This window comes from Miniopterus schreibersii (assembly GCF_964146895.1).
Source record: "Miniopterus schreibersii genome assembly, chromosome: 3".
NCBI lineage: Eukaryota > Metazoa > Chordata > Mammalia > Chiroptera > Miniopteridae > Miniopterus > Miniopterus schreibersii.
In genome coordinates this window covers 99,150,386-100,303,818 of record NC_138103.1, presented here as the reverse complement: position 1 = coordinate 100,303,818, position 1,153,433 = coordinate 99,150,386, and the positions used below count along the sequence as shown (strand labels likewise).

The following is a 1,153,433-nucleotide window of genomic DNA, read 5'->3' as shown; positions in this document are numbered from 1 at the left end:
AGGCCATGACATCTGCAGTGGAGAGTTACGCACTGTTAGAAAAACAGCCTCTGGCATGCTACTGGGCTCTGTTGATGATGGGATGCTAGAACATATGGACACCAAGTGACCATGCATCTGGAGCTCTCCTGTTGGACCCACCAAGTCAAAAAGCCAGGCAGGCCTAGCATGATCCATCATAACATGGAAATGGTGCCTGCAGGACCAAGAATGAGCAGACAAGAGGGCACAAGTAGCTGTAGGAGCAGGAAGTCCAGATGCCCAAGTCACCCACCACAGTCACAACAGTGCCTCCGTCGCAGTGCACAGGGATGGACTAGCAGGGACCACTGTACTGCCACCTTACAGAGCATAAAGACTATTAAAAAATTAAAATAGAGAGAGAACAAGATGGCGGCGCAGGTAACAGCTGCCCCCTCTGCCTCACGCAGCCACATCAAAATCACAACTAAAACACAGAACCACCAGCACTCAGAGCCTCCTGAGATCCAGCTGAACAGAAGCCCCACAACCAGGGAGCTGAGGAAGCACCGAGACCGGGAGGAGGGGCGGAGACGAGGGCGGGTCAGGGCTGGATCCCAAAGACAGGCCGCGGGCCCACACCCGGTGCCGCGGGTAAACCCAGGAGGCCATCTCAGCCGTGGGGGTTTCCTGGAGGAGCGAGGGGCCCAGCCCCACAGCAGGCCCCCAGCCCAGGGCTCCAAGCCGGGAAGAGACGTCCCCACACCTTCGGGCTGTGAAACCAGCGGGGACTGTCCCTGAGGGTCGCGGAGGCTGCGGGAGCCCCAGCAGCTCCTCTAAAGGGCCCGGCGCGGACTCACTCGGACGCTCCCTCTGAGCCCAGCGCCGGGAGCAGCCTGAGAGGACCCGGGACACTCGGGGGGAACTAACCTGCCTGAGATCCGGGCGAGAGGCGGAGGGCGGCTTCCTCTGGGGCAGAAGGGCTGGCGGAGGCCATGGCTCCTGTGGCAAGTCCTCCCCGCACAGCCGGCGGGCAGGCGCCATGTTTGAGTCGCCAGCACCTGACTCACGCCTCTGGCCCCGCCCCGTGATTCCCGGAGGCCCCGCCCCTCCCCACCTGCAGCTCATCCGGGCCATTTCCAGGGGCTTTTCTGTGCAAGCGGCCTCTCGAGCCCCATGCTTAGGACTTTCCTAAAATCTCTCAAACAAGCAGCAGCAGGCCCCATACGGCTTGATAAGCGGCCCCAGGCCTGGCACTAGCGGCAGCTGCACTGGCTCATAGCTGGGCCTCTCCTGGGCACCTCCAAGCCCAGCACAAGTAGCAGCCAACTACGGTTTGCTGTGTAGCTCATGCTGGGGGCCCTGGGCAAGGCACTGGCACAGGCTGACTTTGCACCTCCCCTGAGGCCCCAGAGACAGTGCACCTGGTGGGCAGACTCGGCCACGCTGGATTACAACCCTACCACAGCCACGAGGGACACACTCAAGGGGCGCACTTGGTGAACACCAAAGCTCCACTGAAGTAAATCCTGATCCACAGGGGTGTCTCCAGCACAGCAGCTCTTTGGCTGTAGCTGCAGCTGGTCCTCACAGCCGATTGGCCTGGGGGTCAGTTCCTCCCAGTGAAGCCAACAGCAACCAAGGCTCAACTACAACAGGACAGTGCACACAGCCCACACAGGGGAGCACCTGGAAGGCCCAGCTCAGGTGACTGGGGAGGCTGACCCACTGGGTCCAACAGGACACCTACTGCACAAAGCCACTCTACCAATTCCAGGAGACATAGCAGCTCTTCCTAATACATAGAAACAAACACCTGGAAGCAGCCAAAATGTGGAGGCAAAGAAACATGTCACAAAGGAAAGAACAGAACAAATCTCCAGAAAAAGAACTAAATGAAATAGATCCAAGCAAGCTAACAGATACAGAGTTCAGAATTTTGTTTATTAGGGAAATAACTGAGAAAATAGATAACATAATAAAGTACCAATCTGAAATCAAGGCTACACGAACTGAAATGAGGAATAATTTACAGGGAGTCAACAGTAGAGTAGAGGACACTGAGAATCAAATCAGCAATTTGGAACATGAGGAAACAAAAAACACCCAACCAGAAGAGCAAAAAGAAAAAGGAATCCAGAAATATGAAGATAGTTGTCTGGGACAACTTCAAGAGACCCAACATTCATATTATTGGGGTGCAAGAAAGGGAAAAAGAGAGCAAGAAATTGAAAACCTATTTGAAAAAAATAATTACAGAAAACTTCCCCTACCTGGGGAAAGAAATAGACTTACAAGTCCAGGAAGCACAGAGGGTCCCAAACAAGAGGAACCCAAAGAGGCCCACAGCAAGACACATTGTAATTAAAATGCCAAAAGTTAAAGAAAAGAGAGAATCTTAAAAGCAGCAAGAGAAAAGCAATTAGTTACCTACAAGGGAGCAACCATACGACTGTCAGCTGATTTCTCAACAGAAACTTTGCAGGCCAGAAGGGAGCGGCAAGAAATATTCAGTGATGAGAAACATGGAACTACAACCAAGATTGCTCTACCCAGCAAAGTTATCATTTAGAATTGAAGGTCAGATAAAGAGCTTCTCAGACAAGGTAAAGCTAAAGGAGTTCACCAGACCAGCACTACAGGGAATGTTGAAGGGTCTTCTTTAAGAAAAAGCTAATGAACAAAAGAATTTGATGAACTAAATAGATCCAGAGACACTGATGCAGGCAACAGATGATCATATTTCAGAGGAAAGACGGAAGCGGGGTGGAGGGTGGGAAGAGATTAACCAAAGAAGTTATGTGCATATATATGCATAACACATGGACACAGTCAATAACAGGGTGAAGGCCTGGGGAGGGGGTGGGAGTGAGGTGGAGGGAGTCAATTGGTGGGAAAAAATAGGACACCTGTAATACTTTCAACAATAAAGATAAATTTTAAAAAAATTTCTAAGGCTGTGAATAGTGAAAATATTAACAGGTGATTAACAAACTTATAGATGAAAGCTACAAGTATAAAGACTATGTAATGAGCCAGCTAGAAGGTTCCCAAGAAAAAGATTTTGCACAGAGTTTTATCATATGGTCTGAAAGTCAACAATTGATAAAGTAAACATATTGATAAAATATCACCATGTACTTATTTTTAAATATCATATTTTTGGTAACAATTGTACATTTTAATGAAAGTCTGGAAAATAGATACTTTGAAAATAAAAATTACTCAATTTTCCTAAGCCAAGGTTAAAAGACATTGTGAGGTGTACTGTACACTCTTTTTTGTGGTTTAATTAAATCAATGTTCAATGGTAAAGCAATTAAGATGGACACTGAGAAATGGACTCTGAACGTTGCAAAGGCCCTCGACATTATGTTGACACATAGCCTTTGGGCGTGAAAATGTTTGCTAAAGGCAACAGAGCTCTACAGGGAGTTTTAAGCTTTTGCAGATGGAGAGAGACAATTTAGTTTTCTGTTAATATCATGTATTTTTGATGTATACACAGCATATGTATTTGCTATAATTATATTCATGATATACACTATATTTATGGTGTATCTGTTTATAATATAGTGTAGTATAGTATAGTATAGTATAGTATAGTATAGTATAGTTAGTATAGTTAGTATAGTATAGTTAGTATAGTATAGTTAGTATAGTATAGTATAGTTAGTATAGTATAGTATAGTATAGTATAGTATAGTATAGTATAGTATAGTATGGTATATGACAGGAAATGTAGCAAGATGGTTACTCAGGGGGCATTAGGACCGGGCAGCCTGGGTCCAGTCCGAGTTCTGCCACTTACTAATCAGGTGAGGTTGAGCGAGCACATTAACTCTTCTGCCTCAATTTTCTCACCTCTAACCAGAGATAAGAATAGTACTAACATCATAAGATTCTGATGGGGATAATGTTAATAAATCTCTTAGTAGAGTGCTTTATATAACACTAATTTCTTAATAAATGTGATATTATTATTAATCAATTGAGAACTTCATGCAGAGCACATCATAATGCATAATATTAGAAGTGGGTTTGGCTCATGCAGTCAGAGTGTTCTGAAAATCAAGTCAACAGGCTCAGGTGGCCCATTTATCACAGTGGAGCCGTACAGAGGAGACTGGGACGGCCCAGCGTATAAATGCCGCAGAACTCCATGAAGCATTTTATATATGTCGGAACTCTGATGGATTCAGCTGCAAAGATGAAACAGAAACTAGAAATTTTATTGTTTGTCTTAAAGACCAGAATATCTGACACAAGATTGAAAACAGAGGCAATTTGAATTACATATACAACAGTGACTGGACAAGTTCTTTGAAAAGTACCCCCAAGACATTAGCTGTTCTCTTGAGATTACAAACCAATAAAGCACATTGGCTGGCTCCTCAGGTTAGCTGTAAGTTGTGACTATGAATATCATACTGAAAAATACAAATTTTTGGCATCTGATAATACAAAACAAAAAAAAAATGTTGACAATGCAGCTTAAAAAATAAATGTGAATGTAAATACTCCTGATTTTGAAGCTGGTATAATGGTTTTGGCTGAACTTCAGTTTTGTTGCCCTGATGGTGATGTGGAAATCCCTAATGCAATTTGCATCTTAGATCGGGAGTGTTTATATCAGAAGCAGTTGTTCAGTTTGGACAAGCACATTTAGGCTCTGACACAGGAGATACATTTCTCCCATCACTGCATAAAAAACACAGAACACAAACAAGAATTAATGAAGCTATTATAGCTGTCTAGGCAATTGTTGCTGATCCAAAGACAGACTGCAGGCTGGAAAGAGCTGGATGATGCACATTTCAGAATTTAGCTTCTCATTTAGTAAAGTCAGGGCCTATGCACAATTCTGGAATGTGTAAGGAAATCCAATGTTAGTTTTTCAGGAAATGAAACCCCATAAATTTGACCAGGGTTCTTTCCCCTCTAATAACTATTGGGGGAAAGTGGGGAGTTCAATTAACAGAAGGGAAATGCTGTGTATCCAGAGATGTTCACCTCAACTTCAGCTACAAAAGCTAACGCCGAGGAAAATTCAGTGCCCGACAGCGTTAAGTCGTTGAAGCGGGGGACTGTCACCGCTCCCCCTGCAAAGCGCCAGCAGTGCGCTGAAAGCCGAGCTGGACTCCCATCTCCAGTGGCCCTGACGCCGGGGGCACGAGCGCTCTCCCGCGGGCCAGCCGCAGTTCCCTGGGGCGGGCGACACCGTCAACACCTGAGGAAGCGAGTCCAGAGAGACTCGGTGGCATCGCTCACATGCTGCAGGTCGCACGGCTGGTGGGTGAGGGAGCAGGACTGTCACAGCCTTCTGCCCAAACACGGCCCAGCACGTTTCTAAGCGACATGTTCTCCCGCTCAGCGCTCTCTGTCCTGACCTGCCTTCGTCTGCTCCCGTAACCCCCCTGGTCAAGGTCCTGGTGTCCTTTGCGTCCCTGCACCAGCAGCCTCCTGAAACGCTCCGGGCCTTTCCTCCGCCTCTGCCACCTCGCAGCCTCCTCGCCTGGCCCCCAGGGACCCGCGGTCGCTCCGTTTCTGTCGCTGACTCCACTCTCCGCAGCCTTCAGTCCACCCTGGACGGTCATCTCCCGGCTGAACCCCTCCAGTGACTCGGTTCCCGACACCCGACCGGGTACAGGCTGGAGCCCCTTGTTTGCAGTTCACACCCCAACTTATTCTGTTCCCAGTCACCCTGGCGCAGAGGGTCACCTGCGCTCTCATGGACACATTCTAAATTTCAAGTAAGTGTGAAAAAGTCCTGTTTGACTTAGTAAGTCTTTTTCTCATATGCTTTTCCTATTTCCTCAACCTGGAATTCCTCATTTTACCGAATTCCCAGTCTTCTCAGTTAAACATAAAGCCCCTTAGAATATAGATGTGAAGGTATGGCAATGAAACAGTCACGATGGCTGTCTCCAGATGAGGGGTGTGTGTTTATTCTTATTTTATTATATTTTGAGTTGCATAGAATGAGCATTTATCATTTTCATCATTTAAAAGTCATGTTACTCCTCGCATACAGAGAGGTCCCAGGCTCTCTGCTCACCCACTGACACTGAGCAGGTAGTGCCCAGAAGACGAGAATGACTTTCAGCATACAGTGGACTGAGTAGGAATTCAAGAGAAAGGCTGGCTGAAGCCATCTCTGCATTTCCAGAAGCCTCAGTGAAACCCAAGGCGTGCCCGCAGGCTTATGTCAGCTGAGAGATTCGTACCGGATACCACAATAAGGTCATCCTGTTGAGAGGCCCCAGGACGGGAGAGGGAAGGGCAGCTGGCTTATTTGCTTGCCGTTTGGAAGACTGAAGCATGGGACACCTCTTGCGGTTAGAGGGCAGGTCTCAGGAAAGAATTTATCCCGGGCATACTGAATTCACACAGAGACTTGAGGGCAATCCGAGTGGATATTTTTTATTTTTTATTTATTTATTTTTTAAATATATCTTTATTGATTTCAAAGAGAGGAAAGGAGAGGGAGAGAGAGAGATAGAAACATCAATGATGAGAGAGTCATTGATCGAGCCCACAGCCGGGGCATGTGCCCTGACCAGGAATCGAACCCCGATCGCCTGGATCCCAGGTCGACGCTCAACCGCTGAGCCACACCCGGCCAGGCAAACACATATTTTTTAAAAAAAGAAATATTCACATATTGTTGGTGGGGGTGTAAAAGGGTACACCCCCTTTGGGAAACTGCCTAGAAGCATCTAAGAATAGTAAGCAGCATCTACTATATGCTTCAACTATTCCACTGCTAAGTATATTCTCAAGATCAATAAATGCACGTCAATAAAAATCCTGTGCAAAAATGTTCACAGCAGTTTAATTCATAATAACCCCAAAATGAGGACAACACAGATGTTTATCAGCAGGAAAATGGGTAAACAAAAAATGGTATAATTCATACAAAAGAATATTACCCAGGAACAAAAGGAACAAACTACTAATACAACTGCAACTGAAAGCATCTCAAAATATTGTGTTGAGCAGAAGCCAGGTACAACAGTGTACATACTGTAGGATTTCACTTATGTGAACTTGAAGCAAGCAAAAATAATCCATGATGATACAAATCAGAATAGTGATTGCCTCTGGAGGGGCTGAGGGGTGCGGACTGATTGTAAAGAGGCACAAGAGAACTTTTTAGGGTGATGGGAATGTCCCATATCTTGATTTGGTTGATGGATGCATGGGTGTATATATTTATAAAGAACTCAGACTACATAATTAAAATCTGTGCATTTTACTGTATGAAAATTGTCCCTAAGCAAAAAAATTAATCAGTAAAAAAGACCCAAACAGTGAACATTTAGTGAACCAATGTAAAAAAGAATTCTAAAACAACAAAAATGCTTTTAAAGCTATGTTTTGAGTAAGAGTAATAAAGAACAGACATGCCTCATCACTAGGCCCGTTTCTACCAGTTTGCCATTTCTTCTGCTTCCATTGACTTGGCAAAGCTCAGTGCTTTTACACCATGGAACCAACATTATTAAGAGGGACTTGAAATCCCAAGGAACTGATGATTAAGCCCTTAGCTTTGCCACTGACTAGTTTTGTGACCTTGGGCAAGTCGTTTCCCCGAGAGGGACCTCTGCTTCCTCGTCGGTGATATGAGAGCCAGACTACATGATTTCTGAGGCCCCTTTCAGCTCTAAGTCTCTGTGCGTAATTACAAATGTGAGTTCTGCAGCTTGATACAAAGAACAGCACCCAGGGTTCCATGGTGACATAATGAAAACATTTGGCACCATCAGTAGACCCTGAAATCTGGCAGATATTTTACAACGTTGGGCTGCCAAGAAAAGCTTACCAAGGTCATAAGCCTATCCCGCAATGATATATTGGTCATGCTAGTGTTGACAGCATATCATATGATCCCCTCCCAATTGCTGGTGAAGTAAAGCAAAGCTATGAATGGGGTCCAGAGATACCTAATTCTTTGTACGCAACCCTGTTAAAGAGACTCGAGAAAAGACTTGGAAGCTGATGTTAAGATCTGTTCCCAGTCCTTTGAAAACCTTTTTAACTTATCAGACCAAGCACTCAGGAAAGGAAAAACAACCAGTGTTCTAAATAAGAACATTCCTGTGGGTTTAAAAAGTTATAATACCATTTTTTCAGGTTAGCCAGGTTTAATTTCCAATAACATTAATAGATTTAAGTGTCATAAATGAATTTATTATAAAGATGCTGATTTTTTTCTTCTCAATTACCAGACACCTTTTCTACGGTTCAAAAAAGGGGTAGCTAGCCCACTCCCAAAACCATGTGAAACTACTATAAGAGTACACTGAGTTCTGTAGGAAATACACTAATTTATTCAGACCACAACACATCATTTAGTGCATTTCAATAATAATGGACCATCTTTGGGTAGCCTGCATTATTTATCACTCGATTCTATAGCCCTTAGTCTAGGGAATGACAGGACTTTTTCCTTCCTAAGGCATTCGGAGTTCATGACTAGAGAATAAAGAACCTTTTTAAAGCAAATCCAAAAGTGATTTCATAAAGGGCAAAGAACTGGATTTCATATTTTGCTGCTAATCACATACATTCATCCTGGAGGCATCCGAAATGTAATAAATAAATACATCTATCATTTTCTGCAAGGCTTGTTTGTCTACTCATTTGTTTGTTTTTGTGGTGAAAATAGCTTTCATTTTCTGGACTATACCCTAACTTCCAACTAATAAAAATGACTCCAAGTGTATGAGAAAGAATTGGAGAGTGGAAAAACTTAAGACAAACATTTGATCATATTTCAACCTTGTGGTGCAGGAATGATGGACACAAAATTAGATCAAAACATGCCAAGTAAATTGTTGGCTCTTGAAGCGGGGTGTACCTCAAATTAATTTATACATAAGTGTAGTTACTAAACAATGGAAATGATTAATGAAAAAAAGATATCTGAGGATCTTTACATAACCAACCTCAAAGCAGAGTGAATTTGCACCAAATAAAATACTCCTCCAACTTCACGTGTCGCAGTATGGAATTAATTACTGAGAGCCACCTTGGGAGGATTTCTAAGCATATCCTAGTTTTGTTTTCTATGTGTTATATGGAGCTTCTCTTGGGTAACTAACTTCAGAGCCTCTTTTTAAAATACATGTTACTTTATTCAAAAACATGTCTGAAAACCTTACTCAAGTAGGAACTTACTCAAAGCAAATTTCTCTAAGAACTGTATTGCTCTTTTTCCAAATTCCGAAGGCTGCGGGGAGTGGGAAGTCCGTGTCCCTTCAGGATTTAAGTGAGGTTCAAAGGCCTTCTCGACACTCTGTCTTTGGATTGTATACACCAATAGAAAAACACCGACTGTAATTTCTAGGCCTCAATTTAAAAAAGACTTGAATTTTCTTTCCAGGAAGTTGAACAATTCTTTAGAAAGCCAGGATTAGTAAGAGGATAGAGACAATGAATTCTAGGAAAGCAAGTGGCCATTAAAAGGATACCGCAAACAACCCAGCCAATTAGGATTCCCAGGACACGCAAAACTATGAGACAATAACTGCCCCAGTTGTAATTTGCTAGCTGGTGAGGCCCCCAGAAGAACCTGAACAACAGGATGTATCCTGGAGCATTCACAGTACAGTTTATCCTCACGATTTGCGGATTCCGTATTTGCAAAATCTCATGCCTCGAAGGCTTAGTCCCTTTGATGTCTTGATAGTAACTAAAATTATTTTTAGATTTTGTTATTTCTTTATTGCACAAGTATGCCCATAGTAAAAAAAATATTGAAATTGCACATAAACAACAAAATAAAAGGAAAATTCTTCACAATGCTACCATCAAAGGAAACTACTGCTAATGTTTTGATGTTAAGATTTAAGGAAGAGTATTACACACACACACACATATACAGTGATATAAACTGATATTTTCACTTAATGTGCTGTGTATATCTTTCCATCTATAAGTAAACAGTTTCATGGTTACCTGGTATATCATTTTATAGATATTACATAATTTATTTTACTAATCTTCATGCTGTATATATTTAAGTGGTTTCACATACACATATACATTTTTGTGATGCTGTAATAAACATACTAGTTTATACAACTTTGTAAACTTGTACAACTGTTTCCTTGGGGAGAAAAATAGGAGTAGACTTGTTAGGTTGTTTAAACATTTTGATATTCGTCAAATGTCCTCAAAAAGGTTGGGCCAAATAAATTGAGTGTGTGAAAATGGTTTCCCTTACGCTCTTACTAATGTCGCGCGTCGAAACTCTCTTCAATGTTTTCTGATATGCTCTGATGGGGGAAAATTACCGATCATTACATTTCTAGTTTAAAGATTCATTCTAGTCATTGAGCATATTATCTTAAAGATAATACACAACCAATCTTATAAAAGAGTCTATGGCATTTGTTGTGTTCTACAATATTTTTCATATAATTCACATTAAAATTTCCTCCTTACTCATATTTAAACGAGGCAAAGTATGACAAGGCCAGTGCTTATCCACACACAGTCTACTGACTCGACCTTTTTTCCTGTTCTCTGTCCACTATCGTAGCACTTTTTGTCATTAGTTCGATCCACCGGTGCTCAGCTTCCAGGTTTAAATCAAGAGAACTTTCTGTTGTGATGTGGTGGCACTTCTGTACTGCTTGTCGCCTGCTGTTCTGATATCCCCAAGAAACTGTAATAAATAAAGCGCTGGGCGCCCGGTGGTGCTGGAACAGCCCCCCCCCCATCACGCTCCGCTAACGACAAGCAAGTCTCGGGACGCAGGAGCCCGGCAGCTTCCCCCACTGGGAAGTGACATGTCTAGTGGTTAAACAACTGAAGGCAGAAAGGGAACATTTAAAGGGGAGAGGGGGACAGGGGCTCCTGCCAGGAAGAAGAGCGCCCGGGTCCTGGATTCTGAAGCAGACCAGTGGCTCGGGAGCGCGGGGGCCTCCCGAGTCTCTCCCCCGTGAGCTCTGACAGGCAAACTGGAGGCGAGACGCAGACAGAGCCTGGGCCCCGCTCACTCCGCCCAGGGCACAGGCCGGCGGGACCGGGAGCCCGGAGCAGCCGGCAGAGCCAGAGAGCGCAGCGCTCCACACACGAGAGCACAGAAAAGGCAGAGCAGCCAACAGAAAGGGTCCCCCCAGCCAAGTTGGAACAAGCTGAGCAACAAAATAAAGAACAATGGTACGGGATTACGACCCCCTAAAAAATAAATATACATGAGATCATAGTGATATAAATAAATGAATGAATGTAAAACTAAGTGGAGAGGAAGGACTATTCTCTACAGAAGGATTTCAATTACTAAACGTAGGAGGGAGAGGGGACATCGAAGATCACCCACAGGACACAGCGGTAATCATTGCTGCGGGCAGGGGCCACCAGCAGATGCTGAAGTCAGTCAGCAGGACTTTAAGCAGAAGAGGGGCGTCTGCAAAATCTCAAAGTATCTCCTCCAAAATATTGAGTAATGACAGAGAAAAAAATAGTGTCTTTACAGTAGAAAACGCTGGCAGTCACCACCTTAGCCAAGTGGTCAAGGTTAACATCCCTAGCAATACACATTGGCGTCATGTGTCCCCTGATGTGATGCACCGACGAGAGAGAGCACATCACCTCCGCAATATCATTCCCAACAAAGAATAACCTTACCCTAACCTTGACACAATGTCAGACAAACCCAACTTAAGAGGTGTTCTATATTTAAATGACCAACTTCCTTCAACACTGTCAAGGCTGTGAAATAGAAAGACCGAGAAACTGTCATAGATTGGAGTAGACTAAGAAAACATGACAATTAAATGTAATGAGGGATGCTGTGTTGGATCCTGATCCAGAAAAACAGAAATTAATGAAAAAACTGGTAAAATCTGAATAAATTCTGTAGTTTAGTTAATAGTATTATAAAAAGTTTAATTTCTTATCTTTGATAAGTCTTATGATATACATATATACATATACAAATACACACACACACACACATATATATACACACACAGGGTGTCCCAAAAATTACTTTGAGTAATTATAAGTTATAATTATAATTACTTTGAGTAATTATAAAGGCAGTGCTTATCAAAATATATTTAATTTTCAAAATGTAATAGAACCTACAAACACAGTGTGTATATATTTTTGGGGGAACACTGTATATACATATATATGGCATATATTTTATATACATATGTATAATATTAACATAAAGGGAAGCTGGATCCTAGGTATTGGCTCAACAAAACACCTCCATGATCAGTACTGTCATGAATATTGCTACATTAGTCTACATATTAGATGCCAAAAGACAGAGGTCTAGTCTCTTCTGCTTGTGGACTCCAAAAGGAAATTCGTTTATAAACTCTCTGTATGTTCCCTCATTTCAAATCAGTTTCACATTTGTAGAATATACATACGTGGGTGCCTTCACAATATGTTCTTTAGGCTCACCCAGACTTTGAGCAACTTTTGGAAGAGAACATGACAGGAACATGCAAGACAATAGAGAAATTCAGGGAAAAAGTAATTAAACAATAAAATTCTCAGAATCAGACCTATTTTTTGCCTCCATGATCTGGATCTACATTTGCAGAAACAAGGCCTGCAGTCTCGGGGAAAATGAAACACTGTATTTTGTTTATTGGTGATTCAATCAGATATGCACCGCTGAGTCCTGAACACTGTATTTTAGCTGCTCTGCCTTTGCTGGCTAACGATAAAGAAAAAGTATATTAAAATAAGATGCTGGTAAGAACATCAAAGATTGAATAAAAATTTGGGCTGCTCCATTTTGCAATACAAAAATGCCTAACTCTAGAATTTTTTTCATAATTTGGATATCCTATTTTTTATTGAGGCTTTTTAAAGAATATAGTAATCTCCCATGACCAAATGGAAATACTGTCTAAGAATTTCATAAAAACTATTCCAGACTCTTAATCCATAGGATTTAAAGGTAGGTATGACATCACTCTCAATTACTATTTATTTCATTTCAAAAGCTTTGAACTGAAATTTGATGCTTCCAAAGCAATAACAAATATGTAGAAAGACATGGGACATGTAGAATTTAAAATAAATGCTATCTTAGCCAGACAGTTCACATCCAGGAAAACCAAAGGTTTAGTTTTATAAAACTCTTGTGATCTGAGTTGTTGTATAGCTGAACGGGCCAGCCAAGTGGGTCTATTTTTTATTGCTCAAGTGTACTGTGCTCCCTCCCTCCAGCCACAGGGCTGCTGTTATGCTCCATGACATGCTCTGCCTGCTCCTCCCTACCTGTGCCTGACCTTCCTTCAGATCCCAGGTCACCTGCCCTGGTCACAGGAAAGTCACTCTGACTTCCCTCACCTGCGCAGTTCCTTCCACTGTATCCTAGCACAGCCTGTCCGCTGCGTGTGGCACTCACCACAGCTGTGGCCATTAAAATAATGTTTACATCCGCACTATTCTTTAAGAGCCAAGAAAACAGGATCCATTTCTATTTTTATTTTCCACTGAACTTTCAAATCTGAGTGTAGTGTTGTTTACATGAGGTAGACACTCAACTCAAACTTGCTAAGTATTTGAGTAAACAGAGTTCAAAATCTAAGATGCTAGTTCTGAGTCTCCCACTATCAACTGACCTCAGTTTCTTCATCTGAAAAAAAAGAGGAGTGTAAAACAATAAGGCTGTTTTGATGAATGTAAAAAAATTAAAGACTATATATAGATGACAATTATTATCTTTTTATCCTCAAACTGATATTTTATTTTGTTCTGGTTTAATAGTTCCAATATAATTCTAATATATGTAGAGGAATCATTTGCCACTAGTAAAACTACAATCCACCCACAGTACAAGTCAATGGTTTTTAGTATAGTCACAGTTGCACAACAATCACCATGATTTTAGAACGTTTATCACTCAATCCTATTTTGTCTGATGTTAGTGTAGTCACTCCAGCTTTCTTATAGTTGCAGTCTGCATGATAAATCTTTTTCCATCCTTATACTTACAACCTATTTGTATCTTTGAATCTAAAGTGTGTCTCTTATAGATAGCATATAATTGAATCTCGATTCAATTAATTTTGTCTTCATTTACAAGAATGGTTTTTTAGTTCAGTATTTGAGATTTGAGATCTGATGCAAAGAGAACTCTTCCTAGCTCCATATTTCCCTGGTAAACTCTATGATACATGGTTTAGTTTACATCTCTAATGAAGCTAACAGTCTCCTCTTAAGTGCTTTTTCTACAACCTCTATTGTATTTGAGGGCACCCTCAGGTTTGAACTTTCCACACTCTCTTGCAAATAATGTCAATTCCTTTGGGAACAACTAGGAGCTCTTTGTTTTATGGCTTACCTTTCCCCCTGCACAAAAATATCTGAGCCAAAACTCTGGAGCTGGGGACAGTAGAAATGGTACACTTCTGAATGAAACTCCTGTGTTAGAAACCAGGCACTACCTGTTGCCCAATATCTTAAAGCAGATGCATAGATTTGTCTAGTTTCCTAGTAATTTAAAACAACAGCATTGTTGGGTACTAGTTACCCTGTTAGGCCTGAAGCAGAAGTCCTGTGAATTGTGTATTAAGGGGAGCGCAGGACACCAACCATACAGGGCCTGGTAAACCAGATAAGTAGTTCAGATTTCACAGGCGGTTCCCGGAAAGAAGAGACAGGAGATGATCTACATTTTCTAAGTATAACTGTTTATTAAAAAAATGGGTTGTGCATTTTAAAAAATGGGAGCGAGTAGGTCTGTTAGAAAGTCCTTTCAATATCCCAGAAAAGATATTGTGGTGGCTCAGACTTCCTAAGAGCAGTGGCCATGAAGAGAAGTGATGCTACTTGAGGAGCATCTGGTGATGATTTGGATATAAGGAGTGAGGGGGAAAGAGTTATCAAGACTGGCTCCCGGGGTTTTGTTGGCCAACTGAGCAGAGGGTGGTGCCATTAACTGAAATACTTCTATAAAAAGTGTATACACACACACACACACACATATAATAAGGACAATGTTTGGTGAACATTCATATTTTAGTTTGCTAAGACTTCAATAACAAAGTAGCATAGACAGGGCAGCTTAAGCACCAGAAATTTATTGTCTCACAGTTCTGAAGCAAGAAGCACAAAATCCGGGTGTCGGTGGGGTTGATTCCTCTGAGGGCCGTGTAGAAAGGATACATTCCAGGCCTTTCTCCTTGGCGGACAGTGGCCATCATCTCCCTACGACCCTTCACATTGTCTTTCCTATGCATGTCTGTGTGTCCAGATTTCCCCTTTCTATAGGAACATCAGTCACATTGGAAAAGAGCCCACCCTAAAGACTTCATCTTAACTTGAATATGACTATAAAGACCCATTCTCTGAGTAAGGTCACATTCTGAGGTACGGAGGTTAGAACAGAACTCAACCCAAAATGATAGAAAAGAAAAGTAAAGACTCTAAGCAAAAACTTTTCTGATTAATGACATGTATTTACAAGATCTTCAAACACATACACATATATGACAATACATGTTTAATTTCCCGGTCTGCAGGATACACGGTGTGATATATGCATTCATACTCACCAACCTGTTAAAATTTGTAGATGATTTGATATATGACTACAAGATGTTTCTAAATTGTAATGTTGTGTGTGTGTGTGTGTGTGTGTGTGTGTGTGTTAGTGATTGACTTAAATATTATCTCTTGGTAATACTTGGTACTTCTTGGTAACACTAGATTTCCAAACACACACTTTTAAAACCATCTCAAGAAAGAGATTGGTACTAGGAAGTATAAAGAACTAAGATTGCATAGTTGGGGTGGAGGCAGCCAAAAAGAAGGTCCTGAATACAAAAAATTAATAATTACTTAGATTTTATATGATAGCAACAAAGGAATTAGTTTAGTTTCATGAACAAAGTTTTGACATAAATAAAATTATTGCACAAACTCAAATGGAAAAAACTAAATCTTTCGTGTTTGGTAGTATTAGTCAAATACATGAGAATGACGAACATTCAGGAAAAGAGACCACACAAGTAAAAAAAAAGTCATGAAATAAAAATGTGTCTTACAAAATTCAATGAGGTGGTGGTAGGTCTTTGAACTAATAAAAATAAAAATAAATTTAAAAAAGGAGCGATAATTAGCCCTATAAATTTTCCTTATACAATGGGGCTATAACATGAATATATTAAAAGAAAAAAATCATTTACTATGGTTTACACATGTTCTAATTTGATTTATTATAGATAATGACTTTGTGTAATTAAAAGTCCTCATAATCATCAAGTTGTTGTTCATTGGGCCAGAAATCTTGTGAGATTTCCCACTTTACAGAAGAAAGAAGAAAGACAATAAAAAAATAAATCCATCCCTTAATCAAATACAGAATCAAGTCTCTAAAATGCAAAGATAGAGCCTTATGTTTGAGATTCCCCATCTGGGATTTAGGCCACTCAGACATTCTTTCCCATGATATGTTTTCAAGCAATTTATGTTAACAGTACTTTTGAAAAATGGATTACTATGGTACTGTATAGTGAGTTCTATATGCTTCTAAGTATATTTATTCTAAAAACACTGCAGTATCCCTGCTTTGTTACTCAAAGACCCAGCTCTCTGGAAATAAGAAAGAAGATCCAGCTTGTGTTATACTTATTCCATGAGTTTAGATCCTTTCTTCCAAAATTTTTTAACTTCATACATGTCATTTCATTTGATTCTCACAACTACTCTTTTTTTTTAATATGTCTTTATTGACTTCAGAGAGAGGAAGGGAGAGGGAGAGAGACAGAAACATCAATGATGGGAGTCACTGATCGGCTGCCTCCCGCACACACCCCCTACTGGGGATCGAGCCCGCAAACCAAGCATATGACCTGACCAGGAATCGAACTGTAATCTCCTGAATCCTAGGTCAATACTCTACTGCTGAGCCATGCCAGCCACACTGATTCTCACAATGACTCTTAAAGATAGGTGTTATTATTTTTATTTCATAGTTGAATAAATTCAGGGAGATTAACTTGTCCAAGATAAAACAGACCTAACTAGAATCTAAACCAGTGCATTAGAATAAACTCAAAGCTGCCAAGACAGAGACCCACTCCCCTGTGGGAGTCTCCCACTCCCCAAACAAATCAACTGATAAAAGAAATTCAAATCTATTTCTCTCATGTAATAATCCAGAGATGTATGAGTCAGGGCTCGCAAGATGGCTTATATCTTCAAAACCTACCTTCCAACTTTGAGTTCAAGACTCTAGTTGTCTCTACTTCCCAGTCATCAGGAAGGGGGAAAGGCAGATGGTAACAATTCCTTTTTATTTTATAGAACCTCACTCCTGATCATATTCCAACAACCAGAACCTAGTCACACAACCATACTTAGCTCTGAGGAAAGCATTAAAAAAATCTAGCTGGGAGGCCACGCAGGCAAGCCCTGAGCCAGAGGTGGAATGTTATCGGAGTAGATGCAGAATGTGTTAACGATTTTCAACCTTTTTCATCTCATGGCACATAAACTAATTACCAAAATTCTTCAGCACACCAAAAAATATATTTTTTTGCCAATGTGAGACAAAAAAATTGGTATAATTTTGATTCATCACACCAGGCTGCTATTGTTGTGTTGGTTACTGTCATTTTTTTTTTTTTTAATTTTTAAAGAAAGAAGAAAGGAGAGGAAGAGAGAAACATCCACGTGAGAACACAACACGATTGGCTGCCTCCTGTACAACCCCAGCTGGGGTTGTGCTCTGACCGGGAATCAAACCTGCAACCTTTCCGTACACAGGACGGTACCCAACCAACTAAGCCTCACCAGCCAGGATGGCTGTTGTCATTTTTTTATCTGACAGTCTAAAGGGAAAGAGGTCAGTGCCCCTGACTAAATAGTCAGGTATTGCATGTTTTAAAAATTCTTGCAGCACACCAATTGAAAATAGCTGCGTTAAGTCAAAGAATTCAGACAAACCCACAGAGTTCAGCCAGACAATAAGGAAAAAAAGATATGGTAACAAGACTGAATAGTACCTACTCTTTCACAAAATGAGTGACATAACCAAGGACTCAACTGAGAATCTATCCAATAAAAACAGGGTAAAGACTGTCCTACAAATGCACCCTTACCCAGGTAAGATGACCCATTTCTTGTGTAAATATTACATTCAGAACATTTTTATGCAAATATATTAGTAGTAATCATAAGGGGATTAGCACAAGGTCTACTTAACTCATGCTTGGGGGGATTTCTGGTGATGGTTTTGAGAGTGACTTTAGCATCTGATAAAGGATGCAACAGATAACAAGGGATTTGAATTGTAGATTCAGAGTTTATGCTAAGCCTGTGACCTGGTGACCTTCCTGAGTCCTGCAGAACACCCTCTGACTGGGCCAGGGTCAAAGTGGATGTGGATTTGCATTACCTTCAAGAGTGTCATTGCTGTATGGCAGGGAGTCCTAGAGGGAGCACATTTAAGAGTCACATAAGCACTTTTATTCCAAAAACAAAAAATACTCTGCCAGGCATACCACTATAGAGCATTTATGTACTTAGGGATTTCAGAAGCAAAGAACATGCACACTGGAGATAGCATATGCTCAAAATTACTATCTTCACTGTAGCAGGAGTATATTCTGAAGCAATAGGGGTATTGCTGAAATGGAGAGGAGGTATTTGGTGAAAGAATGTAAATGTTAGGTATCGACGAGATTCAATAGGTAACAGAGAACCTCGGTATTGATGGAAGTATTGCTTGAAGCTGATGGTTTGGGTCGCTGCCTTGTGTTATGGATTTAATAAAAATAAATGTATCATATAGAACTGTAATCCAAGTAACAGAAGTCCCTTCTATCTTCATCTCAATCAGTGCCCTTTTCTAATTCTCTATTTTCACCTTCAGGGTTCTTCGACGGTATGCACGCTAGTGCTCCCCTGCCTTCCTATGTGAGCCATACAGCCGCTCCGCTAGATCTGCTCAGTATCCACGCTGCTTTTCTTCCGGATATGCATTTCATTTATCCAGCTAGGTCACATTTTACACTGAAAAGGTTCTCAAACTCCTTCATTTCTTTATTTCCAAGAGCTTCTGAATAATCTCCCTCCTATGAAAGCAGGTAAGCACTGTCCACCCAGGGGTAGGAGTTAGGAAGACAAAGGTCTGCAAAGAGGTCAGTGGTAGGAGGGAGTAGACAAAGAAGGTACTCAAACCAGAGTCAGCATGGTCCTTGCGATGCGTCAGGGAACAAATCTAGAGAGTATTTATCATGTGTCATGATACCTAAATATTCTCCTCTTCCAAGAATTTATAAAAGATGCGCCAGGCAGTGATGACTAGCTGCCTGTGCAAGGCCTGTTCTTTACTTCTCATGAGTAACAGAAGGGAAATCTATGCAGGTGATGTTCCCAGCCTCGCCCGCAATGAAAGAGAGCTCGGTGCCTAAGTTCTGGCCAACATGATGTAAGTGAAAGTCTTACCTTAGTCTTCTAGGGAAGCTCCTTCACAGGACAATAGACACCTGGCTTGTGCCCGTTTCTGCCCTGCGCCCTTTCTTCTGCTGGCTGGCAAGCTGGCGGTGCACGGATGGGCTTCCGGCAGCCACCCCCAGGAACCCTCCAGCAACCTCAGGACGGAAATCCACGTTTTAAAGAAGGTGCAGTGGAAACATCAGAGGAGACCTGGGACCCTGCTGAAAGTCCTCAGACTTCTCTTGGAGAGAACTAATTCTCTAGCTGGGTCAAGTCACTTTGAGGTTACTCTTAAGTGCGGTGGAACTTAATCCTAAGTGATACAATCGAGTTAAATTCTTCCTATTAAATGATCATGGGGAATGAAGTTATGGGGCGGGGGCAATAATATTAACAAAGATTTCACCATGCCATTGACAGTGACTTAAGAGCTTGACAAAGCCCCTAGTATTATAACATAATATTTTCTAGACCTTATTGGTGTGGTGTATTGTCAAGGTTACTCAAGCACTAATTTTATCTTAAGTCTCCTTAGAAGGGTAATTCTCACTTTTCAGAGGCATTATTATTATATCTGCTTTTCAGCACCATTACACAAATAAAAGATAAAAATGGGGAAAAATATTGGTAAAAAAAATATTTTTGCATTGAGAAAATAATTATTTCATTTTTCTTGCTTTATTATTGTTGTCCGAAGGGGTTACTTGCTGTTTTGTTTGGGGAATATTTGACCCAACATACCTCAAAAAATAGCAAAATTAAAGTTTAACAGAATTATTTTACTCAATAAAATGAAATGCTGTCGGTACTGTAGCAATTTTCATTACAAGAACACGTCCAGATGCAGTGACCACAGTTTCGGTCGATATTTTGTGACTAAAGAATCCAGCTGGATCCTCGTTGTCTATAAATATGACATTTACTCCTCAAACACCCTTCGGTCCTCAGAGGAAAGACGGAAATAATGGACCGGTGTTATATGGGGAAACTGTCGGTACCTGCAACGCTGGTGGGCGAGCAGGGGAGGGAAAAGCACTGACCTACGGTGGCATGTGTTTCACATTGCAGCACATGAATTAAACGTTAGCAAACAATTCTGAATAAGTAAAAGACATCAGGGAGTGAAGCAATATAATTTACACTGTAAAACCATATGTATCCTAAGGCTAAAGTACATTTAGTTTTCCTTTTCAGGACCGTAGAAATATTTGATGCAGGAGGTGAATATTTTGTCTTTTTTTTTCCTGGCTAAGTTCTCACAAGTGGCTTCTTTTCGAGGGGGCACATCCTTTCTCATCACAGTCAGGAGCAAGCGTTCTGCGGCCCGAAGGCGTTACCTTCTCCCCCATGCAGTTCAAAGTCTCCCCCTTCTTTCTTCCCTTTCCCACTTAAAGTCGTGTGTTATAAAACTGCCAGCTGCTAAAGGGGATAAGCATCTCACCAGCCTTTCCAGGTCTAAAAATTGGCCCAGGCTGGGAGATTCAGTGGTTCCTGATGTCACCAGGCCCAACCAGAAGCCCGTCCAGCTGGGGGCGTCCTGCCTGCTGCGGACACCCTGTTCCCTGCGCTTTCCTGATGTTGCCTGGCCTGTCCTCAAAACACTTCCTCAGGCTCTACTCCCAAAGCATTTGAAAAAGTCCTTCTGAAATTTTTTTAAGTCGAAAAGTGCAAAATACAAAGTCCTCACAATCCTCCTAGCTCACGCGCATGGCGCAGATTGTGTAGATTAACCTTGAATTTTTATCACTTAGCTGTGACTGGGAATATTATGCAAACCCAGCGCAGGAAAGCTGTTTTTATGACATTTTAGGACAGTCTGTGACACCCAATACTTCTGTTAAAATTTAGTCTTTATGTTACTTCAACATTCAAATCAAAAACAAAATTCTAGCATTCTCAGTGTTAATTAATCTTACATTGACTCCTCTTTCCAACACAAAATATGTAGCCAAAATTTTTTTTTTCTTAGTGTTACTCTGATGTTGCTCTTAAGTATTTGCTTAATCAAAAGTAGGTATTTTGAGCCCCACACCTAACAGGACCTTTCACCCTCTACCCCCATCTCCAAAGCGAGTATTTAAAGACAGGTTTTTATGCTACTGAAGTGTCTGAACATCTAATTTCAATCCCTGTTTTTCTCAAGTATACCTTATTGACCCATCCTCAAGGAGCAACAATCATTTCCTAAGTTCTGAGAGCGGCACCTACTCTCATAGGATGAAAGACCGAAGGCAGAGTATGTGGTTTTCCCTAGTAGGTAACAAACCCATTTTTATAACTTTATCATCCCAAATTTATCTCTTATGAATATATAAATTTAATTTTTTATTCCAATAGAAAAAAAAAATTCCTGAAAATTAACCAATGACTTACAGGAGAAAACGTTATCTCATTTTTAAGTGTTTAATGTTTAAGACAATAAAAATCATAAATTTCAAAATATACCTTTTTACCTACTAAACTGACATAGATTGTCAAAATATATCCTAGCCTGTGTCCATGACATGATTGTAAATCTGATATTCTCAGACTGTGCTGTTGAGAAAATTGCTTCAGGTTTCCTGGGGGGCATCTTGTCAATCTTTATCAAGAGCTTCAAGATTTATATATATCAATTGAGTAATATGCACCAAAATCATAAAGGTTGTATGTTGGGGGTTTTTTAGAATAGGGAAATATTAAAGCTGCCTGCTATTTCTAGTTGAGAAATGTATAAACAAATTATAGTACAAACACATATTTTAATATTACATATCCATTAAGAATCCTGTTTCTAAAGACTGTCTCATAGGTACGTACTCATATGGTAATTGCTATAAGTAAAAAATGCAAGACACAAAACTGAAAATTAATTATGGCCCAAATTGCTCTTTATGCGGCTTGTAACAGTGTCTACAGACTACTTTCCTATGGACTGCTCTTAAGTCGGATCCACCCACCGGACTCAGCCTGGCCAGTTAGCTAACGTGAAGTGAGCAAAGGCTTGGCAAGTGCTGCCGGTGGGAGCCCGCCCTTGCACCCTTTCTGGACCCGAGGTGGGAGCCCGCCCTTGCACCCTTTCTGGACCCCTGAGGTGGGAGCCCACCCTTGCACCCTTTCTGGACCCCTGAGAGCACAAGTGAAGAAGCCTGGGATAACCCGCAGGAAAGTGCGAGGCTGTGTGAACGAGAGCCAACCGGTCCCAGCTGAGGCCCCGAGACCAGCCAGCCAACCCTCAGACACAGGATGAAGCCACCCAGGGCCAGTCACCATCCACTCTGCCAGCCGACCGTTTCAGCCCGGAACAGAAACATAGCCAGCCGGCCCTCAGGTTATTGACTAAGTAAAATAACTGGGGTGGTTTTTTGCCATTATATTTTGGGTTTGGTATGTTACATAGCAAAAGCTAATAAAGACACTAAGATGACTATAGACTTTGTTTTTTTTCCTTTACAGCCTTAGAAGCTTTCTAAATGCAGTAAAATCAGTGTGAGCTTCTTTTATAATCAGAGGATAATCTTATTTTATAATGAGAAGAAAAATAGATACAAAACAAAAAATCTAGGCAAAAAATTGGGCAAAATGAGTTGTATTCCTGAAGTTATCAGCTTTCCCTGTAGAAACAGTTGGATGGTATCATCTCCGGGAAAGCTGTTTATGAAACTGTTGCTCATGTCTTCTTTTTGGTTGTGTTCCAGTGACTCTGGTTTTTATCAAAGCTCATCTCTGCGGTGTTGGTGTCCCTGACCAATGCCTATTGCTTTTCAATTACCAGTTCCAAAGCATATAGTCGGTAACACACGAGTTGGAAGCCACCATTTAAAAGCCATTACAATAAGCATTAGGCAGGAAATGACTATCTTACTATTATCTTGTCCTTTAGCAAACAAACCCATTTCTTTCACACTAGCATTTAATTACAGAACACTTTCAAGAAGACACCATCAGGAAATCAACCATCCTGTCATCTTTAACATTCGGCATATGCTTACTATAGGTTTTATAAAGCGAACCTCACTCACGATTACAACCAAATAGTCACTACTCTGGAATATGTCCTGTGTCACGTGTATGTTAAAAGAAGACTCGCACCCGGCCGGGCGTGGCTCAGAGGTTGAGTGTCGACCTAGGATCCAGGAGATTGCGGTTCGATTCCCTGGTTGCTGGCCCAAGAGATCGCGGTTCGATTCTTGGGTCGGGGCACATGCCCGGGCTGCGGGCTCGATCAATGACTCTCTCATCATTGATGTTTCTATCTTTTTCTCCCTCTCCCTTCCTCTCTCTGAAATCAATAAAGATATATTTTAAAAAATAAAAAAATAAGACTCGCTGTCTTTTTATAAGGGTAAGTAGGTGAAAAAAAGTCACTTTGAAAAAATATTCGCATTTGTGAGAGCTAAGTGATTATTTTGTAGAAACAACAACCCACCAGCAAATTCAGTATTTAGTCAGGGTTACTCAAAAATTACCAAAGCGCAGTTGGTAAACAACTATACAGGATCCTGGAAGGTAAGTGTACATTGCAGGTGAGCGGCGAGGAGACGGAGGGGAAACGCATGGGGTGAGGAGCCAAGCGGGACGGTGAGCGTGGTGATGAATTTTGCTGTCAGCTCGAGTGGGCCCCAGGTGCCTGGAATAAACAGCTTCTGGGTGAAATTTGCATTTGGATGGAGGGAGTCTGTAGACTGCCCTCCCCAGGGTGGCTGGCATCGCCCCAGCCTCTGAGAGCCCGAGGGGAAACAAAAGGTGGGGAGAAGCGCTCTCCCACTTTCCGGCGTGGCTGAGCCGGCTGGGCCTCCACCCCGACCCCCGGGCCCCCACCGGGCCTCTGTCCCGGGCACAGCTCTAACTGAGGCCGTCGCCCCCCTGACTCGTTTCTCCAAAAAGGGAGAAGGGGGAAGACAACAGAGCTGAGAAAAGCCTCCAGGCAGGAAGGGACGGGGGCAAAGCCTGGCAGTCAGAGGAATTTGCTCAGGGCGCCTCCCCTTCGCGCGCCCACTAGGTGCTCACCCCTGCCCCACCCCAGCTCCCACAGTCTACATCCCTGTCGGAAGGCAGCCTGATTTCTTGTCTTCTTGCCTCACCCCTCCACCCACAGCAGGCAGGCAGCTGGACCCTTTCCTCTAGTGCTCGGTGCCTGCAAACCCGTGGCAGGCTGTGTTTTTTCTGGAAAACTGCCCTCCCCCCCCCCCCCCCGCGGTGTTGCCGAGCACCCTGGCCCCTGGCCCCTTTTCCCTCTAGGCCTGCTCAGCTGCCTCCTGATGACACAGAGCATCCAGGTAGGTGCTGGCTTGCTGCCCACAGAATCCAGAGGAACAGAAACCCATGTCCCAGACCAGCAAAGACCCCAAAATTAAACTCCCTCTTCCCTGACAAACGATCAAGGCCCTTGTGCAGTCTGAATGTTCTTCAAACCCACAGACTTGAGATGCTGAGTGTAGGGAACTGTAACAATTAGCCAACAGGGTCCCAGTCCCAGTCTAACCTACCGTTGAGAAGGGGCCCTGGGGTAAGGCTCGGCAAAAAGGAGCTCAGAACAGTCGCTTCCTCTAAACAGGTCATGTGCATTGGCACGAATACAATAGCCCTATGAAGTAGGTGCTATTTTGAAGATGGACAAACAGAAAATCAGGCAAAATAAATAATTTTTCAAGACTCCCACAAAGATTAAGTGGCCGTAGTGGGATCTGAAACCCAACCATTTCCCCAAGAGCCAATCCTAATCCAATTTCCTCATTTTACAATTTAAAAATGAATGCCCTAAACATATAACAATGTGTTAAAAGAAATATGGCTATTTGAAATATGTGTTGAGCATGTTTTCAAAGGCTGGGAGTCGCAATAGATCTGCACTGCGGAAACAAGGATTACAAGAGTATAACAAGACTAAAAGCCCAGTTCTTTTATTCAGGCCTGTGCTGCTTTTCAAATCAGAAGTATGCCTATTATTTTCATTTTTTGCCATTTGGATGCATATTTATTTTCTGTCTCAGCAAAGCACTCAACATAGCTTTGTTGAGTGACTGAATGAATTATGCTTCAATAATTTGAGTTCACGCCATTAAATATCTGCAGGAACTCGGAGCTGGCACATGGATTCCGCTGGAATCTGCTCATTAAGGACGCTCAGCCTGCAGCGTGTTGCTCATACATCATGGCCATTTGGTCAAAACTTAGAAAGGCCTCAGCAACGTGGCACCAGCAAGGGCTACTGGGGGTACTGCAGGCATCGGCTGTCCAAGTGGTGATGAACGAGCTTCGCAGGCCCGATAGAGCCGGGCCTTTAGGTCTCCCCGATGGGAAAGCACTGCCGTCTTCTACGCTGAACGCCGCTTCGCAGCTCCTCAACCGTGCTGAAAGGATGGCTCAGCTCCGTGCTCCCAGGCCACAGGGGAGGAAGCGTCTTCGTTGTGGAGAGCAGGCTCTCCCATGTTGTTTACTCCCCAGTGTCGCTCTGAGCCACGCCGATTGTCCCTTCGCCACCGCAGGAACATGCTGCTCCCACGTGGCCCCTCCCTGCTGGGGTCTGCGTGGCCTTGTGAAGGCCGAGTCCCTCTGCCTGCACCGCGCCATGCACTGTAAATCCCATTTGCATCCCATTTAGAGCATAAACCACAATAGACACTGAAGAACAAAAGGAACCGCACGCCCAGCTTTGTGACAGAACCCCCACACGTCGATAATTGGAAGCACATCGATTTGCACACAGAGGGGTCGAGGTCCCAAACGCCCGCCCAGCCTTCTGCGGCCGGGCTCACCACCTCACCCACTTTCAACGCCGCCACCAAATCCCCTGGAAAAGGAGGGAGTGGGGAGGAAAGACGAACCAGAACTTCCTGGGGAGCAACTGAGCTGAAAACAAGTAACATGGGCTGCCTGACAAATTGTGCTTCTGGAGTCTTCACCTAACCGCCCTTTATACCAGTCTGGTCGTTTGATGCCATACAGATCCCGCTGTTAGAATTCAATATTTAAGTGGCTTCTAAAACTACAGCAAGTCACTAACAGGCTAAGGCACATCGCCGGGTAAAGAAGGCTTACTTAAGAAGTCCAAATTATTTTCAGAACTATGAAGAAATGATTTTGCCCCCAGCTTATATAAACAGCTCCCGTGAACAGGACTGGGTTTTCTGCATGTGTTTAATTTCCATCAAAATTCCATAGTTCTGAACTAGACCAAATTCCTTTACAACATGGTCCCCAGATTTAATTACCATTTAAGGTGCAAACCTAATGGAAAGTGAAAAAGCTCTCATTAGGATGCGAAGCAGCTGATCCTGATTTGCTGCCGGGAATAACTGTGTTTGTTCTGCACACATAGGGGCGTTACAGAGCCAATGACTCTACTTCAGGATCAGAAATAGCCACTTAGTTACTAGAGAAAACTAAGATTCTCTCCCCTTCAAAATCAGCAAGTAGGAAGACCTTACACTGTATATCACCATCCCGCAGGGCTCGGCAGGAATATTATTAACACAGGCCAACTTCTGTGTCCCAATTGTCAGAAAGAGCTTAGAAGGATAATGGGTTGGTAGGAGAGGCTGAGTGAGTAACTGGCTTGAAACAGTCTGGCAGTCAAAGCAGGATTTTAATTAGATTATCAGAGAGCTATTTGTTAAATTTTGGAATGCTGATAAATTTTTAAAAGCCCTTCTAATCTGGAGATAATTACCTTCAATCATTAAACTTGTTCTTGATTAAGAATCTGAAAATGAGCCTGTTAAGCCTTCAGCAAAATAGTAAGCCCAATAAAACACTGGAAATAATGCTGCCAAGCTACCAGCAAACTCAAACAGCTACTACTTCTAGAGTCTGCACAACTGGTGGAAATTAAGCGAATGTTCAAAAGGAGACGAATGCATCTTGAATGAATTCTGACCTTGGACACGTTTTTGAGGCCTGTCTCAGGAAAATCAAAAGATTTCTATTCAGATAAACCTTTCAAAAGTGACCAGAGACAAAACTTATTTATCCTTCAAAGTGACAGATGATGCAGAGAAAGGGTAACGTTAACTCCTCAGCGTAGATTCTAGATATTTGAGAAACTGGTTACCAAAAACATGGCCAAATATAACATATGTGCAAGACTGAGAACCATCAATATTATACCTGGTTAGTGACTGTAAGACATCAGCTTATAACCTTTCCTCTGTTAGCCCTGACCTTAGCTAGCTGGGGGCTTACTCGGGTGACCCATGGACCGTGACCCGGATGCCTCCATTGTTTCAAAGGCAAAAGATGGTCACATTAAACACTGTTCAATGGTAACGACCATTTAAGTTTTCCTTCATTACATACACAACGCTTCTCCTCCTGGTATCTCGACAGGAATGATTACTGTTGGCCCAGCAGTCACTCTCACAGGTAAAAGGCAAGTGTTACTAATTACCGTATTACACAGTAAGGGAAACCAAGTATAAAAAGAATCTCAGACTTTTCCAAGGTTTCCTAGTAAGTTAAGTGGTAAAATTTAATGAAAGCCACATTCTGCCAATATCTGAACTAATCTCTGTTTGGAACTAGTGGATGCTGCTTTAACTCAGACCATCACAGACTATTTGGTAAGTTGTTAAAATTATTTGCATTTGTCAAAAGCAGTTTACAAAAACCCATAGGCGTAGAATGGCCGATGCACACATTTGCTCTATAAATTACTGAGACCTTCTTGTGCGCCAGGCATTGTGCTAAGCGCCGGGAATACAATGGGTGACAGAAAAAGCAGTGCCCACGCTCTCCACGCTTCATTTTAGTGTGGGAGACGGGCAAATAAAGCAGCCATAAATAATTCCTAATTGCTCTGTTGTGGAAGAAACTGAATCTCAGCTAGGACAATAAGAACGTCCTAGGAGGCAAAATGTCTTGAGGGACTGTTGTCATGTAGTATTGAGTCCAAGGATGTTACAAATCTTGCAGTTCGGGGGTGCAGGGGTGGAAGATCTGTCCTATCCAAAGTCAACAGGGCTCCATGGAGAATCATATGCCTGCTTGAATTCTCTAGCTTAGCCAACACCAAGTTAAATATCCCTACTCTGGGGAGATTATTGTTCTGGGTTATAGTAAAAAAGAAGGGGAGGGGGGAAAGGGGGACGGGGGGTGGAGGAAAAGGGAAGAAGAAAACCAAGCGATACCTTCTGCCCCCGCAAACCCCACCTGTGCCTACATCATACAAAATATGCGGTGACTGGAAGAGAGAATGGGAACTGTGCCCCTTAATAAAACGTGCTGGGGGGAAGTTACTAGCTTAAGGATATTTTAAAAGGGAAAAATTAAGCCAAATGTTAAAATAGGGCATGAATTGGCATAAAAAAGTAGAAAAAGCTTTTCTAAAAAAAAAAAACCACCAAAAAAAAAAGCCAGAGACATCCGTCCAGCCCCCTTACGTGGTTAACCTAACAGGAGTGCGGTAACAACTTACAAATACAAAATAAATATAACACAACACACAAGCATTGGGTTTCCTTGGGTGTGCATTCCCCTACTTTTGTACATAAATTTTCCCATATATTAAGGTGACCTATTTCCAAAGCACCTGATATTATTTTTGTTCTTTTTACTGCCCCATTTTTCCTCATTTTTAAATGTTCTCCAGTTACATTTCACTCAGCTTGCTTAAGGCCATAAGACCAATAAATACACTTTATTAACTTTTACGTAAATGGTCCCCAGGCAGGTTCATACACATATCCTCTGCAATCGATTTAATTTGCAAATGACCACAAGAGACGAGCTCTTTCACAGTCATAAAAATTATTGGGCAGTCTAAGAAACAAAAATTGAGGGTTTGTTTTTTTTTATCATTTTATTTTCCAAGAGCTGATGGTAAAGTAAAAAGTCACTGACTCTGGTGGGGCATTACTTAGACACACAAAAAAAAACGCATTTTGGGGAAGTGTTACAAATATACCTCCCTTCTTTTCAAGCTAGAATTCTCCGAGCTTTCGCACCGAGTCTTTCTGCAGTTCTCCGGTGAAACCTCCCCCGGAGAGGGAATGCCACATTTCAGCTCTCGCACCGGGATAGGGAGCCCTAGCCAAAGGGAATGGGGTTTGGAAGGCCCCCATTATGCGGTCAATCAATGGTTTCTGGAAGGAGAATTCAAAGGTATTTAAATTACATGTAACACAGATGCTCTAAACCACTAAGATTGCTTAGCAAGCCACACACACAGAAAAGGTATGTTCGTTACAAACCAGTCTAGAAGTTGATCTGAAAATAATGATACAATACTCAGATTCTTGTGTAAACATTTGTTTAAGTTTTATAAGGAACTAAGCCAAAACGTCTGTGTGTACACATTTAAGGACGGTCAGGTTCTCGGGGATTTTCAGGGATTTGTTATGTCTTTTACTTACTCTTTGAAGATTTTCTTTGAGGGGAAGTCCGTATGCAGAGTAATAGAAAAATGAATGAACTTTAAAGAATGTATTAAATATTTTCTGGGAGCAAGCTCTGGACGTGAAAAATTAGAAAATCGAAAAAAGTGGAGGCAAGAAGGGCTTTTAAAAGGCCCCACTGAGCCACTGGCCGGCTGCCAACCCGAAACCTGGGAAGGCATATTGAAACCCTTAAATACCGTAATTTTCAGCTGTAAGGAATTCTCTCCGTGTTATCAATGGACTCGGGGAAAAGGTATTTTTTCTAGATTTCCAGATCCGAGGTTAAATGCATTCTAGGGAGGTTTACTGGAAGGTGCTCTGCTGCTCCCCCGTGCAGTCCCTTTCGCCAAGTGAGGTCAGCTGGGGTTCAGGCGGGACGGGCCGGCGATGCGCGAGCGGAGCAAGCCTGGCACTCCCCCCGGTGCGACAAGACTCGTTACACAGCAGCTACTGTCCATAAGTACATTATTAATTCTCTTTTTCTTGTAACTTTAAATATCTCAGTTATCCACTAACCAAATTACAAAACAACTGAATTTCAAAATGCCTTTTATTTAAAGAATTTTAGCTCCCCATCATTTTCATAACCATTTTTTAATCCTATATAAGGGAAAGGATGTCGTATTGAAAACCTTCCTGAATATATTTATTTTCCAGAGATAACTCATTTAGCTTTAAGTGGTGCCAAGAGAGAGTCTTGTTTAGCCAGGGATTGATCAAATGAAAATTCCCTTGCTTTTTAAAAAATCCTGAATAACTCTTGGCTCATGTCCTTCGCTGTGGCTTAATTGATAAATTAGTAATAACTGCAATTATAGTTAACACTTATACCACAGGTAGCAGCTGGCAGCAAATTCCTGGGTAAGGATCTCAGACCAGCAAGGCTGAAAGATGGGATCGGGGCAGATACTGGGCACGATGCGGGGCTGGGTGGAGAGAGGTGTTCAAATGACAGAGCTGGACCCCTGAGACCACCGAGCAGTACAAAGGGGAGGGACATCAATACCAAGCAGCAAACATGAGTCTTTGAAACCGAGGATGACCTGAGACAAAGGCTCAAACCCAACGGGATGTCAGGAGGCCTCCACACCAAGAGCAAAGTTAACAGCATAGAGTCCAAGGGTCTGTCTAGAGATCTGGAAACCACTCCTCGCACATCCTGCCCTACAAACCGGCAAATCCCATTGGGTCTGCCTTCAAAATATATTCAGAATCTGGGCACTACTTACCACACTCATCACCTTTCCTGCCTGAGTTGTTAGCCTGATGCTGAACAATATATCTCGATGCAGAAACTAGAAACATCCTTTTAAAATGCAAGTCACAAGTCGCTCCTCTGACCAAATCTCCCCATTGGCACCCATCTCACTCAGAATAAAACTCGAAGTCCTTATCAGAGCCAGTGTGGCCCTGTGCCACGCACCCCTCCCCATTAATTTCCTGAATTCGCCTGCCTCTGCACGGTCCTCCGATGCCTCCCTCCAGCCTGCTCCCACCCTAGGCTCTCCCCGAGCTGTCTGCTCTCCATGCTCTTTCCTCAGCTAACCTCTTGTCTAACCCCCTTACCTCTCTGCAGTCTTTACTTAAAAGATCTCTGCCTCCCCCAGAAGGGCTCCTAATCCCCTTTCCCTCCTCTAACTTTTCTTCTGTCCATAGCAATTACCTTCCAATATGCATTACAACTGGCTTATTAATCATGTCTCTTGTTCATTTTCTCTCTCCTCACCAGAAGGCAAGTACTGATGAGGACAGGGATCTTTCTGATTTTATTCATTGGTATGTCCCAAGCACCTACATCAGTGTCTAGCACAGAACAGCTCAATAATTATTGTTCAATAAATAAAAGTACCCAAAAGCATAAATTTATTTTTGCATAGAATTTTTAAAGTCATTTATTATCTAAAACTTTCTACAATATCTCATAAATATTCATCATGAAAAACTCCTTTTGCCCCCCATTGAGAATGGTACTCAAGATCCTCAGTAACAGTGTTTCTGTGAGAGAGTCAGTCCCTCTAGCTTCTGAATCCACGCCTCCCTGGCTTGTTTCACTGAATCACGCCCATTCTCTCTTTGGAAATTCTTATTAAACATTTGTAATGGTGACAACTAACATTTGTCTAGCAACTTATAGCTTTGTAATGCCCCTTTATGTACATGAACTATTTGATCAAATAAAGAGAAATTATTGCCAAAAGATTTGAGTTTTTTGGTTTAAACAAAATATATATTATATTTGAATTCCATTTTTAGAGATTATAAGCATATAGGGATTTTTACTCATTAGTTCATGGTTATTTAGAGAATATGACATGGCTCCAGTTGCCCACACTTGACATGTGCTTCTATTTATATTATTTTGTAAAATACTTGTAGAATTAAATCACCAGGCCAAATAATAGCATGACTATAAGTAGTTTCATTTCCTTTGCTCAACTGAAAATATGTTGTCTTAGCACCGAGACTACTGTTTCTAAATTCTGCTTCATTTACACTTTTGATTAAATATCATGAATATGTGGTTGTACATATTCCTAAGTCACTTAAATAACTCATAACAAATGAGCACCTAATTAAATTTATCTCTTAAAGAGATACCCCGGGTAAGGGCTATAACTGACAATGAATATAGACCATAAAGGAAATATGAATTGCTAAATGAACCTTTGATGAAAAGTAAATCCCTCCCCTCCAGGGAAACAGAAAACTTTAACAACTTCTAAGAAGCTCTGCGGGCAGCAGCCGGAGTTGGTGACGTTACAAATGAAGCTGTCTTGTCCGTCTTTGGTTCGAGCTCTTTCAGGCAGCTGGCTAGCCTCAGCCATTCGCCCTCCATAGAATTAGTACGCTGTAACTGCTGCAGACAGCCATGAAAGACACCCCTATTAAGACACTTTTTTCTTCCATTTGTGCAACTTAACACAAATAAAAGACTTATGGTAGAAATCACTAACAATTTAATATGTTTTCCAAAATCTATTATACTCTGAAGATATTATAACTGTTTTTTTCATTTCAAATAAAAGCCTGAAAGAGAAAATACAGAGGGCTGAAAAGCATTTGAGCAAGCTTCCTGTCTCAAAACAGGATGCCATTTCTCAGGAATTAAGTGAAATACCCAAGGCGAACCAGGCAGACAAACTTTAGGTTGCCAGTAGAGATCTAAACTGGAATAACTCTTCTAGTAAACTGACTTGCAATACATGCCGAAAGCTTCATAAATATGTGTTTATTTCCAATTTGGGGGATCAATCCTGAAAAATAATCTGGAATGCAATAAAAAATCTATTCTCAAAGATGTTTATTACAACATTAATTGGAATGGCAAAATTATTAGGAAGCTACTGTCTCATAATGATTAAGTATACCAAGGTGTATTGGAATGTTCTATAGCCATTTAGCTTAATGTGTACAGAGTTTACGTGACTGAGAAAGATGGGACTTCCAGGAATGACAGCAACAAACTAAGGCTTATAACAACCCCCAACGGTAACTGATAATTCAAAACAAGAAAGATTTAGGGGAAAGAAGAAAAAAAAGAAAAACAACTTCATCATAAGGGATACTAAAGAATTATGCAACCATGTAATTTTAACCTTTGAGTGATTTTTTTCCATATCTAGCACAACTTTAGCCAAATTGACATTCTCCAGAGTATAATGTAGTTTTACAGAAAATATGTAAAGGGAAATGTGTCAAATCTCATTTACATGCCCCAGTTAGGAGACAGAAAGGATGAAAGCCTGGCTGAATAAGACCAGCAAACACAAAGCATATTTGGAAGAGAAAGCAAGGAGTCAACATGCCCTGGATTTCTTTGACCCAACTTCTGAAGAGCTGTCTTGGCTCGTCCTACAAAAAATAAACTCAACCCCTAACCTGAACATGTGTTGTCTGGAAGCCAGGGAAAGGGGGAAGAGGCAGGAACAATCTACTTAGACCCATTGACACATTTGATATCAACAATGTCAAAAGGAGTTTCAAGAGGAAAAGTACCTGTGTCTCACCCCCCAAAGCCAGGATGGCGGCAGGCTTTTCCCTAACTGGAGGTTATATAACCGTGACAAACACATCCCCCAAAGAGGGGGGCAATCACAAATCTCTACAGACGGCATTACTGTGTCCTTGAGCAATGGTAAGCTTCCTTGAATTTAGTGGAGTTTGTCCATATTATAGTAGCTCCCTTTATCCATGGAGGATACGTTTCAAAGACCCCCCAGGAGATGCCCGAAGCAGCAGGTAGAACCAAACCCTAGATATACTATGTTATTTCCTATACTATGTAATACCTATGATAAACTTAAATGTATAAATTAGGCTCAATAAAGAGATTAACAGCAATAACTAATAAAATAGAACAATTACAACAATATACTGTAATAAAAGTGAAGTGAGTGTAGTCTCTCTCTCACAACCAATTTGATAATCGAGATGCCTACTAAGTGACTAAAAGGTGGGATACACGTGGGACAAAGGGATAGGTCACTTCCTGGAAGAACAGAGCAGGTGGCACGAGTTTCATCAGATACTCGGAAAGGTGCACTACTTAAAATGTATGAATTCTTTATTTCTGGAATTTTTTATTTAAAATTTTTGACCATAGTTAACTATGGGTAACTGAAACCAAGGAAAGCAAAACCACAGAGAAAGGGGTGGAGGGCATTACTGGACAGGGACAACTGTACAAGTTGAAAGAATCAATTATACAGGAACAAAAATTCCTGGAATGACTCCTGTGATCCATGCAGTTCAGGCAGCCGGATGCCCATACTGATCAATTTAACCCGGACGGCCAGCCTGCTGGGCTGAGTTCCAAGGCGAGGGATCTGAAGAGGGCCCACAAGCAGGGCCAGGTACATAATTTGCCAAGCCCAATGGAAAATAAAAATGTGGAGTTGTGTTTAAAAAGTTGGGAAAAGTGCCATTAAATATACTAAAATCTAAAGCATTCTCTTTCCTGCGGTGCTCTCTCTCCCTCTCAAACTGCATCACGGTGTTTTGTATTTGCTATTTAATATCATGCGTTCCGGATCACAAGGACAATATCTAAGGCTACCTCACACTCTCACAGGCACCTGCGGACCCAGCCCAGTGACTCTTCATGCATGATCTATTTACTGCGGGGTGTTCCCCTCTGCCAGCTGCCCAGCCAACATAGCTGCCCTGGCGAAGTGAATCTCCCCTCCCCACAGGCCTCCCTGTGCAGAGCAGTGGTCCTAAGGGATTGCAGCCTCCACGTGAAGATGCGTGAGGTCTAGATTGGAGCTGGTCAGAGGGCCACCCTGGCTGCATGGCTTCTTCCACATGGAGCTGCCAGCTTGAGCAGGGTCAGGCACTTCCGTTGCCCATGCCCAGAGGCCACACAGTGACATCAATGACCCTGGCCTGACCCTGACCATCCTCATGCCCAGGCACCCACTAAAGACAAAGGGCAACAGTGTTTACTGAATGGGGTGAAAGGGAGTGGGGGAGGGGCAGAACAGGTGCAAAGGAGTGGGGGAGCTGGTGGCCCCGATAAAAGACCCAGATATGTGAGCTGAGGCTTCATGCATGCTTCACTGTCCCACTGGACTTTACTTAGAAAATACAAATTAAGAGAGAAAATTAAGAATTTCAAGATGACAACTGTAAAGCATTAAACCCTAACATGAAAATATAGCACTGGCCATGTGCCCATGAAGTTGGCCCTTTGTGGGCACAGGTTTAGTCCAAGAAGCCAGTGTGTGATTCTGAGGAAAGTAGCAAGCCCAGAAAGGCTTTCCTCATTGACAAAAGAAAAATAGAAAAAACAAAATAGAAGACCTAAAAATAAGTCTACGTTCAAAGGAAGAAAGGTAGAGAGCATGCAAAAGTTAGATTTGATCATATGTTGAAGTATCTTTGCCACTAGAAAGAAGAGAAAATTTTAGGTCATAATCTCATTGTACTGTTCAAACTAGATAAGGTATGAGAGATAACATGAAAATGCAATAAACTAAAATTATATGTAACAATTTAAATGTAACAAGGATTTAAATAAATGGGCAATGCAAGAACAAATTTTTTAAACTCTTTAGAAAACAGCAGAAAAAATACAACAGAAAAGTGAATGGTTGTCCTATATACAGAGACAGAGACTTGAAATAAATAGTCACAATGCAGAGGAAGAAAAAGAATGAAGTGAGAATGGATTATCTATAGGGAAAATACTCAGTGAAGCTAAAACATGTAGCTAGGTTTTGTTTCTGAATAGAAGTTATAGAAGATATAATAGAAGAAAGCATCACCTAACCTGAAGGTAAAACTAAATGTGCAGATCAAAAGCATTCAATACAATTTTTAATTCAAGATGGCTGATGAAGTTCACTCAAGAAGGCTGCCACCAGCAGACAAGAATATTGACAACTTTCCAGGAGATATAAAGCAGAAGAAACCAGATTGATGGAAAAACTGAAGAGAGTTTGGAAAATATTAGTGTTCTGAGCAGAATCAAGATGCCTAGATCAGCAGCAGTAAGAACTAGGGGTAAGATTAAGCTACAAAGTTTTGGGCTGGCAGAGTTTTGGGGGGGTTTTTTGGGGTTTTTAAATATATCTTTATTGATTTCAGAGAGAGGAAGGGAGCGGAAGAGAGAGAGATAGAAACATCAGTGATGAGAGAGTCATTGATCGGCTGCTTTCCTGCAGGCCCCCAACTGGGGATCAAGACTGCAGCCCGGGCATGTGCCCTGACTGGGAATCAAACCAATATCTCCTGGATCCTAGGTCGATGCTCAACTGCTGAGCCACGCCGGCCAGGCAAGCTGGCAGCATTTTTAACCAATGGTCTATAGGACAGCTGTACCCATGATGCTCAGAGGACCTAACCTATATTTTTCCCTCAGGACAAAAACCTTCTAAACAAATCTCCAAATAAAAGGAAGATACTTAGAGACTCAATATATTTTAAAAATTTTAAATAAATAATTTCTGGACATCTCACCCACTTATTCATTTATTCAGTAAAAATATATTGAGTTAAATGTACATTAGACACCATTCTAAGCAGTGGGCATGTATTATACCAGAAAAATATGGATAAATATATATGCACCAAAGAAATATCATTAAATTATTTAAAGCAAATACATTAGAAATACACTGTATTAGACTTTGAAACATATTTCTTATAAATTGACATATTAAGCAAGTAAAAATTAGAAATGGTCTTAATAAAATCAGCAGGTTTAATTTTTTCTTGGTTTCTTTTGTACATATATTTTAAATATTTCTAATTTTTGTTATGGGCAATTCACAAGTGTATTCTTTTCCAATTTCAAATAAAACAGAAAACTATAGAGCAAAACTTCAAAGTCCCTCTTCATTCCCATAAATCCTGTGTTAATTACAGTTAACTTATTACTATGTATCCTTCTACCCTCACATCTAAGCATCAGCACACATACATATACTTACTCTTATTACACACACACAGATTTTCCCAGAATGCATCATTAAAGGAGCAAGAGCTAGAAAACATGAGACAAATTACAACGACATCTAAGTCTAGACATCATCTATTTAATAAGAATTCCCAGGGGAGATAATAGAATGGAGAAGAAAGATAAGGCAAACAATTGAATAAAATGTACAACCACTGAGTCTTCCTGTTCATGAGGCCATTGAGAACCATGCAAAATAAACATGACCCACTGCCAGCCAAATTAAAAATGGTTAAAGTGTAAAACATCAAGAGATAAAAGAGAAGTTCCCCAAAGGTGCTATATCTGCTTACAAACTCGTAAGCAGAGAGGGCAGATAATGTTTGATTCCTCAATGACATTTGCACAGACAAAATATTCAATTTATTATAAGCTACTTTTATGTTGTTTCATATACATGTACTTCTTAGCATCATGACAAAACTAGAACAAGTTGAGTATTTTAACTGCCTAAATATTTGTCTTTAATTTTTTTTGATTGAGGGACTATAGGGACAATGGAGCTTGTTTCATAAAGAATGCAGGGAGTGCCCGGCGGGTGTGGCTCAGAGGTTGAGCATCAACCTGGGATCCAGGAGATCGAGGTTTGATTCCCAGTCAGGGCACATGCCCGGGTTATGGGCTCTGTCCCGGGGGGTGGTGGAGGCAGCCAATCAATGACTCTCTCATCATTGATGTTTCTATCTTTCTCTCTCCCTCTTCCTTCCTCTCTCTGAAATCAATAAAGACATATTTAAAAAAAAAAAAAAAAAGAATGCAGGGAGCTACTAAATACCTAAAATATACATATATAGTTGCCTATAAAAAAATTAAAAGAACTTATACTTAATTTATCTGGAAATTGAGAAAATATAGTTGGTTGAGGTGGAATGGGTCATTGGGGAGAAAAAGGGACAACTGTAATATTTTAAACAAAAATAAAAATAAATAAATAATTTTTTTTTAAAAGGCTACCAGAAAAAAAAGAAAATATAAATTGGAGAAAACTGTATAAAAGACGTCAACATAGATAGAGAATGGTCGAGAGGGCTATTCCAGTTATTTGGCCCACCAATCTCTCTTAGAAATGAATTAGCAACAGAGACTACAGCTGGAAGCCATAGGACCTCCGTGGTTTAGATAAAAAGGAACAGATGGATCTGCAGTGTGAAGTTCCTAAAGATGGAAGAGCTTATTTCACGATCATGTTGACCACAGTGCAAGACATATAATTCTGTAGGAATCAGCTAGCATCATTAGACAAAAAGAAAGCTGCTCATGATCATGAGTGAAAGGCACTACCTGAAAACTTACCTTTCATTTTACAAATATTGCCCAAAAGAATTACCTTTAAATAGAGAAGACAATCACATTTTTCAAAGAAGCCTTATAAGATCCTTTCGTCTAACATTTTGTGCAGAAAAGTGAACATCTACGGCATTCAAGGACACTGTCTTTTTTAAGCATTCATGAAACAAATATTTAGATTTCCTAATACCTTGTTTCAGTTGCTGACATCAGAATCATCAACCCACACAATCTCAGAGTTGGAAAGAACCCTTGATGTTTCCTAGTTCAACCTCAAGTGGTGACACAAATTTCTTCGGCACCTTCTGGCTAAGTGGTCAGCCAGCTTCCCAGTTCCTGCACAGTGGAAGTGTCCACTCACTTAAGGTCATCCTCTCAAAACACTCTTCTTCATTTCTGACAATTCAAACCAATAGAAATATTTTCTCTATATGGATGCAAATCACACTTTTTAATTGTCACCTTTTTACCCTAGTTCTGTACTTGGAAGTTACCCAGGGGTAAGTCATGAGTTTCCTTCATTCAAATCATTCATACAAATGAAAGTGAGCCGCAAGTTGCTTCTCCAGACTAATCCTGTTCCCCAAAGAGAAGATGTCATGCTCCCTGCCCATCTTCATGATTACCCTCTGTGCCCACTCCACTGTGCCCATCCCTCTTAAAGAAAATACAATTTTCTGGGAGTTATCTGAGGCAATCGGGTTAGGGTGATTATCTCACTTATTCTACATTACATACGATAAAATAAAACAACGATCATAATAAATAAAAGACTATAATGACATTCCAGTAATCAAGATCCCTATCCCATGGAAGAGGCTTTTGTGCTTCACATTGAGAGGCTAATCAAGCTTGGCCAGTCTCTGAACTGTGGCTTCCAAGAGAGAAGCCAGGCCGAGCTGCATGACAAACAGGAACAGTAGCATCGAGGAGAGAAACCAGTTCAACCACGATGGGGCTGACAGATTTCTCGGCCTTTTCTAAGATCCACCATCTGTTCTGGAGTCCTGGGTAAACCGACGAGCTGAACATAGAAAAGGGGTACCCCATGGTTCCCCATGTCTACACAGAAAAGAATATATGGGATCAGCGGCTGCTAGAGGATGAGCTGTGTTTGGGCCGCCCTTAACCAAGAAGCCTCAGTATTTCTACAATCTCACACTTAGATTGAGCATATGTATACCATAGCGTTTAGGATAAATTCCCAAAGGAGTTGTTTTGCCTCAAACTCTGTATTTCAAATATTTCTGTGAGTGCCAAGAAACAAGAATATGCACCTGGCAACATTCCTTGAATATAAATACTTGGAAATATTCATGAAAACTTGAATGAACAGCGGTGTATACAGCGACAGCAATAAGATTTGCCCAACTGTCTAATGAAATGTATGCTGCTTTAAAAAAAAAAAACAAAAAAAACCTAAGAACATGACCTCAGTTAATTCTAAAAGTGAAGAGAATGGTTTACATATGTGAATATCAGGTAGAGAACCACAAATATCCTCAGTGTGTGGACAAGATTTTAGCATATTTTTCCTGCCCACTGCTCTGAAAACGAATCTGAAATCATCTCCCCAAGGAGACTTTCATCGACAAGGCTTCATTCCTGCCTGCGAGCTTCTCACAGGCCACTGACAATGCTGGTGAAGGTAGATGACAATCCAGGCTTGTCAGTTAGATGAAGTCCCCTAGACGTTTTCCTGGGGATGCCATTTCAGCCACAACCAGCACAGCCGTAGATGCTGCCCCATCGCTGAGCAGGGGCCACGCCACAAAGCCGCTGTGTGCCTGCTGCCAGCATCAGCTGAGATCCAGCCTCGGGAGCGGCGGGCGTGCAAAGCATCTGCCCGGACCGGCCCGTCGAATCAGCCACAGGATTCGACATGAGATCACAGGGATTTAATACCGAAGAGTGGCATGGAAGCTGAGCTCGCCCTAAATGCCACCCTTCCTCCTCTCGTCTTAATAAAATGAAAGATTCAACAGGCAGTCTTCATGGGGATAAATCTTGGCCATCTCTGAACAGTTCCATTTTTTAAATGTTCTGTGCATTCCTTCCCTTCCTCCTTCTCCAGTACATAGAAGGCGATTACTGCAAATTAATTTAGGAAACCTCATAAATCTGCAGAAAACAAGCAGATGCATTTTTGTAAGAATATGTTTTAAATAATGTGTCCCTGGAATAAAAATCTCAACTGCACATAAAACGCACTGAACTCTGTAATATCAGGAAAAGGACCTGGCACCAAGATGTGCTTCCCTCGGAGATACATGGCCAGTATGTTGTTCCAAGCAAATAAACAAATAAATAAATAGAAATAAAAATGTTGAGAGTGTGCAATTTGGGAGATGAAGTCAAAAGAAAAAACAAACAAACAAACATTTTCCAACCCTTGTATGAAACTGTGAAGCAGACTCACCAGGAGTCTCCTGTGCAGCTCCAGTCACCATACCCTGGTCTGTGAGCCATGCTTTCCACGTAGGCGTCACTCCAAATGCCTGGGTGATGCTTCCTCTTAGTCTGTAATCAGGAATATGGCCCCAATCCCAGCCCAAAAGACAGCACGTTTCAGCAAAGGCAGAGGAAAAGCAAATGTCATTCTCTTAGAATACTCTATTCTCTGGTAAACTTACTTCCTTGTGTCCCTGCCCATTTGTGATGTCAACCAATGCAGCAACTGGCTGCCAATGGAAGCAGTGGGAGCAAAGTTTCTGGAACATTCCCCACAGCCTGACATCCAGTCATTATCCAGCTTTAAGGCCCCTCCTTGCTTACTAGCACTTGCAGAAGCCATTGTACCACAAGCTTGACTGGCTGGTGAATATAAGGCTAGGGGTCCTTCCTGATTGCTGCCTTCTAGTTCTACAAAAGCTACAATTCCACCCCAAATAAAGTATTTAAATAGTTGAGTCAGGTGCCATAGATAAATATGTCAATTCAACATTATTTCAATGTCTGGACAGTCTTTCCTGGATATCAAGTAGGAATTTTATTATAAACCAATTGGTAACAGTGAGACAAATGTCACCATGTAGATAACTAGGTAAGATGCCGAGAATGGTTGAAATCGACACAGGCTAGCACCCAACTCTGTTAACTCAAGTACTTTAGCTGTAAGACGTATCCTTTCAGAAAAATTAACTTCTTATGTAATTCATGGGTGGAGATTGTTGTATTACTTCTCTGAAAATGAACTCACGTGGTTTCATCAAATGCTGAGATCTGGCTTGAATTCTCTGTTATCCATGCTACCAATGCAGACACATTATCACATATAAAAAAGACATGATAGGACAGTAAAATATCTTCAATGTTGCTTAAAAAGAATAAGCATGTAGGAAAACATTTCGTCAGAGAACACAAGAATGATGCCGGAAGGTACACATTTGTTGGGGGCCATCGCATGCTTAATCAAAAGAAAAGAGCTGCACCTCTCTTCTCTCTGGAATAATAAAGGCTTTGAAGAAAGGATCAAAATCTTTAAAATACCAAGTGTATTGATAGATAGGGTGTACATGTTTACCAATCTCAACATTCTAGAATGATCTGGGGAAATGGAAGAAAAATGGAGAGTGATGCAGGCCCTTGATATTTAAAAGTAGAGTTTGAATCAATTTGAAATTAGTGATCGGTTGGCACAGAGGTCTTAGAAACCAAAATACATAAATTCACTAAGCAAATGAGAGCCAGGATATTTTTTCTGTTTTGTTCCCTGCTCTTTTCCAGCACCTTGAACAGTACCTGGAGCTTAGACTTTCAATAAGTATTTGTAAAATGAGTAACAATAATGAAGGACTAATCAAGCTTTTAAATAAGTTCAGAAATGACAACACCTTGCTGAATACACAAAGGTCATGTGGGTGTGGTCCAGCAACTGACAGTGTGCATTGGTATTATATAGGAAGAACCACGAAAGGTGAGAACCCAGAAATGCTAGCCATGTCCTACCCTGAACATGGCATAAACACCCATTCACTAAGATCATCACGTGGATCTCCTGCTGGGATGGAAGCATCTGATTTGGGGTACCTATCATTCACCGAGGATTAGCCACTGGCAGAATTATGAGAAAAGGTGAGTGCTATCTTCCAGCTATACTGCAGGGTGTTTCATACTTCCACTCACTCCCGCACATTTGCTCCCTTGAGGACAAGATGCTCTGTGAGAAAAAGCACCAGTCTATTAGAAAGGGAATCAAACATACAAGTGGGAGAATCCTCCTCTCCTATGTGATCTTGGGCAAATTAACCCTTTAACCTCTCAACTGCTGAATTTCAGCTTTCCCTTTTGCTAAATGAATTGTGGAAATTAAACGAGTTCACACATGTATGTGAAAGAAGCTCATTTGCTCTTCCTTCCTCCCTTCCTTCTTTCCTCCAAAATACATCATGTGTCTCCCTCTTTCTATGTATCTTGTATCTTCTCACCCCAGAGCTCACCCCTGAGGTGAGTCTTCACCAAATACCCAACAGCTGCTATCTCTTAATAATTCAATACGTGATAAAAGAAGAGGGTTGTGAATCAATTGGCATTGACGTGTTTATGACTGGACACCAATATGTTGGCATGCCTCAATAGTACATGTCTTTAAAAATGCAAATCTATCCATGTCACACCCTTGGTGAAGGTTCTTTAATTGTTCCCCGCTTCCCCTTAGGACAAACAGACTCCTGCACAAGACTTTTAAGCTCCCATGTTCTCTGGTCCCTGCCTGCTTCCTCAGTCTCATCTCAAACCACATGCCCCTTTGACCTCTACGATTCATAAATACAAGAGTTCTTTAAGTCCCTTGGATGATACCTACTCATGTTCTTGGTCTCAGTCTGGACGTTTCTTCCCCAAGAGGCCTTCTTGAGCCCTAGAGGAGATGAGATTCCTTTAATACCCGTTCCTATAGCATCATCCCATATGTTCTCTTTTGTTTTGCTTCTAGTGTTTTTCATTGTATTATAATATCTGATATCCTAAGACCAGGGATTGGGAGCCTTAAAGTAAAGAAGTCTATACCCTGGCATAATTTTCAGACATCAGCAGCAGGGTGAAGTTAAAACATATTGGAAAATATGCCAGACAGTCTAATGAGAGACTGACTCTTTATTCCACCTAAAGAACCACTTCCAAGGCACTCCCATGCTGCCTGAATAGAGTGAAATATCTATCTGATTTAGATACAAAAGCAGGTGCATTATCCTGAGCATCCAATAGGGAGTTTTATTCAATGAATATCTTTGGATAACTACAACATTTATGCTCTGCTCTCTCTCCACTGAAAGTAAGTTGTTTAGTTACTACGGAACCCATCTTCCTAGAATTTATATCTTACAGAGACGCACTCTGAGTGAGAGTGTGACTACCCTCCAGCCTTCTCTCCTTAGCACATCAGTAAGAGTAGCCTAGACATCTACATGTCCCAGGAGAAGGGCTTGGCCAGAAATGGAGCAACATGGGGAACAGAATAGTGCAAAGCTAACAGAACTGAGCAAATGAAAACTCTAAGACCTGATCCATTAAGTGTATTAGGCCAGTGAGATCAGACTCAGGTAATGAGCCTAGAAGATAAAATGGAATAGTTGATGATAACATGGTGTGAATATATCTAAGAGGAGGAAAGGAAAATAGGCTGGAAGAAATCCCCTACTTGCTGCGTTGGCCTAGAGTAAGATGTATCTGAACAAATAAATGTTCACAGTCTTCATTAAGACAGTCCCCTATCATCACATCTGCTCTCTGGGGAAGGGGTCTACATCCCCTGTGACTACTGTACAGGTAGAGAAAGTAACACTCACAGAGCAGGAAACGCGGGTCAACCCTGGCGGAGCTCAAAAAATTAAATCACGTACAATGTGAATTTCACCGTAAATTGTGGAATTTTAAAAGGAGTTTCTGAAACTCCCAAGGAAACAGAAAAATATAAAGATGGTTTGGAAATCTTTAAAGAACAAACTCTGTGACTAGCTGAAGGAACAAAGTCTTGATTAAGTAGTTGACGCGTGAAGACCAATAAAATGTCCAGTTCACTTTTGACTTCTCCAGCTGTTTACAGCAAAGGAGCCCTGAAAGTGAATATTAGAAAACATTTTTTCCAACAAATGTACAACACATGCCAGTGCATAGATGCATAATAAACTTATAAGGAATCATGTTGACAGTTTCATTGCCTTTGGTAACACCCTACAAATCCTTGGACATACTGTAATAAACATTCCAGTTTTCCTTTTTTCCATATTTTGATCCCAAGATTCTTGATTAGGGTGGGGAAGGAGTGATGACACCAATTAAGAGAAGACATTTTCTCCCTTTTATACTTAAATGACTCTTTAGGGGAAATTATGCAGACTCAAAATGATTGTTTGTGGATTATAAATAACTCCCACTGAATCCAGAAATTTTGTTCTTTTGTTTTTTATTGTGTTGCAGAGAGTTCTTTTCTCAAAAGTGTTAAAAGTGTTTATCAAACGCATCTGCTGTCTCAGATTCTGTATCAACAATAATAGACTTTGTTTAGAAACACTGGAAATCTGGGACACATTGGAGAGATCTAATGAGCATATAATCAAAAATTCAGAATGATTTTTGTAATTTAGCCCTTCATCAATAATGTTTCATAGCCACAAGAGGAAAAGGGCTGATACACCCAGAGTCACTTGATTGAATTCGATTCCTGCGCGGCTTCCTTCCATAACAGGGTTTCAGCAATCCCATCTCGCTGAGCACAGGTAATAGTTTTAGAAAAGCTTGCATAAAATGCCTGCGCTTGTGAACTAGCCCCTTTTACCTCCTAAGGCTGCCAAGCTCGGGAAGGAAAGTTGCAGAAATCTCTGTTTCAAGTACTGTAAGCACCCTTTGTTTTTAAGATCCGTGACTAATGCATCCCAGGTCTGTTTAACCTACGCTGATTACACTGACTCTCCTTTCGCCTTCCATTACGGGGAATGCTACTTCCAGAAGCTCGTGGCCTTCGGGCTCGTGGGCCCTTCCCTGGGTCCTTCTCATCCGACCCCCTGGACACTGACCAACCTGCGTGGTTCTAGAGCTGCTGCTGGCGATCCAGGTGGTCCTGGACTCAAGCCTTCTCTCCGCTTTGTTAAATTTCTATGCCCACAACACCCCTGGAGGCCTTAAAAGGTTGACTTTGGCTGGGAGACAGGAAACATTGCATCCATATGAAATTGGATGAAAAGAGAACCTTCAACAAAGTACTAAACATAAATCAAGGGGGAGAAAAACCGAATGCTGTGGATTAGGGTCTCGGCTGAGTGCATTTTATGTTACACCAAAACTCAAGTCTGGGGTTGAAATGTTTAGTTATCACTTCACTCAAGTTAAGGAAACTCGTGCCCATTGAGTTTGATGGTTGGATTAAGTGCCAGGTACAGGAAAATACCATGTGCTCCTCTGCGACATGGAGAGGTGTCTCTCTCTGGGGTTCGTTTCTTCTCTTTGAAGTAAATGAGTGCCCTTCGCACAGCAGATGTGCATGTTTTTAACGCAAGTGGCCGTCACGTAGGAGTGATGAGAAAGCAGGGATGGCTGTGTCACTTAACTCTCTCCATCTTCTCATTTAACAAGGGCCTCTAACACTTACTTTGATTTCAGTAAACACATTAACTCTCAGCTGAATCAGTAAAAATAAAACTTTAAAAGAATTTTAAATGTGGTTTTATAAACAGAGATATAACTGGTATCCATGTTGCAGATTCTCCAGCCCCTTTCTCCCCCACTGACGGATCCTGGCCTCCTGGGTGAGGCCAGGGGTCACCGGGGGACTGCGCAGGTCACTCATTGGCGCCGGTTCCATCCAAGGAGAACGAGAAGCGGTTCCCAAAGCGCATCCTCCAGGCCGTGGCGTCAGTTTCACCTGGGAACTTGCCAGAAATGTAAATTCTCAAGCCCCACATCAGACTGTGGAGTCAGGCATCTCAGGAGTGGGCCCAGAAATCGGGGTTTTAACAATCCCCCCAAGACTGGGAGGCACACGGCGCAACTGTGAGAACCATGTGGAGTCAGTACCTGGAGGCCCACCTCCCCCTCCAGCTCCCCCTCCATTTCAGTGGCGCTTCTCTGCCTACCCCAAACCCACACTTGTTTGAGCAAGTTCAACTACAGCTCCCCTAACAGTCCTATTTCTAAAATACCACATTTTCTGGAAAAGCAGTATCTCTAAACATAACCTACATCCTTGCTCTATAGTTGTTTGTATCCAAGTCTCTTAGAGCACATAATAGTGCGGCAAGAAGGGTTTAGGATCCAGGACAAACTGTCACCGTCAATTAAGATTTACTGCAAACACTAAAGATAAAAAAGGGAAATTAAATTAAATTTAAAAATATAAAATAAAATAATAAACTAAAATGGAATAAACAAAAAAATAATAAGAGATTAACCAAAGAACTTACATGCATATGTGCATAACCCATGGACACCGACAATAGTCCAATGAAGATCTGGGGAGGGGGTGAGAGTGGAGAGGAGGGGTCAATGGGGGAAAAAGGGGGACATCTTTAATACTTTCAACAATAAAGATTTAAAAAAATAAACTGTGTTTCACATAAAAAAAAATTCTAACATAGGGTTCACCACCTTTCTGTTACCTCTTTGTTTCTTCTGGTCTATGACTGGTCCTTTTATCACTACTTGGATTTTCCTACCTCCGACCACTCCAGTTACTTCCATGGAAAAGTGAAAAACATTATACTAGAGAACTGACTTCACTCTGCCTCACCTTACCGAGACAATACGATAAATTATATGAAAAGCAATTTGCCCAGTTCCTAGCACATAGCAGATGTCCAATATGTGCAGCTGAATCTAGTCATTTCCATGTCTTTCCCTGACTATGTATTTGCCTTTAAGCTATAAAAGTTAAATCTAGAAATTTATCAAAAATTAAAAAATTCATAGTAATATTAAATTAACATCTTATCCTCATGCTATGTTTGGAAAAAAACAAACCATGACTGTATCTTTAGAGCATACATCTTAATTTCCAATTTAGACTGTAGGTTCCTATATAACTTAATATGAGTTCATCTTTATTTTAAAACAGCTAAAAGTGGACACACAAAGCAATTATTCTGATTTAGACCCACCCAATTCTATTCCTTCCTGACTCCTTAAATATAAACTTACGTTTGTGTAACCCACAGAACTTAGCCCTGCATGAATTTCTATCACATATTTTTATTATAAAAATGAATGAAACTGGGAATCAGAGTAATGTATAAATTATTGATTTATTTAGATTTTTTTTTTTAGTTATTTAGTTAATAAATATTATAGGAATTATGGAGAACATTTTCCATTTTCTAAAAACTGGTAGACCACACTATTTTAAATGTCTATCCAGTCAGGGCCCATGCCCAGGTTGTGGGCTCAATCCCTGGTCGGGGGCGTGCAGGAGGCAGCCAATCGAGGACGACTCTCTCATCATTGATGCTTCTATCTCTCTCTCTCCCTCTCCCTTCCTCTCTCTAAAATCAATAAAGACATAATTTTTTAAAATAAAAAAATAGTAAAATGTCTATCTATCTCATAAAAAATCAGTTGCTGATGATATAAAATAACTAACAGCAGGGGTAAGTTAAATTACTTGGAAAGGTAAATCTTAATCTTTATCAGATTATAAATTCAAACAAACACTATTTACAATCGTAAAAAGAACATTCGAGAAGAAATATAAATGAGTTTAGGTGAAATAGACATGTCCAAGGTTTAAAAATCAACTTTCCCCAGACTTAGTGTATTTGGGGACAATTTTATAAATACAGCATTCTTAGCCTTTTCTTCAACCGGAGATTTGCCTGCCGTTCATCTCTTTTTTTTTTTTTAAATAAAAAAAAGGCAATAGAATTTACAGACAGAAAAGCACAAAACAATTGCAAAATATAAAATAATGATTATAAAATTATATTTGAGAAAATTATATTTGTACTTCACCCAAGAGACCAAAGTCACGTTCAGATCTTATGAAAATATGCAAATGTCTGGAGTAGAAAATGAAAACCTGGAGGAATAATCGAGCCTTAGTTTGTCTGAGTTCAAAACTCTTTCCCAGCACTTCCCATCACCCAGTTTTAAACTCAGTAACAGCGTGCTGGGCGCAGTTGAGTGTGAGTGTGAGTGTGAGTGTGAGTGTGCAACACCACAGCATCGGCGCGGCCGTCCGGAGGAGGGCTGAGGGTGCAGACTGCTCTTATTTATGAAGTGTGATGCAACTAGAGGCAGAAGTTATGGTCAGGAATTTATACCCAGCCCTTCCCACCACACACACATGGCAAAGCGGGTGCCTTGCAATTCATTAAAATCAGATTGGAAGGAAGCATTTTTATCTCATGTTTTTATGTATCTAAGAAACCAGACATAATAAGGGGAGAGATAGGCCCAACAGGGGAGCAAACAACAGCGCACCACACATTTAAATATTTTGAAACCAGAGAGAACTATGTATCACCAAGTCTCCAATGGACTTATTTTGGTACATGGATTTCTCTACACAAAGGCAAGTGTTTCTTCATTTTTCTACAAACTCCAAGGGTAAATTGAGCTCCACGAAGAAGCCCAATTCCATAGAGCCCATGTTTTCTGAGTTTCTCGGAGTCCAGAGAGACATTTCATATGAAAGACAAGTGGCCCTCAGCCCATGACATTGCTGTCCCACGTGCCTCTGGAGCCCTCTCATCCATTTCATAAGCAGAGCTACTTGCCAAAATATCACCAACACTGAGCCCACAGCCCAACACAAGGGTAGATATTCACATGTACTCTGTTCTGCTCTAAGTTCTACAAGGTCAAGTTCAGGTTGACCACTCCACAAAATGAGCAATAAAAACAAGTAGGTAGCCCGGCTGGCGTGGCTCAGCGGTTGAGCATCGACCTAGGATCGAGGAGATCACGGTTCGATTCCCGGTCAGGGCACAGGCCCGGGTTGCGGGCTCGATCCCCAGGAGGGGGCGTGCAGGAGGCAGCCGATCAATGACTCTGTCACCATTGATGTTTCTGTCTCTCCCTCTCCCTTCCTCTCTCTGAAATCAATAAAGACTTATTTAAAAACAAAAACAAAACCAAGTAGGTAAAGAGAACTGTTACTAACCAAAGAGAACAGCCATATTCAAAGCCATAAGTGAAAGCCAACTACTGCTTTCCGCCAATGAGAACAGGCTTGGATCTGTTCCCCCAGTCTTATCTCCAGCAGCACCCAGGCATTAGCTCCGGCACCTGTCATGGGTTCAATATTTAGGAAAGTCGATGGGAAAGAGATCTCCACAAGAATCTGGGCAGCATTCATTGAAGATTGAATCCAATCAAGCTAATTCAAAAGCTTTAGCAAAATCGTTCAAGGTGAGCATGGCCTGATGTCTACCTTCCTTCATTTTAGGCAAAAGAGAAAAGGGGGTGCCATTGCGACACCTCCCCTTTCCTCGCATCTTGCCTGCCTCTGTTTCTCTTTCTGTGCTGAGCCAAACAAGAGTAAAAGACATCGGTCTTAGGGTTGATGGAGGTCTTGGAGGAATGAGAGAAAAGAACTCTAACTTCTTTTTACTCAGCACAAATTTTGGTTTATACTAATATATATGTAAATGTATATGATTTACTAGTCAACACGGACAATGTGAAAATAGTGTTTGAAAATTGTAAAATACGATCATTCTATTCTATCATGCAAAAATTTTAAATTACTTTTAAAACCTATTGTCTCTGCCCTGGCCAGTGTGGCTCAGCTAGTTGGGCACTGTCCCATGCGAGGAAAGGTTGCCAGTTCGATTCCCAGTTGGGGCACATGCCCAGGTTGCAGGCTAGATCCCCAGTAGGGAGTGTGCAGGAGGCAGCCAATCAATGTTTTACCCTCACATTGATGTTTCTCTCTCCCTCCCTTCCTCTCTAAAAATCAACTTTTTAAAAAATGAAAAATAAATAAAAATAAAACCTACTGCCTCTCACTGTGGATGTTTCCAACATGAGGAAAGCTCATAAATCGGATAACCTGATGATTATTGTTGTTATTTGTATCTTTAATAATTAGCACAGTGGATAAGCCATGGCAGGCACTGTTTAATAAATAAAAGAGTGAATGAATAAATAAATGAAGGAATGTACATCTCAGACACAGGGTATCAAAGCAAATAAGGCCTGCCGGAGTCCTGCCTCCTTCTGGTTCAGGACGCATGCCAAACACATGCATCCCACATATGGTTCTCCGTATGCTCTTCCCACTCCCATCCTCTGCTTAATGACTTGCTTTTCCTGAAGGCAACAGTTTTAGATAAATACCAGGTGAAAGATGGAGCCTAAATAAAGTTCTGGAAGTGATTTTTGAGGTGCTAGAAGCTCCCACACATTGAGAGACCTCCCACAAACAATTTTCTTGGGGCAGATTCCAAATAACAAGGATTGGTAAAGTCTGCTTCCTGTAATGACCCCTAGTCATCCATCTTAATCTAGTGTTAGCTCAAGGAGTTAGCCAGAGCAGCAGTTTTGTTTTGTCTTGTTTTGTTGCCCAAAGAAAGAGGAAGAGGTGAACTGAAAGCATAGTTTTGTCATGACCCTGATGCGGAAATAACGGAAGAGTCAGAAGGTGCCACCCTCCCCGGCAGGGCCAGAGGGCAGGTGCACATGCCCACACTGTGCAGATACTGCCTTGCATCAAATAAAATTTAGGAGAGCAATATAAATGGCGGGAGATAAAGACAAATAACTAGAAGAATGTTGGAGAAATATTAGGCTTATTCTGACATTTTAAAATCAATCCATTTGAGAAAATAAAATTTTGGCTGTAGAGCATTTTTAAAATTATATTTCAATTACAGTTTACATTCAATATTATTCTGTATTAGTTTCAGATGTACAGCAAAGCAGTTGGAAAATCATGTACTTTACAGAGTGGCCCCCCTGCTGCTTCAAGTACCCACCTGGCCCCATAGCTATTTATCTGGATATTATTGCCCATATCCCCTGTGCTGTGGTCTGCACCTCTGCGGCTGTTCTGCAGCTACCAATCTGTACTGCTTAATCCCTTCACCTTTTCAGCCAGCCCCTCAACCCCCTCCCTGGCTTCAGAGTATTTTTATCTGTCTAAACACTGAATTTCTTAAGATTCTGTTGGCACATAAAATTCTAATCAACTTTCTCAGAAACTTGCCATATTTGTCCAAGCTGTGAAATGTACTGTTTGACAAAAGTGAAATATGAAAATGTCAGTAGTCCAATACTTAATTTTGGAAACTAACTGCTCAAAGGAATGATTTTCTTATACATAGTTAAGGCAAATGAATTGAAATTACAGAGTTGTAAGGCATTGTTTGTCCAAAGGGCCAGCACTGGTGTTGTGGTCAGTTATCTCATTGGGGGGGGCTCGTTTCTACATATCTCAACCTTCTCTTTCTCTCTTCTACTTTAAGGGAAAAGGTAAACCAGTTAGAAGTATATTTCAGTATATTCTAGAAAAAAAGTATTAATAAGTTTTAAAATAGGTAGTGGTTCTTAGCATCAATGTCCCTTCCAAATTTTGAAAACTTCTCCATTTTATGAGTCATGGAAAGAACCAAGGATGCACCTCAAGATATGGGAGCCAAAGGCATCAAACATTCCCAATGCCCGTCCACCTCCCAAATCTGGCTCGGGTTCAGCCAGTTAAATATTCTCACCTGGGATTTGAATTTTTGAGTGAGTGGTGCTGTCTCGGGTTATGATCCCCCCGAAGCAAACTCTGAGATAAAGATTCAAGAGCCAACAGTTTATTTGGGAAATGCCATAACATCAGTAGGAGGGAGGGGAGGAGAGGCAAAAGGAGAGGTGGTCAATGATGGAGGAGTTATCAAGCCACCACTGGGAGGTGACCAAAGCTCATTTCCTTGGGCAAATGGCATAAAATAAACACATTAGAGTAATTCCACCTAAGGGGAGAGGAAGCCTGTGTATTTATGTATTAGCTCCCATCAATCACTGGTGGAGAGTTGAGAGATATTAATTCACTAGTACTCTCAGCCTGCCACATCCAAACTGAGCAGCCTGTGTAGAGTCAGAGAAAGCTCTTTCACAAGGAGACAGAGATAATGGTAGTTAGAGGTCAGCCTGAGTCAACTAAGGCTGGGAACCCAACATGCTGGGAAGGTTTTAAAAATGAATCTCAGTGGTGGCCTTCAGTGCCAATGGCAAGATCACATGTGCAGTAGAGTCCAGAAACAGGACTGATAACAGTGGCATTGTAACCAGTGTGCTTCTACAACTATGATATCAGCTTTGATGTCCGCTGCCTCACCTACCCATTTTCCAAGCCTGACTCTCCTAACTTCCCCTTGATTCTGTGTGAGTCATCCAATATCATTCAAATAAATTCATTTTCTACTTACTTTAGCCAGTGATAGATTCTCTGGCTTGCAACAAAGAACACAGGTACCTTCTACAATGGTGCTCAAAGCGTAGTAAAGACCAGATGGTGAATGCTGCCTGTGACAAATCCACAGCCAAAGCAAAGCCTCTAGAGTTTCAGAGCAAATTCATTCCGTCTTCAGAATGTAATTATTTCAGTAATTACGTAGTCTCCTTTTGAGAATATCTTTTTTTAATTTTATCTTTATTGTTGAAAGTATTACAGATGTCCTCTCACACACCCCCATTGATCCCCTCCACCCCAGACTCCCCACCCCAGGCCTTCCCCAAACTATTGTCTGTGTCCACGGGAGAATATCTTTTGACTTAAGATTGGACCCTGATAAATATGAATGCCTCAATATGAGACACTAAGTGATCAGGGGATTAGAGCTGCCAAGAATAAGGATATTCCAGTATAGTACAGTACAAGCTGCTGTAACAAAGAAACCCAAAAGTTAGTGGGTCATTTTTCTCTCGCATGTGTCCAAAGGCACATCCAAGAGGTATCTCTGTTGTAGAAGGTTCTCTCTCTGTCTTGGTTCTCTATTATCTCCTAAAGTTAATACTCATCTTCATGGCAAAAACTGGCTCAACAACATGCCCACACGCCAGACTATGGAAAGTAGCAAAGATCCCTGGCCAGTGTGGGTCAGCTGGTTGAGCGCTGTCCCATGCACCAAGAGGTCACTGGTTCGATTCCCAGTCAGGGCACATGCCTGGGATGAGGGCTTGATCCCCAGTAGGGGGCATGCAGGAAATAGCTGATCAATGTTTCTCTCTCCCCCTCTCCCTTCCTCTCTCCCTCTCTAAAAAAATCAATAAAAACATATTAGAAAAAGAAAGTATCAAAGAAAGAAAGTCCAGTACAAAGAACTTTGACACATAGCCATATTAGCTGCAAAGGAGACTGATAAATATACTTTCTAGTTAAAGCAACGATGTGTCCAGATAAGCACTATTAATATGGGGAAGGGAAAAAAGGATTTGGGAAGACAACTAGCAGCCTTTTCTGAACAACCCAGCCACTACACCAGGCATGTGTAACATTCCACTGTCAAACAGCTGTGCTGTCAGATAGATGCAGGTTTAGGGGCAGCTCATTCCTACCGTCTATGTGCCCACCCTGCAACACTGCCATGCATTATTCAACTCACACTTAAGGCCTCATGAGGTGATCCTGATTTTGAGGTGACTGAAAAGAACATGAGTCTACTTTCCAGGCATCTGTGACCATGGCAGAAAGTGGCCTACTATGGAGAGACAGTGTCTCTGAAAACTGGCTCTGTAGAAGGCAGAACTTAAGAGCAGCACAATTCAAAGAACAGATGTGCCTGGATTTCTGGTTGGTAGCCAAAGTCTTAACTGAAGAGTCAAAGATATGAAAGAAACACTATTGGGAGAAGGTTGTGGATGGATTTCTTGGAATAAGCATAAAAATGTTGTGTGTCAGGAGCATTCACCACAAAAAACAAAAATCCTTGAAGTGCAAGTTCTCACAATGATCAGTCAGACAATCATCTGGCTGTGGTTCTAGCTGGGCAATAAAGGCCTCACGAGGCAGCAAGATGGCCTCATAGGAAGAGCTATGTGATCTAAACCAAGAACCAATAATACGCTATTATGCTCTGCGTAACGAGCATGTGTGAGTCGAGGAAGAAGGCACAGAAGTGAGAGTGATGCTTCTCAACACCAAGAGACACATTTGCAGTTATTCATGTTTTCCATCTTTGAGACTCTAGGAATCATTACTTTTAAAAAATGTTAATATTTAAAAGACTACTTCCAATGGAAACCCAGGAGCATGACAAAAGTTCCACTGAATTAGAAACAGAGTACCACCTAACCATTTGGGGCCCTTTATAGCACTGGGTGAACTGATAGAAATGGCATTAGAGTGTGGTTTGAGTAGACAACCCCTGACTCCCACAGGGAAATAATATAGCCTCCTGCTCTCTTTTGGATACTAAGGTCACACCAAACTGCTCACAATTGCCCAAACTGGCTAATTACTTTTATACCTGCCAATCCTACTGCCTCTCATGCCCTCCATTACCTCTCATCTTTCAAAGCCCGGGTCAAAAATTACCCTCTGTGTAAAGCCTTCCTTGATCTGCTTAAACAGAGCTATTTACCAGATCCTTCACACATAAGCTCCCAGAGCAGTCATTGCTCTTTTCACATGATATTGTAACTATATGTTTGCATGTCTATGGCCCTCACTACACTGCAAACTTCTGACCAAGAACATGAATAACTCCAAGAACTGGAAACTTTAACAAACTTAAAGAACTATGCATTTCTGGCCTAGAAAGTTGACTAATTTTAACAAGATATATTCAATGCATCCTTTGGCTAAGAATTTTTAACACCCACTATGATACTTGGCACAGAGAAAACTCTGAATATATCTAGTTTAAATTAATTTCATTAATAAGCTTTTGTAAATTATATACAGAAACTAGAAGTACGAGGAAGTTTTAGTTCAGGAGTGATGCCAGAGCTAAGATATGTATTGGGAATCCATCATAAAGAGGTGATTCTCTTGACCACCTTGATCAGGGCTTTTGGTTTACCTAGTTTCAACAGGCTCTTTGTGGTATACTGGACCACTTCTCTCTGGTAGGTATCTGGCATCTCTAGAACCCAGCCCTATGTTGGAAACGAAGTAGACACTCATTAAATATTTGTATGATAAATGAATAAATGAATGAGCAAATGTATAAACTATGGATACCCCCTATCAGTTCTATATTTATATGCTTGGATAGTGTATATGTAAATGTACATTATATATACACTTGCATAGTGGAATTCTGCTTAAAATCATAGCAACACTAAAAACTTCGTCACCAGAACACAATTAACATTCACTCCTTTTAACTTTTTATAACCAAAAGTGATTATTTCTACAATAGAACACATGTGCATCACTTCAAGACCAAAACAACCATTGACTGAATTTAATTAACATTATATAAAGGACCAAACAAAAATTACATTTATATTCCCCCTAACTCTATATACTTTCAGTTCATTATATACAAGAAAAAAATGTGAGTAACCATTTCCCTAGGCGAGATTTTTCAAGGTGTGTCTCGCTGGTGTTTCAATCTTTATTATCTTGGGTTTTTTCTGTAATGGTTAAAGCTATTTTCCTCCATCCAAGAAATTACTTTCCAATATGGAAATCATTAGTGCACAGAAATGGGAAAACGAAGCCATAAATTAAACAAACTATTTGACAATGAGATTAATAACCTGAAGCCCAGCAACAACTCGCTATGTTTCTTATAAAGTTTCCTACACGCACACGAAGAGTACTGACCAGTTCTCATGACTGTGCATTATCTGGGGTTCCTATGGCCGGTCACTCTCCAGCTCTTTAGCAAAGGGATTTTCAAAAGTTCTGGAAACGAAGGAGTTAATGAAATGGCGTAGCTATTAAGAGATTTATGCCAACCAGGTGTTTGAGTTGCTTGAAAAGTCAACCATTTAACATACAACCTTTCTGCTGTAAATACTGTACCTCTAGGAGACAGATTAAACAGTTTCATATAAAATTATGGTTTTAAAAAAATTGGGAGAATGAAAAAATCATTGTGTCCAACTTTTCTTAAGTCGCCAAACATGTGACCCTCAGAATGCCAGTGTCCTCATACCAGCAACTAACTTGGATTGTCTCATAGAGACAAAAGAGGTATTTGGGGGCTTTGAAACATAAATCTAACTATAGAATGTGCATGTCAGAAACAGGCTAATGACTAATCACACATAGGATTATACATGTCGCATGTGAAAATCCATTCAAAGGACCCCAAGGTTATCGTGGCCTCTACCATCATACTTAGGGGAGGGAGACTTTCGGTTTCTCTGAATTATGAGGTTAACCCGTTAACCCTGCCGCCTTCACACTGTTTCACTGGAAACCCTGCCTGTTGGGAAACTGTGGTTTGCAGGCTTACAGCCTTGAGCTTGCCTTCTACAAACCAAGCACTAAAAACGGGGGCGGGGGAGGCCGTGGGTGAAATAAGCAGCACAGAAAGTAACCTCAGGGTTAAGGACCACAGTCGCTCGCAGGTGGGGCTGCCTGGGGTAGGTGACCTGCCAGGAGGGACTCACTCATGCCCAGAAGAAGCGCTGCTGAGACGGGGTTTTCCCTCTTTGGGGTGGGGGTGGGAGGTGCTGCTCAGCTCAGCAGCAGAGGAACCGTATCTGCTCATAGTTACCAGGCTGTTGTGCTTTTTGTTTAGTAGGCCAACACACTGTCATCTTAATTTGCGTCTGGGCCTATCACGCAAGGGCCATTCCTGACAGAAGGTTTTAATCAAAGCAGCCGAACCAACAAAATAGGACATCCTGGTCAGAATTACTCTCTCAACCTCATGTTGAACTGCTGCATTGCAGAGGTTTGGCAAATTTCACAATAAGTCAGTTACCAGAGTGTTCGCATTTAATGAGAGGCAATTTTTACATAAGAAAAAATAACCTTCTGCCATCCAGTCCTCTAAAGGTCCCATATCCCTAGTTCAAGGAGGAGTTCAACGGCGTGTCTCCTGTTGGCCTCATTTCCCCTGCGACCTAGCAAGTAGGCATCAGCTTCCTTCAGCCATCCACTATTAATCACAACAATGTGCTTTGACTTCCCCCATTAACGTCTTTGTCCTCACAGATTCTACGAAGTATTAGCAAGTATATAGTATCAGGTAGTTTAGATGGTTTTTCAAAACTTAACCACATGATCTGCTAATATATATAGATTTCTAAACCCATAATAAAGGCCTAAAAAGATATTAGTTAAATATCACTATGAACTGAAAGTGTGTGTCTTCCCAAAATTCAGATGTTGAAACCCTAATCCCCAATGCGATGGTATGTGGAGGGGGAGCCTTCAGGAAATCATGAAGTCATGAGGGTGGAGCCCTCTTCAATGGGATTAGTGCCCTTGTAATTAGAGACACAGATGCTATCTCTCTGTGTGTCCTGGAAGAACACAGCAAGAAGCCAGCTGTCTGCAAACAAGCCAGAGACTTCTTACCAGACACTAAATATGCCAGCATCTTGATCTTGCACTTCTCAGCCTCTAGAACTGTGAGACAATAAAACTTTGCTGTTTAAGCCAGTCTATGATATTTTTGTGATAGCAGCCAAATTAAGACAAATATTATTTTAAAAAAAAAACTTATCCTGGTTGGAGTATAATTTATGATATGAATTCCTCCCTAATATTTATTTTCTGTTGACATCAGAGCAGGGGTGACTACAGGCTATAACAGAAGAGGTGGGAGCTTTAGATGAGACAATTTCTGCATAATATTTGCTCGGTGTTTCAAATCAAAAGATCTGGCACCTAGGAGAATGTGTTGGAACCAGGAAGCCAGTGACATAATCATAGCCAATAGGTTAGCAAGTAGGTTAGTGAGGTGAAATGGTAAGAAATAGTGAAGCACTTCCTGGCCCAGGTCTTAGAGCTCATTTGCTTCGCTCTGTTGGCTTTGCGCTCACCTGTTCCCCATTTTGCTCTGCTCCTGACCTAGCCCTTCTCCTGGGACATGCAGAGCACCCAGCCCAGTGATTCAGTTCACCGGGGCCTCACCCTGTAGCTCAAAAGGTTGCAGGCTGATGCCCAGTAAGGGCACATACCTAGGTTGTAGGTTGGTCCCCCGGTTGAGGTGTGTGCAGGAGGCAACTGATAGATGTTTCTCTATCATCTCTCTCTCTCTCTCTCCTCTCTCTCTATAATCAATAAAAAACATATCCTCTGGTGAGAGTTAAAAAAGCAACAGTAGAAATCAAAGTCAACTATGCTCAAAAGTCTAGAACACAAGTCAGTCCTATTCTAAGGCGGTAGAGGCTCTTCATTAGGTGATCTCTATATGCTTACACATAGAAAAAGTGTAGCCTCAGAAGCTAAACCCACAGATACAGAGAAAGCATTTGCATCTGTTTAGAGAATAATAGGAGGAAAAAGGAACTTATTAGGTACCAATCATTGAAATGTCAGGACAAAGGTGTTCTGAAGCAAGAGATGGTACACAGAGAAGTAAAAAGAAATAACACTCGCATGTTCTAGTTTCATCCATCATGGAGTAGCGATCGTTGGACTTCTTACTATAAACAAGTACAAAATCTAGACAAAACATATATAACAACTGTTTGCAGGCATTGGACAGCAGCCAATGCAGGGCTATAGTCCTTGAGAGAAAAGAGGCAAACAAAATAAACGTCACATAATCCCCAGATTTCTTCCTGGGGCCATTTTCCAAACCACGGCTCAAGGAAATAGAGTGTAAGTAAAAATAGTTTTGCCCTAGCTGGGTGGCTCAGTTGGTTGGAGCATCGTCTCATACACCAAAAGGTTACAGGTTCGATTCTCAGTCAGGGCACATACCAGTTGGGGCAAGTATGGGAAGCAATTGGTTGATGCTTCTCTCTCTCTATCTCTCTCTCTCTCCCTTCCTTTATCTCTCTCTCAAAAAAAAATCAATAAACCTATCCTTGGACAGCAGAAACAGGTATCAAGAGTTCAGAGCAGCCAAGAGAACTGCTATTGGAGTGGCTGGGTGTTAGAGAGAAAAAACTATAGAGAAGGAGCCCTAATACTTTGTGTAAAATTCCCTCCTCAGGACCTTAGTCAACTTTTAAGATCCACATTTGTAGGGCACGGTTTTGAAAACCCAGTCAAGAGCACCAGAAAGACTGCTGCAGAGCACAACAGAAATGTCTAAGGCCAAGGAGTTCAGGTCCAGGACTTACAGACCTGGAGCATCCACTTGAGACCCCACAACTGCTACCTCCTAAGATGCAGAGTGAAATCTCTCCCTAGGTATAAGGGTAATGAACAAAACTGAAACAGACTTGCACTTACAAAGCTTAAAATTATGTTGATCACAAAGCTTAAAACAAGGTGATCCACGGATAATTTTACTCTCGGCCAGAACAAAATTTGGCATTCTTTAGAAGATAACATAATTCAGAGCATCTACAACATACAGGCAATGTTAGTTACACAATCAAAAGTTACTAAATATATTTAAAGAATCAGTAAGAAAAAAGTTCAATAATTGAGAGATAAAATAGAATCAGAAACAGAAATAATTCAAGGGATGGAATTCACAAATGAGGAATTCAAAACAACTATGGTGAATATATTGAAAAGAAGAGAAAAGAGAAGCAAAATGGAATACAAAACTTCAATAGTGAACTAAAACCTATAAAAATAAAACTGGCATTCTAGAAAGACAAAATATAGTATCTGAACTTTAAAAAAAACATTAAATAGATTTAGCAGCAGACTAGAAACAACAGAAAGCTGGATTATTGAATTGGAGACAAGTCAATAGAAAAATCTCAATAAAATTATAGAGAGAAGAAGAAATCACACAAAAAGAAATTCTTATCTATGACTGGGGCCATTAAATTTCAACTAAAGGCTATTTTTGACAAACGTGTTCTGTCAAATATTAAAAACAAGCCTTGAAAAGATCAAAGTGATTCCAAGAAACTCAACAGCATCCCACAGCAAAGCCTAAAAATATTAGAAAAATACAAAGAAACCCAGCACCGAACAGCATAGAATTCACAGGACATGTACTCTCCTTGGGTTCCCATGCTTTCCATGAAATACTATATTATCTGAAGGTAGACTGATAAGTTATAGATGTACACCGCTAACCTCTGAGTAAACACGAAGAGTGAACCCTAACGTAAGCTATCAACTCCGGGTAGTAACGCCATGTCAATGTAGCTTCATGAATGGTCACAAATATACCACTCTGGGCAGTGATGTTGATAATGGGGAGAATATGCATGTGTGGGGACAAGGAATATACAGGAAAACTCTGGCACCCCTACACGAAGGTGGGACAAACAGAAAGCAAATCGCAAGACAGCAGATTTAAACGCACCCGTGTCTGTGGTGGCCGTAATTCTAAGCGAGCCCCGAAGAATCCACACTAATTCCTAGGGCCTATGAATATGTCCAGACAGTCAGCATGGCTTTGTAGGCCACAAGTTTCTGGTGTAACTACTCAACACCATCAATGTAGCCAGAACTCTAACATGCTAGACAATATGTAAGTAAATGGCCATGGCTGTGCTCCAATAAAATTTTACTTAAAAATGGTGCCCTGGAGTTGGCCTGCAGGCTATCATTTGCCAACTCCTAACATGGGAACTCGTAAGAGACCTACAAAAAAATACTAGAATTAATAAGTGAATTTAGCAAGATTGTGGGATAAAAGGTCAATGTAACAAAATCAGTTATATTTCTATATACTAGCAACAAACAACTAACATTTAAAAACCAGTATTATTGCCAATAGCACTGAAGGTATGATATATTTAGGGATAGATTTTCACAAAGTATGTATGTACAAAAGCTGTGCATTAAAAACCACAAAATGTTGCTGAGCTAAATTAAAGAAGGCCCAAATACAGAGAGATACATATGCTCATGGTTTGAAAGACTAAATTCTGCTAATATTTCAGCTCTATCTTGTTTTTAAAGGCAATTCCAAATAAAATCTCAACAGCTGTCTTTGGAGAAAGTTTTATGCTGAATCAAAAATTATATAACAACATACATACGTGAAAAACAGAAGACCCAAACACAATTCTGAAAAAGTATAAATTTGGAAGACTTAAACTACCTGATTTAGAGTCCTCTAAAGCTATAGTAATGAAAGAAAGTGTGGTATTCACCTGAAAACTGACATAAATTAATAAATTAAGTGAAGATGACAAATAGACTCATACAAACATGACCAACTGATTTTTTACAAAGTTGCCAAGACACTCCAGTGGAGAAAAGATCATTTTTTCAAAGAATGATGCTGGTAGAATTTAAAAATCATAAGGAACAAAGAAATTTTATCTCACGATACACTTTTAAAAATCAACCCAAAATAGATTATACACTTAAAAGCAAGAGTTAAAAATATGAAATTTCCAAAGAGAAAATATAAAACAAAATCTCAGTGACCCTGGGTTAGGCTAAAATTTCTTATATAAAACAGAGCACAAACTGTAAATGAAAGCTGACAAATTGAACTTCATAAAAATGTAAAACTTTTACTATTCAAAGACACTGTTTCAAAAGTGAAAAAAAAGTCACAAACTAGGAGAAAACATTTGCAAAATATATATCTGACAATAGACTCTTATCCAGGCTTTTGAAAGACTCTTTCAACTGAAGAAGACACACCAACTAATAAAAAATGGGCAAAAAATTTTGGAGTACTTGCCAAAAGGATATATTGTCCACAAGCAAGCACACTGAAAGATACTCAGCGTCATCTGTCATTAGGAAAATGAAAATCAAAACCACACCGAGATACTGCGCACCCACTGGCATCACTAAAATTAACAGGACTGATCATGCTAAATATTGTCTAGGTTGGGGAAAGCAACTGAAACTCTGAGACACTGTTGGTGATAATGCCACAATGGAGAACTAATATGCATAGTTTCTTCATCTATTTGACATGGAGATAAGTTTTTAAGTGACTGAAGTTTCTGGAATCAGAAATGATTAACTTCTAGCTATGCCACTCAATAGCGCAGGCAACTTCCCATTCTGAGTCTGTTTCTTCTTCTGTAAAATGAGATATTTATAGTAACCAACTCATAGGAATATTGTAAGAAATAATAAATTACTTGAAAAACAATTAGCTGAACCATCCCACATGGTAAGCATTCAGTAAGTAGTAGTAGCCGTATTATTTTTCCCAGGGGAAGAGTCCAGAAAACTTTTCAGGTCCAGGAGATTCCGTTTGTGCAGCTACTTTGATTTTACTGTTGGAATTACAGTGCTGAAATGAAAAGGACCTGGTATATTGATCTAATGAGAACTCAGTAAAAGGATAACAAGTCCTCAGAGTTTCACCTGGAATTAATTCCTCCCTACCCATTCCAAGAGCAGGGGTAAAGTAGCTAAGACAAGGTTCTACATATAACCCAAAATATGTTTTTATTTCATCACTGACCCCATGGGAAAAGCCATTTTTCTCTCAAATGAAATTAGGCAGATTATGGAGAAAGATGCATATTGGCTAATTGAGGCTATCGGTAAATGTAAAGATTTTAAAATTAATAATAGGGCCATGAAATATATGGGATACATTTTTTTAAATTCCAAGAAACAGATCATTTGAACTCTACCACCATGCTTACTGGAATAACGCTGAAGTAGAAGAATTTCCTTTCCCACATTCTCCAGAATATTTTACAACTTTAGTTCAAAAGCAAAGTTCAATATTGGGAAATTATTTTTATAACAAACAAGTTGAGTCAATTTTTTGAAACAGATAACAGACCGTAAGAGAAGTTTGAAATAATAGAAAATCTAGAAAGAGAAAAACATCTCCTTTGAACGTAAAAGCTATGGCTTGACCTTTCTAAAATTTCATATATACATACATATATACACATACATACATACACACACACATATATATACATATATATGCATGCACCCTAGCCGGTTTTCTCAGTGGTTAGAGCATCGGCCCTCAGACAGAAGGGTCCCTGGTTTGATCCCGGCCCAGGGCACGGACCTCAGTTGCAGGCTCGAACCCCAGCCCTGGTTGGAGCCCGTGCAGGAGGCAACCAATCGATGTGTCTCTCTCTCATTGATGTTTCTCTCTCTCTTTCTCTCCCTTCCACTCTCTCTGAAAAGCAATGGAAAAAATATCCTCGGGTAAGGATTTAAAAAAATATTTGCATGTAATAAATGCTTGAAAACTGTGAAAATCAAACAGCTGTAGATGGGCCAGAAGATTATGTGATTTGAGAGAATTATATAGTTCCTTCCTTAAAAAAATACTCACATTCTCTTATATATAAGCCACCCTCTATTAAAGAGATTATACATAGATGTCCTGTGAAGTATGTTGGTATAAAGATTATACTTTAAATTTATAAAACAATAATTATTGGTTAAAAAATGATGAATTTAGTTCTAGTCTGTTCGTCTTAATTAATGTCATGACAAGCATACATTTGCCTTCCATTTATCTTCAGAATTTAATTAATGTTCTAAAACTTAAAAGTCCCTGTCATCACAACTATGACCTCACAATTAGCTAACTTACATCTTTTGGTTTGAGGGCCTTCCAAATGGTTATAACTTGGGTAGACAAAAACAATCAAATGTACCTATAGGTTGTAAGCCATTTTCACAGCCCAGTGCAGGAAATAAAATAGGATATAGTGGGGGAAAGACTTTATTCAAATAATGGCATTAAAATTCGGGGTGTTGCAAACCTCCTAAAAGAATTATAACCTACTTTTAAAGTAGGACAAAAACAATTTTTCCAAGAAGTCAGAAATGATGTTTTGATGGGTGTACATGCTACATTTCTTTCAAAAACAAACAAAACATGCTTATTAGTAAAACAATGTTTTACTTCTAAATCCAAAAGTGTTATTTCTTTAGACAGGACACACTAAAAACAGTCTTATTCCCCCACTCACAGATTATATTTTTCTTTTAAAAAATTACTCATGTTGAAGCAGCTTTACTTTCCTCATCATTTTCTTTGGATGACTAAAACTAAACTGGAGTAACACTCCCAATAGATGTTATCTAATAGTTATTCAACACAACACACAAGGAGACAGTGGGTTTCAATGTGTCCGTGATTCTGGAAGCATAGATGAACACTAATACCACCGAGTGGTGTAAAAATTTCTCTGACATATAAATGTAGAGCCAAGAATTTGCCAACTAAAGACAAAAACAATGAAAGTGAGATAAAATGGCCATTGAGGAAACTAGATTTCACAGTACACACATTCCAAGCCTTACCCACCAACAGCTACATAATAAAGTAATGTCATTTTTTAAACCATATCGTATGGTAGGACCTCCTACCAGACTAATTGCTTTAAATTATGACCTTCCCTTGTCCTAACACTTTTCAGAAAGTTACCCAGGAGTGTCACCTTCCATTGTCCTCTAGCACTTTTCACAAAATTATCCAGGAGTGTCTATCTAAATTTACTTTCCACTGAGGAAATAATATTCAAGCTTATAGCCAAATAAAGCTTCATCTCCTTGGTTAATTTTAGACATCTGGAAACCCTGTTATCCTGAAATTTTATTCCCTGAAACCAAAGCCTAAGGAGAGACTTTCATATTTTAGCACAAGCACTGTTTTCCTACGTTTGACTTCCCCAGCACTCATTCAGATTTCCCCACGAGCCCATCTGCTAGCTCAGGCTAGCTTGATTCAGGGCCATTCTGAAAAGGGTGGTGATAATATTACCACCCAGACTCTGTGACACCAGCTAGGCCGGGGACTGGGTCACACGCAAAGACCTGAGCTGCTAGGCCATTCTAAGTCCTCTCTGTGCCTGTCTACCAGTGGAGAAAGCCTCATGACCCGGGCTCACCTTGCCTTATGCATAGGACTAGAACCAGCAGTCTTCACTCATTTGGCACCCTGGACTCTGGCTTTGATTGTCCTTCCACGGTGACCTCAGCTAGCATACCTGTTACCCCAGGTTCTCCTACAAAACTGACCCTCACAGTCTGCTTAAATGTCCTTCTCTAGGGCTAGACCACCCTGACAGATGGTGACACCCTTCCTACCACATAATGACATCTCGAAATAGCCATATCACCACCCTTCTTCTGGATGAAGACCTGCCTTTAATTCTTTATGCTCAGCCTCCTAGTCCTGGACTTCCATGGACTTGCTCAGGGAGTCCCCTGGATGCGCCTTGGGCTACCGGACACCTCTAGATAGAATCTTCCTCTACAGTCAGGTGTGTGAATTCTAGCCTTAAGTCATCCAGCTTTTGTTTCCTTGCACTCCTGCCACAGCTAACTTAATAAAGGGGGGTGGGGGCGTCCTCCATGCAGAAAACCTCATGTATTTTGAGCAGTTAATACAACCCGTCTCCAACAGGATAGGATTTACACAGACTGGAATATTTGCCACTCAGTCATCTCTGAAGCTTTGAGTCAGGGGAAGAAATGGCACTGAAACAAATAAAGGCACCTGCACCCTTCATGTCCTACACTCTCTGCAACACCTACTGACACACATATTTCGTAATCATTTCCAGATCTTAAGTCTTTGCAAACCTACGTTTGAATAGCTATATGCAGACTAATTTGGCTTAGAAGAGCTAATAAAAAAAATCTGTGGCCATTTTTATAGACTTCACTTGCTTAGAACTGATCTTGTCTACCTTGCAGAGATTTGGCAAAAGCAGAATTGAGCAGGGCGGGGGAGGGGACAGAGAATGGGAATGTTCTGGGGAGCAGTGCTTGACCAGAAATAAAAATAATCACTTCAGAGACAAAACTGAGAGAAAAAGGGAGTAAGGGAGTTTATTGGAATGAATACTTAACTGCCTTCCCTGTACGTTCTCACAGTGATTAATTTCTCATATAAAGCCCCTCTCTCCTCTCCAGGGCCCACCTTATCTTGGAGCAGGAAAGGGGCGGTGACTGGCACCTACCCCAGGTCAGCCCAGCAGATGCAGCGCGCTGCCGGGGAAGTTACTTCTTCCCCCAGCATGACGGGCGGCAGATGGCTGGCTTGTGTCCATACCTCAGCCTCGGGGCCCGGAGGGTGAGTCAGTCAAGTCCCGAGGCTCAACAGGCTGCTCTGAAGGTGCGGAAAGAGGCGCCTGAATCGGAACCACTAGCTGGGGCTCGGCGGGAAGACCCAGCTGAAGGTCACTGTCTACGAAGCCCCTCAAGACTGAGCCCCTTGCGAACTGAGCTGGAGGTGCCACCAGCCATTCACAGGCGGCCTGACAGAGAAGCCAAAAAGCACTCACAATCCACCAAAAAAATAGGAAGATATTACCCAGCGATACCCTGTAAGGAGGACCCTGTGCGCTCTGCCCAGCCCGCAGACGGCAACGATGGGCCAGAGGGAGGCGGGCAGGCGGTGCCCGCCCGAGGCCCAGCGCCCAGGAGCTGGGCGGCCCGTGCTTCAGGTCCTGGAAAGGAGGGGAACCCATGGGCTCGGGGGGCTAAAGAATAGTAACACTTTTTCTCCCAGCTTCTAAGTTCTTCTGGCTGGGCTAATAACCAAATTAACAGGGGCAGATTGACAGGAGAAAATCGACGTTTAATACGAGCACGGGGAATTCACAGAGATATGAAAATTCCCCACAGACAGTGAGGCAACACTGGGTAGAAAAGACACTTTGGGCAACAGAGAAAAAGAGGCAGGGGAGCGGGGTGGACAGGGTATTAGACTTCAGAAGTGAGAGAGGCTGATTTACAGGCGGTTGAGGAATTGCTGAACACACAAGGCAGGAAAATCGCCCTAAAGTGACTCAGAAACCCTGGGCCGCGGGGTATCCGGGCAACAGGCGCCTGCCCGAAGCCCCCTTCTTGCCCATTCTTCATTCCAGCAGGCCAAGGCAGCACCCTGACGTCTCCTCCCTGCAGCAGGCTCCTCTGTCTGAACCTCGCAGGCAGGAAAGGTGGGAGGGTCAAAGGTTCTTTCCGAGTCTAAACAGCTTAAAATCACAGGGGTGGATGCTGGGTGGAGGGGATCAACAGCAGAGGGAGACATCTGGAATACTTTCAACAATAAAGAAAAATTTTAAAAAATCAATATCCCAAAACGCAGCTTCAGGGTGGCAGAATTTTGGTCCCTTCAACTCAAACTGGGATGTCACTGAAGGAGCCCACCATATAGAAAGTGCAGGGGGAGTCAAGGGGACGCAGTGGCAGAAAAAAATCCCACATTTATATCCCAGTGAGTTGAAACTACTCAAAATACTTACAGTAACATTCATTTCCTACATATTATCAACAGGTAAAAACACAGCAAGCCTCTAAAGGAAGTTTTCCGGCCTCTACTCTGTGTTCTCTCAGAGTTTCAGAAGCGTGAGAATTCACCTATGTTAAAACACCACTTACAGGAGAGTCTCCCTCCTCAAGCTGTTCAAAGCTTGACAACTCTATTGGCAGGGCACTTCCTTCAAGACGTTGAAAGTCATTTATAAATGGGAAATGACTATATCCTACTCCTAAAACATCAGAACAACTTTAGGTTCCCCATTCCGAAAGAGTAGGTCTCAGGCGACAAATGACTACTGTTTCTGGTCTTTCGTGCTCGCCTACACAGGAACAATGCAAAAATCAGGGACGTTTCATGTGGGCCTTCCTTTTTAGTAATCCCTTTACCCCAGAGCATGCATTCTCTGCACCTTCAAAAAGCCCACGACTAAACATGTGAATAAAACTCCAAATAATTTCTAAACTTGATGCCATACAAAGCTAACAGATAGGGTCAGCAGAGATATTAAGTAGATTTTTTTTCCAAAAGGGGCCAGCATGCTGGGTGCCATGTACAAAAGACGTCGGAAATACCAAGGAGCATTAGCACCTTGACGAGCTGCTAGGGCAGGTGGATAAGGGCTGAGAACGCCTCTGTCTTCCAGCACATGATGGAATAAACCCGTCTCACAAGAGGGTAACGGTCAAAACTCCCAGGAACTACAGTAATTTACACTTTGGGAGGGGAACAAAGTACAAGGCATGTGGAACATTTGGAAGACGGTACCAAAGAGAGACGGCTGCAGTGGATTCAATTCACAGAATGGAAACGAATCTGTTAGCACAACTGTCACTGTTTACCTAAAAATGTTTTCTGTCAATAATTGGTCAACATAAGGACGCGCTGTCATCATTGCATAAAAAGAAGCAGAGCCGAATGAGCCCCCAGAATTACTGTGGAGGAAGGAAGAGGGAAGCCCTGGCCCCAGAAGGATAAAATTTCGCAACTCTCAACGGTGTCCAAAGCCAAATAGTCACAAAAAGACCTCTTGCCAAGAAAAAAATACTTTCCTAATTTGTTTCTTTTGTTGTGTTTTGCTTTGAATTTTAAAAGTTCTTTTTTGTTTTGTTTTAAAGGGCAAACTCATAAATATTTACAGAGAGGACTTACTAAGCAGAAAAAGAGATTAGAAACTGTTTTTGAGTAAATGCAACTTGTTTCATGTAAATTGAATTATACGATCAATTTTATATTGAGAAGAAATTATTAATCACAAAATATAATCTACTTACCAGACATTGTAAATATGAGAAGTTAAGATAAATCCAAAGGGCTTTGTATTTGTTACGGCTCACGTTAAATTTAATAAACATACTGGCACCTAAGGCATAAACAATATTGTGTAGTAATAGTAAGTGTCACCAAGTAAAAATATTAATAGTTAATAAATCTGTATTTCAACATTTTAATTTCAACATATATCACACATACTGCTAACCATATAAAATTCTGCTTATTACAGGATCTTATAAAACCTTTGATTTTCTATTTTCTTGTATGTCCAAGATTATAGTAAAAGTTTACCAATTACCACTTCACGAATACTTAAAAGTTGAATCATATTTGTGTTTTACTAGACAATGGTAAGTGGTACAAAAACCACATTTGTGTTTTATTGAAAAACAAGATGGTTTCTAAACACATGCTTCACTATAGATACTGAAAACCTCCTCACAGCAACACCATCCCAGAGACGTTTGGATTTGTTTTTTCTCATATAGGCTTAGTCAGATAGGGAAAACAGGCTTTTTAAAACGATTATTTGAAGATGATTTATACTTAAATTAGCTTCACCCTCAAATTATAAAACTATTTAAATACATACAGATTAAACTCCATATGTTCCATTCTTACACACTGTGTTTGTTTCTTCTAGAAACTCAGTAGCCCCAGATAGAACAATTACACATAAACTCAACAAGGCCCCGAGCCACAAGGTGAAGAGCTGTGTATTGTGTGATTCATCAAAGCTCAGCAACAAATCAGGCACAGGGAACCCTCTGACCACCCACGGAAAATTTTAGGCATAACATTTTCAAAGAGGATATGCATTGAGTTGGCCTTTGATTTAATGATAAAATAACTCATGGAATATCTCACAGATCCTGGAAAGAAAAACAAAACAGAAAAAGTACTAATGAAGAGAAGCCTCTAAAACCTTGCCCCAAATCCTGCATTTCCTTTTAAAGAAAAGGTAAGGAAATTGACATGTCAGTTTATACTCATAGACCAGAGGTGTTTGAAAAAGAGTTATCCATATTTTATCCCTAAATTCTAAAAAAGTGTGGATAGAGAAATTGATCACTCTTAATCCATCCATTCATCAAGTATTAATCAAGAGTTTTCTAAAACATAAAAGTTACCATGGCATTATTATTCTTTGTGAAAAGGGGGATGTCACTGTAAAAAAAAAAAAAAAAAAAAAATGCTTACACACTTTTCTTCATATCATAGGGGGAAAAAACTTCAGAAAAACAACAGTCTCTATAGCAGCTTCAAGAAATCCAGCATTGAGGTAATTGTTAGGCTACTAAGACCAGGATCGTTTTTCTTTATAAATAGAAAACTCTGATAACAAGGAAAGCTATGAATTCTCTCAACAGTTCTTCCCCTTTCTCTAAGATCTAGTAAAGAGAGTAATCTAAATTACAGAATTCTCTCAAATACAGAATTCTCTCTAAATGTGGGAAAAGTAAACCATGTTTTATGCATCTAAAGGTCAATATTTATAGGACAGAATAGGAGATTAAGATACATTTTCAATAACATCACAATAAGGATTATGTGAATGTAACAGGATTAGAATTTACATTAACTTTTTTGTGATTTTTACACAAATTCTAATTAAGTCAAATAAAGTCTCTTTTAAACAGAAGTTAAAGATATATTTCTCTGCCAAGCTATCACTAATTAGATAATAACTTCCATCTTATACTTAAAATTATATTGAGTAATTAAAAAACACAACTGTGAGAGAAGTTGTTGGACAAGATTTAGGAAAAAAATGTATTGAATATAAAAGAATTCTAAAAGGCAGTGGGATTATTTGGAAAAATAGAAACTTGAGAATTATGTCTATTAATTCTAATTCTCCTATAAATTCTTTTATACAGTACATTAATCTGTTTTTTATTTTCCTTATCTGTGAGAGAAGGGTATACATATCAGCTTTTTTAGCAGGGTTGCATGAAAAATAATGGATTTTGCTCCCAATCATTTTAAAAGCAATTTAAAGGTGGGACAATAATTGCTTTGACATGAAGTTGATTGGAAACAAAAGGATATACTAGTAGTTGCAATGACCTAATCCAATGTTGTAATAAATACCCCCGATAAGAAGTTCTAAAAGGCAAGTTCAAAGGTGGATGTTTTCATTACAAACACACACTGCATTTCTCCTCCCAGTTCCTTTTATATTCTCAATTCCCATTTCAAAATTCCTGTTCCTACTTGTGATTCTCAATTTGGTATCAAACTCTGCCCTTGGCTATAAAGTAATTTTTATTGTCTTGGAAAATATCCATGTGCAAGGAGAAAAACAAAATGTTATAATTTGTATTTATTTCCATTCTTCAGTCTAATTCAGAATTGTCCCCTATTTCCTTGTGGAGCCCTTTTCTGGTCACAAGGATGTCATTAATTCAAAGGTTCAGAAATCATAATTTTTAATAAAAGAAATTAAAAATCATAATGCTAATTAAAGTCCTTTTGAATGTGTTTTCTTCTAGAAAGAAGTCATAACTGCTTTAAAAAGTAACCATGTAAAAAAATGAAAGCTGCAAAACTTAACATTCTATTAAAGAAATTATATATTACATATAAATTTGCATTAAATAAGTTCTTCATTAAGGGAGGGGGTAGCTAGGGAGGCAAAATGGTCAGGAATGTCTACTGAAAGAAATGAAGTCAGGAGGAAGTCGCCATGCAGGCTGCGAGCTGGATGAAGAGGGCATTCCCATCTTCCTACACTCTGTCCAGGGGGTCTCTGGTGGGATACCATGGAACATGACCAACACCCACAATCATGAGTGAGCAACTGAATTTCTCTTTGCAAAGCCAGAGATAAGAGGGGGAAAAAGAAAGTACTGTACAAAATATAGATAATAACTCCAGTATTTAAAGAGGAAGAGAGAAAGCTGAATAAAAAACACTGTTGTTTAAAAAATGCACTTGGAGGATCATCAAAAGTCATGAGTAAACCTAGGGTTCTTGACTCATTAAGTTCCAAAGCTGCGGGAGAAAGTCAATTTTATTCCAGATATAAAATTTGAATAGCAAACATGTTTAGTGTAGATATAAAGAATCAAGTTGCAGCTAAATGTGTGTAATTATTTAAGTATTACTAGGTTATACTAATACTTATCAATAATTATGCTTTTCCATTACAATCATTATAATTAACAGAATTAATGGAACTAGAATCTCTTGAATGCAGGATGAACATGTGACCAAGACAATCATGCTGAAGACATGGAGATATACCAATCAGACTCCCTTTCAAGAAGGAACTCTATCCAGTGCCAAAGGGTACAGTTATCTGTCAATCTAAGAGTATCATCTCTTTCATATCTCCCTCAGCTTTTGTGCACAGATCATGACCTTCTCAAGATGGCATCAGCCAATGACTAAGCAAGACAATAGTAAAAGTCCAGCCACTTAATACAGAATATGAGACTCCTGACTCCTCTAACACCAGCACTTTGTGCTTCAGGTTTCCCATTAGGTCTCACAGACTCGTCAGATCTGCATTGCAGTCCTATCTGCACTGCCCAATCCTATTTCCTCCCTTTTCCTTTCACGAGTATTAATCCCCTGTAAACCTTTGACATCTCAACTCTGGTTCAATACCTGCTTCTCAGACACTCCAAATAACATAGTAGACAGTGGTCCAAGAAAGCAGGAAGTAAAATGAGGTATTGGGACTGGATAACCTACTATCTGGTTGGCAATAAGGGCTCATCCCAGGTAGGAATAACCTGCAGAAGCCCCTGTACTGCTAAGGAACAGGGGCCCTACTCAGGATCTGCCCTCACCTCCTCTTATGCCAAGTCACCAACAGATAGTATCAAGTTGTAGTAATAATCCAGACAGGGTAAGCTGGGTCTGATATGAGAGAAAAATGGGACTATATTCCAAAAAAACATGCATGAATCAGCCAGCATGTACTAGCAAGGCCTAAAATAATACCTATGGGCTGAATTTTGAGGATGTTTGACCAAGGAGGCCTATCACAAACTTGAATTTATTGAGTGTTAATTAACATAGGGACACTGTGTCAGAATATAGGTTTAATGCTCTGGAAAAGGCTCAAGATAGATGGTGTGAATTAGCAGCTAGGATGGCACCTAGAAGCCTGGAGAAACTGATGACTCATGCTGAGCAAACCTGAAATGCTTGAATTGCCATAACAGTATAGAAAAGAAATGAAAGGCTTAGGGAATCAGGCATACCGGCATGGCTATGTTATGTGAGGCCTGACAACCCACCTGAGGATTCCATGCTATGATAGGGCCCAGATGGCACCCTGTTCACCAAAGCCATCTGAAATATGCTGGAGAGAGGGGCACCAACATTATTAAAAAGTTCACAGTGGATCTTCTCTGCAGATTCAAGTTGAAAGGAGATGCCATAACAGAATTTGGCTCATAGAGAGCAATGGAGATGATGGGGTTCTGACACAATTGGGGCCAGGGAAGAGTACTTAACCACCAAAACCAGGGTTGCAACCAACATAACAAGTGACAAGGTCACATAGCTATACACATACGAATTTTTCAACAAACGGTGTTGGAACAACTCAGCATCCATATAGAAAATATTCTCACCTCTTACCTTACCTCACATCATAAACAAAGGCTAACTCAAAATGGAGCAAAGATCAGATGCAAAAGTTCAAATTAAAATTATAGAACTTCTAGAAGATCACAACCCTCTCAGGTTGGCACTAGCCAGTGAGCCAGTGACTGAGCCAGACTCTGGTACAGGGGCCCAGCCATGCCTGCCTAACTGAGGACTCCTCTAATGGGCAATCCTCTCTCCCCAGTTTCTATAGGGGTGGTAGAGACTTTGTTAGCTCTGCCCAATCCCATTTTCACCTCCTTTCCTTTCACAGGCGTTACCCATAAATCTTTGCACTCCTAATTCATTTCAGTATCTGCTTCCTATTTCTTTTATTTTTTAATAACAAGTTCCTATGTTTTAAAAGTGCTACAAATTTTCCCATTTCTGCATGTAAATAGCTTGGAAGTTACCACTCCATCTTAACAAGATAAAGTTGAACAGAATGCAAAAAACAACTCTTCTTGGATCCGTAAGAAAGGAGAAGACACAGAGCAAACCAACTGCCCTCAACACTGAAGAGACAGACAGGAAATAAGGAAGCCACAACTTACCAGAGCAAAGATTCACAAGCCGAAACATCCATGGGAACCTGGGCCAGGGAAGAAAAATCTGAACTGTAATTCATAGATTCCTGGAGGCTCAGTATGGGCAACTCTGAGGTTTTAAAACTCCATGGAGACCCAGTCATAGGGGTCACCCAGGATATTGTGAGATTTACCTCTAAGAGCTCAACCAGTCCCCACACAAAAAAATCAGAAAAAAGTCCCCTCATGTTTCCAGCAGGAGAGGGAGAAGGAACCATTCTGAAATACATCAGAGCACTCTGCTCTCCTCAATAAGGCATGCCCACAGGAGAAGCTATTTAACCATGATTCTCAGAGCCTACCTGACCCAGAGGAGGGAAATACACAACTCCAGCTCAGTCTGCCATTCTGTCTCACCTAAGGGAGGAGGGAAGGGAAACTAGGAACCAGTTGTGAAGTTCACAGTCCAGAGGCACAGGATCAGTACAAGACTGAGACCTCAATGGGAGAACTACAGAGCACTTTCCCTCCACCACACTGCTAATGGCCAATTTACATCAGTTCCTTTCACCTGCTACATTGTGTCGAGAAAAAGCAAGCATCAGAACTGGGCATGGCAGAATTAGAATTACAAGACCAGGAATTTAACATGACTATGGTTAATATGCTAAGGGCTCTAATGCATAGAGTAGATAGCATGAAAGAACAGATAGGTAATGCAAGCAGAGAGATGGAAATCCTAAGAACCAAAAGAAAATGCTAGAGTTAAAAAAAACACTGCAACAGAAATGAAGAATGCCTTTGGTGGGCTCCCTAGTAGACGAGGCACAGCTGAGAAAAGAATCTTGAACTAGAGAACACATCATTAGAATCCTCAAAAACCAAAAAGCAAAGAGAACAAAGAACAAAGCTGGGGGGGTGGGGATATCCAAAGCTACAAAAAGTGTAACATACGTGTAACAGGAACACCTGGAGAAGAAAGAGAAAAGGAAATGGAATAAATTATACGGGAGACAATAATGACTGAGAATTTCCCCAAATTCATGCCACACATCAAACCACAGATCCAGTAAGTTCAGACAATGTAACCCAGGGCAAATCCCAAAAAGCTAATAATAATAACAAATTTTTAAAAATCCTACACATAGGCATATCATTTTCAAACTACAGAAAATGGTTGCCAGGGAGTGTGGGTGAAGGATGACCAGGCAGAGGAAATAAAGTTTTAGAGCAATGGAAATATGCTGCATGATACCATAGTGATGGGCACACGCCATAATACATTTGCCTAAACCCACAGGATATACAACACCAAGAGTGAACCATAATGTAAGCTATGGACTTTGGGTGATTATAACATGTTAATGCAGGTTTGTCCATTGCAACACATGTACCACTCTGGTGGGGGAACACTGATAATGAGAGAGGCTGTGCATGCGGGGGTAGGGCAGGGAGTATATGGGGAATCTCTGTACTTTCCATTAAATTTTTCTGTGAACCTAAAACTGCTCTTAAAAAGTAAGATTTAATTTTTTAAAAGTGCTAGAAACTCTGCATCCTGCATCCTACTCTGAAGATTACAAGGTAAAGTAATATATTAAAGTTGCTGAGAATTCTTCCAAAAAAAAAAAATCTGTTCAACTTTGTTTATTCCAGATCTTCCTAAAATAATTTGACCACAAACCCTTTTCCTCCTAACACCCATAACATCCCACAGAGTAATGTTCTATGGACACATTTTGGGAAATACCAAGTGGCAGTTTACCAAATTCCAGATATGGCCCTTAAGAGAAAACGAAACAATTCCTTAAAACTTGTCCTGCAGTTATAAGTCCATAAAATAAAAGCATCACATGAAAATGAATTGGAAATTTACATAGTTTAGAATATTTATTGCATCCTTGAAAATGTTGGGTAAAGTGTTGAGATCAAAATTTTCCCATTTTTTATAAGTATTTGCATCCAGAATACCTGTAAGAAAAATACTTGTTCAAAAATAGAACAACTATCATTGATTTTTTTCATAGTTTGAACTGAATTTACTTCTGGGTTATTCAAATGAGGGACAAATACCTTTCAGGGTAACCTCCCTCTCCATTTCTACCTTGCTCAAGTTCCATCTCTCAGTCAAAGGCGGCTCTTCACAACGGGGTCCCCTCCGATCAACCTAACCTCTGACTACTTCCCCAGAGACCTTTCATCTGAGTCCCTGGCCACCACACATCCTGGACCTGCCCTCTGAGGTCCTCCAGCATGTTTTCTCTGCGCATGCTACATGGAGTCTATTTAACCATTTTTAATTTTTAAATTTAACCTATTTCCCATCAGCCCCTCAAGGACTAGAAAGAAGCCCTACACATGTTCATAACCTCAGCAACTAGGATGGTGCATGTCATGATGACTTTCCTTCCCTGCCTGAGTCATCCATCGCAGTCTGTTTTTGCTTTTGTTTCTGTTTTAATTACTGCCTGCAGCGATCCCCTGCGCATAGCACTGTCCTGAGCTAGACACTGCTTTTCCTTGCCGAAGCAGCGTAGGCATAACCTGTAACCTTCCTCCATCTCTCTCATCCTTCATTTTTACCTTCATTGTTCTCTTTCTACAGCTACGATATGCACAGTTCAAATGCCAGCTAGCAGAGCCCATGACAGGAACCATGTGTGAGGACATCTCTGACCTTATTCCAACAAGGCTGCTTCTTCCCATCCTGCTCATGCAAAGTCACAGAGTTGAAAACACAGGCTGGAGTGCTTGCCTGAGTCATTTATTTTGCAAAAGCACTAATATTGCTACTTTTTTTTTTCTTTTTACCAAAGAGCACTTGTTACTGTTTTATGTGAGAAGAGCTTAATTAACTTTGGACCCACACCAAGTCCAGGGGACAGAACACTTCAGGATGAACAGCAAAGCTCATTTATAGTGTATTCTACTTTCCCCGATAGATTTCCCTCTCCAGTAGTGTCACCCACTGTTGTTACTCTATAGCAGCTCATTTCTGTTGTCATGGATAAAATACAGAGAGAGAGTGTGTGTTAAACTGCCCACAGCAGAAGCTCTATGTTTAGGGGAGCCACCTGGTGTCAATGCTCCAATTCTAGCCAACCTCCCCCCTCCCAGGACCAAGAGTCCCCTTTGGGCGGCACTAGGACACTAAGTTTCCTTGGCAGTCACTACTGGGTGAGAAAGAATATACTTCCCACCTGGGAGAAATCAAGTCACAACTGCTAGAGGTGACTTTGAGCAGTTATCCTACAAATTTCCAGAAACTATATGTAAAGGAGTTTGGCTGTAGGTGCCTTTTTACTTTTTTTTTTCTAATCTCATTTTGTCTATTCTTGTAGTCACATCGAAAGCTAGCTTGAGATCACTGTTATATATCTGCTTTGTTGTCCTTTCTTGAATCTCTCTCTCATCATGGCTGCATATGATGAACCAAGATTCTTTTTCCTCTCTGGACAGTCAGTATAGTGCCTTCCAGATGACAGACACAGGTATATCTCCTCAGGTACATCCAACCAAAGCACCAGGCCCATATGCAATTGCAGGGCACACTATCTTTGTTTAAAAGAAATAAGAGTCAACATACTAAATGACCGCAGTGACCTACTCAAGATAGACTGTTCCAGAAAGACCACTCTGGAGCAGTGACATTCAAGCTGTGGCTTGAAAGCTGAGTCGGATTAGCCACAAGTGGCTGGGAGATGGAAAGGGGCGGGGCATTCCAAGCTCAGAGAAACAGCAGGTGCAAAGGCCCTGTGGGGGGGAATTTTGGTCTAAGTGAGAAAATGAAGACTTGTTTGCTTACATTTTAGTGAAGAAAAGAGTGTGTGTCTAGAGCAGACTTGAGAGGTCAGAAGTTTTGCTTTACTTATCTAGAATTCTCGGGGGGGGGGGGGGGGGCAAGAGAATCTTAACTGCCAATACATACACAGAGTTAATTCTCTTGTCCCCTCCTAGCATGAGCCCACCCAACAAGGTAAATTAATTCAAAGATGGCAAAAGGATCCTGAACCTTAGTAAAGGCCAACCATGCTCATCCCTTCCTCTTTCAGGACGGCACGAGGACAAATGTGGAAAAGGAGGGGAGAGCGGGTGGAGAACCACCCTTCCCACATGACAAGCACCCTCACTGGGTGTCACTATGTCGATCTCTGCAAAATTTAGACCTGCTGTCTCTTTTCTCTGCATCAACAAAAGTCCTTGTGGTTCATGCCTTGTCCAAGTGACCACAGCATAAGGGAAAATTCTAGACAATTTACATAGTACTTTTAAGTTTGAATAAAAGGTAAAATTAAAACTGCACAACCACTGGCAGGGAAGCAGAGCGCCCTTCTGTCCAAAGTCAAATGACACACGAGCAGCAAGCTGGATGCATACCTCTGGGTGTCAGGGGTTTTATCAAGAGCAAAAGCAAGCACAAATCCAGGGAAGTAATTAGAGGTCAGAGGAAAGCCATTTTCAAATAAATAAATAAAAAGCAGTATTAAGCATAAACATGAATTAATTTGAAAAGAAATGAGACTCCAGCATAATTTGGGGGTCCAGGAAAACTTTGAGCTTTATTCTAGTGTTTTGGGTTCAGCAAAATACATTGTGCCAAACGCTTTCCCCCTTAATTCGGAAAAGGCATGCATATTTCAAAGGAAATTTAATCCATATGTTTCTGATTCATTTACACTTAATTCATCAAAATGTTGTTTTGTAAGAGTTATTTGGTGTCCAAGAAGTCTTATAAGACTCTTCTCTTTGAACCAGAAAGCCCTGCATTGCCAGGACTAAATGGAACTTTATATGCGAAAAGCGGAGGACCTGGTGTTCCTCTAGGAAGTTTGGCCGGTTGACTAGACTCCGATCCTAGAGTGATGAGGTCAAGAGCGACGAGCAATGCTAAGAATTAGCAGGGAGCCTTCGCAGAGACACAGGGGAAGCTGCCAAACGACACCCGGCCGCTCGTCGTCCGGGTACTGAGGAGCAGTTCTCATTTTCACTTTTTATTATGAAAAACCATTCCAATGTTTCAACAACAAAATGAAGGACTTTGGTCCTGGGCATGGAATGTTATACTTAGTTATTAACCATGAATAAATATGTTATTTTATAAAACAATAGCAAAATCTGTATTTCCTCTGGTATTTCAAGTATTTTGTTATACAAATTGTGAGCTTCCTCAATTTTCTCATGTCCTTCACTACTTGTTTTGGGCCTCAAGAATGCTTTTTTTTTTTTAATCTAATTGATGCTCAAGTTTTTCCACTAAGCAGTAGGCCTTTTCTCTTTGGGCATGTACTCTTTTTTTTAATTAAGTCTATTTTATTTTATTTTTTATAGGTTTAATCTTAATTGTTGACTGTATTACAGATGTCCCCTTTTTCCCCCGTTGGCCCCTTCCACCCCTCCCTCCCTTCCCCAGGCCTTCCCCACACTACCGTTTGTCCATATGCACATAAGTTCTCTGATTGATCTTTTCCCGCCCTTCCCCCTTCCCTCTGAAATGCGTCAGCCTGTTGCACATTTCCATGTCTGTGGACCTGCTTTGTGCATCAGTTTATCTTGTTCATTAGATCCCACATATGAGTGAGATCATGAGGTACTTGTCCTTCTCGGCCTGGGCACGCACTCTTGCTTCACCCCAAGACGTCAGATCCTGGTGCCTTTGTCTTCTTTAAAAATGAATAAATAAATAAGCGTGCAAACTCTCCACGTGTAAAACCATATCATCCTGCGATGCATTTACTGTGCTTATTAACTTGATTGTACATATATTAAGGGGATAGTTCAGAACATCTTTCCCAACGATCCAACATCATGATGCAGTTACAGTGCTATCCCCTGATAGATGTGGGCCAGCCCGCAGGCCTTGAATGACAATGAGACCCAGGAATCTAAAAATACAGACCTCGTCAGATTTAAAGTGACTGTAAAGATTTCCTGTGATTGAAACCATGAAACAGTTCAGTGAAAATAACTTGAGTAAAACATTAAGTAGTAAACAAAAGTGGTTGCTGTTAATATGTTTTAAATAATCAATTTAAACTAAAACAATGTGATTTGTAAAAAGTACACACTAAAGTCTTGTATTACTTGATAATATTATGAAACATCTTATAATGATGGCCTAGTGATATAATTTCTTTGAACTCTTTTTTAATCTAAAATGTTAGTGTTATATAACTTCAATGAATCTCAGTTTTCTTTGGAAAAATAACCTGTCCCACTTATCTGCACAAAAATTTTGCTAAGTGCAACCTACAAACTAAAGACAAATTTCGGTGAATACAGGCATTTATTGAGAGCCTAGTATACAAACATTTTTCCAATCCTAAAAGATCTAGCTGTGTGGTTCAAATCATAAGATTTGGAGCTAACAGAATTGTCTTATCTCTTACTAATAATTAAAACAAGAAAAAGAGGCATCTACAAACAGAACTCGGATCAAGTCCCACCCCCACCATATAGCAACTATGTTCCCCTTCGGCATTATCTTCTTTAATTTCCATGAGCCAGTTTCCTCACCTATAAAATAGATAAAATATTATTCTTATCTCAAAGAGCAAGGATTAAATAGTATATGTGTATTAAAGTATTGTTAGCTCTTACGACAAATGCCCGAGTACAGGGCTCCCACCTGACAAGAACTCATTTCCCACACACGCACAGCCCGAGTGGGTACTCCTGACTGCCAGGGGCTCTCCTCCGAGAGGGGACAGTGGAACGCAGGGTCTGCATCTTGTAAGCCACCCTTTTCCACACATGGCCTCTGAGATCGCCGTGCTGCGTGCATCAAGCCAGCAGGAGGGGAAAGAGCGCGAGCGTCCCGCGTGGGAAGGTTTACGGGCCAGGCCGCGAAGCGCTGCGCAGGCCGGCTGTTCCCGCTGCATGGGCAGGAGCTAACTCACACGTCCACGCCAGTGACAGACGAAACGGACACGCACGAGCTGGGTCGCCGAGACAGGATGGGAGAAAACTAGCTGGTGTTTGCAGCGTGGAAAGTACCTAGCAGTCTCCCTGCCGTGCGACACGTACCTAACAGATGTTAGCTATCGCCGTGGCTCAGTTTCTCTTAGGTGAAGACATTTAGCCTGAGACACACACAAACACACACACACATTAATACACTCCCTAGCTCAGTAAACCAAATAGGGTTCTACACAGAAGACTATCTATCTACGCATATTCTGCAATAACACTATGGGGAAAACAATTAAAACGGCTTTTCTCAGAATTCAAGTTTTCAAAGATCCAAGCTTAGGAGATCAGAACAAAATCCTCAGCGAGCTCCCTTTCAAATACCCCGACAGCAAACCGCAAGCTGCTGCGAGACCTCCTCTGCCGCGTGGTCCTGCTGCCGAGCGCACAGCTTCCACGGTGCACAAGTTAAAATGGCCTTTGTTGTGTGCAGAGTTCCCATCGTGCTATTGTATTGTTGTTTCCTACCACGGGACCGGGCTCACGCAGCCCACCAATAGCTTCAAACAGTTTTCTTCCAGCAAAGAGCTAAAGCCATACCTACCTCTCGAGGGCAATGTCAGAAACCTTGTAAAAAGATCACTCCTTTCTTGCCAAAGAAATTGCTTTTTTTTTTCATCTAAATTCAAAGAAAAGGTCAAGATTTTTCAGGGTCTGTCTGCTTCTAAGGGGAAAGCGTTGCCAACGCAAAGGGCAGATTTCAGCAGCTTTAAAAAGAGTTAATTAAAATCACCCTTCGCTTAACTTGCCTCTTTTTCTGTCTCTTTTGTTGGCCCAACTTGTCCATTAGTATAATATTAAACAAATGAAAACAAAAGAAAAAAGTGAAGCAAGGTTCTTTCTATGCATATTTCTAAGACCAGGCAGGGCCTGCTCCAAACCACGTCTACAGAGCCAACATTGTCGTGGAAATAAAGCAGCTTTGAGCTGATTGAAAATCACTTGATTTCAATGCTTGTTTTACATACAGAAAACAGCTCGTATCCTTGCAGTTGAAAAAGTAATGGCAAAGGCCCTGGCCGGCTAGCTCAGCTGGTGAGAGCATCCTCCTGATCCGCCAAAGTTGAGGATTCAAACCCCAGTCAGGGCACATACAAGAGCAACCAATGAACAAGTGGAACAACAAATGGATGTTTCTCTTTCTCCCCCCCTTCTCTCTCTCTAAAATCAATCAATAAATAAAAATTTTAAAGAGACAGCAAAGGAGACACTGCTAAAATACAGCACTCCTTTCCACATACAAGGCTCTGAGGGGCCTCTGAAATGTACCCACAAAAGCAAGATGCCTCTGAATCCTCGCAGGCAGTGTCTAAGGAGGCCTTACATTACTCTTCCCTAATAACTTGCTAACCTTGAAAAATAAAGCGTTCCTGACTGTCCCCAACAACCTTGGCTTTCCGATCATGCGATCAGAGGAAGAAACGCTCTGGCTTTCATTAGTCTGAGGACATCTGCAAGCACACACCAAAACACAATCTCAGTTGCTGATCTTGTTCTGTCGTCTGGAGCGAACAGGGTTAGTGTCAACAATCGCCGTAAACAGCACGGCTGGGGCTAACGTAAACATTTCAGAAATCCTGAGCTTAATATCGTTGTTCAGAAGTTGGACCAAGCTATGACTAAACTCTTCTGCACTCTACACCGCAGGCTAGAGACTGACTTTGATATATTTCCAGAAAGAAAGTGTATCCAAACCTGCACACTGGGAGGAAAGTAAGCGTTCCTGGCATTGGAAGGGGATGTGGCAATAGGTACCTTGGGGGGGGGGGATAAATGCAGAAGATGGAACAAAGGACCTGCACTGCCCCTCCCTGGAGCAGTGGGAGGTATCCTGCGGGTCCCACTGCTATTCAAGTCAAGTCATAAAAGTAGACGCTGTTTACTTCTGCGGTGGCAGTTCTTGGGCTCTAGCTCCTCCTCTGGCCATGTTTTTTAAAATAGCTCCATGCCATTCCGATTATGTGCAGGCTTTCTTTAGACCCAGGGCAAGACAACGGAAAAACAAACCTAAACGAAAACAAACGGCAACTAAATGCTTCGGGTTTGCTTTATAAACATGTCAGCCATGAGTTAGGTAATTACCTTCAAATACAGAGATAATCTGCTGGGTCACTGTGCGAACTGAGAATTTTTATCTCATTTATAAGATTATTCTTTCAGACTTTTTTGTTAGCTCTAGTTCTGTGCAGCCAAAGCCACTGTTGAGCTTTATGTTTGCTTCCAGGGCTACGTGCCTGATAAGGGACAGACTAAGCTGAAGGCACCAACTCCTTCTCATTTCAATGGTGAGGTTACCGTCCCTGGACCAAATAGAAATGGTGAGGCCCTAACCCCTTCTTTTTACAGAGTTTTTAAGTAAGAAGACCAGGAATGCTCTCTCTTTTTTCATAATTACATTTGGGCAGTGCTTTGTAATTGCAGAAATACTTTCTCTGTCATTATTGCCCATAGCAACCTTGAGAGGTGGGTCAACAGAGAACTAGGACCCATATTTGGCAGATGAGGAGACAGGAGACGGTAAGTGTCAGAGCTGGGATTTGAAGCTAGAGCATCAGATGTTAATATCCAACTCTTTCCACTACACCATGCTATCTGCACACAAATGGAAGGAGCTGAGTTATGATCTCTGCTTTACATCGGATCGCTGTCGCCTTTTCCTGACTTACTGTGGCTCAAGGAGGGCGAGTAGCCAGAGCATGTCCAAAAAATGCATAAAAAGGCTGCTCATTCAGGTCCTTCACAGAATGGCAGTTTTCCAGAAATCAATGCTAATGACCAGCTAACAATATTAGGCACTGTGCATTATCTCCTCAAAACCTCATAATAGTCCTAAATGGTCAGTGTGATTGTGTTCTTCATTCATTCATAAAATGGAATCTGAAGAACACTAAATAATTTGCTCAAGATCATCCTGGTAGCTAACAGCAGAGGTAGGATTTGAACCTGCGTGTGTCTGAGTCCCGAGCCCATACTTTTGGTCCCAGGTCACACTGTCACATCTCAGAGTCAAAGACCGCAGAGTTTGCATTCAAAACTAGCTAAGTAAATAAGAAACTATCAGAACTTCTTACACTCTTTCAGCATCTTGTTCAGCTCATTACCTCATTCTGAATCTTTCTATCTCTTGGCACTTAGACCTTTAATGAGGTTTCAAGAGAGCTCTTTTTTCTCTTTGGTCTTATAAAAGCTACATTTAACGAATATCTACTACACTGGTTCTCCATCTTGTATTGAGTGGCAAATTCAGTCTCCACTCCTCCAAGAAGTCCACTGGGAAGTACTTATTAAGTGCTTGCCATGGGCCAAGCACTGTGCTGCACATTGCAAAATATTTTTAAAACTGAAAAGATATTAAATCACCTTCAAGGAGCTTATAGTCCAGCTAGAACTACATGATTCCAAATGCTAGTGGGAAACATTTGTGTGCTCAACCCAAATACACATAAAAAGTGCAAAATGCCCACACAAGGGAAAGATGCAGCGCCAGGAACCTCTGAAGTTCTGGCAAAGTAATAATAACATAGTAATAGTTTCCATAGCTTTAGTACTTACAATGGTGCTTAGATAAAGCATCTTTGGTTTTTACTAATTAAAAATTTTCTTCCACCACCCATGTGAAATCCAGATAAATTAATGATTTCCACTCAGAATTCTCTTCCATCTCTCTTCAGTCAATTCAAATTCTTGAAGCCCAGGTTCTACCTTTTATTAAAAAGCCCTCATCTGTCTACAATCACCCATCTCATTTCCTCCATGTCTAAAAAACACATTTTGTCTATCTCATATTTGAGCATAGATGTTTTGATTGCAAGTAACAGAAGCAACTCAAACTAGCTTAGAACAAAATAAGGACATTTATTGGTTTGTATTTATAAAATTCTTTGTAAATTTATCATAACTTGAAATCGTGGCCCAAGAAGCAAACTCTTTCAATGGAAATATTTATCTGCATTACTATATATTTTTTGTTCATAAAGAATAAAATATAGCTTAATTTTCATTTCATTAAAAAAAAATGTTCAAGCTATAAACAATGCAATCAAATACACTGAGAAAAAAGGAGTAACTCTTCTCCTATTTTGGAAGGAGATCTACCTCTGCCAGTTGAATGACCCAGCATTAGTAGCAGCCTATGCGTCCTTCAGCTGCCATGGCTCTCGGCCTTGGGCTCTTAGTATCCTCTGGGGATCTTTTCTAAACAAATCGGTGTTATCCTCCTTCCCCCTCAACACCAGACCGGTTCCATCAGAAGCCCAGGAACTGGGGCCTGGACAACAGTATTTCTTAGATGCTCACCAACGATTCTGATGAGCAATGAGGGCGGAAACCCATCTTCTGCCCAGATTACCGTATCTGCATCCCCCATCTATTTAATCAAGGAGTTTGCAGTACCCCTCAGTTAATGGCAAAGGGTTGGGAAGGTAATTTGGGCTCCTAGAAGGCGGCAAACAAGAAGAAATGATTAGAAGAAGAATTCAGACATGCCATTTTCTCCCCGCGCGGGGCAGTGACTATGGCCATGGCACCCAACCCCAACAATAATTTCCAAGTGCCTTGAAGACTCTCTTCCAGACCATAAAATTCTAGAATCTTTATCTGTGTTCTCCACTCTTTTTTTTCCCTTCCTTCTTTTATTTTGTGCCCATGAAATGAGACAGGGAATTATCTGCCATTATCCGCAGGCTTTAAGGAATACATGAATCTGAGGTTTTAGACGGCTGTCTCCAGGCAGAAAAAGGCAGAGTTGAATGTATGATGTTCTTCTGCCTTCAAACATCACAGCCAGTTGCTGGGCTGTCCCACGTGCTGTTCTGAAGCAGAAGACCAACCCCTTGAAGTTGTTATAGGACAGTTATTTTAAAGGGCTTTTTGGTGAGCCACATGAAATGACAGGAGCTATGAAGTTGACCATAAGTGTTGCTTAGAATTAAAGATAAGGTATGCACGGCAGTTCATTTAAGAAAGCATAGGGCTGCATTTGGAGGAGACCAGCAGTTTAACTACCGTTTTATTCATAGGCTATTGGTCACACACAAAATTAGAGCATTTTGTGGAAGAAGGGAGTCATTTCCATTGACTGCACTGGAGGAAAAAGCCTTAAAAGGTGGAAGCTGGTTGCTTAAGAGTTTTATTTTCTACCATCCAAAAGGGATCAGGCGCCTCACCCTGTCCTTTCTTCACTTACCTTGACTCCAAAGACATTGCTGACACATGAAGGAAGTCTATGTTTTCAGAATCAACGACTTGCTCTCAGTGGCCCAATTGGCAGAAAATAAAAATAAACAAACTTAAAAACCTCTTATTTTGCAATATTAGCAAAGAAAACACTGACCTCCCACCTCCTACCTAATCTACCCCCAACTGCTCCTTTGACACCATGCCTAGTAAAATGAAAAGGGGTTTTCAAAAGAGGGAAAGAAACATCTGCTTGGACTTTAGAATCTCCTCCAAAGCAGAAACCAAGCTATAAAGCTTACATGTTCCAACGAGCCACGCAAGACGAAGGAGAAAGTTCAAGTGCTTATCCCACTTGACCTTGGCTTTAACACAGGATCACGTTGATCCTGATGGAGAGATTAAAGCGCCAAGTCCAGAACTGCTCACCAAGCAAATTCACAGGGGGAGTTCTAAGAGTTCTTTGGCACTCTCACTTCATATGGAATTAGCAGGGACGATCCCAGGCCACAAATGTAGCAATATTTTAACTCAGTGTGCAAAATTTCAAAGATAAAGCCTGAGATTGGAAGCAGTGCTGAGCTTTTCAAACAGAGCTTTCCTGGTAGACTCTGTCAAGAAAACACAAGGCATGTAGGAGAGCTGCTGAAAGATTTCTTTATGGAGGGAAAAAACGAAGGCAGTAGGGCCGTGAGAGGCAAAGGATAAGGGTGGGGGGTGGCAAGCCCCAAACAATTTCTTGTGCACATCTCTACTGTAAATTGCAAGCTCACTCTACCTTCTATGAAACTCACTTTCATAGTACAGCAAAATGGCATGTGAATGGTCGTGCCTTTTCCCAGGAAACACTAATGCAGTTTTAACAATAAATCAGAAATATAAACTTCAGGCCCATATTTTTGAAAATCTGAGAGAAATATTAAGCACAAGACAGAGATTAGCAGCTAAGATCGGTGCTGGTCCACTAACTCACCGCTTAAATTGCTCTGAAAGGGAGCACCCTGGACCAGTGATGGAGAAACGGTTTCAACCACACCTCAACCACCACCCCCGATGCACCTCAGCCAAGCTTCTAATAGTCTTTGGGCCTCGATTTCTTCAGAAGTAAAAGAAAAGAGTTGGAGTAGAGGAATTCCGGAATGAAAGTATTCGCAGATGTTATGGAAGCTGTGCAAAGCTGCTCATGAATACCATGCCTCTACTTTCCAATTGCTTTTTCTGACTCGCCCGCTGCACAGCGGGCTCCCCCTCCTCCCTTCAGGCTGCTCATTAGCTGAGCCGCTGGTCTCACTCTCAGCCCAGAGTCATTCAGTTGCTCCGGTGTCTTCTCTCTCTCTGAGATGGCAAATCCTCCTGCGGTACAAAATAACGGGCTGTTAATTACATTCCTTACTGAAATTAAGAGTGCTACGCACATGGTAGATGTTTGCATGTATTTTCTGGATAAATGTAAGAATGAATGAATGCTTGGACTTAGTAAGTACTGGGTGAAAGGACCAGTTGTTAAGATGGATCACAAAAAATAAGCCAAGAGAAACACTGTTTTCTAGAAAGCAGAATCCAGCCATTAGACCAAAAGGTTGCCTCGCCTACACTTGTAAGACAGTAAGAAAAACATTCATATTCCCACTTTTAAATCTCTATAGTATCTCTGTTTTGAGAGTATCACAAAATATATATTTCATCTGAAAATCTTAAAATATGTAATGAAATAAATAAATAAACATCAAAAGTATTTGTTGTTAGAGTATCTTTTTTTATAATACACAAAGAAAGAATATATACATTCCTAGTCCTTTCTCATGTACTTATTTTCTAGTGTTATTTGGGTTTTTATTCTTTTGAAAATTTTGTTAATTAATATACTAATTCAAAAAGACATATGCACCTCCATGCTCCTTGCAGCATTATTTACCATAGCCAAGACAGGCAGCAACTGGGTGTTCACTGATGGATAAACGGATAAAGAAGATGTGCTATATATATATGCATACATATATATTTATACGATGGAATATTACGCAGCAATAAAAAAGAATGAAATCTTGCCATTGTGACAATATGGATGGATCTAGAGGGTATTATGTTCAGTGAAATAAGTCAGACAGAGAAAGACAAACACTGTATGGTCTCACATATACATATGTGTAATCTAAAAAATGAAACAGACAAAATAAAACAGAAACAGACTCAGAGACCAGACACCAGAGGGATGGTTACCAGAGAGATGGGGATGTGAGGATGGGTGAAAAAGAAAAAGGGGAAGGGGAATGTAGTCAATGATATGGTGATAAGTTTACACAGTGACAGATGAAGGCTAGAATTAGTGGGGTGATCACATTGTAAGGTATAAAAATGTCAAATCACTATATTGTACACTTAAAACTAAGAAACGCTTAACTCTGTTAATTGCACCTCAATTTAAAATGCTTTTAACTATCCTACTCTTTCTGTTCCTGTTAAAACTTAATTCATCATAGCTAACATAAATTTACTGGCCTTCTTCGTTAAGAGTATCTACTATTTTCACTCACCCCCTACCACATATATACTACAGAAAACTCTTTAGGGCATAGAATACAAGAATAATGTGTTTATGGGTTTTCCCAATATAACTGGCTCCTGTAGCCAGACATTTTCATACCAGAAAAGTATTTATGTCCTAGATTAGAATGGAGAAACAGTTGACAACTATAGGCAAAGGAGAAAATAAGAGGCTCTGACATTGTAAGAGTCTTGCGACATCACTCACAGAGCTCTGTCCTGCTAGCATATGGAAAGTTTTCTTACTTGCTAATTAGGCTCAGCCATCCCTCTGCTCTTTCCTACATCAGCATCAATTTTTATCCTACACATTACCTCACTTTGTTTTTACTCTGCTGATAGCTAAGGAGACGTGACACACATTTTTCTTTCCTGGATTCTGGACAGGATTAATTCCTACGAGAAAGAAGTCACAGGACAGTGAAGGACCACAAGTTAGGTAGGCAACAAACATGACAGCCTTGCTGTATGCTCTAGATGTGCAGCCAGTGGCTGGGATTTAAAGAAATAAACATTTCTTTCACATGTGGTTTTCAGTTCCCTGTTAAAGTTCACTGCTGCAAACTTCTATTTTGTCCAAAATGTATTTTAAAACATTTGTTCATCTCATCTAATCACAATAAAATCATTAAGAAAATTCAGACCAGTTGAGTCCATTTTAAGTAAGTTGGAATCACAAACACAAAGAAGTGTGAGCATGCGTACACACACACACAGACACACACCAGTGACCATACTATTTTTTAAATCCCTTTTGTTCTGGAAAGATTTTCCCTTTTGTTATATCCCTACCTTAAAAGGGCAGCTTTAATTCCAAGTGTCCCAGATAAGTAGGAACACTGACAAAGGCAGTCAAACAGAACTCAAAGCCAACAAGAACATGCTCCTCACACTCTGTAATGATTGAGCTCAGCCTGAGCCACCACCAGCCCGTGGTGTGTGCCAGCTGAGGCTCACAGTACCACGCTGTCAGCCTGAGCTGGGGGCAACCACAGGGAGAAGTGGCCGGGAGAGCCAAGTCATACTTCTGATGCGTCTTCTGGTCTTGACTATGAGAAATGTCAACTAGAGTAACTCGAAGTCACTGAAACCACAGAGCTGTTAGGCATATTTATCAGATTGGCCCACGTTTGATGTGACAGAAACAGCATGTTCTGCTAGTCAATAAACCCATTGGTGTAAATACCACTCAAGCAGCCCATGAACTCCAGTGGAGATCTGTTTATTTTGCACGTAACAGAAGGAGGAGATTTTTCTGACATTTTTCTCTGAATTACAGAGAAAAAAACTTAACCACTGAATTAACCTGATACAGAAAGAAAAGAAAGCAGTTGCTTGAAACCAAAAATACACCTCTGAAAAATCAGTTATTTTAAATATTTTTTAGTGACCGTCAAACAGAATCCTTTGTATGGAATTACATTTGGTTGCTTCCTGAAAAAGCATATAGTTAATTCATTTTTCACTTAGAAGATGCAGCTCAAGAATAACTTTAAACAACAACATGATGATTCAGAATAATAAAGCCTCATGCAGACTAAAAGTTCCTCAGAAAATAAAAATTTACTTCCAAAGAATAGCCCCTTGTTTTTCAAATAAAAATTCTGTTTCGCTGAAACTAAGTGACATTCCTTAGCAAAAATGGAGTAGACAGCTGAGAGAAATGAGCACTCTTAAACATTGGAATTGGGAGTATAAAACAGCTTTCTATAGGGCAATTTGGCAATAATTATCAAAACCCTTAAACATGTTTAAAACTTTTACAGTAATTCCACTTCTAGGAATTTTTCCTAATCGGTAAACTGAGATGCAGATAGAGTTATATACAATGGTATTCACTGTGGAGTTAATACTGGAAATAACCTTGATGTCCAAAAATAAGAAGCTTGTTAGGTAAATATGCTATATCAGTATGATAGAAGGCTATTTTATAGTTTAAATGATGCCACAGGAAAACATTTAACAGCATTAGAAAGTGTTCTTGATACTCCATTAAATGAAAAATTAAAATAAAATAGTATGACACAATCACAATTTTTAATTTATGTGAATGTCTAGGGAAAAGACTAAGCTTTCATCCTGCAGATTCAAGCTGTCCAGTAGGGATATGCTGCAAGCCACCTGTGTGACTTTTAATTCTCTAATATGCCAAAACCCTCAACAAAGTATTAGCAAACAGGACCCTGCAATATATTAAGAAGGTCATTCATCATGACCAAGTGGGATTTATCCCAGTGATGCAAGGCTGGTACCAATATTTGCAAATCAATAAATGTGATACATCACAAAAACAAAGTGAAATATAAAAATCATATTATCATATCATATAGGTTTAGAAAAAGCATTCGATAAATTATCCGTTTTTGATAAAAACTCTCAGCAAAGTGGGAACAGAGGGATCATACCTCAACATAATAAAGGCCATGTATGACAAACCTGCAGCCAACATCAAACTCAATGGGCAAAAATTAAAAACATTTCCCTTAAGATAAGGAACAAGACAGGGGTGTCCGCTTTCACCACTCTTACTCAACATAGTCCTGGAAGTCCTAGCCACAGTGATCAGACAGGAAGAAAACATAAAAGGCATCCAAATTGGAAAGGAGGAAACAAAACTGTCATTATTTGCAGATGACATGATATTGAACACAGAAAATCCTAAAGACTCCAACAAAAAACTACTAGATTTAATAAATGAATTCAGTGCGGTGGCAGGATACAAAATTAATATCCAGAAATTGATGGCCTTTTTATGCTCCAATAATAAATTATCAGAAAGAGAAACTAAAAAAAAAAAAATCCCACTTATTATTGCAACAACAAATAATAAGAGGCCCTGGAGTAAACCTATCCAAGGAACTGAAAGCCCTGTACTAAGCAAGCTGCAGGACGTTGGAAAAAGAAATAGAAGAAGATACAAACAAAAGGAAGACTACGTGGTGCTCATGAATTGGAAAGATTAACATCATTAAAATGTCCATAATACCCAAAGCAATCTATAGATTCAATGCAATCCCTATTAAAATACCAATGGCATATTTCACAGAGCTAGAACAAACACTTCGAAAATGTATATGGAACCAAAAAAGCCACATCAATCTTGAGAAAGAAGAACAATGTTGGAGGGATCACAATACCAGATATCAAATTATACTACAAAGCCATTTTAATCAAAACAACCTGGTATTGGCACAAAAACAGGCATACAGATCAATGGAACAGAACAGAGAACCCAGAAATTGACCCAAGCCATTACACTCAGTTAATATTTGACAAAGGAGGCAAGAATATACAATGGAATAAAGACAGTCTCTTCAATAAATGGTGCTGAGAAAATTGGACAGGTGCATGCAAAAAAATGAAACTAGACCACCAGCTTACACTATACACAAGAATAAACTCAAAATGGATAGAAGACTTAAATGTAAGTTGCGAAACCATAAAAATCCTAGAAGAAACCATAGGCAGCAAAATCTCAGACATCTCTCATAGCAATATATTTGCCAATACATCTCCTAGGGCAAGGGAATCAAAGTAAAAAATAAACAAATGGGACTGCATCAAAATAAAAAGTTTCCAAAGAGCAAAAGAAACTATCTACGAAATGAAAAGTGATCCCACTCTACAGGACAACATATTTGCCAACAACACATCTGATAAGGGGTTAATATCCAAAATACATAAGGAACTCATATAATTTAACAAAAAGGAATACAAACAATCCAATTAAAAAATGGGCAAAGGACCTAACAAGAAACTTCTCCAAAGAGGACATACAGATGGCCAAGAGACATATGAAAAAATGCTCAACATCGCTAATCATCGGAGAGATGCACACTAAAATCACAATGAGGTATCATCTCACACCTGTCAGGATGGGCTCCATCAACAAATCAGAAAACACCAAGTGCTGGCGAGGCTGTGGAGAAAAGGGAACCTTAGTTCACTGCTGGTGGGAATACGGACTGGGGCAGCCACTATGGAAAGCAGTAGGGAGTTTCCTCAAAAAATTAAATGTGGAACTGTCATTTGACTCTATATCCCAATTCTAGGAATATATTCTAAGAAACCCAAAAAACCAATCAGAAAGAATATGTGCACCCCTATGTTCATAGCAGCACAATTTATACTAGCTGAGATCTGGAAACAGCCCAAGTGTCCTTCAGTATATGAGTGGATAAAAAAGCTGTGGCACATTTACACACTGGAATACTATGTAGCTGTTAAAAAAGGAGCTCTTATCATTTGAGACAGCATGGAGGGACCTGGAGAGTATTATGCTAAGCGAAATAAACCTGTTAGAGAAAGAAAAGTATCACATGATATCACTTATATGTGGAATCTAATGAACAAAATAAGCTGACGAACAAAATAGATCCAGAGACATGGAAGCATGCAACAGACTGATGAATCTCAGAGGGAAGGTAGGGTGCAAAGGGGTTGGGAAGGTATTAACCAAAGAACTTATATGCATATATGCATAACCCATGGAATTCAGGCAATAGTGCAGTAAGTCCTGGGGAGGCCTGGAGAAGGGGCAGAAGTGAGGTGGAAGCATTCAATAGGGGGAAAGAGGGGAACATCTGTAATACTTTAAACAATAAAGATAATTTTTATTAAAAGAAGAAATCCTCCATGGCTTATGAGACACTATCAAGAGAATAAATTATGGGGGTCCCATTAGGAGAAGAGAGAGAGAAAGGGGAGAGAACACTTGTTTACAGAATTAGTGGTTGAAAACTTCCCTAATCTTGGGTAGGAAATGGACATTCAGATTTAAGAAGCACGGTACACCCAAATACAAGGAATTCAAAGATGTTTACATCAAGACACATTATAATCAAATTGTCAAAAGGCAAAAACAAAGAAAGAATTTTGAAAGCAGCAGCAGGAAACCAACTAATCACATTCAAGGGCAATCCCTTAAGAGTTCCAACACACTTCTCAGCAGAAACCTTAGGTCAGAAGGAAGTCGGATGATATGTTCAAAAGGCTCAAACAAAACAAAAAAACCTGCCAACCAAAAATACCCTCATCTGGCAAATCTATGCATCAAAAGTGAACAAGAAATAAAGACTTTCCCAGACAAAAGCTAAGGGAGTTACTGACCACTAGATCTGCCTTATAAGGAATGCTGAAGGGAGTTCTTCAAGTTGAAACAAAAAGATTCTAAACAACATGAAAGCGTATGAAAGTATAAAGCTTACTGGTAAAAGTAAATATACAGACAAATACAGAATACTATAATACTGTAATAATGGTGTATAAAGCACTTTTAATTCTGGTATAGAAGTTAAAAGACAAAAGTATAAAAGTAATTATATCTGCAATAATATGTTAGTCGATACACAACATACAAATATGCAATACGTGTGTAATATGATTCAATCCTTTACTCCATATTCCTACCAACTCAGTAGGTCAAGCAATGTTCAATCTGATATTCAGAACCATATAGGGACTGCTTTCCCTTTCCATTATAAAACAGTACCACCCACTTTTTTTAAAGACCACACTTAGAAGCCCTTAAGAATACTTTTTCTTTCTCATGTGCAATCTAAAGATGATGTTAGTTAATCCAAATGGATTTTGGCACACTCCCTAACACAAGAAGACCACTGCCATTTTATTCTGAAATTCTATGAATTCTGACGACTTTTCTCCACATTTCAGCATCACTGCCAGCATGTGAGATAAAATTCCCTGTGTTGATTAGCTTATCAGATGCTGGAATTCTACAGTGGGTTTGTCCAATTCCACTAGAATCTTTTTTCCCCATCAGTACTTGTTATGGCCATGTGGCAAAATTAAACCACAATGATATCTGTGTTCCATCACTCAATTTATAAAGAACAGAGAATTCTATTCTGCCCATGCTCATAAAAGTTAAGTACTTCTTTGCATGGAAATCCAGATGAATTCTCATGAGCAACTTACCATCATAGTAAGCTTAAACTGGATAAAGTCCCTGCATAAAAATGCAGTGTTCAGAAGAATCATCTTTCTCAAAATGGAACAAACTGACACTCCTCTTCTGTACTTCAATCAGCATATCTGCATTTTCTGTTTTGCACTTATATATTAAAAATTACTTTCATAGAAACTACATAGTGCTCAAAATCTTTTTCACTATGTGCTCAAGATTTGGTACTAAGAAAAACTCACACTTCACATTTTTGGTATCTTTGCTGATATTGCATACATATATCAAACTTACTGTACTTTTCACATTTATTTTCTTAATTATATGTCTCATTTCTATCATTTGTTCAGTCACATATGCTGCTACTCAGCATTTCTTTAATACATTTCATTTTTAAGTATTTAAGAAATAGTATTCAAAGAATATTAGTATTCTAACAACATGTACAAGGACATGTTATATACCAATATCCTGCTAGTATTTATATGAATAACCCTTCTGAATAGGATGCATGAAAAAATAATTATAATTATAGAAATGTAGTGGAAATCTGTTATATTAAGTAAGGATCTGACTATATGCTTTGAGTACCATGCTCTTACATGATTTCAATTTGAGGGACACATTTAAGGTGTGCACTAACAGCAGAGTGTCAATCAACCAACATCTCTATCAAAAAGTAATGAAAATTAAAATTTGTTTCCTTAAAAAACAGATAAAATTGTATTTTCTAGGTATGGAGACATAGAGTGTCCAAAGACAGTGACACTACTCCCACAATCATGTTTTCTGGCTTCATTTGCTCAGCCCCATTAAAACAAAAGCTAGGGTTATATTATGACCTCTTATTGATATAAAAATTACATTAAAACCAACAAAGACACACTGAAACAATGGAAGTAGACGAAAGTTCTCATAGGAGAAGTAAGTGACACACACTAGGGCACCAAACAGTCCAACCTTCCAGGTTCCTCAAGGAGCATTGAAGCTATCCAAGGAGTGCTTAGAAAAAGAGAAGACTTATGGTAGAGAGCAAATATCTTCATACAGCAAACACAGAAAATTCAGGCTAGGCTTTCAAAATAAGTATGTGGAGCTTCCAGAGAGGAATTTAAGTAGCTTCATAGTGGTCACAGCTGTTACATCAGTAGTCAGGAAGTAGGGTGAGAGACAGAATGGTGGAAACAGTAATACTATCCTATCAATGCTACGTTAAAGGAGCTATAGGAAAGTTGCTGGAATCACACAAAATTAGTTGAGTCCTATTTTTGCCACAAGTAGACAATGAAAAATTATTTAACATCTATAATTCTCTCTTCCTCACCCATAAATTAGGATTAATAATAGTAACTACCTGTTAAGGTTGAATTCTTTTAAAAAACAGGAACTCCATACATGGGAGTTGGATGATACTGATGATTAATTATCATTACTGTTATTAAAACAACTATACTACCCTTTTCTGGCAATTCTAAGAAACTCAAACGTCTTCTTAATTAATCTTTGTGTTGGTAGGTTCCAGCCTTTCCAGGAATAAAAGTATCTTTTCACTTTAGTTTCTTGCTTTTTCTATGTGAAATTGTCAATCAAGCTGCTGGCACTATAGGGCCGTAAATGTAAAGAGAATAGAAGCGGATTTCACAATCTAATGAGTTTTAAGACTAAGCACTGATTTTTCATGTTTTTCCAAGAAATCTAAGAGCCCCTCTGTAGGTAGTTTTAGACTCTTCATACTGACAGAGTGGCTGTAGGTAGACTGAATAATGCTATAGGCACCTGTTTCAGTCCTAACCAGAGAATCCAAGGCCCAAGGGTTACCGTAACTAAGGATGCCACATGATTATCTTATATTTAAAACAATCAGGGCTGCCTTGTTGATTAGCCACTGTCAACACAGTGCCCAGGACCCACAATACTTTCGGGGCCCCACAAATATGTTTTAATTCCTTTTAAAATCAGAAGGAAAAAAATAAACTTTTAGGTTGAACATAATGTTTTACTATATATTATTAACATAGTCATCTTTAGACCAACACAGTCATAACCTAATTTTTAATGTGCTTTGGAGAAGGGGCCCACAAAGGCAAAGGTGCTTAGTCATAACACAGCCCTGCAGGGTTCCAGGAGCAAAGGCGATGAGGCTGAGTGAAGCAACAGATAGAGCCAGATGTAGAATTATCAAAACGGTCATGAGAAATCGCAGGTAGGCCAGTATCATAGGCCCTCAATGCTGGGGCGCAACATGAAAGGCAATGTGTTTACGGAAGAGGCCAACAGCCTCTCTGTGATCACAGAACGCATGCGGAGCTGATGCTCCAAGGAGGCGCTTTGACAATTCTACATCTGGCTCTGTCCCATCCATTAGCCTTCAAATTCAGTCACAGGCCACACGCATCAGCACAGAGAAGCTGGCCCCTAATACCTTGTCGTCATTTCCACCTTGGTGCTGTCCTGGTTTGCCCTGGCCTCGTGGGTCTCCTGACACTCCTGGCTTTGGACTGTATTGGACTCCTATTGGCGCCTGTCTGTATCTCCGGCCTGGTGGATGATGCCCCCCGCGGTGGCCTTTACTTCTCTGTGTTACTAAGATTCTCCCCCCCGTCATACTGACTCAGATCACCCGGGGGCCCTATCCCACTCACTCCTCAGACCCCTTCACAGACTGTTATACCCTCCAAAGCCTTCGAGAAAATACGAGAAGTTTCTACGGTACAACAGAGCACCTAGGAGCCAGGCAGATGTGATTTTGAGTTACTGGTTCATCTAAATGACTTTTACGTTATTGATACTCAGTTTGGGGCTGTAACATGGAGACAGTGGGCAGCACTCCTAATTGACTCACTCTGTCCTTTGTCAGCAAAAAGCAGGCAACTTAGTAAGTGGCACTTTTTTCACTCCTGCAGCATACTCTGTAAAGATCTTGAACTAATATAGTCAACGAGTACTTATAGATTACCTACTATGTGGATATACTGTACCAGGTGCTATCGATACACAGGTAACCCAAACAGAGCTCTTGCCCTCAGAGAATTTATACCAATGTGCGGAGACAGACAACAAATAAACCAGTACAGAGTACGTTAGATAATCAGATGATGGGAACTGCTATGGAGAAAGAACACGGAATGAGGGAGGCCACGAATGGAGTGTGTCTGTTCCTTCTCTGTAAGAGGGTAAAGCCAGGTGACATTTGAACAGACTTAAAGAAACAAAGCAAGAAAGCCACCTATACATATCTAAGGAAAGAACCTTCTGGAAAGAGGAAGTGACAAGTAGGGAAGCACTGGGTGAGGCGCACGCTTGCACGTCTGAGGAAGAGCAGATGCTGACGGAGAATCCTTTAGCCCGCATGCCAGAGCAAAGGGACCGTGCTTTTGGCCACCGCGCTCGGTGACGAAGCTCGTCCCCACTCAGAGTGGGGAGCAGTGGGGAAGTGGAGGGGGCGGGATGCACGCTCGGCGTCAGGTCTGCCAGTGCACTTCAATCTCAACTCAGCGAACATCTCCCGAAGACGTGCGAGGCCCTGTTCTAGCCTCTAAAAGAGTATAAAAAGGGGGGGCATAGGTAATTCTTTCAACAATAAAGATAAATTTTTAAAAAGAAGATAACATTAGGGAAGGTCACTGATAGCAAAGAGCTTTTTGTCTGAAAAGTTGGCACATTCAGAACTTCCCAGTACCATTTTACATGTAACTACAAAACCCCTTCAAAGAAAAATAAAATTATTTTTGGACTTTCCATCATTTTTAGTTTATCTTCCCCATGGTGCCACTTCTCCCTAATTAGTACAGATAATTGAAAGTTAACTTTATTTTCAAAGCAGGTAAGAGTTAATTGGCCCACCAGCTGGGAAATGGTGTGTTTACAGTCTGTAATCTTAATGGTCATTTTAAGGCCAGAAGGGACCCAAAAATGTCATTTAACCCATCTCACTGCCTACAAACAGGACACGACTCCACTTTGCCCGGGCAAACAGGGCTCACTGCTTCGGGTGCATCTCAATCAATGTGCTTGGCCAAGTTTTACACCAAATTATAGGTGCCCATCTCTTAGGGAAATTACATTGCATTGTAATTTTACAGATTTCACATTTTCCATCTCTACTCACTTAAAAGCCATAATAATATACTCAAATTAAAATAGTAATAAACATATCAACATAGTATAAAAACTCCCAAAGAGTGCTTCCAAATGACAAAACTTACTATATGTTCTTTGAGGAAGTGGAAATTTTTAGGGGCAAGTGGTTGTTATCATCTTAGGCTTCATAGAAATGGCAACAAATTTTAATATTTGGATGAAAAACTGTAAGAAAGCAGTAAGTCCCTTTCCTGTTATTAAGGCTCAGCAAAGCAAACATTATTTTAACCTTTGCTGTATTTCTGGCTCACATTTATTCCACCATTTTACTGCACTTTCTCCAGCATTGCTCAATGTTGGGTGATTATACATTTTTCCTCCCACATCTGTTTTTCCTCAAACTCTCTCTTAAGTTTCTGTATAACGTTTATTTTCCTTCTGTGACTCTCCTGTGCTCCATGGTTTTTGTTTATATGTATCATTATGCTTAATCTTTACATTTTTTTATTTCACTCACTTTTAAAAATATTCTCTCCCTATTTTCCTTTCAATCTTTTCATTTCCACCACTTTTTAGATTCCTGCTTTCTCTTCTGCCCTGGTAAATGCAAGGCTCGTGCTGTTCTGAAATATATCCACAGCTCTAGAACTCTCCGGTCTGTGGTCAAGCCTTGGACTGGCGGTTTGTTAAGTAATTATGTAGTTGGTCAGAAGCGGCAGAAGAGACAACATTCAAGTCTTGGATCTGAAATTAGCTACCGAATTACCAAGTGGAGAAGTACCAAAGTGGCACCAGCGCGCCCAGTCAGTGCGCAATTTCACCACAACATCGAAGGAGGAAGCAGGGTTAGCAACAGCATCAATGAGGGACTTATCGGGATGCGAGCAAATTGTACTTCCATTTCAAAAGCTACTATATGATTTTTAGGGAGCATTTTTACAATTATTGATTTAGAAAAAATATGAACTTTGACTAGGATGGCATTCAGGTCGGCAATACAGTATTGGCCAGAACTAGCAGTGGCCCGATGGATCGGACAGATGGATTAACCCCTAGGAACACAGACAGACCCCAGCCCAACTCAACTCTTCTCCTACCTCACCAATGTTTCTTATTTAACATGACTCTCATCTCATAAGTGACACAATTATACACAGATTTTCATCATATATTTCATCTCAGCTCCCTAAGTCGATTTTATAGTGACTCATGAACTAGAAAAATTACACTGATAATAAATCAGTATGGGAGCCAGCATAAGACTCCCCTGCCCCCCAAAAAGTCTACATTCTAGTCCCTGGAACCTATGAACATGGTTCCTTACACGGCAAGGGGGAACTGAGGTTGTAGGTGGATTTAAGGTTGCCAGTTATCTGACTTTAAAGCAGGGAGGTGACCCCGGATCACAGGTGGACTCGGGAGACCTGGAGGGAGACAGGAAGAGAGTGGAAGCGAGTCGGAGTCAGAGTGAGTCAGTGTGAGAAGGGCTCAAGCTGCCATTGCTGGCATTAAAGAGAGCGGGAGGGGCCACAAGTCAAGAAACGTGGGGCGGTCTCTAGAGGCTGGAAAAGGTAACGAACAGATTCTGCCCTAGAGCTTCTAGAAGGAACACAGCCCTGCCGACACCTCCAATGGAACCCATTTCAGACTTCTTTGTTTTGATGTGATTATTTTCTTACAGCAAAAAGTATTTTAAAATCTTTACACTTCAAGATATTTTGAATATTTTCTAGATATGACACTGTCTAAATAGTTTCATCATATAAGGAAATGTTATCAGAAGCATTAAACTTTCTAAATAATTAAAGCATTAAACTTTCTAAATAATTATTATAAGATTTATATTTTATTTTAAAATAGCCCTGGTGTTCTCTTCTCTAATTTGGGCTCATATTCTCTCTCATGGGACTTTTTAGATCCTAAACAAGATATTTGAGTTTCTGCAATCACACTGATTTCCACACAACAAATAAATGCAAGTCAGTAATATTTGGATTATGTGAATAAAGTTTTTAATTCTTGTTAGGCAAAGTCTCTGACAAAACTATCTGAATGTTGAACTTTTGGGGAACTTTATGGCTATTTTTCTACTTTTCTCTTCTAGTCAGAAACATTCGTGTCTGGTTTTAGACAAGTTACTTAATCGCTGCACGTCAATGTGTCAGACAAGGTTATTTTATGATTCCATGATACTATGATGTTAAAATGCACACAGAAGTTTGGTGGGGACTAGAAAAACATTATAAACATTTCCTACCCGTGGACAAGCTTAAAACATTAAGCTTAAAATCAAGCTTAACATTACAACTATCAAAAATTCATTATCAGCAGCAATCAGGCAGTCACTGGGAAACGCTCAGCTTCACTTACACATATGCCATAGAAATGAGTGACTCCCTTGGCATACCACCCTCCAGCTTCCTCCTGTCCTCTCAACCGCCACCTCGGGTCTTTCAGGTGTTTAATGCTACTGATAAACTAAGAAGCTGAAAAGTCTTAGAAATATTATTTAAAAGGCTGAAGATCCTAAGGGGAAAACGAATGAATTCTCTCGAGATTTCTAGCAGCGAAAACATCAACAATTCACCCAGAAACCTTCATCTACCCATACAACCCCTCATCTTCTTGAAGTCTCCAGCCCTATCAGCACCTCAGTTATAAGCCATGAGGAGAGGCACCGTCTGTGGCTTAAGCTGAAAAGTCCACATTCTCAATGACCAGAGACCAAATCTTCATCTTATCAGTTTCCGTAACCCCTAGGCCACCTTTCTGATTTATCCTGAAAACTGTTGACCTTAATTGAAGACATCCCAGCATTGACCATCACTTACTAAGTTCTTGAATAGCTTCTTTAAAAAAAAAAAAAAAAGTAGAATAGAGTTTCCTTTAAAAAAATACTAGAGTTATTTTTGAACTTCTGGTTCTCTTTTTAAAGTTGCCCATGTATTAGAGATTCATGTTGTCTTGGAGTAGCTCATGGTTTCCTTTCCTTGAAAAGAACACAATATTGCCCCTTGGCAAACTGTTTTATTGTGTGAACTTGCCAATGAGCTATTTTGCATCTTCTTACGCAGCCTGCTTTGCCAACAGCTAATTACAGCCATCACCGAATGAACTCCATTCTAGCAGCGTCGTACTAAAGTGAGGAGCCGGATGGCATCACTTATGTGGAATTCATCATCATAGAAGTAGATATCACATTGTTTCACTCCTCTAGTCACATATATGCATTTATTCCACCAGGCTTTCACACCTGAAATGAATTTACTGGAATCCCAGCCTCTACTATATGTGAAGCATACAATTCGAGAGCAACAAGGCCAAGGACACAGTGTTCCATCTTTACAATCAAATACAGATTTCCCATTAAGAGGAAAAGTCTCTATTTCAAAAGATTTAATAGCATGGGCCTTTAAAAATAATTCCAGATGGCTAAATTTTAGGACTGAACAGATCCTACTACAAGAAATATTTTTGCTTTATTGTAATTTGTACAAATTTTCGGATGCTACAGGTCTTACCTCTTAATGTTTTCTTTTAAGAGATAGGTTAGGTTTAGGAGTTCAACTGCATTTTCCGATATTATTTATTTCGGTATGTTTGTAGCCTATTCAAAAGGACCTCACACTCTTATTGACACATTTTCAGTGATTTATTATGCAAAACATGTTGATGCTTTCCTACAGTGTTCTGATATTTTTGTATCAACTTGGCCATCTCTTTACTCACTCGCAACCTCACCCTCTTTTCTTTGCGGTCTCTGTCTACTTAAATTAAAAATAAAATGCATTGAGCCTAATGGCTTATTACACCAAGAGGGAAAAAACCAAACACAACAGTCATTAAGTGCATAACCTTTAACTGAAATGAGTATTTCCAAAATAAACAACAGTGAGCAAGTATGTCCCAATAGCCTAAAGCGAGCGCATGTATAACACCATAGCAATGCTTTTACTGCCCCTGCATCATATTTCCCAGTACATATTTCCAAAAAGTGTCTGAACACCATGTCAATGTACCGTTTTCTATAATATTCAAGAAACTGAATGAGTTGAAAATTCTTGCCACAGCATCTGAGGGTTGAAGTCATGTGACTGTGTGCCAACGTAGTTGCCACTAGAGGGCGCTGGTTCTGGTGGCTTTCTGAGACCTATAGGCCCTATAAAGGTCTGTAGCATAAGCGTAGGCATTGATGGCTAAAATTCCGGAGGGGGGGGAGGGGTGGCAAACCATGTAATACAATAAATGTTTACATTTCATGCAAGATATTATTTGTGAATTATGTGAAGTTGCTAAATGTCTGTAATATGTACATGGAAATGATGCAAGTATAGAAAAAAAATTCTATGTGCATCTTAATGTGTTTTCTGATACCTAAATGTATAAATTCTTCACATCATATAAGTTAAGCATCCTACTATCCACCCCACTTTAAACCTAATTTTAAGGTGTGGCCTGCACATTTCCTTCAATGGCTTGACTGCCGCTGGTCTGTGCCTCTGTGGAGCCCCCTAGGCCTTCTGGTGTGTCTGCACGAGATACCGTGTGTCTACAGGCTGGTGGGATCTGATTCACTGGGGCTCATTCTCCTCCTTCTTTCTTTTTTTTTAATTAACTTTTATTTTTCAAATACAATTTACATCCAATATTTTGCATTAGACTTAGGTGTACAGCACAGTCGTTAGACAATCATATACTTTACAAAGTGATTCCCAATATGTCCAGTACCCGCCTAGTACAACACCTAGTTATCACAGTATTATTGACTATAACCTGTGCTGTACTGGGACTATTTTGTAACTACCAATTTGTTTGTTTTTTAATTTATTGTTGAAAATATTACAGATGTCTCCTTTTTCCCCCACCATACCCCTTCGATCCCCCACCATACTCCTCACCCCAGGCCTTCACCACACTATTGTCTGTATCACTAAAGTTCAGGAAACAGAGAGAGTCCCAATCAAAATGAACCCAGATAGACTCACACCTAGACACATCATAATTAAAATGGTAAACATTAAAGATAAAGAAAGAATCCTAAAAGCAGCAAGAGAGAGACAGAAAATTACCTACAAGGGAGCACCCATTAGACTGACAGCTGATTTCTCAGTAGAAATACTTCAGGCAAAAAGGGAGTGGCACGAAGTATACAAAGTGATGAAAAATAAGGAACTGAACCCAAGACTACTCTATCCAGCAAGGCTGTCATTCAAAACTGAAGGTGAAATAAAGAGCTTCACAGACACAAAAAGGCTAACGGGGCTCATTACTACCAAACCCTTCTCAGTCTTTCCACCATAACTAGAACAGTTCAATTCTTCTGCTTAGGCTGGGAAACAAGATTGCCAGTCTGGTTGCTTTTAATAGCTATTGCTTATTAAAGGAAGTATGGATGTCTTTGAGTACATTTAAGCAGTTATGTCTAACATAATAAACTTCTTTGAGGACAAATAAAGAAAACCTTAGTTTCTTCAACCACAGACAAAATAATTTTTTTCTCCTCTTTAATAGAATCACAGTATGCTGAAACCATAGAATGCATGATCCTTGAGAGCCATCCTGCCTTTTTGTGGCATGTTGTAAACACCTAAAAACATTTCCTACAAGTAAAAGAATAGATGATGGAATATTCTTTTCGGTGTGCCAGTTCCTAAATTACCTGGTCAACTGCAAATAGTGATAGAGCGAGAACTACAAATCTCTTACTCTCGCATTGTCTGCTAGAATTTGTGAACTAAATAATAATCTTAAACTGTATCCTAGACATTTGCATTTTATGAGGAGAGCTCCAGAATGTTGACATGTTTAAATCATACTAACAGATTATTGCATCTAAGAATCCACGCATCCTGAAAACATCATTGTTAGGGCCACCATGTAAACAACACACCCTCCACAAATTCCCTACAGTTGTAAAGCTGCACAACAAGGGAGGCCCTTGGCCTTACTTTCTATAGGGAAAACTGAGAGGTCCATCACACTGGGGACATTTGCTACCCCTGTCCTTTTCAGGCTACCTGGATTTCTCCCAGGTTCTGGGGAGGTATTCTGACTCTGATTTATACCACCATATGGTCTGCAATAGAATCTGGAGCTTAAAGAGCCTGCTTAGCACTTTTCCTCCTTCAGGATGTAGTCTTATTTTTCCACTCACTGCTGGCTGACTGTGCAAAGAGTATATGGCTATGGAAGGCAGGAGGCAAAACAAGTGTATCCCAGAGCCCAAGACAGCTGATGGTTCAGGCAGACACCCAATGAACGAGAGAACATATATGCCAATGATAAGGAGTTAATTTCCTAAATATATGAAGAACTTACATTACTCAACACCAGGAAGACAAACAACCCAATTTAAACATGGGCAAAGGATCTGAATAGACACTTCTCCAAAGAAGGCATACAGATGGCCAACAGACATATGAAAAGATGCTTAATGCCACTAATCATCAGAGAGATGCAAATTAAAACCACAGTGAGATATCACCCCACACACCTTTCAGAATGGCCACCATCAATACATCAACAAACAAGTGCTGGCGAGGGTGTGGAGAAAAGGGAGCCTTTGTGCACTGTTGGTGGGAATGCAGGAGTTTCCTCAAAAAATTAAAAATAGAACTGCCTTGTGACCCAGCAACTTCACTTCCTGGAATACATACTAAGAAATCAAAACTCTTATTGGAAAGAATATATGCACTCCTATGTTCATAGCAGCACAACTTACAATCACTGAGATCTGGAAACAGCCCAAGTGTCCATCAGTAAAAGAGTGGATAAAAAAGCGGTGGTACATTTACACTGTGGAATACTATTCAGCTGTATACGAAAAAGGAAATCCTACCTTTTGCAACAGCATGGATGGCCCTGGAGATTATTGTGCTAATTGTGAAATAAGCCAGTCAGTGAAAGACAAGTACCACATGATCTCACTTATATGTGGAATCTAATGAATAAAATAAACTGACAAACAAATAGAACCAGAAGCATGGATACATGGAACAGACTGACAGCTGTCAGAGGGGAAGGGAGTTAGTTGGTGGAGGGTGAAAGAAGGTGAAGAGATTAAACAAAAAGCATATGTACATAACACAAAGACACACACAACAGTGTGGTGTTAGCCAGAGGGAAGGGGGGGATCAGTGAGGGGAAAATGGGGATGGAAAGAGACTTTGCTTGGGACCATGGGTGCAGGATGCAGTGTGCAGATGATGTTTTGTTGAGTTGCACAACTTGCAACCTGTATGGTTTTGTGAACCAATGCCACCCCAACAAATTTAATTTTAAAAAATAACCAATAAATGTTTGAAGCATTCTGAATGTGGTATGCAGTGAATTCTACATGAGATAAATAATCTCCCTTTGTAGGAGTCAACAATTTTTCATTCTAATGAAAAATAATATCTTTAATAAATATATTTTTAAATATTTCAAATTAACAAGCATTTTTGAACGTTTGCTATAAAAGAAATAAACAATATAGTCACTGGATTCATGAGAGTCTCACAGTTTGTTGAGGAAATAAGTTATATACATGAAACCATTAAAAGTGAAATAAAAACTTTTTTAATACATACATATAATAAATAACATTCAGGGTAATTTACAACCACCCTCCCATTTATCATCACCAAATGTCCTGATTCTGCATCAAAAGATCCAAAGACCTGATTGCGAAGACAAAATTCTCTTAGGTGGATATGGAGGGGGGCTGTGGGCTAGGACAGAATAGCCATGTTAATAAATGTCTCGTTTCCTGATGCACATTTATGTCAGAAAGAGTGAAGAGTGAACCAAAAGGTGTAACAGAAATAGCAGAATGTAATAATGAAAACAATCAAAATTTATTGAGCGCTCACTAGGTGCCAAGCACTCTTTTAAACACAATATACACGTTCATTCATTTAATACAAAAAAAGATGAGAGCCATTTGTAGGCCAAGAGCAAGAAGCCCCATTGCATCAAACTGATTATCCTTTCAAATCTCCATCCAATTTTTTATCAAATTTATTGGGGTGACATTGGTTAATATGATTATAGAAGGTTCAAGTGTACAATTCTATAATCCATCACATATGATTTTTAACCTTAATGAAGTACAAGCCTTCGTCTCAATCTTCTTCAACATCTACACATCATCTATGCCAAAATAATCATTTTGGCAGACAATTTTCAGTATTGAGATGAATAATAATTTTTAAAAAGACTAGAAAACTTCACTCAACAGCCAATTCATTTTTTTTCAGGAATACATTTTGCAGCCAACTGATGCCGCCAGGTCCTTTGAGAAGTTACCTTTACCAAGCCTTAACCTACTCGTTTATAATTGTCCTTATAAACGATTATTTCTCCAATCCAAGCCTGTGCTAGATAGTAATTTAGATCAATCTTTTTAATATTCAAAATAAAACTTTTTTGCATTGATGCCTGATATCTAAACTATATGTTTTGCTTTGCAGTCAAGAGTATGGACACCAGTACTTCAGGATCCTCCAGTGGCCCTAGATGGAAATGGACTGCCAGTAGAGGACCTTCTCAGACAACTCAACGGAAAAATGTCACAAGATGTGAACAGACTCTCAACAAAGATAACATCCCAATGGCTTATGAACACACAAAAATATTCAACTTCATTAGCCATCAGGAAAATAAAAATTAAAACCACCATAAGATACTGCTTCATACCGACCAAAATGGCCAAAATGAAAGACTATCAATAGCAAGTGTTGGCAAAGATATGAAGCAAATGTAACTCTCATGTGCTGTTGGGTGGAGTGAAAACTGAAAAACCGCTTGGCAGTGTCTATTAAACCTGAACGCATGTATATGCTATAGCCGAACAATTCTAGTCTTAGATATATACCCAACAAAAATATATACATGTACCACAAAAGGACATCTACGGAAATGCCCATAGCAGCACTACTTATAACCACCAACAGCTGGAAACTATCCATATGTCCATCAACAGCAAATGCACAAATAAACTGCATTATATTCACATAATGGAAAACTACACAGCAATGAAAATCAATGATCTAAAGCTACACTGAAAAACACAGATGAATCTCATAAACACAAAGTTGAGAAAAAGAAGTCACACACAGGTCTGTTACATGGGTGTGTATACTTTGTGAAAATTCACTGAGATTTGTACTTATGACTTGTGCATGTATGCCATTTTTTGCATATAGGTTACATTTTACTAAAACTTTACCCAACAAGCAGGAGGTGAGGAGAGATGTGTGAATATGATATATGAATATTTTTCTGTCTTCAGCAAAGTTGCTGCCAAAATAATGCTTCCCAATAAGTTCCATGTAGTAAATTCCTCTTAGAATATGTCATAAGAAAAATATTTGTCTCTCCTGAATACCTTTATGCTTCATTTATTAGGAAGCTCAGAGCTGGCCAATGAACACTTCAATGTAGTAACTCTTTTTAACCAAAGTTTTCCAGAATTTCTAACTCTCCTATTCAATATTTATTTAATGTACTTTAATCCATTTTTGGAATAATTCCATCATTTTCATGTCTATTCAAGCAGCTAACATCCTCAAAACTTTCTGGAATTTATAGAGGTATAAAAATTCATGCTTGAGAATAGTGAGTATAGATCAGTGATCAAATATAGCCTCCAAAATTATATGATAAATTTATAGGTAGATATTTTCTTTAACTTTTAGTACACTCTTTATAAATTTTCCTATAATATAATAATTTTAAGTAAAAATCTGCTAATCATACATCTAAGTAAGCATTTTAATGTATTCAATGCAAATATTAAATGTAAGTAGACTCTACCAAGCATAGCTGTTACGCTGGGCCACCTCAGCTGGAGCTTGATTCTTACTTGGTAGAGAAGAGTGGAACGCTTACACCATCCTCACCATGAAGCCAACATTATAAAACCCACAGAGATATCCTTCAGGCCAAAGGGAAGTTCCTATAACAAAAGGGCCTCAATGTGCAGCCCAATATTCTCATTCTGCGAAAAATAAAAACAAGCATAGCAATACAAGTGGTGGCAAAGCAATAAAGATGCCAGTCAATGAGTTTACTATGAACTACAAGTGAAGGAAAACAGGAACGAACTGGTGTGGAACAGAGGTAAGAATAAAATGAATAGGCCTTGTTTTCCTATTGTTTGTAAAAAGCAAATAAATGTCAAATTGTGTAACTAATAATAAGCAAATAACAAATATTTGGAAAATGGTTGTTTCACAAAGAAAATCCAAGTTAACTTTCAACTATTAATAACCTGATCTTCCCAAAAGGGTTGTCTGGTTTGTTAGGTTGCTGTTGTTATTGTTATTTAAAAAGTAGTGTGACAGGCTTTCTCCATTGAGCAAAACAATCTTATGTCTTCATATCCTGTCCTTTCTGGTAAATACCCCACCAAATTCCTTTACTGATCCTTTTTTAGTCCCTTAACTAGGTAGATTGGGTTTCTTTTGTTCTATTTTTCCTTCTCTTGCTCACTAAATATTTGTAAAATTTCAATAGGTACATAATAACAGTTAACACATATTGAGTGGCAACTGTAGGTCAAGGGATAAACGGTGATGGAGGATTTGACTTGGGGTGGTGAACACACAATAAAATATACAGAAGATCTATTATACAATTGTACACCTGAAGCCTATATAATTTTATTAACCAATGTCACCCCCAAAAAAATTCAATAGAAAAGTTAAAAAATTACAAAAATATACCCCAAAAAATTGTACAAAAATGGGCAGTGGGTTAGCTTTGGCCAGTGGGCCATCACTTGCTGACTTATTCCATAGCTCAAAGTGGTTATATCTCACTGACTGAACTTTGGTTGATGCAATATATATTCTATGCCAAGTATGTGTCAGACCCCTGCCAGGCGAAGAAGATACAAAGACGGATATGACAAAGTCTCTGTCCTCAAAGGGTCCATATGCGTTCAATATTGCTTCAGCTGTAGCAATTGAAGTGAAGCACTTCAATGCACTGCTTTAGACTGTAGAAGTTTCTGTGATAAAAATTCAACAAGTATTTGCCTGTCATCTAATATACACTTGGCATGGTATCACCTGAAACACTAACCGCTTTACTCCTTGGCCTTCCCAACCTCGACTGGGAAGTAAGACATGACTGTATTAGTTATCTACTGCCGTGTAACAAATTACAACAAACTAAGCAACTTGAAACAACATACATTTATTATCTCACACTTTCTATGAGTCGTAAGTCTAGTCATGGCTTAACTGGGTCCTCTGCCTAAGGTCACACAAGGGCAATCAAGGTGTCAGCCAGGCCTCCTTCTCATCTGGAAGCATGAAGAATCCACGCCCAGGCTCACTCAGGCTATTGGCAGAATTCATTTCCTTGTAGCAGGAGTGACGGTACTAGCTTCTCCCCTGTCATCTGGAGGGCCCCCTCAGCTCTCAAAGGCCACCCTCAGCTCTGTGCCTCCCAGCATGGCCACTTACCTCCTCAATGTCAGCTAAGGAGAAAGTCTCTAGAGTGAGTCTGCAAGCCAGATGGAGCTTGATACAACATTACATAATCAAGGGAGTAACATCCATCACCTTTGTCATATTCTATTAGTTAGTAGCAAGACACAGTTTCCACCCATACTCAAAAGGAGGAAATTATACAAGGGAATGAACATCAGGAGACATATATCATGGGGGCTACTCCAGAGATAATCTGCTACAGGCCAAAGAGAAATACAATAAAACTATGATCGACAGAGTAGAAGAAATGGCAGGATACAGACCACTGGTTTTCTAAGCACCTGAAGAATATAGAATACAGTATGGACAGCAATTATTGAGTAAGGCCCCATGGAGAAAGGAAAAAAATGGTCTCAGCTTGTCTTTGAAGATGATACAGGCTAAAGCATTTATAAAATTCTATGGGAAATGATGCCATTCTTGATAATCCATTCTTCCATGTAATCGAAACATAATGGCAGATTTGCAGTAAAATGCGGAAACTCACCAGAATTTTTTAATCCTGCTCAAGACAACTTTATGTCATTATCAGGTTTTTTTCCCAAATGTTGAAAATGTGATATGCCACTAGTATTTAAATCCAGAATATACCCAGCTTCCCAAATAAAAGCCCTATACAGAACTCAATACCAACTAGAAAACGAAAATAATAATTGTATCCATTCCAGCCCTTACTTATTTAAATAATTTGATAAATTATGTTGAAAGTATTCACCATTACATTTAGTAAATACAGGAGGGGGAGGAGGAGGAATGGAAGAATAAAGGAAGATGATGTCTATTTCCCCAGCATTCTTACATTGCTGCAGAAAAGGGGCCCAAATATGGAGACCGATAAACCTTAGCACAGACTACACAATGCATCCAATGATGACAACGCATGTTTACAAATTTTCATAGTCAACAGAAGTAGTTTCATAACTAAAGGAAGCGGGCATTTCTGGCTTCTCATATTCAAATGTTATTTTTTATTCACTCTAACTTCCTTATTTAAACATCTTTTTCTCCCAAATTAGCCAAGAGATTCCTTTTCAGTGACCACAAACCACATGGAAAGTTACAGTTTCTAAGATGCTCCCATTTCCTAGTTCTTAGTGACTCAAACAGATTGCATTGCTTCAGATCCAGAAATCTAACTTTAAAAATTCATATTTGGGTTAAGAAAAAGCATGGAAATTTCCTTCCCCAAAGGTAATTTTAGGAGATCCGTGTGAATTCATAAATGCCAATTCTATATTTACAAACACTGATAAAATGATCCAAAATGCCATATGCATTTATGTATAGATTTTATTTCACCAATAATTATATTAAGTGAGAGATAATCATATGAATGAAATAGATATATGACATGTAGACAGAGACAGAAATAAAATTTGGTCTATAAAAAACTGGATTCTCTGTAGTAACAGATAAAACAATACCATTTGACCTCCCAGATTTGGGTTTCTGGGAAAAGATGTGACACTGAGTCTCCTAAGCAAAAAGCTCAAAGGCAAAAAGTGAGTTCCAGACCTGTTGGGTCTAGATGCAAAAGCTAAGTTCCAAATAATAGACACTTTGACCACTATCCACATCACTCATCAAAAACAAACAAACAAACAAAAAACCTTTAGTCATTGCTTACACTAAAGATTATTTGGCTAACACTTTGATTTATTTTAAAATATATGCTCTCTGAAATCAATAAAGATATTTTTTTAAATAAATAAGTAAAAATATATCCTCTCAATACAAATTTGATTTCCTTCTTACTAGTAATTGTAGAACAATTTTCCTGATGTAGAAATTTGATTCCTCGGCCTCCTCTTTAACCCTTCCATTTCTTCACCCATCTGCTCAACCGGACACCAGATCCCTATTATCTCCCTCCTTTCCCAGAGCCACGGCTCCCACGCGTGGTTGAGGGCCTCCCTGCATCATGCCCGGGCAGTTACAATTGTCTCTCAATGGCCCATCCTGCCTGAACTGTCTCCATCACGCCCGATCCTCCACGTTGCTACGAGGAATGATCACTTCCCAATCTGGAATAGGCCTATTGAAAAGTAGAGGTTCCTTGTCTTTCCTTCGGGGGCCTCTGAGTTATCCCTCAGGATTCCCCTGCACCTGCTGAGACCTGGTTTCGCCAAGCTGATCTTTCTCTTTATCTCTACTCCATTTTTATTTATGTTGCTCCTTTCTCCTGGGCTCCCTACTCCACTCAATGGCATGCCCTCCATCAGAATTTCCACAGACGTGCCATCATTCTTGTTCTGCATGCAAATGGCATTTTTATCAGCGATGGTGTCTTATTCTTGAACATACATAGTTACTCTTGAATACATCTTATCTCTCTTGCCATGCACAAGCATACATGGCTTATTTATGTTGGGCTCAAAAATACATTTTGAACAAGCAAAGTCCTTAAAATTGCTTGCTGAATGAATGCAACAGAGTAATCTTCAAAAACCAAATAACATATTACTATAGCGACCACTCTAGAAAAAAATTGTTTAACCAGTAAGTGTAAGTAACAGACTTACAGGCTCTAGAGAGAAAAGTATTTCTATTTCCATTTGAAAGTTTATACAGAACTAACATAAACGACTGACTGCGAAATAATAAACTTGAAGCTACATTAACAACAATGACAAAAAGTGGCTGCATTAACAAACAAACCTGAAACAGATAAGGAGAACCCAAGAGGGACTCTATGTGAGCATTCCTATAAACTCACACACAGACTGCAAACTTCAGTCCACCTAAGGTTCACATTTAAGACCATTTAAAATTTGACTTCAGAAATTTTCAGTCAAATGCTGTACACCTGAAACTAATACAAAAAATACTGAATGTAAACTGTAATTGAAAAATAAAATTAAAAATAAATGAATAATTAAAAGGTATATGCCCTGCCGGGCATGGCTCAGCGGTTGAGCGTCGACCTAGGATCCAGGCGATCGGGGTTCGACTCCTGGTCAAGGCACATGCCCAGGTTGTGGACTCGATCAATGACTCTCTCATCATTGATGTTTCTGTCTCTCTCTCTCCCTCTCCTTTCCTCTCTCTGAAATCAATAAAGAGATATATAAAAAAATAAAAATAAAAATTTAAAAAATAAATAAATAAAAGGTATAAAATCACTATCTGAAAAAAAGTTTTCAACCTAATAATCATAGCCTCCAATTATTTAGTGCCTACTATGTGTTGGAGTCTGTGGTAAGAGCTTTACATATATTCCTATTTAGTTCTCATGACGACACTGCGAGATGAGTATTATTCTCTATCTGTAGATGAAAAAACTGAGATTCAAAAGGTGAAATCAGTTTCCTATAACTTCATAGTTAGAAAATGGCAGAGCCAGAATTCGAGTCTATACTCACCAGGCATCAAATTTGTCTTATCTACCTCAGTTCATTGTAGATTGCTCCTAAAATACACACACATAACAATAATATTATTTTAAACCTCATTTTTCTCTTTTATCAAATGTTGAGAATATTGGCATGTCATTTTGCCTTAATAGGCATCAATAAATGAATTACTTTTTCACTGTGTTCAAGCAATGAAAATATCTGCAGAGCTAGTATTATTTAGAGAATTTAGCCCAACTATCTTTATTTTGTTTCAAGGAACTCTTCATGGTAACTTTAAAGTAGATCTTGAGAATGAATTTTGCATTAGCAGCCTCCTATGAAAAACTACTGAGATCACCCAAAACTTAAGTGGCATGCAAATTTAATGCAAATTTAGAATCATTTAATATAAGTTGATACAAATGCTGAAAGTACAATTATATTATGCCAGTCAGATCCACTGAAAATAAAAATAAAATGATTACGTGAAGAATGTTTCAGAAGTTTTGCCACTTGATGTCAATTTAGAAGGATAATTTGTATTGGAAAAACACTAATCTAATTTCATAAAATCAGCCACTTTACAGTGGTACTAGAACATATTTAGAAATATGTTGTCTATTTTAATTAAATGGACTTCATTGATATATCTAAGAACTTAGCAAACCCATGGCTAAAATAAAGTTACCCTATAAAAAATCAGGGGGATTTTTTAGAAATCAACTCGAGGTAAATTACAAATTTAAAATAAAACCCAACTTCCTGAATGTTCTATTTCTTTGTGTACACTGGTTAGGGACTATGGAATTGCGATTCTCTTTTTTTGTCATCAGTAGAGAAAATAATATTTTTACACGCTTGCTAAATCCCTGGGGGATATTTATTCATCCAAACATTCATTCAGTAACTAAGTACTTATTGCACACTGACATCACACCAGCCGTTCCAGGCACCCGGGATACAGCAGTGAGCAAGGTCAATAAGCTCCTGCTCTCCACAGCTGACCCTCCAGTGGACGGAGGTCAATAAACAAGTCCACAAACCAGAAAGTAAGGGCATTTTAGATGGTGTCAAACTGGGCGGTTAGGGAGCTACTTTGAGGCGACGGCCTTTGAACTAAGAGTTAAATGAAAATAAGGAGTCAGGTCCATGAAGACCTGAGGAAAGAGGGTTCCGGGTGCAGGGAGCGATGCAGGCATGCAAAGGAGGGGTGTTACGATGAAGGGCCCTAACCAGCTGCAGGGAGCCGCGTGAGCAGCGCTGCAAGCAGAGGGTGGCGGGGGAGGCGGCACGGGAGGGGCAGGAGAGCCAGCTCAGTGCGCGCTTTGTTGACCACAGAGAGGCCTTCACGTTTTATGTGAACCGCAATAGGCAGCAATGGTGTAAGTCAGCAGGTGACTGGTGTGACCAACTTATATTACAAAAAAATATATATATATATATATGTCCCATCATATTGTTTGGGCAAGTTTATTCTTGGGAACAAAAATAGAATTCCAGTGCATCTCACCCCTGGCTTGGATTTATGGAGCCATTTTCCCTCACAGAAACTCAGTGTAACTTGGAAATCACCAGCTATTGATTGTCAGAGATGCCATTACTCACTGAGCAGCGAGGGGCTGAGACGTGGCAAGACTCACTCCTTTTCCGAGCTCGGCATGTCCTAAGGACCACTGCCATGGAAAATGCACCCAGGAGCAGGCCCGAGGCCACTGTCCAACCAGGGCAGGTATCTTGTCCTGCTGATTCCATTGGACACTTTCCTTCGTCTTTCAGTCCTGACGGGAGGGCTCTTCTGAGTGCTTCTGGAAGGCAGACCTGCTGCTGGCCACATTACGAGCAGACAGGCTGGCCTGCGGTGGTTGATGGATGGTAGGAGCGTTATGAGTCACTAAGCTCCAAACCAACTCAATTTAGCCACTTGGACTCTTCAGTCAGCCCCATCGACACATGGTAGAGAACGAGTGTCTTGTTGCTTTTAGGAAATGGAATTCATAAATAAAAATAAGATGGTATTTGGGGTGCTTCACTGACCTCACAGTACAGACAAGTCAAATAAACACCATCTTCCAGTTTTTCAGCCCAGAGATCAGAAGCTTAAAAGAAGCCAATCTTGAATGTCAACCCATTAACCTCTGCCTCTCCATTATCTTGTGTTAGCCTTTTAGAGAAACTTCTGTATAGCTGCAGCTCCTTAAACCCTGTAATCTCGAGAAGAGCTCAGAGGACTTGACACGTCTTAGGAGCTGTTAACGCGGGGTTAGGAGATTTAACGAAAATTTAAAAGATCATAGAAACTTCTTTGCAGGCCAACGAATGTTTTTCCTTAATCTTTTTGCAGGCCTTTTGTTGTATAATAAAATTTCTGAAAGAAAAGGGGGAAAAAGCTGCTACTATCGTCACTCAAAAGTACGACTTCTTTGAATGTTTTCTTTGAAATGATTAAGGGCAATAGAGTGTTGGCGGAAGAGTTCCTAGCTGTCACTTCGTGACAAAAGGTTATTCTGGCAAGTCCCATTGTGGAATATCTTTTCTTCTACTACATTCAAAGGGTAACAGCAGCTTCCTGCTATAACCGGCCTTGAGTATGTCACCACCCCGTTGGCTTCCGCAACCTCACCCACCCCTCTGTTCACAGCCCCCTTATTAAATTATTTCCAATTAAACCATTTTGACTGCGACATCCGTTTTCTGCTGGGATCCTGGCTGATTCTGTACATCACCCACCATCATCACTGCCGTCAGAGACAGACCCAAACCCTGTGAAAAGAACAGCCTTGTAAGATCTTTCTGAGCCATCAGGACCACTTACCTTTTGCCCGTCACTGTCCTTGTTGTTACTGTTATGCTTCCACACTGATTCTGGGGACCCAGAACTAGTTAAAAAAGTATCAGACCAGCCAGTATTTCATAATCATCTACTATGTGACCCAAACTGTGCTAGAAACTGTAAAGATGGGGAAAGTACTGCTCCTGCTCTCCAAGATCCCACACTCTACTGGGATTCTTCCTTCTCAAAGCTAAAAACCTCCAACAAGCCTTCTCCTAGATGTTTCTCCCACGTCAAACCAACTCGTGTGTGGAGAGAGGTGCAGAAGGCTGGCTTTGCAATAATCAATAGTCCAGAGGCTGCAAATGACTGGTGTTTGAAGACCTTGGCATGAGGAAGAGCGATAGAAACACGAGACTGGGGATTTCGTTGGAACCAGACAATAAAGGATACTGTATGTCATGCTAATTTATTTGTGCATAATTTTATAGGAAATAACAGATCTTTAAACAAGAGAGTAAAATGGTCAGATCCAAATTTTAAAAGTATTACTCTGGAGCAATAAGTAAATGAATTGAAGGAAATTGACAGAAAAGGGAAGACAACCTGGTATAAAATTATAATAGCCCCAGGAAAAGGCTGAAATAACAGATACAGAAAGGAAGAGACAAGCACAGAGGACTACAGAGACCGAAAAACAAGCGGAGGCAGCACATTTCATTCCAGCAGCGACACTGAGGGACAAGGACTCCTTGGTAAATGTTTGTGGGTTACATAATTGTCAGCCCAGCTATCTTTGGTCTCAGCTCAAACTTACTGATGTTCCTCCTAACCCATACTACTGCCCCCTGTAAATTACTGGCATAATTTCTACTTAGAAGTAATTAACCAAAATGTGCATTTGGCCCGCTATTGCTCCATTTTAGAAAAGTTTCTGAAATGCATCATTCTGTGAGAGAGAATGCAGTGTGGTTTTTCTGTCTCACACCAGACAATAAGGAAAACACCGGAAGGTCTGTAATGAAAAACTGAAGCTGTAATCATGGCTCGAACATGATTCCATCACGTTTCACTTTCTCCATAAACTCTGAGGATGGATGAGTAAAAGGAGGAAATGTTCCTTCGGCTCTTAAAACAAAGGAACAGGGAGTAACATCATCATACAAACACAATATAAACCAGTATCATATGGGAGAGCTTGTTAGGAGAGCCCCAATTATTGTTAAAAGCAAAAGTATCAAAAATCTTGAACAGCAAACATGCCTCTGCTCAAACGGATCACCTGCATGCAATGAAGCAACTCTTAAAATTCCTCCTCTACTATTTCTCTCTCCATAGTGAATCATGAGAGAAATATTCTCGGACAAAACAGAACATATTAGATACTCGGCACCCCTGAAGGCTCAGTGTTTAGTCCCTGACTCTTCCTCACGTCCCCTCTCCTCTGACAGCTCATCTGTTCCCACCATTCCCATAACCTCCTCAATATTCTGAGTCCCGGGCCCTCCATTTCTCCTAGATCGAAACCTCTTTTTTCTTTCTGCCTTGCAGGTGCCTCAAACTCAGTCTAATTTTAAAATCTAAAAAAATAAAGCTAAAGCAGAATCCAGCATCGCCTCTCTCCCACCCCGAGTCAGTTGGCGCACCATCACCGCGGCCAGCGCGCCACGGCCCCGACACCCAGCCTTGAAACCTTCGCTCCGTCTTTCTCTCGCTCCCCTATTTCGTCCACTCCCGTGTTTCCCTCCAAATGTGCCTCACTCTCCATCGCCACTGCCTTCGCCTTGGAATTAATAACTGTCACAGCTGTGCTGTATGTAGGACACTCAGCACTCCTCCACAGCAGAATGTTGAAAAACCGCTGCCTTGAATTCCAGGATTGGGTCCGACCAGAATGTGTAGCCCTAAGCAAGTTTAACTCCTTACACTCCAATATTCTCATCTGTAAAATGGGGGTAATCACAGCAACGGCTTCACAGGGCTGTCAAGAGGAAGAGTTGGCAAAATGCATATAAAAAGACACAGCAACTAATAAGAATCAGTACATTTTAGCAGCTGGTGTCATTACTACCTCACCTAGGTCCAAAGCATAATAAATTTTAGCCCAGCTAATCTTAATTAAACTTATATTATGACACTGCCTTGCTCAGGTTCCATTTATAGACCATCTAAATCATCAGAATTTATTTATTAAATTTTTCTCTCCCGGAACTTGTTTTATTGGCATTTAAAGCATTTCTTATTTATGATGGTGTTGAAAACACCATATGAGATGCCTCCCCACTTTGTCATTAATATTCCAATTACCCAGGGCATTGGAAGTTGTCCTTTTTTGGTTCTTCTTCTAATTCAAACCAAAAAAAGGAAACACCAGCCATTAACACATTTTGTTCTTACACTAAAAACTCTACTAAAATCATTCCCTTTTTACTCTGAAAAACTGGAGCTCAGTATAATTTCTTTTGGAATGTGAAGTCTACGGGCTGGCCAGGCAGAGGACAGGGTCTGAATGACTGATCCAAGGACGCACTGTCAGAAGCAGGTGGGGCTCCGCAGGACCCCGACAACGTGCTCTGATATGTGAACAAGGCCGTACTTGGAGGCTAGAAACGCTTCAAACCCTTTCACAAAACTTGAGGATTTGCCGTTATTTTTTCTCCCCATCATTTTTTAAACCCTATTGTGTTTCAAAGGAAATTCAATCCATCTGTTTCTGCTTCTTCAAAACGCTGTTGTTTTGTAAGAGCTATTTGATGTCCCAAAGCCTGATGAGTCTCAACAAAGCCATTTGCTTCCCAACAGAAGGCTATAGATTTCTCCAAGGAATTAAGGAAACTAAACCTCAGGCATCTTGGACCTCACAGACCTCTATCACATTTCTGGAGCTTCTCCCAACTTGAGTTTCCTTTTTCTGAAGAGCATCTCAATAGGAAATTGCTCCTCCAACAGCCTCATCAGTCAGGCACTTCAAAATGCAGCATCTTTCCAGTACATTTTCACTCTGACCACTTTGTCACAAATAGGGGGCATTCTATCTGAGGATAATAAAACCCTTGCAACAAGTGCTTAAAATTTTTATTTTAATCCTGTAATAATGACAATTTTCTAAGAAAAAAAATAGTTGCAGCATGTGGCAGGTCTGAAGATAGGCTTTTGAGAAAAATATAATATATAGAAATAAAAAGGTAACAATAACAAAACGGCTTCCTTTGCCTACATAGCTATTAGGAAAATTTCTAAGAAATAAATATAAACTAGGGATGCAGAAGTTATTTTATAAGAATCAGCTGGAGAATATGGCTGTCTTCTTCTTAGGGTAAGCCGTAATTGTAAATGGAGTCCCGGGGCTCTGGACTAAAGCAACGAGGGAAATTAAATTGCAAAGTCATTAAGAAAGATGCAATTTAAGTGAATTATAATTTTTGCCTCCCCAATGTCACCAGGCTTTTGTTACCGCTTTCTCAATGAGACAGTGAATTAAGAAAAGGGAAATAACTCCAATTAATATGTGTTTTGAACTCCATCAATCTGGTAGCAGTACACTTTTCTATGGGAGCTGAATTTAATCAAAACAGGAAAGAGAATTGTCCGTGCTAATTTATTAACATATTGTAGTCTGAAGAGACCAAGATGCCAAAATACCTCCCTAATGAAGGGACTGTGAGAATGCCACTGCATTTCTCTTTATACAACTTTCCCTCTAAATATATTTACAGGGATGACTACCTTATAAACGCGGACCAAAGACTGATGTGATATCAACGAAACCTCAAAATGGCCATCTTCCCATTGCCTGTGCACTAGGAGAAATAAATCTAACAGTTACCAGGAACATGCCACTCTAAATGAGCGGGACTTCACCTTTCGCTAGTCTTTCTCGATGCGCGTGGTAATTTTTTGTTGATAGATCTGTCATTCTGCCACAGGATAAAATTCTCCAAATTATTATCTTTTTGCCTAAGATTCTATAGCCAGTTGAATCATGTCAAAGCCAGTCACTGTGAAACATGTACTTAACTTGAGGTGCATGGAGGGAGCGCGGGCAGGTGAGTCTGCGAAGAAACAGAGCAGATCCCCTTGTATCCCGATCACACCCAGCCAGGGCACACAGGGTGCGTGGGGCGGGGCGCCCAAGACACTGACATCTTGCACTCGTCCCTTCCCCTTTGATAGAGACATAATCTAGTTAAAATGGAAATGTATTAGGAAAGTCAAACAATTAATTGATGCAAGAAAGGTTGTTTCATGTTTTGTGTAAATCAAAGCTAAAAACTCATTTGAGGAGCAGCGCTGTATTGTAGACTAAACACAATTTGGCCCGAGTATAGGGTTTGGTGCGGGTGTTAAAGTTGTTCAGGGCTGCACATGGTCGGTAATCCTCAACAGAAATGTTAACTCAATTTGTCAGTATTATCTTTATGTCAACAGTAATGCTTAAATATTTACAATAGGCATAGTACGCTGAGAGTTAGTAACGCAAGATAAATTGGGAAAATGCTAACAAAATGGATGGCACTAATAGAGAGCTCTGGCGCTATAGTCTCCGGTTTTATATACAAGGGGCTTGCCCGAAGGTAAGTTTTATTAGGTTCTATCACTGATATGCTGCTCCAAAGTTTCCTTAAAAAATAAAAATATTTGCATTGAAAGTTTTTCAAAGGAAGCTCAGCTATGCATTTACTAAATTTATTCTATATAAGTCAACATTTGAGTCTAAAGTACATGCTATCCACCATTCTTTCTAAAAAGAAAAAATATTACACAACTTTTTCTAGGCATTCTCCAGATATGTCTTGTTTTTAAACTTTCCACAAAATTAAATAATTACCACATTAAAATAACGAACAGAGAACTATGACAAGAGAGAAAATATCCTCTCTCTTTTTTCATTTTCCAGGCCTGCTTCTGTTGCTACTGTGTGTTGTATTGAAGGAGGGCTGTGTGTTTAAATTCTTTGTATCTTGAGTTCTTTTAAAAAAGCAGAGGTAGATAAAACTAATAAATACATCTCTTGGACTAAAACATTGCCACTGCACCAAACCACTTAATGAAAAGTCAATCAATCTTTAAAAATATAAGTCCCAAAATAGCAAAAGCAAATGACAAAAACTCTTAGAGCAAAAGGTGCACATTTTAAGGAGAAAAAAGAGAAAAAAGGCGTACATAGAAGTGGGAGAGGTAAGATTATGAAATTGTGGAGTTCTTGATTGTCTGTTTTTAAGTAAGGAAACAGAAGTTCAGTAAAATTCCAAAATTAACTACGGCCTATAAAAGACTGACACGAGGTAGGGAAAATGAAGCGAGTCCACCCAAAGCTGCCTCCAGGTTAAAGCCGCTCCGCGTTTTCGGCCCTGCTTTAGCATCCACCCCTTCATGCAGCCTGTGTCTGAAGAGAAGGCCAGCTGCAGCCAGCATCTTCATGCTCTGCTCCTTCCTCATGCAAGCTGTCCCGTAGTAATTTTGTTGTGACTTTTTAAGAAGAATGAATGGAAGATGTTCTACTGCTGAGAAATGGGCAACAAATCATTTCTGGGACACCTGCTTCAAGGCCTACTATTTCCTGAAGGACTTGGCGCCTTCCCGCAGAAAAAGCAGACTAGCGCTCCATCCAAAGGAACCTTCCTTTTCCCTTCCTCTGAGGGGCTTTCCAATCCAAAGCCGTGGAGAAGAAATCCAGCAGAGGTGGTCCTCGAAGGTAGTGTCTGTCGCTACTGTTTACCTCTGCTCGCCATTCCCTTCCTCCTCCATGTCACATGTGCTCGGGTACAAGTATGATGCCTCTAGGAACTTTCCAAGAAGCACTGAGTAGCCTTTAGGATCAGTTGTTTAACCAGGTAAGTTATGAGAAGAGAAACAGACATCAACAAAACCAGTGACTTTTTTTAAAAATCCACCATCTCACTAGGCCTGGTACTATTCACTTCCACTTTAATACTACCCATCTTAATTCCTTTATAAGAAATAATTTAAGATTACTGCACGCACTGGGTAACGAAGGTTAATAGCCAAGGTAACGATGCAGTCGGTGAAGGAAGGATAACCTAACAGACGTAGAAGAGAGGAAGACAGAGAAGACGACATCCCCAGAAAGCCAGTCTCGCCTGGTGAAGAACAGGGTTCATAGACATTTTAGGGGTTATTGAGAAATCCCTGTTCCTCGTAGCTTTTACAACATGGCAGGGGGGTCCTTCTAAGCAATTAGTGTACAATACTACTGCCCAATCAGAGAGGGCCATGTCCCCTTTTCTTCATAGATAAATTTGTAACCCCAATACTACTGATTTTTATTATAATCATTGACTATTTATAAAATTCAGTTGCTGATATTACTATCAGTAATGACAGCTCCCTAGAAGGACCATATTGACCACAGTTCACTCAAGGACACACATAGTGGATTTATCAGGAACATTTACAAACGTGTGTTCTGGGTACGCCATTAGTAAGCTGAACACCAAAGTGCCCAAGATCCGTCCCATGTGGTCCCAACCAAGCTCCTAGCCCCAGCTCCTACAACTCCTCTTGCCTTTTCTCCCGATATACTTTTCTCTTTATCTCGAATGTTCTCTCTTCTTCATAAGGGGAATTCTTCCCCATTCTTCAAGAACCTGCTTAAATGTCACTGCCTATTCCTACACTCTCTCCGGTTTGACAACTTGTTGAGGAAATGCAATAGGAAAGATAGATAAATAAAGGGTTACTGTGGCAGCTGCTTGGAGATGGACTGGAGATGAGAAAGAGGGAAGCAGAGCAACCAGATAGGAGGCTGGTGTTGTAATCTGAGCAAGGGATGGTGACAGGGCAACAGTGGCTAGGGAAGGAGAGAGAAGTAACAGACGGCAGTTATTGGAAAGGAGAGATGAGTATAGGAGCAAAAAGGAAGAGCTCCGCCAAGATGAACAGACGGAGGAATGGAGACTGAGTGCCACACAGACCATCACCCTCTTCCCCCACCAAAGAGCCAGCTGCCTGAGTGTTCCCGGGGGGCCGCAGGGCAGGCCCTTGATGTCTGAGACACACATCCTAGAAATGGCCCTGTGGCTGCTGACCACCTGGGAGACGGCGAAGACCACGTGGGAGACGGTGAAGACACAGGCAGAGTGATGGCCCATGAATGCAAGGGGACAGGCAGAGGCGAGCGACACTCTGAAGGAAACACAATTTCGGAAGGCAGTTGGAAGGCCCCAGGTACATCCAGTCTGCCATTAACTAGCTACACGTTTAATCCCTCTGGATCTCATTTATGTCTCATATCAAAATGAGGCATAGTAAATGTTTTCCAAGGTTACTTCTCGCAGCTGATGACTCTAAGATTTCAAAGGTTCCTCCTTTTTTGCTCTAAAATTCACAAGCACATATGTACCAAAAGCTGTGTCTTCCAAAATCTAGTGAAGGCATAGCCTTTTATTTATTTACTTTTGTAATCCTATGGGTTAGAGATGGGTGTCTTCTTTCCGAATCAGTGCTACACAGTATGTAGGTTCCACTCCAGTGCCCTTCAAGGTAAATGTTAAGGAGCTGAAATGGAAATTTACTCAGATAAAGTAATGGCTAGGATAGTCGACTTTGTCAAAGAATTATTTTGTTGTGGGTGCTCTCATTTTCATCTACTTAAAGAAAATCCCAAAATACTCTTTGCATAAATATCTTGAGATTGATGCCTCTGATTATACTGTCTATTTTATTTTCTCTATTAAAATTTTATGGTCAACTATATTTAAGCCAACATTTCTCACAGCCTAATTATTCAATAAAATACCAAAAATGAAACTTGCCAATTGACTATCTCTCTTCAAGTGATTTTTATCAAAATGTTCCTAGTTTTAACTAAGGAACTTAATTTTAAAAATACATCATAGCATAAATAGATTAGATATTCTCATTAATATAACATAAAAATCACATTTTAAAAACGACCTCAGCTCCAAAATCCTATGCCAGCTTGCAGCCAAAATCCACATTATTTCATTTTATTTACCCATATCTTCTATTAGTTTGACTTGCAACCCCCCAAAAGAATTAAAAAGGCATAATTACCCCCAGATTGTGCCTTTCAGATACCTTTCAAAGTTATAGTCTTTTGTCTTATTTCACATTATTTTACCTTATTACTCCCCTCTGGGTATTTGTTTCCTTATAATGTGATATTTATCTTTCATTCACAAAAACACAAGTCATAATACTACATGTCTTTGAAATGTCTAGCAATTTTTTTCTCCTAGTAATACTGCAAGGACATTCCAGGTCTCTAGACTGCCCTCGTTAGCATCATTTAAATGATTACAGATGAGTTTGCTAGAAGAGCGCTATATAAAAGGAGCATAAAATATTCCTATGAGTATTTTCAAAATGACACAACTAGAATTATCTACATGCTTTACCTATAGGTCTTTGAATTTCTTTACCTTAGCTTTTAGAGGTAATTATTTTTTAAATGATATGTAACTACAATATTTCTTATCTCACAATCCTGGTAGTTCATAAGGAAAAAATAAAATTACAGAATATACATGTAAAGAACTAATCTATGAAATACATTTGTGAATGTGAATCTTCGAAAAGGACCTAGTTGCTGAGTGAAGTCCAATGAAGTAGGGGTATTTCTCCCACCCTTGAGTAACTGGAAGCTCATACATATGCTTGAGCTCTGAATATTTACAATCATCTGAACTGAAGAAAAGCAGCCAGTGCTTTAAAGGAGAGCACACAAGTCATGTTTTGAAAGTGGGTGAAATCCCATCTTGCCTTTGAGCTGTCACTCAAGCCCTGAGACTGTGCCCATATAGTCCACTCGCTATTCTTGTTCTCAGCCTGTGATACCTGATTCCCAGTTCAGTTATTTCCACCTTTTGTTCACAAGTATTTCCTCTTAACAATACACCATTCAGAAAAAGGTATGTCTTTGAATTGTCAACTAGTACTTTGTTCTGACAAAAGATACCACTCTAGTGTTTCAAGACTATATGTTAGAAGCCTTGAAATTAACACCACTTGTTGACTATTAGAAATGAGTTTATTTGACAAGTAGTACTTTTGAAAGTACAGTCCCTAACACTGAAAACCAGAATCCTACATTCCAAAGCGTGTAAATATTTAGCACAGGTTAATGTGCTATCACTTTAAGGAATCTAAAGGGATTATTCTCAGGTATGATTTCAATATTCGTTTGTTATGATATAGTCATTATATATCAGGCCTCTGTTCCCCAGGCAAAGGAGGCAAAAAAAAAAAGGCACATTTTTAAGTAACTGAAGGAAAAAACTAAATGACCATAACTTCCTTGTATTGATCTAGGTTAAATATACAAAACAAAGCCAGGTCTCTAACGCCTAGAATCTGAAAGAAACTTAACTGAACCAAAAAAAGAAATTGGAAAAGTTGCACTGCTCCCTTCTTCAAACAACTACAGTGCCTGTTTATGAAGCAATACTGCAATAATTATAAAAAATATATATAGTAGTAAACAATCTAAATCTAAAAAAATTTAGAAATACTAAAATTGTTTATGCCAAATCCATCAATGCATTTGATATTTTATGAATAATATATTTGAATACACTGTTTTTTGTTGTTTTTTTAAAGTATATCTTTATTGATTTCAGAGAGAGGAGAGAGAGAAACATCAATGATGAGAGAGTCACTGATCGGCTGCCTCCTGCACGCCCCCAACCAGCGACCGAGCCCGCAACCCGGGCATGTGCCCTGACCGGGAATCGAACCCCGATCACCTGGATCCTAGGTCGACGTTCAACAGCTGAGCTATGCCCAGCTGGGCTGAATACACTGTTGAATATCATTTTAGATGTAATAAATTAGATTATATATACAATTTTTAAAATATTTAAAGCACATGTCACATATTTTAAAAAATTATAATTTATTGCATTTTACTCAGAAGTTAAAAATGACAACAGTCTTACTATCATTTAAAGGAACTGTGAAATAGGTTGTTTCAATTTATTAATTATAATACACATCTTCATTTCTTGATCTTTTATATTTAAAGTGGTAGCTGTCTATAATTAAACTATTTAGCTACTGGTTCATCAAAAGTATTAAAGTCTTAAACATGTTTACTTTTTAAAATTTTTATACTTCCTTTTTTTGTTGTTTTTGCAAAAATGAACCTCATCATTAAAGTGGAATTATCATATGAACAATGAAATACCAAAGTAACTTTCATGCAATATTATTTAAAATATTTTAGATCTTTCCAGAGATATTTAAACATAGGCAAATACATATATGAATTACATATGTAAATTATTTTTCACAAATGGCAACAAACTGTACACACTGTTCCATAACTCACATTGTTACTTAACAGTACTGCTGAGAGATCTTTTTGACACTAAAGAGCTTCCATCTATATTGCCATTATAGCATTTGCAGAGAATTCCTAACTATAAATCCTGATATTATCTTCTTAATTCAACATTTAATTTCTTTCAGAAAAGACACATATGTGCGCACATGCACACACAAACACACACACACACACACACAAACCAGTTACCTACAAATAAATGAAATTCACTCTGTATAGGGCAGCTTGCCTTTTAAAAGCATCACAATTGATTCAGGTTTCATACCTGACATTTGAGACTCAAGACTTGACTGAAGGAGACACTGGGAACCCAAAATGACAAAGTCCCACTTCCTGTTCTGTCGGAACATTATGTGACTATGGACAAGACCGTTTCAGCTCTCAAGGTCCTTTTTCTGAGTCAGGATGATTGCTTTTGATCTTCCTTTGAATAATGTTTCTTAAATATCCAGTGAATGACTGCTGTGTTTTAAAACTTTGTGTACTTTCTAATACCAATTCATATTTATATTTCATTGTGTCATTTTTCAAACCTAAATCACATAATCAAGTATAATTGATTTGACCCTCAAAATAATTTAATGGTAGGAAAAGAATATGTTTTTATTCCCATTTTAGAAATGACAAAACTTAGAGAATCTGAAAGTTGGCCCATGGCTAGTCTAGAAACAAACCTTTGTTCTTTCCACCAGTTACCTCTGTCTTTAGTACATACTACACAGAAAGAAAAAAATGCTTGACCCTAAAGCTTTCCAGGTCACCTCGGGAGTATTTTCATATATATGACTTCATCCCACCCTCTCTGTACTCCTGGGAGTCACGGAGTATCATTAGCGCTATTTTACAGAAGAGGAAACTGAAGCTCATACCTTCAATTACTCAAAGTCATAGAGTTATTATGAGTCAAAGTAAAAGATTAAACTCGGGTTTTTTGGTTTCAAGTTTTATGCTCTTTGGTTGCAAAAATTTGTGGTATTGATGCGTCTGATATTCCAAGATTCTAAAGAAAAGAAAAGAAAAAAAAAGAGGAAGAAACTGAGTCCCAGAACACAAGTGGTGACCTGATGACTGGCAACCTATATCCTGGAGCCAACGCATGCTCACCACCAACTCAGCTTCCTCAGACTCCACAGACTGGATGACAGAGAGGAAGGCCTCCTCCCCCAGTGTCCCCAGAACTGATTACTCAGCAGGAAAGACGGGAGAAACAGGAAAAAGAGGCATCTATTTCCCAAAACTGAACCTCATCATTATTGGTCAATCTCCTTACTTCAGTCAAATTCCACCTCTAACCAGCTGCGTGGTCCTACTAGCTCTGTCATCAGGATGCTTGACTTCTGCATGCTTCAGTTTCCTCAGCTATGGAGTGGGGACAATAAGAGACCCTACCTCAGAGAAGCATTGTGAGAGTTACCTAAGATGACTCATGCAAAAATATTTAGCACAATTCTTGGCACAAAATAAGCCCTTCGTAAATATTAGCTATTATTCTCATTATCATTAGTTCTATTTCCAATACCACCGCCCTATTGGAATAAGGTCCTCCATACACCATGCATTTGATAATATGCTCTTAGCTGTTCTCCTTTCCAATATTTCTCCACTCAAAAGGAACAAAATTAATCTCCAAAAAATGCCTTCTTTTCTCCAACACCTGCGATTGCTCCTTCACCACCTCAGGAGCAAGACCCAAGCTCCTAAGCCTGCCTCCAGCACCCTGTGCACAAGCAGGCCACATCAGGACTTACCTCTCCAGCCGAACTTCCCACTGGTATCAGGGGCGTACCCTCCATGTTCCCACTGGTTGGCAGTGGGCTTTTTGGGGTGCCTCGAGGCCCCACGGGAGGGTGAGGTATTGTGGAAAGCGTTATTTCTGTGGAGCTAAACCCCTGAGTTTCCAAGGTCCCATCTCCCTACATTCTACCAAAGAAAAAGTCCCATTCCATCTTCAGCAGAGTGAGAATCAAAGCCAGTGCCCAGAGGTTTCACTCCATATTTGCACAGTCCAGTCCAGCATCGGCCTGGGTTACCACGCGTTCCCAGCTGCAGTCCACTGCATGTGGCGTCTGCATGGCCATGGGCCATACAGCTTCTAGGGCCACATGGCTATGGAGGGGCCATGGGTGAGTGCAAGGAAGCAGGAGCCAGGCAAGAACAAGAGAGAAAGAATTCCTTTGTCTCAGGATTACACATGCCCAAATTTTCCTGGGCTTCCATTGGCTCCACCCCTCTAGCCAATGATCTTTGTTCACAGGTTAAACTGACAGGCAAGTATTTTTCCTACATCATCCCGACTTTACTGCACATGCACCATTGTCCCCTTTGCTGGACCCCTTCCCCCAGTGACCTGTAGGGAATGGACCAGTGGCTCCCTGGGGAGTATAAAGTGGCAGCTTCCTGGTAAAGCGGCGCAGATGACCATGCTTATAACGTCTGGCCTCCCCTTTGCTCCTTTCCTATTATTAATATTAATAACTAGCTAATTACAATGGTAACACCACTGCTTCGCATTAAGTCAATGCACACTCTGCATTAGAGAATATCACACACATACTCTCACCCGAACCCTTTGCACATATCATTCCCTCTATCAGGAATGGTTCTTCTCCTTTGAGTACCTAAAAACGTCAGTTATTTCCAGATCTTCCCCAACCTTTTACTCAGTGTTCTGTTGTTTTGAAATACTGCACCATGCACTGTCTATTCCAATAGAAATATAATATGAGCCACATATGCAATTTTAAATTTGCCAGCAGCCACATCATGAAACTTTAAAAGAAACAGGTAAAATTAAATAAAATAATACATTTTATTCAACTCAATATATCTAAATATTACTCCAATATGTAATCAATATAAAAGGATTATCAGTCAGATATTTCACATTCTTTTTTGTACTGTTCCTAAAATCTTACATTTTACCCATACTAGGTGGGGCAAAAGTAGGTTTGCAGCTGTCTGTATGGACAATAATACAATAATTAACAAGTAATATTATAAGAATAAGCTCTGTGTTTCACATACTCACATTGTAAACCTACTTTTGCCCCACCCTGTATAACACAATCTCAACTCAGACACTAAATGTTCATAGCAAATACTTGCTCTGTATTCAGACTTCATAGAACTTATTCAAAAAGTAAACTGACATATCCAAGGTGTTTCAAACATTCATAAAAGTCATCCAATAACTAACTGCACCATGTATCAGTTTTTTTATTTAAATTTAAAATAATTAAAATAAAACAAAATTTAAAATTTGGTTCCTCAGTGGGACTTGTCACATTTCAAGTGCTCAGTAGCCGCAGGTGGCCAGTGACTGCTGTATTGGAACCAAAAACATACTTTTCGTCAGGACATTAACTGAGTATAGGATCTTGTATCACTATCTTGTATATGGTTCACTATGATGGTGAAAATTATCCCACTGGTCACCAAACAATTTTCTGACCCTATCCCTATAAAATATTGTTGCCATTAGGGGGACAGCTAATTCAAAGAGAGAGAGAGTTAGTTAATTTCCTCCCATAATATTTCTTGACCTTTGGTATATCTTCATTGGTCTGGATCAAAAATTAAATTAGAAATGATCTGGTATTCCATTTAATCTTGCCACAGACATCAGTTAGGCAAAAATTGACTTGAGCAGATGGGTTTGTTATTAATGCTTTCTGACCACCAACAGGTCTTGGCTCATTTCTGGAAGAAACAAACTCTAGTCTCTAGACCAACAGGATGTGAGCTCCAAAGACATAAAAACTGCATAGAAACTAACACTATTCCAAGTCCCAGAAAATTCAGTTTAGGAACATTTGATTTTAGATATAATATTTATAAAGCATAAGAAACTCTAGTTTTGAAAATTAGTGAGGACCCGTATTCACGTGATATAACACCTGAACTGATATTTAAGGCCCCCAAAAATCCTGTTGCAGACTTTATTATCCTAAATGGCTGAAGGAAATAGACATATCTGTGACATTTTCCCAGTCTGGGTCTACAGCTTCCAGGAGGTTTTCAAGCATGCACATGCCGCCTAAAGATAATCCAAGACCAGGCAGGATGTCAGAGCACACTACCAGCAAAAGAACAAAGGCATTTCAGGAACTTAGGATCCGTGAACCTCTCACAAATTCACACGTGAGCTGCATTATGAACAGCAAGCACTTACAAAACACCTGTTGTGTGCAAAACATTCTGCTGTCCCTGTGATGAACTTAAATCCCTCTACCACCTTACGCATGTTCCCTAGAAGCACAAGTCCATGTATCTGCGGGGCCACAACATCCCTCCTTGCTAGAGAAGATGACCCTTGCCAGCTGGCCCTCCTGGACTCAGAAAGTGCCGGCAAAGCCCAGCAGTGGCATTCAGGGGCTGAGCACTCATACCAAGGCTCCTTTTCAGTTTGCCCACAATTACTTTTGTGCAAAAAAGTTGGAAAGGTAGTTTCTATCTCACAGAACAATTTTACTAAAGTCTTTGTCTCTCACTCATCACATTACTCCACCGTAGTCTAGTCCATCTTTCTAAAATGTCCTTCCAAACCCATATAACTGCCCCACTATTTTTATGATCAGAAAACGTATATTTCCAAATAAACACTGCATGTTTCTAAGTGTATATAGGTGGTAGATAGATATATGACAGATAGATGATAGATAGATGATAGATGATAGATAGATAGATAGATAGATAGATAGATAGATAGATATAGATAGATAGATGATTGATATAGATAGATAGATAGATGATAGATGATAGATAGATAGATAGATAGATAGATAGATAGATAGATAGATAGATAGATAGATAGATAGATGATAGATAGATAGATGATAGATAGATGATAGATAGATGATAGATAGATGATAGATAGATGATGATAGATAGATAGATAGATAGATAGATAGATGATAGATAGATAGATAGATAGATAGATAGATAGATAGATAGATAGATAGATAGATAGATAGATAGATGATAGAGATAGATAGATAGATAGATGATGGATGATAGATAGGTGATAGGTAGATAGACAGGTGATAGGTAGATAGATGATAGAGATAGATGATAGACATGATAGAGATAGATAGATAGATGACAGATAGATAGATGATAGATGATGATAGGTAGGTAGGTAGGTAGGTAGGTAGATGATGATAGATAGATAGATAGATAGATAGATAGATAGATAGATAGATAGATAGAACAGATAAATAGATAGACAGGTAGCTGGCTATGAATCTCAAACATATGTAACACACTATGAACGTCTTGAAGTCCCAAACCACACTACTTTTCCGCCCTACCTAACCCACAGTTGATGTGGACCCCTACCAGACTTCTGCAGGCACAGAATCAGAATGGAACCCTGCTTTCAGAGGCGCAAGCCTGAGCTGCCTCTGGAAAATAGATTTTACTTTCAGAATAGAAATAAGGGATAAAATAACCCCCACAGACCCCACTGCAGACCCCCCAGCTGGCTGCCATGACCCCTCACCTGGCCAGGCCTGGGAAACAGAAGGAACCCTGAGAAACAAAGACAGAGCCGGGACACTACCCTAGGCGAGGATTTGCTGGTAAGTCGGCAGCTTCTGTCCTGAACTTGCCGGCATTCTCTCCCCCAAACAGCAAAAGGGCCAGCAGGGGATCAGGGGGTTCCTGACTCTCAGGAGGCCTTCAAGTCAGGTGGCTTCACCCCCGCCCACTTCATCTCCGGAGCAGACGCTTTCCCAAAGGGACGAACGCGCAAACTGCATGATCAGAGTCAAAACCAAGTCACCGGTTCAAAGCCCACAGGCCACCAAGAACAGCACTTAGGTTAAACATAGCCACTCGGTTGTAAAATTTGGGTACTATTTTGACTACACGTGAGTGGCTCTCACATTGTTGTCTGGTAACAGTGTTCTCACTTAGGGCTCAAGAAACTTCACCCCCACCCTTATAATGTTTCTTGAAAAGGTCGAAAATATGAAGTTCATCTTATCTATGACATATAAGATACAGGAGAAAAAAGAATTTCTTCAAATCAAACTGTACTCCTGTGTTTAGAGCTATAACATAATAATAAAATGATATTAATAGTAATACTTTGCACTTATATAGTGTTTGTTCTTAGAACAGGCATTATCCTCAGAGCTTTCGGGATATTAATTATTTTAATCACAATTTATCAACAGCAACAAAATTTTTCCAGCAGCCACATTCAAGACCCAAAGAGTTGAAATAATTGAACATGAAAATTGTTTCCCCTGCAGGCTCACACTGGCCTTTTCCTGAAGGGAAATGTCAGGAGGACAGTTGAATGTGTGAGATGATACAACGCTTCCCTGTCCCAGCAGTCCTGACCCACTCCCCATATGGAGACATAACTCTAACCACGGAGCCAGTAGGACTCTGAGCCCTGCAGGAGGACGGACTTGGCAGCCTGCCCTCCGCAGCAGCCCGCAGATGCCAAACAGAGGAAGCATATTCACTCCCGGCTCAGCTACTCCCGGGCAGATTCCAGAGCTGTCACTGGCTGTGGCTTCAGGCTTATCTGGGGACGTGTCACATGTTTGGGCTGTTATGTGATCGGCCCTGGCTGCCTTGCGCTCCTAAAAGCTTTTCCTATTCACTGACTTTTACACATTTCTAACCACCGTGAGTGAGGTGGCAGGGGACCGCCTGGTGCAGTCTCAGGGAAGGGCTTTTGTGGGCAGAGACAGGGGCTCTCTCCCCACCAGAATGCTGCTCACCCGTGAAGGCAGAGCTTCCTCGCTCCGAGCCCGGGCCGCAGGTCCCCACCTCCAGGCCCCACCCCAACAACTAACAACGGTCCCCCACCGCCACCTCTGGCCCCCATCTCTCTTCACTGAAACTTCCTTTATTAGGGGATTCCATAATTGTCAAACCCAGGGGACAGTTCTGGGGCCTCCTTACTTGACCTCTCTGGGACATGTGGGCCATCCTGCCCTTGGAGCCCTGTCTTCTCAGGGCTGCCCAGGACCCCAGTGCCCTCCTCCTCCCACCACTGCGGCCACAGCTTCTCAGCTGCCTTCCCTGCCTCTCTTCCTCCAGTTTCCCCTTAAATGCCGGCATTACCCAGGTGCCTTAGTGAGTTCAAGCTGCTATAACGAAGTATTGTAGAGTGCGTGGCTTATGACAACAGAAATCCACTTTTCATGGTTCTGGAGGCTAGAAGCCCAGAGAGATCAGGGTGCCGGCATAGTTGGGTTCTTCTGAGAACCTCCTTCTTTGTGGCAGACGGCCGTCTTCACATTGGGTCCTCGTGTGGCAGAAAGAGGAGAAGGGAGTGCCCTGGGATCTCTCTCCTGAGGGCACTAATCCCATTCGTGAAGGCTCCACCCTCATGACCCAATCGTCTCCTGAAAGCCTCCTAAAAGTACACTGGGGGTGAGGGTTTCAACATAGGAATTTGAGGGGGGACACATTAAGTCCCAAATGCCAGGTCTGTGTCTGAGCCTCCCTTCTCCCTGTCTCTGCAAACATTCCCTAGAGAACCTGTCTGTGTTTGCCGCATCACCCACAGGGGGCAGACCTGAACCCGCATTTTCAGCTCCCACCTGCCGCCTGAGCTTCAGATATATTGCAGCTGGACATCCCACCTGGATGTGCACGTGTGTCTCACACTCAAACACGTTCTCTCGCCACCTCTCCTACCCAGCAAACTCTCTTCTCCCAAATCCCTCTGTCAACTAATGGCAGCACAATTCTCACGCCTGCCACGCCAGTTTGAAGAGTGGCTATAAATTCTTCGGCATACCTGAGATTTCTGAGGTTGAATCACTAAAAAAACTGGCAGCTTCTGTCTGGTTTCTGGGAATACTCGTTCGTAGACCCCTGAGCGGTAATTCAAAAAGTTCAACAATGCTCAGGCCATCACGCTTGAGAGTCAAATGTAGGTACTCAGGCCACTCATGTGAATAAAGAGACCGTCTTGGACATGGGTCCTCCAGCTCAGCCCTTCCAGTCCCCACCATACTAAGTAGCCTTTGCCATTCGTATCATCTCACCAAAGGACCCACTTACGCTCTTTCTGAATTCCAAACCCACAGGAACCATGAACACTTAAAAAAAAAAATAGAATGATTGTTTTATGTCATTAAATGTTGGGTGGTTTGTTATGCAACAATAACTAACTGTATTTGCCCAAGCATCAAACATGGAAGTCATTCACTTTCCCTCTCCCATATTTTATTAACAAATAATTTCATTAAGGATCTACTATGTGCCAGGCACATACCAGGCACTGGTGATACCAATGATTGTGGCCTAGTGGAGAGTTAGTGGGAAGAAAACAAATCACAATACAATGAGACAGCATTTCTCAACCTCGTTCCAGGGAAATCTGCAGACATACGTTTCTCAAAAGAGATGTTTCATGGTCAATTAAATTTGGAAAAAATTTGTAAAAACAAGTTTCTTTCCTGAATTACTGCTCAGGAATATTAATACTCAAATGTATAAAATATGTAAGAGGAGTCTAGAATAGAGTTTCCTGAAATCAGTTGACCACAAAACAGATTTGGGTTTTTTTATTTATTTGTTTGCTTTGTTTTGAAAAGAAATTCAAGGAAATAGAGTTCTACAAAACACTATGGAAATAAGGCATTCACTTATTAGATGTAAAGGAAACCTAGAGGGGGCATCAGAGCCTTCCTTCAGGAATCAGGGGATGTCTCCAGGAGGAAGTGGTATTTGAAACATTAAGAGTAAGAGGAGGGTGCCTGGTGGACAAGCTGTTGGAAGGCAGAGAACTTAAATGAGAAGAAGGCTGCCTATTTAGGAAAACTCTAAGAAAATGTTACAGAACTCTAATATTTTTGTCTCTCTCTCTGAGCAACAGATGCTAGAATTTCAAGTTAGGTCAGAAGCTGTTTACTTACTAGCAAATCCTAGCCTAGGGCTGTGTCCAGGCTCTGTATTAATCACTCATTTTTCTTTTTCCTGTGTTTCTTAAGAGGGGCCAGATGAGGAGCCATGGAATTTTTCTTATTCCTTTATTTCTATATTTACAGTAAATGTTTTCTTGACTTTAAGATCTACTCATGTCTGCAGTTTGAAAGCAAAATATCAATTTGATCTAACAAACACACAAGTTTTATAAAACTGCATATGAGATGCTGTCATTTAGACTTATTGGGGTGATCACTTCATAAGGTATATAAATGTCTAATCACTAAGTTATACACATGAAACTAATATGTCAACTGTAAATTTAAAATTTTAGAAATAAATATTTTAAGGAGATACTATGGTTTAGAGAATTCAGAACACGTCCAAGATGTATTACTTCATTTAATAACCTTGTAAATTTCAGATAATAGTAATTCTAAGCCTGAGACTGTTTGAAATATATATGCCCTGATTCTACATGATGATTTTCTATGGAATTGTTGGTCTTTTACAAAACACATGCTAAAAAGATTTTGCATTACAGTAATTTAGAAGGTCTTTTAAGATGATGGGAAAGATAATAACAAAATACAGGTAACAATGAGATGATATAGATACTTTAAGAGTTGTCGAGAAACAAGAGGGCGGCCTAGGTAACAGCTGCACCCGCCGCCTCCCGCAGCCACATCAAAATCACAACTAAAACACAGAACCACCGTCACTCAGAGCCTCCTGAGATCCAGCTGAACAGAAGCCCCACAGCCAGGGAGCTGAGGAAGCACCGAGACCGGGAGGAGGGGCGGAGACGAGGGAGGATCGGGGCTGAATCAGAGACACAGCCTCGGGCCCACACCCGGTGCCACGGGGTAAACCCGGGAGGGAATCTTGGCCGCGGAGGTTTCTCGGAGGAGGGAGGTGGAAGGAGAGTGGGGTCCCAGCCCCACAGCAGGCCCCCAGCCCAGGGCTCCAGGCCGGGAAGAGACGCCCCCACATCTCCGGGCTGTGAAACCAGCGGGGACTGTCCCTGAGGGTCGCGGAGGCCGCAGGAGCCACAGCAGCTCCTCTAAAGGGCCCGGCACGGACTCACTCGGGCGCTCCCTCTGAGCCCAGCGCCGGGCAGCGGCCTGAAAGGACCCAGGACACTCGGGGGGGGAACTAACCTGCCTGAGATCCGGGCGAGAGGCGGAGGGCGGCTTCCTCCCGGGCAGAAGGGCTGGCGGAGGCCGTGGCTCCTGTGGCGAGTCCTCCGCGCACACAGCCGGCAGGCAGGCGCCATGTTTGAGTCGCCAGCACCTGACTCACCTTTGGCCCCGCCCCGGGATTCCCGGAAGCCCCGCCCTCCCCACCTGCAGCTCATCCGGGCCATTTCCAGGGGCTTTTCCGTGCAAGTGGCCTCTCGAGCCTCATGCTTAGGACTTTCCTGAAATCTCTCAAACAAGCAGCAGCTGCCCCATGCGGCTTGATAAGCGGCCCCGGGCCTGGCACTAGCGGCAGCTGCACTGGCTCATAGCTGGGCCTCTCCTGGGCACCTCCAAGCCCAGCACAAGTACCAGCCAACTACGGTTTGCTGTGTAGCTCATGCTGGGGGGCCCTGGGCAAGGCACTGGCACAGGCTGACTTTGCACCTCCCGGGAGGCCCCAGAGACAGTGCGCCTGGTGGTCAGACTCGACCACGCTGGATTACAACCCTGCCACAGCCACGAGTGACACACTCAAGGGGTGCACTTGGTGAACACCAAAGCTCCACTGAAGTAAATCCTGATCCACAGGGGTGCCTCCAGCACAGCAGCTCTCTGGCTGTAGTTGCAGCTGGTCCTCACAGCTGATTGGCCTGGGGGTCAGTTCCTCCCAGGCATGCCAACAGCAACCAAGGCTCAACTACAACAGGACAGTGCACACAGCCCATACAGGGGAGCACCTGGAAGGCCCAGCTCAGGTGACTGGGGAGGCTGAGTCAGTGGACCCTACAGGACACTTACTACACAAAGCCACCCTGCAAATTCTAGGAGGCACAGCAGCTCTACCTAATACATAGAAACAAACACCTGGAAGCAGCCAAAATGTGGAGGCAAAGAAACAGGTCACAAAGGAAAGAACAGAAGACATCTCTAGAAAAGGAACTAAATGAAATAGATCCAAGTAAGCTAACAGATACAGAGGTCAGAATTTTGTTTATAAGGATGTTTAAGCAGACTATTAGGGAAATAACTGAGAAAACTGATAACATAATAAAGTACCAATTTGAAATAAAGGCTACATGAACTGAAATGAAGAATAATTTACAGGGAATCAACAGTAGAGTAGAGGATGCTGAGAATCAAATCAGCAATTTGGGACATGAGGAAACAAAAAACACCCAACCAGAAGAGCAAAAAGAAAAAAAAAATCCAGAAATATGAAAATAGTATAAGGAGCCTCTGGGACAACTTCAAGAGGCCCAACATTCGTATTATTAGAGTGCCAGAAGGGGAAGAAACAGACCAAGAAATTGAAAATCTATTTGAAAAAATAATTACAGAAAACTTCCCCTACCTGGGGAAAGAAATAGACTTACAAGTCCAGGAAGCACAGAGGGTCCCAAACAAGAGGAACCCAAAGAGGCCCACAGCAAGACACATCATCATTAAAATGCCAAAGGTGAAAGACAAAAGAGAATCCTAAAAGCAGCAAAAGAAAAGCAATTAGTTACCTACAAGGGAGCACCCATAAGACTGTCAGCTGATTTCTCAACAGAAACTTTGCAGGCCAGAAAGGAGTGGCAAGAAATATTCAAAGTGATGAACAACATGGAACTACAACCAAGACTGCTCTACCCAGCAAAGCTATCATTTAGAATTGAAGGTCAAATAAAGAGCTTCACAGATAAGAAAAAGCTAAAGGAGTTCATCACCACCAGACCAGCACTATAGGAAAAGTTGAAGGGTCTTCTTTAAGAAGAAGCTAATGAACAAAAGAATATGATGAACTAAATAGATCCAGAGACATTGACACATGCAACAGACGATCATATTTCAGAGGAAAGAAGGAAGGGGGGTGGAGGGTGGGAAGAGATTAACCAAAGAAGTTATATGCATATATGCATAACCCATGGACACAGTTAATAGGGGGGTGAAGGCCTAGGGAGGGGGTGGGAGCGAAGTGGAAGGGGTCAATTTGGGGGGGAAAATGGGACACCTGTAATACTCTCAACAATAAAGATAAATTTAAAAAAAAAAAAAGAGTTGTCATTTTTGTACTCAGAAATTGGCTGCCAAAATATATAAGGCAGACTCAAAAATAATTTTTATACAAGAAGGATATTATCTCTCCCTCTCCCTCCCTCTCCTCCTTCCAACTGATAGACTGTCCATAAGAGAATTCTAAGGATCATGTACTAATGAAACATGGGCAAAGACCAAGAATAACCTACTTAAATGGCTTTGATTTGGGGAGGCTTAAAATCAAATAATTTTTATTAATATGAGCTATTAATTGCCAAACTAAAGCACAGAGGACTAGAATTTCATAGGACCACCCACTCTTAGAGGCAAGATAGATATGAGCAACAATGTAAAGTGTGACATGACACATCACATCTCAGTGCAAATAGAGACTGCTATATAGAAATTTTAATGGCATCATTTCAGCTGCACACATAAAGCTGTCTCTAATCTGACATATTCAAGAATCAAAAGGGAATGACATCACCAAGATGAGAAAGTAGAAGACCCCAGCCTCCATCTCCCCACAAAGATTAACAGTTATCCACAAACAAAAATAACTCTGGGAGAGCAGAGGAGTCCACTTAAGAAAGGTCAGCAATATAGGAGAACAAAAAAGTGGAGAAAAACTTCACAAAAAGGTTGCACACACTCGAGGTGAGACCCTGACACCACAAGAGCGCACAGCAACAGCCAGGGCCCCTGAAACTGCCAGTGCATCCACAATTGGCCCTGGCCCTTGCTGTTGGTCCTAGGCCCACCACTATGTGTGCATCTGCAGCCATCCCCACCACTATGCAGGCACCTGCAGCTGGTTCCCACAGCCAAGTGTGTGCATGCCACCACGTCTGACTGCACTGCTGCTGCCTGCCATGATCCCTATCCACTAGACCTGGAGGTCCTGCTGAGGACCCCAACAGCCCTTTAAGCCTCTGTGGACTCCACACATACATACCACTTACCAAGGAACACTGTCGATGCTATGGACCTCAGCAGCTTGAGCCAAAGAAACATTACACACCCCTGGACCAGAGCCACCACACACACCTGCACTCGATGACCTGCACCACTAGAGAAAGAATCACAGAATCTGCCTCCCCCCCACCCACAGGTGAAAATCTTTCACTGCTGAAGTCAGTCCATAAAGCCTGGAAGAGGTAACTGCCTCTTCACATGCACGGGCCTATGTAAATCTACAGGGATCATGAAGAGGAAACATCATCAAAGCAACTCAGTAAATTTCTAGTATCTAAACCCAAAGAAATTGAGACATATGGATTTCCCAACAAAGAATTAAAAATAATGGTTATAAAGATGCTCAAGGAGCTACAAAAGAAAACAGTCAAACAACTTAACAAAATCATAAAAACAATACAAGAACAAAATGAGAAATTCAACAAAGAGATAGAAAACAAAAAAGAACCAACCAGAACTTTTGGAGCTGAAAAATACAATGACTGAATTGAAGAATTCGATAGAGCTTCAAAAGGCCTGAACCATGAAAAAGAAAGTCACTGACTTGAGAACAGATTATTTGAAATAATCTAGCCAAAGGAGCAAAAAAAAAGAATGAAATGGAATAAAGAAAAACTACGGGGCTTATGGAACATCATTAAGAGAAACAATATACACACATCAATGGCATCCCAGAAGAGAGAAAGAAAGGGGCAGAAATATTATTAAAGAAATGATGTCTGTAACATCATAAGCCCCAGGAGAGATTTAGAAATCCAAGTTCATGAAGCTAATATGTCACCCCATAATTTCAATCCAAAACAACCTTCTTCATGCATGATACATTATTTTTAAAACTGTCTAATATCAAAGACAAAGAGAAAAATTTTAAAGCATCAAAAGACTCAGATGGCAGCACAGTATCTGTGCCTTAAAAAAATTAAAAATTAACAAAATTAAAGCATCAAAAGAAAAAAATTCCCTCATACAAGGGAAATTTCATAAGGCAATAAGCAGATTTCTAGACAGAAACCTGCAGACCAGGAGACAGTAGGATGATATATTCAAAATACTGAAAGAAAAAACTGCCAACAAAGAATACTTTACACAGAAAAGGAGTCCAGGAATGAAGGCAAGATCAAGCCTTCCTCCTATCCCCCCTACCCAATCCCCAGCAAAAATCATACAAAAGTTTATCACCACTATATCTGCCTTACGACAAAATTCTGAAAGGAGTTCTTCAAGCTGAAATAAAAGGATGCTAATTAGTCATATGAAAATATACAATACAATAGTAAAGGTAAGTATATAGTCAGATTTAGAATACTCTAATACTGTAAGACAGTGGTATATAAACCACTTAACACTAGTGTAAAGGGTAAAAAACAAAAGTATTAAAAAGAACTCTTGCTCAATAATTTGTTAATGGATACACAATAAAAAAAAAAAATGTAAATTGTGACATGAAAACCTATTCCTAACCATGTAAACTAGAATAGTAGTTTCTTAAAGTTTGGGCTATAACCCCCAGTAAAAAATATATTTTACATCACAGTTCAATACACGTGTACATGTTACACACATATAGACTCACACATAACTGAAGCAAAAGTTTTATGAAATAATCTTCACCCTATGTAAAATGCACTCTGACATTTTCTAGTTTAGTCTAGTCTACTATAAGAATTTTTTTAATGCTAGTCACAACTCACTAAATCAATTTCATAATCCAGTAATGGGTCACAAACCACAATTTCAAAAACACAGACTTAGTGAAACTAGCAAACACCAGACATATCTTCTCATATATCTCATATGTCTTCTCATATGCAAGAATACTCATAGCAGATTGAAATGTGATTAAAGAAGATGTGGTACCTACCTACAATGGAATACTACTTGGCCATAAAAAAGAATGAAATCTTAACACTTAGGACAACATGGATGGACCAGGAGGGTATTATGCTAAGTGAAATAAGTCACATAGAGAAAGACAAATATCATATAATATCACTTATATGTGGAATCTTAAAAAAACAAAAACAAAATAAGTTAAAAAACAAACTGACAGATCCAGATGACTAACTGATATTTGCCAGATGAGAGAGGTGTTGGTCATGTATCTGAAAAAGGTGAAGGTGACTAAAGTACAAATTGTCAGTAATAAAAATAGTTATGGGGATATAATGTACAGCATAGGGAATAAAGTCAATAATATTGTAATAACTACATATGGTGTCAGATGAGTACTACACTTATCAGGGTGATCATTTCATAAGTTATATAAATGTTATACGTGAAACTATGTTATATGTGAAACTAATATAATATTGTATGTTAACTACAATTAAAAATAAATTTTAAAAAAAAGAAAGAATATGCATAGCAGCATTATTTCCAGCTGTAAAAAGCAGGAAACAACCTATTTCATATTTACAGATAAAACTAAATATGTTTACAAAGAAATTGTGATATGTTCGTCTAATACACTACTACATAGCAGCTAAAATGAATGAACTATGGTTACATACATCATCATGAATGACTCTCAGGAGCATAATATTGAGTGATAAAAGCAATTTATAAAAGTGTAACTCCATTTATACAAAATCCAAAAGCACGGGAAACTAAATATGGCAAACTGCGTGTTTCATAAGAAAATGAGAAACACAGAATTCACGATAACAGCTAGCTCCGAGGAGAGGCAATAAAGAAAGGAGTGGAGCTAAGGAAAGATATAAACGGATTGCACATCACTGCGAATGTGCCATCAGTCAGCTCTCCTGGGCATCCAGTGATGCGCAAACTATTTTTCACCTTAAACCCCTATCAAAACACAGCTGTCCCCATTCATTTCTGCAGGCCTATGTGTGCTAACAAAACTGATCAAAAATAGAAGAGTCGTTAACCTTTGTAGGCATAATATTTGTAATGTGGAGACTTCAAAATAAGCTGATAATGATACTTACACTTACAGGAGCTAATGGCAGAGATATGATGAATGTCTGTAGGGAAGATACACTGAAATCAGCAGGTCTGTGATGGTCAGCAAATTTCATCGCCTGGGTATCACCTATTACACAAGGACTCAGAGCAAGTTCATCAGATTCGATTCTTACTAAGCAGAGAATTAAATAGAACTACTTACTCAAAGAGAAATAAGAAACACAGCATTTGGGTTCAAACCCATTTAACTGAATTTGCACCATGTGTAAAAGAGAAATAATAGAGTTGAGCATGACGTTATTCAGACACCAGAGATAAAACAGTATCAATAATATCTAACATTATACAATGACAGGGATTTACAGAGTACCAAGTAAACAACTTAAAATTTAAGATTGTTTAGTTATATTGTACTTGTTTATATCATCAACTTAGCAAAAATTCCAAATAATCTTTCTACTTGTCAATATCAACAAACTGGAAATAGATTGTAAATTTAGGCTTCAAAACATGTCATCATTTTTCTGTGGATTTATCTGAAATGGCCAAAGCTCTCAACAGTTAGATGGTGGGCACTGAAGCTTTTTAAGATTTCCTAAGCAATTACAGAGAAGCTCTTCCTGGAAAAGATAAACAAAACACTCATTTTTTGTGGGTGTCATGCTTCTAACTCTTTAGTTGACCAGAACAAACCCGTGAACTTGGAAGGCCTTAAACTCCAAAACATACCCAAAACCCATACATTTTATCCTTCAAGGGAGGAAGAATTATTTTCAAGTCCTTTCAGAAGGAAAAAAAAAAAAAGACTCATAAAAACCCTGCAGTTTAGAAGTACGACACCATGACAACTGTGAAGTCGCACTGACGACAACGGCCGCAGAGAAGGGGCTGTGCCCGGACCCGGAGGCCGCCTTACAAAACATGCCTTCAGCTCAGCAGCCACCTGCTTCCCGAGGTCCCAGCCTCCGGGCCGCCACGTGCGGGGAAGTGCAGACCCGCGTGGGCAGGCCGCCTGCCAGCCTGCCGCCTGCGCCTCCCAGCAGTCCTCCTGCCCCGGCTCCACTCCGGGGGCTGGTCCCGCAGAGCAGAGGAAGGGGCGGCGGCCCCAGGCCCCCGAAGGCGCCTGCCGCTGGGGTCGGTCCTTCCTCTGCGGAGGTCGGAGCAGCGCTGCTCCCACCAGCTCCCTCCACACCAAGGATGCGGCAAGCACGCGAAGGGCAGAGAAGGGGAAGGGGGTCCCCAAGTTCAGCATCTTGACTCATGGAGATGAACGGGAACTGAACAAAAATCATACGGATTTTGAGACAATCACTGTCAGAGATAGAAACGGACGAGCGAGACCAACCCTGGTCCTCAAGGCATCATGCAGGGGGCACTAGGCCACCCCATAAACGCAGGAAGGGCTATGGCTGAGCCTCCCGGAGAGGGGCGCAGGCAGAAGGCATTTGCCAGCCCTGGAAGCCACGGCGAGCCGAGCTGAGGAGACCACCTGTGCAGATGGAGGGAGGGGCGCCCTCCTCAGAGAGGAACAGCCTCTGGCCTGCTCCCCCTGAACCCCAGGGCGCAGGCCGATGGACGGCGGGAATGCATCCCAGGAAAGCATGGTGGGCCAGATCCCTGAAGGTTCGGGGTGTCGGGCTACTCATATGTCCCCATTAGCCTCACCCTTGGGTCCTCACCACTCCCAAGGCTCACAGCCTATCGGCTCTGCTTCCCTCCCAGCCCACTCTCGCCTCCCCCACCCTTACACTCTACACTCTGGCCAGGCTGTTTGGTTTCTGGAGCGTGTCCTGTTCCCCCGGCCAGTGGATCTGTACACGTTACACGCTCTTCCCAGGACACTTTCCGCCCTTCTCCCAGCCCCTCCACTTCTGCCCCAGGTAACTCGCACTCACTTCTCAGGCCCAGCTGGAACTGGACTTTCTTCGGGAAGCCTTGTCTGACCACTAGGTCTCAGGAAGGTGCACCTTTTGCACCTGCACATCCCTTATCACCCTGTTCTTCGGGTACCTATTTGTTTTCCACGAGTCTGTAAGCTCCCTGAGAGCAATGACTGTGTCTCACTCGTTCACCATTTATCCCTGGTGCCTAACACAGTATCTGACATATAGTAAGTGCTCAATAATAATGCTTGACTGAGTATGTGGATAAATATATAACAAAATAAATATCTGAGTAATCATTTTTAAAATAGAAACTGGAATAAATGAAGCAACAGATATTTTAGTGCTTATTCAACAACATCTTTGAAAATATGAAACGTTTTATTGATGATATATGTTTCATGACTAGATGGTTATTTAACCAACACTTCTTGCTAGGGAGAAAATTCCATGCAGTTGCCAGGTTATTTATCTTGCGTGCATCCTATCTCGGAGTTTTAATAAGCTTTCTATCTCTGACTATGTGGTATGACTGCAAAAGATAAAATTCTGCCTATGGCCTCATATTTCAGAAATCTTCAACAGTGTGTCATGGTAAAAACTCCTCTCCTCTAACTCCCCAGGAAAATCAAAGTTCTACCATGTCCCAGGCTTGACATAATTATAATGTAATGCGGGCTTTAAACTTATGTTTATACTGAGAAAAGTGTGGGAGAACCATAGTTACGATTTAAAGTAGGGAGTGCCCGGGTAAAATAAAATGTAGGCTTTTAGAGAGAAACGGAGTTCAAGAACATGGAGAACTGGAAGAGTGAGAAACTGAAATTCTACATGGTGCATAGAGATATCCGTGATATGTTATGATATGTTGAAAAGTGGAGAACAGAGGAGATGGGGAAAGCAAGAAGTAAAACAATTCAGAATGGCTTCTGTAAGAAGGGGGGAAATGAACTGCTGTTCAAACGATCAGAGGAAAACTTAGAGTTAAGAAAGACAAAGAACTTTGTTGCTTTCGAAGGAATGCAGGACTTAGAGAAGGTTGAAATGCCTACGGAGAAAGCTATTTCCACATGGAATTGAATGCTAAAACTGGGACCCAGAAAGAAAGCCTGACCGGAGAATTAAGTCCACCATACTTGGAGAGCCAGTCTCAGAAACACCCCGAGAGCCACGGACTTCCACAGCACAGCAGAACGAGGCTGTGTGTTTGAAACGCATTGGGGTTATAGATTGCTTATATCCCAAGAGCCCACAAACAGCAGCGAAGTCTCATGACACATAAGGGACCACATAGTTTATCATCCAAACTGGGGAGCTTTTCAGGGAATGAAGAGGTACTACGACTAATTAAGCTGGTACTTAATTAAGTTTGAAACTGTCTCAAACTGAGATGTGGGGTCAACCTAATTACGTATTAAACCCTTATCTTATGCCAGAGAAACATTTTAAAGAAAGGACACCACAGGTGAACTCTTCAGAGGGGAAACACAACTTCTTCGAGGAGGTGGGCAAACGCTGACCTAGATGAACGTGGCTGCGTGTGTAATGTCCTAGACTGTTGGCCATGCACAATATTTTCACAACTTGTAAATAACTTGCCTGAAATTTCTCAGTGTTTCTATGTTCTTTCATTGTTTTCTCTAAGTTGATGACGTCTGGGAAATTTGAAGGAGCCAAATGTCAGGAATTTTGCTCAGTTTCCTGTATTCAAGCTTAGCCTATGTTGCTACTACACCATGCGTACAGGGGAACATGAAGGTTACTTCCACCTCTGAAGAAATCTCATGTTTCTTATGGATTAATACCATCATTTTCTTAAGTGCAGCACATTATGTGTGGTGATGTATAGATCAGAGGCCCAATGGGATACAGGTGACACACTCAAAAGGGGTGAATGCGCTGAGTACAATGAAGGGCCCTAACAAAGGTGTGGGCAGAGGTAAAGATAACCAAAGGGCAGATAAAAACACCCAACCGTTAGCAACCCTGAGACTACTACCACCCCCGGGCTTAAAAGGGCAAGGGGAAAGAGACATGGTAGAAACCTGGCAAAGGCTGTCATGGTAGGTAGGAGAGACCTACCAGATGGGAGCTGTGGCCTGTGGTAGAGAAACACAGCTACTGCCAGCCCACAACCCCAAGGGGGAGAAGCTATAGAAATTACCCCCAAATTCTCTTTCCTCCAGCCACCCAACCTCTGCTTGGTACTTTCCCTTGGCCTAGCCCATAGGTCAAGAGTGCCTCGCTGATAATCATCCATAGAGATCAGGTCCCTGAGTAACAGAAAAGAAGGAAGAAGACGAAATAATTGAACAGTGTAAATGCCAGTATTTCTAAAGTCTAGATAGGTCATATACACCCTTTAAGTTCAAAGTGAAAACTAAGAACACTTTGATCTTCACAGGGATACCAAAGATCAAGCAGTTGTATTAGTATTATCTACATTTTACAAATGAAGAAATAATAAACAGAGAGGAGAAATTACTTGCTTAAATCATCTAAAAAAAGACATAATGCATGTTACTGTGTCTGTGGACCTATCAGAAAGCCAATTATTTCCCAAGCTAAGTGTCTACCTCTAAATCCAGGGATCTTTCCATTTGTTTTTAACAATATAAGCTTATGTAGTCCCCACTGTGTGACAGAAAAAGACTAAAAACCAATTACCTAAGCATGTGCTACGGAGATCTACAGAAGGAGCCCCTTCCAGGGGCTCCCAGTTTATGGACAGAAAAGAACACCACTCAGAAAAATTTAGGAAGGCTATCAGTCAGTAATGAGCATGCCTCTAGCAACTACTATGTGCTAAATGCCAAATACATAAAACTTTTGAGGCTGCAATTAGCCATTTTATTTTTGTGGCCATTTGTTATTACGATTTGTGGTTTATGTACTCGGGACTGACTGATAATAGAATAATGGTTGACACAACAGAGTATGCAAGGCCAATGTAATACTAAAAAACAAATCCTAGGTAGTGTCCACCTTGGGCCCTTTCATATAGAACCCTACTGCCAACCTCAGGTTTTGGCGGTGGCAAGTAGTAAGAATTGGTACTTACTACCAGTTCTGGAAGATAGAGGCAATGTCTTCATTCTTTAGATCTCTACTGGTACACACAAATCCAAAGACCACTTAAAAAGAGAGTAAATATGGGAATGGCTACATAAACTACCCAGGATCTTCCCTGAGACAAAGGCTGTTCTGTGTTTACCAAAACCCATTGTCTTTATGTCCTGGATACAAAGATAAACCAACTTACACCCCTCTTACACTTAGATGTGTTCTGGCCAATGTGACAGAAGAGATTTGCTCCACTTTTAGACTGGCCCATGAAACCCTTCCAAGATCATCTACTCTCCCTCTTTTCCCATCTGCCAGTTGATTTTCAATGTCCAGGGGACACTGGAAATGCTGAGCGGCAGATGCTGGAACCTAGGTCAGCCTGAACCCTTGAATGATTATAAAGAAAAGCACACACCCCCACCCTGTCTGCCTCCCACCCAGCAATTGATTCACTAAAACCAATGAGGTTACTACAATAACCTTAAGAAATACACCATTTCTCAAGTATAAGCACTCAACATTTTATGTGCAAATATGAATACATATTTCCAAAAAGCATACCCTATTGTTCACATAGTCTTGCAGTCTTTTTACTTGGCACTATATTGTAAATAATTTCCCGTGTTCATAGAATCCCTCGGTATTACAATTTTTAATGTTCTAAGTTGAGGTTATACCATTCAATTTTTCACTTTTTTATTTAACCTCTATTTTTCAATATTAGATAGTACATGATCCAATGACCTTTGTGATCTTATTATCAAAAAAAAAGATTATTTCTTCATCATAGTTATTTGATGACCGACAGTGGCCATTTATATGAAATGATTAATTTCTTTGCCCTAAATTAAAGGTGATAAAGTCAAAACGAAAATAAAAGGCTATTGCCTTCCAAAGGGGAACAGGTCCATACAGTCACCTGAGCCCCTTGACCAATATCCAGACTTTGTATCACTGAATAGTTTGTATGCTATCCAATTACAATTTTCTCATTCATTCATTCTTCACACATATATTTGTTGCATACCTACTGTGCTCCTGGAACGGTTCAGGGTGCTAAGGATACAGCAGTGAACAAAAGAGACCAAAAGATGCTGACATATATGAAACTTATATGGCCATTGAGGAATATAGATTTTTTTTTTTTAAAGTAAAATGAGTGGCATAACATCTGGGTATCCCTGCTACGCAGAAAGGCATAGCAAGAAAGAGTGACAGAGAATACTTGGGACTGACTGCCGCTACGGTTTTAAATAGGATGACCAGGGTAGGCTTCACTGGGAAAGACAAATTTCTCCAAATATTTGAGAGCTATTCTTTGGAGTATCTGGGGAATAACATTAACAGGTAGAGGAAACAGCAAGTGTAAAGGCCCTAAGACAGCAGCAAGTCGGGCATATTAGAAAAACAGCAAGGCTGGGGAGGGCAGGGCACGAATGGGTGGGAGATGGGAGGTCAGAAAGGGGCCCACACCATCTCCAGCCTGTGGGCACTGGCAGGGCTCCAGGTTTCACAGAGTGGAATGGGAGGTGTCCGAAGGCCGATGAGATTGCAGCGGGAGAGACGGGAAGGTGAGCGGTGGCGGGCGCTGCGCAGGATTTCAGGCGAAAGACAGCGGTGGCTGAGTCAGGTGGAAGCCGTGGGGAGGACGAGTTGTCGTCAGAGGTCAGTATTGTAAAGGCGGAGCTAGCTGGATTGGCGGATGGACTGGATGCAGAATGTGGGGTCGCAAAAAAACGAAGAGCCCAGAATAACACCTAGGCTTTTGGCTGTAGCAGCTGGAAGGATTAACTTGCCGTTTATTGAGAAAAACTGTGAAGGAAGGATTTGGGGGAGGAAAGAACAGGAGCTTGGTTTCATAATGTTTAGTTTGAGATACGGAGTAGAACGCAGACGTGGACATGCAAAAAGTCTCCAGATAAAAGAGTCTGAAATTGAACAGACCCAGAGTGAGTGGGGTGTTTTTTCTCACACCAACCAACCCTCCCGCTCTCCCACACCAAGTATGTGACCTGCAATTCAGTTCAGTTCCGACACTAACTACCCAGAGGTAGCACCAAAATCCACAGGTTTAAGGGCTCAGTCCCACAAGACAGCCTTCACTTCAGATACCAATTGTTGCCAGTGTTAAACACAAGACAACAGGCCCAAAATGGAGTCACTTATGCTAAGCCTCATGTCATCACACCAAGACGGGACTTAATTAGTTTTGGCTCTCCCAGAAATGGAATCTTAAACCAGTCAACCAAGAACCACCTGATCTTGTCTATCATAAATACCTCTGCAATGAACACAGGGCTGCATATGTTCTTTCAAATTAGTGTTTCTGGTTTTTATATCGGACCCAGTCCAACTCTGCTCATTTCAAGACCCAGATAAGAAAAGGAAAAGCTCGAATGAAGTTTGAAAGCTCATAATGCAACACTCCGGAGCTAGGATCTGAGGGGGTTTACTCGTGACCTCCAGCGGCAGTGAGAAAGCAGAGAGCCCAAGAGCCTCAGCAGGTGCCCACGCCTGGGTGCTTACAGTTTCTGGGGGCCATTCGAGGTCTCCTTCAGTTCCCTCTTTTGGCACTATAACTGTTAAAGGGTAAACTGAGGCATATTAAAATTTTTATTTTCTTTAGGTTTATTTGAGCAAAAATTGATTCAAATTGGGCAGCATTCAATGTAGCAGATAAAAAGAACCTCTGAGGAGCTATAGAAAACTAGACTTGTATAAGCAGATAGGAGTGGGAACAAGGACATGCTGGAGGCAAGAAAGCAGGATGCTTGGCAAAGTCGGGGATGGCGCGGGTCTATCGGGCAGTTCGCCTTACTGGTGCCCATCAGGTGATTCTTTTTTTTTTTTTTTTAGCATTTTTTCCCTTTATTATTTTTTTTTTTCCATCACTATTTATCCCCCCTATACCTTCTTCCGCCTCCACCCACTCAGATGAAAAAGGTTATTAGCTGCAGTACACACAGGAAGGAGTGTGGGGAGTTTAAAGACAGCGAGGCTCTTCGGTGCTTTACCCAGGGATGGTCAACCCTGGCCCTAGAGGCATTTGGGGCAGGGCACTGCTTTGTTGGGGGTGGGGCAGGGCAGCAGCACCCCTGGTTTCTCTCCACGAGATGCTAGCAGCACTCCGTGTCCCCCAGGCTGTGACCACAAACCCATCTCCAGACATCGCCAGTGTGCCCTGGGCGGCAGAATCCCCCCTGGGTGAGAACCACTGCCCCGCCCAGGAGGTGGAGAGTGAGTGGACTGGGGAAATGTAAACAGGCTGTGGTCGCCCTGAGGCTCACTCGAGGTTAGCGGTCATGGGCTCCCAACGTGGCCATTCATTCCGCGGCTTACGTGTGTTTCTCCAGCGCTCAGCTGCACAGGCCCGGAGCAGGCACGAAGCTGGGGCAGGAGAGCCAGAAAGGAGCAGGCGGCCGGCGGTGTGTGCGGGTAAGTGATTATGGTAACAGGACGCAGCCAGAGAAGGGGGAAAGGAGGGGCCTAAAAGGAGGGAGGGACAGCGAAGGATGGATGGACAGACGCAGACCCCAGACAGGTTGGGGGTCTGGGTACAAGAGGGTGCGAGCTGGGCGGCGGTGAGGTGATGGTCAGAGAGATGCCTGAAACTCACTTATTCGTAACTGCTTAAGGCCATCACTGATCATATGCGTGCATGATTATGTGTCTTATACACATATAATAACTATGGTCTTCCTATAATTCTGAGAAACCTTTAGCCCCAGGAAGTCAGGAATAGTGTTGCACGCGTCCCATTACTGGAACTAGCAGAATGTAAGGTTTAAATCTACAGAGTTTATCTACAGAAAACAAAGCCTAATAAACCTATCAAGCTGCGTTTTGTATTTTATTTGCTAATAATTTCCTATCGCCCAATAAATAAGCGAAGGTAGCAGGGATTCCGACTTACTGCAAGTTCAAAGGTGGGCATGATCTTTAGCTTGCTTACTCGTGAGAAGACTTTAGGCAAGAGGCCTTTTTTTCTCAGGGAAGGGGCTATCGAGCTTGTGGAAATCAAAGCAGCTAAACAAACCTCTTATTATCGGAATAATGACCATGACATTCAATAGCCTTCAGGGAAAATTTAACCTGGCCTTTGATTTCGCACTTTTAGCTACTCTGAAATTACATCAAACAGTAAAGAGGGGGAAATAGAGAGAGAACAGAAGACAAACTACGGTCATACACCGATTTTACTCTCAAGCGTGGCTGCAAAGAAAAATAAAAGCAAAGTAAGTTTTCCTTACGCTCTAACTAATGTTCCCCCCTCCTGCTTCCGAAGAAAAATGTGTTTTTCTGCCGTTTTATAATAAATCTGAAACACTATCATTTTTAGCATGAAACGTTAAGTAATTGCTTTGCCAAAAATAGTCGCCCTACGCTACGACCGTCTGTTTGTTTTAATAATCCTCAGATACCAGCTACCACTGTGTCAGCCCCCTCAGCACAACACGACAATTATCTGTTGTTTAAAATTGATGTCCCAAGGATGTTATCTAAGTGGACAAAAGCATAAACATTTCAGCTATCAAGTCATCAGGACTGCTGAGGCCAGCACATACATCTGCTGGCTCCAACGTGTCCCTTAGGGAATTTTTTTCCTGTTATTCTCTCTGCTGTTGCAATGATAGCAGGCCCATGCTGAGATAATAAAATTATGGATCTTCTTTTTACAGTTTAAGGGCTTTTCATTTCTTAAGAAATCAAGATTTATTTCCAGGCAGTGATATATTTTAATGCAGTTCAAATACAGGAGGGGAAAAAACAAGATGTTTAGTAAATCAGGAATACAATCAATAAACAACTCCACCAGGAAACATAAATTGTACTTAGGAAAAGATTCGAGCCTCCATGATTGGGTTGTGTTGGAGAAGGCAAAGTGTCAATATTCCTTTTACATACTTCATTTTATTGGTATTTCTCTCACTTTGACCAGAAAACTGAGCTCCCCGAGCCCTGTGTTCATTTTCCAAACATCCCTTCGGTTTTGCACAGGGAAGACCCACTCTCGGGTTACGCTCTATTCAGCATCTACCCAACCGGCTTAGAAATGTCCCCTTCAGAGGTCCCATCTTCACATTACACAAGACCACTGACTGTCCCGCCTGACGAAGGTGGCATACCGTAGAGGATTACGGAGAAATACAAGCGAGACCGCGGCCGAGGCTGGCTCCCTTCGCTGACGAGCATCCTCTGGGTCCGTATCGCATTCCATTTAATGCTGCCCATTCCTGAGATCTGTCTTCTTCCCCCCACAGAAGTCCTCTCAGCTGTCACTGTGACAAGTCGGCCCTTTTCTGATGTCCCTAAGTGCCTGCACTGCCACAGACTCAGATAAGACCTGGAGATGAGTGACTGGGGGAACTGATAAAATGGCCAATTAAAGCCCTGTTTTCAACACTCCTGGGAGATTAACCAACTGGGCCGAAATTCGGAGCACAGAGTAAGTTATACTTTTAGCAGTGGACAGTGTTTGGTAAACAAAAGGCTTTAACAGTTTCAAAGCAAGTAACGGCAAGAAATTTCCAAAGACGGTTTCCCTCCAGAGAGGTCTAGAGATGGGACAGTTTAGTCAATGCTCCAGTTTGTCTCCTGTGAACACTGTCGCTTGGAGGAAGGCCCAGACGTCCATCAACTGAGTATTTATCTATCGTCATGCTGACACAGTGAGAGAAACACAAATACAGCAGTGTACTCTTCTCTCAATAAATGAACCTAATCGAATAAATTTTTATTAGAAAAAAACTCTACAACTGATTTTCTCAGTCAGACACTGTCATTGACATAGCACAATGCAGTGGATTAGGGCATGGACTTGGCAGCCAAAAGCCAGGCTTAGGATCCCAGCTCCGCCACTTCCTCGCTGGGTGACCCTGAAGTAGTTCCTTAGCTCCTCTGTGCCTAGTTGTCCCATCTGGAAAATTGGAATGACTGCAGTAGAACCTAGTGGTGTAGTGGGGGTTCAATGAATTAAATCTATCGTGGGCTTAGCAGAGGATGAGCCACATGGTCACACAGTAAGTATGTGATGTTATTACTATTATGCTTTTATAACCAAAAATGACCTTTAAGTGTCTGGGCGACAGCTTCAGCTCCCCTGTGCGTACGTGAACTGTAAGATAGCTCCTCAGAGCCTTCCAGCATCATCCCGCACTGGACATAATTTGATCACTGAATCTTTTTCCATAAAGGGCCGACTCCATTTCATACCAAGAAAATCTTCATCTGTAAAATAAGTATCGTGTACAGTGCGGTGGTTAAACTTCCTTCCTTCTAATGATCATCAGCCTGAAGTCCGCAACCACCTGACTCCCTGGCCCATCGGGTAACTGTCATCCTCCTGCGGCTGCTCCCACGGTGCGGTAAACCCACCGAGCGCCCAACCCCAAACAGGACTGTCACCACTCCACTGGGAAAAGGCCATGTAGAGCGATCTCTTGTGACGTATTTGTTTTTTTACTTGTAAAGAGATGTGGCTTCCTTTGCTCTGAGGGATTTCTTTTCCCAGAGCCAGTCAGTCCCTCCAGCGACAGACGTGTGGCATCTGGACAGTGTGGGGAAGGGAAGGGGGAATGCGGATGGGCAGGAGAGTTAAACACAGGGAAGCAGCCTGGCCGGGTCGGCCCTTGCCCATTGCCCCGTCTGGGAGCGAAACACCATTAAAACGTGACTGTCTTTGATATCACTTCTAGCATGGCTGGAAACAGGACTCGCAGTTCAAACGTGGGGTATTTAGACTGTATTAAACCATGCGGCTCCAGGAACATCAAAGGCTACTCGTGGGTGGTTTGGGCCAGGGGAGGTCACCACCGCCCTGGACTGTAATAGGTGTGGAGACACTGTGTACCTGCGGGACGGCGGTGTTTGCTTTTTTTCTGCTGATAAATGTGGAGCTGGGAGAGGATCTGCCTTTGTGTGCCTGAGGAATGATCTACTGTGGGAAGTTTCAAGGCAAACAGGTATCAGGTTAGGGTTACAGGGGGCGACTCTGTGAACGGGGACGTCCTTTGTTCCCAGAGAACAGGCTTCTTAACTGGGTGGTGCAGTGACAGGCACTGATAAGAAGGGCTTCGTGCCTGGCCACCAGGCTTCGAGTGAAGGCCGCAGCATCTGGCAGTAGGTCATTTGGATGACATCAAGGGGGAACACAGACCAAGAGGGGGTTAACCTCATTTTGCTTTTTTATACCTAAATATCTTTATCTTACTTTAGTTCCTCAACACTCACCCGATAGGTGTTTTCTTATTGCAATAGCATAAAATTGAGATAAGAACACTTTCCAAAGTTTCTACGAGCCGATAGGGCGGTCACCAAGAAATCATTTCTCTGTTTACTATTTATTTCTATTATATTTATTTATTATAGATAAATGTATCATAAACATGTCAATTTATTATAAATAAATCCATTTTTATAAATAAATGGATTTATTTATCCATAATGGCTCTTGAAAGTTTTTTAATATAATATTCTAAAAGCCCTTGAGATTATTCCATGAAAGAGACCTCATCGAGACAATCCTAACCACTTTTCAGAGCAAAAAGCAATACTGCATCCATGGAAAGAGGATAATTGATAAATATTTAGCCTCCAGCGTATAGGGCAACACAATTATGGCAAGAAGAGTAGGCCAAGCGGAGGCCAGCGGAGCGGAGGGAGCAGCTGGACTGGACAGACTGTAGAGAGCTCGCTCGGTGGCACCACCTCCCCTCCTGCAGCGGGGCTCGGTGGCACTGTCAGTCTCTCCAGAAACGCTGCTGGGGACATCGCTTGCGAGAGCTCTTTTTCTCTCGGGCTCTCCTGAACTCGGCAGTCCCACTGGGGCTTTGGATCACCTTGAAATTGCTGCTGATCCATCGTAACCACCCTGGTAATTTGCAGACCCAGGAAGCACTTTGCTCTCTGCTGCCGTTTCCTCCCACAGCACCTCGCGCAACTCCACTTAGGAACAACAGAAAGTCATCATCATCAGTTGAAGCAGAAATGGGGTCTCCACTTGGTGGGAAGGAAAAGAGAGTATAAGGGAAGCCTCCCCCTCCAGGACTAACCCTTCTGCATCATCTCAGTGCACTGAAAACAGAAACCAACATTTCATCTCTAACTGTTGTGTTATATATTTTTTTTTGGGGGGGGGATCATTTTCTGCTAGACTCAGGTCCAATTTCCACAGTGATTTTTGCCCTCCAGAAATAAACATCGTGGTCAGGATGTCTGCCTGGCATCCTTCTGCCCCAACAAGGCAGTGGTTTCGATGAAATGTGAGTGCTCTAGGGAGATGGTGCAGGCCCAGTGGCTGCAAACTCACGAACCACAGGTCTTTAACCACAGGCGGGGTTTCAAACCACTTAATTGAATGACAAGTCCCTCAAACAGCTGTCACTTAAGATTCCTGGGTTTAGATGAAAGACCAGAAGTACTTGTAATTGCTCCCCTCTAGCACCCTTCTCCTAAACTCAGTGCATGGCACTGGCAACAATTTCCAACAGAATGAACAACCTGAACATGGGAGGCTGGAGCAGACATCTAATAATCTACAGGAAAAAGAAAAAAGAAAAAAAAAGACAGAGGTTTCTGTTTGTTCTTTCTCTTTATAGTTACAAGAAAACCCCAAGATTTAAAAACAATTACAGGTCTTAAGACCCCACTAAGTTTAATTTCCTTCCATCTTTCATTGGATTCCAAGATTCAGTTCCCTGTGGCACTCAGTTGAACCCCGTTTCACGGGTGAAATTCACCTGAGAAGGAAATGCTGGTTTCCTGAGCGCAGAGAGGCATTCCTTCAGATACACACCCTCCTTCCACTTGCAACTCTGGGCTGCTAACCTCTAACTCCTCTGAGAAAAAAGGAATCTAACTATTGAATTTAAACAACAACTTAGTTTACCAAATAATTTAACTTAAATAAGATTCCTTCCCCTGAAAAAATATTTTTAATATGATCACATTTACTATAACTCTCAAGACAACTTGTGAGAAATGTCCGGCAAGTACCATGATCCCCATTTTACATATTAAGAAACAGACTCACACATGCTCAAGCACTAGCCCGGAAGCTCTATCAGCCGATAGAGTTGGTAATGAAATCCACAGCCCACTGTTTTCAAATCTAGTAAATAATCATACTTAGGAATAGAAGCTCAGCTTTCACATTCACTCTTCCTTTTCTTGCAGTATCCTCTCAGCTGTCCCCTCACATGTTGCCTTTTCGGAGCCACTTATTCATTCTCAGCGTCCTCAGAGCAAGCCGCCACCCTTTCCAATTTCCTCTTGGTCCTACTCCCCTTGGTTTCTCCAATGCCAGCACCTAGTCTGCCCAATCTGCCCTCCCACTGGTTCTGTGGAAATCCTGTTCAATCAGGAACAAAGTCCTAGCATCCTATAGCCTCCGACTTTTATTTCATTGGTCTCTCCACCTCTGCTCTTAAATGTAACCAGGCCACCATCTGGGGACACCACAAGGCCATTAGCTACATACCCAGTTTTAAATACCCCACTTCCGGGCTCATGGTAAAAGTTCCCTTTCCTCCCAAACACTGTTCCCAGCCCACTTTTCTACAGTTTCCTCTCAATTGCCTTTCCTCTTCTGCAGGGAAAGCCTCCATTTATGCCATGTTTCCCTCACCCTCTTTTCCATCAAATACAGTTCCTGAAACACTCTCGTCTCCTTTCATTGTATCTGCCACTTGCTCACACTCCTTCTATCTACCTGCCATCAATCATCATTTCTCAGTGACTTCAACATCCCAGCTAATGATGATTCCAATGCCCCAATATCTCATTCTCAACTTTCTCAGTTCTAAAGTTCTTTCTCCCAACTTAGCTACACACAACCACACGCTGGGCCAGAAAGAATGATAGAATTTGGCTATGCAGAGATTAGGAAGGAGCTGTTTTCTAAGAAGTGAGAACTGGGTGAGTAAAGACAAGGAGGTTAAGTGTGTTTAGTATTTTTTGGAAGTGGAAATAATATACTTTGCCTAAAGTACAGAAAAGACAGGAAGCAAAGGGAGAGAAGAAAGAGACTCATCAGCTGTTTATAGTTATATGTCTTATTTTATAACTTGACTATAAGCTCCTTGAGGGCAGAAGCAGCTCTGAGATTATTTTTATTCCTCTACATTATCTAGTAAAATATTCAATAAGTGTTATCTAAAAACTCAACCATCTGTTGTCTAGCAAAAACAATACTATAAATTAGAGATTCTCTGTAAGACCTATCTTTCTAATTATCACCAGCTTACACAAACCCTGTGCTTCCAATGGAAAGTAAATAAATAAGACATTCTCTGCAAGACTTATTTTTAAGGTCAGAGAGTACACCCACTAGTCTACTCTTCAGTTAGAAACTATTAAACTTTCAAAGGCTTTTACTGTTTATAAATCGGATCTTCACTTTGCATATTACCTATACCCAAAACAGGTTACCCCTTACTATTCACAATTATAGTCTGTACCTATTTGAGTATCTCACCAATCAAGATGCTTTGCTTCACAATATTTTTCCTGATATATCTCCTCAGGCAAGAGAAACAAAAGAAAAAATATTAGAAAATGGAACTAAATCAAACTAAAAAATTTTTCACAGCAAAGGTAATCATCAACAAAATGAAAAGACAACCTACAGAAGAGGAGAAGGTATTTGCCAATAATACATCCAGTAGGGTTTAATATCCAAAATTTATGAAGAACTTATAAAACTCAACACCAAAAAAACCAAACAACTCAGTTAAAAAATGGGCAGAGGGTCTGAAAAGACATTTCCCTGAAGAGAACTTACAGATGGCCAACAGACATATGAAAAGATGCTCAACGTCACTAATCATCAGAGAAATGCAAATTCAAACCACAATGAGATACCACCTCACACTTGTCAGAATGACCACCATCTATAAATTAACAAATAAGTGTTGGTAAGGATGTGGAGAGAAGGGAACCCTGATGCACTACCGGTGGGAATGCAAATTGGTGCGGCCACTATGGAAAATAGTACAGAGGTTCCTAAAAAAATTAAAAATGGAATTGCCTTATGAGCCAGTGATTCCACTTCTGGGTATATATCTGAAAAAAACCCAAAACACTAATTCAAAAAGATATATTCACCCCTGTGTCCATGGCAGCGTTATTTACAAGAGCCAAGCTATGGGAGCAGCCCAGGTGCCCATCAATAGGCAAGTGGATAAGAAAGTGGTGGTGCATATATACACCAGAATATTACTCAGCTATAAAAAAGAATGACATCACCATTTATGACAGCATGGAGGGACCTACAGGGTATTACGATCATTGCATACAGAGAAAGACAAATATATGATTTCACTTTTATGTGGAATTCAAAGAACAAAATTAATGAACAAACGAAACAGAAAGATGCATAAAACAAACTGATGGTTACCAGATAGGAGGAGGGTTGGGGGACTGGGTGCAAAAGGTAAAGGGATTCAGAAATTGGCAGTGACAAAACAGTCATGGGAATGTAAAGTCCAGCATAGGGAATATGCTCAATACTGCAGTAACTACATATGGTGCCAGGTGGGTATGTGAATGATCAGCGATCGCTCTGTAAATTATAGAATTGTCTAACCACTATGCTGTACACCTGAAGCTAATATAAAATAATATTTCATGTCAACTGTAATTAAAAATAATTTTTTTAATAAAGTAAAAATATGAATATAAATACAGCCTAACTTCTGGCAAGTACATTAAGATTTAATTCATCCATGTAAATAGCTGTGTATTATTTTATATAAAGATGTCATAATTTTTTTAAACATGCTTCGCACAAAACTGTATTGTATTATGTTCGTGAATCATTATTAAACTTTGACATTCCCAGTGTCCAAATAATTCACAATTGTGCCTTAAATTTTTATTTTTTAAGACAGAATAGTTCCTACCCATTAAATCACAGATGGCATCTCACCCCAAAGGATAAGTAGATTTGTTTCATGCCAGGGTGTTTTTCTCTTTCTGGGATATACATCTCAGTCCAATTTCTAATTCTTTCCCATTCACACCGCCAAAGTGTCCCAATGTTTTAATTAGGAAGATAAAATGCTTCCCCAATTCTTCCACACAAAGCCCATCATATTTATTGCTGGAGTGAAACAAATGCCTTTCTGACCATAGCTTAGTCATATTAGTTTCCATCTCAAATAGGTTTCCCCGTGGCCCCCCATAAGTTAAGTGTAAATCATCCCGACTGTGAGAAGAATTCCACTTCCCCGTTAGTATCTGTTGGGTAACCCTCTCATGAAACAGTATGCATCGAAGTAACAGAATCTGACAGACTCCCTCTGGGAGACAGTGTGGTAGGTACAGTAAAAAGAGTGCAGGACCCAAAATACATGGCTTCTAGTAAGTTGAGACACATGGTTTCACGGACAAAAATGTTCTGTGGGTATCAATGAGCCAAAATCTGAAATCATGACTCTGCTGGAAAATTAGGAACACGTGATGGCTAGAGCTCTAGCTCTCATATTTACTGTCTCTGAGATTGTATACAAGTTATGTTCACCCCTAAAGTAAAATTTCTTACCATCACCTACAGAACCCAATACCCTATGTGATCTGGATTGTGCCTGTTTCTCTGGCCTCATCGCCCAGCACTCACTATTGTCACCTCAGTGACACCAGCCTCCCTTCTATCCCCACAGCTATGAAGGGCTACCTCCTTCCTGCCATGCAAGTCTCAGCCAAGATGTCCCTTCTCAAAGAGAATTTCCCTGGACACCTGACCGCCTGCCAAGTCACTGTCTCATCGCCTGGCTTTGTTTTCTTCAGAGCCCCTGCTTTGTTTACTTGTTTATCTCCCCCCACCACCCCCCACACACACACATCTGAATGAGACCTACGAGACTGAGAGCTGCTGTCTCTTGCTCTCAGTTGTCTCCTCACTACCCATTTACTTAGATCAGGTCCCATTACTCTTTCCCGGGATAGGCTGTACTTGGCCTTTCCACTAACTGATCACACTGAGAACTACTTGTTCAGGTTCTGTCTACACCATAGACTGTCAGTTCAAAAAGAGCACGAAACACCTGTCACATTCACCACCATTTTCTCACCACTTATGTTTCTCCACCACCCAGCACAGAGGAATCCGAAAGCTACTTAGCTCATTTCCAGTGTTCAGTACAGTGTTAGGTACAGTCATCATGCCTGTGCGTTAGATCTCCAGATATGTTCATCCTACATAACTGCACCCACCCCACCCTCCCACACACACACCCAGCCCGTGGTAACTAGCTTTCTAGTCTCTGTTTCTATATGTTCATTTTTTTTAGATTCCACGTATAAGTAAGATCATATACTATTTGTCTTTTGTGTCTGGCTTATTTCCCTTAATGTGATGTCCTCCAGGTCCATCCATGTGCATCTCGTTTTACTTTACTCGGCACCGGCGTTTGGCACTTCCTTCTTGAAACACACTCGCTTTTGCCTTCCGCAGCCCCACAGCCCTCCTATGCCCCGACCTCTGCTCGCTTTCTGCTGCTGCTGCTTTGCTGTTTCACCTGCTTCCTAATTAGCCTTTACATGTTCCAGTTGCCTAGGGCCTTCCCTAGACATTCTTCTTTCTCTGGCCCGTACAAAGTATAGTCTCAACTGCCTCTCATTTTTTTCAGTGTTGCCCAAATATATTTCTATCTCTAGTTAGACCACTCTCTGAACTTCTAGCCATATAAAAAAATGGCCTGCTTACCATCCGTCTGAATATCCCAAAGGTCCTCAAGCTCAAAATATCCAAACCCACCACCTTCCCCTCAAAATCTAGTCCTATTTTGTGGCATCACCATTTATCCAACTGCCTACACCAGACACCAAAAAAGTCATCTCTGACTCCTACTACCTGACATCTTTGATATCCAATATATTACTAGACAGGTTGACTTTTTAATGTCCTAAATATTTCCTGCCTACATTCATTTCTCTTCATCACCACTGCTACTGCTTAATTCAAAGCTACCAGCATCTCTCACCTGGGTCCCTTCAATAACTTTCTAATTGGTCTTTCTAAATCCACTGGAATCCATTCTCCTCCAGGCCACCAGAGTAAGATTTCCAAGTGCAAATCTGATCATGTCAACCCTGTCTAAAAACATTTTAACATTATCACATTGCTCTTAGGATGGAGACCAGCATCTCTATGATAGCTTTCATATCTCTGTCTAATCTAGCCTTTTTCTACGCCTACAGTCTCAACACACATCCTTTCCCCTCCTTCAGTTATCATGTTCCACCTTAAGTTCCAGAAACACGCTGCTTTGCACCCCAGGGCCTTTGCACATACTGTCTCCTCCGCCTAAGATGCTCTTCCCCCTATCCTTTTTACTCTTCAAAGCTCAGGCTCAATTGTTCAATGAAGTTCAAGGTGGTGTTACCAAGTGGACAACTGGGTGGCTTGGATCAAAAAGTGTCCCCAACAACCTCTGAGACCAACGCAGCAGTCCATGCTTAAGAGTTCTGTACAGGACTTTTTGTTAAGATATCTAGAAGAAGAATCTTATTTAGCTCTTCCATCAGAAAATACTCTGCTTGTGATACCAAGCCTCAAGATTCACCAGGAAAGACAAAAGAAGCTTAAAAAGTATCACAAAGGCTTAAAACTACCCTAGAATCCACGCCCAGAAAAACAGATGTGAATCCCTGTTCCACAGCTAGGTCTCTTATTAACCTACCTAGACGTGGAACTGGTGGGTCTGAGCATCTTCTTTTAAATGCTATTACTAATCATGTGCCCACATACACACTTTTGCTACTGTCATCTGAAAAGAGTGCTCTAGTTGTCCTCAATGACCTTGAAGAGCTAAATAGATGATTCTCGATCCAGAGATAAGACAGCACTTTAAAGCAGTGACCTTTTAGGAAAAGTCACATATTTATTTTTGCAGTTTTATTTTGTTTAATAAAAATATTCTTAATACTTTAAAAAAAAAAAAAAAAAGCTCAGCTCAAATTTCACCCAAGGAAGTCTTTTCTGACTGCTAGACAAGGGCAAGTTGCCCTGTTATACAATCTTATAAGACTCTGTATGTTTTTCCTTTATAATACTTACCACCATTTGCAATACATGTTTATATGTGAAGTTATTTTACAGGTTTCTCTCACCCCCACTACAAGTGGTAAAGTTCATGAAAGACAGACACATGTATGTTTTGCTCATCAATGTATCCCCAACACTAGTATGGCACCGTCATACTAAGTAAATATTTGTTGAATAAAGGAATAAACCCTCGGATACTACCCCACCTGATTTCTCAGTAAATTTATCTTCCAGTCAAATTCCAAAACATCGCTACCCCACCACATCAAGCATTAGCTAAGCTCAACTAACACCAGAGAAACTGATCATTAATATCTCAACATCGACTCTCGCTTTCTGCTGAACCAGAATCCCCAATTTTAGCCAAGAGCAGGCACTTTTATGGTCTGAATGCTCTGTCCCACCGAAGTCCGTATGTTGAAGCCCACCCCCCAATATGACGACGGTATTTGGAAGGGGGACCTCTGGGAGGTTCAGATGAGGTCATGAGCGTCAGTCCTAATGAGGGGATTACTGGACTAAGAAAAGGAAGAGAGACCAGAACTTTCTCTCCCTCCCTCCCTCCCCACTATGTGAGGACATGGGAGCCGCAAACCAGGACGGGAAGCTGCCGGCACCTTGATCTGGGACGTCCCGGCCTCTACAACCCTGACAAACAAATGTCTGTCGTTTCAGCCCAGGCCTGCGGTGTTTGGTTACAGCAGTCGGAGCTGCCTAAAACAGGCACTCGGGGGGGAAAAGCCCAGTCCCCTTTCATGCCAGTGGAACCATGTGAACCAGCTGGGCCAATGGAATGTAAATGCAACTTCCCGCCATGCCCTGGGGGGGGGCTCATCTTCCTCACCCTCCTTCCTCCTCACGTGGCAGGAATGTGCACAAGGTGCTGAGCGATCAGAGCAGCCCTGAGAATGGAACAGCAGCCTCGGAACCCCGCCCCGACGCCGCTGTATGCAGTCGCCACACCTGCCCAGATGTTGAGGGGAAAGAGAAGGACACTCTTACGCTGGTTAAAGCCGTGTCGTTCTCAGCCTCCACTACAAGCAATCAAACCAGTATCTAATCAATACATTCTACTAGTTAATGTATTCAACGTGTGAGTATTCCTTGGAAGAGTGACCCCAAAAGAAACTGTCACATAAATCCCTCTTAAGCTATAGAGCTGTGTCCAGAAGAAAGTTAAGAAAGGAGAACATGTAAATGTAGGTTCGGGAGAAAAGAAATACAGAGGGTCAAGAAACACTTCATCTACTGCAATATCTTTTTCAGGGAGCGCCTGCCCAAGTCAACCATAAGCTCAGTGTATAGCTGAGCTCTGTCGTCAAAATACTCTGCCAAACACACCGCCACCCCGGCCTGCCCTCCACGCTCACATTCGAACCCTCCCTCCCCTCGGCTCTCGCAAAGGCCTCCAGGACCTAAGGAACCACGTGCCTCCAGCTGGGTCCAGTTCACTTTGTAGCCCCCCCACGCCCCTTCCTCCTCACGCCTGCAGCGCACCAAGCCTGAGGTTCCAGCTACACACTGTTTCTGACTCGAGGCATTGGTAGCAAAAAAAACAAAGCTGACTTTCTGATTTAACCCAAATACCAAAGCCCCAGAATCCACCCACCCCCCACGCCACCAGCCGCCCTGCGCAGACTGTTCACGTGTGCGCTGGGGTAACTGCTGCCAGGACACGGGTGGCGATCCCTCGTGGCACACTCACTACAGAGGTCGGCAAGGGTTTCCCTGCGCCTGCTCCAGCCCAGGGAGCACATCCTCGGCTGCCTGACTTTGCGCCCGCTCGCTGTGTTCACTTCTCTTTATCTCAGCTGAAAATCACTTGCTGAGACATCAGGTGAAAGGATGAGGGTCATTAGAAAACCAGTTCATGCAATTGATAAATCTAGATATCGCCAGCCCTTAAGAAATCAATGTGTCTATTTTAAATTGATTAATCTTTTTACAAAGGGAATAGAACAGAATCGGTGAGAGAAGATATAAAATAATAATGCGAATACATTTGTGTACCTTTTTCTTACTAGTTAATCTTTATATGTAAATGTCAAAAGTTTGAAAAGTAAAATAACCGTAGGATGAAAAGGGAAACGTTAACATGTTTCTAATGATAAACCAAGTCAATCTCATGTCCCCATCATTCCACAGCATGTTGGTGGCTCCATATCCAGCACGTTGCTCACCTGCCGTGATTCAATGGAGAGCGACAGTGCTGTCGGCCCAGCCACGGGCCCCTCTGCCGTCACCAACCAGCAGAGAACCTAATATTTAACAACAAATTAACTTCTATAGCTTAAAGTGACTGCGTTTTCAAGAGGTCCCTGTGAAAATCATTCCACTTGCGTGTCACTCTATCTGCACAGAGTAATTTGTCTCCCTCCTCACATCAGTGAGGTGGACACCAGTGACCTGGTTTAAGAATCAGAAGACTGGCCCGGCCGGGCGTGGCTCAGCAGTTGAGCATCGACCTAGGATCCTGGCGATCGGGGTTCGATTCCCCATCAGGGCACATCCCCGGGTTGCGGGCTCGATCAATGACTCTCTCATCATTGATGTTTCTATCTCTGTCTCTCCCTCTCCTTTCCTCTCTGAAATCAATAAAGATATTGAAATCAATAAAGATATATTTTTTAAAAAAAGAAAGAAAGAAAACACAGCTAGTTGGGTAAGCTGGACCAGGGAAATTTCTCAGAACAAGACTGGAAACAAGTACTTGACCCTTACTGTGGGCTGCCCAGCTAGGTCAGGCCCTCTTCAAGGTGCACAAACTCTTATCTGTCACTCCCTAAACTGCAACCACCACTTATAAACTATGAACCCAGAGCCTGAGCGAGCTAATCCTGGGGTTCGGTTTGCCGACCCATGCTTGATGCATCACTGAGCATTTTCCTACTTCCGCCTGCTCCTGAGTCATGCTTCCAATCTCCTACTCGAATGCTACTCAAATTGTAGTCCCCGGTCTGATAATAGCCCGCATATTGTTCATGTCTTGTCCATAAGGAGATAAAGAGCTTGCACCAGAAGGTCACTAAGCACTTAGTTCAGCTGAATTTGGGGCGGGAGGGAAGGCCATAGTCATTCTTTGTCAAAGGAGGAACCCAGGCATTGCTGTGAATGTTGGCACAAGCTCATCTCTTTGGGGACTTGTAAATAACAGTTCAGACACCAACTACTTTTAGCAGCACTGCTGAGGCTGCACCATCCCTGAAGGAATCTAATGTTCTAATCTAATCATGCACCCCCAGGTCAGATTATAGGGTTCCCACGCCCCTTTCCCTTCCTGCCCCTTTCCCCCAGGCCGAGTCAGGAGAGCACACCCCACTGCATGCTTACAACAGTAAGAACCCCAACACATGACTTCATGATTTTACTCATCTATTTCCTGCCATGTTCCATACATCTTAGCTGCAAAAATGACTAAGTAAATGGATGCATGATTCATGCAAGAAATATGCTACAGAATCAGATATGGTATATTTCCAGCCCATGGATGGTTAGGTTAAAATATGTTAAGTACGTGCATATTTTAGAACAAATAATTTATTGGCTTATTTAAAGATGACTTTAGTCATACGACACACCATATACCTGATACAGAAAATTCTTCCGTAAGTTCACACAGAGGGAATTCTGACCTACTGCTTAATGTTTTGGGGCAGTAATCTGTGTGGACAGTTTGCTGTCCAAATCAGATTTGGCACTGGAGACCCATTTCTACATCGACTTGGCTCAAAGCTTTCTGCACATATCATTTGAAACCTAGTTTTTCAAGAAATTATGATGTTGTAAAATTGTATGAGCTTGCATTTTACCCCCCTGATAGGTAAATATGTATAATTACGTGTGTGCTATATTTCTGGAGAAGAAATGTGATTTATGTAAAACACACAGACACAAAACAAAACAAAAAAACGGACACATCCAACCATCCTGAGCGCTGAGTGATATAAGTATTTTCAGAACAGCAGCTTGGGAGTGTGCAGCCCTGCCCTGGTTACAGCCACAGCTGCTGATGCAGTTTGCCACTATCTTCAGTTCAATTATTTATACCGATGGCTGAAATCCTCCCTGATCCCGAGATTAGACAAGTGTCCCCCAAAAACGTAACCACACTTTAACAGCTGATAACTCAATTTTGAAAATGAGCTGTATTTTAATAAACACTGCCTTTATAATTATTCAAAGTGTGTGTATACATTTCTTGGGACACACTATATATAAAAAGAAATAATGTCTGTTCTATCTCCCCCAGGCCTCCACTTCCTAGCGTAAGTGAGAACTCAGCAGTGGCCGTTCAGCGTGGCCTCTTCAGCAGCATCCTGGCCTCTGCGGTGGGGACTGTTTCTGGGATAACGCACGCAGGTTGACACGGGGAAGCTGCACTGCTTTCTAGCTCCTCACAAACGAGACCCTTGCAAATGACCTTGTGAGTTGAGAGGGTGCAGATGTCCTCACTGTCAAATGCGTTTTTATGCTACTCTAAGTGCAGGATGCATTATTTAGCGTTGCTCGTTTAGGGCAATTTACTGTTTTTTCACTTTCTGTGGCCCTACTCATCTCCAAAACCAAGTGAACAAGAATTGTTTTATTACTTATTGATCCACTGTATTTCTTGAATCCTAAATCACATTTCTTTCATATTTTAAGAGGTCATAAACTAAGTCTGAAAATCAGTATGTACATAAATATGGCAGTTTTTTGTTTCCCGAAAAAGTAGTTGTTATATTGATGCTGTGTCTAATAACATCTTAAACTTGATGCAAAATATGTTCAATTCACAAAGATGCACCAAGTATTAGTTACTAAAAAAAAAGTACACTGATGTCAAGTAACTTTTTAATGTCCTTCAGAAAAACACCCAAGTTTCTGATCAATAATAGCATATTCATTTCCACTAAAGTAATACATGAAATTCAACTCATGACAGGCCAGGGGTTGCAAAGCCCCCCAGCTCAGTAACAGGTCGATCTTTATGTGATGCTCTACGATCACTCTCCCTAAAGTTCAAATAAATTATGGCCTTTACCCTAGCCCTACGGAGAGTAATTATTTGTGTCATCAGAGCTAAGAGGGCAGATTAAGCTATATTTGCTGTCAACTTAACTTAAAATTTCTTTTCCTATTTTAACAATGAACACACTTCTACCCATGGATTTTATTTGCCATCTTTCTGGGCCAGATGAATCCATCTCTGAGATTTTATATGCTAGAATCTTGAAAAAGCTTTACTTCATTTATGTTAGCTTCTTGTGCAACGATATTCAGTTTTGCCAATGTAGCTTTTATGATCATTTTATACCATTTTAGCTTCATCCTGTAATCTTTCCAAGCTCTCCTTCTGCATTTTATATTTTATTATTCACATGTTTTAATTTCCCTGGATTATAATGTGTGATTTAGTCACTGAAATTTTAAAAACAAAACTAATGAATATTTTTGGTGGCCATTTCTCTTCATACTCTCAATTTTGTCCCCTTGAGCCCTCTCCCTTGAATTTATACCTAAGTATCACCTTTCTTTGTAGCTTTTTCTCTGCTTTAATTTGGTAATCATCGTCGTAAGTTTTACTTTTCTGGGTCTCACTTGATTCCCAATTACGATCTAACTGAATTATGATGCCTATCACTCCGCTAAGCAGTCCCTTATGTCTACATCGCCGATCATTTCCTCTGTGTTACTCAAGAGACAGACATAAATCGTTTCCTTTCTTGTTTGTGCCTTTAAAGTCCATATTGGGTAACCAACCAGTCCCTACCATGTACACAAACGTGGAGCTAAATTGATTTCTTTTAACATCCTGTGGGCCAGTTTACGTCCAAATGGGTGAACACGTCCCTACCCCTTCCTTAGCCTTTTCGTAAACCCTCTCCTTGCCTTTCCGTTTCCCCTGACAGCATTAGCCACACTCCTCATATCAGCTTACCCTGTGACTAAATTTAATTTTGAGTTGCTTAACAAAGATACTACAGTTCTATAAAGGTCTTCTCACTCTCTCAATTACTCCCAAACCTCATTTAGTCAGAAATTTGTACCTCCAAATTGGGTGAAAGAGTCAGATCCCGTTACCTAGGCGCGGGGGGCCCACTATAATAGGGTGTGGGGGAATCTGGAAAACCGTCGGTCACCCAGCTCTGTACACAAGGGGGTTCCAAACCCCTGCAGACTTCGTCCTGATAAGCTCCCTGAGAGCTGGAGCCGCTGCAGCCCCTCCACCAGCCCCGCCACCGCCGCTGCGTGACTGGGCCGCGTCTGCCCGCAGCCGCTCCGCGGGGACCACGACGCTCAGGCTAACGAGTCACGCGGCGAGCGCCTCCCAGAGGCCGTGCAGAACAAACTCGAGCCAGTTGCAGACTACATCATCACAAACGTTGAATAAACTGGGTCCAATTAATGAGTGGGAGCTGTATTTTTTTAATTTTGAGACTTCACATTAAAAAATTAAACAAATGCTTAAAAAATTAAAGAAAATGGAAAAAAAGATCTGGCACATGCCCAACAGCCAAATGAACAGGAAGGAAGCAGGTACTGTTCAAGTTGACATAGAGAATTTAGCAGTGTTCTTGGTAGTCTGAAAACTTCCTGATACACATCTTTCCTAAGGTAGGGAAATAATTGCATTTGTTTTAATGCTATTATTAAGATTTGGTAAATATGTGGTATCAACTCAATACTTAAATATAGAAGGTGGCAGTACTTGAAAAAGCTCAAAGCAGTATCTGTACGTGACACACCCACAGATGAGTAAGTACTGAGTGTGTCTGTTTTTCCTGTAGATGTACAAGGCCAAAAACAGAACATGAGTAGGGAAATGAAAGTCTAGAGAATATCCTTTTTCTGCTTTTATTAAAGTATAATTGACAAAATTGTAATATTTAAAGTGTACAATGTGCTGATTTGATATGTGTATACATTTTGAAATGATTCCCACAATTAAATTAATTGACACACCCATCACCTCACATAGTTACTTGGCAGGGGCAGGGGCGGAGTGAGGACACTTAAGATCCACACTCAGCAAATTTCGTGTACACAAAGCAGTTTTTTTTTAACTATAGTCACCACGCTGTACATTAGATCTCCAGATCTTATCTATTTTATAAGCTGAAAGTTTGTAGCCCTTGACCAACATTTCCTCATTTCCCCACACCCAAGCCCCCGGTAACCAGCATTTTACTGTTCTATGAGCTCAAATTTTTAAAGTCCACATATAAGGAAGATCATACAATATTGACCATTCTGCCCTCACCACATCCTCACACACATACATAAGTGCATCGCAAAAATTCTATTGCATAGTTCTGAAAAAGAATGAATTCTGATGATGAAACCATGTGACTGAAGTTGTACAGATGGTAGGCTAATTTTCCGGTTAACATTTATTTTCTATCTCCAAGGGACCTAAACATTCTCAGTATACACAGGACAGGACCTCACCAAAGACAGATGATTTCATTCAATCAATCATTAGAATCTCGCCAAGACCAGCCCCTGGAATTAGTGCATCACTACAAGCAGGAAACGGAACCACGAGGAAAGCTTAGAACTCTCTTTGGATCTTGGCCACAGAGCACAAGGTGACAAGCAGGTTGTCCTCATGGGACAGTACCTCTGAGGGAGCTAAAGGACTGTTACTCTGAGGACCGAGTTATGGAATGGAATAGTCTGTGAGTCTTGGGATGGGCTAAGTATGGCAGACTCAGAAATCTGAGTTATATAAGTCTGACTCTTTTAAGTTTCTCTATTCTTTTCTTTCTTTCTTGTTTTTATCTAAATTTTTATTAAAATTCTAGTGTGCCTGATGTGGGCTACAGGAAAAGAAAACCCAGTAGAAGGGTTTTCGCCTAGACCTGAGTCAGGGCTTTATGGGAGACACCGCAAACCAAGGGGGCAAGCAGAGGACGGACACCAGGGCTCGGGGGGGGGGGGGGGGGGGGGGGGACTCTGAGGAGAAGGTAAACGGGGGCTGGAGGAAAAGGAAAGAGGGAGGCCATTTGCTTTCGTGAAGTGCAGAGATGATGATAATTCATCTAGTCTCTTATGAAACTTATTTTAAATATTAGGTAAATGCCATGGAAAAAATCACCCTTAGAAAAAATGGTTTTAATTAAAAATCATGGGCTTTCAAATAATGCAAGCAAATTTTTTAAAATACCTGATTTTAAAGAAAGATATGAAGCTCAAGATTCTAATTTACCACCAATATTTTAAATTATATACATGAAATGTCATTCCAACTCAGTTGGTGATTATGCAGAAAGCTGACTGATATGTTATAGTTATCTAAACCCCTACAGAACAGATACTGAGGGTCCTGAAAAACATATTTGGACGTAGTCATAAAAACAGTATGACAGATTTTTTTACATGGGACTTACTGTATTTGTAATCTCCTGAATATCAATAAACTGCTAGTTTAATATTTATAAATAAGTAAGAGGTAGATGGAGAGGGTGAATGGATGAATAGACAGATGATAGATGATGATAGATGACAGATGACAGATGATAGATAGATATAGATAGATAGATAGATAGATAGATAGATAGATAGATAGATGATAGACAGACAGACAGATAGATAGATAGATAGACAGATAACCTCTGAAATAAATATTTTTACTGTAGTAAAAAGCACAAAACAGGAGAGCTACCTTTTTGAGAAATTTTAAGTGTACTTTTCAGCATTATTTCCTATCAGCACCAAGTTGTACAACAGATCTTCAAGGAGAATATCTTTAGCATATGTTGAATTCTTGTAGGACCACGTGTATATATTTAATAATGAACTCACTGAAAGTTAAACAATTCAGTTCTATGCAGAACAGCTTTTTTCTTTTACCTTGTATCATGGTTGAAATGTCCCCCAAAAAACTCTCTAACTAGTGGATATTTTATACATATATATTTGTTTATTTATATATTCATATATATTATAAATACATAGGTATATTTCCCTTGTGGCAAAAAATACATTATTAAAGATTCATCTGATATTAAAAATTGAATTATGACTTAAGAGACTCATTTGGAATTCCAAATCAATGCATGTGGGTTGAGAGCATGCTGAATTTTTCTTTGCAGTGGAGTAATAGTGTATTGCTAAAAGTTCAATTTCATTGATTCCAAAATGGTTCATCCCTTAATATACCTGTTACAAATCATTTTTTAATCTGAAAATTAGGCTTTGGCTCTGAGAATGAAAACATCTTTCTTAGAAAACAAACCGTAAATAATGTAACTGATTTAATATCAGTATTTCTTGTTATTCTCTCAGATTTTATTCACTTTCAAAATGTGTGCTATTTTGAAACATATGTTTTCACTGATCTAAATTCACTTCTTAGCTACATTTAGCTAGCACTGTTGGCATAAAAGTTGGTTCTAATTCTCATTAGCCTCTAAGGCATCAAGGTAACCCATTTGCTTTGTCCCCTCTTAAGACATCTCAAGATTAGAAGATTCAAAGCTAATTTTACCACCACCATGACTCCAAATGTTATGGGTTTGTGTTTTTAGTTAGCTTCACATTAGAACATACAGTCTTCTGGGAGCAAGTTTCAATCTCAGAGAGAACCTACAATATTGATAAGCTGCTCTACCCATTCAGTCCCTAATGACCATTTAATGCACTCAGAGTCACATATTAAGAGATTCTCTGTCAAATAAAACTGTCCCAAAGTCCCTAAATGAATTTTAGACCTTGATCACTTCAGACTAATTAAATGGAAAGGAGGGAGCTAGCAATCTGGGAAATTGAGCTTGCTAGACAGTCTTAAATAGATATAAAATAATGTAATTGTAAAATTCCAACCATCAGTCTATAGGCTCTAGAGATTTCAAAACAATTTGCTGAATTTGCTTTTGTAGTAAGAAAATCACATTTTGGTTCACTGTTTACATTACCCTATATAAATCATGCAGGTTTTATTTTTTAGGGAATGCTACCCACCTAGTTGAATAGCAATAGAGCATTCAGTTTTCAGTAGAACTCTGACTTTCTGCATACACTCCTTCTGAAGAAACAATTACACATTTTTGAATAAGAAATTAGTCCTTTATACCCACTTGACCTTCTCTAAGAGTTTCTGGCAGGTAGCCACTAATTAAGTGGCTAACCTATAATTTCTATCTGCAAATTTCTGAGTTCATTTAGCTTATTATTACTTTCTCTCTTGAATAAAATTGTTAAAAGGTACAAAATGCAAAAGGAAAGAAAAGTTAAAGCCAAGTCCCTAAAAGGCCAAATAGAGCAGAAGAATGATTTTTCAGCCTATTTAGATATATCATTTATTCATTCATTCATTCATCAACTCTTATGTCCAAGGTACTATTCTAGGTACTGACAATAAAAATTAATGAAGACAATAGTGTAATCCCTACTCTAATGAGCTTACATTCTTACTAGTAGAGAAGGTAGACAACAAAAAGGTAAACAAATAAATGAACACTATAACTCTAGGAAAAATAGCTCCAATTTGTATAACATATCAATGCATATAAACAAATAAACACAGAAACACATATAATTACATATAAAAATAAACATGTATACAAGCTGGGCATCTGCCACTCTACGTGAATAGAACAGCATTTTCATCAAATGTTTATAACCAAGGAAACAGTGCTGGTTCTCCGGGGGAAAGAATGTTTAAGGAAAATGTCTCAGCAAAACATTTTTTTAAAATAGAAAAAAATTAAAATGAGACTTTTTCCTTCAGATCCTTTCACTTCTCTGGATGGGGCTTTAAATAGATATCCATTTGTAATGCCATCACCAAGCGATGGCTATAGTCAATGACAGAATTGTCACATCTGCTTGAAATCCAGCTAAATACATTCATTGTTAAAGCTTCTCCTCGGTCACTAACAATAAGAGGAACAACTTTAATGCAACTTAAGCTTGTAAGTGTGAATTTCTTTGTAAATACTGAAGAGTTAATAAGGGGCCAGATGCCATGTTCAGTGGCAGTCTTCCATGCAGTGATATGCCGGAGATGGCTCATACCAGCCCACAAAAGGAAGCAGTTAAATTTTCAGGAACATGGTCATCTGGCTGACACCATGTTGGTGGCAGCTTGAATCAGCCACAGTGGGAGTGTTTGTACCACAGAAATTGGCAAACACTAAAAATCAGGGCTTTTTTTCCTAAGATCCAGTTGTGAAATATTTACTACTTCTTTCAGTTAACAACAATAAATAAATAAATATTATATTAAAAGCCACCATTTCTCAAGCCTGACTTAAAAAGCCAGCATGCTAGGACGTGTCAAGTAATATGCTAAATACACATCCTAATTTAACATTCACAATACCCATGTGAGGCAAGACTATAATTAACTCCATTTCACAAATGAGAAAACTGGAACATAGGAAGAATAGGTAAAATGCCCAGAGTCACATAACTAGATAATAACAGTGGGGGCAGGACTCACCCCTTCAGTTCTAGAGCCCTAACCCTTACCCAACCCAAACAAATAAACCAAGGGAGGGACCTGAATCGGGCTCTAAAGACAAGTAGCCTCTGAGCTCCTTTTCTTCACTTTACTCCAGGGCTTGATGCCGGGCCCTCAAACATGTCACAGATGGTTATTTATCCAGAAGCCACCCACCGCCACCACACACTGTGTCAGTGTAGAGAACCCTGGCTGACGGATAACGGTGCTCTCGGAGAAGATGTTTAGTGACCTTGTTCAATAACGCAGCTCATTCCGCCCCTGCCCGTGAATCTTCAGTGCAGACCATTAACCTCCAGCGCTTCTGGAGTCATACTTGATCATGTGTGGTTTTCTTTAATGTGGCAACACATGACCTTGGCGAAACAGTTCTTGTAGGGAACGGTCAGAGACTGCTGGAAAGGACTCTAACGTACAAAATCTACAATGCTTAGGCCACTGTTGGGAACTTTTAATTTTGCTCTTAGCAAATCTGTAAAACAATAAATAAATGAACCCACAAGTTCTGGAGGGTTTATTATAGGTCAAAAAGTAGAAAGAGGTCACTAAGATCTGGTAGGAATGCTTCAGTCCCCAAACCAACAGACACACCTCTGCCTGGAAAAGTCTTTATTTATAATATTGGTAATTATTACCACAGAGCCCTCTGACCCATTTCTCCCTCAGCCTCCTTCTCGTGGTATCCTGTCCACGATGTTTATGTCTATGTTTATTTTCCGTGGGTACTGTTATTATTAATCACCTGCATATCATTGCAGTAACATTTAACTATGTTCCGAAGTATACAGTTTAACTTTATTATCCTTGACTATGCCTCCAACAGCCCCCACAGAGGTCCTAAGGCTCAGAACTGAACATGGAACCATTCGGAACAGTGAGATAACATTTTCCATCTCTTTCCGAGACACTCTCAGCAGGTTATACATTAAATTTTCCAGGGCTCTTCCATTTCAGTGGAATAATAAGGAATCAATGGACAGGAAGAGGCAGAAACAATAGATTCATCAACATACAGGTAATGGCCTGGTTCCTACCTCAGGCCTAGAGAGCAGGTGCCCCATAGCTGGCACTCCTTCAGAGCTTTCCATCACTAATCAATATCCCACTGATGCTCTCATTTTCTGCCGCAGTAACTCATGACCAACTGCATGAATCCAGAGACACCTCCGGTAACATATTCCATGTGGATCTTGGAGTATGAATAAAAAAAACATGATCATTCTAAACAGACCCTTCAGAACATGTGCAGACACAGAGGAGACAGGTCTGCAGGCCCCTTGGCAAGGCCACTGCCTTTTCACCCATGTCTACAGCGCCCAGGGCTCTCCAGGATGGAACAGCACTCACCCCATATTGAATGTTGAATTTTCTGATTCTTAGACAATCATACAATGAGTGTAATAACAAAATTAGACCTAAAAAATCATCTAATCTAACCTCTTTTTCTTTTTTTACAATGAAGAAACTAAAACCTAGAGACTTTATCTTGGCAGGGCCTTGGGAACTTGCCCAACATTTAATAGCTAGGTAGCTGACACAGCAATTCATCATCTTTCCGTAACAGTATGTTTTATCTTACAAGTTTTATAAAATCTCTTTTTGTTTATATAACACTTTAAAGAGATAATTTTCCAAGGAATAAATATTCACACTGCACAACCTAAAAAATGAGCTCCCTGGATACAACATATTAACTTAGTTGACTATGTCCTCAGTCTCACATGTTTTAATTGCTGGAGTTAAATTGGCTGGTGTTCTCCGCGCCACGCCCCCAACTCCCGCCCCACACAGAGTCCTGGACCAACTGTTCTGTGTAATCTGCCTTTGTTTACTGAGTCTAATGTTGCTGTGCCCAGATACTTTATGCATTACTCATGTAATATGTTAACACTGACGAGGCCACTAAAATAGCATGACGTGAACAATAGAAATTCATAATCCCACTGAGCAAAAGCCATGCATCACTGCCCTGTGCAGACTCACACTCACTGCTAGTGTGCAAGGTTCCTGTGCAGATAACTCTCTGCCTTAAAAGAGAGTGACTTTGGAAGCAATTAATTCAAACCACTGGAAAAGGGAAGACTCCACGAAGACTCCTCTCGGTGCCTTCCATGGGTCTGCGTGTGCCTCCTGTCTGCTCCCACCAGCCTCACTGCCGTTTGCGCCCCACCCAACTCATCTCCTCTCTATGTTTCAACAAGAGACGCATGAGAGTGAAGGGGAGGTGGAAATACAGGCCCGCAAAGGGAACCTGAATCCCGAGCCCTTTGCACACTGCTCTGAGCTATAGTATCTGCAAACCACAGCACTAACACCTGGAAAATAGAATTGGCAGCATTGAAAAAGCCTCCAGATGTCACACAGCCCCATCTTTTTGTACCCAAGTCAGACGGTCACTATGATAACCACAGTTAACTATCTCCAAGGAAAGAGCAGCTTTCACCTCCCTTGATGTCTATCATACTATGATAAACTGATGGAGTGAGTGTGGCACAGGCCATGTTCTCACGATCCAGATGTCTCTCTCTCAACGAAACAAGAGTGTGGGTGTGTTTTCAGAGTTGTGTGCAAGAAAATACACAATCTGGCTTGTGCGAGAGTTGTTAAGGGAGAAGAAGAGGAAAGGAGAGAGATGTGGGAAGAGAGGCTTTGCTCGGTTAAACATTAATTCTCCTGTGACATCGTTTCAAGACGATGCGTCTTGCCTGACCCAGTGAACGTCACTGGAAGGCATCTGCGTAAAACGAAGACAAAGGTTGACCTTGTCACATAGACACTGCACCTGAGAAATGATGACTCACAACCGAATCCCATACATTCTGGCCATTTATTGGTAACACACCCGAATTAAAACTAATCAGAAGTTTCACTCCTCAAAATAATAGATTCTATGGACTTAAAGTGCTGAGGGTTTAGTCAATATATTTTCTTAAAAATAAAGAATGACTGTCTAAGTTTTTGTCAGTGTGGCAGTAAGAGTAGCTTCCTCGATGGAAATTACAGGGTGTCCCAAAAAAGTGTATACACACTTAACAGCTCAACTGATGTTTCTTTCTTTTCAGATTTAACCCACTGGGATTAATAATTATTCAAAGTGTGTATACATTTTGGGGGACACCCTGTAGATAATTATATGCATAAGTCAGGTAAATAAAAAAATATATTCTGGTTTGTTTTGTTGACTATGAAAGGAGAAAACAAACATTTATCGAGTACCATTTGTTTTTAAACTGTGCAGTTTTGTGAGGCAAGTACCATTACCTCTACTTTTACATAAGAGAAAATTACACAATTGGCAAATAAGAAACAGTGTTCAGATTAAAACTCTGGACTTTCTGGTCTTTCCATTGCACCACCCAGGAAAAGAAAAATATTATCGTCTTTATTTCTCCTTCAAACAAGAACAGAGTTGTTTTCCAGTGAAAAGTAATTCTTACACTTTGGGGTCACCGGAAACATACTTTTAAAAGATGATTCATTAAATAAAGAAACCAGGGTTTAGATCTACCTTTTGCGATGCTGAAATACGTGATCCTCCTGAGCGCCTGCCTCATGCTCGGCCAGGGCTTATTCCTAAGGGGATCTCTTCGGCCCCCTCAGCCTGGCCAGGGCTTATTCCTAAGGGGATCTCTTCGGCCCCCTCAGCCCGCCTCGCGCGTGGAGCTGTGAGTGCTGGGGAGTCAGCAGCGCTGAGCCTCTCTCGGACACCACAGCCACTCGGGTCTTAGATCTCCTGCGGCTGCACGTGGGCCACACCGTAATCACGCAGATTCCCACAGCAGACGAAAATGACCTTTCGAATGCACTCATTTTAACCAGACAACTCCACAGACTGGCTGAATATCGAAGCAAGACTTCTAAACCAGCTACATACCTGTTAAATCTAATCAAGTGCCTTATTCAATAACACTTTTGTGTGTGTGTGTGTGTGTAAAATACTACAGATGTCCCTTTTTCTCCCCAATGACCCCTTCCACCCCTCCCCAGTCCCTCTCCCCACCATTGTCCGTGTCCTTGGGTTCTGCATATGTGCATATAAATTCTTTGGTTGCTCTCTCCCCCTCCACCTACCAGCCCTCCTCCCTCCCTCTGACATTCGTCAGTCTCATCTATGCTTCCATGTCATTGAATCTATTCTGTTCATCAGTTTATTAAGTTCTGGAGATTCCACGTATAAGAGAGGTCATGGGATACTTGTCTTTCTCTGCCTGGCTTATTTCACTCAGCATAATACTCTCCAGGTCCACCACGCTGTCCCAAAGGGTACGAGGCCCTTCTTCTTTACAGCTGCGTAGTATTCCATGGTGTGAATGGCCCTTATTCCATAACACATTTTTAAAGAGCTGCTGGCATACAGAGCTAAAAAGACATGTTTCTAGAATCGGCTGCCCAAGAGCCTTTCCAGGACAAGGCAGGCAGCAACGGCAGCGGGACCCAGTGTGGACTGAATCCCGAGGCTGCCACTAGCACAGCATCTTCACGAACGAGGAAGCGGGTCTGCAGCGGCCAAACAACTCGCTCGATGCCACGCAGGCTGCCGCAGGCCGCACCGAGCCCGCGCCTCCCCGAAGGAGTGAAGTGGGCCTCTCTCCTGGGCTCTGCTCTTCCTCCTCGCACCCCGGAATGAATGAATGTCCCGGCATGAATGAATACCCCGGAATGAATAAACACCCGGCATGGATAAACACCCGGCATGGATAAATACCCGGCATGAATAAATACCCGGCATGAATAAATACCCTGGCATGAATAAATACCCCGGCATGGATAAATACCCTGGCATGGATAAATACCCGGCATGGATAAATACCCTGGCATGGATAAATACCCGGCATGGATAAATACCCGGCATGAATAAATACCCGGCATGAATAAATACCCTGGCATGAATAAATACCCTGGCATGGATAAATACCCGGCATGGATAAATACCCTGGCATGGATAAATACCCGGCATGGATAAATACCCCAGAATGAATAAATACCCCGGCATGGATAAATACCCGGCATGGATAAATACCCTGGCATGGATAAATACCCGGCATGGATAAATACCCAGCATGAATAAATACCCTGGCATGGATAAATACCCCAGCATGGATAAATACCCCGGAATGAATAAATAAATACCCTGGCAAGACTAGCCACACAGGGAAGGCGCCCTGGGGGAAGCCCGCGCACCGGGCTCGCTGGGCTGTGGACCCGCTTATCGGTTAGCGAGAAACAGGAGGCGAGCCCCAAGAGCCCCGATCTGCAGGTCCCCTGTGCCAGGGACGCAGGAAGGCAGTGCGTCCCGCCCCGTCCTGTCACTCGGCTGGGTCCTCCTGGAAGGGCGGCCGCCCCGGGCCCCCTCCCCTGCGCTTCCAACATTTACCTTCCGCTTCCCCGCTTAACGCTGGCGTGTGTTCACTTGCTTTTGCTCCTCCTCTGCTGGTTCCCTCGGGACCCATCAGGTTCAGGAAAAACACCTCTCTCCCGTCCCTGCTTCAGGTCATTGTTTCAAATGGGGTAACGGACATAAGAAGCTTCAAAAGGCGCCCCTGCTGCCACCAGACGGTGAATACGGCAGTTTCCCTGAGGGTGCAGAAGGCCATCGTGGCTCGTGGCACATGGCACGTGGCGCGTCCCTTCTAGGCACAGCTCACCAGCGGCCACGGCCGCCGGGCTGGTGTCTCCCTGGGGACACACACTCGCTCAGCCGCCCTGCACTTGGGCGGGAAATGTATGAGGTTCCAGCAAACAGAAAGCGATGGGAGCGACGTGCGCACCTTCAGGCTGGCCCATGGACACGTCCAGTGGGTTCCGCTGTGTTCTTCTCGCCTCTGGCTGCCAGACAAGGGGAGAACCACAATGACCTTGAGGGACACGGTTGAAAACGCCAGACCCTCGGCCAACCTGAGTCCCTGAGTAAAGTGGAGCCACCTTAAAATAAATAAATTTCTCCTACTTGTCAGTGACGGGACATGTTGTGTCTACTTGACATAGCAGTTACTGTCACCCTGACTGGCACACTTTTCTTTGTAGGGCCTATAATCGGAGAACAGATATCAAGATACCTGTATATCACGCCAACTCTGCACTAAATACAATTTTCACCTTAGATGCATTCCTTCACCTTTGTATCTCCTAGTATTTATTAGGGGTAAAAACAATAGAGGTAAATCAAAGAGTTGCAGAACCTTAGTGTTAAAAGATCCCCTAGTCCAGCTTCATCACCATACAGTGAGCAAAGCGCAGACGAGAACAACTCGCCGCTGTGAACCCCACCCCACACCCGGTGATAGGTGACGCCGGCATCAGAATCCAGGGTCATTCTTCCAGTCCAGGGCTCTCCTCTCTAAAAGCTCCTAGTGAAATGAGCCCCCAAAAGGAACACTGCAATGAGAAGGAGGAAAGAATTCGCATATGTGTTCATCGGAATTCTATCCATAGAGCCGACGCTTAAAAAAGTGTCATTTGATTTTGTAAGACTCTATACATTGATCATATCCTCCCTAACAGGAGACCCTCTGCTGCCTAGAAAAAGAAAACACATTAGGAATCACTGGTTAACATGATTGACTCAAAGAAAGTTTTTTTTGGTCTTGTTTTGTTTTGAAATACCCACTTTTATTTGTTGTATTGATTTTTAGAGAGAGAGGAAGGGAGGGGGAGAGAGAGAGAAACATCAATGTGAGGCCAATCCATCCACCAGCTGGCTGCCTCCTGCACGCCCCCTACCAGGATCGAGCCCGCAACCCGGGCCTGGGCCCCGACCCTACGGAGAATCACACCAGCAGCCTCCTGGTGCACAGGACGGCGCTCGACCAAGTGAGCCCACCAGTCAGGGCTCGAAAGAAAATGTTTTCAAGTTATGAATCTTGGACAATAATGGTGCAGAGGTATCAAATGCCAAGGCTTTTTTGCTATTTCTCTCCTTACTAATCAAATCCAAAATACTGGAAAACCGATGCTTGAGTCCTTGGACTATGCACAATTTCTTGAAACCAATAATCTTATTTTGTTATGATTTATCCCCGAAATCTGGCAAAGTACTTGACACAAAGAGCATCTTTGATAAATGTGTGAATGAACTCATTACGTTTACCCCGTAGAACTTTTATGCTCTAAATATTTACATCACTATCATTAGCTACAGTAAACTGTCCATTAATTATCCGGTGATATGTAATAATGTACATTGCAAGCTTTTCTGCAGAAAGCCCAACACACACTGAAACCAAGAGGCAGAATAGTGTCGTGACTTAAAGCATGGACTAGCCAGACAGCCTAGGTTTTAGTCCCAACTCTAAAAATTACCTTGGGCCCTTTGTTTAACTTCCCCGAGTCTTATAAGTCAAGTATGGGTGCCAATAACAAGAGAACACACCTTGTTTAGTATGAGTGTTAGCAGGAAAACAATGGCATTCTTAGCATTTGAGGAGAGTTTAATGAAGGACTATTTGCAAATTTGTGGGCAGGGAATCAGAGCACCCCTGAGCTACAACAGCAGAGAGACTTTACCACCCCTAAATTTCATGACTAAGAAAAGAAAGCTGTTACCAGGACCCGGAGAGAGTGACTGTCCGAGAAAACCAAATAAACAGGAGCTGTGGTCTTTGAGAAAAAGAGGCAGCCAACCCAGGGTCACCCGAGGGAAGGGAAGGGAACCAGTGTAATAAGTACCATGATCTCACTTTGCTTCCACCTCCTGATCTCATGCTGGAAACTCTCAGTGGCCAAACACAACCAGAGACCACAGGGCAAAATGTTTAGTCCCAAAAGTCAGACTCAAGGAACAGAGCAGAGTATGGAAGGACCGAGAGTACCTCGAGGGATATTAGGAAATGATGCCTCACAGAGTCTCTGTGGAGGCTAGAAGTGGTCACATAAATAAAGCTCTTACAGTGCTGCGTACACTAGGAACGCGCCTGAGTTCTTGAGTAGAGCAGCAGAACAGCAAATACCCTGAAGCCAAGCTGCCTGGAATCAAATTCTAGTTTTGCCTCTTACTAGGATCATGACCTTGAACAAGTTTCTTAATTTCTCTACCCTGTTTCTACCTCTCTAATAGGGGGGATGAAAATAAACTGCTTGTGGAGTTATGTGATAAGTGAACAATACATGCCAAACACTTAGGACAGTGCCCAGTACAGAGAAGCATGCAAAAATGTGTATTATTCTGTTTACCCAAGAACTGTTGACCTAAACGAAATTTTGATTAATTCTGGTACAAGAGAACCTGGAAAACAATTCCTTTTCAACTGAAGTATTTCCCTATTTATTCCAAGGAGTTGTGTAGAAAGCTTGTCAATATACCCAGTGCTGCATGATCCAAGAGGTCAATGAAACACATGTTTAGGGCAGACTCAAGGCAGGGATAGAGCAAATAAGAGGAGAAATAGGTTAAAAGAGAGCAAAATGTCGAGCTTTGATGGATTTATCAGAAAATCTAGAAAGATGCCATCTTAATTCAAGCATACCCCTAAGTTTCAGGTGGCTTAGCACTGGATAACATACTAGGGGTGGGAGGGATGAAGGGCATACTTTTCCAGCACTAGGGTCTCCCTAGGTCTTCATCTAGTGCTGGGACACCACTGTTTGCCTTACCGGTTTGTGCGTGTGTTTCCTCCTTAGAGATAACGCAATCTCTTTTCAAGATGCAATGAAGGACAGGGGAGCTTAGATGGAAAAGGTATATAATAATTGTATATACACTTAGTATATAAAAGTCATTGTGTTGGGCTCTGTCCAGTATGTAGACCTTTATCAGAATTACTTTTATTTTTTATTTGGCAAAGCCTCTAAATAATACAGACCCTCACACTCAACTCTAAACACAGCTTCCCAAGAAAAATATCTCACCCTTTCATCTTTCAGGAAAAATGCTACACACAAAAAATTTGAAATACTTTGCATTTCAACAAACTAAGCATTTCAAAACCAAACATTTCACGGCCTTCTCTATGGAAAGGGGTAGTGTACACTTTTTAATAACTGGACATTGGCATCCCCGGATCTCCCAGATTTGTATGATGGCAGTCAGAGAGCACACCTTTCAGCAGTGTGAGGGTGCTCCTGCTGACACTCTGATCGGTTATGTTCTTGTTGGCTAAGACTGAGAGAAGACAGTGGGACTGGATGGGAGGGGAGGGATATTTAGCTGAGGCAAAGTAACTGAAGAGTGGACCAGCCAAACCAAGCCTCCTCTGCAAGGTACTTACCCAGGTTGCCTGGAGCCCTGCCTTCAGCCTGGTCAGACACAGAGCCCAGAAGATCCCTACCCCTCTTTCTGATTCTTTGATGCCACCAAGGAAGATGCTCTGACCACTTAAAGCCCAACAGCCACATACCATCTCCAAAGGAGAAAAACAGTCAGGTCCCCACAACTCCTAGAGTTAAAATTTTTTGAAATACATATTTTTAGTTCTTCAAAAAAAAAAGTTTAGTTCTCAAAAACACTGTTTATAATAAATCATATGTCTCTGTTTTTAAATTGTAATCAACTATATGGTGAGAGCAGCTCTTTTATAAAAACTCTAAAATTAAAACAACCACTTAACACTCCAACCTAATGCCTGCAGTAAATCAAATGTCTTTGTTGTTTAGATTTTAGCTGCACAGGTCCATATAAAAAAGGAGTTTTAGCACTATTTATAAGAAGAATTGTCTCTCCAGACCCATCCAACAATTTTTTCATTCTTTAGGTAAAAACTTCAGCAGGAACTTAAGTGGGGTACAGGCAGGCTACCAATAACTTTTTGTGCCAGAAGTTCTATAACAAGGTCAAATTCTAATGTACACACCAATGTACAGCAGCTTAAAAGAAGCAGTTGTTCTTAATCATTGCCAAGGGGTTGGGGGGGTGGGAGGGAATTTGTGTTAAACCACAGCTCTGTCACTAGTATGTTATGTGACCTTGGACATATTACTAACCCCTCGGATCTCAGCTTCCTCCTATCCTATGTGATTGCTCTACTGCTCGCCCTATGTCTTTTCAGGTCCAACTTTTTATAAGACAGTCCACGTGCTCCTTTGCACTCTCCCAAGGAGCACTGTCCTGTGATTCTACATAGCTGTTCTAAGAAGAGCATCATCCCACGGCTGTTCTATGGACACCATGGTTCAAGTTCACTATAGTAAGAGAAATACAGCCTAAAACTACACTGATATACTATATTTCTCTTATCAGACTGATAAATATTTGAATTCTTTTTTTAATTTTTTTAATTTATCTTTATTGTTGAAAGAATCACAGGTGTCCCCTTTTTTCCCCATTGACCCCCTAAACCCTGCACTGCCCCCCGACCCCAGGCCTCCCCACACTGTCGTCTGTGTCCATGGGTTATGCATATATGCATATAAATTCTCTGGTTAACCTCTCCCCGCCCACCCCTGCCTTCCCTCAGATTCGTCAGGCTGTTCCGTGCATCTGTCTCTGGATCTGTAACATCTGAAATCTTGGCCAGGCTACAAATGAAAAGAGCTAGAAGCAGGCGACCCCAGTCAGCAGCATGAGCAGCACAGCCAGGGTTCGTCTTGTTCGCTAACCAGCCCTGGCTTAAAGGACGCAGAGCTGCTGGAGAAACGGCCGGCTTCGGGGAAAGCAGAACAGGAGCCTGAAGTGTCTGACCAGGTGAAAAAACGAGTGCTCCGAAAAGTGATGAGAACACATCAGAGCGACACTGGAGCCATTCTGAAGGGGCGCCGACTAGCCCAACTTATCATCATTTGAGCACGAAATGAAATAAGGCTAAATAAGAAACTGCAGCTTATTAAGTAAAATAGGAATTCAGGAGTCAATACGGTATAAATAGATCACAGGGGAGTGAAGCGGGTTCTTCCTCACAGTAAAATGCCCGCTGCTAAGTGGGGAGGGAGGGAGGGAGGGAGGGAGGGAGGGAGGGAGGGAGGGAGGGAGGGAGGGAGGGAGGGGGGAGGGGGGAGGGGGGAGGGGGGAGGGAGGGGGGGTGTTGAAAGTCAGTATTCGGCGATCACCACAGTAATAACTGGTAGAAGCACGAATCGTCCATGGTCGCTAAATTTTGAGAAGAAGGGTATGTGCATGACCTCAAAATGTCCCCGATTGCTTATTAGTCTCACGAGGAAAACAGTACCCCTACAGTGGAGAACCCAGGGGGTACCGTGAGGTTATGAACATCAGAGCCACCAGTGAGAACAGGCCAAGCGCCGTGCCCTCGGGGCCTGACAGCCTCGCGCAGGCTTCTGGTGGGACTGCGCAACCTGAGCCAGGTCGGGATGGAGCATCCAGACAAACCTAAATTAGCCGACATTCTGTGAAATAACTTGGCCCATTTTCTTCAAGAATGTCAGTGTTTTTGAAAGGCAAAAAAAAAAAAAAAAAGTGCTGAAGAACTGTCTCAGATTAAAGGAGACTAAGGGATCATAGCAATTAAATGTAATCTGTGATCTTACACTGGATCCTCTATTGAAAGGAGGGAAAGGGACATTATTGGGCAGTGGGAAAAGCTGAAGTATAAATTGCAGATTAAAGTATCATCTCAAAGTTAAAGTTCCTAAATTTGATATCTGTATCCTGCTTATCCAAGAGAACGCCCTTTTCCTTAGAATATACACAAGAAGATTTCAGGAAATAAAGGGTCACAGTGTATGTAACCTATTCTCAAATCATTTATGATGAAAAATAAATTATAATATGATATTTTAAAATATACAATCTACCACATGCTGGAAAGGATAGAGTAACAAGTTTAAGGACAGACTTTGATACAAATCCTATTATCATCACTAATAATAACTTCTGGGCTTTTGACTTTTGGCAAGTTTTAACTGTTCAGAGCCCTGGCTACCTCGCTTGCTAAACTGGAGTAAAAGGACTTGTCTCATAGCAGGTGGTGAGTGTGAACAGGATCGTCGATGTCTCCACAAAGTGCCTGGCAGCACAGAAAGTACTGAATAAACCACTAGCTTCCTCTTTCAGCCACTTCTTTGCTCCAACTAAATGCTAGGACATTTTAAACACTCATGAACTCTTTCAGGCCCCTGGCATACAATGAAGTATGCACAAGTATCGCCACCCAGTGAAGGGAGGCGGCCTCGGTGAGCCAGTGTCAACCCACAGTTCTGTTCCACTTTCTGTGTAGGAGTTTCACGAGGCGATGGGGCATCCTGTGACGAACTTGGGGTGCCCTGGATTTGAACACCAGCCCTACCACTTACTCACTGTTGACTTCCCAAACCTCAATTTCCTCACCTAGAAATACTGCATAACATTACCTCACATGATTGTTCTAAGAACTAGAAAGAATACATGGAAAACAGTTCCGGAAAGGTGATACGATAAATGGTAGATGTTACTATTACGGAGATCAAGGGATGTCGACTGATTCCGTTTTACAGTCCCTGGCAAGGGTTTCTGTTGGCTGGTTGGTTGGTTGGTTTTCTTTTATAAACGAAAACATTTATGAGAAGGAAACAGGGGGCTATGAGAGTTTTGGGGCTCAGTCCTGCACATTTCCTCTTTAAAGTTGCCAGTCGCCAGTCAAGGGCGGTACAGTTTCGCCCGTATCTGCAGTTCTCTCTTCCTCCATTTCAGTTACCTATAATTACCCGCCATCACCCACATCCGAAAATGTCTACGTCACTCACCTCACCTCACCTCACCACGTCGGCACGGTATCGCCTCCCGTCATCGCGGGAAAGGCGAGCACAGCGCCGTACGACAGTCTCAGAGAAAGGCCACACTCACATAACTTCTCTTACAGCGTACTGTTATAATTGCGGTGTTTTAGTATTAGGTATAGTTGTTAGTCTTTTACTGTGCCTAATTCATAAGTTTAACTTTATCACAGGTAGGTACGTAGAGGGAAAATCCTAGCATATGTGAGTTCGGTTCTATCACAGTTTCAGGCATCCACTGGGGCCTTCGACCGTATCTCCCACGGATAAGGGGGGCTACTGTGATTGCTAGTGAAGGAAATAACCACCACATGGAACCTGGGTTCTGATTTATTAACTTCTGGGAGAGAACCCAATAATCTATAATTCCAGAAACTGTGGTGGTGTTAAGAATAAAAAACTAGTGATAAAACTAAGAACTAAAGAGAGAGGAAGGATTGGACACAACAGAACTTTTCATTCCTTTCCTGACTTAAGAGAAAGTGGATAGAAAGTAAAGGGCTAAGAATGGGAAAATGGCCACTCAGATAAAGTCATGAAAAATGAAGTGCCATCCAAATGACCTAGAAGAGCATTCTCCTGAAAAGCGGGAGGTGGGATCTCTGGATGAGAGTCAGGCATCACCGAAGGCTTCGGGGTTTTCAAGACTGGAAAACTTCTTGGCTTCCTTTAATGACCTGAACGACCACAGATGCCTTTCCAAGATGGACTGTTAGTTTCTTTATTTACTCCACAGGTTCACTTTTAGAAGTGGAAAACAGGAGGCAAGGACTTCCTGCCAGCTTCTAAAGCACTATTTATAGAGCTGAGACACTGGGCCTTCCTCTTGGGTGGATTCTTCCCAGATGTGCTATGTGGGGACTCGGCCAATAATGTGTGGTTTCCCATCCACTAGTCTATTATCACCCCTTGGTCTGAGGATAAAAGTGATTAAGAAAGTTTACAAAGTAGAAGATCAAATTCCATGGAACATTGAACTCTCTCAAATCAACCATGGAATTATAGGTTCAAAACAACTAAAGAAATCAAATGATTGAAACTGGACCCCAGAATCTTGAAATATCATGTCCAGAGACATCACTCACATTGATGCAGACAGTAGCACCACAACCAAGCAAGTCAAGTGTGATAGGGAACCCAACGCTGAAATTTTGAAAGGTGGTTCACTTTCCAAATGTCAACATAAACATCCAGGATATGGCTGAGCCCCTCTTCCAATCCATACTTAGGAGAGGGCCAGACCTACTAGGCTTCTTGGCCTGCACCGATCTCAGCCTGTCTATAGGAGACTGTCTCAGCCTGTCTAGAGTTTCTTTCAAGCAGTGATGCCAATTAGAAGAATAGGTGAAGCAATGTATACATTCTGTTAACAACATTATCCACTAAAGGTGGATCCGCCTCCAGGAGAAGCAACAGGTTTCTAGTACCCAAGAAGTTCCTGATCCAACAGGCTTGGTTTTATAGATTTCTATAAAACTGCCTCACCTCTCCCTCCTTTACTTTTTTTTTAACTTGCTCCAGATGCCTTCCTTGTACCTCCTTTAGAAAAGTTATACAGAGTCATCCACTCTGGTGATAACTAGCCCAGTTCTTCCAATTACTTCTTTATATTATCATTTAAAATAGAAAGAGGTTTGGAGTCCCATTTAGTTAAGCACATATGTGGCCTTCCTCGGTAGCAACACATAACACTTAACGAATAACCTTAAAGACTATTTTTTTGGTCCACATATTATAATCCTCTGGTCAAACCTTTATAAGAGCTAAGCAGTACTTGCATTATACCTTGAGGTGCCAATTGGTATCAAGCTGTTTCTCGCTGTCCTGTACTTTTGTTTTAGTGTCTTGGCAAAGGCCTCTTTTCTTAAATTATCCTTATACCTTATGCACTGATTTCTAACACACTATGAGACCTGCTTTTATATTTGATCCTGTCCCATGGGACTCTCCCATACCTTTGATCTGTTAACACTGGACCCTGGGTACACCAGACATTCTGTCCATGTTGGGCCAGTCAGAGAAACCAAAGAAGTTTGAAATCAGAGACAAGCTTCCAGGAGAGATTTGAAAAGGTAGAAACAGGTCACACTGACAAAGCACTGCTAAGCAGGACCCTGAACTAGATACCCACTGCTTCATGTACGTAAATTAGGCCTCAAGTAAACCATGATCATCTATGTTTCCAACCAAGACAGCTGTATTATCAGATTCCCAAGATAAGAATTCCTTCCTGACTTTCTTGACCAAGAGATCATCATTCAAATAATGCTATACAGACCAGAGGAATGTAATAGTCATAAAATTCAGAGCCAAGAGGGAAGAAATTCATGTTGGTGAGAAACAATTGAACCATCGGGAAAAAAGACACAAAGAAGATACCTTCTAAGATGTTTAATACAGCTATTAATCGATGAAAAATACCACATCCAACAGCACGTGCAAGAAAATAAAAGGAGCTTCTAAGGCTCCAAGTTTCCAGCCAAGATCAGTAAGATAAATACATGAAATATTATAACTGTGAAGTTTTAACCTCTTAACAGTTCAGCTAAAATATCTTGTGCTAGAAAGTGAATGGCTCTGAATCAGAGAACCTCAGGCCTGCAGCTCGTATATTTGCTCCCCTCTATGTACAAGGCGTTGTCAGTTCCCTGAGATACCGTTTATTTTAATTGTGGAATGTTTTCCTATAGTTCTTTGAGAATATCATCACTACCCATGATTTTCAAGCAGACTTTTTCCAAAAATAAAATTGTTCTGAATTCATTTTTGGTTAAACATAACGCTTTTCAACAGAGATTACCTCCACCTCACCCTCATAGTTCACAGGTTCTCCTTACTCTTCTAGAACTTGCTATTTATCATTCCAAAGTCAATTGTAAACAAAATGAATGAAAGAAAAGTGAAAAGCACAGACCACATTAGTACCTAAGATACTTTCTAGGATGATAACCATCAAAACAACAACTTCTTTCCAGGACTTCTTGTCACACAAATGTATCCCCCATGATCCCTTACTCTTAATCCAGTTTTCTCCACCAAACCTATGCTACCATACCTTGGTCCTTCCTTAATCCTTTCATCGCTCATTATATAACAGTGTAAAAATCCATTTTATGTTGGATTCTAAGTTGAAGAAAATAAAACAAGTTTCTGTTGACCATGCCAAGCATTACTGTTGAGCAGAACATAGTTTTCTAAGGTGTAGCTGTATCCAGAAAACTGTTTCTCACTATCAAGCTCTATGCCTCTATCACAGATCTCTTGGTATCATTCAAAAACACACTAGGCAGCAAAGCTTACAGGTCCCTCACCATTCAACCCATCTTCCACAACTCCTCATTTGAGGTCTACTTTTCAAGCAAGGTCATATGCCACCAACAGAAAATCGGCAAGAGAAAGCAGGAGTTCAGCTCCAGAGTGCTTCAGGAACATCTCTTCTCCCTGGCAAAATTAGGGGTGAATACCAGAAGATAAATCTTGGATCCTGAGTAACAAACCCATTCTTCTCTCAGCACCCCCAACCTAGATCAGTCTGTAAGTTTTTCATGAATAAATTGCAGCAACCTGTGATACTGTGATTTATACTAAGAAAAATATATTTGGTCTTCATTCTGTTTCTGGCAAAGAGCTCCTAAAACCCTGGAATTCCCTAAGTGATGAAAGTCATAAACGTGTCTTTTGTTATGTTAATGAGGTGACTTTTGAATCTCCCTTAAGGATGCTGGCTGGTTGTCAGGAGACCCAACCATGTGATTAGAGGGTTGGAACATGCAGTCCTACCTCCATACCACCAACCTCCTGGGAGGGGAGAGGGGCTGGAAGTTTAATCAATTATCACTGGCCAATGATTTAATCCATCATTACTATGTAAGGAAGCCTCCATAAGAACCCAAAGGGACAGGGTTAGGAGAGCTTTGGGGTTGGTAAGAACTGAGTTGAATTCTTGGATATCTTGCAGGCATCTGAGCATTGCTTGGGGTTGAGTGGGAAGCCCCCATGCACCATCAGACCGCCAAAACCCTGCTGGTTGGAAATTGAATCTCTGAACAGTGAAAGAAACCTATACCTTTTTTTTTTTTTCATTTTCCTCATATAGAAAAAAAGAGAAATTTTACAACTGAAAGATCCAAAAAAAAAAAAAAAAAAAGATTTAGTTAAGCTCATTTTAAGAAAAAGCTTTTTAAAGTAATAAAAGAGAGATTAACCCTGTCGAGATTAATGTGATATTGTGTGAACCCACCCAATGGCTCAGGTTGGAGAAAATTTTCCTTACCTCCTGGTCCTGTCTTTTCTCTTATTCCCGGCTAATGCCCCAAGTTGTTCTTGTCATAATTCGCTAGCTAATATTAATAACAGGAAGAGAGCAAAGGGGAGGCCACACATTATAAGCACAGTCACCTGGGCAGCTTCACCAAGAAGCTGCAACTTCACACCCACCAGGGAACCACTGGTCCACTCCCTGCAGGTCACTGGGGGAAGGAATTGGAAACAGAGGAGGTGTGTGCATGCACAGCAAAGCCGGGGTGACGCAGGGAAGGCACTTGCCTGTCAGTCTAACCCGGGAAAAAGGTCACTGGCTAAGGAGATGGTGCCACTGCAGGTGTGTGAAATCCTGATGGGTTAACTGGTTAAGCTCCTAGTTACAATCCCCAGACAGAGTCCCTTGCACTCCTGTTTCTCACTTGCTCTGTGACCCACACTCGCCCACCAAGTGGCCTTAAGCAGCCGCACAGCCTGTGGCCACTGAAACTCCACACGCAGTGGACTGCAACTGGGAACACAAGCTACTCTAGCCAGATGCTAAACTGGACTGTACTTCAATACGGAGTGGAGACTCTGGGCAGTGGCCTTCGTTCTAGCTCTGCTGAAGACACAGCTGGACTTTTTCCATGACAAGGCTGAGGGAGATGGGGCCTTGGATGGGAAACCCTCAATCTCACACCATCGAAGCTTTCCACGATATTTCACCCTCCCATGGGGGCCTCAGGAAATTCTTCTCCCAGTGGCACCTCAAGAACTCCGCTTCCACCAGCAACAGGTGGGGGCACAGAGGGCTCCCCACCGATAGCAAAGTTAAGATTATATTCTTGCCTGTGTCCAGCTGCCTCACCTAAACCTCTGTACCAAACCCTGCCTGGGACCTCTGCATACCAACCCCCTTTCCCCACTGCACAGGGCTGCTGCAGACACTGAGCTCTGCAACCTTAACCACAGATTTGCCTATAACCTCAGCTCGATGTCCAGCCCAAACTGTCTCCCCCAAGTCCAAAACAGCCCCGCCTGCCCAAACTCTGAGGATGTAACCTCCAGTGTATCCCTAAAACCGGCCTTAGTCCCTCCACCCTCAGCCTTGCCTTCTTCTGGCCCTCCTCCCTCCTGACCTAACATTGTTGACTGCTTACCACTAAGTCCAGATGCTAACTTAGAAGATACAATGGAACCCTTCAGCCAATCCTTCAACTTAATGAAGGATTGATGAGAGAGTTAGGGATAGTTTCCATCAATTCCCACACCGAGCACAACAGGATCTCAGCTGATCAGTTCAAACAAGAGTTATAGTCAGAGCGATCTGAGGACAGAATTGACAGAACTATATTTTTTGCCAAACAATTTTACCAGTTTGTAATGTCGGGTTGTTTTTTTAATTATTCAAGGAGAGTACCCTAGCCACATGTGTGTATACTTGAGAGAGGCAGGTTTTAATTATTGTTGCATTATAAAGTGTCACTTTCACAAGGAAAAAAAATGTTAATCCTGTTTAGGGAATTGGCATTACATAATCATCAAATACTTCACCCTCATAGATCATTTAAGACAGCTTTTAAATCTTGCTGCATTCTTCCACGGGTTTCTCCATTCCGATCTTAACATCAAAGGTAAAATTCCTGAATGTGTAAGACTTAGGTCTTTACATTAAGTTTTAGTAAGACCTCTACACAACATCACTAAATCACTTCTCCCTCGGGGTTCACCCCTGGTCATTGACTGTGTGAATAGTGAAATATGCAGTGTTTTTGCAAATGGCCCAATATTCCAGGGGAAGACATAATGCCTGGGCCCCTCACTCCATCTGCCTCTGGTTTGTGTCAAGCTGACACGCTGTAGGTCAGTTCACTCATCCTTAATACATTGTTTAAATGTACAGTAAAAGCAATATTCATAGAGTGGTATAAATATCATACCCCCAAATTACAACAGTTTTCTTTAAATACTTCCATCTTCTACAGAACTCATGGAGACGTCGATGTTTCCACAGCTTGAGATTAAAACAGGCCAAAAGAAATGCTCTGAGATGGATGATACAAGAACCAAAGAAGACCAGACACATAAGTGCCTCCTTTTCAGGCATCACTGCCTTGCAACTTTGGGGGCTGGGGGTTTGCTAGTGAATATATGGATCATTATAAGGGGTGAAAAGCTGTTCTAGAAACTACTTCTACTTATAAAACCCTTCTCCGTCCCCACTGAGGAAGCCAGGGTGATGGAAAGAATAGATGTTCTCAGCAACGCCGGACTACATTCATCAAGGCAAAAGACTGAGAATTAAACCTCTCCGCGTAGAGTGAAACTACAAGGACTATTAACTTGCTGTACTGACTTCACACACGGGTGAATTATTAAAACGCACGACCAGAGAGTAATACAAATTGTTAATTACCAGTCTCCCTGGTGAAAAGGGCCCCCAATTTCGACGTCCCTGCTGTCTGCCTTTGCTACTATTTAAACAATATGAACTTGACACTGGATGTAGGGAGTGTTCAAAAAGGGGGGGGGGGGAATATTCATTTATATCACAAATAATTGCTAAGTAAATGTATGACTTAGCTCAGAAATTAGAGAATAATTTTTTAGACTCTTCTTTTAAATGTTCATCAAAAATAACTCCCAAATCCAGCAAAAATAACCTATTTCTTACAACGTGAGAATTTCTGAAGCCAATATCTGTACCTCTGTTTCAAAAAGTTGTTATAGCCCAGCCAGTGTTGCTCAGCGATTGAGCATCAACCCATGAACCAGAAAACCACAGTTCGATTCCCGGTCAGGGCACATGCCCGGGCTGGGGGCTCGATCCCCAGTGTGGGGCGCGCAGGAGGCGGCTGATCAATGTCTCTCTCTCATCACTGATGTTTCTCTCTCTCTCTCCCTCTCCCTTCTACTCTCTGAAATCAATAAAAACATTTTTTTAAATTATTTTTAGGTTGTTATAATATTTATCATTATGCATAAAGAAAGAGTGGATCTCAGGTGAGGGAGAAAGCAACCAAAACCAAAATAAATACGAGTCTCGACATCTCATTTGCTCATTAGTACTGCATATATTACCCCTGGCTTATGGTCATTTAAACAAAGGTGCTAAAATTAATGTAAATAAAGAAGCTGGGTTGAAACAAGGCACGTTAAGTGATGTTTTACTTTGACAGGACTGCGTGGCGTATCTTCACAAACGGCTTCAGGAGGTGAAGAGTCTCCTGACCTGAGGGATGGCAACAGATAGCCAGTAACACAAGGTAACACTGAGTCATAAGACAAAACTTCGGCTGAAAGCTTCAAAGACCCTAAGAATTACTAAGTGAATAACATTTAAACCCACTGAGATGAGAAGAATTTTAACTATTTTTCAAATGCAGATGCCTGTAGAATAATGAATTCAGTAAATACTTGACTTTTATTGAGAAATTTTTTTTAAAGAAAACCATCTCCTGGTGGCTCAACACCAAAACCAGCTGAAATTCAATTGTTGTCCAGGGGGCCCCTTCCTCTGCTTTGTGATCGTGGGCGATCTAGACACAACATTTTCCTGGTGTGTGAGCCACAGCCAGACGCCGGCGCGGGCCCAGCCCTTCCAGTCACCCTGCCACCAGGGCTCCCTCTCGGGGGAAATGCGCGTCAGCTCCAGCTCGTGCCATCCGCCCCTTGCTGGTGGCCCATCGGAAAGGCCACCGTCAGAAAGCTCATCCCCGCAACGCAGTGCTACAGGTGCCGGGCAGCTGGACTGAGAGATGCTGGTGCAGTTTCCACTGCGGGTCTATAACCCTCCTGTCTGCTTCCTAAGCCATTTTCCCTTCCTCGTCCTGAACGCAAGTGAATGTTGAAACAGTCAGTAAAACGAGGCCGCGCTGCGATTTCTACCATTTACTGACCTCGCCAAGCGGATGCACTGTTCTCACCACTCTGCCACCGACGCGCACTCGGGGGCCTCCCCCGTCTGCCGCCACGAGCTGTGGCACCCTCACCAAGGGGGAAGGAAGATGTAGACAGCGTAAGATCTGGCCCAGGCCTCAGCCCATCAGGCTTCTGGAAAGCCTGAGAAAGAGAAAAAGTCATATTTTTGTCCCTATGTACACGTTACCTCTGATACAGCTTCCTTCTGAGCTTGCTGGCAATTCTAGAAGCAAGGGGATTATTTGTTCTTCTGTGGAAATTTTCATAGCCACAGGATAATGGTTTCAAAGAGGAACGGGAAATGGTGAAATAGCAACAATGCTATTACCCGTTCAAGGGGAAAACTAGGTGGTCCGGTTTCATACTTGAACTGGGTGGCCCAACTCTTACAAAGGAATATTTACTTTTTATTTGTTTGTTGGTAGTGTGACTTATTCCAGAAAGGACTTACAACAGCTTCGAAATAAGCTTATAATCCAGCAAGATAAAATAACTTTAAAACACATATAAAAACAAATCAAAGAAAAACTAAGGGGATAGAAAATGAGAGAAAGAAATTCAGTAAATAAAGTTCATGTATGTCCTTTGTCTTCCTAAAGGTATGCCACATATTATGACTATTATTAATTGTTATTAACTATAAATTACTAAACGCACAAGTAACAAAGGCTCTGCCTAGAGAATGAGAACACAGGATGGACAACCTCTAAAGCTGTTCTTCAAGTGAAGACTGTAGAATTCTTTGTTGGAGAGACATCGGTGTCACTGGCCAATGGACTTGCGTTACCTTGGAAGCAAATGCACATATGCTATGACTGAGATGCACTTTTAGTCCCCAAGTTCCTAAATATTAAAGCTAATCTGCAAGAGTAGCTTTATTGTAAGTTTATATTTATCTGTTAGGGACCATGGATTGAAAATTTCCCACCTATCAAAGATATATGCACCCCTATGGTCACTGCAGCATTACTCACAGTGGCCAAGACATGTAAACAACCAAAGTGTCCTTTGATAGAGGACCGGATAAAGAAGATGTGGGACATGTACACAGTGGAACACGACTCAGCCATAAAAGATGAAATGCTGCTGTTTGTGACAACGTGGACGGACCTTGAGAATATCATGCTAAGTGAAATCAATCAGACAGAAAAAGTTAAGAATCACATTATTTCACTCATATGTGGGATACAAAAGTAAAAGCAACAAATGAACAATTAAGAAAAACAAAAGCTCATAGACACAGATAACAGTATGGTGGTTACCAGAGGAAACGGGGGAGAGTAAAGAGTAAAGGGGGTCAACTGCATGGTGACAGAAGATGACCTGACTTTGGGTGGTGGGCACACAATGCAATACACAGATGATGTATCATAGAATTATACCCTTGAAACCTACATAATCTTATTAATCAATATCACCCCAATAAATTTAATTTTCAAAAAAGTATTCACAATTTGCATCCTGAAAGTTGATATCATAGTATTTCATGACAATTACAGGTGAGCAGTGGCACCACCACAAAACACTTATAATCTGGACCCAGCTCTCTGTTGACTCAAGAGCAGTTTCTTGCACACCTATGGAAGAAAATTCGTGACTCGACTAAGCAGTGGGCGGAAATTACTCCTTTCCCAAAAGGAGCAGTCAACACTCCATGGATCTGGATGATTTATTATTCTGCACTGTGAAGCTGGCGTTAAGGAAACTGACTCACTATCCACAGGAGTATTCTAGTCAAGGATCCTGTGCGGGATGCATTCTGACAAGGCGTGGTGATTATTCAAAATCGCTAGTGGCTGTCTTTCACTTTTCCCCGCAAGTGGCAAAGACTTGAGAATTGTCCTGGCTTCTCCCCCATTGCTGCTTTCTCTATTGCCCAACTGGGCATGTACAAAACTGGACACAGAGAGAATTTTAACTGATTTTAAATGCCTACTGAGGTCTTTTATGCTACTCCATCCTTCACTGACACCAGGGACCATTCTATACTGGCCAGAACACTGGCAGCATTTTAAGCTAAAGTCAGAATTTTCATCTTAAGGCATTGCTGGTTTGCACTGGCCTTCCTCTGGGCCCCAGTGGGGTGGGGTGTGATCACGCTCCAGTGAGCATCAACTCGCTGAGTAGTGTCCTTGGAAACAATGCTTCGTTTCACAGTGCAGAACTGAGAGTTCCAAAACTGCTGCAGGATTGGCTCCAGCCCAGTTAGACTATGTCACAGAAGATGGCCAAGCTCTCCTCGCCATGAATGAAACACTCTGGTTATCAGGAGGCGAAGAAGTACGCCTCCGGAGCCTCTCACTTTCACTCCAGAGGCCTCTTCGGGGTATCGGTGACCTACCCATGGGCTCTTTCACCGGTCGGTATCCAGATTCACTCACGTATCCCTTGTACCCAAGGAAGTAGAAACAGCCTGCGCTGCATCGATCTAGCCAAAGCTACTCGAAACACCAGTAATGACGGCAGCACTTCCCATTCACGGAAGACCGTCTTCCATGGCCGGCACCAGCTAGATGTTTGATTATGTTATTCTGTTTGGTCCTCGCAATAGGCTTACAAAATCGATTTTATTGCTCTCATTTTACAGAGGAGGAAACCAAAAGTTAGAGAAATGAAGTAATTTGTTCAAGATCACCCAACTTACAAGTGCTTCGGTTTAGCAAGTGTGAGGCTAGCTGAAAATTTCTTTCAACTCCTTGGAGACATGCACCATATAAATTATAAATTTTTGAACCTTCTGAAAAATTTTTCCCACACCAACCATGAAATTACCCGAGAATATGACTAATAAAACACAGAAGGCCACATGGACAGCACAACCTCTGCCTCCAGTCCTCCAGCCACGCTGCCAGCCTGGTCCTATGTTTGCGGGTCTGTCGCAAGTTGCTATTTCTTAGCCTACACCAGTGATTTTCAACCTTTTTCACTTTGTTTCACATAAGCTAATTGCTAAAATTCTGTGGCACACAAAAATATATATTTTTGCCAATCCAACAAAAAAAAGTAGGTATAATTTCAGTCACTCTCACCAGATGGCTATTGTGGTGTTGGCTGCTGTCATTTTATTTGACAATCTAAGGGAAAAGAGGTCAGTGCCCCTGACTCACAGTCAGGTATTGCATGTTTTAAGAATTCTTATGGCACCCCAGTTGAAAACCTCTGGTCTACACAGATTAAATAATAGCCAACTAGGTGTCAATGAGCTTCAGGTCTTCCCAGGAAGGTGGAGCCCACAGGGCACAGTCCACAGTCTGTTCACTCACAATTTACCCAGATATTCAAACCAGCTCAAGCTGCCTGAAAACACCCTATTTGTTTCAAGGAACCCAGCAAAACTGTCTCCAACTGAGGGCTTAGCAAAATGCCTACAACTAATCCAAGGCCTGAGGGTTCACTGGGAGCTCGTTTGCGAGGTCAAAGCTTACACACAAGGGAAAACAAAACATGTGCGAACGTGGCTGAATCTTTCCTTCCAAAGCAGAGCTGGACAACTCGTGTAAATATACAAATACGCTGAGCTGTGTTGTGAAAGGAGCCATTTGTTTTACTAACACAAGTTGGTATGGTGCAAGATTTTTCTTGGCAAATAAACAGAACACAATGAAAAATTTGTAAACAATGGCGTTTTCTGGCAATTGCTTGAAAACTGAATGAACAGCCTCTCCAAAAGGTAAAAACCTTTTCCTTTCCCTCAATCCCCCATGAGTTACCACTCACATAAAATCACTTTAAAAGTCAAAGCAGATGAAGAAACACAGCTCAACGATCCGCAAAGCTTGTTAAAAGGACCGTTTGGTCCCTGATGAGCTAACTTGCCAAATGCTCAACTTGGGGAGCGAGGCAGGCCAAGCCAGGCCGGCCAGAAAGGAGAAGTCTCTCGATGACGGCCGCATGCTACAGTTCAGGAGGTGAAGAAATCACGCCTCTTCCCAGAATTCCTCTGAAGTGCAGTCATCCTCCCAGTGACGGAGGTTCGAACACAGAACTTGCTTTAATTACCAAATGTTACTACAGAGACCAAATGTTCTTGCGTAAACATGAGTTTCGCTGGGAAAGTGTTGGCTGATGGTCAAAATACGGAAGAGAAGCGCTCCCCGAAGATAAGGTATATGGTCCGGCCTCAGAAACCGCAGCCGCGTCCCGAGCGGACCCCAGCCCGCGCGGGGAAGCCTGTCTTCCCGCTTGGTCATTCAAAGTGGCTGCGCACACGCACACGATTTTGGAGTCACCGTCCTACTCATGTCATTATTTAACATGATCAGAAAGTACATTCACATCACGCATGTCTTAGAGATACAAAGGGCTATGAACTAAACCTTCTCTGAGATCAACTTACGTCCAAACATTTTTCAGTGAAAACTTCATGCACCACCATGCACAACCGTGCAAGGCTGCACAGGAAAGATACACGTTCGGTTTTGTGACCCAACTCCAATTCCCCCTCCCTAGAGAACTGGTAATAACCCCCAGTGACTATGACAAGGGACGATGCTGGTAGAACTCTGGGTCCCCTTCTCTGTATTTCGCCAGGTTTGTGCTGAGATACAGCCTCACTGCAGGGTGTCCACGGTCAAAGCTCATAGGCGCTATTTAAGGCTATGTGCTCTCAACCGAGTAGCCAATGTCGACAATCGGTTAACCTGTCTGCAGACTTCATACTCTTCTGCACGCTCATACATTCATATATAAGCACTTACATAATATATATATGTTTATGTGCAGAATTTGATACATATACTAATACAGGTGTTGGGAATTTTCTTTGATTTTTAAGAATGAGGCTACCTACAAACACTTCCTTCTTTTATCATGTAAGAGTATATCACGAAAATCCCTCCAAGTATTAATTTAGCTCATTTCCTTTAACGGTTGTTTACGAGTTCATAGTAAGTATCTGCCACAATTTAATTAATCATTTCTCTGTGGATGGGCATTCATTTCACTGCCTGTCTACACAGTGGTTCCATTCAAGAAGAAGTACAGCCCACGGTATATACGTAAAAGCTTAATCTGCACAGCTGGGGTGCCCCAGGCCAACGACAAACAGCACACACGAGAGGGATTATTCGCACACACTTTCTGTTCCCTTGCCCCTGCCCTGGGCCCTCCCCACCACATGCAGTCCCCAGCCGGCCTCTGTTTCCACTCCTGCCCTTCTACGTTCCATTCTTCACCCAGCAGCCCCTGAACTGTGAAAACGACAAATCATCTCTTCCATTCCCTTGCTGAGAACTTCCCAGCAGCTTCCATTCACATAGAGAATTAAGCCCACAGGCAACCAAGTCCTGTGTGATCTGATCCCCGACCACCTGTCCGACCTCATGTCCAGACACGCTCCCCACACTCACCCCACTTGTTGCTCCTGAACTGCACCAAGCACCCTCCCGCCACCCACCTCTGTCCCCAGTATGCTTTATGCCTCAACATATCTTCCCCAGAAGTCCTGGCCTCTCCTCTCCAGCTTGCCCAAGCCTCCGCTTAACTGTCCTCTCCTCCGGGGAGCCTTCTCGAATCACCGTATCTAAACTAGCCACCTGCCTTGCTATACCTGTCTTGCAGTCCCTGACCACTACCTGACACTGCGTGACAGAATTATATAATTACATCTCTTCCTCCATCACAATGCAAGCTCCATGCCTGTCCTCCACAGCACCGCCAGGCCTCAGAATAGTGCATAGCAGGTAGTAGGTGCTAATTAAATATCTGTTCAACAAATGAATGAGCAAATGAATGAATGCAAAGGGTTGGAAAGGGAACACTATGATGTAGATGCCATACAAGTAGACTTTGATCTTTTAGGAGAGCTGCAGTTGGAGGCATTATGCTTGCATGGCTCCAGCGTGCAGTTCGTCATTAGTTAGTCCTTTTTATTACTAAACCTTCTCCACAAGCAGACAGTTGGGTGGAGGCCCTAAAGATTCACTAGGCCATTTGAACCATTGCACACAGGTGCCATTTAATTTCTCCCTTTGTGGTGTCCCCAAGCATGAACTGCAGTTATTAGCAGAGGCCAATGACAACAGGAGAGAAAAGTCTCCCTGCCTGTTTCCCTCGTGGAAGTTCTCTGAGAAGGAACGGTGGGAAACGGACGCTGGCTTGCATTGCCTCTCCTTCTCCTTTGAGTTCAACCTAATTCAAAAGACAGACACTCCCATTACCTCCTACTACAAACATGCGAACGCAGTTGAGCTTCCGTCAAGAGAGCCAGCCCGCTGGTGAGGAACAGCATCCTGTGAAACAGGGAGGAGCCGAGGATTCCCTAAAGCAAAAGATGAGTGCCAGGGCCGGCGCTGTCCGCAGTGCACCAGCCCAGCCCGCCTGCCCACTTATCGCGACTCTACTATTGTCTCTGCTTCGGGGCTGCCCGTCAGCAAATCGGGCTGAAGCCTCCACCACGAGCTTGGTGGGATCCGCCTCCTTCCGCCGGCAGACTCAGAGAAACTTCCCAGCCGGCAGAAGGAAGGAGGTTCACCAGGCGGTGGGGAAACATGAGTCACCCCCATCGCTGCCGCTCTCTGAAGGCGTCTTCGGTGATTTTTTTAAATTTATCTTTATTGTTGAAAGAATTACAGATGTCCCTTTTTTCCCCCCACTGATCCCCTCTACCCCGCATCTGCCCCCCCCCCCCGGGCCTTCCCCACACTCCTGTCTGTGTCCCTGGGGTATTATGCATGTGTGCATAGGAGTTCTCTGATTCATCTGAACTAAGATGCTGACAAAAAGAGAAAAGTGGAGTACATACCTTTTCTTTTTAATTTATCTCAGAGTTATATAGCTTACCACTTGTCAAGCATTAATCTAAGAATTTAAAACAATATTTCATCTTCACGTCAACCCCTTTAGGTCAAAGACATGATTAACTGCTCAATTGATTTGTCCAAGTTCACAAAGCTGGAGACTAGCAGACCCAAGATTTGAGCCTGGCAGTGTGACTCCAGGGTCCACGCTTACAACCACGATGACACTGCCCCATACACCACTTGCCTCTGACAATGTGAAGAGAGCCAACTCCCATCCACAACTTTTTTCTTTTCAATCAAAAAGCTGTACTGGCTGGCTGGTGTGGCTCAGTGGTTGAGTGTCAACTCATGAACCAAGAGGTCAAGGGATAGATTCCCAATCAGGGCACATGCCTGGGTTTCAGGCTCAACCTCCAGTAGGCAGCATACAAGAGGCAGCTGATCAATGATGTTTCTCTCTCCTCGTTTCTCTCTATCCCTCTCTCTTCTTCTCTCTTTAAAAAAAAAAAAATCAATGTAAAAACACATTTTTTTTAAAAAAAAGCTATGTGTGAGAAGTGCCCATTTAAAACTAGAATAGCAACCACTGTTTTCTGTTTTAAAATGTATCTACTACTTTAGCAAAACCCAGCTTGAGGAGAAAACAGTATTTGAAGGAAAAAATGGGTAAAATATCCATATTTAATGGCCTGGATTGAGGTTCCACCATAGCTGTTTGCCAATGGTAATTTCACTTGCACTGATCATTTAAAATCCTGTTCCAGAAAGAGGTTCTATTTCACAGGAACGCCCATTCATAAGCCTTGTGATCTGTGGTTAATTCCTGTAGGATTGCATTTACCCCCAATTTGTACAAACAAAATTAGGCTAGGTTTGTGATGTATATACATTTGAATTGTATGTAATTAACAATATGTGAGCTCAGTCTTCCTATTATAGCTAATATTATTTTATAGCAATTTTTCAGAATGTTCTGGACTGTGGGGAGTTTGTCTCATGCCATGTGATATAAGGCAGGAATTGAAAGAGATTATGGCTTTGAGGGAGGGAAATGTTGAGGAGAAATTGTTTAGAAAGTATACAAACTAAAAATGATAAACTGAAGAATATCATCCCAGCAATCTGCATTTTATAGTTCCTCTCATCTCACAGCCTGAGATCTCCAACAAGGCCTGCTCTCTTTATTCCAAAAAGGGAAATTTGGTCACAGATGAATCAGTGGGTAGTCTAGCTTGTGATAAAGGACTCAGAATTTCCACTAATTTAAAAAAATCAATAAGAAACATTTTCTGCCTTATTAAAACAGTAATAATCCAAAGCATGCTTTTAAGGCGGGTTCAAAGAAATGTTCAACATCTATTTGAGAAAAATTATAAAATTCTCTGAAACTCACAAAAGCAAAACAAATGGAAAGACATACCATGTTCTTGAAGAGAACCCCACATCGTATAGATGTCAATTTTCCCTACATTTGTTTGTAAATTATGAAATCCAAATAAGCATGGCCCTTAGAAGTTTTTTTAAAAACTAGGCAAGTATGTTATAAAGTTTGGAAGAAGAGAGAAGACAAGCAATAACCATAAGCAATCATCTTAAAACAAGATCAATGAGAATAAGTCATCTTACAGACGTTAATTATAGTTTAAACCTCCTATAATTAAAACTGTACAATATTGGCTCAGGAATAAACAGACACGTGAAATAGAAAATCCAGAAATAGGCTGACACTCGTATAGAAATTAAATATATAAAAAGCACAGCACCACAAATAGTTTCAGGAAATGAGTTCTTAATAAGTGCTTTACAAACAAAGAGTCAAATGGGGGGGGGGGGGGAGGACATATCCAGCTCTCACACCAAGTGAATTAGGGCTCTAAAAAATAAAATAAAATAAAAGTACTAGATGAAAGCATGACCGAATTTCTGAACAATCTGGAGTGAGGAAAATTTTTCTAACAATGCCTCAAAACCCAGGCAATAAGGGAAAAAAACTGAGCGATCTGAGTATATGTTTTACAAGTTTAAAAATAATAACTCGGTGGTCTCCGTTACCCATGAGAGACCCCAGCGGCTGCCTGAAACCTGGGAGAGCACCAAACCCTGCGCACGCTCGGGCTTCTCCCGCACGCACCTGCGATGAGGTTTGGTTTAATCACGCACAGGAAGAGAGCGGCAGCGCCGAGCAATAAGACAATTGCAACAATGTAGCAACGCAATACACGCGAGCGAGCGCTCAGCAACCTCTTACCTGCTTCCTTCGGCCCCGCCACAGTGTCAAGGGCAAGGGCTGCGCTCGCCCGTCCCAGCGGCGCGCACACGCGTGTCCTCCCCTCGCCCCGCGGCGCTCGCGCCCCTCTCGCTGCGGGAAGGCACCTGGCTCCTGGCGACGTGACCGTCCAGCGCCGCCGCTCGCGCTCGGGCGTCACTGAGCCACACTCGCGGCCCTGGACCACGGGCACCGCGCGGCAGCGGCCCTGGGAGGCGCGCGGCGTGGGGCGCGCGGCGTGGGGCGTGGGGACGCCGCGGAAGGCGTGCGGCGCGGGTGGCGCGGGCCTCGCGAGATCTCCTCGCGCGCTCGGTGCCGCGGGCTAACCCTGGGAGCTGTCCGCCCGCCGTCCTCCCGCTGATACTTTCCCACTCGGGTAACCGAGACCTCGGAGAGTGACGCCGCGGGTGGGGGAGCCACCGAAACGTTTGGCGAAAGACGCCATAAAACCACAAGGGACAAACTGGGAAGATTATTTGAAATTTCTATCACAGACAAAGGGGCAACATCCTTGCTATAAAAGGATTACAGCCCTGGCAGGTGTGGCGCGGTGGGTGGAGCGCCCTCGGCGGCACCAGAAGGCCCTGGGGCGACTCTAGGTGGGGCACGGGCTGGCACTGCGGGCTTGATCCGGGGGCGTGCAGGAGGCGGGCGGTCATGTTTCGCTCTGACATTGGTGTTTCTCTCTCTCCCTTTCTCTCTCTCAAACCTATAAAATACATAAATAAAATAAATACATACATACATAAATACATACATACATAAAAGGACTGTATCCATCAACATAGGCTCGACGTTGCGGCACCAGCTCTCCGTCTGAAACATTGGGTGGCACCCGGCACGGTGATTCCCGCGCCCCATGTTCCTGTTGGCAGCAGGGGCGTCTGCGGGGCCTCAGGGGCCCGGCTGGTGGAGGCCGCTGCCCAGCGCGGCTGCCACGGTGACCCGCTGGGGCAGGGGGAAGGCGTGACCGGCCTGGCACTCTGACATTTTCAGTGCCACCGTCTTTGCGGAGGGAGTGCCGCCGCCGACACTATGAGATGCTTAGTAGCGTCTGGGATCTCTCCGTGAGAGGCCAGCAGCAGTACCTCCGGTGGTGACGACCGAAGATGTGCCCAGATGCCGCCAAGTGTCCACTGGGGGCAAAACCACCTGCCCTTGAGAACCAACGGCTTCAGAAAGTGAAATGCAACTGCCCCTTAAGCATAGGGTCATCCGCTCAATCCTCTCACAGGAAGGCAAACCAAAGCTACAGCACACCCCTTACCTCTTCCAAGACTGAGTAAAATCTACAAGTGGTTGGAAGAAACCTTTTCATGAGGCTAAGGGGAAACTCCAAAATGTATTAAACGGAAAAGTGGTTAAAGCAGGCTTCCTTTTATCCAGAACAGGAGGGAATACAAATGTGTGTTTGATGTATTTATGGTTTTGAAAAGAAACAATAGAAAGCAAACTAAAAACTAAAAAAAAAAAATGGGGGGCCAGAGATGGAAGCCAGACGTCCCTGAACGTGCCTTGTTTTAGGGTTTGATTTTAGACGTGTTAATGTTTCACATAATCAAGAAACAAATTTTATAAAGCAATCCCCAATATTTAAAAATAAAAAAGCCTAACTGAATGTAAAGTTGATGACATAACCACATACAGGGTTATTTCAAATATTATAAAAATACATGACTTGTGTTACAGATCAAGAATGGAATATATCCTAAGGACACAAAGTACCACAAAAAAAACTGAAACTGCATTTAAATGTCTATTGTTAGTAGTGATAATATCATTGTTATTTTGAAACTATTATATCTAACTCCAATACTATATACAACTCCAATAGTATATATGTAATATATAACTCCAATATAATATATAACTTCAATAATACATATAATATGTAACTCCAACATTATATATAGTAAACAAATGATATATTCATGTCATCAGGAATCAAGATTCAGTGTCAAAGAGGCATACTTGTAAAATAACAGTGATTAAATAAAAACCCTATAATCTGACATTTGAGTATGAAATATCACAATATATACATGACTCACTTTTTTCTAGCTAAAAAACAAATATTTTTTAAGTTTCTCTGACCACTAAAAAGGCCTGGGAACAATTATAGCCCGGTGCAAGGGAGCACACCTAGCCCTCAGGTCTCCAAACACCATTTGTTGGGCAAGTAGCAAATACGATGAGCCTGAAACTTGTGTAGAAATCAAGAGAACGCCCAGAAGCTACCCCAGTCAGGCCACGAGGACACAGGAGCTAACTTAAACGGACTTATGGCTGAAGAGGGCTCTCGCAGGGCAAGGGAATTTTTAACACCAAAAATAAATAGATAGCACATCAAATCTATAAAAATCCATGAGTTGATCTATACTGAAAAACACCCACAAACACCACCTCTGTTCACCACTGAACGTCTAGGGTCCGAGCTCTTCATTCTGAAATAATAAACTGATAATAAAGGGAAATAATTAACTACTTATACTGGTTTTTTCGCACAAGTTCTACTTGAGGGCAACCAAATTATTGATGAGGTAAAAATTCTGACTCTAATCCGGACGGGCTAACAGAACTAGGCGACCATAATCAATGGCGGCTAAAACTGTCGGGTACAGGTTGCTCGGAAGCTTTAAAATAGGGATCAGGCTGACGGCACCTGAGCCCACTAATCAGCCTTAACATCGTTAAGAGTGAGACCGCTGGACGTCACATGCCTCCCACATGATGCAATGAGAAGTGCACAACACCCACAAAGGAGTCTCAAAAATGTTTAATTTTAATATAATCGTCTCTAAATTTAACAATGATTTTACACAAAGGGTGTGAAATAAAGGAACAAACTAAACGATGCCATGAAGATGCAGTCAGCCAAATCCTGAGTGAGGGCCATTCAATAGCACCAGTGACTTGGTTTCCTCGACAAATTAATGGCATTAAGGAAAAAGGGGAAAGAGGGGAAGAGAACCTGTTACAGATTGAAGGGAATTTGAGGCATCAAGTAAATATAAATCTAGTCCACATTTGAATCTTGCTTCTAATAAGCCAACTGGAAAAACTAGGATAGTTTTCAGTAGCTTTAGATTTTAGATCATATTAAAGAATTGGTGTTATTTTTATTAGGTATAACAATAGTATTGTGATTGTATTTGTAAGCCCTTATCTGTTAGCAGTATCTGATGAAGTATTTAGAGAAAAAATAATATGAAGTCTGGGTTTTCTCCCAGTGGTTGGTGGAAAAGGGAAGCAAGCTGAAGCATGGGGCAGAGACAAAATAAAATTGGCCAAGTGCTGACAATTGTTGAATCTGAAGGACGGATATATTAGAGTTCAGTATACTAATTATCTTTGCTATTATGGGTGTTTGAAAAGCTCCATAATAAAAAGATTTTTAAAACATTTGATGAAGTTCAGGTATGACATTGTCAATTATCAACAGCTCCTCCCAGAACCTGACTAACTGGTCTCCCCGATCTGCCTAAGAAACATATACCTCATGCACTAACACACTCACATGATGCTCTGTCCATCTTCCCACCTCCTTACCCACTGAATGTCCCAATTCTACATCGCCCCAGGCCAAAAAATAAGGGATTTAATACGTCCCTAAAAAATAACAGGCAACATGCCTGCGTCATCTGGTTCCACAAGCTGGTGCCAGCCTAAGAGCATCTGATGAAGGCCAGCCTGGTTTAGGGTGTTGTTGGGTTTTACTTTGTCGTATGAGAAGGTATATTTGTCAGGACCCTTAATGCAAATGTTCCAGAACAATGGTAATGTTCAGATATCAAAGCTGAATGCGAAATGCAACGTTCCCAAGGTTCATAAATTGGATTTACAGCCCCCTTCTGACACCGCTGCTTTCTCTGTGGACCAAATCACAGAAGGATCTCATTAGAAACACAATACACAGACAGGGTTATGTGACAACTGTGCTGTCCTCTGATGCTACAGGGCTAGTGGGCTAGATGTGCAAACCACACTACAAAATAATCCCCAGACAACGTCTTAAATCCCTCTATGAAATATGTGGTGCTATTGGAAGAAGACAATTGACATGAAGATCATCTGTAAGAACACTGGAATACCATTTTAGATGATAAAAATTAAACTTCTGAAAATATAATGAGACATAGAAAGGGGCTGCTCTTAGTCTCCTTTGACAACTTCTACTTATCTTCCAAAGGTTTAAATACTGGAGCACTGAGACCTCTTCTGCTCTCCGTCTGTGCTCTCTCCTGGGTGACCCCAAGTCTATGCTTAACAGGGAGGCTAGTGAGTGTTAGGCGTTAGGCACACCAGCCCCCAAACGGCACTTTCTGCTTGAGGTATCGGAACATCCCGTGGAAAACTGTGAGTAGATTCCATTCTCACCACGAGCCTACTACTTAAGGATGTGTAAGTATCACCTGCACCGGCGTGTTTATGCCCTGACTGCAGCGAGCTTTTATAACCCAAGGAGAGTCACCAGGCCTCCTTGTAGCTCTGTCACACAGCCACCACCGCCTGTCCCCTCAACGGGTATCTGGGGCCTGAGAACAGACGGCAAGATCCGGTAAGTGTGGGTGGCGGTTCATTGGATCCGCTAGCCTTGAAATAGTGAACCGCCACGACTTGGGTGTCGTGGGCCGGCCATGTACTTGAAAAGGAGCCCAGCACCCTGTTTCAGCAGGTCTCGCGTACAAAACCTGAGCGGCCAGAAGCCTGCCGGTGGCCCTGCCCCCGAGGGCCAGGAGGGGCTGGGATGCGCTGAGCGCGGGGCGGCCGGCTAGCCGCCCGCTGGCAGAACCAGGCACAGGCGCCAGGCTCCGCCGTCGGGGCTGGAGCCGCAAGCCCAGGAGCAACCTGCGTGCACACGCCATGTGCACGGGACGGCGTGTCCGAGGCTGGCTTTGCTCAGCCACAGCCTCCCTGCAGCGGTATCATCTTCAAATCAAGGTCAGTGTGGGCCCTTCTCTGCCCAGGCTTGAGGGAAACCAAGGAAGGGTGGTGCCCTGTGTTGGCAAGTTAATGTCTCCCGATTAGGAAATGCCATTTAGGGGGCTGCCTTCGTTTCCCGAATCTACCCACCCAGCGGCTCTGCTTGAACTGGCATGGGTGAGGGGTGAATGTGAACGCGAGGCCTGCGGCCAGGCAGGGCCGGGCTGGCATACCAGCTCGCGGGCTGCACTGTCTCCTCGGGGCGACAAGGGGGCCGATCATGGCTATTTCGTGGAGTGTCGTGAAGATTAAATGTGACGCTTCAGGTAGAATTCCTACCACCACCCCCAGCACCGAGGAACTCTGTTAAATACCTGCTCCCTTGTGGCTACTGTTGTCCATCAAAGAAACCACTCGCCTTGTTTTCACGTCTCATCTACACTTGAGAGCAGAGGGCGTGGGTCCCGTCAGTCGTGCCCCACGGTGATAAGTGTGAATTGGGGCCCAGGGGCCCGCGTACAATAGAGAGAGGACTGTCCACTAGAACCGTGGCTCGCGGGTTTGTGTGTCTTCCTAGACGTGGGCACAGACATCCTTCGGTTTTGGTAGATCTACTGGAACATCGGTCCCTCGATGTCCCTTTCCACATCCCCATTGCCACCGTTCTGAGGAGAAGAAACTGTTTGTTTTGAATAGGTTCTTCCTCGGACACCGTGCTTTCTTTGCCATGATAGTGGCCAACCGTGTGGCACCTGCAGGTAAGTGTTGGCAACTGAAGTTGCACTGGGAGACGTTTGTATCGGTCAGTGCATTTGTTCCGTCTCAGGCGCCGTCGCGAGAAATCAAAACCATCTTCTCCTGACATTCTGACGAAGCTGAGCGACTGTCCCGAGCAGCGCACGTTGGAACAGCGATGCCTCGACTGCACTGAGGGGACAGCTCGCGCCCCGCAGAAACGCTTGGTCCCACGCAAGCCAGTTTCCCGGGGGCAGGGGAGGGACGGGCTAGAACACGGCGGTGGAAGAAAGGCAAGAAGCACGAATTTAGTTAAACTGGTGTATCTCCCGGGATTGTTCTGTGACTACCAATGTATCCTCTTCACTAGTAAGTGAAAGCTAATGAGAAATGACATGAAAATGAACCTATTTTTTTTTTTTTTTTGGAGGGTTTACTATGTGCCAGGCACTGTTTAAATTCTTTTGCATATATTGTCACAACAATCTTATGAGATGGAAGCGATGGCACCACAGTTGGGAAGATAAGAGAAAGGAAGGTCAGAGAGAAAGATGATGTATTAAGATAACACAGCTGGCAAGTGGCAGATCCGGGCTTCAGCTCAAGGCCTCCGCATCCAGAGCCTTCCCTCCGAACCTCCGCACCTTGATGCCTCTGAATACAGAAAGGACTGTCGCCCATCAGACAGCACTTAAAATCTGTACAGCAGCCCGTTTCACCAAACAGCGTTGTGAAATGAAACGAAGCTCTCATCATAGAACCATTTAAATGGTTTTGCTTCCTGCCAAAGATTAATGGTGTATTTTAAGGAAAAGAAAGAGAGTTTTCTAATTCACTAGGCTTAGACAGCCTACAAGACATTCAGAATTTGGTGACTGTAATGATCTTAATGAGTTTGGGGTTTTTTTTCTTCCAAGTGTTTAACATTTTTACCAGAAAGAGGGATGAACTTTTCTCCAAGTAGTCTCACAGCTATAAAGGGCTGTCTTAAATTTTTCTGATTTTTTTCTACTTAATCTTATTCTATTCTATTTAATTCACAAATTTCCCTTGTTTCCCCTTAAGTGAATAAAGCATAAATTCAATCTTTCTCTCTAATTGGCTCACAGGCACCATCTCGTGGAGAAACAAAATAGTTGCAGAAGAGTTCCTACCGGAGCCCACGCTCTGACCTGTGCTGAACGAAGCCTAGACGGGCACCATTTCCCCATCGTTCCAAAACCAAATGAGATCCGTTAAACGCAAACGTCGCGGGTAAGGTTAAAAATATCATGTACGTTAAGCTCGGTTACGGTTTTGAGTTTTTAGAAATTGAGAATTAGCTTGCTTGCTATTTTCCACTCCGGTTGGCCTTTCTACCACCAAGGGCTGTGGGGTCACAGACAGCATTTTAAAAATAATGGCACATTTCAAGGCACCGATATCCCAGGGTGGGCTTATAATTTGATTTTCTGTATCAGCCCAAGCTCTGCTTTCTTTCTCCTCCTTTGCTTTATCACACTAAATATTTTTTTAAATTTATCTTTATTGATTTCAGAGACAGAAGGGAGAGGGAGAGAGAGATAGAAACATCAGTGATGAGAGAGTCATTGATCGAGCCCGCAACCCGGGCCTGTGCCCTGACCGGGAATCGAACAGCGATCTCCTGGATCCTAGGTCGATGCTCAACCGCTGAGCCACGCCCGGCCAGGTGCTAAATTTTTTTTTAATATAGTCACCTACTCAAGGACAATCTCTGCCCTCAAGAAGCACACAATCCAGTAGGTGCAGACTTTAGGGAAACAAAGGATCACAGGCGTCAGGCAGAGTACAGTGCGGAGCAGAATTAGCCCATGCTAATCGGAGGGTCAGAAAGAGCTGGCTACCATTTTGCAACTTCATCAGAGGGCATGGGCACATCTTTTACTACGGTAGGCGCTCTCCTACTCACTCCATTTAACCAGCTCACCGCTTTAACTGAAGCTCTCCGTCCCATCTGTAAAATATAGTGACCCATGCCTGCGGCCCCCTGAATACTTAGGGCGAGCGGGCTACTCTAAAACACCCATGACCTTCCGTTCCTACCAGCTGAGCAGAATGCTTAACAAGAGGCAGTTGGATTTTGTTCCCAAATACATACATGCCAGTTTAAGTTGCAGTTAAACAATATTAATTACACAGTTTAAGTAAATACTATATCATTCGAGCAAGTAAAAGTTCAAAAATTAGTCTCCAATTCAATACAGAAGATTGGAGAGAAATCATAAAAATCTTGAAGGATTTTGCCTTCAGTTTGGTTTGAAGACGTGTTTAGATTCTTGCTCTAATTTTTTTTTTTTTTAAACCTGGAAATCTTAGCTGATGCTTCTGGGTGTGTTTTATGCAAGAAATACAATGCCCAGCCTTGCTAGGATCTCCAACTTTACAGGGAAGTGAAACAAAGATGACAAAAGGGTTCATTACCAAGAATAATATTAAAACGGCACAGAGGTAGAAGAAGGGCGCCAAGGAAAGCAAAAGCACAAAATGAGCTCAAGATTGTGGGAAAATAGAACAGAAAACTGGGCTCTTTAAATTGTAGTTAGGAAAAATGAGCTCATGAGAGGTACAAGTCTTTGGACTCTGGAAAACAGTGCCGTAATAACAAGAAGCAGAGAAAAGGCCAATTTCCTCAACCCCTCGTTTCTTTTCTGCTTTGTAAAGTAGAGTGAGCTTTATCTGGAAACGGCAGAAGAGAGGACTTTATTTTAAAAACTCCTAACGTCTCCCAAACGTGGCTTGTGCATGCCGTTTCCAAGCAGACCTCCAGAACGTGCCTTGAGATTGTTGTCAGTCCTCTGAGGATTCGAGACAAGCAGGAGAAACGCGGAGAGAGTGCTGGTGGGCAAATGCATCCCTGGCCCTGCAAGAAGCAAGAAGGACACATTCCGAAAGATGGCCTAGAAGCATGCCAACCGTCCTCAGGCTCGTTCTGAACAAATTATGAACGCCGTGGGCTGTACCCACTTAGAAAGGGAACTGTGTTGGGTGTGAATCATGATTAGTTCATAGGAAACAAGTCCTACCAAAACTAACTCATTTGTTTTTGTATGTTTATTAGGTTAGTCAGTTTCCTATTTCTGTGTATTTTTAGAAGACATTGGACAAAGCTTTTAAAGATACCCTTGTGGGCAAAAAGCGAAGAAATTGCTGTTTGTACCTAAATTGTGGTGAATAACAGATCAGAGTCAGCCTTGGACAAGAGTCTGTAGCCTGTGTTGTCCAGTTTTGTCCCAAGCTCTACATAATAAGGACAATTTTTTTTTCCCCCTCTATGAAATTCAATAAGAAAATTGATGCCATATTTGCAGGTGACACAAAGTTAGGAATAGTCAACCCACTGAATGGCAGAATGGCAGACTCAAGATCCTGATCCCAAAGGACCCAAGATGGGCTCAAATTAGTCAAGGTTAAAAAAAAAAAATCTAGATAGTATAAATGGGACAGAAATTAATCATCAGCTGTAAGTGTGGGAAAAGAGTTGAGGATCTTAGTTAAGTCATATATATGTACATACACATTTTTTTTATTTTAAAAGCAGTGTCAAAGAGGAAACGTGCTCACAGATTGTATTCATTACAGTAGCAGTAACCTAGAGAGGACACATTTGCCGTAGTGGCTGGTCGCTGGTGTCAGCGTTACAGAGGCGATAAGAAGGCCATTGTTGACTTTCAAGAGAGTGAGTTCAGCTAAGTAATTAGGACAGCATCCAACAAAAGGCTTTTGAGAAATGCAGAGGGTGTGAGCAAAAATAAACTACCCATTTGAGACCTCTGATTGGTAAAGGAAAGAAAATAGCTTTTAAGCAGAGAAGATAAACTAATATTGAATTAAGGTTAAGTTCTCTTGTTTTAGAAAACCCTGATAATTTCATGCAATTAAAAGCAAAAGACAAAACTATAATTAAAACTCAAGAGCTCTCTGTGCAGGGTCCTTAGATTGTTATCCAGCTTCAGCTATGCTCTGCCTCTAATAACAAACAAGTTTTTGTGTTTTAGATTACTTTTGCATTTATTATACAAATAAGCATATCAGAAAGACTAGCTCTGGGGTAATATAGAAGAACTAGAATATATTGGGCAGAATTATTGGGCTAGTGAAAAGGAAAGAGGGGTCTAAATTGTGAGCAACTACAGACAGAAAGACACTTCTCTGCAGACACTCCATCGGCTCTACTGCAGAGAAGCAACCTCCGCAGGGAACATGGACCGGTATGGAACAGACCCAGCTCACAAAGAGCAGGACCAGAATGAGAGGCAGGATGGAAACGCTGCCCCAACCAGGCTGGACTGCAGGCCCCATAACTGTCTCGTAGAAAGGAGCGGTAATGAACACCAGAACCGTGGTGTGGTTTTCTTTTTTGTAATCCTTACCCAAAGATATTTTTTCCATTGTTTTTCAGAGACCGTGGAAGGGAGAGAGGGAGGGAGGGAGGAAGAGAGAAACATCGATGTGAGAGCGACACATTGATTTGTTACCTTGCCTGCAACCAAGGTATGTGCCCCTCGACGGACTTGAACCCAGGAACCTTCAGTCCAAGGGCTGATGCTCTAACCACTGAGCAAAACCGCCTGGGCTGTGTGTGATTTCGTAGTGGAATTATCTGTAGCTTGCTGCTTGGATCTGTATGCTTATGTACAAGGAGGTCTATAGCTATGCCCTTAAAAAAATAAAAGGGAAACTCAGGAGCAGCCTGCGCTTGAAAAAGAGTAGTTGACCCCAGAGTGAGGCACATGACTCTCCTCATGGCTCCCCCCCAACATGACGGATTCTGTGTTTCTAAAAGGTGAAGAAATCTTTCGGAAAAATTGACTCTGCCAAACACATGCATGAAGTTAAGCGAATGTCAAATTGGGGTATTAAGCTGTACTTCTTTGCTTCTTTGTTTAGCAACCCGAAGAGTTCACAAATTACAAGTAGTTCCCAGCTTACCAAGAAGTTGTTTTCTAAAAGTGAGCTGGCAAATCAGTCCTGTGACAGCATCGTGTTGTGGTTCAGAGTGGAGCCAGGCCACCCAGCTTCGAACCCGGACCCCGCCACCTCCTTCATTCATTGCACTCCGGCGTCCACCGCTTTAAAACGGGACACCTACTCAAAGCATAGCTTTGTCGCGATTAATGACACGGAAAGTTCTCAGAACCGTGTCTGGCATAGTGTTAGCTACTATTATAATTAGCACACTTATAGGAACAGGAACACAACACCTAGTTCCTACAGCAGGAGGGCAGAGGGGACGGCAGTTAGGGGAACGGACAAGAGAAAAATATGTCACCAGGGATTTGGTAGAATGTCGCCACCTCTCCATATGTATAAGAGGAGACTCCTCTAGGTTATATCTCCCAAAGTGTTTAGCAAAACACATTTAGATTCCAAAGAGCACATTAAGCAAAAATAAATAGAAATGCTTAATTATATTTTAAAATTCAGTAATCAGATGACAATGGGAAATGTTGCCTATTATATCCTTTCTTCTTGGAGATTTATCGTGTATGTTATCAGTCCTGCGATTAAAAAGAGGAAAATACTGTTGAATTTTGTTTAACGCAGCGTTTTCTAAACTTTTGTGACCATAGGACCCAGTTTCCTCTTACCCGCCATTAGTACCACACTTTGGGAAATGCTTACCCAGGTCAGTTACTTCCCAGATGTTCTAAATTCAAGGTCAAACAGCGGTTATCCCCACGGAAATAAATTGGGGGCTTTTGACTCACAGCCCTCGGGGAATTATGAAAATGCTGTCCACAATTTGAATCGCAGTTGAATCACGGTTGCTATTCTTGCTCAACCCCTTCCAAGTCAGGGTAGCAATGTTAAAATAAAGCATAAAACTCCAACACTTCCTTTTCTCTGCTCGCTTTAGTAAAGCCACTGTCTATAATTTTTCTGCTTAACCGTTACAGAATTTCTGGAAGATAAATCTGAGAGCTATAAAGAGCACTGGTGCATTATACTTCTTTAATACATCCAAAGTTGTTTCACTTTCAAAGAAAGGGAAGCTCGTAACCATTATTGCTGGAAAAACAGGTAATATTTATAGCAGCCCAGTGAAGTTTTTACAATGCACGCCAGTGCTCATGTTAGCTCTAACTAGCTTTCTTGCTTCTGGAAATGTTTTTTTTATCTATGGGTTAGAATTTAAATGGATCAGACATTGCAAGGGGGCCCACACTGCTCTAATAAGTCTCAGTTTAAGCATCGCTCCTTTAACTTCATTTCCCTTTTGAAACATCTCATAGATCTTTTTGAATGTCATGTGCCTGTTTTCTTGCCCACAATAGTAATAAAACACCCAGTCTAGGCACAAAAATTTCTAACATAAGAAGAGAGAATTTAATTGTTCAGAATCTCAGTTCATTCATTCATTCATTCATTTAACAAATATGTGTTGAGTACATTCCCTGTGTTTGGATATATGCTAAGTATTTGGAATACTACAGTGAACAAAAATAGATAAGATCTCTATCCCCTTGGAGATTATAAATATAATTATATTATATTTATACCCTCTGGGTATAAATATAATGTATAATATAATTACACATTTAAAAGGTTGAAATGAAATTGCTCTGAAGAAGAGATATTTGGTTCTATGAGCACCTATAGTAGAAGAATTGACCTAATCAAGGGTGTCCAGGACATGTCCCTAAGAAAGTATTAACAGAGTCAGGAACCGAAGGAAGAGCATTTGTTAACTGGATGACAAAATAGCAGGTAAGCCTCACAGGCAGAAGTCAACATGGTGGGCAAGACTCTGGCAAGCAAGGCCTGGTGTCCATCCCTCTGTTAGCCGTTTGCTGGGAAAGCAAAGTGAGCAGCTAATCCTGGCTCAAAAGTGAGTGACAAAAATAAGGCTATGTGTCCAGGGATGGCTGCATGTTCATTCTTGAAGATGGAGATTCTTAGCTTAAGGGGGGAAACACTATCATTTAAATAATGTTGAAGCTCCAAGTACTAGGACAGGCTGATAAGGAAGCTATTCTGAAGTAAGCAGGGCTCCCGGGGTCTCCCAGCCAATGCTGCCTGGGAGAATGACCTTCCACACTCCCGTGGGCAAAGGGGAAGTGGAGACAATGCAAAGAATGAAGAAGGAACCTGAGAAAGAGGCAGAAAGAGGACTAGCCAGAACTAAGTTAATGCATAGCTTTTTTAAAAAAGATGAAACAAAGTTTGTTATTAACACTCTGTCATAGCATGTTTCAGGCTTCCACTGCTGCGTAACAAACCACCCCTAGACCACAGCTTATTTCCCAGAATTCTGTTAGTTAGGCTTCTGGCAAGGCTCAGCAGGGGGTCCTCCTGCCCCGCGGATGCAGCCGCCTTCGGCCGGGAAGTCCAAGACACACCCTAACCCTACAAGGCCGTCTCCAGCCTGCTCTCACGCCTGCCCACGCGGCTGCGTCCCACGGCAACAGGCCCCCAAGAGGGAACTTGCCACGAGGCCGAGCCCCAGCGCACCAGCCCTAATCAGGCCTCAGGCTGCGCGTCACTTGCTAAGGCCCATTGGCCAAAGCAAATCACAGGCCCAGATCAAAGAGGGACTGAGTCACATATGCAAGAACAGTGCTCTCGGAGTTGCCAAAATTGGTGTGTCTTTCTCTGCGTGCGTGCACATACTAACCCCAAAGCATCGTAAAAAACATTTGGCCCCCTCTCCCCCCCTTACCATATCTGCAAACGCTCTCCATGGCGCAAAGAAGACAATTTTACAAGGTTTTAAAGTCCCTCGTACACGGGGAGCACCTACCGGGCTAAGCTCTACCTTACTGCCCACCTTCTCTCTTGCAATCAATTCGAATCTCAGGTTCAGGTAATGGCATGAAAATATTAAATCATGGCAGCGTTAAACATGTTTGCCTCCTTTGTTCCATTTCGCTCAACATATTTTATTTCTGTGGGAGGAAAAAAATAGTACTCCAGAGGGACAAAAAGCGTATGCATAAAATAGGAACCATGACATTTTTTGAAATGAGCAAGCAGTTGTAATTTAAGAAAGAAATATAATTAATTGGCAGAAAATATGGTTCTTGTTGTTCCATCTGCCACAGGGTAATTATGGAAAGATTGTGATAGTTGTTTGTGCTCCAATTTCTCCAGTGAAAAGTACAATTAATAACATACACAGAAATCACTATTTTATAAAATATACATATATGTGTGTGTATGTATATATATATTGCATTAGTACAAAAAATTTTTAGATGGGCTAGAAATGCTAACTTGTGTGCTTAAAAAGACAATAATTATCAAAAGAGCTGTGTTTTGACTTTTCTTTGTTTCAGATGTGCTCCAACAATGAATGAATGGTTCTTTTCAACTTCTGGCTATAGATTTAATACCAAACCACTGCTGATAAACTAGTAGAAATTGGAAGATAGAGCATTTTATATTCCTCACAGGGCAAGGGGCAAGAAAACAAACCTTCCTCAAAACAATTCAACATCCAGCTAAATTTTAAAAATACAGATATCTGAAGCAATTCAGTTAGTCTCTGGGGAATTAATGGCTCTTCCAAATGCTTTGCCTAAAAGTATCTGGATCGACTCCATTTCAAATTATTCCAACAACAGAGCACCTACTACTCTCTTTGTGGAGATAATATTAATACTCTAGTCTCATATAGAAACCTTTAAAAAGTTTCACCCAAAATATAGATGGTGGTAATAGGGTAAATTTGCCAAAATACGCTGAGGTCACCATGCCCTCTGCCTTGTGAATCTCTCTCTTCCCATCCCTGTTGCTTTAAACATCTCGGAACTTGTTTCCTTCCACTGAGGCCAAAGAATTTGAGGGTGTCAATGTGCAGAGATATCAGGAACCAAGGCCAGATGAGACAACCGACATCTAGGAGGATGCCAGGTGGGCCAGATGAAGACCGGGGACCCAACCCACTCCACTCATGCTTCGATGCTGTGTAAGTCACCCTGCTCTCCACCAAACTTTGTGTAAGTCACCCTGCTCTCCACCAAACTTTGTGTAAGTCACTCTGCTCTGCACCAGACTTTGTGTAAGTCACCCTGCTCTGCACCAAACTTTGCCTCTGAATCAAGATGTGTCCCCAGGAGCAGGATGAAGGGAAGGAAACACCCTGAACTAAGGCCGCGTTTCCATCACCCGGGAAAATGGGAGCTCAAGAGAGGAATTAAGTTCAGTTATAGAAAAATAAAGTCCTATTTCGGTACAGCTGAGTTTGTGGCCTGAGAGATGAACGTTCACAGCAAAGGGCTCCGGCCTGTCTGGCCGTCAGGTGGGCGGGTGTCAGACGCCACGGCCGGTGTGGAGGCTGAGCAGGCAGGGTCCCGGCAAGCAAAGCCCAGGGAGGCGGAGGACTGGCTGCAAAGCCACCGTCACTCTGCTCCTAGGTAGGAGAAGCATCCTCAGGACTTAGGCGTTGATGTCTGAGGCAAATAAGGCAGCAGCTGCTTAAAGAGAGAACAGTGGAAGAGCAAACCTCGATCGGGTGGCCACCACTTTCGTAGGGTGGCAAGAAGACAGAAGGCGCTTGTTTCCTTTACGGGGGTGTCAGCTTGCCTTCCTGCCATTTTTTAAGGGGTTGGCATCTTCCTGCTGGAATTTTAAATGGTTAAAAAATACATATTCAAACAGTTCGGTACGATATGGCTCTTCCCTCCCCTGAATGGTGTCCTTTTCTTTGGCTATTTTTAACAGACATTGGCAAAGTGGCAAGTGGGTCTTGCTATCAGCCAGATCCAAGTTTGTCCAACTTTGGTGTTTTCCACTGATGCCTGGATGGGACGTTTAGCGCACGATCAGTGCTCATTAGCTAGTAGCTACTGTTACTATTCCCCACCCCTTGAGCTACTAACATGAATGAGGGGCAGTCCTCCATCTAGAACTTTTTAAAAGCTAAGATAAACTTTCAGTGAATGATGAGAATGGCTTCCACGTGGTCGATGTGGTGCACACGGAAGAACGCGTTCCCCCTTCTCCGCCCTGCATGGCAATATACTTAATAAAGTGCCTTTGTGCTTTTTTTATCAAAAGGTGATATAGACTCTAGAAATGTAAGTGTGACCAAAAGCGATTCATTACGTAGAAAACAGCGGTGCCTTCACAGCGATGCCCTCAGCCGGCCACTCATTTGGGCTCATCGCTAAAAGCGGCGCTTCGGCGCTGCGTGCACAGGCCGCCCTCTGGGGAAGATGCCCTGCGAGATCCCGAGGCCGGGGCAGGAACGCCGAACTTCCCACACGTTCAGAATCCTCACAGGGTTTTCTGTCACAGTCTCTGGGTGTTCTATCGGTCTCATTTACGATGATGACTCTAATCTCTGTAAGACCCTGTTTCCAAGTTACTATAATTACACCCAACACTGATGAAGCAGCTATCCCCAATGAGACACAGGGTGGACCCCAAGTATGCCTAAGCTTGCATGCCCATTTATATCCCAATGGGACAAAGCCACAGAGCTAGCTGTAATTTGCAAGAACAAAATTTTCCATGAATCAGTAAAGCCCTGAAAGCTTTAAAAGGCCTTTTCTAGGGGTAATTTCTGAAGCACAGTATTCCAGTAAACTCAGAGAGTATCGTAGTCCCCACTTTTCCAAGAGGGATGTGTCCCAAGACCCACAGTGGATGCCTGAAACTGCGGATAGTACCGGACCCTATATATACTTTTATCCTGTACATACACATATACCTGCACACTTAAAAGAGGGACATTACAGCTTCTCTTTGAAATATTTGAATTGTCAGCACCACTGCTCTTGGGCCTGGGGGCCTTTATTAAGTAAAATAAGAGTTATGTGCACACAATGTCAATCTGATGACCACAACGGCCACTCAGCGTGTACGGTGTGGACATGCTGGACAAAGGGATGATTCACGTCCAGGGGGGACAGTTTACTCAGAACAGCCCACAATTTAAAACTGATAAACTGTTTATTTCTGGAGTTTTCCATTTAATATTTTCAGACCACAACTGACCGTGGGTAACTAAATCCACGGGAGGGGGAGCTGCAGAGAAGGGGGGACGACTGTAGCGACAAAACATTCTAAAGACAGGACCGTGACATTGTTTTTCACGCCGGCGGGGAGGAAGTCAGCTCCCTCCTGACGTAAGGAAAGGGGGTCACTTAGCCACTTTCCCCCAGTTCTCCGGAGAGCCTGAGATGTCACCGCTGCGCCCTCACGGTACGGCTGGTGCCTGTGTGCAGCGGGGGGGCCAGAGAATTAACGGGCGCGGGGCCTGCGCGCGGTGCGAGCACCGTGCTCCCGTGGGACGCGCACTCCCTCCCGGGGGAAGGAACAGGACAGGGTGCTCGCAACTCCGCGGCGTTGGGAAAAGCAGTTCCTGAAAAGCGCTGGTTTAGAGGAAAGGTCACTGGCTGCACCTTATTGTAGAAGTTCCCACGTTCTGCTTCTCTGATAGTAAAACAAATGGGATAGAGCGCGATGGCTACTTCAGTGTCCACAGGGCCCCTTTCCGTGGGTCCTCTCCGGGTCCCTACGCCCCATCCCACTGCTGCCCTGTGGTTTTCATCTCCCCAAGTGCAGGAGGCAAGGTCGATCAGGTCTTCATACCCCCCTCTACAATGGGGGACTGGGAGCACCTCCGACCGCCCTGAGTTCGCACTTCCCTTTTCGCTTATCGCCATTGCGGGGTAAGGAACTGGCCGCCCTCATCCCACGAGTCACCCGCATGCTCCAAATCCACGTCCCCTCCTCAAGTCTCAAAGCCCAAGACAACCACCTCTGCTCTGACCATTCTATTGCCATTGCGTGTGCTTGCCCCTGCACTCGTCACCTTAGGTGGCCGCGTCACTTCCACCCTCTCCATTCCAGTCCCCTCACGCCCTCTTATTCACAGAGCCCCAAGCAGCGCCGCCCGAGCGCCCGCTCCCTGGAGTCTGGCTTGATCTGTGGGTGGAACGTGAAATACCCAGGGGCCAACCAGACCCCCATCCTTGAGGCAATCTTCCTATCAGCACTATTCTCCAGACAGGCTTCGGAGAGAACTGGAAAGCCAAGGTCAAGGCTGTGATCTCTGGCAAGAAAATGAAGTGCAAATATGTTATGCAGAACAATGCTCCTCCGACAGTCAACAGGACAGAGATGCAGGATCTCCCGCGAGCCAGGGCTCAAGCCTTTAAGGGTCTCCAGGATCATAAACGGACCTTCCTCTACCTGTCCAATATGCTTTCCGCTCTTCCCCCAATGACTAACTACTTTTCCTACCACCATCTTAATCATTATATGCAAGTTTCAATTATCTAATTACTGTCTCATCACCTGCATCATTGTTCTACCAGCATCCAAAAGATTTCCATCCTTGCCCAGCTGGGTGTGGCTCAGCGGTTGAGCGTCGACCTAGGATCCAGGCGATCAGGGTTCAATTCCCGGTCAGGGCACATGCCCAGGTTGCGGGCTACAGCCGATCAATGGCTCCCTCATCATTGATGTTTCTCTCTCTCTCTCCCTCTCCTTTCCTCTCTCTGAAATCAACAAAGATATATTTTTTAAAAAACGAAAACCAAAAAAACAAAAGATTTCCATCCAGAGTGACAGTACACAGCACGCTGTCTATAACCACTTAAGTGGGAAGGAGACAGCTCAGTTCCTTCCTCAGCCCAATGGGTAACCTCTGAGTCTGAGTGTGAGAGAGAAGAGTTTAAGAACAGCAACCTGAGCGCTTCGAAATTCAAAAGTTACCGTTTCTGCTGCTTTACTAAACTAACACTTTAAAAGTTTCACTTAGGAAAGTCTTCTTTTTCTTTTCGTTAATTAACTTAATTCTCCTTTCTCTGGAGAATCCAAGGAGCAGCTGGGTTATGCAAGCTGCTGCCACTGGAGTGAAGCGTTTGGGTTGTGTGTTTTTACCATTCTGACCCAATAACATTTGTTGGCAAAGACTCTCCCAAACTGGCAAGAGCTATAAATTAGATATTTGAACAATTCTCCCTAGTTATACAATAGAGCTGTCCAACTTTCCAGTGCTAAAATGCTTTCGTTCGCAAGACTTATGTCTTTGGGGACTAAAAAATTTGCCTCTAAGTCAGATGAACACATGGATTATGAGTTATTAATTATACAGAAAAGTCTATGGGATCAGATAAACTGACCAAACCCTAAAGCTAGCTGATGCATAATGCTTCCCATATTTGCATTAGATGAGAAAGCAGCAAAATCTAAAAGTCAGGGTGGTCATGACTTGGATAGAACCCAAAAGGCCAAGGCCCACTTTCCATGTCCGTTACCAAATGTTTAACTGATATCCCCAGGCTCGGCGAAGGCTGAGCACCCACGGCATGGAGAGACTAGGCCTGTCTCTGAGTCCGCTCTGTTCCCATCCCTAGGAAAAAAGAGTTACAGCAGGACAAAAAGATTTACATGCCAAAAGCTGTCCAAAGTGGCACAGATAGGTAGACAGACAGAAACATAGATATACATATGCTCTTTCCTTACATGAGCAACTTAAACACAAACCCCCAATTTAAGACAAACAAGAAAAAATAAAGGACCGTTATTAAGGCCTAAAAGACAAATCAACAATAGCATTTCACTGCCTAAGTAGGATTCTTTTCTTTTGATACCAGACTATAGGATACAATGGAATAAATATATATGTATTTGTATTTGAATATCAGAAAAGTATAGTGAACAATAGAAGAATAAAAATAAATCATGTATTATCAGTTGCATGACTAATCAGAAAAGGAGGAATCAGACGAACAAAAATCATCTTGGTTGATTTTAGACTTTGCCATAATTAATAATCTAAGCCAACCAACCTTTTGGAGTATTGATTTAAGAAATTATGTTTCAAAAAAAAAAAACCTTCAAATATCCTAACCAAAATGTAAAATAAAACCAACTAGAGCATAAATTTTCAATTCAACGAACACAAATGGATGACAAAGGATTATTCAGTATCAAACAATGAGATCATGCTAAATTTTTTAAATATTTACTATAAATGATGAAAATAAATTAATAAATCCAAGTATAACTATTTTTTGGTTTCAGCTGAATGCAGGAATTTCCTCAAAAAAAAAATCCAAGTTGCTGCTTTCTAGGTGTATCTACAACTACTCTGAGAAAGGAAAAAGGCATCAAGATACCATCTACTTTCCTCTAGTAGAACTTTCATGATATAAATCAATCTTGAGGTTACTTATAACCTGAGCCCCATTTACAAATCACATTTATCCATCAAAAATTAAAGAGGAATCTTTTCTGCTTTAAAACACACACACACAGATCTTCATTACAGGCGTAGCAAAACAGAAACTGATTACCAAACCAACAAATATTGTGGGTTGTGATCTCAGTAAACATGAGCATCACAGTAAAAAATTCGCACCAGTTCTTTCTTTTTTTGGTTTAGAGATAGTTTTTATGTGTTAATAATTGTTTCAAGGAACTCATTGCACATTCGACCTATAGAGAGCTTTTGGCAATGTAGCAAAGTCACAAAGAAAACCTGCACTTTTACTGCAAAAAGACATGATCTTTACTGGTGCTTAAACAGAGAGGTAGCTTAAAGAAAGAAAGAGAGAAAGAAAAAACGTGACCATTTCTCCCAAATGTGATCAATTTCGTAAGACCTCAAAGAGCACTCTGATTTGGAGGAAAAACAATAATTTCTTACAAACTGTTAAGACAGATTAATTTCATCTACTTTATAGTAGCAAGTCTTCCCCGGATGTTAATAACAAGCAGAGCTGTTCAATGTTAGCATTTTGTCGCCAGAGACAATTGCTACATCACTGTGCAAACATAATGAACTCATTTTATTAGGCAAATAGTTGAATTCCATTCAAGTGCACTTAGTACAGTACTACACATTATAAATTGATTGAAATTAAAGAGCTCTCCGATTAGAAATGGGGTTTTAAAAAATACAACTAATACTGATTTCACAATATGTTTCACTGGTGTTCTCATGAAACATACAAAGCGAATGATTGAACTGTTTCCAGCACCTCTGGAAGATTACCTCGTCCTTTAAGGTATTAAAATAGAAGTGAGAAAATACACCCCTGAAATCTACAATTGAAAGTTCAGTTTGAAAAACTGAAACCAATTTGATATGGTTGATTCCGATTATGGTTAAAGGCCAGAGGTCAGCTCAGGAGTTGATAAAAGTTTCAAATTAGTCACATTTGTTGAAAAATCATCAACACAGGTGCCTGTAATGTTTACGCTGCATCAGATGTTTCAGATCTGTGTTTGGTTAAGTCTTCAAATCCTAGACGTAATTTCTTAAAACTTCACTGGCTACTGAGCAGGAATTTTTAAAAATCCAAGTGGATTACATGGAAAATGAAGCTGTCCTTTCTCCTTTTATGAAATGCTTTTGATTCGTACCACCAAAAAAATATGCACAGAAAGACATTTAGACTCTTCAATACTTTTTTTTTTAAATGCTCTTGAAAAACCTCCCTGCATCTGCTTTGCTTTCTGCAGGGTCCTCCTTTTCTTCCAAGAGCTTTGCCACACATGTGCATCAGCTTTTTATATCGATACTTTCGTTGCCTGTTCCCACAACGGAGGAGGAGGCTTTGCTAGACAGCAGCTTGATTTTTTTGAGATTTACTTCTGGTAGGATTCTCGAACTTTCGACTGTAGTGCATCGCATGTCTTCTTGGCATCGCCTAGCAGCATGGCCGTGTTGGGTTTGTAGAAGATCGGATTGTCCACCGCCGCGTAGCCAACACCCAGGGACCTCTTCATAACAATGACCTAGGGACCGAAGACGAAGGGAGAGAGTGCATGTAACAGACCTGGCCGGGGGGGCCCCGCAGGCACTGCCCCCCTAACTCTGAACAGGCATGGACCACTACCAATTCTGTACTACGGAGACTTTTAAAATACCCAAGGAATATTTTTAATGCAGAGTTACACTGTATGAATTTGAATGTTTTACGATTCTACTACAAATTTCAAAATAAATGTAGCTGAGTGGGAAATGGTATCATTCCTGTTCCATCACTTCAAGGTAAAATATATCAGAAAGCTCTAAAGCAGAAGCCCGCAGAGCAGTGTGGCTCGTCACAAGGAGAGCACTAATAACTAATGTCATCGTCCCACAGAGCAAAATGGAAGGGGGAGCCCATCTCTAACGCTGATGGGCTACAGACGTTCACAATTACACAGATTAGGGCTGGGGCTGTCCTGCTGAATACCAAGTCCGTTCTTGATGAAATGAAAAGCCTTCCTACGTCTCCTAGGACGTGCCATGTATCCAAAACTGAAAGCAGTACAAACGTGTTCACACTTCCAATAGCATTAGTACAGTAACGTGCTCTGCAAACTCAAATATTAGGGAGAAATACAATAACTTCTCATATTCCCATGAACCAGTGCATGGATATCTGCTCACGTGCCACAAATACTAAGTTTTAAGTTCACATGTGTACAGTAAAGAGGAACAGAATTAAAGGGGAATGTGCATTCTGTAATCTTGGTCCTTAAAATGCAGCTGTGGCTCGCAGCGAGAGCCGTGCCCCCGCGGGGGAGGGCGGCCGAGCCTCGCGCTCCCGCCACCTGGCCGTGCGCTTCCAGGAGCGTGTGCGCGCGGCTTGCTTCCTCGGGCCGCGCTGCTGTCCGGATTTCCAAATCACCTTCCTCCTCGACACCCCATAACGACATACAAACTCCCTTCCAATGACATTAAGTGAAAAAATGTGCTCGTCTTCACATGACAGCGGTGATACTGACTCACTGTCCCAGAGAGAAGCCATCTGCTCCCCGGGGCACCTGGAGCTCAGCCAGACTCATTCCAAAGCTCTTGCTCAGCGGGGGTTATAGATTCTGCTAATCCAGCCGCGTAATCCCCTCGAGCTCTACTAGGGACCGGGGTCCCCATTCAGATTCTCTGGTGACCACGGAGCAGACAGAAGCTGCATCGAGAGGACCGGACCCTAAGCCTACTCTAACTCCCGGGCTTCCTCCAACCTTCGTCACTTCTCATCACGCGACCAAGGGAAGTCTCGTGTGTGTGTGCATGTGTGTGTGTGTTTGCATTTTAAGAGAGTTTGGGTCAGCAGAATGAAGCACAGGCCTGAAACTTTACCTGCTTGGACTTCCAGACCTCGAGCACGGGCATGCCTGCAATGATAGAGTTCGGGTCTTCCTGAGCTGCTGAATTGACAGTGTCATTAGCTCCAATTACAAGGACCAAATCAGTGTCTACATCGTGAAAGAAAAAAGAGAAAATATAAAACTCAGGGGGGTTACTTTCACTTCTTTTCGGGCAAACGAGAGTGATCTGACTTTATAACAACAATGGCAACATTTACAGGACCCACACTGTGCTAGGCACTGTACCAAGAGCTTTATCAGAGAGGTTCGGCAACTTCGCCGACGCCACACAGCTAACAAGCAGTAGGCCTGCGTCTAACCTAAGCATCCTGGCTGGAGCTTGCATCTTTATGCTCTCCTTCCCTACAGTGGATCTACCGAATGTGACTTGATACAGTTCTTTCATTATCCCAAAGTGATCTTGCCAGTTACATTATTTTATAATATCTGCATTCCACTTTCATCGTCTAAAATGACCCCTTAAATGCAATTTGCTGTCTAAAAGAAAATGGTCCATGGGTCTGTGCTATATTAAAGCTGTGTCCATAATCCCTGAAGCTGGCAGGTTTCACACATAATTTAGCAACAGTGAAATCTGAAAGGAGGCATAAAGTTAAAATGGCCTAAATTCCCTCTTTAAGCGCTATAACATGAACTACCTTAGAATTTTGCCAAAATGCCATGTGAATCTAGACATACGCACGATTTCATTATTTTTCTCTAATAAACAGCATTTTTTTAAGTTTACAGTGGATACTTGCCAGAGGGAACTGGTTTAATTTTAACAAACACGATCCTGGGCCAGATGTCATTAGCATTCAACAAATACCCATGACAGCCACACAGCACAGCACCTTACCCAGGGAAGTCTAGTTCTTTAGAGAGAACAGAAAATGACTGTGCTGATCATGAGTTGGTACAATTGGAAGCCAGAAAATACCGCAGAAATCAGACACTAAATTATCAACAGCAATTTTTACAAATGAGGAAGCTGAGGTTGAGTATCTAGTTCAAGGTCACGAGAGGGAGATTCAGGGGCTGGATTCCAAAGCCATAGGTGTTCAGAGTCCCTGGGCAACGTAACCCACGGCATCACCTCCCAGGATCTGCACCATCCCTCAGCTCTCCTCACAGGAGCGAAGTTACCTGTGCTGCTTACAGATCCGGTGACCCCGACAGCTGTGCTATTCAGCAGTTTCATTTATTGAATTTCAACTGCATCCCCACTAGGAGCAGATTACCCTTCACTTGGCAAGTAGGTCTTCCATGATCCCACGACTTCTGCCCTAAGATTGGCTGGTGTTGCTTTACCCACGCTAAGAATATTTCAATGTCACCATCGGCCCCATCTCTTACCTGGGAAATCCTGGTTGATCTCATCCATTTCCAGCACAACATCATATGGGACCCCGGCCTCCGCCAGCAGCACATTGAGCTGACCAGGCATCCGGCCTGCCACTGGGTGAATTCCAAACCTAAATGTGAAAAAGCAAACAGCTGGCCTTACTTGATGGGCCACCAAGTACAGAGACCCCAAGATCACCTCCCAGTCGGCACGGTTTGTTCCTGGCACCTCTGCTTCTCCTGGTCTATCTCCTCTCTGCAGGCAGCAACAGAACCAGCCTGGATTATGTGGTCGATTTACAAACATTGAAGTTGGAGATTCGGTGTCCAGTACACACAAACTAGGGCTCTGCTCGGAAACGCATAACTTTAGAACCCGACTCTCCTGTATACCTTTTAAGTACAATGAACTTCCAACAACATTCATATATAATATCGCTTTACATTTAATAAGTACTGTGCTCTTTCATTATATTTTCTGACATACCTTGCATCTTTAAAAACGTACGTAAGTCGACATGGAATGAAACATTTGCCATGAAAAATCAACTCTGCCTTCAACTTTAACCTCTATGTTCCAATGCGGGGAAATGAGATCGTGCCCTGCATGTAAGTTAATGGCCTACAATCTTTCAGAGAGTCATACGAAGCATTTTTACCCCACATCACAGAGGAAATATGACAGTAACATGCAGGAACATCTAAACGGCAGAGAAATACGCAAATCAAAGGGAAACGGAGGCGTCAAGCAATTCCTTTCAGCCACGGCCGCAATGGGATCTTTCAAGTCACTTAATCCAACCTCTTGCCCACAGTATTGATAGCTGTCTGCTCAGCACTGGGCACAGTCCCTGTCATATAGGAAGGGCTCACTAAAAAGCAAGTGAGCACTGGCCGGTGTGGCTCAGTGGTGAGGGTCGACCATGAACCAGGAGGTCACAGTTCGATCCCTGGTCAGGGCACATGCGTGGGTTGCAGGCTCCATCCGCAGTAGGGGGCATGCAGGAGGCAGCTGATCAATGACTCTCTCTCATCGTTGCTGTTTATATCCCTCTCTCCCTCTCCCTTCCTCTCTCCAAAATCAATGAAAACATGTTTTTTAAAGAGTGAGTAAATGAATGAATCCAGTGAAGAAATGCATTTTATAGTACCTCTTGGCTGGGATCCATCCAGTCTCAGCTTAAATACATTAATGTAAGAGTTTCAGTGACCAGAAACTTACTCCTTCCTGAGGTCTATTACATTACCAGACAATCCTGATAATTACATACAACACATACACATGTGCACAAACACACACTCATTACATTAAGCCAAGGAGAACCCCCATCTCACTGCTTTCCAAAGTTTGCAGTTTTGCTCTCCGGAGCCACGAGTCGACTCCCTCTTTCACATGTGGATCCCTTTCAGCCATCCTAGGATGCCTACTACACACACATCCTCAAGTCTTTCAGCTATTCGATGACCCACAGGATGTCCTAGCTGCCTGTTCCTACCTCCACTGTCAATGCCCGGCTCAAACCTCAGTCTCCCAAAGTGAATGCAATATTGCTGGGTGTGACTGAGATGCACAAGGCCCAGCAAGAAAATCACATCCTCAGACCCTTCATCGATGAAGCCCGAGACTGCACGAGCACTTACGGCCGGCACAAGGCACCGTTGTCTCTTACAAGACACGTGCTCAGTGAAGATGCCCTGCGACTTCCACAGGAACTGCTGCCGAGCCAGGCCTCCGTCCCCCCCCAACACAGGTCCTGCTAGGAGCAGATCAAAGCATAGGAACCGACCCCTCGGCAAGCAGACCTGAAAAGAGTCTATAAAATGGCCATTTATATCACCCAGATAACTGATAAATGGTTTTCTACACCTTTAAAACTGACTGTGACAAGCCTGAATTATTGGAGGGCTTATCATTGGGAAGAAAGAAAGACATCAAGTGACAGGTGTTCTCTTTTACCAAATTCCCTTTTACATGGTCTTCCTTCTGGGGTCGCTGAACGTTCCTAAATAACCACTACGTTTCAAAAAACAGAAACTCGGGCTAAAAGGAAACAAAACAGTTATCTCTAGGTAGTTGTACAACAGACCATCATTTATTTCCCATCTTTTTAATATTTTTCTATGAGAATGGACAGTGTAAATTAACTTCATTGAAAATAAATTATACCTCCATGCTTTTATGTTGATATAATTTATAAGTGATTTCTCATATATTATCTCTATCCCTAACACTCTCTATCAAGAAGTAGAACTTAGGGCAGCTGATCCAAATCCAGCACGTGGTTAAAGAGCCTGGTTTTAGAGCCGCACTCCTCCACCTAGAAAGAGTGAGCCAGAATGTATGCAAGAGGGGCCTGCGTGGGCTCTGGCCTAAAGGCTAATGCTGACCCGTTAGAGTGGCCTATGCAAGTTGCACAACTTTTTTGTTGCTGTTGTTAATCTTCACCCAAGGATTTTTTTTTTTTCATTGATTTTTTAGAGAGAGTGGGAGGGGGAGAGACAGAGAGAGAGAAATACCAATGTAAGAGAGACACATCAACTGGTTGTAGGTGCCCTTGACTGGCATTGAACCTGGGACCTTTCAGTCCAAGGGGCCGATGCTCTAACCACTGAACCAAACCAGCAGGGGCTGCACAACAGTTTGCACAACTTTTTAAATAAATGGTTAAGTTGGGATTCAAACTCAGGTCCTTCTGCCTCAAGAGTCTGCACTTCTAACTACTATATAATACAGTCAGTAGAGCCAAGCAACTTGAGAGGTGGTTTTGTTCAGTTAACAGCTCAGGTTAATCAGCTGTGTGATGTTGGGCAAGTTATTTATTGGCTCTCTTTGTTTTCCCATGGAGTAGTAACCAGCTGTTATTAGAAGCCTGCATCATGACCAGGGCTGTAAAAACTGTGTGGAAGAGGTCTGAGAAATATCTATTTATCTCTGCTGGAATGGGAGAAATAAGGAGTTCCAGGAACCCAATTTATAGTGTGCTTTGAGAAAAATAGAGCCAATAATTGTTCAACAATGCTACAAGCTATAAAAAAAAATTAAATATGGACAAATAGACGCAGAAGAAAATAATGTCCCTTTGTATACAACGTACTACAACAATGCAAACGTGGACCAGCACCTCTTAAATGCAGAGGAAATAGATTTTGAAAAAATTACTAGAGGTGGGAGGTAGAAATGAACTGGACAAAATAAACTATTAATAATCTAAGATTCATTTCAAGGGAATCCCTCAGTGGGATGTCTTAGTCTTATTTTAATGAGAATAAAATTTAAGATAGTCATCAGTTGACTCCACACAGTGCTCCCCCAACCGCACTGTCTCATCAGCTTTCAGTTCTCAGACCACAGTTTCTCCTGTCATTTTGGGGAACGTAACAGTTCAACACTTGAGTAAAAATCTTAAAATGTCCTCTAAAATATTTTTTTCACTAAACCTTGAAATCCTAATGTCCTCCTCTGTTCCACACCCGAGTTCTCCATCACTCATGAAAACAAAAGAAATGAGGCGAAAGGCTGACAACTGACATTCACCCTCTTCCTGCAGAAACGCCAGCTCCCCTCAGCACCCCTGCAGCTGCTTTCTTACGGTCTCAGGACCCCTGGTCCTGGTGGCTCAGCACAGGAGACTCGGCCCCTGGGCCAAAGGGCCTCGGGTCCGACTCCCAGCCAAGGGCACGGACCTGGACGGTGCGTTCATTCTCCAGACCCCGTCGGGCCACACGTGGGAGGCAAACAATTGATGTGTGTCTCTCTCACATCAATGTTTCTCTCTCTCCCTCTCTCCCCCTCCCTCCCTTTCATTCCCTCTAAAATCAATGGACAAAATATATCCTCAAGTGAGGATTAAAAAAATAATAATAATTTTTTTAAAACTGTCTCAGAGGAAGCATTTCTAAAATGTGATGCAGACTCTTTGGTTGAGATAGCTACTTTAAAAATTGTGACATTTTACAATGGCAACATTTTTAAAAATTTTCTCCAGGAACCAAAGTAATATACTCATTAAATGGGAGTTATTATTACTAAACTTCAAATCTGAATGTAAATATCAGTTTAATATTTAAATAATAATACAGCACTTTAAGCATGAATATAAAAAATAGACTTGGAGAGAAGATGCACTATGGTAAAATAACCACAATGTACTCTTAAGCCTGCCAATTGCCATGATTTGGGGAAAAGACATGATGCACAGAGGTTTCAAAGGTGCTTCACTTTGTGAACAGGAATCTCAGTTCTGCATTCAGGGCTTTGGGCCTTTCCTTCGAGGACAGGGTGGCTGAATAATCCCTCAGGTTCATGGGCAGCAACAGCAGCCGTAAGAAAACACAGTGTCAAGCTCAGAGAAGGTAAGTTCACTTATGCGTAATAATTCAAATTTTTCAAAAGAGGAGGGGCTGAACTTGTGTAATCCTTACATCAAGTGGGAGAGGGCAGAGCACAGAGCAAAATAAATGCACAGAGAGAGTGACCTGGACATGTGGCGCTAAAGGCACGCCTGACACATAGTACGGGAAAATAAGAAAGTAATGTGAATATCAAAATAAACAAGGACAGTAATAGATCATAAGCCACTGGGGAAAAGGGGGATTCATGACTCAAGACTGATAACAGAGTCATAAGTCAATGAGGAAGGAAGGGAGAGAGGGAGGGAGGCACGCTCAACCCTACAGCGGCAGACCATCAACTGATAAGCACGGTGGGTGATAAAACCACCGTTTTGCAACCATCATCATAAGATTGGTTGGGATAAAAACCACCAGCACGTGTTCAGTCTTAGGAGTAGAGTTTGATGAGGTGCAGCACATGGGGAAGGTCTTACCAAGAACTCCAAGCAGCTGGCCCCGTCCCTTACTCTTGCCTCAACGGGGAAAGAAAAAAAATTTACACACTTTCAGCGCTTTCTCTGAGAGCTGTTTTACTGAAATGATCAGGAATGAGAATGAGTGGTCGTCAGAAATCATAACCATCTGTAGTTTTTGTTCAACGGGCATTTGATTAAGTGGACAGGGTCCATATTTCTCTTTCTCCCCAGCTAACAGTTCCTTGTAAATACTGTACCTAACAAAATAGATTACCAAGATTAACGAACCAAGTCTCAGCCAAGAAAAACTTAAACAGTAATTTCTTATATATTTTAATGCACTGTTTGGTTTACATGGGTACTAACTCAACATTCTTCTAAACACTGTGTGGGAGAACCAAAGGCCCAGAAAACGTACTCCAACAAGGGCAGAGACCCTATAATTAAATTTTAGGGGCCTGGTGTGTCTCTTTTTATATATATATAATAGAACAAAATAATTTCCAAAAGAACACCTTAAAATCAAAAATTTTAGCTTGAAAAGGTTCACTTTACAGAGGTTCTAACACACTATTAATCAGCTGATTCTCATTCAAGGTTAATGCCAATTTGTATTTCAAGTCACCATTCCAAATTAACATGGGGTTGTTCGCCCGAACTGCTCTTACCTCTATCACTGACTAGACCCAGTGATATAACTAAGTAACTACATTGAGGTCAGGGAGCTGCTCTCAAAAGCATCAGAGGGTGCTTGGATGAGGTCCAGGAGAAACACAAAATACACAACAACTTAGAAAATAACACTCTCCCTCTAAGTGAAAAAAGATCAGCTGGCTAGAAAAACGGCAAAACTTTATTTTCAAGCGGGCCAAACAAAACAGAAGTTGACCAAATAGTCCTCATTTTCGTAAAACACAATAAAATAAAATGATCTTCAAATGCAAAAGAAAGAACTGGAATTAAGGTTTAAAAAAACAAACAGCTTTCTGTTCATTTAAATCAAATGCCCCAGTTAGGGAACGTTCCGGGCTTCTTTTCTGTGGATCGGGGGGAGAGAGGCTCACTAATCTGGGCTGATGGACTAACCACCCGTTCAGTATAAAACAGAGTCAAGAGTATTCCAGATACGAACGGGAAGGGTGGTTGGTTGACACTGGACATAACCAAGACGGTTGCCGCCGCTGGAACAGCCTCCCAGGTACGGGAGGAGGGAAGGGATCAACACCAAGGGTCTGAACTGCTAGTAAGAGAGGAACAGCTTAGCGGGGGGGCCTCAGGACGCCCAGAACAATGTAAGACAGTGCTCTACCTCACTCCTATACTACTGATTGTCGTGAATTACTCATCTGAGCTCTTTTGAGATGTTAATAGTAGTCTTGGACACCAAAAACTTTTCTCTTAATCTTCCAACCCTTCTGATCACCAATAAGTATTTCCTGCTTCCCCTGGTCCCTTCCTATTCCCAAACCTGACTGGTCAGACTTAAGCAAGGCTGAGTCAATGTACTACGTTAACACTTAAGGTCAGAATTAGTTTCCTACTGCTGCTGTAACAAATTACCACAAATTTAGTAGCTTAAAACAACACTAATTGATGATGCTCTTACAGTTCTGGAGGTCAAAAGTCCAAAATCAGTTTCCCTGAACTAAAATTACGGCGTTGGCAGCAACTGCCTTTCTTCTAGAAATCCACTGCTTGCCTTTTCCAGCTTCAGGGGGCTGCCCCCATTCCTTGGCTTGTGGCTGCACCATGTAACCTCTATTTCCACTGTCATATTTCCTTCTCTGTCTCTGACCTTTCCTCCTCTTTCTTATAAGGGCCCTAAGTGATTACATGGGCCCACCTGAATAATCCAAGATAATCTCCTTATCTCAAAGTCCTCACCACAAATCTACAAAGTAAGGCAACACCCTCGCAGATTTTAAGGGTTAGGAGATGAAAATACTTGGGGGCCATTATTCAGCCTACCACAAACTCCCTTTCCAGTCCTAAAATTCCATGAACTAGGGCTTCTAATTTAGCTGAATAAACCAATATACACTTTGTGATTTACTTTTGGATTTCAATTTTGTATTTGTGTTTAATACTGCCTTTGGTTTAATACTTATTTGTGTTTAATACTGCCGTTGTTTATCTTTAAATTAATCCATCTGGTTATCATCTTTACACTTTCATTGAGGTGTCATGGATCAAATTAGAAATCAAATACCTCTAAATGTATTAATTATTGTAATATTTGATTAGCTGCAGACTTTATAAAGATGATGTTTCTTTTGAGCTAGTTGCAAAGGGTAGATAATCACAAAGCTGACCAACATGTGATGCTGAACATCCCGAAGGGCAGATCACTTTATATCTGTTTGTATAATAATTTATTATACTAAACTTTAAGACGCTAAGATCGGAGAAAATCACACGCAAAACTATTATAAGAGAATGCCAGTGTTTTGAGAAAAACAACAGAACACACTACATTTGTAGAAATATGTATGTGCATGTTGATGAGGCAATGTGAGTTTATAACAATTCTGGCCCATGGAACTGGCTGATCTCCAAAGTATGTATTAAAGTTAATTGTATCAGACATGGGTTGGCCATGACCGGCAATTTCCAAGAAGTGACGGCCAAAGCTCATCAATGTTCCGTCATCACGGGAAGAATATCCAGAATTCTGAAATGCAAGGCCTACTAGCCTTTTAGCCCCTCCCTTTGAACGACATAACGTTATTTTTATTGTGTACATGCTTAACAAAACAGAGCCGGCTGTCCCTGACCACAGCGAGGTTCTACAGAAGGGAAAGAACTACTAAAGTGAGATCACAGAAGGACCGACCAGCTGCCACAGCCCTCTCGACTCAGCTCCTCCTTCCGATGTATGGCGTCGAACGACCGGCCGACAGGCCGCTCTCCAGACCCCAGAGTCCGCAGTACTAGCCCACGGCTATTCCTCGGCTGGCACAGTGCCTGGCACAGTGCCTGGCACTCCACTGCGGGTCTCAGCGAGAGGCGGGGGGTCTTAAACAGCCCGGTGCCCTGCCCGACAAGGGGTGAGACAACTTATGCAGAGAGCTTTTTATATGAACAAAGCCTTTAGACTGACGTCTGGCACGCACAAGCCTTCAATAAATGTAATCTGCCATTACATGATATTCAAGTACATTTTGGTAATTTAAACATTCATCTGTATTTTTCAAATAAATGCACATTTTAATGATCATTTATATAAAAAGAATCACACATTTTTACATTAAAACCAACAGTGGTTTGATTTCAACATTTTCTAAGTTGGTTTTCTAATTTTTGACTTGAAATCCTAGTAAATATCAAATAATCCAACAAAAGCCAGAAATTCTTTGTACTCACAACTACATCAAAAGACTAGAGAAACTGCATAGTTAACAGAGACTGAGGCAGACAACTGTGAACACTGAACGCATGGGAAACTTGGTCATAACTAATATTTGAACACAGATTTACTTTGATAGAGTCAAAGTTCAAAAGGCCACCTTCAACCCTTCCGCAGATAATATCAGCCAAAAATGATCTTCCTCAGCTGACAGATGCCATCAAGTCAGGGAAATCTTCAGTTATCTTGAAATGAGAAAAATGTTAACACTTTTTGCTATTTTCCTCTTTTATATATGAAAACGACAAAGTCTTTCATGGAACAGTCTATAATAAAAGCTAAGGCCTCAGTCACCAATAAAAATAGACCCAGGCACAGTCCAAAAAAAGTAAAATAATCTACTCAAACCTGGTCTTCAGAGACTTTTAAATTAACCAAGAAAGAACAAAACCAGTCAGAGTGTATACACGAGCTGCCCGTGAATACCGCTTGACCTGGGTAAAATCTGGTAAAGCAGCAATTTAAAACAAAATAAAAACAAAATAAAAAAAACACATAACTTTTAAGCCTCTTTTATAGCATATGATGATATAAGTCTCATTCTTAAACTTTGTGACCACCTCACATTAGATTTCAGACACCACATGTCCTAAAGGGGACACAACATGAATTCTGTCACCGTGGGCCTTGGGGACAGTATGTCCTGAGCAGGGTGCACTGAAATAGTCCCTCTTAGCTACGTGGGAATATTAGAGAGTCGAAAACAACCACAACTGTTCCAATAAACTACATTTTCCTTCCTGCATCATGGAAAAACCCAGATTTAGTTCAGCAGTAAACCGTGAGGAAGAGCCAAGAACCCCAACACGGGGGCCACTGTGCCCTGTCCTCAACTATTTGGAGTGTTTTCTCCATTTTGCAGCCTCCTGTCATTATAAATAGTGAAAAGGAGCTCCAGATTTTCTTTAAAAACCTCCTTCAATGTTTTGGGAATCACTGTGCAAAAACCTATTTCCATACTCACGATATTCAAAGGGTTCATTTTCTTTCTGGTACTGTGTTTTCTGTTTTAAAAATCAAACTACAGGGCGATGTACACTGAAAGGGCTTTGGAGTTCTGCCTACCCAGTATCACCCCACATTTATTAAATATGTTTCTCTCGGCTCCTCCGAGGAAGGCAAGTCAACCAGAAAAAGAACACACTAAAGGAAAAAGAGAGAGAAGGTTCCTTTGCTAGAAGCCTACTCACTCTTCCTGTTTTAACCATAAATATTTACAAATCAATAAAACCGCCAGAGTTAAACCAGACCTTGAGGATTCTCCAACCCCAGCGCTTCCTAAGGCAGGAAGGCTTCGCTCGGAGCTGCGGGAAGTGCGTGCGGCGCTGTCCTGGAGGCCACCGGGTCCCCGACCCGTGCGTGTGGCAGTGCTCTACCCTGAGACGGGTCCGGGGGGTGATAAAGAGAGTTGGTACCACATTCAATATTTTAATCTAATTGTGCATTTCACCTGTGAAAAACAGGATGGCATCTGAAAAGGCAGGTGTCTTGGGTTATTACCTTCTGATGAGAATTTCTGAGGGACTGTCACAGGCCACTTATTCAAAGAGCAAGGAAAAGCTACTTTTTAAAGAAGGCACTTTGGTAAATGTAGTTTAGAAGAAAGCCTTCTAAACCGTGAGGCAGGGTCAGCGGGACGTACACCGCCCCTGTGGTGAGAAGGCCGGGCCCCATCGGGTAGGGTTGGCCTGCCCGTCGGAAGAGGAGCCTGGCAGCCACGTGGGGAAACGTCTCCCCGACAAGGCCCACCGTGGCCACGAGCACTGGCTCATGAGAGAGGCCACGGAATCAACTTTCTGGCGACGCTTCTTCGGCAAAGGGACAGATGCCCAGCTTTGCAGAATTGTGAAAGCCCTTCCTTCCAGAGTGGTCCAGACGGCCTCACGCATTTGATTCCAAATGAAAAGAAAATGTTCAGTTAATTCCCCAGCACTTTCCGACAGCAGATGAGAGAACACTATGTACCTTTCTTTTCTTTCCTTCTTTCGTTTTTGTTTTTGTTTTTAAGGCAAATAAGGGCTGAACTGCTACGCGGATCTGAAAGCTGGTGTCCATCCACGGCCTGCCTTTTTTTCAGAAGGAAAATTGGGAATGTTAAAGAGCTTACAAGAAGGCCTCAGGGGCACAGTTTTTCTAGGACAGAACAGTAGGACCTGTTCTGCGACGGTGAGTGAGGAAATGTTTGACACAGGGTGACGGTCACATTTTCCATGTGTATGCCTAGCCCATGACACGGAGGCCACCCAGAGAATGATAAACCATCTAGAGAGGGTGCCATCAGGCAGGCGATGTGGTGCAAACACTAACCATGTCACAACACTACCTTGTCCACTCGAAGGAGATTACTACAGACTGGGCCCAAATCCAGCTTTTCCATCACTGAACCAAATCCAGCTACCAAACCCAGAAGAGAAACAGGAGGAATGAAGCAGTTTATTTCAAAATAAGCAATAAGTCTATGAAGAATGATATCAGAGCCCGGCCAGCATGGCTCAGCAGCTGAGCATCGACCTAGGATCCAGGAGATCGCGGTTCCATTCCAGGTCAGGGCACATGCCAGGGTTGCAGGCTCGATGCCCGGGTTGAGGGCTCGATCCCCGGTAGGGGGCATGTAGGAGGCAGCCGATTAATGACTCTCTCATCATTGATGTTTCTATCTCTCTCTCTCTCTCCCTTCTTCTCTCTGAAATCAATAAATATATATATATTTTTTTTTTAAATATCAGAGAAAACAGTAAACGTCTGGTTTGCCACTAATATTCTAGAATACTATATTCTGACATATTGTAGAGATTTAGTAGACACTGTAGATAATTTCATTTCTGTCTGAATAACTAATGATGTCACTGAATGGCCCTTGGAATGCAATGGTGAGAGGGCCGCCTAAGACGCAAGCCATAAGCAAGATACTAAAGAATTTGGACATGAAATGAGAAAGGGCTTTTGTTTTTTTATACTCAACCATGTGTACTTGAACCTTACTGAAGAAAATGACTAATTTTAGAGGGTTTCCTATGACTAATTATAGAACAAAGAAACCAAGTCATCCTGATGGTCCGAGGCTCTGGTTCCATCGGTTGGGAGTTAGTTTCTCCCTCAGGAGACAGGACACCTGTGACGAGGGTTTCCAAGGAGTGGGTCTAGAATGCAAGCTTTACAAAACCCCTCGATCACAGGCTTTTAACACAGCCTTCTGCTCTTTCCTCCACACCAACATGCGGCGGCCAGCGTGAGGCCAGAGCAGTCTGGTCAGCACCGGAACCTGCCAGGAAGACAGCCACCTCCTAGGAGCACAAGGCCCTTTGCGCCGAGAGGCTCCTGGCAACCCTGCACGGAGGCTGAACGCGGACGGGAGTGAAGGCGCAGACCTGCTTTGGCCTTCCTCTCTGCCGCCAGAGGTTTCACTCATTGGACCCATTGCACAAACAACTCCCACCATGCCCACCACCCTGCCACCATGTTTTTCAAGAAGGCAAAGAAACAACCCATATTCTGTCAGAAAACCAGAAGCACTGGCTAACTCAGCACCAAACAGAGCCAGTTGTAGCTCTGAAACTGAGACTTCCTTCCAGCTCGCATCTGGAAACACAGTGGGGTTATGAGGGACTCGCAATTCCGAGTATCGTAACCCCTCTTAACTAGCCTCCCGGTGAATGTCAAGTCCGCGGGTCAGGTGTTCTTATCTGTGTGTTCACGGATGTAGTCTCGAGGACCTCGAACAGTGCCTGGCACAAAGTAGCATCTAATTATTTGTTCAGAGAATGGTCATTCGTCATCATAAGTAGGTCTAAAAAGAAAGTATTATGAAGCTGGCAGGAAACTGCTGTCCCATGTCTATTTCTTTACTCAGATACTATACTGGACCTTCTATCTGGCCTAATTTCTACTCTCTTTGGAAGCCTGCACCGTTACTGCTTTATAAATTTGCATGTGTTAGCTCCTCCTGCACCCCCCAATCATAACAAATCCACGAAAGCTGAACTCTGTGTATTCGAATTACATTCAATCCATGAAACACAGGAAGGTCTGGTTAGAGCGACAACATCTTCCAGTATCTTCAAAGAATGAATTTCTTAGCAAAAATAACATGTGCTTAAACCTATAGCATGTCAGACAAGACTGTAAAACACTATTAACCTGTAAATACCATTAGGTGTGTTTAGACAGAGGATGAAAAAATTAATATTCATTTTTTAAACCTGCAAAAAACGTCGTGTTATGAGTAGTATCAACAGTCTGAAATGTCCCCGGGACGGTAAACTGCTCCCCTCCTTTGGATTCCTCCCTACTTCTACACCACTTTTCTTAGCAGATTGTCACATTAAATGGAATTCACTGACTGATTCACTTGTTTATAGATTTGTTTTCTTTAAAAGTATAAATCTTGAGAGGGGGAACTGGGCTAATGCATTCTTGTAGTCTCAGTACCTAGGAATAAATTTCTACCAATAAACTATTAATTGAAAGATATAGTTGAACATTAACATGAAAGCAATACATAACATCCGCTCGTTGATCAAGAAAGTAGAAAGGTGGTTTCATAAATTCAAAAGACTTCTGTGGTGATCCAAGCAATAATGATCTATAAAGAGAAAAGCGCGCGGTGATTAACTGCAAAAAAGAAAAAAGTTCCCACCTCTTCCTAAGACTATTCACCAGGACCACTCTCTCTGCTTTGTAATGAAAACCCGACCATATCAACGCCAAGAACGGGGAATAACGAGAAAAGATGTCTGCGGTCTTGTAAGATGTTTGCATTAGAATGCCCGCGGGGCCTGCGGGCGTCTGGCTGGGTCGCGCACCCCCCAGGCACCAAGAGGGCCCCAGTTCAATCCCATCAGGGCGCCCGCCCGGGTTGCGGGATCGATCCCGTCGGGGGCGTGCAGGAGGCAGCCGATCAGTGTTTCCCTCTCACATCAATGTTCCTCTCCCTCTCCCTTTCTCTTTCTATAAATCAATAAACACGTTTTTTAAAAATGCTTGCGGAAATCAAGCATGAGTTAGGTAAGCCACGGAGGCGTCCTGGGCAGCTGGGGAGCAACATCCTGGCCAGTGAAGAAAGTCTGTCAGTGGGCGCGCGTCACGCTCCGAAGGAGCCCGGTCCCGGGTGCCGCGTGCTCCTCCACGCACCGCGGCTCCCGCGGGCACGTCACGACCGCGGCCCCCGGAGAGCAAACGGCAGCGTCTCTGCGTCGATCACGGGCCCTACAGTCAGACGGACTGTGTGGCAGATGCGATTTTTCTTGGCTGGCACCGCTTGGTCGTAACTCGCTGATCACAGTCGTGCGTCCACACTGGCACCCTTCCGCGAGGGCTGCCTGCCGATACGTCGCCGCAGCTGGATGCTGGGCACGCGGGGGTCCTGGGGCTCCCGGCCCGCGGCTGTGCTCCGTGGGCACCGTGGGGCGCCCGGTGATGGCAGGGCCAGAGGGCCACCGGCTGTAGGCACAGGTTTCTTTCATTAAAGCGCCAGGCGACCGCGCAGCCAGCCCCGCTCAGACGGACGGCCGTCTCTGGGGGGAGCAGCGGCGTCTGAGCACAGACAGAGCCCTAACTCTGCAAAGAAAACAGGCGTTTCTCCTGTGAAGAGATGGCGACACACGAGGCAAAATCAACGAAGTCCCTAGGGTTCCCTTTAAATCAAAGAAACCTTCACACAAAGGCAAGGAAGGAAAGCTGTGGCCGCCCGCGGCCGCCCTGGGAGCGAGGAGGCGCTCTTCCGTCCACCTGAGGGAGAGGCGCACGTGACTCCTCACAAAGCCCGCGCCCAAAATTCAACGCACTGTAGTCAAAGCAACACAAAACTGTAACATACAAAATATGTAATCAAATGTCTCCCATAAATCTTGAGTCAAATAATCACTTTTCCCATGCAGTGGGACAGGTGGGATCCGACGACAGTGCCCCCAGGACAAAAATGCAAATTTTAACAAGGTCAGAAACTAAAATTTTCTTTCCAGATGACTTTCCCATCCTCTATTCCTTCCCCCTCGCGTCCTGCCCTCCGCCAAGCTGCCCAAGGGCCGTGGACGTTCCCCAGCTCTGCGCCCACCGAGGGCGGCTGCTGACCCGGCAAGCAGCGCAGTGAGGCCACCGGTCCCCTCCCTAAGCGGCGCCGAGGCTCCGTCCTTCTCTATTTTGTCACGCTGGCCACTCGTCTCCTAAACATCTGTGTGGCGACAGCGGGCGTCAGTATCACATCCGACTCCGCGCCCGTGGACGGAATACAGAAAACGATGAAAGGTTCTGCAACGCATCCTTCCCCCGTGTGGGTGCGCAAGGCTTTCCGCACGACGGCCGCTACGGGGCGGCCGAGTGTCACACCCGACGGGAACGCAGGACCCAGTCACCGGAACGAGACTTCTTGTGTGAAAATGAAGGAACCACGTCAAGGACTCTTCTCACCTGCTATCTTCAGTTCATCTAAGACGATCCTAAGCCTGGGAACCACGAACGTCCCAGGAATGCTGGTCCTACCGCAAAGAGTATTTTAACTCTCCGTAGTTAAAAAACACAGACTTTAGCTCGCAGGAAGGCGGAGCCTGGGGGAAGGAGTGGGGGAGGAAGGGGGAGAAAGAAAGGAAGTGCAGCCGATGCCTAAGCATTCCCGATAAGCCCCTGGGATAATCACCTGCCTCCGTTGCCACTAGCAGCTGCCACGGCAGGCTGAGCGCCGGATCCCACAGGCCGCGGGCACGGCCCGACGCGGTCCAGGCAGGCCGTCGGGCTCATCTGCCTACCACCGGCCCCCAGACAGAAGTATAAGGTTGGCCTCTACGAGGCACGCTCATTAACAGCCACTACCAGCTTTGTTGATATAAATTAACATCCCGGCGAGCGAGCAAACTTCACTTAATCACGGAGTTACCCCGTCTTCTCTCAAGTCAATGGAACTGCCCTGGAGCCAGCTTTCCCCCAAAACACAGCAACTCCCCTTCCCGGGGGGAGAAGTCCGGGCCCCTGCGCCGCCTCCTGACGGCTCAGCTCCAGGACAGGGAACCAAGGACTAGACGGACAGACGCCAAGAGCTGCGAGGGTCATGCCCCCCCTCCACCCCCCGGTTAACCGCCCTCAAACCCTCTACCCGAGGCCCCGGGGAAGATCCAGAAACGCGAAGCGCTCCATTTCGCCATCTGCTCACTGCCCTCCCAGAGCAGAGTCCTTTGCCCAAACTGCAAGTGGCCGCAACAGCTGTCGCCTGAAATCCTACTTCAGAAAGTGGAGGGTTTATGACCAGGCAGGGCCAGCGGTCGTTCCCACGCGGAGGGGGCCCGTGAACCAGCCCCGGGCTCCCAGCGGGCTCCCTCCTCACAGGCCTCTCCCGGGAGATGTTTCTCCCGGTGTCAACATCAGAACCACGAAGTCACACCTCGCTGTGGTGTGAAGGCTTCGCTCGGCCTCCTTCCCCAAATCGAACCAGAGAAAAGGGACTTCTGGTTTTCCCCGTTAGTAAAAAGCCGGGAATTTCATATAATAAAATTGCCCTTTCTAAAATGAGCCTACATGTAGGTTCGATGCTATCAGACAGACACAGCGAGCGCTTTAAGAAATAGTCATGTCCAACCAAATGCTTTAAGAAATAGTCATGTCCAACCGCTATGCTCTACAAACAAATAAAATATGGGTGTCAACTGTAGTAAATATTTTTTTTTCATTTTTTCATTGTTTCAAGTCAGTTTCTCAGTCTAAGCCCATTTCAGTGGCCACCGCACTGGGAGCGCAGATACACAACAACCCGTTTCCACAGCAAGTTCCACGGAACAGGGTTGGCACAGACTTTGACCTGCTCGCCACGGGCGTCGTGAACGGTCTCTGCGCCCATCTCCTGAACCGATGCTCCCACCATTCAACCCACGGGTAGAAAGACTGGCACCTCCCAGGGTCGCTCCTGTCGTTTGCTGCTAACAGGAGTTTCCCTGAACACGTGGAGCCGCAGAAACGGGGGTGGCTGTTCAACAACGTAGAGTTACAGTGATGGAACAAGTGTTCCCACCACACGAAATAAATGGGGAAGGGGCAGAAACTGGCCAAAATGCTAACGGGGGTTGTCTCCAGGTGGTGGGGCTTTGATTACTTTATTCTTCCTCCTATTTGTATCTGTTTTTCTGATTTTTTTTTTTCAATTAGCACATATTCCTTTCTTAATTAACAGAAATTGAATTTAAGATTACAAAGAAAAGAAACAGTCATCTAAAGAGACGTCGCCCGTCCGGCTTTTCTCCGGCGCACGCCCGGCGATCCGCCAGCACAGCCCGTTACCTGACTTTCTTGCCCTGTTCCGTGAGCATCTTCACCAGGTCGGCGATGGGGTACTGAGCTTTGGCTGCACAGAGCCCGTAGCCTGCGGGGACATCAAGACCACAGAAGAATGCGGTTTTCATTTTGAAATTCTGAAATTCCTCTCTTGATCAAAACATTTTTATACCAAAAAAATTAAAGCAATCCCATTAGTGGGACTAGAAATGAAAGCAAACTTATAATGTGGACTTTTAGAAATACTGGCCTAAATTTCAGCTTCAAAATCTAAGGGTCCCCCTCACTCCCGTGCAGGTCCGACACTGTGTGAGCGAGATGCTCTCATATACTGTATCTAACGTGATCCTGACAACAGGCCCAAAAATTACCAAGGAGGAACAAATAACCGAAACTCGAAGGTGATCCAACATTTGTACAGAATCACCTCAAGGTATGGCTAGAACCACATCATCAATTTGTAGAATCTGTGATCCCCCGAAATATTAACCCAAACTGAGAAGTCTCAGTGTTTTTCACTTTGTAATGATAGGGCTGCTTCTAAGTTCCCTTTATGTTTCAAAAACGAACAAGTTCCAATTAGATGTTTTCCTGTTATAAGAAATTGTTTTAATGTGATCAGTTACAACAGCTATTATAGGTTGTTTGCGTTTTCTTTTTGGTGTGTGGGGGGTATTGTTGTTTTTTTACCTGGAGTAATAATAATGCTATTAGCTTCTCGAATCATGTCAACGGCATTGTCCAGGTTGATTTCTGTATGCGTGCCAGAAATTTCCATGGGTTTTCCACCAGCCGTGGAAGTGGTACCATAGCCTCCAAGAATCACATTTGCCAGGGAGCGGTTCATTGCCTGCAAAGCAAAAGCATCGGCTGTGAGAGCTGAGTCCACGTAACTTCTAGAAAATGATCTGCGTGTGCGATATGCAGGATCACTTAATAAAGAGGTGATCTGATCGCCTGATACATTTTAACCACATAATTTGATCTGGCTCCTGAAAATTATTTCAAAAATTTAAATGAAAAGAAGACGTCTAGGAAGCCACATAACTTTTTTCTATAAAATCAAGGACACACACCTATATTTTCAGTAATAGGGTGAAATTTTTTAAGGCATTTAATGGAAAGTTACCGGTAACATTAAGAAACGAATGAAAAACTCGGATCTGGTTACTATCGTCCGCACGCTGATGGAGCAGGTTGTACTTCCACGTTCACATGTGCTCCCCAAGAGTCCAAGAAAAACACAGGATAATGGGATTTTACAAGGTGACCCTGCGAGCTCGCAGGTGAGCTCTGCCACCAGCCGCGAGCTGTCCAGAGCAGCCAGGACAGGAGGGACGGGTTTCATTTGGAACGAACTCTGCTGCCCTCTGCTGCCCAGGGGAGGAAATGTAGACGGCGGGTGGGTCTTATTTCCCAAATCAGCTCAGGGAAGCTACAATAGAAGCGACTGGATTCATTATTAGACTCCTACAATACTTCATTTCCAAAAAGACAGACGCGTACCTCTCCACGCTGTTTCATTATACACCCACCCATTTAACTAGAAAAAATATCTTGGGGGGGGAAAAAATAGGAAGGCACTTCCTGTTGCTCGTTTACAATCACCCGACAACGTCCCCAACACCACAGCTGAAACGGCCGATGGCCGACGGGGTTCGGAAACGTTCCTTTGTAGACCGCTCGAGGTGAGGTGGGGAGAGAAGAGTGAAAAGACAGGAGCTAGAGGTTTTGAGGAATCAAATGCATGTTAAGAATTCAAATCCCTGTAGGTCATCAACGCAGTCGTTCCGCACAATCACAACGGGATTCATCACTTCAAAAAAACTTCCAAAAAATTATTAAGCCCTATTTTAAGGGTTATAATAAACATATCACTGATCCATTGCTTATACCATTTATAAGCTATGTAAGTATCAATCTATTACTTTAAAAATACAAAAAAAACGCTTGACTATTAAAAAGCGGCCCGGCCGGGCGTGGCTCAGCAATTGAGCATTGACCTGGGATCCAGGTGAACGGGGCTCGATTCCCAGTCAGGGCACATGCCCGGGTTGCGGGCTCGATCAATGTCTCTCTCATCATTGATGTTTCTGTCTCTCTCTCTCCCTCTCCTTTCCTCTCTCTGAAGTCAATAAAGATATTTTAGAAAAAAAAAGCGAAAAGCACCTGGAGATTTGCAATGACAGTAACACATCAGAGAGAAACACATGACCGCCACCCAGGGAGGGCCCCGCCGGCTGCCACCTTAGGGAGACGGGCGCAGGCACCGCCCAGGGGACAGACCAGAGCGAGCAGAGGAGCCGGGCTGAGAGCCAGGCCCGACTGAGGGCAGGACGTCAGCAACCTAAGTTTCAACGGTGATGGGGCAAAATGTCAGAATTTTTCAAATTGTTCTTTGGACCTAAGCTCATGGATGAGATACAACACCCGCCTTATACAGAGCCCAAAGTCTAGTAAACTTGTCTAAGATTATAACATGTAAAATTAAGCCCAGAATGTCCTTACGTATATTATTAACAGGTAAGAGAGGCAGAGAAATATTAAAGTGATGCTCTTAAGTTCATAGTCCCAATCTGACCCGACGTTTTAAATTCTGAACACAACCTCCTCTACTTAAATCCAATGCTTAACGAAAACCTACATGGGCGTACCTGAGACTTCCCAGTCACCATTTACTCATTTTGATCCATGTTTTAAATTACAGGGTTCTGAAAATAAATGGCCAAAAATGGGTTCCACCAAATTTTTGCCCTTAAAAACAGATTCAAAGAACTATTTCAGACGCTGAAAGAGTTCTGTCACAGATAACTTTAAAAAAACAGTCAAACATACAGAAAGACTCCATCGCCTACATCACGTGGTCCTGTGAAGGGACAGGGGACAGAGGAACGTGACACGGAGACTGATGCCAGCGACATGCCCCCTTTAATCGTACACGACTTAAAGGGAACCGCTTTTCAGTTCCTAGGAAGCTGGATGGAGGAGGGCCTTTCCGAGGACGTTTAATAAATGTGTACCCACTTCTGGTGGCATCTCAGGGAGGAAAACGGGGAACCACACAGTAGTTTAACAATCAGAGTCAACTTGTTAAACACGTATCCACAATTATATCACCATTAAGCTAATTCCATGTGGTCTCTGAAAAACGAAATTATTTTTCATCTCGGAATTCACCATTGCAACATCGTATTTTCAACAAATGTTTAGGGTTTAGGGCTTTGTTTTGTTTCCCTGTTTCTTCTTCTTGGCTGGCTCGGGTGATTAATGAGACTATCCTGTGACCACTGATCCCAGAGTGAAGAGCTCCCAGCTCCCAAGGCAGAGCTTTGGCAACACTGTCCAAGGCTGTTCCTTTTAAGTTATTAAGCCCTATAATGAGAAGTGTATGCTACATTAAAGGGATCCTTAATTCACGTAATTCCAAGCAAAATGTAAGAAGAAAACTCCGAAAACAAAGGGAGGGTCATAAAATGGGCAAAACCAAAGCAATAACACCCTACATACCATTTACTAGCATCTCTCATGCCGAGGCTTTGTAGGTGCTAATGAATTGGTTGCAAGGCAAAAAAAGAAAACTGGTTTGGCTTTTCTCCACCTCATTCTGCTCTTTCTTCATTTGGAAACAAGCAGCAAAGTGCAAAAAAATCAAAAAATGTGGTCTGAAAATGCTGGTCCATTTTCCAAGCAAATGGACTACACAAGCGTAAAAAGGTTAATGTCTAATGACATCTGGACAGAGAGCGAGCCATTCACTCGAGCTGGTTGTTTGGACCCCGCTGGCGTGTTTCGGTTTTTATAAGACTGGGTGTTGTGTAACCCCGGCATTAGGCTCAGGGGACACCCAACAGGATTCTTTGTCAGGACAAAATTCAACTTCAGGGGCTGCTAATTAGCCACCTCGGTGCATTCCAATCCCTCTCACGACAAAAGCATTCTGCTCTGGTTTGGGCTTGCGCGTCTCCTTCAATAAGTAATCAAATCGTGGAGGTAAACACACCAGGAATAATAACAGATATGGACACATGATAGCGTACCGGCTACCATGGCCTATCCAGAGAGGACGCCAAAATACGAAATGAGCTAACAAGCAAAGCATTCGTCTAATAGTCATTTCACAACTGTTACGTTCATTTGCGTGTGCCAGGCGCTGGGGCAGGCTCCATAAACAAAGTGAGTAGTAAATGACCGGTTAAAACACCTTCCCTGGAACGTGAGCGCCGTTTTCCTACCTCCAGAGTTCGAGGGGGCGTACAGGAGCCAATGTCGGCACAGCGCCCAGCGCCCAGCGCCCCGCACAGTGCGCTGCGCCCAGTTGACGCAGCGACGGCCTCTTTCCAGGACTGGGCGCCGCTCTGAGCGCTAATCACCGCCGGCCGCGAGGAAACCGCGTCTTACCACAGACAAGCACAGGCTGAGATCCATGGAGGTGGGTGTGGGAAGTCGGAAAGGAGGAAAATGCAGCGGCGAAGACAATCTCTGTTTTCAAAACCGAAACTGCCCGGCCGGCGTGGCTCAGCGGCTGAGCGTCCACCTGGGATCCAGGCGACCGGGGTTCGATTCCCGGTCAGGGCACAGGCCCGGGCTGCGGGCTCGATCAATGACTCTCTCATCATTGATGTTCCTATCTCTCTCTCCCCCTCTCCTTTCCTCTCTCGGAAATCAATAAAGATTTTTTTTTTTTAAATCCTGAGAACTGCGGCAGGCTGGGTGGTGTTGCGGTTGCCTCGCTTGTTTGGAGTAAGACAGAGGAGCAGAGCTCAGTAAAAGGCGCCGTCCACACACCGCCCGCCGGGGAGGCCGTCCAGCGAGCCCTCCGGACATCAACTCACCAGCCAACAAAAAGATCTCGCTCCCCTCCACCAACTGATTGGACGGATAAAAACTGGACCCAAGGAATTAACCGAAGGTGCACAAGGAGAATGAACTGCAGGAAAAAAAGGGACAGACAACTAATAATATGGCCTGGGGTGAATAAACGATGGTGCGTCTGTGTGATATGATGCCACAGACACCACACCTTGCTGGAAAGCCGTTAGCCAGAAAAGTGGACGACAGAGAATGTACTTAAACATATGCAAAAAGACTGCAGTGCCACTATTAAATGTTAACAGTTAGGTGGCAACGGGATTACAGGTGGTTTTATTGTCATTCAGCCTTTTCTGCTTTCTTCCAGATTTCCCCCATAAAATGTCTTTTATTTTTATAACCGAATAATTTTTAAAAATTAAAGCGACTGTCCTTGAACCCAAATTAATACAAGTTGCCGTCACAGGTTATGGGTCTGCCCCAGCGCGACGCGGATGGCCGCGGGCAGCTGCCAGGACGCGCCTCGGGGGACTAAAGCCGCCTGGGGTACGCCACGGGGAACGGCGCCCGGGGCAGAGGAAACAGCGAGAAGGGGAAAAGCAGAGGACGCGGAGAAAACAGACGGGAAATGGGAAAGAGGGAAAAATGAAGGGAAGGGTGGATCACACGTGAGCACACGGAGGGAAGAGTGCTTCCAACGCGTGCTGGTCGCTGCCACAGAACTGCTGCTGCCAAAGCTACTCAGGCTGAGAACAAGGCACTGAGCGGACGAGGGAAAGGAAATGGAGAGGAAATGAAAGAGGCGCAGACAGACAGAAACTCGGGAAACAGTGTCGACAAATCTAAGAACCCAAAGAAAACCACTTACGAAGAAACGGAGAAAGGCAAGCAGGTGCCCAGGGCGGCACTCCCAGGCCTGGGCACGAGCCCTCCCGTCCTCTCCCATCCCAAGAATGCCCCGGGCTCGGGCTCGGGCTCCGTGAAAATCCAAATCCTCTCATTTAATTTCATTTAATTTTAAAATCAGAGCTTTGACCAACCTCAAGGATTCGTGAAAATCTGCTGCCCCCTGCTGGTCATTCAAAGTCACCACATGAAGCAAAGTCAAACTAAGAGTTAAAGGTTCCTTTTTAGAGAAAACTATTTCTAATATAGCTGAATCCGTGTTTTCTTCTTCATAAACATTTGTTTAAAAAAAAAAAAAATCAACTCCAAAGTCTGACACTTTTCAAATAGGAGACACGAAACCCCTGTCTTTCCAAAATTCCCTGAGCAGCTTGAGGGATTTAATTTTAAACCCTATTAATTTGTTTATTTTTATTGATTTGGGGGGGGAAAGAGAGACAGAATGAGAGATTATTCCACTTACTTATGCATTCACTGGTGGATTCTTTCATGTGCCCTGACGGGATCGAACCTGCAACCTCGAAGCATCAGGAAGATGCTCTAACCACCGAGCCAAGGTCTAAAACCTCTTAACTTGTTTTGAACTTGGGTTGTCAAATCCTTTGTTTTATAACATGACCAAAGAAAACTAATTTTTTATTATAAAAAGATAACTCCAGCATTCAATGAACAATGAGTTTTTCAATTAAAATGTAAGAGAAATTCTCAGCTGTAAAATAAGGGTTTTTTCGCTCGTGTCATGTAAGAATGATAGTGGGGTACACATGCCCTCTCTGAATTACTCATCAGTGTCAAGTTCCCAGGCTGACTTCACTCAGCTTCACGCTTGTCCTCTCACAGTCCCTCAAAGCTCTTATTTAGAGAATAGTATCCATAATTAGAAAAAGGTTCCTCTAATTATTTGCAGGACACCTTCTTGCCATCAAGAAGAAAATTAAAAACAAAAAGGAAGCTAGGAAGTATTAGCCTTGTAAATTTTTTTTCATTTTTTAAAAAAACCCATGCTGACCACATAACTCCAGGACAGGACGGCCACTCTCACAGATGACCAGTGGGGTGTAAACTGCAGCCAGCTTCCCGGAAACAACAAGCAAATCTGTAGAAAGAGCCCATAAAAACGAGCAGCCCTTTCCCTTCTGAGAACCGATCCTAAGACAAAAGCCAGAAGTGCCCAAGATGCATTTATGTGCAAAGAAAAATAAAAATCAAACAACCTAACAGGTATGGCATTCAGGAAAAATTAAATACATGTTTGTATATCCATGTGATGAATGAGTATAAAGTCCCTTAAAATAATATTTAAAAAGCGTTTTTAATTATAGGAAAATGGCAAGAATATAGTTTATAAGATTAAAAAAATTAAAATGTAAAAGTGTACCTTATGATCAGACAAGTAAATACACAGATATGTAATAAACCAAGAAGAAAAAAAAAGAATAGGAGGAAATAAACCAAAACCTGAGGTGTTTATCTCAGATGGAGGGAGTCTGAAGATTTTCATTTTTCAATTTAATTTCCTAATTAGCTACACTGAGTCCTTTAAAAGCAGCTTTGCAAATTTATTCAAATGCTACACTCTGGTATTTCTGCAGAAGAGAGTAAAACCAAGGTGGTCATTTTTACTGCGAATAAAAGAAACGGCAGACCCCCCCCCCTCCCCGTTTGCAGCCCGCTGCTCCCTCCTTACCACACACATGATGTAGGACAGGATGGCCCCCGAGGAGCCGATGAGCGCGCCCACGATGGTCAGCAGGTTGTTGTTGAGCAGGAAGCCCTCGGCGCACAGGGCCCAGCCCGAGTAGCTGTTCAGCACGGTGATGACCACGGGCATGTCGGCGCCCCCGATGGCAGCCGTCAGAGTCACACCCTGGGGCGGAGAGCAGAGAGCAAGATGAGTGGATAAAAAAGCTGTGGGACATATATACCGTGGAATACTACGCAGCTATAAAGAAGAAGAATCTCGTACCCTTTGGGACAGTATGGATGGACCTGGAGAATATTATGCTGAGTGAAACAAGCCAGGCAGCGAAAGCCAAACATCACATGGTCTCGCTTATACGTGGAATCTAAAGAACTTAATAAACTGATGAACAGAATAGATTCAATGACATGGAAGCATAGGTGAGACTGACGAATGTCAGAGGGATGGAGGAGGGCGGGGGGGTGAAGGGGGAGAGAGTAACCAAAGAATTTATATGCACATATGCACAACCCAAGGACACGGACAATGGTGGGGAGAGGGACTGGGGAGGGGGAAGGGACGGGGTGGAACAGGTCATTGGGGAGAAAAAGAGACATCTGTTATTTTAAAAAAAATAAAATTTTTTTTAAATAATAATAATAAATAAATTTTTAAAAAAACAAAAAAAAACTCATACAACGAAAGAGAGCCCCTGCCCTGAACACCTTGGTTCTCAATCATCCCAGTTTTCCAGTTGCTCTATTTACATACGCAATCCCCTGCTGGTCCGGACCAGGTGCCTCCTATCTGACCAAGTCTCCCCCAGATGCAACGAATGTAAACACTGAGCCACCTCCCCCACAAACAATCCCCAAGGCCCTAAAAGGCAGCGGTGAAAAGCAGGCAGGAATTGCAGAGGAGCTGACACTTGGAAACAAGGGACGGAGCCGAGTGCCTTTCCGGTCTTTATGGCCTTAGCCTAAGGGCAGGCCCCTGTGGTGCCAAGTGGAAGATCCGAGGGTAGGGTTTAGGGTGACTGAGGCAGCTGGAAAGTGAGAAAGTAAATTCTGCAAAGCGGTAGGCTAGAGAAATGAAGCCCCGAATTCTGTGTATAAACTCTGCCCAAATCTCCGGCTGACTCCAGAACTAGGCCTCTGTGGGCAGACTCCCAGCCATCCTGTTAAGGTTGAAATAACAGAAGATGGTTGGGGCGCAAAGTGCAGCGTAGAGAAGAGAGTCAATAATATTGTAATAGCTCTGAATGCTGCGCCAGATGGGTACTTGAAATATCAGGGAGAACGCTTTGAAAAGTATATGATCGTCTAACCACTATGCTGTACACCGGAAACTAAGACAAAATAACACTGAATGTAAAATTTGGTTTAAAAATGCTTTTAAAGATTGCAGCTGCCCCCTACCACAGGGGAGCCAGGATTTGAAATCTGGATCCAGCCTGGTAAGCTGCCAACAAAAACTAATAAAGAAATAATCATCATCAATACTCTTTGGAGGAATACAACAGAATCCAAAGTCTCTGTCGTTCACAATGTCCAGGATGCAACCCGAAATCACTAAACCAGAGAGGAAAGGGGATTGTGGAGAGAGAGATTTTGGCTACAATGTGAATGTATTCGTGCATTACTAAATTAAGCCAAAACCAATTATATTAGTCCATGAAATAGTTTATCCTACTCATTCTCACAGAGTCATTAAGTATCAAATTCAAATCTATTTTTCTTTTGTTTAAAATAAAACATAAATCCATGCTATGTAAGTCAGAATTAAAACTGATCAACGGTGGTCACATAAAGATCGAATTTTAAGTTCCTTTTCAGTGCTCTAAAGCTTCCCTGTTGAAATCACAGCCAAACTCTTACGATTACATGAAAATCAGTCTCATTTTAATACTAAATCTTGTGTTTCTGAACAAGCAGCCAGTCAGTGTTTGATAAGCAATTGTTATTATGTCTATAACACCGTAAATTATTTTAAAAACTTTAAATGTAAACCCTGTCTACAAAGTAAACAGGAAGCAGTTCGTCAATCACGCAGAGCCGTGTGCCACAGCCTCAGACTCGGACGAAATGAAATGCTAAAGCGTAATATAGAGGCAACTGAAGAACACGGCGTGTGTCGATATCCTCAACGCGGACGCTAGAGAGCAGGAGGAGGGCCACCCTGCGTGAAGGGCTCCCCTGGCCTCCCTCACTGATCTTCATTAACCGCATTTCATTTTATGTAGCTGCTTGACTTTCCAAAGAAAGTGAGAGCAGCAGATTGCAGGGACTATCCTACACGGTGACATAAACCCCGAAGCACTGATTCGTAGGCCTTGTCACACAGCAGAATTTCAACGCTTGGCTTTTTAAAATTCCTGTTCACAGACACATTGGTCCAGTGACAAGACCCCGGGGCAATAAAGATGTCGCATGTGACAACTTTAAAAGGAATAATTAAGAAGAGAAAGTGATTTTCTTCTTACACTTTTCTGTATTTTCCAGATTCTAGAACAATAAACACGTAACATCATTTTAAAACATATTTACTCCATCGGGGGTCTTGAAGAGATAGAAGCATGACTAGGTTATAACCTGATAAAATACTAGCGCTTCCCGGCCAAGTATGTGCCTCCCATCTCCAACTCTTACCATGACAGCAGAGAGCGCGGACACGGAGCCCAGGCAGAGGATGCCCGTGGCGAAGCTGGGGTCTACCATGTACGGGATGATGCCACCCACGCTGGCGGCCAGCAGGCCGGCGTTGAGCAGGTGCCTCCCGGGCAGCAGGAGGGGCGCGGAGTTCAGGATGCCTGGAACCAAGCGCAGGGCGGTTAGGGCCTCAGACACCCCTCCCGCACGGCCACTGTCCTTTAGGCCTAAACTACCAAGATGTAACCTTAGAATTAAGACACGGTATTTGGAATATCACTTCCCATCACCAGATACTGAAACATAAAAGCAAATTGGTTCTTCCATGGGACAGAAAACTAACGGAAGCAGGAAAGCTAGGCCTCAACTCGACTGTCCTCTACCTGCTCGCGCCATAGCTTCTTTACTCTGGTCACGGAATCGTGAAGTCACTTTTTCCCCGTAGGACCAACACAGAAGTTAAATGTTGTTTTGTTTATTTCAAACTTCAAAACAAAGCCCTAACACACTAGCATTCCGGATCCTATCGACTGAGCCCAGGTGGGAAGGCTGGTTCGCTGGCTGTCGATGAAGACAAAGCGTAAGACAGAATGTTGTGGGCTTAGAGTCCTTCTGGCGACGTTTAAGTTTCATGGAAGTTCCCCGCTTAATTTTAATGAGTTGATTACGGAGCGGCAAGAGCAGATTTTCAAATCACAAACTAGTTTCCCTAGAGCAGAAACCTCCGTTCTGCCAAGGGCCATTCTGATATTTAGAACATCAGTCACGGGCCATACAACATTATCAATTTAAAAATTAGCTATGAAAAAAAGCTTCTAGATTTATTGAATTTCAAGTCCCACCTGCGGTTGCCTTGGCAGGGCCAGACCAAACAATTTCTTGGGCTGTATATGGCCCAGGGGCTCAACGTTCCCCACCCCTGCTCTAGAGACTCACTCTTTCATGAAAACACCGAAAGCAGCCTACGTGGAGGGTTTTCTTTTCTTCTGTTTTCATGCTTGGTTTTAGCAGTGGCAAAAGCTGCGAAACTAGAGCCCTGAAATGTGTATTTGTTTTCAAGATAAGTGCCACGGACCAATCACACAAACATACTCCATAAGCTTCCTCTATTCTGGAAACCAAGGATTATGACGATGTTATTTTGTTCACATGCATCATCAAATGTCAGTCAGTCCCTGGTCTCCTCCACCAGCTGTACGCGCAAGAAAGGGCTCCCAAGCTTTATAAGGTCTGTACAGACCAACGAGGGGAGGCCGCCTTTACGGAGAAAACAAAACGTTTATATACTCGGAGAGCTGCCCAGACGCGTCACCCAACGGCTGCTCCTCGAAGCTCTTGGCTGAAACTGAAAGGGCCCGGCCCCCGAAGCCCTAGGCAGTCCCGCCCGGGCGCGCCTCGCTCACCCTGCAGCTTCCCGTAGGCAATGAGGGAGCCGCTGAAGGTGACCCCGCCGATGTAGGTCCCGAGGTAGGCGACGATCTTGGTGAGGTTCGCCGCGGCGTCCGTGGCGAAGTGCGGGTACTCCACGATGTACTCGGCGATGCAGGTCAGCACGGCCGCCAAGCCCACCAGGCTGTGGAAGGCGGCCACCAGCTGCGGCAAGTCGGAAATCTGGATGCGCTTGGCAATCGTCAGGCCTGCGGGGAAATGCAGGCCAAAGAGAAGTGAGGACTGGACGGAGCCTCGAGGAGGGGCCGCAACAGACACCACACGGACTGGGCTCCACCCGTCCCCGGGAAATCAGTCCCTGCTTCCTAGCGAGGGCTAAAGACGCTGCGGGCCCCACGTACCCCCCTTCGGAACAGCAGGGGCTCTCAACACACGCAGCCAAGGCCGAGTCCAGAGAGCCCATTCCCTCCACAGCCTCTGCACACGGCCCCGGCTGGCGCCCCCTCGGATCCCTTCAGCCCCCTGAAGCCCCCCATGGCTCGGAAAACCAGGCTCAGCACCCAGGGACCAGCTGGGCACGCAGAAGGACTAGGTTTTCGGGCGGGTGGACGGGAGCCACGTCCCAAGGCCACGAAATGCAAATATCTGGGGTACAGACATCCAAATTCGGAGCTTCTGACGGAGTTTCACGGCTCTGGCAGGTGCTAAGTTCATGTCTAGAGGTTTTCCTGCCTGGGCCCACAGCATGGGCATCTCCCTTCACGGCTCTTTCCAGGGGCTGTCAGGACAAAAGGGGGCTGGAAGCTAATATGCTGATAAATATTCAACCACCAGGTCCTCAGGATACAAACATTTGTGTGTATAAATACACACACGAATTCTTACTAATAGAAAAGGTATTAGCACACAGCTTTCAAATAATAATAAAGTATGAAATACTCTTTAATGTAAATTCCATACGGCAATTGATTTTCACAGAATGCTTTTGTTGATTTTTGCCAAACTCTGGTACCTGCAGGCAACCTAGTGTCTGCTGAAGAACCAGTGTGGTTCCAAGGTGAACGCTGGCTAATAATTTTGTTAACAGTAACAAGAAAGTGAAACAAGATGTATGTGAGCCCCGGCTGGGGTGGCTCAGTTGGTTGGGCCTCGTCTGTGCACCGAAAGGTCGCCGGTTCAATTCCCGGTCAGGCCGCATACCCAGGTTTGATCCCCGGTCAGGGTGCGCCCAGGAGGCAACCAATCGATGTTTCTCTCTCACATCCATGTTTCTCTCTCTCCCTCTCTCTTCTTCTCTCTCTAAAATCAATAAAAAAGATGATTTAAAAATCAGTATTTTTTTAAAAAGATGTCTGTGAGAAATTCACTCACTGTCAACCGCGCGAGTGACAGCCTCACCGAATCTGGTCATAGTTTTCAAACACTGGAAGGACACTGGCCCAGTTTTTGTGCTTCACAAGGTAATGGCTACGGACACTGCTTTTCCGTTTAAGCTGCATTATTAATGTTTTCTCCATTGCTTCCTCAGGTCTGGACAGTCAACAAAACCATAAATGAAACCGTGGCCGATTCCAGGCCACCAGTGTGGTCACTGAACATGGAGGTGGGAAGAGATGGACATCAGACAGTAGCCCATCCTTACACAGTATTTCTACCAGGCAGGTGCAATAAACACGGAGAGCCCCAGGAGCCCGGACAAAATCTAATAATTAGAAAAGGGTGGACAGCCTCATTACCTTTGTTCCTAACGTAACTTATCTATTTCATTTTGGTGAAAAGTCATCATAACTGGTATAATTCTCATTCAAATACAAACATTGTAAAACATTTAATTGAATGAGTGCATCAACTGAGCCAACCAAGGGCTAAGAAATGAGCATGGGTTCGCTTAGAGGCGGAAACCCACGGTGCTTACCAATGGTGCCGCCCAAGGCCATTGCTCCCGACATCTGAGCCAACAATTCAGGGGTCGGGTTCAGGCCCCCAAGGGTGGCTGCCAGGCCTCCAGCCACACCGATCATGCCCAATGCATTGCCAAGACGAGCTGTTCCCTGGGTGGACAGGCCGGCCAGGGCACCAACACAGCAGAGACCTGAGCCCAGGTACATGATCTTTCCAAAGGAAAAGGGAGACAGAGAGGGAATCAAAACTTTCATTGTTAGCCTGAGGACACATGATTCTCTAAAGACAATTTTAAGTTCAGACACTAGAGAGACCAATATGAGCTCTTCTTTTAATATTTCAATATCTTTTCCTATCCATTAGGGATACTAAACACTTTCCGTTGTATTTGCAATTACACCATTTATATAAATTGGTTTCTTTGGGATTGGATGGCATGCACAAATGCATGGGAAAAGTATCTAAATTTAAATTATGTCATTAGGGGATCTAACCAATGCGATAAAGGAGGCAACCGCCAATGCTGTGTGTGCCGGGGGACCGAGCTACACACTTCACCAATGTTGAAACTCAGTCCCACGGGACCCACGGAGGAAAGATCTTCAGCCTCATTTCACAGAAGAGGAAACCAAAGCTTAAAGAGGTTACGTAAATTTTCCAAGGTCAGAGAATCAGTAAATAGCAAATCTGGGTCAGACTCGGGTCCCTCTGACTCACCACTCCCAACGCTTCTCAAAAAAGATGTTGTTCATTCAACAAGTGCTACGCGTTAGAAACGGGAGAAACCAAGAGAGACAAGAGTTTTCTGCTCCCAGGGAGGCTGCTGCAATCTAGTGATAGTCATCGCAGAGCAGTGGAAAACACCAAGTTCAGCGTTGAGGACTACAATTATACTTGCGCCTTTCACAGTTGAACTCGATTGTTTTTCTAGAGAGCATTCATTTGTAAACTCTCTTTTTTGAATTAACTGGTATAACATCTCCTGATAGCAAGAGAAGATGTAGTGGGTTTGTAGGGGGGAAAGTAAGAAAAGTACTAATCGTATTGAATAAGAGAAATTCTCAAATGTATTACTGATTTCTTCATTGTATCCCCACAAGAATCCAGCCAGTACATAAAGAGGATACTAACAACCTTCTCGACTCTTTGTACATGTGGAAAAACTTGGGGGCACACAGGCAAACCCACATCTGCACGCTCAGTTAGCAGGCGAGCCTGGCTCTGGAATCCGGGTCCCAGTTCTAAGGGGTGGGGACACTTCATTTGACCACGATGTTTCTAGAGTTGTAGTTGTATCTTCGTGATAGAGTCTGAATGTTGGTAACGATCATGTTAAATCCACGTGGGGGGAAAACAGTGGCAAAAACGAACACTCTCCAAAGAGCCTCTTACTTGTTCAATGTTATAACCGCTGGAGAGGGCGGCTAAATATCCTCCAACGAAGGTCCCAGCAGGGAGCAGATACAGGTAATTGTATTCTGGGGGGTCCGTGGGACGCTTAAACATGTCCAGCATTCTCTGAGTCACCAGGAAGCCACCTGATTTTCAAAGGAAATACAGAACAGAAAGGTTATCGCATTGAGCAACCGATCTCTCAAAGTGCGACGATTTTCCTATTTTTAAGCACGCCTTCATCATCTATGGAAACATATCGTGTTAAGTAACATTTTAGACGGTCAAAATTAGAAGTTACTTTATTATTCAAGCCAGTTCCATTGAAGGGGAAATAAAAACCCTAAATTTGCTATCAGTCAGAACCAACTGTTTCCGCATGACTGCAAGTAAGCAGCCATTCAAACGGCTTGGAATGCAAACCATCAAAGGCCAGGATTTGTTTTCTAATAGGTTATCCTGTTGGTTATACCCTATAATAACTGATAAAAGAAAGAAATACCACATCCACAGGCACAGGGTTTCTTGGACCCACTGAAGAATTTCTAGCTACAAAATAGCAGCAAATGAGTTTCGTGCACAAATTATGTGCTAGGCTTTCAGGTTTTAGAAATAAACGCAGGCGAGGCCCAGTCAAAAGGCTACAATTTTATCTCAAATTAGACTCATCTAGAGATGTTATAGTGATAGCGCTTCATCAGCTTCATGCCCAACTATGTATTGAATCACTTCCCATCGTTTTATTTGTTTCAGGGCCCTAGGGGGTTTTTATCAAAAGAGTTTCTAAAAATTACAGACCGGAAAAATAACTAACTTTCCTTCATAGCATTTATGGTCTGCGTGAAACATTTTTTTAAATAAAGGCACAAATTCTTAAAATCGGAATGTCTATTTTACGTTGATTCTCATTCCAAACAGCACCGTGGCTTCGGTCACTGTCACCATACCTGCAATGTTGACCGAGGATATGAAGGTAGCAAGGGCGGCGAGGCCCTGAGACGTGGTGGACGGATACAAATGTCCACCCATCAGCGCCAGGCCGCCAACTGCCGTCAGCCCTGCGAGGAAAGCATCAACAGGGTAAAGGGTTACAGTGCCACCGCCAATCAGATGGCACAGCAGAAGGACGTCACATGCACAGACTCATGACGGAGAAAGTCCTCACACGCCGTTCCCGCTGAAGCACCCTTTGGGCCAAGAGTTAGCAAAACGCTTTCTCCTTCTGCACAGATTCTGACCTTCCTTCATCTTTCTGTCTCTGTTCTGCTAAAGGTGTAAATCGATAAGGTCCCTGGACAACGGCGGGCAAAGTGCATCTGGGCCGGAAGGAACTGTCCCTGAACCAGGACACATGACGGTGAAGCCATAACGTGGGGCTTCCCTGAACACGGTGCTTCTTGGAACTGGACATGGTCCCTGCGGAGATCCCAAAAGCTGTGCCCATGGAGATGTTACAGGAGACGCTCACGGGGGCCAGGAGGCCTCCAAGCAGGGCAGCTCCCACATCTGTCCGCTGTGGGCCTCATTCTCAGACCTGCGCCCTCACTGGGATCCCTGCTGGGCAGCCGTGGGGACGGCCGTGGGGACCTCGGCGGAGACTCACACCAAGGAGACGCCAATGCTGCCCTGCTGGCCGACCTTTTCCTGTCCCGTAGCTTCAGGCGACCTGAAGCTGGGGTTGCCTGCTGTCAACTCACTAGGCTGCATGCTTAGCTGAACCTAAGAAGAACCCCGAGAGGACGCTGACACTACAATTCTATGACATACTGGTTCCCAAGTGTTACCGGAGAACCCTTTCCTTAAAGGAAATCGTGACTGGAGGAAATGGGAGCAGCCCAGCCCGTCCCTGCGGGAGGGAGCCCAAGTCACCACAACCACAACCCCAGACGCGAGCCAGGCACTCGGCAAACACAGCTTTAGACGCCTCGTGGAAAGCAGTCGCTGAACCCACGGAAACCTGAAGGAGGGGCGAGGGGAACAAACCTGAGATGGCATTAGTCACGGACATCAGCGGAGAGTGGAGGGCAGGGGTCACGCCCCAGACCGTGTGGTAGCCCACAATGCCCGCCAGGCCGAACGTGGTCACCATCTGCGAAAAGGCTAGATTGGGAGCTGCCAGGCCCAAGCCCAGCATCCCGGTGAGACCTGGAGAGGAGACGAAAGACGGTGAGCCGACAGCCGGTTGTCTCGGGAAGATTAAAATCACACGCACGCACACCTACAAACAAACGTGGAACAGTCAGTGCTCTGAAATTCCACGCCCTGGCCAGTAACGAGCAGAGATTTGAGACATTTCATGATGGGGGGGGGAGAGGGGGTTAGAGGTATTGCAAACAAAGCTCAACTTCTTGACGGCCAACCCCCAAAATAAAATAGACTGTAAAGATCTATTCAAACTGATGAGTCACCTTATAACAGTTCTCAAGTTCCCTGCCGTGTGGCCTGTTCCCTCCCCTGTTTAAGTGTTACTGACGATGCCACACGTGTTTGCACAAGTGTTCCTACTCCAAGATGACAGGCCTATGGAAGATCGACCAGAGCATCTTCTCTTGAGCAAGACGCAGCCTCTATGTGACAGGACCTCTGAGAGCAATGTCACATCATCTCAAGTTGGACTGCGGAAAAGGGTTTGAAAAGCGTGGGAAGGGTTTCATTGCCTCCAGCACCTCCCCAGGACATGTGGCCTCCACCCACCCGGGACGGAGTTTTGCAATTGCTCCCCACTCTGGGCTGGACTGCTGGCCGGGCAGGCAGCTCCGGCCTCAGCACCAAGTCAGCAAACGGGGTTGTACAAAGAAAAGGGGAAAAAACACAAATTAAATTAAGAATGTGCAGAATACAAACAGTCAGCTCTGAACACACATCTTTAATTATCGCCTTTCCTAACGGCAAACATGTGGACAGCTGTTCGGGAACAGAAGGAAGGGTGGCCTGGTGGTCAGGACACACAGAATGGTAGCGGAGCTGGAACTGACGTTTCCTGAATACGGTGCTTTTCCCCTTTGATATGAACTATTTCTTTATAAGTGACACAGACAGAACATGGAGGAATTGACATTCATTTTACCTTAAATCATTCAATAGGACTGTAGTTTTAATTTTTATTTCCCCACACACATATGAGATTTCCAATGCAGGGCCTGTCGGCCATGGGAAGGGAGAGTTAGACAGAATATTGTTTTGTGCTCCAGTGAGTCACTGGAGAAGCTGCGCGAGGCTATAGTTAAGGAAACCTTTTCTTAAGCCAGGCTGCCTGCTTCAGATCCTGACTCTACTCCTTGCCGGCTGTGTGATCTCAGACAAGTTGCTTAACCTCTCTGTGCTACAGTAACCTCATCTGTAAAATTATCCAACCTTTCTGTCTTCATCTGGGAAAAGAGAGATCACACATCTGAAGGTTTTCTTATCAACTGCCTAATAAACTAATGTATTTTCTATAACACACGCAATAACGTCAAACGTGCTACTTCTACAGTCTGTATAACAGGAAAAAGAAGAGAAAAGCAGAGAAAAAAGGGGGGGGGGCAGAAAATCAAATTCCTTGAAGCATTCTACTCAAATAGATTCCTAACACACATACAATTAAAATACCTGTTTTTAGGACAAAGGTAGAGGAAACTATATATAAGGCCATTCTTTTATTCCCTGGAATATGCCATTGTCATATCTATTGAAATGCAATAAACTTTGACTTAACAAACATAAGAGAAACCTGGAAAAATAAAACATCATATGTCCTCATGAATCTCAAACAGAAATGGCAATTTACAATCCTACTGATAATACTCCCCGTGTACATTACAATAACCCGGTTTCTTTTTTTCTAACAAGTAAGTGCAAGTGGGGACACTGCCCCATTCTATTCACAATGTTCACAACTAAAGGTTGTTTTGTCATTTTGCTGAGACTTGCTCTTTCGTCAAGGAGAGTTACATACTTTGCTTTAAAACATCTGGACTCACATGGGAATTAGGGGAATGCTGAAACTACAAGAATGCTCTGTGCCTGGTGCTGGTCTTTAATTCTTTATAGTTTGTGTTTGTTTTTGTTTTGGCTCTAAGCAGATCTAAACATTTTTAATTCATTCTACAAGAGAGAAACCAATATAATATCAAATATCCATATGTCAGACTCAACAATCCTTAGCCAGAAGGAATATTTATCCTTATGTTACAAAAAATCTTTAGTGTTTTCACAAAGATGAATTTAAAAGCAAAGAATGGATGTTAAACTATAAAAAAAAAAAAAAAGAGAGAAGCATTTGAAAATTGAATTTCTTTGTACTGGTAGATAATTTAGAATGTGGGTCAAACCTTCCAAGGCGATACCTGTATTGTGCCCACTCTTCAGGGGAAACATCTGGCTCCCCAGTCTTACCCAGCTGCGCAGATCATCACAACTGATGTTTCATAAGCAAACAGACAGACAACCACATTTATACGCACTTAACGTCAACACAATCTGACGTACATCACTACGTACTACATTTGACGTAGATAAAAATATTAGCAATTATATTTTAAATGTTTTTTAAAAAGGAAGAGCATCAGCAACCTGTCTACGTTTCCACACACATTCTGTCCGGTATTTCGCAGAGCGCCTGCCATCTCCTGGGGCAGCAAACCGACACAATCTCCAGTTCCACGGGGGTGGGACAAATAACATGTTTATGAAAAGCTGCTTCTAAAGGCCCAGTTCCTAATGGAATCCAAAAGCCCAATCCCCAATGGAACCCAAAGACGGGTAGAAGTATTTCATTCACTAATTCTGACAATTAATACATTCCTTTCCAAACTCAGGTCACCGGGACTAAGCCCCGCTGGACGGCGCTCACCTGCGGTGTACGCCGAGGCGGTCGTCATCGTCTTCCTGAAGGGCGTAACAGTAGCTGCTTTCTCCGCTTCCAGCTCAGCCACCGTCTTCGGTTTCTCCGGGGCTCCTTGAGGAATATTTTTCGGAGTGGGAGCAGGGAAAATCACTTCGCCATCCTAAAAGAAATTAGAAAAAGAGTCAATCCAGGGTTTAAAAAAGATATAATGTCTGGGGGGAAAAAAACGTTCCTTTAAAAATAATTTTAAATAAGTTCATATAATTTATAATTTGTCGCTTTATGTGAATATACAATACATGTGTATATAAACATATATTTGTGTTATAAATAATGCATAGGCGTGTCATTTGTAAGTGCACAGAACATATACAGAAGGATACAGCTCTAACCCTTAAAAGCAGGCAGGTTTAAGAAACATTTCATTTTTACTTCATTCAATTCTGATTTTTTTTGTTTCGTTTGTTTCTATTTTTCCAAAAGCAATGCATATTTCAGGCGAGTCGTGCATGTATATAAGTCTCTGCAATATTTAAATCATCCTGCATTTTTAAACAATGTTTATTGGCAAAAACCCAACACATCAATACTTTATTAGAACAGACCGCAATCTGAAAATAGGATTCTTCCAACGAACAGACGTCCTAAACCAAATTTAGAGCGAAGACTCATAAAGGAGGGCTCTTTACTTGCCTTCATCACGACAGTTCCTCTAATGACGTGACCCATGGTGCCAAAGTCAAAGTCATCCTTCACTTCAAAATAAAAATTATCTTTGTCTGGGCTGATGGCCTTCAGGAGCTTGGTGATGTTGTTGGAGTACAGGGTGCTGGCCTGGGTGGCCATTCGGCTGGGGAGGTCTGTGTAGCCGATGTGAGTGACCCCCTGAACGAACGAAAATACAGTCAGAAAGGCCTATTCCCACACGCTCGCACCTTCCTAGGACAATCTCGGTCACAGCCAAGGCTATGTTTTGAAACTCTGTATCTTTGTAAGTTTACACATGTATACACATACAAACAAATCTATATTTCAAAGGAGCTTAAAATGTGCCTATTTCTTATTTTTTAACATTTCAGGCTTCAGTCTCTCTAAACACATATAAAGGGACGGCCGCTCTCACACCCGCCCCTGCAGAGGTGGGAAGGCCGAGGGGCAGCCTGGTGGTACCTTGTGCACATACAGCTCGCCCGGCTTGGTGGTTTCGAAGTTCCCGCCGGCCTCGGCCGCCAGGTCCACAACCACCGAGCCCTCCTTCATCGACTCGATCATCTCTCTGCTGAACAGCACCGGAGCCTTCTTCCCTGGTGGGAACAAACGGTGCGGGTTAGAGTACACATTTCTAACTACATTCGGACTATTACGGTCGTCTCTGAGCACTCAGGAATTCAACATCTGGACTTTTAACTCTTTCCAGAGGCCCCTGAAGTCCGTGCCACGGGGGACGCGGGTCATTCTGAGGCAGCATCGAGCGTGAGCTGCAAAGCCAGCGTGCGGGCCAGAGCCACCTGCTCACGGGGAATCCCAGCGCCTCACCAAGAGATCAAGATTGCACTTGTTTTTAAAAAATGCAGAATAATAATAAGCTATTCAGGAAACTACAGGCACCCAAACTGGACAATTCACAAAAATCACAAATGTCAAGGGAATATTCAGTAGTAATTTATGAACTAGTCATTTTAACAAACATCACCAGGTTGTCCTGCATGTTATATAATCGACCTTAACGCAGTATAACTTCAAGGAGAGTCAAGAAAGTGCCATCCATGACCAGTAGGCATGAAAAGATGCTCAAGGTCACACTAATCATCAGAGATGCACATCAAAACCACAAAGAGGCATCACCTCACACCTGTCAGAGTGGCTCCATCAACAAATCAGCGAACAAGCGCTGGCGAGGGTGTGGAGAGGGGAAGCCAGGGCTCCGCTGGTGGGGATGCAGACTGGGCAGCCACCGTGGGAAATAGTATGGAATTTCCTCAAAAAATTAAAAATAAAGCTTCCTTTCCACCCAGCGATCCTACTTCTGGGAATATATCCAAAGAAACCCAAAATTTATTTCTAATTCAAAAGAATATATGCACCCTTATGTTCATAGCAGCATTATTTACAGTAGCCAAGATACAGAAGCAACCCCAGGGCCCATAAATAGACAAGTGGATTAAAAAGCGGTGGTACATATATATATATAGCGGAATATTACTCTGCCATAAAAAAGAATGAAATCTTATCATCTGTGACAACATGGATAAACCAAAAGGGTATTATGCTAAGTGAAATAAGTCAGACAGAGAAAGACAAATACTGTATGATTTCACTTATATGTGGAATCTAAAGAACAAAATAAACAAATAAACAAAATTGAAACAGACTCATAGATACAGAGAACAGACTGATGGTTACCAGAGGGGAGGAGGGCTGGGAGGCTGGGGGGGAAAGGTGAAGGGAATAAAAACTATGAATTGGTGGTTACAAAATAGTCCTGGGGATATCAAGTACAGCATGGGGGATATAGTCAATAATATGGCAGTAACTATGTATGGTGCCAGGTGGGTACTGAAAATACAGGGGGAAATACTTTGTAAAGTTTATGATTGTCTAACCACTGTACGATACACCCGAAACTATTATAAAATTATACTGAATGTAAACTGAAAAGTAATTTGAATGTAAATTGAAAAGTAAAATTTTTTTAAAAAGGTCCATGAAATGACAATAGTAGGGTACCACAACCCCAAAGGCTCAGGAATCACTCATACACTTTCATTCTCACTCAACAACTATTCTGAGCCTCTGGTGGGTCAAGCCCTATGCCTCAGGCTGAGATTATGCTGGTAGATACACAAAAAATCCCTGTTCTCACGGAACATTCTCCTTATGAGATACTTCACATTTTAAATTCACTCACTAATACTTACATAGAACATAAAGCACCAAACATAAAGATTTTTCAAGCTAATATACATCTCTATGTTCAATGGGGGCCCGTACTGTACACGCATGTTCAAGTTTCATAAAACAATGTAAGTACCCAAACCAAAAGAAAACAATAAAATAAACTTGCGGCATTGACAACAGGAAATCAGAGTTGGTTGGCTAATTTATCTCTTCTTTTGAAAGTTTTCAACTCTCTGTTTACAGAATTGTGGTAAAAACATTGTCAATTTTATAAATAAAAACCTATTAAAACTAAAATTTGCATTGTAATCTGTTTTTCAATCTACTCGATTGGAATAAGTGTGATACAAAAAAGAAAAATAACCTTTCTTTACAGCACAAAGCTGTAAGGATACAAGGGGATGCTGACGCAGCACCTCCTCCTTTCTCGGTGCGAACTTCACACGTCCAAGGTGAAGCCCAAATCCTCAGCCCGCCTGTATGAAGGCCGCCGTCCTGGGCTAGAGGTGCTCTTTCGAACACTCCCTGCCCACCGGCCCTGCTGCTCTGGCCCCACTGGGCTGGCGGCCACGCGGTTTATCAGGGGACCTCTGGGTCTGTCTCCCGAGTCTCTGAAAAAGCAAGAATTGAGGGGCTATTTCCCCCCGAAGTCCTGGTGGCCTAACCACTTCTCAAGATGCTCTGGAAGATTCCTTTCCTCCACCCTCCCCACTGCAGTACAACAAAGGCATCCTCGGGAGTAACTAACCTTGACTCAAGCGTGGGCATTAGGGAGCCAACCACATACATCTGAGGACTCCTCCCAAATTAAAGGCCACGCTGTCCAGCTCTGCGGTGATTTAAAACCATGGGTCATACGGCTGCATCCACAGGAAGCGGGGCAGGCAAAGCACCAGCCTCACGCCCCAGGTACTGACTGTCATCTCCTTCCCCGTGGTTCTCAGGTCCAGAGCCCCTTCTCTGCCAACCAGCCTCTCGATTGTCCCAGCGTCTCCTCCCGCCTCACTGGTACCGTCCTCCCAGGCTGGCACTGCGTACACTACTCTTCTGACTCAATCCAATTAGGATCTGGGTCCACCCCCTTTGTCTTCATCAAACTCTATCAACTTTATGGCCATCGACCTCACAGATTTGATTTGGCATCTGATTTCTCCTGCCCTCCAAATCCTGGCTCCTTTCTTTCTTCTGAGACAGCTAAGGGTCCATCCCTAGACTGTAATGCTACCACTTAGGAGACAAGTGGCCAAAGCTATCGAGGCTCCCTAGAAAACGTCTGCGGTACCACCTACTGTCTTCTTTGACTTGACTCATTTGACCTTCACAAAACAATTATGAGGTTGCTGACACCCGTTAAGGCCTCACACACACACACACTTGAATACCACTCTGAAATTCAATCACTTTTGAAAAGATAGCATATTCTTTCACATAGACTAATTTATTTAGAGTCCACTCAAATAACTAAAGGGTAGATTTTAAAAGTGACTTAGCCCAGCTGGTGTGGCTCAGTTGGTTGAGCACCAAGAGGTCATAGGTTCCATTCCTGGTCAGAGCACATGCCTGGGTTGCAGGCTTGATGCCCAGTAGGGGGCACGCAGGAAGCGGCCTATTGATGTTTCTCTCTCTCATCAATGTTTCTATCTCTCTCCCTTCCTCTCTCTCTAAAAAAATAAAATAAAATAAAAAGTATTTTTTTTTAAAGTTTACTTAAGTCATAAAAAAATATTTAAGACATGGAATTATTATCTAAAAAGCACACAACAAAATAGTATGTATAGGGTGCTTCCATTCAGTAAAAACAAAACATCTATACTACACCTACGAATGTTTCACAAATACGTATACTTACACATACATAAAGTATTACTTACGCTATACAGTTTCTATCAAAGTCTATACAGTGCCATGTTTAACAATACCAGGATATCTTCGAGTGGTGAGACTATGAATAATTTATTTTCTTCTTTGTGATTTTCCTTATCTCCCAAATTTCCTATAAGAGCTTGTTTTAATTTTGTAATTTAAAAAATTAACTGAGGACTGAAAGGGACTACAGTGATGAATGTGACAGGACAGCTGCCTTCAAGCACTCACATGTGGATTAATTTTTTGAAAATTCTGAAAAGTGCAGAGATAAAAATTGAAAACAGAAGGGGAAAAATAGGGCCAAAAAAGAAGCAGGGTAACCCACAAAAGTTCCAGATGAGCAAATCCTCCAACGCACGGGTCAAGCGACGGAAGAAGACTGACAAGGCGACTTCACAACACTGTCTGACCCTGGTGGACCAAGTTGACAAAAATGTAGCGTGTGACACAGGTGGCATCACAAACAGGAGGGACAAAAGGGATAAGATAGTTAGCTAGGTGCTGGGGGGAAATCAACCAAACCTAATACATTTCAAAGTAAACTCCACACTCCATAGATCAAAATTAATTACAAAGAAGAGAATCAGCCCATAAAGAAGAAAAGAACCGCACTGAATCTCTCTCTAGTCTTTGGATTAAAAAGTACTCTCTAAACTTAAAGCAGTGGAGAAATACAAATCAATAGGTTTAAATATGAAAAATACATATTACAATCCTCAAAAAAATCATAAATATGACAAAAATTAATAAGAAGCTCACAGAAATTAAAAAAAAAGATAAGATCCTAACAGATAAATGAAAAATAATGCAGTCATTTCAAAGAGAAAAGGCAATGACCAAGTGAAAATCAAACAGAAACCAAATGTCCGCCCTCAGTGAAAATCAAAGAAATGTAAGTACAAAAAATGAGATATGTCGTCCTCTCTGAGAGTCAAAAAAATCATAACAATGCTGAAATGAAACAGCTAGTCGGACAGTCAAGTGATGAGATTAGGAACTGCACAACCTTTCAGGAAAGCCTCGTTCACTGAGCCTGTACCCACTGGCCAAAACGTCAGTATCCGTTCATCCCGTAATTCTACTTCTACGATCTGACTAATCCTGATTAAACTCATGAAAACCCACACAAAGGAATAATGCAGAAAAAATGTTAGATAAAAAAATAAAAATATTTTTTAATGGACCCAAACTGAAAATAAACAAAAAGCCCAACGTTGAGGGAACAGTTAAATAAAAAAAAGCACATTCAAACAAGAAAATTCTATAAAACCATTAAAATGTATTTATTTACAAAGAGTTCCTAAGGACTCGTCATATTAACACACTGTTTGCGGGTAGTTTTCATCACGCGCTCTACTACCAGTCAACGTAAAGCGTATAAATACGTTTCCCGCATACAATGTGTTAAGGAGAAATTTTTATGATATAACATTAAATGCGGAAAGTAAGAAAGACATTTTATTTTGATCTAACATAATAAAATGCCTGGAGAAAAGTTAAGGGAAAATGGGAAAATGTTAATAGTATTTTGCACTAAGTAGAAGGATCATGGACGATCTGTTGTCTACTTTGTACTTTAAGGGGTTTCCAACAAAGGTTACATATTATTTTTATAAAATAAATAATAAAGTGTTCCTGCATAATCACAAGCAGTTTGTGCTTTCAGTGGAAGACATAGGTTAAAGAATTGTACTAGAAGAATTAAAGTAACAGAGCAATGCCATCGGACCCGTCGATTTCCTTGTCAATTGAAAAGGCTTCGCTAAGCCGCCTGCCTTCCTGCTACGGCAGGGGAAGCGACAGTCAGGACAGCCTTTGGGGAGTGGCTCCCAGCACCTAGGCAGGGAGACGGAGACAGAGCCGAGGGCAGACAGCAGGCAGGGAGACGAGTGCAGATGTTTTACAATACGGAACATAGGAAGGAATATATCCAATGACTAATGCAGGGCCTCCAAATAGAAAGAGATGTCCCATCTGCCCCAGAGACAGCTGGCACAGGTCCTAGATACAAAGGTAAAAAGATCAGGTGAGCGTATCAGGTGTTTCAAGACATAGCTGCAAGTCAGAGGAGTTCATTGTAAAAGGCAGGTAAGAGGGCTATTTTTACAGGCATAACTGGGCTTTCCCCTTTTGACTGCTCATTTCTGTTAACTTTATCATTTATCTACAAAAGATGATACACAAAAAGACCAAGGTTGTTACATTTCCTCAAACCCACTTCCCTAAAAAAAAAAAAAAAAAAAAAAATCACTGTGATAGAAAAAATTAACAAGGAGAGAAAATGTTTTAATATATTTCCTGCCACAATACACACTGTGAATGAAAAATCCGGCAAGATGTTGAACTTCATGAAATGTTTCTTGGTTCCTCCTGTTCATGGACATCCCTGGACATGAAGTTCCCCGTTAAGATTACTCAATTCCCTCCCAATTGGGAGTTTATGTCCATACTTTTGCCAAGACGATGGTGGGACATCGGGCACTCACAGTCATCATTCAAATATTCACTCATTCATTGACTCAATTAATACTTACCTAGTGCCTACCAAGAATAGGCTAGATAGGGAAGGAAAATTTTATTTAAAGCTCTGAGGTCTAACATTTTAGGCCTCAAAGAGGCTGCATTTGAAGGTTAATGAACAGTTTTTTATTAGAATAGCTGAGGTATTGAAACACTCATCTTAAAATTTTAATTATAGGGTTTCCCATTGGTTGGTCATTATTTGGGGTGAGTAGGGGCCATAGATTCCCGTACGGTATCCTTGAATCTGTGTGCGCGCCAAGAATCGACTGCAAACTGAAAAAACTGCCTCACTCCCGTGCACCGCTGGCATCATGGCTGAGATTCACACAAATCCGTTCCTAAGTGCGATTCGATTCATGGCATCTTTTCATACTCACGCATTTGCTCAGTAACCGAATACTGAGGTGCAGTTAGAAAAGTATTAAAATTAGGAAGGTCTAAAAAAACTACTCACTTCTAAAAACAGCTTTAACAACTTATCGCTGCACAGTAAAAGAATATATATATCTATCACTGGCCTCTATGACACTAAGTTCGCAAAGAGTAATTCAGCTTAAACTAAAGACCAACAGTAAACGACCTACCGCGCAGGCCTAACGTGATCACCTGCAACCATTAAGTCCTCAGATTCGGTCTCACTCGGAAAAGAGTTAAGCGCTCGCCGACGACTTCAGTGACATCAAAAAAGAAAGAAATTAAGAGAAAGCCACTGAAAACCTAAAGAACAACCAGACACCAAGATGAAGTGGGTTTATCACAAAATTTCACTATGATTGCCAAGAGCACTTAGCATAGTGTCTGGACTTACTCAGCAGTATGGAATCAGATGGGAAAATTCCTAACTTCCAGGCCTGGAAGGGGTCAAATTAGACCTCAAGGAAAACTTCCTGCCTAAGGAAGAACATGGCATATAACAATATAGCAGCAAAGAGATTAATAATATAAATTATAGAATACATTTACCCAAACCAAAAGCGTTTCTCGTGGGCAAGTTCTAGGGGGCCAGGAGAATCTTTAACGTAATGCAATAGAACACGCACTAAATGCACAATAGAGCTGTGAAGACCTTCTGAACTACAGTATTTACATGTTAAGAAATGTCATTAGGAGAACACAGTGTCACACTGAGCTTTGCTGGTGTTCACCCAGCATCCAGTCCTCCTCTTGTCACTGCTCTGATTTCCATCTTCTCCACACAGGCCACGAGCTTCAGGAGAAATGACCTCAGAAATGGCTCCAGGGGTAGGCTGTGGTCAGAAGTGCAAAGAGATCCTGACCCAAGATAAACAGTCAAGCACAGTCCCTTTTTTTTTAATGAGAAACAAAAAAAATCAAATGACCTTTATTATACAAATACATTTGTACTTAAATGTTGCCTAAGAACAGGTGGTTAAACACCAAAAGACCCACAAATTTATCTGGTGGGCCAACGGTGACTCAGGCAGAGTACTTTATATGTGAGCTCTATCCCTGGAACCGGAGGAAATTTTCTCTCCATAATTAATTACTTGTCTAAGGAACCACAGAAAAAGCCAGGCCAGCAAAAAACTTGGCTTTCACAGACTGAAGGCCTTAAGATATTTCTCAGTGTAATAATGCCTAAGAAATATGATTCGTCAACAGTGTATTTTAGCAACTTGGAGAAATCTCTAATAATCTATTTAAAGTAAAAATCTAAAAATCTTTTACCTAATAATTAAAGAACACATTTATAAAAATGTTTTAAGCATTATCTTAATAATTTACCTCTCACAGCCGCAAAATTCCATATAGATAAACATCAAAATTGGTCAAAATTTTACCATGACTTTATAATCTATGGAAATTCTCACAAGACAATCTCCTGCACTTAAATGGTAGCCTCAGTAAGAAGATGTGTAACGTTCTTCTATAAATTATAACATTGTGTGCCCTCCAATACATGTTAGATGTACATTAGCTACCAAAATCCCTAAAAAATTAATCAATGAATATTTATTATACATTCTGATTTTACTAGTTAAAACAAAATAATATAAAGGTTATCTTTAAAAATAGAAATAATACTGTTTATTTTTCATGTCATTCAACTTAGTACAAAATAAGGTTAATTCATAAAAAAGCCTTAATGAAATGGTTATCTTCAGAAAATTCAGATAAAAAACAGGCCAGTGGTGTTTCTCCGCAGGGAGGCCCAGGCCAATTGCCCCTGATGGACGCTGGCTCTGTGGCTTCCTGAGGACGTCCAGCACCTGACAGCCTCAGGGAGCATCTCCGACAGAGCCCACAGCCCTTGAGAATATCTGACTTCCCAGGGGAACTACACAAAAGTCCTAGGCACCAGGCCCTCCCCTGGGCATTTTCTACATCTATTCCTGAAACAAGTCTGCAGGCAGAACTTTTTACCCCTTTCAGAGATGAGGAGTCTGAGAGAGACACATCGCTGTTAGCAGTTGTCCTGGGAACCGGAATCTGTGCATGACCCCCAATGAACAAACTAGACGCAACCAGATAAAATCACAAAGTGGGGAGCAGGAGAGGCTGTCGGCTGCTCAGCAAATTCATGTTTGTTATGTGCTGAATTTAGTGCCCCTGGAAAATTCATGTTTCTGTTTTTAAATATGTTTTAATTTAAGTACAGTTGGATTTTGCTGTAGCAGCCCTGGAGGGCTAATATAGTGTTGCCTTCTTCCCGAGCACACAGCTAGGCGACAATTCCCAGCCGCCAGCACAGTTAGGTTTGGCCACATGACAAACTCTTAGCAAAAGAAATGTGAGCAGCGCTGGTGTGTGCCGCCGCTAGGCATCCTGCACACGCTCCTCCGGGTCCCTCTCCTGCGGCTGGCAGGAACAGAGACGGTGCCCAGCGCCACCATCACAGCTTCATAACAATGATGGCAACACTGTCACACCTGAATTCCCCGGGTGGCCACATGAAGGAGACCTGCCCACCAGTGTGTCAACCATCCATTACTGTTAACTCAGCAAGAAGTAAATTTCTGTGACGTCTGATTCATTACATACTTTGGGGTTCATTTGTTACGCGGCTAGACCACGCTAACTAATACTCAGGCGCAAGAAAGGGTGGGGAAGGTGGGGGAAGTACTTAGCAATGGCTAGCGAGTGCCGCTCACCTAAGACAGCCTCAGCCCCCAATCCTTTCTGACCGGGAGACTAGCAGCAGGGGAGCACAGCGCTTCCCAAGGCTGCAACATACCTGAGGGCAAATAAAGACCAAACCAGACTGTAATTCTGCAGCACACATTTTCCTAATAGAACATCTGTTAAATTCAGCCTAGTCACTCACTAAATGTGTCCAAAGACACGCTAAGAAGACCAGATTGATAAATGGGAACAGAAAACTCCCCGTTTTGGCATCATTCTCTCAGTGACAAGACGCCCTGTCAGTGTTGCTATGGACCAAGGGGTGCGTAGACAGCCTGCGGGTGCCAGCCCTTGGTAATGATGTGGCAACATTTAAGTATTTCTCTTTGCCCTTCCAAATTCTCAAAACCAATGAAACTTTGTAAAAGTAATATTTATAAAATTCTATACAACCATTCTACACAACAATACATTTTAGGGAGAAGAGGGTGGTAGATTAATCAGATTACTCAGTAAAAAAAAAAAAAAAAAAAAGGCCCTGGCCAGGTAGCTCAGTTGGTTATAGAGCCGTCCTGATACGCCAAGTTCGCAGGTTTGATCCCTGGTCAGGGTACATGCAAATAAATGGAACAACAAGTCAATGTTTCTCTCTCTCTCTCTCTCTCTCAAGCTAATTTTTTTTAAAACTTAAGTAAGCCCTGGCCAGTGTGGCTCAGTTTGTTGAGCACTGTCCGGAGCACCCAAAGGTTGCCAGTTTGATTCCCAGTCAGGGCACATGCCTGGGTTGTGGGCTCTATCCCCAGTAGGGTCCGTGCAGGGGGCAGCCGATCAATGTTTCTCTCTCACATCAACATTTCTCTCTCTCTCCCCCTCTCCCTTTCTCATTCTCTAAAATCAATAAAAACTTATCTTTTTTTAAAAAAGTTGAGTAATTCAACTAAGTTGGAAATCACTGATCTTTATAGTTTTGTCCCGGAAGATCACAATGCTTACAGAAGAAGGAACAGAGACATCTGAAAAATAAACCTTTACTTCAGGGGAAAACTTTGTTTACTCATCAAAACAATATTATCTTTGTAGAATTTCAAAAATAGACGGTGTATCACTCACTCTCTTGTCTGAAAGAAAAAGTTTGGAAATTACTGTGGAAAGTTAATCTTTTGTGCTGTATTTCCACGCCATGTAAAAGACGAACTCAAAGAGGCAGGCAGTGTCAGATGGAGAACCAATGTTGGTTTTCCTGGAGACTGAACTCTCTCAGGTTGAGTCACATGTGCAAGGCCCTTGCATATCAGAGAAAAACACACCCTCCCAATCCTCCAGAGTCACATAAAATCACCACAGGGCCCTTTAAGGGATCTATACTACAGACCCTAACTGGTATAGATAAAAAACAAGTACTATGACCCTTTTGGGCGATAGAGATTGTGCCTAAAAAGAGGTCCAGATATATATGGTCTAACGTATTGCAACTTACAAGCAAGCGATGAATATCTTCCTTCTCAGCTGATAGGATACTTCCTACCTCCTAAACAGGCCTCCCACTGCTTCCCAGTCCTACCTCCTCACAGGTTAACCACCTCATACTGCAAACTGGGCAAATTTTGATAATTTAAGAAAGTTAGATCTCCAGTCTTTTTTTTAAATTATTATTAAAGTGTAGTTGGCATACAATATTATATTAGTTTCAGGTGTGCAACAGAGTGATTGGACATTTATATATCTTACGGCATGATCACCTTACTAAGTCTAGTAACCATCTGTCACTGTGCAAAGTTATCACACTATTACAGACTACATTCCCTTCTACCTTTCTCATCTACACATCCCTCCCCACCCAATGGTTTGTTCCAATGAGTCTGTTTTTTTGTTTTGTTTTGCTTGTTCATTTGTTTGGATTTTTTTTAATTCCACATATAAGTGAAATCATCGGTGCTTGTCTCTGTCTGACTTATTTCACTTAGCATAATACCCTCTAGATCCACCCAAGTTGTTGCAAATTTCATTCTTTTTTATTGCTGAGTAATATTCCTCTGTGTGTGTGTGTGTGTGTACACAAAAAAATCTTCTTTATCCATTTATCTATCTATGAAGACCTAGGTTGCTTCCATATCTTGGCTATTATAAATAATGCTGCAACCTTTTCAAATAAGTGTTTTCATTTTCTTCTAATACATACTCATGAAAATGGACAATCAGAAGGAGAAATTAAGAAAACAATCCCATTTACAACTGCATCAAAAAAGAATGGAATACCTACGAATGGATTTAACCAAGGAAGTGGAAGATCTGTGCTCTGAAAACCACAGATATTAAAGAAAGAACCTGAAAAGGACACAAATAAGTGGACGGATATGCTGTGCTTATGGGTGGGGAGAATTAGTATCGTCAAAATGTTCGTATTACCCAAAGCAGTCTACAGCTTCCCTTCAATCCCTATCAAATACCAATGGCATTCTTCTCAGAACTAGAACAAATAATCCTAAAATGTATATGGAACCACAAAAGACCCCAAATAGCCAAAGTAATCTTGAAGAAGAAAAAAAAGTTAGAGGTATCACACTCCCTGATCTCAAGCTATAATACAAAGCTATAATCATCAAAACATGAGGTTCTGGCACTTACATCAATGTCTCTCTCTCTCTCTCCCTTCCTCTTTCTCTAAAATAAAAAATTTTTTTAAAAAAAACAAAACATTCTCAGGTGAGGGTTAAAAACAATGGGCAAAGGTCCTGAATAGACATTTCTCCAAAAGGGACATACCCGTGGCCAAAAGATGTTCAACATCACTAATCATCAGAGACGCAAGTCAAAGCCACAGTGAGGCATCATCATCTCACACCCGCAGAATAGCTAGTACCAGAAAGTCAACAAAAAACAAATGCTGGCGAGGGTGTGGGGAAAAGGGAAGCCTTGTGCACTGTTAGTAGAGCTGCAAATTGGTGCAGGCAGGGTGGAAAACCGTACGAAGATTCCTCAAAAAGCTAAAAATAGAACTACCATACAGCTCAGCAAACCCACTTCTGAGTATTTCTCTGAAGAAAATGAAAATGCTGGCTTCCCGGTCTTAAATTACCCTCTGCAATGTTCCTACCCAAAACTGAACCAACAGAGCATTCACTATCTTTCCTTGGATAGTCCTGGAAAAATAAAAGGGGTTGTACCAACCGAGACCTAAGGCAGGCACTGAGGATCATTAGCTCAGCCAGGCAGCATTTGCTGAGCCACTGTCGTGTGTGAGGCTTCGTGCTAAGCACGGGCCAGGCGGGGGGTAAAGCAAACACCCTCCCTGTGCACACAGGGACACAGCGCAACCGAGGGGCAAGGACACTGAGAACTATTGGAATCTGAGGCACAGGCAAAGGGCTACAAATGGAGGAGAGGGGGAGCTTACTACCAAGTAGGAAACAGCAGAAACTGCGGAGAAAGCGTTAAACTGACAGGCAGGATTTTGAAGGGCAGGGCAGAGCAGGGATACATTCCCAAGAGAGGGGACAATATGTGTAAAGGCCTGAAAGTCCTTGGCCTATTTGAGGAGATCACAGCAGCCAGCATGACTGAAATCTGACCCAGAGAGCAATAAATTAGTTTAACATGAGGCCCAAACGCTAACTCGGGCCCAAAAGCTAAATAAATACCTTACCAAGGAGTACAGACTTGGTAGCCTAGGTCGGGGGAGTGGGGGTGACGTGACTCAATCCTGATCGCTTTAGATGCCTTTACTCAATGATGCCGGGAACCCAGGTGCTCCAAGACACAGCCACCATTGTTAAACAAATCCCCAGGCTTTCCAATAGCTGCGGTTCGATTACACAATGAGGGCAAGTCCTGCGGTGGGGAAGGGGACGGTGGGAAAGCTCGGTGACCTCTTGATGGTTGGGATGTTTTAATAAGGTGGCCATCAGGGAAGGCTTTCAATGGAAATGGCTGTTGCCGGCAGGGTGACTTGGGCGTGTGCTCCACGGCACTCAATCCGCACTGGAATTTAGGTGAATCCGCCTCCACACAGTCAGCACTAAGTGCTCCTCATCCCACCCAACGCTCCCCCCTTAACTCACTGACCAGAGCTTCAACCCGATCCAGCCTCTTACTGGTCAAACACTCCACGTCTATGAAAAGTCTCTCTAAAAGGGATCCAGGCCCCGGCCAGTGTGGCTCATCTGGTTGAGGGTCGCCCCAGGCACCAAGAGGTCGCCGGTTCGATTCCCAGTCAGGACACATGCCCCGGTTGCAGGCTTGATCCCCAGTTGGGGGCCTGCGGGAAGCAGTAGATCCAAGTTTCACTCTCATGGGTGTTTCTCTCTCTCTCTCCCCTTCTCCCTTCCTCTCTAAAAAAAAAAAACCAATTAAAAAAACATATTTTAAAAAAAGGGTTCCAGGACACTAGGGATGCTAAAAAAACAAAACTTTTGTGTCTCAAAAGGTGTAGCAGAAAGATTTTGAGCACAGCCTGGACATGCCCAGAGAGTGGGGCTGCCTTACTCTCTAAGTACTGTAGTCTCAAAGGTCAAAGAGCTGGACAGGGGGTTAGGAGCTCTCCCTGTGCACACAGCACCACCCAACGGGACAGCCGGCTAGGCCCTATCCTGACGTTATCTGCCTTAACTGAAATTCCAGCCCATCACCCAACCAAATCCTGGGGGCCAGTTTTTTGGAACAAGTATATGGTACAAAATCCCAGGGAGCATGACAATGCGCTGGCTACAGAAACAGTTCATTACCTACAGCCCACATAAGCACAAGATTATCATTTTTTCAAGCCCACTGATGTGCAGCTGGGAGAAATGAGAATTTCCCAAGGCTATTAGATTGCAGCCTGAAACTAGCTGATTGTGTGTGTCCCTCTCAACATTATCATCCAGGCCAGGCCTCCAGGATGGCCACGAGGATCTTGGTCTAAGGAATCTCAACTCTGACATTTAACTTAATCCCCTTTGGATCCAACTCAAGAAAAACCTTAGAATAACTTCTGCTCAGAGTCTTTCAGGAGTAAGACACGCCGTCAGGTGACCCGTGCACAGGCTCAGGACGCAAACCTGCAAAGGTACAATGCCAAGGACACTGCTTTTCAAGGCCATTTGCAACTTTATATAATCTTTCAAACTTTTTTCCTAATACTCATGCTTTCAGGTTTCAGCCCCCTGGGGATATAAAAGATCTTTAAAAAGATTGTCTTCTTCCTTATATTATTCTAGTTAACTTTTTTTTTTTCAGTTTGCAAAAGAAAAAAAAATAACAGAAAGGTCCTTTTCAGACCAGCTTTCTGAGTGTGAACTCTGGACCTATGCACTGGTCTCTCTGCAAGTGTAATGTGCTGAGATAGACTGTAGCTTCAGAGGAGGAAAAGGTAATCAAACTTCAACAAATCTTCTTTAAGACTTGTTATACAGCTCTGGCCAAGCAGCTCAGTTGGTTAGAGCATCGCCCCCATACGTCAAGGTTGTGGGTTCAATCCCCAGTCAGAGCACATACAAGAAGCAATTAATGAGTGTATAAATAAGTGGGACAACCAATCGATGTTTCTCTCTCTCCCCCTTTCTCTCTCTCTAAAAATCAATAAAAACATATCCTCAGGTGAGGATTTAAAAAAAAAAAAAAAAAAGACACAATTTGACCTTCTACTAAAGTACACTTACTATAAACTACTTATAAAAAAATAAGACGCTATGGGGGATAGGCCCTAAAAGTCAGTATGTGTTTTATATAAGAAGTCTTGAGTTCTATCACTCACCTTAAGCTTTATGATCAATAATAATTCTATCCACTGTGTCCAAACTCTCCTCAGCTCTTTAGGAAGGTCTGACTTGACTGAATCTAGCTTCAGGGCCTCATCTGCTCCGTGAACAAATGTTTTAGCACCCTCTACTGGCCACCGGTCGCATCTAGCCCGCTCCTACCTCCTCTCAAACATGCCTCAGCTGCCTTTCAAAGGTCAGATGGCACCGCAAGGCCACACCATCCCTCCTCCAAAGCCACCTGTGCAACAGCTGAGCCGGGAGCCGGTGCCACAGAAGGGCGAATCCTGAGTGCTCTCCTGCTCACGAGTCCTGTCGTGGCCGCAGATTTCACAACCGCCACCTGGGCCCCGGGCTGGCCTGCTCTCTGCGTTCACCTCCAGGCCTCGTTTCTACGCTCATAGGTTGTTCAGTGGGAAGAGCCCATACGGTCCCCCTGCCATCTGCTCATCCTGTCAGCTCTTGTGGGATGGGGTGTCTGGAGGGACCAATCCACCTATCAGGTATCACCTGGACACCCAGAGGACAGAAAAAAGAGCTCAGGAGGCATATTTTTCCCCACATGCTCATAGATATGATCAACTTCCTGTCCTTGGGTTTATTATAGCCAGATTTTGGGGGGAGCAGGGACAGAAGAGAACTTCTCCTCTCCTGTGACCTCAGGACAAGGCAACTTCTAATTTTTCACAGTCCCCTGGAGAAAGTGGGGCACCTTTAGTAGAATCTAGCACAAGGAACCATGAACCCTGTAAGCTCTCATTATATGGCCCACCTTTTAGAAAGGAAAAAATTAGCATGGTATTTATTACTCAATAACACATGGAAAGAACAGGGAGAGAGAAGAGGTAAGACTATATAAAAGATGGAGAGTTTCTTTACTCCCAAATCTTGCTAGATCAAGCTAGTGTTTATTAAGTAGTAAGTGCCTGTTGGTTTGACATCAGTCACCTACTGAGGGAAAACTCTTCTGTAGAAGAGGGTGGAGTAAGGGACTGGAGAGTAATTCCTGACATCGGAAGAGCTCATAATTTGGTTGCAAAGACCAAACGTGTCAAAGGAAATAATTAGAAAGTGGCAAAGTGCCATGCCTTTTAGTAAAAATATATATACTGGACCTTCCATAAAGCTGGACCTTCCACACACACACAAAGCTCCCCTCTCTCTCACGTGTGAAAAGATGGTCATCAAAACATTAGTAACAGTCATCTCTGGTGGACCTTCAGATCTGTACCTTTCTCTCCATGTTTTTCAGTACTATTGGAATTTCCTACAGTAAAAGGTAGCACCTGGCCCCAGCCAGGTGGCTCAGTTGGGTGGGGCATGGTCCCATACACCAAAAGATTTCAGGTCCGAGTCCCGGTCAGGGCACATACCTAGGCTGTAGTTCAATTCCCCGTCCGGGAGGGGAAGGGAGGCAACCAATCCATGTATCTCTCTCACATCGATGTTTCTCCCTCTCTCTCTCCCCACCCCCCTTCTTCTCTCTCTAAAATCAGTAACATATCCTCGGTGAAAATAAAAAATAAAATTTAAAAAAACCCTGGCTGGTGTGGCTCAGGTAGTTGGGTGTCGTCCCATGCACCTGGGGGTTGCTGGTTTGATTCCTGGTCAGGGCACATGCCTGGATTTCAGGCTCAGTCCCCAGTAGGAGGGATGCAGGAGGCAGCCAATCACTGTTTCTCTTTCTCTCCCCTTCTCCCTTCTTCTCTCTCTAAAATTCAATAAAAATACATTTTTTTAAAAATACACAGAAAAAGGGCTGACGGCAAATAGTTCAATTTACTAATGACACACCTGGAATGAGGGCGGTGCTGATGAGAATGTCCACCTCCTTGCACTGCTGCGCAAACAGCTTCATCTCCGCCTCGATGAACTCCTTGGACATCTCCTTCGCATACCCGCCTTGGCCCTCGCCGGACTCCTTCAAGTCCACCTCCAAGGGCTCAGCACCGAGGGACTTGAACTGCTCCAGGGCTGCAGCTCTGCGATCATTGAGGGAAAGCAGCAGTTATTCTAGGCCCTTAACACACAATCAAGATCATTACCACAGACATTTTTAAAAAGAAAAACTGTGTATGTTCAAAAGTGGAGACTTTCTTTTGAGGTCTCTGATTGGACTCTTGCAACTTTTTCTAATGTTTTCATGATAAATTTTTTTTTCTGGGGGGGAAAAAAAAGATAGGAAATCCCAACTTCTTAGTCAAATTACAAAAGGAATTTCACCATTGCCAACTCCAGTAATCCATCGTGTTTCTGTGGCTCCACTCTCCATGATGATGGGAGATCCCAGCTCCACGAAGATCTGACTTCATTCAAATCACTCAAGTGGTGTTCATCTGTAAATGCTCTGACTTATGGGGACTTTTCCCAAATAAATGACTTTTACTTAGATATATTTTATTGAAGTGATTTTTGCTGCTAGCCATCCTTAAACTGTGTTTGAAAAAAATCAATTTGTAAATGGTATAAATGGTAACTGTAATAAGTCAATACTTTCAAATTATGTAAAAATATATCCAGGTGTGTTTTTTTAATACTGGCCAAGCATTGTGTACTGGTTGGAAAACCTGGGCCAGCAGAGGTCTCAGCTCTGACCAACACCCATCCTACGGTGACGTCCCTGGTTACAACAATTGCTCCAGCTACCTGTTAGCAATTCAAATTCCCAGGCCCCTTTCCAGACCCATTAAATTACCACCTCCAGCCCTGGCTGGGTAGCTAAGTTGGTTAAAGCATCATTCCCATACGCCAAGGTTACGGGTTTGATCCCCAGTCAGGGCATATACAAGAATCAACCAATGATGCATAAATAAATGGAACAACAAATATATCTCCTCTCTCCCTTCCTCTCTCTCTCTCTAAAGTCAATAAATAAAAATGTAAAAAAAAAAAAAAAAAAAAGCCAACAGAGCGTGAGGTGTTAGTTTTCGATTCTCTTGTTTTGTTTTTTTAATTATTTCTGCTGTACTGAGTCTCGGTCCTTAAATTTTTGTCTACTAAGTAATCTGTTTTCACTTTGAGTTCACTTTGAAAAAGCATAAATATTTACAGAGCTTATAGCACTGTTTTCAATGCGTTCCTTAAATTTATAAACTCTTAGGAAAGCACAACATCCAGCTGAACCCGTGGTCTGACCTGACAGCATCGCCAGTAAAGCGCTCACCTCGTGTCAAACCCTCGGACGATCGCGCCCATGGACTTGGCTGCACCTGCAGAGGCAAGCCCAGCCACGCCGCCGCCAACTATCAGAATCTAGGACGGAAGGCAGAACAGGTGTGTTTTCAATGAAGTTCATTATCAACTCATGATGAACAATCACCCACCAGTAACTACCAGTGCCTGGTACACAGTCAGCCCCCATAATAAACCAGGCAGTGCTGGTGGTGAGGGTGAGGCCTCACTCAATGTTCTGGGTGGACAGACAATTCTTTAACTGAAGGCCACTGCTTTTTATTTATTTTTCCCTTTTTATTGAATTTATTGAGGTGACACAGGTTAACATTATACAGGTTTCAGGAGCACAATTCCACAATACACTATCTGCACACTGCATGTGTGTTCACCACCGTCAAGTCTCCTGCCATCACCATTGATTCCCCCCTTACACCTTCCTCCACCTCCCCCCCAGGCCACTGTTTTTTAAAAGTTATCAAAGGAACACTGCTGGCAAAGGCCAACGACCTTCACTAAAAATAGCCTGACAATCAGCCTCCCGGTGTGGAAGGGGGTGTGGAAGGGGGTGGACGCTCCTTCCAGCCAGATGGGGGGTATGTGTGTTAAAGGTTACCGGCTCCTTCACCGCCAAAGCTCCTTCCGCTCACACCCCCAGAGCGGCTCCTAGCTAGCCTTCCCCTCTCCCATAATTTACTATGTCCATAAAATATCAAAGCAAGTTTCAAAGACGGGAACAACTGCGGCGAACCATCTACTCCAACCCCAACTTTGAGCCCCAGTGCCTCTGAAAGGAAAGCAGGTGATCAAGCCCCTAATTTTGAAGCCTTTTGAATGAACTGTACCTGAAATACAAAGCAATGTAATTCATCTCCCTAACCAGGGGAGGGGCAGAGCCAAGGAAACCAAAGATTCCTCATCAACAAGAGTCTCCCCCACCTTCTAAGAAACAAAATAAGACAATGTGGTCTGCGGTGTGGCCTGGGCCCGCGGAGAAAAGAATGATTATGCTTCCCAGTCAATGGAAGGCAACTCCTTGTTGCTATAAATAAATAAAAAGGAAAGAAAGAAGGAAGCCACCCACAGAAACAGTGAAGCGTATAAATTTCTACCCACCCATCATGCCCACACCTCCTTCCCCGCTCACACCGTGCTCCAGTGACCCCCGGGCAGTGTCTCAAAAGTCCTACGAATTGCTCTTAATGGTGATAGTTTGTTAGTTTGTTTGTTTGGGGGGAGTCTACAGGAAAAAGGGGCAAAGAGGGACCAGAGAGAACAAACAGGCTCTGGCCTCCAAGCACCACCATCCCGCCCCACACACGCTGCTAAAACAATGAAATGGAATAAAATAAATAAAACTCACGGGACTAGGCCAAGTTATCCTCAATCAGAAATAACAAACGACCCCGCAACTTAAAAGAGGAAAGGGCACTAGAATGAAGCAGTGTAATCCTACAGAAGGAATGTTCTCTCTCTCCACTTAAACACCTGCCATTCTCTCCCCAGGCCTGCTTTTAAAGCAATTAACTAGATTTCTCAAAGCTGCTACTGTCCTTTTTTTCATTTTTCTAGGTGATTTATTTTGCATGAGAACTCTGGGTTTATAATGACAAAGTACCTAAAAGCAGGAAGCACCAACTCAACCTGCACCCTCCAGGCAGGTGCACTCTGCAGGTAGATGGCAAGAGCTCAAGTCCTGTTTCCTACACCTTGCCCACGTGCTTCTGTGACATTATGTCATTTAGGGTACGCGGGGTTGAGGGGTCTCACGTAATCCGCTCTTTCACCCGGCCATCCCCACCTCTCCTCTTCTCTCAATAACCCAGATTAAAGAAACTGCACCCTCGCCCCTGCCAAACATCCTGATTACACCATCTCCCATTTCCTGTCCCCGTGACCCAAGATTCGACAAAAAATGAGGAAACCAAGACGATCGTTTCAATGAACTGAGATGTCACAATCATTGGGAAATCAAGAATTTGCTGAATGGTATCTTGAAGCTTTTGTTAAAAATAGTAACAGAACGAGTTGTCCAAAATCCCTTTGAGAATTCAAGTTAGTGAGTCAAAAACGGTGAAAGGACTAGGATGTCCAGAAACGTCCACATGCCTTCTCTCAGGCCATCTTCAGCAGCGGGGGCTCCGCCGCGGATCTGTACATGCCACAGGTCACCAGCGAGAAGGTAACATGCAACAGAAGGGCAAACAGCTGTCTTTCAAAACTACACATACCCTAGCCTTCAATTAATTCCTATTATGAGAAACATTCAAAGTTTTACCTACCTTAGCCGGAGGAACTTTTCCGGCAGCTGTGATCTGACCAGTAAAAAATCGTCCAAAATGATTTGCTGCTAGTACGACAGCCTTATAACTTAAAAAAAAGAAACAAATGCGTGAATAATGCCACAAAATGAAAGATGTGAGGCTCATATATCATCATAAGTCACCAATTACACGTTAATCATCAATGATAGCTAACATTTTATATAGCGCCTACTCTGTGTCAAAAACAGCTCTCAGTGCTGCGTACATACCTATGCCCTTAACCTTCACAACAATCGTAAGGATGGGCACAATTATTATCTTCATTTTCCAGGCGAGGGGACTGAGACACAGAGGGGAAGAGACTCGCCCAAGGCGCCTCCGCTAGTAACGGCAGGGCCAGTCTAGCCCCGGCACCCTGCCTACGGGGGCAAATGCTAATCCACGACGCTCCGTCCTGCAGAAGGTGGGCTGTGATAGAAAGAGAAACAAGGGAAAGAGAAGAAAAGGCTTCCTCTGGGTGCCGGGACTACAGGTATTTCAGATTTTCTGTTTTACACTATTATTTATATAATGGGGACAACTTTTAAAATGAAAAATTAGATTAGTGATATGCTTGTACATAATGAAATTCCAATTCCAACCTCAGAACAACAACAAAAAACACTTCCCCTGACCTCTAATGGTTGAAAGCATGGGATTTGGAGACAGTGACCTCAGCTCCAGTCTAGTTTTACAGCTGACTAGCTCTGTGACCTTGGACAACTCTCTTTAATTCATTGACCTTGGTTTCCTCATGTATAAAGTGGGGACAAAAAAGAGCATCTCTTAGTTTTGTCGTGAGGACCAACTGAGATCATGTGGGCAAAGCACTTACCTACGGCCTGTCACAACAAGTACTTGCTCAATACGAGTGTTTTAGCTAAAGAAACACTCTATGTAACAAAAACTAGTAAAAAGTACACCATCTTTTCTTTAATAGGATATTTTTAACACATTACACTAATTTCATTTTCATACCATTTTATACTGAAGAGGCCCTTCTGCCCATTCTCACAGGGTAGCACACGCTCTAGCATAAACTATAATGCAACTGTTTAATGCTAAGCTCCACCTGCCAGTTGACAGTAAAACCTTTCCTTGACATATTTTTTATAAAATACTTGACATCATAATTGATGCAAAAGTATGCACTGTTTTAAGTTAAATTATATTAAAAGCAGGGAAATAGTATTTTAGAGATTACATGATTTGTAAGTCTATTTCTGAATTCAAGCGACAGAAATTTTCAAAGAGCAAACATGATAGAGATTCAAAGGCCACCGTAAGAAATTAATTTTGGAATTAATATCTTAAAAGATTCAGTTGTTATACTGAAAAAAATAACAAAAACAAAGCTGAGTATAGAGGAAATGTACAAGAAAGTGTTGCTGGTGGGGAAAAAAAGGGAAAAGTGAGTCTGTTTTTGATGAAAGCAACAAAGCTCAGAATGAGCATCAGTGAACTGAAAGGAACGTGTCTTCAATGTAGTATGGTTGTGTGTGTGTGTGTGTGTGTGTGTGTGTGTGTGTGTAATTTAGATGGAAAATTATTTATATCACACATGTGGTTTAGCATACTAGATGATTCATCTCAAACTATACCCTTCGGATATATCAGCTTAGGACCTAAACAGTGATTCTTTAAATTGTGTTCCATGGATCCCCAAAGGTTTAAATTCCAGCCAACGCTGGGGCCACAGTGGGTGGGACAGAGAACAGACTTGTTCCTGGACACACACCCCCCCCATCCCTCAATTCAGCTAAGGCCACTCTGCTCTTAGTGGATTTGTTTCTATCGCCTCATAATATTTCATCTGCTCAAAATATTATGCAGCTCAAATCCACTGATCTAGAGCCACTGGTTTTGATAAAGACCTTTCTCAAATGTGCATTTCACATGACAAAGTCAACAGCACCCTTAAAAGTTTACATTGTACATTTTCTATATAAAAGTATAAGTCCCTCATTGCATAGCATAACTCTTCTTCTAACTAAATAAATATGGCATAAAATTATTTTGTTCCTTGGTATATAATTTATATCCCAAAAAATGTCTTTAAACAAACCATTTGCCATATTACATTAAGAACAACAAAATGTGTTTTTACCTATCATTTCTGTTCACTGCATCTCATTTACATCCACGGTGAACAGTTGAAACCCAAAGTAGAATCTGTTACACCTACGACATGAAGCCTAAGGAAACTTTCAGCTCATGTGCCAGGCTTTATTCAGGTTATTGTTTTTCTTTCGCACTGGTTTTTTTTAAACATCTTCATTTGTTGGTGCCTCATTCGTGTTAGCAAATTGTCAATACTAACAGTGTTCATGCTTAAAATCTAATTCAACTGGTTTCTTAGATGAGCTGATTTCAGAAGCACTGTCTGAGTTCCAGATTTCTGGCCCTCTCCAGCCAAGCGAGCAAGGCGCTGCCCTCGGGGAGCTATTCCTGGCCCTCCCGGGGCGGGCGTGCCGCGCAATCAGCCGGCCTGAGCCCACGGCCTGGGATCCGGCCTCACAGCTCTCGGGCAGCAGCCCGAATGCATCGGTGCTCCGGGCAGATGAGTTCACTGCCCTCTTGGCCTCAGAGGTTAGAGGACACAGTTAGCCGTCAGTTATCAACATAGGTTTTCACACCAGATGAAACTTCTTCAAGTGCATTTTCCCTACACATTAAATATTTTATGAATGTATGGAAGCAAAACCTAATTAAAATGGTGAATCTGCTAATATGCATATATTAGATTGAAATATATAAAACAGACAATATCCTACCATTTTTGACCTATAAAAACAGCAATTTATGTTAACTAAGCTTATTATGGTAAGCATTTCACAATATATACATGTATCAAATCATTAGGTTTGCACCTTAAATTTACACAATGCTATGTGTCAGCTGTATCTCAATAAAGGTGGCGGGAAAAACAGCAATTTCAACATAATATATACAGGTACACATGCGTATATGAAATACAGTAAATTCCCAATACAATAACCTGACAGTCATTTCCTTTGCTGGAAGGAAATACTACCTTCTACCCATGAAGATTAAAAAGGAGCACACAACAGAGTGCTCCAATATGAAGAACCATTTCCTATCTGATGGCTGGGAAACAACAAAATGGGCCTTAAAAACAATTTAAGTGCACTGTCAAAGGCTGCACTCTCCAACAATTATTACAAGTAAAATCACCATACGAGAGAAGCGCTGCAGTGAGCACGTTTCTATAATACTCTTGCCCTTTTCTCCAGCTGAAACAGAGGAGAACCTACCCGGCAATGTTGGCCATGGAGCTTAGCGCGTCATATCCCTGAGCAATTGTGACTCTTGGAACCTGGTCCATCGCCAGAACTGTAGTTTTTCTTTGGGAAAGTTTATTTAGCAGGTCTGGATTTTGGGCTGGATAAATAAAACTGATCAGTGTTCCCGATGTCTTCAGAAGGTCAGCTTCATGAGCATCTAATGTTGGATTAAGCATGGGGGCTCGCACCTGGGAAAAAAGTCAAGTCACCGATTGAAAATGTAAATACGTTTATCATATTTTTAGGTAAAGAAGACAATTTAAGTAATAGGCCACGATTGAAATAACACTCCAGGAGTGATCTTTCAGCAATAAATTTCTGACTAAATTCCTACACGAAGATCTATGACATCTGTCCTCTGACTGATGAGCCGCTCACTGGACTAGTAAAGAGCACATACAACTAAATATAGCACCAGAACAGGTTTGCCAGTGAACCATGGAACAGTGGGGAAAATACACAGGCTCTATAACAAACCTGTTCTCCCAAAACCGAGCTCTCTGGTACAATTAAGAGACATTAGAATAAACAGGAAGTTTGGGCGGTGTGTTCAAAGATTAAATTCTTGCTCATTTTGACAAGCACAAGCATTTGGGGTGTTGAGAAGTTAAGAACATTATAAACTAAAATCTCCTGGTCATATGTATAGATTTATGCCACCTTAAAATTCCAGGTGAATATTTACAGATGAATGCAATCCAAGCGGTACCTTGCTGAACTGAGTTTAAGCAAAAAGCCACAGTAAAGTCTGTTCTGTTAAGAAACATCAAATCATGCCCAGCCAGTGTGGCTCAGTGGTTGAGCTTCAACCTATGAACCAGGAGGTCACGGTTTGATTCCCCGTCAGGGCACATGCCCGGGTTGCGGGCTCGAACCCTAGTAGGGGGTGTGCAGGGGGCACCGATCAAAGACTCTCTCATCACTGATGTTTCTATCTCTCCCTCTACCTTCCTCTTTCTGAAATCAATAAAAACATATTTTTTAAAAAAAAAGAAGTTATCAAGTCAATCAATTTATTCACATGCCTAAAAGTTCCAAATGTCCACATTTTAAAGCCATTTTTTTAACTCCATTTTACAAGTGTTTTAAAATGTGTTTTATATCCAAGTTTGAAATCAATTTTCAATGAAAGTTTAACTCCCAGTTCGCAGCAGTGCTGTTAGGCAGGAAAGCATAGAAAAAACAGCCCTGGGACTTAAGTTTTAAAAGGAAATACAAACACAAACACAGGGTCAAGACTTTCATTTCACAGCCTTCCATCTCAATTAAACTATGAGAACCCTTTATCTGTTACTCCCATTTCGGTTGTTGATCTGGGGATGCATGTGATTTAGGTTCTGGACTTTAATTAAGACTCCCTGACAAGGTCTGTCTCTCCTCAGTGAGAATCTATAATATAGATTTTAATAACAATTAGAGGATACCTTTGAATTGATTCTACCAGCCTCTCTCGAACCCTCAGCTGTGACTGTAGGCATTGCAGTGAGTTAAGCCATTAGAATATTTTCTTGAACGTACTATTTAGATCACTATTCCCTCTGGATATTAACAAGTCTGACTTAAAAGAGAGGCCCCAGGGTCAAGTAGTATATTAACGCAAGTATAGCGTTTCTATGTTACAGGATTTTCCAGTACCTTCAACATGTCACACACATCATAAAACTCTAAATGGAACACAGAGCATTTCCAAACTTCTGTGCACCCTACTAAGCCTTTTATGTGAGACATCTCAAAAAGTTTTGATCCCAAAAATATACAGTAGAATGGGTTATACTGATTTTTCTATTTTTCCTAAGCTCTTTCACTCTACCAAGTTTTATCACCAAGTATCTGCACACCTAACCACTTTAAAAGCTTTAGCTAAATTATAATTTATCTCCATACCATACATTTTATTATTCATTTTCTGTAGGAAAAAAAAAAAATGGTTTTGTATCTTCTGGAAGAACCGCTATTTAAGACCCTATCAAATAGTCCACGGACTTGATGTAAAAAAACAAAAAAACAAAAAACTATGTGATTCATTCCTGAGAAATTAGCACAAAAAAACTGATCTTGAAAAAGTGAGCTTATTTTAACCTGATAATCATGCTTCGATAATCCATACTTCCCTGTCTACATTGGTTGCAGAAGGCTTAGGACTTAAGTTAATGTTCAACTCTAGTAATTATCTATGCTAGACTTGAGACACAGCCTCTCTCCCTTTCCCTATATGAGATGTATTGCTCAGGTCCTTCAGCATGTAGATTTCCATCCCACATGAAGAACTTTTATTAAAGTAGAGAGGCTACTGGCCACTCAGCCCAATGCTGCCTTGTCCAGGACAGTCCTACCCTTTCTAAAAATAGCTCTGACATCAGTTCAATCACTGTTCCCTTGGAGGATCACTGCACATTCAGTCCCAAGAGCTCCGTGACTTCTTTCTATTTCAGTAGCAGCTAGATGCTCACCTGTGCGCATGTGGGATACACAGGAACCGTGGAGTGCAAATATCTCTAACCAATTAAAAGGGGATTTCCACACAGCCAATGTAAAAAAAAGACCACTTTTTCTCTTCTCATGGTTAAACACAGATCATGGCCTGAACATGAAAAATACTCACAACATGCAATCATTCTTTTGAGAAAAAGGCATCGTTTGAAAGTATGAAAAGCTCTAACATTGGACATTAATTTTCCTATGCAAAGAGTTTGAAACATCCCCATGCCACAACAAGAGGGGGAAAGGAAAGGGATAATTACTTTGACCACCAAATCAGAGGCCAGCACTTCTTTTGTTCCTTGGATCTGGGCACCTGCTGCTCTGTAGTGGTCATCTGAGAACTTGGACGCTTCGCCAGCACCCGACTCCACGACAACATTGAAACCCTGCTTGACCAAGGCCTGAACGCCTGCAGGAGACAATGCCACTCGCTTCTCATTCTGGAAAATTTCCTTGGGGATTCCGACAGTCAGTTGCTTATATGGAATTCCTACAAAGCCAAAAAAAAAAAAAAAAAAGAACACTTGGTAAACAATGTTTCAATAACAGAGTTCAGAAAATGGATATGGGAAAATTGTTCAGAAGAGACAAATAGACGGCACATAGAGTTTCTGTTCAAAATGATGTTCCTGATGCAGAATCATAAATCTTTGACCTTTTTTGATAAGTTTTTATGCTCTCTCTCCTAAAAATTCTAATTATTTTATTTAACCAAATGGCCCTCTTCAAGGCACATGACTAGCTTAGCTTATTCTCATGATAAAAATGGGTTGAGAGACCACTCAACATGCTAACTCCACTCTTCAAATTAACACTCTCGGGTTTACGGTCTCCTTGTCCTTACTTTCAAGGAAGACAAAGGAGTAATTAGCTGTTTTGAAGAACCCTCTCTCTACTAGACACCCAAAATCACCTTCCCCTCTCTCTACTAGACACCCAAAGTCACCTTCCCCTCTCTCTACTAGACACCCAAAGTCACCTTCCTGGCAATTTGGCCACAGGGAATGCCTCCCAGATTCCAGGTGTTGTAGCTTGGGACCTTACATTCTCAGCGATAACTCATTAGACCAGGGGACAGCAGCTGGGTCAAAGATAACAATCTACAGGCCAGACAGGAGAAAAACCAGCAGCCTATGAGATCCTTTACATAGGGGACACTCTGTGTTGGCCAGTGACTACCACCCCAACCAGGTTCTCTAAGGAAGTTGGAGGGGAGACCCCCCAGAAAGGACAGAGAGAGTGGAAGAGTGCAGCAGCGACCAGTGAGCACAGCGTGGGGTAATCAAAGGGAGGTCGGCAAGCAATGGCACTAGAAACATCAGCAGTGGAGACTCAAGGAGAGAAGGTGAGTCACAGCTGTGACATCCAGAATAGCATTCCATTCTCCAAGACGTCTCCAAGCCTGGCCTCCCATGCTTCCCGAGTCCTTACAATAAGCCCTAATCACAAAATATTACCTGTTCAATAAAAGTGACTCTATCTATGTAAAAAAAAATTATATATATATATAAATCTGGTTTGATTCTGTTCCTTGCAACCCAAAAGAGCCTGTGTAATACAGTGTTAAAGTATGTAACACGGTTCAGACCAGCTTTAGCTAAAGTACATTAGTTTCTTCTGTTGTTTAACTCACAAGTGGTCATAAACAGGTTTTTTTTTATAAAAAGGATTTCCTTCTATTTAAGTTTTACTAAAGTTTAGGAAATCTAGCAACATAAACTCTGATTATATATAATAAAAAAATGAAATTATCTCTATAGAGTAACTTATTGAGGTCTTAGAGAGCTGTTGTCAACCTAAAAATGTCTGCGTTTGAACAGTCTTAGATCCCACACTATATATGCAGTTGTAATCGATAGCAAACTCAAGGCAGATATATGCTGAATCTTACACTCTACTTCAAGGAGAGAAAAACAATAAAAAGCTGGCAAATATTTTAGATTGATGTACAAAGTTAAACCCCATATACTTATCTAGAGTTCACTTATCTAACAATGTCAGATTATCTAGGCCCTACATACCTCAAATCACGGAAGGTATCAAAGACAATTGAAATCACATCAAAAGGATTTAGGAAAGAATCTGAAAGGGCCAAATATGATGCAACTTAAGCATCAAAAAGAATAATAACTAATTGCAACATAGTAAAATATACCCAAAAATGTTAAAACCCATGAGTTCATGATGATACTCAAAAAAATAAATAAATATTTTGTAACAGCTTCATTGGTCAACTTGGGAGGAAGGAATGTGTGGAAGGTAGAATTATGGTCTCCCAACGATATCCATGTCCTACTCCTCAGAACATGTGACTAGGTTACCAAACCTGGCAAAGGAGAATTAAGGTGGAATTAAGGTTGCTAATCAGATGACCTTGAGATGGGGAGATTATCCTGGATTGTATGGGTGGGCCCAAAGGTCCTTAAATGTGAAAAAAGGGGGCAGAAGAGTCCAAGCCAAAGAGTAATTTGAAGAAGCTGCTGGCTTTGAAGATGGAGGGTGTGGCCATAAGCCAAGAAATGCAGGCAGCGCAGGCAGTCTGCAGAAACTGAAAGAAGCAAGGACGCAGATTCTCCCCTAGAGCCTCCGGAAGGAGCACAGCCCTGCCAACACCTTGGTTTAAACCCAGTGAGAGCCATTTCAGACTCTTCCTTCCAGAAGTGTAAGACAATAAATTTGTGTTGTAGGAAGCCAGTAAGAATGTAATCATTTGTTACAGCCGGAATAGATACATAAGGGAACCAACTGATTATTACCAAAACCAGTAAATAATCGGAAAGAATCAAACAGGTATGGCACCTTTCCAGTACAATCTCAGGTAACTAAATAATAGATGGAACGTTTTTCTTTATAGAGAAATTCTAGCTAATAAACAAAGAATGATAGGCCCTAGCTGGATAGCTCAGTTGGTTAGAGCATCTCCTGATACACCAAGGTTGCAGGTTAGATCCTCAGTCAGGGCGCATGCAAGAATCAACCAATGAATGCGTAAGTAAGTGGAACACCAAACCGATGTTTTTCTCTCTCTCTCTTCTTTCCTCTCTCTCTAAAATCAATAAATAATTTTTTTTTAAAGAAATACATGTAAAGAAGTACAGAGCCTAGCAGCCTTAAAAAAAAAAAAAAAAAAAAGTTAGAATGATAGAATATCACGAATTTAAAACCCCTGATGAAATCATGGATTTAGTTAATAATCATCAATCAAACAGCCACTATAGCCTTTGAGTAAGAAACTAACAGGAACTTCCTAATAGATGGATCACACTGACAACATCTGAAGTCATGGGTTCACCTTCTTAATATAATGCAACAGGTGATACACGGTTCTTGCCCAATAAATCAAACCCGACTCTGGTCTGGCCTCTAGATCTAGCTAAGTGTTACAGAAAATACAAGGTGCAGGGAAACTTGTTAAATAATACCGAGGGAATTCGGTCAGGCAAGCCTGGACTGCAAGGAATTCTACAGGAAGACAGCTAAAGTCTTCAACAAATATATTAAATGGAAAACTGAGGAGGGGAACGTACAGGTCAAAAGACACCTAAAGACACAGCAAGTGAGTACAACGTGTAGACCCTACATGGCTCATTGTTTGAACAAAGCAGCTGTAAAAAGAAAAGAAATTAAGGGGGGAAAAGTGAGAAAATATGAACAGTGACTGGAATACTTTTCATGCTTTTCAATGTGATAATGAAATAGTGGTTTTATTAAGGAAAAAATAGAATCCTTATCTTCTAAAGATTAAAAGTAACTACCTAGGAAATAGTCCACAATCAGAAATTAAACAAAAAATAGACAAAGTCTTATACATAATCAACATAGAAACCTTGGTGTCTATGCATTTACGCACGAGGACAACTGTCATGTCCTCAATGCAGGTATTTATTTTATACATAGTTTTATCACACTGGATAATCTGGCTTTCTAGAACTGTTTGAAAAGTCTGAAGCCAAAGTTGAGGACTCCCAGGGGCAGGTCCCCTGCCAACAGTGACTTGTCGTGTGAGAAAAAGAAAAGAGGCTGGGAAATCGATTAAAGGCAGACGTGAGAATTCAAAAAGCCTAAGAGTTTAGGGCCTTTAATGCACAGCAAGCAGTCTCACAAACTTAAATTACTCCACGAGGCAAAGACTTCTGGTTGCCCCCAGGTATCCATCCTGTTCCCCACCTTAGAGACAGAATGCCATTTTTAGTTGAGAGTGTTGCCACCTGGAGTGAAAGACTAAATGTCTCTGTCTCCCTTATAGTACATAAGGCCGCCGGTCTGATTCCGTTCAGTGGGGTATAAACAGTGCTGGGAAGGTCTTTGGGTGAGATGCATACAGGGACCTATCTGACTTGGCTTAGAAGGGCCTCCTTCTAGCCTGCACCCCAGAACAGAAGGCGGTCGGGGGGGGGGGGGGCGGGCTTGAAAACCACTAAAAGGCTTCAGCTCTTACTCTGTGTGAGCTAGGAAGCTAGTGGCAAATTCTGAGTACAAGAGTGAGGTGTTCTTTCATTTTAAAAAGATTATTCTCACTGTCATATGCGGAACAGACCGTAGGGGGACAAAGGCAGAAAGCATAGAGATCATTCAGAAGACTAGTGCTGCAGTCCAGGTGACAGCTGATGGTGGCTTGGAGCAGAAGGGTAACAGTGGTGACGGTGAGAAGGGGACAGATTCTTGATAAAAGGCAGAGCTGACCTGACCTACTACAAGGATCTAGGGAGGCTCCAAGGTCTCTGACCTGAGCAACTGAGGTGAAGCTGCCTTTTGAGAAACGCTGCTGCAGATAAAGTAATACGCTTAGTTCCTAATTCTTGAGCGCAGATGTGCCTCATCTAGTACAATTCTCCAGTGCTGACCAGGAGAGAGACAGAGCTGTCAGGGTTACTACAAATAGCACTTTCCAGGCTCCACTCCACTGGTTTACCCTTTTTCTAGTCTCTCTCCTTCTGCATTAGCACTGACAACCTAGAACTTCTCATAAGAAAGTGCTCATTAGGTCTTTTCATTCAAAATGATCACCCAGGCCTGGCCAGCATGGCTCAGTGGTTGAGTGTCAACCCATGAACCAGGACACAGTCCGATTCCCGGTCAGGGCACATGCCCGGGTTGCAGGCTCCATCCCTAGTTGGGGGCGTGCAGGGGGCAGCCGATCAATGACTCTCTCATCATTGATGTTTCTCTCTCTCTCCCCCTCTCCCTACCTCTCTCTGAAATCAATAAAGACAAACTTAAACAAAAAAATATATATATATATACACACACATACACACACACACACACACACACGTAAGTGATCGCCCACAAGCACCAGGCACGGCTGTGCTTTTTCAGTCATCGGGAGAGCCATTCGCTCCCACGACTTGAAGGCCAGCTTCACACACGCTGAAGGGAGACTCTACCTGGCTTCGCGGAGGATTTACACCAGAGCGCCTGATGAGTGTGAAACGCTCGTAAAAACTTCTTCTTCCCAGGCACGACCTTGCAGGACCCCAAATTGCTAAGTAAAGGACACGAACAGCCAGTCACCACTGTTTTCAGCAGGTTCGCCATGTTCAGAGCGGCTCCCAACTTTCCGAGTCCCCGATTTTCTTGAAGGAAAATCACTAGGAGGAAAGAGAATAAAATATGTATGTGCTGAGAAAAACATACCGTACTTTGTCTTTTGAACAGCAAGACATAAAAAAAACATACTAATCCAAAGAGCTTGGAATATAGCAGTTCCATGTGATTGAACTTCTTTGCCAAGTCTTTTACTTAGAGAAGATGCTTCATAAGTTTGTTCCCAATTCAGGTATTTAAAGTTGAAATCCGCTTTCCCTCTTAAACTGTAGTTATAAACTCACTATTCAATTCAGAGCCTAAATCACGTATGTCTAATTGATCCTTAATGTAGCTCAAAAGTTAAAAAAAAAAATTGCTAGAGCCCAGTCTCAGCTTGCATGAGTTATTTCTAAGTCTGCATGTCCAGGAAAAATTGTATATAATCAAAGTCACCCTTGGACTTCCCTTAAATTGTCTAAACGACTGTGCAGTACAGCAGCAACTTGTTTAGATGCCGCACTGCACAGAAAACACGCATCCTATTAAGTGAGGCAGGATGCTCACCCTGTGAGAACCCTCGAACCGAGGCTGCATGAACACAGGCTCATGTCTGCCAGGTGCACATCTCAAGAATATTAAACATGTGGATATGACTCCAACAAAAAAGAAAGGAAAATTCCAGTTTGTGCTTGCAGATTAGGGTGCAACTATGGGCTCTTCTGTCACGTCACTGGTCGGTCCTCACAAGTGGCCACTTTTTGCCAGCTCTAACCAGGCTGGGTGAAGTGTCATTGACCTTGGCTGTTACTGACCTAGGCTTTAGTGGCTACTCCTCTGCTCTCCTTGGCAGATCCCCAGGGATTCGTGGAAAGCTCCCATCATCCCCAGGATTCCCAATGTTCCCCCCATCCTTCCTTTCTTTCCTTCAAAGCTCTGAAGAAGCAGAGGACCTGGAACCCTATCCGTTACGCTCAGCTGACTCCCCCAACTGTCCATTTACATTCTGACCCATCATGTGGGCCCCCGCAGTGCCCAGCACCCAATCCCAGCAGAGTCCATACACATCCTTCTAAAAATGGGTCTAGCTCCTTTTTAATTTCAGCACTGCTGCCACAACTCCCTGAAGCAACTTCTTGCAAATACCAGAAAGCAACATGGAGAATGGAAATCCTCCATCCAGGTGGCGCTGATTTTTAAGATGCCCTTTCATGCAACAAGCACGCACCGAGGGCTGAGACTCAGAGGCACAGCCATTAGCAGCATCTGAAGACTCAAAATGAAACAGGTTTGCTTGGAGATAAGAAACGTCAACAAGTCAGAACGCTACAAACCAGAGCAACCAAGTCCAAAGTTCCTGGCGGGATCAAAGGAAGTCATGTCCTCCTATAGGGCTCAAAAAAGAAGGGAAAAGCCCTAGCCTGGTAGTTCAGTTGGTGAGAGCTTCATCCCGATACATCAAGGTCGCAGGTTCAACCCCTGGTCAGGGTGCATATGAGAGTCAACCAAGGAATGCACAAGTGAGTGGAAGAACAAAATCAAAAAAATAAAACCAATAAATAAAATTTCTCTCTAAAGTCAATAAATAAAACATTGAAAAAAAAAAAAGAAGAAGGGTAAGAGTAAGGTGTTGGAGATGGAGAGAGTTAAGTGAACAAAAAGAGCAGAGGGCACATGCAAGACGTGTCTAGGCACGCCATCAAAAATGTACATGAGTAATCCTTTGCATTTGAATAGAAGGTTTTCTATTTTCAGTGTTTCCACATGTGTCTTTTCATTTCAGTCCTAAAGCGTTCCCGAACCCCATAAATACTTTCCTTGTTCATTCATAGGTCACTTCTAGTGTCATTCGTGGCGGAGAGTGCAGAGCAAACGAGTTCGATACTCAGCTACTCATTCAAAACATTCAAGGAATCTATGCCAAGAACCAAGGGAGATACAAAGATATGTAAAAGGTAACTCTTGTCTTGAGGGAGATTTTCTATACCACTCCTAACCTTCCCACTTACCCTAGCTTCTCTTCTTGGATCATCCCAGCTCCCCAACAAACGCTGTTCTCCTGGCGTTGACAAGGCCTGCCCAGACCTCATCAGCGAAAAAGCAAAGCCAGCTATAACAGAGCCCGTGTACTTCTAAGTCTGCCACTCACTCGCTGTTGGACCTGGACCTGTGCTCAGTCTGCTCCTCCGGGAAAGGAGCACAGGAAAGCTCGCCTGTTAGGCTCTAGAAATGTTACATTGGATGAGATTTTTGCAGTGCTTTAAAGCCGAAGTCCTACTTCGTGGCCTGGAGTCTGGAAGATCTGCCCTGCCTACTTGGCAAATGGTAGTTTGATGCTGAGCAGATAGATCCCTGGCATCAGATGCCAACAGGGTCAAAGCCTTCAGGAGTCCATTTCTTCCCAAAACTCCACTTGATTCGAGTTACGAACATACAGCACAGTCAGTAGTTGACTGTCAAGCGCAGTCCTTTCACTAAGCCTAAATCAAATACAAATGACCCTGAAAGATATTCAGAGAATAAGTATCTGAATCATGTTATTACAAGCTGGTAAATGTTACCAAAGATAGTATTCCCTCGTAATCGTCACATTTTCCGATAGCATCACTTTAAAACTCTCTGCTGTTTTATTACCCATGTGCTTCTAAAGCTTTCAAGCAACTGGAGGAAACTTTACAACTCAAAATAGAAAAAAAAGGGGGATTAGTATGGCATTCATATGGCCCCCTCTAATGTAAACTGTTTGGCTATCTCCCCTAATTGATACCAAAATCCTTGAGGGCAAGCACCTGAGAGAGAGGTCAGCAGGGAGGCTAAGAGGGTGGACTGCGGATCCTAAGGGCCGGTTCTGCAACATATTGGCTGTGACCTTGGCAAGTCAGTCACGTAACTTCTCTGCACCCAATTTCCTCATCTTTAAAACGAAAACGATAATAATAGCACCTACCTTACAGGGCTGTTGTGGGGAATAAAAGGATATTCACTTTGGTATTACCTCGGGCGGGGCGATTTGCACACTATAAAGGAAATCAACAAGTGTTTTTTGCCTGAAGGAGCCAACCACCAGGGCTGGGCAACCTGAAGCCTGGGTATCTACAGTAGAGCCTCCGAGGAGTTTCAGGAAACTTCGTTTGAAAATGAAATTCTGTAGCCTTGTGGGAAACTAAGCAAAGGTAACCACCCTGGGCGCACCTGCTGGTAAGAAAGTAATCCTCAACTGTCCATCCAGGAAGAAACAGCCGAGGTTTGCCAAGTTACAGGGGCGCCAAGGCCAAGAAGGGCACATTTCAAATAAAAGCGGCCGGCAAGCCCCATCTGCCCGAGTAGAGCGTCCTTTCCAGGCTCCCTAAAACGGATCACCCAAGGACGGCCGGGCATCCCGGGCCAGCGGAGGACGCGGGCACGCGTAAACAAGGCGCGCGCAAAGCCAGGCGTGCCCCCCAAGGACGCCCTTCCCTGCACCACTTGGAGCGGCGGCGGCGTGACCTCCCCAGACCCCCGGCGCCGCCCCCCGCTCGCGAGCTCCACCGCCACCGGCTGGCATCACCCGGGACCGCTATTTATAACCCGTCCCCGACGCCCATTGGCCGAGGCTGCATATGTCATTCCGCCCCCCAAGTTCGAATCCCCCTCCTGCCCCCCGCCGCCCCTCCCCGCACGCCTGCCGGCTAGAGGTTTGTTTGCCGGGACCACCAGCAGCGCGCCCCGCAAACGCTCACAACTTTCCCTCGCCACCTCCTGCGTCTGCAGCCAGCCAGCCACCCACCCCGCATCCCATCAAGGTCCAAGCACAATTTCGGGGCCTCCAGCTGCCACCTCTCTTGGTGCACCCCTATCGGGAGTCCTCTATGACCTCCCTCCTTCCTCCCATCTGGTGGGCCCAAGTGACCCCTACGACCCCCGCCACCCCGCACAGGCCCCGGACCTGCATCTGCCCAGCTGCCGCCTCGCCCCCTGCCCTCCACGGGGACCCAGTAAGACTCCACCCGCCCCCAGCTGGAGACGAGAAAGGGGGCCCTGCAGGCGCGGTTCTCCTTCCCCGCCCACGCCTCGGGCCTGCGGGCGCCGGGGTCCCTGCCCACACCGCCCCCTTCTCCTTGACAGGTCCCCTTCCCCGCGCCGACCCCGATCGCAGCCGCGAGCCCCGCGCTCCCTCCCCCGCGGCGCCCCTTCCCCAGCCAGCTGCGCCCTGGGCGCGCGCCCGCGCCGCCGCGCTCACCTAGGCGGGGAGGCCGGGCAGTCGCGGGCGGTGCTCGGGGGACCGAGGGGGACGCCGCGCTGGCCGACCCGGGCTGGGGCCCCGCGCCGCTGAGCCTCCAACCCGGAAGAACAGCCCCAACCCGGCGGAGGCGGCCACGTGACGGCGACGCGGCCCCCACCCGCCCCGCGCCCCCGCCCCCGCCCGCGCCCCCGCGCCGCCGACCCCGCTCCCGCCCGGCCCCCTCCGCCCGCCCGCGGCCCGCGCGCCCCGGGCCTGCAGCGCCCGGCGCCCTCACCCAACGCCCCCTCCGCGCGCCCAGGCCAGGTGCCCCCGAGGGCCGCGCACCGTCCTCCGCGGCAGCCGCAACCTCTTTGTCTCGGATCGCCCCGCGGCCCCCCGCCCCGCCTCCGCGCTCTCCCGGGGCCCGTCCTTGTCAATCAAGGCTGGAGCCAAACCCGGGCGCTGGAGTTTTCTGGGCTGCATTTGATCTCTGTCCCTGGAGAGCCAGTTACAAAGTGTGATTTCCTCCCCAGCGGCCCACCAGGACGCATCGGAGGGTAATGTAACTCCACTCCTGGTGCCTGACTTGCCTCCACCTCTCTAGGAAAAATCAGAGTTTCTGGAACAGCAGAGCACCGAAAAGAAAGTGGGAAGGAAGCCAGCGGGGGGTGAAGGGCGGGAATCGGGACGTTGTTTTTCCTTTCTGGCCAGAGCAGAGGTAAGTTCCTCCGAAAAGATATTGAGGACCCGAAAATTAAGACACATCTGCGTGCTCGCCTTCCAAAGGCTGGCACCGAGAAAGCCGTGTGCTAAAGTTAGTATCCAGCGGCTGGAGAGTGCCCTTGGTGGGGAAGTTGTCCCCACCAGGCCTTGGCTGATTTCAGCAAAACTATTAAAGGACTCCAAGCATAAGGACTTAGTTGTTCCTTGCACGTAGTTAGGCTACTTAGTCTGCAGGTGTCTTCTGATTAAAAGTAGGAGGAATGAATTATGGAGCATAAAATGGCTCATTTACCTAAAGCTGAACCGTCCTGAAGCCCAGTGAGGTAGGTCACTGCTTTTTACTTTAATTGAAATATCTGACGTGATATTTCACAAAATAATTATGACTCTAAAACAGATATTACATATTCTAAAAATAATTTTAGAGAAACCTTTATTTTGAGAACATCTGTTGTGTTTCACCAGCACAGAGGTCATTCAGCTAATGGACTCACACTGCCATCCAGACAAGGTAAAAAACATGTCCCTGTCCTAGAAGAGTTCACAGGCAGGAAGAGACACAGCCTGGTGTTTGAAAATAATGAGCCTCGAGAAGTGCACCAGAGGGACAGTTTGCAGATACCGCAGGTACCGTGAGTCAGGAGTAACTGAAAAGTATTAAAACTAAGCTCCTTTCACAATATGTGTAAGTCAGATCATTGTGCTATGTGCCTTCAACATGGACAGGTCTGCATGTCAATTATATCTCAATAAAACTGGGGGGGGGGGGAAACTAAGCCCTTGTTTTAACACACGTGTGTGTGTGTGTGTGTGTCAGTGTCAGGGGGTTGCTTCTTTTCTCTTCAAGGCTTAAACATCAGTGGGCACAATTTTGTCCAATGGTGTCTAGAGACAGTTTGGTAGTCACAACTGGAAAGGGGAGGTATCTCGTGGGTAGGGGCCAGGGATGCTGCCAGACACTCAACATTACAGAGGACAGCCCTTTACAACAAAGAAGTAGGGACCCCAAACGTCAGCAGTTCTAAGACTGAGAAACAGTGGCTTAAAGAAACGTTCAATGGGTTACTTAATTTGACTCTCTTATGATGATACCACATGAGAACAAATCCAAAGATGACATACAACTTTTCACTTATTCTATTAAATAATAAGCACATGGTAATTTTTTAAATTCATTCAGCTCCTTTGTCCAACATAATTAGGGTACCATTGCTCTTATGAAAACATTTGTCATTTGGAAGGTTCTGTTTTAGGCCTCAAACTCCTACATAGTAATTACAATGTATTCATAGGAGCCCCCCAAAGAAAATTGGATTAAGTTCCAAAAGTTTGTAAATTAGTTGCTTCTGAATCTTAGCCACTGTCTTGGATAAAATTCTTGCAAAGATTTTATATCCCCACTAGGTTGTGAGGGCTTTGTCCATTTTGACATCTGCTCCTTCCTCCTTGGCTTTCAGGGCCACCAAACCGTAACAGTCACATATGTGCAAGTTCTCATTACACATTGTTCTAAGGTTGGATACTTAAATTTTAAATATACTTCCAAATTAGGGTACACATTAAAATTTGAACCCTCTGAAATTTAGAAGACTGTGTACCCACAAATGCTTAAAGAGAGCATAATCTATATTTAATATTTAGAGTCCTAATCTATCAAAAGCAAAAAAAAGATGACACCTTTAGAAGAATGTAACACACCATCAGGGTCTTCTTTGAAGCCTCAAACTAGAGAGGAGCCCAACAGCCAAAATCAAAATGTGGACTGAGCCTGAGAAGACAGGTGATCAGAAGCTGAATTCCAAAGACTTGCTACCGAAACCCTGCATCTCCTCCTTAAAACCAGCCAGAGAACAGGCCAATTTAATGTGTCTTCATTGTGGTTATGTTAAACAGTTATCAGCAGTTTACTGTTTCAAGCTCCCCTTTTATAAGTAATTGTTAACAAAGTGAACAAGTCCATTGAGATTGAGGCAGGGGTTTTAATAATGGAGACGCTGACAGACTTTAAGGCAGCCATCTCTAATGTCAACCTCAACACTCGTCTTTCTCCCAAGCAGACCAATGAAGAGTGTGTTTGATCCTAGGAAACAAATGTTAACCAACCACATGAACTTACACTAATCAACATTAGTTAATTAATTAGAGATTTTGGGAGAACTGATATTAATCAGCCAACACAAAGTTAAATAATTGGTAGTTTAAGTTGAAGTGGAATCAGCTCATGTTTGGAACTGTTCTGAGCATCTGAGAACTAGCCCTTGGTGCACCTTTGTGGGTATTTTTCCCCCCATCTAGTAAAGTGCCAATCATAAAAATCTGTGTTTTTAATGAATATAAAGAAATTATTTATTTAATGATACCTTTCGGGGCCTGGAAGATGGTGACGGACAGGGGCTATATTCATTTCCTGGGGCAGCTCCAACAGAGGACCACAAACTGGGTGGATTAAAACAACAGCAGTGTATTCCCTCATGGTTCTGAGGCCAGAAGTCCAAAACCTGTGTGTCAGCAGGGTTGATTCCTCCAGCGTCTCCAAGGGAGAAACTGTCCCAAGCTTCTTTCTCTCCTAGCTTCTGCAGACAGCTGATTGTCAGCAATTCTTGGTGTTCCTGTCTCGTAGGCACATCACTCCAATGTCTGCCTCCTTGTCACATGGCCATCTCCTCTCTGTGCCCAAATCTCCCTCTTCTTTCTCTTACAAAGACATTTGTTGCCCTGGCCAGTGTGACACACACGGTTGGGCATCATCCTGTGTACCAAAAGGTCACAGTTCGATTCCAGGTCAGGGCACATGCCCCAGAGTGCAAGTTCAGGCTCAGGCCCCAGTAGAGAGCATGCAGGAGGCAGCCACTGGATGTTATACTCTCATATCTATGTTTCTCTCTCCCCCTCTCCCTTCCTCTCTCTCTAGGCCCCAGTAGAGAGCATGCAGGAGGCAGCCACTGGATGTTATACTCTCATATCTATGTTTCTCTCTCCCCCTCTCCCTTCCTCTCTCTCTAAAAGGAAAAATCAATAAAAATATTATTTTTTTAAAAGACCCTAGTTGCCCTGGCCAGGTCTCTCAGTTGGTTAGTGTATTTGAACTAAAGTTTTCATCAAATGCAATATATAAACATGGTAACTGCTATTAAGGAGTTTTATAATCAAGGAGCTTGATGATAACTATGTATGATACATAGTTATATATTTAAAAGTCAAAGGAAAAATTCTCACTTTGGCAGTATATATACTTAAAAAAAAATAGAAAAGAAAATGTAAAACAATTATATAGGGAAATTCTCCTAATTATCAGTACAAATGACACTCACCTGAGCTTCCTCCAAATAATTTGGATTTTTACTTTAAACTCAAGAACTGGTAAATCTACCCATATTTTAAAAACAAAAACAAAAAACAGCAAAACCATTCTTTACCTTGTAGTACCCCTAAACATAGAAGGCCCTCATAGTGGGTTAAATAGTGTCCCCCCAAAATTCATGACCACCCTTATCTGGAAATACAGTCTTTACAGATGTAATTAGTTAAGGATCTTAAGATAAAATAATCCTGGATTTAGGGTGACCCTTAAATCCACTAACTTGTGTCTTTTTTTTTTTTAACTTTTTAAAAAATATATTGATTTGAGAGAGAGAGAGAAAAACATTGATTTGTTGTTCCACTTATTGATGCATTTATCGGTTGGTTCTTGTATGTGCCCTGACTTAGGATCAAACCCTAAACCTTAGCCTATTAGGTGGATGCTCTAACCAACTGAGCTACCCAGCCAGGACTACCCTGTACTTTAGAATTATGTGAACTTTTCAAAAAGCTAGAATTTTGTGCTGGGGAGGGGATGGTTTTCTGTAATTTACTATCTTACCAGAGAACAGGGGAAATGGCCATGTAAAGTCACATCAAGAAGAGATATTGCTGAAGCACCCCACCAGGCCATGGGTGGGGAAGTGGGGAAGTGGGAGGGTGGAGGGTAGGGCATGGGTCCCCCCCAGCTGACTCCATGAGACTCAGATAGGTGGGTGCTGAGGGACCAGTCCCACTTCCAACGCCACCCACAGCCTGTCCATCTACTTTAGGGCCATCAGCCCTGCCCAAAGTGAGGACCTTAGGGAATGGGGGGGTGATCTCTCTGCCTCCATATTCACCCCAGCACCTGGGTCCCTGCACCCAAGTGGTGGAAACCAGAGACCACCTGGATTGCTTACTCCTGGGCCCTAACTCAGATCTATTAAATAGGAACCTCTGAGGGCAGGACCCCAGCAATCTACACTTTAAACAACACACTCTACAGCTTTAATGAACTAACTTCAGAAGATGCACACTCCAACCTTCAGCCATCCCAGTTCCAGGAGATTTGCAGACCTTCAATGTAGAACTAGGATGAGGAAGAGCCAGGATAATGAAGGCCAGGATGACACACACTAGACCATCACTTGACCGGTATCAAGGTGCTTATCAGAATGGGCTGTGCTGGCTGCATGTAGAGAACTTTTCAACCCCCTCCCCTTGATCTCTTTGTTCTGCTTTGCCTCTCCCTGCCTGCACTGAGATGTTGAGATGGGCTGTGCAACAAGAGTCCCCCGTCTCCTCAGGTAACCAGCACTTGAATAAACCTCTTTCCTTTTTCACCAGAAAAAAAGAGAAGAGATATTGCTGAGATTTACATGCAGATCTGATTCAGTGACCCCTGCCGGGGAAGAGTGTTCCCTAGGGAGGGCATGACTGGTGTGTGGAGATGAAGTACCAAGGGAAGCAAGGAAAACAGGTCCCCTCAGAGAGAAAAATGCCTCTGTGAACATTGAGTCCCCTTTATGTCCCCTCCCCATTCATTTGCCCTGATTATACCTACTACTCCTATATTTCATTTGACATGAGACCTTCTCACAGAAGCCTTTCCTGACTGCCCAAGATTGAGTGAGGTGCCCTCCCATTCAGAGGTTTTAACATAATTATAGCATTTATAGTTCTGTATTATTATTGCCTGATTATTATTTTCTGATTGCCACACATAAGATTCTTGAAGATAGACATTGCATCTTATTTACTGATAGAGCATCAACACCAAGGAATCTGGCTTTATTAGGCAGTCAGCAAAGATCTGCTAGAAGGAAGAAAAACATTGGGGGTGTCCTGTAGGAACTGAAACAGAAAGAAGCTCCTGGCTTTCGACCTCATGCCAACAACGGTGTGAATAGACGGTGCCAGATAGGGAACCAGAACACGCTGATAGTGAAAGACCATTACTTGACATTTATACATTAAACATTGATGTTCCTGATTGTCTTTCAGATGCTAAATTAGGACTCTGAAAATAGCATTTCCAGCAATTGCATTACCTTGCTGCTGGCCAGCAAGCACTTTGGTTCAATCAGTTGAATTGTGCAATTACTAGGATATTGCCTGTTGTAATTATTCATCCAGAAATTCCTCTAAAACGTTCATTTCTTATGTCTCATGTTCCGACCACCACTTTCTTCCCTATCCAAGACCCTTGTTTCTGTCTCTTGGTCCCCCTTCTCTTCCAATCTATTACTTACCTTTCATCTCCACTTCTTTCTCTATTTAGCTTAAACCATGAACAGCCTCTCAGCCCCTTCTTTCAAAATGCAAATTTAACAGACAGTCAAGTTATAATCAGAAGATTGCTTGGTGAAGGGGACTTCGTTCCCAGGGGACGTTCGTTCAAGCAGGACACAGCCACCAAGGTGACGAGCGTAGAAGCTCAGGAAATGGTGTGCTTCCGCCTATCCGTTAGGATCCTGTTTTATTTGATATCTGCAACACTTGACACTACTGGGATCTCCCTCTTTAGCCTCCTAATCACCACTGGCCTCTCTCAGTTTCAATCCTGTGTAAACAGACATAAACAGGCCCCTCTCCTTCAACCATGAAAAGCGGTGCTTCTCTTTGCTCTCTTGCCTCTCTGTACTTTTCCTGATTAACCTCATTTCTTCCCGTGGCTCCAGCCATCAAATCTCTGACTCTAGGCAACACCCCTCTGAACTCCAGCTCCACAAACTAAGTGTCCACCGAGCATTTCCACTTGGATGTTCCAGGTGCCAAATGAAATGTCCAAATTGTACTTAGTGAGTGTCCCCTCTGTAGCGACAGTCTGGTCCCTTGTGTTCCCGCTCTTAGGGACAGAGGCACCAAAGTCAGAATCTGGGAGTCATCCTTATCTCTGGCTTCCCATTGAGCCTCGCACACATGTCAACTTGTTCCTGGCCATCTTTAATTTGGTCTTTCTCTCCACGCCCACTGCCACTACCTTAGTAGTATCATCCTCTCCCTCCAGAATTTCTCTGAAAGCCACCAAATAGGTCTTTCTGCTTCTAGTATTGCACACCTCACACTACTAACCTCATACTCCTGCATGTCCTCAGCTTGTAGAACCGGGTCTGGTTCAGAATACTGAATGAATGAAAGAGTGACTAAATGAATTCCTATCCTTCTGGAATTCGCTACATGAATGAAATACTGACTATATGAATGAGAATGGAATGAATGAATGAGTGAGTGAATGAATGAATTCCTACCCCCATGGAATTTACAGTCCAGCTAAGAGATCAACATTAAACAGGTAAGTGCACTAGGTAAGATCCCCAAGCAGCATTCCTGACTATCTCGGACTCAAAGATGTACTGGCACTCTAACCCAGATGGGAGTTAAGTGCTGACTGGCTGGGACTGCATTTCACAGCACACCCAAGAGACTAGGAGAGGAAGGTAATTTACACAAATGAGGCCCAAGAGAACAAACACATCAGCTAATTTTCTTCTCTCGTTAAACGATACTCCCACTAATCTATATTGATGTGTAAGCTGCTATGATGATTTGGGCAGAAAGGAGTGAACTGGAATGATCTAGGGAAAGAATTGGGAGTGGTGGAACAGGTGGAATAAGGTTTGTTTATATGTGTTTGGTTTTTAAAACTTTTTCTTTAGAGATAATTGTAGGTAAATGTGCAGCTGTAAGAAATAATACAGAGAGATCTCTTACCCTTCACCCAGCTTTCCCCACTGGTAACATCTTGCATAACTACAAGACACATCCAGAAATTTGACTATAGAATCCAGTTACCTTAGTTTAACATGCATTCGTGTGTGTGTGTGTGTGTGTGTATGAATGTGCCACAGTTAAACCATTCACCCATTAAAGAACATCTGGGCTGTTTCCAGATTAGGGCTATTAGGAATGAAGCTGCTATAAAAATTTGGGTAGGTATTTGTGTCAACATAAAATTTTATTTCTCCGCAATAAATCTTAGCTTGGGCTGCTTCAACAAAATGCCATAGACTGGGTGGCTTAAACAACAAGTTTATTTCTAGCAATTCTGGGGGCTGGGAAGTCCAAGATCCAGCACCTGAATGGTCAGCCTCTGGCAGTGACCCTCTTCCTGGTTTATGGATGGCCATCCTCTTGCTGTGTCTTCTCATGGGATTCATGCCTCTTCTTATAGATGAATATATGAATGAAAACTGAATGAGTGAATCATGGGTCCAATTATGGGGGCTCGATCCTCATGATTTCATCTAAACCTAATTTTCTCCCCCAAATCCCCACCTCCAGATAACATCATATTGGGGATTAGGGCTTCCACATATGAATTTGGAGGGGACACAAGCATTCAGTCTATAACTTTCTGTCCTTCCCTCCCCAAATTTATGTCCTTCTGACATGCAAAATGCATTCATTCCATTCCAACATCCCCAAAAGTCTTACCTCGTTTAGCATCTACTCTAAAATCTAAATTCCAAAATCTCATAAAACTCATCTAAGTATCACCAAAATCCAATGTGGGTAAGATTCAAGGTGCAATTCATACTGAGGCAAAATTCCTCTCCAGCTATGACCCTCTGAAACCAGGCATTTGCTTCCAAAACACAATGGTGAGATGGCACAGGACAGACATTCCTATTCCAAAAGGGAGAAATAGGAATGAAGAAAGGGGTGGTGGGTCCCAAGCAGATTCAAAACCTAGCAGGGAAAATTCCATGTATCTGAAAACTCAAGAATGATCACCCTGCCCGGGCGGGTGTGGCTCAATGGTTGAGCATCGATCTAGGATCCAGGAGATCGTGGTTCAATTCCCTGTCAGGGCACATGCCCGGGTTGCGGGCTCGGTCCCCAGTCGGGAGCATGCAGGAGGCAGCCGATCAATGACTCTTTCATCATTGATGTTTCTATCTCTCTCTCCCTCTCTCTTCCTCTCTCTGAAATCAATAAAGACATATTAAAAAAAAAAAAATGATCATCCTTAGCTCTATGATCTGCCCTCCAAGACCACTGGAGTAACAAAAAATGCTACCCCATGCCTAGGTGGGCTCTCCAAGAGGACTTCACCTCCAGGGTTCTGCTGGGCGAGGGATCACCCCCATGACTTCCAATGGCACTGTCCCCACCGTTGGAGGTTGTCCGGCCTGTTGAAACTAAGATGGTGCCTCTGATAATATCTCTGAATTGCTTTCCGGAGCCAGTCCTCCCTTTTCTTGAAGAATAGCTCTGATTCGCAGTCCAATCGCTTTATCATCCTGTCCTACAGAATCTAAGAAGTCCAACCACCTTCCTTTATTCTGTGCCATCTCTGTCCCCTTCGGGTCACACTAGTAGTGTCCCTGCTGGCGTGACTGATGAGGTCTGTGGCTCACACCCACATTAATGTCCTTGTCAAATGCTCGGTCAGCCCCACTCTTGCTATTCTCTTCTAAACATGCTTTTTCAACTTTTTGCCACAGGGACAGGCTGAGAATTTCCCAAATCTCTACGTTCTAGTTACCTTTAGCTTTACAGTTTCTTCTTCAATTCATTTCTCCATCCTCACTTTTTACTGTAAGCAGTCAGGAGGAGTGAAGCTGCTCCTGCAGGACTCTGCTTAACACTTTCCTCACCTAAATGTCCAATTTCATCGCTCACAAGATCCGCCTTCCACACATCGCTAGAGCACGGACACAGATCAGCCAAGATCTCAGCACTTGAGAGCAAGCACTGCCTTTCCTCTGTTACCCGACACGTTCCTCATTCATGTCCGAGACCTCATGGAAACGCCTTCACCATCCACGTTTCTACCAACCCTCCCATGGGTACATGAGTACCCATATTCCCCGAGCAAATGGAGGCAGCCTCTACGGCTTTCCTCTTTCCTCTCTGAGCCCTCGCCAGAATTACCTTGAACAGTCCCTTCATGGCACTGTTGGATTTTTCTAGCATAAGCCAAAAAGTATTACCAGCCTCTACCCATTAACCTGTTCCAAAACCACTTCTGGACTTTTTCCGGTATTTGCTATAGTAGCACCCACTTCTCAGCACCATTTTTCTGTCTTAGGGTTCTCCAGAGAAACAGAGCTAATAGGAAATATATATATATTTACATATGATTTATTATGAGAAATGGGCTCTCAAGATTATGGAGGCTGAGAAGTCCCGTGATTTGCCATCTGCAAGCTGGAGATCCAGGAGAGCTAGAGGTGTAGTTCCAGTCCAAGCCTGCAGGCCTGAGAACCAGAGCAACAGTGGTTAAGTCCCAGTCTAGAGTCAGGAGGAGATCATGTCCCAGCTCAAGCAATCGGGCAAAGAGATGAAATTCTACCTTCCTCCTCCTTTCTGCTCTCTTAGCGAGCAGGACAATGCTCACTACACTGGGGAGGGCCGTCTGCCTTGCTCAGTCTGCAGATCCAATGCCAATCCCTTCCCAGAACACCCTCACAGACACACCCAGAAATCACATTTACCAGATAGCTGGCCATCCATGGCCCAGTCAAGTTGACACATAAAGTTAACCATCACCACAAATGCCAAGGAGTGCAACCTCTGGGTTGTTTCTGTACTTATATGTAAATTATACAGGGTGTCCCCCAAAAAATGTAGACACACTTTCCCTACTCCACTTGTCCTGGCTTACTAGCCTGTCTCAACTATACCATGATCCAAAGAAAAGCAGGGCTGTTGTAGGTGAGTCCTATTGCTGTCAAAAGCCTATTATGTGTGCCAAGTAGTACTGGGATAGAATCTAAAAGTGTAGAGATCAAAAAAGGTGGCCTCCGCCATCCTGGCCAGGTAGCTCAGTTAGTTAGAGAATCATCCCAATACACCAGGGCACATACAAGAATATACCAATGAATACATAAATAAATGGAACAACAAGTCTCTCTCTCCCTCTCCCTTCCTCTCTCTCTAAAATCAATAAATTAAATAAAAATAAAAGGTGGCCTCTCCCTTCAGAAGGCCAGTTTAGTGGAAGAGACAGTTAAATAAACCAAATGTTAACAATCCAGCATGCCAAGTGCCAAGACAGAGTTTTCCCAGGGTGCCACTATCACAAAGGTGGGAATCTGAGATTAGCCAGCTTGGGGGTGTCTTCCTGGAAAACGTCTTTCAAACCCAGCTCAAGGAAACAAATCTTTCCCATAGTTCACAGCAGGCCTTTCCCCAGATTACAACATATTTTGCAACCTCTCAGAATTGAGTCCCCTCTCTCCCCTTTCGTCATAAATCCTTAAGAAAGGCACAACTGTGGGGGAAGAGCATTTTTCAAGATTCTCTTCAGAGTCCCAAAAGGTGCTCGTGCGCACATGTGCGCACGTGTGTGTGTGTGTGGCTTCTTGGTGGTTTCCAACACCTAGCACCTGGCAGTTAGCCCTAAAATGATCCCCAGATGATGAATCTGAGCTCTCATAATCTCTTGGCGCCTTTTTTGTAAAATGAGGATGATTGGAATGTCTACTTCATATGATGTGAGGGTTAAAAATAATTAAAAAGTAAAGCTCTTGGAACTGTGGCCAGCACATCATAAACACTCAATAAATATTAGCAACTGTTATTATTGTGAAGCCAATTCCATTCATGTCACCCCCAGGTCCACCGTTCCATATATCATGAGAATAGGGTTACAGTCTTGGCCGGTGTGGCTTAGTGGGTTGGGCATTGTCCAAGCACCAAAAGGTTGCCGGTTCAATTCCCGGTCAGGGCACATGCCCAGGTTGCAGGTTCAGTCCCAAGTCTCAGTGGGTATAGGAGGCAAGCGATTGATGTTTCTCTCTCACATTGATGTTTCTCTATCTCCTTCTCCCTTCCTCTCTGTCTCTAAAAAATATATCAAAAAATATATATATTTTTTTAATCCTCACCTGAGGATATTTTTTCCATTGATTTTTTTGGAGAGAGTGGAGGGGAGGGAAGAGGGTAAGAGAAGGAGAGAGAGAGACATCAATTGGTTGCCTCCCACCCTCGCCCTGACCAGAGCCGGGACTGCAGCCCAGGTGCATGCCCTTGACCTGGAATCAAACTTGAGACCCTTTGGTCTGTGGGCTGACACCTAACCACTGAGCCAAACCAGACAGGGCCATACAATATATTTTTTTAAATAAAAAATAAAAGGTCACAGAAAAGGAGCGCAGACCACCCCACTTTGGCACATTATTTTGAATTCAAGTTACTTAAGCAACAGCCAGTGCCAGGACACTCTGACCCCCCTTTGTCCCCTGAAAGATGGAAACAAGCCTCCCACCTGAAGGTCCCCTTCCTGGACTAGAGGGTCCAAGGCATCCTTGTCACCAGAGGCAGGGAATTACGATAGAAAAGGCTTTGTAAGCGGCTCCATTACTTCCTCCCTGACCTGCTGCCTCAAGCCCAAGCCTCTCTGTTTTGCCAACTCTTCACAAACCTGCTGTTTCCTGGTCTGAAAGGTATAAAAAGCTGCCTCCTTGGGTCCCCTCGGGGAGTTTCTTATTTTCATGGGCTCCTGTACAGACAAGATGAAATTCGCTTTTCTCTTGAGGATCTTAGTCAACTCAGCGACTGGACCAGCCCGACAACCTGGAGGGGACAAGGGACAAGCTTCCTGTCCCCGCTGAGCACACGCGCGTGGGTCCTCCCGGTACAAGGGGACCGTCGGGCGAGAAGGGCTGACCTGCCCACAGGAATGGACGCCAACGTTACAGCGCCAACTCGGCGCGCTCACCGTCCCGTGTCCTGCCTGTAGTGCAGGCCCACTGCCCCCACGGGCGTGTTTCACGGGAGGAAAGCGGGCTCCCGGGCGGACCCTCACCTGCCGAGGGCCCACGGGCAGCTGCGGCCTCGTGGAGTATTCCCGGCCTTCCCGGGCCGGAGCCCCGCCGTGCGCCCCGCCGTGCGCCCTGCGGCTCCTCCCAACCACCCGCAGCCGGTCCTTCGCTCACGGTCGCGCGCGTCGGGGCGTCTTCTCATCCATTAGGGTGAAGGCGTGGAGGTTTTCTGTATTAGCCAGAAGAAAGGTGAAGGTGTGTCTTCGTTCCTAAATGAAATTATTCTTTTTTTTTTTTTTTTTTTTAATGTATCTTCATTGATTTCAGAGGGACGGAGGGAGAGGGAGAGAAACATCAACGACGGGAGCATCGACCGCCGCCTCCTGCGCGCCGCCCCCCGGGGTTGCAGCCGCAGCCCGGCGCGCGCCCCGACCGGGGCCCCACCCGAGACCCCACCCGAGACCCCACCCGAGACCCCACCCGAGACCCCCGGGCTCCCAGGCCCGCGCCCGGCCGCCGAGCCGCCCCTCCTGTTTCTTTATTCATGTGAAGCGCCTTCGAGGAACCGTGTAATTGCACACGCGGCGTGCGCGCGGCCCCGGGAGGAGAAAGGGGAGTTTCATCGAAAGGCGGTGCATGTCCCCAAAACTCCCGGCGGCGGAGAGGGCAGGGCTGGGGCGGGCGGCTGGCGGCGGGCGCGGGGAGCTGGGGGCGGGCGCGCGTTAGGCCTCCCGCCGCTGGCGGAGCCTCCTCGGGCCGGGCGGGGCGGCGGGCGGCGGGCGGCGGGCCCCGAGCCGGAGCCGGAGCCGCAGCCGGAGGCCGGGGCCGCCCCCTGCGCGCCCACGGAGGTGCGCGTCCGCGAGCCCCGCGCCGGCCCACGCCCCTCCCCCCGCGCTTTTATTTTCGCGGCATCAACCGTCGGCCTCGCGCTTCCCTTCTGAGAACCGCGGCGGGGTCGGGCCGCCTGGGGTAAGTGGCCTGTCCCCGAGCCGGCCCGGGAGCCGAGGCGCGGCCCCCGGCCCCGCGGCCGGCGGGAGGGAGGGACGGGGCCCGGCCCGGACGCCGCCCCGGCTCCCGCTGGGCCGCCGCCGCCGCCGGGCGCGAGCGGAGCAGCCGCGCCCAGGCCTCCGGGCCGCGGGGGGCCGCTGTGACCGCCGGGGCCGCCGCGCCGGAGGCGGGAGCGGGGCGGTGGGCGAGTCGCCGAGCGGCGGGCGCGGGAGGCGGCGGTGCTGCAGCTGCCGTGCGCTCCGCCGAGCACCGAGCACCGAGCGGGCCGCCCTCGGGTCCCATGAGGCCCGAGTGAGCGCCTCCCCCGCGTCCCCCGAGCGCAGCGCCGCCGCGGCCCGGAGCCGGAGGAGGAGCATGTCGGACGGGTTCGATCGGGCCCCAGGTGCTGGTCGGGGCCGCGGCCGGGGCCTGGGCCGCGGAGGGGGCGGGCCTGAGGGCGGCGGTTTCCCGAACGGAGCGGGGCCGGCGGAGCGGGCGCGGCCGCCGCCGCCGCCGCCGTCGCCCAGAGCGCCGGGCGCCCCGCAGCAGCCGCCGCCGCTGCGCCAGCCCAGGACGGCCCCGCCGCCCGGGGCCCGGAGCGAGCCGCCCGCCGGGCCCGCGCCGCCCCCAGGTACGGAGCCAGCCGCGGCCCGCGCGCCGAGCGCCCGCCCAGGGCCCCGACGCGGCCGCGAGGGCCCGGGGGGGCGGGGGGCGCCCGGAAGGGGCCGCGGGAGCCTTTGTGCGCCCGCGGGGGAGGGGCGCGAGCGCGGCCGCCGCCCCCTCCCAGCCTCGGAGGGGCCGTCTTGGCGGGCGGCCGCCTGTCCCCGCCGCCCCCTCGGGCCCGCGGCGGCGAGCGCGCCCCTCAGGACCTGAGGCGCGTCTTTTGTTCCTTCTCGAAGGCTCCGCGCGCCCGCCCGCCCGCCCGCCGGGCGGGAACCTCACGCCGCGAGGTGGCCCCGCGGAGACCAGCCTCGCGCGGCCCCCGGCGCGGGGACGGCCGCACACAAAGGGCCGGGCGCCTGACGCCCCCTGTCTTCCTCCCGCAGAACCCGCGAGGCCCCCGGACGGTGCCGCCCAGCAGGACGCGGAGCCGGCGATGGCGAAGCCCCAGGTGGTGGTCGCCCCGGTGTTAATGTCCAAGCTTTCTGCCAACGCCCCCGAGTTCTACCCTTCGGGCTACGCCAGCTACACGGTGCGTGCGCCTTTGCCGCGGCCGCGCGGGGGGCCGGGAGGGGCCGTCGCCGGGCAGCCTGAGCGCGGGCGCGAGGATTCATTCATTGGGCTCCGGAGGAGGCAGGGCTGGGTCGGAGGGGCCGGGCCGGGTCGGAGGGGACGGGCCTGGTCGGAGGGGACGGGCCGGGTCCGGAGGGGACGGGCCGGGTCCGGAGGGGACGAGCTCGCCCGGGAGTCGCGCGGGGGGGCCTTTCAGGGGCCGCCGTGAGCGAGGGGCCGCCCGGTCTCCCGCGCCCTGGGCACCCGCAGGTCCCCCCGCGCCGATGCACCCTGTGGGCGAGCACCCCGCTCGCCCTCCCGTCGGTAAGGCTGCAAGCGTCTCCAGTCTTTAGGAACAACCCCCAGAGCAGGGGCCTGGCGAAGTTGATTTTTAAATCTGAGTTTTGCAAGGTAGCAGAAACTGCGCGGGGAGGTGGAGAGTAAGCCCGGGTGGTTTGGGGGCAGACCCGTTTGTGCAGGTTTTTGAAGTTGAGAAGGACCCATCTGGGCTCCGTCAAGTGAAGAAGATGGATGTGTTTCTGGCTCCAGCCAGCTATTCGGACGCAGAAATGCTGTAGGGGGGTTTTGAGAGAAAGTGTTTACATAGGTGTAAAGACCTTGTGAGCTTTTGGATGCATCTTTGTCTATGACATGAGAATTTTTTAAAAATTGGTCACGTTTATCTTAAATACCGGAACAAAATACAGCACAGTCGGGGAGCAGGGGAGAGAAAGGAATTTGTTGTGCTAAGTTAATGCATGGCAGTCAGTTGTAGGTAAGCGGGGCAGGAACCATTCTTGATTGAAGAAATAATGGGTTGTAGTTTAGCGTAAGTCCCACCTTTCCTATGTTCTTAGCTTCCCTGGCCTACGACCCCTAGAGCGGTGCAGACAGAGGTTAGCTCCGAGTTTCCCCAAGTGAGCACTCAGGCAGCTGGCATCCAAATCTAGAACAGGAGCATTATCAGCATCCAGAGGCCACCTGTCTCCTAACCATTACTGCTCTCCAAGGGTAACCACTGCTTTGGCTTAACAAGTTTTGCCTCTTTTCAAAGTTTATATAAATGGAGTCATACCGGATATATTTGTTTTTCACTTTCATTCAGCATCACAATTCATTCATGTTGTAGCATGCAATTGGAGGTGACTTGCTCTCATAGGTGACTCACTCCATTGTGTGACTGTCGCCACAGTCCCATTTGTCAGTTGAACATTGCGGTAGCTTCCACTTTGGGGCTATTTTGGGGCTGCTATTCCTGGCCCTGCCTTGGTGGATATACACCCTTGCTTCTGTTTGGTACATACCAAAGAATGGAATTGCTGGGACATAGGGTAGCCAGCTTTGGTAGAAACTGCTTACTAGTTTTCCTGAGACTGTTCCAGGGTATGCTTGGAGTAGTATGTGATTTCCAGTTGCTCTACTTGCTTGGCCACACTTAGTATTTTCTGTCTTTTTAAGTTTAGCCTTTCTGGTGGGGGTGTGTTATCTAATTGTAGTTTCAGTTTCTATTTACCCAGTAACATGGTGGCATGCCTTTTTTATTACTTTTTTTGGCTTTCCTTCCATATCTGATAGGAAATATGGAAAAGCTCTATTCCATACTTTAGAAACTCCATGCATTTTAGACTACATTAGGATAAAGCTTTGGGACAGAAAAGGAGCGGGGAGTGTAGGGATGATTTAGGCTGAAAGGAGCCTTCAGTCATGTAAAGTAGAAGTGAGAGCAGCTTGGGTTCTTGCCAGAAGATTGTATTTGGCCCAGAGATGAAAGAAACCATTGGAGAGCTGTGAGTAATTGAATAAACTCTTCTAACAGCCCCGGAGTTCCCCATCTGTATGTCTCCCTATTGACTGAGCTGTTTTACCATAGGAGGGATGTCGTTTTTTTCACGGTTCTGTACCACCTAGTTTTACATAGTTAAGTGACTCCTGGACTAGCTAGGGAGCAGTGTGTTGTCTGTGTTAGTCCACTTATTCTGAACCACTGTCATCTTTTAGGCATCTCCTAATAGCCTCTAATAGATCAGCTTCTCTGCTCAATTCTCCAGACCACATTGCAAGCTGGAAGTCATTGGCTTACCTGTGTTCTGCAAGTGTGTTGTCTTTGGCCCTGTTTTTTTTAAGGATTTTTATTAAGTTATCAACACTTAAATTAGGTACTGCAAATCTGAATTTTCTGGTTTCTCATGAAATCATAAGATCTGGCCATACTGGACTATAATTGTGATTAAAAATTGGCTGAAGAGATCCTGCCCCTTTAGATGGAGTGTGTGAGCTCTAATTTGCTCATTTGTTTCTAATACACCTGGATTCTATAAGCATTCAAGTTTGCTACCTTGCTCTGGTACATTTTCTAGCCTTTACCCTTTAACCAGGGCTAAGAGTTTTTTGCAATCTAATTAGTCTCCTGACTCTTAGAATAAGATCTTTTTTTTTTAACCCGAGGAAATATTTTTTTTTTTTAGAGAGAGGGAGGGAGGGAGGGAGGGAGAGAGACATGATTGGTTGCCTCCCATACGTGCCCCGACCGGGGAGTGAACCCACAACCTTTTGGTGTGCAGGACGACGATGCTCCAACCAACTGAGCCACCTGGCCAGGGAGCATGAGATCTTGCTGTGAAGGAAACTTTTTCTTACAATAACCATAATCCAAAGTTAGCTATAGTCACTGACTCATTCAACAAATAGTTGAACACTTATCCTGAATCAAGCACTGGGGACACAGCAGTGAACACAATGGACAAAAATTCCTGTGTTCATGGAGTCTCTATTCTAGTGTTCTCCTGGCTTGGTCTCCAGAAACTCCTTGAGTCTGCTTTTGTTAAACACGAAGATCTATTGCTTGGTGTCTTTGAGCTGGATCTGCTCAAGAAAGCATGCTGCCCTGGCCGGGTAGCTCAGTTGGTTAGAGTGTCATCCCGATACCATCAAGGTTGCAGGTTAGATCCCTGGTCAGGGCACATACAAGAATCAACATGAATGGTATCAATAAGTGGAGCAACAAATCGATGTTTCTCTCTCCCTCCCCCTCTCTCTAAAGTCAATAATTTAAAATTTTTTAAAAAGGAAAGCATGCTTTTTCCAAAAGCCATTATGATAGGCTTTTGCTGTGCTTTCTTAACCCTTCCAAAACTCTAAGCCCAGTTAGCTCCAGTCCTCCTAATCCCACTGCTAGAATTTCCTGCTCCCTGTCTCTTCTTGCCAGTGAGTTTTGTAGCCATCTATTCCTGGCCGTTGTTGCCGCTCAGATAAACCATCACAACATCTTGAATGTTTAATTACAGTTCATTTACAAGAACCAAAAATTCCACATAGGAATTCATGAAGCACTCATTAAGCAAGAAATCCCCCCCCACACAAAAGTCCCAGTTTTTTCCTAAGAACATCCCCTTTCAAGTTACTGCCCAGTTTTCCTTCTGCCTTTCAGTGGTAATGTTCCCCAAAGTGTGAAATTCACTGTTGGGACTACAGCTCACTGACCAAACCTCTGCATGCTGATCCCCTCCATTGCATTGCTACTGTTTTGGGGACAGTTACTTGTGCTCCAGGTTTTAAAATCTATTGTCCTCTTAACTCTCACCTTAGACTTTGTCAACCACAGGATAGTCACAGTGTGCCAGGTCCTCTGCTAGGTGCCAAGGGTACGTTTTCAGTCTTTGAAAAGTAACTCTTGTTTTTGTAAGAACTGAATATTTAAGGTAATATTTTTTATTTTCACTTTGCCATCTCTGCCCAAGAGTCCTTTGTTCCCAAGAGTCTGCAGCATGTCTCTGATTTCACCCTGTGGCGTTACTCTGCTGCATTGTGTTATGAGCACCTCCTCTCCATTACCTCTTTCCCTGGCTTCGGGGCAGTGCTCTTGCTTCACCCTCCCAGCTTGCAGCTCATTCCCTCCACAGCCTTGGAGGGTCTGGCTCTTTTTCCATTTTATTACCTCCTCTGACTGTGGCCCACCTATCTGCTGATAACTCTGAAATCCGTTCTTCCTCTGAACTCCAGGTGTGTTTTTCCACTTGTTTTGACCTCTTCTTGAGAATCTCACATTCAAACTCAAATACTATAAAAAAGAATTTATTTCCTGCAAACCTCTTCTTATATTTTTATTTTCTAACTAGACACTCAGGCTCAAACCTTGTTGGTGCATTGACTTGCCTTTCTCTTTCGTATTCTGGCCCCTTAGATCCAATTAACTAAAGTACAGTTGACCCTTGAACAACACGAGGGGTAGGGGTGCCGACCCCTGTGCAGTCAAAAATCCACATACTCCCCCCAGCTTTTGACTCCCCCAAAATTTAGTTGTCCCTCAGTATCTGCAGGGCATTGGTTCCAGGGCCCATTAACCCATGGATGCTTAAATCCCCTGAATAAAATGGCATAGATCGATGCACACAGTCGACCTTCCACATCCCAGACTCCCAACCACAGGCTGAAAACAACAGGTATTTACTGGGAAAAAAGCCCTGTACGGGTGGACCTGGGCAGTTCACACCTGCTCTCGGGCCTACAGGAGCCCTGATGATTTGCCACCAGGTGTCTGCTCAGCTGCCTTTTATTCCCACTGCTTTGGACTCACTTCTTGTTTCAACAGTGTATTCGAAGTACCTACCGTGAAAAATGAGTTTTCTAATTGACGTCCCTCCCAAAAATCTCTTGTCACAGAATTCTTTCTAAGAAAAATAAATAAAGCTTAACTATTCCTCAGCTTGGAAGCCATTTAAGTAAGTCCACACTGAAGACCGAGGAATTTGTACTGAAGGAAGGTGGTGCTAGAGCACGACACAAGCTGGTTCCCATATGTTATGTCATGTTGGTTCCGAATTCTCTGCCTCCTTTTAGCCGAAGACTGGCTCTGGCCCATTCTGCTGTAGTCAGAAGCTCTGCCTCAGCTTTTACTTTCAGAATTCAAATTTCTTAAAGGAGAGTTTTGCTTATTCAAAACAAAACTGAAGTCAGTGTTCTAAACTGTATTTTGCCACAGTGAATGACATTTCATAGAAACTGTTAGGAAATTAACACTTCCTGCTTTTCACCAGTAATCGGATATGATGGGTTTGTGAACTCTAAACTGTATATCAAAAACTTGGTTTTTAATTGTAAAATTTACAGTTGTATGTAAACATTAAGGATGTTATTTAATGAATGCATTTGTAATTCTCAACTACTTTCACTTTTATAATAAAGGGTCAGTATTTATAATATGAACATTTCTCCAAAGGTCACTACTATAATCCTTTGTTTAACATCTTTCCAGAAATTTCATTGCCTGTAAGTATCTTTTTATCAAAATTAATTGTACTAAGATATGGTTCCGTATTCTCTTTCCATGGGACACTGCATTGGCGATGTTTTTGTATTGATGTGTGAAAGTCTTGTTTTTTTCAGTGAATCTGTGATATTCCATTATATGGATATAAGGTAACTGGTTTAACCAATTCCTTGCTGATGGATTGTTAGGTGAATTTGTGGCATTGGGTATCTTAGTACTTATGTCAAAATTGGTTGTTAAGCTTCTTTGTTGGTCACTAGTTACCACCCCACGCTCGGTTTTTGTGTTCTGGCCTTTCTCAAAGGGTCAGGGAAGCACCTATGTCCTTGGGGCCTCTTTCTGTTACCTCCTCAGGATCCTGCCCTGACCATGTTTGTCATAGTGTTTCTCAGTGCCTGAATGATGCCTTCTATCATGAAATATAAGGCCCACAGAGGAGGATTGTCTCCTTACTCATGGCCTGATGGTACTCCCCACACCTAGGACAGTCCTCGCACCTGGCAGGCAGATGGTTTTGAATGAATAACATACATGCAGCTGGTGGCTATCAGCTTATGAATGAACTAATCAGAGTATCATCCTAGTACCAAGAAGCGTAGCTTCTTAACCATTCCACTTTTTACCCCTTAGCCCTTTCAGGTATGAGAACGTGGCTCTCCTGTTTGGAATGTGTTTGTCTTTTCCTAGAAATTTAAGTTTTTATTTGTTGAACACTTACTGCCTTACTATGAACTAGTCGGGAATTTACTCGTTAACTTATTAACTCATCGCATCCTCAGTCACCCAACTGTGATATTTGTTCATGAACTTGAATTGCATCAACGTTAATTTAATGGGTCATTGAATTCGGATTCAGGTGTGTGCGTGATCAGACAGACATGAGTGTGTAAGTTTACCGGCTCTTCTCAATGAACACTGTCTGGGCATGATACAGGCACGGGATCTGCTATTCTTGCAGCTGGTGCTCATTCCTGAGTGCCTCTCAGAGTACATGCAACTTGTCCCTGAGGGTCACTTTAGTGTCTAGAGAGAAATAAAAATTTTGAAATGTGGCCAGCTCGGAATGATGGTCAGCTAAGGACATTGGTTAGCATCAACAACAGGAACAACGGACTGGGTTAGTCTTTCTACTGATGTATGCCCACCTCCAGGAGCTTTCTTTTCCTAAGGGGAATTTGGGCAAAAAGGTGTGATTTATCTTTTTTCCTTTATGCACTACCTGACGTTAGAACTTAACCCTTCTTGTTGTCATAATTCTAATTCTTTTGTATTGGTTTCTCATCTGACTCCTTTTGGAAAGGGGTAAATTTCATCGGGCAGCATGGTTATTATCGAACCGTAATTGTTAAGTAAACCTCAGAAGGCTTTGGGTGGCATTCCAGACATGGAGAGTGTAAGTTGATGCTCTGATCTGTTACCTTCTGCAATACTCACCTGCTCAACCTCTTGCCATTAGTTACAAGGTTGGAAACTTCAGAGGTGATAGTGTAGGGACATTAATTGGAAACTACTACTGTCAAGGTTGCCTTGAAACCTGGATATGGCAGCCAATAAGTCTCCTACCACCATACGCTACGATGAAATTATATAGTCGCTTAACTGTATATATTTCCCTGTCCTTGGGGATTAACAGATAGAAAGAAGACAAACCTTACTAGCTTTTTTCAATATAGAAATTGTCAAATATCTATCAGGATATAGAGAATGGTGTAATGAGTCCTCATGGCCTCTCAGCTACGTGTGGCCATTCTTGGCTCTATATCCCTGGCCCCTCCTCCTCTCCCTTTGCAAATCCTAGATCTTATTGAATCTATAAATAGATGAAAATCTTGATTTTGATACTGGCATTGTAGTGAACTATTGGTTTAAACTATTTCTCAGCCATCTTGTCAGTCCACCAGGGATGAGAAGACAGTTCCTACCCAGCTAGGTGGAGCCCTTCTTTTATAACATTTTGGCCACTAGGCAAGGAAGAAGGATCCCTCAGTGGACTTAGTTTTATTCAAGAAAATAACAAATTTATCATATGAAGGATTCTTTAAAAAAATCGTTTGTGCTGGAGACATCTCAACCTAAAGCTGCCTAGTGTTTATTTCAGCCAATTGCAGGATTAAAACTTTTTTTTTTTAACTTTGCATCTATAGGAATCCTATGAGGATGGCTGTGAGGATTATCCAACTCTATCAGAATATGTTCAGGATTTCTTGAATCATCTCACAGAGCAGCCTGGCAGTTTTGAAACTGAAATTGAACAGTTTGCGGAGACCCTGAACGGCTGGGTTACCACAGACGATGCTTTGCAAGAACTCGTGGAACTAATCTATCAACAGGTAGGTTGGCTGGTAGCATGTAGCATGGGATAGTCATCAGGTAGCTTCCTTGAAGCCCGAGGATGGTGGCTACTCCGTGAGGGAGGCCAGGTTCATGTGCACTTGCCTCCACACTCGTTAACTCTTTATGGTTCATGGGAGCTTTTAGGTGTCCGTTGTATAAAATTCCTATTATTGGGGACCCAGGTCTGGAGCCGGACTGCAAGTTCACCAGGGTAGCCAAGGCTCTGTGCAGGCAGATGGGAGGAGCTGTGGGCATCTGTGAGGAAGGCTCCGTAGTGTCAGACCTTTTCCCACCCCTTTCTGTTCTGGGGGGTCTGAAATTAACAGTACATTTAAAAGACTACAGTATTTTCTCCTAGCAATATTGGTGTAGGGGAGAAAAAAGATCATGGGAGAACTTTCTTGTCTCATAAATAGTCCTTTTTAAAAAAAGCCAAACCACAGGACACCGTCTTGTTTTAATATTTCTGCTTGTCTTAGAGTTTTCAAGGATTTACATCTCAGTTCCTTGAAAGTCTAATATCTGGATTGTTTTTCATACAAGGTTAGTTTTGATACTAGCAGATTGTCCCTGCCACATTAGTGCTATTTTAAGGGGGATAAATAGACAACACTTTTTTAAGACATTTAAGGTCGTGTGAGACTGAGAAAAACGGAGCAGGAGGTGAAGATAAGTGGAACCTTCGGGTTCTTTACATCACTGCTCAAGGATCAGCTAAACCTGGAATTTATTGGGGGGGTTACTATAGCAAGAGGTTGATTTTTTACTTTTATTTTTTTGCCACCTAGTATTTCATTTGACTATATTTCCGATTTGCTCTGGGTTGTTACTGGACCCTAGTATTCCTTAGCTTTGCACTTTTCAATCTTTTTCATTGCATAGCACATAAACTAACCACTAAAAATCTGCGGCACACCAAAAATACATTTTTTGCCAATCTGACAAAAAAATAGGTATAACTTTGATTCATTCATACCTGCCAGTTCTTGCTGTGTTGGCTGCTGTCATTTCTTCTCTGACAGTCTAAGGGAAAGGGTTCGGTGCCCCTGACTGAATAGTCAGGCATTGCGTGTTTAAAATTTTTGCACACACCGGTTGAAAATCACTGCCCTAGCCAACTCTCAGGTTTCCAGAAATGCCTGAGATTGCAGGAAGATAGAACTGCTCTAATTGTCCAGATACCTACTTTTGGCCTCTAAATGGATTGGAAAAGAATGAAAGATAAGAAAATGGAAGAATTATACTTGGTTCTTAAACTTTTTCTGGTTTCTTGTGTAGTTTCATCTCTTCAGTAGGCCGCCCAATCACAGTTCAGGGCGGGTGGAGAGGCTGTCACCTGACAAACTGCATTTCCGTGCTGTCCTAACACCAAGTCTATTTTAAGTTTTAACATTCTGTGATCAGTGATACACAGATTTACCAATGGTTTTTAAATTCCATTGAGGGAATTTAGTCATAGTTACCAACAAAGGAAGACCTGTTGTTTAAAAAAAAAAGACATTAAATCTTCATATTCAACTTTGATTCTTCCTCAAATACCATTAAATGACAGGATGGGGGTTTCAAAAGGCCAGAAGCCATAAGGACTGGGGTGGGGAAAGGAAAGGGAAGTCCCAGTTTGGAAACTAGAAAGCAGGTGGGGTGAGAGGTAACTGACTTGGCAGATCTAAATAAGTTGAGTTCTAAACCAGCGAGGATAGTTGAGAGTCTCCCTGACCTATGATGCAGAATTTTGAAAAGATTCCAGGATAAGGAATGAGGCAGAAAGATTGCTAGAAAATCTAAAAAAATTAGACCCTCTAGATCTTTCTGCACTGAGTAGCCAGTTTGAAGTTTTATTGTAACCCTTCTTGAGAAATTACTGAAGAGAGTACTCCAGCAAAACACAGAATTAAGCCAAGGATGAAGACATGGGGAGGAGGAAACGGAATTTTACAGAACTGTGTGTCACCCATGTGGTGGTCAGAGGAGATCCTGAGAGCAGTCATGTGCGTGGCAGTCGGGGAGGGGCCGGGCTTCACTGGAGTAGGGCAGAGGCTTTCCCTGGTAAGAGGAGCACAGGAGCGAGATTGAAGATACTAAGAAATTTACAAACTAGTGAGTTTAAGAATAAACCAATGAGAAGTACATAAGAAAACAAAGTACTACAGAAGAAATTGTGTGTCTAGGGAAAACAAAGTTGTACAAGAAAGAAATAAGTATAAATACATGGTTCAGCCGTAAATGGAAACACAAAACTAATAAGTAGAATCATGGTATTTCCGCAGTGGCAGACGGAAGCGTGGGGAGTAGAGGGACGGGGTGGGTTAAGCGGAGTGAAAACTGCTCACCTTCCTCGGCGGGAAGCTAGTAGTAATGCCTCAGCTGACACATCACAGCTCATGCAGATAGAAGGTAAAACCTTGTATCTGCAAGAATCGAAGTGGTTGTCTGAGAGTAAAATCAAGGTGTAGTAGGGGAAGTAGGGAACCTTAATAATAACCAACCTGGTAGAACTTCTTGTCTTTAAATTGTGTGTGATCATTTTAAATGTAAACTAAAAAAAGGCATTACCAATAATGGGGAGAGTATATATTTTTAAATTTTGTCTGCTATAGTATCAGATACACATTCATGGTGTCAGGAGAAGCCAGTCTTTCTTTGGTGAGAAATGATCAGGGTCCTGAGTGAGCAAGGAAATAATTAGAAATAAAAAGATCCAATAATTATAAAGTACTTGCGACATGCCAAGCAATGCTGAATACTCGACATGTAGTTAGCTCATTTACTCCTCAGTGGTTGTGTGATATTACTCTTATGCCCATTTTATACATATCTGAAAGTGACTTGTCTGAGGTTACTACAGCTAGTAAATAGAAGGAGCATAGGGTTGGAAGGGAATCGGGATATTTGTTAGATCTAGACTCTGGTTCACTACCTTTGTGACCTTGGCCAAGTCCCTTAACTTCTTAATGTGTATTTTTCTTACCTAACTTTTGGTAGTGAGCTATGTTCTCTATTTAAAAACTACAGTGAGAGTTAAACTTCTTGAGTACTGCTTTGGCTGTATCATAGTCTTTGATATGTAGTGTTTTCTCACTGTCTTATTTTTTTTTAAATGGCTTACCCATTTTAATTTCCTCTTTACCCTGGGTGTTTTTGGAGCATTCTTTAGATATTAATCTCTCACACCAGGTACCATTAATCAGCTCTTTAGGAATCAAGAAACTGAAGCTAAGGGAGGTTTAGTGATGTCCAAAGTCACATAGCACAAGGCCTCACTCTGGACTGCTAGATGCCAGAGTTGGTGCCCTCCTATCACTGAGAAACAGCACAGAGCAGTAGTTTGGCAGATACTCGTATCATAATTTGCACTATGCAGCCAGGTACCTGTACATCTTTTGTGCAAAAATGGGTTAGTTTACCCAAGCTGGGCAGCTTAGTTGGTTAGAGCATCGTCCGACATGCCAACATTGTGGGTTCGATCCCCCAGTCAGATCACATACAAGAATCAACCAATGAGTGCATCAATAAGTAGAACAACAAAATCGATGTTTCTCTCTCTGAAATCAATCAATTTTTAAAAAATTTTTTAAAAATGGGTTAAAAATAAAGACATATTGTCTGTCTGCTTTCCAGGAAGCTCAGGTAAATGATGGGGAGAACTGGCTTAACCCTTTCCCTTCGTATTTGCTCTGGTTCTTGTTGTAAGGGTGGGAGGGAGAGTTAATTGCCTGAGGCCTGGCGGTTACAGAAGACGGGAACGTTTTTCTTTACAGGAAGGTGGTTTGGGGAGTAGAAATGTTTTTCCTCTCTGGGATGTTGCTGTTTGCATTAATGACGATTATCTGTGTCATACAAACATTTTTTTCTCTTTGAAAGGCCACGTCCATTCCAAATTTCTCCTACATGGGAGCTCGCCTGTGTAATTACCTGTCCCATCACCTGACAATTAGCTCACAGAGTGGCAACTTCCGCCAATTGCTACTTCAAAGGTCAGTGTGAATATGTGACATTAAAGAAAAACTACTTCTGAAGGTACTAGAATTTGTTGCTCTTTACCAAAGACTGTACAGTGTAGAAAGTTGTCGGGCAAGCTTATAGTTATATAGTCTTTTTGTAGTGGGCTCTGCCTTTGGTTTCGTGCTTCGTTAGAAAAGCCCTTCCTTTCCCCAGTTCTTAAAAACAATCACATATTTCTTAGTACTTTCGTACCTGTTTTGAACAAGGATCTGATTTTTATTGCCACGAGTTCAGCCAGTGTTTCCCCTACCACTCTTTTGAATGATCCATTTCCCTATTGGTTTGAACTGCTTCTACCTTCATCCCACTGTGTCCTATTTGGGTTTTGACTCTAATAGTCCATTCTCACTTGTTTTATTACCGTACTGTTTAAAAGCTCTAATTTTTTTATGCTTAGTCTAGTTAGTCCCCATGGTTTTGTGGAATTCTCTTTGCTCTTCTTGCCTGCTTATTTTCTCCAATGAACTTCAGGATCAGCATGTGAACTATAGAGCCTTTGTTGGTTTTTCGTAGATATTTTGGGGATGACGTTGAATTCATAAGCTAATTTGGGGGAGCTACTTATTCAGTAACAAGGCTGTCTCTGAGTTGATTATAGTTTGCACATTAGTTCTTTAGAGATACTTTGGACGGTTGCACAATATTCCACCGTGTGGTTAAAGTGAGCAGGAGCAGAATGAAGGTAGCAGAAATCACTTCACGTGAAAATCAAGCTTTAGCCGAAGGTGGTGCTTCAGGTCACGTACTCGAGATAGTGTGCTGGGAGCGGGGCAACAAAGCAAAGATGGGCTCCTGGCTCTTCACACCAAAATATGTTTCAGATAGAGCAAAGATGTACATGCAAGGAAGACAGTAAATACTAGGGGGTTCACTGGCCAACAGAAATCTTAGGCTGGTAAAGCCCTTTAAAGCAAGACATGATACCATAGGCCCTAAAGCAAGAGATTAAACTTAATTACACGCAGGTTATAATATTTTGGGTGTCATAAGTTTATATGAACTAAAGTAAGACTAGGAAGACATATAGCGCATGGTAATGAGCTCACTTAACATGAAAAGAGGGGCCTCTTAGGAATGAGTAAGGCAGAGACCAGTATTTTAATGGAAATATTTGGAATGGCTCCAAATGGGTACAGTTTGGAAACATGTAAATGACAAAGTTATGAAAAGATATCCTAGCCTCCCTGTAGGTAAAGAAACGCAGATTAAAGCTTCTGGAAAGGCATGAGAGCAGGCACGCCGGGGGGTAGGGTGGCAGGAAGGCTCGCTGATCTCAGTGGCGCAGCCCCAGCCATGCGGTGAGAGAGGGCTGAGCCCCTGCCCCACTCGGGGAAATTCTAACGTCATGGACTGAGGTGGAGCCCAGCATGATTTTTTAAAGCTTCCCAAGTGATTCTACTGTGCAGCGTGGTTGAGAAGCCCTCTTCCGAACCCTTTGACTCTGCCCCATGTGTGCTTCTGTGGTACTGATACTCTCAAAGATGTGAACAGGGAAAATGCTAATCATAGAACTAGTGAAAAGCACACTTGAAAAAGACAAGTTACCTTCACAGCAGTTATCCCTGGGTTGCAGTGACTTTGTTCTGTATTTTTCTCTGCTCTAACCTTTCTGAAATAAGCATGTGTTACTTTTATAACTGAAACTCTTTAGCTTAAAAAGGTTTAGGTTCTTTGCTCTCACCTAGACAATCAGCCACATGCAGGAGTAGGAATTTGCTTTTGCACATATATTGACATATCTTAATGCATAATAGTCTAGCATTTATAAAACAAAAGGTCATTTCAAAGATTTCACCTGCAAAGTCGTAAAAGAAAGGACAGAAAGGAGAGCAGCCAACGAGGTGCTTGGGTAACCAAGTTGGCATTAATTAACCAATCCTTTCCATTATTAACCGCAGTGTTCTATTTATAGATATCCCAGCTTTTTCCTGGTGAGGAATTAGTATGTATGAGAAGGTAACACATACCTTCTGTCTCTGACTTGTACAGAAACTTCTCATTTACTATAGCTTGTAAGCCACGTGGGCGCCCAATGAGCTGTCCTGGGTGTATTTACAGTTGGCTCGTAAACTGATCCACAGTATATTTTTGGTCAAGGAATGACTTCTTTTTTTCTTCAAAGAAAGTTGCTTTACAAAGCCACCCAAACTGGTCCTTCATGAATGACATAAGCTCCTCCCTTGGTCTTCAGAAGAACCGTCAAGATCAATTTTATAAAACACAGTTTTCCCACCTCATCACCACCTTACTAATAAAGATGAGGCAAGATATTTAACACCCAAATGGTAACTGTCCATTTAAAAATCCGTGTTAGCTGTAGCTGACCCCCTAATTCACTGGCATGGCAGCGACAGGCTCCTGCGATGGATTAGACCTTGTGGGAACTATGTCCATAAAGCTCCAAGAGGACGGTTTCTTTTTGTCACTTAGTAAAGCAAATGGGCCAGGTCGAGGGGAAGTAAGTTGACTCCTTCAGCCTCTGTTAGAAATAGAGACCAACTTAATTGCTTTCTATGTGTCTGTGTAGTTAGGGACTTTGCCCCTTATTTCTCTTCTCTGATTTATATAGTGGAAATTACAAGGATAAATGGGCTTAATAAGAATTTATTTTATTTTCAGCTAAGTTGGAGGAGGCCATTTTTATATATTTTTAAAGATTTGTTTCAAAGCTCATATATTAGAAAGAGTAGAACATTTTACAGACACACCTTGGGTAAAAACAGTGCCAGTACATCTGAACCTTATGAAACGTATGTTGTTTAAACTTACTACAACTTGATCTGATAGGTTTATTTTCAAGTATTTGTATCAGTTTCTTAAAACTAGGCATCTCGGTATGAAAAGATGAAGCGTAGTCTGGTCTCTGCATAGACAGGAACACTTTTTATCATAGAAGGTCAGGGCCTCGGTGCATTGCACTTGCCTCTGTATTGCTTGTGGGCAACCAGACCAACAAATGGTCATCTTGTTTGACTATTTAAAAAACAAAGCAGTGAGGGCTTATAAAGGTTTCTCTCTGTTAGATGTCGGACTGAGTATGAACTTAGAGATCAAGCTGCAAAGGGGGATGAAGCTACTCGAAAACGGTTCCACGCGTTTGTGCTCTTCCTGGGAGAGCTTTATCTTAACCTGGAGGTGAGACCTTTTCTTTTGTTACGTGCTTTTGTTACGTAAAGCTTGAGAACAAATTGATCTCAATAAGGAATTTGTGTTTACATTATACTTTTACAGCATTAAGAGTGAAATGGGAGAGAGAGAAAATAGTGCCCACTTGGGGGAGTCTGTACCCTACGGGAACATCTGTTTTCCTCTGTGAAGACAGGGTGTTGGGAAGTAGTTTCTGGGCATTTTAAAGTCTTCGTGTACTTTTGGAAAGCCGCAGTGCTCCATGCGTGTTTAACCTTTGAAAATGGAGACATGCGTACTTTTTTGGATTCTTCCATCAGGAACATTAGTACTTATGATGTGTTGACATTCGGGTGTCGGCTGAAAAGCAGCTTGACCTACAGAACACACAGCTTTGAGCAAAGAGGGGAGAGACTGGAGTTTATGATTTTTACACCTAATTCACCCAGATTAGTTCTCCGTCCTATTTTATATGTTAATCTTCCACATAAAATGCATTTGTACAAAGGGTACAGCTAGACTTGTTTGTAAATTGGCACTATACATGTGAGCCTGTCAGTAGGCAACTTCAGTGCTAGGTAGTACTTCGTAAGAGATGTTTGATTGGTCCTTTGACTAGTGAGTCTCGGACACAGGTTTATCTCCTTAAACCCTGACTTGAGGACTTAGCACCGTAACCACCACTGAAAAGACACAAGTCCACGATCCAGTGTGCGTCAGTGCACCTAAACGTCTACATCCAGTCTAGTGCCTAATTTACTGTCCCTTTTTATCACAGGGGGCTCAATTTTATAAAACTGGGATGTCTAAATCTCATTCATTTTAGTTGTTATATAAGCCAAAACAAGAGCACCAGCCTAAATGTGCCTCAAACGGAGGCCATTTTTAGACGCCATTGCGTCCTCTTTGGAAGTACTGGTGTTGTGGGGGGTGGAAGGTCAGGCATGGCTCTGGAACCTAAAATTCTCCCTGCCAGAGAGCCAGGACACACATACCATGCTCATGCAAAACCCGAGTATTTTAAAACAATACACAAATAGCAGAGTAAAATGCTGTGTGTTCCCAAAAACTATGGTAGCTTAATAAACTAGAGATGCTTCGTGAAGCAGTAACATTCAAGGAGGCTTACGTATCTGGACCATATGTTACCTGTGATAAATGAAAAATTTTACCTGTAGCTTACTAGTTTTATTAGAAATCTTAGTTACATGTAAGTAAGCCTAATTTTGCAAAGATATCGGAGTGTGTTTCTGTGATTTTTGTATTTTAACTTAAAATACCAACACTATTAAACCATTTATTTGTCTGTATTATGTTTTGGCATAGTGGCTTTTCATTTTCTTTTGTCCCAAAAGATCAAAGGAACAAATGGACAGGTTACAAGAGCAGATATTCTTCAGGCTGGCCTTCGGGAGCTGCTGAACGCCCTCTTTTCTAACCCTATGGATGATAACCTCATTTGTGCGGTAAAGTTACTGAAGGTAGGTTTTACTTTTTTCTTTCCTTGAAGTGTAATTGTTCTACCCCTTTAGCATATAGTTTGGAGAAAGTATGTATAGTACACAAATGAATTCAACATTGTTATTACATTAAATATTGACATTTTACTTTGCTCTGGAATTTAAATATTGGAAAAGCAATATATACTTAATGTACGAAGCAGATTTTAGAAGTGAGACGTGGAAGTCCTTCACTCTACCCCTTCCTTTCCCACATCCGTAGATGTGTCTCATAAGTACCATCTTACTCTGTGGCTGCCTTTTTACCACCTGCCAAAGGTCTAGCTCTTTGTGCGGCGCACAGATTCACTCCTGCAGTAGCTTCCCAGGATCCCGCTGTTCGCAGGCACGTTGTTTCTCCATCATCATCGAACAGCTGGGTTATTTCTGCTGTAGTTCATTCGTTTCTTTCAGTCAAGAAAAACGTAGAAGGTATTGAGATATGCGAGTGTTAGATGGTAGAGAACAACTGGGAATGTTTAACCTGCTTAAGGAACACTCGAAGTGCCACTGTTACATTCTTAGGACACCTGCTGACTGGCTGCTGCATTTTTCTACCCTGTGTTCAGTTGACAGGCTCGGTGCTGGAAGACGCCTGGAAGGAAAAGGAGAAGGCGGACATGGACGAAGTGGTCCAGAGGGTCGAGAACGTTGTCCTGGACGCGCACTGCAGCAGGTGGGGCCCGTCCTCGCTCCGCCTGGAGGGGCTTGACTGGCGCCCTTCGCCAGAGCAGTGGAAACCTTGCGCACCAGGCCACACGCACGCTTCCTTTAGCGGCGTAGTGCCTGCCCGTGGCCTTTGTCGCTGGCTGCTTCCCTTCCCTCTCCTGTAAGAGCTGGGCGAAGTCTATTCCAAGTCCAGTGGGAAACACAGCAGTGTTTGCAGGATGGCCACTGCCTTTGAGAACCATGTAGTTAGTTATGGAACAAATTTCAAAGCTATTTTTTTAAAAAAGGGTGAATTTGTGTCATTATAGGAAATGCCTGGAAAATCAAAGCGTTGAATGTACATGGTAAATTGATGAGGCCGTGTTAGGAGTCTGGTGTTAGAGCCCCACAGCACTGGTGGATGTACTTTCACTCTTTTCCATTTCTGTCTGCAGAGACGTGAAACAGATGCTCCTGAAGCTTGTGGAGCTCCGTTCCAGTAACTGGGGTCGAGTGCATGTAACCTCAACCTACAGAGAAGCAACACCTGAAAACGATCCTAACTATTTTATGGTATGCTGGTGGTTGCTGTTCAACTTGTGCTTGTTGCTTGAATTCAGTTTTGGCAATTTCTACATGAGTTACATAAGTTGTTCCCAGAATTTAATGCCTAATAACTCTTCACTGGCTTAGGGTCACCTGGCAGCAAGCAGAGCAGGTGAATAGAAGGAACATGGGACCCTCCCATGACAGGTTGGACTAGAGAAAAGTCCATCCAGGGCAAGGGAAATAGGACTGGGACTTAGGAGAGGGTAAGGATTCCAGGAAACAGTTTTTCCAAGGAATTCATAACAAAGGCCTGCATCTCAAACTTTTACTTTGCATGTTGTCATAAAGTAAATTAAGAAAATAAAAAACGGTACCAGGCCAGTGTTAAGAAAATAAAAAACGGTACCAGGCCAGTGATCCCTGAAGCTCCCAACATGAAGAAATGTAACGTAGCTATGGAGGAATTGCTCCTACACCCCCAGTCTCAGAGATGCTCAAGGAGAAAAGTGGTGGGGAGGGGGAACCACAGCTAACACCGAGTCAACGCCGAGTCCCACTGCACAGCAGAGCAGAGCAGTTCACCAGGAGTGACAGGCGTAGACGCAGTGTGAGAACAAGGCTCAAGATGATAGAATAAATCTGAAAACCAGAGGCTTTCCCGGTGAAATGGCAATGGCTGCTGGGAGGCTTGTGTTTGCTCTTGCGCTGCATTATCAGGTTCAGGTGGGGCACATAGGCCATGCTTCATTGATAATGGGCTTTAGAAAAATCAACTTTGAAATGATGACATATCTTTATCACTCTGTTCCATCCTAGAATGAACCAACATTTTATACATCTGATGGTGTTCCTTTCACTGCAGCTGATCCAGGTATCGTGTCTCACGGTCTTTTCCCCCATTCTTTGGTAAGATAGTAAATTACAGAAAGCCATCTCCTTACCAGCACTGAGTTGCAGCTTTTCGAGGAGTTCACATCATTCCAAAGTACAGGGTGAAGGCTTGTCTTATATATAGTGTTCTTCACAGCAACCACTAGGAACCATTTTAGATGGACTGTCTGCTCAGTGTTTACCGCCCTGTCCCCTTAGCAATGAAGGATTGGAAGAATCCCTCAATTAAATGCAACCGGTTTTATTTTGTATTTCCCCTAGTATTTTGTTTTTCTGTTCTGAACTTTCAGGTGATTAGAATGGAAGGAAGAGATGATTCTAATTACTACATAGTTAGCAGCTTTCATTAATATGGGTTAATACTTGCAGATACTGAGAATTACAGGTTTCATTAACACTTGGTGGGTGAAAGTTAATTAAAATCTAAACCTCTGTACACTTCCCCTTCCAGAAAAGGACATTGTAGAAGCATTACTTTAATTGGGATAAATGGGACTGCAGTGTGAGCAAGAGAGAGACTTTCCCATTTGGTACAAAGTACAGCCAGCTTATGGTCAGCATTTCCCCACTTGTCCCTCTGGGTAGCAGGCCTAACTGTCCCTCCTGCAGCACGCTGAGACGGGAAGGAGGACTGGGGACCTAACATCCATCTTTAAATTATGAGACATTCAGAAAATATAAAAACCACACAAAACTCTCCTTGATTCATAGTCAAGATGAAACCAAGGTCATTTTGCCATATTGCTATATACTTTGGATCTTTTTAAAGAAATAAAACCCTGCAGATACTACTAAGCCATTTTCCCTTGTCACTGATCCCTCACCCCCAAGTTCAGTCCTTCCGTCACCTCTCCCAGAGGTAACTGCTGCCCCAGGTTTGTATCCTTGTGGTGTCTTTTCACTTCCTACGTGTCTGTAAACTACTGGACTGGCGCACACAGTGGTAGTAACCCAAGTGGTGTCTCACTGTACACGACCCTTTGCAGCTTACTTTTATTCAGTATTATTTTTGGTATTTACCTGTGTTGATATTTGTAGCATGGGTTCATTTATTTTAAATGGCTCATAATGCTCCACTCAGGCTAACCCACAGTATAGCTCCCCTGCTGTGGGGTCGGGTGGGCCACACTTGTTCGCACAGACATCTTTAAGTCGTGTGCCCGCAGGGGCTTCTCTGGGGTGAGGAGGCGGAGTTGGCGCGTTACAGGCCGCGCGTCCTCAGCTTTGCTGAATGTTAGGCTGCTCTCCAGGGCGATCGCGCCACTTAGTGTGTCCAGCGTGCGAGGGCTCCCAGTCCTCACCCTTGGCAACACTTACTGTTGCCAGGCCTAATTTTTGTCAGTCTGATTGTATGAAATTGTGAGCTGTTATTTGATTTGTCCCTTTGGGAATGGCCCGTCGGTGTCCGTGCCCGCTTCTGTCGGAGCCTTTGTCTGTCTTGTTGCTTGTCATTCCTTGCGGAGCCTGGAAAGTGACCCTCGGTCAGCTTTTCCCAGTATGTGCTGCCCTTCCCTTTTGTTTATCTAGCATATAGAAGCTTTTGGTTTAATGTAGAGTAAATTATGTCTTGTTTGCACTCTCTGTGACTTAGTTTCCTCACTACTAGCAAATCCCATTTCCTTCTGTAAATCTCCCGATGCTTTATGTTCAGGTCTTGAATCCGCAGGCTGGTTTTCTGTGTGGGCTGTGGCGGGGGTTACGGATGTTTTCCTTCGTCTCCCCTGTCGACAGCAGGTGTTGAGCCATCCTTCGTCCTGGGCAGCCTGCCTCTGCACCGTGCACCTCTGTAAGCTCGCCCTGTTCCGTGTCTGCACAGGGTCTGTCTGGTCTGTCAGCTCTGACACGGCACTCTTTATCAGTCTGACCTTGCTGTAAATCTGCAGATTTTCCTTCTTCCCCTACTCTTCAGAGTTACTTGGATTCCTGTGGTTCTTTGTTCTTCATCTCTGTCGGGTCCGTTACACTGTCATTTGTTCTGTCCACACTTACGTTCTCTGTTCTCAGTCCCTGGATTGCACATGTGTTAGCCTTTGGTGACTGTTCCTTGTTTACATGCCCTTTTGTTTTTCTTCATGAAAACTTGTGTTGGACTGTAGGAGCACCTATCCAAAGTGGGTTTTATATTTGCTCCTGCCGGGAGCCCCAGGAGTAACAGTGGCCTAGAACAAGTTTTTACTTTCTTGTCGTAGGGGTTTTTCTGTGGGTAATAACAAGTCGAGGTGCAGGCCCATTGTTATCAATTCTCTGGGGAACCAGAGTACTCTCTCCCCACTCCAAACCCAGACAGACATACCACACTCCTTTGCCACTGAGGTGTTTTGCATTTCTTTTTTCCTGGTCCATCTTTTGCTTGAGAGATCAGTCCTTTGAATGCCCTGGGTTTGTGCAGAGTGAGATGAGTGTGGGGCGTGAATTCCGTCTTTCTGTTTCATTGGGCCCAGACCTTTCATTCTGGCCTGTGGGTTTTAAATCTGAGCCCATTCGTTACCACGTGGTCCACCAGCCTCCCAGCTGCAGTCACTGTGGTTTTCAGTTCCCCTTTGTTCTGTCACCGGGTGACTTGATGTTTTTTGTGAACTTACTTGTACTTTAAAAGAATGTTCCTTTCCTGTTAGCTCAAGTATTTGTTGGAGGTAGGTTTTATAAGTTAAAATAGTCTCCAAATTGCCAAAATTGAATGTCAAAATATTGCTAACCCTTTAAACTGGAATTAAAGTCTTACAGAAACTGCCAATCTTGAAAAAGTGGGGTCTTTACCCAGTCAAATAGAATTATCCTCTTGAAATTTGAGGTGGCTGTTGTTCATAAGAAACTAACTTTAAGGTAACTAGTTTTAATACACACTGATCCATTTTATTATTCAAAGGTAAGGACACCACGCAGACATGCTATTCTTACAAGATACTCAGTAGCTGTGCCTAAGCAGTTGGCAAGTAGAGAGCTACACTGTCTCCTGTATTGCCTAGGGAGAGCCCACCGAGGGAAGGGGTACAGCCGAAACATTCATCAGGCAGCTGCCTTCCAGCTGTCCCCAAGGACACAGCAGAAAAGAAAGTGCCCTACACTGGGCCCCTGTGTTAGGGTGGCCTCTGCTGACTGAGGAACGTGGATCGGTGGCTGTCGTCTGGCAGCCAGATAGATAGCTCACTTACGTCCTTGGGGAGGAACAGCAGAGCCAGAAGCCAGGATGTTTAATTGAATCTCCTTGTGGAAGGAAAACAGGAGGGAATGGAGAACACATTCGTCCCCAATAAGCTATATAGCCGGCATTTTGTCTGACGGAGAGAAGCAGGGCGTGTAAGCAGCATACACGGGCTGTGAGATGTTCTCTGGTAGATGCGCACTGGCTTTGACTTCCCGCTTGCGTGTAGAGGAGATTCATGAGCACACGGGGCAGAGGCAAGCCAATTAGAACATAAGTTTTATAAAACCTATTCTTAAATATGCAATTAAGCTTGCTTACTAGATAAAGAAACAAAGCTTACTGCTATTTAAACTTTAGTTCTACTTAAATGAGAAGTCATATTAGAATTTCTTAGGAATAACTGGCCATTCCATGTGAATTTTTTCAGCATTCAATTTTTTTCTTTATTTTTTTTTGTAGATTACCAGGAGAAATATCAAGAGTTACTTGAAAGAGAAGACTTTTTCCCAGATTATGAAGAAAATGGAACAGATTTATCAGGGGCTGGTGACCCGTAAGTTCTCTTTAGCTACTAACTTTTTTGGTGAAATTTCTGTGGCCACAGCTTGTAGAAAAAAGTAGATAATGAAAGAGTGTGCATTTTGATTTGATGGTGTTATAGTGATATATGTGTAGTACTTATTTACCAAAAGTTTTCAGATAATTATGTTGGAAAGCCATGATCTTTTAAATTTATCTGTAGATGAGGGAGAAAACTATTAAAATGTAGTATACACAAGCATAATTTGTTTTTATAAAATAGATTCTATTTTTATGCCTAAGACTTTAAAATAAGCAGCTGTAATACTGTGAGATCTTGGGCAAGTTCTGTACCTGTTTGTCCATCTATAAACTAGGAATAGTAGTATTCCTCCTTGAGACTTTTGAGAACTAAAAGAGAACACGTAACTGTTCTGGACAGAGCCAGAAGGCTCAAATCTTAGCTGTTAAAGGATAAATTAAGATCAAAGTGAATTACTCTATAAAAATGTTTGACTGATAGGAAGAGGTAAGTTATGGTCCTATTCTCATATTTCAGTGTCTTTGTTTTGTTGTTGTTGTTGTTTTTATAGATGTCCCCTTTTTTCCCCCATTGATCCCCTCCACCCCGCATCTACCTCACCCCCAGGCTTTCCCCAGACCAATGTCTGTGTTCATAGGTTGTGCATATAAGCATATAAGTTCTTTGATTAATCTCTCCCCACCCACTCCCCCACCCCCGCCTTCCCTCTGAGATCCCTCAGTCCCTTCCATGCTTCTGTATCTCTGGATCTATTTTGTTCATCAGTTTATTTTGTTTATTACATTCCACATATGAGTGAGATTTTTGTGATATTTGTCTTTCTCTGGCTCATTTTGCTTAGCATAATTCTCTCCAGTTCCATCCATGCTGTCCCATAGGATAAGGGATCCTTCCTCTTTACAGCTGCATAGTATTCCATGGTGTAAATGTGCCACAGCTGAGGGGCACTTGGGCTGTTTCCAGATCTTAGCTACTGTCAATTGCGCTGCTACGAACATAGGGGTGCATAAGTTCTTTGCTATTGGTGTTTCAGGTTCCTTAGGATATATTCCTAGAAGTGGGGTCACTGGGTCAAATGGCAGGTCAATTTTTAATATTTTGAGGAAATTCCATACTGCTTTCCATAGTGGCTACCCCAGTCTGCATTCCCACCAGCAGTGTACTACATGCCCTTTTCTCCACACCCTCGCCAGCACTTGTCGGGTTTTTTTGTTTGTTTTTTAATGTTTTTATTGATTTCAGAGGGAGAGAGAGAGAGAGAGAAACATCAATGATGAGAGAGTCATTGATCGGCTGCCTCCTGCACGCCCCCTACTGGGGATGTGCCCTGACGAGGAATCGAACTGTGATCTGGTTCATAGGTTGATGCTCAACCACTGAGCCATGCCGGCTCGGCTTTACCTGCCATTCTTGTTAATAAATTTTTTTATTACCATCAGATTTAACTACATTTTGTTATAAAAGGATGAGAAACTTGTGAGGATTAGTCCCAGCTCCCTTAACAGCTTATGGGAATTTGGACAAGCTGCTTGGGTTCTCTTCTAAGCAGTAAGAGGAGCAGATTAAATCTCTGACTTCAGTTTTTCTTATGTATCTTCTCTTATATGGGTTTAAAAAAGTGAACCACCTTTATTCTTTCCTATTTAGTGGTATTTTAATTATATGTGGGTTTCAAATCTTCTAATATAATACTGCCATACTTTTATAAACTAGTTTAATAAGAAAAAATTTAGGAATGTTACGGACCTAATTAAGCACAATTAGGAAAGTTCAACCCTGCTGCGTGTACCACTGGAAATTCAAGTTGTTCTTGGCGTTAAGATGATAGTAGCACCTGTCTTTTTAAGATGGCTGTGGGAATTCAGTAAGGATAAGTATATTAAGGCCTTCATGAGCAATTAACTATGGAAAACCTTGTTTTCCATCACTTTAAACTATTGAATAGTTGGGAAAAACCTGAAATAGATGATCTCTAAAGTAGCTCCTTGCTATGAAAGTCTGATTCCAAGTAGATTATAACTAAGTTGTCATTTCAGGAATACCATTTCTGATGTTAAGTAGTCATAAAATATTGATGGGTCATTAGAGGGGGGTGGTACATTGAAATTATGTTCTAATTATAGTGTAATTGTTGATAAGCTAAATTTGTGAAATTAATATCGGCCTTGAGCCCCCAAGTTTTATAGGTGAAGTCTTTGATTTAACTTTTAGATTAGGTTAAAGAATTTAACACGTCTAAAGTATAGCAGAATCTTAACTTCAAAATACAACGGACTCAGAATCCACTGTAAAATTTAACACGTCATATTAAGCATTTGTTGTACACTGTTTAATGTAATTCTAAACAGTGCTTGCGTTCAGTCATAACCCAGTCTAGGAAAGTTACATCAGATATTTCTCCTCGTGGTTTAGCATTTTAGACAGTTTCTGCACTGAAAAACATGAAGCTCATGAGTCATCTCTGCTTCTTTCACAGATACTTGGATGATATTGATGATGAGATGGACCCAGAGATAGAAGAAGCCTATGAAAAGTTTTGTTTGGAATCAGAGCGTAAGCGAAAACAGTGAAGTTAAATTTCAGCGTATCAGTTTTATAAAGCAGTTTAGGTTATGGTGATTAGCAGAACACAGGAAAGCAAGAAAATGTGTCACACTTATACCAAATTAAGGATGTTGAGTTATGTTACTAATGTATGCAACTTTAATTTTGTTTAACACTCTCTGCCAAAATAAACTTTATTCCCTATAACTTAAAATGTGTATATATATAAAATAGTTTATTATGTACAGTTAATTCCACTGTTTTGGCTGCAATAAAATCGATTTTGAAATAAATGAAATGTTGAAAGTAAATTTTGCTAGCTGGTTAGAAGCTTATTCTTTAAATTCAGCTTTTCTTGAGGGAAAAAGTCTTAGTCTGGAAATACATATAACTGCAAAAATGTAGCATCCTTTATTTAGATATGAGTATATGACTTTCATTTAGTTTTACATTTAATGTCTCATTGAACTGGATTTCAAATATGAGTCACAATCATAAAAACCTCTGGCACTAAAGTCTCAGAATGTATCATTAACTGACTTACATATCCAGGTGTTATTTGATACCAAGGGCTTTTAAACTGTCATTTAAAATAAAGAGTTAGAACTTCCCACTAAACAACCAAGATTCTTCACTGAGGATATATTGCAATTCCGAATTGTTCAATTTTTTCACCTAATGTCATTACCCAAAAGCCTATGACATTATCCTGCTTTATTTATACGGCTTTCTCATTTTTATTTGGTAGCATGAGTTGCATTGACTTTTTTACTAGAGAATTTTGCTAGATCTTTGTCACTCGAGTTTTCATCGGCTTTATAATTGATACACCTTGAGGATCACTTTTCTAATACTTTTACTATAATGTGGTACTGCCTCAGTCCTATTTTTACCTAATGTCAAAAATCTTTTCCAACTAACGAAAAGTAAAGCTTATGTACAAAAAGATTGCCTGTAAATATGCATGTAAATAGTTCTGTTAATAACCCACTGTTTTACATTTGGTACACCTGTGTCTGCTTCTGCAGTTAGCTTTCCCACCTCTCTGCTTGTTTGTTCAGTCTGGATTAAAATTAGACTTTGAAAATAAATTGAAATAGTTTTGTTTTCTCTTAAGTTTTTGGAGTGGTATCCTGGTATTTTACAGAATTTGTGTTGAACTTTATGACATCATAAAACTATGGTTTGAAATCAGAGAAATTATACTAGGCTAGACAATACTCTATTCACTGTTGACTAAGAAGTTAGTTCAATAACAAGTCTAGTTGGAAAAAGTAACATCTGAAACATTAAAACTTTCAGAGGCTTCATTGTAAAAGAGAAGTATACAGGGTGGAGCAGAGTTTACAGTTGTCATATGGAAAATAATACAGTAATTAATAAACAATAATACGAGAATAAACTCGAGTACTCACAACTATAAACCTATTTTTGCCCCACCCTGTATATGCAGCTGGGGTTTTGGAAATTGTAAAACTAGCCAGAACTTTTTTTCAAGGTGGCTCCTGTAACATGGTGGCTGTTACCTTAATCTGCAGTTCTCTAAAGATTGTGCTCACTGTGTCTCTCAGGGGCAGGACAGTAGACTAGGGGCCAAGTATATGCTAGCCTGTAGCATTTGCTCTGTGAATAACATCCAGTCTTGTCCACAAGCTCATTGTCACCTACTAGGCCTGCTTGACTCATAACAGCCTCCGACAGGGTCCGTGTATGTTCCAGTTACCCGTGCTGCTTAAAAAACCACCCAAACTTAGTGTCTTCATACAATACGCATTTTATTACACTCATGGGTCCTGTGGCTCAGGAATTTGGACAGGGCACAATAGGGGCGGTTTTTCTCTATTCTACAATGTCTGAGGCCTCCGCTGGGAAAACAGGGCTGGAGGCTGTCTGAACAGCTGGGGATGAATCCTCTGAAGTCTTTGCCCATATGGCTGACGACTAGAGGTGACTTGAAGGCATCACTTCTCAGCGTGACAGCTGGATGGGGCGGGGGAGGGGGGCATTCCAGAAGCTGCGACAGCATTACTGCCATTGTAGTCTCTTTTCAGGTGCTAAGGCCACATCAAACAGGAGGCCATCAGGGATGTGTGGCCACGCTTTAACACTGCAACAGCACATAGAGGAAAACAGGTCCTGGGCTACAATCGTCGCCCTTTAGGATTGTCATGCCTGTTACAGAAATAGGGGTAAGTCCTGTCAGGATTACTAGTGCAGTTCTCCAGTGAGCAAGGACACAAAGGTGCCAGCGAATGCCACAGTCTTCTGGCAATAAAGTGCAGATGTTGGTCTGAACCTGGCAGTCATGTCATCAACTTGGTCTTTGTGCTTCCAGTGCTCTTCTTACATCCCCCCTCCCTGACGGCACTGCCACCTACCCACTTCCACCAACCAGGAAGCCCACCACTGTTAACTCCCACCCTCCCCCTCAGACTTCCACATTCAGTCATTGCCAAGAGTATATAGTTGACCTACACATTCTTGGAGCTGTGCTCTCCATCTGCCAGTCTGAACTGCCATCTCGTCCTTCAAAAACCTTGTGTTGGGTTCCCACATACGCTCTGGCAGCCTACAATCCGTTCTCCACCCAGCAGTTCCAGGAATACTCAAGTACAAACAGCATCACAAAACCCCTCAGTTGTAAACAGAACTTAGGTATGGAGGCTCTTAGACACTGGTGAGGGGCAGGATCTAAGCACGTGGAATACAAACCGATGTACAAGCTGATGTCACAGCTCACTGAAAAAAGGCTCTTCTACGGATGCTCTTGTTACACTTCACATGATACTGAGGTCAATTTGCACATCAGACTTTAAAATGGAGATGAATTGAAGGAGTTCGATTTCTCCCCATCCCTGGGTGCTGCCACCTTTGGTCAAAGCTCTGTAATAGTTTACCATTGCTTTTAAGATAAAGTTTGTAATTTGTAAACTCACAATGGTCCTGCCCCGACCTACTTCACAGCCTCGTTCAGGCCCTAACAGCCTCTCTTCCCAGCGATCATTCTTAAACCAAACTGGTTTCCTGACCCCTGCGTGAAACACTTGCCCTCCCTGGCTGACACCCTCGTACCTAACTTTGCCTTCGGTGGAGACAGTTCCTCAGCCCAGGGTGGGTTCACCCGCCGTCTGCGGTCACAGACCTGTGTCCTGTTTCAGGGACGCTTAGGACAACTCGATCGTGACCGTCTCGCAGTCTCCCCGGGTTCCTCCCGGTGCCTCCCTCCTCCCGGGTCTCCTCCCCGGCGGTCCGCCCACCGGCCTGCACGTAGCAGGCGGAGGCTCCCTAAACGCCTGTTGAACGGCAGCGAGCAAAGAGCCATCAAGTCTCTTTGCTACTTGAGAAAAAGGTGCAAATACGCAGCTGGAACACAAGCTTCCTGACCCCAGGCCAGGAGAAGAAAAGGGCTCTATCTTGGGTCAAGTTCAACACCTTCACCGAGGTGGCCCGTCGTGCAGGCGACTCCGACGAGCGTCTCGGCACCGAGGGGGCTGGGCCGTCAGGACGCTAGTCCCCACGAGCTTCCGCACAGCCAGACCCGAGTGGTTCCGCGGGGGACCGGAAGTAAACGCCGAAGAGGGGCGGACCGGATTCTGCACCGGGACCCCGCCGCTACACACCGTGTTCCCCCACTTCCGGCCCCGCCCTTCGCTGGAAACGTGAGGGGCGTGGTTCCCGAGCGCAGGGCGCGTCCGGGGGCGGGACTTCCGGCCTCCCCGTTTCCGGAGAGGGAAGTGGCGCCCGAGGGGCGGGAAGGTTTGAGTCGCTGTTTGCGTCCCTGCTGTTCGCGTGTTTTCTCTCCGGGGTCACCGCCGGCCGGACCTGAGGGACGCCGCGGCCGAAACACTCTCCCCGTGGCCTTGTGGCCCTGCGCTTGTGATTGCTTGCTTTCCTCGAGAAACATCACGTGTTGGTAATTTGTTCAATTTAAGAAAAATCCCCCGAGGAGCGGTGGCGGGGAGGCGCGCCCCGGGGCCCGGAGCTGGTAAGCGGCGGCGGTGAAGGGAGCCGGCCCTGCAGCGGCTCCCGGCGCAGCTGTGTGGAGAGCCCGGGCGAGGGCGAGGGGACCGGCGAGCGGCTGAGCGGCCCGCGGGCCTGGGCTGAGCGGCCCGCTCGGTGACCTACCATTTCCCCTAGTGCCGGGCTGGGGGCCGGGCTCCAGGTGCGAATTCCTCCCTGTAGGCCGAGGAGTTGCTTTTGGCCTGCCTTCTGCGCGTCTTACAAATGACTTGCTCTTTTCTCCTGCAGAGGCGGGGTGTGCTTGTTATTGGAAATGAGATACTGAGCCTACAATTTTTTGAAATTGAGTTTAGGAGAAGCTGCTGGAGTTATAAAGGCAGTTATAACGCGGCGGGCCGTCTTCTCCCTCTAGCTTATGTTTGTTCCCTAGAGTGAAGCCTTGGGGTGTTCATTTCAAATCCTTTGTGTGTGGTAAATGATAAGCACTAAGATAATCTCTTTCCTCCAGAAAAAGTAAAGGCATTGGCAAGTCCTTAGAAAACGCATCAGCTTATTTGGGAGAACTATTTGGAGAAGTATTTGTGCTGCCGTTTCCTGTTTCCCTGTCTGCCTAGGCGGGGCGTTTTATCCGCGGTCATAATGACGGCGCCTGAAGTGCGCATGGTGCTTTACGAAGACGACTCGGTGCAAGTGCACTACGTGGACGGTTCCAGGCTGCAGCTCTCTCCCTGTGGCTCCGAATTTTTATTTGAAAAGGCCCCTCCTGTTTCAGCGCATCCTTTGGAACAACCGGAAAGAATTCGCCAGAGGACACACTTTGTTATTAGCACTTACCGAGTAAGTAAAGATGACACAAACACTGCTCTTTTTAATACCAAAATGTTGTCAAGGTGGCCAGAATATGGAAAGTAACTAGGACACTGGATTACTGTCATATTAAATGGGTTTCTGATCATTTTTTAAGATTACATTTGTATCTTTTTGTAGGAGCAACTACAGCGAGCCCTTGATTTTCGAAACTGTTTTGCCACTTGCCCTTTTTTGTCTGAAAGCATTATACCTTCTGAAAGAAAAAAGGTAATTTTTAAACCTTATTTTTGTAAGATTTGTGGACAAGTAATTAAAAATAGGTTAGTTGAATATTTAGTCTTTTCCTTCATGACGCTTGGGAATAGACACGCTGTAGAATGAATGCATAAGCCCTTATATTTTACCAGACTAGGGGGTTTTCGTGTTTTGTATATTGATTGCGACACAGAAGTTACATAATTCATTACCCTGTCTTTCTCTTTGTAGCCAAGGATTACATGCAGAGCTTTTCAGATCGGTGACTTTTTGATTCTTGGAGGTGTGAAAATTAAGAAATTATGTGGACATTTTTAGTAGCTTATGTATAGTTATCTGTTAATGTGTAATAGAGATATGTAATTACTTATGGGTGTACAAATTTTATTCTTTTGCTTACACTCTATTTTGAACTTTTGGGAATAATAATGTCATTTATTGGGGGTTTACTATGTGCCAAGAACTGGGAGTGATATTAAAAATAGTTAATAGCACCAGTATGCCTTGAGTACCTGCTGATCAAACTGGGTGTCCAACCAGTCAGAAAAGGTATATTGACTGGATATCAGCTCCTTTTTACAGATGAGAGGATTAGGTCTCAGAGAGTTTACCTAACTTGTCCATAGAACTTTTCTTAGTGGCCAAGTCAGGATTTGAACCCAGTCTGTCTGACTCTGAAGACCGTCTATCAACCACTTTCTGCTACTGTCACAATGTTTGCCTGCCTATGAGTGGTTTTCTATTACATTGTCTCATGACAGAGAAGCCGTGAAGAACTGTAAGCTGTAGCTTGGTCTACAAGGCTGTTTTCCCACTGTATCTTCTGAGTAATTTTATTCATTGAAATCATGTCTCTTGCTGCTGATCCTGCAGTGGGATTATCAGGTGGTCTAATTCTGGGCGAGCGGAACTTCTGACCTGATAATCCTTACAAACCAACTTTGCCATCAGTGAATACTGCCCTTGATTTTTGTGTACTAACAGCACTGTAGATGTAAGAGGCTTTCTTGACATGATTTTTGTAAACTTAAAGTTTTATATAAATAGAAGTTGAAATGTTTAGCTATTGGCAAGATTAACTGATTAAAAAACTGTTATGTGACACCTGCTGTTTTTATCGTACATGAAAGGATGCATTGGGCACTGTTACCTGTTATAAGTATGTTTTCTGTTAGTCAGCATCCATTTTCCTTTGAGTAACTGCGTTTTTAAAATGTTACCCTTTAAGTCACCTGGAATTTATTTTAGCTTATGGTGTACCAGGTGTTGTCTAGGACAGGTACTTTAGTCTAGGTCATAACCTTTTGAGATAACATTTCCCAGGTGCTTTTCAATAATTCAGTACCATTTGTCAAATAATTCTCCCTTCCCCCCTTGTTTTGAAGAACTTACACTATCACATGTGACATTTAAAGATATGATGAGTCTGTCTTGTATTCTATGAGTTGCTCTGTCAATGACTTCTGTGCTAGTTCATACCATTTAAGTTATGGTTGCTTTTTCTATTTTGTTTTGTTTTTTAACCCTCACACGAGGATATTTTTTCCATTGCTTTTCAGAGAGAGTGGAAGGGAGAGAGAAAGAAACATCCATGTGACAGAGACACACTGATTGGTTGCCTCCCGCACGAACCCCGACCAGGGCTGGGGATCAAGCCTGCAACTGAGGTATGTGCCCTTGGCTGGAATCGAACCTGGGACCCTTCAGTTCGTGGGCCCACGCTCTCACCACTGAGCAAAACCGGCCAGGGCTGTGGTTGCTTTTAACATAGTACATGACAGTGCTATAGTCATTTATAGTCCTTTTGAGAGTAGGCTTTTAAGAGGCCCTCAAAAATCTATCTATCTCTGATTCAGTGTACATTTTAAAAATATGTCTAACACTAAACATAATCAGGATGACTTTTTTTAAATTTTTTTTTTTGGTCAGTGTATGTATGTTTGTTTTACCTCTCTAAAGAGATAATCGTAATATCAAATATTCTGTGGAAAACCATATATTAGCTGACACCTGGCTCTCCTTTTTCATTCTCTCTAGGTAGTAAAACACAAAACTTTAAGGGCGTCCTTACACAATATGTAAGAATAAATGTATGGGAAAATTGGTCTGTTAACAGAAAATACTGACCATCTTTTTTCTCCCCTCAACTCAGCGCATCCTCATAGACGTCTCAGAAGTAAGGTGGCCCAGCCTGGAGACTGATGACGGCATAATGGTCATGCAGAGTGGCACCGTGAAGATAGCGTCTTTAGATGGTCATGCATACCTTTGCCTGCCCAAGTCTCAGCAGGAATTTTCAGTACATTTTTTGTGTAAAGTAAGCCAGAAGCCAGACTCATCTATAGTATTGTCAGAAAAAAATAGTCAAGCCAAAAAAGAGCAACTAGTTGAAAAAGCAGGCAAGACCCTTACATACAGAAGTTTACAGGAACAGAGACTGAAAAATAAAGAAAATGAACTTCGCTGTCAGATCGTGAAGTCCAGAGCGCCCTCAGAGAAGCACTGTGCAAGTGGAACTGAGGGCCAGGAGGTGCTGCCTTCGCCCGGTACGAAGCACAGCTGTGTCCACGTGTGGGTAGAGCAGCGCTGGTCCGTGGCCTCCTGTCCGGAGGAATGGAAACACCCTCTGTCTTTAGCACTTCGCTTTCATAATAAAATCAGCAGTATGTCTGGAACTGATGTAAACATCACCCAGAATACAATGTTAACTTCTGCTGTTTCAGAAGAAACAGGGAAAGAGGTTTCTGTCCTTCCCAGGGCCTTGCTCCTCAGCTGTCCTGTCCCACACCTGCACAGGTAATGAAGGATGACTCATTTGTCATAAAGCTTCTGTCAGAACCAGTCCTCATACAGATAATGTCTTTCTAAATCATCTGATACCATTCATAAGGAAAGTTCCTTGTTAATCCAAACTTTGTTTAGAACTGATAGTAAATAATTTGCCTCGCAGATGCGTTATGTTTCTTACCTCTGTCCATGGAATGAATGTTTATGGAAGGCCGACTGTACTTTGTTAAGCACAGAGACTACAGAGATGACCAAGACACAGTTCCTGCTTTCTAGGAGCTTAGAGTCTAGTGAGGGTCACTGTCGCTGAAAAAATTATTAAAGTGTGGTAAGGGATGGTCCAGGGACCTGCAGGGGAGCTATGGGAGCATCTGCTGCCACTCTGGAGCTGTTACCTTTGTTGCTGGAGTGTAGATCTGACAAGTTGATGATCATGGGTTCTTTCTTTCCTACTCGGCCTCAGAGGCCATCCCTGTCTTTGGTTGATTGTAAATATGTCCATTGTCAAGAGAGGTAAACATGGAGAGGCTCTGATGGCTAGGTAAAAACCTTTTACCTCCACTAAGAGATGAATAACCTAATGGTGATAGATTTGTGATAGGCACTTTGTGTAAGTAGTGCAGTGATAACGGTAATAGCTAACACCAAGCAGTCACCATGTGCCAGGCATGGTTGTGCTTTACCTGTTTCATCCCCATGGTAGCCCTAGGAGATCAGTACTATCTCTTATCCCATTTTGTGGAGGAACTTGAGACACAGAAATGTTCAATAACCTGAGCAGAGTCGCACAGCAAGTACTTGCAGAATGAGGATTTGATCCCAGGTGGTCTGAGTACATATTTGTTTAAATAAAATATGGGAATGGTTTTCAGGTTTGTCATGATTATCTAGGTAAGGTAGGAGAATCCAGTGTTATAAGTGCATCAAAAGAGACTAATGCTTCTAAGTCAACAATTTCTCAATAACTTGCCACTGGCTTTAGACTGAAATCCATTATCCTTGAACATGGCTTAACAGGCCTTCCATTTCCTGGTCCTTCCATGTCTGCAGTCCTCCACTCTCCCCACTCCACTCCTGCAGGGCCCGGAGAGCTCGCTCAGGCTGTCTTTAGCCACTGCGCCTGCTCTTTCTTCTGCCAGGAGCACTCCTGCTAACCCACATTCACGTCCAGGTCTGCGAGCAAGCCTTACCCGGGGGGGCGGTTATCCTGCGGTCCCTAGACAGGATCAGGTTCTCACAACCCTGTACCATTCAGCAATTCCCCCTTCTTTTGCTCAGTATTTACTATCTAGCATCACAGCAGCCTTGTTTGCTTTTCTTGGGTGTTATATCCCCGGTGTGTATACAGCACCTGGCCCACCATAGATACTTCAATATTTGTTGTTTGAATCCTGAATCCTAATTTTATGATTAGTAAAATTGTTAATTAGGTAACTGTGCTGAGATTCAGTATGAGATTATTGAAAATAAGACTCGTTTTAGAGTTTAATTAACATGCTTTCATATTAACGCCTACCTTTTTTGATGTAATGATTGGGCGAGAACTACACAGTGTTGCAGTGGGGCTGTTTTGTTGGGCTCTCGGGGCAGTGTGCTGGGCCACCGGGATCAGACCTTGAATTTCATCCTTCACAGGTGGGATTTTTGCGATTCATTGTCACAGGGACCATCTGAGGGAGAATATTCCTGCCCTGAACTAGTGAAGGTGGTGTGGTACAAGGGTGTCACATACAGGTAAGGCACCGGGGTGGAGTCCGAGCTGCTTCATGATGTCCTGGGGGCGGGACCAGCCTTGCAGATAAGCTACACAGGATAGATCTGCAGGGGCCACCGCGCTCCTGCGTTCGGTTCTGAGGTGTAAGGTCTCAACAACTAATTATATTAGGACACACAGGGGTCTTGCTACTAATTCACATTAACCATATTTGCAAGATTTTTGTGACAGCGCCAAGCCAGCGAGGGATTAGTGTTGCTAGTGAATGAGATACATGTCAGCTGTTTAGGACACCTCTTCCAAGCATGGGAGATTACTCTCTAAGCCAGTCACATCAGAAGGTCGCCTGGGGAGCGTGGAATTAGAGAATTAGAGAGCCTGAGGGAGATTTCACCATACATTCACTCAGCAAATATTCACTGAGTGGCTGCCCTGTGCCGCACTCTTCAATTGAGTTCACCCTACCTCTCTAGTGACTGGAACACTGGTGTTGGCCAGACCCGGAGGTTCACTCTTGTAAACAGTGCTAGAAGAGACTGTGAATTGTTTGTTCTTGGGCCTCCTTTCCCTGCATGAGGACCCTCTTCATATATGTTTCGATAAAATTGACTTGGCTTAAATCTTTATTCCTTATATACCCAATACCCAGTCACCTTCTCTTAGGGATGGCTCCTTCTACACATGGCTAATCTCACCCACCAGGTATTGATTCTACTAGTTTCGTTATTAAAGAATAGTCTTACTCTTGGGTTCTAGAGTTGTTATATTTAATGAGCATTGCTTTGGTGACCATTGTGTACCAGCCACTGTGATCAGCAAGGGGGATACCAGGATGATAAGATGCCTCACCTCCAGAAGCTGAGCTTAGTGCCGAAGTAGAGACATCAACCGATTCTGGGCGTTCTATTCATATTTTTGCCAAAAAAAATAATTTAGCTGGCTGGGGATACAGAGTATGAAATTATCCATTTGCTAGATAGTTAAAAAAATCATACATCTTTGCCTATTTTTTTTTTTTTTTTTTGATAATTGACTTCATGTGTGTTTTAATCTCAATTAGAAAAAAAAAATTTTAATGATTATTTCTTTTCCTTAGACTTACCCATAAAAATGTGAACTCAATAGAGATTTATCCCGGAGATGGATCTGTTTTCAAATCAGAAGGAGCTTATTTTGGGAACTATTTTACATACTATTCCATTCAAGAAGGATCAGGAGAGGTAAGTGACAATGAGGTCTCATCTGAAGATTTGTGGTATATAGCTGTTTCCAAATAATTGTGAATGTATACGGGAAATGTGATCTTTATATAATGTTGCTTGCTGCCGCTTAGTCTGAGCTGTCAGTTTGCCCTTGCTGCCAGAACTGGCACGATGACCATCAGCCTCCTTACTGCTGCTGTATTCTCATCCTGTGCTGTCTTCCACTCGCCTAAGCAACCTGAAGCAATCAAAAGTTACACTTTTGTCATAGAGTTTATCAACAGGAAACACAAAAACCAGTAGCATTACTTTGAACCAATATACTTCTTTGAATTAAAAAGCATATTCTTTTTCCCCAGCATGTACTGTTTGCACATTTTAAATACCCCTTAATTCCTAAATCTTTATATACAACTAGAAAGTTGAACAAGATTGTTTTCTGGTGTTGAAAACAGCGAAAAATAACATGATATATTTAACATATCAGATCAAAATGTAATAATGTAGATATTTTGTTAATAACTCTTAATTTTCTCATTCCCAGTCTGACATTTGACATCACCTTTTATAGGGATCACCATAGTATCACATGGCTTTGCAGGATGAAATACAGTAAAAGGGTTTTCTTTCTCTATTACAGAGTAGAGTTTGTAAGTTATAAGACTACCAGAGAGGCTAGAGGAAAGAGTTTAAAATAGAGCAGATCTTTTTTAACTGGAAAATTTCAAACACACACAAAAGTAAACAGACAAGTGTAATAGACCCTCACCCAACTTGTTTCATCTGTACTTCCCATTGCCCTCTTCATTCCCTATTTATCTTTAAGTAAATCCTAAATATTTCATTCATAAATATTTTAGTATATAATGGAACAGATTCCCTTCTGGGATCTATTTATAGGAAAGCATTCATTTATTTAACTAATGTTAATTGAACACTGCTAGGCAGGTGCTCTATTAAGCACTGAGTGAAGATGAGTTCCTGCCCTCACGAGTTCACAGTCCAGTAGTTAGATAGCAGACAAGCAAATGAAATGGAAGTGTGACCAGTGAGGGGGTGTGTGTGTGGGTGTGTGTGTGGGTGTGTGTGGTGCATGAGACCGCTGAGTAAGCAGGGTGTCAAGTGGGAATGCATGTCTACCCTGCTGACTGCTGTGTGTCAGGAGTACGCAAAACTGCGAGGTGAATACAGTATATCTTCCTGGAGCCTCAGTTTTACTCAAAGGTTTTAGGGGAGAGGATGATAGCTTTTATGGAAGCAAACATATCATGGAGTAGAAGCATGAGCTTTTGGGATAAAACACAAAACTTTCAAACAAGTTGTGCCTTTGTGATGGAATCCTTTAGGCCCCAAACTGTGTGCCATACCTTCACTATCCTCTGTCTACCTGAGTGAAAGATTAAAAAGAGCACATGCCTGGGTTATGGGCTCGATCCCCAGTCAGGGACATGCAGGAGGCAGCTGATCCATGACTCTCTCATCATTGACATTTCTATCTCTCTCTGCCTCTCCCCGCCTCTCTCTGAAATCAATAAAGATATATTTTTTAAAAAAAAAGAATTTAAATAGGAAAGATTGACAGGTACAATGTAAGTGCTTCTGTAGAGGTAAGAACTTGTTGTTTTGGGACCACATAAGAGGGGTCACCTGATCCATTTTGGCAACTCCGGAAAAGCCCTCTGGAGGAAGACACCGCTAAGCCAGGACCTGTAATTCTAAAGGGAGAGCTATGCAAAAGAGGGAGGGAGGTCGGAGGAGCATAGAGCTGAGGGAACCCTTTACTTGCTCAACTCTTTGCATGGCAGGCTTCTTATTGTTAAAATTTCTATTTAAATGTCACCTCAAGGAGGCTTTTCCTGAATATCTAGATTAAAGAAGCTGCCATGTGTCTAGCCGGTGTGGCTCAGCAGTTGAGCAATGACCCAGGAATTAAGAGGTCACTGGTTCCATTCCCAGTCGGGGCACACACCTGGGTTTCAGGCTTGATCCCCAGTAGGGGGCCTACAGGAGGCAGCTGATAGATGATGTTTCTCTCTCATCCATGTTTCTCTCTTTCTATCCCTCTCCCTTCCTCTCTCTCTAAAAATCAATAAAATCATATTTTTTTTAAAAAAAAGCTACCCATTTCGCTCCCTGTCACGGTATCCTCATCTTTTTTTTCTTCATAGCACTTGTTACTATATGACATTTTCTTATTGACTGATGTTTGTTTACTAACTAACCCATACTAGAAATAAGCCCCTGCTTGTTCAACATATCTGCTGTTGTGTACACTATTATTGCTAGTGTAAACAACAGTAGATAAATGTCACCTAACTGGAGGCTAGGGCCTAGGGCGAGTGTGGAGTGTTGAAAGAAATGAAAATAATGTTGTTCAGTAGCTAAAACAGGGATAGAATGTTGTGGGGTGTCCAAAGAAGAGGCTAGACGGTCTACTAAGTTGGGCTAGCTCATGAATGGGGTATGAGATACCCGACTGCATCTGGGGGGCCACTAAAGGATTTAAGTAGGGGACTGACATCAGATTTTTGTTAGATAATTTCAGAAGAAGATGAACAGGGGTGGGGAAGAGGTGGAACTTCAAGCTGTAGAATCAGAAGACATTTATAGTAGTGATAATGAGAATGGAAAGGTAGGAGTGGACGAAAAAATTAAAATATTAAGGAGACAGAACTGATGAGATATTGGGGATAAGGAGTTGAAAATGATGCCAGATTATTGAGTAAATCATTGAGAGGTGGTACCAGGCACTGAATTAAACCAACATTTTATCGAATCTAAATTGTTTTGTCGATGGCTGCTTGTTGGTCTTGTCAGGATGTGTCCATAGGTGATTTAAATTCTATTATATCTCAACCCCATCTGCATGATAATGATCGTAAGACACTCTTAATTATGATTCCAGATTTCAGAGAGGTTAAATTGTAGAAAATAAGAATTTTAGAACTGATGCAATAGGTAGGGTAGTAGAAAAGACAAGAATGCTTAGGGAACTCAATGGCCAATAGAGGAAGACATAATTTGAGTGCCTGCCCTGTGCTAAGCGCTGTACTAATAAATGCTGGGAATACAGAGGTGAGCAAAACAAATGCAACCCCTACCTTCAGGAAGCTCCATGCTAGCGGGGAAGACAGACATGAATTAAAAAACTAAATGAAGACCTGGTGGGTGTTGCTCAGTGGTTAGAGCGTAGGCCTGCACACCGAAGGGTCCCGGGTTCAGTTCCCAGTCAAGAGCATGTACCTGGGTTTGGGTTTGCTCCCGCCCCTGGTCGGGGCGTGTGAAGTAGGTAACCAATTGATGTTCCTCTCTCACATCAGTATTTCTCTCTCTCTCTTTCTCTCTCACTCTTCCCCCTTCTCTGAAAAATGGAAAAAATACCCTTGGGTGAGAATTAACAACAAAACTCAATGAAAACCAAGAAGCAGGAGCAGAGGGTACTGTGCTTGTGGATGTAACGAAGGGATTTCACCCTGTCTCTGGGACCTCCTTTCCTAAGACTCGAAGAAAAGTAGGAGTTAGTCAGACACAGGGCGGTGCTGGAGGAAGGAACTGAGAAGAGGGAATAGCACGTGATGATCCCATACCAGAGGCGAATACAAAGCAGAGAAGGGGGAAATGTGAATTTGAAATGAAGATACTTCCATTTTTGACTTACTGAAGTTCAGATCTCAACTTATGTGAAGTTGAGATAGTCAGGGGAGAAGCCCAGTAACAATTTAGATATTCAAGTCTACAGTCCAGGATGAAGGCACAGATTATTTTTTGAGTGCCTACTATATACTAACTTTTGATGGTAAAGTATGGGCTATACTCTCTTGTGGTTCAAAACAGAGCTCTGCTACTTCTTAGCCCCAAAGCCTCCATTTCCTCATCTAAAAATAGGTACCTAGCACATACCTGCTCAATAAATGTTAGCCATTGCTATTATAATTATTATGAACATAGCTTTGAACCCTATGGAAATAACCCAAGAAGAAATCACGAAGTCATAGGAGAAGACTGGAGACAGAGTCCTGGGAAACACTAGCATTAAAGAGTCTGAGAAAGAAAATTCAGAACAAATAACAATTTTTTTAAATTCAAGAACCCAAGACAGTAAACAATATCTTCCACAAACTGTAGCAATAGTTATTCCATGAATAAAATATAACAACATGATAGTCATTCAATTAAAATAATTTTTTGATGTTTAGGTTTTTGTGTTTTTTGGTCTAAAGGAAAAGCTTATGTGATGTTTCCTGCTAATATTTAGGAAAATTCGTTTGTAACCATGTTAGGTATAGTCAAGATTTAAATTGGACAGTAGGTTATAGGCTATGAGAATATAACTTCTGAATAGAAAGGAAAAATGGAAAAACATCATAAAATACCTTTAAAAATATACCTTTTATGGCCTTTAAGTTAAAATAACTGCTTCCTATGTCACTATGTAAATACATATTTCAAAAAAATACATAATAATGGCCAATGTTTATTATTAATGAGATTTTTCATTTTAAAATAATTTTCAGAGGGAAGAGAAAATGTATTCCGTAAATAACCTTCCTCCAGATACACCAGGAAGTCCGTTCTCTGTGAGTTTTCTAATTAAACAGGCCACCAGGTAAGTTCTGCACATTCGGCTGAATCAAGTGTTGTGTCTGAGAACCTTGATACCTTCTCTGGTGGTTAGGGTAAGATTAAGAATTGGTCGTTCAGTGGAAATGTGTATTTGGTAAAATCTGTCAACTTTTCTGGTCTCATCATTTGTAAAATAAGGTAATCACTATATTATTAAAAGAGCACTTTGTCTTTGAACTGTTGAGTGAAATACAGAGAAACATTTACGTGTGGCAAACAAGTGCTGGCAGGAAACAGGCAACTTCTCTGGGTATATTCACGTCATTGTTGAGGAGTAATAGACTCGAGTTGAGGATCTGATATACATTTAAAGTTTTATACTTTATTATCCTCAGAGTAATAAAGATTTCTGAATGTGTACAGAAGATGCAGTGTAGTTTGGTTCATGTGTTTTGTTTTTAAATTCTAATTAATCTGTAGCACTCAGAAGAATGAAAGTGGACTGTTGGGTTAGATGATTTATTTGTATAAACTATGTCTGAGCAAGTTCCAAAGTAGATTTGAAGAAACAGGTCTGTAATTTGATTTCCTAGGGAGAGTTGATTGACATCCGACCACTCTTAGACTATGCTAACCCTTTTAGGCACTGTGAATCTATCACCTCTTAAAAAGGAGCACCTGAAAATTCTATTTGGAGTCATTTCATTGCTAAAAATTAGAGGCATGACCTTAAGTAGGTAAGATTAGCCAAAGGGAAAGAGTAGTAGTTCCCTTAAAAGGGCTTAAGGATTTCTGGAGGGAAATAGGTCTGGACATATTTCAATGGAAATGAACTACTTGGCTGAGACGTCGTATGGCAGTGAAAATGGTTTGCTAAAATTGGGAAATGCCATTATTTGCATACATTTAAGTCGTGTTTTTCATGTTCACAGGATTCTTCAGCATTGTGCCAAGATGAGGCTTTCTTTAAGCCATAACTATCGTATATGCTGCTGGAAAATGGTATCCTAAAATTCTTTCAAGAGCAAGATATTTTTAATTTTTATTGTTTATATATAAACTCCTAAGTTCAAATTACTTTCATTTAAGTCATGTGAGAAATTCTTTGTAATATTAATATTGGTTTATTCAGAAAAATATCTACTTAATAAACACTGCGAAATGAGACTTTTAGGTTTTATTTTCATTGCATATAGTTTGTTTTTGTTACTTCTTGTAAATGGAGTGGGAAGGCCATGGGAATTAGTTGGATTTATAATGTAAAAACATAGTTATTGTAAACATTGGTATTACAGTCTTCTACTCTCTTTCCATATTATAAAAGTACATTCTTTAATGCTGACTTGTAGGAAATCATTCTCAGACTTTGATTTCTGTATCTTTACTAATTTAGTTATAAACTTATATGTTGCTGTAGTTCCTAGCTTTTGTCTATGTTCAGAGCAGAACGGTGACTTAGTCTGCTTGCAATAGACTGTTTTGGGCATCCACTTGTGGGAAAGTTAAGCAAACATAATGATTCTACAATATTCAGCTTCTGCATAAGAATCTGAAAGTTGCCTCAGAGTTCATTCATCATTTAAGTTTTATCAGTTGCTAACTCCGCTTCCTGCTATTTTTACTTATTTGGTTTCAGGTTCCTGGGATTAAAGATAATATGCTGCCTTTGCTTTTGAGAGAATCGTTCATACCCAGCGTGGGAAGATTTCTTGCATATTCTGATGACAAAGTACATGTTATCTTTATAGATGGCGTTACTCTAACCCTAAATTGGAATTTTGGTTCTTTTACTGAAAAGAGACAGGTGAGTATACTTCAGACTGAAATCTATTCTGTGGGTTTTTTTAATCTGTACTACTTTACTATGAGTACTTGATTTTTTTTTGTTCTTTCTCAATTTTTTTCTTAATCCTCACTGAGAACATGCTGAGAGAGAAGGAGAGAGAGGAAAGGGTGAGAAAGAGAGAGAAACACTGATTGGTTGCGTTCAGTATGTGCCCTAACCGAGGATCAAACCCCCAACCTTTCAGTGCACAGGATGACGCTCAACCAACTAAGCCACTCCAGCTGGGTCAATTTGTTTATTGAAGTATAAAATCTGTCAAGAGGCTTTACTGATCTTATTGGATTTCCTAACAAAATCAGACAGGTGTGGCAAATAGTCATTTTTATAAAGTAACTCATTACAGAGAGAGACACTAGTATTTTTGTTCTTTGGTAATTATATAAGAATAGTGGTTAAATAATATTATATCTTATGTAGAATATAACTTTTAAATTACTCACCATAAACTTTTAATGATTTTTATCAGAGGTAGGGAATGTCCAGCCCATGGGTTGTATACAGCCCTTGAAATCATTTGTTCTGGCGTTGCCAAGGCAACCACAGGCAGGACTCGAAATTCAATAAATCTAGGAGCTTTTTTCTTTTTTTTTTTCCTTTTTTTCTGTTTATTTTTGTTTAAAATATTACAGATGTCCCTTTTTCTCCCCAATGACCCATTCCACCCTGTCCCACCCCCCTCCCCACCATTGTCCATGTAGGAGCTTTTTTCATAGCTAATTTTTAAGTTGATAATTTTGTTTTGTTTTTTTTTTAAATATATCTTTATTGATTTCAGAAAGAGGAAAGGAGAGGGAGAGAGAGATAGAAACATCAATGATGAGAGAGTCATTGATCGATCCCTGACCGGGAATCGAACCCCAATCGCCTGGATCCCAGGTGGACGCTCAACCGCTGAGGCATGCCTGGCTGGGCTTAAGTTGATAATTTTGTATGGCCGTGAATGATGTTATAAATATCCAAATGGGTTCCTCACTCCAATTTATATTTTTTTAAATTGTTAACTTAGAAGGTTTTCTTGTGGGTTTTTGTGGGGGTTTTTACTTTCATAATGGTAAAACTTACCTTTCCTCTGTGCTTCTTAAGGTAAATCAAGGTCTCAGCTTAGGTTGGTGTAAGATAACTTTTCCCGATGGACATGATCAATTAATTCAGATTGAACACTCCGGACCATATGAAAGGTACTGAAAAACAATTTTTAAAAGTTTTTTCATGTTAGTAAAAAACTTTTGACAGAGTGAAAACATATAAACCGTATTTACATGTTATATTTTGTTTTAGTTTTTACATGTAGATATGAAGTAATTTCAACAGGTTTCAGAGTTTACAGTAATATTGGCATCTAGCATAACTAAAAAGATCAGGTCAGCTTTAATCATTTCCATTTGTATTCAAGCGATTTTTCAAAATGAACGTGTTAGATCTAACTGGCTTGCTGGGGAGGTTGCTGTCAATTGTGTTAACCAATTAATCAATCCCCTAATCAATTTGAAATAAGGTTTGCAACCACAAATAACTACACTTCTGTATATTTCTATAAAGTAGAAAAAATAAACTAACTGATGACTATTCTTAAAATGGAGATTTTTGAGATCAGCTTTTTATGAATGTGCTCTCTTTTGGTTTATGTAATTTGTAAAAATCATTGTACATGTGATGTTCCTGACATTTTAGTGATTTTTAGAGAATGTTCACAAAAGAATTGCTCTTTTTTATCACTTGAATTTATTTTTCTGTTGAGATTTATTGCATTTTGGTCTAAATGCTCCAACTCACTGCTAGTTTGAATAATTTGCCTCAAAGAGGCAATTTTGCCTCAAAAAGGCAATTTTGCCTCAATTTTGTTCCCGCTAGTCACTTCAGAACAATCATTTTAGTAAACTTGATACTCGATTTGCACAGTGAGTTACATATAATTATACATATGTGTGTGTGTATGTGTTTACACATATATACACATTAATGGGTGTTTTCTAGTTTAATTTTTAAAAAGTAACTACTTAGTCTTACGTGTAAACACATTTACATGATAGACTTTGATGAAATTCATTTTTCTTTGAAAAACTAAAAGGAGAATTTAGATATCTGAATTTCAACTTTGAATGCAATCCAAGTATCTCCTTTGTTTTCTTAACCTCATCTTTATTAATCATGAATGTGAGTAAATCATTTTCTCCTTGATAAGTAAAAAAAACTTGCTTTTTCTATTTCAAATGAAGAAGATTCAAAGAATTGCCCAGTAAATGCCTCACTTTAGAATTTTCTCTTTACCCTTTTCCCCAAATTGTTTTAATTTTTCAATCATTTTTTTAATATTTTTATAAATATTATACATGTTCATTTTTCAAATATTTCTTTTAATGTATTCAATCTAGATATGTGTCAACAGTAATATCATGGTGCAGAAGACTGACCCAGGCTAGTCAGAGAGAGATGCCCACACATCTGTCATCTTCTGTTCTTGAAGAAAATTGGTATTCATATTTCTTTTAAATTTAATTTGTGTAGAAGAGCGAACTAATACTCAAAATTAAAATAGTAAATGGTAAACTTGAAGACTTTTTTCCCAAGAAAATCTTTTCTTAATTAAATATATTTAACTCTACATTTTTGATAGCTTAATATTAAAAATATTTTTCTTTAATCAGGTATCTAATTTATTATAGTTCATCATATTACATTTCATCTGAAGGTCAGAAAACATCATGTCAAAATGACTGATTCTTTCAATGTTAAAAGTTTATCCTGAAAACTTTGTCGAAAAATTTAAAGGCAGTTTAAAATTTTTTTTTAGTAATATTAAGGGAAATAAAATGTTGACTACATAATAAGCTTTCAGAAAAAGTAGACTTTTTAAAATAATTTTCATCATATTAATGACCTCCCCCACATTAATTGGCAAATCAACAAATAAAGCATTTATTTTAGTCCCTTCTATGTGCCTTTCAGTGTACAGGGGACTAGCACTGGGCTCAAAGAAATATTTAGGGAAATTAAGACATTTTAGGGAGGAAGCAAGGACAGAGGTAAAAATGGAGATAGTGAGAAGATCGTTTTTATGGAGCAAATGCTGTCTGTTAGGTATATATAGTGTGAGTTTTGAATGGATCTTGTAATCACTAAAGGAATTCATACTTGATGGAATTACAAGTTCCTAAATGGAAAAAATGACAAGAAAGGTCATTAAGAAAGTTAGTATCACTGAGCGTATAGTCTGAATATATTGGAAAAGAAGCATACCAGGAAAATTTAGGAAACTTTAAAGTAAGCTTTAAGGTGGTTTAGCATAGCACAGTGAAAAAAATATAAACATTAAGTGAGATTCTTACCACCTTTTCTGAAGTTACTTACAGAAAGAGGCACAAATCACATCAGTAGATATTATTTGACTTTCTCAGGTATCTTAAGGATTCAGCTTTGCATATCCCTCATTCTTCACCTGTTTGGGGATAGACTACAGACTGTTTGGGGATAGAAAAGTTGTCTAAGTAGCTAGCAAAAAACATAGTTAGGAAGAAAGAAAAATTGTACATAGCTATAAAATTGGTCACTTCATCATTGCTCAGCTGGCAGTTTGTAAAGTGCCAGCCTTTTTATATGAAGGCTTAGAAGAGCATAACTGTCAAGACATACAAAAAAGTGAGGGAAGAGAGAAGTGCAGATTGGTGACAGCTGCTAGGGGTAGAAGCAACAAAGGGCCACAGAGAGACAAAGGAATCGAGAAGGAGGGAGGAGATACAGTCGCTTGCATTAACCCCATTTCCTTTGCAAAACCTGAGACATCTCCAACTGTAAAGTGTTTTCCTGTCAAAAGGGAAGAAAGAGAATAATAAATAGCTATCTAAATTATATTTCAGTATTTTTTCCCCAACTCACCTTCTATTATTAGCTTACTGGTTCAACTTTTTAATAGGGATGCTAGTCAAAAAACAGGAGAGAAGGTATTTTATAAGAAGTTGGTTCATCATCTGAGCAACACCATTAAAGGTAGTTTGTTTTGTTGCTTCTGGCCAGAAAAATGTGTCTTATGTTTAAAAAACAAAACAAAAAGTTTTACAAGGATGAAGAATCGGCAGGCTTTGAAGTAAGTCATATCCAAGTCTGCATCCCGGATGCCTAAATGATGAAAGATCTCTTCATTCCCCACCCACAGGCTGGGTACAGGGAAAGAGCATAAGCTGACATGGAGGTGCACGTGGTCCATTGTGGTCAAGCCAGTAAAGTCGACAAGTCACATATCCTATTATGGACTGTGAAGATGACTTTTCTAGCGATTTGAATAGAGATGCTTAGACATTAATGTCCTCATTAGTTTTGCAGAGAGCTAGTTGAGTTACAGTTTACTAGCTGTATGCACTGCTCGTGTTTTATTGTGGTTGATGAGGAAAGAGGAAGAACACACAAGTAAGAGGCGCTGCTGGAGTTGTGTGCAGCCTCTGCCCCACACCAGCTGCCCCACAGTGTTTCTGTGGAAGATGGTAAGAGCTAATGTTCATGTTAACCCTTCAAGTCAAGAAGAGAATGTTCAGCATACTGTTTAAAAAAACAACGAAATGAGTAGGTAGTCTATTCCAGAAGGAACGTAATAGAAAATGTTGTTTTGTGACCTAGTTCAACTGCATAAAAGCATGGCGGTCTAAGAGTTCCATAGAAACGAAACCTTATTATAAGTGCAAAATACAGAAGAATAAGAAAAGGCCCATGCTCCTAAAAGAGACAATGTAGGCATAAAGGTCAGAAAATAAAGCCATTCCAGAGATGACATTACAAATAAGTAGGTGGTTAATTAAAATAACCTATAGGAATTCAAGGAAGGAAAGACCACTTATTTTACAAAATTGGTGGGACTTTAGTCGGTTTTTAAAATTTGAGTATACTTTATGGAAGAAAATAGAGGGTATGCCAGGTTAGTACTAAGAAGTTGGAGCAGGAAGGCCATTGCCTTCAAATGTCAATACTTGATTAAAAAGTCCTTGACATGGTACTTTATTCACTTGGGTTCCTCATTTTAAAAGCACTCAAATATTGAGTTGAGCTGATTTGTTGATAATAAAGCCAATATAAAGAGAATTCTTAACTTTTAGGTTTTTCTGTCTAAAATTCTAACCTTTGTGAAAAAGATCGAATATGCTTATTTGAAATATTGTAGATAAAAAAGAATCAGACAACTAGCATGAACTTACTTTTCTTTTCCCCACAGGTGTGTGGCTGCTGAACTTGAAAAGATACAGAAGTTTAATTGTATCCTTTAAACATAATGTATTGTTCTGCATAATTACTACCTTTCCATTCTAGGCTTAATAATGACTCTGTAGTTTATATTAATCCACACATATATTGTGGATCTTCAATGAATAAGATATTTGAGAAGTATCTTGTCTGTAGAAAGTACGGGATATTGAAGATTTTTCCATGTTCATCAGTGATATTGACTTACAATTTTCTTTTCTTGTAGTGTCTTTGTGTGGTCGTGGTTGTCAGGGTAATGCTGGCCTTATACAGTGAGTTTGAAAGTGTTCCCTCTTGTATTTTTTTGAAAGAGTTTGAGAAGGATTGGTAATAATTCTTCCTTAAGTGTTTGGTAGAATTCACTAGTGAAACTGGTCCTGGGCTCTTATTTGTTGGGAGGTTTTGATTACTGACTCAGTCTCCTTCTCCTTACTAGTATTGCATCTGTTCAGACTTTCTGTTCATGATTCAGTCTTGGTAAATTTATGTTTTTAGGAATTTACCCATTTCTTCTAGATTGTCCAATTTGTTGGTGTATAATTGTTCATAGTAGTCTCTTATGATCCTTTGTATTGTGTGGTTATCAGTTGTAATTTCCCCCTTTTCATTTCTAATTTTATTTGAATCCTCTCTTTTCCTTTTTAAGTCTAGCTAAAGGTTTACTGAGATTTTTATTTCCTCCCTATCACCAAACCTCTATCCAAACACAAATTCATACTTATATACTCTTTCCTTTCCCCCTCTTATACTCTAGTTTCTTCATCTATAAGGGATAGACTTGTTAAGTTCTGAAGTGCCAACTCTATTTTGAACCCAAGACATCTTCCTCCCAATGGAGAAGTCATTTTAATATGGAGGTGAGGGTTTCTGAGATTAAAGATACTTGTATAAAGGCACAAGCTCCTTGACTGAGCACCTTAGTGTTACTGGAGAGCAGTGGTGTCCTAAACCAGATTTCTAATAAGCAGAATGAACAGTCTTCTGATTGCAAACCAAACTATTCAGGAACCTTGCCAGAAGAAGTTAATGAAAAGAGAGTATCAGTGGCATTGAAAAAAACCTCTGAAATTATTCAGGATATTGACTGTCTTCTATCAAACTCTAAAAGGTGAAAAATGAAATTATTACATGTTATTAAATCTTAAGGTTGTTGTTTCAAATGACTGGTATTAAAATTACTAGAAAGCCAAAGAATTGTATATATGACTTCTGTACAATAACTATGAGAAGTGATATTGAACTTCAGATGTATTTTACCTAACCTGTAAATTTAAAAATATATATTTGTAAAACACTTTTATTAATAAAGAACTATTTCAAGATTTTGAACTGTTTCTTATTTCAGATTTTTGAGAAAAAAATTTATGAACTTACAGAGTTTTAACTTGTGAAACATTCACTGTTCATCAAGGATTTAAAAAAAATATATGCAGTATTTTGTGCATTTGGTCATTTGCTATTCAGTCTCTCTACTCCAAGTATTTTTCAGTAGTATGATGAGAAGAGAATTAGGTCTTAAAAAAGAAAAGTAGATAATATTGCTTCAGGCTAAGAACCAAGTACTTCAGCAATGATGTAATTTTACCTGACCTGTCTGGTGAGCAGTGGTATCCTAAACCAGATTTCTAATAAGCAGAATGAACGGTCTTCTGATTGCAAACCAAACTATTCAGGAACCTGGCCAGAAGTTAATGAAAAGAAAGTATCAGTGACATTGAAAAAAACCTCTGAAATTATTCAGGATATTGATTGTCTTCTATCAAACTCTAAAAGGTGAAAAATGAAATTATTACATGTGATTAAATCTTAAGGTTGTTCACCAGATATGTTCATTTCTTTTGAACATCTAAAAAGACTATGCTACAAAGTGTGTGAAACTAAATGAGAAATGAGCTCACCAAAAGTGCTATTTATTACACCTTGTCTATTGGGAAAGAAGAAAACCAAACATCTAAAAAGACTTGAAGATTATACCAAATGTAACCAGAAATGTTCTATTTAACTTCTGATTTCTAGAAAAAAACAAAGCAAAACAAAACACCCAGCTTCTTCACATAAAAGGGAAGAAGCAACAGAGAAAACAAGGAGAAAAGTAGAGAGCAAAGCAAGCAGCACGGATTAGGAGTGGTAACGTCAGGGATTTGAATGGGCACAGTGCTCCCTCCAGGTCCTTGCCTGCTGGGTGGGTTCCTTGCCCCCTTCAGATGTCAGCCCAAACATCCCTTCTTTAGAGGGGCCTCCCTGACTACCCAACCTGAAGGTGGCCTTCCCCGGTCCCTCTCTATTACAACGCCTGGTCATTTCCTTTACAGCACGTACTTGAGTTTTCCCATTTCTCTGCGGTCTCTAGCCTCCCTTAGAACTTGAGGTCCATGAAGTTATTCTGTAACCAAGCCCAGTGCGCGGCACGTTGAGAGCACTCGGTCTGTGTGTGTAAATGAGTCCGTGCCTTCGGGCAGCAGCGGGACTGCAGAGCAAGAGCTGTAGAGCTGTAGGTCCTGACTGGGTAGCAGGAGCCAGCTACCCAGCTGGAGAAAGCCTAGCCAGTAAGACACATACCGGCTGCCACAGGGTAATGCCACATCGTCACTGCATTCAGAGGGAGAACTTGTCACTGTGACTCAAAACACTCCGTGCTGTGGCTAATGTGTTTGGTGATGTTTTAATTAACTTCTATGCTGTGTGGATAAAAGAAGCCTAATTTTACCTCTCAGTTGAGTTTTTAACCTTTGGCTCAGAACCAAGATTGTGACGAGCAATGGAAAGTTCTACAGCCGAGATGCTGAGCCACACCTAAGGTTCCGTGAGAGGCCTGAGTTTGCTCGAGATCGGAGATTCCAGTTTTCTATGGAATTTTCTATAGTCGCTTTCCAACTGTATGAACATAACCCCCCTGCTGCCCTTGCTTTCCATCTGACACTCGCTTCCAGAAACCAGGCAGGCAGAGGAAAGAAGTGCTCCTCTGAGAGCCGCTTCCCTGGGGCCAGCACTTCCTAGAGCCAAGTGTCCCCCCAGGTGTCTCCCGGGTACTGGGAGTCCTTGGCGGCAAAGAGACATCTCGGCGGCCCGTGGATTCGGGTCACGGTACCCTTCAGGAAGTCACTTGACTCAGTCACGGCTGTCCACGGGAAAGAGCAGTCCCACGCCCACGGGAAGGCAGTCCCACGCCCACGGGAAGGCAGTCCCCACGCCCACGGGAAAGCAGTCCCCACGCCCACGGGAAGGCAGTCCCCACGTCCACGGGAAGGCAGTCCCCACGCCCACGGGAAGGCAGTCCCCACGCCCACGGGAAAGCAGTCCCCACGCCCACGGGAAGGCAGTCCCCACATCTGCAGCGCAGAGGCCAGGATGATTTACCCAGACACCCGCAAGGGGGCGGTGGCGCGCCGCGTGGAGCGTCCGGGGCCCCTCGCAGCCAGGCGCGCCCTCCCCCCGGGGCCCCTCGCGGGAGCCGCGAGAACCTCTGTCCCTTCGGGGTCCTCGCGGCCGGGGCTCCGCGTCTGCGCACCAGGCCCGCGCCGCCCACGCTCGGTGCGGGGCATCCTGCGACCCCGGCCTCCCGCCGCCGCTTGGGTCCGCGGCACGGCGCCGGCTAAACCGAGAACGAATCCAGGTTTGACCGAAAGCGCTGACCGGCACCGTTCACTTCTCACCCCGCCGCCCCAAAGGTCTCCTTTTGAGGGGACGGCACGGGGAAAACTCGAGGCACCCAGTCCCTTCACCCAAGAGCATTCGACTACCGCTCCCGTCGGCTCAGGGGGGCGCCGTATCCCGTCGTCCTCTCGGCCGGCGCCGCGGGCGGGAGCCGCTCTGGCCCGCGCCGGCGTCTCGATGGTGCGGCGGCAGGGAGGGGGCGGGGCCGGCGTTGGCGCCGTCGCTCGAGCCGCGGGAGCCGAGGGTGGGTGCGGTTGGGCTGCGGCGGGGGGCGGGGGGCCGGCGGGAGTGGGGAGCCCGGGACGCTGCGAAACTGCGTCCTCGCGGGAGGCCCGAGGCGGGGGCCGCCTGAGCCCGGAGTCGGGCAGGTCCAGGCTCCCGATGGGGAGGGCGCGCAGGTGCGACAGGCGCGCGGACCCGGGGGCGGCGGGGTGGCCGGCGGGGGCCTCTGCCGCGCCCTCGGGCTCCCAGAGGCGCCCCGCGTTGCCCCGACCCCGGCGGGGTCCCGGAGCCCTGACGGAACCGCCCCTGGCCGTGGCTCCCGGGGGCAGAGCCCTGACGCGCCCGCGGTCCTGGGCGCGAAGGCGGCGGGTGTGAGCCGGCCCCTTCCCGCGGGCGCCCCGGCTTCCCAGCGCGTCTTCTCGGCCGGCGCCTCAGGGAGGGTCGCGCCGCGCCGGCCGGCGGGGGCGGGGCGGGGCGGCGCCGTGGGACGCGGGCCCGCGGCTCTCCTCGCGCGGCCGGGGCGGCCGTGTCCAGGCGGCGGGCTCCGCGAAGTCCCCGAGCGCGCCCCAGGTGCCGCCCGCGCGCCGGCCGCGCTCAGCCTGCGCGTCGCCTTGGGGGGCTGGCGCTTTGGGGGGCGCGGGCTCCTGCCGCTGCGGGCGGAAGGCTGACCCCTAAAGCGCGGCAAAGGCGGCTGTCGGGGTTCCCCGGGGCTTGGTGGACGGCAGGGGAGACGGGGTGCAGGGGCTGACAGTCACGCTGCGAGCGGTTAGCGCTGCTCGTCCGGGGCGGGCGGTGCCTGACCGCGTAATTAAGGTAACTGGCTAACTAGGTGTTTGCGGAGCGGAGGGCGGGGAAGATGACCGCCCGGGTACTTAAAAGGCCCGGTAGCTGATGGCCTTTCGTTATCGCGGGGACGAGGCAGAGCGTGGCCATCGCAGAAAGTGGCTCCTGCAGGTCACAGAGAGAAATGTGTGATGCGGGGAACGGGCTGTTAGGGCAGAGAAGTCATCTGCAATTAATCTCTAGTTCAGAGGCTGCTTATCCCTTTTATTAGTATAATGAAATCTAATAAACACCTGAGCACATTTAGATGTTATGCTTGACGGGTTTAAGAGAAAATTGTAATTACTACTCTTAAGGAACCTGCCCCCCCCCCCCCCAAAAGTGAGTATGTAAAATAAACAGAAGGCTCTTTTACAGTTTAGGAGGTTCCTGGAGTCCATTGTATTTGTGGGGGGAGGGGCAGGAATTAGAAAAGGGAAGAATAAAAATGGGTCACTTAGGTGTCCTGGTCAAAGACAATAAATGGGAGGAAGTACATTTATTAAATTTCTCTCATACCGAGAATCTAAACATCTGCACCAATAGTTGGAGAGGAATGGATGTCAGAACTGTGTGCTTCTGGCACCATAAGTATACCTTTTAAAAAGTAGAAACTTTCAGTTACCTACTGCCGCATAAGGAGTGACCCCCACACTTACAGGCTTAAAACAAGGTATTTCCTGTCTCTGTCTCCCTCCCCCCACACACACTTTTAAATTGATGGTAGAGAAAAGGAAAGGAGAGAGGGAGAAACATGGACTTGTTCCATTTCTGCATCATTTTTTGGCTCTTGTGTGTGCTCTGACCCAGGATGGAACCTGCAGCCTTGGCTTATAGGGATGAGGCTCTGACCCGCTGAGCCACCCGGCCAGGGCTCAGTCTCTCTCTTAATAGAGAAATTTAATACATTCACATTTATTGTGTTTTGCGTTTGATACGCTTGGTCCTGAGTGCTTTTCTTTGGTGGGGGTGGTAAAGTTTTACTTTTTGCTTCTTTCCTTTTCTGTTTTGCTGTATTGATCAACTTTTCTTTATTCCTCTCCCCCTCCTAGAGATTTAGAAGTCCTGCTCCTCAATTATGTTTTCCCAAAAAATTGAACATAAGTGTTACAATTTCTAAGGCAAAACCCATAAAATTCATGATTGTCTCAAAAGTCCCATAATTTAGTGATGTTTAGAATTCTACAGTAATGATGCTTTTCTCTCAGAACTGTGTACCCCACAATATTTTGGTATTTAGTGTTGATGTTAATCACATTCTCTTTTGCAGATAACCTTTTTTTTTTTTTTTTGGACTTAAGTACTCATATAAAGGATTTTCTCTTTTTTTAAAATATATCTTTATTGATTTCAGAGAGAGAGGAAGGGAGAGAGAGAGAGAGAGAAACATCAATGATGGGACAGTCATTGATCGGCTGCCTCCTGCACACCCCCAACTGGGGATCGAGCCCACAACCTGGGCATGTGCCCTGACTGGGAATCGAACTGCGATCTCCTGGATCCTAGGTCGATGCTCAACCACTGAGCCATGCCCAGCCAGGCTCTTTATTTTTTTTAATTTATTTTTTCTTTCAATACCCAACTCAAGCTTTGGGAACATTCTTTGAAAATGTTCATATTCACTTGTGTCTTTTTCATTTAATATGCATTGCTTCTCTTAACCTTTTAGTTGGGCAGTCAGGCTTTCATCTGCATAATCTCTTTTTTGTTTTGTTTTCAAATTATTTCTTTTACATGAAAGTCTGCTGTTGTTATTGACAATAAAGTATGATGAGCAGTTTTCCCAAAGGAAAGGGATACTGTTATCAGAAGTATGGCGGGTAGTTGCTGGGCCCATAGACAATGGATTCCCACTACTGTGCAGTAAACATTACTGAGAGATAGATGACCTCAAAGGAATAGATTACAGTTGGTGGGCTTTCTTAAATTTCCCTTGCTACATATTACCATCTAACCTGTTTTTCCTACAAAGCTATCCTCTTTGGGCCACATAGCTTATTGTGTAGAACATGTAAGAAATACTATTTTTTTAATACTTGAAAGTTGCTAAGAGTAGATCTTTAATGCTCTCACCACACACAAGAAAAAGTGACTGAACTGATGGATATGTTAACTAACCTTATTATGGTAGTCACTTCACATTATGTATGAGCATCAAATCCTCACACTGTACACCTGAAGCTTACACAGTGTACTATATCAATTATATCCCAGTGAAGCTAAGAAAAATAAAATTACAACAGTTAAAAAAAAGAAATGCCAGTTTTTACAACTTGGTTTTATATTTGTGAAATTATTGCTCATGATATTTTGTTTAGATTTTGTATGGCAGCCCATAACCTTCATTAGTATTTTTTCTGCTTTCTGTTTTAGGACGACTGTGATGTCAACAAGAATAAGCCACGTGTTTCCTGATGGCTTTTTGTATACGCTGACATATTGTCTGTGATGGCATCCGAGGCAGAGAAGACCCAGGCTTTACTCCAGTCTTGTAGCCCTCAGTCTCTTCTGTCCAGCCTTGGTCTGGGGTTATTCTGCATCGTGGCTGACAGACTTCTGCAGTTTTCCATAATTCAGCAAAATAACTGGCTTCGCGCCCTCTCCGATAACGCAGTGCATGGTGTGATTGGCATGTGGTCCTGGGCAATAGTCATTGGAGTAAAGAAGAAGACGGACTTGAGAGAAATCTTTTTAGCTGGATTTTTAGCCTCTGTTATTGACCTAGACCACTTTGTTCTAGCTAGGTCCCTGTCTTTAAAGGTAAGAAGCACATCTGCTTAATTTTTCAGGTCTTTAATTTTGTTAGCACCATTATGTTGAACTTTGCAGCATCATTTCAGTTAGAACTGAAGGAGTTTGGCCTTATTTTTTTTAATATTTATTTATTTATTTATTCTGCACCTGAGGATATTTTTTCCATTGCTCTTTCAGAGAGAGTGGAAGGGAGAGAAAGAGAAATAGAAACATTGATGTGAGAGAGACACATCGACTGGTTGCCCCTGCACACAGCCAACCAGGGCCGGGGATCCCCGGTGGGGGGCTGTGCAGGACGCAGCCCATGAATGTTGTACTCTCACATCAGTGTTTCTCTCTTCTCCCTTCCTCTCTCTAAAACTAAAAAAAAAAGGTGATTCCAGTCCTGAGGAATGACTGTAATGGATTCATTCCCCAAGTCCCCCTTGGAACCAAAGGTGTACATTTCAATGGACTGATTAGGACACAGTCCCTGGTGGAGAAATGGAGGAATTTCATTAAGGCATGAGGGGTTTAGCCATACAGTGACTATTCATTCGCCTTGCCAATGAACTAAGTTTAAATTGGCAGTTCAGATAATATTTTCTAAGTGTCAACAGATTTGCCTACCTTTTACTTGTTTATGATCTGTAAACATTTCAAGGAAAGAAATATAAACTCATAGAGCAAAGGACTTTGCTTCGTTCCCCACTGGCCTAGAACAGTCCTGGCTCACCTAGTAAGTGTTCAGCAGATGTTTGTTGAACGAATGACAAATGATTGCTGCTTCCTCCTACTATGTGTGAGGTACTGGGCCAGGTATTTCTCAGAGGTTGTCTTACTTGTTTAGAGACTTAACCAGTATGCAATCAGTAATTCCTGATTAAAGACAGATTTTAACTTTTTTGGTTATAAGTGGAGGCAGCACGAGATTGGGATCAGAGGACCTGAGTCTGAATCCTAGGACGTTATGTAGCACACCTTTTTTTCTCTGAGTCTGTTTCCTCATCTGTAAAATGTGGATTATAATGTTAATTACCTCAAAGGGTTGTAGTGAGGATTAAATGAGCATGTGAAATGACACACCTTAGCAACTAGTTAACAGTAAATGTTAGAGACTGGGATAGGCTATGAAGCAACATGAAAAGTATGGTTCATAAATGCATTCTTTGAGAATTTAATTATCATTTTTAAAGGCGTTTGTTTCATTTGGAAGCTGTAGGGTTAAGAATACAAGCTATAGTGTGAAGAATACAAGTTTTAGAGTCAGGCAGACCCAGTATCGGTCCCATCTCTGCCTCTAAATCACAGAACATGGGGAAGTGACTTAGCCTCTGAAGTATCAGTTTCCTCTTTGTAAAATAATCTCTGACTCAGGATCGTTAGAAGAATTAAATGAGATAGTGCACGTAAAGTATAGCATTGTGCTGATGTCAATCCTTTTTGTTTCAATTAATTTATTTTTTATTGAATTTATTGTGGTGACATTGGTTAACAAAACCAAACAGGTTTCAAGTGTACAACTCAACAAAACATCACCTGCACACTGCATTGTGCACCCATTGCCCAAAGTAGTCTCTTTCCGTCCCCATTTACCCCCCTTGCCCTCCTCCACCTCCCCTCTCCACTGCCCCTCTAGCTATCACCACATGATTGTCTGTGTGTTACTTTTATATATATTTTTTCTTAATCCCTTCACCTTTTTTCACCCAGCCCCCTTATTCATCCTTATTTTTGAATGAAATATTAAAATTTTTTTACATTCACCATAAGATTATATATGATCATCAGTAATAAATATCAAAACTGAGTAAGTATTTATGATACTCATTTTTAGTATCTATTTTTACTTCTGTTTTTGAGTGATCTATTTTTACTTCTATAATTTCATGATAATGTCTTCTTTTATTTTTTTATTTTTAATATATTTTATTGGTTTCAGAGAGAGGAAGGGAGAGGGAAGAGAGATAGAAGCATCAATGATGAGAGTCATTGATCGGCTGCCTCCTGCACGCCCCCTACTGGGGATCAAGCCCGCAACCCTGGGCATGTGCCCTGACCGGGAATTGAACCATGATCTGGATCATAGGTCAATGCTTAACCAAGGGCGTTTCTTCTTTTATTATTCGTTATTTTTCTATGATTGGAAAATCTACATTGATATTTTAGAAATCTAACAAACAACAGAAATATCCCATTTCTTTAGCCAGGATCCCTGTACTTCACAGAGTGTATGGAGCCAGGATCCCTGCACTTCACAGAGTATACGGAGCCAGGATCCCTGCACTTCACAGAGTGTACGGAGCCAGGATCCCTGCGTACCCATGCAGAGCATAACTGCTAATCAGCGCCGCATCGGGGCACTGCTTTCTTCCAGGCAGTGATTATCAGAGGCCTCCTTGTCCCACCTTGCTGCTGGGGAGCATGTGTGGAGAACTTAAAAACAAAGATGGAGACAAAAATCGAATAATCCGAAATGTTATGTGTTCTGACAACATAGTAATAAAATAACCAAAAATGTGGAGAGGAAGGGAGAGGGAAGAGGAATGTAGAGTAAACTGCTGTTCTGTCAGGAGGTGGGGTTAAAGAACACTGTTTAAAGCAGGGGGGTTACAAGGTTCCCAGTTTGGGGGTGTCTGATTTGGCAGTGTGACAAGGTACAGCCTCTTTAATGGATGACCTTTTTTTAATGTGGGAGGAAAGTTATATCATCTAATTTTTTTTATAGGTAACTAATTTTTTTCTTTGCTATCCCCCCCCCCCGACCAACCTCCAGTGGGTACCTCTCCCTTCCTCGTCACCATCTTCACCCCCGGAACCAATGCGTTTCAGAGCCTCGAATCATGTACACTTTTCAATCCTTTCTCTGTAGTCAGTGCTTGGACCTACCAGGACCCTTTTCAGTATTTTGGTACATAGGTTGAACTTCTTCTAGTGGTAATTTTAGATCAGTCTCTCCCTCTCCTCTTTCTTCAGTGCAGTCTTTCCTGGCTGGTGGTGGGAGTGTGAGAGAGTCATGCTTTGGGGTTTGTTATAACACTTTAGAGTAGTTGAAGTCTGAGCATTATCTGACTTCTGTCTGCCAAGTGAGGCTTGGTATAGTTTTATTTATCCTGTTGTATAATGCTTTGAGAATGTGTGATAGATTCAGTTTAGGCAATCTTCACTATCCTCAGCTTTCTTTTTATTAGAAATCATCTAGTTGCAAATTAGCCTTCAGAGTGTGTGGGAACAAAACCTTACTCAAGGATCATTCAGGGGTTAGGACTGAAGTTTTTATTTGTTTAGATATTTATTACCTTTTTTTTTTGCAATGGTTTAGACATTTTACAGAAGTTTAACTCAACTTTAGAATACTTATTTAAAATAATATAATCTTTCTAAATGTTGTAAGTTCTGAAAGTATTCAAAGCTAATATAATATGGTTGTGATAAAAAGATTCCCCTTTTGTGCCTTTATTAGTTGAAGAATATTTTATTCTGTTGTGAGATTTTTTTCAACATTCTTAGAGGCCCCAGACAATTTAAAAATCCAAATTTACACAAACCATAATTTAGGGTTTAAACTGCATTCATATTGTAATTTTTCTAAGCGAATAATAGGAAACTTTAACAAATGAAGCGTCATGTTCTAGAGATCTTTGTCTCATTTTTAATGTAAAGGCTGTCCTTTTTTATCTTCTTTGCCTATACACAGTAGGGTTAATGCATGCATTGGAGGTGGCATAGAAAATGATTCCCCTGCATTTCCAATAGACTCCTGGGAAATGTTTTAGAATATTAAGAAGCATCAATAAAATGTTGTTTGCCAAGAAGGAAATGATAGAGATGTTGCTTCCCGCCCCTCCCCACAGGCTGCTCTGACTCTTCCGCGAAGACCCTTCCTTCACTGTTCCACTGTGATCCCCGCTGTGGTTCTGGCCCTCAAGTGTACTATGCACCTCTTCAAGCTCAAGGACTCGTGGTGCTTCCTCCCCTGGATGGTCTTTATATCCTGGACCTCACACCACATCCGAGATGGCATCCGTCACGGCTTGTGGATCTGCCCATTTGGAAAAACCTCCCCCCTGCCCTTCTGGCTTTATGTAGTAAGCACGTCCTCTTTACCTCACATCTGTTCATTGGTCATGTATGTAACGGGGACCAGACAGGTGATGTCTTCAAAACACGGAATTCACATTGATGTCTGAAGTAACCACGGGCAGCCTCAGAGAAGCAAGTGGTTCGGACAGATAATTAAGGGCAGCAACACTGAAGTGAATTCTAGAGGACATATTAGGTACTTATATTATTATTACAATTCCTGAATCCTTTTGCTCAGGAGGCATGTACCAATTTTTAAAAATGATGTATTTGTTGTAATTCTGTTTTTCTCTGTGTAACACTCAAGTGAGTATTAGAGTTCCATTCATCCTGTGATTTATTTTCATTGTTTCTTCTGCGTGTCTGGCTTTACTAATAGCTCAATTAGATTAACGTCCAATTAAGTTTTCTGGAAGCATAATTTTAAGGTTGTCCATTTCCTGATAAAAACAGTTCAAATGTTAGGGCAACTGATTTGTGGAAAGTTAGATTATGTTTGGACCCTCATTTTCCCAAGGTACTGAAACAGTGAGTGGCCACAGTAAATGAGACCGTGAGTGAGATGTGCGGTGAGCGCTAGCGCTTCCTCTGTCATCTGCGTGCATCTGGCACAAGTGGAATTTGCCAGGTGCTTCAGTGAGTTGTGGTTACCGGCAGAATCCGCTCCAGTGCACTTGTGAGAAATTATGTTAATATTCATAAAAGGCAGCAGCTGACATCAGATGTAGACTTGTTTCAGGAATCACGTTAGGGAATTGTTGCAATATGTTGGCTGTGGAAACATCCTCCTGAAGTATTACTGTTTCAGTATCTTTGCCCCAAAATATCATGTTTTAGGGCTTTAACTGTTTTGAAAAACATAACTAAATTTAACAAAATATTTGTTAAAAATTAATGTGAACAAAAGTATTGATACTTGGCTCATAACTATAGAATTAGAATTCACACACAAAAAGGGACTTACCGGTAATGTCATTTCAAATGTGAGCTCCTGGATGTGCCATTAAAATTGTTTTCAGTTGCTGTCAATTTGTTTACACACTCTTCTTAAATATTATACCAGTTATATCATTTTTAAAAATCTGCCTAATACTGAGAGACAAAACAGTTTTTTCAAAATAAAGGAGGTTTAGAAAATTTGAGTTTCCTTTTTTTCCTTAAGGTTGGTCTTCTGTTAGACACAATCCACCTCTATTAGAGAAGAGAGTTGAGTGGCTGGAAATTTTACATTTGCGCAGTTTAATATTACTTTGATATAAAAGTCAGCGCCCCAAAGGCACCCGCTTTTGTTTGCAGCATGTGCACCGTCTGCTGTCCTCATTTGCTTACACATTTGTGGTTTTTCATGCTGGTGCTTGTGTGCCTTACTCTCAGATGATGAGCAGCGCCTTACTTACCCAAAGCAGGTTGTTCTTATAAGTAAACAGGTCTGTAGATTGTTACCAAGGTTCAAGCTCTTTAGTGTAGTTTTCTTTTTGTCGTTAACCAATTGGCTGCAATCTATTAGATTTTATAACCTATTAAATGCTATAATCTGTTGTTATCTTTTGAGAGCAATTGTCTCCATTTGGTTTAATAGTAAATATTATATTGTGGGGGTAAATTTGAGTAAGGTAGAGGTTTTTAAAAAGTCTGTGATTTCAGAAAGCCATGGACATAAAGCATATACCTTGTGGCTAAATTATAAAACTCTACTTTTTTCTTTCTCCGTAGTAAGCAAAGGAGTATCTTTAAAACATGGGGCCTTATTTAAGTGTCACATTGGCATTTGGGGGTTGTCCTAACATTCTCTATTAACATGGGAGTTCATTTTGACCATGACTCTGTTTCAATAATAACTGCAGTTTTGAAGTGTGGGTTTATTTCTGTTCTTACCTTTGCCATCAGAAATGTTTCCTGTCCTCTCAGTGATCTCTCAGTGGTCTCTGTGGCTATAACCTCTGGAAATATAACAACCAACTTCCTTTTCTTAGTAAAGGAGTTTGTGTCAATACATGCTGTAGAAAGTTGGGCTGTGTCTTGTTTGCATGTGTGCGTTTTCTCCATCCCCTCGGTGGCTTCCACTCATTTAGTGTTTCTGACCGCCCAAGCCTCTGTTTTCTTGACCCCTGTTAGTCATGCTCACTGCTCAGGAGCACGCCCACCACTGAACTGCTTTCTACTCACCCCCAAGCCCGGCCTCCCTTAGTTTGGGCCAAGAACCCCTGTTGCGTCATTGCATGTGGGCTGAAATTCCTCTGACCCTCACCTCCTTTCTATAACGTGGGCCTTTCCTCTCCTAGGCAGTCCCACCCGCGCCCAATCAGGCAGCTACCTCCTGGCTCCTTTTTCTTTTGGTGGGTGGAACCCTTACTGAGTTTTGTCCGTTTTCCCATCTGAAGGGGAGAGAAATAGGGGCTATTCTGGTCCTTCCTCACCCCTTCACGCTAAACCTTTTATCCACCATAATCCTCCGTTTTCTTCATTTGACGTCTCATTACGTTACTCACTTCAAATCCTCCTCACCTCACGTGCTGCCCTGTAAGGCTCACCTTCACCTTTGGTGATATGAGCACCTGGGTCCCTTTTTTCTTTTGGTTTCAACCTTGATTTTACCCTCAGGCATCAGATGGCCCTCCTGGCTCTGGATTTCCCTCTTCCTCTGTGCCGCTGGCTGTCATCGCCGTATCTTATCAGCCGTCCACCAGTGTATCAGGCCCTGCACCTCTTTTTCAGTGATGCTGCTCATCTCTGAGATCTCAAACTCCAGCATACGTCAGAATCACTTGTAAGTCCTGATAAAACAGGGATTGCTTGAGACCCATCCCCACAGTTTTGACGTAGTAGGTCCTGAGAATTTGCGTTTCCAACAAGTTTTCAGTTGATACTGATGCTGCTGGTCAGGAACTGTACTTTAAGAACCACTGCTCTAGACCAATCCTCCTTTAACTTCATTCTCTTCCGCTCCCCTCTCTTCAGTGAGCCAACTCCTTGATTTTATATGGCTTACAACCAATAAGGCCTTTATGGGTTAACCTTGAACAAAAGAGGCATCACCAAATTGGCTGCAAAAGCTATAGCCCTCCCAAGATCCAGATCCACTTTCAGAGACAGCCTAAGAAGTAAAGACCATTATTACAGGTGGGTAGGAGACTGGTCTCCCTGGGAAGTGAAGTCACACATCCATTCATCTGTTACTGGGAAGGCAATGCTGGGGTGGGAGTCTTCCCAGCACCAGCACGGGGAAGACGACAGGCGTGTCCTAGACTGGGACCCCTGATTAATAGGTGTGTCCAGACAAAGAGAATGTTGCTTTTCATGTGTGTCAGGCTCCTAGCCAGCGGGCTGGTCACCTGACGCAAGCCCAACAACCTGTCCCCCAGCTGGAGGAAACCTGAGAGTATTCTCAGTGGTTACAAACCCAAGCTCTCAGGACAGGAAAGCAGGACGGCAGAGAATCTCATCTTACAATTTTCCTCCTTATGACAAATGACACAGGGAGATGATGACTATTCCTGGAAGGCTAAGGATCAGTGAGCAGCTTGTACCCAAAACCACATTCCTAAGAGCCACAGTTCAAAGCACTAGTTCCTGCTGGAAATATACTGGGTTGAAAGGGGTTGTGTTCCTTCTTGGTACCTCGTTTGGCAGGCGGGGCCCATTGCTTTGTTTGTGCTCTCTTCTGAGAGTCAGTTCACAATCGTGCAGGGCAGACAGAGGAATCAGTGGGAATTCACTTGTGCCAGCACACCCAGCAAAGTGATATCTAAGCTGTGTGACCCCTGATGTACCGACTGTGCTGCCTGTCAGTGAACAACGTAGCTACCAAGGTGCGGCTAGGTTTCCATTTGTTTCCCATGGTTTCCCCTCTGGACTCAAATCATGAAGCTAGAGCCTGTAGGGTTTTCTTTTCCTAACTACCGATCCCCTCATCTCAGTATATGACTCACCAAGCACAAAGTTGTACTATCGCAGGACCTCAGAGAAATCTGGTTATTATTTTGCCTTGATGCGGGAAAGCTTATAAATCATTCCACACTGATGAATATTTCTAGTCTTAGGCTCTCCTAAGCAAAGCTGCCTGCCACTTCTCTTCACAAATGCTTACTGTATTTTTAATGTCTGTTTCATGTTATAAGAGACATGCCGAATGTAATTCTAGTGAAATCTGTACATGTGGTAAGGGGTGGATTTTTCTTTAGTTTTGTTTTGAATTTACTGATATTATTTTGTTTATTAGGGTACATTTTTACCTCTCAGAGACATCAAGAAATGCTTATTCCTAATTACTGCAAGTTATTATAAATATTGTAAATGTTATGTTATTGAAATAAACCTTTATTTAAATGTAAACCCCAAAGCATTGAATCTTAATTAAAATGTAAGAGAAAACAGCAGTGAATTGTTTTGATTCTGTTTGGCAAACTTTAGAAAGATTGATAATAATCAGTGCTGACCGAGTGTAAGCACGTGGGCATTGTTAGTATGATAACACACACACTGTCTTGCCAGAGGGAGTTCAGTAATATGCTTTTAAAGCATAAGTCACTTTACCCAGAAATTCCAAATCTCAATTTTAGGAATTTATTCTAAAGAACTAAACAGGTACGTATACAAATGAAAACATTTTTGTTGGTTGCTTAAAATGAAAGAAAAAAAAAAGTACCTAGAAACCACCTAAAAGTCTTTAACTAGAGTTAGTGCCCTAGGTGATGGTACAGGCTGCTAATGGGTGCTAATGGGTGAAGTAGGCCCATGCAGTGGTATGCAAAATTGTCAGAATAAAAATTAAAAACCAGTAGTGGAACAGCGTGGTTCCATTCTTGCAAAATAGGCTTTTCCATTTTTCTATCCTAAGTGCAGTTCTCGGGCTGTGGGGCAGGTCTGTTCTGACTTGAGCACCTGACACTTGCTGTTCCTCAGAGGCCTGCACGGTGGGTGAACCCCGCGGCTAATCGTCCCAGTGGGTCAGCAAGCTGTTGACATGCTTCTTGTTTCCACTTTGGATTCACTACCTCATGTGTGTCCCCTTGGCATTTGCTTTTACTGCCACTTACCCAGGGATATTGCCAGACCCACATTAGATGAGCCCCCAGCCAGGAGGCTCAGGGCCTCCCACTGATCTGAGAAAGCAACTCCTGTGAATGATCGTTCTCCACAGTTACTTTGCACTTTGCATAAATCCAAGGCATCGCCACTTGTGTCCCCTTGGCATTTGCTTATGTCCCAGGAATAAGGATAATAATTAAAGGGTCTCCGAAGCATTTTACCCTTTTGATGGACCTCACAAAGAGTTCAGAGCGGCACCAATGTTGCTTCCAGGTCAGGGCAGCTGTCCAATCCGATCAGCCCCATAGTCACCTGAGCACAGACTGGTCTTCCTCAGACATCTCCGTGTTTTCAAAGAAAGCGCCCATCTGAATTCACACACCCTTCCTCGTTCAATTTTTTTAATTAAAAAATTGTAATGTTGACATTCTTGCAGGTGTCTCCCTTTCTGCCCCCCCCCCTTCCCACTTCCACCCACTCCCACTTCCCCCTGCCTTGGCCTTCACCCTATTGTCTGTGTCCACTGGGCGTGCATGTGTGCTCTGTAGCTAATCTCTTCACCTCTCTGTCCAGTCACTCAGTTTTGATTGGACTTAATTAGATCTCCGCCCAGGCTCCCAGGTCCGTGATACCCATCCAATTACATCAAGTGGAAGGCAAGGAGAAATTTTTCCCTAAATATTTGGCTGACACTAAATAGAGTGTAAAATGCTGAATAGTGTTACATAACAGACAGCAGGCAGTGTAATGCATCTAAATGTCAGTGGTCACCTTTCTGCCCTCAGCTGTTACACACAATCATGGGGAGTGGCTGGAGCTTTTTCAGGTATTCTTGAGACCATGCTGTAAGGACCATTGTAAGCTGTGAGCCCCGGCCTTCTTGGAGAGCCCCGTGTAAATACCACGCTTCCCTCTTCCTTCACCTCCAGGCTGTTTGCCCGGAGTCTGTAACAATAGTCTCAGTGTTCAGCCTGGTTTCTTGGCCGGCAGAGACGCTGACATGTCTCTGGCTTCTGAACAGATTGGCACAGGGCTGCTCCTGGTCAGTTCAGCCTCACGAAGTGGCATGTTCCCAAGGCCAGTCCTGGAAAGGGCTCTGCCCCTCCTAGGGTGTGAGACCCGGAGCAAGGCACTCAGCAAGCCTCCTGCTCTCATCTCAACAAATCAATCCGAGTGAAATGGGGTTAAAATAACCTCAGGGGTAAATTGGACTATGGAAGGAGAACCAGGGTGATGCAACGTGAGAAGGAAACCGACCGGACAACTGCCAGCTTTGAAGATGGGGTGAGGGGGCCACAAGCCCAGGAATGCAGGTGGCACCTGGAAGCTGAAAGAGGTAAGGAGACAGAGTCGGCCCCTGGAGGCTCCAGGGGAACCAGCCCTGCTGATGCCTGATTTTAACCCAGTGAGACCCATGTTGGATTTGAAACATAAAGACTGTAAGATAATACGTTTATCTTGTTTTAAACCACTGAGTTTATGGTAACATGTTACAGCAGTAAGAGGAGGGTAATACAGGATACACGCACACATGCACTGTAACCTCTAAGCCCACCAAGTAGCTTCCCAACTCCCTTCCCTACTTTCTTGTAGTATTTTTACCCTTATTGGAGCTGATGAGGAACAGGCCAGGGGCTTTCTGAGACCCTTCCCACTCTCACTTCCTATAATCCCTGCTCCATGTCCCGGTAATGGTGGGCTCCTCGAATTCTGGGGAAATGACCTCCAACTCACCTGGCCGCAGTCAAGTTTAATCTAGAGGTGGTAATGTCCCTCTTTTCCCCCTTGCTGTTAACACTTACGGTTGTATTTCTCTTCTATTTTCTCCATGTAGAACTATTGAATCTTTAAGCAAACTCTTTCTCTGTTCTCCATTAAAAAAATTTTTTTTTAAAGATTCAAATCCGTAAATGTCTTGGCCAGTTAAACATTCATAGTTCCTTTGGGTGAAAATGAATACAATACTTGCCCTCACATGGCACAGGTTCGGTCAGCCACTGAACAGATGTTTACTGTGTTCCTATGCAGCAGGCCTTGTATTAAAGACTAATGTTCTAATGGGGGAAAGACATGTTCTTAAAAGAACTCCTAGGCTCACGGAGACGTACAAGAGACAGGACATTTCAGGGCAGCGTGGTAAGTGCTGCGACTGAGCAAACACAGGCCGCAGAAGCCCCACCAGGGAAGAAAGGGCAGGTTCCCAGGCGACTGAGAGCAAAGCTGGAGGGCCCCAGCGAAGGTGAGAGTGAGGTCCTGGGAGGAGGGGGTGCGGAGGGAGCAGCATTTACAAAGCCCGGAGTGGGGTTGTGGGTAATTCCACCTTCCTGGGGCAGGCTGGCTGGGGCAGGAGCGTGGGGAGGGTTGCAGGCAGCGAACCGACGTGACAGGGGCCCGGGAAAGGTGGCCCACCTGTGCAGGAGCTGGGAATTTACCCTGAGGGCACTGCTGAGACACTGACCGGTTAACCCCGCAGCCCGTCGGGTTAGCCTGGCTTTCTGGAAGCTATGACTGGGAGCCAAGCCCAGAGCTCCTGCATTTTAACCCGAGTCGTGTAGCCACAGGGCCTTCCCCTGGAGAACCTGGAAGGCAGAGGCAGGGCAACAGTAAGAAGCCTAGGTGCTCCTGCCAGTTACTTCGAATTCCCCTGACAACGGGAGACTCACACACTAGAAAGGATATCTAAGCAAAACCACCCCCGGCTTCCTCACACCAGGGATGCGGTCCCTCCGCCCTTGACTCTGACCTTTTTGGATCAAGTGTGGCCTCTGCATGGAGCGCTGGGCCACGCGCAGTGCCCAGAGCGAAGGCGTGGGGTTCATCTCTGTGCACGTCGGGTCCCTCTGCCCGGGAGGCCTTTCCCTCCCCACCTACGCGTCTGGGTCGCTCTGACTCCCCCTTCAAGGCTTGCGGCAGGCAGGCCTGTGCTGCTTCAGTCCCCCTCCAGGGAAGAGCCAGGGCTGCCCTCTGTCTGTGGTTCTCGCCGTGTGGTGTGGGGCTGGCTGAATGCTTTCCTATCTGACCCTCATTCAGCTGCTGCAACCCCACGCATCACAGGGGGCATGAGAACCTGGCAGTCAGGACACACCGGGCATCTGCCATTGATTATTAGTTCATGGGGAGTGCTCGGTGCCCTCTTAGCGTAGTAGCCCCACGATATTAGTTAACAAGACACGGGTGCAAAGAGACGTTAGTGAAGGGATAGGACCGTCTTGTCTCATCAGGGATGCAAATGGGAATTAATCGTGGGTGCCGAAGTGCCCACAGCCCTCCCCAGTGTGTCCACCTTGAGCTGAGCAGCCATAACTGGGCAGAGGACAGGACAGGGCAGGGATGCAAAATCTGCAGGTCACCAGAGGCGCTGGGGTGGAGGAGACTGATGTCCCCAGGGAGGTGCCTGAGCCTGGGGGAGGGAGCACTGAACAGGGAGTGCTGCTGGGGTGGGGGGGATGGTGCCCACCCCAGGGCACCCTCTGCAGGCCCCAGGAGCCGTCCCTGCAGGAGGCCTATGCGGTAAGGCCTTGCCCCAGAGAAAGAACGGCTCAAAGTGTGTGTTCACTTTGGGAAAAACACATGAGGAAGCATCAGGCAAGTTGACCGATGAGGTACAGCACAGGTTCCCAAACTTTCTTGGCCAACAGTCGGTGTTCTTAATGTCTCAGTGATTTTTCACGGTACCACTAGGCCAAAGGAAATACCAGGTAGTTCCTGTTATTCAGTTAGATCCAAATGACTTCATAGTAGTAGGTGTGTGGTGTCCAGCAGGTCCCTGTGTCTCCCTCAGTAATTCAGAATAGCCCACAGCCCCCTGAGCGTTCGCTGCGGAAACCTGTGGTTCCCTGGACGGCACCCCTCATTTTAATGCAGTGAAAGCCGCCTTCGGAGGACTTCCACGCTAGGAGGCATCAACCCCAGGCAAGACGGCCCCGCTGAGGGCCTGCAAGGGTGGTTGTCTTGATTTCCCGCTCCTCAGAGATTACCAAGGGCTCATTCTGGGGAACCCACCACAGGGATTAGCATTGAAACTGCTGGTTCTCCCCCGGCCCCCCCGGCCCCCCGCACCAGCCTGGGTTCCTGAAGGACAGAGGCATCGTCTCCGTCTCTCCAACACATTTTGTTGAATGACTGACTGACTGACTGACTGAACGATTACATGTTTTCGTAGAGATTAGAGCTGACATGTCCTAGACTGTCCTAACTCAGGTGTTTTCCCCAAAGTGTCAGCTAAAAGAACAAAACATAATTTTCCAGGTTCAAGATCAGCAGCAAAGACAGGAGCTTATAGTTCATTTGTTCTTTACCGTCAGGAAATAGGAGGAAGGAAGATGGACTTCAGTGTTTTATTATTTGAGATTGTGGGGCCTTTCCCTTGACGCTTTTAAAGGAAATAACAGCTAAGTGATTGGGATGGTTTGGATGCAGGCCAGCCCTGAGATATAGGAATAAATTGATGAAACTTTCTGAAGCAGATGGACAGCAATATTTCAGGTCCTTGTGCCCTTCCAGAACCTGGCCACGCTCCATTGAGAGGCGAAGCCCGTTTCCTCCACTTTAGACCTGGGTAGGACTTCATGACTATCCCGGCTAATCATGAACCTGTACAAATTTCCTAGACAGGTCATAAAAGGCAATACAGCTTCCAGCTGGCTCACTCTCACACTCATGAGACACTCAGCAGCCACCATGCTGTGAGGAATGCAAACCAGTCACTCAGCGAGGCCCATGTAGAGAGCCACCGAGGCATCCAGCTGACAGCCAGTGTCAACTGCCAGACAGGAGAGTGGCCCTTCCAGATGCTCCCAGCTGCCATCCTTCAACGCTCTCCCAGTGACAGCGATGCTGCGTGCAGCAGACAAGAGCCATTCCTGCCTGAAGCGCAGACTCAGCGAAACAAATGCTGCGGTTGCTGAAGCCACAAGGGTTGGCGTATCTGTTATACAGCCTCGGTCATTGGGATACTTAAAAAATGTTTTTACCGCTGGGTCTGAGAAATGCATACATCGTGTGGTAAGGAGCGCAGAGCTCTGGACGTGGATGTCCTGGGTTCCAATGCCAGCACCAACACTTACAAGCTCCATGACCTTGAGCAAATTACTTTTAAACTCATGCCTCTGTATCCCTACATGTAAAATGGGGGGAAGAAGAGTTCCCACCCCATGGGATTGTTCTGACACTAAGTGAAATAAATGCAAAGTGTTCGAAAGAGCGCCTGCCACAGCGTGAGCTCTCCGTAAGTGTTGGACGCTACTGTGCTGGTGGAGGGGTTCATAGCTGGTGACACCTGTGCGTAGCAGGAGCCCAAGGAGGCCCAGGTGACTCCACTCCTCTCGCAGCCGCTGTGGAATGGGCCTCACCTGGAGTGCAAGTGGGACCGTAATTCGCTAATAGCCAGTAGACTATGGCAAAGGTGAAGGAATGTTGCGGATGTCATCGAAGTCCCTAAAGTTGACTTTAAACGAATCAAAAGGGAGAGTCTCCTGGGCGGACCTGACCTAACCAGGTGAACCTTTTAAAAGAGCATCAAGAGCTCGCTCTCCTGCAGGTCCCGAAAAGGCCAGCCGCTGTGAGCTCAGCGGTGAAGCGACGAATGCCAGCTGCCCCCTGAGTTTGCAAAGGACCCCCGGCCCCTGGTGACACAGCGGCCCCGGCTGACATGCACAGCCCTGTGCGGCCCTGAGCAGAGGACAGGCAGGTCATACTGGACTCCCCACATGTGGAAACTGTGAGCTAATAAAGAGATGCTGTTTGAAATCATTACATTTTTGCTGATTTGTAATCCAGCAATAGAAAACAAATGTGATCAGTAAAAATTCAAGCCATGAAAAGTATATACAATGACAAGATTTTTCCGCCACCCCAGACCTTCACCCTCCTGAGGCAAATACAGTAAAAATTTGTGCTTCAACATTCCAGAAATCTTCTGTGCATGATATAAGTTTTACATGCATCTGTGTGTGCATGTGTGTATGTATATATTATAGTTAGAAATAGGAATATATGGAGGTACATACAGGGTGTCCCAAAGAAATGTATACACACTTTAACAGCTGATAGCTCAATTTTGAAAATGAAATGTATTTTAATAAACACTGCCTTTATAATTATATAATTATTCAAAGTGTGTACATACATTTTTTGGGTATATATATTTTTCCCACCTGGTTAAACAGTTGTTTCCAAACCACTCATGGGATAATCCACAGCTCTCCCTGGTGTAAAATGCTAACTTCACTGGATCTTCAGTTCACACAAACATTACAGCTTCTGAATTTATGCACCCGTGTCTAGAATCTACAGTGGATGCACAATGTGTTTTAATCCAGAAAGATCTTTTACTGCTTTTTTTTTTTTTAATGTTTTTATTGATTTTAGAGAGAGAGGAAGGGAGAGAGAGACATTGATGAGAGAGAGCCATCAGTTGGCTGCCTCCTGCATGCCCCCTACTGGGGATGGAGCCTGCAACCCAGGCATGTGCCCTGACCGGGAGTCAAACCAATGACCTCTTGCTGCATGAGATGACGCTCCACCAACTGAGCCACACTGGCCAGGACTCTGCTTTTCTTTTTCGGATTTTCCTGGTGCATTCTCTTTGCTTTATTAGCTTGAGCGGTTCTCTTCCATGATTCCCAGTTTATTTACTAATCTTAAGCATGTCACTGCACTCCTGGGCCTCCGCATCATAAGAGTGATGGTATTGGCATGAATTTGGATTATTTATGTATCTGGAAAGCATGAAACCTAAAAAAGAAGAGTTACAAATATAAGTCTGGAAAGGAAACCATAGTGTTAACCAGGAGTAAGAAATTCAGTGGGAGGAAAATTACTTACTCTGGCTCCAGGTTCAAACTCTGTTTGCAGTGATAAGTCCTGCACTTTCCTCTGTTTACTTTGGCACCCCTGGTGCCCAACCCCATCCCGCATGCAGTTACAGAGTATGATCCATGAAACCACGGTCCAGAAGGGGACCTAGCCTGGCTCTCCTGAAAGTCATCCCAGCTGGGAGAACTACAAAAGAATACAGATTTCTGAAATCTCTCTCTCCCTCCCTTCCTCCCTCCCCCCCCCCCCCGCCCTTGGCTCTGCGTCAAGCCTATTAATCTTCAGCTGATACATATTTTTATAACTAACCACCCTCCATGCTTTAAGGGAAACTCAATGTATACTTTTTTGGTTTTTGTATGGTATAGAAAACAATTCCTACTGAGAAATGAACATTTAAAATATTATTAACAATTAAGCTGTAGATGTCCAGAAGAGGCCAAGAGGGTCACTGTGGATTTCTGCGGCCACGTTGGCAAGAGCTTGCCCATGTAACGAAGGCCTGATTATTTGAACAATCCAATTCCTTATTCATTCAACAAACACTGAGCATCTAATACTTGCTGGGCACTGAGCTAGGCATTGGATACATGCCCTCACTAGTCCCCGCTGCACTGAATAGAGGCTCACGCACATTTATAATAGCGTGAGATACCTTGGCAATACGTATTAAAGACATTTAAATGGGCATACCCTTTGAGAAGTTCCACTTCTAAGAATTTATTTAAGAAAACGTTTAGCCCAGCTGGTGTGGCTCAGGGGTTGAGCATCGACCTATGAACCAAGAGGTCGCTGGTTAGATTCCCAGTTGGGACACATGCTGGTTGCAGGCTCAGTCCCCAATAGGGGACAAGCAGGAGGTGGCCGAATGATATTTCTCTCACTGATGTTTGTAACTCTCTGCCCCTCCCCCTTCCTCTCTTTCTCTAATCAATGAAAACCGAGTGCATGGCCCTGGTTATCAGCATTTCAATAGCAGTCATAAACACCAGAAAAGGGATACAGCCAGACTACCTAAATATTCAGCAGTGGAGAAATTGAAGTAAGTGGACTATGGCCAAACCGTGTGATTGAACACTTAATCCCCGATAGAGAAAACCAATACAGATCTACAGGCGTGGCTGTGCTATGGGGAACTATTCCTGACCTATTAATTAAAAAACAAAGTCACAGAACAGAAAGTGTTAAAGGACTCTATTTCTGTGAGCATAAAATATACTTACAAAGAAATGACAACTTCCAAAAGGAAATACATCCACATGTTAAGGAGAAGTTCACATTTGACCGGCTACTTGGCTACAAGTGACTTTCATATTTTCGTATAACATATTGTGACAAATATAATTATATGTTAATATAAATAAATATATTTTATAGTCATATAAATATTTTACAAAGAACATTTTGTAGTCACAATAAAAGTTTATAGAAACATAAGGTGGCACCCTGGCCAGTGTGGCTCAGTTGGTTGGGCACTGTCCCTGCGCCAACAGTTTGCTGGTTGGATTCCCAGTCAGGGCACATGCCCAAGTTGTGGGCTCAGTCACTGGTAGGGGACGTGCAGGAGGCAGCCAGGAGATGTTTCCCTCTCACATGGGTGTTTCTCTCCGTCTCCTTCCTTTCTCTCTCTCCCTCCCCCCTCCCTCCCTCCCTCCCTCCCTCCCTCCCTCCCTCCCTCCCTCCCTCCCTCCCTCTCTAAAAATCAATGGAAAAAATATTCTCCAGTGAAAAAAAACGATCTAGCCAGTTCCTCTCACCAATGGACTCTTACATAAAGACTTGGCATAGAGTCTTCCATGGCTTACGGTTCCTGCTGGGGGATGTCATGTTTGCTTTTTAACTCTAGACTGATGTCATGCCCCGACCCAAGGCTGTCGTTCTAATGATGGTGATTTACCTAATGCAGGTTCCTACCGTCTTCCAGAAACCACTATCCAACCCGCCAGCTCATTACAGGGAAGGAGTGGGAAGGAGAGGGCAAATGCTAATAATAAAATGTGACAACTCAGAGAGCCCCTGTGCTTTCTAAGTCTTAGCCTGTCCCTCTGCCTTCTTGCTGGCTGCCCCATGGTGACATTTCCTAGCAAAAGAAACAGGCACCCGGTGAAAGGGAAGCCATCCTGTCACACAGAGAAGCAAACGGGAAAGAGAGCTCGTAAGTCCACGGGGTCTGACGCCAGGCTCATGGGTGAAGCTCGGCCTCCGGTGGGATCACAGCTTCCTGTGTCACCAGCGTCCCCTCCCTTCCATCTGAACAGAGCTTTTCTGCACAGCGGAGAAGCCGTCTCAGGAAGGGCTCGGGAGAGGAATTCAGCCACAGCAACGGGCTGGTGCATGAACGCTTAGGCAAATGCACTGTTTTTGTCAATCAAAATCATTCTGTACATTTTTACAAATCAGTAATTTTTTAAAGCTGCCTGTTTTGGAATTTAATTTGGGCACAGCCTCCCTGTCCCACAGCTTCGGAGCGCACTGCCCGGCCCAGAGAGGCCCCGGGGGCTGAGCCGGGCGCGGAGCCCTCGGGCCTGGGGGGTTCCCCTGCGGGCGCTCCGCGCTCTGTGGCCCAGGCCTGTGGCCGGTCCCCTTGCTCAGTGTCAGTCTCACCCCGCGGCCTGGTGGGTCTCGACCTTGTCCTTCAGGAGGCTACCATCTTGCTTGCCCTGTGCCCTCCAAAGCTCCCGTCTATCTTTTATAATAACTCCACTTCTTGAGAGTGACCTTGGAGCAAGGTTAACCGCCACAGCGTGGCAGCTGGGGATGGTTCTGACCTCCAGCTCTTGACCTCTCCGGGGAGTACTGCCCGATGCAAATAGAATGGAAGCTCCACTCGTAATACAGAATTTTCTCAGTAGTCACATGAAAAAACTAAAACGAGCCCTAGCCGATTTGGCTCAGTGGTTAGAGCAGCGGCCTGCAGACCGAAGGGTCTCGGCCTCAGTTCCGGTCAAGGGCATGCACCTCAGCTGCAGGCTTGATCCCCAGCACTGGTCCAGGCGAGTGCAGGAGGCAACCAATCAGTGTGTCTCTCTCACATCGATGTTTCTCTCTCTCTCCCTCCCTCCCTCCACTTTCTCTGAAAAGCAATGGAAAAAAGATCCTTGGGTGAGAATTAAAAAAATAATAATAAATAAGTAAAAAGAAACAGGTGAAATTAATGTAAATTATCCTACCCAACTCAATACATCCAAGTATTATCATTTTCAGCATGGGATCGATATGAAAATTATTAACAAGATATTTTATATATTTTTGCACCAAGCCTTGGGAAGAGGTGTGTGTCTCACACTCACAGGGCATCTGAATTTGGACTAGCCCATTTCAAGTGCTCGAGGCCCGCGTGTGGGCCCGAGGCCCCCCATGAGACTGCGCAGTGAGACAGGAAGTGTGGCGGGTTCTGGAAGATCACCCAGCCAGTTACCCTCCCCTTACCCTGTGTTTATTAACAAAACTGATCTCCAGCAAAGCCAGGTGGGCCCCTGTACTCTCACGCCTGCTCTGGGCTCTCTCCTACCAGGCACAGCCCACGGGGAAGGGGCCCCTTGACCTCTCCTACCTTCCTCCTAAATAAACAACAGCTTTACTGGAAAAGCAATTTGGCTGCAAATCAAGACCAGAGTGGGATCGAAATTTTTCATATCTTTCCACCAGATAATGTTTTTTATGACTTGTCACCCTTGTCCCCAGAAACTTTTAGTTTTAACAAGCTACTTAAAACAGATTCCTTTATGCAATGTTTCTCCACAGAGGTGTCCACCAGAATCACCTAGGGAGCTTTTTAAAATTCAAACTACTGGCCTCCTACTCCAAGGAGGAGTTCTTGCAGATAACTCTTTTATTTTTTAATGGTTTCCAAGTGACCGATGCACACCCCCAGCTCACAATGACCTCACCAGCTGTCAGGTGGCCACTGACACTGCCTGGGTGAAAACAGGTCTGGTCTTAAGAAAGCCTGGATGCCAGGAAAGAAATCTGAGAAATAGGTACCCCAGCGCCTCCCGGGGTGGGGCTTCCTGGCTTCCTTCCCCTCCATGCTGCTTCTCTGCACCCGAAACACCTTTAGCCTCATTTCCTGATCCTGCAGCCTGCCCTGCGGTGCTGTGTGAGCCACAGGACAGGCGGGAATGCAGCAGACGGGACTCGCTCTTGTGGCCTTGGCTGCCTGTGTTGCTTTTCCTCCCTTAGAAGGTAAGTGGAAGCACCTGTTTCTAAGCCTCCTGTGGAAGGAGAGGGGCTGCCTCCCGGGATAGAGGGGCTGCCAGCAATTTGGAGCAGGAATTTCGGTCTTCAGCCAGGCATTTCCAGTGATCTATATGAGAATGGCACAGGTGTAAATTCCTGATCTCCAAGGGAATGTTCAGGAAGAAACCTCGTGGGAGCAGGAGTGTTAGTGATTTGTTACCCGGTGGGTGAGTTCCTTCCACACAAGTGCAACTTTGAGCTATGTTTCCCTTTCTGATGAGAGTGTCTTAGAAAATCCCCGGGGGGGGGGGGAGCCCACTGTTCACCTGTCTCCCCCTCACCCTAACCTGCTGCACCTGGGTGCAAGGGCGCATGCTCCTGGAAGAAAGACAGGCTTGACCTTCGGGGTTAGGCTTTGGGAGGTTGCAAGTTTTCTGGACACAGTGAGCTCTGTGTACAATGAAAGCCAGAACTTGAATCAGATCTTAGAAAGAGATGCGGGATGCAGGAGACTGACCTGTACAAATTACATCCAAGAGAACTTAAATCATGAGCTGCTAACACGTAGATGGAGGTTATAACTGCGTTTGGACGGGAGATCTTTCCTCCTGCGTTTAGGAAACCCGAACATAGGTGCCTAATGCTTGACTGAGCTGACGCCTTTCTCCCGGTCTCCTTTTCCGAAACTTTACGTTGAAAAGACTCTCTAAATCCAGAACAGAGGTGAAATATAAGTTTTGTTTGGTCTGCTTTTAAAAAAATGAAGCCAAGATTTAAAAATGGACTGATTTTGCAAGCACATACATATATACACGTACAGACTGGATTTTAAATCTTCTCTTGAAAAATCTGGTCTGGCAACAGTGGTTTCCCCATTCCCTGGGGAGAACTGGTTGGAGCAGACCAGCCTCTGTCCCTGTCCGAAGCCTGGCTCCTGGAGGCATTTGTTAGGGACCCCAGTGCAGTGCGGCCGTGCTCCAGGTGTATATTACTGAGCACAGGAAAGATCTGGATAATCTCTTCTTCATTCCTATGCAGCTATTTTATCAAGACAAAGAAGTTTTTCATTTTATATGCTTCTGTAAAGTTTTTCAGAAAAATTCATCATTGGAATTTGAGGACTTACTCAGTTTCTCAAAGGTCTACCTGCTAAGGCTTTATCTAAACTAGGACGTAGATTTTTATTCACTGACGTGCCCCCTTCAGCCTCCTGACGCAGCTCCACTGTCCCCACAGGAGCAGGGGCGGCTCGGCCTGCAGGGTGGGGCGGGGAGGGCAGGGCAGGTGGAGGGGACTGGGCCGTGAGAAGCCCTGCCTGGTCCAAGGCCAGGTTTCCCAGGCACCGAGTCCCGGCAGAGAGGGTGGGACGGCTGCACACGGAGGTGTTTGACAAGGAGCAGTTGGTGATGAGAGAAAGAAAGGGGGCAAGGAGAGCCAACAGTAGCCTTTTGGGTTAACCCCAGGGCTTTTCCTAAGGCCCTTTGGGCCAGAGGGAAATTACATTGTCTAAGAAGTCTCAACCCTGCGCCCTTTAAAATGAGTGCTGTTGGGTTAAAATGCATGCGAGCAGGCGTGAGACCCGCCGCTTTCCCCAGCCAACTTCCAGCGTCCGCGCCCCGGCGCCCTGAGGAGGCTGTCGGGGATTCGGCCTGGCGGGGGGGAAGGCCGGGGAGGGATGGGGGAGGGATGGGGGAAGGAGGAAAGGAGGTGGGGAGTTCTGAGTAGTGCAGGGAAGGAGGTATAGGTGGCCTTGGCGATGGTCCAGGCTGGGGGAGGGAATAGGGAAGGCGCCTGTGCCAGTTTGGGACTTTGGGAAATACATGCTGTTCTTCTAGGCATTAACTGTTCCATTATCTTAATGATCCCTTTAATGGGCACCTGGATGGGATGGCTCAGTGACTGGCATTCCCAAGGGGTCCTGCATGAACCAGAAAGCAGCTGACTTACCCACAATTAAAAGCCTTGGATTCTACCCAAGGCGAGAGGGCATGCTCCACACCTGCTGACAGGGCCACCGGCTCCCAGAACTCAGCACCGAGCCCATAAAAATGCCTGTCATGCACCCTCTGGGCCCTGAGCCAGATTACTTAGAGCCACAGTCTCGGCCTTGCGGGCCTGGCTGTGTCCACCAGGTGCAAGCTGGGGATCTGGCTTCTCTGAGTCCCTGTCAGCCTTCCTCAGATTAGGGTGGCTCCTTATCACACGGATACTTGCTAGAGGTGTGCTGCTTGCATCCTAGAAGAAAACTATCTTTGGTTTGTTTTAATCACAGGAGACTCACTAGGGAGGGTCCCCAGGAATGTACATCTGTGCTTGGAAGTTGTTCTGCACAGTTGGGACTCCCCATGTCACCAGCAGTGGTCCCTGGGGGGCCTGACAGGATGTGCCTGGGAATCTGCCCTTCAGTTTCTCTCCAGGTGTGCCCTTTGGTTAAAACAGTATGTCCTGCATTCCTCGGCACCACTGATACAGTGAGGGAGGGCCTAGATGTTGGTTTAGAAATCCAGTCATCATATCTATAATGTAGTTCAGGGCTTTTTAAAATGTCCTTTGTTATGCCTAGAGAGGCACCCTGGTTAACAATAATCTTCTCAAATTTGAGTCATAGATGAGTCCCTTGGAAAGAAAACATTTTTCTTACTCTCAATAATGACTTTTAAATTATTTTACTATATTACTTGATGTATAAATGTAAAATCAGGTATAAACCCCTTGTGTGTGTGTGTGTGTGTGTGTGTGTGTGTATACATATATATATATATATCTTCTGCAATGATAAAATAAAAATAAATTTAAAATTTAAATAAAAACACAACTATAAAACCAAGAAGACTTCAATGTAACATTAATTTAATAGAATAATACTGTTTGGCCCAAACTAAGTCACCTTTCAGAGGACGAACCCAGCACTGATTCCTGAGGTGCAGGTTTGAGTTTGATGGGCATTTACTACCATGTTCAGAATAAGAACGGTTTTTCACCACCACTGTTTCCTGTTTGAACCACAGTGATATAATTGGGCCCTGCCTTAGCATGAACACACTGTGAATTCCACCCTCTTCTGTCCTGATTGTCTTGGGACAATTAAGGTAGGACCTGACTTGGTAACAGCACTGCCACAAACATAAGCAAAATTCACATGTCCCAAAGGTGCTCTTTTAAGATGGTCTTCCAGAAGCTGCAGAACGTGTTGGTTTAAAGATGATCACTGACATGACATACTAGAATTTAGGAAGCATTGGGAGAGCTCATGAACCTGAGAACAGATCCACGAGCCCCTGCCCAGGGTCAATGGAAGGTCAAGTTTGAGGAATGCTGTCATACTGGGAAGAGTCTGGGTGGGCTTTGGACCCCACAAGACCAAGTCAGAATTCTAACTACAAGAACTTGGAAAATCACTTAATCACCCTGAGCTCCAGCTCTCTTATCGGTAAAACAAAAACAGCAATGCCTCTCTTACCTAGTTATTCTCACAATTAAATGAGATCATATATGGAAAGTCTCTGGCATATAGTAGCCGCTCAGTAAATGTTAGTTTCCTTCCCTTCTCTCCTGTAAGTTTCTATCTCCTGCTGATTTTCTAAATTAAAATCGCCAAGAAGTCACAAATTAAAAGAATTTAATTCCTAAAATTTCAAAAGTTATAAAAGTGACAGTGTATTTATATTTATATTTAAATATAAAATATAGAATTAAAAAAAAAATGAAAGACCCTTTTCTCCATTCCTTTAATCTCTCTGCCCTCCCCAGAGGCAATAACCTTTCTGGGTTCTATGTATCCTTCCAGAGCTTCCTCTATGAATTTACAAAGATGAACCCATTTACATCCACACTTATTGTTAAAAATATAAATAGGACCACAATCTACATATTGTTATATTTATACATCTATTTTTAAAATTAATCAGTCTAACCACTATTCTGTACACCTGAAATTAATATAAAATAATATTGAATGTCAAATGTAATTGAAAAATAAAATTTAAAAAATTAATCATTCTTTTACTTAATCGTAACAATGTATCTGTTTTAACGCACAGTCATTTCATACAAGTTCGCATCATTCATTTTATACACGACATACAAACTTCCTGGAACGATTTGCAATGTTAGAGTTTCACTTATTCATTCATTACCATTCAGGTTCCTATCAAGAAAAAACCACCGGGCAATAATTTGAACTGGGAAAGTTCAATGTAACAAATTATTAACTATAACAAGAGATAGGCTGGAAAGAAGTAAAGCACGAAATATTTAAATATCCTTTAGAGAACACAGGGCGAGCAGATATTCCTAGGGCTGAAACGGAGTTTTCAAGGGAGAGATCCTGCACCCTTCAGCTGCCCGACTGAGCTCCAGGCCTTGGAGAGGACACAGCCGTGGCTCACCTAAGGGCAGAAAAAAATCACTTGCCCAGCATCCCAGCAGCGTGCGGGGAGGGCTCGTCCCGGGAGGCGTCTCACCGGAGGCGCTCCGCTCCAAGGCCCCGGCAGGGGGCGCTGCGGGCGCTGTGCCCTCCCGGAGCCTGGAGCCAGAGAGGCCGCCGCCGCCCGAGCGGGCTGAGCGCCGGGCAAACCCTTCCTCCTGCAGTCTCTGCAGCGCCCCCTACCGACAGAGTGCAGCATCAGGACAGCGGGCAAAGGAACATGTTTCAAGGGCCCATCGTCATTTTAATTTCATAGAATTGGCCGTTAAGGGCGAATTTGAAGCGGAGGGACAATGAATTGACACATTCCGCAAGCACTGAGTAGGCCCCTGGATGTTACTGTGGGGCAGGTACTGTGCTGTGTATTGGCCTCTAGATGTGGTTTTTTGTTTGTTTGTTTGTTTCCATGGATTGATGTCAGCCTCATTCTAAGCACTTAAGTGTACGAGCTCACGCAGTCCTCACAGCAACCCTATCACCGTCCCTAATATTACAGATTAGAAACTGAGGCCCAGAGAATTAACTCACCCAGCATCAGCTGGTATGTGGGCTAGGAATCGCACCTGGTTGCTGTCTCCACACGCTTAACCACTGTGCTCATGCCTCTCAGCATGTCTCTGTGGCCCCAAATTACCCACCCCTTTCAGGACTCCCCCCTGACCAGCCAGCGTCCGTGCTGTGGGAAGGGCTGGTGACCAAGCCTCTCCATATTAAGGTAAAGAAAAGCCCTCATTCACCCTCCATTACCCAAACATTAACCCAGGGTTCCAAAAAGTACAGGGAACGACTTTATCTGGGCATCGCATTTCACGCATTATGGCCCGGTGAGTCCTTCCTGCCTGCTCCGTGATGGCAGAAGACACCTTTGTTTGTAGGCACCCACGTGAGACCTGTGGTGTGTCTCCGTGAGGCGTGAAGTGCGCTAGGATGGGGAGGTGTATCCCTAACCAGCCATACTCGAGCGCCGTGTTGATTTACGTATTGCCCTCCTCAAGCTGCAGCCATAGACGGAGACACTGCCAGCAGCCACGTGAACCCTCTTAGCGTGTCTGTCTTTATCCTGGGGGTCCTTTCTCCAGCAGTGGCATGTGTCTTTGCCCCGTTCCCATGTTGCTGTGGCCCTCAGGGCTCTTTACGTCAGTGCTTCTCAGACAGCATTTCTAATAAGCCCCCGGGGTGACAGCATTGCTGCAGCTCTGGGGACCGCATTTGAGTAGCAAGAGACTGCGCAGTACATCCAAGGAGGAGAGGAGCTGGGCTACATCTCTACGGGAACAGGATCCTTTCCTTAAAACCCAGAACCTGACTGTTATACCCAGACTCGATGTGTAGTGCCTTAGTGTTCCTCCTAACAGGCCTTCAACACAGAACTCTTTAAAGCCTCGAGCTACCAAAATTGACAGATCAAATCAGGGACAGACATTGATGGCAAATCACTTATCCCACTTAATAGAAAACCACATGGATAACAACCCAGAACCAACAAAATCAATAGCAATAACACTGTCATTAATAAGACAAACAGTAATGCTTTTAATGAGATACTAACGACCTCATCTTTAAAATATTAAATGTAATGGACAAATGATATGTTTCATATTGAGTTGACCCCTGATTGCTTGAGGGTAGAGGGATGGTATGAAACTTTGAAATATGAAATTTTAGGACGTCTGGGACATAGGGCCTGGACCCAAAACCGATAATCTTATTTCCTTAAAAAAAAAAAAAAAAAAATTTAAGTGGCATTAAAAGCCTTAAAACAAGGTAAAGTGAGACATATAGGACTACAGCTCAAGAGACGTTTATTCAGCATTGACCCCAGGCACTGCGCCCTGGTGGGTCAAAAGGTCTCCTGAGGGAGCTCACAGTCAAAAGACAAAGTCATATAGACCCTTAATTTTACATATGGCAAAGCCAGGGAACCACAGGGCTCTGCGGGACCACAGGCTCAGGTGGCGAACAGGCGAGACTGAGGCTCAGGAGGCCGGAGCCAGTGAGTGAGGTCTTGGGCGTCGGAGACAGGGATGGAAAGGGAGACAAACCTGAGCTGTGCTAAGGGAGTAGAGCTTACAGGAGTTTGTGGCTGGCCGTGGGGCGTGCGGGAGGTTGGAATGACACGCGGGTTTTTGGCCGGGTAACTGTAAGTGGCGGTTCAATGAGCTGAGAAAAGGAGCCAGGTTAAAGCTGCAGAGGTAATGGGTATTTATTCAGCTGGGTGTTTATTGAATTAGGGGAGCCTGTGGGACATCCAAGTCCACACTCCTCAGCAGTTGGATATATGTCAGGATATTGGCGTAGAGGTTAAAATAGACAAAGAGATTGTGAAATTACTGGCATAGCTGGTAATTTAAAGCCTGAGCTGCAGATGGGGAAAAGGGTGATAGGTCATGGATGGAGCTCTGAGGAAGGCTAATTATTGGGCCAAGGGGGAGGTATACACACGGCAGATGTCACCCTGGAGACTGCCTGGTCTGGGCTTCATTATGTTCTGAGTCCCCCATTCTTGCCTAGCAGTATGACAGGTTTTTCCCATGATTCTCCAATCCAAATATTCTTGATAACTCTCAAATTGTGGGTCCTAGAGAAGAGTCCTTTCCCTCTTAGAATCTGGGGCAAGGTGGTCTGATAGGGTAGAGACGCTGGTCTCCCACATGGTCAGAGCCCCTACCTGCGGGGCAGGTGCTCTTGACCTACTGCCCTCTGGCGCCCAGAGGACTGGCCTTAGCCAGCAGGTGCTGCTCATAAATCACCATTCGCAGGAGAGTCCAGGTGGAGCTGTTGGGCTGACACTCCCCAGCGTCCTTCCCAAAGCAAAAGCACATCTCCAGAGGGGGAGGGGAAGGGCTGGGGGTGAAGCAGTTAAAGTCTTACAACAAACCTCAGATCCTGCTCGGTCATACCTCTGGGCCCTGCTGCTTCATGCTTTATCAAGCCCACTCTGCACGGCTTCTCTCTTATTTGCAATAATTTTCCCATATTTCCCTCTAGGGAACCCCTACTCCACGGGACAGGTCTGCGTGTGAATCCTGTTTTAGAACAAAAGCAGGTTCTTTTCCTCGGGGTTCCGGGCCTCATGCAGTAGTGGCATCAAGGGGGTCTTTGCAGGAAGGCTGTTTCCTGTAGGAGTTCTCATCAGCTTGCTTCCACAAACAGGCGAATGTATTATACGAATTAAAACCATGTCAGTGCAGAAGAAATGTCACCTAATCCCCTTTTCAACTTTATTGCCGCTGCTAAATCTCTCCTATGTGGAAATCAGAGGAAGGTGTCGCCCGGCCTTTAAAAATGGAAATACCCACCCTGATACCATTCTTCGTTGTCCAACTCCTCATGCACTTTCAAGGGATTCTGGCCTTTTCTATTTCGGGCTACCTCACCAGGGCACCGGCCACGTATGCCAACATGGAATAAATGCTGGCCTGCCTCTTGCCTTTTGGATAGTTAATCCGATTTAGGTCAAGGAATCTCCGGGTGAGCTCATCCTACCTTTATTTATATTACAAAGTACATATAGGTCCTGAGGGCCTTTCTGGCTTAAAACCATTTCTCAAATTGACATCAGCACTCAGAGAACTCAAATTCCTAAACACACAGGCGTGCCATGTCCTCTTTTAGAGATGCCTGGGTCACAGCTCAGCAGTGGTCTGTGTGTTAGCCGTTGAAGCTAAGAGGTCTTCACCTTTCTGCCGGCAGCTCTAGCATAGTGACTCGCACAGAAGAATTCTTAGATAGAGCCATAGACAGGGATTCACTCTGCAAGAATTCATGTGTGATTCCCATACAGTGAGATGAGTGGGTCCGTGGATGAACTCCAAAATGTGGGGGGATATTAAAGCAGTGCGACTTGGAGAGCAGGCAGTGTAACATAGCTAGAGAAAAAGCAATTAGCTTTAGGAAATAAATGTATTAATAGATGTAAGGACAACCAATGTTCCATTCTCTGATAGCACTTTTTAAAAAGTTGAAATATAATTCACGTGCCATGAATTTCACCATTTAAAGTGTACAATTGAGGGGGTTTTAGTGTCTTCACAGAATTATACAATCATCACCGCACATTTCATCACCCCCCAAAGAGACCCTATACCTGAAAGCAGCCACTCCCCATTGCCCCCTTTTGCAGCCCCTGGGCACCGCTAATCTACTTTCTGTTGCTATGGATTTGCCTGTTCTGGAAATTTCATATAAACGGAATCAGACAGTATGTGGCTTTGAATCTGGCTTCTTTCCCTTACAACCTGATCACACCTTGACTGTGCCCCTGTCGATCCTTCTGCTGCTGTGTTGTGATTACCTGTTTAACCGCCTGCCTCCCATGAGGGCAAACTATGCCTGGTTTATGTCTGGCGCAGGGTTCAGAGCCTGGCACGGAGGGGCCCTCGATGCGTGTTTGCTGAACAGACGCTTTTCCTACCCCAGTGAGTGTGGCTCGTGGCGCTGGGTGCTCCTCTACACACTCTCCTTACACCCACGACGACATGGGAAGTTCTTACTGGCTCTGCATGGAGAGGGAGGAGGGAGGTCCTCATGGCACGACGCGTCTTGCCCTGCGAAATGTAAACATTTTCCTCGTTTGGGCTGCTGCAGGCTCGCGTGACACCGAATTAGAGCAGAAGGGAGGCTGAGCAGAACTCAGCCCTACATGGCTGGTGTGGGCGTATTTCAACTGTACCGATTCATTTAAATGCATGCTTTAGGAGCCACTGAAGACATACATTTTTGCAAATGAATTTATGTAAATATGTAATCAATGCGCACTTGGAGATTGTATGTGTATTTTAATTTCCTCTTACATTTGCAGTGCTCTCGTCCTCTGATCTCTGGGTAACGTCAGCCCCTCCCAGCTTGACTTTCTGCCCCAGTCTCTCCCCACTTGAATCCATTCTGCTCATCACTGCAACATGGATTTTCCTAAAACCCTTCTCCTTTCTCAAACCTTTAATGGTCCCCATTTCGTAACAGCTAAAACCTCCTTAGACTGGCATTTAAAACCTCAGTGGTGTGACCTCGGTCTGTCTTTTGAAACATAGCCCATCCCTCACCTTCCCAGCTCCTCGGGCCAGATAGTGGTCTCCTTCCCTCTGCGCTCTAAACGCGCCTTGTGCCCTCCTGCCTCCCACTCTTGACTGTGCACTTGTTTAGTCTGGATAAGTCTCCGTTTCTCTCCACGCATCTGAATCCCTCCGGATCCGGCCAAGCCCCCCCCCCAAGGTGGGAAACTTGAACCTGCTCAGGGCCCACGTGGTCGCCCTCTTCAGAACGGCGTCAACCTCTTTTCCAGTCGGCCCGCAACCCCACGGGGCACCGTGGGGGCGCCTTTCATCTCTGCGCTCCTTTGTGCCTTTGCCTGTTCTTGGTCCCATACCCTCCCCACAGGCGGGGTCAGCTCTGGGAGGTGGGGACCGTCCTGCGCTGGGGCTGCGTTGCAAAGCCATCGACCAGCAGGTCCGTGGTGCCTCTCGCCCCGGAGGCTCAGGGTCCCGTGTCTCTGGAGCCTTCCGATGAGAACCAGGCCGCCGGCCCGTGAGCTGAAGGTGCGATATTGTCTCTCTTTCCCTCCTGCAGCCATCCTTCCCATCGCCTCCAGCTGCTGCACCCAGGTTTCCCAGCACGTCCCCAGGCGGCTCCTGGAAAGAGTGAACGTGTGTCGCGTGCAGAGAGCCGATGGGGACTGCGACCTGGCTGCCGTCATGTGAGTGCCCTTCCCCGGGGATGTCTACACACACGCACACACACACGGTGTCTACACACACACACACACGCACACACACACGCACACACACACACACGCACGCACACACCCGTGTCTGACCGTGGGAGCTGCCCCTAGGTTGCTAAGTGTTCCCCTGTACTTTGCCTCAGTGATGATTTTCCCCCCATTTGCAGCCTTCACATCAAGCACAGAAGAATCTGTGTCAGCCCGCACAGTCACACTATCAAGCAGTGGATGAAAAAACAAGCAGCCAAGAAAAATGCCAAAGGCCACATTTGCCACGTGAAGAAACATCACGGCAAGAGGCACAGCAAAGGGGCGCGTCGGGGAGACAGGGCGCACAGCCACCCGACTCCTCACTGGTGACCGAGTGAACCTGTGAACACGGCGCCGGGCGGGGACTGGGCCATGACTCGTTATAAGTTTATCGTGTGAATGTTCCTGCTTGGGAGCCACCGGGGCAAAACAAAATCATGTTTTGTTTTTAAAAAAACACAATGATACAGTATGCAAATGTGGCCAATACCATACTCAACGGAAAAATGAAATGAAAAGATAACACTTATCTTCACGTAATATTTTAAGAGCACAGTATACAGATACAATTTCTTCAATTTTTTGACTATAAAGTTTTCCAAACCTACAGAGAAGTCGAAAGAATGGTACAATGAATGCCTGTGTACCTGTCATCTAAATTAATCATTGTTAGCATTTTGCCATATTTGTTTCTCTCTCTCTCTCCCTGTGTATATAAAATATATAAATTTTTTGCTAAACCACTGGAAAATAAATCGCAAACATCGTGATACGTCACTCCTAAATTTATTTTTACTAGTACAACTTGGCATCCCTCCAGAATAAAGACATTTTATATGTAATCACATTATCAGCTTCATACTTATACATTACAGCTTCATATCTATATATTTCACAGTGAAATTTCTCCAACTATTTCCAGAATATTCTATATAGTTTTTTTCAATCAATCTCTCTAGGTTCACATATTGCAATCATTTGTTATATTTCTTTAGTATTTTTTTTTTTAAAAAAACATACGTTTATTGATTTCAGAGAGAGGAAGGGAGAGGGAGAGACAGAGATAGAAACATCAATGATGAGAGAGTCATTGATCAGCTGCCTCCTGCAGGCCCCCGACTGGGGATCAAGCCCACAACCCGGGCATGTGCCCTGACCGGGAATCGAACCCCGATCTCCTGGATCCTAGGTCGATGCTCAACCGCTGAGCCACGCCCGGCCAGGCTCTTTAGTATCTTTTAATCTAAGGAAGTTCCTCTGCTTTTTTTCTTTCTTCCCATGGCATAGATTGTTTTTTAAAAAGCCTATGGGTTCCTTTTGTTTCCTCATGATCACCCTCAGTTTTAACATTTTCAGCAAGAATGCTTCCTGTGTGAATTTGTATATATCTTATTGCATTATTTAGAGTTTGTAAACATTAAAGCTCATTTTCTACATAGCAAGGTTTTAGCTGAATATCACTTTCAAACACCCAGTCTGAATAACTACCATTGTAATTACCGATTGATAAATTCTGATGCTGAAAAAGAAGCCTGCTTTGCTCCAGGAGCCATCTACCCACCACAGTCCATTCTTAGAGCTCTCGGGAGGAGTCTGGAGTTGGATCCCATGCAGGCTGATTTTACTCCCCCAGACAAGGAGCCTGCATCTGTTAACTCCCACTCACCTTTCCCACGCTGTGAGTGGATCATTCCTTGGTTTCCTTTTCCATGGAAGCTTCCAGATGTAGAGCCAGACCTGGCTCCATAAACAGCCATTAGATGTCAGGAGCAAGTGTCCACCTGGCCAAGTGTCAGGTGTCCTCTGCCTCCCGGCTGGCCAGTCCCAGCAGCAGTGTTGCCAGGATGACTTGGAGGTGATAAGGGACACACAGACGCTGAGCCTGATATCTCTAAAGTATCACCAAGTGCCTTTGTCCGACACTCTCATTGACACCAATTTAGCAGGGGATTTATTTGCTCTCACCAATAATCCTGTGAACTTTATACTGCTATTTCCACTTTTGGATGAGGAAACCTGAGGCTCATAGACTGAACTAATTTGCCCAGGGTCACACAGTAAGCGGCAGAGATAAGCCCGTGCCCAGGTCTCCAGACCGTTCTCTCATCAGCCCCCGCAGAGGGCCCTGGAAGGGGGGACACAGGCGGGGCAGAGAGAAAGGCGTTCGGGTGGAGAGCTGTGCTTCCCTGAGGGCCACAGGATGCCTGCCGCGGTCTCGCCTGGAAGCCCGGGCGGGAAGCACGCTGCTGCGGGCGCCGTTGGTACTGATGCTGGAACTACCATCTTACAGACTCGAGCAGGCCCCAACCTGATGTTACTGACTTTCCCAATCTTAGGCAATGGAGAAAACTGCACACTATTTATAACCATTGCTTTGCCAAATCTGCCTCACCAGATTCCTCTTTTCAACTTAAAGACAGATTATGTCCAAAAATTCAGCATTCTTACACTCAACCCCATCCCACTTTTTACTGTGATAATACAGGAGATCAGGGGAAAATGGTTCCTAAATGTTGTAGCTGGTGCAGACTGCTATCCCAAAATACCAGAGTCTAGGTGGCTTGGGAACAACAAGCACTTATTTCTCTCAGTTCTGGAGGCTGGAGGTCCAGGATAGCGGACTTGGCGGATTCAGTGTCTGGTGGAAGCTCTGCTCTCTGGCTTGTAGACCACTGACTCCTCGCTGCATCCTCACGTGGTGGGAAGGGCCAGGGAGCTCTCTGGGGCCTCCTGTAAGTCATTGCTCCCATTCAGGAGGGCTCCCCTCATGACCTAAAGACATCCACCCACCAATACCAAGTGTGGGGGTTAGGATTTCAACGACTGAGTTTTAGGGGGACACAGACATGCAGACCATGGCACTATTATCCAATGACATCAAATTGCAGGTTCTAAAAGCCAGGGAGCAACATTAACTAAAAAATAATTATTAAAATAATATGGGGATAACAGAAATAAACCACACAGTCTAAAATTAATCATCATAACCAACATAAATAAAAAGCTAAGACAAAACAAAAACACTAGTTTCTAATCCTCTCAACCAACAACTCGAGTTATTTTCAACTCTGTCTCTCCCAGTGTCGATCCATATAATTCTATACAATTTTTGTGTAGTTACAATGACAGTAGGTTTATAGGCTGTTTTTTTAAAAATATGTGTTTATTGATTTTAGACAGGAAGGGAGAGGGAGAGAGAGAGAGAAGAAATATTAATGAGAGATAAACATCGATGATGAGAGTCATTGATTGTCTGCCTCCTGCACGCCCCCTACTGGGGATCCAGCCCACAACTTGCGCACATGCCCAGACAGGGAATCGAACAGTGACCTCCTGGTTCATAGGTCGATGCTCAACCACTGAGCCACACCAGCCACTTTCATTTATTTATTTAAAAATAAATTTTTATATTTACTGCAATGCAAATAATTGGAACTCTGTATGAGGAACGTGTGCAGCTCCTTAAGGAAATTCTGCTTCACAGGCTGTCACACATGCTTATTAATTTATTATTGTGTTATCAAGCTGTTTAGGTCACGTTATTAACCCCTTAAGCTTTTTTATATTATAAATATATATATAAGTGATATATATATAAGTAATATATATTAAAGTAATACATGTGTATAGTAAAAAAAAAAATCAAAAGTACAGCAGAATTTATTATGAAAAGCAACCTCCTCTCACTCTAGCCCCCCTTTTCCCAGACCTATTTCTTCGGGGTAACTACTTTTAACCTTTCTGGTTTGTTTTTTTGTTTTAACCACAAATATTTATGGATAGATTGAAAAATACATAAGGCAGAACCCTCTGGAACCATAAGCACAACCATGGAGTAAACCAGTTTGCTATACAGCCAGTGTGAGAGAAAAGCCATAGTCTTAGGAACTTTAAACAAGCAAGTCAAGGAGCCAAGTTTTGGTTCTTCTGGTGGTTAGGGGAGGAAACATTCCCCTCAGTCCCCTTAGGGTGCATGGCCAGGTCCTAAAATCAAACAGGCAGAGGCAGGTGGACAGGACTGTTGGTTAGGACTCTCCTCCGTGTCCCTTTGCCTTCAGGATATGGCAAGGAGACAGGTGTGCGCCCGGCAGGGATAGTGTGTGAGCCTGTGTGTGACCCAGGAGAGCTGCATCTGAGGCACCTCGGCACGGAGCGCCCCCCTAAGCTGGCCTGTGGCCCAGGTCACTAATGCATCGCCCTCTGGACCCCGTTTCCTGGGAAAGGCCCAGGCGGGCAGAAGCCCTGTTGAGTGTGTTCACACTGACGTCCTTGTGCCGAGCCCCGCGCCTGGTAGGTAGAAGGCGCTCAGGGAATATCTGGGCCTAAAAGTTGCTCAAACAGAACCCGGAATCTGGAACTCAGGGACCGCACCCCATGGCAGCAAGCACAGCAGCCGAGCCGGTAGACACGAATCTCTCTCTCCAGCTGGCGTTTGGAGAGCTGGGGACTGAATTCTTAGACTCCTCAGAAGATGATAGAGGGGACTTGAGAAGGAAACATTACTGTCTTTTTGAATAAAGATAAATTGATTTGCAATAAATTACTTGGAAAAACAGAGAAGATGTGACTGTATTCATACCCCAAGCCAGTGGAGCATGAGACATTATCTCAAAGACTTGAAGCACGCAGGTCACAATTGTGAGCTCCAATTCCCTGCACCGACAGGCCTGAACAAGGCTATGTAGCTGGGTGTGGCCCTTGATACAACCAGGTCATTTTTTTAAGTGTTAGAAATAGCTCCTTAATCCAAAATGGGCTCAAGTTACTTTCTAGGGGTAAAAGGAGAAACTTGGCACTTCTAGTTTCCCAATCTAAATTTCCAAACCAGGCCCAGTCGTGTCGTGGAGAGCTGGGGAAGGATCTGCTTTTTGCTTTAGAAAAAGCAGCTAAGGGGGGGAGGCAGTATCTTCACACAGCCTGGGTGGTGATGTTGGGGGCTGTCACTAATAGAACAGAGGACGTCTGTGCCCCTGCAGCAGCAGCTTCCTGTGAGTCGTGGGTAGCTAAGGCAGCAACAGGGCAGCAGAAATAGGGCCAGAGCAAAAACACAAAAATTGCTGGTCCCTGAGCACAGTTGGGACAGTGCCCTTGAGCCCTGGGGGTCACATTGAAGAAAGGTGAAATCTGACCATTCGAGTGGTGGGATCACAAGATGTCTTAACTGAGCATCAAAATAATGTGTCCCTATCTTTGAGTCACATTCGTTGTTTGTTTCCAGCATGGAAATAGCTTGTTTTATTGCTTTGAATTAGACTGGAAAGAGGTTAGAAAATGTAGGAGCCTCCCCTCCCCTTGCCCTTTTTAAAAAAATCATAAGAACCTCTGAGACCAAGGTGGAGGGAGTTAGAGAAACAACACAAGAGCAAAAGATAAAGTATAGCTACAGCTTTTTAAATTTTTTATTTTTTGTGATTTCTTTCAGATTTTATTTTATTATTATTATTATTATTATTATTTTAAATTTATCTTTATTCTTGAGAGTATTACAGGTGTCCCATTTTCCCCCCCAATTGACTCCCTCCACCTCACTCTCACCCCCTCCCCAGGCCTTCACCCCATTATTGACTGTGTCCATGGGTTATGCATATATGCATATAACTTCTTTGGTTAATCTCTTCCCACCCTCCACCCCCCTTCCCTCTTTCCTCTGAAATATGATCCTCTGTTGCCTGCATCAGTGTCTCTGGATCTATTTAGTTTGACAGATTCTTTTGTTCATTAGCTTCTTAAAGAAGACCCTTCAACTTTTCCTGTAGTGCTGGTCTGGTGGTGATGAACTCCTTTAGCTTTTCCTTGTCTGAGAAGCTCTTTATCTGACCTTCAATTCTAAATGATAGCTTTGCTGGGTAGAGCAATCTTGGTTGTAGTTCCATGTTTTTCATCACTTCGAATATTTCTTGCCACCCCTTCTGGCCTGGAAGGTTTCTGTTGAGAAATCAGCTGGCAGTCGTATGGGTGCTCCCTTGTAGGTAACTAATTGCTTTTCTCTTGCTGCTTTTAAGATTCTCTCTTTGTCTTTAAACTTTGGCATTTAAATGATGATGTGTCTTGCTGTGGGCCTCTTTGGGTTCCTCTTGTTTGGGACCCTCTGTGCTTCCTGGACTTGTAAGTCTATTTCTTTCCTCAGGTAGGGGAAGTTTTCTGTCATTATTTTTTCAAATAGGTTTTCAATTTCTTGGTCTGTTCCTTCCCCTTCTGGCACCCCAATATTACAAATGTTGGGCCTCTTGAAGTTGTCCCAGAGGCTCCTTATACTATCTTCATATTTCTGGATTCTTTTTTCTTTTTGCTCTTCTGGTTGGGTGTTTTTTGTTTCCTCTTGTTCCAAATTGCTGATTTGATTCTCAGTGTCCTCTACTCTACTGTTGATTCCCTGTCAATTATTCTTCATTTCAGTTCGTGTAGCCTTCATTTCAAATTGGTACTTTATTATGTCATCGATTTTCTCAGTTATTTCCCTAATAGTCTGCTTAAACATCCTTAAAAACAAAACTCTGAACTCTGTATCTGTTAGATTGCTTGGATCTATTTCATTTAGTTCCTCTTCTAGAGATTTCTTCTGTTCTTTCCTTTGTGACCTGTTTCTTTGCCTCCACATCTTGGCTGCTTCCAGGTGTTTGTTTCTATGTATTAGGTAGAGCTGCTATGTCTCCTGGAATTGGTAGATTGGCTTTGTGTAGTAGGTGTCCTGTAGGGTCCAGTGGCTCAGCCTCCCCAGTCACCTGAGCTGGGCCTTCTAGGTGCTCCCCTGTGTGGGCTGTGTGCACTGTCCTGTTGTAGTTGAGCCTTGGTTGCTGTTGGCCTCACTGGGAGGAATTGGTCCCCAGGCCAATCAGCTGTGAGGACCAGCTGCAACTATAGCCAGAGAGCTGCTGTGCTGGAGACACCCCTATGGGTCAGGATTTACTTCAGTGGGGCTTTGGTGTTCACCAAGTGCGCCCCTTGAGTGTCACTCATGGATGTAGTAGGGTTGTAATCCAGTGTGGTCAAGTCTGACCACCAGGTGCACTGTCTCTGGGGCCTCCCAGGAGGTGCCAAGCCAGCCTGTGCCACCCAGGCTGCCCAGGGCCACCCAGCATGAGCTACACAGCAAACCGTAGTTGGCTGGTACTTGTGCTGGGCTTGGAGGTGCCCAGGAGAGGCCCAACTATGAGCCAGTGCAGCTGCCGCTAGTGCCAGGCCTGGGGCCGCTTATCAAGCCATATGGGGCAGCTGCTGCTTGTTTGAGAGATTTTAGGAAAGTCCTAAGAATGAGGCTCTAGCGGCCACTTGCACAGAAAAGCCCCTGGAAATGGCCCGGATGAGCTGCAGGTGGGGAGGGGCGGGGCCTCCGGGACTCACGGGGCGGGGCCAAAGGTGAGAGTCAGGTGCTGGCGACTCAAACATGGCGCCTGCCTGCCGGCTGTGCGGGGAGGACTCGCCACAGGAGCCATGGCCTCCGCCAGCCCTTCTGCCCGGGAGGAAGCCGCCCTCCGCCTCTCGCCCGGATCTCAGGCAGGTTAGTTCCTCCTGAGTGTCCCGGGTCCTTTCAGGCTGCTCCCGGCGCTGGGCTCAGAGGGAGCGTCCGAGTGAGTCCGTGCCGGGCCCTTTAGAGGAGCTGCTGGGGCTCCCGCGGCCTCCTCGACCCTCAGGGACAGTCCCCGCTGGGTTCACAGCCCGAAGGTGTGGGGACGCCTCTTCCCGGCCTGGAGCCCTGGGCTGGGGCCTGCTGGGGGGCTGGGCCCCTCGCTCCTCCGGGAAACCCCCACGGCTGAGATGTCCTCCCGGGTTTACCCGCGGCACCGGGTGTGGGCCGGGGGCCGTGTCTCTGATTCAGCCCCGATCCGCCCGCGTCTCCGCCCCTCCTCCCGGTCTCGGTGCTGCTTCAGCTCCCTGGCTGTGGGGCTTCTGTGCAGCCGGATCTCAGGAGGCTCTGCGTGATGGTGGTTCTGTATTGTAGTTGTGATTTTGATGTGGTTGCGGAGGCAGCGGGTGCAGCTGTTTCCTCCGCCGCCAGCTTGTTCTCTCTTAGCGACAGCTTTTTGAAATGAGGAGATGATTTGGGGAGCTTCACAATGTTTTTGGTTTTGTGTTTCCCCCCTCTGCCTTCCCGTTGCCACCACACACACCACTTTCCCAATGCCAGAGCTGAAGCTCAATGACAGTAACTCTTAGTGGCTTTCTTGTCATCCATATCAGGAGTGGGGTCAAAGAAATGGTTGTTTTGCTTTGATTTCGGCCATCAATCTCTCTTTCTCTTTCGTTAAGGCTTAGAAATCCCCCTCTTTAAGGAAGTGCATTCAGTGTCTCTTCCCATGTCGCCTGCTGTCAACCTAGCACATGTGACCAGGCTTCCTGCTCCCTGGTTGGGTGCAGTTTGAGGAGCCCCCTACATACCCATCCCCTGGAAGCCGCGGGGGAGCCAGGTCTTTAACACTAGCTTACCTGTGACTCTGGACTTGGTGCCATTTCCTCAACTAATAAATCCAAGCAGGGCAAGACAGGGCAGGTCAGGGCTGCCCACTCACTGTCATCTCAGCAACTCAAAAGTTGTCGCCTGGGGCAGCCTATCTTTCTTCTCAGAGCAAAGGTTATTTCTTTGAGGAGCTGTCAAAACAAACCAACATTCTCATTTTAGGCATTAAAAGAAAAAAATCTTAGGCCCTGGCCAGTTTGGCTCAGTGGTTAAAGCATCAGTACTGAAGGGTCCCTGGTTCGATTCGGGCCAAGGGCACATATCTCCTCTGTTGCAGGCTCTATCCCTGGTCAGGGCATGTGTAGGAGGCAACCCATCGCTGTGTCTCTCTCACATCGATATTTCTCTTTCTGTGTCTCTCCCCCTCACTTCCACTCTCTCTGAAAAGCAGTGAAATGTCCTCAGGTGAGAAAAAAAATTTAAAAAATGGAAAAATCTTAGAATTTAAGAACATAGCAGGAACTCTGAAAATCATCTTCTTCAAACCTCGGGCCAGAGAAAAAAATGAGGTTAGCAAGGACAAGCTCAAAGCCAAGTGTCCTGACTCAGAGATCTTAGGTGAAGCTCCTTCACAAAATTCTTATGGAAATAACTACCCAGATCAAATCCATTCATTTCAGAGAATAGTCATTGAGGGTCTACTTTGGGCAAAGCATTGTGCTAGATGCTGGAGGCCATAGACGTGTGAGCCAGAGCAGTATCTGTCCCCAAGCGCTTCCAGTCTGGGAAGGCGGGGGGAACTGACACCAGCATGGGAAGTAACTACAATGTTAGCAAGAGTAATACATGAGCCATAAGAGTTACTGGCTGAGAGGAGGGCGGCCTGACATCCAGTCAAGAATATCAAGAAAGAATTCATGGAGAGGAGATTGTTATCCTACAAAAGGGGTCCATTTCCCCGTGCACATCAAAGCCCAATCAAGCATGAACAGGAATTTGCAGCCAAGAAAGTAAGGATTTATTAGTCGAGGAAATGGCGCCAAGTCCAGAGTCATGGGTAAGCCAGTGTCAAAGACCTGGCTCCCCCGTGGCTCCCAGGGGATGGGTATGTAGGGGGAAATCATCAATAGTGGTGGCTAAGGAAGCTAGGGTCCTGGGCTCTCGGAGCGAGCGGTTGGGCCGGGATAGGCGTAGGTGATCTTTGTGACGAGTCCTGATGGCAGCCATGGCTTTGTTCAGGCTGGTTTCCTGAGGGTGTGGTCAGATTCAGCTTTCACAGCCTGGGCCTGAAACACAGTGAGGTCAAGATGTTAATTTTCAGCTTGACTGAAACAACTGTTTCTGTAGTCAACAGACCTGAGACTCTTTCTTCTTAAGATGCCAACCAGGATCTGATGTCCTAAGGACTTAATGCTTAAGGAAGTGAGTGGATGGACAGATAGGAGAAAGGGTCATGTTTAGACAATGGAGTTGGCGCACGGATACAGTACCACTTGTGATGGACTTTGAAGGATGGGTGAGATGTTGGTGGGTGAGAAAGAGGAGGGCAGGACTTTCTAGACAGAAGAGCACGAGCGAAGTCAGAAACGTGGGAAATGCTGACATAAGAAACGTCCAGCCCTGTAGAGAATTTTCATAAGAGTTTGAGCCAAAACTGACAACATATGCCGGGATCAAGATCTCCAATGCTCCAGAGAATAACAGTTTGCAGTTTCTTTTATGCAATTAGAATTAAGGAAGATTACATGGAGGTGGGAGAAAGCAAGGTGGGGATTGGACTACAGGGTAGTTAAGATTATGTGCTCTCTTGAGGGTGGTTATGCCTTTGAAAGGGTATTAGTTCTGGCATCTCAAAGGGGTGCTAACCTAGATGCACAAGAACAGTGGGCAGGGCTGGCTTAAAGAACTGTCACCAAAGAAGTTACAGGCCTGGGGTGTGACTACCCACCCATGACCTGCCCAGTTAGGATTTATGATTTATTACAGCACCCCTTTTCCATCCACAGAAAGTATAGATTGAGGAAGAGCAAATCACCTGGTTTGGTGAGAAAATTCTGCAGTAAACCAGAGTAATATTACGGAGGGCTTTCAGCGACTATGGCCTTGGTATGAATTCTGTAAGTGAGGAGGAATGCTCAGCTTGTGCCATCGGGAGAAGAGATGTAGGACTTTACCTGCTTGGTGCTTTTCAGTGCAGAGTAAGAAGGTCAGAGCCTCACTGCGCCTCCCATGTAGGAACAGAGCATAAGGCAGACTGGAGGGAGGCACGCTCCTTGAATGAGGCAGGAACCCAGAGTGTTCTGTCAGAATATGGGGCTTAACAAGCGTAGCCAGTTAAAGGAGTGAGCCAGGAGGACTGGGACATGCATCGGAGTAGGGTCATCACTGCAGAACTTGGCGGCCAGTTTAAGAACCAGGGAGGCAGGGAGAGATCCTGAGCAGAAACACATGGTACAAACTGAGGGTGAAGCAGGGAGATTTGGGAAACCACAAATATGAAGCTCATTAGCCTGGACTGCTCTCTTATGCTGAGCGTCAAGGTGATACATAAGGAAATTAAATTGGTATAATAGATCCAAAATTCCAAAGTGAGTGCTACAATAAGATGCAGTTTTAAAGGAAACACTCAAGCATGGGTTTCATAATTCCGAAAATATTCAACCCATAGTAAGGGTGTGCCGGCCAGCTTTATGTGTCAACTTAGCTAAGCTAAAGCTTTTATTCAATCCAACACCAGCCTAGGTGTTGCTGGAAAGGCATTTTGTAATTAAAATCGAAAGCCAGTTGACTTTAAGGGAGATCTCTACATAATCAGGTAGGTCTGATGCAACCAGGTGAAGGCTTTAAGGGCAGAGCTGAGGCTTCTCTGAAGAAAAAGAAATCCGACCTGTGAGTGCAGCTTCCAGCCTGCCCTTCCTGCCACTCTGACCTGTGGGCTCGCCTCCACAATCATATAAGTCAATTCCTTGCAATCAATCCCTTAATGTGTGTGTGTGTGTGTGTGTGTGTGTGTGTACAGAGTATCCCTGAAAATGTAGACACACTTTGAATAATTATTATTCCTATGGGCTAAATCTGAAAAGAAAGAAACATCAATTGAGCTATCAGCTTGTAAAAGGTGTACATGTTTTTGTTGGACACCCTGTGTATATCTCCTGTTGATTCTGTTTCTCTGGTCAAACCCTGACTGATACGAGGAGTATTAGTGAGTTGAGTGCTTACGAGAGAATTTAGTGAGGGGGAATTTCTTTGGAGAGAGGCGATTCCCTCCCCTCAGTCTAGGTGGGGCTATAATGAGACTCCTGTGAGTTTGACACTTGCTCTCTGAAGTTGGGGGCAGCATGGACTACAACCTGCTGAGGATGAGAGTTGGTGGGCCAGTTCCTTCAGCACAGGAGCCATTAAGATTAGGAGAGAGACCTCCAAGTAGAGATATGGTTGGCTTAAGAAATGTCCAAACCTGTAGAGAATTTTTATAAGTTTATTTGAGCCAAACTGATAACATATGCTGGGGAGCAAGTTCCCAAATGCTCCAGAGAGTGATAGTTTTGCAGCTCCTTTTACATGTTTGAAATTAAGGAGGGAACACAAGGAAGGTAGGAGGAAGCAAGGAGGGGACTGGGTTTACAGGTTAACAAGATTATGTGCTCTCTTGTGGGTGGTTACAGCTTATTTCAAAGATATGTCTACCTAGATGCACAGAAACAATGAACAGGGCTTTCTTAAAGCATAGATAAGCCTTTTGCTAAGAAGTTAAAGGCCTCGCAGACAACAGCATGGTGATTACTACAGGGGGAGGGTAGAAGAGGGAAAAGGGGAGATAAATGGTGATGGAAAACTTTAATTGGGGTAGTGAACACACAATACAATATACAGATGATATGTTATAGAACTGTACACCTGAAACCTATATAATTTTATTAATCAATGTCACTCCAATAAATTAAATGAAAATTACACACACACCCCAAAAAAGTTATAGGCCAGAGGTGTGTCTGACTAGCCACCATGACCTGCCCAGTAAGGAATTTATGATCAGGTTACCCTGTGAGGTTACTTTCCATACAATCCCTTTTTCCCCCATCCACAATATGAATTAAGCATACATTGACCTTTGCTTCCTAGTGAAAACTGACTAAAATTGTTGCAGGCGGTGGGGAAAAGCACCAGGTGTTAGATTGGTGGGATCAGACTGGACCTGGGTTCATCAACCTCAATACTTCAGTTCTGGTTAGGAAAGAATTCAGAGCCAAGACTCAAACTATAGGAGAACATTTATAAAATCACAGAGACTGAAGTAATTCGTAGAAGAAATGGGCTTAGGAAACAAGTTAGAGAGGCAAAGGAAGGGCCCTTGGAGTTTGGGAGTGAGGAAGGTAATAGTAACACACCTGTGGGGCAGGGAGGGGGGAAGGAAAATCGTGGGTGTGCTCCCGGGACGGAGAGCAGGCTGGGTCCTCTATCCTAAGGGTTTTAAGGCTGGAGATTTTAGGGGAGGTCTAAGGGGAAGATCTCAATAGAATATTCAGCAACTTTCCAGGTGTGTCCTTTCAGGGTCTAGGGCTCCGCTGATTGATTGGTTGATGCCCGGGCAGGGAGGCATTATCCAATGCAGCTGGTCCTGAGGTCATCTGTGGGGTCACTGGTTTGATTTTGTTGTTTTTCTGGGCCTGGAGCTGAAATACAACTGAGATCTAGATGTTATCTCTAGGGAGAAAAGGTCAGGGGGTCAGAACCACATGACTATCAATATGCTAGGGGAGGAAAGAGCACTTTGGGGGCGAGGTCCTACCCTACAACTGTCCATTGCTAGGCAGCTGAGGCTTTCCACGCTGGTGACCTTCTGTACCTGGCCCATCGTCCTTGCTCTGCTCATGTCTGTCTAACTGCCTACCACAAAATGATCATACACGGATTTTCTAAAAAGCCATAAATCCATAAAGATAAGAAGCCTAGAACAAGAGACAATAGGAATAGACTTTTGTTAGGAAGGAAATAAAGGATTAATAAAAACCTAGCAGAACCTATCAGTACCACCTGAATTTATAACTAGTTATCTGAAGGAAAGAACATTCTCAGTGTTCCCTCGTAGGGATTAATATGAAACACAAATATTGAACCCCAAGTTCTCAGACGCCTTTCACTAAACACAGATAGTCACTACTGCAGTACTGAGTTTTCTAAACAGTTGAGTGTCAGAAAATATATCGACTTGGTATCGCTGTAAAATACAACCATATCTTGGTATGACAGCTATGGATTTATTGTGTCTCAGTTCCAAATTCATCCTTTTGCCTGCTCTGTGCAAACTGTCTTGGAACCTTTAAATATTTTTCTTTGGCATGATGTTAAGCTTTGTCAGTAGAGGGGTGCTAGTGAGACAGGTTAGTAAGCCAGGACAAGTGAAATAGGGAAACAGAGACAGATAATTAAACTGCCAAGCAGTTTATAGCCACCTAGTAAATCGAAAACTCCTGTCTTCCCTAACCGAGGACACTTAAGAGCAAATGGTTTGCACTTCTCCCCAACCAGAGGGTGTATAGCTTAAATCACCCTACTCAGGGAGACAGCAGAAATCCAATTAGTGCCTTTGTGCCAACCACACTCAAGGACTGATGATGTTAAGGGAATAAATCTCACTTTGGTGCAACAACATAAAGCTGGTGAATATTCTATTGAAATCCTTCCCAAAGACCTCCCCTAGAATTCCTGCCTTTGGAAAACAGATAAAAACCTTAAGACAAAGGGACTGCATGCACTCTCCCTCTCTGGAGCTTGTCTGACCTTTCCCTTCCCTCTCTTCCCCCAGGTGAATTATCTTTGCCTTTCTCTTCCCTATGCTTCAAGTGTTTATTTTGCCTCTAACATTTCCTCAACCCACACAGCCCAGCCAGCTCACCTTCTCTCTACTTCTGTGACTTTCCAAATAAACACTCTCTCTCCTAACTGGAGTCTTGACCCTGAATTCTTTCATGGCCACAACTCAAGTACCAAGGTTGCTGAACCCAGGTCTAACCTCTGGTGGTGTTTCCTCACTAACACTAGGAAGACTGCAGGAGGTAAAAGGGGTTTGCTTCTTGATTCTGTGTGCCCCTCTCATCAGACTCCTGAAGAGCATAGTGCAGGTGTGCTAGGGGAGCATGTAGTGGCACCCAGAGGCCAGGAACTTACCCCCCCAAACCAGCTCCCTGGCCTTCAGCAGTTTGTGACCCAGTGTCTCCAGTGAGCCCCAACAGCTTCCCAGAATCCTGGCAGGTGAATTTCCAGCATATTCCAAAGGACCTGATGGCACCACAGTGATTTCTCTGCGAGCCCATGAGCCGTAGCGGAGCTCTCTCCAGCCATCTGGGTCTCAGCCTGGTGGAGTAAGGGCTCCTCCCATGCTCTCGTTCTGTCCTAGGGATGGTGGCTGTGCCCATCAGTAGATGAGTGGATAAAAAAGCTGTGGGACATTTACACCATGGAGTACTATGCAGCTGTAAAGAAGAAGAATCTCGTACCCTTTGGGACAGTATGGATGGACCTGGAGAATATTATGCTAAGTGAAATAAGCCAGGCAGAGAAAGACAAATAGCACATGATCTCGCTTATACGTGGAATCTAAAGAACTTAATAAACTGACGAACAGAATAGATTCAATGACATGGAGGCATAGATGAGACTGACGAATGTCAGAGGGAGGGGGGCGGGTGGGTGGAGGGGGAGAGAGTAACCAAAGAGTTTATATGCACATATGCACAACCCAAGGACACGGACAATGGGGGGGAGAAGGACTGGGGAGGGGGAAGGAACGGGGGGGGGAACGGGTCATTGGGGAGAAAAAGGGACATCTGTAATATTTTAAACAAAAATAAAATTTAAAAAATAAAAAAATAAAAAAAATACATTTTTGGTCTTCATCCTGTCTCTGGCAGAGTTCTTAACCCTTGGAGTTTCCCAAGCGATAGATAAGAGAGATGAAGGTGTCTTGTTCATAACAAACCTCTTTCAGTGGCACCTCAGTTTACTTAATAAGGTGACTTTGGGGCACTACCTGAGGACAGAGGCTGGTTCCCAGGGGAACCAACCAAGTGCTTAGAGGGTTGGAGCTTTCAGTCCCACCCCCACCACCTGACCCCTGACCTCTGGGGAGGGGAGAGGGACTATAGATTTAATTCAATCACCAATGCCCAATGATTCAATCTACCATGCCTGAGAAATGAAGCCTCCCCCAAAATCTAGAAGGACAGAGTCTGGGGAGTGGGATAGTCAGTAAACTAGAATGTACCCATGTGCTGGGTGGGTAGCAGTCCAAACTCCATGGGGACAGATGCTTTTGTACTTGGTACCCTTCTGGACCTCACCTTATGTATCTCTTCATCTGGCTATTGGCTTGTATCCTTTACTGTCCTTGTAAAAAGCCCATAATCTAGTAAGTAAACTATTTTCCTGAGTTCTGTGAGCTGCTCTAACAAATTAATGGAAACTGAGGAGTGAATCTAGGAAATCTCTAATTTATAGCTGGTGGGTCAGTAAACACAAGTAACAACCTAGACTTATCATTGGCATCTGAATTGGGTTGGGGTGGTAGGCAGTCTTGTAGGATTAGGCCCTTAACCTGTGGGACCTGATGCTATCTCCTGGTAGATAGTGTCAGAATTAAGTCGTGGGATCCCAACTGGTGACACAGAATTACTTCATGTGACACCCATGGTATCAGAAGTAAAGCTATGTTGTAGTAGAGCACCAGGAGTAGAGGAGACACACAGGAGTGTGTTTTTCCTTAGGCCACTCTACTAGAAAACAGTCTCTATAGGGACAAGGACTTTGCCTTGTTTCCTAACCTTGTAGGATGGGAATCTTAAGCAAGGAAGAAGCCTTTCTGATAAAAATGCCAAGGCTGAGGAAATCATTTTTGAATGATGAGAGCACAATAATAGTAAAAGACATCAACTGACTCCCTGGATCCAATTCTCCTTGAAACAAAACCAACTGCCTAGATTTTTCATTATGTGAATCAAGTGATTAAGCTACTTTGTGTTGGTTTCTGTTCTTTGCAACCAAAAGAGTATTGGCTAATATACCAGTAAATGGAGTATTCAAATTAAATCAACCAGTCTTAGAGTGGCACCGGGGAAGGCAATTGGTAGCTTTATGGACTTGGCATGTCTCCATCCCTATTGGAAAAGCCATCCTGTTGACAAATGGATATATTGTGTTATCTTAACTCAACAGCTTGAAAGAGCTGTGTTTAACTTATTTTCCAATTCCATGTTTGCCAACCAGTGTCCTGAGGATGACTTGGCTCCTATGCCGGTTGACCTAGAATGTGAGAGATGTAGATTTTGAGGGGTGTGGTCCCTTTTGTACAATAAGTGGTAAGCTGGCATTCTGATTTTATGCATCATAAGCTTGGTTAATGTAGTGCCCCCTCAGAGATGAACTTGTTCTTAGCGAGCTGATAAAAGAAGTTTGCTGAGCCCACGAGCCAAGCACCAAACCTGATCTATAATAAGATTCCACAGGGTAATAAGTGCTGTCCTCAGGAGAAGTTACCTACCTTCCTTACCCACCCTTTCTTTGAGCACAAAGGTATTTTTTGTATATGGAATAGTGGAAGGAACATGGGTTCTGACATCAGAAATTTGAATCCTGGCTTTGCTACTTTGCAATTAACTTGGAAGAAGTTACCTAACCTCTCCATGCCTCAGTGTCCTCATTTGTAAACTGGGGTTAATCCAGTGGGGTTGACTGAAGGGATAATATAAAATAAAATAAAATGACACTTATTAGAATCCCTGGAAAAGAACAGAAACTCAGCACACTCTCATTACAAGTCTTGACAAACTCATTACAAGTGAGTAATAGATTAGTTTCAGGATCACAGTGTGGGAAGGCCATTCCATTGAACGCGTTCCTTTCCCTCCCAGGGAACAGAGAATGTATGGCGCCCTGCCCCACAGCACTCCTTTTACCTGAAAACCCCAGCTGAAGGGAGATTTCCCTGTTAATTATCACAGCTTCGACTTCACTCTTGATTAGTCACAGTGCCCACTTTGTACAGTGGATGGATCCCTGCCTCTGAAACCACTCCCCTCCCCCTCCTTTCCTTCCTGCCCCGCGGTCCACAGCCCAGAGAACTCCCATTAGGCCTTCAAAACTCAGCTTGGGCAATGGGCCTTGTGTTTCCTGTTCTTCCAACAGGCAAGCCTGGCCCCTGCGGGCCCCTCCCCTTGCCCCACGCGGCCCCAGAGCTCGGTAGGTTGGCCTCTTATCCTTCGTTGTCACTAAGTCAGAGAGATCTTTCCTAGCCGCGGCGCACTTACCCGCCCCATAGTCATTTTCTGTCCCACTGCTTGGCATTATTTTCTTCGTTGTATTATCACTGCCTGAAGATGCCTCAACTTAGTCTTCTTCTTACATAGTGTTCAGTTTTCTTCCACTAAGCTTGACAGGATCAGAAATTGTGTCTGTCTCGTGTACCACACAGAACCCCCGAGCCTAGCACGGTGCCTGGCACACAGTAGTGCCCAGTCTGGATTTCAGAAGGTGATGCATGAGTGAATATCACATACTATGAAAAGCCTTCCCTGATCACCAGGATGGAGTAGACTCCCCTCCTTTGAACTTCCATTGTCCTTTGGGCAGTTTCTCATGTGGCACTTGAACTATATTATTACTGCTAATTTTTATATTTGAAAACTGCCTTTTGTGCATCGTCCCACAGTAGTGACCCTTTCAGGGGTGAGAGATGGGCAAGAGGAAGGGCAAGAGGTAAAACCCTAGAGGGGAGCAGTGTTGGAAGCCACACTGGATTGTTGGCGTGGCGGTGTTAAATCAGTAGGGTTTTCAGTCAAGTTCCCATTCAGAGCTTTCAAGGGAGGCACCTTCTGGAGAGAGAATATCTCCCTGAGAGAATACTCCAGACCACTCTGGAGTATTGCCATAGATTAGAACATGTGTCAATGTGCGGTCGGGTAGGGGCAGGCCCCTCAGTTCCTGAGCCTTGTGGAAGGATTACAGAAGCCCCTCATGTCCCGAGGAGGGAAGAAGGGAGCTGAAACGCTAGTTGGCAGGGGTGCCTGGTTTTTCAGCAAACAGGGCTGAGTGAGCCTACGGCTGGAGGCAGCCAAGGGCAGACTGCTGGGCAGGGCATCAGATGCAAGCTGTGACCCCTTAGGATTCTAGGATTCGGCAGCACTGTGGACAGCTAAGGTCGGGCCCTGGTGGCCAGCAAAGGGAGGCCAGCACCGGAACCCACAGGTAGGGCTGAGCCCCTCTGAGGTAACAGCAACCCAGGAAGCTCCACGAAACCCAATGCCACCTTGCTAAGTGGAAGGGTTCAGGAGAAATAGCCCTGACAGGGAATTCAACTTTGAATCGACAGGGTATTTAGGCAAAATAAAGCTATTTAAACCTGAAGAGATGTGGATAACTTTATTGGCAAATTTGAAGGTTCCTCCCACCCCGCCCTCTCCTACTCTAACTAGTGAGTTAGAGGCTGGAAACCCAGCCCTTTGCTATATTTCTCTTTCTCTCCTCCACTCTTTAGACTATGACCTCTTTAAAGGACAGAGTCTGTCTTCCAATTGTCTAGCAGCCACATTCAAAACTAAAAAAAAAAGATGATATTTTGATGATATATTTTATTTAACCCAATATAACAAAACTATTATCATTACATGTAATCAATATAAAAATTAATAATACTTCCTTTTTCCCGCCACTAACTCTTTAAAATCTAGTGTGTATTTTACACTTACAGGACATCTCACTGGATGTGCAATAACCATGCTCACTTTGCTCACTGGACTAGCCACCTTTCCAATGCTCAAGAGATACCTGTAGCTAGTATTTGCCTTACTAGACAGCATAGGTCTAGCACTATCCCTGCCACATGGCAGGTAAAGGTAAATATTTGTTCAATGATGCATTTATAATACTAAATGTTATCATTACCTCTTCCTGCCTCTTGAGAAGCTTTTATTCCTTTCAAAGTGGGGCAGAATAGCACTGTCCCTCTCCAGAGAACACAACCCCTTTTGTTCCCTCCCCCAGGCTTGTTACCTTTGCCTTTCCCTCTCCTAAACTCCAAAGGCCCTTCTTTTGTAACTTGTGACCTGGGCCTACGCAGCACAGCTGGTTCCCTTCTGCTTCCTTTGTAACTTTCTAAATAAACTTCCTCATAACTTGAAAAAAAAAAAAAAGTAGGGCAGAAGAATATATTATACTTTACCTTTGATGTATAGCATCTACAGGGCTTGACCAATACTACTTGGCATTAAATTTAGAAGCAATATAATAAAACATATATATTACCATGTCTTAAAAATGCACATTCAAGTTGACTTCACTATGTTGTGTCAAATTGTAGCTCAAAAATCTTGCAGCCCCTTCCAAAATAAATATATGTGTACTTTGTTCTCAATTTCATGGCTGTGCCAATTATTTGTGGAGCCTGGTATAATCTCTATTATATTTCACAGAATCTCAGAGGCTTGCTTTTTAAACTTCAATTAAGATGTTCTGTATATCATTACTAACCCATTCTGTTATTCATTGCTTGGCTTCCCAATGATCAGTAACCATGCTCACTTTGCTTAATTGAAGATTAAACAAAAAGACAGCCTGTGCCTTGGGGAATATCCTGTTGGCTAATTTCCCATTGTGTATTCCTGACCATGGAACTATTTGCTGCCCCTTTCTAAGAACAAAGCTATACCTTCTTTCTTGTGTTTGTCCTTAACTGTCCTTCTTTTTTTTTAAATTTTTTTTTGTAATCTTCACCTGAGGATATTTTTTCCATTGCTTTTCGGGGGGGGGGGGGGGGAGAGAGAGAGACAGACACATCGATTGGATGCCTCCCACATGTGCCCCAGCCGGGGCCGGGATTGAGCCTGCAATGGAGGTGCGTGCCCTTGACAGGAATCGAACCCGAGACCCTTCAGTCCATGGGCCGAAGCTCTAACCACTGAGCCAAACCAGCTAGGGCCTTAACTGCCTCCAATGCATCCTAACATGCCAAGAATGTTTATTCTCCTCTCAAAATTGCTGTTGATCACCATCAGGCTGTGTCTCTCCCCTTATCACCTAGTCACTACATGAAAGTATGAAATGGTATTGATTCTTGAACAGAACGAATGTCCTGGGCAATACTGTGGAGAGAAAACCATCATCAAATGGTCCTCTCCCCCAAATAACTTAATGTCACCACTTCACAGCGGTTCCATTGTCAATATATTTTGCTGCCAAGAATGCCTCTTACTAGGTTAGCATCTATAGTGGGTAATAACTTTTCACCTAACAGGAGTTATGTGATGTATTGAATCATCTGTGACCCCTTATCAACAACTTCCAAATTCAGAGGGTGAGAGATACAAACAACTCTCACGGTTCTCCACCAAAGCTAAGTATCAGGGTTTCCCTATCTGAGGAAGAGAGGAGGCAGAGCCTAACTTAAGGCCCTAATTGTCCTTTGGAGTCTCCCAAATCGTATTCCAGTGATTTCCTTCAGCTTGAATTGCTCTTCTTTGTTTTCTGGGGAAGCTAAGGCAGTCCTTATTCTATGGATTCCCTACCCTGAGAATTATGGGGTGTCTTCTGTTAGATGGGCCAGGTACAGAAACTCACCAGGGCAGGAAGCTTCAGATGCCTAGAAAGGGGCGAAACTGGGAAAACAAGAACTTTGTCCCCAGGGAAACCTCTCCTCCCCAGCACATCACTGGTCATGTGGTTTAGGCCCCATGAGCATTCCTCCCTAAAGGGAACATCTATGCCTCAGTTGTATTTCAGCTTCAAGCCCAGAAAAGTTTCAGCAAAACCAGACAAGTGGCACCATGGGTGCCTCAGGACCAGATGCCTTGACTAATGACCCCCCTGCCCTGGCACTGACCCATCAGTGGAGACCAGGACCCTGAAAGAGCACACCTGGAAAGTTCATGAATATTCTATTAAGACTCCCTCTTGAGACCTCCCCTAAGGTTCCTACCAGCAAGAAAGATAAATATGCTCAGGACAAAGGATCCCGTGCACGCTCCCCACCAGGGGAGCCACCAGTGCCATTTCTATCCCTCCGAGGGGACCCCACGAGACTTGTAACCAGGGGAGCAATGGGCAGCGGCAGCTCATCCCGGGCTTCCCCCCTGATCCCGTCTCTAAGGTCCCTGAACCTGTCTCCCAGGCCCCCTTCTCTCTCTCTCTCCCTCCCTCTCTCCCTCCCGCCCTCTCTCTCTCTCTCTCTCTCTCTCTCTCTCTCTCTCTCTCTCTCTCTCTCTCTCTCTCTCTCCCCCTCTCTCTGACTTCTCAGTGAGCCAGAGCAGCCCATCCCAGGCTCTCCTGTTGCCTCTTCTAGGCTCTTTCTTGTTTCACTGCTCCAAGTCTATTTTTGCTGCCATCATGGACCGATACCCTTTGACTCAGAGCCGTGTAGCCCTTCCCTTTGGAAATCCCCATCCCGTTTTAATAAATTTAATTCTTCTTTATTCACTCTCTGAGATGGCCATTTAGCCTGCCCGACCGTGGTTAACTTTTCACCTTCCTTTTTTCCCAGTGGCTTTTTATCTGGCACCCGCCACGTATCCGGCTCAGAAGCAACAGTGGGGAACAGACCCCACGGAGCTTGCAAGGGCCAGCAAAGCTCCCAGAGCCTGACTCCAGCCTCCCTGCCCAGGCTCAGCCCTGTCTCTCCCCGCTGCTGTCTAACCCCAAACCATCCTGTCTTAGGGTTAGTGAGGAAGAGCTGTCCCAACTGCAGCCTCTTAAAAAAGTCAAGGCAGGCTGGACGAGAGGCCACAGGATCGGGTATTTACAAACATAACATTGACGGGTTTACAAATCCGGGGTGGCATCATTGTCCTCCACCTCGTAGGGCAGGCGCACCGGCTGCCCTCGGCGCTAGAAGGCGTTAGCACTGAGTTCAAGTCCAGGAGCTCAGAAATCCTGCAGGTGAGGCCTGTCTCCGGTTGCTAAGCAACCTGGCAGAGCCGAGCGAGGACCACCTCGCCTCCCACACTGGACCATCTCTCCCCAGCGGAGGGGCGCCGAGGCCCCATTGGTCCCCGCCTCCTCTCGCTCGGCTCCCATTGGCGGGAGAGCCTCTCACTCTGCTCCCGTTGGCTCTCGCCTTCTCGCGCCGCCCTGTCATTGGCTGGCGGGTTCTCGGGCCACCCGACGTCACTCTCTCACCCCACTTCCTCTGCCCTCCGACTCGGACGCCGCCCCTCCTCCCGCCGTGCCAGCCACGAGGGAAAGCCCGAGCGAGCGCCCGCCTCTGCCTTCCTCCTGATTGGCAGAGGCCGGGCCGGGGGGCGGGCACCGCCGGGCTGGCCTGCCAGCCGCGATTGGCTGCCCGGGCCACCGCCCCGCCTCCCGCCGCCTCCCGGCGCGGCCGGAGTCGGGCGGGTGGGCGGCTATAAAGCTGGTGGCGGGGGCAGCCGCCGCGCCCTGCGCCTTCGTGGCTCGCTCCCGTTCCAGCGCCGCCGCCCGGTCACCTTCGGGTGAGTGCCCCGCGCGGAGGGCCGCGGCCGGACGGCGGAGGGGCCGCGGGCGGGGCGAGGCCGGGCGGAGGCGGTGCCCTTGACTAGGCCCAGAGGAGCTCGGGCTCGGTCCGGCTCCGGGCGGCCGCGGACCTGGCGCGGAGGGCGGGCCGTCGAGGTCAGGGCTGCGCGGGGGCTCCGGGGGGACCTGGGCCCCCGGCGGCGGGGGCGAGGAGGGGCCGGGGCGGGCCGGCTGCGGAGGGGCGAGGGCGAAAGGGCGTTGAAGGTTACGGTTCTAGGGGCGCGGTCAGCGGGAGCTGGAGCGGCCGGGGCCGCGGCTGGGACCCCCGAGAGGGCGAGGGGCGGGGACCAGCGAGGAGCCGCGCTGCCGGGGGTTCCCAGCCCGGGGAGGGTGGACGCCCGGGGATGGGGACGGCCGCGCTGCGCGGCGGGGCTGGCGGGGGGCGTGCCCTGCGCCCAGGCGGGGCGGACGGCGGGGGGCAGGTGGGCGACCCTGCCGCCCTCGCGCAGGTGCGTCGCGGCCGCGATTTACCTGGCTGAGTACTGGGGCTGCCTCCCCGCTTCAGGCAGCACAGGTTCCTGCCTCCCACCTTCACACCTTATTTTTTAATGCCCATATTTTAAAAAAATAGGATTCCTGGGTGTTTTGAAATCCTGTACCTCCCCCCTGCTAGTAGCTTCAGGAGCATCCTGCCCTGCTCGGGTGATGGGCTGGGCCGGCACCCACGGGGCCTTCACACACAAGAGGTTTTGGGTTAAGCCGAGGACATTTCAAAACCACCTATATGGAGTCTTTGAAAACGTCTGTCCTGCCTTGACCAGTGGCAGAGAGAGGGTTGCTCAGAGCCAGGTGGGCGGAGGGATTTGGACCACAGGGAATGCGAGGTTGCCCCTGCTTGTCTTGCTGACCTGTGGTGGGCTTAGGGCTTCTCGGGCTGCTTCGGGGCTCGCGTCTGCTGCAGCCCTTCCCCTCTGGGTGCTCTGGCCAGCCTGCTGCAGAAGAGTGATGTGTGCTGCTGCTGCTAACAGCTGTTCTGTTTCAGGGATGAATCATGAGAAAGGATAGCAAGATAAATGGCAAGGTTAAGATGAATGGAAGCACTCATAGAGCAAGCAGATTTTTCCTTCTGAGCTGGAGTGTGGACTTTTATTTACTGTACAGGTTCTGTTAGAATGCAGACTGAGAGACCTTAACACATACCTGTGCCAAATGGATCTTTGCAGCGTGACACATCTAAGCAGTTGGTGTTCATTCTCTGATCAAGACTTTATTTTTTTTTAAATTTATTTTTTATTTTTGTATGGATAAGAAGAGCAGGAATAGCATGCTTTACGGGGAGTGGAGTAAGATTATTTTCTTTGTGTCTATCCTTTGTAGGTTTCTCTCTTCTAAGTTCTCCATGTTTTAGTTCAGTTCAATTCTACCTTAGGCAGTAACTCCAGTTCCAAAGGTGTTTCCAGTGGGGGGGAGTTAAACGGATGTTATGTTTGAGGCCATAAAAGGCCGTGTCATCTGTTTGGCTAATTCTGGGCCTTGCTTTTTTTAAAAAATATATCTTTATTAATTTCAGAGAGAGAGAGGAAGGAAGAGGGGGAGAGAGAGAGAAACATCAATGATGAGAGAGCCATCATTGATGGGCTGCCTCCTGCACCCCCCACCCCTCACCCCCAGGATTGAGGAGCAAGCCTGCAGCCTGAGCATGTGCCCTGACAGGGAATCTAACTGTGATCTCCTGGATCCTAGGTCCATGCTTGATCACTGAGCCACGCCCGGCCAGGCTCTGGGCCTTGCTTTTGATCTTGTTTACTTAAACACTCCTCCAGCATGCATTTACATCTTGTTTCTCTTAACTCGGATTAATTTTGAGAATTTTTGGTCAAGAATATAGATAGCTTTTCTCACAGGAAATGCAAAACCCTGATATTGATGTAGCATATTTCCTTGGTACCCTAGAATTATTTAAAATCATAATCCAGTGGAGCTGAATGTGAGAAGATACAGTTGGTTGTGGATGGAGGAGCTTGATGAGCTATATATCAGAATCTATTTAGTTTCATTTAGAAAGGAATATAAAGACTAATAATTTTATGTTGGGTTACTAAAAAACCAAATATAGAAGGGTGTGGTATTTTTATGTTTCTCAAGAAGGTGGTATAGATTGAAAAGATTGGGAAACATGTTACCCAATCTAATGGGAGGGTGTAGGACTCATTTCTTGGTAATCTATTCATCCTAGTGCTTGGCACATGCGATGCTCACTTGCTGTCAACTGAGTATAGTTAGAGCAGCAGAGGAAAAGCTAATCTTCCAAGCTCCATTTTGGTAGGGTCTGTGGTTAGGGATGTGTGCATGTGGGAATGATTGTAAGACCAACAAATGTTCTTTTCTGGTTCTATTTCGATTCCTTACATTTTTCAGGTTAGGATCTGGGAATAGTGCAAACCTATCATTTGCTTTGAACATCAGTAGAAAGCCAATTTTCTGGACACTCTTTGGTACTGCAGCTCATCTTAGAAAGTGATAGCAGAAAGAAGTTACTAGTGAAGGCTGCTACAAGTACTTGAATCTATAAGATTTGCCCTGTAATTGTTATAACTCCAAATTCAGCCCCTTTAGAAATGGCATTTGAGCCAGTTTTGCTCAGTGGTTAGGGCATCAGCCCTCGGACCAAAGGGTCCGCAGTTTGATTCCAGCCAAGGACAAGTACCTCCGCTGCAGGCTCAATCCCCGGCTCCAGTTAGGGCTCGTGCAGGGAGGCAACCAATTGATGTCTCTCTCTCCCTCCCACTGTCTCTGAGAAGCAACGGAAAAAATATCCTCGGGTGAGGATTAAAAAAAAAAAAAAGGCAGTTGAGTGCCCTTTACTCCAAGGTCTAAGGGATTTCAAAAGAATCAAAATACAGTCCCTCCTTGAAAAGGAGTCTGTGAACCCAGTGTGGGTAAGAAGACCGCCCATAGTTTTCTTTTGAAAGTTGGCTATGAAGACTTTGATGAGAGTGGCATGCCTGCTGTAGGAGAGCAGGACCCTGATTAGAAAACTCTAGGAAACCTTACTGGAAGAGGTAGCTTACGAGAAGGTATTGAAATAAGAGTAGAATCTCTGATAAGGAGACCAGTAACTGGAGGTGGGAGGGCAGGTAAGGATGTCCATGTTTATACTTAAGAGAACCAGCCAGAGTGCACGGTGTAGGCAAGGCTTTTTTTTTTTTCTCCCTAGTATCTCAGAGTGTCACTTTATTTGGAGATAGGGTCTTTACAGAAGTCTAGGCAAAGCTTTCTAACAGCCTTGCTCCTGGTGGAGAGGCAGCTTATTCTCAGTTGCCTGGACTTCTGTCTTGTAGTAGTGAAAAGATGACCCAGTGACTGCGTATAGTTTACCTTGTACTACCTGTTTGAATCACGGCTAGGGGGAGCCAGAAAGAGAACAGGACACTGACTAAACGCCAGAAAAAAGCATCGTTGCAGGAACCTGGTTGGCCCTTGGCAGCCTCATCATTCTTCAGTTTTGATCTTTGCCAAACTGATTGTGTCTCAGGAGTTTCCAAACACTCTTTGTGGTAACCTGCCCAGCAACTTGTGATTCATTAACTTCGTCCTGACCCATGCTGTTCACCTCTGTCACTTGTTCTGTAAACACATCTGGGAGAAATAAACATGACCTGTTGGAGACTTTGGCAGTGCTGCTGTAGAGAGAATAGAGAACCTGGCTAACAAGTGCAGAAGACGATGGAAAGCCAGACCCCTTTCTGAGGGACTCTGCCTGAAGTGGCGTTTCCTGCCTCTCTGTCTGTTCTCCAGGCCTCTTTCCTGACAGCCAGTGTGTCTGGCTCTTTCCATTCTGGTCCTTTCTTTGCTCTAGTGCCTGCTCTCCCGCCCCCTTCTCCCCCCACTCCCCCTCCTCTTTTTCCCTCCCCTCTCTTTTCTTCCCCTTCCCCCAACCTTCCTGCCCAGTTTATTTATTATTTTTTGAATTTTTGTAAGAGTTTATTTGAGCCAGACTGACGACATATGCTGGGAAGCAACATCTCAAATGCTCTCCTTCCCCTATTTAAATAATCAAAATTGAAAGAAGGAATGTTGGCGGTTCAGGGGAAACTTTCTTGGCATAAATAGTGTGGAATACGTGTACATACATGGCTTCAAGAAGAAATGTTACTGTTATTTAAGTAGTCTCAACATGCAGAGGGAATCACGCTTTTCCCCCACCAGTGAGAACTGGTCTCCATGGTGTGCTTAATTTGCAGATTACAAGAGCATAATGTGAGATAATAAAGAACAAAAAATAGGTTATTTTTTCAAAGTGTGTATTTAATACTTTAATCAGAAGTTTTTTGGTTTTTTGGAATGTAGTAGTCTTTTTCTCTAAAATTAAGGATTTTCTTTAACCTTTTTTTAAAAATTGATTTTGAGAGAGAGAGAAACATCGATCAGCTGCCTCCCATATGTGCCCTGACCTGGGATCGAACCTTTAACCTGGGTATGTTCCCTGACTGGGAACTGAACCCACCACCTTTTGCTGTATGGGGTGACGCTCCACCAACTGAGCCACACCAGCCAGGGCAGAGTTTATTATTTTGGGAAGTGAGGCTAAACATAATGAAGTAAAAGGTACTAAGTCTGTGAAGACCTCTTAAATGATCTAAGGACGTAAGGGAAGTAAAGCTTTCTAAACAGCATCTCAGTGTGGTCTCTGAGCTAATATTGGCCAGTAGTTAGACAACAAAGAAAACTGTTAATCATAGGAACTGTTGTCTCAAGTAACAATCCTACAACACAGATGGACTAAAGAAAATGCTGCAGGTCATTGTCCCATTTTATTTCCACATAATTTAAATGTTGGTGAAGCTTGATATTCCTTTGTCTTGATATGTCAGATGCTTGTCTGTTTAATCAAGCATCAAGGGGGAAATCACTCTAAAAGGTTCTGGAGGGTGAAGGTGGCTGAGTTGGAAATTAGGAGCATAAGAATAAATAAAGACAATTACATCTTTCCAGAAAGATAGGTATTTTGTTTGAAAAATCCTGAGAACTAGGATAGTAGTCAATGCATTGGTCCTTTGTGTTACATAGTTTATCTTCTCAACAGTCCCTCACAGGGAACCGGGAGGGTGGGTATTAGCTCCATTTCACAGTTGAGGAAATTGAGGCTCAAAGAGGCACAAATTATTGTTAAAGCCATAAACTCCTAAGTGCTGAGCAAGCTCTTGAATGTGTGTCTTTACTCTGGAAATTTGCTAGCTCAGTACAACTTATTTATATTACTTTCTCCCAGTCCTTGAAAATCCAAATTCAGTAAAGAAGAGCACAGCTCTTCCAGCATCATACTTGGTTGAAAGCCTGAATATGAACTTGTCAGTTCATTACCAGGACTGAACCTATCACTGTAAAAGCTAATAAAATAAAGGGAGGGAAGGTTTTTTTATAAGCTTTAAGTACCATTTTTTCTAAGCAAAGTCAAATTCTGCACTACATATTGTAATTGGACAAGGAACCGTTTATTTTAACTCACTTTGAAGTCGTTATTTGAATTTCTGTGGTAATTTATGACTCTAAATGAAGTTCTTATTTGAAATTCTAGTGCCTGAAGGAGGAAACAGAGTGACAGACCTGGAGACTGAAGTTCTTTGTCCTTCACACAGGTATGGTGCCTTGTCGTGCTGCTAAGGGAAAGTGTCCTCTTGATGGAAGGGAGAATTTAAGTTTTATCCCAGGGCAAGTAACCATCTGTAAGCACTACGCAGCCACAAAACCTCGTACAGGGTTGAAATATTAGTTAATGCCATAGTGCTTCAGGAGACTGTCTTCATTTTGTGTTTAATAGACTAATGGTTAAAAATCTAGATAATAAAATATAACCATGCCTATTGCTTAATCAGAAAAAAATCACAAGTAAGCCTGTATGCCAACAGTGCTCTAGATTACAGCCTCACACGATACATAGCTGTGCTGTGGATGGATGTTTGCAATTGTGTGGCATTCGACAGTGATTGTAAGTTTGTGGCCATTGTTTTCTTGCCTCTTATGATTCTGCTGTGTGTATGATGTGTGTGTGTGTTTCAGTATTAGAATTTCCTTACACCTATTACTGATTTTAGACTAGAAGCTCTAGTAGAATTTAATTTATTCGCCATTCAGCTTCCACCATATGCCAAGTGTTGAACAAGACACAATTCCTGCTCTCTAGAAGCTCCTTGTCTAGTACAAAGAGGCCAACCCTAAATAATAGAGAATACTCCTGGGAAGGTTTTCAGTATCATCTTGACAAAGGCCAGATGTGCATTTTGGAAAGATTAGCCTGGGACAGGTAGAGAGGGAAGGCAGAGAACTCTCAGAGGAGGCTGGCCTCGAGCTGCTCGGGATCGATGCTGAAGCCCCTCCTCAGGGAGCTGGGTCAGGCTGTGTTCGCATAGGCATCCTCGGCTCATTTCCCTGCCTTTCCCTTTCTCCCCTTTTCCAGTTCTTCCTTTACAGATTTTAAAGATTCTCAGAGGATCATATTGGTCCCTTGTGTGCTCCTAGGAAATGGGACCTGGAGCTCCTTTTGTCCCGCGGGAGGGGTGAGCCTTCGCTTTGGAGCAGACTTGAGTCTGCTGTTGGTGCTTTCTCGTTGGAAGACAGCTTTGAAAGGGTACCAAGCTGTGGTAAAAGAGCACCTTTACCCTCTTTAAAGAAAACTACAGTTTATTATAAATACGGACTCCCTACTATCCTGCTTAGCCTTTTTTTTTTATTACGAGTACAATGCTCTGAAAAATAACGAAGTTGCTTTTTATCTGCGAAAGATTAAAAAGATATGCAGGTAAATTTTTAAATTGTCATATTTTTCAACTATTCTATTTAGAAAAGTTCATGGTATAGAGTAGTGAATTAACCAGAAATACCCCTTTCCACATGCGGTTAACACCATAGTGTGAGCGTGTCACCTTCAGCTAGCCTTTTTCTTTCCCTTCGCTCTTTGTCTACCTTCTGCCTGGCCTGCCTCAGAGAGCATTTGAGAGGACAGTGTCAGAGCGTACACTTAACAGGAAGTTAAAGGTGAGGATTAGGCCAGAGCTGGATCAAACTTTTGTTGTTTGAAATGCCATGGAAGCGATTACTTCCCTGCATTAATTTTCCTCTTTCCCTTTAACCTTACTCTTCCTTAATTTTAACCAAAAGCTTAGTATTTCACATTAGGTGGTTTTTCACCAAGGGTATAATGGAAACTTAGCCAAGAGGATGAGCAATATTGAGTGAGTCAGACAACGTGAAAATTTTCCCATACCAAGTTCAGAGTCGGGACTCAGCTTGAATGTGCGGGTTATTTTAGTTAAGCTACATTTGTTTTTCCAAATAAAACAAGTCACTTATGTAACCTCTAGGAGGCTTAAGAACGACACCTTATTTTGTAGGTTCCATAATAGAAGAATTAATCAGAACTAGTCAATTATCGTAAATATGGTGCATGTGGATTAATTCTGGAATTAAAGCCTGGCATTAATGGCAAATTTTTATAAACTTGTTTATACCTTCAGAAGATGACCTATAGCTGTCCATTTTATTTCCAAAGCATACAAGCCGTTGGGCCAGGTAGGGAAGGTGACAGTGCCCCAGCATGTTTAGAGCAGGTTGGAGAGGCGAGAAGAGTCCGAAGGGTAACCTGTGGGACAGGCAGGGAAGGTGACAGTGCCCCAGCATGTTTAGAGCAGGTTGAAGAGGTGAGAAGAGTCCGAAGGGTAACCTGTGGGCCAGGCAGAGAAGGTGTCGGTCCATCCTGCTGCTTCTGCTTTGGTGGCTTATAAGGTAGCTTGTAGGAGGGCTTCCTCCTATAAGTATATGGACTGTTCTTTATTTATTTATCTTTTTAAACACTAGTTGTAGAGCTCTTTTTTGTGGATTTTGCAAATTTCAGCAGTTTAGCTCACTGTGGCAGTAGTCAGCAATTTCATTATACCTGAGGCCATTCCAGAGTTTGCAGAGTAGCAGAGGACAAATGACATAAGTACAGGATTTGACTTTCTGTTTTCAGGAGTCAAATTAGTGGTGAGTTGGCAAGTACTATAGGTTAGTGGAGGGGTTTTTTTGTTGCTATTGTTTTTTTTAAGTGGAGCATTTTGACCCAGGTAACTCTCCTAAGCCAAGACCTTTAGTCATTGAAGAGTTGGATCTGCCACTTAAGCAACACCACCCAATTATGTGACACCTAAACAGAAATTGAGTTGTAAAAGTCTGTGTATGGAAAGAATTTTTTTCTCTAAAAAAAGGACTGTGGCCTCTTCAAAGCTTGACAATGACATTTCTCTCTACCAGCTGGACTTGGGCTAGACTGCTGGTGACAGTCTCCAGGGAGATTGGAAGGTGGGAGGAAGCCCCATTGTGTTTTGTCAGGGCCAGCAGCATGGCATGGGTCTCCGGGTTCTAGCTTGAGCTAGAGGGGCTGGTACTAGTGGCTCTAGCAGCTTCAGTGGGAATGGGAGTCAGGGGGATCTGAACAACCACGTCCCCTTTCTCTCCTGCAGCTCGGCCAGCAAGTTTGTAAACATTTTCCTGTATTTAAATTCTCTCTGTTTGAAATATCAAGAATAATTTCTGTTTTCCTGATTAATACAGCCTCTAAAAAAGTTGAAGCTCTGATAGTTTATGTGACTTGCCCATAGGCACCTTCAATGGCGAGCACTTGTTTTGTTTTGTTTTGTTTTACTGTTGGTAAGTATATCTAGATACTACTGGAAGTCTTTACAGTGTGTCCAACCTTGTAGTACCCCTTTGAAGAGGGAAGGGCTGCTTTAAGAGGGTTAGCTAAGAGTTAGGTGCCATATTAATAATGTGTGGATTTCCAGTTTTCAAATTTAAATCACTTTTCCTTTTTCCTAATTTAGAAGCTAAGTGATACCTTGTGGTTTTAATAACCATGTATCACCTATACACTAGCTGTAGAAAGTATAAAATATTGGCATTTGACCCTGTGATAGGTCCTGGAACTTGTCTTTGCTTAAAGTTTTCATCATTTGGGTTCTGGGTAGGGGGCTTCTTTGGAAGGGTGGGATCATAGTATTATGTATAGATTGGCTTGGTAGACTTCTAGAGTTTGGCTTTTCTACTTGCTGAGATTGTTTAGATCAATACAGAATGTCATATTGTTTGATCTGACAATTTTTAAAGTCCCACAGAGTCAGTAGCTGTGAATAATGATGAATGATTGACTGACTTGTTTAAACTCTGGGTGGCAGGAATAGGTCACGTGCTTGAATTCCAATGTGTGGGCCATATTCTGAACTGTTGTATTTCACCGTGCAGTCTTTAGAACCTGTAAGAATCTCGGTGGAGTTTCCTTTGCTTGTAATAATCATGCTTTAAGTCTAAAGATGTCTAGTTTTGAATAAAGTGCAAGCCTTTCTGAAAGATGATAATTTGAATAATGTTTCATTCTTACTATAGTTGTACTTCCACGTATTTGAAATCGACTGCCCTGAGTAAAATGTGCTAAACTTAGAAAGTAATATTTTAGGTGATAGTTGGATTCTTAATGTCGATTTCTCAAATTTGAACTTCACAGTTTGTAACCTAAGACTTGTTTTTTTGTTTTTCTTTTTAAAGCTCTCTCACCATGCCTGGGTCACTTCCTTTGAATGCAGAAGCCTGTTGGCCAAAAGATGTGGGAATTGTTGCCCTTGAAATTTATTTTCCTTCTCAATATGTTGACCAAGCAGAGTTGGAAAAATACGATGGTGTAGATGCTGGAAAGTATACGATTGGCTTGGGCCAGGCCAGGATGGGCTTCTGCACGGACAGAGAAGACATCAACTCTCTCTGCATGACTGTGGTTCAGAACCTCATGGAGAGAAACGGCCTTTCTTATGACTGCATCGGGCGGCTCGAAGTGGGAACAGAGACAATCATTGACAAGTCCAAGTCAGTGAAGACCAATCTGATGCAGCTCTTCGAGGAGTCTGGGAACACAGACATAGAAGGAATAGACACCACGAACGCCTGCTATGGAGGCACAGCCGCCGTCTTCAATGCTGTGAACTGGATCGAGTCCAGCTCTTGGGATGGTGCGTTACATCTCTGTTCCAAAGAAGCAGTCCCTGAGGATGAGTAGGCCCGAGTGACCTTTTCATTAATGCCATGTGCAAACATTACCGCTTATGCTCGGTGGAATGTATTCGGGAAGATAACTGTGACTTTTAACACATCTGCATTATAAACCTGTTATCTTTATCATAGAGGATAATTATCTTATCAAAACTTAGGCTGTTTTTTCCCCCTCCCCTCCCCCAAATATATGTACTCTTTATTAATTTTAGAGAGATGGGGGGAGAGAAACATTGACATGAGAAAGACATCAATTGGTTTCCTCCCATGTTTGCCCCTACTGAAATTGAACCTGAAACCTTTCGGTGTACGGGATGGTGCTCAGCCAACTGAGCCACCTGGCCAGGGCCTGTTTGTTTTCTTTACCAAAGATGGGAAAGCATATTCTGGGGAAAATGCAGCAGTTCAGTGTCCATGTATGATATTTCTAGTATGAATCACCTTCTTTTGTCCTACTGATGTTTTTCAGGCCGGTACGCCCTGGTGGTTGCAGGAGATATTGCCGTGTATGCCACAGGAAATGCTAGACCTACAGGTGGAGCTGGGGCCATTGCTCTGCTCATTGGGCCAAATGCTCCTTTAATTTTTGAACGAGGTGAGTGGGAAAGTTTTTTGGTTTTTTTTCCATTAGCACAATATGCTGAGGAATTTGAAAATAGAAGCCAGTACTTACTGAGTGGCTATTCACTGTAGGCACTACCTAAGTGCTTTCTATGTGTTATCATATTTGGCCTTCACAGCAATTGTATGAGGTGAATGATACCATTCCTATTTGACTAGAAGTAAAACAGGTTAAGTAATAACTTAAAGGAGTACCTGCCTGTAGTCACACAGTAAGTGGCAAGTTTGTTTTCAGTTCAGTAAAGCAACTGTAGTCTCCCAGTTAGATTTATGGAACTTGCATGAAATGTATATCCGGGGGTCTTAGGTCTGTTACGGATACCGTTGCATTTTTATTACAATTGGCTTCACCTTGTGATGTTTATACCGCAAGTGGCGAGAGTCGACTAGCTAAGGCAGGCCCTGGTGATGCTCACTGACATACAGAATCAGGCAGAAATCCTGGACATGTTCCCTTTCGCTTCTCGTAGGACTTCGCGGCACCCACATGCAGCATGCCTATGACTTCTACAAGCCGGATATGCTGTCCGAATACCCCATAGTGGACGGGAAGCTCTCCATCCAGTGCTACCTCAGTGCCTTAGACCGCTGCTACTCCGTCTACCGCAGGAAGATCCGGGCCCAGTGGCAGAAAGGTGGGTCTGTCCCTTCTCCGTGGCTTGGTCTCTGGGGACCACGTGCTGGGTGTCTTCAGCAAGGAACTGCTGTGGGCATCCTCCATCAGTGTCCTTCAGCCATTTCTTCCTAGCCCACCAAGTGGCATTTTCCTGTGGTTTTGGGGAATGTGTGCGTCAGGAAGAGAGGAAAGCTTTGGAAATGAGGCATAGTTCTGCAAATGTACTTCGTTCGACTTATCCCCAGTAAGAAAACTAAAAGTAGGATAAAAGGAAGTAACTTGAATTTTGTTGCTTTTTTGTGAAAGGTATTTCCACAAGGTTTTAGTTTGCAGCTGTGATCCAGAGAAAACTTTAGTGAAGATAAGTTTCCGAAGTGTGACTCCCCTCCCCCCACTTGACTTGACCTGTGGATTCATATTTGCCTTTTTAATGTCATTAATTTCCATCTTTAACCTTGAAAAAGTTCTACCCCCCACCCAGTGGTATATTTTTTAGTAGTTTTCAGAGTCTAAGCTGCATAGGTTTTTAGGATAAAAATGATGATGATAGAACCTCAGGTGCATGCTTTAGGACACTTGGTTAAACCGTAGGCAGTCTGTGTCTTTGATGGCCACCTCAAAGAGTGGAAACTTCTCCCAGTAGCTCGATTACAGATGTGGACACAGGTGGTCACATCGTGGCACGTTGTCTACAGAACAGCGTTCTGACGGTCAAAACTTCAGTGGGGCGCAGCAGGTTCAAGTATTAATTCAAGCCCTGTGTTCTGGCCAGGTGAAAGCTGCCTGAAAACCTGTGATGTGTTTTGACTGGGGGAAAATGTAGCTACTTAGTTTTTCCGGATATAGCATATCTTTTCCAGAGTGAGACAGCTCAGCTGAGAAAGTTCTGAGGCAGGGAAAAGCACAGTGTTTGAGTCAGTGCCGTTAAAGCGCAGTGTCATATGAAGTCTACTTTTCCCATAGCAAAGCCCGGCTTTGCTTTATAGAGGTTGTGAGAGGATTAAAACCAGATATTCAGAAACCCAGCGGCTCTGGACAAGTAGCATTGCTATGGTCTGTAAAATGTCAGACTCTTTCTCAACAGTACAGTGATTCTCTGACTGTTAGGACTACAGTAAGGAATATACTTTACACTGTGTGTGCTAAACCCAAACAAAAGTGTCATGGAATTGCTTATCCAAAATGCAAATTACACAGTTTATTTTCTGCTCTATTTCATTAAAAAAAAAAAAACCTAATTTTTTAAGATTAAAAAAATACTGCCCAGCCAGCGTGCCTCAGTGGTTGAGCATCGACCTGTGAACCAGGAGGTCATGGTTCGATTCCCGGTCAGGGCACATGCCCAGGTCACAGGCTTGATCCCCAGTAAGGGGTGTGCAGGAGGCAGCCAATCAATAACTCTTTCTGACCATTGGTGTTTCTTTCTCTCTCTCTTTCCTTCTGCATTCCTCTTTGTGAAATCAATAAAAAGATTTTTAAAAAAAATATTGGCCCTGACCCACTAAATTGATTACACCATCCACTAATGGTTTATGAGTCTTTGAAAACCTGTAATATGGTAGTGTGTGTTATTTTATTTCTGTGTGTCTTTTTGATATGCATTTTAAACCACAGAGGTATTTGATTGTACAGTATATTTTTTGTTGTGATTTAAAGATATAAAAACATCCTAGCCCTGTTCAAAAATAAAACTTCAGAAGTTAGTGGCTTATATGAATTTCATGTCTTTGGATTTCTTTTTTTCAGAGGGAAATGATAGCGATTTTACTCTGAATGACTTCAGCTTCATGATCTTCCACTCACCCTACTGTAAACTGGTTCAGAAATCTCTTGCCCGGATGCTGCTGAATGACTTCCTGAATGACCAGAACAGAGATAAAAACAGTGTCTACAGTGGCCTGGAAGCCTTCGGGTACGAGGAGTGTGATTTTTTTCCTTCTATATGAGAGCATTTTTCTATCCGTTACACTATTATTTGTACAGTCCTGAACACTTTATCTTATTTTTTTAATTTATTTTTTAATTTATCTTCCTTGTTGTAAGAAAGTCCTGAACATTTTAGAGTCAAGAGGATCTTAGAAGTAATCTAGTCTAGCCTATTTGTGTCATCAGTGAAGAAACTGGGTCCCAGAGAAGTGGAGGCTCACCTCCGTGAATTCTTTCCTCATTTCCACTCAGATTCTCTGATTTCCTCGCATGCTGATATGCCCCATGAGCGCCTGCACTTACCTCTTCGCTCCGCTCCCACTTCTTTCCAGCCCGTGCCCCAGATTCACCCTGCTCGCGGTCACTGTCGTCTGCGTCCATGTTCCTTCCGCATTTCCCCCACTGTTGAGGCTCCTGGCGTGTTGTGCCTGCTGGAGTCATTCCCTTTCTCCTCTCCTGTGTCCTCCCTCCATCTGATAAAGGTCTCAACTTTTAAGACTTGGCTCTGTAATGTAATGACTCTTCTAACTCAGTAGACATTACCATGGACTTAGTATATTCTGTTTGGTGACAACTGCGCTTTAGTGTATATTAACCCATTAGAATGAAGTTGTCTTACCTTGATTATAAAAAACTTGGAGGAAATGGATGCTCTGTCTACAGCTGTGATGTCTCCATAGTGATTAGCATGCTGCCACTTGGCTTTGAACAAATGCAACTATAAAGAACAGAATCAGCCCGGCCGGGCGTGGCTCAGCGGTTGAGTGTCGACCTGGGATCCAGGCGATCGGGGTTTGATTCCCAGTCAGGGCACATGCCCGGGTTGCGGGCCCGATCAATGATTGTCTCATCATTGATGTTTCTGTCTCTCTCTCTCCCTCTCCTTTCCTCTCTCTGAAATCAATAAAGATATATTTAAAAAACAACAACAAAAAACACAGAATCAGACACACCTGCAGATTAGAATATTAATTGGGTACACTATCCACACTATCTAATGCAATAAAAATAGAGTCTCTGAACAATAAAACTGTCTTTTTTTAAAAATCTTTCAGGGATGTTAAATTGGAAGATACCTACTTCGACAGAGATGTGGAAAAGGCCTTTATGAAGGCCAGTTCTGAGCTCTTTAATCAGAAGACAAAGGCATCTCTGCTCGTGTCAAATCAGAATGGAAACATGTACACGTCCTCTGTGTATGGCTCCCTTGCCTCTGTTCTAGCACAGTGAGTATTGAGTTCAGCTCCTTAGCTCCCTTTATTTGGGGAATATGGTGCCAGGGCACAGAAAAATATTTTACTTTGGGGCTCTCTATCCTCTTGTCCATTGACTTGCAGGATGTATGGGGCGAGGTGACGGGTATTCCAGAGTATTTCATGTCACACTGGCTGTTCTGGCCACTGTCCTCATGGTTCTATTATTCCTAACCTCCAATTGAACCATGAATCCCTGGTTGACAAAGTAACTTATTTTATGGTAAAATCACTTTCATACGCCCCATCTTTCTCCAAGAGTTGAAAACGCTTGGTGAGTCAGCTTGCTGCCAAGGTAAAGCTTCAGGTTAGGTCCCTAAGGCTATAGGAAGAGTCTCTATTCCAGCTCAATGCTTCCTACACACCGTTGTGTTAGATCAGTTAAACTCCCTATAACTTCCTTGCACAGGTACTCGCCCCAGCAGCTGGCAGGAAAGAGGATCGGCGTGTTCTCCTATGGCTCTGGCTTGGCTGCCACTCTCTACTCCCTTAAAGTTACCCAGGATGCCACCCCAGGTAAACACCGAGTCTTGGCAGGACCTGCTCTGGTCAGGCTAACTCAGCAAGCATCTCAGGCGAGCCTTTGAGTCTGTCCCATAGGGCATTCCTGCATTTCAGTGCTCGTTACTTCTTTCAGTACAGCCGGGTTTGTACTCTAGTCTAAACATCTGCCTTAACTGGGTGAAGGGCGGGGCTCTGTCTGCGTGAGGATGTCGTCTTCCCTTCCAAGTTGAGAGAAATATCAGTTTCAACATGTTTTATGTAGTGGTTTTGACTTTTCATTTTGTGGCAAATAACTATCTTTTACCTCATGTTTTCAACGTAGTCAGGGGAAAAGAAGCATATTTTTTTAATGCAGGCAGCTTTTGAGTGTTTAATGATTGAGTCTGATCACATGAGTGAATAGTAAGCTACCTAGTTTTCCCAACTTTGTGGTCTTGGCTATATTTAAGGAAACTTCTGTGCCTCCTTGGAGCTAAAAGGAGCAGAAACAGAGAGAAAGTGATGGTAGACTTGACATTGCTTTTTTTTTTTTTTTTACTATATCTATTGATTTTGGAGAGAGAAGGAAGAAGGAGAGAGAGAAACAGAAACATCAATGATGAGAGAGTCATTGATCGGCAGCCTCTTGCATGCCCCCAACTGGGGATGGAGCCCGCAACCCAGGCATGTGCCCTGACCGGGAATTGAACCTCGATCTCCTGGATCCTAGGTCGATGCTCAACTGCTGAGCAACGCCGGCCAGGCATGACATTGCTTTAAAAACTGTCGTGGATGCCTACACACATGTTATTTATAGTCTCAAACTTCACCTGTTTCCTAACTTGTGCACTAGCTGACCTTGAACAGGTGTCTGGTCAGAGGTCACAGGAAGCTGTGTCAGATAGATACTATCTTATCTTTTTTATTAAAAATATGTTTGCCCGGCCAGGCATGGCTCAGCGGTTGAGCGTCAACCTAGGATCCAGGCAATCGGGGTTCGATTCCCGGTCAGGGCACATGCCCGGGTTGTGGGCTCGATCAATGACTCTCTCATCATTGATGTTTCTATCTCTCTCTCTCCCTCTCCTTTCCTCTCTCTGAAATCAATAAAGATATATATATTTTTTTAAAAACTTATTTTTATTGCTTTTTTTTTTTTTTTTTTTTTTTTTGAGAGAGAGAGAGACACACACATCAGTTGGTTGCTTCCTGTATGCACCCCAACCACAACCCTGGCATGTGCCCTGACTGGGAATCAAACCTCGACCCTTTGGTGCACGGGAAAATGCTCAACCAAGTGAGCCACACCAGCCAAGGCGATAGATACCATCTTATCTTTTAACTAAGCAATAGCCAGTAGTACTACCAGAAATGAGAAGTTGTGTTTGTTTCCATTTGGCAACGTTTTGTTTAGGCTTTGGGCATTCTATTTCTAGTCTTTTAATGTTAGAATTATTTACTATTTTAGGGTCTGCTCTTGATAAAATAACAGCAAGTCTAAGTGACCTTAAATCGAGGCTCGACTCAAGAACGTGTGTGGCACCAACTGTCTTTGCAGAAAGCATGAAGCTCAGAGAGGACACGCATCACCTGGGTAAAATATCAGATGGTTAACATACATACACACCCCGAAGCCTGTGGGAGGGCTGTAGCAGCATGAAAGGTGTCACATAAAGTTGAGGGTACCCACAGATCTCGGCTGCATTTAGTACAAATCTGATGTTGGTGGAAATTGTAGGAAAATAGGCAGCTTTTTTCAGTTTATTACCATGTAAATTGAATGTCATAACTAATTGTTCACATTCTCTGCCTTTCCTTTAGTCAACTGCATTCCCCAGAGCCCTGTAGATTCACTCTTTGAAGGAACATGGTACCTGGTTCGAGTGGATGAAAAGCACAGGAGAACTTATGCCCGGCGACCCTCTCCCAATGCCAACACTCTGGACGAAGGAGTAGGACTCGTGCATTCAAACACAGCAGCAGAGGTACATGAAGCGTGTTGTGTGTGGTCTTGGGCTTTGGCAGGGTGATGTTTCCATCCCCAGACCTCTGGGCTTAGGGGGCCTAACTGAGACTTAGCAACTTAAAGGAATGTTAGTAAAGCAGAGAAATTCAGAGCAGGGCTCTGGGATTGGATTCCACCTGTGCCATTTTCCAATTTTATAAAGTCTTTGCACTTAAATTATTAGCATTCTTGAAATGCATAGTGAACACTAGGTTTTAATAATACCAGAATTTAAAGGATGGTGACTCTAGTGAGAGGCCCATTTGTGATACTTCTTAGGAGAGAAGGTGTAGGAGACGTAGGGGCAGGTGTCGCTGCTCTCACCTCTCTTCTCTCAGACCATTGACAAATCAGTCTCCAATACTGCCAAGAGGTAACAGTAACAGCTATGCTTTGAATTCCTGCTGTGCTAGGTACTCTATTTACATTTTCTAATTTAATCCTTATAAAAACTACCATGCCCTAAGTGATACTATGCCCATTTTAGAGATGAGGCTGCAAGAAGTTAAGTGACTTGGCCAGGATCCTAGCCAGGTGTCAAACTGAGGACTTTATAACCTTGAAGCATTTTTTTATCCACTCAGCACAAATTTGGTGAACACAGTCCTGCTTCTTGTATTACACAAATTAGGCAGCAGGTCAAGCTTCTAGTGTTTGAGTTGGGAATGCAAAATGTAGCAAGTCAAGTACTGTGTCTGGTGGGTCTCTGGCCTTCTCTCTCCTGCTACACTGACATTTGTATAATAAGTTCACCATAAAGGAAAGAATGGCTATTTAGTTCCCCTATGAACAGCTATCTAGAATATATTTAGCATAAACCTCTCCAAAGTTGTTCTCTCTGTTTTTCTACTGGAACTTTAATTAGCACCGTGGCAAACAAACCAACCCGAGACAACTCTTTCCCTTTGGTTTTAGCATATTCCAAGTCCTGCTAAGAAAGTGCCCAGACTCCCGGGAACAGCAGCGGAGCCGGAAGCTGCTGTCATCAGCAACGGGGAGCATTGAGAACTTCTGCACGGGGGAGACCCGTGTGTGGGCTGGGTGGGGCTGGGTATGAATGAGAACGGTTGGGAATGGGATGTCGGGACATTATTAAAGGATTACATGTTGCTTAAGATTTTGTGACTGACATGGAGCCTGGAAAACTATTGCGTTCTTGGGAAAGTCTTTGCTCAGTTTGCTAATACGCTTCCTATTGTGGCCTAGCCACTGCTTAATGTGCTCCACGATGTTAAGGGCTCTGTAAACTTCGTACCTCTCGGGCCATTCTTGTGCATGAAGCTTTGTTTTTAAATGTGGTTTGATTAGCCGTGTGCTTCTGGCAGAAAAGGGCAGAGGCACTAGCCTTCGATTTAAATTTTTTTGAATGTGTAAGAATTTTATACTTTGAACAAACGATTCCTGAAAGTACCTGTGGTTTTCGAAAAAAGTTTCTAGTTTAAGGAACGTGCTCTTACCTGTTGTGTGCACAAACCCTGTTTGAAAGTGGCGAGACAAACGTGCTTTTTATCTAAACTTTGTACATTCTGGAGAGAGAGAGAGTTGGGATGGTAGCTCTGGTTCTGAAAACTGGAATGTGGCTTTATGTGAAGGCAGCAGTGATGAGTGATTCCAAAGGCCCTGAGCAGAGATGCTGGCCTGTGTCGTCTGGGAGGGACAGCCTGGTCCACTGGAGCTGAGTGTAGCTCCAGGTCTGCTTCTGAGTCAGTCATGCTGTGTGAGGCTGAAAACACTGAGATGTTACTGGAACTTGTGTGTGAGGAGTTTGTTGCTGCGACCCTTCTTTGTACCTTATTTCAAAGAATAAATAAAACATTTTTCTGGCTGCCTTTTAAAAATTTTTAGAGGAAGGATAGGGGAAGGCATTAAGTTACTTCTGATGTGTCAGTGTTACAAATTCAGCCTGAAGACTGACAACCTAACTTCGTGGTGTAAATACTCTTCAATTTTTTTTTTTTTAAACTGTTTAATGAAAATAAAAAGGTAAAACCCAAGTTTTTATGTAGTTTGATCAGCCAAAATGAGTATTCCGCTTAAGATCTTGAAGTTGGACCTGTAAAGCATTTTCTCAGACTTTCACCTTAAAAAACCATCACAAGGTCTGAATAAGCCTGGCCAGACAGTTCTGTAGATATTTTTGGTGCTGAACTTTGACATGAGCCTTATAGATTGTAAAATAGAGCTAGTTGGAACTAATGTACAGAATTCAATTTTTAAAACTTTATTTGCTGTTAAATTCTGTGAAATCTCAGTTATCTCAACATACATAAATATGAAATGTAATGTTTCAAACTGCAAGGTAATATGTAATGTAGTGTTTGTAAAATACTCTTGTCTGATATTAATTGGTGGTACTTTGTACAGTCATAATTTGTTAAAATGACTTCATTTTAACATCCACTGATATAGTTAATAATGGAAGTTCAGATTAAAGATTGATGGGAAATGGTGCATGTGATACTTTCACAAGTATTGGGAGTTCGGTATGTTTTGAAAAGAGTAATTTAACTTCTGGGTGTCAGAAGATGGGTTTTCTCTGTCCATTGCCAGCGATGGGCAGGCCTGTACTATCGGCACAGAATTAACTGCGTACCTCATTGACAGTGAGGTGAATAACTGAATAAAGTTTTAGAGAAATGCGTCAGATGTTTGAGTGTTCTTTCTCTCCTTAACTAACACTTAGGCAAGAACTCAGTTAATAATCTATTTTAAAATGTGAATATTCGTGTTATTTCAGTTCATTCATTCACCAGTTCAGTCATTCATCATTCAGCAAACATTCAAAAATGCGATGTAAGCAAGGCATTCACTTAAGTCAGAAATAAATACAAGATACATGGTCTTGCCTTCAAGGAACTTTTTGTCTAGTGTGGAGGGATTTATACTGATAATTTATTATTACACTTTAGACAAAGTAAGTCCTACATTGGGTAGTAAGAATGTATGAGGTTTGCTATAAATTTTTATTTTTAAAATTTAAAAAATCTGATTTTTAGAGGAAGGGAGGGGGGGTAGAGAAACATCGATGTGAGAGCCAAACATCAATCAGCTGCCTCCTACACGCCCCCTACTGAGGATGGAGCCCACAACCCAGCCATGTGCCTTGACCAGGAATTGAACTGGCAACCTTTCCATGCACGGGACGACACCCAACCGAGCCACACCAGCCAGGGCACTATAAATTTTTATGAAGAGAGTTACTTTGTTTTCCTAGAAATAAAATTTTAAGAGTTGGTAATTAAAGATTGAAAGGAAATTTTATAGCCCATGTAGAACTGCCTACTACTAGCTACTGCCTCCAGTTTAAGGGTCTCGTTTACATGTTGCTGGTGCTCCCAGAGGTTTCATGGAGAATTTTTGCATTGGCAGTAACATTGGATTAGGTAATCTCTGAGAGTCCTGTCAACTCTTAGGATTGCATTTATTCCATTTATTTCCTGAGACAGTCTCCTGTTCCTCTGGGTCATTCAGAAAAAGGCCAGTGTTCTCTGAGGTCACTTACACACATTCTCAAACCCTAATTCGTACGGCTATAAGAGCCTGACCCTTCTCAACTGAGTTTGTGTACTTTCCCCCACCTTCTGGGTTTTTATTTTTATGAACACTAGTCTAAGATCAACACCAGACGAAACTCAAATAGATGCGAACGACATTACTTTTGATCCTTCTATGACTTAGTTGAAACACTTCGTCTCCTCTGCTGTTTGAAATGTCCTAAGAAACAGTAAAGTGGAAATCAACAGAGCAAGGATGAAGCAGGATCTTAAAGTAACTTAGAGCTACATAATCTTGACACAAAAGTGAATACTCTCTCTAAAAGTTCTAACAACTGCTCTTCATTGAATCATAGGCTCCTCACCACCCCCCCAATTGGTGGTGGAAGAAAATAGTTGACCTGTGTTCCCCCACACACACCTCCTCCAAATTGTTGTAAAGGCAGGGATTTGATGCTGGAGGTTATGAAAACCAATCCTCAGGAAGTTTCTATATCATCAGGGCTCTAGCTTATAACAAAATGCAATCTCATGGGAATGTTTACAAGGGAAAAACGAGGAGCTCTTTTTTGTCCTATTCCATCTTTGTGCACGCATCAGTAATAAAAAAAATTAAAAAGTTATTGAATTTGTTTTGCAAAAGCTCCAGCCCACCTGAGCAAAATCTGGTTGATCTTTGGGGCCCAGCTTGAGTTGCTTCCATCCTGCGGCTGCCTGGACTGCCTTACTCAGTAGTAAGCACTTTTTCACCCCAGGCGTCACATTCCTCATTCAGGCTTGGACGCTCCTACGGGATCTGGTCCCTGCCAGTGCCATTCTCAGCTCAGTACCACACTCAACCTGTCTTCTCTGCTCCTCAAACATGCCAAGTGTACTCCAGCCTTAGAGCCTTAGACCCACACATCAGAAACCTTGGGCCCCACTCAGACCTCCGCTGCCCTGTGATCTTCACCAGGGTCTCAGAGAATAGGAGAGCACTTTCCCTCAGATTCCGGCTAACACCCTCCACTTCAGCCTCACTGTGCTGTGGGATCCCTGCAGAACTCATCTGCTACTCAAAATTTCCCATCCCAGAAGTGCAGAGGGGTTAGGTTCCCATGGGGTCACCATTGACCAGTGGTGGACACTCGCTGGTGGATACAGGCTTTTTCCTTCCATCCCCTGGGCAGACAGTTCTAAGCAGCATCCAGAAGGCCCTGTAGAATCAATGACCAGCTTCCTGTGGCCAATTCAGCAATGCATCTTTACGTTGGCTTTCCTGTTTCTGTGTGCCCTGCACCCTGGAGTCATTTCCCAAAAAAATGACTTGCCTGCAGGCTTTTGTCTCAGGCTCTGCTGTCTTGGAGAATTCAGGCTAAGACAGTTGATACCCAGAATGGTCATAAAGTAGACCCTCAGGGTAGGAGGTTAGAGATGGTTTACTTGTCAGTCATGCAAACATCCCATTGCTGTGTGTAGTCGGCAGAATGATGGGCTGGCCCCCAAAGATGACCATCTCTGGATCCTGAGGATGTTACCCTACATGGTGGTTAAGGTTAAAGACCTTGAGATGGAAGAACTTTCTAGATGGCCTGGATAAGCCCAGCCTAATCACATAGGTCCTTAAAAGCCTTCTGGACTGTGGTCAGAAGTTGCCATGAAGGATGTCAGGGAGATGCCAGCTTTGAGGACAGAGGGAGGGAACCATGAGAGAAGGAATGTGGGACATCTCTAGAAGCAGGAAAAAGCCAGGGGCCTCAGGAAAGGAGCCCAGACAAAACACAACGTTGATTTTAGCGCAATGAGGCCCATGCTGGACTTCTATCACAGAGCTGTGAGATAATAAATCTCTGCTGTTTTACGCCACTAAGACATGATGGTATCAGGGGAACCTAACACATTGTTGGCGAGCAGGGTGCTGGCATGCCCGGCACGCAGGAGCAGCACGGTTATTGCCAAGACGGTCACCTACGGGCAGGGGTGGACCATGAGCACTGGATCATGTGCACTTGTGGTGCTTGGACAGTTTGGGGAGATGATAAAGACTGGGTTGCATTAACTGCTTTGGAAGCTGGGAGGAAAGTAACTCACAGGCTTAAGTCACCTGGTGCTCAAGGATCCTGTGAAAACCGAGGGCCTCTGAGCACAGGCTCAGGAGAGCCCCCTCAGCAGCAGAGGAAATGACCGAGAGGCCAGGATCTGGCTGTGAGGGTGGTCGAGCTGCATGGGAGATAAATACTCAGCCTTGACCGCTCTCCTTTATCGAAGGCAGGGCCTTGCTAGGAAGAGGTGGGAGACCGGGGTCTAAGGAGCAAGAGGGTGGGGAGCCTGAAAATGTTGAACACCGGGGTTCCCCCTCACATGGGTCTCCCTTGCCTGCAGTCCCTGCCGGGGTCTAGGGAGGCAGATGAGAGATGATGCTCCAGGTCCTCTTCTGGTATCTTGGTTACTCTCCGCCGGCCAGGTCCCCCCACACCTGAGCAGAGAAACAGCCTGTGTCTGGGAGGAAGTAGCTCAGACATTGAAGGAGCTGCAGAGCCTGGCAGGTGGGCGCTGTCAGGAAGCCAGGGGGATGTGGGCGAGTGGATGTCAGGGTATCGGGCCGGGGGTGGAGGGTGAGGGACAGATATGGGACAGGAACAAAGGACAGTTTGTTACCACGGGAACATTTAACCATGACTTGGAGTGAAGGGCACCTGAGCTGGTCCTAGCCTACTGCGGGGATGATACTGAGGTTGGAGGCAGCCGAAGGCTCAGATCCCTTGGTGATCAAGTTCTGGGTCATGCTACCCAACCGAGACCAGCTGACGTGCTGGCCAGAGGCGAGGGAAAGTTAGGATGGGATGAGTCCAGTTCTAGCCTCGGGACCAGCTGCAGTGAGGACTGTAGCTTAGTCGTGTTCGCAGTGTGGTCCCTCACTAGCAGCAGCATCATAACCCAGGAATTGTGAGGAATGCAGACTCTTGGGCCCCACCCCAGGCGTGCTGAATCAGAAACTCTGGGGCTGGGGCCTCACGGTCTGTGTGGACAAGCCCTCCAGGTGATTCAGATGGACCAGAACTTGACCACAGGGGTAGCTGCTTCTGATCCCGCTGCATTCAGTCCTTCCAGGTCCCACCCCCTTGGAGGCGCTGACTGCAATGGGTTGGATTTAAGAGGGCGGATCCGAGCAGAGCCGGGTTGGGTGGGGTTGTGTTAACAGCTCCTGTGTGCACCTCAGACCCCTTCAGCCCCACCGCTTCCTCCAGGCACCGAGGAAAAAGCTTGCACCATTTCCACGCAAGCTTGGACGGCTTTGTGCACAACCTACTTGGCCACACCTCGTCTCAGTCCTGGGGTGTGTACCTCTTACTTCCCAGGGCATCTCTGACATGGGGCATGGGGAGCGCTGGGAACCCCTCTGGCACTCACACAGCATAATGTGAGAGTGCGGCCAGGGGACACCCTGGGCTGCTCTGGAGCAGTGGTGCCCAGGAGCTGATGGATAAAGTTTTCCCTCTGTACCCTGGGCAGACACCTGAGGTGTGCTTCCTAAGGCTCCTCAGAGAGGCCTGCAGGTGAGGACCGCTCACCCCTAACTGGCCAACTTGTGTTGGCTTTGCCCGTGACCCCCCGCCCCACTCCTGCTCCCGGGTCAGTTCCCACATACACTGCTCTGCGTGGAGGCCTTGGTCTCAGGCCCCGTCGGGGAGGGACCCAGCCTGCGACCTCTGGCTGCCTGGACGGCTCTGGGTCTGCCTTTGGAGGGTGACTCCTGCCACTCATTCAGATCCCACCCACTCCAAGTGGCCGTCCCCAGTGACCCGACCCAGAGCAGCGAGCCCCTCACTGCACGGCACCCTGCCTGAGTTCTCTGCATAGCACCCACCACTGCTGACAAAGTTTTCTTCGCGGAAATCCTTTTTGTTAGTGCCTTTGCCCGGCACTGGAAGAGCCTGCGTGACACAGGAAGGACCCTGCCGGCTTCGGTTCCTGCTGTTTCCCCGGCACCTTACACAGTGCCTGGCACACAGGAGGCACCCAAGAAACATTTCTTGAATCAAGGGATGAATGCTAGAGTCTGGGAACAAGAGCGGATAGTAAATCAAGCCAGAATCTGAGCTCATACACGTGTGTGTGTGTGTGTGTGTGTGTGTGTGTGTGTGTGCGCGCGCGTGTGTGCTGGGGGTGGGGCAGCGATACCTTAAATTTAAATTTATTTAAAAATTACAAAAAAATGCCCCCTCCGCCAAGCTGACCGTGAAAAAAATTTAACAGCAGCCACGAACGGTGACCCGGGTCAGTGACCAACAACAGTCTGACGCAATTTATAAAATTGAACAAAATTTGGACGTGTGCCTCACGCCCCTGCAGACGCGGGAGCCTTTCCTGAGGTCCGGCTCCTGCGGGCGCGGCCGCGGCGGCCCCGGGGCGGCCTCCAGCGCCCGCCGCTGCGCGCGGTGCAGCAGGATGCGGTAGAGGCCGGTGACGGGGCTGCGGGCGTCGCCGCCGCGGTTGTTGCGCAGGTGCTCCTCCGTGACGCCCAGGCGCGCCAGCGCGCTCCTCACCTCCCTCTCCTCCGCGCCCAGCGCGCCGCCCGCCGACAGGTGCGCGGGGTCCAGCCGGAACGGCTCCAGAGCGGCGGGGTGCGGCACCCCTCGCATCCACTCGTGCTGCATGATGGAGTCGAGCCCGTAGCGCTCGCTGGGCGTGGGCTGGAGCACCCCGCGGATGAGCCGCAGGCAGGGCTCCGACACGTCGGGGGGCACGCTGTACGCGCCCCCGAGGATGCTCTTCTTCAGCTTGGCCACGGTCTCCGCCCGGAAGGGCATGGTGCCCGTCACCATGAAGTACAGCAGCACCCCCAGGGCCCAGATGTCCACGTAGGCGCCCACGTAGTGCTCGTCTCGGAAGAGCTCGGGCGCGGCGTAGGGCGGGGACCCGCAGAAGGTGCTCAGCGTCTCGCCCCGCCGGCTCACCGTGCTGAAGCCCAGGTCGCCCACCTTCACGCACGTGCTGCTGGCGTAGAACACGTTTTCCGCCTTCAGGTCTCGGTGAATGATCTGGTTTTCGTGCTGTGGGAGGAGACAGAGGGGACGCGTCACTCCCGGAGCCGGCGCCCCCGCGCGAGGAAGGCCCCCCCCCCCACGGGCCGCGCGGAGGCGGAGGCCGTCGGTGTCCCGCGGGGTGGAGGGTCGGCGTCTGGCCCACACGTGGCGCCTGCGGAGTCGGGGCCAGAAGTGAGACCCAGACCCGACGGAACCACCGCCCCGAAACCCGACGAGGCGGCAATCCTGCGTTTTGCGGCCGTAGACGGTGTCTTATGGCCCAGCGATCGCTGGCCGAGGAAGGCGCGGCCTCCCCAGCGGTCCCGCGGGCTCCCCCTCTGTTCCGCGGGAGGCGGGGGGGGGGGGGGGCTGCGGGTGCCCAGGTCCCACCAGGGGCGCCCCGCCCCGCCCCGCGCTCCGGACCCCCGACGGTGCAGACGCGCGCAGCCCTCCGCCCCAAGGGCTCCGGGGGACGGTTTCCAGGGCCCTTGGAAACCTCGGGCCGCCGGGGGTAAGAACCCAGGCTTTGGGGGCCCGACGGCCCGGTGAACTGTAGGTTGGACGGTACCAGCCGCGTCGGTTCTCCAGCTTGGAAAACGCGACCCTGGAGGGCGCCTCGCGGGGGCGCTGCGGGAGGGCGGTGCTGGCGCTGGGCAAACACCCTCCGTGAAATTTGGAGCTTTGTCTGGGATTCGTCCCGTGGCGACCAGAGAGCTGGGAGGAGCCTCAGGGCTCGAGCGTGGGGGCCTCCGCCTGCACCCTCTGCTGCTGGATCCCCTTCTGAGCTCTTCCAAGGAGACCTGAAGACCCCTGTCCCAGCTGGTCTCCTGGGCCATGCGGCGGCTTGTTCCTGACCCTGGGAAGGTTCACCACCCTAGGGGCACTTAAATGACAGCTGGGGTACCACAGCCCAACGCCCCCACACACGCTGCGATCAGGCTCTTCTCCCTGGCTGGCTTCTGCTTCCTGCCCCGCGCCCTCCTGACCGCTGTCTTGGGTCCCCCAGGTCACGATTCCCCTGCTGATTATTTGGCCAGGAGGTCACTGATCCCAGGCTTTGATGCACAACATCCGGGCAGAGGAGTGAATTAGAAACAGCCTCTCCACTAGCACAGACCCCAGACAGGCGTCTCTTTCCTGCCCGTTGGACGGCCTGAGACCCGGGTAAAGCGGGCAGCCGGCGGAGTCCTGGAAGCGACTGCTGGGTCTGCAGCCCAGTCCTCCCTTGCCCAGCACCGGCTCTTAGAAGATCTAGGGAGTGTGCTTTGGGAGTCCAGATTTAGCTGAAGAAAGAATCCCAGAGCCCGGCCGGGCGTGGCTCAGCGGTTGAGCGCCGACCTAGGATCCAGGCGATCGGGGTTCGATTCCCGGTCAGGGCACAGGCCCGGGTTGCGGGCTGCAGCCGATCAATGACTCTCTCATCATTGATGTTTCTCTCTCCCTCTCTCTCTCCCTCCTTTCCTCTCTCTGAAATCAATAAAGATCTGTTTGGGGAAAAAAAAAAAAAAAGAATCCTAGAACTAAAGAGTGACACAGTCAAGTCTGAGCGAGAGGCAGCAGGAGTGAAAGGAGCTCAGCAGAGTCGAGGAAGACCGTTGTGAGCTGCTGTGAGACCGAAGAGCGCGTCGGAGAGCCGGGCCTGAGCCGGGCGGGGCGGCGTGGGGAGGATTTGGAATGTGAGACGTGTTCGCAGGGGGGCAGGCACCCTCGACACAGGGTTAGGAAGGCGAGGCCGGGAAACAGCACGGAGCTAGCTCTCTGGCGAGACAGATGCGACCTCGGAGTGGGGGAGTGTCACCGGGCTGCTCAGAGCGACCCCTGCTGACTTCCAGAAGCCAGGAGGCCACCCTGGAACTGGAGACTCCTGGGCGGTGCTTCAGAGGCCAGGAGCGTGAGCACAGCCAGGCTTCTGACTGTCACGGGAGGAACTCCCGTCCGCCCTGTAGGACTGACACCCTCTGGGACACCTGGACGATGGTGGACGGAAGCCCCACGCCCCTCTGTGGGTAGAATGAGGGCAAGACTCTCCTTCCTCCCCCCACTCACCATGTGCTTCACGGCGGACACGATCTGGGAGAAGATGAGCTTGCTTTCGGGCTCCGAGAGCTTCCCTTCGGTGCTGATTTTCCCAAACAGCTCGCCGCCCCCTGCGTACTCCATCACCAAGTGGAGCTTGGACAGGGTCTCCACGACTTCGTAAAGGCGGATGATGTTGGGGTGGTGCAGTTTCTCCATACTGGAGATTTCGCGGGACAGCAGCCTTTGGGTTTTCTGGTCTAACTTGGTCTTGTCCAGGATCTTAATGGCCACCTTTTCTGGAAAGAAAGAAAAAAAGTCAAAGGATGTGGCAGTGTCCAGCCACTCCTCAGCCGCTCACTGCTGCCGCCCTGGTCCAGGGCACCGTCACCTCTTGCCTGGATGACTGATCTCTCCTTTTCTGCCTTTGATCCCTCGCAGTCTAATTTCAACAGAGCAGCCAGGGTGATCCTCTTAAAGCACAAGCCAGATCACGTCGCTTCTCTGCTCCCCCCAAGGCTCTGGTGTCACTCAGAGGAAAAGCCAACGTTCGTGCTATGACATCTTGGTCCCACACGACCAGGTCCCGGCTGCTGTCTGCCCTCATCCCCCTCGGCCGCTCCTCGAGTACACGGGACGCTCCCACCCTGGCGCTCTCAGGCTTGCTGCCCCCTCTCCCGACCACTCTCCCTCACAGGCATCCACGGCCAGGTCCCTTATCGCTCTCTGTCCAATGGTCACCTCCTCGGCAAGGCTGTCCCTGGCCAGCTCGCCTGGCTCGGCCGCGCTCGGTGCTCCTGTCCCCCTTCCTGCCCTGTTTCCTTCTTATCACTACCGAGCACGATGACTGTTTCACTGACTGACTGGTCTGTCTCCCTCCTAGAGCACAAGCTCCACACGCCAGAGACTGTCGTCTCTTCTGTTCCTGCGGCGTCTTCCGTCCCTAGAGGAGGGCCTGTGACCCAGGAGATGCCCGGCGAGTACCCGTGGAAGGAACGATCTTATGCAGCCCGCGCAGGAACGCGGGGGGGGGGCGGCCGCCTCGCGTAGGCGCAGTTTTGTGCGCTGCTTTCTCATTTACTGTCCTGCCTCGCGCGTCTTCCACGTTGCCACACCGTCCTCGCTGTCGAGATTTTGGGTGGCTGTGTGACCCCACGTCCAGCGTGTGCGCTTTCATTCACGTGGCCACTACTATGTTGCTGGATTATATAAGTTACCGCCGGTCCGTTGCACTACGAGTAACACCACAATGAACATTTTTTCGGTTATTGTATTTCTAATATTGGACTTATTTTTAGGATGGAGTCACAGAAGCCACTTACTATTTTTTTTAAAAAGAAAACGTGGTTTTTACTTGCTTTTTAAAAAATATTTTCAAGAGGAAAGAGATCTTTTTTTCCTTCTTTTTTTAAAAAAATCAGTGATCTTCTCTATTAAGCTTCGGTGAAGACTGAGTTAGCTCTCCAGCCCGGCCCGCCTGAGAGATTAGGGCACAGGGAACCTCCCAGAGAGCACTGCCCTGCGTTGCTCCCTCCAGTCTCTCTTCCCACCAATACTAAATTTTCTTGAGAAGCTAGTGTGCCAACTTAACTCACCAAACACTTGTTAAATGCTTATTATTTATAATGCCTGTGGGGGGACTCCAAGGATCAATATGATACAAGGTCTGGCACCAAGGAGCTTGTAACCAGGACACCCAAGACTTTTACCAGACCCTGGATTTGCTAAGCTCCGAGCCTTGGTTTCTCATTCATACTTTCTCTTGGGCTCCGAGATGGCTGTTGGACTCATTACTTCATGACGTCCATGCACCTCCAAGTCTTTACTGTCAAACCCATTTGTTCTGTATACACTACTGACTGCTAATTATCAAAGCTGGAGACCTGGGAGCCTTCCCCAGTTCTGCTTGTCCCTTGTCTCCCCCATTCTCCCTCATCCAGACGACAAGGTTCTCCAGTCTCCTAAAATATTTCTCAGACGCACCGCCTCCTCTCCAACCTCACTGCCATTCCCAAGTTGAGACGGACATCAACATTCACCTGGACCACTGGACTAATATTTTATTCTGACTTCCCTGGCTCCTGTCACACCCCGACCTCCAGTTCACCTTCCTCGCTGAAATCAAAAACTCTTAAATTACTTGTATTAATTGCTTGCTTTAATTTCTTCAATGGCTCCCTGACACCAAAATGACACAGTCCAAATATGCAAGAAGGTCCTCCAGGACCCAGCCCCTGCTGACAGCGCCCACTGCATACCCCACTACCCTGCGTGTGCGTCCCAGGCTCCAGCCTCGGTGAACTGCTTTCAAATCTGCAAATACTCCCCAGACGGGCTCACACCTCCATGCGCTTCACACCCTCTCTCTGCCTGGAATTCCCTCTCCCCTGTGTCCTGTCTAATGTCTCCTCAGACCTCACGATCCAACACAAGCTTTCCTGGTCAACTCACCCTTTCCTGACACCCCGGGGCACAGCTGGGCCCACCCTTTGTGCCTTATTGGGTGACAACACTGATCAATTGTTTCCTGTCTGTCTCCATCACACAGTGTGACCCCCTTGGGCTAGAACTGTATCTCTCCCATCTCTGTAAAGGCCCAGAGCCAAGTGTGGGCACCGAGAGTGTATTATATTAACGGGAGGAGTAGACAAGCTGGTGAGTAACAGGAGGGGAGGGGAGGGGAGGGGAGGGGAGGGGAGGGGAGGGGAGGGGAGGGGAGGGGAGGGGAGGGGAGGGGAGGGGAGGGGAGGGGAGGGGAGGAGAGGAGAGGAGAGGAGAGGAGAGGAGAGGAGAGGAGAGGAGAGGAGAGGAGAGGAGAGGAGAGGAGAGGAGAGGAGAGGAGAGGAGAGGAGAGGAGAGGAGAGGAGAGGAGAGGGCTCCTGAAACATGAGACAAGGAGAGGAAGACGGGAGGAGAGGTCGGGAAGGGCAGCGGGAGGAAAAGGGATGGATACTGCTGCGGCTTTTACTTTTGTTTGTGACAACAGATGGCACATAAAACATTCAGAAGCCCAGTGCGTCATCTCTTTTGAGAAATTTCTAATCGGTCTGCTTTCTAATCACGAGGGCTCCAGCCTGCCCTATCCGCTTGCAAGGCCCCCGGGGGAACCTGAGCTCTTAGCCACAAAAATAAATGCCAGCCAGCAGGGGCCTGTGCCGGAGCCGTTTTTCTAGAGATCAGAGCAGCTGGAGCCTTTTTATTTATTTTATTTATTTTTTAAAATATTTTTTAATTGATTTTTTTAGAGAGATGGGAAGGGAGAGGGGGAGAGAGAGAAAAACGAGCCCACAGCTTGGGCGTGTGCCCCGACCGGGAATCAAACCAGCAACCTTTTGGTGCCCAGCATGAGGCTCAACCAGCTGGGCCAACCGGCCAGGGCGGCTGGTGCCTTTTAAAAACCACTGTCCTGGGAGCTGCCCCTGGCACAGAGACCCTCTGCCTTCCCAGGAAACTGCTCCCTTCTCTTATCCTAGGAAGCCTGTGACAATCCTGAGCAAGCTGGCTTCGTATGGGGACGGCATTGATAGGAGTCGCAATCCGTATGCCCGAATCCGGCTGTGGGAAGGGCACCGACATTCCCAGCCAGGCTTCCTAACACTCACCAGTGACGCCCCTTCCTCTTTTAGAGCTACAGCTTCTCGGGGAATGCTCCCCCTTTCTTTCCACCCGGTCTGCTCAGAGTAGCCAAGTGTCCCCTCTGCATTTCCGAGCCACAGTCTTTCCGTCTGGACTCTGCCGTCCTGCCCGAGCCTGTTTCCCAGCACCTGCGCTGCCGTCTGTCTGCCTCGCCTCACCTGGGCTTGCCCCCGGTGTCCCCTCCTTCCCCCTTTTCAGCTCCTCTCAGCCTCATTTTCCTACCCTTTCCTCCGCTCGGGCTCACTGGGGGGTGCAACCCCAGGAGAGGATGAGGCATGGTGCCAGGACTGGGGTGTTACGGGAGGGCCCGCGAGTCGGGAGACGACCTCGGGATCCCTTTCCCCGTCGCGTTGGTCTGATGTGCCCAGGTGCCTGCGGGTACGTCCTCTGGCCTGTTTGAACTTGCTCGTTGATCCCATTTCCCGGATGCCTGTGCTTCTGACCTTCCTCCCCTTTGGCACCATTGTCCCGTGACCAGAGGATAACTTGTACCTCGGACAATAGAGCAGGTTAGCAGTGAGGATCATGTGCCACCACGGCCACCACAGTGCCCAGCGGCGCCGCAGGAAAGTGCCGTGCTCTCCGAAACTCGAGGGACTAGAATTAACTTAATTTCACGATACAGCGGCAGCCTGCGGAATTCAGGAAGGGGGTCACTGCACAAACACCAGCCGCCGCTTTCCTTCCACCGCACCCTGGAGCCCCTCGGGAATTACACGCCGTCTGTGCTGACTTCCCGCTCCCGGCCGTCTCTACAGCGGACGTGCCTGGTCCTGTGCCTGCCCCTCTTTGCCGCTCTCTGCTCGCCATCCACGACACACTTGTCTGGACCTTGGGCTCTGCTGAGGCTGGGACCCTAAGGGCTGCTGCTGACTCGACACAGGATGCCCTTCACTCCAAGGTGGCCCATCATCGGTTGGCCAGTGAGCAATCATACAGGGGGAGGGGGGGAAAGCAGGTCAATAATAATAGTAATAATAAATAATAGTACCATAATAAATACTTAAATAAATAAGTCATAATACAAGTAAGTATGTGTTTCACATACTCACAGCTCTGAACCTACTTTTGCCCACCCCTGAACTCGTTCGCTCGCTTCAAATCTGAGCTGAAATACAATGAAACACGCCGGTGGGCAGACAAGAAAGCTGAGAGCGTGCGGCTGTGGGAACCACGGCATCATTCTTGGCCACGTGCCTTCTGACAGTGAGGCAGAGAAAGTCCCTCTGCGGAAGAAAGTGTGACGACGGCAGACGTTCGTCACAGGAACTGGCAACGAGAAACCACGTGGCCCTGAGAAAGAGGAGGGGGAGGACGGTGACATCCTGAGGCCTGGCTCCGCTTCCCCGCTGTGGGTCCACAGAGGCCCCCTGAACACAGCCCACCCCCTGCACTGTGAGGTCCTATTCCAGGGACGCGGCGGCTGGGGAAATAAACAAACAAATAAACAAATAATAAAACTGTTAAATTTGTTTGCACTGTATTTATCTTTGCCATTACCTTGTATTCATAGTGCAGGTCATGTTGGGTTTTCACTATTTTAACAATATTAAATTTCATTTTGAAGTAAGTTTAAGGGGAAAAATAGAGCTGTGCCAATGATAGCGAGTATTTATCGAGTGGCTACTATGAGCATGACCTTCATGTATTTTATTTCTAATGTGCTCAACACTTCAAGGAACCATTGTCTCCATCTCACAGCTGTGGTGACCGAGGACCAAAGAAGCTAAGAAATATGCCCAAAGTCAGATCCTAGTAAGTGACGGAACAAGGGTTTGAAACAAGTTTGTCTGCCCCTCAAGTCCATGCTCTGCCCACCTTCCCACCCTGTTTCCTGGGCACTGGACTCTACCGTCTGAACCCAAGCTCGGCAGACAGCTCCGAGCTGGCACCGTCCGGCAGGCGTCACTCAGACGATCGCCTCTGCACGCTCTGCTGGGCCCAACACTGTCGCCTCCCTGAGTTCCTCCCCTGGTTGGCCTTTGTCCAACTTCTCTCCGCTCCCTAGTCATGTCTCTGTCTCCATTTCTGGCCCCACCTCCCCAGGCGTTGATTTTTTTCCCTCATTCTTGCTCTAGATCATTGAAAAGCAACATCCGTCCCAATGAGATCTGAGTTACAGAGCAAGGTCCCCTTTTATGAGCAGAGTAAGCCCTGTTCGCTGGCCACATTTCATAAGGGGGGCGCCTGAGGCTCGCAGGAGGACTCAGCTTATCCAGTTAAGCAGGGCGAGTAGCCGGGATGGGAAGACGTGGGCCCGGACCCTCGGGCTCGGGCAGTGCGGAAGGGGACTCGGGAGTGTGTGTGTATGTGGTGTGCACACGTGGGGGGCGGGTTTCTGTAGGGTCAGACACGGAGATGGGAGGAACGTGGGATTGGAGGGTGGAGAAAGAGAGAAAACAGAAGGCAATTCATGCAGGAAAAGGGTGGCCTTGCAGGCAGGGCGGCAGGCAGCTGGTCCTAGGAGAGAACGCGTCTGGACGGGGCTCTCAGCGAGAGGGCAGAGTGAGCCCATGGGCTTAGGAAGTTGGTAAATTACACCAATTGCGAGCGTTCCCTTTCTGCCCTGTAACTCCATCTGATATGCCCAGGCTTCAGCTAAGGGAGAGGTGACCGGGGAAGTGCCACCTCCCTGTGGAGTTCCTCCCTGAGGCCAGCGTGCTGGGCGATTCTGCTCTAGGAGCCGGAGTGACCGGCACCAAGCAGGTGTGGTCTCTGGTAGACAGCGAGGGGCCCGGCAACAGTGAGAGCAGCAGAGTAGACCGAAGCAGGGCAGGTCCTGAGGGCAAGTCCCTTTTCCGCAAATATAACACAGTAGCAGCCTCGGGTCAGGAGGGGAGACCGGGCCCTGCTGTCCCCTGGCAGTGGCGATGCGGGAGGTCTCCCGGGCCATGCTGTGTCCTTGGCGTTGACACACGAATGCAAACAGGAGGCATAGGCAAGGGCTTGGATTATGAGCTGCCTTGGAACCAAGCTACACACCATGTCACTAGGACAGAGTCCCCTCGGTGTTCGAGGGAGTCCATCTCATGGTGTTGGGGGAGAGCGTTTGGGGTCAGAATCATCTAAAGTTGAACTGCTGGAGCCACACGTGACTTCTGTGGATCTCAGCTTCCCCGTCTGTAAAGTGAAAGTAAAAACATTGCCCTCGCCCGAGCGGCGCGGCTCAGTGGTTGAGCATCGATCCATGAACCAGGAGGTCACAGTTCCATTCCCGGTCAGGGCACATGCCCGGGTTGCGGGCTCGATCCCCAGTAGGGGGCGTGCAGGAGGCAGCCCATCAATGACCCTCTCATCATTGACGTTTCCCTCTCTCTCTCCCTCTCCCTTCCTCTCTCTGAAATCAATAAAAACATATTTAAAATAAAACATTGCCCTCACCCCATTACCGTGAAAATTAACTGTAATAGCAGAGGACAGGGCCTCGGGTGACAAGGCTTCACTGACTTCCTCGGCCCTGGGCCCCTAGCCCGCCCCCACTCCGGGTTCTGCTACCACAGGGCAGAGCCTACCTTTGGTCAGGGAGTGAATCCCGAGCTTGACTTGGGAAAAGTTCCCACTTCCAATCTCCCCTCGGATTCTGTAGAAGCCGATCCGCTTCCCCAGCGTGATCTCTCTCACCACCTTCTCATCTTGGGACATGTCCTGGGTCAGCTTCTCGAAGGGTGTCAGCCGGCGAGCCTGCCCCTCGCCCTCCTCCTGGTTGCACTCCGCCTGACAGCCGCTCTCCACGCTATCCCGCCGATCCCACCTGGCGTAGGGGGGGTTCACCAGGCTGCCTCCATTCACACACACTGCTGTCATCGTCACCGTCACCGCAGGCTCACGTCTCCATCTCGGCGAAGAGGCAGCGATCAGGGGCAGGCTGGGAGGAGCAGAAGAGGCCCGGTGCGGGGTGTGAGGTGCGGGGTGGGAGTTAGGGACAGCCTGGCAGGGCCTGCGGGAGGCGGGGAGCCTGCAGAGCTACCGGGCCCAGCCCAGAGCTGCGGGCCTCACGGGAGACATCCCCACCTCCCTCCCTCGTGTTGGACGTCCCAGCTCTAACTGTGCCCTAGGGCACACATCCAGTGGCCACGGCCACGTCCCGGTCAGGCTGCAGGAAGTTCCTGGCCGCAGCGCAGTCTGGTGCTCTGTGGTAGGTGGCTGTGTCCTGGGACAGAAGGTGCAGTTTGCTATTTCCTTTGATGGCCAGAGACACTCTCACTCTGGAGGCCGCGGGGCCCCTGCTGCTGGCATTTATCTCTGACCTTCCTCATTTTGCACTGCTCCTGTCGGCTGGTCCCAGGGCCTGAGACCTAATAACACGGAGCCCGGGAGAGAAGAAACCTGCAGATCAGCCTTATGGTCACACGGGGCGAGCAGCGCGAAGGATTAGATCCCCACGACGTCACTTTAGCCGGCCTTTATTTAGATGAGCCTTCCGCTAAGCCGCGAGCTGTCTCAAAAATTTGGCAGGTGCTGGTTTGTCCTAAGAACAGAGAGGAGGAAAATGTATTCATTAGCAAGGCTAATAAATGTACAGGACTTATAACAAATGCGGGGCTGCTTTGTAAGAGCCGACCTGAAAGCACTATGCGAATTTCAGCTGTGACAGGGCCCGCAGTAAACGCCGGATGACATGGGATTTAGCAAGAAGACAATATATGTGCACACGCCCCTCGGTCTGCATTTTAGAAGAGCCCTCCCAGCCTGCAAATACCTCTAGCAAAACAGTTTTTCTATTTTTTGATGTTTAGGAAAACATGCATGTTGCTTTGGGTTGCTTTAAAGCCAGATTTTTAAAAATTATGATAATCATGATGATAAAGATTTTCTATTAATACCAGTTTTCAAAAGTTCTTACATTGATTCAGGTGATAATGTTATATTTCCAATGTGTTCTCAGGTGTGCCCTCCTACAACTTCTCCTATACTCTTTGCTCCTACTCTTTCTGGTGTCATTCTATGACTAAGGCTAAATAAGTCTTATTTCCCAGGTATTTCTGATCAGGTGTCGGCCTCCAGGCCCAGCAGCTCATTGTGAAAGTGCAGGGACCGAGGGGACTGTTACCAAGGGTGAAAGTCTACGGCATCCTCAGTGATAAGAGACACTGCCCGGCTAGACAGTCTTCTCGACCTTCTTTCCCGTATCCTCGGGTAGGAAATAACCACTCCCTCTCTGAGTCCCCACGGCGCTTTGAGCATTTTCCAAAATGTCTCACCTCCGCGAAGGTGGGACCTGTAGGTCCTGCTCCCCGCCCGTCTCCCTCGGCTCGGGGCATGATGCCTGCATAAGGCAAGTGTCGCTAACTGTGCGTTGAACTTGGTTTTTGGATTTGAGCATCACCTTGAAAATGTGAATTTCCAGTTCTGTTTGTTGATATCACATTAATACGGGTAAGTACGGGACTGTCGATACTGTGTCCAGTCAAAAAGCACCAGATACCTGAGCGAAGGCTCCAAAAGGAAAGCAAGAGAGGTACCCAATCAAAACAATGACAACCAAAAGGAACCTGAAGGAAACAGCAATGCAGGGAGCAGGGGACAAACCAGAAACTGAGAGAGAGGGAGGGAGAGAGAACAAGCGCTCTCTTGGGAACTGAAATTAAAGAATTCATTGAAGAGTGGTAAGAAAATTCTAGAAGAGATAAACAATAGAGAAAAAAGACAAGAAAACCAGGTAACCAATTCAGGAAGCCCAACATCTAACTGTTATAATTTCTAAAGTGACACTATTGTCCTCCCAATGAAGTAAGACATGTGGTTTCTATTGTACTTGAGCTGCCAGCAAATCTCAGAAATTTCAAAAATAGTAATAAGTGAAGAAAAAACTCTGGGTTCTTACATATTCCAATAGAATAAAAAAAGGTAGATGAAAAAAATCTTAGCAGGAAAGATAAATCCTGACTGGGTGTATAAATACTGATTTTTATTTGGCAAAACATTTTTTTTCCCTAAAATTTTTCTTGGGTGTGTGGAAACAGAACTCCTGATTCTGGGCGGTGGGATTGCTAGAAAGAGTTTATATTTGGATTACTTTCCAGCTACATCCTGTTGAAAGATAGACAAGTAACAGCAATTACGACACACCTGATTGCAGATTTCGTGAAATTCCCCTTTCTTAGATGCAACTGTGGTTTGTTGTGATTTTACCTTTGGCCCTTTTGAATTTGACCAATGTTTATGGACATGAGTGAGAGCTTAGGAACCCAACGGGCCAAAAGGATGGAGTCCCGCCCTTGTGGATCAGAGCTCTGGTGCAGGCAGAATGGTCCCTAGATGTTAACTTACTGTGGCTGCATAGCAATGCGTTCAACAAGATTAAAGAACACGGAGCTTGCTTGGTCATTTATTTTCTTGACTTGCAATCCGCTGTGAAAATAATATCAAAGAAAACCATCTTGCCTTTGTTCTCTTTGTCTGAGTTTAAATTACAAAACTTCTGGGCAAGGCTCTCAGGCATCGTAGCAAAAGAATGCAATGAAAGCCAAGTCTTTCTCCCCGCTGCTGCATCCTCGGGGGGAATTATTAGCAAACACGCTTCGTTTGAAAGTCCAGTTTTACATTTAAAAATCATTTGCACTGTCTCAGCTCTTGGCTGTAGCTCTCTGTTTCTCACCACACATGTCAAGGTCCCCATGGGCAGAGGAGGCAGCTGGGAAACTTGGGAGCAAATGGAAAATCAGTGTGAACGGGTTGTGCCCTAGTCACCACAGCAGTGCTGCTCCTTGGTACTGCTTCTCGTCCCTCCTGATCGCAGGCTACTTTCCCGGCCTTGGACCCCGTCTCCCTCATTCCATTGGCCACCCATAGTCAGTCCACCCCTGCCGGTGGGCTGACATCAGCTCTTCCCACATGGAGTTCTACACACTTGAGGCTCCTCTGACCATCAAGCTCACCGACCCAAATGCCTGGGGGTGGCATGCAGGTGTCCCATGGGGCTCAGTACAGCACCACGCCCCTGATGATGAGGCGGCCCATGCCCAACTCCGGCAAGGAGGCCATGCTGGGACGCAGGCTTACTTTTGTCAGGCCTTTTCATTCTCTAAAAGCAACTGGAAATCAAGACATTTTTGATGAGCTCTTCCAATTTTTAAATGGTGGATTAAGTCTTTTTAAAACATCGTATGGCCCAGTTAACTGAACCATCAGGCTAGATTTGGCCTTCAGGTTGCCAGTTTTCAGACTGCTCTCAGTTTTCTAGGTACATCATCAGAAAAAAAGGGGAGGACAGCCATAGGGCCCTAGTCAAATACATCCGGGAATGGTGCGTATGATACCACTCTTAGGTATTGCATTAGTACCTTAGTCTCGTGGCATTTCACACACACACACAAGTGCACAGGCAGAATCTGTTCATTACCGTGTTCTCCAAGTTTAGTTAACCACCCAGCTCACTCTCACAGAGCACCTGTTGTCACTGGCATTTTTCTTACAACTCTGCCCTCAGAGTTAGACAAAAGCTGTTACATACTCAATGAACTGAACAGAACGGAGCCACGAACTGAATCACAGCAGGTGGCCCTGAGCAGAAAACAAAGTGTGTTCTTCTTCAGAAATCGCTAATTTAGAAAACACCGAGGGGGGGACATTCTTGCCTATTTGCAGCTTGTGGTTTATTTTTAGGAGATTAAAAATGTCTGCAAGTCAGAGCAGAACTGCTCTTTGGCTGCCTTAAAACTTCCTTCAATTCTAATGTCGTGTGCTCACTAAGAACGACGTCTGGGTGACGGTGGCCTCAGAGGATGTTAGAAAAGACATTCTTTTCGTTTGAGCAGAATTCAAGCAAGTCTTAGAGCAGGAGGCTGGCGGGCCGCAGCCATGGAGGAGGAAAACCTGGCTGTAGAGCCAAAGCTCTTACTTTAACAAAATCAAGTGGACCCTGACACCTTTGTTAAGGGCCTCCCATGACTCATAAGTGATCCCTTCGCACTCTAGAAGCAATACGTCTGAGAATTCTTAAATATTTACCCAGCCGTGGAGGTAAGCGAGGGGTGCTGGTGCCAGGGGACAGGAGAGAAGCTATTCATATAAAAAAACGGAGCAAGTGTCAGTGTGCAATAGCAATCTGAACTGACAGAATAGAGAATATTTTTTAAGAAAGATATTCACCAGCCAGCGTGGCTCCATTGGCTGAGCATCGTTCCATGCACACGGAGGTCGCCGGTTCTACTCCAGGTCAGGGCGCATGCCCGGGTTTCAGGCCCGATCCCCAGTAGGGTGTGAGCAGGAGGCAGCCGATTGATGTTTCTCTCTCATCGATATTTCTATCTCCCTCTCCCTCTCTCTGAAATCAATAAACACATATTTTAAAAATAGATCTTCATTTAATATGTAATAGAGATGGCATTTCAAACCACTGGCAAAAGATAAATGATTCCACAGATCACACTTGCCAGGACTAAATGAAGAGGTAGTTTAAACAGGCTTTAGCTCTCCATCACCTCAAATTCTCCACCAGATGCCCCCTTCTTTGGTATAGATAATGCATATTTTCCTAAATTAATATAAGGTGCCATGCAAATGATCAGAGAGGCTCACTCCTTTCCAGTAATATTACTATCCCAAGACCCACCCATATAGAAATTCTGGAGTTCCTGTTGGGTGTTAGGACATGAGCATATGTATGTCGGTGTTTATCTGTATTTTCACAGAGAAAGGTTTGACAGAATACTGGGAGTTGTGAAAACTTTATTCCTTTACCAATTATCGGCGCACAACACGACCCTGAGAAACTCTGCTTTTCAGGGACATTCTCCCAAATTAAACCACCAAATGGAGGTGCGGGGGGAATAAGGGCAGATTCAGAGTCAGAACAAGGTTAGGGTGTGGGCTTTCCCACTAAATATCTGTGTGGCCTTAAGCAAGTCGCTCACCCTCTCTGGGCTTCAGTGTCCCTACTGGCAAGTGAGAGTGGTGGACATCATGATGCCTAAAGATCCTTCCAGCGCTAACTTCTGAGATTCTCTATCTAACAGCAGAGGGTGGGTTCCAAAACATTTGTGAAACAAAACAAAACAACACAAAACCCTCCCGAAGTTCAAGCGTCACATCAGCCCCTTCTGGACCTTCGAGTGCTCACATGAACGAGGTCATTGAAGATCCATAAGCCTACATGGACATGCTGAAATACTGTAACCCAGTTCCTTTCCCCCTGCAAACAATTTAGAGGCCACACTTAAGGGTTTCTAATAGAAGTGTCAGAAGACAACGCAGGAAAGGAGAAAGGTCAAAGGGCATCGAAGGAGTTGGTGCCGACCTGAGGGCGGGGCTGGCCTCGGGAGAGCTTTTCGCAGTGTAATCTTCATAGAATCCCCCCCAATTTAACGAGTACTATGAGCTGTTCTTTATCAAGTGCCTACTGAGTGCCAGGAACCAGGTTTTTAAACCCTCCCAACAACTTCCAGCCAGGCCTAGAATTCCTGAGTCCTGACCGGTTCCCGCTTATTTCCACAATTTTGCCCTTTCCCCTCTCAAGGTATTTCCCGTCCTGCGAGGATGACTTTCCTTCTGGAAGCATTCTTTGACTACTCCTGAGCACACTGCCGCTACCCTGTGGCACCTCAGGTCTGTAGAGAATCAGACGAAACAGGAGTGGGTGACTGTAGAACAGTCATGCCAGCAAATTAGCTAAAAACACTGGTGAAATTTTGCCAAAAGGAGCAGAAGGCAAATGCCTCATTTAAATTGTCTCAGGAATGCTAATGACTTTATAAATGAGAAAAGTATGCATGCCGATGCTGTAACTAGGAAATAAAGGTGAAGTTACAAGCGCTCTACCTAGATCGTAAGAGGAGTTGGAAAATATTTCATTACAAAGAATGGGGTCGGGAAGGGAAAATACGTAGTTAGCTAGGTCTTCATAGGAGGCCAGCCTAGTACCAGCCAGGAGCAAACAGGGACAAACTCCCCAGTTTCCATCAAGGACGTTCCCTCAACTCACCTCCCAGAAATCTACTCCTCAAGCCTTCAGAAAAGAGCAGTTCAGTTCATAAGAAACACAGCATCTCTACATTTTTAAATGCTCTCAGGAAGGCAAATGGTAACAAGGGGTATTTACATTTCTTCATGGGTTTATACCTATAGGTGCACCAGGATCAAAGAGTAAGTTGCTTTTTTTTTCATCAAATAAATATTCGCCTTGATGACTAACCTCTGGGGAGGCAGGGAATTCATAAACCACACGGGTATGAGCAGTCAGGCGAGGCTTTACACAAAGAGAAATGCATCAAAACCTCGCTGGCCTTCCACCCAAAGGGAGCCCAGTGAATAACTACGTAAAGCCGGTAAGAATGTGAGTCATGAAGTCCCGAAGGTCTACCTGCCTCGGAAAAACAAAATGAACCGCTCTTCCGAATAAGAGGAAGGGCCTTCCCCAGCCTGGCTGTGCCTTCGCAGCTCTAAGAGCTGCTGGGCCCAGGCATCCTCATGGAGGACCTTTGTGACAGAGTAGAAGGGCAGATGTCGTCAGAGCTGCTTTCTTCCCCGGAGCAGAACCCATCTGGGGCTGACTGAAGAAGTGATGACTCGGCGCTGGAGGGGCAGCTAAGTGCTGGGGCCGGGAGCTGGGGCTTGGGGAGCCGGCTCTGGAAATTACACGCTGTTCCATGGGTCCTTGCTAACTGGCCTGGTACTTCTGGCTGAAAAACATTTCCCCAGGGAGGCGAGTGGAAGTAGGTAAGGAGGACCTCTCATCTCACAGGGCCCTTCACGAGCAAAGCTGGAGCTCTAGAGACTGGAGATTATTTAAATGCATAAAACTGTGAAAAGATCACAGACCGAACATGCAAAGATTCAGAAGTATGCATCCAGAAGGTTCTGCTGCGATTCTCAGCCCACCCCCCTCCTCCCCACTGCCCTGTACACCTTCAGTTTGAATTTGTGAATTATTTATAGTTGTAAAGATAACGGGTGTGTGGGGAATCGGTTGTGAGCTCTATGAAATGGGCACATTTCTGAGAGCTTCATGATTGATAACAGTCATCATTCATTTAAGTGGAGATCTATGCATATGTAAGGAAAAGTATCTGCCAAGCACAGGACAGTTCTGGGTGCATCGTGCCCAAGTGTTGGCCAGGAGGAGGGAAATGAAGTTGGGGTGGAGACGAGTTCAGGGAGCTCTACCCCGTGGTGCCCTGTGCTTCGTGTGTCCTTTGGTCTTTGTTGCTATTTTGACTATTTGTAATGGCAGCAGAGATTTTCTTGGCTTAAGGGTTAAAAACGTACATTTCCCCCCCACCAATATCTGGGGAATGTGGCCTGTCTCTACGACCAAGTGTGTAAAACTGACTCATCCCTGATACAATAAACTGGCCCAACTTCCTGAGATGGTCAAGCCCAGCCTCCAAAGCTACGATTCTCCAAAGCTCTGAATCCAGCAAGAGCTGACTTAGAAAGAAATGAAACTTGGCACCATGTAAGACAAGTGGCTCAAATGGTGGCACGGTCATCAACGGACTCTGGAATATACTCCCAGGCAGGCGTGGATGCTTAAATATCGGTGGTGGAAATACCTGGGTGCTGTGCCGTCCTCCACGGGGCCTGGTGGGACACGCAGAGAGCCAAAGCTGGGCTTGAGAATAGAGCTGCTATGCACCCTAAAGTTGTTTTTGTTTGTTTGTTTTGAAATTAGGGCTTTGGGAATCCTGAAGAAGATGGCGTGATGAACACGAGGCCTAGGATCGTAGGGGAACCTCTCTTCCCAGTTGTGTCCTTGATGCTCCAGAACATTCAGGTTCAATCCCAGAAATCTATTTAGCTGCTGCCTGGAGCCTTTTTCCGAGACTTGGGGGCTGCAGCGGGGTAATCGTGCGAGCCTTCGGAATAAAGCAGTGTCTCAACCATGCGAGCCGCTGGAATAAGGCAGTGTCTCTACCGGCTGCGTCTCCTCTTGTCACTGAGCCACCATCCCAGAGTGAGGAAGGGACCGGGTTACCTTTGTATGGAGCAGCCGCATACCAGGGGAAAATGAGAGATGGGGCGAAAGAAGGGGGCCCCTGCTGAGCCCTCCAGGCCTGAGCCGAGGTGTGTCAGGAGCCACAGGACAGCTCCGCATGTCAGAGGCTGATTGTCATCCAGAGTGGTTTAAAGTCTGGGAGGGATTAATTCGGGTCCCTCAGAGGAGGGCGCTTTAAAACACACGCTAAAGCCTGGACTGATGCAAAGGATGCTGGCGACGTGTCAGGACCGGTGAGCCGTAGAGACTCAAAGACAGGACACGGCCACTGCCCTGTCCACCAAGCCAGACGCCAGGTGCCACCCCAGCCTTCTCTCTTCCTCCCCCTGCTCCTGGTGTCCTGCCCCGTCAATACCGCCCCAGCCTTCACCCATCGCCCCGGTCTCTGAACAGCGCCTGGCAGAGCATGGGTGCTCAACACAGGCCCGTGGAATAAATGATGAAATGAATTGAAACAGGTTTGTTGGTAAGCGCAAAAATGTTGAATTCTTATTTTATATGATTAATTTCATTCTTTTTCGTATTTCAGTCATCCAATGGTTGAAATCCTACATATTATTCAGACTTAGCTTAGATTCCCTTTCCTTCCGGTCCCTTCCCCTCTCTTCTCTTCCCGATGCTCCAGCCAAAGCTCAGCTCTTCCTCTGGCATCTCCCCCGTGAACTTCGCGTTTTCCTTCACGATCTTCAAGTCCTGCCTGTGTTCGGGTGGCTTCTGTACACATTTGCCCTCCCTGTTAGAACGTGTGTGTCTGTGGGGCAGGCCCTTGGTCTTACCAGTTTCAGGATTCTGGGCACCCAGTACCCAGGAGAAGTCTATAAATGTGGGCTGGGTGGCCTGGAACTGTACAGATGCTTTAAAAGGTCGTGTGGCCCTGGCCAGTTTGGCTCAGTGGTTAGAGTGTCAGACTGCAGACTGAAGGTCCCGGTTTGATTCCGGCCAAGGGCAGGTACCTCAGTTGTAGGCTCCATCCCCGGCCCTGGTTGGGGCGAGTGCAGGGGCAACCAATCAGTGTCTCTCACATGGATGTTTTCTCTCTGTCTCTCCCTTCCACTCTCTCTCTGAGAAGCAATGGAAAAAGTATCCTCGGGTGAGTTTAAAAAAGAAAAAAGGTGGTGTGGATTCTAGAAGATACAGAAATAGATATTTCTGTTGTAAACATCTTTCTCTGGCTGGAAAAAAAAAGACACCCAAACCGCTAGAAATTACTATTCCATGATAAAGAAGAAAGGGTGAAAATTTAACTAAACAGCAACTACAAAAACTCTTTCAACGTCTATCCTGAAACAGGGCAGGTTTGTTATGAGTGTCCCTAACCAGAGCACCTCTGGCTAGAAAATTTCTGCAGCGTTGCGGGTTTCATGAAACGCCCCATTGCTTCTGTACAACGTTCCAAGGTTCCCAGGGAAGCGCACCTCGGACGTGGGCAGACATTCCTGAGAAGCTCATTTGAATCATAAGCATCAGAATGTTTACAGACCAGCATTTGCTCCAGCCCACAGACAATAAAAACAGCCCAATTATGGCTTCCCCTGGCAGGCTGCCGAGGTTAAAATGAGCGCAGCGAGAGTCAAAAAGACTCCAATTCCCTCTTATTTTATTTTACGGTGGGATATGTTAGTAGCTTGCAGCAGAATTTGCTTTCTTTTGAAGCATGAGAAATAATCCTGCTCTGTTTTCAAGACCCTCTTTGCACTTCTCCACGGCTCCCAACAGCTCTGCAAACACCCCCCCGCCCCATGCACGGGCCTCTGCCCTTCTCCCTGCTCCCTGCCTTCCCCGTGTTTGCTCTTTCCCAGGGGAGCCAAAGCCAACACTAATTAGCAGTGAATTAAATCCCACCTTTGGCCACCAGGGAGTCGGTGTTTACCCAGGGTTCCAAGGCATCCCTCGTCCCTTTACCCTCAAAGGCTCACAGTTAAATACCCAGCCCTGAAGGAAAGTTCTGAGCTCTGAATCAATTACGCAACTTATTCCTAAAGTTTACCTTCCCTATCATAAAACATCCTTTCATGCCCGGTAGCTTTCGTACCCAGCTTGTCCCAAGTGGAACACACTTGCCCCTTGTCTTACCCAGCCTGCTAAACCCTCCTGTAAAACCACCTTCAGGGTTTCCTCTCTCCTCGCACCCAGAAGGGGCTGAGACTCAGACGGGCAGCAAAGGAAGAACTGGGAAAGGTCACCAAGGGCCAAGATGTGTCATTAGAGGCCCGGGCTAAGATCGCCCCACGCCCTTGTATTCCCAGTTACTAACAGACGTGGAAGCTGGACAGTGAAAAAGGCGGGTAGGGGAAAATGGATTCGTTCGAAACACGGTATTGGAGGCGAGCCCTCTGGGTACCCTGGACAACCAGAAAGACAGACAAGCTGGACATTCAGGCGCTTCATGGCCTCATCTCAGTTTTCCTCTGCAGTCTTACTTCTCACCACGCCCCTGATCCAAGCCAGCCCGAGGCTGCAAGCAGAGTGGCTGTCTCGTGGTGTCCCTTGATGACCCAAGCACGTTCCTGGACCCTAGAGGGCAAAGGGGCGCGGGGCCCGCAGGGATATTGAATCTCTCAGGTTGTGTTTGAGGAACAGATCCAGGGAGGTAAAGAGACCTGCTAGTTAGTGGAAGGAGCAAGATTAGAACCAAATATTTTTATGTTTTTCCACTATGCCAGCCCACCAAGCAGCCCAACAGAATGAGTGAATCTCTAAAACTAATTGTTGGAATTTAAAAACCAAGCTAAGAAAAAAACAGCTAAGTAAATACTTTCCTTTGATATCAACGTAAAAGAAAATTTAGGAAAGGTGAATATTTTCTCTTGATCAAAGAGAACTTTATTACTAAAATAGCTCCAAGTCACACTTCACATGTTTCATGAGAGAATAATTCAGGAAATCGTCCTCACATGCAAAATTTTTGATAACTTGTTTGTAATGGCAAAAAACACATATATTTGGCTTAATAAATATCAATGGCTTTATATTTAGTGCGGTGAGTGCTCAAAATGCTCTTAGGCCACATCATATCTTAGCATCGCACCCACGTTACAAAGTGCTCATCGCCCAAACAAAGACGGCATTGAAACTTGCTTGTTGTTAGTCTTTCAAAGAAAAGTCCCTGGCACATAAACTGTCCCTTTTCATCTTTCAAACTGTGCCCAATCCATTTATCTTTCATGTCTGGCGTTACATGCGCCCCCCCACACACACACACACACACTTCATCTCCATCCAAACCAGCTCACCCAGATCATTTGTCAACTCACACTCATTTCTCTGTCCTGTGAGCCCGGCCTGTGTGCGGCCTGTGCCACACAAGCACCCGCCACAGTTAGCCCTGCTTGTGATTTATCTTCCGCTTGCATTCTATTTTCCTGTCTGCTAACTATTTACTGAGACCCTGCCATGAATAGCAACTGCTCAATAGGTAGGGTGAACATAGAGAGTTTATCAAACCGGGACACTTTTGAGAGGAGAAGGGGGTGCTATTAATGATAACACTGGGACAACAGGTGTGAACCAGGCTGTCCCTGACAAAGGGGCATACGGTCGCCCTCTCAATAAGTGATGGGTGGTGGCATTGCCGGCTGGCTCACTCAGCATGCTGACAAACTGGGAATCCCAGCCCCTCTCTCTCCCTCACAGCTGGAGCTGGTCAAGGAGACCTCAGAGAGGGCTTTCGAATTAACAAGCACCTCCAGATAAAGTGGGATATTTAAAACTAGCGTGACCCCCCCTTTCTTCCTCTGGGGGAACCTGTCTGGAGTTGTAGTAGCCACCCAAAGACCTGGACGTGAAAAGTATGGGAGCAGAAGGAAGGAGACAGAGCAGAAAAACAGGAATAAGCCAGGTCTTTGATCGTTAAAACAGTTATCAATTGCCTATTGCAGCAATTTTCAACCTTGTTCATCTCAAGGCACGTAAACTGATTACTAAAATTCTGCAGCACACCAAAAAATAAAGTTTTTGCTGATCTGACAAAAAAAATAGGTATAATGTTGATTCATTCACACCGGATGGCAGTTATTGTGCCGGTTGTTGTCTTTTTTTTTTTTTTAATTTATCTTTATTGTTGAAAGTTTTACAGGTGTCTCATTCTCCCCCGCCCCCGATTGACCCCCTCCACCTCACTACCACTCCCTCCCCAGGCCTTCACCCCGTTATTGACTGTGTCCGTGGGTTATGCTTATATGCATATAACTTCTTTGGTTAATCTCTTCCCACCCTCCACCCCCTTTCCCTCTTCCCTCTGAAATATGACCGTCTGTTCCATGCGTCAATGTCTCTGGATCTATTTAGTTCATCAGATTCTTTTGTTCATTAGCTTCTTCTTAAAGAAGACCCTTCAACATTTTGTGTAGTGCTGGTCTGGGGGTGATGAACTCCTTTAGCTTTTCCTTGTCTGAGAAGCTCTTTATCTGACCTTCAATTCTAAATGAGAGCTTTGCTGGGTAGAGTCATCTTGGTTGTAGTTCCATGTTGTTCATCACTTTGAATATTTCTTGCCACAACCTTCTGGCCTGCAAGGTTTCTGTTGAGAAATCAGCTGACAGTCGTATGGGGCTCCCTTGTAGGTAACTAACTGCTTCTCTCTTGCTTCTTTTAAGATTCTGTCTTTGTCTTTAACCTTTGGCATTTTAATTATGATGTGTCTTGCTGTGGGCCTCTTTGGGTTCCTCTTGTTTGGGACCCTCTGTGCTTCCTGGACTTGTAAGTCTATTTCTTTCCCCAGGTAGGGGAAGTTTTCTGTCATTTTTACAAATAGGTTTTCAATTTCTTGGTCTGTTCCTTCCCCTTCTGGCACCCCAATAATATGAATGTTGGGCCTCTTGAAGTTGTCCCAGGGGCTCCTTGTACTATCTTTCTGGATTCTTTTTTCTTTTTGCTCTTCTGGTTGGGTGTTTTTTGTTTCCTCATGTTCCAAATTGCTGATTTGATTCTCAGCGTCCTCTACTCTACTGTTGATTCCATGTAAATTATTCTTCAATTCAGTTCGTGTAGCTTTCCTTTCAAATCGGTACTTTACTGTGTCATTGATTTTCTCAGTTATTTTCGTCATACTCTTACTAATATGATTGAGAATCCTTATAACCCAAATCCTGAACTCTGTATCTATTAGCTTGCTTGGATCTATTTCATTTAGTTCCTCTTCTAGAGATTTCTTCTGTTCTTTCCTTTGTGACCTGTTTCTTTGCCTCCCCATTTTGGCTGCTTCCAGGTGTTTGTTTCTATGTATTAGGTAGAGCTGCTATGTCTCCTGGAATTGGTAGATTGGCTTTGTGTAGTAGGTGTCCTGTAGGGCCCAGTGGCTCAGCCTCCCCAGTCCCCTGAGCTGGGCCTTCTAGGTGCTCCCCTGTGCGGGCTGTGTGCACTGTCCTGTTGTAGTTGAGCCTTGGTTGCTGTTGGCATCACTGGGAGGAATTGACCCCCAGGCCAATCGGCTGTGAGGACCTGCTGCAACTACAGCCAAAGAGCTGCTGTGCTGGAGACACCCCTGTGGAGCAGGATTTGATTCAGTGGAGCTTTGGTGTTCACCAAGTGCACCCCTTGAGTGTGTCACTCGTGGATGTGGTGGGGTTGTCATCCACCGTGGCCGAGTCTGACCACCATCTGCACTGTCTCTGGGGCCTCCCGGGAGGTGCAAAGTCAGCCTGTGCCAGTGCCTTGCCCAGGGCCACCCAGCATGAGCTACACAGCAAACCGCAGGTGGCTGCTCCTTGTGCTGGGCTTGGAGGTGCCCAGGAGAGGCCCAGCTATGAGCCAGTGCAGCTGCCGCTAGTGCCAGGCCTGGGGCCGCTTATCAAGCCGTATGGGGCCTGCTGCTGCTTGTTTGAGAGATTTCAGGAAAGTCCTAAGCATGAGGCTCGAGAGGCCGCTTGCACAGAAAAGACCCTGGAAATGGCCCAGATGAGCTGCAGGTGGGAGGGGCGGGGCCTCCGGGAATCACGGGGCGGGGCCAAAGGTGAGTCAGGTGCTGGCGACTCAAACATGGCGCCTGCCCGCCGGCTGTGTGCGGGGAGGACTCGCCACAGGAGCCACGGCCTCCGCCAGCCCTTCTGCCCGGGAGGAAGCCGCCCCTCCAGCTCTCGCCCGGATCTCAGGCAGGTTAGTTCCTCCCCGAGTGTCTCGGGTCCTTTCAGGCTGCTCCCGGCGCTGGGCTCAGAGGGAGTGTCCGGGTGGGTCCGTGCAGGGCCCTTTAGAGGAGCTGCTGGGGCTCCCGCGGCCTCCGCAACCCTCAGCCACAGTCCCCGCTGGTTTCACAGCCCGGAGTTGTGGGAATTTCTATTCCTGGCCCTGGAGCCCTGGGCTGGGGGCCTGATGTGGGGCTGGGACCCCTCCCTCCTCCGGGAAACCCCCACCGCCGAGATTCCCTCCGGGGTTTAGCCCGAGGCACCGGGTGTGGGCCCGAGGCCTAGTCTCCTATTCAGCCCCTATCCGCCCGCGTCCCCACCCCTCCTCCCGGTCTTGGTGCTTCCTCGGCTCCCTGGCTGTGGGGCTTCTGCTCAGCCAGACTTCAGGAGGCCCTGAGTGACGGTGGTTCTGTATTGTAGTTGTGATTCTGATGTGGCTGCTGGAGGCGGCGGGGGCAGCTGCTACCTGCGCCGCCATCTTGTTTCCTCCGGTGGTTGTTATTTTTTCTAAGAAAAAAGAGGTCAGTGCCCCTGACTAAACGAGCAGGTATTGTATGTTTTAAGAATTCTTGCAGTGCACTGGTTGAAAATAACTGGCCGATTACTATGTATGCATTGCATTCCCCCAAAATTCATATGTTGAAGACTTAACACACAAAGTGATGGAATTTGGAGATGGGGCCTCTGGGGGGGGGTAATTAGGTTTAGATTAGCTTAGGTCGTGAAGGTGTGGCCGTCATGATGGGATTAGTGCCCTTATTACAAGACAGCAGAAAGCCAGTGTGATCCCCCAGCCCCTACCTACCGTGTGAGGGCCAAGCAAAAAGGTGGCCACCTGCAAGTCAGAAAGGGAGCTCTCATCAGAACCCATCATGCTGGCCCCCTGATCGCAGACTTCCAGCCTCCAGAAACATAATTATTTTCTCCAAAAATGTTATACAGAAAAAGAGATACAATTACAGTCCATAGTCTGGCCTTGCAGTGAACAGTAATTACAGCCACAGCGCCAACCCCATGTTGACATCTTTAAAATTGCGGTACCACCTATGAGACGCTGTAGGGCCGAACTGTCCAGCGAGATGTATGCAAACCCCTGTATAAAATCCAAGGTACCCAAACAAGGGCTGCCAGTCTGCAGGAACAACCCCTCCCTCTTCCAAGAGCTGCGCTTGACCAACTGTTTCTGAAACTGGCTGAATTTTGGCTGCTCTGCCTAAGGCCGAAGAAACATTTAGCCCCAAACCAGATGCTCCTAGGAGCTTTCCTAAGCCTGGCATCTTCCAAAAAAGGGTTATGCTAACGGTGCTCTGGCTGATTTCCTCCCACAGACCATGTTGCAAAAATAAAGGGAGAAAAGTTGGAAGGAGTGGATTAAGAGAGCTATGTCCTTCCCTGTAATAAGAGAGAGCACATAGATTCTGCCTAAAATTGAATCAAGGACCGGCCATCTAAGCAAATTATTTGGAAACAGGGAGGTAAGTAAGCCAACAGCTAAGAACAGAAAGTGACTGTATGCACGGAGGGAGCTGTTGTTTTTGTTAGAATCTTTTAATATGCTCTAACCCATAAAATTAGATGAATGCATTATTTTGATAACTATTTAAGCAACTTTTTTTTTTAAGAGTAAAAGCTTTCCATTTAAAGCAAAAAAATGCAATTACATAATCAAGTGTGTCTATAAATTATCCCAGTTAAATGTTCCCCACAAATAGAGATGTAGAAAGCTTTTGCGGTGGCTTATGGACTGGAAAGAGGAAGGTCTAGTGAGCAGCTAGTTTGGCAAAGACGGGAAGCTGCCCGAGCCCACAGCACTGCCAGGGGCGGCAGGGAGCCAGAGCGCATTTCTGCCTGCCGAGCAGGCCTCCCAGGCACGCCCTGTGTCAGAGGATTTTGCTAAGTGGGGTATTAGGCCTTTCTGGAAAAGCATCAGGTTCTCTGTTGTTGTTTTTTTAAGTTTATCTTTATTGTTGAAAGTCAAGTTCTCTGTTCTTCATGGGAGATGAGCAGAGTTCTTTTTAGCTTTCTGTTCTCCAGCTTGGGTTTCTTTCTTTTTCTCTCTCTCCCTCTTTCTTTTTTCTGGGCAACTCTCTTTACACTGGACTTTTTCTGTTCTTACCCTCTTTCCCTTAATCTGTGACTTTTCTCCTCATTTAAGACTTTTCCCCTTTGGCTTTATTTTTCTCTATAACCATACGTTCTCCCTGCCATCCCCACCCCGTCTCTCTTCTCGTCTCCATGCTCTCTAGTCTTGGCTGCCATGCATGTATTTTTGCCTGTTAATTTTCCCAGTGGTTAGCTGAAATGACTCGAGTCTTTTGAACGAAACTCATCCATCTGTAAAATTGGTTAATATTCCTTGGGATGCTTAAAATAATGGCTGAGCTATCTTTGAAGTTCTTGAGAGAAAATAATTTAAGAGCTGTGATCTGCTTAATTCAAATAGTAGACTACTGTCTTCATAAGTAATTTGAATACTTCTTTCTCTTAGTATTTATAACTTCAATTCTGGAGAACTTTTTCTAGAATGACAATAGGAAATGACAACAATAGAATGAGAGTAATTTTATGAAGCTTGTCCTTTCAACAACAAAGAAAATCAGCCAATGAATTAAGGCTCCTTCCTCACTCCCTAGAGAAATACTGTAATGAGATTCAAAGGATAAAGTTGGATTTCATAATATTTTAATTCTTAAATTTCTCACAATGGAATTATATATTTGGTTGAAAATATTAACCTACTAAGACAAAATCTTTTCTTCTTTTAAAACTGTAAGTCTAGGGGTATTTGAATTTTCCAATCATATGTTATCAATGTTTAAAGTTAATTTATAGGATTCATGGCTCGGGAATTACCGATGTGTAAAGAATTATGATTCTTTAAAGGTACCAAACACTTGCTAATTAAAGCAATACTCCCCCCCAAATTAACCCATTTAAACTAAAAATCTAAGGCTAAACCAAGAGCATCCAAGGGCTCTATGGCTTATCTAGGAAATTTCGATTTCACACAAACCTGCCTTTATTTTAGGTGTAGGCTAGTTATTAGAAAAAAGCACACACTGAAAACTAAATATCCAGTCCACATTTCTTGCTAACACAGAGGAGGCCTCTCTGAAGGTTTTTCCAGGCTCACCACTTAACCGTGGTCAAGCCAAAAATAAACCCAGGAGAGGGCTTTACTGGGCAAACCCAACAGCACATGAAACACTAGTCCATAGAGAGCTGAACCTAGCTTTTCCCCATTAGCCTCTGTCTGGGATCCCCCCACCTTCATCCCCCCATCTCCTAATTAGAAGGCTAATTAGGACTCCAAGTTTAAATGCTCGATGGGGAGGGAGATGGGATGGCAGGCCAGGCTCCCATCAATAGCAAGCGCTCCCCCTCTGCCTCCTGTTCCGCGCTGGGAGCAGGGCAGGAGAGCTGGGCCCCAGGACTGGCTGGCTGGGGGGCAGTGTTTACTTTCAGTGGTCAGAGGGGGAAGATCTGGTCTGCAAATTGCAAACTCTGAAAAAATAAAATTAACAACAGCAACAACATGCCTTGGGCTTTTAGTGCTTGAAGGACAGAAAAGAAACAAGTAACTTCTAAGCTCAGTTATTATTACCATGGTAACTTAAGGGGGCAGGAGGAGATCTCAAGAACACTTCCCAGCTCCGGCCCGGGAGCGTCTCCGCGGCGCAGGGTGACTTCTTCGGTTGCCATGGCAACGGAAAAAACCCGAGAAGCGCTTTTGCAACAGTAACAGAAACCATCTCTTGAAGCCCTTCTGTGAATCACATCGAATACTGATGATGCAAGCTTGATACATATTAAAAAAAGAAAAAAAAGAAACCCCGCACCATGTTGCCACAAACAAATGCTCGCTCTAGATTCCGCTTGGAAATCGTGGCTGGGCTCGGAGCAGAGCCTCCGGTCCGGTTTTGTTTGCGCCCCTGTGGGATCCCCGCGGCCCGAGCGCCCGCGCGATTCGTTTCGTTCCCGAATTTGTCTGAGCAGCGAGGGTTGGAGCTGAGAGTGCGGTTCGCTCGCTCCGCGCTGGGAGCGGGGTGAGCGGAGGGTGGGGCAGGGTGAGCCTAACAGAGTCCCCTTGTCTCAGCTCAGGAGGAGCGAGTGGGGGGCGCAGCCCGAGGGGCGGGCCGCGGGGGAGGGGGCAGGTAGGAGACAGGGCAGATGGCTGAACCTGCGCCGCCCCGGGAGGGCTCCGCGCACTGCCCTCGGCTGCCTCGACCTCTCCGCCTGCCCAGATGGGTCGCGCACACAAAAGCTGATCCGAAGTGACACTTTGAGGACCCTGTGTGACCCCGGTGGCTGTCGCCGAGCCGCGGAGCTCCTCGTTGCTGAGGGGCGCGGGGAAGGGAAGACGAGGTCCTTCCTTCTCGCACTCTCTCCAGAGAAGCGCTTTCCTTAGGGGCCGTGGCGGCGGGTTCCGCCCCGGCCACGGTCCCCGCAGCCAGTCCCGCCCACCGCCAGCCGGGCTCCCGCGGTGCGCCCCGGGGACGGGCTGGGGCGAGGCGCCCGGCGGCCCCCAGGCTCGCGTGCGGCGGACACGGACGCGCGCCCCGCAGAGCCGGACGCGGGACTCACGCGCACATGTCCGCGGGGGGCCACGCGGGCTCGGGCCACCCGCGTGAGCGCACGGTCGCCTCCCGCCCTAACGCCCTCTCCTCCGAGGGGCCTGGGAGGGGACGCCCCCCAGGAGCGCCCACCTCCTCCTGACCCCAGCTCAGCCCCCCTCCACCAGCCGTGCGTCTCCCTGCGCCCCTGGGGTCGCGGGGACAGGGGGCCACCCTCCCAGCCCCAGGTCTGCAGCCGGCGGAAGCGCGGGCGGCGGGTGGGGTGCCGGCTGCGAGCCCCGGGCCCCCCTTACCTTCCCGGGAGCCCGGCTCCGGCCCGGCTGCGTGCGTGGCCGTGAGCGCTGCGCGGGGCGCCGCGGGCGGGGCGGGGCGGGGCGGGCGTCGCTGCGGGGAGCCCCGGCTTCCCCGGCTCTCAGGGGCGCCGACCGAGCGGCAGCAGCCGCGGCGAAGGCGAACCCGCTCTCCGCCCAGGCCGGGCTCGGCGGGGGCCCAGGCGCCCCGCAGCGTCCCCCGAGGACCAATCGGGCGCGGGGGGCTGGCCCGGGGGAGGGGGCTCGGGCGGGAGACTCTGGCCTAGACCCAGGAGGCCGGTTTCCATGGCAGCCGGGAGGGGGGGCGGGGAGGGGGCGCGGGGCGGGGCGGGGCGCCCATCGCAGACACCAAGGGGGGGCCTGCCGCAGAGGGGACCCCTCCTAGAGCAGAGATGGGCAGGGGCGACACAGCCGAAACGGGGGGGGGGACAGAGCTCCCCTTAACTCACGCCTGCACTGAAAGGCTGCAGCCTCTGGATCGAAGGCTTCCCGGTCCTGGGGAGACCGCCCCCCAGTAACTGTCCCAACAGAAGGGGGTTTCCAGCGAGCTCTGCGACAGACGGCTAATTCCCTCGGGCGGGTCTGGCGCCCCCCCCCGCGGGGCCCTCGCAGGCATTAGGGTGCCTGTGGTGTCCCCTCCACGGGGAGCCTGGCCGCCCCCCAGTGATGACGGGCAGCGGGAAACCCTTTTCCCGGCCGCACCCCCTGACCGCGTGCAGAGCCGGCCTGCAGTTCGCGCGCTGGAGCTCGGGGTATTTACTGAAGGTCAAGGCCCCTGTTTTACAGAGAAGGAGACTGAGGTCAGAGAAGGCAGTTAACTTCGCAGGCGTCACACAGCGTGGCTGTGGCAGAGCGAAGACCAGGGGCCCGGGTGGGCGCAGCGAGACCCCCTCCGGAGCCTGTGTTCCTGAGGCCGGGCAGCACTGGCAACGGCCCAGTGCTGAGGGGGAAAGCACCGAACTCTAAAAAACCCTTTTATGGTAGAAATCCTGGAACCCAGAGGTTTCCTTTTTTTTTCCTGTTGGCCGGGCACTGTTGTAAGTACTTTCACAAAGATGATTAAATTCTCAAAATAGCCTAACAAGGTATGTGCTCTCTCCTTTCCACCCCTAAGGTCACAGAGGGGAAACTGAGGCCCACAAAGGTTACTTGACTTGCTCAGGGCCCCAGAGCCGTCCACTGCTGGGGCTGAGATTCAAACCCAGCCAGCCTGACTCCAGAGTCGGTTCCCTTCTTTCCTACCCTCCCTGCCTCTTTGTGGGAAGATGAAAGAGGCGGGGAACAGGAAGGGCAAGAAACAAAACCTTGGACAGCTCCATGGCCTGGCCCTCCAGAGGGGCAAGAAACAAAGGGAACTTGAAAAGATTTCTTCCCTGGTGTTAGAGCCGGTGCCCATTTGTGTGGGATACGGGTTCTCCGAGAAAGGTTTGTCTTTAAAGGGAGGCCATCACCTCAAAAGACAAGAGGATAATTTTTATAAAAAGAGTAATCATTAAAATAGTTCATGCTGTCAGTCTGTTTTCTCCTTTAAAGCAATCCAATACAGGAGAAAACTTAGCATTTTTAAGTTTTTAAAAAATGTTTTTATTTTTAGAGAGAGAGAAAGGGAGAGGGAGAGATAGAAAAAACATCAATGAGAAAGAAAGAGATGTCATCGATCAGCTGCTTCCTGCACCCCCCTTACTGAGGATCGAACCCGCAACCCGGGCATGTGCACTGACTAGGAATGGAACCGGTGACCTCTTGATTTCGGGGTTGACGCTCAGCCACTGGGCAACACCGGCCAGGCAAAACTTTGCATTTTTAAACAATATAATATAAAATAGTCAATGAATTCTATGATGTGATAATTCACAGGACAGGAGATCATAGGGAAACGGCCTAGAAACCAAGATCCTCAAACACCCACCCTGACAGGCCCTCCATCGTCCCACAGACCACCTGAGAGCAAAGCTGATGCAAGATTCTAGGGGCTCAGAGGTTCCTGAACACGATCGCAGAAAAGGGAAGTTAAAACTCAGCATCAGAGACAACTTCTAAGTCCACCGTTGGCTTACTGTGTGTCCAGAGCACATCCGGGTTACTGAGATGAAGCAAAAGCATCCCTAGTGGATGATTTGGGTTTTCCGGTTGGAGTAGCACCTGGCCACACTATCCAATGGAAGAGACCGTCAAGAATGGTTCAGGCCACAGGCTAGTCGTCTGTGCTCCCCTCAGCTGCCCTGTGTCCATCTTCTCCCAATGTGGTTCCAGGACTAACCGCCATTACCTGGGAGCTTATGAGCAATGCAATTTCTCAGGCCCTGACCCAGACCAGGTGAGTCAGCACGTCTGGGTGCGCGGTCCAGCAACGTGGGTTGAACAATCCTGATGCTCGCTGACACTGGAGAGCCACTGCCTGCATGGGGTGGTCTCAGGACGAGTAAGTGGCCAGGAGATAGCCCAATGCAATTTGCCGCCGGTATCCTGCCAGCACGGATCTCCCGTTCCTTCCACCCCTGACCCCAAGGGCTGATGTGGATTCCCAACAGAGACCGAGTGTTTTAGCCTTGCTCTGTGCAGTGTGTTGTCAATGACAGAGATCTCACACGGGGCCCCTGCATTCCAGGGATGGGGAGTGGGGTCTGCTGAGCTTGCTCCCTGGTTTCGGACTCTGGCTCCTCTCTTCTCTAGCTGCTGCTCTCTCCCTCCTCTCGGGTTCCTCCACTTGCTTATCTCGCCAGGTCGTTGCAGTGACTAACTGTAAAGTGCTTGACATATAGTGACTCATAAATGATGCTATTATGTTACTGTGAAATTTCGTGTCCCTGGGCTATATTTTGGTGCAAATATCAAGGTGGGCATTGCTTCATTAGCGTGAGCATGTGTCATATTAGGTGGCAGCAAAGGTGAGTTCACAGGCTGCCTTCCTACTTACCATGTCAACAGAATGAATGAAGTAACGTTTATAGAACACTGGGCAGTTTTCAGATATCCTGTAAATTCAGAATATGTTTATGATGGACAGCCTCGCATTTACTGTTTAAAGCAATACACTTTGCCTGGGCTGGCGTGGCTCAGGGGTTGAGCGCTGACCTATGAACCAGGTGGTCACAGTTTGATTCTGGGTCAGGGCACATGCCCGGGTTTCGGGCTAGATTCCCAGTAGGAGGCGTGCAGGAGGCAGCCCATCGTCATTGATGTTTCTCTCTCTCTCTCCTTCTTCCTTCCTCTTTCTGACATCAGTAAAAACATTAAAAAATAAAGCAACACACTTCTAGGCCACCACCTACGAAACGGTGCTGGTGAGGGTTTGATAGTTTTGACTCCTGCTGCTTCTCATCTGAATCCTTTGTGAGTTTTGTCAGTGCTGTGGCGCACATCAGCACGTTACACGTGGGAAACAGCCTAGGTTCCCGCCCCCCGATGTCACTAACACAGAGGACAGTGTGACCCTCGTGAAGGCAAAGCTATTATGTTTTCTCTGGCAGAATCAGCCGGACTCTTCAGGTCAAGCACTTTCTTGTAGTTTTGGGTGAATTATAAAACACTCTTTCCATGTCAACACCTTAGTGACCATCTGAGCATTTGCTTAGAACAATTAGTGCTGTTCAGTTGAAGATGTGCATTAAATCCACCTGATTTCCTGGTGGAGACTTTTATCTTCATTTAGGCCTCGGTCAATGCCGTTGGCTTACTCAAGCACAGAGTGGACACTTAGTCTAGAAGACCTCCACAGACCCTTCTGATCCTGAAATCTTTCCTTCCAAATTGAATGCATGGGGACATTGCCATCCCATGAAAACATTCCTACTCCAGTGGTGCAGGAGGATGGTAGCCTTTTGAAACTTCTGGTTTTATACACATTCAAGAGTTCTAGGTTTAAACGCATTGACATTAGGGTTGTTCAGCTTTCCTCTGAATCTCAGATGGTAGGTGTGGTGGAATAAAAAATACTTGGTCTCGGTCCCTGGTCCTGGCGCTGAGCCCCTAAAACCCTTGGCATTTCCTGAGTGATACTTCATTCTTATTCGAAACAAGCCCCTCTGGCCCCAATCTGAGTTTATGCTAACGAGGTGGCTCGGCCTCGGTTGCCAGAGGAACCAACCACAGTAGAGGGTTAGAACTATCAGCCTCACCCCAAGATCTCCAGGGAAGGAGGAGGGGCAGAGCAGTTCAATGCACAGTGGGCGCTGAGTTAATCAAGTCTGGGTGATGAGACTTCAGTGGACAAGGTTGGTGAACAGGTCCATGTGCTGCAAGGGGGAAGCCCAGGAGGAAGCTCTGCCCACCTCCCAACTGTCCCCACCCTGTGTACCCCTTCCATTTGGCTGTTCCTGGGTTTTATCCTTTATAATAAAACTATTATACAGGTTTTCCCAAGTTCCTGAGTCATTCTAGTGAATGATTGAATCTGAGGAGTGAGAATCCCTAGTTTGTAGTTGGCCAGGCAAAAGTGTGGCTATGCCCTGGCTGATTTGGCTCAGTGGTTTAGTGTTGCCTGTGGACTAAAGGGTCCTGGGTTCAATTCCCACCAAAGGCATGGTACCTCTGCTGCAGGTTCAATCCCCTGCCCTGGTCTGGGCGCGTGCAGGAGGCAACCTGTTGATGTGTCTCTCTCCCATCAATTTTTCTCTCTCCCTCCCTTCCATGCTCTCTAAAGATCAATGGAAAATGATTTTAAAAAAAAGGTGCCGCTATCCTCAGTGTCCAGGGGCAGTCTTGTGACCTCAACTTGGGGAGTCTATGGTAACTCAGCGTCTGACGTGAATTGATGGACACCCAGTAGGTGTCGGAGCATCAGAGAACTGCTGCTGGAAGTGGTGGGTGGGAGACGGAAGAGGCTCCAACCGGTCTCTAGCGCACTCAGGATTCCTGGGGTGGTGAGTGTCTGGCACTCCTGCCCATCTGGCACATCGGAGACCCAGTCAAAAACCTCAGCAGGAATAAAGCGGGAGGAAGGAAATACCCAGTTCAGTACTTTTAGTGCCTGTGCTTCATGTAAAATGCTCTGCAAACTGCAAGTCAACATTAGGTTTATCACAATGGGTAGCTTTCCTCTCCTGCAATCAAATCTGCTGGCATTTGGAGAACACGGACATACCCTTCATACCTTTCGGGAAAAGTAAAATGAAATACCCCTGCCCCCCAGACCCGCCTTCAAAGGCCTTGTCAAATGTGAAAACCTGAACAGTGACTTTAACACTTTGTGGGCTCTGATCCCCACCCCCACCTCGTAGTCAGGGCTCTTGAAAGATTGTTTACAAATAAACCTTCGTTTCATACCTTGGCTTTAGGGCACAGTGGGAGCTATTTTCAGCATTCAAAATGCACTAGGAATTCGTGTACTTGAGATCATTATGTGTCAGGGATTGTTTTTTAAAACTACAACTAACTCAAACATGGACATTCTAAGACAAATTAAAAATTCAATGTGATATAATTTCTTTCATCAGTATTTTCTGACTTCAAAGAAGAAAAAGGTATATATATACCTTTTTAGTCAGTACCCAACCGCCAAAGAGAAAAGACTTGGAAATGTCTAACATTTTTGATCTTAAAACAAACACAATGTCCTATTCCTGTTACCTCTAATCTGCGACTTCTCCAGCTGTGGAAAGCCACTGTCTTCTGTGTACCTCCTGGATGGGATACATTTAACATCAGCATGACCAAAGCAGGGTAAGCTGAACAGATCTTTACTTCAACACACTAGTAAGTGAAAAAGTCATTTTTAAAATAAGATTTTGTGCCCACTGTTCACTAACTGCAAATATCAACCTCTCCTTCCTTCCTTCCTTCCTTCCTTCCTTCCTTCCTTCCTTCCTTCCTTCCTTCCTCCCTTCCTCCCTTCCTCCCTTCCTCCCCTCCCCCCCCCCTCCCAACTGGTTTTTGAGGATTGGTGGTGTGTCCTGAGAATTATATTTATCAATTCATGTGTCAGTCATCTTAATATTGGTGCATAAAGTCATGTTAATACAGATGAGAAAACACCTCTGATCACAAACCAACTGCCACACTGGTAACTAAAAAAAAAAAAAAGAGTCATGAACACACAATTTTAAAGTTTACTTTAAAAATGTAAATATCTCCCAATATTTAACAGGTAAAGAAAATAGCATCTTGGTTTATTTTATGTGGTTGTTATATTTTATTTTCCAAGTAATACTGATTAAAAATATTTACACACTACTTCGAAGTCCACAGTTTAGCACTCTTATTTGTATGGCTTTAAAAGTTATAGCACAAGATCTTTACATTAAGGATTGGGGGAAAAGATTCATTCAAAACAAAGCCTGATATATTATATACATGTTTTTCTCTGTACTTTAAATACATTAATTTTTAAATGATGCTCATCTTTTTTTTTAATCTGGTGGTAAAATACTAGTGCAATTTTTCATCAAAATAAAGTTTACCACAGATATAAATGAATTTTCCCAATTGAAAATGGCCCTTCAGCTGCCATTAAATGAAATTTCTCAACCTAACTTAAGTGAAAAAGAACTGGGAGCTGTCATTATAAGGAAAAATACCAAGTACTATGTAGCATCACCTACATTGCTCCTCACAACAAACTTTGAAAGAACCCGAGATGCTTTAGAGAAGTTCAGTTGGTTTGAAAAGGCACGTGGGTGTGGATTTTTTTTAACATTCTGGACATTTGTGACCACCACTCTGTTTCCATTGCAGGATGCATCCGTGACTACCGGTAGACAAGAACACTGCTCAAACTAAAGAAAGGCGGAAGCCAAACGTAACTGCACAGTAACAATGCACTTTTCTTCATGCAGCCGGTTTCTACACACTGTTTTCTAGCATGCATTAGAACACGCCCGCTTGTATTCTAATGACTTTGTTTGATTTCACAATACAGAAAAACTTTGAGGAAGAACACAACCTGGGAAAGAGAAGGGAGGACCCTTACCACAATGAAAATAGATACATTCGTACCCAACTATAGAAGAATATAATCCATTTAAAGTTTCCAGAAATATACTTCTCAAAACGTCCCACTCACAGGGGGGAAACACCCCTTCTCTGTGGCATAAGAAGGGAGGGAATCAGTCCGTTCAACAGAAACAGTTCAGCACAAGAAGGGAGAGTTTAACTTTGGTCCACTTGTCTGTTAGCTCCGGGGCAGTCACACTGCCCAGCATCAGTTCAAACACCCAACACATCAATTTAAAAACCGGTTCACTTGTTTCATTCTAAAACCGGCACCGGTGCTCTGTTCTCGGTTCCTGCGCTTTCCGCCGGAGAGTCCACTGCTGGTTTGGTCTCTAACTCCCCAGAGTCTTCGTGAGCTTCCCCGGCAGCCTCGGCAGCCTGGGCGGCGTCTCCTTGGCTGCGCTCCCCCTCCTCCTGCTTCACGATGTCAGGGGCCACTTGATCCAAGTCTGCTTCGAGCAGCTCGGTGTGGACTTCCAGGGGCACCTGGCTGACCCGCTCCACGTGCAGCTCCTCCACGTGCACCTCGGTACCTTCTTCAGTCTGAATGCGACCCACTTCTAGGTAACTCACCTGGACCTGCTCCGGGAGCTCGCTCAGGTGTGAGTCGTGCACTTGGCCGTCCTGGAGCAGATCTGGATGGAGCTGTTCCACCGTCACCTGGGCTGAGTCCACCTGGACCTGAAGCAGGGGTAGCACATGCACCTTCCCGACTTGCTCTATGATCGTCATGGACGTCACAGGTTCCGCTTTCACACGCGTTTCCACAGAAAGAACTTCTTCGGCTACCAGACGCTCAGAAATATTATGAGTATCTCTGAGATGCCTTCTTAATTCATTTCCTTGCATAAACCACAAGTCACACAAAGTACAATGGTTGGGTTTGTCTCCAGTGTGTATCACCAAGTGATCTTTGAACTGGTCCCAGCTGTTAAACACACTGTTACAGACCTGAAATAACCAAACATATGGTGTTAACAGTACTTCAAACTAAATATGTATTCATTTATTCCTTGTAAGGGAAGAGTTAAAGATTTTTCTGAAAATGTTATGAATATGGTATTTGTAGTACAATCTGCTCCAAGGGATTTCATAATTCTTTTATGGTCTTTGAGCTGATATAACAAATTAAATATATTTTGGGAAACATTTTAATATTGCCTTCATTGCTTAAATGTCCTATAAATTCGAAGACTATAAAGTAACAATGGTATAATTTCTCCCATTAACAACAAAATTCAGAACCATACATTATTTGGGATAAACATACACTAATCATGGAAGAACCATTACAGCTGGCCCTCCTCTCCCTGCTCCACCCCTGCAGTCTCAGACTCCCTGCTGTTTAGAACATAAATGATTCACACTGATGTCATCGAGGGTCAGGTAGAAAACACTACTATACCCCCTTATGAAATCAAGACAGTGACGTTCTTGACTCTCATTTCTCTCCAAACCTCTGCTTGACTCTGTCACCCTCCCTCCACGTTGAATGATTTCACACAGACTCCTCTAAGGACAGCACGCACCCGCACGTACCTGACACTCGTAAAGCTTCTTTCTTCCCTTCTTTGCCCCCACTCCAGTTTGGCATGCAGTCAGGTGACATTTGAGGGTGCTATTTCTAGCAAATCGCTCGTGACAATTTGGACATTCAAAAGGTTTTTCACCTGTTAGAATAGAAAAATTTATACTGACAAGTTAAGAAAAACAGAAAAAGCGAGTAAAAGTTGATTCTTTTGATAAAATTTGGATCTAAATTCTATTCCATATGTTTGCATTTCTTAAAAAGTGTGTACCCTCCCTTAGATAAAAATTAAGCTCAAGCTCTATTTTGGGGAAATGCGCCACTGTCCACTCCACGGGCATCTTTGAGCATTTACTGTGTGCCAGACCATGCGCTGTCTAGGAAGACAAAGAAATTGTCCTTGTGTTTAAAAACTCCGTATCACAGGTCGAGTACTTCATGAAGATGAAAGACCTGGAAATAAATGCAGGCAAGGAACCGCAGAGCTTGTTACAGATAAGGGAGGGGTGGGAAAGGTACCGCAGAGCAGAGAAGAGAGGGATCCATTCTGCCTGGCCTGGAATGAGAGGAGGAAAGGCAAGAGGAAAGTTTATCTGGGCAGAGACTCGGTGGGTGAGGAGGAAAGAGGGAGGCATCAACAAAGACTCCAGGTCCCTGGCGTAGACCACGAACCAGGATACAGAACACAGATGTCCACGTAGTTTTGGGGCAGGGTGTGCTGGGAGAGGCTGTAAATTCAGTTTTGCGTCCGTTAAGTTTGAGGTGCAGCTAGTTGTCCAGACAAATCTGGAGCCAGAGGCGGACTGAGACACACCAGCGGCTACCGCAGGCGGTGATAACCTCTGATGTGGATGAGACTCTCAGTTTGTCTTGTGGTAACAGAATCCAGGGCAGTACCCAATGAAATCTCAAGTTACAGCAGCGGGTTGAGGAGGCAGCAAAGGGCACAGGACTGAACCAGCAGAAGAACAGGACACTGGGGGAGTTTAAAGCACGTTCAGGAAGGCGAGGGGAATAATCGGTGCCAAGGTGAACACAAACGTAGGCAGGAAAACGTGGAGACCACACTACTCCAGCAGGAACAGCTGAGTGGTGGGGTGCAACCAGAAGCCAGACTGTAGGAAGAGGGACAGCAAGTGAGGCACGTCAGTGGGAAGTCAGTACTGAGATTCTTTCAAGAGGGCTTGGAAGTAACGAGAAGTGGCCAGAGGGGGACAAGCCAACGAGAAGCTCTTTCGGCGAAAGAGTCAGTATTTACCTATTTGCTGAGAAGGACTCAGCAGAAAAGGAGAGAAGGGTGGGAATGACAGGTGGAAGAGTCTCGGAGACAGGAGGTTGTGGGATCCAGAACTCAGCTCTTAAAAATTAAATTACGTGAGGCTCTTGGCCGGGTAGCCCAGATGGTTAGAATGTCGTCCCAATACGCCAAGGTTGCGGATTCGACCCCTGGTCAGGGCACATGACCAATGATGCATAAATAAGGGGAACAAGATGTTTCTCTCCTTTTCTCTAAAACCAATCAATAAATAAAACTACTTAAACATGTACACAAAGATATATGTACAAGTATACTTACTGCTGTATAGTTTGTAACAGCAGACTAGAGACAGTCTAAATACGAGACTTAGAAACAATCTCAGTGTGTTATCAATAGGAGCACTGAAATGCCTGCAGCCACAATGAGCACAATTAAGCAGATCCACGAATGCATCATGTATTTAACAGCGCTCAAGGTAAATTAAATTAACAACGCTCAAGGTAAATTAAATTAACAACGTTCAAGATAAATTAAATCGCATAGCACTGTATTGCAAGCTCCTGTCTGTCTTCTTAAAAGCTGTGTCTCTCTCTATGGTTACTGGAAAATGCAAAGAACGTATCTGGAAGGACAAATAAAAGGATGGCGGGTGCTACCTCTAGAGAAATCTACTCAAGTAGGTAGGAAAGAGGTTCACTTTACATTGTCAGCAAACTGACCTTCTGTATTTAAAAAAATCAGTCTAATAAGCCCAGTAAAATCTAAAAATAGCAACAGACTAATTATATTTTAGCTGTGTGGACAACACAGTCTTCAAAGTGCTCTTACCGTTTTCTCTTATTTGTCACAACCTATAAAGTAGGTATCACAACCCTTATTTACAAAGACAAGGAGAGGCCCAGAGGTAAAGTACAAGTTCCCCATGTTGGCCAATGTCAGGACTGGGGCAGAATCTGATTCTGACTCCCAGACCCACATCCCTCCCGTGACTGCACAACACCTCCCTGGGAAACTAGGAGACAGTTACTTAAACACGTAGTCAGAGGTCTCCTTTAGGTTCTTTCACACTGGTGTCCCAAGGTGTGCCTAGCTGACATCTCCTTCGCCCCCCCCCCCCCCCCGAGTGCTTACCCTTATGTATTTTTCTTTCTAAGTGAATAACCTCCAATCACATACCCAAAGCAGAAAGCCGGAGCCACCCTCCTTTACTCCCTCACCCCACCATCCCACCCATCACCAAATCCTGCTGATTCTGCCCTTTTCCACCATCACGGCCTTTCCACAGCCCCTCCTTGTTTCAATCTCTCTGAAACCTTCCTAAGAGGACCGAGGTTTCACCCTGCCAGTCATCTCTGTAGGACATCAATCAGAACAGATCTCTTTCTGGTTTACATTTCTTTAAATTGACCCGCCTTCCAAGATAAAACCTGAACTCATTTACAGCATTTATGAAAATACTTACATGATCTTAGCCTCGCCTCCCATCACTTTCTCCTTCCCTTGAACCGCTCACTGGGAGGCGCCTAGTGCATGCCACATGGCTGCATCTCCTGGCTTCCCCGTACTTGGACCTGACCCTCCAGTCATAAAACCTACTAGCAGTGCCCTGGTCAAGCTGCTTCCTTTCATTTGCCTGGACCGCTCACCTCCGGGTTCACTCCTGCTCCTATGGGAGTCACCACAGGGTGGGCCTCTAGAAAGCCACCTTATCTCTTCCGTCATAAACAAAGAGCCCAGGCAGGCACCCCACAGACTCTGGGCTCCTCTACCAGCACCCAGTCTGCCGCACAGTGACGGTGCCTTGAGGGCAGGGACTCTCAAATTTCCTTATTTCCATGACCTAGCAGGTTGGCATTTCCCTATTATTTTCCAAATGGAAACACAATAATGCAGAGGACAGCAGCCAGAGTTTTGTAAATTAAGCTGTAGAGTGCACTGCCTGCTTTAAGAATGTACAAGAAACAAATCGCTGAACTAATAAAAGTATGAAAACCATGAAACTGAGGGGGTGCATTATGAGTACTTTGAGGGCAGGAAACAGGAAAAGGATTGTTTCCTTATTTTTACACTTGGTTTGTTATAACAGAAAGAACGATCCACCCTTTATTAACATAAACACAATTTAAAACTGTTTACTTGTGCTCCTCTTGAACTCACCAGCTCACTGATCACATCTGCAGCTAGTCACTAATCATTAGTATTAGTGCAACAATTGAGGTTAAAAAGAGAACAAAGTTCAGTTTGCTAAACTGGTCTGCCAATGGGCATCTGGTTCTATCATCTGTAACAACTACTTAAGTTAATTAAGTTACTTAAGTTACCTCATTTCATTTTGAAAGAAAAAACAAAAACATTCAACAAGGTCCTTTAGCTCTATATTCTACTGTTCTATCCAAAATACAAAGTGCATGACTCAGGACGCACATTTAAAACTTCCAAAGTGGCCTGTGCTGTCTTACTTACAAACAGGTAAGTCACTAGGTAGTTTTCGGTAAAAAGACAGTAACTTCTACTTTCCCTATCAGGAAGTAATAGATGAGTGATTACCTGTGGGGTACTGGAAACCCCTATCAAAGTAACGCTTATGTGCCAATTTAATGCTTCTAGTATGTCGATCCTTTTGCTAAACGACTCCAGTTACCACAAAAGTGTTTTTCAATAGGCCAGTGAAAGAGATATTTGTTTTTTAAGGACCTACAACTATAGGCAGTTTCCAAATATATAACAGGTACATACATGTAATGTTTGGAAGTAAGAAAGTAATTCCCCTAAAGATTCCATAAATTCCTATTAGTTACCCAAATTAGCACCTCAAAGCCTTTTATCCCGAAAGGAGTCACCACCAGTATTATAGGAATGTTAAAGGGACCTCTTTAAGAACAAGAACATAACTACAGATAATAAAACGGCAGTAACTACATACCTAACCATCACTTTCAATGTAAATAGATTAAACGCTCCAATCAAAAGACAACAGGGTAGCTGAATGGTAAGAAAACAAGACCTGTGTTTATGCTCGTCTATGAGACCCACTTCAGATTGAAAACATATACAGAACAAAAGCAAAGGAATACAAAAGATATTTCATGCAAATGAGGGGGGAAAAAGCTGGGGTACAATACTTCTATCAGACAAAACAGACTTTAAAACCAAGGCTACAGAAAGAGACAAAGAAGGACATTACATAATGATAAAGGGATTAATACAAGAAAATACAACCCTTGAAACATTTATGCACCCAACATAGGAGCACCTAAACATATAAAGCAAATCTTGATGCACATAAAGGGACAGATAGACAGTAACACAGTCACAGGAGGGGACTTCACCCTACTGACATCAATGGATAAATCTTCCAGACTAAAAATCAACAAGGAAAGAGCGGCATTAAATGACACATTAGACCAGATGGGTTTAATTGGTAATTTTAGAGCATTTCACCCCAAAGCAGAATATACATTCTTTTTGGGTACACATGGAACCAGCATTATTTACAACAGTCAAGCTATGGAAGCAACCTAAGTGCGCATCAATAGACAATTGGATAAAAAAGCTTAGTACTTATATACAATGGAGTATTACTTGGCCATAAAAAAGAATGAAATCTTACCATTTGCAACAACATGGATGGAACCTAGAGAGCATTATGCTAAATGAAATTAAGTCAGACAAAGAAAGACAAATACCATGTGATTTCATTCATACGTAGAATCTAAAGAACAAAAAATAAACAAACAAAACAGAAAAAGTCACATAGATAGAGAACAAACTGATGGCTGCCAGATGGGGGAGTTGGGGGACTGGGTAAAAAAAGCTGAAGGGATGAAGAAGTACAAACTGATCGTTACAAAATAGTCACAGGGGTGTAAAGTACAGCATAGGGAATATAGTAAATAATATTGTAGTAAGTATGTATGGTGTCAGGTGGGTACCATTACTTATTGGAGGGGGGAATTACTTTGTAAATGATACAAATGTCTCACCACTATGCTATACACCTGAAACTAATATAAAATATTGAATGTCAACTATAATTTAAAAAGAGAAAAAAAGCCTCTTAAATCTATACTAAGCCTTAGTATGAGGTTACCTTGCTATTTGCATATTTATTCAGTTCCTGAGTATTAATACCAAGAATCTGAATAGTGAGGGATACACATTATTTGAATCTATCTGGTTTTTCAGTTTCAAGTAGCAACTCCAAACAGTGAAGGATCTATGAAAAAATTTCATCCAAAGTTCTCTACGCTCTAGCACAGGAGAGAGAGATTCTGAACCACGTGGGACAGCAATACTGCGCGCACTGTGTCTGTTCCTAAGAGCTTTAGCCGTCACACAGAGGGAAATGGAAACAAGTGTCCAGATGTCTGGCACTCAGCACACTGCAGCAACTGCTCTCCCCAAACCTTTGCTGTAGTGGGTCAGGGACTCCCGAAGATGCAAGTCACTGGTGGCAGTTCCTGTATCTGGCCCAAGAGATCTAGCAAAGAATGCTTGGGGGGTGGGGACAAGCACAGGGAGTCTGACAGGGAAAAACAGGCTCAGGGGATAGAGGCAAAACTGGAATGGGCAGAGGCCCTAAGGCAGACTCCCTCCGACTCTTCCTCATGCCTGGGATGGCTCACAGGATAAAGACCTTTCCCTTCTCGTGTCCCTGGCTGACCACCAGGCCTGACACACTTGCTCATGGAGAGACGGAGGGAGATGGGCATATACTGTCTACCTACCAGCCAAAAGAGACGGCCAAATGTACAGGAAGGCACAAACACATCCAGGACTGTTTATAAATGTAGATACCTATGTAAGGTGTTAACTTAAGGCAGGAAATGTAAAATTAGTAACTGTGAAGTTCCACTATAATTAAAATTTCACAATTTATGACCCTTAAGAAATAATTACAAACTGTACTTCACATTTTTTTTTTAAAAATATAAAAATTGACAAGATGCAAGAGTGACAATTACTTTCAAAGTTGATACTGATTTTGCTTTTAAAGCATCAATATTTCAAAAGCTATTATTATAAAGACAATGTGCACTCAGCCTGCACAGTAGAAGCTATGGGCGATGGCTTCCATGGTGCTAATAAAAGGGGACTTAGACATTCAGATGGGCGTGAGTTGGAAAAAACATACTTTTAGCATAAGGCATGTGCTAATTACCTGTGTGTTTTCGAAGATGCTCTTTAAAATGTCCAAAGTGGTCAAACTGTTTCTCACAGTACTGACATATGTGAATTTTTTTCCCAGTTCTTTGCTTCTTATTGACCCCACCTTCTTCGAGGTGGTAACAACTGAGGTGCTGTTTCCACGCGCTCTCCCGAAGATACCTTTTATTGCATATTTCACACTTGAAACTCTCAGTGGAGTGTGATTTCATGTGTTCCTTAAAATGGTAAAACAATTTAAATGAACGGTTACATTTCTCACAATGGAACAAGTCCTTCACATGTGACAGCTGAAGTTCCACAATTTCAATACCTTCTACCTGTTTGCTTGTGGGGTCAGACGCACAGCCATCTTCTTTGAGCTGCCCTTTCCCGTCACCTTGACGGTACTTGCTGGTAATGTCTGCCAACAGTGCCAGGGCGGAGTCATCAGAGGAGCCCGTGCTCTGAATGTACTTGATGGACTGCTTGGCTGAAGCCACATCCTCTAAGGTTTCAATGCCTTCGTCTTCCACCTCGATTGTGCCTTCGGCAATCTCCACCTCAATTTCAACAGGTTCTGACTCCACGGATGGCAACGACTCAGTGATAACATTGGAAGTTTCTGCAATCTTTCTTTTTTTGGCCTCACTCTTTCCTGTGCTATTTTCATCTAGTGGAGCGGAGTTTTCTTTGTTCCTGAAACACATAATGTATGAATTTAAAAATCAGTAAGATCAATCAAAATCCTAGTAGGCTTTTTGGAAAAAACTGATAAGCTGATAATAAAATTTACATGGAGAGGCAAAAACAAGACTGGAGAGCTTATCCTACCTGACTCTAACTGTAAAGATGCAGTAAGTTAAGACAGGAGACTAGTAAAGGTACACACAGAGATGAATGGAAGAGACCCATTCACCTAGCCACTGACTTGAAAACAGGTTCCCAGGGAATGTAATGAACAAAACATGATCTTTAACAGTAGTACTTGGACAACTGGTATTCATATGGGAAAAATAAGCCCTGACTCATATCCTTGTATCACATGCACAAAAAATTAAAAATGGATCACAGACTTAAATGTAAAACCAAAAACTTCTACAAGAAAGCAGAAGAAAATCTGTTAGTGAAAGATTTCTTAACACACAAAAAGGAAAAGCCTTCACAGCAATAAATTGATAAAATGGATTTCATGAAAATTAAAAACTTGTGCACTCTGAAATACAGTTAACGGAGAGGAAAGTCACAGACTGGAAGAAAATATCTGCAAACATATTTGTTAAAGATCCTGTATGGAGAATATAAAAAGAATTCTCACAATTTAATAAGCTCCGTGAAAGACGACTGTGGGAGATGATTCTCCACGAGTCTCTCGTGTTTCCACACTGTAGTCTTATGAACTGAAGGCTTTGGTTCTGGACTATCTTCCAAGGATGTCTGCAGTAGCGCCAAGCGCATGGGAAGATAGGGACAACGGCTCCCTCGGGAGGGAGCAGGAAAGCTTTGCTTGCTGTCCCATCCAGTAATGTCGCCTCTGGGACAGAGGTCAGGCAGGCTTGCTCACAGCCCATTATGAAGGATATGGGTTTCCTAGGCTAGAGATTCTTCAGCTGTGAGGTAACCCAGCCCCACACACAGCATTCACCTGAGCCACTGGTCACTCCTGTGGGACTTGGGGGAGAAGGGCAACCTACGCGAATATAAAACTCATACTGCTGGCTGTGTGAAGAGTAATAAAGTCCTTTCTCTCTGACCTAGGAGTCATATCTTCTATCAGCGTCCATGAAACTGTGGCAGAATAACTTGTTGGCTTGTAAGTAGGGTAAGAGCTCAGATCCCTCAGTTCCTGCCACGTTTTGGCAACAAGGACAGGATGCTGAAAAAGATAAAGCTTTGTGAAACAGGAAGGATGATGCCTCCTGAGCAATTGATGGGATTGAAGAAATTCATCAGAACTGGCCTCAAAAACTATGCTGAACGACCTTTATGGGCAACTGAGCAGTAACTGGTCCTCCACTTAACTGGCTATTGCCAAGTTGAACTGCGTCCCCCAAGAGGCTGTGCTGAAAGCCCTGCCCCAATACCTGTGAATGTGATCTTATTTGGAAGCCTTTGTAGACGGATCAAGTTAAGATGAGGTCACTGTAGTGGCCCTCCTCTAACCCAACTATGTCCTCACAAGAAGGGGGACACTGGGACACACACACGAAGAGGAGAAAGCTGTATGGAGACAGAGAAGATGGCAACGTGAAGATGGAGGCAGAGACTAGAGTCGTGCTGCCACAAGCCAAGGGCTCAGAAGCTAGAAGAGGCCAGGAAGGATCCTCACCCCCTAGAGGCTTCTGAGTGAACACATGGCCCCGCCAACACCTCGATTTAGGACTCCCAGCCTCCAGAACTGGAGACAGTACATTTTTGTTGGATTAAGCCACGTGATTGGTGGTGCTTTGCTACAGCAGCCCCAGGAAGCTGAAGCACCCACCTATCACTGAGGAAAAACTGGGAAGGTGGCTGCAGGGTAAGTACTGAGCAGCAAGTTCAAGGATAGCTGCTGGAACAGTGTCGGGTAGTTACAAACTCTCCTGAGGTGTGTGTGTGCGGGGAGGGCTTCCCTGACAATCTGCTGTTCAGCCTGAAGTCCATCCCATCTGAACACCTAACACTAAGGTACGGGGGGGGGGGGGCCCTGTGTGTGTGTAAGGGAGTGGAGACAGAAGATCCCACCCCTTCACAGACAAGCTGCTGTGACATGTACCTAAAGCAAGTGTGAGAGGAGAGATTCACAGCTGCTACTGACAGAAACAGCTGAGTCATCAGAACTTCAACTGATCGGCAGGGAGATGAGGGGGCAATGTACATAATGTGTGTTGAGGAAGGATGGTGACGCCTGGGCCATCCCAGGGTTCAGCCCCTCCTGCAGTCTGTCGTGTCCACCTTAGATTCATTTGGAGATGACCACGAAAGGTCTCAGACTTTTTTGCAGTGGGCCCTGGTGCCCTGGGATGCTTTGGTCCTCTTGGGGAGACAAACTCCTATGACAAGGCATCAACTAGTAGGAGTTTTCCTGCCCGACTGGATTTACAATGCTGATGAAGATGAGTCATTGGGGAATGAGAAAAGAATCCAAAACAACGTATATTCTTGTGATCAGTCCTGCTGAAAAGCCCTCAACCTTTATGTTAGACCAGGCAAAGCGTCAAGACAGTATCATGCCAACAGGGCAGCAAACATCCAGAATTAAGGTACTCATTAAAAAGCCACCACTGTGCAGGGTCAGGTCCTCATGACCCTGGCTGGAAAGCCATGTGGACAGGGCCGCTGAGTCACGGTGTCAGTAGGCTGGCCATGCTGCCTGACACAGGGCTCTGAGTGGCTGAAACACTGGCCCATGTTTGGCTGAGCTACATGCAGCCCGTGCACAGCCTGAAACCAAGCACATATGTGCCTTGTGTACTGGCACGGAGTCACCTTCTCCCTCCACACTTCTCCCTCTCTTCCTTTCCTTCCCCCTCTATCCTGACCTCACCTGCTTGAAGAAAGATAATTAGGGGTAGAGGCAAGGTCTCCCTGTTCCCACGGATACACACAGAAGACACCATATACCCTGTCCAGCATGCTAGGGGAAACTCAGCAAGGGAGGGACTCAAACTTTCGTGGCTCCATTAGATTCAGGAGTTTAAGTCACCATCCCATCTGGTTCCATGAAGAGACGCCTGTATTCAACCAATGGGTCTGGGCAGGTTCACAGCAGCAAAGAAGCTGTCCGGATTCTGTGGGAGGGGCTGATTTCACACACTGCTGTTGCTTTGACATCTCAGTGTGCAGCAGGATTTGCACTTCCCATCCTGTAAGTACCAGAGATGGATCGCCCCAACTGGAAAGAGCCACAGGCAGAAAAGAGCTCCTGGAACAACCTGTCCTGACATCTACCAACGGTAGCTGGGTCAGGATGAGGTGCTAGTGTTCTGTCTTATGCTGACTAAAGCTTACAATCTACCGCTGATATCCTACTGACAGGCAAGCCCAAAGTCTCACTCTCAGAGCTCTGACCACAGCATTATCACATTTCCAATAAATTCAGGGGCCTGCTCACCAAGAAGTTTCTTGGGGCCATGCAGGTGGATTCACAACTCAATCCCTCTAACAGTACAAGAAAAACTGTTTCCTCACTTCCTCCTCCCCACAAAACAAGGCCCAGCATCGTATGGCATTTGGGGTAAGAGACAGTATGTACCTCTCTTAAGCATTCTCCGCTCTTCTTTATGTGAATTAATCTGCAAATCAGCATCTTTCAGGGGGGCTCCAACCAACAGGCTGCACTGGAAGCTGTCCATCAAGCTGTAGAACACATTGGCTCTTGGGGCCCCACAACCCTAATGACCCCTCTGGCTAGAAGTCTCTGAGGCTGCTCATTCTGCAGCTGAGAGCTTCTAGTCAAGGACCTTATGTTGCCACTGCATGCCAGACTTGTGACACCCGTCTGTCTCATGGTGACCGAGGCCACACTGCACAGGGCGCCGTCTCCAAACGTTCCTGGTGGACTGCCTACACTCGACCTCTGACCCCATCTTGGGGCTATGAGTAGCAACTCAGCACTGCTGCCACTCCTGTCTGGTTACACTGTTGCTGCTCCAGTCTGATTAGCTGGTTCTGGCCACACCACCACTGTGGCCTTTGAGACTAATCTGAGTCCTATGTTTAGCTTTCTGGACCATCTGCGGTCTGATAATGATGCGCCAGAAGCTACTCAGTAATTGGCTGATGGTCAAGGTATTGTTGGACCTTTCAAACTCCCCACCATCCACAAATGCTGATGTTGAGAGCACTGTAATGGCCTCAAATATTGACTCAGAAAGATTTCTGACTCTATTTCCCTCACCTCCTCCTTGTCCAAATAGCCGAGTAAACAGTTTGGTCACTAAACTCAGCTGTCCCCAGAAAGCAATCATCTCTTTTCAGCTGCTTCCTGGGTAATGATTGAGACAAAAAAGATGGGAAGTTGTGTAAACCTACTTGGAAATTTAGGATTCTGCCCTAACCATTCTTAAACACAATCCTTTTCTTTTCCCCTAATGGCAACTCTGGCACAGCCTGAGATGGCACCTCTTCCAGGTGATAGAAGGGTCAAAGGTAGGCCTAGCAGTTTAAACTCAATTTCAGGTCAGCCATCTGGATTCTCTTACTGAACTGACATTATCCCAGATCCTAAGGATAATGACCATTTGATTGAATATACTGCTTGCCAAGTACACTTACACTGGTCCTTGTGATCCAAAGCGGGAGACACATGGGTCTCTAGTTTTTATAAAAATACCTTTGTCCCTGGCCATTCAAAATGAAAGGAGGGGGTGACTGGAAAAGAAATGAAATTACAGCTACTAGAATGGAATACACTGATGTTATGGAGGTGTTAGGAAAGGTCCCTCAGAACTGCCCAGAGCCATCCTCAGGTGGGAAAATGTTGGTGCAGCTCTCAACTGCTGCAATTTGAAATCATCTGTTAGATATGTCATCTGCCACCAGATGGCTCTGACCACAATTTGAGCATCATTTTCCTTAACTTTACCTAGAATTCTGGAAACAGCGGGCGGTGGGGGGGGGGGGGGGGGGGGGGGGGAGTCACGGCGGTGGCCAAGCTCCTGCGTGTCCTGTGTAGAACACCAGATGTTTGTTTGTCCCACTACTACTATTCCCAAAGCTGAGGTTCATTTGTGAGGTGGATGACTGCCACTCAGCTGACATTTAGGTGCTCATGACAAACAGGACACACTGAACTGACTTCTTTCAGACAATTCTCCCAAGGTCAAGGACTGGACTCAGTCATTCTGATTGAGCCAGGAAAAGAGGAGGCCACAGTGGAAGTAATGTTGACCTGTGCCCATGACTGATGATGGTCCCACTTTGGGGGCACAAACGATACTGAACAACACTCTCCTTCAGAAGCACCCATGTGGCCCTGGGACTGTACTTCTTGTGTGGAAGCCGGTAAGTTCCTTCCCTCCCAAAACTATGATGATTTACAACTCGAGTGGGTAGGAGAGACCATCAGTGTTTAAGGAAACACCACTGGTAAATAAGGTTAGTTTTCAGATGACTGTGGAGATCTCCCCAAAATGAGGTTACCCCTGGTTATTTGGGGGAGCTTTCTGGAGTAATAACCAATTTGTTATTTATGCGTGCGCCATGGGTAACTTTCCCTCCAATGGGGGTCATCCATATAAAAAGCTAGCAGACATTTGTGCCTGGCTTAAGTCGATGTGATCAATGACATTACTTGGGCTCAGGAAGGCAATCCTGTCAGGCTCAAATCACCAGGTAGAGTTATTACAGATGACAGCCTTGCGTTCAACTCCCCCCAGCCCGGGGCCAATATGGAGACGGTGCAATTGCTAAAACATCTTGCTATTCTTAGATTAGAGCTTAGGGATAAGTTGAAAAGTCAATCCGGAAACTAAAGGAGATAGCCACCTGGCTTTCTAGGGACCATTCAGTTGGCTGAGTCCAGGATCTTAGAAGAATGTACACATGGTTAAGCTCACCACTGCAGGGTGGCCACATCCTGCTGCCTGGAGTTCTGTGGATACTTGTCTTAATGAAGTCCAGTGTGAGAAGAGTTGAATGGATTAGGTCCCAGTTCCTACTGGTTGATCAAAGAGTGGTCACGGAGTGGTACACTCATGGGAAAACTCTCCAGAAGCTAAAATAATGTACAAACAAGGACACTGTTGGCAGACAACTCTCTGTGGATCCTTTACGCTTCTCATGTCCTGTAAACAAAGACACGGGCAGCCTTTGTTCTGGACGATCTTTTCAAGGTTGTACAGCAAGCAGCCTTAGAAGATAGAGCCCATCTTCTCCCAGAGTAGAGAGCAGGCTCGCTTACTGGCCTGTGGACTGAAGATAATGAGCCCTCTGGGGCGAAGGTTCACTATAAAAGATTTGGGTTTCCTAAAGCTCAGAGTTCTCAACTGTGACACAAACCACTGTGAGTCTACCACACACCTAAGTCACTGTGCCACCCCTGCAGAACTTGACAGGGGGGACAGGGCAAGAAAAACTGATACAAACATGAAGTTTATGCTGCGAGAGAAATAAAGTCCTTTCTCTGTGACTTGGGAAGCTCATGTCTTCTGCCAACATCCATAAAACTTAGCCTGCAAAAAGGATAAAATCTCAGACCCTTCACAGTTCTCGACAATAACCCAATTTTAGAAATGGACAAAAGATGTGGACATCTCACCAAAAGATAAACGGATGGCAAAGAAGCACATAAAAAATGCTCAACATCATTAGTGATTAGGGAAATGCAAATTATAACCACCATATACCTATGAGGACAGCTACAGTGCAAAAGCTTCACATACCAAGTGTTAGCAGAGCTGTGAAGCAACGGAAACACACACACTGCAGGCTGGGATGGAAAATGGCATACCACTTTGGAAGACAGTTTGGTGTTTAAAAAGAAATTAAACACATCTACCACACAACCTAGATATCTCACTCCTAGGCCTTTCCTAAGAGAAACGAAAGCACCTGGCCAAAGAATGTACACAAATGTTCGCAGCCACTTCATTTGTCAAAGCTAAAAACTGGAAACAACCTAAATGTCCTTCAACAGGTGGTATTATCGATACCACTGGAACAGTACTGAGCAACGAAATGGAACAAAATAGTGATACCCACAGCATGGAAACTCTCTAAAACATATGCTAAGTTAAAAGTCAAACATGAAAGACCACACAATGTAAAAGTCCATTTACAGTATATTCTAACCAAGATTAAACTAGTGCTAAAATCAGATCGGTGGCTGCCTGGGGCTGGGGATCAAACCCACTGCAGTCGTGAGAAAATTGAGGGTGATGGAAATATTCCTATGTCTCAATTGTGGTGGTGGTTACACCACTGTACACAATCAACAAAATTCAAACTCTACCCTAGAAGTGTGTGAATTATATTATATATAAATTATACCTCAAAAGACTGGGGAGGAAAAATCTGTAAGGCAACTGCTGCTTCCTACCAAATAACAGGGACCTTCTCATTCAGATAAACAATGATGCAATTCCAGCAAAGCGACATAAGATCCTACTATTTCTTCAGTGTCATTCAGAAAGTTTACTTTATATTCTAAAAATGCTTGCATAATGCAAATGCGAAAAAAGTACCTCATTTACCTTCAGTGTCTGAAAAAGTTATACAATAATCTTCTCAATAAAGAGCTGCCTTAACCAGCTAATTTAACAACTCATTTTTATTCTTAAATTTTATTATTATAAACAACCAGTATGTAATACTGTGGTCTTCCTATTTTCAGAAAGCTCTTCAGAGTGTACTGCATGCCTAAGTGGTTCAAGAAACAATTCCCCATATTACTGTATTTATACTGAAAAGCACTGATTATAGTTATATAGGGACCCCAGTCTTATAAGTCCTCCAAAAGGTTCTAAATAAGACTAGGAAAAAACTGTACCCACTTGTTCTTACCTTCATCTCCCATGAATATACAAAAACTCAGTTAAAGGCCTCCCAAATCCAACCCAGAATACATTGCTCCACTGTCCTGCTGCCAAGGACTTTCCCTATAGTGAGCTACTACTACTCGTTATCACATATAGCAAAGGGACCACACAGATAGAACACTACCTTTTTTTAATGAAGATTCTTGTCTAGGATTTTACCACAAATTTGGTATTGCCCCATCCATATATATACCCCTAGTCTACCTCCACTTTGAGAAGATATGACATAATCAGGTATATGTCCTCATCTCACCTCTATTTGGCAACTGATGTCTCAGTTCTCTCCACAGGAGTACTGATCTGTTTTAATCAGTATGCACCCACCCAATCATTCACAAACATCTACTACATACCTATGTGCCAGGCCCTAGGCATCAGAGAATATATATCCACTACCCTCTTGTCAGAAAAGTTTAACCTTGAAATGTCATCAAACTAATTAAAAGCTTATTAGGAGAAATTATATTTATGAATGACCATTTTTTAGAGTTAGTCTAAATTATAACTTTTGACTAAACCACACCAGTGAGCTGGACTAAATTATTTTGCCCAGGTAAAACTAATTTTACCAAGCTGCCCTTTAATGCTACTCCAGTAACCTACACTGAGGATCATAATAAGGAACAGGGCAAGGAGATAACAGCAATTTACATCTCAGGGTATTACATGCTAAGCACCTTCCATGCATCAATTCACTTAACTCTCACAAATAATCCTATGCACAAAGTACCATTACCATCCCCATTCGACAGAGGAAACCGAGCTGCTGACAGAATAACTTCCTTAAGTCACACACATGGTGGCACAGCTGGGATATTACTTGGAGAGCCTGCTCTGAGTCACTATGATACAAAGCCACCATTCAACGTGAAAGATGGTGAAGTCTTTATTCACAGCATCAGCGAATGTTTTCTTAACACTTCCTATGAGATGATGTGTTTTAATACCAGAAATGGCTCCTGAGCAATTAATTTGGTCTCATATTATAACCATGAATAACGAGACTGAGTGTTGTCCCTTTTCTCTGCACTAGGTGCTTCCAAACTCAAAGCCAGATTTGGTCCAGCCAGCAAGTACGCACTTCAATGGCACACGTTCGGGCCACCTGATTCTAACTTCCCTGATTATGGGCTCTACCTGGCCTATTTCATTTCCACTAATATCCTCACTTTTAAAGAGTACTAGGTTAATTTTTGCAAGCCAAACCCTCTTTAGAATAAGACTTGGTACAAATAATCAACAACTTTAATGCAACAGAACAGTTTACAGAGAACTCCTTAAAAGCTGCTGAGTCCTTATTAGATACAAATGATGCTACTTGAGTTAACCTCAGCAATTTTTCCATAAGGACAGGAAATCAAGTGTCAGGGAAAGAACAATTAGTATCCAGAAGAATTTTATAAACCCTTAAATATTCTTAACTTGGAAACAATATCAGTTCTTTATGGTGTGACACACATAGTCATCTCTTGACAGCACGGTAAATGTGACCGACTGCACCTCATTAAAGTAGTAATTACCTGACTTCTAGAGCTTTGATGGCTTCCAGCATCTGTAGAAACTCTGCTGCTTTCCACACATCGTTGGCTTCTTCTTCTCCTTGGATCATTAATTTTGCTGTGTATGTGAACTCAATTAAGTGACTAAAGGCCATCTTACTAACACCTGTGAAAAAGACGTACATTAGCATGCATTCATGTTCATCCAAATCTCATATAACATTCAGTAAAGAAAAAGAGAAATCCAGTGTTAGGGACTTGGTTGGTACTTGTCACTTTTGAAGATTATTTTCTGGCAGGACTCTCAGTGACAGTGCAGTCTTATTGTAGCCCAGTTCTAGCACTAACTAGCCAACTACATTAAGACCTTTCCCAGAAATTTCCTACGGCTCCTACAGAAGAGCAACTGGAGTAATGAGAAACACCATGGAGGGTGATGTGATATGACCATGTTACATGTGACCAAACAAGGAAACTAAACTAACTGGGCTCGCTGAAGGCTGAGCTGATTCGGGTCCGACAAGCCTCCTGTCCTGGTTGTCTCGGCCACGTTACTCTTTATTATATGAAAATGGTCTGAGAGATGGACAACCAGATTGCACTGGGTTTGGGGTTGTTTGAGGGAGTTTTGACCAAATGTGTCCAAGTGCAGCAAGTGTCCTTTCTAAAAACAATGTGTAAACTTTTCCTGAAATGGAATGAAATTTTGACTGTTAATCGCACACACATATATAACATTTACTATATATCAGGCATAACTCTAAACACTTCACAAGTACTAACTCACTTGTTCCTTATAACAGCCCTATGAAGTACTATTATAATCCCTGTTTTACAGACAAGGAAACTGAGACACAGAGAAATTAAGTAACTTACCCAAGTCACATAGTTACTAATAATAAAACTAGGATCAAACCGATGCCTCAACCCCAAAGTCCATGATAAAGATTTTTAAAGAGGGTGATGGCAGGAAACATGCCTGCCTGGGAGAGTGGGAATACCCATGGTCTCGTTCACTACAGGCCCACCGTCTTAAGGCTGTGTTCCGAACAAAGAAATGAAAGTTTGTTGAGGATTTTATGTGGTGTGAATCCAAGTCACAAGCCACAAAGCAACTGGCTTTGAGGACAAGAATTTTTATTTGAAGCCAGAGGTGAACCTCTGTTTCTAATCAAGGGGAACTTACTTCACTGGGGACCTAGAAAACTGGGAGAGCATTAGCTCAGCCTGCATCTGACTGTGAATGACAGTTTACACTCACAGAGCACATGAAGATTGAAATTTATTTCACATGCATGCCATATGCTTTTACAAAGCCCTCTAAGACAGTAGTTCTCACCCCTGGCTACAACTGAAGTGGTTCTGGGGCAGTGCTGCCCTGACTTTGCCGTACACAGGAACCATCTAAGATCTTGGCTGATTCAGCAGGCCTAGGGTGGAGCCCAAAAGTCTGCACTTCTAACAGGCTCCCAGGGGAAGCCCAGACACCACTGGTCCTTCAAGCCAACCACACCTTGAACAACAAGGACCTAAACAACTTTTACTTTTTATTTTTAAAATTTCTTTATTGATTTCTGAGAGGAAGGGAGAGGGGGAGAGAGAAAGAGAAACATCAATGATGAGAGTCATTGATCAGCTGCCCTGCACGCCCCCTACTAGAGATCGAGCCTGCAACCCTGGGCATATGCCCTGACAGGGAATCGAACCTCGGTCTCCTGGATCATAGGTGGATGCTCAACCGCTGAGCCACGCCAGCAAGGCAAGACCTAGACAACTTTTAAATACAGATGCTTGGATCCCAACTCTCAAAGACTGATTTAATTGATCTGGGCATTAGTTCTTGCAAAAACTCCCCTGATGTTTCTAATGTGCTGCTCAGGATGAGAACCACCATTACAGGTCATTATTCATATTTTATGGGGGGGGGGTTGTCCTCCAGCTCCAGCTAAGATGGAGAAAGCACACTCTACGTATCTTCTCCACTGATTACAACCAAAACCCTGAACAGAATACATAAAGCAATACACAAAAACTGAAAAACAAATGGAGCCAGCGGATTGCAGAGAGAAGTCAAAACTGAAAAACGAGCAGTGAGTTTCCTGGTTTCTATTTTTCCTCCCATCTATCCCAGCCTACATGTGAGGACGGTCCAAATCCCGTCACTGTACAGCAGGTACAAACAGAAAAAGCTTCCAGAGAAGTTCTTTCTGGCTAGAGAACCAGGAATGAAGATGGAGAGTGTGTGTGTGTGGGGGGGGGGGGGAACACACACATACTTGGTTTTTATTCTTCTGTCTCAGCCCTCCCTCAAGGCCAGCCCCAGTTCTGATCCTGCCCACCTGCAGTTGGTGGCCACCAAGCAAGCACCTAATCTTAGACAAAGTTCTCTCTTCCAGAGAACTAGGAAAGAGACTGCCGTAAAGAGCATGAAGAGAATCCTTGCTACTTTTCTCTCTCCCTTTTCTCTCACCACTTTGTCCTGGAATCGGATGCCCTGGTGGGAAGTGCAGCTAGCACAGGGAGGCTACAACCCCAGTGTTCTAGCTGGAGGACCAGGAAAAGAATCCCCTGGAAGACCTGGAGAGCGGTCTTCTCGTCCGTGTGTGCGGTCCCGAGCTCACCACTGAGCTGCGCACATGAGGAACTGACCTGGGGACACAGCAGAGGCTCTGAGAACTGCACTATGGCATGCACTACCTCCCAGGTCGGCATACCTGGACTGGACAAGCACATAAAGGTTTTGAAAACGGAATTGGAATTGGATCCACGGCCCACATAAGGCAGTCTGACCATAACCAGGTTGACTGCCTCCTAAAATAAACCAAAGTCAAAACCACAAGAGCATTCTCCAGAGGACTTGAATAGCGCCCAGAGCGTGATGATGTGATATTCAAAATATCCTGACATGGTCTAAAAACCACTTAACATATTTTCAGATTAAACAAAGAAAAAGCCAAGATGCCCAAGTTACACAACTGATGAAGAGTAAAGCCAAGACTACACTCAGGTTTCCTAACCACACCCCCAAGGCATTGCCTACAGCCAGGTGCGCTAGGAGATGGGACAGCAATCCCAAAGTGAATGGCTTCAGAAGACACTGAGCCACACTGAGTCTTTCAACCTGAATCTGGCAAATAACAAAAACAGAAAGCATTCTTACATTTAACTTTATCAGTCTACAGTCTAAACACTGAAGGCTTGTGTGTGCTGTACTAAAATGGACAGAGCCGGTCAGAGGTGCCGAGAGGTACAAGAGACACCCCAAGGTGACTGGTCTGCAGAAGAGAAGACCCTACTTCTCCAGGTAGTTCAGTACTCCTTGCTGCACCACTCAATCCATAATCTAGTCTGGCCATTGATTTTTTTACTTTCTTTCCCATCTCTCCAAGGTAGACTAAACCACCCACTCTCCCTCCTCAGTGACACCATTCCACAATAAAAGTCCTGCAACACTTTCTACGCTTTCTTTACCTGTTGCCCATCCGTGATTCAATCTGTAAATTATTAAAGGATTGTCTTATTCGTCGTCCTCATTTCTGGGGTTCAGCATAGTACATATATAACAGATATTCAACTGACAAGCAGCCCTGATTTATTAAGTTTTCACAATGCACTCAACACTATGCCAGGCACTCTGCATGTTATTTCAATTAATCAAGCCTATTAACCCACTTTTCAGATGAGGAGACTGATATGCAATTGAGGTAAAGCAACCTGCCTGCGGTCTCAGGTGAGTAACAGCATAAAATCTTACCTTGTAATAGAAACCAATACCACCTAGGCAGCTAGACTCCCACTTTAGTAAGCTTTGTGGATTTCCATTATGCCTGTGCTCTGTCCATCACAGCTAATAAGAAGATAATCTAACCATGGATGTAGCAGCTAGAATGCTAGATAAACTGGAATGTACCAAAATAAAAGGGTATTCTTAACTCTTCACATTTTTTTACTCCCCTAGGAACAAAGTTTTCCAAGGGAATAGTGTTTCTAGGCAACCCATTCATAACAAAGAGCATATATGCCATGAAAGAGTTATAGAACCAAAACTCAAGAGCCTTGAAAGATGCTAAAATTCAATATTTATGTAGGCAAGCTGATTTAGTTTCTAGTTCTGAATTGTGACTCCCTTGCTAGCTGGGCAACCTTGGGCAAATAACCTTTTGGAGCCTGTTCCTTGATGTACTTCAAAAGGATCGCTGCTGTGAATCTCAAGAAATGCACATAAACTACAGAGCACACCTAGCAGCTGGTGGGCCATTATTACAGAAAAGTCACGCAAGTACCAAAAAAAATCACTTAACTACTTACTATAAGACAATATCTAGTGAATACCCCTTCCCGTCCCCAGCTTTCTACAGCCACCAGAACTTCTGAATGCTACCATGGTTCACCGTTTCTAATCCTTTCCACTTCATACTGAGCATGTCACCTGCACCTCTGCTGGTAGAGGCTTCTACAGTACCCTTCAGTGTCCCCACAGTCTGAAACATAATCCCACTGAACAAAGATGGGAATTTACTTGCAATGCATGTTTTCAAAAGACAGCTAGTGACCACCAGTTTTAGCAGTGGAAAAGACTCATTTAAGAGACCAACACCTACCCTCTAACATAGGAGTTTTTCCTGGCAGGTCACTGTACCAAGCACTCTACTGAAAGTAAGAATTCTCGGGTGTCAAAGATCAATCTATCCAGTCTCCTAACAGGAACCACCAATGCCTGTGTACCATGGTATCTTGCTAAATGAACTGTCTAAAATGTCACCAATTATGATGTTGGCTAAGCAGTTTTATGTGAAACAAGCATTTACCTTCTATTTCCACCAAAGGTTCCTGAGTAAACTCCTGAAAGAATTTGTAGAAGAACTTACTACAAGCAGCCAAAACAGCCTTGTGGGCCTTAAAATGGTGACCTAGGTAAAAAGAAAACAAAATCACACATGTTCACAAGTATCGAACATAAAAAAAGTTAGAAAATTATATAATGTAAACCTCTCTTGGTAACATAATTATAAAACTACATACATTACTGAACTAACGTCAGACTATTCTTGGCAGCTATCTTGACAAATTTTAATAACAATTAGACACCAAGCCAGATCTTAACCTCAAAGCCCTTATTTGTGGACTTTATAAAGGCCAGTTTACAACACTTCTGGAGGGAGGAACCTCCTACCACTTAAAGAGTGAAAGGCATATGCTATTCAGTTGAAACTACTAGATACAAACAGGACCCAGAAGGTTACAGATCATCTGGGAAGGGAGGAGAAACAGCCGCAGGAGGAGCAGGAAGCCGCACGTGTCCGCTATAGGAAACACTTTAACGTGCCTAGTATTTGGAAGAACCCTATTTTCACTCAATTGAAAAAGACACCCAAGCTGGGTTTGCCTCCCTTACAATGACAACACCCAGGACTGATAAAGGCCGCATTTTACTTTGGAGGTTCCCAAAGAGGGTACCAGTGCAGCAAAGGAGTCTCAGCCCCCCTCCAAGACCGTCTGAGAACCCGGGAGGGGGTGGGTGGGAATCCACCTTCCCACGTGACTCCAGGAAGACAGGCCCCAAGGCGGCTTATCCGCAGCAGGCTGTTAACCAAACCTGTGGAGACATCCTCCCGTCCCCACCCCGCAATCCTGCGCTCCAGCGCGCCGCGGGAAAACTTCAACAAGTTAAAACCGCGGGCCTGTGGAAAGAGGGACTGCCCGCCAACCCGCCTCCGCGGGCCGGTCCCGGCGAGCGGACGCCGCCGAGCGCCCGGCGCGGCGCGCACCCTCCGCGGGCGCCGAGGGTGGGAAAGGGAGGCGAGGCCCCGGCCCCGACTCCTCGCCGCCCACCACCCCACCCACCGTCGACGATCAGGGTGATGTCAGTAAACCGGTCCTGCTCCCGCTGCTCATTCAATCGGTCCAGGATCATTTTGTGGTGTTCGGGGAACTCCTGAAGGCATTCCATCGTCTCCTCGGCCTCCATGGCCGTCGGGTCGCTCTACAAAACAGGAGCATGGTCATGTACACCCATGAGCGCGGGCTGGGGAACGGAACCCCGAGGGCAGACAACAAAAACCAACACCCCAGCGCCGGGAAAAGAAGGGGGGAGGGTAAGGCGAGAGGAGAGGAAGGCGAGAGAAGAAAGGAGGGCGAGCCGGTGGCGGCCGCGCGCCGGGGGCCGGAGCCGCGGCCGCCGGACTCCGAGCCTGACCTAATTGGAGTCGGGAGACGCGAGCTGGAGCGGGGTGGGCACCGCGCCGGAGGCTCCGGGCGCCCGGGCGCGCAGGTCCGGCGGCGGAGCGGGCCCACCGCCGCCGCGGCGCTCTAACGGCCCGCCCGGCCCTCCTGCCCGGCCTGGCTCCGGCCGCGCCGGGACCCGGTCCGGCCCGCGGCCCACAACGACCCCGGGTCGCCTCTCTCTCCCTCCCCCGGCCCTCCCTCTTCTCCCCCGCCCCGAACGGGCCGGCACTCACTCAAGGAAGGAGGAGCGGCCCGGGCCTGCGCGTCACTTACGTCGACGTGATGCGTCACCGCGTCGGGCTTCGGCTGACGCGGCCGCCTGCGAGCGCAGGCCTCGGAGGGCGAGGCCACGCCGCCCCCGCTCCGCCCCCACCCAGCGGCGGGGAGGAGCCAACCGGGGCCTGGGCGCGCGCGCGCGCGCGCGAGGAGGAAATGGGGCTGCGCGGGCCCGACCGGTACAGGCCGCGGCGGTGCCGAGGCGGCGACCCTCAGCCAGCACCCTCCGCACCCTCCTCCAAGCGCGCGCTCGCCCACCGGGACCTCCGGGGCCACGCGGTCCGCCCCGCCCCCTTCCTCCCAGCCCGGTCGGCCGGCCTCACCCACCTCGTCGCCTATCGCGGGGGCCCCCTCTCGCCTCTCCGGCCCTCAGAGCCGCTCCTGCCCTGCCCTGCTCTCCCCGCCCCGGGCGACAGTCGCCCCGCGCCGGTCCCTCCTCCTAAAGCGCGCCTGGGCCTCCATGGCCTCGCGGGGCCGGCGCTGCTTCCGCTCGGCGCGCCCGGCGCACGTGCGCTCGCTGCGGGGCCCCGGCGGGCGCGAGCACGTCCGGCCGCCCGCGTCCCGCGCCCGAGGGCCGCGCGTGTGCGCCGCGCGCTGGACCGGGCCGGCCGCCCCCGCCCCCGCCCCCGCCCCCACCCCCACCCTCCGCGCTGCGAGGCGGGCGGCCCGGGATCAGCCGCGGGCCGGCTCCATGGGGGGGGGGGGGGTAGCCGACATTGACTCTTTATTCTAAAGGGAGGCGAGCGGGAGCTGGGGCGGCTCGGAGCTGCGCGCGAAGGTGAACGTGGTCGCGTTTAGACATCTGTAGGGTCCGCGGGGGACGGACGCTGCCCGCGGGGCCGGGGCTGAGCGAGGCCCGCGGGCTTCGGCGTCGCCGACCTCGGGCGGACGGGCGGACGGACGGACGGACGGACGCCTGACACAGCCCGCGGCTGCGAGGGCGCGCGGAGCGGCGACCCCGCCCTGCAACCCGGGGGCCGGAGCGGAGCCATCGCCGCGGGGCCCCGAGACGGCGGCCGCCCCGCCCCGCCCGGAGCGAGAGGGCCGGCCGGCCGTGCAGACGCCGGTGAGGACCCGGCGCTTCCTCCTCGGGCCGAGGGGCCTGGGGACGCGCGGGCAGCGGCCCTGGGGGACGGCCGTCTAGGGGGAGCCTCCCGGCCCGGCAGGGGCGGCAGGGTGAGGCCGGGCGCAGGGGCGGGGCCCCTTGGGGGCTGTCGGTGCCCGAGGTGGAACCCAGGTGGCCCGTGGGACCCGAGGACGGGGCCTGGGTAGAACCGGGACTGCCCGGCGCCTGGCCTTGGCACTCAAGGTGTCGTGGTGACTGTTCATGACGAGAGGACAGGCGAGGGCGGCTCCTAGGTTTCTGCTGAGCCCGTGGGCCGCTGGCACCGTTACCAACGTGGGGGACACAAAATAGGAACGGGGGGGGCAGTTTTAAGGAGGCAGCTGAGTGGAGAGGACGTCAGCAGGGCCCTTGGTGTGCAGACCTGCAGAGTCCGGGCGAGAGAGGAGCTGGCCTCGGGGATGCTGGTACGAAGTGGGTGCTGAGGCCGTGGAAGTGGATGGGATTGTTTAAGGAGCACCTCTAGGGACCGTAGACTGGGAGCTTGAAGGTTTTGATATCATCATCATCATTCACACGTGTGTTGTTTAAGTGGAAGAAACTGTACATACAAATAGGCTCCCCCCTCCCCCCAAAAAAGCCCTTTTCCAGCATTGAAGGCTACTTCCCTGTATAACAATTGGATTAGGCCGAGTGGAGACGACCCCCTACACGGGGCAGGGCCACCCGTGGGCCACAGCCCCCTGCCTGCCTACCTCTCAGGCCCAGGTTATCTGCCTTCCTAAAGCAGTGAGTTTTGAACTCTCAGTGTTAGGGTCGGAATAGAAGAGGGCATAGAGCTGTGTCCCTGAGAAGTACCAGTGTGTGGGTTGCGGAGGGCAGGGAGCACCTGAAAGGGGGGTAGGGCGGCGGAAGTAGGAGGAAAACCAGAGTGTGACAGCAAGGAGGTCAGTGTTTCAAAAGAAGGTATGATCAGCAATGCCAAGTGTCTCCAAGAGGCCGAGCTCCCTGACGCTTAGGCATGATCTTTTATTTTTAAATTTTTTAAAATATGCCTTTATTGATTCCAGAGAGAGGAAGTGAGAGGGGGAGAGAGAGAGAGAAACATCAATGATGAGAGAGTCATTAATCGAGCCCACAACCCGGGCATGTGCCCTGACCGGGAATCGAACCCCGATCGCCTGGATCCCAGGTCGAGGCTCAACCGCTCAGCAACGCCTGGCTGGGCTAGGCGTGATCCTTTAGATTGAGCATCACGGATGCTTTTGGTAGAAGACCTTAGTAAGAACTGTTTTAATTAAGTTCTGCAGGGGTCAGGGGAGAATTCTATATCCAAGTAGGTTAAGCAACAATTGGGGGGGGGGAGATGAGATAATGATGATAGAACTCTCATTTAAAAATGAGGGAGGAGCGAAAGGAGTGCCTGTAGAAGGTGATGGGTCAAGCCAGCTTTAGTTTATGTGCTTTTGGATGGGAGAGACATGCAACTTAAACGTGACAGGGAAGGATCCAGCAGAAGGTGATAAAATATGGGAGCAAAAGGGGCTAATTGTGGAGAGGAAGAGACTAGAGAAGGTGAAGTTGAGAGGCAAGGGGAATGACTCAGCCTTAGATAGGAGGGAGGCCACCTGTTCCTGACAGGATTAATGGGTTGGGTGCTCTTAGGGGTGTAGATTTGCTTTCAAGAAGTTGAGAAAATTCCTAACTGAAGAGAAAAGCACAACTATTTTCTCCATGAACTAGGCAGCCAGGTCACCTACTGCAATCCAAGATACGAGAAGGGTATGTGTGTGCTGGGAGGAGACGTTTGAGATTGGAAGATGTATTAGTTATTTAAGGCTGTGTAATAAATTGCCCCAAAGTGTAGCAGCCTAAAACAAGACGATTATTTCACAGTTTCTGTGGGTCAGAAATGTGGATGTCACTTGGCTGGGTTTTCAAGGTCTTTCCCAAGGTTCCAGTCAAGATGTGTCAGCTGGGCCCGGCTGGTGGTTGAGATTCCCTGGCTGGAATTGTGGGCTCAGTCCCCAGTAGGGGGCGTGCAAGAGGCAGCGGATAGATGTTTCTATCTCTCTAGCTCTCTCCCTCTCTAAAAAATAAATAAAAACATTAAAAAATAAATAAATTTTTAGAAAAGATGTCAGCTGGGACGGCTGTCATCTGAAGGCTCAGCTGGGGAAGACCTGCTTTCAAGGACACTTAAGTGATTGCTGACAAAATTCATTTCCTGTTGGGCTGAGGGCTTCAGGTTTTAGTGCAAGCTCTCCCTCCACATGGGGTTCACCATAGGGACTGACAGCTAGATTCCATCAGAAAGAGCAAGAGAGAATGAGCAAGACGGCAGTAAAAATCTTTTTGCAATGTGGTCTCAGAAGTGGCATTCCATCACGTTTGCTGAGTCCTATTTGTTAGAAGCAAGTCACCAGGTGTAGCCCATAGTCAGTGGCACAAATACGAGGAGATGTGATCATTAGGAGCAATCTTAGGAGCTGCCTACCACAAAACAAAATGGAAAAGATTTGAAATAGTAATATCGCAGTAGCATCGACAGGATCAATAAAAGTTGGTAACCGAGGATTTGTATGATAGCAGTCTGCCAGACGTTGTGATTTCCTCCAGAGGCGTTCAATAATCAGGTACCTCCAAGGACAGGTGACCTAAGAATGAAGTTAGTGTTCAAACACAGTTCTCTGTGGTGCAGATCTTTTAAAAAATTAAATTTATTGGGGTGACATTGGTTAATAAGATTATCTAGGTTGTAAGTGTAAAATTCTGTGATGCATCACCTGTGTATTGCAGGTGTGCCCACCTCACCCCAAGTCAGATCTACTGTCACCATATATTTGACCCCTTTACTCCTGCCACCTCCCTTCCCTCTGGTAACCACCACACTGCTGTCCCTGTCTATGAGTTTTTGTTTGTCTCGTGTGTTCATTTGTTGCTTTCACTTTTATATCCCACCTATGAGTGAAACCATATGGTTCTTTACTTCGTGGTGCAGATTTTGTGTCAGTTAATAATAACCAGGTTTATAGATGTGCTCTGGAGTTAATATGTATTCTTCAAACTTAAGGAGAATTGGCAAATAGTTCTGGCTACCTTAGGGGTATCCTTTATGTTTCAAGGCAACATTGGGAAGGAGATAGCATGGTGGTTAAGAGTTTGGTTTGAAAGATAACCTGGGTTGAAGTCTCTTCAACTTAATAGCTGGGTGACTTTGGGCAAATTGTTTAACGTCATTAAACTTTCATCTCCTCACTTTTAAAATAGTGTTGTTTGCCCGGCCGTCACGGCTCAGTGGTTGAATGTCAACCTATGAACCAGGAGGTCACGGTTCAATTCCCAGTCAGGGCACATGTCCAGTCGGGGGCGTGCAGGGGGCAGCTGATCGATGACTCTCTCATCACTGATGTTTCTCTCTCTCCTCCCTCTCCATTCCTCTCTCTGAAATCAATAAAGATATATTTTTTAAAAATAAAATAAAATAGTGTTGTTCATGGGAAGCAGATGAGGTAACATCTGCAATTAGATTAGTACCTAGTATGTAGTAAACTTTCAGTACATGGTGTTCACTGCTATGCCCCAGTATAAGGTTTATATTGCTACCTGTTAGAATTTTTATAAAGCTATTTATGAATTCAAAGTGAGGTCTTCTTTGGGACTGCCCAAAGGAACTGAAAATTGGCGATGCCCCCAATGAACCCAAATACAGCAAGCTGAAGAAAGGAGTATGACAAGTCCAGGCTTTTTGTAGGGACAAGCAGTATTTTAAATATGCCAAAGTAAAAGGACAAAATTATTGGGGCTAACATCTGCTTTTCTTCCTCCAGGCGACGTGTGGGCCTCAGGGCCACAGTGTGGACTTGAGGGCAGTTACGTAGGGCCTTCCCGGCTTGCGGGTGCTGACTCGGAGCAGTCATGGAGTGCTGGCTTGGAAACTCCAAAGTGGGGGGTTGCTCCGTCACCTTGTGGAGCTGGGGAAGAAGGCAGGACAGGGCCAGCGAGCACAGGTCTCTGAGGACAGCAGGCTAAGCAGGGGGAGACAGCAGGCCCAGAAGTTTCCTTTTCAGCATTGTTGTCCCAAGCAGCTGCCGAATCTCGAGTGTTCGAGTTCAGCTCTGGTCTCATCTTGGCACAACAGCATGAAATGTAATAACATCCGGGTGTGGAAAGGTTACTATTCTCTGGAAGTTGGAGAAACTCCAGAATGTGCTATTGTCAAAGGGTCCTTTTTTTTTTTTAACAGAATAGTTTAGAATGTTTATTTATTTCTTTTTTTCATCAATATTTATCCCCTCTATGCCCTCTTGCATCTACCCCCAACCCCCCCACCCCTTGCATTAAGATCCAAGCACGACTGCTGCTTTGGTTTTGTTTTGTTTTTAATTGCAAACATGGAACTCACTGGGCCCTCCTCTGTGGAACTTCCTCTTTTCCTTGTCGTCTTCATATTAGAATGTCCCAGTCTGTTATTTTTACTGTCACGCTAATATATTTGGGATTCAATTTATTATGTTAATATTATGTTTTCTATTTGTCTTACTGTTCTGTGTTTCTTCTCGTTTCTTGCCTTATTTTGGATTGATTTTTGAAATTATTCCAGACTCTAAGATGACTTCCACACAGGGCCAGAACCAGGGTGAGGTGTAGGTACTTGCCTAAGGTGGCAAATATAAGAGGGGACCAGCCCTGGCTGGCCCTGGCTGGTGTCGCTCAGTGCGACATGCACAGAAGGGTTTCGGGTTCAATTCACGGTCGAGGGCATGTGCCTAGGTTGCAGGTTCAATCCTTGGCACCTCCACTGGGGCATGTGTGGAATTGATGTGTCTCTCTCACATCGATGTTTCTCTCTCTCTCTCCCCCCGCCAGCCCTCCCTCCCTTACACTGTCTCTAATTTATATGCATATATGCACAACCCAAGGACACGGACAATGGTGGGGAGAGGGACTGGGGATGGGGAAGGGACAGGGTGGAACAGGTTATTGGGGAGAAAAAGGGACATCTGTAATATTTTAAACAAAAATTAAAAAAAAACAATGGAAAAAATATCCTTGGGTGAGAATTAACAACTATATCTCTCTATCTATATATCTATCTGTCTGTATCTATACCTATGTATATATATTGGGACCAAAACTCAGAATCAAAATAAATAATATTTTCATGCAACATTTTTTGAAAAAGCAAAGTGAATGCAAGACTTCCGCTTCCAGGAAGATGGAGTCGATGTGCTTTTTCCTATTTCTCCCACTAAACACAACTAAAAACCTGGGACATTATATAAAAATGTTTTAAAACGGAAGTCTTTAAGAATGATTCGTTTGACTTCTGAAGGTCAAGATACCAGAATGTGAGCTTTCTGTTGCCGGGACTCCTAAAGTTCTACCCTACACATAGTTTTGTAACTTCGCAGTGCTGTTACTGAACTTCAATGCATAATTTTCCCTCGTGTTTTCCTAGAGTAATTAAAAATTCTTATATGCAAAAATCTAAGTTAAATTCAACAAATGCCTATGTGTGTGGAGGGGGAGGGAAGGAAATAAACACAGAAAATCTATGCCTCAGCTTCTGACCCCATCAACTCATTTTATTAGGGCTGAACCCAAGGGATGACTCAATTAGGGAACTCTAGAGCCATCTTAGGTGCAAACTCGGGTAGGTGAAAATTCTAGAGTGTCCTAGAAACATCCCAGCCATCCCAGGCTCCTCCAGACTGGGACATCCAAGGCCTAGTCTTTGGGACAGTGTGAGTTCCCTGGGACTCAGCTTCTAACCTTTTCTTATTCCACACACTCTAGGTAGGTGAGCTCACCCTTGGTCTTGCTTAATATACAATCCAGACCTATAGCTCCAGCTCAGACATTGATGTTCAGGCTGGTGGCTCCCTTGGGATGCCCTAGAGACGCCTCAAGGCCACATCTGCACAACACGTTTACTCCTCTTACTGCAATTTTAATCTTGGTTATTGACACCTACATCTGCCCATTAGTAGAACGAGTCATAAATCTGAAAAGTGTTTTTTTTGTCTCTCCCACTTTTCTCTCTGTGTCACACGCATATATCTAATCAATGTATTACCAAATCCTGGTGATTTTTAAACCCCTAATAGCTCTCGGACTATTGACTAATACAATGTCTGGAAAGCCATTTGGCAATTTTTATGAAGAAAGTTTAACAGTTTCATATCTTTTCACAAATCATATGGCATTATGTAAATCTAGTATCCAACAAAATGCCCCAATTTAAAACTATATATGTGAGTATAGGCATAGCAAAAGGGAACAAAAATTTCAACAAAATGTTAACACAGGCTGTCTTTTAATGGTGGAGTGGTGTAATGTTTTTTCTTCCTTAGTTCAGTATTTTCTAAATGTTTTACACCAAGCATATGCTATCATTAAACATGAGCTCCGTGAAGACAGACAAATTTTTTTTTCACTTATGTATAATGAATGACTCTAATGTAAAAAATAAGAAAAGGGATAAATGCTTGAAATTCCATTTCTTCCTCTACCTGGGTTGTACCTTATTTTAATATAATTTTTATCCCTCCCTTTAGACCACCTGTGGCTAAAAGGGTCAGCAGTGGCCGTGCCTGCACGTTTTTTCTGCCTAACCTCACAAAACTTGCCCTCTCTTCTTTCCCCTCACCTTCCCCAGCAACACTGCTCCGCTGACTGGCCCAAAATCAGTTTCAGAGAAGTGACATGCGCATCATGGTGGAATAAGATGGTTTTTGTCTGCCCCTCAGCAACACTGATTTGGTGTCCACACACAGACAAAAGTGGGGGCATGGATCCAGCACCCACCTGCGCGTCAGGCCTATAGGCCTGCTGTGGGATCCCGCAGCCGCCTAGGAACCAGCTCAAGCCCCTCTTGGCTGTGGTCTTGCAGCCCCTAGAAAAACACTCTCAGACAATCACCAGTGGACAAGAAGAGCCTTCATGGAAGTCCGGGTTTCCAGAGGAGATGTTCCAACACACCATTAGATTTAAAAAAATTAAAAAATAAAAAGTTTGGATGCATTGGAGAGAGGAAGAAAACAGTTTGGCTTTACCTGCACGGCCCCTAGCCCCCAAACAGCACAGCTGAGAGTCCAGAGAGGTCTTCCCTGCCTGTGATTTCTCTTGGGAGTGGGGGTGGGACGGGGGAGTGAGAGTGTGGTGAGCACCGCCTCCCCAGCTGTGCGGACGCTGACAGGCACTCCTCAGGCTTTGGCAAATGTCTAGTGAGCACAGGCAGAAAGCTGGCTCGAGAATCTGCAAGCCAGAGGAAAAACCACAAACTTGAGCTTGAGCGCCACCTTTGGGAAAACTAAAGAGAGGCTGTGAGCGCTAGGCCCGATTCCTCGCAGGATCCAGAGAAGGCGTGCAAACTTAAGGATCCTGCCAGGAGAGGGCGCAAGAAGCGTGGGGCAGGTGAGCCGCGCAGGTCTGAGACAACCTGTCCTGGGCTTTCTCTCCCGGAGTCAGTAAAGACTGGAGGAGGTAGCTGCTGTTTCAGTGGCAAAGACAGAAATGTAAACCTTCAAGAAACATGAAAAATCCAGGAAACATGACACCACCAAGGGTCACAGTAATCTTCCAGTAACCAACACCAAAACCATGAAGATCTGTGAATTACCCCATAAAGAATCCAAAATAGCTATTTTAGGGAAGCTCAGTGAGCTACCAGAAGACACAGAAAGACAATTCAAGGAAACTAGGAAAACAGTGGGTCAAAGAATATACAAAGGGAAACAAAAACTCTTCACACAAACGGAAATGGAAACACAGCACACCAAGCGTACTGGGTGGAGCAGAAGCTGCTTGTCATCCCGCTCTCACCAGCGTGTTGGCCAGCTAGCCGGACTACTCCCACTGCCTGGAAACACGTATCATATTTATATGCTGTATATATATTTAAAATCCTCAGGTCACTTATCCTTCCATAGAAAAATTCAGGGTCAAGTATACTTCTATCAACTCTGCCAATTAAGCAGATCTCTCCTCACCACTGTCCCTTAATACCAACCTGTTCTAACCTATAACTCAGTAGCATTCAATTACTGAACCAACTCACCTGTGAACAGGTCCAAATGCATGCCTCCTCCATCAGCTGTTCACAGTTAAGAGCCCATACGTGTGAGCTGAATTCCTACAGCACAGGAAAATGACATCGGGCTCTGGGTCACCTGTTCAGTTTACCTATGATCCCGGGACGTTCCTGGGCTCAATTCCGATTGCACCTTGGCAAGGACGCTGCAGCACCTGCTCGCCTGTACGACTCAGTGAATCTGATCCACCGGGTTTTGACAGGCTTTCCAGTTCCACGGTCAACCGGTGCCCATGGCGTGTATTGGATATCTTGGGTCATGTGGCTTAAGTGGCATGTTAGCTAACTCAGCAGTTCTGTCCTGCTTTGGACAAGGTCTCTGTCTTCCCCTGGGCCCCGCTGAACATTCAGAAGCGTATGAGTCACCGACTACATGGGTTGGAGCACTGTCGTCAAGAGTGATCTGTGCTGTCTTCGAAACTGAAAGAGGCGCCCTGGCTGGTGTGGCTCAGTTGGTTGGGCGTCGTCCCATGCACCAAACGGTCACTGGTTTGATTCTCAGTGAGGTGGCCGACTACCACAACACATCGATGTTTCTCTCTCTCTCCCTCTTCCTTCCTCTCTCTCTCTCTCTCTCTCTCTCAAAATCAATAAAAAATCTTTAAAAAACAAAAAACTGGAAGAGGCCCCAAGTGCTGGGCTTATTTGTGGCAAGGGGTAAAATAATTTTTCCTTCAGTTGTCATACCCTAAAAACTGTATCACCGTGGCATGTCCTAAATTTCTGTAGGATTTACAGTATCTACTGGAATCCAGACCGGTAATTCTCTGGTAAATCATGTCCTTCTAGGAATATGTCTTTTTTATCTAAATTTTCAAATTTTTTGATATAAAGTTATTTATATCATCATGATTGTCTCTTTACTGTCCTGCAGACTTTGCAGTGATGTTCTCTTTTTAATTCTTGATCTTATACTATTAGTTTGTCCCTCACCATTTCTCTTTCTACCTGAAAGTACAGCGTTCCTATGCAACTTTTTTGGTTTTATAACCCTCACTCGAGGATATTTTTCCATTGCTTTTCAGAGAGAGTGCTATTTGTTATTTATTATTTCTATTGTAGTCTCCCCCCACTTTCAGTTAAGCAAACAATAACAATTGGACTTTGAAGGGAGGCATCAGGTTTAGAGTGTTCCTTTCTGGTCCTCAAATCGGCTGTGGCGGCTCCCGGAGCTGGCGTATTCTGAATGGTCTCTCGACTCTGTTTCTGCTCTCTCGCCAGGATGTAAGTTCTGAAAACTGAAGCCGGTTATTCATCTCTGTGTGTACAGCTCCCACCACGGCAGCTGGAACAGGGAAGGGTTACAAAAGGTGCTTCCTGGGTGTCGGGAATGACTAGACGTGAGGACCCTGAGACAGTCATCTAACTGAAATCCTAAGGTACTCTGTACTTGCGTCAACAGGCTATTGACACAGACGAAGGATGCGCTGCAGGGGATACACCACGGATATGCTGTGCTAAGGAAACAAACCCACTTAGAGAAAGAAAACTTTCAAACGAGGCGGCGTCCAACATTTGTTCTCATTGAGATGATGATTCCATCCGTGGTGATAGTGATAATCACGAGAATATTGAGCCAAATAATTTCTGCCCAGGAACCCTACGTACCTGCGTTCACCTTTATTACTGAACGCATTCGTGAACGCTACTTCCTAGTGAAAGTTAATGTCCTTTCAGTGGTGACAAAGGAGGCCTGGGGAGGGAGCTGACCCCAGAGGGTCACTGTGGAGGCAGGTGAGGATCGGCCCTCACCAGGCCGTCTGCTCCGGCAGCTTCTTTCCCTGACACTGGTCCCAACACAGTCTGAAGTCCTTGAACCCAACGATTCACCAGGAGAAGACAGGGGGTAAGTGAAGGTCCGGTTTAAGAAGTGGGTCCCCTCCCCTGTCCCCTTCATTCCCTCACAGCCCCCCAGCCCCCACCCCCAAGCCTCCCTCTGCTTGGAGACCTGGGTTCCAGTCTCCTTTCCCAACACCAGCAGTGAGATTTGGGGCTTTCTACAGACCAGTGTCCCCAGAGCAGTGTCCTCTCCTCAGGTCCACTGGCACCTTGATTTTCAAGCTAATTCAATCTGCGACGCAGAGAGTTTGACGCTGGAGAGTTTCACCCCAAATGACTGGGCGAGGCAGTTATCTCCTAGGATTGATGTCGCCACCCCGCTTCCTCCTATCTGGTTAGGACCCCCCCCCCGCCCCCCGAGGCCAGAGGAGCATCAACCCGCGGGCTGGGGCCTCGGGATCCGGGTCCTGTGCGCCGGGTGAGGGATGGACACGGGGCGCGGGTCCCAGCCCTGAGCTCCTGCTCTGCCCCCGGCGCCTTTCCCTCCGGACGGGGGCTCTCTGGGGGCCACGGCCAGCCCCCCTGTGACGTGCCCCGGGCCCCCGCGGGCTTCTGGGCTGGGACTGTTGACAGGGACACTTCCCTGGAGGCCCGAGCCCCCGCGGCCAGAGGCAAAGACGCCAGGTCGCCCGTGGCCCCCGAGGAGCCAGAGGCGCCCCGGGACAGCCAGTCGGCCCCGCAGCCTCGCTCGGCCCGGTCACCTCGCTCCGGACCAGCGAGTGGCCTCCACGTCCTCGAGGGCGGGACAGCCACCAGCGCCCATGCCAGGCGGCGGATGGGGCCCTGGCCCAAGGCCCCGAGCTCTCTGCGGAGCCGCTCGCCGCGCGCCCCTGCGCGCCCCGCGACGCCGCGGCCACACCTCTGCGCGCGCTCCTTGGCTCGGCCGGGACGCAGTTTCGTGCCCAGAGCTCTTAGATTTCCTTTCCTTCGCTACCCAATGAGGGTGACAAACCACAATGCTCACCCTCGTTTCCCGCGCCCCTGGGCGGTCTGCAGGGGAGGGCCAGGCAGGGGCGCGGTGGACCGCGCTGGTTCCGGGGACCCGGGCCCCCGGCTTCCGGGGCGCGGGCGGGGAGAGCACGCGGGCCCACGCGCGGGTGGAAGCAGCCGGTGGAGACGCCCTCCCGTGGTCCTGGAGGCGCCCGGGAACGGAGCGGGCGGCCCCGCGCGCGTTGCTGCCGCGTCTGATCCGGACCCGCGCGCAGGGAGCGCCGCACCAGGAGGTGCCGCCCACGCGCGGAAACGCGCTGCCGCGGGAGGAGCGGGCGCGGCGGGTGGGAGCGCGCCTGGCGCGGGGACGGAACAGGCCGCGCGCCGCTGCGAAGGGAGCGCCCGCTCCAGGGGCCCGCGCACCCGGGAGGAGCCCCGGCTCCCCGCAGGGCGGCCCTGCCCGCTGCCTCGCCCTGAGTGCCCGCAGACTTTCCAGCGACAGACCCCTCTGAGTGCAGCCAACAAAGTGCCGAGTTCCTCGGCGTCTGCGCCTCCTTACCGTGGTCTTTGTGCTCTTCCCGAGCGGGCACCCGATTAAACCGTAAACCCCTCTCCCCTCCTCCACGGGGCAGCTCGTTCTCACGGGCATCAGGATGGCGGAGCTGGGGCCCTGGCGGGGAGGGGGCGGAGAGGGCCTGGGTGCTTTCCCCGAGGAAGGGACCATCAGGGTCACACACGGGGTGGGCTCTGAGTGCGGCCCCGGCTGAGCGCAGAGAGCGGGCATCTGGGGGTGTCTCTTGGAGGTTTGAAGGTGCCTTGGCGGGGCGGGGGAGGGGCGCTGGTTCAGGTGAAGGGCCAAGGGCAAGACCTTCAGCGCTGTGCCATCTGAATGGCCAGCCAGGGGCTTCCAGGGCACCAGCGCCAGGTCAGCTGCAGAAAGCTCCCCCGGTGTGGCCCTTTGTCCAGGCCCCACCTGGTGAGGGGCAGGGCGGCCTTGGCCTGGACGGGGGCGGCGGTCACCGAGCCTGGAATCTGCGCGCTCTGTGGGCTAGATTCCTGCGCCCACGGCTGGCGCCAATCCCTGTTCCCACTGGCTGAGTGATCACAGGGGCCCACCTGCCCGGGCACAGGCACTGAGACTGCGCTGGATGGGCCCTGGCCCACCACCCTGTCCGGTCATTTAACCCTGAGACCTGATCCCCCCACAGCATTCATACTGACCGACATTCCGAAGATACTTTATTTCAGAAATTAACAAACAGAAAACCAGGGTGTGAGTCTGACTTCTGTCCTTGACCAGCAGTGTGACATTATGCAAAGATCGCCACTTCTCCCTCTGGTCATCTGGGTAAAATCTGATGGTAGGTTCCAAGCACAAGGGCCGGGAGAGTCAATGGACATAAGGATACTTAGAAGTGTCAGGCACAAAGGATGCTTTTTATAGAAGATAACCTCCCAAGTAGCATGTCTGGGCCATTCCCCTCTAACTGTGGTTTATTTTTCTTTTAAATCAGTCCTCACCCAAGGAACCTTTCTCCACTGAGTGATCTTAGCGAGAGTGGAAGAGAAGGGGGGGGTGGCACTGAGAAGCATCCCTGTGAGACAACTGGTCGCCTCTGGCACTTGTCCTAACCCTGGGCAGGGATCAAACCTGGGGCTGAGGTACATGCCCTTGCTGGGAATTGAACCGGGGACCATTCAGTCCTCAGGCAGATATGCCAACAAATGGGCCAAACCAGCCCGGAATAACTCTGGTTGCTTTTATTTATTTATTGTTTAATGTGTCTTTATTGTGGACAGGATTACAAGCGCCTCCTTTCTTTCCCCCACTGATCCCCTCCACCCTGCATCCCGGCCACCCCCATGCTTTCCCCCTACGATTGTCTCTGTCCCCGGGTTACACATATATGCCTATAAGTTCTTTGATTAATCTCTGCCCCCCCCACTCCCCCCCCACCCCCACCTCCCCGCCTTCCCTCTGAGATTCCTCAGTTTGTTCTGTGCTTCTATGTATCTGGATCTATTTTGTTCATCACTTAATTTGTTCATTAGATTCCACATATGAATGAGGTCATGTGCTACTTGTCTTTCTCTGACTGGCTTGTTCCACTTAGTATAATTTTCTCCAGGTCCATCCACGCTGTCCCATGGGGTAAGGGACCCTTGTTCTTTACAGCTGCGTAGTATCCATGGTGTGAATGTCCCACAGCTTTTCATCCACTCATCTCCTGAGGGGCACTTGGGCTGTTCCCAGATCTCAGCTATTGTATATTGCGCTGCTATGAACATAGGGGAGCATAAGTTCTTTCTGATTGGTGTTTGGGGTTCCTTAGGATATGTTCCTAGAAGTGGAATCACTGGGTCAAATGGCAGCTCTATATTTAATTTTTTGAGGAAACTCCACACTGTTTTCTACAGTGGCTGCCCCAGTCTGCACTCCCACCAGCAGTGCACCAGGTTCCCCTTTCTCCGCATTCTCGCCAGCACTTGTCCTTTGTTGAGTTGTTGATGGAGCCATTCTGACAGGTGTGAGGTGATGCCTCATTGTGGTTTTCATCTGCATCTCTGTTGATTAGGGACATTGAGCATTTTTTCATATGTCTCTTGGCCATCTGCATGCCCTCTTTGGAGAAGTGTCTATTTAGGTCTTTGCCCATTTTTTAATTGGATTGTTTGTCTTTCTTTTGGTTAATTGTAGGAGTTCCTGAAATATTTCAGATATTAACCCCTTATCAGATGTGTTGTTGACAGATATGTTCTCCCATAGAGCGGGCTCCCTTTTCCTTTTGTTGGTGGTTTCCTTTGCTGTGCAGAAGCTTTTTAGTTTGATGCAGTCCCATTTGTTTATTTTCCCCTTTGTTCCTCTTGCCCTAGGAGATGTGTCAGCAAACATATCGCTATGAGAGATGCCTGAGATTTTGCTGACTGTGTTTTCCTCTAGGATTTTTATGGTTTCACATCTTACACTTAAGTCTTTTACCCATTTTGAGTTTACTTTTGTGTATGATGTTAGTTGATGGTCTAGTTTCATTTTTTTTCCATGTATCTGTCCAATTTCCCCAGCATCACTTACTGAACGGACTGTCTTTACTCCATTGTATGTTCTTGCCTCCTTTATCAAATATTAATTGAGAGTAAAAGCTTGCGTTGATTTCTGGGCTCTCTGTTCTGTTCCACTGATCTGTATGTCTGTCCTTGTGCCAGTACCAGGCTGTTTTGGTTACAGTGGGTTTGTAGTATAACTTGATATCTGGTATTGTGATCCCTCCAACTTTGTTCTTCTTTCTCAAGATTGCTTCGGCTATTTGGGTCTTTCTGGATCCATATACATTTTTGAAGTGTTTGCTCTAGATCTGTGAAAAATGCCATTGGGAATTTAATAGGGATTGCATTGAATCTATAGATTGCTTGGGCTAACATGGACATTTTAATGATGTTAATTCTTCCAATCCATGAACACCGTATATTCTTCCAGTTGTTTATCTCTCCCTCTATCTCTTTTTGCAAGGTCTTTAGTTTTCCCAATGCAGGTCTTTTACCTCCTTAGTTAAATTCAGTCCTACGTATCTTAATTTTTTTCCTCTCAATGGTAAATGGGATTTTTTTTGTTAGTTTCTCTTTCTAGAGTTCATTATTGGTGTATAGAAATGCCATTGCTCTGTGGCTGTTAATTTTGTATCCTGCTACCTTGCCAAATTCATTTATTAAATCTAGTAGTTTTTGGTGGACTCTTCAGGGTTTTCTATGTACAATATTATGTCATCTGCAAATGACAGTTTTACCTCCTTCTTTCCCATTTGGATGCCTTTTATGTTTTCTTCTTGCCTGCCTGCTGTAGCTAGGACTTCCAGTACTATGTGGAATAAAGGTGGTAGAAGAAATTGCCCCACCCATTGGAAAACCTCTTGCCCCACCCTGTGGACCCTAAGCCTTGCTGAAGTCAACAACTGAGGCTCATTAAAAGACTCAGATTAAACAGCCTCAGGCAGAGGTGGGCCTCTGGGTGATTTGATTCTTGGCCTGACCTGCTTCTGGGCTCAGGCCTTGGAAAGCAGACCTTGGTGTGCATCTTGGTCCTGTCCAAATGCACCCAGCCCCAGCAGAGGGAACCACCAGCCAAGGATTGTTGATAGCTCCAAACAGGGTACTCAAGGCCAGTCACAAACAGCATGTGACACTGGCCTGCACCAGAGACCCTCCAAAAAGAGTGGGAGTCCCAGCAGATCTAATACATAGAAACAAACACAAACAGGCAGCCAAAATGGGAAGACAAAAAACAAAAAAAAAACAAACCTCAAATGAAAGAACTTTCCAGAAGAAGAGCTAAATGAAATGAGATAAGCAACCTATCAGATATAGAGTTCAGAATGCTGACTGTAAGGAATGTGAGAAAAGATGTGGAATCTTTGCAGGAAATGAAGAATGCCATCGCGGAAATCAAGGATGCGTTGGAAGTAATAAACAGCAGATTAGTGGAAACTGAGATGGGATTAGGGAAGTAGAAGACAGGGTAACTGTGGTTTCTTTTAAAAGAGACAAAGGAGGAAGTCACCTGCCGCGTGCTGGGGGCGCGGCCTCCGTCTCTGGGCTTCTGCAGGCGCGGGCGCAGGAGTGGGGGCTGCGGAGCGCCCCATGGGCGAGCGCCCCCAGGGCCTGGGCCAGCCCCCCGCCGCCACCCCCCCCCCCGCCCCGCCACCCCACCCCCCCCCATGGCTCCTGCAGCTCCGACCAGGGCCTCGGCGGGAGGGACGATGCCACAGCCCCAGCCTCTGAAGGCCGGGACCCTGCTTGGCCCGCGCCCGGATTCACCAGAGGACCTTTCTGGGATCTTTACCTTCACCTTGAGGACCTGGTGGGGTTCCTGGAGGTAAAGCCCATAAAAATGTGCCCGCCCCCCAAGACTGCGTCCCCTGAGTTTCTAACTCTGGTGCCGGTTCACACCCAGCCTCCAGCACCGGTTTATGGCTCCAGCAGCTTGGCTCCTGAAACTGGCCCTCCAGCTGTGCTCCCTCCACATTGGGAAGCGTCGAAGTTCGGTGTTTCTGTTACTGATGCCTTTTCACATCTGCGACCTGCACAGTTTTGCTTTTTGTTTATGTCAACTTCAGTGAAGTGACTCAGCCGCTTAAGAATGTGCCCATCAAGGGGTATGGGCCCCAAGGACCATTCCCCAAAAAATCCTATCCCCGTTTCACTCGTGGCCCAAGTCCAGTATTAGATTTACAGTTCAAAGCAAACAAGGTTGACCACGTGGTGGATCCTCCTATGGAAGATGCAGGAAAAGGCCAAGTTGAATTCCCTTCTGAATGGGGTATGATTTTTAATGAACATGACCAGGAGTGGAGGGACCTGGGGTGTCAGAAGCAGGCCTTCAATATGCTGATTAGCAACCGCTTGGGCTACCGCAGAGATGTGCCAGGTACAAGGAGCGCAGAGCAGGGCTTTACCGGGTTCTGCTCAGCATTCTAGCACCAGGGTGCTCTCGGTGCCAGTGCAGTAAGGCTTAGGGTGGCGTTAATGCTTTGCAGTCAGGCTTCGTTTTTCTGGAGACTAGGAAATGTGACAGACTTCCCCCTGACATGCCTGAATCCACAGGATCTGAGTCTGTAAGACAAAGTTCTAGAGCTTGCTGTCTCTCTTTTAAAAGTTAAAATCGTGGGGGAAAGGAGAGAGGTGCTAACTGCATGCAATTATATAACCTGAGATAAGTGTTTAAAAAATGTTGATTGTATTCCTTTTTGCCATGAATCCAATAAATCAGTGAAGAATTTTACTCATCTCAAAATAAAAATTAAAAAAAAAGAAACGAAGGAACAGTCTTTAATCCCTTTAATCAGCAAAAATCTGTTCCCCTTGATAACTCCACCCAGGAGTACTGGGGTTTTCCTTCATCTCCTCAGGTCCCGCCCTCGGAAGAAATTGACACAAGCAGAAGCCATCACCACTCACCCTGGACCTCCTCGGTTGTACCCCCGGTTGTACCCCCAGGAGCCCAGGAGAGTATAACTGCCCAGGAAGGGGCTGCTGGGAACCTTCCTCCTCTCAGCGGCAGAAGCCATGGAGCAGAACCTGCCCCGCTGTGTGCGCCAGGCCTGGGATTCCGTGGAGGAGTCGCAGGAACCAGAGATGCTTCCCCTCTGGATCTTCCCCAGCATTGGGGCCTGGTCACTCCCTCTCTACCCTAAGCTGGACCACCTCACTTGGGACGACCAGGAGGTCAACCGGGAAATATATTCTGGTCCCTGCGGGCTTCTGCACCAGGACTGGCCCCAACACGGGCCCAGAGCACAGAACGGGTCCAGACAGGGCCTAGAGCCTCCCGCCCCGGACCCGACGCCCAGGACCCGACGCCCAGGACCCGACGCCCAAGACCGAGGAGCCAGAGTCGCCCCCAGGAGAGGTGGCTGCTGTCAGAAGCCTGCCTGATGCCAGCCCCCCAGACTCCAACCCACGCGACCTGGACCCCATGCCCAAGATGTGTCCCCAGGATCCAGAGGCGCCCCCAGGAGAGGCAGCTGTTCCCAGAAGCCCGGCTGCTGCCTGCCTCCCCGTCTTCTTCCAGTTGGCACCCAGCAGCAGGGACACACAACTGGAGCCCGACACTTAACAGGGACCCTTGGAGCATCGCTCTCAGGTGGGACCACCTGACATCCAGAGGCTGGAGGCAGCGGGTCTGAGGCACCGCGGTCAGGGCGACCAGGGCCTGCCTCCCTGCCTTTCCTTTGGCTCCCCTGAGTTCTTAGCTTTGCTCTGAGACCCTTCATTGGACGATCCTCTGTGACAAATGTTCTTGCGGTAACAATTCTCACTTTTACAGTCATGTAAGCAATGTGCCTTCATAGGTATTTGTGAGGTTTTCTTTTGCTTAACTGGAACGCAGGGAAGCGGGTTCACCTCTGCAGGCTGACGCGAGCCCCTCGCACACCGCGGCCCGACGGCTCAGCAGCACCGGGGCCCCGCCCTCCGGCCCGCGGAGCTTCCCCGGACCCGCCCTGCGAACGATCCAGCGAATGGAAGGGGAAGGAAAACCTGCGGTTCTGCAAATAGCGCCGTTGGCAGGGAAAGGGCCGCGGCCGAGCAAGGAGCTCGGGGCCAGTGAGCAACCGCCCACCCCAGGCGCGCCCCGGGGCCGTGGTCGGGTCCCGCCGCCCCCTGGGCTTGTCCGGAAACGCGGGCGGTCGGAGGGAACCCGTGGGCGCTGTGGCCCCGATAGAGGCCGGGCCTGGGCGGCGCTGGGCTCGGGCGCGAGGGGCCCTGCGCGCCCTGAGTTCTCGGTGTGGCCCGTAGCGGGGGGCGCGGGCGCCCAGGGACCGCAGAGCAGTCGCCGCCGCGGGGGCCGCGCGCTCTCCCAGCCCCGGGCGGGGGCGGCGGCCTGGGCGCCGAGTCTTCGGAGATGCGGTTCCACGGAGTCTGGGGCGCGGGGGCCACGTCTGGGAATCCCGAGGCTGCCGCACGGCGTCGGGAAAGCGCTGCTCCACCGCGGAGACCTCGGGGCCGGAGGGCGCGGGCCTTGGAGGGAGCGGGGCCGAAGGCGCCCGGGACGCCAGCAGCCGCGGTACTTATGCTCCCGGGAGTTTATGCTCCCCGAGGATTTGTGCTCCCGGGTATGTGTGCTCCCCGCGCGTTTGTGCTCCCGGGTGGTGGCCGGGCGCAGGGCGGAGATGCCCGAAGGCCGAGTCCTTGGAAGCGGAGGGACCCGCGGCAGCCACCTCGAGAAAGTCCGCGGGGCGATGAGACGCAGAAGCGCTGCAGAGCCCGAGGGCCGCGCTGCGGCCGGGACCGAACCACGCGGCGAGACGCGTTAGCGGAGCGCGCGGGGCGGCGCGAGGCCCGCGGGGCGGGGACGCGAGGCGGCGGCGGGTGTGGGCGGGATCCGCGCAGCCGCTGCGCTGCGGGGCTAAGGAACCCGATGCGACGGCCAAAGACCAGCGGGACCCGGCGGCGCTGCCCAGACGACGCCGGGCGCCGAAGGCCCCGCAGCGGGCGGGGGCGGGCTGGAGGGGACGGGGCGGGGCGGGCCGGGGCGCCGCCGAGAACGCCCCGCGCTGCACCGCAACGGAAGCGCGGTCAGCGGCCTAACACCGCAGGAAAATGCAATTGAAATAGTACATAGTCTAGTATATTAACGTAACTATATATTTTATATTATTTCTAGTAAAATGTTTATTTTTAACTAATAAATTTAGATTTATTACATTTAAAAGAATATTTTCTTCGTATTTATCATTTATATTGTTCATGTGTAACATTTTTATTGTTTATTTAATTTATATTTATAATATTCACTATAATTATGCATTTTATTTCTATATTCATTCCTATTTTAATGAAAATTTTATACCAATATTACTCATTCATATTATATTGATTTATTACTTCTATGATACACATTTTATACTTCATAATTATATTCTATGCAAATGACCTATTTGGTTTATTGAAAGAAAATGTTTAAATAACTTGTTTCTTTCATTTGTACAAGTAATAATTATGTGAATTACTTTACTAATGTTATATACTTATAAAGTTGTGTAATAATTAGGCGATATGTAATATTTTAAATATAAAATATATATCATAATTTTTTCACTTAAAATTTGGTAAAGTATAAAATTTCTGTATGATCGTATTGGTCACTTTAGAGTTTTATGGTTCATTAATTTTCAAATTTTAAGTTTTACGTATTTTTATACTATTTTACTTGGTTTATTTTATTTTATTGCAAAATTTTATTTTAAGTTTATGTTCATTTGTTTTATGTTTATTATTTTGTTAAATATGAAAAAATGAAATGTATTTAAAGTTTTATTTTATCGTGTTTGTATAATAACTTTTAATTTAATAAATATTTTGATTTAAAGATTTATTTAATTCTCATTTGTAAATATTTATTCATTTTGAAATGTGTTTTCATTGATTTGAGGGAGAGAGATGGACGGAGAGGGACAGAGAGAGAGAGAATAAGTGGGCGAGTGGGAAACAGAGAGACCACCCTTTGCGTAGGCCCTCGATTGGGGACTGACGCGAAAGCTGGGCACGTGCGCTTGGAGGGGCGACCAAGTGGCCAATACCTGAGCCAGGCCTGCCAGCCTGCAGTGTTCGATGTTATTACAATTTACAATTTCTGTTTTATCTTGTTATTTTTAATTCTATGCAGTGTTATATAAAGCTCTTTTATTAAAAATCATTTTAATGGTTATATTATGTTTTAACTTTAGATGTTAATTAAAATTTTATTTTCATATTTTATTTTAAAGCATTATTTTTAATATTTCTCATTAAATTATTTGTACCTTAATTTCTTATTTTAATTCTTTAATCAAATTAAATTTTATGTCTTATTTTAGAATAACATTTACTTTTTTTAAAAAAATTAATCTTTCTAATTTTGACATTTTTTACTTATCCAAAAGTTTAAACACGTTGACTTGATTCATGAATCCTTTAATAAACCCTTTACATTTGCCGGTTGGATTTTTGCTCCTTACCTGCAATAAGCATGAGCCTTGGTAAGGCATCAGGGTGGAGCTGGGGTTGGAAGGTAGTGTGCCCACTCCAAATGTGGGCTCGGGAAGCCCACACTCCAAAGGACTAGTGGCAGGTTTCCCAGCGTCCCTGGCACCAAGGGCTCCCGCCCCTGCTGGCTTGCACCAGGTCAGCTGGGTTGTGTGCTGGAAATCAGGTTGATGGGCAGCTCCGGGGAGGGACCGTTCAGGAAAGCGCCTTCGGGACAGAGAAGCTCTGGCCCACAGGAGGCCAGTACTTGTAGGTGCGTTTGGAGTGGCTGCCTGCCGTGGAGGCGGCAGAGTGACAGGACCGTGACCGGGAGGCCACCGTGTTGGAGCAGAAGCAGTTCTGGGCTAAGCGGAGTCCTGGGGGCTGCTGGCTGCCTCTCTGCGGGACTCTTGGGGGCCAAGGACCCCTCCTAGTTTGATGCCCCGCTAGGCCCCTCCCTCTGGTGTGCGCAGGAGACGCCCTCACCTTACCAGTGCACAAAGTCAGGCTGGATAAGGGAACCCTCCCCCAGTCCCTCCCTGACAGCCAAACAGGGACACACAGGAGGGGAATTATTGCAGAATTTATTAGGTTAAGCCAAAGAAAACCTCACAAATACCTATGAAGGCACATTGCTTACATGACTGTAAAAGTGAGAATTGTTACCGCAAGAACATTTGTCACAGAGGATCGTCCAATGAAGGGTCTCAGAGCAAAGCTAAGAACTCAGGGGAGCCAAAGGAAAGGCAGGGAGGCAGGCCCTGGTCGCCCTGACCGCGGTGCCTCAGACCCGCTGCCTCCAGCCTCTGGATGTCAGGTGGTCCCACCTGAGAGCGATGCTCCAAGGGTCCCTGTTAAGTGTCGGGCTCCAGTTGTGTGTCCCTGCGGCTGGGTGCCAACTGGAAGAAGACGGGGAGGCAGGCAGCAGCCGGGCTTCTGGGAACAGCTGCCTCTCCTGGGGGCGCCTCTGGATCCTGGGGACACATCTTGGGCATGGGGTCCCCGTCGCGTGGGTTGGAGTCTGCGGAGCTGGCATCAGGCAGGCTTCTGACAGCAGCCACCTCTCCTGGGGGCATCTCTGGCTCCTGGGTCTTGGGCGTCAGTTCAAGATCACATGGGTCGGAGTCTGGGGGCCTGGCATCCAGCAGGCTTCTGACAGCAGCCACCTCTCCTGGGGGCGACTCTGGCTCCTGGGTCTTGGGCGTCGGGTCCGGGGCGGGAGGCTCTAGGCCCTGTCTGGACCCGTTCTGTGCTCTGGGCCCGTGTTGGGGGCAGTCCTGGTGCAGAAGCCCGCAGGGACCAGAATATATTTCCCGGTTGACCTCCTGGTCGCCCCAAGTGAGGTGGTCCAGCTTAGGGTAGAGAGGGAGTGACCAGGCCCCAATGCTGTCGAAGATCCAGAGGGGAAGCATCTCTGGTTCCTGCGACTCCTCCACGGAATCCCAGGCCTGGCGCACACAGCGGGGCAGGTTCTGCTCCATGGCTTCTGCCGCTGAGAGGAGGAAGGTTCCCAGCAGCCCCTTCCTGGGCAGTTATACTCTCCTGGGCTCCTGGGGGCCGGGCCAGAGGAGGTGCAGGCTGGGTGGTGAAGGCTTCTGCTGGTGCCAGTTTGCTTCAGGAGGCGGGACCGGAGGAGGTGCAATAAAAATCTGGTACTCCTGGGTAGAGTTATCCCCATGAGAAGAGATTTTTGCTGATTAAAGGGATTAAAGACTGTTCCTTTGTTTCTTTTAAAACAGAGCACAGTTACTCGGTCTTCTAATTTGCTAATCCTATCTCCATTTCCACTAATCTGCTGTTTATTACTTCCAACCCATCCTTTATTTGTGGGATGGCATTCTTAATTTCCTGCAGTTTCCATATCTTTTCTCACATTCCTTACAATCAGCATTCTGAACTCTATATCTGATAGGTTGCTTATCTCATTTCATTTAGCTCTTCTTCTGGAAAGTCCTTTTGTTCTTTCATTTGAGGCTTTTCTTTTCTTTTTTTGTCTTCCCCTTTTGGCTGCCTCTTTGTGTTTGTTTCTATGTATTAGATCTGCTGGGACTCCCACTCTTTTTGGAGGGTCTCTGGTGCAGGCCAGTGTCACATGCTGTTTGTGACTGGCCTTGAGTACCCTGTTTGGAGCTATCAACAATCCTTGGCTGGTGGTTCCCTCTGCTGGGGCTGGGTGCATTTGGACAGGACCAAGGTGCACACCAAGGCCTGCTTTTCCAAGGCCTAGGCCCAGAAGCAGGTCAGGCAAAGAATCAAACCACCCAGAGGCCCACCTCTGCCTGAGGCTGTTTAATCTGAATCTTTTAATGAGCCTCAGTTATTGACTTCAGCAAGGCTTAGGGTCCACAGGGTGGGGCAAGAGGTTTTCCAATCCGTGGGGCAATTTCTTCTACCACCCTTATTCCACATAGTACTGGAAGTCCTAGCTACAGCAGGCAGGCAAGAAGAAAACATAAAAGGCATCCAAATGGGAAAGAAGGAGGTAAAACTGTCATTATTTCCGGATGACATGATATTGTACATAGAGAATCCTGAAGAGTCCACCAAAACCCACTAGATTTAATAAATGAATTTGGCAAGGTAGCAGGATACAAAATTAACAGCCACAGAGCAATGGCATTTCTATACACCAATAATGAACTCTCAGAAAGAGAAACTAACAAAAAAAAAAAATCCCATTTACCATTGAGGGGGAAAAATTAAGATACTTAGGACTGAATTTAACCAAGGAGGTAAAAGACCTGTACTGGGAAAACTACAAGACCTTGCAAAAAGAGATAGAGGGAGAGATAAACAACTGGAAGAATATACGGTGTTCATGGATTGGAAGAATTAACATCATTAAAATGTCCATGTTAGCCCAAGCAATCTATAGATTCAATGCAATCCCTATTAAATTCCCAATGACATATTTCACAGATCTAGAGCAAACACTTCAAAAATGTATATGGATCTAAAATGACCCAAATAGCCGAAGCAATCTTGAGAAAGAAGAACAAAGTTGGAGGGATCACAATACCAGATATGAAATTATACTACAAACCCACTGTAACCAAAACAGCCTGGTACTTGCACAAGGACAGACAGTGGAACAGAACAGAGAACCCAGAAATTGACACATCCCATTATCGTCAATTAATATTTGACAAAGGAGGCAAGAATATACAATGGAGTAAAGACAGTCCATTCAATAAATGGTGCTGGGGAAATTGGAGAGAAAAAATGAAACTAGACCACCAACTTACACCATACACAAAACTAAACTGAAAATGGATAAAAGTCTTAAATGTAAGATGTGAAACCATAAAAATCCTAGAGGAAAACATAATCAGCAAAATCTCAGGCATCTCTCATAGCGATATGTTCACTGATACATCTTCTAGGACAAGAGGAACAAAGGGGAAAATAAACAAATGGGACTGCATCAAACTAAAAAGCTTCTGCACAGCAAAGGAAACCACCAACAAAAGGAAAAGGGAGCCCGCTCTATGGGAGAACATATCTGCCAACAACACATCTGATAAGGGGTTAATATCTGAAATATTTCAGGAACTCCTACAAGTTAACAAAAGAAAGACAAACAATCCAATTAAAAAATGAGCAAAGGACCTAAATAGACACTTCTCCAAAGAGAACATACAGATGGCTGAGACATATGAAAAAATGCTCAGTGTCTCTAATCATCAGAGAGATGAAAATTGAAACCACAATGAGGCATCACTTCACACCTGTCAGAATGGCTCCATCAACAAGTCAACGAACTACAAGTGCTGGCGAGGGCGTGGAGAAAGGGCACGTAGTGCACTGCTGGTGGGAATGCAGACTGGGGCAGCCACTGTAGAAAACAGTGTGGAGTTTCCTCAAAAAATTAAATATAGAGCTGCCATTTGACACAGTGATTCCTCTTCTAGGAATATACCCTAAAAAAACCTGCAACACCAATCAGAAAGAACTTATGCTCCCCTATGTTCATAGCAGCGCAATGTACAATAGCTGAGATCTGGGAACAGCCCAAGTGCCCCTCAGGAGATGAGTGGATGAAAAGCTGTGGGGCATTCACACCCATGGATACTACGCAGCTGTAAAGAACAAGGGTCCCTTACCCCATGGGACAGCGTGGATGGACCTGGAGAAAATTATACTAAGTGGAATAAGCCAGTCAGAGAAAGACAAGTAGCACATGACCTCACTCATATGTGGAATCTAATGAACAAATAAAGTGATGAACAAAATAGATCCAGATACATAGAAGCACAGAACAAACTGAGGAATCTCAGAGGGAAGGCGGGGGGGGGGGGGCAGAGATTAATCAAAGAACTTATAGGCATATATGTGTAACCCGGGGACAGAGACAATCGTAGGGGGAAAGCATGGGGGTGGCCGGGATGCAGGGTGGAGGGGATCAGTGGGGGAAAGAAAGGAGGCGCCTGTAATCCTGTCCACAATAAAGACACATTAAACAATAAATAAATAAAAGCAACCAGAGTTATTCCGGGCTGGTTTGGCCCATTTGTTGGCGTATCTGCCTGAGGACTGAATGGTCCCCGGTTCAATTCCCAGCAAGGGCATGTACCTCAGCCCCAGGTTTGATCCCTGCCCAGGGTTAAGACAAGTGCCAGAGGCGACCAGTTGTCTCACAGGGATGCTTCCCCCCCCCCCCCCCCTTCTCTTCCACTCTCTCTAAGATCACTCAGTGGAGAAAGGTTCCTTGGGTGAGGACTGATTTAAAAGAAAAATAAACCACAGTTAGAGGGGAATGGCCCAGACATGCTACTTGGGAGGTTATCTTCTATAAAAAGCATCCTTTGTGCCTGACACTTCTAAGTATCCTTATGTCCATTGACTCTCCTGGCCCTTGTGCTGGATTTTACCCAGATGACCAGAGGGAGAAGTGGCGATCTTTGCATAATGTCACACTGCTGGTCAAGGACAGAAGTCAGACTCACACCCTGGTTTTCTGTTTGTTAATTTCTGAAATAAAGTATCTTCGGAATGTCGGTCAGTATGAATGCTGTGGGGGGATCAGGTCTCAGGGTTAAATGACCGGACACGGTGGTGGGCCAGGGCCCATCCAGCGCAGTCTCAGTGCCTGTGCCCGGGCAGGTGGGCCCCTGTGATCACTCAGCCAGTGGGAACAGGGATTGGCGCCAGCCGTGGGCGCAGGAATCTAGCCCACAGAGCGCGCAGATTCCAGGCTCGGTGACCGCCGCCCCCGTCCAGGCCAAGGCCGCCCTGCCCCTCACCAGGTGGGGCCTGGACAAAGGGCCACACCGGGGGAGCTTTCTGCAGCTGACCTGGCGCTGGTGCCCTGGAAGCCCCTGGCTGGCCATTCAGATGGCACAGCGCTGAAGGTCTTGCCCTTGGCCCTTCACCTGAACCAGCGCCCCTGCCCCGCCCCGCCAAGGCACCTTCAAACCTCCAAGAGACACCCCCAGATGCCCGCTCTCTGCGCTCAGCCGGGGCCGCACTCAGAGCCCACCCCGTGTGTGACCCTGATGGTCCCTTCCTCGGGGAAAGCACCCAGGCCCTCTCCGCCCCCTCCCCGCCAGGGCCCCAGCTCCGCCATCCTGATGCCCGTGAGAACGAGCTGCCCCGTGGAGGAGGGGAGAGGGGTTTACGGTTTAATCGGGTGCCCGCTCGGGAAGAGCGCAAAGACCACGGTAAGGAGGCGCAGACGCCGAGGAACTCGGCACTTTGTTGGCTGCACTCAGAGGGGTCTGTCGCTGGAAAGTCTGCGGGCACTCAGGGCGAGGCAGCGGGCAGGGCCGCCCTGCGGGGAGCCGGGGCTCCTCCCGGGTGCGCGGGCCCCTGGCGCAGGTCGGCGGCCCTCCGTCGGGGTCCTGGGGTCAAGCCCGGGGCCCTCCGTCGGGGTCCTGGGGTCAAGCCCGGGGCCCTCCGTCGGGGTCCTGGGGTCAAGCCCGGGGCCCTCCGTCGGGGTCCTGGGGTCAAGCCCGGGGCCCTCCGTCGGGGTCCTGGGGTCAAGCCTGGGTTTTCAGCCGCTGGTGGGGGCAGCTGGGGCTCAGCGGGGCGCCGGGCGCCCCTGTCTCGGCATCGCCTCCGGCGCTGGCACCTCCGGGCTGGTTCAGGAGCCAGTGGGCTGTGCGGGGCCTCTCCTCGCGGTGGCTGTGGGTCCTGGGCGCGCGGGTCCGACCGCGCTTCTGGCCCCTCTCGGCTCCGGGCGCATCGGGATCCCGGAGCGAGCCTGGCGGGGGCCCGCGGGCTCCGCGGCTCGGGCCGGTCCCGGGAGCAGGCGTCGCAGGAGGCGCGGCTCAGCGCGGGAAGTGTCCATGCCCAGGCCCAGGCCCGCTCCGGTTCAGGCCGGGCGGCACGGTGGGCTCTGCACGCGCCCACGTCCGACGCGGGTCTTCCCGGGGGCGCGGCCGCGCTGCCATCGCTTCGGCCTCGGGAGCGCGGAGCGGGAGAGCGGGGTTTTCCGCCCCCGACGCGCCCTCATTTGCATCGGGAACGGGAGGTAGCCTGATGGGATTAAGGGGCCGTTGTTTTGGCAGCAGCATCAGAGGAGGAGCGAGAGATAGGCCGGGGGTTGGCTGATTGGATTGGGGAGGGGAGGGGGAAGGTCCCGGGGAGGAAGGTGGGGCCCCGGCGGTTCCCCGGGGTGCGGGAGCCTCTGCGGGGCGGGCGGCCGGCGGGAAATCTCCCTGCCGACGTTATTCCCTGAGCCGGTCGCCGAGGATGGCCCGGGTTTGGACAGAGCCTTTTGTCGGCAGCAAACTGCTCCAGCCCTTGGGGAGGAAGGGGGGATGGTACCCTGCGGAGACCCCGGGGGTTTTGAGGATCGAGGCAGGCAGAGGGGGCGGCGTGGGTGTGGGAAGGGTCGGGTTTGGGCAGTTGCCGCTGGAAGGAGAATGTAAGGTTCCGGCCGGTGCAGACCAGGTGCCCTCGAGGCCAACTCTCCCCGGGGCCCGGGAGGCGGCGCCGCGTGCAGAGCGGAGGCCCCGCGGGCCCGAGCTGCTCCGAGGCCACCGCGCGCGGGGCCGGGAAGACGGGTCCCCCCCGCGCGCCACCACGTCCGTGCTCGCGGACGGCAGCGCGGGGCCAGCGGGCCGAGGCGGGGCGCCCAGCTCCGGGGCGGCCGGCCCGGCCTCGCTCAGGAAGACCCGCGCGACCCCCAGTCAGCTCTGAAGGCGCTCCGGCAACGTCTTGGGAAGGCTTTAATTAAAAAGAAACATTGCTCAGGAGAGAGGTTATTTGAGTCATAGTAGATACAGGGAAATGTGTAATAACAGGGTATTTGGAATACACTATTTTTACACCACTGCTAAAGGCATATAGTTGACGAAAATTTTCATTATGTGGTCATTACAATTCTTTTAAGATATTACAAGGAAGAAGAATGTTCCAAATGGTGCATGTATAAGGATTTTATCTGTGCATGTAAACGGGAAAAACACAGGACTCAATAGCTTTTATAAAATCCTAATAGGTGCTTTTAGGATTCAATGTGGAGGTTTTTCTTCAGACTAGACGCTGTGTATCTGGAGAAAATATAACTGGGACTGTGCTGCTGTGGGGTGGCCTCTGTAACAGCGCTCCTGTTCATATTCTACATTATACAAGGTGGAATACATACAGAGCCCAGTACATAACCAGGTCAGAGCAGATCTGCTTTGATGTTCTATAGTCGGGGCCCCAAACTGTGAAGGAAAAGAGTAGGTTTTAGATTTGGGACAGTAGCCCTGGCCAGGTAGCTGGGTTGGTTGGAGCAGTGCCCCAATGTGCCAAGGTTGTGGGTTCGAGGGCACATACAAGAATTGAACAATGAATGCATAAATAAATGGAACAACAACTGGATCTCTCTCTCTCTCTCACACACACACACACACACTCTCTGGTCCCCTTTCTCTCTCTCTCTTAAAAAGAGAATCGATTAAAAATATTAAAAGTAAATTTTGAGCTTTAGCAGTGCTGATAAGAGACCATACTCCAATCTCCATCTGTGGTCACTGGCCAAGAGGAACGCAGAATCCTTTTCTCCGCCATTCTTCTCCTGCCCTCCCCCAGTGATGTTCATCTCAATCCAAGGTCACTAAACTTTGTTTTGTTAACCCTGAGGGTATTTTTTCCGTGGCTTTCGGAAGGGAGGGAGGTTGAGGGACAGAGAGAAACATCAATGTGAGGGAGACACATCTACTGGTTGCCTCCTGAACCCGAAACCCAGGTACGTGCCCTTGACTGGGAATCGAACCCGAGACCCTTTTGTATGTGGGCCAACCACTGAGCCACACAGGCCAGGGCATGGTCACTAAACCTCACTGGCTCTGACCTGAGTTCCTATGTCCGTAAGTGAATGTATGAGGTAGAGACAGGAGTAAAGAATAATTAAGTAGGACTGGGAAAAGGAGACTTCCCTGCCTACTTAGAACTGTAACTTTTAAAATGTTTGTTTAAACTAGATGGCCAACGGAAAGGGTTATACACAACTGCCATTATTTGCACGTGTAAAGGGTAAATGGGTCTGGTGAAGGTCAATTTTCAATAGTTTTTGCTTATCCCTACTCTTTTAAACATAATTATATGCATTTTATTATTAGTTTCCCCCTTTAGTTTCTTTCCCTTCTTCTACTGCAATTTTCCCCATTTGTAATTTATTTAAATGTGTATCTTTGTGTCAATCAGTTTTTAAATATATGATTTATTCTCTTGTGTGTTTATATTTTCAGTGCTTGAGAAAAGTCTCAGGTTACATATCTTGTTTATTATTTCCCACTCATTTTCTAGGGTCTTGACATGGAAAGGTGATCTGCTACTTCCGAGTCTGGCACCGCCAGGCCCTGGTAAGTCTCTGCCACGCTTTACCTGCTGTCCTCAGCTTGTCTCAGAGTCACCATTGCCACATACAATATTCCCTTATGGCTGAGAGAATTTCGCTAGGATACATGCCCCTGGGCCGTACTGTGCCGTGGGAAATGTATAAACCCAGTGTTACTGAGTTTTTCCCGAAGGTTCTTTTGGAGGGTACAGCGTTTACCCCGGACAGCAGTGCCCGGGGCTTCCTGACGCTCGCACTCCCCACTCAGTTGTAAGGACCCAGGAGTCTAGCATTGGCCCGGGGCGGCGGCTGCCTGCCTTTCTCTGGTTTCTGATAGTGCCCCTCTTGGTGAGGCATTTCTGCAGAGTGCCTCTGGGAGTTATTCTCAGAAATCAAAATCTGTATTCAACTTTCTATCAGATTGGAAATTATCTTTATTTCCTAGTAAATCTCTTTATGCTTAAACGATTCCGAATGTTCTGTTTCTGTCGCTAAAAACCAGAAAAAGAAATACAACAACATTACCACATTCAACGTCACGTTTTTAGCTTATTGCCATCTCTTCTTGCTGTAACACTGATAGAATGAATCCAGACGTTCTTCATGAAATATTTAAGTCTTTAAGGCTTTTCTTTCTGTTTCCAGGACATTCTGAGAATGCTAGTTTGGCACTGCCTGTGGTTTTTACACGAGAAAATGGTAAATGTAAAAGGAAAAGAGAAATTCTGGTCAATATTTCATGTTGAAATTTTACAGTTTTCCTTTCTTATACTCCCTTCTATCAAGAATTAAAGAAGGTATTTAAATAAAGACACTTGGTCCTTTCTATGTGTGTTGATTTCATTATCAGGGGGATCTTGGGCCAGGGGCCGGGAGGGCTGCTCTCCAGGACCTCCTCTGATGGGGGCTGGCCGCTGCTCTAGACCGGAGGTGGGAGTCTGAGTGGGAGGGTGGTGGTATCTGGGTGGGGGGTGGAGCTGCCAGGGAAACTGAGGACCTACTCGCTGTCCCTTAGCTAGATCTGGAAGTAAAACTGTGGAAGCAGAAATATTTTCCGCTTAACCAGATTCCTGCCTCACTGCGTGTCTACTCCCAGACTTGCCAGATTTTCAGGTTGGTCTCGTGTTTGGCTTATGGTTGGCGTTTCTTTGCCGCAGGCAACCCCCAGGCCCAGGACCAAAAGGAGAGGAGACCTCTCAGTTCCCGCTAGTAGATCCACAGGATAGCTCAGCATCAGAGCTCTGTCCCCTCCCGGTGGCCCTTCTCCAGCTCAGTGCTTCTATTCAGAGTATTAAATGGAGGGAAAAGTGCCTTCTCACAACTGCGCTCTCCCTCAGATCTTGCATTTCAGATCCAAGTTTGCTTAGAATAAGACTAGTGACCCAACTGCACAGCCACATTAGCTGGTGATAGGACACTGAAGACGTTCACATTCAAAACAAGCCGGCGGCTAGCAGCCACTAAGGAACAAAGTTTAAACCTGACACAGCATGGGGAACATAAAGAGGCAGATCTTAGTCAACTTGACTGTGGTAATCACTTCACAGTGTTTAAAGTGTAGCAAATCATTACGTCTTACACCCCAACAAATAAATTCAAAGGAAAAGGAAATGGGGAGCGTAGGAAGAAGTCTGCACCCGAGAGAGATGCTTCCTGCACAGGACAGAAACAAGTTTGCACGGTTCCCCCCCAACACTCTCCAACACCACAAACACAAGTAATTGTGTTTTACATTACCCCCTTTATGTAGAATTACATTTTAGCTTTAAAAGAATTAAGGTTACTATCATTTTGGTGATTATTTAAACCACTATGACACCTTACTAGAAATTGCCTATTTAAAAAATTTTTTCTCTTTATTGTTGAAAGTATTACAGATGCCACCTTCCCACCCCCAGGCCTTCCCCGCACTAGGATCTGTGTCCCTGGGCTGCGCATACATGCAGGTAAGTTCTTTGGTTAATCTCTTCCTTCCCCACCCCTTCCCTTGTTTCTATGTCTCTGGATCCAGTTTGTTGGTCAGTTTATTTTGTTCATTAGATCCCACATGTAAGTGAGTCATGTGGCACTTGTTCTCTGCCTGGCTTATTTCCCTTAGCGCAATGCTCTCCAGCCCCTTCACCTGCCCCAGAGGGTAGGAGCTCCTCCTTTGTATTTACCCCACGGCGCACACAGCCGCGTCAGAATAGCTATTCCAGCACCAACAGCAGGCTCACCAAAAGCCATTATAATTTTGGGCATTAAAAACCCCTTAGGTCTAACCCGCTAGAGAGAAATACTAAAATTACTGCCCTTTAAACTCACTGGAAATAGTTCCTCTTGGTGTGTTTATGATCCAAACTTGTTATACATTTAGGATATTTTTTGTTCGGTTTCATTTTAATTTTTTTTAAATCCTCGCCTGAGGGTACATTTTTTCCCATTGATTTATTACTTTTTTTAGAGCGAGGGGAGGGGAGGGAAGCGGGGAGACACATGGATTGGGTGCCTCCCGGGGGCGCTCTGACCACCAGGGCTTGGTTTTAATTTTTGAGAATTATTTTACACAATTATGCCATTTTTTAAAGTATTAAAATCTTCTTAAACCAAACCTACCAGGTTTATATTCAGGGATGTTACCTTCCGTCCAGGAGTCCTGCGCTGACAGGGAGGCAGAGACAGACAGAGATGGGGGGGGGCTGCTTTCCGCGGGGCTGGCTCTCGCCTGAGTCCGGGCGCCAGCGCCCCTCGGCCGCCCGGGTCTGTGGGGCCGCAGCGGGCGTCCCGCCGCCTCTTCCCGGGCGGGGCCCGTTCGCGGTGGGAAACGAGGCGCCCCCGCCCCCGCCTTGACTCTGCCTGGGAAAGCTCAAGGGGTGCGGTGCCTCCCCGGAGGAAAGGTTCCCTCTCGGGAGCAGAAGGGCTTGACTCTGCCCGCGGCGGGCTCAGCGGCGGGACCCGGGACCGGGGTTCGATTCCCGTCGGGGCACAGGCCGGGTTGCGGGCTCCACCCCCGGTCGGGGCCGTGCGGGGGGCGGCGGTCAGTGACTCTCACCGTGGATGCTCCTCTCTCCCCCTCCCCCTCTCCTTTCCTCTCTCCGACATCGATAAAGATGTATTAAAAAGAAGAGCGTCTGCTCCCCCGGATGCCGCTCTCGCTGCGCACAGACAGAGCTCTGCTCCCCGGCGCGGTCCGGGGGCCGCGGGGAGCGCGCCGGGCGCACGGCGGGCAGGGGCCGCATCGCGCGCTCGCTTTCGTCGCGCATCATCCCGCGGGTCCCGGGATCCCCCCGCGGGCCCGGAAATCCCTCCGCGGGGCCCGGGGCCTCAGCCGGGCTCCTGCGGTTCGAAACCGGGATCCGCTGCGCAAACGAGCCTGCCCCGCACGCGCGTTCCAGCGCCCCGCGCCCGTTCAGACGCGCGCAGCCGATTCCCGCGGGAGCAGGGCCCGCCTCCCCGCGCCCCGCACCCCGCACCCGGCCGGCCCCTCCCCGCGCACAAGGCAGGGCTGCTGCGCGCCCGCGGGGGGCGGGGTCCGGCTGGTTCCCCCGGAACCAAAAAGGCCCGTTTCCTGCTCCCCCCGCCCCTCCCAGGGGCCGGGCGCGGAGTCCCCGTCGCTCCTCCACGCGTGGCCGGCGGGCGGAGCGTGGGCATCGCCGCGGGGCCGTCAGAAACGCAGAGCCCAGGCCCCTGCGTCCGAGCTTTAACGCCCCAGCCGGCGAGCGCAGGAGCTCCCGCAAGGCCGCGACCGGGGGCGCGGGCCCCGCTGCCTGCGGGAGGCCCGGGACGCGGAGGCCGCGCGCGGTGCCCGACCGTCGTCACCCGACCCTCCCCCGTCGCCCACCTGGGTCACCCGCGGGACCGCGGCCCGGAAGCCCCGTCGCTGGAGCGGGCGCGCTGCCTCCTGCTGAGCCGTCGGGGATTTGAGCGGGTGGAAGCCAGGAGGGCTGCCTGGAGGAGGGTCCGCCTCACGGAGTGGGGCCTGAAGTACCGCCGAGCTCCCCCCTCCTCTGTCTCTAAATGTGGGCACAGTTACCTTTTTGTTACTGGGAGTCGCTGTGGACAGCTAGCCCACGATACTCCACACGCACGGACGTCGTTTAATTCTTGCGGGACAGGCTGACTTAGACGTGGGACCCAGAGGCGATGTCAAGACCCTTAGGCGCGGATAAAAAAGGGGTGTGTGTTTTAGCATGAATGAGTGGAAACTGATTTTTTATCAAAGGGTTTTCTACATCTGTTGAGATAAGAGTTAAAAATTCTTTTCAAGCATGGAGTTACATTGATCAATTTATCCCCGGACACATCCACTATTTTCTCGATGTGTTTCTTCTTTATATATGTTGCTAATTTTCACGTCCTAATATTTTCTGTACAGTGTTTGCAATGCTGTCCTTGAATGAAATCAGCCTGTGGGGTTTCTTTCCTGCACTGCCTCCTTCCGGTTCTGTTTCCGAGGTATCTGGCCTCACAGATGAGTTGGAAAGTGTTCTCTTTCTCCATTCCCTGGGAGTTTGCGCAAGTGTAGAATTATTTTATTCCTTTAAGAAGCTGGCCTCCCCGAGGATGGTGTCGGAGGCAGTCAGTCTCGATGAAGACCTTCTGGACCACGAATGCCCACGTGGCTAATTCTGTAATGTAACGAAGCATTAAGAACCGTTGTCTTGTAATACACTTTGTGACTTAAATAAAATCATTGCACATCAAATTCAGATTTCTTCCAGTGGACTCATGTTTTTTCTCTACCAATAAGAATTATTTACCATATAATTTTACTGCTATAAAGGAGCAAACTAAAATTGATCATAAGATTTCAAAGATGTTGTCCCTGGAAATTTTATAAAATTCAATATTTCCTGTTTTCCTGAGTACTTTGTGTATTTTTAAATCATAATATTAAAAAGTAATGGTTTTTAAGCCAAGCCGTATAAACATCTCCCCAGTCCTCTTTGCTTTATTCTAGATGCCAAGTGTTCTGCTCTCCTGTGTGAGCCATGATATGAAAACATTCAGAAAGGCTGTTTGAAGTCATTGGCCAACTTAGTTACAAACTATGTTGATAGTACATTTCCCCAAAACTGTTCATATAATTGTAACGTATCTGACTTAGGAAAACAAGTGTTTGCTATTTTAAAAGCCGCATCCATCGTTGTTGTTTTGAAAGTATTGAATCTCTGCAAGGAAGAGTGAATGCCTGCCCTCCGATGAACACGTCAGTGGTAACTGCACTGTCACCAAGGCGATGAACTGGTCACTGTAGACTGCAGGCGAGTTTAAAGGCACTGGAGTTGATGCTCTTAAGAGGCCTCGCCGGCCGGCCGCTGAAGGTGACAGCTAACACGGAGCGACCGCACCTCCCCGTTCCTCGTGCTGAGACAGCAGCCCTACGGAATACTGGGGATGAAAGACGAGTTTGAAGCATTCCCCCCCCCCCCAACTCAGGCAAAGTCGGAGGGACCGTGGAATCCCGACTGGGCCCAGTTTCATCAGGACGGCTCCTCCCTCTCCCCCCTCCCTTGGTCCCCGGTTTCCCCTCTCTAGCGCATCTCCTACCCTTTGCCACACGACTCCTTTCCTCAATGCGATTGTGTCTTACCAACCAAAGGCTGGTCAGTAACGTAAACAAGCTTGGAGAGGCTCCGTTTCAAAAGGGATCCCCGGCACAGCACAGGCGCTGTTCCCTGCCAGCTGGGGGTAGCAGGGGTGGGCTGGGGGGCAGCCCAGGCCTGGGGTCAGTCAGGTGTGAGTGAGCCCCTCACCACCGCCGCCGACAAGGTCCTGGGGCCTCCTTTTCCTTTGGCGCTGCAAACGGAAGAGCCCCAGAATAGGCAGAGACGGTAAACTTAGTGAGCCGGGCAGGGAAAAGTGGCAGAGTCGTGGGGCAGCGAATGGCACAGCTGTTCTCCATGGAGGCTGGTTTCCTGTTGTCCTTAAGCTTTGGAGAAACACCTTAAACACTTAAAAACAAAACAAAAACAAAACACCTTCCTTCCCTACGTGCCCCACTGAGCCGGGCCCTTCATTGTCTGCTCCCCACTCCCCCACCGGTCCCCACTCCCCCACAGGTCAGGGGCTTCCCTAGACCCTCTCGCTGTTTTCCGCGCTGGCCAGAAGCTGCAGCATCCCACACAGGTGCCTCGGAGGTCTCAGGAGTGCGGAGCGGCAGGGAAACAGGACAGGTTGGAGAGTCTTCTGGAAAATAGCCAGCCTTTGCTTTATACTGAGGTAGCTTTTATTCACTGCTCACCAGGTTTAGCCCTAATGTTTCTCCAGCTTGCCCAGCGCTGAAGGGATATAGTTTATTTCTGTGTGGGTTTTTTCTTTTTTCTTTTTACTCAAGCCCCAGCAAGGAATTATTATCTCTACTTGTATTTGACAACTTCTGCCAGAAACAAGTCAAAACCAGCAGCTCAGCACACCCGGCGACCATTAGCTTTCGATCAGCTGAGGGTAAGAGGTTCTCTAATCGTGAACATTTAGCCACACTCACACACTCACTCACACTCACTCACACACTCACACACTCGCACACGCTGTGCGGTGGGAACAGTGGGGAGCGGCACAGACACGGTCCTGCCCTCGGCTCCCTCTCTAGTCAGCAGCCATCCCTCGTGATTGACCTGCCTCTGGGAAGGGACCAGGTGCTTTCTCCAAGTTTTTGTTTTTTTCTTTTCTGGCAGCTGCACTGGGAGCAGACGATGATGTTCATAGGTCCTTGGTATACACGCCACCACTTGGCTCCTCGAACTTTCTCTCACATTCTTTCTCTCACTCTGGAGCCCAGGGCCTAGGCGAGGAGCTGGGATAAGATCGGGCTGGGAGCCGGCTGGAGTGATTGGGAGCTTCCTGCGGCCGCGTCACATCCCCCTCAGGGAGCCGGTGGGAGAGGAGCGGAGACGGAGACACAGGAGCAGGTTGGGAGCTGGGTCGGCACCGGGCACCCAACCCCGGTCATCCTCTCAGGTACGGGTCCTAATGAAACCTGGCAGGTTGGGCGGGGCTGGGGTGGGGGAGCCAGTAAGCGGCAGGGGCTGTCTTGGCTCCAAGACTGTCTCCTACTTTGCTGGCTTGAAAACTGATTTTGAGAGGGAGATTTTTTTTGTTTTAAAAAATTCGATTTTAGAGAGGGAGGAAGGGAGGGAGAGAGAAACACCGACTGGCTTCCTCCTGTACTTGCCCAAACCAGGGACTGAACCCGCAACCTAGGTATGTGCCCTGACAGGGAATGGAACCCGCAAAACGCTCCAACCAGCTAACTCACCCGGCCAGGGCAGAGAGACGCTAATCTTGACTGGAAGGTGGAGAGGCTCCCAGGGGAACCATAGAAAGCTGTGGCAGAGAAAGAGAGGGAAGGTCGGGGGCTTTTACCCTGGATGTAAGGAGGCTGGGGGATCATTGGATCCAGCCTCGCTGGGGCTGAATCGCCTGGGGAGCTTTTGAAGACACTGGTGCGCAGGCCCCCTGCTGCAGGATGTAACCAGTGGTGGGTGTGGGGCCCGGCACGGCTTAGTCTTCAGGGCTCCGCAGGTGGGTCTCATGCACAGCCAAAGTGGGAGACAAACACCATCACGGACACGTGGAGTTCGTTAGAAATGCAGAGCCTTTAGCTCCAGACCTCCTGAGTCACAATCTGCATTTTGACAAGATCCCTAAGTGATTTGCATGCCCAGTTTGTCTGCAAACACTGCACAGAGGAATGCCCGGCAGGCAAGTGGGAAGTAGTTAGAGATGGCGCTGGGTAAGCTTTCCCTTCAAGGTCTAGCCCGTCTTGCCTTTTTCATGAATGACTCCTTTAGCTCCTCCCTTCCCCCCCCTCCTCTTAGTATCCCTCTTCTGTGTTGTTTGAACCCTTTGACAGATATGACACCTTGCTTTGTTTCTAGCCACCCCTTTCTGACCCCCGGCTTCTCCATGCCCTTGAATTCAGAGGAGTGACACGCCAGGATTGGGACGCACCCAGTCCTTTGGTAGCCATGCCTACCCAGCAGAGAGGACCTCTGTGGCTGTGTCACCAGGACCACGTGGCTCTGTTCATGGGTCTCCCTGCTCCCCTCCCTCCCCAGCATCGTTCTATCAGAAATCTCTCAGCCGCAGCCCGGCTGTGTGAGCAGCCTGTGGTTCCCATGGCCCCCAGTCTCCACCAGCCGCGGCCACCGCCTAAGCTTCTAATTGCTGCCCCTCTGTGGGGCCTAAACTGCCTTCTCCGATTCCCTCAGTTTTCTAAATTCTTGGATTTAAAAGATGTCTTTTTATTATTTCGTCTCAGAACACCATCATAAGATGTGAGCCATTCTAGAAGATACCGTGAGCATTCGGCATGTTTTTTGCTGGTGTTCAAGTCAACCTTATGGGGTCCTGGTGTTTCTGGTTGGCTCTCCAACTAGACCAAGTGTCAGGAGGACACTTGTGTGCCCGGCATGCCACACAGTGCCTGGCACAAAGAACACTCCCATGTCTGTTAGTTGAATTAGACTGTGTCTAATGGACAGACTTAGTCCATTAAACACATACACACAAAGGCATGGTCAATCTCTATGTCAGAGAAAAACTGTTAGTTTCCACCAATGTTTCTGAAAATAGAGGATCAGAAACTGACTATGGGTATATGAATGATAAAGTAATTTCACAGTGTATTTGATTTTAAAAGTCAAAATCTTATCCTTTCACGGCAAGAATACTCAAACTCTTTAGCAGTCTCTTCTTTGGATTTCTTCTCCATTAGAGAATAGCACTAAACGTTAACGGAGCAATTTCTCTGTACTAGGCCCTTTGGAAAGCACGTTGCCTGTTGCGCCACGTTGACTCTCTGAGGCAGGTACTCTGACGGTCCTCACCTTACAGGGTGAAAAACTCAAGGTTTTACAGATGATATTGACACATTTGCAAACGTTGGGACCCATATTTGCACCCAGATAGTCTGAACCCCAGAGCCCATGATCTTGTACCTTTTGCTCACCTGCACTTATAAATCGGTGTCCTTTGATTGGGATGTGCAAAAAGCAGAAACTGGAAACGGGTAGATGTAAATCGGTCTGAGAGAGGGGGGAACTGGTGTTTTTCCACCTGCCTCTCTCTTTCCCCTCCCCACACCCACCCACACACGAGGCTGCCCCTCTCCCTAGCACAAGGCTGCCTGGACGTCTGAATTGCACTTTTGCTCCAGCACCAACTAGTCCTGTGAACCGAACCTGGCAGGTAAAGCAAGACAGTTCCCACCTGGAACTGGTGCCATGGGAAGCTGGCAGCAGGAGCCCCTGGAGCAGGCTTCCCGGGAGATCAGAGGCCCAGCGCCTCTAAATGCCCTTTTATTTTGACAGGTCCCCTGCTGAAGCCCGTCCAGCGGTGCTGCTGCTCCACCCGCCCGACAGTCACCCGAAAAGCATCGCCCAGGACGCCCCAGTCTCCCCAGCTCAGTGCCAGCAGCACGCAGCGCCCCGCGCTTCCTTGACCCCTGACCCGCGGGGGGCCCCCTGGACAAGCTTCGCCGGCGAGGCCATGGCGCACCCCTGCTTCTCCTGCCGCCGGCGCGCCTGGGCCTCCGCGTTGGGGGCGGCGCCCGGGGCCTCCTCGGTGCCCCCCGGGGCGCCCGGCGCGCCCTGGGCGCTGCCCTTCTACCCCGCGCTGGGCGACCCCTTCCGGCAGGGCCCCGGCCTCTCGGGCTCGCCCCGCTGCTTCTGCGGGGCGTCCTGCGGGCGCTGCCCCCGGTGCGGGCGTCCCCTCCAGGAAGGCGGCCACCCCGGCCCGGGGCGCCCCGAGCCCCCCGAGTCCCCGCCCCCAGCCTGGGCGCCGCCGGGCCCCGCGGGGGACGCGAGCGCAGCGACGGCGGGGGATGTCGGCTCGGGGACCCCCCAGGAACCCGAGGCCCTGCCCGGCCTCCCCGCAGAGCGCCCCCTGGAGGCCCCGCTGTGAGCGGCGCGCCCCCGTCCAGGGCCGGGCGCCGGGCTCTGAGCCCCGGGGCGCCCCCTCCACCCCGAGGCTCCCGGACTGCGGGCCTGTTTCTTTGTTCCCCCCCTTTTCTACGTGACTTTAAAGCTTTTCAATAAAGTTTTACAAAAAGAATTCACCTTCGCGTGGCCTTTTGCTGCCCGATGGAAGGGGGAGGGTGGGCAGAGGAAGGGGGTGGAGCCGGGCGGGACCCAGCGGTGAGGGGCGGTTTGGGGGGGGGGGGAGGACTTGGTGGATTCCGGCCCCCACCTGCGCGAGCCGGGCTCGTTCCTTCTGCATAGTGTTGGACTTCGTGCCTAGACCACCGCTGACCGGTCCTGTTGCTGCGCGTAGTCAGCCTGCGGCCTTGGTGACCAGGGCACTTTGGGCATCACCGCAGCGCTCCCAGGGCACCGCTTACCTGCCCTCCCGCTGCTGGCCGCACGACCAGGAGCAGGACCCTTGGGCCCCCGGGGCTGTGTGTTCAGCTGGCGTAGGGCTGACCTTGGAAATCAAACGCTCAGTTGTTTTACCAGCCAGCGTGGGTTTGTTCGACGGCAGCGCAGAGTTGCAGCTCGGGACAGGCAAGCTATGGGGAAAGCCACGGCAAGAGCCGCGCAGGAAAGGGTGTTTTATGGAGAAAAGGGAGCCAGCTGGGAGGGGTCGTTTGGAAGGAAAGGCCGCTGGAGAAAAGCAAGAGTCCCCGCAGGAGATGCTGCTCCCCGGCCGAGCTCCTGGGGGGGGGGCTCTGAGGGGGAGGAGGCCCAACTAGGCCTGTTCCCGTCGGGGCCTGTCCCGGAGGGGTCTGTCCAGCTTCGATTCCTGCGCTGGGGCCCGTCATTGACAAGGAGCAGCCCTGGGGGGGCTCCCCCTGCTGGCCGCCCAGCTCCTTTTCAGTGAGGTTTCCCTTCATTAATTTTCACCGGAGTCGCTAACACATTTCCACAGTGTTTTATACCAACTTACACCCCGCCGGCGGTGTATGAGAATTTGGGTTGCCCCACATCCTTGCCAATATTGGGCATTTTCTGTCTTTTTCATTTTAGGCATTTAGGTGGATATGTAGAGGTACAGGACTGTGGTTTTAATTTCCACGAATCAGAGCCCCCCCCCCCCCCTTTTTTAAAATTTATATGCTCATTGGCCCAGTTCCATTTATATCCCGGGGATTATTTTATACTCCAGGTCTTTATGATACATAGTGCATAATATTGCAGAAAAACAAGGTTTTTGTTTTTTTTGAACGGGAGAGGAACCTAAGTAGATTGTTTTTATTAGAAAAAGATCAGCTTGCTGCGTGAATAGGTGACGTGGTGAGATTCCCCCTGAGGGTGCTGGAGGAAGAGTTTAGCTGTGTGGGGGTCCGTGTGAGAGGCGGTGACTGGCTTCAGGATGGTGCCAGTGAGAATGGAGTCAGGCAGAGATGCGGACGGGACATTGCGTCTCCATTTGAAGACACATTCTGTGGCTTCTAGCCAAAGTAAGCTCAGTGCACTTGCTAGATCCTTTCTCTATCCTGTATTTTCTCTATCCCAGAGGGATGGCGAACAGTCCTGAAAACTGTCCTCCTGTTATGTTTAGTGTTAGCTTGAGTGTGTTACTATATTTATATCGAGCTCTGAATTCAATATTCTAGTTAATAGTGTCTTTTGTGATGTCCATAACTGGCTCACGGGAAACACTGCCTTCCAGTTCAAAGTTCTCAATATAATTATCCCCCTGGGGAAACGAAACTGGTTATCACACAGAATATTTCCAGGCCCTGGCAGACCTCTTGTCATCAGCTCCCCCATCCATCCCAAGGTCTCCTGCTCCAGGTCCCAGATCACCCACCCTCCCCAGGCAGCTAACTCTCTTGCACTTTGGGTTGTTTTTCCATACTTGGTGGGCCAGTGTTTCACCCAGACCCAACGCAGCATACCACCCACAAAGGGGAAGCGAGGGGGTAACTGAGGGTATCTAACAAGATGCATAAGTTTGTGTCTTAAACCTGTTTACTCCGTTTCCCACTAGGACCCATTCATACCTCCCCAGTATATCCAGCTTCCAAACCACAACAGGACTTCCCCTTTCTTCCCTTGGGAACAAGGATGTCCTCACTCTTTTTCTCTAAGGAGAGGTTCAGATCCAATCAGCCACAGGTGCTTCTTGTAGGCAGCGAATCGTGATCTCCTAGAGCAAGTAGTGCAAGAGTTTAAAGCAGCAACTTCCGTCTTCAGTGGCTGGTCCAAGGCAAACAGTTTCCTGACGCATCGCTGCCACCAGGGGGAGCCATTGGGCCAGCCAGATACTTCATGCCCTGATTAAGGATGGTTTACAGTGAGTTATTGGTATAAAAAAAACTTTGGAAAATGTTTCCAATTAAAAGTACACGAACTAGTAAAGTGTTGTTAACACAGTATCCACTTTCAAAGTTTTTAGGTTTTGTGGTAGAGTGAGAAAAACATGATGCTCCCAGGCGATGGCCAAGTGCTGCAGCCAAGGTTAGAAGCAACTCCTAGGGTCTTGCTGCTCCGGGTGTGCTTCCTGATCACCCGCAAAGGCATCACTTGGCAGCTAGTTGGGCTCACGAACCCCCTGAATCCAAATCTGCGTTTAAACAAGACTCCCAGGGGGTTCCCGGGCACAAGGAAGTCGGCAAGGCTGCTTTAGAGCTTTGCTGACACCTACTGGAGACAGCAAATGTTTGTGCGTCCCCTGGAATGCCTCGCTAAATCTAATCGCGAGGCCAGGTGTCACTGTCCTGTGTCAAATTTGTGAAGGAACAACTCTGGGAACCCTGAGGACAATGCCTAGGAAATGATCATGCACATTTCTCAAGAATAAACAGTGAACCTACAAACTGCAATTGAAAAACAAAAAATGTTTTTAAAAAGAGTAAATAGTGAATGCAAGAAACATGCTTCACCTAGTCCCTTTACCAGTGAGTGGAGCAGAGTTTGCAACACCAAACTGTGCCTTTTGGGGGTATTGATTATTTTAAGCTGGTTATTTTCAAGAAACAAAAGACTCAAGAAGAGCCTTTCATCTCCACCTGCATAAAGGACTTCAGACAGAAAAGCCTGCCCCAGGAAGGGAGGTCCTCTGAGCTGGCTGAACCTCCCCCACTTTTCCACAGATAAGAATGTTGGGGGTAGGGGGTGAGCTGGCTTCGCTCTGCTGTACACTTTGCCCCAGTAGCTGGACCATATCCTTTACCAGAGATAAGAAAATGCTATCTCTGTGAATACAGGTCTGAGCCTTTCATTTCTGTTCATCTACAAACCAATGGGGCACTGAATTCCTCACAATAAAAACTTCAGGTCAAATTTAAGTGTTATTAAGCTTGACGATGTAAAAATGAAGATATTTCTGGCAAAAGCTTTTGAGGTAGAATAAGGGAAGTTCGAGAGAAATTGTAGCAATTCTAATATCCCACTTTTTCACCCTGGGGTTTCTGGAGATACTCTAGATAGTTGAAATAATAAGAAATAGTTAGGAGATATTACTTAAAGTTCTGGGTACTCACTAAGAGATCTAAAAGTCATTACATAGCTACCGGAAATTTAGAGTGTAGGTAAATCTGTATAGTCTAGACCAGGCGTCTAAGACATTTTAAATTCATAATTCCCACAAAGGTCTCTGGTGTAAGCCTATTATTCAGGTTCGTAGGGAAACACGGGAAGGGCGAAAAGCTGAAAGATTTAAAAATGGTTGGATCTGGGAAGGAGAACTCAAGTGTGAAGGGGGTGTGACGTCTGTTGTACATTTTGTACTTTGATTAAAAAATAAAATTGGACTGGTACATTATTTCACAGAGTAATGCTCCACGTGGGCAAGTTAACTGCAGAGAGCCGTGAGAGGCCAGAGAGCCTGGGGTTTAGAATAGCCACACACTTGGGGGGTGCCCTCAGCCTCAGGGACTGGGGTGAAGGCCGGTCCTGCAAGCAAACGGGGTTACTCAGGGCACTGGGGCATCCAGGCAGTCCAGCGATACCAAGGAGCTCTGGGGGTAGGCACAGGCGGTGCCCAGGTCGGTGGCGGGTAGCTGGCATCGGTGGGTTCTGCCAGGTTACAGGGTAGGGGTCAGTGGTCATGGGTCAGCCACAAGCCCAGGCTCCATGTGCCAAGAAAATGAGGTGCTTTAATTTGAATGAGGTGCTCTATGGGTGGAAGTCAGCACCACTTGGGACGTATGGAGTGTTTTCCCCTTAAGAAAGGGAAGTTTTATGAACAGAAAGAGGGGCGGGCTGGTGCTGACCCCTCGAAAGTGACAGCTGGGCAGCACGCCCTACGCAGATGGCTCTGCTTCCTGCTGTTTCCGCCCAGTATTGTCCACGCATCACTCTTTCACGTCACCAAGATTCCTTGAAAATCTGAAATTTTATTACCCCATAATAAATAGAAATACTTTGTATGGACACCGTATTAGTCACCTACTCTGCATTACAGATTACCCCCATGTTGAGCGGCTTAAAACAAAATAAACAAGTATAAGCTCACAGTTTCTGAGTGTCGGGAGCCTCAGCGTGGCTTAGCTCGGTCGGTCTGTCCCGGGGTCTGTCCCGAGGTTGCTGCTAAGCTGGAGCCGCAGGCCTTGGAGACCTGACTGGGGCTGGAGGGTCCCCCTCCCGGCTCCTTCCAGCTCCTTCCCGTGGCTGGCGCTGGCAGCTGGCCGCTTGGGCTCCTCACCAGCGGGGCCTCTCCAACGGCTGGGCTGCGAGGAGTGAGCCTTGATGGCGGGAGGAAGGGACAGAGAACCTGACTCTGGCTGAGCACCTCCTGTCTCTCAGGGTCGCCCCGCCATCCCCCAGCCCTGCGAGCTTGTGTGGCCCCCTCGAATGCAGCTCAGGGTTAGGGCCCCGGGCAGCCTTTGGGGGGATGGCGGGGATATTGGCTCCCTTTCCCGTTTTCCAGGTGCACCCCCTGGGGTGGGATCTGCATGGCACCCAGAAAGCCCGGCAGAGCTGGGCGCCAGGCCCACAGCGGGGACCCCCTCGCGCGCGCCCCCTCTCCCGCCTCCCTCCCCCAGCTCCCTGGCTCCCGCTCCCTGGTGTCGCCTCCCAGACAAACTCCCTGCTCCCAGGGCTTCACTGGGGGCCTGAGTCCAAGGGAGCACTTTGCACGTCAGCCTGGTTTATCATTCTGTGGCCACCGTGCTGTTGAAGGAAGCGGCGGAGCCCCAGGAAAGACCCCCGATTCTCTGCCCTGCTATGGGGCACAGGGCGCCTCGCGCAGGCTCTTGCTGTGCTTCGGATAGTGAGGACCAGCAGTTCCTCGTTTCCTTGGCTGCACATTACAACCAGCTGCAGGGTAGGTGCTGCTAGGAAACACTGCTTCCCAGGCGGGGTTTTCTAAGCTACGTATTTGGAAATATCACAAGGGGTTTTCCTCCAAGGCAAAGAAAGTAGTTAAGACCCACCATAGGCGCAGCACCTTCCCTCCTGGGCCATCAGGGCCTCTAGCCCTCGGGCAGGTCCAGGCCGTCAGGGAACGGAAGGGAAAGCAGCCACCTAAACAGGACAGGTTCACCGGCCCTGTCGTCATCGGCCCAGAGGCGAGCGGCCAAAGCTGCCGCTCAGGACAACTCCGACTCGCTATGTGCCAGCTCCAATAAATGAAGGGCCAACAACAACCTGAAGTCTCCTGGGCTGGCCATGGAGGTAAAAGAAAAAATTTTTTTAATCCCTATAAAAATGGAAGGGGATGTCCATTGAGCCACGTGGACATGGGATAGTTTTAGGCTTAGGTTTTATTCTCATTAAAATTCTCAACATTCATTCTCTGGCTGGTTTGGCTCAGTGGTTAGAGCATTGGCCTGTGGAGTGAAGAAGAGTCCCGGGTTCGATTCCAGCCAAGGGCACTTACCTCTGTTGCAGGCTCGATTCCTGGCGGTCGGGGCACGTGCAGGGGGCCACCCATCGATGTGTCCCTCTCACATTGATGTTTCTCTCTCTCTGTCTCTCCCCTCCTTCCGTTCTCTCTGAAAAGCAATGGAAAAAAATATACTCAGGTGAGGGTTAAAAAAAATTCTCAACATTCAAAAAGGATGCCAGTCAGTCTCTCAGAACCGCTGCCTGTTAAAACATTTGGGTCGGAACTTAACTGAAAACACAGTTCCCGAGGGACTTGGCAGAACTATAGCTATAAACTTACGGTGGCTCCATGTACAGTAAAAGGTTAAGGTGAAATGCACGAGGAGACGCTAATATTTAAACACGGTGAATATTTTGGTGAACTGAAAAATACTTCTGCCACGTGAGGAACCAGTAATTTATTTTGTGTTTTTCACAAATTGGATTTTCTGGTGAATCACAAATTATCAGTGTCATTAAAATGAATCAACATAATTTTAGCGAGAAACACCACCACCACCGCCAACTTGAATCTGGTATTTGCATTAGAGCAGGCAAACGAAGACATCGTTGCGATTTTAAAAATAGAACCTTTAAGAAATGTCTTAGACTTTGATCACCACTTTCAAGGAAACTTTGGTATCTGAAGACCAAGATTAGGAGGCTTGGCTTAGGTCACTGCTAATTCTTGGATGTCTGTCTGGGTCATTCGGTGCAAATCGAAGCCTAGGGCCCCAGTAATTCAGATTTATCACCCTGCCAGTCTGACTATCTGGTGCCTAAAGATAATAAAACAGTCTAGAGAGAGGACCTTGAAGCTGGGAGATGAGTTTACAGCCGCCTCCATGCTGGGGTGAACTCTTCCCAGGGCAGTCTGCAGGGAAAACGTCTGATCGGCATCTCTAGACTGAGACTGCCCTTTGCGAGGTCAGGGGTGGCCTGTCTGCTGCTGCCGGGGCTGGGCCTGGGCTTAGGCTGCTGGTGGGTCGTTAGCTACCTTAACTTCAAGCTCTAAGACAGAGGAACGCCAGTCTTTCTGCTTTCTACTCTACCCTCCACTCCTGCCTCCAAATTCCCCTCTCCTGCCCACATCCCCAGTCCCACCCCCACACACCACACACACGTGCTTTTCTCTCTCCAGTGTGGGGAAGTGAGACATCAGGAGAGCCCTGGATACAGCCCTCAGCTCCTCTCTCTCCACACACACACACACGCACACACACACACACATGCACACACAGAGACACATACACACATGTACACGCGCGCACACAGGCACACATGCATGCACACACACATACACGATGTACCTAGGAACAGGAAAATGGACCCAAGGGCACCGCTCACTAAGCACGGGCCTCGGAAGTGCCTTTCATGCCAGACGTCTGTGCTGCAGCTGTGAGTGATCCTGGAGAGGCGCTCAGTATGGGGACAAGCATCCTCTCCTCTCTCCTAGTCTTCCCTCCTTTCCCCCGGAAGGGCCAATGCTGAATTAACTTTTATAGGGAGGTAATCTAACTTGGTTCACTCCTCACCCCCTATTGGGCAGCCAGCACTGCCTTATGGGAAAACTCAGAGCGTTCCCGTTGCCCAGCCACCCAGCTAGTAAAGGCAGAGACACAGTCAAACCCGTTTTGTTGATGAAAGAGAAACATGACCCCGCCGGGACTATTTGCCACGACCCCGCTTTCTTAGCTGAAAGTTGAAACGCACGTGCTGCTCAGGTTCACGTGCTGATTAGGTTCGGGGGCCTGGGCCCCTAACGGGACAGCTGAGTTCACGATTGTCCCCGCGGAGCTGGGAGGCCTGTTTACTGGGCCCGTATTCACAGTGGTCTCCGGTGCCCTCTCCCGGGTGCCCCAGCCTGGTAACATCAACCAGCCGTTGGAAGGAAGCGACCTGATAAGTCATAACCAGGCCGCTGCGATTGTTGTGTCTTCTTTTGTTTTCCTACATGGTGTGAGCAGTTGACCTCAAATCACGGATGCTCCAAGGATTTTCCTGTTTCCCCTCCACTGTTTCCACGTAGAATGTGAGCCCATGCGACTGCTAAGTTGACAAGCACCCTTCCTTTCCTTTCCTTTCCTTTCCTTTCCTTTCCTTTCCTTTCCTTTCCTTTCCTTTCCTTTCCTTTCCTTTCCTTTCCTTTCCTTTCCTTTCCTTTCCTTTCCTTTCCTTTCCTTTCCTTTCCTTTCCTTTCCTTTCCTTTCCTTTCCTTTCCTTTCCTTTCCTTTCCTTTCCTTTCCTTCGTGAGCAAGGCCCCAGAGGCCCCACTTTCCCCGTAGCCTCACCCAGGGCATCCCAAGCCGGCCCTGCCCGCCCTCCTCCTGTGCAGCCCCTGACAGCTTGTCCACCTCTCCCTCCCCTTGCATAACGGGCTCTGCAGAGGCCCCGGACCCCCAGCCCCCCAGCCCCCCAGCCCACAGACCCCCAGCCCCACAGACCCCCAGCCCCACAGACCCAGGCCTGGGCCGGCCCACTTCCTGCTTTCAGCTGCTCCCAGGCTCTGTTTCCTCCCTTCCTCTGTGGCCCGAGGAGGGTGACTTCCAGGGGAAACCAGCTGGGTGAGTCGGGTCCTTGGGAGGGTGGCTCAGCACTTCTCGCTGGTGCAGGGTGGGGACATCCAGAGGGGGGAGCCTGGGTCTTCCGTATTTGGAAATCTGGGTGAAGAACAGGTAGAGCAGGAAAGAGGAAACTGTCGGACCAGCAGGACCTGGCGAAAGAGGTCTCAGACTGCGAGTGGGGCACCTGCGGCCCAGAGCCAGGGAAGGGGGTGACCAGGGTGACATCTGTTCCCACACACTTGTTCACGAGGGTGACCCCAAGTTGGATGAGAGGGTATTTTATTTTTACACCAAGTTACTAACTTGAGATTTGTTGCCCGGCTGGGCGTGGCTCAGCTGTTAAGCATCAACCTAGGATCCAGGTGATCGGGGTTCGATTCTCAGTCAGGGCACATGCCCGGGTTGCGGGCTTGATCAGTGACTCTCATCATTGATGTTTCTGTCTCTCTCTCTCCCTCTCCTTTCCTCTCTCTGAAAGCAATAAAGATATATTAAAAAAAAAAAAAAAGATTTGTCAATCATTCGATGCACGAACTACTCAAATACTCTAAGTCACTTTTTGCTGATTATTTATTCCTGGGTACTTGGAACATGAGCGGGGAGAAAGGGCATAAACACATCACTGCACCCCCACGCAGGCAGGGCAACCTAGGTGGGCACAGGTGGCCCACACCTGGCCTCTGGGGCTGTTTCCCCCTGTCAGTAGGGGAGCACATACCTGCCCCCTCCTTCTCAGATGGCTCCTGTGAGGATTATATGGGTTTATAGATTTCCATTCATTTTTCCTCCCAACAGATATTTATCAAAGGCCTATTCTATGCCTCCCCCTCCAGGCTTCAGGAATTCTGGGTGAACAACATAGACAAGGACCTTGTCCTTGGTCAGGTACTAACCTTCCATGAAGCATCAGTGGTTTCAGTCTTTTCTAAAAAAAAGTAAAAATTAGGTAATCCTTTGATCAATTATAATCGTACCTGGAAATCCAATATGTAAAGTAAATAAAAAGGAAATAAGAGCAGAGACCAGAATTCTGGTTGACCATCCCAACCCCAGTGTCCCAGGGGGCTTTGGAAGCAGTTTGAGAACTGCTTCAAGAAATTTCTACACACACACACACCCCCCCCATGCAAACTGAGAACATAATGCCTCCCAGCTTTGCAGATGCTCTGTGTGGTACATGTTGCTGGTGCCCCCACCCCCAGACCCCCTGTGCTGGCTGGAGCCCTCGCCCCACCTCACTGCTGGGAGTGGGCCACCAGCAGGAGGCAGGAGGCCGGAGGAGGCGACAGGCATCTGGCAACATCTCTCCCACTCCCAGGCCCCCCCGAGCCCCTGGGGAAGTGGGAGGTGGTTTCACAAATTCCTCTCTGAAAAGCGAGCGGGACAAGAGACCGGCGGGTGTCCCGGGAACACGGCTGCTCCAGTCCGGCTCTGTCTTCAGAAGCCGCTGGCCCTCCGGCCACCGAAGCCTGTGCTTTTTAAGTGTGTTTTGTAGAAAAGTGCTCGGGCCGGGACAGACGGGAAGGGGCCCCAAGGGCTGGCGATGCATCGGTGCACAGAGTTCAGGGAAGAGCCGGGGAGCGCGCCCCGGGTGCGAATGGGGGCGGCGCGGGTCCAGGCCCGAGGCCCCGTGCTCCCCGGCAGACCCCAGGAAGCCGGCGGCCAGGCGCCCTCTGAGGTTCCTGAGCAGGGAACCCGGCGCGCTGACAGTTCCCGGCCTGCAGATTTCCCCTCCGTGGCTGCGTGTAAGACACGCATTTTTTGACCTGTTTCTGACTGGGAAAGCTGGGTGGGGGAGTGCTGTCCCGCGTGAAAGCCAAGACCCACCTTCCTTCTCTTTCCCCCTCCGAACTGAGCTGATCCCTTAGGGGCTGAGAGTGGAGGGCGAGGCCGAGAGGAGGGGGAGGCTGAGAGAGGAGGCGGGAGCCACGGCCCCTGGGGATGGCAGGAGACCCAGAGCACCAGTGTCTTCCTGCCTACAGTCGTCTTCCCCAAATTGTCCCACAGTCAGAACAGAGGACCGAGTGTCCTCTTGCTCCCTTCTCTGCCTTCGTAGCGGCCACACACCCCCTGCACCATGCTGGGCTGGGGCGCTCGCTCCACTAGTGTGTGCCTTGGGCTAGTCGTTCAACTTTCTGGTCTCCTCGGCTGTAAAAAGGAGATGATGACAATCCTTTGGCATTCCCAGGATTCCCGAGATAACCCATTGAAAGCTCTTAGAACTATGTGTAGCAAATTCTCAGCAAATGCTGCTCAAGTCACAGCTCCCCCTGCTGATGATTGGGTTTCCCCTTCGGACTTGGGGGTGAGAGGGGCCCTGGGATACAAGCGGCTAGCTAGCTGGGAAGCGGAGAAAGAAAATTTGTCAACAAAATGCTCTTCTTTCTGGCAAGTTCTGAAGATGGCGAGAAGGTCATGGCAACAGCGGATGGGGAGACCACCCGTGAGCACTGAGGATCTAATGATAGGGCCCCTTGCTTGAGCGTATGCCGGGGACTGTGCCACACAGAGGTGGTGGCACTCAGGCTGTCCACCTGCAGTGGGTGCGAGTAAGAAAATGAGCCATCCGGACGCGGAGAGGAGAAATGGGCATGAGGGCAGCAGTGAAAGGCGAGGAGCACCCGAAGGAGGTTAGGATTAGCACCAAGAATCCCGACCTGCAGAAAAAGTTCGTTTTGGCTGGACCTGTGGCTGCAGACAGGGCTGGGCCTCCCCCGTAGAACTGGGAACCTGAGCGGAGTAAACCGGGAAGGTAGGAGGATGACCTGGGGGGCTGAGTTCTGAAGTGGAAAGGGTAAAGGCCAAAGGCCAGGCAGAGACAGCACTGATGTCCCTGGCACCATCAACGGCAAATATTTACTAAATCTCTAGACGACTTTCATCTCGTAAGCAGTACATCCCCGGACTTTGGAACCAGATTGTTTTCATGGAGTAACCCAACTTGCACAGTGTGCTTGCTGTGGTTTCTCAGGTTACGGCGAAAGCTCTTAGGTCTAAGTGACTGCTCGAGTGGGTATGTGTGATGACTCTGCACTAGGGAGAGGCACACTGGGGACACAGGGTCAAGGTTACAGTGTTAAGGTCTTGGCCCCTCAACATGAAATTCGCCTTTAAACTCTATGGCAAACAACACAGTACAATGTATTTACCCAACAGGGTACATCCAATGCCTGAGAGCAAGAGAAAAGCACGTTTCCCACTGCTCTCCCATCTGGGTGGGACCATGAGGCTAGTTCTGGCCAATAGAATATCAGTGGGAGTGACAAAAGTCGCCAGCATTCCCTAGGTCTTCTCTCCCTCCCCTTTCTAGGAGGCAGGGCCACAGATGGGAGGGCCTGGATCCCTGAGTCAAAGCTTGGAAGGAATCCACCTGCAAGAGACACCCAACCAGCATCAGAATGTAAAGTGGACTGGAAATAAAACATTTAGGTGTTTTAGAACCTAGCATTAATGACCCTGAGTAGTACAGCTTCAGGCAGCAAAAATGACCAATGACCACTGGTCAAAATGACCAGTCCTATTATTAGAGTAACCATGGACTTTCAGAGCAATAATAATTTCTTTTGACTCAAGATTTTGGGAGTTTCTTGTGAAAGTGCAACTATAGACTTAGAGTGTATTAAGTGATCAAAAGTCATGATGACGCTGCTGAAGTCAGAGACACATGGACATGCATGGAGTCATTCATTCATTCATTCATTCATTCAGTATTAAAGATGACTGCCCACTGTGTCTTAAGCAGTGGACCAGATGCTAGAGGTACTGACAGTGTTTCTGACTGGTAGTTTGTGAAGGACTTGTACAGTGGGGTAGAGAGCTTTTAGATCTAAATGAGAGACTTCCACTTTCTGCGGTGCCTCCTCCCTCGTTTTTATTCCTCAGTCACACCCAGGGAGGAAAGAGTTCCCAACTCTGACCATCTGGACTTGCGCTTTTTGGCTCAAGTGGAGATAATGCCTTTGCTTAGAGGTCCTGGGCTGGGGGTGGGGAGAATAGGGAATCCTTATGCAGCCAAGCAGGGTGGGTAGGAGAGGAGCAAGGACCCATTTGTGTTAAGAAAGGTACGGGAGGAGCCAGGGGGATTTACAGGCAGCTTGGGATTCCTTGGAACTGAGAGCTGTTAGGTGGTCTTGATGTCTAATAATGACCACTGTGCATCCAAACAAACAAACAAAAGCAATGCGATTTCTCCCACCTACAGAAAACTGTCCTTTGGAATTCTTTCAGCTTTCTTTGTACAATGGAGATTCTGAATAATGGGTTCAGTGGCTGAAGCAGAATTTAATTTAAAAATATTATGTAAGCAAATGCCACATTTATAGAAAGAGACAGAAAATCATCTTAGCGTAGACATTTGCTTCGTTTTTCTGGATGAGATCACTTGAGTGGCCTCCTGTTAATTATCCAGGGAGAGACTAGACTGCACTGCTCTCCTGGGAAAGGGGAGCGGGACCTTCTGTGTTGGATGGAGACTGTCCCTTTCCTGGTTGAAACTCGCAGAGTCTGGAGAAGGCAGGCCAGGTGCCTAAAGAGATCGGGCAGGAAGGGAATGGCAGTGCCCAATCCCTGCTCCCTCTGAGGCTGAGCTGGAGTCTGTCAACAGGAAAGGACAGCAAGGACCCGAATCAGAGAACTCCAGGCTCAACGCAGGGGTCTAGGGGTTGGGTTAAGGGCCGTTTCCAGGGCAGCGTGTGTTGAAGGCAGGAACTTCTCCGGATGGCACACTTACTCTGGTGTAGTTTCAAGATCTTGCTGGAAAAAAAAAGATGACTGGGTATCAGAGGGTGGATTTGGGCCTGAAATGAAAGAGCTGAAACCTTGGAACTATAACCCAGAGCAGGGGATGGGCAATGAGTAGATGCGAAGGAGCAGGGCCAAGGGTTGCGCTAGTGGACAGTTGAATATTTCCAACCCTCTCTCCATCACTAGATTCTTGGAGGCTCCTTGGGCTCTTGGAAAATGGGAGTGTGTACTGTGGGAGGGGGAGGAGATTCTGGACATGAGGGGTACATGGAGCTTGGAACAATTAAGTAAAAAAAAAAGTAGAGTCTCTTGGCCTTGCGTATATCTAAATGAAGACAGGAGTCAGGATCCCACCCGACACATGCATTAGAGGAGCACAGGGTCGTAGCTGGTGGAACCGGTCATTCAACAGCATGGGATCTTCAGCTGCCTTCTGAGATTGGCCTGGCCTGGCCTGGACGTGTGACCAAGACGAATAACACACTGGCGGAACGATGTGATCTATTCCCATGCCCAAGCTGGCTTTGAGGTCTGCTAAAACAGACACCAAACAGCTCCCATTGCCATGGCGACCTAGAGGGGAGCAGCAATTCATTTACAGCAGCTTCTTCAAAACCTCACACAGACCTGTTTCCAGGGAAAATACAGATTCCACCACTGACTTAAGTTACTTTTACTATCATGTTAAGTTCTCTCTTTCCCTCGCTCTCTCCTCTCTTTTCTTCATTGAGATTCTTGGATATTGAGTTTCTGTTTATTTTTAAATCAAATTGGAAAAAATTTGAGCCAAAGTAAATTTTTTCAAAACTTTTTTCTATCCCAGTTAATCCAATAACATATCAATAGGTTACTTGAGGTTGTTCTGCTGCTCACTGATAGTCTTTATTTTCCCCAATGCCCCCTCTCCCAGGGTTTACTGTCCCGTACAACCGACGTACAGAGTTTGAAAACCATCGATCTATTCGGAGGGAAAGCTGGTCCCTGCTCTTGCATGTTGGCTGGGAGTGAACCGTGAAGTCACTTTCCAAACCTCTCTCGAAAGGGTGAGGAATCGCCTCTCTCCCAGCACCCTCAGGAAACACCCTCCTTGGGTCCATCGGTCAGTAACGGTCGTGTGTTCACCCCAGCCCATGGAGGGGGCACTGAGAGTTTAAAGCCAGGCTTGAAGCTCGCGCCTCGCCCGTGGAAACAGCGGTGGAGCTCGTGTCTCCGTCAGAGCCTCTCCTGCTCAGGGGTGGTGACCTGGGTCCCAGGCCGTCCTTTCCTGGGAGGGGCTGTCCTGCTCTTCATAGGATGTTGAGCAGCATCCTCAGCCTCTACTCATGAGTGGCCAAAAGCAACTCTGTCCCAACTGTGACCACAGAAAATGTCTCCAGACACTGCCAAGTGTCCCTAGGGTGGGGACAGAAAAGCTCCCGGGGGGAGAGAACTCCTGCTCTAAGTATAGAGACGCCACGGGGAGGTGCGAATGCCCAGGTGAAACAGGGAGTAGTTACCAAAGGAGGGAGGCAGCCAGTGTTCCTTGTGATACACCAGCATCATATTTTATAACGAGGTAGATTTACAGATTATTTGGATATCTATTAGGGGTAATGTGTAACCCGTAGGCAATAACAAGCAAGTCACAGATAAATTAGAGAATCAAATTAGGTGTAGACACAGGCACGATGTACAGTGTCAACCCCTGTGCACATGGGATGTGTGCACTAGTTGGTGTAGATCAAATCTGCACTGATTTTCTTCCCTTGTAAGATTATTAAGTTCACTGTTGTGTTAATGTCAACAGCTGGGCTCTGTTTCTGGCTTAGACGAGGGTCGCTGGTAGTGAGCAGAGCGCCTGACAAGTTTAGGGGAACTGAAAGGCCGTTTGGGGAACTTCATTGGTTTGTTATGAGTGTCACGTTGTGCTCAGTCAGCACAAGTGTTCTCCCAGCTCCAAATCAGGCACTTGACAGGGAAGTCTGAAATGCGGCCCATGTTGGCTGAGGCCCTGAGGAGCCTGCCCACCTGCCCACCTGCCCACCTGCCCGCCTGCCCACCTGCCCCTTCTCTGATACTAGACTCTCTGGCAGGGAAAGAAGGAAATGTGGGTTGTCTTTCATAGTACAGTTGCTGAAACTTTTAAAGTTCAATGGAGATATTATTAGGATCTATCTGTTCCTTCTCTTTAAACCTGTATTTTTAAAATAAAATTATTATTTGCAGAGCACATTGTTTACAAAAGCACATTTATTTATATTGACATATAACATTGTGTAAGTTTAAGGTGTTGACTTGAGACATTTATATATTGTAATATGATTACCACCGTAGTGTTAGTTAACACCTCTATTATGTCACATAATTATCATTTATTTTTTGTAGTGGGAACAATAAGATCTAGTCTCTTAGCAACTTCGAAGTGTATAATATAGTATTGTGAGAGAGACCTTGATTGGTTGCCTCCGGCTCACACCGACCAGGTCTGGGGATCGAGCCTGCAACTGAGCTACACACCCTTGGCCAAAATCAAACCCAGGACCCTTCAGTCCGCAGGTTGATGCTCTAACCACTGCGCCAAACCAGCTAGGGCATAAGCCGTTCTTTTATTTAAAAAATTTTAATTGTAAAATATTGCAAAACTATAGAAAAAATAAATACATCTATTGAATTAGCAAATATTAATATATTGTCATATTTCCTTTATATATTTCTTTTTCTCTATAGATATTAATTGTACATAGTCGCACCCATTCCTATGTCCACTCTAAAACCATGATTTTTCAGTTATCTCCCTTTAAAATTAGATATTACAATTTTACTCCTCTACAGGTTAATTTTACATTAAAAAAATACATACTGTAGAGAGTCAAAACCGATCTCACATCTTGAGTTCTTGTGACATTGTAAGATTTACTGTATGATTTAGTGCCTATTGGTTTAAATGTTTTTCTGCACATTACTCATATCTTTCTGCACATGAACTTGTATTGCTTTGCCTCTCTCCACAACACCCAACCCTGGAACGGTGCTGGGATTCTAATACTGGTTAACTAAGTTCCCTTCTTCATTGTTTACTGATAGATGAGCTGATGCTTAACTTCTGAGTCAAGTCGTTGTCCAGGTGACATTTGCCTTCTTTGACACTGTCATGTGACATAGTTTTAAAGTTAATGAGTGAATAATAGGTACAAATTTCCAGTTACGAAATAAAGAAGTCACGGGGACATACTTACGGAACAGGGAATATCATCAATAAGATTGTAATAACTTTGTATGGTGATGGATGGTTAATAGATTTCTCATGTGACCACATCATAAGGTATATAAATTAGTATCACTATGCTGTACACCTGAAACTAATATAATATTATATGTCAACTATACTTCAATAAAAAAAAGGAAACGAGCGAGTGCAGGTTAAATCCCCTTCAGTGTAACTGCAGCAAACAAGGCATGGTGCTGACTTGTCCTCAGACTCAGCAGTGCTGCTCAGAGGGCAGCTTCCTGTTTTTCAGGGACATGTGATCTTCATCTGCAAACATCAGCACGTTGGAAAATGATGTATTATTGACTTATTGCACAATCCCAAATCCGCAGCCTTGTGAATGTTAATGTTTTCTGGAAATGCCAACAGACTTTGAAAAGATAAAAGCTGCAAAAATAGTCAGAAGTTATCTACATTTTTGGAGCTTGAATTCTATTGTACAGGAAAAGACCAAGATTAAGAGCCTGGAGTGGCAATAAATGAGCCGGGGACTCAGGAGCTCAGAGTTCTGGTTCTGCTGGGGTGGAAGCCAGCAGTCCTCAGACAAGTCTGTAAATCTTGCTGGGCCTATAGTGTCTTATCTTTAAAACCAGAGGACTGAATTTCAGATACTTGGTAACGTCTCTTCCAGTTCTAAGATTGTACTGTTTTTTAAATCAACAACTACTAAGATAGAAGGAATATGTAATGGTGATAGAAAGTGTTAGCCCTGAGAGATGCTGTAAAGAGAAATAAACTAGTGATCTTTTGATAGAGGAAAGACTTAATCCTTTAACCTAAAAGCTTGAGTTTCACAGCTGAATATTTTAATTAAATTTGACTGAACTGAATATTTTTGTGATTACTTCATTGTTTAAAAAGATTTCAATGTCCATAGGCTAAACAGTAAATAAATGAGACCAAGATATAGGTAGATGATTATCACAGAGCGGGGAACTCTTGCATGGTTTTAGAGTGGACATAGGAATGGGTACAACTATGTACAATTAATATCTATAGAGAAAAAGAAATATCTAAAGGAAATATGACAATATATTAATATTTGCTAATTCAATAGATGCATTTATTTTTTCTGTATTTTTGCAATATTTTACAATTAAAATTTTTAAAATAAAAGAACGGCTTATGCCCTAGCTGGTTTGGAGCAGTGCAGCCTTACCCCAGCACCCTAACAATCCAGCCACGAGTCCAACTATGCGCTGAGTCCTTCCAGGAAATCTCTGAATATCGGGGTTGCCTTGGGGGTCCCAACACAGGGCACCTCAAAGCACTAAAGTAACTACACCAGCTGCAGCAATACCTTCCACTGTTGCACATTCCTGAACACATTGTTCCACAAAATCTATCTCACGAAACACGGGGTCACGTCTGTTCTCAGGGTTAGTCAACGATGCTGTTTGTCCTGATTAGAGAGATTCTTACTTTGTCTTTAAAAAATCTGGTTGGCAGGAAAGCCCCCCGGCCCCCCTGGGTGATCCTTCCTGTTCAGGGGGCACAGCAGTTGACCTTCTGGGGTGGGGTCGGTTTCTCTGCCAGGCTCCCTGTCAGGGCCCAGGCCCTCTGGCAGGTGCAGTGACAAGGCAGCCAGCCCCCTGGAGCAGCGTCCGCTGGGCGGACGAACCTTGATGGAATGTCAGCGCAGCAGATGCCCGGCGAGCGCTTGCCCAGTTGACCTGATGTGCTAATGGAAGCACCGGGAGGAAGGACGGCCGCGGGGGGCAGAGCCCACCCCTGCCCTGCCGTGTCTCCGTAGAACCCAGGCTGTGCAGAAAGTGCCACCCGGGTCAAGGCCACTGTCCTCTGTGGAGGAGCAGCCTCGGCCTGCATGTCCTGGGAGATTTCCCGATGTCCTGTGAGGATGCTGTTTTTTCTCATGATAGCTGTAGGGTTTTTTAGTTTGTTTTTTAAAAGATTTTTTTATTGATTTTTAGAGAGAAAGAAAGGGGGAGGGAGAGAGAGAAACATCAGTCTGCTGCGTCTGCATGGCCCCCGCCAGGGACTGAGCCCGCAACTCAGGCACGTGCCCTAAGAACTGAACCGGCAACCTTTTGGTGCACAGGGCGACATCCAGCCAACGGAGTCACACCAGCCAGGGCTGGACAACTATTTTAGAAGCAAGTCAAGTCTCTTTGAGCGGGTGACATGCAAGCTGAAGCCTGAATGATAGGTCAGTGCAGAGGTTAAGAGCAGGGGCTTCGGGGCCACTGTTCCCAGGTACTAGCTGTGTGACCTTGGCCACATTATTATGGTAAAAAACATAATATAAAATCTACCATCTTAACCACTTTTGAGTTTACAGTGTAGTAATGTCAAGTATATTCACATTGCTGTTACCCACAGCACATATGGAAAAGATGGAAAGACCGTGGGACCCAGGGAAGACCCATCTCTCCAAAGTTCTGTGGGTACCTGGTCTGAGGCAAGTCTAACCTGATGGTTCAGACCAAGGTCATGGCCTCCACCCCCGGGGACCCCGATCTCAGAGTTCATGCGACATTTACCCAGGCGGAACCCCAGTGAAATGAGAGACGCCGAACACAGCACTGTAACCCAGCATCTAGCCGAGTGTGGCTGCTCAACTGATGTTCAATTATTTATAAGCCGATAAACGAAGGAAGGAATCCAGCCAGTGTTGTTGCTAAGCAACTGTTACCCTCTCACGTGGGCCCAGCTCACGTGGTATCACTATTGGACTAAGTGATACTTTCTGTGTCAGGACAAAGTGGCCACGGAGCACCTCCAAGGGCTCGGGTCACGAGGTGGCTCCCTGGGGCTCTGTTCAGTAGAGAAAGAAACGAAAAACAGATTGTTTCCCTCCCTCTTGGCCTCTAACTGGCATAAATTTTGTCTGACTTTCCAGAAACCTCACCCTTGGACTAAGATCAAGAAAACAAAATTCCAGGCTTTTCCTGAGTCAGTGTAAACAAGGTTTTGACTGAAGCCTTTAGCTCCAAGGAACACTGTGTCTCCTTCCACCTGCGGGGCTGAGGCTGGGACCGGCCAGGGCAAACCCAGGGGCTGGGGGCCTGCTGGGATCTGCCCCGAAGCTGCTTATGCAGCTGTTTGTGTCCCGCCAACTCATCTCCATCTTCCGGGCCCGCACTTGGAAGCTTCTGGACACGCCTCACTCTTCCTCATCAGTTATCTCTTCACTTTCCAGAGTGACCTTAAATTGCACAACTTTAGGGACAAAGTGGACTCCCTTTTCTCAGGACAACAGACCACACAAAATGTGCAATCGGGGTCACCAAGGTGGCGAGGCCTGAGCCTTGCGTTTCCCTTGAATGCCAGGAGGGTCGATGTGAGTCTGGCACAACCTTAGAGCAACACTTTACCTTGTTAGGCCCTCCCTTGAGCCTGAGCTATTCAGGCCAAGTCTGTAAAGGGCCCCTCCAAGCTCCTTGTTGAGCCCGGTGGGCACCAGGGAGAGGGAGGCTGACGGCTGAGAGGCCCGACTGGCCTTGGGAGAAGTTTCTCTGGTTACACGGCACCCTTCTCGCTGCCTCCCGGCCCTTCCTCACCGTGCACTGATCTTTGGAAACACGAATCTGATCGTGGCAGACGCTAACTCCCGCAGGGTCTGCATGGCCTGGCATGCCCGGCCCCGCGCACGGCTCGTGTTTCACCCGCTTCCCTCCGCTCCAGCTCCACCACTCAGTGCCTTCAATGTGCGTGTGCCCTCCCACCACAGGCCTTTGCACACGCCCTCCTTTCTCCAGCTTCCTCTGGTTAAGTCCGACCCCTCATTCAAGCTGCAGCTCAATGGGCACCTCCCAGGGGAGCCTTGGCCAACTCCCAACCGGCTGCCTGCCCTGTGTTCTCCCCTCCCCTACTCGGCACTCGTCAACACTTGTCTACGGTTAAACCATAAGCTCCCTGAGGGTAGGAATGGGTTTTGTCTCTCCTTTGTTCTTGTTTGCTTGCTAATGTATATGCAACGCTTAGAACAATGTCAGCGCTTAGGTTTTCAATAACTATTTGTTGAATTAAGAAAAAACATCCTAAAGATAGTGATCAAGACACTATAAGCACCGTGTCTTCCCTCCTCGGGATTTCCTGGGCGTTTAGACGTACTTGGTAATTTTTATACCACTTCTGGATGATGTGGGGAAGCTGATCTCATTTAGGAAAGTGGGGTGGTAAAGAAAGCAGATCTCACGCAGCCAACAAGCCACAGGAACCCGGGTCTCCGACTGATGATCTGAACCACGTGTGCCCTGGCCTACGCTACAGGTGGGCTCCTGGTGCTTGTTACCAACTTGGCTCAATGAAACGTGGTGGACACTGAGGAACTTCCCTGCGCCAGGCTTCGTGGTGGCAGCTGCAGAGGATAAGAGCTGAGAAGGCCCTTAGCTCATAACCCAGAGAGTGATTAAAAAAAGACAGTAATAGCGAGAGTAGAGGAGGGATTTGATTAACACTGAGAGGGGAAGGTGTCAAAAGAAAGCTATAAAGGACTCAGGAAGGCAAGGGCTTCCCGGCCCCCAATTCCTGCATCAATCCCAGGATGGGGGGGCAGGGACCCGCCACCTTCGGGGGCCATACAGGCCAACCTCGGCGAGTGAGAAGGCGATGGGGCGAGAAGAGCAGCCTTTGCTCTATTTCTAGTCCAATTCCTGGGCGAGGGCAGCTTGTTAAAACATTGCATCGTTCGACAACTAATAAAGTTTGTATTTATAGCTAGTACTGGTGTTAAATCTCTGTTGCGTTAGTAGCCTTTTAAAACAGGCCATTGCTGGAGTATCGGTTCTACTGCAGCCAAAAGCTAAAGAAAAAATGTATCGCCAAGATAATTTCATACAAGCCCTCGGCTGCTGCATTCACCTAGAGAATTCCTTAGTTTTAATGAATCTGACCACCAAGGATAACAGGAAACGTGAGAAAATCTTTCAAATGCTTCAGCAATTCTAAAATTCCTGTACAAACAGCTGTGTCCCCTGAGTGGCAGCCACAAGCCGAGGAAAGCCCGGCGGGAGACCTTGCATCGGAATTGTCCTTACGTCCGGCTGCAGAGTTAGGAAATACAAGTTCAGGAACAATCCAAAACCTCACAGCAGCAGAAGGGGCTTCAGGCTTACACGTGCCGGGCGCGTCGGTCAAGTGAAGCGTGAAGGGCACGCTGAGGGCGAGGCCGCACAGCGGCTGCTGGGCCCGGAGCCCCGGGGCTCAGCTGGGGCCTGAACTCGTCACAATGGCCACTATCTTGTGAGCACCCACCAGGCCCGGCCTCGTGCTGGGCGCTCAGGTGTATTTTCTTTCCTTTTTATTTCAACACCACTCGATTGAAGAGCACACCGCACCCCCGCACAGCGACCTAAGTGGACTGGCAGCCTTAGTCCACGGGCCGGAAGGGTAACCTCATAAAAACTCAGTTCTCAGATTGGCCTGTGGATTCCATGCGAGTCCAATCAAAGTCACAAAAGACTTCGTTCCACGTGTTTTCGTTTTCAATCTTCATAACCACCAAGCTGTTAAGGGAGGGAAACCCGACCACGTGGCATCATCAAGCAGAGGCCTGTGTTTTCTCACGTGAAAGCCCAGGATGGGCAGCCTGGGCAGATGAGGGCGCTGGGGATCCGCCCAGGGCCCGGTTCCCGCTGGATTTCTGCCGCACCTGAGCCCAGGTTTCTATCTTCAGGCTGCGAAATGCTGAGTCCCTGCAAGCATCGGATGGCCCCAGCAGGGAGCTAGAGCCACAGTGCTGACCAGCGGCAGGAAAAGCTTCCCTGGGGCTCCCGGCAAAGTTCCCACTCCCACTCCATCCCACTGGTTAGCACTGTCCAGCTGCAGGACTGGCTGAGAACCAGAGGCTGTTTTGCTTTTATTTTTTAAAAATTTATCTTTATTGTTGAAAGCATTACAGGTGCCTCCCTTTCCCCCCAGGGGCCCCTCCCGCCTCCCCCGCCCCCAGCCTTCACCCTGTGATTGTCTGTGTCCCTGGGTTATGCTTATGGTTCTTGGGTTAACCTCTTCCTGCCCCCTCTTGAGATTCCTCAGTCTCTCCTTTCTTCCCTAAAGGCTTCGGAGCTGGGGAGCGAAGGACGGGGGAGGGAAAGGGCATCGGGTGGACGTCAGGGGGCCTCCGCGCAGGGCTGCTATTGTTCTCATTTCCCACAGGAGAAAACCTACGCACTGAGTTACGTAACTTGCCCAAGGTCATGTAGTTAATTAGTAGAAAAGCTGGACACGAACCCGGGCAATCTGGCTCCAGAGCCTGAACTTCTAGTCCTGCGCTTAGGTTTGACCTGGAGGGAAGAGGGAAAGCGCTCGGGCTGGGGGTGGCGGGGGAGGCAGCCGCTCTGAGGAGCCCTAGGAAAGGCCACTTGGATTCATCCCCTCTGGCTGGCGACGCCCTCAGGGTCATGGGCCTCAGTGCTGAGATTGAAATAATGACGACGTAACTGCACATGTGGTCATGGAGAGAAAACCTTGCCCAGAAGGCCAAAGCCAAGTCAGCTAATAACACGACCAGGTTAGCACCCGAGGAGTCGCCAAAGGGGAGCAGAGCCGGAACCCACAGTGTGGGCAAGTCCAAGGCTGAAGCTGGAGCAGCCAAGGTTGGGCCCGGGCATGTTCTGAGATTCAGATGAATGACATGTGCAATTTTTTAAAAGAATGAGGTATCTCTACACATTGTCCACGGCATATTATCGGGTTAAAAGGGGTCGAGGAACAGCTCGCAGAGAATGGCTACATCTACTTGCCTCGTATGCCCCTCTCCACCCGTCTGGGATACAAATGAAAACCCGATTTCTTCTTGTGAGAAGCTGAATTGTTCTTAATGACCATTATGTAAAGCTACCTGGTCTGGACTTTTTACACTTAACTGGTTATCTGTTAGAAAGCTCCTAACATTTCCATTAAGATCTAGCAGAAAACACTTCAGTTTTGAGAAATCATCAACAAATCCTAGAAGACCTTTTGGTGCTACCTACACGTGTAAACGAAGTCACAAACTAAAAACGCCAGAAAATTAAAGCAGGTTGTCTTGAAATGTTGATTTAACTGAGGCGAGAGGAGTGCCCCTGGAGAAAATGTTTCAGCTGTGTAAGCTTGCCTCTCTATAGCATGCTAGACACACAGCAGAACGCTCTCTAAGTTTTTAGGAAAATGAGCATAAATGATTTTAGCTGCTTGTTCCAAGGCATTACCTGTTTTGAGGAGGAGTTCCTTAGACAGACCGATGTTTTCCACGTCTAGGACATGTGAGGACATGAATACATGCCTGAGCTTCGTCAGCGATCTGGCGGCTCTGACCGTGAGAAATGGCCAAGATAAGAATAATTTCAAGCAGTTGACCTGCTTTGTTAGGTTTGGATCACCCTTTGGGCTATAAGGAACTTCAGAGGAATTTCAATAGGATTCTATAACTCCAGAATTTGGACTTATTTCATAAGTCTTATGGAAAAATTTATCATCATTTACACATTCTTGCAAATACTTATAAAAAATCAATAATTTGTATCAAACTGCCTGGTGGGCCTCCACTGTTGTGGCTCCGAAGCCCCAGGGCCTGAGAGCGGCTGTAACGTGTTCCAGGGCCTATTGGAGTCTCTGCGGCCCCCACTCAGCCCCGCTGAGGACGCGAGAGCCAGTTACTGTCAGCAGGGCCGGCCCAGGGTCCAGACTCCTTGAGTTTTGGTCCCAAACTCCCTGATCTCTCCCTCCAGTTCCCCACCCGGTTTTCTGAGCCCCGCCACTGGCTCCCCTTAGTTTGTTGACTAATTTGGGCTTTTACAAACCTCAGCTTCTCACTCAGATTTTAGCTTTAGAGGGTCCTTTGACCTCAGTATCTCCTGAAACTGAGCCAGAGACAGTGCAGCCAGCCCTGCCTTCAGGAACCCTGTGCTGCCTGCTGGGCTGCCAGTTCGCTAGTACATGAAAAATATAATAGGCGAGGGTCATTCATTAGAGAACACAAGATTAGGAACAACAATGAAACAGGTGCAGTTCATTTTAGATTTGGGGAAAAAAACCAGATGGGACACTTAGGAAGAAATTCCATGAAATCCACCCCAAATACCAGTCTGAACAATGGCGTAAGATTTGCCAGAAATATTTCTGGGAAAGCAGTTTTCTAAAAATCATTAAACCCACATAAGGAGTCGCTGATCAAACCCACACATTTAGTTCGAGTGCTGGTTAAGTATGACATTAATTTGCTTTTTTCTGTCACGAAGACTGGGGATCCATCCTACCTTTGGTGCGGGGCAGATGGTCCGAGTCAGGATCCCACTTTGCACATTCCCTCTGTCTCACGTGGCTGCACGTGACTAAAACCCCTCAGTCCCTCTCTAAGTACAACAGGTGTGTGTGTTTGAGGCAAATGCAGCTGGAAAGTGTCAGGTGGAAAAATACTTCTTCAGGGTTTTAGAAACTAACGAGAAACTCTGGTACTGATACTTTGAAAGACAAGTTAAAAATAAGTTTATAGAACATTGATTTTTAACAGTATGCAACTCTTAAAATGTTATGATGTTAACAATTCAATGTTAATGAAAATTGCCTAACATATTTTATTTATTTTTTCAAACAGTGAATGTTTAAAAAATCATTAATAATTATTGTCATTGTTTAAAAAAACCCAACAAATTAGCCCGGCCAGCAGTGGTTGAGCACTGACCTATGATCCAGGAGATCTCTGAATTCTCAGTCAGGGCACATGCCCGGGTTTCAGGCTCGGTCCCCAGCAGGGGGTGTGCAGGAGGCAGCCGATCGATGACTCTCATCATTGATGTTTCTATCTCCCTCTCTCTCCCTCTCTCTCTCTGAAATCAATAAAAAAATATTTTTAAAAATTAAAAAACTAACAAAAAATTGTCAGAATTCTATCAATTAGCACATTGTTAACATACGTGTGTACCTGGTTTGGCTGAACGTAGGTCCAAACACAAACGCACACTCTATAAATGCAGGTGTTTCAGTCATTCAGGGATTCATGTTTGGGGGTCATCTGATGCCCCTACATGCTTCTTGCATGTTGATGTCAACACCGTGTCCCCTGAGGAGCTGCAGGCACTACCTTTGGATATCTTTCCCTTTTAAAAAATTAATAACATCCTATTTCGAGCAAAACTTCCGCTGATGTTTGTTGCTCCCTGAATGTGCTCAGCCCCACATGAAATCTGGCGCCGTGTGGAGCTCCCTCCTGAGCCGCACTTACGTTTGATCTTCCAAACGGTCCTCAGATCTGCGGCCTGGGAGCCGGAGGAGAGGCTCCCTTCAAAGCAAGTTTGTTTCCGCATGAATCTCAAAGGATCCAACGGCTCCTTATCTCATCCGAGCCGCCTTCCTCCCGCCATTGTTCTCATTTGTCTTGTCCGCTCGGAAAACATCTTGCTCTTGGCTAGGCTGGCCTTGCGTGTCTTTCAACACGGACGCCCAAACAACATTATCTTTGGTGCGACGCTCCGGAGGGGGTCTGGGGCGCTTTCTGGGACCCATGCAGGGGAAGGAGGAATAACTCAGGTCAAAGGCACTGTGTCCCACGGTGCGGGGGAGCCCTCACTTTCCGTCGCATGTACACCAGCCACCGCCTGACGCCAGGCTCAGGGCCTTAAAGGCTACATGGGCCCTCCCTGCAGCAGCGAAGGGGCCGACGCCGAGGGATCACCTGCCGTAGCTAATGAACTGATTTACAAAACCACAGCCCAGAGCCCTGCTCTCTTTGAAGCACATCCTGGGCCCACAGGGGCCTGTTCTCCATGGAAACCGCCTGAGACCATAAAAGGTGAGAGTCTAGCTGAAAACATGGGCTAAATCCGTGCGTGACCACTCGGTTATGAAGATGTAGAACTGGACAGTGGGGATTTTCCACTTTATTTCTGTGTCATGTCCACACCCTTTCCCATGTCCAACTACTGTCACTGCCAACTTTTATTTGTTTGGAACTGATTTTGTAAAGATTTTTACATTCGATCCAAAAGCCTGTGGGGTGCGCAGGCCCTCCGGGGGTAGGGCTTTGAGAGAACGGGGTGAGGCTCGGTCTCCCTCAGGTGGGGGGTGCAGAAGGACGGAGCAGAGGCCCCGCGGGGCCCCCCCAGATTCGGGAGGTACACAGCGAGGCCGCCCCAGACGCTTGGTGACAGCAGCAGGTGATTCTAGCGGACGGCACGCAGCCGGCTTAGGCTTGGCTGCTGCTAAGCGAAAGGGAAAAAAGGTTCTTTTTTTCTTTTTTTAAAAATCAGCAGCTTAACTTGCTGGCTCAGCAAGTGCTCTTCCCGGTCCCAGTCTGGAAGCACGCGGGCCTTGGACGCCCTCTCCCCTGAGCCCCTCCTCCCGCCCCGACCGTACCATTAGATCCCACACACTGGGGTGTCTGAAAAGAAGGGATAAATCAGAAACTCCCACCAACTCTGCGCCCAGGCTGGGGCCGTGCCCGCTGCTAGCTTTGGAGTTGATTGTCTCCATCAGCTCAGGGGTTTGCCCTGGGGACAAGGTCACGGCCCAGAGCTGGCCTTGGGACAGGAGCGGAGCGGGGCGGGGTAAACAACAGGACTATAAATACCGAGGCCCCGGGCCTGCAGGAGCCAGCTGCGGAGCGGAGAGGAAGGACAGCCCCGCCCGAGGCCTGCTTGTGTAAGTGGGAGCCCTGCCTTTCCAATACCCGCGTCTTTTAGAGTTTCGTACGTGAGATGGTTTTGAACCTGATAAAGCGTTTCTCTCCTTTTGGGCTAGATTTTAGGAGAAACTAAACGCGCCCTGCAGGATGGGTGGGGGGGCTCTGGTGGGCGCATTGCACGCGGGGGTTTCTCCCTGGGCACCGCTGGGCACCGCTGGGCTCGCAGCTGGGAGCAGGGGAGGCTGGAGGAGCCCAGCGCTTGGGCTCTGCAGAATCCTGATGTCCTACAGGCGATAGTGCGGGTTCAAGCTCAAGTATCTCCCACTGAAAGACGCAGTGAGGCCTCTAAAGGGCAAAAGCAGCCGTGGAGTTGAAGGGCCTCCTGCCCTTTAAAGGGGGATTTTAAACAACTGTGGGTCTGTGTGTGGCCAACAGACCTGGGTTTTGTGATGAGATTAGTGAAATCTTTACTGCTTTCTAACTGTTACTGGATCAGCTGCCAGTAAATCCAGTGTTGTTATGTATCTTCATTCTGTTTATGGAGCTGACGGCTGTAATAATAGTCAAAAGCCTATTATGTAAAAAAATGGTCTTAAATAAACACAGTTGAGCAGCCTGTCGGTTACGAGGGCAGAGAAAAATCTCAACGCGTCCTCTCTAATTCACTACCCTCTGCCGATGGCTTATTTTTCCACCGAAAAACAGGGAAAGGAGTGAAATAGCCTTTCTGTTTATGCCCGCTGCTCGGCCCCTGGGGACGCTCTGCGCTCGGCCGTGAGAGAACCAAGCGCTGAATTCAGGAGGAAGGCTCTGTCATTACTGAGTTTATATTCCAGGAGGTAGGGATAAATCTAGCCGTTCCAGTAAGAAACGAAACAGCCCGAGTGATTTTAAAGTTCTCTTTGCCGTTCTAGGGCCTAACCACACGAACGAACAGCCCGGCTGCTAGTGACTGCAGGTAGTTATGACACGGCCTAGAAGCCGCCGCTGCCTGACTAGCTCCGCGGTCATGCCTTGGGGTCAGCAGAGCTGGTCTGGGTCCTGTCTCCCTTGGGACTTACTGTCTCTGTAGATGCCCAGAATCTCTCTTAGCCATGGGCTCAGCTGCAAGGGGGGTAACGCTCACGCAGTTGTCAGGATGAACTGCCAGGACGCGGACAATTAGCACCCCCTGCACGTAGTTTTATAAATGCTCAATAAATGGTAGCTATAAGGATAATTACATCATCAATACAAACACTACTAAAGAAATTCCCCAGATTTCATCTAGATAAATCTTCTCCTTTAAATATTAGAATTTTTAAAATGTTGTAATAGTTGGGATGGCCTTAATACATTATTTAATTTATTCTCTTACTACCCCCCCCCCCCCTTTAGTTAGGCTCTTATCCTGAAATATAAGTAGGAAGGTTGTGGTAAATGTGAGAGAACCAGGTTCTATAAGGTCCCATCTACAGGGTGGCCCCCCAAAATGTATACACACTTTGAATAATTATTAATTCCAATGGGTTAAATCTGAAGAGAGTCATCAGTTGAGTGATCGGCTGTAAAGGGTGTATACATTTTGGGGCACACCCTGTACATCTAGCCGTGCCTTAGAGCCCAGATCCATCTGACGTTACCCTCTTCATTCTGGGCCCACTTGGGAAACTTATTAGCTTCCTGTTCCGTGGCCCCCCAAATAAAAAGTGGTTTTCCTTCTTTATCCCACATCAGCGTCTGAAAAGGCGCCCTCTTCCTAGCTCTGGCATTTTGTGCTGATCTTTCCTTAGTCTCACATCAAAACGAGCCCGATCGCCCGTAAGGGTTTCCTTCCTCTGCTCGGCTCGGCTGAAGCAGCTCCTTTCTTAGCACCTCTGAAGTCACCTGCTCCATCTGGGCCAGCGCTGCTGCTGGGAATATTTCTGCTCGGGTGTTTAACTTCCTACTCAGATGGGTGTCATTTTACCCCAGAACGTGCCCTCTGGTCACAGGAAAGTGTCTGCAGCCAACAGAGGAGCTGAGTGAGATTTCAGTGAGACTTAGTGGTACCAGGCGGTGGCTCTGCAGGATTGCTCCCTGCTGAGGTTTTTCCCACTGGTCCAGGGTAACGTTTGGGCAGCTGGTTTTACACCTGAAGAGATTCAGACCCTTTGATGTCCGCATAGCATTAGGCTTTTAAAAACAAGAGCAACAACAGGGAGCTATCCCGGGGAGACTTGCAAATACAGACGGTTGGAACCTGCGGGGCTGAGGGCCTCGCCCAAGCCGCCCTCCTGGTGGCGGGCTCCCTCCCTGCCACCTCCTCCCCCCTGGGCTCTTTCCAGGCCGGCTCTTTTCATTCCTGTGCAGAACCCCGACTTGCCCTTTCCTTTCTTAGGTTGGTCAAGGATGGCAGGTAGCCATCAGAACTTGGCGTAGCTCAAAAATCAAACGTGTTTGCAGGGTTACTTAGTTTTGGTGGCCAGAGTCCCAAACTTTTTCCAAGTCCCGCCTCCTGGAGAAGCCTCTGGCTCCATTTGGGCGAATCTCCCTGGGGTGCGGACTGAAGCACCTTGCTCAGCTGGACAGTGAAGGGGGGCTTTGACCACTACCCCGCTTCTGGCTGATCTTCCCACCATAAAGGAAATTTGGCGCATGGAGGCCCAACATAATGAGCCCAGCAACGTGGAGACAATCCACGGCTAGATGTTTCTAGGAGAGAGAATCATGCTGGATTCACAGAAAGACCTGACTGACGCCACCATGAAGATGACAGAGAGCTCTTCTCTTTTACAGGACAAGCCCGGCAATGTGGAGAAGCCTGGGGCTGGCCCTGGCTCTCTGCCTCCTCCCCTGGGGAGGGACGGAGAGCCAGGGGGAAAGCGCCACTTGTAAGCGGCCTCCGGCCTGGAGCATAGGGGACCAAGACCCAATGCTGGACTCCTACGGCTCAGTGACCGTGGTGGCCCTTCTTCAAGCCAGCTGACCCTTCTGCATCATGCAGGCCCACAGGTGAGATCCTTGCTGTGGTGCAGGACTGCTTCAGGGAAACGCTATGAAGCATGTGCATCCACACTCACACACACACTAAAAACAGAAACGACATATTTATGAAATCACCTTTTTGGGAAAACTACATCTTTGCATAGAACGTGTAAGGAGGAGAGAGCATGTTGACAGCGGTTTTCCTGGGACTATGAAAATTTTCTCTTCTGTTTGTCGACCTGTGTTTTATACTGTCTTACTAAATATATATTATTTGTGTAACAAAAATGTGCTAAAATGTACTCCTGCAAATGCCTTCGTATTTCAATGTGGCAAAGATGAAGCTTCGTGGGAGTAGGAGCATTAGACTTGCCACAGAGGCCTTGGGTCATTTAACAAACATATATATTAATATGAATTTGTTAAACATGTATAACAAATATGCGTAAAACTACTTGTTGGGTTACTTGCCAAATATTTACTGGGTAGAATTCTCTGTAAAATGGATTAAAAATTTACACATCATAGGATTAACTTGAGCATGAAATGAGCCATGTTTGTGCAGGCATTTACCATAAGGTTTTAACTGAGCACAAGTGCTCAATAAATAATTTAAAAGATGAAAGTTTTAGTCCCTTACAAAAATATAAAGAAGGGGTGTAAGTAAAAAGTAGTAAAGTGTTTCCTGTAGAAAACAGAGGAGAAAGAGAAAAGTCACCAATAAAATTAAATGAGTTCATTCTTTTTTTTTTTTTTTTTGTATCTTTCCCAAATATTTTAGTTTGGAAGACCTGCGAGTAAAACTGGAGAAAGAAGGTTTTTCTAACATTTCCTATATTGTTGTCAATCATCAAGGAATCTCTTCTCGATCAAAATATATGGATCTTAAAAGTAAGGTTTCAGAGCACATTCCTGTTTATCAACAAGAAGAAAACCAAACAGATGTCTGGACTCTCTTAAATGGAAATAAAGATGACTTCCTCGTATATGACAGGTGTGTACACACACAGCACCAGAAATGAACAGATACCTGCTTTGTATTTAATTTAATAATAAGTGATTTAAGTTAAGACACCTGTTTTTATTTTTTTACCAAGTACTTAGTTTCAAAGTGAGCCCATTAAAATATTTGGTTCTGGTATTTTTGAAATGACTTTTACATAATTCAGCACTTCAGTAGGGAAATAAAGAAGACTGACTCTACTTCCCCCCTGTAAACTGGCTTCTGGTTAAACACAGTGAGGAGCGACTTGTATACCATGCGGTTCTAACCTGAGGGTTTTGCAGAACAGCCACACTTTGGGGGGCTGGCTGACAGAAGGTGAAGGGATTAGCCAAGGGGCATGTCTGCATAACCACAGACAAGTGTGGTGAAGGGGTGGGGCGGGGTGGGGCAAAGTAATAGTGTCAACATTAGAAATAAAGAAAAAAGAAAACACTCAAACAAAACAAAACAAACCACACTTTGCAGACCACTTGCTTATTTCTAATTAAAAATTTAAAGACTACAAACCTGAATTCTTGAACTATGAACTGTTAATTATGTAGCACAAATAACCAGCACAAATCTGCTTTTCATTCCTTGAACAAACAAAACATTTGCATTTTATTATTTGATATTATTAACATCCCTAGTGGGCGCGGTTTTCTTTTGGTTCTTCAGAGATGGTGAGCCAGACTCGGCCTGGGCCTAAGCCCTCCTTGATCTCACGCTATTTTCAATATTACACGTCATTCCTTTAGGACAGCAAAGCTCTACTTTAGTCAGCTGCAAAGTGTAACGCGTTGATATTCACAGGAAATCGTGCACACTGGAGAATGTGGGCGAGGACATTTCCACCCCACCCTTTTTGAGAGTGTCCAGTGTTGTAATTATGTCTTTCATTGTGCTGAAATTTTTGTTGCGTCAGATTTTTTTTTTTAAAGTAAATCCAAGACTCTAGGATTTTTCTGTTGTGCTGTGATTTCTTGGGTGGACTTGGTGCTGCCTAGTGGCTATCAAACGCTCATGTGATTTAAAGAGCTTAACTTATGTCAGTGGTTGGCGCATTGGTAGAATTTTTAGGTCAATTACAAAATTGTACTTGACCAAGTCACAGCGGCCACAGTACAGAGTTTTGATATTATTTATAGTGATGTATCTGTACCTTTCTAAGTGCTAGTGTTAGGCCCGCTGCAGTCTTGCTATGGCCTGGGCTGGTCTGAGTGCCAGGGAGCTTGTCTGAGACCCGCTGAAGAACATTTTCTGAAGGCATGGACGGGTCTTAGCTCTGCGAGCACCGAACCTACTCGGCGCTCTTCCAAACCGTGCTCGGGTAGGGTCACGGTGCAGGAAACACTGCAATGACCTGGTCTTTGCTCTGTTCCCAGATGCGGCCGCCTCGTGCATCACCTCGGCCTGCCGTTCTCCATCCTGAATTTCCCGTATGTGGAAGAGGCCATTAAGACTGCTTACTGCAGAAAGAATTGTGGAAACTGCTCTTTCACGGTATTTTTCTCAATTATTTTCTTGGGAGGAAAGAGGAAGTCTTTTAAGAGTTATCGAAATAAGTTAATGTTTCATGACCAATTAGCTAATTAGTGTTTCTGTTGGTGTACTAAAAATAAACAGTAATTTTTATAATTATGCACACTTCCTGCCATGTAGCCTATATTTAAAACATCTTTTCAAGACCCACATTGCCACTTTTACCTGGAAGGGTTTTAGAAAATAAAAAACATAGATCACATATTGCAGTTGCCACCAAGTGATGTTGGGAGAGTGAAAGTGCTCCGAGAACTCGGCCACCGTCAGTCAGTCACGTTAGTGTAACATCCTGGGCGTGGTCAACACGAGCACAGTGACGGCAGAGCATAAGCCCAGCAGGGCCTGACCCGACGGGCCCAGGGAGCCCGCGGTGCCAGGGGAGCGCGGCTGCCGGCTCTCCACGGCGCCCGGACGCTGTCTGCGCCCTGCAGTTGACACGGGTGCGGAAGGTTCCGTGCAGGGCAACTGATTTTAGGATTTGATATTTGGTTGACTCGACTGCAACTGATTTAAGTTCTTTTAACCAGTTTATTTTGTTTTGCTTCTGCAGACTTAAATACGGTGGTTTGACTTTCTTTTTAAACCTTATATATCTCTCAAGTTCTTCGGAATTCTTGAAAATTTAGGAAATGCTCTTGATAAGAAAAGGAAAATTTGAATTCTGTTACTGATTTAACTAGTATAAAGCTGAGGTGAACTGTTGAGCTTCAATTGTATCACTCTATTTTATCTATTTTCAAAATGTTCTATCATTAGATATAGGTGGGAATCAAGCTTTAAAAAAAGTCTAGGCGTTAAGATTAACATCAGGTTCTTTTCTCACTAGTATTATACTAGAACCACAAAGCCAGTTCCATCTTATTGAACTAGTAGGGGTTTCACATATGTTAGCTCTGCAGATCATTTAAAAATGTTTTTATTGATTATTTTAGAGATAGAGGAAGGGAGAGGATTAGAGAGATAGAAACATCAATGAGAGACAAACATTGATTGGCTGCCTACTCGGGATCGAGCCTGCAACTCGGGCATGTGGTCTGACCAGGAATTAAACTAGTGACCTCTTGGTTCATGGGTTGATGCTCAACCACTGAGCCACACAGGCCAGGCTCTACAAATCCCTTTTCATGCATTCCCCCTAAGTCTACAAATGTGTTAATGAGTGGTTGATACATTTGTTTCAGACCCTGGAAGATGAAGACTTCTGTAAGAATGCATCTTTGGCTTTTGAGAAAAGCACAACAGAGGCTCCGGGGCCACAGCCCCATCACCATAACCATCATCACCATCATCACCGACATCACTATCACAGGCACGGGCACGAACACACTGGGATCGGCCAGCTTGCAGACAATCAGCAGCCAGAAGCACCAAACGAATCTGAGCCCGCCCCCTCTCCAGGCCCTCTGAACCACCAGAAGCTCAAGGGCCCCCAGGGACAGGGTCACCCAGTGCACTGAGATGTGTCAGGAGGTGAAACGTCACCCTCCTCTTCTTCACAGAGGAAACTCTGAGGGAGGAAGTGTATAAATCAGTTACTCTGACAGTTGCCCAAAGATTCAGAGTTAGCCCCCAGCAGCTGATGCTGACATTGTCGCCACCTGGTATTTGAACACACAGGGTCTGCAATCACCTGACAGTGTAGAGAAAGCCTCCCCTCTTTATGTAGCTGACAGGGACTCTGGGCAGAGGTGAATGTCATTGAGTCTTGACAGTGACGTTTGCCTCCCGCTGCCTGACAGGTGGGTCAGCAGCCCGAGCCCACAGAGGCCAGCACCAGCTGAAGCTGAAAAACTGAGGGAGAAATGTGACAATGACCTTCCAACTAAACATTTAAAATAGGATCTACGCCCAAGTCAGTCTAGATACCATTTCACTTAGCATTTTATAAGCTACCTATGATAAAAAAAATAGGAATTGGTTTTGTGCAAACATGAAGAAACCTACTATACTGGCTTTCAAATTTTAAGATTTATGCCAAAGAAAAATTTAACCCAAACCATTTTTGTTGAAGGGCAACTGGAAGGTGATTGCGGCGCTCGGCCGACACTCTTTCTTGTCCTCTCTCCAGCGCTCTACTTGCATTAATGAGAACAGGAGCAGAAACTATGACCTAGGGGCTCCTGTTGGACAGCCAGCAATCTAGAGCGGAGGAAGGACAACAAAGACCTATTTCCACTTTTCATTCTCAAAACGGTATTACCTGTGTCTTTTTAACCTGACAGTTTTAACAGATTAAACCTTTAAAGGAAGGAGTGAATGCTGTCTTTTGAGATCCAGAAATACTTCACATATGAGTATTTTGCTAGGACTACATTTTAAATATCCATTTATACTTTTTTATATCTAAGACTCAAATCTTGATTTTCACTATCGCCTATGAAAGAAGCCTTTATCTGTTGTTTTCTTTAAGGAGTTGGATACAATGCCAGGTAAACCTTGAGAATACCTGTCATGAAAGAAAGAAACAAGGGGAAAGATAAAAGAATGTCTGTCTCTTGCTTAAACAGTATTTCCACAGTCAATGATGGTTCAATAGGTAAACTAAGTCCTAGGAACCTGAACTCCTTTGTGGTTAATACTACTAAGCAAGAATTCAGGACACAGTTGGCCAAAGTGTGAATTTATTTCAATAAACTCAATTTAAAAAGTTTAAAGCTGTCTCTTTCATTGTCATTATTTAGGTAGCATGTTATATTAACAACAGAAGTGAATTTTTCAACTGCTTTTAAAGAAATTAAATAGCAACAAATGAATTCACTGCTATACTTAAAACCGCCTGCGTTTGAGGTGAGGATCTTTGCCGACAGAGAGGCGTTGCTCTAACTCGCGAATGGTGTTGCGGAGAGCTGCAATCTCCTTGTTTTTTTCCTCTTGAAGATGTTGAAGCTTCTAAATGAAGCAGAAAAATTTTATTACAATCCAGAAATAAGATTAAGTACAAGAAACAACAAAGCAACGACAAAAACTAAACTTCTAGTTTAAGTAAAAGTGGTGTTAAAAAAACATCTTACTTTGAAAAGTATAATTTTATTTTTGTGGGACTTAATGGGGTAAATCTGGTCTAAGGATGCAAAACACACATTGGCACCACTTGTTTTAGTTTGTTCCCTTCTCCCTCTAGAGCCTGAAGTTGTAAAGCGTAAAAAAGGTGAACAAAAAGAAGCTACCCGGGGCCTAGGCAGCTTCAGAAGTCAGTCAACGTTAGTTCAAAATACATTACGGGATTCTTTAGACGATCCAGAGCCAGAGGACTTCTCTATGTTGTGTTTTTTTCTTAAATATATCTTTATTGATTTCAGAGAGAGGAAGGGAGAGGGCCAGAGAGAGACAGAATCATCAATGATGAGAGTCATTGATCAGCTGCCTCCTGCACGCCGCCGACTGGGGATCAAGCCCGCAACCCGGCATGGGCCCTGACCGGGAATCAAACCTCCATCTCCTGGATCCTAGGCTGATGCTCAACCGCTGAGCCACGCCGGCCAGGCTACTTCTCTAGGTTTTTATGAACCACTAAGATTTACTAGTTTAAATGGAAAGTAACCTTTAAAGATTATTCAAAATCTAGTACCTTTCTGTCTGATATATTTTAAGAAAAATTAAGTATATTGCTAGTAAATATTAGCCAACTTTTATGAAAAACACACTAAAATGTTTTATTTTCTTAAGCAGCCGCCATGGAAGAAAAGCATACATACCCTCCTGTAGATACTCTGCGGCAAAGCAGCAGGACCCAGACACGATTCTGATTTAGTTTGAACTCTTGCTAGTCTGGCATCAAACTGAATGAAATTTAAAAACAAAGTTACTGAGAACATTCTAGTTAAACAATTAGAAACAACTGTCTCCATAAATATAAATATAATCCATCAAATCCTCTGCTGGTTTGACATTACACTGAATGGGGTAAAAAGTTCTCATTAGGCCATTACAGGTCATGCTTTTGCAAAATCTTCCATCATAGTATTTCCCTTCAGGTGAGTTTAGTGTGGCCTCCCCGTGGAATACCAAGAAACTCTCTGAGGCTGTGTTCTGGTTTGGGGAGAGAAATGGATTCTGACAATGAAAATAAACAGCAGAAAGAGTTCTGTCAGCCACACAACAGACTCCAGCCAACAGGGCCCAGATAGCACATAACATGCCCACCCAGCCAAGGGGATGGAAGAGGTGGCAGATCCCGAAATGGCCTCTGCATCTCAGCTGCCCACTCAGCCTTTCTGTGGTGGGTACACTTGACCCTAAGGCAGCAGCAGCCGCAAAGAGCCTCCAACCTCAACACACCCCCTTCTGCTCAGTGATCATACACGTTTCACCACTGTACCTCCCCAAGAACCCAGGGATACCGAACTAGCTGGAACATGAGAGTATGCTATCTTCAGTAATGGTGAATTATGACAACATGAGGTCACGAGGGAGTTAGGCTGGGGGAATGTGATAAAATATGATGGAAAGGGAGACTGGTAAAATCTAGAAAAAAGTTTAAGGAACAAATAAATTGTCAAATATCAATATCTTTAGATTTTGACATCTGGTTAAACAACCTACTGAAAAGGCTTCCCAGCCAAGAACTGGAACCTCAGCCTTTGAGGGGCCCTATTTGAAGTCCCTTTGTATATATTTTTAAAGTCTGGTTTGTCTGCCCTTATGATATTCTACACATTAGGGAGACATTTGTCTCTTTTTATTCCAAGGAAAGAGGAATTTCTAGTTAGTTCACCAGGGTTCCACCATTTTGGCCAAGGAGGGAGTAATGTTAAGGATTAGAACCCCCCCCCCCGCCCCCTCGGGACAGTGATGAGCCCCCCAGGCTGTAAAATGCAGGTAATCCCTGGGTTATCTGACCTCCCCTCAGAGGAAACAAGACCTTCTCTGGAAACCAGGACCTTTCGAATGACTGAAGAGCCCCACCTTCAGGCCAAGTGATGAATGGCAGTGTAGCTGACTGTTGTCAGGGCCTGAGCACTGGTTATGGGGGCCTGAGCACTACTTATGGAGGCCTGAACACTGGTTGTGGGGGCCTAAGCACTGGTTGTGGGGGCCTGAGCATACGTTATGGGGGCCTGAGCGCCGGCTGTGGGGGCTGAGCACTGGTCGTGGCGCTGAGCCTTGCACATGACAGAGAACATGTGTGAGAAGCCCTTGCATAGTTGCTTCTACTCCCGAATTCCTCGCACTGTGATGAAAGATGCAGCCTCACATTTACCCATCTAAACACTTACCTCTAGCTGCAGTTTGATGATTTCACTTTGCTTTTCCGCCTCTTGAATTCTTAGCTTCGCATTTAACCCTGAGATCTCCGCCCCCATGTTCTCCATCAGTTCTTTACTCTTTTCTTCATTTAATTCAACTGAATAAAACAAAAATTAATTTGTCTTAATGCTCCAAAAATCTTGCAGTTCATCAGCATTTAAATGATCCACAAGAAAGTAAGTTTTATTAATAAAAACATATAGTACTTTAGAAATGGTTTATGTGATAGTAGCCTTTAGATATTTTTGACAAGCCCTTGCAAAATGCGTAAGGCACTAAAGCCACCCGCTGAATGCTTCTCAACAAGGAACCTAGTTTATACTCCTAAAGGTCAGTGGCCTAGAGGACAGAGAGGAGACTTAGTGCTTAAAGAGCGACACGAAGCCTGGGTTCCTAGGCACAGAGGACCCCAAGTTCCTGGGTGACTGTAGAGCTATACCAAGCACCTGCCATCCTCTATTCCACATAATTGGGCCTCTCTGATATTCACACCATGGTTTTGTGCTTCATCAAATGTCCTGTTCCCTCAGTTTTCCTATCCCTATAAATAACACCATGGCACCCAAGATGGGAGCCTCAAGGAAATCTTTGGATTTAGGGAGAAAGGAAAGAGTTGATTAGTCTACGAAGCCCCCTGGGTAAGGGGCCTCCATCCACAACTAATGCAATACCTACCTACTTAGTTTCAGGCCTTACTTGTCCTCAGTTGGACTCTGTGTCTAGACTCTCTACCCTGTCTTCCTAAAGCAGACCTCTAAGCATGGCCATCACTGGCTCAGAAACCTTCAATCACTTCCCATTTCCTCAGCCAGACACTTCAAGAGGTTACAAAGAATCCAGACTTACCCAGTTTTGGCCTTTCTCTTGCTGAACCTTTCTGTGTAGTGCAAAGAGAAGGTAGGGAGTGGACTATGAGTCCCTAGAGTGCCCCATGTCTCCCCTTCTGTATGTCTCAGTTTTTATTTTCTCTTTGTCTAGAAGCTCTTTTCCCATCTTCACCAGTCAACCTTACCCATATCCAGGATTTAGGAGCAGTCTAGTACTAAGGCCGCATCTCAGCCTGGATGAGGCAAAGGCTAGAAGAATGTGTTTAACTACCCCAAACTTAGAGACACTGACCTCCACCTGGTCTCGTTATGTGCCTGGAGGCAGCCCTGTTGAAGACGTAATGCATGGAAGTTGTGATGACAACATCTTCAGCTACGTTAGAGGACAGGTGTGTGATTTTCTTTATCGTAATTTCCCTGGAAGCTTTAACAAGATTATGCTGGCCTTGTGAAATGAACTGGGAACCTGTCTCCTCTCGTTAGCTTGTTCATGCCCTGAAAGAGTTTGTGTAAGACTCGCTTTAATTTTCCTGGAATGTTTGATAGACTTTCACCAGGAAAGCCATCTGAGCCTGGAGTTTTCTTTGTGGGAAAAATATTTATTAGAGATGTAGTTTCTTTAATAGAGATAGAACAATTCAGGTTTTGTTTCTTCTTGTGTTACTTTTTATCTTCAAAAATGTCCAATTCATCAAAAATTTCAAAATTATTGGCATAAAGATGTTTGCTTACGCAATTAAGGAGTTCTTTCATTTTTTAAAGTTTAAAGTGATTTTCTCTTTTAACATTTCTGATACTGATTAATTGTACTTTGTCCATTTTTTTCTTGATCAGTCTTGAAGGGAATTATTAGGTTTTTCAAAAATTTTGGGGTCTGATTCTTTGTGTTTGTAATTTCATCAATACCTGACTTCTCTCTTCCTAATTTCTTCAGGCTTGATTTGATATTTCCCCCTACTTCTTGATATAGGTATTTAGATAATTGATTTAAATATTTTCCAACATTTGAATTTAAGCCGTAAACACAGCTTTATCTGTGTCCCACAGTTTTGATACAGTCTACGTAATTCAGTTCAAAACTTTAGGATTTCTACGTTGCTCCACAGGTTACTCAGGAATAACTTACAGACACATAGGGGTTTTCTATCTGCTCCCTGTGGACCAGAGGAAATTGCAGACTCTTCCTTAAGCGGCTGTGTAAAGTCACAGTCCCACCACTGAGGCATCAGAGTTCCCGCTGCTCCACATCCTCATCAGTACTTGATATTGAAAGTTTTTTTTGCTTAACATTTTAGGTGTTCTAATGGCTCAAAATGGTACCTCACTGTGGTTTTAATTAGCATTTTCCTGCTTACTAATTATGTTGAACATGTTTTCATGTGCTTATTTTCCATCTGTACACCTCGGGGGAAGTGCTGCTCAGACGTTTGCCCGTTTTTTTGTTGGGATGTTTGCCTTCTTACTGAGTTGTTAGGGTTCTTTTATATTGTGGGTGCAAGTCCTTAAGCACATATGGATTTGCAAGTGTTCCCTTCCAGTCTTTGGCCTGTCTTCTCATCTTACCAACAATGTTGGACAGAAGTTAATAATTTTGATGAAGTTCAATTTAGAATTTATTCTATATTATTTGTTTTTTTATTTTTTAAAAAATACATCTTTATTGATTTCAGGGAGAGGAAGAGAGATAGATAGGAACATCAATGGTCAGCTGCCTCCTGCACATATTCCACTGGGGATCGAGCCCCAAACTGGGCATGTGCCCTGACTGAGAGTCAAACCTCGATCTCCTGGATCATAGGTCGATGCTCAACCACTGAGCCACGCCGGCTGGGCTATTTTTACCTTTTGTTTCTTTCCAAGAAGTTGTGCCTAACTCAAGGTTGCAAAGATTATCTTCTATGCACTTTTTTTGCAGTTTTATAGATGTAGGCTTACATTTAGACCAGTTGTCCATTTCAAGTTGATTTTTGCATATGATGTGCACAAATATAGTCTCATTAAAAAAGATTTTTAATACCCTTATAAAGTAGTTAATGCGCAACACAGGTTCATAAGATCTGCTTTACTGAAGAAAATTCCATTAGTGAAATGATATTCAATACATGAGCATATAAATATCCAAGTTATGAATTATACATTTTATATCAATTTTATAAGGACATTGTTTCATATTAAATATCAGGTGCAAACATCATGAATACAATTTAGACATGTAATTTATATCACATAATTTAGGTATAAAATCTAAATTAAAATATCTCAAGGCAGTGTTCACTCAAGAATACTGGTTGTTACTGAAAAAAGTTTACATATGCATCTGAACTGTTTTATATCTTAGAACTCAGTAAATTAAAAACTTACTTTTTTTCTGCATATCCTGATAAAGTTTCTTTATTTCTGCCTTATGTCCTTCCTCTTTGATTTTCATTTCACTCATAAGTTTGTCAACATTATTCTTATATTCCTGAAGATTAAAATATATATATTCATTCTTCAATTTAAATATGTGTGCACTACTTTTGATTAGAAAGGTGAAAATTTCAAATTTTATATTAATTTTTGATATGTAATCATATCTAGAAAGATATTGTTCACTGAATAATCAGCTTTGAGAAGGATCAGTTTCTGGTCTCAGAAGACAGAGACCATCTAGAGACAATGTCTTTTTATTTTTGCTTTCTGAATACTAATCTTGAGTGTCGAGCATATTATAGACTCTTAAAACATTTTGTTTCATTGTGTAGTAAATGCCAGGATGGCATTAAAGTAGGTCCAATAAAAGCCAAAGCTACACTTCAGAGTCAACAGTAGGCACCGTTCAATAGCCAGTCAGCTAACCCCAAAGTAAGACAAATCCCTCTGAATGTGGCTGAACTTCTGTTTCTGAAAACTGTACATACATCCCTGATTCCTGGAAGGAGAGTAAGCATTACCCATGAGGCAGAGGCTAGAAAGGGATGGATTTGGGGTTTGAGAAGTGCTCTGCTGGTGCCTGAGATTTGCTTTTAGGCTGTTGAAGCATAGAGGTGATGTTATGCTAACATGGAGAGGGGCTTCGGGAAGGCCACGGAAAAGAAAGTCTCCAAAGATAAAATTCACCATTTTCCCAGTGGTATGTCCCTACAGAAAGAAATCACTCACAGGCCTAAGATGCAGGCAGAAGGAAAGGAAAGCGGGAGAAATAGTGAAGTAGGACCCTAAGAAAGAGACAACAGCGAAGGCAAGTGGTCAGGAAAAGCTTCTAAACACTGAGAGGCAGGGACTTTGTTTCTAATCACTGTTGCATTCCCAACTCCTAGAGTATCCCTCCTGATACATATTTGTTAAGTGAATGACAGTGCCAATGAAAATTAAGTCAGAAGTTCTTAGCTTAGACCCAGTAAATGGGTTTTCGAGGATCCATTAACTCCCTGCAATTGTACGTAAAATTATACACATATGTGTGCGTATGTACTGTTGAATGTTTTTCTCAGAGAGGGTTCACAGCTTTTAATAGATATTCAGTGATACTGAAGAGGTAAAAAATCCAGCTCCCTGGCTTAGATGCCTATAATTAAACATAGAGGTACATCTGTCCAGGCTATGTAAGTTCACGGGGATGCAGTCCAGATTCATACTGAGATACTTTCCCTGCCAGGAATGTCCAAATCTACCCAACCACTAACTTTGATTAAAGCTTTGTAGGTGAATTTTGGGTGAATCTCATGAATTGCCATTCTTCATATGCACGTATCTAGATTCCTAGATGGGCAATTACTGAGTGGCTTTTATAAACTACTGACTCTGAGTGCACTAAGAGTGCACTAAGCAGTTCCTGCTCTGACAAACAAGACAAATCCACGTCTCTCTTCATTCCCCATCGGCTTTGCGACCTGAAGACGCCCCCACTACAGTGGATGCTTCTGTGAATTCGTAAGACATGGGATTTTCCCTCCCACCTCCAAGCCGAGGGTGTCCTAACCCTAATGGTTGGGCTGGGGCTCTATCACACTGATTCTTGTCCCCCACTCCAGCCTGGACCAGCCCTTCCTCTTTCCGAGGGGACCAAGTCCCAACAAGTTATTCTTGGTTGCCTTCTGGGAACCTTAAATGCCAAGGAATAGCCTCTGGTTGTATTTTTGTCTTTATAAAACTTAAGGATTCTCTGTCTGCAAGTTGCAAAACCTTTCCCAGTCCCATAAAATGGCTATTAAGTACCTCCTGAGTTTGTTTCTGGGCAGCGCCTGGAGGTTTTGTACTAGAGAATTCTCATTGGATTGAGGTCATCTTTAGTTTGCTTTGGACAGCAGCTAATTCAGAAGTTGAGACTCCCAGGTTGTGGCACTTTCTCATTAACTTCCACCCCTCTGAAAATCCCTACAGAATCCTAGACAAAGCAGTATCCCAGGGCTCGGCATTTTGGAAGAGGAAAGAGGCAAATATCCCCCCCCCCCCCCCGCCAAATGCCTTCTGACTGCACCACCTACTGCTGGGCTCTGAGGGCACGATGTGGAAAGCACGGGGCAGAATAAGGACATGGGCTAAAGGGAAGGGAAAACAAATGGGCCGCAGCCCAGAGGCGTGGAAACCGTCTCCGAGCTGCTGACAAGAGGCTGCGTTTCCCAAGAGTGCAGCCAGGTGCCCGTTCTCCCGTCTGAGGGACACCCAGGGCGCCTGCAGGGTTTCGGAGGCTCCTCAGGGGAGGAGCGAGACTGAGTTTAGAGACGATCCTTCCAAGTGAAGTTCTAAGTTTCACACAGATCCAATGAGAACCCTGGAAATCTTAGGTCGGAGTGCGACATACTGGCCCTCGGGAGACGAGAGTAATTCACAATAAACCTCCCAAAGGGCAGAGGGGTGGGAGCTGACGTTTACTGAGCACCTTTTATGTTCTAGTCACTGGGTTATATGCTCTACAGGCGCTACTGCTATGCTGTTCTTATAGGAAAAAAGAAAAATAACAGGGTATGGTGGCCCTGGGGGAGAATGAACTGGGGATTAATTGCTCCCTTCATTTACACGGTACAATAGTACTGTAACATTAATATATTGCTCAAATCATAAAGATTAAAGGCTCATTTACCTTACAGTAAAAAGTTTAAAAGTGCTACTAAAGTATACTCAAGAGTAAAAACTCTGTTAATGCGATTTAAAAATATGTAGCAAAATAGCTGTTTCTTTTTGGTAGAAAGAAAAAGTACAAGTGACATATTAGAGCATTACAGTCTGCAAGAAGACCAGGGGCTTCAACATTTCTATTTCTTTAAAAATCCTTATTAAAAATTCTGGCAAACACATGCACACACATATCTTTACTCTATAAATTTTGGCTGTCTTTACTAATGAAAACAACCACTTTTTTCCTAACTTGAGAAGACAAATGCTCTACAGGGATTTGATTGATATAAAGATGCAAAAACTCACCTGTTCATGGGATTTTAACTTTTCTTCCATAAGATGAGCATTTCTTTTCAGTTGTTCATTTTCACCTGTGTAAAAATCATCAAAGAGCATCCTAATATACAGCACTTTCCAGTTAATATGGGGATGTCTGACATTTCAAGTTTCCATTCACGTACATACTCAACCCTTGCAAACAGCATCTACTCCGCGTCTACTACACATGCACAGTCTGTGGGACTGGAATGTTGAAACAAAAAACATAGTTCTTCACAGAACATACAGCCTAGTGGTGGGACAGACGTTTAAGTAGTCATGGTATGTCATGACTGCCCTGTAGTGGCAGTGTCTGAAGTACCATGGGGACCTGCGGGCAAAAAGCCTGTCGGCCTGAAGTCAAGAAAGGAAATACAGAGGAGGAGCCATATGAGCTGAGACATCAACGGTAAGGCTCTCCCCTTGCGGGAAGAAAGCGTTTCAGATGTAGAAAACTGTACAGAAGACTCTGGGCTTGAGTGAGCATAGCACATTTGGGAAAGTGACAGTTCAAGTACAGTGCTATTGAAGTCTAAATGGTGAGGAAGGGATGCCAAATAGGTTGAGGCCATATCCTAATGGAGGCGGGCATATTCTATGTGAATGGCTTTAAATTTTATTTTCCAGTCATCAAAGAATTTTACAGTCATCAGAGAACTTTGAACAGTGAAGTGAAATGATCAGTTATAACCAGAGGATGAATGGGAGGGTTTTGACCCTAGAGGAATGATGTCAGGAAAGACAGAACAAGAAAGAATAACAGGAGCCTAAGTTAGGTCAGCGGCAGTAGGAGACAAAGGAAAATGAAGGTACCGATTTAGGTGCTGGGGTTACCAGGAGCCTCAGTGGCTGATTGGACAGCAGAGGCAAAAGGGAAAGGGGAAACTCTGCTTTTTAGGTTTCTGGTTTGGGTAACTGAAAAATATTCAACAGTTTGAGAAAAATTAAAAGGGGAAGATTTTTAGGAGTGAAATAATGAATCTGAATCTTTACCATGCTGAATTTAAGATGCTTGAGATAGCCAGGAGAACGTTTCGGGGGGGCTAGGAAACATTTAGGGGTGGACAAAGAAAGAATATCCTATAAGGAGGCTGAGAAGTGTCCAGAGATGCAGGAGAGAGTGATACTAAGAAAAGTGGTTAAAGGAAGCTAATCATCTCTCCCCTACCCGCTCACCTCACCGAGGTTGTCACTGTTTACACCCTGGTCTGCATTCCTGCCCTACTTCCCCCCCAGCTTATACAATTACATATAAACATGTCACACATTTCTACTGGTTTTGTTTTTACCAATATAAAACTGTACTATACCAATTACTTTGCAAAGAACTTATTTCTTAAAAATGGACATTCCTCCAAGTCTGCAACTTTTCTATGCATACACTTTTATAATTTTACATAAATAGGATCATAGCACACGTGCTGAGATACTTTTAGGACAGTCTTCCCTTCTCTCTCGTTTTCTTTCTGCCTTCTCCCTCTGCCTCTCTGCGCCCCCTTTCTCCCTCTGCCTCTCTGCGCCCCCTTTCTCCCTCTGCCTCCACACCCCTGGTATAACTGTGTATCCTTCTGTGTTTTTCTCTGTGCTCTTGACCTCTGGGTCCTCCACTGCATACACACATACACATCCTCATAGTTTTAGACATATCTTTCGCACATTAAAATTTTTTCATTTATTTCTGCTGGTCAATTTGTAGAGCTCTTTGTATACTGTAGATAGGAAACTACTTTGGTATTTGAAAACATGTTTTCAAATAAGTTGTGTTTTGACTTTTGTGCGAGAACATGCCATGCCAAGTTCTTTCCACTGTTGTTGCTGCTGTGCTCCTGTTGGTGAGAAAGTCTTTTACTTCCGCTTTTTCCTTATATAGCATCTGAGGTTCCCGGGTTGGTTAAGAAGACCCCCCATAGCACTAGGTTGCACATGTTGTGACCTACATTTTCTTTCAAGTTTGTATTCTTTTTTACACTAACATCTTTTACCCATCTGGAATTTATTTTTGATGTGGTGGGAAAGAGCCCAACTTTCTTTTCTTCCAGATGGAAAGCTAGTTGTGTGAGTACGTATGTTAAAATGTCATTCTTTTTTCCAGTAAATAGAAATATTCCTTGAGCCATATATTACATTAACAAATTTGGGGCCTTTTCTAGAATCCATTTCTCTGTTCTTCCCCGGATACATTTTTCAGTTTCTATGCCAATACCATATCGATTTCATTCTAACGGCTCCAGAGAACGTTGTTATCTGGTAATGAAAGTCCCCCTGCCTCATTCTTATTTTTCATAGTTTTCTTGTTTATTCTTGTTTTTCTTGTTTGTTTCTCTTGTCAAATGAACTTTAAGATTATTGTATACAATCTTCTCCCCCACCCCAAACTTAGTATTTTAATTAAAATTGCACTAAATGTATTTATTAACGTCAGGAAAACGGACATTTTAATATGATGAGTCTTCCCTCTTCCAGGAAAATTGGTCAGCCCATCTAACTGTTGTAGTACTTGCGTATTACTGGCTTTGGCATGCCTGTAGATAGGCTAAACAGAACCACATGGCTTATCTGTGAATAAAGCCATCTGCTGAAGAAATGGAGGCCCTCCTTAATGCTTCATATTATACTTTGGTTGGCTCTATGTTGGCTTTCATCTGTAGTACAATTAACATATGATTATTGTTAGAACTGCTTTTTTTAAAAATCATCCTACCAACTCTACATCAGGTTCGCAAACACATATGGCTACTTCCTTCAGGTGTAAGGTTTTTGCTATTCTGCCTCGAGTAGTTATAAATTTAAGTAGCATTTTGTGTCAATGTAGAATCCACCCAACCCTGATACTGGACAAGTGATATATTAGTGCATGCTAGTAACCACTGAGCCACAGTGGCCAGGGCCTGCCTCAATTTTTAGATGAAAATGAATGTAATCAGAAATTCCAATGTTCTCTTTTTGTATCTGAATGGATCATCTTTTATACAACCCATAAGGCCCCACTGAAAAGACTGATGGGTGAGAACAAAGGGAGGAACAATTTCTCTTACAACAGCTGGGGCAACTCTTCAGCCTAGAGGGTAACTGACTCACTAGCTCAATAATGTTACCAAGAAACCGTGTCCTTTCAGGCTCTTCTTCCTGCTATGCTCAATGCTGTCTTAATTCTCAGGTGGGAAGCATACAGTCTGCAACAATTTCAGGCATCACATGCAGACTTCTCAACAATCAGAAGAATATGGTCCTTCTTTAGTCCATCTTTTGGGAGAGAGGGAGATTCATTTCAGAAGCTTTTGCTCAGAGCTGGGGTGTTGTCAGCTTCCCTGAGGTATGTGGCTGGGTGCATGAAGAATAAATGTCAGGAAAAAAAAATCAGGTTTCTACTAAGAAAGAGGAAATAGTTTCTGGGTAGGCAGCCATTTATAACCACTCTGTAGCCTAAATAAGCAAATCAACAATAAAATCCTGACAATCAAATGGATGAAATGCAAGAAGTGAAAGGCAGATCACCTCTATAACTTTGCCGAAACCAAGGCCTGTAGAAGTACTGGAAAAATGAAATCAAAGAATCACCATTTCTTCCTGAGAGGAACCATGAATGTCCATTTTCAGGAAGAGCTGCTTAAAAACTTGTACTTCCATATTGGTACAAAGGCGGTATTCCTGACTACCGGTCAGTGTCCTTTTACAAAGAAGTAATATATTCATTATTGAATTATAATTGACTTTCTGGAAATTCAAAAATATTTAACTTTAATTTCTGGTAGATGTTTTATTTAACAAAATCCTGATAATAGGTAAGTCAAATACCATTTAAATCCTAAAATAAGAAGCCTGTCAATAATTATGAACATTCACATATTTTTTAAATGCAGCTAAGTTTTGTATTTAGTCACAGAGAAGGGAAAATTTGTTCTGAGCCATCAGCATTGAACTTGGAAAATGAAAGCCAAACCGGGCGTGGGGTAGGGAGGGAACACTGGAAAACTGAGCACAATGCTAGCAGCAAGTAAAGTGACAGCCTGTGGGATGTGTGGGGATCAGAAGCCCACAGGAATGAGCCAAAAGAAAAGGCCCTGGAGATGGGTGGTCTCCCATCTATTGCCCTTCTAATCTCCAGAACAGCTGTTAGTGGTTTGTTGCTATGGAAGCAGCCCCTTTCTACACGGCAGTTGCTTTTTGACAATATAAGTACAAAAGTCTTCTAATACAATTTCTATATTTGTTTCTTTAACACCTGAGAAAATATTTTAAGGGAAAGTCATGGGGGAGAAAAATAAGAACTAATAGTAATTCTTAAGAAAGATAAATCTCAATTAGAACATGATAAAGATAGTAAGGAACAACATGTCAGGTCAGATAAATAGCACGTAAGATCACTATTATGTCTCACCTACATATGTGGAGTATCTTAGGAAAGCAGAAGACTAAGATGAGAAATTCTTGTTTGATGTAGTTTTTGTTGAAAGGGATCCTGAAGGCAATTTAGTGTAATCTCCAGGCTAGCAGAGGAAACCCATAGACACTGCACTGTAGCTAGATCAGAACATGACAACACACTCGGTGGCTTTGTCCGTTTGGTCAGTGAGTAGCAGGCCACTGGGTTAGATGCCCAGCAAAAACAAGGTAAGCTGAACGTGTCAGCTTCATTTACACAAATGTGGCCTTAGTCCATGGTGAGAAATTGAACAGGAAACAATCACTGCAGTCTAAGTAGAGTGTCCATCGTGTAACCACTAGTGAACATCTACCCTTCAAAACTGAACATGGGTTACTGAAGGCAGGAGTACTACCGAGAGCAAACATGCTTTGACACTTCTGAAAGTAATAAAGAGAATGATTATGACAGATTATAAAAGCCTGATGTCCCTGCCAGAACAGGACTGAACTGTTCTATTCAGCACGGCACTCATTTCTTCATAATTGCGGAAGATACCATTTGGTAGCGAGGAGTCCTTCCCTTAGCTGATAAACTTAACAAGGCCAAATTAAAAGGAATTTATTGTCAACAATGTAAAAACTCTCTTTAAAGGTGCTCAACTACATCATTTTTAAAAGATTTTTTTATTGTCTAACTTACCTTTCAAATTATGTTGGAATTCGATGGTCTGCTGTAGCCCTTTTACCATCTCATGAAGAATAGCACATTCTAAAACATAAGAGGGAAATTTATTTGAAGGTTATTTGCTTGCATTTTGGAATTATTCTCTCAAAGTTGAAATACATAAAACAAAACAAAACGAAATATTTGACAATGATCAGATCTTAATGAAACCACCAGGCATCTCAAAGTAAATTACATAACGACTACTTTTTAATCACCCTCTAAGTCAAATGCAGTTCAGGATCTGGTAAAGAGTTCTCTAAGGCACAATGAACCCAGTGGGATAGGGAGTCCCTCGTGTGGCTTAGCGAGGCCTGCCCTAGAAGTGAGGCACATGGGGACTGTCTGGGGAACCATGAGGCGTGTATCCATGCTAGTTTTCCAAGGAAGAACATCCCAAGGACAGAGAGCTGAGGTAAATTAAGTTTTGTTCACAGACAGAGAGCCAGGGCTGGTGAGGTGTCATCTGGGATAATGCTTTACTTCCTCCGTCCTCTGACCTGTCCTCTTAGTATTTTTATGCCCGAGTCCCAGGACAAGGGAGCAGCGATAAAGGAACTCAATTTGCTGAGCTACAGGGCATCAGAACTTTGTGCAAACGACTCCTGCCAGAGTGGGAGATGAAGCCCCAATACAAGCCTCCGTGACCTGATGAATGCCCAAAGCTCCCAGTGTGCTCCTGGGTACCACCAGCACCAGCAGCGGTAGGCACTTCTGTAACTTTCAGCATCCACTTGGCTACAAGTTCCAGGAGAGCAGGGACTATTTTCTGCTTTGTTTACCATTTCTCCCTAATACCTAGAGTGGTTATGGTCCATAATAGGCACTACGTGAATATCTGTTGAGTGACTGGTTCTCAGACAGGCAGGGCCACGGTAAGCTGAAGCAAGGGGGAGAGTGGAGCAGCTCTGGCCTGAAAATGATATACATTATATTGCTGTTCTAAGTGCTTTGTGGATATTAAATCATTTAACCCTCTTAACTCTGTCAGGTAGGTCCTAGTACTTGCCTCATTTTACATATGAGGAAACTGACACACTGAAGTTTAGTAAATTGCCCAAGGTCACACTTAAAACTAATAAGTGGTAGAGCTAGAATGTGAGCCCCAGCCGTCCAGCGCTAAAGTCTGAGATTTTAACTACTTTACTGACACCAAGAAGGCCAGCCTAGGAGAAATTCTTCAGAGTGATTTGAGGAGGTTGGAGGTCCTGGAAGGAGAGCAAGAAGAGAGCCAGACAAGACTCTGACAGTTCCCGCTATCACATCGCTGCTAAAAGGTCAGCAAACACAGGTTGCACTAGTGTAAGTTTACAGTTATATTAGCTAAATACAATAGAAACTTCATAAAAATAACTTAATGTTTTTTAAAAAGAAATATAATGTTACAGTTGAAGGGCAATTTCACCCTTGGCACTTGGCCTGATAATCAACAAACACTGAGCCTCATTCTCTTTCTGTTTTACAGGCCCGTGACCAGTCCTTAGCGGGCATGCACTAGTATGACATACGAACTAGCTGCCATATCTCACTGGGCATCTGTTTCAATGGTTAAATACTAAATATCATTTGTATCGAATAGTGAAAAGTTGCCTAGGAATAATGATAGACCCATTTATTGAATGTTTACTCTGCCAGGCATTGCACTAAGTGCATTATAAACATCAACCCAGTTAGTCTTCAAAATGATACTGAGATGTTGGTATCATTACCCTGATTTCCCAGAAGCAGGAAGTCATCCGTAGAGGTCTGGTTACTCCAAAGATTCCACAGTCAGTCAGTGGGAGGTATAGACATGAACACGGGTTTTTCTCACTTCAACTCTGTGCTCTTAATCTGCGTATCCAATGCTTCCTCGGGGATTGCAGGATATGCAGATGCAACCAGGAGACCTGGAGCCAGAGGAACTGAACGAGAGTTTCCCCCTCTTCACTTTCCAGCTATGACACCCCAGGTAAGCTACTTAATATTTGGGCCTATGGTCTTCATCTGCAGAATAAAAGGACAGGCGATACCCATCCTACCTCACAGACGAGGCTATTCTCACATTTAAGACTGTTCTGACAACCCAATGAGAAAGCACACTTTCTAAGTTCACTCAAACATTTAATATCCTTATTGCTGTTGTTATTATTTCTCTCCTTTATGTCACACAACAATTTGTATGTATCTCTTTTTGTCATTTATCGCATTGCATTTTAGTTATCTGTGGTTTCTCCCACTAGATAGAAAACTCTTTCAAGTACAGAGGATGCCTCTTCACATTGGTACTCCTTGCACCCAGCACAGCGACTGCTTCGCGGGTGTTCAGTGGTCATTTATTTATTTATCGGCTAAAGGAAAGACCAGAACTGTGGGGGAGAGTGCAAAGCTTTCAGTGAGAGGCTGCACTGGGTCTCCACGTGCACTAACAGAAATGAAAGGATTTTGCAGTTAAAAGCTTTATGAAGTTAAAAGATTCTGCTATTGTGGTTTTCTCCCCGCACCCCCTCTGTCATTCCCACCATCCAACCAGACAAGTTCCCAACATCCTCCATTTTTTTCTTTTCTTGCCATTTCCCAGTAACAGAGTGATGGTCAAATTACATTTGACAATACCTGCTTCATGTATGCTACCGTGTTAGCTGCTACAGTGAAAACATTAAGGAGGCAAAGACTCAGCTATCACATCTTGTGTCTTTTAGAGGCATGAATCCAGTAATTCATGAATTATGGTACCTCAGTGATCAGCCCTGAAACTGCAAGTAAACTAAATGTTTAAAAAGTGTGCATTTCACAATGTGAACACAAGGTGGCTCTCCCAACACATTATTATTACTGTTTTTTACAAAGGAAACTGGCTCAATAAGGAATTGTTCCTAAGGTAAAACACCATTCATTATTTTAGAATAATGGCTTTTAATTTCCTTTGCAAACATTTATCCAATTACCATTTCTATTGGACTTTATAATGTAATTTTAATAATACTACTTCGTATTCAATTCTTAAAAACTAGAGTCCATGATATTAAACTACTTCTTGCACTATATAATTTAATCAATGATTATTTTGAGCTCAAATGTAGGCTCTACTATTAACTAGCAATTTGTGTATTAACACCTATTTCATAAAGCAGTTGGAAATGTTAAATACAATTCTGCATGAAAATGATTTTTACAGTACTTGGTCCTCAATACTAATATTATTTACCATCTTGAAATGGCAAATAAATTTATCTGGTGTCAAATGTAGAACATAAAATATCACAATCTCATTCTTTATTGTTGAGCATATCCAATAGCATGTGTGGTTTGCTCTCCTCTAAGTGAATTAGTACACAATTGACTCTTCTAGAAGTTGTCATTCTTCCTTGTTCGTTCACTTCCGCTGTGTATTAACCAGCTAAAAGGCCATTAGATTTCAAATAAGTAGAATTGGATGTTTAAAAAGTATTTAATTATTCTTTTCAAATATAAAGTACACATGAGACACAAGTATAGTGAAAAGTGACCATCTCTGAAATTCTGCTCCCAAACTAGCCAGTCTCCCTCCCTGAAAGTGAGAGCCTCAGAGACACCCCCTCCTCAGTGCCCAACCCTCCTCCAGGGAGCTGTTTCCCATCAGGCACAGACTAAGTGTGGGCACAGCTGAGAGGGTGGCAAGGGAGCAACACCTGGCACGGGTGTCTCAGAAGACAGGGAGTGTGTCAGACTGGGACAGCCCTTTTTAGCACTAAAATTTTGGACGCATCTGAAGTTTCTTTTGGAGTTATTACGAGGCAGGAGTTCAACTGTATTTTTTTCCATAGTTTTGAAGGCCTGGATAGAGTCTTGGATCTGCCATTTCTTAGCTGAGCAGCCTCAGACAGATTTAACTTCTTTTATCTCATTTTTCTTCATTACTGAGGTGGAGTAATAATACCAGTCCTAGCCGTCTTTCAGGGCTATATTAAGGATAAACTGAGTCTAGAAAGTGCTGTGTAAATATAAAATATTTTATAGATGTATGGGGCATTATTAATCACTGTTGTTCACCCTCGTTAGCATCAGTATTTCCTCAGGCAGCAAAGGACTAACCTGCTTTAAGGGAGACCTCCTTTGTTTGCATTCCTTTTAATAAACAGTTGGTTTTCTCCAACTGCATATCCAATATACTGTTCTTTCCAGCGGTTTCTATTACTTTCTGTAGAAAAAACAAACAATATATATCATAACCAAATTGATGCTGTTAGTTTGATTTTCTTACCTAAGCATAAAAAGACTAATGAAAATATAAACCACTTAATACCTGAAAGTCTAATAATTAAGTCTGACATAACTCGAACTCCCTTCCTCCCAAATGTTCAACCCTCAGTCCCATGGTTAACAATTCCTCACATATGTTTCCAAAACTTTTATGGTCATACAACTGTAGGGAAGAATCATATTACACCTGCTATGTTCTTTGGATGCTGCACTCAGTGCTGCTATCTTGGAGATGATGTCACAGAAGCACACACAGGTCGCTTCACTCTTCCTACCAGCTGCATTGCGTTTCATCGATGCGTGGTCTGCCTTTTGTTTAGTTAGTTCCCTACTGAGGAATACTTGTGTTGTTCCCACTTATTTGCTCTTACAGACAATAAATAGACATTCTTGCAGATGTCTCTTTGGTATCTTTGTGAATAGTATAACAGGCGCCATGTACCCACTGAACAACTTCAGAGATGATCAATCCGTGACCAGTCTCGGGTCATCTATACCCACTTCTCTACTGTCACCACTTCTGAATTTATCTCAAAGCAACTCCCTGATGTTATATTATTTCATCCATAAATATCACCATCTATATGTAGCTCTAAGAGACAAGACTCTTAAAAATACAGGCACAATACCATTATCAAAAAGTGAACAATATTTCTTATTTAAAATATTTAAGATATGATAATTACAGAATAAGCTCCATAAAACTTTGCACCAATTCCTTTCCCATCAACAGTGCTAAATCTCTCTCTCCTCGGTAATAATCACTTGGGTAAAAAAACCCAAGTTCATTGTTTTAAAAAAGCTCATAATGGTACCTCAAAGTACCCATCGTAATAAAAATTCTTTTATTATGACAAGACTACATTGTCTGGGTGAAAAGAATAGAGAAGCATGATAAGAAAAGGAGAGAAAATAGAGTTAGGTAGTATTTCCCCTCCACCTCTGCTTCACAAACCCACTGCCCACATCTTTAATCTGTCCATCTATGTTTTCTCAACAACTATTCCTACTCCTCTCCCAGGCAGAAGAGGGAAAAAACCTCAATATATGTTTGTGACTTTGGTCTACCATGTAACTTGTACAGAGTTGGGGAAGGAGGACTTCCAATGAGTCCGCTTTTAGGCAAAAGAGAAAGGAAACAGAATAGGAAAGACTAAAAAAAATTTAGAGTTAGTCATAATGGTAAGAGACTGAGGACTGAGTCTATTTCAATTCTTACTAAATCATTCCTGAGTTTATGGACATCTTGGGCATTTAAGCGTGTATTTTCCCTCTAACTTTAGCAAAAGTATATCAATTATTTATTCCCTTGCCCCAGAAAGAGAAAGGGCTTAGCAAAGTACATTTCCATTGCCTTCACCCTGCTCATTTTGGGGCTGTACTTTTTTTTTTTCCTTCCCATCTCCCACCATTGGCAAAATCTGTTCCACGTTTCCATGTACAACTGTTTGGTATCATTACGTACCTTTTCTATCTGTGCGAAGTCATTTATAAGTTTGTCAAGATTCACACTGCTAACCTTTTTCGCACATCCATCGCTGCTTTGATTCATGTCCAAACTAGTGCAGAGTAAATACTGTTCAAACAAACAAACAGCAAATAAAATCTACAGCCCTACAACGGCAGTGCTAACTCCAACACCAGCGTTCCTGTACTCCACTCACAGAGCACCTGCCTGGGCTCCAGCACACTCAGGGAATCTGTTATTAGCAACAGCCAATGCATTTGTTAGGGCCTCTCCACTCCTCTCCAGCTCCACCCTAGCTGAGCTTTCTCCAAAGAAATCTAAAATCAGTGCACTGACATGCACACATGTAAAAATTACTTGTCCCTACCGTGCAAAAAGTTAATTAAGCCACCGTGCAACACTCATCTCCTTGCCCTCAGTAGGCAGGGACTTAAAGTCTGATGCGTTACTAAATACGATGAGCGACCTTTAAATATAGGTTTCTCAATTTAAAGTATTTAAAATACTTGCTTAACTAAAATGCACAAATATTTTCGCTGTATTTCCTGGTACCGTGCTTATTGCTATAGACTGAAGTGTGAGGCGCCCCAGATCCGCATGTTGAAGGACTACACCCCATGGGGCTGTGTTTGGAGCCGGGGTGTTTAGGAGGCAGTTCGGTTAAGTGAGGGCACGTGGGCGGGGAGCGAGCCTGACGCCGTCGGTCGAGGCCGAGCTTCCGCCGTCGCCAGGGCGGGTGGCAGCCCCGCTCCCCTCCTCGGCCTCCAGCTGCCTTCGGTCTGGGCCTCGGCCTCCCCTCCCCGGCCTCCCCTCCCCACCCTCGGCCCTCCCTCGGCCTGGAGCGGGCTCAGGCCCGCGGCCCCCGGTCCCGCCCAGCGCCCCCGACGGGCTGGCTCTCAGGCCCGACCCCGGGGCTCCGGCTCCCCTCCGCCACCCCCGTGTCCCGGGGACCCCCTCAGCTGCGCACCGGGCCACGCCCTCTTCCCACCCGGGAGGCCGAGGTGTGGGAAGACTCTCCACGGGCGACGTGGGGCTCGACCCCAACGCGGGAGGGCCTGGCGTGCGGCCGGCGGCTCAGCGTCCCGCGGCTCCCGGGCTCCTCCGGGGGCGGTCCCGCCCGCTCGCCCTCCGCCCGGAAGCAGCGCCCCCGACAAAGGGTCCGGCCCCGCGTGCAGCCCGACCGCGGGCCCCCGCAGCGCCCGGAGCTTCCGGGACGGGCCTGAGCGCGGGGCCGGCGCGAGCGGCGGCTGCTCCCCACGGAGGCTGCGCGGGGCCGCAGCGGAGCGCTCGGCCGCCTCCCTCCCTCCCCCCCGGGGCGCTCGGCCGCCTCCCTCCCTCCCCCCCCGTCCCTCCCTCCCCCCCCCCGTCCCTCCCTCCCCCCGGGGCGCTCGGCCGCCTCCCTCCCCCCCCGTCCCTCCCCCCCCCCGTCCCTCCCTCCCCCCGGGGCGCTCGGCCGCCTCCCTCCCCCCCCCCGTCCCTCCCTCCCCCCCCGTCCCTCCCTCCCCCCGGGGCGCTCGGCCGCCTCCCTCCCTCCCCGTCCCTCCCCCCCCCCCCGGGCGCTCGGCCGCCTCCCTCCCTCCCCCCCCGTCCCTCCCTCCCCCCCCCCGTCCCTCCCTCCCCCCGGGGCGCTCGGCCGCCTCCCTCCCTCCCTCCCCCCGGGGCGCTCGGCCGCCCCCCCCCCGTCCCTCCCTCCCCCCCCCCCTGCGCTCGGCCGCCTCCCTCCCTCCCCGTCCCTCCCTCCCCCCGGGGCGCTCGGCCGCCTCCCTCCCTCCCCCCCCCCCCCCGGGGCGCTCGGCCGCCTCCCTCCCTCCCCCCCCCCGTCCCTCCCTCCCCCCCCCCGTCCCTCCCTCCCCCCCCCGTCCCTCCCTCCCCCCCCCCCTGCGCTCGGCCGCCTCCCTCCCTCCCCGTCCCTCCCTCCCCCCGGGGCGCTCGGCCGCCCCCCCCCGTCCCTCCCTCCCCCCCCCCCTGCGCTCGGCCGCCTCCCTCCCTCCCCCCCCGTCCCTCCCTCCCCCCCCGTCCCTCCCTCCCCCCCCCCGTCCCTCCCTCCCCCCGGGGCGCTCGGCCGCCCCCCACCCCCGTCCCTCCCCCCCCCCGGGCGCTCGGCCGCCCCCCCCCCCGTCCCTCCCCCCCCCCCCCCCGGGGCGCTCTGGGCCGGGCCCCCGTCCGCCCGCCCGCGGGGAGCGACCGCTGGTGGTGAAGGTGCTCGAAGCGGCTCCGGTGGGAGCAGCTGCGCCAACGCAGGAGTTGTTGTAACTTAAACTTGGTTCCGTAACAGTCTGAGTGTCCGCCGCCAATTTTGTCCTGTCTGCTTTTTTTTTTTTTTTTGCGTGGCAGATGGGAGATTTCTTTTTATTAAAAAGCCTGGAACCCCAGCAGCTTGGCGGGCAGGAAGGTGCGAACTGCGCCAGGGCGGCCCCTCGCGGTTCCCTGGGAGGCGCTGCAGCGGGGCCCGGAGAGCGCCCGGGGGTGGGGGGGCCCCCTGAGGGCGCCCGGGGGGAGGGTGGGGGGGGCCCCGGAGGGCGCCCGGGGGGTGGGGCGACCCCGCTGCCCACCGGTCAGCGAACTGGGAGGCTTGACGCAGCTGTTTTTCATTTTGAAAGAACGGGGGCTCAGTAACGGAGCTAAAAGTTTAAGGTTTTAAACTGGTCTTAGGATGAAACGCTGCTTATCAAAACGTTTTGAAAGTGACATTTGTGTCATGTTCTTCACCTCGTGAATTTCACAATATTCACACGACATGCATATTTTAATTTTAAAATACCTTTTAGGAAGGGGCTTGATGGAAAGATTTTTATGGCTGGACGTGGATTGTAAAAGAAGTTGATGAAGAAAACCCCACCTCGGATCTTCCCCCCGGGGAAGGCTCCCAACCTTCCGACCAGAACCAGCTACGAAATCTGTGGGGCCCTGAACAAAATGAAACTGTGGGGCTCCTGCTGGAAAACGTTGAGTTTCAGGACAGAGCAGAACGGTGAGGCCAAGCGCGGGCGTTCAGTGCGCAGGGCTGGGTGTGACCGGCAGCCCGGGCTCCAGCTCCCGCACCCCCTTCCAGCTCCCCTGCTGCTCGTCGGCGGGTGTGGAAGTTTAGGGGCTCTCATGTGTGCCACGGGAATGCTTGAGGTGCAGAGTTGGAGGGGGCTGCGGGCACCAAGCACTGCACACCTCCTGGGAGGAATGCGGGCATCGGCTAAGACCCTTCTCCTACTTTGTGACCAGCAGTCACTGTGAACCAAACAATTCTTTTAAAATGAGCCTAGAAAATACCATGTCAATGGCCCGACAGGTGAACGTGGTTATTTTAAGCATTTGTTCGTTAGGGTCAGGGGAGGAGGCTGGGCGTTTTCTGACGGTCAGATTTGACAGAGCCAGAGGGAGGTAGGGTACAAGGCCCGGTTAAGGTCACCGAGTCGGTCACTATGTTCCCACTCAACGTCCTATGTCAAAGATCTGCACTTGGGGTAGTGACTGAAAGCATGACCTCCCACAGCTAGAATTCCTGCCTTTCAGTTCTGGTTTCGCCACTTTCCAGCTACCGGATCTTGAGCAAATTCCTTCGCCTCCAGCTTTAGTCTCCACAGTTAGGGTCACTGTCGTGGAGGTAATACAGGCTGAATAAATAGCGAGCCTGGCTAACTAAGTGTTCAGTCACTGTCCGCGAGTGTCGTTTGCATTACTTCACAGCTCACTGAATGTCGGTGTGTTGTTACCAACGTCATCATCTAGTCCATTGCTTCTGACCACCCAACAGGGCTGTCTTCTGAGTTCACCCACTCTGCTCACGCAGCCCCTCGATAATCGACAACACAGACTCACCCCGGTTCCCTGCCACGCGGGTTCTCCTCCTAACCCTCTGCAGGGGTTTCCTGGAAGCTCAAACAAGTAACGCTGGCCAGTCACAGGGCGTGAGCTTACCCAGTGCCACCAAGTCACGCTAAATTGCTCTCCAGAAGGGCTGTAGCAGTTTTTAGTCCCACCTCACTGGGGCGGGGGGATAAAGGCCTGGACATCGTGGGATGACTCGGGGCCCTGCTGAAGGGCCCTTCCAAATCCACAACTCTCTGTGGGGTCGGCCGAGGCTTTCTCGGGCCTGCCCGGCATCTCGACTTCTTGCTCTGCCCACTCCTGCTTCCCTCTTCCTGCCACAGATGCTGTCCCAAGGGCACTCCCTAATAAATATTCTGCAAGCTAAACTCTGTTCCCTAGAAAACCCGGCCCGAGACTCCATGCTGCTTCTCAACCAAACTTTAAAACACAAATAATACAATTAGATTACGTTAAATTGTTGGAAGGATCGATCTCAGTAAATGGATACAACATGCCGATCAGAAGGCCACCTAATTTTGTTGTGCTCTTGAAACGGTTGTGTTCAGGAAAACACATTCTGTTCTTTATTTCCTTCTGCTTTCTCTACTTTTAAAAAGTTAGTTACTTCTTCTCTGCAGCTTTATCAAAGGAAGTAAAATACTGAAGGGTTGCAGAATACACCACCCCAAAGTATGCCTCTTTGACATAAGGATGATTTTGATCTGGTTATTTTGAGAAAATGCAGACACAGTAAAAGTGCTCTGAAAACAAAGTGCAAGTTAACCTTTTGTAAGTGTTATTTACATTAGAAAGGGGTCCTGGACCAGGAAGGGGGCTTTATCAGTGAGAACTCCACCTGAGAGACTTAGCTACCTGGTAAGGCACTCTTTGTTTTCCAAACATTTCATTCTCTTTTCAACTTCCCCAAACTTGCCTTCCTTCCCTTTGAAACCTAGAACCCTAGCCCTTTCCTTAGCCCAGGATGGTGGATAAACCTAAATTCTTCTGGCCACCCTAAGCGGGGCTCCTAAAAACATAATTAAAATAGTTTTATTCTCTGTTAATCTGTTTTATGTCAATGTGATGCTTCGACCAGCCACAGGACCTGGAACAGAAGAGAACATTTTTCCTCCTAATATTCACAGCCTAACAATGGATTTTCTGACTCTAGCAAAGTTACCTTATTTATGAAAAACTAAAACTCATTATGATTTTTCTGCAAGTCAATGAATTATATTTCCGACACTGATCTAAAAGGAAATAGTCCATTATTTAGACTCAGTAGGAATGCTAGTCAGAGAACAGTAGCGTAATGAAACTACAAATTATTAAATGTCGTCTTGCAGTTGAACCCATTTAAGAACCACTCAAGTATATCTTACAGGGATACAAGTGATTTTAGGCAATCAATTAATTTCTTAGGCTACTTTGGTGGTGTTAAAAGAGAAATCAAGGCACAGTAAAAATTTTAAGAGTTTATTTGAGCAAAAATAAATTCCACGGGCAGTGCCAAACCAGAGGTGTTAGGAGAGCTCTACCAGCAGGAGCTGGGGAGGGGCTTTTATAGAGAAAAGGTGAAGGCAAAGTAAGGAATTGATAGGCTGTAGCTCAAAGCCCCGTGGCTGTGATTGGTTTCCTCAGAATTTGCTTTCTTAACCTTGAGGCATTTACAGGCTTAGATTTTGGTCTACTTACATAGGCTACCATGGCATTAGAGCCACTCAGTCTAATGGCGTCCTTGTTTAATTAATTTAACAGTATAATAGGACTTTTGCCAGCATTATGAGACTATGAGGCTTAGCCAGTGACTATACATCAAAGCCTTCACAGGTAAATAAAAGGAGCACCTTCTGGAAAGTTCAGTCTAAGCCCATTTTGCCTACCAAGGATGTTTCTGTTCCCTTGGCCCCAGTTCCCAGTATTTGCTCATGATATTACTACAAGGTGTAACTACTCTGGAAATTGAGAGAACATAAGACCACAGAGGAGCGAGCTGCTGATTCTGCCTGTGGATGCTGAGAATTACAGTGGAAGTAATTTTTTGTAGGTTGAGCCTGTTCTAAAGCACAGGTGAGAGTTGTTCAGGCTGAATAAGTAAAAAGATAATTGCCAGCAGGTGACTCTGGCCTGCAGTGTTTGCAGGGAGGGCTTGCTGATGCTGTCCCCCCCCCTTGGGAGTGTGAAACCTCCATCCCGGCAGCGCCCTCTGGGTGAGTCAGTGTGGGAACTCTGCCTGCAGGGATCTTTCTGTGATCTGAGACGACCCAACCCCATCCGAACGTCTCTCTTAGGCTGAGTCAGGAAATAAAAAGGGGGAATGTTGAAAAAGAGCCAGGGCCGCAGGACTAGGGTGGGATGACCAGGGGGGAGGGATCGCCAGATGAATGTTTCTTAGGAACAGTAAGAGCTAGAGTCGAGTCACTCTTAGAGCCTCGCCCTGTAGCTAAGAATGGGACTTCCTTTGCGGCTGATAAACTTACTTTGCATATTGGGACCCACGGAATGGATGCCACCCAGGGGCCTGGCCTGGTCACAAATCTAAACCTGAGTCAGCCCGCACGTAAAGGAGACACCTGAAAGGAAAGCTGACAGAGACCGCTAACCGTCCTCCAACTCAGCGTTGTGGAGCTCACCTCCCCCTAGAAAACAGGACCTGCTGGTTTGATAAGGAGGTCCCCACCTCCCAGCCCATCCTGCCCTTCTGAGGCTCCATAAAACTCGCCCTTCCCCAAATCCCTCTGACAGACTGTCCCGCTGCCTGGGAGGCACTGCACACCCCCAGTCCATGGGTTGTTTTCCCTTGAATAAAAAACATTAAACTCACTACTAAATTGTTTTAGTTTCGTCATTGGACACTCCCTTACTTTTTTTCTTTTCTGCAGAGAAACAAGCAAGAATTTATTGGCCGCAGCAAAAACACACTTAGGCCAGTGAAACAAGGAAGGGCATAGGAGAAGTGACAGGAGAGGAGGCGAGGTGGGGCTGCTTTGGCTCACCGGGAAGTCAGAGAAAAGGGGGCCTTGGAGACAGGTTTGGGGGTTAGCCTGGGACGAGTTGCCATTGCCCATTGCTCCCCTGGCTGCAAGTCCCGTGGGGTCACTTAGAGTTTAGGAGATGTGTGCCTGTGGGGGAAGGAGACGGGGAAGGGAATGGCACGGGTGTGTCCCCAGAAGGAGAGCGTGCTGACACTTCCTCACTTTTTGATGTATGTATTAGGACCCATCGCATAGTGCGGTAGATTAAAAATGGCCAAAAGTTCACTGGAACTCGTGTCCTCAAGAGGTGGGCCTGTGTATTTCTTCACCCCTTTAATTTAGATCTCCCTTGTTCCATTGCCGAAGAAGGGGTGCCATGAGATTTTCCGGCCTCCCACATTTCACTGTGACCTTTCTTCGCTCCCACCATGCGAGCAAGCCTGAGCTGCTCTGCTGTAGTGGCCAACAGCCTGCCAAATGCCAGACAGGTAAGTGTGTCCATCCTAGGTCATCCGGCACCAGCCAAGCCACCAGCTGACAGCTGGTGAATGAATGAGTGAGCCTCGTTGAATGAATAGCTGAGACAGGCAGAAAAACTGCCCAGCTGGGTCCTGCCCAAATAGCCGACCCTCCAACCTGTGAGCTGATAAACGATGGTTGTTTTAAGCCACTAAGTCTTGGAGTGGTATTTTAGGCAGCAAAGGCTGAGTAATTGCTATTATCTGAATAACAATCTATTATCGCAATATCATGATAGAGCGCAATACATCTGCCATGGAAGGGAGGTTGACTTAAAAAAAAAAATTATTGCCATTTTTCAGAAATAATACTCTTTCAAATTAGGTAAAAGAATCTGCTTCTGAATCCAAAGCAGACAGTTTAGGAGACTGAGGCATGACACAATCAGAACCTGGACTGACGGGTGGAGGTGAGGATCTTAGCAAGGGAACGGGCTCACGGGCATTTCAGAGCTTCCAAGTCTCACTTCTGAGCAGGGCTACTGATGACTTTTTCATTTTACAGAGATTCCTGCTACTGTGAATAATTACAGATTTGTGTGCCAGTGACGGTCCCGAGCAATCCCAATAACGGAAGCTGCCGCAAAATCCTAAATTCTGCAGCGCCCTGGGTTTAACCCTCTAAGTACTGTTCATGTGACTGAAGACAACAATTTAAATAAGTTTGCGCCCGGCCGGGCGTGGCTCAGCGGTTGAGCGTCGCCCTGGAATCCAGGCGATCGTGGTTCGATTCCCAGTCAGGGCACAGGCCCGGGTTGCAGGCTCGATCAGTGACTCTCTCATCATTGATGTTTCTGTCTCTCTCTCTCCCTCTCCTTTCCTCTCTCTGAAATCAATAAAGATATATTTAAAAATAAATAAAATAAATAAAATAAAAAAGTCATTCATTAAAATAAATACATAAATAAGTTTGCATACACACAATTTCAAAGAAAGTTAAAAATAATAGGAACAACAAAATATGAAACCCTTGACTGAGAAAAATACCCTCAGAAGTGAATTTTCAAGTTCATTTCCCTGCATTTTGACTTTTGGGAGAAAGAGCTATATGATAGGAATGTATTTCAATAGAAATCTTAAAATATGTTACATACTATTTTATAACCCTAAATTAATAAACCTTGAATATAGAAAACGCAGGAAATTAAATCCAATGAAAGGTAAGGCAATGTAAACACCCATATTCTTACCTGCCATAGGTAACCGTTATTAATGCATTTTGGTGTATGTGTCATAGATCTCTTGTACGACATACAGATACACACACAAGTTCATATAGTTTAAATGAGGAAAGAACGGGACTTAGTGATGCGATGAGAGAGTTTGTTCCAGATATTCCAACTGGCTGGGTGGCCCCAGACAAGCTAAGCTTCCATCTCCGCCCAGGGGAGGAGCTGCCCACGCGCGGACCAGGCTCGGGGTGGCCTGCACAGCCTGTCACTTCACCTGCCTGTCTCACGGGCCGAGGTCATCACCTGAGCGAGGTCAGGTGGCAGAGCCACCACCTCTTGCGCAGCCGGGCTTGGAGACGTTTCGGTGAATGAGGGGAGCAGGGAGCATCGGGAAGTCCGGCCGGCCTACCCGGAGTCACTGCATCGCCTGTTCAGGGCGGTCCAGGGTCCAGTCTGTCCAGGGCGGCAGCAAGCTGGCAGCCAGGGGGAGAGGCGCAAGATGAAACCACCACGGCCGCACGCGACTCGGGCAGGCGTCCAGCCACCTCTGCTCTCCCCAGGTATTCATCTCGAGGGCGGTCCCCAAAGGTCTGGGGGGGTGCTGCTGTGTCACGTACAGATGAGCAAAGCCGCATGTGAACTGTCTGCCTGGGCTACTAAGAGCTAGCTAATCGGCTGGCTTTGTTATCATGTACGTCCAACCTGGACACTTATAATTTGGAAATATAATAGCAGAGTTTATGGCGTGGGCTCTGGAGCTAGGGTGCTTGTGTTTGCACGCGGGCTCTAATTTGGTGACGTCAGTCAAGTTAATTATGTATCCCCATCAGTAAACTGGGAATAATAGGTTGGATTGCTGTGAGGATTAAAATAAGTGCATGTATACAAAGTCCTGAGAACAGTGTCTGGCACATGGTAAGTGCTTAATAAATGTTAAGTACAAATGCTAAGTAGCCATTATAAAAAATGTCATCCATCGGATGGAACGCCAAGGTTGTGCAGACTCAGTGGTGTGCTGGAGCCATTCCTAGTTTTATGAGAGATGATTGCACTATCATTTCCCAACTTTGTGTTCAGTGATGAAACACTGAAAGCTTAAGATCAGCCACTTTAGCCCAGCCGGGTGTGGCTCAGCAGGTGAGCGCTGGCCTAGGATCCAGGAGATCGAGGTTCGATTCCCGGTCAGGGCACATGCCAGGGTTGCGGGCTCGACCCCCAGTGACTCTCTCATCACTGATGTTTCTGTCTCTCTCTCTCCCTCTGCTGCCTTCTCTCTGAAATCAATAAAGATATATTAAAAAAAAAAAAATCAGCCACTTTGGGAGTATTTACACCATGGAAATTGACAAATGCTACAAATCTGGACACAACCTGCCTCCTGGAGGACTGGTTGTCAAGCATTTACTAGAACACCACTGGTTATGTTGATCAGAAAAAGAGACTTTTATCTTTGGCAGGTGATTCTTTGGATCCGTGGGTATTACAAAACAATCAAGTCTCCATTTTCCCCACACTGTGAACAGAATCAGCAGCTTTACATTGGTCTCAGGCTACTGGACTAGTCCGAAGGTCTGTGTTTTGGTCCTGGCTTTGTCACTTACTAGCTAATTAACTCTGGGAGACTCTCTTAGGTTTTCTGAGCCTTGATTTTCTCTCCTGCAAAATGTTAAAAGTAATGTCCGACTTGCCTATAACAAGAAAGTGCTTTATAAAATCAAAATCCTATGCGAGTCATTTTTATCATATGGTACCACCCACAGGAAAGCTAACAAGAAGAATCTTTCCACCTTGGAGCTTTGACTGCAGTACTACTGGGAAAGCCAAAGCGCATACAATTTCCTGACAAATTATTTTATACTTACGGAAAATGCTGGCAACGTCTCTTAATGCACACAGAGCAATCATGTAGAGATTTTTTATTTTTTTATTTTTAAATCAATAGAAAATTGCTTTTCTAAATATCCCTATAAAGACTGCTTCCTGGGAGTATTGTGCAAAAATCTATTATGTTTGACGTTCCATCTGGGTGATTTTTTAAAAAAAACTCAGTGTCTGCAGTAAGGAGTGAAATATTCTTGTTCAGGTGAAGCAGATACATATTCTGCAGCTTCACAACAGATCTCCTGGTCACGGAGTGAGTGGGCACTCCTCGGTGTCAGAAGGCTCACGGTGCACAGGCTGAGACTGAGGGTTTGTTCACTGTTGGTTTAGTCACCTTGCCAGTCAGTCTCCCCCAGGCTTCCAGCTGAGTAGGGGCAATTCCAAGTCTGTCGCAGCAAAGAGGTAGAAAGTCACAGTCACAGAGATGACAAACGGTGCTCCAGGGCCTCCCAGTTCTCAGAAAATGTCATTTCAAGTATGAAAGAAGGAAATGTGCCGAGTCGAGAAGCATCTGTGGTTATTCTAATCACGCAGCTGCTTTGCCTTTTATTTTTTATAATTAAAAAAATTTCAACAACAGCTGACACGTAATATTATATTAGTTTCAGGTATACAACAGGGAGGTTAGACACTTATATAACTTATGAACTGATCACCCTGGTAAATCTAGTACCCACTTGGTTACAATATTATTAACTATATTCCCTGTGCTGTCTTTATATCCCTGTGATTGTTTTTACCACCGCCAATTTGTACATCTTAATGCCGTCACCTTTTTCACCCAGTCCTCCAACCCCTCTGCTGCCTGGCAACCATCAATTTGTTCTCTGTATCTGTAATTTTGTTCCTGTTTTACTTGTTTTGTTTTTTAGATTCCACATGTAAGTGAATCATATGAGTCATCTTCCTCTGTCTGACGTATTTCACTTAATACCATCTAGGTCCATTCATGTTGTCACAAATGGCCACCTTTTTCTTTTTTATGGCTGAGTAATACTCCACTGCATAAATGCACCACATTTCTTTACCCACTCGCCTACCGACGGCCGTGGGCTGCTTCCACAGTTGGTCATTGTGACTGATGCTGCAAGGAACATAGGGTGCCGGCACCTTTTTGAATTAGCGTTTTGAATTTCTTTGGTAAGTAACCAGAAGTGGAAATCCTGGGTCATAAGGTAGTTCTATTTATACTTTGGATATTAACCCTTTATCGGATGTATCGTTGGCCAATATCTTCTCTCACCGGTTTTCGTTCTGTTGATGGTCTCCTTCGCTGGGCAGAAACTTTTCAGTTTGAGGTCGTCCATTTGTTTATTGTTTATTTTGTTTCCCTTTGCCTTTTATTCTTAAAGGACGTCGTATTGAGAAAGTAAGTTTCATGGTATCACATAAAGATGCTTTGTTCCGCTTCACCTCCGACTGAAATGTAACTTCATTTTGTGCCCGGCCGGCTTGTCTAATCAGAGCTTCCCCAAGGGTTAGTAGGTATAATGTTGGGTTCTCCTTTACCGCATTGTTCGCTGTTAAATACATGGGGAAATCATGTTAAATGTGAACAGGCTTTTGTTTGTTTCCACCTGTAGGAGCCACACTGGGCCAGCACGCTCTCTGGCTCGCCCAGAGGCCTCGCCGTGTGGAGCGTTTTCCAAACGTACTTGGTCACCGGGTCCCTCATTCACGAACATTTCGGGGAACAGGTAAGCCCCGGAATACACGTTAGCAGGCTCATCCTGGGCACTGTTAGCTGAGCTGACACCAGAGTTAGTGGTTCACAGGACGACGGAATGCTCCCTAAAGGTTGAGGGAATCGGGGGGGCTTCATGGAGGAGACATCTGAGCTGGGCGTGAAGGGTGAGGCCAACGTCAGCGGGCAGGATTGGCAAGCAGGAGCCTCTCAGCTGGGCCGGGTGGGCCTGAGCAAGGGCGGAGATGGGAGGGCGCACACTTTGCCAAGGGAGTGGCAAGCGTCTCTCACTGTGTCCTCGAGGGGACCTTCAGGTTCAAGTAAACATCCCCCCGATGACCGCAGACGGCCCAGTGCACTCGGGGGCAGCGAGGACAGGACAAGGCGGCACCAGGATCCGCTCCAGCCGTAGTCACGGCACAGTCCACGCAGGCTGTCTGTCCAGCTGTCCAGCGCTGTCCTTCCCTCCTCCCCGCCCGGCAGCTTCGGTGCAAAGGAAGGGGCCTCGTGTTGGGCACATGAAGGAGTCCCCCAGGCTTAGCGGCTCGGGTCCCAACCCCACGGGCACTGCTGCCAGCGCCCCGCAGGGGACACGCTCAATCACAGTCGCCACAGTCGTCCGCAGACGGTCTGTCTCCAGGTGCTGCGAGTTCCTCCCCATCCCGACGTAACTTCCCAGCCAGAGGTCGTTTTAAACACGCGCCAGTTTGCCCGTGTCCCACAGTGGCATAATCGTCGTCTCCGATGCCCACGGGGCAGAGCCAGAGCGTCAGCCGGAGGTCACGTTCTGCAGAAGCTGTGCCCTTACCCTCAGCGCTTAGGGACTGAGCCCGCGGCGGCCACGGGGCGCCCCGCGCGGGACCTCGAGCCTGGACGGAAGCAACGGCTAGTGACGTGGCGAGGCACCCAGTGTCCGGGCGTCACACTGGGCACACAGGTAAACGCCGCAGCACACAGGTCTCGGTGCTGGCGTCTCAGGAGCCCGAGCTTACGCGCAGGGGCGCGGGTGGCATCTTCGGGAGACGCTCGCCTGAAGGGACGGACTGTGCCCTCCGCCACGGAGGTGAGCGGGCGGCCTTCCCCCGGCTCCCCGAGGACCCGATGCTGTGACACACTCACCGCCAGGGCCAGAAGCCAGTACCTGCTGCTCAGTGCTGGCCCTCGGCTGGGTGGGCGCTGGAGCGGCGTGCTCCCAAACCTCGGGGACCGGGGACATCCTTTCCGAGTAAGAAAGCGGGAACCGGAGGCTCCCGCGGTCCTTCCAGGCGACGGGCCCAAGGCAGCGGGTCGAGAACTCTGTGCTGAGTGCAAACCTCTGGTCTTGCGGAAACTCGGGGCAGTTTGTCCTCAACTCGCTAACAGGGCGCTGACCAACTGCTCAGTGGCCTCCGCAGGGCCACCGCCGACTCCCAGCTCCTGGGCCGCCCTGCACGGGCCTGGGAGCCGCCTGGTGCTGCTGGGGAGGGGCCTGTGCTGGCTTCGCTGCCCCCCAGGTTCCTCCACTACCCCCTCCTGGCTTCGCTGCCCCCCAGGTTCCTCCACTACCCCCTCCTGGCTTCGCTGCTCCCCCAGGTTCCTCCACTACCCCCTCCTGGCTTCGCTGCCCCCCCAGGTTCCTCCACTACCCCCTCCTGGCTTCGCTGCCCCCCAGGTTCCTCCACTACCCCCTCCTGGCTTCGCTGCCCCCCCAGGTTCCTCCACTACCCCCTCCTGGCTTCGCTGCCCCCCCAGGTTCCTCCACTACCCCCTCCTGGCTTCGCTGCCCCCCAGGTTCCTCCACTACCCCCTCCTGGCTTCGCTGCCCCCCCAGGTTCCTCCACTACCCCCTCCTGGCTTCGCTGCCCCCCCAGGTTCCTCCACTACCCCCTCCTGGCTTCGTTGCCCCCCAGGTTCCTCCACTACCCCCTCCTGGCTTCGCTGCCCCCCCAGGTTCCTCCACTACCCCCTCCTGGCTTCGCTGCCCCCCCAGGTTCCTCCACTACCCCCTCCTGGCTTCGCTGCCCCCCAGGTTCCTCCACTACCCCCTGCTATTTTCACTGCTCCCCCAGGTTCCTCCACTACCCCCTCCTGGCTTCGCGGCTCCCTCAGGCTCCTCCACTCCGACCTCCCCGCCTCCCTCCTGGCTGACTTCCTAGCTGCTCCCCGTGGTGACCAGGAGCTGATGTGTGACTGGGGGGGGAGAGCTCACTTCCTCCTGCAGGTGACAGGCTCAAGCTAGAACTGCGGCCCGAAGACTCAAGCACCACCCTCCCTGTTCACCCGCCCACACCCGTCACGCAAACCCTAACAGCACCCACAGCGTGGTTCTGAGAGCCTCTTGGGGCACAGTCCCTGCAGGTCAGCAGCGGGTTAGAGTTCGGTTCCCGTTTCCTCGCAAAAAGAAAGGCAAGGAGCTGTGTGCCCTGCGGCCACGTATCCCAGCACAGAACAAGTCTCCACGCCTGTCCGTGGCAAAGAGTTTAAACCCACCACGCTCAGGTCCCCTTGCGACACGGAGAACTCGCGGTGTGCAGCCCGGGCCAGGATGCTTTTCACACGGGTGTCGACAAGGGAGGCACATCATCATGAGTCCAAGAAAATAAATTTATTAAACTTTGAAGGAAAAAAATCCACAGACAAAAAGAAAGTTAAATATAAACTGCAGGACACAACTAGTCATATGAGTAAATAATGGCTTGTGTGGCCAGCAAAGTACCAAACTGACATTCGGAGACTGATTGAGGTATTTGGCTATTTTTGGCGATAGAAATGTTGTCAGCCTATTGTGAAATAGTAAGAGAGTTTTCCCAAACACACAGTTTTAAGTTGAATTAGGTTCTACGTTGATGAAGTTTTATATGAAACTAAATTATGTAGCTCTTATTGAAAACCATAGCAGCAAAGTAGCAGAAAATCTATTAAACGTCTATTACAAAGTAGCATTTGAACTTTAAACACCCAATTCCAGCTTTTCACTGTCCTTGCAAGAAGGAGGGAATTTAAAATGACCAACCGTGAGGCATACTTCCTAAAAAGGTCTGAGCTAAATGGCAAATACTCCTGAAGTTCAAGCTAACTTTAAAGTTGTATTCACCCTTTCAAAAAAAATACTTAAAATGGGAAGTGTTCTTCAGTGAGATAAGAGTCTTCTCTTCTTTATAAACTTTTTGGGGAGCTATCCCAGTGCTCCTAAGAATGATGTTTAGGTTACTAAGGGATTGAACAATAACTCATAAATTACTCGGGCCCCTTGTTTCCCTTCTGAGTACCTGCTCTGAGGCCCATCCCCTCAGTGGGGAAATAAAAACTGATGAAACGCCTTCTTTTACGGCTTTAAACAAACCCTGCACAAGGTGTGGGAGGAAGAAGGCCTCTGCTACTGGCTTGAGTAAACTTGGAGTTATCTGTGGGGATTTAAAGTCTTGCTTCTCCGGTTTCTCGTTACCATAAATAGTACGTGTCTGCCTCTCGGCTGGAGACAAACCGCTTCCCGCACTGCTCGTTCCACTGTCCGGTTGGTCTCGTTCCCACCCGCTTCCACCTACAAAGTGCTCCCTGGGCCTGTTCCCTTCGCGGTGCCCAGGAGAGGGGGCCGCTGCCGGGGTCTGGGGCTCCCCCCCTCCACGTGAACCGCCTTTGATTCCTGCTCCTCCTTGGCACGTGTGCTCTGACACGGACCGAAATGCAGGTCAGGAAGGGCCGTCTGTCTGTCTGCTTTCTGGCTCATGACAAGTTGGCCTGTGCAAACATTTTCAAGTTTTCTAAATGAACAAATATTTGTTTAAAAATTCAGCGAAGGCGAGCATGTCCCACTGATCTGGGCAGTACAATCTTTGTAGAAGTGTTGAAGGAGCCTGGGGAGGTATAAAAAGGGTTTTGTAAAAAACTAACTTATTTGTTCTCTTTAAGTGCACTGACCAAAGGTGACGTCAGCTTCAGACCGTGCTCGCTCCGCTCTTCAGCCGGGTCCACACGAACCTCGGGACACAGTGGGTGGTGCGGTAGAAAACAGCCATGCTTGAAGTGTGAATTATTAAAAATATCTTTATCAATTTCATGTCAAAATAAAGTTTACATATCCAAACTATTTTTTGTTCTCTTACCTATAATTTTAGCTCCGGATCACGTAAAAAAAAAATCAACCTGTGCTATAATTCGCATTAGATTCTCCCGAATTGCAAAAGCCACCTGATTTTTCGCTTTTTCAAAAAGCATGATTTACTCTACATTGAAGACACAGCCATTCGAAGCTCACATCACAAAATTAACACCCACGACAACCAGACAATCACTGCCACTGGACGGTCTTGGAGACGATTCTTTAAAGTATTTACAATTCACAACAGGAATATCTATCCGATTAAGCGGTCGGCTTATTTTTTTTTTTAATATCGCGTTTCCACATTTCAGGAAAAGGCATTTGGAATCCACACGCCCCCCGCCCCCACCGGCCCGAAAGGTTTCGCCGTCGTTTTGGTTTAAGCATTCGCCCCAGCCCTGCGGGCCGTCGGATGCCCCACTCGGCCTGGCGGCCCGGCCGCGGCTAGGGCATGATGTTGTCCAGCTGGTCGGCGCTCACGTAGCCACAGGCCGAGAGGAACTCCTTGTCGGGCCGGGGCGACGCGGTGGCGTTGAGGATCAGGCCCTGCGGGGACTGGACTATGTGGATGGAGGTGTAGTCTGGGACGGGCGTCTGGGAGCCCGGCGCCCCTCCTGCCGCCCCAGGCCTCCGAGCAGTAGTGGTAAGGCTTTCTGTGGTGATGTAGGTGTCCTCCTGGTTAAAGCTTGGCGCCCCCCGCGCCCCCAGCTCCCCGGGCGGGGCCCCGGCGATGCACTTGGTGGCGTCCGCCTCGCAGAAGTAGGCGCTGTCCGTGAGGAAGCTGGCTTGGCAGGGGGAGCCCACCTCGGGATGCGCGGCGCACGGGGCTGTCCCTGCCTTATGCTTTTGGCCCGGGGAAAGGACCACACTCCCTGCTGGCGTGATGTCGCTTACCTGGGCGTAAAAGTCAATGTTTGCCACTGAACTCGGATTGTTCAGCTGAGGATGGGCGGCTTGGTGGGTTGACTCAGTTTCCCCAAAAAGTGGTCTTGGTTTGTCTTCCTGGGCCAGGCCAACACCGGGCTCCTGAGTGGCAGGGGCCGCATCCCTCGGCGGCGGGTCGGTCTGGTTCTTCGCGTCAAGGCACAAGAGATCTGCTTCCCCTTTTAACCGCTGGGGCTGCGCGGCCTCCGAGGCACCGTCGCCCAGGTCACTGGCCTGGAAGTCGGCCTCCAGGATGTCAGGGTCGTAGCAGCTGGTACGTCCCGAGTCGTCATCCTTCGCCCCAAGGATGTTAAGTAATTTCTGATGGTCGTCGCGGAGAAGCCTGTCTGTGTCGGACCCGTCCGTCTTCTCATCAGGGTCGTCGATATCCAGCTCAATGAACTCAACCCAGGAGTCGTCGTTGTAGAATTCAGGCTTGCAGCTGTCGTGAACGGCTAAGATTGTGTTCACCTCCTCCAGTTTCCCTTCCTAGGACACAGAGAAAGGAAGATCTATGAAAAGCAACGCGCAACGGTTCAGGGGGTTAACAAGTAACACTAAGGGACTAAGTACAGTTACGATAAAGACAACAGTAACAGAACCATATAATAAAAAAGACAGATTAGGAAAGAACTTGTAAATACGTAACACATAATTTTAACAGATGTAACATTAAAAACATTTTTTCTCCAGAAGAGGTACATGTAGCTCGCAAAAGCCCTCAACACAAGACAACGTTCTCCAGGTGTCACTGAATTAAATTAGTGTTATCGATAAGTTAGATTATTAATTACCTTGAAGAGGCCTGGATCGATTCCTTTAATCTTTGGAACTGGAACTGGGGGCAGAATCAGCATCTTAATCCTTAAAGACAATTAAAATTTTGGTTTGATGTATCTTAAAAGTTGCACATTCCTTATTTCAAAAGATAGAAATAAACTACTGGTGGCACAATTACTTAGTTCAAATATCCTGGTACTTTGTAAGTAGAATATGAGGCAGAGAAGGGAAATATCAAGCAGTGGATGACAAGGAAAAAACAACAGTAGAACAAAAAACCAAAATAACAACAACAAAAGGCCCTTATCTGAAGTCAATTTAAATAAAATGTGGCTTTCCTGTACTCTTTTTTTTTCCTTAATGTCTTTTATTGGCAGCCAGCTAGTATTTGGGAGTGAGAAATTTGGTTCCATCTAAAGCCAATTTTCATTTCAGTTATAAGCAAGGTAATTTTAAAGCACATTTCACCAGTAATTAGCAGAGAAAAGGCAGGAAGGTGGGAGGAAGGGAGAGAAAGGAGGAGAGGGAGGGAGGGGCGCCAATCCACATGGAGCCAAATTAGGGTGGGCTGGGTAAGTCTGCACCACACAGCTCACATTAATTATAAAATTATATAAGATGATCTCATTAACCATGGTGTCCCCTACAGGGTTCATTTCAGATGCAACAGATTAAATCTGAACTATTTCTAGCCAATCAGTATGGATTTATATACACAATTCTATGATAAATTTAAATTTTGTTCCAAAAATTTAGATTATTTTTTGACCATAATTCATTTCAATGTCTGTGCTGCTTGTTTTGTGCCTCACTGAATCACCAGCACTTAGAATAATCCCTGGCACATAGGAGACGCTCAACAAACATTTAAATTTAAATAGATCATTTATCTATTTTCTTACTAGTGTAACTAGAGCTTGTTTTAAAATCAACACTGTAGCTCTAGAAAAAAGCTCAGAGATTAAAAATTCCAACCAACTCATTTTATTGTTAAAACAAAAAAGCCCTAAGTGTCAGAGATGTCACGATGGGGCAGGGATGGTACCTCACTTTTGGGTATCAGCTGATATTCCACTCCACGTGAGTGGCAGTCTATTTAATGGGGAGCCCATTTTCTGAATATTTCGATTGCTTTTTTTACCTAACCCATCTCTAAATGAATATTTTCAATGTTCAAACATACAAAAATGTAACATAACCCCAATCATAGGAAGCAAAGATCCCCAAATGTCTAGTGCTTGATTTTTATGCATGCCTCTCTTTTATCAAGAGGATGACCCACGGAAGCACACGTGGGTAGTTAGCTTTCTAGGGTTGTGGTTGGCTTTATACCACAGTGCCCAGTCCTATGGCCTCTGGGGCCCAAGAAGGTCATGCATGTGAATGAAACAAGACAGCTGCAATGCCACAGGGAGGGATGGAGATGGTGACAAACCAGAGGGCCCACGCCCTTCCCAATGGGACAGCTGGCCCCTGCCTTGCGTATGTTGCCATGGGTCCCACCAACCCAGTTTCACTAGATCTTTCAGTTTTTAAGGATAATCTGGAAATCTGAATTTCTGTGTGAAAATTCCCTGTTTTGTAAACACTTTGTAGCAAAATCTTTGCTTCAAAATCAAAACAACATCCAATAACAAAACAGGGTCTGCAGGCAGAGCTCTTTTTTCCATTTGCCCTGCTTTATGCCGATTCCTTTCTTTCGTTCCCGATTAGGAAGAGCTGGAGGCTGGGGGTGAGTCACATGGTGGGGTCCACAGAGTCTGGGATAAAGACAACCTTGGCGTGAAACCGTGTCTGTGACTTTGCTATCATTTTATTTAAATCCAAATTACAATACAAGTTTTTGCTAGAGTTGACTCAGTTACCTGGATTTAACAAAAGAAGTGGCTTGGATAGTGGACTCAAAACTTCTAGCAAAGCAAAGACACGGAGGACCTGAAGCCCTTCACAGCCCCAGGTTCTGGGAAGACGGACACAGCACCTCGTTCTAACGCCCATTTTATTTAATTTTATTTTTTTTAAATAAATATATCTTTATTAATTTCAGAGAGAGGAAAGGAGAGGGAGAGATAGAAACACCAATGATGAGAGAGTCATTGATCAGCTAGCCTGCAACTCAGGCATGTGCCCTGACGGGGAATCGAACCCTGATCTCCTGGATCCTAGGCCGATGCTCAACCGCTGAGCCACGCCTGGCCGGGCATGTCCATTTTAATTGTTAGAACCATATGTTCCCTCCGCGCCTGCTGACAAATGGTCTACCATTTCCTGCTTCCATTAAAACATGGACATTTAGGAAATGATAAGGATTTTTATGGGCAAATGAAAGGAAACAGTTAATTCTTTTCTATAAAGAACTTACTTTGGCACAGGAAATTTGGAGGTACAAAAAAAGATTTCTGAAACTGTTATGATTTGGTGATTTTGACCAAGTTTTATAGTTAAGAGCTATATTATTCCTAGAAAATGCTCTTTGGACAGAGGTTAATAAATATGTTTTGAAATCCCATTTCTTGAGAGTACTGTGTTTTCTTTGAAATATTATTAGATAATATATTTAAACTACGTAACAAATTTATTTAGCTTTCCCAACGACTCAAAATCGGCAGCTAATGTTGAGAAGAAATTACTTCATATACATCGTGGTTTTATCAGCTGCAGATACATATAAACTAGCCCTTCAACTGTACAGATCAATACATTCAAGTTAATCAACAGAATAATCTGGCTCCTCTGTTGTTGTTAATACTAAATATATGAATTACTTAAAGTTCTAAATTTTTTTTTTTTTTTTTTTTTTACTAATTATTCACCAAAGAAGTAATAGTTGTGTTTGTAAAATGGAAATGTTGCTAGGAAGTTGGGTGCAAAATGAACTTCTGCAGAGGGAATGTGCTCTCCCACTGGCTGACTTCATAAAACTGGAGATGACACTGTCTTAACAAGAGCCCTTCCTGCATTCACCAGAGGCTTAGGGCGCTTGGCTCTCTAGAACTCCAGATCCTGAGGATCCTTCCTTCTACCACAGTTCTCTTCAGATGTTGACAAGTGCTGTACAACATCAAAAACCAGATTAGAAAGCTTTTCCAGTATATTCCCTAGACCCTGTTTGGATGTGTCGATGCCTCTCGGCTTCAGCTGGAGAACTCGTCCTCTGTTCTAGGCGAGGGGACCAACTATCGGTTTGCCTGCAACTCAGATTTCCCGGGACACGGAACGTTCGGTGCTAAACCCAGGCAACTCCCCTGCACTCTGGGGGTGCTGGTGACCCTAGTTCTAGGTGAAGGGGCAAGATGGACCCATGGGACTTTAAAAATATTCTAAGTGTAAGAAAACCGGCCATCAGGACTGATATTTTCCCCCTATATATTGTATTAAAATTTCCTGTAGTCTGTATTGAGTTTCTTTCAGGAAGAAAAACAGAATTACAGATCTTACAACTCAAGGGAAATTTAATGGTCATATAATCGAACATAATTACTCATGAGAACATGGAGGCCCCGAGAGGTTAAGGGACTCAAACAAGATAAAACAGAGTGACAGGGTGATACCTGGAACCCAAGTCCTTTAACTGCAAGAGAATGCAGAAAGGAATCTCTTCAAGCTGAGAAAGAATTTTAGTTGTGTTGACAAATGCAGTTGAAATAGCAAAGCATCAGTATCCAAATAACTTAAACAAAACTTGGAATTGCTTGAAACTGCCACGCTAGGAAGTCTAAAGGGTACAGTAGATTGATTCGCCCAGGTGCCAGGTTTGCTTGCGTGTTAGGACAGAGTCAAGCTCAGCCAAAGGCACAGAGCTACCTATGGTCCCCGAATGAATGTGTCAACATGCTCAGGACTCTGAGGTGAGGAGGCAGCTCTGCGGAAACAGCCGTGTTAAGGAGGCGCACAGGCCGAGCTGAACAGTCCGTAGCCTCTCAGTGTCCCATGCGAGGCCCCAGGGAGGACCCAGGCGTGGAGCTCTCACTGACGCACACATCAGGGCGGTAAGGGCACAACTGGACATGACGTTTTCCTGGGTTAGTTACAGGCTTCACTCATGGTTTACAAAAGAAAACACCAAATAACAAACGGAAACACACAGGGAAATCCAAACAACTGGCAAAAACATGAAGGTAGACTACTTCACACCTACCTTTCCTGTTTAGAAAACATGAGTAAAAATATCACGATCAGCCCAAACATTCCAAAGATAATAATTAAGAACCACGGAAACCGGAAATCTGAAATACAGGAGGACAATGTCTCACTCACAGGACTGTGCAGAGTTGAAGTTGACATTTCACTCTTTTTTCCCCCACATAAAAATATCCCCTAATTTGTATGCATCTAGTAAAATCTGCGATTTCACTGATAACCACTGACACAGAATGCAACAGCTTAGAAGCACTTTCTGCGCCAAGCACACTTCTTCAAATCCTTCCACATTAAAAAAATCAAAATAAACGAACAGTGCACAGCTTAAGCACAGTCCACGTCTACGTGAAGAAACCTGCTGTGCACATCTCATGCAGAAAGAGCTCCAGACGGCAGCGCTGCTGGCTGACACGGAAATAATGTCACGGGTTTCTTTTTAAAAGCTGGGCCTAGAGCTTTTATTCTCCAGGCCGAGCATCAGCAGGAGGACGAGGCAGGGTTTTTATTTTTGAATCATGGCGAAGACGTTTTAGACGTGCAGGGCCTACTACTTTATAGCTTCGGAAAACTCCTGGGACAGAGATGATCAGTGGCCCAGCTCCCTCCCTCAGCTTGGTGACCTCTGTCCGAGGCAGACTTGGGGGAATCAGTCTGTACAACTTCTCTGTTATTCCTGAAAACCAGGGCCTTGCAGCTGGTTCCCAGTGCCACCCCCCCCAATGGCAGAGGGTCACAGCGTTTTAATTAGAAAGGACAGGTGGAGTTTACCTAATGCTGCTTCATTAAAATTAGGCCTTTATACTGCAGTATTCTTTCCTCATTTTAATTTCCTTGTTCAGTTATTAAAATCCCCAAGGGAGATGTTACGGGCAATACAAAGAACCAGTGGGGGAGAGAATGCCATTTACATTTGGTGGCATTTATCGTTTTATATCAATGACATGTTCAGGAACATAACATAAAGCTGGTACTTGTTTTTTTGTTTTTTTTTTTAACATGGAAGAAAAAATCAATTAAAAAAAGCCTATGTTAAGTGAATTAAATGCCATCACAATAAGCTTAAAGGGAGTGTGACAAGTGTACTCTTGAAACCAGAATTTCATTATATCAAATTGTCTGAAACAACAAGCCTGTTAAGTAGAGCTTAGAAAAAAAGTAGAGTTAATAGACATTTTCGACTCAAGTGTTATTTAGTATCATCATGAATTCTGTCTGTACTGTAAGTGCAGGAATATAAATTTCACTTCTCTGTGGCCTGCGATGGTTTCATAACAAACCTCAGCTCCTCACACAGCCCCGTAAACCGTGACCTTAAAGGAGATGAGCTGTAGCCAGTTCTCATTTGCCAGTGATAATATTTTATACACTTAATATGCATTGTTAAGCAGCCTTCCTAATTTCTGCATTCAAACACTTTAATCCTTTAACATGAATTCTCAGGTTTCATGTCTTTAAACTTGAATTATCTCTGTCTCTCTCTTATATAGGACCTTCAAATGGCCCATGTCAGTCTTGAGCACAGCTGGCACACTCCTTACTGAGCCTCCGCCAGGTAAAAGCCAGGCCCGAACTTTCTAAAGCCAATTAGCACCTGCGTCCGACTACCTACGCTGGCTCAGTATTCGCCTTCCTCTTAGATGCCACACCCATCCTTACAGATGCAGAATTTCTTCATTATGCATTAAAAATTTTTTTTTCCTGATTATAAATGCAAACAACCCACTGTTGCATATTTTAGAATTAAAGAACATATGAAGAGTCACCTGGAATGCTGATACCTAGAAATGACCCCCATTGTTGAGCTTCCCCTCGATGGCTTGCACCTACCCAGGGCTTTCCCTGAGTGAAATAATTCGAGCACTAAACCGCCCCCTGCTTCTCAGTGGATAACACCCGCCGAGAGTGCGCTCGAGAGCCCACATTCCACCTTTACCTTCGTCACACGCCAGCGGGCTCATCTGGGGGAGCGAGACGACGAGGACCTCGCTGAACTCGCCGTATTTGTCCGAGTTCCGCTGCCTGGAGCGCACGCGAACCTCGTACTGTTTGTCGAGCCTCAGCGAGTACACTGGGACGGATGTTGACAGCACAGGGTCCATCTTTCAAGACAAAACACAGCACGTGGGGGTCAGAGTCGGCCCCCCACGATGAGCTCTGCAGGGGCTCCTGCATCTGTGTTCAAAACGAGCTCTGTGAGGCAGGCAAAGCTTGAGAATGCACTGGGGGGCTTGCTACTTAAAGAAAGGTCAGGCAAATAACTTTACAAAGAATCATCTGTTAAATGGACAGCAGGCCTCAAACCTATTTTGGTGTAAACCCGGATATCTGACAGATGTGTACAGAAACGCAGCTATAGGTTTGAACTGGGCAGTCAAGTGTTCTAAGATCAAAGCATAATAAAGTTATTATGGAAAATGACAGAGCTATGAAGTCTACAGATCTGTTGCCTACCTTTGGGGTATCACAATTTTGTATGAAGACATAAGAACAGAAAAACACACAATAATGGATTTTCACCCCAAAACAAATTATAGTCATCCTTGGGAAATTCGGGGTAATTATCCATATAATCAGAGAATTTAAAAGGGTCCTAGGAAAATCATATTTGTCTTAATTGAACTTCCAGGTAATTCTATTGGAAGCAACTACCCGCATAATCTGCTTGTTCTAGAAGGCTCCAAGCCACCTCAAAATAGTCTGTTATTCAAAATCTGCAGAGAAGAGTCACAGGAGTGCTTGGTAATTAATGGTCCCACAACCCTTAAGGCCAGCATATTCTTTTACCTTCCAGAGAACATGTCCCTATCAAAGAAGTAGACCCAGCTAATGAGCATGTTTTCCTCTAAGTCAAATATTCAGACTAAGTGCTCACTATGTGCTTTTCGTATGTTTTCTGGTAGAACACGTTGTTCCTGTTCATGAAAACCGGGAACACTCACTTTTTCAGGAGCATAGATCTTTCACATAAATCTTCTCCTAATTTGTTTTGCTAAGTCAGAAGCTGGGCCTTCCGTTTCTAAAACAAAGTCTCCTTTCACCTCAGTTGGTTTCTCCTCACAAAGTATCTCTTATTCTGCCCCCTGTGTGCATGGGATGGTAATTTTGCATCGTTTAAAGACACTTCTGAATCTATGGGAGATCTGCATGCCTAGAGTGGTTTTTAAAGGTAGAATTCTGCTTATTAAACTAATTATTTTTCTTGAAATATTTTAAAAGCCAATGTTTTAATTCCAAAAGCCCTAATTTCTCTGTTATTGTCATAGATGTTATTTCTTTACAGGTTTTACTAATAACAAAACCAGAAAGGGGCTCTCAGTGGTTCGACCCATGACCCCGTCTTCCCTCCACCCTCCACACCACACTCACATTTGCTCACACAGCTCCTACCGCCACCTGCCTGAGAGGGAATGCCTGTTCTCGGCCAACCCTTGGTGTGCGTATTGCTGAAATTCTAAGAAGTCTTTCCTGGCACTTCCCCCTACTCCATCCTGCCAGATAATACACATCATATATTACTTCCTGTGTTTCCCTGCTCAGGTTTCTGTATTAGACTGCAGATCCCCTGGGGGCAAACAATGCATTTATTATCTTCAGGTATACAGTGGGTGGTCCATACGCTGTAGATAATTCTATGCCACCCATTAAGTCCTGAAAAAAACCATAAATTCTTAACTTGGTTTAGCGGGTAAATAGTGTAAGCAACTACGTGATCATTAGTATTACTTTTATATTAAAAATGTATTTAATTTTAAAACAGACACACCACCACCAAATTCAATATTGTCAAGTGGTAACACTGAGGCAACAGACACTAGCTTTCCCCCCTTCTACTGACAAACCTCTCTTCTTTTTATGCTAATGACATTCATGCTCATAACAATTAGACTGTGAGTTTTTTCCAGAGAGAGGCCAATTCTTATGATAGGCCCTTGACATTCACGACTTGTCTCTCCAAGACTCTTGCAAATGACCAAAGTTACTATGAATATATAACTTCACTAAGAAGAGGTAAGGAAACTTGAACTAAGCCCTTCGAACTATCTAATGTGAGTTTTTAGCAGGTACAATGAATGCGACAAGGCCAAGTTGGGAGGCAGCTCTGAACGGTCAGTGACTGAGTCCCATGCTCCAGGCACCTTGCTCAGAAGCTCAGGGTGTGAGTTACCTGACTGTGCATGGCTGAGACACAACCAGGTGCCAGGGTCTTTCAGGCTTGAAACTATGATCAGAAAATGAATGAATTCTAAAGCTCTGATTTACTTCTTGGCTTTTACTAGTTCACCAAACGTTTTAGTCTCTGGATTCTTTGACACCCTTAAAAATGATTGTGAATTGTAAAGATTGGGTTGATTTGGGTTATATCTATCACTATTTACCACATTAGAAATGGAAACTGAGAAATTTAATAATGCTAATTTCAAAATTAAAATAATAAATTGATTTTACGGTAACATAATGTATTTTTATAAAAATTATTGTACTTTCCAAAACAATACAATTATAGTGAAGGGAGTGGCTTTGTTTTACATTTTTGCAAATCTCTTTAAGATCTGGCTTAGTAGGAGGTGCCTGTATTTTTACACATGCTTCTGAACTAAATCTGGTAGGATGTGCTGCTTTGGTTGAAGCGTATGGACAAAATCTGGTCTCACATATACAGTGAGGAACAGGACAGATGTTTTAACAACTTTTTCAAATTGAGGCTACTCTTTCACACCAATACCCAAACTCAACAAGTGGCATTTTCTGAAAGGTTAGTTGTAATGTAGAATCTGAAACCGCATCAATGAATCTTTTGCACACTGTTACATTAAAACCCACCATTCCCTCTAGAACTCTGACTGGATCATTTCCCCAGCCAGATTTGGGTTACATTGTGCATTGATCATATGGAAAATATTAGCTCACTGGGTATGCAGACTTTATAAATGTATACATATTTTATTATGCAACATAAAAAAACCAACTTTTGCTGATAGTATCGCCATTGATCTCATCAGGAGTGTCTTCATAGACAGGGAAGCTATCAAGTTCATGGTTACATGAGAAAGTTTCCAAAATTCTAATTTTCCTTTGAAAGCTCAAATTTTTCCATTGGCAATAAATACCGCCAATTGTTTTTTTTAAAAAATGATGAGCTTACTTCATTTTTTTTCAAAAAATGTTTGCCAAATATTTGCCAACTCAAATATAAGTAACTATTTATGAGGTTATGGGTCTTTCTTTCAAGTAAAACTGGAGCTCCAGAGGCTGTTCCCTGCAGGAAGCAGCGAGTTCGGCTGGCAACCCAGCTGGGTAAATGCTCCTTTTCAAGACCATCAGGACCATGAAGGCAACAAAATTGCTTTATGTGGACTTTCCACGTGGCACACATAATATTAAAAAGCTATGCACTCAAAGGTCGAGCTGTAACAAAATTAATAATTTTCCCAGCTTCATCAAGGGCGCTCTTATGTGAAACCGGCTCCCTCCTTCCCCCCTGCGAGCGCTCGGTGGTGAGGGATTCAGTGACCAGCAGTATGGGTAGGTATTTACTGCCTTGGTTTGTGCTGAGGTGGCCTCAGTTTCCCAGACCATTCTCTTTGTACCATCAGGGCAACTCTAAACACTGAAAAAAGGAAATGACATTTTAGTATTATTATGAAAACAGTCTTGGCCCTCCAGGGTTCATGGCTCACACTTTGAGAACGGCTGCCCTGGGGTGCCCAGCACGCTGCCTGGTGCACAGTGGTTATTTCAACCCCTGGTGGCTGAATACATGTTTGACCAGCTTGAATTTAGAAAGTCTCGTCTGACTCAGCATCCAAACAGGCTTTTTTTACACCAAGCCACAGAATAGATATCTAAATTAAAATGATGCTGAAAACAGACTCTCAAAGCCCAATATTTAACTGTTCAAGCTGCTTCAAATTTAGCTTTCCTCAAGTGACAGAATCAGCCGCTTCTTCAGCAGTGCACTGAATGGACAGAGTCTGGTGTCAGAGGAGTCTGGAGTGAGGCTGTGCCAGCCGCTGGGCATGACTGATGCGAGGCCAGAAACCACTGGCCTTGGCCGGGGCCACGGCTGTGGTTAGACTGATTTAGAATTAGTTATATTGGGAGCAGCATGATAATCCTGTTTTTCTTCTTGTTGTGTGCCATGTGGAATTTATCTAAGTGCCCAGTTCCCACACACTTGGCGAGGAAGTGAGGAGTTCAGAGGTCAACCTGTACCATGCTCCTTGCAGACTTACAAACCTCTTAGCGTGATTGTCCCCTAAGGTACTTAACAAAATATCCTTCTGAAACCTCTAAAGGGCAAATTCCCTCCCTCTGTTCCCCTCCCGGAGTCACTTAAGAACTTATTTTAATGAAGCTCTTGTGAGTAGTAGCAGCTAAAATCATGGGAGAATATTTAGCCATAGCTCACTGTTGACCTTGATCATGACCCTTCCCATGTTTAGCCACAACCCCAAAGGCGGCTAAGTGGCTAAAGTATACAGTTTTGTTCTAAAGTTAAACTGCACAGCAAGGATGACTGGGGACATAGTTTCCCTTTCCTTCCAGAGGCTCCCATTTAAGCTCCATGTAAGCATCTGCTGTTGGACAGAACTCCAAGATGGTATTTTTCTGATTATATTGGTTTTCCTCAAATAAGAAATGATGGAGCACATAGCATGGGCATTTGGTATTAGGTCAAAAGGAAGTCTATGCGTGAGAGGGGGCGTGGAAATTAAAAGAAGAAAATTCAAGAGGTTTCCAGTGGGCTTTGTAACGACATCTTACCATTTTCCACTGGGTCTCGTTGGTCTCTCTGTATTGCAGCTCGTACTCCAGGACGATCCACCCTTTCTGAACATCTGCATTGGATGGCGGCTCCCATCGCACTTGGATATCCGCGTGGATCCCGGTCAGGCTGATGTTCAGTAAGGTCCAGTTGAGGCCCGTGGGTGGATCTGGTTGTACTGGGAGTTTCAGTGGAGAGTGAGTACACGGCCGATACTAACGGAACGCTTTTCCTGAAGAGACCATTTCACTTTATACACTTTTATTATTTGTACTCTTAATTCTTCCAATATCCCTATCAGTACATTCTCACTTTATAAGAGAGTACCACGTTTTATTTAAGGATGATCTGTGTTTTTAAAAGACCCTAAAAAAATTCCTTTTCAAGTCTAAAATCTGATCTGTAACATTTCTTAAAGATCTGCCACATTTTGCATTTCTTTGAGCTCTGATAGAATTAATGCTCTGGGGTTTGGCAAAGGAATTCATTTTAACTAAGGAACAGAGAGAAAGACCCACGGGATTCAAACATGTGGCTGTTTTGTAACTAGGGGCAGAGGAATCTTTTTTCTTCCGAACTGTTTGGGGCCTGGGGCAAGGGCCTCGTCTCACTCATCGCTGTGTTGCTACCAGCACAGTCTTTCCTGACACTCAGCAGATGTTCCCGACTTCTTGTCTTCCCAGCAACATGTGATCATTTCTTCAGACCCACGGAGGAAGGCATTGTACTGCTCTCTCAGGTGGCAACAAGTCAGTGTTTTCTTTCACGTAACTGGACGTGAACCTGCAACGGTGTTTTGCTTGGTTTCCACTGATCTACTGCACAATCTTGGGTAGATCCATTGCGTTTTGCCTATTAGGACCACAGAGGTCCATTGGGTCACCTCAGTTCCTTGTCTCTCACACTCGGCTCCCTCATTCCCTGCTACTGATGTCACTGTGCTATCACCATCTTGCCTCGACTGTCACAAAGTCTCCTCCCTCTGAATGTCTCGTCTGTGCTACCTCGATCTCCCCTCCACGCTGCAGCAGGTGAATTTCCCCAAGACATCAGGAGCATGCCAGGGGGATGGTGTAACTTGAGGTTAAGAGCATGGACTTGGAGCTATCAGCTACGTTCAAACCTCAGCTCTACCTTCTAGATGTCTGACCTGGGCTGGTCATTTATCTGGTTTGAGCCTCAGTTTCATCACCTGTAAAATGGGGGTGATAAGACCCTATCTCACGTGATTATTAGACCTGACCCATGAAACATGCTTTGGAAATGTTAGCAATTACTGTCCCCACATCATGTCCCTGCTTAAACATCCTCAAATGTACCCCTGGGCAGTAAGATGAAGTCAGACTCCTTTGTGGGGTACACAGGACCACTACTGACTTCTGTGGCCGACCAGCCAAGGCTGCCTGACTGCTCCTGAGTCTGAACTTCCTGTGCTGTCACTTTTGGAACGCAGCAGTTGTTGGAAGACACAGTCCATCTTGTACACCTGGCAACCCCCCTGGTGCTTGAAGAAGTCACTGGACGGTCGCTACCTCTGTGCAGTCCTTCCTCAGCCAATCGTTCACACCTTTGGCTCCCACCTTGGCTTGCTATGCTCCCACACACCTGGAGTCCAGCACCCACTGTGCCGTGTTGCAGTTATTATTTATTCAGTTATTAGTCAACAAGCCTGACTCCCCGACTTGACTGTATCTCACTCATTCTGGAGCCACCACACCCAGGCACAGTGCCCGAATCGTGACAGTCAGCCAGGAAAGGGGCAGGGCTGGCGACTGGCAGAGACAGGGTCAGAATACGGGTCTTGGCCCTGTGTTCTTACTACTACCCATTTAGCCACTCAACAGCTACCCCTGTGGGTGTCGGGACGTGGACGCAGCAGCCCCTCTACGCTGTGCGGCTGGGTTCTCTTTTCCGCTTGTTAAGTGCTCTCCCTCTGCTCCCTCAGGTCCTCCTGGACCTAGCTGTTCCTGCCTGCAGCTTCTAGCCACTTTCCCTGTCTCCTCCAGCCTGCTGATGCCCGGGAAGCCACACGCAGGACAGCCCATCCGAGGGACACTCCGGGAATATGCAACTAGTGGGCTTTCGCGGAGAGATGTGAGGCACCGACGTGCTACTCAAAGTCCTTCTTTGATTTTTTTCTATGCAGCTGTTTATACTATTATAGTTTAAACATGAACATTCCAACTACGGCTGTTTGTTTTCTTTTGTTTTGTTTCCCCGGTGTCCACATGACGGGCGAGGGGTAATCTGCTTGGATCTTTCGCTTAGCTCACTGAGCTGATGATCATCTCCAATGTTTGTCTTGAGATCTTATAAACATGTCTTTAAACTGATTTGGGCTGTTTTGTAAATGTAAAACCCCAGCGTTACTGTGCTTTGTGATGAAGGAATTCTAGGCTTTTATTTGAGCAATTGCAGAGATCAAGGCCAACATATTTCAGTAGCTATGACTCTACTAATCATATTGAGTGATTAGGAGAGAAAGAGTCTTAAGACTATAGTGAGATTGCCCCTGCAGCGGCACACAGAGCACGATTTGGGGGTTCAGCTTAAAGACCTCGAGGAAGACTCCACAGGCTCCCACTCTTCCCTTTACAGCCCGTGCTGCCGGATTCTCTTATGTGAGAGCCAACGTAAGTCCCTCCTGCCCTTTCCCTCTCGTTCAGCAGCTGATCTCACACCCAGTCAAGTAGACTTCTGCCCACCCCTCGAGCACAAGGACACGGTCTTCCCACACAAATACACTGAACACTGCAGACTTCCCGCTTACTTAATCTAAAGCCATGTCAAGTGAAACACAAACCTGTGATTTACCTATTTCCTCGACAGAGAAGCACTTTTGATCCACGGTACCACCGTTGCTAGTGAGCTTGATACAGTAGGGTATCCAGATGGAGGTATACGACGCATTGAAGTAACAGCTGTTTTCTCCCGCAGAGACATAGTCAGGGCATTCTTTCCATTCCTGAGTCCATTCTTGAGTGTTCCTGCAACGGAGGGCAAAAAGGGGTGAATTGCTCCAAAATCACGCCATATGATGAACTTGAACACAAATATTTACGAGCAAATACATTAGTGATGCCACTTCCAAGTAGCACATCTGCAGGCATTGTCGGCGTCTGCAGGCCGATCGGGGGCGTCCGGTCCTTCGGCCTAAGCCTACAGTAAGACCACCTGTCCACCGACCACACGCGGCGGGCCGGCTCCTAAACCAGGTGCTTCACTGGTAGGGAGCTTATTACCCTCATTCTACAAATGAGGGTTCTGACTCTTCCGGAGGCCGAAAAATGTCCTTTGTTAAAAGACAACAGACGTTCAACTCCCAAACTATGGAGATTCCCAGAGAACTGTGAGTCTTTAGGCCTGGGTGTTTCTCCAACCCGTGGAGGAAGGAACCAGGGCATGCTGATGGTGTTCTCCAGGCTAACACTAAGGTGAGGTGGCCTTGTGGTGGAAAATCGGCGATCACCCTTCTCTGAACTACTGTGTCCCGCGTCTACCTCCCCACGATGTCCTATGCTTGGTAGAGCTTTCCTGATGCCTTGAACTCCTTCCTGTACTTCCAATTTTTTCTTTAATTATAGGAAGAGCCATGAGAGCATCTCAAACATGCTGGACATCCCAGTGCTATGCATCAAACATGAAACCCTAGCCTCTTCTCCCCTACCCCTGAAAGAGACAAAAGGCATGAACCCAGAAATTTAGAAATCTCTCCAAACCCAGAAAGCAGTGTTCTTTTCCATTTTTGTAGCTAGAAATGGACGTTTAATTATAGTATACAGAAAAAAAGGGGAAACAAACCGGCTGAATTGAATCAACATGTTTGCTTATGAGTTTTTTGTTTTGGGTTCCTCTACAAAGAACAAGTTCCCCTTTCCTAGATCTTGGATCAGATAAAAACAAACAAACAACAGAACAAACCACGGAGGAGAGACGGACACACGGAGACCACCGAGTGAACCAGAGCTGTGTCTTCACATGTAAATCCCACCACGGAGATATTCCCCTCTACCCTGCTCTACAGAAAGCACCGTTTACCCAGATGACTTCAAACCACAGCAGGGTATGTGCTGAATGGAAACGGGAGGCCAGGGAGCTTACTGTGGACGGAAGTCAGAGTTTGGGGAAAGGAAATTCCCTGGTCTGCTGCCATGGGGAACTGAACAAAAATGCAGAGCAATCAAACGATCTCCCAGACTGAAGCCCCCCCTCTCTGCCCCCTGCAGGAACAGAGCAAACTCATGGTAGAATGTGACCCAGCTCCTCCAAGTCCCGTTTGGCTGACTTGCCCACTGGCTGACTGGCTGGCTGACTGAATCCAGCAGGCCACCCTTGAGGTCCCACTATGCAAGCTCTGTATAAGCACTGCACCCAGCGTTAGCACTGTGCAGACATGGTGATTAATAAGCCTTGGTCCTTACCTTCAGGCTAGAGCAAGAATCAGAAATTACTATCTCAGTGCTCTTTTGGTCTCCTGCACTCATTCCATTGATATTTAATAAGCATTGATTATATGTAACACCCTGTGCCGGGCATGATGAGGGATTCACGTGTGTCTAAGAATTACTCTTGCCTCAGGGGCATGATTAAAAAACTGTATTATAAAGGAGGGTGGGCAAGTGCTCACAGGCAGTGCTCATTAGGTTCCCTAAGAGTTCATAAGAGGCAATGAGCGCTCTGGGTGTTCATGGAAGGCTTCAAGGTAGAGGTGATGTTTCTAGCAATCTTGAAGGATGGGTCAAGTTTAATAGATGGCAGTAGGGAAAGGAAAGGAGGGAACAGAGTGAGAGGCACTTAGGTAAAGAAGTATGGGTCTGAATGCGGTGAGGGGAGCAGGAGGCAATGAAATAATTGGGAAAACCTTTCTTAAATTAGAATTGCTGCTGAGGTGGAATGGTTCCTTACTCGCTTACACTCACTAGGCTATCGGCTTGAGAAGAGGGCTGACGAGTCAGAGAGACAGAGCCAGGGAATCTGTGGCAGAGGAAGTGGGCAGCAGGAGTGAGCCCGTGCAGGCCCAGGTGCTGGGGCTGGCAGGCTGGGTCCCAGGTCTGTGAGCCCCCCCGGGGGCTACGGGGAAAGCAGGGCTCGTGAGGAAGGAAGGAGGAGCTGGGGAAGACACATGCTTCCTTCTTCCCAGCTGCTTCTCAGGCTGGTCTGTTGGCACCAGGAGGAAACTTGTGCAATATCAGCGGGTCCTTGGGACAGCTGCTCGTCAGCTGTTGGGAGAGCTTGGAATTCAAATGGCAGAAACACCAGGATCCGAGACGGAATCGTTGCTTAAGTTCTGGTTGAGATTCTTAAAGGTTGCATACCCTTGGATGAGAGGAAGGTTCATCCCGATGGGAAAAAAGTGGGCAGAGGGGAGAAGCAAGGTGAACTGCGTGTGTGTGTGTGTGTGTGTGTGTGTGTGTGTGTGTGCATTTACAGTAGGAAAAAGATTTTAAAGCATTAGGAATAGGTGGGTCATTGAACTATAGTATGGTTTATTTTATTTGAGTTTCAAACTAAGTAAGAGTACGTTAAAGAGAATGATTTAACAAGATAGCCGAGGGAATGAGGCTTTCATATAATAGTAGGGGGACAGCAAATGTATTTAGCATACCTGATGGTATTCAAGTTAATGCTGAAATGTCCTAAGGATGTAGGCCAGTGCTTACCAGGTCTGGGTTTGGTCTAGAGGGTTAGCTCTGTGTGTTTCCCAGTTTCTCAGCTTTGGTATGTCAGCTCCCTGTCCCCCATAGAGACTGTCCCAAAACCCCTGTTTACATGATCTCCAATCCATTAGCTCCAAAGAGCAAACAACTGAAAGTGCTCATCTGATCCCCGATGGGTCAAGAAGAGTTTCTTCCAAACACAACTCCCACTCCCACCCTCATTAACCCAAGTTGAATTTTTCTTTAAGTAAATATTTAGCATTTACTTTTAAACTACTACATTTAGACAAAAATCCAAATGGACTCACAAAATACTCTATGCCTGCCTTCCCCAGGACGAGCGTCTATACAGCTACTCTCTCCCCAAGGTAAGTGCTCAAGGCTACTCTCAGTCATCTCCTGAGACAGGAGAGAAAGCTAGAGATGATCAATAAAAATCAGAGGAAAGAGCTGAAGAAATGCTTTCCACCTACAGGTAACCAATTGGAAAAAAATAAAAATAAAAATAAAACATCATTTATGTCTTAAGGGCAACTGTTCTCATTCCTGCTCCTCTGTGGGGTGGACAGCATCACCGCGTACTGACGAACACTGGCCTAGGAGAACGGGTCCGGTCCCACTAAACGTGCATCTTGCTTAGGCCTTCCTTGGGGTTTGAGTGGAAGAGAGGGGATGATGGAATGCTTGGGCCCCAACAATTTTTTAAAAAAGCACGAAGGTAATAATGTAGGAGTAAATAGCATTGGATATAATGTCAGCCAAGGGGTAGGAAATAACGAGTTGGGTGGTGATTCTACTGAGGGACCTTTGTTTCACTGTCCACTGTTATTTTAAAGGATTGCTGGCAAAAATAGAAAAGCACTACAGTCCCTTATTGAATTAATTAATTTAACAGGAACATAGTCTATTTTCTACATAGAAACAAAACAGTCTTTTAAAACCTACATCTTTTCAAAACACTCCTATGACATCCTACCACAGACAAAGGAAAATTCAAAGCCCTCCCATGGCCTCCAGGCTCGTCACAGTCCGGCTTGTCGCTCTCCAACCCCTTCTCATGCCACTGTCCCCATCTGCTACCTTGCGCCATCTGTGCTGGCCTCCTGCCAAGCTGGCCTCAGGACCTTTGCACTTGCAATTTCCCCAGATGTTCATAGGCCTCTTGCACTTCATTACGTCTCAGCTTTGATGCACCACCTTAGAGAGAGGCCTCCTATAACCTCATTTAAAATATCACCCAAACTCTGTGTGCACACGTTCACGCACACTCACCCATACTTTCACGTCCACTTGCACACTCATGCACTCACACGCCTGTGCACTCACGCCTTCACACTCACCCTCAGACACTCTCATGCACACTCGTGTTCACAGAGTGCCGACACTCCTCTTTCTGGCTTTACTTTTCTTTTTTTGGTTAATCCTTACCCAAGGATATTTTCCCCCCATTGATTTTTAGACAGAGTGGGAGGGAGGGAGGGGTAGGGGGAGAGAGACAGAGAGAAACACTGATGTGCGAGAGACACATTGATTGGTTGCCTCCCACATGCACCCCAACCGGGGCTGGGGATCAAACCTACAACCCAGGTACCTGCCCTTGGCCAGGACTTGAACCTGCAACACTTTGGTGTGCGGGGCGATGCTCTACCGCTGAGCCGCACTGGCCAGGGCATGGCTTTACCTTTCTTAAAAAACCATATTACCAGCTGACATTTTACTTTGCAATGTTTTATTGTCTATTCTCACTCAGTGGAGGCGAACCTCCATGAGGCCAGGGACTTTGTCTGTCTGTAATCACTGCTGTACCTACCTCCGGTGCCTAAAACAGTACCCAGCACACAGTCAGGGCTCCCTTAATAATCTTTGACTAAAGGAATGAATGAAAACATTTAGATATCGGAAGAAACCGTTTCGACTCCCACCGCCGCACAGACTCGGTACACTTGAACCAGAAAGTGTGTGGAGATAACGTCAGGAGGCACAAAGGCGGCACCTTCTAATGTAGAACAGCTGTACGTGTCCCGGGCTCCCGAAACCGTGATGAACCCCGTCTGTCCAGTGGCATGAAAACGTCTCCAGTTCAGGCGAACGGCACTTGGTGAACCTGGGCGTCCCAGAAGAGTCTGCGGAACAGAAGGAAATGGCAGGGCATGAAATCAGGAGGGTAACGGTCTCAAGGCAGCTCACGGACAGGGGCCGAGAAGAAGCACTTCTACAAAGGCTGTTTCCTAAATCACACGTTCAGAGCGTGGTGCTTGTCGGTCATTTCTCTGTCAGCCCTGGATTCCAGGGACAAACTTTTTTGCCCTGACTTCAGACATTGTTTCTTAGGGCCTGTTTAAGAAACCAGAGCTAGAGAGGAGGACCTGGGAACAGGCAGTTTAATTGGAAGGTGACCCCAGGAACTAGAAATGAGGGAACGGGGTTGGGGAAGGGGAGGGAGACCAGCTGATACAGTGTGGGTTACTGAGCTGGTACCAAAGAAGCTCCCGAGATCCCGGTGAGGTTGCGCCCCATGGGTGTCCTAGACAGGAACGAGAGGCTGTGTGTTTACCTGCCAATCCCCATCGCCCACTGGCTGAAGGATGCCCTGGAGGTGTCAATGCCCATGAACTTCTTGGCTGCACCTGCACTTGGTCTGAGTCCTCCCCTGACTTCTCAGAAACCTAGGCGGGCACCTGAAGTGAGCCCAGCCATGTGCAGTGGGAGCAACTGTCTACCAGTTGACATTGGTGGGCCCGAGGGACGTGGCGTGGGGACCACAGCATCCATGACAGAGCCTTTTCTTTTTATAGATTTTTGAATAAAAAGTCACTTACGTTTACATTCTTTTAAAAGACTCAGCCAGTAAACTCATTAACCGGAGGTCGACTCTAAAGGACCTACGCGTACATATGGGTCAGTTCCATTCTGGGGAGCGGAGAATGCCTCCGGTACGCTAGGGTGTCGGGCCAAGCTCTCTGCAGCTGAGAAGCCTGCGGCTGTGGACCCGTGAGGCACAAGTCTGGGGCAAACCGATGTCGTATATGAGTTTTCATTGCTCTTCGGACTTCTGTGGCCATTTTGGAGATGCTCAAGTTTCTTTCCTTTTTCCCCTCTTGTTACCTGATTAGTCTTCAATTCAACTGTAAACTTAATACATTTGTTCTCTGACCTAAAACTCTCATTCTTGAGCAATAGGGGGGCTCTCAATCTTAAAGTACCTTTATAAATACCTCAAAACTTAATTTAAAAATAAATAGTACACAAAGAAACACATACAAATTCTAGATTCCAAGTTCTGGGTACATATCTGGTGTCCTGAACCAAAACGTGGCTCTTTTCCCCTTATGAGTCAACACACTCATAAGGAATGTTATGTTACAGGCCATCTGAAAGAATCCATCATCCAGCCATCCACTCAACAAATACTCAGGAAGACGTCTATTTTGTGCCAGGCCCAGCTCCAAGAACAGAGCAGGAGATGAAACCGATACCATCCTGGTCCTCGTGGAGTTTCCATTGCACTGGGGGCCATGGGAGGGGGGATCTGACATGAAAAACGAAGCAGGGTGAGAGAGACGCTGAGGCTGGGGGATGGGCCCCACCTTCCTCCCACTGAAACCAGACTGCTGCAGTGGAGAAGCTCAGGCCGGGAAACATGTCCTTGTTTGAGAACCATCTACCCTTCATAGTCTGGCCACAAACAAACACATCTCAGGAAACCCCGAGTTGCAGGCAGATAGGTTCTTTGTCCTGGGAGCATGTGCTGGGGGTGGGAGAGTGTTTTTCTTAATAAAATTCCATGGTCCTGCTGTTGTAGAAATATCCCTTTTCCTGTGTGAACCAAGAGGCGCACAAGTTCTGGGGGCCTGGATGGAGCCTGCCTAGGTGTCAACACCTGAGGACCCTTGCAGAGCACTGCAGCGTAGCAGCCCACGTGAGCTGTTACAAGTGAATTCAGTGGGAAACCTGTGTGTTTCCTTAGACAGCATCTGTTACACAGACAGTTCCTGCAGAAGGTTCTTTTTTATTAGCTGACGCACTGAAAATGATATTTTTTGTTCCTTCCAGAAAATCAGTGATTAGTAAAACGTACTTAAACCACAACTATTTTAATGCCTGCAGATTTGAGGAGAGAGAGCATTTCACATCCCGATGGCTCTTTCACACGAAGGTAAGAAGAGAAAATGCAGAGGGGAGGGGGGGGCTGGGTGGAAAGGTGAAGGGATTGAGAAGTACAGAGTAGTTGTTACGGACGAGTCACGGGGTGTAAAGTCCAGCACGGGGAACGCAGTCAATATAGTGTAATAATTATGGGTGGTGCCGGGGGTATTGGAAATAGCGGGGGAACATTTTGTAAAGTATATGATTGTCTAAGATAGTCTAACCACTATGCTGTACACCTGAAACTAATACAAAATAATACTGAATATCAACTGTAACTGAAAAATAAAATTTTTAAAAAGAGGAGAGGAGCTCCACTGCATTACAGAGGGAGAGACCTGTGTCCTGGTCCTGCCTCTGATGCTCTTTGGCTTTGAACTTCCCAAAGCCACTGGCTGGGGCAGAAGGAAGGAGAGGAGGGGGGGAAGGCTGGAGGGAGAGGCCGGCCTTCTCCAGGCTCCGGGTGCCCTCAGCGGATACCTGCCCTCGCGGGGAGGACCTCCATCTCTCCCTGCCCGTGGACCACCTGCTGTCAACAGCCCCGCACACATGTGATCACGCCTGAACATGGGCTCCTGGCGGGGAGAGGGGCGTGAAGGGACAACCACACCCTCTGACCCAAGCGTGACTTGACAGAGCACCTGGGCATTTCCTCCGAGCTGGGCAGCAGAGGGTGCACTATTTGGGGAGAAAGAAAGCAAAGCCATCGTTCTTAATATGGTTAAGAATCACAACTTGTAAAGACAGCCTGAGAAAAAACGTTATAAAATAGATAAATGAACTTGAAACATGGTTTTAATTCTAAAAAAGGAAAGACAATGATAAGACCAGACCAGAGTATGGGGGTTCTAGGTGCTTGAAAAATGAAAGAGGAAATATTGTAATGAGAGAAAAGCAGGAGGCTCATTTTGGGGGGGATCTGGGTTCTGCACAGAAATCCGCATATGCAGCCAATCTAGGGTCAGTTTTGGAGGAGTTGCCCCAGCAGGCTCACCACCCCCCCTCTCCCCATGTGGGTAAAGTGGTTACCGCTGAACACAAGCCAGAGTGAGAAAATAGTGGCTGTCGGCTGAATTGCTCTCATATGCTCTGAGGATTGCACAAGCACCCGGGTCCGGCCAAGTGAGAAACTGCAGCGTTCCTTCCACAAATGATAAACAAGAGGCGTGACTCAGAGACAGTCCTTCCTCCACTCCAGGCCTCGCCCGCCCAGGCTCGGGGGAGCTCTGGGGGCTGAGCAGCCCGGAGGTGTCAGGGCCTGACAAGCGCCTGTGGATACAGCCTCTACATTTGGGTAAAGCAATAGTATAAAGCAGAATATTCATGATCCTGGAAGGTTTGACGAGAGGATGGGAACACGCGGTTCTGCCACGGTGGGCAGAAGCCACTGCATTCAACACCGAGGAGTTTCCAAGTCCCCTTCTCAGGCAAGGACAAGATGCAAAGGGACTAGCAATGTAGTAACAGCAGCTAAGACTTCTCGGGGGTGACCAGGTGCCAGGCGCCGCCCTGCACATCGTATGTATCAGCTCCTTTAATTCTCACAGCTACAGAGCGAGGCGGGTGCCACTCTTCTCACCATTTCAGAGATGAGAACACTGAGGAACGGAGCTAAAGTAGCTGGGCTGCTAAGAGGGGGAGTGCTCACCCCAACCAGGCAGCCTTGCTTCAGCGTCTCAGCTAAGCCAGGGCACTCGTGGCTTCCAGAGCCTGAAGGTGACCCTCGGGAAGAAATTGCAGCCCAGTGTGCACAGAGTTACTGATGTAATAGATCTAAAAATAAACTATCTCAAAACATACTAACCCTTCATGCCTGCAGCGAGCCCTGATCTACTCTATTTCAGCTTATCAAGGATGCTGCTCACGACCTGGAGAATCGATTTACTAGTGGGTCACCACTTTCAGTGTGAGAAACACTGTACACAGAGTTATCCTGCCTCTGGAAGTTGAAAATTAACATGCAACACCCTCAAAGCAAGGCAGGAACATTTCCTTTACCTAGCAGATCATGAGATGATCAACAGAACCAACTGCATTTTCCAGGTAACAGAAACTTAACTTGAAAGTCTTTTTCCCCCAATATATACGAAATGGTTTTTTAATCATTAAAAAAGTCAGTCAAATGTCATAGGCCTTTTTAATGGCTCCGCCCGGGGACCAGGGGTTATTATATTGAACTGTGACATCGCTGTGTGTGGGGCTGCCAGGGGAGGCCTCCTCTTGTCCCCACGTTAAGAAGCTACACTGTTTGGCTGGTGATATTCATGCTTCACTTCAGCTTTATTTACTCCACAAGCAGTTTCTTCCTGGGAATGAGACAATTTATTAAAAATAATAACAATTCTCCATCTTGGGAGTTGCCTTGATAACTGATGAAAGTTGCCGGGAAATAACTTGATGGTAACGACTGGGAGCTCAGATTCTGGGGCCAGACTCCTGGGTTCCAGCCCCACCGCCATCACTTACAACCTGTGTCATCTTGGGCCACGTACTTGACCTCTTCAGTGTCCTTATTTGTGAACCCGGGACCAATGACAGTGCCTCACAGGGTTATTGTGAGGATTAAATGAGCTATACACAGACGTAAAGCTCTCAGGACAGTGCCTAGTACCGGGCACTCGTTATATAAGTGTTCGCCGCTATTTCCTCCTCGCAGTCAGCTGTGACTGTCAACAACTGTGTGTTAACTGCTGCTACCTAGGAAGCGCGATGATGGACACTGTCAAACCCGAGACCCACCCTTATTTCCCAGGTTACAGGGGCGAGGCCAGGGGCGCTGGCTGGAGCATCGAGCAGGTGAGGCGGCCCTGTGACAGCAGGCCCCTCACTGTTCAGAGGGGATTCTCTAGGGCTGTGCTCTACGTGGTCATCGCTATCAAAGTCCCAGTTCTAGGTCACTGGAGGATGTCGCTGGATCATCACACACTGGCATAAAATGTAAAGAATCCCAAGCAAAGGCCTTCCCTGTGGTTCCCGAGAAACAATTAGAAGGAATGCTGCAAGTCTAGGGGAAGCTCACGGGCAGGGAGGAGACAGAGCAGGGACTCAGCCCCATGAGGTTCTCGGGGACAGTCAGAATGCTGTTCGCTGCTCTCCCTGGTGACCTGGGCTCTCTGGAGCCGCAGCAGGAGCTGTGGAGACCTCTTGGCCATGACCTTTTCAGAGGAAGCCCTCTGACTGGGAAGATGCTGAATTGGAGTCAGCGTTCTGATTCTCTCACTAACAGTCCATCCAACTGTCCCACCCAGAGTGAAAAAAAGCAAACATAATAATTTAAATCCCCAACCTCCTCTCCTCCTTGCCTAAGCTTTTTCTCTGCTCAACAACGACAACAACAACACACCTTCTGTTTTTTAGTCCTTTGGATTTTTGAGGGGTTCACATCTGACATTCCAGGTTTCAATTAATCAAGAGCCATTTATGCAGCACCTATTATGTGTAAGACACTCTTCTGGGTGTGGTGGGAATTACAAAAATAACGGGACGTGGGGATCCTGCCTTTGAAGAGCTCTAACCCGGCACAGAGATGACGCCTGTGCCTGTGAGAAGAGCTAACAGTAAGTTCACATAAAGAGAACTGCTTTAGGAAATCGGACGTGGGCTACTAAGAGCTGAGGGTGGAGAGACAGAGGAAGGTGTCACAGCACAGTCAGGACAGGGCGACGAACTCAACCCGGTTTGCTGTGATGGGGAAACACTGATGATCACGGAGCAGACGCCACCTGGGACACATCAGTGGCTAAAGACAGGTTTCTTCACCCTCGCAGCTGCTGAGTTAGGATGTGCACCCTCACAAGATCCCGGGCGATCTGTGCGCACGCTAGAGATCCAGAGGCCTGGATGCGAGGCGCTGACTGCCAACTAAGGGCTCTTTCTAACTGGACCAGTTGTTCTCAGCCCCGGGGATCTAGAACCAGCTATGTTACAGAGACCTAATTTAATTAAATTGGAAAATACCTTACACACTGTTATAGGCTAATTATATCTTTAAAAAAGTAACACGATTCTCAATATATTGAGTAAAAAAAAAAAAAGACTGGGGTGATGCCTGGGCATTGGTGCTTATTTATTTTGAATTCTCACTCCAGGATATTTTTCCCATTACTTTTTAGAGAGAGTGGTACTTTTTTAAATGCCCCAGGGAACCCTGGGTGCAACCGGGGTTGAGGATCTCTGATTCAGAACAATGAGCTTCTATGTTAGAGTAGTACAATGAATTCTTAAGCAAACAGTGCACTGAAAGTCCCCTCAAATACCGAGTCCTGTGGAAAACAAACCAAATAAGGGTTAGCCCGTTGAAGCAGCATGCACTGAACCAGGGGCGGGGCGGGGTGGGGGAGCTGGACCAGCCCCACACAGTGAGGACGCTGCGCGTGTCCATGCTGGCTCTCGAGAGGCAGTGGGGAGACAGCACAAGCCCCCTCTTGAGGGTGATCTTCCTGGGTCTCCCAGGAAGGGTAGCCTTCAATCCCATTTGTGTGGAGCAGAAGCACATGCTCCCCAGCTGCATTTCAGAGGCTCTAAAGTTGCAGTTTCAAGTATATATGGTGGAGAGAGTGCAGCTGCCCCAATTGTGGGAGTCATGGAGGTGTTAGAGTCCTCGCTGCAGACCCCAGGACCAGGATGGCCCTGTGTCAGTCCACACAAGAGAACAGACACGGTTGCCTTTGTGGGAAACGAACAGCTTTTCAACAGAACACATCCCACCAATCCCTGGCATCGCTTTCCTGCGGCGAGTTTCCTAAGCCCCCTAGGTCTTCACTCATCCGTTCTTTCTGGAACTTGTTGTTGGCAAGATCTGCATGTTTTGGAGAGATGCTTCTCGAAATTTAATGTGCTGTGTAGCATCACCTGGGGATCTTGTTAAAATGCAGATTCTGCAGGTAGGGTCTGAGATTTCTGTACTTTCCGTAAGTTCCCAGATGGTGCTGATGCTGCTTCTGGTGACTACAGTCTGAGGAGCAAGAATTTAGATCCTTGTGAGCTGTCCAGTAAGGGAGCCACCAGCCTTGTGTGTCCAGTAAGCATCTGAAAGTGGGCTAGTGTCACCAAGGAACTGAGTTTTTAATTTATTCAATTTTAATTAGTTTAAATTCAAATTGAATAATGAAAACAGTGCAAATATTTCCCATTAAATATAACCTAAGTGTTTTTGTAGGTCTACGTTTCACTTTACTGAAAACTTAGTGTCTCAACTGGATGTGCTGTAAATGTAAAATACACACTAGATTTAGGAGACTAGGAAAAAATCATGTAAAAAAACCTCATTAATGATGTTTTTGTTAGATTGATTACATGTTGAAATAATATTTTGGATACATTGGGCTAAAAAGATATGTTGTTATAGTTATTCTTACCTGTTTCTTTTACTTTTTAATGTGGTTATTAGAAAATTTTAAATTGCATATGTAGCTCACATTAAATTTCTATTTGACAGTGTTGGTTTAGATCAGCAATTTTCAACATTTTTCATCTCATGGCACTCATAAATGAATTATTAAAATTCTGTGGCACGCCAAAAAATATATTTTTTGCCGATCTGACCAAAAAAAGGTATACCTTTGATTGATTTACAAAAAAAAAAAAAAAAAAGTACTTACCTACTCTTTTTGCTCCACAGTGACTTTTTAAAAAACTAGGTGCCTATACTTGTATATAAGGATTTCTGGTACCACGAACTAACCGATCAGACACAACCTTATTGTGAGATGTGACCCTCATTTACGTGAAGCAAATAGGAAACGCATCCTTCTTATCAGAACCATACCTATTCCCTGAACAATAGTGCCCATGGAAACGAGAAGCTAACAGCAGTCTCTGCCTCTGTGAAAGGTTCAGTCTGGTCAGGGAAATACGAGTTACGTATGAAAGGATCCAAAAACGAAATATTTTAGGATATACTGTAGTAGCTGGATAGAACTGTATAAAGAAAAGGTATGAGTTATAATAGACCTAGAACACTTCGTGGAGAAGTTCCTATGAAACGAAGAGACAGAAAATGGAAGCACAGTGCAGGAAGTTGATCATGTCCAACAGGTAACAGACTCCTAACTTGGCCATTGTGAGTTAAGAGAAGAGCTAGATGCATACTGGTGAGTATCTACTTATCCATGGGTGGAGAACATTCTACTGGACAACTCAAGAAAAAAAGAAAATAAATTCACTGTCTACATTTGCCTCTCCCTCATCCAAGTCAGAACTTCTGCTCACTTCTAACCATAACCAAAGATAGATAAACATGTAGAGTTAGAGAAGCAACATTTACTTCAGACATAAAAGAGGATTCTGGAAACACAATTTTCTACGCATAATCAACCTATTTATTACACTAGATGGCAGCAAATAGGTATCTAGGTATACGGTCAGCTAACTAGGAAGTTGAAAACAAAACCAAACCACACAGAGATTGGCCCTAAGTCTGCCTGAACAAAGTGGAAGTTTCCATGAGTGTTAAGCTCTTGCATGCTCTCAATGAGTCTTGAAGAAGTTGTGGTTCTTCTTACAGGATTTTTATTGAGTTTCCTCCTTATACACAGTCAGGTGCTAAAAACTGTGGCGAACTGCTGCAATGTTGGATTGTACAACCACTGACTTGTGGGCAGGTGGGGCAATACTTTATGGATTTCCAGCCTTGTTTTCCTGGCCATCAGAGGCAGTGTTAATCAGAGGACTTCGGATGCACAGCAGTGAAAGGACTAGCCTGGGGGATGTTGCAGGATGTGACATTGGGACTCACAGGAGAGAAAGCAGCATTAACAAGAGCAGGCTGTGAATGCTGGCAACAGAGGCATTTGAAACTAAGAAAGATGAGAGGCTACGTAATCACGGATAGGACCTAACCATTACCTAGGTTACTGCCTTCACAATGGACCATGCAAGATGATCCCTTGGGGAATGAAAAGGAGACACTAAGACTTTTGTTTCTATGTGTTCTTTATCTAAACTAGGAGAGAAATTAAGGTTTACTAACACTGGAAGTGTAGAGTCACAAGGAGCCTTCACTCAGCCTGTGTGTCAGAGTCACGTGTCACATTTGGGAGGAGAGGAATTCTGCACGATGGGGGAACCCGAGTTCTGAGGGGTAGTTCACAGTCCCTTCACTTGTCTCTTCATTTACCATGTTAGAGCATTTTTACAGGTTCTACATGGCTGATTTAATAGGTAAACATTATGATATGGTATCCTAACGAATCACGATGTAACAAACAAATGGCTTAAAAAAGTCACGTAAAGAAATCTCACATTGAAGGTGGTTCTAATAATATAAGCCCACATCACCAGTAAGGAATGGCTGAGCTGGCACTTTCCTTACCCCTAGAATAAGTTTTGACTTCCAAAATGGGAAATTATTCTGGAGACTATTTGAAATATAGCTTGACACCTACAACAAATACTATTCATTTTCTGAATCTCTAACTTGTTGTATATTGTGCTGTTTTCAGATATGAGACTGAGATTGTAATTAAAACCAAATATTGAAATAAATGTAACATAGACCCAACCTTCAAACTGTGTTTCATCAACTGCGGGCTTTTCATAAACTTTGGGCATTAAATGGGACGTCCCCTCCAAAAGAAGGGTACTTCCTCAAACACACTACAGGAGGTATTTTGTCCCATCAAACATTACAATTAAAATATTTTATAATATCGGTCAGCTCAACTTTATTTAGACTTTAAAATTTGTATTTTTATGTTTTATGATGAACAAAATATATTACAGCATTATACATGCATAGAATTTACAAATATGTAAACATGTATATTGTGTGTTCAAAAATGATTTAACTAATGGACATAAAATTCAAACTTCCATGACCTGTGACTAAACAAATCCCTTTACAAGATGTATAGAACAAAGGGAGATGGTTAGGCCTGCCAATGCCACCACTTGGCATCAATTCCCAAATTCTTATTACTCAAACTCTGTTCCTTTCATGTTACCTGTGTCCCCCCCGCCCCCCTCCCAAGATTGACTCACCAGGTACATGTTTAGCTGCACTGACCAGGGCGCAGGCCTGGGCTCCTTACCCTTTCATTCCTCTCCAAGTGCCTGCAAACTTGGAGGCTTGCTCTCCTGAAAGCGCAGAGGTAAAGCAACAACAGAGAGGAGGCATCTGCCCATCAGATAAAATGCAATTATGTGCAAAGGAAGGACTTGGATATTAGAGCAGAAAGATACCAGAGGATAGGCCAAGTGCTCATTCCTATAATTAAATCTTTCCAAGTGAACAGTTGCAAGCGAGAGAATTATTAAAAACGTGCTCACTGTTTGGAAGTGTACAGGAGACTGAGGAATGGCTTAAAAATAAAAGGTTGAGGTAGGAATGAAGAAAACAGTCTGGCATTTTGGAGCAGGCCAAGGGGAGTTTCCCTCCCAGATAAGGGGTTTCCATGGCCTTGGCGGTTCTCTTCTATGTTGGCTCCCCTTTCTTTGCGGAGCTGGGCTGAGAGGCCAGGGAGAGTGGTCTGCATGGACTCTGCTTCAGAAGGCACATCCCTTTCTCCAGGCCAGTGCTTCCAAAGTGTGGTCTGAGGATCTGCTCTGCCTTTGCCAGGACCCCTGAGAGCTGGACAGACATCCAGGTTCCTGCGCTCCATCCCAGACCCACCACACCAGATTCTTGGGAGGGACTTGGGGATCGCTACTTTTTATTCCCCTAGTTGATTTGTATACTTCTGGGTCTCAACTCTCAGGAAGGATGTGCTGTCTGGTAACCAGAAAAGGAGCGAAGACAAGCTCGGAGGTTCTCCTGCTGGCCGTGGTCACTGAGGGCTCACATTTGAAAGACAGTATTGTGTTCATATTAACTTCAGTAAGATGTAAGACAGCTTCTGGTTCATAAAGGAAATTAAACACTCAAATTGAATACATTTGAGGAAAGATTGTGGAATCCTCATCTTGAAAGGGACAATTTATCTTGGGTCTTTTGGGATGTGGCTTTGCTCACGTGGGGCTCGGGGCAAGGGGTCAGATCCCACTCACGCCGCATGCAACTATGTTCCAGAGACACATACAGTTCATGTTCCAGGCAACCACAGAAGGCAGTATCACCCCCACTTTGTAGATGGGGATATAAAAGACTCTAAGAGGCTAAATGTCTTACCCAAGTTCATTCAGCTGGTAAGAGGCAGAAATAAGACTGGAACCAGATCCCCGAAACTCACAAGCAGGGCATTTTCAACTGCCCCTCTAGTTCTAAAAGTACCATTGGTGCACTGATGACAGAAAAAGTATAGAGGAAATAGGGAGAGAGAGCAAAAGGCTAATGTATCTGGCCAAAAGGAAACAGGCAGGCGTTCCTTTTGAGCATTTAAGAGAAGTACAATATTTACAACCAAGGGGAGCAAAGGACTCTTTCTACACTGGTGATTTAGAGCTCTCCAAGTTGTAGGTCAACAAGCAGGAAATACTCATGTGCTTTGCTAGAACACAGAGTTCCCGTCTGAAGAGGAATTTTATAGGATCATCAGCAGTGACAAGGGGTCAGGTCAGCTGCTGAATTTCACATGGTCCATGGACGTGAATTAACATCCCCCAGAGCAATGGCTCAGCACTGATTCGAGAAGCAGCAGCTCTCAATTAGGAGCCATAGCTGCCGCTTCCTGTATCAGCTGAGACTTCCCGGGGGGTCTCTCGCCATGCAGAAATTATTAATGCAACTTTATTAATGGACTTGAACAGGTCTTAACAGAGCAGCATGGCCGCTGTCCACCGAGCCAAGAGAGGGGCATCACATTTGGTATCATGCCCACGATGCAGTTTCACAAGCTCATTTTCCCGTTTTGCACGGATGCTTTTTGATTAATGAACAGGCACTGGCTGAACAAACTGGGGGTTTAGAACAAGATGGGGTGGTAGAAGGAGCTGAGGCTTTGCAGCCAGTGTGCCCTGAGTTTGAATCCTTGCTCATTAGATTTTAGGAAAATAACATCTTATCTTGTAGCCTGAGTTTCCTCCAATTCTGTGAAATAAGAATGGTGAGGATAATCTTAATTATTGTGAGATAAACTCTAAAAAGTGCTTGTTGCTCATTTATAGAATTTAAAACAATGCCTTTTCTTTTGTACTTTTTTGACTAATTTTTTTAAACCAGGAGTTTAAATTCAAGAGGGAGGCAAATATACTATCAGGTTTAAAACCACACTTCAAAAATACTTATACTGGGACATAATGCTGAGGTTGAGAACATAGCAGAAGTCTCACCAAATGAAATCAACTAATACAACTTTTCCCTTTTAATAAAAAATTACCATCCATCTTCTCGGTTGATATTATCAGTCTGGAAAAAATTTTTGAGTAAATGCATTTACTGGAGTGACGCGCTAGGACAAATAAGTGGAAGTAGAGGAGCAGAGGAGAGACTTAATAGTTCAGCGTGTCCACTAAGCAGTACCTCTCTCTCACTCCTCATGGCTCTGGGATACACTATGGTCCAGCTGAGAAAGAAGCCCGTCTCTTGGTCCATGTGTGTCTACTAACTTGGGCTCCTGGCCTGATCTTCTCCATCCCTCACTGATAAAAGGCTACCATGCACCAAAGTTTGGGTTTCATTCTCAACCCTGCACAGGCCATCCACTCACAACCTGGTCTACCCTGGAGAATCTGGAGGTTCCCTAACACCTTTGGGATTTGCAAGATGCTAGGAAGGCAATGGAAAGATTAGAGATGAGGTTGAGTAGAGACTGAAGGTTAGTTGGGATCAAACTATAATAAAATAAAGAGACTTTTCCTCTTGGAAGTGAACCAGGCACACCTTAGGGGACCGTGTGAGTAGTGTGGCTTCTTTTCCATTCAATCACAGAGACTCAAGCCTTGTCAACATGTGGGAAAGTCTCCGAGTCATTCTAGGGATGTTTAATACCCAAGCAGGATTCTTCTTACTAGGCTGGAAAAAAGAAGGCCAACCCTATTCCCATGATCTCTTTCTCCCGTTTGACAAGTCCACTTTCTACCCAACATGGAGAAGGTACATGGTAAGTCCGGCTTATCCTAAGGAAGATCTATAACCATTTAAAACTACCTTGGAGACAGAGCTGTGTGGCTACTTGCGCTCCTGAATGCTTGGAAAGGCGCTCAAAATGAAGGCTCTGTTGGCCCACTTACTTGGGGAATCTGCTTCCAGGTCCAAGGACAACCACAGTTACAGCAATGACGTTTCACAGAGCAAGACTTCCATGTGCTGTATACTATTATCGCAGTCACTAATCTCACGGATTTTATTTCAATTATTCATACTTGATGTAATAACAAAGTAATAAAGCATAATTTTAATCATTATGCCAGCATTCATATATTTAAATAACATTATCTTTAACAGTGAGGGCTTTGAGAAGTTTTAAACAAATCCCACTAAAGTTGTTACTGCTCAAAAAGTTGTTTTAAATTCTCCCTTGGGGATTATCTTCAGAGTTTAATTAATTCATGAGCCTCCTAAAAATCTTGATCTCATTACCTTTGAGTCCCAACAACTCTAACTTAATAATACAGTGAAAATGTTTGGAGCAAGTAACTTCATTATCTGGAACTGGCTGGTACTGGCATCTTCCTGCCCTGGCTTGCAAATGCCCCAGGCAACTGGGGTAGTGAATGTGATGGGGGCATTTTCGTGCCACCGTGGCTCTCTGTAACACTATCCCCAATTTATGTGGCCTCTTATAGGACTTTGAATGATGTCACAGGGTAAGGAATACAGGGACAAAGAGCTCTCAATAAACTGTAAGCACTTCAGGCCCAGGGGCCACAGCCTCTTTCTTTCTAATCCCTGGGCCACTTAAGATCATTTTACACCTGTAATAGGTGCTCAGTAAGTACTCCCCATTCGCTAGTAGGTTAAAGGTTGAAACCTAGCTTTCTAGTTGTTTCTTCCAGCTGAAATCTACATTACTTAAGGCAAGGGCCTCTGGTTTCTCCCCTGGACGGCTGGCTTACGACCAAAGTAAAGAGGATTTTCAGGACGTTGTTTTCTCAACCGGTCACACTGCTTTACGCACTCAAACTGAACCCTTGCTTCGGGCTACATTACTTTCAAAATGTCTGCAGAGATCACTCCACTCCATGCCCAGGACCATGCTTTTGGGATTTAATTTTATAACCAGTTCTGAGAAATCATGTCATCTCCCTTAATTGCTCTGGCTGTTCTTTTTGTTCAAGAGGAGGTTGCTTATCCAGACTGGGACATAAGGCCCAGGGAGTAGCCCATAACTCTCCAGAAGTCTGTTCTCAAGAGTCCTTCAAAGAGCACCAGCCTTTTTGGCTTTGCCTCTTCAACAGGGTGTCACAGCTTTTAGATTACATTGCAAACGTCCAGGGCCCTTTAATAATTTCCTCTTTTGCTGAATATTTATCTTCAGTCCCCCCCGAGATACATTCATTAAGGTATTTTGTTTGTTTATTTTAAATCAATTATTGTTATTATGATTTTACAAATACTTCTATTCCATTTATAAAATTCCAAACTGGTACCCCTTTAAAAATATTCTGCAAGATCTCAGATCTGGGGTTTGGTGTATCTATATACTTCCTTCTTGTGTTAAGGAAATGTTAATGACTTCCTACAGCACGTATTTTCAGAGTGGGAGAGAAAAAGGAAGGAAACGCACATCACGCTCAGCGGAAACTTTCGTGCAAGCTTATACAGTAGGTGGTATTTGTCCTTGTGCAGAGAGAGGAGCAGCTTCCGAAGGCTCGAGGTTAAGCGCCCCGTCGGAGCCCCACAGCTGGGGCGGCAGTGAGGGGCAGGCTCTGCCAGAGTGGCTCCTCTGACTTTCATTTTTCAACCACTCTTATTGCAGGGAAAGTTTAGGAAACTCAGCTGTGCTTTCAGAGCCTCTGAGAGGGAAAAGATGATCATTACTGATTCCAGGAACAAGAAATATTGGTCAGGTTTAAGAGACAAAACCCTAGGGGCTAGAGGTTTGGCAGGTGTCTAGTTTGTTGCCGATGCCACAAAATAAGCAAAGTGACAACGGCCCAAATCTGCAGGCACATTCCGTACAAGCTGTTGGCCAGGTACAGGAAGTATTTATATTTATTTCTATTTCTCCTCCTCTTCCCTACTAATAATAACAATAAAATTACTATATTATTATTACTATACATGTAGAACAGTCACAGACCAAGGGAGTGGGTAAGGCAAGGCTAAGAGACGTCCCCGTTTCCTGATGTTTATTAACAAAGGGGGTGCAGAGTCCCCGCTTTGAGGCCTGAGGTAGAATGAGAAACAGGCTCTAAGAAAAGTCAGAAATGGAGACGACGTCAGAGAGGCCAACTGCCTCCCCCACCCTCCGGGCACATGCGTGGCCCCAGCCTCCTCCCCTCGCAGAATAACCCTCAGGACTCCACATGGCGCACACAGCCCTAGAACCCTTGCCAGGAACGGGCACCCCTTTGCCGCACTCGTCCCTGTAAAGGTGACAGTGGAAATACAAATATAAATATTCCCACTTTTGTAAGGAAAGGAAACAGGCTTTGAGAGGCCCATGGCTTTCAGGTGGTGCAGCTGGGCCAGGTTTCCTGACACTGCTCTTTCTACTTCCTTATATTTCTTGTTGCTGCATATCTCTGGTTTTAATGATTTTTTTCATTGAGGTAAACATCACTGGGAACACAGTGAAGAGAACAAATTTAGCTTCACATTTCAATGACTTGACAAAGCACAGTGTCACCCACACCCCATCAAGACAGAGGTACTGTCTGTTTAAAGCCACAGTAGCCTAAAATCTAGGACCATTGGACGAGTTGGTGAAAAACAGGAAAGAAAGAATATTCAGGGAAATAAAATTTTAGGCACGTGATATACCTGTGTAAGGTCCTGTTTCCAGGAGGGGAGAGGGGAAAACAAGCTAGAACACTGATGTTCTAAGCTAGCTTCTTCTTTTTTTTTTTTAAAGATTAAAAAAAAAAAACTTTAGAGAAAGAGGGAGGGAGAGAAATGTCAACGTGAGAGGGAAGCATCAATCTGCCTCCTGCACGGCCCCCACTGGGAATCTAGCCCACAACCTAACCTCGGCATGTGCCCTGACTGGGAATCGAACCAGCAACCCCTTGGTGCACAAGGCAATGCCCAACCAACTGAGCCACACCAGCCAAGGCTAAGCTAGCTCCTTGTGACTGTATTCACGTGTCCTTCACGATGAGGAGCTTCTCTGCTCTGCATTACGGTTTACACAAGACTCCTAGGAACATGTGACAATTAAGAAAGGCATCAGTTTCCCTTCATTTCTACTTTGGCCCTGGATTTTATTATACTATAATATCATGCTACAAGGCTCCTGGTTGCAGTTGGCTAATTAAGTCTTCTTCATATTGGAAAATGACCTTAATCGCATCTTAAACTTTGCACAGTACAGCTCAGTGTTTTCTGCTTAGACGGTTCTCAACCCTAATGTCATAATGACACCATTTTCTCAGCAGCACCACCCACACGCTGTCATACAGTCAAAGCTAAGGCTATGTTTATGGGGCACTAAAGAGAATGGAATCGTTTCCTTTTAAGTGATTCAGTTACCTCCTCTGTTAGTAACAGAGATGCATGGTAAAGAGTCGTGGTCCTAATATGCTTATCTGAACAACCTCAGATACCAATAAACCAAAAGAGAAAATAAAATCCTAAACCCCCAGTAAGAGAAAGTATGGGAGACATGATTCCAGGCTGCTCTGAAGGTCTCGGGTGGGCAAGGTGACGGAGACTAGCAGGCTGACGGCCACAGCGGGGCCGCGGCCGAGCCCTTGCTGCAGGCATCCCCGAGCGCCTCGAGTCAGTTTGCAGCCCTCACATCACAGCAGTATTTTCTATCTAGGCTCTGAGCCTATAGGATACCAACCCATCCAAGCACACAGAACGCCTGCCCTGCAGGACCACTAACTCCTTTAGGACATACTTCATTCACATCCACTATGGGCCCAGTACACTACAGGGGACAAAGCAGAAATCTGTTCTCAAGGAACTGAACTCGAACGTATTCAGACCTGTGTTTTGCTTATTTGCCTCACCTAGTCACCCAGTCAGTTGAAGACTGAAAGTCATTATTTCACTATTTTTCTTTTTTTGCCCCCTTAACCTACATATCCCTTCTATTGCCCCCCCCCTTTTTTTTTTTGGTTCATGTCACTGGCTTTTGTTTTAAATTTATTGGGGTGACATCATATAGGTTTCAGCTGTGGATTTCTATGATACACAATCTGTATATTGCTCTGTGTGCCCACCACCCAAGGTCAAATCATCTTCCATCATCATATATTAGGTTCCCTTCACCCCCCACCCCCTATTTTTCTTAATATATGGACATGAGCCCAGTCTGGCAGAGAGAGGAATGGAGTGAGTGGGACATGCTGGGCTGCATTTGCTGGGTTCATTGGTAATCGGCTGTGAGAGCACCTGCCCGCTCGCTGACACTGACGGGGCAGACACATACTTCATTTCCAGGGCACCTCTCGCTTGCTCGCTCAAAGCCTCTGGTTTAAAATGTTTCATAAGACCCTGACAGTCTTTGATTTCTCCTGTTCCATGAAGTGTTTGTGGCAGGAGGAACAGAAGATAACATTGTGGGGAACCATAAAGAATGACTTGGTGAAAGACTTATCTAGGCAAATGTTTTGTGGTTCTACATTAGGAATTATTCTCAAGTGTATGGTTTTTGTTTTTCTTCCTTTTAAGAGTAGGCCAAGTTATGAACCAATTTTTATAGTTTTCAGGCCAACGAATGGGTGCATTTGGTACAAATGATTCCTCCCCTTGGTTCTGGGACATCTGAGAGCTGAGCCCAGGGCTCCTAGAAAACAGTCAGCAACACCAAGGGAACTGAATGGGTTTTGAGATAAAGTTCTGTTACTTTTGGTTATCGTTTGGATTTCTTCTTTCTTTGTGGGCTTGAATAATTAGGCTCCTGCACTGTTCTCAGACTCCAAGTCCCTGGCCTGGGATAGTGGGCCACAGGTGAGTGGGGAGGAAGCAGGCCACGTGGCACGGACAAGGGCAGGTTGGCCACATTCCAAGTGTTCTCCGTAGGCTTGTAAATGGCAAGCCCTCAAGGTGTGGCTTCAAGAGCAAAGTGCTAGAAGGTAGAAATAAGAAAAAGGCCCCATTTATAAAACTGCAACTAACTGGTTCTCTCCTTTCTCTATCTCTTTCTGGTCAGTGATTTAATCAAAAGCCTATCAGTTATCTTGCCTTGTTTCCTGTGTTAGGAGTGGTGAGAGGCTAGCCCAAGGGGGCAGAATGTAAGTTCTCTATGGCCACATTGTCCTGAAATCTCCTGGGACACAGTAATTTTTACTGTAATGTGATGTCAGTTCTAGGAAATTGCTTACAGCTACATTAGGCCTATATCAGAGCTTATGTGCAAGCAAATATCATCATGCTAGATAATAGTGGCAATGAAATCTTTAGCTTAGATATGACCTAGAGCCACAGACTGAAATTCTGGCCAAGCCATTTACTTTTCCCTGACACTAAAAACAAGGACATCTTTCAACATTAACCCTTAGGACCACGCACTTCAGCACAACTCATTCAATGTCTAGTTAGCCAGAACTCACACTTTTCCTGGCTTCCCCACAGCGTTTCTCTAACTGGTGTTCTTATAAGGGCTTGTCCCACTTTTCAGAGATAGAACTCTTATAACCAGTAAGGCTAATTTCATGGGTTCCACTGGGAATGTGAACTGTCTTTACTTGGGGCACGGGGCTGACCATCTGTTCATGGAGAATGACTCTATTTTTATTATGGAATTTGAAAATGTACACAAAAATAAAGAGCATGGTTTACCAAACCCCCAGGAGCTCTGGAGGCAGGAACAGAGGAACCCTTCCTTGCAAAGCAGCTCTCTGGTCTGCTGTTTCTGGAAGGGCCGGGGTTCTTTTCTTTCTCTCGGGTGTTCATAATGCACCTGGACATACAGACACTGGTCCTGTAACCAGGAAGCCTAACTCTGCATGTTCCAGCACTGCCCAAGCCCTGGAGAAATGGGGGCTCAGGAGAGACTTTAGGGGAAAGAGGAAGAGGGAGCAGCTGTCTACTGGGTGCCAAGCAGGTAATACAGGGTTACCTAATCCTAATCCTGCCTATGGGCAGCTCTGCGGCAGGGCCGTGAAGCTGGGAGCCCCCTCCAGGCTGCCCTTCCTCTTGCCCACCACTCCTTCAGTGGGCGTCTCTTTCTTGCCTGCTGGCCCCACCTCACCATCTGGCAGCTGGAGGTGGGCAGGCCTGTCAGCCCCTCCCTTCCAGGGCCCCCGGCTCTACCTGCAAAGGGACCACCTAACCTGTGGGCCACACCGAGGTGCTAATGGCAGACATGAAGGGAGTGCTTCTCAGATGAGGGACTTTGGGCTACACACTTCAGTTCTACACTTCTTGTAGAGTTAAGTGATGATTAAAAGACATATCTATAACATTCAAATTTATTTTTGTTTTTAAATTTTATTATTGTTTAAAATTCAAATTTATTTTTAAAATCAAATTTTCTCAAGCTGGGCTGTGCAGGCATGTTCTGGAGTTTGTGAGAATTTTATTTCCTTAATAAAACATACAACAACTATGAGATCTACCATACTAGATCCAGCATCCTTCCCATCCTCCCAGAAAGTAGAAGTAAATTAAATGGGAGCTATGCTTTGGTAAGTGGGTGAGGGAGAGCGCAGGGGCTTCCCGTGACCCAGGCTGCTATCACTGCTCTTTCAGGAGGAGTCATAGTAACAGGTGCAGCAGCAGCCAAAATAATAAAATACCTAACAATTATCTTCCTCCTACTGGTGCCAGGAATTTTTCTGGGTTCCTATCTGCTCCTCACAACCACCCTTTGGGATAGATGTTGCTACCTGCATGAACAGGTGGAGAAATGGAAGCTGGTGGCACATCAGCAGTGTGCTGGGGGCAGATGTGTGACAACTCAGAGCTCCAGCTCCCCAGACTCCACAGTCCTCAGCACACAGCCTGCGCCACCACCTGAAGCCAGTAACACAGTTTGCCATAACCTCTGCTGTCTGGTAGGGACGAACACCTCCACGACTTCAGTAGGGCCTCTTGCCTGTTTTTCCCCATGAGAAAGAAAAATGGTAGAAGAGAAAACGCATCCACTGCTCTCGAAGTAGAGGAAACAACTACATTATTCATCTGTGTCAGTCTTAGGGTTGGGGGGACCCCAATCAAACACCATGAGATCCATGCTCACTGCTCTCTCTCCACTTCCCTCTGTGTTTGCTCTCACGGAATCCCGACCTCAGAATGGTGTCCACTGAACAAACATGAAGCTGTTGTTCTGTGTTAGACCCTGTTGACACCGTGGGGAAGGGAGTAGAGCATATGAAGATGAGAGAGACACAGTCGCTGCCTTCGAGAAAACTGACAACCCAGAAAGGCAGAGACCATCTGAGTTCAGTGCAAAAGATGCGCAGCTTTCACAGCATTTGGAGTTCAGGAAGTTAGTCACAGGAAGGGGGCGCCCAGGTGTTTCTCCACTTCCTGGCGGGATCGTCACGGTGACAGGTGCACAAAGCCATCTGTGCTGACAAGGCCAGCGCAGGTAGCCTCTCCTGCAAATATTTGCTTTTGCATTAATCCTAATTTGGAGAGGCAAAAAAGAGTTCAAGGCTGCTTCTCCATCAATGTGGAAACTGAAAGATAACCTGCGGCTGTAAAGACATGAGCACTACTGACACCGGGAACCCAAAAGAGAGCCTGGAGCCCTGAAGACGGGGGAGCTGCCTGAGAACGCTCGAGGCGCCGCGAAGGCCAGGCGTGGGCATCGCCACGTCTGCTCCGAGCGGAGACTTCACGTCCAGGAGCCTCTGGCGGCGCAGTCTCCAGGCGGGAGAGTCTTCCCTCTTTGTTCTGCAGCAGGAATGCGGTTTCTGAGGCTACAAACCTGCAGCATTAGGCTGGCCCTTGTCCTGGAGCCGTGTGCTGCACCGACCACAGCTTTTTACAAGGTGATGCTACGTGACAGTGATGATGCCCCTCAGACAGGCCAGCTGCAAGTGCCTGCCCGACCCACCCATCACCAGGCATCTGTAGACGCTCAGCTGTCATTACGGAGTACCTCCAATAATAATGATAGTAATGACAATAATAATAATAGAATGGACTTGTCCACACTGATTAGAGATACTTTAACCTTACTTTACAATATAGGAGTTTGCTGGGAAGTGAATTTGTAAACACATCCTGTATCCTCATTAATGTCAGTTACCAGCCTGAAGATAATTTTCCACAGGAGACCAATCCAAATACGATGACCAGTTCCATAAACTAGCTTATTAAAGAAATAATCTTTTTTTTTCCTGTTTATAAGAGGGGTTGGCACACTTTTTCTGAAAGGGCCACACATTAAACACTGAAAGCTTGCAGATCTAGAGTCTATGTTTCAGCTACTCAGATCTGCCATTGTAGCCCCAGAGCAGCCACGGGCCATCGGAAACAATAGGCACGGCTGTGCTACAATAAAACGTTATTTACAAAAACAAACATCTGGTCTGGGGACCAGTTTGCCAACCCCTGGTTTAAATAATTGTTGACCTTTAAAAAAAAAAAAAAGCCTGTTTTGTATCATAAATTGTGAATTACATGCGAATTAACTTCCTACCAATCCTACATTTTAAAAAGCCCTTTGGAAGTTATATAACCTCTTTTCTAAGTGATAAATTCTTTATTGAATAATTCATCACTCCTTGAGTTATTTCTGGTTGAAATATATATGATCTCACACATGTGCCATGAGGCACACTATTACTTGAACTACTACTTAATGGTACCTATGCTTGATCCCCATAAATATTTTTATAAATCTGATGTACAGTCTGCTTTCTCAGTATGTGGATTAATTTCTATTAAATTCAGAGCACACCTGTGAAATGAATTCAGTTTGTTTTCTCAGTGCACAAATGCTCATTATCTGAAGGCTGTTCACCACCACAAGGAGCTGGTGTGGATAGAGCCCTTTCTGGACTGACAGATTCAGGGTCCCCTCCTTCGAGAGGTGTCTGTGTGCAGAGGCCAGGGCTCTCCTGAGAGCAGTGGTGACCACACTGGTTTAAAGCTGTTGTGCTCAGCAGCACATCAGAAGGCCGCAGGCTAGGAGAACTCAAAGGTCACATCTGACCTCGGGATGCTTCAGCATCCAAGAGTCACTAAAGAGTGTTCACCACCCTTTGGGGTCACCCAGGGTAAAATAATGTTTGTCTTGGATTTTGTCCTTGAGAACTGTGTGTCATGCCTTGGGAGGGAAACCATACCAGGAACTGGTACATGGAGAGCACACAGGTCCATTGGAGTTTTCAGGGAGAGGCTAATCATCCTTCTCAGACTTAAAAAAATTTACACCTAAGATCCAGGATTTAGAGGCCTATGCCCACAGATTTCTAACTACTTTCTTACCAGGTGGCTTCCATGAGGTGTGTTTACAAGCAGAAAGGACCTGCAGGGGCTCAAAGAGGCTGCCCCTGAGCTGTGAGCTCACTGCCCATCCCGAGGCTGAGCACACAGGAACACAGAAGTCATAAATTAAGTGGCCACAGTCCACTCACCTCTCACTATGGCTCAAAAGATTGCTGGGAGCTGAAGGAGGGGAAGTTAAGACCCAATATTTATCTTACGAAGAATCGTATCTCTCCACAATGACACATGCAAGCAGGGCAGTGTGAGAAGCACTAACACTGGGAAATGAGGCAGGTATCTCTGGGTATTTAGATTGGAAATATGTCACTGCCAAGTCCATGTTTAAGCTAACTGAACACTGTTGTCTGAATGATCAATTACATGCATTATCTACGCTTCACGTTGCAAGCTTTGCACTGACAGGTGTCTTCTTGACTCTTATTGGTCAGTTGCAGACTCAGGAAAGCTGTTCTCTCCGTACCTCCGTTCCTCTTGTCTAAAGCACATAACTCCACCTGCCTCCCCCCTACTTCAAAGAAGTGTGGGAGGGGAATGGATAGTATGTGTAGGATGCTGGGCACTATCTGGAGATTAGTGCTGCATGTGAGTCAGGAAGGGCTGCCACCAGTCTGGGTGCAAGAGGGAGCCAACAAACACTGCTTCCTAAAAAGGGACCACAGTCAACTGTGCTCATTGGCTGCATCACTGGCTGAATGGTTTATAAACACTGGACTGTCAAGAATTCAATGTCAACTTCGATGTCAGAACCCAAAGTCAGTGTGGCTCTACTGCAGGTCAAAGCTCAAGTTCTCTGCAACAAATAAATGCTGCATATTCCCTCTGAGAAGCCCTCCCTGCACAGACAAGCTTCTCTTGCATTGTGCTGATTTTAGCTGTATCACCAGCTAATGAGATCCTCAAGGTTGAAAACATCTGGTGAAAAAGAATGCTTAAAGCTGAGCAGGTCCCCGGGGTCCTCTGGGGGCAGCAATGGGTCACAGCCAGGCGTGAGGCAGCAGAAGTACCAACAGGATGCCACAGTGATGACACAGAGATGTCCTGTGACATGTCCCAAGACTAGACTGTGACGCCAGTGCCATGACCTGAAGTTAAGGTTCCGTGGATCGCTTGTGGGAGAGACTGTGTTTATAGTAAGAGACAAGCGGAATCTCCCCGCCTGTGTATCTTTACCCCTCTCTTCCATAAAGGACGGCTGAAGGGCATGGAGATACTCCACAGTAGCTGAAGAATGGTTAAAATATTACTGAAAACCTGGCTTCTATTTTTTTTTGCATATTTTTTGTGTGTGCATGCAAAATCCAAGGATTATTCCTTAAGTACTTGGCATGTGTCAGGTACTTACCAGGTACCGTAGGCTACAGGATGTGTAAGCTAGAGCCCCTACCCTTATAGAGAGCACAGTCTATCAGGAGGCTAGAAAGCACACAAGTCTCCGTTAGGTTGAAACAAATGGCGATGACATTACAGTTCAAAGTAGTCAAAGATAGGACATTTCATATTCAACTCTAATACTTGTTGGAATAAAATAAGAGCCATGAGAAAATACAAATAAACACCCCGGGGCCAGACACTATTCTAATTACTGTAAACATATCAACCCCTGTAACTTCACAGCAGCTGTATGAGTTAGGTACTATTAGCTTCTCTACTTTAGAGATAAAAAAGCAAAACCGAGGTACAGAGAGGTTATGAAGCTCAGGTAGGATCACACAGGCATTTGCAGCAGATCTGGGATGGGAGCCAAGCTGTCCTGCTCCAGAGGCCGAGCCCTTCCGGAGCTGTGTGCACACCTCTCTCCTCGGGAGGGAGAAAGGAAGGATTTCGGAGACGCCAGGATGGAAGCCCGCACTCTCCTGGGGGAACTGGATACAGTGATATTTGAAAAATGCCTCAAAGACGAAATCCAATAAGGACTTTTCCCGACTGGGAGGCAAGAAGAGGGAATCCTGGCGAAGGAGTTGTTCTGAGTGGATATAATGAAGCAGGAGCGCAGGGAGTGCAGACGTGGTACACACAGCACACGGGGGAGATGGGGCTGGGAAAGCGCTCAGGATCCATGCTGTGCACGTTCCTGAAGGCCGGGGAGGTGGGTTTGTTCATAATTTATCCCCGGATCAGAGGTGGGCAGAAGAATGACTGGGAAGCAGGGAGGAGAATGGCTTGGAACAGGGGAAAATGGGAGGGAGGGAAGAAAATTAGGAGGCAGGAACAGGAGTCCAGCTAAGAAAGTACACAGGCCCAGGCAAGCACGATGATGGTTACTGCATTAAATTTTTTGATGGTTACTGCATTAAATTTTTGTTTCATAGCAGTGTTTTTCTAATTAAAAAGTAGCTCATGATCGTGAAGGAAGTTGTTTGTGCACTTGTAAAAATGCCAGCCATTCACTTCCTGTGCCCATCGAATGTGGCATCTTCTGGAATCCTTTCAAAACTCAGCTCTGACCTCAGTCATTGACATTTATGTTCACAATGTCTGTTTTCACAAAATCTTGGACTAATTTAGGCTCCAAATGCCAGCCAATGAAACTTCAATTTTCCTCCAGTCAAATATTCATTTTATTTTGAGGTAAAAATGCCACTGATGACAACATTTACACTTTCAGAGTGATATGCACTAAATTCACTGAAAAGGAATGACTTTCCATAATGCGAGGGAAACATCCTCAGAAAGATATGCAACGATCTAAAGTTTTCTCTCTGTCTATATGTTTAATAAGTCACGTATTTGGCCCAAATCATCATCAAATCCGTTGCCAATAATCAACTCAGAAATAAAATTATTGGAAAACGCAAAGAACATGGAACAGCAGGACCCTGAGGCATCTGCCTTCCTCAGAAATATTAGAAATGTTTTGCTTTTCTCTAGAAGATTCCAGCCATCCTCATCACTCTCCCTAGCACAAAAAGAGCTTTCTTTGCGGTAAGTTTGTACCATTGCTTCTTTAAGAATGACAGAGATGCCTGTGTATCTCTTTAAAGTCCAGGGATGGGGAATGTCTGGCCCTCTGGCCCTATGGTCTGGCGCTGCCAAGGCAACCGCAGGGGGGACTCGAAATTCAATAAATCTAGGAGCTTATCTCATAGCTAGTTTTTAAGCTGATAATTTTGTATGGCTCACAAATGATGTAAATACCCAAACGGCCCTTGGCAGAAACAAGGTTCCCCATCCCTGCAATTGTAAACTCCCTCAAGAACCTTCTTATCCTGATCATGTGCTTGCTCATATATGTGCCTTCGCATAGGTGGGATATGCAGCCACAGTGTGCGTGGGCTGGAAAGTCCTCATGGGACTTTTAAAAATAGCACATTCTTTCCAGAAAATATTCCTTAAGAATGTGCTCTGTGATACACTGACAGTGTCCACAGTGACACAGTGAGGGGATGTGAGCACTAGCGTCTGTTGCATCTCAGCGAGGTGCTCGAATGATCAAGACCACCACGTGTCCTAGCAGTTGCCCTGGGGAAGGTGCCCCTGATACAGACATACCTACCGACAGGGGTTACTCTACCCAATCGATCCTGGGACAGAGGGCAGGAAACTTTTGGTAAGAAGGACACGATTTTTCCTTGTGTAGGGAGGTCAGTGTCTGGGTGATACACCAAGGACAGGAGAATTAGCTTGTGTTCTTGTGCTTATCCCAAAGAGGAAGTTAACATTCGCCATACCCACAGGCTGGAGCCGAGGGAGTCTCAATGCTGAGGCTCCTCTGACCCTGGGACTTGACAAAGACAGTGGCTCGGGAACCACACTGCCGCTTTGGGGGACCCTGAAGGGCAGCGTGTAAGGTTTGTGCTGGGGAGGGCTCCGGTGTGGGGTGGGTCACACACCGTTAGTAAAACATCCTTCCCGGGCTCCTCCTCACTTCCTTATAGAAAGTAACGCTAAGTCTGCTCGGTGAAGAGCGTGGAAGGCACCAGCTGGGAGAAGCCAGACGCAACTGAACCAGCACCCACCCCGTTAGCCCCTTGGGTTCGCCTGGGAGCAGATCCACTCGGCAGACGCTCTAACGGGCTGTGCGGCGTGTGGTCTGTGTGGGCCAGTTAGAGGAATGAAGCAGCCTCACAGGGAAGCTGAAAGAGACCTTCTGAAAAAGAACCGTTTAGTTGGCCTGTGCAATTCCAATCACTCATCCATGCAGTCACTGTATCTCAGATAAAATAGGGAAAGGACAGTAGCCTGAATTACAGTAAAACACAGACAATCTCTCAGGAGGCGGGGAGAGGGATTACAGTTCTTACTTGTCGCTGGGCCAGGATGAACTCTCTGTAGGTTCTGGGATGCTTGGTCGAGGGCAGCTGGTATGGCTGGAACAGAAAGAGAAGAAGACCATCAGTCGCCCCTGCCTGATGTGACCCTGTTTCCATCTCACTTTCAAATGACAAAAGGTGACATGGACAACCTCACAATAATTGCCTCTTTTTCTTTCTTTTAAAATTAAAATGGCACCTGCCCTCTAAAATAAAAAAACACCTCATAAATATCAGAGCAAATGGAAACATTCCGGTCTTAGTCACCTCTAGACAGAGTCAGGAACAATGAACAGATGTCGTCCAGTATCATGTCTTGCTTATGAAAATGAAGTCTTGCTTATGAAAATGAAGCATATCAATTCTTATTTTTTTTAAAAAGTTCCTTCAAAAACTTTATTCTTAGCCATAAATACGCAAGCAATCCCGGGAGCAGGGAAGGAATGAGGGGAAGCAAAAAGTTGGACGAGAGACACAGAACTTTATAATGTGAGATGGCCAATGAGTCATCTATTATATAAGCAGATATAATTTTATTGATACCAGTATTTGGTTGCTCTCAAAACAGGAAAGATGGAAAGTGATCAGGGTGGTTGTCACTGGACTGCCTGCTGAACTGGGCTGCTCTGCAAGCATCTCAGCTACAAAGCACGCAACTGTCACCTGGTGAGGAAGGGGGTTTCTCCAGATGCCTCCCCCTGGGTCACGTTATCTATGGGTTATTCTTAACCCAGCAAACACCGAGCTTCACCTCACAGCAGTGAAACGACGTGCTTTTGGTCCTTAACAGAAACCGACAGTAACAATGCTAAGAAATCTTTCTCTAACATGAAAAATGGAGGGCGGAGACAATGAAGAGGCCTGGGTCGTGGGCGAACCCACCCCAACCCGACTCCAGAGCTAGAGGGATCCTGCCCACCCGCCCTGATCCATGTTTCTTTGTTTTTAAACCCTTACTCAAGGATATTTTTTCCATTGCCTTTCGGGGGGGGGGGGGGGGGGAAGAGAGAGAAACGTGGATGTGAGAGAGGCTCCTACTGCATGTGCCCTGGCCCGGCTGGGGGCCTGATCCACATTTCAGGGCTTCCCCGCCCCCCCCCCCCCCCCGCGGAGCTCAGCGGGCTTGGAATTCATGATACCCATGAGGTCAAGATCGTCTTGTTCAACGCCACGGCCTTCCAAGCCTTGTGAGTTTCTCTAGGCTGGCACCTCAGCGAGAGCACTTTTCCAAGTCAGGTTAAGCTCTGTGGGCTTGGGTGAATTAATATTTTAAATTAATCTGACTATTCGTCCTGAAAGTGTTTCTTCCTACTCTCCCTCAAAATTTTACTATTAGCTCCATCTGTAGAAGCTCATTCACTCCCAAACGCAGTAACGAGTTATGACAAAAAGATGATAAACTATGCACTGATTTTAATGTGAACACAAAGGAAAATTACACTTTAGGACAATCCCCTCAAGTCCACTCGCTGCCTCGATACCCTAAGTCCTGAATATCATCATGATCTAGAACCCGCCCCCAGCCCCAACTCCTTGCTAAAACCCAAGAACGCTGTTTTATTACCCCTGGCCCTAAGCTGGGCACTAAAACCTAAAATAGTTTTGGTCAAGGTTTGGCAACTGGATTTAACTTCCAACCGTGAACGGCCTGTATCGCTGACAACTATGTGCGCCCTGAGAAAGCTTCGACGGCGCAAAGGAAGAGGGAAATTAAGTCAGTCATGGCGTGGCGCACAATCCTGTGTGTCATTTAGGTCAGAATTACCCAGCAAGTGGGTCTCAATTTTCAGCTTGAAACGGAGAAAACGAACAGACACCAGTTTCCAGGCTGGGATCGGAGGCACGGCCGACAGATTTCTCCAGAATGGTGACTGGAATGGAATGTGGGGGTCAGTTATGAGGCCCCGGGGGAGCGCGCAGTGCCAAGCCTCAGGCCTGGAAACGCCTGGGGAGCTGGCTGCCCGGCTCCTCCCAGGCCAGGCGCTTGCTTGCCTTGCAGACAGACATCTGGTGCGTCCCCCTTCACGTTGTTGGTATTCGGTAACATTTTCATGAAGCAAAAATTCTCACTCAGCTGACACCCTGAACAATGTGTGCTGAATGAAGACATAAAAGGAGCAGATGGCTCCCGGGGAAGGAGCACAGACCTGCGCCAGCGCCCAGAAGGTGCTGGTTACCAGAGTGAAGCATAATAAACACAGTCGTGCCGTCTCAGGCAGAGAGGTGTCGCGCTCAGCTGTCAGTTTTAATGAGTGTCACAGCTGTCCTCAATGTCCAGAAATGCTGGGCAGTGAGGGAGAAACCAATCACGGGGCCAATAAGCAGAGAATCCCGACTCCGATCTATTTACAGAGGGGCTTTTAAACATATATCTATTTTTATTGATTTTAGAGAGAGAAGGGAAAGTGATAGAGACATAAAAACATCGATGAGAGAAACATCTACAGGCTGCCTCCTGCGCGCCCCCACTGGGATCTGGCCAGAAACTCCAGCATGCGCCCTGACCAGAAATCGAACTGTGACCTCCTGACCCGTGGTTTGATGCTTAACCACTGAGCCACACCAACTGGACAAGAGGGGCTTTTAAATGCTACTGTCATAAAGTGAGGTGGCTACAGCCCCTGGCCTTGGAGCCCAGTCTCTTGGCAGGGGTCTTCAGGAAGGACTGGCCGGGAGGGGCTCTGGCCTGGAGGGAGTGGGTGGAGTCGGGGAGGAGTCAGGGGACTGCCTGGCCACAATGACAATGATAAGACTGACATTTACTAAGCACTGATTAGTGCTGATTTAAACCTCACATGTAGATACTGTTAATGTCCGCATTTTACAGACAAAAATCAAGGTCCAGATATACGCTATGAAGTATTTTTTATTTTTTCCCAGTTGAAATCATCTCTCCATCCTTTGTGCTTTCACGACTCCTTTTTCTTAATACCTGGACCATGGCACATATGATTCCTTGCCTAGTTCCTCAGTTATCTGACTTGCCCAATGAATGATGAACTTGAAGTTTGAAGACAAGGACCATGCCTCGTTCTCCTTCGGATCCACCACAGTATTAGCTCAGTCCCTTAAATATAGTGAATGCTAAATGAATATTCATAAAATTACTGAATATCTCACTAGGAAGTCTTTCAAGAAAAGTTGTGGGGCATCATGAATTATATAATTATTTTGAATTTATCATTTTGTGGCCTTTGGAGTCTTCAACTTGCACAAAAGAAATTTCTAAAGCGCATCATCAGCTCCCACGACAAGTGTTCTCCTGGGACCGCAAATGCTCAAACTTGAGGCAAAATCAGCATATTCTAATGCATTTTCATGGTAGTTAACCCTCTTAAAAGCGTTTGGTGAAGGAAAGAAAGAATAAGACTGTTTCATTTCCTCACCTCCGTTCCTGTCACCTGGATGGATGCATTTGTCCAGTTCTGGTTACAGCAGAGAGCCACCCTGTTGATTTTGGGGTGTGTGATACCTGTCACCCATTTACTGGGCTGAGACCGGTAGTAGTGACTTATGAGTCCTGCAAATTGGTTGTTTTGGCCCATTCCTGAGTCTTCTTGCTGAGACAGGCAGTGTCTCAGAAGCATCGCGTGTAAAAGTGTCCTAGGAAAGCATATACTTTGCCAGAGGTTTGAAGGTGTGTTTTCCTCTCTGGGCAAAGGCATCTTCTACAAACAGGTTGGTCTGGGCTCCGGCTGCTCTCCCTCTCATCTCCAAGCTCCACTCATCGATTTCCATGTTTCTTGAACAGAATCCTGTTCTCTCAGTAAGGAGGTGTCTGAGAGCTAGAGAAAGTGGTCATCCGTCAGAGCTGCAGTGTGTGAGCAGCTCCCATGCGCCACACGCTGTCCTGGATGCCAGGGACACTGTGGTGAACAGAGCAGATGGAATCCTGCCCGTCCAGGCGCAGGCCCAGGCTCCAGTGTGTGTGGGTACAGTTGACAGATAAGCAAATAGGTAATGCCAGGTAGCAGACTGGGGCCGAAAGAGGTGGGAGACTAGCTACTGTAGACCTGAGAGCAGCATGGAAAATACAGGCTCTCAGGTGGGTCTGAGGAGTAAGGAGGAGGCATGGCAGGAGAGGAGGGAGGGAGGGGACAGAAGGAGGAGCTGAGGTTGCAGAGGTGCCAGGGCCAGATCCGTCACAGTCTTGCAGGCTGGGGTAAGGAGCCGTGGCGTGTTCACTATGTCAGGGTCCATGAAAGGGGCCCCAGTGAGCTACAGCTGCTGTTGCTGCCAGACCTGTCCCGTTGCCGTGTGACTTCCCACGTGAATCCTACACTGTAAGATAGTTGGAAATTGGGAGGTGTTGGCATTGGGTCCTGAGGCTGTCTGGTGTATGGTTTTAATTCACTAATTACCTTGATTCCATTATACTTGGTCTAGATCATGCACACAAACCAGAGGGCCATTTGTTTGCTAAATACATATTTATTGAGCACCTATTAAGTGCAAGGCACTGTACCAGACATTGGGATATGGTGGTGAACAAACTAACACAGGCTCTGAGGCTCACTGCTCTCTATTCCCTGAAATGGATCCTCAGCCCCAGACCAATGCGTCTGTGAGCCATTGGGCTCATTCCTGATTCCAGGTCTCTGCTCCGCTATATTATTCTCTTTGCTTTCTCCAGAATGGGGAGCAGACCAAGTTAACTCGCACCCAGAGAATGGGCATACAGTTCAGAAAATAAATATACGTAGCATGCCTAATGGAATGTTTGACACATAGTGTTTATGATCACAATGGCCTCTCAATTAGTGGCATTTATTACACATGCCACTCAGCTGACAGTTACTGACATCCTATGCTGTATTCTGCACTATCCAGTGTTTATATTCTTGTCCCACAATTAGGTTACAAGTCCACTGAAAGTAGGAACCACATCTGATCCTTTCCAACCCAGCACACAGTAGGCCCTCAATAAACATCTGTGGTATGAGGGCTCATCTGGCCTCTTAGACTAACAGCCTCTTTCTTTGCTTAGTTCCCATCAGACTAGGGGTTTATTAGTTAGCCAGGAGTCTCAGTGGAAGGTCGGCTACATTTTACAGCTATACTTGTCACATCCGCATATAATGAAAGAAAACAGAGGACTCTGACACAGCTTCTCTCAGATGCTTGACTCAGAATTTTTCGATTCATTTTCTGAAGGCCCGTTTTGGAAAAAAACTGTTGAAGCTCTGCTTTGTGGCTAACCTGGGACTCGCTCCAGAAATCATTCTGCAGCGGAAAATGGAAGCTCTACCCAGCAGTGATGGAGATGGATAGGGTGACAAGCCACCATGGGCACGTACCTTGGCAGCAAGGTGCTGGTGCTTATTTTTAAACTTTGCCCTTTTTGCTATGCCTTCTGGAGTTTTTGGCTCCAGGGAGGAGCAGCCTTTATGGGTGCAGAACCTTAACTTTAAATCTACCATTAGAGCTTCCAAAATGGACAATTAAAACTATAGTCACAACAGTCCATCAAATCACACAACATCCGTTTAAAGCAGAAAGTTACACCAGGTGTGAAAAGCAATGTACGATGTCTTTCTGGAAGGAGAGTGCTAAAACTGCCAAGTAGCTATATTTCTTTGTCACTCTAGGGCACGCGAAGTCTCTCAGTCTAGAATGTGCGTTTGGCTTCCTGGCTTGAATTACGTTTACTGGGATGATGATATGACATAAAGAAAAAAAAAATCAAAAGCCTTATTGATAATCCATATGTGGCCCTGGCCCTGGCACAGATGCTTGGACAGGGAGCCCTTGTCTCAGCCTGAAGAGGCGCCCTGCCCATAGGCTTTCTGGCGGGACAGGGACACTGTATGGCTTTAAGTGCTCCCTGATCGAATGTGGGAAAAGCAGCAGCCGGCCAAGTTCTGAACAGAGCTTTTATTGTGCGGAGGCCAGGAGGTGAGGGAGAGGGAGAGGGACAGGGCTCCCACCCAACTTCTGCCCTGCTCTGCTTTCTGGGAGATGTGCGTTTAAAAGGCTGAGAAGCACACCTAGGGGGCAAAGGAAGAAACGTATGGGACTTTATATAGTTCAGTTTTAGGATTTGCAGTAAATGCAATATATATATTATTTGATATTTAATTTACATTTAATAAACTTCCTAGCATCAGCTAATAAGTGCAACTGAAGAGCAAGCAAAATAGTATGTGTGACCATTTAGATCCCACTGAGCCTTGTCCGCCAGGAGCCCCTGCCCTAAGCTGGAAGCTCTGAATCACCTAGTTTCTCTCCAATGGAGGAGCACGTAGGGGAAAGGGGTCTATAGAAGCCAAAAACTGTTGGGCTACCAACATCATTTCAAATGAAAACCACAACAGACTCTGGGTAATTGGACATTTCTCTTTCTCAAGAATAACATAAAAAAAAATACTAAAAACCTCACTTGGAAAGTATAGTGTATTTTTGGTTTCTTAGGAGTTGCGCTTCCAGAGTCTTCTCCGCTATTCCCAGACCTTGTGAGCCCTGCCGAATGACTGCCTGCGCTTCCCGGTTCCTTCTCTGCATCCATTCAGGGTGCTTCAGACCCCACCCCTCCCCTAAATTGGCTCTGATCAAACCCAGTGGTCCCCTCCCCTTCCCTATATTACCCACCTGTGAGATGCACTTGGCCCTGCAGACCACTGCCTTTTAGAGACATGCTCTGCCTCGCTTCCTTGCTCCCCCAACTGGCTTAGTTTCCCTTTGACTTCACCAGCTGCTCTTTCCTGGTCTCCTCTGTTGGTTGCTCTTCATCTGCTTGACCCCTAAATGTTGCTGGGTCACAGACCCTTCACTTCCCTAGCTCCTCCTGGTCCCCTGCAAGGGGAAGCTCATCAAGTCTCATGGCTTTTAACGTTGTCTACATGCTGATGGTTCCACGATTCTACCTCCAGCCTCAGCCTCTCCACTGAACTGCAGACTCTACTCAGCCTCCTTGGCATTGTCACCAAGTGTCCAACAGGTGTCTCAATCCTAACACAGAACACTTGACTCATCTCTGAGCAAGCCTGTTCCTTCTCAACTCTTTACTCTCTCTGTAAATTATTTCACCATCCACCCTGGTATTTAAGCCGAAAACCTCTAGGCCATTTTTGTGTCTTTGCTTCCCGTCTCCTCTCCTGCCCTTTAACCCACTGACCAGTATGTCAGCTCCGTCTCAATCCCCTTCTCTCCATCTCCTTTGCTGTTATGATAGCCCAAGCTCCCAACACGTTTTGCCTGGACTCTCACACAGCTTCCTACCTAATCCTTCCACTTCCACTTTCGTCCCTCTTCAGTTAACTACTGAAACATTAAACAGGGTGACTTTTTAAGGCATAAATCAGATTATGTTACTTCACGCTCTGAAATTCTCTAATGCTTCCCATGTAATCACAGTACAGTCCAAACTCCTCATAATGGCCACCAAGACCCCTTATGAAGCAAATACGGCTGGTTGCCCACCCAGCCTGCCTTCCCCCTCCTCTTTTGATTCTGTCCAGGGAGCCACTCCTCTCCAGGCAGCTGATGTGCCTCAAGGGCAGTGATCCGACCCCAGCTCCAGGAGTAGGTACAACGGGATGGAGGGTTATTCCCTCCTCCACTGAAGTTCAAGAACCCCTGACATATTTCACTGAGCATAATACCCGTAGGTCCATCCATGCTGTTGCAAACAGTTAAGACTTCATTCTTTTTTATGGCCGAGTTATATTCCATTGTATACATGTACTGCAGCACTTTTATCCAGACAAAGACAAATACCATATGATTTCACTTACATGTGGAATCTAAAGAACGAAATAAACAAACAAAACTGAAACAGACTCATAGATACAGAAAGAGAACTGGTGGTTGCCTGAGGGGAGGAAGGTTTTTTGCGGGGGGGGGGGGACCTGGGTGAAAAAGGTGAAGGGACTAAGAAGCACAAATTGGCAGTTACTAAGTAGTCACGGGGAAATAAATAAAGCATAGGGAACATAGTCAATAATATTGTAATAACTATGAATGGTGCCAGTTGGGGTACTGGAAATATTGAGGGGAACACTATGTAAAGTATATGATTGTTTAACTATTAAGCTGTACACTCAAAATCAATATAAAATAAAATTAAAAAAAAAAAAGAAATCCTGGGAAGCCTATGACAATTCCTTAAAATCAGCAACAAATAAACGGTTGCTAATTTGCTTAGCTGGGCATAAAGGCTGTTAAAGCAGGTATAATCTCCGAATGCAAACAGTGGGCAATCTAACGGGCAGCTAATATCTTTTCCCTACCCCCAGCACCACCACTATTTTCTTGGACTTGAAGACTTAAATTTTTGGACTTGTCTAGGATTCCTGTTTCCTACAGATCGTCAGAACATATAATCGGCTGTTGCTTTGTGGTAAGTGTTCCTCTGGCTCTCCCTGTCTTCCTTTTTCCACCTAACATTTCCCTAACAAGGTCTCATGAACTCACCCATCCCTCACTCTGCCCTGAGCCGGGATTCCAGGCCATTCTCCTGCTGGATTCATCTTTCTAACTACCATGTTCATTTGGCCATGCCCCTGCTATGGACCCAAATGGCTGGATTAAGTCCAAATTCTTCAGCCCAACATTCGTATTGTTCCTTCAGGAGGCACTGCGTCATTCCTCCAACTTCTTTCCCACAACTTCGTGTCAACTCATGCTTTAGACAAGACATGGCACTTGCGATCCCCAGCCTGTGCCCTCCTTTCTGCTGACAGTTCCCATCCTTCCCTCCCTAAGCAAACTCTCCAACTCCCTGGAAAACACCGCTCCTTCATAAAACCTTCCCGATCATAGGCTCCATTCTGACCACTTCTGACATGGGCACCGAAGTTCTCCATCAGCCAGTTTTCTTGAAAAGACTGCTGAGGAGGAACACGGAATACAGACTATCTGTATACAGTTTCTATCATTAGGCTGATCTCTCAAATAGGAAAATGTGCCCCGAGTGTGTGCTGTGAGCGAGTGGCCAGACAGTGTTGGAGGACACACAGTCTTCCAAAAAAGTCCTTGAAGTCACACTGGAATGCAGACTTGTAAAACTCATTTCCAATAATTAGAGCCTACCGGTCACTTCCAGGAAGTGATCTGCAGTGTTCTCCGTCCTTGAACACTGTCTTCCAGTAGATTGGCACAAACAGGTATGTTTTAGAAATATTAAAATGTATAGTCACATAGCTTCCTTTAATTAAAGCCCAATAAGTATATGTCTACTTTTCAAAAGTTTCTACTTTTCTAGTGTATTTTTGCAGGTAATCTACTGTTTTTTGAGGTTAACCACAAAACCTATTCATTTTTCATAACTGGTGGCATAAATACAGGTAAGTGGACGATGCGTCATGTGGTCTACAAATGTCTTCTTTAAATCCATCTCTTGCTCGTGAGAAATACTGCGATGAGAAGCTGATTATACAGTCACTTCAGTCAACACATTTATAGTGAGCACGGTCTCCGTGCCCAGGCTCTGTGCGCTAAGCAAAAGTAGTTGAAGACATGGTTCCTGGGCTCCAAAGTTATAGTCAAGTCAGGAAGCAAACCCAACAGACTGGATGCCACCAGAGGTTCCTAAGGAATAAAATATTTAGAACACCTGATGCACCGAGAGCTCGAGAAGTGGGAGGTGGGCACAGTCAGGGGTGACTTGCTCGTTTTAACAGAAGTGATGGGACTGCAGCCGATTTCTCGGCTTGTAGACTGAAGGGTGCAGATAAATGGGCAGGAGAGGGAAACACCATCCCCAGGGCAGCGACAGCAGGCAACGCTGGCCTGGAGGAGTGTGGCCAGGGACAGGTCTGGGAGGAGATGGTGGAAAAGTTGGACATTTAAGGTGGAGCCAGACGGTCTCAGGACACAGACTGGAAGCACTTGGCAGTGGGAGCCCCCGAGGCTCTGGAGCTGGAGCACGAGGGACAAAGGGGCTGTTTCAGGAAGCCGGCCCTTCAGCTGCGCGCCTGACGGATGAGCAAACCCAAGGGGGCCTGGCTGCGGCCCGCGAGTGACGCCGAGAGGCTGAGATCACATCCATTATTTCCCATTGTTCCCACTCGGTCAGGAGACCCTGACAGAACACGGCTTTCCCCGCACGCCTCGGCTCGATGGGAAAGCTGCCTTCTCCATGAGCCCGCCAAGTCCCTGCAGGACCGGCCGTGCCCTCGCCTCCCTCCCTTCAGTGGCCGGCGACCTCCTTCGGAGCCGCCCTCACCCTCGCGGCCGCTCAGGGACAGAACACATGCGTGGTCATAAGGCTGAAACTCAAACCCAGCAGGGCCAAAAATGAACACAAATGTGTGCTTTTAGCTTGAGAAACAAAAGTAAAATAGGAAACACTTCTATGAACTGTCCCCACCTCGCTGCCGACCCTGCAGGCGGAGCTCCTTCCGGGCAGGGGGCAGGGCCTCGGCCTTTCGGACGCTGTCCCTAAGGGAAGGGCTCGGCTCTGGGCGGCAGGGCCTGGGCATGTCGGACGCTGTCCCTAACGGAAGGGCTCGGCTCTGGGCGGCAGGGCCTGGGCATGTCGGACGCTGTCCCTAACGGAAGGGCTCGGCTCTGGGCGCTGGAAAGCAGCGACTGGACAAGAGCTAGCAGGCGCCCGAGGCCGGCAGCACGCGGCATTTACCTGCTTCCTCTTTGCTGAAACCACTGAGAGAAATCCTCTGGCAGGAAGGTTAGAAGTGAGCAAACAAAATAAAATATTTGATTGAAATGACACTATTTCAGGCTATCTTCACTGATACCTGAAAACTTATGAGGCACTTACCACAGTAGAAGAAAGAACTGTTTCTACTCATTCATTAATCGGTAAATAACCGATAACGAACTACACCTGCTGGGTGGTGGGCAGGACTCAAAGCCCCAAGGAAACAACGCTCAGGGTGCCCACCCGCAGCCGGATGCTCTAGGGCTACCCCGTCTCTACAGTACTGATCTGGTATCTGTCTGGTGGCTTTTTAAAAGTAATCCAAGCCCGGCCGGGTGTGGCTCAGCAACTGAGCACCGACCTAGGAGCTAGGAGATGGCGGTTCGATTCCCGGTCGGGGCACATGCCCGGGTTGTGGGCTCAATTCCCAGTCGGGGGCCTGCAGAGGCAGCCCATCAATGACTCTCATCATTGATGTTTCTCTCTCTCTCCCCCTCTCCCTTTCTCTCTCTGAAATTGATAAAGATATATTTAAAAAAAAAAGTAATCCGATATCTTTAGTGAGCAAAGAAATGAGATGATGATGATGAAAGAACTATGAAATGAATCTATCGGGAAAATCACCAAAGTCTTAGTCACATCTCCACCTACAAAACCCAATAACAGTTTCTGGTGATGTATTAACCTAGGTCAGCGATTTTCAACTGGTGTGCCACAAGAATTTATAAAACATGCAATACCTGACTATTTAGTCAGGGGTACTGACCTCTTTTTCCTTAGTCAATTAATAAAATGACCACAGCCAGCACAACAATAGCTGTCTGGTGGGAATGCCCTGTCTTGAACCATAAATGTATAGGTCATAGAATAGAGTTGCATCTCATTGGTCACGTCTCATAATAAAGTTGCACTTGATTGGTTAAGTCTTGGTACCAGAAATTCTTATATACAAGGATAGGCACCTGATTTTTTAAGGAGACACTTTGGAGCAAAAAGGGTAGGCAATTACTATTATTATTATTATTATTATTATTTTTGTTAATTAAAATTACACTTTTTGTCAGATTGGCAAAACATATATTTTTTTGGTGCGCCACAGAATTTTAGTAATTAGTTTATGTGCCATGAGATGAAAAGGTTGAAAATCAGTGAGCTAAGTAAATGTCAGAAGTGACAGAATTCTATACTGAGTGCATGTTACTAACAAGCAAAGGTTGAGGTTTACATGGTGGGTTATTTACGCCTCCTCTGTTCATTCTTAGTTACCACTGCACATCAGTGTGTGTGCACAAAAACATCCTTATTGTCTCTTTAGCCTTTTGGCTGTTCAGTTTTAGAAACCTTAAGAGCATATTCTTACCAACTCCCCAGGCGTAGATTTCCTGTGAAGCAGGTATGAATTTTCTGCAGTCGTCAGTCAGGGTGCAGAAAATGCCACATGACTGCACTTCTCTAAAACTGATCTGTGTCTGATCTGAGCCTCCCCAACTGTTACCAAGTTGGTAAAATATTCAATTTCAGCTATTTCTGTAGGAAATAGAGCAATTTCCTACTCCTGGGTTGAGGGAGGGTCTTTGGAGATCTTACACAGAGATAAACATTGTCTTTCTCTGTCTTCTCCTTAAGCCCCAACTTTCCTTAACTCCAAAGATGCTCACCTCCCTTCCCAATATCTGTAAACAAACTGAGGAGGAGAAGTCCGGTCCTGGACTGGCCAATCCCCTGGAGCCAAGAGGATAAGCTACTTGGCTGCCTTTTGGAATGGGAGGTGGAACAAAATATAAATTAATGTGACAATCAATGTTCCAGCCACGCTGATATGTTAAGTGGCTAGTGTTCACCTTCTATTCTTACTAAGTGACTCAGAAATGTGGAAAGACGGCATTTTTAGGTCATAATTTCCTTAGAATTGTAACCTAGAATAGAGGGGTGATTTGTATTCCTTGCAAAAAACATCCTCTAGGTCTATAGAGCTCACTACTCAGTAGTGTGGTCAGTGGGCCAGAAGCTTCCGCATCACCTGGGGCTTCAGAAATGCAGACTTGGGTCCCAGCCCAGACCCTCAGAATAGGAACTGCCTTTTAACAAGTTCCCAGGGGGTTTACATGCACCTTGAAGTCCGAGAAGCACTTCTCTGGGTGGCTTTTCCTCTATTTTTTCTTTCCCACTTCTCAATCCCAGGCAGAATCCTTGCATTTCTTACCTTACCGAAAAATACCTTCCAAAGTAGTAATGAAAATTAAGCTTTTTAAGGGGCTTCTTTCTGTTCTGACACCTTGGGATGAAAACAGCATCACAGTATCTGGGATGAGGGAATCAAGAGATGACCAATGGGAAGCAAGTTCACATTTCTCTTCTGGAGGGAACACAAGGCACAGTAACACTCTGGTTCTACGTTTATGCTGCTAATTTCTAAATTGTGCATGGAGGGACTTCTGAGCCTAGATCACGAAGCTGTAATTTGAGAAATGAAAGGCCAGCTTTTGGTCCAGGTCCCAAGCACAGCTTACTGACTGCTTACAACAGACGGCAAGAAAAACGTCCTTTGAGCCAGGGTACAAGTAGTTTTCAAAAGTCATTAGACTTGAGAAAATTCTATTTGGCCTATAAAATTTGCACTTGGCTGAACCGTTTACACTTTGCAATGCCAATTTATTTTCCAACCAGATATCCCTAATGTCCCTGACTTTAATAAGCCAGGGATCAGGAATATTTGCCCATTATAAATACCCAGTTCTTCCCCCCACCCCAGCAAAAATTAGAGAAGAAAAACAGAGTAGGTCGACCTTTTTAAAAAGGTCATTTCCACATTTCATGGCGTTTAGGTCCATCATTCACTCATTCTCATTTTTCCCCCAATTCCAAGTAGCTGTTTTTAAGGCAATTTTATGTCTTCAGGATGATGCTAAAATCAGATACCTGAAATAAATTTACAAGTGGTATTTCCTGTTTTCGAAATGATGGTCCACAAAATACATAGCTTTCCACCCTGGTGCCTGGTACAGGGTGTTTGCAAGAAAGACTTGGCTTGTTTATTTCTTAAGAACATTTACCATGTGGCTATTATGAGTCTAATTAGTTATCGAACACAGATTAAGGAATATAAGAGGCAGGGTTGTGAGAAGTGTAAGATAAATCCTCAAACTCAAGTAGGTTACAGCTCAATTGGAGAAGACAGATGGGAACCCCCCACACAGCGAAACAGCAGGAGGGACAAGCCAGCACTAACAAAGCGTGACTAGAGGGCCGGAGGAAACCTATGTGGATAAATTAGGACTGGAAGTGGACCCGGCAGGATGGCTAGAGTTAAGAGAAAGAGAAATGCACGCGGTCACAGTCATAGATAATATTATGCACTTATTTTGACTTTAAAACAGCTCTATCTGAAACAACTCGAAAAGGAAATAATTTCTCATTAGGAAGAACAATTTAGAAATGATTCCCTGCATTTTTGAGTAAGTGAGGCTTGATTTGCAGAAGGTCTAGATCCCAATGTCACATAGATACATGATGGACAGACTGAGAATTTCTGACCAGGGGCCTTAACAGACGACACTCTTCGTGAGGCTCAGGACTCTGGAGTTGGATGGAACCCCCACCCCTCCCCAGGAAGGCACTGATCTCAATCTTAGAGCAAGTGTAGTTCCAATTTAATCCAGGAAGAATGAACAGCTTCCTACACCCTCATTCAATCAAATGCCTTGAGCTGAAATTACTTTACACAGTGAAAAGTTTCAAAACACTACTAAAAATCTAAAAAGGTAAATCACCAACACCACCTAGTAAGTTAATGCTAGACAAGTTCTTGAGCAATAATTTTATGACCTCAGAGATATCGTGGTTCAGAACCCAGAACGCAGAACCCAGTAGTGAGCAAATACAGTGCTCAGCCTGGTCTCCCCATTTCCCATCACCATGCCCATCAGCTAATCCTGCCTCATGGACTCGCCACCTGTCCCTGGGCTGAGGTTAAAGACACTATGCTCTACATTCTTGGCCTCTAGCCAAGAACATTTCTTGTTTACATTTCCAAAAATCAAAATGCCAGAGAAGAGTTTTATCTTTATCTATGGGGCTGTGTCTTGTAAAGGAATCAAAGACCAGTGGTAAATTTCCTGATATTAATCTTCCATGTGTGGCAAATCACTCATTGTGAAAATTGTTAATGTTATAACACAAGTAAATGGCTTTCCCAACAGGCTTACTGGCAGAACACTTATGAGAAATATTATGCCCGTAACGTAGGTCAAATCAATGACATGGCTCATCTCCTCAAAGTGAAATGCCCATTTCTTTGAGTTTCTATAAATCCTAACACTGTGGAAAGGCCATATTGATGTCTTTGTCCCAGAACTTGCTGTAATGGGACTTAGAGACATTCATTCACTGCTGAGGCAGAGAGCTAACTCTGTATCTATGTGTTCCAGACCTTCTTTTTGGAAATAAAATACTTAAATTGGATGATTTTCAGTTAATCTACTGTTTCTCCGGCAGATAAGCTGTTAACGTTGATTTCTTTCTGGTCTCAAATATTTAGGTTACAAAAACCAGTATAGAAGGTGAGTAAGTAACAATCACTTTTGTTCTTTTAAAATAATGCGCGTGGCTCTCCAGTTCTGGATGAAGGCGGGCCGGCAGGCACCTTTTTAAGTTTTCCACTATAAGCAACTCTTGAGGTAGTAAAACTGGATATAACACTGACTTCAGGATGAGAAACACTTCCCTACTGGAGCTTCAAGGCACTACAACGTGAAAAGTGTACTTTTGCCTTAGTGAAAAATCTGCCTATATAGTTGGAGTTTCCTACAGGAAAAGAAAATGCCATCACTAAAATATTCCTTGTCCAGGGGAAAGGTCCCTATTAAATAAAAATAGTTCTCCAGCCCTAGCTGGTTTGGCGCAGTGGTTAGAGCGCCGGCCTGTGGACTGAAGGGTCCCGGGTTTGATTTTGGCCAAGGGTGTGTAGCTCAGTTGCAGGCTCGATCCCCAGACCTGGTCGGTGTGAGCCGGAGGCAACCAATCAATGTCTCTCTCACATTGATGTTTCTCTCTCCATGCACCCCCCCTCCCCCCCCTTCTGCTCTCTCTGAAAAACAGAGGAGAAAATACCCTCAGGTAAGGATTGAAAAAAAAAAAAAGTTCTCCAAAATAAACTTTAAAGTGAAGATCTGCGATGTCAGCCTATCAGAAATACGTTACGCTCCGTCTCCTGTTTGTGTTCTTTATTTTTGAGGAGAAAGACAGGGAAAAGGTAAAAAATGTACCAACCGCCAGACCACCGCATCTGCATCTCTGTGGGTGCCCTGAGGCAGGGGGCCGCTTGTCTGAAAGGCGAGGCTGTGTGTGAATGCACGTGGTGCAGACCGAGGAAGGCCACCTGTCCCCTCTCCCCCTCCGGCCTCAGTTTCCTCCTTCCTCGTAGGGTGGGACCTGCTTTCTCTCTCTGACGGTTCCTTCCCCATCTCCTCACCGGCATTTCCTCTATTAAATCTCTTGCGCATCTGATCTCCCAGTGAATCTCTCAACATGCCCATGCCCACGCCCGCACCCAAGGACACGCAGGCTGCCGAGCGGCCACCCTGCGCTCCCAGGATCACCGCGCCTGGGGAAGCCCAGCGTGTCCCCTGCCCCGGCCTGTCCGCTGGGCGGCCGAGCGGAGCCCCTCGCCCTTGACCTTCTCCCGAGGCCCAGTGCTCTTGCTGACTAATGAGACTGGTGAGGGGGAGTCACAAGAGCGTCTCAAGGACCTAGAGGGGCTCAGCCTCAGGGTGCTTGCCAAGGAGGCCAGGGGCTGGAAGCGCGGTGGCCTCAGCTCCAGGACACGCTCTCGCACTTCCCGCTCCCCTGGCCCGGGCCGGGCCGTCCTCACGCTTCCCCTATACTCCTGTGATTTCTGTCTGGTCGCCTTCCTTCAGAAATTTCCCTTCCCTTCTTTGCGACACGAATAGAAAAAGAAGAGAAACTCCTGTCACACATGAAATTCCGCGTCCTGACACCCAGGGGCTTCCCGGAGATTGGCCGACAAGGGCCCCTCGTGCCCCCGGACTTACTATTTAAAGCCACGTTTGCATTTTAGCAACAGCACTCAGGCCACTTCATCCTCTGAGGTTTCGCTTGGTCACTAGACCATTACGTCCCCTTCTTGAGCACTGTGCTGAGTGACAGAGAACGCAGATGTCTAAGTTGGTTTTGAATTATACAAAAGGAGGGTGAGATTCCAAACGGTATCTGAGGAAGATTAATCCTGAGAAAGCAGAGGACTGTTCACAGTAGAGTGGACCTGGCCGATTTTCTGCCCTCCCACCTAACTCACTCATTTCTTTCCTTCTTCGAACCTGTGATTACAACCTATCAATCCGGTTATCAATCGGGCCGCTTTGTTCTTTGCCTCAGGCTCTTCTAAGAAGTTACTGTGGGTGGAAACCACTGGGTGGCTACCCCCACCCGTGGCTAGATAGGAATTCATCTAAACCAGTCAAGGCTTCCCAGTCACCTCTGTCAGATGCTCACCCTTCCAACATCCTTTGCAACTGGAGGTGGCAGGTGACAGAGTTCTGATTGAAGAGGCTTAAGTGGAAGTTGGCTGAGGACTTCTGGAAAACCTGTGGATGCCTAAGCAAAGTGGACAGGTGCAGGAGACGAGCTTGCTGACACCACTCCCTCTTCATCTTCATGCCTTGAATATGCATGTGAGGGCTGAACTTCTAGCTGCCAGCTGGCCATCACGCAGTGACAGTCATGAAGCCAAAAGGCCAACACACTGGGGGTGAAGCAGAATTCCAGGGACAGCCTGAGGTCTTGATGACATCCTTAAGCTGCCTTGCCAGACCTGAGACCACTTCCTTCTACATTTAAGTGAGAGGTAAATGCCCATATGGCTTCAGCTACTGTTAATGGGATGTTTGGTTACTTGCACCAAAAATAATTTAAAGGCCCTCTCTCTGCCTCTCTCTTTCTGGCAGAGGCTGCAACACACCATGTCACAGCCTCTCTGCCACCGCTTGGAACCCTGCCTGGGATCTAGAACCCCACCAGGGAGCTAGAACACTGTTTCTGCCTCTTGCCCTTTGTGGCATGGGGGCAGTAAAGGCTCTCAGGTATTGCTCACTCTGGTCCTTCACCATCCTTGGTTGGTTTCTTTACCTCTGTGGAACCTTTTGTAAGGAGAGGCATCGTTACATGCTCTCCAGTTAGACTCTCCGCAGACGCCGTCTCTTTCCTCCCCAGCTCTAGACCTAGAAACTGGAGTTCTACGCACATTGAGTTTTATATTTTGACTCCACAATACTGACTGTTTTCCAAAATAAGCAACTTAAAAGCTGGCAGAAAAAGTAGGGTACAATGAGGTTCTGACCATGTAGATTTCAATAGAAACAAACACTTTACTTTCTGTACTGGTTAGTAGAGGTGAAGATAGAATTTGAGTGTCAGCAACAGACATAAGGAAAAAATTCAGAGTATGTGCCATGCCCCACTTCTTCATAATCGGCATTCTTCACATAGTATCATAGCTTATCTCTGAAATTTATCTTCTTTGTTAGTTTAACTTGAGGGGTCAAAAAATGAGGAGGGAATGTTTTGTAATTACAGTGCTATGCTACTAACCAGTGGCTTTCAATCTTCTTTGACAACAACCCACAAAAACAAATATACTTTACATCTGACCCGCATGCACATCACTTGTGTCTCTGTCACCAAATACAATTACTACGAATGGCACAATCTTCACAAGAAGGAGCACAATATATGCCCTCCTCTTCTGGTCTATGCTGTTTACTTAAAAAATACTAGTTGAGCTTTACTAAATAAATTTCGTGGCAGTGTGATGATTGCTACTTAGAGCATAAAAAACATTGCTGAGTACACTTTTTAGTGAAGCAACTCTAAATCCATGACCGAAGGCTGTGGTTTAGTGGAGAGGGTAACAAGAATACTAACAAAAACCTGTGTTTAATAGTTTACAAAGAATCCTCACATTTATAATATAATTTAATAGCCACAATAACCAATAAGGCAGATAAGGCTCTCACTTCCATTTCTAGCTAAGGAAACCAGGGCTTCCAGACAGTAAACCATTTGCTCATGTTCACCCACCAAGCGATGCAGAGACCTCCATCTTCTGACCCTGAACTGCTAACTACCTCGACTCTTCTGCATTACCAGTCGTAGTTAGAATCAGCCCCAGTTGTAACTGAGAAAGTCAAATGGCCTTCGCTGTAAAACAATAAAAACACTTGCCTCTTTCTCTTTGCCAGAGAATCTTGAAAGTAGATGGAGGTGTTGGGTGTTTTCTGAGGGGAAAGTTAGTAGCTAAGTTCTTATCAACATCAAGCGTCTGCCCTTCCCACCTCTATGTGGCTCTGAGCCTCTATTATTGTTCCTCTACTGAAATGAGCTGCTTTCTTCTCTCTGAACCCCGACTCTTCTGTGATAGTGTGTTACATGTGGTAGCCTCTTCCGTACAGACCCTCTGGCCAACTCCTGTCTGTTCCACCCCCTTTCAGTTTTCTGAATTCCACCATCACTCACATCCTACCACAATATTTGGCGACAGATTATGGTGCCCTGTGATTTTGCTTTTATTTTACACGTGTCAGTCTTTCCTCCTGATGAGGCTGGAAGCTCTCTCAGAGTAGGGATAGCAAAGCCTCATGTGTCTGAATCTTCCCCAGCCCTGAGCACAATGTGGACCACCCAGTTGGTGTTTAAGAAATTGTGTAACAGTTAATAAATGCCAGACTATTTTTAGACTGTTATCTTCCCTCTTTCTTTTTATAGTTTTCAAATTTTAAAACCAAAACCAGAAGATTTTTGAGCTATAAATCTTGTTAAAAACAACCCCTGACACACAATAAGTTTTCATTAAATGTTTATGGGATGAACAAAAAGCTGAATGAGAGATAAGATAGATAAGAACCCGCACAACTAAAACAGTAGCAGCTTCTTTAGTATTTGACATCTGACGGCAATTACTTTATGAATCTTTAATATAAGACAAAATTATAATAAATCAGATTAGATTTTAGCAATTAATGACATTAATCCTGTCCGGATGAGAGAAGAAAGGGAGTAGTAGGAAAATTCCATTTATTAATGCTTTAATGAGATTTGGGAAAATAACAAACTTATGATGTGTTCAAGACTGTGATTTCTTATGTGGGACAACTGCTTTAGAACCACTTTGAAAAAATATCTATTTTTTTAGCTCCTCACTGGGTCACAGTTGAGGCTGCCACTTGGCCTGTTTTGCAGCTGGACTCCCTTCTTGGCTGACTCCTGCTTCCTTTCTCTCTCTTCCACAGGTATTGATTGATTATGGAGCACCCTTCATACACATCCTGTATGTTAATCTCCATCCCAGGGTCAGCTTTCTGGAGAACCCTATCTGTGAGGGTTCCACCCCACAAACTGTTTCCCAGGCCCCTTCCCTGGGCCTTTCTGAGCCTTTCCATGACCCAGTAACTAAAGGGTAATATGCAGCCTGGCAGTCATCGTCCACAGCTCTGCCCTGACCCTCAGGCCTGCTCCCTCTGACTGCTGTCTGTTCTTGTGACAGCTGTTATCCAGTGTGTTACATGTGGTAGCCTATGAAAGCCAGTGGGTACCCAGAACGTCTGAAGCAGCCGGGAAGGTGGGGCTAGGAAAGCGGGGGCTGTCTGCCCCATCTAAGAGGGCAGTGGCTACTTGAGTCCAACCAACCGTCTTAAGAATACAGGCCCAGGCTTGTGCAATTAGTCAAAGAAAAGCCAGAAATAAGATTTGTTGTTGTTGTTCAATCCTTAGAATTTCAAATGATACCAACCAGCTGGACTTTATAAAAGTGCTGCCTGAGCAAAACAGAACATTCCCGTGAGCTGGATCTGGCCCTGTTGAGCTCTGTGATTTGAGAGCTCTCTGGTCCACACGGCCCTAGGAGGCAGATTCCAGTGAGGTGTTCGGTAGTTGGCTGGTTTTCCTAATTGCTGCCTGATCTGACATCTGTGGAAACATGGTCACACCTGCAATTTATGCACCAGGTCAGAAGAGGGTGAAGGAGTTTAACCGAAAACCCATTCAGACAGTCACTCCTTCCGCTGAGGTACACGGCACTGGCCGAGATGGCTCTCAATATAGAAGGGTGTGGTCCACTGCCCCCCGACAGTGTCAGAGAGAGAGAGCTTAATAGCTCAACTTGATACTTTTCTTCAAATTGCAAAAGTGAATAACCCAAAGCTTTAAAACTGTGCCCAATAATTTAATTTTAAATGAAGTACAGCTCTCGAGAGGCCCCTGCCTACAGAGACTTTTCATATTTGACACTCACATCTGCACACTAACATGCCTGTTTTCTTTTTACTTTCAAGATGCTCTCAACTAATGGGTCCTTATTTTTAAAAAGGTTTTAAGAGACTTCAGCTATGTATATTTTTCCAAATTCTCAATCCAGATTTACAGAAATATATTTCTTAAAGATAACAAAGAAAATTCTAGAACTAGAGGCTGAAGGCGGGTCTGCTAAATTCCAGATGTAAGCATAAAGCGCTCCGGGGCTCATTAGCCACTTACGTGCATCAAACTGTCTTTAAAACTGAAGGGCAGTGGACAGTTACATAAATGATGAAAGATGAATTCTCTTCACTAAAGGTATATTGCTTCTCTAACTTACCTTTTGGAAAGAAGTAGAGTAACTTTAAATATGAAGACTGCTGCTTGGCAGTGAGCAAACCCTCCCTTTAAGAGCAAGTTAGGGTCAAGCCCCCAAAGCCTGTGCTGAAACAGGAGGCGAGAGCGCCTCCAGCAGCCGCCCGCAGCCTGTGCGCTGACTTGGGAAATTTTACCCACACTCCCCAGGTAATGGAGTGGCGCCCTAGGATGTTTTAGGAATTCTTTCGAACACACAAACTTGATTCTTTCAGCCCCCTGCTTATTCTAAGGTCTTTCTATTGCTGAAAGGAAAAAACTCAAAACTCCTTAGCAGGGCATGAAAATGCCCTTGACCACCTAGCCCTGAATGTTCTCTTCTACTCCGATCTCCACTTGCCCTGGGGGCCAGGGAGCACTGTGGGCCAGAGGCCCACCTCCCAGTACCACTGCCCTGGGGGCTGGGATTTCAACATACAAATTTTGGGGCACACATACATTCAGACCATAGGAGCTGACCACCGAGGTACCCAAGGAGTCTCCTGAACAACACTGAAACACCCGATGCTCCTACCTTTGTCTACCTTGCTTCCTCTGCCAGGAATCCCTACTCATTCATCTCTCCCCTCCCACTTTAGCAGTCGGTCTTCTCTAGTTATTATTAAAGCCCCAATTCAAGGACACCTTCCTTTCTTCACTCTTCTTTGACCACTGCAGAGCCATGATGATTTCTCGTTCATTTCTGCACATTGCCTGTCATTCACTAAATCCCTCCAAGAAAAATGTCACCCAGGCTGTGCCTAATTTCTTGGTGGAGCCTCAGTGAATGTACCCCTGGGTTTTCCACTTAGTATTGGACATGGCAGGAGGACAGCTGGTAAAGTTCTCAATGTCTCCCCACAAGGTCACTCTCTCAGGGCCTCCCAGGACCTTGGCAAACCTCATGGATTTGCATCATCCAGTACCTACAGATGAAACTGACTGTCAACTAGGGACACCAGGACCCAAAGCTAAGTAAGCCACTCAGGACAACTCATCCTTCCTTCCAAATGACAGTTTCCTGGCCACAGGGAGAGACTGGGGAAGGAAGCTGGAGGCCCTAGTTAAACTTACTCCAGCCCGGGCACTGGGACCGTGGACGCCAGTGCTGGCATCTTTCTCAGCAGGACTAAGTACTTCCTTCCAGGTTGTTCCGACCCAGGGATATGCTGGAGTGAGCTCTTACCAGCTCAGGGGAGTGAGCTCATGGGCAAATTTTCAGGAATTTTTGAGCTGGTTATTATACACGGTCATTATTAAAAATGAAATATCAATTTTAAATGAAACAATTATATTGAAAATAAATGTGATACTTAAAACCTATCACTTCATAATTATTTCACTACATTTAAATGTCACCCGTGATCTTGAGGAGAGTTAGTCTGTATCTGTATGGTGCAAATACTATAGGAAGGTGTGCCTCTCAGCTCTCAGCCATGCTGGTAGCTTGAAATGAGCCTCAGTGGGAGTATGTACAGCACAGATATCAGCAAACACTACAAGTTACTGCTTCCCCTCCCCCTGGCACACCACCCAAGAGCAGCTGGGTAACATTTACCAGCTCACTGCCAATCTACCCTGAGTGGACACAGCCTGCACCCTGGAGTGGCCACCCAGCCAAGTCTAACCACCCTCCACTGTGCCCTACAGCGATGCCACTGACCAGCCTCACAGGCCCTGCAGGTTGAAATGTAACAGGTTACTAGCAGAGCGGAGCCACTGCAATGCTAGAGGCCACCCTTTCAATTATGCTGGGGAACTAAGAATGAAGACTGATTGACTCAAGACTGACCTCCCTACCAGCTGGCCTCTCAGAAAAGGACAGGGCTGCATGCAAAGCTCTGTGTAAGAGCTCTAACCCAATGTCGAAGGCACCCAATTCTGTTCAACCTGACGGCCTGGACCTTGGAGCTTGGTCATACAGGCGGGAGGCGGGTGCTACCTGCAACCACAAACTCTAAGCTGGCAGCATTAGGCTGGAGCCCAAGTTCCGACTTATTTCTATTGTATCCTGGGTCCTGATCACACTGGGAGGAGCCGATGCTTCTATAGTCAGGTTACTTAAAAATCCCACCGTCCAAGGGCTCTGACCCTGCAAGGCCACTGCGTGCGCTGCCCAGGATGTTAAAAGGCAGAGCACGGCTGTGCATCTGCTTCTGCAGCTGTCTCCGTGGGTCTCCCGAGGACCGCTGCTCCAGCCTTCTGCTGAGAACGCTGCTTGATAGACGCTCTCAAAGTAATCTATCCGTACTTCATTTATCTCTTCATTTACCTAGCCGTCTTCCCTTCTTCCTTCCTTTCCTTGGAGGTAGGGAGCCGTTTGATTCATTTAACACAACATTTATGAAGCACCTACTATGTACTCCTATGGTAGGCTCTGTATACAGTAATGAATAAAGCAGACCCAGTGAAAAATCAACACACAGTGAATTAAATTCAAGTTGAACCAGCTACAAAGCTGGCTGCAGTCACCAGGTCTTCACACTCTCACCTGCTTCTCCCATTCCTTAGCTACGTCTTTCCATTCCCATATATACGCCATCAGAGTTTTCTCCTAATCTGCCTCCCAGCCTTCAATTCGCTGCCTTCTCATTTACTATAGAAACTGAAGGGAGAATCCTCCCATGCTAGGAAACTGTTACTCCACTTTTCCACGGCTCCCATCCTCAGCTGCCTCTTCAATCCAATAAAAACATAAGGAGGCAATCAGCTCCGGTACAAGAGACAGGCGATCTCCTTACTGCCTCAGGACATCACTCACTCAGTCCGCAGCTGCATCTCTGTCACAGCCAGTCTCTCACAGCAAACATCCCCGTCTCCAGCAGCCCACTTCCTTTCCTCCTAAGCTCCACTTAAGATCCATTTCATTCACGAAACCTTATACAGCTAACCCTACTTGGTCTGCAGCAGTCCAGGTACTCCAACAAGCCCTCTGAACTGGACCTCCTTTCTCATTTATTCATTCATTCTCATTGGAGATTAAATAGTCAATAAAAAACATACCAAAAAAACATACACAATGAAACAGATTAAAAATAAACCAGAACAAAGGAAAAACAAGATCCAAGGACTAAATTAATTTCAGGGCAAATTTGATATAGAAATAATGCCACTGAGTCCTGAACAGTAAATAAATAAAAGTTGGATTTTCAGCCCTTGTCTTCCTGGTGGCTGAAGCAGATGAGAAAGGACAGGTACAAGATTTACAGTGGCCCAAAGATGAAATCATAGCAGGTTCTGGGGAGCAGAGTTTTTACGATAGCATCGGGCATTTCTCCCACAGACCACTGTACCACTTCTCCCACGGGTCATTATAAAAGGAGGCAGTGTGTTCTGCATCACTGCCATGACTACGGTGAAACGTGTCACAGTCTGCTTCTCATGCAACGAAAATCAGCTGCAACAATACTCCAGGGTAGGTGCTGAGAGAAGAGGCAACACCACGTGGCTAATGACTCTATTCTGGCTTCTAATAATCTATACTCTCAGAATTACTGCAGGACACCTTGTGGAACCAGAATTTAACATCAATTATTAGTATTTATTTTGGGCCTTAGATTGTAAGTTTTTGGATGTTAGGGAATATGTCATGAGTATATTCTATGTTGGTGGGTCCACAAGTCAAAACTATTATTATAATAACACTAAATTATTATTTGTCTTTTCCATGAGTGTCCTGTGGAGTTTTCCAGAAGGTGCTTGACATGTGATGATAGCATTGCCCTAATGGCTGTGTTTTAGACATTTCTCAGTTTTATATTTTAATTATTATTTTTTAAAAATATGACTTTATTTCACAGAGAGGAAGGGAAAGGGAAAGAGAGAGAAACATCAATGATGAGAGTCATTGGTGAGCTGCCTCCTGCACGCCCCCGACTGGGGATCGAGCCCGCAACCCGGGCATGTGCCCTGACTGGGAATCGAACCGCCATCTCCTGGATCATGGGTCGATGCTGAACTGCTGAGCCATGCTGGCGGGCAACATTTCTCAGTTTTAATTTCCAATACAGTAAATGTTGATATGAGCCCTATAAACAAAAGCTCTTTGTTGACTTCATCTATTTGGGAGAATATACAAACTGTGAGAACTGCTATTCCGTGGAGGTTACTTATTAAGTACGTATAGAGAGTTAATTAACAAGCTACAGTGCGTGTGCTCTGGGACCCACTGTTACTGAAATGGGATTTTACTGAGCCCTCAGTTGGCGTGGCTACCTCAGGGGCGAGGGAAAAAGTCAGCTTTATCTCAAAGTTATTTTAATAATATATACACTGAGTCTTCAAGTTTAGGGAAGGTGAGAGGAAAGCATGTAAGAGCTACAACACATTATGTAAAGGTTTAGGGTTATTTCATCTGAAATTGTGATTTCCAAACTAAGGACTGCATTCACCCGTGTAGGCGTGAGCGGAAGCATGGGGAGGGGACTTCTGTGGACTGAGAACCCGTGGCACCTCCAAGGACTCTCCAACAGTTCAGCAAGGCAATGTGAGGGCTAGAGAAGCTGACACTAAATGGGGGTCACATCTGAAAAGCTTGGGAACTTCTGATGTAGAAGACAGGGAGGTTAATGTGATGGGAAGGGCCTGCCCCTTCCTGGGCCTGCTGATGTCAGCAGCCTGCGCAGCCCCACCTCCCCTGGACAATCCCCACAGGGTCCCAGCTGTTTCCTCGCTGGCTCGCCAAAACCCGTCCCGGTGCAGGTTCCCTGCGTCCCCCAGTCAGGCGGAGGCTGCGGCGGGCAGCTGTGTGCTCCTCATCTGATTGGCCTGATGCGGGAGGGTCCCCTGAGTGGCCTGTAGGGACCGTGAGCCAGGCGGCCAACAGGGAGCCTTCCACTTGGATTTGACTGTGCTGAGCTGAAAAGCAAGTTGGCCGGCTGACATTGGCTATAGTCCCTGGGATGCACGCGGCTGTGCAGAGGAACCCCACAGGCAGGGCAGGGAGTCACCTCCCGCCCTCCGTGACGGGTGTCATCAGCTCAGGCAGGCGCACCGTGTTTCTGACCTTGCGAATCCCTCCAAAGTCACCTGCTAGGATGTCCGCACGCACTTCTTGGTACAAGTAACACTGCTTCTCAAGGTCAAAATTATGTATTTTTACTGCTCATGCACACTCCCCTTTCCCACAGCAGTGTAAGGAGCAAACACTCAGGAACAACTGGTTGAAATAAAAAATTTTGTAACGTTATGTAGCTGGTTCGCAGTCTGAACATGTGGCCCAAGTTGGTGGCCTGTGGTGACTTTTCAGGGGGCAGGAGCTCTCGCACGTTACACGAATCTGTGTTTCCACTTCCCCGATCATGTTTCTATCACCCTGCCAGCATGCAGTCCTCCGCGAAGGTGCCAGAGTCACTCAGCAAAGGAAGGCAGGAAACTAAAACGCATCGGTTTTAGTAGCTGGGTAGCAAACACGTCTTACAACTTTCCCATGGGCGCACTTCTCCCTCCTTTCCAAGTTTCACCTCCAGCCTCTTTCAACGGCTACAGAAGGACTCTTCTGGCATCTTCTTCTTGCTTTAACCATCGCGTGTCCACGCGGAGGCCGCCTGCAGCTACCGCTTTGGGCGCGCAGGTGGACGGCCCGGCTCTGGCGAGGGCTCCTCGCCCAGCTCCTCCCTGCTGCCCTTGCTCCTTCCCGCAGGCACTCCCGGGAAACCCTTAGGATCGGATGAGCGGGATGGGTGGTTACTGCTGCCCGTCTCCCCGACTTCTAAGCTGTCCCGCTGACTCCTGGGGCCCAGGGCGCTGGGAGTGTGCTCGCCTCCAGCCAGCCCTCCCTGGCCTGAGTGTTTCACCACCACCCTCTCCACCAGAACTTAACAGTCTTGGGTTTCACCTGGTCTTGCCAAGGAACAGTAACAAATCTCACGATCTGCTGTGTTTACACTGTAATTCTGAGAATTGTTACTTATTCCAAGAATAAAAACTTAATCCAAAGTAATCATCTCCACCTTCAATTAAAGCTCCTCAGGGTAGCCTGTCGGTACCCTCACAGGTAGCACAAATGACCTTCAAATACTCAGGAGGCACTGAAAGACAGGGGCCAGGCTAACACTGAAAACGTGCACTAGTACAGATGCACAGACACACACACTACGGATTTAAAAAAACAATGCCGCGATAATCAATAGTTAGAATTTTACACTTAAAAGATAAAGCTATAAACTGAGATACATTTTTCTCGTCTTCAAAAATATAAAATACTATGAAAACAACAAGGAAAGATGCTTCAACTCATCAGAGAAGGGAAAGCAAAGGGGGACTCCTGCAGAAGGTCCTTCTTCTTGGTCAAGAGTAAATTACATGAAGCCTGGAGAGTACAGAACGAATGTGGTTAATAGAACTGAGGGCTGAAGCCAGTGGGATACCAGGGTTCACAACCAGATGAATCTGTCTCCAGATCCTGAAAGCAAAATGGACCAGTGAACCAGTGGTTATTTCTGAGGGTTTTCGGAGCACAAAAACAGGAGCTATGCCCATGTCTGAGCAGGTTAAAAAGGTGGGTACCTTTAACCTTAATCCCTAGCAACATTCTAGAGGGGGCTGTTAGATGGCGTGTGAGTCACCTGGAGGCAGCAGGGGTTCCCGGAGCACAACCACTGCAGGAAACCTACTCCACTTCCTTCAGGAAAAGTTATCTGACCGTTGTTGGGGGCAGTGTGGCTCATGTGAGGTTCCTCGATTTCAGTGAGGAGGTGATGCGGTCTCCCACAATATGCTGTAGAAATACCTTACTTAGCCCGAAAAATTATAAACATAAGCGAATCCATTGATGGTTAAACAAATGACCCAAGATGTTAAAGAATCCTGGCCCGGCTGGGTGTGGCTCAGCGGTTGAGCGTCAACCTAGGATCCAGGCAATCAGGGTTCGATTCCCGATCAGGGCACATGCCTGGGTTGTGGGCTGCAGCCGATCAATGACTCTCATCACTGATGTTTCTCTCTCTCTCTCTCCCTCTCTTTTCCTCTCTCTGAAAACAATAAAAATATATTAAAAAAAGAAAAAAGAATCCTAAACAGCCCGGGGTATGATTTGCACAGAAGAGCAGGATTTCCCATCTAAAAGATCACACTCAAGTCAACTAACCAGCCTACATGAACTCAAATTCTCCAATTAATTTGGGGAAAATGGAAAGTCCTGAGTTCGAATGTGACATTCTCCTGCAAAAGCATGGGACACTCCCTCTCGCCACACATGCCTGCCCGGCCTCCAGCTGGCAGACGCTCCCTAGCACTGCCAGACACCACAGCAGTTCGACCCCATGCGAAGCATCGTTTTCATTTTGAAAATGAGATTCGAAGCAGCCAGCCAGTGATCGCAGCTTGAAACAGCGCCCGCTGTCACACGGAGCACCTGGGCCTCCCTGAATCGGCGCACTCAGGGAAAAAGAAGAAAGGCCCCGGCAAGGAGAGGAGACGAGCTCCTTCCCTTCTCAGGAGCCTGGCCCCCAGTCCACGGGTTACTCTTCCTGGGAAACCAGAGTCACAGTGAGGGGCTCACTCGTGACCACAAAGTGTGGCGGTGATGGAGGTGGCATGAGAGAGAGTACTGTGGGCAGGAAACGTGGTCCCGCTCGTTTAAGCATCTCATCTTGTTCTTTCCTTAGCTGTGGCCTGCCCGTGCCAGGGAAAGGATCTGTGAGAAGAGCAGACCAAGTCTCTGCTTCTTTAAACAGCGAAAGATCCCGCAAAGTTCCCACCCCCAGAGGACAGGAGTGAGGCCTCTGCCACTGAGGACGGCGGGCAGCGCCTTTGCTCGGGGCTCCGGGGAGGCAGCAGGGACCACAGCTTCCGCTCTCAGTGGCCTTCCCCGACCCTCTGGTCTTCGGAGTCCTGGACCAGAATTCAAACCCCTTTTGGTTCTGAGACAAGGGGAAAAACGGAGCCAGAAACAGAAAGGGGGGAAGGAAAAGACCGCTTTCCCAGGCTCCTGATTTCCTTTTTCCCTCGTCCGGCTGTGTCAGGTCCGCCCATCCCGCATGACGCTGGGGCATTTAGGGGGGAGGAAGCCGTTTCAGTGAGACCCCTGAATATTCCTGCGTGGGTAGCTCCCAGCCTTAGACCGTCCTCCGAAAAGCGAAACCCTTGTATGGGGTTTCTTTCCTGCTTTTGTTTTGGTTTTCGTTTGTTCGTCTGTTTGAAAAGTATACAAGTTTTTCAATGCATTCCAAATAAAAGAAACCCGGTTTGAAAATGCTTACTGCCAAACTTAAAAACATCTCGGTAAGAAAATAAGCAAGCCCAGGTGGACTTAATTTTATCAGGGAGACATTGTTTTTTTGTGTCTATCTCTTTGGGGGTCAGTATTAGAAATGGGGAGACTGACCTCAAGGATTGGACAACTTACTATTCTGACCCTCTCCCTTTCCCCATCCACGTTATTTATAAACAGCGGGTATCTGCTATGCCCAGTGCCACGTGCTCGGGCTTTTTTTAGTCCTACATTTTGCACCTTTGTTCGGATTTGGCTGTGGTCCCAGGCCTCCTGCTCAGATGCGCCCCGTGGCCTGGCAGGAGAGGCCCTTTGAGGTCAGTGGGGCTGTGCGGAGGAGGGGGGAAAGCTGGGAGTCTGGACACACTGAAGGCACATGGGCCCGAGGGCGACTGTGCACTAGACTGTGACTTCCACGTGCATTCAGAGTGTCACCGGACAAAGTGCAGCCGCTAACACCAAAAGTTGACGAAGTGTGACAAGTGCGCTTTTCACAGTCTACTTCCTTCCCGAGGCGTAATGACATCATCCATTGGATCCCCGACCCAACTGTCCTAGTTCATCATCGAGCCCGTTCTCACCTGCCCACTCAGGGATCCATCCATCTGTCCACAGGTAAAACCTGTTTCTCAGGAAAAAAGCTTCCTGTTGTCATACAGCCCATGACTGCTGGATACAGTCACCACAGCTGGAAAGTGTACAAAAAGCTGGGTCCCTTCCAAGTGCCCACCTCTGTCCTCCTAAACGTTTTCACCGAAAATTCTTAAGCTGGGAAGGAGAGAGATGGGGGGCAGCTGGGGTGCAGGGTAGCGGAGTGGGGTCTGAGAAGGCAGAGGAGGAGGCAGAGAGGAAAACATGTGTTCCACCGGACACCAGTTACTCCCTTTTACATCCGAGGAAACTGAGGCAGAGAGGAGGGAAGTCACGTCCCCAGGGTCACAGGACTTGCAGGTGACGGGGGCGGGCTTCCAATTCAGTCCCGGGTCTGTCCCCTGCTCTAGCCCCCCCCCCCCCCCCCCCCCCCCCCGGGTGCTGGCGGTGGGCGTGGCCGGCTCAGGCATCATCCCCTCTCTCAGCCACACCAACTCCCTTTCCATTCTCAAGCCTGTTACAGGGCTTGGATCTGGACATTTATCTAAGCATCCAAACATAAAGAGATGAGTACTTCTTGGAATCCTGAAATTTCAAAGGGGACACACTTTAGGGGATAAAGTAAATTTTTAAATTTTGATTTTAAACAAGTCAGCTATGAGAACAGTAACCAACTAGATTAGTAGCAGCAACAGGGGGCAGGAGAGGCGCGGCTGCAACTCTCACACCTGTAAGCTTGTCCGTGCGTGGCTGTGGGAAGGAAGCATGGAGAGGTGCCGGAATATTCCAGGAGTGGGGTTTGGACCCTGACTCACTGCCTGGAGCTCTCAGACCTCGGCTCTCCAGCCAGAGGTGCCCTACACCTGAACACTCCAACTCCCAACAAAATAAAATTAAAAATAAGATGCTGTTGTTTACAGAAGCATGTTTGTCTTGTAAAGGCTTAACCTAGGATCCCTAACCATGCCAGTGCAGTGCTTCTTCATGGGCTATTTATGAACTAGAGAAATTGCAGGAGGGAAAACCAGATGGAAGAAATCCTCTGGTTTTTCCAAAGGAAAGCAAAACACCATTCACTCGAGGTGTGTCGTTCAAATACAGCTGACAGATATTTAGTTTAATTAATATGATTTTCATTGAACTAATCAGAGGCTTCAACCAATGAAGGCGCAGCTCACAGAGCCAGAAGAGCCCCGAGGAATCCTTCGGACAAGCCTGCTCCAGTCAAATACATATTGAATATAACCCTGATTTTATAGGGAAACTGAGTCTCACTAAAGTTCACTCACCTGGCCAAGGTTAACAAAGTTTAAAAAGGACAGGAGGGCAGAGAACCGAGATGCAGACCTAAGTGTTGTACTGTCCACACAGAGTCAAGGATGCATCTGGGACTCAAAGCCAATTCTCTCACATCTACATGGAGCTGGATTTTCCATCATTACAGGGAAAAAAGGCAGTTTAGGGGTGTGTGTGTGGTGTGCGTGGTGTGCGTGATGTGGTGTGTGTGTCTATCCCCCACAGGATCCAACATCACTGCTACACCTGCCTGAGTTTACCCTTGTTATGGCCTTTGGCCTATGAGTTCTCTTCTGGTTGATAAAGGTAACAGTTTCATCACAGCTTGCAGAAGTATGTGGCATCTACCTTGTTTTCTCTCTTCTCAACTTTGCATCCGTCTGTGCTTTTGCTGTCCTCGCCTCCTCCTCGGTCTTACCCACCTGTCAAGTTCCTTTGCTAAGCAATTTTATATGCAAGAGTATTAAACCGAGGAACTGGGTACTGTGCAGAGATGCAGTGATTATTAAATACCAATTAAAAGCTGAATTATTTTACTATGAAAATAGTATCATGAGATTCAACATCATTTACCATGAATGCTATCATTTCTTTACTACTAAGTAGAAGATCAACAGTCGCTGAGTGGGGCAGTGGAGCACAGGACAAGACCACCCAGGGCTTTCCATCAGCCGGCCCGAGTTCTAGCTCTAGCTTCGTACCTGTGTGTGTGACATACCACAGTCTCCTTAAACTCTCAGCCTCACCACGCCTGGGAAAGAGGGTGGACTGCAGGTACCTCCCAGGGCCTGAGAGGGATGTGAGGGGAACACATCACCCAGTGTTCACCACACTATTAACACCCTGCTCATGCCAGTCCCTGTCTCCTGGTAACTAAACGCTTCTAAACTGTGTGGAGTAAGCGAATAAGCCCTTTCACCTTTTCCAAGATTTGAAAAATCCCAAGACTGGGAGAGGCAGGGAGGAACCACCTTCTTTTTGCAAGAGGTGGAATTTGGGTAAACAACAGAGAAATAAATGCAGGACAAGGGAGCGAAAAGTATCCCAGGCTAATCCCTTCCAGGTAAGTTCTGAAGCCTGGAAATAAACCATAAATAGATGCCGAGGTCTTTATAAGGCTCTGCTCTAAATGTAAGCTGTATGCAAAGTGTCCAAACAGCGTGAGGTTAATGACTTCCCTCACAGCTGTGGCCTGTGGACATCTCTGGGGGACCTGTGCTGACCATGAGTTCACCAGGTGACCGGCCAGCCCCTGGCACTGCCACTGAAATCGCTTGTCAGCACCTCCACTAGGGGGCAGCAGGTGAAAGGAGAGGATGATGTCAACATAATTAATGTGGGTGCTTGGCAACAGCAGCTGTCAAGACGGGGTGCCAAGTAACGGGGGTGCAAGGGGGGAAGTTAGCTGAGCAGGGAGGATGAGAGCCAGAGTAATTGCTGGTTCCCATTTCTAAGTGAAGCCAGGGCTGGAAGGAGCAGCTCAGCTCTAGTGGAGTGCTTAGCGAGGTTTCCCAAACCAGCTCGACGGCAGATTCCTATCTGGAGTTTTGCTAAAATAAACAATCACAAGCATACAAGCAAGAAAACTCCAAGGCCTCACTCCGGGTCTTATGCATCAGAGCCTCTAGGTTTGGAGCTTATGAATCTGTGTTTTTCAAAAAATACCTCCCAGCTTATTCCGAGAAACCATCAACGTGGGTCCTGTTGGATGTCTGAGGTCCCTTTCAACCCTCAGAAGACTCATTTCACATAAAATATGCAGAAAGCAACCTTCAAACTGAGAGTACAGCTGTCTCTCTACCAACCTGTCTCTAGAGAGAACGGGCACAGGTAACTGAAATTGCTGGAGTGTGAAGGGCAATTGAGTTTTCAGTGTTGTTGCAGACACACTCTCTTAACGATTCAGTCCTCACAGCCAGCCTGCAAGTAGGAAGGTTTAAAGTCCCATTCACAGTTGGGGAAACCAAGTTCCAGTGAGGCTGCCTTAGGGTGCTGAGTCTAGGAGCCATGGCCGCTGACTTCCGTTCATTCCATCACAACATCCGGTGCCTTTTCAATTCTGTCCTTAACCCACATTTATAAACAATCTTCTCATCAAATGATTTAGTGGAACTCTAAGAGTGATGGCCATGTGCAAGTTACATGCAGAGCAGGAATAAGAGAAAGCCGTGATGGCAAGGCCAACAGAGGGAGCACAGGACACGGTTGGTGGGCAAGTGAGACAGACGAATGAGGGCGCATAGATCGGGGGGTCACGCTTCTGTGGTTGCCTGCACATGGGACAGCAGGGTGATTTCAGAAGGGCCTGTCTCAATCTAATTCACACATCTCAAAATCTTGTTTCTGCTGTTGACCTCTCTGCTGTGGGGATGCCACCCTGGTATGCACCTTAAGACATGTCCAACTCTGCAATGTTTTCAAACAGATTTTCAAGTCAATTCCGGCAACCAGGTCCCCTGCTGGCAAAGGCCAGCCACAGGGGAGTCTGCATCTGGGCCCTGCTACTGCTGGTCATTGCTGTCGTCTTGGGTAAGTCATCCCACTCTTCTGGGCCTGGGCTTCCTCATCAATAAAAGAGAGGGTCGGTGCTGCGGCCTCCAAACAGAGCACTAAGACAAGTTCAATGTTAAATTATTTTGAGTTGACTTCTAACATTGCAAACCTAGGAGATTCATATAAAATATTCACAGTCAACTTTTGGGTCCACTCCAATGAGGAAAAAATGGAATAGTTTTCCATAGCCCTTTCTACCTTCTAACATCTTAGATAATTTAATTATTACTGTTATAGCCTAATGTCTGCCTCACCCTCCCACATGCTGTCTTACACACACACACACCCATGCTAAGGAAAACTTCATGACAAAGAGTTTATGTTTCTTGTTCACTGAGTTGTTCCAAGCACCGGCAATAGTGCCTGGAACATAGCAGGTGCTCAGAAAATTTTGTTGATTTGACTGGTGGTAACTTCATGGAAAGTATATTTCTTTCCAGGTGAGGGAGGCTGAAGACAATCAGCTCAACCCAGAAATAAGACATGAATATATCCAATTAATTTCGGATTTATTAATCATAATGCAGACTAGGTTTTTAAAGTGAGCTGCCAAATAAGGGTTATTGATACATGCTTATGCCCATATATGGCATGTTTGTTTCTCATAAATATAATCAAATTGAGATTAAAAAACGTTGGGGATGTTTTCACAAGGATTCTGAATGTACTACAAGATCCACCCGTCAGCTCTTTGTTTCACTTGCAATACTTGAAAAAACAGCATGGCACGATTATTCCAAAGGCATGTGACAGTATGTGGAATGTTCCATATTAATGTAACCTTAATATGGAGATTAATTTCTATGGTGGTAAAGGCAGGTCTTAGAGGGAGGAAATTTAATCTCACACCAACTATATTAATTTCAAGAGCTGGCTTTGCAGAGATCACACTCTCCCACTCGTCTTTAATAAATGGTCACGTATGTCTCCAGCTCACCCCAGCGGCCTTGCATTCTAGAAGAGAAGTGACAGGAAGCATGTGGTGGAGGCACTCAGATGGGCTGTGCATTCATGGGGACTCAGTAGCTGATGTTTAAGTGATTGCATTCCTCATAAATTAGCCTGAGTGACAGGCTGCAAGAGCGCTCTTCCAAATCAATGTGACTTGTAACCATTAGTGTAGCACATGCTAAAGCCAACAACTCCTGCTCTCTTCAACCTAGGAGTACACAGACCAGATAAACCCACAGGGGGTACTTAGGGGGGAAATGCTGAGGCCTTTAATGTAAATGTGGCTCCTTCCTGCACACCTGCTTTTAGAGGCCGTGTCCTTTTTAATGATTATTTGATGTAGAACACCCTGGATAAAAGCTTGAAAGTTCTGGTCCTTTCATGATGGCCAACCCAATCTCCTTGGTACTCGCAGGTAATTACTTCAGCAGAATCATTTCTATCTGAATATACAGTGTCAGATTTAGAGTCTATGACAGGTGTTCATGGTGCTAAGAATGTTTCTTTTTGAATCAAGAGACTAAAATGAATTGATCAAGGTCCCCTTGAAGAATATATATTCTGGACCGAGCTTCTGCTCTGACCTGGTGTCTCTCATACCTGTGACTCTAACTTGAGGAAGTCCGGGTTGGAGTTTTTATCTTTTGCTGTTTTTGTTTGACCGTTTGCTATCATTGGAGCTGGTATGAAGAAGGATGGGGGACAATGGCAGATGTCTGTGACAACTTCAGTTCTTAAGTTGCTCATACAAATTTCAAAGGAGTCCTAAAGAAATGAAAACACCTTAATCTATGCTGAGCACTACCTGTCAGCAGGCACCTTGAATACTTCTGGCAAAACAGCTTGAATACATGGCACTACATGAGAAGGAATTAGTCCCAATTAGTCAACTGGTAATTGCTATAGGCCTTCTGCTCTCTAGTACAACAGGTTTTCTATGGTTTGGTTAAAGGCAGCCTTTCTTCTCTTGGGACTCCCACCATGTTTTGTGCATGTTACACATACCTGCTCATTATGGGACGTCTCACGTGATCTGTTACTCCTAACCTCTTTGTTTACCTGGCAAACCTTGAAGCCCCTCAGGTTTATTTATTTATGAGTCTCTAGCAGCTGGCTCAAAAAAATCTTAGGTGAACAAATGAACCAGCGAAAAGATAAGGGGTATACTGTAACTATCTGTATAAATATTTGTTTTACTGTTAAAAGTACTAACCATGCTTTATCTAATTTGACCCCTACAACAACCCTGGGCCCTGTCATGTCAATATGCGGTCACTGGATCGAGACCAGTGGTTCCCCACTGGGGGCCATTCCCCTCCCGTCCCTGTACTGCAGAGAACAGTTAGCAGTACCTAGAGACCTTTTGGTTGTTATAACTGAGGGTGCTGGATGCTATTGGAACCACCTACAGATAGAGGTCATGGATGCTGCTAAACATGTTCCAATGCACAGGACACCACCTCACACACACACACACACACACACTCTCTCTCTCTCTCTCTCACAGTTATCTGGCCTAAATGTCAACAGTTCCAAGGCTGAGAGGCGCTCATCCAGGCCCTCAATCTCTGAGAACTACTGTAACCCTTTTTTCTGTGAGTTCCTGTCTAACAATATTGTTCTGATTAAGTATATCCTATAAGAAATTACTCAGTGTACCATATAAAACCATTGCTTGCATTCAGTCATCTTCATCAAAAACATGCAAACAAACTGACCCAAACCCCTGGGAATAGCAAGTTCACGGTTTGATTACTAATTGCTGACCTGGGAGGAATATTTGGTTCGCCAGCCCTGTTCCTTTTTTTTTTTAAATACATCTTTATTGATTTCAGAGAGAGGAAAGGAGAGGGAGAGACAGAAACATCAATGATGAGAGAGTCATTGATCGAGCCTGCAACCCAGGCATGTGCCCTGATCGGGAATTGAACCCCGATCGCCTGGATCCCAGGTCGACGCTCAACCTCTGAGCCACACCCGGCCAGGCAGCCCTGTTCCTTTATCAAAGGCACTAGGGTGTCACTAGCACCTGGGAACTTCCCTGCATTGGAGAAGAAGGAATTCATTGAGGTATTTCAGAACATTTATAAGATCAATTGTTTCTGATGATTAAAGCTCCTACGAAGATAGCTAGAGAGCACTAGGTAAATTTAAATATCAGCTGTTTAGAAAGGGACCCCAGAGTCAAAATACTAGCAAGTTAATTCCATCTTTTGTCTTTCAGAAAACCTTACTTGAGTGGGTGGGGGCAAGCAGGAAGTGAGGGGACTTTGTTTTTACTTCTGAAAATTAAATTTATTGGGGTGACATTGGCTAATAAGATTATTTCTATGAAACATAACCTGTGTATTGCATGGTGTGCCCAACCTTCTTAAATCCTGACGGCCGAGACTCATCAGGTTATTACAGATGCATTAGCCAGGGCAGAGTTCAGAGGACTGGTGCTTCCACTGTCCTAGCGCCCACCCCCACTATGAAGGGGCTGAGCTAGTTTGCTTTGGCAGCTGCATTGTAACAGTTGAGTTTCATTATACATGCAACCAACTGAGCAACAGCCCGGTCTCTTAGAGGGCTTGCTGTATGCCGGGCTTTCATTTCCTTCATTTGTGAAGTTGATTTAGAAAACCCTAGATGCAGGACTTTACATTACCCCTATACAAAGCTGTCAGCCCTCGGCAGCTTTGACCGCTATCGGCTGTCAGGATATGCTGAATCCCACGTCTGTCACCGAGCACATTAGCCACCCCAGGTTTTGCAGCAGCTGCAGGTTTGGTTAGCCTGCCTCCCCAGTCTTCACTCTAGTAACTGATAAAAAGCAGCCCAGGAGAGAAAGGTAGAGAGAAAGGTGGAGCGCCAGGGTCTGGTCTGAAGGAGTATCTTTCAGAGTACCATGTCCATAACTGAGAAATGAAAGAAAAGTGTTCTTGGAGTTGAGACAGATTAGATTTTTCTCTCTGCGAAGTTTTCTTATTAGATGAGCAACTGAGTTTAGAGAAATTACAAGCTCTTGCCCATAACCACAGAGCGGATTATTGACAGAGCTGGATTCCTAACCCAGAGTTGCTAACTGGTTAATGTCTTTCCCATTACCCCATTAAATGGAATTGTGAAGAGCAAACAAGATGTCCCAATTTGGTTATTGTTGTCTTTAGTTTTTTTAAATAATTTGTATTTTTATTGTTGACAGTATTATAGCTGTCCCTCACGTCCCCCCTTTGCTCTCCTTCACCTAGCCCCGCCCCACCCCAGGCCTTCCCCACACTATTGTCTGTGTCCACGGACTATGCATAAATGCATATATGTTCTTTGGTTAATCTCTTCCCATCTCCCCCCCGCCCCCCCGAGATCTGTTAGTCTGTTCCAAGCATTCATGCCTCTGGACCTATTTTGTTCGTCAGTTTATTTTGTTCATTAGATTACGCATATAAGTGTGATATTTGTCTTTCTCTGACTGGCTTTTACACATGATACAATTTTCTGACAATTTGACTTTCTCTTAAAAGAGCAACACAAAAAAGAAATTACAGTGAATAGAAGACTTGTTTTCGTGAGTGTGGTTTCACTCCTACTAATTCATATGGACAAATCCTATCAGGGAAAAAAGGGTCGAAGAACAATGTTACGTCCAACACAAGTCCTACGTACAAAATAGGGAACGCTAATCCTATGAGGATGGGCAAAGCTTTGGGTAAGGAGGTATAGATTTAGAAACACGCAAAAGTATACAGTATAATAGTGAGAGTGTATGTCGTATAATTCTGCAGACAAGCCAGTAGAGAGGGGGGATGGCTTCACTTGGACAGCTTCTGCTTTCATGAATAATACGTAAATGATGCAGAAAAGAAAACTGAGAGTTAATCCCATAGGCAGTCCTTGGCCCTCCCTAGAACAATGAGGGAAAGCCTGTAGCTAACGGGCTGCCGGTACCAGAGGGTGTGGTTCAGCAGCCCAGGAGGTCCTGTTCATGAAGCTGTTTCTTCAAAGGTGAAGACATGGCTCCTGTCCCCACAAACCTTGGCTCCTGATTTAGCCTCAGGAAGAGATGCCCATTTGCTCTGAGGAAATTACCCATGCCTCTTAAGTTTTATATATCACATATTAACATACCCATAAGTAAATAATACATACTCATAAGTTTTATATACCATATGTATACATACCCAATATATAACATATGTGCACATACAAATATAACCCCTCACACACATACATATAATATGAAATAATGAGGTCCAACACTGAAAGTGTAAGAGCTCCATTAAACCTAAGAATCTGAATCTTAGGGAATTTACAGAAGTTCATGAAATCACCCCGTCTTTCTGACAGAACCATGATTCTTTATTTGGATCACGCAAAACATGATCATGTGAAATAAATGCAGCTTCCATACATCAGCTAAACCCCTACGGGGGGGGGAGTGCTATAACTAGTCTGCCACCACGGGATCCCAGGACGCGGGCAGTGCAGCGTGCACTCCGGGGTCAGACTGCCTGGGCTGACCTTGCACTTCTGCCTTCACTCGTTACGTAAACTAGTTACATAATGATTCTCGGTGTCCTTACCTAAAACAGGGTAATAATGAACTTTCCCCTTAGCACTGCTGTGGGGATTAACTGAGGGATTGAGTATAAATTAGTTAAAACTGGATCCACTACAATCCTTCTAGTATTATTGCTATAAATTGGTTTTAATTGTCTCCCACATCCCTAGTGCACCTGGTGACTTAGCTGGGGCCTGTGTCTCACTCCTCTTGGTGTCCTGTCACGGGACAAATGTTCAGTGAATGACCACTGAACTGACTCACCCTCTCACCCCCAGCATCAGTCAGCTCACCGCAGACCCACCTGCTCTATCACCAGATTTAAACTTATTAGTATTAGAAGCACAAGAACTAGATCACTAAAGTTTCAGCACCCCTACCTTCTGACCATTCACTGTTAAAACTATTCCTATAGTTGTCTCGCTTTATACAAGTTGATGCCAGTGTGTCTTAGTTCAATTGCTGAAAACACCTTAAAAGGTAGAATCCTCTTCTAGACAGCTTTCTGGAGTTATTTAAATGACTAGCTTCTATAACTTCCTCATGCAATGGAACTGCTTCTTTTAGGCATGTATTGTTATAAATCCAATTCCACACGTCTGTTTAGTTTGCATGCTTGTTTAGGCCTCAGGACATGCAGGAACTCAACCTGAAGCCAATAAAAGTTACCAGTTATTGAAAACGTATGTGCCTTTCTGGTGGCATCTCAGCAGGTGCATTACCTGTGTTACCTCCCTAATGGCTTTAAACAGTTACTTTCCTCCAGTTGAACAGATGAGAACATTGAGGCCAGAGAATGTAAGAAACTACCAAGGCCGGTGTAGCAGACACTGTCAGTGCTTTGCTGACATAACTCCTTAACCATTTCTGTGCACCAGCTCCCATGGGCAGCTGGAGCCGACTTGATCTGCAATTGGAGAACTGAGAGCGTCTAGGAACTTGCATCCTCTTGGGGTTAGCCCTGATTCTGGACAACCCAAAACACTACTTCTAGAGGCACTACAACGTCTACTACACCCCCCCCCCCCCCCGCCCGCTGTGGGACACGACTGGATACCGCACCCCTGCTTGGGGTCTCGGCCTGTCTTACTTCCTACTCCCCGATCAGTTTCTCCCTGGAACATCTTCTAATAGTTTACTTTCATTTGGATCCTTGTCTCAGCATCTGGCTTCTGGGGAACTCAACCTAAAATAAATGGCAGAGCTGGGACCCAAACACAATTCTTACAGAGTCCAAGATCAGTGCTCTGAAACCCCTAATCTCGACTGCTTTTCCCGACCGTGGCAGAGAAGACGGAAGCAATCAGATGGGATCAGTATGGAGCCTTGCTTACTGGCCTACTCCCCCTTGATCTCTGTGGGTTCTCTGAGCACCAGCCAAGGCCACCTGACCGGCCTTTCCTCTCCTCCGTGGCTCCCTGTACCCTTGACGGTCTAAGCTGCTGGCTGCTCCAAGGAAGTGACAGCCATGGGTGGGATCACAGCAGCAGGGGACAGCGTGATAACCATTTCAAACGCAGATCCAACTGAGCCCCTGGCCACTGAAGTGGAAATCGGCCAGTACTCTATACAGCAGTCTCCTCACTTCATCTTTTCCTGCCACCTTCTGCTTTAAGGTGCTAGTTGACCAGCTCCTAACCAACATACTGAAGAAATCACTCACCAAAATTCAATGGGGAATAGTTTCATTTATAGATACAACTCATGTTAATGAACATGCTTAATATCCTTCTGTTTTTATCTTTAATATTCTTCTATTTTCTCCTGAAAGTAAGTTTCTTAGACCTATGAATACAGGTTTTTAGCACCCACCTAATGAAAATAAGGCAGTGGGGTCACACTGGGGAGTAGCAATCCTTTTTGCCTCTTGCACTCACAACTGCTCTATAAATGTGAGTTTGACATGCAAATATGACCAGGAGATGCACAGAAGTTCGTCTAGCTCCTTCTATTTCTTGACAAGAGCTTTCCAGGAAGTCATGCCTAGAGATAGCTGCAAAGGGAGCAGAGAGCTGGTCAACCATGCTCATGAGGTTTAGAGCAAGCACCCAGTGTGGTGCTGGCACGTTCACAGCGGAAGTCGGGCACAGTGATATACCAGCGTGCAAACCCAGCCAGGGGCATCTGAGCAGGGCACATCGGGTGCTTCGCTGCATTCTGTTCCTCAAAAGCTGATCTGGCCAAACGGCGCCCTGACACAGGGCAGGCTTTTCGACTGACTTTCCCCCATTTCCCTGGTGCCCTACGGTCATCGCAACATATCCTTCTTTAGCTATTGTTCAGAAAAGCATGGTGCCGCTTGCTCCAACCAAGGAAGCAACTGGGTCCATGGCTGGGTAGAGGATGGTATGTCTTAAATGTTAGGCAGCCACAAAATGGTCCTTTCCTAAAAAGTGACCTCTCACTTTTGGAGAAGCCAAGGCTCCCCAAAATACAGCATGGTAAGTATCACCAATGCAATCTCCACTGTGTAAACCTATCAATGTGTACACATGGCTATCTAGAGACCAAATATTCTACTCACTATTAATTTCCCTTACACAAATGTGCAACGTTCTACTAAAAGATTAGAGGTCACAAAAATACCAGTTTTTCTCATATTAAGGTATTAAGAAATTAAGGATTATATCAATATAGCTTTTAATTTTGAGTGTTTCATACTTCAAGATGGGCTTTCATTGAAAAATTGGAAAGATGTGCTATCCAAGGAATGAGGCTGGGAAAACTGGTCCATCTCTTCATATAATTCCTAATGAGGGTCTTTCATAATCTTGAGTTCAACGTCCAAAGGGGCAGAGAAACCTTGGATTTGAAACCTGCAGGCCTCATGATATCTTGCTATGTCTGTCAATATTTGAGATTTAATCAGGTGGGTGGGGCACAGATAAAGGTGATGCCAGGGGATTGGAGCTGGGGGACTGGTTCATTCAGTGCAGGATGATGGCCAGTGGCTGGTGCACAGGGTACAGAGTTCAGTCACCTGGACAAAGATTGAGAAGACTCAGGACAGGCATCAGGCTCCCAGGTGTTGGCGGGTAGGGAACTCTGGCCCAGGTGGCATCTGAAGTATATGGTAGGAGAGTGAGATCATTCCTTCAACAGGTAAAGTCCACAAGTCAGGGCACAGGGATGCTTGGGCTTCTTGGAGACCACGCACATTTGGATTCTACAGTGTATAGCTATTTTCAGAGCCCTTCCAATGGAAGTGAATCCTAATTCAACCCAGCCCTGCTTAGGACTAGAGAGCGAGCATCAATGACAATGGTGGGGTATGACAGGGAAAGTCCCAGGTCAGGATTTAGATGCTGGTTTATTCATTCACTCAACAAACCAACAAGGATCTACTCTATGTGTCAGAATGCTGGAGGACAGGGATGCATGGATGCAGAAAACATCCTCATGGATTCAAAGGTCTATTGAGTTTTAAGCCCATAACGATTTACGACACAGTGTATGCAGTGGTCATTTTGTCAATTGCTTGAAAAAAAATTAAATTTTATGTATTTCAAACTCAATCCATTCTTTGTCACACAACTTGCAACACAGATGTCATGACAATTTCATCTAGATGAGGGACACACAAGCAATGTCACCTCCCTTTCTCCTCTCCCTGGCCCCCACCTGTCTCTGGTGTCCTGCTTCTTGGTGAAAGTTTCTATAACAACATCCTTACACATTTCCCCCCCATGGTTGGGACACAGTCCCCCATGCTCTGACACCTGTAAGCCTGCCAGGAGACATAACACAGACACTGTAATTAGTTAAGACTTAAGGCAAGTAAACTGTTATGTTAACAGAAACAGATTCTTGATGGATGTATCTGATGAATAGCATGGATTCATTTGGGAAAGAGAAAACTTGGATTTGCAGCTGAGGCTGACGAAATCCTCTGAGCCCCGGGCCTCCTGGTCTGTACAGTAGGCACCAGACAGGGCACCAGGCTCCTCTGCGTGTGTGATCAGTTGCATCCAATTTCGAAGAGTGTTTATGTTACCCATGGACATAACCTTTAGGCTGCCAAGGACTGATGATGAGGAAGTTTTGTGTTGGATTTGAGAAGACACTGTTGAGAGCATTCCTTAAACAGCCATGTGGGTGCCATTGGAAAAGTCAAAATGGCATGCTGATGCCTGCTGTTTGTGAACATGAGGATGGCCCTTGGGGTTGTGGCTTCTGGTGACAGCATCTGATGACAAGGTAGGTACACAGTACCATGGCTAAGCAGGCAGTTACAAGGAGTAGGGGCTGGGCTTCAAGAGATGCCTTCATTGGTGGCTCTGAACTGCCTAAAATTCTTTATCACATTGAGATTAAGGCTGAGGTTTAAATGAAACCAGCTCTGGGAGAATAGCCAATTGACTATTAAATTCACAGGGAGGAGAAAAATCACCATCCACAGGGTCTTCCTGAAAGGGTTTGCCTGGGGAAGGTGCTGGGTGATTAAGGGAGCTTGGGCTCTTGCTGTGGAGGGTGACCTGGGGCAGAAGCTGGCTGGCCAGCCTGGTCCAAGCTGGCATGGACTTCTGCACAGGTGAGCTGGGTTAGTCATAAGCCAGATGCAAGAAGCCAGGCGTGTCCATGAACAAGAGCTGTGGCCAACATTGCAAATCAAATGTCGACTTCGTTTCTGTTTACCCCGTGACCAAGGCCCTGGTTTAGGCTACTGAACCAAAGAGGTGTGGTGACATTCTGCATCCCAGGACTGGCTCTTGTCCTGTAGAGGTGGGGATCTAAGGCAGAAGATTAGAAATACAGCCGATCGGTGGCACATGTGCATCAAACATTCAAGGTTCGGACTATTCTTGACGCTCCAGTCTTTTCATTACCAACGAGCCTGGACACAGACCTGATCGCTCACACTGCCAGCTGCGTTGAGGGGTGAGTCACTTAGCTACCGTGCAGGCCTAGCCGGCCTTCCAGATCTGCCCAGCGCACAGCTCTGCTTCTCTCAACTCATCCTGCATATATTTTATTGCATTTGATGAGGTCAACACATACTCCAACAATGATGTAAATATCTGGGGGGTATATGTCATAAATGGCCAGAGACTTCAAGGGGAGGAAGCTCGGGCCTATGTCCGAGCTGTGGCCCCTCCGTGCACAGCAGCCTGAGCCACACCACAGCCACACTGCAGAGGTGACTGGAGGGCTGTGGGACTCAGGCTGGGCACAGGCAGGCATTCTGGGACATGGCATAAAATAGAAGTGGCTGAGGTTCTCTGCTGGCATCAGTCTCAGTGCATTTCTGCCCCCACAGAGCTGTTGCATGCAAGGACCACCTCACTGCTAGTAGACTGAGTTGTGTTCCAGGACCTCACTATATTAAAGTGAGTCACTACTGATGTTGATAACATCCACTAAAAATGTGGAAACTTAGCAATGGATGGAGTAAGAAAGCTGACAGTTCCTGAAGTCAAAACTCCACACGTAATTGGACTCCAAGCCCTGGTGACCCCATCTCCTCAGCATCTGTCTCTGATCCACCTATTTTCACCACTATGGCCACACTTACACAATCTCTCTCCTGACTTATTACAGTCTCTTCCTCCACACTCATCCCCCTCAAATTCACTTTTATTCTATTACTGGTATGAGTTCCAAAATGAAGATCGAACCATATTAGTACCCTGCTTAAACCTCTTCCATCACCTAAGGGGACCAGAATCAAATTATGTTTGCTTGTCTGTCTTCTCTTCTATAGACCATGAGCTTCTTAAAGGCAAAAAATAAATATAAAATTCCCCCTTGAATCCATAAGAGTGCTCGTTAAAAATTTGCTGAAAGTGTTCTGTGTTATCTCCTCCAAAGGTCTACGCTCAGATCTTCCACTGGCACCATCTAGACAGACGGGACCAGAAGTTCCATAACCTGGCCTCTGTGGCCTGCTGAAGTCCAATGTTAGAGCCGTTTGTGATGCCAGAAGGACCAGGTGACGCAGGGTTGTTGATGAGCATGGACTCAGGCCCTGGCACTAGAAGACACTGCAAGATTTCTCCTGGCCTCCTGGTGACAGGAGAGACAGCAGCAACTCATGATGGTGTCTCCCATCATGTCCAGTGTGAATGGAAAGCCTTGGGTTGTCTGGTCCTCCTTGAAAAATTTAACAGGCACACACTTCGCTGTTTGCCCACCACGACCATGACTCTAATACTTGCTTGAAATAGATCCTATATGCCTGGGAACCTCTCAGGGCTCCATGGAGCTTCTGGAGTGGCGTAGGGTTTATGTAGAAAAACAGATGTTCCTTCTACTGAGCCCTTGTTTCCGATCTGTTAGCAATGAGAACAGAGGTGTCTGTTCTTTTATACAAGTGCTGTGTCAGTTGGCATAGGTTTATGAAAAATGTTCAAAGCTATATAGAGAACACTGGGGGATGCTGGTTCCTTCAGGACTTGGCATCTCACTCCTAGTATAAGTTTCTTATCTTGAGAGGTATAGAACAATGTAGAGCCTTTAAGTCTTTAGAGGGGTAAGATAATAATTATATGCTTTGCCTGCAAGCCACACCTAATATATATATCTATATCATTATATATTCGATATAATATTTATATATAATGTGTATATAGATACACACATATACATGTAGTATATATTACACTTAAGTATTATATATGCTATACATTAATATTACACACATGCACACACACACACACACACAAATGATGTTCTTTCATGAGCTCAGCACTTTGGGCTGGTCTATAACATTGAGAAAAACTGTGACTTGCAGGATATGGTGTATATTCACTCTCTCGTCTCTTCCTCTCCAAATACTAGCCATGCTTCAAGGCCCCGCAAGACTTGCCTTCTCCATGAAGCTTTTTACCACCTTCTATAACTTAAGTCAAATCTACTGACCTAAGTTTACTTCCAAAGGGAATAGTTACAAATACAGTGCTCATGTACCACACACTCTGGCCAAATTAATCCCATGCCTCAAAAAATACCACTGGACACTAACCATGTGAAATGGAAGCAGGCACTGCCCAGACCAGTGCCCTGTCCCTGGCAGAAACCCAGCAACTGCACGAACCATTCCCGGCGACAGCTCACATTCATCCTGCACACTCTGTCCATGTGTGCCCTTAGCACAATAGCTACTCCTCGCGTCGCCTCCTGCTCTCCTCAGGCTTGAAAGTCTTAACCAGTAGTCTAGCTTCTGCTGGAATTCTCTCCGCGTCATTGGCAGCCAGAAGCGACACTCCTCTATTTGCCAGAAGGAGTGCAGTCCAGGCTACTAGTCCCACAGTTAACAGGCACTGCTCCTACTGTAATTCTCGGTGTCTATCCCCATCTCCTAACCCACGGGGAGTCCCCTGAGGGGAGAATCGCTATGCTCACAGCCCTAAGTGCAATGTTTGAAAACAGAAAGCTCTGAGAAAATGCCTGTACACTGAACCTGTTGAATTAACCAGTCCAGGCCACCTTAATCTATACTTTTTCAGAGCAGTTTGACCATTAGCACCCTTCGCACATCTAGACCTTAAAGCTATACAGTCTCATTCATTTCTAGGAGTTCCTCACGCCCCGACTGGTCCCAACTAGACTGAAGTCCTTCAGGGCAGGCCTGCTCCCGTCCTAGGATGCTGGGGTCAAAGGGGATGCTCAGTTGTGGATTGACAGGAACAGAAGGGATGAGAGCTCATTGATAACGGGCACGCCCTGGAAGAGTATTTATGTCCATTGGACCTGTAAACACATCTCACTGAATTCATCATCCCAGGAGCAGCAGTTTCAGTGCGGCCAGCAGACAAGCCGACCCTGTGAAACCCCCTGGAGATGAGGCATTGCTGGTCACTCCCAATTTTGGAATAAGAAATTCTCCCCGAGACTAGAAACCTGACCTGAGGAACAGACTAGAGACTAATGTGAAGGATGAAAGACGAGCGAGCATCTATTGCAACACGTCCCCTAATACAATGGTGGCACTGTTCGATGTTTAGTTCGCACTGCATTTCCCATAGGGCAATTAGACTTAATAAAAAGGCCTCTCAGGGCCAGTATATTTCTAACTGCTCATCTGTCCAGGCATGAAAATCCCTGCTTGACACTTCAAGTGTCAACCTTCCCCAGGCATACGGATCTGTCATCTCCTACCAGCTTCTGGGCTACTTTCACCAGGGGACACTTCCCGGATTCCTTACTCAGCAGAGCCACAGTTCTCACTGACCAAACAGAATTCAAATGAATGGTTGCTGAAATACAGTAGTGTGTTTTTTGTGTGTGTGTGTTTTGTTTTTTTAAATCCTCACCTGTATTTTTAGTCTACCTTATACAATGGGAAAGAAAATAAAAATGAGTTGACGACAATCCTGACTTGGCACAGAAAGAAACACGTGGCCCATGAATGTTATCTGACATTTAATCCGAGTCATGCCATGTGATTGCTTTGGCTAAATCCATCAGATAAATGGCCAGAATGGGGAGCTCGTGTTCAAACATGCTCATCTGCACCTTCTTGCAGAAACATCAGGCACTGGTCCTTAACTATCCCCAGGCCATTTTAAGGTAGAATTCTGAAGTAGCCACATACTGCAAAGGAATTCTGGTTAGGCCACTAAGAGAAAAAAGGAAGGGGGAGGAAGAAATTTGTTCCTTCGCTAAATTACTTACTACATACATGCAAGTCGTGGCCAGCTGCCTGGTTTGTGTTTACTATAAACCGCTGCATTTTCTTATGCTCTGCTCCTCCCAAACAAAGAAACAAAGCAAACAAAAAATTATCAGAAAGCAAGACAAAAGGCACACACGAAGCCAGTGAATGGTGGTGTTTTCTCCACTTTTCTTCCGAAGCGAAAGGTTTATGTTAAAGCTAAAATGTCAGAGCAGCTGAAATGCAGGCTCTTTACAGACTCTCTAGCTCTAAAATGTAACTTGAGTTCTAGTCTTGCAACTGGGGATGCATTTCCAAAGATACATCGTTAAAGATTTCCTTTGCCATACTTCTCATTTCACAGGTTTTTAAAATTTCCCAAGTCTGGCCGAATGGCCTGACAGCCACCTTAATGAAGAAAGCTGAGAGCGAACCAGGGTGCTTTTGGAAGAGCAGAGGATCTCGGCTGCAATTCTTTGGCTCAGGACCAGAGTCTAAAACCAGCCATGGGAAAAGCTGCTGAAACAGAGCTGCGATTCCTTCCAGGCTTGACTTGCACGATGTTGACGTTATAACATCAGAGAGACCCAAAACTATTTCAAACAATTATGACTTCTTTTCTATAAATATTTCTAGATTGCTTTAAGAGATAACATATTTTACCTTTCTTGTTTTCTTGGTTACCCTAGTCGCCCTCAGCAGCTCACTACTATGGATTTATTTTGGGCTCAAAGGGCAAGGAGGGCATCTGAAGGCACTACCTCTGCTCTGAAACTGTTTTCCAACATCCGCTGCCAGGCGGGGAGGGGGCGTCAGCTACTCTTAAAGCAACAACTGCCTGTGGCGTCACAGACTGGGAGAAATAGACTGTTTCTTCCTCTGTGGAAGTCCAAGCCAGGAAAAACTCAAGCACTCAAGACGATCTTTTAAGAAGTCCCCCACCCCTTTATGAGCAAAGTTTTCTTTCTGAACAGAAAAATCCCTCTTCTCACTTCCCTTCATTGCCCTGTCTTGTTCTAGTTATTTCTGCTCTGAGACATACGTCTGAATAGATTGACTTTTCTCCCAGGAAGAAAGTAAAATACAGAGATGGCCAAGGAAGCTGAGGACTTCTGAGTGTATCATTCACTATTTCAGGTGACTCTTCCTTCAAACTTAGCCAGAGGGTAATCACCCTGAGAGTAAGAGGCGAAATTTATCTGAAACCTGCAATTTCCCCTCTCAGAAAATATGACTTAGAGGCCTTAATTCTGAGCTCTGCAAATAGGCTGGGATATCCTTAGTCACAGGTGAGCTGAGTGATCAGTAGGTTAATAATCCTTCAGTGTAGTTTCAGTATCTTTCCCAGAGCCCAGGGACCAAGAGACCTGGCTCGCCTTCCCACAAATGCCCTCAGCACGATTTGCAGCATTTCTTCTTGATGTGAAAACACCAGATGCCAAAGCTGCCTACCACGTTCCCTGTAAAACATCCACAGAGAAGTCCTCCGACTTTATGATTTTAAAGATAAGTTTCCTATTTGCTGCTACTTAAAACGTAACATATTTTGATTCAATTATCCAAAGAACTTAGATTGAACAAACAGAGCTTGGTGTTATTTCAAAACACTGCAGGTGGGAACAGGAAGGCAGCACTCACCTTCACTCCCAGAAAAAGCATCACTGGAGCCAGCCACTGCCAAGGTCAATAGCAACTTCCAGAGATCCATACCTGTAGGACCTGCAATCACACAAAAAAGCAGGAGATGAAGCCAACTGAAAGCAGACAGTTATTGTTAAATGCTGTTTAAAGACTATAAACCCTGTATGAGCTGACAGGCACATCAATTCTAGAACAAACCCTAGTTGTCTTCCAATGGCCCAGTGTCTCATGGTGGCATACTTTTCTTGAGAGCCAACAGCAGGTTGTAATATATTTTACTCCTCGAGGGTGCTGTCCTCAGGAAATCACAGGGACACTAGTGATTTTCACATCCTGGCCCGCAGCCATAGAACCACCCTGCGACAAATGATCCCCATGCACTGCTCCAGTAACAGGGCTGCTCCAGTAACAGCCCCGTGTGGTTCCGTTTAATGGGACCTGAGCAGCAAAAACTTGTCAGCAATGTCACCAAGCATGGGGCCATAAAAGGAAAAGGAAAAGTAAAACAACCTATTGTCATGGTAAAACTTCTCCAGTGTGTTTCCCAATGAACAAAAAGAGCTCAGTTAACACTCACAATACTGGCTAAAATAAGCCGTCCTAAGGAGGTTAAGCTGGAGGGCAGCAGAAAGGAGAAACTGAGAAGCAGAAGAAAACAGAACCTCTGTGCTGCCCAAGGGGCCTCCCCTGGTACCCTCTTGGGGTTTTTAGTAGTTTTAGGAGGAATGCGAACACCTTACGCTCACACAAGGGTCAGATGATGCCTCTAACCATTTGGAATCCCAAGTGTGGCCATGCCTTGAACCTCCAGTTTGATGAATGGGGGAGCAGATCAGCATGGGTCGGCCAGCATCACCCTTGCCGGGTGGAAATAAGCTTCTTTGGGATAAGTAAACAAGGTGTCCACTTCCAAGATCTCTGAAGGGGTGAGTTTGGGCTGATTTTAAATGAGCTCAGCAGACTACCTTTTGGAGAGCTGTTGCTACATCTGACAACTAACAAATGCCAGTATCTCCATAAAATTACACTTAAAAGTCACTGAGGCTACCCGATCACCACTCTGGGAGCTCCACTGGCCTCATTTTTGTTCCTGTACCCTCGACAATAATGAAATAGCCCTTCTCATTACCCCTCACCAGGCGGAAATGAGGACCAAGAATGTTTGTTTTCATGGGTACTGGAATGAATGGAATGGTCCCTGGGAATGGCTGCATAATTCTGAATAGGTATAAAATGGCTCATGGTCTATAATTTCTAGACAGCAGTTAATCCATCATTGTTTTTGTTCCAAATGATTTTTTGTTCTTAAAAAATTCTAAGGAAACACATCTCTACACACACTGAGTCTCTTCTTGTGTCTGAACACGAATGTGTGTGGACATGCATGAGGACCCTTACACGCTGTCTCAGGGAGTCCTTGATAGGACAGGGGGTGACTGTGCAGATGAACACACTTCGTCAGCTATGAGTTATAACATCCACGTTTTAAATTCCTAACCTGAAGGCTCTGCCCAGTGGCCTTGCATCATCCCCATCTACTGTGCCAATGGGAACCACTGAGCACCTCCTCCGTAGGTCCTCTACTTCTGGGTGAATAGCTTGAAGCCTCAGCAGAAATACATAAAGAGGATAGAAACAAATACATTATTGGCTGCAAATGCCATCCTGTTGATAACTTAAACAATAAAATTTAAAAGGAAATGTCCAGTTGTTTTTTTTGTGTTTTTTTTTAAATAGAAAGGGCATTGAGGAGCTGGACTCCGTAAGTGTTGGTTTCACAGCTCATCCCTCACACTTAGTGGCAGGTAGAGAAGATTCCGGGCTCTCTTAATATCAGGCTGCAGCAGAGGCTCTCTCAATTCTCAGGCCGCGTGTTTTGCTTCCTAACTGATGAGGTTTACAGAGGTTTGCACTTCTCAGAAGGGTGCTTTCGCTGGTTTGGAAGTGACCTCTCCAAAGAGACTTGGCAGATGCCAGACACGGGCATTTTGCTTCAGGTGAACAGTAGTCAACTCTTTCCCGTGCCCAAACTTCTGAAAGCTGCGGCCTGCGCAGGAACTTCGCTTTTCTCAGAGTGACGGGCTTGCTCTCTCGGGCTCTGTCTTAATTCCAGCCCACATTTCCCATTTCCCCCATGGCCTTCAGGTGAACAGATCCTGCTCCAGATACGCTAATTATCAGAGGAATTCTGCTTGAGGTTGGAGCTTTGGGCAAAGATTTGCAGGAGCCTCATAACCAGATCAGACCCACAGGGGTCAAGGACCAGGGAAACAAACATATTTAGAGATTTTGTGCTCTTCCTTGCATCCCTGTTGGTGCCACACATACCTCTTACCCCGACCCTCCTCTTTTCCCTTGACATAAAAGAGAATTCTGGGCTCTGGATTTGAGAAACTATAAGGCATCCCCCCATCTTCTTGAGCTGGCACCTTCTCCATCAATAAAACCTTCCTTACTTCAAACTCTGATGTTTTGAATATTGGCCTTTGAAGTGCCTGGCTCACAAACCCTGAGCCACAAACAAATTATCACAATTCCCCTATGAGCCAAACATATCTCCATAGAAAACGTTCCATTTCACAAAACAAATAGATCCGAATTCCTCAAAGCAAAATTAACCAGAAACCTGTCTGCACGCTCCTACAGCAAAACATGGAGGCATTTAAAACTGTCATTCTTCCAAACAGGAGGCGAGAACAGTTCACTGCACAGGGGCCCGACCCTAACTCTCCAACTGGGGGTGGGAGCATAGAGAAGATGGCGAAATGTGGCTGGATTCAGTAGGAGCTGGTCGTTTCACTAGAAACAAATGCTCTCTCCTTGCACTGCTGCTGGCCCGGGGGCAGTGACTCCAGAAGCAGCCTGTTGCACTTCCCCAGGGAACTCTCTAGAGCCATCACGCAACCCAGGCCAATGGGCATTCAATTCCATTTCATTGTAAGCTGCCCCCCTCCACGGTGCAGAGCTCCGTGTGGCAGCTTCTAGATGAGAGGATCTTTCTTTACTAGGTTCTAGGTGAGATGAAACGTCCCTAGGAGAGGACAGAGTGCAACACATAGAGTTGGGAACTTTAATCTATCAGCCATGTGCCAGACGTGGGCAGGAGGCACTCCCATCATTCCCCTCCCCCAGTAGAGGCAGGCGCTGGCCAGAGAACACCACATGGTACCTCCGCCTACTGTGTTTTTCTAAGTTTGCAATACTTTTCTAGGGAAAACCCCTCTCTAGGCTTCTAATGATATTTATGCATTCTTTGGCTATAACCTCACGGCAAGATTTGCATCTGCTGAGGGAAGACGAGCTTCTACTCTTGCATAATGAAAGACACCACTCCCACTCTCAGAGCCACAGGCATTTTGCCTGTCCTCTCCTCCCTCAAGGGAGAGCCAGTTGCAAAGCAGTGATCCAGCTGGCGTGAGATTTAATTCTGTAGACTGCCCAGCAGAGGAGGCCTCCACGTTAGTTAGGCCTGTGATATACTGACTTTTATTTCTTGGCTATAAAACAGTCCATAAACACATGAGAAGAGATGGAGATTAAATGCGATATTTTTCCAACATGTTATAACCAACTCCAGGCAAAGAAAACAATTGGTTCAATTCTCTTTCATTTAAAATTAGCAAGTATTTGTTGAACTACAAGGGCCTGTTAGCATTGTGCAAGGCACAGTGGGGAAGACAAAAGCAATGAAAATCATGGCTCCTGACTTCGGGAATTAGGCAAGAGACACACATGGAACTTGGAAAAAAAGAACACTTCCAAATGGAAGGTCAGCGTCGGAAAAACCTGATGGGCTTAAAATTAGAACTGAATGACAAATAAGATTGGGGTACGTTAGAAAAAGAAAAGGGGTTTCAGTGAACTTTTGTTACAGGTAAAAGCCCAGACAGAGCAAAGGTTGTGGGTGTAGTCTGGGTTGTGACTAGTCCAGGGTAGTTAGTAGTCTGTGGGGGCTGGTGAGCTAGAGAACAAGATTTGGAATTACAAATAAAGGGGCATAAAATTAGATTGCAACTCATATTAATCAGAAACTCACTAGAAGTTTTGGTATAGGTAAATCCTGGGCAAACATGAATTTTCTCAGCAGAAACCTGCCCCTCACGCCTTAACTTAACATCCCTGAGAAATACTGAAAAGATTTGCTGATGACTGGATGGACGCAGGAGAGGACACGTCCATCGTAAATGACTGAGGACAGAGCACGTGGGTGACTGACTGACAGTGCTATAGACAGAAACCAGGAATTTGGCATCTGAGTGTTTAGAGGGAGGAGAAGGTCACATGACCATCTTGGATACTTGGTGTTTAAGGCAATTATGAGACTTGTGGAAATGTTAGAAATTTCTAGTGGGACGTTCAAGGTAGGAGGCTAAAGACTGAAAGAGAAATCATTACTGGATTTCAGAGATATCTACACAGACACATGAGCATCAGATGAATTTAATATGAAGACTAGACTGTTGGGTGAAGAACCCAAGATCACCTTTATTAAAAGTAATATTAGCAATCTAGTAAGCCATATAAGGAAGAATACGCTCATTTCTGGCTTGTAATTTGACACAGACAAAATGAACCGTCACCCAAAACTACCCACACCCTCTGATAGGTATCAGGTCTTTAAAAGTGGCCAAAAGCATCCCTAGAAGTATGATGTTCGCATATTACGGAAGGAATAAAATGACAGATTTAGTTGCTTGTAGTCCTGTTAAGGCAAAATACCAAAATGGCAGCCGAATCAATCAGAAATAATGTTTCCCCCATATTTTTTTTTTAAAATATATCTTTATTGATTTCAGAGAGAGGAAAGGAGAGGGAGAGAGAGAGACAGAAACATCAATGATGAGAGAGTCACTGATCGAGCCCACGACCTGGGGATGTGCCCTGACCGGGAATCAAACCCCGACTGCCTGGATCCTAGGTCGACGCTCAACCGCTGAGCCACGCCTGGCCGGGCTCCCCCAATTTTTTTATTGATCTAGCTTTTCTGATACCAAAAAACGAAGAGCTAATAAAAAAAAAAAAATCACCACAGAAACAGAACTGTTATATTGCTAAACCAAGACTCCAGGGAGATAACCTAATAAACATGTACTTTCTGATGCTGGTGTTGATTGCTAATGAAATACTGCAAAATGGAATCTCGTGGACTGTCTGGTGAAGCTTTTCTAAGAACTCAGCAGTGGGCAAGGACAAGGCGAATCCAAAAGGGTATTGGAAGTGACCCGTTCTAATTAGCAACTGGCATTTTATCTGAAAAGTTTGCACTTGGAGTTCATTACCCACTTTCCATGGCGGTGGTCACTGGAAAACTGGTCAGACCCAACATGCCTCAGGTCAACTTGCTTCCTTTCCATTATGAGTTAGAAAAAGTTCACAGAGATGATCGATGTAACTACTTTGGTTGAACTTTCTTCTCAGCATCCAGCAGGGAATACAGGATGAGAAGGCCTATTGAAATATGTGTGTGGGGGGAAGCCTTTGGGTACAGTATATATAGTATAGTATTATGTTTCATAAAACAAATAAGGCATGGATGGTTTGTACTTGTATTGACCAATTTGGTTATCACCAATCACCTGTGACTACTGAGCGCTTGAAATGTGGCTAATGCTAACGAAGAATTCAATAAGCTAAATTTTGACTTTTTATTAAATAATTCAATTAAGTATTTAATTAAGTACATTTGGGACAGGTTGGATATATGAAACTACTTTTTCAGCTGTAGATTTTATGAAATCTAAAAACAGATTAAATATTTCTTTAAAAAAATATCTTTATTGATTTCAGAGAGAGAGAGGTAGAGGGAGAGGGAGAGAGAGAGAGAGAAACATCAACGAGAGAGTCATTGATCGGCTACCTCCTGCATGTCCCCAACTGGGGATTAAGCCTGCAACCTGGGCATGTGCCTTGACTGGGAACTGAACCGCGACCTCCTGGATCCTAGGTCGATGGTCAACCGCTGAGCCACGCCTGGCCAGGCCACATTAAGTATTTCTGATGAAAAGTTAGTGTTTAAATTGAGATGTGATGTAAATGTAAAATATACATGGATTTTGAAGGCTTGGTACAAAAAAGGATGCAAAATATTTCATAATGTCAATGTTGACCATATGTTAAAATCATATTTTTGATTTTGGGGTTACATAAAATATTATTAAAAATTAGTATCTTAATTTTATTAAATGTGATCAGTAGAAAATTTTAAATCACATGTGGCTTGCATTATATTTTATATTTCTATTTTACAACACTGATGTACATTTTAAAGTTTGTATGTTTTCTACTTGCATTTATAAATATTCAACTATTACAGTGAGTATATTTACTTCTGTGAAAAATAAAATATATGTCTAATGACATAAAATCATTATGGTTATGTTTTAAGAGGCCCTTCTAAACGCAGAATGATGGGGACAGAGGCTTACTGAAGAGTTAGGTATGATTAGATATTTGTAGGACTTTTTATAGAGTACCCAGTACGCCTTTGCTTATCTTCAGAAGTGTGACAATCCACATTGTATCTCTCTGAGCCATAGACAATAGTGTACTAATAAATATTTAATAATTGTTTCTCTGGAATAAAGGGCTAGCACCTGCCAATTTCTGTGGTGTAAACACCTCTGCCAAGGCTGGTTTTAAGTTACCAAGTCATGAACCTGGATTCACCAAATCAATGGATTCACTAAAGTCACTGAATGTGGACTCACAAGCCAGTACGAACTGGACCTGGCATACCATCAGCTGGGGAAGCGAACAATGCTATTTATCTAGGTTCCATGTAGGTAACAGGTACAAAGATTAAGCAATCTGCCATCTGTCCTACTGTCAGCTGATCACATTTAGTTAATAATCATTCACAGATACTTTACCAGGTATTGAGAAATTAACAGCAGCCTCTACCTCAGATGCTATCCTTGATCTTCACTTACATACAGGGTAGGCATAGGGGTTAAGAGCATGTGTTCTGGAGTCAGGGAGACAGAGGTTCCAGTTCTGCCTTTATCAAACCTCAGTTTACTCATCACCAATATGGGGATGATAGTTGTATTACCTTTCTCATAGGAAAATCAGGAGGGGATGAAATGAGATGATTCATTCAAAGCACTTGGCATGCCCTCTACCTGTATCCAATAAATACTAGCTATTTTGACTCTTTCTGATACTAGTAATAAATAGACTATGTTTTATAATGCTTCCATGGGATAGATTGAGAGTGGGCCCTCATTTATATATCATGAAATGAAAGCCTAGGGAGGTGGTAAAGCGATCAGCAAATGAGTTCTTGGGCAGCCACAATATGCAAGATTCCCTCCTTTGGCCAAGCACTCCATCACATGACGGTCCAGGAAAAGGCAGGCTCATCTTAATGCAATGTGTGCATCTCCTAGGATAAGGAAGGAAAGCCACATGTGCCTAGGTGTACAGGCAATTACACACCTTCGATATGGAGGCCCGATTGTGTGGGAAATGATCTAGAGGCTGACTTCATCCCTAATGACCATCTCAGCTACTGTAAGAAAAGTCTACACTGTGGTTACGAGGTCCAGATCATTTGTTTTGTGAATCATAGATTTCTAGAGATGAAAATTGGATAGACGAATTTCCATGGCGAGCAGCTTGGCTTGATGCCTTCTCTAGCAATGCTGTCTCCTTGTGAGGACAGAGAAGGCAGCTGGGTTACAGGAAGCTGGGTCTCCACCTCTTCCTTTCTGGAGTGGAAGTTAAGGGGCAATTCAGTACTGAAGGCTGAAGCTGCTCCTATCTTGGTATGCATGGGTCTTCTGTGGGGAGTGGGCCTTTCTCAGCGCATGGGGCATTGTTTGAGTTCAGTAGGACCCCATGGCCCTTTGTGACAGTGGCAATTCACTACAGTGACTATTCCTATGGATGGCTGTCAGACTCACCCAGCCTGATACACTTGGCGCATCCAATGATTCACGAGGCAGGAGTGACTCTCACGTGGAAGAGAACCTCAATTACACAGGCGTTATTGCAACAACATGTTCCTTTTTGTATCTTACTTTACATCACTGCACCTACCAAGCCTTTTTTTTTTTCCAAAACAAAGTTTGGAAAAAAAAACAAAAAGCCCTCTTACTGAATTTCTGCACTCTCTCTTTCCACAGGTTCCTTTTAAAATCTTTTTTATTTTATTACTGTGATCGAGCTATAACATGAAGAATGGGCTTTAAACAAAGTTGAAGACGTTGGGAGTTTCTTTCAAACTCTCAGAAGGGAATGGGCTTTGTTTAACCTAATTTAATAGGAAATAGATAAGCTGTTGAAGACATTTCATAGAATGAAGTCTGAGAATGAGATTATAATGTGACAATGATCAGTACAATAACGCATTGTGCACCAGCAGACCCAGATAACTTACAGAACAAACACTGGGAAAATCTCTTCTATTTTATCAAGTCCAACAAGGTGAAGTTGCTCTTTAGAGGTTGACGAGTTGGGAGACGAGTTGGGAAACCAGGTGTGAAGCAATGCGTTCTCCTGGGAAAGCCCTGCTAGAGGAGTCAGCAGTCCTGTGCCCTGGTGCCAGCCCAGCACCGTGTGACCGGTGGCACGGCAATAACTGAATCATGGTGGGCTTCAGCTCTCTCACCCGCACACCACGATTCTGTGGTAGGCTAAATCCTGCGCTCTGCGACGCCATGTAAACGCATCCACTGAGGACTTGTGTCCCTCTCTTCTTTTAGCTGGGAGCTCACTGAGGCAGTGGCTGCGTCTCACTCCCCACTGCACCCCCAACGACTAGCCTGGGGCCGGGCACAGAGCACATGCCTCCCCAGAACCTGCCCGATGGATGAGTGTGCAAGGTGTCAATGTCACGCAACTTTTACCCAGACCCCGCAAGTTACCCAGACTGCACTTGATTTCTCCAAGGCCTGCCTCCCCCTTCCCATGTTTCCTCCTAAATGTTAAAAGCAGGCCAAACAAACACCTGTGCAAGCCACCACTGAAGCAGGGAAAACTACAGCAAATGAGAGTCAGGTTTGGATGCGAATTATGGACAGGGGCAGCCACCACAGTATTCCCAGTGCTTAGGACCGTCAAGGCCGGTGATCACTCACAAATGCTGACATAACACATTCTCTAGGAGCAGCATTGCTCAAGGGATAGAATATTCATCTCCAGGCTTCGAGCCGCGAAGAGCACCTGGTCTACTTTCGGGCGCATTACTTAAGAGCTATGACGCGCGCTGTTTCCATGACACAGGGACATCCCCCCACCGCTTTTAAGCCTATACGTATAAATAGAAAGAAATCTATTTGGCCAGACTGACTGGCTGCCAGATAGATGGCAAACACAGGGCAGATCCCTGTCACATCTTATCTCCAGGAAGTTTATAACACACCAGTTCACTCTTTAAGGTCCCGGGAGGGACAATGCACCATGCATCGTTAATCATGTGCACAGAAAATGCTCTCCAGAACAGTGTGTGTCACAGAAATACAACATGAGCCACCAATGCCAGCCACATATGGGATTTTAATTTCCTAGTAACCTCACTAAAAAGTAAAGAAATAGGTAAAGTTAATTTTAATAATATATCTTATTTGACCCAATATATCCAAAACATTACCATTTCATCATGCAATAACTAGGAAAAGCATTAATGAGATATGTCATTCTTTTCTTTTTCCCCCCAAAATATATCTTTATTGACTTCAGAGAGAGGAAGGGAGAGGGAGAGAGAGAGAGAGAAACATCAGTGATGAGAGTCATTGATCAGCTGCCTCCTGCACGCCCCCTGCTGGGGATGGAGCTGGCAACGTGGGCATGTGCCCTGACTGGGAATCAAATTGTGATCCCTCAGATCCTAGGCCGATGCTCAACAGCTGAGCCATGCCTGGCCAGGCATATTTCACTCTTTTTTTTACATGGAGTCTTTGACTCTGGTGTGCATTAGCACACCAGTACACTAGCCACATCTCCAGTGCTCAAGAGCCACAGGCAGGTGAGTGGCTACTGCATCAGACCGTGCAGCTCTGGGACACTGAGAGATTGTCAACACCCATGGGGCCAGCTCCCTGGCTACTGCGGAATGTGTCTGTGATTATTGCGCATGATCAGGTCATGCCTCTGAGAAGACCTTTAAATAGCTCTTTTTCGAGGTCTAATAGTTTCTCAGAGTCCTAGATAGTCTTGTTATAGATGCAAGAAGTAGGGTGTTCTAGATGCTCCCAACACTCACTCTGCATATAATTACTGAGCACTATTAAACTATAAATCTGCTTGTGGCAAAGAACTGGCACAGACGCCAGATCTGTCACTATTTACGGGACTTTAGGTAAATCGTTTCTCACGCCCAGCCTCCTTATCTCCATAACAGACTGTCTGCAGTCTCTCCATAGTTTCCAGTCTTGGCTTCACATTACAGCCACCTGGGCAACTTAAAGACATGCCCTGGCTGTACTATTGATAAGTCAGGATCTCCGGGTGGAGCCTGAGGATTGGTATTTCAAATGTGTTGTTATGTGATTCTGAAGTGCAGCTAGAATTGAGAATTACCAATCCAGTGCAAATCAAATGTGCTATGATTTTTAAGTTTGTGAAAACCGAGCTCACCGGCCCCAAGGAACCTTTCTCAGCAGAGCAGGGAGAGAAAAGAAAGATCAATCTACCCCATTCAACCAACCAACTGATGTACTTTTTGCAATAGAGAAAATCTTCTATGCTAAGTGGTTGAAATACTAGATATGAAGGTAGGATAAGAAAATACTGTCCTGTGAAATGGCAAACTAAAAAGAATCCACATACAAGATGGGATCAGCTACCCATAGATAGGGTCACTCAAGTAATGCCAAAATATGGTTTCAAAGTGTTGCTGATGAGACTGGGTGAGTAGAATGCTCAAGTGTCCCCTCAAGATTACCGCCTCGGTTACTCAAAACACACTGATCCAGGTACTGCTCTGAAGGAACTCTGCAGATATAATTAAGGTTACTAATCAATTGATTTTAAATTAGGGAGATTATCCTAGATTATCTGAGTTCATGTAATCACATGAGCCTGTAAAAGCAGACAGGAAGTCAGCAAGACTTGAAATTTGAGAGGGTCTGACCTGCCCTTGCTCTAGGGGACCACCTACATAACTCGTAGTCCCCTAGATGCAATGTAGGCGGCCTCTCAGAGCAAAACTGGTTCCTGCTGACCACCAGCAAGGAAGTGGGGAAGACTGTCCTACAGTGGTAAAGAACAGAATTCTGTCAACAATGGGAATGAGCTCGATAGCAAATTCATGCCCAGAGCCCAGTCTCTGATGCAGCCCTAGATGCTTCCATTTCAACCTTGTGAACGCTAAGGGGGAAATCCAGCTGAATCAACGCTGTGCCCATTCTTCTCATCTACAGAAATGTGAGATGATTAAGGGGTGTTGTTATGAGCCACTAAATTTATCATAATAGTTATGGAAGTGGTAGAAAACTAATACAGTTTCTAAAAGCCCATTATAGAGTCCAACGTTGACTTCCTAAACATCAAGCAAGAAGATAATCATGTAAAGTATATGATCGTCTAACTGCTAAGCTGTACACCTGAAACCAACATAAAATAAAATTGGAAAAAAGAGCCCAGCTGGTGTGGCTCAGTGGTTGAGTGTCAACCCATGAACCAAGCGGTCACCGGTTGACTCACGGTCAGGGCGCGGGCACAGGCCCAGGTTGCGGGCTCAGTCCCCAGTAGGAGGAGTGCAGGAGCCATCCGATTGATGTTGCTTTCTCATCAGTATTTTCTCTCTCTATCCCTCTCCCTCTCTAAAAGTCAGTAAAAATATATTTTAGAAATCGGAGAAAAAAACACAATTGTCTAGTCACTACTGAACCAGGTCTATAAGGAGAGGGCTTTTTAGCAGAGCATAGAAATATGGAGGTAGCAGGGCCTTGGAGACAGTCTAATCCAACCCATTAATGATGGATGAAGATGCAGAAAAAAATTGGATGGTAAATAATTTATGGCTTTGTCTCCTCCAACTACCTCTGGCTGAGAGCACTTTGGGCAAGAAGAATGTCCCGGTACAGAAACGGGTAAAACAACCCTCAAGAGCTCAGCGACGCTCTCTCCTGAAGTCATTCAGGTCCCTCGATTCCAAATCTGCAGTTGCTGAAGGACCTTCTGATTCTTATGCCGCCTTCTGGATTTGCTCTCTTTCTGGAAAATCAATCCAGTAACCAGCTGACATGAAATGGCTGGACAGTGGAAATGGAGACTGAACAAATGCGTTGGAATCCTGGCATAATGGCCCATCCCTTGAATTTGGCTGGTATAAATCAGACCCCTTGAGTCTATTTTTTGGACGTGTAAGTCTGGGCATGAGATGACCCCAAGGAAAGTAAAAAAGCCAGAGAGAGCGCCTGTCTAAATCAGTGTGCTGGCCTGGCGTCCCCTACTAACCTCAGGCCTACCCAGGAAATTAAAAAAGCAGATGATGTGTCAGTGGAGAGGTAAATCAAAACCAAGGTCAGACTCTCTGATGGAGTAGAGTAGGGGGCAGCAAGGACAAGGAGCATGCGTTTGTGGAGAAAAGGTGGTGCGGAAGGGGAAAAGGCAGGCTACCTCTGTCCTCGTAAATCTAACAGGTTCTTGTAAATCTAACCTCTTGGCTAATGAGAGCTTGTTTTCCAAGCTTCCAATTAAATGCTCAAGTCCCGGGAGCCTTCTGTTCACCACCCTAAGGGACCACCAGGGCATAACTCAGGAAACCGGCGTTCAGTGACCCAGCTGTGACTCTCCTAGATCAGTGGCTGGTGGCTGAGGGCTGGCATGAGTGGCTGGGCCCGCCCTGAACACTGCTGATTCACGGAGACCACCCTCCCATCAAGTGAAAGGAACAGATGCAGAGCGCTTTCTCCTTGCAAGCTCCCTGAGCGAAATCAGTTCTCATCACATAGAAGAAGAGCAATAAAACACTCGTCTTCCATCAAACTGAAAAATGACTCGTGAATTTTTCACTTTCAACCACTTGTGATCATGTAACCAGTTAAAACTGCTTCCAAATGAGGAAGAGAAGCTACAGGGAACTCCCAGGGGGGACAGTGACATAGAGCATCATGTAAATGCTAAAGAACCAGAGGGCAGGTGTCTCAGACACAGGGAGACAACACGCCTGGATGCCCGTCAGCATCTCAAATAGCTCCTGCCCAAACTGAGCTCTGCATCTCCTACCTGCCCCCAACCTCTACCCAATGAACAAGCAGCTTCATCTCATCTTTCCTATTTGGCTTAATAAGATTAGGGTTCCTCAGTTGCCTTGGTTACTCCATCCCCTCTTATATGTAACTTGTCACCATAAGGGGGTGATTCCACCTCGGAATTCTCTGGAATGCAGCTCCCCCTCCCCCAACCCTAAGCTGTTGGCCTCTCATCTTTTTGAGACTTGAGACAGCCTCCATCACCATCTAGCCTCCTTTACTTTCAAGGCAGCTGCCGGACAAAACAGATCTCTTGACTTTGAAATGATGCTTGAACATTGCCACCCCCAGGAAGCCTTCCACAATCCCCTGAAACTCAATTGCTCACTCCTCTGTGCTTCCACACTGAATTTTTCTAGCCTACCTGCAAAATGTGTCCCAGTACTGAAGTCACAAGATGACGAACGTCTGGGGAATAAATGGGTTCCTGGAACCTGTGCTGCTATCTGTAAGGTTCTCAGGACAAGACACAAACTGTTGTGTGCTCCCTGTGTGTGGCTGTGGGAGGGGGTGTTGGTGAGTACAAGGTAGGCCAGAGGTACTCGATGTCCCCCACTCCAAGAACACCCACATCATCATCTAGCTATTGTTTTGGGACCTTTAGGAGTGGCTGGAGTACAAGAGAGCAGAAGATAACTTGTGGTTAGAGGATGGACCTGGGGCTGACTATTTGGGCAGCTAGAACATGACCTGAGGGTGTTGGTACAGGTGCAAGGGAACCTCACAAAGGCTGAAAGGTCACGGTCAGGTCAGAGTTCTGCCTGGGAACCACCTGTGTGGTGCTCAGGCCGCGCCACTCCTCTGGGAGGTGGCAGAGCTCAGCTGCCCACATCCCAGCCCCCCCATCACGCCTCACCCCAAGCCTCTCACAAGCTCCACCCAGTTCTCTCTCTACTTGTGCAGGAGGGGAAAGCAGAGGGTCAAGAGAAAGAGAGGAAGCTGTGTGCAGGTGGCTTTCCACTTCCCAATGACCATCAGCAGAGGACAGAACCTGAATCGCCATTTTTTCCCTTAAATTATTTTCCATGCTCGTTAGATTATACTGCTTAAACTACGATACTTCAGAGAGTGATGGCTTTAACTAGTTTCTCTACCAATCAGGCTGTCCAGGGTTGGGTGACGGGACCAGGGACCAGGGACCACTGAGGAGGCCAGAATCACAGTGAACATCCGGGTGCTGGGGGGGGTGGGTCGGAGGACCATGTTGGTCCTCAGGTCTCAGTTTACAGATGAGGTGAGGCCCTGAGAGATGAGGCGACGTGTGTAAGACCCCAGGGCTGGTGACAGCTGAGCTGGGGCAGCACTAGGTCTCCCATCCCTGGTCCAATGGGTTTTTTTCCATGTTGCCTTCAACCTGTCATTCCATTTTCAAGAAGCACTTCGAAGAGCAGAAAGCCATGCTTGCCTCACCCACATCTTTCATCATCGGGCGTTCAGCACAAACACTGAAGGGGCTAGGGCATAAGGTGGCTGGGCTCCCTGCTGCCCCAGCCACTGGCCACTCGCCCACCCTCCCCAGGAGCTGGACTCCCTTCCCACTTTCTCTGAAAGAGGCACGAGTCCTGGAGAAATTCAGAAAAGGAGTTCACTCACCCAGCCCTCAAGAGGCAGGATCAAGCTGAGCCCAAATTTCCAAAAATAATCCTGGTTATTACTTTGCAAAGATCTATTCCCTAAACTGACCCTGTGGTGATTTTCTTAAAGTGCAGATCAGCAGCCTCGCCTCAAACTGCCCGGTACACATGATTACTTCCCAGTACATATGATGGATTGCCCGGCATACATGATGAACTCTGAGAAGGCGCATCTGGCCGTGTGTGGCTGGGCCTGGCCTCTTCCTGCCTTTCCATTCCCATGTTCCACCCACTCCCTACCCGTCCCCGCCTCTGTCCATGGAGGAATTGTCTCAGAGGCTGCAGGCTTGTCACACCTCTGTCCCCTCTGCCTCCTATCCTCTTCCCATTTCCTCTGTCTCTGCAATTCATCCCCCAAACCTCGGCTCAAGGTCACCTCAACTTACATGTGTTTCCAGCAACACCCGTCTCCCCACCTGCTCTCTGCTCCCTTGGCAGCCTTGATGAACCTCCGTCCCAGCACTGTGAGACATCGGGGGCTTCTCCAGTCTCTCCTGGGGGTCGTCTGCCTCCCCACTACCACGCACAGTGCCCAGGACACTCGGTTTTACATAAATTTTGAAGGATGAATACAGACCGCTGATGCTACTTTGATACTGGTGTGCTGAGGAGGTGGGAGCACGGCCTTCAGTTGAAAGCTTATCTGAATGCATTTTTTAAAAAAAATGTTTTTATTGATTTTGGAGAGGAAGGGAGAGGGATAGAAACATTGATCAGAGAGAGTCATTGATGGGCTGCCTCCTGCACTACTGGGGATCGAGCCCGCAACCTGGGCATGTGCCCTGACTGGGGATCGAACACGGGGACCTCCTGGTGCCTGGGACCATGCTCAACAACTGAGCAACACCAGTCGGCCAACTCGAATGCTTTTTAATGAGATGGAGTAAGTGGTTTCCCATCGCATCAGCTGTGAGGGGATGGCCTGAATCAGGCCTACGGCGAGGAGCCCAGAGCATCAGAGAAAATCGGCGATGATGTCCGGCGAGAAGCCCCAGAGACAGCCTCGTTTTCCCCTCAAGGCTCTGACCATCCGCAAGGCTCCAGGAGAGCAGCAAAACATGCAATTGCGCTGCCACGTCCCCTTCCCAACCTTCTCCTAAAATACAAACTGACGGCTGAGCCATAAAACATGGACCCAGTTAAAACCTCCAAGTGCTTCCTGAGTGCAAATTACAACCTCTGTGGACTTTCGAAAAGCGGACCAGCTCCGCGAACGCCTGGACCACCAGCCTCCGGCCAGAGAACAAGGCCCGGGAGCACCAACTCCCGCCTCAGGGCGCCCAGCGAGGGAGGCCGCCTGGGCTTGGCCGGATCGCTTACAAGCTGAGGGACAGGCAAGAGCTCTGCTGAGTGGGGAGAGCAGAGCGGAGAGGGAGAGGAAAAGGGGTGGAAGGAGATGAGGCCAGGGAGGGGGATGGGGGGAGAACCACGCCCAAGGCTCACATCCAGACGAGCAAAAGCCGGTGCAAAAATGGCCTGGCCATCAGCCTTTCGATGGAAGCTAGAGAAGGGCGTGGCACCCAGCAGTCCAGCAGGTATTCCTGTAATACAACTGGGTTTTCATATGGCTCCCCTGAGCTTTATGAGAAGAACTTTTTAAATTTCCTTTTTCATTCAGTCACAGGTGCAAGCACCCATATTACACGAATTTGCTTAAAATCTGGTGGAGAGGGTGGGGTTGAGGTGGAACACGGTACAGGTGTTGTGGTCACTGCGTGGCATGTCTTAAAATCTCTAGTTTCTCCATCTTGCTGCTTTCACATAGAAACCTGTGTAAAATTCTACCCAAGCCAGTTACATTCTTCCTCCCTCTCCTCGATCTCAATCCCCCCTCACACCCCCCCCCCCCCGGGACCAGAAGAGAAGGCGGCACACAGCCCACTGCCTCACAAAATGAACCCCTGACCTTCGCCTGGTGCTTCTTTGGCCTCTGCCAACTGAAGTGAAAGCCAGGCCTAGGCTGGAGCCTCACTAGACCCATGACAACAGAGCTGGCCAGACTAGCCGAGAAGGCCAAGCACTGCAATCTGGCAAATAGAGCACTCTGGATGGGCTGAAGACAGTGACAGGCTTATTGAACCTAACTTCATGGTTTTCAGGAGTGCAAGAATAGAGCTCCCGTGGGCAGGGGCGTCCATGCATTTGTTGTGTTCACTGGAATCTCATTGAAGTAGCCCACATGGCCAGATTGTAGCGTTTCGTTTGTTAAACGGATAAATGAATGAACTCAAAAACATTGGTGCCTACTGGAAATCTTCACACACTTAATTGTAAATGTTTGACCAAAGCACCTACTCGTGGTACAAAATAGTTGACTAGTAAATCGTAAGTACCATCTACACATTAATTGCAGGATGTTTTAGTCAGTTGGGCAGGAAGACATAGCACGTAGACAAACTAGGTCTTTCTAAGAAAAAAACATCACAAGTCAACCAAAAGGTGCAAAACACTAAACACTTAGTGAATTACATACACAAGTGACACAAGAAACAACACACCTGCTTTCTAGCTCTGGAGCTTTGTCCTATTTCTTGTAATTCCTCACATGGTTACAACAATCATGACGATGCCCATCACTGAATGTGGGCTAAGCTGCTGCACACACAAGTCTGTGTGACTAATATTCCTGTGTGGCCAACGGTCCTGTGCATACTATCAGCACGAGACTGTTCATGATTGATGACCACGGGCAGCATTAGCAAGGCCTTTTGCTGGGTAAGACTCCCTCTGCCTGGCTGGCTTTCCTATGTCTGTTGGTGTGCCATAAATCATTCTGTGACATGTGATACAACAATGCCCTTTCATATAAGAAACCCTCACAGGGGAATGTTCATTTGAATAGATTAGTTACCAGTGACTAGATGTGGGGCGCTCACCTGACAGCTGGTTGGTGGTTAATGTATTAGAAATCAGATGTTGGATGTGTAGAAACAGCTGTCTCACAGATGCCTCTAAGTCATATTTCAAAGTGAAAGGCAGGGGTCCATAAACACCTCCTCCCTAAGCCTGGTCTTTCTCCAGCTTTTGCAATACAAGCCAGAAACCTGGGAACTATCTGGACCCTTTCTCTAACTCCTCTGCCAGTGTTACCTCTGCAGTGTCTCTTGCATTCATCCCATTCCCTTTATCGTCTCTACAGTTATCACCCAAGTCCTAGCCACCGTCTCTTACTTAGCCTTTGGGAATGGCCTAACACCCACTTAGGCTCTCTTCAGTCCATTTTTTCATAAGAAAATTATATTTTGAAACACATTTATGATCATGACCTCCCTTTAATAAAACATAAGCATGACTGTCCTTATTCATAGGATTAAATACAACCCCCAACATGATCTAAAATTTACTAGTTGTCCCCCAACATTCACTCTCCCCACTTTGAATTAGTAATAGAATCCAATGAGAGACCCTATCTCGCAGCCAACTTTGCAGCTAACTGTGGTCACATGACTCAGTTCTAGGACACAGGGTATGAGTGGAGGTGGCCTGTGTCTACCCTCAGGGCAATGCTCATCCCTTCTGATTCCCCTCCTCCACTCTTGCTGGCATGGATGCTGATGGATGGCTCACCAAACACGGGTATGGGCTACCTGGAGCTGTGAACACTTCTGAACTCGCTATGATGAAGCAGAATCCCAGATAATGAGGGGTTAAACCAGACCAAAGGACCAACGGGCCAATGGTTGTGTGGCCGGCTGCCCCAGATCGTTCTATCTCATCCTTGAGAGAAAAGATCTTTTTCAGGCTCATCTTCAAGAGTAGTGGGGAAAAATCACCACACAAAACATGTGAAAATACAAGCCGAAATTTATTCTCAATACCTATAAAGAAAGAAAATTTACCCAAACACATGACATTCTGATATGGCTTTTTAAATGAACCTTAAGAGACACCCTTCCTTTTCTAATAGTTATGACTCATCCTCCTGTCCTGGGACCGTATTTGGAATTTTAGAACTTGTGAATAGTCTTATTTGGGGAATTATTAAGGCCCACATAAATGACCATCCTAGTCATAGAGAAATATTATTTTGGTCTAAAAGAGGTGGCACTCTGCCTCACCTTCTCCCAAACCAAATTTCTAAACCTCAAGTTATTGGGGAATTTATCAAATAAGAACAGGTAATATATAACAGTTATACAAAGACTGTAGGGAAGTGAAGGATCTCAGGAATAGGAGGCTGGCTTGTTACTGGGTCATATCTGCCCAGGTTTTGGTACCCAGACCCCCAAACTGAGTTGTATGCTGAGTGATGTATTCTGAGTGGCATTAGTGGGACAAGCATGCGGCCCTCTGCTTCAGGTTTAGTCCTAGACACTCAGGTTTACACCAGAAGGTGAGCTAAGTGAAGAACAGGCGTGCAGGACGCTGGTCTGCAAAGGGGCCGACTCCCCGCAGATGAGCCTAATGCTTCTCCTGGTTGTAAGTGCACCAGGCTTGCTTATATTGACATTTGGTCAATATTAAAATGATGTAAGATACATTCTGGAGTCCTTTTATGTTACTCTAATAAAAGTTCTAAAGAAAGTTGAAAATAGGCCCCATACAAACAGCTATTTCATGTTTAGTTTTTGATTTTTCTTTCTCTATGGAGTATAAAACAAAATAAATCAGAGAGCTCTGAGTTTGTACCCCCACCAAGTAAAAAATAATGAGGTCATAAAAATGTATACAGATAGAGGGATAAAGGACATTCATGAGCTTCCATGTGTAGGGCCTTGACTCCCGCCACAGTGCAGGGGAGGGGGACGGGGACTGGAACGGTGACTCAGGCGAGCTCCCGGAACTGAATCTGTGGCTGTCACCCTCCTGCCTACCCTCACAACTCAACTGGTGACCCTCCCCAGACTTCATGTTGTATAATAAGCAAGGGGAGCTTTCTCAATCCAAGCTCTGGGCTGAGGAACATTTTCTTCATAGATTCCAAGAAGAGCAAATCACATGCAGTATTACACAGGGCAGATCCTGTCCCAAGGCTTCCCAGAGGTCTGGGGCCAGCAACATCTGACTAATGCAAAAAAAAAAAAAAAAAAAAAAAAGCAGAAGGCTGCGCTTGCCACCAGCCTGCAAGTAGCATGTGGTGCTCTGGCAATTACTACTTTTGCTAATTTAAGTATTCCAGTGAAATCCCAGTGAAAAACTCTGACGGAGGACAGTCTCTCTCCCGGGAAGCCACAGGTACATCAACAGGCCTTGGTAAGCTGGACCACAGAGTTTGGTCAGTCACCCTGAACTGCAACAAACGACAACAGAGGAACTGGTTCACGAATGACTCATGTGCCCCACTGTTAAACCTGCACAGCAAATACTCATTTACACAAGAACCAAAACATTTCACATACTTCGATGTGATTAGGTTGGTTGAGAAACATAAAATAATAAAGTAACCATAAAAGGGCAGCACAAGGCAGAAACCCTACGAAGGACAGAAGAGTCCAGGGTGAACGTCATGCATCTGTGGTCATCGTGGTTCCTAAGTGCAAACACACCACAAGGCCACACTTGAGGGATCAGAGAGAATATCTGGAGAAAGCCCATAGTTAATTTTTCTGCCACTGCTATGCAGTAACAATGGAGAGTGGACTCAGGAGTCCCTGCTGAGTATTCCTTAGAGACAAAATGAATGGCTTGAATAAAACGATTTTAACTTCTGAAAAATAACATAATTATTCCACTAGGTTTCTATTTATATTTCAATGTATGTATGCAGATGTATTTCCCTTATATATTTATTCTGCATGTCGCATAGTAATATCCTTCAGAAACATTTTCCGGTGAACTGATCAGAGCAGCTTGAACTGCTTATCAGGAAATGGTCTTTTTCTACCTCATTGAAAGAGGTGAACACCAGGAGAACAGGTGACTTAATTGGTACCAACAATCTCTGCTTGTGAACAGCTGGTATACCTCTTATATGGCTTCAAGATTTCTTGCTAGTAGTAATTTCCAGTCACAACTGAGTTACATCAGCATCTAAAAAATGTAGAAGTCCTTCCAATTTTATCCCCTGAAAAGGTAAGGCTTTTTATTCTTTGAGTTCTAAGGTGGTCCTCCCCACTGTAGAACAAAAGGGCAAAGTAGGCAATAGATTAGATAAAAACATCATTGTTGCCACTCTGAGTTACCTCCGGGGCTCATCTTGCCCTTTTAACTCGACTGGCAAAATGAATTATTTTGTAAGACAGTGTGGATGGTTATGCCATGACAATTTCAGAGGTTAGTGCTCCCATTCATTCATGAATTTTGGACTGCCTGGGTCTTCTTCATAAGGCTTAGATTTAAAAAAAAAATATCTTAAAAGTTTAAATTTTGTCAGTTAACATTTCTAAAACTGAACAGTCACATGACAATGTCTCCCTCCATCAGGATTTTCATTTGTGTTGTAGGCTGAAGCCAGTGTTCAAAGCGAATATGTTTCACGCTCTCTTCTCTCGAGCGCTAATTCTACATTCGGCTTGTTTCAGATGGAGACGATGGGCCCATGTAATAAGTCAGGGAAGGTGGACTGAAGAGTCCCTCTACTTGCTCTTTCCTTTTGGTCCTGAGAATGAACTCTGGCTCCATTGTTAGCTGATAATGAGGTATTTAAAAATCACAGATCGAGAAGTCGTCATGGATCTTATATCTTAGGTATGGGAGGGTTAACAAGAGTGAATATACTTCCTAAGCCCACCTTAGGCAAGCAGGACATTTCTACCATAGATGGGAAACCTACTGACACCTCAACTGAACGGGAACGAAGTGACCCGCCAAGAGTCAAGCTGTGTCCCTGAGAACGAGCTTCAGTCACACACAGTACGGGTCATCCACTTTCATGCAGGCTGTCCAACTCAAAATTGGCTGGACAGATTCCCCTTCAGGAATCAAGAGGTCTGTGTCACTATTGAAAAATGGGAAATGGCCATTAGTGAAGGTCAAGGCACACAGTCCTGCCAGCTCTAATGCCACAGATAAGTGAGATGGGCACAGTTTTAACAAGTCTTGGGGGATTTATGTTTTATAGTATTTATCAGCTGACTGTGATCTGTGACATTTGATTTTGCTCCTAATTCCAGTTGAACCACCCAGACTAAATCCCTTTACAATGAAACATTAAAATGCTCCACTTCATTTGTGTTCTAAACCATTACAAGGCCTTTGAAAGACACTGATCAGTGAAGAGGTTTTGTTGTAATTATATACGAGAATGGATTTTTTTTTTTTACATTTTATTATTTTTAAACATATCTTTATTGATTTCAGAGAGAGGAAGGGGGAGGGAGAGAGAGAAACATCAATGATGAGAGTCATTGATCGGCTGCCTCCTGCACACCTCTGATGGGATCGAGCCCGAAACCTGGGCATGTGCCCTAACTGGGAATCAAACCACGATCTCCTGGACCCTAGGTCGATGCTCAACCGCAGAGCCATGCCGGCCGGAGGGTATCTGTCCATTTCAGCGACTATTACCACACAGTCCTCATTGGTCTCCCTGTTGCCCAACTCTCCTGTCTTCAACTCCTCTTGGACTCTGCTTGTATAGTACTCTTTCATTATTCCCATTGCTCATGACTCCGAGTCCCCAGCAGGCAATCCAGGCCCCATCCAAACGCATCCTGGTCTACCACTCAACTACATCCCCTTCTGCACTTCATTCCATTTGCTCCATGGGCCAGCCCCACCTTTTACTGGACAGGTTCATTCCTACCTGGAGTGCCCTCTATTGCTCCTACTCGCCACACTCCAGCTCTTTTCATCTCGTAAGACCTACCAAACCCCAGGTCCACCCATGGGCTCCTCCTTCAGAAGTTTCTCCTTAATTCACCGATTCAGGTGGGATTTTTCTAAGCACTGACGCTCCACTGTGCTTTCTTTTTTTGGTTATGTTTTATTTTTGTTTAAAGTATTACAGATGTCCCCTCCTCCCCATTGATCCCCTACACCCTGCACCTGCCCCCCCCCAGGCCTTCCCCACACTATTGTCTGTGTCCATGGGTTATGCATATATGCATATAAATTCGTAGGTTAATCTCCACTATACTTTGTCACACTTGTCCTGACTTTATCACAGTCTGTCTACGACCATGAGGCTTAACTTGTCTTCTCTTTTCCAAACTATAAATTCCCTTAGGACAAATGAGGCTTAATATCTTTAGTGTTAAACATACACTATTTCATATTGGAAAGGGTGCGTGGTAAATGTGATCATGTGGTTTACAGAACTAAGTAAATCTAAAAATCATCCAGTGCTTTTCAGCTCGACCTTCTCATTCTCTGGTGCCCAAAGGGCACTAGATCTAAGACTTCAGAAGCAAGACCTCATCTTTGCCTCCTCTATTATTTTGCATAATGCCTGGAAAATTATAGGCCCTAATAAAATGTTCTGTTTCTCCTCCAGTAAATGAGCCCTGGTTGGGTGGAAGCAAAGCCAACCACCTCACCACAAGGTACACGATCTTTGGGTTCTGATACTTTCTTATACGGGGAGAAATAACCTTGGGAGCGAGAACAATTGCCCAATCAGCAACCGTAATGCCAACCCACCTTGGCAGCAAAGAACAGTGATGACTCAGCACTGACCTCTTTTTTGGGATGAGCCAGGCGCGGGGGTGGGGGCTTTTTGACCTGTCATTTTAAGATGAGAAAAGCATGTTTTTACATTTAGCAGTTTTACGTTGCTCACCATAGCTGATGCTGTTGCCGGTGTGAAAAAATTGGTCAAATGATGGAAAGGCCAATCTACTGAAACTGAATTTATCTGTATTTACAGTGTCACTTTGAAGCTTCAAATAGAAAATGTCTTTGATCAAGATATTTCAACAGGCTGCTGAAAATGAACAGCCTCCGTGCCATCCCTTCTGGTGAGCACTGACACGCACAAACTTCTTACACAACGGATGAGAAACAGAATTGCACATCTGAATGTTTTTGCTTGTGTTGACAGAAATTTGGCAGTCAACACACAACACCCTTTTCCATGAAAAGTGGCTCAATCATCCAACCCACTGGCCCTTTCTTACAAATCTGGGAATCTGTGTCCCCTTAACGGAATAATGATAGGGATGTTTTTCCTCTCTGTGCAATACACAACTAGGAAACAATGGACTGTTTATTTTGGCCAAAGGTCCTATCTATGTTCCCCCTTCAAAAAAAAAAAAATCCTGCTTATAAATTCATAACGCCCAAAAAAGTCAAGCTGAGGGGGAAAAACATGACTTTAACCTTTCTTTTTTGCCAAAATTTTTAATTTGGACAACGCAAAGAAGTCTTTCAAAATGATTTTTAAATAGCTGAGTGCGCCCATGAATATACCCAAACCTTTTCACCCCAAACTATTTCCCAACATTTTCTATTTGCTCCATTTTTTAAAATTCAGCTAAAAACTAGAGAAATATATTTTATATAACTAGAACTCTCAACTCAAGTAACATTTTCTTTTCTAAAAAGAAAAGTGAAATTTTTCTCTTATTAGCAGGTTTTCCCAGTAAAGAAAAAAAAAATTAAAACAAAAGCAGCCCAAATAACACAAGAAAGATGTGCTAAGTGTCTTCAGCAACCTCCTTCCTAACTAGACTAGCTCTTTGGCAGATGAAAATCGTTAGCAAGAGAAACTAAAGTTTTCGAATGCTTTGGACAAGTTTCAGAGAAGATCTACAGCAGAAATAGCTTTATAACCTGAAGCAACGTTCTAGGTGCCACCTGGAGGCCAGTGCAGCCCATGCCGGGAAGGTTTAGAATAAGAATATAGATTAAGTCCTGAAAGATGCTGGCCTTGGCAGCTGGAGCTTCACAGTAGAGACTACAGGGAGCCTGTATCCCAGGCACCATCCTTTCATCTGGAAAGCATGGGTACAGATGCCCCGAGAGCCCACTGCTGCACCAGTAGAGAGGGGTGCAGGTTGGAGTCAAGGCAGAGGCACCTCTAGAACAGCTGATGTTCTTGCAAGATATTTGCTTCAGGCAAAAATGCAGGGAAGGACTCTTGTGTGTTCCCCTCAGCCTCTGGCCATTCACACACTGAATCAGGCATTCAGTGAGCCTCCCGGAGTGCCTCCCATACACCATGCACTTCCCTGGGCGCTCATTTCCATGAGATAAGAGACTGGTAGAGACCTCTCTTATTTCATGGCACTGACATCCTAGTGGGAGAAAAATGACAAAAAGTAAACGGGAGTGAAAAGGAAACTGTCAGTGGGATAAATGCTACAAGGAAAGCACAAAGGGTGATGCATCAGAGTGACAGAGGTGAAAGTGGGTGGGTGGAGGTGGCTACTCGTGTAACTGGGATCCCAGAGACCTGTCAGTTGAATTGAAACCTGAACGACAAGAGGAACCAACTATGGCAAAATGTGAGGGTGAAGTATCCAGACAGGTGGATGGTTTAGAGAACAGAAGGAAACTTGGTGTGGCTGGAGCTCAGTGAGCCATTGGTCTTCAACTCAATCACCTGTGATTACACACACACACACGTCACTAAAACATGTTCTTCAATCCTGGGATGAAACAGAGACACCCACGGACAACAACATGCCTAAGATCGTACAAGCATACAGAGGTCTTGGGGTTTTATGTAGACAGTAATGACCCTCATGACCTGAATGTCAAGAGTGTGACCTTCACTCTGATAGATTTGACCAGTTTCTTGAAGTTGAAGGCCCACAGAGGTAGTGCATGTGGCTAGCAGGGGGCAGTAGGGCAGGGCAGAGGAACTGCACCCACCTGCCTGTTGTCCTGGGGCCCCTGACAATAATGGGGACGCCATTAAGTTTTCCTGATTCAAGATCCTCACAAGATCACAAGGCATCTCGTGGGACAGTGATCTCTCCCTTGCTGTTAACTCCGCCTTGAATAATAGTTAATTCAGGATTTGTTTTCTTGTCACTGTCAACCTTTGAGTGACTTCCTAGCAGAGACTCTTACTCACTGCTCTGTTTTCACAGTGCCAGGCACATAATAAATGCCCAACGAACAATAAATTCCTTTTGACTGGCTTTGGCCTTATTAGCCCAAGATTCCAATTTTAGGGATAGCAGTGGTACCCAAATAATATAATTGTTTTTGTTTTGGTGTGTAAGGAACGAATCCTTAAGAACTTCCACGCTATCTGCCAAAGGAGAGACTCCCAGCAATGCATCGCATAAAGCAGATACTCAATGAAGCTTGTTGATACATGCACCCATGTCTGAGTGGACAAATCTATGAATGAGCTCCAAAAAGGATACAGTACTCAGGGTTATTTAATTTATTCAGTCATGAGTTCCTACTATGTGCTCGGCATGAAGCTAAGTGCCCAAGAGACACTGGTGAGTAAAACAGCCTTGTGTCCTGCTGTAGTGGAGCTGCTGGTCTCCTGGGGAAGCAGACTGCAGTTATCACACGCACATGTGATCATGTTATAAGAGCTACAAAGAAACACATGACTTAGTCTGAGGCTCACAGGTGGCTTTTTTGAAGGGTTCCTGAAAGAGGTGGTCAACTTAATTCCAAATGTAGACAAGGTCAATGCCAGCACCTAATCATGAAGTCTCTTTAGGAGCCAGGACTGAAAACAGAACACGTGATCAAGAAATACAACTGACGGTGGATGACGTTGCCTCCTGGTGACTGGAACGGTTTGCTGAGAGGATCTGTGGGATCATCCTCTTTGGCCATCTTTGAAAGCAGACTGGAGCTTTTTATAAGTGTCCTGCTTGTGTGTGGTCTTATTTGAAGACAGGATATGCTCAGCAACCTAAAACTGTCTTCTGCAGGCATTCTGTAGCATACCAGATTTATTATTTTTTTACTAAACACTTTCAATGTAACAGCTCAGCTATTTTCCTGAGGTCTACTAGGAAAAATTAAAATTTATGTAATGAACTGAAAAACAATGCATGGCCCTTTTCTCCCATCATTCAGGAAAAACAGCGAAGTAAAACTTCGGTTAAACTTTCCAAAAAGCTTTGGGCTGAGGACAAGCATGGAAAAATTCAAGCCCAGAGGAGAAATTTCCAGAAATTTAGAAGCAAGTGAAAACAGGGGGTTATAACAGTTCAGGACTCGCTGCCAGGAACAAAGTATATACGATATTATTTATTACCGAAGGCTTTTCGGAGAGGCAGCATCTGGTTTCAGTGAGGCCGCGCTGTCATCCCATCCAGCAGCTGGACCAAGCACTGCAGCCCAGGGAGATCAACCAATTTGCCAAGGTGACACAGAGCTAGCGACTCCTTTCAGATTAGACCACAAGAGCCTGGGCTCCCGCAATGCCAAGAACAAGTCACATGACTCGTGGGGCGTTTTAACACTTTTCATGGACTCCAAGTGGTTTCTTCAGTCTGCATTTTCTATTTGGGTTTATGTTTTCACAGTCCCAGAGAATCCTCCTTTCCTCCCCTTCTCCAGTGGGCAGGTCAGGGAGCAGCTCGGTTCCTGGTGGAGGCCCAAGTCCCTGAGCCCTTGACTGTCCTCACTGCACTGTTGCCCTCGCACCGGAAAGGCGAGGGTGGTGATCCCAAGGCCAATTGGGAGCCCAGAGCTGGGCACCCACTCTGTCGTGCCAAGGTGCCTGGAGGCCCAGGAGAGGCTGAGGAAGACAGGGCGTCTGTCAGGAGAACATGCCCTAAGCTCTCCCTTCTCTAAGCCTTTTTCTCTGGGGCTACTTCTCACCCAGCCCTGGCTACAGAAATGTGTCCCTTCAATCCTTTACATGCGACGTTCATACCGACAGGGAAAGGAGGCTTTGTTTCCTATGCATATGCTTTCTCCACATCCCAGGGAGACAATGTCATTTACAAGACCCACCCCTACAACTTGTTCAGTAAGAAATTTCAGCATCAAGTTATCCACCCATCAATCCCCCTCTCAGTATATGTGGTGTGCACACATACACTTTTAATTATTAATAAAATTATTAATATACAATATTATTAATAAAACTATTAACAGGCCAATTTTAGGGAAAGAAAAAGAAGAGAGGGTAGTGAAGGGAGAGAATTATAATCATTCCTTTCAATGTCTAAACTTCCAGCTGGTGGGGAACCATCTAATGTGATCAGAATGGAGAGCTGAGGAACGAGCCAGTTAGCTGTGTGAGTGGATGCAGCATATTCTAAAATGGCCAAAAGAAATCAGGAAAAAACAAGACCTCGTGTAGTCCTTCGATTCGGCAATGGCAACAGGGCACAGCATCAAGAGAAAACACGCAACTTCGGGAGAGCACGACAACACCCAGAAGACACGCCGTTTTAATAAGGAGAAACATATGTCTGCTCCGAGTGGCCACAACCTACCTTCACTTTAGATCTGCATGAACAACACCCGCTGAGAAACATATGGCAACTTCAACATAATAGGATTTGGGACATTTTTATTTAAGACTCACTGCAGATATCAAAACACTACATGAATAATTTCACTTTATGTTCCTTTACATCACAATTTCCTTTCACTGGAATAAACAAAATATGTCCTGACCATAAAAAAAGTTATGACATTTCACGCATAAGGACTTATGTTTTGGTTTAATATGCATTCTATTCCCCTTCGACCCATTATCCCAAGGGATAGCTATGCAAATTTAAATATTGTACTCCTCAGTTCAACTCATCGATTCAGCATCTGAGTGCCTACTAAGAGCTGCACACCGATTTAGTCCCAAAGACTATGGTTCTGAACAACAGACACATTCCTACCTGACTGGAGCTTCTAATCCAGGAGGTTCAGTCTTATTTCAAATTTTAGTTACTGTTTCGATAAAGCTCAGTTCAGGTTTTAGAAAGGAAACCTCCATCTGAGGAAAATTCTTAAGCTATCAACTGTCTTCTCCCAACACATTTTCTCAACCTTTCAATTAGACCATTGATATGAAACCCACAGTTATTGTCACTCGTAGAGGAAAGAACTATGGTGTGATAAAGGGCTCTTTTTTTCCTTTGAGAAGATGGATTTCTAAGTAATAAACGTCTAATGAATTAACCAGAAGGTTTGGCTGCTACCTGCCAAATGAAGTGCTCTAACAAAAGCCAGGCAGGCTGCTTGAAAGAGATGCCTTCAAATATTAGACTGAATCCTTCCTCTGCCAAAAAGCTAGACTGACACCCTCAGCCAGCACCGGTAAATGATTACACACATGGTGGCAACCGAGTGCAAACAATCGGGTCTCAAAGTTTGCCCCAAACACATGTCCATGAAAACCCGTGTGCTAAGAGGGATCAACCGACCACAGGGCACACCACCCGACTGGCCAGGGTGGGCGGCATACAAGTCCCACACCTCGGCTTCAGGGCAAGCTCCAACATTTGCTGATGGGTGCAAGGGATGCTCAAAACTACAGAAGCGCACCTGTAACTCTCTTCTCGGGAAAAATGAAATAGTAGTCATTTTATATTCACAACTCTTCCACTGTCCTTCTTTCTCCCCCCCCCCCCCAACTGTACTGTCTCCTCTCCCCTCGCTGTTTCTCTCCTACTTTCCCTACAGGCTGAGACACTGTTCTAGCTCTTTAAATGCATTACACCTCATTTCACAACCCCATGAACAGGCTCTGCAATCACCTCCTGTTGCAGAAGGGGTCCCTGAAGCCCAAGGTCACTCAGCTGGGAAGCAGGAGAACCAGGATTCCAAACAGCCCACCTGACTGGAGCCCTCGTCCACTGGGCTCCTCTTTAAGTGGATTTTGGCCGACATGTTTATGATAAAGACGAACTGTTTTTTTAGGCAGTAAGTAGAAGAAGAGCTGATACATATGAGAAATTAATCTTTGCTAACCTAATAAACTCTCACTGTACTAAAATGCTTTAAAGATGGTAATTAATGGGGCAATTTATGAAGGTTTTCTGTCTCGACTGCACTAACTTTGGGTCTTTCGCCTCTCTCAGGTGGGAGCACATTGACAAAAGTAAGGAGCAAATACCAAGTAGAGGTTACAATGACCCACATGAATCAACAAAAGGTAAAACAAAAATCTACCCTATAATGTCAGTTATTCTCTGGACTGACTCCAAAACTAAGTGTTTCTAGTCACACTTACTACTGTCATTCATTTCATGGGTCCGGAGAAGTTTGCAGTGGGCACAGTTCATAGACTGAAACTAAACGACTGGATGGGGAGACGCTAAGCATTAGCTCCTAGAGGCTCGACACACCTCCTGCACCAATTTATAGGCTGTGACAAAACTGAAGAAATGGAAGGACCGCTGTCACCTCCTTTACCCACGTTTTCACAGCTCACCTCTGAACTCCCTGGTGGCAAAGGCTGGACCACCCACTGAACTTGACCAGCTAAGTAAACAGCTACAGGTCGGAGAAGGGCAAACTTCTTGGCTTACTGCTTTCGCATCCACCAGCGTTAGCTCCAGCCTGGGTTCCAGCAGGTTACAGACTAAATCCGACAGAATGAAGCGCAGATCTTAATCAGGCCCGACTGCCAGAGGCATGAACTCATGAAGCTAGTCCTCAACCTGCGCTGTCACTTCTTTCCTCTGAGCAGCCACTGCTGTTGGGATGACACACATAGCAACACTGATCCCGTGGAGAAGGGAAAGGCAGCGGCTCAGAAAGCGGTTCCACCAGTGAACGGACAGCTTTTAAAGATGGGAAGAGGGCTGAGTGGAAGCTGGAGGAGGAAACGCAGGGTAAGTTGTAAGCAGTAGCTGTCTGCATGGAAGAGGCACTTGCCTCTGCCAAAGTAAACCACACGGAGAAGACTTTCACCAGGAAGGCAAAAGCGCATTCTGTATGGGCAATCATTTCCCTCTAGAGTCATCTTGGGTTTTCTGGAAGGGACCAGGCTCAGGGTTCCTATGGAACTCTCATAAGCTCTGGGGGTAAAGCAGCAGTGAACATGGAATTAGCGAACACACATTCAGTGCCTACCTGTGTGAGATGCTGCATTTTGGTCCAGCCTGCATCATGCATGACCTTGTGGCCTAAGGACTCTTCCCAACTTGAGTCTGTGCTCTTGGTAAAAGGGGACTGCCCTCTCCTGACCACCTCTTTCATGAGACTAAGATCTAGCTGTCCCCATCACTCTTCCTCCTCTGAGATATCAAAACCTCTGAGTGACATGGAGTGTCTCATTGGTCCTTAGAGGTCTAATTTTCTTTCAGGTGATGGAGACTAAACAAAGGAAACCTTATAGAGCGAGCTCCTTTATCAAATGGAACTGGGATCATCTGACTTAAAGGGACCTCCACTGACTCTCCCACAATCTTCTTTCCATCCATCCCTCTCATTCTGTAATGACCATGAACCTTCCCCAATGCCCTCACTACAGCCGAGTTTCAGGGATAGGCCTGAGCATTGCCTCAGTAGAGGCCCCAGTCCAGTCACTGCCCCAGCCCCCTATCTCACTTAGGCTGTGCCTCAAGTTTCCACCTGTAACCAAGCACTTCGCTCGCTGGCTCCTCCCCTTACGTCGGTCTCACACTCTGCCTATTTCTCTGAATAGTCCCTTTCTTCTTGTACCTAGAACCATTTATGTCCATCATCACATACAGCTGGAAGTTTGCATAAACCCAGATAAAACTTGCTTTTTAGGATCATAAATTCTAACAGGAGAGAAGAGAGACCTGGTTATCAGAGAAGCAAGCCTGGAGATTCCACCATGAAGTTTAGTGAGAATTTATCTTTTTAGTGTGGGATCTCTGGGTCTCCCTATCCAAAGATGTGCCCTTGCTCCTGGAAGATTTGCAGAACAAATCTGGGCTGGGGACCTGCACCCAGAGCCACTTGTAAGCAGCCAAATTCCTGCATGCAGAATCCAAAACATAGGTCAGATGCATCCACTGACTTGAGCAGATCTTTTACTATAATTAGCCACTTGTCTTCAAGACCAGTTGAAGAGCTTGCCAATTTTGACTGGGAAAAATAACATCTGAACAAAGTAGGTCTTATTTTATTTTGATTTTCCTGTAAGCAATAAAATAAGTGTTTCAAAGGCCTACAGAATAGTAAAACATTTTTATATTGGCCTCATTAATGTTTTTAGCCAACTCATGCTCAATGGTTAGAAAAAGGGGGGGGGAGGAGGAAGGTAGCATACAGGACCTAAAGTCACAGATAATCCCCAAACCTCTTTAATCGAGTTTTAACCTCCGCCTGCTAAGCCTTTTATCAGAGCTGCTAAGAAATAACCAATGTGACATATTTAAGCTTCATCTGTTGCTTCCTCTCCCCTGGACTGCTAATGAGCTGTGAAGCAGCCAAAGATAGCCAGCCTTACAGGGGAGGGAGACGCCGAGAGGCTGCACCACCTACAAAGTCATCTCGAAGCTGTGCGCTTCTTATTCCAGTCCTGGGAAGTACGATTCAAGGGGCAGAGTGGGCATATCCCCCCCCAAATAATGGCCCCTACACAGTTGAAAGGTCACCAAAGAGGTGCATTTATGGCGGTTAAAGCAACAGGTCTCTTGAGATCACTTGACTACTGAAATCTGGCTACATTAGTCTACTGAGATGCAGACATGCGGAGGAACTTGTTATGACACACAACCTGCACTGGCAGAGCCGAGACGTGGTTTACGCAGGCTATTGTTTTCATCACAGACCTCAATTAAGGATCGCTCTAATTCAACCTTCTTCCTCTGATAATTAATACATATATATCCCAGAACCAAGAGTTCAGGACGCCAAAGCAAGAATTTCAGGGTGTTAAAAAATGTTCGAGGGGGCAATACCACCCCAAATTGAGAGGTGGATCAGAACTGATAGATGCAACCTAAGCCCTAAGAGAGAGGAAGTGTTGGAGCTTTTAGGTCAAGTCAAATTATGTTATGGAGTGTCAACCTGTGCCATTACTTTTATTAATTAAGAATCTGTAAGGCTAGTTTTTAATGGGTAACCTGCTAGTCAAGTTAAGATATAGAATTAATTTACTATATAGAAAATGCAGAAATAAATATTGATAGATCATTCATGTACACATATATAGAGTATATACATACAAGTGTATATCTGTATATGAATATATACACAACCATACACATATATACTCATGAAACCAACAGGTCTTTCTATATGTGCCAGGTACCCATCTAAGACCTGGGCTCAGGCCACCTAAGCTTAAAGCCAACAGCTTCAAGAAGCCTGGGATTGGCTGGGAAAGATGAGGGGTTGGAAGACTAGTCCAGTCACATCACTTAGAACTTCAATAGCTCCCTAGTTGGATCAAATCTAAACTCTTTATGGCATATGAGCCCACCTCTCTCCTCAACCTATCCTATACCCTAACATCCCCACCCCCCACCTCCATGCCAAATGATTCACCATACTCTTCCCCAAATCTGAGGGTCCTTATGACTTTGATTAAATTTAGGTTTAAATCCTAGCTCTAGAAATCATCTGTCTCTGTCTCTCTCTCCACATATATATACATACACACACACACACATATACATACATATTTACACACATATATACATACACATATATGTGTATGTATGTATATATGTGTGTACACACACACACACACACACACACACACACACCCTCAGATCTAGCCTTCCTCTACCACTCCCACCCCCCACCATAATCAGTGATCTCCAAGGCGCAGAAGACAACAGCCCAGACCTGACAAATGGTCATAAAGTCTGGACCTCTGCAGGCTAAAGATAACATCTTGACCTAAGTTATGTTTCAGTTCCTGAGCCCTAAGGTGGAGTGACCTCCTGGCTACTCTCCTATGAGACCAGACAGAGGGACGCCACAGTAGACCTCAGAGCTGTCCTCAAGATCTGAAGAAATGATTCACTATCCTTACCTGACCTCACCCTCTGACCAATCAGCTCCCAGCACGACCCTGAAACCCTAAACCATGGTATCCTGTGATTTTGCCCTAATCTGTAGCCTACAGGCCACGGAGCCTGAGGGTTGGACAATTCAATATTAAACTATTTTTCTTTCTCTATTGCAAATTCCTGCTCGGGCATTTCTTTGGGCCAGGCAGACAGACCAAATACTGAGGTCCTGGTAACAAACCCACCAGGAACCTGCCCATTCCTGTGCCTTTTAACATGTTGATTCCTGGACCCACCACCCACCATTCTCTGCATGGAGAACCTCTGTACTTACCATGCCCCCCACTCCAACTGCTCTCATCACCACCCTTGTGAAGCTGTGCCAGGACCAGAGGGAGTTAGTCACCATGTCCGTTTATAACATCAGCACAAAACTGCACCATCCCACCACTCTGGAGTGCTGAATGACCTACTTTTTTGACCAGACCCCAAGACTGGCAGTGGGTGTAACGGCAATGTGTTCAAACTCCCATAAAAGTTGATTGTCCAGCTGACTCCTAGCAGCTAGAGCACAGGCTAGATCTGAAAAGCCTGGGACTAACTTTTTTTTTTATTGGTAGCGAAAGAGCTTAGATTCCTAGAATGGGAGAAAGGAGTGCTGATGCTGATAGAGAAGACATACATGGCCTGCATCACACATTTTTTTCCCAGATACCCCTTATAATAAATGAGTAAAATGTCAAAGCTTTGAAACTTTGAACGAGCCCAGGGACAGTGTGGAAGGTATGAACCAGCACGCGAGTCTGACATGTAGCAAAGAAAAGAGGAACCAAGGTTTGACAAAGCCACCCCCGTCACATCCAAACACATAAATAAAATCAGAAAAGAAATAAAGGCAGATGGACTATTCTACAGGTAAGGATAGATTCAATAGAAATTGGAATTCCTTCCTTCATTCATTTAACAAATACTTGCAATGCCTTGCACGTGGGACCATGAACCAGGCACAGAAGATACAGCAGAGAAGCACAAAGAGAGCAAATGAGACAGAACCGCCCCACTCCTGGCCTCCACAGGGCACATGTGCCCAGGGACGTGGGTTAGGCACCAGTGAGTAATACGCCAGATGGTGGTAAGCAGTATGGAGAAAAACCCAGTGTCCTGCAGGAGAGGATGACTGAACGGCAGGGAGGTGGCCGCACTTTTAAATGGGCTTTGGGGAAGCTGACACTCTGCAAGAAAAGACTCGCTAAAGATCAGACTGACAATCTCAGAGGGAAGGAGGGGGACGGGTGGGTGGAGGGGAGAGATTAAAGAACTTATACGCATATATGCATAACCCAAGGACACAGACAATGGTGTGGTGAGGGAATGGGCGGGGTGTGTGTGTGTGTGTGTGTGTGTGTGTGTGTGTGTGTGTGGAATGGGTCAATGGCGAGAAAAGGGGTCATCTGTAATATTTTGAACAATAGTAAAAAAAAGATTTGAAAGAGATGAAGACCTCTGGGAGGGCTCCTGGAGGGAGAGCACCCCAGGTGAGGACAGGAGCAAGTGAAAGGCTCACGGTAGGTGCCTGCCTAACACATCTGGGAAAGAGCCAAGATGACAGGGAGGACAGGCTGTTCTTTGCAACATGTGCCTCTAATAGCAGCAATTAGCTCAGAGGCTATTGGTAAAGAGCGGGGTAATGTTGGTATGACGTGGAAACAGGTTTTTCTCAGGCAAGAGAAGCCAGAGTAGCAGGAGTAGACTTCCAGCGGTAGCAGGAAGGAGACAGCCGTCAGGTCGGCTGCCGCACAGGCGGGAGTGAGTTCAGCTCCACTTCAGAGAATTCAGAACGAGCAGTTGCGCCAAGCTGTCTCCCCAGAAATGTGCCCCCTTCTCTCTCTCTCTCTAGGTCCCCACCATTGCTTTGGCTAGTGCTGTAGTTTCAAAGCTCTTGGACCAGGAAGGTAGCAGTGGAAAGGGTGTGAAACAGGATTTGCTCATGAGCAGACTTTGGGAAATGAGAGAAAGAAAAGTCAAAATGACTCGAATATTTTTAGTCTAAGCAACTGAAGGACGGAGGTGTCACCAACCAAGACGGGGACAACTGAAGGATGAACCAGTTAACGGTGGTTAGTTCAGTCTTGGGAAGGTCAAGTTTGAGGGCCTGTAGAGTCTCAGCTGGTGGTTTCAACAAGGTAGCTGAACGGACATGTCTGGAGCTCAGGGGAGATTTGGAAGTTTTCAGTGTATAAATAAAGACATAACAGTAAATGTATTCAAATTCCCACTGAATATTGATTTTTCTAGCAATTTTACCAGCAGCTAGAGCACATGCTAATTCTTACAAAGCCTGTGGACTTGATTTTTAACTCTTAGCACACAAACTTCGATTCCTGGAATGGGAGGACGGGGTGCTTTTGGTGGCAAAGGGGTCCAGGAAAAAAAAAAGCTTGGTTTCTGGGTCATTCAGTCAGAGGTTCTTGTGATGAGCAAAAACAGCCAAGAGAACTTGCCAGGAAGACTGCAAGGTGTGAGGAAAAATCAGGAAAGACTGGTGTCCTGGAGACGAAACAACCAGGGGTGGATGTCAAACAGGTCAAGGGGGGTGGAGGTTGAGCATCTGCCACTGAATTTGGGAACCGGGATCGTCCCAGTGACCAAGCCCAGTTTCCAACTGCCGTCCCACCACAACCAACGGAGCGCAGACAACTCTCCCGAGTGGTTTTGCTGAAAAGGGGGAATAAGAAATGGGGCAGTGGCTAAAGACAGACAGACACAGGAGCGACAACTGTATGTTTAGTTTTTATCATATTGGGATGTTACAGCATGTTTTCATGGTGACGGGAATGCTCCAGTGGGGAGAGAAGAGAGACAGTAAAACACAAGAGAAGGAGGAAAACTGCTGGGGTAAGGTCCCCGGGGAAAGGCAAGAGGGGAAGGGATGTCGGTCTTAGCAGCTGCTTGTCAACAGGGGAAGGCCCAGTGCATGGCCAGCGGTGCTGAGAGGTGAGCAGGTGTGGTGGGAGCTGGCAGATTCTCCTAATGGCCTCTGGGTGGGTGTTTTGTTTTGCAGTAAAATCAGGAGAAAGGTGATCTGAAGAGGTAGGATGTGGGAAGTAAGTGGGAGAGGCTCGGGGACAGAGGATCGGGCGCGAGGAGCTACCGGGGAGCAGGAGCGTGGATGGGCCGGGAACTGCGGGCACCGCCAGTCATGACTAAGGGCTTGGTGAGCTGGCAGCTGTGAGGCTCCAGGGAAAGCCTTCGCCAGTGTCACCTGCTCTCAGGTACAGGCGTGGTGTAGGCGGGTTTAATTGGGGTTGGGATTTTGCCAGATTAAAGTGATGAAGCAAGAGAAGTGCAAAAGATCACGATGTGTTCCCCCCCAAATTCACACCTTGAAATCCTAATACCCAACGGCGATGGTATTAGTAGGTGGGACCTTTGGGATGTGACTAGGTCAGGAGGCTGGCACCCTCATGCAAGGGGTTAGTGCCCTTATAAAAGTGACTCCACAGAGCTCCGTAACCCCTTCCACATGTGAGGACACGAGAAGTCTGTGATCCAGAAGAGGGCTCTCGCCTGACCATGACCTCAGCTTCCAGCCTCCAGAACTGTGAGCAATACATTTCTGCTGTTTATAAGCCACCCAGTCAGTGGCATTTTGTTACAGCAGCCTGAACAGACTAAGACAGGACCCATGCTATATGGTGTGTGATAAAGACGTTTGTTTCTCATCAGTTGAGAATGGAGGGTTAACCAGCACTGGCTTTAAACAATTGTCATACAGCAAATGAGAATCCACAGGTATGAGTTTCATCATATAGCAGTATCTTCTCCCCTTTCTAGTGGTTGAAACCACAGTAACACAAAAACTTCCTGTGGGGAGATGAGTAAGATGAGTAACATCCCCATTAATACCGAGAGTAACCATCTTTTGAGGCTCACTATGTGTAACAAAGAGGTCCCACACCCTGCTCTCAAATGGGGCTGGCAGGCTGTGGGACAGAACATGACCACATGACTGTGAAATCATCTGCAAGCCATTTTCATGCACATGCCTCCTCCAGGCTTCCTTACCACTCATTCTATCCCTAAGGATTGAACTTCATGGAGAGATTCTCAATGACTCGTCTTTATTTTTCTTCTCTGGACCTTCCCCCACCAGTAAGCTATAGGACCACCCCTCTCAGTCCCACCACTACATATGGACCTGAGTGATGGGATGGGCTGATCTGACCTGCAATTCTGGCTGCTGGCAGGCATGACAAGTGGATTTGAAGAAGTTCCAGAAAGTGGATGCTAACCCAAGATCAATTGAGGTCAGGGCCCAGAATTCCTTGAATATACCATTCTTCTTTGGCAGGTTGTTTTGGCAGCTTGAACATACCATTCTTTGGGGTTCTAAAATAGCATTTCCCATCTGGGCTAGTTTTTCTGTTTGGCCCTTCTCCCCTGGCAGATCCACTCTGGGTGCTTCCTCCTACACCTCACTCCTTGTCTCCTATGGGCTGACTCCCCAGGCTCCCTTTCTGGCTGGCTTCCTACTGGGTTTGAACAGTGGAGGTTAGAAAGTTGAAAGAGAGGTCAGGGATGACTCCCCCCGGTGCCTGTGTTCAGACAGAGCCCAGATCCCTGCAGGACTCTGCTTCGGTCGTGTGGCCCCTCCTCGCGGCTCCTGCTTTCCCAGGACTGGAGACATGCTGTCTCCTTCCGTTGCTGCTCCAGGTCTAGAGGTGGTGACAGCCACCCCTGGCAACTATGGTCCCAGTGCCTCAACATGCCTTTAACCCCACCCATCCTTCTATACATCTCCCCTTCCGTAAGGTCTCTCGAACCTTCTAAGGTAGACTGTGGTTCTTGCCAGGACCCTGACTGACGCCTTTTCAAATTTCACCATGTGCAATTTTACAACTGCGCCGTGGTGCTGCAGCTGCAAGAACAAAGGGCAAATTCCAAACATATGCAGTATGTTTGCTCATTCATTCTAGGTGATTTGCTAACACCCATGTCTTGTTAAAAGTAGAAACAGAACCCTTTACTTTGAGAACTTCAGAATGACTCAAAAGGGAACTAGGTCTACAAATAGCTTTTTTCCCGCCCCCAATAAAATTTTCACTTCCTGAATCAAAGGACACTTACAAAGGCTAGGAGTCACCTGAAATCTTGTTCTATTAACTGTGTGTCCCTGAAACTAATTATTTTGATGACAGAGCTGATTTGATGTCCTAGACAATTAATCACCTAGTTGTTAGATGGTTTGGGAGGGTCACTTAGCCTAAATAAAAGGCCCCGAGATTCTTTCTTCAGAGAATGAAACACAGAGGAAATGAGAAGAGTTTTAATATACTTCAAAAAGTTTTGAACAGGAGCAACTGGTCTATTGGATAGCTAAATTGTGCCAAATGTCAAAAGATTAGTAATGCAATCTTATATTTACCCAAGATTAGTTGGGCTATAAAGACTGAGATCAAAGAATACTGCTGTTAATTTTTCATGAATGTGCTTAATAATCAATTGTGAAGGCTACGTTTCCTTGTGAGGACCCAGGATCCTGAAAAGTCTAGGGAAAAATCTGCTGCAATTATGCAGGTAAACTCAGGTCAGAGTGAACTTCTAAAGAAAATCTATGATTCCAGTAGGTTCTTATCTTGAGGAAAGTAACTCCGCAAACTGACCAATGTCACCAGTGATGCAACATCAGACAGATGTCAACATACATTGCACAAGATCCATAATCTACAAAGTCCTGCCAGGAGGACTCAAAATGTATCCTGGCTGAGAATAAATAGGCAATCTGCAGTTCAGTCTAGTAAAATGGACCAAAAGTATTTTTCTTTGGAAAAATGAAGTAAACAAAGGACCGTATGGTTAGCAACTTTTTAAACCTTTGTTCCTAAGAAGTATGTTAGAGTGAACAAAACAAGACCAGTATCAGTTCAAATTCTGGCTTTGCCTCAGTGACTCCATTAATCTCTGGCATGTATATTAGCACCTCTAAGTCCCAGTTTTGTCATCTAAAATATAGGAAAAATATTTGTTTCCCTTGCTTTACAGATACCATCAGTTATAAGATGCCCCATCTCACTTTGAAATGGCTTTTGGGAAAGAGTAAAAGAAAAACATTATAACATTAAATATACTTATTGATTCCATAACGTACCCTGACTTCAGAAATATCAAACTGGATCAAATATAATCTAGGAAACAGGACAGGGTTATCCCTCTCCCTGAGTGTGTCACATGAAATAAACAGCAAAGACTGTAGGGTCCATCACGGCTCCTGGGCCCAGAGCAAGTCCTCACAAACACTGACATTTTATTGTTAGTGTTAGTACTAGAATTAGAAGGAGATGCATCCGTTAAGGTTTGTGTTCAAATGTATTGCAGTTCAACACACCATGGAATTTTGGAGGTGAAATATATTGTAGAGAGACTGTTCTCTTTGCTTTATAGATAATCTGCGCAGAAGGTGAGATAAAGTGAAGTGGCCTACTAAAGTCCTCTAGGTAATTGCAGAATCAAAACTAGAACCCAGATCTATTTGTTTGATTAGTAATAACAATAGCAATACTATAACTGCTTATTGTGTGCCAGGCACTGCAGTAAGTGCTTTATGTATAATATTGAGTTGGCACAGCAGTCCAATGTTACAGTGTACTAGGTACTATTATCCGATTTTACGGAAGAGGAAGCTGAGGCCTACACAGGATAAGTGACTCTCCCAAAGGCACACTCCTGGTCCGAGTCAGAGCTGATTCAAACCCAGGCCTGCCCGACTCCAAGCCTGGGCCCTCCCACTGAGCCAATACCTCCCACGCAGCTGCTCACTTGCTCCTCCTTGGGTTATTTCACGGTAGGAAGTCTTATCTTTTCAACAAAACCATTAATTCCACAAGCACAAGGCAATGTTGCCTGTTTCCTTTGAGTATGCATGGCACAGGACTGGGTCCCGAGTAGATACTCAAACAATGTCTGCTCAAAAAAGGGTATGGCAGCATTAAAAAGATGACTTGTAGAGGCACAAAACCATAAACGCAGAACTCCAGACAAAATGCCCAGGTAATGACTTGGGCCTGGACCCCACCCCTTGGCAGGGAGCAAGTCCTTGCTTCTCTAAGCACCCTTGGTTCATCAGTTCAGGAGTTGGGCCTGAAGAGAAATCCTCTTTGGCTCTAAGAAGCAGAATGGCAGCATATTCTCCTGCTGGGCCTACGCCAGGCTGCTTTCGTTAACAGCCAACAACTCCCAACATGTGTGCTCAGGCACCCTTGAGGCAGGGCAGGCCTGAGAGGCATGTGGGTGAGATGAGACTGTCCCTGAGAACAGAGGAGCCACTTTCAACTGGTATGTGAGACCGTGTTGAATGTGAGGCATTCAGGAACCTAAAGCAGTGCCTGGTCGAAAGGGGCAGTGCTAGCTGATGCTTTGCTTTCCACACTGAAAGAGAGCGAGGCCTCTCTTGAGATAATGAAGACACCCAGAACATAAGGGAAGAATTTCCCAGGAGTCTCTGGGGGAGGCACTGTGATCGCGGTCCTTGCATCCTTGCCCGGCCTGAAGAAGACATCTCACCCTTCAGAACATAGCGCTCCTCATACCCAAGGCTGAGGCAGGAAGGTCAATTGAAGGACGTGAAGGCAGGTAACAGATCTTTAACTATTTTTCTTCTAGAAACTGACGCCTTTATTCCTTCCTGCCTGGTCCAGCATGCTCTCTTCCCATTAAAAATTGGGCACCAGATCTGCTGAATTGGACCAGGGCCCACAGTCAGCCACAATTTGGTTGTATTACTTCCCAAACCAGATTAATAACATACAACCTGGGCAATGTATACTAACTATTGCATTCTGAGTTAGACTCAACTTTGCAGGAAAACTCCAAAACACAATCCCACATTCAGCACAACTCAGCTAAAACAAAAGACCATGATACTTAACAGCACTATAGGTCTCATACTTCCAAACCATGTAAGAGACGTGCAAACACATGATCCAATTTTATGATCTACCCAATCGAAGCTGTGTATACATTCAGTGCATATATTTAATGTACCCTTAATGCTTTCCCAAGCCTCCCTTTTCTGTTACCCCATCCCCTGAAGCACAGATAGGCCTGCCATTCTGAGCTCTGATATTCTCCTGTTGGAACATTTATAACAGTTTCTGATATCTTCCATCATCCTCAAATCCAAAACAAGGTCAAAGGCATTTCCTGAAGCCTTTCAATAAGTTTTATACCACATCGCAGTAGGAAGCTTTCCTTTTATTGCTCAGAAGCTTGGGATCAGGAAAAAATTTGGAACACAGTGGGAGAAAATTAGGCCCATGCCCGAGTCTGGAGAGTCTGTTCCAGAGAGCCTGGCAATCGCAAACTAAAGTTAGACAGAGCCTGAGGCCCACACCGGGCATCAAAAGTGCACCTTGTAATCCAATCGTGCACATACCAGGACACGCTGTACCTTCCTTTCCATGATGCTCTCACCCTCCACTGGAACACCATCTGAATCTGATCATTTTCCTGCCTCACTCTTTCTGCTTTAGATCAGGAACTCACCGCAGGGAGAAAAGAACACTGTATATTATTTTTAAACATCTCTAAAAACCTCAAAAATTGCCCTAAGAGTATAATTTTAACATTTTACTCAATAATAATTCTGTTCCTCTACTGTTAAAAATTTCAGGGGGGCGTCTGACTCACTGAGGCTTATCAGAAAAAAATTGTGCTACAAACTATAGTTCTCTGGACCTCAGTGTCTTGTCCTATAAAACGTGAGAATTGGACTTGAAGATCTCTGCGGTCCCTCGGTTTTAGGAAACTCTTACTCCCACCTGCTGAGTTTTTATGTGCAAGTGCCAATGGATGAGCAACACGCCTGCTCAGAAGTGTGGATGAGTGCTTTAAGGGTGATCTGGATGAGACCTACCCTTTTAAACTGGTTAGTTTCATAGCTTAACACGCTACATGGAAGAGCTGCTCTGAGCAAAACCACCCATTCACCAAGCATGGCAAGTCCAGGCTCTTTCTCTAAGCACTGTCAGTACAGCCTTGCAGATGAGCTTATTTTCAGAACTTTTCCATTGTTAGGGCGTTTCTGGTCATGCCTCCCACCCACCCACAGATATGTTTACAAATCTGGCTGCTTTTCTGAGTCTAGAGCAGTGGTTCTCAAGCAGGAAGACTTTTCTCCCCTAGGTGGCATTTGGCAGTGTTGGGGTTAACTTCTGCTTGTCACAAGTTGGGGAAGGTATGTTAGGGGCATCTAGTGGCTAGAGACCAGGGATGCCACTGAACATCCTACAGTGTGAAGGACTGTCCTCACGATGAAGAATAGTCTGACCCCAAATGTCAACAGTGCTGAAACTGAGAAGCCCAGGTCTAGGGAAAGGAGGGCGGAGGGAGAGAGCAGGGAGGGAGGAGGAGAGTTAGAACCAGCATTCCTCTGTGGCAACACTTTCTCCCGAAGGGTCACATGCTGGCCTGTGCGTAGCTGGCTCATTGCACACATGTATGTTACCTGCCAAGACGCTACAGACTTTCTGATTTTGTGACTCCGAACTCTATTACACTTCTGGCATTTTGTTTTAAAATCCCCTCCCTTCTCCTTCAAAAAAGGGTCGAGTCACGGTGCTTCAACTAAGTTTTAGCCCCTTTGCATAGCAAGAAAAAGCAAGTCCAGCTCTACAGAGCTGATTGATTCCCTCAGGTGACCAAACAGGGTGGATTCTGTTTTCCTTTGCAGGCTGAAACTCTTGTTTTAGGACACGCTGTTCTCTTGAAGCTCTATGTCTGGCAGCCAAAAAAAAGGCTACCCCACGCAAACTTGCTGTGGGTAACCAGGTATGGGCAGGGATTCAGGGTCTGATAACAGACACTCAGAGGACTTCCTTATGAAGGCGAAAACCCCTTGCACCTCCCACTGCCTCACCCAGGCCTGGAGCTCTGGGCTATCAACAAAGAGCCACAGGGAACAGCAACGGGAGATAAAAGTGACTGCTGCTGACTCAACAGCAGTTATCTGAGGTGTCTGGCATTTCCCTACCTGCTAGGGCTCCATAGGCGCTACATTTGTCTCTGCCAAGCTGATGGATCCAGCCATTTCCAGAGGCCTTCCACACGGAAGGGACTGCTGGCCGGTGTTCGAGACACCTGTGGGCAATGCCCAGTTCCAAGACATGGGCGCGCTCACCCTTCCCTGCACTGGACTGAGGACAGCAAGCAGCAGCCACTCCTCCCTGGCATGGGGCTTGTTTTACCACGGGAGCTGGAACGAAATCATTCTAGCTGTGGATCTCTGTCCTGTACCAGGAGATCAGAGAGGGATACTGACTTTTATTCTAACAAATTTGTTTGAAATGAGAAAAAGCAAGATACACGAGAGTTTAAACCAGAGATTTTCAATCTTTCCACACAGTAAGTTGTCTAGTTAGTAACTGTTCTACCCCACTGTGTTCCTACACAACACATTTTTATGGGGGTGGCAATGTGCCTACCTTAAAACAAACAAACAAATGTCCACATTCTCCAGGTTCCCTTGCAGAAGGGGATGGCCCTATGATACCAATTAATGACATGTAAGTTGGTCACCAAATAGGACATCAAAGAGAGAGAACAAACTTGGCTGGCTTAATTGTTTACCTCTTGCCCTCTACCTTCCTCTTCCTCTGGCCTGGAAACATGGTGCCTGGATCCCCTGCAGCTGTTTTGTGAGCATGAGAAAGAGGGCAGCATGGTAGGATTATGGAGAGAAAGCAGGAAGACACTCATGCCACTTGCTGCTATGAAGATAACAATACTTGTAACATGGCAACTGGCAATTTACTTCACTTTTCTGAGTCTCAGCTTCCAGAAGTATGTTCTTATCTCCCCTGCAGGGGTTTTATGGGGATTTAAATGAGATAATATCTGCTAAACTTCCTCAGAATGACTGATAAAAATCAGTTTCCAAATCAGCAAATAAACTATTTCTTTCTCCCTTCCAATCAGATCTCCAGGCTTCAGCAGAAATGGAGCCAGACTCGCCGCTGCTCCCTAACAATCTAAGCTGGCCTCTGTCTAAAGTGGTTTCTGACTTGGTGTCAATCGGCACAGATACTACTGAGTAAAGAAGGCCCTAGACCAGCAATTTTCCACCTTTTTTACCTCGTGGCACATACAAACTAAATACTAAAATTCTGCAGCGCACCAAAAAATATGTTTTGCCCATCTGACAAAAAAGTTAGGTCTACAGTAATACTGATTCATTCACACTGGACGGCTACTGTTGTGTTGGCTGTTGTCATTTTTTTATTTGACAATGTCAGGGAAAAGAGGTCAGTGCCCCTGACTAGTCAGGTATTGCATGTTTAAAAAGTTATTGCGGCATAGCTGTTGAAAGTCGCTGGACTAGGCAAATGAAAGGGATTCCCTTCCAGGGGAGCAGGAGGAGGCCAAGGTGAGTGGCAGACTGGGCCTTGCCAGGCTGGAACAGAGATAAAGTGTGGCTGTGCTCAGCGGGGACCCTAAGAATATCTGAAGTAGAGCAAACATCAGGAAGTATCTCAAATCTGCTTACAGCTCAAGACATTCATCCTCCAGGGAAATGATGGCAAACTGGAAAAGCAAAGCGGGAAAGCAATCCTTCAGATGACTCCGGGCCTGCAGACCTTGACACAAAGGCTGTGCCTTCCCCAATCCACGAGCACGCATGTGACTGATACCCACGGGCATGCAAGCCACCTGCAAACAGGAGACTCCTTTCTAATGTTCTCTACTTTTTAAGAAAATCATAGGCCTCCACAATTTCTCTTTTCTAGCTCACAGCTCTTTGGCACCATGTGAATCTGATAACTTCCCTCTCTTTAGAGCAGACCAGCCAACTTTTACTGTAAAGGGCGGGAGAGTGAATACCTTAGGCTTTGTGGTCCACAGAGTCTCTGTGGAAGTGAGAAGGCAGCCATTGGTGACACTGATAACACCTAAAGGAACGGTCATGGTTGCATTTCAATTAACTTGTATTTACAAGGCAGGTGGCCTAGTTCAGCAAACTCTGCTTTAAAGGACACTGGACTACGCAAAAGCAAGCAAGCAACAATTGGTAATACACAAGACTCCTCACCAATAATTATCACCACAAAACCAACCAGAGGGCTCCAGGTGAAAGCCAGCAGAGAAGAACCCGGAATGGGAGAGGCAGGCATCCCTACATTAGAAAGAGCGCTTATCACGCACAGCCGAGGCTCAGATGTTCAAAGACCAATGCAAATTGCGATATGCAAAGAAGTGACTAAAATCACCTGTAGACTACAGCAGGGGGGTTCCGCGTGAAGGTCAAGGTAACTGTTAGGAATGAATGGGAAACACCAACAAGAACTTCAGCCTTTGACCCTTTAGGCACAAAAGTGGAACAAGAGGCAGAGATATGAGCTTGGGGCAGGAGCAGAGCTTGGGGCAGGAGCAGAGCATACGGTCCAAACAGATGTCCTGCAGACGTCTGAGGCCCCTCGCTCTGGCCCCAACACCACTTGGCATTGGCCTCACTGCTTCCCTTCCTTCCTTACTCACATGCAAGTGTTCATATGGTGACGACTTATGTGGAAGGCACATGGAAGGCGATGAACGAAACAGAGAGACGGCAATGGAGAAAATCAGAGTCAGAGGAGGGTCATGAGGCTGAGCACCTTTGGGAAGGCTGGTGTTTTGGCTGTTCTGGGCTATGTTACTGTCTCCCACAAACGGACCCTGCATCTACTCTTCTTACCCTGAACTCTCCTCTAACTTTTCTTTCATAAGTGACAGCCAGCACGCTTCAAGGACTTGCATCATGCTGATGTCCTAAGCACACTGTATACACACACGTTTATCCTTCTGACCCTCCAGTGCGGTAGGTCCTATTATGTTCTCATGGAACAGATGAGACAACTGAAGCACAGAGAGGTTAAGTAATTTTACCAGGGCCACACAGCTAAGAAGTAACAGAACAGGAGCGAGAACCGGGATGTCTGGCTCCAGAGTTGTGCTCTCAGCTTCCACTTTATCCTGCGTTCACAGTCTTCCTCCTCCACAGCCCTGCCTGGACACCTCCCACCCACAACTCTACTCACCCTCCGGTGTATTTCAGTATGTATTTTTCCATTTTCTCGAGAAAATGATTTAATGCAACTCTCAGATACAATTAACAGTTTATAGGAAGTAAAGAGGACAGGGAAATATGTGAAAGGACACCATGGGTAAGCAATCAGCAAAATCCACACTGTAGCAAACTCCGGGATGCACAACTCAGTTTTCTCAATGAATAGATGACAGAGAGACAGCAACTGATTTTGAACCTATAGATTAAGAGACTTAAAAGATGTATAACCACTTTCAATGTGTGGACATTATTTAGAGCCACATTCAAATAAACTATTAAAAACAATATGACATTAGAGGACAGTAATTTGAACACTATCTGAATAGTCAATTATTTTTTCATATAATGGTATTATGAATATACCTCTAAAGTGCTTATGTTTTAGAGATTTATACTGAAATACTAATAAAATAAAATGTTTGGGATTTGCTTCCAAATAATATAGGAGGGGAAAGTTGGGTGGGACAGAAATAACACAAAATTGGCCATGAGTTGATTACTACTGGAGCTGGGTGGTGGGTATTTGAAGATTCATGATTCTGTTCTGCTTACTTTAGTATAAGTTAAAAATCTTATACAATAAGAATTTTATAAAAGTTTGAAGGAGACATACACTAAGGCTTAAGAACAAGATTTCAGGCAAGGAGGAGGTTCCCTATTTATCAGTATTTTATCTGCATGTGTACCCTCTTTCAGCAAGTATTTTAAAGTGTACGGGGCAAGTTTAGATGGAACGCAGGATGGGAGGAAAGTGCTCTAATTCCTGAAAGATAAGCCTTGGAGATGCCAGGATAACCTGCAACTAACTCCCCTCAGGAGCAAGTTTCTGGACTAGCACTAGAGCACCCTCAGAGCGCGGCGAGAGCACGGCGCTCCGCGGGCCGCCCCCACCCGGCCAATGCCCCACCAGGCTCTGACACGCTCGGAGGGAGAAACCCCCCACAGGTCTCCCAGCTGCAGGATGGAAGGGAGTCCTCGGCGGAGGGGACAGGAGCAACTACATGTGCGAGGGAGGGCACACAGTGTCATGCTCAGAGCACGGTCCCCAGAGACCTAGATGTCGATCCAGCCCCACAACCAATCTGCTGAGCAACTTTAGATGGCCACTCAACCACTGTGGATCTCCACCGTTTTATCTGTAAATAGGGGAATTCGAATTAAAATTCCTCTGAAGATCCATAATCCAAAAGCTAAAACTAAAGATGTACGCTCTTGAAAGCTGGCCAGAACACTAGATTCAATTGGTTACTCAGTTCCAGGCTGGTGAAAGCTTTGAAATGCTACCGGCGAGCCCCAGAACCCTGGGTCTTCGGCAAGACAGAGACTCAAGGTGAAATCAGGAAAGTTTGGAAGGGACCATCTTGAATAAAATGAACTGTGAAAAGTAATAAGCTTTACACTGGGATCAGCGTTTCAACTAAGGGGATAAATTATGGATGAAAAGGCTGGGATGAAGACAGCAGATGAGAGTGAGTTTTCCACCAGGACACTGCTAACTCCAGGTATCCAACCATCCGTGAGTGCCAGTCGTCTTGAAGCAATCTGTCCTTCAACAACTGTAATCAGATGTTGGTCAAGGCATACCTGAGGCCTGAAAATGTCACAGGCCAAATAATGCTGCTTCAACTTCCAGAAATTAGACTCCCACAATGCAATGCATCATTTTCCATTTGGTGTCCGAAGATCAGGCACAGTTCCAGGTCTGCATCTCCATAGAGATGTATCTAATATACCTGATCATTAGGTCTTCAACAAGAGTTTAAGAAAATAATTGGTCCAGTTTGCTAAATGACCTTCAAAGAAAGAAAAAGTCCTTGGAAATGATGGAGGCTGGTATACAGGGCTGGTTGACAATACTCTTGACCTTAAATTGTAGGAATTATTCACTAATCAAGGAGAACTAACTCTCTCTGCTTATAAAGCATAATTAGTTTTATGCTCAGGCTTACCTTTCCAACTCAAAGTGCCCCTTCACAGTGCAGGAAGGTTTCTGACTGCATTGCCTCAACTGGTCTTGACAAGAGAGGAGATGAATCATAGGAGCAGCCTGGCACCCTCTCCATCTATAACAACTCTTCCCCAAGGGCTAAATCACAGCTGGCCAACACAGGGAACTTTTTCTTTCCTTTTTAAATAAAAAGTGGGACATTCACAAAGGAGAAGCCCTACTTGACATAAGTTGAAGAATTGCTGGTGACTAGGCCAATAGAGCTGCTGTCAAGGGTGGGTCTATGTAGATGGTGAGGACAAGCCCAGATAGGACTGGCTTGATCTGCAAGAAAGCTTGTGATGATGGTTCCAAAACTAACCTGTTTCAAGAGATAAAATACTCAACATAATCTCTGGTATAATGAAGACACATAGAGCTAAATGCCTGTCAGACTCCTGAGCCGCACCTCCCTTCTACCACTGTAAGCCAAGGCTTTCAGGCTTTCTCCACTGCAAGTGTTGCTTCTTGAAATCTGAACATGTGCACACAAGCTTCAGTTATCTGCACAGACAGCGTTCTACCCCATCCCAAGCAAACCTATTACCCCACAGATCTGGGTTGGGCTAATGTTGAGGCCAGTCCATTTTTTCCTAATCTCACAGGAATAGGGCAGTGATGAAAGTCTGTCCAGGAGAAAAATAAGAGATGGCGACTGGGGGGTCCTGTTTAATTAATGCAGGATGACTAACATACATAAGGAAAATATGTAAATAACTATAATAATCTACTAGACTGGCAAGCAACGGGGGAGATGATTATAATCTTGGTGGAAAAATTAGCTAATAAATAATTCATAAATCTCTCCAGGGGTAGGGAAGAAAATTTATATTTATTCTTCAGTGACACTGTATGGTTCTCAAAGGAGTTTACTGCTGTATTCTTTTTCTGGGTGCACATCTTCCAGCATATGCAAGGTCCCTGGAACATTCTGTAAGTACCTATTAGGTAGATGGAGTGACCTGAATGTTGCACGGGCACACCCGACTTTTAGCTATGATTTTCCCTTTTCATTCTTGTCTGTAAAAGCAACAAGTATCTCAAGCAATATCTGTACCTTACAATGTAATATACCCCCCTTAAAAAAAAAAAAAAAAGTTGGAAGATATGGCACTTTGTTCCATACCTGTGACACAGTACAATGTTGAGGCTGGCATATCGCCTGGGTGAGACGGGAGATACTAAAAAAAATAGAAACCCCAAAATGTGTGTGCTTTCACCACCTAAGAGGGATGCTAAATCGGAGACTTAACTTCAACCACTGTTTGGCTCTGATAGCTAAGCACCTCACCAGGAAAACTAATGAATTTTTTATAGTACAGGTGACTACCTTCACTGCAGTTCATTCATCTACAAAGGACAAACATTTCGAGGCTACTCTCTACTAGACGTTTAAGTTCTGGCTGAGGATGTCATCAGCGTGCTCCACATCAGCTGTATTTATGGCGGTGAGCTTCCTCTCATCCTCCATCCATGCTAAGCTGTGCCTGAAGGGACACAGAGACGCCCCATAGCAAGTTTCCAGAAGACAGTGTGCTGACTGGTTAGAAGAACTGGGGTCAGTTACATAGATGGCGTGACTCCCGGACGCTGTCACTTTTACACACAGCCACCCATGCCTGATGGTCCTTGAGTTTTATTTTTAATATATCTTTACTGATTTCAGAGAGAGGAAAGGAGAGGGACAGAGATAGAAACATCGATGATGAGTCATTGATCTAGCCCGCAACCCGGGCATGTGGAACCAGGGAATCGAACCCCGGTCGCCTGGATCCTAGGTCAAAGCTCAGCCGCTGAGCCACACCTGGCCGGGGGGGCCTTGAGTTTTAGACAGAATAAACCATGAGATAGTTTTCCCCCTAACAAGTCTTTAACAGTGAGAGTCGGTTTCTGCACATTAGTTTGACTAGGGTTCTGTTACTTGTTGAGCTACTAGCACGCAGCAAGAGGGATGCTGAGGCGGCAAGGACTTATGGACGCCCTCTTCCAGGTCAGCCAGAGCGCCTCAGGTGCAATCTTGGTGATGATGTTCCCTTTAGTTCCTAGGGCTCCCTTTGAGTTCCTAAAATAGCTCAGCTCTAGGGTCTACTTGGCCATGATAAGTAGATTAAGTATTAATCTGCTGTCCTATGGGACTTGCATTCTCTCAATACTGACTGGGCCCTCACTGGGGCACCTACCCTCTGCTGCAGTGACGAACAGTCCCAGGAAACCCGAAGATTCACTCTCTGCTGCCAGAGGTGTCTTCCTATGCTGATGACGTGAAACCATGCTACTTGACCTCTAGATAGTTAAGACCTGCCCCAGCCAAGAAACTGTAAAGCAGGGTCTGTTGTAGTATAGGTAAGACAAGGAAAATGTAGCCACCTCGCTGTACTTTCCTAATGTGAATGTGGTCTGTCTCGGCAAATGAAAGCTGGAAGAACTAGGTCAATACTAATACAGGTGTAAAATGTGCACAGAACTAGTAATCGGGATATGTACACAAAAGTGGTCCCTTCAGAAACATTTCTTCTGCCCTAAATTTACTAGCATTACCAGACCCTAAAAGTTTACTCTCTTTTCTGCTGTGACTGTAAATGGATCCCTTGAATAAGAAGTAGATAATGTATGATCTTCCTAGTTATGTTAGGTCCCTCTGCAAAATCTCTAATTACTGGATACCAAAGTCCTCCTAGAAAGTACACAGGTCTGAAACTATGTATCTTATGTAACTACCAAAAATAGTTTTAGGCACACAACCCTCCACTGAAACATGTTTCCATTATTTTTTAAAAATCAGAACTTGTAAACGTTTAAATATTTAGTCGTTTTTTAAAACATACTTGGATGACCAAAAGAGTTTTTAAATCTACCATTAAAAGAACATTTTTTCTGGTGATATACCAAATTCCTCCTCCATCCCAAAGAAAGGCTGGCTGTATTCTAAGTGATGGCTTTCATTTAACACAGTAAGTGCTCCATGTCCCTACCTCCACTGACACACTTGGCAGCAAGGCCTGCTCTCTGTCCAGAGTGTCACTGGAAAGGCCCCCATCACTCCCAGGGAGAAGGGAGCCCCATCCTTTGAAAACACCATTTTCATTATTTCTTTAATTTTTAAAAATATATCTTTACAGATTTCAGAGAGAGGAAAGGAGAGGGAAAGAGAGATAGAAACATCAATGATGCGAGAGTCACTGATGGGCTGCCTCCTGCAAGCCCCCAACTGGGGATGGAGCCCGCAACCCGCGCATGTGCCCTGACCGGGAATCGAACCCTGATTGCCTGGATCCTAGGTCAATGCTCAACTGCTGAGCCACGCCTGGCCGGACTCCATTATTTCTTAATTGTATCAATTAATAGATTTTCTAGGCAATAATATGACCTTTTCCTGACAGCATGGATTTGGATTTCCCATCACACATTCCATTACCTTATTTGTGGTGATCTAAACTATTTCTTACATACTTTGTTGCCTCCACCCTTTAAATACTTGCAGCTTATCTGTGTTTTTAAGTCCATTTTTGCCCAATGTTTGCGGTATTCCTACTGAACTCTCAAAATCTTTATCCAAGCAACAGGATTTCTGGCTCCCTTATCTTGAATTTGAATACACATCAAATGTTTTTGTAGGTTACCCCATTTATAAAGCTTTCTCTTAGGAGTACCCTTAAGCTGTGATACCAAAATGTGCTTCTTAAAATATTTAATCCATTGCAAACATTTTTCCAAGGATTCCCCCCGCCCAAAATCAGCGGAAAAAGAAAATCTGATTATATCCAACATTTGCAACTGTTAGTTCATAATTTTCCATTAGTCCCTAATTTACCTTACAATAATTTGCTTCAAAATCACTCTTTCCTCTACATATAAACATAACCTTAGGCCAAGTGCAGCCACAGCCCCATCCACAGTACCATCTCCCTGGGTTCACTCCACTACTTCTGCCTGTAGCGGGAACTCCCTCAGCATCTTCCTGAACATATATTCCTATTCTCTGACCAACAGCAGAAACAGACCCCAGTCCATTCACGTATCACTTACATTGTTCCAATGATCAATATAATTTCTATATGGCTTGAACCTGAATTACAAGCTGTCCCTCCCTTTCATGATCCTCTTATTTCTTCACTCTGTGTTACTTTTCTCTACCCTAATCATGCCATTTATCAATGTTAGCCACTCATTTTCCCCCTATCATTATCCCCTGTATGGATTTGCTGGTCTTACAAACTCTGGGCCTTTCGTCTAATCGTTACAGGGCCACCATCCAGCAGTTTGAAGAGCTTCACAGTGGTTACACGAGTGCAGGCACAAAAGGGATCCTTCCTGCAGCTTGGTCTTTGCCAAATCACTGACAGAGTTCGAGGAAAAAGTGGAGTTGCCGGAGCAGGGCATAGGCTGGGGGTGGAGGGGAGTGCAGTTAGGGGAATGGGGGAGAAAGAGGCCTTGCATCACTTCTTTTACCCCAGCCATCAGTCACTCTTCCATGAACTCCTGGACCTGGCTGTTCAAGGCCTCTAAACCTTATCAAAAACCTCCTAATCTTTTGCCTTGAAAATGCCACATGGTTCCTGTTTTCGTGCCTTGGTGTGACCTCCACCTGCTGCCAGGAATGCCTTCTCCCTCCACCTGCTCAGTGAAGCCCCACCCATAGGCCCTGCCTTGGCTGGAGCCCCGCCCTTGAGCGGCTGACCTCTCCATCCAGCCCCCTCCTGAGGGCCTGGGGAATCCTGGCACTGCACTCAGCTAGCGCTTTCACCAGTCTACCTTGCATACCACATACTAAAAGGTATTATCCCTTCTGGGAAAAAAGGACCCATATTTTACAGAAAAGGAAACTGCGCCTCAGAAAATGTCAGTGATGGGCCCTAGGCAACACTTGAATGGAACTAGGATTTGAATCCAGGCCTCACCTGTCTTGGAGACCCACATTTGTCTCACTATACCCATTTCCTGTTTCTCTAGTGAAAACAAATGCTTTAAAAAATCAGGCCTGTCTCTCACTCCTCTCACATCCTCTCCTTGATCTCTAGGAGCCCCGATGAATATTCATGGTGAGGTTTCACTCTGATGAGACTCCATTTCCTGAGTACACCACTGCAGAGGGAGAGGGCCAGAAGGCAGGGTAAAGTCTGGGATTAACATTTCTGCAGATAATCCACAAAGTGAATGATCCACAGGCATGATAATCCAATGTTGGCAGGACACCCAGGTGCGCGGTCTGCTCCTGGTTCCACCGTGTGGGAGCGCGAGTACCAACACTGACTTCCACACTGCGGCAGCTCATCGAGTGAGCTGCTTGGGCGGAACTCGCCCTCCACAGGTGCTAGAAATACTGCGACCACAGCTGGCACTGTCATTTGCAGTGTCCGAAATGGAACTTCCATTTTCTTCCCCCAAGTGTTACGTGTTTCTCTTTAAATGCCAGGCTTAATTCAAAATTAACACCTTCCCTTTCTCTTACCTAGTTGGATTTTCTGATGATTTAAAAATACAGGAACATTACTTCCTAACATCACACTGGCACCGTTACAAGGGTTCTGATATGTTCGTGTTTTACAGTCCAGAGTCATGGTCTAGGAGATAAGTTTTTGTGGTTGTAATTTTTTCTATCTGTGCAATTATAAGATGTGGTACAATGGACACCATATTGCTTTTGGTAGGGGATGGGAGGCAGTCTTCATTATTTTTTGAAGAAAGGAAATGTGTAAGATTTTTTTTTTAAAGGAACAAATCTGTCACGGGAACTTCAGTCCAGAAGGCGCAGGCAGCACATTGGGGGTCAGGTTAAAGCTGGGACAGCGTTCACAAGGGGAGCTACATCTGCAGAGCACATGTCTCCTAACTAGATATCGCTGACCTGTCATTTTGCATTTGCAGCCCTGGGCCTGGCAAAGTGGCATGTGCCAACGAAGGCCATCTCGGCTGTCACAAAGGCAAATGTAATCAGGTGGATTCGATCACAGGACATAGCTCTGCCAAGACAGCTCAGATTTCTAGGCCAGGGTTATAATCATAGCTTGTGCAATTTTGAGTATTTAATGAGTTCCTTCTGTGAAATGGTACATAGTATTCATAATATAATTCACGTGGTGATGCCATTACTGAGAGCAAATGTGGTCCAAGGCAGCACACAACCTACTCCTTCTGGAAGGAAAAGGTAGAAGCCACAGGGAACTTGTGAGCCATTCCCGTGTTCCAGTCAGTAAATGCTGGACCTCCATGCATGTCTCAGGAATCAAAACTTACCCACACCCTTCCTCACACTCAGAAAGATAATCTCATGCTTCTTCCAAGTTACACTGGTCAGCTGCAAGAACTTGCCCAATTTTTGTGTTTCCCATGTGGGAATCTCTCTTATCAAACGTTCTTGCCGTATTTCCCCCTAGGATGTGCTGTAATTGCTAGTTTTTCCCTGGTCTTTTCTTTAGGAGGAAGAGGGAGGGCGTTGAAACGAGGTTTCGAGTTCAAAGCTAAATAGAAGGGCAGTTTACTCAGCTGGGCATATCCAACACTGCTCCCAAATGTTTGATAGCTTTGTCCTGTTTAGAAAGTCTTATTTATAATGATGAATGGCCATAACTTCTGCATTTGGAGGGAAAAGCAAAATGCCTAAGCCCAGACATCCAAACGAAACTGCAACGATAATTCCTATCAGCACACAACGATCTCCAAAGCAACTCCCCACAACACAACAAATGAAGGAGACAAAACGAGGAGCCCGGCTATGCTGCTGTGCGGCGGCAACTCGATCCGTGTGGTGCTGCTGCGCTGCCAAAAATACGCGGCTCAGTAAAATGGCAACCGGTGCACCAACAAGCAGGTGTGTGCGTGGGTTTAAATTGTGCTCTGCTTAGCTACTTTCAAATTACGGACATCAAGACGTTATAGTCACTCACTTATGTTTCTAACAGCAAAAGTAAAATGATTCTTCTTCGTTTATGTCAATCCCATGTTCTACTTCTGTTTTCACCAAGCTAATCGTCATCTTACATGGTTATGATGAAACATTGCCAAGAGAGCGAGAGGGGCCACTTTCACGATCGGATGCTGTTTTTTTGTGTTTTTTTTTAAAAAAGAGGTAAGAGGTTAAAGAAAATACAAAGAGGACCAGAAAATGAGCCAGGAGGGGTCCTGGGGAAAGTGGGAAAGGACTGAAGGAGAACCAAGCTGAGAAGAACAGGGAAGGCCGGGAAGGCTGAGCAGGTAGGCGGCGGCGGGCTGGGCAGGAAGCGAGGAGAAGAACAGGGTGAGGCGAGAGCAAGGACAGATGGCGAAGCCTGGAAGGGACAGGCAGCAGCTAGAACTCCGGGCCCCCGCAACGCGGCGCAGAGAAGCACGTGGAATTTCGTGTGGGACAGACTTAGGCTCTACCATGTAGTAACTGGACGGACCTGGACAAGTTTCTTCACCTTGGGGCTAACACATGATCTGCCGAAGAGTCACTGCGAGGAGGAACTGAAACAACGCAAGCAGGTGTCGATGAAGACGACTTTGGTTGAGGTGTATACACAACTCAAACCTAATGAAATGCTGTCTCCTAAGGTGTTATATTCCTGTAACACATGAACAAGCAAAGTTGCCTGTGCTATCGGAATATAAACATTTTTTTGAAAATGAATAAAACAGCAGAGACGTTTCCATTTCTTCTTTATGCCTCCCTCCGCGTCTCATCTGATTCCCGTGTATTCCGAACATCAAGACTGAACGAGGAAAGGCATTAATAGCAGGAACACAGGTAGGGATGAATCACAAAGCATGACCGGCTAGGATTACAACTAAGTGACCAAGATGAAGGAAGTGATGCGAATGCAAAGAAAGCGTCGGCGAGGGCGGGGTAACAGACTGAGCCAAGGTCCTAAGGAAGGAGAGCAGTAATTAGAATGCAAAGCAGTTCCTGTGAACCATTTCAAAGCCAGGCCTGCGTGTGACCAGGACAGTTCTTGGGAACTGCGACTTCAAGTCCAATGATGGATGAGAGCCAGTGTTACACAGGCTAATTGATAGGAGCCAGAGTTCGGTTCCTACGGCCTGTTTCTGGTCCCTAAAACATCACCAGACTTCTCATTAAGAACCAAAATTCCTTTTTTTTTTTTTTAATTTCTCAATGACGTTTTTATTTACTCACTTTATTGGGATGGCATTGGTTAATAAGATCATATAGGTTTCAAACGTACATTTCTATAACATATTATCTGTATATTGCATTGTGTGCCCACTGGCCAAAGTCAAATCTTCTGTCACCATATATTTGTCCCCCTTTACACTTGACTACCACCCACCCCCTTCCCTCTGGTAACCACCATGCTGTTGTCTGCGTCTATGAGTTTTTGTTTGTTTTTATTTATCTGTTGCTTTCAGTTTTATATCCCACCTATGAGTGAAATCATACGGTTCTTAACTTTTTCTATTTGACTTCATTTTGCTTAGCATGATATTCTCAAGGTCGCAGAAATAAATGTGAGCTATGCATACAGATAAGAAAGATTAATAAAAACAGTGAGATCGTTCTTTTCCAACCCACTGATTCCAGTTCAGGGTGCTGGGTGGACAGAGCCAGTCCTGGCAGCTCAGGAGCATAAGGCAGGAGCCACCCTGGCCAGGACACACTTCCATCACAGGCTCCGTCACACCCAAACCCACACTCACTCAGACTGTGCACATCTTTGGGATGTGGAAAAAAACGAGTCCCAGAGAGAACCCATGCAGACGTTGGGAGAATATGCAGACTCCACACAGACAGTGGCCCTCTCGGGAATCAGCTGATCCCATCAACCTTACAACAAAATGTCATTGAACAAAGTGGCGTTATTTGAGGACCCAGCTATATGAGTCCTCGCTTATTCCATCTCCAGCTGCTTAGTACAGGGCTGGGGTTCCTTTGCCTGGCAGGTCAATATTGAAATGCCTCAGAGGGGAACAAATTCAGGTCCGCAAACCAAGTGTGCTATTTAAATGCCTAGAGGAACCACTCCTTATTAAAATACAGAAATGTACAAGCTAACTCTCTTCGATGTCATTAGTCTTCCATTCACCTCCATAAAAAAAAAAATTAAGCTTGGCTTCTTAATTCTGCTGACTACAAGCCAATTTCCACATTACAGGGGCTCAGGTCCTAGCCAACTGAGTCATATCTGAAATTGTCACGGGTTCTTAGAGAAAACATTTTGTTTACTGTTTTGCTAGAGGTAGTTATCTTAAACAGTACACCTAAGAAAGGAAACCTGAGCAGTTTTTTTAGAAAAGTAGTAGAGACATAAAGGCAATTTCCAGAATGGTTGTATAAAAGATGCACAGAGACAGATGGGCTAATGTCTGGAGCAAGGTCCTGAAGCAGTTGAATAAAAACTGTTGGCGAGACAAACAAAACTGAAACAGACTCATAGACACAGAACAGACTGGTAGTTGCCAGAGGGGAGGGAGGTTGGGAGACTGGTCAAAGAGGTGGAGGGACTGAGAAGTACAGATTGGTAGTTTTAAAATAGTCATGGGGATGTAGGGTACAGCATAGGGAATATAGTCAATAATACTGTAATTATGTATGGTGCCAGGAGAGTACTTGAAACAACAGGGGAATCACTTTGTAAGTTATATGATTGTCTAGCCACCATGCTGTACACCTGAAATGATTACAAAATATTGGATGTCAGCTATAATTTAAAAACAAACCAAAACTGGTGGTGAAAGGGTTTGGCTTAAGAGACTTGCCCTTCTCTGAATTCTGACTTGCAGAAGAGAGCAAGGATAAAAGCCCAGAGAGGTTTGTCCCAGAGAAGGCACCTTGTCACTTAGGACGGCCTATGTCTGAGGTCCTCAACATGTGGTCCTAGGGCCAGCAGCACTGGCATCACCTAGGAGCCTATGAGAAAAGCAGAGTCCAGAACGCCACCCTGTCCTACTGACTCAGAATTCCTGGCGACCAGGCCCGGGGAACTGCTATAACAAGCCCTCCAAGTGATGTTTACACATGTTAGAGTTTCAGAATTACTGACCTACATCATCTCGGCTAGAGCAGCAAACTGGATCATCTGCTGAGAGCAAGGGTGGGGTCGACGTCTGGGGTGGAGGGAGAACAGCTGCAGGGAGGAATTCGGGATGGAGGTGAGGAGTTCAGGAAAAGACCAGCCCAGCTGCACCAGGCCCATGTGAAGAGAGTCAGCAATTAGAAGTTTTCTTGTGAGTTGTCTTCTGAGTCTAACTTCCATGCATAGTAATAGTGATTCTGTGTAAAACTGCAGTCTGACTTTCACACAACTGACTATGACCCTGGAGAGACAGCTTGGTTATAACTTAGGGATTGCTATGTGTGTGTATGTTCATGTGTATCTATGTATGTATATGTGTACTTATGGATGTTATGTATAGAATAAGTCCAACTAAGCAAAAAAGAAGGTTTTTCTGCATTAGACTGGAGAAAATACACTGGAGCAAAGTTAGCAGACTTGTAACTATTCTAAGTGTGTGGCTCTGGGCAAGGAATTAAACTTCAGAGCTCATTTTCTCACCTGTAAAGTTGGGTCTAGAATTCACTTATTCAAACAAGAGGGGCAAACAGATCCCTACAGGAATAACCACAGCCCACGGCATAGGTGATGAAGGCTATGATGGGGTACAGACGTGTGCAAAAGGCTTAGTGAACAGTGAGGAATCAGCAATTAACTCCACACAAGGGGAACAAGGCGGCCTTCGCATGGAGGTGGCCGCTGAGCTAGACGAGAGAGAGAGAGAGAGAGAGAGAGAGAGAGAGAGAGAGAGAGAGAGAGAGAGAGAGACAACAGGTGGAAGACCATGAGGTAGGGAGAGTAAGAAAGTGCAGAGAGGCACCGGAACGAGACAGCCCGGGTGGGTCTGCAGAAGCCAGACTGTGATGAGGGAGGGGATGGTCCCTTCCAGCCCCAGGACTGATTGTCCAACAATGTCCAGCAGCCTAAAAAACATGGGCAAATCTGATGGTATAATTGTATCAACCAACCCAGGGCTAGGACATTTTGTTCATTTTCAACACCCATAAATATTGAACTTGGGTAAAAGCCTCTGTCAGAACTCCCCCTGGCTGGCTTTAATGTAAAGAAGCAGGGGCATAAGCTGCCAGGGGCGTGTCCAGCCCTCCCATGTTCCACACCCTGCCACAGGGTACAGGTATTCCTGGGCCCCCTGGCAGAAGGGGGCTGACTTGCCTCTTTGAAAGGTATTGCTGCTCAAAGGCCAGAATTTAAATTGTCCTGTCTTAGGAAAGAAGAACACACTACAATGAACTTCTGGTTAATCTTTTATAAGTGGGCAAAGTTTTTATTCTCATAGTAAAATTCATATATTGCATCTTTGGCAAAGAGCCCCAGCTAAGCACCCTTTTCCTGTCTTAGGTTCAGTCCCGGAGGACCTGAGCGAGCAGAAAGCAAGCAGTGTCCTTTTGCATTTAAAAGGAGGTCTGGGCTCTCCTCAGAGCAGCACAGTTACATGCAAGACAGGGGAGCAGCAGGCACTCCATCTCCGGGAGAAAAGGCAAAGAAAGCACCTTTTTATTTCCATCAGATTTCAGGATTCCAGGACTAAGCCTCAGGCTGATCAATCACAAAATCATACCTTCCTCTTCCAGAAAATGTTTATTTCTGATCAGTCTTTTTTTTTTTTTTTTTTTACACTTCTGAAAACCTTCCCAACTACAAGACTTAAAGGGCATCCTAACTGTGGGCACCTGTGTTCCAACCTAACGTACAGAATGAACCACATTTTTACTAATAAACTGTTTGCCATGCACATGAGTCTTAAACATTTAGTCCAAAGAACAGCACTTCACTGAGTTCCCATAGAATGAGTCATAGGTCTGTCTATAAAGACGACTTTTCTGGGCTTTGTAAGGATGTCTACAGTATGAAAACTCCAGCAGGTAAACAGTGTCCAGCAGAGTGTAGGACACCCCCTCAGCACACTCACCAGTCCACATGTGGGGCAGCAAGCCTCAGAGAGCACCCCTTTCCTGCTGAGCAAAGAGACCATGAGGCTAGTTCTTACTACAAGGTGAAAATCTGAGCCAAATCCTGCCCTGGAATACAGAGCCCAGGATGCCACAACTGACAGCACTTGGACAGAATGACAGCATTTTGAGTTGAGAGTTCAGATCTGGGTGAACCAACCAAACAGCTACTCTTTCTCTGGCAACCTGTCTTAAGGTTAGTGCTAGTGTTTTGGACGTGGGCTAAGACTTTTATTTATTACATATACTACATATATCTCCAGGCTCTTGCTATACCACTTGGCCTCATTAAATGGACAGGAGGTTTAGACTTGATTCCCACCCCTAACACATTAACCAGGTATCATTTGGGAAATAGCCAATATCATGAATGATTACCCCTCTCCTCAAAAAGGGTTATCGCCATCAGTATTTAATTTGGATGCTGTGAACAAGATTTTTGTTTTGTTTTTACACATCCAAATAAAATATATCTTACGATCTCACAGAACCATAAACTCAGATGGGGCTGAAAGGTGCCTTTTTTCACCAAGCAAACTAGTCTCTAAGTTCGGGATTTTTCTCTGGGAAGTTTCTGTCTTGTAAGAGTTTATGAGTATTAGCTCTGACCATCAAGAAGGCACCTTGGGCTTCTGAATGGCAGAAGGTCTCACTGCATTTGAAGGAAGCACTGGAACAGCAATAGAACCGATGCTATGGGCAGATGGCGCGATCCCTAAGCTTCCAGAGGAAATCTCCTGGGAACACAACTGTGAATTTGGGTTTTGACCTTTTGGGAACTGAAATATTCTCCTGCGGTATTAGATGGAGAGAAGAAAAAGCAGTTAATAACTACAAGACATGATTTTAAACAGACAATGCAACATATGTACATGAATATACATATATGTTCTTCCCCACCCCCACTTAGGTGAGGGTGCTAGGCTATTGAGACTAGCTAACTCTTGGACATGCTTTGCTGAAAGACAAAACGAATATTTACTCCCATTGAGTAAGTGTCCCTGGGAACTTTCCAGAAAGAAATTCTGACGCTAGAAATCAGTAAACAGCTAGAACATGAAGCAACAGCTCAGGTAAAGTCCAAACTGGAGAACTCTAACGCAACTTGTGCTTATGTTCCCATGCCTGTGGCTCCCTTTCCCAGCTGAGCAGATCTGGGATGCAGCTGTCAAGGGAGCCGAGTCTGCCCATGTCCGGGGTCTCGGGGTCTGAGGAGGCTGCTCTCTTCTCAACACCCGGGTCTGTCTGCCTGTCCAGCTGTCCCTGTCAGGGGAATCAGGGTTCTGGGAAGGCGTCTGAGTACTGGCCAGAGGAGAGGGTCTCCTGAGGCTCCAGCACCAGGTGCTTCGACACGCCTTGTGGAGACAGAGGTGGGCAGCAGCCAGGGCAAGAGAAGGCAGGCCTGTCCCCACCACTGTGAGCCGAGCCGAGCCGAGCCGAGCCGACCCGACGGCCGCCCCTGGGCCCAGCCGGGCTGCTTTCTTCTTGATTCAGATGCCCGGTATTAAACGGCACGTTCCAGTGCTTTTCATTCTAACTCAGCCCACGAGGAGCCAGGCTCCATGTCACATTGTACCTACAACCCCCGTACTTTTTACTGAATGATCATTCTGTTTTCAGGAAGGTCACAGAGCTGTTCAACTGGCAACAGGAAAGTTATTCCTCGAAAGAATCTTCTCCTACGTTATTTTCTTATTAATTTCCTCCAATAAATATATTCCAGTGCGCCCTTACAGTTTAATTCACTCACGAGGGTTTAGTTACTTCTAGTATTTTCTTCCATTATTTGTAGTAGAAAAGACAGAAGACACTCATAGCGACAGACATTAGGACATGCATTGTATTTGTGTGTGTGCGCGTGTGTACAAAACACCCGTAACTGAGAATTATGAGTTCTGCCCAGGACTCTAGGGTCTGCTTAGTTCAACCTACTTTGGTCCCCATTATACACCTGTCAAAACTGAGGCAACGTGGCTGGTCCTCCCGGGTTCTGGCCCTTTGCTCCATCAGCACACACCCGCAGAACGCACGCACGGCCTTGCTCCTTTCCTCCGTTCGCACCTGCAGCCGCCTCTTTCCTCTGGACCAGGCCCACTCTTCGTGGCTGTTACCCCCGCACCACCTCCCACCTCCCAGAGGCCTCAGTCCCAGTGCCCCTGAGCTTTTCACACAGGTGTCTGATGACAGGACCCACTCTATGTAAAAGTGCAGAAGTAAAAATGAACAAACTTCCACCTCAGGGCTGCAGATCAAGCGAAAGGGCCATTTCAGTCGGCTCGAGGAGAAAGCTCATTTTTGAGTCGGGATGCGAGCTACCACTCACTGCTATGTCCTTGATGTCCAGAGGAGAGGTAGCATATTGTAAATGCTCAAACACACACGCAGATTGAGAAACTCAAGGGCCACGGAGCAGATGATAAAAACTGCACTAGAAGTCAGGAGACCTGGATCCCAGCCCTAGCTCTAACTGATGAATTAAATTACGTGGCTATGGGGGATTTTTTTCCCCTTGGTCAAAAAACAGCATAGCACTAAATTATTTCTAAAGTATTTTCTGTTTTAAAATTTCTATGGTAAAAAAATATATGAATTATAGCTATAGGTTGAAAGGCCTGTTAAGAGGTTTGTGGTGCAGCCACCCATCTCTCCTCTTTATGTTTCAGAAAGATGCTTATCCCACTTGGAAAATTTCCAGGAAAAAGTTGAATTTCCTATTGTCTACTCTTAGGTTTTAGTTTAAGAAAAATCATTCTCCAATTTAACCTAAGATCTATTTCTATGTTTATAGTGCTGTTAATCAATTTAGGACTCGAATATCCGATTATGAAATTCCACAATCCTCATAATCTTGGAATGTAATTTTATTTCCAAGGCAAGTATTAAAAGATATGGCCAATAAGGCATAAAAACATTTCCCCTGAAGTCGTATCATTGGCTAAATCATTCAGGTTGTCTACTGTGCTTCTCTCTAAATATATATTTGTAGCAGGACTCGATTACCCAGGAATACATGTTTATTAAATTATATTTCATTCACCAGGCCTCCTTATTTATCTCAGTAATTTTTAATGGAAAAGTATACAAACTGTCATTACATAAATGCTTACAGAAATGACAGTAATTTTATTTAAATTAAATAAAGAAAAGGTTAAATAAATATTACAATCTCTCAGGAATTACAGTATAAGCCTTAAGATTACAAATCTCCCCCTGATTTTTCATAACAGTCTTAAAATATTTATCAGTATAATACATTGAAACTAAGTTATAATTATTTTCTGGCAATTTCTTTTTCAACAGTGTAAGTTAGATAGAGGCCAATTCCCATGCAGACCTTATTTTAAATATTACCTTTTTTCACACATTCTAGTTTTCCATTTCAGTAATGCATTGGAAGGTGTAGCTGTACATCCTCAACATGAAACTATGCAAGGCCATGCTGACATTCCCACCTATCATTTCTGGATTTGAGGATCTCCCTATATATACATGTGTATTCTCAAACACACGCACACACACACATTTGTAGTCAAATATCTAAAACAAAGTACTCAGTGTCATAACCATAACAAAGGAAAAAAACTTGCTTTCAATAATGAGGAATGGCTTTAACCCTCCATAGAGCAAACATTTGGGTAATCTCATTACCTATTTGAAAGCAGACCTCCTGTGGGGGGAAGAATAATTAACTGGCATACTTTGACAGTTTTAATCTATGCTGGAATTAATTATTAAAATCTCAAGTTTTCCCCTCTTACATCTTTTTTGGGTGCAAAAGTAAAAACAAAAAATCCCAAACAAATACTATTAAACTTAATTTAACTAAAATAAATCACTTTAATAAGAAATGACATCATTATCATGATCATACTGAAAAATGAAACTCTGACTCAGAAAGCCTGAGTAATTCTCCTGACTGAAACACACTGACAAGGAAAACCCAGCCATTCACGAAGATTCCATACAGAGTAATTCCCAGTTTTATCGTTCAAGTCAGTGTCTGTAGCTGGGTTGGCAACGGGCACATTAGATTTGACGTTCATTTCTAAGACCCTACTTCCAACGCGTCAGAATTTGCTTCTGAAGCAGCAGCTTTTGGTCCCTAGGCACCATGCCTCTGACAGGAAGAGGGGACCCACACACTACAGGGATTATTTCTACCACCTCTGAGGTATCCAACTTGGAGGATCTTGAAGAAGGTCACACTCAGTTCCTGTGCATTCTCTTTCTTCTCAACTAGGTCCCCCCCAGTTTCTCCTGCTAGCACCCACCTGCTTTCCTCAGGGCAGGTGCTCACGCCTTACCCTCCCCTGGATAAACCTTCAAGCCTTTTTCCCCTGAACTAGGTGCTAGAGGTAGAGTTGAAACCGAACACCACACACAGGCCCACCCTTGTGGTGCTGAGGAACTATGGCAAGAAGACAGCATGAATAAATTATTATATAAACACATAGCCAGTCAAGGGTGGTGAGGGACAGCCTCCCCAAGGAAATCACAGTTGCACTGCCAGTCATTATGCAAGGGGGACACAGTGGGAAGCAAACAGTCTTCCATCTGCAAGATGATAAACGTGGCCACTGGCAGAGACTTCTGGGAACTACGGAAGAATTTTGTGCAGATAATGAATGAAAAAATGAGGTCTGAGTTTAGGAAAAGGTCACTCTGGCCCAATGGGGTCAACAGACAGGAGACGGGAGGGGGCAAAACTCAGCCAGCTGGCCTTCCTGCCAGCCAAGCAAAGTTTGTCCCCTACCTCTTTCCACACTCACAAGACCCAGTGGCACCCTCCTTGGCAAGGACCTGCATGGCCAATGGTGGAGGTGGGGCTGCTGCAGACCTTGGAATACATTCTGAAGCACAGCAGCCTTTTTGTGCCCAAGTGATACCGAATGAGGTACTAGAAGGCCATTTGAAGAACACTCGCCAGAGCCTAATTATGCCAGTTGGTCTTCATTGATTAACAATGAAAGATAATTATTTCCTTACTGACAGGTACTCAAATGAGCTTCGTTAATATAGTTTCATTATTAAACCTTCGTTTTCTCCCAGATTCCCTAGGAATCTATCGACTATTAACTATAGGAAAAACTTTCTATTGCTTTTAGGCTGATTAATGGTATTTGTGAATTCAACACCCTGCAGATAAAAATACGAGTTTAACATGCAAAATTATTGTATCAGTCACAGGACTATTCCAACTGCAGGTGACACCTTTGTAGGGAGGAATAAGCACTCATCCCAAAGCAAACTGTTTGCATAATTTAGATCCATCCCAAACTTCCTGGAAACAAAACTAAGTGTCTACTGTGGGTCAGGCAAGACGGTATACAAGTACATGTGCAATTTCATTGAAAACTCACAACAAGACCATTCTGCAGGCTGATGAAAAAGTAATGTGTTTATGTGGCTACAGTAAATGGTGAAGTCAGGATTTGAAATTTTAAGTAATTTTCTTATCTAAGTAAATTTAAGTAACCTACTTCTACTGTATACTAATCTGTTCCGGCTGCCATAACAAAATACCACAGACTGGATGACTTGAACAACAGAAAGGCATCTCTCACAGCTCTGGAGGCTGGAAGTCCAAGGTCAAGGTGCCAGCCAAGTCCATTGCTGGTGAGAGCTCTCTTCCTGTCTTGCAGACAGCCGCCTTCTCGTTGTGTCTTCACATGTCAAACAGCTCTGGTGTCTCTTTCTCTTCTTATATATTTACCAGCCTTGCTGGATTAGGGCCCCACCCTTATACCCTTGTTTAACCTCTATCACCTCCTCACAGGCCCTGTTCCCAAATACAGTCACATTAGGGGTTAGTGCTTCCACATAGGAATTTGAGGGGAACACAAGCATTCAGTCCATACACAACACATGGCTAGAAAACGGTAAGAGCAGGATTTGAATAGAGGCCTAAAGCCCATGATCAGTCCACTCTCATGCTGTCCCTCGCAGAGTGGGAGGTGAAGTAGTTTCAATTTCAAAAAGCTAGAACATTAGTGTTAAGATAATGGAACTTATTCATCAAGTCTCTAGCTCTGCTAGCAAACACAGAAATAGCCCATTCAGCTCACTGTGCCCGTGTCATACTCCTAATCTTTCCATTTCTTTGCCTCACTTACAGGCTCTTAATAAATGAAACGAAGTGAAAGTTTTCACGATTATCTTGCAGATTCCCCTGCCCAGCATTTCACACCAGGAAGCAAAGGTTAGTGAAAGCCTTGGACTGAGACACAGGGTAACAAAAGGTGGCATTTAGCCTTTGGCACTGAAGTATGAACAAGCAGGTAATTCATTTTTATGTTGGATGCAGTCAAAAGCCTAGTTTATTAGCACCAGAAAACAGGTATTAGGGGATATGATTTATGTAGCTTCTCTAGCTTGGCATCATTTCCTTTCAAGGTAGGCCTGACTAAAGAGGTTGGAAGTAAACGCCCTCTCTGTAAAACAGAAATTTGCATTAACAGAATTTGAACAAGTAATAGTTAAAACTGTATTAATAAGTAACCCTTAAAAGACTTGAAATTATCCTGAAACTAACATGGAACACCCAATACATACTAATTAAAAAAAATTAAAACTCCTCAATGTCTTTGTCACAAATCTTTAAAGTGAGTAGGAGAGATTCCAGCCCAGAGCATCTGTCCCTCACTAACTTCGTAAGACAGAGTTAATAAACATTGGTTTTGTATGCGCCAACCAGAGAACTTTATGAGAAAGTTGTTTTAAAACAAATGTTTATTTTTATCCCACAATATGAAAAACAAAGACGTTTCTTGGGCAGCGAAAGTATTTACTGGGGACGATTATATTTCCTGGCCTTTTCATGACTGCTGTCCTTGTTGAACTCACTGCAGTAATTATACAGAGCATTAGTGTTAGTAAGTCTGCACGCAAACCAGCTATAGATATATAAAAATTCACATATACACCCACACACAGTTATGCATGTGCAGACACACAGGTACACACAGGACAGGGCTCTAAGAAGCATGTGGACCCCTGTTCTCAGTCATTTACTTTTTTAAAGGCAGCTATTTTTGCCATAAAATCAAGACCATTAGTTATAACAAGCACACAACACACACCACACATAAAACAATGGCCAAAAGGCTCAATTCATAATTTAAATTGCTTAGACAAGAGATACTATGCACCATCCCCATCCTGCTCCCAACACATCTTTTCCTGACCACTTGGCATGAGCTGTACAAGGACAGTCACTTCATGTGTCAACTTAGTGTGGAAGCTGAGCCACACGTAAGCAACCCTGCAGCCTGTGTGTCAGAGAAAATTTCTCATTGCCCAACCGATTGAAAAACCTTTAAGAGGATTAAGTCTATAAAACAGGAAACTCTCCACCGATAGTTGTCTTTATGTTCATCTCATAGTCCATATCACAGTGACTAGACAGCACCTAAGATACACATGGGCGCTTCGTAGGGTTGATGAAATATTGTCAATATGGGCTGAGGTTAAGTATATATTATAATGTTCATTTATCCCCAAAGAAACTGGCGCAGAGAGGCCCAGGGTCATAGGGTTAGTAAGCAATTTGCTTGGGCGACCAGTGCCATTTTTTTCCTAAGTTAAAGGTGGGAAATATAGGCAATAATCTTAAATTCAAAAATTTTGAAGTTACACGAATTCAGTAATCCACCACATGTAAACAACATCACCAGATAATAACAACATATCCAACGCAGTAACTGGAGGAACTAGGAAAAAAATATTTAATATACAACAGTGAGTCCTGACATGTCTGAATTTACCAAAAACTGCTAACAACGGTCTAGTTATACAGGTAATGGGTCCCACTAGCTTTGAAATATGGGAAATCAAATAAGTGCTTGGAGCCCCAACATTCCTCATCAGTAGAACAGGAACCACAACAGCACCTAAGTTCAGAGGGTAGTTGAGAGGAATAAATGAGATATTTGGGTTGAGCACCTGGACCACGCTGGGCACATCAAGTGCTCACCAACTTATTTTTCTTATTGTCATCATATATAGAGCCCATCATCAAGTTGACAGTGTACTTTTTTTCGTGGAGCAAGGCACAAAGGATTATCCACTCCAGGCAAGAGGGCCTACACAAATCAAGTACGTATTTTTCAACCTGCAAAAAGTAAAGTCCTATTAATTCAAACATACCCCACCTTCGATCTCATTTCAGGCAGCTGCCAATGAGCCACATGAAGCAACCTCCCCACTCCTGCAAGTATGTGCTCTCAGGCAGACCCATCAAGAAGTCACAGGGGAAGGGAAGGAGGGCAAGACCCTGAGGACCCTTCCCTGAAAAAAGCACAGGAAGCAGCATGCAAAGCCCTGATAGTAGCCTCTGTGCTCCCCAGGGAGAGCCGGTCACATCCCAACTAATGAGCCAGCTCCCATGCAGGAAAGAACGCCAGAGGGGAGGGAGCTTCATTAAAAACCCCCGGAACACGAGTTAATCCTCTGTGGCCCCCTCCCTTTTACACCCTCCCCAGCAGGTGCCCTCTACAGGTAGCATGGGTGGGCGGGGTGAGTGTCTGCTGTGCCCTAGCCCTCTGTCCCCTCCACCTGGCCGGGGATTTTCCATCTTCAATGATTAAGTTCCCTTTGATTTCATATAACAACTAGTTTATAGATAAAGGTGTCACTTGTTTGCCATTGGTTTTCTGGCTTTGGAAACAAGCAATTCAAATAATTCGATACTTTTAAGACAATCCAGTTCAGTTTCACAAATGAAAAGGCCCTCCAGAGCCAGGAAGGCAACACCAATGAATGAAGTGAGCCCGGTAGAAGCTGTGGTTTACTCTGTTGAGTTTTTGCCACTCAGATATAAAAGCACAATTGTTGCCCAATCTTTCCTATTTTTTCAAGGGAAACTGAAAATCTTTTTTTCTTTTCAAATGTTGGCAACTAATTTAAGAAATAATTCTGTACCCCTGTGCAGAGAAAACTCACAGGTTTCCATTTGGGACCTCCAACCTAGTCCAGTAGGTTTCAGCCCTGGCTTCAAAAATAAAATAAAAAATTTAGAGAGAAGAAAAGAGAAAGAGCCACCTGGAGGCTTTGAAGATGTGCCTGTCACTGCCTCCTCCAATGGCAGTTCTGATGTAGTTGGTCACAGGTAAGCATTAAAGTGACTAATACGCAGATAGAGTTGAAAACCTATTAATTCCACAGACGATGAGACGGGGTCCAGAGATTAAAGCAGCCTGCAGCTAGCAGGAGAGAGCGAGCACACTGACCCCAACATGCTATTAACTAATATAAATGCTACTTTTTTGCCATTGAACCGGAGTTTGGGCTTCGATATACGTAGTTTGTAAATATTTCAAATGCTAGTGTTAGTTTTCGATGCTGGAGTCCCTTTCCCTAAATCCAGTGACCATGATGCAACGTGGACACTGGACAGGAAACTGCGAAGGCAGAGGACATGTCAGTCCCTCCCTCACCAGCAAGGTGAGGCAGAACCTCAATAAGAACTTGCTCAGTGAGTGACTGCAGGACTTTCAAAGTTCTCTTTCCGTGTAAATCAGGAATAAAGTTCCATGAAAGCTCAAAAATTAGTCCCAGAGAAATGCCAGTGACTAGGACCAATTCAGAGGAAACACACTACGAGGTCTCAGCTGCCTAAGGGGAGGATCAGTTAGGTCACTGTTGACAGTGAGGGCACAGCAGACTGGTCACCAGGACCCATCTCATTAGGCTGAAAGCTTGCTTTGCCCTCAACAGCAAAAACAGGAACAGGCAACTCTCCGACACTCTCCTCACTGCCACTAACCAGGTGGATTTCTTTTCCCTGGAGCTGAACCCTCGCTAATACCAACAGACTTAGCTTAACGATGCTGTCTGGGTTCTCGACCACCTCTTCGCACACGACAGGGATGCCTGTCCTCAAGGCAGAATACAGCCTCGTGTTAGTTACATCTCAAAAGATCTGGGCATAAATACCAGCCTTCCTTTCAACCTATGAAAATGGTGGCAAAACCCCACTCATTGTGCAAGAGTAATCAAGCTATTATTGCTCACTGGGTTTATTATTTAAAAACACACCTGTCAACACAATCCAAGCATCTCTCTCCTCCACAGAGAATTGTTCTAAAATAACAAACAAGGTGAAGATATGAAGCAAAGGAAAAAACCTCATAGACACAGATAATCAGTACGGTGACTGCCAAAAGGAAAGGGCATGAGGGAGGTAGAAGGTAAAGGGGGAATAAAAGGTGACGGAAGGAGACTTCACTTTGGAGGGTGAACACACAATACAATATACAGATGATGTGTTCTAGAACTGTATGCCTGAAACCTGTATAATTTCTATTAACCAATGTCACAATACATTCAATAAAAAAATAATAAATCTGATGTCACTCACCTACATGAGAAATTCTAGTGTAGCTACGTACTGGGCCCAGAAAAGGGCCAGGATCCCTGACACACGTCTGGACCCTGCCTGCTTTTCCAGCCGCACTTCCCTCACCTACCCTCAAATGCTCTCTGTTTCAGCCACTTCTAATCTCTTATTTCCTTAACCCACCATCTCATTCTATATTTCCATGCTTCTGGGTTGTCCCCTTTTAAGAACACCCTTCCCCCTTTTCTATGTCTGATGGTTTGAGAACTTTCAGGAATCACCTCAAAATAATGAGTCCTGGGAAGCCCTCCATGGCACCCCAGGAGTAACAAGCCTGCGCTGCCTCCTCTCAGGCTAGTGTGAGTCCAGGTCAGTGCCTCCAAGAGGAGGATCCCAAAGCCTAGGTCCGCTGCATGGCCTCCTGAGGGCCTGACTCATGAGGCCTCAGCGTGGATCTCAGGTTGGCTGAGCTCAGCTAACTGCTGCTGAGCCATCTGCGTGGGTCAGAGCCCAAGGGGGCTCCCGGGCAGCTCTGCCTCCCGGGACAACTGTGCCTTCTTTCTATCTGCAGCAGGCCAGTCGTGTTTGGGGTCATTTTGCAATGTTAGCTTCAACTGCCCCATTATGAGTCTGTCTTGTGAAAGAGAAACACTGCATGGTCTCCCACATGAAATCTAAGAAAGTCGAGTTCACAGGAATAGTTTGGCGGTTGTCAGAGGCCATGAGTGGGGAAAATGGGGAGATAGCTGTCAACAGAGATAAACATTCAGTTGCAAGATAAAGAAGCCCCACAGACCTAGTGGGCAGCATGGTGACTGCAGTAAAGAATGCTGTGCTGTGTACTTGAAATGTCCTGGTGGAGTACATCTTAAATTTAAATGTTCTCACCACACACACACACACACACACACACACACACACACACACACACACAGGTGACTGTGTGAGGTGACGGATGTGCTGACCTTAATGTGGTGGCCACTTCACAACATACACGTATCAGATCACCACGGTGTCTCTCTTAAGCTTACACAATGTTATTTGTCCATTATAGCTCAATAAGGACCTTACAATACATAAAAAACTAAAACAAATTTGCTCCTTTCTCTAAAGCACCCCGAGCTTAAGCCTGAGTCTCTCTACTCAGTGCCGTGTGTGACACAGGAGTGCATGTTGACTGAAGTACATTTTCACATTGGAGGAAACATGAGCAGTCTCTCCTGGCATCTGCCTAAGTCTTTAGCTGTGATTAAATCAGGAGAAATCAAACACTGTGACCCATTAGAAGAGTGTTATGATTGTCACAAATTGTAGTGCCTGAAAACATTCTTAAGCTGATTGTATTTAAAAAACGAAAGTTCTCCAAAGACAAACAGGAATAGATAATTATGGTCGAAATGTCTGGTTCCTTGGAAATGCTGCACTTTTTGTATTTCCCACCATTGTAGTGCCGTTTGAACGAATGTGTGTCTAGTTCAGAGGTCTTCGTGTTCATGTCTTAAAATTAGGTAATTGCCTTGACTTTCAAGCTTTAATTCATTTTAAAATTTTATACAATGTGTAGACAGTTCCCGGTTCTCTGCATTTAGAAGTATAAACAATATAGATCTGTTAATTTTGTAAGTAATTTTTATAATTATGATGTAACCCAACCTTATCCTAAGAACATTTAACATAAAACCTTTATGGGCAAAAAAAAAAAAAATCAGGAGAAATTAAGAATATTTTCAGGAAACTCACCATCAGAGATGGGAAGAAACAGAAAAGTGGTCATGTCAAATTTACAAATTAAAAAAATTTAAAAACCACCATGGTCACTGGACTACCAAGTCCTTGCCCTAGCAGAACACATGGAGACTGGTGTTTTAGTGCCTAAAACTGGCCCTGGGGGCTCTCAGAGTGGGATGTTTTCTAGTGATATCACCACTAATACTTCAGTGCTTGATGGTGGCACAGTTCCGACAACGAATCTGACTCATGATTGATTCATTCTTCTATTTGCTGGGCTTTAAAAGATGCCATATTTCCCTCCTAATGTGCATCAGTAGTAATGTTGCCCTTTAAAACCTGTATTGTCAGGCCAAGCCTCCTGAAGCCCAAAAGCATCCAAAAAACTATCAAATACAGAATAAATCCATCAGTTACTAATTACTAAACACCCACTGTGGCTCACCACCCAGCACAGTGCTGTGGAGGGTATACAAAAAAGGAAAAAAGGTTTCTCCCTTGATGAAACTAATAAATTACAATGAGGCTTTACACATTAGGTCCCTTTCTTTAATCTTCTCAACGAGAACGTCACAGAGCGCTCAAGATCTGCAAGGTTCTGTCGGGAGGCTACTGGGGAGATGGCAGATGCGGATCCCAAAGGTAGGTGACAGGCGGGCGGTAAGGCAATTCCACGAGAAACTTAGATGGGACAAGGCGTGAGTCTAATGACGAGAAAGCGGTAGGGAAAAGGAAACGAAGGGGTTTCAGCGGGAAAGGAAGGCCGGGCAGGGAAGGATCAGAGCGGTTACTTCTCTGCACCCTTCTCAGGGAACGCTCCTCGCTGAGCTCTGACCACTGATTGTTCTCAGCTCTCAACAGCCCTGGGGACCTTCCAGCTCTCATTCCCTCTGCCAGGTGGCCCTTCCTCCTCCCTCCTACTTTACTTCTGTAGATTTTAAATATCTCTTCTGAAAGCCTTCCCTAACCAAGCTCCAACCTGGATCAGGCCCCCTTATACATTTTCTTGATATGACTTACAACAGTTCATTATACTTGGTTAATGCCTTCCTCTCTCCTAGACCGTGAGCTCCCTGCTGCAAGGCAGAGGCTAGTTCTAAATCGCTTATCATAGTGCTCTAGCACCCAGAGCACTGCTCTGCTGGGCAAAGTGTACACTGAATTAGTAAGTGGGTTTGTGAGTCATGAATTATGGAAATGATGGGTCTTTATACTCAGGCTACCGATAGCCATCTTTATCCTGCCCTGCAGCACAAACCCATGAATAGAGAGCAAGAGAAACTACGAAGTCTGGTTCACTATGAAAAGTGGTTTTGGGAACTCAGGGTATAAGCTGCATGCGGGGGCTAAACACTGAAAAGGAGGCCTGGGAGGGTCTGATCTGGGTTCTTCACCTTGGGCAGGAAAACAGCATCTCTACTTATATTCATTCTGAATGGCACACAAGAGCTAGCCACATCCATTTCATGAATGAATCCCTTACCTCACTTAAATCCCTTTGTCAATACATAAGGAAATCACTTTCACATGCTTTTTGCAAAGGCAAGGCATCTAGGATCTTCTATAAGGACTTCAAGTGCTCTGAATTCAGTACCTATGTATGTCCTTTACATCCCCTCTTTATACTTTAAATCTTTTTTTTTCACCTTTCAGAGTCCATCTTTAAATGAAAATTACGGGACCATAACCCAACGTCTATCTACAAATTCCTGGGCGTAAGCTCAAAAGATATGAATCGAAGCCCAAGTCACTTATTAAACTGCAAGTGGCCATATAGCAGAGTTAATACCATTGTTGGGCAGAGCAAACCAAGAAATAGCTTGACCCGCGAGCTCTCCAGACCCCTCGAAAGGCTAAGTCAAGTCACTGGGGAAGAGATTAAATTCAACTTTGCTTTACATGCTGCTTTAGATCATATGAAGGGCAAGCACACTCCGGATTGTTTAAGATCGTGAGCGATAACCTACCAAACAGAATACTTCCCGAGTTTTCCCGGGAGGATTTTTTAAAAAGCTCAAAATGTTATCTTCAGCAACACGGTTATTACTAACATCCTTCCTTCGTAAACCATGGGTTTTTCAAGCCACTGTCCTTTGACTTACAACATCCCAAATCCCAGGAAAGTCTTTGTAACTATTACGTTAACTGGGCATTAAAATATATTTTACTACTTACATTCGGCAGTATGTTGTTTTTTCTGGAAATGTTCTCTTTGCCATCTGAGCATTTCAAAACTTGAGATATTATGACATTGAGACTATTTTTTAAAAACTGATCAAGGCAGTGTTAGGCCACCTTTGTCACCTAATGCCACATAACAAGTTAACCTCAAACTACAGTTTAGAACAACAATCATTTCTTCCCCCTTTCAGTCTAAGTGCCAAGATCCAGAGGAGGCTCAGGCTGGGTGTTTGTGGCACAGGGTTTTCATGTGGTTGTAAACACATTTTCAGTGGGAGGGGCTACAGTCATTCTGAGGTTGGATTGAGCCTGAAGGCTCTACCACCAAGGCCACTGCAATGGTGGTGGGCCTCCCTCACTTCCTTTCCATGTGGGCCTTTCCCTGGGGCAGCTCACAACAGGGCAGTTTGCTCCCCCAGAATGAGTGATCCAAAAAGACAGAACTGAGACAGAGGCCACAGTGCCTCTGAACGATCTAGTCTCCAAAGCTGCACATCTCCCCTTCCGCTTCACTCTGTTCCTGAGAAATGAGTCACGAAGCCCAGTCCACTCCCAAGGGGAGGGAACCTGGACTCCACCTCCTGAAGGAAGGAAAACCGAAGAATTTGTGGACGTATTTTTAAAAGCACCACATCGGCAGTAGTTAGAAGCAGGGGAGTTAGACACATTTGGAATTAGGAAGATCTGTGTTTTCATCTGGACTGTGCTATTTACCTACTGAGGGGCCTTGTATGAATTACTTACCCTCCACATGTCATAGTTTCTCCAAATGTACAATTAGGTAAATCATGGGGGTCTTGTGGGGGGTTAATATAACATGAAAAGGAGTTTGGTATCTCCCCCAGTCATAATAAGCACTTCCCTAACATTGTCCACATACGGTAATTAGTGAAGCCACCTATTTACTGGGTGCCCACTGAGTAGACAGTACCCAGTCCTTTGCCCTTAGGAGTTCACATCTAGCAGTTATGAAAGTAAATCTGAAGTTGGATGTAGAAAAGCTAAGTGCTTTTCCCTCTAGAAATCTAAGGGCTTCCTAAAGAGAGGCAGCCAGAAAGCAATCTATACGATATAAGGAAACATAACGGCTTTAAGCATCTTCGTTTGCTTGCTTTTTTAAGAGGGGCTGTTTTGGCAACCTCAACTCTCTCAGAAATGCGCATGTGTAAGCCAGAGCAGAGCCCTCTGCAGGGGTGGAGGAAGCAGTGCCACCAGCTGGGCCCTCTCCTTGGGACATTCCAGGGCCCCAGGGGTCTTGCTCCAGCAGTTTACAAATCTGCATGAACAGACTGTGCCTGTAATCCCACGTACAAAGGGTCAAAGGTCATAGTTTGAAACCATGCCAACTTAATATAGCCATTTAAATGAAGAAAACAGTGTCACACATATGTTCTGAAAGGAAATGCATTTCTCCTTTTAAAAAAGGCGCAATGCTCTAAACGTTAGAGTCTGAAGGGAATACCTTTCAGTCAATCCCTGCTTATCCCTTCCAAGAAAAAAAAAATAAGCATTTTTACATGACTGTCCCTTTGTATCTTTGTAGATCTCATTATGAGCCAAAAATTTGTGTTTCACATAGGTTGTGCTATTAGATACTAACTCCAGGCTTCCCACAACTTGTAATCCAAGCAAAAATAAACAAGAAACCTTAAAGCCTAGTCTTTTCTCCATGCAGAATTAGAGGTTAGAGGAATTTCAGGGTTGGCTAGCCTGGATATCCATGCTGTTTATCATCCCAGCGTCAAAGCTCAAGTGATTTAGAAGGATTTCTCCTTCTGAATTCCATTTCCTGAGTGCCAAGGCAACCAAGGGTAATTTTCCCTTGGGCTATTGCAAGTATAAAGATTAGTCAAAGATTTTATTAAATATTCCATATCCCTCATGTAGCATTAAAAAAAAAAAAAACCACACCAAAAATGGTAACTATGGAAAGTCTGAGAAATGGAGGCCAACAATCCAAACTCAAACGCACTATAAAATAAAACATGAATTATTGTACAATATCGATGTCCTGCTTTTCAGAGATGCTTGCTTCCAAGCCTGTGATTAGCCTTGTACCCATACTTTATTACTGGCAGACAGGTGCCTTTCTCAAGAGCTTTGTGGCGGATGTATGTGGATGTCCAGATGGCAGGTTTTACCAATGTTAGATAGGTTTTGAAAATAACCCACAGATTCAAGGCTAACACTTCATCCAGCTAACTGCTAAATATACCAGGCGTCTGCCGCAGTTTGATAATACAGACTTGTCATAGATTGCATGCCCAGTCACATGGCACCAAGGATAGGGGTTGGGCAAATGGAGAAGAGCAGGTAATTGACTATAGTATTAAGACTATAGGCTCCAAAGTCAGAGAACAAGTTGTAATCTCTGCAGTGTCATTTACCACCTGCAAATCCCTAGGCAAGTGACTTAATGCCCGTGAGTCTCATTTCAGCTGTGTAAAGACCTCAAGGCTATGTGACTCTCAGCAGGATTAAATGTGACATGCACACACAATGCTAGGCCCATTGGAGGCACTGGGCTGTGTCTGATTTAGGGGGTCCTGCTTCACCTTTGACCTTTAGGACATATGTTCAAAACCAAAGTTCTAAGTCGTTGCCCTATTCTGAGTTATTTCTTAGCTAATGGATGGAGGCTCAGCTATACACACGCCTACTGAAAAAGTTTTGTTCCTATAAGTTGCTTTGAGAACATACTGTGTCTAACATGATGCTGGCTGTCAATATCACTAGATAGAACCTACTATCTAGTTACAAAGACTAGTTAGTTGAACACATGAGAGGGTCAAAATAAGAGTACACGTATGCACAGTGGCTAAAAACGTTAAAATTAAACGCAATGTGGTATTCTGGATTGAATCTTGGAATAGGAAAAGGACATTAGTGGAAACATTGAGAAAAATCTGAATAAAATCTGCAACTTAGTTAACAGTATTATACTAATGCTGGTTTCTTTGTTTAGACAACTATACCATGATTATGGATGCTAACATTAGGGGAAAGCTGGCCAAAGGATATACAGGAACTCGACATCTCTGCAACTTTTCTGTCAACAGAAAATTAGTCCCAAATAACAAGTCTACCTTAAAAACAAATTATCCAGTGCAAGTTGCTTGTCCTTCCCCAGCCATATCCTCTCACCCTATGATCTCACACTGCCTAATTTCTAACCGCCAGCACCCGCATCGCCTGGCCTGAAGGCTCTCCTAGAATCCCGAGACTGCTTTGCCCTGCTTAGCCTAAGTGCCCAGGAATTACTGTCTGATGATGGTTGGTGGGTAAATATTCAAACTCTTTCAACCTTGGGCGAAAGGACTCTAAGATGTATGTTTTGCCTGGGCTCCCAAACTCTCTCCAGACAGATCATAAACTCCAGTTGTCAAGGGGTGCAACTTGCTTTACAACACACCCATTATTGGCTTCTTTTCTTGCTTCATTTCACTTTCACAAACTTTTATCTGAATCCTTATGTCATGGTGTGCATTTGGAAGAAATCCAAACCAAGACATCACTCCTAACTATGTTTGCTGATGAAGTGAGGTGGCTACTGAGTGTATCAGTTCATGGTCATTGGCAGGGAGATAACTGTAGTTGTCCGGATTATTTTTCGGTTTCTGGAAAGAGCTCCTCAGTCCATACCATGAAGAAATCTCACCAAATTATAAATACATTGGGAATTGATGTGCTTGAAAGCCACACATTTTTGGATGTGTGGAAGGGAAATAAGCGTTTGGAAGAATGCTAACAAAAATTTCTGGTAACTATGAAAACGCATACATTCATTAATTCAATCAAAACCTACTAAGCATTTTCTGTAGGATATAAAGTAAACAAAACAGAAAAGGTCCCTTACATTTTTGTCAGTGGAAGCTTACTTTTAGGAAGCTTATATTTTTGTCAGTGGACATAGACAAAAACCCCCCAGGAAAAAAATTAATAAACAAGATATTAGACAGTGATAAGTGCTGTGAAGAAAGTAAAACAGGCTCATATGAGAGCATGACCTAGTTGGGGGACGTTTACTCTAATGGGGACCAAACACTCCTGGCTTTGGTGTGCACTCGGGATTCTCAGGTCTCATAGCTCACCATCAGAGGCTGCCATCTACCAAGAAAGGCCTTTTACCACAAAGCCCATTACCCCAATTGGCCAACATTCAACTGTCCCTTAACTTACCCAAAATCTCACTCTGTCTAAGGAGGGTCTCCCATCGACAGCAGATAGGAATCTCTTACAAACATAGATATCTAGGAATGACTTTTAGTATTGATTTTTAAATCCAAACTTCATAAGCCACCAATAATCATCTGGATATACCTTTCGCTTCTGCTGTATGGCAACAGTCTAGGCAACCTGGTAGAGAAGTCACAAGGAACTAAACTCTGGACAGCAGTCCTCTCCTGAAGGATGGAAATTTCAGTAGTTCAAATGAAATTGAGAGTCCTTCGGACTTTAAATTTAGCTTCAAGTCCTAGTTCTAGAAGTCATCTGTCTGTCCATCTCTCTCCATACATATATATCCCTCAAGACCTAGCCTTTCCCCCAAATAATAATCAGCAACCTCAGCAATCCCCCAGGAAGAACAGCCCAGACCTGACTACTGGTCACAAGGTCCAGACCTCTGCAGGCTAAAGATAACATCTTGATCGAAGTTGTTTCAGGTGGAATGACCCCCTGGCTACTTTCCCAGAGGGGTGTTAGAACAGAGGTCAGAACTGTCCTCAAGACCTGAAGAAGTGATTCATTATCCTTACCTGACCTCTAACCAATAAGCTCCCAGCACAACCCTGAACCCCTAACCCAAGGCGTCCTGTGACTTTGTCCTAATCTGTAATCTACATGCCATTGGGCCACTGGGTTGGCCAATTCATTAAACTCTCTCTCTCCTTCCTGCAGACTCCAGTCCGTGCATTCCTTTGAGCCAGCCGTAACCATTTCCCTGGGAGAGGAGGAGGGGAAAAGTAGCAATGGGTGTCTAGTGGATCTCTCAGGGGTGAAGGTTTGATGTTTTTTCAGAGCCTCTCAGAACGGAGCTGCAGGATCATCTTTCTGCGTGCCCGACGTGGGCCAGGCGGCCAGGCCCAGTTTTGGCTCATTTAAACTATAACAGTCTTGTAGAGGAGGAACCCCCACCCTCCCCTCCATTTTGCAGATAAAGCTCAGAGAGCTAAATTGACTTGCTGAGATCATACAGGTGGTAAAAGGCACAGCTGGAGTCAAACAAGACAAGTCAGATTTGTGATTACAGAGCATGCTTCATGTCCTTTCAAAAATGTCAACCTACTTCTAGGCTTTCACAGTGGTTGATGCTCAGAGGGCATCGGCCAGCCTAATCCACAGGCAAATCTCTGTTCCCAGTGAAGAGAACTGCTGGTCGTGTCACTTGTCTCAATTCACAACCCACCCACTCAGAGCTAACACAGAGGAATGACAGGAGTAAACACATGCTGTTCCACGGTTCTAGTCAACGTTCATGGGTGGGAATGTAGTGCAACAGAAAGAGCCCTGGAGAGAAAGCTGGAAGAACTGGGTTACAGATCTCTGTCACAGCGGAGTTTAATCCAGGGGACTCCTGTCATTTCTCAGGGACGCCCATTTCCTCACCTATAAATAAACTGAGGCTGTGGGGCTCCATTTGCAACAGGGTCTGCTGGCCCTTGAGGAGGTACAATTCCTCCTTGTGCAGGACCGTCCCTGGCATTACAGAAATTGAGCATCTTGAGTCCAGGCAGTAAAAGCCTTTAACTCTTTCCAGTCCTTATAACAACTGTATTTCCAAATGCCCTGGCAGAGACAATCACTGGTGGATGATCCACTGGGTCAAGACTGTCAGCATTAGCATGTAGCAGGGAAGCAGGGTGGAGGGAGGAATTTCAAGCCAATTCTACCATTAGAACGTCTTTTTAAGATCATGTTCTTGAAAGGAAGCCATACTTTTGGCATCTAGTAGACCTCTTGGAATACTGTTACAGAGAGAAGTTTTAAAATTGAATTTATATAAAGCTCATACAAGAGAAGTATTCAGAGACACCCTGCAATAGTCACCACCCCCCAGCAAGAACTAGGCTCAGGGTGGCCAATCCAAGAGCCCTACCCAAGGAACGGACCTCTATGAAGCATCCATAAGTGATGAGAAGGACTTTCAGTAGAAAATCCACAGCCTGACACACCCTGCCTGCTCGCGTGTGACAAGGCACCCCAGTGAGCTCCAGATATGCTTGCCTGGTGCCCAGTTCCCAACCTTCTCACACAGAACATCTACCTACCAAAACATTTTTACCATATTTTAAGTCCTGGCTTAGGGAGTCACTTTGCCCATAAATCTCCCCCGCAATACTTCAGCCCAAACAGATTCCCCTTCCCTCTAAATAAACATAGCATTTAAAGTCTGTATAGAACTTTTCATTGAATTGTATAATTGTCAACTGTTGTACAATCACACCATGTACACTCTTAGCGTTTCCTTCCTAACTTGAATGCTAGGTCCCAAAGTCACAGGTCACGTCTTATACTTTTATGTTCTCCAGGGTGTCCAGCACATTCTTGGGAACACAGTAATAGCTCAATAAATATGTGTAGGTGTTCTGTCTTTGATTTTTGACAGCGATCCCCAAAATAGCACTAGCTTGGCCAAACTTACATCCTATTAGCTAATAAAGAAATCTTATTTACTCTCATCTTGTCCCAAGTGGTTTTCAAAGTACTTTTCAGACAACATAATTCTCACATACTCCATATGTACTGTGAGGAATAAATAAGAACACTAAACTTTATAGGACAAAAACAAAGGAATTAAAATGTCATACTGTGACGAGGGGTATACAAAGTCCTGAGTCCTACAAAATATTCAAAACATTTCTCCATCTTGCTTCAAATGTTAAAAACTTCCAGATGTTTCCAAGGCCCTGAACGGGATCCACCATGGCAGGCTGGTCATCAAGTTTGGATGCTGCCATTAATCTAAGGCTAACACCAAACTTGAACTTCTCAGCTTAGCTCCCAGTTATCACCTGATTGTACTCACATCCCCTTGCCCTCAACTCTCCACACCCTTCTTGTCAACACTTCAATTTCTCTGTGTGTTATGACATAGTCAGGTCATCAGTATTTATTAAACATCTATCCTATGACAAGACAAGCATCGCTTTGCCAGTGTGTCTAAGGGAAATGATGCTACACTGACTGCTAATAGGAAAGAACTCCTTCCTCTTCATGCTTCTTCCTCTTAATTTCATCGTTCTGACTTGGTAGGCACCAAAATGGTGTCTTCACTCATCTTGCCCAGGGATTCTGGTATCTCCTGCCCCCAGGAGAAGCAGCCATTGTGGAGGACCTGTCCCCAGGACTCGTCACAATTTATCATTCACACAGGCTTCATCAGACTAGTCTTCTTGCTTTGCCAAACTGAGGTTTTCTGGGATACCAATAACATAGCTTGAAGTTTCCAGAGAAGCAGTTCACAGGGTGGGCGAGGATCACATGCCATCGCAGTGGCAATCAAACTTGGAAGTCTGATGAGGTTTCTCGCCAGCCCTCATCAAACTCCGGCTGAGCTATTTTACTGTAGGACTGTTTAATGGTTACTTTTTTGATATGGCAACTCAAAGATTACAAAAAAGGTGAGTATGATGCTTATGATAAAGTACATTTTAAACAAGTTTTACTATGGACTTAACTTTATCCTATGTCTAATATATACTAAAGGAGAGAGATGCTTAAGTTTTTAAGTTAAATACACTGCTTTAAATGTTTCATTTCATAATCAACAGAGGAAACAGGAAGTTACTAGAGCAAACGTCTAAGCACAGCAGGCAGGCCACCAAAGGTGAACGCATGAAATACCGGTTCGATTCTGCAAACTCTTTTGGAGTTCTGATGCGAAAGGACTTGATCAGGCAGGAGGTGCCTCACAGCAAGGGAAGCTTTAGGCTACACTTCTCACAGAGAAGCTTGGCCAACTGGAGATAGATTGTGGATTGGTTTGCACAGAAGCAAGTCTAAGAAGTGCAATTCATTGGGGTTATAATGACATTCTAAAGAAAACTGACAGAAGTCTAGTCTATAACAAAAGAAGCACTAATCCAAGCAGTTAACATATCTGGAAGTCTTAAGGACTCTGTAGAAAAAACTACATACTGATTTGAGAATGGGGCACTTGAAGGTTAAGTTTAGATGCTAATTAAAGAAACTGCCCAGCAATTGCTGACAAAATCACCTCCTGTTATGAATTAAGTGAAATTGGTGCCTGATCTAAAGCTTCATGTGCCTGTATTAGAAGGTAGAGAGAAGCTAGAAAGACTTCGAGACTAAATGAGCCTCTGGGTCACCCTCCTTTCTAGAGCCTGGTGTTCATCGTAGAGTTTTCTTTCGCTCAATGACAAAAGGGCTCCAGAAGGCGGTTGAATGGGGACCGTTTTTGAATGGCAGCTGGAAGCACAGTCACTACATTTTTATGTTTTACCTAAAAAATGATTTTCAAAACTGTTGTATATTGTTGAATTTGCTGCGTTTCCAGCATTCAATGGAGATCATAAAAATGAATGAAATGTATTTCATGTTCTTGAGGAATCTACAGCCGTGCAAGGAAGACAATATGTAAAAAATAGGCTATGAAACTAAAAAAGAAAGAAATAGGTATTCTCAGATAAGTTCAAGCAAAGCACCAAAGGAGCCGAGAGGAAAAATTCAATAATTAAGTAGATTCCTAAGAATCCTAAGAAGTCATCTTGTTTACTCCACTTTTGTTGTCTATTTGTTAACATGAAAGAAATATGAAGCTCAGGAAGGTTAAGTAGCTTGCAAAAATTACAAATTAGAGGCAGAACTTAGAGAAAACCCAGGTCCCCTGACACCCAGTTTAGTATTATACTATGCTATCCTAACTTGGAGGTCCCTCATTTCTAAGCAGAACTCCGATTTGGAAACCACACATGCAAGGACTTATCAGTGGGCCTGCTGCAGTTTCCGGGGCGGTGATGGTGGATATGAAGTGGGAAGCAATGAAATGAAAATTTGAAGGTAAAATGCACTTTATCACCGATTATTTCCTTCTATTGTAGAACAGAATCGAGCAAAGGAGCAAACGTAATGTGGACAGAGACCGTGATGCAAGGGGCCGAGTGAGGAAGCTCACTGCACACACGTGAGGGAACAGCAGGGACAGTATCAACTGAGAGCCCAAGAACGGCACTGGCTCCGCTCCCGTCCTGACTGAGGTCTGTGCAGAGTAGGGGCTTCAGCAAGGCCCAGATGTCAACACGTATTACAGGTTAGTTTTTCTCTTTGCTAAGAAAAATAATTTCTTTCATACCCAGACTTGCTGAAAAACACACACCATTTTCTTCACCATCATCAACCATTAACATTTCCAGCAGGAAGACAGAAGATTCTCAGCTGTGGCAGATGCTCAGCTGGTGGCAGGGGAAATTCATAATTTAGGTGGGAAGCCCCGGACAGATACGCAAAAGAGCAATCAATTACAGCAGGTAGGTCCCATGCCCAGTGCAGGCCATAAGCGCTGCAGAGGTGGTTTGTCCTCTGCCCTGGGCAGTAGGAGTTAGTCTTCAGAGGAAAGTGAGTTTCAGAGGAGCTAATCTGCATGCCTGGTGGCAAAGGTCAGATTCAGGCTGAGGTCCAATGGGCCCCAAAGTACTTGCCTTGAACCACACCCGGCCCTCGTGTATATGCCAGCTTTGCTCCCTTCCTCCAATAGGGATAGGACCTGGGAAGTGAGCAGCATCAGAACTTTATCAGACTTGGGTCCAGACCCCCAACAGGAAGCCAGAACCTCCTTAGTACTGACGCTGGGACAGGCCCGATTTAGGCTCCCCTGGGGCATTAGCAGGCTGTTTGCCTCCAGAGGAAGAGAAGGTTGTTGGCTCAGTCACATCCTGTATGTTCATCGTAAATCCCAGTGGCCTGAGGAAGAGTTTGTCTGATGCACTTTCACCGCCCCGGGGGCCAGAGGGCCTGCTCTGACTGCCTTGAGTGAATGCCTGACTGCTGCTACTGACTCACCCCCAGGGAAGCAGACAATGAGGTCCACGAAAAGAACGCCGTGTAACATGGGCTCTACCCAATATGCAGCTTCAACTTGCTTGTCTTCAGAACACTTTACATCTGGTATTTGGGGGGTTGGTAGTACTTGAGAGAAATTAAGGAGCTATTTTTATTACATGTAAAACTCAATAACTTTGGCAGAGTTATTTCCCATAGATTTATAAAAAGTTCAGGAACAAAAAAATGTTCGGAAACTTATGTTTTGACTATGGATGATTAATAATCTGAAAAGAACGAGTTATCTTGTTTATAGGTTTGAAATTAGCAAAAGTGGAACGAGATGGCTTAAAAAGCTCATAAATATTAAGCTGCCTTAATAGATGTAGAGAGTCCAGAACTAAGGATTGATTCTACATCTGGGTTTCAGACAGTACACACGAGGATGGCGGGAACGTGGAATCTAGGACACGGTGGTCAGGGTAGAGAAGGGTGGGACCCCATGTGGGTGAGGCAAGTCTACAAGAACAGGCCAAGAAGCATTCAGGAGGAAGGAGCATGATGTTTACTTTTGAATATAGTACAGAATGGGGAGAGATTAGATTCACTGTGTGTGGCTCCAGCAACTAAACCGTAGGCTAAGAGGTAGAAGAAAATGTTGATTCAGTACAAGTCAGAACTTTCTAAAAACGAGTCTCTCCTAGAATGGACTAGCTGGCGAGGAAGAGACATTCCCATCGGATTACATCCAAGGTGGGCTGGCCCATTTACAGGAAGTTCATGTACCTGATAGAGAGTTAACTCTCAAGTTGGTCATCATTCCAGTCAACTATTCTATTGGGCACATTGTTTATACTGAAGGAAAAAAAAAAACTGTCAAAAAAATCTCAATTCACCTTGTTTACACCACTAGTGGAGGGCTGACCCGTCTTCCCAAATTCAAGTCTTAATTCAAGATTCACAAAGCGATTAGGTGAGTTAAATACTCATTATTTAAATCATCACCAAAGAGATCGTAGAGGTGTGTTTGTGGTTTTTTTTTTTTTAAAGGAAAAGTGTTTGGAGCGACACATGAGCACTCTAAGAAATAGAAGTTATTTTTATTATTGACATGTTTTTAAAAATTTGTTCTCTAAAAGCCAACCACATCTCCATAATTGTGCAATTTACCAGTGGAATGACAGGGACAGAAGCTTTAGCTTCGGGTTAGCGCATTTCAAAAATATAACCCATGCCTTGTTTCCAAGTTCAACAATTTACTGTGTGGTGCTCTCACTCTATCACTCAGATTTATCATTACATTAATGATGCTTACCAGCAGATAGCCAAAAAGGCTCGCCAAGTTGGACCAGCTTCAAGATTTGTTTCCATGCTGGGGTGCTTCATGCACTTGGCAGAAGCAGGCTGCAACCGGGGCACCATTTATTACATTATGCTATAAACATGTCCTCAGCTAACGAGATACTCGACATGACAATCCCATAGGTTACCAAGCACCATCAACATCTGTTAACACAGGTGCCAGAGACAGCACAGAGAAAGTGTCCAGTATCCATTTTTAAGTGGTTTATTATGTGGCTCGCTGTTTAAAAACTAATAACCAGAAACACAGTCACAAACTCTGCCTAGAATATTTGCAAGGCAAAGTTATGCTCGGTTTGGAAAAAAAAAAAGAAGTACCTATGTCGGCACTTTGTCATTGCATTTATAGACTTTCGTTTCACACCTTTGCCCATTAAGTGCTGGCCTTCAGTGGCATTCGGGAAACCAATGCTGCAATTTCACTATGATATATTTACTCCACAAGGAAAGCTGAATGTCGACTCACCAACTCTTAGGCCAATGTGAAGCAGAAAGTTTATAAGGGTGGAAGGAGATGAGGCGTGGGACATGCTTCGGCTACAAATGATGCTCTCCAAGTCCTTCCGAAGGGAAACCATAAAAAACCGGAGACCCCTTCGGAATCCAGCTTTGCTTTTCTCAAAAGGAAACAGAATCCCCAATCACAGAAAAGATAGAACCAAGGACCCTGTCTGCTAAATCATTTTATTTTGTTTCTATCCAGCATTTTGATTTCTGGAAATGTTTCTAGTTACCTCCAAGGTCTATCCGTGGGCTCCCCAGGAACAAGGACTTCCAGGGTGACCCAGGTGGAAACCAGCCTAGAACACCAGTTGCTCAGGGCACAGAGCTGCCACAATATCTGCGAGGGAAGGTGGGTGCCTTCCCAGGCACACACATCAGGGAATCTAACAGTAAACACCTCAGAGACCATCTAGTCTTGACTGTGGACAGCAGCACCCCAGACTTTCAGGTCCGCAGCTCCGACTTGGGTTCGGGTCTAGGATTCTGTACCCACATATCCAAACATATCCTAGAATCCTCGGCCTTTGCAGGTCTCCTGGGAGCTCCATCCCTCTGCTCCTGAAAGGCCATGGTCTAGAATTTTCAAGTCCCTGGCACTTAAATCCTGTGCAGGAGCTCCTGCCACTTCCCAGCCCTCGGGCCTCCCGTTACCTTTCCCTGCCCCCTCCAAGGTCTCCTGGAGTTACAAGCCGGCGGGCAGGCCGGCGGGCGGCACCTCTGGGCGCCTCCTCCCACCCTGCACACCCTACTGGCTCAGGCGCCGACACGCCTCCCAGGCGCACACGTACACCCATTCAGTACACAAACCCCGCGCCAGGCCAACTCCCGCAGCCTGGCCCCAGCATGAGCCCCTCCGGGTTCCACATAAAGCACTCGCCCCAAATAGACTTCCCCACGCACCCGCAAGTAGGTGACACTGCCCTCCCCCCCGGACACTTAGCTACCCCACTTATCAGAGCCCTCACGCCTAGGGCAGTTCTGTCAGAACTTTGAGCATGGCTGATTTCATAACCACGAGAACGTCCAGGGCTGGGGAGCTCTGCTGGCCAGGATTTCCACCCACCCCAGCTCCTGGGGACCGGCAGCCCCGACTCCGCTGACCCCAGCCCCGCGGGTGCCAATGCAAGGCTGCAGTCGCCACCAGTGCGGCAAGGGCTGTGCGCTCTGGGGAGGAGCACGCGGTGTAGACGCGCACGGCCGGACAGCCTCCCCTCGGCCCGTCCCGGTCGCGCCCCGGGACCTCTCCCCGCTCAGCAGCGGCAGTGCCGGGGTCCTGCCCCGGCCCGGCTGATGGTGTCAGACACACACTCGCAAAACTTTTACAACAAAACTATCTTTGGAGGAAGCCCCTCCAGGCACCGCAAACACCAGTCGGAGCAAGTGCCAACGCATAAGAGTTCTCCTGTCGCCCCCAATTCCCGGCCGCCCCCCACCACACACACACACACACACACACACACACACACGCACGCACACACCCGCGCGCGTCCGCGGAGTGGATCAAGTTACAACGATCCACCAGCAGAAAACAACTTCGCGAGGAGAAGGGGAGCACAGCCAATCCCCTAGTCACCCGGGGAAAAAATTATCTGTGTTCGTACATAAGGCAGATCCCCATTTCCATAAACAACTGGCGTCCCCAGGTCCACTCCCAGGCGCCTTGGCACAACCGGGGGAAAATAAGCACCCGACACCGGAACCCCCTCCTGTACCTTCGAGCTTCGCCTCCGGACTGAGGGCGCGGGTTCGCGTCTGCGCTGGCGCCCAGGGCGCGGGGGCCTCCGGGCCGTGCGGCCGCAGCCCGGGGTCCCCGCCGCCGCCCGGGCTCAGCAGCCGCCGCCGCCTCTGCCCGGACCGCCTCCTCTTCCCATGGCTGCGCCCAGCTCGGCCGCTCGCGGGCTGTCAGCTCGGGAGGGAGGGGCGGGGTGAGCCGGGAAGGAGGATGGGCCGGGAGGGTGGGACACGGCCGCGGTTCAGCAGGGGTCACGCCGGGCCTGGCGCGCAGTCCCGGGGGCCCGGGCGGCCGACGCGAGCGGGCGCGGGGGTTCAGGGCGGCCGGCGCGGGCCCCGCTGCGGAGACGCCGGGCGTCCCGGCCGCGCATTCCGAGAAGCTGGGATGCAGCGTTTCCCGGCGAGGAGTTGGAGTTGGTGCGTGTCACTCTCATCTGGGCGGCGCGGCTCCTCCTAGAGGAAAATATTGGTAGTTGCAGGGCACTTCCTTCCTCTCCGCCTCCACCCCCGCCTCCCTCCACCCCCCAAAAAGAAGGCAGGACCTCAAAGATCTTCAGTGCTTACGAACGAAAAAGTTAGCTGCCCGCCAGCACGGGACCAAGCCCCAGCAAGATCGCTTGGAAAGCGTGATCAGCCAACCAAACAGCGCCTCTCTCCACTTGCAACCAACTCCCAAGCTCCTGCTCCCTGGGGCTTGGTGAAAAGGCAGCTTCAAGTAGGAAGGACCTATTTTAGAGGTTAGAAAACGGAGACAGGGAGACGAAGTAATTTACCAAGGGCACAGGCATGTTAAAAGAGGTTTGTCCAGAAGCCCAGCGCAGGGCTGCGGGGAGTCCTGACACAGGCCCAGCCTGAGGACTGTCCTTGCCTGTGACCTAGGGACCGGTTTTAACTGCCCTGCCCTGGACACAGGTCATCTGTCAAATGCAGGCCAGCCCACTGCATTCCACTGTAGGGAAAATAAATCCAGCCGAGAAACTGCTGCAGACAGTTCAGTGTCATTTTGTAAAGCATCAAACTCCCAGTCACCACATGCAGAAAGTACAAAAGTCCAGTTCCAAGCTGTTGGAGATCTAAGGAGCAGCTAGTCGTGCTATTTTCTTACTTTTACTTTATTGCTGACTGCCAGTTGGAACGTCATTTATCTAACAGCTTGGGCTTACTAAACTTTTTTGTTTACAGGGCTCCCAGACACAAAGCTAAGTTTATACCCAGAAAGAAATGTTTAAACAAGTTAAACTTAAATCCAGCTTCTTAGCACTAGAATAAAAGATCCCTGGGCACAAAGAGTAGTAAACGGAGGGCCAAGACTTGAGAAGAAACACAGGACCAAAGACTTTGGAGTGACAGATGTCACATAAGACACCCCCATTTTAAAAAGAACCCAATTGGTGGAAAATTCTGTTACTAAGAGTCCTTTCCAAGGCTGAGCTGTGGCTCAACAACCAAGCTTCTCCGGGCAAAGACACAGGGAATGAAAGGAAGAAAGATTCTGGGGTCAGGAGGCAGGTGGATGTTGATTTTGAACTGGTCCTGTTCTGTTTTACCCGAGTATAAGAAGACCTTCTTTCCCCAAGACCGCCCCCAGTCTCTGGATGGCTAGCTGGGGAGATACCCTTTGCTAAAGCAGTAAGAGTGCTTATCAGTGTCTGGAGTTTTTAAAAAGGGGAGTTGCCCACATAAAGGTTAGGGCACAGGCAGGCAGAACTCCTGATGGTTGGTCAGTACATGCCAAGCTGGTGAAAGGGCAACACTGGCAGGAGTGGAGACCAGGCAGACCTCAAATGCTGGCTCTAGTCCTGTCTGAGATGACCTTCCAAGTTCATTCCTCAGGCCCTGGCACCACCAAACTCTCTATAGCGTCTCTTCTTATCCTTTGCTCCCCTGCCCCCGCCCCCACGACCCGCACTTCTGGAGCTCAGAGAACCTTGATCTCATCTGGGAGGTACTAGATGGATTCACAAAATACTTTCCAAGTTCTACCGTTGCTGCCCTGAGGCGATTTTGGGGTCATGCTTAGAAAAAGGGATCGCTTTCTTCTCCGAGTTCGGCTGTAGCCTCCGTTACCTGAGACAGGAAAGTAGGGTGCTCTGGTTACTGCTCCGTCTTTGGTAGAAAGATCATATGCACAGAAGACGTAGGAAAAGGTGCACTAATATAAAATATTATGGAACCAGAAGGAATTTGCAACCTACATGAAGGGCAGTCTTTACTTTAAAGTCCCATGAGTAAAGGTTCCTGGGCCTCATATATGACCATGGGTAGGTATATGGTAGCAGGTGTTGCTTTGTATTTTCCAGGTTATGGGGGAGATGTATCAGGTGTTCAGTCAACTGACTTGTTACAAATGAAGGCATATCAAAGCACCTTTACCTTCTGAAACCTGAAATTGTACATGGTCACATCTCCCTCCAGCCGGAATATCCAACTATGACCATACAGGAAGTCTCGACCTTCCATTGTCAGCACGATTGTTCCCTAAGGCCTCCTGGCTGTTCCCACAGGTAGATTTCATTAATTAGTCACCATCATCTGTATCCTCAGAGGCCTCTGTACCTACTTTTACTAGAAACTTCACTTTTTATTGGTATGTTTGTTTCCCCCCTTAATATCTGTATCTGAAATGTCCAGGTTAGTGCCCAGTAAATGGTAGAGGGCCCGATAAATACTTAAACTAAATTGAATAAAAACTTCTATCTCCCAAATTTTTGTCTCTCAGACCTAGGTCTCTATACAGAGCTGCAGACGGCCACACTCAAAATCCTCTCACACCCCACATTCAGAGTCGGCTCACTCCTTGATCCCTCCCACGACTGGCACCTGGCCTGAAGCAGACTTCTCACCTGGGTTACTGCTGTGGTCCTACTCCACTGGTCTCCCTGCACCAGCACCCATCCCCACCCCCGCCAACCAGAGTCTAGTCTAAACTCTTACCAGCGGGATTCTTTTCTAAACTAAGTCAGATTTGGCCTTCCTCTGCTCAAAAGTCTCCAGTGGGTTTTGGGTCTCCATTTAAATCCGAGTACAATTCAAGACGACCCACGAGGTTGTCCAGGAGCTGTGCACCTCTGTCCTCTACCTTGTCTCCCATTACTCGCCCATCACCCATTAAGCAGGCCAGGCGCCCTCCTCACCTAGACCCTTCGCACTGGCTCTTCCCTCCGTCTTAAACCCTTCCCCCAAGTACCCCCCCCCCCACTTCCTTGAAGCCTTTGCTCTCATTTACTTTGTCAGCGAGTTCTACCTTGATAGGCCTGCTTTACCCCATTACAGCCCACTCTTGGATGACCCTGTTGCATATGTTACAAAGTGGCTGAAGACAAAGGTCAGGGGAGGGAGGCTGCAAGGGGCGTTTCAGAGGCGAAGTCCCCAGCATAAGGCCAGCGCAGGCCCCATGGAGAGGACTCCTCTGCACTGCGCACAGCCCGCTTCTATGGACCACAGCGAGCAGGGCGCTCCTGTCGCATGCGCACTGGCATTCTGCTGAGTCGTCATTACATAAGATTCCCATCACGGGCACCCGCAGGATGGTCGGGACACTGGATGGGACACTGGGACCTGTCAGCCCTTACAGGACACACCTGACACTCCACCCCCTAGATCTTGGGGGACCATCCTTTAGACCACAGGGCAGTGCCCTGGGCACAGAGACCATAGCAACAATGAAGGGCACAGCAATTCCTCGCTGCCCAGCCCATTTCTGGGTTTACAGGGCACAGCAATTCCTCAATGCCCAGCCCATTCCTGGGTTTAGAGGGCACAGCAATCCGTCGATGCCCAGCCCATTCCTGGGTTTAGAGGGCAGAGCAATCCCTGGCTTAGCCCATTCCTGGGTTTTCTGCCCTACAAAGGGCAGGCGGCCTGTCACAAGCAGGGCTGCATGAACAGCAGCCAACTGCTTCCCAATCAAGGAACAACGGACTTCTGCCCCTTCCCACAGTTGAGACCAAAAGCCCGAGGGAGCCTCCTGGGACCCACGCCTTGCCACAGCCTGCAAAGGTTCGCCAGAGCCCCACAGGCCTAGAGACGTTTGCAACCGTTTCACTGTCTCCAGACGGGAACCGCCTGGAGTTTACCAATAACGGCGTCGGGCGTCACTCCAGTCTGCCCGACCAGACAACACCCGAGAACCTGGCAGACAACGGGGGCCCTCGCGCTTGGTCCCGGCTGACTGGACCCCGCCCGTCAGGGCTGCTCCGAGGCTCCCCGGCCTCCTGCGGGGGAAGCCGGCGCCGCAACCCCGCACTGCGCGAGCGGCCTGCCTTCTTCCCCGCGCCGCACCCGGGCCTCGCCCCCGCGCCTCCGGGCCCTCCCGCCGGCCTCGCCCCCGCGCCTCCGGGCCCTCCCACGGGCCTCCCACCCGGGCCTCCGGGCCCTCCCGCCCGCGTGTCGGACCCCAGACGGAACCGCGCCACCTGCCCGCGGCCTGCAGGACGCCAGCCTCCAGGAGCCCCGGAGCCTCCCGGCCACCTCGGTCGGGGCGGCACCGGACCCCGTCTTCCCGCGGCGCCCATACTGGCAGGCAGCCGCCACGGGCACCGCAAGGGGGCAGGGGCCACGTGCCCCCCACCCGGGGCGTTCCCAGCAGGAGCCGAGGGGAAACCCACCTCACCCTGCCGCCTGTGCCAAGCGTGGCGGGAGGGAGGCCGCGAGGGCTGTTTCCGAGGCAGATCCCCAGCGTGAGAGGCCCGGCGCCGACATGGGGGACGGTTCCGCCGTCATTGCGCACAGCGGGGCTTTATAGGCCCCGGGGCGCCGCTGCCGCATGCGCAGTTGCATTCTGCTGAGTCATCGTTACATAAGGTCCCCCGTCAGGCGCACGTGCGGGATGGTCGGGTCATGGACCGGGCACGGAGACCTATCAGCCCTTACCCGACACACCTGACAATAAACTACATTTTATTTTATTTTTTAATTTTTTTTAAAAAATGTATCTTTATTGATTTCAGAGAGAGGAAAGGAGAGGGAGAGAGAGAGAAACGTCAATGATGAGAGAGTCATTGATCGGCTGCCCCCTGCACATCCCCGACTGGGGATTGAGCCCGCAACCTGGGCACGTGCCCTGACCAGGAATCGAACCCGATGGCCTGGATCCCAGCTCGATGCTCAACTGCTGAGCCACCCCCAGCCGGGCTAAACTACATTTTAAAGACAATAAAAACAATTATAACATCATCCAGGTTATGAATATTCACGTGCGGACACCCAGGAATTCTCTCTCCCCAAAGGAGGCAACTCCACAGTGGAAACTCCTTATGCCTCCAGTGATCTGGGATGAGCTCAGGTTCAAGTCGGTTTTCCTCAAAACAAAACACCTGAGCCAGCGTTTTGTAGCTGCTTCATTTTGTAGCGTTTGTGGTTGAAGAGCATGGGATTGGCTGTCAGGAGCCTTGGGACCCACTGTGCTGAGTCACCCACTGCACAGTGACTCAGTTTCTTGGTCTAGAGAATGAGGGGGTTGCTCTCTGAGATCATTCCTGCTGTAAGGCACATTGTTAGATTGATACTTGTGATGTGATGGTTAATGTCACGTGTCCGTTTGGCTAGGCCCCAGTATTCAGACAGTGGTTTGAAGATTATTCTAGATATTTCTATGGAAGTACTGCAAAGATGAGATTAACGTTTAAATCACTAGACTCTGAGTAAGGTAGATTATCCTCTATAATGTGGGTGGGCCTCGTTAGTCCAATCAGTAAAGGACTTAAAAGGAAAAGACTGACTCCAGAGGAAGAGGGGATTGTGCTAGCCGACTGCCTTTGGGCATGAATTGCAGCATGGATTCCTCCCTAGGTCACCAGCCTGCCAGCCTTCTAGCCTACCCTGCAGATTTTGGACTTGCCAACCTTCATACTTGCATTAGCCAATTTCTTAAGATAAATTTATCTATCTACCTATCCATCTAGCTAGCTAGCTGTATATATATCCTATTGGTCCTGTGTTTCTGGAGAACCCAGACTAACACAATATTTATTGGTATGTTCTAAAAATAAAACACACTTTAAGGGATTTTTTTCAGACTAACCCTGAATTCCCACCCACTAGATTCTTTCACTCAACAAATCTTGGAGAGCCTACACCTCCACAGATTAGTCTGGGAACTTAACACCTTGCTGACCGGCTATTTCAAGCCAGAACTGACCTGTGCGGCCAGCTACCTTGGTCAGTAAGGTGTTTAAAATACTTAAATTAATGTAAGTGCTGACACAAGTTACCACGTGACCGGCCAGCAACGTTCAGACACAGAAACACGTGTATATATTTATGACCGCTCAGCAAACTGTTGAAGGTGCACTGGAAAACACACAGCAGACCCACAAAAGCCCTGCCCTCGTGGGGCTGGCATTCTAGTATGAGAGACAATGAATAATAACCATGATAAGTACATCGCTTAGTGCTGATTAAAGAAAACGATAGCAGGGTAAGGGCTCAGGAATGCCAGGGAATGTTAGAATGCTGGACCCCTCGCATGCCCAGCACTCGGGCAAGTGATGGCTGTGGACGCACTGCCAGTGCTCCCTGACCAGGCTCATGTCTCTGTCCTAGGCCCCAGCACCCGGCCACAGCTGCACTGGCTGAGAGGGTGGCACGGGAGTCGTGGCGAGGGAATCACGAAGGGGCAAAAGCGACTTAGGGAGTGTTTACCTTTCCTTTCTCCTAAAGGCAACAGGGAAAATGCTATTTCATAATCCGGACGTCCTTAGCCAAGACTTATGAGGAGGTTCCAGAGCCAGAATCAAAGCTTCAGGTCATGAATTTGAAGGGCCATGGGTTTGATTCTCGGCTAGGGTAAGTATGGGAGGAAACAGATCGACGTGTCTCCCCCCCTTCCCCCCTCTCTAGACTCAATGAAAAACATGTCCTCGGGGCAGGATTAAAAGTAAAAATAGGTATTTCAATTCAGCACTACAAAAACTAAAAAGCATTTGATTGCCTTGACTCTCTTTGGTGGATTCAGAGCCACCCACAGGACAGCTCAGGGCCTGGGAAATGCCACCTGGTGGGAAGGAACCGAGGATGACAGGTCTCAACAGGGACTTAGGAATGAAGGTTCCCCTTTAAATCACTGAAGTGTAAAGATTTAAAACGAAATTTTTTTAGAACATTTTAAAGATTATTTTGTCTATTCTCCCACCAAACGCCAAAGCTTGTTTTGTAAAATCACCTGCTAGAAGCACCCAGCTTCTCTGGATAATATATTGATGAGTAGCCCACTAACTCCCTTGTGGGCACGTGTGTTCCATTTTGCTTCTGCGCTCTAATGTTAAAACTACTTTAGCCAGAACCTGCTGTTCTAGTATTTATACCTGGTTTTCTCTCAGGAGCACACAGGGAAAAAATTAGAAATTAAAATTTTTTTCATGAGACACATTTTCACCTGTCTTACCACAAGTTACCTCTTCTCCAGGCCAAGCGTACGCAGGCCCTTCCACTACTTCTTTTGTGATGTGGTTTCCAGATCCTACACCGTCCTGGGCCTCCACCTCGTATGCTCTGGTGCATCAAATCCTTCATAAATTTCTATTCCCAGAGTCAAATTCGGTCCCATCGTAGTCACCGTAAGACAGGAGGAGCATGAGCTTGCAACGCGGTGCTCGGAGCCCCGGAAGCCCCGGAGGCTGGTGGATGTGGCCGGAACCCCAGCGCCGACCCTGCTCTGTCCACCACTCAGCTTACCCTCCAAGGAAGTGAATTTAGCAGATGCACCGTGATCAAGACATTTCTTTCCATCTCTTCTTTCCTTTCACATTCAGTCCTTTCCTACTTTTTGTCTTCACATATTATTTTGTTATTTGCTTCTACCCTTTTTATCTTTTAAAAAGGTGGAAATATAAAAGCAAAAAGAGGATATGAATGAGAAAGGAATCTGAGCAAGTTTGAAAAGGTGTCATGGAGACTCTCCTGTATAGAAATCAGGCACACAGAATATTTCCATTACTAAGTAAACTATCCATCTAGCTTGCCATCAGAGTCTCCGAAGGCATCATGAAGCCCAAGAAGAAGCCCACTGAACCCTTTCCCAGGAAAGGAACAGACCTACCCACCACCCAGTGCCTCCCAGTGAAGCCGGGGAAGGTCAGGGAAGGGAATGAACCGCTGGAGAATTCCTGGCTGGAAAAACCTGGGGTAGAGCAAGGACTGTATTGATGAGAGAGAGGGACTGGAGAGTCACTGGCCCCTTCAAAGCTCTTGCTAAGCCAGGTGTAGGGTTGAGACATCTTGCTACGGGAAATCTTGGTATCCTGTACAAAGGAACTTGAGAACTAAGTAAAATAGGTCTCAGCTATTGGAGACAAAAAATAAATCAGAATGTCTGTCAAAATTAATTTTGCTTCATAATGTATTGCATGTTTTCTTAACACTATACAGTGTTTCAAGCCATGCACATAATTCATGTCGGTTTTCCTTCATGGAGGTCCTGTGAAGAAGGTGCTACCATCCGCTCTTTGTTGGAGGAAGCTGGCTTGGAGAAGCAGAGTGACTGCACCAAGCCATACGGTGCCGTAGCGACAGGGGCTGGATGGGAGCCCAGAGCCTTCCTGGGCCAAGTCCATCCTTTGACCTTCACAGCCCTCCTTGTCTGTTGTGTGGCTTAAACCACCAGACCACAGCACCTGAATGGGAGAGGAGGGGCAATAAGCAATGTCTGCTGCGTTTTTAATACACGTAGTTTCACATCTAAGAGCCAGAGGACAAATGGGGCCCCCATACCATAGGTCTAAATATTTAAAAGTTACAGTCAGGCTAACTAACTGTCCAATGTAATATCTTCTATCTTCTTATCTTGATAATATACCTTTATAAAGACCAGGCAGGTGTGAACTCAGATTTCTCAGAGTTCTGCGCTGCGGAGAGATCTGGTCCTCAGCTGGATCCTCAGCCTCCATTCCTCCCCACTTCTCTTCCTACTCCTGGCTCCCCTAAACACAGACAGGGCCCTCTATACATGTGTATGGAACCCCAGCTCACACGCCCAAGCTCTATCCAACCACCCCCTCTCCAATCCCAGAGCTCCAGGACATTTAACCTGGGAACTCCAACATCTGAGATATCCAGAGGGTGTTCTAAAGAGTAATCACAGCCCATGGGGGTACATCTCATTCACCAAAGGATCCTTGTCTTGTGAATTGGGGCATGGATGGGAGAGAGCTAGTGCAGGGGCTTCTTGTCCACAGGCCTGAGGGCAGTACTTACCATGTGATCTCATTTAGACCAAGATACACTTCCTTAGTGGCAGGGTGGGAAGATTCACAAGGGGATTGGTCTAGGGACACCTTGGAAAGAAGGCCCATTGGGTTTTCAATTGAGGAGCCCGGTGCAGAATTCAGCATACATTGAGTATATAGCAGATGTTCCTTTAAAAAGTTGAATTTCATTTTTAAAGACAATCTAATGCTCAATATTGAAAATAAAGCTAAAAGAAGTAATACATTGTGAAATATATTTGAAATATATATCCAGAAAACTCCAACAATCTGATAGCAAAAATGCTACTATTTGTGGGCATTTGGGTAGATTGAAATTTTTGATTGTTTCAAATAGTTCTCCTGTGGACATTCTGGTACAGGTCTTTTGGTGAGCATTAGTATACATTTTTATTGTGTACAAAAAGCCAAAGTGTTCAAACATGGTTGTATGAATCTGCACTTCTGCCAGTCATGTATGAGAGTTCCGGCCACTCACAGTCTCACCAACACTTGGCATTTTTCATCGTCTTTGTTTTGGCCCCTCTGGTGCCTGTGAAGTACTACCACATTGTGACTTAAATTGGCACTTTCCCGATGTCTAAGGAAGCTGAGCATCTTTTCATAGTATTTGGCATTTGGATCTCCTTTTCTGGAAGTGCCTGTTCAACTCTTGCCCATTATATATATATGAATAATTTTTAAATTAATTGGAAATTCTGTTAAATTATTAACTGTGGTTTCCCCTAGGGAGTGAAAATTTTGGAAAGTGGGAGGGATAAGAAATGAAAGAACAAGGGCTCTGTGCTTTTCTTTTACATTCCACTTTTCTTTTAAACCAGGGAACATAGAGCCAGGATGTGCCTAACAAACCCTTGTCTGTAACAGAAGCTGAATGTTCACATGATACTAAAGTTCTGTGCTTTAGGAAGTGCTTGAGTAGCAAGTTGCTGTAATAAATGAAATATATCATTTGCTTTACAGTAATTTGATTCACAAGCCACATTCTAAAAACCCATACACTGTATAATGTGAGGTGAGGTACCACCTGTAATTAATTCATTATTAATTTATTATATAATAAAAAGCATGGGTAAGCCAAAGTCGCTGATGGGAGTTCATAATTTTCTAAACCAAGATATGATGTCACAGTTTTAAATCCATCTATATGCCTTATCTATTTTCCTACTTATCAGCCTTATTTATTGATCTACTTAATGTTTCTCTAGCCCCCTTCTTCCAAAAGAGGAATTGAGGTGGCTTTTGGAGAACTATACAAGAAAAAGATGAATAAGTAAAACAAATAGAAGGTGTGTGTGTGTGGGGGGAAGAGGGTATGAAACTAAGATGACAGCCCTTGGAATGCATACTATAACGTGCTATTTATTTGTCAGAAGTGGGCCATCATATTGGCTCTGAGCTTCCACCAAGATGCACTATAACAAATAAGGAAACGTAATCCGCAAGATACACACTGTCTGTAAAGTGAATGCCAAACATCGCTTAGAAGCACATCATCTACAACCAATATATGTAGGAAATTGTTCCTGCGGTCATTGTACAGGGACTCAGCATGGTGACCTGGGAGATGTATTGGGGATGTTGGATAAGATGAGACCGAGGGGCCCTCTCTCCTCTGAAAATTCTTGTGGAGACACCCAAACGGGAAAGTGCTGCCAGGAATAAGAGGCTATCTCACACTCACCTTTAACTCCTTCTTTACTCAAAGCCCTTGGTGACATTTAATTTTAAGGAACATGAAGTGTTTACTTGATAATGACCACAGAGAGTTTTGGTTCAAAAGTTCATTTAATTAAGTCATATCTTAGATTGGAGAATGTTGATTTTTAAAATTTTAATTGCATTCATAGTTCAGGAAAATCTTAAAGAGTCTGTGGATCAATGAGTTTTAGGGCTTGAGAAGAATTTGTCCAGGTAAACAAAAATCAAAATGAACAAGAAGCTCTAGCTGGGTAGCTCACTTGGTTAGAGCATTGTCCTGACACGCCAAGGTTGCAGGTTTGATCCCTGGTCAGGGCACATACAAGAATCAAAATGAGCAAAAAACCTAAGGTTTATTTACAAGTTCCAGTGTTCCTGGGATTACTTGAAGTAGAAAACTGACCCGGCTACTGCCTTCTCTGGGGGGTTATTAAGTTTACTAGAAATACATCTACTGTTTCCCTTACATTTATATGACTCACAAAAGAATTAATAAACAATTTTAATCACATTTACATGCTTTCTGCATGATGGATGTTGATTTCAAATTGAAAACTATTACAACACAACTTAGAGCTTGTTTTTTTCCCTTCAAATCATTCTCTGAAAATAAGTTTGCAGAAATAAATGGCACTGGTAACTTGAAGTTATTGAACGTGGCCATAACGGGGCTGTTAGAATCAGCAGCCCAATTTTCATGGTGTGAATCAAGCTCACCAAAGTTTCTCTGAGAAAATTTCCCACTATCCCCTCATGCTGCTCTACCCCAAATGTATCTTCCTGAGCACAAAATTCTAATTTTTGAAATCCCCTTTTTTAGTCAAGGCTTGGCTGGTAGAATGATCTTGTCAAAATGCAAATGTTTATTTTAGATGAACAACAGATTAATTTCTTAGAACCTACTTATGCATTCACAGACATGAATTAAGAAGTTATATATATTTAAAACAAAGGGACTGTTTCATTTACATTTTCCCAAGAAGTCCATATTTTGAACAGGTTGTGAAATATTAAGTTCTTTTATGTTCTCATTTTTATTAATCTACCTGTATGAATACAAAATTGAGCTGCTGATCACCATGAGATAATATCAAGTTAACACAGTTTCATTCAATGAGAAGGAATTTGATGTTTTATATTTTCTATCTGGCTTTATTATGGATAATGTATATTTTGTATTAGGAGAAAGTGATTATATATAGATATAGATATATCAAATATATGCTTATACATACTCTAGAATTTTTGTTTTAATTTTAAAACATATCTCCATGGTAAAAAAAAAAAAAAAAAGTCAAGCAACACAAAAAAATATAGACCAGGAGAAAATAATAATATATAAAGAGATCTTAAAACTGGATTTATAAAACAATGGACAAATAAGCCAATAGGGACATAGACATTTCAAAGTTAGTTAGAAGGAGACAATCCACAGAAAAATAAAAATAAATTATTATAAACACATGAAAAGATGCTCAAATTCATTCACTGCTAAAAAATGGAAATCAAAATAATAAACTTTCAAAATTAAATGTATTGGGGTGACATTAGTTAATAATATTATATAGGCTTCAAGTGTACAATTCTGTAATACATCATCTGTATATTATATTGTGTGTTCACCACAAGTCAAGTCTCCTTCCATCATCAAACTTTTAAAAATAGCTATCAAATTGGAAAAGATTAAACATGTTAATAGTATACCTTATTTGTCAGGGTGAGGGGACAAAGACATTCTTACTCATTGTCAATTGAGAAAGTAAATAGGTAAAGTTATTTTCAGGACAATTAGCATATGTATAAAAATCTTAATTTATGTATTCTTTTACCTAGAAATTCTACTTTTAAAAGTGCATACTTTTAAATACTTTTATATACTTTTATTTTATTAGATTTTTTTCAATGAACAGGGACAACTATTGTAACTTTATAAAAAGCAATGATTTTTTATAAAGATGAAAGTAATACCTCTGCTTCAGTTTAAGAAACAGGTAGTGCAGCCAAGCTATACAGTCTACATGCTGGGATAAACCCTTGAAGCAGACTGAGGCTGAAAGCTATCTTCCATGAACAACACAAAGCAACAGATTAGAGAGCTTTTCTTTCAACAAGAATTGTTGACATTAAATATTTACATCATTATTAACTCAACTTTTCTTAAGCTTTCCTAATACCATTCAAGCAAAAAGGAGTCACAGGTTAAAATCCCCACAAGCCCTCCCTTTTGTTCACATAAATCCAACTGATTTGTATACTTTGAGGAAAGAGTGAGTTCAAAGTGGAATAAGGATGCTCACTATTCCAACTCTCACCATAGGTCAATTTCTTTTCTTTTCTTTTTTTTTTTGAGTGCTGGCACCCTGTCTCTGTGCGTGGCAGGGTATTATCTCATAAGTCATGCCTTCTCTCCTATGGACGAGTTGTCAGAATTCTTGGCACATTCTGTAAGAGTGGGAATTGTCACTCACTCCACTATTTTTTTGACATTATTTCTGTAAATACTGACTCTGACTAACACGTAGCTTGTAGATAAATGGCATGTTTATATAAGAATCCTAAGAACAAACTTCAGAAGATTCAGGCTCAGGCATTCAGTCCTCCTAGTTCTGGGAGATTTGCTGACCTTCAAACATAGAACTAGGATGACATAGAACCAGGGTGGCAAAGGCCAGGATGACACCCACCACACCATCACTTGACCAGTTTTATGGAGCTTATCAGAATGTACAGTGCTGGCTGCATGTAGGGAACTTTTCAACCCCCTCCCCCTGATTTCCCTCTCCCTTCTTATAAAAACCTCTGCCTGCATTGATGGGCTTTGTGACAAGAGTCCCCCTTCTCCTCAGGTGACTGGCACTTGAATAAATCTCTTTCCTTTTCCAGTAGCAGCTGTCTCAGGAGTTTGGTTTTTATTTGTTTGTTTTTTAAAATATATTTTTATTAATTTTACAGAGAGAGGAAAGGAGAGAGAGAGAAACATCGATCAGCTGCCTCCAGCATGTCCCACAACCTGGGCATGTGCTCTGACCGAGAATCAAACCAGCAACCTCTCAGTGCTTGGGACAATGCTAAACCAACTGAGCCACACCAGCCAGGGCATGGATTTAGTTTTTGTGGCAGCAGGCAGCCAAACTTGGGTTCCAGTTACAATTCTAGGTTTAGGTTGGATTATGCTATCATGGTAAAAAGTTTAACTCAGCAGGTAACCTATACTTTGTTAAATCATCTTGGCACAGAATTTACTAAGGAAAAACTCTAATTATTGCTACCTAATGGATTTCAAAGAAGGCATAGTAGCTTTTCTGCTTGAATGCTCTGCCTATGAAGTGCTTTGTTATCCTGAAATTTCTACCAAAGTTTGCATTTACCTAACTAAAGGTTTTAGTTAGAAGTTTGAGGTGATTATTTTAAAAATACAAATTCTAGATATGCTAGACAGGAGGCTGGGCTAGTCAAAAGGTCTAGGGACTATGCTGGGAGAGTTTACACTTAGTTGTGAAATTGATAGAAACATGTCTGGGCCATTGCAGTGAGAGGTTCGGCAGTGTTGCACGGAAGCAACATCTAATAGACTATAGTTGGTTTCTTCTCAGTCAATCCCTAAAGTTACTTTTCCTCCCAAAGCCAGGAACATAAAACCACCTTCTCTGTATAGAACGACAGAAGCAGCTCAGAAACAGTGGAGCTCTGCAGGATCTTATATAAGAAGTCATCGTTCCCACATAGCAATGATTGTCAAGGAAGGAAAAAGAATCCTCTTTAAGTTTCATGAAATAAAGAAGAATCATCAAGTTATTGAAACAATGTACAGTCATCATGACTCATGAAATAAGAATTTAGTGCTGATACATTTTGTAGTATTATTACTAATATGGTCAACTGTTTGATGGAAAAGCCATTTCAATCTAGAACTGCATGAAACTCAGAGGAAGAGGCTGGAAGAAATCAGGGCCATAAAATAGCTAAGAAGGACACCTGAACTTACCACAACAGAAGCAGTTATGGAAACTATGCTACGCCAAAGGTTTTGCCAATTCCTATGTACAGCCATTGTCTATATGTCATTGCATATCATCATACTACATATAGTAAATGGCATGTAATTCTTGTTTCAGTCATTCTTAACTAACCCTCTTATCTTTCTTAGGAGTCTAGTTAGAGCACCCTTGTGGGTCTTATTTTAGGAAGACATCTGTGGCTGCCATGGAGATGCATGACTCAGATCTCCCTGCCAGAGAATTTTGTGTAACTATTGGAGCTGCCAGACAGCCCCCTGTGGCCACACCTTTGGATCTGCCATAATGTTTACGTCAAGGCAATACTTCATGCTGCTCCCAACCAGCGACTGGCTACTAGAGCTGGTCTTCTGAAGAGCAAGCTGTGCTCAGGGGCTCCCCACTGACTGCTGGAGACGCTCTGCATCATAGCCTGAGGCTCTTCCTGATGACCCTTCCTCTCTCCTTACATGGGTGCTAGACCTACATCATGGTGTGGCATTCTCCTCACCTAGTCTGGTCTCTCCCCTCTGCATCTTTCATGGGTGTTTCTTCCAATAAATCCTTCAAACATTTCATTCCATCCTGGCATCTGCTTCTCAGACAACTTGAAATGATACAGCATTTGAATTAAGTGGACCCCAACTTGCAGACGAGATAAAAGTTCTTCTAACTTCTAAGTACTTTTTTGAAGAACTTTAAGTACCACTTAAAAGTTTGCTCCAACAAGAGTCCTTGCTGTCTGGAGGTGTTTTAGATTATTTATTTATGAGAAGGCCTTGAGTAAGGGCCCCTTATCTGAACGATGGAGCTGTTGCTGTTTGGAATGCTATGAGAGAATCTTCAGGGACTTGGATTTCTCTCTGACCCGAATACAATTTGCCTATCAGCGAAAAACAGTTGGCCATAACTGCTGATTGGCATCTTATTGGCTATACTTCCCCAAATCAAGTTTGATGTTCAGGTTTGGAGTTCTTACTTGCAGAACTCAAACAACTGGGTCCATAACATTCTAAAGAAGAGTATGATGTAGGATTTGTGTCACATGTGTTTCTGTTTCAAAAGATATTCACTGAGGATGTCAAAATCCGATTTTAATATGACCAGATTCAGGCTTAATTAACGAAATAAGGATAAATCAAGAGGGCCGGTTTCCTTAAATTTTCAGTCGTGCGTGTGTGTGTCTATAATTTGTTCACTTGCCCTGCAGATGGGTGCATGAGATCACCTTCCTTTTCACTTCCACGGGCCTCCTTCAGAGCTGCTCAATTTCACATAGCTACTCTGGGTACATAAGTGGAGGTTCAATGTTGTATACCGCGCAACTAATGAGACTCACGGGTATAATTTAAGCAGCCTGAAGAATTTCTTCATCAAACTCCATTCAAATTTAATTTTAAGTTACTTAGAGCAGATTATTTTCATTGTGATTACCATACCATCGGAAATGCTAGCATAGTGGATTTATTTTTTGTTTGTGTTATTTTATTATTTTCTATGTGCAATGACCTATTACATTGATTATCTTGCATAATTCACGTTATGACCTGGCGTATCTCTCATTTAAGGCACAGAAGCTTTAGAGCATGTTAGAGACGTTGAGTCACTTGCTCAAGGTCACAGAGCTAGGTGTGAGTTTGGCAGGGATTTCAATGTGGATTGGTCTGACCCCAAGTTTGTCTTTTCACATACATATGGTACATCCTTCCCAAATGTCCTACACAATAGAAGACAGGAGTCATACTACACATTACGGTAACACTGGGCAAATCTGTTCGGTTAGCCAGAGAATTTATATAAACAAGGAGGCTGGGTTGGCCTTGAGTCCTGGACCCTCCCCAGGGTTCCTTCTTTCTCTAACATTCCTTCACTCTATAGCTAATCTGGATAAACTCCCACCAAAACATACTCTGGAAAAACATTCTATGCAGTACAGGGTGCAAGCCTCTGCACATGCTGATCGGGTGTCCAAGTCTTCTGGAATGTTCTTAAGTTTCCATTCCTGCCTCTACCTTAAAATAGAGTTTATGCGGCAAGAAAAGAAAACTGTTGTTCACAGCTTTGATGAAGGGATGGGCAGTGTGTTTAAGTTGAAAGCCATGAACAAAGAACAAATTTTAAAACCAAGACACTGGAATTTAAAATGAATAACTAGCTATAAACTTTACACGAAAGTGCAAACGAACTTACCGAAAGGTATAAAAAAAGGCCTACATCTTACAAAATTTAAGTTACTGTTTCTTATTATAAATTCTACCTTCAGTAGCAGGATTTGGGCCCAGGTCTCCGAGATGTACGTCTCCTCACCTGCGCTCGGCCTGGACTTTCCTGATATGACCGGCGAGTTGTAGCATCTGAGCTGAAGGCCACACGGATCTAGACACGGCCACTGCGGCATCGTTCCCAACTCAGTGAGGGCGCCAGGTGACAAAGCTCCCCTGCAGAGGGGTACAAACTGCTCGCTCTCTTTGAAGGACTCGCCTTTCAGATTCATCTTGCGCTTGAAAATATACAATTTCCGTGGAAAATATAGTCCATTTCATGTCTGTATTAACAACTTGATGCCACGCGAGCAGAGCGTTATTGCGCAGGCCGGCGGCACTATGACACACGTGTGACTTCCCCCTGGGGTCCTTCGGCTCTGTCCTTTCCCCCCACGGTCGCACACCGGGAAGCCTCGAGTGGATTGGTTGCTGTTGAGCACCCGGGGCATCCTCCACTTGCTGTTATCAGACAAACAATAGGGGACTGAGAAGTGACGTCAGTGTGACTCTTCAAGGCACGGACAGTCCTAAAGAACACAGAGCCCAGGGTTTCATTTATAAAATTGCTATTCCTACATCTTGTCCCCCCGTCTCTTATTCCTATTTTATCATCCACTTCAAGCCCAATCCAGTGGACCTGCCATTGCATTTTTATTATTTCTTCTAAAATCCAAGTTAGCATCTTATAGAAAATATACTGAGTGAGCAAGTGAATTAATTCTGTAAGGCTCAGGCTTTTCTATTTTTTTTCACAGTGGCAGCTGGAAGAGAGGTACTTTCATGTCCTTCGGGAACAGGGGAAAATTGCTCCTTTTTATGGATGCATTAAGACAGGCCTGAAAATATGATTTCCTTTTCTTTTCCTCAGGAGTAAAGACAACCCAGATTTTAATTTGGCAAGTGTGCCTGTAAAAGAGAATTGAGCTGTCTCAGTCTATGTGGATGTCTCCTTCTGCTACACCGTCACCAAAATGAAGCCAGAGAAGCCTAGAGCTTTCTTCTTCATTGAAACAAAGCATTCACAGAAGGAAACAAAAGACACAAGCTAAGTCGGAGTTTCTCCTCCTATCCTGCCAGAAACACACATGCCACCCCTTCCCTGGAGGTGCCACACAGCGGATGTGGCTCTTGTTAAACAGTAACTAATAGCAAAATGTCAGGAGCCTAACAGGAAATTGGCTTAGAGTTCTCAATGCCAAAGCGGAGTGGCAAACACAGTAAACGTGCTGTAACTCAATGTCTTGATGTTAAGTCATAGGAGATAACTGTCAGGATTTAGGTTTTGTGAGAGCAATGAGTTCGGGCATGTCCACAGTTTTCTGGTGGATAAATGTTGAAGTCAGTAGCTGTTTTATTTCCTGACTAACGCTGCTCTCCTCCCAGTCTGGGCCAGTGTAGAATGACTTAGCAATTAGACACGAGGGCATATAATTTCAGATGATTATTTCGTACTTTTCAACTCCCCTCAGACCTCCAACTTCTCTCCGTCCTCAGTCGTAGTGGTGACCTTGCTTTTCAGTTCAGTAAGGAGACTGAAGTCACCAGAGGGGACTTCCACAGGCCAGCCCTCCGCCGCCACACCTGCGCCACCACCTGCACCACCGGCCCATCCGCCACCTTCCAGCACCTGGCCACACACGTCTGCGTTGATGGGCCAGTTTTCCCGCCCACTCCTGCTAAAGCCAGACTCCCTTCTGTGCACAAGATTCGGTGTCGTCTCCCTCACATTGCTCTCTCTCTTCTCACCTACTGTGTTTTTGCTCTTTCCTGAATCATTTCTGTAAAAAGGCAGACATATTGTCATAATTTTTATATTAAGAAGAAAAACTGTTCTGGATCCCATTTTCCCGCCCAGCTATCACCCATTATTTCCCTCTCTGCTTTTGGCAGGAAAAGTCTTGGAAAGAGTTCCTTATACTCACTATTTCCATTTCCTCTTCTCCACACCCATGCGCTTAGGTGCTTGTTTGCATATGCACAGAAAGGTAACCAAGATGCTGAACACATCAAAGAATGAAAGTATATTATTTTACTCATCCACATACACAAAAATGAGTTTCACATGGACCAAAGAACTAAATATGAAAAATGTTGTTAATCTGCCATTAGGAGAAAAATATGGCTGCAAATCTCTATCTGTTTTGGATAGAGAAGGGTTTTATTTTTTTTAAACAGGTTCTAAAGGAACAAATAAACGAGTAAAGTTTGACTATATCAAGAGTTAATCCTTCGATATAACAAATAGTCCCACAAAGTGAAAAGATAATCATTAGACTTGGAGAAAAAGTATTTTTAATGGATACAAGATAAGGGTCAGTATCTAGAGTATATTAAAGCAAATTTTAAAAAGAAACAAAAAGACTAGCAAAAGAAAAATGGGGGAAAGACAAGAACGGGCAGTTCACAAAGAAAAACATTCAAAGAATCAATAAACACATAAAAAAATGTGCAACTTCATTAGCAGTCAGAGAAATACAAAGTAAAAGCAAAACTGAGAGTCCACTGTTTGCCCATCAGATCAGCTAAATATTTTTTAATGGATAAGACCAAGTGTTGATGAAATGAGGACATTTTTATTAAATGCTACTGGGAGCTTAAATTTGACAGGCACTCTAAGTTAGGAATTCAAGGATTTAGGAAAATAGAAAAGGCAGGCAACATGTGGCCCAGTAATTCTGCAACTATTTATATAAATCCTAGAGAAATTCTTATATATATGTATAAAAGGAGACATGTATGAGGATATTAACTGAAGAATTAGTTACAATACTGAAAATTTTAAAACAATATACCTGTGGCCATAAAAAGCCCCAGTACTGCCCTCTGAATTCACCATGACCTTCATGCTGAGATCAGACTTCCCACAGGCTATTCTTAGCCAATGACTGAGCGCAGCAAAGATACCAGGCAGGCCCATTGCTGCAAAATGTAAGACTTATCTATAGGTGACTTTGGCTCAAGAACTCCTTGAAAGCCTTTTTGAAACTCTTAGAACCGCAGTAGCGTGTGGCCTTTCCTTCCTTCCCTTTCTCCTTCACAGGGGCCAGACCACATCCCAGTCTGATGGCTCTGTCAGCCTCTTGCATTGACCCTCACAGGCAATTTCCCCAATTAATCAGTTGTATGACTGATCCCATCTTGGCATCTGTTTCTTGGGATTCCTCTACTAACAAATGGTGCCAGGAATGTTTCAGCAACACAGTGCTAAGATAACCTACCACTTGGTCATGGTCCAACTGCTGCAAAATTTCACAGACGGTGGCCTGGGAAAACCTCAGTGAAGGTTTATGCCTTTCCAGGTGCGATGATTCAGAAATTTAACAGATGTTGGTGGTGATGAGGGTGCCTACAAAGACAGTGGAGCTGGATGGTTGCTACTAAATTGTACCGATGCCCTGTCGAGTGATAAAGAGAAACTGAGATCCATTGACAAGCAGTTGCAGATTAAGTGTGAAGAACTCAGAAGACCTCACTGGTAGCTATGAAAGAGGAACATATGCCCTACATGGGACTTCTGACACAGTGGAGCTGTCAATAGGTGGTTGTTGGAGTTACAGAGATATTTGAATATTCATCCAAGACAAAACTCTTATACTAACAGACCCCAGTTGGGAACACCCGGGACCCTGAAAGATTGAATTGGGACATCTGCATGAATGCCCCTGAGGATGCTGACTCTGAAGAATCCTTACAGAGGTACCACAGTCCCCAGTGAGAACTAACACTTGTCCTGTGCTGCAGAATACTGCAGATGTCCCTTTCCCACAAGGCGATAGGTGCCCACCCCTGAGAGCTGTGCCCACCTCCTCTCCTGGCTGTTAGGCCAATAACTAGCAAGAGAAAACTTTATCCACAGAAGGAGCTACAAGAATTAGCTGGGTTGCATCAACAAGAATTGTTGGAGTACCACTGGGATTGGATTTTAAGGGTGTGTGATCAAGGGGCCATAATGTAAGACTGGAAAAGTGAGAAATTTACTGATTTATGATCAGTTTTTCAAGACAGGATTTGTCAACCTGGCAAAGGCCTCAGGGGATAGGATGAACTCGCTGTGTGGGTGGCTCTCAGAGGTGTGGAGGAAGCAATGGCCAATGTGGCAAAGTTGAAATGCCTGAACCGCCCTGGCAGACCCCAGAGGAAGGAATGAAGAGGCTGCAGATAAGCGGGCACACCAGAATGGATGTGTTATCGGAGGCCAGAAAAGCCAACAGAGGCTTGTGTTCTGTGAGATCCCAGAGGAGACACCAACCACCAAGGCCATGAGTAATCCGCTGGTAAGAAGCGCATCAGCCAGCACCACTCAGAATGACGGCAGCAGCTCTGCTCTGCAGGCCGATGCTTATAGCGCAGGAGGCGGCCACAGAGCTAGGCTCACTAATATCACGGGGACATGGGGCCCAGAAGTAAGAAAAGCCAGTTGACAAGGCTTAACTGACAGGAACCAGAGAGCTGCAAAGACCATAATGCCTGGCAAGGTTGTAGAGTCCCCGAGAGGGCCCGACCTGCAAGGAGCTGTGAGAAGGAAAACAGAGCGTGACACCCCAGAGGCATCTGCAAGGCAGCCACTAAGGGTGCGGCTCAGCATCTACACCCAAACAAACGGATACACAAAAGTAATTCTGGAATTCCGATGAAAGTCCAGTTCCCATGAGCCCACTGTGCCCATTTCCCCAGGCCCGCATGTGTAATTGCAATTGCTATCCTTGACATTGGCGTTCCACCCCCTCCCTCCCACATACAGGTAAGAGCCACCGTAATGGAGCAGGCCGAGGGGAAAACTCTGGAACTTTCCCCCACACTGGTTAAGAGGGTAATTACAGAACAATATGACACTGGGTGGAATGACTGGAATGAGTGGCTCAGTGGAGAACCTAAAGGAGGCAGGGGAGGGTCCCTATCGTGTTTCTGTAGTTGCCAGGCTGGCCTCAGCAGGACCTGGTGGGGTCCTAGAGAGCAACCAAGCTGCAGCCCCGGGCCGCTGGGCGCCTGGGTGGCAAAGAGCCTGCTGTCATCAGGGACCAGATTCAGGGGCCTCAGGCACTGTGCGTGGTAACAGCCGTTCATCCAGAGCCTGCACTCTTTTCCACCCGTCTCGGGAGAGTCAGAACTGTTTGCAGTCGTGTCGCACAGACAGTAATAGTCATTTACCTTTTCGCCTCGGGGCTCTGCTAATTCCTCTGCTCCTGGCAGAACACGGTCGGAAGTGCTCTGGGCATTCAGAACCTCACACGGATCCATTACATCAGTGACATCGTGGGAATTGTACAGGACAAGCAACAGGTGACTAATATGCCGGAAGCTGGGGAAAGATAAACACGCTGCAGAGGGTGGAAGATAAACTTTATGCAAATTCAAGGGCCTGCCACTCAGTGAAGACCTTAGGGACCCAGGATCGGGCCTGCTGTGACACTCCTTCCTAAGTAAAAGCCAAATGCCTGCACCTTGGCCTTCCCCCGCACCCTCCAACAAAGAAGGAAGCATGAAGTTTAATGGGCCTCTCTTGGTCCTGGGCTCCTGGGAACTGGACTTCCACTGCTGGGACTTCCCCACAGGATGACTGGTGGACAGTGAAGTCATTAGCTGGACTAGTGGAGGACGGTCCTGCTTCAGGGTTCAGGGGACGGGGAGACCCCAGGCTGCAATGCACACAACCTCCAACCTCAGATCAGAACCAGCCCTGAGATGCAGAGGGCTGTTCCCGTGTAGGTGTAGACGAGCATGTGGCTTTATTTATGCGTGGAGGAGAGTTGCAGAGATAGGAAGCCCACAGAGCTCTCTTCTAGCACAACCCTGCTTCCAATGGGTGACAGCTTTGAGGAATGTACTTCACTAAAGCCAGGAGAGACGTTGAGGTAAACATTTCTTATTTACCTTATGCTCTCACTAACCACCACTGAATGGCATTTCAAAAGCTCTCGTTTACTCATCAGGAGTAAATGTTGTTTACTCAGCAAGATCAGATAAGTTTATGAAAACATCCTACATTAAATAACAAATGTTTCCAGTGAATTTGAAAAAAAGGTTTGAACCACCAGAGATGGTGGCTACGTTGGAATCTAGGTATAATTACATGGCAATGTGTTGGAAAGCCTAAGTGTTATCTTCTTACATCATGTATATAGATAGGTTTTTGCATCACGTATGTAATTTATTTACATAATGTGGAAATGACACGACTTTGGTATTAAAACCACAGGAGAAAGGGACCCATGGAAAGGAGCCAGAAGGCCTCTCACCAGATACTCAAATGCATTTTGAATTTTGAGCCATGTGTATGTACCATCTATTCCAAAACAAATACAATTTAAAAACATGTAGAAATGAAAACATATTCCTATTTACAAAATTTTCCCAAATAATAACATTCACAGAATAAAATTTAGCAAGAAAGGGACAGAACTTTTAAGAGAAAAGCTATAAAATATACTTTAAAAACATACAGTAAGACTTGAATAAAGGAAGCAAAGCCTATGTTCCTGGATGGGAGATTTACTATCATAAAATATCAATCCTTCCCAAATTAATAAAATAATTTACTAAAATTCCAATCTGAATTCCAGTGCAGTGGGACAGAAGTATTTTAAAGTACATACGGAAGCAAAACCGCCTGACAATAGCCAAGACAATCAGAATAAAGAGTATTGGTAAAAGATCTAATGTTATCAGATATTAAAAACTTGCTATCACCTTTTATTATAACCTACTGTTTTGGGGGGTACGACTTTGGAATTTATTTTTATTATTTATCAAAAACATATCACTCTTGTTATGTTACAAACACCATTCCAAATGCTTTGCAAACATTAATTCATTTACTCCTTAAATAACCCTATGAGAGAGATACAATTATTATTTCCATTTAACAGGTGAAAAAACTGAGACCAGAGAGCCTGTGGCCAGCACATAATGGAACCTGGATTCAAACATACCCTTGATTAGTATATCAAGCAGCCTCTCAGTAGCAAATAAATCGGTGGACTGCAATAGTCTAGAAATGGATCCACTGGCAAATGGGACCTTCTTAGGTAAAAAGAGTGGCGTTTCTATTTAGTAGAACATTGCTCTCTATTGTTGACATAAGTGGATCTTCAACAAAACCTAAGTCCATTACGGTTCTGTACACATGGCCAGAACTGGGGCCCCTGTATCTTCGTCAATGACACATCGTGGAGTAAATTATGATGCAGTAATAATATAGAACATAACACAGCCATTACAAAGGAGCCATATCCACATCTATTTACCTGACAGGATAGCTACATTTTTAAGTGAAAAAGAAGCACACCAAGGGCTAATATGTATTTACAAATAGATGTCTGCACGTATGCATTTAAGTGAAGATGGAGAATTACATGCGAGGCTACGCACCATGGCATTATCATCGGCGACCTCAGGAAGTAGTGAGTGAGAGGGCGCTGGTGGCAGAAGCATTTTATTTCCACATTTGTTTGTTACTTATTACAATAATTTTCACTTTTGAAAAAAAAATCTAATGTAAATTTCAGATTTTGTAAAAACTGTGAAATGTCCGAAGTTACCAAACTTAATGTCTGCTTCTAGAGTACAAAATTTTATCTTTCAGCTATTCATTTACTAAATACTAAATTCTCTTTTATTTATGGGAGAGAATGCTCTTATATAATCAAAATGTTCAGGTATGAGGTTGAATACAAAATAAATTCTTTCTTTAAAAATAAACTTACTTCTGGGGGGAAAAGAAAAGCCAATACACTTTCCAATAGCCAAAAGCACCGTAGTGTTTGCGTGCGCCGTGAGGAGTTATGTCATTCAGTTATGCCACGGGGGTGGCTGTAAAGTCAGCATTTAACAAGAGGGAAACTAAATTCAGATGGAGTGGGACTGCTCTCTTTCTTCTCTGTGCTGGACAATTTCTGTTCACACCTCCAGAACCAGAGGGAAAGACACACGGATGAAGGCAGAATAATTACATTTAAGAAATAAGTAAATGTAGTCACTACCAAAAAGAGAAAGGCAGAAAGAGACAGAGAGGCCGAGAGAGGAAGGGCTCACGTGCCTTAGAAACTCCCATCGCTTACATCAGCCCTTTCAAGGCAATTTGGAAACTAACAGACAGAACGAGCCTCTGGGGGTTGAATCAGAAGGATTACAGAAACCGAGGGGAAAGGGGTTCCAGAGTGAAGAATTGGTCAACAGGGTCAAAGAACAAGCCCAGAGGCTGGGGATCGGGTGTGGCAATCGGAGGTGGCGGCGACCTTCTGGGAACGGCTCTGGAGGCTGCTGGAGGCCCCGCCAAAGTGCAGTGGGACAAAGAGTGAGTGGCTGGTGGTGAAGCGGGGGAAGGCAGCGAGCTTAGCTTTGTTTGTCCTGAAGCTTGGTGGTGAATGGGGTGCGAAATCGCGGGGGTTTTCTTCTATCTTGGAGCCAGCGCAAGGGGGAAAGGAGGGGCAGGTAGCTGAGCCGGCTGCTTCACCCCGTGAGTCCTATGGGGGCGTCGCTTCCGATGCGCAAAGGGTTCCCTCCTCTGGAAGTGGGCGAGTCAGTGGCCTCAGCCAATGGAACCTGTTGCATTTAGTAAACTGGCTTAAATTTGGCTCAGAAGCACGTGTTACTAAACTCATCTTTCTCTAGATTCTTTGTTCTGTTTTTTTTGTTCTCTTAGCTCCCCCCCCCCCCTTAGAGTTTTCTTTTAAAATGTTTTACCTTAGTTTGGCTGAATTGAGAAGAAAACTTTTTTAAAACTTTAGTCAAGTATAGAGTTGGGGAAAGTGTGTGTGTGTTGGGAGAGGCGTGAGTGGTAGTTAATATGATTTAGGGCAGATGAGTGGGACAGTAGGATAGAGATTGAGAACCCAGCAGGGGAGGGGGAAGGACAACTGTAGACAACTGGCCTTTTATTTCTTGCATAGCTGGGCCTGTTATGTTATAGAACATAAATCAGCTGGCTGTCAAGCTTTTGGGGAGTTCAAAGCCTTGTTCAAACTTGAGATGTGTTTGAACATCTGGTTTTTTCCCTTTGGACAGAGGCGTCTCAAGGGCTGCACGTGGAGCTCTTGCTCTGTTCACCCTCACAGCATCTACCAAGTTCTCCTCTAATTCGATGGCCATGACCAGGGTTCAGAGCAACTCTAGAATTCCTGCCGCCTTTTGGTGTATCCAGAAGCGGTCTGGGGCATTTTTTAAGACATGAAAGACTGAATCAAGCATGACACTAATCCTGTACCTAATATGAGTCTTCTTAAATTAATGGCCAGGGTCTGGAAGTTGTTTCTCCTTCCCACCACCCAAGGCAATAGTTAATTATTTCAGTGTGAAGGCTGTCAATGGAGCTGGGTTGAGAAGAAAGACACTGGAAACCAATTTCCAAAAAGCTACAGTGACTACAGAAAATGGCTTTCCATCAGTAAAGAAACACGTATTTGGCACTTAGAACTTACTGTGTTCTGGGCAGCTGGATGTTTGCCATCAAAAGATAAGTAAGAAAATAGTCCCGGTTATCAATGAACTCTAGTGATATATGAGATGGTAGCCACGAGGCAGGAAAAACTTGTCTCTCAGAGATATAAGTAGGAATCATATGACTCAAGAGAAGAGATACAATAACCTAGAGGCAGATCCATAGAACTGACAGCCACATGTGACATCTATAAACCACATAGAAGGATTGATGGTCATTTGGAAATTACTGTAAAAGTCATGAGGAGAGCACGGGAGACTTGGAGAAAGCAGGAGTCTTCTACCAACTGCTCTGGCTGCCAGAACCCTGAATGTGGTTCTCCTGTTGCAGGGGTCACTGTGCAAGAGGAACACATAAGGTGACATTGTGAGCTTTGAACAGTGGCCAGAACGGAAGCCACAGAGTTTACAAAAGCCATAGCTTGAGAAGTAATGACGAAAGAACAGAGAAGTTGTGAGGTATTCTAGCAGAGAGAGTATTCAGATCTGCCTGGCATTTCTCTTTCTCCATTTCTCTTTCATGCCACCTGCATGTTGTCTGTCACCAAATCTGTGAACTCAAGATAAGCCAGCTTCCTTGACATTTGGCTCTCTTTTACTGTACTAGGGGCTGACGCCTTTCACTGACTCAGCTGTGGTCCTTTTCTGTATTATTCTTTTTTTTCATTTAAAAAAAAAAAAAGTGTTTTATTGAATTTAGAGAGAGAGGAAGGGCCAGGGCCAGAAAGATACATCCATGAGAGAGAAACATTGATTGGCTGCCTCTTTCAAGCCTCCTACTGGGGGTAAGCCCAGAACCTGGGCATGTGCCCTGAGCGAGAATGAACGGGCGGCCTCTTGGTGCATGGGTCGATGCTCAACCGCTGAGCCACACTGGCCGGGCCTTTTCTGTGTTCTTAATACTTTACTCTGCCTGAACTCTAAGAGGTAGAGGTATGTTTGTTTGTTTGTTTCGTCATTGTGTTTTACTTCCTGGAGTCGGTTTCACTGGATTCAGTCTGGTGACAGTATTTTTTTACAGACCACAGTCTACCAGACTGAGGAACCAAGACAAGATAGCAACAGCACTAGGTAAAAAGCAAGAGGGAAATGGCAGCTGGCCTTGGCCTAAAGATATGTTCCATATCTATGCCAAGTTCAGAATCAAACTATGTCGTATAGCTTGCTAGTATCCAGCCAGAGAGGCCACTCTCTCTTTGAATTTAGATCAAATTCTGTACCAGAGGTTTCCACACCTTTCACCAACTGAAGGGTGTGTGTGTAATTTTTTTTCAACAGCCATGCAATTTAAGTCTTTACTCTTTAATCAACATAGCGAGGCAAGCTATTTCTAGCACGTATCTGTGGGTTCTACTGGACCCCAACTTTTACTCTGCTACCCTTAAACCATTTTTCTTAATTCACCTTGAGACTTGCATCCAGCGCCAGGCTCTCAAGTGTTGCCATCCATCTCTGCCTGTCTACTGGCCAACACGTTTGGTTTCCATAAAACAACCATCTTTGTATTGCAGTGGTACTTGGCTGAAGATCCATTTTGAGTGTTTTAGTACATTTTCATGCATTGCTGAGCATACATAGATGGATGATGAAGCTTGGTTTGGCAGCTTCGACACCTCTTGGTTTCAGTCATCTTCTGTGAGCCAGAAATTGCCCATGGAGCGACAGCTGCCCAGGTGAGACGGTATCATGGTATGCTTTGCTCACTAGAGACTTTACAGGTGTTCCTAAATGATTGGAAAAATGTCCCTCTTCCTGTATTATCAAATATTTCAAGAATGCAAAAAATACTCAAAAGAGGTCATTTTTTTAAAAGTTATTTTAAAAAATGTGCTTTGTCCTTAACAGATCATACAAAATGTTGACATTTTCCTGTATTAATATTTTTGCTAAAGAAATAAAATGCTACGGAAAGAGCTGACGTTTGCTTATATTCCCCGGTCCCTCTTTCCCAGGCGCAGCCGCCTGCCCACGGAAACCGATGCGTCTCCTTTCTGTCCACGGTTTTATACATGTACCGGGCGCATGTATTCATGACTCATTTATGTAATAACAGAGCTTTATGTGCTTACGCTTTACATAAATAACGTCCTACTGTATGTAGCATTTCGCAAGGTGCTTTTTAATTCAGACTTCACATTTCCACGCTGGTCCCCAAGGTTCACGGAGCCCTCGTTGGAGAACTGCACCTGCTGCGCGGGACTCCGTGGGAGGCCCCAGCGCCTGCATCTGAGGGGTTCACTTGTCTCCACGGGGCTGCCACCACGTTCACGTTCACGTCTCGCGTAGATTACACCTTGTTAGGCACGTGGGAGGTTTTCTCGAGGGTATGCAGCGGGCATCAGAATAGCTGGGTTAGAGAACAGGTACATCTCACATTTGCTGGATATGGCAAAGCTCTCTCAAGGTTGTGCCAACTTTTATTCCCTCCAACAATGCCTGGCCAGTCCCACTTTCTTAACTCTTTGCCAGCTGTTGATTTTGCCAGACTTCAATGTATGTGCCAAGCTGATGGATGTGTTATGTTTTGCCGCTGCTGTTTTCATCTGTATTTCCATCATTACCAGGGAAGCAGAGCCTCTTTTCTGATGCTTAGTGGCCATGCAGGTTTCTGTTTTTGTAAGCTGCAGATTCAGATCCTTGGCTCATTTCCTACTATGTCGTTTGAATTTTTCATACTCATTTGTAGATGTATTTACATATTTGAATACTAATCATTGGCCAATTATTTATGTTGCAATTATCTTTTCTTAGCCAATGGTTTGTTTTTAAATTTTATTTATGGAACTATTCTTTCAAACACAATGTTCTTATTTATTCTTGAATTTAAAGGAGTTGAATATTTTAGTCTTTTCCTTCTTGAAATATTTTTTTTTTACTCCAGTGCCATAGAAATATTTTTTCCATTTGAGATTTTTTTGGGTGCATTGTGTGACATAGGTACCTAATTTTGTTTTTCCACATAAAAACTCAATTTTAAATCTTTTGGGATGGACATCTGTTGGATAGTGAGTCTTACCCATAATCAGTTTTCATCTTTTAGATAATAACATAGTTATGTTTCATTTTCCCCTTTAGAGGTAAGTTTTTTGGATAAAGTAACCTTTTAATTTTCACACTCAATCTCCATTATTAATATTGTTATTATTACTGTTATCAGTGATAGTACCAAGCTATGCTCCGTTGGAGTATAATGAAGTCATCATTTGTCCAGAGGAAGGATCGGGGGCCCCTTTTGTGCGAGAGCCATGACTGATCCAGGAAGCCAATGAACAGAGCTCCGGCTAATAATGATGACGGGTTACATGTGCCAGTCATTACACTTAGTATTTTATTTGAATTAGGTAAATAAGTTTGATAATAAATCAAATTACATTGAACTCAATCCTCACAAATATTCCTTGGGATACATTCTGTTATGTTCCTTGCTTTCTAGAGGGTGCAGAAGAGTTCAAAAATAGTTTGAGTGGTGGTCAGTTTTAACCATGACCAAAAATCTATTTGTTCCAAAGTCTTCATTATTATGTAGGAAAGTCTTTATTGTGAAACCAATGGTAAATAGAAGTATCTACCCAAATTATTAGGTTTTTGTAGTGATTGTGTATATATCGCCCAAGAATTAATAAGTTGTTCAATATAGTCCGATACTTTGCCCCCCTTTGAGAATAATTCCTGGTATAGCAAAGAGAAGACACATTGTTAACTAGGTGTAGTTTTTTTTAAAATCAATGTAACAAGCACTAATTAATCCAATCATTGACTGTAAGGGCCAATTGGTATATTACTTATCCATAAAAAAGAATGAAATCTTAGCATTTGTGACAAGTATGGACCTAGAGGATATTATGCTAAGTGAAATAAGTCAGACCGAGACAAACAAATAGCATATTTCTCTTATATAAGGACTCTAAAAACCAAAATAAACAAACAAAACAGGAACAAACTCAGAGATACAGAGAACAAACTGATGGTTGCCGGATGGGAGGGAGGTTAGGGACTGGGTGAAAATGGTGAAGAGATTAAGAAGTACAAGTCGGCAGTTACTAAATAGTCATGGGGATGTAAAGAACAGTGTAAGGAATATAGTTAATAATATTGTAATAACTATGCATGGTGTCAGGTGGGTAGACTAATTGGGGAGCTCACCCAATAAGTTATATAAATGTCTAACCGCTATGCTGTACACCTAAAACTAACATAATATTGAATATTAATATTAAATGTTAATTGAAAAAAATTCTAAATTAGAAATGAAATTAAATTTTACAAGAGTCAATTGGTGGGTATGATTTTAGAGATGGCTCTGTTGTAAGTGGAGAGCAGATGCATGTAGAGAAACCTGCAATAGACATTTCATCACTGTGTGAAATACCCTAAAAATACTCAGGGTAGGGAGGAACGATAAACCAGTTTTCAGCTTAAACCATTTAGAAAATAAAGAAACCTAAAATCACATGACATGTTAATGTACAGTGGTTCCATCTCTCCACTTGGGGAATTCCTAGTAATGTTAATTTAGCTGCTTTTGTCCAGCCATTCACTGAAGGCATTCTGTTGCTCAATAGTGAAGAAGTGTATTGAATCCCCCAGGATGATATAAAAAAATTACAAGCTAAATAAGATTTTTAAAATATGCTATATAGTACAATTACGCCCTTAGGTTTTTCCAGTGTTGTGGCATAATCCAAATCAACCCAATGGCATTCCATAACACAGATCCTTAAGTTGCCTGCTTAACTCTTAGAGAAGAAAAGGTAGGAGAGACATTTTCCATGGTAAACAGTAAACTGTCTTTGAAAATTAGTTGAAATGATCACTTTAACTAATATTTCGTGAGGGCTTGCCTTAATTCTTGTATTCAAGGACACCAAGATTGGACGCTTAGTCATCTGGGTCCTTGAAAAATCATCTTCTTGATGAGTGGGCTATTATTAGCTGTCATTTAGCTGTATTCAAAGAGGGTAGACTAGAGGACAGATTAGGTCTGATAGCAGATTGTTTGCAAAATGGCTCACTGTCCTATTCTTCTCTCTAATCACATCTTTTGCAATGTGATTTTGTAGCTCTTGCCACTAAGAAGTGGAGTCTGACCTTGCTACTTGCTAATAAAATGTGACATACCTGTTCCAAGTTTAGGCCTTAAGAAACTTTGTGTGTCTGCTCTCTTGAGACACTGCTATGCCTATGAGAACAAGCCCAGGGGAGTCTAGACCAACCAGCCCCATTTGATTGCCTAGTTGCCCCTAGAATTATGAGGGAACCTGGTTGAGATCTGCATATGTTGCTCCAGATCAACAGTACTCCCCACCCAGCCCACAGCTCATGAGAAGTGATAACAGATTATTCTTCTAAGGCTTAAAATGTAAGCAATTAGGTTTGGGGGTGGTTTGTTACACAACAGTAGCTAACTGATAGAAAAAGGATTTGTGGGTATGGAGCATGGCTCTGGAAAAGCAAATCCTTCCAAAGCAAATCAGGAAGCTTAGGCAGCTGAACCCATGAGAATACTCCCAGGTAGGTATCTGGTGGGAAAATACTGACATGAGGACAGTGAGGACTTAGCAAAGCAAACTTGAATAACCTCACAAGCTCTCCAAAGACTGGGCCTTTCTGTAGGAATTGCAAGCACCTAAACATCCTCATTTATGCTGTGACAGTCACTGTTTATGCTCAAAAACTTTGTGCCAAAAGACCACAGAATGTGAGAGCTGATAGAATCTTTAGAAATGGAGAATTAGTGTTTAATGGAGACACAGTTTCCCGTTTTGCAAGATGAAAAGAGTTCTGAAGGTGGATGGTGACGATGGTTGCACAACATATTTGACTGAGGCCACTGAACAGTGAGGGGAAGCAGAGTTTGCCACCCTAAAATATTTCCTTTGGGGGATATTGATTACTTTTAGCTGGTGATTTTTAAGAAATGAAAGACTCAGAAAGAGCCTTTGACTCCCCCTTACCTGCCTAAAGGAATTCAGATAGAAAAACCTGCTTAAAGAAAGGAAGGGAGCTATTATTACCTTAACATCATAATATGCACTCAGTGTGGCAGACAGGGAGACACCCAGCAAACTCTGTGTGCTAGACTTCTCTGGGTCCCCTTGTTTCTGGGGGGCCTGGAAAGGATTTGCTTACCACATGCTTGCTCTTACCATCTACCAACTTCCCCTTTGAAGTCTCACCCCCCAGCCTCCCTGGCCTTAGTCCAGAGCCACAGAATGGCATAGAAGCCTCAACTGCCCTATTTGTCCCCAGGTCCCACGTTCTTAGGGATCCCCCCTATGTACATATGCAATAAATTTGGTTGTTTTTATTTCCCTGTTAATCTGTCTCATGTCAATTTGATTATTAGAAAGGTAGACAAAAAGTATTTTTTCCTCCCCTACAACTGTTCACTAAAAAAATGGTTAAGTTGGTAATTTTTATGTACTGTGCATTTTATTACAATTGAAAATAAAAAAATACTCTTGCATGTTTCTCATTGCCCCCCCCCCCCCGACACTGTGGAAGGGGCTGAACCGCTGACACCTACTCCCGAGGAACCTGTCCTCAATTCTCCTCCTGCTGCTCTCCCTGGAGAATCCAGTCACCTGCCGTCTTCGATTTCTTCTCTACAGCATTAACTGACACCTCATTGTATTTATTCCTAGCTCCTAATTATTAGTAACACATATTCTGATGTGTTATTCTACACATTTTGGTTCATCAAGTGGCTCTGTGTTCTGAGCTAAACCTTCAACTCACTGGGCTTTGGTCTGCCTCACTGCACTAACTTAGAACCTGGTCTCAGCTCGTGTATATTCAGTAAATACCTGTCTATCGGTTGACTCTTGGAGACTAAACCAAGAACAACATACAGCTACTGCTGTCGTGATTACTTTGAATTCGTTATGTTTTGCACTTTGCGTTTTCTACCTTCCTACAGCACCGTGGATTGCTCTCCTCCTACGGGTTACAAAAGTGCCATTGTCCTGTGGCTTGCGAATCTCGTCTCCTGGTTATTATTGAAAATGGTAAAGCCCTCTTCAGGCTCAAGCTCGCTTCACCTGGGAAGCACACGGGCCGGCTTTTAAATCCAGTGTGCTGTTGGGGTCCTCCTGGAGGAAGCTGCCCTTCTGTTATCACATCCACTCCTAAGCCAGTCCTAGCCAGCTGTTCACATTAGCCTTTTCAGTTACTAGTTTTTGGAACCATTTCAAACCTACGATCGAGTAATAACCCACCACCACTTAACTGTGTACATGATGGCTTCCTTCCCCCCTCCCCACCTCCTCCCTCTGAAACATTCAACTCTCCACCCCCATCCGACCCCCACACCAGACATTACTGCACAAGAGTCATGAGGTTCTCAAGCATTTCTCCGCCCCAACAATTTATTTCCAGAATCTTAATGCATTTAATCTTGCTAAATTTCTCTGATTTTCTCAAAGCTCTCAAGCAGGAACACTATCTCAGTTGGTTTACAGTAACCAGTATAGGAAGAATCTCTTTGCAGTTGGGTACAGGAAAACAGAATCCTGACAATCCACTTAAGGCATAATTGCTGACAATTGTTCAAACTCCAGAGGGAGAAAATCAGATTTGTTACTGCTCCAAAGAACACCTTTGAGTTTCTGTACAAGAAAACCAGTCATTCATGCTGATGTCACTCCTTATATTTTTGTTCAGTTTTAACAATCTATGCAAGGGCGATCACATCTGCCCCTAAATTCTGCCCTCCACAGAGAACTGTCATTCAGAGGCCATAAGCCCTATCGGTCACTAATGAGCATCCTGACTGATTTATTAATTGGAGCTTTATGTGGGCTATGTGATTTTAGCTCACATGCCAGATGAACTATACGGGTCCTGTTTTCATCATGAGGCTGTGATTTCCCATGCTAACCTCAACCTCTGATTTCAGTATCTGCCTACCCAGAAGGCATGTGGTTCTTTTTTTGAGGAACTCACAATAAATGTTAAGAGGCTCCTTAGGGAAGACTTCTTTGTGTAAATAGAAGATCATTTGTACTTTGTGTTTAACACTTTTCTTCGTGTTGATTTTGGGGTAGGGCTGATGGGAAAGACATTGCTTCCTTTAGCCATGGAGAGAGGTGAGGCTGGATGGTGGGAGGCTCTGTCTGCCTGCTCCTCGCAGTACATTTCTAAGGCAATGTTTCAGGGCGGTGGAAGGTCCTCTTTGAGCACAAATGTTGGTGATGCTTTTCTCAATCAAAATGAGCGAGGTCCAAATCCACGTTCAGGAGCACATTTGGGGGTACTCTGAAGTAGTTCTGCTGTGTCTCGGGGTCAGGGGATTCTAAGCTCCATTAGGGAAGGTGGCTGCAAATATGATACTGAGAGAGGCAGGCATGCTGGGCACATTTGTATGTGTTTTCTAATGTGGTGAGTTTGTGTGGTCTGAACAAGTCAATGGCAAAGAGGGTGCAGAAAACTCCACGTCTACTGGTCTTTTAACAAGCTGACCTGGGTGGCACAGGGTGAACAAAGATGGAAAACCTTGAGAGGAAGACCAGTTGTCATCTCAGCAACTTTGCCAATAAATTGATCCTTAATTGTTTGTACAACTTGTTTCACACAAATGGCAAATGCCTTTGTAAACCCCAGCCTGCCAGGGACTGAGGTTACAAAGAACCCCATTCACTCCGAGAGTAGGTAGGCCCCATACTGCTAGTGTTGTTATTTTAAAATTAGGAATTAAGGTGCCCTTCTCCTTGGTGTCGGAGGCCCTGAAATGCTGCGCAGCACCGTGTGAAACAAACCCATGTCTGCTTCATATGCATCATAAACCAGCCCTTTACTTAGTGCTTTTGAGTTTCATGGGAGCGTGACAACATAGCCCAAAAATGTGTGAGCTGCGAATCCGTCCATGTGATTACCAAACTGTAAACCATTTTATGGCAGTTAGGCAAGTGTGCTGTGGATGGCACTGCAAACGTGTATGCCCTCCCTCTGTCTGGCAATTAGGTTCAAAGTGACCCTGTAAAGTCTGAATGACCCTCCCCCCCCCCCCCCTTGAATGAGAAGTGGTGATTTTTCTTTTGAAAAAGAGGGAGGGATGGAGGGAAGGAGAGAGAGAGAAGAGTCTTGAATTTTACCCTGTGGAAACCTGGTGAAGGGAGAGGGTGTGTGTGGTTGGAAGTCAGGCCTCTCTCAGCCAGTTTGTTTATCTTGACATCTCTACAAATTAGGCTCATGTACAAGCTTTTATTTGAAAAAAAGAAAGAAAGAAAAGCTTTGGCTGCAGCAACCTGTGACACTGGCAGGTGTGCGTCCCAAGGCTCTCTGAGGCTGCGCCTGGTGCACTTCCCCCACTCCCTGTGGCATCTGCCCCTTGCCCCCGGTGGGCCCCACCTCGCTGCTGCACATCACTGGGAAAAAGTGAATTTTAGTGGGTATGGAACAGGCTTTGACAAACTTTTTCCATAAGGGGCCAGGAGTAACTATTTGAAGCTTTTCAGGCCAACCATGTTTCTGTTACAGCTGCAGTTGCAGCCGAGCAGCCAACAGCAATACATGGCCCAGCGGGCATGGCCGGGGGCCAGTGAAAGTGTTTCCGTGTGCGCTGAAATCTGAATTTCAAATAATGGTCATGTGCCACAAAATATCCTGCTTTCAGTTTTCCCCAACCATGTAGAAGTCTAAAAAATATGCTTAACTGGTAGGCTGAGTAACGACAAACCACCGCCACCAGGCCTGGGGCCGCGTTTGGCCGGAGGGCTGTAGCTTGCAGACCCCAAGTATAGAAGATAACCTCTCAGAGGCTAGGAGTTTCGGGTGAGTGGCATAAAGATGCATCTACTTCTATTTCCCCACAAGTCCTGCACTCAGGCGGGACTCGTTAACTACGACGTGTCCCAAGGCTCCCTTAGGGCACCCGGTGACCCCAAACCCTGAGTGAGGAGGGAGGAGTATTCCTCTTGAAAGAAGTGGAGTCAGAGTTTCGAGCCTTGTGATCCACACGGGTCACCTTTTACATTCTCATGACCCTGTGGTGTGTTTGCCATCCGCAGTGACCTCCACCTGGAAGGAGCCTGGAAACGGCTGCTACATTGTGATGTCTCTCCTCCAAGCAGGGTACCCGAGAAGGAGGGGAAGGCACAGGGTGAGAAAACATCGCCTGCGGGGAGGGAAAGATTTTTGCTCCCAGTGGAGGTCTTCCACAGCGAGAACCAGTAACCACGGCCCAGCAGCGGTGCTGGGAAGGTCAAACTGGACGGCAGTGTCCTCTGGGGTTATTTATACAGCACCCTCCTCTCCCTCTCTCCCTCGGTCCGCACTGTCTTCTAAGAAGAACAGCATCTCCAGGGCGCGCACTTTGTAGCTCTCGCGGGCAGAGCTCTGCTTTTCACCTGAGCTCGCCTTTGATCACTCGAGAGCACAAAGGGCCCGACGACAAAAGACTCGGAGCTCGAGCTGGCTTCCTGGGAGCTTTCTGTCACTTAGCTGCTTTCAGAGCTGCAGCCTCACATCTATATCTAAGCAACCGAACGACGACATCATCTGAAGAGCAGAAAATTGAGCAGGAAAATCGAATTCTAAAGCCAAAGGACAAAGTACAGAATCAAAGGCCCCTGCTTCTACGTGAATTCTGTCCCATCTTTCTTCACTTGTCTTCTTTTTGTTGTTGTTAGACTATTTTCCCAGCGAGACATCCATACTTGGCAGTTCTGCTTCGAGGCTATTTGATATCTAGGGAAGAAAACATGCAGCTTGAAGAAGGGGTGGGTTTTTATGGAAATTAAAAGAACTGTTTGTCGGGATGACTTATAAAAACCCTGTGGCAAGGACACTGCATTAGTACAAACGGTTCCCGACTTAGAAATGGATTGAGAACCAAGGGTTTGTTTGGAAGTCGGATGTTTGTAACTTGGAAGGCATTTGCCTGTAAGGACAGCCTCGTAGGTGGTGGCGAAACCCGCATTGAGTCACGACGGCTTGAGGAGCCGGTGTCCTGCCTTGGAGACAGCCCAAGAGCCCCGTTCGACCCTCGCAGGCTTGTGTGCAGGGACATGACAGTGAATACTTCGAGCCACGCGATGAGCAGGGCACACCTTCCTGGCACGTGAATTTTGTGATTAAATTTAGGGAACCATACTTTCTGAATTGAAGTAAGTATGTATAATGAATTGAGTAAAATATAAAATCCTTGAAAATCTTACAAAGCATGAGACTTCAAGAGTCTTGTGCTTATAGCTTGAAGCTTTGGCCTAAGTCCCTGGCTTCCCTGATGTCAGAGCTCTGCAGTTGGGGGAACTGGAGGCGTGTGAGACCCAGGGCAGCCTGGGGAAGTGGCCTCCACCGGCCCATCGGCCCCAGCCAGGCAGGGACAGTGGAGGAAACCCAGCTTCACCTAACCTGTAAGTGACCATCTTGCTGGGGTACAAGGAAAGAAAGCACCTGAAGGTGTTTGGAGGTTGGAGGAGACCAAGGAGATATGATAACTGCCTGCCATGTGGATTCCAGATTACATTCTGGAGCAGAAAAAGGACATTAACGGGGAAATTGGTAAAATTCTAATAAGGACTGTAGACTGCAGTAATGCAACAGCGGTGGAATGGAAGAGAAGAGGGGAGAGCTCAGAAGCCCACGGGGAAATTTGCACAATAAACCTTTCTCCTCACTGGTGCTTTTGTTAATGAACCAGACAGGGGGACCTCCTGATGTCGCTCCCATTTACCCTGTCTCTGGAGACGGAGACAGTGGAGCGAGGCAGGAAGCTGTTGGGGATTAGCGGGAAAAGGGCTTTCTTTGGGTGGTTTGCACGTCTGAACCCGACAGTCGGCAGGGGCAGAGCAAACTGCCTCCCCGACGCCACCACGGCTGGGCGGCTCCAGGGCAGGACGGAGCTTTGCGGGGCCGGGGGGTGGTGGTCTTCATTCCCTTTCCAGGGGTCTTTTTCCAAAGCAGTTGACCTGACAGCCCTGCCCGCCCTTCAGGTATTGGCCAGCAGGAGCATCTCCTGCTCACTGGGGGCAGCGTAAGACTTAGGGCCATTTCGGCAGATGCCCAATTTCCCAAGCCCTTAAAAACCCATGCCACCCACAAATGGAAAGGAACGACTGGATGAGCGTGACAGGCACTCTCAGTGTAATTAAAGCCATCGGGTCTCTGCTTTAGCGGGGATGGGAAAGACAAGTCAGGGAGGAGCTAGTTCCGTAAAGTGGAAAAGCAAATGGGGGTGCCCTCTAGAGAGAAAGGGGGGCAGGGAGGGAGACCGGAGCAGAGGCACGACAAGATCTGACTAGTGTCCCCGAGGGCCAGCCCTGCTCCACTGTGGATGGACGAGCAGAAATTAGGAGAGAACTTCCTGAACTACAGACACGAGAACACACGTATGCACGCAGGCATGGGTTCAACAGGATTTCCCTACTGACGCTTGTGTAACTTCCACTTCAGAGCATGGAGTCTAGGGAGTGTTGTTAAGGGCAAGACGGACAGAAGAGAAGGGGGTGCTCACGATGTTCCAGGTAAGTGGAGGGACAGAAGGAAAAGTCTCCGGGGGCACAGCAGGCTTCCTCTAGTCCCCAGTTATGCCTGGCAGTGGCTCCTATTGTTTCCAACTATTTGAGAACAAATAAAAACTACTCCTAAGTGCCCATTAACAGATGAGTGGATAAAGTAGAAGAGGTATATATATATATATAGTGAAATATTACTCAGCCATAAAAAAGAATTAAATCTTGCCTTTTGTGACAACATGGATAGATCTAGAGGGCATTACGCTAAGTAAAATAAGTCAGACCAAGGACAAATACCATATGATTTCACTTATATGTGGAATCTAAAAATTAAGACAAATGAGCAAACAAAACAAAAACAGCCTCGTAGACATAGGGAACAAACCGGGTCGCCAGAGGGGAAGGGCAACGGTGAAGGGGAATGGGTACACATTTCCCATTTTCCATAAAATAAAGAAGTCCCAGGGAAGCAATGCACAGCCTAGGGAATATAGTCAATAATATTGTAATCACCCTGAATGGTGACAGATGGCTACTAGACTTAGTGTGGTGATCACTTTATTAGATACATAGATGTTGAGTCACTATGGTGCCCACCTGAACTAATATCATACTTCATATTAACTATGTTTGATTAGAAAGACCCCACGCCCAGAGGTGCTCTAATCCACGCGTGGGACATAAAGGAAGCGCTTCCCGGCCCTGCGACCCGACTGCTGCTCCTGCCCACTCGTTCCTTCTCCGCCTCCCTCCCGTGATTCCGGCCACCAGGGAAAAGGGAAAGAGCCCAACACCCGCACGCGGTCCGTGCAGAAGGAGTAGCCTGTGTACTATTTCAGAACCACTTTTCTGAGAAAAGCCAAAAATAAGCAACTGTAAAGTGTCCTAAACGTCGATCCTTTCCCATGGGTGAGCTGTCCTTTAATTCTGGAAGTCAACCCTTCCACCAAACCCCCGCAGCTCGAGGGCACTTTCCTCAAGGCCATCACCACATTTGGTCTGTGGGGTGACTTCTGCGCGTGTCTCACCTTCCTAACCTTCCCGACTCAAAAATAAGCTACTCGTTTGATAATATTCATGAATTATCCTTAATTGGGGGGCTTGATACTGATATTGAAGATACATTTTTAGAGCCCTTATTTATTGGAGATGTATACTAAGATGTTTATGGATTTCATGATATGCCTCAGGTTTATTTCAAAATCACCCGGGATGGGGATGGGGATGGGGGTGGGATGAGGGAAGCCAGTAGCCTAAGTAGAGGGCTTAGGAGAATATCTTTATGATCTTGAATCAAAAAGACCATCTTAAACAATACACCAGAAACACAAGCCATAAAGTAAACGATGGATGATTTTAATTAAATTAAAATTTTTCTGTTAAAAATGGTGGAACATAGTCAAAGGCATGGGCAGAGTCTGAATGAGGAAATCTATTTGCAGTATCAAAACTGATGTGGGATTAATATCTAGTATACACAGTATGCAACCTTCAGACCAACCACAGTAAGGATAGGTAGCCACCCCTAACCCCTAAAATGGACCGAGCAATTTACAGAGGAGGAACTCCCCAACTAACAGGTGTTTTAGAGAGGCTCCGTGTTATTAGCAGTCCAAGAAATGCAAGTCAAAATAATAGAGGTATCACTTTATTAGAGCAGCGAAAATTTAAAAGCTAGTTTACTGCCAAGTATTGGTAAGGACGTGGGACTGTTACATACACAGCTGGTGGATGTGGGCTGGAGCAGACAAGCCAACTCAGTCACAGGAAGTGAGTGAGTGCCCGGATCCAGCAGCTATGGACTGCACACACATCCCCGAGAAAACCTCACACAGCCCACAAAGATCGTCCCTGCAGCAAGCATTACTTTGGAAGGTGGGATTTGGAGTCCCAAATTATCTTATGGGCAAGACCAAATGTTCAAGGAACAGATACTCTATTTCTACAAAATGATTCCAGAGAGAAAAAAAAATGCTTTCCTACTCATTTTATGAAGCTAGGATAGTAGCAGTAGACCAGTGGTTCTGATTTATCAAACTCTGCCTCATTGTAAATGCACTCGGGAAGCTTCTATGTATTTTTCCAATTTCTTTTTATATTTCATTTTTGTATATGATTTTGACAAATTTAATATTGCTCATATATAGTTCATATTAGAGGTTAATATTGTTTGAACTTTAATTCAAAATATGTTCTCTTTAACTTCTCAAACTTAACTTTTCATTTTGAAATAATTTCAAGCTTACAAAAGGTTTCAAAAATGGTACAAAATAACTCTGTATATCCTATGCCAGGGTTCCTCAAATGTTGACATTTTTATTTAACTGTAGTACAGATACCCAAATAGGAAAATAACATTGATACAATATTTGTAAGGAATCTACAGACCTATATATTCATGTTTCGCCCATTGTCCCACTACAGTGCTCTTCTGGTCCATGTTTTAATTCAGGATTTTATATTACATTTAGTTTTCATTTCCCCATAGTGGAAATACTACACATATGTACATATATATATATCATTATATACATCACATATTATATAGTTACATATGTCATATAGCACATATACCATATATTATATACCACATTTTATTAATCATTGGTGTACAATTAGGCTGTTACGTATCTTGGCTAATGTAAATAATGCTGCCATGAATATGGGAGTGCAGATATCTCTTTAGGTAATGATTTCCCTTCCCTTAGATATATACGCAGAAATAGGAGTTCTGGTTTATATGGTAGTTCTAGTTTTAATGTTTCTGGAACCTTCACATGGTTTTCCATAATTGCTATACCAATTTGCATTCCCCCCAACAGTATATAAGGATTCCCTTCTCTCCACATCCTTGCCAAAACTTGTTATCGTTTGACTTTTTAATAATGGCCATGCTAACAGGTGTGGAGTGATAGCTCATTGTGATTTTGATTTGCATTTCCCCGATGATTAGGATGTTGAGCATCTTTTCATATACCTGTTGGCCATTTGTATGTCTTCTTTGGAAAATGCCTATTCAGGTCCTTTACATCTTTGCCAACACTTGCTCTTGTCTGACTTTTAAACTTTAGCAACTCTGGTACATGCGAGATGTTACCTCAGTGTGGTTTTAATTTTTATTTTCTCAACTTATAATAGTGTTAGACACCTTTTAAAATATTTGTTGGCCATATACATATCTCCCTTCATGAAATATCTGTTCCAATCTTTTGCCCATTTAAAAATAATGGTTTGCATACAAAATAATGTTGAATGTAAGTTGTAATTGAAAAATAAAATAAATGGGTTTGCTGTCTTTTGGAGATAGATTTAAAGTTCTTTATATCTTCTTCATATATTAGTAGTTCTTTGTTGGTTATATTGCTGCAAATACCTCCCTTTGTCCACTTTATGACTTACCTTTTCACTCTTTTCATAATGTCATTTGATAAACAGAAGTCTTCATTTTAATGTAGCCACATTTACCATGTTTTCCTTTATGGTTGGTGCTTCGGTATCTTGTTTTTGAAATCTGTCTACATCATGAAGATATTCTCTTATATTCTATTCTAAAAGCTTTGTAGTTTAGGCTTTTAATCCATTTGTGATTGATTTTGCATTTGGTGTGAGGTAAAGATTGAATTAACAATTTTTTAAACCTGTGGATAGCTAATTGTTCTGAAACCATTTATTTGATAATATGTCTTTCATTAAAAAGACCAGTAGTTGCTGGGGTTAGAGGTAGGAGAGAGGGAAGGATATATAGGTAGAGCACAGGGAAATTTTAGGGCAATGAAACTACTTTGTATGATACAAAAATGATGACAAATGTCATTATACATTTGTCAAAATCCATAAAATGTACAAAACAAAGAGTGAACCCTATGGAAACTATAGACTCCAGTTAATAATAATGTATCAGTATTGGCCTATCAATTGCGACAAATACTGCAATGGTAAGATGTAAGTAATAGGGGAATTTGGATGGGAAGTTGGGATTGGGTGGAAGGGGCATGGAAACTCTCTGTTCTGTACTTTCTGTTCAATTTTTTTAATCAGCCTAAAACCACTTTTAAAAGCCTATTAAAAAAAAATTCTTGCTTTTTCCCACTGCTCTGAAATGCCCCGTCTGTTATAAATGACAAATGCCTGAGATTGTTTCTGGATGTCTACTCTGCTTCATTCATCCTTTTGTTTGTATCTTGTTAATAAACATTGTCTTGGTTATTATCGCTTTATAATGTAACTTGCTGTGTTAGTGCAAATTCTTCCACCTTTGCCTTTATTTTGAATAGTAAATTTTGTTAGTTTTGGTCTTTTGCATTTTTATACATTTTTTGGAAAACACCTTATGAAATCACACACACACACACACACATGCATGCATTCATACAAGCAGTTGGGATTTGGATTGAGACTGTGTTGGATTTATAAGTCAGTTTGGGGAGAATTTATACCTTTGCAATATTGAGTCTATCTATGGATGAGGTATATTTTTCTATATAATTCTACTTTAATATTTTTAATAAGGTTTTATCATTTCCCCTGTAGAAGTCTTGCATATCTTTTGTTAGATTTATTCAAAATGTTTTATATTTGTTGATATACTTATAAATAATATCTTTTTAAAACTTCCATTTTCTGTTTGATTCTGTTGTATGGAAATATGGTTTAGTTTGTATATTGATTTTTTTTTATGCTGGGACCTTGCTCAATTCTGTTATTAACTTCAGCAGTTTTCCTGAGAATTCTTTGGATTTTCTGTACACATCATATACCGCCTGTGAAAATGACAGTTTGGTTTCTTTCTTTCCAATCTGTATAACTTTTATATGGTTTTGTTGTTTTGCTAGGTCTTCCAGTGCAATGGTGATTAGGACTGATGATGTCATGCATTCCTTTCCCATTCCTGCTCTCAAAGAACAATATTCCGTTTTTACCGTTACGCATAATGTTTATCGTAGGATTCCTTTTTGCAGATGCCATCCCTAATATTAAGAATTCCTCCTTTTATTGCTAATTTACCAAGAGTTCTTTTTTCCCTCACATTGCTAAATTTTTTCAAATTATTTCACTACATTTCCACATCTGGGTGGCAAAGAGGCTAAAAACTAGAGTTATTATGCAATATGGTCATTTGCCTAACTAATGAAAAACTGGGGCTGTGCTACTCCTGAGGAGGAACTGGGCTGGGACCCCCGACCATCTCTGCAGCAAGCTCCAGTATGGAGTGCCCCTTCCTTCCTTCTTTCCTTCCTTCCTTCCTTCCTTCCTTCCTTCCTTCCTTCCTTCCTTCCTTCCTTCCTTCCTTCCTTCCTTCGAGCCCTTGGTATATGTATTGGTAGAGGGCTACTATAATTTTCTAAGAAGGAGAACCCATCTCCTTACTATTGGGGGTCCCAAATCCTAACATCCTAAGACAAGCTCCCCGAAGACTTCGTCCTGGGCCCCAGAGCCCCGTTCCAGAGAGGACACCTGCTAGAGGATCCTTAGATCTGGCCTGTGCTCTCCGAGGACAACAGACAGCCCTTCTGCTCTTGACTCTCCCCCTCCTCTTCCCTGATCTTCACTTCCCTAGTCTTCCCTTGTATTTTCAACTCAATTTGAATTTCATTTCTGGAGCTTATTTTCATAGTTCCCGAGTTACTCAGAGAAGAGACATAATCTCAATAAATGACTAATGGAGCTGGATTGTAACAAGGTGGCTACAGTTTAAATTTTAATGAAGATGACTGAGTGTTGTCTGCAAAGCCAAGGGCTTATCCTCAGCTGGCTCTTTTCCCTTAGAACTTAGTGAAGCAGAATCACTAGGTCTGACACACACGCACACTGAACTTACGTCAGGTAATGGTGCAGCCTCCGGCCTCAAAGGGCTCAGATTTTTTTCAGTTGTAGTTGGCATACAATATCATGTCAGTTTCCGGTGTGATTAGGCATTTATATAACTTATGGCGCGATCACCCTGTTAAATCTCGCACCCACCTCGCACCTACGCAGGGACTGCAACGTTACTGGTCACATTCCCTGTGCCGTCCATTCTTATCACGGACACTGTATTCCTCAATGCATTTCACCTTTTCTGGGGCTCAGATTCTCTACAGAGGGCTCCTTATCCTGGGCTTTGGGCCTCCCGAGCTGACCTGGACTAGTGAGGTGTATCAGTGCTGTGATGATCTGTATTCATGGAGAAAGGCATGGAAGCAGAAATCTTAAATACCTCATGGACTAGATAAAGTGTGAATGCACTGTTTTAAAATTTACCAAACTTTTCAACGCTGGCCTCATAGGAGACAGCTAGATCCTCATATCTCCATCTCCTTTAATCTGTTGTGTTACTGTGTTCACGTAGCGCCTGGAAAATTCTACAGTGGCCTCACGAGAGAATGAGACTGGAAAAGCCAAATAACACTGTGGCATTTGTGTTAGTTTCTATCGCCCCTGTGAAAAAACTACTGTGAAGGTAGTGGCTTAAACAGCACAAAGCTATTAGCTTGCAGTTCTAGAATCAGAAATCCCAAAAGGGTCTCTCAGAGCTAAAATCAAGGTGTTGGCAGCCTTGTCTCCTGGAGGCTTCCGGAGGCTCACCAACATGGCCATGTCCCCTCCCTTCATCTTCAAAGTCCTTCTCACAAGCCACCTCCCTGGTAGCCCCTTCCCGTTCCCTCCCCCACGTTCAAGGACACTGGGATTGCATTGCGCCCCTCAGATAACCCGGGGGAGTTTATTTCAAGGGCAGGCGATTAACACCTCGAGCCCATCACGATTCCCTCTGCCATGGAGGTTAGCATGGCCACAAGTTCCTGAGCTCAGGGCATGGACGTCACAGGGACCGCGTCTGGCCGCCCACCGCAGTACCACTATTAAATCCATTTTGACCTCATGGATCCCCGGAAAGGTTCTCAGAGACCTTCAGGGGTTCCCAGATCCTACTTGGAGAACCATTATTTTATAATATCCCTAATAGGTAGCATGTGCTTGACACAGTGCTTCACAAGACAGCCTTAAAAACACAGATAAAAGTAAAAACATTTGAAAAAAAATCTGTCTCTGTAACTCCCACCCAGGAATGTTCTACTCTTTGCATCTGCAAAGAACAAACCTCCTCCTCCTCCCACAATGCTGACAGCCCTTCAAATATTTAAAGAGCATTTTGTGCCTGACGTGATTTTTCGCTTCCCATTAAGCCCGGACAGGTCCTCATGAGAAAGGCTGTGACGACACCGACGACGCTAATGCCTGTCCGAGCTCTACCAGCCTCCACAGCCCAGGCTAAATGTGAAGATGTCTACAACGCGCTGCAGGTGCTCTAATGGAAAATGACTTTCGCTGCCTCTGGGCTCCCATTTCATGTGAGCAGAAAAGCCATTTATATTCAAGTAACTCAATGTGAAAAATGGTACATTTCTTGAGGGCTACAAAGACATTGGTTCTTACATGATACACAGTTTAGCGTGTATTGGAGAGGAAACCAACTAAATGGTTTCAAATGAGAGGCTGAGAGGATCGGAGCAGGGTCCCAGCGGGAACCCACCTTTCCTCTGGGCCTCAGCGGCCCGCGGCTGGGCCTGCCATGCAGAACTGAGAGCAGAGGTCCCTCCCTGTGGGGCATTCATCCCAGGGGACAGGGACAGAGGGACCCACTGTGACGTCAGGAGAGTCAAACCCCCGGGTTCGAGGCGAGGAGTGACTGAGAGTGGGCATCAGGAATGACAGTGTCCGCCACTGGGGCTGTCTTCAGTCTTAGGGAGAAAGGACTCAGAATGAAAATATAAAGCACTGTCCCCTAAAAACCCCTACAGGAGTACGGAACAGCGCAGCCCTCCTCAGGTGCCCATGTGCCAGCGAGAACCACAGAACCAGTGAGGGCGCAGGGCACAGCTTCCCCGAGGACCGCCGTGTCACGGCGTCAGGACGCGCAAGGCTTCTGCTCAGGGGGGTGCAGCTCTCAACGCTGGACACGGCAGCTTTACGAGGACAGGTCGCTAAAAGAAGAGATTCTTTGACCTCCTCTCCCCATTTCCCACCCAGCCCCGCGACTCCCACATCCCCACCCTTCCGTGCTCTGCTCTAAGAGCTTGACCTCTTTAGAGCCCACATCTGAGTGAGAACATACGTATTTGTCTTTCAGTGTCTGACTTATGTTGCTAGCATGTCCTCAAGGTCCATCCATGTTGCTGCAGCTGTAGATATAGACATATCCCTCATCCATTGATGGACTATATCTTGGCTGTTGTCAGAAACACAGAGGTTCAGAAATCTCTCTGAGCGCCGATTTCCTTTCCTTTGGCATTTCAGATACGTCGGATGGCTACGCTCTGGAGATCTAACATACAGCAGGTTGGCTATACTTGACAATACTGTATTACATGCCTGAAATTTGCCTGAGGGAGTAAAAATGAATTGTTCTAAAAAAAGGTAACTCTGTGAGATGATGGGTGCTTAATTGTGGTAAGCCTTTCAGGATGCATCCTTGCATATATCAGAACATCACGTTGTACACCTTAAATATATGCAATATTTTTAAATATTTTTAAATTGATCTTGAGAGAGAGAGAAGGGGAGGGAGAGAGAGAAACATCGATGTGAGAGCAAAACTTTGAACGGCTGCCTGCTGCACACCCCTACCCAGGACTGAGCCCACAACCTGGGCATGGGCCTTGACCGGGAACCAAATAGGCAGCCTTTTGGTGCATGGGACGACCCAGCCAACCGAGCCACACGGGCCAGGGCATACGGCTTTTATGTCAATTATGCCTCAGTAAAGCTGGGCGGGGACCTTTTCTTCAGGAAACAACATAAACAGAACTTTCTATCACACGAATGGGCAGCACAGAGCGGCGGGGGCCTGTCCCTTTCCTCTGTGCTCAGACAAGGAGGCCGTCCCACTGTTGTCGGAGGCGTGAAAGGCAACAAAGCACCTCAGTGCAGGGGGGCGGGGGGGGCGGAACAACACTGCCAGACACCATTGTCACTGTCACAGCAGTTTCCAAGATATCAAAATCCTTCCCCAGTGGATGAAATCTGCCCTTTGCCACGGGGCCCACACTCAGCCTTTTCTGCAAACACTTGAGTCCGTTCCTATTGAAACGGATTTGTTTTTCTTAAAATCGAATCTGTTTACTATTAACAACTTACAAACAATTCAGATAAATTAGCTTCAGACTGATTAGAAGCATACATAGTGCGAAAAGCAGCTAAATATTATAATTCATTCCTCGTTTGTTCCTTATTGAAATCAGATGAAGTGCCGATCTGATGGTTTAAGCACATACGTGGCACTGATCACCATAATGACCCCAAATTAAGTCGTCAAGTTCTCATCCAACAGTTGTATGACACGCGTTTTGGTCCACGGTTAGAGGTGGCGCAACAACACTCATGCTGCTCAGCACCAGATGCAAAGAACGCTGGCTCAGCTCCCTACCCTCCACGTCCTGACGGGTACCTATCTGCACCCACCCTTAGTGACTAAGGTCTCCACCCTTTCTAAGTGCCTCTCATCGCAAGTCCTGAGGGGTCCCCTGTCCACGGTGGCCTTCGCTGTGGCGGAGCTCCGTCTCCTGCCTGCACGTTGGAGGATGGGCTCTGAAGTCAGCTAAGAGAGTCCCACCCAGTTTTCAGACACAGCTCCTAACTGGCATGGCCAAGGGGACCATCTGTGTCCTTGCCTGACACAGACCCTGGTCTTTGTGCCCCAGGATGTGTCCCGTGTCCCTCCTGAGCAATCTGAGCTGGGATGTCCATTTCTTCATGACGGCTCTTTGAATGAATCCCAGGAGCATGAGGAATACATGCTGTGTTCTTTGGAAGTGAGCTGATGAATTTCCTTATCATAAATTTTAATTCGCTTTTTTTTTTTTTTTTTTAATGAAAATACACCTGTAAATTTCCCGTGATAAAATTAGATTCATTATACATGCTTTTGTTTTTAAGAACATCCTTTCAGGAATATGTATATTCTGTCTGTATTAAGGGCCATTAATATAAACGGAAATGATTCAATTCCACTAATTTTGTCACTTTTACATCCTATTGTTACTAGGGACAGCATTTTCCCTCTTCTGAAGGGTTAAGGATGGATGGTGCTAGCACTTGGTAGTTTTTTTTGTTGTTGCTGGTTTTTATCTTTGACACATGTTGAAAGAGATAGAAACTGCCATACAAATGGCTGGTGGTGAGACTTGAATTTTGTAACAATATTTCAGTCCCTTGGCTAGATGTGCAATCATATCCTCTCCAGTAAGATTAAACCTGAATCAGGCTGTAGAGTGTGCTGAATGCCGAACAGTTCGGTGGAGATACGTAAAGTGCAGAATTATCTTTGATTAGGAACACTTGGGATAATTTCCTTCTTATCAAAATGCCTGTTTCAATGGCCTTTTATACCTCAGGTTCGTACCCGTCCATGGTCATCCGAGCATGTTCAATCCAGCCAGTGTACTCTCGGGCTCCTTAGCTCAGCGCTGCATCTCAGCTGGGCTTCTGAATCTCTAGCTGCTGACAATTAGGGTGTATTAGTAAAATTGCAGCAGTCTGAAGAGAAAGGTTTCTTTTCAACTTTTTACAAGAAAAAGCAGTACAATTTTATAACTGCAAGGGACCCTAGAAGTATTTATCCAACTTCTTCATTTTACATAGAAGAAATAAGACTTAAAGGAATGAGAAAACTTGTTTATCACTCAACGAGCTGGCCCTAAAACCTGGTTTTTTGTTTGTTGGTTGGTTGGTTTGTTTGTTTAGCTATATCTTTATTGATTTCAGAGGGAGGAAGGGAGACGGAGAGAGAGAGAGCGAAACATCAGTGATAAGAGAGTTGTCATTGATCGGCTGCCTTCTGCACGCCCCCGACTGGGGATTGAACTTGCAACCTGGCTAAAACCTGTTTTTTATTTTCGGTCTAGGTTGGTCTCCCAATCTCACGGCTCTGTCATCTGTGGGACGGCTCTCATCCCACTGTCAGGGGTGTGAACAGCCAAGGAAGGAGGCTTTACAGAGGCAGGACAGCCTCATGAGGAGGGTGTGGGCCCTCAGCTGAAAAGATTTCTGGTGTAGAAACCTGGCTCTACTGGCTGTGATCTTACTTACCTAACCTCTCTGGTCTGTTTCTTCATATGCAAAATGGAGTTTATCATCTCACTAAATTTACAGGTCATTATAAGGGCCAAACAAGGCCCTGACGCATATCATAAACTCAATATGTTTCAGAATAAGTGTCCTAATCCTGGTTTTGATAACCATGAGTGGATTTCAGTAATTTTAACATTAGAGCTTTATCTCTTTAAATATAGACATATACAGATATATATGTAGATTGATTATTTTTTAAGTTTATCTTTATTGTTGAAAATATTACAGATGTACCCTTTTTACCTCCATTGATCCCCTCCACCCCACATCCACCCCACCCCATCCCCAAGCCTTCCCCAGACCAATGTCTGTGTCCATGGGTTATGCTTATAAACATTTAAGTTCTTTGATTAATCTCTCCCCACCCACTCCCCCACCCCCGCCTTCCCTCTGAGATTCCTCAGTCTGTTCCATGCTTCTATCTCTCTGGATCCATTTTGTTTATCAGTTTATTTTGTTTATTACATTCCACATATAAGTGAGATCATGTGATATTTGCCTTTCTCTGACTGGCTTATTTCACTTAGCATAATACTCTCCAGGTCCATCCATGCTGTTCCAAAGGATAAAAGATCCTTCTTTTTTACAGCTGCATAGTATTCCATGGTGTAAATGTGCCACAGCTTTTTTATCCACTCATCTCCTGATGGGCACTTGGGCTATTTCCAGATCTCAGCTATTGTAAATTGCGCTGCTATGAACATAGGGGAGCATAAGTTCTTTCTGATTGGTGTTGCAGGTTTCTTAGAATATATTCCTAGAAGTGGGATCACTGGGTCAAATGGCAGGTCAATTTCTAATTTTGGGGGGAAACTCCATACTGCTGTCCATAGTGTCTGCACCAGTCTGCAATCCCACCAGCAGTGTACGAGGGTTGCCTTTTCTCCACACCCTCACTAGCACTTGTCGTTTGTTGATTTGTTGATGGAGCCATTCTGACAGGTGTGAGGTGATACCTCAATATGGTTTTAATTTGCATCTCTCTGATGATTAGTGACGTTGAGTATTTTTTCATATGTCTCTTGGCCATTGTATGTCCTCTTTGGAGAAGTGTCTATTTAGGTCCTTTGCCCATTTTTAAATTGGATTGTTTGTCTTTCTTTTGGTAAGTTGTATGAGTTCCTTATATATTTTGGATATTAACCCTTTATTAGATGTGTCATTGGCAAATATGTTCTTGCATACAGTGGCTCCCTTTTCCTTTTGTTGGTGGTTTCCTTTGCTGTGCAGAAGCTTTTTAGTTTGATGTAGTCTCATTTGTTTATTTTCTCCTTTGTTCCTCTTGGCCTAGGAGATGTATCAGCAAACATATATCACTATAAGAGGTGTCTGAGATTTTGCTGCCTATGTTTTCCTCTAGGATTTTTATGGTTTCACATCTTACATTTAAGTCTTCTATCCATTTTGAGTTTACTTTTGTGTATGGTATAAGTTGGTGGTCTAGTTTCAAATTTTTGCATGTACCTGTCCAATTTTCCCAACACCATTTTTTGAAGAGACTGCCTTTACTCCATTGTATGTTCTTGCCTCCTGTGTCAAATATTAATTGACCATAATGGCATGGGTCAATTTCTGGGTTCTCTGTTCTGTTCCACTGATCTATATGTCTATTCTTGTGCCAATACCAGGTTGTTTTGATTACAATGGCTTTGTAGTATAATTTGATATCTGGGATTGTGATCTCTCCAACTTTGTTCTTCTTTCTTAAGATTGCTGTAGCTATTTGGGGTCTTTTTTGGTTCCATATAAATTTTTGAAGTGTTTGTTCTAGATCTGTGAAGTATACTGTTGGTATTTTAATAGGGATTGCATTGAATTTATAGATTGCTTTGGGTAGTATGGACGTTTTAATGATGTTAATTCTTCCAATCCATGAACATGGTATATTTTTCCATTTGTTTATATCTTCCTCTATTTCTTTTTTCAGGGCCCTGTAGTTTTCTGAGTACAGGTCTTTTATATCTTTTGTTAAGTTTATTCATAGGTATCTTATTTTTTTAGTTGCAATGGTAAGTGAGATTGTTTTTTAGTTTCTCTTTCTGAGAGTTCTTTATTGGTGTATAAAAATGCCATCGATTTCTGGATTAATTTTTTAGAGAGAGAGAGGAAAGGGGGCAGAGAGGGAGAAACATCAATGTGTCATTCCACTTATTTATGCCTTCACTGGTTAATTCTTGCATGTGCCCTGACTGGGGATCGAAACTACAATCTTGGCCTATTGGGACAGTGCTCTAACCCACTGAGCTACTAGGCCAGGACAAGAGCTTTCTCTCTTTATCTTCAGAAAACAGAATTCAATACATGGAGGTTAGGAGATCTAAACTAATTCTGACTAACAGACTGGTCCTAATGTTTTGATTTGTTAAATCCAGCCAAGCTGTATAAATTAGAAATCGGAGCCTTTGAGGCAGCTAAGCATCTATCTCAACTTGCCACATCTCCAGGGATGGGGATTTGAGAGCCCTGCAGTGAATCTATTTTGGGGCTCTAATCCCTACCTTCTCAGTTTACCTCACTAGTAAAATATCAAGAAGAGAAGAAAGTCAAATGTACTGAATGCTTGTAGCAATATGTGAAGATTTCCAAAGGGCATAATTGGGTTTTCCCAGGAGCAGATGCTGAGACAAAGATTTGAGGGCAAGTGGTTTATTTAGGAGGTGATCTCAGAGGGAGTCAGGAGGGGAGCAGAGAGTGAGACAAACAAGGGAAGTAGGTACATTATTAAGCAGATATGTCTGTGAGCACTAGGGCTCAATTTCTGGGGAACTGGATGTAGAACACACTGAGATTCACCCTACCTGATGGGTGAAGAAGCTAGAATATTTACCCCTCACCTTTAACCATCCCTGATTGAGAGCTGTTCCAGGGCAACTTAATTCCCTAACACTTCCAGCCTGCCTCATACATGAGCTGACAGGAAGCCATGGGGCAAGGAAATTCAGAAGAATGCTGCTGGCATCAGCTTGATCAGCAAGTCTGAACAGGGTATGGTGATGTCTGCTGTAGCACATCTTATGATAAAAACAGTAACCACTTGAAAGCATCTGGCCCTGGAATGTGATCCTCAAAATTGAAGAATCTGGTATATTTATCTAACGAAATGCCCTTGAAGACATGGAGTCCTAGACCTTATTACATTCTACTTGGAAAAAACGGGAAGGTGCAGAGCAGGTGCCCTTCTGCACAGGAGGATGCATATACCTGAGCCTGCATTATCTTAACTCCATCTTCACTCTTCATGTCACCAACACTGTTTCAAATAGGGCCTATTAGAAGTCACTCTAAAACAGAACAACAGGCCATTGTCCCTGCAGTGTCTATGTTCCACTCAGCACACAGTGACAAGATGTCTATCAAGGTGGTGGAAACATCAACAGTACAAAACTTGGCTCTCTGTTGAGCATTGCATTCTGGAAAAGTTCAGCTGAGGACTGATTAAAAATGGGCGAGGAAGGCTAATGGGATAATACTGAAAGGGCAGCAATATAAGGGAAGTTAGCACGAATCTAACTCAAAGTTCAGAAGAGGCTCAGGCTGTTACTCTGGCGCATGCTTTCACTGGGGCCAGAGCGAAGGGTGGCAAATTTCAAAATTACTCAACGTGTTTTCTTATTGTACTTGGAAAGCTATCTAGTGTTTTTCCTTGTCTTTTTCCATTTATGAAATGAACCCAACTGCTTGTGTTTCTGGGATGCATTCATGCAACTAAGAACTAAAGTTCTATCTTGCATCTTCTGCTCTGCCCAGGCTCTCTGGCCTACTCATTAGGAAGAGACACTAATAGCATGCATTGAATTTACCTGTATATCATGACTTGCCATAACAACAATGCAACGGCATCTTTATTATTTTTCAGTCAAGGCTTTAAACAGAAAATGTCTTGTCAATAACCTTTGATAAGACAGAAGATCAATACCTACCCTGCAGAGGCAGGCTTTGAATGAGAATTATGCATTAGAACAGTAGCTAAACGATCATTTTAAGATCCCCTGCCGTAGAGATAAATCAATTCCTCTTTTGGTATGCCCTGTGATAGAGTAGGAGTGGTTAACCCAAAATGTTTAATATTCTATGAAAGTAGAACATTTGCTTCCATGGGGTTGAAGGTGGAGAAATAGGAATAAACCTTGGTCTTGTCAACAGTATGCTTTGGTTGAATCAACCACCAGCAAAGCAAAACAGGGACATTAAATTCTTTTTGGTTGCTTCTGATGGCTGCAATCAGTTAATGGATTGTTAGCAGATTGGCAATTAAACATCTGATTAATGACTAAGAAATCAATAGGAAATGATTAAATCCTTTATTTTAATTTTTAAAATTAGAGGCATTATAAAGCAGGGGTTGGCAAACTAAGTCCCAGAGGCCAAACCCAGCCCACTATTGTTTTTATGAGTAAAATTTTAATGGAACGTTAGCCAGACTCCTTTATATATTGTCTAGAGCTGTTGGTGCATGACTGGCAGAACTGAGTAGTTGCGACAAGGCCAATGACCACTAAAGCCTAAAGTATTTATTATGTGGCCTTTTACAGAAAAAGTTTACTCACTTCTGGTATGGAGATGGGATTTAATTTTTTTTTAGTACAAAACATGCTTGATAGACTGCTCCCGAAAGAGACCAAGGATGTGGGTTTCATTGCCATGAGCACATGTTAACGCCACCTTATGATCCCGACTCTGTTAGCCATAGAGAGATTGATGTACTCAAAATGAGAAAGCAAATGATCAGAACTGGGAACAGACCACAGAGATCATATAGCTTGAGTTTCTGAATTTATAGTTGAGTAAAACAAGGCACAAAGAGGTCATGAGTTTTGCCCAAAGTTATTTAACTTACTGCAGAGGCCAAACGTCATTTATTCTAAAACAACAACAATAACAACAACAAGCACCAAATATCCTCTGATGAAACCCAGGCCCTTCTGATGAAATTCAGGGAATATTAATTTTTTTTGGTCAAGAACAGTCCTTCATTCTCTGCTGACTAAATTCAGTGGTTGTCAAACTTCAGTGTGCCTCAGAATTACCCTCAGGACTCCTTAAAATGAAGGTTTCTGGGCTTAGTCCCTCCTTCCTCTCAGTTGCTGGTGCAGTGGGTCCAGGGTAAGACTCAAGAACTTGCATTTCTACCATTTTCCAACAGGTGCAGATGCCGCTGGCCCAGAGACCACATTTAAGAGCCACTGCTTGAACACCGCTGGGACTGACTGATTTCTGTCCCCCCATGTGTGGACACTTGGCTCTAAAGCCGAAACAACCATTACCTACTCAGGTTTTACTAGAGACTGGTAATCAGCAAAGAATTAGCAACAGTCTCCTTCAAGGTGATTGTTTTACACTATAGCACTGAACCAATTAAAGCAAAAAGAAAGAAAGAACAAAGACAAATCAAGTCTTAATTATGAGGCTATTGAAAGGAGGGGCAGATGAAGGACAAATGACACAGGGAGTCTTCGTTCTGTGGATGTGTAGCAAGTGGCAGGAGAGAGTAGGAGTGCTTGTGAAGGCAGGAGGGAAGAAATGAGACATTCTAAGTGGTGGGTGTCAATATATTCTGAGCAGTTTTAAGTTCATGATTCACTGGGTAGTAAATCACGGAATTTATGTCGTGAGAAAGCATCTAGTACTATCTTCTCTCCCACATATGAATCTGAAGTAATTTGAAATGGATGTGTGTGGGTATATTTATTCCATAAAAATTTTGTGCCAAAGACCTCAAGTGGCCTATGTTCATAAATCCGCAAAATCCCTTAATGGTCAAAGATTTCTTTTGCAACTGGCAAACAAGAAACAGTCATGATACGAAGCACCTAATGCCACACAACAGCCCACTAATAAGACAAAGGAAAAGGCTAGCTCCTTTGATGTGCAGTGATTAAGCAGACGTTAGGAAATACATAAGGAACAGAGGTTTATTTTTCTTGGCTACGTTGTCATTTAGGTTGTTTTGCCTTGAGAAAAAAAAGGGGGAGATATTTAGCCTCCAAAGATCAGACTTGAACTGGACAGGGGCGAGTGAACAGTTCGCACCCCACCCTCTCACCAACCAGCCACACGATGGAAGTGGCTTCTTGTGAGAAAAGTTTTAAACCTCCAGAACAGGCACAATTTAAACCCGATGTTTCCCCTTCCTTCCAACTTCTCCTGTGGCTGTTGCGACACTCGCCTTTCCTCCGCATCTGGGCCGGGGTTACTGCGCCGCTGGCACCGCGGCCTCCCTGGGTTCCTCCTGGGGTCATGAGGTGCAGGCCGGGCATGTCTGAAGCCGACTCGCCCCTGCCCTTCCTCTCTCCCGGCCCATTTGCTCCCTCTCTGGACTCCCTGCTGTCAGAGTTATCACCGGTCCCTGGCACACAGTTCAAAACCTCAGCCTGAACACCGCCAGCTCCTCTGCCCTCTCACATGCAGCCGGTTCCCAAACACCTAGAGCCCTTTTCTGCAATGTCTTTCACTCCTGCCCCCGTTTCTCTCCCTCTCTCCCACTCCCACCCTCCCCAGGGCAGAGTGGTTAGGAGCATGGGTTTCAAGCTGACACCTAGATTTCGCTGCCAGCTCCACGCCTCCTGGCTGGGTGACTTTTGATCTTGAAGCGTCTGAGCTTCCATGACATCATTTTGTTTCTAAAATGGGCACAACAATACTTGCCCGTCGAGTCGTTATGTGGGTAAAATAACACACTCAGAACGCATCGCACAGTGTCTCACACAGTAAGTGGCCGCGAAGAGAATGACTACAAAAGTTATCCAGAAGCAAGACTTACTATAGCTTCAATCTTCATTTGCCCCTTATAGTCATATGTTCACTTTCATACATAATCTTGTTTTCAAATTTTTATGAAAATCTTTATTGCTTTTATGATCTATTCACCCTTCACTCTGGATGAGAAGGAGCTCTGTAGAGAAAGAAAAGCCAGAAGTATTTCCTACAACACCCACTGTGTAGGGATAGTGGTGAAAATTGCTTTCTTTGTGCAAATGTCAGGAAAACAGAGCAGGCTCTCCCCTTCCTTCCCCAGCAGTACTTATACACCATGTTTAGGTTTTGGGATGCTTTCATATTTGCCATTTGCCATGAACCCTACTCTTATGGATCGAATTGTACCCTCACCCACCCCCAATTCTTGTGTCTAAGTCCTAATCCCCAGTATCTCAGGTGTCCTTATTCGGAAACAGCGTGGTTGCTGATGTAATTAGTTATGATGAGGTCATACTGGAGCAGGGTGGGCCCCTAATCCAACATGATTAGTGTCCTCATGAGAAGGAGAAATTGGGATTCAGATGCGGCACAAGGAGAACATCATGTGATCACGAAGGCAGAGATCAGGGTGATGCAGTAGAAGCTGAGGAACCCAAGATGGCAGGTGAGACCCCAGATACATGGACCAGATTCTCCACTGTGCCTTCAGGAGAAGCGTGGTCCTGCTGGCACCTTCAGGTCAGACTTCTAGCCTCCAGAACTATGAGATGATAAGTTCCTCTGTTTTAAGCCATTCAGTTCGTGGTAGTTTGTTACGGCAGCCAGCAAACTCCTACAAAGAAGCCATGAGACAGATAGAGGAAGTGGTGACAAGCTACCTGAAGCTGGCTGGCGTCTTCAAGAGATACTTCCAACAGCAGCTGAGGGCTGTGGTCGCTGGGGGCCAGGCAAGGTGAGAACAGTGAATCGTTGTCAGGTGGGAGCCGAGGGACCAAGGTTGGGTCCCCACGTAGCACCCCAGGCTCCCTCCCCGCTCACACCCAGCGGGAGAGGGGCAGGATAGACTGGAAGGTGAGGAGCCAGCGGGCCTCCCGGAGGCCCGAGCATGAAGGTGGCTCTTCCTCACTGCTGAAGGCCTGCCTCGCTGTAAGGCAGTGGAGTCCTCCAGGGCCAGTAGCAGGCAGAGGGCTTTGTGCTCCCAGCCCAGCCTCCCAGGACGCTTTCTAGTTCATGGGATTTTCCACTCTAACCCAATTTCCAGGGCATTGCATTCTCACAGTCAACCAACGCCCACCCTACTCTAACCCACAGGCCAGAAAAACTCATAATCACACTTTTAAAGACAAGAAGGGTAGCTTACCCACCACCCTACGCCAAAGATGTAGAGCAGGTGCCAGCCAGCCCCAGGTATTCTTTCTGCTGGAGGCCTCCCCTTCAATCGTGAAGGTGTGGCTGGTTCGTGGGTAGCTGAATTGGTTGGAAGTCTGACATCAAGATCAGTGGGCTTTTATTTTAATCAGAAAATAAATCCCTTTCAAATTTAGCATCTGAACAACATCCAGGTCTTCTCCCTTGGGAGCTCATTATGGTATCTTCATGGTGACGAGAATGACGGCCCAGAGCAGATCAGGAACCAGATCATCTCCCAGGCGACATGGAACATGCTGCTGGGTCCTACTTCAACACCCTTTGTCAGACTGAGCTACCCTCAACCTAGCAACGTGTCTGCTGGGAATGGCACAGAATTATTTACCCTTCTAGTTTTCTGCCATTTTTCCTTTTGTTTTTGGATTTTAAAATGTTTTATAATAAAGAGATGTGGTTATTCCCCTTTACAGTGTCCAGTTGGGCCTGAGCACAAACACAAATCAACCTCAAACCATTGAGTTGCACCTGGATTGGCTTCTCTGTGATAAGTTTGCCAGATAAAAGAACAGAGGCCTAAAGTTGAATTTTAATTAAACAGTGAATCAGCTTTTACATACTCCCAAATATGTCATGGGCCATACTTATAGTAAAAAATGATTCATTGTCTATCCAAAAATTCAGATTTCACTGAATGTCTTGAATTTCTATTTGCTAAGTCTGGCAAGCACACTCTGTCGCAGATGGATGTCTTCTAGTCCTGTTTTCCTGTTTCTTTAATCAACTGACATGTTCCTTGGTTCCTTTTTTTCCTTAGCAGAGAAGTACTTTGAGCATGTCCTAGAACAGAATTTTTCAAAATGTTCTCCGTGATCACTGTATTAAATCATTTCATACTAGCTAAAATGCCAAGACAAGTGTCCCACCTAAACCATCTTCATAATCAGATCCTCAAGCACTGCAGAGGAGTCTTAGGCCCTGTAAGTATGAGCAGAAATGACCTCTAGGATTTCAACCAGGGGTTAAACCTGATGTGACTGTCCTTTCTCACTGAAACACCTATGAATTGCTTTGTGATGGTCTCAACCAAAGGAACCACTGCAGAAATGATGAGATTTGATAGCATTGGAGATTATTAAGTTTTTATTGTTATTGATTATTTAAAACAGCAGTACTTATTTCTAATACCTTTTAGGAATTGCCAAAATATATACTCATATTTAATTAAATTTGTAAAAAGAAACTACAGTTGTACTTTTTACCTATTGAAATATCTTGCTCATACATTTATGGCTGTGCTCACCTCCAGGCCCAGGCCCAGGCCCAGGGACACACTATTATTTACAACAGTTTGGTATTTCTAGGTCTTCAATAAGGACCTAGACTAATAAGGAGTCCAGAAAGCTTGGCTATGGTTTAACAAGAATGTAGTATATTGACATTTAGTGATATATGCTGTAATGTTAAAAGCTCACTCTCAATAGCAAATTATTTTCTTTGCAAGGTATTGATCTCTTTAAGTTTACTTTCTCATCTAGAAGATAAATATAGTAATAGTACTACTTCATGGATTTGGGGGAATTAACTGGGATGATACATGTAAAGAAATTAGCATTAATGCTTGGCCTGTGTACAAAGCAAAGCGCTCAGTAAGTGTTAGCATCTACCATTATTATTGTTGTTACATTTAAAAGTATTCTTTCATTTATAAAATCATAAAACTTCCTCAAAACACATGATCAGAAAAGGCTTTTTCAGAGTTCTTTTCTAATTTTGAGTCCTGGGCTACTGCGGAAAGATGCCACTTTAACCCCAAGTCCGTGGGCTGTGAGTGGGATGAAGAGCGCTGCGTAAGTCCTTCCTTCTCGCCCCTGCCACCCTCTGTCACCCTCCGGGAGGATTCATTCTTTCCCACTCCCCTGGGGCTCCACTGTTTTGACATGTTCCGGGAGGGACTCCTTTGACATTGTAAACACAAGACATGCAAACGGTAAGCAATTTAAGAAAACAATTTACGTTCGCCTTCCTGTGCGAGTTGAAGGCCAGTGTGGCTGAAGCAGGATTTGAGGCCCGCTGACAGGCTGGAGACCGGTTTCAAAGGCTCGCATTTTGGGTTTTATTTTGAATGTTATGGGGGCCGTTAGAGGGATTTAAGTAGAGGAGAGACTCGAGCAGACTTGCTCTTTAAAAGGTCATTCTGGCTCCCTACTTCCCTCAGGCTAGGAGCAGCCTCCCCTTCCTCTCCTTGGTCTTTGTTTATAGCTGTTTTGCTCTCTGTGTCTTCCTTGATTAACGTGAATTTGATGAAGATGAGGAATTGCCTTATTTATCTTTATAACCCCTATATTACAAGATGCCTTGCAAATTATAGCTGCTCAACACTCATTGTTTTACTGTATGATAGGATCGCTAGATGGCTGGAGTGGCAGGGCAAGGTCGGCCTGGCACGTGATAGAGTAAGTCTGAGTAAATGTTGATGCTGTAACGAATTAGACACAAACACAACCAAAGAGAGCAATGTAACCAGCCCTGATCTTCAAAATAGAGTAAGGAACGAAACCCATGCAGCGAAACTTCTGCTCTAAGGTGGCAGTTTTCACACGGCGGGCTTGAGGATCCCCCTGCAGTGCCTTAGACCAGAGCAGTTTTGTCACAGGCCATTTTGATCTGCCCAAAACAAAGACACTCATCTGGGTCACTGTTTTGTGTGGGAGTCATCACAAGGAGATGACACGAATTGAGAAGGTGACATTTCTTGGATCTGAGTCATCTGAGAAGGAGATCCCTTATCTGTCTAGCACACACCTATTACAGATAACCATGGCCAGCTGGGACCAGCCAGTGTCCTTACTGCTTTTCTGCATTTAGGTCAGAATGATGGGAACAAGATGAAAGATGACAACACCTTGTATTTTCACATCACCACAAGTTTTAAGTGTCTCAAAATGTTCCCAGATGTTCAAAGTCATGGGGAATGTGTAGCACTGAGAAATTAAGGGCTCGGGGAGTCCTGACTAAATTCTTGTTAATCAGAGCAAGCACGTAAGAGCTGTCGCCCACCTTTCTGCTTATACATGTAATGCTTTGGGGAAAAATTTATCACCCAAAGTTTCGGGAGAACATAGAGGGTTGGCCAAGCCCACAGGACTGCTGAGAAAGAAATGTGGGGGCAAAGATTAGACTACCTTTCCCAGCGGGCTGCGGATGCATCTGGAGGGTGGGTGTCTGGGGATGGCCTTTTGGAGACTGGGGGGCAGAAAGAACTTAGTCAGGAGAAGGAGCGCAAGCATCAAAGTGAGAAGACTTTGAACTGGTTTGTGGCCAAAGGGGCCTGAATGCAAAGGTACTTCGAATGAGACATTTATTGAATTCTTGCTCTATGGAGCTCAACATAAACCTACTTTCCCCAAATATTTTCCCAAATCTTCAGTAAAATATATATTGCTTAATGATGCCTTTGAAGGGAGTCAGCTCTTAGGAATGAGCTTGGGGAAATGCCGAATCCAGGTTCAAGGGTAGGTGTGGGCAGGAGTAGAGGCTCTCCTGGAGCCAGCACATATGGTCGCCCAAATCCCAAATCAAATATCCTATGAGGCTTGATCCTTTCTGAAACTCACTCAGGAGCAACAGCAACAACAACAAAAGACTCCCCAAGAAAACAAAGACCAAGGGTCCACCCCTCCAGAGTTTTATCTAAAGAAAACAATGTATAAAGAATGCAGAATCCAAACTGGTGATAAATTCTTAGTTCATACTTTCATAAGAAATTATTTCAAGGCCACTGTTCATTAACCCAGGCTGGATGGAATCCATGCAAGCTCAGTCTTGCATCTTGAGAATTGTTTCTGGAAACATGATTAGGCTCCAAAATAACATCTATTTCACTTGCAATCTCTAGCCGGCTGACTGCCTTTTCCTGTTTCATTCTTTTATAACCAGCCCCACTGACAGCTGCTTCCTTAGGTTCTCCTGAAGGAATGTGTGCTCTGTGGAATAAGAGGGGGAAGGGATGAGAAAAGAAATGTAGAAAACCCTTTTTGTATTAGTTCCCATGATGAAATGGGGATGTTTTATCCAGTCCCCCGAACCCCTCTGTGGCCATGATTTACTCTTCCCTGATGAGTCTGATTTTTCCTGTTTTTTAAAAATAAATTTTAAGTTGATGTACAACAGTCAATGAACTACACATCCCTTAAGTCTAAAGTTCCGTAAACTTTCATGACAATAATGCTCATGTATTCGCACTAAGATCAAGAATAGAACAGGGCAACACTCAGAAGTCCCCTTCATGCCCTCTCCTGGTGACAATGAACATCCTTCCTTGAAAGGAGTGTACCTTAGTTTCAACTTCATAGATTAGGGTTTTCTTCTTTAGTACTTGACATAAAATGGAATTATATTAGTCTGTTCAGGCTTCTGCAACAGACTGTCACAGACTAGGCAGCTTACATAACAGAAATCTACTTTCTCACAGTTCTGAGGCTGAACGTCCAAAACCAAGGTGTATGTAGGCAGGGGTGGTTTCTGGTGAGGTCTCTCTTTCTGGTTTGCAGATGGCCGCCTTCTCGCTGTGTCCTCACATGGCCTTCTCACTGTGCACACACCCTCCTTGTGTCTCTTCCTCCTCTTTTAAAGATAGTTATGCTAATGGTTTTGGGCTATGCCCTTATGACCTAATTTAAACTTAATTACCTCCCTAAAGGCTCTATCTCCAAATACAGTCATATTTGGAGCTAGGGCTTCAATATATGAATTGGTGGTGGTAGAGGGGCGAGTGGTTGCATAGTTTAGTCCATAACATACAGTATGTACATTTTATGTCTAAATTTTGCTCAACATTATACTTGAGAGATTCATTTAATTATGTTTATAATATGCATTTTCACACCTTTTTATATAATTGTCTTATTTACTCAGATAATTTATGACCTTTTATAAAACCTTTCCTATTACTTAGCACTTCATATTGAACTGAGTCTTTGTGCATGAATTTGACTGCCTGATTCCTCTTAAGACAGTGGGTCCACATGGTTTATATTTACTATATGGAGAAAGTTCATCTCCTGTGGCAGAAACATACTGTATGAAAATAAAATTTAGCTAGTTTCTATCTATTGAAAAACTTCTCAGTTAGCTACTTTTTAAACTGTGAAGGGATCAATACAACAGAGGTTTCTCTTTTGTAGGATTCAGTAGAAATTAATTCCAAAATTTATTATCCCAATTTTTAGTATACTCAGAACATAATTAGATAAAAGTCCAACATGTCTCTCTTCAGTCTTAGGATATCCAGAAATAGAAGACATCACCAATGAACCAAATCTACTGTTCTGATATAAAAACACTGTCAGTTTAACAATAAACAAACAAACCCCCTCTTCTAAATAGTGGAGGAAACAAAGGAAATACTTTGAACTTAGAGTTAAGAGATGAAGGTTGTTCATGGGATGCCTAAGCCTCCACCCCATTTGAATATTCTGTATGATTCTATAACATGCTTTTGTGTAGGATATGATAATAGAGAGCAGGACTTGTAGTAGGACTGTTTCTCCCTTCCCTTATCTGTTGGCTATCATTTGATTCCTGAAGCAATAGTACCAAATAAATTTTTGAGCCAAGATCACATCTACTGCTTTGGAGAGCCTTCTGCACCACTGCTATTGACAAGGAGGTTTGGGATTAAAGGGAGGGTGTTTAGTTTAGCATTATTAAACCTACTGTGGTGGTAGGATATCTGGATAAGTCAGAGACCTCTATAACCCCACAATCCAATTTTGTAGGCTAGAACTTCCTGCAATGATGGAAAATTTCTACAATCTGTGCTGCCCAATACGGTTGTCACTAGTCACAGGTTGCTACTGAGGACTTGAAATATAGCTAGAATGAGAAATGTAATTTTAGAAATTTAATTAATTTTAATTTAAATCATCACATGAAACTAGTGGCTACCTGAATTAATTTCCTCTTGTTGTTGTAACAAATTAGTACAAACTGAATGGTTTAAGACCACACAAATTTATTATCTTACAGTTCTGGAAGTCAGAAGTCCAAGATAGGTCCCATGGGGCTAAAATCAAGATGTTAGCAGAGCTTCATTTCTTCTGGACACTCTAGGGAATACTCTGTTCCTTTCCTTTCCCAGGTTTTGGAAGCTGCCCACATTCCTGGCTCATGGCCCCATCACTCCATCCTCTGCTTCCATAATCACATTTCCTTCTTTGATTCTACCTCTCCTGCCTTCCTGTTTCCCTTATAAAGGCCTTTGTGATTACAATGGGCTCACCTTGATAACCCAGAATATTCCAAGGTGATTATATAGAGGAACAATATGATCTGAGCCATAATTCTTAGTGTGTGGGTTACACATAATCCAGTGTTATGTAATGAGATTTTCTGTCTCCTTCAATGGGACAACTTAATTTTATAAACATGTACTAAATACTCTTTATGTACTGATGGTATAAAAATGCACAAGACACAGTTACTGTCTGACCTCAAGATAGCTTATAACCTAGTGAGGGACATAAATAAGTAACCAAAAGGTTTCCTGCTCTGAAAACTTGTGGGATGTCAGGTGCCTCTTCAAGCTATAAATCTCTACCAAGTACAAATGTTGGTGTTCATTTCCTTGTACTTTACAGTTTACAAAACTTCATGTGCTTCCAAAGTCCTCCAAGCTGTGTGTGAGGAAGCCACAGCCCAAGAAAGGAGGGGACTGCATGCTCCTTGTCACTTGAGCAGTAAATAGAGGAAGACTATTACCTACTAATAGTTTATCACATCTACTTAGAGCAAATTCTGGGCTTCTTTTCTGCCACACTACCACCCACGTTAGAAAGTCCTATGTGGAAGAAGTTAGGATGCATTGTTATAGTGATACCATTATAATTAACTAGTTATTAGTAACAGAAAAAGGAAGGCCAGACATTATAAGCATGTTCCCTGCAAAACACTGGGGAAATAGAGCTGAACAAAGGGAAGATAGATGCATGCCCACTAAAATTGGGTTGACATAGGAAAGGTACTTGCCTGCCAATCACACCTTGGGATAGAGATGGTTGGCCAGAATGGGCGTGGCCACTGCAAGGTGCAAAGATTTGAGATACTTAATTTCCTGAACAAAGAAACTCACTCTCTTGGCTCTCTTGGTTCCTCTTGGCACACTATACTTGGCTCCTGGCTTGTGGTGCTCCGCTCCCCTGCATTCACCTGTATGCCCCACAGCCCCATGCCCCCCCCACACACACACAGTGGACTAATGGGCTGTGGCTGGCCTGATGCTGAACTGGACCTGGCTCCAGCATGGAAAGAAAACGCTGGACACTGGCTTTGATTTTAGCTTTACTGAAACGCCAGCTATACTTCTATGATTGAACAAAGAGAAATGGGACTTTGGAAACCCAGGGATTTAACTCCACGCAGATTAAAATCATTCATTCTCCCAAGCAAGTCACAGAAAATTCTCGAGATATTGTAAGAATTGCACCCCTAGCAACACCCAGTGGGGAGGAGGACTCCCCACTTCATCCTATATCAAGAGGAGTCCAGAGGAAGGCAGGGAGGTCTAACGGGAGAAACCAGAGGTGTCCACTGGGCCTGGGATGGTGAGAGGAGCTAGGGCTGACCAAGAGTGGAGGCAATAGCTCAAAGGGTCCACAGTGGGCTTCTCCACCTTTCGGCTCATTTTCTCCTAATGCCGGCACTTTCCTTTTCCTCTGCACACGCTGTATTCCCACCATACTAGCTATGCGCGCGTGTTCCTCACACACCCGGCCTCCCCATGCCTCCTTCAGAGTGGTGATGTAAGGAATGTCCAAACCTGTAGGAATGTTTATGAGTGTATTTGAGCCAAACTGATGACAACTGCTGGGAAGCAAAATCTCAGGGAATTGAGCCCACTTATTTTATACATCAGAATCAAAGGGGAAGACATAAGGGGGTTACATGATGTTCACTGGTGATAGATTAGGGAGGTGGGAGAAAGCAAAGGGGGGGAGATCTCTGAGATTGGCCAGAAAGTGAAAGAAACAGACATTTATTTTACATAAGTGGAGGAAGGATAGTTAACAGTTAACAATGACCATGATAACCACAACAATGAGGGGCTCTGAGGTCTGCTCTGGTGGGAGATTGTGCCCTGAGGGGTCCTGAAAAAGGAAATTACCCTGACATTCCAAAGGTTTGTTATCACAGATGCAAAAAGACAATAGCCTAAGTTAAGGTAAAAATTGACCTTCGTCAAGGAAGATACAGGCCTAGAACACGACAGCCTGCATGACTCGATTTTAGCTAGAAAATTTCAATTTCAGACCATCCTCTGTGGTTTACTTTAGGTCGCTGAGTTTGTAAGGCCACCTTGCAGGCCTCCCCTGAAGCTTGTCAGGTTTAGTATGGGGCCCCCTTTTGGTCCCCAAAAGTCCTACAGTATCTTCACCTATATATCTCCAGCCACCTCTCCCCAGCCTTTGTCTTTCTGAAAAACACCTAATGAGTCACGGAGGAGCTCTTCTGTCTGGGTGGGAGGCAGCCAGCGGGTCTGAGCGATGCAAGGGGTGAACTCCAGTGAATACTAAGGTGCACAGCCCAGATCCCCTCTCCAGGTCCAAGGCACCCACGCCCCCACCTGTCAAGAGTGTTGCCTGCTGAGGGTCCAAAGCTGAGGCCCACCTCAAGGCAGAAAGGCCTAGCTCCCTTGCTTCAGTTTGGAACCTATCTCAAGGACCCAACCAGCCCCAGGGCACCCAGTGCTGTGGCTGAGGCCTCTGTTTGCAAACGCATCACAGTTCATTCAACTTCTCCTTCCATCCGATCCTGACTCCCTCACAACCATGGGTATGGTCCCTGAAGACATTCGTAATCAGCCACTAACTTGCAAATCTCCACCTCAGTGTCTGTTTCTCTGGGATCCCAACCTAGGACATCCAACATCCAACATTTCCCATGTTGATAACTAGGAGGTTCCCTTTCAAGTCTTAGAGTAAGCACAGATTTTTATGAATGAAGACTGTGCTCTTGATCCTTTTGACGTTCAGAACATATCATGTTTACTACTTTTTGCGGCCTGTCTGCTCACAGGCCCTGCTGGCTCAGCCACTGACTCATGGCCTGTCCTCAAGCACATCATTTAAGATCCCTGGCCTCATTTTAAACCAGCCAGGAAATCCGGCCCAAACTCCAGACTGGAGACCTTTGAAAATCACGTTAAAGCCATATCGATGCCATTTCTTTTACTTTGCTTGCATTTTGGGCTCTGTTTCAAGTTGTCACTCTTTAATTCTCCCGATTCTCATGTTCATTAAGGATGAATATTGCACAATAACCTTGACTCAATCAGCCGGACCGAACATGCCAGATGAAAGCCGTGTCATGTTGAAAAGGCTGCCGACCAAATAGAATTTTCCAGGATACAAAGCAAGGGGATTAAGGAGTCAGAGTTTTGCTTGTGGCCACTTTGCTGTGCTAGTCAGTGCTGAGGATAAATGCGGTCTGAAATTGTGTCCCTGTTGTGCATTCAGTCAACACATCCTCACACGGGGGAGGGAGGAGCGCTTGGAAGGCAGACGTGCCCCTGGGCATCTGTGTGGGTGGCATGGCAGCGGGACCCCCAGACTCTGCCCTAAAGAGCCTAAGAACCCGATCAGGCCTCTCGCATCTACAGCCAACGTTTAAGGAGCTTGATTTGTGTCACATGCTCCTAGTCCATTAATTTCACGTCATACCCAAACTTTAAAAGTTTCTGTGTTTGTGCGGTAAGAATTCTCTTTAGATTGAAGATGTAGGATTTGGAGCTGTCTTGCATCACAGTCAGTAGTTGACTTGCCTGCCTGTCGCCCTTCTGGACGGTAGACTGTGGCCGGCGACCGTGGCTGATCCCGTTTTTCCACCCTGAAGTCCACCGCGCAGGAATCTGTAGGCAACGTGCTACCAACAAGCGACGCTGGCTTTCATGAAGGCCGGGAGGCATTCAAAACGCACTTCGCTGAAACTGCTCGTTTCTGAGACGAAGAAACTGAAGCTCTGAGCAGTAGGAAATAAATTATTTATGGAAGGGCTAATTTGGGCAAACCACATAATATGCACTAATTAAAATGAGAAAATGTAAGAACTGAAATACGGCTTATTTCCTGTCTTTTTACTTTCAGCTGATTAGAAAGTAAACTGCCCGTAATGAATTAAGGAACCTTGCTTGTTAAGCAGCACCTTATCTTACAGGATGGCTTCTTATGGTCATGAATCTTGTCTGATCAACTTCCATTTCCTAAATAATTTTTCTTTTTTCAGTAGAAGGTAAATTATCTTAGATTCATTTGCATCTAAAGGAAAAATAGATGCTTTCTTCCTTCCTTAAGGTAACTATCTGCAGACCTATTACCCTTTAAACCTTAAAATCACACATGTCCATGAAATCTGTGACTAGTATGGTATGGGGAATTTCTTTGTAATTAACAGTTGTAAATGTTAGGTGAAAAAAATTTAATATTGTAATGTAAGTTTCCATACCAGTTTCTTAGGTGACACTGTGATAAAATTAGTTTACTCGCTTTCTTGGATAGAGCTATATTTCCCCTCCATTGGGTGTTGTCAAATACCAAGGAAAATCCCAGAACAAATTAAGTGAACTGTGAGCTTGGAGACAAGGCTGGCTTCATGGGCATGAGACCTCTGCATGTGTGCAGAGCCCTGTGCTTAGAAGGGCTACTTGCATGCTTTATCCCTCTGCTGTCACTGTCTTAAAAAGGCTGAAGAATTCTTTACTGGGGCCCTACATTTTCATTTTGCACTGTGTCTTACTTAGAAGTAATTTGAAACCCCACCCAACTCTTTCCTTCACGATTCTAATAAATATTAAAATATTTGTTTTGTAAAACTTCCATGAAAGAATGCTTGAAAATGGGATGTTAGAGTTGAGGCTATCTCTAAAGCTTTTTTTTTTTTAACTTTCTCTGGGTTAAATGCATTCAACTACTTTTCTCTCAGTCTCAGTAGATACAGAAGAGAGTTGCTTTGTTGACAGAGGACCTTGGGTGCACCGGTTATAATCCTGGGTTTGAAGATTCATGAAACGGGACGAGTGTCTCTGGAATGGCCAGTGCGCTCCGCCCGTCTGGAAACCGGACACACCCCATTCATAGCTGTTTCCCTGGGGTTCTGCACGGAGCACGCATGCAGCAGGAAGAATTGCTTTTCTAATCAAATCTCTGGCTTTTATAGCTTTAATTTTGAGAATTCCCTTCCTCCTCTTATTAAATGTACAAACTCAAAGTGAATTGATACTGCTGATTTCCTGGGATCTTGTTAAATGAGATTTTACTGAATACTATGTCCAGTGTTGGCACATGTACCCAAAATACCAAATTTGCTCATTTTTGCCCAGAAATTCTTAGATGGAGGGTGTGGGGATAGAGGAATGAGATTTAGAGAACATGGAGCATAGGGGAATGGGAGAAGGAAACTGATAATGCCCTGAGAAAACTGAGCCCCTGGTCCGACCTTATAGTTTAAGATTCAGATGAAATGAGCTCAGTCACAGGTGCACTAAGAGACTCAACTTCCCTCCTATTCTCTGCAGGGTCCCTGAAAAGAGAGGAAGGTTCTGTTTCTTGGAGTCACTTGGTTCTGAGTTCCTGCTTCTCCTAAATCAGTGGAATTTGAAAATTATCTTGCTTTGTCCTCAAATACTGTCCCTTTTCCATGCCATGGCTCACCTTGCGGGGACCTACAGAGCGGTAACAGATTTTAATGAAGATTTGGGATATGGGAGGGGTTATGCATCCCCAAACACTTTGAATTTAATATTAATGTGTTTCCATTTTCAGTGTCCTGCCATTGTAATGGAGGGAGCTTCCCACTGAAGAACTTCTCCCCTTGGGATCTAGTCACCGGCCATGGTACCGGCTCCCCCCCTCTGATCCCTCCCCTCACTCACTGCTTGTCCTGATCACTGTTTGGCTTCTCCCTCCAGACCATGACCCCCCATGTGTGATCTCATGTTTTAATAGAGACAGTCCTCTCCCGGATAGAAGCTCTGTTGAAACTGAGGGAAAAGACTGTGAAATACATATTTACAATAGGTACCTTTACCCCTAATAAACACGCTTGGAACACACAGTTCTTTGGCTGGCTCCCCTTCCTCAAACATCTCTTCGCCCTCCTGTTACATCTCTTTTAATCATGGAAGAAAAACTTGCTGCGACCAAGAAAAACCTTGGATGAAAAACTTTATTCTCATGTTATAGCATAAGAAAATCATGTTTTCCCCCAAACCATGCAGATGAGTGTTAATTAACAAATCATGAATAATTTGTTAATTGGGAAGGGTTTTCAGAGTTAAGGACTCTGGTATCTTTTTTTCTACTTCTACTTTATTTCATTTGTTAGACCACTTTATTGAGGTGTTGCAGACATACGAGAAGCTGTACATATTTAATGTATACAGTGTGATGAGTCGGGAGATAAGTATGGGCCTGTGAAACCATTACCACAATCTATGCCATTAAAATATTTATCACCTCCAGGAGTTTTCCCCACACTCTTTGTTATCATTTTTGGCGGGTAATAAGAACATTTAACATGTGACCTATTCTCTTAGCCATTTCAGAGTACAGTTCGGTGCTGGTAACTGTAGGCACTATGCAGTCCAGTAGATCTCTAGGACATATTCCTCGTGTATAACTCAAACTCAGTGCCCTGGGACTAGTACCTCCCCATTTCCCAATCCCCTCAGTTGCTGGCAACCGCCATTCTACTCCCTGCTACTATGAGTTTGACTATTTTAGATCCCACATATAAGTGGTATCATGCAGTATTTGTCCTTCTGTATCTGGCTTATTTCACTTAGCATAATGTCCTCAAGGTTCATCCATGTTGTCACAAATGGCAAGATGTCCTTTGTTGATGAGAGATTTTATCATGAACACATATTGAATTGTGTCAAATGCTTTTCTCTATTAAAATGACCATACGATGTTTCTTCTTCATTTTGTTAATGTGGTGCAACATCCTATTGACTTCCCTACGTTGAAACTGCCCTTGCTTCCCAGAGATAAATCCCACTCGGTCATGTGTATGATTCTTTTAATGTGCTGCTGAATTCAGTTTGCTGATATTTTGTTGAGGATTTTTGTATCTGTGTCCATTAGAGGTATCAGCCTGTAATTTTCTTGTGGTGTCTTTGTCTGGCTTTGGTACTTGGTTGATGCTTAGGAAGTGTTCCATTTTCTATTTTTTGGAAGAGTTTTAAAAGGATCGATATTAATTCTTTTTTAAAATGTTTGGCAGGCCCGGCCGGGCATGGCTCAGAGGTTGAGCATCGGCCTAGGATCCAGGCGATCAGGGTTCAATTCCTGGTCAGGGCACATGCCCAGGTTGTGGGCTCGATCAATGACTCTCTCATCATTGATGTTTCTACCTCTCTCTCTCCCTCTCCTTTCTTCTCTCTGAAATCAATAAAGATATATTTAAAAATAAAATAAAATAAAATAAAATGTTTGGCAGAATTCACCTGTAAAGTCCTCTGGTCCTGAGCTTCTCTTTGTTGGTAGGCTTTTGATTACTGATTCAATTTCCTGATGTTGCCGATCTGTTCAGGCTTTCTATTTCTTCTCTAGTCAGTTTAGGTAGGTATATGCTTCTAGAAATTCACCTGCGTCTTCTAGATTATCCAATTAGTTTGTGTGTAACTGTTCATAATAGTCCCTTATGATTTTCTTACTTCTGTGGCATCAGTATGATGTCACATTTCTGATTTCCTTTATTTGGCTTCCCTGTATTTGTCTTGATCAGTCTAGCCAAGGTTTTGTCAATAATGTTTATGTCTTTTAAAAAACCAACTCTTAGTTCCATTGACTTTTTTCTATTTTTTTAATTTGATCTTCATTTCATTTATTGTTGCTCTAATGTTTGATTCCTTCTACTAATTTTGAGCAGGTTTTGGAGCTTCTTGGGAGGGAGGGACACATAGAAAACATTTCTTTGGGGATGATTTATACACTAGGGAATTAGTGGCATATGAATTATATGTTCTTTGGAAGGTGAGATGATTTGTAATTTATGAAAACCTGACAGGCAATTGAGGTTTTGGTTCCCTAAAATAGCTTTTACAAAGAAAAACGAGCAGTATTTGACCAGGTATAATCTCTGAGGAAGTGCTCCACTCCAACCCCTGCCCAGTGACATTTTTTCTGGCTCTGCTGGTATTTAGGCAGAAGAAGAGGGAACCACAATAACACAATAAATTAATACACTTCCAAGAGGCTCTTGTGAAATACTAGAGTCTCCTTCCAAACCAGACAGGGCCACTCACACATCACTCATGTCAATAAGAGCATTTCTATGGAAACTTCTCTGAGGCTCCAGATGGATACTTCATGAATTATACCTCATGAAATGAGAAGGCTTAATTCAGTTCTCATGGTTTTCATGTGGCCGAGCTCTGCATTTTCAGCTGTGGGGGCAATCTGTAAAATACTGGCATGCTCATGCTTCGATGGTGACCAGTGACTAGAAGAGGGAAAGGCAGGAACACCTAAGCCTCACCCGAGGAGCTTTCAAATGAACAGGTTCCACACCTTCTGCCAGAAACTGTGAGAGGTACAAGGACACAGGCAACAAGCACGGTAGACACAGCCAACGCCAGTGGTCCACAGTCTGAGATAAACAAGAAGCACTACTTTGTGCAAACAGTCCAGAGTATGTGCTTTGCTTTCCCTTCAGTGTTTCAGGTCACTTAGCATGATTCCATCCTTTCATTCAGGGCGACTGAGCCAGGCTCTCCATGGATGGGACCCCAGAGAGACCATTCTAAATGCCCCCAGGAGACCACAATAATCCATTCATTTCCCGTTAAATATGGGCTCCAGGGCTTCAGAGTTGGTTCAAGAATCACTGCTATGAGCACCACCCGAGAGCTGGGTAACATGTAGATCTCTGGGATCCATCTCAGGTTCACAAACTCAAAAATATCTGGAATAAGGTCTACAAAAAGAAAATTCTAACCATCTGTCCCTGATGTTTAGGGGCTTATTGAAAAATCAAGAAAGGATCAAAGCTAAAGAAAAACCAGGCATAAGATTGCCTGTCCTCTCAGACGAACCAGATTCAGATCAGGTGAAGCACGAGGACCGCCCTGACGCCAGGTTCAGGCTGGGTTGGTGTGAGAGGGCCGGGCTTACGCCACAGGCAGTAATGCGGGAGTAAGGGGCCCACGGTGCGGGTCGGTGAGGGGCAATTACAACAGGGCACAGAGGTCTCAGGGCTTCCAAGGGCTGCGGTCTGACCAGGAGGGTAAGCTCAGCAACTTTGGGGCTCACTTTCAGAGTCAGAGTTCAGCCACAGGGTCACGAGGTGAATCTTGTGAGATACCTTCCTTGTCATTGCTTTTATCAGGGGTCTTTGGTTTGGAAAGTAGACAGGACCATTTAGGCTGGTTCAAGCAAAGGGAAGCTTATTGTAAGGACTGTCATAGAGTGAAAAGTGGGTGAAATCTATCAAAATGCAAGGGCTCAACGCTGGAGATGGAGGGCATTTCTGGATGAAAGTAATAAGATAAAAGCCTACAAACAGGACCTTCAGAGACCACCACTCTAGTGCTCTGCAGTTAGCAACACTCAGCTTCTCTCCACCTGTCTGGAATATTCTAGCTTTTCTGCTTTAAAAAGCGGAAATCTAACTGGCTAAAGCGCTTGTCGGTGTGTTTGTTTCTCCAAGTTGGCCAGCCTGTGGGTCAGGAGGCCATCGCTGCTCTGATGGACTGTGGTGGGGAAGGGCAGGCGCGTGGAGTGGGGGCAGCCACATCGCTCAGAAAGGCTGCGTAGGAAGCGAGTGGCGCTGGGAGAGGCGGATTTCTTTCACCACAGAGGGTGGACGACAGGCAGGCAGGGGAAACATGTTTGGGCCTTTCTCTATTTTAATTGAACCACTCACATAAGCTTTAGTTTTCACCTGGAAATGTGATCACCGCTTGACCTCTCACATGGGGAAACATGACAGAAACAGAGACTCAAATCTGGCTAGGAATTCAGGGAAAGAGCCAGAAAACTGATGTCTGGACAGGACACTGTCTGTGACCAAGATTCAGGAAGATAGTCACATGCCACTGTTTTGGCCTATATGTCAACAAATCCGTATACCTCAGGATGAGGTCTACACAAGTAACTTGATAGGTCTTCACTTCACCTTTTATTTAATTCTGCGGAGTTTAGGGTAAGTGTGTGTGAGTTCAGATGGTTTCAATACCCGTCTGCCAATTGCAACACTCTGATGGCTTTTGTTCCTCAAATCTTGCTAACATAGTGACTACTTTGTGGATGTATTTCAGGAGATCTGCGCAATTGTCTCTCCTTAGCTTCTGCAGCTGGTTGGGGAAAGTCTGTGTGGTTCCAGCAATTCCCACATCCCGGTGTGACAGATGCTTCTTCTGCACAGTCTACAGTGAATCCTGTGAGACACAGCAAAGACCAGCTTTATTTAGACTTGTGGAAATGTGAAGATGTTCCAACCACTGTTCTTAATTTTCCATTTCTTCCACTATGAGAAATTCTAACCCTATGTTGTCTGTATGCCTTTGAGAAAATCAGTGGCTGGGTTCTGAGGCCAAATTAGAAAACTGACAATTATTTAATTATCTCAAATATGCTCATTAATGAAGAAAGAAGAAAATACATCTTCAAAGTGTAAAGGTGAAACATCTAGAAGTAAAAACATTGCATCATATGTCCAGGGACCAGAATTGAGTCCCAACTATGAAATTATCTCTGTCTTACCGGACAAAGTCACCTAAAACTCCTGAAAAATTAAGGAACTGAATTGGTTCTGTACACTACAGAGTATTCAAAGTTATGTGAATATAAATGCATATACATGTATATATGTGTGTGTATAAAAAGTATGTGTATATGTATATATGTTTATACATATAAAATATGTTATGTATATAATTCGCCATCAGAAAACTCAGATTTTCTATACCATTTCTTTGAAAGCTCAGGCTCCCCCTTTGGGAGACCTGTGACTATGTGCTAAGGACTTTGAATCCAAATCCACAGTAACTGTTCATTAATTCATCCACCATCCACTCATTCAGTGTCCCCCAAACTTTAAGGTACTAGATGGTGACATGGTGAGGTCTGATTATGAGGGAGAGGAAACAAGAAATCATCCCAATTCTATTTTGTTGTCATTTGTTTGTTTGTTCCTTTTTTTAGTCCTGGTTTTCATTTTATGGAAGGGATGTTAGTCAACGAGTTCCTCAGAGGAGGCAGCATGTGCACCTCTCTCCCCAGGAGCTAGTGGGGTACTCAGTGAAAGCATGAAAACATGAACATAGGCACGGACGTGCTTCAGAGACCAGAATGCCAGCAGCTTCTCTACACTCCGTGCCCTTTGAAGAGCTCCCGTCCAAGGCTGATTATAAAGGGTAAAACCAGGGCCTCGAGAATGGAATATTTCTTACTCTTCTTTTGTTTAAACTTCACTATGTCAGGCAGTGGAGGACAATGGAGAGATGAGAAAGGGGAGGAAAAGGAAGAGAGAGAGGATTGGGAGAAACATTCTGGAATGCTGTGTGGATGGTCAGAAGAGGGGAAAAGTTGGACTCTAGTTGGTGCATTAGAGCAACGTTACCACTATCTTTCCAGAACCTTCCAGCCCCTTGCCTCAAATCCAAGTCTCTTCTCTTAGGAATAATCACAGTGTTGTACTGATGGCATGGGTTGATACCAATCCAGTTGAAATATCAATTTCGTAAAGAAAATTTAGAAAGAAAAACAAGTCTCTCCAAATTCCTCATTCCCATGGCTAGTCAAACTTTTCTTAAGTTTAAATTATAGCAAAGGAGAGACAATATTTAGAGTTGACTGTCATTGTGGGAACACATGAAACCTCAGCCTCGAGGGATGCTGGGACTTCAGAGGCAAGCTGGCAAAGAAAGGAGCTTATGTTAGGGCAAGCTGGCTCAAGGGAACTGGAGAAATGTGAGCCAGGCTACTGTGGTTGTCTTTGCAAAGATGTTTAGCTTTTAAGTTGTTTTTTTATTGGAACTAGCATCCAATTGCAGTGATGTGGGCATGGGAGCTTCAGGCCTGAACCCTGCCATTTTATTATTTTATTTTATATTTTAATTTAATTAATTTTATTTATTATTGTTGCCTATATGTTGTCAAATGGGTGAGTTCAATATCTGGACCTTTCAGTGCATAATTTCTTTTGGAAGCAAGATAGTCTCAGATCCTTTTATAATTGCTATCCTATCATCTTCATTAAGGCACTCAGTGGAAGTCTATAAAATTATGAGACCAAGTTAAATGAAATACATGTTGGGTTTTATTTTTTAAAAATATGTTTTTATTGATTTCAGAGAGAGGAAGGGATGGGGGAGAGAGAAGCATCAATGGTGGGAGTCATTGATCGGCTGCCTCCTGCACGCCCCCTACTGGGGATCAAGCCCGAAAACCCAGGCATGTGCCTTGACTGGAAATCAAACTGTGACCTTCTGGTTCATAGGTCGACCGTCAACCACTGAGCTACGCCTGCCAGGCACATGTTGGATTTTAAAAGTCACATGTAATTGCCCATGAATATCTCCCCAGAGATCTCTTTCTAGTAGCACAAGAAATGTCTCTTTTAGGCTTATCGTCAGTGGTAGCTGTTATAGTCCATTACAGAGTAAAATGATCACTTAGGTAACATTTGGTCATTTTATAGAATCGTAAGGAATCTATGATGTTTCTGGGTATCAAAGAAGATTCTGAAAGGTTATCTGTACTGTTGACGCCATGGACATAGAATTAGACCCTGAAATGAAGCTGGACTCATTGCTACTGTAAATCTAGCAAACATTTCAAAGATAAAAGATATAGGAAGAAGGAACAGTTTCCAAATCTAAGAGTAACAAAATTTGACAATTACTACAAAGAAAAAAATCAAGAAAATAAATGAGACTTTATGTTTGATCTTGATCATAACATGAAGAAAGTTGCTCCTGAGAAGAATTTCCTTGAATTCCCTTCTTTAATTGCTCAGCAAATAGAAAATATTACATCTGTGAGCAGTCAGGGAATGATGGCAATTAAAAACTAACCCCAGCATTTATATAAGACCTGCCACTGGAAATTTAGGACTTCCCTTTTGAAATCCTTCTCTTCAAAAGTTAATTTCCACTGAGGGTTAGATTCTCAGTGTTCTTCGGCAGAAATACTTCAATTAAAGATAGGAATCTATGCCTTTGGCCCAATTACCCCTGATATTTCTAAATAAAATCCATAGTAACAGGAATGACTCTTTCTACCCGGGACCACACTGAAGGTGGCATCAAATCCCAGTATAAATCTAATGCCCTATAGTAGCTCTGAAACTTTTCTGAGCCTCTTCTTTGAGAACAAGATGGGGGCAAAAATAAAAATGCATATTTAGACAATAATTTGCCCAAAGTTCAGCAAGTGAAAAGACCTTGAAATCCTTCAGAACCCAGATAAAAAATTCCTGAAACAGAGGCATCTGCCCCTAAAATGTCCAGATGCCCAGCTATACCTGTTAGCTCTAGAGCATAGTCAGCAGTGGCTCCCAGCAACGGAGTGGCAGAGGAGTTTTGCTGTCTCATAATCTATGACACTGTTGAAGTCTGTCCAGTCTGTTGTGCTCAAGAGAGTGCCCGAATATCACACTGTCCTTTTGCCTTGATCGTTTTGTGATAAGAGGAGCAGTTTGGTTTGTCGTGTTCATTCTTATATCCCAGTGAACCCTGAAGGAAAAAATGTTACAGAAGCCGCGCTGGCCGCTGTGGCTCAGTTGCCTGGGTGTCATCCCATGCACCAGAAGGTTGCCGGTTCCATTCCCGGTCAAGGGCACACGCTGGGCTGCAGGCTCGATCCCCAGCAGGGGGCGCGCAGGAGGCAGCCGATCAACGACGCTCTCTCATCATTGATGCTTCTATCTCTCTCCCTCTCCCTTCCTCTCTCTCTAAAAATCAGTAAACTATATATATATATATATAAAGTTACAGAAGCCATGTAAAATCTGGCAGTTTTGGAGAGTGATGATAAAAGAGGGCTACCCAACAAGGGTGTGTGGATCAATGACCAAAAAAAATCTATCAGATGAACCCTTGTGGTCATAGCTCAAGTGACGTCCAAATCTGGGGATTCCCTCACCAGCATCCCTTGACCTCTCGTTTTCAAGCCGCTGCTTACATACTTGAGTGAAAGAGAGTCAGATACTCCTCAACTAATTAACTGTATGTTTGCAGAGCAGAAAACATTAATATTAATACATTAATAAATATTAATAAGGTAAATGTTATTTGTTCATTCATGTGGAGCTCAAATCTTCTTTCCGTTAATTTCCTATAATCTCACCAAGAAAATAGAAGGTGTATCGTTTTCGAAAGTACAAGCAGTGTTCTTTTGTGCTTTCTCTTTCTCCTTAGACCACTCACGGGATGGTTTAATGTGCATGTAACACCTGCGCATTGCAGGACTCATGAAAGCAACACCAGGTATTTGATGAAAAGAGCACCACACAGAGCATCGCAAAGCTAGAGAGTGATCCGCTTGGGCACTAAGCACGCTGCTTAGGAGCACAGCCTGCGGGGCTAGGCCACCCTGTGCTGCTCTGATGTGTGTGCTAACCTCACTGTGCCTCAGTAAAATGGAGCTATTATAATCTACCTCATAGTGTAGCTATCTCAGAAATATTCAGAACAATGCCTTGCTTATAAAAATAACACTTTGGCTCAATGTGAAGAAAAGTGTTAACCATCAAAAGAGAAGGGTATATTTCCTGGCACAAACAGAAATTTGAACAGAAGTGAGACACCTGCTTTTTGCGTCGTCCTGCATCACGTACCTATTAGAATTAAGACTGAATTATGGCATCTCCCAAATTTAAGATCTTAATTGAACTATAACCAATCCAAGGCACATTCATGGAAGCTCAGACAACACTTTCTCTGTGATGCTTTAAAATATGTAAGGATTGGCAGCAATGACACTTATGTAGCTCCAGTTCCGCCCTGAGCTTGAGGCCTCTTTATTTGGACTTTGTGGTCATTCAGTGCAAAGGCCCCATTGGTGGGAAGAAGAGCTGTGGAGCCAGGAGGGAAGAGAAACGCAGGACCTTCAGGCAGCTCGGGCGCCTTCGTGTGGAAACGGTAAGTGGCCCTTATGTGGTCCCAGCAGCAGGGCGGCGGCTGTGAAGCTGATGTTCTGAAAGAAACCAAGCTTTATTTCTCTAAGGCTAGTCTATCATTCGCCAGCTTTGCCATTGAGTTTGGCTTTTTTTCCTTCCCAGAACACAAAAATAGCAATAATGACAATAAAAGTTATTCTGAGTTGTCTTCTTTCCCGCATAAAGCTTTGGCACAACCTGTGGCCACCCTCTCCAGCAGCCTGCTGGAGCTCTCCGCATCGCCCATGAATGCAACTCTCCCCCGAGCAGCCCTGGCCATTTCCTCGGGCCGATTTCCCTTCCTGGCAGCTGTATTTCAAACAACCCGTCCGGCCACTGGCCTCCACAGGGGCTGCCCCTTGCTCAGCGCTGGAAGCGGGCCTCCCACGGGGCACAGAGCTGCTGGGCGGTTCCCTTTAACCCTGGGCTCTTAAGGCCCCCACATATTCATCATTTGGCTCAGCCAGTTGTGTTGGTATCGTGAGAGGATACAAATGACGACGAGGCCGGACGAATCCCTGCTGTCAGAAGCCCGAGCGGAGGAAGGCAAGCTGGGCAAGCAAACCTCGGTTTCTAGACCAAGGGAGGCCCATCCGAAACCTCACTCCCAGGGCTGTAATTCTGTGATTCCCGGGACGAGGCATGCCTGTGGCTCCCACAGCTACTTCCCTTTAGAATCACTGTTGCAACTTGTTTTCACCAAAAGGCTCCCTGACGCTCTGCGGGGTCCTGGATTTAGCAGTGCCAAGGTTCCTGATGCCAAGGCTAAAGGTCATGAAAATGCAACACTGGATGCTGAAAAGCCACTCATAGCCCCGATCCCGGTCTGAGAAAGCCTGATGGTTCGTGACTCTGTCTAGCAACCCAGGTCTATGTTTTGGTTTATCTTCAGCGTCAGCATAGAGCCCATGCAAGCAGAATGATGCTTTACGAAAAATGCCCAGTAATTTTCTCGATTCCCATTATTTCCTGATTCCTGTTGTTCACCCCTTTTGTCTTCACACTGCGGGTCTGTCCGTAGGGTCAAGTGAAGATTATGAAATATCAGAATTTCCCCTGTGAAAATCCCCCAAATTTGAGAGATAATCAGAAGATAAATGAGTCATTTTCTGAAAGTTGGTTGGTTACGGCTGGGAAAGAATTCATTTAGAGAAATAATGCTGTGACGGTTGGTCAGTAGCTAGCCCAATCCACAAAAAACTACCTTTTATATTTCCCAGCTACCTCAGTAATTCATTCCATTAACAACTGTTTATAGAGTACTTGTGATCAGTTAGAGGATGTCCTGAAATCTGAGAATACTGTAACGAACAGAAAACTGCCACTGTCCCCAAGGAGTTCACAGTTTACTTTCATGACATAGTTCATCAAAATCAGTCTTCATTTCCTAGCCCAAACTCATTGGCTTTTTTTTTGGTTTTGTATATTTATGTGTATATCTTTTTTTTTTTTTTTTTCCAGTTACAGTTTACATTCAACATTATTCTGTATTAGTTTCAGATGTACAACACAGTGGTTAGAAAATCATGTACTTTATAGAATGGCCCCCCCACTGCTTCAAGTGCCCTGGCCACATCCAAGCTCATTGCTTTTTAGAGAAAATAGACAATAAACTTATGAGTCTCTTTACTTCTGCTGGTGACCTTGAGAATCATGGAGAGTGGGAAAATTATTGGAAGACTCAAGACAGGGAAATAGCTTCAGGTTATCAAAAGGACTAAGGTGTCATTTCCATCAAATATTAACTAGTAAGTATGATGTCAATCTCAAGTAGGCTTTTAGGAAACATTATTGAAGAAATAGTCTGTAAGCACGTAGAAGTGAAAGCAGAGATTTCTAGGGGTTCACCAAAAAGCAATGCAATCCTACTTTCATAAGATTATTTGATTAACAGAGCAGAGGAAAGCAGTTGATGGAAATCTGAATTAACCAAGACACTTGTCAAAAGATGGAATAATATGATGCTCTTTAAAGTACAATTCATCCAACTAAATCCATTTAAAAAAAAAAATCAAAGTATGTAAGCTAGTAACAGGGTAGTATCCTGGCCAATGTTTATCATGACTTGGAGAAGTATAGAGGTATGCTCATCCAGTTTGAGGGAGATGAAAATTAAACCTGGAGGTACAAAGAGTCTTAAATAACAAACTTGGAGGCACCAAAGATTTTCACAGGCTGCAAGGAAACAGACAAATCAAAGCTATTATAGAGAAAATGACAGATATGGATGATAGATTAAAATGATCTAGCATAAAAATAATGTTATCTTCAAAGTGGAAGCTCCAATAAATGTAAAAGAAAATAGAGCTAAAGTGTATAGCTCATTTCTTGAAATGAGGAGCAAAATGTTTTTTTACGCCTTATATGCCAGGAAAAACTGAAGCCAAAAGTTGGATGCTAAAGCACATTGTAATTTCTGAATGTCAAGGTTCATTGCAACAGAAAGTTAGACATCAAGACATATTCTAGGTACTGAATTTCAAAAAAAGTAAGTCATATTCAAGTGGGAAGAATCCATGTTCTCCCAGTGGTACTCAGTTCCCCAAGACAAAGGAGAATTGTCCCAAATTTGAAAGAAAAATGTGACCCAAGAATTTTATTTCCAGCCAAGTTGTTGAGCAAGTATAAAGGCAGAGAACCTTTATTCTGAGACAAAAAAGACATCAAGAGAACTCACACCAACTGAAGAATAACTTGAAATTAAGGACAAGTTGGGAATGTATGGAGAAAGGACTGAGGGTTCAAATTCAATACACTGGTGGTTAAAGAATAGAATAGAAATGTTATAAACTTTAAATATAAAAAAATAAGCTATAAAAAATCTGGAATTAGGGAGAAGATGAAACAATTGTAAATTGGAGGATACATAACCTTTTTTATCTTAAAAATGCTTTAGCCTGAGCCGGTTTGGCTCCATGGTTAGAGGGTAGGCCCGGGGACTGAAAGGTCCCAGGTTCGATTCCGGCCAAGGGCATGCACCTTGGTTGCAGGTTGGGGCTTGTGAGGGAGGTAATCAATCAGTGTGTTTCTCACATCTCTCTCTCTTTCTCTCTACTCTCTCTGAAAAGCAATGGAAAAAATATCCTCGAGTAAGGATTAAAAAATAAATAAAAATAAATGCTTTAGATTGTTGTTGTTTTTTAATGTTACTTTTTGTTTTAAATTAATGGTCATTTATTATTTTAGCAGAAATTAATCTTTTTTTAATAATCAAGCAAAACATTATCAAAATAGAATTCCATATTTCAGCTCAACATTTCTCTTCGTGTAGGCATAGCCATCTCTCTACATTGAAACTTTCTTTTATTCCTCCTACATTCTAAAAATTTTCTTTTTCAGTTACACTTTACATCCACTATTATTTTGTATTAGTTTCGGATATGCCGCGTAGTGAGTAGACAATCACGTACTATACAGAGTGGTCCCCTCAATATTTCAAGTACCCACCTGGCACCATACTTATGCTGGACTTTACATCCCTGTGACTATTTCGTAACTACCAATCTGTGCTTCTTAATCCCTTCATCTTTTTTACCCAGCCCCCTAAACCCCCTCCCTTTGCAACCTTCAGTCTGTTCTCTGTATCTATGAGTCTGTTTCAATTTTATTTGTTCATTTATTTTGCTCTTTATATTCCACATATAAGTGAAGTCATATGACATTTGTCTTTCTCTGTGTGACTTACTTCACGTAGGATAATACCCTCTAGGTCCAACCATGCTGTCACAAATGGTAAGATGTCACTATTTTTTATGGTCAAGAATCAATGGCCTTTTTAAAATGAGTAGTTTTAAGTTTACAGAAAAGTTGAGCAGAAAGGTACTGAGTATTCTCATATACCCCTCCCCCGTGAACACAGTTTCCCCTATTTTTTAGGTCTTGTAGTAGTGTGATCCATTTGTTACAATTGATGAACTAATATTGATAGATTATTATTAAAGCCAATAATTTACATTAATGTTCACTCTTAGTGTGCATTTTAGGGGATTTGATGAATGTAAAATGACATGTAGCCACCATTTACAGTATCATACAGAATAGGTCCATTTCCCTAAAACCTCCCTGTGCTCCATCTAGTCATCCCTCCTTCCCTCCCTCCTCCTGACCCCTGGAAAACACTGATCTTTTTACTGTTCCACCGTTTTGCCTTTGCACATAATATTTTAAATCAGTAATTAAATGAATACTATCGAAAATTAAAATGTGTTAAAAAATTCATATGGCTTCCATCCCTAATAGTTTTCATTACTTTTCTTAACTTTAGAAAAATGATCTTGTATGAAGGAACACTTATTTGAAGTTTACAATTAACTTCAGTTTTAATTCTTTTCCTTTTTAAAATATAAGAAAAATATCTTTATACTATTCACTTTAAAATAGCATGCATGGTATGATCATATTTTATTAATTTTCTGAATGTCGATCTGCCCATTTACATAACTACACACAGAGGTGTACTTTGAATCATGTTTAACGAATATCATAAAGTTATTCTGAGATACTGAAATTTTAGGCAATTTGTAGATTATTACATGCTTTAAAGCTGTTTTTTTCTTTATTTATGTATGTCATGTGCATTTCCAATAAGAATTATTATTTTTAAAAAGGAAATCAAAGACGTTAAAATAAATGCAATGTGATTATGTAAAAATGTTCATCTGGGTCAAAAATGCATCACATAACTACAACATAGAGCAGTGAAAGCTAAGAAGCTTTAAAAATGCTTTATTATCGCTCAGCTGCTGTGACTCAGGTGGTTGAGCGCTGTCCCGGCGCTAGGAGGTCACCCGTTCGAGTCCCGACCAGGGCTCGTGGCATGCAGGAGGCAGCCCATCAGTGTTTCTCTCACCCATGTTTCTATCTCTCTCCCTCTCCTTCCTCTCTCTAAAACCAATGAAAGTATATTTTAAAAAAACAACTTTTATTATAGTAAAAAGTAAGCTTACTGAGTATACTTCAAAAGCTTAATAAAACATTAGACTGTATTAATATGTCAACATGAGGAAGTCACTGCACGTTGTCAGGGACACATCTGGAATTTTGAGTTCAGTTCTAGTTGCAAATTCCGGTGCTTTCAGAGAAGCATGACTAGGACTTTGAAAGGATCAAAACTAACTCAAAACAGACTAGCTTATGAACGAGTGTTCTTCCTGGTGATTTCAAAGAATTCAATGTATTTTAACAGGTAGAAAATATGGAGAGAAATAATTTGATTCAGTGACACCAAATATTCCTGAAAGGACCCAAGCTAAGTTGCTCAGCCTTTTGGCAGGAGACATGTGATAGGAATTCAAACCTCAGGCAGGTTATAAGAGTGAAAGATCTACAAGTCTCTAAAATTGCATCAGTTTTAAGATCTAAGTCTAGAAAAAAGCAGAGATGATCTGATGAGCACAGTGTTTTCACAATCAGCTTAGTCCGCTGAGAGCCCTGCTGATGATACAACTGGATGCTCAGCACCAAGTGTGGCCATCAGCATTGCAACCAGCAGTTGGTAGCCCCATCACTGCAGACGTCTGGCAAGTTTTCTTCTCAAGGGCAGTGCGGAATGATGGGGAAGACTGTGCTAATTAAAAGGTCTGCATCCTTTCTCTGACTGGCTTCCTTTGCTTAGCGTAATACTGTCCAGGTCCACTATAGTACTCCACGGTGTAAATGTACCATAGCGGTTTTATCCACTCATCTGCTGATGGACACCTGGGTTGTTTCCAGATCTTGGCTATTGTAAATATAATGCTGCTATGATACCATATGATCTCACTAATATGTGGACTCTAATGAACAGATAAACTGATGAAGAAAATGGAACCAGAAGCCTGGATACATGGAACAGATCAACTGGTGCCCGAGGGGAAGGGGGGGTGACTGGGTAAAGAAGGTGAAGGGATTGGCTAAAGAACATATACGCCTACCCCATGGACACGGACAATGGAGTAGTGCAGGCCAAGAGGGGGCGTGGAGGTGGGAAATTATGTCAACATTAAAAAATTTTAATTAAAAAATCTGCTATAGAGTCAGCAAAGGAAAAAATAAGGTCTATTTTCTAAGAGGTGATGTTTATAATCGATGCAAAAACAACATTGCTTACCCCCCCCCTTTAATTTCTTAACCTGATTCTCAAAATCCAAATTGAGAAAAAAGATTTATAATTTCTGTGCACACGATGTATGCAAATATACAATTAAAGGGCAGCGTTTGCGGAAATAGAGAATTGTCTGCTCCACACTACTATCTCTTCCCCACACTACCTTTCTCTTTTTAGATTGTGGAGATTTATAGCTCGAAGGGGTCTTAGCAATCATTTAATCCAACCATTCAATCCATCCATTGAACCGGTGAGGAAACACAGGCTCAGCAAAGTTAAGCAACTTGCTCCAGGTCACATAGTTCCCCAAGGAGGTGATTCTAAAGCTCAGTGCTCCTGACTCCGGGCCCCGAGGTCTTTGCCTTGCACCAGGTGCTGCAGTGTTTGTGTCTTTATTTCCTCTCCCCGATCGGCTTCCCGACACAGTGCAATGCTTGGCGCAGAAGCCTTTTCAGGACATTTGAAGAGGCTGCTCCCTTTGGCATTTTCCTGTCGTGTCTTCCTGCTGAGCGCTGTCCCTGTCCAGCCTCTTGAATTGAATTTTGAGTTCTTTGCAGGTACCATTCATCCTACTTGTTTCCTTTGTTCAAGGGAACATATTCTTGAAAGACATCTCCGGTATATTTTTTCCTTTTGAGGATATTGAGTGGATGGGAGGAGCCCTGTATAGGTCAAGGTTCTGGTGTGCAGACAATACGGTCCACGCCACCTGATTGTCGCAGCTGTAGGCAGGAAGGAACTCATGGCAGAGCATCAGCTCGCACGGTCTCCGGGAAGACTAGAGAACGAGGCTCCTGCGCTGCACACCTGGGAACAGCGAAGCCTGAAAACACCGCCTCTTCGACGTGACGCTTTCCAGTCACAATCATGCTGCCTCCGCCCACCACAAAACCTCCCACCCGCCAGGCTCTGCCACACGGGGGACAGAGAGCTCACCTCACAGCCACTACAACCCTCTCACGGTGGTGAAAGGGCTTCCTTTGGGCCCCTGGAGCTTCCAAGCAGTTTACTCTCATTTTCAAGATGTATCCATGACAATGTCGACACCTCTGCAGAGCATGACTCTTCAAAGCGCAAACTAAGGGTGCCTAAGAGACTGTGGTTCCGGGCCATGAAGCCTAATCATGAGCTGCTCTTGATTCATGGAGACCCCTTCTCTGTGGCCGGGGTCACGGAAGGGGCCTCCCCTGTACAGCCCTCCAGGGTGTTCCCTTCTCAGTCCCATCACATTGTCAACGGTGCCCCTTACGGAGCCAGGGAAGGACCCCTGTCAGGACAGGTTCCTGTTTCACTACTAGGAACATTCACTAGCAGGGGCATTGCCTTTGCCGAAGACTTCATTAACTTTTCTAATGACATTGTTTAATTAAACAGGTACCTTTGTATTTTGGGGATGGGTTTTTAACCTGGAACATATTTTCTAAATTAAGAGAATAGGCATACTTCATAATCATTGCTGTTGTTTCCCTAACTTTGCTGCACTTCAGTGAAGCTCCTATCCATGGTAAGAGGAGAGAGTCGAAAAGGTAATAGTTGAAACGCTTTTATGAGGTCAGTGAAGGCTTCCTGGTCATAAAGTTAGGAGATTCACCGGAGACGACAAAGTCATCGAAATACTGCCCTGCACCTTTAGTGAAGCTTGGGGATAACATAAATGCATATGCTTTTCTGGTCTGGATTTTATTCCAACACCACACAGGTGATATTCAGCAGAGAATGAAGTGCATCTGAATGCACTCCAGATGGAAACAGGGTTTAATTACTGTACTCAAAAGCTGAAGAGCACTTAAATAGGTTTATTTTAAAGTGAAAAAGAAAAGACACGAAAGAAAAGATGCATATAGAGTAAAATTCCAGGGCTGACTCTGTAGAGAATTTCTGCTGTGAACCAAATACCTGTTTTAAAAAGTACCTGTCATCACCCAAACACAGATGTTATACCTGCTGCCTCCATTCAGTCACTTTTTGCATATTGATTTTTAAAAATTTGACCCAAATTCTAAAAGAATGTTTTGATGTGGAGGACTCGCCTCGCTGGAAGATTACTTGGCCTTTTTTAACTTGGCAGTCCCCTGTGCCTCTGAGAACACAAGATGAAGTTGAAATTTTCAAAAGAGAATCATAACTATTCACCTTACTAATCCAATTTATGGAAACTCATTCCATTCGACTGAGAATTTGGAAGCCTCATTATCAATGTCAGAACAAAAGATGAGATGGCTGATATATAATAGGGGTCCAACATGCTCTAGACTATAGTGAAGGGAAATGCCTGGATGTAGACAGGTAAGACCCAGTCCATCTGAAATTCCGCCAGGTGTATTTCCTGATAGAAGAAAGAAGTGGGTAGCAACAGATGGTGAAGTAAATTCACTGCTGAACAGAGAATTCATTTAACATCCATATACAAGGCTTGACGCCAATCATTACGAAAATATGTCATCCTATAGCCCATGGGTTTGCAAACGGAAATAGGTTAATACTGATCCAGAGAGATCTATGGAAAGACAATTGTACAGGCTGAATATGGCAGTTATCAAATAATGTGCTTCTTTTTGGGTGAGAATGTTGTGAGACAAGTACTATTATTCTTATTTTACAGACAAGGAAGCTGAGACTAAGCAATTTGACCAAGATCCTGCAGCTAGTGGATGGCAGAGCAGAGAAGTGAATCCACGATGCCTAACTTTAAAGGCGATGTTCCAGGTTCACCACCAGCCCACATGGAAAATTCTACAGGGTAGAAGGACAGTTTTCAGCTTGGGTTTACTTCCCTGCTCTGCAACATATGAGCTGGGTAATATTTAGCACCAACTTCCTCACTTGTGAAGTGAAGACAATGATATGCATATCATACTTCAGGTTGTTGTGACAATTAATTTAAATAATGACATAACCTCTTGCCACAAACTAAGCTCTTTATCCACATTAGCTGTTCTCTCTCCCTAACATTCTTTCCCCCAGACTGTCCCCTACCATGTGTCAGTGTCACTCATACAAGATTCCACCCAGCAGATGTCCCGGACATCTCTGCATAGAGCTCGGACTTGATTCCCCGTGTCCCCCTCCAAGGCATGGGAGAGCAGTTTGGAGAGCCCTGATTTCTGCAAGGGCTGCATATTTATTTTTTTCCAATATTCAAAAACCTATGTGGAGACCACAGAACAATTACTTCCAGCACCCGCAACGTTACCACATAGGAAACCACACCCGCTGTACCATTGGATTTGAATGAGACCTTTCGGAATCAGAATTCCTGTGCATTCCTGTGACAAATTCGATAAAGGCCAGTTAGACATTTTCCTAGTTTGTATTGTGCTCTGACACGTCGCCCAGTTGTGCCAAGTTGTATAGACGCAACTTACTTTAATGTTCATCTCAGATGAAACTATTTAACTTTTAGCAGTCTCTGTCTAAAATAAGGGAAAGAAAACAAGTACACACACACACACAATTATAAGGTCAACTAACCCTCCAACTCTTCTGGGAGCTTATAAACAAGAGTGATGAATAATCCCTGAGTCACTGCAGAGGCCATTTTGGCTGGACCAGGACCATGTAATTAATTTTAAAGAGAAATGGTTCTTAGACATAAAAATATGAGGAATAATTATTAACTGTGTAAGTAGAGACATCTCTGAAGTTTCCAGTTTGATTTAGAGTCATCCCTTATTATCAACCTGTAGAGCCTTAACCTGCTGGATTAAGGACTATCAATCTTCATAAAAGAATGACAGTCAGCAGAAGCACTAGGACACCATCGGCTCAATAAAATGAGGGGCATGTCTGTGGGGCTTAATAAATAAAAGGAGATATTCATGGATCTCCTTTGGAGCATCTGTTATGTGCAGGAACTGTGCTGAGTTCTAGGGATACAAAGTCAAACAAAACATTATCTTCCTCCAAGAGACTTAAGTCTAGTAGGGCATCGAATGCAGAAACTGGTTACTACAATGGGCACCTAGGCACACATGACACAGCCACCATGTAGTCGAAAGACAAAATAGAGCTTACTGGTAATAAACTTCCTAGCAGAGAAGCAGCAGAACCCCACGATCATCTAGGTTCTCACTGTGCTCCAGGGGCCGTGTGCCGAGGCCAGCCATAGCGGCCAGTTGAGACCTTGGGACTCTTCATATTCATACAGGGAGGCCCGCTAGTTAACCACATGTCAGCGGGCTGTTCTATAAGGAAACAGCCTTGTTACAAAGGAAGGGCCTACAGAGGTTGGGCGCTGGATCAGCCTGCTCTTCTGGTGAGTTACTCAGATGTGCCGAGCCAGCAACTTGCCAAGCTACAAAGGGGAAGGAGAGTGACCTCAGGGGCCATCTGAACTTGCTTCGTCTTGCTCTGGAAGCCCAGAGAAAGTCACAGAGATTCAGAGAAGGCTCTCTGGAGGAGGACATTGAAACCTAGTTTTGAAGGAGTTTGCAAGATGAGGAAGGGGCAGAGAATTCTGGTAAAAGAGAAGAGCAAATAAGAAGGAACAGCATGAAGGACCCAGCTGTCAGCATATTCCTGGGACTGCTAATGGGCCAGCATGGCTGGGTAATAGAGGGACGGGAGGCTGCAAGGCACACGGGTGCCATGCACTGTGACACTGTGAAGTTCCTAATGGGTCGACACTATGAGGAATTCACCTGCACATACTCTTTCTATTTAGCTTCCCTTTGCTGATGTTGGAGGAAAGGGCTCACTGAACAACCAAGAAAACAAAGATGCCAAATTCTACCTCCTGAGTTTAAAAGCCGCTGGTCTAGGTGAAAACCAGGAATATTCTGGTGGGTATGTACAAAAATGTTTGCTGCGGGAAGGAGAGAAGAGAGACCGAGAAGACAGAAGAAGCCTTCAGGCCCTAAGAAGATACCAAGAGTCTTCAGAGACAGAGAACTAAGTGGGTGCAAACAGAACCCAGAGACCACCTAGGTGGCATCACTGGGAATGGGATCAACCCCTGGAGATTAACAGTGACTGAAAAGAAGGGACTCTCTGGAGGTATGACCCTGGTCAAAGGAAAGGCTCTTTAGTGGGAAGCTGGCCTTGGACAATTCTGCCTTGGAGACCAAATAGAGCATTTTCAGCTGGTCTGTGGCTAATCTTAGGGAAAATTATAAGGTACATAAAGACAAAATCACCTGTGTAGAAGGAAACTTAACCACTTTTTGCAATGCCATCCTTGATGTCAAAACCGATGTTTCCAACCACTGGTTCCAACCAGATGAAGCTGAAAGATGGCAATGAATGTTGAGCTACCCCAGCAAACTGGATTTTCACAGGAACTAAAAGAAGCACCTGCTTTGTTAATGAATATTTGTCTAATAAATGTAATATCTGTGAAAAATTTTGTCACTGGTCTTTATTATAAACCAGGTAGCAAGATTGGGGAGGAGTGGCTAACACCCACCACCTTGAATTTTATTGGGGAACACTGTAACCAAACAGAAACCTTATTTTCTTTAATCTGGCCTTTTCTTTTTATTTTTTTCCCCTTTGATTCAAACTGGCCACACCCGGCAGCCAGACTCACCCACCTCCCTCTCCCTTGCTTAATCATTAAGCGCTCAGGACAATGAGGGGAGCATCCAGTAGTCTTAAGAACAGGAACAAAGTCCTGGGTCTATTGACAACAGAGACAGAGTTTTCAGTCCAACTAAAGATAGCATCTTGGCCTCAGTTGTGTTTTAGATCTGGACCCAGGAAAGTGGAATGATTGCACGAAGCAAATCTTTGTGCAAGCAGACAGAACGACTCCGTGGCTGACATCAGGGCCAGCTACTAGGGCCAATTACCCCTACCTTAGCTCCAACCAATCAGTAGAGACCACAACCCTAACTCCGTTAGTCACCATGAGTAATGATTTTTTCCTATATAACCCATCCCCTGGAAGCCATCGGGGAGCCAGGTCTTTGAGCATTAGCTCACCTGGGACTCCGGGCATGGCGCCATCTCCTTAATAAACCCTTACTTTCTTGGCTGAAACTCCTGTTCATGTCTTATTGGGCTTTGATGTGTGCAGGCAAACAGACCCCTTCAGTCCGGTAAAAATTTCTTTTTCTGTTAGGAAGGATACAGGAGACTGACCTGCTTGGAAAAGCTCACAACACCTGCACAGTTCCAGCGAATCCACTGCCCAGTGCTCAACGCAGAGCCTTGCTTCCCAAAATGGACTGGGAACAGTAGAGAAGCTGTGACTGGTATAGAAGCTGGAACCGCCACTTTAGCTAACCTAAAATCTGTGGCTCAGGAATGGCCATGGGAAACAAAAGATACTCATTTGCCATGACATTGTCACCAGTGATGGCCACAGAATGCCTGCTGCCACCACCAGGAAGAAAGCCTTGTCCCACCTGAACTGGTGAGATGACCTTTCATTATTGATGCTATTCAGAAGGAATTACAAAGCGGGGTGGCACTAAGGGCCATTCTCTTGCCTCCCCTTCCTCCAATTCCCTCCTCTCACAGAAGAGAAGTATCTGGGCCTAGAGCCTTATATTTTCAATGTCTGGCCCACTAGGGGGATCTCAGGGGCAACCCTACTTTCCCTTGACCCTTACATAGCAATCCAAATGACACAGATCTTAATTTACCCCCTCTGGGGAAACTTAACCCAGTCCATCTTCCCCAGGAAGGTGGGTAAGATGAGCTATGCATCAAGTTTATATTCAACACTTGTAGTGCCCCCAAATCTAGTATTTAAGCAGGGATGGCATTCAGATCTCCTGAGAAGCTTTTCCACAATATGCACACCTAGCATCCAGCCTCAGAGAATCTTCTCTGGGTGGGTCCAGGCATGGTAATGGAAAACATTCCAGGCTATTCATATGTATAGCCACACGTCAGAGTCACAGCTTGAGTCTCTAAACCAAATGGGTGCGGCTCTGTGCATTACACAGATCATAAGGCTTGCCTTGCCTCATGTTTTCAAAACACTTCATTTCCAAAAACTGTGGAAGTGCAGCCTTCAGGCGCTCCCAGCGGTCACTCTTGCATCCTTGGCTGCCATATGCAGATGGTTCTGCAGGACCAAATCTCCTTGCTGCCCCTTCCCTCCTTATAGGCGGCCTGGCATAGACCAACCAGGACACTTGTAATCACAGTTTTCCAGGTCTTGGGTTATAAAAGCAAATTGGGAGGTTGGCTTAGAGCTGTGTCTCTTTCTGGCCACAGCCTGGTCTCCAGGCCGGGGCTGCGCACTCCTGTGCCTCCTGCCCCTCATTCCTGGGATCTGGGAGCACTCAGCCGAGGGACGGTGTTTCCCAACCTGATAACAACGGAATGCAAAGGGTGAAAAAATCAGGCAGGCCAAGAACTGAGAGTTGCGGAGGGCCTCGTAGGGGAGGAAGGATGGGGAGGGAGCGTTTGTGAGAGCGCTTGGCCATGCTTGGCACATACTACAATGCACTGGAAGACTCCAGGAAATGCCGGAGCTGGGGACCAGGTGGTCACTGTGGCCTCGGGTATGGGTGTGCCAGGTCAAAAGTCTAGAACCATACGAAGGATAAATAGGAAGAGAGGGATTGGCCTGGCTGGGAAAATGCAATGGACTCTTCTGGTATCACTGATATTAATAAAACAAGCCGACCACAATTTATGCCCTCCTTAGAAATAATTGTCCTGTCACTGGCTGTTCCAGGATCTGTGGGAAATTGTATCAAAGAGAACTCTTATCATTGAAACACCAAATATTATTCTGTTCATTTTTTCAGGCTTGCCATTTTTCTCTCTGATATGAAATGAACTAAGCTTTGCCATTATTCACCCTGTCGCCACTCCGATGACTCATTTGCATGCAGAACAGAAGTGATTTGTGGACAGATGACCTGGTTTTTGGACAAAGGACCTGGTTTGGGGCTGCATTTGTCTCTAGCTGGCAAATGTCGAGCATCGTTGGGGTGCCTGCCCTGTGCTCCTTTGGGATAGGTGGCAAAGACTTGATCTGTGTTTTCTTATGAGTCAGGAGATTCTAACCTTGCTCCAAAACATTGAAACTTGAAAACTATGCCACAGGGTTTTATCTCCCAACGGTACCCACTAGTTACTTGAACCACACACTCCTTGCATCATAGCAAGATTTCAAAATTGCAAAATAGGAATTTTTCAAGGGAACACTGGAAACTAGCTGTAAACACTTGAAAAACACTTAGTTGAATTCACAACTCAAGAGCAGCCTTTTGTCGTTGCTTTTTGTATTTATATGACGTTGGGAGGCGTGGGCGAACTGTGTCACCTTGGCTACTCCTGTCATGTATGGAACTATTTGAAACATTTATAGATTTGTTGAAATTGAATCATAATGTCCACATATTTCTGTACTTGGCCTTGTGATTTCATCACGTGGGGATCTTCCTGCATCAGCACGAACAGATTTACCTTATTCTTGTAAACAGCTACATGGTATTCCACTAAAACTAGGTACTGGAACTTATTTTATCAGTCCCCAACTGACGGCCCTTTAGTTCGTTGTATGGCATTTTGCTTTATAGACGTTGCTATAGTGAACATCGCTGTACCCGATGTACTTTTGCAGTGATATCTGTCAATCAATTACTTCCAGTCAAAGACCACCAGGAGCACACGCGCGGTTCAACAGGTTGGGTTTTTCCTCGCAGGAGCAAGGGAGAGGGCACCCCATGGGTGACTCTGGAGAAGGTCCCAGGAAGCAGGAACTAGCTCTGCATGGGTGTTGCCCGAGAGCGGGGATAGTTCTCCGGGAACAGTTCTCAGCAAACCTTGTCCATAGGAAGGCCCTACTCCAGAGGGTAAAGCTGCACTTGGGAAAGGAGCAGCAGTCATTTCTCTTAGCTGGGGGAAGGAACTTTCTGGTATTTTGTGGGTTGCACACTAACAGTTTACACTTAGACAAGATTACACTTAGACAAAATTATAAAGTGGGTTGCCTCATTTTATCAAGGCCTCAGTGACCTTGCCCAAGGCTGATATTTCGTGAGAATGTTTATGCCCAGCAGGAGAATGTCTGCTTCCACAGTCTTCTCCGATGGTCTCAGCCTCCCCTTGGGCCTGGCCTTTACAGCACCAGGGATGTCCCTGTGCAGGTGAGAAAGGGAAAGCAGCCCTTGGTCTCCCAGCCGGACACCTGCGGCTAGAACTCAGGGCTGTGAGGCTCTGGCCTTACCTCACAACCAGCCCACTGAGAATTAAGGCTGGACTCAAAGCAGACGTGAGGAGGGCCAGCAGGCTGCCTGAGATTCTGGGTGAGAATCCTACCAGTGACGCTCCGTGCTCAGTACTGGAGAGTGAACCCAATCACAATGCTTCAGTGGGACAAAAGGGACTGAGGGAGAAGCACAAGTCAGAGTCCCAGACAGAAGCGAGTAAGCAGAGGCCTTCAGAGGCAGACGCAGGAGCACTGGGAGGAGGTGGAGGGAGAGAGGAGGCGCTGAGAGGCTGATGGCACAGGCGCACGTGCCTGGGCATCGGACACAGGCGGGGACACCGAAGGACTCAGGAGGAAAGAGATCCATAGCCCCTGCTGCCTCAGGTTGTTATTGGGACAGGAGTCTAGCTGTAGCGCCTCAAACCACATGTTAGCCCTAGTAATATAGTTTTCATTATAATAAATCTTCACCAGCTCAATATTCTTTTTTTGCCAACTGAACCGAAGAAAAGGTATGACCTGGGATGCCTCATTTTATAAGGAGGTAAAAACCCAGCATATTTCCTTTATGACTCAGCTGTTGAATGTCATAAAGCTAAATTCAGTCTCAAAAGTGGGAACAAGTTTACTCTCTGATTCTGGTAAAATATTGCATATGCAATCCTTATACAAATAAATGAAGATTTAACTTTTAAATCTTTAATCGTCTGCTTTAATACAGTTTGAGTTTCCTCTTTGAAAGTAGGCACAGTATAAATTTTAAGTAGCAATGTGGGAGAGATGGAAATAAAATGTTATTTCATATCAGATTGTAGCACAGGAAATACACGGCAAAGTAAGTCAACAGACATAAAATAAAACATCATTGAGTAACTGCATGTGACAAAAGACAGCAGATTGATTTATACATTTAGAAAAGCACACAGCCCATTAAAATGAGGCCAAGAGTGGCCAGGAATGGCCAAGGAAACCATTTCCTTACACAGCAAAAGCAAAATGCTTGATATTGGGAAATAAAAAGGTAGAAGTTCATACTGGTTGTGACTATTCCTATTTATGTAGCTTTTTGTAAAATCAGCCAATGTAAGTAGTAAAAATGCAAAAACTAAAGTGTGAGACTAAATACAAAGTAACTGAATAAATACATTAGATAGTACTTGACTAGGTTAGAACTTTGTCACTAATACAGAAATGATCAACTCTACCATTTTCTCTTTGGTAATCTGTGGAACATCAATAATCCTCAGCCTTAACTGAGAGCTCTCAATAGTCTGGAAATTTCCAGCTGATCTATATAGACTGATGCAAAAATAAAATTAAAACTTCCCAAATCTCAGCTAATCAGAATTCTTAGGAAATAATTACATGTTGCTTTTAACTTTTTCTATTAACTAAGAGTTCACCCATTAGGTCATTTGCTTCCACTCTTTGAAGCAAAAACTACCCATAACGTATCATGTTCAGCATCAATTTTTCACAGCAGCAAGGGGGGAATCTTTGGCAGAACATAACTGTTCTAATGGAAGCTGCTTTTGAGAAAAGAGATTTCTGACTTGACACAGGTAGTTCTGTGTAGTACTCAGCACAGTGGCCAGCCCACAGAAAACATGCTCCGAGAGTGGACAGTTGGTGGTATTGATGTCGGGCCTGCTCCACCCACGGAAGCCTGGGCTGCAGGAGGACTACTAGGGGACTGAGAGTGGCCTTTACTTTTCAACCCAGGTTTATTTTTCTATTATAAAGTTTTTAAAAATATTTATTGCATAATTTAAAAAAATAAAATGAAGAAAAAAGCAATATCCACAGACATGGAAGCATGAAACAGACTGGCAGATCTCAGAGGGAAGGTGGGTGGGAAGAGATGAACCAAAGGGCTTATAAGCCTACGTGCACAGCCAATGGACACAGACGATAGACAGGTGAAGGCCTGGGGTGGGGTGGGAGATGGGGGGGCAAAGGGGAGAAAATGGGGACATCTGTAATACTCTCGACAATGAAATAAATTTTATAAATCAATCAATCAATAAATAGCTAAGTGACCTTTAGCTGTGTTTCAGGAAACTGAGGCTTTAAAATTTCTTCTTTTCTTTAAAAAATGCAGCGCATTTCCACACACATTCATCATCTTTCTGCACAACAGTTGGGTGGAATCAAGGGTAGCTGCTGTTCCCAGTGCACGGAAGGAAAAACATTCAAAGGTTAAGTGACTTTCCTACTTGGCAGGGACAAAAAGACAATCTCTGTTGCTTGAATCTCCCTCGGTGGGGCTGCAGACCATTTTGCTACCAAACAATAACAACGTTAATTACTAATCGCTAAAACATTCATGAGCATTGATTGTCCCGTGAATTAGTTCAGGTCCTCACAGTGTGGTGGGAAGCATTTCTTACCTCCTCCTAACGACTGAAAGCCCTGATTCGCTAAGATGTGCTCTTAATGTTTTTTAAAAAAATTTATTTTATTGTTGAGAGTATTACAGATGTCCCCCATTCCCCCCTTACCCCCCTCCACCCATCTCCCACCCCTCCGTAGGCCCCAACCTGTCTGTCGTCTGCGTCCCTGGGCTGTGCACATATGCTTGTAAGTTCTTTGGTCAGTCTCCTCCCGCCTCCCTTCCCGCCTTCCTCTGAGATCTGTCCGTCTGTTTCATGCTTCCATGTCTATGGTCCTACCTTGTTCATCAATCTATTTTGTTCCTTAGATTCCACACATAAATGAGATCATGTGATATTTGTCTCTCTGACTGACTTGTTTCACTTAGAATAATAGTTTTACACTTTTAAATTTCACCTGTGATCTCCTTTGAAGCTATCACTTACTTTGAAGCAGAAACGAGGCTAAAATAAATAGGTGGATACAGTCTTGAGAAGAAATTAGAAAAACATAACCTCCTGTAATCAGCCAGCTCCCTGGAGCATACTGCTTACAAATCAACTCTGAGCTGGCTTTGAGTGGTAGTCATGGAGATGCTGAGAGGGACTGGATTTAGGATAGGCTTTGGAAGTACAGCTGGCTGGTTTTGCTGGTAAATTAGGTGTGAGACAGAGAAACTAACTCCCAACTGTGGGGTGTGGGCAGCAGGGTGAATGTGGGGTCACTTTCCAGCATGAGGAAAATGGAAAGAGCAGGTTTGGGGGAATGAAATAAAGAGAATTTGTTTTTCAAAATGTTAAGCTTAAGGAGCTTAAAATCTATGCAGGTGGAGATACCACACAGGTAATTACGTATCTGAGTTTAAGGCTCACGGGGGTGATCAAAGCTAGAGATAGAAATATGGGAGTCATCGGCTGGTGGGGACCGGAGGGGATCCCTTGAGAGTTCAGATTGAGAAGGTTTGAGGACTGAGAATTGGAAGCACTGAGTCAAGCTCCCATAGAGAGCATGGCGCATTTCAAGAAATGTTCCTAAAGTAATGATCACCTCTATCAAATGCTACTAAGAATTCAAATAAGATGACTGAGAGCCCGGCCGGGTGTGGCTCAGCGGTTGAGAGTCAACCTAGCATCCAGGAGACTGTGGTTTGATTCCCGGTCAGGGCACATGCCCGGGTTGCGGGCTCAATCCCTAGTTGGTGGCCTGCAGGAGGCAGCCGATCAGTGACTCTCTCATCACTGATGTTTCTCTCTCTCTCTCTCCCTCTCCCTGAAATCAATAAAGATATATTTGAAAAAAAAAAAAAAAAAAAAAAGAAAGATGACTGAGACTAGACAATTGGGGTTTGCAACATGGTGTTCATTAATAACCCTGAAAAATAAGAGTTCTATTGAAAATAAAGTCCTAATTGAAATGAATCCAGAAGCCCTGTGAAGTCAGAAATGGAGAAAGAATATTCAGAACCAGTTTTAGCACATCTGTCAAATAGTAGAGCAGAGAAATAGGACAGTAGCTGGAAGGGCGCGGGGGTCAAGCTTTTGGTTTTGTTTGGTTTTATTTGTTTAGACTGACTTGGTTTGTTTGCTTTGTTAAACATGAGATGCAGTAGGGCATGCCTGGAGGCTGTTGAGAATATAATAGAGAGAAAAAATGATGGCACAGAGGCAAGGGGGAGGAAGTCCAGGAGCAAGGCCCGGAGCAGAGCGGCACCCCAGGGACACGGGATGGCTCAGCCGCGGAAGCCTGGACGGTCCACCCACCGACCCGTCCACCAGCCACCGCAAGAGGGGAGCAGGCCGAGGGCACTGCTAACGATGGGGATCGTTTTGTGAATTTTGGTAGTAAACAAAGGAGGAAAATAAATTTTGCTTCGCTCTATTTTACTAAAGCAATGTGAAAAAAAGGCACGGGCGTGTTCTGGAGGAAAGGGAAGTTGGAGGTTGGGGAAGAGACAGTGTGGAAAGTGGTCTTGGGGGGCGGGGGAGCTGACTAAGGAGACTGTGGCCTTGCCCTGCGTGCCCGGGACTGCAGCGTGGTCCCGTTTCCTTCCAGCCACGGGCACAGGGAGCGCAGGCGTGCGATTAACCGAGCCTGGGCTGGCAGCAAGTGTGGTGATGGGAGAGAGGGGGACGGGGCTGTGTGAAGGGGGGTGATGACTGCAGTGACTGTGGGACCTGCGCTGGGTAAGGACAGCAGGCGGTACCTGTCAGGTAAACGGAAAACAGTAGCAAGTGCACCAGGGACATCAGCTCCTTCAAGGACGGGAAGCTCTGGAGTCCTCCCCCTTCCTCCAATGTTACTGTTATCATAGCATAGGTTTCTCAGGAATGCTAGCTATAATATTATACTATAACGGTCTACATTACATTATATAAGTTTGCCGTGAACGCAGTTATTCAGTTTTTAAACAAATCTCGACAAACTTTCATTTATATATTCCAAAACCCAAATGAGAGGAGCGTCCAAGTACAACCAGAATGGCCTGTTGTGTTAGCTTAGTCCTACATCTAGTTTTGACTCCCCCCCCCCCCAACCTCTATATCCAAATGAACCCCCAGGCACTTCCGACGCCTTTTCCCATACGCTCGTCTCATTTGCGCTCTTTCCTTTCCGTGTTCACCTCAGATCCCTGGAGACACAACCTCCACCTAGAGGCTCTCAGCTTGCACTGGTCTGCAAGACTGACTAACCTCCGGACTCCCTCACTTGTGCTCTCTTTGCAGCCCAACTGTGTCTCCAACATGGCCAACCTTGCTTGGTTTCATGCCCCGGTGCAAACTCGTCACATCTGTGCAGTACTTTCCACGAAGCAGGAATTTCCTGCGCTTTCCCATTGCCTGGCCTCCCCCTGCTCCTGTTCCCTGCCCCATCCTGGGAGCGCCCGCCCTGCCCTGGAACATGCGGCGGCTCCGCTGCGCACTTAGCCAGCTGTGCGGGAGAGACCTTGAGAACCCTGGACACCCGGGACCACAGCTAGCTGGCAGAGTCCTCCCTTGGCCGCCCGGGTTTGGAAACACTTCACAGGCCGTTTCCTGTGAGTTGGGCAGAGATCGATCGCCTTTTTGGAAATCTCTCTCCTGGTCAGCTGCTTGTTGGCCGGCCTCTGTGCGAATTGGAGTGTGAGCCTTTGGGAGAAGGCAGGAGAAATGTGCTTGGGAGTCATTTGCTAGAGGAGAGAAGGGTTGTGATTGTGTGGATTCAGGTCCCAAGACCAACCAACTTCCCTTTCTTCTTTCAAACATATGGAATAAATAAAGAGAAAAATAGGTTATTGGTTTTAGCTAGCCGTATTTGTCATCTTCCCTCCCCACCCCCCAAAAAGCACTTTTTAAAGGGAAAAAAGCCTTTGTTTATTTAGGCCATGGGGGTTTGAGAGCACAGCTGGAACAGCTGGTAAGCCAGCTTAACCCTTCAGAAGGCTCGGCCAGAGGGAGGAGTGAATACATAAGATAACAGAACACTGATGTTTGCACAGCATACTGGAGCTGGTCATTAGGTCTCTGGAATAAAAAATATGTCAAATGCCAGCCTGTGAAGTCTCCTCCTGCCCTAGAGAACATACTCTCAAGGCCTAAGGGAGCACCAGGAAACCTGCTGATGGTTTGGGCTCTGCACAAGGAGCATTGCTTTGCCCCGTCTCTCCACAGTGAGAGTAAAGTGATGGTGTCATGAGGACAGAAGCCAAGATGCGGGTGAGGGCTCCTGTGCACAGGAGATGCTTCGGGAAGGCCGCAGGCTGGGCCTGTGATGTGCGTCCCTGCTCTCTCCCCACATGCTCAGAGCTGGAGCGCAGGGAGCGGAGCTGAGCCCCTCCTTACTTCAGGGCAGACCGAGGTCAATGTGACTCAGGAGAGAAAGCTGCCAAAGGGAGCGTGAAACAGAGCCAGCGGAAAGGATTGCGAGAACTGAAGGAAGCCACACCAGGGCTCCCGAGGCTGGCGGAGCGACCGCAGAGCGTACAAAGTTCACTCCTCTCTCCCTGGCAGGTTAGGGGCAATGCGAGCAGGGTGTCTGTCCAGGGACAATGGCACGACTTGGGCCTCCAGCCCCTTGCCTGCTGTAAAAATGGAATGTTCTGCACACTCTGCAGTTTGTCCCATTATATTTGGTGTCTCAGGGGAGGGATGTCAATGAGCATATTATTAGGGAATGTTGTTAGTAGAAAACAGAAATCTGGAGCATTTGTTTTTATTATATTTTTTAAAGGCTCTACCATAGACTAAGCTGGACAAAATTGATCGTGTTGGGAGCCTGTGGCAGCTGGAATTGGTGGGTGAGAGCTCTCAAGAGAGGAGAACTATGCAAACAAGGAGCTTGAGAAATCTTCGTAGGACTCTGCTTTAACCTACTGGTGAACACTAAGGTGTGCACAGAGTGAATCTCCATGTGGCAGGGCAGAGAACTACCAGGGATCACATGCATAACCCATGGACACACACAACAGTGTGGTGAAGGCCTGCGGGGGAGGGTCAATGGAAGAAAAAGGGGACATCTGTAATACTTTTAACAATAAAAATTTTTTTAAAAACCTAGAAAAAAAAGAACTACCAGGGATCTGTAAACTGAACAATATCCAGAACTCGGGCATGGTTGGGAGACATCGAACTTCTGAACAGCCAGAGTGGGAGACCTCACTGAACACCCAGATGCTCAGTAGTGACCTGAGTAAGCACGTACCTTAGTCAGGGACTAAGTTAGACCTAACCTTAAAAGGTTTAAAACTAGCCTTGAAAATCAAAGTGTTTCACAAGTAACGTTAATGCTGCCCCGGAAGCATCAACACTTTTTAAGTGAAGACAATGAAATCCAGATCCCGTGTGACATATGTAACATAACACATTACAATGTTCACCATCCAACATATAACTACCAGGCATGCAAAGAAGCAGGAAAAATGACCCACAAACAGGAGGGGGGAAATCATATAATAGAAATAAGCCCAGAAATGACAGAGATGGTGGCATCACTAGACAGGGACTTTAAAATAATGATTAGAAAAATGCTCAAAGATTTAAAGAAAAACATGAATATTTATGGAGAGCCAAAAGGAAAATATTAAAAAGGAACCAAATGGAACTAGAATTATTTCTAAGTTATTGTTTCAAAATGCAATATCTACAATAAAAAATTAAATGCAAAGGTTTAACAGTAGATTATACCCCACTGAAGAAAATATCAATGAACCTGAAGACATAGCAGTAAAAACTCTCAAAACTGAAGCAGAGATAGAAATTATGGGAAAAAAATGAACAAACCCTCAGTGACCGATGGCATGGTATCAAGCAAATAATATATGTATTTTGTGTCCTGGGAAAAGGGGTGGCATAAAAGATACTTAAAAAATACTTCCTGAAATATTTCCAAATTTGAATGAGAACTGTGAACCCATAGATCCAAAAATAACAACCAAGAAAAGCCGAATAAACATGAAGAAAGTCACAACAAAGTACACAGTAGTCAAACTGGGGAATATCAGTGATAAAGGAAATCATTTTCCAAGCAAAGAAAAGGAGAGAGATATTAAATATTGAGGGAAAAGTCAAGACTAACTGCTTTTCATGTTGTTGCTGTTGTTAGAAACAAGGCAAAGGCCAGAAGACATTGTAAAATCATTACTGAGGTCAGTTTTAAATCAAATAGAAAAATAGAGATTATGAGAAAGACCACTAGCTTTTCTGATTGCTAACCTTTGACAGTTTCTATGAAGTTGTAGGGGAATAAATACACTAAACACACATCAGTCTCCCGCTCACCTCACTCAGTGAGCTGCTCTACTCAACTTCTCTCCTTTTGCGAGTGGCAGCAACCTCGCCTCGGTTCCTTGGACTCTCTGTCTTGGATCGTCTTTTTTGTTTGGGCTTCTTTACCTTGCACTGTCAGTCAGCCTTGAATGACTCTCCCATTGTGACAGTTCTTCCATCTGTTCCTTATAGTTAATGGCTGCAGCTGCCATTCTAGCCAAGGGCTTTCTTACAATTTCCCCAAGTCCTTGTGACTAGGAATGGCCTCTTAGCGTCTAGCTTCTCCAAACCATTTGTCTACAGCCATCTTCTCTTTTAAAAATACTGCCATATATAAAAATGTAGAATATAAAAATCATCTATTTTAAAGGCTGAATAGTAGTATTGCCAGGGATTTTGAACCATCAGATGTTAAGGAAACTGAAACGAAGTAATTGTGGTTTTTCGGTGTCCTCATATATCCCTAAACAACTAGCATCTCTCCCCGTTTCTTTTCTTTTTTTTTTTTTTGCCACATGATAGTAAAATAACATGCTATAACAGTCATAAGGTTTAAAAAATTCAGCTTGCAGATACCATATGTTTAAATATTTAAAAGTTGTAAATCAGGCAAGTAAACTGCTAAATAAAATACATTTTATTCTCACTCTGGAATATCCTCATGACAGTCTGAAAGGTCAGGTTCGCATTCCTATTATTTTGACTCCTTGGAGTTCAGTGTCCGAATCACAAGCCTGGGAAGAGCTGCCAGCCCACAGTCCTGTCCCCTGGCTGCCGGCCTCTCGTCTCATTTCTCTCGCCATCCCCTCTCTCCCCTGCACTGTGACCGGCTGCACACAGCGTGGGCACTGCAGCCCGCAGAGCCAAGGACCGTGCGCACCCTCGCCAACAGCCACCCCCAGGCCTCTGCTGGGACTGAAGCCCGCGCAGGCCAGGGAGGCAGCCTGCCCCTGGGAGGCTTGCTGAGAAGTGGGCACGGGCCCTGCGAGGCTTGGGCTTTAGGGCAGAGAATTCCAGGCTCCCAGACACTCAGAGGAAAGTCTGGATTAAGGGAGGCACAGGTGGGGGGAATACCTTCTCAAGTTCAAGCCCCGGGGTCTATGGGCAATGTTTTCTTCTAATGCTGCATCTTAAACTTAGAAAAGCCATGCTCCTCAGCATTATATATACCCTTAATAATTGGCCAGTCTCACTCATTCATAAACTCATAGGCTTGTCCTGGTCACGACCAAGTTTTTATAGTATCTTTCCCTTCTTTAGATCTTTCTTCTCTTTTTAAGACCTTTTGCTTCACATGGGCCCAAAGTCCTATTTTCACATATTTGTGCACATCTTTAAATGTCTAAATGTTTTCCTCAAATTGAGGCTGTTTCTACTACCATTGAAAACACTGAATTTTAATAATTATATTGTTTAGCTATATTACCTATAGAAACGATGACATCATACTTAGGAGAATGCTCAGTTGATCTGTACTAACGAAGCTGAGTTGTCTCACACACACACACACACATAGACACACACACACACGACACCATAGTTAAAACCAATGATTATTTTGAAGAAAATGTGAAAGTTTGTTCTTTCCTGTAGTTAAATAGGAACTCTTCTCATTTTTAAACTATAAGGACAATTAAGGCTAGATCGTATATTAAACATTTATTAAGTAGTCACATCAGGATAGATTGCACTTCTAGTATGGAAAGCTCTGTTCTGTCCTCAAAGAGCTAATGTTCAAAGAGTTAAGAGGGGGGTAACCAGCATAAGCAAACAGCGGCAGGTACGGATTCAAACTCAGCAGAAACTGTCCTCAATACAGTTTCCTTTCTGCTCTCTCCCTGATTGTGTGCAAACAGATTTTTGGCGTGTGGAATCATGTCATTGCTTAAATTGACAGTACGAGAAATGGACTCATCCCAGCTCTACCTCTTTCAGGCCTGGGGACAGTCCCATCTTTGGTGGCCTTCCCATCAGGAAAGTGTCTGAAACAGACAGAAGACCACAGCCTGTCCTGCGACCTATGGCACTTCCCAGAGGCAGCTTTGAGATAAACCGTCTCCCACAGCTGTAATATTAGTTAATTCAGGCTGACATGACTTCACTGGAGTCCTACGGATTTCAGGCTCCCTAGTGAAGAAAGTAAGAAGGAAAACTTGTCTAATGTTTCAGAAAGAGCCTCAACACTCTCAGCAAATGAATGCCAGAGAGAAAGTGAGATGGCGGATAGCCGAGGGCTCTAGTGGGTTCCCTCCGGTTGTTAGTGCTCCTCTTTCAATGCTCTTATAGCACTTTGTTTTATTTCTGCAGCTGTGTGATTGGACATAATTACAATGATTTGTGAATTCCACAGCACAGTGAAACATTTGATTACGGAAATCATGTCTTAATCTTTATGTCTCCAGTGTCCAAAACAGGACCGGCAGTTAAAACAAAAGATAATTTTATTGAACAAACAGGTGTCAATACTGAAGAAAGTCTTAGGTAGGTGGTATGTTGGACATATGGAAATGTATGTACTACACTTATGTAAAAAATCCACTGAGAATTTTGGATGTTGGAGCAAAGAATATATCCTTCCATCCTGATAAGAGTGGATCTCTTACCATCTAGAGCCAAAGGTTGGAATTCCCAAAATTAATGTATTCTTTAGTGGGGTACTGAAGGTATTTATAAAAATAGAAATGCAACCTGGGGAAGACAGGATGACATATAATTATTTATCTATTAACCCCTTGGTGAAATTGGCCAACTGTGCAGTCTCAGCAGCCATCAGACTCCTGATGGAATGAGGTGTAAACCACTCATTTGTAAGAGAGCAGGGATAGGAACATGGACCCACCCGGACTGTAGGATGTCAAAGTGAAGAAAGCTGGGCCCTGATTCAATGGTGACAAGAGGAAAGGTGAAGATTTTATCATCATTTTGTCCAAATTATAAATTAGATCCGTATATGAGTGTCTCATAGGTAATTTCTTAGCTTTTTTAATTTTTGTGTACTTTCTAACACTTATCTTTTTATCTTAGAGGGAAGGGAGAGAAAGAAAGAGGGATTAAATTATAAATCCCTTTTCACATTACATACTGTGAAATTATCGACGTTGACTACATCTTGTGGGCAACTTCACTGCAATATGTTTTGTCGGTCAATGCCTAAAATCTTAAGATAAATTTGCTTTGAGTTGTGCCTACTTAGTGCAACACAACTTAGATTTTTTATCTTAGAAGTGAAATCACCAGATTGGAACTAGGGTAAGCGCACCCCCCCCCCCCCCCCCGGCCAGCGCCGGGCCCTGTAAGAAAGGGCAGTGGGCTGGGCGCCGCTTCACCTGCTCAGGCCACACGCCAGTTCAGAGCCCCTCAGGTGAGGCGGCGCAGGGCCCCCAGAACAGTCAGCAGCTAAGGTGTGGCCTCACCCAGATACCATGCGGGCAAGTAAAGAGTTTTAACGGAAGAGAATTTCCTACATTCACATGGCCTTTGGATTAATAGCTTCTTTGCCTTTAAAAAATAGTTTTATAACCCACGTATGCATTCCCACACAATAGATTAGTTGTTCCTGATTTTAAATTTTCTGAAAAAGAAATAAAAGCTATAAATGTCCCTTTGTCTTGTTCTTTTCAGTACATGCTGTTGTGAGATTCACCCAGGAGTTGTGATTGTTGCAGTTAATACTCTCTGGTATGACTATATCACAATTTTATTCTGCCCACTGATGATGAACATTGGTTTACAGTGTGTTTAATGTATTATGAACATTTGACAAAATGCGGCAAGAATTTAAATGTATAAGAACTAAAACGAAAACAGAACATTTCTGGAACAATATCTTATTGTAGATTCCTCATAGACTTATTACTGAACCTAGGCCGAGAACATTTCCAAACCATCGATGAAACCAATCTTAAAAATTAGATGGATCCTAGAAATCATATAGTCAAATCCTTTACTAATAGATGAGGCAACACATCCAAGGAAGATTTCATTTGGTCATAATGGCATAATTGTAGACATAGTCAACGGTGAAAGCAAACTCTCCAACTTTGGTAATACAGAACTCTCTTAACTTTCATGTTGCTGATTTCTCCACCAGTCACTCAGCACCCTGTAAGTGGTGAAGTGGTAAAGATCGTCTACCCAAAGGGGTCAGTCCGTAGTCAGAAATGAAAAACATTGGTGTTATATTTAGAAGAAAAAAAAAAACCACCTTTTAAATATATGGTTTTATTGATTTTAGAGAGAGAGGGAGAGAGAGATAGAAACACCAATGAGAGAAACATCAATCAGCTGCCTCCAGCATGCCCCCCACTGGGGATCGAGCCCTGGCTGGAATCGAAGCAGCAACCTCTTGGTGCATGGGATGAAGCTCAACCAACCGAGCCACATCGGCAGGGCTAGAAAAAAATTTCTAAAATAATGTTTTGGGTATCAACTTACTACAAAAGATGTGGCCTTAAAAATACTTGAGGAAACCATTTTTGGATTTTAGATATAGAAGATTTATTATAATATTATAGGATGAATTTTTTTGCATAAAATTTTTACATGTGTTTTTCATCATTTCTTTCCAAATCATCTGCTATTTTAGACACAAAACAAATTAAACCAAATTGTGTTCTCAATATCAGATAAAATGTTGGCCATTAATTGGCAACCAAAATCAAGTCTTGTTCTGTCTCAAAGAATGAGCATGCAGAGGAAGAAAACCATTCCAGGAGAAACATTTTGGGTGGCAAAGAATCTCTGAAAAGTTCTATGCAATTAAAAAAAAAAAAGATAACTTCCAGACAGTTTGAAATTTCAACATTTTTTAAAAGAGAAATTAAAACGGTCTGTCACTTACAGTAAAGAACGTAGACATATCAAGGTAAATGTCATGGTCTGGGATGAGTAAGACATGCATCGGCGTATTTTGCACTCTGCACCAGATCATATGACTTGACACTCAGTGTTGGCCTGAGGTTCAGGTGTCCTTTTCAGTGTGACGTAGACAGAAAGACACTGTGTGGGTAAGTTGCCCGCTAAGGGGCAGATATAGAGTGAAACAAGCACATGCAGAATCTATATCAGCAAAGCCAGTGACGATAGAAGGGCTTAGCCAGTGGGTCTTTTTCATCAAACGTGTTTTCACCATGTGTCTCTAGGCAGTGTTGAAATGTTTACATTCTACTATATGCGTGGGGGTTTTTGTTATTTGGTTTTGATTTGGCTTACTTCTAAATAAAATTTCCTTTCCTTTCAATTCTTACCTGAAGTTAGACTTTCCAAATAAAAAACCCCTCCTCTGTTTTACTTCCTAAAGCATCCTGAGACACAGGGAAGTAGAGGTGCTGCCTTTCTTGAAACAGGCCACACTCACTTGAATGCAAATTTCTTAATTGTTTGTGGCTAATCGACTTCTCTGTCATCATCGCTACTAGACCACATGGCTAGGATCTACTGGACACTTGTATGTGTTATATGATTTGACTTCCTGCATTTAAATGGCTGTTTCACCTGGGATTTGGAATTTATCTAGATGGCTGAGATATGCATTATATTTTCAGTTGTCCTTGACATAAGAGCCCTTTTTAATAAATAGAAAGACAAAACATCTCACCAATGTGCTTGAACCCATTGACTCATGATGTCAGCCTACTGCCCCGCAAGTCAGCTAAACTCGAAGCTCATAGGGACAGGAGGGACAGTAGAAAGAGGAGTGTAATTGGTAATTCAATGGAAACTGTCTTATTTTAAGAGAACATATTATCTGTAAATATGAAAAAGAAACATACAACCTACTGTATGCCTTTATAGTCTTCAAATTAATACCTAGTGCTTAAATGCTAAAAATGCTTTAATAACGATGACACGCTCACAAGATAAGGCTTGTGCCTGAACAGCCAGGAGAAAGCCTATAGCAAGAAACATGACATTGAATTTTACTGTCACTGAAAGTGTTTTTCATAGCGACTAAGAGATATACATAACACTGTAAATGTATGATATCGTTACAAAGGAAAGAAAACGAAGCATGTGAATTCTACCCAATGGGGGACCAACATCAAAAGGGGTTTTAGGACAGAGTGGTCCACAGCTGCACGAATGCTCTGTAATCTTAAAAACAAAACCTGGTGGTGTCAGCAGCATAAAGAGCTGAATTTCTATTGAAAGGCTGCTTCCTAGGGCGAGGGCATTTCATTATATGCTCTCCTCTCAGCCTGCACTGCTGAATAAAATTGCCTGACAGCACGGTAGGCGGAAAATGAAGAGAACGTCTACCACACGGCTATGATAGGGAAGGAACCGTGCAGTGGTTTAAGTTTCGGTGTTAAAGAATATGCGAAATCTTCCAGGGCCTATATGCATTTTTTTTTAAGTCTGCCTCAAAACAGTTAAATATGGCTTGAGTAAAGTATAAACTGTCTAATTAAAAAGGTAATGACTTTTAGACATATTAACAACTATACTAAGGGCCGAAAATGCAAGGCCTAGGAATGTCTATACGAGCTCTTTGACACCCAGACAAGCTGGAGATGAGTTTTAATCCGAAATTTGTAACTCACTCCCTGCAAAACTCTTCCTCCCAGAGCCTTGGGTATCCCCGACTCAACCTGTGTCTTCTCTGTTGCCGTAATACGCCATGTCCAGCTATAGGAAGCGCCAGGCCCTCCTCGGAAGCCTGGGGCTGGCCAGAGAGAACGTGGGAGAGCAAGTGATTCACTGCCAGGGAGCAAACAGGAGCCAAGCTAATGCATGACCCCTCTCGCTTTTGTAGAAGGTACGGAAATAAAGCAGGGCCGTGCTCTGCTTCACCTACAAAGTATTGGTGTTTAATGATCACTTGAATTAAAAATCAGATATTTTCCTGTTCCCACTTTATTCTTCACATCTTATCAATGGTGAATGTTAACGAGCGTCAGCCCATAGGGCTGTAAGGTATGATTGCAGCTATAGTGATCTCCCTCCAATTTCCTGAAAAAGATTTGAACAAAACGAAGAAAAAATACGGATATAGCCAAGTCCTGGGAGGAAGCTGTAGAGTCAAATGGGTTAGTTGAGGATAATTTAGTAGAAGGTCTATTTACATATGTGCCAGGAGAATGAAAGGAAACGAACAGAAGATAATGTATGTACCCATCTGGGGAAAGGGGTGAGAGGAGCAGAGGAAGTCGTGTTAGGTCTGGTTTGGTCTTTTAACTAAGCGAACATCTGTAAGAGGCCGTAAGTGTTAAAAGGCTCAGTCCTCCTTAGCTCAATATAGTTAAAGCAGCAATCGAAGCTTAGAGGTCCACGGCCGTCTCCTCCTTTGTGCTCTCGCTGAACTTCACACTCAGCTCTAACATTTACGACATGGTCTGCAGGCCCCTGCAGAGTGGTATCAGGAATTCGTCATAAATGTGCTCCCTTCGCCACTTCTTCACTTCTCAGGTACAAAAGGGAATAAAAGTTTTTTTAAAAAAAGCTGATAAATAAATATTCACGCTTTGTAAGTTTGGCGAAGCTTAAGGAGGAGTAAGAAGCAGAGAAAGGAACTAATACGTCGCGACTTGGGCGAGGCAGCTGCGCTCCATGTGTGACCCGTTTCTTTTCTACCGTGTGTTTCTTACGGCGCTTCCCTCTGGACCAGTCGGTGAGCTCCCTGGCCCCCGAGCAGTGTCATGCAAACGGCCTGTGCTGCGACACAGCAACACACACTCCCACTAAGATCCCGGCTCCCTCACCAAGTGGACGGTGGAGCCAGTTTGCATCACACCCTCCCTGGGGAAGGGACTTGGCGTCTCTCAGCTCAGGACTGGCCCTGGGCGGCCCTCCCTGGGCCTCGGAACACAGCTCTGCTTTGTTCTAGGTCTGGGAGGAAATGGATCATTAGTGGATGCAGAAGTGGAGAGACTCAGGCATTCTATTTATCATCAAAAGTCTATTGGGGACCCTGGCCAGTGTGGCTCAGTTGCTTGGAGCATTGTCCCATGCACTGGAAGGCTGTGGGTTCGATTCTCAGTCAGGGAACGTACCTAGGTTTCGGGTTTGATCCCTGGTCTGGGTGTGTATGGGAGGCAACCGATCGGTGTATTTCTGTCACATTGATGTTTCTCTCTCTCTCTCTCTCTCTCTCGTCCTTAAATAATTTTTTTTAAAAATTATTTAAAATAATAATTTTGTTATTTTAAAATAATAAAATAATTTTTATTTTAAAAATAATTTTTATAAAATAATTTATAAAATATAAAATATTTTTTTAAATAATTTTTTTAAAAATAATTTTTTAAATAATTTTTTTAAAAAAAGTCTATTGGGGAATCCAGCTCTCTTGTTTAAAGAATTCTGCTCCTAGTTACACAGCTCTGCCAAATTTTCTGTACACATGGCTGTCATGTTGTTTTAATAATGCATTTACACTATAGGAAACTGGCATTAAATATTTTTGGGGTGGGGATATCGGAAAGAGAAACTACCAAAGTGCCCTGTGTTCAGCCAAAAGCCCAAGGGGCAGAAGAGTAGGTGACGCCATCCACTCTGTGTCTCAGGACGACCACAAGTAGCCGTTAGACTTTTTCGAAGCAATCCTGTTCATTGCGCTGCTCGGAAGAGAACCCTTCTCCTACTGTAAGTCACAGAGAGAAAGAAACCCTGTTGACTCCTTCACGAAACATCATGACTGGGTGAGCGCCAGTGCATTTCTGTCCTCAAAGAGCGCTGTACGAGTGAAAGAACTCGCCGGTATTTAGTAAAACCTATTTTAATGGTTCAGGATTTAGGTTCTGAGGGTTTTCAAAGGCAATGCATTCATTTTAGAGTAGTTGCTTGCAATGAGTAATTTTCGGTTGCTTTTCCTAATTTTGTGCTCTTTTGATTTATCTGAGAGCTTGAGAGAAACAGCTATTCCACGTCAGTGTTTAAGGTAATTATAGCAAAACTTGATTTTCATCACTCTGGGAAAAATATTTGAACTTTTTATTTAAAAATGTCCCATGTGGATCAAGTTCATCATCATTTTTAACCTGGGTTACTCTGGGCTGGGCTGGCCTGTGGGACAATGACGTCCTGTCCCCTGTGTTCTTGGCGCTCACTGTCCATGGCACACCCAGCCATTCAGTCAGTCACCACTGAGTGTCTGCTCTGGGGTTGCAGTGACCACACTCTGTCTTCACGGAGTTTATTGTTTAGAAGCTACTCAACACATATGTATTAAGTTAATGAATATTAATGAATAACTCACATTCTCTGGCTTATTGCCTCTACTTACAGGTAGTTGACCAGCAATTCCCAGTTATTTGGGGTATCCCCTGGGACCCTTCCACTTACTTGGAGAAAGATCTGTATATGATCTTCTCTTTTATGATTATAAAAAGCACACTCACTACATGCCAGACCTGTTCCAAACGCGAAACAGACATTAATTCACCTGTGTTATCCTCCTGCCAACCAGAGTACACGTACACAGTCCATCTTACACAACAAAGTGTGGGAGACTTTCCTCCACCTTGATTTCCGTTTTGTTAGCCGGCTCTAGAAACGCCAATGCTTCATAAAATCGCTCATGAAAACCTTCCCTCCACAAGGGCTGCTGAACAGTCCTGCAGGCCAGGCGTCGGGGAGAACTGCTGTGCCAGTCTCTTCCATTGCCCACCGCGCCCCGCTTTCTCCCCACAAACGCTTACTCCGATTGTTCTGATTTTTCCATCAACCAAAATCAAAAGCTCTCATTCATATTGATATGCAAATAGCTCCTAAGGGAGTCCCATTTCTGCCCCTTCTCATTAGCTGCCTTAGTCAACCACGGGATGGAAATACAGATAACCAAGCAACTGTATTCACTTCTGGGTGCTGATTCCCACAAAGTGCCACAGACCAGGTGGCTTGAGACAACAGAAACCTATTCTTTCACAGTTCAGGAGGCCAGAATTCAAAATCAAAGTGTCGGCAGGGCTGGTGGTGGGGGCTCAGAGGGAGAACTCACACCTCTCTCCTAGTTTCTGGTGACCTCTACCAATTCTTGGCATTTCTTGGCTCTGACACATCACTCCAGTCTCTGCCTCCATGGATACATGGCTTTATCCCTGTGTGTCTATTAAATGAGAGTTTAAATGTCCTTTCAGGCTTTTATGACTATTTTTATATTATTTTATAATCTGATTTTTTAACTCCATCATATACAGGGTAGGGCAAAAGTAGGTTTACAGTTGTTCATATGGAAAATAATACAATAGTAAACTCTGTTTTGGGTATCTACAACTGTAAACCTACTTTGCTCCACCCTGTATATAATATATTGAGCATGTTTCTGTATCCTTTAATATTTTCAAACATGATTTTCAATAGCTCTAATGGAGGGAATCATAATTTATTTACACAACTTTGTATAGTTGGACATGTATATCATGTTCAATTTTACACTATAATTAATCACCATTGTGATAAACCTTGTTTTAAACATATTTCCCATTCATTTCTTTGGGTTGTTATGACTTTACAAATATAACATTAAATTCTACCAAAATCAGGTATATTTTAATGGATTTTGTTTTTATATATAGGAGGCTCATATCTTAACTCACTAAATTCAATGTATTTTGTATTTCTCCAGTAAGAACCCAACAGATGGTGCTGTTGGTGCAACTTTCCAAGAATGACATTGTCTGGATGCAGCCAATGCCTCCAGCAAAGGGACAAGGCAGGATGTGAAATTGTAAAACTGACAGCTTTACCAAGATCCATATGCTAATTTTATGGAAAGAGTTCTGGAAAAGCAAGGGGAAAAAATCATGTTCAAATTCTCATGTCCATCACGGACACTGGGAGAATGGAGGCATCACAACATTTTATTTTCCATCTTGACTCGATTTGCGCTCTCAGAATACCTACACTATCTATACTCTATTGGTGTGGGGTTTTTTCTTCTTCACAGAAACAGCTTAATGAGAGGCCAGCAGGGAGCTCATTTTCCAATGTCAAGTTGAGAGTGCCACACCTTCTCACATACCAGCTCTGTTGCAAGCTCACACTATCCAAATTTTTTAAAACCCCAAACTATCTGTTTTGATCTTTGAAACTACCACAGTGCAAATCTCATTAGGTATTTAATCATATATTTGTTAGCTGTTTTCTAATTGAGAAGGTTCTGCTCTTTTCACCTCAAGGAATCACTTAGGAGACAGACAGCAACATACAATAATTAGATTTGATTGACTCTAATTGATTTGAATGTTAATGAAATGGTGCCTCCAGTGTGTTTTGTTTCACTTGGACTTTGATGACATTTAAGTAGTTGTCTTGCTTCTCCAACCTGCCTCCCCCACTTCTCCTGCCATCACATTCGACACTGGTCCTGTGCCATCAGCATTGTGCGTCTGAAAGCCTTTAGTCAGCTCTTGGTGACACTCCATAGGAGCTCTCAGCTCTTCCAGCTCCATCACCTCCCATGTCAGTTGCCAAGGGAACCATTACTCTGAGTCAACAATAAAAGACTCATCAAATACGGTTGTTGTTTTTCTTTTGCCTTGATGAGAGCCACTGAAAGGCCCTTTTGCATCAGAGCACAAGTGCCAACCTTTCCAACCATCTCTTCTAATAGGATCTGAAAGCAATCTTGATCTGTAGTAAGGGAGGAAAGAGGGAAGTGTGACAAGCCTGAGTTATGGAAGGTAGCTGAGGTCAGTGCCATAGAAATGGTATGCATTTGTTCTCTGAAAGGAAAAATTAAAATTTGATATTTTCGTATTTTGATAGAATTTCTGGCCATGTGTTCTGCTTGCTTGGAGTAGGCTAGATGGGTTTGTATTTTATTCTGACCAGTGTTTTGATGCATCAAGGAGGCAAATGACACATCTGCTGCCTGAGGCTGGTGAGGAAGAGTCTCTGCAGCCCTCCCCCAGGCCTTACGTCTTTTGAGCTGTAAGCAATACAGCTCCATGAATGTAAGAGGAAGTCCCTCTGAAAGCAAGGATAGGCCCAATGCCACACACCCCCTTCATGAGAGTTTGGGGCTAGAGAAAAATTATTCTGCCTCCCTACCCCCATTCCCAGTCTTTTATGCAGAAAACATGAAGTTAAAATGGGCATTCTGGGCAATTTTCATTCGGGAAAATGAAAACAATGTCCTAGGATAGTCAAGCTGAATAGAAAAGTGAGTAGAGAGGAGGGTGTGGAACAGGAAAAGCCAGCACCACCCTTTTTACCTAGTTTTCTGTCTGGTAGAGGAAAGTAGTCTGATTGCTTTTACTACAGTTTTGTACCAGTTGAGCACTTCTTTTGGAGTCACGGACCATTTTCTCAGTGGTGACCATTGCTCACATGGTGATCATTTATTACCTGCATCAGCATCACCTGATGCTCGTAAAATAGCTCAGTGTCCTGGGCCGGACCCAGACCTGTTGAATCAATCTCTGGGAGTGGAGGCCAAGCATCCACACATTTAGCACCCATCCCCAGGTCATTATTCACATAAGTTATGAAAACTAATAAGAGTGTCTGTGGTAGCAGCAAAGAAGACTCCCCTACAGGCAGGGGCACAGGGCGGTCCTCTCAGAACACAAGTTCTAAATCAGGGTGAGCTTTGGGGGAGGCGGGCCTATGGCATATCTAAAGTGGTTAGATCTTTAATCAGATCCCCAAGGGAGTCCATGACTCTCCCCAAAATATTAATAACTACTTGCTCATGGAATGTTTGAGTGGATATCAGGAATAAAGCAGGTACCCTCAAAACAAAAGATCTGGAATCACCTCTGCACCCCTTCTCACTCCTTCCCTTTCCTCCCCTGAAACACCATCCCCACCTCCCAACCTGGACATTGGAATTGTCCAGACTAATCAAAATGTCAATGACTAAATTTGGTTTGTAAGTGAACAAAATGATAGAGTATTGCAATGGCTTTCCTTTTCAGACTGAATGATTGCCTCAAACCAGAAAACAAAAGGTTAATTTTGTCCCCTGCCCACATTATAGAAACAAAATCAATGTCGATGCAGTCACTCCACTTCTCCAAAAACCAAAGTGGTTTCTGAGAAATCTCTAGCCACTCTGAAGAGTGAACGATTAGAACACTCATGATTAGAGAAATCAGATTAATTGGCCTGGAGTGTGATGTGCGAGTGTGTTCTTTAATGAAGATGGCTGTGAAAAGTGGATGCACACAGCGCCCGAGCAGGGTGGCCCAGGAGTGGGGGCCCTGCTCCCCGAAGAGCGCTTGGAAAACTGCGCAGCGTCGGCTCCCTGGACACACCCCGACCTCGACCATCAGGGTCACAGGTGACGGGCCCGGAGCATCGGCAGTTAGAACAAGTTTCCAGGAGACTGGCGACTATGAAACATTCTGAAGTTTGAGCTCTCAGGTAGCATTTCCCTTGAGTCACCTTTACGTGAGGATGAAGGTTACGGGACAGGGAAGGCCATGCCATCCGAGCCTGAAGCACGTCGTTAGTAAACAGCAAGAGGGGACCCAATCTCTCCCCAGGGGGAATTATAATCCTGTCCAGATGTTTATTTCAGAAGGCTGAGAACTGGAAAACAATTGCATAATCATAAGAATTCTGTGCTGGACACAATTAAGAAGCATATTACACCATTGCATTTAATGAATATCTTAACACTTTGTGATTCTACATTTGAAACATCCCAATGAATGTCACCTTCTTTCAAGCAAAAGGGGTCACTGAACCTTAGTACAAAAGGATAAATTTCAAAATTATAGAGCAATTCAAATGCCAACTCTAAGGCTGTCTGATTGGTGAAGGGTGCTCAGAAGGGAGCCTGTCCATCCCCTGGTCTCGCAGGCTTGGGGAAGGGTGGGGACTTCGCATATTGCCCTTTACTGCTCTCGGGAGGGTGTGTCCATGAGACCAGGGATCCATTCCCAATTCGGTCAGTCCCAAGGGGAACAAAACATGTCTGTTTTTTATTTTTTTCCTTTCATTAGCCTCAAATTTGGTCCTGCTTAGAGTTCAGGCTCAGATGTTTCTCAGATGGTCATTATTTTCACACCAAAGCATTTCTGAGGAAGTTGGAAATAGCTCTGTCTTCATAAATAACATAATTAATCATCGATAATTAGTAAGAATGTCTATGTCTTCTTGTCTATTTTTGCTCCCTCCCAATGACTATGCAAAGGAGAGATGTGCCTCCTGGAAATAAAGTCATTTTCTTAACATTTCTTCCATTTTTAATGAAGAAAAAAAGAGTGCTAAATTCACTAGGAGGTAGAAGCAGATCAGCAGATGTAACTGATGTCGAAGAGTTATGTCCGCTGCTGCCTGCTGCACGAACTTCTGTGGAAAGGGTTTCAAAGTAGGATTTGCTTTTTTATTTGTCTGCCCAATACCGGTTCTGCAGCCTCCCCTCAACACACAGTTTCTCCTCTTATTAACTATTTGTGTTATTGTGGTTTGGGTGATAATTTATGAGCTAAAATGGGTACATTACTATTAACTAAAGTCCTTAGTTTACCTTAACATTTCCTTTTTGTGTTGCACAGTTCAGTGGGTTTTGACAAATATAAAATGTCATGTACCCACCTTTAGTTTCACAGGGAATAATTTCAGTCCCCCAAAATGTCCTGTGCTCCTCTTATTATCCCTTGAGCTCCTGGGCCTCGGATCTGCTCACTCTCTCTACAGTTTTGCCTCTCCCAGAATGTCATATTGTTGGAATCGTGCAGTTTGTATCCTTCCCAGACTGACTTCTTTCACTTAGTACTATGCATCTTAAGGTACTTGCGTGTCTTCTCATAGCTCGCTAGCTCCTTTCTTTTTATCACTGAATAAGGCTCCATTCTATGGATATACTACATTCTGTTGACTCATTCGCTTACTGAAGGATTTCTTGGTTGCTTTTAATTTTTGGCAATTTTGAAAAAACTGCTATAAACATTCATATGCACGTTTCTGCGTCAGCATAAATTTTCAACCATTTGGGTAAATGCCAAGGAGCATGATTGCTGGATTGTACAGTAAGCTTGTGTTTAGCTTTGTGAGAAATTGCCAAACTGTCATCCAAAGTGGCTGCACCACTTTTGCACGCCCACCGTCAATGACTGAGAGTTCTTGGTGCTCCACATCCTTGCCAGCATTTGGTGGTGTCAATGTTTGGACTTTTGCCATTTCAATAGGTATCTCATTGTTTTTTATTGGCGATTTCCTAATGACATATGATTTTGAGCATCTTTTTGAGTTCCTACCTACCATCTGCATATCTTCTTTGATGAAAGATCTGCTCAGATCTCTTGCCCATTTTTGTAATCAGATTGTTTGTTTTCTTATTGTTGAGTTCCAGGAGTTCTTTGCGTATTTTGGATGCCGGTCCTTTAACAGATATGTGCTTTGCAAATATTTTCTCCCAGTCTGTGGCTTGTCTTTACATGCTCTTGACAGTGTTCTTTCACAGAGCAGAAGTTTTTAATCTTAATAAAGTCCAAATTGTCAATCTTTTCTTACATGGATCAGGCTCTTAGTGTTTTATTTAAAAGGCCATTGCCAAACCTAAGATCATCTAGATTTCCCGCTATTTTTTCTTCTAAGAGTTTTACTGTTTTGCATGTTAAACTTGGGTATACAATCCATTTTGAGTTAATTTTAGTAAAATGTGTAAAGTCTGTGTCTAGAGTCATTTTTTTTTTTTTTTGCATGTGGATATCCACTGTCCCAGCACCATTTGTTGAAAGGACTATCTTTGCTTCATTGTCTGGCCTTTGCTCCTTTGTCAAAGCTCAGTTGACTATATTTGCGTGAATCTATTTCTGGGCTCTGTATTCTGTTCCTGGGCTCTATTTTTCTATTCTTTCACCAATAATATATTGCCTTAACTAGAATTTTAGAATAATGTGAGAAGAATGCTGTTTTCATGTCCTTTGCAGCAAGGCATGGGAATGCCTCTGTCACACTGAGCAGACACTTTGTCATTTCTTTGCAAGTTAATTATTGTCGCCACTCAACATTTGAAGTATTGCAGAAGGCACTTGGTTCTGGTCAGTGTTGGTCAGTAGGAAGACTTCCAGGTGCGTCCTCCACCTTTCTCCTTCTATATCCAGAAGGAATGGGCTGTAACTGGTTTGGATTAAAGACAATTAATTAATCATTAAGTGGGTAGAGTTACCCGCCAAGTTAAAAACGGAAAATTCAAAAGTGAGAGGTCTCATTTGAACTCTCCTTTCCACCAGTCCTGAGATAGTGTCTCTTCTTGCACTCTGGAAGGCAGACAGAGTGGAGGTCATTCTTATTTTGGGTGCATCGCTCCATAACACTCCTGCATTTGGACAAATCTGCTTGGTCTTTTGGACTCTTTTCTACTCCTTTAAGGTCTTCCAAGGGTGGTGGCATCAGGAACTTTGCTTAGAGGTTAAATAGATTGAGCAGAATTCTCTGCCACTTCATTTAAACCACTTGAGGCCAGCCAAGGTTAGATAAAGCATTTCTCACAAAAATCCGTGCAGCTCTCTAGAGCTCTCCGTTGGCATTTGGACACAGCGCCTCTGCTAGCAACAGAGTGTAACATTTTCCTTGCATTGTTTTCTGGGTGATGACCTTGAGGTGAGGCATTGAAGGTATAATTCGGCAATTTCTGGGATTCCTGGGCAAATTCCATAATATTGTCTAAATGGCATAACAGCAAATCTAACTGCTAACGTGATCATAGGTTTCTACTTTGACACAACTTAGGCATGAAATTCAAACTTTGTCAGTTTAGTCCATATTAGATTCTCCATGAACTAAAATGAAGTTTAGATTACTTTTGCTGGTTTGGATAAATAGCCACACTTGTGGGCCATATTCACAGCTGCTTTTCACTGTTTAAAAAGGTAAGGTCTAATTGTGGCTTTAAAGCACAATCACGATTCTGCACGTGGGTTAGCTGACTTCAGAACACCCACCCCTATTACATCAACAACTGTGCACACAATTACTCTGATTGTAAAGGGCCACCTAATAAATGTTTCACTCCCTTCTCTTCTATAAAAAAGGAAACACTTCAGGTTACACATTGATTCTCTTTTGCTTTGCTCATTCAAACACTTCCTGAACACCTATTACACACCAAGTGATGGGAGAACACAGACGAGTGAGAGGGATCCCTTTTCCAAAAGCATGTAGAGCCCATAGAGGGTCTCTGCGAATGTGATGCCCAGGAAGGTCTGTTCCTGTGCCTTTAATACATAACGCATGTGAACCTTAACCGCCAAGTATGGTCCGTTTTACCTGCCACTGAGAAGTTTGCTCAGACACACCTAGTATGGCTTATGGTCTCTCCTTGTTTCAGAAATAAATCTTTGAAATTAATCTTTTGAAAACAGAAAGTAGTAGTTCTCTATTTACATATCAATATCCACTACCACTTATGTAGCCTTAGGTCTTTTTTGGGATTATTGCTGTTATTGAAGGGGCCGTGGCCAGAGGTCAACAGGAATTTGCATTTGGTAGAAACAGTTTGGTGGAAGTTGTAACCAGCTTGGGTGTAGAAAGAATCTTGGGCTCTGAGGAAAGCAGGAGATCATGGATGTGGGTGGGATTAGGAGGCCAGTGAGTACACGCCTCACCCGATTGGTTTTGAAAACCTTTCAGGATGAACTTTATAATGGCTTTTCCTCCCAATTAACTCCAGCCTGAGGGGCCTATCTTCTAATCTACAGCTTAAATAGCTGAAAGGAGAAAGGTCTCTGTGTATTTAATGTATTAATAATTCACAAAATGCAAGCCTACTGAAACCAAAGAAAAGAAAGTATTCCCTGCAGACACAAATTTTTCTTATGGAAGAAAGAAGAGGAAAAGTGAAAACAAACCCCTTCAGGAATGCCGTGTCACTGCCCTAAGAACACAAATTAAAAAGAAAATCTGGAACGTAAGTCAAGAGCTTAACATATGGATCGTTTCACACTGTTTGCGACCACAGAGTACAATTAGGATCTACAACCGCTCTTTGCTTTAAAGAACTCTTTACTCACCTTTGACCAAAAACGTGCAAATCAGTTCAACTGATGCTAAGTCCAAGAGACAAGAACAGAAACCATTTGGGTAGAAGAGCCAGGAAAAGTGCAGACAATGAGAAGAGCCAAGAAAAAAACATGCTGACAATGATTTAAAAATGGGAACAAACAACAGTAAATGGAAGAAACACCCCTCCAGAGATGAACCATTGGACACCCAACACTCCTGTGCAGCTGCTCTGGTCTCTTTTCGAAACGTGAGCTGAGAAAATAACTCGGGGAGCTATTCTCGACTTTAAATGGGGAACACAATCCTGGCAATTTACAGAGATGCTCAGGGTTCATCAACACTGATGGAAAATTTCAAATAGGCTAGATAGAGCCTGCCTGAAATTTCCAGATGCTAAAATTGGCACATATGCCTTCATATCAGAAGTATGCTCTACATAAAATGAGCACACACACAATTTGCTTTTAGGTTTATCCTTGTATAGTTCATAATTTTTAATTTTAAATCCTTTGAATTATTTCATCATGAGAGGTATATGAGTCATTTATCATCCCCCACTTGTCATTTTTATTTTTTGTTTAAAATATGAATCTAGTTTATAAGTAGAAAGAAACTCCATTTATTGAGTGCTTCCTATTGGCAGGCCCTGTAATATACACAGAAGAGGAGGCAGAGCACAGACCTTCTGGGCCTTTAAGGTGTTTGGGGAAAGAGATAGGATCACAGTGCAATGGGCTCCAAGCTGAGTGAAGCTTTGCTCTCCAGGGGTGGGATGAGCGCTCCAGGGGTGGGATGAGTTAAAGTGTGAGTGCAATTTTGCTCTGTGAGGGCCACCAAGCAGGAATGAACAGCATGGCTGTCACATGGGTTCTGGTGCCCGAATAAAATGTGCACATTGTGGAGTTTCAGAGCCAGTGGCCACACTGATGCTCCCAGATCATCAACTTGCTTAGGATACCTTCCCCCAAACAGCACAGTTATTCTCTTCCAGGTATATGTCCTTCTTACTTTTCTTCTTTTTTCATTTCTTTATTTTTTAAAAATTTATTTTAGAGAGAGAGATAGAAACATTGGTGAGAGAGAAACATCGATCAGTTGCCTCCGGCACACCCCCAACTGGGGATCAAGCCGCAACTTGGGCATGTACCCTGACCGGGTACGGGACCTGCGACCTCTGGGTGCCTGGGAGGATGCTCAACCACTGAGCAACACTGGCCAGGCCTTTCCTTCTCTCTTGCTTCCTACAAAGAACGGGGCCTTTGGTGACCTTTTCCCAGGTTCAAGTTCTGGCTCCACCACTTACTCCTGTGTAAGCTGCTTCACTTCTGCCCACCTCCCTCATCTGCCAAGTAAGGGCCCCGACACTGCCCAGCTGTGTTGTGAATCTCACGTAAGGTAACCCGCGTCTAGCACAGTGTTTAGCACCCAGCTGGCACCCAGTAAATGCGAGTTTCTCCTTTCTGTGCGTTGTAACTATTGGTCTTATCAACAACAGTCAATCACTTCCTCTACATAAACCTTTTCAAATAATGTTTCCCTATTTTCAACCATCATCCTTTCTATAAAACCAAAATAATATTTGAGGCAAAAAGAATCTTAGAGATTATTTACTCCGATCACCAATGGTTTTATAATCTCCAGTGAGGTCTAAGGAGAGATAAAGAAGCAGGCCCAGAGGAGCAATGTGGCCATTCGAAGTCACATCAGTGGCGAGAGGTGGAATTTTAGGGGCAGGTCACAGGTCCTCAGTCAATGTTATGTCCCATATTCCCCAGTGCCTCTCTATATTTGGTTTTTTAATTTAGAGAAGATTAAAAAAAACAACTGAGCCTTTTGTAACACTCTGTTTCATTGAAATCTTCCTCTTTACCTTAAAGAAATGGCAAATTGGATCTTGAGATTATTGCTTTACACTTTTGTTTGTTTGTTTGTTTGTGTGGGACCACGTGTGATGCAGGCTCAGGAACTGTTTTCAGATGTCGGAGGAAGCGTTACTGACTTGGAGTCAGTGCCAAATATCCTTTCTTCCCTGTGATGCCTGCCTGACTGGTTTTGTTTTGATCTTAAGTCACTTCATAAGGAGAATTCTGTCTCAAAAGCTAACAAAAAAGTCAAACTTCCTAAATTGTGACAGGGTGGAAAGACACCCCCAAATCAATTACTTATCCAAATCCGTTAAACTGGCAATACTTTTAACAAATGTAGGTGAGTAAAACCACCCCTTAGCAGCAAGCAGCTGTGTATTTGAACTACCACTGCACTTACCTACCAGGAATGAAAAGACGAACTCTCAAACACTGTTCTAATATTGTGACCAGCAGCAGAGGCTTCTCTGTGAGCATAGATTCGGAGAGCTTATTTGTTGATATGCTAGAAGTATCTTATCAGTAGCGAACTTTAGTTATTAAGCTCTCTCACAGTGTAAATCTCCCAAGGGAGGGGAGAAAACAGGACTCCCCCCAGAAAAAAAGAGTATGATGAAGTTCCAGAGTAAAACCTTCAGTGAAAGTAAGAAAATGAAATCACTGAGGCCTGGCTGGTGCTGCTCAGTGGTTGAGCATCAGCCCATGAACCAAGAGGTCGCCGGTTTGATTCCCGGTCAGGGCACATGCCCGGGTTTCAGGCTTGATCCCCAGCAGGGGGCCTGCAGGAGGCGGCCTGTCAATGTTTCTCTCTCATTGATGTTTCCATCTCCCTCTTCCTTTCTCTCTCTCTAAAAGCCAATAAAAAACATATTTAAAAAGGAAAGAAAATGAAATCATTTAAGATCTCTCTGCCACTAAAACTTAGCTGTGCCTGTAACCACTACCAGGTATTCTGTCCAGAGTGGGGAACAGAAAGGAGAACCTGGGTTTCAGAAAGATCCCAGGATCTACTATGTTCCAAATGCTAATTATACAGTCTGCGCGGAAACACTCAAACATAGTCACACACACTCCTCCTCTCCCATCACACGCGCACGCCCACCACACGCTCTTTCACTGTCTTCACATTTGACAAACTTGTCCCAGAAAACGCTTTCCCCCCTGGTCCGCATCCCTCTCATCCAGCATCCAGGCTGCAAGCTGACCTCTGAAGCGACATTACCCAATATTGGGCTAAATGTGCTTCTGACCAAATTGGTTCCTGTTACCATAGCAATATTTGCACACAGTGTTCTTTCTCTCCCTCGTCCCCCATTTGGCTTTTAAAACCTCAGACAGTGTCATATAAGGAACTCCTACAACTTAGCAAAAGGAAGACAAACAATCCAATTTAAAAACGGGCAAAGGACCTAACTAGACACTTCTCCAAAGAGGACATACAAATGGCCAAGAGACATAAGAAAAGATGCACAGCATCGCTAATCATCAGAGATGCAAATTAAAACCACAATGAGGCATCACCTCACACCTGTCAGAATGGCTCCATCAACAAGTCAACAAAGGGCCCGGCCGGTGTGGCTCAGCGGTTGAGCATCAACCTAGGATCCAGGACATCGGGGTTCGATTCCCGGTGAGAGCACATGCCCAGGTTGTGGGCTGCAGCCGATCAATGACTCTCTCATCATCGATGTTTCTACCTCTCTCTCTCCCCCTCCTTTCCTCTCTCTGAAATCAATAAAGATATGTTTAAAACAAACAAAAAAACAAAACAAAACAACTCAACAAAGGACAAGTGCTGGCGAGGGTGTGGAGAAAGGGCACCTAGTACACTGCTGGTGGGAATGCAGACTGGGGCAGCCACTATGGAAAACAGTGTGGAGGTTCCTCAAAGCATTAAAAATCAAACTGCCATTTGACCCAGTGATCCCACTTCTAGGAATATATCCTAGGGAACCCGAAACACCAATCAGAAAGAACTTATGCTCCCCTATGTTCATAGCAGCACAATTTACAATAGCTGAGATCTGGAAACAGCCCAAGCGCCCATCAGGAGACGAGTGGATAAAAAAGCTGTGGGGCATTCACACCATGGGGTACTATGCAGCTGTAAAAAGAAGGATCTTTTATCCTTTGGCACAGCGTGGAGGGAACTGGAGAGTATTATGCTGAGTGCAATGAGCCAGTCAGAGAAGGACAAGTACCACCTGATCTCACTCATATGTGGAATATAATAAAATAAGCTGATGAACAAAATAGACCCATAGTCATAGAAACATAGAAGAAACTGAGAAATCTCAGAGGGAAGGTGGAGGTGGGTGGGGAGAGATTAATCAAAGAACTTATATGTTTATATGTGTAACCCGTGGACACAGACATTAGTACGGGAAGGCCCCGAGGTGGGGTGGATGCCATGTGGAGGGGATCAATGGGGGAAAAAAGGGGACATCTGTAACACTTTCAACAATAAAGATAAAATAAAATGAAATAAAATCTCAGACAGTGCCATTTAATTATGAGAAACTACTACAATACTATCATAAAACCAATCAGCATGGGGGGCTTGCTGCTTCAAGGCGTTATTGGCTACAAAGACCAACTGTAGCCTTAGGAAAACTGGGTGGGGGGTGAGGGAGTGAACATTTTTACTGAGGGAAGATGGGCTGAAAATGAAAGTGCAAATAACCCTAATGTTTAGCACATGAAACAGAGCTGCTATCCATTTCCTGTTCGGGGCCCAGTGGAAGAAGACTCAGTGACCCCTGCCAGACACTGTTTACATTTAGTTGAAGTTTAAGTGGCTTTTCTGAGCACAGAGGCTGTGAATTGTATCCCTGTGTTCCCAGCACATAGTAGGTAGAAGGCACCGCTGTACATAGTCCAAGATGCCACTGACCTAAAATGTATCATTTATTTATGTACCACTAAGAAAGTTGAGTTATAAATTTTAATACTGTGTAAGATGTTCCATATTAAATAGATTAGAGCTGTGTTTTTAAGCAAAAATCTGAGACACCAATACAAATGTATGCATTCCCACAGTTTATAACTCATCTTGGAGAAGACGAATCAGTGGAATCCATGGTCCAGCACTTATTAAAAGGCAAGCTCCAGGATCCACAGGTATATACTGAACATGTACTATCTGCTAAATACAGCTGTGGGTGCCCGGGGTGTGGCCAGTGTATATCTGTGTTTCCCAGCTCCTGCAATTTTATGCTCTACGGGTCTTGATTCTTAGAAGGTAGATGCTTCCACCAGAAGATACAGGGAAAATCCCAATAAATGTAAACCTATGACTAACCCCTGGTCACTTTGAGCGTCTCAAGCCAGCAGACCATCAGACAAAGGACAGGAACCACAACGGCAGGGGCAATGGACCTGCTCACCATGAGAAACAGAAGACTGCTCACTAATGCACGCAGGGTGGTCTCCTGGCTGTCTCTGTATTTCCACGACCAATTTTTACTATAACAACGAGTCTAATACCTGCAGTTGATAAAGGCCTGGTAACTGGGGCCTCAGGTGTCACAGAGCCAGCCAGCTAGTCCAGAGAGGCGCTAGCCAAGGGCTCGGGCAGCCTAGAACAGGTCGTAGAGGAGGCAGACAATGAATATCTCAGGGCCCATTGCCCCAGCGGGAGCTGTAGTTTGACTGAATAACCTTTTTGTAAGTTTTCCCAGAAAACGGATCATTCAGAAACCTGGGAAAGCTGTGCCTGGGTGGAGTTAGCTTAACCTGAGAAGCAAGTGGGTCTGAGCGTTGTAAGGCGGGTGTGACAGCAGGTTCGTGGTTACTCTGTCCAGAGCCACCTCCGTGGCTGGAACACCAGGCCCTGGTTCTCGTGCCTTAGCAGCTGTTCAGGGCTCACAGCTTGTCCCCTTCTCCTACTGGGAGTGACTGTAATGACTCCCGGCGGCAGCACCCCATGCGGGCACTGGACAAACTGGCAAAATTGACCCTCCATAGCTCCCAGTGGGACCCAGCTTGTGCGGCCCGGTCCCCAGCTGAGACCACGTCCTGGCCCAGCTCCTCCGCCTGCCCCCCCCCCACTCCCTTCTGTCCTGAAATCGCTTCCTCAATAAATCCTTGCACGAGGATCCCAGTCCCTGGCTCTGCTCCGAGGAAACCCCAGCTAAGCCAGGAAACGAATGGATCATTTCACAGACAATCTTCTCGTCGTTACAAATGCCTTTAAAATGACAACATTTCTTCCACACTCATGGTGTTGACCAAAATCACGTTTATTTTCATGTTCATGAAACATGCTCAGATGTCCAGGTACTTGTAGATTTCTTAGTGACTAGCTCTAATAAAACTATAAAAGCAGAACAAACATGCCAATTAGGTTGACCAAAGCAAAAATAGAGTGTACATTAATGTCATGTGACAGACTGGTTTTTTCTGAAGCTGAATTGCGGCTGCTGGCTGTAAAACCAGAAAGGTGTGGCCCCTCGTGGTTCTGTACGTCATCTGTTCCTGTATTTTAACCTCAACAATGCAAATTCAGAGCAAGCTACTATTGTCATTCTTTTAGTATCTTCTACAGAACACCATTGATAACTTCCAGGCTTTCTTGCTAATTCAACACAATCAGCAATCTTTTTTTTTTTTTTTCAATATGTCTTTATTGATTTCAGAGAGGAAGGGAGGGGGGAGAGAGAAACATCAGTGCTGAGGGAGTCACTGATCGGCCGCCTCCTGCACACCTGCCCCTGCTGGGGATCGAGCCCGCAACCCGGGCCTGTGCCCCGACCGGGAATCGAACCGAGAGCTCCTGGCTCCCAGCTCGATGCTCAGCCGCTGAGCCACGCCTGGCGGGCTCACTTGATGACTTTAAAGCTTTGTCCCTCACCGGGCAAGGGTTCAGAATAAAGTGGTGCGGGCTGTTTGAGTCTGGTTCCCCTGTCTCTTCTGCCTGGTGGAGATTCAATGCTCCTCCTACCTTCATCAGTGTCACCCTCTGTGTCTAGGCCGTTCATGGGGTGCGCCGTGACATCATTTGAGATTTCTTTCGTGGAAGTACCATCAGAAACAGAAAGGCAAATTTCATCGGTGAAATTAGGAAGCTGCGTAGAAGCTGTGTGAGCCCAGATGCGCTTAGGTTACCTTGGAGATGGCCAACAAAGCGGAAAGCAGCGGTTAAAAAGCTCTGGGCGAGCATCCGCGGACCCCGTGCCATGCACACGCCGCGCCCTCAGCCTGTCTGCTTCATGTGGGGAAGCGCTGCACTGAAAGGATCGTGAAATCCCCTCTACTCTGAGGCTCTATAAACTTTGCCAATCTCAACAACTGCCATATGTGGTGCCGGTTCATCTCAGAAACAAATGACGACACCAGAGCCTGCCGCCTGTGTTTGCGCTGGGGACCCTGGCTCCGCCTTCCCAGCAGGGCCCTGGCTGTAGGAGACTTATTCTCAATCGGATTTCAAGGTTTTCTTTTCCTTTCAAGTAGTACAGGTTGATGGATAAAAACAAATCTTGGTTTAAAATGGTAAAACAACATTTTTTTTTAATGCATACTTTACCCTGGTCGGTGTGGTCAGTGGTTAGAGCCTCGGCCCACGGTGGGAAGGGTCACCGGTTCAATAACGGGTCAAGGGCACGTACCTGGGTTGCAGGTTCAATCCCTGGCCTCTGTTGGGGGGCTATTGGGAGGCAACCAATCGATGTGCCTCTCTCACATCGATGTTTCTCTCTCTCCCCCTCCCTCATTCCTTCCCTCCTTCCTTCTCTCTCTAAAAATCAGTGGAAAAAATATCCTCAGGTGAGGATTTTTAAAAAAAGCATACTTTGAGCTAATTAAACCTCAATGGCACCAATTCGTATTAATTAACAAGAAGAAATAAAGTATAAAAATGTCCTCTCCACCTTGAGTGGCTCTGTGATGGGTGCCTTGGATATAAAGTGGCTGCTCTCATGTGACATTTGTGAAGAACAGGTATTAAGCAGGTCCTCCCCCGCCCCCTTTTTAAACAATTAATTAGCTGGAAGAGCAGGAGAGCTGCCACCTGACAGGCAATTTCCACAATCTCTGCATTAACTGCCGAGCCTGGCACATGAAGCAGATAAATAGGGGAGCTGTGGAAATGAATTACTTTGGCATTTTTACATCGTCTCGTAGTGAGCTTGTGTGCAGCTGTAGACACAGGGTTTTCAGTGCCTGTAAGAGGTTTTCTTCACTGAGTGATCTCTGGCTCAACTTCTCTGTTTGTATCCAACCTGTCATTTGTGATCTCAGGGACAGAACATTTGAGAAACACCTGTTTTTAGAGATCTATTAAAAGTTGATGACACTTTGAAACTACATTAGGCATTTAGAGTCTATTTCTTCTCAGAGCTAACTCAAAAATTGCATTACAAGAAGTGATTTGAAGAAAAAAAGATTGACCGCAAGTATATAAAGTGCTCCCCTGTAGGTCTGCCTAAATTGGATTGTTGTGATGTGACCCAAGAGATGCCTAAAAATTATCTAAGTTGTCTGGTATCTTGTGGAATAGGAGATATTTCCCCTACAAAATAAAAGTGCAGTGCTAGTAACTAACACTGATTTATTTTCAATTATATCACATATATCTATGATGCTTTATCTTTGCTCACATATCTTATGCCCTCTGCATAACAAGGTTTTTGAGACCTTGATCAACTCCTCTATCCTTAATGTTTCCTCATTTGTAAAAATCAATAGGTTTAATTAAAAGACACTGAAATTTCCTTCTAGCCTTGACAATCGATTAGTCTATGAACTTAATTAGAACAATGTATTAGTTATTCTGAGTTTTTTTTTAAAACTGTCCCTGCTCTTTTCCAATATTCCGAAGCATGCTGATTTCATCTTCGCACTGGGCTCCACCAGGGGAAGTTCTGTTACATAATAAGAGATGCTCTCTTCCAACACAACCTGACGAAAAGCCAGGAAAAGGCAAACAAGGCTTGCTCTGCCATGTGTTTTATATTTAGACAAAACCCACATTTTGAGTTCCTGAGAACACTAGATATAATACCAGAATCGATCATTTATTTTCTCTTTGCTATGAGGCTCTTTTCACACCTGTGGCCTCTCTATGTAGGACATCTTTTCCAGACCATGGAAGAGATGCTGTTTTGCAAGGCCTGTGTCCTTGGGGTCCCATTTTCAAGCTACCTCTACCTAAAGAGCCTGACACTCTTTCCACTGCACCGAGCCTCTTGGCCCTAAAATCTATCATCAGCTTCAGAACCTGGAAAAAAATACGTTTTTAGATGGCTGCCCCACTCCCACTTCAGAAGCTTCTGACATCTAGTCCTCTTAGAAATGTTTCCATGCCAATCACAGGAGAAAATGAATTTCAAAGTAATGTGCTCAACCCGTCCATTCACAAATCTCTTCCATAGTTCAGTTATGTGTCCTAGTAAAGTGTGGACATTAGAGAGTGTTCCAACTCCTTATCAGTGGGTCCTGTTGAGGAAGGTAGATTGGCTGTGTATTGATTGAACAAATATTTCTTGACTGTCTGACCTGTGCTGGGCCTTATACTAGGCATTGGGGATGCAGAGATCAAAGACACCCTCTTAGAGCTCCTAAGAGGTCACACCCTAGGATGCAGGAAAAGTAAAAGACCCGTGATACAGAGGGAAAGAATTGTAAGACTGTAAATGACATTTTCAGCATAAACAATGGAGACCAGAAAGCAATGGGGTGACATCTGGAAAGGAACTGGGAGAAAGAATCCAATGCTCTATCTACTGAAGCTTCCATTCGAACCTAAGGGTGAAATGAAGACATTTTTAGGTGGGCGAAAGCTAAGAGGACTCGTTGTCAGCTGAAGCCAGTCCCCCCCTAAGAAGGGGGACGCCACCCAGACGCCCCCTGCCTGCTGTTCCACCCGTCACCGCGTGTCCACCCCGCGGGGGCCCTGGACAGTGGCTGCTGTCCCCCGCCACCCACCTCCCGCGCCCACGCAGACACCAATCCGAAACCACAGGGCATCAGGTCAGCTCAGCATCTCGTCATCCAGCTAAGTCCTTACATTTCCCCAAATACAGTGTTGCTTCTACTTCAAGAACCTCGCTTGGTGCTCACAGAGCAAACTCAGCGCAGCCCTGACACTGCCCGGCCAGCGCTGCCCACGCACGTGTGTGGCTCCCCACTGGGCATCTCCGCCGGGCCTGGTGTGTTCTTCAGGGCCCTGCCGTGATCCGATTATTTTCTTTGTCGGGGAGGAGTAAGTGGGAATGCCTGATATTTTGCTCACACAGTCAGATCTTTCTCTCATCATGACAGGAACTGACGTTTTGAGTGACTTCGGGATTGCTCATCCCAGTCCCTTCCTCCCTGTTGAGTGTAAATGTTATTTTGTTTTTTGCTAGCCTTAGTTATTTTGCTTTCTGGCTTTTATAAAACTTCTTTCTGGATAGAAGCTTGTGAAATTTTCGTTTTAAATTTAGAAATACAATAATTTTATCAGAAATGTGTCTAAGTGTGTGTCCCTTTCAATTCCTTATCTGGGATTAAGGGAGTTTAATCAACCTGCCAAATAAAGTCTACATCACAAATATTTTTCTTCTGTTATTTGGAACTTCAGATACTCATAATAAATTCAAAAACCTCCCAAGAATATGTTATACTTTAAATATTCCTCCATTCGTTTTATGTAAACACTGAACAGACTCAATAGAGATACTAATAGATATAAAAATTCAAAAGGAATTAGGCCCTATTTCCTACTGATTTCATGAAAAACACATCAAATAAAATTTCCCTAGCACGAACATGTTACAAAATACTCTAAAGCTACATGGCGATTCTAAAATTAATAATTCAACCTCCATAGCAATGGTAATAAGGCATAATGGATATGCTAAATTCTGTGCAAAAGCTTTCATGAACCAAAATAAAACTCTGCTTGAATTATAAATAATTGTGTTTTAAAAGGAGAGTCCATGATAAAGAAAGGCCTGGTATAACCCAGATGGAAAGGAAAGTTGATTAACATGATAATATCATGCTGAAAGAGTGTTTGTATATAACTTAGATAGATGCTTTTTCAGAAAATTGACCTCATTAAAACCACATGACTTAAATGAGAAAGGCTCACTGGACTCCATGGTTTCTCACCTCAGTTATGCCTCACCTTCCATCCCTATCTCCAGGCCCTGCATGAAAAGTTCTTGACATTTGTCACTCTGTCAGATTCCCCAAAATGCTGCCAAGGACAGAAGGAGAACTTTGCCAACACCAATCACTGGCAGAACTGAGAAGGAAGCAAAATGGATTGATTTTCCCAAGCTACACATTTCTGAATTATCTCCCTTCCCTACAGGCACCTGAGCCTTTATGGTCTCTCTTTCAAAGCAAAGAAACATCTGCTCCCAGGAAATAATCTCATATCAGGGATTTACAGCCAACTCTGATTATTAGGTCAATGACATTTTAGATATCAGCAAGAGAAGGAGAGGATATATATTTTAAATACGCAAAAAAATTTTACCTGCATAATACATAGAAATAACGCCAAAGTGGATCACTTCTGCTTGCTTAGAACTGTGCTCCGTTCCTCTGTATGTGAGATGAACAGGCTTCTTAATGGCTAGAAACTCTGCATTCATTCACTCACTCCTCAAAACCTTTTTCTGAGTAATTAGTATGAGTCAGGCTCTGGGCTAGGCACTTAGGCTATACCTGAGCTAATTGTGCCACATATAATCCAGCCATAGACTTAACACATTTCATTTACTTGGATGTTTATTTTTGCCTGTCTCATCCCCAAAAGAACCAAAGGCTCTTAGAATGGACTCAAACCTCAGAAGTACAGAAAAAAGAGCAGACACGAGGGGGAACCACCCAGAAAGAGGCCTGTTAGGTTATGGGCTGTGAGGCGCAGCGGCTTGGGGGCGGCGGCAGGAGCCTCAGACGCTCCAAGAGAAGGCAGGCGGGGTCAGGCTGAAGGTCACGGGCTAGTGAAATGGTGCGAGAGAGAGTTTAAGGGATTAGCGTCGGGCGGAGGCTGTGGTTGACCACAGGGAAGCACAGGGCCCTTGGCCGCCCGGGGCAGAGCCCAGGGCATGAAGCTAGGATTGCAAAGCTGCACAGATCCAACCGGGCGGCAGACTTGCCTGATGCTGAGAAACAGGACTCCCTGAACACGCCTGGAGTGATCCTCCAAGGTGCTGATGCTGGAGGAAAATTCGGAGAGAGAGAATTTGGTAGCTTTGCAGTGGTACGTGGGAGATGTATGTCCTAGTGTCTCATTCCAGGTAACGAAGACTCCACTGCAGCAAATTCTACCGTAGATGCATTAAGCAACAGCACTTGCAATCCGAAGGCCATATTCTAAGGTACTGATTATTGTGAGAAACTGTAATTGCAATGATTATGGTAAGGATGGGCCACCCACGACAATTAGAGGGCTTTACAGGCTGGTTCAGTTGCACCGCAATTCATTCTTAGGCATTTGGGATCACGCTAGACGCTGACTGGGCATTCACGCATGAACCAGCTCCCACTGTCGTCCTCATCACCTCCTCTGAAGCAGTGTGGCACTGAGAACATGGGCTTGAGGTCGGCCAGGTTCCAAGTCTGGGTTCCATCCCTTCTGGGTTGCGAGTCACCGAATTGATTCTTAGTTTCCTCGTGTGTCAAACGCAGATCATGATGCCCAGCCCACAGGGCTGGTAACACAGGTCAGTACGGCAATGCCAGTGCCCTGGTACCCAGCAAGTGCTCAGGACGCTAGCTACTATTATTGCCCTTTAACACTTTGCAGACAAGAACACACAAGTGACAAGAACCTGAGAGCGTGAGATGCTTTTCACATTTATTCGCACCTGATGGCAACCTAGACGTCATGAGCTACGCTCCTCCTCAGGAACCCGTCCAGGCATCCCTGACTGAGGAAGCTGGCGTCTTAGGTAGAGATGATAAACGTAAGACTCAGTGACACATGAACGTGCATAGGATAGGATTGTTGACATGCTAGGTGCCCCCCGCCCCAAATCCAGAATGAAGGCCAAAAACCCAGAAGTGTGATGCTTCCAGGGATAAGGCGAGGAAGAAAACTGGGAAGTAGAGAGAAGTTTCTATGGAAGATATATCACGTGAGTTTCTGTCAGTTGACAAGAGTCCAGGAATGAGGGACAAGGCTGCCAGTAAGGGTGCAACACTCAGTTCAAGTTAAACCAGAAAATAAATGGCAGGGTGGTGGTGGTGAGTCTGGGCTGGGATGCAAAGTCTGGTATCGACTGTGGTCAGCAAAACTAGTGATTTCCACACACTGTCAGACACAGTGGCCCATCAGTGAGGACTACAATTCCAAAGGGAGGAAGAAGATATAGTAAAGTCTAATCAAGTCTAAGGTAGAACAAAATAGGACTTGTCGTAGTTCTGGTCAAGCCGAGGCTAAGGGCCGTGGCTGTCAAAGGCACAGGTCTTTCTGAAGGTCTGAGTCTTCAGGGAGGGTCTCCCCCATGAGAAGAATGTCACATCCAAGGCAGGGCTACTTGAGAACTTTCTTGAACACGATCTAGAAGTCACTGGTACTTTTTTTTTTTAAGTAGATATATTAAAGCAGTTTGTCTTCAGCTAAAAACAGTAAGTGAGGCTCTCAGGTGATAGGATACTAAATAGTTCTGAATTTAGGTTGATGTGGGAAAAAATAATCTAAATGTCTCTCCCTTATACACTATTACAAATCCAAAAGAATGGTCCAAAAAGCTACCCTTTGAAGTCTGAAGTTAATCTGTGTAGCAATGCAAATGAACAGAATTTAGCAATGAGAATCTAGGACAAACGCAGAGCATTTCATCTCATGGAAATGAAAGATTTAAACATTGTGCACACAGTATACATAAGCCAAAGCTTATGTACGTAGCTGATTACTACTTAAAACAGAAATAATTCACATGCGTTCATATCATTCTAATAACATAGACAAGCAATTGGATGGGAAGTGATCCCAGTGAAGGTGGTCCTACTATATCAAAAGAAATCAACAAATGCAATTTGGGGCTTGCAGGGCTACTGAAAAGAGAAAAAACAGAATTAACAATTTACACGGAAAGCAGGTCAGGTAAATACGGATCATGCAGGTATTTCTAAGTCTCCTTTAGGAACTTTTCATAAGGTGCGGTAAGTTAACCGAAAGAACTAAAGGAATTAGCAGGCTTAGAACTCTTTGCCATCAAAACAGAAACTGCTTTAAAACTAAAGCTCAGCTACAGTAAAAGAAAAGGTCTTTGAAATTGGCATTATTTTCCAGCCGATTTGCTTTAAATCAAAGAAAACGATTCTTAATCTCTGAGTGGATGTGTTTCACACTGTCGGCCCAGTTTGCTCAAACAAGTCTAATCCCTTAAAATTGGTCAGCGGTGTGGTGGGCCTGGAAAAGAGGGGAAGGGTCTGAGCACTTTCTCTAATGGCTGCTGATGGGGCTGCTCTCCAGCCTGTCTTATATTTGGTCATGACCAGAACTGATGTGCAAATAGCTAGAGAGCCCAGGGTAATGGAGACCTAGGGACACCAAGTGGAGACCCTGTGACAGACAAAGTGCATGGGACAATTAAGGAAATGAGTTTGCTCATGCCATTGCAGTAGGGAGAATGCTCATTAGCGAGAAACATCCGGGGGGGGGGGGGGGGGTGCAGTTTTATAGAAGCAGAAAAGCCAGAGTCATCAGTGAGTCCAGAAGGATGGGTCCCATCTTCCTGGGATTCATAGAGGATGGAGGTGGGTCACTGAGGAAGGGTGGAGGTGAGCCTGGGGACAGGTGAAGGCAGAGGGGTCCTTTGAGGTTAGTCATTTCTCAGAACACAACAGGGCGGGAGCACAGGGCTCAGATAAAGCTCATGGTGCCACAACTTTTTACTCTTTTAACAAATTCCCTTGTTTGGTAGTTTAAGTGTAAGAGCTATTTTATTGTACATTCTGCTGCATTATTCTTGTTTACAAAGTGAAGTGAATTGAAAGAGTGAGCAGTGCTGCAAGGAGTACAAATTAAGGCTAGAAATACTGTGATGAAATGCTTCAAATTTGTACTTAAAACAACTCACAAGAAAAATAAGCTTTCGAAAACATGCATTTGAATTCAACAATGTTTGCTTTTTGCAGATGTTGAAAACCAAAGTACCGAAGTAATTTTTTTTCAATTAGTGCGACATAATCCTTGGATCTGTTTTTTGCACAACAGTATTTTCACTTTTTTTTATTATGGGAACTTAAACATACTGAAAGTCAATGTAATAGTATAATGAACACTCATGTACACAGCCCAACATGATTGCCACTATCCTACCGTTCTTATTTCATTTCCTTGAAGTATTTTTGTTCAAGTGTTTTAAAGTAAAACCCAAACATCATATTGTTTTACCCAAACTACTTCAGTATGGATGTTCAATTGGCACTGACTTCTGTTTAAACAAAGCTATAATATCATTATCAGAACCTTTAGAAATCAACAATAATTCCTCAATATTCTATGGTGTTCAGTCTGTGCAATATTCCTCCATTGTCTCAAATAGAGGTTTACTGATTTATTCAAATAGGGACCTGAACATGGACCATTGTATTTGGTGCGCTATCCCTTAAACTCTCTTTTAATCTCTAACATTTCACCTTCCCATTTTAATGCTATATATTTATTAAATAACCTGAGTCTTCTTTTGCACAGAATTTCCACATTCTAAATTTGACTAATAGCATCCTTGGGTTTTTTGGGTTTTGTTTTTTTTAAAGAAACATGATTTAGAGTCTTTATTAGATTCATATTCAATTTTTTGACAGAAATTCCTATCCACTTTTTGCTCAAACTCAATTGTATTAGGGTTATCAATATATTAAATACATTTTTTAGATGGATCAAAGTTCCTGAAGCAGTTGGGCCTCTTGGAGCCTTACCTATTCAGTCTCTATTTCTCACCACCCAAAATGACCCTTAAAGAACAACCCTGAAGTTCTAGGTCTCTGTCCACAGAGTTCATATGAAAACCCATGGGACTGGGTGATCTTTCAAGTACTGTCCTTAATTTCATGTAAAGGTCTAAACAGAAAGAGATGCTGCGGGCCATTAGGGATGATTTCCACGCTCACTTCTAGAGTGCTGCCTTGGGGTAAAATCAGACCTTCCTCCTCCAAGATAATCTTCAACCCTCACAACCACTTCAATTTCTGATGTATATAAATCATTAGCAATCCACTATTTCCCATGAACCAAATTACTCTTCTCAAATGTAGGATCTCTCGGGTTTACTCTTTAACTTTGGATTCAAAAATTACTTCCAACTTCCAGACATTTTCTGGTTCTGAATAAATGTGCATTTCGCTGAAGGTAAAGCAGTACTTCTGGTTGGGTGAGAGCATGTTAGGAGCCTGGTCTCCAGGACAGGCCTGCTCCTTGAGGGCACGAAGGCGGCTGCAACGGAAGCAAGACTCGAAGGAAGGAAGGAAGCAAACACAAAATCCTTTACCGTTTAGCCGAGGGTTGGCCATGTCTATGTTCCCACTTAATTTGTCCAGAACATCAAGCAAGCGCACTATAGCTTTTCTAGGATTCGCAAATCACATCTGAGAAAAAAATGGGAACAAACATCCCTTTTACTTTATCATCTATTCACATCTCCTCCCTCAGCATCCTGCGTTATTTTCTGAGTAGTGTTTATTCCTTTTTTTGTGCTTGTACATCAATTTGGATGATGCTGGCATGACTTTCCATGCTCACAGGGTCATTACCAGTTCCTGATTGTGTTTGCTTGCTCTTTGTGTCCTAGCCATTCCCCACAGAAAGACCATCCCACCTAAATCATTCATTAGTGTTGGAAGCAAGCTAAATCTTTGCTTTTGATGTAATTTTTCTGAGTTGTAGATTCTGACCAACTTTATTCATTAAGATAAATAGAGCGTGGTAGGGGATGCTTTGTGCTAATAGCTAATAAAGCAAGATTTTATTTGGGCAAAATGAACTCAGGGCCAGGGTAGATCTCACGGTTAGAATCATTATTATTTGTCCTCGGTTTTAAACAGGGAACATTGCTGTTTAACCTACCAGGAAACAGGACAAACAGGGAGTCAACATCACCCTGATTTTGAACATTTAATGGTTTATACATCTTGTTTGTTGAACTGAACTGGTTCACTTAACTCTGATGGCTGTTTTCAAGGTTAATTTTATTTTAAACCTTCAGTCATAGAAATGCAGGAAGTACATGCTAACAGAAGGGTGGGCTTTGGATATGAACATGGCGAAAACTGAGGTGCCCACCTGACTTAGCACACAGCGAAACCATGTTGTCGAACCCTGTCTGAGATAGCCTGGCTTATTGATTGGGCAGCAAGTATGGAGAATTTTTACCACCGTTTGACCACATTTACATCAGCAATAGATGACAGTGTGGATAGACTTCAGTAATCTTACTGTATTCGACTAGCTTAATAATCAATTCAATAATAATCAGCATTCTAATCATGACATTAAAATACCCAATTTTTTCAGAATTATCTCTACCCATTGGAAAAGTGGAAGTGGCAGCATTCAAATATAGGAAACAAATTTGCTTGTGTGGAGAGGGCATTTTAATACAATATTTGAAAAAGAAGCTATGGTATTCTTATCTTTAAAGTGAAAATCAAATGTGTAAGGAAGTTTTAAAAGGAGTTGAAGTCTTTTTTTGAGATATATTCTAATATTGAAAATTTTGTGTGCTAATTTATAATTCACATTTTAATAATAACGTTATTGAGATAAAGCCATACAATGCATCCATTTAAAGTGTATAATTTAATGTATTTATCTTAATGCATTTAGCATATTTTGTCCCCCAAAAGAGACCTCATACCCTTTAACAATAACTTGCCATTCCCCTCTCCACTAAGCCTCTAGCAACCATTAATCTTCTGTCTCTAAAGATTTGCATATTTTGAATAATTCATATAAATTAAGTCATGTAATATGTAGTCCTTTGTGACTGATTTCTTTCACTTAGCATAATGTTTTAAAGGTCCATTCATGTTGTAGCATGAATCAATATTCTATTCCTTTTTATTGCAAAACAATATTTTACTGTAAAGATGTGGTATATTCTGCTTATCCATTCGTCAGCTGGAATCTATGACTTTTAAACTTTTTGGCCAGTAAGAATAAAGCTGCTGTGAACAGCTATGAAAAGTGGTTTTTGTTTTGTTTTGTTTTCCAGATTTACTGAGGCATACTTGGGAGATAAAAATTGTATATATTGAAGATGTACAATGTGATGACTTGATATATGTATACTTATGAATGATTACCACAATCAAGCTAATTAACACTTCCATCACCTTAGTCACCAATTTTTTCGTGAGTCTGGTGAGAACACCTAACATCTACTTTCTCGTCTAGTTTACCCTCAGCATGACCATATGGATGTCCCAGGGTTCACTCAGACTCACCATGTCCGTAACTGGTCTAACATCCTGCCCCTAAGCCTAATTCTCCCCCTGTGTTATTCCTAACTTTCCCTTCTCACCCCTCATCCAAATCAATAATTGTTGACTCAGTCTCCTTAATGACTCTCCAGCCCATCCACTTCTCTGTCTTTGTTTCTACTACTTTAATTTAACTTCCAACGTCTCTCATAGAAATGACCTCTACAGTCTCCAAAGAGGATGTTTTGGTCTCTGGTCTTGAGCCTTCTAGCCTCAATTTATTTTTCCCACTTCTATCCCCAATTCATCTTCTCTTCTCCACAACATTAAGAGTAATTTTCATAAAGTGCAAACCTAAATATATCATGTTCCTCTTAAAACCTTCTAGGATTCATCCAGTGCCCTCAGAATGGAGTTGACACAAAGTGTTCCAGACCCTTTATGTTGCTTCAGATGATCCACACAGAATAACTGCTAATTATACAATCTCCATCTCTCATCTCACCACGCTTCCCATCAAGCTCGATTCATGCTCAAATTATTATAATTCCCATGAAATATTCATTTCTATCTCTACAATTTTGAATCACCAAAATTATATGACTTTTTGGCTTACAAAACATTCATCAGTGGGCTAATTACCACCTATATTTTACGTTCTAACGTAGCTGTCACTTTCTTTAGGAAGCTTATCCTACCATATTCCTCAACCCTACCCCACCTACAACTAGTTTAGATATTCTCATTGCCTCGGATTTTCTCTATGAAAGTCCTAATTGTGCCATTTTATAATTTCTAGTTTACTTATCTGCCTTCCTCATTAATCTAATTATTCTGTAGAGAACGTGACCTGCTCACATACTATGTTACCTTGTAGAACAATGACTTAGTCGAAGTTTTTGCTTATTTCATATTTGAGAATAAATAAATGACTCTACCACCCTAGTACATAATAAATGCCCAAGAAATAGTTACTGCACTCCAAATAAATAATAATCTGCATGCGCATTTCTGGATGTATTGCTAAAATCAGGGGTGAGTAAGATTTGGAACAGAATTTAACAGAACCAATCAAAGATGTCCTCTTTCCTCCCACTGTTGAGATGATGAAATGAAACCCTCGATGAAGCTCTTTCCTGAACTGGTATATTAACACAGTGACCTTTGTTGGCAACCCATGGCACTGGTAAATAATTTATTTTTTAGCAATACAAAATAATAAAATAAAATAAAAAATAAAATAAGAACAGTAGACTCTTGGCCTTAATATGCCCTAAAATCATTTTTGTATCTGAATTAAGTCAGAAACCCCCATTAGTTTTATATATTTACAATATTAAATGGTATATTTAGTTGCTTTTTACCTTTTAACTGGCTGTCCCAACGCTCTACCACCATGGTGAACACTTTCATGAGCTGGGGATTTCTACCTTTTATTAAAGGTGTATTATTCTACTCTAAGCCAAACCAAGATTTACACAAACTCAGAATGACTGAACTAGAGGTTTTCTATTTGCTTTAGAAAGGATTGATCAGCATTCATATTTAAATAGTATTCTCCCATTCTTATTCCGAATGTACTTGATTAACATTGTTTGATTTATATGCAATTTTTCAGGTATATATCGACTACATAAAATAGCAACTATGAAGAGGCTTTCACATTTTTTTGGCAACCATCGGCCAGGCTTTATGTTTTCAGATTCATGTGGACACTGACCTCTAAGGTCACTGACAGCAATAAAGCTGGAACGTGACTTCCCTTAAATGACATCTACTTGGAAAACAAGATCTGCTCTGGCTGGTTAGAGTTTCCTCAGGCTCTGAAGCAAGGGGAGTTTTGTGCCTAACTGGAGATGGAAGTACTTACTGTGGCCTGGTTTCCTGTTCTCATGACCTAATCTTGCCAAAGGACATCAAGGAATAAAGTGTTAAAATTAAAATGGTGGGGAATTCTGAAGGAGGAGGGTTTGTTTAAAAGCCTTTCGAATTCCGAGCCCAGCTTGGAAAGTAGCTTCTTTATGAAGCCCTGAAGCTGTTCGGTCTTACAGATTGATTCACACCCTCTGTTTCATTGCCGAGGTCAGGCATACACCAGGGTGCTGTGTGGTTTGCGATGTGAAAATGCACATTAAATCGAAGAAAAGATGAAATCCTAATTCAAACGGTGGTTTATTTAAAGCTATGAAACACTGGGAGACTGGTACTACCATTTTAAACGTTCTTTACATTCAAGAGCTTGCATTCTATCTTTTAACCATAAAATAATTAGCTGGAGTCTTCAGTCAACTGAATTATTTCCCATTTTAGACTTAAAGAGAAAATGACTAATCAGAAGAAATGAAGTGAATCACCAGGACTTGGGTAAGATACTGTTTTAGTTTTTGTCCTAAGTCCTTGGCCGTTGGTCTCGTTGTCTCACATCTCTCCCCCTCCATGACTGTCCAGTGGGAATAACTGGGAAGCCCTGAAGACATTCAGGTCAGCAAGGGAAAACTACTTTAAAAATTATTTCTTTTCCTGAGACTGTAAAGTAATGCAATATACTTCAGAAGAATTATAGTAAATATAAAGCACCAAGTCTTATCACACTTACCTTTATAAGTCATAGGCCCTGTTTACAACATATACTGCAAGCCTGTTTATAATTTCTCTCTTCAAAATAAATCCTGAGTCTGATCACTCCTCCCATTTCCATAACCTGCACCCGAGACCAAGGCTGCCGGGCGGGGTGCACGTGCTCAGCTGCGCTGGTCCCTAAACACTGCGCCACCTCTGACCCCCTGCTACCTCCCCTCGCAGCCACTGCACTGGGCACTGCCCGAGCTCGCCCGGGCCCCAGCCAGCCACTCTGCGCCCTCCTTTGAGCCCTCCTGTGACTACCCTCGATACAGAAACTAAATGGTTAACACAGGCACAGCAGGGACCCTACCAGCTTTGACCCTGTGACACAGGAACCGAGACCCACGCAGCACTGTGTCCTCGCTGCCACTCTCACCCACAGGAAGGCAAGGTAATTATCACTGTATTACTAATGAAAATCAGATCACATTGCTTTCCTCTTTAAAGTCTTCAGCGGTTTCCCACGACACTTAGAATGAAACCCACGCTCCTCCCTAGGCTCCCTTGGCATCGGGGAACCTGGACCCCGCCCCCCTCTAGCCTCACGGCCTAACACTTCTCATCCACCGTGTCCCAGCACCCCGGGACCCTGCTTTGCTCAGGCCAGAGCTTTTACAGTGCTGTTCCCTTTCACGGCAAGTCCAGAGCTTCCATTTCCAGTTCCTTCTGGTCTTTTCTCATACGTCACCTCCTCAGAAAGACTGATGTGTTGGGAACCCTACAGAATACGGCGACTCCCACCTCTGCCCAGCTTGAACTTGTCCCCAGCATCACCCTTTCCGTGGCCCTATTAAACTTGCTTTGCAACTCTCATTCTGCTCACATACCCAGTTGTCTTCTCACTTGTTTTCCGTCTTTCCCAGTGAGAGGTAATCTGGCTGGGAGGACTGCTCTTGGCTTGCTCATGACTATGTTTCCAGTGTCTAGGGCAACAACTGTCCTACAGTTTCCTCCCCCTACCTGCTTCTCCTTTCTTCTGCTATCAATACCCTTCCTCCCTGCACTATCTGTCCAAAACCAGCTCACCCATTAATGACAAGTTCAAATGCATCTCCTTAGGGCCTTCTCTGATCATCCCAGAGCACGTAATTTCTCCTTTTCAAAGCACGGCTACCAGCATCCCTCTATTTTCTCTTAAGACGTTATTTAACTGCTGTATTTTTTGTTATTTCTGAATTACCTTCTCTTGCTGAACTATAAACACTTGGAAAGATAAATTTTTAACCCAGATATGAGCCTTCATTTCAGTCATCAGTAAGTTCTCATCTAGAATGAACTTGCCTCTCTATTTATTAGCTGGCTTCTTTCTTTAGGGTAAAGCTTGGTTTTGGGTCATGGGACAAAGAGAGTCTTCATAAATTTGCAGTTTATGGTGAGTTAACTTTGGCTGATGGGGAAGGGAGCTGTGACAATTCCCCTCAGGACACACTGCTGCTTGCTTAAGAAAACTTAAACATAGTTTACAAACTTGAAGGAAAATAAGGTAGAACAACTCCCTTAAGAGATTCTTTCCAGATGTTTTTAAAGTAAAGTTAAATCCTTATAATCACTCAATGTTCACTAGTCTCCTTGCTCAAGAGTTCATCCAACTCACAAGTCATATTTCTTTTCTAATAAAAACACTTTTAAGCCAATGAAAGTATTTACTGGCATTGGTTCACCTCTGTGAGAAGTAAACATTTTAATATTTTTTAAGCAGAAGATGATCTAACTGCAAACCTAAATTATTTATAATTCTTGTAAACCCTATCTTTTATCATATTTTAATGCCAAAGAGTTCCCAAGAGTGCAGATAACAATGACAGCATATGCCAGGTATAGTTTTCATAACTTTCTACGCAATAAATTGTTCAATCCTGACAACAGCCCTCTGAAGTAGGCACTGTCAATATCATCACCCTTATTTGGAGATGGGGAAACTGAGACACAGAGGTGAAGTAACTGGTCCAATATAACAAAGCTAGTACATGGTCAAGTGGGAATTAGATCCCAGCCAGGCCTCGTTTGGATTTGTGTGGAACCATCCACATGCTCAAACCCCCTTCTCCCTCGCCTTCCATTAGCACAGAGATTGAAAGTAAAATACTTGGTCCTCAGCTTCCAGTACTGGGAGGAGTGGGCATGAGACCCCTCTCTGGCCAACAGGAGCAGCCGAGAGCTCTTGGGAAAGGTTCCCCTTCCCGAATTAAGAGGAAAACTTCATGAAGAAAACGATTTGGCTCTTTGCCTTATTCACTATGTTGCTTTCATGTCTTAGTTCATCTCTGATCATCACTAATTTTTGAATGGAAGCTCTTCTTTCTTGGTTACGTAAACGATAATGTTAGTAAGAACGGGGGGATGAGACAGGGGAGCAGGCAGCTTAAATTTGGGTAGGTGGCCTCAAACATTGTCCTCAAGTCTACGATCCTGCCCTGGATGCCTCGCCCCTCCGTGTCCTCAGCACTCAGTGTGGCAGAGACACACACGCACCCCCTCAGGGGAGCAGGAGCTTGGCTGGCTCACTGTGGAGACCCATTTGTCCTAGAGTTTTGTTTTTATTTTGGGGGAGGAGAAGGGCAGTGGTAAGGATTTAACTTACTCATTTAGCTTCAACTGACTATTGCCGGGTTGACCGCTACTGGTCTTTCCTCTTCGTTAACCCTTTGGCCTCCTGCTTCTTTGAAAGTTGGGTTGTTTGCGTGGTTCCTCTGTCCTGTCATCAGTGTTCCTTTGCAATCTGGAAATTGGCCCAACATCCCTCATACAGCCATGCACAGCCTCAGACTTTGCCGTTTCGAATAGGAGATTTGGGGTGAGGCTCTTGGGAACCAAATAACCCATTTGCTCTTGTATGTGCTGCAAGATCTGAAAAAGAAATGGTCTGCGATCGGCCCCCTCCCTCCTTTGGTCTTGGCACAGATTCTTCAACAGTTTGGACTAAGGAGCTACTTTAGTTACGAGTTTCATTGACAATGAAGTCTTTTCTCCCATGTGTCCTTCCTCATATCATTTTACTACATATAAGAGACAAAGCTGTTTAAAACACTTTCCTTCCTCCCCACCCCTCAATTCCATTTTTTTTCCACCTGTCAATTCGCAGAATTTTCTCTCTTCAGATTTCAAAGTCATGTAAGGAACGTGCTCAGGGCCTTGTGTGGATCATTGCTTTCTGATTGATTCTCTTTCTGTTTATTTGCTTTAGCTTCTAGGAAGTACCAGTATGCACCGCAAGAGTAAACTTCTTTCTTATCAGCCAAGTGCACCTAGAACTCATGATGCCAGTGTTACCATAAACCAAAATCCTAAGGCGCTGGAATTGCATCCCACTTCCCAGATATGCGTTGGCTTATGTCTGATTCTAATATTCTGAGCCTCTGAGAGGTTTATTGGGGAAGGCTGATAGGGACACACCTGTAGATATAAGCCAGGGTTTCTCAGCTTCAGCACTCTTGATATTTGCACCAAATAACTCTTTGACGCGGGGAATGTCTTGTGGGTTGTAGGAAGGGTAATAGTGGACCCAGCCTTCTCGGCCTCACTTGAGCAGCACTGGTTTAAGGAAGAGGTGACCTGAGATGCAGTTAGAATAGAGGTCTCACTGGATCCTGTGCGGAGCTCTGGAGCTGGGCCGGCTCTGTAGAATTGCTCCACTTAAGGCCTTTGGAAATCTGCTTCAACAACTCGTCGGATACTCCCAGGATGGGGTCGTAACTTTGGGTTCAGCAAACCTGAGAGGGACTCAGCAATGAGCTGTCCGAAGTCAACAGCCACAGCAGCTGGGGGAATGAGTGTCTTAATCCCAGAAGGAGACCTGGTGGCCCACTGTGGCATCCTCTGCAATGGTCAACCGGGAGTCCTAAACCTTGTTCAATACTTTCTTGAATATAAAATAGCTGCTAAGGTGTTGATCTGGGATTTGACCCTCATAATAAAGTGAGTGTTAAAAAAATAATAATGTATGTAAAATCTCTGGTATATGTGATGTGCCAATTAAATTATAACCATAATTCTTTTGTAGACATCTGTAACTTCCTAGGCATAATTAAAATAAAGTCAAGCATGTTTATAGCATATTCTTCAGGTTGCCTAACCACTTTCTTTGGTTGCTTAGCAATAAAGGACAAAGGGACAAAGCTACCAGTGTGACCAAATACCTAATTTACTGATTGGAATTTTAGCCCCGAGAAGTCTTTCAACAGTAGACATTGTCCTGATGTGAAAATGGCATCAGACACTCCATATCTGACCTTGTGCTCATAATGAAATGCATTCCCAGACGTGAAAGCTACGCTTCTCTTTTGCAGCGATAATTTACATTTGGAAGACATCTTCTTAAGAGTTTTGCTTATTACTTAATAAATTTAGACTTTGATCTGCCTTGATGAAGCAACAAATGCAACGGAACAACTATCCTAATTATCTCAGCCTAGTGAGTAAAGAACAGAGGCAGCCTTCACGAATTAATGAGTATTTAACAAATGAAAGGGCAAATGTGAAAACAATGTTTTCAGAGTATTTCAGACAGAGATGAGTAGGATGCAGCAAGAAGGAGAATTGAGCGAGGAGAGGACACGCAGTAGCATAAGCAAGCTCGACTCAAAGGGACCGACCCTATGGTAATCAGTCCCTATATATACCCTGAGAATAGATACACTACACTGGTTCTTTACAGGCACCAACTGGAAACCTTTCATGAGCAGTAAGTGTAGGAGTAGGAATGTGAAGAATATTTTGTAAATAGATTGCTAAATCCATTGCTAAATCGTTTCAGTATTATAATTTGGAGCACAACCACTGAACTTACTGGTTTCATTAAAATAACCTAAGATTAGTTTAAACACAGTTTACTGTTTTAAAAAAATCAACAGTGTAAATAACAATGTTTAGGAGCTGTTCCATCATAAGCACCATTTAAGTCATCATGTTAACTGTAAGTAAAACAGAAAGTATCCTAGTACATTTTTATACCGTTAAACTCAACTCTAACCATTCATTAAAACATCATTGGCCACATCCAATTAATTTGGATATTTGTTTTGGAGTTTCCAGTGGTAAATTTGGGTATTTTGGTAAATACTTTTAGTTAAATTTAAACTCAACCAGAACATGGAATATGATTATTTCTTGCATCTTAATGAACTCACACAGAACCTTCTAAATTTGTCTAGAATTTTAAAAAACTTTAAAGTATGGCATACTATAAACGTGCTTTGATTTTTAAGCAATAAAAGAGCTATAGCCATAGTAATTAATTATAATTTTAATATATATTTTAGTACTATTAACAATAAAAGTAATTTGAGTCAAATTACTTGGGAAGCTCCCAAGAATGTTTCCCTTAAAAATAGTCTATATCTTACTCAATTTTCAAAATTTGAGAATTTTGAGAAATTGCGTTGTGTTGTTTTGCCAGTATTGATGCATGTGTCAAACTTAATGCTTGTTTTCCTAACAAACTGTTCATAACTTCAAGATTTAGTTGAAAACCACCACCTCTGTGGAGCTTTCCTCACCCCCATGCCACCGCATTTAACAATCCGAGCTGATCACTTCCTCTGCAAATGCCTTATGGCCCTTATTACACTCTGCTGTCCTTCCCAGAGAGTGAGGTTCTTTAGGACACAGTCCAACTTATTCCTCAGTAAAACCGCAGTCCCAGGCTCAGTCCCTGACACACGGAAAGCATCCAGTAAACGTCTAGTGAACAAATGAACAATTTAACTGTTTAATTAATTATTCAAGAGGCAGGAGCAATTACTCATTAATCATACAACTCAAAAACCTGTAACACGCAATCCCTTCAAAAACACCAGCCTGGCCACGGTCACCGGAGCAAAGCGAGGACAGCTCATTGAGGGACTTAAAGGACGTGGATCAGTCCACCACAGGTGTTCCCCAAACTGTCTTCTCAACCCCTGGTCCTGGGGATGACCTTTAGGGCGAGCAAGAGGAGAGTGCCAGGGAGCTGTGCTGGGGGAAGGACGGCTCAGGCATGTCGCTGGGCTCTGGGTAAAGTGGCTGCAATGGGACACCTGCACTCTGCTTAGGAACTACGTGGAAGGCAGTGGAAGAGGCCTGGCCTCTCCACGGGTGGCCTGTGCGTCCCCGGGCCTCATCTGAAACTTTTCAGCCGGGACTGCACGCCTCGTCCCGTCGTCTTCCTCTCTCCCACGAATGTCCGCCAGCTGCTGTCCTGCTCTGCAGCATCCTCGCCAAGACCCAGGCTCACAAAGCATCCCGCCGGGACATGCTGGTCACCCTGACACAGAGCGACGGGCTCTGTCGGCTCAGGCACTAGCAACCACACGTTCCAGGTCCCGCGACCCCCAGCTCCTGACAGCTTGTCCCGAGCTCCCATTCGATTTCCACAGAGACATGAAAGAAAATTTTAAAAGGTCAAGTATGTGTTGTTAGAGTTAGGGAAGAACTATCCTGAATAAAATCCGAGATCCAGAGCCTCCCAGTGCCTTGCGGGGAGCCCCTGCTCCCCTAGAGGAAGGGAGCACATTTCTACCGGCCTCTGTTGGGGACCCAGGGCCCTTGGGCAGCAGGAAAGCGGGGCCTTGCCCTCTCCGAGGGAGGCGGGGGGTGTTTGCTGAGGCCCGAGAGCACTAGGCCCCGGCCCATGTTTCACCGGCACCCCAGGCTGTGCACCCGGGAAATAAAGGGGAGGAATGGCCCGTCATTCTGCGCACAACTCAGTTTCCAGAACTCGCCAGTGGCCTCAGCCGCCCAAAGGGTGGCGGGCAGCCGCCTCCTCCCCTGGGCCAGAAGCTGGGGGGCAGCCCGAACGACTGCACCCGGAGTCTAGCCCCCCGAAGCTCGGCCTGGACGGATGACCGGTGTTGCCAAAGAGGTTATCTTTTCTTCAATTTGGAAAGGAAAAAACAGCAATTACAACAACAAAACCCTTCTTTTTAATCTTTTTTTATTTATTTTTTAATTTATCTTTATTATTGAAAGAATTACAGATGTCCCCTTTTTTCCCCACCGACCTCTCTGTGCAGCACTCCCCCCCACCCCGGGCCTTCGCCACCCATTGTCCCTGTCCCTGAGTTACGCATACATTAACCTCTTCCCATGTTAATTTATTCGCTTTATGTTGCCTTTGAAGAAATGAACTATCCTGTGTACAGCCACTGGGTGGGGGAAAGAAAACAGACACAAACAGGACATACCCCATGAAAACGTTTAAAAAGTTCAAGAGCAAATGACCCCAACAATGGTGATAGAACGGAGGGGGGTTACTCAGGGTGCAACACGGCCTGAGAAGAGCACCTTCCAGGGCTCAGAAGTTCTGTGTTGGTGTAGACAGACATAAAAGTCGGTCAAGCTGTGCTGTTAAGATTGGCCTTCAAGTGTGTTATAACTAAAATAATCCAAGTTCTTAAAAATTCTTATGCATAGAACTTGGGCATTAATAGAAGCTGGGAGAAAGGAAAGATTCGTGTGAATCCATCTCTTACCTAACACATTGGTTTTTGGCTTTTGCTTAATGTACCTGTAATTCAAATAAGAAAATTATTCACCCAGAATTCATGAGAAAGTGAAACTGGAACACTTGGGATGTTTCTCTGCACTGGTAAGCAAGCCTTTTCTTAAGGGATTTCGAATCACCCTCATCTTCAATATAAAGCTCTATGTGTATGTAGCTAATACATTTAGTTGACTCGACAGCTTCTCTAATGTGGTGGAAAAGCAGCTGCTTCCTGGAATGGCTGCTGCAAAAAGCCGGCTTGTCAGAAACCCCTGTCAACGGACATGAAGTTTTAAGCAAAACTATTGCTTCACAGACAGGACTACAAAGCACATGTTTGGGGAAAATAAAATAATATGGTTCTGTCTTTTTACGAGTGAGTGGAAATTAGGTCTAATAATTTTTTGTTATAGAAACCTTTATGCCATATAATACTATTTAACGAGGCCCTTGAAAATCTAGAATATCATCTTAAGTGGTCTTTGCCATTATTAAATAAAAATAAAAATCATATTTGGACATTAAGTCCTTTGAAGAATTCCATTTATTGTATAATAATTTTACAAAGAAATGTATATTGTTTTAAATAAAATTTATTGTGCATGTAGACAAAAGTCTAGTCATTTTGACACCATGAATAAAACTAGCTAGTTTCTTCAGATTTCTAATAATTTGCAAACGATGATTTATTTTAATGGTTCTCAAATTTGTTCAGATGACAGAGACCTCATGGGGATCTTTTCAGAATACTATGATCTTTGTATCACACTGTGAAATCTTGATATTTAACTCCTTTACACATATCAGAAACTACTTTCTTAGCCAAACACACACACACACACACACACACACACACACACACACAATATAAAGTCACAATCATTAGTATATAACCTCTGAAAAGAAAAATGAATTATCAAATCAAATATGATGAACTATTTTCAAGTCTTCCTAGGAATATTTATTTGCTACTTTTAAATCAACAATAATAAACCAAAAATAAATGATAAATAACATATTTATGCTTATTTGTAATATAATAAATAATACTAAGTTAGGCAATTCAATAGCTAAAAGTCACTAAGAGACAAGAAGTAGCTGTCACCAAAGCTTTAGTAAAATTTTAGGAGCGCCATTTCGACACATTAAAAACTGGACAAAGGGCCTGAATAGACACTTCTCCAAAGATGACATGCAGATGGCCAAGAGGCATATGAAGAGATGATCAGCGTCCCTAACCATCAGAGATGCGAATGAAAAGCACATGAGATGTCACCTCGCACCTGTCAGAACGGCCACCATCAACACATCAACGAACCACAAGAGCTGGCGACGGTGTGGAGCAAAGGGAGCTGCTGGGCATGCGGCCTGGTGCAGCCACTTGGAAAACAGTATGGAGGTTAATAAAAAAATTTAAAAATGTTAGAGGAAACTCCATACTGTTTAATGATGCTCAATATTCATAAAGTTTGTATCCTATTAATTAATTGTTTACAAATAATTGAAATGAAAATTGAACCTAGAAGAAATATTTTAACTCTATGGTCTCAATAACTGTAGAAACAGCACTTTAATCTGTACGCGCCTCCTCTCGCTATTCCTCTGTCATTTCCGTCGGTTTTGGGGTCAAGGGCAGGTGGGAAAGGAAGACTGCTCCCACCACCCCTTTGCCTGCAGAGCGGCACGGACACTGCAGAGAAGAAAGGCCCTGATCCCGCGCCTGCCTCCTTCGCCTCACCCTGGGCCCGGCCCTGCTCCTGCAGATGGATGAAAACAGAGCGACACTTCTTGTCCTTAAACTGGTTTAGTCACAATCCAAAATGGACACCAGCACTTATTTTACTCACTTTATTTTGTTTTTGGTACTTTTCTTAGTAATAAAAGTCTAAATGAAAAATCAGCTCTGAGCAAGTAAACACGTCAACAGCAACTGAGCATGGAAACACGTAAATAAATACAGGACAATCACCCGTGAAATAGCCATCTTTGTATTTTGACAAATAACAAGAGAACTAGCATCCTAAGCAAAGCCATCTGCATGTAGTGCAAGCCAACAAACACCTTGGAAAAACTGTCCCATGCTTTGGGCTATGAATATTCCTTCCCAAATGTTAATAAACATGAAGAACTATCCAAGCTGACCAAGAATATCATTCATTAGCAATCAGGCATCTCTCAGCAGCTCTTCAGTCATTCACGCCTATTTGACTATGTCGACGGCCAGGTCAATATTTTTCTAACTCTAAAACCAAGTGAAGAACATCTTTTTATAGTTTATTTTTAATTCTCCTCTGGATATTGCTTATTACATATAGTCTTATGAGTTCCTATGACATTTTTACAGAACGATTGTTAAATTGAAGTTAGATTTCTCAGAACAGATCGCTGTGTCTAATGAGGGCAGCTTCTCTGCTCTCCGGAAGGCTTTCTTCCAACCCAAGTTCAGATTACACTCAACCTTCTAGGCACGTTCGATCCTGAGCGGCTTCACGGCAGAGAGCAGTAAATATGTTTATTTGGACTTATTAACTAGGACAAAAGGATTAGCTTGCAGTACATTGAGACATTTGCCGTAGATTTCTAAAAATATGTATAAAAATTGTTCTATACAAAAGGCTGTTTAATTGAAGCAATCTGTAGGCTCTTTAAAATTTGGGCAAATAAATCAAGAAAAATTGAGATAATGTTTTTTCTTTTGAACAAAATGGTAAATCAAGATCACTTTTATTATCTAGCTTATGCTAATCATTTTAAATAGCTCTTATTAGAAGTGAGTTGAGCCCGGCCGGGAGTGGCTTAGCGGTTGAGCATCAACCCAGAATCCAGGCGATTGGGGTTCGATTCTCGGTCAGGGCACATGCCCAGATTGCGGGCTCGAACCCCAGTCGGGGGCCTGCAGGGGGCAGCCGATCAATGACTCTGTCATCATTGATGTTTCTATCTCTATCTCTCTCTCTCTCTCTCTCCTTTCCTCTCTATGAAATCAATAAAGATATATATTTTTTAAATGTATCTCCCATCAGATTGATAAATTTGACAATATAAAAAAATTTTTTTTAAAAAGCTGCCCTGGCCAGTGTGGCTAAGTTGGTTGGAGCATCCTCCTGAACACCGAAAAGGTTTCATACGGGAGGCAACCGATTGATATCTGTCTCTCTCTCTCTCTCCCTTCCTCTTTCTAAAAATCAATAAATGTATCCTTGGGTGAAGATTACAAAAATAAAATTTAAAAAAAAGAAGTGAGTTGAACACTTCTGTCTGCTAATAATCTAAGCTTCCGTACTTAGTGCAATAAAATGAATGGATTTGCATTTATACAGACTTCCTCTTTTCCTACTTGAAAGACATGCGCATGCAAATCATCGGCAGGGGCCGTAATATTCATAATCTTTGCTATACTTGAAATTAAGTTGTCCATACTTTGCTTACAGGGTTACCTCTACAAATCAGCAATTGTTTGAAAATCATGATTTTTATAGCTATTATTTTTTCTAGAACAGAGTTGCATGGATCAACATGTAGAAAAGAAATTTGCCCAATGTCACTAGCCTGTGTCAATTATTTTTTTATTATAAGTATAATACACGCTCTTTGAAAAATGCAAAGAATACAGAAGACTATAGAAAATAGTAAAAATGTACATATTTTAATAGGGTTTTAATCATTTAAAATGAGATTTCATTATTTATAGTGTTCTACAATTTTTTCCTCGTAGTATTATAGCCATCTCTCCTCTCTCCATCATCTCTGTACTTATGTATTCTGTTTTTGTAATCGATGATTAGCATTCCATACATGCTGGAAACATTTCTTTAACCCTATCAAAAGACTATTGAGACTGTTGTCTACCATTTGCTATGACATTTGTCAAATGAGTACCCAGTATGTTATATTTACAAAGACTCGTGTTTCTGTAGAATAAAATTCTCTAGTAAAAAAATAAGTGCATTATGCATTTTAAAAGATGTAGTAGAAATTCTCCCAGCTAACCTTCTGAGCCCATGCTGTCCAATAACATATAATGTAATCCAAATATATTATTTTAAATTTTCTAGTAGCCACATTAAAAAGGTTTAAAAAACAGGTGAAATTATTGGCATATATTTTATTTAAGCCATCATATTCAAAAAATTATCATTTCAGCATGCAACCAATATAAAAAATTATTGAGGTATTTTAAATTTTTTTATCATACGAATTCTTCAAAATCCAGTCTGAATTTTACACTTACTGTACAGTTTAGTTCAGATGCTAAATTTTTGTTGAAAATACTTGATCTATATTTAAATTTCACAAATTTATAATTGTAAAAGTAGGCTCACATATCCACATTACTCCAAATATACATAAAAGTTTTTCAAAAATTGAATTATTAGTCTTTAAATTTAACATTAAAATAGAATGAAAACTTAATTTATGTTAAATTAAATATTTGGGGTGGTAAATACACAATACAATATACAGATGATATATTATAGAATTGTACACCTGAAACCTATATAATTTTATTAACCAATGTCACCTCAATAAATTCAATAGAAAAGGAAATAAATTAAATTAGAAATTTAGTTCCTCTGTTACACTAACCTCATTTCAAGCATCCAATAGTCATGTGTAACTAACAGCTATGGTATTGGACAGCACAGATATAAATAAACCAGATTAGCCTTGCCAGGGTGGCTCAGTGGTTGAGCATCAACCTACAATCCAGGAGACTTCAGTTCGATTCCTGGTCAGGGCACATGCCTGGGTTAAGGGCTCAGTCTCTGGTAGGGGCATGCAGGAGGCAGCCAATCAATGGCTCTCTCATCATTGATGTTTCTATCTCTCTCTCTTCCTCCCTCTCCCTTCCTCTTTGAAATCAATAAAGATATATTTAAAAATAATAAAATAGATAAATAAATAAAGAAATAAGCCAGATTAAGTAGAACTTTCTGTTCCCCTCTTCAACATACTGACAGACAAGTTGAATATTTGCAGCTAGGGAGCTACCTGTGGGTAATGCTAGCAGCACTTTTCCTACCAGTTGAGTCTTACATTTACAAAGATGAAGTAGCATTGTTACAAAATCTGTTTGAACTCTTTGTTTCTGTTAATATAATTGTGCAACTTGATTGACATTACAAAATATTAACGACAACTGAATATGGAAATATTCACTGTTCTGGAAAAACTTAATTTTAAAAATTGCTTTAAAAAAACCATTGATTGCAAGATGACCATAAATGTTTGGGAAAACACTAAAAATATAAAAGTCTGTACTTTTTTGCATGGTAAATTTCTTTGAATTTTTGCAACACTTTAAAAGAACAGACACTGAAAATAATAGACAATGTTTAGACATCAATTTAGATAATTATATAATTTCCTTCCTTTTAACTATTGACCTAGTTAATTGCATCAAAAGTTTGACTATTATTTTATTTTTATTCCTTTATGCTTTTCCCTTAATTCACTGCTGAGTTTAGTTTGCTAATGTTGTCTCGGTAGTTTTGCACTTATTTGTATTTGTATTTTTATGTGCCATCCATGCCTGGTTTTTTAGCATCTGATGCCTGTCCTGAATTCAAGAATTGTACAACCTGTGACCCCATGCCAGATGGAAGATGTGGCGGCAAACTGCTCTAGGGTGATTGCTTCAGTTTCCCTCAGACATATACAGCAGAGCTATTTCCTGTCTCTAATGGACATAAAGAAATTAGAATAAACTAGTTCTTTATTTGATGAATGAGAAGACCCTGAATAGCTTTCTTCATGTCTCCCTGTATGAACTAGAAATAAAAGATACATTTCCCGAAACACTGTCTAAATATTGCTGCCTAATCAATTTCCTGCTTGATTTCATATTACTCTCTTTAGCAATTAAAATGCTTTCGGCTGCAAGTAACCGACTACCACTACTGAAATATAAAGATTTTATTTCAGCAGATCACAGGATACTGTATACAGAGTAAAGATTCCACCAAAAAACTATTGGAACTGATAAAAAATTCAGTAACATAACAGGATACAAAATAAATATCTGGGAATTGGTTGCATTTTTATGCACCAATAATGAACTATCAGAAAGAAAAACTAAAAAAAAAAAAAATCCCATATACAACTGCTTCAAAAAATATATAAAATACCTAGGAATAATTTTAACCAAGGAGGTAAAACCTGTACTCAAAAAATTGTAAGACACTGAAGAAGGAAATTGAAGAAGATACAATAAATGGAAGCATATACCGTGCTCATGGATTGGAAGAATTAACAATGTTAAAATGTCCATACTACCCAAAGCAATCTATAGATTCATTACAATTCCTATCAAAATACCAATGGTGTATTTCACAGAGCTAGAACAAATAATCCAAATATTTATATGGAACCACAAAGACCCCTGAATAGCCACAGCAATCTTGAGAAAAAAGAACAAAGTTTGAGAAATCATGCTACCTGGTGACAAATTATACTACAAGGCCCTAGTAATCAAAACAGCATGGTACTGGCATAAAAACAAGACTTATAGATCAATGGAACAGAACAGAGAGCCCAGAAACAAACTCATGCCTATATAGTCAATATTTGACAAAGGAGGCAAGAACATACATGGGGTAAAGACAGTCCATTCAATAAGTGGTGTTGGGAAAACTGGGCAGATATGTGCAAAAATATGAAACTAGACCACCTTCTTACACCATATACAAGAATAAGCTCAAAATGGAATAAAGACTTAAATGTAAAACTCGATACCATAAAAATCCTAGAACAAAACATAGCCAGTAAAATCTTGGACATTTCTCTTAGTAATGTTTTTTCGGATATATCTCCTCAGGCAAGGAAACGAAAGGAAAAATAAACAAATGGGACTACATCAAACTAAAAGGTGTTTGCACAGCAAAGGAAACCATCAACAAAATGAAAAGACAACCCACTGAATGGGAGAACATATTTGCCAATGATACATCTGATAAGAGGTTAGTATCCAAAATTTATACAGAACTCATATTACTCCACACACACACACACACACACACACACACACACACACACACACAAATCCAATTTTAGAAATGGGCAATGGACTTGAAAAGACATTTCTCCAAAGAGGACATACAGGTGGCCAAGAGACATATGAAAAGATGCTCACTGTCACTAATCATCCGAGAGATACAAATCAGTACTACAATGAGATATCACCTCACACCTGTCAGAATGGCTCCATCATTAAATCAACAAACAACAAGTGTTGGCAAGGGTGTGGAGAAAAGGGGACCCTCATGCACTGTTGGTGGGAATGCAGACTGGTGCAGCCAGTGTAGAAAACAGTACGGAATTTTCTCAAAAATTTAAAAATAGAACTGTCTTATAACCCAGTGATTCCACTTCTGGGTATATATCCAAAGAAATCCAAAACCCTAATTTGAAAGAATATATGCTCCCCTATGTTCATTGCAGCATTATTTACAATAGCCAAGCTATGGAAGCAGCCCAAGTGCTCATCAATAGAGGAGTGGATTAAAAAAATAGGTGGTACGTATATACAATGGGATATTAATCAGCCATAAAAAAGGATGAAATCTTACCGTTTGTGACAGCATGAACAGACCTACAGGGTAATATGCTAAGTGAAATAAGTCAGTCAGAGAAAGACAAATACCGTATGATTTCACTCCTATGTGGAATCTAAAGAACAAAATAAATCAACAACAAAACAGAAACAGACTCACAGATACAGAGAACAGACTCATAGATACAGTCCCACCAATGTTTGCCAGAGGGGAGGGGAGTTGGGGACTGGGTGAGAAAGGTGAAGGGATTAAAAAGTACAAATTAGTACAAAATAGTCATGGGGATGTGAAGTACAGCCTAGGAAATACTCTTAATAACCTCGTTTTAACTATGTGTGGTGCCAGGTGGGTACTGGTCTATCAGGGGAAACACTTTATAAAGTATATGTTTGTCTAATCAATATGCTTTACACCTGAAACTAATACAAAACAATATTAAATGTACACTAATTTAAAAAATTTTAATTAAAAAAAAAAATCTTTATTTCAACAAAAAAGGGTTGGGTAAAAAAAAAAAAAGCACTATTGGTAGATAAAATGAATGAATGTCATTATCTAGTAACCAGACCCAACCATACAATCTTCAATTGTTATCTTCAAATACAACAGCTATTACAACCAAATATTAAAATAACCTGACTTTACAACCATATTATTAAATTTTGTACCATAAAATATTTAAAAAAGAATTTCAAAATAAGTGTATGTTCAACTTTTATTCTTAAAATATTATTCATGTATTAATAACACTTTAACACATTAGTAAGAACATAAGGTTTCTGTATCACTAATAAATAAAACAAAATAAAAATATTGTTTATCTAAATTATAAAAAACGAAGTCCCCACATAGGTGATTGCAAGGTGGGTTTGTGGTTTGATTATGCCAAGAAGGACCCAGGCCTTTGTAGTTTTTTGCTCTGCTACCCCCAGAGCTTCAGTTATGTTACATCTCAGGGATGACTGTTGAGGTTTCAAGCATCATGCAATCCTATAAAGCATCCCAGGGAGAAAAGATAAAGGTGGGGGGAATAGAGCTTTCCTCCCAGCTCTCTCTCCTTTCATCAGAGAGAATTATCTGTTGCAGAATTCCCAAAAGGTTTCTCTTTGTCCATCGTTGCTCAGGACTGGGTTATGTGCCACCTCTGGTTAGGAAAGTGAGTATCTCTTTTTCAGCCTCTGTAGCTGGCGGTGGCCTGGAAAGAGGTACTGGGAATGACCAACAGATTGGAAACTAACACTTCCCCAGCTCCCTGCTCTAGCTTTCTTTTAATTAATTAATATCTGTGCTTTTTCAATCTTTCCTTTGTGCTTACCCAAGTTGATATCAGCTCTCCCTTCACAGGACTAAATATTTCTATCCAAACACACTTTGAATGTTTTTCCTGATCCGCTGAGTGCATCCCAGCCATTCCCTTTTAACTTGCTTGGCTTCTTTTGTGCTATCACTTTGAGGGCAAGTTTCAGGCTCTGTTTCTAATATAAACACTAGGTGGTCACCACATTCCAAATGGCTTATCACACTTGAGATGTTTTCAGTCACTTACTTCAAAACAGAACCTCATGAGATCAGACTCTCCATTTTCCTGTTATTTCCAAAAACACATTTCGGTCCTCATGTTTCCATGGCATACTTTTTCCCCTGGCAATATCAGATTAATCAAATTCCCTCTGACCGTTCCCCTGGCAGAGCAGACGGAGTAGAAAGATTCAAGGGCTGGATCTTCTTTCCAGCCCCTGACTGGAGCAGAACTGACATATGGAAAGTATCATATTATTCAAACTGAAACTTGTGGACACAAACAACAGTGTGGTGGTTGCCAGAGGGAAGGGGGTGGGGAGTGGGGAGGTTAAGGGGGCCTAATATATGGTGACAGAAGATTTTTTGACTTTGCGTGGTGGGCACACAGTGCAATATACAGATCTTGTAACACAGAAATCCACACCTGAAACCTATATGATCCTATGTCACCCCAATAAATTTTTTAAAAAGTATCATATTAGCACATTTATGCTTAGACAAAAGAGATTCTGATAGAAACTAAGCTTGGATTTAGATAAAAATGGGTGTATCTGATAAATTGGGAGCATCATCAGCCTGAAGGGATGGGTTGACTTGAGTATGGGGAAGACGGCAAACGCTCCATGACAAAATCACTCTCACAATGAACAATTGTAACATTGTACGTGCCAAGGGCCAACTCCTCTCTGAATTAACTTCCATGTAGAATACAGTTTTTTAAAAGAAAAAGTAATAAAAATATGGCAGGTTGAAGTCCACACACACACAACTAATCTCAACAGTATTCTCAACAATTGTTTAGCACTTAGGCCAACGAAAGACTTTTTCAGAGAGGACCATTTATTGCTGACTTTGGGACATTGTTCAGTGTTGCTGTACTTGTTGATAATGAAAACAAGACCATCTTCAGTCAGTTTTACTTCTATTTCTAAATTCTCTACAGATATGCCCCCCATTGCCTGTACCTAAGGCAGATCCTGCCGACTGCCTATCGTTGGTCTGCCACTGGGGAAAACTGAGATTTTGTAGCTCACACTGTGCCAAGAATTGTCTCAGTGCTTTATATATATCAGAGGCAGATATTTTTACCCCTGATTTACTGATGAAAAAACTAAGGCTGAGAAAATTTAAACAAAGCTTGTGAGGTAATCAGAAAACTCTGGAATTCAACTCAGATCTCTCAGGTTCCAAAACCCATGCTCTCTGATGGACACCATCTAATATCTTATGGATAGAGAGTCATGAGACTTGGATTCTGGTCCCAAATCTTATGTTCCTGGTCTGAAGAGGGGTGGGCTGGGGTGAACTGAGACCTAAGGTCCTTTTTAGCTAAAACATTGAGCTTTCTTTTTTGGGTAGTGTCTATGGGCCATGCATTGGGTTAAACATTTTATGTATGTTATTTGTTTAAAAACAAAACAACCTCGTGCAGTAGGGGTGGACACTGAGATGCAGAGAGGTTAAATAACATGCTGAAGGAGCTCTAGAGTTGAGAAATGGTGAAGCTGGAATTTACATTCAGAACTGTCTGGCTCATGAGGACAAATGCTTAACCTCAAATGCCGATACGCTTTAATGAAATCGTTCTCAGTTAGGTATGCATGCTAGAATATGCAGGGTGAAACAGTGGGATTTTAAAAAGCATATTAAACATTATAAAATTATTTTATATTTGTATTTCACAAAGTATACTTGTTTTACAGGGCAAATTGCTGAAAATGATTCTCACCTGTTATATTCACAGACAGAGAAGGAGAATATCAACATACGTAGGGTCAGAAGCTGGAAGGGGTATAAGTTTAATTCTCCAGAGTTTAAAAAATCGCAATGAATGCCCAGCCCGGGGGGGCTCACTTGGTTGAGAGTCATCCTGTGCACCAAAAGGTCAGCGGTTTGGTTCCCGGCCAGGGCACATGCCCGGGTTGCAGGCTCTATCCTCAGTGCGGGAGGCAGCTGATTGATGTTTCTCTCTCTCTCCCCCTCTCCCTTCCATGCTCTCTAAAATCAATAAAAATGTATTTAAAAAAAAAAAAATGAACAAATCAAAAGTTCCAGGCCCAAGCATGAAGAAGTGGGGGTGCAGAGGCAGGGTGAGGGTAGTGGGGGAAGCGCCCTCCCTGAACGTCTTTCCTTGGGATAGAAACCACGCCTGCCTCAGCTAAGCCAGCCAAACGTCTGGCCTCCTGAAGACACCTGAAGCTCTGGTGTTCCTTCGAATTCCCACTGGTTGCCCTTTCATCTGGTCGGGGTACAGCACTCAGAGGCAGCTGCCTCCCCCGTCTTCACGGGGTCCCGTAGGGAAGCCTCGAGCCCAAGCTGACACCCTCGCCCCTCTAGGGCCGCACGCAGGGGGCAGGAGCCGGTGGGGGGAGAGGCGCCAGAGCCAACTCTACTCCCTCCGCGTGTCGCCAGGCCTGCCCTGTTTGCTCCCAACTCAGCACAAGCTTGTAAAACCTATTTCTGTCCTGTGCCACTTGAGCACACACCACTTGCTGGCAACTTGTCTGCACTAGTCGGTCAAACAAAGGTGAGGAGGGAGAGGAGAGGGTCAATTGGAGTCACCCTGAAGGAAAGAGTGAGTGCTTGGCCACTGAGGACCTGGGCGCCAAGGGGAAAGAGCGCTCACAGCGGGTTCTTCAGATCGGTCAGCCTGCGTGGTCTGGGGACACTGTCACTTGATGGAAAGGTCAGCCAACGAGACAATTTGAGGAAAAGTGCTTTAGATAAACTGATAAGAACACCTATGTAGAAATATGAAGAGAGACACGTCCAACTTCACCAAATGAGGTCACCCTCCTTTTACTACTTGAATCAATGACTCCAGTCCTCTCTGCCCTCACAATCTTGAATCCATAGTAAACCTCTGAGTCTCAGGCAGGGTTCTAGAGGCTCGGGGGGAGCAGCGAAGGGTGCAGTCAGTTCTCAGTGTCTCACTCTTCCCTCCCGCCTACAGGAACATGCAGCACTGTGACTCTCACAGGCCAGCGTGTTTAACCTGCACCACAAACCTGTGGGAATGAGCCGAGTCATCACACACCTCTTTTGCTTGGGAAGACACTGAAGCCAGAGCCAGGCGTTACACGCAACCATCTCGATTTAGAGACCTTGTCTTTCTGTGTCCCTTGCACCCTGATGCCTCTGTCCTCAGGGACAGCTCTGGAACCTGCTGATGCTGCTGGGAACAAGCAGCACAGTGACCTGACACAATCCTTCCTCCCGCTGGGGGTGCAGTGCTGACCTAAGACTTGCCTGACTCCAACACAGCATGACAGAAACCCGACACACGCATACACACACACGCTCACATACACTACACACTCATACACACGCACACACCAAATTCATAGAGATAGAAGGTAGAACGGTGCTTTCCAGAGTGGGAGGAGAGGGGAGAGGGAGTTAGTGTTTAAGGGGTATGGAGTTTCAGTTTCGGACGATGAGAGAGTTCTGGAGCTGGATGGTGATGATGTTTGCACAATAGTGTGAATATACTCAAGGTCACTGACTGCACACTTAAAAATGGTTAAAATGATGAATTTTCTGTTTATCGTATGTATATTTTACCACAATTAAAATTTTTTTTATTTCAGTTACAAAAGAAGAAACATTTAGTCTAGCGTGGGGAAAGACCAACAAACAAGCAATGACACAGCAGTGTGGGGAGTGCTGAGGAGCCTGTGCAATGCCAGCGCTGCAGACGCACTTGGAGTCTGCCTGCTGGACACGCCCCGCACGCCCCACACGCAGTCCTCTCTCTTCAGGTCAGAAGACGAGGGCAGGGCATTGCCACTGAAATGTTCACCGCTGAGCTCCATTCAGCCTGCTGTGCTTCAGTCTCTCCTTATCTCTGGCCCCAGACAGTCCAAGACTGGAGAACAAAGGTAACGATTTCTTGGCTTTCAATTTCCAAAGCCACGGTACAGAGGGAGGGCAGAAAATATTAGGAAGATTCAAGTCCGGCCCCCAACACAAACACTGATTCCCAAACTAGGTAAAGTTTCCACTGCATGGGCGACAGAGAGAAGGGAAGTGCCTGGAGCACAGGAGTTGAAGTCTAGACACTGAACAATTGGCCTGGACAATCCCGTGAGGAGCATAGATTGTCACATGGGCTAGGAGAAGCAGGGGGTAGATTGGAGCAAGGCCAGTGGCTGGAGGGTGTTGGTGCTTGGAGATAGCTTAGTCGGTATCTCTGGGAGCTGCACAGCACCTACCCTAAATACTGCCTTAGATGTCCTATTCATCCATGCTACCAGGATGAGCAGGTTACCCATTGGGAGTCCAGCAGGAATGATGCCTCTGTGCTCTCAAAGCTGCTCAACCTCCATCCCACCCACCCTATATTGAATAATCCCTCTCTCAAAGGCTTAGGACCCTCGTATTTCCCTAGAAGAAAGGGCAGAGTTCTGGGCAACTGGTAGCGATGTGGAAGGAAAGAAAGCCCCTGCGTGTCCTGGGACATGATAGGAGGAATCAGCTCAAGATCTCCTGTCAATCAAAGGATGTTGGGACAGAAGTCAGCTTTGTTCTAAAGCCGTTATAACAACATAGCTAGAAATCTAACTTGCTAGAAGCAAAAAGTCTGTATCACATGTCAGAAATTTGAGTAAAATTTCTGTGGACAGTTTTTTAGGAAATATATAACAACACAAAAGTTTAAATGATGAAGCCCATGCTATGGCTCCCTTGTACAGAAGGACTAAAAGAGACCCACACAACAGAGCAGTGTCACCAAGATCATACCCATGGTTCCTAGAAGACTCGTACTCAGTTAGACATGCCTGTAGACACAAAGTACAAAGCCCCAGGCTACAGAGGAAATAGGGGTCATAGTTAGAAATGTGGTGGGGCAGGGGGAGAAATTAGGACAAGTTCCTGGGACCCAGAAGTCTGGACAGGGATCCAGCCCTGACCACACTGCCTATTAAAACAAATGCCCTGAAAAGACTTTCATCAGTCTGCCCAAATTTATCTTAGTAGCTCTAATTACACACTTGCCTCTTCTGGGATCAGGAGGAAAAACAGAAATAAATCAAGCTAGTATGTCTAATCCCTAAAAACTCCAAACAAGGGCCAGCCACGCATCCTCCATAGGTCTACATTAATGCTCTGTTCTGCATTAAGAAGTCAATGGAACTAAGACAATGGGACTCCCATGACCTTCTGAAGTTGTTGCATTGTTAACTGAAATTACCCCTGAGCCAATACGTGACCAATTCCTTTCTTATTATTCACATATTACCCAACAGACTACAGCTTCTTAGAATTGTAAATCTCTTAGCAAGAATTTAACAGCAACACCACAATGTCCTACTGCTGAGAGTCATCACCACGCGATCCTTCCCAAGCCTGTATTCCTTCTCTTCTCTCCCTCTGGCTGTCTGTTCCCTTCTCAATGGCTACTCCAAATCATTAAGGTCCTCATGGTACCAATATAGGCAAATGGAAAGAAAAGGATAACTGTCATGTGTGGATCTTGTTTTATGTGTGAACACTAACCAAAAACCAGCCCCTACTCCCAGCCCATTCTAGAATATTTGAGATGAGCCTCCTGTGTGTCAATTCCACTCAACTGATGAGACGGACTTGCTGTTTAAATGTAAAAGGATATAATCTCAAGTTTTGCAATAATGTCTCAGTACGACTATTAAGTATAAGTAAGACTATTAATGCCTAATCAGTTAGACCACCTAAGAATCTTGTCTTTTAGCTCCAGGTGAAATGGATGTTGCATGAAAGCTCTCTGCATTGCCCACCTATGAAAGCCGGACAGATACAGCAAGTGACTGGGACTCACTCACTCTAGGAGTGTTTACAATTCAAAAAGCTTTCTCTCAGGTGTAACACTTATCCATGGGTTATATTTAGTTAGTAAATAGTTATTAAATACTACATCTGAAAAATAGAAAGAACCATCTAGAATAATTTCTGTCCCTGAGGACCTGGCAAATGCAGTCTTGAAGGATGGATAATCCTTTTTAAGTAACGTCAACACAAGTCAGTTACAGCCCTTTACAGCTCATAAGATGTTTAGAGTCTAAAGTCAATTCCTAGGTAGTAACAAAAAAAAACTGTAGTAAAATATACATTGAAAACCCCTTAAATGATCTATTTAAATTATAGTGTTTTTAAATGTACAATGTACATGTTAATATATGGAATATAACGAGCAACCATGAAAAATGCCCTTTTGCATCAATTTCCTGTAAACGTTTTGCTGTAAAACCATTGTTAAACTATGCCCACTGCTTGATTTGTGTAGATTAAATGATGTAACGCACTCTAGGAAGTCAGTGTCACTAATAGGTACCAGCTGCAACAATTCCGAGGCACAAGGGCTTAGCCCTCAGATCATCTCTGTAGTTCACATTCTGCTGGTAGAATACCCGTTTATTTTTAATGCCAAATGTAAGAGGCAGGGTTCTCCAGAGAAACAGAACCAATAAAATCTTCAAGGTAGAGCAGCAGGCTGGAGACCCAAGGCGGACTTAGAGTTCAAGTCCAGAAGGCAGTCTGCTGGCAGCACTCCCCTCTTCCTGGGGGGAGCTCAGTCTTTCTTCTACTCAGGCCTTCCATTGATTGGATGAGGCCCACCCACGTTATGGAAGACAATCCTCTGTATTTAAAGTCTAATGATTTAAATGCTAATGTCTTCTAGAAAATACTTCCACCAGAACAGCTCAAATAATATTTGTCCAACTACCTGGGTGCCGTGGCCTGGCCAAGCCGACACATATGATTAACCAGCACACCAAGCTTCACGGGAGGTTTTTATGAGACAGGTAGTCAAACCGGAGCCCACAGGCCAAATTCAGCAGCCTGTCATCTGTTTTTACATGACTCACAAGTGAGAAATGGCTTTCACATTTTTAAATGAATGGGGGAAAATTCAAAAGAACACATGAAAATTACATGAAAGTCAAATCTCAGAGCCCATAAATAAAGATTTATTGGCACGCATTGATTTATGTGTTGTCTGTGGCTGCTCTCACACTAGACTGGCAGAGCTGAGTGGCTGCAATGAAGACCATATGGCCACGAAGCCTAAAATATTTATTACATAGCCCTTTATGGAACAAGATTGCCAACTTCTATTCTAAAAAAAAATGTTTACATAGGAAAAAGTTTATATTTGCATCCTCAAAACTAAAAAAAAAAAAAAAAAAAAAAGGTATGCAGAACAAATCTCAAGTTACATTCAAATACGATACTGGGCCATCAGAGTCACATTTACATGGGGTCCCCGAGAGGCACCACAGGGTCATACTTGATGGGACAAGATGATATGGAGCTTTTCATTTGAAACTGGTTTAAGTCTCTTAGAGCACTGCATCAGTTTGCTAGGGCTGTAGTGACAATGTACTAAAAACTGGGCGGCTTAAACAACAGAAAAAGATGGTCTTACAGTTACGGAGGCCGGAAGTCCAAAGTCAAGTTATGGCAGTGTTTCTTCCCCGAGGCCATGAGCGGGGATCTGCCACAGCCCTCTCTCCTTGGCTTCAGATGGCTGTCTTCCCCTTGTGTCTTCACACCATCTTGCCTTTATGCATGTTTTGTTATGGATGCAAATTTCCTTTTTTATAAGGACATCGGTCACGTTGAATTAGGACCCATCCTAACGGCCTCACTTTAACCCGAGTCCCTGTGTAAAGTCTCTATCTCCAAATAAGGCCACGTTCTGAGAGGAGGTGCTGAGGGGTTAGATTTCAACATAGGAATTGGGAGGGATAAATAATTCAACCCATAATAAACAACATCCAAAAAAATGATCAACATGAACCACAGGAGTGTACGCAAAGCTCATTTTGTAAATGTTTGACCATCAAGCCTTGACTAATCCCTATGAAGATTTACCAAAGCATTCCTTTGTGTATTTTCAGCAAAACAAAGGTAAGAGGGAGTCAGTTAACGTCTCGGAGACTGACAGTGTCTGAATATTTTCCATCATTACCCAGCTTGTCAGTACTGACCCTCACGACCAGCGCCAAACTATAGCTGGTACAACCCTCTTTCTCTTTTCCTTCTCTATTTCCTTCATACTCTATATTTATACGTCATTGGTGAGCATTAATTCACGCAAGAAGCTGACTGGTTTTTGTGTAATTTTTGGCTATATTTTCATAAGAAATTCATTTATTGCTGTGTGCTCTCTGCCACTCCACATTGTAAAGGTGTTTAGATCAGAGTGTGTCACACATGTTTTTTCTTATAAAATAACTGCTATTTGGTTTAAATGCTTCACATCCTAATATCGTTTCTTGCTTACACAGAGGCATTTATATATTACAGCAACATTTTAGAAACTTGGTTGGGGGCTTTGGCGTGATATAAAACATGTTATGACTTTTCTCCTTTAACTAAGGGAAACGAATTCCCGATTAGCATTTTAACACAGAGCTTCTGAATTTTAGAAATTGTTTACTGACATTAATGACGGAGGCCAGTAATTCTCAGTGGGGAGATGATAGAAGGGTAGCGATTGACTGTGATTTTGTGAACTTGATTTTATGAAAGCTAGGGCAGTGCTTCAGGCTAAGATAAGAGATGCTGAAACACAGAAATACAAGTGCCCAACATGTGGCACACTGCTAGCTACGTGATAGCATTTGATATGCAGAGAAGGTAGAGAAGCCGCTCCCCACCGGGAAGTGTTAGATCACAGGGGGCCTTGGGTGCTGGGCTATGATAGATAAATACGACCTTCTGTTACCTATCATTGTTATTTATCGATATATTTTTAACGGGGAATCCAGAAGCTTGCTTGGGTAGGAGAAGAGGAAGACTAGAGCTAGGTGCCACTTGGCCAAGGTGGCTTCTTGGGCCTAGAAGTGGGATGAAAAGCTTGGTGAAAATCTTCGGGCGCCCCCTACTGGTGAGGGGGAGATGGCAGCGCGCCGAGCACGTGTGGTCCTTTCCTCTGCTGCTGGAACAGCCTGGAAGGAAACCCACCTCCTTGGAAGAGATGACAAGGAAAACCTCCTAGGGCGCCCGGCCCCACAGCCGGAGTGCTCTCTGAAGAGCAGCCAGCGTCCAGCGAGGGCTCGGGTGGAGGGCCGACAACCAGGGGAAGGGTTTCTTCCCCAGGGCGTGCGGGACAGCTCAGCGGCTCAGGGACCGGAGAAAGGCGAAGTTTAAATCTTTTTCAGCACCTCGGAAGGTCTGAAACTGGTTTGGAAATGTATTCACAGCCTCCTTTCACTCCAATAGGCTTTCAAGAGAAGCCAAATTGGAAGCTCCACCTGGGAGTGCCGCTCAGAATGTCTCCACTCTAAGGGCCATGTACCTGGGGCCATCAGAAAGTACACGGAGGGCCACAGAGTTGTCATGTGGACCTTGAGCGAGGCGAGCAAGGCGGGGCTGCTCCGATTCCTCGGGGAGAGCTTCGTCTTAGGGCTCAGGGGGCGCGCCCCGTCCAGCGCCCCCCTGCTGCCCTGCTCTGTCACTGCCCCTCCATGCCCGCCTCCTCCTCCACACTTGTCTCCTCCAGAGCTGCTAAGGGACACACGCCGGACATCTGGGGTGGAAGGGGCGAGAAAGCAGCACTGCGTTCTCCCCTTTGCATCCAGTTTCCGTCAACTGTTTGTAGCAACTGGCTGACCAGTTTAGAAAGTAACCAGCCGTATGCTCACTTAGGTAAATCGGTGAACGCCTCCGAGCCTCAGTTTCCACATCTGTAAGAAAAAGAGAGTGAGGCGCGTGGTCTTTGGCATCCCTTCCCACTGTAACTTCAGAAACACCGTCCAAACTGCAGAGGCCAAGGGGAGCCGACCGCACCCGTCCGGCCGCCCAAAGCCCAGGCCTGCCACAGTTCTCCCAGGAGGCAGAAACGGGGCTGGAGCCCGGGCCGCAGACTGTCCCATTGTCCCCTCCATTTACGCCCCCTTCTAGAGTCTTCTCGTTTGAGGTAGAAAAGGCGGCCTCCATTTCGGAGCGGGAGATGGAGCTTTGAATCTATACCAGTGACCAATATTCCAAAACCGAATAATTTTTTTCAGTCCTAATGATTTTTAAATACATATGTGTGATATGTACGGTGCCATGGAGTCCAGTATTTCTGCTATTTTTGTCAGTTATTCAATCCAATATTATACATATTTTGGAATTTTTCTCTCTCTTAAATGGACTTAGATTCTCCCTGCCTCTCAAAAATCCCTGCCCTTGTACTTCCACTCTTTCCCCTTTAAAGAAATGACCTCTTTGCTCTTACACACATGATTTTATTTCTTCATTGAAAAACAACAAATTTACTGGTTGAGAAATTTAAATTTGCCAAAGATATTAAGATAAAATGTTTAAGTTAAATGAAAGGCTTCAGCAAGCATGGCTGCTCCGAATCTATAAGGATGTTTTATAGGGTGTGGGTCGCCTGTGAGGGGCATTGGAGGAAAGGAATGGATGGTAACAGCTCAGAACTGACCATTTCACCCGCAGCTCTTTAGAGAACAACAGAAACCAAATCACAAGCAAGCGGGGTGAAAGCTGGGCTCTTGGCACAATGTTCAGGTATTGCTTTGCCAACCCAGCCCCCAATCCCTTTCTGGAAACAGTGCCATACTTTCCCTGGAAGAACTCTCTCCTTCACTCTCAGTCCACATAGTCCTACAGCTGCTCTGGGCCTATGTGCCAGGTCCACCCAGGTACAACACTGCCTCCTTCAGGCCACAAAGGTGGGTGCCAGGGCGGGCCTGCACCCCAAGACAAAGTGAAGCCTTAAGTCTCTATTCTTGTCTCAGCTACACAACTAGTCTAATTCTATTGTTGTTTAAGTTCCTTTAAGTTTCATTATTTTCTCCGCTGTACCTGTCTGACTTATCTCATAAAATGATTCTGAGGATGAAATAAATTCATACACAGCTTATGAAAATGTTTCGAAGCAAGATGCATTACAAAATGCACATGCAGCTATGATATGTATAATTGGAACACAAAATACATGTCTTACATATATGATGCTATTGTACAAATAACGTAAACATGCTTTGGAAAGCAAAATGCAATATATAAACACCGGGGGATGGTGATAACATCACATCTAGTTGACTGCTAAGTATTAGGGCTTGAGTTCGCTGAAACTGAAGATAAAGTCGTATTATCTAAGCTCATTCATTCATTTAGTTTTTCAAGGTTTCGTTGAACATCACTAGGTGCCAGGCGCATTCACTGGGGCACACAAAGGCTATGTTGAAGATTTTATGCATATATATCTATGGTGTGTATAAAAATATGTGTATATATTGTATATATATATTTATATTTGTATAAGTTATGTGTCAAGAAGGAAAAATTATATTTAATTCATACATACATGCTCCCATCCCACGTGCACAAAAGCAAACAATAGCTGAAGGCTGTCTCTGCCTTCCCTAGGAAATTAATTGCATCAGGGAAAGAAATCCTTGAATAAAAATCCGAGTCAGGCAGTCATGAAAGGAAATGCTTTCACTTCCAAGTTGCTATCTATGCTTTCCTCCTACTGCTCGATGACAGAGTCCTCGAGGGAGAGCTCTCTGCGGCCCAGAGCCTTTAAGGGGTTTGGAGACGCGACAAGCAGGCCACAGTTTAGGCTGGGATCACATAGCAAGGCTGCTCTCAGCAGCTCTAAGCCCTGGGCCATGGTAACTCATTTAACGCCCAGCATGAGCCTACGGAGGAGCTGCTCCTGTCCTCACACAGTCACAGAGCGTCATCGCTGCGCAGCGTGAGGGCCAAGCTCCCCTCCAGGCCTCGCTCCTGCGGGCACAGTGAGGCTCCTTCGGAGCCAGAGGACGGGAAGCCTCCTGCTTTACCAAGGCCGAGGGGCTGACTCTTTGGGGGGCAGCAGAGGGGGAGAGGAAAGAATAGAAACCCCTTAACATGGCCGGATGGTTGAGCTCCCCGTGAAAAGACGTCCAGTTGAAATCCTTTCGTGGCAGGTACGACTGATGGGCTTTTTACAAAGCAGCCTTATTGAGATTTCATTTATATATCATTCAGTTCGTCTGTTTAAAGTGGCAATTCGGTGGTTTTCATTATGCTCACAGAGTTGCACGATGATCCCCACAACTGATTTTAGGATATTTTCATGCCCCAAAAAGGAACCCCATTCTGAAGTAGAGTGACATATTGCAAACCAAGTGTCCAGTCGCCATCATGTTCAGGTCATAGAAAATCACAGAAACTGAACCTCCATAAGAAGGACAGTAGCATTTTATATTTGTAATTGGCACCATACTTTAAAAAATGCATTTGCCTGTATGACCCAATGCAAATCTGTACTGTAATCAGAGGAATATTGTTTATATTTTATAAATGAGTAAACTAAAACTCAGAAATATTAAATGACGGCATTCATTTCATTGCAGAGAGGAACATAAAATCCAGGTCTCTTGACTCTAAATCCTATAAATCCTTTATTTTTAATTAAACTCATTGGGGTAACATTGGTTAATACAGCCTGTCATTTTCAGGTACGCGACATTGTGACCCAACACCTGTGTGCTCTGCTGCGCGCTCCCCACCCGAAGTCTAGTTTCCTTCCGTTACCACGTGCTTGACCCATGTCGCCCACTTTGCCCTCCCCCGACCCGTCCCCTCGAGTGACCACCATTCTGCTGTCTGTATCTATGAGTTTGTTTTTGTTTTTGTTAGTTCTTTTGTTACTTTCTGTTTTATATTCCACACATGGCTGAAACCATACGGTTTTTTCCCTTTTCCATCTGACTTATTTCACTTGGCATAATACTCTCAAAATCCATCCCTGCTCCTGTACCATTTTTATTTTCAAAGTCTTATGGATTGTTGATAAGCCAAATATATCCATCCCTGAAACCCAGTGATTTCACAAACACTCCCATGGCCCAAAAAGTAGTCAAAATGACATGTTTTTATTCAAATACCTATGTTATTTCTTTTTCTATCACTGCTAACCATCAAGATGTCACTATACAAGTGAAAAACTTTTTCAACACTTTGCCACTTATTAAGCGTTATTTAAAAAGTCTGGTATTTATTTATGACTGTTACCATGGTAATGAACTGCAATATCAAACTCTATTCATAAATCATTCCTAAGTAAATCAAACAGAGGAACGAAACTAGATAAACACTGAGAGTTTCTTCCATTTAAAACAGAACCCGGTTTAAGAAGAAGATGTGAAAAAACTGAATTCAGCGTTTACTGCGTAGCTGCAATGTACCAGGCCTTGTACCAGTTTCTGGTGACACAGACACAAATGATATCCATTTTGATACATTGGCACAAATGACTTTTTCAGCAGTTTTCTCTTTCAACTAAGATTATGGTTGGGTTCACCAGTGTCACGTTGTGATAAGTAAGCTAGGAAACTAAAAATATAGGATACAAACAAACAGTCCTTCATCTTATAGGAGCCCAGAAAGAAAGGGTGCTTGCTTCAATTAACAAAGAAATAATAACAATAATTTGAAGTGCTAACAACCAGTGGTAAGAGTTTGGGAAGACCTGGCTCTTCAGAGAGAAAAAGGTAATCAATGTAAAATTATCTTAAAAACATCTCCTGTTTAGATCGAATGATTTCATGTCTAAAGAGCATAGCTTCATGAAACAATCATGACACGCACAAAAGAATGTTCAGTTAAACATGATTTATAATTTATAATAACAAAATACAGGAGGAATCTAATAGAGCAGAAAGAGAGATGAGTGGTTCAGACAGTTATAATACAACTGTATAAGGAAATACCGTGTAAGCTTCATGAAGCTGAGTTTTGCCCATTCTGTTCACTGCCTTGTCTCTATCGCTGACACACAGGGTTTTTAATACATATTTTTTAATGCATTCATGAAGAAGGAAAGGCATTAATGTGACCATTAAAAATAATGCTGTCAGTGGCCTGAGTCTGAACATGAGGAAAGACTGGATGGATCCAAAATGAAGAACATGCTACGAAACGAAAGGCCTGTACCATCCGTCAAAGGCGAGGACTGGTCCAGATGAAAGCAGACTGAAGAGGCACGACCACTAAACGCATCCTGTCCGCCTGCATTGGACCCTGGGCCAGAAAAGAGGCGAGATGTTGTCGGGACAGTTGGCAAAATTTGCGTGGGGTCTTGATGATAGAGTTGTCATTGCTGATTTCCTGATTTAGATGGTCATGTACGAGAGCGGCCTTGTTTTTGAGGGAAACGCAAACGGGAGTATTAAGAGCGGCAGGCACCACAATTCCAGTTTTCACGTTCAGACTGGGCGTGCAGAGTCTAAAATCACAACCATACGAAGAGTGGGAAGATCAAGGGAGGCTCACTGAAACCAGCCACTAACTATCTAGTATTTAAAACTATTTAGTAATGTCATAGAATTATAAATGCATTTTTATGATGATGGCATTATTGCGCCAAGTGAAGGAAGGAATCCAGATGCTAACCCAGATCTAAATCCCCATTAGACGGAACTACTAACCTGCCGGGTCCCTCTGGAGCCGGCGTGTACCCGCCAGGCAGACACATCCTGTCCCCGCCACATCCCATCAACACCCAACCCCAGTCTTGGAGAAATCAGTGCTAAAGCCTAGATCGCCGGGACCAAGGAGGCACACAGCTAACAGGCATGTCCCTGGGTATGAGCATTTGAATAGTACTCTTCGGTCTGAATGGAAGGCGGAACCTTGAAGCGAGAGTGAATGGGGACAGGTGCTGACACGGGGGCAGTGGGGAGGTACTTTGGAGAGATGCTTCTTGGATTAAGTCACCCTGAGTAGGCATCTCTGACTCCAGCAAGTCAACAAATATAATAAAGAAATAACACATGGCACGCAGAGCACCTGATAACTGCTCTGTTTTAACTGGGTGCACACTCTGATCTTCAGATTGTTTAACTGGGTCAGGTTGCAATAAGACCCCAAGGTAAATATATTGTAGTGTATGCAAAGGGAGCTTTAAAGAAATTGTCTAAATTATGGTGGTCACTTAGCAACCTAATGTCTTTCCACTTGTCTCTGCGACAATTTGCTCGGGTCTTAAGGGAATTTTGACAGCTAAGTTCTGAATTAACAGTTATTTTGGCTTTAAAATGCCACTCCAAATTTAATTACATTAATCATATCTAATGTGTTTATTTACACAGAAATCAGTAAGCCTGTTTCTTGACTGCTGACATTTGAATCTACTTTTTCGTGAGCATCTCTGATTAAGGATAGTCAGAATCACATCTAGTTAGGTTGCAAGGGGCCCTGCTAATGCAAAAGGAAAATTCCTGAGCATGAATGGAATTCATTAGGCTTACTGGTATCACGCTCAGCGTTGGCATCATGGGTGACTTCATTTTTTTTCTTTCTTAAATCATTAAATTAATTCCACTGTGGTCAGAGAATACACTCTGAAAGATTTCAATTCTTTGAAATTTGTTCAGCTTACTTTATGACCCATCCTACAGCCCATTGCATTAAATGCACATGTGCCTTAGAAGAAAGATAAACCCTGTTGCTGGTGACTCCACATGGCTTGGGTAAGTCATGTTGATTGTGGATTGTGTTGTTCAGATCTTCTATCTTTTTTTTTTTTTTTTGTCTGTTGGATAAATTATTTTAAAACTAGAGCCAACTGATTTCTAAGAAATCAGCAGGAAAGTGTAACAAGGGAGTATTCAAGGTTGTGTCCAAGATTTTCGGCCTGAGAAATGGGAAGGATCGGCGCTAATTAAATGAGATGGAGGAGAGAGGAAAAGCAGTTACTGCACGTGACTTCCACCCTCCGGCACATCTGTGACCTGTTTCTTCCCCTGCCCCGCCCCCCCTCACACCTGAAGGATCTGATGTCAAAGGAACACGCAGAGACAGCATTGAGCTGTGTTGTTCGAGAAGCTACCATACGGGGCTCCCTCGCTTCCCTCCGCCCGTCCTTGCTGTGTCTGCCCGCGATGCAGCCCCGGAAAGGGTGGTCGTCTATCAGACCAGGGGAGCTCAGAGGGGGTTACACAAAGACTCGTGAAAATCCCGGCGGAAACGTCACGGTTTATTATCTGGAGATGGTGAGACCGCGCATAGCAGATATCCCACTGATGTAGGTGAGCGCTGCGCATCCTTCGCACAGGCCAGCCTTCAAGCCACACATGCGTTATCATGAAATGTCGCCCAGGCTTGTAAGTGCCAGAAAGGCTCAAAGTCACTCCCCTACAATACTAACCTCCAGAAGGGACTTATTCGCGCTCTGTGTCACTTTTCATTTCTACAGTACTACAGTGTCTAAACTAAACTCAGAAACTTGAGGCCCCTCCAACAACAAAAACTGAATTTATGGGGGTAGGCAAAAGTGGGTTTGCAGCTGTTTTTATGGAAAATACAATCATGAATAAGTAATAATACAGGATAAACTCTGCCTCTCGCATGCTCGCAACTGTAAACCTCCATTTGCGACCCTGTGTGTAGGCTTGGGTAGGCAGATATAGTTTATAAAATTCTTTGAAAACATGATTCAACTCCCCAGATCAGGAGAGGCCAGGTCAACAAAGAATTTGCTATGTGCTTACACACAGGGAAGTGAGGTTGAGAGCAGTGATGGTTCTTTATTTAAAAATGGAGCTAATATTTATGATTTACTTTTTTCCTTTAAAAAAAAGCTTTCTAAACTAACATGATGTACTAATCTCTAATAAAAACAAGGCTAATTGCCTCTCATGTAGATTGCATATAAAGGTCCTGTTTCCCTGTAAAACGCTGTTCAATCTGAGATCACAGGGTATTCATACACAAGCTCCCGTAAGTTACTTGTTTCATTTCTTTTCTAGGTAGGGAGACTGTAGCATTTCCTTGCATGGAGCCGAACCCAAGCAAGAAAGCTAAGCCGAGTCACACTGGAGGACATTCTGTTCTCTACAGACAGCAGGAAGGCCGCAGCATCTCCATATTAAGGCAGAGAGCAGTAAAAACAAAAAATAAAGCACAACAATTTCCACAAATATTAGAATTTTATTATTTTATCTCCCCAAAGGCTGTGATATTTTCTTACATAAGGAAATTAGCAACATTCACAAACCTCTGCCTTGTACTTAGACCGCGTTTGCATTTCTGTAGTCTATGCCTTCTGAGAGCTAATAATAACGTTATAATTTGAGGTCTGTGGGCTGTCTTGACTAAGGTTAATACTTGAATAAAAGAGTAAAGTTCAAAAGTTGACACAACCATCCCCACGCCCCACAGTTCTGAGAAGGGGCCATTCCGTGTGGCACCTCCCAGTTTAGTACATGAATACAAATGGTAGCATCACGGTTTGTCCCCTGGACCTAAGCTCATCCAAGTTCAATTCTGCTCCAGGATGGAAGGAAATAAACAGTGGGCAATATTTGGCCTTAAACAACTCAAGTAAATTCCCTGAAAATGACTCAGTCCTTCCTTGTTTTTATATCTTCCTTCCCCCCGCCCCTGTACCACACAAGTCCCCTCAAATGAAAGCAATCTTACAGTCAGTGGCATTTTTTTCTTTTGCTCTTAGTCAAAAACATAGTAAATGTTGCTTTGGGCGGTTATGCCAAACAATGAAGCCCAGAGGTAAGAGAAACAGACAGGACAGGAAAACCACTGCAGGTTCCCGAGGGCTTTTCTATCGCAGCTCAGCCTGAACACGCTCTAAAATCCTCTCTAAAACATCTCAAGGACTGGGGGCTGCCCTCATCCCACCTTATGCAATGCTTTCTAAATTTACAACAGAAACGTCACCGTGTCAAGGATCATTACTATTACACTCGAAGGCCGAGTTTGGAACGTGCGTTCTGGGTCAAATGGGTAGCTTGGTACCCGCAAAGGATGGAAGATAAGAGTCAAAGATTTTAAACAATGTTTGAAACAATGGAGTGTGGATGGAGGGACCAGCAGTCCACCTTTTAAGCAAGAATCAGGTGAAAACATAATTTTTCTTGTTTGTATCTTAAAAGTTGGACTTTTCCTGTAAACTAGGGAGCTGCTGATGGCCTATATCATCTAACTCTCTGATATCAATCTAGCAAGAGGTTGTTTTCTCTCCTGGACAAATAAGGTTAATAGTAATAACAATAACAGCTAGGTTATTGAATGCTTACTCTGCCAAGCTCTTTACTTGAGTCAATTAATGAGTCCTCTCAATGAGCTTATAAGGAATATGCCAGTGTTATTCATTTGGCCAAAGAAACCAAGTCTCAGAGAAGTCAGGTAACTCTCCCAAGTTAATGAGCAGAAGAGTCAGAATTATAACTCAGGTAGAGTGCCTCCAGAGCACTCTTAACCTGTCTCCTGCACAGCCCATAGCATTAACCCTATGGCCTTCCTCTGCACTATCTATCAAACCTGGAATTTTTCTCTTGTAATTCTTTCAACTTTATTTTAAATGTGTACCATTCCTTAGTATTTTGAAAAATTCCAGGAAATAAACTGAAGAATAGTTTATGACATTGCTTCTTTTCTAGTATTAGCTTTGCTTGCCTCTGCTTCCTAGTACTATTCAATGGTGCACCAATTGTCATCATTGGCAACATCCACAAAGATTTACTCCCACTGTCTGAAAATGTTCATTTAGCAAATATAATGTTCTAGGCTCTGTTGAATAAATTAATAGATATATAAAGAGATGGGTTAATACTAGATTGTGAAAGGAATTACATGTCTCGTGAAATGATCTCTTTGAAGGCAATGGGGATCATTTAGAACATTGAGTAGGGTAAAAGTGTAGTCTGATTTGATGAAAAAATATCACAAGGGTGGAAGTTTGGGGAAGAATTTGAAAAAGACTGAGACTGGATGCAGGGACATCAGTTAAGAGGATTCAGCTCTCCAATTTAGGCAAGAAATGAAAGGGTGGACCTATATCATGGTAAAAGGAATTGAAAAGTAGGGTAAATAGAAAATCTATTTAAGAGAACCCAGCGTGGAGAGAATCAGACTGAAGCCACATATTGATAATGAAGAGAAAAGATGCAAAATACATCTCAAGAATGGAAGTCCTTTCAACCAGGTCAGGGTCTCAAAACAGTCAGGAACATGGGGTTTTCATTCTGGGGAAGAAAGCTGGACAGGAAAGATGAGTGCAGTCAGTCACCCAGAGCTCGTTTTTCCTACCATGAACAGAGATTTAGCAGATTAGAGAAGAGCAAAATGAAAATAAGAGCATTTCCTGCACCTGCACTTCAGCCTTGCAGCACAGGTCTCACTTGTCTTCATATTCCTGCTGGCCAAAGGAGGCCTGGGAACTTCTGCTCTATAGCAGAGGAAGAGTGGGAAGAAAAACATGGTGTTAACTGGCTCTCCCTACAGGAAGTTCTCATGACATCCCCTCAGGAAAATGATCCAAAGGCCAAAAGTAAGTTAGCCTTAAGAGAGCAAGCCCTTATGTCTTCGTAATGCAAGGTCGAATACCTGTCGAACTACCACAAATGACCACAACCCTAGCTGAGCTGCACCCCCAAATCTTGCCAAAGATAACATTATTCCTTGAGCGTCAGAGAGTTAATTTAAAGCAGTTGAAATGATTAATTTAGACTGCATAAAAGTTCATTAAAAAGGTTCCACTTTGTGTCTGGATAACATTATCAGATTGACTCAATCATTTTTAATTTTTAAATGTTTCTTCCATACTCCAAGTAAAATACTTATAAAAACACAAAAATATAAAATCACAATACCAAAAACTAAAACTGATGGACAACTTATTATTAAAATCAATTACAAATCACATTGATAAAATTTGAGAATCACAATGTGTAGCAATCTCACATTATCTAATTTTGTTTGTTTGTTTACTACCTCTTTTCTGCTATGCTACAGTATGAAAATAATATATAAAATTATATTAACAAAATAAAGATAAGCATGATAGAGAAAAAGTAAAGAGAGTTAAGTTATGGAATGTAAATCACAGAAACTCAAATAACTGTTTATTGAGTCTGATAATTAGATACAAACTAAAAAAATATAACACTAGTGAAATTTTAAAATAAGGCATTTACTGTCCTAAATATTGGAGAAACTTATGACATTTAAAAGGACATAAAAAAGAGAAATATCAAAGAATCAACAAAAGAGTCATAGAAATACGATAGCACATATATACCAATTACAATAATAAACATAAATGGCTTAAATTCTGCACCATAAAATCAGATTAGATAAAGAAAATTAAACAATATAGCAGAAATAAGTTAAAAAGAAAAATTATAGGCCAAGGTATATAGAAAAGGACAGATACAAAGAAATAAAAGTGGCATTAATAGAATTGGATAAAGGAAAAGTCAAGGTAAATAATTAAATTATATAAGGATCATTTTATATTGATAAATATTTCAATTCATAATAAAATGTGGGCATCATTAAAAAGATTTCTGTACTGGATAATGTTCTCTTATAATATCACATGTGAAAATTAGAATACACTAAAGAAATTGAAAAAAATAATAGTATTAGAAGTCTCCAATACTCCCTCCTTTGGATTTTGGCAAATTAATAGACAAAAATCAAGCTATAGAGGATACTAATTATATATTCATTTAGGTTCATGCATGTTATACAGACAATACAAAGTATGTTGTATACTGGAAGTATCACTTTTAAAAATAAACTACACAATTACAAAATCAATAAAGTTGACTATATGAAATATCACAAACAAAATTAAGAGGAAAATTAGAATGTTTGGCATGAATCATATTAAAAAGGAAATGAATTTTTATAAAACAAATAAATTATTAAGAAAAACACTAGCAACCTAATAGAAAGTGAGCAAAGGACTGATTACACACAAAAGTAATAAAATTTATCTTTAAAACGACTGAATAAATACACCTTTTAATTACTAAGCCAAGTGAGGGTACCACAGGCTGAACAGTCTGAAACATCACTGGTGGTAAAGATTTCAGGGAAATAACTGAAAAATTTGAGACGTAATACTGCTCACACATTTCTTTTTTATTTAGTGAAGGGTACCCCGTGAAAATGATACAGAGTACACAAAAGATGTAAACACATGAATGCTCACTGCAATATTATTAATGAAAACAAACCTAAAACATATCCATAATTTATGATCTGAAACCCTTGGGAAGGAATTTTTTGAATTCATCATTCTGGGGGCTTTAGAACACACAGCCTAAACCAAAGGATTTGGGGGAACCCCTATAATCCATTAATATTTATGCTGTGAAATATATCACTTTAAGTGGGATGAACACAGACAGTGAATAGCCTCAGATCTGTTTAGGTGAGTCTTGTCACCAAATTAGATCAGGCCAGCTCAGGTGTCCTTAACTGAGTTACAAAAACACTTTTCTTCTCACTGCTGTCTGGGTTTTGAAATTATAGTAGATAAAGGACTATAGATAAGGGATTTTGAAGTTATGGAAATGGGAACTGGATTGATGAAGTACTTGAAGCATCCATATGATAGGATATAACTCAGCAAATAATAATTAGAGTCAAAATGTTTTATAGGACAGGAAAAAGACTCATATATACATGATGGGAATGTTAGTATTTGAAACTGCATACGCAGTACAATTTCAATTTTTAAAAATATTTATGAGCATAAAATGATGCAGATAAATACTAAGAATGTTAACAGTATTTTTCTCTGAGTATTGGGGTTATGATTAATTTTTCTGTTTCATTTATGTCTTAACTACATTTCTCTAATTTTTTAATGAGTATTTCACTTCTTTTATCTCTGAAAAATGCATGGTTTAAAAGAAACCAAAAAATGGGAAGTAACTATAGTGTAACTTAAAATGGTTCTCTTGTATTTAAGGGGTTGTTATTAGGATAGACCTAAGTATTCATTAACTCCTAGAAAAAGAAAAGCATATATTTTGGAGGAGGAAAGGTCTGAATTTCTGAGCTGTAAAGGTGATTAATAGCAACAGTAGTTCATTAAGGAATGTTTTGGAATCGCTGCCCCTAAGGATATTGAAATGATTTACAGCTCGTGCCTATATGCTTTTGTTTATCATAAAGGTGTGTTTCATGTTCCAATTTCCCCTCTAGAAGAACACTGATAAACTGGGGATGGTGTGCTATGTAGAGATTGTAGGAAAGGGAGTGAGGAATGAGAAATTAGCTTTAAGAGTCTTTCAATCAGCTTTTTACTATTTTCATCCTGGAATGTGGAGAAAAGCTAACACAAGAAAGTACTCACCTACGTGTCTGCTCGGTAAGGTTCACCATTATTCAAACTCTTATCTTGAATATACACAGTGGCCTCTTTATGACCCTTCCTAGCTCTTAGCTTGAGTCCCCAGTCAACAGTATGGAGCATCTGCTCCTATAAGTTTTCTATTCAACACACACCCCACAAAAAACTTCTTTTGACGTTACAGAGAAGTTACCATGAGTGATTTGGATTCTCCATTCTACAGAGAGGCCTTGGAATTGAAATACTCTTAAGACTGTCTCAAAGCAGGCTCTTCCAGAAGGCACTAAATGTTCAGTGTTTGTTCCGTTTCCCAATCCTGTTGTAAACAACAACTTATGATCTCATCTGATTAGGCCACAGGCACCACCTGACTCACTCCGGGAAGTGGGTAACTGGTTAGAAGTGGGCACCCAGGCAGCTATTTTTAGACCCTTAAGACACAGACCTCTGGCTAACCTGTGTCAGTCCAATGATTCACATTCTCTTGGTAAGAAAACACGCAAAAGCTGTTCTCTAATCCCCCCCAGATTCCTTCCCCCAACTAAATCTGCTCTGAGCCCCAAGGGTAGAACAGCCGATGCCTGGCGAGCTGTCACCAGCAACTTTGAACTGCAGGACGGCCTGATGCAACTTTTTGTTTTGTTTTGTCTTTGGATTGATCCAGTTAATACAGGTTGGTATACGGCAGCCTCTGGTGGTACTTTTGAAGGTAGAAAGAAATGCTATGAGGGAGATATGATCATTTTTAATGACCTTGAAGTCTTCACCAGTAAGAGAAGATACACTTGAAAAGGGTGAAACATGTTGTAGTTGCAGACTCTTTGGCTATTGGAAAGCCTGAGAATGTCAAGTTGTAGGTCCTAGAAGTATAAATAGTAACCAAGAACCAAAGACGCGTCTTAGTAACAGCAGGGGACATTCTGGGCTAAGCGGTGTGTGCTGGAACCTGCCAGCACCGGCGCAATGAAATGACTGTGCTCCCTTCTTCCTAAGTCCACAGTGGGCGATGGCGCAGTGGGAGCCTAAAACCGGCCATGGCTGGAGCGGTTAGACCACTGAAATCATCGAACGCTACACATCAGGGCTCTTTTTTTCTGATGACGCTGTTAAGCATTCGCCAGGCACAGTCTAAGGTGTGTGGTGTTCAGAGTTTTTAATAACATAATTAGTGGTGGGTATGATTACACACGCTTTTAAAGTCAGTGCTGTATAACGCAAGTGCAAACTCTACGCGTGAAACAGAATATTATTTGAAGGCATACCCTGACTGGAAGATAAACATTGTAAACCCCAGGGCAATACTAAAAGAATTTTTAAATCTAAATAATAAGTCAATAGTGAAGCATAAGAAAAATGCTCAAGTGACCAAAGAGAAGACAGAAAACGACAAAGACTAGACTTGAACCCAACCATGTCAATAACGACAAAATGGGAAGGGTCCAAACACACCAATTAAAGCAGAGACTGTCAGACTGAATTGTTAAAAGTCTACGCTATTTAAAATAAACCCTCTGACTGTAAAAGTACAGGCAGGTTAAAAGTGAAATGGCGAGAAAAGATGTACCCTGCAAACACCGACGAAGGCACGTCGGAGGGGCTACGGTGGTGTCACAGGAAGCTACCTCAGAGCGCGAGCACCAGCAACGTCGAGGGGAATCAGACAGTCATCAGTGGGTCACTTCTCCAAGAAGGCCGAGCAACTCCAAACGTGTGCACCCCGAACAACACGGCCTCAACACACACAAAGGAAAAACTAATAGTCCTGGAAGGGGAAAGAGTTAATCCACAGTTATAGTCTGATGCTCTCTCAGTAACTGCGAGAGTAAGTGGACGGGAAATCGGTAAAGATACAGGAACCATAAGCCACGCTATCAACCAATCTGTCATATTATTGGCATTTATGGGACACTCCATCCAACATCTGGATAAGCATTTCTCTCCAGTGCAAATGGAACATTCAACAGGACAGACTGTAATCTGGGCCATAAAACAAACTTTGTCAAATTTCAAACAATAGAAATCAAATAAAGTATGGCTTTAGACCATAGTAAAATTAAATTAGAAATCAGTAAGAGAAATATACCTGGAAAACTCTCAAATTTTTGAAATTATTACTGCAATAAATATCCTCATATAGTCATCATTTCAACTGAGTTCTATAATTTTCTTAAATGTGTGATTTTTTAAAAAATATGATGACCCCCTACAGTGCAAACAAATTACTATTGGCGTCTGCAGTTTTTTTGGTTGTTGTTATTATTTTATAGGACTAATTATTCCACCTCTAAAATCACTCGCAGCAGAGTTACTGAACTCAATTTGAAAAGAAAATTCAAGAACTTTTCCAATACCATCCCACACATACCTTTTTCGCATGACCGCCTCCTGGTCTTCCTCTTAGACGCAGCTCAACATCCCTGAGAAGCCCCCTTGACGATGGTCTACGCCTGCCCACTCCTCAGTATCCTCCCAAATTAGATTTTCCTTCCTCCGTGTTCCCACAGCACTCTGCACATACCTCTTGCAACACCTCCGGCGTTGTCCGCTGGGTTAACTCCACTTGTCCTTCAGACTCCGCCCCCTGGTTCATGCAAGCATTCCATGACCCCCCTCCCCTGCTCGCCTTTCCTGGGTCACCCCCCCCCCCCCCAGATGAACCCAAAGCACTCAATGACTAGTGTAAGCTTCTTCAACAGCAGCACTACTGAACCGTCTAAGGTGGACTAATAAGCAGATAAACAGACTGGTAACAGTCAGTATGGTTAACAGCACTAATTCAGTGGCCTCCAGTGGGGAGTATTTTGCCCCCAGAGGACAACTGGCAGTGTCTGGAGACTTCTTTGATCGCCATGACTGCAGTTGTGTGTGCTAATGGTACCTAGTGGATAGAGACCAAGGATACTGCTCAACCCCTCCAATCCCCAGGCCAGCCCTGCACGACAAAGGGTTGCCAGGCCAAAACTGCCAATGGTATTGCTGCCCACGTTCACTTGACTCATTACCAAAATGATCTGATCCTCATTTATGATTCAATCAACCAACAAGAGAATTTCTAGTGTAAACATGCAATAAAACCGATTATTTATAATCCAGGCTTTCAAGATGCAATATGAGAGAGAAGAGGCGTATGTTTTTTAAAACACCTTTATATAAAATGAAGTAAATGGAGCATAAAACTATCATAATTATAGATTACCATCTACACATGAGCTCTTCATAATTAATTTTAATCAATTTATTTCTGCCTTAATAACTGAATATAACAGAAGTAAGAACTACGGGGCCAAAATTATAAAATGCTAGAAGAACAGAGAAAAAGACATTCTACCTACTTTTTCTTTTAATATGTCTTTATTGATTTCAGAGAGAGGAAGGGAGAGGGGGAGAGAGAGAGAAACATCAATGGTGGGAGTCATTCACCCCCTCCTGGGGATGGAGCCTGCAACCCATGTGCCCTGACCAGGAATCGAACCACAATTTCCTGGATCCTAGATCAATGCTCAACCGCTGAGCCATGCCAGCCGGGCGACATTCTACCTATTTTAAAATCCATGTTAAATGCAAGTAATCAAGAGGAAAGAAGCCTCTAAATGAACTGTGATACTATGGATGAAGTGGTCTTTTTAGTAATTATCAGGGTAATAATTATTTGCAGGAAGATTATCTAGCATATAAGATATAATCATGCATAGGATTATTATTTGGCAGAAAATAGGTCTTTTATATCTTAATTTTTATATCTTAATTTTTACCAGAAAATATACTCCATTAAAAATTAATCAATTATAAAAACAGATCCATTAGATTAACTTTGTATCTAGTGTGTGATATTTAAAAATTACTACAAAAGCAGCCCGTGTGCATTTTAGAAGATTAGGAAAACATAATTAAAGCAATCACCACCAGGGCCACGATGACTTACTACCCTGATACCTGTATTTCCAGGTCTTAATACTAAGACTGTATTCAAAATTCCCTCTTAATCCAAAAAGTACCACATACAGGTGGTTTGTCCATTCAAATAGCAAATATAGGATCAAACTTCCATCTGGATTTTATGTCCCTTAAGTTTCTTCTAATCAATCACAATCTCTTTTATGATAAGGACTTTTTTTAAAAACCCAGTCCAATGATCTCCTGCAAACAGGCTTGGACTTGTCTGGTTTCTTTGCTATCATCGAACTTCTTGGTCTACATCCTGCGTTTCTTATAAATTGCACTTTATAGTATAGCCTTAATAAAACTAATTTAAATATTTGTGCCTAGAATAATTCATAGGCGATGATGTACATTTCGTGTGACATTAAATGTCAAAAGGCACCTGGTATATGATTAGCAGCCATTAGTGATACTACAGTTGATTCATTCTTATATTATTTTCTTTTCCCCTCACATATACAGGTAAGTTTTTTCTCCTTGCGATTAAAAAATATTTGTAAGGTTTCCTTTTAGTAATTAACCAATGGGCAGTTTCCCATCAACCATTTACTTAATGGTTTTGACACCAATTAATAATCTTTCCCTGAATCTATTAGTATCATTTGGGTCTGTGAAATTACTTCTTTCTAATCCTACAATCCCTCTTATAATCCTTTTATGTTTTATAACTAGCATTTTTCTATGAAAGAACACTTTTCCTCAAAAATTGGGATATTTGGTTACCCTGCCACTGAGGATGTTAGCAACAGAATTCCCACAGGCACCTGGTGGGAATATTCGTACCCCACCTTCGAAAAGTAATCTGACATTATCTAGCCAAGCTTAAGATACATACACTCTACTTCCCGGCATTTCCATTTTCGCTGTAACATTTTCCCCTTTAGGTGTTCTCTGCTTAAAAACTGAAATCTATTTTTGAAATTACTTTTTTAAAATAAATGCTAATTTAGAGTATATGTCTCAATATTTTAAATAAGGAAAATTATAACTGTTTATATATGAACTCAAAACCTAACTAATTCACAGTAAAACGCCTATATATACAAGTAACGAGCTGTCATGTTAAGATGTAAAATGACTACCATGTTCATTAAATTATCAAGATGGTTATTTCAAATAGCTGCTTTGTATGCAGAAACATGCTGTATTAGTCTGGTTTCTCCAGAGAAGCAGAATCAAGTAGATATATATACAATATGCAATTGTTATGTCTTATAACACATGCTTTGGCTCACGTGGTTGTGGAGACGGAGAGGTCCGAAGGTCTGCAGTCAAGGCCCAGGAATCTGCTGCAGACGTAGGAAAGCCCACAGTATAGTTCCGGGCCAAGGCCAAGGCCAAGTCTGAAGGTGGAGGACACCGAGGCTCCAGCTAGAAAATAGGCAGGACAGAGCCAGTCCCTCCTCAGCCTTTGCTCCCCGCAGGCCGCCTGGGACAGGGCGAGCGTTTAGCTCAGTCACCCAGTCACATGTGCGTCTCACCCAGAACCGCCCTCACACGCACACCCAGAATAACATTTAACCAAACGTCTGGACACCCCTCGGCCAAGCTGACACACAGTTAACCATCTCACATGCCCTTTGTTCATTCCGGCTGCACCTTCCCAAACATTAACTTCTAACAAGTCTATCTGGAATATGATTAAAGACTTCCCCTCAGCCCGCTCCACGGATTCGTTTAAAAGCTAGTATTGAGGTCGGGGACATAAATACACGTTTTTCATAAAAACATCAGCTGATAAGTGAATTGCAAAGACACCTACATTCTAAAGTTTAGGTATCAAAATTGCAGAGGCGTTTCACCAAGGAGATGCTAAAGGATGCGGGTGCCTGCCCTCAAACATGTGGACATGCACACTGGCTCCCACGGGTAAGAAGATCTGCAGCAGCCTTTTTCATGGCAACCAAACACTCGAACAGCCGAGCGGCCACTTACAGGAGCATGGCTGGGCTGTGAGATATTTATACGGTGAACAGTGTATCACGACCCATATAATACAGCCAGACGCTACACATAGCACACATGACACTGCAAACACAGTATCGAACAAAAGACAGAGAAAAACCACTCCAACCACATCGTTCCACGCATATTAAGTTCGAAGCGGGCAAACCAGGCCCTTGTTAAGGATGCACGTGCAGGTTATGAAAGCATTTTTAAAAGAAAGGTATGATTATCACTTTCACAAAAGCATCTGCAAAGGAGCTTGCACATAGAAAACGCTCGAAATAACAAACAAGCACAACTTGACGGATGAATAAAAAGATGAAAAACAGCCTAGAAAGTTAAAAACTCAGCGCCTTAGGGGGACACAATAGGCATTTATAAAATCACAAAATGTAAGAATACTGAAACATGGGTCAGTGCCATAAACCCTGCAATTTTCAAAACATGAGACTGCTTTGAAAACACTCCAAAGAAGTCCTTTTCGACAATTAAAGTATATTTTACACAGAAGGCAGAACATTCACAGTCTACATCATTATTATTATATATCCTTAAATTTTGGGAGGTGTTGAAAAAAATCAAAGACTTTGTCAAAACACTCAGCCTTAAAAGAAAGTATTCCATCATTTCATAACGATTTAAAGTTCAATTAAAATAAATGTTTCTCAACACTTTGACCAGGCCCACCTTCAGAAGCGGTCTAGTGACATCTGATTTCCCTTGGAGTGCTGCCCTCTCCTGGGAGACCAGCTCCACATCCGACTGCACAAATACCACTTTCCTGTGGTGCTCGACTTTTGCCATAATGTCCACTTTCATTTTGGTGAACAAAAGGTATGTCTTCCTCCTAAAGCACTTCATTTGAAATTACTGTCAGTTGTAAACAAGCTTGGAAATGGCTATGATGTATTTCCAAGTATGCTAAAAAAAAAAAAAAACAATCTATTTTTTAAAATATTTTTTTATTGATTTCAGAGAGAGGAAGGGAGAGGGAGAGAGATAGAAACATCAGTGATGAGAGAGTCATTGATCGGCTGCCCCCCGCACGCCCCCAACTGGGGATCGAGCCCGCAACCCGGGCATGTGCCCTGACCGAGAATTGAACCTCCATCTCCTGGATCATAGGTCGATGCTCAGCGGCTGAGCCACGCCCAGCCGGGCAAAAATCAGTCTTATTTTTATATTTCCAAAAAATCCCCCACCTTCTTCTACCACCACCCTATTTGAATCCTCTAAGCACACGGTGCTCCATGTTGAAATTTTCTAGCAACCCTAGGGTTTGCTTGAGTCATTATATAAAAAGGCATAACCCTATCGGCGCCACATAAATGGGCACAACCAAAGCAGTACCCTTTTAATTCACTAGCGGCCACTTTGCAGCTCTAGACTCCTAATTAAGAAATTCATAAGTAATTATATTTATTTGGGCTATTCTACATTTTATTTGCTACATTTGGTTGGAAACATTTAGACACATTAACTGTTCTTCCAGTCAGAACAAATACTTGCTATGTTTGTGGAAAAGCCAAATGATGATTGTCCTTTGTTGAAAGCAAAATACAAAAACGTGCTTTGTCCCCATTTTCAGTTTTCTTTTATTTATTTATGTAAGTCATTGTATTTGGACAAAGGAAAGTAATTGTTGTGAGAGTGAACTTAGGAATTGCTTTGTTAGCTTCTTCCAGTGGTAATAAGGTGCAGTCATGTTGGTCAACACCCTATAGCAACCTGTGAACCTGCTGGGTTGGCACCTTGGATGAAGAGTGATGGGAGGGGGGGGCTTGGAGCTCCACCTCTGGGTAATGGTTGAAGGACAGATAAACCACTGGTCCCAAGAAAGGATATTGTATGTGCTGGGAAACAGCTTTTGTTAGAACAGAAGAGAGAACTTTATCTACACTGTGCTGTCTCGGAAGACACAACGAGGATTGATATGTAGACATTATAAGGAAGATCTGCTTAACAATTATATTTTTTTCAAAAACAAAATTATCTGATTTTGCACTCCCCCAGAATAATGGGGCCGCCTAAATTAGCCTCTCCCCATGTCTCCTGAATTCCACACAGACCCGAGAAAGTGAGTAAAACCACCCAAACCCATGCCTACAGCATGACTAACACCGAGCAACACTTCAATTTGCATGTAACTGGGAAGATAGAGGCTCAGAAAACAGCAGCGACACCCCCAGACCCCCTCCGGAGCAGCAGAGTCAGCTGAGAAACAACTGTGATCATGGTCCAGGAGGCCGGGCCCACCTGTGCCTGCAGCTCAGGGCCTGGGACCTGGGGGCTGAGGCCTGGACACCGCCGCACCCTTCTCGGAACAGTGGAAAAGGCTTGGCAGGCGGATTCCCATGGATTTTGGGGGTGAGAGAGAAAAGGGAGTGATAGAAATTAAAGGTTCTACAGAAAAAAAGAAAATCGAAACATCCTAAGACATTGTCTTCTCTTCCGAGTCCCCAAAGAAGGCGGACAGTGAAGAGCCTGAACTTTCCCGTCCCAACAGAAGAGGGCGCTCGGAGCCGGGACACCTAATAGGCCATCAAGCATCTTTTTCTACATTCACCTGTTGCTGCTGGCCTAGGAAAATATAAGATACTCCGCAATTAGCAGAAAGTAAAATACAAATTCATACTGAATGTTTCATCAAGTGAAAAACATTTCAGGTGGTGAAAATTATTCCTCAAAAAACAACCACAAAGCAGAGAAAAGTTGTAACAAAATACACCGGTCTAAATTAAATGTCCTTAAGCATTTGCAGGTGTGGAAAAACCCCTCAAAGAATATATTTAAAAGTTCAAAATAAAAATGAACATAAAACAGGAAGATGTGAAATGAGAGTTGACTGAACTCAGGAACAAAATTGAAGATAAAGAAAAAAATCATCTGTGAAATAAACTAAATTGGATGACACCTAAGGAATAACAGCTCAGCCTGAGAATATAACATGGGACATATGCAAAAGTGAAAACAGACAAAATAATGAAAATGAAATAGAGAGGTAAAAAAGGATCAGCAAGAAAATGAAGGGAAAGAAATATTTTTACTTAAAAATGGGCATGAATAAAGATTAGTACAAAGATAAGAATGTGAACAAAAATATTAACATACATTTTATATATTAAATATTTAATATGTAATATTAAGATAGAGAACATAAAAAATATAAAGACAACATAAAAAGAAATGATATAAATATATAATACACAGTAAATCTTACTTAATATATGTAACAATCATATCAATAAATAAAAGTGAACTGAACTAAAACCCATTAAATAAAAAACATTTTCAGATTGGCTCATGCAGCAAACTCAACTGCTAAGCAAATCCAACTGTTAAATAAACAGACCTACTTAAACTAATTCAGAAAAGCTAGATCAGGTAAATGCAAGTAAACAAAGACTCCCGATATTCCATAAGGGAGACTTTAGGCTTAAAAACATTAAATAAGCTGGCCCTGGCTGGTGGCTCGGTCGGCTGGGTGTCATCCCACCCAGGATGGAAATGTTGCCGGTTCAACTCCCAGTCAGGGCACATGCCTGAGTTGTGGGCTTGATCCCCAGTAGGAGGCGTGCAGGAGGCAGCTGATCGATGTCTCTCTCTCTCTCCCTCCCTTCCTCTCTCTAAAAAATCAATAAAATCTTAAAAAAATAACATTAAATAAGACAAAGAATTTACTTCATAACGCTAAAGGACCCAATTCACAGTAAAGAAGTAATGGCTATGAACACATCAAATAATGCAGCAACTTTATAAAGCATAAATTATAAAAAACACAAGGAGAAACAAAAATACAGTAATAACAGAGAACTTTAATACTTCACGTTCACTCAAAACAGATTTAAAAAACCAAAAAATTAAATAGAGATATATACAACCTAAATAATGTAATCAATAAGGTAGGTATTGGCACATGTCAAAAAGAACATACCTTCCTCAAGTAAACATCAAACACTCAATAAATCTGACAATGAGGTCACCACAAAACCACAGTCAGCTTCATAAAGTAAAATTAATACCACATTCTCTGATTATAAAAAGAATAGGTAAAGTAAAAATTAATTAAAAATAGAGAACAAAAAAGACCCTTAAATAAAAAATTAAAGCCTTCTATTAAACAATTCTTTGGAAAAGAAGAAATAAAAATTTCAGAGTTTCTAAAGAAACATGGCGATAAACACACTACATTAAAGAATCCATGGAATACAATAAAAGCAGTGACCAGAAGAAAATTCATAGCCTTAAATACTTATATGAATAAAGTGAAAGAATGAAAACAAATAAATTCTAACAAAGAAAATTAGAAAAAGTACAATAAAATAAACCTAAATAAAACAGAACACAAGGGGCTTCCTCCCACGGCCGCATCAAAATTACAACTAAGTTACAGAGCAACCATCACTCAGAACCACCTGAAATCTAGCTGAACCGAAGTCCTACAAATCGGGAATTAAAGACGCCCCATCGGAACTGGTAGGAAGAGCGGACACTCAGAGCCAGCTGGCCCCACACATATATGTGGTGGTTAAAAATCGGGAGGGGTCTCTTCGCTGTGGAGTCCCCCCTAAGGAGCCAGAGGTCGCAGCCCAGGATTCCAGTGCCAGGAAGAGAAGTCCCCATAACTCCTGGCTGTGAAAACCAGCTGAGACCGTGGCTGAGTGAGACAGGGCTGCTGGGGTCCCCGGCAGTTCCTCATCAAGGGCCCACACACAGACAGACTCACCCTGAGCTCCAGCTGAGGTAGCGGCCCAAAAGGCACCAGGGACACACGGGAACTGAATTGTCTGGCGTCAGAGCTAAAGGGGCGGCTTTCTCCCAGACAGAAGTGCTGGCGGGGCCGCTGTTCCTTCGCTGGGCCCTCCCCCTGCAGGCACAGGTGTGAGCCATAGCTGAGCCCCATCAACCTGGCTCACAGTGTTTACCGGGCCCTGGCTACTCCGAGACCTGGCCCCACCCAACTTGGGAGCCTACCCAGGCCATTACCAGTGGCTTTTCCATACAAAGCGCCGGTCTTGACTCATGCTCGGCTTTCCTAAAATCTCTCACAGGTTCACAAACCGAAAACAAGCAGCATCTGACCTCAGCATGCCCCGTACCTCTTGCTAAGTGGCCCCAGGCCTGGCACTAGCAGCAGCCAGCCTTGATTCGCAGCTTGGGCCCACCTGGGCCCCTCCAGCCCAGCACAAGTAGCAGCCACCTGCAGATTGTTCTGTAGCTCATACTGCGTGACCCCTTGCAGGGGACAGGTGATAACTGATCTTGGCCTGCACCTCCCAGGAGGCCCCAAAGCCAGCGCACCTGGTGGTCAGCTTCAGACTGCACAGAAGCACCACCCAACCACCTCCACAATCGAGTCCCTCAAGGGGTGGACTCAGCGAGCACCAGAGCACCACTGAAGTGAGTCCTGCTCCGTGGGTTGGCCCTTTCACAGCAGATTCTCTGCTGGGATCACTGTCATTCCTCACAGCTGATCGGCCTGGGGGTAAGTCCCTTTCCATTAACAGTAATCAAGGCTCAACTACAAAGGAAGGTGCACCTGGAGCGCCCAGCTCAGGTGATCAGGAGGCTGTGCCACTGGGCCCTACTGGACATTTACTACGGAAGGCCACTGTACCAATACCTGGAGACGTGGCAGCTCTACCTAATACACAGAAACAAACACAACGAGGCAGCCAAAATGAGGAGGCAAAGAAACATGTCCCAAACAAAAGAACAGGAAGAATCCCCAGAAAAAGCAGTGAAGTACACTAAACAAGCAATCTACTACATGCAAAGTTCAAAACACTGGTTATAAGGAGCCTGATGAACTCAATGAGAACTTAACAAAAAGATAGGAACCATAAACATGGAGACAGAAGATGTTAAATAAGAAAAATGAATATGAGAAATGCCCACAGCAAACGATCTTTGATTCACGTTATAGCAGCTTTTTAAAGTTTCTCAGAAGTTCTGCTTAACTTTATTCAACCCTCTAAGAGCTACTGTTACGTTGACTCGGTTATGAAGAAAATTGCTATACTTTTGAAAACATTTTGGAAAATGCTACTAAAAATCCCATCTGATCAAAATTGTAAAAGTTAACTTAAAATAGCTATTTTTTTTGTTGTTGGTCACAAATCATCTTTCTGTATGTAACATATACCACCTTGTGGAAATCTAGGGATAACACTGTCATATTTTTCAGAATTTAAGAATAGTCTTCTGATAGTCTGACAAATGAGCTAAGACTTTATACACTTACATTCCCTTATATTAAAACAAGACCAAACACAAAAAATCCTGTCCTCATGCCTTCATTGATATATAGTTCCTAGAACCAAATAGGAACTAAATAACCATTAACAGATGTGTTGATGTGGTATTTTTTCTATTAAAAATATGTCAGAAAGTAAAATTATGGGGCTGATCTTAATAAGTGCGTTAAATGAAAGACAAATTGTTTTACCTATAACTCTTGCATTTTCCTTAAATAAGATGCAGAAAAGCAGAAGAAGGAAGGAAGGAAGGAAGGAAGGAAGGAAGGAAGGAAGGAAGGAAGGAAGGAAGGAAGGAAGGAAGGAAGGAAGGGAGGGAGGGAGGGAGGGAGGGAGGGAGGGAGGGAGGGAGGGAGGGAGGGAGGGAGGAGGGGGGAGGGAGGGAGGGAGGGAGGGAGGGAGGGAGAGAGAGAGAGAGAGAGAAAGGAAAGGAAGGAAGGAAGGAAGGAAGGAAGGAAGGAAGGAAGGAAGGAAGGAAGGAAGGAAGGAAGGAAGGAAGGAAGGAAAGAAGGAAAGAGAAAGAAAAGAGGACCTTCCACATACTCTGGTATAAAATAGATAGTGCTGTTCATGACAAATAGAAACATTAAATGTTCCTTTGCCAAATTTCTATTTCAAAAACTTCTTTTCTGATAACCCATTACGGACCCTTGAAAAGAACCTATAGAAACCTTGTAGAAAGCTCAGCAAATTTGCTATTCCCCACTAGGGCAACCTTTGAACTGAAAAGAGCATAAACCACAAAGAATGAGAAAGGCACAGACTTGTTTTTCCCAGAATTTAATATTTTTAAAAAGACAGAAAATACAAAAATTACCAAAAAAATCTTCAAAGGTTCATTTTGGGGTTAAGTGCTTGCACTGAAACTTTTTCTTGTAATTGATTTAAGGTAAAAAGCAAAAGTAATATTAAACACACAGCAGCTACAGCTGTCCAGTATAAAGGCCACCTGCAAAAGGGCAGGACAAAGTGAGCGGACTGAGCAAACATTCACATTGTGACCTCAGTTGCAAGTTTCATATGGTCTCAGTTCCCAGGGTCTGGAAGAGGGGTCATCTTGCATGCTTGGATTCCACTTCTTCAAGAATCCACTGAATGCCGTTCATAAAGCCCGTCAGCGTCTCAGCCTCAGTATCTTGGACCTAGGATCAGATGAGAGAGACCATCATCAGTAGGAAACCAAGTCCAACATTTGGGACATTTTTCTAGATACACACACACACACACAAAAGGGACTAAAAAATCCCAATAAACTTTGGATGAGTCACTCAAGTTTTGTCTTCTAGAGAGCTCAGATAAAAATATGATCTCTTATATCTTATCATATTACCAATATGAGGCTTATTACTTATCCTTAGGGATGGGAGATCTACCATTTCCATGACTTGTTTGCATGTATTAGAAAAAAAATTCCTCCAAAAGATCCACTTTGAAAAATAAAACATTCTTGAACAAACCCAGCTAGTCAAATGGTAAGTGTAATGTCTTGTTGCAAAAATGTGTCCTTAAGATGGCACAAAATTCCCACCCCTTCCCACCGCTCAGGATGGTGTGCCTTTAGCAGTAGCTTTCAAATTGTGTTCCAGTTCCCAGGGCTCCTTGTAAGGAAGAGGGGGGAGGGAAGAAAAAACCCTCCAACTTCTTCAGCAAAAACACTTCCAATATTAATTTTCCTTTATTTCACTCAGGGGCTTTCAGGTAAGGTTTCATTTGATGAAAAGATTCCATGATTAAAATAAAGGTTGCAGAGCAAGAAACTGTAAGATGGAATCTATCCTTTTGATGGCCCTTAAAGCACAATACACTGCTGCTGAAAAGGCCATGTCAGCGGCATCTAAGAAAAAGCAATCCTCAATTACTACTTCACTGTATCCACGAGAGAGGCGAGTAGGGAGCAAAGGATCAGCTGAGACTCACTGACACCAACCAAAATATCTCCTATCAATTAAGCTATTAAAACTGACTTTGGAATATTGTTCTATTTCATTAATGAGAATGAGTAGGAAAGAATAAAATCAAATAAAAAACAGTGAGAAATAAGATGTTTCTCACCAGAGAAGATAGAACCTTACCATCCATGGGTGGTTTAGATGATTCAGACGCAGCTCATGTGCCAAATAAAAACAGGGCATTCTTTTCACGTTTGCTTGAGAAATACAAGATAAAACCAGCATCGGTCTTCCTGAAGATCCAAAAGCTGGATCTGTCATTGCCATGATACGAGAAAATTCATCCTGCCATTCATGTCCTAAGGAATAAAGTCCAAACTCTTTACTTGCATTACTTGCAATGATTTCAAAAATAATAAAATAGCCCAGCCAGGCGTGGCTCAGCAGTTGAACGTAGACCTAGGATCCAGGCGATCGGGGTTCAATTCCCAGTCAGGGCACATGCCCGGGTTGCGGGCTCGATCCCCAGTCGGGGGTGTGCAGGAGGCAGCCGATCAATGACTCTCTCATCACTGATGTTTCTATGTCTCTATCCCTCTCCTTTCCTCTCTCTGAAATCAATAGATATATTTAAAAATAATAATAATAATAAAATTAAATTAAAAACTAGCAAAACAAAGAAACCAAAAAATTACAAGGGTCCAAACATAACAAACTGCCTCTATCACTCTGTTCATTTATTAATATATCATAAAGTTACATGAAGCAGCCTTCAAGGGCAGGTATTTAGGTGAAATCAGAAGGGAAAAGTCAGTGCCACTCAGATGTATCTATAGTTTAGAAGAAAAATACTTTGATATAGTTTCCTCTCACAAATTTTTTTTGTGGATGCAATTTTCCATCTGGTATATTCTTCTGCCTAAAGAGATTCCTTTAATATTTTTTCTAGTGCAAATCTGCTGATAATGAATTTTCACAGGTTTTGTCTATCTGGGAAAGTCTTGATTTTGCTTTCATTTTTAAAGCATTTCTTTGCTGGATATAAGGTATCCTCCCCTTTGCAATACTATACAGCTTTCCCTTCACTGCTGTCTACCTTGCAGCAATTCTGTCAAGGAGTCTCTGTCCTCATCGTTGGCCCCCTGTATCTATCCTTCCTTTTGCTCTCACTGTCTTCAAGATACTGTTTACCTTTAGCTTTCATCAATTTGGCTATGATATATCTAAATGTATTTTTTATTTATCATGTTTGGGGTTCTCTGAGCATCTTGGATCTGTGGATTGTTGTCTTTCAGTAATTTTGAAATAATTGAGGGCTTTTCAAATTTTTCTTTTTCCCTGTTCTTCCTCCCTTCATGTTTTGGTACTCCCATTATACACATATGTTAGAAGAGGGGTTGGCATATTACATTCTGTGGATCTGTCTTTATAAATAAAATTATTTTGGAAAACAGCCATGCTCATTAATTTACAAATTGTCTATGGCTACTTTTGCACTGTAACAGTAGAGTTGAGTAACTGTGAGAGATCATATGGCTCATATGCCTAAAATATTTGGCCTAAAGTATCTGGCTTTTTAAGAAAAAGTTAGCTCTCCCCTGAGTTAGATCACTGACAGGTTCCCCCAGCTCTTGGATGCTCTGTCCCCTACTCCTACTCTTTTTCCTCTTGTGTTTTAATTTGGAATAATTTCAACTGAGTTTTTAGGTTTGCGGAAGGTTTCCTTTGCTGGTAAGTCCACTGAAGGAACTATTCGCCTTGTACCATGTTTTCCATATTTAGCATTCCCATTGTATTCTTTCATAGCTTCCCATTCTCTGCTGAAAATCCCTATCTGCTCACAAATACACTGTCCACCTTTTCCACTAAATCCTTTAACATATTAATTGTAGTTCTTTCAATGTCCCTTTCTGAGAGCGCCAACATCCAGGCAATCTCTGTGTCTGGTTCCATTGATGGCTTTATCTCTTGACAGTAAGTCATTTCTTTTTCCCCCGCAAATTATCAGAGAAAGTTTATTTAGAAAGTTACAAAGGTAGTAGAAATGAACCAGATGGGTTGCATAGGCTCAGGAAACAAGTTACAGAAGCAAAAGAAGGGCCTTTGGAACTTAGGAGAGGGAAAGGCAAAGGTAACCCATGGGGGGGCGGGGAGGGAAACCGGAAATGCGCTGGGAGTGCTCCTGAGATGCGGGACATTTTGATTTTGTGTGCGTGTCTTATAAAATTTTAATTTAATGCTAGATGTTTTATGTAGAACAGCAGAGACTGGGATAAAGAGGATTTACTCCTGGAAATGGGTACACTTCTTATGTTAGGCCATTAATGCAATATGTCAAGTCCAACTAGCCAGTAGTTAAACTGGATTTGGCCTTTATTGTTATAGTTAATTTTAGTGCACCATAAACTTTAAATTATTTCAGCAATGGGCTGCTGCTACCTTGTTCTGAGTGAGAATAATATATTATATATTTATGCCCTACCTTGTTCACAGGGATTTGAGGAAGAAATTACAACACTGACTTTGGCCCGAAAATATTCTGATTTCTGCCTATGAATGGCAATTATTCAGAATATATGGACAGTGTTCTCAACTAATCTACTTAATTAAAGTAAACATTCCACACCACACATCTCTGTCTCTGGGTAATTGAAACAAAGGTAAAAATTTTCAGTTATCTGCATAAATTATTTTAATAGGGCCAGAAGCAAAAAAAACACCAATTCCAAAAAATGCAGAAGCAAACAACAAAATAATATCATATAGTTATAGTTTCAAATTTTGGTAGCTTCCTAAAAAAAACAAAACAAAAACAGATACCCAAAACATAATCCAAATCTATGAATCATAATCCACTAGGGAAGGACTCAGGCAGTTGTTTTTAACAAGCTCCCAAGTGATCCTAATACACATCAAGGTTTGAGAACCCACTATTAACTAATGGTCATAGAATCACATTGATTAAAAAAACCATCATATTCTTAAGAAGTAACAGTAAAGCCTAAAAACATATTGCTTTATTTGTTTTGCAAAGCAAGTGCTTTAAAAAAGAAAATACGATAATGCTTACTTTTCTGAGCTTCAGCATTTGCAACATAGATGAACCCATCAACAACTTCACACACCTTCTGAATCTGTGGAATTACACTGTATCGGCTTCCCTGGTGATCATCCCCTTCATTCTGGAGACTGAACATCTTGTTAACTGCACTTGTATGCTCTTCTCTTGCTCTATCTCTTTCTTTTCTATAAGAAAAAATGTAAACGTAAGACATAAACAGACACTAAACAGGCTGCATCCCCTTAAAGTATTCCTGTCCTAAGTCTCAGGTAAGTCACCAAGTAGGAAGCCTTACCTGGTAGTTGAATATAGTATCAGGATGTTGAACTTATGCTGGTTGCTCAACTGAAAACTGACTCCTGATCCAATACCTAAAGGAAAAAATTACAGTTATCAAAAAAGTCATTAATAAAGACAGCAAAAAATCAGACTGGAATTTTAAAAATTCTATGACAAGTTATATATAGCTTTGAATTAAAATGAAATGTTCTTGTTGGAAAAAAGATGCTGCTTGCAATGTTCATTCACTTAGTAATAAAAATATAGATAAAGAGCAAAGAACTGGTAGGCTTGCAACATTCCTTTTCATATCATCACACTCATTAACTTTATCATCGTAGCAGCAGCAGCTGCATCATAACAGCCACTACTATTTATCCTCAAGACTAAGACTCATTTTCATATTTTTATGTTTCTCATTTGTCTTACACTCTATGTATACATTCAATGAAATGGCTTCCCCCTACCTCCAAAAAGCTTTTTAAAATAATGGGGATTCACCAATGGCAACTTAGAAAATTGAAAAAAATATGGCAGATACTGAAATTTGGAATTAGAGTTGATTTAGAATCTTGACTTTGCTATATATAACCGTATTTTTGTGAGCCTCAGGTTTGTCATAGAAGTGTAGAAATAATACATTTTAGGATTATTGTAAGCATGAGAGATTACATATGCAAAAGCATTAGAGTGACAGGTCAATAGCAGGTGCTAAGCTACTTTATACCTGAGCCATTCAACATTGTCGTCTGTCCTTCTAAATCTGTTCCTTCTTTTGCCTGTTAACACTCTGGCCAATTCCCCCTGCTGCTTGGGAAGGGCATTCTCCTCTCCCACGGCTCTACTTCTTTTCGCTACATGAGTCTTAGATCTGTTTACTCCGCACTCCCACCTTTTACTCTAAACTGCCACCATCTCTCACCTGGACATCTGCACTCACTTCTTCTAAAGTCCTACATCCACTTTTGCCTCCTACTATCATTCTTCTGACAGCCGCTGAAGAGATTCCTTAAAAATACCGAATTATATCTTTTCCCTTCAAAAACACCGCTCTTCAAACAAAACATTAATATAATCTGGTCTCTAGTTACCTCATTAGGGCAACTCCATCTTTCATGTCTTTAACCCCTGCCTTATAACCAATGTAGTTGTCCAAATAAGTCATGCTGCACCATCTTACGTCACCATTCCAGGCACCACATACAGAGATCTTGATGGCTGGAACTGTAAGCATCCCAGGCCAAGTGACCTGAGTCCTCTGGCCACCAGGCCTGGTGCACAACCCCCACCCTCACAGATCATAGAAATAAACTCCACTATGATCTTTTTTCCATCAACTTAGCTTCGAGATTACCCTTTCGACACATCTAACACTAGCCCAACATGATCTCCATGCTGCTCTGCACCACCCCACCAATGGCCCATCCCTTCTCTTCTTCCCTGATCTTGGAGGGTTTGAGGCATAATTACATAGGCATTTTCAAACAATCACTCCAGCCGCTGTCTTGAGAATGAAATTGCCATTTCATAATCGGCAAATTTCCCCATATCCCCCACCTCTTCTTGACGCGTTCCTGCTACGTCATGGCTTTACCTGAAACCAGCCTGACCCCAGGTGCTGCTTCTCTTGCAGGGGACTCTCACGTAACACGGTTGTTTATTCTCTCACGTCTCAGGCTAAGGAGATGGGATCAACGCTCTTTTACTCCCAATGTCATCTTAACCATTACTCATCAACCCTCTTGAAAAACTCCATCTCTCTGAGACACACACAGCATTCAGCTGAAGTGCCATCTCTCCTTCCTTGACCTTGTCATTTATAAATTTCCTTTTAATAATCCCTTCCTCCAAACACTCACTGAGGATTTCAGCACCTGGTTCACAATCTTCCTCTCCATCCTCAGAAACTTCTAAGTCCACACGGACTCCATGATTGCCAAATCTTGATTTTTAGCCCAGAATTTGCTCCTGAGATCTGGATGCATAAAGTAATCCACAAAGTCATTTGTTCATTCATGCATCAAATATATATTGAGTGCCTACTATGTGCCTGATATCTCAGATCCAGCTAGGAATAAAGCTGACAAGATTTCTGCCCTAATGGAACTTCTATTCAAGTGGATTGCTTATGGTAGGCATCAATCTCTACACATTCAGTCAATTCTATATTCTTCTTGTTTTTATCACAATATTATAGTGGTTTCTTAATGGGTCTCCATGTCTTTATAGCCCCTTGTAATTAATTTTCCACTTATGAGCCAAAATGATATTTCTAAATGCAACCTTAACCATCTCACTCCTTTGCTTAAAACCCTTCAAGAGCTTCCAAATGCTTAAGCATGGCATACAAGTGTCTTCTCACCTAGCCCCACTGTACACACACAGAGCTGCTTCAAAGGTGCCAGCACCTAGAGCTTTGTGCTTTCAGAAATGTCGTTCTCACAGCTTAGAATACTTTCATCCTGTCTTTTTTATTGCTGCCTCCTCATCTTAATGACCCGAGAGGCATCCTGCTCAGTGTGGAGCCTTCCTTGGCCCTTAACTTTCTACCCAGGAAATAACTGCACCATATTCAAATCACCTGAACACATGTCTCCCCTCACCTAGACCACGCATCTTCAGGACAAAGAGTTTTGATGCTGTTTTAAATCTCTGCATCTCTAGCACCTAATAGGTGCTCTCAATAAATGAATAAGCTGTATTATGTTGTTATTTATATTTATGATATATCCTGCTTACCAACTAACTACATGGTGGTTATTGGTTTGTTTGTTTTCATAGGAAGAAGGGGAAGGTGATAATTAAGCGTTTTTGAAATTTCAATATATAGTACGTGAAAGTACTTTCTTTGCATATAGCAGATGCCAATAGTTTTTTCTGTTAACATTCTTTTAAAATACAGTAAATACTGTACAAATACAACATCTTGGTAACATAATTTACTTTCACATAATCTTATATTCTGGATTACACAAACTTGAGAAAATAAGAGGAAGCTTACCTATTATAAAAAGTACATTAATTCTTTCAGTCCATTGGCACCTGGGGGGCTCCCATTAACCAAATTACTATATTTCAGTGATTTTTCAACCTTTTTCATTTCATGGAACACATAAACTAATTACTAAAATTCTGCGGCGTACCAAAAAATATATTTTTTGCCAATATGATAAATAGGTATAACTTTCATTCATTCATACCGGAGAGCTATTGTTGTGTTGGCTGTTGTCATTTTTTTATTTGACAACCTAAGGGAAAAGAGGTCAGTGCCCCAGACTAAATAGTCAGGTATTGCATGTTTTAAAACTTCTTGCGGCACACCAGTTGAAAATCATTGCTGTATTTCATTACATCAAATAATTAAAAATTTTCTTTCTATTTAATATTAGTGTCAAACTCTAAGTGTTAAATTATTATGTACTATAGAGCAGCATGAAAATTACCGTCAATTTGCCTGTGAGGCAAACCAGCTGTTGGGCAAAGTTCCTCAGAAGACATCAAGCTCAACACCAGCGATGTATTCAGTTCTTCTAAACCTGGTCCAAACATAGCAAACCGTGGTTCATTCTGAATAATCAATGAGTGTAAAAATGAGGTCACTGCTCCATACATAGGACGGCTAGATTTCGAGGATCTTCTTGTATGTGGACAGCACATTTTATAGCTGTATAAAATTGTCACAATTAGAAAATTAACACAAAAAAACTTAGCCAGTTAGTCATTCAATGTATAATTTATTGAGAACTTGTTAGATACAGGGATATAATGACTATATAGTTCCAATTCTCATGGAGGGCAGAAGGGGACAGACAGCATTATAATCTGTATGCCAAGTGCCAAGACGGGAAAAAGCAGGAGGCACTATGGGAGTTCCAGTGGTCTAGAAACTGAGAGTGTCCCCAGGAAGGGGTTACTTATCTTCTAATCTTTCACTTAGCGTCTCTCATGGAACACTGGGCCTAACACTTGTGTCGGTTAAAATTCACTACATAGAGCAGTGATTCTCAACCAGGGTGAGATTCTGCTCCTCAACCCCGGAGCTCCAGGGACCATCTGGCAATGTCTGGCAACGTTTGTCATCACAACAGGGGGAAGTGGGGTGATGCTACTGGCATCTAGCGGGTGGAGGCCAGGGATGCCTCAAAACACCGGCAGTTCCCAAAACATTGGTCCAAAATGTCAATAGTGCCAGGATTGAGAAACACTGCACTAAAGATACACTACACAGAGAGTTAGGATAAATGTTCCTATAGGTTAAAAAAATATAGAACCAAGTTTCTTAAGTACTCTTATTAAGTCTCAAATGTAATAGTTCAATAAGTGTTAAACATATAGGGAGGCTCAAATATTCCTTACAGATGGCCTAGCAAACTAAGAATCATAGAAAAGAAACAACTTAGTTTCTTACATTAGCTATAAACGTCTAAACTAGCAATTCTACATGTTATCAAAAATTAAAACAAAGGTTACTCAAATTCAAATAAAAACCTAAAGCATTTCAACTAAATCAAGCTGGTTAAGACAATTACTAACCTAAAGATAATCATCTTTATTTAGGAAACTGTAATTCAAGAAGGAAAAAAGTCAAACTTGAAGCTAGGTAGATCAGGCCAAGCCTCACCACTTTAATTAGTTATATAGCCACTTACAGTCTGAACTTGTTTTTCCAACTTCATTATTTGAGCAACAACAATCCACTCAGGGTAGTAAAGATCAGAAATCATTTTATTTGATCACAAAAGATAGTTACTATGATTATTACTCTCCCTGGGGAAATTTGGTTCCACAGCATCAGATACACTTGGGTAGGTTGTGGGACAATGTAGAGGAAAGCCCAGCAAGTGAGAGTACAGTAGCACCTGATGAAATTATATGTAACAACATATCATATGCATTTTAATCAAGCAGTCTCACAAAATGATGTAATGGCATCTGGATTGGAATAAGAAAAGATTCTGAATAATTTAAATAAAACATGGAAAAAATCCTGCATGTAGCTAGTAAATCTAGCACACAAAAAACAATTCTTAACTAAAGTACAAATATTCTTTTAATTTTATTTCCAATGCCTTAAATTTGGGACATCTATTTTTAAGGTAGCACGATGGGGCTCCAATCTGAACAGTCCCTTATGAACGGTATGGCCTTAGGCAAATCCATAACCACGATGAACCTCAGTGCCACCTCCACAACAAAAATACAATTCAGTGAGGACTAAATAAGTAAATATACATAAAGCAACCCTCAAAGACCCAGGTGCTCAATAACATTAATTCTTTCACATACAATATATTTGAAAATGCCAATGTTTTGGGGTAGTAAGAAAATCTTATTTCCCAAAACCTTGAGAATGGTTTTCTCCCTGCCAAAGAACTGCTCTCTGCTCTCTGGCCACTGCTTTTCGGGATACGGAAAGTATTTACTATTGAATCTTGTCATATGAACTACGTATATTGATTCCTCACAGGGAAATAACTACATGAAGGAAGTCATTTAACTTAACCCCCAATTTTCATAAAAGGACACTTAGACCCCAAAATCTATGGAACAAATCAGTAGGACTACTGACTTGTAATGCAGTCAAATTTAGTATCTTCTCTTTAATTCATAAAAGTAGATACTTACACTGCCATGTAGTCAAAAAATGCACCGTCAGTGACTTGAGATACAGGCTTTTTTAAGATGTCTAGATCTGGAAGAGATTTCCAGTCCACAGAAGACCAAGAAGGAAGATCCCGCAGCAGAAAATACCTCCACAGAATCGGATCTCGTACAGTTTCATTCCAATAGTGACTTGTACTTCCCAACTGACACAGATCGTGAGGCGAAAGAAATGACAAAATATAGAGTTGCACGTCGATCTGAAACACAGGAAAGCAGCGCGTGGGTAAAAGGGGTGAATAATTTATCTTGGAAAACTGTTTTCTGGCAATAAGTTATAAAAATTATTATTATCATACTAGGAAACCAAAGGTCAACTGAACAGTGTCTTAATTAAATCTATGAGGATAAACTACAATATCAACAAAGAGCTGTTATACTAGATAACCAAAGGCCCACGGAACAGTCACTGTTTCCAGTTAAGTCCATCACCCAGAAGCCACTCTCCTGCCACCGGGAGAGCATCCTAACAGCGCTGAATGTCGGATGCATTGAAACATTCCTGAAAAACCCTGCACTGTTCTAGTACTTCTCAAGCAAAGTAACCAGTTCCTTCCATTTCTTTTCATGGATATTCCCAAGCCAACTTCTGAGTTTATCATTAGATCACATCGAAGAGTAAATGTGTCATCTGAGCTCCTCTGTAAAACCCACGGAACTGTTTCGCTGCGCCTCTGCGGGGGGCGGGCCGGGGCGAGGTGTCAACAGCCCGGGTGAGACGAGGAGTGTAAGTAACTTCTGGGAACGTCTCCGTCGGCCCGACAGGTTTACCAGCAAGTGCCGTGTGCCTGCGGCGTGGGACCCGAGGCGCTGACAGCTCGGCCCCGTATCTCCAGCTGCGTGTCGGCGTTGTCGCGGGCGGTGCGCGCTGGGACCACGGCCGCGACACCCTCCGGGAGCGGGCGGCTGACCCCCGCGCGTGGGGACAGTGCGCCTGGGCTGATGCTGAGGACACAGACGCTGGAAGCTTTTCCCAGCTGACCAGAGTCTGGGACGGTCTCCTGATCGCCTTAGCCTGACGGTCAGGGCGTCCCCGGCCCAGCCTGTCTGGGGTGACACCCTGCGGGGGGCCGGGCCGGCGACCCGGGCGCTCCTCGAGGTGTCTCCCTGCGACCTTCGGCCCCGCTGCGGGGCAGAGATCACCGCCGGGGCGTTGCTACCAACTGTGGCTCCCGGGTGAGGACGCAGCCACCACAGCACGGGAGCCGGGCAGACACCGCGGGCCGCGGATGGTCCCCGGGTTCCCCAGTGCCGGGGGCGGGGCGCCCCGCCCGAGCCCCGGGGTCTCACCGGCAGCCGCGTCAAGGTGCTGGGCTCCTCATCCAGCTCCTCTCGGGAGGCGCTGGGCGCCGCGCGCTCCTTGCCCACCGACTGCCAGAAGCTCCGCCAGCCGCTGAGGATGGCCGCCTCCAAGCGGCTCCAGTCGCTCTGGTGCGGCGGCGGGGAGCCGCTGCGGGGCTCGCTTCCTGCCATGGCCGCCAGCGCCGCTCGTGACGTAGCCGGGGGATCACGCGACGCCCCGCCTCCCAGGCGCCCCACCTCTCCGACGCCCGGCCCCCGAGCGCCCCACCTCCCCTGACGCTCCCTCCGCCCCCGGACGCCCCGCCTCCCCGACGCTCCCTCCGCCCCCAGACGCCCCGCCTCCGCTGACGCTCCCTCCGCCCCCGGGCGCCCCGCCTCCCCTGACGCTCCCTCCGCCCCCGGGCGCCCCGCCTCCCCTGACGCTCCCTCCGCCCCCGGGCGCCCCGCCTCCCCTGACGCTCCCCCTGCCCCCGGGCGCCCCGCCTCCCCTGACGCTCCCTCCGCCCCCGGACGCCCCGCCTCCCCGACGCTCCCTCCGCCTCCGGGCGCCCCGCCTCCCCTGACGCTCCCTCGGCCCCCAGAAGCCCCGCCCCCCGACGCTCCCTCCGCCCCCGGACGCCCCGCCTCCCCTGACGCTCCCTCCGCCCCCGGGCGCCCCGCCTCCCCTGACGCTCCCTCCGCCCCCGGACGCCCCGCCTCCCCTGACGCTCCCTCCGCCCCCGGACGCCCCGCCTCCCCGGACGCTCCCTCCGCCCCCGGACGCCCCGCCTCCCCTGACGCTCCCCTCGCCCCCAGACGCCCCGCCTCCCCGACGCTCCCTCGGCCCCCGGACGCCCCGCCTCCGCCGCCCCGCCTCCGCCGCCCCGCCTCCGCCGCCCCGCCTCCACCGCCCCTGGCGGAGCCGCGCCCACCTCGGGAGCCCGGGAGGAAAGTGAGGGGTGGCCGCCGGGCCGCGGTTCGGAGCCGCGCTGGAAGCCCCCAGTCGCCGCCCCGCCACTCCTCGGCTCGCTGGCCTCCCCCGCGGCTCTGAGGTCTCCTGCGCCTTCGTGACTCGCCGCTGGACCCAGGAGGTCGCCCCGCTTCCACTCGCCGGGCGAGGCGACCCTCGTTCCGTGGAGGCCCCGTCCGTTTCCCACCCACTGCTCCCTTCTCGGCAGCTGGAGGGGATGGGCTGGTTTTCAGTCCCCACGTTATTGTTTTCTCGGGGGTTAACAAAAATCGAGACTAGAGAGGGGCCCAGTCATAAAACCCCTTACGCCAAAACAGAGCGCAGGCTCTGGCGTGTAGGAACCATCCCTAACGCTCCGCCCGCTGCTCCGGGCCCGCGCTGCTGCGGAAACTGCGCTGGTCTCCCGACTTTCAGGACCAGAGCCCAGACTGTCTTGACGGCATTTCAGTGGTGCCTTTAACATTCCTCTGTCCCAGGGCGGTCAAATTTAGGTTAGTTTTGTAAATAGTTCACAAGTTGTATTTTGTACTTAGATTGGTAGCCAAGAGCCATTCTTATGTTCAAACTGATCAATGGTTTCAAAAACCTGATCCATTATCAAGTTCCCCATAAGCTTTTCGCCTCAAAGATTTAGGTGTTATCAATGATTACTTGTTTACAAGTTGCAAAATGTTACTCTTCGCATAACTTTGATGAATTAAAGAAGAATGGTCCCTCACCAACTGTTTGCCTTGCCGAGGTCTAGAATCAGCCTTACCTCCTGCGAGCCCTGGTTCATTTTAATGGGAAATGGTATTTGAACATTTAGTGGTCTTTATAGGAAATGAGTTCATATTGTTATTTCCCATTAAAATTTAGAATTACAGAATATCTACTCTTTCATATTAGTCTCTTTTCCCTTACACTGTAAAATTCTCACTTCTAATTACATTAGCATAGCTATTAACAATGAGTTAGATTTATTTCGTTTTTTAAAAAATATAAACAAGGTTATATACTCACATTTATAGTCCCTTTCTTAAACAGCACTATACACCACCTCCACGTTTTCACTTAATAAGACCACCTCGTGGTATTATACAGAAATTTTCCTATACTTTTCACAGCTACATACTACTCAATCATGTGGATTTGCCATGGTTTAATCTATTTTTAATAGGGTATATATAGTACTTAGATGACTAACATTTCATTGAATACCTCTGACTTGTGAGTTAAGAGACCAAAAGGTACCAGAAGCAAACTCAGGCTGATTGGTGAATGTGTAAGTTGGTATACAGTGGGTATATATACATACATTTGGAGGCTGGTGCTGAAAATTTTTTGAAAATTCCAAGTTTTCCTCTGGCCATACCTATGACAAACTTTCGGGATGCCTACCTAGCCCATGATTACTTCTCTGAAGCAGGCTTCCCATTTAGAATGACCAGCACCACTCAAACCAAGGCTAGGGCAACAGTGACTGCTCCCTGGCCAGGAGAGATTGTTGCTCAGTTACTCTGCCGATGAGTATTATAGTTTTCAGCATGAAGGGTATGCAGATACACAGAACTAGACATGAAGGAAAACCACCATAGTAATCACTCTTTTGAGCTCTTGCCACGTGCTAGATGCCGATCATTTAATCTTCAGTAACCTGTGAGGTAGGTTCTATTATTCTTCCTATTAAATAAGATATTAAAGCAAAGGGCCATGGCCAGTGTGGCTCAGTTGGTTATAGTAGTCCTATCAGGGCAAATACCTAGGTTGCGAATTCAGCCCCAGGTTGGGGCACATACAGAAGGCAACCGATGGATATTTCCCGGTCACGTCGATATTTCTCTCTAAAAAAGTCAAAATAAACACATCCTTGGGTGAGGATTAAAAAAAGATATTAGGGCACAGAAAGGTTGAGCAGTTTATGTGGTCACACAGCTAGGAAATCAGAAGGCTGGGATTTAACCTCAGGCCTCTGGCTTCAGAGCCCATATTCCTGTCTGAAAGTTATTAGGAACAGAAGAAATAATATTAAGACCTCAATAATAAACTGATGATAAAAGTCTTCATTCTTGAACAACACCCAGATATAAAAGAAAACAAAGAACAAGATACCAATGTGGGAACATGGTTTTATCGTTTTTAAAAAATTTATATGCTCCAAAACATTTTATTTGGAAATTTTCACTGGAAGTAGGAAAACAAAAAAACAGCAAAGAACACCAGCATGAATACATAACACATACTTTAATTGTTGATACATTAAATGTATTCTAATACTTTCATAATATATCTCATTGTATTAAAAATAATACAAGAGCCCAGCCTGTGTGGCTCAGCAGTTGAGTGATCCATGAACAAGGAGGTCACAGTTGGATCTGGGTGAGGGCACATGCCTGGGTTGTAGGCTCAATCCCCAGGAGGGGGGTGCAGGAGGCAGCCAATCAATGATTCTCTCTCATCATTGATGTTTCTCTCTCTCTCCCCCTCTCCAAAATCAATAAAAATATATTTAAAAAATAATACAAGGGAGCATCCTTCTAGTTGCTAGATGGGACACTCCCTGGTTCAGGAATCCATTAATAAGGCCAATGAGATCTTCAAAAAATTAATACAAGAAAGTGATACTAGAGAACTATAGAATCCTGGATTCTATGGCAGATGGGGTATCATTATACCAGCCAGAAAACAGAACCCTGAAAGGTTGAGACATGATAAGCAACCTAAAACTAACATGTCAACCAGCTGTGGGTTTTAAATATGCCATTAAAGTTAATCTGAGAATGCTTCAGAGACATCTCACACTTTACTGAACACCAGAGAACCCAGAGTGGGATTGGAAAGGAATGTCATTTTATTGGGGGATTTTAGCTATGACTCCCACCTCACTCTACGGTATGCAAAGGAGTAAGGGAGGCTTTAGTCATGCACCTTAATCAGCATGAAACAATTCACAGCAGCCAGAAACCCTATAAATGTAGCAAAGTGGACAGGGCCTTGTTCTCAAAGCCTAGCTGACATATGAAAATTTATACAGGGAAAGAACCATACAAATTTAAGGATTATGAAAATTCCGTTAACAGAATTTAAGTTCTAGTAAATATCAGAGAACCCAAAAGGAGAAACCCCAAGTGTAATAAGTGCACCAAGGCCTTTAGGTTATCGCTTAGCCCTTAGTAAAGCCCACACTGGAGAGCAATCCTTTAAATGTAATAAAAATGACAAGGTCTTACGTAGTGACTCACTTCTCATTGCAGCGACAGAACTTCCATCAGAACGAGAGACTTTATAAATGTACTGAATATTCAAGGCATTTAACAAAGGGGTGAAATTTGAAGACACAAATGCTAAAGTGGACAGGTGCTTAAAGGTGCCTTCTCAACCACCCTACAAACACTACTCCTTTCTAGTCACACTAGCCCCTTACCTGCTTTATTCTTCATAGCATTGGTCATTTTACACCTTGCTGGCTGGCTGTTTCAAGCCAGAACTCGCCCATGCAGCAGGCTACTTTGGTCAGCAAGGTGTTTAAAATTACTTAAATTAATGTAAGTGCAGACATGTGTTATCTCATGACCTGTCAGCAAGGTGTTTAACATGCTACCCATTTATTTCTTAAAGTGAGTTAACTTCCTCCAGGATACAAACTCTGAAAGAGGGTGTTTTACGAAACTCTGTGTCCTCAGTGCCTAGGACAAAGCCTGGCATGTTGTAGGCACACAGAAGGTGTTGATGAGTGGACTATAGCACTTTCCCTTATGTGGACTATATGGTACCTTGAAGTCACTTCATTCTAAATGAAACAGGATTTACTTAGCAGTCTTTAACCCACAAAAATGTGTTCACTGTTCTGTAATACACTAAACAGCATTATAACTTATGGCCTACAAATTATCCTCCAATTGTGTGGGGGATGGAAAAATTGTACAAAAAGCACCCTATAGCACCCTCGTAACTGTACCAGCAATGAGACCCAAGTGGTTCACAAGGGTCATGAAGGCAAAATGGAAGCTCCTGGCTTTTGAAGAGAAAGTTCTCTTGTTTCCTTGGGTGCTAACTCTCATAACACTCGACTCTTGAGGAGCGATGTGCCTGTTTGCCTTGTCAACCACTGGTGCAGAGGGTGTGGCAGTGGGGAATCCAGTAGCAGCCACCCTTTTGTACAGAGCTTGGCACTTAGAACCATGCCTCTTATTAATTCAAAAAACTTTACTAATGGCCTACCACTTATTAAGCATTATGTATAAAGATAAAATTTTAAAATGTGGAGCTCGACAAGTCATCAAGAGAAACAATAAAGAATGTGATCCCTGTGATAACACGGGAGGGAAACATTACAGGAGCAGAAGCAAAGAAGCGTCTAGTTCCGACTGGGAAGGGCTGAAAAAAGCCTTATGGATACACCACCACTGGAGCGGAGTCGTAAAGATAAGCAGCTATCACTGAGCCACACAGAAGGACAAGGTGTTCCAGGAAGAAGTGATGCAGTCTGCAAGGATATTCAGGAAACACACAGCACATCGGGGAAAACGGGAAGTATTTGATTGGGATGCTCCAAAACAGGGAGGGAGGGCAGTGTGTGGTTCTAAAATCCATATTAAAAATTATTTAAATCTTTACACTTAGAAAGCATAAGGTATTTTCATAGTAAAACTTGTTAAAATGCTAAGTTAAGTAAAAATCTTCTTAGATGTATAAGGATGAGAAGGGGCAGAAACAAGGAGACTGTGCTTGTCCCAAGAGGCTCCATCAGAAGGTTTATGCTTATTGGAAAGGAGCCTGGGTCTAAGTGTTTGAGAAACACTGGGAGAGCATGACTACAAAGGATGAACGGCAGAGCTGGGGGAAGGGGAGGCAGGCAGAAACTAGGTTACAGTATTCTGCTCTGCTCTGCGGAAGATCAAAAAAGAAAAAAATGAACAGAAAAAGATTTTAGATGAAAGGGGAGGATTAGAGGTTTGGAAATATTGAATTTAAAATCACCATGGGGTGTCTAAGTGAAGATATTTAATAGGCAGAAGTAAGGCTTAGAGAGCAGGAAAGCGGCTGGGATTTGAGTACAGGTTTGGGCGTCAGCCTAACAAGACAGGTGGCAGAAGCAGCCTGGCTATGAATGACATCACATAAGGAGTATTTAGAATCCGTAAAAAGGAGGGAGGGGAGGGTAAAGAGAAAAAGGACCGCACCCTGGGGAAGATCAGCTCCTCCAGGGTGGGCGAGAGGGAGGCCCAAGGGCGGCAGAGAGGGAAGCAAGAAAGACAGAGGCAGGAAAGGCGGCGGTTAGTCGTGGGGAGGAAGCAGGCTCCTCTTTTCCTCTAAATAGCGGGAGGTTAGTAGGGCAAAGCTAGTAAATAGAAACTGACCTCACAGTCTCGGGTTTCTGTCAGACAGATAGAGCCAAGTGCTAGGGCAGGGAACAAAGCACCTGAGGAAGTCATGGGGAAACCTAACGGTTTACATCAACCCTAGGGGACAGAGAGGGGCCACACTAGTAACAAACAAAAGGCTCAGGCCCAGGGCTCCACTGAGGTTGAAGGTGAGACCCTCTGGGTGATTCCACGTTGGGCTGCAAGCGCTTCGCATGGAAGTCAGCATCCAGGCAAGGTGAAGGGTGGGATTAACTCAACGTGGAGGGCTGGCAGAATGTGAGCCTGACCAGACGGCCTGGGCCTGTGGAGAGCACCGCATGCAGTTCCCCTAGGGCCAAGGCTGCATGAGGGAGGGACAACACCTGAAAAGGGCTGATAGTTTAGGAGAAAAGGGGGCAGGCAAGAGGAGAAGGCTGTAAAGAAGTGAGAGTAAAGGAGAAAGAAATCAATAAAAATGAAGAGGTGAAAAAGCTAGGCAGATGAGAATTACTGTCAGTTACTAAAATTGAGGATTTCAGGAAGAGAAACTCAGGATGGTGAGATTCAAGGTGTGGCCATGGGAGTAAGTCCGGGAATATGGTGAAGTCCTGGTGTAGAGGTAGACAGGCTGAAAGCAAGACAGCAGTTAGGATCTCGGGGCTTTATCACTCATCCCTACTATTAAAGACAAAAACATATAAACATTTCAATACATATGAAAAGATGTCCCTTAAAGACATATGAGCTAACAGTGGACTATGGGTGGATCAACCTAACTTGGTTTTTACCCTTACTACTCATTTGATAAACATGCATATTCTTTTAAACAAATTAGGAAAATCAATTTAAATTTTTATAAACTGTCTAATAGGAGGGATAAAAAATTCAAATGTCATTAGTAGTACATGTTAAAATAATTAGACAATTCTTTTGTGAAGTCTTTCATTATTTATCTCATTCTGGCAATGGAATCTCAATATTCATCATAATTTTGTCAATATTTATATCTGTAGAATATACCAAAGCAATGAAATGACTTGATTTTGACCTTTGAAGCATAGCAAATTTAAAGAGACAGAAAAATAATCTAAAGATAATTAAAATGGTCAATTTTATGTTATATTTTACCATAATGAAAACATAATTTGAAGCTCAGTTGGTTGGAGTGACATCTTGTACACCAAAAGGTGGCAGATTGGGTTCTATTCTGTCAGGGCACATACCCAGGTTGCAGGTTTGATTTCCAGTCGGGGTGCGTGTGGGAGGTAACATCAATGTCTCTCTACCTCCCTCCCTCTAAAATAAAAAATAATAATAATCTGAAGTAACAGAAAAAATCTTTGTAAAGGTAAACTGGATTTTTCCTTAGTATAGTTACAGGAGATCTGTAGTTCAGGCTGAGTTAGAATAACATACATGCCATTTTACAAATGAAAGAACTGTTCCACCATCGGTTTAAGAATATATAACGAAATACGGTGATGGCATTGTAAAAAGGGTGACCGCGCTGGACATCTTTATGTAGTGTGACATTCTTAAATTGGGTGACGATATGTCTTCTTCCCTGGAATGTTTCCATTTCATGGGTCTTTTCGTTTTCCTGTTTGAAAAGCACTAGATAAACTTACTACTAATTAGAGCGATGCTGAAGGAAGTTTAAAATTTGCTTAGCATTTGTTGTGTTCCATTCTTGTTCTTTCAGGGGTCCTTCGCACACAGATACATACTTTTTCAAAATTTTTTCCCCTACTTCTCGGAAATCCAAGGGTTCTTTGCGTGTAGTGTAGCTTGCCCCAGGAGCCCCGGTGTTCACGTCCTGGCTTTCTGGTTGTTGATCTGCACAGTGCTTCAATCCCCAGTAACACATCTCTCCACTGTACATCATTGCCAGCAAGTGAATGTCACTAAATATTCCTAGGAAAGCCATTTAGGTTGAGAGGTTAGAATTTAAAACTTTAAAATGAAACTCTGATTAATAAAACTCTAATAAGTTCCTTTTATGTCATCGATCATCTTTCCTTCTCATTTAATAATTACACTTAGAAAAGCCAACAATCACTAATACAATCCTCGTTTAATTGGCACCTCTATTTTATCTATAAAGAGCTGTATTCACCCACCCCCCCAAAAAAAAACAGCACTGTCAGAGAACTTTTTTAACAAATCACTTAGGTCAGTGTGTTCTTAACCTTTTTGGAATTCTCTTTAAGGCGGCCTCTTTGAGGATCTAATCTAATCAATGGACCCTCTCCTAGGACATACACCCCAAGTTTTGTACACAACTTCAGAGTACTCAGAGTCTCCCTGAAGGCCATCATGAACACAGCTTTTAATTTAGGATGCACTGTAGAATCAGTGTTCCAGTTCCAGGCAAGTATCCTACACCTGCTACATCTCTACAAGAGTCTACAGAAATTATCCCACATAAACATGACCTGGAGAGGCCATATAATTCTACATTATCGAAGATGTTAAATTATATCTAGGATGCATTATGTTCCCAGGAAAAGGGAACACATGCAGAATTCTCATCAAAAGTGAAAGCCATCTTATTATGGAATAAACATTTGTGGCACACAAAGTGTATTACTTTGGTAGAAAGACAAAAAGACCTAGAATCAAAAAGATCTGGGTATACATTATTGACTATGATATAAACTATATGACTAGTATGTTGTATTTATTAAGTGAATACTGTTTTCTAAATAGAAATCATAATTAATATAGTATTATACTATAGTACTTCTTAAAGCCACTAAAATAAAAATTATTTATTCTAATGTACAGGTACTTGTGTGACTGGAAAAGTTTACCTCAAATAATGAGCATCATAATCTTAGTTGCTCACCTAATATGGCTCATCAGAAATGATGATGATGGTACTAGAGACCCAAAAATAGAAAAAAATTTCAACTCTCAACACTGTCACAGTTTCTATCATCTTCACTCTATTGTAAGCTTTTCATAGTCTCTGAATTTGTCCCTAGAGCTCTCCCCTTCATTTCACCTCAAATTCTGCTTACAAATAGCAAGAGAAGGAAAGGGTTCAGTAGAAGAGAGTAGACGCATTAAACTGTTATAACAATAAAAGAAATGGTCATTTAAGAGCAGAACTTGACGCTTGCATTCATGAAAATGATAGACAATACTACATTAATTATGCTTTCTATTTGGAAAACAGTATTCACTTAATAAATACAATATATATTATACATAATCATTTTTTACTTTATTCCTTCATACTTATATTATTATAAACCTCAGAGAAAAAGCTGAACGCAGCATTAGGTGCTATTCAGAATTATATTTTGTATTCGATTCAGCATTTCATTGAATGCATAGCCTTTTTGTTTCTGTGATCCTACATGCTGCCTAATTGTTCCTAAAAACGCTGGTGGAGGGAAGTGAGGAGACAGAAGCAGAAATGGAGGGAAGGTGGAACTTATATGCAGGCTGAGTTTTGGGAGGAGGAGCTGAAGTATGTCCCACAGAGTGAATCCACTTGGGAAGGGTGGGAACATCGGCCTAAGGGAGACCTGGGATCCCATCTATGCCCAACTCCAAATGAGCCTCATTCTTTTTATTAACAAGGAGTGACTGCCGAGCAAGTGCACAGACATCCTACAGGAAGGTTTTACCATGGACAAGATGAATGCCTATGGCAAAGAGAGGGCCTCAAACTTTAGCCTGCTTTAGAATTACCAGGTGTGCTCAAATGCTGACTGCTGGGCCCCCACATCCAGAGTATCAGACTCAGGTATGGGTTTGGGTCTATGAATATGCATTTTTAACAAAGTCCTAGGACCTAGGGTGATGCTGCTGCTGGTCCACAGGCTATGCCAAACCACTGCGTTAAAATATCCTGCATTAAAAGGATGAACAATGTAAAATTAGGCACTTTCTACCGCTCTACTCACCCAAGGAATCTACTACTCTGTCGCTATAGTCTTTTTGCTGCTACAGATTTTCCTTACTTTTTTCTTTTTTCTGTTAATGCTCAGCATGGTTTTTGATAAACTACTTCACTTTGTACTGCGCATGTCCTAAGTGAGCACCTGTGTCAGTGGGGAATAGAGAGGGAGAGTAAGTGTGAGGGCAGAAAGGAGACTTTCACATTAAAAAGGTGAGCAGACTGGCATCCCTAAGAGCAGTGAGGTCTCAATCTGACTGCAGCATAATTATATGAGTTTATTAAAGATTCCTGGACTCCATATGTTGAATTAGAACCTGCATCTGGCACATAGAAACCTGTATTTTTAACAAGCTACCCAGGCAATCAGCGATGCCAGTTCAGAGCTACTCCTTTAGGGAATCTGAAGTCCAGTTGCTGGGTTAAGCAATGGGCCAAAGGGCAGCCAGGAGGGAGTGATCCTCAGTGGTATAAAAAGGGCATAAACCAAGGGTATGCAAAGCTCAACAATATTTGATTTAACCTATTTAACTCCAGGGTTATTCTGACAAAGCTATTTCTATAAGGACACACAGAGGAATGAGGCTCAGAGATGAGCTAAAGAGGTTTACTGAATACCTGGTAATACTCTGAAAATTTAATGACATACAGGTAATGTTCAAAGGACATAAGATCATCTTACCTTGGAAAAAGAAAAAAAATCTCAAAACTGTTTTGAGCTTTATCTAAATTCCAGTAAATTATCATTAAGATCTGTCCAAAAAAGTATTTTGATGACTCATAGAACTTTTCCCCCTACCGTGGTGTATTGAGGGTTTTCAGAATTATGTTTTATATTGGCTAACAAAAAAATGGAAAAATAATTAAATGTCTCTGATGGGGTCTTAGAAGTAATCTAGCCTATGAAAAGTAGTCTTGCTGGTTTCTAACTAACTTGAGACATGAATTACAGAGCAAACAGCTTTAGATGAGAGCAAGAAGCCAAGAGCAAGAGAACACTGCACACTGGGTCAAAACCACTATAGACATAATATAGTTTTCTCTGTTTCTGGAAAAAAGCGACCCTCTCGGTCCCTTTTGATTCTCCTGTTGTAGAAGCAATAGAAGCTAAGGGCTAGTGAAAATCATGATCTAAGAGCAGACACCAGTGCTTGACTTGGGACAGCGAACACACAATACAGTATACAGGTGACGTGTTGTAGAATTTTTGTGCACCTGAAACCTGTATAATTTTTTTAACCACTGTCGTGCTGATAAATTCAATTAAAAAATATGAGAAGATACCAGTATCACATGCATTTTGAAGAAAAAGTTTCAGGGCATGAGGGTATCTTACCTTATGACTAGAAATGGAAGGAGGGAAATAGGTGGCTTGTGCCACTTTCTTTGGTTCTAAATAGGCTTTAGTGCCCACCCCTGCTTTTTCTTTTAAATTAATCCAGGTGAGTGCATAAGGAGATTTAAGAAAAGCCATTTTTAATGCAGCTAATCAGCTCACTAGTTATCTGGAGTAGATACTTCCCATAAATAAATCAAAACACCCTGGTGGTCAAAATACCATGCCCACTGAAGGAGCACTTTGCATTCACAATAAAGCTTTCTTAGGACAAGCTATTTGCCTGAATTAACTGAAATTAAACAATTTTAGACACCACTAGCCAGTCATATATTAATGATACTTATATCATGCTGTTTTTCCTATGCAATGTTTTTTAATAGAAAAAAAGGCCTACAGAGCTAACAAAGGAGAATTAAAACATACCTATAAAGTAAAAAAATAGACTATTCCCTGAGAAGTTTTCTTCTTTTCCCTATATTTGATTTTTCTCCATCAAAATTTCTGATGAAGTGTAAAAGAAAGTTTACACACATGACCATGTACTTCACTTGCCAGTGACGTGACCATGAACAGGTGTACCTGGTTTATCAGGACCTCAGCTCCTCTATTTGTAAGGAGAGATGATAAAAACAAGTGGTTCTCCCCTCCAGTCAATATTCATTCATTCTTCCTTTCTTTCTTAGTAAAGAGGCTTAATTTTATTTGGGATGGAATGCATAAGCTAAAGGACTGTACTTTCTTGGTTCCCTTGTAGTTATACGAATCCATATGATTCAACTCTGGTCAGTGAAATGTAGGTAAAAGTGTTGTATGTGTTATAAACTTCTGAGAAGGTTGCTCCAAAGGAGCAGACTTGGGTGAAAGACACATCCTTTGCCATCCCTGCAGACTGAAACAAGGTGAGATGGAAGGCGCTCCAGGAGCATGCTGGAATACTGAGAATGGAAGCATATCCTCACAGGGATGCATGCCACACAGCATTGGAAGTACTGCTCACATGCTAGATAAAGAGCCTCCCTCTGGAAGCTGAAGGGCTCTGGATCTAAAGATGATGAAGGAAAAAGAGAGGAACCCGATGACACCATGGAGCCAACATAACCCGATCTTTTTTATGTGCAAGAGCAGTGACGTTCTATCTTGTTTCAAAGTTACTTCCATCTGTTACAAGTAGAGAAACCCAGTACCTGATCTGGGGTATGGCGGGATGTAAAGTAAGTAAATGTAACCATGATATATAACGCTCCCAAGATTATAAAACAGGTTAGCAGTACTTTTCTATTATTACATGAGAAGATCTTTGAATTTTTAAAAGCTATTTTATTATTTTTGTCTATGATGTAACGTGAAATTTACTTAGAGTGAAATATAAACTTAAAGCTTTAAAGACAAAAACTTCAAAAAGAGATCACATTACCTTCACTCAGCAACTTAGCTGTGTCTAGGTCTTGGAAAGAAACTCCTTCATCTAATTGGGTAGGACACCGATAATTTAGCATCTGTAGCAAGTAACTGATTCCATCAACAAGGTACTAAATGAAAAGCAAAGCCAAAGAATTGAAAATATTATATGCAGAGCTATAAAAACTTCAAATGTTAATTTTTCCCCCATTCTCTACTCAAGAAAAATGGGCTAACATATAGATGTGTGGTATGGCTATTACATTTCAATAGTCTAAGAATCCACTACCTCAAAACTTTTATAATATATATTACGAAGTATCATCCTTCAAGTGCCCAGTTATGAGTGTGGAAGAAAGAGATCATTAAGCAGGAGCACATGACTCAGCAACACCCTTATCAAAATGTTCTCAGAAGGAGAAATGATAAGGACATGCTCAACAGCTGCGCATCAGAAGTATCACGCACTTACTATAGTGTAGAAATGATATGCTCAAACTTTCACCTAAAGGTGAGACCTCTCGTTTCCAGGCCCACAAGAGCCCCGTGCACAACTGACCTGAGTTAGAATCCCCAGTGATGAAATACTAAGACCGTTGTGAGATTTATTATTTGGTCAGAGAGTCAAACAAAATCAGAGCCACATTTTCTAGCAGCAGGGTCATGTGGGTTCTCGAGGAGTGATTTGCTGACAGAGAGGCTCACAACCATGTTTGTTTTCTCCAGGCCAAAAATATGGTTAAAATCAATATATACTGTCTCCCTTATATTTTAAAAAACAAAAATTGTGAACTTAAATTTGCCAGTAAACAAAGGATTTTCACGTTATCGTATTTAATCTTCACAGTAAGTCCAATTTGTTTACGATCACACAGCTAGTAAGCAAAAGCCTGGAACACCAACTCTTTGGCTCCAATAGTCTTAATACCACACCAAAGGCAGCTTTTAGGAACCTATAAATGTCAACAACAATCAGAAATGAACGAGGAATGCCTTTTTACCTCTTTAAGCAAACCAGCTTTTCTCGTGAGCCACTCTCTCCTTTTGGTCAGAGAATGACAATACATATAAAGTAGGGCTCCTCGTCGCCAGGAGAGACATTCCAAGAGTTCGTCCCCAAGCAAATCGCAGTGCTGAAACACAGCAAAGACACAGCTAAGAAGAGAGGCTTGATGACTATAAAAACCAAAGTTAAATTTCAAAATAATGAGAAATTAAAAACACTCTCATTTCACAACATTGGCTCCTCACTTGGCTATTTATATAGGAATGCCTTACTTTGAATCAATTAGAAATACAGAAATCTATTGCTACATGAAAATTAAAATAACTACTCCATTTATAATTTTTAGAAAACAGCTTAAATATTTTAGTAGCAAATTCTAATATATCTGAAATATAAATATTCCATAATTTGATTAAAGATAACTTTTCAGAAATACATGTTACTTGAAACAAGATTTTACCTATTTCTACCACTGCTAGAATACAGTAATAAAAAGATATACACAAGAACAATTTAAATCAAACTTTTACTGTGTGTGTCATTTAAAATTTAGGAATATTTGTTTCCACAGTTAGCATCCCCCCATAAACACATACAGCACAAAAGATATCTAGGGGGAGATAAGCAGCAGGCAGTTAAGAGAAGAAATTAGCCCGGCTGGGCGTGGCTCAGCGGTTGAGCATTGACCTAGGATCCAGGAGATCCGGGTTCGATTCCTGGTCAGGGCACAGGCCAGGGTTGCGGGCTCCATCCCCAGTTGGGGGTGTGCAGGAGGAGGCCGATCAATGACTCTGTCATCACTGATGTTTCTATCTCTCTCTCTCCCTTTCCTTTCCTCTCTCCAAAATCAATAAAGATATATTAAAAAAAAAAAAAAAGAAGAAATTACTCGCTTTAAAGAGTAGCCATGGCTGGAAATAAAAATCTTGGAATCATCTAAAGTAAGCATGATGTTGTAAAGCAAAGACAGAATAGAGACTATCAGAGGATTAAGGAGATATCCTTGGGAGTGCCTGTTCCCAGAATGGGAGAAAGGGGAGATGCCGGGCAAGAGCAAGAGCAAGGCTTGTCAGGGATGATGAGGAGAAGCATGCAGGGTTGGGAGGGATGGGTTGATCCATGGGAAGAAAGGTGGCAAATGTCCAAGAGGATGAGGACTGTGAAACGGGCAAGAGGTGTGGTAATTAAATTACTGGGGACCCTCAAGAAAATGCAGTATTTGCAAAAGTGAAGGGAGCAGAAATAGCAAATATCTGTGCTTAGAAAATGATCAGGCACTGTAATTACAATTCCATCATGCAAATGTCCTGAAACATATTCAGTAAAATATAATACTTTAGGTGTGACAATGGTCTGAAGTGTTAAACCCTCATAATCCTTCCTTCAATCTTCATTTAAAACAGAAATGAAGACATATTCAAGAAGAAAAAAATACAGACTCTAAAGAGTAGTCCATACAGCAAGAATTAGCAGCTTCACCACCCTTCATGAGTGTAAAACTTACTTTGGGATGTATATTATTCTCCTTAACTAAAATTTCTGGTTCTGAAAGAAAAGTGATCAGCTCTTTTACTTTCTGTGAAGAGTCTTCAGGGAAATCTTCATCTACTAGCTTGTTCTCCTCAAAATAGGTCATGTCCAAAATAGCCTGATGATGTACAAGAGAAACCAGATATCTATAAATGATTTCAACCTGAATGAATAACTCTTACAGTTTAACTTTACATATATGTAGATGTTTTATTAGACATTTAAATTTTCTAGCACAGTATTTAAATTTGAGGCCCTGTCCAGCTAGCTCAGTTGGTTAAAGCATTGTCCCGATACACCAAGGTTACAGGTTCAATCCCCGATCAGGGTACATACGAGAATCTACCAATGAACGCGTCAGTAAGTGGAACAACAGACCAATCTTTCTCTCTCTTCTCTCTCTCTGAAATCAATCAATAAATAATTAAATTTGAAAAGTAGGCAAAATGTCTAACTGTAAACATAATCTGAGATGAATTTTATTATTTTACTAAAATACTAAATTAATATTAACCTTCCTTCAAAACGTAAAATGGAGTTTTATGTTTTAATTAAGGTGAGAAATCATATACAATATTAATTATGAAAAGTAAAATTATATTTTTTGCCACTTATACATATATAGGGTGTCCCCCCAAAAAAGTATACACATACATTTTTTGATAGTTCAATTGATGTTTCTTCCTTTTCAGATTTAACCCATTGGAATTAATAATTATTCAAAGTGTGTATTCATTTTTTGGGACATGCTGTATACTGTGAACATTTTCAAAATGGCTGGTGTATCAAGTTAAGATCACTGCCTCTACTTTTGTAAACTGAATCTTCAAAGGATTTATTTGTTTTCCCAAATGCAGATTCAACATTTGGGGGACATGCATCCTGTCACCCAACAAAGGAAGCATATGACCAACATTATGCAATTCAAACACTAAGACCCCAGCATTCTTAAATACAAGACGCTCTGTTCAAGTACGTTAAAATTACCGAATCCCCTTTTTTTGACCTATCGGATTAAGATGAACAAAACTGTGTTCTAGTATCAGTTCTACCACTAATTACTTGACTAACCAAAGGACAAGTCAATTTTATGTTTTTAAGCCTCAGATTCTTCATTGGTAAATGAACTGGACTAAATGACTTCCAAAGTTCTTTGCTCTGAGTGTAAAATGAATTACCATATGTAAAGCACTTAGAACATTACCTAGCGCACGGAACTACTTAGTGATAAATGTTTCCGTGTGGAAGGCTTAAGCCAGGAAGGATTTGGTCACCATCCTACGGAAAATGACCTGTTGATTCAGAACCAGGGTCGAAGGGCATCTGGGGAATATAAATCTACATCTCTAGGGTCTTTTGCCTTATTCTTAGAAATAAATTAAAATGTTTAGAACTCTCTCATGTGAAAGAAATGAGACAAGCAGGAAGGCTTCTGAAATAAAAGAAAGCCAGGCCAAGTTGTGACAAATTACAACAGCTCTTTGGGGTTAGTGAGTAGTTGTTACAGGCTCATTTGACCATGAAGTTTGAAGGCAGAAACCATCATATGTTCCTCCTAATAGCACAGTGCCAGGAATTTAAATGCTGTAAACATGCACTGTGGAAGCTTAACTAAGTTTATTCTACTTTTTTTTTTTATTAGGTATTGGTTTCAGGTATACAGCTTAGTGGTTAGACAATCATAAACTTTACATAGTGTTCCCCTCAATATTTCCAGTACCAAACTGGCACCATACATAGTTATCACAGTATTAATGACTGGATTTCCTATGCTTTACTTACTTGCCCGTGACTACTTTATAGCTACCAATTACTCTACTTTCTATAACTACTTCAGTTGTATTATCCCCGAGCAATCAAGTAAGGGTATATGAAGCTCTCTACTAGCTATAAGATGCTATATGAATGTCAGTTACTATAATGAAATAATGTTTAATGTAAACTTGTCTCAACAGTGTTTGAGAAAATCAAGAGAACAGATCTTGTCCATACCAAGGCCTGAAACTGAAAGCAAAGTGAAAGAAAGAAGGAGAAAGGGGGAACAGAACAATTTTAGACTTGCATGACAATAGCACGGGGAGTCACGCAGAGGATCCTAAGGAAAGGAGAATTTCAGGAAAAAAAATAACTGGGGCTCTTTAGAATCCTCCATTTCTTCTGAATAACTTTTAAGACCTTGGAAATTGGATGTAGTCCTGTTTTGCTTACTTACCTACAAAGGGAAGCAATTCTGTTATCTGCAAGATTTTATTCCTTACTTTTCTTATCAACACACATCTACCAAATCTTACTTCTCTGCATATTGCCTCAAAGTTTCAATTCTACATGCTTTATACATACCGTTTTGAACAAAACGAAACATTTTAAATAGAGAATTAACTGTTTTCATTATACCTAAACACTGGAATCAACAACTTAATTAAGCAATCTGCCCCCATAACATGTCAGAAAATACATCTGTCTCAGTACCTGTGTGTAAAGTTCTAGTAGATTTGATGGACTGGAACATTTTTTGTCTTCTCCACACAAGAGTTTCAATTTTTCTAGAGCTGCAGAGGCCCGAATTAAAAAGTGATCTGTAAGAAATAAAAACATGGTGATTACTTCATATAATTTCAGACTTTATTTAAATAAAAAAAGTTATGTATCTGAAATGACTAAATAAAATTGATACGGCATTGGAGAAGCAGCATGATAGTAATAATGTTATGTAAAACAAGTACAACATAATGCCTAATCCTAATAAAGCTAATTTATCATGGAAATTTATTCTGGAAAGCTAAACTGAACACTTTCTAGGCTCTGAATAACTTTCTAGGCTCACTTGTCATTTCTTAAATGCAGTCTCTATTTTCATATTGTCTTTCATGATATTGAAGCGCTCACAATGTTTAAATAATAAGTTAAAGCTTTTACTGGAATAGTACAGATATATATCAATCTACAGAAAGGGCGTCCACTGGCCCGGCTGGGCGTGGCTCAGCAGTTGAGCATCGATCTTAGGATCCAGGAGATTTGGGTTCGATTCCTGGTCAGGGCATGTGCCCCGGTTGCGGGCCAGGCAGCCAATCAATGACTCTCTCATCATTGATGTTTCTATCTCTCTCTCTCCCCCTTCCTTTCTTCTCTCTGAAATCAATAAAGATATGTTTTAAAAAAAAAAAAAAGGGGGCTTCCATTGAAAACTTAAAATTTCATAAATGTATTTTCCAAAAGAACATGATTGATTAAATCAAGTGCCTCATAAAATGTCAGCGCTCGGAGCAATTACAACTTTATCACAGTTGTGTTTACATATTTATGAATGTAAATAGCAATTTGAATTAAAATTATATAATGCATCTGAATATTTTATTCCTTTAAAAAAACCTAGATACAGAACAAATTACTTCATCCTTTCAAAACCTAGAGGAACTAGAACTCAAGGTTTCTAATATGCCTTCCTTCCCCCTGCACTGTCTCCTAATTTCTTCCCTTTCTTCATCACATTCCACTGGTTTCTATGGTTTCCCCTTTTCTCAGGAATTTTTCCTCCCTAACTACAAAGTGTCCACACCCAGGTGCTCTCCAGCTTTCTGTATTACCTCAAAGTCAGATATGCCCACCACAGAGACATTCAAGTCCCTGAGTTTGCCCCTCGGCGTTTCCTCCCTGAAATATATACCCTTTCTTCCTCCCTGGCCAATGGACAGAAAATGTAGCACTTGGTGCCAGCCCACCTGACCCAGGCCCATGTGATCCAGCCCCGGCACTTGCATAAGATAGGCAAGCTGTTCTGTGCTGGAGTGAAACACCACCGGGTTGAGTCATGTCTGTTGGCAATCATACGATGACCCTGTTTCCGCAGGTGAGGCCTAGCCCGCATCTGGACCAGATTCTGATTGCTGTGAGGTACACGATTTACCCGACTTGGCACTTCTTTCCCAGGGCCCTCATCTCTCCTCAGCCCACAACAGCTGTATCATCTATACCACCCAGGAAAAAAATTCTACTGTGAACTGAAATGGTGTGCAACATGGCACTCAGGGGCTTCTTTAGACGCTGCGCTAACATTTTCCTCTTAATCTGCAGGATTATTTTAAAAGCAAGACGGGCACTGAATTTATTAAACCATCGCCAAAGATGTTTCTCACATGAATTCATGACAACCACTGAGGGCGATGAAATACTAGCTCACATTTTATTTTTAAATTTTTTATTTAGTTACTGATTTGAGAGAGAGAGGAAGGGAGAGAAACACTGACCTGTTGTTCCACTCACTCGTGCATTCACTGCTTGATTCTTATATGTGCCCTGCCCGGGGACTGACTCCTTTAGACTGGGTCAAACGGGGCTGGAGTGGGGCGGAGACTACCGAATAGCTTATTTATTTATTTTTCTGTTAGCAATAATCGCGCCCTGGGTCAACCTCAGCGGTGTGATACTGCCACTCGAGTAGCTTATTTAGAACTCAGATACACTTGCAGGGGCTGTAATAGCCACTACGGGCCACGAACGAACTATTCATGTGAGTCCTGGGATTCACTCAGCACACACCGAAAAAGAAGTGCGCTTCGGGGAATTCCGCGGATTTTGAAGAACATACTCCTAAGGAAAAATAATTCGGCAAATCATCTTCACTAGAACTAGAGCTATCACGTCACAGACCCTACTCAGTACATTCACATTCACCAACTATTTATTCAATCACTTGGGTAAACGTCCCACCACTATCTTCCCGTGAGCGCGACGACAGGGAGTCCACGAGGCTTTAAAAACCGATCTGTGCTGCGGTACAGGCTCAACACGGCGGCTGAGAAGTAGTGAGCGAGAACTGGACTTGAAATCAGAAGTCCAGGCAATCGCCTTCTTTTTTGTTTTGCTTAAGGAGACCTAAACTTAGGCGTTTCCAAAAGAAGTGTCCTCATCCCGACAGGGCCCCCGTAGGAACCGCGGTGAAGGATGCGAGAGACTCGTGCAAACGACACGGGCGGGCGGAAAGCTCTGCCGCCGACTGCTGCTGAGAGGCGCGTGTGGAATCCCAAACAGGACAGAGAAGCACCCGGCGCAATGGCGCGCACCCGCCCCTGCGCCCAGCTCTTCCCCGCGGGCCAGGCGCCGCTGCCCGCGCGCGGTCGCCCCGCGCGAACCCCGCCGGTCAACTTTCGGGGGCTCTGAGACCGGAAGCGGCCCGTCCCCGGTCGCCAGCGGGCCGGGCGAGGCGGGCAGCGCGGACTTGACAGAGATGCGAGCGGGTGTCACCGGCGATGAAAATCGCGGTTTCCACGGTTAAGCAAACGCCTTGGCTTAAGGTAACCTGAGTTCTGCGGGGCGCGCACGCAGCGCAGCGCAGGCCGCAGCCCCCAGCCCCCAACCCCACGGCTGCAGGGCCCGCTCCGCGCGCCGCCGCCCGCCCCCCTCTCCGCCGCTCCCTCACCGTCCTCGCCGGCCGCCTCGCTGAGCTGCTGTATGTGGGCCTGAGCGAGGTCTCCGAGCTCCTCCACTCGCCTCACCACACTGGAGCCTGCGGCCGCCATGGCCACTACCGGTGGGCGCGCCCAACACGTGACCGCGCGGCCCCAGGGTCACCTGATCCCTCGGCGCGGGCGCGGCGTGGGCGGAGCTCCGCGGGTTGGTGCCCGGGGGTCCGGGCTCCGGTGGAGTGCGGATGCGGGAGGGTAAAGTTCGTTCCGGAAGATTTCCTTTTCCTCGGAATTCTCCCATAATCCTGAGCAGCAAGACCTTAGGGGCGGGTGTGCCCTCTGGACACGCCTCCCTCTCCCGCCCCTCCTTTAAGCCAATCGGAGCCGTCCATGCCCCACGCTGACCAATGGGAAGCCAGCCCTCCGCCGGGGGGTGGGGACTGGGACGGGGTGGCGGCAGCTGGCAGGTGGGCGGGCGATGCGCGGCGCCCCGCTGACGCCCGTCTGCCCCGCGCCGCAGCTGCGCTCAGAGCCCACCGGGGAACCTGGAAGCGGGGCTGCCGGCTTGGGCCTTGCAGCGAGGAGGGTGCGTGATTATAACCTCCTGGTCGGAAATGGAGAGCCCGACGGCCCCTTGGAGCCCGTCCAGGTCTCCGAGAGGTACCTGGGTGGGGAGCTCCAGGCAGCAGTGGAAGTTCCCAGAAATTTTAGCAGCTGAGTTTGTTTGATTTCTGATCTGCATTGGCTAGCTCACGTGACGGACTTTAACCCTCTTGCGCCAGTAGTACCAAGATTTTGCATTTGCAAAAATTTGTATTGTGCATCTAGAGACCCTCCCTTAAAGCGCCCACTGTGTGTAAAGTACAATATATCACTCTAATCAGAAAGCTGAAGGCCAGGGAAGTTGCATTCTGTAATCAATGTGGGCTAAAGAGCCAAAACTAACAAGCAAATGCCAAACCTCACCATATATATGTGTGTGTGTGTGTGTATATTTTTTATTTTTATTTTTTAAATCCTCACCGGAGGATATTTTTTCCATTGCTTTTCCGAGAGAGTGGAAGGAAGAGAGAGAGAGAGAAACATCGATGTGAGAGAGACACTGCAATTGGTTGCCTCCCACATGCATCAGAGGCCGGACTTGAACCCAAGACCCCTCAGTCCTCAGGTGGACACTCTAACCACTGAGCAAAGCGGCTAGGCCTCACTGTGTACTTTAAATAAAACTTACAATTCCACTGATTCATTACACAACCATGGACTTTCAGCAGGAAACATACTTGAGACTGGGAACCATTGCTCAGCTGATGGCTCAAGTGTGAGCACATCCTCAGGGAGCGTTGGGCGGGATCTGAGAGCATGTAGCAGAGCCCCTCATTTCCAGATGAGGAAACTGGACAGAATGCAACTATTAACCGCTCCAAATCCCAAAATACCTGATTCTGTGATTTGTCCAAGATCATGACAAATTACCACCCACCTTTAGAGCAGTGTCTCAGCATGGATATAGACTGATGACAGCCAGCCCTCACCAGTGCATGCTAAAGAAAGTGCTTAAAGCCAGAGAACCCTGTCCTAGAAAAGGGGAAATGTGAGTCGTTTTCTCCAATTTTACAGTTACTTATTTTTACTTTAGGAAACCTACATGAATAGGAAAAAATAAAATAGTTTGCTATATTTTTAGAACTTCTGAGAGAACCCTTAGGCGCTCCTTCTGAGTTTCCTTTATTTGTTCACAAAACATTGCTGAGGCTTTCTGCTCCACTAACCATGTTCTCCCTCAAGTTTCATTTCTGAAGACTACCGTACCTGTTTGCATTTTGAATCAGCTCTTATTGAAATAAAATTGTATATATTAAAAAAAAAGTCTGAGAGAAATTAATAACTGAACCTACCAAAAAAATCTTCTAGAATAAGTAACTGATCTCCTTTGTTACACTTTCCTCCCCACTTATATATAATGGATAAAATCCAATTATCTAAGAAGAAATTAATTTCTAAGAATCTTTATAAAAAACAAAATCGTTTTTAAAATAAAATTATTACCTCTGAATTAGTAGTACTTACAACTATTTCATTCTTTTGGAAACTTCCCTTTACTACTTTATATTTTTGTGGGCGTCTTATTTTCTCATAAATTTGCCAACATCCTGTGAATAGGTATTGAGTTCTATTTTTTTAAGTGCCACCAGCGACTTGCACATAATAGGGCCTCATTAAAGATTTACTCCCCTTTTCATTTAATGACCCATTGTTGGGTCAGGCACTATGGTAGTAAATAAACATGATCACTATGCTGCTAGGGCTTATTATCTAGTGGGGAGACAAAGGCATAATATCACACAAATGAATGCATAATTTTAAAGTTGTGGAAGATGCTATGAATAAAAAAGAAAGGGATATGGTTTGACTTGAGATATCAGAGGAGGCTTCTATGAGGAAATGATATTAACACCTAAAGGATGAATAAAATTAGCCAGGTGAAGAGTGGAGGTGTGTATCAGTCTGGGGGTCCAATCTGGAGAAAGAAACCACAAGGTAACTGGAACAGGAAAATCTGATATAAAGAATTATTAACTATAAAGGGGGATTAAGTCACAACGGATTGGCTAGTAAGAAGTAAGAACAGCCCAGGTTGGTGTTGCTCAGTGGTTAGAGCATTGGCCCGCTCACTGAAAGGTTGTGGGTTCCATTTCTGGTCAAGGGCATGTACCTGGGATGCAGGTTTGACCCCCCAGCCCCAGTTGGGGTGTGTGGGGAGCAGCAAATCGATCTCTCCCTCCTTCCCTTTCTCCCTTTCTTCCACTCTCTCTAAAAATCAATGGAAAAAATATCCTCATTAAAAAAAAAAAAAAAAGAACCCAATGCTCAGCAATTGAGCATCGACCTAGGATCCAGGAGATGGTGCTTCGATTTCCCGTCAGGGCACATGCCCAGTTGTGGGATCAATCCCTAGCAGGGGGCTTGCAGGAGGCAGCTGATCAGTGGCTCTCTCATCGTTGATGTTTCTCTCTCTCTCTCTCCCTCTCCCTCTCTCTGAAATCAATAAAGACGTATTTATAAAAATGAATAAAAGGAAAAGAAGTAGGAACAGAGGAATAGCAGAGGTAAGGAATATCCCTGGGATGGAGATCCAGACCTGGTGCGAGGAGGGCTCGTGGCTATCGGTGGTTGGATGGCAGGGAAGTCCCTGTAGCTTACACCAGTGGAATTTGCTGGAACGCCACCCTCTGGGACTTGCTACAAATCTGTATTTTCAGAGTGCTGGGAAAAGCTGCTCACCGGGAGGAGGCACTGTGCTACAAAACTGCCCAGGGGGCTCCAGGGAAGCTGCATGTGTGGCAGGAGCCTGCCAGGGAAGGAAACCAGAACCAGGAAGACCTTTCGCCTCCTGTAGTGTCTCTCTAGTTCCCTCTGCTGACAAAATTTAACATTGTGTCTGCTGACAAAGGAAAAATATATTTAAAGGGCCCGGATAGATATATTTTCACAAAACAAGCAAAAAAGAGAAATTGGGATCTGAGAGGCAATAAATCTATAACCAGCACAGTGGAGAAGAAGGTATGAGGCTCCATGAACAGCATATGCGAAGACTCTGAGTTTGGGGAGAGCCTGGCTGTTTGCAGGAGAGAAAGAAGGCCTAAGGCTGCTGCTGGTGTTGGGGGGAAGTAGAACAAGGTGAGGCTGAGGAGCACAGGTTATCTCCTGAGGTGGGTGCCTCTCTCACAACCATGCACATGAACCCCAAACCCTAGAGTGAGCCCCCATTGGCCATGTCCGTATTAATTGACCCTGTTTTCTGGCCATTGCCAATTCACTTATTCAATTAAGTGGTCATTAGCTCAGTATTTAATGAGCACTTACTCCGTGCCAGGCACAGGTTATAAGCTAATCAACAAGACAGATCGCCTTTGTGGAGATAGATCCTAGGGTAGGTAATAGATAGATCCAGGGGTAAAAATCTGACAGAAGCCAAGCCAATCAGATTCTTTCTCCTGGTAATCTGAAACACTGAAGAGAGAAGCACAGAGACAAGACTAATCACATTAAAAGTCAGTGCTCCAGAGGGCAGACCCACCAGCTGCTGCTGCGGTTCCTGGGGGGGGACCTGGTTTCTTCAGGCGCCTGGGCCTCGGTTGCTCAGTCTTTCCTTGACACTCCATAGCCTCCAGGATCTTTATCCTGAAACTAACTAGAGTCAGTGTCTGTTGCTCGCAACCAAAGGTACACAACATAGCATGAGGTTGGTTAGTAGGGGCAGATCCAGATGCCACCTTCAAGGTGACGGTCTTTATCTTAAGTGGAACAAGAAGTTATTGACGTATTTTAAGCAAGGGAGTGATGTGATCTGATAGTATCTTAACGACATCACACTGGCTGCTAGGAGAATGGAATGGAAAAGGTGTGAAGAGAAGTGGTAGTTCGGTTGGGAGACTAATTCTGTAGATGAGAAATAATGTAATTCATACTAGAACGGGGACAGTGGGAATGGAGAGAAGTGAAGCAATTTGGGACACCGTATGGGTGGAACCAATAGCAGTTGGCGACGGGATTCGCTGTGAGAGGCGAAAGAGAAGGTAGCTTGACGGGTGACTTCCAGGTTTCCGTCAAGAGCTACTTGGCCAATGGCAGTGACATTTACTGACTCAGAGTAATCTGGGGGAGAAGCACATTGGTGAGGGAGACAAGAATTCAGTCTTATTGATTCCTAGAGGTCCTTATGTAAACCCAAGCTGCACAAACGTTTTATCTAATGTGACTTTCTACACTCATCTGAAAAAGCAATCGGCAAGTCAAGTTTTGCATTTTACATTTGGAGAGAGAGGGAGAGAGAGAGAGAGAGAAAAGAGAGACTGATCCCCCTACAGGCAGGATGGTAATTAAGAGCTGCTCCGTGTGAAAAGGGCTTGGAAAATTAAAGGCATGAGAATTAGAAGGGTCTTGAATAACAACTTTATAATTTAAGCTCTAGAATAAATTCATTCAGGAACAGAACAGAAAGGCTGTTGTGTTATTTAGGTTTCCCTGGTCTCATTGTATCTTATAAACTATTTCTCCTGCTCCACTCCCCAAGGTAATTCATCCTTTTCCCTATTCCATGGGCAGCCCTGTTTTACTATTTCCTTCAGCATTTTAAATAATATCCAAATTACCTGCAAGACGGATCTGCCAAATAAACCAGTTCTAATAAGCACACACTACTGCTGCAATATCAGCTCATTTCCAAGTGCAGTGCTTTTTGGGGACATGACATTTAAAGATACAGTACATTATTAGAAACTCGCTGGAATCTTACAAATCTTAATAATTCTAATGCAAATTAACAGAACACATTGAAAACATTACAAATACTTGCTACTTAACTTGCAAAGAATCCATTAAAAGCTACACTTTGATTTATTTTACCATTTTTAAATCCCTAATAAGCAAACGATTTAAAACCATATCCACACAAAACATGAATTTCAATGGGTCAGCCACACTCGCTGTCTTTGTATTAGGTGGAATAATTTTGGCTGCAACTTAAGTTTTGGCTGTAGTCAGAAAACCACAACTTAAACAGTGAGGAAGAACATGTTTTGGAAAACAAATCCCAGAGGTAGGACAAGCTTCAGGGTTCACGTGGACCAGCAACCCCAGCCGTATTTCTCTGGAAGTCTCTTGGCTCTGTGTTCTTTCCATGTTGGCTTTGTTGTCGGCCTGACCGTGAAAGGACACAGCCTTCCCAGGCCTCATGGCTGAGGAAATGACTGTCAGAGGACCAGAGAGGCAGTTACTACCCAAAGCTCTCATAGAATCATTAGGAGAACTTCTGCAGGATTTCAGATAAAATGTTGGTTTAATCTGGTGGAAAACACCTGGTCCAAAACCAATTACTCACACAGGGTCAAAACTGCCCTTATAATGATCAGATCTGTACCAGGCAGGAGTCCCCGGAGAAATGGAGCCAATGGGGTGATTTACACACACACACATACACACACACACGATTATTTGGTTAGATGACTGAATACTATAGCCTACCCAAGTTGACACATGAAACTAACCATAACAACTTAAAGTTCTATTTCCAAACCTGTGCAGAGTGTGTTGAAGAAGGGTATAAATGGAAATCTGTACAAAACTGGGGCTCTGTTAACAGGTGGAGGAGTAGATGCCAAGTTGGCAAGCAAAAACATCCATAAATGAGTCCCATTACCTCCGTCCGCTCTATTCTTAACCTCCAAGTTGATGACTTATATTGAGAACAAAGAGCATTTTCTCATGAAATTGTGACCATATTAGAGAGTTGAGTTTGGAAGGCAAACTTATAACAGATATAAGGTTTTGAGAGGCAAACAGACATTAAAAAGGGTTTCTTTCAACTAAACGCTGATCAGTGAATTCAGATGAGATGAAACTGTGAGTTATAGAAAAACACACACAAAATAGATGCTCATTTCTCGCTCTGATTCAAGAAGTCTGGAGGCGGTCCGTCCAGAGTGGAACAGCACGCCGTGGTGTCAGGGGGCCACACTCAGCCACCAGTGGTTCCATTCCCAAGGCTCCCTCTTGATCTTAGGTGGCTGGTAGAAGCAGAGTCACCACATTCATATTCCAGCCAATGGGAAGGAAGAGAGGGAGACCATGTTCTCTCCTTTCATGGAGGTTTCCTGGAAGCAGCACCAACCATTTCCATTTCCATTCCACTAGTCAGAGCTTAATCACAAGGCCGGTCCAGGCTATAACAGGCTGGGGAATGTAGGTGCTATTCCAGGCAGCCACGTGCCTCCCAGGGCGACCAACTGTCCTGGTTTTCCCAGAAGTAAGGCCTTTCATAACACAGAGGATTTCAGTGCTAAACAGTTGCTTGTCACAGAATTATTACTGTGGAAGGAAAGAAGAGTGGATACTGGCCATCTCTGCCACCATCACCTGGGGCTCTTTTGTTGCAATGGACAGGAAATCAGACCTAAAATAGCTTAAGCTAAAAATACATACGTAATAATTTGTTGCTGATGTATATAAAACTGAGACCAAAATAAAGCCATTAGAATAAGGTCTCTCAGAGCTGCCTTTCCCTGTCTCTGGGTTGCTTCATTCTCAAACAGGCTGACCCAAGGGTGACAAAGGGCAGCTGGCACACTGGAACCCCAACCTCACACTTAGAAATCGTCAGAAAAGAAGAGCCTTTTCTTTTCCAACAACCAGAACCAAATCGAAGAGCCTGACCCTCCCTCCCTCACCTGAATTTGATCACATGCTTATCCCTGAGCCCATCACTGTCCCCAAGGCCAGGCTGAGGTCACCCACCACCCTTGGAGCAGGTGGGTCCATCCCACCCGAACTATTAGACTTGAAAGGAGGGGAAAAAAGGTTGCATTTTAGAAACTGTGGGTACCAGTAGGGGGTGTGCAGGAGGTAGCCGATCGATGTTTCACTCTCACACCCATGTTTCTCTCCCTCCCCCCCACTCCCTGTTTCTTCTGTCTCTAAATAATCAATTTAAAAAACTTAAAAAAAAAGAAACTGTGGGTACTATTGTCCAGAAAAAGGTGACTGGAAGCTGCTCAGTAGCAAAAACACAAATGTCCTCTCCAGGTGGTATCTGTATGGTCCCTAATCCCTTTTCCATGGCTACAGTGTCTGAAATACAGTTCAGTTCACTGCCTAAACCCTAGAGGAATATTCAACACACGCACAGGAAGTCTGGATGTTGCACAGTTCCAAGCAGCACCTCCTGCCTGGCTTTCCTCCCTCATTCCCCTCCCATCCGGTCTTCATGGTCTTTACTAATCTTCTACCTTTATTCCCAGTCAGTTTTAACGAGTTTTTCTATGAGGATACAGGAGATCGGCACTTCAGATTCTTGAAGTCCCTCAGAGACAGTTATCCAAAAGACCAACACACCCTAGTCTAGTTGATCTGGCCACATTTTATAATTTAACACTAGTGATATGATGCAGTCTCTGTTGCTTTTCTCAGTCTTACCAAAATATATCTCACACATATATCTATGAATATATATATGGTATATCTTCTATGTGTCTGTATGTATGTTAATGTAACATATGTATTTGACTTTTTTCTAATTCAAATTTTGGAGGGGAAAAATACATTCTGGTCCATAGAGCATGATTTATAGCTCACATAGTAAGTCAGAATGCTTCTAGCAGGCTCAGCCAGTCTTGTCTGGGTAAACTGAGGGCAGCTAATGAGCATCCAGCCCTCATAGAAGAACTCTTTCAAATTTTCTGAACACCAAACCTTCCCCAACTCCTTAGAAAACCCTTTGTTCAGGCCATAAGTGCGCTATCATCTTCATACCTCTCTAATCTCTATAATAAGCACTGACCTTCGTGACAAAATGGTACAAGCAGGGAGTTTACTCAGGAAAACCAAGAGAACAGTGCTTGAAACTTAACTTATGTTTACTCAGAATTAGTCGACAAATTTTTTATTTTATTTTTATTTTTAATATATCTTTATTGATTTCAGAGAGAGGAAAGGAGAGGGAGAGAGAGATAGAAACATCAATGATGAGAGAGTCATTGATCGAGCCCACAACCTGGGCATGTGCCCTGACCGGGAATCGAACCCTGATCGCCTGGATCCCAGGTCGACCCTCAACCGCTGAGCCACGCCCGGCCGGGCAATAGACAAATTTTTTAACAAAACTGAGGTCCTGGTAGTGCGTTGTAACACTGGCTCCAAAAGTAACTTATAAAATTTCATGGACTGTTTTCACTTAAAAAAAAAAAGTAAGCTTTGTGGTATTTTAACTTGTTCTATTCCCATTTTCCTCTCTCCAGCTCTGCAGTAGCCTTAACAATCAACAGCCTCATAACCATGTTAGCTGTGAAAACCAGCAGACTCCCAGCCACCGGAGGGGGCAGAATGGATTTAGAGCTCTCCAAAGCCCCATCCTAAACAACTTGTCTTTAGGGGCCTGAAGACAAAGTCCCCTATGTACAGACCAACTGCCTTTAAAGCATATTTACAGAAATTACATTTAGCTTGCAGAGCCTGTAACGACACTGGATTATATGAAAAATCCTGTTCCATACTACAAACAAAGCGGGACACTGAAGTGCTGAGAAAGATTTTGTTCAGCAGCTACAGACAGTAGGGGAAAGAGCTGAGCTCCTTTCCAATTTGTACGGAGGTTGCTGGCTGTTTTAGTGGAAGGAAGGAGTAGGGATGAGTGAGTGCGGCTCAAGTAGAGTCAGGGGAGTGGCACTGCAAAGGGTTGTGTAAAAATGGTTGCTAGCTGGCAGTGAACTGAGTTAGGATTTTATCATCCCACTGAAACTGGGAGACAGTGGCCCCATCCTCTCTGATAAACTACACTTCAAAGGACTAGCTTTCAGGGCCTGTAGAAAGACACACCTGAGTAGTAGAAGATGCGTGAACATCTCAAAGGGTCGAAGGAAGGATTCGAAATTGTAAGCGAATGCTCTTAGAAACGGAGATCGGGGCCTAAGGCCAGGTGTTGACTAGAACAGATTAATTCTTCTGACTGTCCTGATTTTTTCCCCGACAGGAACTGAAGAAGGGGCTGGGTCATCCCAGGGACTTGCCTTGGGGCAGGGGTTGGGTCTCGTGAGTTCTCTGCAGTTCTCATCAGCACAAGTCACTGTGTGCAAAACTGACATTCATTTTACAGGATAACTTTAGTAATTTCCTAGTGCTTAAGTGACACTGTTTTCATAAGATATGTTCATTTTTTCACTACACAATTTTATGGTTTTTGCCATACACAAAAAAGATATCAGAACACAGGAGTAACCTACCGGGCCTTTCCTCCTCATGCGGTACTAAAAGCTGTAAGATTCCGTGACCCCCTTTCCTCTCAGCAGTTTCCTGACTGCATTCCAGGGAACAGCACTCAGTGCTCTCAGAGTGGCTGTGTTCCAGAACCAGCCAGCAGGGCACCAGCCCTGCGCCTTCCTGTCCTAACCCGGGAGTGTTTGCTCAGGCGCCCAGCGGCGGGCAGGGCGCGCCGAGCCAGGCGGGAGCCTGCAGCAGGGGCGCTGGACGGCGCGGGTTTCCATCGCAGGCCGCTGGCTCGTGTCCCTCAGCGTTACCAGCGGGGAGATAAGATGTTATCTTGATCGTTTTGTTTGCTGACTTAAGAGTTTTATTTCCCTGCAGGTGGCCAGCCGCCCTCATTCATCTAAGAAGCAGGTCCCGGATGATTACTGCTGTTACACCATGCCCGGCAACTGAAGGAAACATCAGTGTGGGGTGGGAAACTGCATCTACTCTTCTGGGGCACTCCCCTGGAGGCCCAGTGAGACTGGAGGGGAAGGGGGGTGGTGCTTCATATTTTACAAAGAAAAAAAAAGAAAAACACATTTTCTATATAAAATATATATGTATATATATTTTGCGGTAAGAACAGTTAACATATGACCTACACGAACACATTTTAACTGTACAATACACTATTGTTAACTATGGGCACAGTGTTGCACAGCAGATCCCTGGAACTTACTTATCTGGAACCGAAACTTTATACCTGTTGAAACCAATTCCTCACTTTCCCCTTCCCCTCCCCAAGCCCCTGGTAACCACCATTCTACTCTGTTTCTGTAAGTCTGACTATTTTAGATACTCCTATAAGTGGAAGCATGCGGTATTTGTCCTTCTGTGACTGGTTTATTTCACTTGGCATAATACCCTCAAGGTTCATTCGCGGTGCAGCATGTGACAGGATTTCCTTCTTTTCTAAGGTATGATTATACCACAGGTTCTTCATCCATCACCTGTGGACGGACATTCAGGCTGCCTCTACATCTTGGCCATTGGGAATAGTGCTACATGAACATGTGAGTGGAAATATCTCTGAGATCCCAAAATGCATGTTTTGAACTCACACAAAAACTATGTGATTGTGTTTTTAAAAGTTAATTAAAAGTTGTACAATACTTTAAACAATGAGAGAAAATATCCAAAGTCCTGCCCTCATCATATATTTATTCCTCAATGACTGAGTAGTCCTTTTCCGTTTTTAGTCTTACGTAAAAATATATAACACACAGCTGTGGTCACTATATAACACAATTTAAGTTTTGCCCTTTATAATTATCCTAAAATTTCCATATATGCTTACATTTTTACTTTTTTAGCAGGGGCATCATAACCTTTAAAGATCTATTTAGTAACTCAATCAGCCTGGGTTGTCTTTTATATCTATCCTGAGATATAAGGGTCTATTACTATTTAAAAAAAATTTATAGCAAATTGTCCTAACCCAAATTTAGGGACTAGTTCACCTTTTTCTACAGATTATAAAGACCATCTTTGTCATGTATTATTCTGAGTTCTGCCTCCCAACTGCACCATCTGGTAGTGTTTAATATGTTAAAATCAGAGCTGCACCACATTTGAGTGTACATGTTACTACTTTGTTAGAGTTGATAGAATAGTTGAAATATAATTTCAAAACATAGTATCTGTGGGACCCTGAAGTATTCTGCAGAGTCCTGAAGGTCAGATGGTTTGCTGAGCCTGGGTTGGAAAGCTCTTGGTTAGAATCAGATGCTGGACTTTGACTTGAAGCCTATGAGGATTTCTTGAAAAGTTTTAGGAAAGCATATGAGAAGACCAGATCTGGCCCTGGCTGGGTAGCTCAGTTGGTTTGAACATGGTCTGGATGCACCAAGGCTGTGGGTTCAATCCCTAGTCAGGGTACATACAAGAATCAACCAATGAATGCATAAATAAGTAGAACAACAAATCGATGTTTCTCTTTCTCCCCCCCCTTCCTTTCTCTAAAATGAATAAATAAAAAATAAATCTAAAAAGGAAGACCAGATCTGTACTTGAAACGATAATTTAAAAAGTGGTTAGCTTTGAGGGAGAAAGGAAGTTGATTGAAGGAGCAACTGCAATAATCTTGATGAAAGAAACTGAAACTGAAGGCCTGCATTAGGGCAGAATGAGCGAAGCTGGGGCGTTGGGGCCAGATTCAAAGATATCTCAAAAAGAGGAAGGAGTCAAGGTAAAAGCAGTCTTTAACACCATGTAGGGCAGGTTTTGAAACCTGTCTGATGTCTTTCAGTTTATAAAAATATAGAAAGCATCTCAGAAATAGATGTGTTCACAAGGTATAATCTTTAAAAATTTTTTTCAATTACAGTTGACATTCAATATTATGTTAGTTTCAGGTGTACAGCACAGTGGTTGAACATTAATATAACTTACAAAGTGATCCCCCGGATAAGTCTAGTGCCCACCTGGCACCACACATAGCTATTACAATACTGTTGACTATATTCCCCATGCTGTGCTTTACATCCCATGACTATTTTGCAACTGCCAATTTGAACTTCTTAATCCCTTCACCTTTTTCACCCAGCCTCCAACCCCCATTCCATCTGGCAACCATCAGTTTGGTCTCTGTATCTATGAATCTGTTTCTGTTTGGACTGGATAAAGAAGATGTACATATATGCCACAGAGTATTACTCGGACATAAAATAAAAATGAAATCTTACCATTTGCAATAACATGCATGGACCTAGAGAATATTACGCCAAGTGAAATAAGTCAGTCAGAGAAAGACAAATACCATATGATTTCATTTATATGTATGTCGAATCTAAAAAGCAAAATAAATGAACACACAAGGTATAATCTTTGAACACCTGAGTAGTCCACATGGACAGTGAACCAGACGTGAACCTCACCACTTGCCAACCTGCAGCTCTCCTGAAGGGCTCCGCTGCAGGAGGCCACACAGCTAGGGAACCGCAGAGCTCAGATTTGAACCAAGCAGCCTCGCTCCAAAGCCCAGGTACTTGTCTATTTTGCTGTTAACATTTGGTGCTGAGGTTGGATGAATTCAGCCTGTGAAAGTCAAGAGGCAAATATGGTTTGGAATATAAAGGGGATGGGCAGAAAAGAGGAAACTAGAAGGGAGGATCCCCTTCTATGCCAAGTGAAGAGCATGGACTTGAGATCTTAGAGGCAGTGGAGAAAACCACTGAGGGTTTTAAGCATAAGTAACATGACCAGACTTGAATACATACAAGACCATTATGGTGTGTTTGCTCCTTTAAGTTTCCTTACACCCTTAACACAACTTTTATTTTCATTCCAGGAGTCGAGCCTTCTCCAACTATCTCTTGCATTTATTTTACTTTTTTCCTGAGAAAACTACATTTAAAATTCATTTTTATCCACTGAACAAATATTAAGAATACATTCACATTAGTTCATATAAGGCACTGCTTCAAAGAATCTATGAAAATAACAAGCTTACAAAATAGGTATATTAGGGGATGGTGATTTTCATTATAAAACAATACTTAAATTTACAGATACATGTAAAATGTAAATTTTTTGTCTTTCAAATCCACGAGAGAAAAATTATTTGCCTGAAGAAATTTCTTTCCCATATATTAAAGGAACATTATATGAGTGGAAGCATTCATACTTTTTTTTATGACCTAGTTAAAAACTCCTATTACTAGTTAAACCAGTCCAATGACAACTGAGAAACAAATCTTCAAATATCCTCCATAGCACCCTGGAGGAATACTCCAGACACTGTGAAGGCAGGAAGTCCTGTTTGGTTTTTTTTTTTTAATGTTCTATTTTTCAATAATGAGAGATGATGTTAATGTATCATATTTTAGGAGAATTTAAATAAATATCCTGCAAGTAGAGAATGACAATTTACAGTCTTACTCTGACACATTATCTGTATTCATTTGACAGAAAGGTATATATTTATATACATATAAATTTATGTACATATAAATATATATTATATATAGCATAATACATGTTATATATAAGATCATAAAAAAAATAAACCTTCCTCATGGTCTGCCTGGAAACACCTTTTGCTTAAAAGTTTTGAATTCAATTCTCCCAATTTTTAAAAATGTGGAAGTTAAGTTCTAAAAGATTACACAAAGAAGCCTTGGCCAGTGTGGCTCAGCATGGACTGAAGGGTCACAGTTTCAATTCCTGGACAAGGGGTCAGTCAAGGGCACATACCTGGGTTGCAGGTTTCATCCCCCATATTGGTGTTTGGGTAAGAATTAAAGAAAAAAATCACACAAAGAAAACTTTCCAGAATATGATATACTTGCCACAAATTACCCTTCAGAGCAAGGCGGAACTCTTCTCACCAGTTCAGAAAGTTTCAGGTATTTCTAAACAGCAGGTTTTCACACAGATTAAAATTGAACTGGCTTTCTGGAACCACAGGGAGATCTGTGAAGAAGAACTTTTCTTTAATTTTTCAAGTTGAAGACACTCATATTTTACTCAAAAAGTACAAAATGAACTCAGAAAGTCATAAAAAAAAAAAAAAATAGTACAGCATGTTTTGACCATAAAAAGGCTGATCTTTTTCATGAGATTCAGAGTCACACAGAGTCCAGACTGCAAATGTGTCTTTTCCTCAGCTGGGAGCAGCCAAGGAGAGTAGGTCATATGACCACTGCAGACAAAGTTGCCAGTGCTATTTTCCACCCCGTGTGCCCTCTGGAAGGGCAAACCTGGAGGAGCAGCCCCAGCTGTGCATGCTAGCTTTGTCACATTCTGTCCTGCACCACGGCTATTACATGCCGTATCAGGTCTTGTGATGGGGCATTTGTTTGAATACCTGAATTTCCCCTCCATCCAGCTTCTTAAAATGTGTTGAAAACATGGGATATTACTAAATTAATTGCTCTCATGTAACTGGATAGTCTAACTTGGTATTCTGCTCCCTTAAATTATAATATTCATGGGGGGGGGGGAGTTGAGAGTTAAAAGAATACCATGAAAGGGCCGCTGCTTTTATGGACACTTTAAGTTGCACTGTGATTGGTCATGGCCTTGGTTTACTTGCTAAGGTCTCATTTAATTATCCTTGTCTGTTTTGCTTTGGTTCAAAACTAACAGCCATATCCCCAAGGCTTGGTCGGCCCTTAAATAAAACGTGTCTTGAGTTTGAACTTGGTCTTATTCTAAGTGCATCAATGGGCCTGAAGAAATCAGCCGAGGCTCATGTCCTCAGGAGTTGGTCAAAGGCCTGGAGAGAATGTGCGCGCCCTGCGAATCCACCACTGAAACCCAAATAAACTCAGGCTAATGCCTCCCACTTGTGCTGCGAGTACTTACAACGGGGCCAGCCGCTTTGCCTGCAGTACTGTAGGTAAACCTAATGCCAGCCCTGAGTGTAATAATCCTAACTCGGTTTAGGGAAGTTATGAAACTAAGGTCAAAGGAATCCACCCGCGTGTGTCTGCATCTGCTGAGTGGTGCCTGGGGTTCCCGGGACTCCAGGATGAAAGCTGCTGACACGTGCAGACTTGGAAGATGGGGAAGAAGGGGAGGTGTGCTGAGGCCAGATCCCAGGGGCGCGGCCCTAGTGCCGCCCCGCTTGACCAGGGACGGTCTGGGCCAGCTGCCCGGTCACACCGCGCAGCAGGTGGCTCCTGACAGGTTCCCAGAGCAAACGCACCCCAAAGACGGGTGGGGGGAGAGGTGGCTGGGAATGGAAGACGGGGGAAGGGGCCAGGCCGGGAGGGGAGCGCAGCCCGGCACGGACTTGGAGAAGCCACAGGAGACAGTGCTGAGCCGCCCGAGTGAATGCCGGGCGCAGACGCACCCCTGACCTTGGGGAAGGCGGACTCCACGCCCCTCGGGGCGACACCCCCGACCGAGGGACTAGGGCGGCGGGCGCTCGCCAGCGAAGCCGCGGGGCCGGAAAGGAGCGAGGGGGCCCCTCCCCGCCGCGGGGGGCGAGGCGCGGGGGGGAGCCGCGGGGACGTCACAAGGCGCGGCCGAGCCTCCCTCCCGCCCTCCTCCCCGCCTCCCCTCCTCCCGGGACGCTGCGGGGCCCGCCAGCCTCGCCGACGCTGCCTCCCGCCGGCCCAACATGGCACCGCTCGGGCTCCTCCGCTGCTGGCCGCGGCTCTGCGCCGCCGCGCGCGGCTCCTGCGGCCCCGGGCGCAAGGTAAAGCGCGCGCGAGGGCGCGTCCCGGGCCCCGCCGCCTTCGCTCCTCCGCGGGCCGGGCTGGCATCGTGGCGCCGTCCCCGGGGCGCCTAGATGCGCCGCCGCCTCCCTGGCCTCGCCGCCCCGACCCGCGCCGCGGGGGCTCGGGGTGCATCCGCTCCCCGCGGGGGCGAGACGAGGCCCAGGAGCGCGAGAGGCTGGAAGGGGCGGGCCGGCGGCGGGCGCGCATCTCCGCGCCGGCGGGTGGGGCTCCGCGGCCGGGACGGCGTGGGGCCCGGAGGGCAGGTCGGCGCCCTGCGCTGCGGGACTCGGGGCCCACCACCAGGGGCCGGCCTGCCACGGCTCCGCTCGCCTCGGCTCCCCCTCCGAGGGGCCGGGTGCTGGGCGCGGCGGGGGCGCAGCGCCGAACCCCTCTCTCCTCCCCCACGGCCCGCGCTCGGGGAGCGGGGCCCGGATTGGCGCTCCCGCGGGGCGCGTGCGCTGCGGAGCGGAGACGGCAGAAGTCGGTCGCGGTCCCGCGTGGCTCCCTCGCGCTCTCCGGCCGCGGGCGGCCCTTCCCCGGCGCGCAGAGGGGTCCGGCTTAGAGCGTCTCCGTCTCCAAAGCCCCGTGGCGTCCTCGCCCCGCCGTGGCCGCCGCCTCTCCGCCGAGGGGCGCCCCGGGGCGCTCTCGGCGCGGTTGCTGGTGGACGCGTGTTTTTGCGCCGAGCTGTGTCCCCGCCTGGAAACCCCTCGTTCAGGTGGCCCGTCTGTCCCGAGCCCTCCGAGGCGAGAACTGGGCCGGCGCGCGCTGGCTCCGGGGGGCGACTGACCTGCGCTGCCTTGGAACCGCGGGCACCTTTCTCGGAGGGCAGGAGGAACGTGAGGCTTCTCCTCCGTAGCTCCCCGAGTAGCAGGTCTGAGCTCGGGAGCGCGCCTTGCGCACGGAGCGTACCCACGGAGGACCCCTGGCCCGCCCCGTGGCTCTTCAGTTTTTCCCGGGTCCGGTATCTGAGAACAGCAATTGCAGAGGGCCCCTTAATTAAGTGCTGGGGGATGATTTAGAACTGGAACGTTTTACTCCTAAATGCTGCATTTTGATCATTGCAGACAGCTTGGGATGGTGGAGGCATTACTGAAAGGGAGCTTGACCTTCATTAATGCAAACCGCTATAGGGAGATACCCTTGGGCCAAGGTCAGTAACATTCCCTCTTTTGGCAGTTAACTTATTTACCTAAGTGTAATTTACTCTTTTCTCACCTTTACCTATATTATGAAACCGTTCTCAAGCCCAGGAAATCTCCTCTTAGATGGCCAAGCTACAAATTATGGGTTTTGCTCTATGTCATTGAAAGGTCCTATCAAGATTCAAACTCCCACCTTGGGGATTGATTTGTCATACTTTATATCTTGTTTTCCAGGGGGCACTTACTGTAGTGCCCTTACTGCTTAAATCTTTGCCTCCTACTTCAGTTAAATTGTTAACGCCTGCGTACTTGTTCAACTTCCAGTGTATACATCATCTTAACTAGATGCGAGTTTCTTTTTGGCAAGGACCATGTTATATGACACATTCCCCATCTCTCTCAACATTGCACACCACCCTGCCTAGGCTAGATAGCAACACATGTTTGCTACATTGATGAGAGAACCCTGTGACCAAACTTAAGTAGCAACCTTGAGAATTTTTCTGCTAAACGTAAGCAACAGGTAAAACGAGATAGTGCTTTTTTTTTTTTTTTAATGATAGGCAAGTCTCTCAAACTTTAACTTGCATCAGAATTACCTGGAGGCTTTATCAAATAGTCCACCCCCAGAGTTTCTGATTTAGTTGGTTCTGGATGGGGCCCCATAGTTTGCATTAAGTTCTCAGGTGATGTCAAGGCCGCTGGTCTGAGGTCTGCACTTTCAGAACCACTGGCAGGAACTCAGACTGGAATAGACTATTTGACAGTATCTTCCTTCCTCCGTTTCTGTTTCAGGGGGAACATTTAGTACTATTTTCTGTTCATTATAGAAAGTTTATTACTGGGAAAAAAAGTCACCATTAACACTTTAGCTACCTCTCTTCCTTGCAACCCTCTTTTCCCAGACCTTTCTCCAACCACAGACTCCTGAGCTGCAGTCCTTCTAGTGTAGCTCACTGATCGACTCCACCTGGAGGTCACTCAGCACTTCAAGCTCTTTCTGACTCCAAAGGAACCAATCATAACGGTGCTTTTCCTCCCTCGTTTTGTTTTTTCTTTTCTTAATGGTTAACAGACCAGTATCCCTCCAGTGTGTAAGCTTGAAAACATTCTCTCCTCTCCTTTCTCTACCTCCAGTTGATCACTCGTGTCACCTGTAGTAATTTGTTAATTATTTAGTGACTACTAGCCTTGCTAGTTTGTAAGTTTCATCTGAGCATGGACTACGCTTGTATGTTGTTGTGTTTTTTAACACGATCCCCAGTATTCACTATATTTGATACAAAATAGATATTTCTGAACAAGTGGATGGATGAATGACGCAGTGTGTCCGCTGCCACTTCCTGATAGAGGTTTTCATGTGAGCCGTGACATATTTCAGAAGCTTCGATTTGCTGTCCCTTCCTCATTGAGGGATAAAGTTGACACTCTTGAATGTCTTTAAGATCTTGTGTTGCCTGCCTCAGTCTCCCTCTCCCGCCGGGTCTCCCTAGCCTCTCTCCATGGGACCTGATCTCCCATGTCTCTAAATGCACAGAGCCTTTCACCTCTTGGCACCTTTATTCATGCAGCTGCTTCTTCCTGGGTTCCCATCTTCATTAATGATTTAGCTCCCGGAGAGCCCCTCAAGCTTTCTGATGCACCAGGCTGAAAGCATCACTGGTCTGTGCTCCTTTGGAGTGGCGTGCTTTGCACCTGCGTTGGAATAGTGCATGGATGTCCCCTGGAAAGTAAAGTATGCCACTGCTAGGGAGACTTGCCTGGTGTCAGTGACTTCCTGTGAGCGCCTTGTGATTTATTCATTCCTAAGTGCGTAATTGGTAATGTTTAGTTTAAGATGAACATTTTGCCTTGGGTACACTGGTTCCATGCTGGACAGCTGAGGGGAAGGAGGGTTTGCCACCCCAAATATGCCTGTTTGGGATATTGATTATTTTAAGCAGGTGATTTCCAAGAAAGGACTCAGGAACAACCTTTCACCTTCCCCTTAACTGCCTGAAAGACTTTAGATAGAGGACCTGCTCCAGGAAGGGAGATATCAATTATAATGTGCGTTAGCGTGTGATAGATGGGACCTGCCCAGGCCTGTTTGGTCAAATCCCTCTGTGGGTCTCAAGGTTTAAAGATGGCCCAGCAAACATTTACCAAACACCTGCTTTTCCATCTCCATGTGAACTGCCTTCCTGCCCTTTAAAGTTCCAAACCACAACCCCCCATCTCTTTAGGTCAAGGTAGCATGTAAACCTCAACTCCCCACTTTTTCCTTGGGTCCCATATTCTAGGGGAACCCCCAAATGTACATGATAAATTTGGTCATTTTTTCCTATCATTCTGTCTCGTGAATTTTTAAAAATATGTTTTTATTGATTTTTTTTAGAGAAGGAAGAGGGAGAGAGAGAAACATTGATGAGAGAGAAACATCATCGATTGACTGCTTTCTGCACGCCCCCTACTGGGGATTGAGTCTGCAACCCAGGCATGTGCTTTGACAGGGAATCAAACCCGCGACCTCTTGGCTCCTGGGTGGACGCTCAACCACTGAGCCACACCGGCTGGGCAGTCTCATGTCAATTTGATTATTAGACCAGTTAGAAGAACATAAAAGGGTAGAAGGGAAATTATTTTTCCTCCCTTACATAGTTAAAGCATGTCAACACTCATCAGCACCTCCTCCTGGCGCTAACCATATTTGTCCTTGCAGGTCTGTGAGTGTGTGTACCCACCGAGTGGCACTGCCTGTTCCTCCTAACAGGGCTCTCCTTACCTCTCTCCAGGTGGCCTCTCCTCCCCACGTCTGTTCATCAGACTTTGATACTGAAGTGGGCGGTATCCCTCTTCCTGTGTCCTGACTTACTTAACTGTAAGGTGACAAGGTCAATACCAGCTGGGTGTACAGTTCCATATCATTAAGATAAAATTTATTTTAAAGTGAAAAAGCAGTATCCTTTTTTGGATTTTCCCTGAAAGATCTTCAAAATGAAGTACATTTTCATTAAGTTCTGGAGTATCGAATGGCAGGAAGAAGAGAAATTTAGGTGTAAGAAATGATGGTAGAAGTGGTTTAGAGAGGAAGGAGATTCTGGTTTGGGAAGTCATGTGATGAAATTTAGGCTCAACAGTGGAACCAAACCTCAAAGGTCAAGTGCAGGAATTTGAAGTAGCGGACAAAGGGTGTCTAAAGACAAAGTTTAACTTATGGAGAGGATTTTAGAAGGAGAAATGGATTCAGTAGAAGAAATTTAGCACTGTAAGAATTTTGATGATTTCTTACACTTCAGTACTGAGTCGTCACTATTTTGCCCCTCCAATAGTAATAGCAGAAACAGTGGTAATAATACAATAGAAGTTTGCCGAAGGTAGGAGAGTGGAAAACCAAAATGAAATACATTACATGAATGTAAAGGAAGACCTCAGAGGGAAAGTAAGTTATTTCAGAATAAATAGATGTTGAAGCCGAACAGCTCATTACTCTTCATTCTTTCAGGTAACTTCTGCAAACTTGGAGGTTATTTGTTTACTTAGCAGATGGTACTCGGGTCTTTTCATCTCATCATTTTAGTATTTAAAGTATATTAGAAAGTAGAGGTCAATTTGAGAGCAGCTTAGAGCTAAGGGGAAAGGTGGATAGATATTATTAGAGACACCCTCCCCACCTCCCTGCCTAATCTTAGAAGGTGTTGGCAGAACATGTCCCTTGACTCCGGAGGCAGGGAGTGTGGCCCTTTATGCCACACCATTGGTTTCTCAATCAACAGATATCAAATGTCAACACATGGATGATAAATGTCAACAAATATGGTCAACTGAATGTATGAAAAGTGAGGAAACCAAATGTGAGTGCCTGTAAATCCCTCATTGTCCTGAGCTCTTCTTGAATTCCCTGGAAACATGAGTCACTTTTATTGCTTTTAAACATCTGGTTATCTGGGTAAATGTGGAACTCTCAGGTCTTTCTGAGGTACTTCCTGGAGGCGGGGGGCAGCTCCTCGGTGATTTCTGACTGTAATGAAGACACTGGTCATCTGCTGGAAGAAGGGGATGGAATCCCTGGCCAGTCTGTGCTGCCGGCTTTGCTTGTCCTCCTGAATCTGAAGAGCTCTCTGGGTCTATACAAGGAATGAGTTTTCTTCCGACTTTCTCTCTATAGGACTCATGTTTCTCAGTCTGTGGATAAATAGTTCAGGACGACATCACCCCCAGTAGACGAATTCTTTCATTTCCTTCCTTCCCCTCCTGCTCAGGCCCTGGCTCTTCCCCCTTTGCTGGGGATTGACAGCAGACTTCTTCATGAGAAAGTAGGACACTCATACAGATTGGTTGTGTATAAATAATGCAATAGAACTAGAAGAAGATCGGGGAGGCACGTGAAGGCCCACACCTGGGACCTGGTCTTGCCTTAGGAGTGTTGGGTGAATGGCAAGATCTTCCTAAGCTTCAGAAACCCGACCTGTAAAATGCATTGCTTGGATTAGGTATCGGTGTGCTTTTCTCTTGTTTCTAGGAGATTCCTCAACTCCATTTTGTGCTCTGTTGACCTGTTTATTGAGGCTCCAAACTTTTAATTTCCGAGATTAAAAAATATATTTGTATGTGTGTGTTTAAAACAGAATTTAAAAATTCCTTGCTACTTGAAGGTAAGGAGCCTTTCCTTTCTATCTCTGCCGCCACTTCCCCGTGTTTGGGCAGCCTGCCAGGTCTACCTCCTTCCTTTCCTGACCTTGACCACGGGTGAAACGTAAAGGGACAAAAGTCACCTGTGTGACCTCTGCCTCTGCAAATCTCATTTGACTTTCAGTATAGTTCTCCTACACAGGCTTTTGTACTAATAGAGACTTTCTGAACAGAGTTGTTAGAGGAAGAAGGGAATGATTGAAATGCTCTTATGCTGTTACCTCGACCCCATCAGGATGTCTGTCTGGGAGGCCGATTGGCAAAGGACTTGTTAAGGTGGCAGTGTCTCCGCAGTCAGGTGTCATTCTCTCTACTCCCTTTTGTTAGGTTGAATATTTGACAAGAATAAAGGAGTGATTTTAAATATAATCTAAAAAGAGATGTTGACTATGAGGGATTGCTTGCAACGTATCGACTTTCTGATTTTTTCTGTCCATACTGTGGATGACATATAAAGGCCATAGCAGTTTAAAACTGAATGTGATCCTCTCTCCCGAATCATTAAAAACATATTTAAAAAAGAGAAACGGAAAGTTCACGAGGTAACAGTAATTCTAGCCATGCCTCCATCACAGGTAACAATTTGCTACTTTTCCACAGCATCTGTGAACGCCAAGCCCCACAGGGGGGTAGTTATTTTGTGTGCTGTTCTTTACTTGTTCCTTTAGGGGGCATTCTGTTGCCCAACGTTATTGGATCAGGGTAGTATTGGCCATGCTGGACTTAATTTCCCTGAGAGCAGAAATCATGTCTTAATACTTACTAGACTGCAATAAATAACACAGCAGATGGCATGTAGTAGGTTCTCAGTATTTGCTGACTGAATGGAAGGTTAGGTTACTATAAGAAATTGATGCTTGATGATGCCATTATTGGGAATTTGAGTGCTAGCCTACTGGCCATCTACTTTTGGGTGGCCACAGATATCACAGAATTGTTCCTTATATAATAGAAGACATAGATCACGAAGGGATTCTGGTGATAATACGGATAGAGTATGTTCATTCAACTCTTAAGATGAACTACTTACAGCCCCACTCTTTCAGAGAAGACATGGTGAAATTATCCTTGTATATATAAAAATTGAATAAATTGCTATACATGTAAAGACATATTTCCAAATGATTATTCACTTATAAATGTTTTTCAATGTTTTAGGGCCGTGTTTGCTACTTTTCAACCAGCACGCCTCGCCATACCAAGTTTTACACAGATCCAGTGGAAGCTGTAAAAGATATCCCTGACGGGGCGAAGATCCTGGTTGGCGGTGAGTAATGTGTTGTTTTCCTTTCCACGGTAACAATAGCCTTATGTTTTTAGCAAAGCAGGGAAAGCACAGTGGCAAAGTTATGTAGATTAGAAGTACCAGTTATTGTATTACTTAGCTATTATTTGTTCTTTAATTTATTTTACTAATTACATATTATGTTATCTATTATTTTATTAGTGTCTTCTTCCTGAAAGTTTAGCAAGGTTTAGGACTTTGTTTTTAGTTTTTCATTCCTTTTGTGTTTTATTTATTTAATTTATTTATTTTGAAAAGCTAAAACTTCAAATGGTGATGTCTTACCAGTAGCTTTAAAAAGATCCCTAGATTTTGGGGAATTCCATTTCCCTTAAAACATTTGCATCGACCCCATTCCCCCCACATCTGGCCACTCCCTTTGTCCTGTCCCATTTTATGGCCAAGAGAGCAATAAGCATCGAACTGCAGTTGAGCCTCCCGTGGTCTGTTGCTGCTTTTGTTTGGAATGTCTTTTAGAACCACTGTCCCACACTCATTCAGCCTGCTGCCTGATTCTTATAAATTTCTTTGGGTTTCTAGGCCTTGGCCACAGGAATCTAGGCTTATTTTTAGGGCTTGCCTCCCTCCCTCCCTCCCTCCCTCCCTCCCTCCCTCCCTCCCTCCCTCCCTCCCTCCCTCCCTCCCTCCCTCCCCTTTCCCTGATCAGTAATTCAGTGTCCATTTAAAACCCAATACTATTTGAGGAAGTGTGGAAAATGTAGAGAAAAGAAAGTCAGTGGCCTAGGCTTCCAATTCTGCAAAATAACTGAGATGTAGAAACAAACATGCCTGACAAAGTGACTGTGTAAGGGTAGGTTATAAAGTGGGATGGTGATCGATACGCAGTTAGGTGCAGGAAGAACGGTGCGTAGCTGTATCCGCACAACTCACTTGGCTTTATCCTCATGAATCAGGGACTGGACAGTGACGTCGGGTGCTGTGTGTTGGGGCCAAACCTTTGGATACGGCCTTATGTCCGTTTACTGAGCTGCTGAGGTACACCTGTGCATTTTGCTTAGTAGGGCTAATAATGATCTTCCACATTTTCTTTTTTGTTAAAAGAGAATAGCACGCATTGCCTGCAGCTGCATTGCTCTCTTCATCAACCCATCTTTTCGGCTTCTTCCAGGCTTCGGGCTGTGCGGCATTCCCGAGAATCTCATCGGGGCCTTACTGAAGACGGGAGTCAAGGGGCTCACCGCGGTCAGCAACAACGCAGGGTGCGTGCGATTGTGAGGCAGCTGCTTCGAAAGGGGTGGCGCTTCCCCGTAATATTGAAACGGGGTCTATCAGTGAAATGAAGACTTTCCCCCTTCACGTGAGCAGTACCTCCCACATCAAACGATAACGTTTAACAAGCTCAGGAGTGGTGGTTCCAGTTATGCAAATACTTCTGGTACCTACTTCATAATCATCAGTAAAGGAGACTTGCATAATTTTATGTCTTAACCTGATGTGCTTTTGCTTTAATTTCAAATATATTATTAAAGTTGAAATACACATACTTTAAATTGAAACCTGCATTTAAAAATTTAGAGATGTTCCTTTACGTTGTATGTTATTATAGATCATTATTTATAAAGAAAGGTGGGCATCAAGTTGAAACCTGTTTTAAGTTCTTTCTTCCTGTTAAGCCTTTACTCTAGATGATAGGTAAGGAACAGCATTAATCGTTAAAGAGGTCGCTGTTCTTGGTAGAAGAAGAATACGCAGCTGGCACTTAAGACAGTAGAAGCGCATCAAACGGTCAATAATAAGCAGTAATACTTTAATAATGAATGACATGTGCATTAAGATATGTTTAGTGATAAAGGAAAAACCTATTTTTATACAAAATGACAAATCATCAGCTCTCTGTCAGGGATGAAAGACGAAAGATCTGAAAACATTTTTTTAAGTTAGCTGAATTGGCTCTTTAGCCTATTATCATAAATGCGACTTAGAATAAATAGCACAGGTCGTTCAGGATAAAAACGGATCCTACACGCATGCTCGTTTTTCCTTTGCTGAGTTTATTTTTGTCACTATTTTCATCCGGAAGGTTCTCCCACCTCTTCTCTGTGTATCCACATTGTCTCCATTTCTCAGAATTCGACTCAAGCTACGTATCTTCAGAGAAGCCCTATCCAAGTATAGGACTTCTCTTGCCCCTTTCTGAGTTTCTTCGGAGAGTTTTAGCCTTTCCACGCGTCCCAAGTTGTATTTATTCTGTCTGACACCCCTTGCAGGCCGCTCCTGTTACAGTGGCTTTCTGTCCCCTACTTGTGCTCATGAGCCTGTGAGTCTCAGAGTCACTGAAGTTAGAGCTGGGCAGGACTGTAGAGATCAACTGTTCCAGTTCCCTCATTCAACAGAGGAAACTCATCTGTAAATAGAGAAGTAGCTTATTCACGGTCACTTGGTATTTCCTAAACACTTCCAGTGCCCTTTGAGCTGATTTTGTATTTATTAAACATACTTTTGGTAGTCAGGACTTTGTTGGGTTTTCCACATGGCTCAGTGCCTACAGGTGGTGTAATAGGTAGATCCGTGATGCAAAGCAGATACTGATCACCTGCTTGATTGAACAGGGAAGGCACGTTGCAGGCGCTCAGGGGCAGTCGATTCTCTTAATTAGGGAGTCTAGATCCTATACGTCTGCAGCAGTGAGGGCTTTGTTTGGACCATTTGAGTCGGATAAATGAGGAAAACTCAGCATTGCTTCATCAGAGAACTAATGACATGGTTTGAGTGGTTGGGTATCTGGAGAAAACTTGGGATTAGGAGTAATGATTATTTTCCTCCTTAGAAAATGCTCTTTCTATGAAAGTTCTGCCTGAATTGGAAGCTTCACAAAGCTCAGGCGCCTGATTGTTTCGTTTTGTTTGTTTGTTTTTAAATGATTGGGAAGACCTGTTGCCCTGAGGTACCACTTACCTGGGTGTGGAGTAGTGCCTGTTAGTCTAGAGAACATAAACCTTCCCTTAGGATCACTCAGATGGATCAGTACTTTGATGGGGATTGATTAGGAAAGTAGGAATGCACCTTTCATTGATTTTTTGGAAGACTTCAACATGTGAATTCTAAGCCTGTGTGAACCAAAAGTTTCACAACACACTACAGATCAACCAGTGAAATCACAGAGCCAAGGAAAGAAAGGGTGTGCTATAGCAGTCATGCTCTTCCTTCCTAGGACAAGTTTGTTTTTGGTTACCATTCTTGTGGGTACAAAGAGCAGCGCTCCTTCCCTTTGCTTCCCCTTTGTTGAGGCAGCTGAGTCTCTGGAGGGCTCTGCTGGACTCAGTGGGGGGATCTAGGCCATCTTCGCTGATTGTAAGCATCCCCCAAGATTTGGTGGTTTTGTCTGGGAGGGGCAACCACGTCCTGGGGCATGCACTTGAACTTGTCTGCTCAGTTTATAGAAGATTTCCCGTTTCCCATATAACTATGTCATAAATTAACCATATATCTGAATACAGCACTGTCTTGTCTTTTAATACTCTTGATATTATCAGAGTGAATATAAATTGTGTAATGAGATTTAAGTATGTCTAAAATGAGAGTGAACAAGAAATTCAGTTTGGTACATGGTTGCAACTTTATTCTTTTTTAAAATTTTTATTGATTTTAGAGAGAGAGAGAGAAACATCGATTTGTTGTTCTACTTATTCGTTGGTTGCTTCTTGTATGTGCCCTGACCGGGGATTGAACCCACAATCTGCGCATATCAGGACAACACTCTAAGCAACTGAACTATGCAGCCCGGGTGCAACTTTATTCTTATTAGAGTTTCACTTTGATAAGAATAGCCAGTTAGATTTCAGAAAACGAAAATCAGTTTCATAAATATTTGCAGAACACTGATATCTTCCATGAAATAGTTTTTGCTTTATATTAATGTATCTCTTTACTTGATTCTTGGATTTAGACTTCTTTAACCACTAAGATGTTTGGAACCTGAGTTTGTTGTGCGCAGGAAAAGGTGAACCCTCTCGTTAGTTGTCCTGTTGGTTACTAATGGCAGGCAAGGGTCGCTCTGAAAGGCCGTCATACTGCAAAGCTGCAAAATGCCTTAACATGTTTCTCTAGGAACATTAGTGTGTTCCTCATTTGCAGAAGATCATAAGTGCCTCTCTTCTCTTACACTGTGAGTAAGCGCCTTGCCTTTTTCATTTTTGTATGACCAGGGTAGTAGCCTGGGTAGTAGCCTCGGCTGGGCATCTTGGTTACCATGCCAGGTCCTAGTCCAGAAACAAAGTAAAGGAAAAAGAAGAAAGAAAACACTAAACCAAAAAGCAAATACACTTGGTTTGTAGGGCCAAGATCAACAAATACAGAGAGGTCATCTCCAAACAGCGCCAAGTTCAAGTGAGTTTGGGTTGAAAAGCCAAACAGAGACCCAAGAAAAAGTGATTAGAAAAATTCCTAGGTCGATATTCTGGTTTATGGTATGAAGTTGTGTGCTTAGAGGGAGTGTCAGGTATTTAATGCAACAGAAAGCAAATGGACTCTATCCACCTTCGTGGGTTATTTTATTGATAGGGTGTAATTTAAACAGGGCTCCAGAGGATAGCAGTGGTGCTCTCATATTGGGTAATTGAAGAAAGTTTACCAAAGGGACTGTTTTTTTTGTTTAAAATATTTTTTATTGATTTTAGAGAGAGGAAGGGGGAGAGAGAGGTAGAAACATCAATGATGAGAGAGCCATTGATTGGCTGCCTCCTGCCTACGCCTTGCTGGGGAATGAGCCCGAAGCCCAGGCATGTGCCCTGACTGGGAATCGAACCATGATCTACTGGATCATAGGTTGATGCTCAACTGCTGAGCCAGGCCGGCCGGGCAAAGGGACTGTTTAAAAGGAATGGTCAGGACTCGGACAGCAATATGAGGACTGACACAGCCTGGAGACTGGCAGAGGCTCAGCAGCCCAGGACCTGGTGGAAGGAGGGGAGGAGCGGTTAGGACCTGGACAAAACTCTAGAGAGAGGGCTCTCCTGTGCGCAGCAGCTTAGCCTGGGAGCAAGCCAGGGATGCAAATCCTTATTCTCCTCTCACCCCAATCCTCCTGATGGTGCCTCCGTTGGCTGGACCCCATCAGAAGTGGCTGACCCCAGCCTGAAGCCAGAGGGCAAGGGGCCCAGGATTCAGTCCTGCAGATCAGCTATCCCAGGCTGAATGGATGCAGGGGCAGGGGTGGGGAATAGAAAATATCTGGCATAAGGACTTGATGGTTCTCATTTTTGTTGGAGAGGAGCCAGTGAGGAGGGGAAGCGAAACCGAGCAATACATTCACTTGACACGTGTTCAGCAGATGTATATGCCACCAGGTGCTTGGGGTCAACAGTGAACAAACCAGGAGGAATTCTGTGCCTTTGCGGACCTTATGTCCAATGGGGAGGCTTTGGTATAAGGTGGGGTGGTCAAGGCGGGACTCAGGAAGAGGCCGCTGACCAGATACTCGAGGGAGTGAGGGGGTGAGCCATGCAGCTACCTGGCGAGGAGTTTGGAGCCACAGAAAGGCCAGCGTGCAGGACCCCAGGCAGGGTGCCTGGGCGTTTGAGTGGCTGTAAGGAGGCCGGCAGAGGTGGGGCACAAAGGAAGTGGGGGCAGTGAGGTCAGAGACATGACCAGGTATCCCATCCCAAGGGGCCTCGTGGGCCGCCCCAGAGACCTTTGCTTCTATTCTGAGTGAGTACCATTGCAGGGTTTGAGCAGAGCGTGACAGGACCGGACATTTTATTTTATACCTACATTTTTGGCTGTCATTTGGTGAATAAATCATAGGGGCCAGGAGTAGAAGCTGAGGTTACTGCAGCATCTAGTTAAGTGATGGTGTAGGTCACAGAGGAGAGAGAGCCTGGCCGGGCGTGGCTCAGCGGTTGAGCATCAACCTAGGATCCTGGCGATCGGGGTTCGATTCCCAGTCAGGGCACATGCCTGGGTTGTGGGCTCAATCAATGACTCTCTCATCATTGATGTTTCTATCTCTCTCTCCTTCTCCTTTCCCCTCTCTGAAATCAATAAAGATATATTAAAAAGCAAACAAAAACAAAACAAAAAACAGAAGAGAGAGAGAGAAAGGCTTAGAGTCAGGATGTCCTGATAGTATGTGAAAGTCAAAGATCACCCCCTTAGTTTTATACTGAAGATCTCTAAGGATGGGGCTGCTGCCATCAGGTGAGATGGAGTAGGCTACAGGTGGAGCTGAATTTAAGGAAATAGTTGTTAGCCTGGAGAACTGAAGGCCTACTTAGGTGTTAATTAGGAGTAGGTTAAAAAACCAACCAAACACAGGCCTTATACGTATGAGAGCGGGGTAAGAACTGATTTTCCGAGGGACACCGAGACCCTCAGTGTTTGGAGCCCTCTAGTGGACGAGTGTATTATTAATCAGGGAATCCTCCCTGTGGCAGAAGTCCACTTGCAAATACTTGCTATTTAGGCTCTAGTTTTCTTCTGAAAGAAGTGATAAGTCGTGTGGCTGTGTATTGTACCCACAGGGGTGGGTGGGAATGCTGCCAGGTTCGGAATTGGAAGCTAGGAGTATGAAACAAGCTCAGAAGAAGGCTGGCGGTTACCTGTCCCCGGGATTACTTTGACGTACTCGGGTGTCAGGACTGCCTGGGGGGGTCCCGGGCTTGGAAGTGATACAGGCTGAGAACCAGGAAGGGGAGCTGAGTGGGACCAGCCGCTTGTGTGCGTGAGGATCGGAGTGGAGTGAAGGTGGGAGAAAAGGTCAGGAGGAACGTCTGGCTTGTCGTTCAAGTACCTTCTCCCTCCTTTCTGGTCAGACGAAGCGGGTGTCACTGTGATCATCAGACTTACACCCTCCCACTGTTTCCCACTCCAGGGCCAGAGTTCTGGGGTGGGCCTTCCTCTTCGTCAGGATGGCCAATGAGTCTTACGAATGGGTTTCCCCAAATATCACTTGGTTTGTCCCCTCCTTCCCCTTCCCATTGCTGCTGTTAGTTTGGACCCTTGTCGTTGCTGCTTAGGACTGTTTGAAGACTCCTAACCCATCCCCCTGCCTTTCCTCTCCACGTCTCCGGTGAATTATATGCCCCATTATTTTCTGCTTAAAACTATTCGCAGGGCCTCCCACACCCTTAGGACGAGTCCTCATTCCTTGCTGTGGCTTCAGGGTGGGCACAGCCCGGCCTGCCTCCGCCCTCCCCGCCCTTCCTGGCAGGCTCAGCACAGGCCTCCCGATCCCATCAGCCAGCCTATACGTTTTCCAGCCTGCCCGTCTGCCTCTTTCCCTCGTCACCTCCGCACCTCTACTCTGCTCTCAAAACCGGCTTTCCCCCTCCAAGGCAGTTGGTGTCACCCTCTGGTTGACTTTTTCTGCCCCTTTCTCCTGAATGTTGGGTTCTCATGCAGACCACTCTCAGCACATCTCTCCCTCTGTTGCAGTCATAGGTTTGCCTGTTTTTTCCTTGATAATCTCATTTATTCTCTACCTAGGATATAGGGAAAGTGCTCCTATTTATTCATAATTGGGTCCATGTTTTGAGAGTCTGCTGTTCTGTCTTTTAAATATGAGAATGCTCCTGATCCTGCTCTTGGACAGAAAGAATTTCTCCACCCAAGCCTTCCTTCGGGGCCAGCGTAGGTTAGGGACGGTGGCATCGCCACTGCGTTTATGTATGCCCTTGAAGCGCAGGGCAAGGACCAGCCCATCTCTCTGTTCATTGTCTGACCCAGGATCCGTTTGGAGCAGCGGAAAGAACCAAAGGGGGTGGGGGTCGAATTGTAGGATTGACGTGGGTTTGAGTACTGGCTGTGTCACTGCCCAAGATCTTGGGGGAAAAAATAACTTAAATGTTTTGAGCTTCAGTTTTGTCAACTGTAAAATAAGAGAATAGCCACCTTGAAGTGCTCTTTAGGGGGTGGGGGACTAGGACAGAATGTGGGTTAAATGCCCAGTAGATAGGATTCCTTTAAATTAATACCATTTTGTGTTTTTGAATGTAAGTGAATTAGTGTTCTGTCAGATGTCCCTTTGGTTGTAAGCTGCGTGCCTTTTCCATCTAGGGTTGACAACTTTGGCTTGGGCCTTCTACTTCAAACCAAGCAGATAAAACGCATGATCGCCTCGTACGTGGGAGAAAATGCCGAATTTGAGCGCCAGTACTTGTCTGGGGAATTAGAAGTAGAGCTGACACCACAGGTAAGAAAATTCTCTGCTTTTCTTCGGCAATACGAACTTATTTTAAAATGTATCTTTTTCTCCTTAGAAATGTTTTTGTGCGAGACAGGTGAGGCAGAGACAGTGCTGTTTTGTAGGTCGTACCAGCTGATTGCTGGAGTCTAATATTTTCTGTTGCTTTGCAACAGCAAAAGGAGGTATATTTTTAATAAAAATCTCTAGTCTACAGGATACATTTCAAAGTTTGGCGCCATAATATAAATTATGCCGGAAGCACGCAAAAGGATTTGCTGAAATGTTTGAGGGTTATCCTAAAAGTCAGCTCATGACTCATAGGATTAGTAATTTGTGTGGAATCGGTCTTGCTGAGACTTATCAGGAGAGAGCAGGCCTGAGAGGGTGAAGCTGACTGCATCAGAGTAAGTGCTGGGATCAGAGGTCTCCGGGGAAATGTCATCACAAAGCAAGCAATTTTTTGTTCTTTTGTTTATTTTTATTTGTTCATTTGTTGTTTGTTTTGGGTTCCCTTCTAATCCTGCCCTGGCCGCTGTGGCTCAGGTGGTTGATATCATCTGGTGCACCGAGAGGTCACCGGTTGGATTCCCCGTCAGGGCTTGTGCCCGGGTTGTGGGCTTCATCTCCAGTCGGGAGCATGCAGGAGGCAGCCGATCGATGTTTCTCCCTCTCATTAATGTTTCTCTCTCTCTCTCCCTTTCCCTAAAATCAATGAAAACATATTTTTTAAAAAAGAACACTACTCCTGTTTGATCAGGGCCCTACTGTTATGACCTCATTTAACCTTAATGACGTCCATGAAGGCCTTCTCTCCAATTTGCAGTCACTTATTGGGGTTAGGACTTCCCTATATGAATTCGGGGGGACATCATTCAGTGCGCGGCATACGCTTTTCCTCTTCACATTGTAGCTTTCGGCACCTTGTCCTTTGTTTTTGGAGCTGCTGAAAATTAACCTTGTGTATCTTTGGCATTCCTCCTTATTTTGTCAGAGGGCATCTTAAGGGAGAGGGACTTCCTTAGTGTTTCTTTTATATTCTCTCTTTAAGCTGAAAGAAGTCAGGGTCTCCCTCCCCATTTCAGGGGCACGTAAATAAACCTGGGTTCTGGAAACTTGTTCTGTGGCCTGAGAGTCAGGAGGGAGCGTTGAAGCATCAGGGATCAGGACCCCCTTTGGGGCTGGAGGTGGGGCCTTGGTGGTACCTGCAGAAGTCCTGTCTGCAGAAACGTTCTGTTTTCAGGCCCTCGCCCAATGGGACACAGAGAAGGAGTGAAGTATTCAGGGTGGGTAGACATAAAAGACATTTTACACCAGGGCTGGAATTATGGTTGTTTGAGGATCGAGTTTTTGTGAATGTTGTTAGCTTAAAATACCCCGAACACTGAGTAGAGTCACCTCTGTTCATTGAAAAGCATAGAAAAGTGTTTATCTGTAAGGTTTTCAGTTAATCCACAAGGCCCTCCTTCCCCGGAATACCCCACGTGTTTGAATGAGTCAGTGTGTGAAATGCTAATCATTAGTCTGTTCTTTGAGTTTAAGCCCCAGTTAAAGTAGAAAATTGTTTTCATTTTGGGACAATATTAACACCCTGCCATTAATACCTAACCTAATTCTTACTACTGATTAGCCACTTAGCTACCCAGCGTGACCATGATGTTGCTGGACCGTAACCACAGCTTTTAGCGGTGGGGAGGGTGCCAAGGAATGTTCTGGGCCACAGTTTATTGCCCTCAGGGCAGCTGGAGGTGGGAGAGAGCTGGGAAATCAGGTTTGACATCACTGGTACCTAGGAGGGGGGTGACAGTGATCAATGGAAGAGACAAGGAAACTTTGCCTAGAGCTGTTTCTACTCGGAAACAAAATTTGAAGTACTGTGGGCTTTTAAAAACCAATTTACCTATATGTTGTACTTTGGATTTTCCCCTTAGTTAGATAATATTGTAGGTAAAATACTTATGAGAATGGTTTAGAATAAATTCTAAATATGTTTGAATGTTATACATTATTATTCTGTTATAATCACTTATTGTGACTAATGATAACATTCAGTCCATGTAGCACATAGTAAAACACAACATTTAATTTCATGTTTTTTAATGTATGTAGTTGAAGTTTCATGCTTCAGATTTGAAAACTCATTTAAAAATAGTACAAATAGCCCGACTGGGCGTGGCTCAGTGGCTGAGCATTGACCTAGGATCCAGGAGATCGGGGTTCGATTCCCGGTCAGGGCACAGGCCTGGGTTGCGGGCTTGATTCCCCAGTAGGGGGCGTGCAGGAGGCAGCCGATCAATGACTCTCTCTCATCATTGATGTTTCAACTCTCTCTCCCTCTCCCTTCCTCTCTCTGAAATCAATATATATATATACACATATATATATATAAAAAATAGTACTAATAGACTGATGTTGAACATGTTGTTAAGAAGCCAGCAGGAGACATGGAAGTTGAAAGTGTGATTATGTGTATAAGCAGTTACATGTTGTGGATTAAGAATAGAGAGGTTGCCCTGGCTGGTGTGGCTCAGTCGGTTGGGCATCAACCTGTGCACCGAAAGGTCACCAGTTCGATTCCCAGTCAAGGCACATGCCCAGTCCTGGGTTGGAGTGCATATAGGAGGCAACCCATTGATGTTTCTCTCTCTCCCTCCCCCTTCCTCTCTCTCTAAAAATCAATAATTAAAAAAACATTAAAAAAATGAAAAAAAAAAAAAATGGAATAGAGAAGTTGTTGTCCAGAGAGGCAGTGATCGTTTTAAATTAATCTCCTGGCACATATTGTTAGGGAAATACACCAGTTTACCATGCGAGGTGCCACTTGGAACAGTAAACCTCTAGAGAACAGGCACGTGTCTGTGAGCGCTCTGTGTCCACGTGCACAGGTGTGCATACTGACCTGTGGTGTGTTGTTTGCTCACCTGTAGGGCACACTTGCAGAGAGGATTCGTGCAGGCGGCGCTGGAGTTCCTGCCTTTTACACCAGCACAGGATACGGGACCCTGGTGCAAGAAGGAGGGGCACCAATCAAGTACAACAAGGATGGCAGTGTTGCCATTGCCAGTAAGCCAAGGGAGGTAAGGAGCCCTGCCATCCATCCAGGTGCCACTGACCCCCTGTCAGCACAGGGTCTGGTGGCTCGTTGGGGAAATAAGTATAAAGCCACCCTTTGAGAGAACAGATCCTGTCCTTCCTTAGTGTGAATATGTTAGGTATGATTTCCAGCTGAAACGGAGCACCTGCTAGTAATTCGAATCACATAGAGAAACCAGAATAGGTAAATGAGAAGAAACTGTAACCTGCATTAGACGTGTGAGTTTAGATTCGTTATCTGAACTAATGTTAGGGGTAGATTTTTACAAATGTGGGAGCCTATGTTATTGCTGATTATGCTTATGTGGAAAATAGAGTAGCTGTCTGATAAACTTGTTATTAATTCTTCACGCTCAGGCCTCTTCTGTGATTGAAGGAGGCGAAAAAGCCAAGGAAATCTCAAGTTTGTTTACAATCTTAAAAAATATATAATTATATAGTGGAATGAATGGGGAGTTCATGTTAGCGCCTTCATTTTGTACACTGGCCACACTTGAGCCTTAAACAATTATTTTGTTTTGTTTAAAGTGCTGGGCCTTGATGCTGGTAATTCACTCACATGTTAGAAAAGAATAGAACTCTAGATACTTGAGGCGACTCAGACTCTAGCATCACTTTTAAGCTTACACAGGCCAATGTTTCATGACTGGTTTTAGAATCTCTCCCTTCTCCCTGCCCACATGGCTCAAGAAAGTTAGCACAGGCTGCAGAAATGCTCAGTGTATCTCCAGGGAAGTGAAAACTTAGAATCAAGGGGTGATTCCTTCTCACCTTCCTGCTTGTGGAGGTGTGAGCTACACACCCCCTTTCTGAGGGAAGATGCAAGGTCATCAAACGTGTGGCCTGCTGTCCAGTGTCACCTCTGAGCAGGTCCTTCATCTGGAGCTTTGCCTCTCTGCTCAAGGTGACCTGTGTTGACTCGGCTTTTATTAACATTTTTAATATTCTATCTTGCTCCTTTCTTTCCTGCCTAATTAAGTTTTAAAAGTTCTTGACAAAGTAAAAGGCAGGCACCTAATTGTTAAAATGGATCTTAGTGGTATAGATAAAGACGCCCAGGAAAATTGGATTAGCGCACTGGGAGTTTGCTAGCATTAACTCACCCTGCGAGGGCAAGGATACACCGGACTCTGTCCTGAATATCTGGCTTCATTTCTGCCTGGAGTCAGGTGCCTGAATCTAGTAGTGTTGTAATTTTGTTTGGATCTCCTAGGAATAGGACAGATAATTTCTTGAAACAACTGTTGTTAGCTCTTTATTTCCCTTGCTTATTGCAGGAAGCAGAAGTGAGTGAAATCCTTAATTCAATGACATTTACTGAGGTCCTCTTCTTTCCCAGGAACTGGTCTAAGTACAGTGGAAAAGGGGGGCCTAGACCAAGTCCCCCTGCAGTGGAGGAACTGACGGGGTTGAATAGACAAGCACACGTGTCAATTCTGAACATGCTGGGAAGTAAAATCAAGTAGGGGGTGATCAGTGGCCAGGGAGGTGGTGCTTTGGGTTGGGTCAGGGAAGTCCTCGCTGTGGAGTGACATTTGGTAGAGACCTGAATAAAATGGGAGAATGAACTAGGCAAAGATCATAGGGTTGTGCCCTCATCAGAAGGAAGGAGTAGGACAAGGTCCTGAGGCAGGCTTGCCCTGTGTGTGGAACAGCAGGGCGGTGAGCGCGGAACAGAGTATGTGAGGCAGAGAGCAGTAAGATTGGAGGTTGAAGAGAGGCAGGAGCCAGATCACGTGAGTTTGGATTTTACTTATTGTGGTGAGCGGCCAACAGAAAGTTGGTGGGAGTGATGTGATCTGAGTTACATTTGGCAAGTTGTAGCTGTAGGGAGGTGAGTTTTTTTGCAGGGGCCAAGAGCAGCAGCAGTGAAAGAGATTAGAGGCCGTTGTGTATTAATCCAGGTGGGAATGTAAAGTGGTACCAGTGGGATTTGTGAGAAGTGGTTGGAGTTGGTATATATATTGATAGCAAAGCCGACAGGATTCACGGATGGGTTGATGGTGGGTGTAAGAAAAGAGGGGAATCAAGTATGCTGCTTATTGAGATGGGCCGAGCATGGGGGTAAGTGAAGAGCTGTCAGGGACCTGGTGCGTTTACGACGCCCATCAGTCTCCAAGAGAAGGTGCTCAGGGGGCTCCAGCCTGGGGAGGGTTTAGAGCTGGGATGGAAACCCAGAGGCATCAGCATGTAGTGTTAAGTCGATGGGGCTAGATGAGTGGCGAGGGCTGGGGAGCAGAGCGAGAACACCTATTTTGCATTCAAAGGTAGAGAAGAAGCTCAGAGGAGCAGGAAAGAAGAACTGGGAAATGTCTAGTGAGTGAAGCGGGAACCCAGGGGAGTCTGGTGATTTGAAAGATGGAAAATTTTACAAAGTAGGGTGTGAGCAAATGGGACAGAGTGTGCAGAGGCTGGGTAAAGAGTACTGGGAAGTGACCTTTGGATTAGAAACAGAGGTCATTGGTGACTTTAAAGAGAGAGCTTTCTAGAGTAGAGGATTTTTCTGGAGTGGTAAAAATTTGATTAGAGTAGATGGAAGAAAAAGGACTGGAAGATGAAGCTGAGACCATGAAATGCACAACTCTTTCAAGGGAGTGTAATAGCTAGTTGGACAAAACCAATTTCTTACCTTTAAAAAAATATTAGAGTAATAGTTAAAACTCACCAACTGCTGGTGTGTAGATCCATCAGGGAATTATATAATTAGAATTTTAAAAAGCCATTTAAAAAAATTTTTCCCCCCTGGGTTAGCATATATTTAGATCTATATGTACTTTTCTAAATCTGTATGTAAAGTACTCCATATGTAAGCATTATCGTTGAAAGTTTACGGTAATGACTCTCAAATAACATCCTTTAAAAAACTAGATATTGATGTGCAACTTATAAATACCTTTTATATAATTTGTCTAAGTTCATATTAAATAAGATCCTCATTCATCACTGATTCCGTAAATGCATTAATCTTTTCTAGCAGGCAGGTGTGATAATGTCTTTAAGGAAGCTGTTGTTTAAGAAAGAATTTCCGTTTTAAACCATGGTTAAAGAAGTGAATGTACCCAAAGTTTCTATAAAACCCATGCAGTGTGTCCACTAGAGGGTGCAGAAGGAATAGGAATGGAGTTAGTTCTGCCTTTAAATGGCTCCAAACCTGTGTAGTGATGGATGGACCACAGCTTTGACGTTTTCAATAACGCAGCATAGTTTTGCTTTAAGCTGCTTCTCTTCTCCACCCGTCGCCCCTCCATTCATAGAAGAATCAAAGGCAATAAACATACACAAATCAACAGCGTTCTATTAGACCAGCGATGACAGGAGAGAGGTGTAATAGGATAAAATACAACATTCATAGTAGCATCAGAAACTGTGAAGTACCTATGACTAAACCTCAAAAATATATACAAAGTATCTGGGATGAAAACTGTAAAACTATTGAAAGAGATAAAAGAGTACTTCAAAACATATGCATATAGGTAGGATGATATGGCATGTCATTTCTCTCCAAATTCATCTACAAATTCTAGGAATTCCAATTAAAATCTCAACAGGTGATTATAGATTAATTAGGAGAGATGAGTGGGCTTTTATAACTAATTCATATATAAAAGCAACACATCGGCCACTTCATGAACATTGTATAGTTTTTTCTGCGGTACAGGGAAAGGGGGACCGTTTTTCATGTTCAGTACATAACCTACACGCAAGTAATAAAGTGAATACTGACATACACAGTCTATACCCCCATCCCTCAGATTGACCAAGCTCTCGTGGTCGCTGAGCCTTTGCACATGCTGTTCCCTCAGTTCCCCCTTCCAGCCCTTTCACTAAGTCTCAGTCGCCTACCACACTCAGCCTTGAGGTCTCCGTTTAGATTCCTTCTCTCTCTGAGAGACCTTTCCCGACTAGGCCTGGGCCCTCTTATCTGCCTTTATCAGAGCTCATCCCTGTGCAAATACCTAGTGGCACCTTCTTTGTTTCCTGCAGGTGAGAGAGTTCAAAGGTCAACATTTTATTTTGGAGGAAGCAATTACAGGGGATTTTGCCTTGGTGAAAGCCTGGAAGGCAGACCGAGCAGGAAACATAATTTTCAGGTAGTGTGATGGTTTTCAAAAAGATTAATGTGATGCGTTTCAATAGTTTTATATTTCCTAAATTATGATTACAAAATGGATATCTTGACGTGTTTGGTATTTAAAAATTTCTTTAAAAATGGCTTAAAATCAAGCATACCAGCTTGTGTGTGTGTACAGTAGTCTTGCGGGTATGGAGTACTTATGGGAGTCTGTTCTGATTGGTTGATGTCCATGTTGCCCAGCTTGTTAACTCTGAATCTAGATACCCTTGCTTTTAGTCACATACAAATTATGTTTTCCTCTGTGTATTTTAGTTGCCAAGACCAGTTACAATATTGACATGCTTAGAAAACATGAGAAAAGCACACAATTATATTTACTTTTGATATTGTTATTTACATGCATTGTCTTAAAATGCCCAAGTTCCTCTGATAATCTGGAAAGATATTGCTACTAATGACTTAAGTCAGGTCTTTTCCGGTGCTATTGCCGCTACTAGGAAATGCTTATGAAGGTCTTGTCTGAAGAGTTGTTTAACCTTAATAATGCTGAACTTTCATTCTCGTTAACTGGATGGCCAAAGATATGCTTAATAGGTTTTAGGATCTTCTGATTACCTTAAGCTTGCTGAATACCAAGTATTTAATATTTTGGATTTATAGATTACATACTTGTTTTTCAAAAATTATGTCACCTTTCAATATACACATAAAGTTTTCCAAAAAAGTTTTTCAAAATGTTTGGTATTAAAACCTCACCTATTAGCTTTACAGAAATCATTCATTTTCTCATAACATCATCATTTACCACTTTAGGTAGCAATTTTTTATCTTGACCAAATGCAGCTTTTGTGCAATCACAGTTAAATTCTCAGTGACCACTCTCATGTTGCTTTTGTTCACTTTTGAAGAACTTACAATATTAATACTGTGTTTGATTTCTTGAATTCAACCAGATTTTGAAATCACAGCTAATTTTGGCCATTGCAGAAGACGTTTTGCATCATGTCTACCACACTTGACACTTTGGCATAATGTTTGCAAAGTCCAGTTGCTATTTAAAGAAAGAGGAATGAAATTATATAGTAGCAAAGGGAAATGAATTATTTAAAATATTTCCACGAATTTATCCCGTGCTTCATTGCCTGGCTCCGGCATCTGGAGACTGCCCAGGGACTCTTCTCAGCACAGACTTTATGCCTGTGGTTCACATAAACATTAAGCTTTGATGTGAGATGAGAGCGCGTATCACTAGTGGTCGAGTCACTTAGATTCTTAAGATACTGACTTCTAGGATCGTGGGCAGCTGGTGCAGGGGTCTGTCCAGGCTGCTGTTGGAGTGGGAGGGCCCTGCAGGCCCCGCCTGCGGCCACCCTGCCTTGGAGCTTCTGACGCTGGAGCTCTAGAGTCCAGCAGGACACCTGTGGAGGTACACAGGACGCACCTGTGCTGGCACCGGTCAGCTCTAGAGTCCAACAGGACACCTGTGGAGGTACACAGGACGCCCCTGTGCTGGCACCTGCCCTTCAGTCCAAGGGAAATACACATTGGTGGCTGGAAACGCTGGTAGACAGGGCTGTGACTTATTTCCCTTTACCAAAGAAAATTTTCTATCAACTTAGATTCTGAGAAACAGACAGATATTTACATTTTTATGGTTAGAGGAAGTGCATTGATTTAGGAACTATCAGCAAAATTAGGACCTTTTTGAAATTTTCATACTCTGCTCTGATGTGGGTGTTGTACTTTCAAAACTTTCATTAGAAATTGGTTTTTCAGGATGATCTTTATAGGTCACTCACAAATTACCAGTGAATGTTTCATTTAATTTCAGCAACAGGCTTCTCTTTAATCGAGCCCGTAATGACTGTACCCTCTCATATGCAGTACTTGCTGCAGTGTCCCAGTTAAAAGGTTCAGGGAAATTAGTTTTAAATAGATTTATTAATATCCATTTTATTTTTCTGTATAAAATCTGTATGTTGAGCATGAAAAATAGACCCTCTTTTCTCCAACCCTATAAGAAAATTATATAATTGAAGTGGGTATCATATTGTTTTCATTTGTAAAATAATTATAAAACTTTAATTGAAACAATAAGAAATGTTTAAAAAAACCAAAACTTTATTAACAGAAGATACGATGCCTTCTTTCCAAGCAGATTCACAGATTCTTAGTGTATAGAAATTCTTTTAGCCTGTAACTAAAGCTGAAGGAGACGCTTTCTGATTTTTGGTCTTGTTTCCTTATGTCCCATCCCCTGATACAGGAAAAGTGCACGGAATTTCAACCTGCCCATGTGCAAAGCCGCGGAAACCACAGTGGTCGAGGTAAGCGTGGAGGTGATCTCTGATTTTCTGGTGTTCATTTTCAACTCGACGCCGTATTATTATTAGCTCAAGAAAAAGTACGACAGTTTGTTTGTTTTTTGGGTACACACAATGACAGCTTTTCCACTTGGGATATGGAAGGATTTGATTTAAATATATGAGAGTTGAAATTTTGCTGTGATAGTTAGTCGCCTTCTGGTTACTAGAGTCTCACCGGAATCCTTCCTGTGGGAAGCAGGCCCTGACGGGACCAGCTCATGAAAGTCCTTGAGAGATCTTCTCGGGTGAAATTCCAGTGTGAATTTTTGTAGCCAGAGTCCCAGGAAAACAGTTATTTGTATCCGGAGAGATTCCTGATCTTACTGGGTTAGATATTGTGAGTTCTTTAAGGAAGATGGTGGTGTTGTATGTGACATTCTTTGAGTCCTGCGTAAAGTGGTATTTCATGGAGGCAGTACAGTGGTATTTCTGAAGCAATCGATGTTACAGCTCTGTTCCTCTCTTAGAAAGTGAAGTGTATTATTTTTAAAGTGCTGGGGGATGGTGTACTTCCACCCCATGCACGGTTGTTTCCTTTGCAGTGGCTTTGGTCTATTTCCTTCATTTAAAATGGATAGTGTGGTTTACTCTCTCTGTGTAATGGTTCTTTTAATTATTTATTGAGTCATTTTAATGACCTGTCCATGGCACATCTGTAACATTACTGAAGAAAGGCCTGTAACACAGCTTAAAATAACCTATAGTCTAACACTCTTGATTTTACGTAATTTTGTAAAATTGCCAAAAGTCAGTATTTCTCTTCAGAGGACCGAGGGGCATTAGGTATTATCCTGGATAAAGTTATTTTTCTTCTTCTTTCTTTTATAATCTGGTTCTTTTCAGCCAATCTTATTTTTTCCAAGAGCAGAAAATGCCCCTCAGGCATGTGAGAATCACTGTCGGCATTAGGAGGAGAGGTTCTCTTCTGGTGGAGGGGACAGGAGATCGGATCCTTTCGCTGGGCCTGCGGCTGGGATGAGGGCCTGTGCCTTGTCCTGAACACGCAGCTCTGGTCGGGCCAGCGCTCTTTCCTGGCAGGGCCAGGCTTCCTTTAGGGTCCCCGAAATACAGTGCTACTGACACCGTTCCCCCTTGACCAACCCGCACTGTCCAGCATGGTAGCCACTAGCCACATTTGACTTTTAAAATGTAAGTAAATGAAAATTAAATAAAGTAAACATTTGGTTTCTCTTCAGTAGCACGCGTGGCTCCTGACCACGGTGTTGTCAGCAGAGATGTAGAAGCTTTTGTCGGACGGAGCGTAATTAGAAGGGCCGGGGTGAACTCGAATTTGTCATTCTCACTTAGGAGCGTAAGCACAGCAGCTACCCAGGCAATAGATGGTTGCCAGCCTCGCCCTCCGCGAGCTCGTGGCAGAAGGTGCACATGCCCGTAGGTTGGACTGTAAGAACTGTGTGCTCAAAAGTAGGAGATCATTGGGAACTGGGAATAATGGGTAGATTGGGTGTTTTCTGATATGAAAAGTTGTTTTGACTTTGGGTTATTTTGAGTAAAGTGAAGATCCTGGACCCCCAGCTCCTCTTCTGTGCTATGTTCTGTGCTCTCCATGACCAGCACTGGCCTCCAGGATCCCACACCCGTCCCTCCAGCCCTGCCCTGCTTTCTTTTACAGTGGCCCCGGCGCGATGGATGATTCTGAGCTGGTCTCTGAAGTGCACTATTTAAGAGGGATCTTCAGAGACCATAAATTACACACATAGTCTTCTACCTGTTAAATATTAACAATAGTAATAGCTACCATTAAGCAAGTATTTATTAAGTATTCGTCACTGCTGTAGTTCTTGGGTACATTATTATTATTTTAATCCTCACAATAATCCTGTGAGGTGGGAGCCATTGGTATCCTCATTTTACAGATGATGACTTTAAAACACAGAAAGGTTAGGTCACATATCTGATGTCCCACAGCTACGTGGAGCTTGGCTAGAACCATAGACACACTGATCCCCGCGTGTCTTCTTTTTCCCCCATTATTTTATGAAATCCTCTTAAATCATCATAAAAATGGATGCTGTTTCAAACTTTTGAGAGATGTCAAAAATCCCGAGGTAGCCCATTTAAGGAGGTTAGAACTATAAATATCTAAAATGTTAATGATGGTTCCCTTAGACATCTCAACATTTTTTGGACGTAGAAGTAGGGTGGCAAAGGCGCGTACAATCTGTCTCTTGCTTTTTTATGTCAAGAAGTAAACCAGTAATTTTATCTTGAACTAAAGAAATACCAGATTTGCCCATGACATATATTATTTCTAGTTTCTGTAAAAGGGGAACATGTTTTGTTGGAAAAGCTTCCCTTTTGGAAAAGACTCCTTTTTGGAAAAGCTTCCCTTTCACATGTGTTTGAAACAAACTCATGAGTTGTGTAAAACCAAGGAGGTGATTGGTTATGGCTGCTTTCCCCTTCGAAAAAACCAATACAAGCATTGCATTTGTATTTCTTAAAACCTGCAGCCATCCCCAGGCATCACCCAAGGTTGTGACACAGTGAATCCTGGCCGTCCTCCCGTCTTGAGGCACCGGGTGGCTGCTTGGGAAGGATAATTACGAGTGGGTGCACACACTGACTCCTGTGCCGGAAAGATGCGCCTCTTTATAGACCAGACGGTGCTATTTCTGGACCTCCCTCTGCTGGAGTGGGTGAAGTCTTTCCTGATAGACTTCACAAGTTCAAGTACAAAAGCAGCCTTGGCGAGCGTTCTGGGTGTGTAATAAGGAGCAGCGGGACTGCTGAGTCTTCCCAGGGGATTCATTTGGCTTCTGGAGGGCTCCCGGTAACTAACCCTCAACCGTCTGTGAGTCCTGCCCGTCTCCTGGGTGCATGGTCCACCACCCTGGTGTTCTTTGAGAAGTGAGCTGATTTTTTTAAAAAAGCAGTTTATAATAGAAAGCCAGCGGGGAAGGACCCAGCGCTTCACTCATGGGACTGTTGACACCGTGCCTCTTGCAAGGAGCCCAGCACGCCTTCACTGTCGGCAAAGGGCGTCTGACTCAGCCCCGCGAGGCTGCCGAGGCTGCTGGCGACCAAAACCACACACGACCTCCTCCGGCTCGTGACTGGCTGGCGTTAGAGACAGCAGGGCTTACTCACGGCCTTTTGAGTATGAGTATTCCAGCTACTTTCAGCTTTCCGTTAAAATAAGCATATTCATGATCATGTCAGTAAAGTCATTTATATTGTGGCATATTTATATATTTGCTTGGGAAAGAATTGTTTATATTACGTATAATATGCATGTGTGAGCTATTTGATGCGCAGAAGCTGTGTGCATGTAGTCCGTGTGAGCTGTTTGATGCGCAGAAGCTATGTGCATGTAGTCCGTGTGAGCTATTTGATGCGCAGAAGCTGTGTGCATGTAGTCCGTGTGAGCTATTTGATGCGCAGAAGCTATGTGCATGTAGTCCGTGTGAGCTATTTGATGCGCAGAAGCTGTGTGCATGTAGTCCGTGTGAGCTATTTGATGTGCAGAAGCTGTGTGCATGTAGTCTGTGTGAGCTATTTGATGTGCAGAAGCTGTGTGCATGTAGTCCGTGTGAGCTATTTGATGTGCAGAAGCTGTGTGCATGTAGTCCGTGTGAGCTATTTGATGCGCAGAAGCTATGTGCATGTAGTCCGTGTGAGCTATTTGATGCGCAGAAGCTATGTGCATGTAGTCCGTGTGAGCTATTTGATGCGCAGAAGCTGTGTGCATGTAGTCCGTGTGAGCTATTTGATGTGCAGAAGCTGTGTGCATGTAGTCCGTGTGAGCTGTTTGATGCGCAGAAGCTGTGTGCATGTAGTCCGTGTGAGCTGTTTGATGTGCAGAAGCTGTGTGCATGTAGTCCGTGTGAGCTATTTGATGTGCAGAAGCTGTGTGCATGTAGTCCGTGTGAGCTGTTTGATGCGCAGAAGCTGTGTGCATGTAGTCCGTGTGAGCTATTTGATGCGCAGAAGCTGTGTGCATGTAGTCCGTGTGAGCTATTTGATGCGCAGAAGCTGTGTGCATGTAGTCCGTGTGAGCTATTTGATGCGCAGAAGCTGTGTGCATGTAGTCCGTGTGAGTTAGGAAGCATAGCGATAGACTGAACCCTGTGACCCCCCCCGAGAACGAGCGGCTTGTGCATGCGCTCTCATACGCTGCCTCCTGGCAGAGGCAGCCACCCTGAGGACTGCTGTGTTTATCGCTCCCCTGCTTCAAAAAAAATCCCGAGTCAGTAGGTAGGGACGTATGGAAAATGGCGTTCCAAACTGATATCTTAAGATGCTTTCTGATATGAGAGCCAGGCTGCGGGGACTGTGACTTCTGTGTTCTGTACTCACGCCCGCCACCCGCCACCTCTCCGGACCTCTCTGTACTTGATTAACTAGAGGGAAAGGTTAGGGGACAGCTGCCGTCCTGCAGAGCGGAGACGTGTTGTTTCTGATCGGTGGGTGGGGAAAGCGATGGAAGTGATAGTAAAAGTTTTTCTTTTTAATGTTTTTTCGAAGGGTGATGATGACCCACAGTGGTAACGGGAGCGTGATGAGCCCCGAGCTCATCGGCTCCAGCGCCCGCGCAGCCCCGCCTCACTCTCTCCCCTCCTCCGCAGTTGCAACGGGCACGGATGTTACAGCTCAGTGACGGTTTAAGGGAAGCTCAGTGAAGCTCAGAGGTTGCCGTGTGCCCGGCACCGGTCTAGGTTTGCAGGTTCAGCAGTGGTCCAACAGAAAGCCCCCTGCCCTCGGAGGTTGCGTTCTGATGGTCGGGACAGCCCGAGACGCAGTGCGTAAGTGACAGACAGCGTGCTCTCTGTCGAAGCAGGAAGGGGCACGGGAGCTGGCAGGGGAAGAAACCGAACCCTTAGGTAGGTGGTGGGCCACAGGTCTCGCCGGGACGACTGAGGAGGGGCCTCCGGAAACGAGGAGGCCTGCCCGGCTGCTGTGACAGGCGGCGATCTGGGCGGCAGGAGGGGTGGCCCTGCAGAGACCCTGGCGGGCTTGAAGAATGGGACCGACACACCCTCCTTTCTTCAGTGCCAGGCCGTGGGCCGCAGGTTCCTGCCTGAGGGTAACTTTCTGGAGAGCAATGGCAGTGCCTTCTTCTGAGGCTACGTGAAAGATGATTTATGTCCTTAGTGCATTTTGCAGGAGTTCCCAAGAGATGATTAGGCCTCGATCTGACTTCAAGCCTGGGCGAAAGGAGAACATGCTCTTGAGATTGGAGGCCCCGGGCCTTTGTGCCTCTCTGGCCCTGTTTGGAGAACTTGGCGTGGGTAACTCCTCATGAGTTTATTTCAGTAGAAGTGATGGAACGGGTGCCCTGGCCAGTGTGCGCAGTGGTTAGAGCGTCAGCCGGCGAACCGAAGGGTCGCAGGATTGATTCCCGGTCAAGGGCACGTACCTGGGTTGCAGGTTCAATCCCTGGCCCCATTCGGGGTGCGTGCGGGAGGCAACCAATCAAAGTCTCTCTCACATCGATGCTTCTCTCTCTCCCTCTCTACCCCCCCCCCCCCCAAGGGGTTGTCATTTCACTTTACAGTGGAAGGTGGGACACACTGGATTTTCACCACACGACTGAGCCCCTTCATGGATCCTGTGAACATTAACCTTCACCAAGCAGGCCAGTTACTGTCTCAGTGTTTTAGAGACTTCAGCATCTTCCTTCCTGCTTTAGAGAAAATAAAAGTGCCTGAAGGGTAAACATAATTTCTTCCCTCTTAAATTTCTTCTATTCCTAATCTTCAGATTGCTAGTGTCTTATGAAATTACAGTTTCAAAAGGGTGAAACTCATAATTTTTCCAAGAGATGGTAAAAGGGGAAAAAAAAAAAGGTATAAACAGGAAAAAAATTTAAGCTTCTATGCACTTCAAATAAATACTTCTAACCACGTTGAGAAACTTCAGTAGATTGAGTTTGAAGCACACACGTCCGTGGACGGGCGACAACTCCTCGTACTTGTGTGGAATTTGTTCACACATCATTCTGGATGGACGCGTGGAGACGTTAGGTACGAGAACTTGGCTGAAATGTCAAGTTTGACATTCACGGGGTGAGCACAGCATGTTAAATGCCCTTCCCTGCACTTTCACACTGACCTGGCACAGCCCCCTGCTTCAGTTGGGGAGTTAGAAGGTTGAGGAAGACAACAGAGAACGGAGATTTACCCCAGTCCTCTGTACTTCATCCACGAGGGGGGAGAGCTGTTTGATACAATACACAACACACAGCACGCAACACAGAAAGAAGAAGCACCCTCCTCCCACCAGCCTCCCGTGAACCTCGGGGTCCTTGATCCTAAGGCAGGCGCCTTCCCGAATGTGAAATTTCGGGCGGAGGTAGTGAGCCATGGGTATCATTTATATGGACTGATTTTCAGATCGGTTAGTTTCGGTAACATCTTTACCTTACATTTCTTTCTTTTCCAGGTTTCCAGTTATAAGATTTTATTTTTACTTTTGGATTTCATTTTTTAATTAATTACTGAGTCACGAGCTATCTGTACTTTCTTATGCTATAGATGCAGCCGGTATGGAATGCTTTGACAGATACGACCACAGTGCCCTTATACAACTAAACTAAGGGAAGCCATTGACTCTACGTGCTTCAAAGTATGGAAGTATTTAAAGACAGTTTATCCCCTTGACTGTCCATCAAATGCAACATTGGTGGAAAAATATTTGAATGCTAATGAAGATGTATTTAATGAAGGCACAGCGTAGCTGAGTATTTTGGCAAAATGACCGAATCAGTCATAACATTACTATTGTCTTGATATGTGCCGCTTCTTCCAAAGATGCAGTAAATATAAAAAACGTGGACTTGGTGAATGTCCAGTGTTAATTTTACTACATTTTTGGTATATTCTTGTAGATTACTCAATATAATTCTTCGCCCAATGACCATTTGCACCCCGAATAATAGCAGAATAGAAATATGGTTTATTGGCAATGAAAGGATATTAAATCAAGTACTGATCCTGACATTTTATCCCTTGTTGCTTGGTAACAATGCAGCAGCTGTGAGCGAGCGTTCCATTCTCTCAGGTACCACGGACTCCTTGCATTTCAAGCCCAAATGCCGATTACAGCAAGTCATTTGTATGCCATTGTTCTTACGGAATTTGGGTGCTGTCTTTCATTGTTAGTGCAGAGATCCTGAAAGAAAGCCTTTTTAATAATATACCCCCCTCCCCTTTTTTTGACGGATTGGTGCATTTGATTCTAACTATTTTTGGCTTTTTATCTTTGTATCTATAATTGTTGAGGCTTCACAAATTTGTGTTTTATCAACCTGCATTGTGTTAATCTAGGCTTCTAAATTTCCTCATAAATATGAACATTATAAGGGATGCTTCATTAGTTCTTAGTGAACATCTTTTACCCTTGACCCCCCAGGGTTGGGGGAGAAGAAATATCTGGGAAGAATTTCTAAAGGATTGTGAAAATACATATATGTATATATATATATATGAGACAAGGACAGCATGTAGCCAGAGAGCCTGAGATGTCCCTGGCCCTTTACAGGAGGAGTTTGCAGCTGTGCCCTTGCACCCTGGGGAGAGGGAGGGAGAGGAGTAGAGGGACTTGGGGCCTGACGAGGCTGATTTCTCAGCCTTCTGGACCAGGGCTTTTGGCTCCCTGTTTTCTTTCTGTCAGAGACACATTTGTAAGATTTATCTGGTCATTTCTTATTTGTTGTGGCAGTAAAGCTGAAATCAGAAAGCTAATTGGGGTCCCCGGCCACGCGCTTTCCTGTCCAGCCTCCGTCCTAAGGCCCCTTGTGAACAAAGGCTCCGAACACGCCCCGTGAGCCCCGACTCTGCAGCGGCGCATTCCTGCTGTTTGCATAATGGGCCTGAAAGCGTCTTTGCCTTATGTTACCTCCTGTGATCTTCCTAATCCTAAGGTGGGAGAGGAGGAGAAGCAGCGGTTTTGTGACAATAGGACTGATGAGAAAACTGAGACCTGGATAAGTTTCTGGGACTAGATCACTAGGAAGCTGAGTGGCTTAATGACAAGGACACCTGGAAGGCTTGCTTAGGTTCTGATTCCGTCTGCCGCTGACATGCCCGGACAGCACCCAGGGGTTTGTTTCTGTGACGCTCATCAATCAGAAGAACTGGGGCACTGAGCATGTAGGTAGGCAGGGAGGTAGCTGTGGGCTTTTATAGAAGCGTGGACTCTTTTTAGTGCAAATGAAAGGGTCATGATTTTAGTTTAGGTGTTTGGTGTGGAATGGGTTTCACAGCGGCGTGAGGGAGGCGAGGTGGCCAGCGGTCCAGGTGGAGGTAAAGGCGGCTCCGACTCGCGTGGAGTGGGGTGGGGACGGAGGGCTCTGTCAGACTCGCCGGTGCCTTGGACGTGGAGTGTGGGGGTGGAAAGGCAGAGATTGAACCGACTCCCAGGCCTGGCTTGAGCACCGGCGTGTAACTTACCGAGACGAGGAGACCTGGAGGAAGAGCGCGTGGAGGAGGAGGGCGGCGGGAGCTCATGTGTAGCGCTTGGAAGAGAGGCCTGGAAGGGAGTTCCAGAACTGAATAATCCACATGTGTGGGCTAAGTCAGAGTCATGGCATGGAGAAGAGCACTGTAATGCCAGCGACTGTGCCAATCGTGGTGGCCACTCAGGGCCTGGGAGCTTCGCTCTAGATCAGGACAATCCGCAGAAACACGTGGAGCCGAAGGAGGATGGGACATGTCCTTTATTATTCGGCTGTGGAGGGCCCAGCGTGCAAGATGGACAAACCCACACTCTCTCCCGGTGGCAGCCAGCCGGTCATACACGGGGGACACACTGCACCCCAGGGAACAACCCACAAACCCGCACCCCGGGGGAACAACCCGCAAACCGGCACCCCAGGGGAACAACCCGCACACCCGCACCTCTGAAAGCCCTGGGCCAGTCTTATGGGACCCAAGACACTAGTGGCTCTCAGCCGACCGTGGGTCAGACGTTAGCCAGCTAGCATGGCACGTTATGACTGTGCTGTATCCTGTTTACGTAACTGCAGCCTTCTGCCGTGAGAAGGGGCGAGAGAGCCTAAGTGTTCTCGCTTTCCCTACGCCACTTAGGGAAGGAGGTCCCGGGAATGAGCCCTGAGGTCTCAGTGTATTCTCTGTCTTTTTTTTTTTAAATCTTTTTTTGTGAACAGAATCTGAGATTAATAATCACATTTTTGCCTCTCACTAGAATTGTGACCTTTTTAAATTACTTTACTTTAGAATCTGGGCTTCTTTATAGCATCTCCTATTTACCTATTTCACGGGTCTATCTTGAGCACCAGTGGGATAGGGCCTTTGAATGCATTTTCTAAAGCTCTGGAGTGCTGTGTTCTCACCTTGATCCCTCCTGCTGCTTTGGCTAATAAACCCCAGACCACTGCTGCTGTTCTCACTGATCCAGTAACGATGCCTGTAGAACTATGTAGTGGATGGCAGTTAGCAAGGCATGTCCTGCCCTCCCTGTCCTGTCCGTCTCCAAAGTTCTCCGGATCCAAGGGAATGAAAATTCCACAACACCCTCAATTTCTAAAATCTTAGCACATTCTGTAAAAACTAACCTAGATTGTGTTTAAATATATTGTCAGCTTTGCCAGTAAATTACTTAATATTTAAAATTCATCAGAATCAACCTAAATATGTTGAGCCCTTACATTATGCAGAAACTATAATGACTTTTAAGGGAGCATTATGACATCTTAAAGAAAGGAAGCTTCTTCTAGATCTGTCATTTTATTAGCTCAAGGTGCATGGAGTTGGTCCCTCTTATGTACTATCTATTTTCTTGTACTATATACATACCTATGATAAAGTTTAATTTATAAGTTAGGCACAGTACGAAATTAACAGCAATAATAAAATAGAACAATTATGACAATACACTAAAACAATATAATGTAAATGTGTCATTGTTAAGTAAAATAAGGGTGACATACAAGCACAGCGATACTGTGACCATTGAACTGACCACCAAGACTAAGTGACTAACAGGCAGGGAGCGTGTATGTGTGGAGGCGCTCGTGTCCCGAGCAGGATGGAGCCCCACAGTGTGAGATTTCATCATGCTACTCAGAACGACACGTAATTTAAAACTATGAGTTGTTTATTTCTGGAACTTTCCATTTAATATTTTCAGACCACAGTTGACTGCAGGTAACTGAAATCACAGAAGGGAAGACTACACCTAAGGAGGGACTACTGCACCCTCAAAAATTGATGACCTCTTTCTGCTGTCATATTTTAAATGGAGCATTAGTCAATTACCTATTTAACCTTTTTTTTTTTGTATTTTGGTTGGAAAGATTCAGAGATTCTGGTTTGGGATGAAAACCAAAGTTTGTTCCCTCATGAAATCCTCTCCTGGGGAATATCCACCTTGACTTCTTTTGAATGAAAATAACATTTGTTGTTCCTTTGGGAACAAGAGAAACGAAATGAATAAAGAAGGCCTCAGATATTCATTGCCGATTTATGTTTAACCATGGGCACACCACTGCCTGCAAACATCAGAGGGTCCAAAGGGTCCAAAAAGAGACATTTTCCACATCTCCTCGGGATGAAACACACTGTTGTGTATAAACGTGACCAGTCTGCAGGTGTGTTTCCACTGCTTCCTTGTAAAAGTTTTGCCCTGTTGAATTTTAAGACTCATGAAAAAGTATGTTTTGCTTTGTTTTTAGATGAAATGGTTTGAAACATTTGGTTAATTTGGGAAAAACAGTGAAAGATTAGAAACCAAGAATGACTTAACTGTTAGAAACTCGTAGTCTTTTACTCTGTGGTTCATTCCAGGAAGAAACCAAGACCATTCATGCCCAGGGATATAGGTCACCTCTCCAATCGGGCTTCTGAAATTTAACATTAATGCACAGAGTTTGTGTCACTGAATGACCAAGATCACATTCAGTTACTTTGAAGAGAATTTTAAATCCAAGTCTCATAGAAGGAAGTTAAACAGAAACGTGAAGAAATCTTGTACCTCTTGTGTGCTTTATGTGAAAAGGAGCTGGGTCTTTCATTTAAGAAGCTATTTAGTTTCCTTAATAATTGGTGAGAGGGATGCAAGTTTTGCCTTGCATTGTGAAAAAGTTCTTTTCTGTTTATAATTTCATTTTAAATTTTGGAGAAGCTTTGCTGGCACAGATGAAACTCAGGGAAGAAAAAGTCATCATTACCAAACTCAGGTGACTACAGGTTGATCATAAAAAGCTACAGGATTAAGGCTGTTGGGTTTGAAAGTTTTCGTGTAATTTAAATTCCTCTCAGTTTGAGGAGTTTATAAAGCTCATTCATTTTGAGAACTGGTAAAAAAGTGTTTTAGCTGCTGTTTTATTTGTAGAGTTTTCCTTAATGCTTTGGCAATATGTTTGTACCCAAAAAGTTTTCATTTATTTTTCCTCTTTGTTGGTGCATATTTTTAATTGTATATGTGGGTTCATGAGGACTAGGTTTTATAAGGAGATAGGAAAGCTTTTCATGAAATTAATTCCCAGGAAATAGGGGCAGTAAAATGCTCTAAGAATAATAGATACAACTCAAGTATACTCTACGCAGAGTGCGGGAGACTCTACAATTGAAATATTGGTGAGATGAAAGAGTTATAGCCAGTCATAATGAAAATAACAACAGTAGTGACAAGTACTATTTATACTATGCATTTATGTGCAAAGCATTTTAAGTTAACAATTATAATAACCCAGGGAGGTAGGTTTTATTATCTTTTTTTTTTAAGATTTTTAAAAATTGACTTTTAGAGATAGAGGAAGGGAGAGGAAGAGAGAGAAACATGGTTCAGCTGCCTCCTGCATGCCTCCTACTGGGGATCGAACCCACAACCCAGGCCTCTGCCCTGACCGGGAATCGAACCGGCCACCTTTCTGTGCACTGGATGAAGCCCAGCCAGCCGAGCCACGCCGGCCAGAGGTTTCATCACCTTTACAAGGGAGGGAAGAAGCGTGAGGGGGCACGCTGTAAATCGAGCCAGCAGGCGGAGAGTTAAGATCTAAACCCTTTTTTTTCTGCCTCCGAAGCCCAAGTTCTTAAGCGCAAGGGAACGGTGGTGGGTGGCCTTTTGCTTTACACTTTTCAGTATTAACATGTTTAATATAATTTACTGTCTCTTTCCTGGCAGGGTCAAGACATTTAGCTAACTGAATTTTTCAGTCAACTAAACGTAGCTCCAAGACAATGGTAATACTTCCATAAATGCGAAATTAAAAATCATTCAGTAATGTTAACCTCTTAAAACCTATAAAATAAAATAATCCTAAAAGCTATAAAATTAGAGGATTCCTGCATGGAACCAAGAGCCTTGAGCGGGGAAAAAAAAGGAATTGGATGCCTCTTGTCTTGGTTTCCTTATTTGTGTTCACATATATGTTTGATTTTTATAAAAAATTTAGGACCATATTTATATATATCTTCATTAAGCAGAACATTCAGGACGTTTTTAAGATCACTATTTCCCCCAAAAGGACATTTTGGTAGTTATGCTTAAATTTATATCAACAGGTCTCTACTGCTGGACTTTTATGTCCTTTCATCTTTCACTGTTATTAATAATGCTTTAGTGAGACTCCTTATTTCTGTGCTTGTCTATTTTCTTTGACAAAATGTCTAGAAGTGGATTTTTGGGTGTGTACATCAACATTTGACAAACTTTTAATAAATACTGCTAAACTGTTCTCTAGGAAGGTAATTTCAATTATAACCCTGTAGTAATATGAGTATCATTTGGGACCATCCTCGACAAGGTGGATAGCATACTTAACATATTTTTGATAATTTGCCAGGTGAAAAATGGTGTCCTGTGGTTTTAATTTGTGAATCTTTGCTGCCTGGGGAAGTGCAATACTTATCGGCTGTTTGTATTTCTCTTGGGATTTTATCTGCTGCTGTAAGTGTCACTGTGGTTACTCTTGTGGGACCGAATGTCCCTAGTATCTCCCTCCCAGTGTCTTGCGCCCCCACTCAGACGGGGCGCTGTCTGCGAGGGGACAGGGCGGTGGTGCCGCCCACTCTGGAGCGAGGTCCCTGGCTTCCTGGGGCATCTCCACCCTGGGCATGAACTTGATCAGCTGGAGCTCGCGGCCTAGGAGAGGAAGAGCACCCTGGCCCGCGGCACAGCCGACGGACATGGGCCGAGGGGCCGCTCTGAGCAGTCACCTCAGTGCGCAGAGGGACAGGCCCCCGCCCACTCCCCTTCCTCCTCCAGCTTCCCCGCCAGCCTTCGCCCTCCTTACGGCTTCATTCCCTGCTCGTGTTAACTTAGCTCGCGATTGTAAAGTCCCTGCCATTGGAATAATAGTGGCTTGCCTCACTCCCTCCAGAGACCTTGTCAAAAAGTGTTATTTTTCCCCACCTCAAGTATAGATCTAGTCTACAAATGCTGAAATGATCATTAAGGCTTATGTAAGATTGTTTCGTTTTAAAAATTAGCTGCTATTTTTTTCCTTTTTAGGAGTTACTCTCTAAATCTTTCTGGTTCAAGAATGTAACTAAAAAAAAAAAAAAAAGGCATTTTTTTCAAGTCCTGGCTTACATAAATGATTTAAGGAAGAAATGTGTGAGAGGAAAAATCATAAACATGACTCACTGACCCCTTTTATGTTACTGGTTATATTTCTTATAAACACATTTCTGTAGTTTGTTCCTATAGTATATGGCAGCCTCCTAAAATTAGAATATATTCAAATTTCCCAGTGGTTTTTTACTAGGCTGCTAGAAAATCCAGGTGCATAGCCAAAAATTAATAGAAGTGAGGGGCTGCAATTGCCGAGGTGATAAAAGTTTTCTTTCTGGAGAGAAGCCACAGTAATCAAAAGAAACTGCCCTGCTTGGCCTGCGTAGCTCAGCGGTTGAGCATCGATCTAGGATCCAGAAGATCAAGGTTTGATCCCTGTCAGAGCACATGCCCGGGTTGCAGTCTTGATCCCTAGTGGGAGGTGTGCAGGAGGCAGCCGATCAATGACTCTCATCATGGATGTTTCTATCTCTCTCTTCCTCTCTCCCTTTCTCTCTCTGAAATCAATAAAGTCATATTAAAAAAAAAAAACACCTGCCCTAATAGCATTAGTTAAGGTGACCTCTCGTGTGAGTTTTTTGGAAGAATGAAGGAAATCACATTTCTGTTCAGGATAGCTGTTGCTACTTCTGATAGCTTTTACAATATTAGGTTCTTCATTCCATAAAATAAAAATTTTGAACTTCTTTCTGCCACCCTGTTCCTTGCACCCCACACCCCCTCATGGGTACCATCTCCTCACGCTCCCCCGTAGACCCCACCCTCCCCCTGACCCCCGGCCTTTGCACTTACCATTGCTGCTGCCTGGGATTCCCTCCCCACCCTTCTTTTCTTGCCTCATTTTCTGCTCCGAGGAAGCATTTGTTCCCATGTTATATTGTGATTAGCTATTTGCCTCTCCTCTCCATTCGGCTGAGCACCTCGTGGGACCTTGTTCTGTTTATCTTTGTTTTCCCAGCCCCTGGTACAATGCCTGGGATGTAACAGACGCTCATCGAATGATGTGGAAGTCATCGCAAGGAGGCGATTTTAAAATATAAGCATCACTTTGCAGGCTTAGAAATGTCCTGCCCATTCCCATTGATTGACACCATTCTCCCGCCGTGGTCTAAGAAAGCAAAAAGTGCCTTGTGCTCGGTGGGTGTTCCAGGCGGCTTTATATTCGAGGCCTTTGTCAGGCTCTGCATGGAGAGCTGCAGTAATCTGCCGCCAGCTGCTGGGTAATTCCCTTCCTCATTACGGCGACTGGCTCCCTCTGACTTCTCCAGGACCCTTTTATCCCAAGGTGCGCCTGGCTCAGGAGGCTCTTCTTACTCAGCTGAAGCGGAGCAAGCCATGGGGTAGTTAACTAGACATGCAGAGGATTATGAATTGGTGGCAAATACACTGGCCCAGTAAATGCAATAGCCTGGTTAGTCAAGAGAGACTCAGCATAGCAAACACCCAAGGACAGAGGGGTAGTGAAGATACCAAGTGGCATGGAGTTTCATTTACCAAAGTACACTCAGCAAGAGGGAATGGATCTAGCGTTCAACAGCCCAGAGTAATTAGAAAGATGCATTAATGTCCGGACTGCAAGGTCTTGTTATAACACATACTAGTGTTACCAAACCCAAGTCCCAGTGTCTGATGCTACAAAAGACCAAGAATCAAGATGGCAGAGTTTGGGGTAAGGAAAGGTTTATTGATCGAGAAGGTGCCAACCAAGAAGATGGGACACCTAATGGTCCCTCAGGTTCACCTTGCTCGCTGGACCAGGCCAAGGGTTTTTTAAAGGGCTGGGGGAACAGGTATGTGGAAGTGCTGGTGGGACAAGTTTTAATTGGAGGACCTTAGAACTTGGCCACTTATGGTAAAGGGATGTCAACACCAGATCTTCCTGGACAGCAGACCCTTGGCTTCTGAAAGGGCTCAGGTGTTCCAGTTTCGATTATGTCCCGGTTCTTTGTTCCGTTGGGGCGGGGGGGGGGGGGGCACGAGATTTTGTTTTCTGGTGCAGCTAGAGGTCAAAGTTCTCTCCTCTGCATGTGCTTTGGCTGCATGACTTGTGGTTTTGGTCTGTTGTCTCTGAAAAGCAACTCAGTATATTATTCAACAGGATAGGACCATTTGGGGCTGTTACTCAAGGGCTGGAAAGAATATTAGGCATCATTTAAAGTTAAGTTTGCACATTTTAGAGATGAGGTGACCAGTATCTACATCTTTGGACCCCAAATCCAGTTCTCTGAAGCATGCTCTGTTGTCTCATTTTTTAAGTATGGGAGAAATCAATGGAATACATGACATTAGAATCATAAGGACAAAATTCCTCCCACAAAGTACTGTCATCAATAAATTACTCTTTTCTCTCAACCCTAGCCACTTTTCTTTAATGGGTAAATTCTGTCTAAAAGATCAGGGTGCTTCTTTTAATTGTCATTCTTGATTTTTTAAAATGTGATGCTGAGTTTGGGGGATGTATGGCAAGAATACATTTTAGATTTGGGACCTCAGTCCACTTTCCTGTAGGTTTCTGTCATTGCTGTGAACGATGGCCTCCGAGTTAGGACTGGCCCTGCTTTCCTGCTGATGACTAGAGGCTGAAATTCAGTGTGCTGGAAAAAATGGGAACCAAGTGATTCCAGCCTAACTGTGTGTCTGCTGTTTGTACGAAGGGAAGGGTCATTTTATCTCAATGCTGAGGTCACAGCAGAGAATGTGATGTTAGGTTTGAATTTCTTTAGACTTAAAGGGCTAGTTTGGGAAATTGAAGCACAGAGAGAGGAAAGAGGGTATTTTGCTTCAAAGTTTATTTTTGTGTTTTATGCCTACCTTTCTTAGACTAAGTCAGGGAATAGTAACATGGCATTTTAATTTTTTTAAATGATATAAATAGGATTAGGATTCTGCTTTGCTTATTGCTTCGTATAAATGAAAACATAGGGAAAACATTCAAAAGATGAAATGAAAAGGGAAGTTCTTATTCTATGCACAGGATAAGTGATTTTAAATTTAGGAATTATTGAGTCATTCATAAGCTGGATCTGAGTCAATTCCTGTTAGATTAGGCAGCCATTAGCTGTGTCCTTGAGATGTTAGAGTCTAACCCAATTCTCCTTTGCAGTTTATGTGTTAAATACTGTGTTCTTGCAAAATAAAGAGCTCTGAGGATGAATAACAGCCCATAACTGAAGGAAACAGGTCTTAAGGAGTAGTTGTAACCAAACCCAGGTTTGTTTGGCTGACTTCTCTGACAGAAATGCATCTGTTCAGGATTGCCTGTTGCACCCCGACCTTTGCTCCTCAACAAGTCAGAATGTGTACCCTGCCTTCAGCCAAGGCCTTGATAAAGATGTGAACCGGATGGGACCAAAGAGCTCAAACCATCAGAACAGGGCTTCTCTTCTCACTGGGGTCTAATAGAGGCCGGTGGGTGGAAGTGGGGGATGTTTATGCACCAATGCCCTGAAATCTCATGAAAGATTTTATAGGGAAAGAATTTTGTATGTGCGTGTGAATAGTCTTTGTAGTTTTCATCATATTTTTTAAATTAAAAAAAAATTTGATTACAGTTGACATTCACTATTATTTTGTATTAGTTTCAGGTGTACAGCACAGGGGTTAGACAGTCACAGACTTTACAAAGTGTTCCCCCTGATATTCACAGTACCCACCTGGCACCACCCATAGTCAGTATTATTGACTATTTTCCTTATGCCCATTCTTGTGATGCTATTTGTTCTTGGTCAGGTGTGTGTCTCTTTCGTACGAGCCCTTTTAAAACAGGAGGAAACACACGTAACTATGTAATACTTTACTCGTTTGTTGACATATCATTCCCTTCATCATCAGGATGGTCTGTTTTCACATGGTCGGAGTGGGGGTTTTGAGAGCCCGCCCAGCCCACATGTCATTCAGAGTTTCTGACCACTGGAGCGTGCCTGTTTTTCCTCTCAACTTTTCGAAATCTTCTTTTCTTCCAAGATCAGGATCCCTTCCTATGTATGTCCAGGATTCAGTTCCCGGTCCGTTACAAATTTCAGTGTTACCTTGTCACTTTTTCTCAGGGTTTCTGTCATTTCTGCTTTAGCAAGCAGTTTATATCCTTATTGGTTAGAAGTCCGGAATCATGGTTTCTCTCACTGTTTCATTCTGAAAGATAGAACTTGTCAGACGACAACAGGATTTACCTGCAGAATATGATAGCTCTTTCTTATTTCTGAGCCAGTTTTGTCATTTCTGTAAAAATATGTCATCTACACCTTCAGTTTGGTGAGCACTCTGATGACATGGCCATTAGTGTGATATTCTTTCTTCTTGGAATTCACTTTGAATATTCTTTCACACGTTTCAGCACTAGGTCCTGGCTCCCCAGACACGTGCATATTTCCTTAACCCAGCAACTTCTGTTGGCAGCTTGTTTTCGCTGGACGTGGTGAAATGTCTGTGGGCACCAGAGCCAGCCAACCAGGTTTCAATAATGACTGTGCCATCATAATTACCACCGTATTTCATTTTTTTTAGATATGTTTTTATTGATTTCAGAGAGAGAGAGAAGCATCAGTGATGAGAGATCATCGATCGGCCTCCTGCATGCCCCCTACTGGGGATTGAACCCACAACCTGGGCACGTGCCCTGCCTGGGAATCGCTCTGTGACCTCCTGGTTCCTAGGTTGATGCTCAGCCGCTGAGCCACACTGGCTGGGCAGCTGCCGCTTTTTCTTCTTTGGATTTGGGGAAGGATGCCCTGCATGCTGACCTCCTTTGTCTCCACATTTTGTTCACCTTACCCGTTCTCTGGCTTAGATTAGCATCCAGAGCACCTCTGCATCCAACGTGTGCCTTTTTCTGTTATTGCTCATTGCCTCCCTCTTCCATTTTCCTAGTTTCCAGCTTTTGCTAATTTGGGTTACTTAGTGTTTCTTATGATTCCAGACATTATTGCTGGTTGCTGTCTGCTGTTTTAGTTCTTGGCAAAAAGACAAATGTTCATTCTAAACCTTTTTTTTTTAAATCCCCACTTGAGGATATGTTTATTGATTTTAGAGAGAGACAGAGAGACAGAAACATCCATGTGAGAGAGAAACATCAATCGGTTGTCTCCCCTACTCACCCCGACTGGGGATCGAATCCCCATAACCTAGGTATGTGCCCTGACCGGGAATCGAACCTGCAGCCTTTTTGGTGTATGGCACGACACTCCAACCAACGGAGCCACCCTGCCAGGGCCATTCTAAACCTCTGTGAAAGTTAAGGTGACTCGGAGGAAGTCTGCCATGTGACTCCTCCCTGCGTCCCTCGCAGCCCTCACTTGGCGTCACGCAGCGAGGTCTGCAGGTGTGCAGCCTTCCCCACTAACGGCCCCCAGGGTCGGGCCCGTTTCTGTGGCTGTAACGGATTGAGGCTGTCACTAAAATAATAAGGAACTCAGTGCCTGGCAGCTCCTCCGTTCCTTTACCTGAGATATAAATAGTGTTTGCCGAGTAAAAACAAAAACATTGTCACCCAAGGATGAATTCTTCTCTTCGAGCGTCATCATAAAAGTTTTCAGAATTATAAAGTAGGACGGGTGCAGGGCAGAGAAAGCAACCTTTGAAAACAAAGTTCAAGTCAATAATAATTAACATTTCCTCGCCTCTATTTTCCTGCTAATGACTGAAGACAAGCACTAATTAGAGGAGCCTCGAGTGTCTGGCTTCTTCACACGCAGCAGATGGTGCGCAGGACGGCAGGGAGGAGCCTGGGCTGCCGCTCCCTTCTCCCAGCCTGACCTTGTGTGAGGACGCGGCGGGGCTTTGCGCCCGGGTCACTTGTTCCTTAGTGTCACTTGTTCCTTAGTGTCCCACCCGCTGGTGCTTCAGGAGGCGGCTCTGCGGTGGCTGCTGAGCGCCCTGAGCGCTTTTACTGTTCCGTTTTCCTTAACGGGCGCGTTTTATTCACTTTCTCTTTGCGCGTTTCCTTGGCGCTTATGTCACTGCTGGATCTCACTCGACGCCCCCACGCTGGTGCCTCCTTAGTGTCCTTTCTCCTGATCACACAAAGCAGCCCGGAAGCCCCGGTCCCTTCAGTAGCTGCTGGCCTTGAGATGGTTCTGCCTCTTCAGATTTTTAAAACCGCTTTTCACAGATCGTCTGGAAACATGTTTTCTCCTCTTGGCCTGTGCTTCAGTCTTGCTCCTTCCTTTGCTGCGAAGCCAGCTCACCAGCTCCGAGAAAGCGATGATTTTTGTATAGAAGTTTCCCATCCTGCCGAGGTTGATGGCGTTTGGGCACGTGCTGAGCGTGCGTTTTGGGCGGCGTGGAAGTCGTCGCGGCAGGACGGAGCGCGGCCTTGATTGTGTCTGCCCCATCCCTGCTCTGCGTCAGCGTCGCCTTACCAGGACGTGTCCTTTCGCTCTGCTTGCTGTGAGAGTCACGCTGTGGTTGCCCTCGGCAAAGAAACTTTGTCTTCACCTGCTGGTCTTTTGTCCAAACTTTCTTTTCGTGGAACCAGAAGAAAACAGTGACTGGTTGCCGTCAACATTTCTGGTTTAAGGGAGAAGTATTCCTTTTTGTTCCATTTCCTTTGTGTTTCTGGCCCTGCTGAAGCGTAAAGGCAGGGAGACCAGTTAGGGAGCTGCTGCAGTAATTCAGGCAAGAGATAGAAGGCCCTCAGCTTTGGGGCAGCGTTAGACGTGGAGAGTAATTCACATTATTATCTTAAAAGATGGAGGCAGACGGGTTTTCTTCATTTATCTCACAGTAAGTGCTTTCGGAGTTTAGATACCGCCGGTTTTCTTCGAGTCGCTCTTCTCTTTTTCACACGTTCTTGTTGGTAACTGTCTGACTAATTAAGGAATTTATCACATTCATCACTTATATAGTTTCTAGTTTTGGAAATTACTTACTTGATGTCTATTGCATCTTTAAAAAGGATAACATTGTAGGTTTCCTTGATTATAAAAGTAGAAGGGAAACAAAAATAACTTGCCCTATCACCTGGAGATAATAATTATTAGTATTTCCTTTCAGTTTTTGGTAGGTATACAAATAATTTGCATATAGGACCAAAGAGCCTATGTGTAAATATTTATACGAAACCTTGCATTTGAATGAAATATTAAATTATGAGAATGTAATATTCATTCATTCTGTGGATGTCTCTCCAGATGTATTTTACATTTATCCTATCATTAACCATTTAGGTTGTTTCCAACTCTTTAATATTTTAACAGATGCCTTGGTAAATATTTTCACGAATAGGAAGTCTTCATATTTATCCCCAGGATGATGGATTAATGTATAAATGAATTTTAAAGTCAAGAACGTCTTCAAAGGGTTGAATAAGTGTGAAGATGGGAATGAGCCCTAATGGCTGAAAGCTCCACCGGTTGAGGAGGTGGCGGGAGTGCTCAGCGGCTCTGCGCCCCTCACCTCCACCTGCTCTCAGCTGGACACCAGCTGGGGGAGGGAATGCCAGAGAGCAGTGAGGTTCAGAGCACAGTGATGGGGGTCCCTCACCCCTCCCTGACTCATTCTCAGATGAAAATTGGTGTACGTCTCACCCACTCTTTCAGTTTCGATGCCCCCATGTTTCCTGACTCTTCCTTGGAGTCTCTGTTCGATTTAGGTCAAGATCCTTCTGTTGATCAAAGATGATGGCTTTCATCCACCATGTGCTATTCCTTCTCAGCTGTTGGCAGCAGGTGCACCGTAACTCACGTGACTCTTGGGATCCTTGTTTTTCTTTCGTTGTCGGAGGAGTGTGAGCATAAGAAAGGCTACTTCACCTTAGAAACTTCTGGAGAGTTCAGTTATTAGTTTAGGAGACCAGCTTAATACAACTCTCCCTATTCAAGTCAGTTCCTTTACGCACACAGATATTTGCTTTGGATATGGATGGTTCTGTTAGGATGAGCACTCACAGTCTTCAAGATATTTTTTCTTGGCACCAGAAAGATAATTCTTTGACCAGAACAACATTGACCTTCGTTTTTCTTGGTCCTTGTTGTTCTGAGTTTTTATGTTGATGTTAACCCCCCCCCCCCCTATTTTTTCTGTTTTCTTTTTTTGGTTTGCTTTTTAATTCTAAAATAGCTGGCTTACGTGGGGCATTTCATACTGTTATAAAATGTCCCTTTACTCTGTGAATGACTTAATTGCATTGAGTATTTCTAGTTATTAGTTAATATTTGCTTTTTGAAATTTCCATACCGAAATCAATAATCTGTCTGTGAGTAAGGTTATTTCTGCAGTTGCGTTTCGATCACAATCCTAGGAAGCTGTCAGACATAATTCCAAGCTGTTGCGAACAGCATCTGTGTCTGTATGTAAAAAGCTCTTCAATGGACCGAGCAGGTGTTGTTGCAGATTCTTGTCTTTGATATGATACATTTCCCATTAATTTGGAAAATCTGGTCTGAAGGGATGTGCTTCGAGTGTGCGGAGCTGAACCGCAGTTTGTGGAAGTTCAGGGAGTTGTACCGACAAACCACTGGACAGATTTGCAGCTGGGCCTGTTTCAGGCAGAGACTAAGTTCTGGAGCTTAATGCTCTGTATTTTATGCTCAGACACATGTATTTGAAGTTCTTCTTTTTTGGGCATCTAGAAGGTACGATATAAATTACACACACATACGCGTGTGCTATTTTATATGCAGGCTGGGCAAAAGGAGGTTTGCAGTTGTTCGTATGGAAAATAATACAATGATTAATAAGTAATAATACACAAATAAACTCTGAGTTTTGCGTACTCACAGCTGTAAGCCCCCTTTTGCCCACCCACCTGTGTGTGTGTGTGCGTGTGCGTGTGCGTGTGTTGTTACATTGCGTATGCAACCTAAGTTGGACGTGAAGATGTGTATACTTCACCTTTTAAATAAGAAGTGTTCAATTTAGGCTTTCACTCTTTAATGAAAAACCCTTTTTCCCTTTGTGTAGGTTGAAGAAATTGTGGATGTTGGGTCGTTTGCCGCAGAAGACATCCACATTCCTAAGATCTATGTGCATCGCCTCATAAAAGGAGAGAAATACGAGAAGAGAATCGAGGTGGTTACTTAGCTTTGTCGTGACTACTTACGGATCTGATTATAGAGATGTGTCCCTGGGGCCCTTCCAGATAGGGAAGTAGAGCAGAGCAGGAACCCCTGCTCTGGATCTTAGTGGGAGCTTCTCACATGGCCACTGGGAAGGGACATGGGCGTCTGTGCTGTTGTCCAGCCCGACGGTGCCTGGGGGTCCTGTGGGCTGTTTTCCAGGCTTCCACAACTGTCCCGATTCAGGGGGCATAGTTCTGCATCTATCCCATCCCTTAGGGTGTAGGAGAATAGTTGGGCCTCTGGTGGCTTTACCCCTGTTAGACTCCCAATGTTTGATTGTTCAGAAATGTCTGTCTATCCTGACGTTGCTTTTGCTTTGCATTTTACAGAGTCCTGAAAGAACACTGCTTCCCATTAGTGTTAGGCATTAGGCTCTAGGCAGCTGGTGGGGGAGAGACTGTGGCAAGGAGTGGCTTCCGGGAGCATTGGAGGTATTTTTTTTTCAATCGTCACCCAAGGCTATGTTTGATTTTAGAGAGAGAAGAAGGGGGAGAGAGAAAAATATAGATGTGAGAGAGAAACATCAATTGATTGCCTCCCATACGTGCCCCGACTGGGGATCGAATCTGCAACCTGGGTATGTGCTCTGACTGGGAACTGAACCCATCACCTTTTGGTACAACCAGCTGAGCCACCTGGCCAGGGAGTGTTGGGGGTGTTTCAGGTACACTCAGAGCTTGAAGAATGACCCTTTGGGCCAGAATCGATACCAAGGTTCAGAAGTGTCTAGGGCTCAGCAACGGAATAGACATGGCTCAGGGGTGTCAGGAAATCAGGTAGCTGTGCCCTGTGGACGTTGAACAGAAAGGCATTCTGCAGTCCAGAACTAACGTCAGCCAGCTCGGAGAAACGATGGGACATCTGCAGACAGGAAACAGTCTGTGTTAGATTTGGCACGGGAAATACTTCCCTGGCGGTTTCTGGATACGTCTGTGATCCCTGTGATGCGCTTGTAGCAAAACCAGTCTAGACGCTGCAGGTGGACACAGGCAGTTAGAGCAGCAGCACCTGGTCAGCACCATCTGACAGCCCTGCACAAGCAGAGTCCCGAGGTCTGTTCCTTTCCCTTCTTCCAGCTCAGTCTCCGAGCACCGAGGAGGAGTTGCAGGAGTCTTGGGAGGTGGCAGGAGTAGCTGTCAGTGTGACAGTAACAGAGGGATTGTTCGCTTTAAAGAGACAGCGAGTGTGCCTTCCTCTTCAGATAAATCTGAGCTCTTTCACTTACTTTCTAAAGAATTATCCCTGCCCTGGCCAAGTGGCTCGGTTTGTTGGAGTGTCATCCCCTGTACAATGAAAGGTCGTGGGTTCAGTTCCCTGTCCGGGCATATACCCAGGTTGCTGGTTCAACCTGGGTTGGGGTGCAAATAGGAGGCAGCCAACCGACCAATGTTTCTCTCTCATATCAATGTTTCTCTCGATCTCTCGCTCCCTTCCTCTCTCTCTAAAAAAGGTCAGTAAGGGGTGAAGGTTAAAAAAAAGAATTCTTTCTGGTTGTTCTTTTATTCATATTATTCTTTTTGTTATCTTTTAACTCTGTTATATTGCAGATTTGCCTCATAGTAGTAGTGGGAGACAGTTAAATTTTTTCTAATAAAATTTTGTACTTTAACAGTGATAAAATCCAAGATGTACCTCAACCACAAATAATTTATTTGTTCGTTTTAAAGCGTTTATCAACCCGGAAACAGGGAGATGCGAAAGCCAAATCTGGAAAATCTGGGGATAATGTGAGGGAACGCATCATCAAGCGGGCAGCCCTTGAATTTGAGGACGGCATGTATGGTATCCTTTATCTTTCTGGGGCTGGGCGAAGACATGGCCCTTGCTTTTCCCACAGCCACCAGGCTACCGGGCCTGCTGCATGGTGATTCTTCTATAAGTTTTGTAACTTTTAAAGCAGTTGATTGGCTTTTACAAAATGTGGCACATAACCTACAGATATCAAGATATATGACATTGGCCTGGCCGGTCGCTCAGTTGGTCAGAGCATCGTCCTGATACGCCAAGGAGTTGAAACACTCTTTATGCAGACATTTTTGTATCATCAGAAAATTTTTTAAAATTTGGAAATGGTAGCCTTTTAAAGAATGTTAAATCATCCTTATTTTTAGGTGGAGTTTTGAAAAATCAAAATTGCTTTTAAACAGAGGTCAAGCCATGTTTAATAAAGATCAGTCACAAGTCATAACACATCGGTCCAAATTTGCCAAGCACGTTAATGAAAATGAAATGTCTTACAGTGAAAATGACCTCTTGGCCAGACTCCTGAAACCACCACTTTGATATATTTATGGGAAAGCATGTGAGTGTTATTGAAAAAGCTATGATTAATTAGTGATTTTCTTTTTTTAAAAAAATCTACAAAATAGTGCCTAGCGGGTGATTGGCGAATGTGTTCAGTAATTACATTCAGAGCACGTGCCTTGAAAGAAGGCTTCTGTCGGTTTATGTATGTGGAAGATTCATGGTGTAATCTACCTTTCCTGCGTTCTGCCTTAACATCTTCTTTTCCAGCGAATTTGGGCATAGGAATCCCACTTCTGGCCAGCAACTTCATCAGCCCAAACATGACTATCCATCTGCAAAGTGAAAATGGAATCCTGGGCTTGGTAAGATGGAAGTTAAAGTTTTATTTAGCGGCCTTGATGGAGCATGAGATGTTCCATATCGTGAGATCTACTGACTGAGACTGTTAGCTTCAAGTTCCCAGCCTTACTTTTCTGTTTATCATTAACTTTCCCATACAGTGGTGGTAACCGTGAGTACACAGTGTTCTATTTTCTGTGGTAGTTGTAGTTTCCTGACTATGTGAGCTTTCTGACTGCTCCATCTGACTGCTCCTGGTACCTGCTTCCGAGAGAGCTCTCAGTTTCCTGTTCAGTTATTTTTGACTCCTGTGTGGCTGGACAGGAATGAAGGTCCTTAACAGTTCTCTGGGAAATAAAACTCAGTAAGGCTCTGAATGAAACCTGAAGATTAAGGCTTCTACGTAGGGCAGGGACATGTTTTGACAGTTGGCTAATTCAAAAAGTCTTAGCAATTCTTCTTATCTAATTATTGTTTCAAGGCCCTGTTGTCCAAAAGGGTAGAATTTTCTCTTCCTCAAAATTAACCTTCCAGATGAGCTCAGTAGTCTCACAGAATTTGGCCACAGTTTTTATTCAATATTATAATGAAAGTAAGAAGCGCTTTTGCTTCCTGGATGACATTTTTAATTTAATTGTTAACTATGTCAGAGGTTATTTATAACTGGCCAATTTATAATATTCCCAATCTTTATCGTTCCTCAGTAGATTGTAACTATTAATGCAATAAAAGTTGTACACATAGAAAACGTATAGCTGGTATTTATAATGTAAATAATGATCATAGGAATAGTTGATGGTGATTGATCGAGTCAATGACCATGACCATTTTCAAAGACTGAAATGATATGTGTCTGGGTGAAAGCAGATTGTTATTGAAGTTAAAGACTTAATATTGTTCAGGTACCTTAGGGATTGATTATCTAGAATAACCAGTTTCCTCACTTTGAAGATAAGGGAAGTAAGTTTATGTAAATCACCCATGGTCAATGTTTAAAGGGAAATTTGCATAAGTCTAAACATTAGTTACCACTTCAGTTTACTTAAAGAATAAAATTTTGGTCCCTGAGAAAGTCTGTTAAAATCTTACAGCCAATATATCTTCATTCTTGGCTCTATGTTATGCCTTTTTCTTCCCTTTTGATTAATATATGTTATGAAACTCCTTGCTCCATTTAAGTAATTAAAGATGGCTTATAAAAATACATACAAAGATTTTAAAAACCTTACTGAGAATAAGTGGGCAAAGGGACAAGTAAGGTAGCAAAACTTAGATGTTGTGAGTGATAAGGTTAGAACCCCAAAGTCAGGCCTTTGGCGTCTGCATACCAGCTGAAACTTGGCCTCACCCGGTCCTTCTAGCCAAATACTCAGCCCTTTAGTTTGTATTTGATACTAAGAGGAAGGTTTTTGTAAAACATTGCTGCCTAATAGTGAGTAGTAACTTTTCATTTTACTGATGTATATTTCTAATAACATTACTTTCAAACTTTGATCATGTTTAGAAACTATTTTTCAGTGACCCAGTTACAATTATTAGTGTAAAAAGACTAATCAGCATGAGAAACAGGGCCATGAAGACACCAGAATTATTTTCTAAAGGTTCACCTCAAGTCTTCTGACGATAATTTCCTAGTTTTTAGAGAAGTCGTTTATATTACAGTGTTCGCGTGTGATTCATTGAGAAACTTGTTACTGACGCTGACTCATTTGCTCATCTCACAGGGTCCGTATCCATTCGAAAATGAAGTTGACGCAGATCTAATCAATGCAGGTAAACTCACTCGTTCTGTGTTTTAACGGCATTTTCCTTGCTGTTGATCTAGTTCTATGCCAAATGCTAGTGAGGAGTTGGACTCACTTCTTTGTCTTTTCTTAGAGAGTGTTCCCTGAGGAGGGGAGATGAGCCTTCCGAGTCCCATCTTTGCCTGGCTTCTTGTCAGAGGTCTCTGATTAGGGGGGACTAAGATACAGGCAAAACTGCTGTTGGAGCTACTTGTCACTGTGAGACTGTCGGTGACTCAATCGGTCAGGGTACTGGCTATAAATGGGGTAATGAGGAGCCTGAAGGGAGGGACAGTTGACAGGGGTGTGGACAGGATTAGGGAAACCAAGAAAGGAAACACAGGTAGACCTTATGGGGCAGCTGTCGGAGAGGGTCCGTCACCTAACGGGAACTATGGCCTTCGGTAGAGGGACACAGCCACGTGGCTGCAGCCTGGGCGAGGGTGAGCGTAGGGTCTCCTTGGCTGGGCCTTCTGCTTGAGCCTGCCCTTGGACAATCTCACATCCCACATTGAAATAGGTCTGCTGCCGGAGCCCGCTGGCAGAGTGGAACGGTCCCGAGGAAGGGGTGAGGATGGAGAAAAGACAGACACAAAAAAGATGGGATCGGGAGGACTGCAGCTTGTGACTGCTGCAGCCCCGAGTTTATTTTCCAAGTTCAATTTATACCGACAGCTGTTGTTTTTGCTGAATAGCATCCTGCCCGGCATTCCTTCCCCTTGCTCGATACAAAGTAGTTCTCTCCAGGCTGCATAAACACACCTTCAGCGTAAACATCCTGCCTCCTGCAGGAGCTCAGACCTTGGTAACTATCTCTGTCTCGGCTTCTAATGGGAACTTTTTGGGAAGGATTGAGTCCTTGGCTTGGTATGTGGCTTGACTGTCCCTTAACCCTTCAGGCCAGGGCCAGCTTCCTAATAAGCCTTTCTAGAATTTAAGGCCGCAAACTAAATTAGTATCGCCTTGGTCCCTCAAGGTCTGGGTCAGGGAGCAAGAGAGCACTTCTGCAGCTCACCCAGGCACTGTGCCTGGGGCCACAGCAGCTCACCCACATCTCCCTGGGAGCAGGGGAGCACATCTGCAGCTCACCCAGGCACTGTGCCTGGGGCCACAGCAGCTCACCCACATCTCCCAGGGAGCAGGGGACACATCTGCAGCTCACCCAGGCAGCTCCTCTGTGCCTGGGACCACAGCAGCTCACCCACATCTCCCAGGGAGCAGGGGAGCACATCCGCAGCTCACCCAGGCACTGTGCCTGGGGCCACAGCAGCTCACCCACATCTCCCTGGGAGCAGGGGAGCACATCTGCAGCTCACCCAGGCAGCTCCTCTGTGCCTGGGGCCACAGCAGCTCACCCACATCTCCCTGGGAGCAGGGGACACATCTGCAGCTCACCCAGGCAGCTCCTCTGTGCCTGGGGCCACAGCGGCTCCCCACATCTCCCTGGGAGCAGGGGAGCACATCTGCAGCTCACCCAGGCACTGTGCCTGGGGCCACAGCGGCTCCCCACATCTCCCAGGGAGCAGGGGAGCACATCTGCAGCTCACCCAGGCAGCTCCTCCGTGCCTGGGACCACAATGGCTCCCCACAGTCTGCGTTCTCATGATGAAAAGGGTTTGGGTGTGGACCATAGTGGCAAAAAGAAAAGATCTGGTGCACTGGGGTTCCTGTTGTAGAAGCTACTTACTGTCCACTAGTCATCATCAGAGTCGGAGAGCATCCTTCAAAGGTTCAAGGGTGTGAAGGGAATGTCTGCCACTAAGGATGACCAGTGATATGAGCCACAGATAGTTACGTTGAATTGGGGACTCTAGTCTTGCCACGTCTTTGTTCCCACACTCAGATGCTTTCTCTCTTATTACTAGCTTTTTATTCAACTAGAACATAGAGTCGCATGTATTAGCAGCCTGGAGGAGGAAGACAGGTCAGACGTTCTGGCCATTGTCGCCGCCCATGCCTGAGGTGCCACCGCCAGTGTTGGGGCTGAAGATGATCCTTAGGATGGGGCTTCCCACCAGAAGCTAATTTTTATACTGTTCTTTGCCTGATTATCTTTACCCTTCTTTTATGCCTCTTCACTCTGCCCCTGAAAACGTATTATTATTACCCCACATTCAAAAATAGTATGTGCCACCAGGCTGGCGTGGCTCAGCGGTTGAGCATCAACCTAGGATCCAGGAGATCGAGGTTCGATTCCCCGTCAGGGCACATGCCGGAGTTGCAGGCTCGATCCCTAGTTGGGGACGTGCAGGAGGCAGCCAATCAATGACTCTCTCATCACTGATATTTCTCTCTCTCTCTCCCTCTTCCTTCCTCTCTTTGAAATCAATAAAGACATATTTAAAAAAAAAAAAAAAAGTATGTGCCAATCTCAGAAGAGAAGGAATATGAGCTGAGCTTAAAGGCCAGCTGCCAAGTAGAATTGACGTTTGGTACTTAGAGTTTGGGGAAGTAAAACAACTTCTGGTTGAATAGTTGAATTAGTTAACATGAGTCAACTCTGAAAGGCCCACTATGATGAAGCAGTGACATTTCGCCACAGCTGTAATTTAATTGTGCTGTACCCTTTCGCAGCAGTTCATTGATCTGTGAAAATATTTGCTGCTTGGTTTAATTAATGTATGATGTTAGTTATTTGCAAAATGAATAACTCTATTTTCTAAATTTCAGGCTTGAGTTCATGGAACCTGCTTTCCTTGGGAAAGTAATCTTTTCAATGACATTGTTAGATGGTGGGCGTTTCTGATTGAGTTTAAAAGTAGCTCCATCCTAATGAAGCCACCAGTTTGATATTTCAGCTTCTGGAATGTCACATATAATCTCAAAGCACTTTGTAAAACAGCAATTCAGTGCTTTTGGGAAGCCAAGCTGCAAATCAGTCTAATAATATTCATACTTTTTCATCGAAGTCCTCTTTGGGATCTATGATACTTTTGATTTTGGAGCTGTCCAAATTAGGGAGGAAATGCTTTGAGGTAGAGAATTCAGAATATTATTCGGGGGTTTCCTCAACTCGAATTTGGAAATTACCTGAGGGATCAGGCCATTGTTTGTGTTAATTTGAAAGGATTTTTTATACGAGTCCCTTGAAATGAATACAGAATCATGTTTCTGGGTAAAATCTGTGTATTAAATTTTAAAATAATAGAACTATTTCTAAGGCTCCTATTTTTCTAAATAATAATTTCATATCACTATGTAAAAATTAATCACCACCTTTACAGCACTATGTAGTTTACAGCGTATTTTTTTACATGTATGATACCTTTTGAGCCTCAAGTGAAACCTTGTTATACAGATTGGGAAACAGATCCCAGAAAAGTGAAGTGAGGTGCTCAAGGTCACATTGCCAGGGACTAGACACAAACAGTCTTGTACTCCTGGCTGAGTTTTGCAAAGGCGCCAAAGTCAGTGCATGGAACATTGCAGAGGTCGGGTGAAGGTCTGCAGTATCCCAATGTAATTAACTCATTTCTGATGTCTCATGTATGTTTTAGCTTTCATACTCATATGCACTTTACATTCTTTTCTATTGCTTAATATTTTTTTATTTTAACATACAAAGAATATATAAATTACTTACGTTTGATTAAACCTGCTTTAAAAAACCCACCCTGTAAATCTCCTGGCTATAAATATTACTGGCCCCTGCCTTGTGCCTCTAGAGCAGTGGTTCTCAGTGGGCAAAAAGAGGGGACACTGGGGACATTTGAAAATGACTGGGGACATTTTTGATTGTCGTGCTTGGGGAGTGTTATTGGTGTCCAGTGAGGAGAGGGCAGGGATACTGCATAATATCCTACAATACCTAGAGCAGCCCCTATAGTGAGTTGTCCTGTCCAAAATGTCAGTAGCACTGAGGAGGAGAAACCCTGTTCTGTAGGTGCATGTGCCACCTCTGAAGTGTCACAGGCCTATGGACTAAAGGACAAAAGCCCAGCATTTGCGAGCTATCTGATGGTGGCAGCTGACCCTCCCAGAGGGATCTTCCACTGCGCTCTACCAGGGTGCCTGAGTCCCCAGCCTGGACTCCCGGGTCCCCTCAAATCGTGACTGTCGTGACTCATGCCTTCCTCCCTCCACCCCTGGGCTCTTCCCGTGCCCTTCCCCAGTCGTTTTCCTCTTTCTCCCCCATTTCCCCAACTCCTTATTGGCAATTTCCTGCTGGAATGCACCATCCCTGTCCTTCAGGTCCCAGTTCATTTCCTCTCCGCATCCTTCTGCAGCGTCTTTGTGTACTTGTGTCTCCTGCTGGGCGGTCTGCTCCTGCTGCTGAGGGTGGTGGTTCTCGAGATGTGCTCCCTGGGCCCTCAGCAGCAACACCACCGTCCCCCGGGCCTTGTTCGAGGTGGAAATTCTGAGGCCCTGCCACATGCCTCCAGAATGGCAGACTCTGGGAGGGCAGCTCAGCAGTTTGCATTTTCATTAGCCCTCCATGGGATTTGGTGGGTGTTGAAGTTGAGAACCACTGGTTTAGGGCATCTGTGTTTTGTTTGTAACGCTTTTCAAGGCATATAGTAGACACTTGCTTGGTGTTGAGTGAACGACATGTTAAATCATGAGCCTAGAGGACTTGTGTAACTCGATGAGACTGAGAAACTCTATTGCCCAAATATCATGAAAGGATCTAGACTTTTATACACAGAAAAAATGGGGGAGGCAGGAATCAATCAGAAATAGTCAAATAAGAAAGCCCTTTTTCTTGAAGGTGTTGGTTGTATTATTGGTTGTAGTTATTTCTTGACCCTGTTTGGACATTGTACTTGAGAAGTATGGACTCACCTTTAGGATATCTATTTGTGTTTAGATATTGGATGTTGAAAATGCTGAAAATTAACTTAGCTTCTGAAGAACGTAAATTTGTAGGATACCAGAATGTGGTAGCAGGAGCCTGACAACTCTTTTCATGAGAGTTGTTTTCTGGGCTCTAATAAAATTGTGCTTCATAAATCACATGGGGAGAGCTGAACTCTGCAGTGATCTCAAAGTTTCCTGTAACGTGGTAAATAACACCTTCCATGTACTGTCAGCTGGTGGAGATTGCCATTCGGAAGTCATGATGATGTAACACACAGAGAACAAAGGAATTGAGATTTCGTGTTTCCCTGCTTTATTGTCCTGCAGAATATTCCTCTTCGTCCCTCCTCCTACAGGATTGATGAGGAACGGAATTTGCTGGGCATGGGATTTGTGTTAGGATGAGGTTTGGTTGTGCCATGCCTGTCCTGAAACCTGGAGTCCACAGGCTCTCTCTGTAACCCACCGTAAAAGTCACGCTTGGTCCTGTGGCATTTATTCCTTGGGAGGCAACAGCAGTGTTTGGAGCAAGGGGTAATAAAAGCTAATGTTTAGGGAGTCCTTTCTCTGTGCCGGGCACTGCACGAAGGACTTTACAGGCATTATCTCATCTCATCCTTCAACTCATGTGCCGTCTAAAAGCTCCTACTAACCGCACCAGAAAGTATTTTCTACAGCTTTTCAGCTTCATGGTCCTTTGAAAGATGTGAAGATGTTTCCGATGTTTGGAGTCCAGCTCCTTTGGGGGATAAATATTTCAGCGCGAGATTAATATTCTCTTTCTCCGTATTTGAGCCCAAGTGGAGACGGACAGAGATGGAGAAGTTAGCTGTCAGGCAGGACTTGAGGAGCTGAGTACAGCTGTGCTGCACAGCTGGCCATGGTCTCACTCTGGTCCTGTTGTGTCCGGAGGCTTTCTCTCTTCCAGTCTTGGAATCACAGTTTTCCTTCCCATTCTTTTTCTGTTCTGTTGCATTGGGTGATGCATGGGGTGTTCTCCAACAGTTGACCTACCTGTGGCAGAGTGGCCTATGAATACTATTCTGGTTGAGACCAGAAGCTTCTCCAGGCACCTGAAGCCCTGGAACAGACAGGAAATAGGTCACAGGAGGAAGGAGCTTAGATATGAGTCAGGTGACAGTAGTAGTCATATGAGGACTGGACGGCCTTGAAGACCTTTCCCAGCCTGAACTTTTTTTATGAGATCTAAGTTTTGAGAGAGGTCCTCCTGAGAGTTACCATTAAGTACGTTGGCCAGTAGATGTCATTCGGATGTCATTCCTCAGATTCATTAAAGTCCTAGGATTTTAAGAGAAACTTACAGGTGCAAGAGAGGAAAGATGAGGGGGATAAGGGCAGAGAGAGAGAGAGAGAAATTGAGATTGAGAGAGTCAGACGGTAAGGAATTAGGTGGGCCCTCTCTTTCTAGACTATTCATTGGTCTTTAGGAAACACCTGAGGCGCATCTGCTGTGGCATTCCCCTCAGGAGTGCGCTTCTTCATGGTTATCCCACAGTCCCTCTGCGCCAGTGACCCCAGCAGCATCGGACTGTGGCAGGGGCCTCCCAGGAACCCCTCTCCTCCTTGGTCCTCTTAGCATTTCGCAGAGGCCCGGGAGGGTACAGGCAATGGTGGGTTGCATTGTCTGTAGAGAATTTCAAAACAGTAATAAAATTAAAAGTTGGTCTGCCTTTTTTTTTTTAATTATCACCGTGCAAGGGCACACCTGAACAGTGTTAGTGACAAAAGGCTCCCCTCCACAGGGCGGACAGTTCCCACTTTGTCCCTCACGCCCCAAATGGCCACTGCATTTTACCTTGGTCCCTCAGGGAGCAGAGAAGGATAGTCCTCTTGGAAATCTAATAGCTTTTTCTTTTTTTTCTTTCCTGTGCGTGTGTGTGTGCGTGTGTGTGCATGTGTGTGCGCTTGTGTGTGTGTGCATGTGTGTGCATGTGTGTGCGCTTGTGTGTGTGTGCATGCGTGTGCGCTTGTCTGTCTAGGCAAGGAAACAGTTACTGTTCTTCCCGGAGCCTCTTACTTCTCCAGCGACGAGTCGTTCGCGATGATTAGAGGGTAGGTAATAAGGGGCCGCTCGCGGGTCGCGGGTCGCGGGGTGGAAGGAGCTGAGTCATCGGCTGAGTGGGACAGCAGGGCTCTGAACATAGACACGTCCCCCAGCCAGAAAACCATCTTGGGCTTGCTGAGCTGCACTGAGATGTGAAATTATTCACACTGAACATTGGGAATTGGAGCCTCCAGCCTGCTGTTATTAAAAGAGCCCCCCAGATGGAATTTATATCTGTGTGCCAACTATCGTGAAATAAACATTTTTAAAAAGTTCTTGCTGAGGATCCTGACATTTCCCACAAACTCTGTGTTCGTTTTCTAGCTAGTGTTTGCCTTCAAATCCAGCCGCAGCCTCCCTCCCTGAAGGAAACAGGCTCACTGTGTACACCTGTTTTAATTTGGTTTTTGGAAGCAGTATAAGCTGTAATTTTTTAAAAGAACTCTTAATGGCTGTTTCTCTACATCAGCTTGAGCTGATGTATTTGGAAGTCAGGTGTTGGGTGGGGGAGAGCAAATGTATTTTGGGGAATACAGAATTGTTTATTTTTTTAATTGCTGGCAATTTCCAGCGAAGGGGACATAAAGCTGTGAAGTTTGCCTTTTAATTCCTCTTTCTCTTTCTCAGAGGACATGTGAATCTGACCATGCTGGGAGCCATGCAGGTTTCCAAGTACGGCGACCTGGCTAACTGGATGATACCTGTGAGTAGACCTTTCTCTTCTGAATTATGCTTGGGTCAGAATAATTGTATTTTTGAAACATCAAGAAAAATCTTGTCAACTGATGAACCAAAAAGACCCAGAGACACTGAAGCATGCAACAGACTGACATTTCAGAGGGAAGGGGGTGTGGCTGGAAGAGATTAACCAATGAGTTTATATGCATGTATGTATAGCCCATGGACAGACAATAGTGTGGGGAAGGCCCGCGGAGGGGATCAATGGGGAAAAAGGGGACATCTCTAATACTTTCAACAATAAAGATAAATTTAAAAAAAATCTCATCAAATTGCTATGAGAATACAATATGGGGAAAAAAGGGGACATCTCTAATACTTTCAACAATAAAGATAAATTAAAAAAAATCTCATCAAATTGCTATGAGAATACAATATAATTATTTTAAAAATAAAGAAGTATTTTAATGTGTTTTCTTATTTGAATCAAATTTTATCTAAGCAAACACTGAGAAATATTCAGCTTTGCCAGTTTAGTATGTAACTGGGACTAAAAATAGGCAAGATCAGAATTTGCCATAAAGAAACAGAGTGAAAGAAGATATTAAAAAATGGTGTAATTATATTCTGATAAAAGTAAGAAGTACAAATGTTTATCATAACTAAGTTTTTATAACTAGAAACAGTGAACAAGCTTATGAATTTTATGTTAATTCTTTTATTTTCATATTTACAGTGAGTGATTAAAAGCCTCTCTTGACCGGTCTTGTGACCCCATAAGTAATTAATCACATTGTCTTTTATTATGGAAAACAAAACCTGTGATGCTCAAACACACTTGTGAAATGCAAATGGTTTTCGTTTACTAATGACCGAAATGAGAGGAGAAACCTATTGGAATTAGCTTTGGAGAAAGGACTGTGATGAGCTGATGTAGGGGTGTGGTTCCTTAGGCTCCGGTGGTCGGTGGTCGCTGGTCGCTTGCTGATACGCAAGTATGGAAACCACCGTGAGTGCAGGTTTGTGGTTTTGAGCTCCTTTTGGTTGGTAGCTCAGGTTCCTCTTGTGATGTGTATGTTTAAGGACTCCTGTGTGTTTCTCTGTAGCACCAGCTAAAAATTTGGGTTAGTAACTGAGGTTTGTGTTCTATGATTTGAGAGATTTTTTTGGGAAATCTCTTAGATTTTAGCGATTACAATATGTAACCAGGTTTGAGAACCGGTGTATTCAAGAATGATCATAACCCACATTTACAATGTAAGGGAAAATATGATTGACCCATTAATAGTAGGGACCCTTAGCAAATTATTGATAAATTATTGTTTTAGTTCTGTATTAGCTATGGTCATAAAAGGCTTTTGGAGGCTTCAAAGAGGTTCTCTTGAGCATCGGACAATGATTATGGACAGTTTATGGAAATACTTGTTTAGGAAATCAGAATGTATTTCCATTTTTAAATTTAGAAAAAGACCATATGGGTAGTAGAAGGAGCATAGAAAAGTATCCCCTGGGTTCTAGCCCTGACTCTACCAGTAATCAAGGTGTCACTTTGAACATATCACTTAAGTTCTTTGGGTTGAATCTTTATCTATAAACCGAGAGTCTGAGACTAGATCATTTCAGGGATCCTGTCCAGCTCTCATCTCTCCTCGCTTAGTGGTTAAAAGCAAAGGCTGGTATTGAGACCAACGTGGGTTAAAATCCTATTTTTGTCACTTGTTAACTGTGTAACTCGAAGCAGTTGCCTCTGTTTCCTCATCTATAAAATGATATAATAGCACCTACTTTATAAGATTGTATACAGGAATAAATGATATAATGTATGCAAAGTACATATCATAGAGCTTGAACAAAGCACATGCTAAATAAGTGAGTTGTTATTTTTTGATAAATTTAGAGGAAGCATTGGGGATCCCTGGCAGAGAAGGGAATAGGATTGGTTAAATACATTTTTGCCTTCAGGCAAAAACTTGGGCATCTTCAAAAAGTCAGTATAGGATTTGTTTATATTGTGGTTTAGCAGGCAGGAGGCTGGAGGCTCTCATAGCGACAGGATGCATATGTAGTTGTCATTTGTATAAGAGTTTACAACATGTATCACAATTTTACATATCTTGTTGAGATTCCTGTGAATGATTAAACCATCAGTGATATTCCTTTATAATTTCCTTAATACATTCTTCCACGAATGAGTTTCCAAAGAACTGGACCTCGTCGGGTGGCAGTTGGGGACTCTCGAGTTCTGAAGGAACATTGAGAAAAATTAAGCATAAAAAGTGTCCTTGTGTCTGGCTCCACTCTTTTGGTAATGGATGTTGATAGTGTCATTTCTTTTATTTTCTTTTTTCCCCCTGAAACTTTTATGAGTTTATTTAAACCAAACTGATGATATGCCAGGAAGCAAGATCTCAAATGCTCCCTGTAGTGTCGCTTCTGACGAGCATTTCTTTTGTTCTCTTAGTAGCTGATAATTACTTCTTGGTTTCTTTATATGAGATACACAGTGTGTATATTTAATTCTTTTGGATGCAAGATAGTTTGAGAATCCAAGACCATAACCTTTAGTTTGGAAGAAATCTGATTTGAATTTCGGCTCTACCCCTTACAAATGATACAGTCTGGAGTATATGTTATCGTTAGGGTTTAGTGAGGAAAAAATGCAAAGTGAACACTAAAAGCGTTCCATAAATAACGGCTATTAATTTCATCTTCAGTGCTCTATTGCTTAACGTTAAAGAGGGAATATTTACCTTAAAATACATTGATGTAACAAGACTATATTTTACAGTAACTAGTACAACTCACTTAGACTAAGTTCATGTTCAAGTACCCAAAATTAAACTCTGAGGACAGACTTCCTGCTCTGAATGGGTTATGGGTAAGGTACAGTTTAGCCTCCTTGCATAGATTCAGTGAGCAGTCTATTTGTCCCAAAGATTTATGTTGATTTATAAAATGTAGATATATTTTTATTGCAAGATCTGGCAGTCAAGAAGCCAAAAGTTCAGCTCGATTATATCATTTTTCATTTCCTTCTATCTTCTACTGGGTTTAATAATCTTCCAGTGGTTGTAAAGCCTTGAGTCTTTTGCATTGTGGCATCCCCATTAATCACTGCGATGGCAGATGCGTGATGTTTTAAGGCACGCAAATGGTGTGGATGCCCTGTCTTCTTTAATAGCTCCTTAGTATGCAGCATAGGTCCCTTGCATGCAGATTTTTAAAAATTCTGCCCTGAGCATCTGATGAGAGAAAATTTAACAAAACAGCACTTGGCTCCTTCGGGTTCCCTGATTATCATGTTGATGGTAAAACCCAGGCAAGTTAGGAAAATGTAAAAAGATATGCAGACATAGAATCTACATTCAGAGCTGCTCTGGCTTTCCTAATGCCTGTTTTTGAAAAACAGCTGCCACGGATTATTGACTGGTAAAGGGAAGCAGATGTGTGTGATCAGGTGTGGGAGCTGGTTATTGAAGGAATGCAGCTGTGGCCCACGGGACAGGGCTGCTGTCCATGAGCCACACACAGTGACGGGCGTGCTCCTTCCACGCGGGGAGAACTGAAATGAGGGATTCTTAAGGCAAAGGAGAAAGGATGTTTTGGTGTTTGTTTTTCCCTTACAGTTTTTGTTTCTTTGTGCATTTCTAAAAATTTTTTTATTGATTTTTAGCGAGAGAGGAAGGGAGAGGGAGAGAGAGAGAAACATTGATGTGAAAGTAAAACATTGATTGTCTGCCTCCTGCACTTCCCCCATCGGGGATCAAGTCCGCAGCTGGACCGTGCGCCCTGACTGGGAATTGAACCAGCAACCTTTCGGTGCATGGCATGATGCCCAACCCACTGAGCCACACTGGCCAGGGCCCTATGTGCATTTTAAAAGAATAAATACAAATGAATGTCATACTCATGTATGCTACATGTATGAGTGCACAAGATTGATTTGGATTCTAGATATGAAGTCTTTTTTGTCTTCTTACTTGTATAATTAAGAAGGTTTGTGTCCAAGATTCAGTCTAGGAGTTTTATTGCATCAATTATAGTCTAAATATTAAATTTGCAGATACAGATATAGAAATATAAAGATTATGGGATAAAGATATAAACATACAGATATATATATGGTTTTAACGTTATTGGTGCCTGTTCATTTGGTCCTAATTCTGATGACACTACAAACCATAGGTAAGGAAAAATGACAGGTAGAAAATACGTATTTGATGGTCTGATCCTGTTACAGTTATTCTGTGATGCTTTTGCCATATCAGTGTAATGTAGGGAAAAACTTTGGAATTAGACCTGTGCTTAAATGCTGGCTCTGTCACTTATTGGTGGTGTGGCAAGTTATTTCATCTCAGTATACCCATTTGTAAAATGATAATATTTAACTCATATGCTTTTTCTGTGAATTAAATTTGTTTTTTCATTCAACAAATATTTATTAGGCACACATTAAAGGCCATGCACTGTTCTAGCCTTTGAAGATACAGCAGTTAACAAAACATTAAATTCTCCACATTTATGAAGCTAATATTCTAGCAGGGGTCAGCAGATATGGCCCATGTGTGAAATCTGGCCCACTGTCTGTTTTTGTAAATAAAGTTTTATTGGAACACAGCCATATTTATGTATTACCCATAGCTGTTTTTGTGCTACAGTAGCAGAGTTGAGTAATTGCAACAGAGACTATATGACCTGCAAAACCTAAAATATTTACCATTCAGCTCTTTACAAAAAAGTTTGCCAACTTTTGCCATAGATCATTGATTTGAAACCTTTCTTATTTTCTAATATAAGCTTGTAATGCTTTAAATTTCTCTGTAAGCATGTATTAGTGACATCCCACCAATTTTTATATGCTGTGTTTTCATTTTCATTCTCTTAAAAAATGTTTTCTAATTTCCCTTGTGAGTTTTTTTATGACCTATTTGTTTTAGAAGTATGCCATTTAATTTCCAAATATTTGGTGATTTTTCTACAAAACTCTGTGTTAATTTTTAGTTTAATTCTCTTGAGGTTGGAGGGCATACTTTATATGGTTTTCATTTTTAAATTTGAGATTTATTTATGTATTGTAATATAGCCTATCTTAGTGACTGTTTCATCTGCACTGTAAGGAATGTGTATTCCATTCTTGTTGGGTAGAGTGGTCTGTAACTGTTAATCTGGTCAAGTAGGTAGATTGTGTTGTTCATGTCTACTTTGTCCTATGAATTGCTGAGAGAGGAGTATTGAAATCTTCAGCTATAGTTGTGCATTTGTCTATTTCTCCTTCCAGTTGTATCACTTTTTGCTTCATATATTTTTGAGCTACATTACTAGTTTCATTAGTACACATTTAAGATGGTTATGTCCTCTTAACAAATTGATCTCTTTTTCATTATATCCCTCTTTATCTCTGGTTCTTTTTTAAGAGAAATTTTATTTAGAAAATCAGAGGTGGAAGAAGTGAGCTGTAGAATAAATTGGCTCAGGAAACTAGTTACAGAGGCAAAAGAAGGACCCTTGGAGCTTAGGAAAAATAGAGAAGCAAGGAAATCATGCCTGGGGGAAGGGGATTGGGAAAGGCATGGGCGTATTGCATAGACAGAGCCACAAATATTTCTTATTCTGAGTATATTATCTGATATTAATATAGTCACTCTGCATGGTATATCTTTTTCTATTATTCCATCTGCAGCCTATCCACATCTTTATATTTAAGTCAGTTTCTGTAATTAACATATTTTATCGAGTTTTATAATCTCTGACCTTTAATTGCTGGCTTAGGCCATTTACATTTAATGTAATTATCAACATGGTTGGGGTTAATTCTATCAGCATATGATTTTTTTCTCCCAGTTGCCCATCTGTTCTTTTTCTTTCATTCTTTCTCTACATTATTTTGGATCAGTTAACTTTTTTATGATTCCATTTTATCCTCACTGTTAACTTCTTTTCTTATTTTTTTTAGTGATTCCTCCAGGGTTTACAGTACACAACTTTTATTTATTACAGTCTACTTCAAGTAAGATTATATCACTTTACATATAATGTAAGAAACATACAAGTGTAAACTTCTGTTCCCTGTTCTTATCCTATTTGCTATTATTGGTCATACATTTTATTTTGCATGTTATAAACCCCATGATACTTCATTATTTTTGTTCTATACAGTCAATTCTCTTTTAAAGATATTAAGAATGGGAAAAATTATATATTTTTATTATATACTAGAATATATATATAGTATGTTTTGTATAGTTTCCCAACAAATTTGCTCTTTCCTGTGCTTCTCCTTTACATCCATCCAGATTGCCATCTGATGCGATTTTCCTTCTGCTTGGAGGACATCCTTTGATGTTTCTTGTAGTGCAAGTCCATAGATGTCACTCAGGTTTGATTCTTTCAGTCTTTTCCTTTAAGCTTTGTTAAGGTTAGCTGAGGGCAACCTTTAGTTTCAAACTAATTAGCCCCACTACTAAGATGATTTACTTCTGAGGCCCCTCCCCTCGGACTAGTAGGAATGTGAGTTGTTCTTAGACCTGTGTGCGTTCTAGATATTTTTTTAAATTGAATTTATTGGGGGTGACATTGGTTAATAAAATTATATCAGTTTCAGGTATACAATTCTTTAACACATCATCTGTATAGTGTATTGTGTTTACCACCCCAAGTTGAGTCTCCTTCCATCACCATTTATCCCTCCATTACCCTCTTCCACCTCCCTCCAGCCCCCTTTCCCTCTGCCAGTCACCATGCTGTTATCTGTGTCCATGTGAGGTTTGGATATTTTTTGCATAGTACTTCATACTGGTTCTTTTCCAGGCCTTGGATAATTTCATAGTCACACATCAGTACTCTGCCAAAGTCTTGAGGTGAACCCTTTGCAAATCTTCTGAGTGGTCGCTCCCCCAACCTCTTTCTCTGTAGCACTCTCCTTTCTGATATTTTGCTTTTATTTTGCTGAACCCAACAGGACTGCTGGGTTCCACCTGGGTCCCCTTCCTGCACTCAGCCTGCAGATTCTATAGGAAGTAGGCTGGGGCAATTGTAGGCCCACCTTATTGGCTTTCCTTCTCTCAGAGATCACAGTCCTGTACTGCCTGTTGGGTAGTGTCTGAAAGCTACTTTTTCTTATGTTTTGTCTGATTTTCTAATCGTTTAATACCATTAATAATATTTTTGAACTTATATCATTATATATTTCTCGGATGATGTTTTTAGTGCATAAATCCCTAGAAGTAGACTATCTTGGTCAGTTTTTTAGGGTTTTTTGATACATACTGAATTACTATCCAGAAAAATTATCTAAATTCACACACTGTTTCTGCTCTACTACCAACACTAGTATCAGCTTTCTTTCTGTTTTATTAGAGCAGGCCCTTGAATAGTGTTGTTTTGTTATAATGTTAATGAGATGCTTTAGGAACTTAACTTTTGTTTATATCAATTATCTTATGGTAAAATTGGTTTCATTGTATGTTATTTTGATTAAAATCGCAAAACTGACAATACTAAGCGAAGATTTACTGAATTCTATTCTACTGTTTAGCATTTCTTGAAAAACTCCCATCTGGGCTGTTGAAAGAGCAGGCAGTGAGTGCCTTCCTTGTGGAGGGATGCTTAATCTTCTCTTTTGATCTGGAGACACTTCCTTTTGGCTCTTAGCTGTTATTATCTCTTATCAAACACCATCAGAGGTCACTAAAAGATAGCATCGGTGGTGACTTTTCTTTGCGTTAGTGGATGTGTCTTAGGAGACCAGCTGTAACAAGTGTGTGTGATTGTGTTTTCCGGATCCAACATGTTGAACAAGCTCCACATGTGGGATGAAATAAAAAACATCTGTTTTTATCTCGCATGGAGCCTTTCACTTTATGCATTTAGGGAAGCTTTCCCTCTGTGGGTGTTTCAGCCTATTGTTAGATAATTAACATCACTGGGTCACTTTAATACACACACTCGGTCCAAGGTAGTGAACACGCATTAATACGCGTGCAGAGCAATGCTTCTCCTCTCTCTTACACTCCCCAGCTACGGTCAGGGCAGCCGCCCGCATTAGTGTTAGAGGAAGGCTGTGTGGACTTCTTTCACTCTTCCTCAGTCACTGCCTCCCCCAACTCACTGTGTAGCACCCCCCAGGGACAGAATTTAGGAGAATGGGAGGCGAGGAAAGAGGGCAGGAAAGTTCCTGCGTGGCTGGTGACTGGTCATGGTATGAGCTGGCTCTGTGCTCCCTGGTCTTTGAGGTGATGCTGGTGAAGCTGGGGGTTTGAAAGGTACTGGGTTGACCATGTGCATGTTCTTCTGCATTTTATTATTTTTTTAAAATCCATAAATAATGTTTTATTGAGACACAGCCATTTCCATCATTTTCATAATTGAGTAGTTACCCCATAGACCTCATGGCTCACATGGCTACAACTTGTACTATCTGGCTCTTCGCACAGAATTTTGCTGACCCCTGATTTAGTTCACAGACATCGTTTCTCAGTGATCCAGATGAAATTACACCAACAGGGACAGTCCTGCTTTCTACTTGACAACATGTCCTTTAAACATTCTTTGACTGTGTCTGGTTATTGAACCAAGAAAAAATGGGAGATTTCTCCAGTTCATCATCAGAGTTTGTTCGTATGGAGTCCCATTGCCATAACGCGTTGGCCGTAAAAACTTTCAACACTTTGTTTCAGGACAGGTTTGGAACTGCCTAAGGTCACTTGAGAGTCAGATGTCATTTTGCCTCTTTTTGACATTTGAATACACCTGTCAGCCAAGGGACTGACACGGTGGACATGAACACTGATGCTAAGTCTATGGCCAGACAAAGCATGTGCTTTAGGGTATTCTGTGAACATACCGTAATTTATATATCTGTTCTATTGTGCACTTGAATTACTTCCAGGTTTTGCTCTAGAAACAATGCTGCTGGGAACATTCTTATAGATGCCTCTAGAACACACGTGCAAACGTTTTATCACTTTGTAAGCTCTCGCTCAGATTCTAAGGTCTCCACTGCCTCATCAGGTAAATTAACACAATCTTGCGTGTGCAGAATTTAAACATTTTATTTATCCCTTTTTTTGGGTAATGAACCAGTAGAAGAATTCTTTAATAAACACAGGGCGTTCCTTACACTTAGTAGGTACCCCCAAAATATCCACAGAAATAGGTTAAAACTGCCTACACATTGCCCCAGTGCTCAGGAGACTCAGGAGGAAAACATTTTATGAACATCTGCAGCTATTTCAGAGACTGAAAACCTGAAGGAAGAAAAACCCTCCAGGAAATCCATGGATTTCTGGATCAGTGTAGGACATCAATGAGAATCCCCTGCGCTGGGCCTCAGAAACCGTCATTAGCTTCAAGAGAGACAGGTCTTTCAGAAGCAATCTGGTAGTTTGCTGAGGTCTGTACAGTTAAATTGATCTAGGTGAGCCAAGCCACACAATGTCTACGTTAGAACTGGCACCAATCAACCCCTCAAATCAAAGCCAACACACTTTCTTCCGCACCTCAAATGTTTTGCACCCCTTCCCTTCCCTAGTGTTGGGATTTGGTCTCAGAGGCTCTGACTCCCAGGCAATTGCTCACAACTAATTCGCTCTTTTTCCAATTAGAAGGTAGTAGCCTGGGCGGCTCCAGAGTAGCTGGAAGATTTCAGTCTATTGGCCGATCGAACAGAAGGGCAGTGCCAGGTCCCCGAGGGAGTGGATGCTCACCTAATAAAAGACTAAGATGTTACCACTTCTCTCTTTGGGAGAGTTCGGGTCCTCTATTGGGTTTTTATATAATTACCTTTCAATGCTTCTTAAATGGAAAACAGTGAAACAAAACTGTAGAAATGTGGGGTTCATTGCAACGGGCATGCTGAACAGAAGTTAAAAGGATTAAAATTGAGATCAGAAAGGAACAATAGCACATTCATTAGCAAGTCAACCCACTCAGCCTCAGTTCCCACAAACGTTAATCTTGTAGGTAGCAAAGGGACAAGAGAGGGAAACAGACTTTTCTTTCTGGAAGCTCTCAGTTCTCAGCGATCTTGAAGAGACTTTTGTCTTTTGATTGCTGTCTGAGTGTGTGATGGCGCTGGAGGAAAGGAAATGTTTTTCTCCTCGCTGTGTTTCATATGTGTTTGTGAACAACTGCTTAGTTCTACGAGCTTTATTCCCTGGAACTCAGATGTACCCAAACCAGGACTGAAAGGAAGGTGACCTCGACCCTGAGTGATTCCCAGCCATGGTGCTGCGTGGCCTCCCAGCACACGCTCCCCGTCTCCGGTGTCAGAATAGACTTCTATGCACAGAATGGGGGTTTGGTCTTGTTTTTAAAAAAAATCAATCTCTTTATTTTCTCTTCCCTTCCTTTCCCACCATCCCTTCTTTTCTTTCCCGCTTTACAGAGAGAAAAATCACTGACTGCGTTTGGTGTTTTCAGTAAATATCCCTTTGGCTAATGATGTGTTTGTATGACTACAGCCACCCCTTCTCATTAAACGGCCCACTTAAAAGGAGGGGAGGAAACATTAAAAATGATAGATGAGGTCTCCTAGAAATCCATTATTAGTAATTTCATACATAATGGTGCTGCTGATACAACTTAGCAGGAAATGAAGCCACTGAAGGCAGTGTGACCCTGCAGCTACAGGCTGGTGAATCTCTGAGACCCCACGTTACTAAGTGACGGAATTTGGCTTTTCCAGTTGATGAATTCTTTACTTCTTACTTTACTCCTTTGGTTCAGAGATAATTAAAAATATATATTTTTAATTGATCTGAGTGGTAAAAGTTTTAAAATTTTGTACCCAGTTCAAGATTCCAACAGTTGAGACCTAGAAATCATCTACATTAAATCTCTGAGCCTCTGGTAATCCAAAGGTTTTGAAATGCAAAGAGTTATTTTATTGAGGGTAACCTTCTAAAAGCCAACCCAAGGTGAAAATCACATTATTGAAATTACACTTAAGAGTGTGTTTTACTTCTTTGTTAGAGGTTTGGAAACCCATAAAATCTGTCACATTCTTTCCTCATAGGACACTGGATCAAAAAAAGAAACCAAACCTGAAATTACAAATTACCTAGGAGTTAATGAAAATAAGAACTTTATATCAGAGCTTGTGGCATACAAGTGAATTGATACTCAGAAAAAGTGGAGAGCCCTAAGTGCTGTCAGTGTTTGCAGAGTCCATGCATGCATTGGTACTCTGGCTAACTTGCATTCCTTACCAGTGTAATGCATTTGGGGGGCGGGTTGAAGGCCCTCCAGCAAGCACTTGGTCACATTAGCACTGGGGCGTGTATTGGTAAGACCCTGAGGAACAGTGCTAGATCAGATCACCATTCTTATCGAGAACCCAGTGGAGCATGTGGCTTCCATTTGGGATCATACGATATGGCAACCTCTATCTTTAGACCCCAGAGTCATATTGGTAAGTTCACCTCCTGAGAGGCGTATGGAGTTGAGCTGAGCGATCATCAGTTTCCCATCTCCCATGTCACCCTTTTTTCCAGACCATCGCTGTCTAAGTAGAATGCCAGGAAAAATCACCAGCATTTTACATGGACTTTTCTTTCCCCTCCTCAGCTGGTGTAGCAGAATTTTTCTAAGTAAAAGGCAGATAGAATTTTTGGCCTTGATTGTACCCAATAGATTCACCATTGTCCATATTATCACTTGGTAACTCAAGCAGATGATTGGAGTATTTGAAATACTACTTCATTTATAGAGAATTTTTAGAGATTAAGATATTATATGTGATTATTTTCAGATTATCCAAATTTAGCTAAGTGCCGATTTCTAAATATAATTTTGGATGGAAAACCAGACCTTGCACCTTGTTACAATTGTGAATAAAAACAGTAAATATGTTTTGCGCAAGGGTCTGATACAGATTCCTCTGAGGGAGGCTCAGAAGCTTTGATTCAAGTACAAGAGATTTGATATGATTTAGCCACTCATCTGTTTCGCATATTTTTGGATTATAGTTATAGCCTAAAACATTTACAGTACAGGATGAGGGAATTTCTGATTGGGCAGTTGTTACTGTGGTCTGGGTATTATCTCCTGTTTTTGGAGCCACCACCTTCTGGTAGACATCATGTACTTATTATAAAATAATAATGGGCCCCAAAATGTATATCAGAATGAAGACAAATAAGCATATCATCTAAATAATCAGACCCTGAAAACCTAATCTACAAATAATATAGAAATAGCTCCCTTTCAAAATGCAACATTTTTCTTACTGCCAGAATTTCATGAGCAATAAACTTATTACTCTGGCACTTAGAAGCTTTATCAGCTAACATATTTCTATCCTGAATGTAACTTCTGCTCATGATCATATAGTTTTTAGGAAATTTAATTTTCTTACATCAGGGCTTTCAGGTTGGTGAAAGATGCATGGTTTGCTTATAAGCACATTTGGAAAATTCTGTAATTTTAGTCCCAAAGGATCGAGAGCATTTTTAGAAGTTGTCTAGACTGAAGCTACAGAAGATATCTGTAGGCTTACTGTTTGCTCCCAACTAAATTAACACCATCCAGCAGATCAGGAGCAATAATAAAGAAAAATGATGCAATAAGTTCAACATCATGGACGCTTGAAAATAGGAAACATCTTCTATGGGGATTCAATTACCTCTTTCTGGATACTAGGGAGAGACTTCTTCCAATTCTTTTTCTGATTTGTTATGTAACTTTAGGTAATGTATTTCACTTTTCCTTGTTGTATTTTCATTTTTTTTTTTTTTTGTAAAGGAAAGCTTATTATATCTACTAACTCTCTGCAAGTACTGTTTAGGTAATGAGGAATTTTCTTCATAAAATTGAGTTTATTAAAAGATGTAGTATGGACAAAGTAACTATAATAAGAGAAATAAAATAGCAGTAGTAAAAAACAGAAATGGCACGTTATATGTCATAGAACAAAGGTCTAGTCTGTATTCCTTTTTTTAAAAAAAAAAATATCTTTATTGATTTCAGAGAGAGGAAAGGAGAGAGAGAGAGAGAGAGAGAGAGAGACAGAAACATCAATGATGAGAGAGTCATTGATCAAGCCCACAACTGGGCATGTGCCCTGACTGGGAATCAAACCCTGATCGCCTGGATCCTAGGTCGATGCTCAACCGCTGAGCCACGCCTGGCTGGGCTGTATTCCTAATCTTTTCAAACTTGTGATAATTTGGTTGCAGAACAGTGTTTCAAAAGGTTCTCATTGCCATCTTTGATTTTTTTTTCTTAAAGCGCTCTATCAGAAACCTAAGCTGTCTCGTATCATGGCAGGCTTATGAAAATAATGATTTGGATGGTAGAGTTTACTTATTGGTCAAAATCAAACAAACAAACAAAACAAAAACCAACACTTGCAGTTTTCAGAATGATCTTTCTTATTTTTTTATCCAGGAACTAACTTGTGACTTTCCTGTTATGCTCATGTGCTCTCTGTATTGGTAAATGTTCAGCTCTGCAAAGGATTAATGTTCACTTACTATCTGAAAACAAATTTATTTTCTTTGAACATATGATTTTGCAGATTCATTTAACTGTCATTAATGCACTTGTTTTTGGAGAGTCAGATTCTGCAAAGCCTAATAAGCAACAGCCTTAAAGTGTTATTAGGAGATGCCCACGCAGAGGGAAATCAGAACCAGTCTGTTTTGTTTTTGTTTTGATGAGAAAACAAAAACCACATACTAGATTTACAAAAATACCCCAAACTCTGCATTTTGGAATAATTCTAGAGTTACGGAAGATTTACAGAGATTGTTTAAAGGGTTTTCAAAAACCCCTCCCTGAACTTCCCTGATCGTGATGCTCCTATATTCCTGTGCTGCATCTGTTTGTAATATAGATAAAGATACTGAAAACGTGAAGTTCAGAAACTTAAAAGGTCACTTGTAAAGTTTAGGGAGTTAAAACCCTGGCATATCAAGAAATGGATTAAAGTTTATACGTTTCTGTATATTTCTACCTCTTCTGATCTTTGTCTTTTGCTTCAAAGGAATATCTTTCATGCTTTTCATTCTATTGTTCCTATTTTCATTTCTACATGACCAAGACCTCGCCAAAAGGAATTTTTAAGCTTGTTTTCCTCTGAAGACACATCGCTTTTCCTTTATATTCCCAGCATCACTTTTTTTTTCTTTCTTTTTGCCTTTTTCTTTCTCTTTTTGACTTGAACAGACAAGAAGATAGAAATTAATACTCTCTCAGTTTTCCTTGTTATGCATCTTTCAAAAATGTCAACTTTAACTTTTTTAAATTCTCCAAAATAATTCTTTTAACCGGTTTCAGTATTGGGAAATGTTTGTTGCTCCTACCTCAGTCTCCCCGGTCGGAGGAAGAGTCGTTTTACCTTCGATGCACTTTCAGTGTCAGGGTCTTGAGAGCAGAAACTGTGTTTTGGTTTCTAAAACCATCGCCGTCTGTGCCCGTCGGCCCCCCAGTGACCTTGCCCCTTGGTGCTCAGCGCTCCCAGCGGTGGGCCACTGGCAGGAAGGCCGCCTCCTCTCCATGCTGGGCCCAGGCCCCAGAGTGGCCGGGACTGGAGCTCCGGGGCAGGGATGCTGCTCACGGTTTTCTTAGTCCCCAAAGTGGGCTGCGCTCTCTTAGGAATCGGAGCTGAGGCTGGCTTCACATGGAGAGGCGCTGGGTCCCCCCTTTTACAGATTAGGACGCGCACAGGAGGAAACAAGTTAAAACTCTCAAACGGACTGGAGGGTTATCAGTTTGCCAGTGAGGCTCGTAGCTGTTAACTCCAGGTGGGTACTTGGCGGTCGTTAAACTGGGCCATCAGTCAAGCCTAGAGGATGTCTTGGGCGCCAGCAGAGTTCTTGCTAACTTAGTGCAGAGTCAGAATGGTCTTGCCCTGGCCACTCTGGCTCAGCGGGTAGAGCGCTGGCCCTGACTGCAGGGTCCAGGCTCGGTTCCGGCCCAGGGCACGCACCACAGTTGCAGGTCCATCCCTGGTCCTGGTCAGCGCACATGGGAGGCGACCAGTCAGTGTTTCTCTCACATCAGTGTTTCTCTCTCACTCTCTCTGAAAACCACTGCGGGGGAAAATACCCTTGGGTGAGGATTATTTAAAAAAAATGGTTTTACATCCTTCCACCTAAGCCTCTAATAGTTGCTCGAGAGGGCACCTACGTTTGGTAGACCTAGTATTCTTACACGGTTGTTTTTAAGTGGGGCTTTTTTGTTTGTCTTTTTTACTTTTAAACTTTCTGCTACATTTTTTTGATCTTTCCTACTGTGGATAAAACACTGGCGATGACTTCAGTGCATTCCTTAATAATGTTCTTTCGGTCCCCGTGCCTCTGCAATGACTCGATCGGCTGTCAGAGATGGCAGAGTAATTGCAATCATTCTGTAGCCTGCTCTTCAGAGCTCTGCAGGCCGCGGGAGGTGGGGAAGGGCGGGCGTGCTCCTGCCCGGGTTCCTGTTCCCGCATCTCCCTCATGCCAGCCCACCCCTCCCTCTCTGAGGAAAGGAAAATTTCTGAGAACAACTATTTTCTGTTTCAAACAAAAATAGTATTAATTTCCTCTTCCATGTAAGTGCGTTGTTGAGGGGATTGATATATTTTAGTACATGGAGACACATAAAAATAATTGTTACCTTTCCATTTGTAGTTTAGCTGTCATTTTTGATGTGATTATCTAAGGATCTCCTAAAAATAACATAAGCCTTAAATTCTTTGTGATAATAAATGAGATCTGTTTCCTCACCGTTAAAACCTTGGTTTGAACCAACCATGTGAAATCCCCGCGCTTGCAGGTCGTGCATGGTCCCATGTGGGCGATTTCATACAATTCTTGCCCATTTCTCTCAGCGACCGATGGAAGGGAGAGCTTATTAATAAAGAAAATAACTTACCCTTGGATTTTAAAATATTGTACTTACTCTGTTTCTGCATAATGTGCTGGACCAGAAGCTCTTAGTTGGATTTAATAAATTCAATGAAATAACTTATTTATTGTGTCATAAAACTTAATCATTCTAAGTTGTGTCCCTGGCTCGCTGTCTTTGCGCCGATTTCTGTGGGAGCCTGATACAGCCAGGTGAGCTCGCTGGGCCAGGTTGCTTCATCTGTTTCCTCTCTGCAGGATTATGAATAGACTCTATGAAAACTGAAACCATAGCTTCAGAACAGAGCTAAGAATAGCACAGGTTTTCTCCTGCTGTCCATTTTATTAACCCAGCAAATAGAAAGCTCGGGGCGTTAGCGTGTTTGACCCTGTACAAAGAGGGTAACCTCTCCAAAGCGCCTCATTTGTAAACACAAACTTAGTCACACATTGATTCTAACTTAGGGAAGAAAAACCCCTGAACATTTCATACTTCTACTAACTTAATAGATGCTCATTAATTTCCCATACAAAGTGGAGTTAATGACCTATAATCAATGCTATGTACATTGAGACTTTTTCTTTACTTGGAGTGATGAGATTTCGTAAGTGAACTAGGAAGACATTTATACTTTTACAAATGAGAGAGTCAGTGTTAATAGCTAGGGACAGAACTCATTTTTCCTATTTGAAGTGAACTGGTTTCTTTAGGGCACAGGTACTGATGAGTCAGGACAGATGTGATCAGTCAGTGCAGATGTTAGTCACCCGAATGGGGACTGGGAGGCTCTCTGTGTCATTTTCAGTTTCCAGATGATGGCAGTGTGTGTGTGGGGGGTGTTGATTAGAAAAGGGATGGGGCCTCTCATGAGGAGGAATTTCAATTCTAACTACCTGTGTCGCCTTGCTTCTACCTGCCAGTGGCCATCAGCCCTGATCTCAATGCAAGTCACGTGGTAAATTCTAAAATGGTGCTAAGCAAAGATGCTGTGAGAGTGGCCAAGAGGCCCCTAATCTAATCTTGATGATGAGATGGTACAGGAGCACATGAACTTTTCCTGGAGAAAGTGGTCGTGATTTGATCCATAAAAGATAAGCTGGAGGACACTTGAGAGAACGAGGGCAGGCGGGACTTCATGACTCAGTGTGAAGCCAAATGCCGTCTACAAGCAACTCACTGTTCCCGGCACAGAAATGGGAACTGGGGTGTGAGGACATGCGCAGGGTTGAGGCCGGGTTCCCGCAGGTCTGTGAGCCAGGCTGAGGTGCTTGGACTTGACCCTGAAACACTGGGGAACTAGTGAAAGGTTTTAAACAGAGGGACGATGTAAGATGCTCATTTTACAGAGATTATTCTCATGGCTGTGGATTTGAGGACAAGGCCGGACAGAAGTTTCCTAGTAGGGATATTGTTACAACGCTCTAGGGAGAAATCATAGGATCTTAGCGAGGGTGAGAAAAGGTCAAGTTCAAGAAATATTGGGAAAATCGGAGTTCTTTGTGATTGAATGACTGACTGATTGTGCATAGATAGCAACAGAGAAGCAAGAGACAAGGAAGCTTCTGGTTGGGAACCTGAGGTGGATAGATGGCCACTAACTGAGACAGGAGATTAGTGACCAGATGAGATTTGCCTTGAAAAGGTGCTTAACTTGGTTCAGACCCCGCTGAGCTGAGCCATGTAATAATTAACATAACGTACCAGAAGTTTTTCTTTCTCACTGACGTGGCACCGAAGCGAGTATCCCTGCCTGGGGCGGTCCTCTCGGAGCAGTGACTGAGGCTCCTTTCATCCCGTGGCTCTCCCATCGGCAGCGTGTGGTTTGCAGAAGGGGAGGAGCACGGAGCATTGTTCTTGGAAAGTTTTCCCGTCCAGCTCTGCTCTGTGTCACCTTCACCCACTTCCCACCAAAACTTACTCATATGACTAACCGCAACTTCAAGGAAGGCTGGAGAGTGTAACCTCACTGTGTGCCTACGGACAAGAGGGTGCGATTTTGGGAAGCAGATAACAGACTGTGCTGCAGGGTAACTGGGAAGCTTTTGGATGTTGATATTTGAAACTCGGAGCAGAGGTCTGAGCTCGAAATGCGGTTTTAGGCACCGTCAGAGACAGGGTAAGTTTATATCCTGAGAGTAATTACTTTAAATATATATATATATATGTCTATTGATTTCAGAGAGAGGAAGGGAGAGGGAGAGAGAGAGAAACATCAATGATGAGTCATTGACCGGCTGCCTCCGGCAGGCCCCCTGCTGGGATGGAGCCCGCAACCCGGGCATGTGCCCTGACCGGGAATTGAACCGAGATCTCCTGGATCCTAGGTTGTTGCTCAGCTGCTGAGCCATGCCAGCCAGGCAGTAATTACTTTTCGAGAACAAGTAGAGACAAGAGCAGGAGGCCAAGGGGAGCTTTTAAGTTGGCCAGCACACAAAGGTGGTGTGGAAAGCAGATGCTCGGAGGCCCCAGAGTCTCAAAGTGGGAGGTATTGCACCATGGAAGTCCAGGAGGGGACAGTTTGAAGGAGTTGGTGGGAAACTGCAGGGTGAAGAGAAAGACTCACAAAGTGTCTCTGGAATGAAATGATTAAATAGGAGAGACCTGATTGAGCAGTCCTCCCGTCAAGGGCCCAGTCAAGGCAGAGGGCTACAGGGAAGGGGGGGGGGGGGAGGACCTGGAGGGGAGGGGACCACTTTTGAAACAAAGTCCCCCAGAGAACTTAAGAAAATAAAATTCTGAGTTTATCCAAGTACTGCTTTTTTGACTCCTTTTTAGCCCACATTATGATCGATGACATTTGTTATGAGCAATTTTGTTAACTTACCTAGTAGTAGACTGTAATTACATTTCTGGTCCCGTATTAGTTTACGTGATCAGTTCACATCTCCTGGGAAATGCAATTACTCTTTGTAAGGAAGTTGCATTTTTCTTGGTTTTTGAATGCAAAGCATAACACAGAAAAAGAAATAGCCTGCTGTAACTTTGTCATAACTTTGCTAAATAAACTAAGGCAAATTGTACATCTTTTATTTTCCCTACTAAGGGGAGTTATAACCTGTCTCTCTGTGTTTAAATAAATGTTATATTTCTTAGTTTCCCTCTTTCCTGTACTGTGGCTAGGAACATGTTTAGAGGCCTTTTTCTTTCCTAGAGCATTTTTTAATAATGAGGAGGTGAGACAGAAATCATGAGGCTTACATTTGGATTGTAAGGCTTACATTTATATCTGCTGTGTAATATTGATCAATCCCTAGTTATATTAATAGATCACTGCATAGTTATCTTTCCATTTCATTTACAGTTGAGCCATGTTTTCCAGTGAGGCACGTAACATTCATTTAAAATGCTTTAAAAATTGTTTCTATATATTTTAAGTTGTTTTTCACTTAAGACCAGAATATTTAGAAGTAAAAAAAAATCTTCATATAAGCCATTATTATTTATATACCAATGATAAAGGTGATGGCAAGAATGATTTGTCACTATGCTTATTTTATTTTAAACAGCACTTCACAGAACTGTTCAATTGTATTAAAACCTTAAAATAACACCAAAGGTCATAGTTAGAACTTAAATGTCTATTTCTTTGGGAATGTAATTTAATATTTGTACTCTGGTGCTTTGAGGTTTTTCAATGTTATCACTTTATTACCAGAGTTTCTTTTCTTTAAAATTCTGATAGTAGGAAACAGAATCAAATTAAGTAGAATATATTTAAAAGAATGATTTTTTGTTTCTATTTTCTAGAAAAAGGTAGACAATTATATCCTCCTATCTTGGTTCCTGGTTTATAATAAACCCTTAATATTTATGAGTTAAGGATAATACTTGAGTTAGTATTTTTTTTAAATTTTTTTTTTTAGAAAGGACGTGTATCTGTTATAATAGAGTGTGATGCAGCATTTCTAGCTCTTCCCCACCCCCATCCTCAGTATTCTTTCCACCTTTCTATACTTGATGTCAGGGTCAGTCCTTAACTACAAAAAGATGACTTGGTTATGAAATGAATATCCAGCAATCATGTCTGCATTATTCTAGGCAGAATGCATTTTAGAACAAAAGCTGCACCACTCAAGAAATGTCTGAAGATGAGATTTAGGGAAAACCACATTGTCTCACTCTGGTCCAGGGCTCCAGTCAGGCCCGAATCCCTGCCTTATAGGCCTGTTTTTCTCCAAGCATCACTTTCCCTCTTATGATTTGTTCTAAGGTATGTTTTACCTTCTTAACCCCTCTGTTTTTGCAGCTTCTTGGTTTGTACGTTGAATAGGAAGTAGGATTTGGGGAAGGGAGATGAAGATGGGGGTGAGGTCAGTATCTCTTCTGTGTACAATGCCAGGCAGTGTGTGGGGCATTTGGATAGAGGTCAGTTACGGTGCCTGGCTCGTAAATTACCTGGCATGTGTTCACCTCCACAGGTCTACCCTGTAGGCCTGCTCAGGACCGTGCTCTGTTGTATAGATGTAGCATTTGGCTTGAATTCGACTGAGTTCTCAGCCTCCATAGAACTCATCTGGGCACCACATTACCATGTCAGCCGCGCTGGCTGCTGTAACAAATGAGCCTCTCAGTTTCAGTGGCTTAGCTCCCTATACATTTTTGACCCCCCCCTCCCCCAATATTGAATGGTTCTGAGTAAGAGGGCTCTGTTACATGTGGTCTTTTAAGGACTGAGACTGAAGGAAGCTCAGTTATTTTCCAAGGTCACCTTGGATGTCAGTGTCCAGAAAAAACTTGAGAATGCACGTGAGAGGATTTTATAGGCCAGAGCCTGGAAATCCCTGTGAGCACGGTGTATGCTCCCATTTATTTGTCTCTTCAATTGCTTTTTTCAGCGTCTTATAATTATTTGAGTACAGGTCTTTGACTCCGTGGCTAAATTTATTCCTAGGATTGTGTTTTGTTTTGTTTTGCAGTTGTAAATGGGATTGTTATTTTAGTTTCCCTTTCTAATGGTTCATTATTGGTCTATAAAAATGCAACAGATTCCTGGGTATGTATTTTGTACCCTGCTGCTTTACTGAATTTATTGATCAATTCCAGTAGCTTTTTGGTGGAATCATTAGGGTTCTTTATGTAGAGTATCCTGTCATCTGCAAGTAATGACAGTTTTACTTCCTCCTTTCCAGTTCAGATGCCTTTTATTTCTTCTTGTCTGGTCGCTGTGGCTGGGACCTCCAGTGCAATAAGAGTCGCGAGGGTGTGCACCCCTGTCTTGTTCCTGATCTTGCTTTTAGCTCTTCCCCACTGAGTGTGATGTTGGCTGTGGGTTTGTCATATATGGCCTTTATTATGTTGAGATACATTCCCTCTATGTCCACTTTTCTGAGAGTTATTATAAATGGGTGCTAGGTTTTGTTAAAAGCGTTTTCTGCCTCTATTGATTTTTGTCATTCATTTTGTGTATGTGATGTATCATGTTAATTGATTTCCGTATATTGTGCCAACCTTGTATCCCAGGAATAAACCCCACTTGATCATAGTGTATAATCTTTTTAATGTGGTGCTGGATCCAGTTTGCTAATGTTTTGTTGAGGATTTTAGCATCTATGTTCATCCGGAATATTGGCCTGTAATTTTATTTTTTTGAAGTGTTTTTATCTGGTTTTGGAATCAGGATACTGCTGGCTTCATAAAATGATCCTGGGAGTCTTCTTTCCTCCTTGTGAATACTTTGGAATAGTTTGAGAAGGGTAGGTGTTAGTTCATCTTTGAATGTCTGGTAAAATTCACCTGTGAAGCCATCCAGTGTTTGCTCGGAGTTTTTTGGTTATTGCTTCAGTTTCATTAGTTGTAATTGTTCTGTTCAGGTTTTCTGTTTCTTTTTGATTCAGTATTGGAAGATTGTATGTTTCTAGGAATTTATCCATTTTAAAACCAGGCAGGAGAGCATTCCTGAACCTCCTTATAGCTACAAAACTATGGGAATGGAGCCGAGAGCCCCTGTGAGTGTTCACTGTCAAATCAGCAAGAAGACTTGGATTAAAAAATAAATAAAATTTTAAGGAGGTTTCAATGTTAGAAGACATTGTCCTCTATATACTTGAGTGAGAATTTATTTTACCTTCTCTGGAAACACTTGCTTATTCCAAAACTGCAACCAAGAGACAGAATAGACAATGGGAATTATTCAGAGTGTAGCACATAGAAGGTGGTTGCTAAATGTTTAATGAATGACAACATGGACGGGTGAGCAAAAGTAGAATGGTAGTGGCGAAAGGATCCTGAGCTCTGCTCCTGGTTTCCGTTTTTGCTGAACAGGAATATATTTTTCATTTTGCTTTGGTTTGTTTTTCTAAGAGCAAGATAAATGTCAAGTTTTAGAGAGACAGACCCACCTTTAATATTAATCATTACTAGGGAAACACCACGAGTGCCTCAGGCTACCACCAAATGGCATTTTATTCTGCAGAAAATACAAGGGAGTGCTTTAGAAAGGGTCGGTAATCGAAGAGTCAGGGTGATGATCATGTGTTTAGAATGGAAGAAATGGATTTCAGGGGCATATGGATTTTAACCTCATATTATAAAAATACTAGCGTGCCAGAATTCTGTAAAGGTACATAAGATTTTTTTATCTGCTGATTGTCTTATTGCTAATGTTAGCCACACTTAATAAAAGTGACATCCTAGTATTTATCCTGAGCTTTTCCTTTAAATGTAGAATAATATGATAACAATATTAAGGTTGTAAACCTTCAAGTACTAAGCAATGAACGTTAGTGATTTTTCTCTCTCTCATTATTCCAGTGGCTTATTCTTGCAAGTTAATTGTGTTCTGCCACATACTAAGGAAGTGAAAGATAGGGAATTACTTCTGATTTTCTGTTTCCATTTTGCAGGGGAAGATGGTGAAAGGAATGGGAGGTGCTATGGATCTAGTGTCCAGTGCCAAAACCAAGGTGGTGGTCACCATGGAGCATTCTGCAAAGGTAATGTGTGCTGCTTTTGGAAATTCATAATACGCCAAAAATCCTGTACATCAGGTCACACAACCATGGTTTTTCTTTGGCTTATTCAAGTTCATAGCATTTATACTTTGAGAGAAAGATTACAAATAAAGGCAGTTATTTATCATTTAGCTACATGGTGGATTAACTTTGAGTAAAGCACAAACATCAGGGCTGCCTTTGATTGTTTACCTCGCAGACATATCAAAAGTAAAAGCTGTACTGTCTTTAAAAGCAGTGAAAAGATGCCAAGGCAGATGTGTTGATTGCATTTTAAGGATGATTATAGTGGTTGCTATCTATGTGAAAAATGAAAAACACAACAGAATGGAGGGTTTTTTAAATGACAGTTATCTTCAAATGGACAATATGGCCCCTTACCAAGGCTGTGAGGTTCCATTCTAAGAAGGTGTTAGAAAATTGTGGACTTGGTACATCAAGCATCCTGATTCTGAAAAGTATTATACTTTTATTTTAACAAACTATCAAATATTTATTGAGTGCATATTAAGTGCTTGGGTTTGGCAGTGACCACAAGTAGACAAAAATTGACCTCATGGGGCTTACATTTGATGATGATGACGAAAATTGTTGACCTCGTGGAGCTTACATTTGATGATGACGAAAATTGTTGACCTTGTGGAGCTTACATTTGATGATGATGATGAAAATTGTTGACCTTGTGGAGCTTACATTTGATGATGATGGTGATGGTGATGGTGATGGTGATGGTGATGATGGTGGGTGGTGGTGATGGTGGTGATGGTGATAGTGATGATGGTGGTGGTGATGGTGATGATGATGGTGGTGGTGATGATGATGATGGTGATGATAATGATTATTGAGATGGTGGTGATGATGATGATGGTGGTGATGATGATTATTGAGATGGTGGTGATGATGATAGCTACCATTTATTGAGCTCACTGAGTGCCAGTAGCACACTAAGCATTTGCGTTTGTGTGTACAAGCACATGACCTTGATCATCAGTATTTTTCATGGTTCCCAAGCTTCAGACAAGTTAAGTAACTTGCTGAGGTCACATAACTAGTGGGCCCGAGATTACACCTGGGGGTCTCTGACTCTGAAGCCCGGTCTTCTAACTGCAGAGTGATCTGCATAACTTTCTTCCTTGTTCCCAGCTCAGTGTCTTTGGACCAGCTGGGCTTACCCACCTTCCTGAGTTGAATCCATGGGCTTTGCATGATTTGAAAAGTTGCTCTTTGGTGCTCCCTCTATCCTCTTTGTCAGTTGCTTCCCATGGGCAGCTGGGTTACAGAGGAATGTGCACTGTGAACCGGCTCTGTTGTAAAAACTGAAATAAGTGTGGAATCATCTTAAACTGTTTAGTAAACAGTGGGAAGTGAGCAGTGGAGCATAAATATGAAACATTGGAAACGAAACCAGCGCAGGTTACTTCTATGAGATGCCTTGCAAAGCATCCAAGTACTTCATTTCAGAGGCAGAAGGATGCCAGGCATGCAAATGAAATCCAATTTTCTGGAACAGTATGTCTATTTGGACAACAAACATTCTCTCTGACTTTCCTTTTGTTGTTACTTAAGTCGGACTCATCTCAGGTTATTTTTGTGCGTTTGTTTTCAAAACATTAGGCCTGTATTTAGCAGATTCTCTTCTCTCTTTTTGTTTCAAATGGTTTTTTTCTCCTCAGCTGGAATTTTTGATAGAGGAAAAGAAATGGTGCCTCAATTTTCTGATTAGAAATCCCTGAGTAAAGCTTTGCACAGAATCAAGGTAGTTTTTCTTACCACGTCTTCTTTTTCTCCTCTCAGGGGGCAAATGGCGTTGAGTTTTAGACCCGAACTGAAGTTAGTGATTTTTCCCTGGATATTTTCACCTGAATAAACTAACAAAAAATATGTTTGTGATTAAAATAGTAATAGTGATTTGTTCACACTTAAGACCTTGAAAATTAACCGGGAGAGGTTTCTCTTCTTGCCAGCTTCACTTTCTCTCCATGGTCCTGGGATGTGTGGCTGCTACCGTATATCATTCACCTGGACTCACTGTGACTGGCCCAGCTCACGGCAGCATGGAGACCTCCCTGCTGCTTTTCTGCATCTTTGACTCTGGTCACAGTTGGTAGAGACAGGAAAGGAGATGGAGAGGAGACAGGTGTTTTACTCCCGGTAGCCTCTCCAGGTGACGATCTGTTCTGTTGGACATGCCAGGTAACTTCTGCCTGATGATTAAGTGGACAGCCTCGGGGACAGGTCCCTTGAATTTTGTAAGACACAAGCATGAAAAATTTGCAGCAGAGGATTAAAACCTGCGAAAAGACATATCATCTTGTATTCTGAGGCTGCTAATTTCTTTTGGTGAGTGGGTGGAGCCCCAGGTGGTTTTCAGGTACAGCGTGGTCATGGGGAACAGGTGCAGGCTGCTTATAAATACGGCATCGCCTGACCTTTGAAAGCATGCCTTTGTTGTTTCTTTCTAATGAACAAAGGACACTTTCCTTGCCAGCCTCTGCAAGCAGACAGCAGCTGCTGGTGCTGGAGCCGGGCTGCCTGCCAGGGCTGCTCTAGAGGAACCTTCTCAACGCTTCCCTGCCTTAAAGCTGCCTCCAGAGACCATACAGCAGGCACTGGCGTCCACCTGGCACTGTGGCATGGTTTCCCTTTAAGCTTAGACATCAGAATTGCAAAGTAGGCCAAGTTTTGTGGCATCCACCACCTTCTTTCTTATGCAGCTTTTCATCTCTTGGCATGTCCTTCTTTTGCCCTCTAAAAATGGGAAGAAAACACAAAATGGTTACCAGTTTGAGTCCTTACCAGCTGCAGGGCCCTCTGCTTGGCATTGTAAATACTGAACCTCATTAGCCTCTCAGCGACCCTGCGAAGGAAGTAAGAGCTGGATGGAGGCAGGTGGGAAACTTGCCTGGGGAAGCGGTGGAGGCAAGAATCTCCCTCTGTGTGGTCTCTCCCGTGTTAGTCATACCGTACCTATGGCATCCTCACCAAAGTGCTCTCTGCACCAGCATCCCACCCATACCTGCCCTTTACTGAAGCTTTAGGCATCAGAATTACCTTTTTTTCTTTTTCCATGTTCCCTGCTCAAAGCTCTCCTTGCCTTGGTGAGATCGGTGTCAGCAAAGTACTTAGCACCATCGGAAAATCTAATTAGTATCCCTTACATTAGTGTCCCTTAGTATCTGCCTCCCCTTCCTTCCCTTCTGTACTGGAAGCCTCCCAGGTTTACCTGGGCACATGCGTACCAGCCCAGTGACACACTGTGTTTCCCAGACTCCCTTCCATGTAGATGCATCCATGTGACCAAGATTGGGTCAATGGCTTTTAACTATTTGCAATGTGTGTAATTTTTGAGCCATGTCCTGAAAGATAAAGCTGATTTCATTGGACTTTCTCTTTTTTTGTTAATCTTAATCCGAGGACACTTTTTCCAATGATTTCCAGAGAGTGGAAGGGAGGGGTAGGGGGAAAGAGAGAGAAACATCGATGTGAGAGAGACATGGATTGATTGCCTCCCACACACAGCACGACTGAGGCTGGGGATCGAACCTACAACCCAGGTATGTGCCCGTGACCAGGAACCAAACCCATGACCCTTTGGTCTGCAGACTGACGCTCCAACTGCTGAGCCGCACTGGCCAGGGCTCACTGGACTTTCTTTTCACCCCTCTGGTTGTCTGCAGCAGTAGCATTGGACCAAGGTTGTAAACCATATTCCTAGGCTCACAGAGCTGCCCCACCACCTGGACCCCTAGGTGCCCTGTCCCCTTCTTTATGGGATTCTGTCAGGATTCCTCAGACCTCCTGCCTCACCTCTCTGCTTCTCTCATCCTCTGCACCTCTCTTGGCTGCTATCTAAATTTTTGGCACCAGCTGTTATTTTTCACTGTGGACTACTTACGTTCACACTGAGATTCCGCACCGGAACTCTCTGATGAGCTCTGGAACTGTGTTTCTTTCTCAGTAGACAGCTCCACCTGGTTGCTCCACACCCACCTCAACAGCAGCACCCACACAGATGAAATCATTGCCATTCCCCTGAAACTCTGCTTCCTTCTGCTTGGCCTCACAAGAGCAGTGATGGTCCCCCAGCCCCCATCAGGAAAGGCCCCCTTGGTACTTTGTGTCCCTACCCTGCACCCAGCACTGTCAATATTGTGTCCACCACACCCCTGTAGTCCGGTCCCTCCTGCCTGTTTCTACTCTCCTTGTCAAGGTTCTTGTCACATCTGCACCGATCACTGTTGCAACATCCCACAGGTCCCCATGCTGTCAGACTGACTGACCCTCCTTGCAGGTAATCAAGGACACCACAGCCAGAGTGACTGGTCTGACACTAAGCTACGTTGAGCGCACCCTGCTCAGTGCGCTGTAGCCCACCGCCTCCTGCCCTCAGCTCCCAGCAGCCTGCCTCAGCCCTGATTCCAGCGCTTAGCTCTGCTCTGATCTCCGCACACATCACGTTGTGTCCTGTTCTCAGGTGTCCCACATTCCCTTCCCTTTTCCTTGTTGTCTGGCTCACTCCGACCTCTACACAATCGTATGTAAGTGAGCCGGTGTTTTATGAACTTATTGGCTTGGTGCCTTCCATCTCTAGATATTATGAATGACCAAAAGAATATTCTTTGGTGCTTTGTCTTGGAAATTGGTAGAATCACCTTATATGAGTATGTTATTTACTTTCTTATGCAGACATCAAATATTCATCGAGAACCAGGCACCTTGTGCCAGGCACCAAAATTGGGTTGGAGGAAATAAAAAATGGAAAGATGTGGTCTCTCCTTTAGGCAGCTCGGAATCTCATGGGGAGAGAGAGTCATCGAAACCAGTACTTAAAATAGAAAAGTGTATAAATTAGAGTATGCAGAGTTGAGCACGGAGTTCCTTTATAAGGGAGCTGTCCATGGGATGTAGCATTTGCCTGGAGATCTGAAGGATGGGCCAGGGTTTGGTCCTAGAGTGTTGCACGTCGAGGGAATGGGCGCTGGGGTGCATGAAGACAGCGCATGTTGGGGGATTTACAATTAGGTCCCTGTTATCAAAGAGCAAACAGATGAGTTGGGGGAACACACACACACACACACACATGCACTCACATGGCCTATTTTCCATACATTAGTCAGAGTGATTTGTTTAAAACTATAAATCACATCACTTCTTTCTCATCTTAGAAACCCTCCATGGCTTTCCAGCTCACCTAAATTCAAGTTCAGAGTCCTTACCATTGACTCTACGGTCCTCCGTGGCCTGTGGACTCCAGGCCCACCTTCTCTCTGACTCTGTCTGTACCATTCTCCCTCTCATCCTCTGAGCTCCAGCCATACGCTCTTGCTGTAGGTTTCTGGGACATTCCAAACACCCTCCTTCCTTAGGGCTTTTGCACTTGTTATCCTCTGTGCCTGGAACGCTCCTCCTCGGGTACCTGCGTGGCTCACTCTCTCAGTTCACTCAGGTCTCTGCTTTTCCTGACCGCTCTGTTATATAAAACAGACGCCCCCCCCATCTCCTTTCTTCACTGCAAAGTGAGCTCCACGAGGCCGGGGGCTCTGTCTCTCCTAGCAGCCGAGGAGAATCATGCCTGGTGCACATTAGGACTCAATAAATACTTGTCAAACTCACTGATTCCTCAAATCATAATGGTACTTTGAACACATAGGCACTTTGCACTTTTCCCAAGCAATTATATGTTTACTGCCTTTATGTTATCATTGCTCTTGTGAGGTAGGTCTTATTGTTTCCCTTCCAAAGACCAACACGCCGAATTTCATGGATGCTGAATATTCTGATAAAAGTCAAGTGGAAATTGAAGAGCAAAAACAAGCCTTCCTCTGGGCCTCCACTTTCTTTAGCTCAACTTTTCTGACTGGAAAGCACCGTCACCCCTAACGATGTGAAGGAAAGGGTTTTGCTCTCAGCACCGTGAACTGGAGGTGTATTCCTAAGGGTATAACTTTCAGAGCACAAAGCAAAGATATTCAGTCATAGTTGTCGTTTACTGGAAACAAGCAAGGCTTGGGTACCTGTTTCAAAGAACAAAAATGAGAGCTCTGTTTCTAAATCAGGTTTAGATTTTATTTTTATTATAGTAGGAGGTCTGGATTCTGACGGGATCAAGAGAATCGTAATTATATTGTCATGAAAAGTTGAGAACAAATCTTTGTGAATAACATTTTTATTAAGCTCGATCTGTGTTGGGTAGTGAAGGGGTTGTATGGAGCTCTTGAATGCCGTTTTGCTCGTCTTTACTTTTTGGGGACAGGAATTATAAAAAGTCAATGAGCTTTATTGATCCGATTTATTTTGGACCAAATGTGTTACGAAAAGCCAAGCTATAGGAAAGATTTTTTTTTTTTTTAAAAAAAACCCTCTTTTCTAGGAAACATTTTTGAGATAATTTGCAGCAACATTGAAAAGGATCCCCAGATAAATAAAGCACTCCTTTGTTAGGGTAATTGATGCTTAACATAGTTTCAGCTGGTTTAATTTTTTTCCATTCACGGACGCTTGTCAATATTTTATAATTTGTTAATAATTCATAGCTGAATCTGTTTGGAAAAAAATATTCACCTTTAAAAAATACAAATGCCTTTTTAATTCTCCCCGATGATGGAAATGCCAGCAAAACCATGTTAGAATGTGGGGGGGAAACACCCAGAACACAGCCCAACGACCAGTAAGCCCCTTTAAAGTGCCTAATGGAATTTAATTAAACTAATAACTTAAATGATAGGACTGCGTGGGCACAGTTCTTAACAGGAAAGCTGATGCTAAGAGAAGCTTTCTGGGTTATCACAGCGCTTCGTGAATGGAGAGAAAAGCGATTCCCGTTAATCCGGGCTCTGCCGCCTCGGGCTGGCGACCGTCGGTGCGGGTTAGGCAGCGGAAGGCCCTGATAGAGGTTTTTGTGGTGCACAGACGGAAAATGGCCTGTCCTGAGCGCGCCCAGCCCTGAAGACTGTTTTTGGGGCAGTGGCTCGCTGTGTGTGTCATCTCGTTTGGAGAGTCCTCCCCTTGGGAATGTGCCTGTGACCACAAGCTGTCACACCCCCATGATACCCATGTGTGACAGCAACCGTCCACCTCGAGCTCGCCGAGGCTTTCCCGCGAGGCCCTGTGTGGGTCATTGGGGCCCCCGTCGAAAGGGGTGAAGGCCGAACACCCCACGAGGTAAACTCCGTGTGAGCACCAGCCCGTCCGTGTCCTCTGTTCCGCGCGCCTCGATTTCCCCGGGAGGAAGCACTGAGACCGGGAGGCGGGAGGGGGACTCGAGGGGCGGTGACACTCAGGCTCCTCTCAGGGTGTCTGGCCAGCCCGTAGAGAGACCTGCCATAGGTTTGTTGCCCCATCTGTTCCCTTCACCCTGCAGTCTTGAGATGTCTCTGCTTCTCCCCTTGGCCAGGCCTTTGTCTGTCTCCCCGGAGTCTTTAGGCCCCTCCACCCGCACGCTTCCTCCAGCCCTGCCGTCCGGGCGAGCTCAGATGATGGAGGGACCCGTGCGTCCTGGAACAGAAAGCAGCCCCGTGGTCTCTACCCCTGGGCTGCCTGGTATTTTACAGCCCGACTCTGCTGGAGCTCCTCGAATCACAATGACAATATTCAGGCAGCATTGTTGATCCCTGTGGTTTGCCTAGCGCTCCACTAATTACTGTAGATGGGGACAGAAGTCATCTCAGCATTCGGGGAGCTTGGAGTCTAGTGGGGGGGGGAAGGGAGGTCAACAGTCACAGCGTGTGTGGCGAGGGAAGGACGCACTGGGCTGTGCCTAGACACTGGAGCGGGGACCCTGGAGAGGGGATGCTGGGGACAGTTTCTCCAGGGAAGATGACACCTGAGCCAAGTCCTAAAGAGCAGGCAGGTGTGGCCACTTGAATGTGGGCTGATGAGGTACATGGGGACATGTGTTTCAGGGAGCGTGAGCAGAGGCTTGAAGACCTGGTCTCTTAAGGGGCAGCCAACTTCCAGAATTTGGCTTCTCTTTAGTTTATCACTAAAGAAGGTGCCTCCAAGAAGAGACATGCTGCAGCCACATTTAAGAAGCACTTAACAGAAAAGATGGGCATAGCCTGGCCTGTGTGGCTCAATGGTTGGGCACCTACCCATGAACCAAGAGGTCCCCAGTTCGATTCCTGGTCAGCTCACATGCCTGGGTTGTGGGCTCGATCCCCAGTAGGGGCCGTGCAGGAGACAGCCGATTGGTGTTTCTCTCATTGATGTTTCTGTCTCCTTAACCCTCTCCCTTCCTCTCTCTCTAAAATCAGTAAAAACATATATATATTATTATATATACACACACACATATACACACATATATACGTATAAGAAAAGATGGGCATAAAATGGGGTGTGATGCGGGGAAGGGGAGTGCACTGTGGCCTCCGGTGAATGCAGTGTTGACATCAAGTGCAAACATCTTCACGCTGCGCAAGGGAGCTTGTTATTCGGGACTGAGTTTACTGTGATCGCATGAAGCTTACTGCAGTGACAACGCGGGGATTTATTATCATTTAACCAGAGTTGTCGACTACTGAAGAATGAGGCCCAGGACTTCATGCAGATATCTGAGGAATTAAATTGAGATCCCCATGAAGCAAGTAATAGAAAGTACGAAGGCCCCGAGTCATTTAAAATCGGGAGGGTGAATTCCTAGGTCTTGCGTGAGGCCTGCCAGCGCCGAAGCGGGAGAAAGAGAAGCTGGAGAGGCAGGTGGGGGAGACTCGGCCCTTGGCTAAGGCTGCGATGAAGCTGGCCCCTGGCGCCCCCTGAGATGGGCGCCCTCAGTGGCTGACGGTGTGCTTCCCATCCCCCTCGCCTCTTCTGATATCCGTGGGGAAAGCGGCAGAATGGTAGGGATGAGCGAGACCCCACTAACCCGAGATGCTCGCGTGTAGCTTGACCCCTCCTGGTCCACTGCGCCCCATCACCCCATCAGTTCATTCATTTCCTTCCTGACCAAGCCAGGGAGACAAGGCAGCCGAAGACAAGACTACAGCATAGGAATTTAAGGGGCCAAATGACTGAAACGGCAGAAGAAAGACTGGCTCTTTGGACTTCTCATCTATAGTGCTCTTTGCTACCACACTACAGTGCGTCTCTTTTTTAGGATTTTCTTTTAAATGCTTAAAATCTCAGCAATTATTCCTCCTTTGGCAATCAATCTATGTAGCTGCCCCGCCCATGGTGTGGGCCCAGCCTGGCGTGGTGGGGATAGAGCTCCAGAGTGGAAGTGGGTCACACTTTGGCTTCCTAGCTGACCTGTTGTTGAGTATTGAAACTGCGACGCCCCGCAGTCTTTCTGCGTTTCATTTTCTGTTTTCCTTTGGTCTGTGTATGCCTTGGAGCTGAATGTGATGGAGTCACCTAACTACCTGTTCTCACTGCAGGATCACACTTGGTGCAGTTTCCTAGGCGAGCCAGATGGTCTACGCTGACTACGCGTCGTGGTTTCATTAGTTTTGTGGGCCTCAGGATTGTGTTTACGCGATTTCCTGTGTAATTATATTCCAACTTTGTATAGCAACTTAAGACCTGGTAGATTATAGATATATTAAATGTAAGTTGTGCAAGCAGTAGTAGCAAACATTTAAAAAAAATATTTGCATTGATTTTTAGAGATGGCGGGGGGAAGAGAGAGAGAGAGAGAGAGAGAGAGAGAGAGAGAGAGAAACGTTGATGAGACAGAAAAACATCGATCGGCTGCCTCCTGCACACCCCCTACCTGGGATTGAGGCTGCAACCTGGGCATGTGCTCTGACCAGGAATCAAACAGACAGCTTTTCAGTGCATGGGACAATGCCCAACCAATTGAGCCACACTGGCGAGGGCAGTGCTAGCTGGCATTTATTGAGCACTTGCTAAGTGCTGGGCACTTGCATCTCTCATCAAGCCTTACAGTGACCCTGTGAGGTCAGGCCAGTGGGGCAGAGTTGGGCTATAAAAGGTCTCTCTTTGTGCAGCACGGTTAATTCTGCCAGTTGAAATTTGTGATTCCTCCTAAAACAAAGTTGGTCGTTCGTTAGCATCTAAGCTGCTGCTTTCACACCGGATGTGGATCTTGCTCAAATAGTGAGCACAGACTAAGAGCTCCCTGCAGAGAACCTTCCGCAGAGGCCCAAGGATTATTCACTTCTCTCGAGGTCAGACAGCAATTCACTGTGACGTGCCTTATTTCAGTTACATTAAATGTAAGGAGGCCTGACAACTGTAGAAGTTCAAATACTCATCAACTTCAGCTTTTTAATTCAGCTTCTGTGACACGTGCGTCCTTCCATTGAAATCTGGAAGGGGAAATAGGTAATTAAGAATGAAGTGAAGGTGAGATTTTATTTCTATAGCTATAAATTTTCTTTTACAGTAAGATCCAGAAGCATATAACTTGTTATTAAAGGTATAACGTCTAACCACTTTATATGGATTTTGCACTAGTTTTAACCAAATTAAAGTAATAAGGCTTGTCTTTTTTTGAAATCCACCCAAGATTCCCAGTAGACTTCCTTTTTCTATCTCATTTATTCATTCTAAAATACTGAATACGTTTTGTGCCCTGCACTGGGATTATACACTAAAACCTGTTAATTGCTGGTGTGTTGGCAACATCTCAGGTTATCACAAGGAGTAAAATCTTCTTAATTAAGCCCAGTTACCTGAAATTCCTTGCCTCCGAACAACACACACTTGGCCTGAGCAGTGTTGGGAGAGATGGAAACCAGGTAGCAGGTGCACGTTGTGGTAGGTAAATACCGAGATGGCTTAGGATGATGACATCATCTGTGGTGCTTTAGACCCAAAAAAGAAGCAATAGAAGCAATTTGCCATTTTTCATGGAAGATCTAGAATGTGTTAGGTTAGCCTCCAGCCTCGAGGGAAAGATTAATTTGGGCTCCTGGTGCTTGCTACTTAGAAAGGAGCTTAATATAATCAGAAGAAAGTGATCTGAAGATCAGCTCGTCAGAGCTAATGTCTCGGCTGCGCTCCGTAGATGGGCCTCAGAGGCTGCCTGGCGGTGGGGATTGGCGGCAGGGGGGCTAATGGGTGAAGACCTGCTTTCCACACTGCATCCCTCTTGTATTTTATGTTTGAAAAAAGGGTACTGTGGCTAAAAGAAGTTTTGAAAAAAATGTGGATTTGGCCAGTTCACACATTTTACCAGTGAACAAAATGAGGCTCAGACCAGTTCCAGGAAAAGCAAATAGCTGTATAAGAAAGTGAATATAATTGTGGTTTTCTGACTGCCTGGCCCAGCAAGGAACAGTTTTACGTGGTCATTTTGTCAGTATGATATACCTACGAGCTGTGACAGCTGTCCTGGGAAGGATGATGGAGGTTGTGGGGTTGTGGGCGGGTTAGGTCTTCATGTGCCCCAAGAAGAAGTGAGTAGATAATATCTAACATTGATTAATCAAGAAGAAGTTGCATGGCCAACATAATATTTTAAAGTACAGAGGGAAGAAAAAATGCCTAGAAGTAGAAAAGAAAATGCTGAAAAAATGGAAACTGATTCCTGTTGAGAACAGGTCTCAGGGCACTGAAGGGATGTAAGGATGGCTGTTCCCTGTGAATGTATTAATTTTTTTAATAAATATGTTTTTATAAGGGATATTATGCATCTGCGTTCCATGTATGCCTCCTCCCTGCCCTTGGTAAATGACAGCTCATGCTTGTTGAGGAGACCGTTCGCCGGAGGAGAAAAATAAGAATTCTAAAGGTGAACTTTCTCACTCCGTGACCTAAGGACTGAGGCCTGAGTCAAGTTCACGGCAGGGTGTCTCCCGAGAAGTCGTTTGGGCCTTTGGCTATTCATTTGGTGTTCTCCCTAAATTATTTTAGGGACGGAAGCTGCCTCCAGGAAGCAAGTGAAAGCAGGTGTGTGCGGAGATTTGGAACCAGCCTGCCCTCGGAGACAGTTTCTCTGACAGTCCCTGTTTGTCTTGTAGTCATATCAATTCTAGGTAAGCTCTGGTCCCTAACTTCTCTTTTTGACGTTTCTTTTTTAAAACAGGGAAATAAACATAAAATCATGGAGAAGTGTACGTTGCCCTTAACCGGGAAGCAGTGTGTCAACCGCATCATCACTGAAAAGGTAAAATGTCTTTCTCTCTTTCTGTTCCCTCTAATGTTTGCCACCGCCTTTTATTTATAAGCATTTTTAGCATTTTCTTGTTACCTTCTGAAAGTGTTTTACATTGATAGTCACAGGATTAGTTAATAGTATAATCTGTGGGCAGACTGAATAGGAAAATCCATCAATTTTATGTTTCAAAATGTAGAATTCTTAATGTGCAACTCTCTGGAAATGTCCGTAGGCATGTAGAATTCAGCTATTGTCCTTGGTAATTCTGACTGTGATATAGCCAAAGAAAAGTTTTATGGATCATTATGGTTGGACTTTTAAGATGGATGATATATACAAAGTTAAGAATATGTTTATTATTTCTACCTTTCTTCTTTGCTTTCGCAAATCACATGTACAGATTGTCGGGTTTTATTCTAGGAAACTCAGAAAAAATTAGGTTTTGGTCATTTGAGTGCATATTACAGACCCCACAGTGAGCCCAGGAGTCTCGTCTGTGGCCCTGCACGTCTCCGGCAGGTCTCAGGGTGCTGAGGGGATGTAAGGCCAGCTGTCCTCTTCCATGGAGTGCGCCTCGGAGCCCACCAGCCGTTCAGGGCCTCCTAGGTCCATTTCTTCTTAGGGCCTGGGCCAGTGGTGCAGCTGGAAGCTGCTGGATCGGAGAGCAGCCTCCTGCACAGTTGTCTGCCCCCCTCTTTCTGACCCAGAGTTGAACCTAGGGCATGGGAAAGGCGTCGTTCTCACAAGTGAGTGAGGAGGGTGTCATCTTGAGTCTGTGTCTTGATGAAACGGCCTTCTCTGAACCAGCCGGTTCCCAACCTTGGCTACAGAAAGGCGGAGGGTGGTCTCTGCCCCCAGGAGCACACCCGGGAGGGGTGGACACCGAGCATCCAGCAGCAGTGAGAGTAATAAACACGATTAGGGCCACGAGAGATGCAGGCAGACGGGGGGGCGTGGAGGAAGGCTGCCTAACAGCCTGCGGCAGGGGTCAGGGAAGGCTTCTAGGTGGTATCACATGGAAGCTTTTGGTGTGGTTTGCAAGGCCTTTTACAGTTTGTACCTTTCCCCCTCCAGTTTCAGTTTCTCGCTTTCTGCCTTAACATCCCCCCTTCGGCCGTGTAAATGGTGTGAGCTGTCGCATCCCCCACCATGTTCTTCTGGCACCTGGCACACCCTGTCTCTCCTTGCAATGCTCTCTCCACCCCATCCGTCTGGTTCTTTGCTGCTCATCTTCAAATCTCAACTATGTATTTCTTTCTCTGGCAAGTCTTCCCTGTCCCTCCCCAAGCCTTCTGGATGCTTCTCTGAATCCCAGTACTTCGTCTAACTCAGCACTGACCCCTGTATTGAAATGAGAAAGTAATTTAACAGAACTTAGTTGATAAATCATGCATACAGTTCATGCATTTCTTCGTTGGATGCTACGTGCTTGGCTGGTACCTATCGGCACATAACAAATTTCCCTAAAAACAATTCTGCTGCATAATTAATTATTCACGTATAACTGCTTCTGGTACCATAGGAAGGTCTTTGTCTATTAACCTTTTCTGAATTTCTCTCGGGAGAAAAAAGGTCTGCCGGCAATACCTTACACAAAGAGCTCATTTCTAAGCTCTGTTAATTCAACACCCGGCGTGGTGCTTGCCCGACATGGCCACTGCTTGTCGGATAACTGGCACCGCCCTCGCCTTGTGCTACCAGCCAGATGTGGTCACGCGATGTCCGGGTGAGGTTGGCCTTCCCTGGCCCTGAGCATCAGCATCTTCATTTGCTTTGCATTCTGCAGGGAGATTCTCATGCTATCTTGGACCTTTTTGTTTTTACAGGGCTCACAGGGAAAGTTTTAATATTTACCTGGGGGACGGGGAGCTTTCGGGGCCAGGACAGACCTTTGCTTGAATTACCCTCAGCCACGTCAAGCACCATCTTTTCTTTCCCGTAACTCTCCCCAGAAGCATCGATCGGCTTCCCCCCATCATCCCTGTGCTTCCACCTTTCAGCTTATCTTCATCTGTCCTTTCTTCAAATCATTATTGATCATCGAACTGAAATTTTGACCACAGCTGTTAGACCTAACCAAAGTAAAGTAATTTCAAAAAACTGGTTATAATAGTAGCAAATGCCATCGATGGTTCACACTCCTTTGTTTTCTGGCGTGGACGGTGCTCCACTGCTAATTGCCAATTACGCAGTTGGCATTCTTGCCAAAATGTAAGTTATGGTTGACATTTTGTCCTGGCTGATTTTCAGAGTCCCTCGTCCTGGGTCTTGTCTCTCCTTTAAGAACTTGAGAGCTTGTTTCTGTTTTGTGCTATAAAATAATGACTGTGATAGCCATTGTCATTGTCATGTCCTTGGCTCCCACAGGCTGTGTTTGATGTGGACAGCAAGAAAGGGCTGACTCTGATCGAACTCTGGGAAGGCCTGACCGTGGATGACATCAAAAACAGCACCGGCTGTGATTTCTCAGTAAGTGTTTCTGTAACAGATCCAGCCACTTACCCTGTATCACCAGCTGATAAATGGGTGTTTGCAGCACATGAACCATTAATTTGTGATCCTTTTTGGAGTTGACCTTTGCAGAGAACAGGAGTGGGGGAAGGGAGACTCCAGAGGAGAGCAGGTGGGTACAGGAACAGGCTCTGACTCATGGTCCAGGGTTTGGCTCAGGAGTCAGCAGCAGGGAGGGGAGGACCCACCAGGAGCTGCTGGAAACAGAAGGTCGGGCAAGCTCGAGCTCTGAGCTGCTCTCTGTAAAGTCCCCCGCAGTCCTCCGTTCTTGGGGTACATGTCAGCCATAGTTAAACTTGATTAACTGAAAAATGCGAGGTGCACACAGAGAATGATACTTTCTTATTTTTAAACCCTTTCTCATTTTCAAATCTGTGGCTTATGAATTTCTCTTTGATTAGCTTCTATGCCCAATTATGCCATCTGTTGAAGTTATTAGAATGTTGGGCTTCTGACACCAGATTGTAGTCACAAAATAGGTGTAGCCTGCATTTGATGAAAAGCTTAGGGCATAAAACTGACTTACAAAGTAGATGAGTGCATCAGGGAGTATCCGTTTAGGAAATCTCCAAGTCCCTTTTTGAAACAAAGAGAATAATTGTGTAATAGAAATAATTCCCTTTTAATATAAGTGCTTATTTATAAATCACAGGGTCCCGTACCTAATGGGGGTTGAGAGGATGGCTCAGGCCTTTTGAAGTTAATAAAAGTAAAACTGAAATGGCTCTGAACAAAAATGAAGGAAAGAATTTGCTTCTCACATCCCTTTTTGAGATCAGATCTACTAGTTAAAATGAAATATATTTATAATGAGGGGAAACGTCACAGCTGCGCATCCTGGAGAAAGTAATTTAACAAAACTTAGTTGATAAATCATGCATACAGTTCATGCATTTCTTCGTTGAATGCTACATGCTTGGCTGGTACCTATCGGCACATAACAAATTTCCCTAAAAACAATTCTGCCACATAATTAATTATTCACATATAACTGCTTCTGGTACTGTAGGAAGGTCTTTGTCTATTAACCTTTTCTGAATTTCTCTCAGGAGAAAAAAGGTCTGCTGGCAATACCTTACACAAAAAGCACGTTTAATTACTTTTCAGTAGCCTCGGGATGAAAATGGGATTTGTCTATACTTTAACTCTCTAGAATTCCTCATCCACTGATAAAAGCAAACAATTCTTACTTAATCAGCTTTTCTTCATTTTTTCCCTTCTGTGGATGAGTCTTCAGTAGGTAGCGTATTTGAGATCCACACAATGTTCAATTCTCTGCTCAGGAGTCAGCAGCAGGGAGGGGAGGAGTCTCTGCTCCTAAAGAGAATATACAAAGGAAGAGCCTCATTGTGATCTGCTTTATTTTTAGTCATGTCCGTAAACAGGAATGAAAAGGGTGGATTTTTACTTTTTTGCTTTGTGTTGTGTTTTTTTTTTAAGTGCCAGTTTCCATATCTTCAGACATTGAGGAATATCTCGGGGCTTCCTCTGTTATTACAGTGTCCCCCCTCCTTCTCTTTCGACATTGACATGTGATGTGGTTTCCTCCAGGTTAGGCCTCTGAGTTGAAATGCTGATTTGTATGTCAGCGTTGTCCTGAAAGTGAAAAGGTGTAATGTCGCCGAACCACCTGGACAAAAGCACTAGCTTCTGAAGGTCTGGTGATGAATGGCCTGGCGTTAGACCTGGCAGATGAGATCACATGTAGCGAGTACCTGCCTGTAAGATGAGGGACCGGAGCGCTCTGATTAATAGAGCATTCTGCTCAACAGCTGGGCTATCAACAAGATACATTTAATAATAACAGTACTCAGAGCATAACGTTCCTTTGTCTCAACATTCAGAAGGCATTCTGTGTTGTAATCCACGAGCTACTCCATGTGCTCATGACAGCACATGTAGCATTTTCCTCGATACATGATTGTATGCAGGTTACTCAAGGTTCCTGCTTGAGAAGGAGCCCACTCAGCCTTCACTGTAGAACTGAAAGCAAATATCCTAGAAGGGAGTAGCCAGGTTGTTGTGTAATAAAGAAGAAAAGTAAAAACGCAGGTCAAAGTAATTGTGAAAGTGTGTTGGTGAAAGTCCCTTACGCCTAAGAATATGGGCAAGTGAATGGCCGGGTATACAGAATGTGGCTATAAGCTGATTGAGAAAATCCTGAGAATTTCAAAGAAAAAGATAAAATATGACAGCATCAGATAACAGGCATGACAAAATTGTAGTTTCTGGGTATCAAAAAATCATTATAATGAAATGATTAATAAAAAAGGAATTACTAAGGCTTTGTGTAGACCACAGTGCAGTTAGCAGCACCAGAAAATGTGGAAGGAAATCATGTTCTTTCCGTGTTACCTGAAACAGCTTCTTAAAAAATTTGTTAAAGAGCAAAAAAAAAAAAAAAAAAAAAAATGTATGCTGAGTTATATTCATGATACTGTGTCAGCTGAAAGGAGGAATAAGCTTTTCAATTGGTAGGAAAGCCTCTTAAGGGTCATGTATATCTGAAACTCCAAAGGAGGCTGTGGAAATTTTGTCATAGAAATGCAAATAATTGGCTCTATTTCTGGAACCTTCATCACACTCCAAAAATAATATTCTGGTCAAGAGTAGTTCATAGCGAGAGAAGCCAATTTATAATGGACAGAGACCTTGTTCCATATGATCCCGCTCCTTCCAGATGCAGTTGTTGCAAAGAAAGGGACTCTCTCCTCTGTTTCTTGGGGGTTGAGTTCTGTATCCATTGAGAGAGAGAAAGGAGCCAGGCAGGCGGAGGTAAGAATATCACTGTTACGGTAAAGGCTGGGGTGGGGCATGTGGCTTAGGCGACAGCCACACAGGCTTTTCAGATAGGAGCTAGAGGTGGGAGAGACTTCGGCTCCCAGTGATAGTAGGCAGCCTTGGAGAACCGTAGGCTTTCTGCACAGAGATGAACCTTTACTTCTGGGCTCTCCACATGGCTGAGAGCAAAACCATACATGCTCCCTACAGGCCATGAAATGTGGATAAATTAGGACAGATTGGTACAGTTCCAACTCCCAAGGTCTTGGTCTTACTCTCTAGGCAGCAGTGCACCTAAACCGCCAGTGGCAAAACATTAAAAACGCTACTGCTTATTTCTTTGTTTGCAATGGAACCTGGAAGAAGCCAGCTACAGACATTCTCTGCCCAGTTGAGTAAATTTTTACTCTCAATATCTATTAGGAACCGGCATTATACCAGAATTAAACAGTGTACTCTTGGGATTTCAGTGGGCTGGGAAGATAAATCACTGGCTTATCCTCTACACTTAAATCATACAGCCGTATACAGCCTGCTGCTGAGCCCGTAGATCTCCTTGGCAGGATAATCTGCTTCAGCTTGCGTGACTTTTCAGTGTTGATGAGACTGTGTGAGAACAGAATGAGAAATGGTGGCTTAGTATATGTTTTTCATTGAGAAATAGGCCAACTCAGTGTATATAAAGCTTCATCTTTTTATTTATTGATATGTCTTTATTGATTTCAGAGAGAGGAAGGGAGAGGGAGAGAGAGAGAGAAACATCAATGATGAGAGAGTCATTGATTGGTCATTGATTGGCTGCCTCCTGCATGTCCTCTAATGGGCATCGAGCCAGCAACCCGGGCCTGTGCCTTGACCGGGAATCGAACCCTGATCGCCTGGATCCTAGGTCGACGCTCAACCGCTGAGCTGCGCCTGGCAGGGCTAAAGCTTCATCTTCTGATAAAAGTCAGTGTCCACATGGAGGGTGTAAATGAAATTAAGAATTCAAAATAGTGCCAACAGGACAAGAAAAAGGATCAGATGTTTAGTTTAACAAATTAAGGTGTTGTTTCCTTTTAAAGGAAATTCTGTAAAGACCCTATTAGAAATTATGTTTTCAAGAAAAAGCAGTTTTATTTCATTAAATTATTTCCACAGATGCTCTGTTGTTTAAAAAAAGAAAATGGATTGTTTGTGAGACACTCATTGTAGATACTCAGAGTCCATATGTCTTCTATTCTTCTCAGGAGAGGTGAAGTTCTGTGCAAATGTGAGCTGTGGCTTTTGTCTGTTGGGTGTCTACTATTTAGTCTATTGTTATGCGTCTATTCTTGGAACTGGCAAGTCTGAATGAGCTCCCAGTTATTCTTAGCTCTATACCAAGGCACACCGGTGCTTTTTATGTCCTTCTTTTAGTAAAAAATAGAAAAGGGGATAACTCTTGACATGTGAAGAGTTAGTACAGAAAAAATTTATAAATGCACTAAAAATATTTAACCTCATCAAGCCCAAATAATTGTCTACTCTTATTTTTAATACTGACTTAACCAGTTAGAAACCCTTCTTCCAGTTCTTTGCAGCTTGTCTAATCTACTCGTTCATTCATTTGTGCATTCATTAATTTAACAAAATATCGACTATTTATTCTGGAAGGCAAAATGCTGTCGTTGGCCCCAATTCAACGCCAACAGGAATCCCCAATTTGGGGTGCAGTGAAGAAGGAAACTTTATTCAGTGCAAAATGGCTTAACTGTGATATAGCAGGGCCATGAGGCAGCCCTAGGCCCAGTGGCTCTGGGGCCAGTTCCCTCTCCATCTAGACATCCTGCTCTGCTCCTTTCTGGCCAGGCTGCTGGGGCTGCACTGGCCTGGCCTACCCCGCTCTGGGGAGACAGCCTGGGTGTTTCAGCTCAGCCGGGGGGACACAGCCTCTGGTGGAAAAGGGAAAGGGGGCTCCTGGAGCCAGAGGGGAGCTGGCTTATGTGGCCAGAAGTCCCCACCCTGGTCTTGGTTGGTCTGTCCTCATGTAAGTGAGGACTCCAGATCCTTGCAGTTGGTCCAAAAGGCACTGTCCTGATTGGTGAGAACAGAGCCACTCCGGTTGGTTGGAGCTTGCAGCTGATTGGCTGGGGAAAGCCTCGATCCGATTGGCTGAGGGAGGACTCCAGGGGATCCCCTTCAGGGGCTGCCCGGGTGGCAGAAGCAGTGCTCGGCTGTGCAGGCAGAGGCCGGCCGTGCATGCGGCTGCTCCCTGCACTGGTTGAGCGGCCCCGTGTGAAAATAGCTGCCAGGCTCTCTTTTGCTCTGTTTTGTTCTGTTCTGTTTATTTATTTGAGCCCACTTAGCCACCAGGAGCCCGCCTCAGTAGGCATCTTCTTCTCAAGGTCACACTAGTTGGGCCCACTTTGAGTGCCACATCCTTGAGGGGCCCAAAAAATCACCTAAATTTTAATATTTCCTACTGTTCATTCCATGGGGACGGTTACTTACTAGGCCTTGGTGGGTATTTGCCAGATTGAATGAAGACGTCTGTACCTGGCGTTACACCTGGAAAGATCTGTGAAGATGAAGCCGGACCACTTACCTTTAGGTTTCTTCTTCCACCGTTAAATGTAGACCTGTGCAGATGTTCCTCTGCTTCAAGACTCCTAGGAGTGCACTTGCTGTTCCATACATTGAGCATAAATATAGTCAACATTTCATATTTTTAATGCTGTTACCTCTTTTTTGTAATAATTTGGAATCTTTTTACTGCCTTTATATCATTCCCATTCTGATTATGAAATTTCTGATAAAACTTTGTCATTGACCGTTCATCCGTCATTAACACAGGGTGGGGCAAAAATAGGTTTACAGCTATGAGTATTTGAGACACAGAGATTATTCTTATATTATTATTTATTAATTATTGTATTATTTTCCATATAAACAACTGCAAACCTATTTTGCCCCACCTTGTATGTATCCAGTTAATCCAAAGACTATGTTAAGTGTCTCTTAACAAATTTGTGGATTGACTGGATCTGTTCCAAGGATTTCAGTACATTTGCTTTAATGTCAGTGTTGAGTGGGGTCTCAGAGATGTTAATCTCAGAATGCAGGGATCAATGCAGTAGAGAGCTTGGTTATCTGGACTCTGTCTCCCTCTGTTCCTCCTTCACCCCCTTGTTTCTATTGTAATGATCCTTAATTTAGGAGCTATTGTGGTTAAAACTACTAAATGCAAACAGTGTAAGCAGGAAGGGAGTTCTCCATCTCTGTTCAGAATAGAAAAAATGAGTAAATTCCAGGTGATGTTCATGGAAAGGTTGCTTGTTGCCTGTATCCTTAGGAAATTGAAAGGAAAGATGTTTATGCCATGAGGTTATTTTATAATTTGGTTATTTTTCTCTCTCTTTCACCAGGTGTCACCAAAACTCATGCCAATGCAGCAGATCGCAATTTGAAATATGGAATGAACATTTGTCCAGGGCTGTGTGTTTTCATTTTAACCACGTAGGATTTCATTGAAAGGTCATCAGTAATCATAATTGTATATCGAACAAGCAGTTTTTTACGAGATTTTTAAGCATTTTCCGCTTTATGCAGCCTGTTTTCTCAAGTGTGCTATGACATTTTAATGAAAAACAAAAGGAAAAAATATGATTATCGTATTTGTTTTGTAAGTGCTTAGAAGGATGTCTTTACAATTGGTGCTCATGTTGGATCTTTCTCCATCTGCTGTGGTACGTACACTGAGTTGGGTGCAGTTTGTATCAAGATGGAAAGAGTTTCATTGATATACAGAATTGTGGGAAGAAAGAGTGAGGGGAAAAAGTGAACCCCCCCCCTCCCAGAGTATACCCGGGCAGCACTGTACTACTTCCTGAAAGATAACATATGTGAATCTTGATTAGGAGGGATGCTGTCTTAATGATTGGCTTTCCTTTGGCCTCCTCTGACTTTTCTTTCGGAGCCTCTGATTGTGTGGTTCCATCTTGCTTTCCTAGAGCACCTCTTCCTCCCATGCTTCCTGTGACTAAATAGATGCCCAAGAAGGGAAGCAGGTGCATCTCTGTGTGGGAGGAATAGCTTGTTCTTGGGAAAGACTCATGGTGTAGGGCCTGTGGGTGCTGACATCCTACCAAAGGTAGTCTTTTCAAACCAACCAACCAACCAACCAACCAACCAACCAACCAACCGTCTGTGCTTTACCGAAACCTCACTCACCTGGTTAGTTTCCTCATTTGGAAACAGTGCAGTATCTGTATAGATCCAGAAGGTCCTTAAGAGTCTTTTTCTATGTGATTGAGGACCAGTGGGCTACTTGAACAATACCTGCTCTTAAGCCAAGAAGGGCTGTGGGGTAATTTATTATGAATCCATAGTCACCATGAACGCACAGGTTTTTGTTGTTGTTTTCTTTAAATTCCTTTCAGGTGCTCTTATTTCTGGTCAGGAAAGTTTCTAAATATTGAATACCTTTTTCTACAGAACGTTTTCTTCTGACCAGGCTACTTCCTTGAACAAAGTGCTTTTAATTCAACTCTATGCAAATAGGGGAGGTATGGATGAGCAAATCCAGGATTTGAAAAGTGGTGGGTGAGTGAATTTGTATTGTTAGAAAATAGACGTAGTGTATTTGGTTTCATAAGGAACTTCTTCTAGAGGTATTCTCAGTTCCAAACAGCTGCCCCAGGGCTAACTATGCATCCTGGGTATAAAACGGGCGAGAAGTCCAGGCTCCCTGAAGACAGGCTGCTGTCTGGCAGAGGCGGGCATAGCAGAGTGCACTGTGTTGTTCCTGGCACCAGGGGTGGGGATTTATGCGTGCTTTTTGGTGATGGTTGTCATTGAAACTTACATTTTCTTCATATACAGCTACTGTTGTGTCATGCATGGTATTAGAGGGAAGAGAGGGGCTTGTGTGTTTTTTTGAGAAGTGCACTCCTTGTATAAAATAGTCTTTTCTGCGGGCTTCATGGTTGAAAGCGTACTCTCCCAGTACTGGTAGAATGGACTCTAGAATTTGTGAGGTCTAGAGAGTAATATATATCTGTTAGAATTAGGATTTGGAAAAAATGTATGTTACTGATGATTGCTATATTTGTAAACTCGCTTATCATTCCAGTCTGTTACGTTAAGATAATATGTTTCTAAGAATGTCCCAGCTTTGAATGGCAAAACCTAAGCAGGTCACTTTATATTCTTGATTAAAGAGTGCCATGGACATTAAGAAATGCAATAAGAAGTACAATAAATATTTCAAATTGACATAAATTGGTGTGATTGTCCTTTTTCTCATTTGGGGATAGTGTGACTACACATGGGAACACTACAACAGAAATCGGTAGAATGGCCAACAATAAAAGTTAATGCACTTTTCTGCTTCTAATCTAGTTGTCAGTTTTCTTCAAAAAAAAAAAAAAAAAAGATGTTGTCCCTCACAAAAGAACAAATGAAATGTTTACCTAAATGAATTCTGCACTTTGCTTCATATCAGACCCAATCATTTGCCTATAAAATTGATTATCCGAAGCTTCATGTGTTAATAATACATGTTTTTTGCTTTTACCTATCATTTCTCTAGGATACACATACATCAGTTAGTTTCCCAGGAGTGTGTTGAATTTGCTTGCATTTTGCATGGGCTCTAGTGCTAGTCTGTCCGGCATCTGTGTTACCCCTCTGGTAAGAGGCTCTCCCCTTGGCCAAGGATTAGGTATGTGCCCAGGACGTGCCATTTGGAGTAGCTCTCCTCCATGCACAGTGGTTATACCCAGGGGTATATGACCCAGGATGTACCAGTCATGCTGTTTCTCCCATGTTTAAAAAACTGAAAATGAGAGCGAAGCCAATTCTCTTGTTCCTTTCTGGTCACTAAGCCATGAGAATGGGAATCTGATCAACATCCCTTCCCCCCCCCCCCCCCCCATCCCAACACATACTCTACGGGCTGAGCTCCAGCTGGAGAGAAAGAAGCTGAAACACAAAGACATTGAGCTGTAGGGAGGGAGCATCCTGGTGGTACTTGGGCTCCTGGTTCTAGATGTGCCTGAGACCAGCTTCCCTCCAGCTATACCTGTACATGAGCCCGCACATTTCCCTGATGTGCAACCAGAGCGTGAACTCAAACAACTCTTGTAATTCCCAAGTGCTAGGAAGGATCTGGTCCCTATAGAAGTCAGGCAGAAGATGAACGAAACTGCTTATACCTGGGCCCAGAGAACACATTTATAGGTGGGTAGGAAGGTTGCGGGCAGAGGTTTTCTTTCTCTTACAATTTCAGTGCTGTGAGCATGACTTTGAAAATTATTCCAATGGAAGTAGAAGCAGAGATGTATTCAGTGGATGGGTCCCTCTGCACTAACCTTCTCCCTTTCCTCACAGGTGTGGTCTTGAGTTTCCTAAGCTTATTTTCCGGGTCTCTATCTTTAAAATGGGGAGAGTACAGTGTCTTCCACCATGATTCTCTAAGAGGTAATTAACACATCTGCTTGCAAAATGCTGATAGATCTTTTAAAAATGCTGTATCATAATGTTACGTTGGGCCAGAATTGTCCATTTCTCCTCCTTTCATTTTTCAATGTCTGTACTGCCCACCTAAGACCGTAAGCATCTATATCAGTAAATGTGATGTATTCTGAATGCACATCTGTGTGAATATACCTGACGGCTCCCGCTTCCTTATGTTACTTGTGTCTGAGTAAAATCATCTAAAGACACCACGCTTTGCGGACCACACAGCAAGTCCTACCTACACTGATCCGGGTAAGTAATTGATAAGACAGTTCCTTTCCTCAGAGCCCCAAACAAAAGCTGCTTGGTTGTGGAGGTTAAGTATGTTTGCTTGTCATGGTCATTACTGCCTTTTATGGGTTCCACACTGTGCCATCTTTGCGTACGAGCACCTTTCTGAAATTTGCCTGTTCTCGCTTTTGTTGCCTGTAGTCTTGGTGTCACATCCAAGAAGTTATTGTCAAGACCAATGTTCAGAAGTTTTTCTCCTTGTTTTCTTCTAGGAGTTTTATAGATTCAGGTTGTATGTTTAAATCGTAGATCTATTTTGAGTTATTTTTATGTGTGGTGTAAGGTAAGGGTCTAATTTCATTCTTTTGCACGCGGATATCCAGTTTTCCCAGCATCATTTGTTGAAGAGACTTTTCTTTCTATATTGTGTGTTCTTGGAAGCCTTGTTGAAGATCAGTTGACCATATATATGTGGGTTTATTTCTGAGCTCTCTGTTCTATTTCATTGGTCTATATGTCTAAAGACATCATCAATTTTATTTTATTTTTTTAAATTTTTTATTTTTGTTCAAAATACAGATGTCCCTTTTTCTCCCTATTGACCCATTCCACCCCTCCCCACCCCTGTCCCTAGTCCCTCACCACACCATTGTCTGTGTCCTTGGGTTGCGCATATGTGCATATAAATTCTTTGGTTAATCTCTCCCCCTCCACCCACCCGCCCCCCTCGATCCCTCTGAGATTCGTCAGTCTGATCCATGCTTCCATATCATTGAATCATTTCTGTCCATCAGTTTATTAATTTTTTAGATTCCACATAAAAGTGAGATCATATGATGAAGACATCATCACTTTTAAAATGCACTATGATTTTATTCGCTTTTTTATCATATACAATTTATTGTATACATATTAAGACATTTCAGACTTTCCCTTGGTCTCAGACGAGTTTGGGTAGTATGCCCTTTTTGTATTTAAAACAAAAAGGGTCAATAATAGATGCTTTATTCAGCTGATAGACATCAAAAGCAGTTATGGCCTAAGGAAATCTACCTGTCTTAAAGTTGGTGCATTTACAATTCCTGGAAATCTCATTGACTAGAGGATTCAAGTTGTCCAAGGGAGAGGTTAGGGGTGGGAACCAGGTCAGGAGGGGGTTGGGAACCAGGTCAGGAGGG

The 1,153,433-nt window shown here is 44.3% G+C and overlaps 14 protein-coding genes and 2 long non-coding RNA genes across 54 annotated transcripts; 7 read left to right on the top strand and 9 right to left on the bottom strand.

The window, feature by feature from the left end:
* Window positions 1–224,296: 224,296 nt before the first annotated feature.
* NNT (nicotinamide nucleotide transhydrogenase) lies at window positions 224,297–301,565 on the bottom strand. Of its 8 annotated transcripts, XM_081132400.1 has the most exons (23): window positions 300,061–300,403; window positions 299,816–299,885; window positions 296,730–296,933; window positions 291,603–291,832; window positions 288,832–289,049; window positions 285,536–285,623; window positions 283,246–283,334; window positions 281,877–282,064; window positions 265,147–265,280; window positions 264,670–264,861; window positions 263,983–264,136; window positions 261,132–261,293; window positions 260,096–260,206; window positions 259,149–259,294; window positions 257,770–257,965; window positions 255,869–256,102; window positions 254,466–254,626; window positions 251,824–252,003; window positions 245,112–245,271; window positions 244,428–244,509; window positions 227,967–228,085; window positions 226,603–226,718; window positions 224,297–225,269 (listed from the first exon to the last, which is right to left on the bottom strand). In XM_081132400.1, exons 3-23 carry the CDS (start codon window positions 296,878–296,880, stop codon window positions 225,120–225,122), a joined length of 3,261 nt encoding a protein of 1,086 aa, XP_080988526.1. In that variant the 5' UTR covers window positions 296,881–296,933; window positions 299,816–299,885; window positions 300,061–300,403; the 3' UTR covers window positions 224,297–225,119. The 8 variants fall into 8 exon arrangements, with proteins under 8 accessions (XP_080988526.1, XP_080988522.1, XP_080988524.1 ...); XM_081132396.1 differs by lacking the exons at window positions 299,816–299,885; window positions 300,061–300,403 and adding an exon at window positions 301,365–301,565; XM_081132398.1 differs by lacking the exons at window positions 299,816–299,885; window positions 300,061–300,403 and adding an exon at window positions 301,415–301,487.
* A 7,479-nt stretch (window positions 301,566–309,044) lies between these two features.
* Window positions 309,045–315,814, bottom strand: LOC308554828. 4 transcript variants are annotated; one of them, XR_013998444.1, is made up of 4 exons: window positions 315,645–315,814; window positions 313,963–314,057; window positions 313,357–313,526; window positions 309,051–309,241 (listed from the first exon to the last, which is right to left on the bottom strand). It is a non-coding gene; the product is annotated as an uncharacterized lncRNA (long non-coding RNA). The 4 variants fall into 4 exon arrangements; XR_013998447.1 differs by lacking the exons at window positions 313,963–314,057; window positions 315,645–315,814 and adding an exon at window positions 311,158–311,280 and having other exon boundaries at window positions 309,045–309,241; window positions 313,357–313,826; XR_013998445.1 differs by lacking the exon at window positions 315,645–315,814 and having other exon boundaries at window positions 313,357–313,600; window positions 313,963–314,225.
* PAIP1 (poly(A) binding protein interacting protein 1) lies at window positions 314,547–341,644 on the top strand. Of its 4 annotated transcripts, none has more exons than XM_081132393.1 (11): window positions 314,547–314,757; window positions 315,822–315,967; window positions 323,398–323,583; window positions 327,449–327,561; window positions 330,613–330,724; window positions 332,071–332,196; window positions 332,784–332,890; window positions 333,318–333,435; window positions 334,228–334,282; window positions 337,907–338,000; window positions 340,486–341,644. In XM_081132393.1, the coding sequence occupies exons 2-11, from the start codon at window positions 315,872–315,874 to the stop codon at window positions 340,577–340,579; spliced, it is 1,101 nt and encodes a 366-aa protein (XP_080988519.1). In that variant the 5' UTR covers window positions 314,547–314,757; window positions 315,822–315,871; the 3' UTR covers window positions 340,580–341,644. The 4 variants fall into 4 exon arrangements, with proteins under 4 accessions (XP_080988519.1, XP_080988518.1, XP_080988517.1 ...); XM_081132392.1 differs by lacking the exon at window positions 314,547–314,757 and adding an exon at window positions 314,957–315,178; XM_081132391.1 differs by lacking the exon at window positions 314,547–314,757 and adding an exon at window positions 314,969–315,406.
* A 2,664-nt stretch (window positions 341,645–344,308) lies between these two features.
* LOC308555444 (uncharacterized protein C5orf34 homolog) lies at window positions 344,309–364,028 on the top strand (the record flags this gene model as incomplete). Of its 4 annotated transcripts, none has more annotated exons than XM_081133757.1 (13): window positions 344,309–344,462; window positions 345,128–345,350; window positions 345,501–345,590; window positions 347,731–348,374; window positions 350,001–350,099; window positions 351,176–351,299; window positions 355,796–355,887; window positions 356,777–356,846; window positions 357,481–357,648; window positions 358,774–358,868; window positions 360,063–360,161; window positions 362,888–362,928; window positions 363,838–364,028. In XM_081133757.1, exons 2-13 carry the CDS (start codon window positions 345,153–345,155, stop codon window positions 364,026–364,028), a joined length of 1,911 nt encoding a protein of 636 aa, XP_080989883.1. In that variant the 5' UTR covers window positions 344,309–344,462; window positions 345,128–345,152. The 4 variants fall into 4 exon arrangements, with proteins under 4 accessions (XP_080989883.1, XP_080989886.1, XP_080989884.1 ...); XM_081133760.1 differs by having other exon boundaries at window positions 344,309–344,466; XM_081133758.1 differs by lacking the exon at window positions 350,001–350,099 and having other exon boundaries at window positions 344,309–344,466.
* LOC308555446 lies at window positions 350,832–363,844 on the bottom strand. The gene is made up of 3 exons (XR_013998543.1): window positions 362,871–363,844; window positions 358,753–358,871; window positions 350,832–351,519 (listed from the first exon to the last, which is right to left on the bottom strand). It is a non-coding gene; the product is annotated as an uncharacterized lncRNA (long non-coding RNA).
* A 2,178-nt stretch (window positions 364,029–366,206) lies between the features above and the next one.
* On the top strand, window positions 366,207–796,008 carry TMEM267 (transmembrane protein 267). Of its 5 annotated transcripts, XR_013998532.1 has the most exons (4): window positions 366,772–366,814; window positions 369,988–370,374; window positions 374,202–375,162; window positions 795,999–796,008. XR_013998532.1 is itself a non-coding variant. In XM_081133582.1 (3 exons), exons 2-3 carry the CDS (start codon window positions 370,063–370,065, stop codon window positions 374,535–374,537), a joined length of 648 nt encoding a protein of 215 aa, XP_080989708.1. In that variant the 5' UTR covers window positions 366,207–366,529; window positions 369,988–370,062; the 3' UTR covers window positions 374,538–378,799. The 5 variants fall into 5 exon arrangements, 4 of the variants coding, with proteins under 4 accessions (XP_080989708.1, XP_080989707.1, XP_080989709.1 ...); XM_081133582.1 differs by lacking the exons at window positions 366,772–366,814; window positions 795,999–796,008 and adding an exon at window positions 366,207–366,529 and having other exon boundaries at window positions 374,202–378,799; XM_081133581.1 differs by lacking the exon at window positions 795,999–796,008 and having other exon boundaries at window positions 374,202–378,799.
* On the top strand, window positions 390,184–401,474 carry CCL28 (C-C motif chemokine ligand 28). Its single transcript, XM_081132646.1, has 3 exons — window positions 390,184–390,459; window positions 400,445–400,571; window positions 400,766–401,474. The coding sequence occupies exons 1-3, from the start codon at window positions 390,396–390,398 to the stop codon at window positions 400,956–400,958; spliced, it is 384 nt and encodes a 127-aa protein (XP_080988772.1). The 5' UTR covers window positions 390,184–390,395; the 3' UTR covers window positions 400,959–401,474.
* On the top strand, window positions 423,377–443,115 carry HMGCS1 (3-hydroxy-3-methylglutaryl-CoA synthase 1). Of its 2 annotated transcripts, none has more exons than XM_081131849.1 (11): window positions 423,377–423,497; window positions 429,077–429,137; window positions 433,075–433,532; window positions 434,042–434,167; window positions 434,664–434,828; window positions 436,556–436,721; window positions 437,791–437,961; window positions 438,398–438,504; window positions 439,940–440,065; window positions 440,293–440,456; window positions 441,392–443,115. In XM_081131849.1, exons 3-11 carry the CDS (start codon window positions 433,085–433,087, stop codon window positions 441,479–441,481), a joined length of 1,563 nt encoding a protein of 520 aa, XP_080987975.1. In that variant the 5' UTR covers window positions 423,377–423,497; window positions 429,077–429,137; window positions 433,075–433,084; the 3' UTR covers window positions 441,482–443,115. The 2 variants fall into 2 exon arrangements, with proteins under 2 accessions (XP_080987975.1, XP_080987974.1); XM_081131848.1 differs by lacking the exon at window positions 423,377–423,497 and adding an exon at window positions 423,554–423,654.
* Window positions 448,130–477,721, bottom strand: NIM1K (NIM1 serine/threonine protein kinase). Its single transcript, XM_081131937.1, has 4 exons — window positions 477,550–477,721; window positions 458,141–459,096; window positions 451,023–451,291; window positions 448,130–449,003 (listed from the first exon to the last, which is right to left on the bottom strand). Exons 2-4 carry the CDS (start codon window positions 458,430–458,432, stop codon window positions 448,257–448,259), a joined length of 1,308 nt encoding a protein of 435 aa, XP_080988063.1. The 5' UTR covers window positions 458,433–459,096; window positions 477,550–477,721; the 3' UTR covers window positions 448,130–448,256.
* ZNF131 (zinc finger protein 131) lies at window positions 483,674–509,463 on the bottom strand. Of its 10 annotated transcripts, none has more exons than XM_081131438.1 (8): window positions 509,275–509,461; window positions 508,291–508,429; window positions 507,255–507,356; window positions 502,468–502,612; window positions 492,770–493,127; window positions 492,445–492,667; window positions 486,037–486,167; window positions 483,674–485,448 (listed from the first exon to the last, which is right to left on the bottom strand). In XM_081131438.1, the coding sequence occupies exons 2-8, from the start codon at window positions 508,412–508,414 to the stop codon at window positions 484,753–484,755; spliced, it is 1,779 nt and encodes a 592-aa protein (XP_080987564.1). In that variant the 5' UTR covers window positions 508,415–508,429; window positions 509,275–509,461; the 3' UTR covers window positions 483,674–484,752. The 10 variants fall into 10 exon arrangements, with proteins under 10 accessions (XP_080987564.1, XP_080987563.1, XP_080987562.1 ...); XM_081131437.1 differs by lacking the exon at window positions 509,275–509,461 and adding an exon at window positions 508,905–509,007; XM_081131436.1 differs by lacking the exon at window positions 509,275–509,461 and adding an exon at window positions 508,643–508,837.
* Window positions 575,750–584,115, top strand: SELENOP (selenoprotein P). Its single transcript, XM_081131488.1, has 5 exons — window positions 575,750–576,005; window positions 578,746–578,961; window positions 579,716–579,928; window positions 581,305–581,422; window positions 582,643–584,115. The coding sequence occupies exons 2-5, from the start codon at window positions 578,759–578,761 to the stop codon at window positions 583,240–583,242; spliced, it is 1,134 nt and encodes a 377-aa protein (XP_080987614.1). The 5' UTR covers window positions 575,750–576,005; window positions 578,746–578,758; the 3' UTR covers window positions 583,243–584,115.
* On the bottom strand, window positions 583,669–604,970 carry CCDC152 (coiled-coil domain containing 152). 6 transcript variants are annotated; one of them, XM_081131491.1, is made up of 10 exons: window positions 604,696–604,970; window positions 603,726–603,819; window positions 602,093–602,198; window positions 598,016–598,084; window positions 592,939–593,003; window positions 589,897–589,999; window positions 586,678–586,805; window positions 585,157–585,240; window positions 584,682–584,745; window positions 583,669–584,350 (listed from the first exon to the last, which is right to left on the bottom strand). In XM_081131491.1, the coding sequence occupies exons 2-10, from the start codon at window positions 603,810–603,812 to the stop codon at window positions 584,196–584,198; spliced, it is 861 nt and encodes a 286-aa protein (XP_080987617.1). In that variant the 5' UTR covers window positions 603,813–603,819; window positions 604,696–604,970; the 3' UTR covers window positions 583,669–584,195. The 6 variants fall into 6 exon arrangements, with proteins under 6 accessions (XP_080987617.1, XP_080987618.1, XP_080987615.1 ...); XM_081131492.1 differs by having other exon boundaries at window positions 604,717–604,970; XM_081131489.1 differs by having other exon boundaries at window positions 603,726–603,836; window positions 604,696–604,969.
* GHR (growth hormone receptor) lies at window positions 618,332–805,375 on the bottom strand. Its single transcript, XM_081133580.1, has 10 exons — window positions 804,921–805,375; window positions 716,529–716,609; window positions 666,887–666,952; window positions 640,101–640,230; window positions 635,265–635,437; window positions 632,450–632,628; window positions 627,618–627,783; window positions 625,683–625,770; window positions 621,559–621,628; window positions 618,332–621,253 (listed from the first exon to the last, which is right to left on the bottom strand). Exons 2-10 carry the CDS (start codon window positions 716,596–716,598, stop codon window positions 620,285–620,287), a joined length of 1,911 nt encoding a protein of 636 aa, XP_080989706.1. The 5' UTR covers window positions 716,599–716,609; window positions 804,921–805,375; the 3' UTR covers window positions 618,332–620,284.
* A 192,546-nt stretch (window positions 805,376–997,921) lies between these two features.
* FBXO4 (F-box protein 4) lies at window positions 997,922–1,009,533 on the bottom strand. Of its 2 annotated transcripts, none has more exons than XM_081132273.1 (7): window positions 1,009,338–1,009,533; window positions 1,008,012–1,008,247; window positions 1,005,830–1,006,050; window positions 1,002,403–1,002,478; window positions 1,002,117–1,002,292; window positions 999,230–999,405; window positions 997,922–998,299 (listed from the first exon to the last, which is right to left on the bottom strand). In XM_081132273.1, the coding sequence occupies exons 1-7, from the start codon at window positions 1,009,518–1,009,520 to the stop codon at window positions 998,210–998,212; spliced, it is 1,158 nt and encodes a 385-aa protein (XP_080988399.1). In that variant the 5' UTR covers window positions 1,009,521–1,009,533; the 3' UTR covers window positions 997,922–998,209. The 2 variants fall into 2 exon arrangements, with proteins under 2 accessions (XP_080988399.1, XP_080988400.1); XM_081132274.1 differs by having other exon boundaries at window positions 999,230–999,303; window positions 1,009,338–1,009,530.
* A 3,573-nt stretch (window positions 1,009,534–1,013,106) lies between these two features.
* Window positions 1,013,107–1,030,524, bottom strand: RIMOC1 (RAB7A interacting MON1-CCZ1 complex subunit 1). Its single transcript, XM_081132945.1, has 6 exons — window positions 1,030,222–1,030,524; window positions 1,027,275–1,027,381; window positions 1,024,780–1,024,923; window positions 1,023,271–1,023,402; window positions 1,022,286–1,022,400; window positions 1,013,107–1,017,536 (listed from the first exon to the last, which is right to left on the bottom strand). Exons 1-6 carry the CDS (start codon window positions 1,030,319–1,030,321, stop codon window positions 1,017,253–1,017,255), a joined length of 882 nt encoding a protein of 293 aa, XP_080989071.1. The 5' UTR covers window positions 1,030,322–1,030,524; the 3' UTR covers window positions 1,013,107–1,017,252.
* A 15,432-nt stretch (window positions 1,030,525–1,045,956) lies between these two features.
* OXCT1 (3-oxoacid CoA-transferase 1) lies at window positions 1,045,957–1,150,783 on the top strand. Of its 3 annotated transcripts, none has more exons than XM_081133232.1 (17): window positions 1,045,957–1,046,150; window positions 1,053,144–1,053,252; window positions 1,054,400–1,054,490; window positions 1,061,284–1,061,419; window positions 1,064,338–1,064,487; window positions 1,068,488–1,068,594; window positions 1,070,845–1,070,905; window positions 1,093,343–1,093,450; window positions 1,095,168–1,095,282; window positions 1,096,015–1,096,109; window positions 1,097,811–1,097,859; window positions 1,104,668–1,104,740; window positions 1,105,360–1,105,435; window positions 1,128,084–1,128,173; window positions 1,140,181–1,140,261; window positions 1,142,620–1,142,721; window positions 1,148,931–1,150,783. In XM_081133232.1, the coding sequence occupies exons 1-17, from the start codon at window positions 1,046,073–1,046,075 to the stop codon at window positions 1,148,970–1,148,972; spliced, it is 1,563 nt and encodes a 520-aa protein (XP_080989358.1). In that variant the 5' UTR covers window positions 1,045,957–1,046,072; the 3' UTR covers window positions 1,148,973–1,150,783. The 3 variants fall into 3 exon arrangements, with proteins under 3 accessions (XP_080989358.1, XP_080989359.1, XP_080989360.1); XM_081133233.1 differs by lacking the exon at window positions 1,045,957–1,046,150 and adding an exon at window positions 1,046,404–1,047,322; XM_081133234.1 differs by lacking the exon at window positions 1,045,957–1,046,150 and adding an exon at window positions 1,046,619–1,047,043.
* Window positions 1,150,784–1,153,433: the final 2,650 nt, after the last annotated feature.

Coding starts and splice junctions, on each gene's coding strand:
- FBXO4 (XM_081132273.1), bottom strand. CDS start 1,009,520: ATGGCAGGAAGCGAGCCCCGCAGCGGCTCCCCGCCGCCGCACCAGAGC. Junction 1,008,248..1,009,337: donor GCACCTTGACGCGGCTGCCG/GTGAGACCCCGG, acceptor CCTGTGTTTCAG/ATCGACGTGCAACTCTATAT. Junction 1,002,479..1,005,829: donor GCCTCACAGGCAAATTGACG/GTAATTTTCATG, acceptor TTTTTCCTTTAG/GTATTGGATCAGGAGTCAGT.
- GHR (XM_081133580.1), bottom strand. CDS start 716,598: ATGGATCTCTGGAAGTTGCTATTGACCTTGGCAGTGGCTGGCTCCAGT. Junction 640,231..666,886: donor TCATCCTGGCCCAGCGACAA/GTAAGAACTGTA, acceptor TCTGTTCCGCAG/ACTCTTCTGGGACGCCCAGG. Junction 632,629..635,264: donor CTTCTCTGTCGAGGAAATAG/GTAAATCACAGG, acceptor TGAAACTCCCAG/TACAACCAGATCCACCCACG.
- TMEM267 (XM_081133582.1), top strand. CDS start 370,063: ATGGCATCCGAGGCAGAGAAGACCCAGGCTTTACTCCAGTCTTGTAGC. Junction 370,375..374,201: donor CTAGGTCCCTGTCTTTAAAG/GTAAGAAGCACA, acceptor CCCTCCCCACAG/GCTGCTCTGACTCTTCCGCG.
- CCL28 (XM_081132646.1), top strand. CDS start 390,396: ATGCAGCAGACGGGACTCGCTCTTGTGGCCTTGGCTGCCTGTGTTGCT. Junction 390,460..400,444: donor TGCTTTTCCTCCCTTAGAAG/GTAAGTGGAAGC, acceptor TCCCTCCTGCAG/CCATCCTTCCCATCGCCTCC. Junction 400,572..400,765: donor TGCGACCTGGCTGCCGTCAT/GTGAGTGCCCTT, acceptor CCCCATTTGCAG/CCTTCACATCAAGCACAGAA.
- ZNF131 (XM_081131433.1), bottom strand. CDS start 508,414: ATGGAGGCCGAGGAGACGATGGAATGCCTTCAGGAGTTCCCCGAACAC. Junction 502,613..507,254: donor ACCTTTGGTGGAAATAGAAG/GTAAATGCTTGT, acceptor TCTTTTTCACAG/GTGTTAGTAAGATGGCCTTT. Junction 486,168..492,444: donor GCATCTTCGAAAACACACAG/GTAATTAGCACA, acceptor CTATTCTAACAG/GTGAAAAACCTTTTGAATGT.
- NIM1K (XM_081131937.1), bottom strand. CDS start 458,432: ATGACAGCAGTGTGTGTGAATGGAGGCAGCCTGGTGAACCCCCCCTAC. Junction 451,292..458,140: donor GATTCACTCCCTGACCAAAG/GTAGGCTCTGCC, acceptor CTTTCTTTCCAG/AAAAGGTGGCCATTAAGATC. Junction 449,004..451,022: donor TGTCCGCCGTGAAGCACATG/GTGAGTGGGGGG, acceptor CTCCTCCCACAG/CACGAAAACCAGATCATTCA.
- NNT (XM_081132395.1), bottom strand. CDS start 300,154: ATGTGCCCTTCTTGGCCTTGGCGCCCCTGTAACTTGGCAAACCTCGGC. Junction 291,833..296,729: donor TAAATCCTCCGCGAAGCCAG/GTAGAGTCTCCC, acceptor TTGGCTTTGTAG/GAATTCCATATAAGCAACTG. Junction 265,281..281,876: donor CAGCACCGCCCTCATTCCAG/GTGTGTCATTAG, acceptor TGTTCCCACCAG/GGAAGAAGGCTCCGGTGCTG.
- HMGCS1 (XM_081131849.1), top strand. CDS start 433,085: ATGCCTGGGTCACTTCCTTTGAATGCAGAAGCCTGTTGGCCAAAAGAT. Junction 434,168..434,663: donor TCCTTTAATTTTTGAACGAG/GTGAGTGGGAAA, acceptor CGCTTCTCGTAG/GACTTCGCGGCACCCACATG. Junction 438,505..439,939: donor TACCCAGGATGCCACCCCAG/GTAAACACCGAG, acceptor TTACTATTTTAG/GGTCTGCTCTTGATAAAATA.
- OXCT1 (XM_081133232.1), top strand. CDS start 1,046,073: ATGGCACCGCTCGGGCTCCTCCGCTGCTGGCCGCGGCTCTGCGCCGCC. Junction 1,097,860..1,104,667: donor CGCAGATCTAATCAATGCAG/GTAAACTCACTC, acceptor TTGTCTGTCTAG/GCAAGGAAACAGTTACTGTT. Junction 1,140,262..1,142,619: donor ACCGCATCATCACTGAAAAG/GTAAAATGTCTT, acceptor TGGCTCCCACAG/GCTGTGTTTGATGTGGACAG.
- PAIP1 (XM_081132391.1), top strand. CDS start 315,151: ATGTCGGACGGGTTCGATCGGGCCCCAGGTGCTGGTCGGGGCCGCGGC. Junction 315,407..315,821: donor CGGGCCCGCGCCGCCCCCAG/GTACGGAGCCAG, acceptor TTCCTCCCGCAG/AACCCGCGAGGCCCCCGGAC. Junction 333,436..334,227: donor ACGATCCTAACTATTTTATG/GTATGCTGGTGG, acceptor GTTCCATCCTAG/AATGAACCAACATTTTATAC.
- RIMOC1 (XM_081132945.1), bottom strand. CDS start 1,030,321: ATGGCGGCCGCAGGCTCCAGTGTGGTGAGGCGAGTGGAGGAGCTCGGA. Junction 1,024,924..1,027,274: donor TACTAGAACTTTACACACAG/GTACTGAGACAG, acceptor GTACATCATCAG/GCTATTTTGGACATGACCTA. Junction 1,017,537..1,022,285: donor AGCTAAGTTGCTGAGTGAAG/GTAATGTGATCT, acceptor TGGCTTTCCTAG/GAATATTTAGTGACATTCAC.
- CCDC152 (XM_081131491.1), bottom strand. CDS start 603,812: ATGAATCAAAGCAGCGATGGATGTGCGAAAAAGGTTAGCAGTGTGAAT. Junction 593,004..598,015: donor ATTCCAACATAATTTGAAAG/GTAAGTTAGACA, acceptor ATTTTTACACAG/GTGAAAATGAACAACTGAAA. Junction 586,806..589,896: donor TCAGGATATGCAGAAAAAAA/GTAAGTTTTTAA, acceptor TGTTTTATTCAG/TTGAATTAAATGAAGAAAAG.